Here is a 940,439-nt window from a genome sequence, read left to right as displayed (position 1 = left end):
GTCTTGACTAGTTTAAAACAACTGTAAGTTACTTCCTACTCACTATCTTCTTCAGATTCCTTCTTTCTATAATGACGATGTTTTTCCTTACTGGAAAATAAACTTCTGGCTCCACTTGTTTCTGCTTCCTGCTTTCAACTCATAACAGAACTTTACTTTTTAGTAATAAACTATTAATTCCAGTTGTGTGAAGAAATCAGTTTATGATCTTTTTAACCACTTGATGGCAGCAAACTCCCACTCTTTAAAAACCACTTTAGACCATAAATATACATTCAGGTTTAGAAAGATGTTACAGCATTAAAAAACCATCATTGTTTAAAGGTAGCAGAAATACAACTGGTTGAGATGCTGTTTAACAATCTACCTAATATATCTCATCTTTTCATTGATTAATTCAGTCCAGGCACAATCGTGGGGGATAACTTCAAAGGAATCACAAAAAAAGTCCAAAGAAGCTAAGCTCAGATCTTACCAGATGGTGCAAGTCAGGTATCTACTGAATACATTCTAAAAACTAATACAAGACAAATATATGATTAATAACCTGAAAACTATTAAACAGGAAGCAAAAGATCTCCAAATATTTTAAAACAAGAAAATAAGTGAACATTCTCAAGTTTTTAAATAGAACTGTTTTAAAGATAACTGAATTCATGGGCCTGATATCTGTCTGCATTTATCAAAACAAAGGTGCTAAATGCATCCGTCTGGGGTCTTAAGGCACACTCGCTTCTTGTGCGCCTCTAAGTAACAAAGACTAGAACTAAACTGAGCTTTCTATTAGATTCAGGCAGCCTCATTAGCCAACCTGTAATTCAAAAAGGTTGAGCAAAGAACACAATAAGTAGATCCCCAATTAATACTGCTCCCACTATTCAGATCTCAAGAAACAGCACGTTGTCCTACTAAACAACTACTATCACTCCACCAATATGCTGCCAATATTCTGAACAGCTTCCCATACTGTTCCTCTTTACAGTGTATCTCATTTGAACCCGTGGCAACAGAGAATGGATCAAGAACCAGAAGATGAAATCATGTTTTTCCTCCTCTCTTCCTTCACTTCCTCTATTAAAATAAAAAAGCAAGATTTTTTTTTCTGTTAGAAAATAACAAGCACTACAGATTCCTTTTGCCAAAAGCAAGGGCAGCATTATCTGCTATGGAATGCATTCTACAGTATAAAAGAAAATCATCACATTCCTTTCTTCAAAATAAAAGGGGTTTATTTGTTTAAATACATATCAGACATCAACTGGTAACACTGCACTGTGTTTTGGTAAATTCCAATATAATCCAGAAAGGTGCTGAGTGCACTCAGCTTTTGCATAGTCAAGTCCATTGAAGGCATGGACATAAAGAGACAGGAAAGACAGTCCAGCTTCAAATGCAATACTACTTTTAACTACCAATTCATAGGTGTTATTGTAGGCCAAAAGGCTACCCAGTAGTATCTCACTTCTACAAGTGATCAAATAGCTTCAGCTACTCTCTGTTCCCAAGTCATTAATGTATCTTTTTGCACTCCTGCCACCTTTGTCAGCTTCTTCATCACAGCTCTTTATTCTGACCATCTGTCAACAGCTTGACAATTATTTTCCCCTGTCCTTCCCTCAAAGTGTGGAAACTCTCCTTCTTCCTCTAACACTCACAAAACCAAAACAAAGCAGGCATTAATTTCTGCTTTTACAAAGAAAAAAAAAAAACATAAAACAAAAAAACCTAGTAAAGTTGCTCCTTCCTTTCAATTCCTTCCCTTTTTCTTATTTCCCCATGCATCCAAAAAAGGGAGCTCTTACACACATGATTATAAAAACCACCTGCACTTCTCTGAAAGCTTCTCTGCACCAGCTTCAATCCTCCAACATATTTTCAGAGCCTTTCAGTTTGGCTAGTCTGCCTTCTTGCATCATCCACTGACTGCTAGCAGGTTAGAGGAAGCAAATTACTATGAACATGCTTCCATTACTTTGGCTGTGGTACCTCTCAGAAAGTAGTTTGCCAAATCTGGATAACTCTTTATTCATTCATTTAAATACAAACAAGTTATCTTCCCTACATTGCAATCCAAGAAAGAAATAAATTCTTAACAATATATTCAGAGCCTTGAGGCAGAGCAATATCTGTACCAATTGTCAGTAATCACCCCCTCTTTCCTTTTTATTTTATCTACACACACTTGTTGCATATTTCACCTGTAACTCCATTGCAACAAGGATTCCTGAAAACTAATTCCACCTGAGCCCTCTAATTGCAGTAACCAAAGAATTGGTGAGCTGTGGATGCCCTGGATTTTTACTGAAGCTGAGACTGGAAAAGTATACAAGAAAGCTTGTAATCTAGAGCCTGCTGTTGACACAGTGATAAGTTTTGTCTAAGCATGCATACAAAGAGACAGACAAGCCAAAATTAAACTCTTCATACTCATTACTTTAAGAATAACTTTCTGCTGGAAATGCACCTCTACACAATGGAGCTTTGTAGCACATAGCTCACTACATACCCAACAAAACCACAATGAACTTTCATGCTTTTAAAAAGGCTTCAGATTCCTAAAATACTTGGATGCTCTAGTACCTAAACGTAATAAAAGAATTATGCATCACTGGCAGTTAAAACATAATTACACTTGAAATTACATTTCCTGATGTATATCTGTATACAGTTTTTCCTTTTATGTATTCACACACTTGCTGGTTCACAGAATTCAGTCATCCAGTTATAAATTATAGAGTTATGCAATGTTTACATTGCATAGAGTTATGCATATAGTTATGCAATGTACACAAAGTTTTCAAGATTAAGGGCAAAATTTACATGCAGCCGGCTTCCCATTCACTTCGCAAGAATGGAACACCGTCTTCATCTTTTTATTGAATTCCATCACGCACACACGTAAAAACACAGTGTGGCACTACTCTGCTGGGAAAGTCACCAAATCATGTAATTAGTTCTGTAAATAGGATTAATGTTACTATTTACATAGAAGGCCAGTCCCCATCCATGCCTCTCCAATATTCAAGTTTGTACAACTTCAAGCAAGCCATACATTGTTTGCTTAGTTTACAAAACGTATCCAAACTATCTTTCAGCAAATTAAAAGGCATTACCAAAGATCATTGGAAAAGAAAAACAACAACAAAACATGTCACACAAAGTAAAAAAAACATGTCTCAGGAGACCATTAACTTTTCATGGAAATCAAAGACAATTACAACTGATTGATGAACTCATCAAATATTAATATGGAAGCTGAAAAGTAATAAAAGGGCAGGAGACTTGTGCATATTCAATACACACTGAACACTCACGTAGCAATATCGTATAGCCCTGTCTTCCATCACTAAGTAATGCTAGAGCAAAGGACAGATGTGGTGTTCGTCTGGAATTAATAAAGTGAGCAGTGTCTAGCTCTCTTGCCATTGCTTAATACTGGAAACTGATCTCTAAGATTTGTAATGCAATGTAATGCCGTTGGGGAGAAAAATATCCATATGTACAAAGCACTTGAAAACTACCGTAAATGGATCTTTTAAGATGTTAGTATAAGCTGAATTGAATTCCATGTACTCTACAATTACGAAATGTATCCTTCAAGGCAACTTCCAGTGAAAGAGAAATACAGCTCATCCTCTTTATTATGTTTTTTATGTCATGACTTCAATGATCAAAAACACTGCAAGATATTAAAATGCTAAATGTGGAGATTTGATTTAAGTATTACAGAACAACTGAAAACAGTAAGTGTGAATTTTGGTAGCTAATCAGCTACAACTTATTTAAAAGTACATCTATGGAAATACACTGATGATGAAGGCTTTCACTGTTTGCCTCAAACAGCGCAACTAATAACACATTACATTTAAACAATTATCTAATCCATAACTATGGGTTTTCATTAATTTCATTTCAGACTGCTAACTTGTTTTCTGTAAAAAATGGCTGTAAAATTACTGAAGGCAATACTTATAGCCAACGTGATTAACCACAAAAATACAGGAGACAAGCCTGAAGAATTAACTGTAAAAGAAAGATCTGTGGTCTAAAGACATCTTATTATATTTAGAAGATTACTTAATGGTAGTAAATTATCAATAAATTGGAATAGTATCTTTAATACATTTACATTGGATATTTCATATGTGTAACTGTTGAATAAAATTAACTACCAGGAAAAATTCCAAATAGGTCATATCCCAAATTATTACAGAAAAGTTTACATTACACTTGCTTTAGTAGAAGCATTTATTTGAAGAGTTCCAGTAATTTTATACATTTTTCAGGACACTAACTCTGATACAATGAAATTCTAAAACTAAGAGAAGATGTGAAAGATATCCCTTTCCTGAGCAAATTGAGCTCAAAAAAGCAGCTTAAGTCCTCACTCCTTCCAGCTTGAGGCAAGATTTCTGAGAAAGAATTTAGGAAGCAGAATTCTTCCAAGTTACAGCTATGGTTTACTGCAGCCCAGGAAGACCCCAAGAAAAGACAGATTCTAAGTAACAGGTAAGAGTTTGAATCAGACAAAATGTAGACACCATGCTGTATGTTAGTTTATGAAAAATGGCTTTAAAGTCAGTAGCACACCCCTCTGCTTTTTAGAATAGACTAGTTTTCATCTTTAAACATGGTCACTGTTAAAAATGCACAGATAACAGGTGATAATCAGAGTACACCACTTCTCTGGATGCACTCAATTCATATTTGAACACCGGGCATATGCAGGCCAGTACACCACCAAACTAAAAGATACGTTTAGGAATCCTGAGAAATTAGGTATTTTCTGCTAGGCTCAGAGTCAGTTTTAGGCTCATTGTTGTGAGAAACAAAGCATTGGGGAAGAATCTCTTAAGATAAAAAATTAGAGAACTCCTGAAAAGAGGCAAACTATGTATACAAACAACAGAGTAGCATTTGTGAAGTTAAAGAAACACACTAAGTTGACTGGAGAATTAAGATTCAAACATAAGCAACTTATCTTTGTTGAATTTGAAGGAAAGCAAGATGGAAGAGGAAAAAAAAATCTAAGATAATTTATTTTAAGCTGCACACAGTCATGAAACTTTTTATAAATTATAAGGGAGCGCGTTAGAGAGCACAAGTTATTCACAGTTGCTTACCCAAGATTCATGGTACAAAACTGTGAGGAGGTGTATGCTGTAATCATAGTTCTGTCTTCTCAGTGGACACCTGAAAATTCATAAACAAAGACAGTCTTTTTGAAATCAAGCCACTGTAATATACTTTTGAACAAAATGTTACACTTAATATCAAAATTTCTGATTTGTAATGCAGGGAATCTTGGGACATGCGTTTGACTCTCATGCATTTCTGAATTACGCGCAATCAAGAATTTCACAAAGGCATGAGTATTAAGAATATGGAAGAATGGGCATCTGCAATTCAGTAGGAAACTATAACGATGCGAGTTATAGAACACTGGAACAGGTTGCCCAAAAGGTGGTGGAGGCCCCATCCCTGGAAACGTTCAAGGCCAGGCTGGATGAGGCTCTGAGCAACCTGATCTAGTTGGGGATGTCTCTGCTCCTTGCAGGGGGGTTGGACTAGATGACCTTTGAAGGTCCCTTCCAACTCTAACCATTCTATGATTCTAAGTGTACAAAATGCAAGAAGCTATGGATCTTCAGGAAACATTAAAAACTTCTTTGCTCTCTGTGCCAAAGTGGAATCCAATATTCATTAAATCCAAACTCCCTTAAAACTCAATTTATTTTTACCCCTAGACTTGAAGGGGGAGAATGACTGGTGAAAACAGTCATGAAATACAGTTCAGAACAGGAGATCTAGCCAACAATTTAAGAAAAGTTTAAGTCAATGTAGCTGTAAGTCAAAACAGGATCACAAGTAAAATTTGTTGGGATAAGACATAATCCTGCAAAAAGAGTATATTTCTTAAAACTAGTCATCAAAACCTTCTGCTGAGAATTTGATGACATTAATCTCTTCCTCATACTGATCAATCATAACCTCCTGTCTCTCTCTCACACTCATCTTCCTGTAGGCTCCTCCTCATCTGAATGACTACGGACTATGACAAATCAAATGAACTTGAAAAAGAACTCAAGCTTTTGACTCATATTTCTTTCATCGTGAAAGAGCCTCAGTTTAAAAGTAATCTAAACACCAGTCTGGAAAATACTGTATTGAAGAAATTGATACCAAAGTTTGGGCCTTAAAATTTAGTAAAAATAAAGTGACATATCTACAGGTATGTTAAGAGTTTCTTCTGGAACACAGCACGAAACCATTCACAGATGCTCTAGAAGGTAAGCTCCTTTCAGCTATCCTAATGTTTTAGCCACAAAATAAGCCTTGCTAGCGAAATGAAACTGTTGGTACCACAAGTGGTCCCAGTAAACTACCTAGATTTCCAAGTCTAGTCGAAAAAGATATGAACCATTTTATCAATTTTGTATTTATTTTATGTAGAATAAAACAGTATATCATACTGAAGGACAGGAAATTTAAGAAAGGAAAAAGAATTCTAATAAAAACATGCAAACAGAAAAGACTACCAACAATGCACTGAAAGTCTCTGTCAATTAAAGTGCATTGTGAATTTAGGAATACATATGTATTCTCTTAAACACTTCAGAATTCAGCACAGAAAACATGTTTCTCCAATGCAGCCTTCTGAAAACAACTGTAAATACATACAGTGATTTGTTTACATCTAAAAAAAAAAAATCAAAACACTGAGAAATGTCTGGTCACTGATAAAATTTTTCTTGCCTGAAACTCTTCAGATCACTTAAAACATGGGTTCTGTTGGGAAACACGACAACTACTTTAAAGTAACAATTGAGGCTTCTAAATACAGAGCTTCGATAACTAACAATATTTAACAAATATTATGTTTGACCTTATGTGATTTGTCCATTACAATTTTAACAGTTAATAACAGGAGTACTGGTATTTAAAAGTCATATTTTAGCCTTAAAAATATAATAATTTACCAAGACAATAATTGATATTACTGGAAGACACCCAGCCCTTTCTATACTGTGACCATTGCTACAGGTAGGTTTTTTTTTTTTCCTTCTTGTAATCATACCTGTCTGTTGTAATTGTGAGAATATCTGTATCCTTACAGTACCGCTCTCCTACAAGTTTAATGAGCTTCTTCTTTGCATGTTCATCCAAATTCAGGTTAGAAAGTTTAACCTTCAAGTACAAGAGAAAACATCTTTAATTACTTGGATAAATCCAATCTCTGCAGCCTGAAAACAGAGATAATTAGACATATCTTTTATCAAGAGTTAAAATGACAGCTATTAAGTATGCATTTGCAGAATTTTTTCTGATTGTATCATGTGTTAGAAGCACTAACATAAGGCAAGTGTAACCTGAATATTCAAATAAATGTATTTTCATCCAAACACCCCAATACTGGGGGATAATATTTCTACTCAAACTTTTTTACAGAAGGAAAAAAGAGCTGTCAGTTTAGTCTGTAGCTTTTCATATTCATGTGTACTTCATATGGAAAAATAAATCTTTTTAGATTTTTTTTCCCCAAATACAGATCAGTAAGGATAATACTAAAGATATATCAAAGACATTTATTACAAGCATTCAAGGGACAAGGAAGTACATCAATTCAAGAGACATCAAATTAGAATTCTCAAAATCATTATTGGGAGATTAACAGAAGCATGCAAAGATGCACACAGATAACAACATAGTGGACCAGATCTCACACAACTGATCAAACAACAGTGTGAATGGTTTGTCTTCTGGTCCAATACCAGAAAACCCACAAGCATAAAACATAAAACAAATAACTAGCATTTATTTAATAAAAAACTCCAAGAAGTTAGTTTGAAATTAGTTTCTATATGCAATAACAAGTATGAAAAGTAAAGCAAGCTGGTTTTAGCTGTTTACAAGTAAGAAGGCTGTGAACCTTAAGAGTCTGAAGATATATGGTGCTGGAAACATAAGTTTCCATTAAGTGAGAGTTGCTAAGGAATATTAAAAACATTAAGACATAATAATATTATCTTACTAATTTGTCCACTGTTTGTTTTTCCTCTATATTCCTTCTACTGTTGAAGGACTGAAAGAAATTAGAAGCTCCAGCAAATATCAGAAAAAAAGTACTACCTCAAAAGAAAAAACACTACTAAAAGAGAAAACTGAAGTACCACACCTCAATATGACAAGGAAAGGTTTCAGCACTGAAATTTCTAATCTTGAAAAAAAAAAAAACAAAACAAAACAAAAACAAAACCCTAACATTCATTATTCCATAGATTATATGAAAAATATCACCTTTTTAAGGAATTACCTGTTCATTTACTATGCATGCCTAGAATACTGGCAAGCAGGAGCTCACCTAGCTTTGTTCCCTAGCTCACATTTTGTCAAGTTGAATTCTATCAGAGCTGTTAGATGCATCCGGCCTTTAAGATAACAGTCAAGCTGCCAGAAAAGAGCTCTGTTCTTAGTGTAGCCTAAAATGACTATGAACAACCACTTTTGAAGGCACTATACTTCCAAGATCTCTTACACACACACCATCCCCTTGTAAGGGTCTGGCAGCTCGCACTCAAGACTACCTTACATACAGTGCCCTTCTATACAGTGCAACCACACAGCCTTGTATCAGTGGTGACATAAAAAAAAATTAAAAAAAAAAATGGAGCTATGAGAAGGTGGGCCTGCCCCGCCTTTACTGAGAAGCTGCATCTAAGCCGAGACACTCAGTCTCTGCCTGAGCCATAGCGCAGCTACATCTGGGCCTAGTCATGGCCCACACTGAACCATACATATCCTTGACTTCCTGGCTTGACCTCATCTACTACATCCTTATGGACTGGCTTGATAATCACCAGACTGTTGACTGATGCTAGTTACTGTCACCAGACCTCATCCTGCTCCACTGACTTGTCTTCCCTCTTTGACTTCAAACTTGGCTTATCATTATGAACTTGTCAGGTGGTAACTGGGCTGTCGGATGGATGAGGTTACTATTACCAGACCTGTCCTGCTCACCTTGCTCAGGTAGTAGCTGCACCCTTTTTGGAGGAGGTCACTGCCCCTGCCCGCCTTACTGCCCCTGAATCATCTTCCCTTACCAGAACAGCCTGCCTTCACTGTTGGCTGACAACGCTCACCCAAATTCATGAGAGACACCTTTCTGTAAAACATTTTCTTAGCATAGTCTAACACTCACAGAAAGTCAGAATGCTCCAAACTCTAAAAGGTTTCAGACAATTGTCTGGCAAGCATACAAGTGGTAGTGCACGTAAGCACTTTATGATCACAACTATCTAAACTTACTGGCATACTCCAGCCCAGATGTCCACCATTAGCGTGCTTTAACCAACAATGTGTAACAATTTCACTGAGTAGCAGTTTTTGCACTGTCTTAAATGGATGGCCTTATCATAGTTGTATCATGCTGTCTTTCAGCATGATACGACTGATCACCTGAAATACAGTGTTAAGAGAGCTATGATTTTATTCCACATGACTTGCTTTTCTTGTAAAAACTAAAGAGCTATCTGGCCTGTTGCCCATATTACAGGATCACAAAAGCTACATTGTTTTTACTAATCTCAAGTCACTTTAAAGTGAAAAATATTTATATGGCTGCTTGCTTCAAAATGGGATAGCAATTGGACAGCTTGTAATTGTTAGCTGGAATGCTGGAGACTATTTTATGTTGAATATTAGAAGAGTTAGAGCTCCACAAAGAACTGCAGTTGATCTTAAAAATGTCTCATTTTACATGCTGTAGTACTATGTTGTCTGGCACGATGTGAAATGTTCCACTTGGGAACAGACTAGGATAAATTTAATGACAAGAAATACTGACATTAGGCTAAAAGAGATGAAAAATTTGCATCTCCAGTATGATATCTGGTAGTTAAAAGGCATAATTTTTAAATTAATATTTTAAAAGTTTAACTTTTAAACAGTATTAAAAAAGGAAATCTTATTATAAAGATCCACTAGAGATTTTATCATAGTCTGTAACACAGTAAGTACTCTCTCATTGACACAAACTCAACGGCTGACCCAGTGCCATCTGCTTTCACCTTTAAATCCTTCTTTTCCCCCCCTCCCTAGGCAGATTTTGTTGTCAGAGGATTAATCACGGAAAGAAAAAACAACTTGATTAATCAAATCTGGGATCAGTACACCACTAACTGAAAAGCACATGGATTGTTGTTCCATTTCTTGTCTCCTATTCCAATCCTACTTTTTTAATACACGTGCATAATACACATACATATAATGCCCTACAAGTACCAAAGCCAGTTAACACTAATGGACAGATTTAGATAGGATAATACAGACGTGCTTATTTGTGTATCATTTTGAGTTATACTCTTCACTGCAGCATAGGCAACCCCTAGTCCAACATCTCAAGTCTCAACAGCCACATATAATAGAAGACATTTATATGTAGTAATGTTTTACCTGATTTGGAAAGCAAGAAATCCACACACACTACTTGCTGGTTTTAATGGGAGTAGATTCGAGGCTGTTTGAGCAGTTGAGCTCTTCCTCCTACCTGTGACACTATGCCCAGCACTATTCTGCAAACGTATTACTCATCCGAGAGACTGGGCAACCTCCAGCCCTGAAGGCTTTTCAAGACCCAACTGGATAAAGTCCTAAGTAACTTGGTCTGATATCATACCTACGTTAAAGCTGAATGTCAGACTGGAAAACTCCTGAGCTCCCTTCTAACCTCGAGTATCCCATGATCCTATGATCAGAAGGCTGCTGCTCCTACTGCATGCATGTACACTGATACCGGGAGGCCTCTCAACTCAATATTTACTACTAGTGCCACATTCATATAATCTATCTTTCAATACTTGTGCACTTCTATGGTCTATAAATTAGAAACGAGGGAGTCTAAGCAAGACACTGAGTACAAAGGCACTTATATAGCCTTTTCTACAAGTAGATTCTTATAGAAGGTACATTTTTTTATATTAGAGCTTAGTCTTCATTTATAAATACATATCTATATCATTACAACCTTAGTTCTACCATGCTGCAACACACTTAAGGACATCCACTGCTTTTTATTCAGACATTCAGTAAACCCTTTCCCACATTTCCCTACAACATATCATACTTGCACATGTTTTGAAAAGAAAGCCAAGCATTTTGGGTTTTGAAACAAAGGTTGCTTACTAAAAATACTACTTACTCTTAAAGTCACCACTCTTGCTTTGGGATTACGAATAGATGTCCCTGCAGAAACATAATCTACTGTCTCAATTTCAATAGGAAAATGCTGTTCACATTTCTCATCACTGTCCAAAGCACTTGGCCACTCAGTGCAGAAATCTGTATAATAGAGAGAAAACACTCCAAGTCATATCTGTTGTTTTTTTTTTTTCATATTTATTGCAATATATCTTTTTTAAAGTAGCATTTATAGAAACCATATTCATTTAGATAGCAGCAGGGTCTCTGGCTAGACCTGCTGCAGTATATCAATATCTTCTTTACACTGGGTTTCCCAAAACAGGACACAGTACTCCAGATGAATTCTCACAAGTACCAAACAGAACTACAGAACGGTTTGAGTTAGAAAGGTCCTTTAAAAAAAAACATCTAGCCCAACCCCCCTGCTATGGGGGATCAGGTTGCTTAAAGCCCTCTCCAGTCTGACCCTGAACACTTCCAATGATGGGGCATCCACAAATTTCCCTGGGCAACCTATTCCAGTATCTCACCACCCTCAGGGTACAAAACTTCTTCATTATACTCTATCTACATCTACCCTCTTCAGTTTAAAACCATTGCCTCTTTCACTACAAGCCTTGGTAAAAGTCTCTCTGTCTTTCTTACAAGTCCCCTTTATATACTGAAAGGCCACAATAAGGTGTCCCCGGAGCCTTTTCTTCTCCAGGCTGAACAGCCCCAACTTTCTCAGCCTTTCTGCACTGGAGAGATGTTCCAGCCCTCTGACCATTTTTGTGGCTCTCCACTGGACCTGCTCTAACAGGTCCATGTCGTTATTCCACCAGGGACCCCAAAAGTGGATACAATACTAAATAGAGAATAATTTATTGAATATGCTATCTACACTCTTGATAATACAATTCCCTCTGTAGTTAGCCTTCCTTGCCACAAGGGCACACTGCTGAAATATTCAACTTTCAATGCTCACCAGGCCCCACATGGCCTTTTCGGCAAACCTATCTGTTTGCTCCTCCCCAGCCGGTACTGCTGCAGAAGTTATTCTTTCCCAGATGCAGGACTTGGCAGTAGCATGTTTAACTTCATGAGGAAGCTTGCAGCTGATGTTTTTCCTGTCTGTTGACATTCCTCTGAATGGCATCACTTTTCCCCCCTCTAGCTGTGCTCTCACCATTACCCAGGTCCTTATGAAGCACCTTTTCACATGCTTGGAAGTTGTTTCCAGAAAGGTTTGCTTCATAATCTTCCAAGGACTGCAGTGAGGACAACTGACCTGCAGTTCCCTGCATCTTCTCTCTTGTCCTTCTTGAAGATGGTCAGGTAAAAGTTTCCTGATCCTCCTGGTTAGTCTGTACCTACTTCCACTTCCTGTGTACTTCCTTTTTGTATCTGAGGTCACTTAAAAGTTCCCTGCACATCCATGTTGTCCTTCTGCCATACTTGCTCAACTTTCTGCACACTGGAATGGCCCACTCTCTCTTTAAGGAGGCTGAACTTAAACATTCACCAGCTTTTCTGGGCCACTTTGCTCCCCAGGAATCTCTCATGAGAAGTTAAACAAAAATCACTCTCCTGAAGTCCAGGCTGTAGCTCCACTGTCTGTCCTGCTTACTTCTCTCAGGATTCTAAACACCAGAGTTTCCTGACTACTGTAAACAAGGATGCCCTTAACCTTCCTATACTTGACTGGTTCTTCCTTGTTTCTGAACAACAAATTCAACAGAGGATATCTCCTTGTCAACCCATTGATTGGCTGCATTGAGAAATTGCCTTCAATACACTACCTGCCTTCTTCACTTCTCTCAAGATCTTAAACTCCACAGTCCTATTTTTGCAAACGAGGCTGCCATAAACCTTCACATCTCCAACAACTTCCTCCTTATTTGCAAAGAGCACATGCAACACAGCACCTTCCCGCAGACAGTTTGTCAAGCATCTGCAACATACTCCAGAAATCTCCTAGACTGCTTCCATCCCATCCTGTTACTGTTCCACTAGATGCTGAGATGGCTGTGGTTCTCCATGAAAACCAAAGCTTGCACTTGTGAGGCTTTTCCCAACTGTTCATCCATTTCCTCTTCTCAATGAGAAAGTCTGTGGCAGATGCTCACCAAGACATCCTTTTCTGCTTCTCCTCTGATCTCAAATTCTTAACCAGCTTGCCATGCATCTCACAGCAAACCTCTGCATCTGTTCTTTTGGGTACAGGTCGGCTCCTCCTCCACATCATCCCTGCTTGTATCTCATACAAATTTTTGCTTTGCCTTTCTGTGACTCCTCAAACTTCTAATTCCTCCTGTTTCCTATGCTGCATGCATTTGTATACCGGAAACTCTAGACAGTCCTCTTATCTCTTGTCACACAGGCCGAGATGAGACCTTATCACTCTCTCCAACTACGTAAATGATTCTACAGCTCCACCTCTGTTCCCTCATGCCTCCGCTTCCCTTTGGGCTAACCTCCTCACTAGGCTATCCTTATTGGTTTACTGTCTGGCAGAGATGCTCTTAGTCTTCATTAGAACCTGTATCCCCCCAGCAGACCTTGCTTTCACAGAGGGTTTCATTTATTAATAGCATATATATATGTTTTTATTTATTTTTTTTTAAGTATACATCGGAATTGCTACTGATTAAAGCCTGGTTTAATCACAGAATCTTCCAAGAACTGTGTCACATTCATCACTGACCTTCCTTAAGACACTAAACTATAAATTCTGCAGTACAAGCAGGGCCTAATAGAAAGGCAAAATTGAAGTCTCAAAACCTCCTAAGACATATCTGCCTACCACCTGTATAACTCAATGCAGCAACAAGAAAGCATATAATACTAGCCAAAGCCTGATAAATAACCAGCTTCAGAGGTGGACCATGTCTGACCTCCTACTTCATCACACACAGTTACATTTTGCATTGTCTTAAAACTCCAAGAGAGATGGTTTTTAAAAACAGGAAAAAACCTGACAAATCCAAAAAACTTCTCACCTTTAAGAGCTGCACAGTGTTTCTTAATTGCAGGAGGAGTAAGATGCAAAAAATTGGGAATCTGAAACAGACATATTAAGAGTTACTAAAATACCTTTTTGTCTGTTATAATATAAACATAATATAAAACATAAATATAAAATAAAGAGGTACTACTGGAATCTGATTACACTTTTAACATTTGTTAAGGTAGTACAATAAAATATTCAGATAAGATGACTCTTCTCAAGTTTAATTCAGCAAAAGCCTTAAGTCCCATTACAAAAGTAGTTATAGGCATGATAATCCTAAAAAAAGTCTCCTGATTTGGTTCATTCATTACTTACATTTGTATTTGTTACCATTTAATTTAGAAATTAAATACAGTATTATCCTGTTTAATAACAGAAAACAGTATCCAATACAAATATTCCCATCAAAGCAGCGCAGTCTTAGTGAATAATAATTGTAAAAATCACCGCACACCAATGGAACACATCTTACCTTTACAAGTTCTAAGTTGCCTTCTTTTGGTGGGGGTACTCCTCTCTTCACTGGGTAACCCATTCGAACTGGGAGAGGCACAGAGGCAGGTTTAAACACAGCTGCTGTTGGATAAACACTAGTCCAGTCCTGATCAACAGCCATCCTCTCAGTTCTGGGAGGTGCATGCTAATAAATTGAAAATTATAAAAGTTTGATGGAAGAGACACTGTTTTGTGAGACAAAGCAGGAAGACCACATACAAGAAGTTATTTCAGAAAAACTCCCACAGCTAGAAATCTCAAGACACCTTCACATCAAAAGTTAGTGCTTGTCTGTACAGCAATTTTTAAAAGATAACCTCTCAAAGCCTTCTAAATCTTGAATTGCATTTTATTTCAAAAATGCTTAGAAATAAGACCTTACCATCTTCTTGTCTTGTGATAAATCAGCAGAAGGAGGAAGGGGTATCAAACCAGTATTTAATTACAAATTCGATTTCATTTGATGGGGGGACAAGAAAATTAGTTTTAAAACTTTGGAATTCTGAAAGTCTAAACAAGTTCATATGAATATAAACAGATATCATTAACTCTCAAAGTACTTGCTATAGAAATTTGAGTATAGGAAAGACGTATTACCATATTGCAGAAATAGCCTATATTCTCCAATAATTGACCAAGGTTCCTTTCAAATGCTCTTTAAAAAAAAAAGTCACCGTTTCTTTCCCCAAAACCTTAATTTTTAATTTAGAAGGATAAAAGACAAATGGACATATGCAGTAAGCTGGTCTGACTGCTTTGGTGTATCATTGAATCTGCTCTTAGAAGTTAAACAAAGAATAGTCACAGTCGATTGTTTTACCAGGTTTTGACTGCAGAAGGGGTCTATACAAACATACAGCTTAGAAATTTTCTCAAACACTGAGTTAACTGCAAATAGTTTCAGTACTTACTGATCTTATGAACTGTGGTGTCCCGCCTCTTCTTCTTGAAGCTGAAAAGAAAAAGAAACATTTTTCAATACAAACTATTGTATAGTTTTGTGGAAAAAAAAACGCAGCATAATCCTGCATGCTTGTTTTCTTTTACAAAGTCAATATACACTAATACTTCCTAGTCTTTATGTGGAAGAATGGCAAGATCAGATACTCATACTGCAGACTGCTCATTTATTTTTTGAAACTTAAGATTTAAAAAAGCCTGGAAGTCATTTTGTCTGGGTCTATCCTAGAAGCACATTAACAATACTTTAGTGGTTCACGCCTAAGTGCATTTTGCCAGGATTATTTATTCCAGCTTGATGCAGGAGGAAAGAAAAACTAGATGAATGAAAGTACAGGTTTGCCTTCATAACTGTGCTTCCTTTTTCCCACACAGCTGTTAAGTCACAAATCACTCTCCGCTAGCAGTATAAGACAGCTAAACCTAACAGTTCACTGTTACCAAAAGGAGAATCCCATGCCTCCATCCCTTTCTTTTGACAGTACACCTTCACATCCCCTTCTGTTCCACTCTCAAGCTCATATAACCTCTATATAAACAGCATATTGAACTGTTTTTCTTCTTGGGCTGGGGAACAAACTGATGGGTTTGTTTTCTGCCATTTTACCATGTTGATCGGGCTTACTGAGCAGTCCCAGAGCAGATGCAGCAGCAAGTGAAAGGGTTTACTTTTTTTAGCAGGTCTGAGTCACCATTTGGCTTAACTTTTTAGTCAACCGACTTCAGCTGGAGCTGTGGTGAGGGGGACTCAGAGATGCATGAAGATACCAAATACAACTAGATTTTCAATATAAATAGAGACCTTCACTTTCTTGTCTTCATTTCCTCTCACTTTTCGAACTCTAACTTAATCACTTTCACCCCCTACCGCTCAAAACAATGTGGCCTTTATAGCAGTCGGATAGATGATGGTGAACTTGACAAAATTTATTTTCAAGAGTCCTTTTTGGGCTTGAGTTTTTTTGTTTGTTCATTTGTTTTTTAATTGTTACCACATCAAAATATAGTATAGACTGAGCAAAAAAACATTGAATGGGATTTAGGAGTGGATGTTAGTTTGTCTTACAGTCCTCCCCCACATAAGCCTTGGAAAAACTTGTGAATGTTACAGTTCTTTTGTTTTCCTTATGTAAGTATTTTATGGATCCAATTCTGTTCTTCTTCTCCTTGCTATATAAAAACCTAAACTGGAGAATACATAGGGGGCTCTGCAACAGCTAATACACAGCGTTCTTTTATCTTTTGAGCTGACTTTTTTTTATGCTTTCACAGACACACTTCATCCACACCGACCTTATTATTTCTTTTACAAACATCTGCAGTTCCAGGTGAGGACAACTTTTACTCCTGCAGTGCCACAGGCCCCAACATCAGACATCACTTAAAGGCCCTTTCAGCATCCTAGCCTGCTCCTGAATCTGCAGATGACAAATGCACATCCAGCCTCCAGAAAGATGTTGGTACAACCCTGAACAACTTCCATTTGCACTCAGAACACCCTGAACAGCTCAGCTTGAGGTCAGGCCCAACACCAAACGTTTACCACGAGTATATATCCCTTAGCAAACGATGAAATTCTTATTTGGAATACCTAAAACCAGGCTGTGCACTGCAGGTCCACTGTACTACTGTAATTTTGAGCTAAAGATCCGTCTAGCAAACATCAATTTACTCACTTATTCCTTCAGATTATTCGCAGTACTTATACAATGCCAAAATCTGTACTATTTAACACAAAGACGTTTGTTTTTAACCAAAAGCTCTCCAGCAAATACTTGCAAAACAAGATGTCTTTTTCAGAGACGCCTGCAGCCAGGATGCGAGGAGGGCCACGGGCCTGAGCTCCCTGCCCGCTTACAGGGCCCCGCCAGCCCGGATCCAGGCGCAGGCCGAGCCCCAAGTTCCCTGCCCCGGGACGGCTGCACCCCTGCCCCCGCCGCCGCGTCGCTCTCACCTTCCCTCTGCTGCCCTTCCCTGCTGTTCGCCGCAGGTACGGAGGAATAAGTCGCGCCCCCGAAGAGAGGCGCCACCACGACTCTCCCGCAACGCCGGGAGAGCACGGCCCAGCCACCCACACCTGCCCGCACGACCCCACCGGCGGGCGCCATCTTAAGGGCCTGCAGCACAGAGCCCGCCTCCCAAACCACCTCTCGGCAGGACAGGGGCCGGCTCGGGCCAAGACAGTTGAAAAGGCGAATCGCAACACATCCCCGCCCCTAAGGAGGAGGGGAGCGGGGAGGACCGCGGCCGGCATGGGGAGGTGCCCGGAGGAGAAGGCACAAAAGCCCGGCGGAGATCTTGTTCCTCTTGGGCGAGAGCAGTGCGAAAGGGAGGGTGGCGCAGGTCGTGCTTAGAAAGTGGCTTGCCCCTGCCTCGTGCTTCTGCCATTTTAGCGCCTGTCACTCCTTCGCGGGCCTTGGGCCCGAGCCAGAGGGGTGAACCGGGGATTCCTGCCTGTGACTTTTTAGCTAAGTCACCTTCATAAAACTTCTGAGTCCCCACGTGCTTTTTGTATCCTGAAAACAGGGACAGACTCTATCAGTGACCCCTGTAAGCGAAGCTCCATGGAATTCTTCAGCAAAATGCAAATTGGTTCAGCTCTGCCGTATGGAAACAAAACGATCATGCTGTCATGTGTGTATCGTGTAAATCTGAACTAGGTAGTACTGCTTTTCTTAAATTTCAGCTTTTTTTCTGTTTCTCAGAATTTCTTAGGTGCAGATGTTACAGGGGTTTTTTTTTGGTTTTTTTTTTTTAGCAATAAACTTGCATCCCTGGCCACCTTCAAGAGTTCCTGGCTTTAATCTCTTTGTTTCAAATTGCAACATACCTGTAATAGATTTTACACTGTCATTATTAATATAGCATCTGACAATGACTTCTTCCACTTTAACACAATTGTTGGTCAGAATGCATTCTTAATGAATCATAGAACCATATGGGTCCCTTCCATTGGGTTGGAAGGGACCTTTAAAGGTCATCTAGTCCAACCCCCTGCAAGGAGCAGGGACATCTTCAACCAGATCAGGCTGCTCAGAGCCTTGTCAAACCTGGCTTGGGATGTTTCCAGGGATAGGGCATCTACCACCTCTCTGGGCAGCCTGTTCCAGTGTTTCACCACCTTCATTGTAAAAAATTTTTTACCTCTGTCCAGTCTGAACCTACTTCCTTCTATTTTAAAACCATTTAAAACCCCTCGTCCTATCACAACAGGCCCTGCTGAAAAGTTTGTTCTCATCTTTCTTACAAGCCCCCTTTATATATCGAAAGGTCACAATAAGGTCTCCCCAGTGCCTTCTCTTCTCCAGGCTGAACAACCCCAACTCTCTCAGCCTTTTAGGAGGTAGGAGAGATGCTCCATCCCTCTGATAATTTTTTTTGGCCCTCCTCCGGACTTGCTCCAACAGATCTTTTCTGTGCTGAGGGCTCCAGAGCTGGACACAGTGTGCCAGGTGGGGGTCTCACCAGAGTGGAGTAGAGGGGCAGAATCACCTCCCTTGATCTGCTGGCCACGTTGCTTTTGATGCAACCCAGAATACGATTGGCCTTCTGGCTTGTGAACCCACATTGTCAGCTCATGTCTAGTTTTTCATCCACCAATACCCCTGAGTTCTTCTCAGCAGGGCTGCTCCCAATCCCTTAATCCCCCTGTATTGATACTGGGGGTTTTCCCAGTCCAGGTGCGGGACCTTGCACTTGGCCTTGTTGAACTTGATCAGGTTTGCTAGAGGGCCCACCTCTCCAGCCTGTCAAGGTCACTCTGGATAGCATACCTCCCCTCCAGCATGTCAGCCATACCACACAGCTTGGTGTCATTGGCAAACTTACGTACTGAGCATGATGTCACATGGTGTGGAATAGCCTGTTGGCTAATTTGGGTAAGTTTATCCCAGCTGTTGGCTAATTAGTAAACTATCCCAGCTGTGTCCCCCAGCCATAGGGGCCACCAGCTCCAGTTCCTCTCCCAGCTCACGTGAAAATTAACTCTATTCTAGCCAGAACCAGGACAATGGGATATATAAAATTGCACTGAACATCATGTTCAGAAATCTCCCTCATAAATAATAACTGCTTTTTCAATTTTTACAAAATAATGTTATTGCATCTTCATTTTCAGAATGTTTGTTAGGCACACCCTGTTGGCTTCACAGTTATGTATCATTGTCAAGGTTGAGAGAAACACTGTGTTTATGCACGTCTAAGCTCCTATCTATATCCTCATGACAGAAACCTTATGCACATGAAGACAAAATGCAGAATGGTGTTAATGTGTGAAGTTTGATAAATCTTTGGTTTACATTAGTGCTTAATATAGTTAGCGAATTTTACAAATACTAAGCAATGCCTTGGGCAGCCTTATTGACCTTCTGAAGTCCTGCTTTATATTCTCACTAGAACATTCTTACTTAGAAGGCACTCTGAATTTTATCTTCTTTTCCACACAAGGGTAACATAAGAAGAGATCTTTTGTTGTTGAAAGCATGTAATGCTGGTAACAGAACAAGATCCAACTGCAGGTTTTATGTGTTAGCTAGGAGTTCCTGTTTCATGACTTCAGCATGGGTCACTTGCACGTGTTGGGTTGCAGTATCAAAAGTTATTAATGTATTTTAAAGTTCTCTTCAAATTTTTCATGCTCTTCCTAAAAAAGAATTCAGTTAGTTGCAAATATCGTTTAAATGTCAGCTTTCAGTAGAATGGTCATGTTAGATTTTACTCAAGAAAGTGAACACCCAGTTTTCTACTTCAGAAGGGTTTTTTAACCAGCTCTCAAGAATCTAAACCTCCTTCAGAATACTTACTGTTGAGACAGCCTCTTTTCTACAGCTACTTTTAAACAGATCAAATTATGTCTTATCACAGGTTTCTTTGTTTAGATTTCTTTGACTCAGCCAAACTAAACACAGTCATGAATTTCCAAAAGTGGACAAAACTGGACTTAAGTGCCTCAGATACGGAGTGTCTTTGGTGAACTCATCATATTCAGCTGATTCATCACCATGTGTTATCACTTGTTTGTATTAGTGTTACTGCTTCTATGATTGAATACCACCCCTTGTTAACAATCTGAGTGCACAGAGCAGTGGCATGGTAATTAGCACACAGCTGTATACTGCTGCCTGTACTAAAGCTAAGTCAACCGAGGTTGATTTGATTGCTTGGAAGACAGTAGGAAGGCATTTGGCCAGCCTCTCTGTGATTGTGCTCTTCAATCTATGCAGAATAGATTATGAATACTGAAGCCTGACTTTCTGGTCATGTTGCACATGTGCACTGCATCTTACATACTCTAGAATCACTAAAGAAATTAGAACTACTGGAGAGAGTAATAGACAGTTGTCTTAAAAAATTACAGGAGATGGAAGTAAGAAATAGGAGATTTCTTGCTAAGTATATTCTCCTTTTGGGGAATGAAGTGTATCATTTCAGAAGAATTACTGCCTCAGACTCCAGGCTAGTACAGAAAGAGAAGGTAACACGGACCTGTTACATTAAGAATTTCAGGTGTAGTTTATTTCTCTTTAATATCAACTTGATAATCAATTAGAGGTTGTATAAAAGATCCTACAGAGACAAGCTTTGTGGAAGTCTTTGACTAAAATTAACAGAATGTCTTAATTGACTTTTAAAACTCGTACACAAATGTAAAAATGTACAACTGCACTTATCCTTGAAGGATCATTGTCATCTTTCCAAACTCTTTCTTCAGATATAACACATAGCTCCTATGTAAAAAGTCTTTCCTGAAGCAATTGTTATATTTTGATCAATCTTTTCAAATATACTTGTAATAACCATCCATTTTTAATGATATTCTGTTACAACCTCAGTACCAATAACAGTATCCTTCTCCTCCAATGCATCACTAATAATTTAAACAAACCAAATAAAACAATGCTAGGACACTTAATATAATTGAAGATAGGAATCAAGTAACAGTTGAGGTTCACTGTACAAGAATTTATATTGTCTCTTATTATTTGAAGGCTCTCCATGACTGCTATCTGATACTTCTTCATCAATTAGAATAGGAACGATATTTCAGGCAGTAATTTTGCCTTCTTTTATGCAACATAAGCATATCAACAAATACTTTGGCCTATGTGGTAGCAATTTATTTTAGTTCATATGATTTATTTAGTGTTTTTATTCTTATTTATCCAGGTATTAAAAGTACTATGGGTTTCTATGAAGGTATACTATGGTTATAATTAGTTTAAGAATTCTGCTGACCTAGTAAAGAGCCCTAAACTGAAAGACACCTTAAGCACACCTTAAACTGTGCACCAAGCTGTTCTTTATTTTCAGGTATAATAACATGAGAACAGCAGGCTTCAGGATTGTGAAAAATAACTCTCATGGAATGCATTATAATTATTGCTTGATTTACAATAGTGCCTAAAATGTCAAACAGGATTAGGACCATATGATGCTGACATTCAATAAACAAAATTTTCTTAATCAGCATGTAATGCCAAGTTAGAAAATGCACTCTTCTGATAGAAACTTTTCCTTATTCTCAGTATTTCAATTTAACAATGCCCTTCTTTCCAAAAGCCTACTGAAATGTCGGGATAATTAGCAAGGTTGCATACTCTGTCACATTTGTTTCATTAAATGTGCATGATTATTGCTATGCCCAGTGAGGTCAAGAACAATGATGCCTGAAGCCGTGACATCCCAGAGTTATTTCCTATCTGCTATAGATCTCTCAAACTCTTGAATATCAGATCTTGTTTTGCTGGGCCCAACATTGTCTTTACCATATGACTGTTAACCAAACAGATCGGTACTCTGGGCAGGTGAGAGTGACGTATGCTTCCATAGCACATACAGCCCACAACGGCATTGGCACAGCATCTGTCTAATGGAAATTAGTGCACTTGAAACTTGGCTGAACTATGGTGCAAAAGACATGGAACTGAATACTTTTCACAGTTCTTTCCTACACAGGAAAACATACTCCTTCGTGCGCTGGTTTTGTTCAGCAGCGGGGACTATAGTGGCAGCTTCTGTGAGAAGCTGCTGGAAGTTTCCCCTTTGTCCTATGGAGTCGGCTGGGCCTAGGGCAGACCTGCTGCTGGCCAGGGCCAAGCTCATTGGCGACAGTGATAACACCTCTGTGATAATGTATTTAAGAAGGGGAAGAAAAAAAAAAGGAAAAAAGAAGTGAAGAAACAAGAGAGGGGGAGGCGTGAGCCTTGTGGGCCTTGCAGGCCTCACCTGCTGGCATCCCGCCGGGCAGCAGCCTGGGCCCAACTAGGCCTGGCTGAGAGAAGAGAAAAGAAGAGAGAAGATATGAAGAGAACCTGAGAGGTGTCTGACTGAGCTAGTTGTGAAGAATTTCTTGTGAGAGGAACAGCTGCGGATGCTGAGGTCAGTGAAGAAGGAGGGGAGGAGTAAAATTGAACCTGGCAAGACTCCCCTGCAGCCCGTGGTGCAGGCCATGGTGAGACCGGCTGTCCTCCTGCAGCCCATGGAGGACCCCATGCCAGCGCAGGTGAATGTGCCCAAAGGAGGCTGTGACCTGTGGACGGCCTGCTGAGGCAGCCGGTTCCTAAGGGACTGCACTCCGTGGAAAAGGACCCCACGCTGGAGCAGTTCATGAAGGCCTGCAGCCCGTGGGAGGGATCCTAAGCTGGAGCAGGGGAAGAATGTGAGGAGTTCTTCACCTGAGGAGGAAGGAGTGGCAGAAAGTGAGATGTGAGATTCTTCTTTCAAGTACAAGGACTATGAAATCTTGCCTAGAAATAATTTGCTACTCTAAGGGTAATTAATATCTAAGGTCTTTAAGGGAATTAATAACTGAGGTCTTTTGTGAAATAAGGACAGTGTTAACTTAGAAACAGATGTCTTACTGAACTGGTGAAATGCACGAGAAATTGCACAAAAGCAAAGAGTTAACAATGAATAAAAATAATTCTTTCTGTCGCTCATTTCTGCTCATCCTGAACCATATAGCAATTATAAATTTAGCAAGATAAAGAGGTAAAATATGTAATTTTAGGAGGCGTTCACTCTTCTGATATCTTCATAATGTGAAGGTTTATCTGCTGTTGATGACCAATGACCTCTAAAGTTTTTAGGTGTACTTTGGAAATGTTCCCTTAAAAGACAAGTTGTTCACAATACTACTCCAAAGGGAGAGAGATGACATTTTGTTTCTGGGTTTCATCCTGGTGTTCTTCCTGGACAGAAACATTATAAGGCGTTGTGCACTGCTATCATAGGTGCCCTAGCTGGCCTTTGAGTGGATTTATGGTTGCTAAATTTGGTTGAAAGCTAACTGGAACAGGCAGTTGCCTGTTGTGGCTTATTGTGGGGGGCAGGAGGCAGACTGTCTGATACTGCCTGAAGAGATGGGGGAGTTTCCCCTGGTCGGAATGACTCATGTCCGTCTTCTGCTTGACCTCTCTGACAAAGTGATGATTTCACACATAGCCCTGCATGACTACCAGATAGCACGTATTTAAAGAACAAGTTTTCAGAATTTCCATTTCAGATTTTAGTATTCATAAATGGTGCCATATTTTGAAATAATGAATCACACAAAATATTTAAGCATTTCACAGGGTCAGCATTTGGGAGCACTGTTCTCCTTTACTCACAGTGCTGCTACCTGTGCTGTCTTGGTACCCCATTCACATCCACATTTCTTTGCATCAGAGACGCTTCCTGTAGTGACATTCAACATCCCACAGATGCGCTCACCTTGTATAAGGACACACTACCCCATAGCTGTTTAATGATGTAAATCACTGATTTGAGAGTACATAGAAATAAAGACTGGAGCTCAGAAGTGTTAGTCCAGATGCTGGCCCAGTTTCCCAAGCAACCTAATCTGAAGAACCATTTTGAAAACAGGAATTCCCTTCTTTTACCGGGACTAACTGAAGAAAACCTCACAAGTGCACCTTGCTTGTTGGGGGGGAGGGGAGGAGCGTGACTGGGGAGCTCTTCTGCAGGTCAAGTGGGTGGCATGTTTCTGTGGGAGCTTTTGAGGCGATGAAGGTTCCGCCTTGGTTGAGTGCTGTGGTTCTGTGTCCTCTTCCGGGCGGCCGGGGGCCGGGGGCTGGCGGGGCGGGATCTCTGTGCACTCTCCAGGGTGCTGAACCCCGTGCGCGCCGCTGAGCGCGCTCCGGGCGGGAGCGCGACGTGTGCATTCAATGTGCAAGCCGTTGTGCTTTCCCCTTCTGGTCGTTCCCATAGGCTGAGGACAGCCACAGAAGCTGCAGTCGTGGGGAATACCGTTGGGTGTGTACAGTGCTCTTACTACTTCCAGACTGAAAACTGCATCCTTCAAATGAAGGCACTCTTTTTGTCAGCGGATACTTGACATTCATATTCTTCTTGCCCTTTCCTTTGCGTTGCACCTTCGCCATGTTGCTCAGTGCTTTAGCATGGAATGTTTAATAGTATTACTGTACCTGCCACTGCGACCAGCACTTCTTCCCTTTTCATTGCACAAAACAGCAGAGCTTGCCTGAATAGAGTGGATGGCTGGGGTAACAGGAAAAGATGAATGAAAAAGAATAAGCACAAGGAGAAATATCACATCATTGGTTTCAGTTTGAGATTGCTGTATGTCTGTTGTCAGTGGTTTTTATTTTAAAACAGCTAGCTATTTTTCCTGTCCTGATGATCAAAGGTTGCTGAACAGCTTTTTAACCTAACAGTCAAAACCAGAATTAGACAGAGACTTCCAAAATAAAATTTCAGTCCGTATGCATGCAATTTTGATGAAGTTTCCAAAAATGAAAAGGATGGGTTTGGTGGGGACAGACAAACTGATCAGGAGGTTGCTACTAGTTCCTTCTATAATGATTATGTGAATTAATTAATTAATCAATATTTCCACCAGGCGGATAAAATTTGTTTAATTAGAGTCAGCATAAAAATTATGTTTTAAATTACAAGATATATCTTAGTTTGTAAGATAGTTTGGCATATTCTACATGTCACAGCTGTTACTAATTTCAGGCATTCCTTGAAGAACTTGCATTTTCTGTCCAGTAACACATTTTATTTTCAGTTTGAACAGAGAGAAAAAAAAAATCTGCATAACTGAGATAATCAGTCTTAATTTCTTACAGCAATTCCATCATGTAAATGAGAGATTTACAGAATTGTTAGATACTACTTTGGGTCAAGCAGTCAGCCTTGTAGACTATCTATATCGATACTAAAATAATGAAGTAGTGATAACATGCATAAAAGGCAATTTAGCATTTCAGCTCTTCCCCCATGTAATAAAATATGATAATATATTTTACTTGACAAGCTTTTGGGAGTGAATGGAAGCCCAGTATCACAATCTGCTGTTTTTTGTGTGCCATCCTTCCAATACAAGTTGTAATAGTCTTCATTTATCTTAGCATGTCCTTGCAAAGAAGAAGAATGGTATCCAGGGTGCACATTACATGGATTGCAAAATGCTCTATAGACAACTGAACTACCTAACATATTTGCAAGAAAGGTATTATTCCATTTTCAGTCTGCAGTTCAGAAATGAAAACTGCAGGGAGTGCTGTTATGTGCATGTGGGGCTCAAGCCTATATCCCATTCCAAGATTTCTAATTACCCACAGTAAGCTTTGTTTTACAGTCCGTTATAAGACTGTTGACTCACCAGACTGGTAAACTCAAGCAGAAAGCAAGGGTTGGCATTTTGCTTCTTATAGGCATCCTGGGCACAACCAATTCAAATGACACAATATGGTGAATTTGTGCCCCAACATGATCATTGCTAAAAAAAGATTCTATAGCTAAACCAGAATGGTAAATGGCACACAGCAATATCTAACTTTTAGCCACCTGCTTCTGGAAGTGGAATTCAGAAACCCAAAGCAGATGTTTAAGAGCACTGTATGAGAAAGCTTAGGCCCCAAGAATGGAATTTGAAATGAACAGAGGAGCGTGGGAATGTTTCTCAAGTCCCATCTATTATTTACCATTCAAAATATTGTCTAGCATTTGGGTTCCATATTACTTCTTTATGTTTCTTACATGACTGATTAACTTTTTTTTTCTTCTAAAATACAACCCCCAGAGGAGGCAGTGATGGTGATATCAATGAAAAATGGATTTAGTCTTGTGTTTAGGGTAGTCTGAGAAGTGTCTCCTTGTCAAGAAGGGGTTCAAATCTGCATCTCAAAACCAGACATTTCCCTGTGCCTCCCCATCCTGGCCTCTTGGCTGTGCCTAGTGCTAAATACAGTGCTGTCAGTGTGGGATAGATATGCCCTGAGCATGTGGGCTGCATCAGGCACATGAAGATTAAACATGAGATGAGAAGTGAGCCTAGCCATAAAAGACACACTGTTGTATATATGCAGTTGCAGCGTGTTATATACATACATAATTTTACCAGTGAAAACTTCAACAGTTAGACATTCCTGAAATAATGCATTTCCATTTCACAGAAGTCATAAATTAGTCAGGTGACTAATTGCCTTTTGAGAGTTTGACCCAAAGATGTGATATACTACATTTGGGGGGGGTTGGGGAGGGGGAGAAGGAAGGAGGTGAAGGAATGAGTTAATGTCTTCCACAGTTCAGTCTAATCAAATCATAACACTAAATTGTTATCTCCTCCTTGATCGAGAAATGGGAGTTAGAAATAGGCTCTGGGTTCTATTTCTGCCCTGGTTTCACACCTGCTGCTTTTATGTTGCATTTCTGTGTCTGCAATAAAGCTAGGTATTACTTTTCCCTCAAAGGCAACAGATTTTAAACCTTAAAATATCAAAGCTAATGACTATTAACTTTTTTTTTAATGCTTTTTTTTTTCCCTAGATATCTCAGCTAGTTATTTAGAGCTTGAATAATTATATTCTGGAGAGGTCAGAGGTGAGAACAGACAGTAATTTTTTTCATTCAGGAAATTGCCATCTGGAAAAGTTAATACAGCAGAGAAGGTATTAATTGATGCAGAAAGCATTTCAAGGAAGAAGCATGAGTAACAACCTGGAGAAAGATTTCTATGGCTCCAATTAGGTATTAGTCCTCCTCAATGGCTCACCTACAGTACCATCTGGAATGCTGTATTCAATGCTGTGCATGGTGTAAACTGAGAGTCACAGGGTGTCCAAGGACAATGTTCTGGAGGGGAAGATTTTTAGATAAGTAAGACTGATCAGATTATATTTATCAGAAGAAGAAAGGAACTAAGAACTTTTTTTTTTTTCCAATGGTATGAAAATATAACTGTGAAACTAAGAAAGTGACTTTCTGGGATAATCATTCCAAGGAATGAGAGGTCTCAGCCCCATGAACAATTACAATAAAAGTTGAAGGCCATGTACAATGGCAACATTCCCCCACTGCCTGGACAAACCATGAAATGGTTACCTCTGTTTCATTCTCAGCCACATGATTATGGAAAACCAGGAAGCAACTCATGTTCAGAATGGTAGTGTTTTGGACAATGGTCTGTTTTCTATTACAAAAGGGAGAAAAAGAGAGAAATAGCAGTATTCACTTTCTCCTTCCTGATTAGAAAGTTCAACAATAAAATGAGGAGTTTGATGTTAAAATGGTTATGTTTGGGATACTTTTCCTCCAAAATTAATTAAAAAACGAGCTGTTCAGAAAGGTAACAACAATAGAGACCTCGTATTTTCCATTACTTAATGTAATGTAATGAAGTGCTGCTTTTGGTTTTGCCAAAACTTTGATGGAAAAAAACCAAGAAACTGATGCTGCCTGTTTAGACTTACTCAGTATGAAAGCCTGCTGCAGAGCCTCCAGCTAGCTATAAGCAACACCTAATTCATTTTTTTAAAAGATTCATAGTGAGGAAAAGCCACTTTTAAACCATTGCAATTAAGTGCTTGCAGATAAGAAAAGGACTGGGAAGGAGAGAAGGATGATCCTCAGCAAAATTAAGTTGTTGTTTGTGATTGGTGGTTTTGACAACAGGAAAATGCAGAAGTAACTCTTCTCTGAAATCGTCAAAACTGTTCCCCAGCTCTCTCTCTGCCTTTCCCGGGGGCAGCCATATAAGGCAGATAAAAGGGAGGAACCCTGCCTTGCTCAGGGTGGGACTTGATAAACTGGGGGCAGAGTCAGGCAGCAGCTTCTCTCCCGGCATCTAGCCAGGGAGTCTGCTGGATGGAGCTGAGGGAGCAGCAAAGAGGAGTAGAAGGGCATGCACAAGAGAAAGGAGGTACTGTTTGCCAGCTGGTTTCTTCTATGCTTTATATCTGGCTGTGAGAGATTCCCCTGTTTTGATTAAGCAGGCTAGCAAATGTGTTCCAGGTAGCTTTGTTTGCAACTGCTGTGTAGCCAGCCTTTGCTAAGAGCACTTCTCTAGGTAGCCTCAGCACCCTAATGTGAATGATATGAAGGGACTGTAGTTCTGCCAGGTGTTTCCCATGTTCTTGTTGTAGATTGACTTGGATTAAGAGCTTTGTGTTTTAACTTTAATGTTTGGTTCCTAGAACTCTTCATTTTTAAGAGAATTGATGAGAGAAAGGAAGTACTTCTGTATCTGCTGCAGGACTAATGTAGAAATGCATCAGTCCACCTTGCCACGACCAGTGTTAATAAATGAGCATGTTGTAACAAGTCTGCCACTGCATGTAAATATTTTGTGGAATAACTTAGAGGGCTTTGTTCAGAGGTACTACAATGGTATTTCATCCACTACAAATGAGAGTCTTTAAGCAACAGCAAAAAACAAGCTTCATTTTAAAAGAGGAGTTAAAGTCACCACTCATAATACTTTTAATATGGTCATATTTTTGTAATATTTTCATTTTAGTAAAGCATTTTAAATAAGGAAGCTTGTCATGAGGGGTAAGAAATGAAGCAGTACAAAAAATGACAACTGCTCTCAAGTCTCACAAAATGTTTAATATTGCTGCTAGTATCTGTGTATTAGCAGGAATTTAAGTCTGCCCCATGAAATATATAATGATCTATAAAAGCCTTATTTCCTATTCTATTTTCTCTAAGTACTTGCTTGAGAGTAGAAAAGTTAGTAGCAAACATTAAATGGCTTGAAGAAAATCAAGAATCACGTCATAAGTCTTTGATCTTTTCCCTTGTAACAATCTTAACCTCCCAGTGACAGTTATCATTAATGGCATCCTCCTTTTTGTGCTTGAGAAAAACTCTTCTTGAGTACCATGGACTGCAAAATCAGATCCCGTGAGGTGACTGAAATAATTTATTCATGTATTAGAATCTTTCTATCATTGACGCTCTAGATAAGATCTCTTGAGATGTAGGTGTTGAAGTTCAAAACCTCAATCAGGTGTGTTTCAGGCAATAGCAAGTTTTTAAATTACAGGAAGTTTTCACAGTTTCACCTCTAATCAGGGCGCTTCAGGAACTGCTCAGCTTACAATAATATCACGGGATCAATTCTCAAGACAACTCTGCCACTGTAGTAGTGGTGCACTATTTAAATAGTTTTAAGCTTCCTTCTTAACAACTGTAACTTTAAATTTTAATATTCTGCCTTCCTCCAGAAGTCTTAGCCTCAGCCTCTTTCCTTTCCCAGTCTCCTTTTACTTCTCGTGTCTAGCATGTATCATTATCTAATATGTTTTTCTGATTTAATTTCAGAGGCTGTGAGTGACAGCAAGTGACAGGCTGACAGCTCACACTTGTGTCACAGAGAAGCTCCATGATAACAGCAGAAAGTCATCTTATCAGCTACTGGAGAACACCCTGGGCAGGGAGGACATACAATACCATCTTTATGATTTTAAATATTGATCAGGGTTAGTAATACCTGTGCGTTGTTACAGAATGTCCTATGATAGCAAAGAAACTGTTGGGCACCCGATGTATAACTGCTGTGGACAGGTTCAAGGCTCCACTTCCCAGCTTAGCAGTCCAAATGGACATAGGAAATCTGCAGCATTGCTGGAAGTCAGGGGGAACATAAGCAATATGCAGTATTCTTCCGTGGCGCTGGATCCAGAAACTGTGGTGAATAATGGATCAGAGATTCCCCGCAACCCTGAGGAAGGCACAAAGGCTGCAGCCTTGACAGAAAGTGAAGTCCACAAGGCCTGTACAACAAAGTGTTTCCATAGCCGTTATTTAGCTAAAACTAGTACGCAGGGAGACGTCTACAACTTCCTGGAGAGGCCCAGTGGGTGGAAGTGTTTTATCTATCATTTTACTGTGTAAGTACCTACCTTTTCCCGTAATCTTTGGTGTAAGGAAAATTTGAAACTGTCCGCTTAAACACTCAGAAATAATAGTACTTGAGCTCCCAGGCTGAACAGCTGCTGCATGGGTAATCCCATTGAAAGCAATGGAAAAGCCAGTTTCTCAAAGGATCAGCCTCTATAACCATGAACATTTTCACAGGAAGGCTTTTTATTCTTTATTTCATATTTATATTCAAAAGTGTATACTGTATATGTGGTATTTCTGAGGGGAAGTCCTATATGCTTACAGCAATTTTTATTGCTGCCTTGGGTGCTTTATGTTGTTCTAGCTTCAGACACTACACTTTTTAGCATGAGATGTGGACGGTTTAGTTTTGATCAGATAAGTCACAGATTTCTAAGTCCATTTTGTTAATTTGTTGGACATTTAATCATAACATTGCTAATTTGAATTAATTTACAATCGTGAATACATAATGAGTACCAATATAGTAAAAAGTTTCTCATTATACCATGTATATAGTACATACAAGGAGGAAGTTAAGGCTTCCATTTACTTTTCTAAAACAAGGGTTAATATATTAATACAGCTGCTACTGTTTTCTGTCAATTTTAGCAAAACCTCAATGACTATTTAGAATGCTGCTTGACAGAATGATAATTTGTCATCTTAGCTGTAGAAAAGATCCAATTGTGCTCTTGCTGAGGCATGAGGAAGTTTTTACTGGCTATACTGAATGCAAACTGAGCCAAGAGTCCTTGCTTTTCTAATAAAATTAGCATATGTCCTGAAGAAATGCAGAGTGCTGAAATTATTCTGTTTGTCTCGGATACATTTTTGTATGGCCTGACTGCATTTTGGAAAAAACATTATCAGTTATTGCAGTTGGGAACTGCACAGAGAAAGATATGGTAATTATAACAATTAATCACAATGCTTCTATTTGGCATAAAATAGATGGTCTTATTAATATTTGCTTCCTCTCACCCCTCAAAATCATATATGGAAGTTTTAAAAGGAATTTTTGATTTCTGAAATTTGGCCAAGTAAAAGGATAAGGCCTCTTTCAAGGATTATAGTATATAATAATTCCATAGGCTTAAACAGATGTAATTTGTGCAGATTTAAATATGTGAATAGTCATTATTTAAGCCTGTGTGAGGTTAGGATTTACTAATCTTGCTGAAATGCATTTGTTTCATCATCTGTGTTGCTTTTATCTCAGACTAAAATTGGCCTTTAATATGTACTTATATTCTGCAGTGAGTGTTAAAATAAAATAAAATAAAAATCTATATACACACCATCCTCACCCTCCCATACTAGAAAATTGGAGAAAATATTGGGATTACTAACTTTTTTTCTTTTCTTTCTTTTTTTTTTTCTCTCTCTCTTTTTTTTTTTTAACAGTACAAGGATTCCTAACTTAAAGGAAAGAATATGCGAATTGACCTATTTAAAAAGCTTTTTCTTTGAGATTGCTTGAAAAGAAAGTTTTTAAACATAGATTTTTGGCTAGTATGTTGTCTTAAGTATATTTGTCCTAATAATTATCCCAGTAACTACATGGAGTGTTCATTTATATAACAAGTTTCTGTTTTGGAAAGAACATACCATACAACATTAAATATAATTAAAGTTAAATATTGTTTTAACAATGAAATGCTCATCTAAAATACAATTAATTTTATAATGACAGCAACCTGCAACTTATTTTCTTTAAAAAAAGTTTCCCATGTTATATCTGTGGTTTTGGGGTAATTTATATAGAATTGATCTGATGATGATGATGATGACTATTTTCATAACAAATACTTTCTTCCAAATCTGTGTAGCTTCAGGGAGCTGGATGTGCAGCGTCCCTTTATTGTCCTTTTTTCCTTCATATGCCACAAGAACCACATAACTCATGTACAAACTTGTTGGATAGAAACTTCCCACAGGGACTGGAGTCTATTCTGATCTGGAGCTAGTTCTGCTAGAAAGAACGTAACTTTCCAGAAAATAGGCAAGGCGAGGGAACAGAAAGTACTCCAGGAGGTGACCTTCCTCTTGCATTCTGAAATTACCCAAAAATCTCATCTCCTGTAAGACTGGTTGTATGCCTGATACTTCAAGTTTCTTTTAAGGGAGTAAACTCATGCTTCTTAAGGAACTTCATAATGTATGTTAGAAAAGGGAATTATTGTCGCCCAATTAAAAATTAAATCTGGAATTTGTGTTATTTTAGTTAAGCTATTCCAGGCTAAAATCATGGTTTCAAAAGAAAACATTTGAAGAGGTGAGTGTGTTTACTTGAGAATTCCCCCTCCCAGTCCTGAAGACCTCTCACTTAGGTAATTTTCAGCTTCACTGGAAGTACTGTGAAATACTGAACTCCTGAAATCCCCAAGAATGGGGTAGAGATCTTGCTGACAAGTTAGAAAGAGGTGAGGGCTTGAGAAACAGCTGTACGTGCAGTAGCAATACTGCCTCAAGGTATTGGATATCAATATATATTAGAGTCCAGCTGTATAACTTATGGCCCTCAGTCCAGAAAAATAAGTGCGTCCCTGGTTTGAATTTGATTTCTAAACTCAACTATGCACTTGTTTAAATCACATGCATGTATCTAGATATTAGGCTATAATCCTCATATTTTATCTTTTGAATGAGTAGTCCAGTATGTATTGGTGATGAGTTATGTATGGTAATGAAGTTACTCAGCAAATCTACACATTTAAATCATTTAATTGTAAGTGGAGTCTTATTCATGTGATGAGTTTACTTTTCTGAAACATACATATATTTAATTACAACTGGAATTGCTCATTTACAGTCTGAAGTATTGTTTCATTTGGTTAAAATGTTGCGTTCACATACATGTGAACCAAGTGGAGAGAGGTGAAGCCAGACAGTTTTCCTGATAATGAGTTTATTCACCCCTGTTTAAACACTAAACAATGATCATACATTGGATTCTGGTTTTGGTTTGTAGTTTATGTGCTCAAAGTGCTAGAATGTAATTGTGGTAAGGAATGTTACACCTCCGGGTCTTTGCAGGCCACCTTGGCCGTAGGCAAAGGGTGGAGATGGTCTGGCTTTTCTGCCACGTTTCTAGAGGCACAAAACCAGCAGTAGGAAGGTGCAACTCAAGGCTATGGAAAGAAAAGGATCACTCTGTGTGCACTCACACACGCAAGTGACTGATAATAGGGGAACAATATGGTTTCACTTGTGTTCAGGGAGAACAGGTAACTGCTTGCTGTCATACGTGAATTTGTTCTGAGTGTGAATGATAGAGGCCACCTTGTGTCAGCCTAAGGCTATGTCTACAGCATAGTGCAGCCCTGTGCTGCACAGCTGCACCAGCTCAGGTTCCAGGAAAAAAAAAGCAACTGAGTTTACACGGGTTTGCACTAAGGCTAACTGACTGCATAACTCAGCAAGGTGGCTCCCTATTACCTTTTTCCCCTGTTGTTTTTACTCACTGCAGTCCAACCTCCTTGTCCTGTCTTTTCCATTTCTCTGGAACATCCAGTGGCTTCTAGTCTTGGTGTTTTCAGCTGCTGTTGGCTGGGTAGCTGATTTTTTTACTTAAAAGCCAGAAGCTTTGAGGGAACCTGTGTGGGTAGCACTTGGACTGAGAAGTGAAGAAACAGAACAAATGGCTACACTGAGTCTGGTGAAAGAGGGACAGAAGACAACCTGGGACCAACAGACAAAATGCTCAATTGGATTGTCAAAAAAACTGAGACTGATGCCAGTCATGCTGAAACCGGAAGAAAAACAATGCAAGAGCAAGCTAAGTCAAGAACAACAAGAAGTAGACTTAAGCGGGAAAGACAAAGAAACAAGGACTAGTAGCCTTTGGAGATCAGAAGGCTGGATAGGCACAAGGAACTGTAACTGCGGGACAGCTGAAAATGGTCAAGAAGCTCAGAGAGAGCCATTGGGAGGAAGGAGGGACAGGAGATGACAGCTGGAAGCTAAGGGAAAGAGGGAGCATGGAATTCATGATGAGAGAAGGAACCTTTCACCCGTAGGCAACTGGTTTGAATCTCATCCAAGTCAATAATGAAGAAGAAGTAATGACTGTGAGGAGATACAAAAGGAGCTGTTGGTCTCAGTCCAGTTCTTAGTGAACAGATGTCAGCATCACCGCTGGAGTTAACACAGCTGGAAGGCTTGCTGGCAGCCAGTAGAGAAACCACAGGCTGGTTGAAAAGGGAGGCAAGTCTAAGGCAAGAGGGAGGCCCATGAGAGGGATTCTTAGAAATTGTGTTCTCAGGCCTGCCACTTTCTTGTCATGTAACACTGAAAGTTTAAGTGAGAGCTTGCAGCTGCTCCAGGTTACTTTTTGCAGGTTTTGCCACTTGTGAAATGAGTGTTAGACCTTGTTCTCTTTTAAAAGTTAGATCAATGTTTATATCTCATAACTTCCTGTGGGATGGGGTGAGCCGGTCTAACAGCCTATTGCTAACAGACCACCTCCAGTTCTGCTCCCCTTATCTGCCTTACCCGTTCAGTTTGCTACTGCCAGCTCTAGTTGTCCTTAGGTATCCTTGGATCACTGAGCCATTTCAATTTACTAAGCCAGCAGAAACCTAGCTGAGCAGGAAAAAGTGGATGTCTTCTGTCAGGTTAGTAATACACATCTAGCATCTCGAAGTACTGTCCGCTATTGTTCTCTTAGTATTCCTAGTGGATCATAATCACCTGTTAAATTTAACATGAAATTGTATGGTATAATTGCAAAGTAACACTGCAAATCATCTGGCAAGTACTGCAGACCACCTGGTTTGACTGCAAAACATTTCACAAATGCAGTTTGCCTAGTAACAAAGTCTGCTCTCCACGCTCCCTTATGATTTATGGGGAAACAACTCCTCCAAACGGTGACTCGACTCCGAGAGAATAATGCCTGTTGCTCTGACTCAGTCCTAGGGGATGCTGTCTGTCTCTCTGTTGACTGCATGGGAAAGATAAGGAGAATGTCCTCCCTAGAGTATAATTTCATAAGAGCTGGCATAATAGTTTACCAATATCAGGAAGGTAAGGTTCCCTCTCTTACTTTCTCTTCTGTCCTGGGCACGCATTTCTCCTGCATAATGTGTGCTGCTTCTGGCACTCACTGTAGCCCTCCTAACCTAAGTCAACTCACTGTAATGGAAGAAATCTAGCCCAGCAAGAAAGTGAGTAGCTTTTGATACCTTAAGGAGTTACAGCATGTCAGCAAATGGCCTGATGGTGCTACAACCAGTACTAACCTGTTGGCCAAGACTGGAATGGGATGAGGGAGACCTCTCCTTTTTGCCACCAGAGAACTGTGGCGTCAGCTTAGTTTCTTACAAAAACATGCCCTAAGTTTTAATTTTTTACCCCTCTCCTCCTTCTGAATGACTCCCACAGCTTCTTCATAGAGAGGCATGTATGCACACACACACACATATATGTTCCTGGCAGCTTGTTGAAAAGAACTCATCTAAGGAATTACTGTTGAGTAGTTTAAAAGTGCATGCTCCTTACAAAAATATGAACAATACGGGTAATGTTGCAAACTTAAAGCTTTGGAATGAAAGTACAGAAGATCAAGAACATGTTTGTAAAATAGGGGCTAGCCAGCTAAGGGTTTTTTCCTGTAATGTACTGAAAAGTCTGTGTCGCCATGAGTAATGGAAAAAAAAAAGAGAACTCTCAACTCTCTGAAAAGAGAGTTCAGATTATTGGGACAAATTAAAAATAGCAATTTTTCTTATTATCGTTTCTCTTCAAACTTTGCTTTCTCATTTTTTTTTTTTTCCACTTCCCTCAACTTCATGTAAGAAGTTGAGGGAAGTGTAGCTGTGTTCTGTTAATGCAATTGAAGAGGTTAAGAGCCACCATTCTGGCTGATATTCCATTTTTGTTTGGCATACAACTGCTGCTGATGTAAAGAACATTAGAAGGCAAAAATATAAGGGTCTAGTGGTTCCTTTTAATGGCTGTGGGGCACTCGCCTGCGTATCTTTTGTTTCTTTGAGTGTAGCAGCTCTCAGTTAGTGAAACTAAATATACATAGCAAATAAGTTAGCATAGTGTTCTGCTTCTGTTTTTATCTGTAAATGGAGCCTATAGCCCATTATTTATAACTGTTTATCTCAAAGGGACTGTCAAATTCTCATTTCTGCCCTTTCCATAATTATCTCTAGAATGCAAGCAGATATTTTGCTTTTTCCAATGATGTGATTGTAATATGACCAACACGAGCAGCAACTAAAGTTCAGGGTAATTATAAGCATATGACTGCTTTCGAGATTCTGGTTTTGACCTTGATGTCACAGCTTAGGTCTGGACATGATGTGCTTTCATAAGGGTAAGTTAGGGCTTTTTATTATTATTATTGTTGGGTTCAGGATGTTTCTTTCCGGCATAACAGTTACTTGTTTGGACATTGTATACATAAATTGAACTAACAAGTTTTCCAATTTATTACTACAGTAGCTACTTTTCATCTATATACTAACTACAGAGAAATACTAAGCTGGTGTATTTTCTGTGATGATAAACTTCAGGTACCAAAGGATGAGTAGTACTAAAGGAAAGAAACTCAAGAACTATTAATTTTATTAAAGTGGAATGCTTTTGTTACTGCTTAGAGTTGCCTGTTCAACTGGATGATATGGTGGAATGGCTTAAGTTGCTAATGGAAATGCACTAATATTAAATAGAATTATCTTTAGGATTTGGTGAAGTTCCAACATTGGGCTGTTCTAAAAATACATGGGGACAGTTACAAATTTTTAGCCTCTTTTCCTAAGGAAGTGAGGTTTATGCAACCACACTGTCTGAGTATGTCTGTCTGAAAGTGCCTTACCAAAAACTTTTGAGCCAGTTGGCAAGTTTCAGCTAATATTGACAGAGGATGAGACATATGAGAGATATTAAGTTTCTTCACATTTTGTTAAAATAAGCATTTTGGTAAAAGAGAGATAAATTAATAACCCCAAAGATGAAAACAATTCACTTGGAGCTCAATTTGATTGTCACCAAAGAGTCTTTTCAGGAGAGAGGTGTTACAAAAGTTCCTAAGGAAGAACTTTGATCTGAGTGTACTTCACTTTAGGCACAGAATAACCTAACCACAGGGCACAAAGCCACAGGCTACGTAAGTTTAATTTTCATTTTTGAAATTATTGATGACTTTTTCCATCATTTATGCAAGAAACTCAATCCATCTTATTCTAGAAGCTCAATTTTGTAACAGACTGTGCAATGAATATGCATTTATGTCCCCACAGGCTAATGTTGTTTCTATAGTGAAACCATTTGTCTCTACGGTGAAAACAAATACTGTAGTGTGGCATTGATACGGTGCTATTGATGGAATTTGGTTACGCTTTTGTGGAAAAACACTCTGTTCTTACAGAAACCAGCAAAATAAAAACATACTCCTTGATGTTAACATTACAATTGCTCATTAGCTCGTGGACTCCACATGGTATCAAATTCAAAAAGAAAAGTGTTTTAGATGTCTTCATGATAATCAAGCTGGCATTAACTTATTACTGGATGTATTTGCACAGCATCATTATATGCATTTATTCTTTCCCTTTTTTAATACTGAACCTAAGAAACCTTAATTAGTGTGAGTACTACAAAGAAGTTGGTGTTACTTTGTAAATGGTGGTAGTAATTTCCTGTCCCTGTGGAGATGTGTCATACATCACATGCGAAAACCTACTGATTTTTTTGTCTCACAGTCAAGGTCGATGACAGATGTATCAGAATGATGAACACTGATTATGAGGTCATGATGATCAACTGTTTCTGTCAATGTTTAAAGAACTAATTAGGTCTTTCCTAGAAGGTCTTAGTGATATAGAATCAAAATGGAAGCTTGATTCCTGTGCCCAGAGAAGGAGAGGACATCCAAATATTCTGGATATAAGACGTATGGAGATAAGAGCAAAAAAGACAAACATGGCAGCACAGATGTTAGTGGAAGATACAGGTACTCAGCTGAATTGGGGAGCTTAAACCCTAGGAATGGCAGGGCCCTGAAAAAAAGGTTTCTGTAAGATCAGTCCTTCTGGCAATTGTAATGGATGCATGAATGTGATTTGTCGGTTCTGGACTAGGGCCAGCTAAACTCAGAGAAAAGGCAAAAGCCAAACTTTAGTACTCTTTAAAAAGCAGCAAATATGTTAGGCTGTTAAATGCTTTGAAAATGTGAAGCGCTTATTACTAACAGGAGCTCTGGATTTTTAAAAAATTCTATACCTTTGGGCAATTGATTCAGAAAGTTGGTTTGAAGTGGGAAATCTTTGTGTGATGCATGCTCATGCTGTGATTTGAACAGCATTGGTATTAGCTATTGCTTCAAACTGGTTTGTGATAATTTATACATAGGCAGGCAAAACATCTCAAGAAAAATGCATAGTAGTGTGTTTGTAAATTACTTTTAAAATTTTCTAGGTGTTGTAGAAGTATTAGCTAGTTACTTCTGATTGGAGCCAGCTGGACAACTTTGTTACATGCAATTGGGCCATCAGGCATTTCTGAATGCAACCTAGAATAAGCTAAAGAAAAAATTGAAAACAGATATCTTCAGTATGCTCATGTTATAGGTGGAATTTTCCTTTGGTTGAAGGCTTCACATCCCTGAAGATATTTTATTCTAAGGCAAAACAGAAGGTCAGATATGCCTAAACTCCCTGCCATGCAGGCTGCCTGTTAGTGGAGTCCAAAGCTAGGCAAGCTTCCATTAAAACCTGTCTGGACTCCTTCTCCAGTTCTGCTGAAACCAACACATTCCCAGACTACTTTCTAATTTTAACATATTGGTATTTTCAACAGAAAAATTGTTCCTTTACCAAAATTTCTAACCAACTCTAATTTGTGTATGATCACGTATGTATAATCACAAGACCTTTTGACAAAACGTCAAGCCTCAGGATCCTGGAAACAGATCTGTGAGAGAACTGTGGGACATCAAAATTGCCTACAAAGGCACATGGACAAGCTTCTCTTTATGGCATAGTCAGAAACTCATCTGGTGCTTTCCATGTGTAAGCACCAGGAATGAGGTTTTATTCAGACTAACAGGAAATGTTTTATAGAAGCACATGGTATTCAACATAAGACAGTATAATCCCATTTAGAAGAAAGTGAAGTGCTTCATCCATTCAGGAATGGGAATATATTGCACTTTTATAGCATGAAAAAATGGAAATGCTGTCCTTAATCTTCCTGCCACAAAATAACTACTTAAAATAAAAAGCAGCCCATGCCTCTCAAGCCCCTCTAAGAACTTTCTGTTGGCTAAACTCATTTATTCTTCCTGACAACAAGCTGTCTTAAAGCTATCAGTCTCCACTGGACGACTGTGCACTCTGTCATCAAGAAAAAAGCCGAAGCTCCTGTGGGTGTAGTTGCACACAGATTTACTTGGACATATTACCCTCAATCCAATCTCTTTTTCTTGTAATTTAACTCCAGCTGAAGCAACTGGATTTCTTCTGTCCTAGTGTGTTAGTAAAACAGAACATTTTTTGCTGATGCAAAGAGTAGATAGGATAAAAAATTATCTAAGAAATTAAAAATAGGTTTTGGATATAATTTAAACTGGAGACATATAGGAGCCATTTCTAATTATCTAGCTGAAGGGCTTTCATGTAGTGAAATAAGTCACAGCAGCTCAGTTTTGAGGAAAGAGCACAGCAGGGGAAAGACATATGTGGTTGTGTTAAAAACCTCGGTGACCCATGGTCAAGACATCTACATACTATAGAACATAGGTTTCAGTACTTTTCTATAGTAATTTTTGTTGATTTTCTTTCACTATAGAGCTCATATTTTTCTAAAAATATTTTCTTCTCTCAAAACGCAACTTTGCAGAGTCAATTAAGTTTGGCAAGCCCAAAAGGCCACAAAGCTAGTATCTTGTGTTTGGTTGCCAAGGAGTCTATCTCTGTCTACCAGTTTATAAGTTTGTCCTCTCCTCACCCATCCCTTTTTTTGTTGTTCAAGAGATAACATTCCTACAAACATCTCATATATCAACACTTTGAGTACGCTTATCTGCAGTAGATAAACACAAAAAAAACCCCACATGCATAGACAGTCTTTGCTAGAAATGATATTATTTGATGCAAAACTTAAAAGGAGGGATGATTAATACTTCTCCTTTAAGAGCTTTCATTAGGCTTATCTTCCATGGAAAATGAGATTGTTACAGCACGACCTTGAAAGAGTTCACCCTTGATAAAGTACTTGACATCATTTTGCTCTCAGTGTTGTAGTTAAGCTACTAGTTCCAAGTGTTTGTAGGCTTCAGCAGAGCATACTCTTAGCCAATTATCTACTAAACAGAATTTGTCCCTGGCTACAATAACAACAGAAACATGTTTACAGTTGCACTATCTACTTTCCAAAATGAAGCAATGTTTAGGAATATCAGACACAGTGAGGAACTTATGTGTAACCTTTAACCCCAGTTGATCAACTATCCAATGCACCAGTACCGCCTGTTTAAATTTGTTAACACATGGAACAGATTTAAGGATGATAGTTTAAAAACATTGATGAAAAAGCAGTTGTATTTTGTTGTATGCTGAATGTGGCTTATGGAACTTAGAAGACATCAAGAAATACTAAAATTTAGTGTACATTGGCAAGACCTCTCTTGGGAAGTCACAGCACCTCCACCTTCTGTGGTGCAAACTGCATTAAGTAAGAATCCAAAACTAAATGAGAAATTTTCAAATAATCCTCTTTCCTCTGATAAGTAAAACTTTTTTTTTCTTTTTAAAGAGAGAGTGAGGAAAAGTCTGAAAATAAGTAATTTGGGGTAAGTTTCTGTCTTCAGAAAGGCAAAAAATTGAAGTAAAAGAAAGCCAGGTGTTTTGAGAGGAAATACTTCTCTATTTTTAGCATCTATATGGTAGAAAAGAAAAACAGTATTTGCTGAAGTAATAGCTCAAACTATGGCTGGACATAGTGGGAAATCACAGAAAGATTCAAGTACTACAAAATACCAGAAAGCTGCACCTCAGTTCTTTCAGGATAAGAAAGAGTATATCAGCTCTACCGGTTTGTAATTATTTGTGCCTCCTCCTTATCAGCTCCTTCCCCTTAGGAACTGAACAGCCGCCAACAAGTGAGATTGTTCTCTGTTGATGTAAATAACTACTTGCAAGTAAGTAAACAATCACAACCTATTTTCACTCCCTTGCAGCACAGAGAACTGCCCATTGCAGGAGAGAGTATGGATAGCAGGGAACAAGAGACAGCCAAACTGGCAGCTAGTGGGGAAAGGGAAATTGCCACATGACAAGCTTTAAGTACTTTCACGCCAAGCCAACAAAATTAAAGTCACAACCATCCACTTATCCTTCCTATAAGTATCCCAGAAATCTAATCAGAAATATTTAGGGAGACCCAAGAACCTGGTGGTCACTTGTTGACAAGTTAACAGTGGTAGACTTTGCCATTGCATTTTGAGGAGCAGCTTATTTCTCAAACCAAAGCATGAAGTGAGTAAGAAACCAGTGGTATTTAGTGGTAAGTCTTGCTAAGGGTTTGTATGTGGTACCACATATTGAACTGTTGTCCTGCTCTTTATAGAAATCTGGTGCTCACCCAAGGTTTTTTTCTCCAGTATGTTTAAAAAGGTTGTTGGTCAGAGCTGTGTTTAGCATCCTAGAGGCTGTTAGGAGCAATCCACAAGAAGGTTTCCTGATCGGCTAAGAAGCAACAGAGTTGTATCTTGTTGGATTCTACAGATCAGTTGGCAATTAATTAAGACATTTATCTTTAAGGTTAGACTTCTGAAAACTAACCTGTATTCTGGTGCCTGGCTCAACGACAGAGATAGTAACCTTAAAAAAATATGAAGGTAATATGCGCTGACTGCTGATTTGAAGATATCAGAGGGAGAAGGAAATGCTGTTCCATTGTATTTGAGAAAAAGGTGCAAAAGGATTGTTTCTACTGGAATGGATTTCCTTGGGTGGCAGGGAGGACTTGGCCTTTGTTTCTGCTACTTGTCTCCAGCACTTTTGTCCTTACACAGATAACATTTAGTCACCCAGATCAACCCCATGGCTTCTTTCCAACAGCCTGTGGTGTGCACTGAGAGTATAAACAGCTCCACTGCTATGGCAGGGGCATCACCAGCAATGGCTAAAACCCGTCTCTGGGACTGCTATGTAAACCAGGAGTCCTGAATGGACCCCCCCTCAAGGGTTTCCTTTCCTCCCTCCTCCTTCAGCAAACACATATCCGGTGAGATGGGAGAGCAGTCTCAGCTTCTTCACACTGAGGTTGTGTGCGCCCATGAATGGCTACCTGTGTTAAGTGAAAGGGAAGTTATATACTGCAAGATTGCTGCCTGGAACAGTACCGTTTTGGTTTTTGTATATGTTTTTATACCTACCTTAAAATGCTCCAGTTGCTTTCGCCATCTTCAGTCTGTCTGACTCTGCCTGATAGTACCATAAACTGTCCTTTACCTGTTTCAAGTTCAATGTCTAAACACTTCAAGTAAAGAATGGGAAGATCTACTTTCATGTTGGTTGTGAGGAGTAGTAATTAGGTACTTGCCATTCCCACTCACTTCAGCAGGATTTTCTGTTGTCACGGAGATGACAGGCTGCAGCAGCCCGCTGCACCCCAAGATTATTAGAGCATCTCAAGTCTAGCTTCTCTGTTTGGGATTACTTGGAAAAAAGGAAGAACAGCTGTGCTTGAAATGTAAAGCATCTCTCGTGGGGGAGGATTCCAGCATTTTGGAGAGCTGTGATCAAAAAGGAGCTCCTAGTATTGAGAAGGCCTTGGTTTGAGGCATCTCTTGCACTCAGAGGAACTGAGTCTTCTGGCGCTGAAAACTGCATGGTGTAAGACTGTCACAGCACTTGGAGGAAGCTGGTAGAAAATTATCACATTAAGTGCATGCCTGAGCAGTAGAACTGAGAGTCTTGGTTTGTTCACTGCTTTCAGCTGATAGATAGTACTGGAAAGACAGAGCTTTTTGCTGAGATTATACACACTAGAAAAAATATTTGTTTCTGTATTCTAGATCTTCTATGTAATAACTAATGCTGTATATGCTTGTTGAACAATTTTTTGGATGTTATTCATGCAAAGAATGAAATACAGATAATCTTGTGTAGTATTTCCCAGTGATAATTGAAATGTAATGGACAGTAAAATACAGTTTTTGTCGATGCGGAGTGGTTTGTTCCACATACAGAGGACTGTGGATCACAGCTGCAAAAATGGCGCTGTTGCTGAAGCTATTCATTTCCATACAGTTAGGCATTATTGTTGTATGGTTCTGTGGGATAGTACAGGGAGTATAGAGTGCAAGCAATGTGCTGCTCAGGTGATGGTAGGGAGGGTACAGAGCAGGATGCAGCTGCAAGCAAGTAGCAGCAGGAGATGTAGAGGGAGGTGCTAGGTGTAAAGAGAAACTTGAGAGAAGAAATGCTGTTTTGTTTAACATCTGATGAAATTTCACAACTATTGGATGGTAAATTTCCTGAGCTTCTCCCTAAGGGCATGTTTCTCCAGGACATGGCAGCATACATGCAGTAACTTTAAACTAGCTAGACCAGATACTGCTACCACAGCAGACAAGAAAGCACACCTAGCATTTTAGGCAGCTAACCTGTGCTGAGATAGTCTGCCATCAGCAGTTCCCAGGCTAGCCAGTTCAAAGCTAGCTCTGATGTCCCTGTTTCAGCTCCAGTAACATCTGTGTAGACATGCCCTGAGGTGAATGTGGGAAGTGATCGTGCACGTTGCCGGGGCACTGAGTGCACCAAAAGACTGACCAGGGCAAATAGAGTGTGTTGATGCTCTCAGAGCCCTGAGAACAATCGTCTTCCTATCAAAGTGTGTCCCTGCATCTTGCAGAGGTCTGGTTTTGGAGGAGGACTTGTAAAAAGCCCTTGTTTTATCTTCATGCATGTTGTCCACCAGTTCCCAGGAATGTTAATCTGGCCCATAGCTCTGCCAGTTGATGAGGTACTGAAGCTTTCCACAAAGTAGTCAAGTAATCAAAATCTTCTTCACATGATACTCTGGATGCCCTCATATCATGACTGCATGTGGGGAGTGGATTGCTAGTGGAAAGTGGGTGATGAGGCATTAGCAGGAAAACCTAATGTACTGGGTTGACCTTCATAGATCTCGGCAGTTTTTCCTCATCATAATGAATGAACTGTGATCTGAATAGTCCCCTGCTGCCTTATTCAATCTAAGTCTGACTCTTAATTTCTTAAGAATTGTAAGTCAGTCTTGATTTATAACGTATTTGTCTCACACTCCACAAAATATTCTCATTTTGAATGACTAATCACGTTAGAAGTCATTCAGTATTGACAAAACTGGGTTAGATCATGGGATTTGTGCTTTCTCTCACTAATACATCAGGAAGCAAAATGATCTTTAGCACTCTATCTGTTGGTCATATGTCCCCTAATTCCACTGAAGAGGAAGATGTGCTGCAGTCACTCAGTTAGGGTTTTTTGCATGTGAAGGGAAATACATTCCTGCTGTGGGCTACAGTCTATTTTAGAAATCTCTTAATCCAGTGGTAGCTAAAGAAGCAGTACTTTTGTGAAGGCTTCCATAAAATTGCTACATAATTTTGTTAACTTTTTTATTTGTAAGGCTTTCCCCTACTGTGTGTGCATGGTGGTTTCTTCTTTTTTTTTTTTTCCAGTATTTGAATGGGTTGCATATACTCCTCAGATGGTTTTTTTTAGAATACTAAATCCTTAGGTACTAGCACAGCTGGTATACTCAACAATTAGAACAGCTGTTCGGCAAGAAAAACCCTAGACTAACCTACATTATGGTAAAATCACAGCTGTGAAAAGTGATTTCTAGGTTATTGTCTCTAACAGTACAGATTCTACCAGGCAGCCTAGCAAGAGGCTCCTCGTTAATCCATGAGACATTTTGGAAATAGGAGGACACAATCAAGCCCAGATCATGCTTTCACTTTTGTAGCATTTTATTGTTATTCACTTAGGAAAACTCAGTTCCCCTTTGGTGTAATAAATAGCAGCTGCAGTCTAAAACAGCACATGAGCATTCGGTGAGCAATTTCCTATCTTACTGAAAGGCTTCAGTATAGGGCAGTGAATTTAAAAACAATTCTGCAGAAGTGCTCGTTTCAGTGCAATATGAAAGCTTCACATGAAAGCAATAACACAATATTACAGGGCAGAAAGGGGATCAGTAGGAATAGTTAGTCCTCCTCTGCCTGGTGAGGAACGGTTGGATGCTGTCAGGGCTCTGCAGGGGCTGGCAGCTCCTCGGGGCTTGGGAAGCATCGGGGGCTCCCCGAGGCCAGGAGGAGAGGACCTTGCAGCCAGAGGCCATCACATTGCTCCAGCCAAAGAGCAGGGCAAGCCAGGGGACACCCAGGGCAGCCCCAGTCCCAGGCATCAGGTCTCTCCCAGGGGACTGTGACAGGCTGAGATCAGCACCCACAGGGCCCTAACAATTGTCTGGGTTACTAGCCAGTTTAATGTCCATTAACACTTTTTTTGTCGCAATATAAATTGCCTAGCTGGAAAGTAAATATGGGCTTCCCATCAGAAAAAAGGGAAAAATCACAGAGATTGTTTTAGGACTTAGAATGCAGGACACTTGTGGTTGCATCTTTCAGCCAAGGCTCAATAAGAAGAGAACTTTGTTTTTATAAAACACAACTTTCTCTGGTGAAAAACTCCTTGCAAGAATGCTGCCACTGCAGTTTACTGCTGAGCTGTACAACTGATACCTGCCCTCCCCTCCTACAGCATGTCTCTAATTCCATACGAATTATTGTATAGTGTTCTTTTCTAAACCTATTGTCTCTGTGCTAGAGCTTTGCTGTGATTAGAGGCTACTGGAGTAGCATCTTTACTCCCACTTCATAGCATGCTGGTTGATTAGATGAACTGCATTTGAACTGAGCCTGCATTCTCTTTGGTTTGGTTTTGTTCTTGTTGCTGTTCTTGCTATTGGTAATTCTGGGGAACTTAATGCCCTTACTCACTCATTAGTCTGTGGTTGTCTTTGACTTTGTCCTCACTGCAACTTATTCTGTGCTCACCTTCGGCAAGCTGCCCTTATGCTTATGGTTCACTTGCTTTTGCCACTGCTTAGCATGAGTTTTTACCACTTAGACAAAGAAAACACTCATTTCCACATCATGATGTTAGTTGCTAAATTCTCCTTGTGCTTTCTGGCATTCAGGCTGAATATCAGGCTGTCTGAGGTTACTTAACTGTTTCTGTGCCAAGCTTGTAATTCTTCCAGGTTCCAATAAACAGGCTGTAATAATTTCTCATTTTTTGAAATCAAGGTCAAGAGTCTCAAGCCCATCTGTCCCTACTTTAGCTGTCTTGGAATAACACAGTATGGTAGTCTAGTACTGCTTAGAGCTGATACCATCCTTGCTTGCCTTGCTCTGAATGCCAGTCTCAAATGTGTCTTTGCTGATAGCTTTAAGTTTCATATGCTTTGTAGGTATCATTCTGTTGTGTCATGCAGTTGACAGAAGTGACAAACATGGCCACTAGATGTGGCACTTCAGTGCTTGAAGTTGTTAATAGTGTAGTCTACAAAGAAAAAACTTTCTGCTTAACATTACCAGGAGGGTTTTACATTATGATTTGGATTTGGGAAATGAGATGATTGAAGCTGGAATACATCCAGGTGCTCTGAAGCTAGTCCTTGCCCTCTTGCAAAAAGCAAGTCATGATCTTTTATGACCAAAAGTGATCAGCAGTGACTCCAGACTTCAAATAATACATTTGATATGAGGACATGATATGTTATCTGTAGAAAGTCCAGCCTATCCTGTGCTAGCAAAATGATGCCTTTGTTATTCACTGCGAAGGAGTGACGCATACTGGCCAGAATATAAAGTGCCATAAATTAAGTGAATTTAAGGGGTCCTTTGGATGGTTTTAGTGTGTTTTAGAAATGGAACAAGAGAGAGGGAATCCCAACAAATAAATACAAGAGGGAAGCAACAATTAGCTGGAAGTTACAAAACTTGTAGGCTGTATTAGCAGCCTTTGAACAGTTCTGAGTCCCTTAGTAAATAAGTGGCACCAGCTGTCCTCCTTTGTACAACCTTATGCACATACATCTTGGCATTGCGCATCACCTCTTTCTTGATTTATTTTTGTAAATCTCTTTTTGTAAACCTCTTTTGCTAGAGGTTTACAAATTTGATTACTTTTTCTGAGGCCTAGTAGGAGATGTGATTGAAGATGTAGTAATAGTATCTGCAGGATATGTAAGAATATCCAGTTCCTCTGGATATTCCACTTAGAGTGGAAAAGAAGAAAAGGTGTAAAGTGCATTGTCATTCTCAGTACCTTGATAGACAACACTTAGAATGTGAATTGTCCCTCACTTTTTATTTATTACTAGAGAGGGCAGTAAAAGAAGACAAAGGGATTTTGAAAATGGGTGACTGAAGTGGCAGGCAGGGATCTGGAAGAAATTAAGGGGAAGCTTTCCATACCTTTATACATATATTTTGCCTAGAAATAAGATATGTAACAATGTAGGAGTGGAGCAGCAGTCTCATAAGAAAGATGACTAGTTCCAAGAAGTGCTTCATAAATTTATACTTGAGTTGTTTGATGTGATTATCTGGTATTTCAGGGGCCAGCCAAGTTCCTGTGTTCCTGTGATTGTTGACTGGAGGATGGTCTGAGCTTCAAGAAATATGAGTTCTGTATGCTTTTAACACTGTCAAATGGACAATTCTGTTCACTTCTTTGTGCCTTTCTCCATTTACCCATCACTGTGATTACTAATTGGATAAGCTTATTTGGATAAAGAAACTGCCTGATGGAGCACAGCACCTAACAGAGTGGGGTACCCAGTGCCTGTGAGGGTTTCCGTGTAATAATGTATTCCTCTCATACTAATTGTAAGAAAAAAAGGAGAATGTTATAATTCTGGTTCCCTTACTTTTATATCTGCATTTTCTTTACATAGAAAGCACCCCTACAGTGTTAAGGAAAGGCTAAAGATCTGCATATTCCCATGCCTAGACTCTTCTAGTTTTGGACGCTAGGAATGCATTTGTGCTGTAAACTCCTCCTTATCATCTTGCTGGTTTCCATTTGACAAAGGCTGGTTTGTGTTTCAGTGTCTCTTGTTCTCAACCCTTTGCTCTGGTTTTCTTTTTTTTTTTTTGGAGTATCACTCTCCAGGAAGGGCCTAGAGGAGGAAAGTGGAACTTTTGCCCCCTCTGCTGGCTGTCTCATCTTTGGTCAGTGTCGTGCCTCATTAAAGCAATGTATCGGTTTTATTATGACTTGAACAGATCTCTCTACCCCTGTAACATATCACCATTTTCAAAGAGAGAAACATCTGGGGCTGGAAGTAAAACTGCTGAGTAGTATTGCTCGGCAACCTGTGTATGTTGAAGTGAAAGGAGTAGCAGGACTGGGTGATGGGCTGTGTAACTAGTAAATCATGAGAACGTGGCTAGGATCTGTCCTGCGCTAAAGGCACTGATAGCCCTGACTAAGATGTGTTATGTGGATATCTTTTCCCTTTCAGCCTTATTTTTTCAAAAGACATTTCAAGCCCAAGTATTTGCTATTAATGAAGAATTAGAAATCATTAAGATGCCCACCATGAATATATTTTTCTTTGTTAACACCATCAAAGTGGCAAAACAGCTTCCTGAATATGAGCGACTCAGAGAAATCAGATTTTAATTTTCAGTAAGCATGATGGACATGTTTCCCCATTGGCTCCTTCTCTCCTGTACTCCTGGGAGCACAGGTTTGGCTTGTTCTCTTACACAGGCCTGCTGAATCTTAGGCCTTTACCAGCTGGCTCTCAGCTAAGACAAGGCCAGTGCAGGGCATACTCAGGAACAGAGTTCAAGAGAAACTCATGTGGCTGGGCATCAGGAGAGGTTTACTGAAGGCATCCAGAATATTGTTGCCCTTTCAGGGGTTAGGTAGGAACCTCAAAAAGTTTGTTTCTTTAGGTGTCTTAGTCTCCCTTGAGCAGTTTTCAGAAAAAAAAAATACTGAACTGTTTCAAATTTCCCTTTGGAAATCAATGCAGTGTATTTATTTATTTATTTATAAATTCTGCCAATAGATCAAGATGTCAGAGCCTTGGGATAAAACCAACAGCCCTGATCTGTATGCTTAGGTAAGAACAGGTTTTACAATCTGAAGCCGCCTCCTTACAACTAGGTTCCTAAAATAATTCCTCTGTGTTTGGCCCAGTATTTCTACTTGGTGCTAATGACTAGCTCCTGCTACTCCTGCTTAGGAGCTAGAGCATGTGCTAGGGCTTAATACCCTTCTGAGACTGAGAAGATCCATACCTGTGTCTTCCATCTCCCAGGACAACACCCAAACGATCTGGCTAGGAGCCTGGAGTCACAGGCCAAACAGTTTCGAGCCAGGGAATTCTGAGGGATTTATTGCCAAACAACAGAAACTTCTGATCACTGATGTGGTTATTGAAAAAAAGAGACCACCACAAACAATCAAACACATTAAACTCCTGTTTATCTTCCTGCATCTCTAGTTCTCAATTTTCTGTACATTCAGCACAGGTTTCACCCAGTCCATCAAAACTATTCCATAAAGATGGCAGGCACTGTGGGAGATTGAGGTCGTATGTGTGACCATTTCTTCCTGTGACTCTACATAACAATCTTCTGCTGCTCTTTCCTATGGCTTTGTCAGAGTGCAGCAAGGTCAGGGCTATTCCATGAGAGTGCGAACCAGGAGCAGAGGCTGAGCTCACCGTAAGCAGGGACAGTGTCCTCACCCACAGGTCACCCAAGTCTTGTCCACAGCACCCAAGTAGAGTGGGCAGAGCAAAGTGCTAATAATAGGGTCCATTGGCAGCTTCAGAAAAGTTGATGAGTCAGGGCTACAGACAGAACTGGAGACAAACTACCTCCAGCTTAGGTCCAAGGCCCATCCAGGAGACAAGATCAGAGACAGAGCTGAGCCCAGGCACACTCACCACATAGTTCAGGCTGGATCTGGGGCTTAAACATAGCTCCTGGGGTCCTGGGCAAGGGGTCATGGGTGGAGGCCCCAGGTGAGGCTGGTGAAGGATATTAAGGCCTTTTGGTGCCCTCAGGGCCCTGACAGGGTTGTCCATAGGCTGCAGTCCCTTTGTGGATGTATCTGCTCCAGCATGGTTTGCCAATGGATCACAGTCCCTTGAGGGGTGTATGTAGCCCTTTTGACATGGACTACCTCCCCTCCAGGAGCATGCCTCCAGCCATGAGTGGCTGCCCACGTCTTCCTTAAATATGCTTGAGTAAGGGTGCCGTGAACTCCACTGACTGGCTGAAGTTTTAGTGTGTAATAGTAAAGTAATGGAACATGATTTTTTTTTTTTCCCAGTGTTGTTTATATCCTTTTCTGAGCCAGCTGGAACTGACTGTGTTGGGCACAGCACAGTTCATGGCCTTCTCCCAGTGCTTGAACTTTGACACTAACGCCCATTAGCTGGGCAAGTAGCGTGCTGTCCTGCTGGTGAAACAGTGCCACTGTGCAGCTATTGATTGGGATCTGATGGGCTGTAGGCTCTCAAGAAGGAGAGTAAACTCCATAACTCAAAGATGGGAGCTTTTCTGGGGGAAAAAAAAGTCCAGCATCCAGAATCTTGTCAGCATTTTGGGCCACTCAGGCATTGTATGTAGTGCTCTGTCTTCAGGTGCATGTGTGTGTCAGAGAGGAATGCAGGTCTGAATCTCAGTTTTCAACTCCAGATGCCTCAGTTCTGGCCATGTGTGGTAACCATTGGCAAGTGTATGAAAGGAGGCCAACACTATCTCAGCTCTGTTTGTGAACTCAGGCAGATCTTGCTACTTTTTTTTTCTTAGCACAGGTTGTTTTAGTGTAGATGACAATGGAGTCAGAGGACAGCTGAGAGTTTGAGCACTCTCAATCAGTAGCAGAAGTGCAGTCACCCAGGGAATTTGTATCCACCTGTGTCATAGTTTAGCCCTGATCCGGACCAGACTATGCAGTCTCTCTCTCACTCCCCCCACCCTCCGAGAGAACAGGGAGAGAGAATATAAGAAAAAAGGCTCGAGGTTTGATATAAGGACGGGGAGAAATCCTTACTGTTATGAGCAAAACAGACTTGACTTGGAGAAAACTATTAATTTATTACTAAAACCAAAGCAGGATAATGAGACAGAGAACAAGACAACCTCCCCCCATCCCTCCCTCTTCCTGGGCTTAACATTATCTCTACCACCTTCCCTCCTGAGCGGCACAGGGGGGAAGAGGGAATGGGGGTCACGGTCAGTTCATCACGTGTTGTTTCACGCCACTGCTTCATCATCAGGGGAAGAACTCCTCACATTCCTCCCCTGCTCCATCATGGGGTCACTCCCACGGGCTGCAGTCCTTCAAACTGCTCTGGTGTGGGTCTTTTCTTCCATGGGGTGCAGTCCCTCCAGAACAGCTGCCCCAGTGGGCCCTCCATGGACCACAGCCTCCTTCAGGCATCTGCCTGCCCTGACATGGGTTGTCCACGGGCTGCAGGTGGATCTCTGCTCCTCCGTGGACCTCCATGGGCTACAGGGGGACAGCCTGCTTCACCATGGGCTGCACCACAGGCTGCAGGGGAATTCTGGCCAGGAGCCGCATTACTCCTCCCGTTCCTTCTTCACTGACCTTGGCATCTACAGCCATTCCTCTCACAAGAAAAATTCTTCACAACAGGCAGGCAGACGCCTCTCAGATTCTCTTCACATCTCATCTCCTCTCCACTTCTTGCAGCCAGGCCGGGCAGAGTTGGGCCCAGACGGCCACCCGGCGGGAGGCCAGAGGGTGAGGCCTGCAAGGCCCACGAGGCCTGCGCCACCCGCTCTCTGCCCCAACTCAGCTGCTTCACATCTTTTCTACTTTTTTTTTTCCTATTTTCCCCTTCTTAAATACGTTATCGCAGAGCTGTTATCAGGGAACATTCTGCTACCAATTGGCTTGGCCCTGGCCAGCAGCGGGTCCGCCCTAGGCCCGGCCGAGTCCACTAAACAAAGGGGAGCAACTTCTAGCAGTTTCCTACAGAAGCTACCACCTTAGCCCCCCCCTCACTAACAAAACCAGAACAACCTGAAATGCTGATACATGAGTTATAATTACATTACAAACAAGCCAAACTTATTTGAATATTTCTGTACTCATCAGATTACACCATTTAAGTGCAAGAATGCACAACAGCACATATGGAATGGAGCAGTTATATTGACGTGCGGAAAACGGACTCCACAATCTGTAAGATTGTAAAGTAGGTATGTTTATTCGGTGCCGGGCAGCATGGGGGGTAGTCCTGCCAAAGCCATGCGCGCCTGACGCAGCACCTCACTTTGAATTTATGCAGCCAGGTGTTACATATACATGAAGTTCCGTAATTCACCTATACATATGCATGATCTATCCTCGCTTCGTATTAAAATTAGTCCCAAGGGGTCATTTTCATAAACTTGCGCAGTGCCTCCTGGTGGTGGTCGTTGGGGGCGGGGGGGTTGGGGGGTCGTGGGGATGAAGATGAGCTGCTCCTCTTTGTCACCGCTAGTAACCCTTTGTTTTCGCACAGACTTGGTTATACTTTGGTTCTTGTCCAACCCGCAGGGTCAGTTCTGGCTGGTTCATACAGAAGGCCCCTCAGCTCTTATCAAGAATTGTCCTTGGGAGGGATACAAAACTTCTCGCTTTAGATATTCTACACAATGGCTAGTTAGTAAAGCATGAAGCACCATCTGTCTTAGTATGCACAGCTGCAATTGATTAATGCTTATACCTACTTAGGAGTTTTCTTTTAGCCCCTTCTCTCAATATGACCAGCTATCAGATACTGTCCTGCAGCCTTCGGCTTCAAAGGAACTAGAAATACTGCACTGTCCATGGGTGCTGCTGAAAAAAACCTTGATTAAGTTGATTAAGAACTTGGATAATCCATGTTAAAGGTCAGTCTTCATAGTGCAGATCAGGATAGGTGGCCCCTTAGCCACCAGTGAGGCACCTCTGGGAAAACACATTTGGGAAAGGCCGAAACCACAGCATAGGCTGTGAGGCAAGAGGGGAAAAATAAAGTTTGAGAAACAGCCCTATGAGCACTGAGGTGGGAGGAGCAGGAGGAGGGGGAGGAGGTGCTCCAGGTGCCAGAGCAGAGGTTCCCCTGCAGCCCCTGGAGAAACTGTGCTGGAGCAGGTTTATCCTGAAGGGCCCACAATGGAGCAGGAGAACAGTGTGAGGAGGAGGAAGGAGGGGCAGAGATAAAATGTTATGACTGTCCACAACCCCCCATTCCCATCCCTGTGAGTTGCTTGGGCCGCGTGTGAGGGAGAAAGGTAGAGGAGCTGGGAATGAAGGAGCGGAATTGAGCCTAGGAAGGAAGGGGAGGGGGAGATGTTTTACTTTTCTTTGTTTCTCAGTATCCAAATCTATTTTAACTGCCAATAATTTAAGTTAATTTTCCCCTAGTTGAATTTGTTTTGCCCATGACAATAGTTAGTAAGGGATCTCCCTGTCTTTATCTAGACCCACAAGCCTTTTCATCTTATTTTCTCCCCTTGAACTGTCAAGGAGGGGGAGTGAGAGAGCAGCTGGGTGGACATCTGGCAGCCAGCCAGGGTCAACCCACCACAATTCTATAGTCTATATCTTATGTATATCTATTTGTCTATATAGAAACCTATGTATATATAAAAAAGTGTTAATATATTTTTATATGACCACTTCCTGGTCCAAAGGAAATGAGCAGCCAGTCAGAGGGTGATCTGAGATCGTGTGGGTATGATGTTTTCAAAAAAATTGCAACCATCCAGTCACAGAGAAGTATGAAAACATGTAGGATATGACATAAAGAATGTGTATCTATGTGTATATCGTAGGCAGGAGTTTACTGCTCTGGGGCAAGTGGGACACATGGGGGGCAGCAGGGGCAGCGCTTTCCCTGCCATTAGGTTGGTGGCAGCTGTCCTTGCTCATGCTGGGTCAGGGTTGTCATCATCCTGCTTTTGCCCTTTGCCAAGCTCCCTCTGGTCTGTCAGCTCTGTGTTATAACCTGGGGCCCCATCTGTGGGCACCACCACAAGTGCAGTCTGGCAAAATGGAACCATCCCTGCCTGGATGGATGCTGGCAGGGCTACAGGGAATTCATACCAAGATATGAGCAGTCTTCATCTGATGTGGGTTTGGGCCTGCCCCATACTATGTACAGGACTTGACATTTGTTCATGTTGAGTTTTATGATATTTCTGTAGGCTTGTTCCTTAGCCGGTCCAGGCACCTCTAACCAGTGGCTCTGCCCTCAGGTTTATTGACTGAACCCCTGGTTTGCTGTCATGTGTGGACTTGTTGAGGTGCATTTCATCTCCTCTTCTGGAACACTGATAAAGATGTTGACCAGGGGAAGTCCCTGGCTAGACTTTTAAGAAAGCTGTCTTGTCACTGGTATCTAGGATGAATATGAATTTTTCCCCTCCCTGATAAGCTCTTGCTCCTATATTTTTCATGTAAAAGCTACCAGAAACACACTAAGTGTAGTTAGTGTGTTTACTTCTGTTTGCTGAAGTCTCATAATTTTAGTAGTACAGCCACCAGGGCTGTTAGTCTGTCATTTGCTTTGAAGTTCTTGAACCAGTCTTGTCAGTAGTGTTTATCTTCTTCAGAAAGGTTTCTCTTTGGAAAAATATCTCATCACATGCAGGACTGTTAAGATTTTAATTGCTGGTTTGGGAGTTTAGGAGTTTAGATACAGCCTCTTGGCACAGCATCTGAGGAAACTGCAGCTGGACAAGCTGGTACACAAGAGGGAATGTTTCTGGTTGTTAGTGGAAGAAATGTCAATATTCCTGTTTTTCTCTTGTTTTCTTCATGACCTTAAGAGATAGTGAAAACTGTAGTGCAAACATATCAGAAGTCAGTATGACAAGCTTCTATGGGAGATTATAATTTATAGAGTTTTACCTGTTGATTTAACTCTGTTCAGTCTTTCTGTCATTTTTATTCCATGTATCTTAAAAGTTTGAATATGAAGTGATGATATTTGCTTTACTAGGAAGAATGAACTGATTAAACACAAAGTACTAGTGATGAAAAACGTTACGTGAATGAGAGAGCTAAAACTAGATCTAGATTTACAGTTCAACTTGATGAGTCACTAAACACTGTTTTCTTTTTACAGGTTTCTCTTGGTGCTGATTTGTTTAATATTCAGTGTACTGTCTACTATAGAGCATTATTCTGAATTTGCCACTGGAACGCTTTTCTGGATGGTAAGTGAACTTTTTTTGGGAAAGACATTAGTCAGTTTGACTAAATCTAAGCTGCTTTAGGTGGACAATGTTCTGTTCATTTAACAGTAAATAACTGTTAAAAATCCTCATACAAAGCATACTACCAGGACACTACAGGAAAGACGGGGAGAGACTGTTCAGTAGGGCCTGTTGTGACAGGAGTAGAGGTAATGGTCTCAAAATAGAGGGAGATAGATTTAGATTAGATATTAGGAAGAAATTTTTTACAATGAGGGTGGTGGAACACTGGAACAGGTTGCCCAGAGAGGTGGTGGATGCCCCATCCCTGGAAACGTTCAGTGCCAGGTTGGATGGGGCTCTGAGCAATCTGGTCTAGTTGGGGATGTCCCTGCTCCTTGCAGGGAGGTTGGACTAGACGACCCTTGAGGGTCCCTTCCAACCCTAACCATTCTATGATTTTATAATTTAACATATTACCTGCTTTCATTAAAGGAAGGTCATAGTTTAATCAGATTTATTATTTTCTAGGTCTGTAGACTATGAGGATACTTGATAGATTAACATTTTTTATATACTTACTTTTCATATGGCATGAAACTGTACCCTGTAGCTTTTATAGTGGACAACTGGTATTTATCAGTCTTGTGCAGTTTGGAACAGGATATTCTACACACAGCAGAATTCTCTTCTAAGTCTTATGGTAAAAATTAGCCAAGAACGGTGCTCTTCAGAAGTATCTGAATCTTGGGGGTAAGTGATTTCTGTCAGACTTGTTTTCTGGTATGTCAAAGAGGAAGGAAGAGCTTCTATCACACTTATAGGCATCAGTGATTCGGCTTTGAAGTTGGTGCTTGTTAACTGTTGTGGCTGTTAGCAGTCCACTAGGGTGTCAGGTTCTTCTTGAACATACATTAAGTTTTGTACGTGGTATTTTGCAAAAGCTTAAAGACTTTGTGTTGCTTATCTAATATCCTTTTCTTGCTCTTAGCATCTTACGTAGTAATGTAAACAGCAGGTGTTGTGATAGAAAAATCTACGCACTTGGAGATATACAGAGGTGACTTACTATTTTCACAGTAGCAAGGGAACAATTTCTTTATCACTGGACTGAGTGTCTAATTTACAGATGAAATGCACCTGAACTGTGGCACCAGTCCTGAGCTATTAAGTCTCTTAAAAATGTGAAATCACATCCAGCAACTATCTATAAACTATTGCAACATGCATAAAATATTTTAAAGTGTTAATTTAAAGTAGTTGGGAAATAAAAGTACAAGTAATTTTCATGAGGATTCTAAACAATGTTCCTCATCTGTTCCCTCATGCCCCTCTTCACCTGTAGAAAGTTAAGAATTAAGATGAAGTATCCTTGATAAAAATGGAGTAAATAACTTTTAAACTGTTGCTCACAATATCTGTATTTTAGCCACGCAAATCCTCTAATCTTAATGTGTGATAATCTCAGTATTCTCATTGTAATTTCTTTTTGTTAAGTCGTGACTTCTAATGGGACAGATTTTGGTTCTCCTTCTGGTTTGAACATAAAAATCAGTTACTTATTTGTTTTCCTGTGGCTTAGACTACATTAGTATATGCAGCTTTTGCATGCAATTGACTAAGCCATCATTAGAATCTCTGAGTTATTTGGGGATTTTGATTGATGTTAATCCTGTAATAAATGTTGCTTTGCCTTTAAGCCATATTCAGTGTCAAATAAAGTGCAGTATTCTGTCAATCATATGTAGTCTTCTCATGCTCACTGAAGGATGTAGAGTGATTACAGGTCAGTATAATCACCACTGGAAACCATAATACTGGCAAGGATTCAATGCTTAGCTGATTGTTTTTGTGTAGGTGGTATTTGCATGTACAGACACATATTATCATTGGACAAAAAATAACTAGAGGAAAAGGAGTGTGTGGTTCATATAGTGCCCACATAGCATTGCCAGCTATTTTTGAGTGATGTTATCATCTAACAAATGAATCATGCATAGTCAGTGGCAGTGCTGAAACAATTTCTTGCCCACCTTGTGTTACAGCCTTATCCTGGAGGATATCTCTGTTGAGTTTGTTCTCCTCCCTGCTGTTTCCTTAGCTTCTTTCCTAGAAACGGCCAGCACAGAGGTTAGCCGTTCTGCTGGCTACTGTAGATTCACTTGCCTAGAAATCATTTGTCTTAAAACCGTGAGTCTTGCTCTGAAATATTGCTCTGAAATAAATTCACTTCAATTACAACACTTCTGCCTTCCATGCCAGTCTGCTTTCTTCAAAGTGTTTGAGAACAGGGGAGACTGCCAACATGGAGAGAAACAAAATTAGACCAAAGCATCTATTGGATTAAGTTCAAAATTAAATTGGTTTATTTCTCTCCTCACTGATGGAACCTGTAATTCTTTTATAACCCTGTTAGTGCATCAGTAGCAAATAAATACTAGTATTTGATGCTTGTGGTATTTTCCCACTTGTGGAAAAACTGGTTTTCATTATATTGAGGTAGATTAACAGTTGGGAAGGATCAGCTTCAGAATTGTAGTGTTTAAAGTTGGTAAGGCCTGATAAGAAGGATAGCATTTGATACTTGTAGACACCTAAATATTTTTATATTTTCTTAGAGAGGGTGAGATGATGTGCCAAATACAATTTTGGATAATATGTGTCACAGGTGTAGATATGGCACATTAGTAACAGATGTAACTGCAGATGTGTCCCAAACCACTGAAGTCTTGTGTTTTAAAGACTTAATTTTTTAATCTTCTTAACACATCTGCGTAGTGTAAGATAATTTCTTGTCAAGTGTGAAACCTATCATCATTCAGACAAGCTATGTGAATATACCAAAAAGAGAATATCATATCAAGAAGGCCCGCCAGAGCAGTGTTTGTAGTTTGAATAGAAAAAGAGGACTGAAAAAGCAGTTGCTGGAACTTAAAGTAAAAAAAAAAACCCAGACCCTTACTCTCCCACCTCCCTCCACAAGCATATGTTCTCAAGTCTTTGAAAATTCAAGTGAATTCTGGAGGAAAAAAATATGAATTTTTGGCCCTGTGTTTGAATGTTAGGACCAGTTTGTCATCTTTGAGACTATTGAAGATGTTGCATAGCCACAGCTTCTGATACAGGCTGATACTATGCCCCCCAAAATGCTGTAAATTGCTCTATTTGATGTCCTTGCTTGACCTTAAAGGAAACTTTGCATTTATGAAGAAAAGACAACATGTAAATCTCCATCTGATCATAATTGTGGTAAAATCAGTTTACTTCTGTGGTAGTAGGACTGGTGATATTGCTTGCCTTGAACTTGGGAATGCTGTCATTTAAAGCTTTTTGTTTTCATACTACCAAATATTTTGTGTATTCACTGCCAGTCTTGGAAGGGCTTTTGTGAGCTCTGTCTGAGATAATCTAATTTAATTTTTCCATACACATATGTTGCGTAATCTTTGTTAATTCCTTGATGTTTTTTTTTCTTCTCTGACTATTTAGCAAGCCAACAAATGAGGGAAGGGACAGTGTCATTGGCACAATGAATCATGCTGATAAATAACAGGATAGATAGTGAAGAACATAATTCCTCCTATTTTTTTTTATACTTGCAGAGAGGAAACTTAGAGTTTCAAATAGTGTTTAAAATGGATCACAAGACTTCTAGGTAGAACAACAATGTACGTGTTATTTCACAACCCACAAAGCTTGAATGCACTTGTAGTTGATTTTATTCTGACTGTTACATGTAGTGTGATGTGATAAGGAATCTCTAGTTTCCTCTGCTTTCCTTGGTTCTGGATCTGTACTGTGGGAAGCTTTTTCACTTGTCTGTCCATCACTATTTAGGACCTGCTTCATGACAAAGTTCTTGTACAAAGTCTGGGAAAACAAACACAATGGAATGGGCCACAGTTGTGAATAGTGTTTGCAACACTTCAAGCAATACTACATTATCATCTGCCTTCTAAAATTGCACTGCCTGCCCCTCTCCTGGGCTCCTGCAGATGCTGGAATTTTCTAAGCAGGAAAGGCAAATCAATAATTGTGGCCACTATAGTTACAGATTGTGTAATGGGATGGAATAGCATCTCTACTTGTCATAATATGCAAATGCTGAATCTCACAGAACTCTGGAACCATGTGCCTTGGTGGTTTCTTCTTTTCATACAGTCATAGAATAATTTGGGTTGGAAAGGACTTCAGGAGGTGTCTAGTCCAACCTCCTGCTCAGAGCAGGATTAGTGATAAGATCAGACCAGGTTGCTCAAGGCATTATTCCCTTGGGTCTTGGAAACCTCCTAGCCTGGAGACTGCATAGCCTTTCAGGGCAGCCTGTTCCAATGCCTGACCATCCCTCACGGTGAAGGTTTTTCTTATATTCAGTATGAACCTCTCTTATTTCAATTTTGGTTTGTTGTCTTTCATCTTCTGCCATGCCCTGCTGTTAAGAACCTGGCTCCATCTTCTCAATAACTTCCTTGTATGTACTGAGAGTCAGTTCAGAGGCCCTTCATGCATTATTTCTCCAGACTTGTTCACAAGTCCAGTTCCCTCAGCTTCTCCTCATAGGACATGTTGGACAACCTGACCACCTTAACAGCCCTATGCTGAACTTACTCCAGTTAATCAAAGTCTTTCCTGTGGTGGACAAAACCAGGTACAGTATTCTAGATGCAGTCTAATGAGTGCTAAGTAAAGGGGGATAATCACTTCCCTTGTTCTCCTGTTGTCGGCTTTCATCACTTCCTTGCATTTGAAGGAGATTGTCTTTAAAGACCTGCTAGCTATCCTGAGCTTGTTGAACCTTCAGAGCTGTCTGCCATGGGAGCCCACCTGTCAGTTCCTTGAATAATTGGAAGTTTGCTTTCCTGAAGTGTAGGGTCTGTTCTTCCTTCAGGATCTTGAATGACATTATTTCTTGAATGATACATCCAAGTCATTGTCATTGATTATTATATTCCCAGCTAATTTTTTTCTTGTTTATCTGAACAGCAGATCCAGCTGTGTTTGATTCCCAGTTGCCCACTCAATACCTGTATCTAAAAGTTACTCTTGAAACACTCCAGAAATCTCTCAGATTGCTTGCATCTCACTGTGTTGCTCTTCAAATAGGTGCTAGTTGGATTGAAGTCCTCTATAAGAACCAGGGCATGATCTAGAAACTTTTTTCAGATATTTAAAGAACACTTTGTCTTCCTTCTAATCCTGATCACATGGTCTGTGACAAACTTCCACTATGACGTCACCATTAGTGGCCTGTTGTCAGATCAAGATTTGGTGCACTAAGTGCTTAATCCCTGACTTCTGGAAGAAGTCTGTCACGCCTTTTTTTAAGTCCCCTGTCTGATATCGCTGTGCATTTCCTCCACTATCTATCTCATGCCCTAAATTTTGGAGCAGGTACTCTTTTAAGAAATCCTCCACTTTGATCACCAGAACAAATTGGCAAAACTGAGCAGCATACTGAGCCAAAAGAGCAGTGTGAGGGATGACTATGTCCCAGTTCTGTAACTGGGACCGCTGAAAAGAGAGAACTCGTTCTATTCTATACTAAAAACAAGTTTCTGAAAAAATCCTGCCTAGGATGGTGTTTATGAACTTGGGATACAGCCTCACAAAATTATTATGCCATGCCTGAGTACCAGAACATGGGTAACCAGGGTGTATGGTATATTCTAAGAGTAACAATTTGAGAGTAGGGGAGGGAACGTGGCTTTCTTGCCTTTTTGTGGACCACATGGTACAGCCTATTCCCAACAGGCCTGTGAGCATCGGAATTTTGGAACTGGTTTAAAATTCATTTTAAAAAAATTGATTAATACATTTGTTAAAAACAGGGAAGAAACACATTTGTTAAATAGGTCTCTTTTTTTTGGCTTAATTCCCCTCTGGACACTTTTAGCACTCGTGGAGATATTTGTCAGGGTTCACTTGCCTTTTTAATAACTTCTTCCAAATACAAGTCAAGAATGGTGATTATGTAATTTCCTACAGTCAATCTTGGGTCAACACTGTTCACTTTCTGTCTTTGATAGAATTGACTCCTAATTATTACTTATGTTTATCGGTTACCTTTCCAATGGTTTTCCTAAGTGCTCCTTAAATTCCATGTGACTGAGTGCAGAATGAGTTTGTGATTCCTGCCTGATCTGCAGAGCTGTGTCCCTATGCACTTTTCTGACAGGATCCTAGCTCTTGAAGAGTCTTCATCTTGAAGAAGACAAAACGAGATAGCTGTCTTTTTGTACCATCATCTTTACCTGTTGCTTGTTATTCTTTTTTTTTTAGGTTCATATTCTTTCAAAATGCATATTCTGATAAATAAATACAGCAGGCATAGTATTATTTCTTTTTAATTTGAAACCCTACCTGCTTGAAGTAATTTCATACCTCAGTTCTTCACTGATGTATTGACAGATGATTTGTTAATAAACAATTTAAAGAAGAAAAAGTTAGTCTTTAAATACTAGAGGTGGTTTTAATCTACTTGTTCTTAAAATAAATATATATGCTTTTATAATTACCTTAGCTTTCTGTCACAGGCCAACTCTATTTCCATTGACCATATCATTTTACTTCTTTTTGCTTTCACTTGTTGATATTTTCCCTGTGAGTTTCCCTGTGACTTTTAATATTTGTGACTTGTATGTAAGTCTTCCTTTTATACTCCCTGTTCTAGGAAGGGTCTTCTAAAATCATATTTGCTGTAGTGTGTAAAGTTATGTTCTTCTTCAGCCACTTTCTTCTCTGCGAGGTCATCAAACGTACATGGACATGTCTGCTTCCTGAATATATAAAGCTTTCTTTGAAGTGTGTGTGCTTATTATACAACAAATCTGTATGTTTTCACTAGTTAGTACTGTTGGGTAGTTGTTCAAAGCAAAGAATGTCTTGAGCTATTCTCAAAATTTGCTGATATATTAGCACAGACATTTTGCATGACCATAGGCAAACCTTGAAGTTGTTTGATTCCAAGATCACAGTAGCTAAGTGACTGAGAGTTTTTAAAAAAATAAGTGCTTATCAGTAATTTTAGTTAAAGTTCCCATGAAAATTATTGTTTATATTTTAAAAGTTTATGCCAGAAAAGGAAAAAATACCTTTTTCAACAAATCCTGCATATGCTTATTTTTTCAGGCATCTTTCATTGTGTCATTTTTAGGTAACATTTTATCTTTCCACTCTGTCCCAAATTTTAATTCTCTAATATATACGTCTATAATTGTATTATTTTCTATTCCATTGAAAAATTATTTTTAAAAAGTTACCAAAGCCTCTTGTATAGGCTTTTGCCTATACAGCAGGAGACTGTAATGTTTTCTTAATGCTCTAGTAGTTTGTGTGTCAGTTTTGATTTGTAAATGGCATCTATATCTTTAAGGTTATGACATTAAAAAATAAACTATAGAATGGGCCAGGTGTAATTCCTCCTTTGAGGATTCATCTGATTAAGTATTTTCATGGTTGGAGGTCATATATTTTTCTACCAGGAGAGGTCACCATGGTAGTTTACAAAAGACAGATTTTTATTTTTATTGTAAAAGACCTTGCAAAACCAGAATTTCTTAGCTCGTGGGAGTAATTTCAGTAATTGTGCTGTTCTGAAAACAAGAAGAAAATATTATTTTTATCATACACATGATATTTTTACACTCCATGAGTAACAGAACACAATACATTATCAATTTGTATAATGACAGTGTTGTAAGTGAAGGGGAAATTTTTCACTGTTTCCATATCTTGATGGTAATTACTTTTTAAATTAAAGGCTATGAAGAATGGTCTTGACTTTGAGAAAACAGAATGTTTTTTGCTCTAAAGCATATTGATTCAACTTTGTTAATTTGATTTCTACTTGTATGCCATGATGTATTTAACATTGTGGTCATTGCAATTGGAATGAAGGAGGGATAGGAAGTATTGTTTATCTTAATGTGCTTTCAAATTCAGAGCACATAATCCAGATGTGAAATGACTACAAGTTTTCAGGCTAAGTGACAAAGACAAAACTATGTAGGAATTAATATATGGGATTGGACCAAAAACTTAGTTAGTTCAGTGTGGTATCTCTGATAGTTGTCTCTTTTAGATGAAAAAAAAGGAAGACTTTCTTATGAAACTATTATATATTAAAATAAGTAAAGCTCTCCTGAGTCTTTTCTGTTGGATTCACCAGGGGTCACTAGATTCTAGTCATGTTCTCCTGATGGCTGGTTTTCTACTGATATTTTCTCAGGCTTATGGGATAAATCTGTAAGGGGCATGTGCTATCCTAGAAGCTTTCTGCAGCAGAACCACAAATAAGGTGGATAGTCTTAGTGTTTCAGCTGGGATCACCTTCCTTCTTTCAGGAGGGCTGGATCCTGGATTCCAGTCGCCTGAGCTCAGCTCCTCTTCCTTTGGGAGACAGAATTTACGCATCCGCTTTCCTCTGACGTGTTTCTTTGCTGGAAAAAGCAACAGCCTGTCTTCCAAACACATTAACACCTGTAGTTCATAGCAGTGGAGTACTAGTGGCTACGCAATACCCTTAAAAGCTCTGTTTTCAGGTCCTCACTACTTGTCTCTGTTGTAGGCCCTCACTGCCTTCTCACATTGCTTGGTTGCTAGCGATCCTCATGTAGTGACTACATTTAACATGTAGCTTTTATTCATATTCCTGTGTTTGTTGGTGGAGAAAAGGCTGAGATGTAAGATTAGGAGCTCTCACATCAGCTGCTGTTTAAGCTTTTCAGGAGGGAGGCTCGTGCTGTGGCTGTATTCAGGAGTCAGGGCTTAAGGCAAGGATCTCGTGAAAGAATTCTAGGCTGCAGGTGGGTCATGTTGTTCTGTGTCTTTTCTGAAGTTACTGCTTAGTTTTGGCTTTATACAGTGATTTCTCCTGCCTCGTATACCATGAACATGTCCTCCTACTGTACGTATAAGCTAGGTGCTTCTCAGAGTACCCAGACTTCAGAGTACCAAGTGATAGTTGGCTTACTTAAGCCAGCTAAGGCATCTGTGTATTTAACTGCTCTGTTTCTGAACTGGACCTCAGGATGGTTTTTCTTTTTTGAAAGTAGTGAGTTGATGACACCATTTTCAAAGTGTGTGTTTTTAAAAGAGGATGTACTTTTCCTGCCTATAGTGGAGGAGCTCTCCCATTCCTTTATTTTTGTCTCTGCTTTTGTCTCATCTCCCATTTAAGCTATGTAGTCATGTCATAAAATGCTATGCCATCTTTAATCTGTTTGCAGAGTAGAAATAACGCTGCATGTTATGTAAGCTTAATTTAGTCTTCTCTATGATTTATGGTGATGTGTATATATTCTAATAGGTTTGAGGGCATTTTTTTTTTCCATCCCGTGAAAGCAATTAGTGTTAGAAAGTAAAAATGGTGGAATTTTTATCCATTTCCTGCTTTTGTGCCAATTTATAACTCTAAATCTGTGCTTTGCCACATGACATTAGCAATTAGGGCCTTCTCCAGGTCTGTTTAATAAACTGATATTTTGGTAATCTAATATATGATGTTCACAGGTACTCCCCCTAGCCTCACCAGATCATTTCTTACAGATGATAATGGATTTCTTACACATGCATGCAGAGTAGGTCCAATAATATTTAGTGGCATTTTGTGATATATGTGTAGTCTATATTGCCTGTGTAACAGTGGATGTTGATGAATTGTCCAGTCCCTTAAAGGAACTGACAGGTGAACTGCTAACTGCTTCAGTAGAAAAACACACTATTTGTTTTATACTATGGAAGAGTCAGACTGTTAGTGTAGAATACATCTGAATAAAAACAAACACAACTCAAAAGCTTGTACTCTATTATTTTATGCCTTGCAAACCTGTGAGAGAGAAAACACTCTTTCTGAGTTTCTTGTTGGTCTTTAGGAAAATAAAAAATAGATCAGGAATATTACTACAATATAAAACATTATTAAAATAGATATGGAATATTGTTTCATACATTAAATGGAAAAAATTGAGTCTACAAGTCTTTCAACACATTCCAGAAGCTTAAGTTGTCTGCTAAGTGATCTTGCTGAGTTGCCATAGTCTTTCTGGAGTCAAATGTACCTATCAAGCTTTTCAATGTGAATTATGATATAACTGTTCTTGTGGCTTACATTACCTTGTGGGTTGCTCATATGCAGTACAGAACATGTTGTGCTGGATGATTGCTATGTGCTTTTCAACTATCTAAAATATAAATCATTGTGCAGTAAGTACGGCTGAGAAGAATTAACAAAGGGCCAACTCATAATGCTCTTAATCAAATTTTACTCACTTCTTATTCTAGCTTTATAGAGTTTTTCTGTGCAAAGTGGTTTCAGAATGTGGCCCAAGAGACTAGAGAAACATTTCTTACTTGGGAGTGAGAGGAAGGTGGAGATGTACCTGCAGGATTTTTCCAATTCCTGCCTTCAAAATTTTGAGACCCTCCCAAATCAAAAGGTGGATATGATTATTTACAATTCCAAAGTGGATATTCACATTGGATAGATTCCACTGCAGGGGCAAAGCTAAACCCTTGCCTTCCTGCCAGAGCTGAACCCTTCAGGCCAGCCTTCAAGACATGTTGTTGGGGAACTGAAAGACTCCTGTGGGGTACTGGTGGATCTATAGAGAAATGAAGAACTTCAGGCACTAACTTCTTGAATTTTGATTTGATTCACTATTTGAGTGTGTTTGCTTTAATGGTACCTTTCTGAACTAAAATTCTAGAAAAAAGTCCTGCTCAAAAATTATTAAGACTGTAGTTAATTTTATTGTAGAAAAATTGTTGCCTGCCTAAATAGAATTAAAAAGTAAATCTTCCTCTCTGACTCACCCAACTCACTTGAATGGTGGTTGTCACAGGTAATGTGACTAGAGCATTATGTGCTTCCCTCCTTGGCACACAGCTTCATTTTGTACAGGAAATAGCAAATGCTGGTAGAATGAAAGATAAAGATACCCTTGTTATGAAGTCAGCAAACTCAGCATATTTATCAGACGTGCATGGAAACATTTTTTAAATAAATGTTAAACAAATCCATTTGTATCCAAACAACAGACTTTTAAACATTAGGTGCATTGGTCTTGTCTAGGAGATATAAGTCTGAATAAGCTAATGATACTACAAGACACTTTGCAGTGTTTGGCATCTTTTCTTACATGTAGGATATTTTCACATATGGTGTTTATCATCTTTATAAGAGCAAGCAAGAAGGTAGGAAATAAGTATTTTCAGTATCAGTAGGTTTTCATAGCATTTGAGTAACTATTAAGCTAAACAGGTCACTAAATTGACATTTTCAGCTCTAAGGACTGGAAAACCTTGAAGACAGGTTATCAGATTAAATTTTGGACATACGTACACGTGTGCAAACATTTGGACTATTAAACATTTATGCCTGCTTCTGAGGCTTCATTGTTTTGAGCTGCCATTCCTTGACTGAATCTTCGTGAGCACACACTATTCATTTAGCCATCCCACTTCCTCCTTTTACCCGAGCACCTAAATATTCCAGTAAAAAAAGTGAAGAGAGCCTTGTGTGTGCTCTCCACCTAAAACACAGCTGCAGCTGAGAAAATACTCGTCTTTTTCATGTGTGCACTTTAATCACTCCAGCTGAACTCCTTCCCTTCTCCTGCTTCCCCATGCAGTTATCCATAACCATACTGGAACATATTGTAAATTCCAGGCTATATATTTCATCTACACACGCTCCTGCATAAAATGTTGATTTTCTGTTTTAATGGGAGCATTTTTCTATTTGGTCATCGGTGACATTCTTGGGTAAAAGTTGATGGCTTTTTCACAAGAGTTTCTTATTTGACTGATTGAATTAGATACGGGTGGAAGTTATTTGCATAGATATTTCCCTTTAAGCTTTTTTTTTTTATTTGTAATAAAATGAATAAAATGGAGTTATACTAAGAATAGCATAAACTTGATTATGTATTTTTTATGATTTATTTTGTGGGGGAACAAAAAGACTTATGCGGTGGCTAGACTTAAGAAAAAGAAAAAAATACAAAGATAAAATGAGTTTAAGGGCTTCCACCTGACTAGGCAAGTAATATTATAGGTATGTGTTTTGGGATTGCGCTGCCTAAAGACCCTCTCCATTGGTACATCTGTCAATATAGCGTGCCTCTGGCTGCACCTCTGGAGCATGTTCAGGGCCCCAGACAAAGGCTGATGCTCTGTGTTTTTCCACACTTGTCTCATGATCCTTCCATGGGTCATGGCAAATGTCCTGACAGTTTATGGCAGCTGTTCTATTCCAAGGACAGGCAGTTTTGCTTTCCTTTTCTTTCCCCATAGGAGTTCAGAGAAGGATTGCTGAGAAAAATGGAAGACTGACACTCAACGCTGATTGCTTGATAGAGTAGCCAAGGGTATTTATAAGCTCTATTTTGATAAAGCCTGATATGGCTCTTATTTTTTTTTGAGGTAATGGTTTGTTCCTACCTGTTATTTTTGAGTTTGATTTAGTTAGAAGACTTCATCCTTGGCTTTCTGTTGATGCCAAATGGCTTTCCAGGTTTATGAAATCTGCTGAGAATCCTCCATCATGTATTTCTTCCTTCACCACTTCCAGGAGAAGGGGAAGAATACTGCTGGGAGCCTAAATGAAAAAGTTTTCTGGGGATCCTTTTGAGTATAATCTCATTTTGAAGGGAAGGGTTCTGGAAAGTTTCGGAAAGCTGGAGAAAGATCTCAAACTGACATACTGATGGATGTCAATTATCAGGAGAATATTTTGCATATTATTTGATTTTCAGATTTTTTTCACAGATTTTTTCTGGTTCATGTTTTGTCCACAGCAACTCCTCACCATCTTTTGTCGCCATTTCAGTGAGAACAAGCATTTTTTTCTGACTTTACAGAAAATTGCTAAGTTTTTTTTTTTCTTTAGCTGAAGGTAAATGTGAGGCAATAAATCTAAGGTTCTGAAAAGTGTTTATATGTATAGGAGGAAAAGGAGGCAGATTAGGGCTTTTTTAAAGGTGAATTTAGTGAGGTGAAGCTTGATCAGCCTTGACAGCCCTTCATTAGAAGTATACATAACAACAGTGTAAGTTTCATAATATAATCTTGTGTTAATTGCTGTGGTTTTGGTAATATGGACACCTGTCCAGGACAAAATGAACTGACATCAGTAATTAATTTCGGTCACCTCACAAATAAGGATGTAGATAAAACGGAGACATTCAATGTCTTCTTCGCCTCTGTCTTCAAAACCAATGATGGGCCCTGGGAACCCCAGAGCCCTGTGTTGGAAGACTGTGACTGTGGGGATGCTAAACATCCAGCTGACTCCAAACATGTTTGAGACTTGCTGCTCCAGCTGGATGCGCATAAATCTGTGGGGCCCAATGGGATTCGTCCCAGGGTACTGAAAGAGCTGGCTGATGTCATCATGGGTCCTCTCTCCATTATTTTTGAACAGTCTTGGGAGTCTGGAGAGGTCCCAGTAAAATGGAAGCTGGCAAATGTCCCAGTTTTCCACTCTACACTGCACTGGTACAGCCCCACCTCAAGCAGTTTTGGATGCCTTGATATAAGAAGGACATAATACTATTAGAGCGTGTCCAGAGAAGAGTGACCAAGATGGTGAAAGCCCTCGAGGGCAAGACTTACGAGGAGCAGCTGAGGTGATTTGGTTTGTGGAGCTTGGAGAAGAGAAGGCTGAGGGGTGACTTCATCGCAGTCTACAACTTCCTCAAGAGGGGCAGCGGAGAGGGAAGTGCTGATCTCTCTCTGGTGAGCGGTGATAGGACACAAGGTAATGGAATGAAGCTGCATCAAGGAAAGTTCAGATTTGACATTAGGAAAAGACTCTTCACTGAGAAGGTGGTTGGTCACTGGAACGGGCTGCCCAGGGAGCACCAAGCCTGACAGAGTTCAAGGAGCATGTGGATGATGCTCTTAGTCACACTGTTTAGTTTTAGGTAGTCCTGCGAGCAGCAGGGAGTTGGACTTGATCCTTACAGGTCTCTTCCAACTTGAGATATTCTGTAATTCTGTGGTTCTATTTTGTATATACAAAAGTTGACATTACACTTCCTAGTTTTATGTTTATAAATTCTGTTTCATGATCTAGAAACGTTTCATATACTTGTTAGTTTTAGGAATGATATGCTTGTAGCCTCTCTCCATTCCTTATCTTTAAAATTTTAAGTTTTGGAAAGAAACAAAAGAAGAATAATATTGTGTTTTCCCTATGATATACGGATGGAATGGAGCTTAAACTATCCTTTTATTCATGCAAATCACATTCAGGAACACATTTTATCTCCCTTTTATGTGCTGGCTGGCATATGCATATAAAATGTGAAGACATTAGGCATAATCCTTTTTATTGCATCTTTCATCTCAACAAGCTTATTTGTGTTAATCATAGAAATGAATTAGAAGTACAAACTGTAGTCTGTTTTTTAATGAAAAAACCTGATGTTTTGTCCTTTTAATTCTGATAGGAAATAGTTCTGGTTGTGTTTTTTGGTGCTGAATATGTGGTCCGATTGTGGTCTGCAGGCTGCAGGAGTAAGTATGTTGGCTTCCAGGGAAGAATACGGTTTGCCAGAAAGCCAATATCCATTATCGGTAAGATTTAAACTCTTTTTTTTTTTTCCTTAACTTTGCTATTATTATCCATTTTAAAGTAAAGATGTCAACTATTGCAAACCATATTGCAATTCTGAGCTATGTCTTTCACTCAAACATTTATCTACTTCTTTAACCTATGGAATTATTTCTTCTTTTGGACTGTTAGACCTGAACATTTAAAATATGGCTATGAGACACAGGCAGGCATCAGCTTAAGAAAGGCAAAATTGTAAAGCGAAGAAATCTTTACTAAATCTAATTGTGTAATTGGAGAAAACTGTCAAGATTTTGAGCACAAAATCCTTCCTTAGGTCTGCTCTAGAAGGCGTACAGAAAGGTGAGTATAAATTGGGAATGTGCAAAATATAACTCACGAAAAATTCCCCTGGGTAGTACTAAAGTTACCAGTTTTAGATTATTTGAGGGAGGGACTATTGTGGGTAGCATCTCTGGAGTAGGAGAGAATTTAGGGGGAGAGGTGACTAGTAGAACCTCTGGAACAGTGAAGGATTAATAAAAGGTGATGTTTGGACAAAATTGTAGTAGACCATAAAATCAGCATTTTGTTTTAAGCCTGTGATTTTATATAGACTCCAGTAAGGCTGCAAATTTTACGTTACTCAAATGTCAACTCATTGAGTTTTAAGTAGAACAAAGTCGGAGAGGTAAAAAGGGGAGAAAATGAGCTGATATTTCCTTAATTGTCTGCGACTTTACAAAACTTGGTGCAAAAACTCAGGAAACAACATACTGTGTTATCTATCTGGATGTGGGGAGTGAATAAAATGATGAGATACTGTACTCAGTTTTGAGTTATTGAGAAAGAAGTGTGTCATTATATACAAACAAATTCTTCAGCTGCTTATAGAGATGATCTGGTTTCATGATCTTCCCGTGAAGCCTATAGTTAACTTTTTTTCTCCTAATTATGTTCTTGGCTTCTCTTTCAATTAAGAAATACTGCCTAGGTAGGTATATTAGAGTACACAGGTGCAGGAGAAAATGTGGCAGTCTCATTAAACTGTGATTTCAATTTGATAGTGGTTCTGTATACTGGCATTGTGCATCTACCAAAGTAAACATAGATGTTTGTATAGCCCTTGGAGAAGATACAGTGTTTTTTGTTAAGAAGAGCTAAGAATAACTACAGCTGGTTGTGTGTTCAAAGGTATCGGTACTGTTTTTACATTTAAAATTCCCCTAAGGATACAATGCATTTGAAGTCAATTTTTTTTTTTTTTACATATCAAATGCAGAGGGAACTGTGCCTACACTAATCCAAATAGCTAAACTTGGCAAATACATGATACATGATAGACTCATACTGACTCATCCTATAATTTTGAAATCAACAAGAAAAAAATACAAACACTAGAAAAAGAAATCAAAGGATTAGAACAGAATGTGAAAAATAAGGTATTCATTTTACTTTTGCATTAATACAAAAATCTGTATTTTAAAATCAGAAAATACCATTGACATGTCTTTGATATCAGAGAGATTTCTTTTATAGGTTTTTGTCCACACTAAATTTGGATTAATTCCTAGAAAGTTCAACTTGGGCAGCAATTTTGAATTTCTTTAATTTCTCCCATCCTCTTTCCTTTTTTCCCCCTCTCTAATTGTAAATAAAAAATATTTTGGTGCTTATTACCAGGAAGAGATTTAGTAGTAGAGTGTAGTTACTAGTTTCTTTTATAAAATCCTTTAATTGCATATCATGCTGCATAAAATAGTATGTTAACATGCAGCTTCTAGAACTGGAGAAGGGAAATGTTAAGGTAGGATACACAATTTCTTGAATAGTCTTTTAAAATTTTATCTGAAATGGAAAATGATGCAACTTTACTATCTTGTAAATCAATATTTTTTACTTCTTAGGTATATTTTTTAAAGTTAGCCTAATTTTTCTGCTACTTACAGGCAGATAATAGGTGATTATATGTAAGTGAGAAAAGATAATTCTATAATTACAGAACCTGTCAGGAGACATAGATTGAATTCATTCCCAGCATACCAAAAAATCACTTTATCCCTCTATGTTTCTTCTTTCCCTAGTTCACAGAATGAGCATGTGTGGTGCTCATGTAATATGACAGCAACAGTAATAGTGATACCTTTTCCTAAATATTGATTTAACACTTCCATTAATTACATTTTCAGAAGGGTTATGTTAGGAGCTAAATGCTTCTAAAAATCCTAGCCTAATTAGAATTTCATGAAAGGCAGGTACGAAGCACAGGGAGAATCAAGAGGATGTCCTTTCCCAACCTCTTTTATCCTTTTGTTGTTGTTGTTGCAGCAGATAGAAGAACAGGTTTAGGGGGAAAAAAATAAAATATCTCCACAATGTAGAACACGCTTTCAGAAAAGTAGAAAGTACGAATGAAAAATCTGTCACTGATTGAAACTAATTTCCTAAGTGTCAATCTTTTCCTCCTTCAGTGCTGGTCATCGGGTGGATATGTATATGTCTGATAATTAAGTAAAGACATTGAGTGCATTATTTGCTTAAGGGCAAAGATCTGTATTATGATGTGATGGGAAGAAAACCCTCCCTAATTTCGGAGTATCATGTATGTTCATACACATTCATGATAAAAGAACAGCATAAAAAAATTGGAAGGTCAGGTACTCAAAAGTTAAGATTATTCCAAAATGGAAGCTCTTTCTGTATCCTTAACTTATCCCTCCTATATTTATTTCCATTTTCATAGACTTACAATTATTGTAGTTCAGTCTTTAAACTGATTGAGTGCTATCCCTTGGAGATGAATTCTGCTTTTACAGCAAAAAATCAGACTGATACTTGAAATTAATCCAGGTCAGAGAGTGAAGGATACTCTTGGTTGCAGAACTGCTGCCGTATTTGTTGCAGCAGCTACATGGTTATGAACAAGACAGGACAATGTTTACAGGAGAGGAAAAAAAAGTTGTTGAAGGCAACTGTTGTTGCCTCTGAAGTTGGATTCTATCCTGCATCTTGCCTAGGCATTGCACGGAAACTCTGTGGCAGTCATTTAAATCAGTTTTCACAAGTGTGCCTCATTTTCTGGATTGTCCAAATGAAGGCTTTGAAGTCAGGTTACAGAGGTTCTGAGCTCTCACAGCTGCAAGTGAAGTCAGCAGGCACTGGTTTTTTTTGAAGTGCTATATAACGTTAAGTGCTCTGAAGAATAAAGTACTGCCTGTTTAAAACTGGCAAGGAAAGTTTACCAAAAGTTTTCCTCATTCTGTCTATGTTTGCTACCCATTTATAATACTATCCTTTATTTCCTGGTTAGAATTTGAAAGTGAAGCACTTACTTAGATGCTCTAAAGAAGATGACCACAGAAATGCCGACAAGGAAATTAGAAAAATGTCTTCTCAGAATAATGTTAGAGTAGGATTCAATACTTAAAAGCAATAGACCTGTTCACTGAAGTAGGATAAGAGAAAATCAGGGATGCTGGCACTGTGAGCACAATCCATCATTTGCATTGTATAATGCTGGAACTGTGTAAATGTTGGAGTAGTGGAAAAAAATGGAACTCTGGAAACAATTATTTTTTCATGTGATTAAAGACTGTATCACAAAGTAAACCAACAACAGTTCCCTAAACTTTGAAAGTTTGGCTTTACAGCCTTGTTACAATTTTTAAACTATGTGTGTGTATATGCGTATGATACCTGGCTTTATGCATTTCATTACTGATCGAAGCAAACTCTTACTTTCCCTCTTAAATCCAGAGCCTTGAGTCAAAATGGGGATTCATTGCTAGGGTGTACATATGCCTTTGCCTTTGTTGTTCCTGTGGCAAGCTGCCTGATCTGTCAGGATCTTTAAAATTTCTGTTATTAAATCCATCATGGAAGAAACTGTAGTAATTGGGGTTTTTTAAAATTATTTTTATTATTACATTAACTTACTGCCCACAGAATTTCAGGTAACTTAATTTCTTTTTTTGAAGTCCTTTCCTTATTCTGTATTTGTTGTGTATTTCAGTGCAGAGAGCTAACATTTAATACATTCTTTCATATTTTTTTTAACAGATCTAATTGTGGTAGTAGCCTCAATTATTGTTCTGAGCATAGGATCTAATGGACAGGTGTTTGCCACCTCTGCAATAAGGTATGTTCTTCTAGTGACTGTAGCTCTTCAGAACCGCAGGGCTATAATTAGACATATATCTAATTTCCCAATTTCTGAATTAGATGTATATGTAATTTTCCTAATATAGGAAACGTTATGATATTGAAACACTGGACAATGGAAGTATGTTATTCTGCTTGGTCACTGGCTGGGAAACAAGAGTGCACAAACAAAGCGTATGAAGAATGGTGGGAGTGCTGAAGCCAAGAGGAAAAAACTAAAGAAACATTGTGTCGTATATAAAACATCAAACAGCTCCCTTTCTGAGACAAAAGAGTATTACGGAACATCGGTTTATTTAAGAAGTAATCCAGACAGCACTTAACTCCGTACTTTTTGAGTACGAGTAATTACATTCTTTAAAGAGTAATTACGCCTTGGTGGATTTGTTTGGCACAAGTAACTCATATCATACATGAACCAGAAATATTTGATGTTACAGTGTTTGTTCAGCTTGCATCAAGTACTGCAAGCTTGTTTTGGGAAGTAAAGTGGGTAAATAGAAGAAAAGGAATGATAAGCAGAGTAAGTGTACTTCCCACTCCTTCTAACTTAACTTGCAAGATATGCTGCGTGTTCAGTTAGAAGCCTCTGGTTTCCAGGGCAGGCTAATCACTAGGAAGTGAGAATGTACAGTAACTATCTAAACTGTTGTCCTGGTTTCAGCCTAGCTGTTTAGACAAACACTGGAGGGAACTATACGTACAAAGTATTTTTAAGGTAACTATTACCATAGAACATTTATCTTTACATGATAATATAGATTCACACAGGCAGCATGAATGTGATTTATCAGCTCATACAGGAAAAGAGGAGGGTGAATGTGAAAATTACAAAGATTTTGTTTAATTTAACTAGAAGCGTAGGAAGGACTTTAATGAAAAGGCCCGCTGTGTGTTTATATGTGAACCTGGGTTGCTTTGGGCTCAGTGCAGCCTTTCCTGGTATTAAATTATACAGTCACTGGCCTATAGCTCAGAATGCTTTCTGACAGAGAAACTTAACCCACGTCTCTGCAATGTTGTTTTTGCCCCATTGAAAAACCATCCGAGTGAGGCAAGTCTTAGTCCCATCAGGTTTCCTCAGAACTGTGATGTGAGTGGCTGTTTTTGAATTAAGAAGGGATGAATCTCATATCATAGAATGGTTAGGCTTGGAAGGGTCCTTCAAAGGTCATCTAGTCCAGCCCCCCTGCAAGGAGCAGGGACATCCCTGATTAGATCAGGTTACTCAGAGTCTCATCCAGCCTGGCCTTGAACGTTTCCAGGGATGGGGCATCAACCACCTCTCTGGGCAACCTCTTCCAGTGTTCTACAACCCTCATTGTAAAAAATTTTTTCGTAATATCCAATCTAAATCTACCTCCCTCTATTTTAAAACCATTAACCCTAATCCTGTCACAACAGGCCCTACTGAACAGTCTCTCCCCATCTTTCTTGTAGGCCCCCTTGAGGTACTGGAAGTATTCTTGCCTTTCCTTGTGTTGCTTTTAATTTATGCTGCTGTGGTCCTCTTTGGACCTCCCTTAAATCCCAGCAATCTCAGAAAGCATGTTAGGTTGTTTTCTTGTAGAATAAAGTTGCAAGCTCCAGACCTATCAGGTATGACAGGTTAACATTTTCATCCCTGCAGCCACCACTGGGGCTGAAACCTAGTAGCACTGCAGCGTTCACAGCAGAGTCCTTCAGCCTTTTGTCCTTACTGTTTTAAGTTCATCAAATTAATAAAAAGTTATTTCCAACCTATTTATTTTCTCTATTCAGAGGAAACTGGTTGTGCATGTTCATGGCTGTGTATCTGGAGTTTCTGGTTCACTTTTTTAAAAAAATCTTTATCTGTAAAACTACCAGCCTATAACATGTGTGTCAGCACTTGGCAGTAATATAGCCATAACAGAGACAACAGAGACAGGAAAATCAAGAGCTGCCATTGGGTCAAGGCATCAAGAAGTGTGTCTAATATTGTACAAGGGAGCGGTATGTAACTTTCTTCCCTCCTGACATAAGCAAGTAATGAGCTATTACATTATGTAAGTCTATTAATGCTCATGTATTGGGTAGTCTTGTAGTTCTTCTTGGACTCATGCTTTAATTAACAGGTTTTAAGTGGATATTTTAAAGTTTCCAGATAATTAAAATTATCCTTCCAATGGCATATCAAAGAAATAACAAAACATGATGTGCATATACTCGGTCACTGATATGTGATTGATAGTCAGGATTATTGTGTACTTTCCAGAAAACTGACAAGCATTTGATCATTTGACTGTCAGCTGTGAAAGTTTAGAAAACCTGCTTTCTGAATAAAGGAAAAGTTTGGTCTTTCAGGAGACAGTATGCCTTCCCAGTGACTGAGGATGGCACCATTCTGAGGTTCTTGCCTGTTGGTGTAACCCAGAAAAATGCAGCCACAATGGAACTGAAATAAGAAAACTGAATTAAAAAGCAAAAACAAAAACAGTAACAAGATTCTAAGGATAGCTAATAGCAGATAAAAAATACTTTTAGTGAAAAAATTTCAGATAGATGAATTCAACATTCATTCTTTCCTGCTTTTCACTGTTTTGTTTCAGTGATAAGATAGCAAGATGAGTGTAGGCAAAGTTCATTGTTGAAAGGGTGACTAGAATGAAATATTTCTATTTAATAAAATCCTGCTGAAGAATCATATGGGTAATTGTTTTTCTTTGGTTGAAAATATTTTGAGTTTATGATTTAGTTATTGTCTTAAAATCACATAGGACTGTATCTATTTCCAAATAGATGATTTCTATAACTTACACAAAAGGTATAAAAAACTTTACAGTTTCAGTAAAACTGTGTTTGATTCACATTCTGCTTTTGACAAATAGAGAAAAAATTTGCTTATATTTATGTTAGCAAAGCTTGAAGCACTGGTTTTACTTATAAAGGAAGCATTTGAGAGTCATAATCAGTTAAAATATGCAAGTTTCCTCTAAGTTTGAAAGCATATATTTTAGACTTAGTAAATATTTCTGAATATATTAGAATATAATGAAATGTGATCTAAACATTCTGTCTACTGAGATGCCTCAAGTCTAAGATGCAAACCTAGCCAGGGGCAATGCTATCACAGTTCTGAAATAGTGAACATAGTTAACTATGTATAGATAGAGCAGTATTGTTCTCAATCATTAGTTTTATTTAATGTCCTATTTTTCTTACAGGGGGATCCGGTTTCTCCAGATACTTCGTATGCTTCATGTAGATCGACAGGGTGGCACCTGGCGACTATTAGGATCAGTTGTTTTCATACATCGTCAGGTACTAGATTTTTAAAGATCCCCAGCGGTTTGTTTACTTTAGTATATTCTTTTCAGAGACTTCAAATCCTAGTCTAGTTTAAAAGAACAGTTACTGTTGAAAGAGAAAAAATACTTTAAAAGTCCATCATGTGCTTCTTTCTACTTTTAAAATGGGAAGACTATTTTTTACTTCACGTCAGTGACTAACAGAGTATCAGCATCAGTATTATTTTGGAAATTAACTGTTGTACTCTTTGATGTTATCCTTCAAAATAATTTATTAAATGCAGTTACTTTTCTTCCCTTTATTTTTTTCTCCCAGTATTGTAGGAAATTTTATGTCACAATGGCTGTACAGCATTGATGCACACCGAAGTCCTCTAGTAGAAAGCCTACTTTCATCTTGTACAACAGTATGACTTTTAATGCTTCAAGTCTGTGTGGTCTTCATTTATTGTAGTCGCATTGCCTGGATATCTAGCTAGGGCAGAGCTGGTATCCAAATACACTTTCTTAACATTTGCTGACCTTACTGACAGAGGTGTTTGAGAGAATTTTTTCCTCTGGGTGTTCAGAGTTTTAGTCAAGAATCTGGAAATACTATCTCCAAAATATAACACTTAAGTCCTAGATGTCACAAACATAAATAAGTTAAATGATTTAAAAGGGAAAAAATTACCCTTGGAGAAGTGAATTTATGAATAAACGCACCTGAAGTTCTGCTAAACCAAAGAAGTGATTATGATGATATATAAAACTCTACAGATCTGTAGTACTTGTCAAAGCAGATCACCCACTAACACATTAATAAAAAAAAAATCAAACACACAGTTCTGTATTGACATTGGAAAAGTGTAGCTGAAACTCTAGCATGGTACCAAATGGAAAGGAAAATGGAGCCTTTGTTCCTGTCCACTCTCTCAAAGAAATTTTTGTTTAAAAAACCCCAACAAAACAAAAACACCTCAGCTGCTTTTTCTTTACAGGCAGAGTACAAGGTCCTCATTTATTTGTTGAGTTTGGTACTCTTTCAGAAAAAATGGGACCCTAAACCCTTAAACAATGTGAGAAAATAAATTCACGTCTTTGTGACCTGTGAAAATAACAAGCACTTGGACCTCTGTGGGCCCAGAAGAGCTTAACAAAATTGTCACCAATGATTTCCATGTGTTTTGGAATTTTACATATAGCTGTATTAGCTCACTCAGGCCTGATTTGGCTAGGATGCTTTTCTATTTTCAGCAGGTTGAGCTTATACAAGCGTTTCTTGCCAAAAGCAACAAAACACGAGTTAATATCGCATGTGGTGATGGAAAGACATGGAAAAATCATGCAGCTTACTGAAAAACTGAGTTAGCCAATCCAGCTCCAGCTTGTAAGCCTCTCAATTAGTTTTATTTTTTCCTCACCTTGCTTTTTGAGGTATTTCTACTGCTTTGAGGAGGGAGTTATGCATGAGTTGTGGATTTGGAGTTTTCTTTTATTTTTCCTAAGTGTTGAATTTTATATTGTGTGGTCCTTACTGTAGTTGAAAATACAAATCTATCTAAGTTAAAAAAATTGTGTTGACTCAAGTCTCTCAATATTCAAGTTTACCTTTGTGCATATTTGTTTCTGTTTCCTTTGCATATATGTATCTGAAAGTCCTTGCTGAAGACAGTAATTTGTATTAGGCAGCACTCTTTATTCTTAAGCTTTTCTCTATTAAAAATTCATATCAATATGAAGTTTTAAGGCCTAATTTCTACAAAATGCTCTTTGCTTTGAGATCATGTATCAATTCATACTATCTGGCATTAGTTAACACCACCCCTTCTATATTTCTTGAAGCACGTATTATTTTAAAATCTTCTGCACTCCCTCTTACATGTAGTATGTATTAGATTGCTGCCATTATTCTTAATAATTAAATATACGCATGTAGTATTTTGACTTTGTATACATAACATGGAGTGATATTTAAAATAAGTCTAAGGTGATTACATTTGCATCTGGGCTTTACTTAACAAGAGTTTAGTCTTTAGATGAATAGAGCTGGAGCTGAGGGATGCCAATGGTGAAATAACCCAAGTAGTTCTGTTAATATTTCAACCTGTTTGAAAGGAATCTCATAAGACCATGCATAGCACCTCTGAAAATATCATTATACAAATATTTTTGTGCCCACTTCTCAAAAAGACAGCTCTTAACACAGAAGTAGTCCAATTATCATCCTCCCTAATTCTGTCCTCTGAGACAAAATTAAAAGAAAGCAGTGATGGCCATTCCTCAATAACATGTGAAATCTATCAGTATCTGAGATGTAAGCAACATGCCAAGTGTAACGAAAAGATTTCTATTGATGTGGAAGGAAATCACAAATCTACTAGAGATGAAACCATAGTTTTCCCTGTAAGCAGGCAACAAGAGTTAGAATTGTTGTAGATTTCTACAGATTGCTGAACTTAAATGTCTCAGGTGTTAAACATTTTCATCTTGCATTGAAAAAATACTGTGTAGGCAAACCAAAAAGTTCTGAAAAATTAGAGAAATGCAAATAGTCAACTATAAATGTAAGCATGAGGAACTTTTCAGAGCAATGAAATAATATCTACAAGTACACAATGTACCATTGTCACTAGATAAAAAGATGAGAAAAGAATGCTGACCATTGCAGAAATGTGAACTACTGAAAACCCAAGTTTTACTTCCTGTTCCAGCTGCCTTGTTTAGAAAACAGACCTGAAAAAGTTAAGACTTAGATTAAAAGACTTGCCCATAGGCAAAACTGAAAACTATAAAAATTCATTATTTAGGTAATTATTAAACGATTAGTGAAATAACATCTACTTTCCTTTGTGCCAAAATTGCTTAAAAACTTGGAGAGGCTAGATTTTAATTAGTGCTCTAATAAAGGAAGAGTATGTATAGCTTCTGCTATTGAATGTTACTAGCTACCAGGGCTACATTTTCCCAGAAAGCTCTTATAAGGAAATGAAAAGAAAGAAGAAAACCAAAAAAATCTGAAGGATGTTTAATGATAAAACCTGAACCTTCCTTCATAAATGGTTTAAGAAACACGGGTAGAGTGCTCAGAAAATTTGTGAAAACTTGACATATTTTATGAGTAAAGGCAATCCTTCTTAGACAGGTTTAAATTTTGAATTTATCTTATGGGAATATTTTAATTCCCGTATTGGTTTGGAGCCAAGGAAAAAAAAATAACTCTGTCAAGAATTTAAGGAAGATGCCAAGGCAGATGTAGTACTACAATGTTTCATAATAAAGATGGCTAAATATGTGCAAAGAAAATAAAGATATAATATCTGTTAACTATTGAAGCATTGTCAACTTTAAGTAATTAAAATAAGCTATTTTCCCTCATAAGTAGGTATTGAATTTTCCTGAGCAGTAGGTGAATATCTCATTTGATTATGAGGTAGTGCTGTTTTTACAAGCATTTTTTGCATCTGTAATACCACAGATTTTGGCTTGTTTAAATGTGCAAGCACATGTTTCCTGAAGACTGACTGTCCTGTGTCAAAGTCACATCATTTATGATATAACTTTCCTGTCCAAAAATCTGGAGACAAACTGGTACATTCACAAGCACTATATCATGCCCTAACAAAAGTCCCTTCTAATCAATTGTCCTAATCTCAAACAGTCTTTGTTTTTCAGGACTGAAGTAGAGGTCACACCTATCTAGCATGTTGTCTCTTAAGATTTAATTTTATCTTAACACAAAACTGTTAAGGTATCCATATTCAGTCTTAATCAATCTAAATATCAGATACACAAGTTCATTGCTTAGATATGGACATAATCACAAGATGTGGTTGTTATTTCTTAACTGTTCATTTAGCATACTGTTCATAAAGTGCATTTCTAAAGCTGTTTTACTATTTTTAAAATGTATTAACATTTGGTGTTTTAAGGGAACAGTTTAATGGAACGATTCCCATTCACAAGACATAAAACAGGAGAGATGTCCCACCCTACATTTAGCTGTCCAAATGATTTTGTATAAATGATGGCTTCTTGAATTCCTTAGTCTGATATGAATGGCAAACAAGTCACTCAACTACCTGTTTTACTGGAAGCAAATTTCATACCTGAAATATAGCTTAATAATTTTTCCACTGTGATGCAAAAACCACCCAGATATCGAAAATGTTTTACAATTATAGAATATATGTGATGTAAACCTTATGTACTTGTTTGCTTTCTCTTTTAATAGGAACTTATAACCACATTGTACATTGGATTCTTGGGATTAATTTTTTCATCCTATTTTGTTTATCTTGCTGAGAAGGATGCAGTTGATGAGGATGGAAAGACAGGTTTCTCCAGCTATGCTGATGCCCTTTGGTGGGGTGTGGTAAGTCTTTACCAACAAAATGCAAGTGCAAGCTTAGTGCACAAGATTTTCTGTTGAAGTTGTGATCTTTTAAAAAAAATCTGGCATGTCTTTCTTTGCAGAATGTATTTCTCTAGGGAAGCTTGATAACCTTTTAAAAAGGATACAAGAAAAAATACAATAAATACAATTAAATTATTTTGGTGTTAAACTATATTATGAAAGCGTGATAGCAAGTCCTTAGCAAAGGATAGAATGTTTACAGATACAAAAAGTCCACTTTGAAATCCACATTTCAAAAAAAGTATAAATACCCTCCAAAACCTATACCACTTCTTTTAAACTCTACTTAATTATCTGCAAAAGGTGCATAACTAAAAGTACATTCTATTTGTAGAAGCTGGGTTAATGACTCTCGTTTTTTTTAGATCTTTCCAAATCATATCAATCATCAGTCAAGGTCCATGCAAATCTTTGATGAAATAAAGAGAAAAGTAGGACTAAGCGGGAACTGGGATTATGAGAGCATTGTGGTAATTATTGTGTGCATGCCCAGAATCAGATGAAAATGGAATAGATAGCTACGAACGGAATAAGAGACTAGATTTTTTTCTACCTCCCTTCATATGTCTCTCCTCATCATGTTTCTTTCTGTGACTCATGCTTTCCCTCCTTATTAGCTGTTGCACGAACTATCTCTTCTCTTGTGGTCCCTTTTTTCCGCTAGAGAACCTCATATATTTTATGAGTTGGCTGTTTCATGCTAACAAACCCAAGGAGATTAATCACATCAGTATTACTGACAGAGAAAAATGAGAGGACTAGAACAGATGCAAAGCCACCAGCTTCCAAAGAGAAAACTATGTATTTCAGGAGTGATTTATGACACAATAAACTGAATTTGGTCTTACATGATAGACTTGAAAAATGCCAATGCAGTTATTGGGCCATAACCCAATTGTTTATCTGCATCCAAATAAACTGGTGAGTAAGTCTGGGAAGACAGACAAAAAGTTCCTAATAGATGTATGTTTCTAATCCTTAACTTGGATGCTCCATAAGCCTCTACTTCAATGACGTATACAGAAATACAGATTATATTACATGTACACTGAGTTATCACTTTTAAAGTAGTTCAGTATAAAAATCTTTTAAACATTAAATTCCTGTCATTAGGTTGTCAGGTATTCATTTCATTTGCAGAATATCACTTATGGCTGTGCAAAACAGTAGAAACTAAGAAGAATCTAGTAAAAAAGAAAAATCTACTAAATGGCCAGATGGACCTGATTACCTAATGTGCTGGGAAGAAACGAAACCATGAACTAGCCCATACAACAAATACTTGTTAAAGTCCTCAATAGACATATGATAAATTTTTCAGAACATAAAACTTCATGGTTATAGACACGAGATAACCTCTAGCTAGTGGAGGAAAGGAATAAATATTGCAGGAGCACAGATTGTACGGTATTTTAAAAGCAAAAGTAAAAGAATTAGGGTGTAATTGATGTTATGAAAGACACCCTCTATCTACTTTAAGAAAACAAACCAGTACACAAGCTCACTTATTCTGCTATTATTTGAGCAGTTCAGCTCAAATACCAGTGTTCAAATGACTGAACGCTGTGAAACACAACTACTGTTTCTGTTTTTAGTAATGATCTAGCTACTAATAGTCTGTGAAGTACATTTAATTAAAAGTGGGCCTGCTTGTGGGAACTTCAGCAGTGTTAGAGGCTGCCATAAAAGTTTGGACAAGTTTAGCTGAATCTATGAAAAATATCTCATAAATTTTTCTAGCATAGTGAAGTTCCACATAAGTTTGTAGCACCATGCGACTTAGAATGACACCAGTGAAAGAAATGGAAAACGTATAGTTTATTAATAAGTAGGTCTTAATTTAATATGTAATCATTAAAGCATGGTGGTTAATGTTTGCTCTGCACAATATCTTTGGTGTTTTGTAAAGTAATTCCTAAGCCTGTAAGCGCAAAAGGCCAAAAATGCCCAAATTCAGACCTGAATGGGAGGGAAGAAGAACCCTTTATCAAACTGAGGGGAGCAAGGTACAGTGAAAAACGAAAAAGGATTTTCAGCAATCAGTTTGGGCACTAGCTATGGTTTTTAGCATTCAGTTTTGTCCATGTATATTCATGCATGGGTTATTCATGCATGTAATAAAACTTCCATGTGAAGCCAGTGTACTTTTTCTACCTTTCCTACTTTTAAATTTTTTTAGCTCTAGTTATTCAGAGCTTCATTTATGAGTTGCACTGAATGTTTAGATACAGATTACAAAATATTTTTAAATGCTAGAAGTGACATCCTTGATTTGAGTAAAGAGTAAAAATTAAGATAAAAAATGTCAGGATGTGTTTATACAAGCATATTTCGTTAATATTTTGGACTTGAGGAATTTAAAAGGAGTTCAGTTATGAAGACCAACAGATAAGTTTAAAATGTATATTACTTTACCTTATTGAGATAGATGACTTGGAGTCTGTGTTTTAAAGTGTATGTATATGCCTTGCAAAGTGTTCAATGGGCTTTGTTGTTTTCCAAAACTTGACTTGTTTTGTGTAATAGCAAGATAAAATCAGCTTTGTCTTTCTCTAGCTGTGTGAGGCGCATGAAGAACACTGTTTAAATTGTTGTATAAGCTTTTCAGACGTCTAGGCCTCCTCAGCATTAGTGAGTCACGGTGCAGGTGCAGTTCACAGCTGGGAACAGTGACAGAGGACAAAGTGAATCTGTTTCTTTTTCTTTTCAAATCTTCTGAAACGCAGAAACACAGATGTGGAGTTACTAGGAAGTGAAATTTGATTTCAGTTTTGCCTTTCAAAACTGAACCACAGGAAAAAAAATCTTGGTAGCAAGTATTTGAAAGTCTTATGTGTCTGACAAAAACCACAGAGTGTATTATGGGTAACATTTTGCTTTGAGTAGAAAGTGCAAGCTTGCTGAACTTGATACAAATGACCTGAAAGGTTTAAATATGAAGAAAAGGGAAAATAAAGAACGAATGAGAGTTGGAATTAAATACTAACTACATTCACTCACCCCAGTTAAATGCAAGGTTGTTTCACCTAGATTTGGCAGGCAAAGATTAAACTGCAAAGATATGCCAAAGGCTTGTGGCATTTTATATGAAGCCACTTTCAGAAGTTATAGCATGTTAGAACACATGCAAAAGCATTTCCAACAGCACTACCAGTCTGCCAGCATTGCAACCCATGTCACAGCATTTTTTTTCTGTCATTTCTAGGTATTTTTTCTTGAGGAAAGAAGAAGGGCATGTAGAAGGCTTCTCTTCTGTTGGCCCTTCCATGCTGATCTCTTGCTGTTGGTAATGCTTATTGGTTTTGCTGCAAACTGGACTGTTCTGTGCCATTGAACTTGAGTTAAATAGTTGCTCTAGTAAATTGGTGTTAACTGGCAGAGGTGCTTGGGATCAATTGCTGAGAATTTCCAGTAGTAAATTTCTATGCCAGAGGTAGCAGTTTGAACCCTTTTATATTTAATATGTTTTTTTTGAGCTATGCAGTATTGACTCTTCAAACTTCAGGACATCTGCCTATCTTAAAGCATGCAAGCGGCTCTGTTGACTTCTATATTAGAGTTCTTCCTTTTTAAATGTGTCCATATGTTTTCAGAGCCTATGTTAGAGCACGTGCATACCAGCTAGAATGTGCCATAGCAAATCTGTGTTACGGAGGAGGTGTCATTTTCTAAAGCCTAATTATTAAGCATTCTCTGAGCAGGTAACTAGTAACTTTTGGATCTACAAGTAGAAAAAGATTCTGGTTGTGATTATGCAAGCCAGAGAATTACATTATTTATAATTCTTTCCACATACTTCACTGCACTAATTAGATTACCAAGAAGGCACCTTCTTAAGGTAGCCAGGGAGAAACTTTCTGAGACATATTCAGGCACCTGCAGGAATCTGCCAGCCAAATGCCTGCTGTAGAGATGGAAAATAATCTTTTCTGTGGTTACAGCTTTATGGTTATGCTGTCTTCCATAGTAACGCTAAGGCAGCTCAACATTACTGCAGTTTGTTTTTAAGTCCTAAGTGGTGGAGAACTCAAAAAAAAAAAAAAAAAGGCAACCCACAAAAAACCAAGAAGCCTTTCATAAGAAAAAAAAGAGAGGAAAAGGAAAGAAAAATCCCAGACTTCAAGGGGTCATCTGGGTGCACTGAGGAGCTGAAGTACTGTTAAAGAAACACTGCTTTAACTTCCTCCACTCCCCACTAACACATACTGCATTTCAAAGTTGAATTTTGGGGGGTCTGGTTTAATTTTGGGGGCTGGCAAACTCATCTGTTTGTAGTGCTGGTAGTACACAGCACCTGAGTCACTTCATGGGCAAGCCACGTTAAATCTGGACAAACACCCAGCAAGACAGAGCTCCTGCTGAAAGCAGTTTGCAGTTTGAAATAACAGTATTCATTAGAGGATATAGATACTACAAAGTTGCTTCATCAGGTGAGAAATTAATTATGAATAAATACAAGCATAATTTTTTTTAACTTGGAAAACTCAGTTTGATAGTAGTTGAGCATTTTTTTTCCCTGCAAATCTTCCTTCCAGCTCTCTGTAGAACTGCTCTGAGAGGAGGAGGAAGTGTATTCTTCCTATGCCTTTATTGCTGATAGTGTCTTCTGACAAGCCTATTTTGGCATAATATCTAAGTATTTTTCAGCAGCTTTTCCCATAAAAGGCAGTATTTCCCCATCCTCTTTTGTAGTCAGTGTAAATTTACATATTCTTTTAAGTCTGTTTGGCTGTATTTCTGCTACCATTCAAGGCAAAGCAAAAGGAGTGGGACTCTGTTTAGGGCTGGTGCTCCCCAATAGAAGTACATTTTTTTCTATTTAAAGCTCTCCCCAGTTATTTGTATTAGTGTCAGGATTCTTCATTTTCTTGCCAGAAGCTCTCCACTTCTCAGGGGTGCAAGTCATTTTTGTTGTACCATTTTATGTTAGTGTCAGAGCTCTGAGTATGCTAAAAAGCATTAAAGGCTCAGCCCTGGGTACTTACTTCTTGTCTGAGATGTGCTAGGGGAGAGCTGGTCTCCAGCTCAGCCATGGTCTCGTGATCTGGAGTTCAACCTATGGGCTGACTTCCATACTTCACCTCAGACATAACTCATCACCTTGATATTGCCGTATGATTTAGACTCTCTGTTGGACACAGCCACCATTTGTGAGTCTATCCAGCTATGGGACTGGGCAGAGGATGGTGAAGTCTCTCGCTGGCCAGCTGTGGGATTCCCTTGGCTTGCCTTGGGATCACCTTCCACTGGGGAGCAGCTGGCCCTTGTTAAATTACAAACCCTTCTGATGGACCAGCCTTCACCTGAACTCTGATCACCCCACAGCACCAACCCTTTATTGACCACTGAATTCTGTTACAGCCTGCTGAGGCCCATCAAGAACAGTCCAAAACCTTTATCCCACTCAGACCTTTCTTGCCTCTGTGGCTTTTCAGGGGAGGCCTGGCACCACCACAGTAATTTAGTCCCTCTACAGCAAGTCCCTACTGATCCCAGACCTGTGTAAGGATATGCCTTGCTGAGAGGGGAGGCTGTTATTATGGCCTTGAGGGTACTAGTGACCCTGACCAGCATCACCTGTGGGCTTTTACAAGCACTCAGGGGCTCTAAGCTCAGCACTCTGCTTCAGGAGAGGTGGTCTCTAGTTTATCTGCAGCAGTGTCTGGCTATGGAGTCCTTTGATCCTGATTTCAAGCCATGGGTTGATGTTTTGGTTTTGCCTCATTGCTGTGGGCCCACGTGCTGACTGCTGGACCTGATGATAACTCTGACCTGTGAGTGGACTTTCTGGCTTGATGTCAGCCTTGCCTTGTTGCTGCGAGATTGCCTTATAATCTAGACTTTTGATTGGACCTTGCTGCTCTTTCTGCATCTGTTTTGCTTGGGTGCTGTGGGACTGAGTCCTGTCTGGGGGGGCACTGCCATGCTGGTTGTGTTATCTCCCTTGACTCTGGGCTCCCCATCCCTTAGGGAGTACCTGGTCCTTGCTGCACCCCGATAAGCAATGAGCAGATACAGTAATATGATGCATCCTCTGGCTTAAACACAATTTTAAGTGGCAAAGAACTGTGTTTGTGGGGGGAAGAAAAAAAGCTGAGCATGAAGCTCAGCTGTATTTAGTTCATGGTCTCCTGGCATATTTACTTTGGGAGATAACTTGTCCTGGAGTGGTTGTATGTTTCTCCTCTTGCTATGAAGATTCAGCTGGGATGGTGTTAGTTCTGTCCCTTTTCCTTCTTGCCAGCACAGGGCGTAGCTTACCCTGCCGCAGCTAGTGTGTCTGCCTGACCGCGGTTTGGCAGATGTCTGCGCACTGGTTGTGTGCAAGTCAGCACTTTCAAGGTGTTCTTCTCAACCCTGTGGGACTACATTTTAAAAGCAAAAGCAGAAAAGCTGCAAGCCTATAGTTTCAAGCACACAGGGCCAATCATTGGAGTTTTGGGAGGGTGGAAGCAGCCAGCTACAAACTGTGAGCACAGTCATCCTGGATCCAGACTACTGTTGATCCAAAACAGTGGCCAGTTGTGAATGCCTGCTGAAGAATGGAAAAACAGGATAAATCTGCAGTGATGTTTAGTGTACTTCTGTGGTTTCCTTGTGCACAAATCCAAACACTGTTGATCCATATGTATCTTCTTGATATTTCTCTACTTTTCTTTCTTTCTTTCTTTCTTTTTTTTCCCCTGCTTTTGGAGAAAAAAAGGTACAGTATTGTAGTCAATCACATTTGTTTCTGGCCTAGGTAACAGTAACAACCATTGGTTATGGAGACAAAGTTCCCCAGACATGGATTGGAAAGACAATAGCTTCCTGTTTTTCAGTATTTGCTATATCTTTCTTTGCTCTGCCAGCGGTAAGTAGAACTTGGATCACCTTACTAAAGTGTCTGTCTGATGGGCTCACAATGTGCACACACGCATCCTCAGGTGTATGTTTGTGTGTCTGTGTGCACACGCACCCACAAATGAATGAAACTGCAGTATCTTTACTGCAGTCATTTTAGAGAGATGCAGCCTAGAAAGTAGGTAAGAATGATTTTCACTACTTGGAGAACTGAAGTTATTCTGTGTGGCAAAGAGAGAGGTTTTTTTATCAACATGTCAGTACCAGAGGTGAAACTTCCTTCATTTCTGCTATTTTCTGATTATATAGGAATAATTTGGGGTCCTGCAAGGAAAGGAACACTGCCATGAAGGAGAGGTCTAGCAAACTGCATCTGCTTTCCTATATGGTACTATAAAGCATCTTTGGGCTTTTTCGATCTCCAGATAAATAAATTGGAGGAAACTAAAGACAACAACATCAAAACAATTGGAAAATATGAAGTATTTCTTTAGTAACAGTCTTTGACTTCTTTGCTCGGTTTGCCTGGAAATTCAAACTGGATTCTGGCTGTACTTGTGAGGTTTTGGGGTTTTTTTTTGTGTCAAGGAATGAAAAACAAGTGCAAACAGTAGCTGTAGATCACTCTTGTGACACTGGCATTTGCTTCTCCCACCATTGTGTAGGATTACCTTTGGAACATGACTGCCTCTGCGAATGCCTCTGACTAATGTTACCTGTTGATCACAGCAATAAACACATTGCTGTTTATTAAAGTTACAAGATGCCAATATCAACATGTTCAATTTCAAATTTATTTGTTGTAATAAATAGAACTCTGTCACTGTAGACATTTGAAAATTCAGAACTTTTATTTTTCTAGGAAGTTCTTTTATAAAATATCTGTTTATTTCATATGCTAAGTATTTGGTTTAGGCGTGTGAAGCCATATTGGAGTCTGACTAGTAATTTTGGTTATATTTAGGGTATACTGGGGTCTGGTTTTGCCCTGAAAGTACAGCAGAAGCAACGTCAGAAGCATTTCAACAGACAAATCCCAGCTGCAGCTTCTCTAATTCAGGTGAGGCTCCTAACAGTAAAATGCTTAGGAGAGTATTGGAGAGGGAGTGTGGCCTAGCAGTTAAAGTACTGAGAATCACAGTTACTAGACTTCATTATAAATCTGTAACTGGTGTTTAACCACTTTGTCTTTTTGATCCACTTCAGTCACTAGAGGGAATTAGATAATTGTCTGCCCGTGCCATCCTCTTATGACTGAGCATAGGAGGCTTTACTAACTTGATATTCACAAGCATAGTGACACTAACTGGATGCAATGAGTCTCTTTGGTGAAACAGTAAAAACATCTTTGCTACAATCCTTAATTCCCAACTTCCTTTTTATATTCCCTTAGGTCCTGTGTATCTGCCAAACCCTGAAATGATGAATGTGTGTACATATACATGTATATACACCCCTCAGTTCAGAAAAATGTCCCAGCATAACGTTCTATGTGATAATTTAAAGAATGCAATAGCATTGGAGCAGGCTACTTAGGGAGGTGGTTGAGTCACCATCCCTGGACATATTTGAAATACATGTAGATGTGGTGCTTAGGGACATGGTTTAGTGGTGGACTAGGCAGGGCTAGGTTAATGGTTGGACTTGATGACCTTAAAGGTCTTTTCCAACCTAAACGATTTTATGATGCCCAAATACTAAAATGTGGCACACTGCAGAGGAAGAGGAACAGCAGTATTTTATGATGCTTGTGGGAATTCATTTTTATGAGGGTTGTTTGTTATTGTGGATCTGGGTTCTTTTGCTTTTTGGGGTTGTTTTTACTGTGGGCAGGGTTAGACCCCAGCTCCAAGGAGAGCGCTTACAAGGGTGTACCTGAGATCACTCTGTGCTGAATGCATGTTTCCTGGTGCAAATTATACTCACCAGTCATATACAGGGAAGAGTGTATTTTATTAGGCGTGATGTTGTGTGGTATAGCATAGTGATTACAGTCAGAACCCTTTGCAGCATGTTTCCATTGATTGAAGATTTTGCTGTCAGTTTGCAGCAAAATCTGACTTCCCTGTCCTGCTTCTTCACCGAGATTATTTGGTTTGGGTTTTATTACAGACTCTGTGGCGGTGCTACGCAGCAGAAAAATCCTGCAGTTCTACAGCAACATGGAAGATCTATGTTACATCACCCGTGCAAAATCCCAAAAAACCACCAGCGCCATCTAGCCCTAGTCTGAGAAAACAGGTAACACATAGTTGGCAGAGCTCTATTCTGTTCTTGCTTTTAATTTGATTGTGATAACTTGCCAAAATCGCAAATCCCCAAAGCATTTGGAGAGTTGAAAGGCATTTGTACTGGGACATTTGATAGTTTTCCTCATGCCACGGCATGATTAGTTTAGTTTTCCTTAAAATATTCCTGAAGGACAAATGTCTCCAAACTTTAAATTTGTTCTGGTAGTTAAATGGGTGCCAGTTCTCCATTGTTTTGTTCTCTTTGAAGTCTCCTCTAGCTTCTCAAAGGGTAGTGTAAGTCATTGATGACACTTTCCCATTTTGCATAGTAGTTCATACAGGAAGAAAGGAGAAAGCTAGTTTAAAAACTTATGTTCACATTCAACGTGTGGCTGACAGTATCTATGCTCTTCTTGCTCAAGTACTTCTCTCCATGTTACTTTTATCTGGGGCTGTATGTAGAAATTTGAGCAAATTCCTGAGCTGTGGCTGCAGTAAAATGGAATAGCGTTTGTCTACACAGTTGGGATTGCCTAAACATAGTTATATAATATGTTTCATTGGCAAGCTTGTCTAGCCTTCAGCACCCCTTCTGGAAAGGCCCAGGTCTGCAGCAGGTCTAGCTCAGATACTCAAGATTTCTAAAGTGATGTTAGAGGTCTGATTTTTAGACAGTGAAATTCCACTGATGCCGGTTGCCCAGCAGAGAACAGCAGCACAGTCTATTCAGTGTTGAGCAGAGTGTAACTTTGCCATGAGAATAACGTCTTCATAACTGAAGGAAGAAAAAACAGGAGGAAAGGGGTAAAACTGAAGTAAGGTTAAGTAGTATGTGATGCTGAACAGCAAGCAATCCATGGTAGAAGAACTGGAAAAAACAGACAGTTTTTAGTGCCATTAGTATTTTTCCTCTGTTTTCTCTAGTGAGAGGGATTTCCCTAATATATTATTAAAGCTGAACTCCCCTGTTAATGGCTAACTCTAATTCAAGAAGATAGTAATGGTTCTTTCATCTCTTACCAATGGATCATGTTCTCTTGTCAAATGAGACCAGTTCTTTATTTCTCTGCCTAGCCTCTTATTTTGAAGACTAAAATATACATTGATCATCTTGTGCTTGTTGTAGCATTTTGTTCTTCAGAGAGTTCCTAGTTTATTTTACTGTTATGACAGCCCATAATATTTGCCTTTAGAAGCATCTTGATTCATAGTAATGCATCCTCTGTCTACAATAAATGCCAGTTTCTAGCATTTTTCATGCCCTGTTTGATGAACTGCAAACATACTTTTGTTTAATTTCTGCAGAGCTGAAAAAAAGGATAAATTCCAAAAGACTGAATGCAGACCATAATAAAATAAGAACTGATTTACTTAGGCCAAGTAGCATTGTCTCATTTTTGAATCCATTGAGCCCGCAGCTGTTTGTGTTGATATGTGTGAATACTCATTCTCTCTTATGATGCTTATCTCTGCTAACTACTTAGTGGTTACATCAGAGGCCAGAATATTTTGCAGAATTGAGTGCAGTAGCCCCGGATCTCAGCTCCTTCTCAGAAGGTTACTGGAACATTAGGCAGATTCATGTTTACCTCCTACCTCTATTTTGAAGCGTGTGAGTAGTAGAACCAGGTAGGACTAGAGCCAAAGGATACGAAGCATGAAGACTGGAAATAAATTCTATATTGTGAGAATTAGTATTTGTATAGCTAGGTGGAGGCAGCAGACAGCACAGGCCACGTAGCCAACACATGAGTGGCTCTTATTTTGGTCACTTGTAGTCACAAAGGCAGACGGAGACCAGCCTTACTTGGAACCAGTTGAATCGAAACCTTAATTTTTCATTCTTATGTACAAATAGTAGGGTGTTTATTAGGTTGCCTTTTAGGCTTCTAAAATCAGGAGAACTTCAGCTTTGGAGGCAGGAGGCAGGATTTATCTTCTTCTGATGTGCCTAATTCAGCCTTTTACAAAAAGGCTGAACTTCGGCATCAAAGGCATGAAATTTTTTTTAATTGAAATGGCTGCACAGTGCATAGATTATACTTCAAAGTCTATGGTTATGTTTAATTAAAGTTTAGAAAGATGTTACAGCCAAGCTGTTGTATACTAAAGTGATTACTATTTTGGGTGCCTTGAGTTTTGGACCCAGCTTGAGAATTTTTAGTTGAGACTTAATTTTCAGAATGTGCTAGGAGTCTTCTCCTTAGAACCAAATTCTTACTAAGTTAACATTGGTGATTCAGAATCAGCCACTTTGAAAACATTAACCAAGGTTGTAACACTTTCACTGAATTTCAACTGCATTCTTAAAAAAAAAAAAAAAAACCAAAACAACCCCCCCCCCCCCCCAAAAAAAAAAAAAACCAAACCTCAAATGAATTTACTGCATAGTGAAGTTCACATGTGTACTTCTCTGGTTTCAGTGTCTTCTGATATCCTGTTTCTACTACTGCAGGCTAGAAGATACAAAAGAAAAGGGAAACCAGGCTGTGGTAATGGTTCTGCACCTGTAATAAACCCAGGAGAGAATGCCTTATCTATTCCACAGATCACTTATGATCACACTGATGAACAAGAACACAAAAAAGATGTGTCTTTCTACATTGGTGAACCAGGAGGTAATTTACTTTCACTTATGTTCAGATTAGCATTTTTTTAAGAGACAATGTTAAAGTGAAATGAACTGATGAAGGGAAAATTTCCATGAAAAATAGTTTTAGAGTAATCAGTAAAGCAAGATTCCTCAAACCAAGCAAAATTACATAACAAAACAAGGGGACACAAATTAAAGGAAATCTTTAGATTCGTGTGGTGCGAACATTAAAAGAGCTTTTTTTGTTGACTCAATGTCGTAGTTCAGCCCCGATCGGGACCAGACTATGCAGTCTCTCTCTCGCTCCCCCCACCCTCTGAGAGAACAGGGGGAGATTCGGTAAACAAAAGAAAACCAGGAAAAAAAAAACCAAACACATGGGTTGAGATTGAACAAAAAGTAAATTTAACAGTAATAACAGAAGAAAACAAAACACTGATGCAACACAAATACAGTATAATGCCTTACAACAAATCTCCACACCTAGTTCCTTCCAAGTAGCAGGAGGCTCCCTTCAGCAGCCTCCTCACTTTATATACTGAGCATGATGTCAGAGGGGATGGAATAGCCCTTTGGCTAATTTGGGTAAATTAACCCCAGCTGTTAGCTAATTAGTTAACTATCCCAGCCATAGGGGCTACCAGCTTCAGTTCTCCACCCAGCTCAGGTAAATATTAACTCTATCCTAGCCAGAACCAGGACACTCAATTAAGTTATCTCAATTAAGATGTTGGATATATTGCTAATTCTATGTTTTTTAATTATCTTAGAGATGAATGGAAAGCTTCCTCAGATCTACTCTACTTTTAAACTTTACCTCACATATAGCCTAAAGGAAGGAAAATAAAACAGGAAAAATATCTTTACTTTTTTACAGCACCCTCTTAAACATTGTGTAAAAAAAATTTAATAGGAACAGCTAAATATTTTTTCTGCCTACATTAACCAAGAGGTTTTGATAACTGGGGTTTTTTTTTTCTTGCTTTATTTAAAGTATATCGTGTGTTGTTATAAGTGGCTGTTGTATTTCAACCTGGAAGCTGGCTGAATTTCAGTGCTAAGCTAAGATACTGCTTTGTTCCATAAAATTCTCTTTTTTAATTAAGTTTGTGGTGGAAATGCGGGTATGAAATATTATTGTTTACTATAAAGCGAGGGTGGTTTTGAAAGCTAATTTTTTCACCTTTGTCTTGATTTTTGTTGTCTGATGGGGTTGGGGAAACTTGTGCTAGTTCTGGATCTGCTAAATCTTTAGCTCAAGGGGAGATTTTTTCCTTATAGTCTGAGGAGTTATGTTCCATACCTAGACGCATGCAAAGCCTTGCCAAGTTAACTGAGGTATCCAAAGATGCTGAACCTAGTTAAAGCTATGTTATCATGTGGTGCTTTGACTTAGGTTTTCATCTGGTTGATAAACCTGAACATCAACTCTGTATAAAATTGCTACTCTTGTGTGTCAGCTTCAATGTCATGTAATTTCAACTTGGAGAGAGTATGGCTGTATTCTTGACATTATGGTTTCTTTAATAAAAAGTACTTAAATTTACGCCCCTAGAGGGAATATTTAGTGTCTCCTGTATTGAACATAATCAAAGGTAGGAGTTTCAGTGGGTTGCTTTGACCTTACAGAGTTGCGAGATTGTATTGTCAATGCAACCTATGTCGTCCATACTAGAGCAGTCAGTTAGGGAATAGCAGGGATCTGAGAGCTCTGGTGTGTGGAGGCATATCTGTAAGGGATATGAGCATCTGGCTCCCACTGGGATTTAGAAAGAACTTCTAGCCTCTGCTTCATTCAACTCAAAGCCATGAACTGCTGTTGGAGGAGGAAGAGTTTCTTTCTTCCACTGATAGAGTTTTCATTACTTCTCATGCTCCTTATGTTTTATAATCTTGTATAAATCTCCTATCTGTCACTTTGAGGTCAGAATAAAGTTGCTGCTTTAACTACGTGTCTCCTAACAGAATACTGTGTTCGTTCTCAGCATGTTTATTAGAGTTGTGGAGCTTCCCTTGCTGACCATGTAACAGCAGATTTTGCTGAATGTATTTTGTTATTGTGATATCTGTTGGTGATGGACAGAAGCAGCAAGGTGTTGTGTAACTTGTAACAATACTGAAGATAGTTAAGATATTGAGGACTATGTTGTCTGTATTCATGACTCTGACAGTACACATTTATTCACTTAAGCTATGTTCCTTAAACGTTCATAGTTATTCTGAGCAAAGCTCTGTGCGTCAGAGGAAAGAAATTGAAAAGACAAGCCTGTATCTTTTTCTGCCGGAAATCTTTGTAGCAGAGGAAAATTCTTTCCTTTTTCCACTTATTCTGAAAATGTTTTCTTGTTGTACTTTTATTATACCTGGTCTAATTTATTCTTGTTCTGAGAGACAACTATGCATATTATTCCCTTACCAATTAAGTTTTATCTATTATTCATTTTCTTTCACGCTTTGCCTTAGCCAGTGTCAGGGGTAAGTCACACTTCATTTGATTATTTATTTTTTTTTTATTCATTCCTTCTGTTGCAAAGCTTCCAGGAATGTTGTTGGCTAACTCAATTGCTCAGTTGACTGAACATTCTCGACACCTCTCAAAAGTTTAAACCTGATTTCTCTCAGTGAAGTTCTTGCCAGAATTAATAGGCTTCTATTCTTGGGAAGTGGAAGCACTAGGCTTCAAGCCTGTAAATGGGGGTATTTTTTTCCTCTCTTAAAAAGCTGACAGTAGAAAAGACAGAAAATAATAATAAAAAAGGCACCTGAAAAGGGCCATGCCAGCTTCTATTTCAGTGTTGCTATAGTGGAATATTTTATTCATTGGTTGTGGGGGCTGGATGTTTTACAGATGATGGCAAACTTTGAGGTCGGATTAGATCACTTTTATAGGCCTGACCTAGGAGGAGCAGAGCTGTTGCTTTAAAACAGCTTTTCTACTCTGCTGCTCTGGTTTGATGTTAGAGGGACTGTAGGGAGACCTGAAACAAATGCCTGGCAAGTGCAGGCAACAGAATTACAGTCCCACTAAGAAAATTAATTCTTTTGGGCAGAAATAGACTGAAATTAAGTTAAAGTTTCCTTGATAAAGGAGAGTTTTACCTTAATTCAGGAACCGCATTGTGTAGGCACACTTTTTTTTTTTATGGAAATAAGGTTTTTCTTAGGATATCCTGTTCATGTATCCATGTCCACTCAGAATCCTCTTGGCTTGCTCAAAAATTGATGAGGAGACATATCTTTTAAAGCTAGGCAAAAATCCTTTCCTTTTCTATATGAAGAAACCTGAAAAAAGGGAAACCTTATAAAGGCTATGGATATGATCAACATTAAGATTTCTGAGATACTTGTGTATGTGTAATAAAAACCATGTATTGGGTAGCGCATAATGCAGAAACTAAATCTTTACATACCATAAATGATGGAGTCTTGAAACAAACACTTGATAACCTAAAAGGAAAACAGTCCCTGACTTCGTTCTGCATCACACATGGAATTTTGGATGTGACTAACATAGAGTGCTCTGTAACCCTAAGAACTTGACCATCCTTGCAGGAATGGAAAGGCCAAGTGTCTTCCGAAATAATAGTTTCCTTGCTTGAAGTCGAACCTCTACAAATAAGGAAGCTATTTAGAAAGAAATTAAAGAGGAACAGCTAAAGCAAACATGTATTTAAGAAAAACAATTCTGGAAAATAACTGTGATGCTGAAGATACTCTAGTGCAAGAATATACTCTTCTTTTAATGGATATCTATTGCTTCTACTGAGGAACTCTTTCATACCAGGGTGTATGATTTAATTTTTTCATGTCGTGACTTAAAACCCTCAGTGTCCTGCACAACATCCTTGTCTCTAAACTGGAGAGACATGGATTTGACAGACAGACCACTCGGTAGATAAGGAATTATCTGGATGGCCACACTCAGAGTTGTGGTCAACGGTTTGATGTCCAAGTGGAGACCAGTGACAAGGAGCGATCCTCAAGGGTTGGTATTGGGACCAGCCCTGTTTAACATCTCTGTCAGTGATGTGGACAGTGGGATAGAGTGCACCCTGAGTGACTTCATCGATAACACCAAGCTGTGTGGTGCAGCTGACACACTGGAGGGAAGGGATGCCATTCAGAGGGACCTTGACAGACTTGAGAGGTGGGTCCATGCTAACCTCATGAAGTTCAACCAGGCCAAGTGCAAGGTCCTGCCCATGGATCACGGTAATCCCAGGCACAAATACAGGCTGGATGGAGAATGGATTGACAGCAGCCCTGAGGACAAGGACTTGGGTGTGCTGCTGGACAAGAATATCAACATGAGCTGGCAACGTGCGCTTGCAGCCCAGAACCTCATCTTGGACTGCATCAAAAGCAGCATGGCCAGCAGGTCAAGGGAGGTGATTCTGCCCCTCTGCTCTGCTCTTGTGAGACCCCACCTGGAGTACTGTGTCCAGCTCTGGAGCCCCCAACATGAGAGGGATGTGGATCTGTTGGAGTGAGCCCAGAGCAGGGCCATGAAGACGATCAGAGGACTGGAGCACCTCTCCCATGAGGACAGGCTGAGAGAGTTGGGGCTGTTCAGCCTGGAGAAGAGGAGGCTCCGGGGAGACCTGATAGCGGTCTTCCAGTACCTAAAGGGGGCTTGTAGGAAAGACAGGGAGAAACTCTTTAGCAGGGCCTGTTGTGATAGGACAAAGGGTAATGGTTTCAAAATAGAGGGAGGTAGATTCAGACTAGACATCAGAAAAAAATTTTTTTACAGTGAGTGTGGTGGAACATTGGAACAGGTTGCCCAGGGAGGTGGTGGATGCCCCATCCCTGGAAATATTCAAGGCCAAGTTGGATGGGGCTCAGGGAAACTTGATCTAGTTGGAGATGTCCCTGCTCCTTGCAGGGGGAATAGACTCGATGACCTTTAAAGGTGCCTTCCAGCCCTAACGATTCTATGATTCTATACTCCCCTGCAGTAGGGTCTGTTATCAGGATGACAAGACATGGATGAATTCTCTGGCATCTTTAATGTTCCTGTAGGACTTAAAGAAGGCACTTAAGTATCAAGATGGTACTTACTTATGATAGCAAGACTTAGTGGCAGGTCATAAAGACTGATCCAAATAGAAGAAAAGCAAATAACATTTGAGTGTAACTGAAATATTTTACATGCACTTGAGTTTCATCTTCAAATAACAGCTATTCACTGCAATGTATGCTTCTCAAAATGAACTGAATAGCTGTTTCATAATGTTTTTTACTAGGGAGAAAAAAATTATAAAAATGTGAAAGTTTTTGGACCTTGAAGGTCAGCCTCCTGGGACAGCTCCAGCAGATGGAATATATTATTCTTTGTCAGTTATTGTAGGTTGTATACACAACTCATTATTGTAAAATTTGTCAAAGTCACAAGGCTCTCACAGTGATAAATCTCTGTTGGGGTAAACCCAAAATTTGTTATTTATCACTGTGTTCTTCTGTTTGCTTTTTGGAGTTTCTTGCATGTTGACATATTCCTACCCCCTTATCGATATTCAAAGCAAAACTACACAAGAGTGATTTTTTTTTTTTTTTTTCACCAGGAGAAGGGAGAGAAGTGTAGTTTTTGATGACCTTCCTGAATACCTTTATAAGCCCTTTTATATAAAGTGTGTAATAGTGTTAATGTTGATTTATTCTGTCTGTAATGCTAGTTTGGATGCTGACATTCCAGAACTCACCTATCTAGTAATGGGTTGGTTGTTCCTGGAAAATAGTTGCATTTCCATTGGGGAAAAAAAAGCTGCTTTACCTCAGTGGTGTACACGGATTACAATCTGCAGTACATATAAAGAAGTGGACATTTTAAATGAAGTGGATTCATGGATTCCAGTGTTGACAAGCTGAGTGAAAGGTGAGAAAAAACATATGGCTAAAATTAACAGAGTAAAGCAAACACCAAAGCTTTTGAGGGTCTGCAAAACTGTCAGTAAGTCAGAAAAGCATAAATATAAAGATATGCTCCAAATTAGCAAGAGAAAGTATCCAGATACCATGCTTCTGAAAAATGTCATGCTCTTAAGAGGGTGAGTTTAGCAGATGATGGTCATTTTGCAGTGAGAATCTATATTCAGCATAGGGCTGTTTAACTTCTGAATATGTCAGTCAGTTCAGGACTTGTAGGTACTAATGGTATTTGCATAAAGAAGTGAGTAAGAATTGTGAAAACATACTTGTATGCCTCTACCAGAAAGTTTTCAGTCTTTGCTGTTTCAGCCCTGGCTGTCCCGAGTGAGAACTTTCAGTGTATTCTGTGGTTTATCTTCCATGACCGAAATGGATGGTAGAACTAGGAGTAGGGGGTGGTGTAAGGGGAGATGGAGGCTGAAAGGAAGAGAACAGCTGCCTCTGCCAAACTCACTCTTGCTTCTGATTAAATCTGGCAGCTTTTGAGGTTTAAAAATTTATTTTTGTTCTGCATTTATTCAACTCCATGTTCTGCCTGATTTAGGAACAGAGTTTAGATTGCTGGTCACACTGGACTTGAGCAGGGACTTTGTAGCAGATGGTCCTAGAGACCATAGGAGTGTATAGTGAGAGAAGGTATTTGCAGCTCCCTCAAACTTCTTCTGATTAGTAATATCAGTAAAAATGAGTTTAGATTTTTTTAATTCAGAAAAACATTTTTCTTTTGCGATGTCAAAGACAACATATTTAGATGAAACTTTATTGAGTTGAAAATGTTCCAGCTGACTTCAGTTGCGATGTAAGACTGAATTTAGCTGATCAGTAGCAAAAGAAAATTCTCTGGATGGTGGGAAGATGTTATGATGATATTGGCTTAGGACAAGCACATGGTGAATGACAAGTTTGTGCTATAGAATTAAAAAAACAAATGAACTACAGAAGTGATGTCCACCATGGACTGATGGCAGTGGTGTTTCTGGTAAAGTTGACTATTAGAATTGGAAAAAAGACACTATCAGCACAGCAGTGGAGGGGGGGGGGTGCGGGGGGAAGAGTTGCAAAGGAACACATACCCCAGAATAGGATGATTTGTTGCCAAAAAATAATATTTAACTGTTAAAACCTTATAATTGTAGACAATTAAATTTTATTTGAGTCAACATGTTGCCTAATAAGAAAACAAGGGCAGGTTTTTAGAGTGATATTAAACTGACTTAAAATTATATAGATTATGGTAAGCTATTTCACAGTACTGATGTGGCCCTGAAAATTTTTTACTCTTTGATCCAGAATATATATCATGATAATCTTACTGTGTAAGTCTCTGGGCAAGAGAAGGAAGGAATAAAATCCAAGACCTTGTCATAGGAGTGTGAAGGGAGAATTCAACTGTTGACTGTAAAGACAGGAAATCAGTTTTTCTTTTGTTATGTTTGAGCAGCCAGCAGAATCTTCTCACTGTACAGCACCTTGTTGGGTATTCCTGACATCTGTGTCTGAAGGAATGCATTGGAAAAACCTATTATTCAGTTAGGTCTTCGGTAGCCTACACAGAAAGTGTAGAGTGGAAGTAGAGAAGGGACTGTTCTACCTTTGAGTTGTACTACTAGAGATTTGATTAAAAATATGAAAGGCACATTGGAGAATAATCATAAAATGGTAGATTTAGGAAGCCTCGGGAAGAAGAGAGAAGTGAAATAGTTATTGGACTTCAAGAATGGTAACTTAATGGATAAGATACGGTAGGAAGCAAGACTAAGTCTTATGCTCAAAGTCTTCGTTATAAGCAAGAGGAAGCAGACTTTATAAAAGTAAAACTAGAATTTGTGCTAGTATAACTGAAATCTTGAGATCTAATCACTATTAGTCCAGATCTAATTGTTACCAAAAAAGTCAAGTGTGATTTTTTTTTTTTATATTTAAGAAGTTGCAATAATAGTAAAAATACAATTAAAACTGTAACACATACTTCTTAATTCCTACTTATTTTCCTGGCATTTATGCTCCTCTGGGTCCTATGGCAAAGGCAGAAGGGGAAGTAGTACGATGAGTTATTGAAATCTGGTATCCTTCACAGGGAGGAATATGATGTTTGTGGTGATAGTTTCTCCTTCCTCTCCTGGGATCTGCTTGGGGTCACTTAAATATTTTCTCACACACTTTTACATATTTCATCGTTGGTGTGCAGCACCAGGTTTCATCTTAATTTAACATATACGTTCTGGTTTATGTATGTGAGAGAGTATTTCTTTGTTCTTTTTTAGTCTTAAAACAAGTTTTGTCCTGCTACAGGACTGCATTTTTCTTTCATTGACCGTTAGTGAATTGTTTATAGCTGTGGAGTCTCCAGTGCCAAGCCTGTGCCCCATCTCTTATCTCGCGCTTGTATTCCTATACACTGCATCCTGTATTTCCACCTCTCAAGGCCTCTAATGTTCTTCTTGATCTGTATTTCTACAGACTATGTCATTATTGAGTTGTAAATATCTCATTCTACTACAGTAACTGCTGCTACGATATGAAACCATCGTTGTACAACACAAAGATAAACAAAAGTAAAACAAGTTAAATATAGACACCTGGTCAATTAGAGAAATTGCTGTCACAGCTAAATCACTTAAAGTCAGGCCAGGAAAAGTTTGGACAGAGCAGGCCTGAGAAACCTCATTCCTTAGGTCTTGCAAACTCAGTACAAAGCTTAGGTCCTGTGACTAGCAGTGCTAATACAGGCCAACACATGAGAGTTAAGGAGACACAGGAGCTCCTTAGTGACTTTACATGAATATCCCAAACTGTCACTCTTTCAAAACGTAGGAAAGATGGGCACAAGCTCAGTAAATTGTGAGCTTTTTAAAATGACCTAAATTTGAGATTAAAACCTATGCAAAATGGAAGTTTTGCCCAATCATAGAATCATAGAACGGTTAGGGTTGGAAGGGACCTTCAAAGGTCATCTAGTCCAGCCCCCCTGCAAGGAGCAGGGACATCCCTGACTAGATCAGGTTGCTCAGAGCCTCATCCAGCCCGGCCTTGAACGTTTCCAGAGATGGGGCCTCCACCACCTTTCTGGGCAACCTGTTCCAGTGTTCTATAACTCACATCGTAAAAATTTTTTTCCTAATTTCTAATCTAAATCTACCCCCCTCTATTTTAAAACCATTACCTCTTGTCCTATCGCAACAGGCCCTACTAAACAGCCTATCCCCATCTTTCTTGTAGGCCCCCTTTAGGTACTGGAAGACCGCTATCAGGTCTCCCTGGAGCCTCCTCTTCTGCAGGCTGAACATCCCCAACTCTCTCAGCCTGTCCTCATAAGAGAGGTGCTCCAGCCCTTTTATCATCTTCGTGGCCCTCCTCTGGACCTTCTCCAACTGGTCCATGTCCTTCTTGTGCTGGGGGCTCCAGAACTGAACACAGTACTCCAGGTGGGGTCTCACCAGGGCAGAATAGAGGGGGAGAATCACCTCCCTCGACCTGCTGGCCACGCTCCTCTTGACGCAGCCCAGGATGCGGTTGGCCTTCTGGGCCACAAGGGCGCATTGCCTGCTCATGTTGAGCTTCTCATCCACCAGCACTCCCAAGTCCTTCTCCTCAGGGCTGCTGTCAATCCATTCACCGCCCAGCCTGTATTTGTGCCTGGGATTGCCGTGACCCAGGTGCAGGACCTTGCACTTGGCCTGGCTGAACTTCATGAGGTTGGCACGGGCCCACCTCTCCAGCCTGTCAAGGTCCCTCTGCATGGCATCCCTCCCTTCCAGCGTGTCAACAGCACCACACAACTTGGTGTCATCGGCGAACTTGCTGAGGGTGCACTCTATCCCACTGTCCATGTCGCCGACAAAGATGTTGAACAGGGCCGGGCCCAGCACGGACCCCTGAGGGACGCCACTCGTGACCGGTCTCCACATGGACATTGAGCCGTTGACCACCACTCTCTGAGTGCGGCCATCCAGCCAACTCCTTATCCACCGAGTGGTCCGTCCATCAAACCCATGTCTCTCTAGTTTAGAGAGAAGGATGTCGTGTGGGACAGTGTCAAAAGCTTTGCACAAGTCCAGGTAGATGATGTCAGTTGCTCGTCCCTTGTCCACCGATGCCGTCACCCCATCATAGAAGGCCACCAAATTGGTCAGGCATGATCTGCCCTTGGTGAAGCCATGTTGGCTGTCACCAAACACCTCCTTGCTCTCCATGTGCCTTAGCATGGTTTCCAGGAGAATCTGCTCCCTGACCTTGCCAGGCACAGAGGTGAGGCTGACCGGCCTGTAGTCACCTGGTTCTTCCTTATTCCCCTTTTTAAAAATTGGGGTTATGTTCCCTCTCTTCCAGTCATCGGGGACCTCACCAGACCACCACGACTTCTCAAATACGATAGCCAGTGGCTTGGCAACTTCATCCGCCAGTTCCCTCAGGACCCACGGATGGATCTCATCAGGACCCATGGACTTGTGCACCTTCAGGTTCCTTAGATGATCCCGAACCTGCTCTTTGAGTACAATGGGCAGTTCTTCATTCTCGCAGTCCCTGCTTGTACCTTCTACAGCTTGGGCGGTGGGACAGGAACTCTTGTCGGTGAAGACTGAGGCAAAAAAGTCATTGAGAACCTCAGCCTTCTCCATGTCCTGGATAACCAGGACACCAGTTCCCTTCTGGAGGGAGCCTACATTTACCCTGGACTTTCTTTTGTCCCCTACGTACCTATAAAAGCTCTTCCTGTTACATTTTATATCCCTGGCCAGATTCAGTTCTGCCAGGGCTTTGGCCTTCCTTACCTTATCCCTGGCCACTCGCGCAGCCTCTTTGTAGTCCTCCCAGGCTACCTGTCCCCACTTCCACCCTCTATAGGCTTCCTTTTTCACTTTCAGTTGGTCCAGGAGCTCCTTGCTCATCCACACCGGCCTCCTGGCCTTTTTGCCTGACTTGTTTTTCATCGGGATGCACCTCTGCTGAGCTTGGAGGAGGTGCTCCTTGAATATGGACCAACTTTCCTGGGCCCCTCTTCCCTCCAGGGCCGCCTCCCATGGCACTTGGCCCATCAGGTCCCTGAAGAGGCCGAAGTCCGCCTTCCTGAAGTCTAGGGCAGAGAGCTTGCCGTGTATTTTCCTTGCTGCCCCGTGGATCTTGAACTCCACCATGTCATGGTCGCTGCAGCCAAGGCTGTCCTTTAGTTTCACATCCCCGACCAGCCCCTCCCTGTTGGTGAGCACAAGGTCCAGCATGGCACCCCTCCTTGTCAGCCCCTCTATCGCCTGCAGGAGGAAGTTGTCATCCACGCATTCCAGGAACCTCCTGGACTGCCTGTGCCCTGCCGTGTTGTCTCTCCAACAGATGTCAGGGTGGTTGAAGTCCCCCATGAGGACCAGGGCCTGTGACCATGAGGCTGCTCCTATCTGCCTATAGAGCACTTCGTCTGCTCTATCCTCCTGGCCAGGCGGCCTGTAACAGACCCCTACCGTGACGTCCCCTGTCCCTCCCCATCCTCTAATCTTGACCCATAAGCTGTCTGTCAGCTCCTCCTCCATTCCCAGGCGGAGCTCTACGCACTCCAGCCGGTTGCTGACGTGGAGAGCAACACCCCCTCCTCGTCTCCCCTTCCTGTCCTTTCTAAAAAGCCTATACCCCTCCATGTTGACGCTCCAGTCGTATGTGTCATCCCACCACGTCTCCGTGATGCCAGTGAGGTCGCAGCCCTGCTCGTGTGCACGCATCTCCAGCTCTTCCTGTTTATTCCCCATGCTGCGTGCATTGGTATAGAGACACTTCAGCTGGGCCCCCGACAAAGCCGACTTGCTGGCTGGAGCAACAGGGGTACTATTGGATTGCAGTTTAGGTTCATTTGCACTTATCTGTGATCCTTCCTCAGCTTCTGGACCCTCGGTGCTGGCACTGGCGCCATGCTGACAGCAGTGGGCTGAACTGTGCTCCCCCTCCCCCAGCAACACTAGTTTAAAGCCCTCCGGACGAGCCTGGCAATTATTAAGGATAAAGTGTAAATACAGTAATGATGTCAGGTAATAGTTCATGTTAATTTTCAGTGAAAAGAAAAGAGCACTGAATTTGCTGAAATTGTCACTACAAATTGTGTCACTTGCTATTATTTGGCTAATGATTCTGTCGGAGCCACTAACCGGACTGATAGGATGCTGGTGAGATGCATGGGTCTATAAAAGGGTGCACAATGCATGCTTTGAAAGGGAGGGAAGGAGGAATTTCCATTTGTAGGAAAGTTTAGTTCCTAGAAGCATGCTGGAGTGGTCAAACTATTTAAAATACAAAACAAAAACTTAAACAAAAAAACCCCAGACAGTAGTAAGGAAATAGGTTACAGTGGACATGAATTGGTCAAGAGCAATCATGTCAGATTATGTAGGGTATTTTTCTGCAATGTGGCTATGTGTGTTGTAGGCAGGAGAGAGGCAGAAAACAATTTACATACTGATTTTAATCACCCTTTCTTGTCTTATCCTTATATATGCATAAACACAGGATCCGGATTATGGCCTAGAAAATTATCTTAGGCTACTGTAAGAGATGAAAACTTGTTGGAATACGATACTTAGCAAAATATTTACCACTAGTTCACTGTTTAACTGAGAAATGCTTTTAGAGACATTTCTGAGCCTGATGCTATTAAATAAGCCTGTCAGTGGGTCAGATTATGGACTAGAGGGGAATATTCATATTTGATATGCTGTTGGTATCAACTCAGAAGTGGCTGAGAGCGCTTTGGAAGGCATCCCGTGAGCCTCCAACAGAAGCAGCACTGCGCGTGCAATTGTCTCCTGTCTCATGTTCCCCCACTAATCCTGTATCTCACGAATTCGTTGCAGGGATCTGCCTCCACACTCCTGCTATCAAGTACAAAGGCAGCTGCTTGACCTGATCTCTGGTCTGTTAACCAGCTGTTTACGGTACGTGATGCCACAGTGTGGAAAAGATAACACCCTCACGGCAGAGCGCTGGGGGATGCAGAGCCTTTTCTAGTACAGCATAGCACTGCAGCAGCTGCCCTTTTTGAGGTCATATGATCCAAATTATTTTGTGGAAGTGAGGGCAACCTTTGAGCGAGGGGAGGAGGAGGGAAGCAATTAAGAATTTAAGATTTCCCTTAAATGAAGGCTTTCCTCCATAAAAGGAGGGCTTGAACTCTGGTTAAGACCGTGATTTTCTAATTCTGTTCTAATTAGTCAAGTAAGTTAATATTAAAAATTACAATGCAGATTGTGCATCTGCGAATGGGAAACTAATAGATAAATGGAGATTGCCTGGCAAAACAGTCTACGAAACTTACACGATTTGGATTTTTCTCACCACTGCTACTTTAGAATCTCATCTTTTTGTTAAATGTTTCAGTGAGGCAGCAAGTCTCACTCCAGCGCAGCCCAGAATACAGAATATGTTGTCTAACATGCCAAAGACCAAACTTCAAGCAACAGTAATTTAATTTCAAAATGCAAGGTGCATCTTCATGCAATCCAGTGGATGAGAAAAGGGAAAGGGAGGAGGGGGAAGACCTAACCAGCACTTCAGCCAGTGGTGGATACAAAGCAATTGTAGTACTGTAGACTGAGGTTTTCCATTGCAGTTCCCTAGTGACTGTATGGGAGTGAAAGCCTTTTTGAGCCACTGAAGGTGAGAAGGCAGGTGCTTAATCTTATAAATGAGATTAGCTTTTCCTTTTTTTTTTTTTTTTCCCTTTTCTTTGTCCATGTGTACTGGTTTTATAAGAAGCTAAAGATTGTCAGCTTTTGCCTCAAACTCTTTTCCACAAAAGAAGCAGAGGCATCTGGAGATTGTTAAAATGAGAATGGAAGACAATGACAAAGCTCCAGCATGTAGTAGTCGGCTGCTAGACTGCAATGGAACCCTGTTTTGGTGTTGGGGCTGTATGTAAAAGGCTCGTCTTCTGTGGAGGAGAGAGCACTGCATGAGTCAGTGTTCTTGGATTCTGTTCCTAGCTCTGTTACTGATTTGCTATGTGACCTTGGGCAGACAATTAACTCACTGTGCTTCAGTTGCGTCATCTGTTAAATGAATATGTCTTGTCTCTGTCACAGAGATATTGTGAGTCTTAATTGTTTATGAAGTGTTTTTAGACTGACTTAGCATTACAGAAGTGAAGAATGCTATTAGTCAATGCAATATTAAACATAGGCCTAGGCGTTTATTTATTGTTAGCATAAACAAGGAGGAGTGGTAATCAAGAATGTCAGCTTTTGCAAGAAGAGAAGCTTATTTTTGAAAAAAAACTTAGTGAATGCTTTGTGGGGAAAAGAAGATGTGATTTACTCCAGAATGTAAAGCTACTTTTTAGCCACAAAAATTTGTTCTTTCTGACGGGAATGACAAAACATTCTTGTGGGACATCGGGGCATAATATTAAAAATAAAATATGACTTTTTAAACTAGTTTTGCTTAAATGGCGAAGTAGTAAATATACTTTAATTACTCATTTAAATATACATTTCATCTTGAATATGTGAGTTAATATAGCTTGAAAAGCTTGTATTTTACATATTTTTACCTTTTATGTTAGCTGAGAAAGCTGAAAAGATTCCAGAATTAGAAGTAAAATAAACTCTGGTTCTTTGTGGGGAATGGTGGTGTGTGTATATATGTATGCAAGACTGACCATTACTTAAAAAATGGAGAAGAAAAAATTTTAAGTGTTCTCTTTTTTTGGTTTTGCTCCCTGTTTAGATACCCATGCATTAGCCACTTTCTAAACAAGTTTAGTTTGCTTGACATGTCTCTTTACATAGCATGGTTTGCAACCTCATAGATGATGCTTGGAATATAATCTTTATGTACAGGGATGCATAGTGTTCTGTCCAGATTTTTCCAACCACAAATCCATGGGAATCTTTGCTTTTAGTTCTGTGCTTTGGAAGTGCTTCCATGCACCACCCAGAATAAGTGCTGTGATGGAAAATCTGGCCTGTCAGCTTGCCTAAAGATACGTGCACAAGGGACTTTTACACCTTTCTGTCAGTTTATTCTATCAGGTGTTAAAACACCTCTGTATGTCTGAGTATAAATAGAAGGAGAGAGGTCTAAGAAATAAAGCTTTTTTTTTTTTTTTTTTTTTTCAGCCTCTGAGCGCGGTAACAGCTGACACATTCCAGTCAGTGATCTTTGATTTTTGCAAGTAAAGGTTCCAAAACTCTTCAGAGGGCTAGCTAGACATAGCTAGGCAATCCCCACATTTAAAATGGTCTTGTTTGCTATTACATTGTGAATCTTCACACTAGAATAATTTTGAATTTATACCTGCTGCATCTATTGCTGGCTAAGATTTTCTTTCTGCTGTTCTCATGAGTGTTGCTGTCCTGTTTGAAATGGAGTGATGGGTCATTAGGGCGATGCCAGTATTGCACTGAGCCATGATTTGGTCTAGTGACACTTTAACATTTTCCTGTTCTATTTCTACTTACACTCGTAACAAGTAGTATAGGAATTGAGAGTGGCTGTGTCTTAGGGATGTACTTGAGGCGTTCCAGAGAGAGGTTATTTTTTTTTCATTGTTGAGCGTCTTCCTGTTAATTCTGATCTGCGTAAGATCAGAAAAGAACTAGTTTCTCTGAAGATTTTCCACAGTCTCTGTTAATCATGAAAATCTAGGAAAATAGGTGCTGCACCATGTGTCTGCCAGTTAGAAGTAGTCAGAACTCTAAGAGTATTTTTCATGACCATTGCGAAAAAGAAAAACAGCTGCTTGTCATTTACTTAACCTTGCTTGGGCTGAATTTAATCAGTGGAAAACATCTGGAACTGATTTGCCTTCAGTTTGGAGTGTCCAGTAATCTGCTGTGTCGATACAACTGGTGCACCTTTAGCATTAGAATACTTGGCTAAACAATCTTTTGCAATATTATTATCTTTTGGAAAGAAAAGAGGAAGCAACAGTAATTTCCCAATAAGCAAACATTTGCAATGTTCTGTATAGGTTGCGTTCTTCATTGATTTTGTGCAGCTGTTGTATGAAATCTATTGATTTAGAGTTAATAAATTTCTAAGTGAGTAAGACTGCTTATTTGTATTGATTAAAACTGGGCCAAATTCTGACCTCTTTAGCATTGCTTGACTACAACTGATGAAACCATTTGACCTTGTTATGTTTTTGATAGGATGATGCTGAATTACGAGCAAACTTTGAGGATGCAAATAATTTCTGCTTATGATTTATGAGTGGTTTTCCTTAAAATTCTTAGTCTTTCTTGCAGAATTAGGGTATTGGACTTTTATACTGAGCTATTGATTTCTGATTTTCATCTGACTTTTCTGTTAAATAAAACTAAAAGAATCACTGAATTGGATAGTGATACTGGATAAAATGCTAACCATTGTTAAAAAGCCACTCAGTGGGAGATATATGGAAAAATAACTGATGCATTTAAGCAGTGTTTTGTGTGGACAATATATTCCTTTTTTTACAGGGCAAGCTGGCAAAACTAGAATATGTACTCTTTTTCAATATAAATCCTGTTCAGTTGCATGATAACTTTTACATTTAAATTAACCTCTTTGGAAACCATAAGTGAGCAAATGTATCTCTGGGAAAAGCTCTTCATTCTTAGTGTTCTCCTGCAGAGAAATTTGCAGTGAATATCCTAACTGACTTGGAAATAATTTCTTTGGGAATTCCTCTGGGTTAAGGCCCACAGAGGTGGCGAGGGGGAGGGTGATTAATTTCTTTGGAGATCCCTCCCTCTTTGCTTTACCTCCCCTGTTAGAGAGTTCTCTTGCTTTTCCTTCCATGCTAATGTGGGTGAGACTCCTATATGGCACCCTCCTGTCTTGTATTCTGAAAAAAATACAGATGTGATCAGTGCTACTCCATGCAGTAGAAAAGTACCCAGCTTGGAAATAAAAAGCAACACTGACGGCTTTTAAAATTATGTATTATTTTAATAATCTATTATTTCTATATTAAGCATCTTCCATCAGTGGCAGTCCACCATCAAGGAGTCCACCTCCTGGATTTCCTCTTTTTCATTCTTCCTATGATCTGTAGGATGTGGTCTCACCAACAAGAGAATTGTGTATACTTGGCATGGACTTAAACTTCTCTGTAAAAGGAGAATAATATTTTTTTTTCATCTTTGAATAAGGTGAATTATGGAGAAAGCATCTGTAATACAATTCTGATAACTAATTCCAGGAATTCTGGCTCGCACACAACTCGGTCCTGAATCTGCCTCATGGGTACGTAAATTGTGACTGTATTCTGACCCTTTGGATCCATTTGTGTTCCTTTAAGTATTATATTATGCTGAGTTCTCAGAACTTGATTCTGGTTTTCGAAAAAATCTTAAGCAGCTTAATGCCAGTATTTGTTGCTAGTGGCTTTTTAATTCTGTTTTTAATGGGGTGAATCAGACCATGGCAATGGGATACGCTAGACCTGGTTGTACTAACTCAATTAAGATCCATTTCAGGTCAGGTTGACCTGAATCTAGGATAGATTAGATTTGTGCTGAGCAAGGCATCCTGAAGCGAGTGTGTGCCGGCAGCCCTAGATACAAGTCTAGAAGTTGCTCTTGCTGTTTAAGTGAAGGGTGGCTGCTGTTTCTATAACCTTGTAAAAGACAGAGAGTGCGTGCACTAGACTTTGGTGAACTTGGTGCCCCAGCATCTTAAAGTTTACAGGGGTTAAGTTAGACAGCCTGATGAGCAGAAAGTATAAGCAAAGTACGCACAAACTTGCCTTAGCATAATACAATTTCATTGTTAAATAGGATTTTTCCTTTTCCTGCTGAAGAAATGGTATCTCTGGAAGTTCTGCGTTTTCACTGTTTCTAGTAAGGTAAAATCACATTCATAAAACGATAGGCCTATTCATATGTCATACAAATGGCATCAATTTTAGCTGATAGAGATCTGCTTGGATAAGATAGTGATGACTTTTACCAGGAATTACTTTGCCTGGTAAAGATCGTCAATTTACATTATTTGCTATTTTCTGCTTAAGTCTCCTTAAAAGGGTAAAGATGTTCTTTGCTAGATAAATAAATGCATTAATATATGCCAAACTCAGGCATGGACTCCCTGGAGTGGAAACAGCGTGTGGGGAAAAAGTACTTCTTGAAACTCTCTTACAAATCAAAAGCAAGACAATTTAGGTTGGGGTCCATAAAGTCTGCATGAGTAGCAATTTCTTCATTTGAATAAGTTTGCTGTTTACTATTTTCAAGCATTTAAGTCAGAATAAGGCTTATTAAGGAGACTTCTGATGCTTTTTTCTTCTATCTCCCTCTCCATATCTCCCCTCTCCAGCACTGAATGGACCTTAGTGTGTTCTCATTTCATAGGATACAATCACACATCTGCAGTCTTCTCTCTCCCCCACTTCGTTTAGGTGCTTCTGTGATTGGGGCATGCAGTTGTTCTCTACAGGAGATGGAATTGTCAGAGATATTTTTTTTCAGTGTTTATCTTGTTAGCTTCTCTGCCAGCCATCTGAAAAAACTATGCTGCAGGGAGATAGGATGTCTTAGCTTTGCGCATCTTCCCTTGTGTAGTGCAGATGTGTCCCATCTCAAATGCTGAAATGTATCTTTTTTCCATGAGACTGTCTCCAAAATAATCAAGATCTTAGCGGTGAAAAAATGGAGGAATTGTTGTAGAAAGGCACTCTTCGATTTCAGTGATCTCATCTAAGCAGTTGCTTTTGAAACTGAACATGGACTTCAGGGTAAATAGTTTTGCTGAATTGTCTTCCTGCTGCCAGCTTTCATTTAATTTGTTTAACTGCAAGTAACTGAGTATGTTGTGCTAACTGCCAGTCTATGTGGACTTCAGAGTGGAACAGGAGGAAGCTAAGGTTTCGGTTGTGAATCCCTCATAATATCAGATGAGAGTGGTGGTTAGATCTTAGCATAAGAGAAGCAGGTCCTTGTCAAGTAGGTGCTTCTATGTCATGCTAGCAAACATCATAATTATATTAATTTTTGCAAAGCCAGAAATGGTCAGTACTTTGAACCAAGCAGCAAGATCTTCCCTTCACTTGTGACAACCTAATTTAAGTCTGTTCTTAGATAGAAAAAGGACCATGTCCAAATCTGGACAAGAGGACACTAAAGCATTTATAGCTTGAATGCCAACTAGTAAGATATGGGTTTTGGGGAGGAGTTCCCCAATAGAAAAACATAGTCAGTGCTCTGAATGAAGAAGTAACTGCATAAGAGGACCAAATAGAAGGCAATGAGGGGGGAGGGAGATGGGGAGCAAGGTGCTAATTTCTCCCTACTCGTCTGAAAGCAGCTCTCCAAAAGCTTGTGTAGATCTTTATGATGCAAGCAGTCCAAATGGCAGTGAAAATCTTAGAATCATAGAATACTTTGGGTTGGAAGGGATCTTTGAAGGTCATCTAGACCAACCTCTGTGCAAAGAGCAGGGACATCTCCAACTAGATCGCGTTGCTAAGAGACCTGTCCAACCTGGCCTTGAATGTTTCCAGGGATGGGGCATCTACCACCTCTCTGGGCAACTGGGAGGGGAGGGAAGGTGCTTTACCACCCTCATTGTAAAAATTTTTTTCCTTATATCTAATCTGAATCTACTTCCTTCTACATAAAAACCATTACCCCTCATCCTGTCACAACAGGTCCTGCTAAGGAGTTTCTCCCCATCTTTCCTGTAGGTCTCCCTTCTCCTCTCCAGGCTGAACAACCCCAACTCTTTCAGCCTGCCCTCCTCTGGACTCGCTCCAACAAGTCCACATCCTTCTTATGTTGGGGGCTCCAGAACTGGATGCAGTGCTCCAGGTGGGGTCTCACCAGAGCAGAGTATAGAGGGGCAGAATCAACCTCAACCTGCTGGCCATGCTTCTTTTGATGCAGCCCAGGATGCAGTTGGCTTTCTGGTCTGCAAGCACACATTGCCAGCTCATGTTGAGCTTCTCATCCACCGGCCGTTCCAAGTCCTTCCCCTGAGGGCTGCTCTTGATCCATTCTCTGTCCAGCCTGTATCTGTGCTTGGGATTTCCCTGACCCATGTGCAGGACCCTGCACTTGGCCTTGTTGAACTTGATGAGATTTGTTGGGTCCACCTCTCAAGCCTGTCAGGCCACACAACACAGCTTGATGTCATTGGTGAACTTGCTGAGGGTGCGCTCAATCCCACTGTCCGTGTTGTTGAGAAAGATGTTGAACAAAGCTGGTCCCAATGCCAACCCCTGAGGAACACCACTCGTCACTGGTGGATGTTGAGCCAGCTTGGACACCTTGAGTCTTAATTTTTTTAGGATTGTAGTAAAAGTCTTCACATTATCTTCTTGAAAGAAGAGGTTTGGCTCTTAGACTATGCATTTATCATTTCCAGAGTCTGTAATACCTTCCTCTAAAGGTTTATTGGAATAAAATTCATTTTACTTATATCCTGCCTTTCTAGGGTTATGACATAGTGCTCCATTAGTGTTTCATTTTTTTTCTCCATAGCAATATTAACAGTGTTTGAAGCCACTGCATGAGTTTTCCATTCACAGGGCAAGTGGAAGTTCACATCTGTACTAAAATCAGTGGAAACAAATTTTGTTGTATTCTCAACTCCTTGTGAACAAATTTACTGAGTAAGAAAACCCATCAAGAATTCTTGGATACCACCTCAGACTTGGAAAGTCCTACAGCTGCTGCAAACCACAGGAAGCTCTCTGTGAAGCTTGCACTGTATATTTGTCCTGTCCTTATGCATCTGCTCTTCACCTCTGTTGGAGACAAGGCAGTGCATAATACAGTTCTTTGTCCTGCTCTCTTGTTATCCGATATTAGGAAAATCCAGCTGGTTTGTTTTTTTTTTTCCTGTTTTAGCAGTTATTCAAAAGTGCAGCCGTTCCAGATTGTATGTATATGTTTGCATGTGAATAACCATGGAGTTGTGCTACTTCTCCACTTACACTTAACGAAAATATATATGTAGTGAATCATCCATTGCTCAGCGAACACTTGAGAAGTCTTAAATATTATTTATGTAGCCTGTATACCTGGTGTTTGCCCAAGGCAACGGTAGAGGCAGGATTACCTGTTACATTCTAACCAAGTCTTTTTGAATGCAATAGGAACATTTTTTTGGAAACAAAGTGGCTCTACTTTTCTTCAAAACCCAACCTCTCTGTGGCAAGCAGCTAATAGCCCTGCTCAGAATAGAGACTCAAGTGTGCTCTTGGGTCTATCCACTGGACACAGGCATAGTGCTTCCTCAAAGGTCACTTTTGGCTTTTAGGCACTCTTGGCATTTCACAAGCAAAGGGTTGTGAAATCTACAGTAAGGAAAGTCAAGCTGAAGTGATTCAGGGAGAACCCTTCGAGGTAGTGACGAAAATGTCAAGCATTTGACATTCTTTCAAAAGGAAACAGTATTCTTTAGCTGTCTAAAATGTCTTACAAAACTGTTTCTGATGAAAATGTTTTCCAGGGCTGATTTCTCCCCCCGCCCCCCACCAAGACATATTCATTCTTGAGCAATTTATTTCTTACTTCAGCTAAAAATGTATTTACTAGTTTACTTAAAAAAAAACAAAAAACCAAACAAATTAACAATTATCTGTGAGTTTTTACTAGCTGAAAAAAATTACCCGAGGACTCTAACAAAGTTATTCTGGAGACACTTTTATTGCAGTCATCATATGATCCTAGTGTGATCTCTCCTAGGGGAGATCATTGCACTCCCCCAGGCAACAAGCAGGACCCGAGGAAATGGCCACAAGTTGTACCAGAGGAGGTTTAGATTGGACGTGAGGAAAAACTTTTTCTCCCAAAGAGTGGTCAGGCACTGGAATGGCCTGCCCAGGGAGGTGGTGGAGTCTCCGTCCCTGGCAGTGTTCAAGAGGCGGCTTGATGAGGAGCTACAAGATACGGTTTAGTACCTGTGGCAGCAATGGTAGTGGGAAGACGGTTGGACTAGATGATCTTATAGGTCCCATCCAACCATGTGATTCTATGATTCTGTGATAAGATAGAGGATGGAAGTTGGGAATCACTGCTTGGGTTCTTCAACTGAGTTAAGATACTGAGTGGTGTCTGAATCTTTCATGCTGCAGAAACTGAAGGGAATATTCTGCAAAAATAGTCTGTGGTTTGCCTACCAAGAAAGAGCAGAACTTCTTTAGTCAGTCAGTGGCACAAAGATAATTGTCCTAATCACATTTGCAGTTTCTGCCCTCTTGACAATGTCTCTGAAACCATTAGTGTTGCTTAGAAAACAAATTGCACTTACTTATTTTTTTTTAAGTTAAAAGAAAAATATTTCATTGGAAATCAAGAGAGTATCATGGAAGTTGTTTTTTCTCCTGCTGCTTGTGTTAGAGTTCAACATCTGTAGCTGTGTGTGTATATATATTAAGATATTAACTCTGATAAATCATGAGACCAATGGCATTAAGACTGAGAACTCAGCCATGTCACTTTCAGATATAGCAAAGATCAATTTCTGTTTCAGTCCTCAGTAATGTGACTTAAAGTAGCGTGGATGGAACCAAAGCCTTGCAAAGGGACTGATGGCATAAGAAAATACGTATCTGTTATGATTTGTATAATATCTACTTTCTCTGAAGATGCTAATCCCAATCAAATCACTCCTCAAATTCAGCGTTCATCCAGATTTCTGTTTGGGGTTGGCAGAATCTACAGCCAGTTCATAATGTACTGACCATGGTATTCGGCAATCTCAGCACTAGTAGTGATCTCTTAGTTCTCAGCTTTTCAGGGCTTCGTTGCACATCTTTTCAAGAGGAACATTCTTTGCTCTACAGAGCTCTGTTTTACAGGGAGTCAGTCAAACTGAAGTGCAAGGTGTGTTTAAGAGTGAGTTTTTTCACGCTCTTGCACACAGGTCCTTTGGTGGAAGGAAAGGTGAGATGTACAGTAGAACTGTATGTCTCATTATGCCTGTCAATGTGGTTCTTACTGTCACTGTGATTTTTTCAAGCAAAATCATGGCCTGCTGCCAGAGGAGAATCAAGGTCACTCTACGCCTCAAATGTGTTTCCACAATGTTGTCAGTAAAGAAAGACTTTGGACCTCTGACTGAAGGCATGTGTCAACTTAGAGTTGTATCTCAGTTATAAACATCTTTGTTCCCTTTTAACGTACAATTTTTGGTTGCTCTTGGGAGTGTAGAATACTAACTATGCTGCATCTTCTAAAGCTAATAATTTGAGTCTCAGAAAATTGAATTAAAGTCATGTTTTATTTGTAGCAGCAAAAGCTCAGCAACTTCTTTATAATTAAAGTAAATTTAAGAGGAACTTAAAGAAATGTTCTAAGTATTTACTGATGTGAATTCTGAATAAGCACTATGAGAAAGTGAGAATGTAGCATTAACAGTGAATATACATACTGATTAAGCTCAAAAGTACATTGTTACTGACTCCATGAATTAAATTTTAAGTAAAATGCGATCAATTGGTTTGCAGGATTTCTAGGAAGGTAACTTATTATGAGGAGATTTTGTGGTTATAAGATGTGACAGTTCAAATTTTATGATCTGAAGATCTGTCATTCAAAATTTTTACAGTATTTGGTAAACATAACAATGGCTACTTTTAATTCCTTTTTTAATAGTTGTAATTTAGACTTTTACTCAAATTACTGCCCTACCTAAAATATCTTCATTTTCAACATTTAGCAAATAAATATTCAGAGCAAATGTGTTTGAAATAGGGAAGGAACACTTTCATAAAATGTGTTTCTTTTCACCTGGAATGTACAAGACAATAAGGGCTGGAGCTTTAGGTAGAATAATTTTGATTTAGTGCAGTCAATAGCTACAGATTATCTTGCTGAACTTGCTTTGAGTTTTAGGCCAAATACGGCAATTATTTCCTCTAGTATTAATTTATAACATTTTTCCAATCAGTACAGAATAAGCAGATTTGTAACAATGCTGTATGTCTTGAGTTCATGATTAACTGTTAGTCAATAGGAAATTGTTCTACAAGGTTTCAACTGTGGGATGCAAAGAACTGCATTAGACCAGCCAATAATTGTGGCGTATTTCATTGTAATTACAATAATTGTTTTGTGTTCTTGTGAGTCAAAACATTGATAACAATTCGGAAGATGTTTCTAATTTTACTGTCATTGCAATTTGTGTGCTTTGACCATTAACAGTCTTGAAAAATAAAAACATTTTCAGACTGGTTTATTTTCTTTAATAGCCACACTAAAACTGTACTTCCTTTTTTTAAATAAACATTTTTACTATAATGGCAGTACTGAATCTCATAATGGAAAGTAACTCTATATATTTATATTACACGATACATTCCCTATGTGTAATTCTAAGAGTTTGTATGTGTTAAGAGCTCTCCCTGCAGAGCTAAAAAGCTGCCAAATTATATTTCACTGGCTATTAATTGTTTCATTTTAAGGTCAAGTTCTTCTTGTCCTTTTAAAAAAAAAAACAAAGCCAAGCGATGGACACAGATCACTTTCGAAGCTATTTTTGTCTTATTTTTCTTGACTGTTCTTACTGTACGTTTTGTTCTTCAGAATAACTGAACTAACAGTCAAGTATTGCTAGCCTTAAAAAGTCAAATGCATTAGTATTCATGATTGGAATTTAGTCATGGAGAGCTGATCTCTGAACACATTCACAAGCTGTAGATGGTATCTCCAACTTTGAAAAATATGTTCAAAATATCTGTCGGAACAAGGATTGTGTCAGATAAGCAAAATAAACAGAATGAGGCTTCAGTTAAGAGGAAAAAAGAGATACTTTTCAAAGTTGAAATGAGTCAAAATACTTTGGTGTAGAAATATTGAGAAACATTTGTTTTCTTGACATCATTTGCATACAACTTGTCTTGTTATATGCTTTCCTAAAGGTGTCTGGTTCACATTCCTCCTAGACTAGTTGTGGCAGCATTTGGGCCCAAAGTGTGCAGGGACAGTAGTTCGCTGCTGACAATACACATCAGCAGCTTCCTCCGTGCTATTTCAGCCACCGAGTGCTAATGGCAAACGTAAACTACTGTGGCAGAATTGGAGCTATTCTGCAGAAAGCTGTGACTGCAGATTTGCCTAGATACTGAAATGTTTAATGCCAGACTATGTAATACTAAGCTAGTAAACCTGCAAATAAAGAAAAATAGAAGAGGAAGGATATATAGGGATTTCTTGTTGATCATGAACTTGGGTTGGCGACATAAACGTGTTAAACTGTGTCCCAAGACAGATTTTTGCTAGGAGACGTTTGAGATGAGATGCCTGCCATCCTCACTTGAAGAAGGATAACCTTAAGGGCTGGGAAGTCTTTAGGTAAGATAGATAGGTAGGGGCTTTGTTTTGGACAAATGTTCTTTTTCCTATTGATGTTACTGTATTTTTCCTACTGTCACAATCCTCCTGCTGCTGTCATGTGGCACAACTTAATAACTGAACTGTATCTTCTGTGCAGTTTACTCTCTGGGTTTTTCTGAATGCTCCTGTTCCCCAACCAACCAGGAAAATCTGTTTTCCAGCCTCTTTAACCACATACATTTGACTGAGTTTGGAAGCCTGCTTTTTTGTGTATTTGGGAGAAATAGCTTTCATAAGAAGAAAGGCATTACTTTTTTTTTTTTTCAGAAACAGAACCGAAGAGAGAAGAAATGTTAAAGGAAAGATGTCAATGTTCACTTCTATATCCACATATAAACCTAAGAAGGGCTAGCTACCTGAAATACATGCTATAGACTCTGTATCTTCAGAGATGAGAGAATTCTGTGGATGATTCAGGTTGAGAACGAGAGACTCCTCTGGAGTTCAGTTACAGGCCTTCTGTTTCTCTGGCTTCCTTGTCTTTGGGGTCTTCTAGTCTGTTTAGCTCAGTAAGATGGAGGACAAAAGTCCATAGAGGTAAATTCTGTTGTAAAAAGTAGAGGCTCTAAGGGCCCATTATGCATATGCGTGGAAAAGGTATCTGGCTGGGAGAGTTGTATGTATACTCCTGAAATGCCATTTCCATTCTCCTTTGAAAGGTAGGAGGCCGGAGGGAAGCATCCAGGCCTGGATGGACCCAGCCTAGCCATGTAGTCAATATTCATATTATTGTCACACCTGCAGTATGACTTAATGACTATAGCAGAATGACTGCAGCTCACTCACAGCTAGCTGCATTTAGCACGATTTAAAAAAAAAAAAAAAAAGCAAATCACATCTGTCATTTTTTTGGGGGGACAAATTTTAGCTTGCTATTCTGACAAGGAACTGAAAATAGCTTCCTCTGGCTTTCTATTGTGGGTCGTTCCCGTGAGGAAAACTGAAAAACAATCCTGGGCATAATAGAACCAGAAATGTAAATGTTAAAATAGCTGGATTACTAGCACTTATTTGTCACTTAGCTCCATGTTTTTGTGGTTTTAGTTGATCATTAATGTTTTTATCACAGCACAATCAATAGCCATTTCAAAAATAATTTATTTTCTCAGATTAAATTGGCTGAGGAAAATCCTTTCTTAACTTAATGGTTTTGAAAGGGTCTGAACTGAGTGCAATGGAAATCATAGTTTGCTATCTGAGCAAGTGAGTGGCACCAACACCACATGCTTCTCTACTATGCTTTGTTAATCTCTGATTCTCTTCTGACGGGTCATATCTGTGTATGAGGAGGTACTGACAACTCTGTGCAGTTGTTCCCTGACCACTTTTCCAAATCTATCAACAAACCTGCTTGTCAGTTAACGCCAAACATTACACAAGTTCAGTGGTATGGATGTTTGCTCACTCTACAAGTTATTTCACACGAAACATTCCGCTCAATATTCTAAGCCAAGGCATTTCATTTAAAGAGAAGTTGATTTTGTGCTAAATGTACTTTTTCTTAAGTAGACCTACATTTATGGTACTACAGAAACTTTTTCGTGGTTTTTTTTTTTTTTTTTGTGACTATGTTGCATCCTTCTTGTTTGCTAGGTCTTACAAGGATGCTCAGGCAGTTGTGTAGGTAATAGCATCTTCATATGTATCTTCAAAAGTATGTTTCATTGTTTTCTCTCTGCGTGGTTTCTACATGTCTTTATGGTTTTTGCATTACGTGTTGGTGTTCATTTACATCTCCATGCTGTCCCATTAGACGTATAATGAGTGATTAGGGTTCTATGGTAAGTCAGTATGTAATTTGGCCTGCAGGCTTATCTAAACAAAAGAATGTATAACAAATACAGCCAGGATTAGTGCATTGAGTGCTGATTGTTTCAAATCAGAGGCACAGGAAACCAGATGTTGAGCTTTATCTAAAACACTTGCAGCCAAACATGTAGCTAAGTACAGCAGCAACAGTGCATGGCACTTTTTGCATATACTTAGCAATATGTTTGCAGCAAATACAAATTATTCTTCTTCCTCAATTCACTTTTAAAAATGCTCTTTTATTGCTGTTCTTCTAGCAAACTGCTATTTAATTCATTGTGGTCTGATTCTGCAGATCTTCTGGGGAAAAAATAAAATTCAGAGAGAATGTACAAGAATTGCAGTATCAGCCATGTCTCTAATGACAATAAATTTAGATGCCTAAAATTAGGTACATAAAGTGGCTTGGATTTTTTAAACTGTAGTGGGCACTTGTAGCTCTTAGAGTTGTGTAAGGAACAATCTGGCATTTGCAGATGGCTTACATTTGAGTACCTGGTAAGGATTTAAAATCCCAGGTTCAGATGCTCATTTTTTGAACATTTTTACAGAAAACTAAAATAAAAATAACTGTCTTATTTAGGCCACTACCGAGTACACTCCTAACACTTTAGTTCCACAACAGAAATGAAGAAAAGCTCTCATAATATAACTGAATATAACTTTATATATAGTAAAGAATTTATTTAGTCTATGCTAATGATATATTTTGACATATTCTTCCAACATAACTGCTCAGATGAGCTTGAATACCATTTGGCTACTGAGATGAATAATAATAGCACGTTGGAGGGGTTTTTAATGGCAGGCTGGTGGTCAGGTATCAGATACTTATAGGCACCTTGGCTTTCATAAGCCATTAATTTTCCTTTTTTGTCTGAGGAAAGTATGGATTTGGAAATGTCTCAGTCTAGTCCCAAACCAGTTTGCCTCTCTATACAGCTTTAAAAATACTGCATTCTGGGCAGTGAGGTGATATAAGGTCCTGCCACAAGAAAGAAGACAAGATATAATGCTGTAATCTCTCACGTAGTTCCTCCATGTGGATAAAGGAAGCCTAGACACCCCATGGATTTTCTGTCAAGGTGCAGCCTTACATATGAAATTAAACAAATCGTATGTTTACTTCACAGTCATTTGTTACATTGAGTAGTGAAGCCTGGTGTTATGAAAGAGTGTTTTTTAACAACTTTTGATCTGAAGGTCAGTAAACAGTCAACTGATAGTGCCAACTTTTAGCCTACTTACCTTGTATGTGGAACCAAGATATGTGCATTATAATAGGTATAATGCTGTCATCTGAGGTTAGACTGAGAGTCATTCTTCAGAGATGCCTCCTTTTCCCTTTCTCCATTGACTGTAGAGAAAGCAGAGGTTTTTGACTTAAAGGTGTCACAGAGTGGGAATGAAAAAAAATTGAGGTTTTCCTTTTTCCCTAGTGTTATGTCCCCCATAGTGCATGTTGAGCACGTACAGTCTTTTAAAATGATAATTGCTATGGAAATAGTTTAATCAAACAATGAAATGTTCTGTCATTCCAGTGTGCAGAGCAATTTTTTTTTCTCAAGTGCATATGAAATTTAGGAAATTTTACTGAATGTCTATCGTACTGGAAAATTGAGTTTAAGCACCTTTAAAAAAATCTAGTCAATTGTTCTTACTGTAAATAAGCGGATAAACTTGTTTTGTTTCCCACTGTTAAACATATAGTTAAGTTTACAGATGAAATGGGTTCTTTATTTTAATATTTCATTTGATTTTGTTAATAAATAAAAGTTTTATTGTAATATAAAGTAGGCTAGGTGTCATAATAATTTTGATGATATGCCCATTCCAAATGAATTCAGTAAAAAAAACCAAAAAACGGGAGTCTATTCCCAGTTTAACCTTGTATATTATCAAGAAACCAGTTATGGTTTCTTGTCAGCTTACTGTTCATCCTAAGCATATAAGCATATGCTAAGCATATAATAGTGATAAAAACACATCTTACAAAATACTGGCTTATTACTTTCCTCTCACAGGTGATTTCACTTAAGAGTTATTCTATATAGGATAACATTTCTAGCACTAATAAGTCCTTGTCCGAAGAAAGAAAAGAAATAATTGGAATGGGTGAAAGTGATTAAAAGACAGTGGTACTATCAAAAAAAAAACCAAGCAAAACCCCCAAACAAAAAAGCCCCCACCCTTACTTTCATCTGGTAGAGGAGACCTTGTCCTCATCAGCATTCTGTACATGTTAATCCTTTTATTGCTCTGGTTGAAGAACTGGTTTAACTTACCCTTTGTGTCCTGTCTGGCCCTTCTCCAGCTCTGCATTTTTACATGCAGCTCTACAGCTTTCCTGGCCATCTTTATCCACCTGCTCTGTGAGATCTCCCCTGTCACCAGGTACCTGGCATTGTCTTCACACAATCTGTTACTTAATGATTTGACGAATGAATATTCATGCAACAGGAACTGGTTTATGTTAAACTGTCTCAGATTTACTGTCCATTTCTTGCAATGTGCCTGTGTTCTCCTAGTTTAATTTGCCAGATACATCCTTTCATCCAAGTTCTTTACTGTTTGTAGTCCTAGGAGTAGCAACTGCAGGCACCCTTCTGTATAACAGCAGCAGCCACTGCAATTCTTTGCAGACCTTTGTAAAGTAAACTGTGTGGGAATGGTATGAATTATCTTTAAATTTGTGTTTGGGATTTTTTTTTTGGTGTATATGAAAAAAAACCCCTCTTAATAAAAACAGTAAGTTGGAATTATTTGCAATAGAAGAGACCTGCTTTTTCTTTTTTTTTTCTTTTTTTTTTTTTCACATTTTTTATCTGAGAAGAGAATAGTGTAAATATTCCTGATTATTTTGTCGTGGTATTGGTAGGCATTGCCTATTTGAGAGTGACCATGATAATGGGAACCATATGCAATCATATTTTCTACTGCCGTTGTAAATTGGGAGTTCACTTTTTACTCATACTACAAAGACAGAAGTTAGCGTAATACATATATAAGGAATCTAAGGTTACATAAAGATAAGCAGCATTACAAAAATATCTCTGGATTATGTTTGGATGTGCTTGATATGCATTTTAGAAAGTGACACTGAAGGAAAAAATAGAGATATATGAAACTTAGCTTTCCTTTTGCTGTTTCAACCAATGAGTTGATCTTTTCCATTGATTCCTAGGTCTATGGCATTCACCTGGTATTTGTTATACTGTGGTAAATAGTATTTTGTATTTTCAACTTGCTGCTTCCAACTGTTCATGTTCAGAACATAATAGGTATAGGTATTTTATAACAGCTTCTTCATCTTGTAAGTAGTAGCATTTGGAAAGGAAGGATGGCTTATCTTTCCCTGTCATATTTCTTTGCCTCCCCTCCTTGCTACTCTACAAGAACAAAAATTGGGCATTCATTTGCATAGAATCAGGCTAGAAAAGGAAGGCTTATTAAAATAAATATAGAGAGGGAAGATATAGTTGTTCTGGCTTGAGCTGCAGCTGTTACAAACTTCCATATGTAGTAACTTTGAGTTTTATTTCTGGAAAGCTTCACTGCCATGTGTTGAATGTATTTTAATGCTTCACATCTTCTCAGAATGAAAGGATTATTGTGAATGATTGTCGTGAATTAATTCATTGCTCAGAAGCTTCTGGCTTCTTGACATTAAAAAAATATTTTTGTTCCTTTTTGTGTGATTTGGTAATTTTGATTTATGACCGAACATCACTGTCTAAATGAGTTTTGGAAGTTCACTTAGGGAAAGTGACAGTTAACTTCAGAAACTGAGTTGGTTCCAGAAATAAGGTAACTGCTCACGACTCTGACAGTCACCTTAAGGACAGAAAATATTTAGAACAGAGGACATGTTACTTGCATTTGCTATTGACATTAATGTTTGGATGTGTGGACTAGAAAACATTATTAACAGGTTAATATTTTAAAGCAGTAACACACAGAATTGATGAGTGATAAAAGGGTAAAGGGATTTAGTATTAAATAGCTTTTATTATTAGGGTTACAAGGATAAAACAGGTATTCTCTTGTGATGGCTTAGTACTTCACAAAACACAAACCTGAACTGGCTCAGAATTGAGTCAAGTGGCTCTGATGGTAGTAGGGAATCTTATAATATCACCACCCAGATATGATGAGCTTCAGAGCTGTGATTTCTGCTTTAACTTGATATTTAAGAGTAGCACTTCTAGGAGAAGCTCCTCTTAATACTTGCGTATGCTAGAGACAGGTTTTTGAGATAAATCTAGTCTATAACCAAACTGGCAAACTGCTTTTTAGTATTTAGCTTGAATGCAGTGCTGCCAAAGTGGTGCTGTAGAATTAACTTGAGATTTCAACAAGGGGGCAAGCTTTGTCATATGAGTTGTTTTTTTTTTCTTTTTACCTATCACAGCATATGCAAATGACACTACTTAGTCTTTTACTTGTTTTGTTTGACACATAATTTTAGTGATTCACCCCTTGCAAACATTTATCTTTTTTTTTCTTCCTTGAATTTATATGCATCATCCTATGCATTTTCCAAATTAGACTCTACGGGTTCATAACTGTGTGTGCCAAGCTTTCAAGAGTGATCAGAATTAAAATAGATATAGAGCTTCCTTCGAAACTGGTAGGATGACTAGTACCCATGGAAAAAAAAAAATACTGTTTCGGATCACAGCAATTTAAGCTAGATGTAATTCATAGCTTTTGAACAAAATAAGTACGGGAAGAAAAACATCTTAAAGCAGAAATTGCTTGTGAATATTGATGCAGCTGAACTCAGAAAGACAGATACATGTATACTTCACATTTATAGTGGAAGAATTCAGCCCTATACTTGATGGAAACAAGTATTATCGCTAGAGCTTTTTAAAACATAATCAGCTTTCATCAGTTACAAGGCTAACCACACTTCTATGTTTTTTACAGCCTGTGAGTGAACTCCTTCATTCATTGGACATCATACGTCTTCTCAATCTGTAATGGAATTTGTAGCTTTCTTATGTTTGGAACATAAGCTGAGCTACAGTTGAGCTTTGTATCTGTCATGGTGACCCTTCTGAGCTGACTGCATTCAAACACCTGAGGCTCTTCTCTGGTCCATGGGAGAATTTTTGAATATAGTGACCAAACAGAATACTTGAAACAAAAGTGCTGTTTCTATGATAATAGCAATAAAGTTTTCAAGAAAGGTTTTAGAGAAATTAAGGTATACATATAAAATAATATTAACCGAGGAAATGGAAGTCAGAGTGTTTCTACCCACATTGAAATTATGGGTATGGTGAATTTCTGCTTATGGAGAGACAATCCTGAAGAAGACAAGCCTTTCTTGTAAGAGGTTCCTGTGTATTTGAACTATGTATGTGCACATATATATTTTCGTATGGTATATGTTCTAAGCATAAACTTCACTGATTCTAACAAGAAAGCAAGCCATGTATCATACTAGAACCATTTCTTTCATCCACTGCACAATATCTTAAGCAAGGGAAAGAGCTTGTATATATTGTTATATATTATTATTATTTTATAATTTCTTTGAATTATTTGTGCAGTGAAAAGACGTTTAGAAGGGAATACCCAAGAAATATCATGGGCCAACAGCTTCACTGAAGACATTGACCTTATATCAGAAGAGTCGCCACTACCACCTGTATCCAATGTGGCACAGTAAGTGGAACAACAACTTTTTAATTGATAATGTAAATGCTCATTAATCATAAGAGAGACTTATCATTGAATACAAGTATTACTTTTTGGCTGGCTGCACTTGAAGTGATTATAAGTTTGATCATTTAATTATATGTGAACATTTCTACACAATGCAATTTTACCTTTAAGTTTAATGAAGGTAGTTACACACTTGCAACAAGCAGCATTGCTCTGCTATGGGTGGCTTGCAGTCTTTGGTGTCTCTGTTGTTTTACTTTTTAAGGCAGCTGACGCAGCTCCTGAGATTGTTTTAAAGGTAGGTTTATACTTTGTAGAATTCTGAATCAGTTTGAGCTCTAAAGCACTCTTAGTATGAATAATGTATGAATCGATTTGAAACGTAAATTAAATAGTCATCTATAGATGCAGCCTGAAAATAGAAAGGCTACATTGTGTGTAATACCTTGATAAAGTATGCACACATGTGAGGAAATTATGTTCCAAAAATATGCAAGTAAAATTATTATAATGTATGTATCAATTTTAGCTTCTGAATATTTGTAATGAACTTCAGATGTACAGAAAACATAAGGTCAAAAGTTATAGATGTAATATGAAGTTATAGAAATACTATGTAAAACCAAAGCCAAAACCACCATTTCATGTAGTTTTATGCTTCTGAAGTGAAGCATGTCAGTTTTCACCTTTATCTCATTTTATATGTGTGTGATTCTACTTAGTAGGATGCATTCATTAAGATTCATGATTCTTGAGTAGAAATGTAGTATCTCATTTTTCAAATTGTGAAGTTCTTTGGATAAGCACAGAACATGATGTATTTAAGGATCTTGGCTTTAAATTGCCATTTCTAATGCAAACAATAAGATATTAACACTGTATTTCCATGATACGCATATGCCTTCTACATGAATATTAGATATGCTTAGTGGGATTATTTGTCTTGTCTTTTAGCAGAACTATAAGCAGGTAAGTCTTCATTTGCACTATACTTGCTTTGGTGTGTTAGCTTTCCAAAACACCGTGGCTTTTGCCTAGCAATTAGTAATATATTCCCTACATTTCCTTGGAATGTGTGATGGGGAAATAATATTTTTTTTCCTGTTAAATTTTCCACTTTTATTCTGCTTGTTTACCTGGTTAGAATAAACAGTTATTCTGTTTGTTAATGCAGATGTTGTTTCAAGCTCTGGAGTTATGTACCAGTTAGATTCTTTTTCTTCATTTTTTTTCTCCCCCTTTGGAGTGAACTAGTTGATGGAAAGTGGTTTTATCTCATTTGGGAATAGCATGCATTTAACCACTGTGACAAATCTTCATCCTAAAGTCACACAGCAAAAAGTCTGTATACAGGCAATGAACCTTCTCAGTTTGTAAAGTAAGTGAAAACATGGCTTTTACATGACAGTTGATGATAGTATGCTATCATGATGACAATTTCACATGGATCACTTCTTTGTGAAGTCAAGCTTGACTTTGTCAAGCTGCCAAAAGGCAAAGTTTTCCTTGCCTTCAACAAGCATTGGGAGTTACAAAACCAGTCTCACAGTATACCTTTACTTCAAAGCCAGTAACTGGTCATTTTTTAAACTTTGTAAGCTGTTTTGTTGATTATTAAACATGAAATGTCAGGTCTACAACCGTAATGTTTCGAGTGTTTGGGATTTTTTTTGTAATGTGAAAATAGGTTCTTCTGAAATCCCCTCTACTAGATAGATGATAGGAGGTATGTTCTCTGATGACAGTAACCTTTACTTTTGGCCATGCTGTCTTCAAGACTCCCTTCATTGTGTGCAAAGGCAGATATTGTCCCAGGAGAATAGAGTTCCTACCCTTGAGCCGTGCTACCTTGGACAAACATCTGTGGCATCAATCTGCACATGACCATTAGTCTCATGGTAACTGAAGTGGCTGCTCGGCAAAACCTATCAGGCCATTGGAAACTGGTGATACTACTATCCAAGAACGCATCTTGAGTGAAAACAGACCAGTTCAGTGGGTTGCAGTGCTGAGGTATGTTGAAAGTGGAAGGTGTCAATAAAACCAAAACCAAATAGCAAGTTTGCAAATTAAGCTTAAGGTACCTTTCTGCTTTGGATCCTTTAGGTAGTTGGGATAATGTTTGTTTCCAGTGATCTGGGCAAAAATGTGGAAAAATGCAACCTCCTGAGCTAGGGAACAAAAGGATCCTATTCAAGATAAATTCTATGGTTGTCTGAAGTTCTTGCTGAATTTCTCTGGCCCAGGGTCTCAGGGGTAAAAATCTCATGTGGTTGCTGACCTGAGTGGAGCTATGTTGTTTTATACTGGCTGCTTCTGAGATGTCCAAAGTTGAATAAGAATTATGTTAGAGGTTAATCTAATCTGATAGATGAAATAAATATGTTAATGAGTTGATGAGTAGTTCTGTTTTGATCAATAAATGCTTAGACTACTTTCTTACCTGATGTACTTACCCACCAAATTTTCAGATTCTCTGCTGAGCAATTAGATGATGACTCCATCAGTGCATAGAGAGACTGCAAAATGATGTTTTGTCTGTGCTTTGAAACCTAGAAAAAGAGAGCTATTATATTTGACTCATTACAACGTATTTGCTTGGTCCTTACAGTTAGTCGTATAAATATTGGTAACAAGCATCTGAATTAAGTTATATATTAGGGAAGGTCTAAATCTTAAGAATGCTATTTCTAGAGCTGGAAACTTCATTGTTATCACTTTGCTCTTTCTTGCTAACCTTAGCACTTTGTTTATATCACCATGTTTTTTTTTTTGTGGAAGATGTAAAATCAAACAATTTGAAAATGGATCCACCTTGATTCAACATAAAGCATAGTGCCACTCTTTTCCCCATGATGTTATGTCTTGAAGCCTTTCTTTCTTCCTAATTTCCTACTGTATGCACACAGATGTTCTGGCAGAAGGGTAGAGAACTGGTATAGAAATTAGGCTTGCTTGTAAAATAATACATGGCAAATTCCTGTATCTCTGTAACAGATTGTTTACTAATAAAAAAGGCAAGAGATTACTCCAAATAGCACTGATTAAGCAAGTGGCAGGGTCTGATTTCTGATTTATTTTATTTTATTTTATTTTTTTTTAAGGCTTGTCTCCTCCCCATGGTTGGCAGGACTGTTTTGTCTGTCTGATGCAGCCTATCACGTGTATCACAAGGTCTTTGAGGAAAGAGCTGATGCCATTGATATCTGTAAAATGAGTAAGCTGTAAGCTTACTAATTCTTGATCTGTATCCATAAGCAACAAAAATGCAAATAAAACCTCTCAAAGTTTGTATGAATTTGGTATGTGACAAAAGGAAGAAAGGAGGAGAAATACACAGTGAGAGCAGGGGCAAACTTCAGTGGATTTTTGATCCTTCTTCCTAGTCGAAACATTTAAGGCCAGAAACTCCCCACAGCTGGTTCAAACCAGAAATCATAGTTGAGATGTACTTTACATGTGTTAAGTGACATAGGCTTTGGGGATGGGTATGTGGCTTGATTGACAAGCAAGATAAACTACAAGTTGTGTAGATCTGCATGAACAGACTTTTGCAGTATCAAAACTCACTCTTGCAGAAGAAGAAGAAATGATAACAGTTAAAATGATGGACATAAGTGAGCAGCTTGCTGATGTCCTCTGTAAATGGAAACAAACATTTGTATGAACTGTATATGAACAATGAAGCATGGAGGATCTTAGGAAGGGATAAAGCTGCCTACAGGGAATGGTTACAGGGCTGGGGAAGCCATCTAAGTTACCTCTGATTAAGGGATATGCAGCTGTAAGGCTGTAGCCTGTGGCAATTGCGAGTCCATTTGGCTGGGAAGGAACCTTCCCTACTATGGAGGGAGACTTAGGAGGTTTTGGAGTTGCTGTAGGAGTTGCTGGGGCATTCTATTTCAAATGGCTGAGTCCTCTACTTGGTCCTTTGCTTGCTCCTTTTCATGTTTTGTGTATGCTGCTGTCTTTAGAGAGGAGTCCTGTCTGTTGGCCCTTGATTTCATGTTTCAAGCCAAAATAATCTGGAGGAGGCAGGGGGTATTAGCTTGTACACCCTGCCACTAACTGGAGTTGTCACATAGGATAATTCCAGTGCCTATTGATCACCCAAGGGGAAAAAGAGATTCTGTAAGGGAAGGAGCAAAGGTTCTGCCACCTTCAGCAACTTGGTATGTTTTACTAAGGAGCAGTGAGCATCTTCTGAGAGGGGGAAGAGTATCTACTTATGTGTGATTTGCTTTTTTGCTATCATTGTTCCCATGTTCAATTTTGCAAATGGTGTGTCTCTTTCTGGATTCTTCCTGGCTGCACTGGAGCCTTGCAAGAGGAAAGGAGACCACTGAGCATAACTTTAAGCCTTAATTATTTTAATCTCAGATAGTCCTATTGTTACACAGACTGTAATGACAACAGCCCTTGGCCATGAAAATATTTTCTGTCATACACACCAGAGTTAACCTTCCAGCAGGAAAGAGAGAATTTGGCCAATAGACTGTATTGAAAGATTACACCAACCTGGTCCCAGATAGCACAGTCTCAGGAAAAATATACAGAGCACCAGCTTTAGAAGCAGACATCCTGTTTTTGTTTTTCAGAGTTCTGTGGTTTAAAGCTGTGGTGTTTAAGGCTCTTTACACTGTAAGGAAAAGCAAAAGTTAGAAATTCTGTATGTCAGCATGGTTAAGCAACTGCAGTTGAGTACACACTTTGTAGCTCACTAAGGTCACGTAAAGGTAAATGTCAGTTGATCTCTTAGCAGAAAGCAGTGTAATGCTGCAGTTCAGCAGTCATCACGTCAGCTCTCTTGGGAGGAAACCTTTAGAAGGTGAGATCCACATACAATGACCATTGTCACTGGTAATTGCCGTCAGCTGAACAGCTGTAGTAATAACTCTTCAGCTGGAACAGGCTGCCAGGGAAGTGATAGCTACACCTGTTCCTCATGGGAAAGTGGGATGTTAATTACTTCTCATGGGTTGAGAGTGAGACCAACAGTTGCTCTTCTTTCTGAGGCTCTGTCCACAACAGAGTCAAATCGTGTTAAGGAACCGTGGGTTTAATACAATTTTGGCTAAAACAATTCTATGCAGAAGTATAGAAAGCATGTATGTACTTCTGCTACATTCCTATGTATTTATCTATCTGTAACATAGCTGTGAAAATGGCTCACTATTTCAGTTTGAGGTCTTAAAATGGTGTGAAAGAAGCATAGGGATCTGAAGATGGAAGCAACCGGATAACCACTCCAATTTTTTCTCTTTCAAGCTTGTAGTATGGAATACAGCTCTTAGATTGTACAAGGGAGATCTTATCTGCAAAATGATTAGCTGAAAAAACCCAGCAATAGTATGTGGTTATTGCACAATCAAAGGAAGTGGGAATATCTGCTTTAAAAAAAAAAAAAAAAAAAGGAAATGGCCGATTGCCATAAGCTATATAAGAACCTTGAGGAGAGGTAAAAAGATAGATCTGAGGTAAGGCAATGGCTGCAAAACCCCAAGGTTTTGCACTTTGTGCAATGTAGCACTTTATTCTAACAGGGAAAGCTGAGACTCCGAGAGTGAAGATGACTGAATGCCTTGTTTGGTATCAGCACTGATAAATCCTGATACAAAAGGAGCACTACAAATTAATTTTCAGTAAGAAGCAGAACTTTCCATGAGGATTGAGGCTTAATGAAGCAAAGAAGTTATTCTTGTCTGTGTTTATGCTTGCTCCAGGCTGCCTGGAAGAACAGAGCACTAGAGCTGCTCCCCACTTCAGCAGTAATGGGTCTACAGAGATTGGAGGGACACAGACTTGCTTGCTCTTCAGTGGAGTGCAAAATTCCACCATTGTTAGAAATCCATGCAACTATAGTCAAAGGAAGATGCTTCATGATTAGTCCAGGCATCTAGCTTTTCTCCTTAAAAACAAGTTTAGGAACAGTGTTGGTTTTTTGGGGGTTTGTTTTTTGGTTTGTATTTTTTTTTTTTTTCCCCTAGCGGAAGCAGTTTATCATAGGATTGTCAGTTATGAAATATGAGTGGTTTCCTCCATTGCTCACTAACACAGAAATTTTATACAAAGTGAATGGAACAAACTGTAGAACTTATGCTAGGTCTTAAAGCTTACATTAGATGTGCTCAAATAAAATGGTGGTGTATGCTGGTCACCACTTGGAAAAAGGAATGTTAAGTCAATCTTTCACCTTTATTTCAGCCTTCTAGTTGGTCCCTCCATCTGTAGATGGCAGTGAAGGTTTTTATCAGGGACTTAAGAATATTTTTGTGTTAATCTTCTTTGGCTCTGCTTGAAAATCCAGTAGTGTGCAACTCTGAACACAAAGCATATTTTCAGTCTTTCGATGGTTTTGGTCTATCTGTGCAAATGCCATTGATCTTTCTATTTTTATCATAGCTTCCTCCTATAGCTTATTGCTTTTAGTCTTAGTAAAGAAAGAGTTCACCTTATCACCAGCAAGTCTATCACATTGAATATCACTAGATCTAGTAATTAGATAATAATCTTGTGTAGGATAACTGAATCTACTGAAAAGTCATTAATAACACTTTTATTACTAATATAGGGACAGCTAGAGTCCTTAAACATCAGTTAGATCCTTTGTACTATCTGTTGTCTTTTTGTCTATGTTCATGGATTATTTAAAAATATTGTTGTTGTTTTGAAAGCATGATCGGACACTTGATGGAACATGTAAATATTGCCCATATTGTCACTGAGCTACTAGAGATATTGGAGAAACTTGTGAAGCAATACTGGTCATCAACCAGGTAGTGAAGGGAATGGAATTATGAGAGGTAACATCATCCAAGACGAGTGAGTTGGCCAAATGACAGCGGCAAGGTTGGTTGGAGTACAGAATATTCCTGAAGATATTACAGTTTGCCTATCATCACTGCATTTACATTTCATCCATATTTTTGAAACAAACATAAAATGAAGTGAGAGGGAGAGGTGAAAAACTAATAAGTAAGCAATCCACAGTAACATGAAGGGAGGGCATATGTCTATACATGTATAACTTGTTTCCAACTTTCTCATTATGCTTTTCGCTCCTGATGCTTGTTAATCCTCACTCTCAGGTACATCTAATATAGGTAGTACTGATGCAGCTAGTTCTGTCCATTGCACTCAAAAGCATGATTAATTGCTTCAAAGAGAAATTTAGATCAGGATCTGTCATTTCTGAACTGAAAAAGGTAAAGTAGTGAAAATTCAACCGGCAGTAGTTGGTTGTATGCTAATCTGGTTGTATGCTTTTTACCATTATAAGGCCTCGTGTTAAGTTACACTTTCTAGTACCACTATTTTTGTATTGTCATCTCTAATTTTGAATTCTTTAAAAAGTTTGCTTCAGGATTTATTTCAGCACCTAAGGTATTTTTATTACCATGTAATATGAAAACAAGGCTGACATTAGTATAAATTAGTGCCATTATGTAGTAACATTTTCAAAGAATTTGACGTGGCTTCTGAAGTTTTTTGGAGGTTTTTTTTTTTGGTTTTTAGTCTGAAGGGTAACTTTTCAGAATTTTTTTTTTGCTCTTTTATTTTTAAGTGAAGATGTTTGGCCAGTGGAGGGCACTGCACTATAACACAACGAGAGACAGAAACTCGTTTCGGTTTTCAAGATCTCATTTGTCATTTCAACAAACTTACTTTGAAACTTAACTTATAAGCATCTGAATTTCCCCAGTGTTAAATTGGCAAGTTGCCACACTAAGGAAAAATGCTGCATGTACTTGAATATCAGTTTAATGAGAAACTTAACCAACCCCCAAAGGCTCAACTTCGTATTGTGGTTATACTTTCTTTTCTGGAAAACAGACTGTTGTAACAGCCCACTGACGACTGTCAAAGTGTAACTAAGTGCATATATAATGTAAGCCTCTGTTCAACAAATGGTTCAGATCTGATGGAAAAGTCTGAAATAAAAGGTTGTTTTGGAAACAGAAGCTTCTACAAAAACATGACATTTCATATGGTTACATTTTTCTTAATGATTTTTTTTTATAATTCCCAAAATTTTAGAGTAGGGATAGGATTTTTCATGAAGGGAGTGAGATGACTCTGGGATGTATGGCTGCAAATATCTGTGTTGTATAAGAAATAGTTTACAAAGAATATCTGTTGTCAGATCAAAGTAAAAGACTCACATTTGTGGCTTTGTTTTACTAAGTTATTATTTATCTCAGTAGTAAGTTAGAGAATGGAAATAAGGCAACTCTTTCATTTGAATAGTTAATTTCATATTGAAAAGAGTGCAAAGAGCTCGACTGGATTCATAGTCTTTAATATTAGCATGGGATGTTTGTATGTTTGAGGATGAAACTAGTAAAGGGAGGAATTGCTTTATAAAGGCTCTGTTTGGGCTTTATAATTTGTTGAGGTTTTCAGTTACAGATTCATATTACACCTCACATAATTGTGCTCATCGAGCTCTATGACACTTGACAATATTGATAACTGCATTTATATGCAGCTGTGGTGAAAGTTTGAAAGATGTAACATTAAAGTATGTTCTTTGCTGCAGATGACAGTATAACCCTTCTCATAGAATCCTGTCAGTCTCTCATTGTTACACAAAATAGAATAAAGTGCCAAGGATGATACTTGTTCCTCTGGCGGGGGGGAAAAAAGGTGGAAAAACATGATGCTTACAGTGCACAGAGAAGTGTGACTTTGTCTTTTACTGTGGCATAGGTAGAAATGAATGAACATACATTTTCTTTTGACCTTCCTCTCATGGTTTTGCAATAGTTTCAACTTTAATGTTTTTTTTTTTTTATGTGAGACTAAATTTGATTTATATGCTTCATATGCATATACCTATTTTAGTAATAGGCACTTAATTGCATTTGTTGTGTCCATTTGTGTAAAGTATGTTGAGGGAAAGGAAAAACCCAGTGACAGGACGTCATGGTGTCTGCAGGTAAAACACATGGGTCATTCCTAATTTGGTCTAGCTCCACCAACAAGCCATGTCACAGCGCATGTTTTGTATTGGCAGCATTCAACAGAAAAAAATACTTTAGAAATTGCCTATACCAGTCATCCTTCCATTTTCCTTCTGCATTTCCTTCCCTGGGCTGCTCCTGTGACAAAATTAAGGCAGCCCACCTGTAAAATCAAAAGCCCACCCCTGCTGGTGGGGAGTGTGTAAGCAACTGGGAGGGAAAAGAATGGAAAAAAAGCTTGAAGGCATTAAGACACCATTTGTTTTCACAGGAGTTCAAGTTGTGGCAGGGGAGGGGAGAGCTAGGATAGAAACCTAACATTCTCTCTAAGGCAAGGGGTATGAATTTTACCTTAATATCTGAGTGTTATACTGCTATCCTTTCAAGCCAGAATGCTTCCTTCTAGTTGAAAGAGTGACTTTTCATCTCCATAGCCTACTTTTTCAAGAAGTGATGTTGGCTAACATGCTCCTCCTACAGACATTATTTCTGGGGCAGTATCAAGCAGAGAAAAATGCAGAAACTGGAAATGAAAGTTAAGGGAGCTCAGTGTTGTTAATTGATAGGTTGTGATGACTGAATTAGATGAAGAAGAGAGATAGGAAAGAAAATGTTATTACAGAGGTAGGGGAAGTTGTGTAGTTAGGAAAATGAAAATCTATTTTAAAACTTTCAAAGTAACCTGTAAAATAATATATTAATAATAAATTCAAATGGCATAATGTGGTTATGATGTTTCCTAGTGAAGTTTGAACAAAAAAAAAATTGGAATTTCTAATTTATTTCTACCCAGAAAGCAGGTAGACTGTCCGCTTGCCCTAAGATAAAAGAATGAAGACTTTTTTTTTCTGTATTTTTAAGTGTTAATTTTATGTTTACCAAGGAGTATTGTGGTGTTGCCTTATTTGCTAATCTCTGTACAGTCTTTTTCTACAATTACTAGTAAAGTGCTTTTCCTTGTTGATATATAAATAATTGTTCACTTCATTCAGGTGGCTTTTGTAGATTCTTGTATACTGCAATGTAGTGCACAATGGAGCAAAACTTATGCCTGCTCTCAATGCATTAAATTACATTGGAGTTCAGATGACTCGGCTAAATTATTGAAGCTACTTCTTTTATATCAGATGGAGTTAAAACTAGGGATCATTTATGACAGCTTCCAAGAACACCTCTCTTATAAGTGTTTGTATTATGTATCCTTCAAAATATCTTATTATTTTTAAAAATACATTTCAAAGAAAAATCTTACAAGGCAAAACATGTTATTTAGTATAAAAGTTGCTGTATGCGTGTTCATTTAATTATGCATTTAAAAGCAATACCAATTCCATTCCTTTGGTGAACACTATGAGACCGCTGGTCGTTCAGCTGCAGTAAAAGTAAAATCTCCTCCATATTACAATTTTTTTTTTTTTTCACTGAAATGAAATTTAATTTTTTTTTCAATGAGCAGACATCTCCATCTAATAAAAATATCTTATTGTGTAAAACAAGAGTGTTCACCGAAACAAAAATTAGTATCAATTTGAGAGATTATCTTATATCTGCTTATGGCTATTTTCTTGGGGAACCCTACCCAAACTGAAGGAATGTATTCTAGGCCTGATATTTTAGTTATTTCTAAATGTATACATTACTCTGTTTTTTATGTAGATAACATTTTCTGCAGTTTTAAAGCAGTAATGAAATGCTTGTTGCATACTTTAAGTTAAATCCTAGTTACCTCTGTTTCTGTGGCTGGGAGGAAATAGATATTGCTGCAGCCAATGTTCTGCATTGCAGTTGAAGTACATCTGTGTTTGACCATCTAAATAGGGCTGAGATATGAAAGCTGACAGATGAAAGTTTTGCTTGGTCATTTGACTGCTATCTTAACCTCAGTGTCTGGAAACTTTATTTTAATAAGTTACTTTAATGAAATTTAAGTGATAGAATTTATTTAAAACTTGGTGGTTCCTCATGGATTTCTCAGCTCTAACACTTTCACAGCTGCACATATAAAATCTTTCTTTTTATAGGCAAACCTTGATTAACTCCAAATGGGACAATGTAAGTTACTTTTCAGGTTGGATACACTGAAATAGATGCCAGACAAATTCCAGTGCCAGTTGCTTGTCTACTTTTTTTTTTTTTAGTGCACTGTAATTTGGAGAAGCAATTATACTCTCTCTTTTACTTCACATTAAACCCCGTATCTCCAGGGCTGTTTTGCCCCATCATCCAACAATGCTTTTAGATGTTATCACTCTGTTCTCCAAAAACTTTGCCCTAATTGCTTAGCTGTTTGTTTGTATTGCTAAGACAATTTATCTCTGGTCTCTGGGTCAAAATGAATGTATCAGACCATTACAGTACAGAAAGCTTAGTATGTGGGCACTGAAGCTTACAGTCATTGCACGCTATATTGAGTTCTGTTCCTCTCATTTCACATGGCTGTTCTGCTTCTAGCATGCTGTAATGGCATTTTTCATAAGTTACTGATACTTATCTCCTCTGGTTTGTGTTAGGCTGCCTACACCCAAGGACTAGCAAGAATAGATAAATCTTGATGGCCTTTTATATTTAGCCAGCTGTCTACAATATATGTGGTGCTCATTAGTATTAAAATATGTTTGGAAACAAAGCTCAAAGAGCTAATAAAGCTGTTCTTATGCTGATTTCTCTTACTGCAGCACTTGCTACTGAAGGATCCCCTCCAGTGGGTTCTTTGACTTGTCCCTGCAGTAATGCAAATCCAAAAATAGAATGTAATTGGTATTTGTTTTCTTGGACACATCTTTGCTAGAGGTTTTCACATGTTCCTGTGCTTACTTAGCTATCTTATTATTAAAAAAAAAATACTTCTCAACTGAAACGTGTGGAACTTGCAGGATTCACCAGGCATTTCAGATAAACAAACCATGTACTCTTCCTGTATTTAGTTATTTTCTTACTCTTGCTAGGCTGTGGCTGCAGTAAATTTTAGACTTCTTCATCTCAGAATTTCATTATTTGTGGAAGCTCACATGCTTTCTCATCTTGACAAATAATTAAGGGATGTTTTTAATGTAGGAACAGTTTGATTTGTATATATAATGTTTTATGTCTAACTTCGAGTAAAAGGCTTCTGTTAATCTCATGCTATCCACCTGCCAAGCTCTTATTAAAGTTTGATTTAGAAAATAAGCCTATTAATGTTAAGTTTAAACAAGCACTGGTCAAGGAGAACTTACTAGCCAAGGAACGGCTATGGTGCCTTGAGGGTTTTGACTGCAAGCCCTTCGATTGGCCCCTCTTGCACGGAAAACCAAGGTCAGGTCTAAACAAAATAAGGTACAGGTTATTAAGCTAGTTATCTCTGCTACTGTCAGTGAGGGAGAATTGCTTTGTGACATGAACTTCTGTGTCTCAGCAGCAGGAATGGTCTGAGCTTGTGCACTCTTCTCCCATTTCCCCCTTCTACCCCAGCAACACTGGAGGCACAGGAATTATGGCTGTTTGGGAGGATGGGGTATCAGTTAGGTGCGGTGTTAGGTGGTCCGTGAAGGTGTTGTCAGTTGTGGTAGAGAGGTGAACAGGAGCTCATGCCTTAAAAGAGAGAGTTGATGTGGGGAAAAAAAAAGCAGCATTCTGGATTAAAGGGACCCTCACTCTTCCCCAGACCTCCCTTGCACATCTTGCTGACCACTTCAGAACTTTCTCTGGCTCCTCTCAGCTCCCTTTGTATCCACAATCACGTCAACATCTCATCCCTCTGGCTTCTCTTCTTCTTTGTGGAGTGGGAGCAGTGTGAATGTGTATGTCTAGGGAAAGCCCTGGACAACAAAATTTGGGTTTGCTCACTCTGCTGAGAAGAAATCTTGATTGGGCTCTGACTTAAATGATCAGGCATCTGAGTTTGGTCTCTCTAGCTGGTCAACAGTCTGAGTTTATGCATCCTCAGAGGGCCCTTTTCCTAGGAAGAATGTCTTGCATCTGGGGGAAAAAAGCCTTTATCTTTCATTATCAACACATCACTTCAGCAGCATTGCAGCAGGTCCCTGCTGTGCAAATATGATCGATAAGCTAGGATGTGGTGGGGTATCCCCATTTCCTTCAAATTTACTCATTTGCTACAATGAACAGTCAGCCCTGTTTGATTAAACATCGATTTAGAAGCATAGTCATGTAGGTAGCTATTGGATTTCTGTGAAACAGAGTCTATGAGTCTGTCTTACAGGGGTCTGTTTTCTATATTATGTTACACCTTTTTAGATTTCTTTTGTTGTTTGTTTGCCTAGTTGTGAAAGCTCTTAACCAACCTGTGTACTTGAACCCCTGCATATTTACTTGGAGTCTAAATTTAATTTTATCACTCATGCACAGTATTAAAACCTGAAAATTAAGTCAGAATTATCCTCCTGCTTACTTTACAGCAAGTCTGTGTGTGTGATAAGTAAACACACTGTGGGTGGCCTAGGGTAAAATAAAATTTAAGTGCTTGTTTGCAAGGGCAGCTTTCTTCACCTTCGACAGAGAAACACCTAGCCATGGTTTAGCAGATTTTATTAGTTGGTTTATTTGAGAAACAAATATCCCAACAGATGAATGTAAAACTTTTAAAAATTATTTCGGTATTTTCATAGGCATGTTGTAAAATCTTCTGAGTCTTCTAGTGCTCAAAATGTGAGTCTTATTTTTGATGTTTGGATTAAAGACTTTGCCACAGCTTATATCTCAGATCTCTGTAACTAAATTGGAAATAATGAAACTAAAATATATGACCTTACCTTACCTGTTCAGTCTTTATCTCAGATAAATATTACACAGTAAAATTATAGCAATTGAGAAGAAGAACTTCCTCATACTATCACAAAGTTGTCCTCTTTTTGAATTGTATCACTTGAGCACCAGTGATGAATATTTCTAAAATCTCTAATTTCAGCAGAGGAATTGTGATGCTTTAATCCATGAGTTAATGACGAACTGGACCTGTGACCAAGGTTATTTAATCTTATCTTTGCCTGTTTCTTGTTCAGTAAGTGCTTATCTCTTTCACAAACAGAAGAGGCATGAGCTATAGAATTTGCTGTTCAAGACAGCACCATTCCCCTCACCACTTCTTGTCTGAGGTGACTTTTTCTTCCAGCACTGTCTAAGCAAGGTTAATATAAGTATAAAAGTTTGACGATGGTTATACTTCTCCCTGAGTAAGAGGTTTCTGCTTGTTCATTGGTTTCAGTATCCTTGTTTGAGAACGAAGAAATGGCATAGAATTGTCTGACAATTCACGTGGGTGACTTCACCTTTATTTCAGAAATATTTTTGTAGTAGTAGACACAGTCTCCTTATCTGCCGCAGTTTATTGGGGGGTAGGAAAATGAAGGTAGCAATTTAAGTTCAAGGTCTTTTGGTTTACACTGTTAGTTCTCATTTGAGTTCTTTTATGTAAACGTAGCTGACCTGTCTTGGACTAGCAATCAGCTGTGTTCTGGCAGGTGAAATCTGTAGTCATGCTGCCGAAGCCAGCAATGAAAGTCTATGGAGTCAGAAATCTGAGGAACGCCATGACATGGAATATTAGATTGACTCATTCTCAGAGTGCAGTGGAATAACTTCTCCACGCAGGCTCTGGACCCAAATTTTTAAATGGGCTGTAAACCATGGTGTTTACACATAAGTTTGTGCTGAGTCACTGTGAACTACAGTCCATGAGCTATGTGGCTGCAATGACTATGTAGGCAGGCTCTGAGAGTCATGCCTGTGTGACTTCAAAGAGGACTCACTGTGCAAATGGACTGGAACTATTGCACAGCAACCTGTGGGAAGACACCTTTTGTACAAATACAATTCACAAAGTACAAATCACAAATGGGAAACAGATTTTTGGGTCATGTAGTTTGTCCTTTGATATTATTGGAGTATATAAATTTTGTAATCCTCAGTGATATTGAGTATGAGACTTCTCTGTCAAGGAGATATTCTGATAATCAGCTTTAACCTTCTCTGTCTCTAAATCCTTCTGTTAGTTTTGAATAACAAACTAGCAAAACTTGTCTTCATTTCCTTCAAATGATTACGGACATATAAACACAGTGCTTGATCACTACTTAGCCAAGTAATACTTATCATGTTTGTTGTAATGTTCTGTCAACTTGCATTTTCTGCAGACCTCATGTTTTTTTTCCTCTTTTGCACATGCCATTTTGCATAATATCTATGGAGCAAAGCAAAGTGGAATTTCTATCTTTAACAGCAAAGGACGGTAAAAATTTTTCTGGTATTGATTATAGCTATAGGACCCTTAGCATTTTATTTTTTAACTTTAATCACATGACTTTTCCTATGTTCCTTGATGGCAATAATCTGCAGAAATGTTTGACATATAAAGCAAGGTTAAATTTTGGCTAAAGGAATTATTATTTTGCGTCAAGAAGAAAAGAAGAAAACTCTAGTGTAAGAAAGTGTTATAAAAATAGTTTTTCTACTTCTCTTGACTTTGACCTACAAACTGAAAACTTTCAAACACTGATATTTTAAGAAGCTTTGATGGGCTGGGAGTTACAAGGTTAGATGACTGTGGGTATACCCAGACTTGTACCTATATACAGTAAAATATTTTATGAAAATAAAGACAAGAAATGAACATTATCTTAAGGAAGGTTCTTGTTTATGTCTGTCTGTTCTTAGTCAGTAGCACGTATTTAAAGCACTATCTCTCTGGCATGAAAAAGCTTTTATTGTCTAGCTGCTATAGGGAGTGATGTTTTCCAAAAGCACAATTGTCAAAAGTATGCATGTAATGTTGTGCTGTAAGTATTTTTAGGGGGAGTAGTAAATGATGCTGGCAATGTGTTTTCTTTGGGGGGAAAAAAACGCTTTAATGCACTGGCAAAAATTCAAGTGAATGACGTAGAAGTTTATTGTTGATTTGCCAACAAAAATTGAACCTGAACTTCGTGAACTAGAGGAAAATACAGCCACCTGACTGAAAACTTGTGTCTGGTTGTGCTTGTGCTTTTTTCCTTTTCCTATACCAAGAACTGCCCTGTAGACATCCCATATCTTTGCTAGTTCTTTAGGTTCCATAAAGAAAAAAAATAAGCTAATTAGTGAGATTCTCAGCTAATTAGTGAGATTCTCAGGTAACTATGTAGTTACCTTAACTATGTTAAAGGAGGAATGTCAATTCTTACAATTTATCACAGTGGTTAATGTTTCTGCTCTACTCATATCCAACCTTACTATGCTCATTTAGACAAGCCCTATTGTACAATCATGTCAAATACTTTAAAAAGTACAATAATTGCTGTAGCACTTGTAAAAGAGTAGCATACTCTCTGATCTTCATTTAGAATACTACTGGACTTGATTATTCCATGGTTGGGAAGTTCAATCTCCACTTAATTTTACTCATTCACAAACGTAGAGAGTATGTACCTCAGAACTGCAAGAGGTTGCTGCAAGGTCCCAGATTCCTGCAAAATTATCTGGTGTTTTCAGATGAAAAATGACACATTAAAAAAATCACTAGGTAATACTCCTGAAAAAATGCAAACAAGCACTTTTTAACCAATCATATAGAAATGGCTATTTATCTGTGTGAAGATGAATTGTTTCCATTGCAAAGGAAGACTGATAATGTAAACTACTCTGTCCTTTGGAGCAGCAATTTAACTGTTCCTCTGGAGTTTTTTAATTAACAATAATAACTGTTGAAATAAAACACAGGCCAGTGTAGCTTCCACATAATTTTAATATTGCTACTTTATTTTTTAGAAATGAATTAAGAAACATGATGCAAGAAGACTAAAATGGGAATAGAGAAGGGGAGTAAGATGACCTGTTAAAAATCAGCTGTTCAGTAACTGGTAACAAAAATGTTTTTAAGAAAATTCTGTTGAGTCTCAGTAAACAAGAGGAGCAGGCAAGTGCAATTACAGGTGAATTACAGTACAGATAAATGAAAGGTAGGACAGTTTGGACAAAGAGTAATAAAAAGCCATGGGTGTGCTTATATTTGTTAGGGGCTTTTGGTGATTTTGGTTTTAGTTTTTGAGCTCACAGAGGTTTCTTACAGAACTCACATGAGAAGGATGAATTAAAAGCAGTTTTTCCTCTTTCCTTTTTTCATAGAATCGTAGAATAGTTTGGGTTGGAAGGGACTGTTAAAAGTCATCTAGTCCAGCCCCCCTGCAAGAAGCAGACACATCTTCAACCAGATCAGATTGCTCAGAGCCTCATCCAACCTGGCCTTGAATGTTTCCAGGGATGGGGAACCACCTCTCTGGGCAACCTGTTCCAGTGTTCCACCACCCTCATTGTAAAAAATTTCTTCCTTATGCCCAGTCTGAATCTACCTCCTCCTATTTTGAAACCATTACTCCTAGTCCTATCACAAGAGGTTCTGCTAAAGAGTTTCTCCCTGTCTTTCTTACAAGCCACCTTTAGGTACTGGAAGGCTGCTATAAGGTCTCCCTGGAGCCTTCTCTTCTCCAGGCTGAACAGTCCCAGCTCTCTCAGCCTGTCCTCATAGGAGAGGTGCTCTGGCCCTCTGATCGTCTTTGTGGTCCTCCTCTGGACTCACTCCAACAGTCCTTCTTATGTTGGGAGCTGGAGACAGTACTCCAGGTGGGGTCTCACAAGAGCAGAGTAGAGGGGCAGAATCGCCTCCCTTGATATGCTGGCCAAGCCTCTTTTGATGCAGCCCAGGATGTGGTTGACTTTCTGGGCTGCAAGCACACATTGCTGGCTCATGTTAAGCTTCTTGTTCACCAGCACTCCCACGTCCTTCTCCTCAGGGCTGCTCTCAATTCATTCTACACCCAGCCTATATTTGTGCCTGGGATTGCCCCGACCCATGTGCAGGATGTTGCACTTGGCCTGGTTGAACTCCATGAGGAGTGTCCTCCAAAAAGGTGTGTCCAGCTCTTCCCTCTGTGCTCCTGCCTCTTTGCTTCCACTTTTTCACTTTTCTCAGCACTAGATATTATACAGGTCACTTATCTGGTTAAATATCTGCAAAAGACCCAGCAGTATAGGCTGAGAATATAAAAGGAGAAAAGAAATTCTTCATTAGCTTGGGACAATTCCTTACTATGAGAATATAATTAAGACAGAATTTTCTCCATGTGAACTTGTAAGGTTTACGAAGCTACTCTTCTTAACTTTAGCTTTTAAAACTCTTGGCTCTCTTCTTTCACTTTACTTACGGGCACATTAATGGTATGGTCAGCCTTTTATTTGCCTATATCTGTAGCTGCACCAGGTCAGAATACACTGATTAATGGATTATACTGTGATGACCTGCAGAAGTACGTGAAATTCAGGCTGATATATTTTCCTGTTCCTTATTTACAAAGTTCTGTTCAAGGACAGTAACATGAAAATAAGTGGTTGGATTTGAAGTATGTACCCCAAAGCATCTTGTTGTATTTTCACTTAAATGTCAGCAGATGTTTAAGTACAGTGCATGCTTTAAGAGAAATAACTTCATATCTGCTGAACGTGTGGGAGACTAAGAAGCCACTAAATAATACATTCAGCTACAGCATCCCGCGTCAGATTTATCTGCATTCAAGAATGATTAGACCATTTTACAAATTTACCAACTAGGGTATCTCATAGAGAAAAATCCAGAATAAAAAAGTTGTATTTTAGAAAGTTAAATCAGACATTTGGCCAAAATGGAAACACTGTTCAAAAGAGAGAGTGAACAAGTAGGGATGTGCTGGGATTGACTGGACGAGGAGCCTAGGCTAAGGGACAGTATGTATGCAGGAGCAGGGCAAGGGGTTAGGAAGAAGACACATTCAACAATGCACTGAGTGACAAGGAGTAGTCTGCATATTTGTGATACTCAAAATATCCCTCTTTCCCCTCATCCCTTCTTTTTCAACAGCATTGGGAGAGAAGCTGTTTTCCAAGGCAATTTCAAGGTACTTCAGTCCTACCTCAGAAAGTATTAACTTTCTTCCTGATTTCCTGTTTACTTTGTACACAGCTTTAAGATGGAGTTTTGCTTTGCCACAGGTTTGGTTTTTTGTGGGTTTTTTTTGTTTGGGTTGTTTTTTTTGTTTTGGTTTTTTTTTTTTTTTTAATCTTAAAAGGTCTAGGCAGTTCCACAGCCCACTTGGACTTGCCACCTGGCCCTATTAATACTTTCTTTGTGCCAGCTGCCTCCCATGATGATAGAGGCTGCAATATAACAAGCATTCATTTTTGGGATGCTGGTGATTTCAGAACTGGAAGAAGCAGCTGTTACTCTTGCAGTACACAGGTATTTTTAAAGGTCAGATTGTATGAAAAACTGTTATTTTCCTTCTGTAACTCCCTACTATACCTCACCAATAGTAAATTCTCCAGTGCCACCTATGGCTCTCTCTAGAATGAGAGAGGATTTGGATTTTTTAATGACATCGTGTTGCATTGGCCATGACCAGTGCAACAGAGGAAAATCCTCTGTTTCTTCTGGCAACAGAGGAAAATCATGCATGTTTATTGATTGTATCATGCACTTCCCGTATCCATAGGTAGATGCTGTCATGGAGGCATGTCACTGAGTAGTGTCAGGCTTTGTTATTTTTGCTTCTAATTATAATCTACTTGCATGTATGTGTGTAGATACATTTTGAATTTTGAAAACTGAATACAGTGCTAGTATTGGAGAGTTGTTTCCTGTGTTATGACTGTGGTAGAACTGTCTGGTTTTGTTCCACATCCTACACTGTGAATCAGTACCTATACCTCCTCGGTAGAGCTTCTAAAAATGTCTCCAGCTACAATATGGGTACATGCTGAAAAATGACAGGAAGATAGTGTCACATTAATTTCAGGACCTTGCAGATCAGGTATGAGTGTTTTGAAAGAAAACTTTCAAGTATCAGCCTTTCTAACATACTTCAGCTTTTGGAGGTAAAATGAGTGATTCCTGGTTTCAGTAGCTGTTTAAGAACTTTGCAGAGTAAGTTTGTAGATCATTCTTACAAATGATTCATAAGGGAAAAGTCAGTAAGATCATATTTTGCCTAGTTAAATTCAGTGATGCAACAGCAAGTCCTTTCTAAACCCAAAGTAGATATATCTGAACACAAGAAATGGGAAATTGCATGGGGTTTTTTTGTGTGTTTTTAAACAAGTAGACTTTAAATGTACTTGCCGTGTAAATGCAATTGACTTAGGTATGGTGATAAAATTATGTATTTTGTCAGCATTTTGATACTGCTGTCCCTACAAGGTAACACTTTTTCTTTCCTCTGTTATTAATTTTGATTTTGAAATACAAGATGGCTTACAGCTGAACAACCACAACAGCTACAACTCAGTGAAGCTGTAGTCACTGCATCCCCACTATATTCATGTTCAATGAAACATCTGAAAAAGTTGCTGCTTCATATATTGTAACTTATAACACAGGACAGAGCAATCACGTCACTGGGAGGTGGCAGGAAGAACAAGCTATTCCTTCTCAAGAAGAAGCACACATTCACTTCAAGGTTAGTTTTGGAACATTTTGAAAAGCACATTGTGGCCTCAGAATAACTGTACTAGGAGTGGTTGTGAGAGGCTGGAGTTCATGAACTTAAACGCTTCCAGCTCAGTCAGTGTAAGAAGCCTGGAATGTGGTGATATCATGGGCAGTTTTGCCAAGTAACTTACAGAAGTAACTTTTTGCTGTTTGATTAATATTGTTTTCAGAAATCCTTTCATACTTTGTGACATCGCCTTTAGATGTATTCAGCACGGAGAGCTCTCAAGATTTCATTTGCAGAACGTGCAAATGCTGCCACACCGGTGGACATTCCTAAGGTCTGAGCTGCTTGATTTGTGGTAGTCATTGCCTATAACCTTCAGTCTGAATTTTATGAAAGAACTGGAAACAGAGGAAAAACAAATAAATATGACAACTGCCAATACTATTGTAAGTGCAGTAATGGACTTCTAATTTCCTTCTTTTTTAAAATACCACCTTTTAATGATCCCTAAAGACATACTTCTTACCTATGGATCATTTTGGTGCTAGGCAATCTGTTATCTGCTTTTTTTTTGGTAAGTGATTGTGTATGTCACAGTCACTAATCTTGTTAAATTTTTGAAAAAGAAAATTAGACTCTTATTTAAAATGTAGCACCATTTTTTTTTCCCTGATACATCTTTCTACTGCATTCCTCAAATATGTTTAAAAATCTACAGGGTGGGTTTTTTTTTTTGTATATATATTTTCAGTCACGCTGATGCTTCATTTGTCTTTTGCAGCAAACTAGCCAACAACTCTGATCTGGATCACATTGTGAGGTAACTTGAAACCAGAAGTCTGTGTACTGCCAGCAGTGCTTCAGTAGAACCGTAAAGGTCAGGGTAGCTACCTGCCCAAGTGTTCTCATCTTCCTCAGCTGAGTTTGCAGGCTCTGTAGAGGTTTATTCTGCCTGCACCACTGCCTCCACCCTAAGGAAATGCAAAGGGTTCTTGGGATGAGCAGTTAGGATGGAATAGACAAAACTAGGATAAAAGGTCAGTCGCCTGATACACTGGGGCTGAGTTTCTGGTACCATTACTCATCTTGTCTCTCTGTACATCTCAGTCACGCTCCAATGACTCATACTAGCATACATAAACCATCAGAAGATATTAATAGTTCTTTGTTCTTTTTACTTGAACCATCACATTTTCTTTGAGATGTGGTAGAAGAATACAACCTTTCCTGGTGCATGAAGTGTGTATTTCATTTTGAATGTATGTTTTTCAGGCTAAAGTCTGAGCTTGGTTTTTCAAGGACCTAACTTTTCAGGGCATTTGCATGTAGAGAAAACAGCTTGAAGTGCTCATTGTTAATCATGCCAGGTGCTGTTAGACTTCTGAAAAGCTAAGGTTTTTTTATAACTAGTGTGAGTTCTTCTGAAAATCTGTCTTGAATGCAGTTGCTGCATAAGTATATAATCCAACAATTAACATCTTATTTTTATGGTTAGAATTATATGGATGAAATTAATGAAATGCAATGCTGACCTGAACTTTTCCTCTGGACACATACTACACTTAGTGTAAAAACTTCCCCCTGTCTAGAAGTAGGTACACCCATTGCACTTCATAGAATAAACCACAGACATCAAAATGCTGCTCATGGGTCCGTGTTCACAGGTAGCTAGTCAAGTATGTCTTACACAAATGGGAGAAAGAAGCATTGGAGATGATAGAAATAAATATTCCTGCAAGATTTTCAGACTTGCTCAGACAAAATATCTACTACTGTATGAGACTGATTATTGGTTGCAATGATATTTTAAATTTAGTGACTATTTTTACTGGGTTAGAATTTTTCAAAGTAGGAAAAAACCCCTTTTAAGCACAAACACTGCAGCCTGATAGAACCTGTGTATTTCATTGTTGTCGTTCATTACAAGAAATGGCAAAGCACTTGGGGAAAAAAGCTCCCAGTTGCAAATAAATTACTCTAGTACTAGCTTGGATGTCAGGACAGGTTTTGGTTTTTTTTTGTTTGTTTGTTTTTTTTTTCCATTTGCCACAGATGTTGTTAAATTTTAGCCAACTTGGAATTTTATGGACAGCAAAAGCTTTCTTTTTCTTTTTCTAACATGGTACTAGTTAAATCAACGCTGGCAAAGATAAAGCAAAACATTGACGCACAAGCTTGGAATGAATGTATTCAGTCCTTTCTCGTGCAAAACCCAGCAGAAACCTCAACAGAGTTATTTTTAGCTTTTGTTTTCTCCCAAGATAGATAAATGGAATCAGCTGTGACAGAGACATGATTCACCAGCATGAAAAAGAGGCTGATAAAATCCAGAACAAACAAACAAAAGCAGAAAAGGGTTTCAGGGAAAAAAAGGAGAAATGGGTTTACTTTTAGTTTGAGTCCATAGGTTTTGCGGAGGGTAGGATTCCTCTTTCTCCCACCTCTGCCCTGAAAGTTGGACAACTTTTAGACTAATAAGCAATAGGCAGGAGCAAGCTCTGTTTATGCTAGTAGAAGTCTGAAATGTACCAGAACGCTTATTATTTCTTTCTCTTAGCCCTTGCAAATATAAATTAAGGCACAGTAGGTTTTCAAAGGTATCTGTCAATGATTTAATATTTTCTAATGTGGTTGCAGAAAATAGTTTCCTTCTTTGCATCAGCAATCAAAATGTTACAGTTTGGTTATCTTTCCAATAACAGAAACTTATGTTTCTTCTAAGGCAGAAAGGACATTGGTCTGGTGGCCAGTCGTTACATAATTCATTTTTTTCCTGTTTCTTAAAGATATGCAGCTCTGATACATTTTGAGTTTAGTACAGATGGTTGGTATTAAAAACAGAAATATTGCATGAGTCTTGAACCAGAAGATATTAGACAATAATATGCAGTGTTAACTTCTCTTTAAAGTACAAGTCCCTCCAGCTCCCATATTTCACCAAACACTTAACCAGCATCGCTACTGGTTTCTGTTTACTGTAGTTCAACGTGTAAACTGAAATTGATGCTTCGTTTTGAGGTTCAAGTGTGTGCATATTTTTTATTCATTCATTTTTTTTCTATGGATAGGATTTTTTTCTTGTGTTAGGGTATGATGAATTTCAAGTGAACTCAAGCACATTATGCTGTTTGCATGCAACTTTGCAGAATCTGTTGGTGTCTGAAGATTTGTAAAGCTTTCATGGCAAAATTGTGTTTAAGTTAATTCTGAATCTGCTGTCTTTGTGTGAAAGTATAGTGTTCCCAGACAAGTTTCCCATGTCAGGTTTTGCAGAAGTTGTCCATTTTGCAGTTTCGTGTTGCTGTAAGAAAAATCCCTCTTCCTTTTTCCTCTCTGTTTTTTTTTTTTTTTCTCTTTTTCCTCTGTTTTTCTTACTTGAAAGTAGCAATATGGAATTAGTGCTGGTGCCTGGTTTGATAAAGCCTAGCCCTCTGTGGACAGGAGAAAGGAAAGCCATTTTGAGTATTTCTCTGAGGGAGAGGCTGCAAAGCTTTATCAGCTGGGGGAACAGAAGAGATTTCTGCAGACAATGCAGAGGGGTACTGAGCTTATGTGCAGAGAAAGCAATTTGACTCTGTAGACCCACAATGGTAACAAATAATTCTAGGCATGACTTCCTTGCATTTTCTACAGAAAGAGTAGAGTGAACTTCCCAGCAAAAATAGTAACTGGCTACCGGTCTATTGAAAAAGCAGGGAGCCAAACAATAGGTGAAGTAAATTACGCTCTGTATTTAGTGATCATAGAAAATATAGTCATTTGAAGGCTTTAGAATAAGGAGTGTTCCTATCAAAGGAGAATCTTCCTCCCTAAAGACTACATTGTTAGAATTTGAACGCCTTTTCCCAACAGACTTTACGTAGTGACTCTAGGCCTCGTTACGTACTGTAAAGTTGTCAGTGCTATTGTGCTTCCTAAACATTAGGCACTGGTTTAATGGGTGCTTACCTGTACACATGTTTCAGGAGTCTGTGGGTGGTAAGTGCAGCATCTGCAGTTTTATGTTGGTTGATCCTTGTAATAAATGCACGACTTATTTTCCCTCAAGTAGGTTGTCACTCAAGTTAACTGTGACTTTATAAGCAAAAAAAGGAACAAAATACGGAGTTTCTTCTGGGAATCAGAATACTACAGGAGTGTTGTGTGCAGAATATCTACTTCTGATTTCTTGCTAGTGGCAAATAGTTTCCACTTTCCCTGGTGGAAACTAGGGAAGTTTCTTCTATGCATTCATTTTACCTCTTCAAATTCTCTGATAGTGAGAATTTTCTCTTTCAAGCTCTTGTGAATTTTGGAAAAAGCTATATTAGTTCAGAAGCTTGAGAATTTTCACAGTGAAGCTCTGTGTTCAGTGCGTGTAGGTAGGGAAAAGAGAGGTAACCAGGATGGTGTGTCTGTCTTAGCCAGGGTGCAAGCATAGTCTTCCTTATGTCATAAAACTGGGTCTCCTAAATGTGAGTAATCTACTGATCTTTTATCCTCTCTCAATATTGGTAGGGTTTACATACTATAAAGTAGGAAAAAATTGAATAAATTTTTTTTAGAGGCAGATTGATGAAAGAAAGTCAGAGCTCAGTTAATGCAGTAAATTTACTGACATGATTTCAAATGTATTCGCTGTTCTTGTATGTATGAGAGTCTTGATTTCTTATAAACTATTTTGTCTTTTCTTTATTTGTTACTTCATGTCTTAAATGTGATTTGAAGGGTCTTTATTCTGCTAGTTGGAGCTGTAGAGTGTTAACAACTGATACTTGACAGAGACTTGAGTTCATGCTTACTGCTGTGGCTGGAGGATATTGTCTTCTTGGGAGCATTCCTGTGAGAGAACAATTTTGTACTGAGGCCATTTCTTCCTCTTTCCTTCCATGCAAGTATCTGTTAAAGATCCCTTGTAATTTTTTTTGCTTTCTTGAGCATGAATTTGGTAGTCTGGTCTATGAAGGCTTTAAAAAATGCATTCTGCATATCACCAATAGAAGCATATTAATAGATTGTTCAGAGCATGTCTTTTTATTTATGTAGCATTTTTAGTAAGCAAGTAGTAGTATATTTAAGTACTCTGTTAAAAATAGACTGTGAAAGGTCTTCTGTATTACTCGGATGCCATTCTGTGTACAGTCAGCCTATGTAATTATCTTCATATCAACTTAATTAGGTAAAGAAAATTTCTATTGAAGACTTGTAACAAATTCTATTCTAGCCTTTGCTGAGAATCAAGAAAAGTATAGTATAGTACAATGTGTACTCTGCAGGAAGGCTATGTCAGAAGATTTTGAGATTTTCTATGATACACATGTGACTAAATCTTTGGTATGTATCATCTATCTTTCCCTCTTGTATTGGTACTTGTTTCTGACATAGTGTGATAGTCTTTCCTTACCTGAAATTCTGACACTTTAAGTTTTGATTTTATGAGTTGACTTCTAGAAAGTTTTCCTCCTCCCTCTTATTCTTCTGCCCTCTGAAAATAAATTTTTTTTCAGAATTTAATCCTCACAGGGCAAATAATTATATTTCATCACAAAATTGTCCTTTTGGTAAACTCGTACAACTTTGACAGGTGTTAAAAATATCTACATTGCTTTATTTTTTTCCTCCCCTTTGCTTGTAACAAGATTGTTGCAGTTTATTTAAAATTTATCTCTGAAATATCTTTTTACCAGTAGATGGCTGTACCCCCCCGCCCCCGGCCAAGAGCCCATTTGAAAAGAAAAAAGAAAAAAAAAAAAAAGGTTTCATCTGTAAATATTCATATTCTGACTTAAAGCTGTAAAAAAGCACACTGAAATCTGTCTTACAATCTAGTCCACTTGGCTTCCATGCTGTCCGTGAAATCCTTTTTCAATGAGATGAGCACATAAAAGTTCTTCTGTCACTGCTATTGTAATTTAAAAACATAAAGAAGTCCTACTACAGATTGTCACAGTTCTTGCAAGATAACAAATACCATATGAGTTTCCATTCTCCTCAGCTGAATAAAATGGGTTGAGTTTAAGGCAGAACTTTAAGCCATAAAGTAGATCACAAGTTGTTATATAATGGTCCTGGTAATTAAACGTTGAGATTATTCTTTTTTAAAACCGTAAATGACAATGATTTGAAAGGTCTATGATAATATTTGTTTAAAAATCTACGAAGGCAATAATACTCAAAGTGTTTTATTTCTCCAGTGATCATACCAGCTAAAATCCCTTGCTGGTAAAAATCTTTCTATTGTGTAGATCACGTCTGCTGCCACAAAAAGAGAGAGACTTTTCTGAAATAAGAAGAGAAGACAAAATAAACACAGGAAATTGCTGTTTTTTCAAGAAAGCTTTAAAAAGAAGCTGCATTATGTCACTTCAGAAGCTGTGAGTAAAATTAGCAGACTGAATATGTTTGTTTTGGTGACTTTTCACTGCCTTCAGTAATTAGAACATTTATAATATTACTTAATAAACTAACTGATTTTTTTTGGATACAATTATGTACAATTATGTACAAACTGATAAAGAGCCTCTAGCAGAAAAAAAAACGGATGGAGGAAGGGAAGAGTTTACATTTTCTGTATTTTTCTTGATTGCTGTTTTGAAGTGACAGTAGTAGAGAAGTATGCAAGAAAAACAAGACCCCACTTTTTCTTTCTTTCTTGTTTCTGTAGGCCATATAGATCAGAATATATGCCTTTGGAGTGAATAATATAATAAGCCTTCTGTACCTGATAGGTTCACCTGCACACAGTTATAAAATCTGTATATTGATTCATGCAGTAGATAACAGTACAGTAGATACAGATACAGTACAGTAGATGCTCTGTACAGACAATTGCATTTAATCTTTAGGAAATGTCTTCACTGGAAAGTTAACTTATGATTTCATCTTGGGTTTATTTTTAATGTGCCCTACTCTATGTAGGTAGCAGATGATAACTCTCTTCTCTCATCTAAATTTTGTTTCTCTACTTTCTTATCTGTTATGCTATTGTTCATACTGGTATTGCATTTAAAATTCAACAAACACTACAGGCAATATAGGACATGGTGCTGAGTATTATGTTTTTATAGACCTGAAATGCTAGCGTATAGTGCTGTCAAACTGACTTGGAGCAGTGAAAAGTTCCCATGGCCAAACACAAGCCCGTTTTACTGCCTTGTTTCCTAAAGAGGAGTCGGAGAAAAGTCATGCTGATTTTCAGTTTGAGAAATATTTCCTCTTCTGGTTAGAGGACAAAAACAGGCTGCTCAGTTCCTGGGTTGTATTGGTGACTTTGACACTGATTTGTTGCTTAACCTGAGCTTTCTGTTTACTCAAAGGTGAGGGCAGCATGAGAATAATCTGTAAGGGAAGCAACATCAACTGTCTCTTCTGCACAGTATTTTGAGATCTATTAGTGAAAAAATCAGAGAAGTTATGCAAAAAAAAATCGAATTATTATTTTAGTTCACCTTGCCTAGGTAGAATAATAATATTGTAACCAACTACAAAGAGTGTTCAGGATGGCACTAACACAAAGTTTACAAGAACTGTTCTCATCAAATGAAGAAACTATTTTTATATGGTTTTGTTTTTTTTTTTTCACCAGTAAAAGTAAATCTCAAAACACTTTTTAGAAGAGACTGCTGATGTTATTTCCGTTTTGCAGGTGGAACCTGCTGCACAAAGAAAGGGATGTGTCCTCTATAAAGGTCATCTAGTTCAACCCTCCTAAAATAGGCAGGGAGGTGTTCAACCAGATCAGGTTGCTCAGAGCCCCGCCCAACCTGGCCTTGAATGTTTCCAGGGAGGGGGCGTCTACCACCTCTCTGGGCAACCTGTTCCAGTGTTTCACCACTCTCATCATAATTTTTTTTTCCTTATATATAATCTGGATCTACCTCTTTCTATTTTAAAACTGTTACCCCTTGTCCTGTCACAACAAGCCCTACTAAAATTCTGGCCCCAATCATCTGCATATGATCTTGGTCCTCATTTGTCTTACATCGTCCAAATAACATTCTTACCAGATAGGGTCATACCAGCTTATGAAGAGCAATTATTTTCTTTTCACATGGCCCTTCAGACTCCTTAAGTAGTCCTGTGGGAAATTAAAAATTTGTTTATAAAAACAATGGACCAGATTTCCTGAAGATGCTGCAGTGAAGTAGAATACTTGCTTTCACTGTCTACAGCATTTGCTTTTATCCATTTTGTTTTCTTTGGTGAAATCTGCCAATACTCCTATAAATATAATCAGCACCAAACAAATTCTTCACAAAAAATACTGCTGTGGTGTTATGGTGTCAAGGTACCGACCCTCTGCCAAAAATTTGGCCATAGTGCACACAGTTCAGCTGCACTGTGGCCCTACCTGTTTTACGTGTTGCTTACCTAGCGTCTCCATGTCAGCAGCAGGGAGGAGGAATGCAGATGTCAGGCCAGCAAGAACCTGTCACATCTGGGAAGGTGCTGTACTGGGGACCAGCACAGAGTGTGGAAAAGAAGATGGTACTAAACTGAGTACCTTTTGCACTACAGCAATCTTTGAACAGTAGAGCATTCTTGGACCCGTTCTGGTTCTTCAGCAACAGAAAATGTGGTGACAAGTGCATTAACTGGAAAAAGGTTTACCCCATCTTCCACTTTTTGAAAGTCCTACACGCTTCTTTTCCAAAATTGCAAGAAGGTCTGTGGTACTCGGTCATATTGTAGTGCTTTTTTTTTTCAGGTGGAATTGTGAAAAATTTCATGTCCCTCAGCATAAGCTTCTCCAGAAATGTACAATCCAAATTCAGGATAAAAGTAGCATTATCCACTCAAACCATTAGTGTTGATGAATGCACAATGCTGCCAGCTTTCCAAGACCCAGTGCTGTGTACATATGGTGGAAGAACAGGCACAAATACCATCAGGAATATGTCCTGGATCTACAGTAATGCAGCAGGAGAGAAGTCTTTGTACAGCCTGTAGACTGTGTCTTAAGAAGTGATCTTTGAGATGGAACTCTGATGGATATGCACCCTGGTTGTAGTGCAACACCACAATGTCACGTTTAATCTGTGACCCAGGAAGCTTCATGCAGGTGGTTGTGCGGTGGATGGGCATTGTATTGATTTTGTGGAAGGGAGCCACGAGGACTCTTATTTATAATACATGAAATACACTTGGCCTGAACACAGGCCAGAGTGTTTCATCCGTAATTACTGCAGAGGAGCTGCTTGGTGTTGTCTATTCAGTGGTCCAAAAATCTGTCCTAGATTCTCAACTGGTGTAAATTAATACATCTCTATTAAGTTTGGGAGTGCTGCATTAATTTACACCAGCTGGTCCAGCATGTGAATGAGCGACAGCTTACATCCCTAGCACTCTGTCAGCAGTAGCAGTGGTTGCTACTGCTTTGTACCTCAGCCTTTGCAGTCAAGTTGCTTCTGCTTTTTTTTTCTCCTTGCTTTGCTCAGGGAGCAGTATTTTAGACATGTATATCCTAAGAGCAATTAATATGAGGATGATAAATATAGAAGAAAATCACTATGGTACAAGAAAATAATTGAATTTGATCAGAGAGTAGCTGAGTTTCTTTTCATTTCTAGAGAGATAGTATCTGGTGTAAAATTTGGAAAGGAAATTAACCTTCTTATGTTTTCCATTTCCTTCTAAATGTTAGAGTATAATTGCCAGTGCAACTATAATGTCTTAATTATTTGTAAGTTTTCAGAATAATGTTTGACATAAGTACAACCAATTTTGGAAACATGTTTTTACATTTTTACAGAAATGGGAAATATTCTGGAAATGTATTACATTTGGGTACCAGAATAAATTATAAAAGGCTGTAGAATTTTTTCTAAGGGTGAATAGTGAGACAGGGAGGCCAAGATCATAATGTTTATGTAGTAAGTCAACTAAAGAGAGAAAGAAACACAAAAGAAGCAGCTGTTTGAGCAAAGACCACCATGCTGAACAACAAATATCCACACTGGCTGTTCTTTGAAGTCAGACACTTAATGCCTTTTATGTCAGCAGAAATCAAAGGGAAAACTGAAGAACTGAACTAGAAAGGTTAAGTTGCACATTGGTCATGGCATAGTCCAATATACATTGCAAGTGTACAGAAAATGCAGAAAAGTTTTCAAGTGGTGTTTTTTTTTTTTTTTTTTTTTTTTTTTAATGAAACACTTTTGCTGAGTGGCCGCATAAGCAGAAATTCTTAGCATGAGCAGGCTACAACTTAATGCTTCCTTTTTCATTTCCAATTTAATATCAGAGAAACTGATCCCCAGTGCTAAAGGGTCAGGAACTATTCACAGGCTAATGTATAACTCTGTGGTAGTAAGGGAGGCACAGATTTTCTTATATCTGTTAGGTGAAAAGCAGTGGAAGACCCAAAGGTAGAGATATGCTCTCCTGAGATGAAGCCATTGTCTTTCTCCTATGCTTTAGAGTCGCCAGTACTGTTTGCATTCAAAGTACATGCTGATGCAGTTATTATTCACCCATGTTTTTTGCTTAAAATGCAAGCTTTATTTTCTTGATGAGAGTAACACAGGATGTTAGCGATGCTACCGGATGCTGTATAACAAATGACAGAACTCTAAACAGGAAAAGAAAACCAGAAAATTGGATAGTTGAGATTTTAAATTTGCTATTGCACAGCCTATCTACGTGTCTTCTAGAGAGAATTTTGAAAGCATATATATATTTCAGAGAGGGAAGGGAGAAGTACCGTAATAAGTTTCACCTGTAAATTAAACTAAGTTGATGAAATTATGAAACAAGTTAAAAATGCAGAATTTTTATCATTTACAATGGGTATAAAAAGACACAGCATTTCACATTTTTAGTGATATTTTAATACCATTACTGTCTATCCACTCAGAGAAATTATGTTTTCCTGTGCTTCATTCCTGCATAAAACAGGGCTAGAAATAAAAATTGGTTTCTTTCAGAAATTTATTTACATTATTAATTTGACTGCCTGTTTTGGTGGCAATGAAATTTTGTGCTTTAAGTATTCAGTTGTTAAAAAAAGAAACATGGCATGCAGCCAGTAAAGGTGTATAGTTAAAGCTTGCTTTAGTTTTTCTCGAGCTATCATGAACAGTCACTAATGAAGAGAAAGAGAGTATACTTGATAACTGAATAAGGTTTTTACATGCACATACTTATTGATGCACACATGTGTTTAGAATTTGATAGTGCTTAAAAACTTAACCAAGCTGTCTCTTGCTTTTGAAAAGAACCTAAACAATACATTTGTGCCAGAATTAAGGTATCAGTTTCAATATTTGTGTTGAATCAGATCCATTTGTTAAATGTCAGCTCAGCAGTTATTGACAAGAGAATAATCACAGGACACTTTCCTGGACACAAAGCGTCAGCGTGAAAGTATTAAATAACATCTGGCAGTGACCTGCACTTTGTAAACCATATTTTTAAAATCAGCTTAACATATTTTGTCTAAACAAACCAAGAAATTAACATGCAGAGGAAAGAAAAACATTCCAGCTGCAGATAAAAATAATTGCTGAAGTACTATCAGGAGACACTGAGTAATTGCAGAAGTGTGATTGAGTGGAGGAAGCAAGTATTTTGTATTTTAACTGTAAAAGAGGACATCAGAAAAGAAAACAGAAGGTCTTTAATATGGTACCATCATTAAAAAAAGGTTCGATTAAGCAAGTATATTGTACACATAGAAGTGCTATGTTTGTTAGAATGTGTATGGAAGGAACTGAGTATAATTAGACTTATAATAGGAGGTTTTGGCTCTGGTTCTGCTCTGTTTCAAAGCCTCAACTGTTCTTGAATCCTTAATAAGTTAAGGAATGAGTACAGCAGAGGAGAGAGCAGGCAGAATCTGTTGTAGCAGCTTGCCCACACCAGTTTGCCAAAATCTAAATAGCCCTTTAAAAAAAGGCTTATTTTTTGCTGATGACATCATTCCTGCCACTGTCAATGTGTGACAAGTCTTGGCTTGCCTAAGGAAGAAAAAAACCTTTCTAAAATTGACACTGCACAGATTTAAAACACATACAGGGTCTACTATTTATGTAAGATATTTATATTTTCTTACCATGCTATAAGTTTTCATTCAAGGGTAGTTTTTTTTTCTCAAGCATTTTGACTTTGTAAATCTTTGAACAATGCATTTTAAACACCCAGTTTGTTCTTTATGATTTTGTTGTGTCTCCCTTAGCTTAGACTTTGGACTGTTTTGATACCAGTGTCCACACTCGCCTTTTTTCCATTGTAGTTAATTTTGATATAACTGAAAATATCTGTATAAAGACAGGAAAGCCACAAGTGCTTCTAGAGATGATCTTAATGCGTGCTTTCCATAGTACCATACTAATCTTTTTTTTTTTTCCTTCTGATTTCTTCTAATTTGAAGCTTTACGGAGAAGATGCTTTACGAGTGCATTTATGAACACGCGTATTATTTGCCATTTTAAGCATCATCACCAGCTGTGAATTGTACAATGAATAATTAATGTTGAATGGCAACCTTGAACCTCATAAAGCTGATTAGTAAGACAATGCATCTGGGAGAACAACTTTAAGACTGTGCTTGTAAAAGAATATCAAAACAGCTTAACACAGTAGGGAAAAGCCCCCTGGAGCCCTTTTAAAACCAATTGCCTACAAACACTTCTAAAAAGAACAACTCCACAGTGGAAAAAAAGCATGTATAAAAATCCTATGAAGTTCAGAAAATAAAACAGCCTTTATACTTAATTGTAACAGAGCTATTTGCAGTTAAACACCGCATAACATTATATAGAGGGTATGGTCACCCAGAATAGAGCATATTTGTTGTCTTCTAGTTCAGATTGTTACGGCACAGTTGTTTTCTAGTTCACTGGATTCTAAACTCATTCATAAACAGGGACAGTGCATAGCTTCACTGATACTTCAAAGCAGAAAATATTTGCCCTGGTTCTCTGTTGCAGAGGCTGTTGACAAACTGCTTATAAACTTGGGCAAAACTCTGTGTTATTATTGCACACTGGCAAATCAACTTTTTTTTTTTTCAGAAGAAAAATAATTTGCAGTTTTGAGACATTTTGTTTTGTTTTCTTTTTACACATTCACTAAATGGGATTCATTGCTGGTAGTTCTAGTGCTGTGGCTGGGAGAGAGTAGCGAGTCCTTTCCTTAAAGTTCAGATTGTCTGAAAGGACTATGTAGTTATAAAACATAGGCGAAAGGAAGCACTGTCTCTTTGAAAAGCAAGAGAAATGTAGTTCAAAGTCTGAGACTACAAGATATTAAGGATCTTGCCTGAGATTATGAAGGAGCTGTGTGACAACAGGTCTGAATTTACCCAGAACTGAAGGATTTAAGTTTCTGTATTAGACCAGCTGGGATGGAATGGGCCCCTGCATTACATGACAGAGGAGTGGGTATGTGCAACAACTTGAGTTGACCAGGAGTACATTTGTCCGTGTGTGACAAAGCTGGACCGATCTCAGGCAAAACAGTTTTATCACAAGATCAGTCCTTCATCTGAGTATCTGTACTGCATGAGTGAATGGAGGGAGAATATTGGTTTTATGGTTGAATTTAATGCATAATGGTATTTATGAAAACATGGCATGGTTCAGTTCTGACTTGCAGCAGCTTTAAATCAAGCAACTCTACTCTTAATTTTGTTTTTCTAAACCATGTAATAAGTCCTAAAATATAGACTACATAATTCGTACATTAACTTTGTTTTTCTTTGCAAGCTGTTAAATCTGTTAATATTTAAAAGAATTAAGGAATATCTTTTTGTTAAATGGCTTGATTTAGTTAAAGAACTGCACCCCAGTTTTTATTTTATTATTTTTTATTTAAACATTTTAAAAGATTGTAAACAAACTTAAATGAAGAAAAAAGTCAACACCTTGAAAAAAAATTCTAATTTTTTCCAGTTAAGGTTCACAACACTTTTGGAGATTTTATTCTAACTTTGGATGATTTAAAAATAAAAATCTTGAAAATTTTCACAGTTTGGAAAAACATCTGCTGCTCAACCTTAGCCTCGAAGTAATCCAGACTGCTTTCTTGGAAAACTGAAAAAAACTCCTATGCCTTCAGTGCAATGAAAAGTATGCCCAAATTTGGCCTGGATTTGGCAAGTAGTTTGACAGTGATGAGGATGCATTCCATGGCATCATTTAAAATTTGTAATATACATTTATTCATTTTAAAAATAACTACAAAAATAATTAATCTGAAAATGATGCAAAGTTTAGATTGGGATCAATCTGATCAAAACTATTTTTATATGATAGTATATAACGGTATAGTGTTGGATCACTTTCAGGTAGACTTCCTTATTTTTACTGAATTGGTCTCATTATGGAGATAAAAGCAGGTCAGGTTTACTAAAACCATAGGAGTTCTACACTGCAGCTCTAATAAGTCTTAAAAATCTTTATACCATTTTAAAACATGCTGGGTAATTTTGCCAGTGTAAAGAAACTTCCCATGGTTCAATTTAATACATTCATTAATCATATGCAGCTATACTTTATAAAATAACAATTTGCTGAAATTACTGTGGATTATCCATAAACAGATTGAATGGTTTTTGTGTGAGCTTATTTTCTATGAATAGATGGAGATAAAATACTTGTAATCCTAATTTAAATACAAAGCACAAATAATTATGAATCTGTCATCAAATCTAAACTGAATTTTAAAAGATACTTAACTTTTGGACTGTTTTAGTTTTCTACTTCCAGGGGAAAGCCATTCAAATTTTTTTTAACTAGTCTCTGAAACACGTGAAGATTCAGCTTACCAGTATGTAAGGATGTAAATACATCCATGTATTTGAATATAAAGTAAATTAAATTACCTTAAAGCTATTTATTTTAATCATGAATAGAAGAATCCATAGAAGGATTCACAAGGAATTGTGTCCTCTTAAATAAATTATTTGAGTATCTTTGTAGTATGGAACTGGAAATGACTCTCAGATTTGTGCAAGTTGCACTTGTGCTTTTGTGCCGCACATCTCTGGACAAAATCAGAGCAGTTTTGTAGGACATAATCCTGTTGGCTTTCTGTGACACAAGAAAGGGAGTACAGGATGTTGAAGACTTGCACCTATATGTTTGGCACATGCCAAACCCCCCAAATCTTAATACATTTTTTTTTTTCTGAATATGGGATAAATAAATTGGTAATAGGTAGGATGAAATCCCTTTGTGCTGTGCTGCGCTGCACCAATTTTGATCTGAAGGCTTGAGAAAGGCTTAGAGGAGATTGGAGGCCTTCTTACCCAACATGGGTAAGTTTCATTCTGCTTGAATGTTGCTAGCTTAGCTGCACACCTCTTTTTATTGTGTTGTTTTTTGATTTGGGTTGTCGTCCGTTCCCCCCCTCCCCCCCGCCAAATACTCTACTATCAGCCAAGAATAACTTGCGACTGAATTCAGGATTGCTATTTAATGCTTTCAAAACATTACAGGAATGTATCTGATGCTTTTTCATTCTAGTTTCTTTCTTTTTTTTTCTGTTTTTTTTTCTTTAAGGCACTTATTAAAACCAAGAACTCCCTGAAAGTAGCAGCATCCTCATGCTGGAGCTGCACAAAATTTCTGAACCCAAAACAGAAATGTTGGGCTACAGAGGAGGCTGCCTGGCAACTTCAGGCCTGTTGCCAACCAGAAAGTTCATTGTGTCAATGTAGGCAAGATTAGTTCCACCTGTATTGCCAAAAATCTTATAAATCTCAGAGCACTTTGGTTTCCCTGCCCTGAGTGTTCTGCATATTTATCAGAGCTGTTCATCTCCATTTTTTTATTATTTGACTTCTTTTATGACACATGGACTTCTTATGAATGACTACATCTTCTTTGTGTGTGTGAGAATGGGTAACAGTTTTCTTCTGTCATTTAATGGGTGAAAATGTACGTATTTTTACTATTGATTTTTCTTATGTTGTAAGCACTATTTTATGAGAGAGAACAAGGATAGCTACTAGGCTAATATCTCAATTACATCTTGGTACTTAGGCCTACACGATTCCCACAGAAGGCCATAGAATGAGCTGAGAGAGGAGTGCCCTGTTTGAGCACTCGTTGGGCTACAGTGACATTAAAGGATATTAATGGCCTTACAGATCTCATTATTGATATCTATTATCATGAAGCAGCAGACACAGAGGATTCTCCACATGAACTTTATGAAACTCTGTACCTCTCCTTAGTAAGTTTTTTATGGGTGAATATGGGGAAGCTTTTACATTTAGTCTACAGCCCAGATAGATCTGTGCATGATTTCAAATTCTCCCTTGTGTGGTGCAATTTGATCATTGTGCTATGCCACCAACTGTTTGTGCAGCTGGTAAAAGATTGTCCTGCATCCCTTTCAGCATCTCGGGTATCTATTGACTGGAGTTGAAGTGTAGGAGAAATGTGTTACACTTTGCAACCTACTTTGAGGCTTCTGCGCTGCCTCATCTCATAGCAGTTCCTCTTCTTTGTGGGGCCAAGCCCTGTGTGAAGAGCTTTGTCATCCAGCCTGGCAAGGTACTGCTCAAAACTGCATTAGTTCTTCAATCCCTCAGCTTGAACTAGAAGTCATCCTGCTTATGTGTGGCTAGTGTAAACAGATAGCTGTGCTCCTGCGGAAAGTTGTAGAAAATCTGTCTGTAAAATCTTTGAGCAAGGGACTAACCTAGGTATGTCTGATGTCATGAAATTTTAGAACCTGTATTGTTTGACAGCATGATACAAGCATACCCCGTTATAATGGTGTTTTATTGTGAATTATCAGTTGAGAGCTGATCACGCTGCTTGTTTAACACAGATCATTAAGCAACTATGAGATCAGCCAGTAGTCTTACACTGCAAGAGTTTCCTATTTCAGTTATCACAGCTGCATGTCTATTCTGCAGCATTCATATTCTGAAAATTAAGCTGATAACTTAGGTCTACCGCTTACCACCTTAATGAAGCAGGAAATTCTGTGCTTTTGGACTCTTTTGTGCTCTTGGACTTTTTTGGTGTTGTACTTGTGTTTTATTTTTTACATTACTTGATTGCCATCACAACTCATATGGGTCATTTATGGTAGCTGGTTGTGTGACGTTACTATTAGTTTTTCTTTGCTGTCTTGAAAAAGTCATCAGTTTGGTTTGGGATGAGTCACATGTCTAAGTCAACAGCATCTATTTATATTTTTGCATTATTTCCAAAGAGAAAGAAATGGAAAGCAATATTTGAAAGCTATTAGATAATGACTGTATTATTTAATGTTAGAATGAATGCAGTCTTTCATACAAGATTGTTTGATTTATGAAGATATAAGATAAAATTCACTTTAATTTCACAGAAAGAGACATTTCTTAAAAAGTGTATGTATCATACACTTCAGTAGTTAAAACACAAAATCTATATAACTCTCATAGATAAAAGTTAATTTGAATAAATTAGATAAATTAGCCTTGTACAGTGATCTTCTACAAAACTGGGAAAAACTGTGGAGTATAAAAAAAGAATAGAAAAAAAATGTTTAAATTTAATGTGTACTCATTACAAGACTTGTACAAATTTAAAACTGAAATAAAAGATGGCTTGCAGGGTTTCTTTCTATCCTCAAAATATAATTTTCATTATAAATTATGTTACAACTTTAACAATATTGAAAAAACCCACATTTATATTCATTCTGTCTGCATGAAGATTTCTTGTCTTTTTTATTCTCTTACATTTTATGTGCTCAGCTTTTATCTTCAGTTAACTGTACTAGCCTTTTAAATATAATGGAATTATATAATTTAGATTTATTTTATGGCTACAAGTGTTTGCTTGTTTATAGTTTTATAGAGTAATTGCAAAGCAATTTCTCAGAAGACTTTATTGTGGAATTACAAGGAGGAGCTAGGATACAACAGTGATGATTTGCCAAGTGGATGTATTATATACTGTTGAATGCAGAGATAAAAATGCTGATCTTTGGTGAGGGGTAATGAAATGGACTTTCAGATTAATATCGTTCTGACAGGGCAAATATTCAATGTATTTCTCTGCTGAAAGTCCCAGTCTTTCCTCTCAGCAATGCAAAGTGCAGAGGTGACAGAGAAGTATCCAGGCAATGGGAGGTACTGAAACAACAGAACAGCTTTTGTACTCAAAATAAAAATAAAAGTGGGTTCTTTTCACAACCTAGCCTGATGCATATGCTGGTAAAATAAATCAAGTGCTGGCCAACTACAGATAGCTGGAATACTTTCCAGAGAGCTCCATTTACCAGGAGTTCTGTAACTATCCAGGTTATCAAAAGAGCGGTTTCCCTAAGAGACTCCGTGTGACATGGGAAGCAAATTAACGTATGGTTTTACTAACAAAGATTATCTGATACTATATATTATCATGTTATTGTTATTTTAAAAATTACTACCCACTAAGTGAAAAATGTCAGAGCAGATTGGCAAGGAATGTCGTGCGAGTATGAATGAACTTAGCATGTGCCAGCCACGGGTAGGTGGAATGTACCACTTAACAAATTATTCTATTTTTAGCACCCTAGCCTTCTTCATATGCTTTCAATCAGGAGACGAGCCTTATGTATGTGAGGCGGCCAGAACAAGCTGCCAGTTGTGGCCTTTCCATTAGCTTTCCATGGTTTTGCTTCGCAAACCAAACGCCGAAAAATCCTGCAGCAGCTGGCGGCAGAGCACTGGCGCGTTTGCTGTAGCCATGGTGTGGAATTTCTCTGTGTTGAGTATATTTAGACAGCAGCACACTTACAAATGTGTTGTAAAATTGGACGCCTGCCGGGGGAGGCTTGGGCCTCCTTGGTTTACTTACTAAGCCTATGTTTCAATGGAGAAGCAAATTTGATTTTTCTCCCCCCCTCCCTCTCTTTTTCTTTCTCTTTTCCCTCCTCCCCCACCCCTCCTTTGCTAAAGAGGCATCAGTGACTGGTGAGAAGAACTGACCAACTTGACCTCTTCTCCCACTGGTGGTCATGAGAATAATACGAGAGGAGGTCAGAGGTTAGCTTTTGAATACTCTTAGGAGCTAATTTATTACAAGGAGGGAGTTTCACATTGGCTGAATTATTTTCTTGAAGAGAAGACCACACTTGAGTTTGTTTATGCCTTGTGTTCATTGGGAGTTCTCTTTAGGAGCCTTTCTATGCACCTGTGCGGAGCACAATAACAGCTCTTTTCTGCAGGGCGGAATAGCCGACAGCCGGAGAAAAAAATGGGCTAGCCTGGAGCAGAACCTGGAGGCTATTTGATTACAGAATGTAGTCCGGAGGGTTTTTTTTCACTGAATTCCTTTCCCGCCCCCCCCCCCCCCCCCCGCTTTTGCCCTTATCCTGTTGCTGCATGTTTTTTGGCTGCTGGCAAATGGGGAAGCTGGGATGGGGGAGGAGGGAAGGAGAGCACACTTGCACAAGCATCTTGCTGAGAAATAAAGGCCTTTCCTTCAGGAAATAAGAATCTAGCTTACTTGGAAGTCAGTGATAGCAAAAGCTGCCGTTCAGTCAGTTATCGCTTCCATTTGCTGTTGGGATGCAAGAAAATCATATATTCTGCTGGCATTTCTAATTGCCTTAGCTGCCTACAACCTGTGGTACCTTATGACTTAGGAGTTTGGAAATTATTTGCCTAGATTTAAGTGTCTTGGCTACACTTAGTCTCTCCGCTGCTCAGCTACAGCCCAGCAACCTACCCTCTCAGCCATTCCTCCTGGCTTTGTATGGTGTCTAGCGATATCTCAAACATCACTTGCAGGCAGACGAGGCAACTGTGGCTGCATGTTCTATTGCGACTCCAATCATTCAAGAAATCTTGACCTATTGCAGTGATTTTTCTTTTTACAAAACAACCCCTAGCCGTTGTTTGCAGCTTAAAGAATGTCTGTTGTGTGTTAGGACATGCTTGTACATTAGTCTTTCTGCACACTGAAATCTGTAACTTTGCCTGAATGTTCTACTGATTTCAATTTGTCCAGATTGTTGGTGAAAAACCCCAAAAGCCAAATTTGTGTAAACAAAGCAACCTGCTGTTGAATGTAGTGGGATTAGGAGGCTGAGCCTGCTCAGCACTGAAACCTGGGTTTGTTGGGGAAGTTCCACATATTCCACATTTCCAAGCACCAGGACCAGCTTTAAATGTGCTCATTAGCTTTGTCTGTGCAGGCAAGGGGGCTGAAGCCACTTCGAGGGGCTTGAGAAGGGATTATGTAGTTCCTGGAGCTTTAGTCAAATTTAAGGAAAGCAGTGTTTCTGCCCACAACATTTCTCCCTCTGCAGTTTGCATATTGTCTTAAATATTAAGACGTTTGCCTGTTACTATTTTGGAGGGAGATTTACAGCCATTTAGGAGATATTGCTAGTAAACCTTTACACCTGTGAGGTTATGTTATAAAAGGCTCATCTCCACACAAACAGGCACGAGGGCAAGCAGGGGCACCCCTGGAATACAGACAGAGGAAGGAGCCCCCACCCTGAGCCCTCCCAGGGCTGTCACGGGGGAGCATCAGCCCCATGGTCCAGTATAACCCATCGAGGTGAATCAGTGGGAACATCCTCCAGGTAACCTCACAGACTGAGGGGGTCACTGCCTGGAGGTATGGGACTCATTATGGGTTGCAGGGGAAGAGCATCATGGTATTGTACCAAATTTAAAATGGGTTATTTAGTGGAGGAAGTGAAGGTGGAGAAAGGGAGAGCTCAAGCTGATTTGGGGAGGAAGAAGTGTAGAAAATAGAGGAGAAAAAGAGAGAAAAGGGACTGGTCACATGTAAACCATTGATTGTCGGTATTTGTCTAGCATGCCCTCTGCCTGTTCTGCAGTCTGTCCTGTCTTCTTATTAAACTCCACTCTTTTTTGAGGGACTCTTTATTCTGTATACAAGTGTGCACATAGAGGTCAGCAACCAGAGTCAGATCATAAGTCACAGGGGCTGTACATCTCTGGAGCCTGTGATGGCTGTGAATGGGTGTTTGCAGGTCAGTGTGTGACCACTAGCCAATATGAAGCCAGACTAGCCTGTGAGTAGGCTTGGGAAGCCAGGCAGAGGCCAGAGGGACTGTGAGCTGGTAACTGCAGGGATCAAGCCATTTATGAAGGAGACCACAGGGCTTGAGGATCAAGTGACCGTATACATACGTGCCTCTGTAAGTGAGACAACTGGAGATGAGAGGGTCCAAGGACCGATAACTGAGTAGACTGAGTGTCTAACACCAGTTGCTGGAGGAATCTACACTGTGTTTGTGCATCAGTTGGTGTGTGCAAGGGTGACCTCTGCCAGCAGCTGGAGTGGGCTATGGGCCTCAAGGGCTTGTATGTCCAGGCCAGCTACCAGGGAGATCCATATTGTGTACATACATATGCTTTCCTATAATGGACCTCCATCCTGACCAGCTAGTGAGAGGAACAAGATGAGACCACTGGTGGGGTTTGGATGAGTGCTGAGTGTTTCTGTGTTGATCTGTGTGGCTGGTGATGTGTATATGTATGTATTTGCTGTATATAGGTGTGCTCCTGCCTACTGGGAATACACCGCTACCAGCTGAACCTGCAGGCAAGGAGCTACAGCAGCCTTGCCTGTCTCAGGCTTCTGGATTCAGCGACAGAGGAGTTTGTTTAGTATCACCTGAATGGAGAGTGAATTGCACTGCTGGGTACCTGACGCTGTCGATAGTAAAAAATCTTATTTTAGGCCGAATATTATTGCAGTCTGAACTGTCATATTAAAACCACAGACCATAGTGATGAAAATGAAATGAAATCATATGTTTTCCTGTAGATCTGGAGGGAATAAAAAAAAACAAAAATACATTTTTCTATGCTCTTTGAATATGTGGAGTCAGTGATGAGTCCCGCAGACTTCAGAAGACAAACGTCATCCTGGTAAAAGGGTGAACCCAGTGGTGGTCTAGTAACAGCAGAAGTTAGAACTTCTCGTTTCCACCAGTGCATCTGACCAGCATCCTGAGCCAACTGCTTCTCATTCTAGCTACGTTGCCCTGTGAAATAGAAAGACATCTGAGAAATGATGCTGTCTGTGCTCAGTGAAAGATAGTAACTGAGCATGTGGTAACCATTGCGGTGCTCATTCCACATTGTAACACTTAGGCCTGCCCTTTGTTCTCCCTCTTTTGTCCTTCAAGTTATAAGACCTGCAGGCCAGAAACTGTTGTCTCTTCCACTTGGACTGCCTCCACATCTCTTACAGGAGTATAAATGCTAATATCTATCTGCCAGCTGAGGTTACCGTTCTGTCAGACCAGTTGAGACTTTGTAGGGCACTACTGGATTGTAAAAGGGAGAACTGGAACTGCGTTGTTGTGGGCGGCAGCCTGTTACTGATACTCAAGCCTGTATTAAAAATGTGGCTCTGCTTTATTGTATATTTTCTCTGCTGTTTCACATGCTGTTGGTTTTGCTATGTAAAGTTCTATCTTTTCTGTGATTACAGAACAATCACCACTAGTTTGTTGCGGTTCAGAAACGCACTGATAAACATAATCCATGTAAGCAAAGCTGAGCAAACCTGTTCTAAGTGCGAACTGACCTTAAGCAAACAGGTTCGACGTAGTGCCCACATCACTGCTCTTGGGGAGCTTGGTGTAGCTTAACGTTTTGACTTCAGGATAACTTCTCAGTATTGGATCGGATGAAGTTTACTACATGCCAAACTTGTTTCCATTTTCTTCACAGAGGAAAGAATTTTTATGCCAATCTAATTCAACAGCCAAAATAATAGCATGTTAATAGATTATGTAGATATATAAATTTTGCAGAGTGAAGCAGCACTTTCATTACTGCTTACACTAAGTGGAGCCTGGCTTGTTTCAAAGTGTTCATGTGTAGGAGGTAAAATGATATCTAAAGTTTCAGCCACTTCCTCAGAGAGTTGTCAAACAAGGATCCTACAGTGTTCTCCAATATTTCCTTTCTGATCAGCAAGGACATAGGCACGAATGTGCTCTCTGCCTTTGATTTCCTTAGAGATACAAAGCGCAGACTCAGTAAATCCAAAAGTTTGGAATTAAATTGGTTGCAGTTTATAGAAGTGTTTAATATATAAAAGCTCTAGTCCTATACAGAATTAAATATTTTTTTAAAAATTTAATTAACTAATCAGCAAATAATTACATACATCATCTCATAAGCATACTTAACATTTTTTTCTTGCTCATGTGTAACTGCAGTCTGCTTTATTCCCTCCTAGGAAGATTTTCTTTCTTTTTTTTTCCCTTTCAAAACACAGACACTTCAACAACTTTGCTAAATTAAGTGATAATCAATATCAAGTAAAGATCTGTGTTTTTTTTTTTCTTTTATATGTTAGTGACGTTGAGAGTCTGTATGGACTGCTCACATCACTTTTCTCTTTCTACTTCCTTTGTATTCCCCTTGAGGAAACCTTGATTTCTAGGAATGAACTTACAGTTTATGATCGTTAATAACTTTTTTAGTGCTTCAGTGTTACAATGTTTTACTGAAAGCCTGTGAAGCCTGGTAGACAGTAAGATTCTTCATGTCTATTCTACTTTAAAAAGTCACATTCTTAATTTTTATTTATAATCTCTTACCTATTTTTAGAATAAGCAATCTGCCATACTGAAAACTGTGAGCAATGAAGGTCAGGATAGATTTTATAATGGCTAAAAGCTGTGTAAAAAGAGTGAACATGGTCATTTTATAGTGGGTGATCTACCCTATATAACCAACAAAGCTTTAACTTATGTAGTTACAACTGTAATCTAGAAGCTGAAATTTTATTTCTTCACAAATAAGCGTTCCATGTCACACCACCTTATTCTCAAACTAAACGTTCACAATATTTGGCAATCTAAGGAAAAGTAACTATTGCTACATTTATTTATGTGATTTTTTAAAAAAAAAATTATTGTAAAGATTGCTTTTTGTAAATTTATCAAGAAGCAGCTTATTGAGCAGGTTTTTAGTTATTTATTTACTACTTCTATACTTTTAGAAGAGAGGGCTCTACATGAGTAAATACTGTGTATACATGCACACAATCACCAACTCTGTAAAAAAAAAAATATTTTTTGGCCACTTCTAAGGGAAAAAAAAGGTGCATTTCTGCAATAAAGAGTCAGAAAAGTGGAAAAGATTCAAATTTGTGTTGTCTTTACAGAGCTACTAGTTGCTTAGCTGATGTGTCCGTCGATCTTATGCTGAAAATATCATAGTTCTAGCAGCCTCCTTTGGTCTGACAGGGATAGCTGAAACTAAGGTTGTGAGTGGGTGAAGACTATTTGCAAGATCTCCTGCTGAGCCTGCTAAGACATACATATATTGTGGGGTAATTTCTGGAGTTTTGCCAGTTGCAAACAGGGGCCCCCCAACAAGCCCATTAAGGTAGGAATGAGGTTGGAATGCCACACTTTGCTGAGCTCTGTTTTCCACTGTCCCTGCTCTGCTGACCACCAGAGTAAAAATAAGTTAGGGGAATTTTTTTTTCACTATTATGTCTGCCATCCCTTATTACATGTTGTAATTTATAAATAGTTCATCTGATTAACTGTGATTTTTTTGTTGTTGTTGTTATTTTTAATACTTATGAGTAAGAAATAGTTTCCCATTGACCTGTCTCCTTGTCTCTGCAAGTAGCAGAGACATTTTGTTATGAAGCTGTAAATCTTTGTTGGCCTTTTGTTGATGTAGTTTAGGAGGATCAGAATTAAAAAGCAATTTTTACATACCATTTTAATATTCTTAAGAATGTTGTCATTGGAAAGCCCTGTCAGTCTAACTCATTTATGGTTCAGTAAAGTGTTGTATCTTGGTTCCCAGGCCTCAGCTACCCATTGTGAGACTGATTTTCATGTGCTACTGTATTGTGGAAAGTGTGGCTTATGACAGAAACAGAATTGTTGCCTTAAAATTGGGAAAGGCTACTGACTTGCCATAATACTTACTGACAGTAAGGGATTTTGCAGGCTGGATGTGGGTGTCCAATAAGGAGGTTTTCTAAAGAGAAATGTTCTTGGATTTATTAAAACAATAACTTTGTAAGTAGGGGCAGACTCCTTGCAATGTGTTATAAAGCAAGAGATGCAGAAGTTTGGAAAGGGATATATTTTTTTTTTTTTCTACAGGTTGTTCATGTTGGAATCATTTACCATTAAAGTATTCTACTGTATGTTGCACACAGATGTGGTTTAACACACAGATGTGGTTTAACACACAAACTGAATAGCCTGTTGCTCTTTTCTTCAAGATTTCAGAACTAGACTTTATAGTTTTTGGCAGTCTGTACCTAGAAGTTTCAAAATTGTTCTATAAGCAACATCTTGTGGTCATAAATTATCACAACCATTTTAGGTTTGTAAAAACCCTACATAAATCTCCATGTAAGCGCAACAATAAAAAGTGCAAATATGTTTAGTAATGTTTCTTGGGTCACCATTGCTCGTAGTTGTGTGTAACAGTACCCTAAAACCTAGAACTGGAAACCTATCTTATTACCTATTTGTCAACTCCCACCATAACATACAGCAGTAGTAAAATCACTAAGCTTTGCTGTTTATTGCCCTTTTGATATGTGGCAACATAAGTGGACCACAGGCACTCCAAGATAAAACAGGAGGAGGCTTTTTTTCAGTATTAATAGTGCAGATGTCAGATCTTTGCCTCCTTAGAGCCAACAAACCAAATTTGATTGTTGTGGGCTTTCTGGGAAGTTGACTTCATGCAACCTCTGGATTCCTTATTTGCTGGTAGAGAGAGCATTGCTCAACACATGGCTGCCATCACTCACAGTCATTTTGGAAGAATATTATCTAAATGACTGAACCGTTATTGGAAACATCCCTGCAAGTTCAGCCATACTATGTGCTTTATGAACTTATAGGAAAACATGGTTCTTGCTTCAAAGAGCTAATAATGAGGTTCAAAATGAGGCACGCCACATCAAAAGGGAGATATAATATAGGAGGGCAGGAAGACAGAAGGAACTGAGGTGCTTTTGTGCAGTGGGACATAGAATCATGCCGTTAGCTCCTAACTGGTTTAAGTAGCTTGGTTTAAGAGTTTTAATTGCGGTTGCTCCAGCCAGTCCCCTTTTCCACGTGTGCGCCCCAGTTCGCAACAGAACTTGATGTGAATCCAAAACCTGCTCTGCTTTCCTGAGTAGAACCATGACCCAGATACATCAGCAGCTGAACAGCTGCAGAGCACCAGGCTCTGCTGGTGAAGGAAGGCTCTGAAGCGACCACTCTGGAAGTGCAAGCAGCTGGATAAGATTTCTGTTGTGCACCTGATCTACTGGTAAAATTACATTTCATATTGTAGCTGCAAATAAGTTAATAATAATAATTTTTTTTTTTAAATCTCCTCACATGCATTTCTTCACACAATTCTCTAGCCATCTTTTAACTTTACAGAGATATTATATTCTGAGGAGTATGACAAGGTTTACCCAAAGAATTATCATTTTCCAAGTATTAGTGAAACAAGATGTAACATTGTGTTCTTCAGTTAATGATGGCTTCAGAATGTCCTTGCAATAAATGGTCTATGATCTGCATAGTAGGTAGGCCAGATGATTGACAGGATGTGCTGCAGGAAGAGTGAATCTTTAATGTATCTTGGCTTTTAAGATTGATAAGAAATAGAGAAAGCAAATTGACTCAAAGGCAAAGAGATCTTTGGATGACTGAAAAAGGTGCAGTAGGACTGTTGGTTAGTGAAATGGCTGTGTGTGATTTTTTTTTTTTTTTTTTTTTTTTCCCTTCACCATAGTCAGCAGGGCACGAGCTGAACCTGGGTCTCCTATTACATACTCAGTAAATGACATAGCAAGTATAAATTCTTGTTTTTATCAGATATTTCTTGCTGAGGCTGAGAAACTTCCCATATCACAACTGCTGGGAGATTTTTGGTTTCAGCTCATGATAGTTTCTCACAAAACCACCACAAAACATATTTTTGAAGCTCTGTTCCAGAGGTGATGGTTGTGGAGGATAGGTCAGTATATTTATACTATGGATGCATCTCAGAATAGAAAGAATTGGTGCATCACTCTAAGAAGCTCAGAGTAACGATTTCTTTTCCTCAATCTCTAGAACTGGAGTCTGCATGTCCTGGAATAAATTAGGTAGTTAGAAATTGGTGTGAAGTAAAATTCACTGAGGCATAGATCAAAATCATCCCAGCTGTCCATTTTGTTCTTCTGTTGACAGTAGGCAACCCTGTTGCTCTATGATCCCCATACCCTCATATTTCTTATTCCTTGAACTTTGGTGAAACCCTGCGTGCTCGAAGCCTCACACTGTCAGTGGCCCTTTAAGGCTAGCTAAAACCTATTTAAGGACAACTGAGCCTGTTTCTCTTGGATTTATTGTGCCCTCACTGGCGGATGATCTTTCATCCTTATCTGTGTGTCAGTGCTTCTGAAACTGCAATTGCTGCAATACTATTTAGTAAAAGCAGGCCTGGAGCAGAGCTATTCAGATAGCACAAAAAACCCCAAAGCCTCTTGTGTAAACAGTTCACCGACTGCTGAAATAGTTTGCAGGCAAAGTATATTGCAGGTACTTTTCTGCTTTTCTAACAATTTCTAATGTAGAGAATTACTCGATGTAGATAATTGTCTTGCAAAAAATAAAATAAAGTTGCCAAACTTTCCAGCTAATGCCAGGTAGTAGTTGTTCTCTCGCACAGTTTGGTTTGAAATAGGACCTAGGAGATAAAAACAGTCAGCAGCTTGACTGCACAGACAGCTTCTGTTGGTATGTTGAGGCAAAAGCTCCGGCTGTCCTATGCCTCTGTCCTGCTCAGTTCTAGGCTTTCCCGTTCTGTGTGTGAGTTTGTGGGTTAAATTCAACCATTGCCATGTAGTGGTGTCACAGACCCCCACCAGGTCACTTTACAGACGTGGCTCTGCGTGCAATGGCTAAGGAGAGGAGAAAATCTCAGGCTTCCATTCTCTTGCACCATGCACTGACTGGTAAATCAAGCAGATGCATTCCCTGCTTTCCACTGCTCCTCAAAAAAGAGAGAGAAAGAAAAATGATGTCTGGGAGGGGCTGACAGGAATCTAAAAAGTAGTTTGGAGTATGTTTAAAGCAGAAATTTAAACCAATATGCACCTCAGAGGATGTAGAGGGCGCTCAGACACCGAAATAATCTGTGCTGCATTGAACTTCTCTTTAGTGATTTGTCTTCATGTCATTCTGTAAACTGTCTTGTGTTTTATTTTTAAAATTACTAAAAAAGTAATTATATCTTCAAGTGAAGGTGTATGTCCAATCAAGTGGAAATCCTTTTTTTTTTTTTTTTTTATGTTGCATAAGCACAAGACAAGATGCAAAAGGTGTTTCTGGGGTTTGTTTGCATTTGGGGAGGGTGGAGGGTGCTTTTTGTTCTTTTTACCAGAATGAAAGCTACTCAAATGAATATGTAAGGTAATGCTCTTTCTTCAACTCTAGAAACAGCAATAATAGTTGAATGGTATTTTAAGGATGAAAGCCAACACACATTGTATACAAAATATTCCATTCTTCTTAGGTATACCATATCTGAAATTACGACAGTGTTATGCTTCGAAATGTGAATTGTTCCTCTGACAAAATATTTGAAATAGATAAACTTGTACATTTGAATGCATAAAGCCAAAACTTGGCTCTGGTATTAATACCTGACCTAAGATTTCCTGACAACTGTCTGCAGTACCTCAACATCCTGATGGAATAATCAAAACTATCTTTTTCCTTTCTTCTCTGAAATTTAAGCTTCAAAACGTGGCTTGATCAAAACAGAGGTTATCTTGGCTTTCTTACTCTTTCTCTTATGTATTTATTTAAGCCAGATTTTCAAATGCATTGAAGTGTAAGATTTGACTTTTTTCAACTTCAGTTATCTGTGCTGAGTTTCTTGTTGTTTGTCAGCTTTTTTGAAAACCTGTCTGTGAATATGCCTGCATAATTAGAGATGGTATATGGAGCAATACCTAGAGTGAAGAGGAATTCCATTCTTACTCTCATTTTAATTTTTTAAAATGTTTATAGCTTTGCAAAATGTTTTAATTTAGGCTGAAATTATCCACTTCTATTGCTATGTGAAAGAAGCATTTTCCCAAGGCTTAAGCTATTTAAAGTTACTTGTTTTTCTGGTTGAGAAAAGTACTTTGCCACTCTATGCATACATAGAAATGCACATACATAGTATACTTTATGTTGCTAGGTTGTTGTTTTGTTTTTGTTTTTTTTTTTTTTTAATTTATTTTGAATCTCTTTTGCCCCACAGGATTTTGGTGCTTTGGAAGGGTCATAATCCCAAGTCATACATCTTAAGAAAATCTGTTTTGATACGACTACATTATAGGGGTTTGATGAAAATGGTTTGTGCGTGCACACCGGCCTTTCTTATGCTTTTCCCCTCTTTGATCTTTGTCTTTGCAAAGATCACTCACCATTCCATTGATCCTGTGCATATAAGTAAGCTGAGTTGATTTTCATTTGTGTATGTTGAGCTGACAGATAATGATCTGCAAGGTGAGAGTGGGCTGCTTTTGTGCTCTGCAGTCCATATGTATAACTAGAATACTAGTTACCAACGTTTATTTCATAGTTTTTCCAGAAGCTATAATAAGGATTTCATTTAAATGAATATTCCATATTTGTGGCACATGAAAGAATGAGAAAAAGGCATTACTCTAATCCAGCTCTTATGTATCATGGTTAAACTGTACCTATCATACTTTCATCATTTCCCAAGGAGACGAGGTTTATGAGATCATCCTCTTCATGTCTCTGATTTTGTCAGTCTCCTCTTCCCCTCCCTCTTTCCCCCTCAGTCCTCACCAATAACTTTTGAATCTACTGACCAAGTTCAGTCACATTTGCTAGAGGAGAGGAAACTTGAACTATATTAAATTCCTAGAGGTGTCGTGAGTACTGGCAGTTAGGTAATGGAGAGAAACTCAAAGGAGTTGCCCTCCAAGGAGGAAAAGGCTTACAGTGTAAATGTAATCCCTGTTAGAGTGCAGATAATAAACAAGTTTTTCATAAGTTCTACTGTTTGCAGATATGTTTGGTTTTAGAGTACTAAATATTGTACTTAGCATGAGGATTAATCACTAAAGTGATATTGTATGGGAAATTTATGGGTACATTTTGGAATCAGACATTAAGTTATTTTCTTTACTTATTTGCACACTTCCTGTGTATGTGACATCCAGCCAGTAGTGGATGCATGCACACACACTTTTCATCTGGCATTCAGGCTGAGGTTTGAGAGGTCAGCTCCCGACTGTGTTTGCTTCCTTCTGTTTCTCCTTATAAACAGGCAGTAAGGTATATTCACAGGTAAAGCAGATAATTTTTACAGAGCTGTGTAGTAGGATATGTTGAAAAGGTGAAGCCATTTCACTCTGAATGCCTCTTACTCCTTGGAATATAACTGTATGGTACTGAATGCTCCTGCAACCCAAACCCATCTTCTGTGGATATAATATGTTACCTTTCCTCTTTTTGTTTCTCAGATGGGAGAAAAACTTGCCTCTTTTCCTGTGTAAGTCATTGATAGTACTGATAGTACTCCAGGTGATTCTGTGATGACAAGTATGGGCCCTGACGGAGGCTGAACTGTTTTCTTGCTTGCCAGTGTCATCGCTTCTGGGAACCAGTGAATGCATCCAGGGTGGCTCCACAGACACCACTGCAGCGTGGAGTCACTTAGGCTGCATGCAGTAGCCATTTGCCAGGAGTTGTTGAATATCCTGCAACATGGACTGCTAGACATCCAGAACTAGTAAGGATGGTGATGGTATGTAAAGCAATGCAGGAGAAATGAAATAGGAAAAAATTGGACACATTTACATAGCTTTCAAAGGCCCATATTTAGGCTTATATTCCCAGGTAGGATTAAACAATAAGTGTATGTATGTATACACACACACACACACACACACATATACACATATATACTGTGTTTTTTATTTTGGTGAACAAGCTACATAGAATACTCTAATTGTCACTGTCCAGTGTTAAAGTTTTCTCTTTTTTCATGTTGTCTGTACATCATCAAACTGTAGTAAAAAGACCTGTCTATGTGGTAATGACTCACTAGCAGCTGATCTCAGCAACTATGCACTCTGTTTTTTTATCTCAGAGTTAAAAGAAGATGTTTATGCACAGAGCTGTACTTTTTGATATTTAATATTTCAGGTCTCACTGACAGATGAGGGTCATGACTTAACTTGTCCATGAAGTAAATAAAACAGTATTGATGCTGTAAAGATAAGTAATATTCATAACAAAGACCACATTAAAGTCACATACTTGAGGAGGCAAGTGTTTGGAAACCAGGGCATGCCAGATTTATAATTGTCTTTGTGATATTAATTCAGTCACTACACACATAAGCGTAATGATCAGAGCTGGTTGATAATTCAGTAACATATTTTGTTTATGTTTCAGAATGCATTAAATATTTTAGAATTCTGTAGTGACATATTTAATGAAATGTCAAGTATCTTAGCAAAAATTTAAAAATAAGACATCTCTTTTCCTGTCAAAGTGATACCTTGGCAAGACTGAAACAATGCTTTTTGTTTCAGTAAGCTACTTTTTTTTCAAATTGGTAGCAATTAAGAATGCATTCTTTAATTGTCTGGCTACAGTTTCATTAATGTGTATGGAGTAGAGGTACAAGAAAGCTGTTTGCATGTTGAATTTCTGTAGTTTGCTCATTCAGGGTGGGATTTGGTTACCTAAATGTAAGTATCTGCTGTCATTTGAGACACTAAGGTATCCCACCTGCCTCCTGGCTGCTATTTCTGAAGGGTGCAAGTTCCTAATCAATCTTTTCTCCTGTCTGTAAGCCCTGTGCAAACATTTCAGATGCCTTTTAGTGTCTCAAATGGCACTAGTGCTTACACATAAACAGATCACACCACACTTAAGTGACTTTGCAAGATGGATAATATTTTTGAAGTGGAGTTTTATGTATAATAATGCTAATATGCAGATTTTCTCACATTAATGTTAATCCAAATAAGAACAGATCACTTGTGTATCAGATGTCAACATCGTTAGTAGTCTGGCACTGCAAAATTTTGTTTAATGAAACAAGACTTGCAGCAGGAAGAGGAAAACACAGCATGTAAATGTATGTAACTGGACTCTGTGCTCCCAGGGAGGTGTGTGGTCTCATGCATAGTGAGATAATGTAGGGCCACATCCCTGTGAACAGAACAGTGGCAGCACTGATATAAACCAAAGGCCTATCAGGCTTCTGTCTCCATCTGTGGTCAGTAGCAGATGCTTAGAGAAGATCATAATCAAAACAGGATAAGGGTACAGTGCTTTGTACCTAAAAGCCTTTGCTAGAATTCTGAATCTGTCAGAAATATTAGTCACTGAATTAATGCAGTCAGTTTTAAAATCACTATCCCATTTACTCACCCAACGCCACTATGTGCTTTGCAATCAGCTATACAGGCATCTCTGATTTACTAGTGAACCTCTCAGGAGGATAACAGAATATTATTCACATTTCTTGTTTTAGCCTTTGGTTTTGGACCTATGAAGAATTCGTAATAATTTGCCCCAAAACTTTTGGTACAATATTTCTTGATTTATCATCAGACATGGAGATAGTCTAGTTTTTCAACATGAAAAAAAAAAAGCAATAATTCTTAGTGAAGTGAGAAGTCTTTTGAAAATGCAATGAAAAGATCTAAAAGCTTTCTTTTCGGTCTCTTACTTTGACTATATCTAGTCACCATTTTATGCCCAAGCAATGGCATAAAATGCTACCTCAAAATCTCTAGGTCTCGGATATGTCAAGATACATTCCTTGGAGTGTTACTACATGAGATGTATTTATTGCAGAGTGATATCCAAACACAGATTTTCTTGAAATCTGTGAATCATAATTATTAACCTGTTGGATAAAGGATCAATTGAGTTTGCATGTTTGTACTCTTCTCAGAACTACCCTTCTGATTTGAAGGGAAGGAGTTAGAGCATCTCTGAGTTGCTTATCTGGTATTTAGGAGATGAGAGTTTTACATTAGCTCTTCATCACCTTCATCCTTCTGGGCAAGGTTTCTGTGAGGTCTGTTGTTTTGTTCCTTGATTGCTAAACTTTTTATTTTTTAAACCACTGGGCTTTGGGTGCTGACTAATCAGCAGTTTGTAGCAGACGAGTATAGCAGACCTTTGTGAGGTCTTGAAATCGTAAGTGTTATGTTGGACTGATTTCAAATCTCAAGGCCTCTTTGAAGTCATTAATGCAGCAGCACTAGCATGCAGCAGCACTGGGGTCAAGCAATGAAAAACTCTTCATTACTGCCTACAGACCTCTGTCTTCCCTGCAGGGACAAGTTGCTCCGCGCGAGCTGGTTACACGATCTTATCTCTTTGGCCTTCTGGTACAGATGTCTGTGTGTGCTGGTCTGAAGCTGAGCTGCTAAACTGGTTAGTTCAGCTAATTAATTACCTGTATTTGAACAGCAGAGAGAATATACAGGAGAGGTGAGAGCTTATCTTCTTATTAGGTATGAGATCATGTTATTATTCAATAAAATTGAATTAAATTGAATAAAATTGAATTGTTACTTTGCAACCACTCACTGAGTGAGAGAAAAAAAAAATTTGCGGAAGTCAGTACCTCTAAAGAGGGACATAGATAATCCATGAAGTTCTTAAATGAGTTTTTTATATGTACCCAGAGAGGGAAAAATACCAACACGAAAAAAGGGAACATGAACCATGTACAGGTTTCTACAAAAGAAAGTATGTAGGATGGGGATTCTGTGCTTGGTAATTCAACTACTGTTGTTATGTTGCCTTTCAGCAGATGGAGTTTTGGGTACTTCAGATGTTTTAACTTTAAAACCTTCCACTTAATATGTTCCTTTTTCCCTATCCTTGTTGACATAAGAGTAAGGAAAGGGTAGGGGAGCTCTGCATCTATTTTGAACTACTTTAGCCTTCACCATTTCTGGCAGATAAACTATCACCAGAAGCAATTCTGTTTTAGCACTTGATTAAACCTCCTGATTTTACACAGCAAAACACACTGATGGTTCTGGTAATCTTTTATGTAATTGCTTATAATTATCAGAGTTAAAAGTTACTCTTGGACTATAGTGTGTTCTGAAGTTTTAGCCTTATTTTGCACTCCCTTGACATTCTGAGCAGTAAAGGCCTCTGCATAGGTACAATTGCAGTGTACCTTCTTTCCCACTTATTCTGAATGAACTGCAGGTTAATTTAAATGCCATGTTTTCAGTTAGTAGCCTTTTTTTTGGTCCCCAAACCATATTCTAGAGAGAGTTTTTGGTTTTGTTTCCCCTCTCTCCCCCCCCCCCCCGAGATCCTGGCTCTGAATGGTTTATGTTTTTCATTCCTTTCTGAAATAAGATACTATGTACATTAAATTACAGAATAAAATGATGCTTTGAAATGCTGCTTTTTTTTTTCCTAATACAACATATCAGTATTTGCTTCTGTGTGTTCAGGATTTACATTGACATTTTCCATCATCTAAATGAGGTTCCGATGTTTTCCTTAATTCTTGCAATAAAATATAAGACCTCTGATAAAGTAGAGGCTTTCTGCAGTCTTCTCAGATGATAGCTATACATTTTCCTGTGAGAAACTGTTCTATTATTTTAAATACTAGTGTTCATCTTAAAGGATTTCTAACTCTCAGACCTATCCTCGAGGTGGGTGAAGGGCAACAAAAAGTTTACATTTGCACACAACTTAACAACTGAGAAGAGGAACGATTTTGGGGGGCAAGTATGCAAGAAAAAGAGTGCTCCTTTTCTGGTTTGTTCTCCAGGTCCAACATACAATTTATTTGGTTACTTTAGATTTCCCTGTTAAAAAATTATCGACAAAAGGTCTATATCTATCTTTTCCAATTAAATTTTAGGATGAGTTTGCTTGAGCATGCCACAGTATTTAGTAAGGAAGTAGTAAGTAATATTTATTCTTTTCTGGTGGCTGTGTCCATGGAGTTCTGACCCAATAGATTTTGTATAGATTTTGTTATCCATGGGTAGATAACCTCAATAGAAAATATTTAAAACATAATTTTTATTTAAAGCAACTAGTTTAGATTGAAATATTCAGTAGGAAAATATTTTAACTGACATTAGTTGTTGTCACCAGGCATGAATGTGTAGCTTCCCTGCAAGGAAATCCAGGTAGGCAACTGTAGAGATGGCTCTTCCTCCTGCCCTTTCCTCTCCTTTATTTTCTCCTCATTTCATATTGTTGAGAAGCAGGGTTCTTCAAAGCTGTGTTAAATTCCAGCTTGTGTAAATTATGGAAGTTTGAACACATTCAGAGTTGTGGTGAGATCATTCAGCTTTTGTTTCTGTACTGTCCAGCAGTGATTGTTCCTTTGCACACCAAGGATAGGGTTGGAAGTAGAAGACATAAGAAAAGTTGAGTTTTCTGTCTGCTTTGTTAGGACAGTATTTGATTTTTAGATGTTCCTGGGTCTGTGGTACTTCTTGGACTCCCCATATCTTCATTACTGATTCCTAGTCTTCATTTAGTTAAGCAATAAATCTTAATAACTAGCTAAAAGTTAAAATGTTTTGTCACAACCGGAGCTTGTCAGCTGCGCGTTTGTAATCTTCTGGCTAGACCACTACAGTGCATTCTACAAACAGCAGACTTTGAAGAGTGCAGCAGGAATATGTAAAAGGCATTTTCTAGTGACTACCCAAGCTATCCAGTAAATGTGATTACCTTGTTTTCTGTACTGCTTTTGTTTTATAAATCCTTCTGCATCCTTGCAGAATTCCTGCATCTGATAGGACAGCCTCAAAAAGCAACAACAATAAAAAAAAAAAAACCTGATAAAGTCAGAGCAGCTGAGCTGTACGAAGGTTGACAAGCCAAGTGGACTCCACTCAAAGTGTTTATGCTTATTTAGAGAGTAGGTAGCACCAGTGACCAGTGACCATAGATTGACATATCATTTACTTTCCTTCAGAAAGCAGTATCTTGTCCTAGTATTTAACATCAATTGTTAGCAGAACTTGGACTCAGACATGCGAGTTTGGGATTGGCCTAACTCTGCTTCTATTTATGTATATTCAGTCAAAATTTCTAAAATACCTCCCTAATACAGTATACCTATTTCTATAGCCTTAATTGAGGGCAGGGAAAGAGTTCAGTTATATAGAGTACACACACTATGGTAGTTGTGACTAAGAGAATCCCCAAAGCAAGCTTTGTAAAGGAAAGATAGTTTCTTTGCTTAGGCTAACTCATACAATTAAAACATAGGGCAAAAAGTCCCCTAGGCTTTCCAGTACGGCATCGTAAACTGTTTCCAGTATTTCTGTTGGGCAAATCAAAAGGTGAAATCTCTGTAAATCCTTGCATTGTTTACATGGAAGCAAATTGTGCATAGTGTTTTCGTCCAACAGCCTGTAATACTCAATAGGTGAGCAGTAAGGAAAATAATTTTTTTCCATTCAGCTGTCCCTTGGCTTCTTTCAAGTTTTGTTTTTATTTGACAGGAAGCAAATCAGAACCACATAATTTTTGTGCATATGACAGTGTTTCTCTGTATTGATCAGCTAATCAATACTTGTCTGAACACACTAACTTTTTTGAGGCACACAGAGCAATATTACTGGTGGTGCATTGACAGTAAGAAGAATAAAAAAAGTCTTAATTTAATATAATGTTTGGACTTTAATAAATAATCTTATAGTCCAGAAGTTTAATTGGTTAAAACCATTATGTAAAATGTTGGGGTTTTTTCAGGGTTCCCTCCAGCCCCTCCTTAAAATCTCATACAGTCTTTGCCCAGTTTTTGCAGACAACTCAAAACCAAATTCTTATCCAAAGGCTGAAAACCCTGTCAATATTGGTTGTTTAGATCTTAAAAGTTTCCGTTTTAAAGTTTTCAGCTATGCAGATGGTTCACAGAATGTCCAGAGGAGACTCTAAAAAAGTCAGATTTTTTTCCACTGCTTTTGTAACCGTGTAGGCCTTTTAAATTATGATAACATGCATTCTACAAAATTAAGTCCCAGTACAGTATTCATACTGGGCATTTGCTGTTCCTTACAGACCAGTGCCCACTAGGATACACTGTCCAATGCGTTTATAAAAGGAAAAACATTGCTAGTTGTGAAAGATAAATGATGTCTGAAGAATTAGTCAAATCACAGCATAATTTGCATTCTGAAGGTGCAAAGGTAACTTATACATTGCAAGAACGGAGAAGCAGTGGTGGTCTATTTTTGCATAAGCTCTGTAGATGACCATGGTGTGTGTATTAGAGAAGAGGAGAGGATGAAGTTTTGACTAGAGCTGTGGCTGCACTTCTCAGCTGTGCTACAGACTTCCTAATAGCAAGTCACTTAGAACTGTGCTGAATCTAAAGAGGTATCTTACTTCAAGATCACAGACCGCAGCTGCCCTGGGCTTGAATCTTTTATATGGTTAATCAAGAGAAGTAATCAAGGCCTTAGACCACTCCTTTTCATCAGCCATGTAAGTGCTTTTGTGTCTGGATAGCATGCTGTGTTGATTTTTGCTTTCCTATGTTCAAGCACACCGGAATAGTCTATAAATATTGGAATTAATATGAATAAAATATTTGAACTCATGTTATGATTTCATTGTTCAGTGTGAATAGAGTTGTTGTAGGGCTTATTTTTGTCCTTTTCAAGCATGCGTACATGGTAGGATTGGACAAGGCACTCTTTGATCTAGCTTGCATGCACATCAAACTACAGTTTTGGTCCAGAGGGCTTTTGTCTGTTTGTTTGATGGAGGGAGGTTTATTGTTTTAGATTTCTGTGTACATTTTATTGAAACACTGGAATCTTTACTTTTCTCTAATGTGGTGAACAAAAATACATTAAATCCGAACCTATGTATAAATTGACATGGGTGTGAACTATCAAGACATTGGGCTTAGACCTATATGAGGAATTATTTTGTAAACAAACTTGTGAAATAGAAAGGTACATTCCACTGAGAAAGTTAAAAAATAAAATAAAATAATGTTATTTTGCCTGAGTTTTCCTGAAACAGAATATGTGCCTGTGTGGTATTACTTTCTAAACCTAGTTTCAAGTGTAATGCCATAGAGAATGTTCGTAGACATTGTTCTGAAGTGATTTATCCTTTAAATCACGGCTGTCTTACTGACTGCCTTCATCTGATCCTAAAAGTATAAATGAACTCCAAGGCTTTGATCTGGAAGGTTCAAAACTCAAAGGAGATTTTCAAGGGCTTTGAAGTTGAGCTCTAGAAGGGACAATGCACTGTGCACTTATTCACTGGGGGAGTGCTGTCATCGTACAACCAAGCCTTTGCCAGTGTAAATTCGTCACAGTGTTTGATGTAGCATTATCACATTAGTATTCATTTTGGTTTAGAGTTGGAATACAGGAAAAAGGAGCTTCTTTTGCTGTTTGACTCTATTGGTTAATTGAGATAAACATACATTCACTTTCTTCTGACATAATTTTTCAGAACTAAAAAGAAGTGTCTCTCAGTATCACCCTTTCCACCGTTAAATAAAGTTCTGAGAAACTGTTCAGAGAGATTCTTTCTTCTATCAGCGGTTTTCACTAAATGGTAGCAGGCAAGAAAAACTAATGTAGACTTGAAAAAAATGCCTTGTGAAGGCCTCTTAGAAATTTAGAAAATGCCCTGTGCCTTTCACTTGTGATCACATAGCCACAATCCTGTGCCTGAAAAAGTTGTGATTAAGGTTACAGAGGCTGCGTGATTACATGGTGTTGCGGGGTGGCATTTGTAGAGTCCAATATTGTGGTTATTCTGTCAAAAACTTTGGTGTTTTAGTTTTTGGTCTGTGACATTTAGATTGAGCTGTATGGTACCTCATTGATAAGAATATTTGACTGAAACCACTAAGCTCCTATCTTTCGTGACGTGAACCAGATTAAAATAGAAGCTTTTGCAGATAAAAGGCTTGTAGGTTTATCTTTTCTACTACCTACCCCGAAAGAGCTGCAAACTTCTTTCTTTAATTTCATGGTCCTTTTGTTGGAAATGAGTGTCATGAGACTGGGGATAATGGCATGCTGTGACTAGCTGTTTCAATAAAGACAGGATTATGATGATGAGGCTTTTTTTCCTCCTCTCTCTTGCTCTGTCCATGTCAATTGGTGTGATAAACACACAGAAGTCAGCTGGCATGTTCATCTTGGTATTTCAGGTTGATGCTTAGCCTTATACTCACTCATTGTTCATAAATTAGCTATTCTCCAGCATTAGTAGCTGGAAAGTACTGATTTTATGAAAATCATAGATTTTGTTCTCAGTTCATCAAACAGTTCAAAAATTTGCCTAGAATACTCAATGATCACTCTTCCTTATTATGGAACTATTTCCTGGTCTTCTTTGCATGCAGTTGTGTCCTAGGCTTTTATAGTCTTCCTTTCAGAATTTCTGCTTGCTCACAGGTACGTTAGAGACATTATAGCCCAACAGGTTAAATTTAATCATTTAGTTCCAATTGCATAAAGACTTGTATCATAGCCACCATCTTCCTACCTCAGAAGTAGATCCTCGACTTGCTCCTTCTTTACTGAACTTACTTGGAGCAATGGGTTGTCAGCACTCATCAGAAAATATATTTGCTTTTGGGAGTGCTTATGGTGCATTATCCTGTCATTCCCGGAAGACATGAAGATCCAGGAGGAAGAACAATATTCCACATCTGGTATTTTATTTCCCTTTTGCAGCTTTGCTTACCTGTCACACAGACTGTATTTAAAGCTCATCGACAACTGCCTTAGCTGCAATTCCCTATCCATCTTATGGCAATAACTCAATTAGTGTACATGGATGTGATCTGTGTAAACAGATTAATGAATTAGCTATGAGTCAACAGGTGCTTAAGAATGATACTTCTTAAAAAATATGGTATCATTATTTGGAGGCCTAAGAAACACGCTGCCCCAGAGAGAGTGCTATCAATAATATTGCAGATTTAACCAGTCCCATGCCCCGTGTAGGCATGTGGATCATCAGCCTGTAAGAAAAGGTGTTTCTACATTAGCATTTCAGTTCAGTTTAGGAGTAAAATTTGAACTGCCCCCATTCACTGCACTTCAGTATGTGTTGTACAGCACTGTCCAAGCATGCAAGTTGATTTATTTTGATTAAATTAATCAAGATGATGCATCCTACCTGTGAACAAACCTTTAGTCCACAAATCTAGACTAGATCTAGCCAGAGGTAAAAACCTGACATGCATAAAATATGCATGTCAGCTCCCTAGCAGAAAATCTTGTTACAAATCTAATCCTTTTTTTTTGCTGCCCTACTTGCTAATGTAAGTATAGCCAAAATGTAGCAGGGTAGAATACTTTTCCTAACATATTCCTCACTGGAAGTGATTGAATTTTCAGTTTAAACCATTTGTGGCCAGAATTCTAGCTGAACATTTTGTAATGCTGAAGGAGAGCCTACAGAAATGTTTACCTCAGCATTTCTCAGGACATTAATGCTACTTGGAACACAAAACAGGACATTGTGCCAGATATAGAACATTGCTGTAAAAGGTTATATTCTTTAAAAAATGTTACTTGATGCATACTATTTTATTTTGGCAGTGGTTAATTAAGCTTGAGAAAGGTATGTCTGTGCTAATCCACATATTTTGTGTCCTGCATGGTTTTGGTCACTCTATTTTTACATCGTTGAAGACCGTGTATCAGTGGTGTTACATAGGTGGAAATTTTGTTTTGCTTCAGTCCACCTGATTTTTTCCAAGTTTAACAATGTCTTGGGGTTTATACTACATTCCGTCACCCCTGCAACTAGATCTTTTAGTCTAATACTAGTTTTGATATATAGCAAAAAAATAGCTGTCTGAAAGTCCTGCATCCTTGTGCTAGTTCAGTAACTAAGAAAGATTTAACAGTGTGAATAAACATACAGAATGTTTTTATCACATACAGTTACTATGTGATATTTAATGTATGATGCTTACACGTATAGATGTGTCTGTGTATTCAAGATGAAGCTTACGTGTCCTCCTACATTACACTACAAGCCTTTTTTTTTTTTTCTTTCTAAAGCAGATTTTGAGTTTCTAAACTTGGTAACTTTCCTATTTGTAACAGAGTTTACCAATAGGAAGGTTGTTTCCTGTTAGTCTAGAATGCTGAAATACATCAAAGCAGATGTCCCTCATTTGTCATTGTGTCTAAGTGCAGATTATTCTGATGCAGGATGGATGAAAAGAGGGTTTAGATCTCATTTTCTGGGGCACTGGTGGAACTTAGCCTTCCAGCTGCTATGCAGCTCTACAGTTTCTCTCTGGCTCTCCCCAAACCAAGGAAGGGCTGCAGAGAGAAGATGTAATCAGGCTGCATGTGGATGATGAGCTATGCTGTCTCTTCCCCATCCAGGCAGCTCCACACTGTGGGAGTAGTCCCACCTCATGAGATCTGACATAGGGGTGCTTAAACCGGAGCGTATGGGAGAGGACCCATCCCTTCTGTGCTGCCCTTCCTGTCAATGCTATACCCAAATCATAGCTGCATCCTGACCCCGGAGAGATGCTGTTGCCACAAAAAGTTTTTATTCTGCGTGATGCTAGAAGCCACATGTATACGATGGCTGCAGACACTTTGATGTTGTAAAGAGAGACATGGAGGAAGAAAAGCTGTAACTTTACTGAAGATTTATTAAAAAAAAAAGTTATTGTCACCTCTGTTACACTCCTGCATTTTCTCTTTATCTTTTTTTTTGTTTTGCACTGTTATTTTCCCTATATAATTTCATCTTTAAATTAATATTAGTATTTTTGTTACTCTGATGTTAATAGTCTTTATAAAAGATTTTATCATCTGTTCTCTATATGCATACTGATCCACAAGTAGGGATGATTATAATGTTAGATTTTGTTCTCTGCTGATTGTAGCAGTTGTCAGTAAAAGGAGTTATAGCTGTTTTTAAACCATAAATAGATCACTATATATCATCACTATGGTTTAAATTAGATATACTGTAATACTTTGCCAGATTATTCATTTGTCCTTCAAAAGGGAAAGAAAGACAATTAAAAAAAAATTATATTGTATCCAAGGAAACAGACTGCTGATTTTGGAATTAATATTGTGAATTGGAAGGAAATTAGACAAAGGGTTACCTGTGCTGTTGTCTAATCCATATGAAAATAGATACAAAGTGGTGTGTTGGTGAGAGTGGATTGTTGGGCAGTGTTTGGCTCAAGTATGGATCTCTGGTGTACTGTCAGTGTGTATTGGTAATCAGACTATGATCTTCATGATTATGAAAGCCTAAAATGTGTATTAGAACACGTAATGAAACTTGTTATTGTATTTCCTAAAGTTAACTGAAGTTTGTAAGGTTGTTCTATTCAGAGGCTGGCGTGTGTCTAAGCTGTATAGAAAAAGAAGGTAAGCATTTGTAGAAATCGGTGTTCGTATTAAAGTGTGTTTTTTCCTTTGGATAGCAAATGTTCTGTGCTTGCCAAAGGTTGAGTCCTAAAGGCTGGAAAGACAGTTACAACATTTAGTTTAGTGTAAAAGATAACCTTTAAAGCCACTTCTCATACTTTCTGATGTAAATTGCACAGAAATTTCTGTGTAACAGTGATTAATGTAGTTTATTTTGCAATAATTCTTAGTGATCTCAACCAAAGATTGCATTGGTACGTTTCTTCCCTCCCAAACCCACAAGGATCTTTCCTGAGTAGTGCCTGCATGTAGAGTTAGTTACACTGATGTTAAGCTATGATAGTATTGACATTCATCTTGAAACACAGAGAATTATTTCCCAACTTTCCCATCTTTTTTGTATTTCAAGGCACAAATCGTATCCATAGATTTGTACTTGGGATTTCTATCAAATGTCAATGTGTGCTAATTACCACCTCAGGATAGCATTTAATTCTCAGTATCTTCCAGAAGAAATTGCAGTCAGATTCCTTAACCCTTTAGGTTTCATATAATAGCAGAACAATCTGTGAGTAAACAGAAATGTTGGAGATTCCTATGTGGGCATGGAATTATTCTCAGTAAACTACTCCTGAATAAGCTCCCCTTGGAGGCACTCTTATTTTTAGCTTACTACTGCTATTCTTCTGTGAGTGATATCAGGAAACCTTGGCCATTTTACTATAAAATTAGAAATAAATTGAAGTGCAAAACACATTCCTCTGTGCTAAACTTAGCATTCCTAATAAGTGTATGTAACGATTTGATGTTTCACTCCTCACTCAGACAATACACTATGGTTCCTGAATGTGAAAGGCTAAGCTAGATTTTTAATTTACTAGTTTAACTTGGAGGTCGCTTTCCAGCATGAAGTGTGGAAGTGTTTCCATATGTAACTTACCAGCTTTTCAAATATCAATGGAACATTTTTCACTAACTTACATGAAAAAATCCAGAAACAAGCAAATAAAATATTACCATTATAATAATGGATTTATTTTTCTGATACATTTCAATAGTACTTGTACAACAATGTGCTGTATAAGATTGTTGAAGTTAAGCCCTGAAGCAAAAGTAAATAAACTAAAGCCAACAGAAACAAATTACTTTAGAGTATTTTACTAAAGAAGTGGTGATACGGAACCTCTTTTTCTTCTTTTTTTTTCTTTTAATATAATCTGCTCTCCATTAAACCAGAAACTCTTTTTTGCTTGAGTTTTAAAATGAATAGTATTAAAAACTAGTTTTGAGAATATGATTTAGTCTTTATCCTGATTAGGTCTCAATTCAGAAGTGGGATTTATGCATTTAAACATTACTGTGAGTTATGGTAAGAAAAGATGGTTTCCTGAGTTGAGCTTTCTCATATGGGTAAATTGTTTTCATAAATGGCCTGCTAATGTACATGGGATTTAACATGTTCTGAGTAAAGGTTGGACACTTAAGCTCTTATGTAGCAAAAACCTCTTCCGATTTTTGAATCAGCTGCTTGAGAAGAAAGTTGGGAAACATGAGGAAACTGGAATTTTTGTTTCTGAGATTATCTGTTTTCTCCCTCTTGCCCCCATCTACTTCAGAGTAATAGATTTTCTGAAGTAACAACAGATGGATTGTTAGAGAAAATGTTTCAGAAACCAACAAGTCAAGCTTGAAAATAGCTTACTGAGAGTTTACAACATGAGCAAGTTACTGATAAGCAGCTAAATAGAAATGTCCTGTAATAATTAATTCTCTTACCTTGTTTTTGATTCACCATGTGTGGTTGAAAGTTTGAACTTGCACTATTTTATTATTAGCAAATAAAGTGACTAAAATTTAGAGTAAGCAAATCAGAATTGCTGTATATCTAAGCCAAGACATTCATAAATGTTTAAACATTTTTGTTGCTTTAATTATAGGATTTTTAGCTTGAGGTGCCAATTAAGAGCCTTGTTTTCAGAAAGTTGTGGGTGTCCATGCTTCGAAAATTATAAGCTTTTCCAAAACTAGTTTGCCAAAAATTACATACAAATCCAAAATGACCATGCTATTGTGAGTGTTGTCATTAGTACACTGAAGTGCATGAAGTTTTGACAAAGAATGTGTTTCACACCATTCAACACCTCACCTGTGTTTACAAGGCAACAAAGCCAATACATGCTTTGTATTGCCAAGCTTAAAGTAGGCTCTTTTTTAAATTTAGGATTGCAGGTGGCTGGCAGGGAGATAGAGACTGGCTCGTTTTTTCTGTGCCAAACTAAGTCTGCTTTAGAATTTTTGAGTTTTCTTGGAAACTTTCAGATTTCCACTTAGACATATCATCAAAATTTGTCTGCTCTTCTGCTGGATTAGTTGAGTTTATTTCTTTTCAGCTCTACTTGGCTAAAGTAAAATCAATTGCTGCAGCTAGTTGTGTTTTTACGTAAGTGGTTATTTTCAAGTACTCGAGTATGTGCGAATACACACACACATGCAAAAGGCTTGAGTTGTTAAACACTGTTTGAGACTGTTCAGGCTATCCTGCCTGTACTTTCACTATAGTGCTGTGTCAGATCACAGCTTCAGTGCCTGTGTGTGCAAAGATCTCTCAGTCTTGATAGATTATGTTAGTGATTAAGCCCACAGGTTCCTAGAGTTAGGCACTCCATGACTTACCCCTTTCAAAAGGCAGCCGTACAGCCTAATGTTTCTTTGCTTCTTTGGGATCAGTGCAGAATCTCAAGATAATGCACAAGTTTCCTGAGAAGTTTCTGCATGGGATATTAGCCTTCTGACTTGCAGTTTACTAGTTCAGAAAATATGTGACGGAAAGCAGCATATTGCGTACTTTCTCCCACGAGTACCTGTACTTTCCGTAGATTCAAACCCAGCATTCTTCTTGACTCAATGGAAATGTCTAAATCTAGACAAAAAATAACTAATCTTACATGTTCTTCCCTTTAGTGGTTTTGTCAGCAGTCTAGAACCTTTTTCAGGTGGATTCAGGTTTTTGAGGTTTTCCAGCACTGTTGTCCCGAAGGCCATAGCTTGTCTTCTGCATTATGGAATTCTCACAGCTCACCTTGTATTCTCCCAGATAGAGTGGCTCCTCAGTCACACCTGTAACTGGTACACCAAAACCTGGTTGTTTCTTCCCCTCTCCTCTTCTGGGGTTCTTATGTGACCAAGGAATTTATTTCTGAATCCATTCTCTGTCCCCTGTCCCCACCTTTTAAAAAAGTTTTGTCTCTCATTGTCAACTACCATTGATATCTAATTTAAAATCCCTGCTGCTGCAGGCCAAAATATGGTCTACAGGCCAAAATATGGTAGACAGCTACTGAGAGAAATGATCTTGTCCCCGTCTTATCTATTAGTTCCTATTCTTTTCCTGAAGTTGACTGTAATACTCATGCAGCCATCCGATGAACCCAGATCACAGAACTGATACAACTGAAAACTAACTCAATAAAAAAATAAGCTGATCAGTTTTCTGTCTTATTGAAAAAATAGTTTAATAATGTTAACCAGTATGTATAAATGGTACCGGGGCAGATTCCATAGTTTGTCAGAAATGGACACAAAATGGATATTTTTTTAGTAAAAATAGGATTTTTTTTTTCTCCCATGATAACAGGAATTAAAGGTGCTAGAGGAATCTAAACACTAAATTCCTTTCTAGTTTGCAAAGCTAACACTTTGATGTTACAGTTATTTGGCTAATGGGGGAATTTAGCCATTTGCCTGTTAGGACCAATAAGAATAAATAAGAAACTTAAAATTTATCTTGCTTTTACATTATTTTACTCTCACATGAATGATACATGCATGGATCTTTTCATTGAAAGCAGCCCTGCTGAGAAGGACTGGGAGTACTGGTGGATGAAAAGCTGGACATGAGCCAACAATGTGTGCTCACGGCCCAGAAGGCCAACCGCATCCTGGGCTGCATCAAAAGAAGGGTGGCCAGCAGGTCGAGGGAGGTGGTTCTGTCCCTCTGGTCTGGTGAGACCCCACCTGCAGTACTGCATCCAGCTCTGTTCAGCTGAGAGAATGCTCCGGGGAGACACTATTGTGGCCTTTCAGTACTTACAGGGGGCTTAATGAGAAAGATGGAGACAAAACTTTTTAGCAGGGCCTGTTGCAATAGGACAAGGGATAATGGTTTTAAAATAGAAGGAGGCAGATGCAGACTAGATATAAGGAAGAAACTTCTTACAATGAGAGTGAAGAAACACTGGAACATGTTGCCCAGAGAGGTGGTGGGTGCCCTATCCCTGGAAACATTCAAGGCCAGGTTGGGCAGGGCTCTGAGCAACCTGATCTGGTTGAAGATGTCCCTGCTCCTTGCAGGGGGTTTGGACTTGTCACGTTCCGATTTCGGACGAGAGGAAGGCCCCCTTGCGTTCTGGCCTACCTCAGATGAGTCTGGGAGGCTAGGGGCGGCTGGACCGACCTCTCACACACCGGAGTGTGGTTTTGTTCGTTTTCTCGGGAACAGAATTAAGACTCAAAACGGAGTCAAGTGCCAGGTAGCTTTATTAACCCGATAAGAAGTTTGTAAATGGAAGAGAAAGGGGAGAAAGGAAGGAAAGAGGGAAAAGAGTTTCGGTTGTAATAGCTACCACCATGGAGCTGCGGCGTCCCGACAGTTCAGTTCGCTCGATGGGGGAACGATCCGTCCGGTGTTGGTTGTCTCGATGTCTGTTCCGTGGATGTGTATTCCGGCGAATGTGTATTCCATTGAATGAATGAAGTGAAGAGTAGTGAAGTGTAGAAGTCTCGAAGTGTAGGTATGTATCTCTTGGTGCATGCTGGGGGCTAGGGCTAGATTTCTGGGAACCAGCTCTGCATTCAGGTTTGCAAGACAACAGGAGTTGCCTTGCAAGATAACGGGAAGCCATTGCTCGGTGGTGGCCCACTGTTTCAACAATGTTGAGACAAATTTTTGACACAGTCTTTTACAGGACTAGATGACCTTTAAAGGTCCCTTCCAACCCAAACTATTCCATGATTCTGTGATTATAGCTAACAGAGCTATTGCTGTACACACTCTTGAAGAGACTGGAAAATAACATGATTTCAGTGACTCAGTCAAAATTGCATAGATTTTTTTTTTTGACTGACTTAGGCTAGTAAAATAGAGATTAAAAATATGCATATGCAACATCTCTTTTGGTGTGCAACTCTTCCTTAATTTCTTTTACTTGTTTTTCTATTCACTAGTTGTGTAACCTAGACTTCTTAACTTCACAAAAGGTTTGTACTTTTATCTTTTCATATAAGTAGTCATTTAAATAAAAACATTTAAAGTATGAACTTGTAAACATACCAATATCACCATTTTCAACCAATTCTGTGAAAGTCAAGTACTTGCTTGAACTTTTATGTTAAATATGTGCTATCTTGAAATGCTACATATTTCACTCTGATAACAGATATGTCTTTTAAATAGAAATGTTAGGGCTCGGAACTTTAATCTGTAAGAATACATTTCCATGAAAGCCCCGCTTACAGCTGTTTTTTGGTTGGATACTTACCATAGTTTATAATAGAGCAACAAATTCTCTATTCCCATCACCAAATTTACCAAAACACAGATTCATTTAATAATCTGCAAAAAAGAGAAAGTGTATCAACATAAACATGAAATGTCTTGATTTTCTATTACTATTACTTTTATTTTTATGATATTATTTAAAAAAAATTGATTTCGGGTTTCAGTTTTTCTCAGTAAAGTAGTTCATTACTTCTTTTATCTAATTTAAGTTTAGCATCTATAAATTATTTGCCAAGTAAGTATTGTTGTATTTTTTTAGTGAGAAAATGTTAGAAAAATGCTTCTGCTACAAAGATATAGTATTACTTGATAAGGCATTATATAGAGGAGCCTTAATATAAAAAGTTAAAACATTGACTGATAAGTTATTAAAAAGTTCATGCATTGTCCTCTTTGGAGTACTTTTAGTCCTTTACATTTCATGTATAGTTAATTTATCCCATTCAGCCTATATTAAAATGTCAGTTTTACACTGAATTCTGAGGTCGTGGTTATGTGTGACCTTCTTGGAAAACAACAATGGAAGTGATTCAGGATAAACAAGTGTGGAAAATGCTGTTCAGTGGATTTTCAGTGCTCTGTATTTTCAGTAGATTTTATTACTTTATGAATGCCTAGTGCTGTCCATTTAAAAGAACTTTCATTAAGTCTGTGGGACCACAGATTTGATATCATATTCCTGTTGATTCCTTGACATTTCTGATTATTTTTTTGAAGGATTGAGTTGTAAAGTGTTTTTGGAAAGTCTGAAAACTTCCTTGCACGTTATCATTCTGTTTGGATGTGAATCACTAGCCATGCCAAGCTATTCTTCTCCCACTTGGAAGCTGAATACAGAAAGTGTAAGACATAAAAATGATACATGTGTTTTGGTGAGTGCCTTCTCCCATAACATAAAGAGAGGACATTGAAGTTTGCTATCAGGCATGTTGTGTTGTAGAGGAAAAACTAATCTCCTAGAACATTTTAAAACTAGGCTACAGCAAGTGATGTGATGTGCAGGGCAGGGGAGGAGAGTGTGGGGCAAGGAGCTAAAACTAAGAACCATTAATCATGCACTGGACTTCAGAGAATTTTTTTTTTTTTTTTTTTTTTGCAAGTAAAGCTAGCTCTACAGTAAACCAGCTGTAGAAATGAGTTTAAAATCCATGAAGACCAAGACCTACAAATCTGCTTCTGTCCCGTCAGGTCAAAGGGCACTTCTCCCGCAGGCAGAGCTGCAGACGGTCCCATAAATGCAGGACTGTTGCCATGACACAGAAAGATTGTCATACAGAGCAGGATGGCAAATGAGTGAAACTTTCTTCAAGTCTACACAAGGGAGTAGGGAATAAAAGCTTCAACTGGATTAGTGTTCTCTCTGAAAGCATCTGCACTTAAGACATTTCTTCACAGTAATTTTTCAAAGCAGTATCTCAGATCTGACCTGCTAAATGATGTGACCTGAAGAATTTAACAAATTGGACTGGGATTCTGCTATTGGCCTGTGGAGACAGGCACAGAAGTTTGGTTACATGAATCCACTTTTATTTTCAAGAACAGAGAACAAATTAGTTGCAAATAGGACTAGCAGATAGATATTGGATAATATTTAGATTTATGATTTTTTTTCATTGAATTTTCATTAATAATTGTACTAAGCCACATTCCAGTGGTCCTTTCTAAATGAGTAGTGATACTCTGTAGCAATGATTGAAATGTACCTGATTTTCTTTGTATTTTGAGCAGAATATTATAGTCTTTGGTGGTGATAATAGATTATAAAGTTGATCCTCAATTTTTTTGAGTGATCACTTAAGAACTCATAAATTAAATGTTATAACGAATGTAGATATATAGACTCTCTTCCCCCCAGTCAGTACCAGGAATATTTTAGAATAGATTGAGAAAAATTAAAAATACTTAGGGAACAGATAAACTAGCTATGCTCACAACCAGAATCATCAACAGTGAAGCTGTGTGTGAACCAACACATGAAACACATTAGGGAAGAATTATGGACAGTCATATCAGTTTTGCCTGAATGCGTTATATAGAGATAGATTAAATGACCCATTAGAGGGCCAAGCCTTCCAAACATGTCTAACGAAATATGAACATGTTTTAGCAGGTTGTCGGTTGATTGAGATTTAATTCCAGTGAAACAGTTGCATGTGGAGAAAGGATCAGCCAATGTCTGAGCTAAATGCTTTTTCTGCTACTGGCACATCTGAATGAGTGCATTTTTCAGGAAAAACACTCATTTAAGGCTTGACTGCATGGTGCACCACTGTATTCCTGTGTCACTTACAGCTTGGTGTTCTCCCTATCAAGAGTATGCACTTGATTTGCCAACAGATGATATGGGAAGTGAAAAGGATATTCCTCTTCTTTGCATTTCAAAGTATTTTTGTTGTGGGCTCAAACTTATTAAGAATCTTGTTGTTTAAGAACCTAGGTATGGTCCTAATGGATCAGACCAAAGACCATACTAGCCCTGTGTGCTGTGTCCATGTATGACCAGGAACTGGTCCCTAGGAAAAGGTTCAGAAATCACAGAATCTTTAAGGTTGGAAAAGACCTCCAAGATCATCAAGTCCAACCATCAACGTAACACCACCACGCCTACTAAACCATGTCCTGAAGAGCCACGTCTACACGTTCTTTGAACACCTTCAGGGACAGTGACTCCACCACTTCTTTGTGCAGCCTGTTCCAGTGCCTGATCACTCTTTCACAGTAAAGAAGTGTTTCCTAATATCCAACCTAAACCTCCCCTGCCACAACTTGAGGCTATTTCCTCTTGTCCTATCACAAGTTACTTGGGAGAAGACACCAACACCTGCCTCCTTACAGCCTCCTTTCAGGTAGTTGTAAAGAGGAATGAGGTCTCCCTCAGCCTTCTCTTCTCTAGACTAAATAATCCCAGTTGCCTCAGCGGTTCCTCGTAAGACTTGTTCTCCAGACCCCTCACCACCTGGGGCCCAAAACTGCATACAGTACTCTAAGCCTCACCAGTGCCAAGTAAAGGGGCATGATCACTTCCCTACTCCTATTGGCCACACTGTTCCTGATGCAAGCCAGAATGCTGTTGGCCTTCTTGGCCACCTGGGCCGGCTGCCCACCAGCACCCCCAGGTCCCTTTCCACTGGCAGCTTTCCAGCCACTCTTCCCCAGGTCTATACTGTTGCATGGGATTGTTGGGACCAAAGTGCAGGACTTGGCACTTGGCCTTGTTGAACCTCATACAGTTCACCTTGGCCCGTAGATCCAGCCTGTCCAGATCCCTCTGCAGAGCCTTCCTACCCTCAAGCACATTGACACTCCTCCCCAGTCTGGTATCGTCTGCAAAGTTACTGAGGGAGCACTCAAGCCCCTCATCCAGATTGTTGAAAAAGATATTAAACAAGACTGGCCCCAAAACAGAGCCCTGGGGAACATCACTTGCGACCAACTGCCAACTGCATTTAACTCCATTCACCACAACTCTCTGGGCTCAGCCGTCCAGCCAGTTTTTAACCCATTGTAGGGTACACTTGTCCAAGAAGAAGCAAGAAGACTAAAAAGTTGTCCTTTCCACCGTACTGCTTCTGACATCAGCAATTTCTGGCTTGCTGCCAGAGTTTGTATCTGGGTAATAATGTTTGATGTTGCTAATGGAGCTATTTTCTGAAATTTGCCCTTTTTTTCCATTTCTATTTGGGCCTCCCCCAAAACATTGATGACAATGACTTCTACAATCCTGTTGAACCATTTCTTGACAATGTCATTGACTGCTCCTTAGTCCTGTCATGTATGTAACACTGAGTAATTGCTGCTGCTTTTCTTTCTCAAGACTGTCTGTTATTTTATATTCACCTATCATGTACCTCTCATAATTTTCCTTTTCAGGTAAGAAAGCACATAGTTTTCTAGTCTCTGTTTTTACTTTTTGTACACAAACAACTTCCATTACCTGTTATTATCCTTATCTTGCCTCTCAATTGCTTTTCTAGTTCTCCTGCGTTCTTTTGACATTATTTGGAATTACGTATCTGCTTATTAAAGATCTTGTGACAGGATCACAAGATCTCCTGTTTAAATACTGTCTCAAAATATTCAGAGTCTATTTCCTTTGAGACCTTTATTTCCTGTATTTTTATTTAAGAAATAAAAAGCCAGATAGATTGTTATGCTCCCATTGTGATATTTCTCATTCAATTATGTTCCTTTCTTTGTATGTTGAAAGTGTAGCTTTCTTTGTGATCCACAGTCAGGGAAGGAAGGGAAGTTTTAGTTGCAGGTAAGTGTGCACCCCTGTGTCATGTTCCCATACATTCAAAAATTCTCTGATGAAAAAAGTATAGTGCCTGTTGCCATCGTTGTGCTTTGTAGTAGACATAATTCAAGTCAGATTTCTGTGACTAAAGTGGAGAGGTGTCATGTGAATTCAGTGAGAGGGAGATACGCTGCTTTGTTTTGTATCATGTATCACCCAAAAAAACCCCAAAACCCCAAAATATATTGATGTGAGAAGATTTAAAGAGTAATACACGATCTTAGAGTGGGCAGAGTTTTAAAGTTAGCATAAGAATAGTATGTTTTTGTGGAAACTGAGTGGAAGACTGCTTTATATTTGATTTTTTTTCAATGTTTCTTTTAACTTGAAACAAAAGATCTCAGAAGATGAGATTCTTTCTAAACTCTGTGACTTTCAAAGGGTAGCTGGATAACAAGGATGTGTGTTCTCAGTATTGAGCAGTGCATCATTTGCAGTATTGTAGCCTAAATTTCACAGCAGCACTTTTTGTTTTCTAATATAAAGGTTCTGTATGATTTCTGCTAGGTCGCCTGAAGCAAGTGTTGAAATACTAGTTTCTCACCTCAGTAGAGAGAAAACAATCCTAACAGTCCTAGTTTGGGAAGACAGAATGTACTGGATCAAAAATCTTTAAAACTACCATCTGCTAAATTATTTGAATCTAAAGGAAGAAAATGCACGCAGCTTTGTTTCTTAGCTTACTGTAAACAGTGTTTAGAACTAAAAGACTGGTATTAATGTGACAAATGTATTAGATGAAAGAGGAGTATTCTCAGATAAATCAACTTGTTGTGGCAATCCCAGGCACAAATACAGGCTGGGCAGGGAATGGATTGAGAGCAGCCCTGAGGAGAAGGACTTGGGAGTGCTGGTGGACGAGAAGCTCAACATGAGCAGGCAATGCGCCCTTGCGGCCCAGAAGGCCAACCGCATCCTGAGCTGCATCAAGAGGAGCGTGGCCAGCAGGTCGAGGGAGGTGATTCTCCCCCTCTACTCTGCCCTGGTGAGACCCCACCTGGAGTACTGTGTCCAGTTCTGGAGCCCCCAACACAAGAAGGACATGGACCAGTTGGAGAAGGTCTAGAGGAGGGCCACGAAGATGATAAAAGGGCTGGAGCACCTCTCTTATGAGGACAGGCTGAGAGAGTTGGGGCTGTTCAGCCTGCAGAAGAGGAGGCTCCGGGGAGACCTGATAGCGGTCTTCCAGTACCTCAAGGGGGCCTACAAGAAAGATGGGGAGAGGCTGTTCAGTAGGGCCTGTTGTGACAGGATAAGAGATAATGGTTTTAAAATAGAGAGAGGTAGATTTAGATTGGATATTAGGAAAAATTTTTTTACAATGAGGGTTGTAGAACACTGGAACAGGTTGCCCAGAGAGGTGGTGGAGGCCCCATCCCTGGAAATGTTCAAGGCCAGGCTGGATGAGGCTCTGAGCAACCTGATCTAGTCAGGGATGTCCCTGCTTCTTGCAGGGGAGTTGGACTAGATGACCTTTGAAGGTCCCTTCCAACTCTCACCATTCTATGATTCTATAACTTACTTTCACTTTGGGAATTACCAACCAATAATTCCTTCTGTGTTTTAAGAGATTTTCCTTGTGCAACAGTTCTTGAGTACCAAATCTATTTTAAACTGCTGTCCCTGAATGCAAGCAAATGGGAAGACCTGACTCAAAAAGAAAACTGAACAAAAAGAGGAAATGGCTTTTGGTACGTTTACGGGCAGTTCAGTGTATGTCCTAGTGGGAAAGCAAAAAACCATTAAAAAATCTTTTGCTTGATCTGAGCAGGTTTGGGAATACAATGGAGGCATTTATAGGAAACCAAACCACAACATAATGGAATGTAATGTTTTAGCTGTGTTTTTGAAAGTTTAACTCCTCTTAACCACCTAGTTGTCATGTATGTATTTCTAAAACAGTAATAACCAGCAATAAGATTTAACTGCAGTTTTGCAAGTGCTTAAGTGTTAAGATTTAATTCTCATGTCACCTGATGATCTCTATTAGTTGAAAATGTTACTGCATCAGTTATACCATCTGTTGAGATTAGTTAAAGCTGAAGCCGGGGCCTCTGTCATTGTAGCAGGGCTTATGATGCTGGACTTTTTGGGGGATGGTTTGTTCTGGTTTTGGTGGAAATTCTTATCTTTCTTACCAGTCTTTTTGAGTAAATGCACCTTGAGATTATAGGGGCTTTTTTTTTTTTACTTTCCTTTTGTGTTTTTAAAGAAGCTGGGGCATGTGGCTTTTTGTCCTGCTTAACACTTCTGTTTGAGAGACAAATAGACTGGGTCAGGAGGGTGAGTGCAGAGGACTACTGAAGATTTGAAGAACTGAAAGTTTGCTCAAAATGTAATAACTTTGGGTGGTCTTTTCTGGATGACACATGGGAATAAGCATTTGAAATGTGACTCATTTTCAAATCAATAAAAGAGGAAAGAAGGTCGCTCTGCATTATAAGTATTCTCAAGTTTTTCCTTTTCAAAAGCAGCAGACAAGATTTTAATTTGCAGCAGATTCCTCTTCATAAGAGCACCAGTCCAACAGTGTTCTGAGATAAGATTAAGCAGGTTGAAATAGTTAAATTTACAAAACAGTACGGTAATAATATTTTTTCCCTATCCTTTTACAGATTCTTCTTCCTTCTCTTTCATCTACTGAATAATGAATGAAGACTCTCAGAGATTTCCACATATGTGGAATAGAATAGTTTCTATCAATTTATACACATTCCTTTTTGTATTTTGAAGAGATGAGTCTTTTTAACTACATTTGGATGCAATAAAATCAAATGTAAAATTGATCTAAGCAATTTTATTTCATTTTTACTTTTACTTAGAATATGAAGAGTACATTGGTAATGAGGTTATATAATGCAGAAGGTCAATTTCTGGTAAGCTAAGTAGATTTATATGCATAACACTGGGGAAGAGAATATATTGCAAATAGATTATCTCCCAAGGAGGACAGTGTCATTGCATGGTTGGTGAGAAAAGTGCTGCTTTTTCTTTGTGAGGAAAACTGGTGCTTTGAAAAATAGTGCTTCATTTCAAAAAATGCAAAGGAGGAATTTCATTCTGTGGATAAAAGAGTTTTGATGGAACTTTCCTTTGAAATGATTAGGGAGGAAAGCATTGGCAGTATTTAGGGCAGTAACTTCTAGCACAGAAGTCCCTTTTAGCCAGTTGTTCAAGCTTGGGTCTCTAGAGGAAACTGCTGTTCTGGGACTGATGGCCAGCTCAATCACCATAGAACAGGAAAAGTTTAATTGGCCCAAAATAAGCTTCATAACATCCAGGCACTTTGAATTAAGATATGACTGAGCAAGACAAGGTATAAATTTGTATTCCAAGGCCCTTTTTGGCCTAACTCTGATGTACAAGAATACATTTCTTTTCAGCCAGACACAGTCTGGAATAAACTTTTACAATCAAATGCTAAAAGATAAGTTTTCAAAAGGATAGATAGTCTACTCATTTTTCTATTGAAAGAGAAAAAAATACAGTACTCACTTTTTATATGATAGATTATTGATTAAAACATTCGTGAAGTAGGAGACTTGGTTGCAGTTCCTTTGTCAGATAGAAGAGATTGAAAGCCAGAACTTCTACCTACTGGGAGTGCACATTAAAAAAAAGTATTAATAAATACTTTTAATCAATCATGAGAAAACAGAATACTGAGGAGCTGGGAGGGGAGTGCTTTTTTCTTTTTGAAAATGCTCAAAATCTGTTTATGGGGAGGGTGAACTATTTAAAGGCTTTGGACACCAATGGTACATGTATTTTTTAGTCATGGGCAGTAAAGCTAACTCAGAAATATTCAGAAGTGAATCATTATACTAGACATTTCACGAATGCTAAAGCATGTCAGGTCACTCAGAGAGCACTAATCAGGGCTGTGAGCATATGACAAAACAGTAGGAGGGAAATTAGATTACATTCAGTTCATAGTGATCATACCAAAAGCAACACTTGACACTGTCTGCGATTACTCATTTGTGTCACTTCTTACAAATGTTTGTGATCTGGTATAATATAATATATATTTGTGAGTACAGCAAGAATTTTCCCAAAGGAGACCTTTCATGGTGTTATTGCAATAATTTTCTAGGGTAAGTGTGCCTTGAATACATAACTTTAAATCCAATGCAACAGTGTTGTTGGAAGCTGTTTTCCAACAGTTTGTTCTGGATTGACTCTCTTCCAGCTGGTAATCATATGGTACAGGTCACCTTCCCCCCTCCTAACCCCCACCCCCATTCTTTCTTCATTTTATTGCAAATAAGATTGCACATTCTTACAATAGTTATAGAGTTGCTATTTTCTTGGCTTCATCTGCAAGCATTTTTTTTTATTATTTAGCCTTGCCCTAGCCCCATATCCAGCTCAAATAAAGAAGAAACATTTGCCTCAACTGCAAGAGTAAATGATGATCTGCTGGAGGCAGAAAAAAGTGAGTGAATGTGTGCATGACAGATCAGAGATCATTTGTGCACTAATATGTCCTCTTGAATTGTTTATTGGGACATCTACTGTGCATAATCCTTAAAAATTATTCTGCTTTACTCATCATTAGGTGGAGAAACTCATGGTGAGGAGCACTAGCTCAGAGTCAGCCAGCAAAGCAAATTCAGGAGTTAAAATTCAGAACATCAAGAAAAGGCGCAAAGGACAAGAGTTTTCCAGATTGCCTTTTCCAAATGTGTGTGCAATGTTGTTTCTTGAGGCTTTATCTTCCAGCAGAGCAAGGCAAGGTCCAGGTACATGCAATTGGCTGAAGTCAGAGATTTAATGTATTTGTCAGATGCAATCTCCCACTCAAGAGCTTCGACAATAAGGAAAAAAACACCTCCTGACTCCAAGTCCTTCCCCTTCTCCCCCTCAGCCTTACTACATCCTCTCGGTGAGGGGAAGGAGAGGTGAATGGATTTAAGAATGCTCTTTAGATGCTCTTTCCAAATCCCTAATAAAACTTTTGACTGTTCTGCTGTAACCTCTTCCATCAACTACTACCCCAGTAGATGACTAAAAATTTTCATCCTTTAATGAGGGTATGGACCCATCTTTCCAACATTAGGATATGCAGCTGCCCAGCTTTTCTCCCATCTAGCTAAACTGGGTGACTTGCTGGTGGAGTCACAAGATTTGCTCAACTTCGTTTATCCCACTGTTGATTCACAGCTGGAGTAAAGACACCAATGTTTCCGAAGGCTAGTATCAAGAGACAATGGAAGAATGGATTATTTTGTAACAGTTCATGTTCAGTGCAGATAAAAGGTAAAGGCCACGTTGCCATTGGCAATTCAGCCTTAGTCCTCCAAGAAGAAAGAGACATTTGAAGTCTCCAAGGTGCCCTTCAGTATTCTGCTCCTCTCCCACAAATAAGTAATGAGTACATAACATTAGAAATTCCCTAGTAGGTCAGGCCATCCAGTCTAGCATTGCATCTCCTGAGAAAGGCAAGAGCAACAGCAAGAGATGCTGTTTAGACAACACACAAGTATCTTGGCCACCTTCTGTGGTCCTTTGCCTTTCTTCTGCCCCACCATTCAGAACTGCTGAATTAAAAATGTTAGGAAAGTACATCCTGTCTTTTTAGTAATGGAGGGTTTTAAACTGTCTTTTATATCTGTTTATGAACTAGTTCTCTGTTTTATGTAGTCTATTTTTGAACCTCCTGATACTTTAGACTTCCACAGCCTCATGTAGCAGCAAGTTTCAGGAGTTCACCTTCCTCTTGTAATGAAGATTTTAACATTTTCTTTTAAACTGATCTTCTACTCATTTCTATGGTTGCCCCCTGGTTTTAGCATTGCAGTAATTCAGACAGTTAACTCTATATTCTTTGTTATGAGTTGGGAGTTCTGTAAGCCTTCTTTGGAATAAATCAAATACATGACATTTCAGATAGGACACATATATATCCTCCCCTAGCCAAATATTAACAAACTGAAGCCTGTCTTTTACAGGCCCTTCCATGTAAGTCCTGACTAATTTATTATGGAACTGTATGCATGGGTCTGAAAAGCATGATAGGTAATCAAAATTCACAGAAAAATATCACTGCAGTACACTTGTAGTACATTGTGCAGTTCATAAAGTGAATATGCTCCAAGTTGATGATATGTTTATTTTTAGCATTAAATTCCCTTTGGATATTTACATCCCTGAGGATTAGTTCTTATAACTTGTGCTGTTGATTACAGAAAATTTATTTCCTTGTTACTAGAATTTGGGTATAAGATGTTCTTAAAGCTGCTGCATGCAGCAATTTATATATTCACAATAATATACCAGCAGATTGCTTCCTCTCATCACCATACTGTATTAATATCGCACCATCAGTCATGTAACACTTTTTTGAGGTCTTTATTTCATGTAACATCTATTCTCTGCTTGGCATATGTTTGTAATTTAGCATCTGTCATAATGAGCAGTCCTAAATCATAGAATCATAGAATCATAGAATGGTTAGGGTTGGAAGGGACCTTCAGAGGTCATCTAGTCCAACCCCCCTGCAAGAAGCAGGGACATCCCTGACTAGATCAGGTTGCTCAGAGCCTCATCCAGCCTGGCCTTGAACATTTCCAGGGATGGGGCCTCCACCACCTTTCTGGGCAACCTGTTCCAGTGTTCTATAACTCACATCGTAAAAAATTTTTTCCTAATTTCTAATCTAAATCTACCCCCCTCTATTTTAAAACCATTACCTCTCCTCCTATTGCAACAGGCCCTACTGAACAGCCTTTCCCCATCTTTCTTGTAGGCCCCCTTGAGGTATTGGAAGACCGCTATCAGGTCTCCCAGGAGCCTTCTCTTCTCCAGGCTGACCAGCCCCAACTCTCTCAGCCTGTCCTCATAAGAGAGGTGCTCCAGCCCTTTTATCATCTTCGTGGCCCTCCTCTAGACCTTCTCCAACTGGTCCATGTCCTTCTTGTGTTGGGGGCTCCAGAACTGGACACAGTACTCCAGGTGGGGTCTCACCAGGGCAGAGTAGAGGGGGAGAATCACCTCCCTCGACCTGCTGGCCACGCTCCTCTTGATGCAGCTCAGGATGCGGTTGGCCTTCTGGGCCGCAAGGGCGCATTGCCTGCTCATGTTAAGCTTCTCATCCACCAGCACTCCCAAGTCCTTCTCCTCAGGGCTGCTCTCAATCCATTCCCTGCCCAGCCTGTATTTGTGCCTGGGATTGCTGTGACCCAGGTGCAGGACCTTGCACTTGGCCTGGTTGAACTTCATGAGGTTGGCACGGGCCCACCTCTCCAGCCTGTCAAGGTCCCTCTGCATGGCATCCCTCCCTTCCAGCGTGTCGACGGCACCACACAACTTGGTGTTGTCGGTGAACTTGCTGAGGGTGCACTCTATCCACTGTCCATGTCGCCGACAAAGATGTTGAACAGGGCTGGGCCCAGCACGGACCCCTGAGGGACGCCACTCGTGACCAGCCTCCACATGGACATTGAGCCGTTGACCACCACTCTCTGAGTGCGGCCATCCAGCCAACTCCTTATCCACCGAGTGGTCCGTCCATCAAACCCATGTCTCTCTAGTTTAGAGAGAAGGATGTCGTGTGGGACAGTGTCAAAAGCTTTGCACAAGTCCAGGTAGATGTTGTCAGTTGCTTGTCCCTTGTCCACCGATGCCGTCACCCTGTCATAGAAGGCCAATCCTTTTGGAAAACAAAAAAAAAAGGCAAAAATCAATCCGTATATCCATGCAACTAGTCAAAGAAAAGAAAAGCATTCCTTTAAAAAACAAAAAATAATTAAAAAACCCCCAACATACTGCATCTGAGGTACATCACTGTGAAATTAAGACTACCTCATACTCAGTATGCACAAACAGAGAGTTAGCATGGTATGATGAACTTCACTGTGATTTTTCCTGAGTTTTTGTGTTAAATTCTCTAGTAGAATTACATGTTTGCAAAAGGGGATATGGAGTAAGATTTGAACAAAGAGACTGAACTCCACCTTCAAAGTTCTACTGCAATTTGGAAATTTGAAAATTGCATATGGAAATCAAAATTAATTCTCAAAGATCAAGGCTAAGGACTGCTGGTTCAGTTAAGGCTATTTTCATACCGAATTATTAATTTCAAACATCTGCTGTTTAAGTCAGAATAGTCAGAATAGGCCAGAGATTTAAGTTCATTGGTAGTGCAGAAAATGTTGAATTGAGTATTTTTGAACTGCATCTGTCTGGAATCTAATTGTGATTTCAGCCAGCTCCCAACTGTAGAAGTTTGATGTTAAATTAATATGTGGTACATTGAAGTCAGATATCAATATATAAATGTAGTCAGCATACCAACTGGATTAAAGAGGGACCTATGTCTAGAGAGAACAGTGGTTATTTTTTTCCTACTATATCTGTTTAAATTTTAAGCATTTTCTTTTTCCAAAAAGGACAAATTAAATTTTAATTTTCTGATGATTCAAAGAAGCATCTAAGCTTTTACAACTTACACACTAAGCTGATTACTTGAAAAATAGGTAATGCTGGATTTAAGCTTCCAAATAACAACTTAAGTGGTTTTAATTTTACTTTTGTATTTTAAATGTGTTCTCAAGTTTTTAAAATTTAATTTCATTCACTTTTCTAAAACAATAAACTATACAATACAACATTTCCTAATTGTGATCATGATTTGAAGTTTAAACTAAATTTTAATCCAGTGCCTTAAGTTTTGAACTCTGTGTTTTCTTTTCATTTATGACACACAAAATGCTGATTAATACTACTGATTTTAGGAGGAGATGTTGGGAATAGCTAAACTTTTTCCTCAGCTTGCTAAGCTTTTTTATTTTACTTGTATGTTTTGTCTAGCTCCCGGACAAGCATTAGCAATGCATCATCTTCAGTTTGGCTATGGTACGCTATGGTTTTCTGCCTTGCAAAAATATCATGTCTCAAAAAACAAGTGTTTCTTTGTACATATTAGTTAAAAAATGTGCTATGATTTCATTTTTATTTCACCAAAATTGAAGGTCTTTGTGGCCAGTTGTATGCAAGTGACAGCTTTGTCATTAAAATGGAATAACCCTAGGGAGGTAGCAACGGGGAAGATGTTTGAAAACTGACACTTTATGCTCAAATACTAGTTAGGAACACTCTGTCTAGGGATGATTTGTTCTATATATGGAGATACAGATTTCTATCTTGGGAAATGAAATTTTCTGATAGAATTCAGGTTTTGTCATCAAAGGTGACTGTTCTTATAGTTTTCATGCTACAGTACAGTTTTTATTGCAAGCACATTTACATGGTACTAGTGAATGATAGGTTTACCTTTCATAGCCGTACTTCTTTATTTAATTAGAAAAATGATATCTCCTGGGTAGTCAATGTTTTATGTAAGTGTGGAATGCAGAAATATATTCCCATAGTTGCGGTTACTTTACAATAGCACATTTGCCTTCTTTTAAAAAAACTGAATGACTTTTACTTTCATAAATTTTTAATTCTAAAAGGTTTTGACTGCTGAAAATGGGCAAAGGAATGCAGAGCACTTAAGCTATGTCAGTGTGTGACTACTCAAACATTTGTCATTCCTCTTAAAAGTTCTTGTTTTTATTGAGAATACTTTAGAAAAGGCTTCCAGCTGCTATGTATGTATGCATTTGTATGACAATATATATATGAAGACAGGGTGACCTCTTTAAAATCCTAGTGTTAGCAGTGGAATAATGAATTACCTATTTATTTTACCTCCTGAAAAATAAATACATCATGTTCATTCTTCTGTATGCCCTAGGCCTCTGCTGAGTAAAAGCAGTGTGATGTGAATCCTATACAATTTTCTACCAACAATTTTGTACTCTTTTGTTACATTTCCATCAGGTCTGAAATAAGCCTACCAGGTCTTTACATGGGTTCTTGGAAATTCAGGCCACTTTCATTTACTGTTGTGTATGACATCAGCAGTTTAATTGAGGCAATGCAGTGAGAAATGTGTGTCAGTGATAAAAAACCATTGTTCATCACTGTCAGTGCTAATTAGTTTTTGCAGTGGAAAAAACTTTCATTCAAAGCTGAATTGCGATTTTTCAAAAGCAACAGTGGACAAATAGCAGTAAGCGTCCAGCAAAGTGAATTAGGACCGTGTCAAAATGGCACTTCTCCCAATGGCCAATGCAAATGTGCAAAGAGCAATGGTGCGTGGCTTTTATATCAGTGAGGGCAAATAGCTGTCTGAGATTCAAACTATTTCAGAGTCATCAAGGGAGGAGCACACCTCTTCAGAAAAAGACTCGGTGGTTTGCTTTCGATGGAAGGGAAAATGCAACCTAATCTTAGCCACGCTTTCACGTGACATTGTCTCTTGTGACATAGATAAGCTCAGGAAATGTGATCCACAGGAGGGTACTGTTGTGTAGATCTGCAAAATTGCTTGGGAATTCATGCTCTGAGAGTAGGTTGCTGTAGGTAGGGCAGACTCTAAGTTAAGATTAAATTATCTTGTAAAATGGGGACAATTATTGGGGAAAAAAACAGGCTGAACATTATTAGGAACATGTTCACAACAGTACACTTAGGCTCAAATGTAAGAATGATAAAGTGCACAAGTAAAGGATGGGGAACAGGAGCAGCTTTATAGAAAAGGGTACAGATGTTATTTCAGCACACAAGCAGAGCATTAGTCAGCAACGTCACGCTATTGCAAGAAAGCAAATACCATCTTGGGATGTATAAACAGGAATGTAACTTTCAAGACACACAAAGTAATCCCAGAAAGCCTCAGTGGGAGTACTGTGTCCAGTTTTGGGCCACAAGTTTCAAGAGAAAAATGTACAGACTAAGAAAGACTGTAATGCAGAGCAATTAAAGTGATCAGCAAGATTAGACAATATGAGCCATGAGAAACCTATTGTTCTAGAGAAGGGAAGCTTGACAATGACTATGAAGTTTTTAGTATATACACAAAACTTGTACAAGGAGAAAGGAACTGATATATGCTCCATTTCCTTGACAGGCAGGATTTAAAATATGGCATATACTATAACAAGATGGATTTAGTAGAAATCTCATGAAACATTTCCTGAGCATAGGAGGTGCTCTAAACCAGGCTGTATTGAATGTCTTTGAGAGGAGACTGAGAGAGGCTGGATATCATAGATAAAGCCTTCTGCCTTAGGAAAAGGAATTGATTAGATATGTTTTTGAGTCCCTAACTAGGTCCTAACTAGGCTGGCTTGTGCAGCGATTTTTGGAATGTGAAGGGTTGTTTTTTTTTTCTGCTATTTGTCAGATAGTTTGTGTTCTCTTTAAAAATTGTCAGTTATTTAACCATGAAAGTTTTGAAATTTAATTCTATGCATTTATGCATTTTATGGAATTTTATTAAAAAATTAAGTCTATTAAACATGGCATTTGAACTGCCCTTGCCAGTTGTGTTTAAGATCTCCCTATTTTTACTGCTCTGAGAACAAAAAGAGTTAAGCAGAACATTAGGATTTGAGAGAGTTCATTTTCCTAATGAGATTATTAAATTATTTTCTGGGGGAACAGATCCAAAGGTAGCTGTAGATGGTCACGGCTTTAATGAAGACATAGTTATTACATTTAGTGAGCAAGTTGTTCACAAATGCGTTATTTCCAGTGCTAAACTAGATTGTGTTTTATTCCAGCAACTGGGAGCCCTGTAGTGAGACACTCACCCACCGACAGGAGCACATCAGTGTTACCCTAACGCAGCAGAGGCAGACACAGACCACCCAGCAATATCTGGGTTTCAGGCCACTCTTAGGCTGATTCTTCCCCTTCAGTGCTCATTTTTAAAATGCTACCAATTAAAGTGTTGGAGGAATGTCATCAGGGTGACCCATAAAAAGGTAAAGTGTCTGGTTCTGAAGCCACATGAGAGTTTCTCTAGTAGAAATGATTGAAATAAATAAATCTGAACGGGGTCGGGGGGGGGTGCAGTGCCTGTTTTGAAGGGAAAAATTTATCCATGTATTTTTTTCCACTCTCCCATTCTGGACTGTAATCCATTCCTGAACAGCTTTTCCTTTTTATATTTACTTGGCACCTAACTGTATATTCCTGAGTTTTTTTATTGTGTTTTGACACTTTTTCATTGCATCATAGGATACTTGGTAAATTTTTGACAGGTGCTCATTGTCAAAGGCTTAGCAAGTGCTAGTATCAGCTTCCCAGAAACCTGTAGCATTACATTCCAGGGAGCCAATCCAAAAAGGAAAAAAGATGTCTAAATGGAGGAATATAAATTCAATACCTACAATATATGGTATACTTTCAGGACTGCTTTTCATTCTCTTTCATTTTGTGTGCTGCATTCTCTGCAGTGGCAGTGATGGCTATATTGGTTTCGGACCATTGTAATGGAAATGCCTGAACATTTGCCACTTGCTGTTTTTCTACCACGTTCTTTCTTCTGTTGTGAGGCACTTCTTTAGTAGAAGCAATCCCATTGCTACCTATTGTCTCTTGTGTGACTTTATCCCAATGGTAGCCAATATTCACGGGACTACAAGCACATATTCTTTGTATAGCCGAGAACCATGAGATGCAGTCCATGTACATTGGAAAGGAAGAGCGTTTCATGGATGAGAAATGACATTTGCCACCTCAGGATTTCACTGCACTACTGTAGGCCTGGGCTGGCTGGCTGTGCACCCAGGAGGTCAGTCTTAGCTACAGTGGTGGCTCACCTTTGAACACGTGAAGGGTGTGGGTTACCCAGGAGCCAGCACAGCTCCAGTACAGGAGGGGTGGTTCAAATACTCAACACACTATGTGGTTCAAGTGTCAGAGTCTGGCTGCCACTGCTGTGCATCAAGTTACTCTACTGTGGGTTTAAACAAGGACGTAACAGGCTAAATCAAAGGAAAACATAGTCATTTTGTCCTGAGGAGGTATCTACTGCCTGTTTGGACAACACATAATTAGGGAGAGATACCTGATGCATTTGTATAGATGTGGTAGTTGAGATTTTGGAGGTTTCATAGCAATTAAAACCACACAAAAGGAAACCGTTTTTAAGTAACACTGAGGCAAGCTCACACTGCAGCTGAAAAGACTTTTGCAGAAGCCAACAGCAGCTTGGTTTTTCACCAATAGGTGTGTATTGATTTAAATCTCTAGCTAACTGCTAGTCTTTCAGGTTTGTTGTGTCATCAGGTTTCATTACACCACCTGATGCAATACACACTGCATGCCAAATTGTTGGCTATCTGCAGAATAGCTGAAAAACTTTCAACCAGTTTTCTGCCATGATTAATCTGTTTGTACAGGATTGTTTCTTCCTGAAATGTGCACAAAAATATCCACAAAGAAAATATGAATGCCGGAAGATTTTCTGCCTCTTGTGGCTAAGCAGGGGCAAACTAAAACAGTTCAAGGTCAAACAAAGAAGTATCTTGATGTACGTGGGAATACACATGTCATTACCTACACAGTTTCCATACCTATATATATATATATATATATATATATATATATATATATAAATATATATAATTTTTCCTTTGTTTTAGGAAGTATTTTTTTTTCCTGTCTTGGAGGCCAAAACATGTAGTCTATCCGGTCTCATTTTCTTGTGGGTCAGAATGTTTTTGTCAGCTCTTTTAGCCTTCTTTTTGCCCACTCACTTCAATAGAGAGGTGTCAGATGTTTTTTCACTGATGTCCATCCTCCTCACTCTGCTCTAAGTTAAGAACATGTGTCGTGGTAGAGAAATCATTATATACACTAGTTTTTAATGTAGAAGGCTGTTTATATACTAAGATTATTTCCATGCTATATGTTAATAATAAGTTTTAGGTTTTGTTGTTTTGGTTTGGTGTTTTTTTTTGTTTTTTGTTTTTTTTTTTTACAGGGAACAAGATTAAAAGAAAAGCTAAGACTTTTTTTAACTTCCGGTTTTAGTTAACCAATATTCTTCATGCTACTGATGCTCTGTGGGTCTTTTTTTTTTTTCATTTCAGCTTAGAAGATGGAATTAGCCTGGTCAGCTTCATATTTCTTCATTGTCTTTTGCTTGGTTAAAATAATGACTTAGCAAGGGAGTGTTGTTTCAGCTACGAGGACATGAAGTAGACTTCGGAAATAAAATCTTTCAATCTAGAATTTTGGGGGTTTTTTTTTGATTCACCATTAGAACACTTCTGTCTGTATTTCAGCTTATGATCCTCTTCTGTTTTACAGAACCAGATACAGTTTCTTTTGAGTGTTGTATATGCAATAGCTTACTTCACTTAATTGGTAACCAGCATAGTCTTGTGTGTCTTTTGTAACAATTAAGCCAGGTTTTATGTCAGTGTGATTATCTGACTTTGTGTGCAGACTCAGTAACCTTACTTTGTCCTCTTTTGGGGAGACAGATGATAAATCTCTTTTGTCTTCTGAACTTAACTTGCTTCAAACCTCCCTTTCTGACAATCAGTCGATCATTCTCCAAAGCTCCAGGTAGTGAGTTACTCCAAATAACAGTGTTCAATCACAGTTGTCTAGGATGAAAGGCAAACTGTTTTTTCTGACATAAGAAAAAACAAAGTAAGCAGTCATCTCATACCTTTACAGAAAAGGACCACATCGTCTCCCCTGCTCTGTGTCGCTGCATACCCATATGTAGGTGACTGGTGAGTCCTTTCATCAGCCATCAACTGTGATGCACATGTAGTCGTGGAGCAGAGGAGAGATAAAGAGCTGGGACTGCAGTGGCAGTGGGTGCTGTTATTGAGTCCTCAGCTCAAAGAACCTGCAGCTTTCTGCAACCCAGTGCCATGCAATGGATTTGAAGCTGAAACAAGCTGACTTGCATGTAGCTTGCAATATGAAAAAGATGTCTTTGACACCTTGGAATCTGTCCTCTGATTCTTAGGGTTGCCAGCACAAAGTATGACCACATGCCTGGCTAGGTCTGCATATTTGTGTGAAATGTCTCATGCCATGTCTGTTATTCTCCTGATTTTCTGCTTGCTTCAGTTCCTCTGTGGCATTACCTCAAGCTTGCTTGTTTGGAAAAAAAAAAGCAAACCCCTTCTAGTAGTCTGCTAATTGAATTCTAAGATGAAAGATTTTAGTGTATTTAAACTCGTGTCACTCCTCTCGTATATCATGGCTATTTGTAAGTCATACTCTATTCTGGGCAAGCTGTTCAATATATTACTATTTGTTTCCTTGCTAGTTTTCTAACTTTTAATAAAAAGGAGCGCATAGTCTGAGTTATGTTTGGAATCTCAATAGGAGATAGCAGTCACAAATGAAATAATTTTTATTTTAAACTGTACTTAAAGATATGGTAGATTGTTAGCAGTGTTTGTGGCTACTGTCAAGTATCATCATGTGTTGTGGACAGTGTTGTTACAAAACCTCCACTAAGATTTCAGTATGTGAAAACATTGTTGTTATGTTTTGTTAGTTTATAAAACAGAACCTTGTTTCCTAAAGGAAAGCCTTATTCTTTTTAATCCAATTAAATCATATTCTGCAACAAAAAGATGTTGAACGTGTATGCTAGCCAGCAAAGGACTTAGCTGATGATAAAATTCTGACCCCAGCCCCAACATTAATAAGTAAACCAACCTCTAGTCGAACAGTTAATATTAATAATTTGCAAAAGTAAAGAATAGATGTTTAAACCTCCAAAAGCAAGAGAATAGAAAGTGAAATTTGAAACCTTTGGTTCAGTCCATTGCAAAGTTCTTAAGACTGTAACACACATAGTCATACATTGCACTGGGAGAGGTATTCTTCTCTTTATATATATAACTGTACTAGTGTACATTCCTGTTACTGACAGAAAAAAAAAAAAGTTTTAAAATATTACTTTTTCTCAATCAGAACCTGAACCCAAGTTCTTAAGATTGAAAAAAATAATAATGGCCCTCCCCCAAACCCACCTTCCTTTCGTTTATTAGCACTTTTCACCATCTCCCATCTCATCCTTCCCCAAGGTGTTTGCTCTGACATTTAGTGTAGTCCAGCATTTCATAAGAGAATCTTTAATTGAGACATCTTTAAACTCTGAATGTGCATACAGATCAAGAAAGCTCATAGCTTAATATGTTTATTTTGAACCAGTCTCCAGAGTTTCTACTGCCGTGGAGTCTAAGGGTTGGTACTTTGTCTTTGAAAATAAAGTTACAAGGTAAATCCATGAAGGGCTGCAAATGTGTGATATGTAGTTACTGAATCAAACTAAATCAATTTTTATTCAGTGTAATGAAAGTTTACATTTGTTAATACTGCTATCTAAATTTCCTAGCATTGATATGAAATGAAGGCTTCGGTTACTTATGCCAAGAACTAACTACCAGTCTTGTAGCAAATGATGTTATCATCCAGCCATGGGTAATTTTTCACTTGCCACTTTGTGATTTACATTACAGTCCAGTGATTTTTCTCTCGAAAGCATTTTGTTGAGGTTATTCCTTAAGCTTTATCTCTCATTCCGGACTTTTTTTTTTATGTTGGGATTAGTTCTGTCTTAATCCTGATTTGCTTCCAGCACATTGGTCTGACAGCCTGGAAGATGTTAAAATTATCACTGAAGCCAAGTTTGTCTTAGTACGACTAAGTCTCTCTCTGCTTTCTAGGCAGCATTCTTCCATTCCAAACAGCAACACACTAGATTTGTCTATGCATTTTAGGTTTTTTCTTCATCTTCTCCAATACTTCCACATCTCACCTGATACCTCCAGTGATACCTAACTGGATATTAATTTCTTGCTTATTTCACCTCCTAAGGTCACCAAATGCTATACTAAGATGTTCTGGGAAAAGCAGGATGCTATTCTTCTTTTTCAGCTGCAGGGTTTTTTCTCCATGCACTTGATTAAAGAGCAAATATTTTTAAGCATCAATTTAACGGTGAAAAATGTGCAATAAAATCCTAAACTACAACTCACCATTCAATTACCTGAATTCCATTTGCTCAGTCAAAAAGGCGTCACCTTTGCTGTAAATGCTAGATGCAGATATATTGCAGATCTACCTCTGACCTCAACCTTCAAAAGTGCAAATGCCTTATTTAGTCTGCTAGTTTTGGCTTCTTGCTAGAGAACAGCAAGGTGTATTTGGTATGTTTAATGTGAGATGTCTCATCCACACAGAACAGCAGAAACTTTAGTTTTGTTTTAAAGTCCATAATACCATAGAAAAGCATCAAGCTGACAAAATGGAGCTATTTAGTAAAAGGTAGCTGGAAGTCTTGGACCTCTTGGGCTAAAAGTGTAGTGTCTGGAACATAATCAACAATTTGCATTTTTCCCCATATCCCAGCTCTCAGGGTGGAATGTCAGTCTTGATGACAATATGTTTAATCTGATGGCCCTGGTATATCAATTTGTGCAGGCTTATTAGCATCTCAGTTTAGACTTTCATAGAGCCAACTGATGCCTTTAGTCAAGGTTATCTTTGGCATGAAACTTTTGCTATATCTAGCAGTGACATGAATAAATGGTAAGGAAGGGAAGAAGAGAAACATTTTCAGTTTCTGGATCCTAAACTGAAAAAAAAAAAAAAAGAAAAAAATAAAAGCTTCTCTTCAGTTTTTAGAGATTTTTTTTTAGACTGCACTGGCTAAATTGGTTTACTGGCAGAAAAAGGCAGGAAAAAATAATCCTCTGCCACTTTTGATTTTGGAATAAATCCTAAGTGTCAGAGTTTTGAGGAATAGCTGTCCCTGAGGTCACTTTTACTTTAAAACATAGTCTCATCAAGCTTCAGAAATCATCGTAGTTAGAAATAATGGAGCCAAGATCATTTTCAGAAAAATCATACTTGTTAAAAATGAGGCAAGTTATATATTTTGTGATGAATCTGCAATGTCAAGCAGTCTGTATTCCTATGCCTTCGAAGTGCACTGAATTATTGTAGTAGAAAAAGGGTCCTGCCAAGCATCTTGTAAAGAAATCCCTGCTTAACATTCGAAAAAGTGTAACATAGATCTGTTAATTGGCATGCATGCACTATACATTAGAGAGGCACCTGTATGTTGAAATTCAGTACTGCCCTTACGGTTAGCTTGGAGCTAACCAGAGAGTGGTAAAAACAACACTTGCTAAAACTTAACTGGACATACCTAGAAGTTTATTTAGTGCACGCCGTTACACGTGAGTCCATCTAAAGGAAAGAGGAATTGCATGGGGGTTGTTTGGTTTTGGGTTGTTTTTTTCTGGAAAGAGGAAAAAGAGGATGGCAAAGCGTGCAGCAGATCACAGTGATTTTCCTTACATGAGTGCAAGAGCTCCTTTTCCCAGAGCTCTGCTTTTAACTAGCCACTAGAGTTTGCTGTAGCAGTGGCACAACCGCACAGATCTGTTATGAATAGAGTGCTGCGTACCATCACTGCCTTTGAATGAGAAACAGAGTTTAGGGTAAAATGTGGATCCGTCAAATGGCATCACTTCATGCCAAGTTTCAATCCAGTGTGAATGTTTATGGCCTCTGAAAATTCTGTTATAACATAAAGGCTGCCAGATTCTTAAGTTCAGCAGTGTTATTGGACTCCTAGTATAATACAAACTTTTTCTTTCTTCATATGATTTATGAGCCTGTCTCTGTATCTTTTATTTTTCTGGGATCTTGGGTAGTGAAGCAGAGTCTGAAGCATGCCAAACCTCTAAATGACGGCTATCTCACTGGTACTAGAAGAATGAAGATTTGTTGATCAGAGTACCCAGCTGACCAAAGAAAATAGCTTACAGTTGGCACTGACAAAGAAAAGTGCAGTAAAAATATCACAAGTCCAAATACGCAAACCACAGACAGTTGAAGCCAGACCTGGGACACGTAAATGGTGCAACAGTTTGGACCAGCACTTTTTCCAAGCAGATGAAATAATTTCTGTAAGGTAGAGTTGTTAATTTAATTTTCATGCTCTGTAAAAATAAGCTCATCTTGGAAAGCTAAGATTTTTTTTTTTTTTAAAGTGAAGTCATTGACAAAATGAAGTGCTATGACTAAAAAATGTATACCGAGATTCCTTAAACAGTGCCATTAGTAAGGCAGGTATGATTACCCTGCTGATACAACCAAGACATAAATATATTGAAGACACTAGGTAAGTTAGGAATTTGTAATACTAGAACTTAATGTGTGCACCAGGATACTGGAAGCAGTCTGCTGTTTGTTTTCTTAACGTATAAACTGTGAAGTGCAATTTTGCTTTAACACTTGCAGTCCTGAAAAAGAACTTTTTTTTTTTTTTTTAAGAACATACTATATATCCAAGGTACTTTTCATTTCTTGCTAATACAGAGTAATTTCACACTGTGGTCAATGGATTTTTTTTTTTTTTGTCTAACTGGTTATTTTCAACTTTTATTCTTGAAAAAAAAAAAAGCACTTTTAGATGTACAACTTCTCTGTTGTATTTTCATGCCAGCTTCAACCTAGCTTGACCTGGCACTGTTTCAGGACACACATTTTTATTCTCTGAGTTTCTTGCTGCTGGAGCTGTTCAAGACTGAGGTTGCCAATTTAGTGTCTGTTCACTAATCACTTCGAGCCAAGTTTGACCCAGATGGTAATTTTCTTTCCCCTCAGAAATATAACTAAATTTGTTGAGGAATAAGAGCTATGTCAGGTTTATGATGATGTATGATGGTGGCATCAGGGTCTTTGGAAGCTTGTAAAAAAGTATCCACCATCCATAGATCTTCTGAACACAGAGCAGTTTCAGAAACCATGTGTCATGCTTTTACATGTCACAATACAAAAAGTATGCAACCACTCCGCTTTGAGTATCAGGTGTGAGCAGAGTGGAATATAGTTGGCCCTTTAAACAAAACATGGCAGAAATGCAACTTCCATTCTTCACAAGAATAACAGTACAGAATATCTATTTTCATGACAAATACTGTAATATTTGGGCAGAAGGAACAACTTTGGAGAGTTATTTACATTTAGAACTTTAATTTAACGGAAATGCAGTGTTACTACCAAAAATTACAGGTTTGTTCTGAACCTAACTATGTGCCTCTTTTAGCTTATGGTGTATTTAAGTGACATCATAACAGCATCTTTAATTTTATTTCAGTCATTGAATATTATTTAGAAAGAAGTTGACTGCAACATGCTACTGACAAAAAAAAAAAGCTTACTTCCAGGCTTTTAGTTGTGAATTTTTCACAGATGTTCTTGGTTACCTACTTAGGTAGTGGAAGGTAGCAATTTGTAGTGCGCCTGAGTGGAATGGAGAATTATAACCATGTAACATGATCCACTGTCCCTGACCAGCTTGACGGTCTATTTCTGTTCTGCAAGGACTGCTCCAGTGAAGAATGAGCACTTTCTGGTGTTTTTCAAGCTTACACTTTCCCTGCATCTTGTCTATGTTTCCACTGTTTGTGCAGAGGTTGGTGTGGAAGTAGAGCACAGAGCAATTTCAAGTCTAAAATTTTGGAAAAGAATAAGCAGTGCAAGACAAAGTGACTGCAGGTGTGTAGGTCTAGTCTTCAAATGATCAACCCTGAGATCGATAAGCAAAAGTCTTATCCCTCTAAACCACTGATTCACAAATCAAGCTCTTAGAGTTTTCTCTTGAAATGGACTTCTACAAACTAAGTTGGTGACTGGTCTGGGACTTTTCTGGTGCCTTCTGAGAAATTTCTTTTCAAAGTGGTGTTGTCATGGCTGTTGAGAAAACCCAAGTCCCCTGTCAGTGCTGAACCTGACACCAGTGCCAGTAGCTTCCTCAACTTTCCAGGTTCTGGCTACTACTGAGACTTCATCTTGTGGCTGGTTTAGTATACTTCACTGGCTTTAAATGTTGTTTCTCTGACCATTACCTGTGTTTTTGCCCAAGATGCTGATACAGCATTAAGAGCTATTTCCTTTATGTGGACACATAAATAAGGAATGCTGCTTCTTTTCTTGGCTCAACTCCTTCCTCTCACTGAAAAGGGCAGTCAACAAATCAGAATGCTGATACTTCTCTACAGAGAAAAATATTCATAAAACAGATTGTTTTAAATAAACCTAATTTAAAACATTAACAATAATGCAACATACTGTATATGATTACTGTGCATTGAAATCACTCCTTATTTACATTGTATCTGTGCTTTCTGTTGAATATTTTACTTGTATAATGTAAATAAAATTAAACTGCATGTTTAAATGAGTATGTATTTTTAATTTAAATATGCATGATATGCAAATACTTTATTTACATTCTGGGATAAATTCCATTTGTTTTGAAACTTTTTACTGTGCTTTACTATCATGCTTACCAGACTGTTCAGCTTTTAAAGTAGAGTAGATTTATGCCCCTACAACATTAACGTGCATTTTAAGTGTTGTAGTTTTGTGAAATTCGGTAGCTAAGGAGTAGCATAAACAGATAGTTGGATACTCATACCTTAGTAAAGGTAGGAGTAAGACTGAACTCTACTCATTCCCATTCCTCTGTTTTTAACCATAAAATCCACAGTCTCCCTGAAATGGAAGAATAGTGAGAGAGAGGCTGAAAACTAGGATGTGCTGATGGATTTCCTGTGACTTTGGTTGGAAGTTGGGTGTTTATTTTTATAAATTTCATTTAAGCAATAATCGCAAAGAGAAAACAATTGAAGAGACCTGATTTATAGAACATTTAAAAAATTGCAAATGCTGTGTCCTACTTCTTTCATGAAATCAAATTACTATTTTTGAGCCTGGAAACTTTGACTGTGTTTTCTTTGTATTGCCTACAGGTCCTTAAAATTTGTTTGCATTCCTCTTTATTCAGTGTTTTCTAGGTATTTGGAGGAGTAGGCTTGCAGCAGAAGTACTGTGGAAGAAAACTAGTTGCAGAAGTTTTGAATAGTTGGGAGAGGGATAAGAGGCTGGGAAAGTGTGGGAGATCCCGGCCTGGGTAGCACTCATTTTATTCAATGTAGTGTGGGAAAGTGTGAAAAGGAAGAAGGGGAGAAAAACCAAAAATACATATTCTGCAGTGCGCTTAGTGGAAGTTTTCAAAATAAAGCCAAGCTTTTCCACTCTGAACCTCGTAAGAGGGATAAGAACAACTAATTCACTTATCAATGAGTGCTGGTAATAATCAATTTATTCCTACAATAGCTGCTGTGTTTTGATATTTAGTAGCTCTTCCAAGGTTCTTCAGTCTATTTCAAAACAATCTACCATGACTATTTTAGAGTTTAATATTTACTTTTATATTGTTATATTTTATTTATACTAAATTTACTCAGAGTTTCATTTCAGTTTTTGGATTTGTTTAGTTTTCAAATAATAATTTTGAAAGTAATTTTTGAGATCTCTCTACAATGATAATATGATTCATATGTTGTACTCCCATCAGAGTCAGAAATTATTGAAACACACAGTAAAAGAAAAATCTACCCCAAATAGCTTATAGTTGAAGAAGAAAAGGAAAGCACGTAACAATTTCATCAGAGGAAGAATTGGCAAAATTCTTTTATAGCAGGTGTTTCCTATTTGATTTCTCCCTTTATAGTGGGGTCTGCTGTGCAAACTACATCACAGGTTGTTTTTTTTTTTTTAATATTTCTCTCTTAAATTCATGCTTTAAATAACTCTCTTCTCACCAAGCTTTCTTCTCTCTATTTGAAACAATTGATGGTTGTTTTTAGTCTCATGTCTAGCTGTACCATTGTATTTATGTCAATGGAAAGGCTTTATGAAACAAACTGATAGTGCAGATTCAAAGTGATTGACATCACTTGATAGGACAAGGTGTAATGGTTTTAAACTAAAAGAGGGTAGATTTATGCTAGATATAAGGATGAATTTTTTTACAATGAAGGTGGTGAAACATTGGAACAGGTTGCCCAGAGAGGTGGTTGATGCCCCATCCTTGGAGACGTTCAAGGTCAGGCTGGACAGGGCTCTGAGCAACCTGATCCAGTTAGAGATGTCCCCGCTCCTTGCAGGGGGGTTTGACTAGATGACCTTTGAAGGTCCCTTCCAACCCAAACCATTCTATGATTTGGTGACATGAAACTAAAAGCATGTGGTTGCTGTAAGAGGGGACTAGGAGACTCATCTTATCCTCTTGACTCTGCATCCTTCCTCTTCCCTCAGTCTTATACTAAGACTGATGTGGTGATTTGAATCTGTGCTGTGATCCCATTGAAAACTACTTGTGAGTTTTTTTCCCTTTTCTTTTGTACAGCTAGTTTTCTTATTGAGCTAAAAATGCTGTCATGCATGCTTTTTAGCTGACTGCATGTCATCACGCTCCATTAAAAAAAAAAAAAAAAAGCAGGTAGGCATCAGTTACAGGCATTAAGCTGAGGATGATATTACCCAGATCCAGTCCAAATTAGTCTTTTTCTCTCCTTCTAGTTTATAGCCATCTAGAATGGAGGGAATATTGGGCAGGAGGCAGAAGTAGGAGACATATGCTAAAGTTATTTTTCTTTCAGGTCTTTCAAAATGCTGAAAGGCTTATGCTGGACAACTTCATATTTGGATTCCCATAGTCCAGCTTAGGCCTTGACTAGCTTTGAATGGTTCTCTAATTAGCTTTACTTAGGTGCCTGTTTGCTTGCCTACAATCCTTGGATACTTTTCTCCTAAACCACTACTTTTCTGTGAAATATACAAATGAAAAAGATGCAAGGTAATTAATCTCAGCCAGAAACAAATCGTTATCGTGTGCAGCAAGCACAATGGGCTGCAATACAACAGCAAGTGTACTGAATAAGAGAGACAAAGTGTAATAGATCTTTCAGGAGGAGACAGAATTCCAGAGAGGGATGGGTTGTATGGATTCATCGATCTTAAATGAACGTTCATAGTTGCTGCCCCAAGGAATTATGGTGAATATACTTTCGATATTAGGCATTCTGCTGTGTTAGTAACAGTACAAGAAGTTTGGTATTTAACTCACGGGTTATTCAAATTCCCCTGTTCTAGGACACTGGTACAGAGTTGCATGGCCAGTTTCACCCCTGACAAAATCAAAGGAAGATTTCTCTTAGAGCTCAAATTCTCAGACCTCTGTAACCTAGTGTGCAAGTCTCAAAGGCCAAGGGTAGCAAACAACACATGGCAGGTGATGGACAGGACTTCCCTTGCTAGGCTGTGGTACCTGTTTGCGTATCTCAGGATCATGTTTTCTGTCCACAGTGCAGTAACACAGCTTCTCTCCCTTTTTATAATCCCTTAGGGCAGAGTCGGCTGGTTGGTAGATCACAGCAACATGATTTCACAGAAAAGACCAGTGAAAGGTAATTAGGGGGCTGAAGAAGTCTCTCAGTAAGGGCTCAACACTTTGCAGACCAGTAGTTTTGGCTAGCGAAAAATAGTTATGCCTTCTTGTCCATTCTAGCTTACCTTCTTTGGGGAGAGCAGAAGTGTTGGACCAAATAGTAGTGCAGCTGCTACTCCCACGAGGGTGAGAAATATCTGAGTCTTTGTCACTGTATTGCAGCTTTGATTAAGCTTCCTAAGTCTGGCAAAGAGGACACTAGGGATGTCCTCAAAGTCTGGCTGAGAGAATCTGTTGATCAATTTTAATTTTAGTGACAAATTTCCGAGGAGCAGTGTGCAAGAGAGTAAACTTTTTGTTTCATCTGCATGACTCGATTTTGCCGTATTTCTAGAAGTGGAAAAAAAAAAAGACTGGAAAGAAGATTGTTCATTTTCATATAAAGCAGGATAGAGGAGAAGGAAGGAGGTGCTAACCTACGTGGAGCGCCTCTTTGCTATGAAATACCTAGAGAATGGGAAAACTAGCTCAGGCAGTGCACTGCATCAAACCAATATTGAGTGATTTTGAAGCATTCCTGACTTTCCTCTCCAATATGATACATCAGCAACATGCCCATGAATGCTGCAAACAGCTATACTATTATTGTATATGTGTATTAATCCATACTTGCACTTTCTAGTAAATTATTATTCTAGTTAATTCAATTTTCTAGTGAAAAGGCAGTGCCCATTTTATCTTGTGTTTTCTTTTATATGTAACATCTACATTGAAGCTGGACAAAAAAGAAAACTAAAATTCTTGGTCAAAACAAGACAAAAAGTCCTCTTTGAGTTTAGTCATGCAACAAGCCTGCTGCATCAAGGAATGTGGAGGAGATTCTCTGGACATAGCAGTGTAGCATGAAAAAAAGCCCACAATAAATGCAATAACCTGTTCATTAATTTCTGCTGTGCATGAAACTTTTTTCTTGCCAATTATTTTTCCATTCTCTAATTGTATTAACAAGCACGGAATGTTGAAGGGACAAGAGTGAATGTCCTGGATGCAATCTGCAGCATGCCTAACAGTTTTAATCATTGTTTTATTCTGTGAGCCCTGCCATAAAGTGCAGCACCACTTGCATAAATTGAGCAGTCACATTGTGTTCTGCCAGCAGAGGATGGGTAAGGCAATTAATATCTGTGAACGTTCATATAGCACTTCTCTCATTGCCCCTTTTACTTGTGTGAAAAGAGGAATCAGAGCAGTGTCTGTAGTGCAACATTCATTCTACATGGATCATGTAGCTATTACCCTGAATACACAATATCCTCAGTTCCTGTTTGCTTGGAATAAAGATAGCAAAAACAGCAGCCAAACTTCCCAGGGACAATTCTGCTATCGGTGCTCTGTCTAAAACAGCAGTGGCTCAGCACTTTTTTTCCCTCATCAGCGGCCTCTCTGTTTCCCATGCATGCCCTGTCTTCATTTCTAGTGTGAGACTTCATCTGCATCCACATGGCAGAATTTAAGTGGCAAAAATTCCCACTGTTGCTTCTGCTGGTTCAGCAAACTGGGTCCTTTGTCAGGTAGTTTCCGGCACTTCTGTTGCTTTTTGTTGTATGACTTTGCCCACCATGAAAGTAAACACTTCAAAGTGTTTTTACACTGGGACAGACACTTAGAGGTCACAGCTTCAAGTCAGCTTCTCTGCCTTCTTCCGTGTGCTGGGTATTTTGTACTCTCATCTATGTACCTGCATGGTTATGTTGCACAGACAGTAAGAATAATTTCATGTTTTTTACCTCCTGATTGTGTTTCTTCTTGTTATTTTCCTTTTTAAGATCCAAAACAATAGTCAAACATGCTGCATTACTTCTGCTAGCTTCTTTATGTGATATCTTGCCTCATGGAATTCAGTGGCAATCAAGTCATTGGATTCAGCAGGCAGCCTTTCTATGGGATCTGATAACTCCTTGTAACTGTCGTATATTCCAGCACAAAGTTTTCCTCTGAAAATATTATATCTGTAAGAAAAAGGTCTTATTACTATTCTTCCTTTTTAATGCACTATAAAAATATGGAAGTCTGCATACTAGGCAAGAGCTCATTGTATTAGACCTGCACAGACATGAAAAATGATCTTTTGCTGTGAACCTAAAACCCACAGATCAGTGACATGTATATCAAATATGTATTGAAAAGTTCACAAGAGGGTTGTATATACAGAATATCCTTCCACTAATACATACTATTTTTTTTGCTAATGTTATGTTTAGTGACTGATACAGCGTATTGCACAAAGAAGTTAGACTATCTCAACCCAGATACAATTAGCCATGCAAACAAGGTAGAGACCAGAGAAAGGGTTGTGACGTATAAGCAATGTGACTGGTGTGCCAGTTCTGAGAGTCTTATGTTTATACTTTGGTTAACTGAAACTTCCTGGTGATCCAGACACTGGTTCCCAGTATCTTTTTATATATGTTCAGATTAATATCTTGCAGTGCCTGAAAGTATGCTAGTGGCTGAGCAGTCCAAATAAATAGCACAAAGTTGCTGTCAGAAAATACTCATTATCTAAACCCCTGATCTTGCAGGCACCCAACCACATACATAGATTTGTTGCTGTGAAGGGCTTCACAGAATTCATTGGAACCTCTTGGCTAGGTAAAATTATACACCACTTAAATGTCTAAAAGTTCAGGACCTAAGACTGAACATGGTACGACTTAGTGGGTAGAGGGAAAAAATACTGGGAACAGCAATGATATGACTCTTATATATCAACTTGTTAATTTTACTATTAATAAAATATGGAATTGAGATACCTAGATGTCTGAACATTTCTTCCTCTTTATGGCTCAAGCTTTTTATCGTAATTTAGAAGAGGCTTTAGTCTGATAGATTTTATCTTCTAAAAGTTTTTTGATGAAACTATTAATAAACTTACTATCAAGGGATTTATTTTATTAGTGTATATATTAAAATGAAACATTTTCGATAACTTTCTTTATGAAAGCTAGTGGAAGAAATTAGGGAGGAAAGAATACATGCACCTGGATAATATATTCTGGGCCACTATTAATATAATTATATTTTAGCCTGCTTTCCTAGGGCAATAAGTCTTAGGTGAGATCACTGTCTTTTGTCTGCTAGTATTTTCTCCTTGAAACTTTGAACCCATGGTAAATTTCAATCAAAACTGACAGACAAAAAAACTATGATCTTGCATGTTTTGTGGAGATCTGCTACTGATGGAAAAGGGACCTTGAAGTTAAGGCCTCTACTAAACGAAAAGCAAAATGTGGCTATTAAATAGTCTGTCTGATGGGAGCCAGCCAGTCAAGTCAGCACAGTCATATCGTCCCCAAGAAGCATATGTCGATCCAGAGCAGCCACAACAGTACTGTCTTTTGGCTGATGGAAAACCCCTAAAGGTAAGAAATTGTTACAGTGGAAAGGAGAATGTAGGGGACAGAAGACAGGAATTGAGCCTTTATTAGAGACACTGTCCATGAAACAGGTGGTTTCCATGCAGTTGTATGTAAGCTTTAATTTAAGGGGAGTAGGTTATCTGCTTTACAAATAGATCATATACAGAGAGGGCATTTGTTTGTTCCTCTGTTCACTTTCAATGATCTCAGGCCAGATGCAGCACCTTATTGTCCCTCTCCAGTGAAATCAGATGCTCTACACGCACAAAAGGAAATGGAGAAATGCAGTGGTGATTGAATTCTAATCATTCACTCTGACCCAGCAATCTTTAGTCAAGTGAAAGTATTGTAGCGTCCTTATAGTAGTGGCAGCTGAAAGAAGGGCGTAGAATTCAGTGCTTCAGTTTGATCCTTTAAACACTAACCTAAGTATTTTGTTCCGTTCTCTGCTCACACTCTGCAAACAAAATGCAAGTAGAATAATGTAACAGAGTCTATTAAATCCTGGTGATACAAGCAGCCAAAGAACATGGTAGCTGCAGCATGAGATAGACAGGTGAATCGACTTTACTCCTAGTTCAAGTGAATGAGGGAAGAGGAAGGAAAGAAATTTAATACTACAGCAGCAAAGTAAGTCATTCAGGTTCAATAGATTACTTTTATCAGGGCCACATTCATAGGGATACCATATGGTGAGTTGCTGTAAAGAATGACCCCACCCAGCTCTGCATATGGTACCCACCATTTATAATAGATGTTGCTAAATGTTTATTAAGCATTATTAAAAAGCTAATGTTACAGCATCCCTTTAGAGACACCAAAAGCCAGGGTAAGATTACAGAGATGGCAATATCCAGCTTTCAGCTGCTTTTTTTTTTTTTTTTGGTAAGCATTTATATAGTGTTTTTTTTTTCTATAATAACGTAAAAACATTGAACTTCTGTCACTGTACATAAACAAATATTTTTTTTTGCCAACTAAAGAATTCTGGCAGCAGTACAGACACTAACAGATGACATTTTTCATTTTGAATGCCTTTATCAGGAAAATACTTTCCTTTCTTTCTTTGTTCTTTCCTTGTGAATGAAGATTGTTTGATTTCAGCACGTGCTAACTGAGATAATAACTAGCTTACAGTGATAAGAGTGGGGATGTGAATGATAGTCTGTTACTCTGAAAAAAAAATAGCATAGCTGACTGAAACTTTTGGGACAGTTGGTTTGTTTTCTTTTTTTTTTTTTTTTTTTTTTTAATGTCCAAATGTGCATTAGTACCCAGCCTGGAAAAAAACTGAGAACTGGCTATTGATAAAAAATGCTGAGTGCCACAAAGTGGTCATGGTCAGTCTGGCATCCTGATATCAGGTTTCAGTGTTTGCATTGTGATGTTGTCTTGAGTAGACAATGTGCTGACATTGCCATTTAAAACATGTCATGATGAGTCCAAAGGACTGACTCTCCAAGAGAAGGAGAATCAGCCTGAGCTCTGAGCCTCGTATGAATTTTGGACTCTGGACTTTGACTCAGCTTCATCCTGCTTTCTCATTTTCTCACCCTTTCTTCATTTCTGACTCTTCAGAGTAAGAGGAGAAACTGTGCTTGCAAGGAGGAAGCAAGTTTTTTTTAATTTCTTCTCCTGTCTTGTTCCTTATGCTCCTTATGCTCCTTATGCTCCTTCCATGCCTTTCCGGGAAAACAAATGCCCTTCTGAAACAGTGTTCTCACTTTCCCAGACCTAGTTATCACCAGGTTTCCAGAAAATGATGACATAAGTAGTGGTTTTTCAACATCTTTTAGTTTACAGATTCTAAACATTTTGCAGTGGGTGTTAAAACCTCTTTAGAAATTTCACAAATATGTACAGCATAGGTGAATTTGCTTTCCTTTATGACATTTTCTAGCCTCTAACAAGTAGTCTGCAGACTCCAGGTTTCTACAGGCAACGGTTGGAAAACCAAGGAGCCATTATAATCCTCCATGTTTCATCTTGGACAAGAACGGCTACAGATTTGAGTGTTCTGCTTAATTGACCTAAATCACTTTTCTCTTAAAACAGAGGCTTCTTAGAAATGGTTGCGCAAATCATATTATAACAGGTAATCATGAGTTCAATTCTGGCTATATTCAGGGCTTGGTATTGGGATCGTCCCTGTTTAACATCTTTGTCAGCGACATGGACACCCTCAGCAAGTTCGCCGACAACACCAATCTGTGTGGTCTGGTCGACATGCCTGAAAGGATGCCATCCAGAAGGACCTTGACAGGCTGCTCTTTGTGAACCTCATGAAGTTCAAGATGGCCAAGTGCAAGATCCTGCACATGGGTCAGAGCAATCCCAGGCACAAATACAGGCTGGGCGGAGAATGGATTGACAGCAGCCCTGAGAACAAGGACTTGGGATTCAGGTGGACAAGAAGCTTAACATGAGCTGGCAATGCGCCCTTGCGGCCCAGAAAGCCAACTGCATCCTGGGCTGCATCAGAATAAGCAGGTTGAGGGAGGTGATTCTGCCCCTCTACTCTGCCCTGGTGAGACCCCACCTGGAGTACTGTGTCCAGTTGTGGAGCCCCCAACACAAGAAGGACATGGACCAGTTGGAGAAGGTCCAGAGGAGGGCCATGAAGATTATGAGAAGGCTGGAGCACCTTTCCTATGAGGACAGGCTGAGAGAGTTGGGGCTGATCAGCCTGGAGAAGAGAAGGTGCCGGGGAGACCTTGTAGTGGACTTCCAGTACTTACAGGGGGCTTAATAAGAAATATGGGGAGAAACTCTTCAGCAGGGCCTGTTGCGATAGGATAAGGGGTAATGATATCAAAATAGAAGGAGGTGGATTCAGACTGGACATCAGGAGAAAGTTTTTTACAATGAGCGTGGTGGAACACTGGAACAGGTTGCCTAGGGAGGTGGTGGGTGCCCCATCCCTGGAAACATTTGAGGCCAGGTTGGATGGGGCTCTGAGCAACCTGATCTAGTTGGAGATGTCCCTGCTTCTTGCAGGGGGTTTGGATTAGATGGCCTTTGAAGGTCCCTTCCAACCCTAACTATTCTATGATTCTATGACTCTGTGATTCTATATTTATGTAATTCTAGGTGTTCCTTGGTATCTGAAAGCATATTTTTGTCATTGTGTTGAGGATAGAGACTGAAACCACCTTGTGTTAGAGTAGAACAGTGGAAGTAACAATCTAGCAAGGGAGATTTACTTATTTTTTACTAATTAATACAGGTGGTTTGTTTTACTTAATGAGTATGGTTTGTTATTTTAGGGAGAGTACCGTATTTCTTGTGTATGGGAAAGGCTGGCTTTTCTCATTTGATGAGCAAGCCCAGGTCCATGCATTTTCAACAGCAGAAAAGAGGAAGAATCAAGTGCTTGGACATCTCTGTTATGTGTTCCTACAGGGTATATGTGCCTATACTCAGCTGTGACTCACGTTCCTTGTTAAAATTGTTGGTTTGAAGAGGTGGCTCTTAGAAGATCCAGTTTATTCTCACCTTGAGCCTTATATATCATACATCAGCTGCCCTTTTTCTTCCAGTTACTTGTCCCGCAGCAGAAAACTTCTGCTCCCACTGAAGTTTTCCATTTCTCTGACATCATCTGCAGCTGCATCTTCCTGGTCAGTACCTGCTTCTGACATTTCCTCAACACCACACATCTGCCAGCTACTGATACTCACCCCTTCCATTTGGTCACTACAGTCAGCCTCCCCCACACCTTTTGGCCAGCTTTCTCTTGAAGAAACTTGATTCTAAGCATCTACTGCTGTTAATAACTTCAGGACTTTGGGCAGAAGGCCTATTCCCTTGGATTCTTCTCAAATGATACCTTGTTGCCACTTCTCTTTCCATCCAAGTGGCCCTCTGCTGAACTCATTCAAGTTTATCAAAGTTTTCCTTTGGGGGCCCAAAAAAATGGATGCAGTACACATTCATACCTTTGGCTTCAAATCTCTATCTAACATCACCCCATTCTCTGAGTGATGCAGTTTCCCCCCACATCTTCAGAGGGATTTAGTGTCAATTGAAGCCAAAGCAGTTCTTGTCATTAAGTTTAGCAGACTTTATACCTTGCTTTCAGTGAAGACTGTTCAGCTGGGAAGACTGGTGATGCGTCATGCCAGCCTTCTTCACAGTATTACGTAATTTAGCACATGGCTTAACAAAGGTTCTTGATTCTTGCAAGATTTGAGGAAAACCTGAAATGCCCTCTGCAAAAGACTTATCAATGCTATTTAAAACTGTTAGCATGTTTGACTTAAACCTATGTGAAACCTGTTTGAGACTTAGTAAACCTTCAAAGCTCTGAAATAATCCAACAACTATTAGACCCCGCTTCAAGTCTCATCTGCCTAGTTTGAATGTTTACATAAAGATTTCCTTAAAATCTGTGAAAGTTCTGTCTACAACACATCTGCTGACAAAGGTCGTCTTGACATGGTCTTACCTTGCTATTTTATTAAATGTTCTCTTATTTTTCTTTCGTGTGGGACTTTGAAGGACTAAAGATGAGAGAGATTTCTGGGAGGTGTTTTTTTTTTAATATATATTATCAGCTGAAGTAAAAGTAAGCTTTCAAATTTTGCTTCCCAAAACTATGTTTGGAAATCAAGCTTTAAAATTACCAGTGCATGGCTGCAGCTAAAAAATTCCCTATCACTTCTATAACAGGGCTGTCATTTTGTAGCAGCAATCTAGGAAGTAGGTTTTGACACTTCTTACATTTTTTAACCAGTGTTTTCACTTGCTCAGTTTACAGAGCAAATGCTTCTTGTAATACATACAGAAATAAAAATGCATGCTACCATTATTCACTTTTCTCATGACATCCTGAGATAGATAAGTTCTAAACTGTTCTAAGGGAATTATGATGTATATAAGTAGGAGATAACTGTCAAAGACTTGTTCTGCTATATTTTTCCAGAGTTTCTGTTGTGAAAGAGACAGAAATACTTGATGGTCTGACTTGGGATTTGAACATTTTAGCTCATGACATTAGAAGCAAAGGTGAAGGTATTAGTGAACACAGCTAGTGTTTTAGGGCAAAGGGCAACATATCAAGACATTACCTAACAAATAAAAATGGAATCTTTCACCTTATTTGTAAAAGAAAATGGTGAAGATTTACTTTTTAGAATGATTGTAACACATATATAGTGCTGTTTTATGTCTCCAGCAAACTATAACAGATGGACTGTGGGTTTATTGGGAAAAAAAAATGTGCTGAAAGATTTTTATTATGTGAGAAAGAGAGAACAAAACCCAAGGAAACATCTGGACAATTAATCTCTCAAATCTTTGTATATAACGTGCAGAAAATTACTCAAATATTTCAGAAGTCTTGCTCAGAAACAAATTAACTATTGTTAGCAAAGCACAATAATTTACTATCCTACGTGTAAAAAGATCTTTGTAATTAATAATTAATTGATGCCACTTTGTTCTTCACCCATGGAAAAATAAAGAACAGGGAGAGCAGTATGTTCCTCATGAGGTTTCTACTTTGTCATTATAAAGTGATGAATCACTTTCACCACAGCTGAACTGATCTGTCGTCTTTCAAGGAAGAATATGTCATTATGAGGAAAACGGTCCTTTACCTATTATTCAAGTCTGTATGGTGTCTGATTACTAAGATGGACTTAAACATCTGGTAATCATGCCACCTCTTTCTGACATGTGTACGCAATATGCAGTTCTCCTTTGTGGGTTTTTGTGTGTGCAGGGTTTTGGGTTTTGTTTTAAAGCTACACAATGACAGGTGAGCAAAGAAATAGGTACTTTTTTTTTTGGTCTGGGCTGGTGAAACACTATCTTTCTTGAGAGAGCAGATTACTGTTTAAACTAGTGTTTCTCAAAGTTGTTGTGCCATTAAGCTGTTCTAAAGGAAGAAGTTGAGGCCTAGCATCAACACCTGCTGGCTGCTTGTCCATGTGTTCTTTTCATGCGGTGCCTTTTCTCTGCACCAGCAGTGGTACACTGCAGAGAACAGTCATAGATTAAAAAATCATACACTCACTTTGGTGCTGTTAGTTGTGCTCTTAGTATGTTGATTTCCTCTCCCTCAGCTTTATGGATTTTAGGAAATGGGAAAGAGTTCCTTTCATTGCTTTACCTGCCTATACCCTTTGAATTTTGGTTTTGGCTTCCCTTCCTAGCAACCCCACTGTAGGTTTTCTAAAAGATATTAATTCGAACACTACTGAAAATTGTATACTTTGGCCTTGTCTCCCAGCCAAATAAGAATACGGATATTTTGCCACACAAGTTCAAAACAGTGGTCTCTCTGGGCTAGTCTCTCATTTCTGTCAGTAACCGTGTGACTTCCAAAGCAGAAACACTAAGGAAGGCAGTCTGAGCGATAATTAAACCCCAAGAACAAATCATTCTCAGTGTGGAGTCTGACTCATGACCAAAGCTGGAAAATCAATGTCCTTCCCGAAACTCAGGCTCATTCTTTATATCTGACTCATGCTACTATATGTCTAGATGTTTAGTTGCATGTATTATTTATCTTTAAACCTCTTTGAAACTCATTAAACTCCTGAATTTGCTTTTATAATTTTTTTAAGTGATGAATGAAAAAAACTGTCTACTTACAGACTGATGGAGGAATGTAGGATTTTTTTTTCTTTTTAGTCATTCTAACAGTTAGGAAAACCTCTAAATATACAGGCTTTTTAAATAGTAAGGTTCAATCTAGGCTCTTGAAAAATGTAAGTATTTCTAATATCCAGATTTTTATTGCTCAATATTTGTATTGATCTTCCCCATTCAGTATCTCTGTTGCCAAGTACTGTCAAAAGATATTGAAAATTGAGTGCCTTGGTGGCAAAGTATTTTTAGTCAGAAAATTTAAAACCTAGTTTTGGTATAACACCTGTTTCATGTCAGTTCCAGTACTACTAGACATGGCATTGCTGACTGAGGCTTTTTTAAATAAAATGATGAAAGTTATTTGTTAGCATAACATCCAGAGTCTGGTTGAAACTTAATTAAAGGATAACAGTTTTCAAAACATCTTGGAAAAAAGTTCTGTCATCATATTTAGCAATATGTTTTACTTTGTTTTTGTCTTATATGGAGACACAAAACAAAATGCAAAATTGTTGTAGAAAAATGTGCAAGGGAGCTTCCCTCTGGGAATGATTTGCTACTTTTTGACTACTTCTGTGAATGATGGTCTCAAAAGAATCAAAGAGGGTTTCTGATCTTCTCACCAGTGATTTAGAAAAAAACCAAGAAAACGCCTTAACTACTTTTATTGATTAAATGTGTGTGTGTTTATTTGTTTTTCTTTCATGACTCATATTCGAAATGGCATTAGTAAATATATTTAAACAGTGTCTTTTGACTGTTTTCTATATTTTGGTATTTAATTTTTCATATGTATCTGACAAATTAATTAATTTCAGGCTCTAGTTATTTGTACTGACATTGCCTTCAGATCTGCAAATTAACTGAGATTAGCATAAGAGTTTTCATTTGAGATAAATTTGTTCAGTAGCATTGTACTGTACTGAATGTTGTCCTCTGCAATGAACTATTTAGTATTTACTTCAGTTGCTATTCACCGAAATATTCTGAACTCCACCAGGAGTATATCTATCATCAGTCTTTCACCAATTCATGCGTCCCCAGGAATAATATTATAAATTATTTTTAATATCAATATTATAAATTAATGGCGTAGCATGAAGGAAACTACTTTTCTTTACAGATTTTTCTTTAAGCAGTGTCAGACCTCAGAGACAGAAGATATAGGGTTTTTTTTTCCTTGAATGATACTTGAATTGCTAGCTGAATCATGGTGATGCTTGCAGTATTGTGTGGAGGAGCTATGGCAAATATAATTTTGATGGCCTGGAAGCACCAAAACAAAGTACTTTGTTTTGGAAGAAGGGAAGTGATTATGTTCTTCTGGGTTTTGAAGTGTTTGGTTTTTTATTAATTATTTAGGGAGTGGTAATGGTATAATTAATTAAAAGAAGCAATAGGAAAATTGTGGACAGCTTTTTTTTAAAAATAACTTATTCAAGGAACAACCAGCCTCCTCTCAAAATGCAGCAAGAAAGGTAATAGAAATTAAAAATCCAACCTTCTTGTTTTCTAAAAGATCAGTTCAATCCAGTTATTATATGTGTATCTACTATATTTGCATGCTATAGCGATGGCCAACCATAATCAACTTGGAAAACTCCAGGAGCAAATTGCTTCACTTATATCATTCTTAATCCAAATAAAATTACATGTATTTGAATGCAAAATAGATTCCAAAAATTGAGGTAAACTCTTTTTCTGCTTATATTTGTCTAATCCACATATATTCTTATTGATGGTCAATTCAGTGAAAAAAATAAAGGTAGGAATACAGGCAAAAGCAACGAGACATGGCAAATTGAGGATCTCCAGGAACTGAGCATGGCAATTGCTTTCATCAGTACTGTCTCAAACCTCATTTTCTCCTTTAAAATGTAGAGATGTTGGAGTCTCATTTGCAGCACCAGTATTACACCTGTTTCTCCTCTACACCTGTTACTTACTCTGTTGCAATAAAAAAAAAGTAAATGTCATCATTTATACTATACACAAATTCCAACTGGCAACGTCCAGCCTTCAGGTTCATTGCATCTGACCTAACAGTAAGGAGAGAAATACTTTCTACTCACCTCAGTCAAGAGAACATAGCTCAGCAGGAGGTGCTACTAACTTGGAAGGAATGAGTGATCACGGTAGATCAACAGTGTGGTTACTGCAAAGTGATGTTCATGACAGCTCCAGCAGCTAAACCCCCTTCAAGCCAGAGCCTTTCAAACAACGTTTCTTGAGCAACTACTGCTCACACTGCTGGGACATTTGAGGGTGGTGACACATGTCACCTGCAGTTTGTCCTGCCACAGTTCCTTGGTCACTCTCCCAGGCAAGTGAAGACTTGCAGAACCTCACACCCTTCCCCATGTTGTTCAGCCATATTGCAAAGGAGTTTGGACGATTCACCCTCCTGCCTCCCATCACCCTGGCCCAAGTAGGTGCCCTCAAATATGATCTTTCCAAAGGCATTGAAAAGACTTAATTATCATGGAAGAATTTTTCTTTCACTTGAATGTTATTTGGTTTTGACTAAATATGAAAATAAAATGAAATTGTGGGTCCTTTCAAAGCTTTGTGTTTGTAATTTTTATAACAACTTGGGCTTTTACCTTTCAGTGCACAGTAAATGATGTACATGTCCCTCTTGGATGACTGTTCCTTGTCAAGGTGAAGCTGATAAAGAGAGGCGGAGGCCTTGGAAAGGTCACATGTTAAGTCACTAATAGCGCCTGTTGTCACTGAGGAACAGTGGCTTTTTTTTCCTTTTTTTTTCTCGAACAAGATGATGTCTTCCTTCTGAATTGAATTCCCCTTCTTGTAATGTATTATATTCTTGACTTGTTAGGGACATACATGAAACCTGGTGATAGATTTTCAGTACCATGAGCACTGAATCAGGCACTTCATTATTCACTGGCAGTAAACTCAGTGTCTTAGCCTGACAGTGCTTCTAAGTCAAAACTGCTTATTTCACTGCTACATGCTTTAGTTTTCAAATTCATGTTGTATAGTCTAGGTTACAGGCATCTAGATGTAACGTTATCTGACACGTCAGTATAGTTCTTTTGAAAACACGATAGACCCTTTGTTATTACACACATTTTGTGTAATAGGAGAGAGTGTCCAGTTCCCTGTATTAAGTAATGGCAGGACTAAAGCTGCTATCGCTGAACAGAAGTTTCTTTTGATGCTCAGTGAAACAATACAGTCCTGTCACAAGGACTTGACATATCTGCAGCTGGTGTCACACCTTTTGTCCAAGTCCCTGAGAATTGTGCTTGCAGACTGGGAGCAAAAACAGATGAAGAATTCTGAAGGGCATAAAAATTTCTATATATTCCACTTTAGGACTTCTAAGTCATTCTTCCAGTATGCCACCTACTAATTTTCTCAGTTTCAGTAAGCATTTTTGATGTTGTCCTTATTATGATTTCTTTTTCATAGAAGTTACTCATACGAGAAGTATTTTCTGGACCCAGTTTTAGTTCTGTTTTCAGGCAAGCTTTTGTATCATAGAAGCTCTGCAGAGACTCAAATGAGAGCAATCAAATGTCTGTACTTGATTTTTTTTTTTGCAGTGGCAGAGTGTGTCTTCCCAGGATTCTCAGCTTGTTCTCACAATTGCCATGGGTCCTGATAACAATTTTTTAAAATGTAGCTATATGCTTAGAAATGCTGTGCCCTTCTCTTCTGCATATTGCCCAGAAATGCTATATTTGAAGGGAAAACATATTCTCTCTTGAGTACCTTGAGTAATACAAAACATATTCAAGTCAGATATGATTTATTGTTTCTGTTGTGTTCTATTGTTTCTGTAATTCCTATTTGCTCTAACTTTGGTGCACTGTACTCCAGTATCCATTGTAGTCAGAACTGTACAAGTACATAAAACTGCTACCTTTATAAAAGGGCCTTTTTCCATACGCTTCGTTTTGCAGAAACCCATTGTCTTGTATGAAGTGACCAAGTTCTTTTAGTTTTAAATTCTTCCAGACATCTCTTTACTACATGGATTTAAACTTTTTATTGGTGCAGTAAATCTGAGCAGCTGCATCAAACTAATGTTATTTGTGTGTGTTTTACAAATGTTTTCACACACATGTAGATGGAAAATGCATAACTATTACCTGTCAAAACTGGCATTAAAAGGACATCAGTGGTGCAAATGTAATAATTCAGAAGTTGGCGTTTCACATTATGTCCAACTTCATGTGTATGATCCAGTCTTTAGTTGCAGAATCACTTAATATTTTTCAATAGCATGTTTGCCTCGAGTTATATTGCAATGCATATATTTACTCATCTCTGAAAGGCTTGTCTTTGATACCAGAGGATGCCATTGACAGAGGAGCTTTTATATTTGTATGTGTGTTAAAATGTCATTTCCAGTAACTACAATGTCCCAGTCAAATTTCTTTGAAGCTCATGATCAAATTCCCACTTATTTCAATGCTGCAGTTTCAGGTTCCTAACAAGTGTTGTTAACTGGACAATTTTTTAAAAATCCAGACAACTCAACCTGCAGCAGAAAACCCAACAGAGAAGTTGTCTACACGTAACATGGGCTACTGGGTATAACCTGCCTGTCTGCTGGCCAGTGTTGACCAAGTGGCATACGGGGAGATCCTCAATCTCACAGAGCAGGTGCTTGTGTGGAGGCAACCTTGAAGGAGGGATCTATTCATGACTCCAGCCAAGGCAATTCTGGTGCCTTTGCATTCACATTGACCTCAAAACTCAAAAACTGATTTATTTGCATGACACAGAAATATAATGTTTCAACTACTGTTGAAGTTCTTCCTCCATTAAATGAAAAGAAGGATAACAGGAAGAGAATAGATGGTAAAGAGCTTTCCCCACTACTGTAAGGTACTCTACCTGAATAGGAACATGTGGTTTGAATTGCCAGAGAGGAGATTTCTTCCTGTTTTACACAACTGAAGTCCAAAGTCCCTCTTGTGCTCCAGAAAGATAAAGAATGACTGGTAGTTGCAAACTGTAGTTTTCTTCTCTAGTGGCAAACAGTAACTGTTTGGTTTGTGTTGTATTTCTTCAAGCTAATGAGTACATTGAAGTCTGAGAGCTCATGGGATATGATAAGGGGGAGCTGTGGGAAGAGAGACTGGTCTCTGCTTGGAGACTGGTTGTGACGAGAAGCAAAGAGCAGACACTCACTGCAGTGACCAATCTCCCTGGTGATCAGAGGGGACTGGATAGAGTTTGCTGCCGCTCAAAGTCACCAATTTTCATTAAACTCAGGAATGGAGCAAGAATGCAGTAGATGGGGAGAATCTTTTTTTGCTTCTCTCTGGCTTCGCCATTTTGTGTTTCTGTTTCACAAGTATCCAGTTTTTGTTCCAATGGATGTTAGTATATCTTATTTATTTATTTATTTATTTATTATTTTAAAGCCTGTCAGAAATGTGATGGGGAAGTTACTATGAGGGCAGAAGTCTTGTCAGAACCATCTCAACACTGTGCTCTCTATTCTTTATGTATGGGTTGGGTTTTTTTAGCATAGCTACCCTGTACCCCCAAAAGATACAAACTACAAAGAACTTTTTCTTTCTGACACATTACAGAGTATTAATTGCTAGGCAAGACTATGCTTTAACACAAGTTACTTCAGAAGCATACATTTGTGTTGTAATGTGCCCTTGTCATGAAGCTCTGCAACCTTTAGGAATATGCAGATTTCAGATGCCATGCCATGTTTTGGGAGTATTCAGATGGGCGCTAAGTAACCAAAATACCTCAAATCAGTGATATTTTTAGAAGCCTTTTGCATAATTTTATCCTTTTCTCTGCCCATGGGCACTAACATGCTGTAAGTACTTGTTTCTAAGTGTACTGGCGTTAGTGAGGTAATGTTAGGTGTACTCCACTCAAAGGATTATCTGAAAGCCTTTGAAATAGCCTAAGCTGTTTACTTTGTGCTGTAATGCCTTGACACAGAAGACAATCTTTCATTCTCCCTTTTTAATGTGAAATTATCCTGTAAATGGCTTGTTTGCAAACTCTACTGGTACAGTGCTCTGTTTCCATTTATACGACCAGTGCTTCCTCAGACAACTAAATCTGTTTTATAATTCCAGGCACAAGGGTTTTTTGGCACAATAAATCTTAATTTTATATTAAAATTTCCAAAAATCACAACTGCTACTGCCAATTTATATCACTGGGAAACTGGGCTACTCAACCATAATATTTTCATATAAATGCGTTGGCTGAGGACGTTTCTCCCTTGGGTTAGGCAAGCTGGATATAAAGTCTAGTAAGGATATTGAAGAAAAAGAAGTTTAAAAGGATGTGTGAAGTTAATTTTAGATGAAGCCTGAACCTCACTTTAGAGGAGGTAAAAAATAACTTAAAGGATTTTATATTTAACTTCTGCCTAGAAGACTGGCATAGTACCTAAATCTTAGGTGTTTGTTGTTATGCTCTATTTGCCACCAAGCTGAAACTTTGGCTTCCAGCCTCTTCTGAAGTATTGTGTTGGAAAGAGTCAGCTGCCATGTAATGGACATCTGGTTAAAGCTCGAGGAGTTTACTGGTAAGGAGATGTTAGTTAGTGCTTTGGACAGCCTATGTGATAGGTGAGCCTGTTTTGATTTTGTTATTTTTTAATTTTTACTATGATAGATTTTTGGTACTGTGAATGAGTTGAACCTCCTTTTTCTCAACTGCAAAAGTTCCTTTAAACCTCTCTGTGGAAGTGGAGAAAGTGGAGGCCCAGGGAAAGAGAAGTATAATTTCTTTTCTTTTTTTTTACCTTAGCCTCTGTGTGCCACATTGCTCCCATCCTTCCACCTGCAACCATAGTTACCTGTGGGCAATGAAATGGTTCATTCCACTGCTACAAATGGTCCCTGGGATTTAGAGACAGTGCTGTAGGAATCAAAAATTTACATACACAGATTTTATGTAATTAATGGATGCAAGAACTAAACCTTGCAGTGACATTTTCATTTGCTTCATATTTTGAATATCACCTGATTCAGAAGGTGAGTTTCCAATGCCCCATTATGCTACAAATTAAAAGAGTTAATACTCTAGAGGTATGTAACCATATCTGTACTGTCAAATTTCTGCTTTCTGTGGGATATTACATATATTAGCAAGCTGGACTCAGTTTAGTTATCACTTTATGAGCTGGTCAAGGCCAGCTCCTCTGAACTCCAGTCAAGCAAAGGTTAATAATAGTAAACTGACACTGATTAGCTTATCGGTCATATTGCTTCATGGCCAACAGTTTTCCACTTTTCAGGCTACCCTGTAATAAAGGGCTGACCTTTGTGAGATGTCCAGAAAAATGAAAACATTTCCAGAAGGAGAATAGATTCTGTATCGATGTCTAGTGAATTTTCTTGGAGTCACAGCCTGATGTGATGGATGATTGTTTAGGACCAGTCATTGTCTGTGTCTGCCAGTTAACTTAAGGATGGAATTATGGGGGACCTTGAAAATAGAACTGAGAAATCCAAGGAAGACATGTGATATCTGGTGTAATTTACATGACCTTTAGCCTTTCCATTGATCAATATTGGTTTTTTTTTTACTTTTTTTTTTGGGGGGGGGAAGGAGGGTGGGTAGGGAGCAGGAAGGGAAGTGAGGGCAGGGGAGTGTATGGTATACACTGAAATACAGAATACACTTTGGTTACTGACAGGACCTGTTGGAGAATCATTGTCTGGTGGAAAATCCACTGTCTACAAAGTCTAGTTTTCCATGTGAAAGTCTGAAATACTGCCAAAACACAGCAGGAAACCCAAATTGCAGTCTATTGTTTCAGGTCAGTTTGGTGCACATCAGAATTTAGTTGAATGGATGGCAAACATTTAATTTTAAAACAACTTACTATACCTGCATTTTCCAACCTCTCTCTGAGGCCTGAAATTCAAGCTCCCTATGTCTCCTGATGTCTGAACTGACCAGAGGACTATTTCTGCTGTAAAATAACAGTTTCTTCTTTAACTAGTCTTCTTTGTAGTGCCTAATGGGGTTGCACACTGGAATTTATTATAAGAGATGTAGAAAGCCTGACATGAATAAGATCTGAAGTGGACCTCCTCTATGGCAATGCGAAATGCATTTTTAATGATGAGATTAATTAATCTCAAGTGTTTTGTGTCAGCTCAATAAACTGAAGTAAGATGCTTCTGTTTAAACTTATTGAAATATATGAATGTTGATAGTGAAAGAAAAACGAAACTGCCTTTGGCTTCCAGAAACTGTCCATGCAAAATTTTAAATCTTTCTGGTTTTCTTGGTATCCAAGGTCACTTTGAAAGTGTGAAATAAAAGAAATAGATAAACCTCACCTGACAGCAGTCTCCTTAAGTTATTTTAATGTAGGTTTGAAAACTTCTCAGTGCAGAAAGGAACTTTGAATAATGATAATAGATATTAAAATTCTGGTACAGCACGGTTAGCATAGCTGTGATGTAGGGAGTCAGCTGAGGTTTTTCCTCCAGCCAATGATCCACCACTTACTTTATAGCTTACTATTACACTCCTCCAGTGCAATTCCTATTCCTGTATTGTACAGGTGCTTAGTAGTAATGGTACTGCCACAAAACCTGCAATGTCTAGGTGATGCTGCCTGGGAGAACACATGTAGTGAATCCAGATGAGGAAGTAACCTGAATTAGCTCATGAAATCATATCAGATAAAATTTAATTACGTGTGGTCAAGTCAAAGCAGCAACTTTTGTGAAGAAAAACATAGCTAGATAAGATGGAAATGAAATGTTACTTTGTAAGCACTTCTGCACTGTTTATTTCCACACAGATGGTCTCATATTGATACAGAAAACTGGAGACCTTCCTGCAAAGAAGGACAAAACAGTATATCTCTCTAATCATGTTGTGGAAATTTGACACCATCTTGTTCCTCTCATCTTTCATCTCTTAGCATGATTTCCTCAGTTCACTCATTTTCTTTTAAAGTTCAATTGTTTTAGTAACATAATATTGGTGTTTGACTGCCAAAGCAAATGTAGGGTATAGATTTTCGTTAATTAGAGCTCTGGAACCCTTTATTTGATTAATTATTCTAAGGCAACAAAAGGGTTGTGTGAAAAAAAAGTTTGCATGCTCCTTTTACTGCATGTGCTTATCAGAGGAACTTGGCGGGGGGGCGGGTATTTATATATTGTGGAAAAAAAATTACATTAGCACTTGCTGCCCCAGCTGACTTCTTGGGTTTTGCTAAAATTCTCCTCTGATTATCTGTTGTCCCTCTGCAGTAAAATATAATGAAGGGCTTTGGGAACATTTCAACACATCAATTATCAGTTTTATACAAAGAGCTATCAGTGGGCAGGGTTCTTACCCATTACATTGGAAAGACTGTGGCTTTTGTTCACACGGTAATGATAGGCAATTCACGAATAGCCAACAATACGAAATCATAACATTAGCCTGGAGTTGGGCAGATATATTACCACTGCCAGAAAGAATAATTTTGATGAACTGTTAAAGTCATTATTCAGTTCCATTACTCTGTCATAACATCCATTCAGCCTGTGTCTAGGTTATGTTTGGCTTGTTGTTACAACTTCTGTAGTGGAAGTCAGCTGCAGTGTAACCTTTGTCAATAAAGGACCGACACAAACAGTTGGGTTTTGTATGTTATTAGCCGTGTTGTCATGGACTTTTTGTTTTCCTCTGTGGTGGCTGGTGAGGTCAGACGTCAGTCTCGGGGCAAACAGAAAAGCGCTATGATGGTATAGAGATTACCTCATTAAATGACTATGCGCTATATTAATAGTGGCTTTGCCAATGTTACTTTAGGTAAACCCTTGCTTTTTCTGTCATAGTCATAACACTGAAACACTTCCTGTGAGTTATGAGCTTCCATCGATGGTGCCTGTAGGAGAGGCAGACAAAGTGGACATGCCACTAAGCCTATTTCCTGGCTTCTTGCATGGTGTAGATTATAAATTGGTGTTATGATGATAGTGGAGTGGTACAGAACTGTGCAGCAGAGAGGTGGGCTTTGAAAAGACAGAAAAAGGGAAGTAGGAGCAAGTCAGTTATTTTTCTCTTCCTACCTCTTCCCACTTTTTGAAAGTGTTATGCTGAGAAGCAGTGAACTAACTTAAGAAACATGATGTTATCCCTGACCACACTCTTCCCATGGAAAACTGTGTGTCAGTGCTGCAGAAATCCCTCTTTCAGCTGTTCAGTTTGCAAAGACTTCACCCATGTGTATCCTGGGATGACCTCTCAAAGGCAGTACGTATGCCCTGGTGACCACAAGACTCCCTTATTGTAATTCTTAGTTGGGCTTGCAGCTCTGCTCCACCACTGCGCTGGAGAGAGCTGAGAGTGCACGCCTACCTCACTGGGTTGAATAGCTGTGATCAAATTACCCCTTTGCCTTCTTTATGTTGGCTCCTTGAAAAAAAGCGCATGGTTTGATTTTAAAATTGGCCTTTAAGAAAAGAGTCTTTAGCACAAAGAGATGTTCTAAGGTAGCCAAGACCTGCTTTTTTAGAGTTTTTGAGATGGCATTCATTTTAAAAGGGTTTGAGTCTTGCGGCTTTGATTGGCAGGGTAAAACCTTTGCTTTAGTGATTCTCGAGATGTAGAATTTATTCCGCTTGGACAGCTGCCTCGGCAGATCCTTTAAGAAAGCAAGCCTGAAAATACTTAAATATTTTTTTTAGAAACAGTTATTTTCATCTGGCTCTTGTATAATTTTCTGCCCATATAGTAAAAATTGTCTACATGGCTTTTAATATGTTGTTACACTTTTATAGTCTGTTAAACTGCATTGTATTTTAATTGGGTAGATCTCCTCACTGGGATTGGAAGGACTGGTAGAGAAAAGCATTCCAGACATAAAATGATTTACCTTTGTAAAACTCCTGTTGTCACATTATGACTTTTCAAAGGATCACTTGCCAAAACCTTAAATATACCCCCTGCTGTAATTCCCTTACCTTACCTGGAGATACTTAAGAGAAGAATTTTGTCTACAGCTTTAACAAAAGAACAAGAAAAAATGAGGTAGCAAAATCAAAAGTTTATCTTATAACTTATCCTTTTACCAGTCTGTTTTAAAATGATACTGTCATGATATTGTTAGTTTAATAATTCTTTATAATTACCCTTTGGTAGTTTGAGAACAATATTTATTGAACTCTGTTTTCCTTCTATTCTTTGACCTGGATTATTTGTTCTTGTGTTGGTCATATAAGTTGCAAGATGCAAGGATTTTAAAATAATTTATTTCTTTAATAGTAAGAGTCTTCATTACATAAAAATTACGAGGCATTAACACTTATTAAGAAGTGCAACAAAAGACACAATTTTAAATGTTCGTCTTCCAAGTATCTCACAGAAAAAAAAAAAAAATTGCATATTTCTACTGTAAAGTATTATCTAAACATTAAAATTCAGTATATTCTCAAGGTGAATACAGAATCATTCCTTTCTCTCCGAAGTCCATCGTTATTTGATTTTTATGAAGACCTCTTCTTGTCGTATGAAGCACCACAAGCCATATTGCTTAAGGCATGAGGCAGTCAAGTGCAGTCCCTCATTTGAAACAGGAGTATTGGTAACAGCATTACAACACAGCGGGCAGATGTGTTGTGCATTGTGTAGCTAAATCCCACATGGAGCGAGTCCACATTCACAGCACATTAATGTCTCTGTGTTTGTTCGCATACTCTGGTTGTACCTGCATTCTCCTCAAGTTTTTCAGGATAGCGTTTTGTGAGAAGAAAAGGAAAAGGAGAATTAATTTTATCACTAATTTAAAAATGAACGTGACCCCCTTATTTCTGTTTTACCCATCTGTATACTGGTGCCAAGGCCCAATAACTGAAATCAAGTCCATATGGCATTTTAAACTCTAAAGACTTTCTTCCTCACAGTCACTTCTTCCCAATAATTGACTGTGATGAAAGAAGGATGAAAAAAGGACATTTTGATAAATTACCCTCACCGAGGAGAGTCTGAAAGTTGTTTTTGCCATTTGCATTTACTTTAATTTTTGAACTAAATTTTGCTTGCGTTTTAGTTACTCATTTGATCATTAAACTCCCAACTAAGCTGGCCTTGGAAGATTTGAATTATAGCAAGGATCCAGATATAATATATATTTTTTTTTAAATCTATAAACCTTTGGCAAAGGAGTTAAGCTTTTGTTTTAGATCCAGGATATATTTTGTAAGGAAGTTAGGAACTGCACATAACAGATTGAATTTTAAAATAAAATTATCTACTTACCTTTCTGATTTGCTTTTAATCTTCTAGTTCAATGCACCAACATTTGCATCCTTTCTTCTGTTTGTAAGGATTTTTGTAAGGTATATGTGACTCAGATGGAACTAAGGAGAGGCTTGAAACATCATTCCATTCCATAATATTCTCTGTTTCCAAGATAAACCCCGCTATTTTATTATAAATATACAGTGGCACCAAGTACAATTCAGTTTAACTGCTGTAGTTTGGAGGGCATTGTTGGAGAGCAATTGGTGGTTTAAGTCAAAACACTGAAAACACTATTTGCTTTCTTTTGCAACCTGATTCCTGTGCTATTTAAAACATGACTTGACTGACTAGGTAATGTAGGGGTTGCATGATGTATCTTTCACATAATAATACTCTTCTGGTACATTCACTCTGACCTTTGCCTTTTCGCATAGACGGTAAATTTGCTTCTGATAACCTTTCTAGCTGGGCATAGCATGGTCTACTGAAAGTATGTCAAATAAGATGAGTCCTTTCTCAGTATGGAAACCAAAACGGGAAGCCTCATAGTTTGATAAATCAGTTCTTTCATATACCTAGATGGGGAAAAAAGGAGCAGCAGCTTCTGACCCATGCATCTGCAGCCCATAGATTTTTCTGGATTCTGGGGAAGTGTGAGAAGTAATTTAATGTGCATCCTTCTTTACTTTCCCATAGGAGAGAGTTACAGGATGGACAATGTTGGCACCATCCATTTATTTCAGCTGTGACTGTAAAGAGGTGTACTATAAGTACAAGTTTTAGGCTTAGTGTGGCTTTGGGTCCACCAGATCCCTCTTAAAATGTCTAACCATGGCAGCAAAGGCAGAAGTTGTAGTTAAACAAGATGCTAGTATCTAAACTAATTTAAACTGCTGTCTTGTCAGAATGTGCCGGTTCAAATGCTAACATTTCATCTAGGAGGGGGGCATCTGTCTGCCTACCAGTCTATGTGTACAAATCCTCAGCTTCTGTTACCTGGCTGTGTACAAGGCAGGACCAGCTGCCTTGGTGACTGTCAGGGACTAAATGCTCCCCCAGATGCAGAAAGGATGCCAATGACCACTCTGAGGTTGCTGCACACCCCCATGGAGATGATGTGGCTGTTGAGGATGGAAATGGTGCCCAAAAGAAGCTGCATCCTATCCCTGTCTAGTAATGGTGGCTCTTTTGGTGTGCTGGACTGGCTTCTCAAATAGCAGGGGCAGCTGAGATAGAAGGAAGAGGAAGAAGGGGAAGGAAAGGAACTGGATGGGAATAAGGGAAATGCAAGGGACTCCCAGACTGGGAGAGGTCAAACAGGGAGTCAAGAAATGCATGGTTTGGGGAGACTAGGGCCTTGAGGCACTGAGAAGGGCTAGGGGATAGAGGGAGTCTGGGCTTGGAGGATGTGAACTAGTGGAGGTTAGTGCACCTGCAGTTGGTGGACATAACGCAGTGGTGAACAAAGTTGAGTAGGAAAGATCTTGGGATTCAAACATTCTGGCATAGAGGTCAACCAAGGGGGAAACCTGAGAGGAGGGGACTTGAGTGGGAAAAAGGTTTTGTTGTTGTTTTGGGTTTGTTTGGTTGGTTTTGTTATTGTTTTGTTTTGTATTTGAGAGGGGCCTTCTGTAGCTGAAGTTAGGTTACTGTAGAAATAATAATGAATGTTGTCGTACAGACATCTGAGAGTCAGGTGTGTTTGGTAGGAAAATGAGCAATGTCATATTAGCAGCACTCCCAAACTTCCTCTCTTTTATAGAGCACCTTTTAGCTGGGAATCAGAAAGTACTGTATAAACATAAACATATATGGATAAAGGAAGCCTGGCCCATGGGAATGTTTGATTTTTCCTGAGATCACGCGTTGAAGCCTGGTGAAAGAATCAGGAAGGGTGCGAAAGTTTCCTAATTTGTAGTGCTTTGTTCTTGCAAACAGACAGTATCTCCTGCAGGCTGTGTGCGCGCTGATTGTATTTATTGATATTTGCTTGTACACATGACTGGGAATAAAATAGAATTAAATCTCTGATAAATCTCTATTTATTAACTTATTGTCTGTGAGCAGTGAAACTAATGAAACCTGATTTCCTATGGATTTGAGTTTCGTGGTTGGACTCTCTGATGTCTAGTAAAAATCCAAGTTCCAATTGAAGCTTTTCCCACTGCTGGGATATTTACAGAGCCTCTTCTGTGCCTGGATTCTCTAGTGCCTAATTAAAAAACAGCTTATATTGCAGTCTTTCCTGTTCATGGGGCACCACTAATGGGGGCTCTTTTTTATCTTCTTTGCCTCTTACTTTCATTAAGTTTATTAGACCAAAACATAATTATGATCATTACTTCTCTGTCAAATTGATTTTAAAAGTCCATCTGAGACATACTAAAATGAAAAGGCAACAAAGATGTAAAATTATGCAGAGTGTATGATCACTTTATTTTCCTTAGGACACAGGGATGCTTGTCTTTCAAGCATCATATTGTTTTCTTTCTAAGTAAAACATGAATAAGCACTGATATTTACATGATGGTGTACAAAACTGAGAGAATACTTCAATATGATAATATAGGTTGCCGTCAAAATGATAAAAAATGATTAGACTGACTGATGATAATGGATACAAGTGCCTTAGGACTTCTAAGGAGAAGAGAAATTCCGGTACCAGCAGGGTCTGAGAAGACAGGCAGAAATACTGGAAATGAGACAGTTGATATTATCCAGGAGTAAAAGCGATTGAACAGTCAATTACTTCTGGAAGTTGTTTGTTTAAACATTTAACCACTGCTAGCATTTAGCGTAAGTGCTCTAGCTATCCATGAACAAATAACAATGCTGCTGTATGTCCTTCAGCCATTAACTACAAACCCTTAGGACCAGTTCAATTTTTACTCTCTTGACAAAATAGCAGCAATAATGTGGGTTGTAAATTACACTTGGTTTTAAAGAAAAATTAAACTACAATTTAACACAGCCAATGAAAACATTTGTTTCACAAGTTTAAACTTTCCCATGGGAATGCTGGAGCAGCCCTTCTGATCTCTGTGTGTGTGTATTCAAAGGAAACATCTTTACAATACAGATGCTTGGGAAAACATACTGGAACATAGACATTGCTTCTCAGGATAATCACAGAGATACAACAAACTTGCTGGTGTTTGTTTGTAGTTAAAGGTTTTAAAAAAAAAGAACAGCAGATTTTTTTTTTTTTTGTCTGCGGTTTTAACACTTAGGGTCTCATTTTTTCTAAACATGAATAGACATAAACACATCTTTGTACAACAGAAGTAAAATAAAGAGGTGAGCCCGATGTCTGCAACGGCAGTGAATGTGGCTGCTGCTAAGTCACTGCTGGATCTGGGCCAGTTAGATCAATGTCACCTCCCGCAGGTCTTACACGAGTAGCTCCAAAGAGACAGTGGAGGAAAATTCTATCTGCTTGGTGCTTAGGTAATATGTCATGACATGACAAATCCATAAGAATTCTACTCCTACATCTGTGCTGGACATGATTTTGTGTCTTTTCATTCTAAAACCTTTCTTCTAAGATGGATGGATAGTACTTGACTAAAAACAGGTGTCTTTCCCTTCAGGGCTTGGTCACTGCTGGATCATACGTCTGCAGTGAATGAGCTACAGTGGCTCTGTTGAGTAGATTATGGTCCACTTCACGTACATCTAAGCACCAATCTGTTCTGCATATTGGGGGAACTGGCAGGGGGACAAAGCTTTCATGTGGTATTCCTAGCCAGACTTGTGGAACTAGCTGGCAGAAGTACCAATAATGATCATCTTCAGAACTTGCTGAAACTCTGGCATTGGCTCTCCTATCACATTCAAATGGCTTTATGTCCTTTTAAGAACTCATGAGAATCAGCAGATTTTTGAAGTAGGTGTTTGTCACACAGGAAAGCACACTAATCAGTTCAAGAATATCCTGTTCTGTATTGAGTTTGCTGCCAGATTCAGCCCCTGTGGCAAATGACTGAATAGTATCTGTCAAAGGTGATGAAAGGTCTCCAGTGTTTTGAGCATTTCTTTGAAATATTTTGCTGGGACTGAGTGCCTAAATTTTGATTGCCATGAAACCTAAATTAATCACCTACACAAGGTGATATGAATGTAGTCTAAAGTTTATTTTTTTTCTGATTCAATCTTGAATTATGATTGCCATATCATGGTATTTTGGCTGGTCTTCTAAGTTGTTATGGTGCTGAGATTCTTCAAGGGCCAATAGTTAGACTTGTCTTTTACAAGGGCTCTCAGGATTGTCCTGCTAAAATTCCTAATGCTTCCAGTAAACTACATTTCGTATTGTTGAATAAAGCAAGTGGACTTGGATACTGTTTTCCTTCTGCTCTGACCTCACTGTGGATTCTCAGTGAGTTCAGTGTCATGACTTTCTTTGGAAAAGGTCATGTGGAAATCACATTGCACATCTATCCTAATGGCAATCTCAGAATATAACCTAATTAAACTGCTAGCCTTCCTTCTACATATTGTGTATGTGTTTTTGATATTTGATCCATGACTATGACAGGACAAAAATTTTAGACCATCTTAAGTCCTTAAGTGGATCATAAAGTGGTTTTCTACATAAGAGTGTGATCTTTGTCTCTCAAAATGTCAAAGCAGATTTCAGCTATGGCAGAAAGCAGTAATTTAGTATAGTATTTTAGCCACAGTTAAATACTGTGCTCTTGACATACAAGTAGATCTTGATGCTGACTTTAGGAAGATATTCAGTCATGACTAGAGTAATGAAGTTGAATACACTGATTTCCGCTGCCAAATTAATCCCGGGGGGAGTCGCATAATCACATATTTGAAGAGTAATACACTTACAGTAATGCATTGCTCTTTTGAGATGATGTAATCAAAATGGATCTTCAGCATGGCTTTTGGTAGACTTTAGCAATAGACACTTAGACTTATAACTCTGAAAGTTACGATGGAAATGTGCAAAATGTCTTTTGGACTTTGGTACAGGAACAAGATGGTATATGCATGATCCCTGTTAGTGCTGCAGACCAGAAGACTACAACCTTGCCTGCTTTGTGTGTTCTTAGGGTAAGATGTGCTGTGGCCACAGTGTTCCAAAGAAGACTACTATATATAAATGGTGTCTTTATTTTTGTTACTGCTGATTGGGTGCTTGATTTATAGTTCCCTGGAAAATATGTGGTGTTCAAAACTAAATATAAATCTAAATTCCTAAGAAAATTGCATCTGCTGTAGGAGACAGCAAGATAGCTTGATTTCCCAGAAAACTTACTTGGATAGAAACAGAAAGAATACAATGTTCTTTTCTTTTTTGCTTCTAGGGTAACTAAGCATTCCTGAAGATAAACTGTGCTTTAACCATTCATCATAGCCAGTTCTTGCTTAAGTAAATTAACTATCAAAGTTTATTTTAATTTTGATATTTTTAACATTGAAAGAAATAATTGTTTATTAAAAAAATAATGAAGCAAATCTGGTATAGACTAGCTAAAGAGACTGAAATGTCTGACTCAAACAGCTGTCGTTTCCAAATGCCAGCTACTTCCACTAATCCTCTTGCCAGCACACCTACACTGCAACAGCCTAATCACGGCTTGTAATAGCAGCTATCCAAGTAAATTGATAAAAACAATACTATACCACTCTCTTCCAGTAATAGTTCAGCTGAAAAGTTCCAGCTTTTGGAGGCAAAAATATTCTGGTTAAGACAATGTGGTGTTTTTCTAGTTCCCCTCACTCAGCAGTTAAGGGGATGTTGCCTTTAGCAATATTTGCCTTTGTTCAAGGCCTCCTGACCTGAGGGTTCTGTTTTATAGTGCACTCGTGACCTCTCATTACTACGTATACAAAACAAGACATGGATGGAATTATGGAAATACATCTAAGTGAAAAAGCTATAGGATATCTTACTGAAGACTTCTATATCCTAAAAATAAGCAAATATTATTGGAAGAGAGTGAAGATCCGCTAAAGTGAAGCTGACAGTGGGTTTAGCATCTCTTACTCTGAAGAAAGGTTTAGTTTTATATTCAGACTGGCACACTGGCAGTTCCTTTTCTGAGGCATGCAAAAGCCACGTTGCTGTATCTGTCTACACAGTTGATATTCATAATAAATAGTTACATTAGTCTTCAGTTACTTACTATGGAAACTCCTATATCTTACTGTTCACACCCCTCGAGCAGCAGGGTGTGAGTAGGCCCCTAGAAGTAACACATTGTTTACACCATACTTCCTTTTTGGAAACTCGCTGCTTTCCAGCAGGGAAACTGGAGATTCTTATCATACTTCCAGGGGCAAGAAACCCTCAAATAATTTACATTCCATTCCCTAGGAAATCTGCAGTCTATGAAAACTAGATGCATTAGGAGTTGTGTGGCTGGACTGTCTTTGATAAAGAGGAGAAAATACAAGAAGGGTACTGAATTGTGACCCCCATCAGGAAAAACTGAATTTGTGTTTCAACAGGCTTAAATGATTTTTCATTAAGAGCATGGTATCGCTAAATGCATTAAAACTGCATGCAATATTTGACAAAATACTGAATTGTGAAAGACTGAGCTATTAAGCATTTAGGCTTCTTAAGTGCATAACATTTCTCTACTCCACAGCTTGGAAATGAACAGTAACATGAGCTAGCTCCTAATGGCCTAGATAAAGTCATTGAAATGTATGGCCAAAACTGTTGTATCAAGATAGCTGTTGGAAGCATTTTCTGTCCATTTCACCTGTAGCTAGAGAAAAAAAAATCTGTTTGAATTTCTATAGGAAGCTATACACAGTCTTTTGTCCTCAACATTTTAAAGCTATAATTCTGAATCATTGGTAAAGAACCCTGACATTTTCATTAGAACATGTGTTTAGAGGAGAATTTTAAAATCAAATATTGATACCATTGAGTCTGTCTTGTAATGCTGACCTGATTGTGACATTTGTCATGCTGACAAATTACACCAGGGTGGAGCTGAACCTAAAAGGTCCAGCATGCTATTAAAATACTTGTCAAGCTCTTTTTCTAAAATCTGAGACTAGTTAAGTAACTGTGATCATTTTGTTAGAATCTTAAGATCAATTACATAGAAGGAAGAGGGGAATATAATAATAATTATTTTAGAAATCTAAAAGTCTCAACGCTTTATCAAAGTACAGAAACACTTGGAAATGATCCAAGTCTCTCTGAGTGTCCCACTCTTAATTACTCATGTCCTGGGGAGATGCAAGTAACATCAAAACAAGTGACCAAACAGCTAACAAGCACCATTTTGTCTCCGTTCCATATAAACTAAAATCTGGTTTCCATTTCAGAACTACATTTGTATTTCAGAATAAAACAGGGATGGTTTTTCCAGTGGGGTTTTTTGTTCTTTTGTTGTTTTTTTTTTTTTTTTTTAAATGGAGAGCTCAATGTGTGGAACTCCTAAGATGTTCACTCCTAAGCTGCTAAATATGAATAATTTAAGGGAAGTTTGCCTGTTTCTGGGATTTTATAGGAATGTTATAATATGAATTTTAGCTAAAAAACAAATTAGATAATTATTAATGATAAGGTAATAGATATATTGTATTGTTGTTACTGAGTGTATTACCTGGGCCATTAGTAAGTAGTTCATATTACTGTTAATTTCTAAGCTGTGATGCAGAGAATGGTTGCATATTTAGGAAGCTTTGATGTGATTGAGCTGTGTGATAGTGTGTGGTTAAGCTGCATTAATGAAGATTTGTGAAAGAAAAAGTACAAGCAATAGCGAACTATTGAGTTTTTATAGACTCTTTGCATGTTTCTAAAATGATTCTCGTATACCTATATATCTATTGCTGCATCTATATGCATCCCTATTCTGTATTTGATAAATCAAAAAAAGCATAGTGTACTGTAAGAGATAATTTTCTGCTGGGTTAGGCCATTCCCCTGAAGTTATTTAAGGATTCTCCATTTGCAGCTAATGCTGTTTTTCTGATCTCATGCTGGATTAAGATTCACCTGCATGGTCTGCGTGCCTCAGTTGCCAGATCAAATGTAGGAACTGTATGTTGTTTTGTGAGCTCATTGTTCTAAGTATTACACCTTGTAATTTCTACTGTGTAACACTGAACAATGATGCCTTTTGAAAGGTCCAGATATGCTGCTAAGACATGCCATAGAAACATTTGTGATATATGTGTCATTTTGTAAGATACGAGAGCATTGAGGTATAATGGGCCCTTTTTTTCTGTGAAATAACTTCTCTATTCTTAGCACTTTGAAACTTTTACTTATTTTACACTTAACCAGATTCTAATACATTTTTTTCACTTGACATTTTAATCTGCAACTATTCCCTCTGACCTCAGTACCACCAAGGTGTTGAGTGGACTGGAGTACATGACTCATAAGGAGACACTGGGAGAACTGGGTTTGTTCAGCCTTAGGAACACAAGGCTCTGGGGAAACTTTATTGCTGCCTGCAGCCACCTGATGGATGTAGAGACTTCACCTCAGAGGCATGCAGTGACAGAACAGGAAGCAACAGATCCAAGATGGACAATGAGAAATGCTGGACAGATATAGAAAAATGCTTTTTCCTCATGAGAGTGACCAGACACCGAGACAGCTGATCATAGAGAGTGTGGAATTTCCATCCTCAGAGATACGCAACACTTGATCAAACAAAGCTCTGAGCTATCTGGTCTAAGCTGGCCCTGCTTTAAATAGGAGGCTGGATTAGATGACCTCTGTGTGTCCCTTCCAAATATTAATTATTCTGTGATTCACAGGAGGATTTCTGAAGCAGTGATCTTTTATGAAACAATGAAAATCAGCAGTTAGCTTAATATGAGGCTTTCAAACCTACTGAGGTGCTATGGAGTAGGCTGTGCACATTTTGGAAAGTGATTGTGTAACCACTGGGAACTGGTACCATGTCTGAGCAGAAGTTCTTGCAATAAAAGTCATTAATGGCTCTCCTATAGCCATCATAAGAGCCCTATAGTTTCCTTAATGTTCCAGTATCTAGAACATTATCTAGAAGCCAATTAATATATTTTTAATCATAAAAAATATCCAGTAGAATATTCTACTGATTTATCTTTATTTGGGGGCAACATGGAGATGTGTGGCATATAAAATTGCCACATGAACATAAAAACATTTGGCTTTGAAATATCAATTAACTTATGTTTCTGTCTCCTGCTGCATCATGTCCGTATAATTATAACAGTATTACTGCACCCATGTTCCTCAGTGTTAGTCATTGTATGATTAGCCATCAGTAAAGGGTGGATCTTCTAACAGCACCTGCAAATCATTTTGTACTCTTATTGCCGATTCCCAATATTGTAGCCCTTGCAATTAACTGTAAGAAGCAATTGCAAAGAAACTCCGATTTCCACTTGTAGTCCTCAGCCTGAGCGTGTCCTGTGTCTGTATAGATGTCATGTAAAAACGCTGTGGAAATACTGCCTGCTGGGTAAAAATTGAATCATTAGATCATTGAACTGTCGAGCTGTAAGAAATCTCTGCTGAGCAACTGTAAACTCAGGTCTTCCAGAGACTTATAGTTGGGTCAAATTTGGGTGATTTCTTGGGAAAAGCAAAAAGCACATTGCTGACAGAAGTGTGAAGCTTCTGTCAAGCATTAGCTTTTTGTTTTAAAGCAGAGTACTATTAGAGCTTTCAACTAACACTTTTACTGACTGGACAGGTGTATCTTTTTTTAGGTACATGGGGTTACATGGACATAAATGCTTTTTTTCTCCTGAAGTTCTCAGAAACTATTGTATAATTTTTGCAAAGTTGGCAAAGTTGCAAGGAAATAAAATAGGATATTGTAAGGCAATCTTAATCATAAATGTTCTATCTGTATGCAAATTTTTATGCCAATCATTTTGTGTTATTTGTCAAGATGAGCTGGATTATAAATAACTCCCTTTTTAATTAAAATATATTTCTGCAAGAAATAATCTGTTTGGTTATAATTGCAAGGACATTTCCTAAATTTGGGCAAGTGTTTATGTATTATAGTTAATCCAAATACATGTTTTTGAAAGGGCAGCTTAAAATAGCAAAATCCTAATACCATAACTCACAAATTAGAAGGAAATACCATAGTCAGAAGATTAGTTTGGAGATTTAAGTGAGGTCAGAGACTTGACTCACCAGCTGTACTCTCACTTTTTTTTTCTGAATTAGATGAAAAAACTGTATGGTAGCACAGAGGCAAATAAGCTCTGTAAATTCATCTGTATTTTTTATTCCATTCTCAATTTTGTGTGTGCTACTTTTTAGCATTTCTGGTTTATGATTACAGTAGTTGCTATCTTGCTATTAGTGCTATTGTGCATTTATTACAAACCTGGTTGTAACTGGTATATAACTTTTCCAGAACAGTATGCTACAAGTTAAGAGTTTCCATTCTCACTCAGCTCTGAAATACTTTTTGTTGCTTTTCTTTGCTCTTTTCTTACGTAGCCATTGATAAATTAAAGGAAAGGAAATAATTGCACCAAAATATGTATGAAGAGAGGAAGAGAGTTTCCTTATCTGACATCACTACTCTGCCATTGGCTATGGCTTATCAGGTATCATAAGCTAAGTAAAGCTAAGCCTGATCATTACTTGACTGAGAAATCATGAGGGAAATATTAATTGCTTCAGGAAGTAATGCAGAATTTTTGGTTGAAACATGCTTCTTTTGAGTTGCGCTTGTTCCATTGCTGCAGTTGAGTGTTAGAAGGGCGTACTGGAACTGGAAGTATTCAGATAAGTTTTGAAATACAGATCCAGTAAAAAGATCAGGAGGAACATTTTATATACTTATGTTAAACGTGGTAAAAATCTAGTGTTGGTTCCTGGCACTAAAAAATCCAGACGTCTTTGCAAATGTGTTAAGTGTCTTTGTAGTCCAGCTGGCACCTCTTTCATCCAAAAAAGAAGTGTCACAGTCCAAAATGCAACAGAATACACCTACAGTTTGGCACTGATTTTTCTAAATCGAAGATTGAAACAGATATTTGATTTAAGTTATTCATTCTTACCATATCTTTCACAAGAATTGTGAAAGGTCTTAAACTGACTGCATTTTAAATGCTATCAATTATGACAATTGCAAGGTTTATAAATAGATTTGTACAAACCTTGGCATAATTTCTTAGTGACAGATGAAATCAACATTTGAGTCTCAGATGAAGACTTTATATAGGCCTAGGTATTTCCTGAAACAAAAATACATTCTCCCTCATTATATAAACAGCTAGCCACAGGGAAATGAAAACTTAGGCTTATATGTTACCAAAAAAATACTCTTTCATGTTAGGAATGGTGTCTTTAGCAAGCATCCTCATTTAGCTTAATGACCTTAATATGAATGGTTTATTTCAAGTATCTAGCAGTATTGGAAAAAAAGAAGTATTTTGCCTAATTCAGCACACATGTTTCTAATGGAAGCATATATTCTTGCAGTCTCACTGCTCTGAAACTTTTGATCCATAAAACCAGGATCTTCAGTTATTTCTACTCACCTGCTTATTTAAAGATATATTTTATCCCACTCATAACTCAAATTGAAATTGTGGCCTTCACTAAAAGGGAAAGAGAGGAGCACCGCTTTTCCCTTTGGAAAGGAAAACTCCGAAGAGCAATTAGTAGGGATCTGCAAAGGAAAACTTTATACTCTGCTCCCCTGTGCTTGCTAACCAAACCAGTCCTTCCAGTTGACAATAATTAAGGTCCTTATGGACAGATGCAGGACAGACCAAAAGGACTGAATGAGTCATAGTGATCACACTTATGTCTTCCCTATTGTGGTGGTCACACAGGTGGAGTCCAGTTCCCATAGGCAGGGCAGTATTTATCCTCAACGTAAACAGCCCTAAGCTCAGCATGGCACAGAGGTCTCTGCCTCCCCAAGTTTCTCTTTATTTAGTCAAGAGTAAGAATTTGGTCCTAGGATTGCCTGAGTGTTCAGAGTTCACTTAAAGCTTAGCACTTCAGAAATTCATGTGATCATGACTCTACCAAAATCACAATGTGATCTGAGCACCTATCACTGTAAATAGTGGTCGGAAGTAGGACAGCTTCTACGTGCAATACACTGGATTGCAAAAACCATGTTGAGCCCAGCCTGTGAGCCCTGCCACGTTGCCAGGATTGTGCAGTCCTGTTCAGCAGCATTACCTTGGTGAAAAAGCTTTTGGATCAGAGCTGACTTGCGTCCTAACAGCTGAGAGGCTGGGCAGACTTAATGAGTATCTGTGGGCATCCATTTCACTGGCACATGTATTATTTGGTCTTCAGCCTTTTTTAGTATTTCGTTAAGGCAATTATATGGTCTTCAGAACTGGAGTTTCAAGAAGAAACCAGACATGCAATAAAGTAGTGAGGTCTGGAAATAGAAATAATACTTTACATCAAAAAATAATTTAATACAATTTTTTTTTTTTACATCTGTACCATTGAAGGTATTCTCTGCTCTGTACTGGGCAACTTTTTAAAAAGAATTGTCCAAACCCACAAATAAGATATCAGGTAAATAACCAGGAATTTTTTTTTACTATTTTTGTTTAACTTCCTCCCTTGACAGCTACTCATCACTTCTCTGTTCAGAGTTCATGGACAAAAATTTTCATCCATGCAGGGCCTCCATCAAGTGCAGCTCCTATGATGAGAAGCAACCATGCAGCCGTACACGGCTTGCTCATCAGCATGTCTCAGAAAACCTCCTGGTGCTCTCAGGCAAGCCTGAGGCCTACGCTTCAGATCCTGTGGCGCGATGGGTTGGGGTTTGTATGCAACAAGGGTTGTGTAGTTCCAAATTGGGATATGTGTATTCTCAGCCCTTTGCGTGAAATCTGTGAGTGCTGCTTGGATTTAAAAACTCACAGTGTGCAAGTGAATTGTACTTCAGAATGTGCAGAGTGTCAAGAACTTGAAGCCAGGAAGATTGAACTTATTTTTTCCCTTTTAGAACAGGCACTTAAATACATCTCTTTTCATGAAGGTTTGGCAGGCACAATGTGTATAATGTAGGCCTCTGATGAAATCAAAGTGAGCTGATCAAACTGCATCTTTGAAAATGCAAAGTAAAGTAACTTTTTGGAAAGGCAAGTTTTTAAATGATTTAACATGCATATATGCATATAGCAAATTAAATTAGAGAGCCCCAAGGCAAATTGTTCGTTTATAGATACCTCCTGTTTATGACAACATGGAAAACTGGCGTTCAGTCTACCTACAGAGCTTTTCTAGCACTTGTTTGTCACAGCTGGAACTCTCTTAAACCGTAACCTCGGTCCTGTGGCAGAGCAGCAGAAGCTCAGCCAGGTAGTGTACTGGCTGCTTGCATGAGTGAGAAGAGTTGCTTTTGACTTCCAAGCACGCTTTTTTTTCTGTACAAGAGGAAGACCATCTCCATCTTCTGAACAAGATGATATCCTGAAAAATTCCTGTGTACCAGAAACGAGCTATGTTTTTAGCTGAGTACTGTATTTATGACTTTGTGACAGCATGGTAACAGACTGATTGTTAAAGTATTTTGCATGGAAAAGGTGAGGTAACTTTAACAGATACTATGAAAGGGGAAAGCCTTGATTTTTGCTAGGAAGTGAGGATGATGAAGGCAGTGTTACTTCAATTTGGGAAGGAGGAGGGAGTGTGTTTGGGGTTTCTTCCTCCCTCCTCATTTTCTTGGATTCAGTACCAGACTAATAACTTCTCTGACCTCAGGTTGTCTCTCTCCAATTTAGGCTTATTACAGATAACTATCAAGGCTTTTCTCCACATATATAAACCCATAATTAACTCTGGTTGCAGCACAGACTGTTAGAGGACTTCTGCCTTATAGACCCATCAAAGAATTTGAAATCCCTTAGAAGACATTGTCCATTTAGTCCTTAACTTCTTATCAGTGGCATTTCCTGCTAGCCTAAATACATCCCCAATTAAATCACATGCCTCAGCCTTGAGTCTGTTTTACATAGGTAGTTTGTTTCTACTGCTCAGTGAGCTTTCTTTCTCCCTCCCTTTTGTTTATTCTTTTTAAAGAAGGATTTTCATACCCGAGAAAGCTTTCAGACATGCCAGACATAAATCCTGGCTGCTGTGGGGTGATGCGGATCCGAGTGCAACTGCCTTGATTCCACAGAGAAGAGGTTGGAGGGATGCAGAGCAGGGACTCTGCCTTTTCCATCCTGTCTTTTGAGCCCATTAAAAAGGACTTGACCACCAAAAAGAATAGTGGGTAAAAGGGTGACTGGGCTGCAAAGGGCAGTAGGTCTATGAAGTGCATGTTCCTGTGGAAATAAACCCTAAAGAAAGCAGAAGGACAAATGCAGTCGTTACTTCTAGGCAGCCCCAGCAATGGTGACTCCTCAATTCTTGACTAGAAAGAAAATAATCTCTCTTCCCCCTTACACACAATTAGTTTCCTGAAAGTCTGCTAATGAAGTGACAGTGTCGTTCTTTAAACAGAAATTATTTCGTTTGTTTTTCAAGATTTAGCTTTCTGTTCATCTAGTTATTGAAAACATCAGTGGAAACTTTGAGCTCTCTTGCTTTTTGTGTTTGTGCTTTCCCACTTGATCCAGCTGTGGCAACTCTGAATTGGATCAATATCATTAGTACAGTATTTTATGGGTAACAGATTCCAGTGTCACAAATCCAGGACTGTTACTCAATGGCAGGATCAGGCAGAAATAGGAGTTTGTAAATTGTAGGACGCAGCTGTCAACTGTGACTTAGAAAGCATGATTTCCCTATTTTTATGTGGGGTTTTTTTTTTGTTTGCTTTTTTTTTTATTATTTTCTTAGTGTCCAAAAGATTCAAAAGAGACTTGGGAAATGTCCTGACAGACCACGTGCTATGAATATATCTAGCCATGTTTCCTATTTACATATAGCATCACTTGGCATTCAGAATATTTTAGGTGAAACATTATACCTTTCTGATTTCTTTAGACCACTGGAATATACATCAGTCAACCCCAATGGGTGATGATAATATTTTATTTAAAATGATGTAATTTTGAAAGTATAGTTCTCCTAGTATGAGAAAAAAACACGAGCAGTCCAAAAAGGTACATTTAAGAAGGCACTGCTAATTTTGTCTCAGAGGATGCTTGAGTTGTCTGTGGCAGTGCATAGATATCCCAGCCATAGATCTCTACATGTAGGATCTTCCTGGGATGTCTGTCCTCTTTCCGCTATGAGTACAGGAAGAATTATTTGTATTTACAAGAATCCTCTTGACTGCCTACTCATGAGACCAGAACACAGGGGTATGAATGACGTGATGTCTGTTTTTCAGGTCTATGGTACCCGCTTTGATGTTCTCTTAAATTTTTCTGAAATCTTAACAGACAGAATTCAAATGAACTTTTTGTTAGGTTTTGTTAGGATAGGATTGTCCATCTGGCTCTTTTCATATGACCACTATTAAAACAGTGGGGTCAAGACACCCTGTTGTTCTTATCATTCTTCTCTTGCATTTCAGCGAATGATCTCTTTTATACCAGGATTGTTTTCAAATATCTATAATTCTCAGGAGCCTTTTTCTTTATCCTCCTTTTTCTGAATTAAGGACACTCCATATGTTTTTTCATCAAGAACAGATTCCATTCACATGACCGTATCCTCCCATGAAATGAAAGGGAAATTTCCAGCCATACAGAAGTTATTTACAACTTTTTACATATCAATTTGAAAAGAACTATTCTCATTTGATATTTTATTATGATTTTTATCATGGAACTGTAGTGAATTAAAATTCCCTGATGCTGACCCACACCATTGGGAGTATGGCTGACATATAATAGCTTGGTCTGTGATCTCTTGTTGTCTGTATGTTTTTTCCCCAATAGACTTGTACTACAGTGATAATAATGAGTTTTATTGCAATTAATGAAACATACTGCTGCGATTTATATCATTATAAAGGAATTATTTCAAATTTCAGATATACACATGGAATTTTTCTTACTGTTGTAATTTTTTTACTCATCTCTTATTCTCAGGAATTTTCTTATTATTGTAAACTTTTTAGGTTATAAATCTGAAACTAGAAGATCATTGCTTTTTTGATCCTAGACTATATAATCTGAGCTATTTAAAGTTTCCCGCAGTGATTAATTTTCTTCAGTGCCTTTCTTTGCACGTTGTGCAAATATGAATATGAACTATTAATCATAATTAAAAAATATTAAATTGCTCATGGATAGGAGGAAGAAAGGCGATTTTTTTCCCCTGGATTTCAGTTTAAGACAGCTGGCAAGTCTGCCTCTTCTCTCTTAAAACATAGTAATATTTACTGTCCTAGCATTTCATCCTCAAGGGATGTTTTGATTTCAGGGAGAACCCAATATTACCATCAGCGAAGACATACAAACCCCAGAGCAATTTATTATACTAACTGTTTTTCTTACTGAATTTCAAATTGCAACATTGTTGCTGCTTTTCACTGGGGAGAGGGAATGCTAGAGATTTAGTTACAGGTTTTTGTTTGGTTTTTGCCCCTTAGGAAAATTCTGGAATGAAAGACTCTTTGCTTTCATATAGCGAGCCTAATAGGTGTTGCTTAAAAAAATCCTCTTATGTCAGTGTGTCTAAGCCAGATTGGTAAATTTTCATAAGAACCTCCATTACTGCAATATGTTTCCTATTTGACTAATGTAATACGTGTAGATGGACAACTCAACACTTAAAGAAGGCTGACTCTTTAATGTTGAAAGCATTACCATTCACAGTTTGGAAAAAAAACAGCGTAAGCCCAACTTTCTGCAAGCTTTGGCTTTCAGGAGCAAACATATACTCTTCATAAACACTCGATTTGCGCTGCAGGGCGGCTGAGAAAGCAAGAGTCGCAGGGATCAGAGCCTCATGCGGCTTGGGCCAGTGGCATGCAATTTATAGAGTCTGCTCTGCTGGCTCACTTCTCTTTCTTTATCTCACATCTTTACAAAGATGTACAGTAGGTAGAATCTGTCAGGCATGAAGCCAGCAGGCAATGTGAAAGCGGAGACTGCTGGCGTCAGATTGATTAAGCCTGTGCACGTGTCTGCAGAAAGGAGACATCAGGTTTAATCACTCTGCCTGAATTTCTTTCTGTTCCTTTCTCTTTTAGATAAATGTCTTGTGAAATGCCTTGTGCAGATCACAGTGGGAGCACTCCGCTAAAGCAGAAATGTAATCAAGGATAAAAACTTATTATCTTACCCCTATTGATTTGTTATCAGCAGCGGTGTATGAAGTCTGTACATCTTAAAAGAAGAATTTCTAACACATTTGCTGAACTTTTCCTTATACAGCATTCATAGGGAGTAATAAATGTTACCTATGTACTTAAGAACTATTCAATAGCAAAGTTTTGGAAACATCAGTCTCAGCATTTCTCAGTTTATAACTCTGATCTTTGTTTTGTTTACTGGAGAGTATAAAGTGGGAAAGTATTTTGGTTAAAAGCTCTTCTGAGAGCAAATGGATCCTTTTTTAAATACATGTATATTTACTTTTATTGGTTTACAAATGCAGAGTGATTCCCAAGTCTGCAAAGCCTTGAGGCTACAATAGAAAACACAGTGTAATTTCATTGTGTAAACTGACAAGGAACAGCCAGACACTGAATTTGCTACACATTTTATTGTTTAAAATATTTGGCCATCTTGTTTGAATAGAAATATGAGGGGTAAAGAAGATGAAGAAAAAACCTGAAAGAATAAAAGGAATGGAAATTTTAAAAGTGAAGGAATCACAGTTGATCTGTGATTGAAATTATTACCTCCAACGTGTTTCAGAGTTGTCCTCAGTAGTTAGACTGCATATAAGTATTTTTTTTTGTAAGTGCTGGCCTGTGCTACATAAGAAAAATCGTTTCCTTTCCATGTAGTAAAAATAACATACAAACACAGTTGTTCACTATTTCTAATCCCTCAGTTGAACAGGTATCAGAATCCCCTACATTTGTTATTTGAGGTAAAGGAATGAAATATCTTCAACCAAAATAAATTTCTAAATTGGACCTTTCAGCCCTATGCTTTCTCTAAGGTGCTTTTTACTCTCTTCAGGCGTACAGTCTATGATGTCTTCTATGTACCTCTAAGGCTCTGTCCCTATGTCTGCTGAGCTTGTGCATTGTCTCTTTTTTGCTTCTAAGGTCCTGAACCAAAGTTTTTTTTGAGACTTAAAAGAATATATAACTATTCCCAAATCGTTACACTACAGTATGTTTGAGTCTTTGTTAAGCAGGGGTTGCCACAAGTTAAAGGAGACCAGAGACAAAATACAGGCTCTGGATACAGCAGTAATAATGGAGTGTTTTACCCAAAGAGGAAATGTGGGATAAAAACTGAAACAGACAGGCATGCAGGATTTTAATTTTAACTTGCAGATCCTATTAAGTCACAACTATTTGGCTGAATGCCAAAGGTTGCAAATTAAAAGGATTGAACTGAACTGAAACTCCTTTGATAACATCGAGTATTAACTATTGCAACTCTTGTTTATTGGTCTTCTAGAAGACAGTATAGATAAACTTGGTTTATTCAAAACTCTTGCTGTTGACTTACAAAGTAGGATGTTTGCCCAAGAGATGAAAACAAAGCGCTGAGCAGTCGTAGTCCTGAAAGTTCCCATGATGTATTTGCAGAAGCTTAAGGTGTTAATCCTGGTGGCCTGGCCAAACTTCTGCTTGAATGATTGCATTGTAGATTTTCCTTCACCTCTGGTGCAATTGCGTTTGGCTCTGAAATTCATTCCTAGCCTTAATGATTGTGTAATGTTGCTGAGTTTTGTAAAATACTGCATTGCTTTGCTCCTTGTTCTCCATGTATTCAAAGCTCAGATACTCTAGCTTGGACATGTAAATGTGGCATAGGAACTGTTCTTCCGTACTTTCCTATACCAGTGGAGCTAAAGCAGGACTCTCACAGGGCTTGCCTTCCATTCTTTGAGGTGATCTTCATGTGCAAAGTCTAAATTACTTATATATCCTAGCGCTGCAGATATCAGAAACTGTATTTCAGTTTTGTGTAGATGGACCCTCGAGTCACAGAGAATCTCTCCTGTGCCCAGGTAGCTCCTCGCTCCATGGGATTTGATGCTGAAGAAGTATTTTCCTCTCTTGTAGGCTGGGAATTTACAGTCCCACTTAGCTAGGCAAATCAGTGTCCTTTGCTTAAAATGTAGTCATTGAATTTACTTACATTTCTTCAACTTTGTTTCCAAGAATCTGTCATAGCAGTGAGTTACATCAGAATATAACTGGAATAACAGAGAACAAATAGTTTTACCCATATGAAAGGAGCGGTGGTATATTTTACTCATCAGCAGGAATACCTTCGGCAATTAGATGTGGTTCCTTGTTACTAGAGGTACAAGGTCAGGTACATTTATGAAATTATTTGTGAAAGTAACTTTTTTTTCTCCTCTGGCTATCTGTATGCCTAAAAAATATACTTTCTTTATGAAATGTGTTTCCATGTATTAGCAAATACAATATTTTGGACAAACATAAAACTATTTAATGCTGCAATGATTGCTGCTCGCAGTAGAACACTTCCTCTCCCTTTTTTTTGAAAGTGCTGAATTCTACTTACATTTTATTTGATTGATTTATTTGACCTGCACTGTCTACATTTGACATCTTACTGTGCTGGAATTTAAATAACCTATGCTGTCCTATGAAATTAAATCAAGACTTGCATTGGCAGGCACTCTCATTGAAGTAAGCCTTTTCCCTGATTATCTTCCATTGCTCTGCTACATGGCCCAGAAGACAGTCTGAAATAATGAGAGCTAATAATCAGTTGCAGGAGGAACCTGCCCAATTGGTTGTTCTCTCTTGGACTAATTAAGCTCTGATTTTAAAGGAAGACATTATTCTGTTGCAGCTTGGCATTTATAAGCCTCCATTTATTTTGAGGTATGATGCAACAGAAGATGCTATAGGTTAAGCAGGACTGTTTTCATTAGGTAAAACAATCTTTTTTTTTCACCCTTCTTTTTTTTTTTTTTGTGCTAACCCAGTGTATTTTTTTTCCTTTTTCTTTTATTTTTTTTTTTTACTCTTTAATGTCTTAACTACAAAGTGTAAGACTTGATTAAGCAAGACACCACACAGTTTTTATTAGGAAGCTGGGCTGCTCTAGTTAATGAAGGTATTTTACAGATATAACTGAATGTTTTAGTAGCAGCAGCCAAGTGACCATCCACCACAGTAATAATTTCAGGTTGGAATGATTAGTAAGAGGACTATATCACTGATAGCAACAGGAAAATGTTTACATTGCAATGTTAAGCTCTTTGGATATTATACACATGTGTCTATAGTTACTCAGGGATATGGACAGAGTATTTTTTTTTTTCTCTGTGTGATTGTTAGAACCATTTGCACTCCATGCCAGCTATTTTTAGTTTGTCTGTTAGGCATTGTCCAAGGAGAGGAAGTTTTGATATGTCACCACTGCCTTCTTGCAGATAGGTTTTTAGGAAGAGGGTTACTATTGATTTTAAGTGCATAATCAAAAATTAAATAAAGCATCATAATTCTGGTAAAGAAGTTTTTGTCAGCAATGTATTCAAGTAATTTCTGCCTGTTCTGGTTTTGTTAGTGAGGGGGGGCCTAAGGTGGTAGCTTCTTATTTTTTCCTTCAGAGAGTATGAATTAGGATTCAAGACAAAGATTTGTTCAATGTAATAATTATGCTTTCATAAAAATAGAGTGAAATCTTAATTTCAAAGTTCATGACAAAGATGGTCCTGGTTCAGCTGGATTCAGGGAAATTATTAGAAGAGGATGGGTGAATGGCAACTCAGAAAGTCAGCACTGACTTAGTGGCCTCATAAAATGAGTTTAAATTAGAAATGTGAAAATATTAGAAAATAATATTTTAATGCCTTTTATAAAGAAACTTAGTGAGATTTTTCACAAAAATGTTCAGTTTTTAGAGGAGCAGGAAGACTGAATTATTTGTTTTATTATTCTGTCGTTGTTTTCTACATTTATGTATGCTCCTTTATTGAAATTTATTCCTTCTTTGCTTTGATTCGAGTACATGGTAAATGTCAAGTGGCAATGGACTCTACAGAGGCCACAGATGGAATCATAGAATCATAGAATGTTTTGGATTGGAAGGGACCTTAAAGATCATATAGTTACATGGGTAGGGACACATTTCACTAGATCAGGTTACTCAAAGCCTCGTCCAGCCTGGCCTTGAACACTTACAGAGAGTGGGCATACGCAACTACTCTGGGCAACCTGTTCCAGCGTCTCACCATGCTCATGATAAATAATTTCTTCCTAATATCTAATCTAAATCTACTCTCTTTGAGTTTAAAAATATTACTCCTTCTCCTAACCCTGCACTCCCTGATAAAGAGTCCCTCCCCATCTTTTCTCTAGGCCCCCTTTGAGTACTGGAATGCGGCTGTAAAGTCTCCCTGGAGCCTTCTCCAAGCTAAACAACCCCAACTTTTAGCCTGTCCTCACAGGGGAGGTGCTTCAGCCTTGTGATCACCTTCATGGCCCTCCTCTGGAGCATGTCCATGTCTTTCTTATGCTGAAGACCCCATATGAGCCATACGTTACTTACAAGGTAAGTATCTCATAGTGTTAACAAGGCTAGGTCCTAGATACCCAGGATTTGGAGAGAAGAGCAGTGCTGTGGAAAGTGGTGGTTGAATGAGGTGGAATGCTTTCTTTTGGTCAGGCAACCCCCATTCAATAGGGTGCTAGACGAAACAACCTGCTTCAGATAATTCTTTTGGATAGCTTCTCAATGGAGTCCTTGACTTTGTAGGGTACCTAAAAAATCCATGATGCTTCTGATAGAAATGTCAAATTCAGCTGTCTCATCAGACTCCTAGTAAAATAGTTACCTTAGAGCTGCACTTCATTCAGATATCACAAAGTCATTGTGGCTGGAAGAGACCTCAGAAGATAACCTAGTCCAACCCCACTCAAAGCAGAGTCAGCTAGTGCAGGCTGGTCAGGGCCTTTTCCAGCTGAGTTGTGAATACCTCCAGGGATGGCGACTCCACAATCTCTCCAGACAACCTGTGCCAGTGTTCAGCCAGCATCACAGTAAAAAAGAGCTTTTCCTTGTGTTGAAACGGACCATCCTGTATTTCAATTTGTGCCCATTGCCTCTAATCCCTTCACTGGACACAGCTGGGAAGGATATGGTTCCATTTTCTTTATGACCTTCCATCAGGTATATACTGATAAGATCCCCTTGAGCCTTTGCTTCTCAGGGCAAATTCCTCTTAACATTTTCCCATGCTCTTTTACTAGTGTTGCACTGCAGTTGCAGTGTGGGCATTTTAGTACAAAATGCGTGTTCTGTACCTGGCTTCCACCGTCCATGGGGTTCTAAAACCATCCCAAATCAAAATGTAGGGTACAGTTACCCTTTAGATACTTCCAAAATCTCTGTTAGATGTGCATCTACCAGACACTCTAGTAGAAGTCTTCTGTTCTTGCTGGCCTTTGGTAAATTATTTCTGCCTTGCTTCCCCCAAGTACACATTACCCTGTGCTGAGCATGCTTCGTCCTTTGGTTTATGTGTTCCTTCAGTGAGTCTGCGTAGACCTCTACACTGAAGGATAATCTCTCTTTCCAACTCACATTTGTAGCAATATTTCTTCCAGCATAAATTATCTGAGTGTTCATCAAACTTTTATGAAATTGCATTTTTTAATAATACTTCTAGCTTTTTGCATGTGCTTTATATTCAAGAGCTGGTAGTAGCGTATGTCCTTCTAATCATTTGTGTTCCTTAGGCCTTCTAAGTATAACATATTTGGTCCTTCTTCCTGGTTTTGACTTCTACAATTAGCTGCATTACTTTATTAAATAAAAATCAGATATTTAAAATATATTCATTGTTTTCAGTGTTTTTTTTTTAACATGTTGTTTAAGGAAAATTAAAATATTTCTCATTTGGATAGGTTTTCAGAAAATAGTTCCTGTAAAATATAATTGTTTTTCTCTGAGAAGAGATTTTCTCTGAGCAGAGATTTTATGGGGAGAATTCCAACCTCCAAAGTTATCAACACAACACATTTTAGCAACAGGAAATCCCCACTCTTTCTGACACACACAGTTTTATCCATATCTGTATTGCCATACGTTCCCAAATCTTCTGAATGCCTTCCCTTTGGGTCATGCAGAGTGGGCAGTGATGGCATTTTCTAAGGCTTGTTTGAAACTTGTGAAATCCATGTGCTTTAGTCAGAGATTTGGTTAGCTCAGAGGTGGGGTTTTTGTTTTTTGTAATTATGCCACATTCAAGACTTGGAACAATTGCTTTAAGTTTTATCATGCTCATTAGGGGGCCCTGTGTTTCAAAGATGTTATCAGGTTGTATGACATCTGCAATTACTCCATAATATCAGCCTCTACAGCCCTGCTGAAGTATTTTGATTATTTTTTTTTCCCTCCCTCGCTCAGTCAGCTTCCTGGCTGCGCCACATTGTGCCACAAACAGCCTGTTGTTATAAACACTGCAGAAACAGCGCAGCACACAGACAGCCTATTGATAACCGAGAGGCGACCCAGAAGATAATTACTAACATTGCTTGGAGAAAAAAAAAAAAAAAGGCATTGCCAGACAAGGAAGGATACATTTTTATGAAAGCAGACAGTCTTAATTCCAAAATTAATTGTGTCTCCAGCCACTGATAATTAAAGAGGGGGAGGGAGGACTAAAGTAGTGCGTTTCCTTTTGTTCTGTGATTTACCTTATCAGAAAAATGTGCTCACATGTAGCAAGGCAGGTTTGGAGGATGGATCATCTGGCTTTGTTTTGGAGATGTAAGCAACAGTGAAGGAATGGTTTAGAACCAAGTGACTGCAAGGAGCTTTGTGTCTGCCAAGCTTTAAATGGCCTTAGGTGACAAAGAAGTATTGTCCTGCATTCATTTCGAGTAACATTAAACGTGGTCATATCTCCCGAATAGCACAGTGAAGTGCGTGAAACCAGCGCCCTGCTGCATCAGCAGTCAGGGCAAACCAGAACTTGTTCAGCCTGTCAGCACCCAACCTCCAGACTGTGAAACAGATTATGGAGACAAAGAGACCACGCTATTTAAAGTGCAAGGCAGACTGCCAAAAGGTTTCTGGTTTTGTTGAACCAAGTCAAAAGAAGGTGGGACTCGGGTGTTAGAGCTGATAGCCCCAGGGTGCGTGGCTGTGAGTTTGCTCTTTGGCACATTGGGAAAACACATCCTTTAGGATAGGAACAAGCCGGAAAGATTCTGTAGGTCAGTTTTGGAGACCAGAATTATACACTTACTGTATCCCTTGCTTCACTGTTGCATCTGTCCTTATCTTCACAGCACAAGGAGACTGGTAGATGCTGCTGTGGAACAACACTTAGTGCTACGTGGGCAATTCATATGACTCCTGAGAGTTTCTAAAGTAATACCCCCACAGAACTCTTACTATTCCTCAGTTCAGAGACACAGGATGAGTTTCTGCTGCATTTCTGACCATGTACACACATAAAATAGAGCTGGCAAAAGATTCAATCTGCACATCTATAATTGCTTTAATTAAAACCAGAAAATCATTACAAAAAAAAAATCTCGAACTTTTTGCTACATATAAAATTCACTATTGCTGTGTGTGGACAGCATTAAGAGAATGCAACATTCTCATTTCTGATAAATATAGCTCTGAAAATTATTATTGGACAGTTAACTGAGGGAAAGGGTCTGCAAGTGTTGGGAGGAAAAAATAATTAAAAAAAAAAACAACAAAAAGAGCCTGTCATTCCACATTTTCTTTTCCTGATAGCTGTTTCCTCAGCTGGACTTCGCTGTAGTTGCAAAATGTAAAATTCAGTTTTTCATTCTGTACAGGTTCTTATATCACACTCACTGCCTGATCTGCACTATGCAACATGGCTAACTTCGGTTGTTGTTTGGTAGCTTGGCAAGTTAGCCCTGGCAATATTCATATCCATAGCTCTATAAATTGAATTTAGTACAATAACACAAGTGCTTAAAGTTTGAAATGAAAAGCAGCCCAGTATCAGGAAGGTGTATTCAGTGCAGTACCACACATGTAAAAATAATCTGGAGGGGTGGAGGGGCAGTGGTCGGAACAATCACTGAGAAGTTGCATATGAATTCATTCTCTCACTCTCATGATGATTTAGTTTGATATTATGAAACTGGAGGAGACAATGGTCCCAATTCATACAGTCAAGCAGTTTAACTTGGCTGATACAGTAATTTAGTATAAACAATCCTCATGTAGATTTAGAGAGATGTGCATGTTTGTAGACATGTAAGGGAATTACCACATTAACAGTACAAGGAACCTTTACAGTGGTACAATTATGCTTATGTAAAAGCTTATATGCTTATAAGTATTTCAGTAAATATTTTAGATCCTTAGCCAGATTAGTTACATTGTGAAAAGTAGTAGGAATTAATCTCTCCTGATATTCCTCCCCAACAGAAATAAAGGCCAGAATTACACAAATGGTTTTTATGTTTTGGAAAAAAAAAAATCCAATCCGGGTTAGGAATAAATTAGAAGTAATAAAATGAAAGTGATATTTTATAACAATACCCTTTCTAGTTCCTCTTTTAAATGCCTTTGTTTTGGTATGAGTTTCTATACTGAATTATTTTAAAGGGTGGATTATATCTACCATAATGCAATAGTACAGTATTTATCCTTGAAATAGTACTTGAAATTAAACTGCCTCCTTTCCACAAAAAAAAACTCACTGTAAAGTTTCAATGACTTTAAACATGACAAAGAGAAAGCAGTAACAGGGATTACAGCATTTGAATCATGTATGTTGATTACTTCGTTTGGAAGGAGTGCAACCCTTACAATGCATGAATGCTGTCCTTTGCAAAGCCAAAAAGTATGTCTCAGATAATGAAATCTGCTTTTCTGTCGTTGCAAGTAATGTGATGCAGCCCAGTTCGTAGTGTTATCTCTGTAAAATCCGTGAAGTGGGAACTGTGTGTTTTTCAGCATGCATGGAATTCTCTCTTTTCTAGAGGCTGTAATACACAATCATATCAAAACTGCCACAGTTTTCTTCAGATCTTTTTCTTTAAATGCTAGATGACGGAAATGTCTCTTGGTTGGCTACTAAGGAATTATGATTCCTGAGGGGAAAGAAGGTCAAAGCGTTACAGTTTACTAAATGGATAAGCATTTGTTACACTTAGGAAGGGCAGTCAAGTATGCAATGTCATTACTGCAGAAACATAGTGTATTTAATTTAAACAGGGAATCAGATTTCTTCCTGGGTGGACTCTTCTACATCCAGTGCCATAGTGAAAAGGACTAACATTTTTTAAAATGACTGATGATGTTTGGTACCTAAGCTGACATCTTAAAGAAACTTGATGTTTGGAAGCTGTGGGTCATCTGTCATTAGAAATAATGTCCTACTTTAGGTTTCAAGAGATGGAAAGAACAAACATGTGTCACTGGGTATTGGGAGAAGTGCTGTTTCAGCTGTGCGTAGGTACTCACATGTTCACTTCTAAACAAACTCTACTGTGTAACCAGTGAAAAATGTATATAGTAAATACATGCCCTTCAATAGGGATCATATTAGATTGTTTATAATTTGGGTTACTGGACATTAAGGTGTCATTGTGCTAGGCATAATGGAAAACCAAAGAGTGTAAGTCTTATGAATGACACCAGAGAGTAAATATTAACTCTGTTCCACAGCAAAGGAATCGACTCATGAGTATATTATTGCAGTCCCAGAGCTGCCCACTCTTATGACGTTAATTGTCTATCAAACTTACGGCGACTCAGACTCTGAGAGACTTAAGGTGATCGAGGCATCACAGAACTGAGCCTTTTCCTGTTGAGATTTTGTTGACATTGCAGTATTTGAACAAGATAAAATAACACGGCCATTCTTGCAGAACTCTCAGCTCCACTGTAGAGCATGCGGGACATGCGTTACCATATTGTTATGGCAAATTGCACACGTGGGATTATGCTCTTTTACCATGACTGTGTAATTATTTTAATTCATTTTCCTCAGTAGTGGGATAGAGAATTTACATGTCCTTTGGATCATTGTCAGGCTTTAAATTACCTGTAACAGCAGTGGAAAGTTAATATTTTACATCTTTTGAAAGAAGACAGCAGCTATTTAGTACCCAATACCTTTCTAATATCCATGTTTAAAGTACACTCTGCTTTTGTTCTAAGCTGTGTTAAATGTAGTTTTCAAAAGCGTGTCCTGGTTTACTTCCCTAAAACTAAAGATACTTTTCTGAATCAGCATTTTAATTTCATGTCGTCTTGCAGTAGATTTTAGTTTGTAATGAATTTGCTTTGACTGTATAGACAGGTGTTTTGAGTTTGCAGACCTGAAACACTAGGTTTTTTTAGCAAATATTTTGAACAAGTACTGCAACTTGTATCTATGAGAACTTATGCTTGGGGGCTTGTGGCTCAGAGGAGTACAAATGTCACATTATCTAAGCAGAACTAATTGAAACATTTGCAGTCATTCTTCAGTTATTTCCACCCTATTTCATTCTTGTTTTGTAATTTAAAAAGAAATATTTGATACTGAGCTTCAGTGAGCTCAACACTAGTTTATGGTTTACTTACTCCAAGGTATACTGAAAAATCTCACCACGCGCTCTTTAAGAATAGCAGCACCTTTTCTTATGGATGACTGGCCAAACCCTACAAACATTACTTCCATGCTCTGTGTGAGCAAGATAATGGAATCTGCTTCTGTAACTAAGGCTTGACGTAGGGCAACTAAAGATACTACTCTTCTAAAATAGAAAATCTACTTATAAGACCTCCAAATAATTTGTTTCAAAGATATTTGTCTTAATGAATTAGATTTACAGGCTTCAGAGGAAGGGCAAGAGTGCAAAGCCATGCATTAGTTTTCATTTCAGATCCAAATCTAATCTGGCACAGTAGTTTTCATTCCCAATGGTTTTGCAGACACTAGAGAGTATGGATGTTTGTTTGCTTGGTGGTTTGTTTTAGTGGAGAGGCAGAGCTCTGCATATTGAATCCAAATTTACTAATAGACTTTCTTTCCTTTACGGATTGTTTAGTAGTAGTTCAGGGGCAGTGAAATATCTGCAAATCACAGGCTGAAAATTACTGATTTAAAAGGCTCCACAGGTTAGGTTGTGTTGCACTGTGATGCATGATTGTGAATTTTATTGTGACCTGGGCAATATTTCATATTCTACTAAGGGAATACATGGATAGAAATTGGGAATACTGGGGATAAATAGGTTAGATTATAGCTTCAGCTTTTGTTGTTTTTTTCAAATATATTTCAGGTAAAATGACTGAAAAATAGGACATCCGCTCCACAAGCCTAAAAGTAGAAGGCACAAAAATGAATTCTAAAATAGCTAATTTTAAAACCTCTAACAGTGTCTATCTTCTCATCCTAGGAAGATGGGTTTGTAAGGCTTTGGATTTCTGATGATGTGTATATCAGTAAGAGGAACAAAGTTTCATGGGCTGGCATCCCAAAGTTTCTCTTAATCAAAATAGCTGTTCAAAGCATCGTAATATAATGCAAGTTAAAGAATCAGTGTATTAAAACACAGTTCCAGGTATAATGAATGGAAAGACTGACTGAGTAGTTTTCCAGTGAAGTTGCCTAGCATACATACATCAGCTCATTTCTGATGAAGTCCTCTAGGTAAAGTTTGGAAATCACCTTACTCCTCCCCAAAGCACATTTGACAGCATTCTGACATTATGTTGTAGGTGGTGGAATATGTCTGTGTCATTGACAATTGCTGTTCCTAACAGCTGGATTGAAATACATTTCAGATGTGGCCTCTCAGTCTGCTTTTGAGCACAAACCACTGACAGCACAAGCGGGGCTAAAGTGAATAATTGTTTAGGGTTATTTTTAAACATAGTTTTGATGGATTTGGTTGTCTGCCTATTAACCACTTATACTCACTGGTCAAAATGGGTCAATATGACATTGTCAATCGACATTTTAACTATACCCTTTAATAAAATATGACATGATGGGGCTGTTTTTCAGTTTGCATTCTAAGTATAATTTTAAGTTGATGCACAGAAACAGTAGGTAAGTAAATAATTGCAGGTATTCTCACTCTTATAATTTACTAATAGATCTTTTATTGTATCTGATGATCAGCACAGCCAAAAGTTCAGCCAATATTGCCATTCCAAGACATTCCAAAACTGCAAGCCAGAAACCTCAAAAAGCACAAAACATTACATTATTTTGATTAATTTTAAATTCTTTCACATTTCATTGCAAGTTTTGAATATCAGACGTTGTGCCGGCAAGTTTTTCTGGAACTCTGGGAGCTGGACATTTCCCTTAAAGAAAGCATTAATTCTTACCTAATCCCTTGCTACCAGTGGCATAGGGTTCTGAGAAGAAAGTCATGAAGTATCACAAGACTCTCCGTTAATGAACATTCATTAGTCACTTTCAGAGGTCTAATCTCATGCCTGTAAACAAGCCATTTCAGAATGAGTGCCTGAATTTGCTTTTTATCTGCAATATTTTATATACTTCTCTCTGACATGAGTACCATGCAGATGACTTTTAAATTTGGCGTATTTACTTCCCAGGAATTCCCTGAGGCATAATTACTGTTTGAAAAAGGTTTCACATCTCAAGAAAAGATCTTCTGAGGAGAAAATATGATTCTGACCATCAGTGCTGTGGTCCAAAATAATTTGTCCCGTCTTTTGAATTAGTGGTTTTTTGCCAGATAGCATGAATATATTTTTATTACCTTATTTTTATTATTCGTTGCTGGGTAACCTATTGTTCTGGAGTCTAGCAAGAATCCAGTCAAATCCAAGTATTAAGCTGCTACTAATGACCATTTTGTTAGATTATTGACCCCCCTCTGTTTTGTCTCTGCCTGTACTAATGACTAATTTTCTAGAGATTGTTTGTTAATTAATTCTGCCACATGATGATTAAATTGTTTGTTAATTAATTCTGTCATATGAAGATCAGCATTGTCAAATATTTAATATTTGCTTTCAAATTGTGAGAAGAACTAAACTTGTAGATTTTTGTTATTGCTGCCATAAGTTCAGTGAGTTCCTGACTTGAAGGTAATTCTGCTCTTTCTGTGGAGACCATGAGAGTGTAATCACTTTCTGCAGATGTGACTTAAAACAGATCCATGCATAAAATTTATTCTGTTCTTTGGAGGATTTTTTTAATATGTTTTCCTGTTCCTTTAGGTAGAAAGGGAAATTAGGTGGCATCCATTGCACTTGGCATTTTGTTCTGGAAGGAGAATATGTATCAATAGCTGAACGATGAGAACACCTTAGTCAAGTAGATGAAATTGTGGCATAAAGATTTTAAAGACTATTGTTCTTTTCCATTAGCCATTTTCTTCCTGCTGTAAATAGACTTGTGGTTGGTCTACTAGGATGAATAAAAAGCAGATTTTCATTTTCTGCATATTGTATTTTTAATTCAGTGTTCAACAGAAAGTCATCCCATTTTAGGCACCTAGTTTTCCAATTTCTTCAGTAATAATGGGGTTGCCAGAAGGAAAATGGTCATTCTGTTGCTCAGAGCAGAGCTCTAGGGTTTTGAGAGCAAAGTGATCGTGCCACTGTGACTTATTTTCTGGGTTAAAATTACCTAGAGCTGTGCATTATGCAGCCTCTGCAGATTTCCAGAGGAATTTTTTAAACTAATTGGTGGTATAGTTTGGCCATCTGAGCTTCTGAAGAGAAAGGATTTCATTTTTTAAACTGCCTTAGATATTTTAAATTCAGAAAGAAAATGGCCATGATTAACAACTTTGTTGTGAAAAATACTGTAATACTGGTTTAATTAAGCTGCATTTCAGATTCTCAAGGAATAATCTGGGCTCTCAGCTTCTCTTTCCTGACCTGAGCATTTCCTGACCTGAGCTGCCATTTCATGCATGTGCTTTAGAATGAGCACTCTGCTGGGAAAAGTCCCACTTTCTCAGCACATTGCTTTTGTTCCAAAACCTTACCTCGGATGTGATTATAGTTTTGTTTCCACATCTGCCCATACAAGTAAACAACTGCACAAAAACCATGGAATATTACGAAAGTAAAAAGTAAGAACATTCTGTAGTTTTTTGTTTTGCTCTTTTTATTTTTTTTTTCAAAGAGAGGAGCAGGAAAGAACAAAACAGTAATGTTCGTAACAGGAAATCCCATCCTAAGTGTTAGTGAAAAACAGCTTCTTCCTGCCCCCAACCACTTTGCAAGAGAGGTTTCAGTCCCTTGCCGTGTCAACGGCAGACATCGTTGGAATAAGCACAGTCAGCACTTCAGCATAAAACCGCTGAAACAAACCATTAAGTCACAGAGCACGCTGTCCCAAAGACTTGGAGGGCTGAGGTCACTGAGGTCATGGTCCTAATAAGGGACTGTTTTAATTGGTTTCTCCTTTTTCTCCCCTGACATCCGTCCTTTCCCTCCCTCCTCCCCTCCACCAGCCTTCACACCTTTGATCCGCCAACTGCTGTGATTCTGAAACTGTATGGAGAAAACTGCAATTATACAAATATCACCATTACTGTGACACATTACAGATAGGGGGAGCACGGGGCCTCCACCAGAGTAATCCTGTAAATTGCTTAAAATAACAACAAAGAGCACTATACACTTTTCTCATCCATTGTCAGACTGAAATAAATAGGTCTTTCTTTAACATGCCTAATCCTGCTAAACAGTACAAAATCCTATTACTCAATGAATTATAAATCCTTCTTCAGCACCTCATTTGTCCTGGAGTGTTTCATTGTGAAAACCAGAAATTCAATACCTTATTTTAGTCACACAATCCCTAGCACGACTGATTTTCCCCCTCCCTTCCCCCATCCTCTCCTCCCATGTTGATTGTGCTCAATAAGGTTTATGTTACGGCCACTACAAACCCTGGTGAGGAAAGTAAAGACAGCATTAGCCTGTTTAAAAAACAGCTTACACATTTCTGTGCCTACATTCTCGCTGTGCACTTCTGGAAGGTAACACAACACAGATTTAAGATCTTGTAAAGTTAATGTTGCGATGAACATCTGTCAAGTCACATTTCTTCTTCAAGTACACCTATAATAGTAGTATATCCTTATTGTTTTCCCCTTACTTGTGTTGTGAAACGTAAGTCGCAAGAGATGCTCTCATTCTTCATTGTTGAAGCCCTACCTTCACCAAATTTCTAGGACCTTTGAAATGTATCAAATCTGCATAAAGCAGATTGAGTTACTTAGGGTGTTGTCTTTGCTGACGTGGTAGAGCAGCCTGCAGAAACCACAGCTCCCAGTGAGCAATGCCTCTCTCCAGTCCCTGCTGTTATCTGTGGATTTGTTACTATTCCTGCAGCAGAAATAAGGTAGAGCAGTTTCAGGCAGTGTTGTGCAAATCAACAGTGTCAAGCTGATGAGACCATTTGAGAATATCGTTAGAGTGCTGAAGGAGAACTGGGGCACAGAGGAAGAGTTTTCTAGCAAATAAAACCCTCATGAAAACCAGCTGAGTAAGAGCAGGGTTAAGTTTTATTTGCCTTTTTTTTTTGGTTTGCAAACTCAGGCAGTACCTGACGATACAGGAGCAAGGGAGGAGGGAACATGAAAAACCATACTTCTTTGCCTCTCATTGCAAGGATTTGATAAAACCCAGGGTCCAGCTCTCTGAAACTGTCTCAGAAAGTTGACTAAATGTGCCAGGAGCTGCTGGGTGTGTTGTGGTGAGGGACAACATACAAGACAGCAGCAGCCAGGTTTCTGGTGCTAGAAATCATCCGTTCCTCCCGGAGGTATTTTAGCTGGCTTTCCTAGAGTTCCTTCTGGGCCCTCCTGCTGTAGCTTAGATCTTTGTTACCCTGTCCTGGTTGGGCCTCTTGTAAAATGAAAATCTAAACCTGGGAATTCGAAGGATTGTGTTTCAGAATATATGCCATAAATATATCTAGTCTGAGATCTCTTTTGCTTTCTTGCCATCTCTCTTATCATCTTGCAATGTCTAAATGCTATTTAAGATGTGGTAAGTAAGTTTAATTTAACTAGGCCTTTTAAATGGAATTCATTTATAATGCATGACCACATTCATGTCATGCCTGTCCCTGCATTTAATTTTTTTAGGGCTTTATGCAATAAAGGATTCAATTTTTTTTTAATGAGTGTATTTTCCCCTACCTATAGTACATCTAGAAAACAATCTTTCTGTGTCAGTTTTGCTTTCCTTATAAAAACCAATAAAAGCTGCTCAGGGGTGTATTTTGCTCAAAAAAAAAAAACAACCCTCTTTGTCATATATGGTAGTCAAAAATGAAACATGGAGGTTAGAACTGATCAAGCTACAGTCAAAAAGTCTCAGAAATTTTGCATCTAGAAAATAGTATTTTCCTATCATGTTTTATTTTTGTGGTCTTGCCCTTTCCCACCGATGGCCAGGGTTCAAAACAGTTGCAGCACTATGAAGTTATTAAGTTTCTTCTTCTGAATGTGGCTGAGCAAACATCTTTACACAGTTGCCTGTCAAGACTGGCTGTCCGATGACCACCTCTCTTCTGATTCCTCCTTGGGACAGACTGAAGGCTTCTCAGGTGCCACTGGATCATCATGGGTCCGATCACACTAGGAAAGACAATTTGAGGTGTGGAGCAGATGGGGAAAATGAATGCCAGCTTTCCCCAAGCAACCACTGCAGAGTAGAATTTGAGGGTGGAACAAATTAGTGTTTGGTAATGACTGGCAGAGGCCATTTTTTTCAGCGATGATTTATGTGGGTCCCTGAGGTTTCAATGCAGATGACCTGTGAACTCAAAGTGAACCTAAGCCACAGCTAGAATTATTGTCTAAGTACTGTGAAGATCACCTGCAGCTATGTCTGATTAAATATTTCAGATTACAGGTCCTTTTGGTTGATCTTAAATTGTTCCTGAAATCAGTCTGGATTTATTTCTTTTGACTAAATTAAAAGCAAATAAGATTATTTCTTTAAGATTTGTATTAATTAATTTTATCAGTACTAACATGATCATTTTGACTTAAATTTTGAACAGGTTCTTATTTAGAAAGATATGTTTATTTTATTTTAGAAATTAATTTCACAGAGACATGAAACATTTTTTTTTTTTGCTCAGCCCAGCAGTACTCATGCATGTCTAAAATTACTTTACACCCGATGCATCATGTTTTGGACTCTAGAGTTACCCTAGAAATCCTTGAAATTTCTGAATAAACATTTTTGCCTCTAATGATTTGTAGCTATTATCTAAACTATGAGATGACACTTCCAGCAAGTCATCAGATAGACCAGTCAGCAAATGTATCACAGTAATCTCAACCCACAGACTTGACATAAATCTGGGAAGTACAAACACTTAATGAATTCTGAAACAACTCAAAGCAAGTTACAATTTTAATCTCTCTTCCTAAATGTAAACAGTTAAAGATTTAAAATACAAACAAACAAACAAACAGAAAACCATTATCACCAAATGAATTTTGCTGGTGATATGAGGAAACCAAAAGCATTGAGCATGTTGAGGGGGATAAATCGGGGGAAAGAGTAAGGGTGTGCAAAAACGACATTATTTCAGAAACAAGAAAAGAGGATGCTACAGCTGTAAGAAGTGAACTCAAAATAAATATTCTACATGCTGATACTGATCATAGGCAAAAAAAAAAAATCCAGTTGAAGGCAGCATTACTATTGACGTGTCTTTTTGTATAAAGTTCTACAGGCAAAACTTACAAATCTCTCTCTCAAACATTTCACAGTTTGAGTCCTCAAAATTTGCCTGTCCTTTCATGAGTAATGTTAGATATATGCACCAATCCCCTTGAACTCAGTGAGACTCAGCACACATCAGCTTTGCTGGGTTACGGCTCACGCAAGCAAGGATATAAAAAGATGGGGGAGAGCAAAAATGCTGAATACGGCAAATTGGTAGTGAATGCTACAAGGAAGCAGAGCTGAGCTGCGCAGGGCTGTATCTCCAACTACACACAAAGAAACTTACGTTTTTCTTTTGTCTATCAGGATCTTTGCTTCTGACTAATGTGCTTTCCTATATGCTTTTTCCTTCTATTTCATGCCTCATTGTGTTCCCACAAGTAGAAAAGTGTCATTTCATGTGCTTGCTACAGTGAACCAGAGCAAAGCCTTTGCTTTCGTAACGTGTTAAACTGTATTCTTAAAATTCTTCATTGATTCTATTAAGCTTTAAAAACAGCCTTTTCCCTCTCCCCACCCCCCCCCCGCCCCGTCTCCTACCTACTCTCTCACAATGAAAAAAAAAAAAAAAAAAAGAAAAGGAAGAAAAATCTCCCCCAGTCCCCCTAGGCAGTGGTTTGGAATGATTGGCAGGCTCTACTCAGAAGAGACCCCTGGATCCTAATAGCAAGGGTTGCTGTGGGTCAGGATGGAGGCTTATTTACAGAGCTATAGAGGGGCCCAGGACTGCAAAGATAGCAGGAGGTACTGCAGGGCACTGGAGTGGCCTTCACACAAAGCTGTGTGGCGGCTCAGGGAGAGAAATAGCAGGGAGCTCGGTGCAGGTCAGAAAGGAGGTCTTGGCAGAACCTTTTGGGAGCCCCAGGACTGGAATAGCAAAGGGCGTCACAGGTCAGAACTGAGGTGTTTTGGCAGAGTTACACAGAGGCCCAGGACTGCAATAACGGGAGGTGAAACAGGTCATTGGCATTGGCAGGGATGCGTGGGAGAAAGCTGTGCAGAAGAGCCTGCCTTGCTGTAGCTGAAATGCTATTACTCCTACTCTTTAACGAGTGCTCTATTTACTCCTAAGTACAGGAAATAATTCTTTCTAAAGCCTGCTCCTCTGTAGTCTTAAAACTGCATTCTACGTATGGGGGAGAGGGGATATCGCAAACTACAACAGTGATCAGATTTTGTGTTGTTAAATAACTGCTGATATAAAAAGCAAAACAAAAACGAGTTTTCAAAGGATCTTGGGAGGTTTGGGTTTACCAAAGTCCCAGGCTAAAGAGACTCCACAAAGTCTGCAGACGACAGGAGAAGAAGTGGCTGTGTAGATTCCCTCGGGGCTCGGAGCAATAGCTAATAAACAGACCGAGGTTTTGGGTATCAGGCTGTAATCTACTAACTCTTACAATAATGCATTTGCACTATTTATGAGGTTACCCATGTGTACGTAAATGAGGTCATTGTATTTTCCAGTAATGTATGTTAAAGAGAGCATAAAGTTTGCCACTTCTTCTAGGAAGATTTCTTCCAGCAATACCAGGAGTTTGTGCATATTTGTCTGAGCTGCTCATCAAAATAAAATGAGAAAGTTATTTTCAGGGAGAATGTAATGAAAAAGATATAGAGTTAAGAATTGTATGGCTAAGTCTAGAGCTGGTTAAATTCCCCTTCCCCCCCGCCTTTTCTTTCCCCCCTTCCCCTGAGAAAAAACATTTGGGAAATATTCAAGTTTTATAGTAAACTTTCCTAGATTGTATGGATTCCGTCTTTATTTGGTAGCAAAGATTTCCCTCCAGGAACATTTAATTTCATGTTAATAATAAGGAATAATAAAAAGGAAAAAAAGAACTGCAACTTCACAGTTGGTATATAAATCCACTGAAAACTAGATATTTTAGTATGTATTAGGTATTTACTTATCCATTAAGGAGTTAAGAGCATGCTTTTGTCATACTTAAAATACTGAAATCCAAGTTTCAAGAGGAATAGGCATATTAAATATTTTGTGAACAATCTGCTATAAATGTAATAGCATAAATATAAAATAGTAATGGCATAATCAGAGCACTGAGAGGATACATTTGAGATTACTGCTCTGTTGGAATAGGTAATATAAAATATTCTCTGCCTATCTGTGGGCAAATCTAAATGCAGTATTTTATTTCAAGTTACTAAATTGGTGTCCTTAGCAGAAGAAATAAATTATATCCCCAAATTTAGATTTTTAAAAAGTTACAGAGAAAAGACTAGATTAATCTGATCTTCTGTCCTGTTTCAGGGATGTATCTGAGCTTTCATTTCATAAATTTTCTGGTTTGCGTTGTGCATGGGGTGGAATTGTTTCCGTCCCTTCCTCTCCTATGCACTGCCATCAACAATAAACCCTTGCACTGTGAATGTCTGTGTGTGCATGTAAATGCATTGCTAAAGACCACAAGCAATGTGACTGAGGGCTCCAGGTCCTCTAACAATATTAAATATAACAATATACAGAGTCCCACTGAAATATTTCATTGAGGCAGCAACGGAAGAAGTGTGGTAGTCTGGTAGATATTCCTTGATGCACTCCAAATGATCCTTTCCATCTAGAAATGTGAGGGGCTGTAGGAGTAGGCTGTTTTTTTAGGCATAGCTATATGTCAGAAGCAGACCACTTGTTTTAGAAGTACTCCCATTGCAACTATCTAATACGGTGACATATTCTTTATAATTCACTTTGCTTCTTGCTCATCAAAATGGTCCCCTTTTCTTTTGTGGCTTGAACAATGTGATAAATGCTTGAAGTTCTTGCTTCTGCTTTCCTGCACACTTCAGTGCAAATTCTTTCATCTTCAAGAGAAAACCACCTAAATAAGATCTCTTCTGGCTTTTCTTGCCTTTCCTGTCCTTGCTCATTTCTCTTTACAAAAACAACTCTTTTTTTTGCATGATCTGCTTCTTTCCAGGCTGAGTACCTCCTCTCTGCTCCCATCCTCCTCCAGATCCCTTTGCTTCTCAGAATCCCTCTGGTGATAACTCACAACAATAAAAATGTCATATCACTTTTGCTCATTACTGCATCTACTCTGAAGAGGCATGAGCCGTACAGATTTATCCCGGAGAGTATTTGGTATTTGAACCCTGGGGCTCTTCCTCTTTTGCCCATGAACCATCCTATATTTGCAGTAGGAATGCTTAGGCATAGCTTGGCTGATCTTTCTTAAACAAACATGGCTTAAGACTGTGTACAGCAGGTGAGATTGGATCCAAATAACTAGTGCAGCATCTCTCACAGCGTGCAGATGTTGGTGAACTGTCGTATTGGGAACTTCTCCCACACCCAGAAGACTGAGAGCCTGGCTTGACGTGCAGGATGGCAAAACCGACCATGTGACAGAAGTAAGACTGAAAATGGGAAGTTGCTTGACCGCTTACCTTTCTTTCAAAGACAAACCTGTGTGGAGGAGACTGTAAGAGCAAAAAGAGGGTCAATCTGTGATTAAAATAAATTTTAACAATACTGAAAGAGTAATGTCAGCATAGTTCTAATGCATTCACATTTTCACTAGGATAGGCAATTAAATACAGGGATTCTATTTTTGAATATGTCTTGTTAATGAGGGATTGGTTTAAATAAGCTAAATATGCATTTATAATCACCACATTCACTACAAATGCTGTAAAATGGCAGTTTATTAACACAGCTGAAACATTAAGCGTCTCTCTGCGTTTGAACACAAAAAATGGTGTACTGGATTACAAACACATTTTCCTTCAATCATTTGTGTCTGCCTTGACAGCACAGGTTTTTTTTGCTCACCATTCAGAAGAAAATAGGGCTGAAAAAGCTGTTTTCTTTGTAATTTTTCACCAATAGTTTTAACTATAGCTAAAGCTATAGTCATCCTTTAATTCCCTGATTGCCTAGGCAAGAAATAAAATTGAATACAGTTTTAGTACTGAGTAATAATCATTCCATTGCTTTTCAGCATAATGCTCAACTGCATACTTAAATAAATTGCTTTGCTGAGTAACAAAGAGGTTATTCTTGTTCTTAAGTGCTCTGTTGAACTACAGACTATATCCCTGGGCTATAGGTAGTCCCTGCATCACAGATACCAATAGATTCTGCACTTCTGTAGAAGATCTGACATGAAAACAGTAGAGCGCAAACATACATATAACAGGAAATAGTATAGAGTGTAGATAACTCATGCAAACTAAAACAAAGACATGGCAACTGTGTGTCACTGCACGGTCAATTATAAACATTTTTTCTGTGGTTTCCACTGTCAAAAGAAACAAAATACAGACAGTGTTACTGCATGGTTGTCAAGAAGCACAACTCTGACAAACTGAGATTTTAAAATAAATAAAAATTTAAAAAGAGAAGAGTAGATATACAGTAAAATAAGGCCACATATTGGACATGGCTTTTGTAAAAAAAATATAAAATATTTTAAATATATTTTATATCCTTTTCAACATTTAACAAGCATGTTTTGTATCAGAACTAGTTATACCCATTGGAATGAATCTTCTTAGTACAGTATTAATGATCAGAGCTATTCCACAGTTAAGACATTCATATCAAAAAAGTATGTCTTAAAAAAGAGGAAAATATTTATGAATATACAGAATACTATTTATTTATTTAAGCTCAGAAGGCTTTTATTCATATGGGTAGGGAATTTATAGTTACGAGGCTTAAGCCTCTATCCATCAAACATCAGTCTAGGTTTGCAAGAAGTGCCTTTGAAGGCAATAATATTATTCATGTACATGAAACTAGGAGTGAGCATTTCTGGGCCTGAATAAGTGATTCCATACGATATATTTGTCTCTAGGAGCCATCTCTTTCCCTTTTCCCTTTGTAGGTAAATTTTTACACTATGTAAAAGTTTGGTGAAGTAGGTGAGACATGGGATAGGAAAGAAAAATCTCTGCAAACATGAATCAAAATGTGATCACTACTAAGAGGTATGCAAGTGCTTAATATTGGCAAAATATTAAGCCTCAGTGCTATATTTCAGTAGCCAGAGCTTGTCATGACTTGCATGGACCAGCTCTGCAGAGCATAAACCTAGGGGCAGTTTCACAGAAGGTTAAATGGCTCTTCTTTCTTTTGTCCAGCAATGGTGTATGTGGCGTTGATCAGATACCCACCTGTGCAGGCTGCACCAGTATCATCCTTAATTTCAACTCTGACATGTACGTTGCTGGCAAGATGTGGCAGAATGGGAACCTAGGCATCCTGAATTAGTTAATATCTCTACTACATTCACCTTTAAGGTTTATTAATAATAAAGTCCTAAGCAGGTGCTTAAATTTGACAGTTAAAAATTCTATATATTTAAAAAGTCTCAAGTCTCAGTTTTTCTCTTTGTTGACGTTCAAGAACTGACAATCCAAATTAGCCAGTTCTGTTTTTCTCTTCTCACTAAATTTCCATTTCTTTTCGCAATATAGCACAGCCAGCTGCTTATTTCCACTCCTTTGCAGAGGAATGTAATGTTTTAAAACTTTGCAGAGTTTATTTACATCTATTCACTGAATTTAAAAATTGCAAACTAAATTTCACGGTATAGATGATGACATCTTTCCAACTGTTACCATTTCTTACAGCTCACATGTTTGGCCCCAGTTGAGTAAAAAACATGATAATAAGGACTGATGATCACTATCAACAAAAAAGTCATTTGTACCTGGAAAAAAACCTCTTCTGTCTCTTCATTAATGGCAGCTATCCAAACATTACAACATATCACTCACTGCCTCTCTGATATGATATAAACCCTCAGAAAGACAGTGTCTGTTTCTTTTTCATTCCAAAGGTCAGAAATCTGGTATGTGAACAAAAAGGTAGTTAATATTGACCAATATAACTGTGAGGGCAGGTGGGCCTACTCAGAATAGTAGCAGTCTTTAATGTTTGATCTAATGATGCAAAATATGTTGTCCTAAATATCTCATTAATTCTAAGATTCCATATGGAATATTTGATTGCTGTTACTGGAGGAGAAAGAAAATTTCAGCCATCTATAAATTGTATTTTATTCTTTTACCTTTTTCTCCCCCTTTCTTCCTCAGTCCAATTATATTGGCTTAAGAGATCCTTCAGCACCCTTCCTTTTCCTGGATCTTCTCCAGAGTCATAGAAATCCTAATTATCATTATGCTTCCAAGTGTATTATTCCTTTTTTTTTTCCCACACCCTGCACAAATCGTGTATGACTGTCTTCTGCAGAATACTTCATTCTATATCAAATAGAAGCGAGTTTCAGCATCTCCCTTGGTTAGGAGCATCTTAAAATCTAATTTATGCCTTTTGAATTTTTGGTATCAGGCTCAGGTCTGGGAAAAGCAACATGTGGGCAAGCTATTCTTGTAATTAATTGTTTGCTTTCTCTGGCTACTCTGAGAATCTGTTCTTTGTCCTGCATATCTGATAATGTCATGACTAAGGTTCTTTATAGCCATGGTAGCTAATGTACCTTAATGCATTTGTATTTCAGAGTCTTCAGATGGGTTCCAAGCTGTGGCCTTATTAACAGAAACCAGAGCGGGGTGGAAGCAGCCTTCCAGATAACCACACATTCAAGGCCTCTCATTCTGACTCTTCTCCCTTGCTTTTTCCATGACCTCTCCCATTCCACTTACAACCCAGCCACAGTCTAATCATCCTTATTACAGTAACAAACATCTTGCATTCTCTAATCTATTGTTTCTAATCTGACAATTTGCCCTTGTCTAGAATGTCACTTTTATAAAAACTGACAGAGTCCAGCGCCTTCTGTTCCCAAAGCACAGGCATCCACCATACGAGTGAATGAGGAACCCTCTTACGCTCTAGGAGATTTAGGCTTCCTGTTTAAGATAGCAATAACTTCAGTAACTTCCAGGTATGAGATGCTGACTTTATATGTGGAGCAAGGGAGTGTTAAACTCAAAATGTAGTACACAAACAGCAACATTAGATGAACTCACTGTTATTTTTGCCCTTTTGAAATGCTTGGTTTTAAATCAAACAGCAGCAGGCTTATTGTAGCAGAATGAGAACTAACAAAAATTACCACACAGGCTGGCTGAAATGCTAGACATCAGAGGGCCCTAAGAGGATTTAGCCCTTCTATATCACCATCTCTCACCAGCATGTTTCACACCAACAGGACTGCTGAAGCCCTAAGAACACACTGGATCACCCAGCCTAGTCATCTGCCAGTGATGTGGATACTTTGAGAAAAGCAAGAGAAGAGGCACCCAGATACTTGCTCAGGCACTTGTGACTTAGAAGGTTCCTCAGTTCCCCTGCAAATATTCATTCCGTAGGTGCAGTGAGTAAGATGCATCCAAATACACTGTTGTGTAGTTGGTCTAGGCATGTTCAGTTGAGTCTTTTGAAACCTGGAGATGTCAGGTTTCCTGTATGTGGGCTAGTGTTTCTTGTAGTGCTTACAAGTTAAATACTGCAGGTCTGATGCGTATGAAGCTCAGTGTGCCTGGCACGTGCACCAATATTTCTTTCTAGGAGTCTGGTACAGATAACAAGCAAGAGAAACAGAAAAAGACAGCAGAAGATATCTCTGCTTGAGGAAAGAATGAAGGTACTAATGAACAGTCACGTTCACTCCTGTCAAAGCAGGACTGTCAAAAGTTCACTCCTATCAAAATGACTCTTGGCACTATAGGCAGCTGTTCAGTCTACAGATGTCACTTTAGGTAACTGGTCATCAACCATTACCGGAGATGTACCATAAGCTATGGCTGTCTAGAGCCACGGCAATGTGTGTTTCTGAGGTCAAAGAGATCAAATGACTATGACCACAATCATCTTACCACCTTCTGCACAATCTAACCCAAAGTGAGAAGATATAATATTAACCAATAATTTGCAGAATCATCCATGCTCACTGAAAAGTCCTCATTGTTAGCTTCTTCCAGTTTAAGCAGATGAGAAGGACAGCAAGAAAGGGAAAGATACATTGCAAACATGCCAAGTGGACAAGATGAGGGTGTAGGAACAGTGATTTTCCTTGAACAGTGCAATTTCACAGAGCTTATTAATAAGAAACATCAAAATAAAATTAGCTGGCTGTAAAAGGTAGTTGGGGAAGAAGAGAATCACGCAGGGCAGGCGAAAGTGGAGAGATGATGGGATGGAAGAGGAGGGGGTTTTAAGCAAATGATCTTTTGTCAGCAAAAGCAGAGAACATAAAACTAGAGAATATCATGAGATCATCAGAATGGCAGCTGGATGTCCTTATCACTCATAACAGCTTTTAAAAGGGTGGAAAAATCCTAACTGAATAACCATTCCTCTTTTTCTTTAATAAAGCATCTGACTTTCACATTCAGAGGTTTCATAACAACCTTTGGCAAATAAGTGCTAATGGGTTCAGTTTTCATGTCTGCACTTCAGAGGAAAAAAAAAGGGTCAGAAATGAGTTGCATTTTTCCTCTTCTCATTTAAAAGAAGTGATATTTTGACTTGTAAGGAGCCAAGTGCAGTTCACATGCTTAGTTTCCTCTGTGCTGCACATAAAAACAGGAAAAGCCAGTCTTTTGGCTGTGCTTCTTTTTATTGTTGGTTGTTTGACATGTTTTTCTATTACAATTCACAGCAGGGAGCGTTTATCTCCGTTATGAAAACCAGTTGGCCCATTGTTAGGAAAGAAAGCTGCACTTCCCCAATAGGAAGTCAAGTGTCTCAACAGTGTCGTAGAAAGGCATTCTGGAGTTGAAGTCAACATATGTTGGTGCTAGGAGACGATGTGCACACAGCACTAGTGCTCCTGTCTTTGATTAGAACAAGCAAATTTCCCCTTGCACACATTGGGAAGTGGTGGCATGCACAGCAGGCAATGCAAATCCAGTAGTAGTCCTACCTCCCTCCTGTTAGAGATGAGGGGAGGTTTTGGTAACAGTGCCTTTTGTGCAACTTTAGCTAGCAGAAGCTGTGAGGTTTCTTTCTTTCTTTTCCTGATGTCAGTTATTTTGAAGGAGGTGCTCAGCCACTCTGAGAAATGTCAGCTCTATTCACTTAAAAATGCAAATATTGCATCTTATGTTTTTTTTCTACTTGCTCTTTTCTTCCAAAACAGTAAGAAATATAATATTGCTTTCTGTTTTATTCATACTCTTTTTTTTTTTCACAGTCCTAACATTGATAGCTCACCTTGCCTTCCCCCCCACTTCCCCCACAAATGCAAATTCCTTAAACATTCATGTTTCATAGTGGCCAATTATTCGCATAGGCATTTCTTAGAATTTATCTTCCTCTTCAGCAAACATGGTAAATATGGTGCTAGCTCAAACGTGTAGGTGTGACAATTCAGAATTAAGTCACAGGCTAGTTTGCTTCTACCAGTCAGTCTGCTGGCCAGTGCTTGGGTGACATTACATCTTTGAGAAGACGTATTAGTTTCATTCAGTCCAGGTTGAATAAATGTGACTTCATCTGTCTAGATTAAATAATAAAATGTATTTTAAATATCATCCAAATCATTCATCAAGGATAGAAAGCTCAGTCTGTGTGATATTTCAAAACGGGTTTCAGTTAGAACTCAGTATCTACTCTTTTCAGCAAAATTCAGATCTCAAGTCAAACTTTGTGTTTGCGTAATGTTATTGTCAAAATCTGAATGAAGAACAGGGAAAGTCAGATCTTCATCTTGATGTATATTGTATGACTTGGTCATATATCCGGTAATGTTTAAAATACATAATTTAATTACTCTACTTTCTTTTTAAGTCACTATACACAGTGTATTGGATAGTTATAGTTTGTTTATTTATTGGATTAATCAAATTATTGTGTAATCCTTTATTTATTATTATTAATATTTCTCTTGGATGAGTATTTGTTATTATACATGGGTTACAAGCTAATAACAATAGCTTTAAGACTAGAAAGCAAAACAAAGATAAAATATAACTGAATTCTCACCTTTTAAACTGCTAGTACAATGCTTCATTTTGTGCACTTGCCTTTTGGGCTTAATGTGACCTTTGTTAACTGTATAAAAGTAGGAGATGAGACTCAAGAGTTCATATTCTAGCATCTACCTAGTGGGCTGTAATTTTTTAAATACGGTCCGATTTTCAATGGCTGTGAAGCAATTATTTCAGTGCAAGGTATTTAATGTGCTGTCGATTGTCTTTGAAATTTGCATTGTTGCTTGTTGCTTTTGTTCTTTTATTAAGGCCTTAAAATTCACCGTACTAGATTAAATCTGTGGGAAAAATATTTATACCAACAGATCTTACAAAGATAAAAAGCTCACTGAATATAGCCTTTCAGTTCTGGGTTGTGTAAATACAGGCAAAAGAGCAGTACAAGAAAAATAATTGGTTCTAATGAAAAATACAAAGCAAACATATTCCAAGTAGTGGGGTATTTTTGAGTTTGTTTTCTTAAGATTTTAAAATTCCATATAGCAAGGAATATAAACTTCCTTATCAAACTGTATTAAAAGCCCAAGCTATTTCGGACTTGAATTCCTCTGTGTTCTAGTTATTTTTATCTGAAATTATGTAGAACTTTGTCCACGGGTAAATTATCTAATAGTATTAAAAGGTACAGTAGCCAGTATTTCAAATAGCCATTCATACACACTCCATTGCACAAAAAAAAAAAAAAAGTGTAACTTTCAACATGATGTACAGTATTTTTTTAAATGTTATGCCTGTTAATTGTGCAGTTTCTGCACAGTTTCTTCTTTATAAAACTTACATTGAGATAGAAGTGACAAATGTTAGGCACTGAAGTACTCCTGTCAAGAACTTCTCTGAATTAAAGTAGAACAGAAAAGAACCTAGAAATCTTTGGAATATTTAGATGGTGAAAGCATATTTGGGGACAGTATCAATACAAATCAAATCGTAAATGTTAAGATTTAGCTTTGTTGATCAAGGAATATAATCAATACAAGGGTTCAGCACTTTCCAGGAGAAGAAACTTGTTCTCTGGCAATGGAGAAATTGCAAAAGCATTTTGAAAAGGAGATCAAAGTTTTTTTTGCTGCCTTGCTAGGTTTGCATCCATTAGCAGAGGTTACTTCTAAAGAGCAAATACTTGCCTTTGAAATGGAGTAGACTGTCTCAGGTATAAGGTGTCTCCAAAAATGTTCCCTATAGAGAAATACCAAAGTTATCATTCTTTACCTCTCTTTTCAAGTGATATTAGTTTGTATACTAAATCATATAATCCTAAAATGTATTTTAGGAGAAAAGTTTAAATATTTCCAGCAAGTCCACTTAATCTGTTTGCTTACAATCTTCTCCCTCCTTCTGAGACTGTTTTTTTCCTTGACATGAAAAAATAAATGAATGGTTCTCCAAGCATCAGTAGATTCTTCCTTCTTCTTAGAAGGATCCCTGGGAAGGAGCTAAAAATTCTGCTGGAGTCAACAATAAAATTCTCATTAACTTCATCAGATTAGTAGTTCATACAGATTTGAAATGAGAACTCCTTTTTAAAAGAAATTAAGGATAATGGTGAAAAGTCATTACACATATTTTACTAGAGCTTGAAAAATAAAGAAGACCCTCTTGAAGATAAGACTTAATAAAAAACATGTTATTGATGTCATTATGAGGGACAACAGGGTGAAATTTCACTGACAGACACAATCACTGATAACTGTTTTCTGCCTCTCAAATCTGTTAAACTTATTGTTTTGAAAATAATAAAAATATTTTTTTAAATCTGCTACATCTTATATAACAAAAATCAGCTTTAGCAGGCTAACCTTAGGTCCCATTAACAGACCTAGAGTTGATATTCAGCCTTTAGTTTGTATTAGTTTGTAGTATTTAGTTTGTTTTCACCTACCTACATTTTCATTGTTGGTTTTGCCTGCTGTATTAACTGTACATTAAAATTGACTGTTGTAACAGACTGCTTAACAAAAGATCCAGTAAAGCTTCTCATGACTAAATCTAATCTCTCTTATATTTGTCTAATTTGGTTACATCTTTATTTTTACTATTGTTATTTTTTGTAATGCAATAGCATCTGTAGATCTCAAGCAAGATCAGGGGCTTGCTGTGCTAGACACTGTATAAATAGAAAGTGAGAGACAGTCACTATCCCTAAAGCACTCCTAGTCTAAATAGACTCAGTAGGAAAGGAAGCAGAAGCATAGAGCACTGAAGTGATTTTGCCTCAGGTCACATGACAGTTCATTACTAGTTTTTGGGAAAGAAGCTGATCTTTCTGCTGTCCTTCCAAAATATCTTACATCTCATATGGTGATTGAAATTTTCATAAAGATTTATAGTTGTAGTGTTGCCCTTACTTGGATTTGTGTGTAGTGTGCTGGTGATTTGCTTCCCACAAAGCTGATCTCTGTTCTTGTATATTAATGTTAACAAATTGTAAAAGTGACATTAATTTTGTCATTATCCAGCTTCATCAAAAGGGAAGCCTTTCTTCTGTAAACTACTGTTTCTTATAGATAATAATGTTTTGCCACTGCTGGTACCTGTTGCACAATTTCCAGAGAGCTCCGCTGACTGAACTCTTCTTTCTGCTATCCTTGCTCTAAACTCATTGCATAGAGACGTGGGCAGTGGTCCTGTTTTGGTCAGGTAGAAGAACTAATTGTTTTAGGGTGTCCTGCACTGTGGTAGACCTGAATGTATCTAACTTGCAGTGCTAACAGAAGTCACATATGTTATCTGATTTTGAATCATCTTCAGTATCCCTTAGGATCTCCAGTAAGATTATGTTGTTCACAAGTACAATGTAATTTTTGTTAATTCTCTAAAAGAATTCTAGTTTGGAATTAAGGACAGTATTTTTTTTTTACTGGAATCATGTAGTGTGTTCCTATGATATTGCATAAACTGTAGATAATTTTGCATGTGTCTATTTAATGTTATTTTCAGCTCGTTTATGTGATATTGTAATACAACTTGCCAGAGTTCTGGGCCTCTGGTATTATTATTACCTGATAACTGGAGATTCTGTACCAAAGATTTTCAGAACTTGAGCAACCTGACCTAACTTTGACACTAGCCCAGTACTAACAAGGGATTGAACTGTACTTCCAACGTAGATGAGCGTACGATTCTGTTTTCAGTGCTAAGCCGCTTCATTCTCACACTTTTTTTATAGCTTTGGCAGAACATCATCTAATTCTGAGGGAGTTTAATGTTACCCGTTCTTTCAACACAGCATCTATAAGCAGCTTAACCCATGCTTTTACTTTGCCCTTTTTATCTGTAAGGAATGCTTGAGAGATAGCTGCAAACTCAAGGCAAGTCCTTCAGCTTCACTTGCTGACTAGACCCACAACTTTTTTCCTTTGGCAATTTAGCAAAAGCTCTGACACTGGTCATGTTTCTGAGTTCTGGTAGGCTTACCAATGTTCCTCACCTTGTCTTTGGGGACTTGAAAACATGTTCTGTAAGAGGTGCAATGCTTATTTACTGGATTTATAAGCCTGACATAGAGGGAGAAGAGTATGCTCTCTACCAATTGCGGTCTTCCCCATTTGCTCACTTATGAGATGTTGCTGGCGTGGCAGCTTCCTATGTAAGCAGGAAGTTTTCTGATGAAAAACTGGAAGAATATTTTCTTTAGAAATACTTCTGTCATTGCAATGTATTTTGTTCTCTTTTTCTCCCATTCTCGTTCTTTATTATCAAGCAAATTTGAATGACAATGAGACCTTTTTTATCTGAAGAGTTTATCTTACTCTTCCCCACCTGAAGCCCTTAATTGTGTCCACAATAGCCATTTGTGAAGTCTCACACAGAGAATCATGGCTTCAGGTGAGCAACTAGCAGTGGAAACAGATGGAATCCCAGGAAACAAAGATACCATTCTCATTGAAATCTGTCTCCAAAAAGAAGGAAAAGAAAATATATTCAATGCAAACACTCCTTCAGTGAAACCTTATGATCAGGAAGTCAAAGGCACAAAAGTCAGAAGTTTCAGCATTAGGGTTTCCACAGCAACTCTAAACTTGTCTGTCTTGTTACATTTTTCATGACACTTTTAGGTTTTGTGTCTATGTCCTATCCTGATATGCTGCTGTGGATCTGACCCTTAACGTCTGAGAAAGTTAAAAGTCTATATTCTAAATTTCTGACACAAATCTATCTCTATTTAGCACCATGGCTTAATGTTGCAAGCTATGAGCATGTATATGTAAAAATAACCCTGAATTTAAGTTTCTCTGGGAACTCTGAGTTGAGCTATCTGACTTCTGCAGGTCTAAAAAGCATCTACAATTATTTTGCATGAATAGAAAGCTTTTGTACTAAGTTTCTTCTTCAATGCTTTTGGCTCTTTATATAGTAGGAAAGTATATAATCTGTAGTTCATTGCAACTTCTTTTGTTGTTAATTTAGTTTGCGTTCAGTGTCTTGGACCAAAGTAACGCCTTTGAGGGCAGAGGAAACCTAAAGTAGCCAAGATCACTGGGAAAGCTGCAGAGACATTTATCTAAATTGCTAGCCTAACTGTCAATTTTGTACAAAGTTTACTCTTACATTGGATTTCCCATATGCACATTAGTTCAGACTTTAAAAACAAAGTTTTCAGTTTTCTTGGAGCTGACTCTGCAATGTACTGCCATGTGCAAAGAAAGGCACACCCTTGGTTGCTTCAGGTTTTCCTTCAGAGTGGAAGCAAGTTAGTAGTTGAACTATGTGGCTAGTCCATCTTTAAGTATTTCAGTCTCCCACCTTTGTTAGTTCAACCCAGGTAGTTAATTTTCCCACCACCTTTCTTCAACTGAAAGAATGGGCAGTCTACTTGGTTTAGGATTATTTTAATGTCTGTGCAGTGACCCAGATTTTAAATGAATAAAATAACTGAAGCTTCCCTACTGTGATGCCATTTTATTTTACTGCACTGTATTTTATTTACATAAAAATTGCGGTTACTTGAAATTTATTGCAAAAGGCAAGCTTAATCAGGTAAAGGAGACTGTATTGATGAATGCATTGTAACATGTGAACTTTCTCCATTCTCTGCTGAATGTAGTGCAGTAGGTAATATCTGAATATATTTTCACTCATTCTGAAAATTCAGGCAATCCTATTATAATGCATATGCATAGAGGCTTAAATTGAGTTTGTGAAGGTACCTAACAGATGGCTTTTCCTAATAATTTCCTGATCTTTCTTGGTTGATACTACCACCCTAATATTGTTTTTTAAAATTTTATCCAGAATTTTTGTTTCTGGAATGTGTTTACTGCGGTTCAATAAAAAAAAAAAAGTACCCTAACAGTAATGACACAGTGGCATCTTATCCTCAATTTAAGACTTTAGTTGTAAAACTGTTATGTGGGCCAACACCAGATGAGATGCAGACACATACCATGTAACAAAGTTTTCTACTAATTGTTTTCACTCTGCTTCTCTAGCTTATCTCCCTGTATTTTCTCCAAATATTTTTTTTGCATCTTCCCCATTGCTGGTTCCTCATCCTAGTCTACCCTCTCTATCTCAGTCTTGTCCTAGTTCACTTTATCAGATGGTTGTAGCCTCTCCTTCCTAACCCTATATCTCTTTCCTTAGGCCTCCACAGTCTCCTGACAGAGATACCTCCCCACTCTGTGTTTCCCAAGGACAAAAATATTACAAAACAAATGAATGAACAAATAAGATCCTCCAACATCTGTTGTGGGTATGTGTGTGCAGAAAATAGGTAGGCTTCATACAGCCCAAATCACAAATGGATAAACACTTATTGCTAACTACATAGTGGTCTTTTCTCTTTTCTGACTTACCAGACTCCATTGTATTGGAAAACAGGAAACTTTATATAAAGATCTGTTATTTAGAGATCTGTTTCAAAATCGGGCAATGTAAATGTGATTGCTGATGTTCTTGATTCTTTTGTTTTGAGGAACTACTGAGATGACCCTTAGATTGCTGTGTTTAGAGGTGTCACATGAACTACAAGAAAATAGTGTTATATCTGAAAAGAAGAATAAAAATATGCCTCCCCCCCCAAAAAAAATTAAGTTGTAGAATTGACATGAGCCCAATATGCCCTGAGTTGTTCTTGCTGCTGACATTTGAATGAGAGGAAGAAAAACTATTTCCATCTGCTGGGCAACATGTTAACACTGTGAGGGGAAAAGGTATTTGGGCACATCTAAAAGATTCATGGGGATTAGTAAATTGCTGGAGTAAATTCCTAAATTTGAATCTCTGCCCACAGACCATGAATTTCTCTCTGCTGTTCTCCTGGCACCCATTATCTTGAAACATCCACTTGCCGCTGGACGGCTACTTAGTATCTGCACCGCTGACACCTTTGAAGGGAGATTAGCAACCAGATGTGAGGGATTTCTGCAGAGCAGACCTGCAGAGAAGAGTAGGGAACGAGGTTTGGGGGCTGGCATTTGGAGGTGGCCAAGGCCAGCCAATGTGAACAGGGTTGGGAGGAGGAGATGCACACGTACAGTGAGGAGCGTACTCTCCTGGGAGCTGGGCTCCCGCCAAGCAGAAAAAAATGCTGCGAGTTAGGTGTGAGGTTTGTGGAAGCGGTGCCTGCAGGTGTGCTGAGCATGTGGTAAAACTAAGTGTGAGCTGGTAGCAATTCAAGCTCACCTGACCATAGGTCTTTTGGTGGTGGTTTAGAGAAGGAAGAGGGGAGTAAAACAGCTTTTCATGAAGACACACAGGCTCTCCCCCTGTGCACCGCCTAGGAAAACTGTTGATATTGTGCGTATGATTACGGGCCTGTTTGGAACCTTCCGGAGGCAAAATTACCGACATTAAAGGGACTTTTGTGCGAGCAGAAATGGTGGCGCAGAACAGGGCTCTTACTCAGCTACCCAGGAGGCTTCCACGGTGGGTGGTAAGCCATTGGGAGTCACCAGATGGCTGCCGAGCTTGTGATTAAGGTCTTGGGACACCCGAAGGAGTTCGTTCAAAAATATATCTGGGACCACACATCATTCTGAATACGGCATTAATTGTCTGTTTTGTGAGGAGTCAGATTTATTAACAATTTGTATACTTGAAGCTTTGTATGCTGGGCAACACACTCTGCTCTCATTATTGTTAATAGCAATAGGAAATATGCACGTAACCCCCCGGTGTACCGCCTAGGCAATTTGCCTCTATAAGTTTCCAGAAAACAAATCATATAAGTAAGAGAAGAAAATGCTTACATCTAGACTTTATTTCACCTTAAACCTCAGTGTTTAAAAAAATGTTAAACTACTCAGTATTAATCAAATCAAGCTGGTTAAATTTGCCTTTTAGATATCTGAAATGGAACTCTGTTTTATAGCTTGAAATATTGTTTTTAGGAAGATAAAGTTGTGAGAACCTTTGACTGATCTGTAGTAAAATATTTTACTGCAATTTCATTTGCCTGAACAAATATTTTTAGAACATTAACAGAAATGTATGGCATAAATTTCAAAGCCTATCATATAATTTCATGTATAAATATTTATATACATGGTCCCAGGGAAGTTGAAAATGTTATGTTTTTATAGAAAATATACAATACAGTGTATACTTGCAAATACAGTATATAGTATCTAAAATGGGAGAAGAGGAATTTTTTTTTCAGTTTCTCCAAGAAAATAGCTTTCATTTAAAATGCAGCTGATAAATGTTAGCAAACAGAAATTTTATTTTGTAGTGTTGATAAACCAAGAAACCCAGATATAGAACTAAGGAGATGCTGTTGATGGAGCTTAGATAATGTCACAGTGACTGCAACTGTAGGAACTCTGTGTGTCAAAGCAGATAGCCTTTGCCTTTCTTCATTGAATCTTCCATTCCACACATAGGTCCATTCAAACCTATTGCTTTTCACAGTGAACAGTCATAGGCTGCTACTCACTGGGTATTTGAGGCGAGGTTTGCAATGCAAGTTAAACACAGCTCCGAGTCCTTGATTCAAGCCTTTGCCCATCTGAGTTTAAGTCCCTCTGACCCTCAACTAGAAACTTGCCAGCAGCCCTGAGTTCAGCACAAGGAGATGAGTCCTACCTTATATTTGTATGTAATGTAAATAATACTCCAGATGAGTGAGCTTACAGACAGACAGTTCCAGTACCCTCATTTCCAAATCAGTGCAGGCTGTTTTCATTGCTAATTTGCCCTTCTTCCCTGCCAGATGCAGTGACAAGACAACACTCGGTTCTCAAACCGGCCAAGTTTCACCTGTTTCTTCGCAAGCTGTCAAGTGTTGTAGCAAGCAGAGTCATGGAACTCAAGTAATAAGTCAGGCTGAGGCTGAGCCAACATAACAGCTCACCGCTGCTGACAGGGGCAGGTCCCGCTCCCACTGCACGCTCCTTTCCTCCCTCTTCCAATCATTGTGTGATATTGTTCTGAGCCAGTTGAGATAGCTACATCAGCCCGAGAGCAGTCTGATGAAACCCGTGAACTGTTTCTGCCAGGTCAGTGCGGTGATTTGGCTTAATGAGCCTGAGGAGGGGAAAGGCAACTGCCTTCTTAAAGGAAAAAAAAAAGAAGTTTTGGTAGAGTTTTGACATAACTCTAGTACATATGTAGTAGATGACTGAGAATGAGCAAGACCATGGCTATATGCAAAAAGAGTAAGAACAAAGTATTAACAAAGCCAAACGTAGCAATGTGCTGTCCTTCCATCTTACAACTCAATTAGGTTGTACCAGGATAGCGTGTCACAAGGAGCAAGGTTTGGCTGCTTCCTAAGGGAGGGTGAGCTGGGATCCACAGGTGACTCCAGTGAGAGCAGTGCCCTCACCAACAGGGAGTAGACCATCAGGGTACAAACAGTGGACAGTACTGGGGGCTAATTATGGGTCCATTGACAGCCATAGGCAGGGAAAGAGCCAGGCCAGTCAATTAGGAGGGTTTTGCTATGTGCTAGCATCCTTTTTATTTAATTACCCAGTCTGGAAGTGCATATTTGGACACAAAAAACTTTTGTCACCAAACTTGGCAGGTGAACCCTGAGCACTAGGACAGTGGGTTCATGTCTTAACAACCGGAACCAGTCTAGATCTGAGAGCACAAACCACCTCTGCAAACCACCTCTTCCTCCCTCCCCCCATCTGCTGCTGTCACCTGCCCTGCAAAGGTGATTTTGCTCAGGAAACTTATCCAAGAGAAAATACTCTTTCTTCTTCCCCTTCAGGGTTAATTTTCTGACAAACCTGTGGCCTGAATTAAGTCAGTATGCAGCTGTGAGGTCCTGGGTGCAAGCCGGCAGTGTGATCTGCTGACCACACAGAGGGAGTAAGACTGCCTCCTCTCAGGAGGCATGGTCAAAGCTTGACCTAAGCTGGTTGTGAAACACCTGTCTGAATATTGGCTTGTATTTTTAATGTCCATTAAAAACTTGTTCAAAAGGTGCCTTGAAGTTACAAGAGAAAGGCTACTTTAATGTATTCTGTGACATTCAATGGTCTTTGGGAATGCTCCTGTGTTGTGTTATTTACCAAGCAGCTATGATGCCTTTTCTGTAAATTGGTTCCTACTGTGTGACCAGGTCAAACACTGTCATCCGTTGCGGTAAGAGTTGTTGCAATTTTGATTCTGATGCTGGTATTTCTTTAACCTTGGTTTACATTTATTGAACATTAATCTAGCCAACTGTTGGATTTTTATACAGGAGTTACCATAAATGTAAAAGCATACAACAAAGTTAGTGCTTTTGCTAGAAATTTGAAAGCAGTGGAAGGAGATAGCCGAGGACTGTCCAGGACAAACTTCTCCTAGTACTCCATAGATAGCAGGAGATACTCATATTCACATGAAATCTACAACCCTGGAGGTGGAGAGAATCTACTCCTAATTCTTCACAGGACTACTAGAGGGTAATGCTAGGTTGTTCCTAATGATTTCAAGATTTCAGATTGTGATTACTGTTGAGTTTCTTTTAAATCAGAACTGAACAGACTAATCTTAATATACCTCTTACTAACGAATTCAGGACTGTGACGTTGAGCAAAAGAAATAACCCTAAACACTTTGAGGACCATTAACTTTAATGTTTGCCTGGTGATGAAAGAATAGTCCAGGCTATGTGTCTGGACTTTAGTGTATTTTTTTCAGTAGTGTGATGACTTTCATTTGGAAACATTATAAGGTTCAAAATTAGTAAGTGCTGCTATAATGCACACTTAAACGGTGTATGGAAAACATCTCAGTTTACTTGCCACCTCAGTTTTTCAATGGCAAATGTTAGGGGACAGAGCAAAACCTGCATTTAAATGAGTTCTAGCACTTGCAGTGGAGTCCTGCTGAAATCAGTTGCTGATTTCTTTATGTATTTATGCTTCTTACATAGTCTGTTAGAGTAGTTGCTAAAGGGTTGTTGGGGTTTTTTCCCCATATAAGATATGGGGAAATTGGTTTTGCTTCACAAACCTAGGATTATCCCAAATAATGTTCGTGATGCAGTTTGATTTTGTTCCTGAAGTAAGATACCTACACCTCATTACATTAATTTTATTTTTTCAATACCATGTAGAAATCTGGCTTCTCATAGATATATCTGTTTTTTTTTCTATCCCTCACTTAAAAAATCCTGAATTTGAGCATAGTCTTCTTTGAAAGGGTTAATTTCACCTCTGCTAATATTATATGACTCTATTAGTTATTAATGCAGTCAACTCATAAACACAGTTTAGAGGGTACTGGCCTTGGAAGAACTTTCCAGGAGACCAATATATCAAATCAATTCTGAAGTCCCTTGACCTCAGGATAGAATTACAGGTTTATAATTTACTCAACACTTACATGACCCGGAGAACAAAGGATTGCCAAGTCAGTCAAAAGTAAATTACTCTTGACCTTAAATTAGTCATTTTCATGCTATTAAAACTATAGCTAAATCACTGTTGAGATTATTTTGAGCTTATAAATCAGGTTTGTATTTTTCCATGTTTATGCTTACAACCTAGAACTATACACATTCTTTAACATGTATTGAATTATTTTCTGAAAGTTACCAAACAGTTGAGCTTAATTCATGGAAGTGTATTATTAAGTGTGTTTATTTATACATATCTGTGTGAGTCTCTAAAATGTCCAGTTTTCTTGTGAAAAGCTATATGTAATATAGATCAGCAAGTTATAACTGTAACTGTATACTGTGTAGCGGTAAAAATTTTGTAGGATGATGCCAGCTGCCTATTTCTGCTGGAGAGATTCTGCAATCCTTACTCAGGTACAGGATCAGCTCTATTGATGTTTGTCGGCTGAGGCATGACAGAGCAGTATGTGTTGTTGACAACATACATTGTTGACAATATTTGTCCCACTTTGCAGTTATGCAAAAATTGTGATGATAAATAATTGAAGAACATACCCTCCACACTATTTTTAATTGCATAATTAGGGTACCATTTTGCAAACCTTAATTTTGAACCTAGCTCGATACTTGTCTACAGCCCATATAGTTCAGTGAAATAACTCATGTACAGGATTACTTAGATGTGAGTTTGCAGAATCAAACCCTCCATTAATTCTGATCAGATCTTAGCCTACGCAGGTATTTCTCATCAGTCATTTGGAAAGTTAGCTAGTTCTTCCTTCTCTAGGCACTTCCATTAAAGATTTCTTTTTTTTTTTTTGAGAGGTGTAGGAGAGGTGTGCAGGTGCATAAACACTTTGAGAGTTTAATGCTATGGCTACCGGTAACAGAAAACTGGAGTTCCACAATATGATCTGAGATATTTGAAAAACAATATGCAGAGATTCTATGGGTTTTTTTAACTTCCAGTGCATTTTCATTACCTCAGTCATGCAAAAAGAGTTTTCAACATTCTCAATAGTCTGTAATAGCTCTGTCACCAGGATGCCTGATATAGGAAAACAAGTTGATGGAAGTTGCTTTGGACAGAAATAACGTCTTCACTGCAGCTTTCTGAAAACTTCAATTTCTGAAAACTTCCATCACATCAGGCAGACGTGAATTCCTTCCTTCTCCAAGCCAGAAGGAAGCATCTCCATACTGTGTTCATAAGCTCAATGTTTGAATGTATTTTATTTTTTTTTGGACCATTTTAGGTCTTGACATAACATAGACTGGAGTTGTAATCTGGTCAGTCAGGAATATAGTCTTCAATAGAATGCTGCAGTCTTGATTTTAAAACTGTCACAGGCGATTTATCACATAATTTAGATTAATGGTTAATTTGCCTGTGCTTAGTAGAAACTGGCTTTAGTGCTACTTGTTGACTTCATGTGTCCACCAGAGCTCAGCTGAAAATTGATTTTTTTTTCCATTGCAGCTTCTGATCCAAATATTTCAAAAAATATTCTGTTCGGTTTGAATGAAAATGAACCTTTTTTTTCAATTTTTTTTTTTCACAAAATTAGAATGTGTTTCCTATTGGATTAAATTCTTTATTTGACTCAAAAAGGAACCTTCTTCTCTTGCAGACGTGCAAAAATAGCGGAGGATTAGGATTACGAAGCTTCTGAAAACAAAGTTGGCCTTCTGTTAATTAATATCATGATGGATCCACATTGTGAGAGACTTAGGTTAAATTATTTCTTCAGTTTGAAGGGATATGAGTATGTTGTTCCCCAGAAGCATGCCCTGCCACCAGATCACAGAATATTCTGAGTTTGGAGGCCAAGACCCAGCATCCCATTCTGAAAGGAAACACCTACGGAGACAGGCACTTAAACAGCCTTGTCCCATCTGCTGATGAATGCCTTAACTACAAGGCTGGAGAGTTGCTTACGTCCTTTGGTTGGTGAATATGTAGTTACTCTATGCAAGCAAGCCTAGCTGGGAGGAGAATGGCAGAGCCTCAGGTGCCAAGGCTCTCCTCCCCTTAAATGAGGAAGAAGAAGGAGAAAGAGGAAGATGCTGGAAATAAGAGACCTAAGGAAGGACATTAAACAAATTCTAGGTGGATGAGTGTTTTATGTGCTGGTTTGTTACACAAAAATCATCTTTCACAGTCGTGTGAATATTTTCCTGGCTACATTCCAGTTCCTTGCATGCTGAATTTGCAAGTAATTGTGTGCTCATCCATGTTAATTGATAATATTCATGATGCATTGTAAATATGTAATTCAATTCTAATAAATGTCCCCAGCAGAATATTGCTCATTCTGTCAGAAATGGTTTTCAGAGTGAGAATGCATAGGAGCTAATAACAGGTGTAGCATAGACATACCCTAACATACAAATATGTAAGTTAGGGTATGTCTTTGAGTATACTAAATCTTCGAGTATACTAAAAATCAGTTCTTTATTCTTAGCTCTCTTCATAGTCGACAAGTTAAGAAGCTTGAGGAGTGTACATGTCAATACTGACATGTACATGGACAGTTTTTGTAGCCAGGAATGGAGTGGACTGTATTGTGCTGTGGATCGAACTGCACCCCCAATGTGCTGGGGAGACAAGCACTGTCTCTGACTGTAACAGAGGAAGAGCTGCTTTAAAGACTCTGTGCTTGAAACTGCTCATCTCTTTGACCAAAAATTGCCACATTAAAAAAAAAGAAGAAAAACAACCATCTCTGGTATTTATGAACTGTTTGCCTGGATCTGTTCCCTTGAAGAAAAGGTATTTTGCTTCAGATAAGTGATAGTATCAGGTTGATCATCACTTGTGACACTATATAATTCAGGGAAATTATCAGCTATCACTCAGACTCAACTGGTTCACCAGGTTGTTAGACGCATGTGATTATTCTACTGAGAACAAATTTAAAGATGTTTTTGGGATAAAATGGCTTTATTTCCCCTGTAGTTCTCGCAGCATGAGGCCTGAAAATTTGAGAAAGATTGAAGTGATGATAACATGAATTTTAAGATGGGGAGGGGAGCTTAAAACTTGAGTCTGGTTGGGCTTCATGGTTGAGAAGGCTGGTAATAAGAGAGATTAACTGTTTTGTTAAATGCGAACAAAGTAGTTTGTATTAAAAAAATGTTCCTCTCTGATTCCTGGTTTGTCAGCCTCTGCTTCATGTCATGTGAAGTTAAGTATCTTTGATTCATGGAGTGTTGTGTAAACGTTTCTTGATTTCTATCTGTTCTGGTTTACACTTCTGCCCTGAGGTTTGCTTTGAGTTTCAGGTTTGGGCAAACTGAAATTGTCAAAGTAAATTCACTTTAAATTGCAGTGTTTCAAGTGGTTTTGCTTCAAATCCATGCTGAGCCTCAGATTTTGCATAATTTCTTTTTGCATAATTTCCAAGCAAAAAAGATAAATTGTCTCAGGATCCTTTGGAATGGGGTTGAAGTTTATAGGTTTCTGCACTTTTAGAAAACTCAGCCTGTAATTCATTATCAAACCAGTTCAATGTTGTACGGACTTGTTGGAGGGTGGGTGGATATTGGGAATCTGCTGTATAACAGGTATATTGGAAGTGAAGAAACATGTCCTTATTTCAGCGTCAAATGGACAGATGGTCATGACCTACTTCACATTTTTGAGCACTGAAATTTTGGACTTGAGTACATGAACATTGTTCCCAGTTTTTATTTCATTCTTACAGAGAACTTCCAAGAGGAGTTCTCAGATTGTTGTCAGAGAACAATCAGTGGAAATGTCTCCATTGAAATACAGATCCTTTTTTTAAAAAAAAAATTATTTGAACATGTTTCTGTATCTAGATTTTAAAAACAGCCTCAGCATTGCTGACATAATTAATTGCTTTTATTAAGTGTTACAATTACAGAAATTCAGTGATTAACCACCTAAATGAGTGCATAATTATTTAGAAACACTTTTGATTGTAGTACTGGCATCCTCAAGGCCCAATTAAAAAAAAACCAAACAAAATGCACAAAAAAAAAGTAGAAACCCAAAAGCTTAAGACTTTGAAGCACTAATACAAATGGCTATTATCCTGTTCATTGAATTACCTCATATGGATATCTTTTGCTTCTCTCAGATCTTCACTTGCTAATAACTTTCAGTGAACACAGAGCTGCTAATCTTTCAGGTGGAAAAAAATTCTTTAAAATTAAGTTTTTCCATGGGAAAACTTTGATGGGGAGAGGGAGTTTTATTAATTTGATTTTATAACAGAAGGAGTTAAAACAAAATTCATTTGATGCAGGCATAGTTTAGAACACTGTGATTAGTGGAAAATTGTCAAAATTAAGTCCATACCAATATTTGAACTCGATCTGCCCAGTATAATCTACTGTTTCATGGGATTCATAGCTTAGATGTGCCATTCTTTAATAATATCCTGTAAACGCGTTTACATCTTCTCTAAGGTGTGTGGTCTTCATTCTGCACCAGATGATGCAATGTAGAATATATGTCTTCAGGGTAGAGTCCCAGTTACTGGCAGGAGAAAGGGCATAAACCAGATAAAATGCAATAATTTTATAAGAGAATAAAATGTTTCCTTTTTTGAAACAAATGTGTATTAAAATGGGACAAAATCAAGCATTATCATTTCAGGCTCAAATGCTTTCTGAATCTTTTCTTTTCATAATAACTTTTAAAATATTTTTCCTGTGAGTTAGGATGGAAACAAAGACAGGAAAATTAGAATTCCCCAGAGCATGAAGACACAGATTTCCTCACATACTTTGAAAAAAGAATTTTCCTGTTCTTTAATAGTAAGTCATGAGCAATCGGTATTTGAACACTTTCCTTCTGTTCATCCACTGTGTGAGCTAAAGGTCTACCAGAAAAAAAAGATAGCATCTTTTCCTGAAGGTAAAGAAAAAAATGCACAACCTTTGAACAGAGTGTAGTTTCTCGATAAGCAAGTGAAATGTCTTGAAACAAGTAGCTAAGCAAAACTTCTTGTTTCAGTGATAGTTTTGCACAATGGATGCGTGCAACTTTTAGTAAGATATTTATTTCTGTAGTAAACTATTGATCAGCACTGCATAGTTTTAGTATTAGGCAAGTGAGGCCTGTACGATTTTTATGCATATTCTTAGATGAAATATATGGTGGAAAAATAATAAGTGTCTGTGACCACACAAAGTTACCGGTGAGGTTCTGTGAGTACTATCACTATTGTCTGCAAAATAGTTTATGGACAGTAAAATTTTTTAAAAAGGAAGATCATTATTTTTGTCCAGTTTTGAAATGCCAGTTCCTCTAATGGCAAACCAATATTCTTTCTTTGCACATGGGTTTGGAGAAACTGGTGTTGGAGCACAAAATGTGCTGTGACTTGGTGATGGGAGTTTGCAAGGCCATTGTGAGAATATATGTGTTTTTGATAAGACCTTTGAAAGGCAACTTTGAAGGTGATTAGATAGCAAGTCATTTTTAGACCTGGCTTTTGAGAATCTTTTTTGCTGGTATAAACTGGGATATTAGAGGATACAAGACATTAGGGGAGGGCAAGGTGATGTTTTCTTAAAATGGCTAGTTTCAGTGATTCACACTGTCATCAAGTACTCACAAATACAAAGATGCGTGTACCCAAGCAGTCTGTCCACCATGCTTGTATCCCAGCTGCACATATCCAGGCAGGCTGCTCAGGATTTCTTGCAATTGAGTGGAGGGCCAAGTAATGCTTTACTGAGTCTTCATTGTGCCTGCTGGGGTCTCCTTAGGATGGGAGTCAGGTGCCAATGAACCTTTCTTGCCTTTAGGAGCTGACAGTGATCAGGATCTTTTACCTTTCCATGTTCTCCCACCTCTGTGAATCTTTTGGATTTATTCTCTGTCCTCTGTCACCTTTAGACTCCAGCCCTGTTCTGTGTTTTCCCACCATCACTTCTTAGTGGCTGGAATCCTTTTTTCAGTCTAGGTGGAGGCAATTCCTTACAGTACCTCTTCCTTAGTGTTCCTGAATCGGGTACCCTCAAAAGCTGCAAGTAAGTGTGCTGTGATGTTGATGGTCTGGGTCCCACAGGCACCTGCCATCACCATAGGGCTTTTTGTGCTGTTTTTCCCTTTCTGATGCTTCCACACACAGACTTCTCTATTCATTCTCCATTCCTGCCAGTCTAAGTATTTCCGTTATGCATCTCTATAATCACTGATAGCATGACTTAAACCACAGGCAGAAAACCAATGATATAAACGTTTTAGGATTTCAGTCTCTTCTTGCAGTTCCCCAGAGAGCAGTACTCTCTCTTCACTACACCAGAGCATGGTCTCCCTGCCAGGCCAGGGGCAGTGCATCTGGCACTGCTGAACGTCCCTGGGAGACAGACAGGGCTGGAAAAGGCTAAAATTGCTGCTACTCCAGTTGGAGAGAGGAGCCTAGAAGCTGAATACTGACAAATTTAAATAAAAAATAAGGCACTTTTAAACAGTATATAAAGGTCTTTGTATCAAGGCCAGATGCCTTTCTGGAAAGTTACTTTGGTCCTACACGAGGTTTTTGGCTCAGGGCAAGGGCAGCTGTGTGAAATGCAATCCCCTGCACTGTTGAGCAGGTCACATTCATGATCTAATGGTCCTGTTTGGCTTCAGATGCTGTGAGTGTCTTGCTTTGCTGGATATCTGATGAACATGGAGCTAATTCCCAAACAGGTTCCTCAGGTGCTCAGGAGAAGAGGAGCAGAGGTTGTGAAGGTAGAGAGGGGAGAAATGCTTTGGAAAATAGCCTCTGCTTAGGGGGCAGTGACAGGGCAGTTTAGCCCAAGCCTGCAGATCAGTCTCCCTTGTTCCTTATCATCATTAAGGGAAAAAGACATTGTCACTACTCTTTTTTTTTTTTATGCTGAGTTATTCTGTAATAATGGGACCGCTAATTGCCTTAAAATCCTCGGTGAAGTAAGCCTCATGACACCTTCATGACTTAGACAGGTTTTACGCTTACTTTATAGACATATAAACTAGAGCACAGCCAGGTAAAAGGACTTGCACAAGATCACCCAGAGAGACAGAGGCCAGTTAAATCAATCAATTCAAGAACCCAGGAGTTGTATTTCCATAGCCCCTGCTGTAACTACTAAATCACAAGAGCTACTAAGGAAAGATCCTGCCAAAACCCACTGTTTTTTGTTTTTTAAAACCACAAGAAGCATTTTGCTCAATTCCACCAGTCTCTCCCCAGTACTTGGTGCAGATTAATTAATTACTTATTTTTTAAAAGAAATGTAAAGCCTTGGGCAGCCCAAAAGCCATTGAAGTTTTAATTCTCAGAACTATTCCCTGACTTGACTGTTACCCAGTTCCTATTCAGGCAAGATAGGAATTAAGATTAATGACCTCAAACAAACTGGTATTTCAGAGAATCAGTCTTTGCCAGGCATTATATTCTCATGACAGAAAATCATTGAGGCATAAATACACCGCTCAGTCATTGGTGTATATTAACAACACCACGTTGTTCCCATAAATGCTGAATACAGTGAAGAGGAAAATTAAGTCTTAAAGTTCATTAATTTGAGTTGCGGCATTTTTTAAAGTGAGCAAACCAGAGCCCATCAAATAAGGCTATACCGTTCTAGTTCCCCCCTGCACTGCTGTGAAGCCTATTCAGCTTCCAGAAAGGCATCTCCTCTGCTGGGAGGTTGTTTGGGCTTGGTGATGGCTGTCTCTGCGGTGCCTTTTACTAGCCAGGCATTCAGTTCTGTTGTCGTTTTTTAAAAGGCAAATTGATGAAGACCGAGTCTTAAGGAGAGAGAAGTGAAAAAACACCTTTATCTGCTAGGATCAGCAACTGTTGTAATATGTGGGGTAAAAACATGTCATTGTCTGTCAGCGTTTGTCCGCCTCCCAGGAAGGTGGTTGTGGCTAGCGTCTGTTTTCTAAGCAAATGAGAATTGGCGTGGGGACAAGAGCATTTCACCTATCCTGGGACCAGAAGTAGTCACGGTGCAGCGCTAAACCAGGAAGTTATTGTGGCGATTTTTAGAAGCTGTTTGCTCAGGAAAAAGAAAAAAAAAAAAAACAAAACCAAAACAAACAAACAAAAAAACCCAGAAAACCAAAATATTTCTGTGTTTGTATTTCCACACTGAAAAGACAGCCCTATGACATCATCTTGTTTGTTCGGACACTGCAGGAAGAATGGAAGAAATAAAATGGCAGAAAAGAGACCAGGCACTTTTATTTTGCTGCCAACAAAACGTAGAGGAAAGATGTAACCAAAATACCCAATGGCTACTTTAGTTCTCAGAGACAGTTCAGCAGATGAATTGTTGTTCAAGGGCAGTTGGGCTCCCAGACACAAGAGCATTCTGTAGTAAGCTTAATTACTCATTTTAATTATGCATTTTAATTAGAAAGGGACTAACACAGAGCTTTTCTCCCACTTTCTCAATAAACCCACTTTGTAATATTACAGAACAAACTGGTAACTGAAAAATCCAACTGTCTAGGGTTGAGAAAAACAACTCAAAGTTCAAGGGGTTTTCTTCCTCATTAAATCACATTCAATGAGCAGGTTTCATCTACCTCTGATTATTTTCAGGAACTTTCTACTTTTTTTTTTATTCTGTTCATGGACAACATCAAGAAAACACCCAGCACTGCTGCTTCTCCCAGTAGTGTTTCCTCTGCCAATATATTGTCTTGCCTGTTGCTCCCTATAAATGATGTCTTAGTTCTTCCCCTTCTAACAGTGTTTCTCCTCAGAGCTGTTCTTCTGTCCCTGCACTATCTGTCTTGCCTGCCCAAATCCCTAGGAGCACTGCTGTAGGAAATCTGCTTTCTTTCTCATTCACTTCAGGGAAGGCCAGGTTAGAGAGGCAAGTAGAAGCCGAGGCAATTGCATTCTGGCATGAACTCAAGAGAGGCAGCAGTGTGTACGGTGATGGATGGATGGAGATAGCAAATGCCACAACATCTTCAGCAAAATAACCAGATGCCAGAATGCAGCCCCCCACAAACATGTCACTTCTGTACTCTTTTCTGCTTTGCCTGGGATTGTACCTGCTGAGGAGGGATTTGCAGAATCTGCAGCATTCCTTTATAAATTGAGGCTGTCAGCAGAGCTTGGTGAAGCCAAATAGGCCTCCAGGCTGCTGTGTTTTGAGAGAAGCCAATCCTAATTTGTTTATAGTTTTGAGCCAAACATGGGCTTGAAAAAGGTTCAGATAAGGATATGGTTAGAACAGAGATGAGGTAGGTTTAAGGTGCGACTGTGATTAGGAATAAAGGGAAAAAGAAGGTTGTGCCAACATTTTCTGAAATGTTCTCTCAGTGCAAATGGCATCTTATAAAATTTCCATCATGTAAGTAGTGGAAATTCTCCAGAAGTGTCTGTTCTTCACAAGGCTTTGATGAAATGTTACAAGACTGGAAACCTCTTCTGTTATATTTATGTTGTACTTTTGTACTGCTCCTGGCTTGGGGTGAGCTCTGGAATCTGAATCATTGCCTGACATTTCCAGGTGTTTGCATGTCAGATTCAAGCTGCAAACTTCTCTTAACTTGAGCAGTCTAAAAGACTTGAGGCATTTTGTCTGGCTTTGCTTAGCTGAAGGTAATACTAATTTTATTTTCATTTATTGGTAGGAAGATTTTTTTTTTTTTTTTGGACGTTGTAACTTCCCTCAGTATTTAAACACATTATATATGCTTCTTTTCTTTATGGTTTTTGTGATGAGAACCATCTCTCTCCACTACCTCTCTCTATCAATAGAAGGTCCACATAGTGTGTGTGACTGCATGTGGACTAACTGCTGTGCCTGTCTGTAACAAACTCTCTAATTTTATGTCCTTTATTATTTCTATTTTCTCACCCTTCTTCTTCCCCAACAACTTATTGGTGCTTGCTGTCCATATGATGGGATAATTACACAGTTTAACTACATTTAAATACAGGTGATATTTATCTCTGCTAAATATTCCCCTTCAGTACCAGTGGGAATCTTCAGTTTAATGAAAAATCTTGCCTCTGAAAGTGAATGGCCTGTGCTGTGTGCATCTGGATAGAAAAAGTACCCTGTGATTCCAGCATTTCATGGTTTATATTGATTCTGGTAATGCTTTCAGGGCAAATAAGGCTTGCTTTATATTTTACCTAATAAAACACCAACTCATTTGAGATAATTGTACATGAGAAAAATTAAAGTTATGACTGAGAATCAAAGTTCTTTCCCAGAAACAGAGCCAGAAAGTGAATACTCTTAATCAAATGTGATGGGAAAACAAAAAGGCAGATGGAGGGCTGAGCTTCTCAAGTAACTTCTTTACATTTCAGTTGCCATCACTGACCTAGTCACTGTTTGTACTGGCTTAGAAAATAATGTCAAGTGAACAAATCCAGAATAGATTATGCTGTATTTTACTCTGGGCAGCAGTTACAACATTAAGAGTATTAAGAGTAGAGTTTGTGTGACTTTATGTGTATTTTCCTGCTAAGAAATCAAAACGTAACGAATGAATGAAGCTCAGCAGTAATCCAAGTACTGTAAGTGTGTATCCTCAAACCAGTTTTGCAAATTGGGACAGAGAGCTATAATTGACCTTGCTGAAGTGGCCTTTATTTTCCACAGTTCATGATCAAAGTAGTTACGTTACACTGAATAACTCCTCTAATTCATGACACCTGAATAAACGGCAGGAAAACCAGCCTGGAATGCACATTCTGCTATCTGCAGCCATCCTGCAGCACAGCCTGAACACTTTCCTTCCCCTCATCTCTACACTGAAGTGAACTTTAATAATTAAAAACTGCTTCTGGACTGAAAGGTGCATCACACTGATAACAGGCCTGTTTGGAGACTTAAGCTGTGCCTCAGCATGGCCTGGAATAGTTGTAACTTTACTTGAGTTTACGGTCCATTTCCATTTTTTTTTTTTTTCATTTAAAATATTCCCTGGCTGTTCCAAAGCACATGAAGCTGAAACTTATCAGACTCCACACAAAAGAAGAAGAGTAGGTCTGAACTGGCCAACATAAGCTCTTAACAAACCGACTAGTATATAAAAATAAAAGGAAAAAAAAATCCCTGTGGATAGTTTCCAGGGTTGCTTTGGATTTGATCATCTCTCTTTCCTCCTCTGGTTCAATTATTTTCAACTGAAAATGTTTGGCTTCTTTGGCTTAGGCTACCTCCTTTCTGCAGTTAAGAAAAAAAAAAAAGTCTTAAATGCATCCAAGTGTTTTAAGCTGAAAGTGGTGACTTTTCATGGTGCTGTCTGAGCCATGAGCAGAGGACCAAACCCTGGGGCTGCAGAGCCTCCTTGACACACAGCCATCCTGCCAGGCTCTGCAGCCACACAGGGCTACTCAAAACCTGCAGAGGGGAAGGTGAGCCAGCCGGTAAAGAGGGGCCCCCATTCCCCCTCATCCACTAGAGCAGTTGCTGGAGAGTTACTCAACATCGGATCAGGGCCAGGACTGCTTGTTAACATCTATGTTCCAGGCTCTCCACCTGCTCCTCTTTTTCCCTGCCCTACCACAGTGATGTGACAGCCCAGGAGTCCATAAGCCAAACTAGGTGAGACCCATTGTAATTAAGGATAGGTCTGACTGCTTTTAAAATTGAGCATCCTGCCGAGCAATCAGTTGACAGAGAGGTAAGGAACACATGCTGTTTTGCAAACGGGTCCAAGGCTTGGGTCCTGCTTAAAGTCATAGTAATAGATGACATCAGTATCATTTATGGATCCAAGTATATGTTATTTTTGTAGACATTTCATAGTATCCATTATAGTTACAGATGTTACAAGCTTCCATTATTCATTTTTTTTATGTGCTCATAACTTTTGAAAACCCTGATTAATTCTGTTCAAATGTAATTTTATTCTCCATTACAGTCTCTTGGGGGGAAGGTTTCAACAAAACCTTCTTACCTGCTGTTTAGGTTAAAAGGCAGGAATGTATGCTGTTGTCTGCCAATAAAGCTCTAACCATATTCTTTTAGGCAAGTCATACACAAAAAACAACCTACCCAATAGTAACACCCTGCCTCTGCATGGACCCCATCCTTATGAGGTCTAGAGTTTATGCTTGGTTTTATGCCTAAAGCTTTTAAACAATTTAAATATTTTTTTTTTAATGTACTAGAGACCATCTCCTTGTGTGTGTGTGTGCCACTGCCCTCTGCTGCACAGAGGGAGGAGAGCCTGGCTGCTCTCATAGGGGCAGAGGTGTGGTCATCCACCCACCCATATTCCTACTGAGAGCAAGTGCTCAGGTCATTTGGGACCTAGAGCTATGAAAGCAGTTAAATCTTCACCCCCATGGGAGTTAGGCTCCATAATACCTGTGAACATCTGTCCGTTTCTGTCTTCTGTCACTAGAAAATGCCACATGGAAAGAGTCTGCAAGTACGGTGTCCACCACAGCCCCCTTGGGTTGTTGTTTCATGAGTTGCACATCTCAAAATATCTAGGAGATACACTGCAAGCAGTGTTGTGTTTCTATTGAGTATTACTAAAGCATGACATAAAGCACCTCTGGCCTTTTGTTCTATCCTGTTGTATGCTTCTAGCATGTAACAAACTGATACCCTCAAGGCTGAAGGGGTTTTGTCCAATCCAAGTTTCTGGGCTAAAAATATAAGGATTGGCAGGATATGTATATTGGGCTAAATACAGGGATAAATGTAAACTGGCCAATAATAGGTGTGATTATACATTCTGGACATCAGTGATAGGAAACTATGAAAATCAGCTAAAATTTCCCAAAACGTTTAGGATCACAGTTAGCCACACTGCCACAACCCCCCATCAGGAGGATAGCTCTGCTTACTGTGCAGAGCAGGGAGTTTAAGTCATCTAGAGCTGCTGTCATCTAGACCTTCTGTGCTACTTATGGATTTATTGAGGCAATTAAGATAACACATCCACATATCTCCCTCTATGGATTTGCACCTTCCCACGCTGTCTTTTTTCCTTTAAAGCCAGGTTTCAGGTATTTCTGTCCCTGAGGGTCATACTAGTGACCATTAAATCCAAACAGTAAGTTATTTCTTTTTCAAAATTTCTTCCTAATGAGATTAGTGTGAATTTTGCCAGTTGGAACACGCCAATATCAAGTGCTTTTGAATTATAGTCGGGTGATGTTCTCTACTTTATTTCCCAAATAAATAACTTTTCTCTCTAAAAATGAGGCCTGTTCAACTGTGCATCAGGTTCCAAGAGTCAGCCTTGTGGTTTTGGACACTTAAACTTGATAACACATTGGAGAAAATTCTGTAGCCCTGATTTCTGCTGAAGTAGGGGAATTAGGAGGAAATTGCTACCTTGGTTTGTTTCGATCTCTAACTTCATCTATCTGAAGCTGTTTAAACAATGCACAAACCATTTCTTATGGATTACGTTAAAAAAATCCCAAACCTCTTAAGTATATATATGAATTCTCACATCATTTAGAGCTAGGGGATAATTTCATGGTTTTGTCTTTACTAGTACACAAAGGAAATAGGATAAACCCTAAACCTTAAATTGTGAATCTTCTCTGGTCATAAAATATATATCTTACTTGTACAGGCTGACGGACAAAGATTTCTCTATCAAATACGTGCCATTTACAAGCAGAATGCTGTCTCCATTCTAGTCACTGGCCACAGGAGCTCAGTTGGGGCCCTGAGTGTCAAGCTGAGAGCTTTTCTGTCACCACAATAAAGGTCCTGTAGGCTAAACTACTGGTAGGCCGTCGGTGACACTTCTGAAATCCCTTTGATGGGCTTACACAAATGCAAAGATTTGTACTTACACAAGACATTCTTGAATCTGCCCACCCTGTATTGTCTTCTGTGTGTTTGCCTGTGTGTGAGTATATATACATGGATATATGCATGAATATACATAGATATATGAAGTGTGAGAATTTATGTGGTATAAACATCTGAGTTTCACACATATTTGTGCATGTATTTACTATTAAACTGGGACTTGAAATAGAAAGAGGAAGAAAATGCTACTGAAAGCTTATTTTAGAAACCCTGTTCCTGTGGCTGTGGTATCTCACTCAATCAGAAGCACTAATTTTATCAAAGAGAAACTATAAAACTAAAAAAACTATGCTAGTTCTTAAATACAGTCCCTGTTTGTTTAGCTTTTATTTACTTCACTTTGAAATAATACACTGTAATCTTTCCACTTTTTAAAGATTTTATCTCTAAACTGTGTCATTCAAGTAGATGACCTAGAAAATACTTCCTTTTCCCCAGTCAGATATGCTGGGAAGAGGCGGCAGATTGTGTTTTCAAAAGACTTGAGAAGCTTGCTGGCAAGCTTTCCTAGGGTTATCATCACATGTCAAAGATGATGTCTGTATAGAACAGACTTGCTAACAATGCTGCTTCCTTCGAGGGAAAATTTTATTTTCTTTATTTCACTCATTTTGAATGAATGAAGAAGTCCATGGGGAAGGAGTCAGGCCTTAAATAAATTACTTGTTCTGATAATTACCATATTCCTGCTTCCTCTCTACCCCAGCAAAAATCACCAGAAATAAGAGGGTGTGGTAATTAATTGCCAGCCAAGTGGCACAATTAATGTTCTGCAAATACAGTATCCTCTAGGTGAAGTGGTATTGCTCAGTTATAATATGTCCAGTTCTGTTTGAATAACAATGGACGCTTGTACACACACATAAGTGCCAACAGGGTGTGTTGTGTTAACTTAAATTTTTTTTCAGATGTCATACTTCAATTTTTCTTTCCTTCCTAGAGAATTCAAAGTACTTTTTAAAGGACTTAATTTCTGTGCAATAGAGCTTATGGGCAAACACTCAATAAAAGCAAAATAGGGAATACAGTCATGGTTCTAAAAACATTTCACATTCTTCAAACTGATGCCAGTTGTATGCATTGACAGTAATCCTGTCTAATCCCCTCCACATGTATTATCTTTGTCCACCTGCTTTCATTGTCTCACTTACCAGGTTTTTATACTTAGAACCACAATATACAAGAGGGTAAAGTAACAAAACGAAGTACACATGCACACCCAGTGTGTTTTGCTACAATTTTGTGTTGTAGATAGAGTCAACATCTTCTATTAAGATATTTTTCCTACATTTTTTTCCCCCACTGGTGCATGTCTGTGTTTGTCTTTCTTGGCAGATTAACTGAAGCACATCGAACAGCTGTAAAAGTCATCAGAAGAATGCAGTATTTTGTAGCCAGAAGAAAATTTCAGGTGAGCAGCACCATTAAACATAAGTATAATTTGTAGGCTTGAGTATATGGCATTGAAAGTGCTTGGAGAGTTGAACTTGGCTTTGTGCATGCGGTTGTAATAAGTCAATGTACTGTTTAGGCTGTTGGCCTCATACTTACCTTATGTGGATTTTTTCATAGTGTTGGCAAAACTATTGACTATCCGTGGGTATAGTACAATGCAAAAACCTTCTGAACTTGTGGAGTCAGCATAGTTATTTTTCACTTCTCTTTTTAACTACATTTGTTTTGTTGGAATTTTGTTCGTTCATTTTACTATACTGACCAGTATATGAACTACTTACCCATCTACTAGAAGAAGCAAAGAAAAGACGCTGTCGAAGTGTCTGCTAAAATACTGCTACTGTCTATACTGATCATCTAGCAACTGGTTAGAGAATGTTCAACTAATTGTGTGCTATGCATGGCTGACAGATCAACAAAACTTCCTGATGAGCAATATACTGTGTAAAGTTACTTTCATGTTTGTGGCCCACATTTCCAAATTTGTTCCACAGAAAGAGACATCACAGAAAGGCCTTATTTTACAACATTGTGGAGCCCTCTGGAAATTTGCTGTCATTTTTAGGTCTTAAGTTAAATTTCTCAATCAGGTGACAGAGTGCTCAAAGTAAAGCTGCTGAATTGGAAAAACTGTATTATTTTGCCTATTTACTAAGATCCATTATGATAAAACTTGTTTGGAATGTGATTCTGGTATTACTCTCATCACCCATGTGCTGGTGATGCCATGGAAATGAATAATTAACTTCTAGCCTGATTTTGAAAGCCCCTGTTAGTTCCATCTGAAGGTTCATGCTTTTTCATCCAAGAGGGTCCACTGCAAGTTAATCAACTTTCATGATCCTTTTGAAGAGGTTTTAAAAAGATGAAGCAAGAAACTGAATTTCAAGCAAGTTTGATCAGAGCTGAGCACTTAATTGCAAGGGATAGAAGTCTGAGATAAGCTCACTGCACCCAGAAGACTGAATTAGGGCAGACAGAATAGCACATACATTTCTCAAGCTCATGCAGAAATATGTCTTCAAATTACCTCATCTTACAAAAGAAGCCTAGAAGTCAGGTTGTTTAACTTAGCAAACAACAGAAGTATAGGATTATGATGTAATATGATGTAAATATACCACAAAGATAAACACTATGGGAAATTTAAAAAAAAAAAAAAAAAAAGAAGAAGAAGAAAAAAATTAAGAACACCATTCCTGGAAAATAAAATCAGTATATAAATGAGTTCGGATAAAAGTTACGGTATTTCAAACCACCAGAGAGACTGGGAGTTCCGGAGCTGTCAGCCGATAGCAGTCATGGCAAACCTCCATCAGTCTATGGAGAGGACTCTGTGAGTTGATGTTACTGATAGGGAAGGAGAAGAAGGAATTATCTTCTTGTTGGTTTTTGTTTGTTTGGGTTTTTTTGTTGTTTTTTTTTTTTTTTCTGGGGGCTGTGAAATATGGCTTATAGGACTCCTCATGATAATTCGATTTTGGAGGCTCAAGGCTGCGAAATGTTCTTTTGAGTTTTGTGTTAGGAACACGCTGGATGTAGAATGCTGAGCCCAAATGACCAGGATTTGGAATTATGGACAGAATGAAAGTTGAAGAACTTCATCAAGTTCTGCATTTACCAAACCTCCCTGGAAGCCCATTACCTCCCACCTTAAGTTGTATTGTACTAGCATTTCCTAATAAAAGCATGATAAGAAATTGTTCCAAAGTTTGACAGGACATAAGATGCTGAGATCTAAAGCTTTATGGGAAAAGAGGAGAGAAAAATGGTGAAAGTTCAAGAATATTTTTACTATGCTTTAGAGAGGACTCAGGCAGACTGCGGTGTAGAGTACTTTGCAACTAGTGGATTCAGAGCTGATGATTTGGTAAAAGGGATAACAGATAGAGGACTTATTTTGAAGGAGAAAATAAATTTCTTTGGGAATGAGTAGAATTAATTATGCACATAGTAGCCCATGGGGGAGAGAGGAAGGAGGTGGGGAAAAATACCCAGCATATCTAGGCTCCGCTCCATGCATTGTGTTTAAATAGTGTCCAAAAGAAAGGACAGAGGATTTAGCCAAAATGCTCTCAAAGCACCCCTGCTAGTCAATCTAAAGAGTGATACTGGCACTGTTTCTCTAAGTGAAGACAATAGGCTGCTTTTCTGGCCAGAAATAGTGATGTGTCAGCGTCTGCAAAATGTGAAGCTGGGGAACGCAAAAAAAAAAAAAAAAAGAGGTGATAAACTGAAAGCTGAAACCTCCCACCCCCGCAAAGTGTCTCTTCTCACAAATGCACACAAACATACACGCGCACTACCAAAGCCATGAACTCTTCTGAAAGTAATAATGCAGGTAAGTGCTGACGGCTGAGCATAAGGAAGGCATTTTGTCACGAAGAGCTTTTGCTTCTTCATTCATTTCACAGGATTTGTTTCAATTCCAGTTCCATGCTTTCATTTTAAATTTCTAGGATCCTGTGGCTGCCTTCCAAGCATGACTCCAGCACATACTGTAGGTGTTCAATGCATGTGTGCAGTGGTGCATGCTAATGGCTCTGTCTGGAGCTATGGCAGAGTGGAAACAGACAAGAAGATGACTAATGAGCTGTTTTCAGTAATTTCCAATTACTAGATTTGCAGTTTACCTTTCTTTTTTTTTCTTCTTTTCTTGAGTCGGAGCCAAAAAGGAGACATCTTGCCCTGCATTTCCCATAGGGGTTGGTATGGCTCTGAAAATGCTGGTGTTTTCGGAAGGACATCATTGGTGTTTATTACACAACACACACACATTAATTTTACTCCATAAAATTTTACCATCCTGTGCTTTTTATAATTGCATAACTTTATGCAAATTCTCTACACTTGTTTCAAAATTCTGCCTTAGCAGTTTCAGCAAGAAACCAGAGCTTGACAGAAGCATCTGGATTCCCATTAGAATGGGAACAAAGCCAGGCAGATGGCAGTTGTTTAGCTTGCTTCCATTTTTTATCTGTCCTTTTTTATTTATTTGAATTGCACCTTTTTTCTGACCTACTAGTATAATTAAAGGCAAAGAAGTGCAAACAAAATCTACATGCAGCGGTCTTCAGACTTATGCAAAGCATCTGTCCTCCCAGTTGCTTAAGTAATAGTATTTCTGTCACCATCTTTAGTCTTTAGAGGCATTTGATTCTGAGTCCAAGTCTTACGAATTGGACCTATCTCTGTGGTTCAGTCCTCTGACATGATGATTAACATATGGTTTTGGAATGAGCCGAGAGATATCGCTCATGGTAGTCTTAGATAAGTTATATATCTTGGGTTTGTGTTTTTTAAATACACCATGAAGGTCTAATATTTTGCTCAGTATGAAGTAACATGAAAACATGACTAAGTGACAGTAATGGGAATCATTTGGCTCCATCTCCACAATAAATATGCACTGCTGCAATGCTTACATATTTTTTATTCATTGAAACAACTGTTGCAAAATGGCAAGCGAGTAACCTCGGGAAGATAAAAAATAGAATGAAGGCCTGTCTGAAATAAAAATCAAGTTTAAACTATGCTTACCTTTCAATCTCATGTATGACTTCTTTCACAGCAAGCTCGGAAACCATATGATGTACGTGATGTGATTGAACAGTACTCACAAGGACACCTCAATATGATGGTCCGGATAAAAGAACTTCAAAGAAGGTAGGCCCTGTCTACCTCATGAAATATTTGATTTCTCTGGTGCCAGCTGTCTTTAGGAGAGATGTGTACTTAATGAACAGTAATTGTCCAAAATTGCAAGCACAACAGGGAGCACAATATCTAGAGGATTTAACTTGGAGTCATTTTTAACCCTTTTTATGACTGAGTTTACAGTTATATTTTATTCTCCTCTCCTCCTCCAAGCAAAATTAAAAGAAATTAAGGTTCATGCTGTGAAGTTTATAGTACAAAGTGAGCTTTTCTGCCCTCTCTTTAGAAAAGGAAAACTTTTCAAACAATGATTTACCTTTCTATCCTTTCTCCACATGTGAGAGAAATCTGATTCATTTCTGCTTCTCTATCTATCTGAAACTATTCTCTTCTCACATTCTTCCTTGCACATGCTTTCTCCGAGTTTTGGGATCACAGCTGAAATATTTTGCCACAAAACTATTCTGTTCTGTTGCAGCACAAAGTGCTTTTCTCTTTACAAATTAACACTGCGGGCTGGGACATCAGACTGAACTCCTCTGGCCCATAAATGAAAAAAAAAAAAATTCCTATTGAATGGAATCTACTGTGTCAACATATATAGATATTAAATCCGCCTGCATGAGATTCAAGGAATAGTTGCAAATGTTATTAAGAAGCTATTCGGTTTGTGTGGTCTTTGTTATTAGATTACATATGACACAGGAGAACTATGTTTTACTTACAATATGAAAGTCTAAAAAATAAAATATTAGTACTCATGAAAATAACAGTAATAATATGGTTTGATTTTGGAAAAAAACTCTAAAGAACTAAACTGCTGATGATATGTGCAGAAAATCATATTAGTGTCATGTTTTTACTTGCTTTGTTTTAGATTTAAAGCTACTGTAAATTATCATGTAAATTATGCTCATCTGCTTTTCCTAGCAACAGAGTCTAAGTTGCTTATTAATTGTACTGCTGATAATTCACTGTTTGCTTTTCAGATTGGACCACTCTTTGGGAAAGCCAGGCCTTTTCCTCTCAGGTATAGCAACGGCATGTTGTGTCAAATGTTTAGCTTCATAGCTTTGTGAAAATAGCCATGGCTACAGTAATATGGATTTATAATCCCTCCAATTATGCATGAATGTATAATTCTGTTGATAAGCCCTGGAATGACTGTGGAAGGATACATACCTTGCATGGTGCTTGGTAGTGGACTAAATGGAAATTAAGAATAAATTATAAAAATGTGTATCAGTTCATGATAAGTTGAAAACATATTGCTGGAAAATTTTCCACAAAAATATTCTAAATCCTTTGTGCAGGGGTTAAAATATAAATTGGTTCCACTTAAAAAGATTTCTTTCTTTCTGAACAGCCTATGGGTTTTAGTTTTGGAAAGCTCAAAGGAAGATCAAGGATATCATTCAGGAAGAACTGGGGTAAGCTTGAAAGCTAGAGTGATAGAAGTGGTATGAAATTCAATCATAAAAATGCAAGATTAGGCACAGGGAAGCTAATTTTTTTAAGTATCCTACGTGCTAGTAGTGGTGAACAGTCTGTCATTTTTTATGGAGAAGAAAGGCCTGGTATGCTAATTAACTGTAAGCAAATGCAATTGAATGGAAGAAAACAGTGTGATATATCCACGAAAATATTAGTCTGATCCTAGGATCAGGAGAGAGGTTTTCAAGACATACATGTCTTTGCACATGACAAAGTAAGGCCTTATGTGGCATATTGTGCAAAATTTTGATCCCACATCTTTAGGAAAGACTAACTGCGACAAAAATAGGAAAGAAATTATAGGATGATTAGTGAAAAGGAGAACCGATTCCATTAAAAGGAAACAGAAGTTTGCTCTTTTCAACTTAGCAAAACAAAGGGCTGGAGAGAGTTGTCTGTTAAATCTGAAAGGGCAGTAATTACCTGTGGGAGGCAAAAGAAATATGTAAGGGAAAAGACAGTGCAAGCAGAAGAACAAATGTTTGTGAACTGACCATAAATATGCTTAAGGTGAAAATTGGAGAGAAATCCCTGGCTCTGCACAGCAGTGAGATTCTGGGAAAACTTTGTGGTAGGAAGGACTGAAAGTCACAGTCATTTTTTTTGTTGCAAGAGGATTAGTTCAAATTTCCAGAGGCCTGGTCTCATTCTCCATCCTTACAAGTTCAAAAGTGGAGTCCCATATCCCCAGGTGACTTTGAGCACTCATGGGCATAAATGTAAATGAGGGTGCCAAAGTTATTTCAGAGCCTTTAAAAAATGCCATATTATCAGTGGTTAAAATGATTTATACTGTCAGAATGAGAAGCATCTCTCAAACACATTTTTAACATCTGATTGCTGCAGAAGATTCAGTAGAACAATCCTCCTTCCCTGTAGCTGAGCTGGTTTTGAACCACAGGAAAATAATTTGTCAGCTTGAATACATGTATAAATATTTATGCTCGGGAATTCATTTCACAATGTGCAAATTAAATTTATGGAAGAACTTTGTTTACCTTCAAGAATGTATTATTTTGTTTCAAATGTAACATTACCAAATTAGAATTGTAATTTGTGCTCAAAAAAAATAGTGTTAGAGGAACTTTTTATGAAACAGCTTCTTGTTGCAGAGATGGGGAATAATTAGAAGTGTTAGCTGCAAAGAAGCTAATTCTGAAATAATGTTCTGATCAATTTGGGAAGCTGCGTATGTTCAGGAAGTTTAGTCTCACCCAATCTTGGATAAAAGGGTCATAGCAACCATTGGGAGAATCTTAGGTGGGTCTGTGGATTTGAACAAGTGTTCAAAGTGTTCAAGCGTTGAAAAGAGTCTAAAGCGCTGAGGAAGAGCCATGGGATTGTGTCTGTGATTTATTCAGTCCTGGGCAACTAATATGCAAAGCCCTCGCTAGAACATTGGACAACAAAAGCAATGTGAATGATTGGCTTATAGGCCTGAGGTTACAGAGCAACTTACTGTACCAGCCACATCTTGAAGTGGCTGGAAATACAGCCCCAGATGATTAAGAAGGAGAAAAAAAAATTGGAGTAAAAATCTGCCACATGCTTTTTATTATTAATTATATTTTTTTTTATCAGACATTTTTCCTTTGACTTAGTATGTGGAAAAAATCCACTGGCTTCCAGAGCTAAGATAAGATGGAGTAGGCTTATCTTCAGAATTCATTCAGTCTTACTGTGGAGGGAATCACAGGACTTCAGAGATATTTGGGAAAGCCATAATCTGTGCTCTGCAGAAGACTATGGCATCTGTGTCAATGCAGCTAGTCTTTTCTTGAAACATTACTGCTGAATAGCTGCTTTGAGACCGCTTAGACGCAAAAACATGGTGGCCCTCCTAAGAATGATGCCAGCCTCTGCAGCATGCCAACTCTACAAAGTCATACCTCTTGCAAAGACATGTGGCTCTGCCCTCAAATGGACTGAATAAATACTGACTGGGAAAGGTAAAGCAGTTGTTAGGGATGCAAAACCTGGGAAGCTTAGTTATGGGTTTGCAAGAACAAAACCAGAAGTTATTTGATCTAGTTGTTGTTTTATCTCAACCCTCCACAAATCCCCCCCCAAAAAGTGGTTCCAGATAAATGGTCTGCAGAACTGAAGCTAGGGTTAGTTTATGATTAGTCCCGGTATTATGCAACCCAGCAATAATCAAGTAATGAACAGTGATGAGTGGTTATAGTATTGGTCTGTTTTGGGTGGAAACAAACTCTTTCACTGTCTTCCTCCTCTGAAAATAGAGTTCTTCCTGAGTTTTCCTCAGAATGGATAGCTTTTTCTACATTGAAAAGGTATTTTTCTACATGAAAATGTATTTTCAATGGGATATATTTTTCCAATTCAAGGACATTGCTAAAACCCTCAGTTGTAAACAATATGGGGTTTTCCTCCAGACTGTTATTTTTGTACTGATGGCAAGCAAAAAAGAAATAATAATGCAGAGAAAATTAAACCACCAAGGACAAAAACATAAGAAGATTTTTTTCTTTCCAGTTCCTTTTTTTTCCCCTGTTTTATTATACTTCCATTCAAAGAATCTTAAGGTCTGATTCCAAGCCTGTTGAAATGAATGGGAGTATTTCCAGTGACCTCAGTGGGTTTTGGATCAGGCTTTTACTGAAACCCTGTTGTCAACTTTGATAATATTATATGAAGTAATTGCAGTGTGTCTGTAGTATTATTACCTTTCAAAAGTGAATGATGTCATAAAAGATCCAGAATCTGTATTCACTGGAAGCAATTATTGTTATTTTTCAAGTTAGTTTCTTAAAGATAAAAAGCACTAAAAGCTGTGTTAAAACAAGATAAGGACACAAGAACAGAATAAAAGCCATGCTGGGTCAGACCAGTCTTGACTCCAACGGAGCCAAAAGCAAGGTGCTTTGGGAAATGTATAAAAAAAGGGCATGCATAAGCCTCTAACCTTCCTGTGAGCTTTCAGCCATTTGCACATCAGAGACTTCCTGACAGGGTTTCTGTGTATTTAGTACTCCTAACCGGTTTGTCCTTAACAAGCTTGGCTAGTTTCCCCTGTAAACTTTTGACATCTGTAATATTTTGTGACAAGAATTTTTGTTATTTAAGTTTCACATATACATATTGTGAGGAATCCTCCCTTTTTGCTTGTTTCGGTCTTGGCATCTACTAGCTCTCTTTGAAACTCCTAGTACCAGGAGTGGATTTAAAAACATTAAGATGATTAATAAATTTTCCAAAGACTTGAATCCCAGTTTTATGAGCACATCCAGAAGACTGTGTCTTAGTTTAATTAAAAGCGTGTGTCAGTGTTCCAGGTAACACAATTTTGTAAGATGAAATGAAGATTCCTGTAATAGTAAACAAAGCACTTAATAATTGAAAGTGTTGATATAGAGGCAAAGCACATATTAATAAAATTTCTTGAATTTACAAAGCAGGCATTTATGTAATGATACAAATAAGAAGAGTGTAATACTTGACCTTCACTACACATGGTTGAGTTAATTGATTTTGAATGCAATTTTTGAGACTTACTATAGCTTTTCAGGGGCAAAGGTGAAGAATAATGCCAAGGTTAAACAAAAGATCCAGTGTTTGGGTTCAGAAAAGTATGCAAAAGACTGATGTTTATCTGCAGTTCATCTGAACCTCTTGGGTCTGCATAACACAGGTGGGAATCCGTAAAGAAAAAGACTTTCTTGTAAAATTTTGATAGTTCCATTGTTTGCTTTTTTCCCATTAAATGCCACCTAAGCTTTCTGATGCTATTTCCTTCCCAGCTGTTAAAAAGAAATTGGATCACAATATCTTTTAAGGCATAATAAATATGCATAGTTTAATTTTTATATTTTTAAGTCAATTAATATTTGAAATGAGAGATACCCATATTTCTGCAGGAACTGATTTATTCCACACCTCCTGGAGACAAAATCTATGGGAATGTGGTCAAAAATAAAACCATTTAGGACATTTTATGTAGCTGTCACAGGTTCACAATCTTGTCTCTAAAAGTTAGTTTCATTTCCAGGGCTGAGCTACCTCAATGCAAAGAGCCAGCAGAAATATCACATGTATCGTACTTTGAGAGCTTGGAACCTGCAGCTAATTTATTGTTCATCCAGGTCCTCTGAACATGTTGAATTCCATTCTTAATAAATAAAATATTAAAGAAGTTTGCATTTAATTTTTAATTTGATATATTAATTGTTTTATAAATAGTACAATGATTGTGTCTAAATCCTGCCATCAGCACCTTGTGGAGGAAAGGCAGATGTCTGATGTAGTTCATACCAGATTCAGTGTATATGGATTCTCACTAATAAATTGATTTTACTGTTCATCACGAGCTGCTTGAGCAAATTGTGTAATCTCAGAGGCTGGATAAATGAAGCAGATAGGCAGACGGACCTTTTGTTTAGGGCTGTTATATTTGTTGAAAGGTGACTGTGCATCTTTAACCTGTCAAGTTACTCGCTGCAGCTAGATTTTTGCAACTTTGAAAAGCTAGAAATTTCTACTTTCAGAAACTGAAGCTGTTGAACCTTCATCATAAAACAGTTAGCTTTATCAGAAAGTTTTCTGTGTTGGAGTACAACCTTCTAAACTAAAATAGTTTGGTAGTTTACTTTTAAAATTTTCCTAAGGCTGTCCAAGGGAAATCACAAGCACCTGATCTAGAACTAAGGCTTCCCTCTTTTTAATTTCATCTGCCTATCAGTTGTAAAAGGCTCTGGCTGACAAGAGAAGATACTCAAGTCAGAAGTCATGGTGCCTAAGGCAATGTTATTATTTGCTATTTGTTGGATCCTGGGTTTAAAAGGGTAATCCTGACGCATTTTCAGAAGCACACTTGCTTTATAAACATAAGAATCTAGATCTTGCCGTAAGCTCATCACAGTTTTCTCTACATAGAGCTTCTACAGAACTGAAAAAAATACAGATCCAGAAAGTTGTAGTTGCATTGAGTTAGACAAAAAAGGTAGTGGCATCTCTTGCGCTATCCTGCTTCTGTAGCCCCAGTACTGAACTTGATATAGTTTGCCAAGGTTTTGAGGTGTCTTTAGTGATCTGGAGTATCCTAGGTGTCACAGTGCTCAAATTCCTCATTTTCTACTTAAAAAAAAAAAAAATTAATGACTTTCAGATAAATTTTAAAATTTTTGAGTTCGCTTCTTCTAGCTGCATACACCATAAAAGTAAAAATCAAGGAAGGACTCTTAATGCTGTAGAAATGGAGTAGATAATTTCCAGCTTTTATCATTTTTCAGACCATCTGGCTGCAATTCTTCTGCTGTCCTAATGCTCCCATAGGTGTTTTTCCTAAGCAAAGAAAAAATCCTGTTTTCTTATAAGTTTGTTATATTCTGATGAGATGGAGAACACTGAGTGAAAAAATAAGATTATGGTGCTGTCCCTCATTTGATTTACTCTTCTCCTCTTACTCATTTCAGATGGTAATTGATGTTTTTTTAGAAAAGAAAACAAGCTTGAATATCAAGTAATATGTCATTTATATCATGTGCTTCCATTTGGGGAAGCAGTTGGGGATGGCCTTTCTTGTTTTCTCAATTGGTGTGGGGAATACCTAAAAAAAATTATTTTTATTTACAAGAAGCATCTCTTGTTCACTTGAAAAAGAGATGTGCCAACTTTTTGCAAATACTAGGAAATAAATACAGGATCTTGTTGTTTTGGAAGTAGTATATTATGTATACTCAGGAAGACAAAGACTTTCAGGGAAGAAATTTTCATATTAATAAAGGTAAGAAATGGACTAGATGACCCAAGAACTATTCAGTCTCCTGAAGTATAATGGCTGTTGCTTATATAGTAGTGTTTTATCTGATTCAAGTCTAAGTATATAAAATGATGGGTTTGGATCATACCAACCATGTGATGCAAGTTTGTTTCAAGATATTTTTTTTCTCTGAGCTAAAATTTGTCCATATGTATTTTCGTCCAGTTATACATAATTGTGCCTCTTTTCATTATGATCATGCATGTTTCCTTTGTCTGTGCTTTCACATATATGTATACACACACTTACTGGATTGCTTAGCTTGTCTATCTGTTTTATTGCAGCCAAACAGAAAATTCAATACAAAAGGAAAGTAATTTTTGATTACAAAGCAAAGAACTTAAGAACTAAGGCATTTCAGATTTAGAGTTAGCCATGCAATCTTTTCAACTATGTAAAAACAAACAGTATAATATAGGAAGCCTAAAATCATATATCTTGAAAAGACTCAAGAAAGCATAAACATGAGATAAAATCAAATGTCCTAGAGCAATGTTATCTAAACTTCTACCCACCCTTCTTACCACAATGCTCTGCACATTGTATACACACCCCATTTACTTTTAAAATGGTCTTTATTATAGGAAAACCCTTGTAAATTAGAGCTGAATGCTTATTTAAATGGAGGCTAATAAGAAATAGGAAAGACCGCAGCCTTTTTTGACTTATACAGCCTGAATGCCAGTAAAAGAGTGCACATGAGACAGCCACACGCATGTATATCATTCTTTTCACTTCATCTGATAGGAGTGCCACATGCCACAAAATAGCTTCTCACTGCTTATCTGCTTCCTATTTTCTTGTTTTCTGTTCCACAGCATGTTTGAGAATAACTAAAATAGGAAACATTATTAACTTTGGTTGTTTTGGAATGTCTTGGTGATTATATGAAGGATGTAATTAGAGCTGGTGAGGAAATAAATCTTAAAAAAACACCTTATTGGAATATTCCTTCAGATTTAGGGGCCTTTTTGGTTTTAGACCTTGAGAAAAACACTACCTACCCACTGCTGTTCAAATCATATCCCAATTTAGAAATCCTTAAAGGCATGTTTTTTTTTCTGGTATATACTTTGAAAGATGATAATTGTCTACAGATTTACTAACTAGAGAATAGACTACAGAGTCAATTATTTCATTTTAGAGACAGATGAATACATAGATAAACTTGAGCCTCAACCACTTATATTTTAAGAGGTTTCTGTGGTTGTGAACTAATGAATGATAAACAGCGCACGTGTATGAGCCAAGCTGTGTCATTTATTTTCTGTCCCCACGCAGTGTCCTTGAGCAATCTTTGAATTTTCTCTCTGTACAGTATTTAGTCCTCCAGGTTCTCTGATGAAACATTTCTTCTTTCTAATGCCTGCACAGAGCTGTCAAGGGTCCAGGACCTTTTTGATACACTAGGTGGTCCGCAGAGGAGAAGGAAAGCAAAGATACTCTTACCAGCATTGCTTTTCGATAAAGTCTTCGTCTAAGGTTGTGGCATGTACAGTATAAATTATCTTGAGATGAACTTTTGTGCAACTGTATCACTAAACATATCACATTAGCAAATGTATACACTGCTAATGGTCATGGTAAAGCAAGTACCATTCACTGAGAAATGGAAGAGCGTGAGTTCCCTGCAGAATGAGCACACATACAGGCAGTTATGGTGGACACTGATGCATTGTAAATTCACATCTCAGCCTGCCTTCCAGTAAGCCCTTCATGTTTTGCTCGTACCCTAAGCAAAATGGACTTAAAACAGCTGTAAAAACCAAGGCTCAACCACTCATAAAAGTGGAATAATTTATGGAACAAACAAGGAGTAATTACTCCAGCCCAGTATTGGAAAAAATAGTTTTGTAGAGAAAAATGTGTCCTACTTCCATTGACATAGGCTTCTAAGTTACTTTAGTATTGGGGGTTGGTCTTTGTTGTGAATATTTTCTCCGAGCTCATATATCTCATTTTGTGCTTCATTTCCTGTGAAATAACACCCCTAAACTATGGCATTCCTTTTCAATTGGCCATGTAAACACAAAGAATTAGACCCCACTTTACACAGTTTTCAATCTTGGCTCGCAATCCCACCATCTGCAGTGTGCAAGTGAAAAATTGCATAACTGGGCAGAAATAACCAGGTCTCATGAAGGCTAGGAGAGAAAATGAGGATGGAGATGCAAGGGCTTTTCCCAGTGTCCCTCATTTACAGAGAGGCACTAGACCTCTGCCACTCCAGCCCTTGAACCCCTGGATAGTGCTGCCTCCTATATCTAAAACCTCAGCTGAAAATATTCTGATTTCTTTATGTATAGAAAGTATATGTTGCTCATGTCAATGATGATAGTCAAAATGGAGGGTATGCATAGGGAGCATGCCTGTTCCATCTAACTACCTGCAGTTAATTGAGATAATTAAACAAGGAATCAAGTTACCTCAGACACTATCAATAGTCCGTCATGTCCACAAACTACCTCTACCAAGGTCCAGGTTGCCCTGTAGACTAACTTAATCTTGTCAGTTCGACAAACTAACTCCCTTCTCTCCAACGACCCTCTTTCACTTCTGTACACCATGAAGAAATTCTTTCTTGTTATATTCGTGTTATTTATACTACTCTACTATTACCAGCTTCTATTTTGCTTTAAATACTATAGATATAATTCTTAGTTTGAGTTTCTTCTCCACCTAATGAATGTCTCATTTTTATTATTCTTTATTTAGAAAAAGGGGTAGACAAAGGATACTATACTGTAGGAGCCAGACTGATCCGGCTAGAGGATAAGGTAAGTGCATGAAAGCTGTTGTTTTTTTTTTTTTTCTGAGTAATGATATCTGATCTTCAGACATACAAGATAGTATCTTGGCATGATTTACTTTAGAATTACAGGGCACAGTAATAAAGAATAATATCCTAATTTTTGTAAGGCAGTTGATGAAGTATCATGTGCATGCTATTCAAAGTTAACTATTTAACTGCCATACAGATTTGGTTCTTGATTTTAAAGGGGACTACTTTCACCCTGAAGCCAAATAACGTCTTGTAGATAAGTGCTGTGAACTGACAAGGGGTTTGTCAGACCAGAATTAGTGAGTTAAACAGAAAGGCTAGTATCAGGAGCCTTTGTAAATAGCAACAGTTGATATCTCAGTGAATAATCTTGAGGTTCTTTAATGTTTAGTGCATTTTTTCCCCTGTGCAGTTATCTTTGCATCAATTCTGCCCCTCCCCCACTATTTTCTCTCCAAGAATATGTTTATCTTTGTTATTAATTAGATTTACGTAGAAGTATGCCTAAAGGCTGAAGCTCAGTGAAGGTCTATTGCTTTAGACCTATTCTAAATATCCTCAAGAGGTTTTCCAACTGAAGTGATAACAAAAGCAGAAGTTTGCCTAAAACTAGGAATCTGTTTCTCTAATAGTTTTTTAGTCAGCTCTTTTACCTACCCCTAAAAACTGGTGTCCCTAGAACAGTGTGCCTTCTGTGGACAGTAGCAGCGCAGTAGCTTTGGTATGTGGTATGATGTAACAGCTGAGATAAAACTCCATTTGAATTTAACATATCCATTGCCTATTTGTATCCTTGTCTTACTCAAATTTGTCATGCAAATTTTCCTTTCACTTTTTTTTCTGGGGAAGTGAGGCGAGAAGGAAAGAGGAAGGAAACCTTTCATTATTCTTAAGAAGAATTGTGAATCTTGCCAAAAAGCAGAAATTGAAGTTAAACAAATACAACTCCTCCTTCAGTTGCCTAATACCTGATGATCATTGCTAGGACAACATTGGAAATATGTGATGCTGCGATGTCAAAGGACACATTTACTTTGACTTCTAGCTTTCTTGGACAGTGTTAGAGAATCAACTTCAGAGATAAAGGCAAATTATCTGAGTTAACTTTTAAAATGGATTGGTCCCTTGTGTGGACACTTTAATTCAAAGTGAAAAAGCTTTTGTTCAGATTAGATGAATTCACTTCAAAAGAGATATATTGCTCTCTAGCCCCTGTATATTCCGTAAATTCACCCTGCTAGTTCATTCAGATTTCTTGAATGTGCACATATAGAGAAACCCACAATACAGATTTGAAAATTTAGTAATAAATGCATCTGTGATAGCAGTTAGATTGCTTTGTGTGAGGAATATTGCTGGTATTGTAAATACTTCCGGAAGCAGTTGTACATGGTGTCCTGACTGCTCCATATTTATGAAGAAGAGAGATCAGAAAGTTATTAATGTGTCTGGCATTGGTCCAACTTTAGCACAGTATGTTGTGGATTCGATAACTTTTTATTTCAAAGCCTTAAGTAGCTTTTTACTGCTTGTAAGTATTGCAGAGATATCTTGGTGTAACAAGAGGAATGTTATAGGAGATGCCAGTAAATGCTGCAGTGAATGGTCTCTGTTGCAGATATCTGTTTATGCTCTGCCTTCACAGCCTTTCCCTGTTAGAAAACTGAACTCTAGCTGATTCAAAAAGATTATCAGTTTCATCAATACTGCCTTGATGTAAATGCTTAGAGATGATGAAGCAACATGGTTTCCCCTTCTCATGTTGAATGTCTATTGTAAGAGTGTGGTAACCAGTCTGTAGCAGGGATTCACAACAATGTTCTTGGAACAATAGGCATGCAAGTTAAAAAGACCTAATTGTACAGCCATCTTAACATCATTTAAGCGTAATCTAAATATAGTGGTTGCAAGCTGAAAGTGTTAGCATGGGCAAAACCTAGCTGCTATTTTGCTCAAAGAATTAAACTGTAGTGCTTCAACTGACCACATACTGTATGGGAACTGGTGATTTCTATCTCTCTACTTATTGTTCTGGAGAAAACAAATAGAAGGGAATAAAAATATGTCACAATATTTTCATAAGAATACTCTATAAAAGACATTCAATCATTGCAGCTTCATGTTTGTTCTCAGACCAAACTACAAATGTAAAATAAAACACCAGATTCTGATGGTACTCAGGGCATTTGGTTTTTTTGGTATGAATTAGCCTTCTTTTAGGTGTACAGGGCTTCCTTCTCAGATTTCTGCCAAGAAAGCAGGCACAGTACACAAAAAGGGCAAACATTTGTTGTGTTGATTTGTTTGGGGTTTTGATGGTGTGGGGTGGGGTTTTTTTTGCATATGCATCTTTTGGCATGTTAGGCTAAAATATATGTTTACATAGTGAAAACAAGGTTAAGCTTCCCAGATATCTCTGTTTTAATAGGACAATAGAAACGACCACATCCTGCTGTCAAATCGCTTCCCCTAAACTATTTTCCCATGTCTCATGGGCTCTCCTGCTTTAATAGTTCACTGTGTAGTAGCTGCCCGAATATGAAACAATATTGGAGTCAGGAAGGATAAGCTGGGTTTCAATCTCTGAGGAGAATAAAATGAAGCAAGGGCATGTTTGACATCAGGCTCCAGCTGGTGGTGAAAAATTATCTCCCTCTTGGCACTGGAAAACCTTTGGGATCAACCTCTTCCCTCTGGAAAAATTATTTTAACATTCAGTCACCCAGTACAGTCGTGGCAGCCTCCCAACAGAGTAACACATCTGATAAAATGACACATTTTTGGACAAAGGCCAGTTGGTGTAGATAAAAGTGCAGTGTGGATTTGAATGTTTCATCTGCTTAAAAATCTGTATCAATAAGCCATTGGTGCACCTCTAGCCCAGACTGATCTTTCCCGCCAGCATTGTCAAGTTCATTTGTTTCAGTTGTTTCTCCAAAAGGGAACTGGGATGTAGTTCACTCATTCAGACCTGTGCATTGTTCTACATAAAGCCACAATTACTCTTTGTATAAATTTTAAGAGAGAGAGAGAGAGGGAGGGAGAGAGAAGAGTATATTTCTGGTGGTCAGGATGAACTTCATTCCCTTTAGAGATGTGCTACTATTTGAGTTAAAATGTGAGATTTGCTATCTAGAAGGGCAGAGGCACAGATTTCTGAAGTGGTTGCTTAGAGATAGCTAAAAGCTTTGAGGCAAAAATGTTTCAAAGATTCAAAGATAATAGCCTTCCATTCATTTGGCGTGAGCAGTGTTGTCTGCACCCTCACTTTTGTGAGTGCCCAGAGTCTACGGTAAGAAGGAAGAGGTAAGAATGAGTTTGTGTAGGTTGAAGCACCATGTGAATCCAACATAAAGTGTAGTTAAAATACACTTGTATCACTTTCCTTTTAGGCATTACAAAGCTGAATGGAAAGGGATAAAATGCATGGTGGCAGTTTCCAGACAATACGTAAAACTCTTTTTGGCAACGTTAGTGCTGTGTAAGGCTTTACTGCTTTAATTAACATGGCATGTTGCATAGCGTAAGTTTACTCGTAACGCTTTTCAACCTGTTTTTCCCTGAGTAGGGTATAAAAACCTTATTTTGTTGTGGTCACTGTAATAACCCATTGTGATTCTTTTCATAAAAACACTGAGATGTTTAGAGAAAGAATGGGGCTTCTTTCCCAACATGTGATGTGTGCCATTTGGCCGACCCTTTCTTGAGTTTGATGGCAGGGTTTAATTTTAAACTGTGGTATGGAGCCATTGACAGATTCTTTTGAAATGTATTAAGAGGGAGATTGCTTCCAAGATGATGTTCTAGAGCTGGTGTTAGTTTCTTTTCAAAACTGTAGACTAATGCTTCTTTATGATGAAATGAGTATTCCTTCTTTTTCTTTTCTTTTCAAAATTAGAAACAAAAATTGTGGTGTGCTATGTCAAACTGCACGGCAACCTATAAATAAAAACAGAATAGAAAAGAATCTACAAATGAAAGGTTAGAAGGGACAGCTGTGTTGTCTTTGAAAAAGAAATCTATTAGGTATTTTTATAATTATATGGCAGTCTTCTTTATGTGGTATTTACAGTTATGATTTACGTCCGTATTACCATAACTATTTCCATACTTATAGACAACATGTGATAATGCAAGGAGCCAAAAGCAACCATTTGGTAGCATTTAAAAATGCAGAAACACTAAGAGAAAACAGGGCAGAAAAGCAGAACCCTTCTGAGCTTTATCTGTCTGAGTAATGCAGGCCAGAACAAAAGTGTTGCCCAACATAAACAAATGTAGAGGTTGGATTATGGTGGTAAACTCTCTCTTTACCAATTTAAACACTGGTTTTAAAGTTGGGAGCCAAAAGGACAGACTCAGAAAAGAGTGGTATTTCCCTACCATCTTATTCCTCCTTGATAACAATGGAGAGATGGATGTTAGTGAATCTGAGTCCTGCTGTGATTACATCGGGAGTCATTAAATAGTAAATTATTTATCATGACAGTGCCTGCAAACACCACCATAGTGAAGGCCCTGTCAGAATTTCCATTATAAACCCTTAATTTGTGGGTGGGGTGATGGGCATAACTGAACTGCATTAAAAAGTAAAACAAGGAAAAAAGCTGAAAGTTGGTGCACAATGAGTCAGTTGCAAAATGAGTGTGCTACATGTTTGAGGTTTCAAGAATATGTCTGAAATCAACCCAACAAATGCATTTGTTAACAAAGACACATTTTGGCACTAAGGTGTTTGTGGGTTGCTTGACCCTAGTTCCTTAAAGATTGAGTCATTCCATAATATAAAGCTTTTCAGAAAGCTTTTTCCAAATGGACATTATGTGGATTTTTCTTGGCTAGTAAAACAGGCTGATAGTTCCTAAAAGTAGCTATCTGAGATGCATTGCTACTCATTCCTGTAAACAGAAAATACACTTTGTCCTGGCCCTTTATGCTTTGCTAATACCCGTGAACACTGATGATTTTTGGAGTCTGTCTTCTCAAGACAGATGTGTGTGAGTCAATAATTAACACAGATAATGTGACTTGCAGTTACTAGTATATCTTGTGAAGAAGGTGTATTGCTTGTGGTACATGTTCTTGGAGCACGCCACATTAAGTTCAAGGAGACAGACAGAAGGTTCACAGGGACAGATGCTGTGAATGTGTATTTAGAATGGGATACCAGTAAACACATTTAGACTTTAATCTCATTTACTCCATAGCAGTCCAGCACAAATCCATTGATTCTGCATCATATCCATGAAGTCATTATCTTTTTAAACTATTGCCTAATTAAAAAAAAAAAAACAAAACCCAAAACAACCAACCTGATGCTTCAAGCCAAATTGTGCTTTCTTTTATGCTGGTGGAGTTACTCAGGATTTACGCAGGTGTAAAATGCAGCAAATTTCTTACATGGCTTTAAAGGAGATTCTAGCTCATATCATCACATCCTGCTCAATAGGAGTGAATTGACAGAGGTGAAGTGGAGGCAGAAATGGGGACTAAAAAAGTTCAGAATTAATCTGAGTGAAATAATATTTTTCATCTATTGTATGTCTAAGTGAATCTTTGTGTTATGCTGATAGAACTGAAGTTCTGCATGCATCCTTGTACTGAAACACCAAGACAGATTTTTAATCTGAAAACCAAGTAATACTCTAAGAGCTTAGATTTCAACTGCACAGCTTTTCTACTTTGCTAGCTGACTTCTCAATGCAGAGAGGAACTTATTTTTTACAGGATTTTTTTTTTTTGTTATCTGGGAGGATTTTATGCTTCTCAAATAAACTTTGTTTAATAAGGTTGAGTTGAGAAGACTGGTTTTGAGCTGCCTGGTTGTGATGGTAAAGTCTGAAAATTCAGACAAAAATAAGAGCTAACTGATATGCCTCTCAAGCAAAAGGAAAGAAGAGATACATCATACATTCTGAAGCATATCTGAAAGAATCCTGCCTGAATTCTTCCCTTATGGTTCTTGTTATGAAGTATCATATGTGGTACTTGGTAGCACCCTCCTATTATTAAGGTTGTACACCACTTTCCATTATGAAACTCTGTTTTCAGTTGCTTACATCTTTGCCAAACTTTTGCCATCTGGGCTGAAATTTTCCAAGGCAGATGTCTGCCTCAGGCTGAGATTTTTTGGAAAATTTGTGTGTCACTGTGGGTCATCCTTTCTATATCACAGTAACCTGACCCACTTGAAGATTTTCCCAAAAGTATACATAAAAATGTTGATAGAAAACACTTGAGCTTCTTCTAAATTTGAGCAAGAAAATTGGACAGAAATTGAATGTTATCTGCCAGTCTTGAGACCAGAGGCCTGATCCAAAATGTAGTGAACTCAGCAGGAGGCTTCACATGGATCAGGCCCTGATTTTTAACGGGTGAGGGAGCAAAGAGTTTCATATAGTGAACATTTGCCAGGATGCTATTCACCACCATAAATCAAACATTAAATAATTCCAAAGCCCAATAAATGAGCATGCAGATGGCAGTGTCTGCTCCCCAGTGATTGCACTGACTGTTGATTAGGATCCAGCTCAAATAGTTTGATCTCATTTATAGCCATCTCAAGGATTTCTGTGATTAGGCAATTGGTGCGATCTTGGTGCTTTTCTTGCTCTCTTAGCTGAAACTGTTCTGGTGGAACCAAAACCACCCAGCAAACACTGCCCATGACCCCTTGGAGTATGGTGGGGCGGGGGGAGGCAGGGGCTTGCAGCCACATGCTGCATAGCAGCCTGAAATCAGTTTGCAGCTACCTTATGTTTAATGAGAAATAAGGAGAGTCGCTTGCAGAAGATGTACTACTCTACACTAATGTTCCCTGAGGAGAGCAGACAGATTAACTGTGAATACCAAGGAAGATAGAACCAGTAAAGTGATTTAGGACTGCTAGTAAATAACAGAGTCTTTGGGGAAGGGAATCTTTCACGGGCTGTTACGATGTTGGAAATTGAATCCATATTGATGTGCCCAGGTTGTTTAACCTGCAGGGAAAGGGTCCTGGAAATAGCAGCGCTGACCACAAAGGCTGTGGTTGAGGGAGCCTGTCCATCTCTTCCTGTTCTCCACCAAAACCTTCTAAACATCGCAACTGGTTTTAACCGAAATTGAGAAAGGGGTCATGAGCTTAGAGATGTTGATTTCCTGTAAGTAGTAGAGAAAATAAGTGCCTGGGCAGAGGACAGACACTCTGTTAATCCCCCTGCTCCAAGAAGAAAAGGCTGCAGTGTAAGCATGGCTCTTCTCAGGTGCCAGAGAGTCCAGCCACAAATGTATAGGAAAGAAAGCTCTGTTAGTTCTGTTGCTTATGAAGCAATGAAGCAATTTATTTACTATTGCTGCATGAAAAAAAAATATTTTTACTTTAAGAGTATTTTGGAGATCTTGACTTTTTTTTTTTTAATAAAAAGTCAAATCCTTCCACAAAGAGTTCTGACCTCAACTTCCAAAGAAAAACAGAAATCAGATTAGCTCTAAGTATTTTGCATCTACCTATCCTAAATTTTAATATGTTATTATAAATTAACAAAAAGTTCTAAATGATCAGTTATCCTGGTTCCCACAATGCTTTCATTTAGAAATGTGAAAATGGAGTATTTCAACAATTCTTCTATCTTGTTCAAATAATTTAAAAAAAATATAAATTCATTAAGCCTGTGTTTTCATATGAGCAGCTTTTTAAAATTTTTCTATATGGAAATAAATTTAATTTGAACAATTTTTATGATCTCCAGTTGCCAATATTAAACAATTTAATTTAGAAAGCTATTTTGCAAAAATAGATTTTGTAGCTGTTCATAGTTGCTTATGGCTGTATGCTGCTGTCGTAGTTCAGCCCCGGTCGGGACCAGATTACGCAGTCTCCCTCCCGCACCCCTCACCCTCCAAGAGAATGGGGGGAGATGATATAAGGAAAAATGGCTCGAGGTTTGAGATAATGATGGGGAGAAATCCTTAAAGTTACCGTCACGGGCAAAACAGACTCGACTTGGGGAAAAATACTCATTTATTTCTAAAACTAGCAGGAGAATGAGACAGGGAACAAGATAACCTCCCTCCACCCCTCCCTCTTCCCAGGCTTAACATTATCTCTACTACCTTTCCACCCCTGAGCGGCACAGGGGGGAAGAGGCAATGGGGGTCACGGTCAGTTCATCACGCGTTGTTTCATGCCGCTGCTTCGTCATCGGGGGAAGAACATTCCTCCTCTGCTCCAGTGTGGGGTCCCTCCCACGGGCCACAGTCCTTCAGGAAACTGCTCCGGCGTGGGTCATCTCTTCCACGGGGTGCAGTCCCTCCAGAACAGCTGCCCCAGCAGGCCCTCCATGGGCCACAGCCTCCTTCAGGCCTCCACCTGCTCCAGTGTGGGGTCCTCCACAGCTCCAAGTGGATCTCTGCTCCTTCATGGACCTCCATGGGCTGCAGGGGAAATCTTGGCCAGAAGCCGCATTACTCCTCCCCTTCCTTCTTCACTGACCTTGGTGTCTGCAGCCATTCTTCACAACAGGCTGGCAGACGCCTCTCCGGATCCTTTTTACATCTTATTCACTTCTCATCTCCTCTCCACTTCTTGCAGCCAGGCCGGGCCGAGTTGGGCCCAGTCGGCTGCCCGGCGGGAGGCCAGAGGGTGAGGCCTGCAAGACCCACAAGGCTCGCGTCTCCTCCTCTCTGCCCCCACTCAGCTGCTTCATATCTTCTCCTCCTTTTTTTTTTTTTCCCTGTTTTCCCCTTCTTAAATACGTTATCGCAGAGGCGTTATCACGGGACATTCTGCTACCAGTTGGCTCGGCCCTGGCCAGCAGCGGGTCCTCCCTGGGCCCGGCCGAGTCCACTGAACAAAGGGGAGCGACTTCTAGCAGTTGCCTACAGAAGCTACCAGCTTAGGTCCCCCCGCACTAAACAAAACCAGAACAGCTGCAAGAGCTGCCCTCCCTACAGACAAGTTGATAATTTTCCTCTGGAATGTTTCTCCATCTGAAAATGACTATTTGTTTCCAATGGAACATTTTTTGAAAAGGTGCCACATTCTATGGAACTATATTTTAAATCATCTAGTGAGAGAAAGTATTTCAAGTTTTCCACTCAGAGTGACTTTCTGAAAATTAGAATTGAGGTGAAATTTTTCTTAGCATTTCAGTTGAACTGGTTTATTTCTAATTAATTGGTTTGAAACTGTTATTATTTCATTCAGATTTTGAATTAAAGACATTCCAGCATCATGAAGAATTCACAGAAAACACAGAGAAGATTTCCTATAGGAAAAAGTAATTTTCCTCTACTACTTCTTACTTCAGAATTACTGTGGTTATTTCAGCTACCACATTTTTCATATCAGTAATTTAAAGAGCAGTTTTAGTATTATTTGAGTGCTGTGTAATGTTGACCTCTAATTCGTAAATCAGAGAAAGAACACTGGAAATACGCAGATTTATATGATTCAAATGGTTCCAGACTAGCAGTTGTATTTACATTTCATACAAAAACTGTGATGCTGAGGCAGAGTAAATATCTGTTTAGCCCTGGAGCTATTCCGTTGCTGCTGATGGCCAGTATCGGATGCTAAGGGATGGACTAGAAGAATAGATTAGGTCCAAATTGTTATAACTAGTCTCTGGGTGTTTGCAATTGATTATATATAGTAAGCAGTATGAAGAATGCTGCTGTATAAGGCAAGTTAAAGGATGACACAGCTCTATATATTAAATAAACCAAAACAAAACCCCACCAGGATATACTGGAGTACTGTGGCCAACTGCCCTGCCCTGTCTCTATCTAGAGAAGAAAATTTTCACTTAACAGTATATTCATATAAACGACTTCATATAAAGGCTTATGACATAAGAGCGAGAGATATAAAATGTCAAGAAACTGAGAAACTCTTTTCTCCCTGTATTTACCACCAGGTTGTTACTTGCAACACATAGCTTTAAATTTTATGTAGCAGGAAAATAGAGAGCAGAATAGTAATACATACTCACTTGTACAACATAATTACTTTTCCTACTAGTAAATCATGTTGATAAGTTATATTCACATTTTTCTTGTTTAGGATCTTGGTTTTGGTTTCAGTGCTGTGTTCTGCAATGTTTTAGTAAAACACATGTTAGTCAATGTGTCTGTTACACACTGCAGTCCTTCGAGACCAGGACAAGGGACTGAGTTCTTCGTCTGAGGAGGTGAGGTGGTGTAGAGTACCTGAGATGTTGGCTCAATGCTTATTTTATTACAGACTTGATCCTTGAGTGCATTTCTATGTAATGCCAGAATATAATTAAATAATACTAAACCACCTAGCAGTTTATCCAGGGATTTATTCATGGTCTTGTAATTGAAGAACTGGGCTTTTTTTCATTATTAGCAAGTGTTTGAGTTTTTCGGCAGGTTAAAATCGCTTTGTGTGGAACAGTTATGACTGTGAATAGACTGAAGGAAAGGAAGCATGGTCTGTTGGCTCATGCACTGAGCTCTGGCTTCAGAAACCCAGGGTTCTTTGCCAGAGAACCTTAGTGGAAATGCAAACAAGACATAGTCTCCTCCTTTATAAAACAAAACTTTACTACTTCAGTTACTATCAGGTACACAGATACTATCGTACCAAGATGTATGAGAACCTTATCTAGAAGTATATCACTCATCATCTAGAGATATTCCTCACAGCCTCAAATACTACTTTTTTAAAGGTCCGATGCCTTTCTGTGGACTGAGTGATCCTAGACATCTCTCCTTTAATCTTTCATTGAACTTAAAAAGTAAACTATCTGCTGTCACACCAGGCCATAGATAGTGTTCTCAATTCTATGGCTGTGGTGCCGTAAAATATCTTGTGATCACAGAATAATTGAGCTTGCAGGGGACCTCCAGAGGTGGTTCAGTCACTGCAGCACCCCACCATCTCTACTGTGGGTCTAGCACACTTCTCTAGTAATATCGCATAGCATGTGGATGAAGAAATAGTCACAAAAAACCTGCTGGCAGGCTTTGCTCATGTATAAGGGGCATCATTAAGTACTGAAATGGCAGAGTTTGTTTCTGAGACCTGCAGCCCACAGTTAAAGTGCACATATGGAACATGGCAGTGTCCTGGGCTTCAGTGTTTTCAAAACCTGACAACTGAAAATTCTGTCATATTTTCTCTTCTGAAAAACAGTAACAAAAATAGGAGGCTATAACTGACATGAAAAGGGCTGTTTTTTTTTTCAAGAGGGGAAGCATACAGCAGTGGCATGTAAAGCAAACTGAACGGCCACGGAAAGTGGCCAAAACAATGTCACTTAAAATGTGGACTAGTACTGGGCCATGCTGTCTGCTGCCAAGTCAGGTTAAAGGTCTGGTCAGATCTCCATCTGGATTCAGGATCTGGCTCATACAGCTTCCCTGCCTTTGGAGGAATAGAAAGTGTGGACCATCAGCTTTGTGGTAATATCACAAGTCTCCTACTACTCTGCGGGTTTCGTAAAACTTTGATATCTGGAGACATGTAATTATGTGAGAATACTTTAAATTGCTCGTATCTAGCCCTTGCTGTGGAGGTACATGTGAAAAGCAGGAACCTGAAGCCTCAAAACTCAAAAGAGAAATAGGATGAACATCAAATATACAGTGTGTATTTAAAATGGAAGGCTTTTAAGACAGTCTGGTTGTACTGATTGTAAATAGCCCTTTCAGACTCTGATATATGTCACTACACACTGCCCAGGGGAGACAGAAAAGCCAGCTGAAAGGCCAAGTAAATGCTCGAAAATAGAGCATCCTGGCGTCTCTGCAACCGTAAGGATATTGCCAGTTGCACTGCCGTTAGGAAATTTAGCAGGAGCTCAGGTATCTTCCAAGCAGCCGGCACTGCCGTGAGGACATACCCTAGGAGGCAGCAGAAGCCCACGTTCTTTCTCAGCAACTCAAAACACATCAACCTTCTTTAAATTTCCTACTCTGCCTTGCCATGAGCTTCCTTTCAATGTTAGCATTGTTACTGGCTTTCAAAAGGTGCTCAGTGGCTGGAACCTCCTTTACATGCGTTGCACAACTTGTTGCTGTGTGTATCTGGAGAGTTTCTAAAGGCACAAGTAGCAAGTCATCTTGCCTGTGAAAGGCTAAACCTGTAACCTGTGAAAGACTGAACCTATAACAAGACTGACTGGGTGCCAGGCAAAAAGCATAAACATCTCTGTGCAGTGTTCATTTTGCCTCAGTATTTGCAATCAAACAGAATAAATAGCTGTTTTCTCTGCTCTTGTTTCAAAAACCTGTAGTACCATAGAAGGAGGGTGGTCCTTGATGGGTAGCCAGAAACTGAAGTACAGCAGTCTTTTCCCGGCACCACCACACATACCTGAATTTAGGCTGGGAAAGCCACTTAGAAACCATTTTTTAAAGGGCAGAAGGACTATATCTAAAGAATATGCTCACCATAAAGCCCAATTTGTGATTACCATATAAATGGGCTATCCATCTTCAGAAATGAATGGGTAGGTAGGCAAGACCACACTAATGCCCTGAGAATATGCAATTCTGGGCCAGCCCTTAGGTCTGACCTGTCCATTCACCCTCATCATTAAATTAGTACAGTGGGCAAATGCCCCGGGATAACAGCATGCGTGCAGTGTGGGGGAAGGCAGCGGAGAGACTGGAGAGATAGCTGGAAGAGGAGGTCTGGGCAGGAACATGAGGCTGGGGAAACAGTAGTTTGACAGAAGAGAAGGATGGAGCTGAAACATGGAGTTGTTCTTGCTGGATGTAGAAACTGCAAAAAAAAATACTAGATTTTCCTAGAGAATTTTGGAACGTAACATCCAAATTGTGCTTCAGGCCAGATTTCATTTGAGCCTGATCCTGCAGCCTTGCTTGACTCTACCTTAGTCAATATTTTTTTGGTGTAATTATTGTATATGTTAAGTGGGTGTGTAGTTGTACAGATGTGCATACAAATTTATCTGATATATGTAGCTCTGATTTACCTATTGTACTTTTGCATCTAGATCTTCTATTTTTCTGGCTATCTTTTATACTTCATGCATTTCAGCCTCCATTTTTTTTAGTCTGAAAAACACTTTCAGAGCTCTGTGAATACTTAATATTGTTATTATTATTTCTGACTAGAGCTTTTGCTAGGCACTCTCAGCTCTCCTTCAGTAGCACATCCTGAACTCACTATCCAGAGTAAAAAACACAAAACAAAACAAGTGTTTCTGATGTTGAGAGCAATATTTATTTCCAGCCCCAGCTACGTAGGGATCACTGCAAGGGGGTCAGATCCTTGACTCCCAGTGAAATGTTACTCTGAGTTGGGATTGCAAAAATAGACTTCTGATCCTGTGGTAAAACATATCGGCTTGGGGGGTGAGATACTGAATGGTGACAGGAACTGCTATAAAGCTAACACAACTTTAATATGTAGGGAATAGGGTAGCCCATATGCTGCTGTGTGATTTCCTTCTTTGGCTTGGAAGGTAAAAATAAACTGCTTGTATTCGGAAGGTAATTTTAAATCCCCAAAATATCTTTTCTACATTTACTTAATTTTCCTAGATGGCTGGGCAGGCTGACCATAGCTCAGGCCAACGGGAGTAACGGTTATGTCATTCAGCAGAAAACTCCCTTGTGTGAGCAGAATTTTGTTTCTTTTTTTTTTTTTTTTTTTTTTTTCTCTCCTCTCTCCTTCTCCTCCAAGCCTATACATTCAGAGGGAGGTCACAAAACAGAAGTAAGCTGTAGCCAGCAAAGTTCAGATTTTTAAATAAAAAAACCCTATGTATACTTACTAGAATTTCTTGTTAATGAGGTCATTTATGTCAGGGCAGGAAATGTACAAAATAGCACAGGATAGAAAAATCTAGACATTGTAAAACACGCCAACAAATTTGGCGCGCGCATTACTCCCTTAATATGCCCCCAATGTAATCTATAGATCCCACAAGTGACCACATTCTGTTTATGTATGTAAAAACTCCTATATATGTAACACTCATAAGAGTAGCAATTTTACTAGTGGGAAAAGATGATTGTGGTCTTTTTATATAGCATATAGGTTTACTTAGAATGAGTCCTTGTAGAAGAATGCAGAACCCTGAAAAACTGTTAAAATGTCATGATTATATTAATTTCATATTTAAAGGAATACTTCACTTTAAGTTATGGCTCCAAAATTACACTGCTCATTCATGATTTTTTTAATGTATAATTGGCTGCCTCCAAAAATGTCACAGTAGGAGGAAAAAAAAGTTCATTTTCCTTGGCGTGTGTGCTGTTGCTATTCCTGTGTTCATTTGGCTTGGCTCGGGTAATGAAATGCTGCAGTCTGAAATAACTTTTTATATGTTGACATGTGCATTTAACTAGAATAAGCAGGCAGAGTGGACCAAGTTGGATTCAGCAATGAACAAAATCTATCTTGTGTTGCACCCTTTAATACATCAGCCTACATTTATGATTCTTCTTCATTTCTTCATTGTCACGGCGTACATGGACCTCCTAGCTGCACACAGCCCCGGCACCAAGATGTGAAAGATGCTAGGCAGCAAGTTAAGATTAACGGGGGGAGGAGGGGAGGTTAAGAAGGACGGAAGCAAACTGAGGACACAATTTTATCTCTTGTACATAAAGTTGAGAGGGGATTACTATTTATCTGTTGAAATTTATTTAGCCAAAAAAAGAAAAGCCTGTTCTTTTCCAGAGCAAATAGAACTTTGCTCCTTTGTTGACTGTCCCTTGGTCTGTGCTATGGAGAGAGCTCTCAAGTCTCACACGTGTTGAGCTGGACTCTTGGCACCTGCAGGTAGGCAGAACTCACCAGTGGCACCTCTGAAATGTGGATGATGCTGATCTTTAAAAGCACGTGACTGTTGTCTTCCCATGGCCAGCACCCATGGGAAGCCTTCCAATCTGGGACCTTCCAATCTGGGGCTGCAGGTACACGGCACAGAATAGTTTAGGATTCATTGCACATCTCCTCCGCAGCTGGGGCTTTCCTCCAGGCCCAGCGCAGAGGGTTGTCCCACAGTCTGATTTGTGGCTACGTGACAGCATGTAGGCCTTACACAGAGAAAATCCTGAATGCTCACAGGGGTTTAGCACAAGTGCTTAAAGGCAGGGAGTCAAATAAGAAGCAGCCCAAAGAGATTTTATAGGCATTCTCATGATTCTGGATGTCTCTTTTGTTGCCTTAGCCACTGTGGTCTCATATTTTGCTTTGCTTTCTGCATTTCCACTGGTCATTATTTCTGGGGAGAAAAAATATTTTTCTGTACCCACCTTCTTAAACTCGCGTCAGACCAGCAAATAACTGCAGAAGAGCAGATAGCTGTGCATTGTGAGAAGTGTGACTGGGAAGCGCACGTTAAAGATCAGCAGTGGGTAGTTCTGTGCTTGTTTTGCAAACTAGGCAAAAGTCACCTTATTTGGTTATAAACAGGAAACCTGGGCCAAGTTTGTAGAGGTTCGTGCCCAGGGCCACTCCCTAGAGCAGCTACGGCTTGATGTACTTGTCGAGATGAAAATCACGACACACCCCGTGATGTGCACATTGTTGGGACCTGCTCCTAACCACATCTCAACACGGCTTTTTAGTTTTTGCATGTTAAAATTTTCTGCACAAAGATTTAGGGGTCAGTAAAACAAACAAACAAACAAAAAATCCAGGTCAAAAACGAAGCATAAAGGAAACTAAAAACATGTTGTTTAGGGTCTACTGCACTGGTCTAAAAGCCTATAATAAAAGTACTGAAGGGACTGGGGTTTGTGGACTTTTTGTATCATTGTGTCAGTCTTATGCCTCTGCAGCATTATCACAACAGAGTTGGAATAAAGCAAACATGGTATAAAAGGGAAAGAATAGGATTCAGTGTCTACTTTACAGGTACTTTCTTTCTCACCTTGCTTTCTTTAGATATAATCTTTTGGGAATACATTATTGAGGACTGTACACATGTCAAATTTGGTATTTTAGAAAAAAAGTTTTTAAACGTCATGCATGTGCCGTTCAAATTATTTTCTCTTTTTTTCTTTTCTCCGTATTCAACCCTCTTGCTCTCATAAAGAATTCTAAGTAGAATTTTACTGAATGTGTCTTTGAAAGTTACTATTCATCTGAAAACTAGTAATTTCAAACCTAAAGTGCATGAGATACCTACAGTGAAAGCTTAGAATGAACACATAATCCTTCACCATAATTGCTTGGCTAGTGCTGTGGAATAGGATTTGTATAAAATAATGCAGAATAGGGCAGTATAGGAAGCGAACTTCTAATTTATATGTAAATCAAATGAAGCATAAATTGAGTGACCTTGTAAGTATATTTGTAGTTTCAGTGAACTGATGTTTGGCATCTGTTCTATATGGCATCTGTTGATCTTACAAATGATGGTTTCTGTGTTTAAATCCCAAGGGAATATTTGTGTATGTGCCACAGTTACTTCTTCTAACTTTTTCTTGACTGGGAAAGCTTAGCTTTTGCTGAGCTTCTATCTGTCCAGTAGTGGAGGACAAAACACAAATGTGAGCCATCTTTTAAAACAGCTTTATAGTTTACAGCAAAATGGCTTCTATGTCATTTGGGAAAAGTGTTCAAGTGTACTATGTATCAACATTCAAATTATCTGAGTTTTACATGTTTGTTTTACTTCGAAACCCTCCCCACATGCCCCAAACGATTAATGAAGGTTATTGTTCTTAAAATAGCAGTTCTGTTTGGAATGCCTAATTGCTGGGTTTCTGTCGTTGTTCCTGCCTCGGTACATTGGTCAAAAAAAGAAATGTAAAGAGCAGCCCATGCCTCCCTATGTTCAATAGGTACCTGTGTTCCTGCTCTGGTAGTCTCGCAGCCTTCACTGTCTTGTGGCTAAGAAACTCAGCTCCCTGTTTCACCGTGCTGCATTTAGACCTCTCCATTTCAACCAGCAGAGACTCAATTGATGGGGACCGTAACATGGCTGCATTTCTTTTTGAGCTGAACTGTTTATTTATTTATTTATTACTTCTGTGTTTATTTATCGCCAGTGTCAAAGAAAAGATTGTGCTTATGGCCTTTTCATCTTCTCCCAAGTGTTGCCTGCACACTTCGCTGGCCCTGCACAGAAATATTTCCCCCCTCTAAGTGCGCTTGCTGATTGGAACTAAATTCTCACAGGCAAACTGCAATGCTACTGGTACAATGTCATAATATTTCATAGGTCATTTATAAATATTATTGCCAGGGCAAATAAATTTCTCCAGAGTACTTAGTCGACCTCTAATAAATAGTTTATTTAAGCTTGTAAGAATGGTGACATTTCACTTTTAATATCTTTGGCCTCTTAAAAATTGTTAGTGCAGAGAGGAAAAAAGGGAAAAATAAACTGGTAAAAATATGCAGCGGATCTTTTGATTTTTTTTTCCTACATTTTGACTTGCCTAAATGGGCTCTCTTGTCAAACTGCATGTCTCTGTGTGAAGCTGGTTACAGTGTATGTTTTATGTGTATTATTTAACATCTCATTTAGTATATAATTCCCTCTTTTTTTTTTCTCTTTCATAGCTGCATACAGCTGAAATAGTGTTTGAGCAGGTTGCCTCTCATGTCAATAATGGTAATTAAATCCTTTTGCCACTTTTCCCTTTTTGGGGTAAGAGCTATGGATGTGGTGGTGGTGTTTTGTTGGTTAATTTTTTTATGTTTTGGAGTTGGTTTAGATTTATCATTATTACTTATCTTGCTCTTCAGTTAAAAAGGTATTCAGTTGAATTTTTTAGTAGTGATATGGAGACAGAGGCCAGAAGGGGGAAAGGATTTTCTAGCATCTTTCTAACCATGTTAAACTTTTGTGACAAATGCTAAGGAAAAGAGGCACTGTACATATATTTCAGAAAAAAAATGCAACCCACTAACAATGACTGGCAGTGGCATATGGCTGCCAGCACTGCGTTTTGGAAAACAGAGAATGGTTTCTTAGTTGAACTGGGGAGGGAGGGTTGTTGGGGGTGTTAACTCTCAGCTTTTTTTCATACAACAACTGAATTCATGTCGAGAATAAATGCCAAAATAATTCTTTCATGTGCTTCCCATAAGATGTGTCATTTCATGAAGACTCAGGAGGAATAAGGGAGGTGATTTTATTTGAGCATGTATGGGAACATTATATTTCTATTGCAATCACCCAGTATGGAGGGAAAAAAAAAAAAGTTCCATTGAAAATCTCCAGTGATTTTTAAAAGCAATCCTTTTAAAAAAATAACAATCCCTGCAACTCTAAAGATGGTTAATACCTCTTCTGGCAGATGACTCCATACCAGTCTCTGCCAGGTGACAAGCCATGACCAGGCACTCTCTAGAAACTCTGAGAACAGGCAGGGAAAAACGTCAGGAAACTCCAGACAGATACAGGAGGGGAAGCATTTTAAACAAAGGGAGTCAGCTGGAACTTGGTCAAAGACTTGTGGTGTAAAGAGCCTGGAAAATTTTGTATGTACCTCAACCAAATCCTACATGAGACTAGAGGGAAGGGAAGCAAGCCTCCCATGTGCTTTTTAGATGACAAATGACAGGGTTTCCAAAAGCAAAGCAGGAAACGCTCTGCACTTATGTACAAGTTTATGACAACACAGGTGTACTCTCCTGCAGAATTCGCCTTGCGCGTGATTTTGTCATTTAAAGAGACTGGGAGGAAAGGATAGCCCTTCTGACTTGAATTTCTTGGTTATGATCCTTGTACTAAGATATGGACTTCCCCTACATTCATGGTCTTTACCTTGGAATACCATAAGCTTGTCTTTTTAGTTTCCTATGTATGAGGTGGGGGGTTTTGGTTTGGTTGGTTGGTTTTTTTGGGTTTTTTTTTTTTTTTGTCTCTTGGAAAATAGCACTTGATTCTCCGAGTGGTGGTTTCATTCATTTCCTTCCTGGAGGTGTTTTTTTTCTGAGGTTCCTGGTTGATTTAGGCTGTGGTGTCTGCCCATGGCCCTTCTAGAACATTAATCTTGATCCCCAATGAGCAACAAGGATGACATCGAAAGGCAGAATAGGAAGTTTCACTGGTCTGTCAGAGTAAGTGTCTGAATTGAAAGACAATAAAAAGACAATTCATTTTTCAATCAGATTTATACAGATGCCAAAGAAAAATAAGGTCTTTGAGTCCACTAGTCAGTAACATTGTGGCAATATTATCTGTCTGAATCACTTTGGGAGAACTTGCACACACATTGGTTGCAAACTTACTACATAGATGGCTTTACTTTTTGATCTTCTATCTCTGGGAAAGTGTACGGGAAAGGGGGAAATGTCTCCAAAGCATCAACATTGAAGCACCTTCAATGGTAAAGCTTTAGGATGATTTTGCTGTGCAAAGACATAGGCTAGTCTGCATGCCTGGGCTCCAAGGACAGATCTCAGGGCAACTGAGTATCCAACCTGAGATGCCTCAGTGCCGATTCCTGTCCACCCCACTAATATTTTCCTCTGAAAATTTAAAACTTTGTTCCTCATTCTTAAATGACCCCAGAGCTGCTGGGGCAGGGGGAGGGGCACGATTCGGCCAACACTTCGGCTGCACCTATGCTCTTCATTCTTCAAGAAGAAGGGAGACAGGGAGTATAAACGACTACTGCAAGCAGCAGAATTACCTTCCAACAATATCTTCCATGTTTTCTAGGAACTTTATTACAACATCACCTTAGTCCCTTTCTTCACCATGCTTGTCTAGGATGGAGAGCCATGCAGGAAGGCAGGATGCCTTCCAGCTGTTGATTTTTATCTTCTCTATGGTCTTCAGGGCATGCAGTAAGCATCATGAGGCTTTATGTGTGTTTAATACCAATGGAGTATTTTAGTTTGGACTCTTCCTTTTATGAGCTGCATAAAGGCACATTTTGTGAGATTCTAATTTCACTCATAAAACCCATTACTAGTAGCAAGTGGCACTCTGCTCAGTAAAGCTGTCAAAATTGCTGGTTTCAGCTTTGATCATAGTAACAAATCTGTTTGACTCCAGATTTTCAGAAGTGTCCCTTATACACAGGCGAAAAATCATTGCACTTTCCAAAGGCAAACTCCAAAGCTTAGGGAAAATTATGCTGTTGTGTGTGAACATTTTGACTATTACTGACCTTTGCCGAAAGAAGTAGCTTGAAATTTAACTGATTAGTTAATATGACAGCCCCTGGAAAATTACTTCTGTGTTTGCAAAGGGTGTAGGGAGATCAGGTATATTTGCAAAATGACTGTTTAGCCTTTTTGCATGCGTAGAGCTAACTCTTTAGATTTCAGTGGTGTAACTGAAAAAAAAAGTTAGATTTCAGGATAAGTAGGTGTTATATCTTGTATGTACGATAGATGTTATCAGTCTGAAGAATTACAGATATTTAGAGCTGCTGAACATGATTTCCAGAAATTTAAATGTTCTTTGAGGAAATAACCAGTACAGAGCAGTTTACATTTGTGTGAGCCCAGATGGACCTGGAGCCTGGCTCTCACCTGGGTGAGTTCAGAGCCAGGAAGCCTGGATGGTCTGTGAAAGCTCCTGTCCACAGCTGATGGAGCTGAGCTCCTGCGAGCAGCTGCTAAAGGCTTCACTGCAAATTGTCAGAAGTCTAGGTTAAACCAGTTGATTGAGCAGGAAACTTACCTTGGAAATTCTGTTTAGCCTATCCAGAAGTGGATAAGGTGGCTCTCCCTTTGAGGTACCTCTTTTTCTATTAACTGCAGAAAAAGCTCAGACAACTGGTTTAAATTAGACACCCAGCTTTCACAGAGCTGACATCAAGTGGGATGCATCCTAGCTGCCTTGTCTGTAACCAAAGCCCAAACAGTGTTTGATGCCTTATTTCTTCATGTGTCCTCGCATGATGTCATTTTCTGGCAGAGACGAGTCCTGGGAAAAATATGGCTGCATGTTTCCACCCCAGTGCAAGTCTGGTAGCAGGCATGGTGTGCAGTGTTGTGTAACACAACTCTTCACCTTCTTGGGTTTCAGGTTCCATTACTGCTGCAGCCGGTGGAGCTGTACCAGTGCTGAAAAGTACTAAGAGTTTTTCCTACTGAGGAAAAGAAATAAGACTGAGGCAGTACAGGGTCATGGGCAGGAACTGAAAAGAAAGTACACTCATCTCTCCTTAACAGTCTGCAGGAAAAACAAACAAACAAACAAACAAAATGATATATTAAGATTTGGTGAGAACTGGGTGGAGGTGAAGTTCCCAAACTCTTTTTTTTTTTTTTCTTTTTTTTTGCTAATTGTCTGTACATGTGTCCGGTGTAAGTGAAAAATACTCTGATTTACCCAGAAAAGAGTAACATTTTTCATGATAGTAAACCAACACTATAAATACCTATAATCCCAGGTTCTTAACCTCAGGGACAGCACGGCAAAACCAGTTTAGAAATCTTATGCTCAGTGCTTCATAAGAACAGTGCTTTCTTTCTCTCTCTCTGAGTTTTTAATAGTCATGCCAAGTTGAGATAACTGTCAGCACTTTCTTCTGGTAAGACACAATTTTACTAAATATATATTCTGTGTGTGTAGCTATAAATATATACAGACACAGAGTATACACTTTCTGTAGTAAGTCAAGTTCTATTTCTAGTTTATTTTCTGATTTATTCAGTGTGTATATTGCTGTAAATGTGCTTTATTTTTATTTGCATATGTCCAGTTGTGAGAAATTTTGTAGCATGATTTTACATGGTTGTTTTTGCAGTTCCTATGCCTCTGTAGCTGAAGTGTTCATTTCTGTACCTTGGATCTCTTAGCTTGGTTAGGGCACAGCAGCAAGACTGAATTTTGTGGTTTTGAGAAGCAAATTTACAGGAAGCATAATGAAATGATCTTTTAAAAAGTCGAACAAATAATACTCCATTTAGATAATTAATTCTGTGCTTTTCTAGATTGAAGAGGTTATGCAATGAATGAAATGAGAAAGTTGAAGGCAGTCTAAGGATATTATTTATTTCCCCAAATGAACATACTCACTTCTGTGGAACTCAGTGCCACATAGATCGTTGAGTGTAAGAGTTTTGCAGGATTAGATACTTTATGGGTAGCTAGAACACATTATTTAGCATTTTCTCAAAACCAGACATATGCCTCATGCCTCTTCATGCCTCAGAGCCTCAGCCTGACCGCTACTTGATGGACTTAGAAAAAAATTTCTGCTATAGCCAGGTCATCCCTTATATCTGTCCACTAACAATGCCATCACCACTCTGTGAGACATCTTTTTATCTGACCCAGATCCTAGACTCTGGTTTCCTTTTAAAAACATGCCCCACAAGACAAGCAAGGACCCTTTAAATGCCATGAGACTAAAACTCTTAAGTTCAGGAGAAACCTGCTAAGACAAGGTTTACACTCTGTAACTGAAAGCTGTCTCTGAACAACAGAACACTGAATGCAAGAACGTTGCGAAGTGTGAAGGAGCTCCCGTTGAGGTAGTATGTAGTTCAGCAGCTAAAAGAACTCCTTAAAGTAGAACCAAACCAGCATAATCAAAACAGCCCTTTGTCTTTTTTGTAACCCAGAAGACTGTATGGAAAAAAAAAAAAGCACAACAACAACAAAAAAAAAAAAACCAAAAAAAAAGCCAAAAAAAAAACTTGTTTAAAAAGATACTGCTGGCTTGGGCTTTTTGTATTAGAGGACAATGCCCTAATCAAAAAGACAACTTACCTTAGGCCATTTTAACAAAATTGTTAACCAGGTTGCAGATATATTTAGCCAATGATTTTTCATGCTTCTCTAAAGATTCAGGTGACATACTCATGTGCAGCTTATGGGGATCTGGGAGATACAATATCTGTAAATAGCCTATTCAGAAAATATGCAGCTATCCTGAGTTCACAGTGAATATCTAATATTTCTGTGTTTAAAACTGTGGTCCAGACAGTGCTGAAATCCTCTCTACCCATGGATTTCTCCTTTTCCAGAAAAAAAAAAAAGAATGAAAGTGTGGATGGACAGGTACAGAAAGCTGCCGCTCCACTCACCCACCCTGAACTCTTCTGTACATTGTCACACAGTTCAGTCTCTAGTATTCTGCAGAGTACTTCAGCCTGAGAGTTTCCCTCAGAAATTGATAGCTTACCCTCTGCAGCTGCTCTCCAACACTCAGTGACACAGTTAAAGTAAATCCCCTGTAAGCTAACTCAATGACCAGAAAAATCTTTGTTAACGCAGAGTTAAAATTGTCCAGTGGTTTCTCATGCCTTTCCAAAACACCTTGCTCAGCAAAACTTAAAACTCTGAAAAAACAGAAAATGAGGAGGCCTGGCATATACCAACTGAACCTTAACTGTGACCCCTGGAAGTCACCGTCCCCGGGAACTCATCTGCTCGCCAGGTGAGTTCACTGCAGTGGGTTTTACTAAGCCTGATGCTCCAGAACTGCGTGTGCTATCAGCAGGTGAGCCTGAATCTGCATTTGGTTTTGTTTTGCTTTGGTTTTTCACACTAAATTTCCTGTATTTTAAACATTTTGAGAGAATTTAGAAAAAAAATGCAAGGTTTTATCTATCCCTTCCCTTTCATTGCAGTCAGCTCTCTGCCTGATGCAAGAGCAATGCATGTCTTATCTTGACATTTCTAGGAGTTCAAACAGTTCCCTTTTCCCCTGTCATCTCTCTTAGGTCTTAGCACACTTAAAAAGGCAGAATACACCACTGGCAGACTCCTTGCACTTGTTGACTTTGCCAGCCACTTCATCTTCCTCCAGGTTCTCTCCCACAACTTCCTTTTGCACTTCTGCTTTCCAACCCCAGCAGTCCATCTGCAGGGCTATACTCCTCTGTATTTTTACATCACTCTGTGTTCTGTCTCCTCTCATTTCCTCCACCCCAACAGTCTTCCAGTGAGCCTTCACATACATACTTTACTTTCCTCTCACAAACGTATTACATCTCCCCAGCAAAACCCTAGCTTTCTGAGCAGGACAGTTGTAGCTATCTGCCTGAGGTTCATCACTTACATCTTTTATTGAGCTTTCTGGGACTGGCTACAGCTCACCTTCCAAGTATGGTATCTACAATTGAACCATGCAGAATCTGTTGCAAAAGGCTGGCTGGAAATCTTACCCCAACGTTGTGTTTATACACATCACAATCTGATTTAGACTGAGAATGTTCACACACTAAGTGCCTCCAATAATAGCTTTATCATTACTTTTCCAACAGCTGGAATCAATGAGGTCAGGTAAGGAACAGTTGAACCATGATTTGAACCCCAGGAACATTCAGAATAATCCAAACACAAATCAAACCTGCCCCTTTGAAGACAGGACAAGAGGGAAGTTGATTTGGAGTGAGCACTGGATTTTGGGAGCACCCTGCTCAGATTAATTTCAACCTTGTCCATGATGCCAGCAAATGGCAGTGTAAGCTAAGTAAGTCTCAAGGTTTTTTAGGCACTTAAAAATCAGCCCAATTTCAGCTTAAATTTAGGACTTTCCTGCCTTAATTATAGCAAAACCAGAGTCCTGCTATGATCAGTATTCCTGCTGCAATTTGAAGAATGCAATATTATTATTGCTATATTTTCTTCAAAATATTCAGTTGTTCATACACTAAGGTGAAGGAGGGCTTTAAAGTAACCTCAGTAAATACCTCAGCGTGAACAGAGGTGCAAAATGCTTTGCAAAATCAGGCCTTGTGTTTGAGAATAGCCAATTTCTCGTAAACCCAAAACAATTTCATGGATAAAAAAGTAGAAAGCTTTAAAAAAACTCTATTTCATCTCAATTTCTTATATGTGAAGTTATACAAGGAGCAGTCTTCTCAGGCATAGTTGTGATGTTTCTTAATGTAAGTGTACAGTATCAGCTCTTTAGTTCCAAGATGGAGCATTGCCAAATCCTTGAGTTTTAATGCTGATGTTGGTAAATAATGTATGGGTTTTGGCTAACCATACAGGTACAAATTTGTGGGTTAGACCAAAAAAGTAAGGCCAGCACACTGACAGAAATTGATTCAAAGGTAGATTCTCTAATAGTTGTGCTCTTGTTCCAGGCTGAAATGAAAGCTCAGTGCCCTTTTGATTTCAGGCAGAGATTTATGGTTAATTATAGCATTTCCCGTGATTACATGTTTGCGCTTCAGTAACTGCTAGATGAGGAGGAAAGTTGAAACAACTTTAGGGCTAGTATGTTGCTCTACCAAAAGATATACATTCAGATATCTCAGCATGGGCCCTTCCTTATTTCCTTGTAAAGGAGAATATATGACAAAAGTTACACACCACTAGTCATTCAGAAAGCTGGCAGCAGGAGACGGTGATTTCCTCCACTGCTTCTGTCCCTCACGTTTTCTTCTATAGGCAAGCCATTCAAAAAATGACAACAGTGCTATAGGGTTAACTATGAGTTCGATTTATCCAGACCATGAGTTCTGCAAAGGTAAATTTTACCATCAAGATTTGATTATGAAAGTGTACTCGGATGCCCAAAATTCTGCTGCTATATATAGTTGACAGCAGTGCTGCCTTGGCCAGGCTGAACATCTCTCTAGTGCCTAAAATCACTTGGAATTCGTGGAGGAAGAGGCTTCCCCATCCCTTAGGTCCCTGTGGTCTGTGCCAGCAGAGTCCTTGGAGAATGTCTCCCACACAGCAACGACTCTGAGCTCAATGCAAAACAACAGCCAGGGCCATTTTCTCTCAAGGCTTAACCGAGGGAGGCAATGCACATGTTTTGCAGATAACATCCCGGTTTAGAGTACTCAGGGAGAAGGTGGGAGACCCTTGGACTCTGGTCTAGAGAGAGGAAACCTGAGTCTGACTGATACCCTAATGAATGAGCTGGTGTGGAGGGATGGACTCACAAGAGAGGCAAGATGAGCAGGACTCTGACTGTCTTGCTCACTGATTATGACACCCAGGTAGGAAGATGGGAGGTCTGAGCTAAGGGCCCAGCTTTCTGTGCCATTTATTCTTTTCAAGCTAATGAAAGTGCATTTTAAAAGCATATTTCCAACAGATACATTGTGGGATTTTGTTAATCAATAAAGTACTAATTAGTAAAATGCTGGAGAGCCTCCAACCAAGCATATCTAGTATTCGTTCTAAGATTTTAGTTCAGAAATCTAAAATCCAATTCCCTTCAGTTCTTTTCTTGCCATGATACATTTAGGGTCTAGTATAAAAAAAAAAAAACAACCAAACTGTGTCTGTCCATACAAAATGTAAAGGAAATTTGAACGAAGTTCAGACAGGCAGACATATCACATAGAGCTGAGCAGTCTTGGCTAAGAAGGGTAACGGTTTGTTTCTAAATAGATTATTGAGATTTTCTGTTTTGGGTGAAAATACATACAAAATGGCTGCTTGAAGTTTGGTATTTTACAGCCAGAGCATGCAGTATTGAAACCAGTGTTATTTCCAAAGTATTTTCAGCATTCAAGGAAAGTCTGAGTGACAGACGATGACACCAGGCATCCCATAAAGGCACTGATCTTGGCTTTCATGGTAATTTTGATGTTTATTCAAAATGTATGACTGCACATTGTGCAGTAAGTATAACGTTAGTAAGTTCCTGTCCTTGTTTCATAATCTGCATTATAGTTGCCTGAGGAGCTATATTTAAAAGAAGCTTTGTTTACTTTCTTAGCTGAAGGCTCCTATAAACAGTATATTTTTCTTGTAAATTCACGTACAAGGAGAATATTAAAAAACAAACTACCGTGCGAAATGTTCAAAGGCTTTTCCCTCTGCCAGCTACTATTTTTATGACCATGGAAACATTGCTTTTGTTTCAGCAGAAAAGCTAAAGTGAACCTTAATGAAGTGAAAACTAAAGAATACATCAGATTTTAGATGCGGAGGGTAACTAAGTACAGCTATAGCTGTACTGGAGATACAGAATGAAATACAAGTGTACTTTGGAGATACTCAGTAACTACATTAGAAGATTAGGATCGCAGAATCCTTTTTTTGTGGTGGAATGCCTGCTAAGTCAAAATGAAAAGGAAAGTCTTGTCAAAATTACAGAATTTATTAAAAAAAAATGAAAGGCAAAAACTTCAAAGTGAAAGGAAAATGAGAACAACCTATGCCAAACCTTTGAAACATATCAAATGTTTTATTAAATGTGCTTACTAATATATGTTCCAAAGTAGCAAAATTTTTCAAAAGTATACCTTAACCTGCACTTAGAGAGAGTTCTCCTAGTCTCAAAGACAGCTGGAGATTGCCCAGTCTGGTGAGGATCTCTGGGGGATCACTATCTGGGACTGAAAGCAGGGGATAGCAGGATGCAGAGAAAGGAGTACTTTAAAGAGTGCACAAATAATACTCCTTTAAGCCACTGACACCAGAAGGGAGGTGTAGAAACTGAGTTCTCTACTACATCTGACCAGAAGCTAGGTTCAGGAGCTATTACAAGCATGTGATCAGTTGCCTGAGGAGAGAAACAGTTTTCCTCTCACCACCAAAACTGAAGGTGAGGAGTGTTTCAGGTCCACACCCAGGAGAGCCAACGCAGTGGCTGGGCTGGGCTTCCCCAATTGATACAGGACAGGTATTTATTTCATACATGCTCTGAGCACCTAATAAATATAGGTCATTAAATAAATTCTAGTGATTTTGCAGATGGCATCCTCTGTTGGAGCAAGGCAGGGAATTAGCCTGAACCTAGAATAGAATTTATCAAATGTAGATTGATTTATGTCTGAGCCAGACCCTCCCAACTCATCCTAAAGCAAATGTCTGACAGAGGTCAGATGAGTCTTCCTCTGGAAGTACTTGATTCTCTCCATTGACTGCTAAGGGAGTCTAGATGTCCAGCTCAAGTGTAAAGGAGATGAGACAGTCCCATTCCTGGTGTAGGAAGAGATACACTTTCTCTCTTTTATTAGCAGAGGGTGATGTCTTTCCAGTGACTGTTGAGGCCTGGAGGGGAAGAGTGCTTGGGGGATGGCAGTCTTTAACCAGATGGAAATGATTCTGAATACGGTCATAGCCTGTCCTGGACAAATTAATGCTGAGATTAATTAAAGAACATTGCAGTCTAATTAACCCTTATCCTTTCTGTCTTGGCTGCACAGGACATTAAAGTTAGTATTTTTCTGTTCCCAGATACATTTGGTACACCGAAATTTCACTAGGAGATGTAGGCACTCCTCAAGGGCTGGAATTTTACTCTTGAGATGTGGTCCTCACTTGATAGTCCTACAATTTTCTCTCTTTGCATTAGGCTCTACAACAGGCTGCAGAATAAGACCTTAGTCGTTTTATTTGCTGGTAAAAAGATTGCTGGGCACCTTTATATGGAACTGCAAAACAGGATACAAAAAGCAAAGAGAATTATTTTAAGCTGACTTTAAAAAAGAACCAAGTACTATTTTTAGTGTGTTTACTACTTGTCAAAGGGATTTTCTGTTGCCTGAAACCCAGACCACTGAGGTTTACCGCTGCTTGTATAACATTTTTTCAATAATGCTGTTCCTTTATAAATAATTGGTATGGCTTCACATGGCTTTAGAAACCCTCCTCTATCTGCAGCCTGGAAGGGAGGATTTACCCCACGGGGGGGGGTGAGCAAGGGTGCAGCTTTTGGGTCTGGCTTTGAGCTCACCAAGTCGAGTGGAGCTCCTATTGACTTATCCGTCTTGCTGGTGACAGAATACGCCCTGGACTGTTTTGGTTTCACTGAAGCCTACTTAGTTTCCTCGTAAGGATACATTTCTAAATATAGCTCCTTACATTGGATGAAGGAATGTTTACCCATGCAAAGTCAGGCAAGGTAAACACTTTTTTTTTTTTGGTCAGTTTCTTTTTAATGGAAATTAGTCTTGAGGTATATTTGGCATCATCTTGGCATGCTGGAGGTAAATACAGGGACTGTCTTCCTTTTTTGGTATCAGTTATTTCTAATTTTATTTTCACTTGGAAAGGGGTGATTTAGTGATCCTTTTGGTATAGATGTGTCAGTCAGAGCAGACATTGCAAGCTCTGTGAATTTTGTATTCACCTTTTAAGTAACACAGCCCTGAATGAATCTGTTGACAGAAGCTGAGCAATTTAAAAATACATTTGAAAGTATGCAATGAGATTAAGACAGAGGGCTATGCCAGAAAAAATACAAGCTCTTACTATGCTGTTACAGTTGCTTAAGCACGCATTGAATGCATAGTTTGCACTCTTTCTCGCTTTCTTTCTTTCAAAGAAGAATGTATTATGAAGTACATTTATTTAGGACTATGCCATTGTCTTAATTCAGCTTTGATTCTACTGGTGGATTTTTTAAATTCCTCCTGTTTATTTGTGATGAGCTCTGACTTGAGATTTAATGTAAACTTGTCATTTTGTTAACATAAATGTGATTTAAAAGCTATTCATGAGAGCGGTTTAGTGAATTTTTAAACAGGAGGATACATTTCTGAGCAGGCTGTTATTTTCTTGTAGTTTACAATCATCTTATCAGCTGGTAGTACTGTACCTTTGAAGAGCACTAAAGACTGCACTTTGCCAGTCATACTGAAAAGGTTGTGCCTTTTCACTCTTTGTGATATTTTCTACTTACTTTTGTGTAGGGAAACAATCTATTTTTGGTTCAAAGATGGAAGAGAAAAAGAAAACCTTTAGAATAAATTGTTGGCTTTTTAAAAATCAGTGTCCCTTCAGCAAGCTCTCTACACAGGACACACCAGTAAAAAGAAAACATTTGAACTTTACCCAAAGGAAGAATACAATCATCTTGGGGACACTGTGCCTCACTTACGTATGTGCTGAGATCTGGGTTTCAGCTGAGTCCTCGAGAAATGTGAACTGACAGCACTGTTTTTTCGCTCATGACAGTTTAATGACTTATCTTCTGCTGTAGAATCAGGGAGGTTCAGTAAATTTCAGCACAGAGGACTCCTGGCTCAGAATTTAGTCTTTTTTTTCAGGGCTTGAGTTTCTCCACTGTTACAGGTAGGCAGAGATTTTATTGAGTCTGGCCCTAAATTATGAGACTCAGGAAGAGCAACGCCAGTAGGAAAGGGAGGACCAAAGCACCACTTACCAAAACAACAAGTTTTGCTTGACAAAGAGCAAGGTAAAAAAAATAGCGCAAAGAAGTCGGAGCTCTCCCTCCCTGATGAGCAGCAAGTGCCTCTCTGCCGTGATGGGTTGGAGCTGCTGCCAGTAGGATTTCCCCAGCAAGACCATGAGGGCTGTGAGCAGCCCAGCAGCAGCTACTGGTGCCTCAAACAGAGAGGAAAGGCAACTCCCCGCTGCAGCTGACTCAAAACAGTTTCGCTGTTCTTCCCCAGCAGGAAACACAAAGCCTTGGGCTTCCTCTCAGAGTCCCACCTCACAGGTGTTCTGCCTCACCGCAAGGAACCTCCGTCCCAGGGATGGGTGTGCCAGGAAACACCACCGCAAATAGCCAGGGCTGTAGTGTGAGCACCTGCCTCCCCACCCTTTATTTTACCTCTAAGCATAAACCCGCTCATGAGAGATGGTGAGGTACGGCGTTACTGTGATCCCCATTTTTTAGCAACCGCAAGTGACTGGCCCACAGGCAAACAGGGGGTCAGCACTGGAGCAGTAATTTGGACCTGCACTCTTCTAGTCCGTGACACCAGTGCCCTGATCCATACCCCATCCTGTGGCCTCGTGCTGGCTTGTTTATCTTCCTTTGAATGATGCATAATAATGCCTTTAAATCAGTATCGTAAGATAAAATTAATGTCTTTTGGTAAAAGCAGGTGGATTATGACTAGAGAAAGATCTAGGAAGAGAGACTTCCTAACAAGCTGGTCTGTTAACTTCTCCGCACTCCAGTGCCCTATCTATAAAGTGAGGGTCCCTTCCTTTAACTGCCGCAGGCACGGCACAGGTGAAATTCTCAGTGCTTGTGAAGCACATGTGCTTTGCAGTGATGATAACAACCCTGTACTGCAAACTCCATGTAACTTGGTGTGATGGTTGCTTTTGCTCCTTCTTTGGGCTTTGTTCTTTTCATTATAAATGTTTCCATTCATAACTGGATTCAAATTGCTGAAGCAGTGAGCATCACTGATATTCAGCTCCTGGGCAAACAAATGGAAATGTAATAACGCAGGAAAAAATCAAGTAAGGTACAATTTTGTAGTTCAAGCTTTCCAAATAGAGTAAGAAATTAAAAATTCTTGTCTATATCTCTGGCTAATAATGTATACCTCTAGGTGAGTTAAATGGAAGCAGGATGCTACTTCAGGAACAGACTTCAGTCTTAAATAATAGAGTAACGTCTGTGATCTGATACCATATACAAAATTTGTCTGTTGCAGCAAGTTTTGATCTGCTTTTGCTGTCCGTAATACCAATATCTCCCTTATACAGAGGTCAGAAGCAGCTTAGTTTTTACTCTTGTGTGTTCCTTCATTGTACTGCTGTAGTACATCAGAGCCCCAGTTATGCAGCAAGACACTGTACTAACAGATGGCAAAATGCAAAAAGAAGTAGGGTCATCTGGTGCCATCCTTAGTAATGCTAAAGGTCCCTGTCTCACAGTCTGTTCCCATAAAGAGCTGAGGAGCTGGGCAGCACCAGAAGCAGCCGGATGAGGGACCAGGCAGTGTGTACCTGAGACTTTGTCCAGTGCTCTAGAAAGTCACGTTAATGGTAGATCCTCGAACGAAATTTGGCATTTGAGTCATGTTGCTCACACACAGTGAGTCATGGAGCTAGGAAGTCACGGATGGATGAACCTCGCCAAGTGTGGGCAGAGTTGGGGGAGCTCTGGGTGAGCTGGACTCCCTGGGAAGCACAGGCAAGTTTTGAGTTTAAATGTGCGGTAGGCTCAGTGCTCCCTGCATCCATAAGCCACAAATTCTGGGCTCATCTGTGTGACATCCCAGATGGTCAACTGCACAGACATTACTCCAGTTTGGTGGATATCCAGTCTCACAAATAAATGCTCTATGCCATCAGTCCTAACCGCAAGAGGGGAGAGGGCTGACACTGCTTGAACTCCTGCTGCTCTCTCCACTTTCCTGTTAATCCTGGGCCCAGTGAGGGAGTTCTCGGGGAACTCAGCAAGAGTTAGTGGCAAAATGCACGGCATCATCCTACAAGTGCTCGGAAAGGAAGTGTAATATTGGAAATAAAAATAGAACAATTGATTTGTGAGCTGAGCTCTACATTGACACAAAAAGGGTCATTGAAAGGGCTTTGCAAAAAGTAAAGGAGGATATTTGAGAAAGCGCCCAAGTTGCAGAAATCCTAAACAATGGAGTTTTTTACTGTAAAATACTTAAGCGAGGCTCTTGAATCATACATAGTGCCGTGACAATGCATGTCATCTGTTGACATACAGAGAAAAATTGAAACACGTTCAGACTGGAACTATTTTAGGCTGTTTGTTATAAGCCCTCTTCTTGGCTCAGGCTATGTGTTTGAATCACTGCAGGCAGCCGCCTTCCCCAGTCAAGTAGCCGTGGGTTTGGCAATGACCTGCCTCCCACAGGGAGATAAGGCAGTTTGTACCATGTCAATGACCAGAGGCAGCCACAAAACATTAGGCAGGCTCCTGGCTGTCGAGAAGTTGAAACTGCTTGAAAACAGTGGGGTCAGTCTGCTCTTAAGCACACTGATATTATCTCATTAGTGGTGGCATTTACTGCACTGCACAAGGAGCAGAAAAGGGAGTTGTTAGGAGAAAAAAAAAAAGGCAAACAAATAGTTACAGTATATGGAATCCTTAGGCAGAGGGAATGTTACTCAGATGTTGTCGTTACTCAGATGTTGTCGTTACTCAGATGTGGGGTTTTTCCTTTGTTAAAGAAAGTAGTCGTGCATGGATTGTGTACAAGCAGTAAATTATCACTTCCTTATCTTGCCTCCGAATAATATTCTCCTTTCTGCTGACAGGGAACGAAGGCATTTTACCTGAAGTTCAGTCCTGGTTTGCAAAACTTTTTTTTCTGACAAGCCAAGAAATACAGCTTGGCTTAAAAGGGTCAGGTCTGGGAATGAGAGGCCAGCCCTACAGTGCTGCTCTTCTCCCCTCTCTCCATATTCACCTCCTCCCTACTCCCGTCGGACAGTTTTGCCGTCTGCTCCTCTGCTGCCAGCTGTGATGTCACACATTTAGTTTTGGCTTTACTGTGGCATTACAGTGTAAAGATTCAAGAGGAGACTGGCTGGGAGGATAAAAATACTAGACAATTAACTCTTGAGATTAAGAAATAGCCTTTTTGTTCTTTATCTGTCCAGCACCTATCCCAATGGGTGCAGGACCGGTGTCCCCCCAGCCAGCAGCAGGGCACATGAGCAGTAACCAGGCAATCCCCAGGAGCCAGCATGAGTGACAGGAGACGTGAGAAGTGCGCAGGAAGCTGTTTTCTTCAGCAGCGCACTGATATGTCCGGCAGATATATTTCCGCCAGCCTGTAAACACGATCACAAACGTATGAATGTTTGAGATGTTTTCACGACAGGACCTCAAAATAGAGATGCTTAACACTGTCCTTGCTGAGTACTTCAGGATGGACTTTGACTTGCAGCAACCCCAAGCCCGTAGCGGCCATATGCGTGCCTGGCCCTGCGAGCTATCTGCGCATGGGGTTCTCACAGGTTTTGGGGGGCACCTGTCACATGAAGGCTTTGCCAGGTCAGAATTTTTCATTCCCACCAAAAGTGTGGATTGGGATAATTTCAACAGAAATTAATCCTTCTTTTAGTCATAGATAAGTACTCTCTGCTGTCATATTACTCTCAGTTGTGACTGGTGAATCAGGAACTCACACAAATAATCTGCTCATCAAAGGTACCGTTCTGTAATAAATAAGTTCACGTGATATCAGAGACAGAAGTAGAGGAGCCTACGAGAGAGAAGAGAGCAGCTTGTAGGAGATCAGAGACCGGGAGTGTAAAGAGGAAGATGAAGCGGAGGAAGGGGCACTAAAATTCCCTTTGTAGGCATACCTTGCAGATGTGTCACGGGGAATTTTTTTTTTTTTTTTTTTTTTTAACAAATAAGCGATGGACATGAAGATGTGGTTTTTAAAAAACAGAAGCAACTTCTCACGTTTCCAGAACACAAAATAGTTCTTAATTGTGGTTTCCAAAGATGTATGTGTTATTTGTCAGATAACTTAAAATCTGTGCATTCAGTCTGGAGGATTTTCTGTCTGAGCTGTGTTGGTGAATTGTACTTTCTCGGGCCAACTAAATTATATGCTTCAGTTTCTTGCTTGTGTACAGGTGCAGTTCTGGCTCACATAAGTTCATATATACAAGTGCTAAAATTACAGTTTCCAAAAAATGTAAGGGGAAAAAAAAAACCTGCTCTTAAATTCTTTACTGTTTTGCTGAGGTAGTTTTCAGAAAATAAACCCAGAGAGGAGTATGCAGGGAACTAAAAATAATGTGTGGAAAGTGCAAATGCATATAGATACAAAAATATTCTGAGACTTGCTCACCAGTAGGGAAATCTATAAAAAGATACTGAGTTAATGCTTTGCATTAGAGTGGGATTGGATGCAACCAAATCGTCCAGATGACTTTTTTCCAAATTGTAAATTTCATGTTTTCTAGATGGATTTTTCCTAAAATGCACAACAGTGACTTTAAAGATTCTTATGTTAAAAAAAAACAACTTTCAAATGGTAGGGCCCCTACTGTATTTGTTGTCATATATAGGCACACTGCTTTATAGCACTGTAGGGTTTAGTTTCAGAGAAACCAAAAGTGCTTCTAATTCAACAGAAACAGTACAGGCCAAGTTGTGAGCAAAGAAGTGTACCTTGAGAAAGAAAAAGGACAGGAACTACACTGAATAACACAGTTGCAGTACCAACAGAAAAGGTTTTGCAGTGTTTTTTGACTAAGGGGTGGACTTGGTCAGAACCTGGTAGGGCAAAAGTAATCTTTCAAAGTTTTGTCCTGAAAACCAGGAGATAAGGATATGGTGAGAGAAAATGATGCAAGTTACAGTCCGTAATGTATTTTTTAAAGTATTACTGACTTTGTCTCAGAGTTCCTATTAGTAAAATATTAACTGTTTATGTTTTGCTTCTGTTTCTTTCAATAGACTGTATTTGAACAGATGTGTATAGTATAGTTCAGGTCTTTTGCACAAGGTCACAAATATAAGTGTACAGAAATTTGAGTATGAACTTACCAGGAAAATAACTTCTTAAATGCTTTCAGAACCGATATCCTTATGAAGTATATTGTTATTCTGGCCTTTGCACAAATTATTTTTTCTTTCCTTATTTATTTATTTATCTAGTTATTTTCTGTGCCTGGGACATTTTTACACTAAGTATTTATACTTGGTGAAGTGAATGCAAAGAGACTTTTTAAAAAAATCACTACTCAAGAAACTCCCTGGAATCTAATCAGCTGTATATCAGATCTTGATAATTAAAGATGTCTGCAGTTTGTTTGCAAGAAGGCTGTGTGTTTGTTCTCATGTATTCCTATGCATACCTGGTGGTATGCAGAAACATTGACTTGCATGTGAAGGCATACAAAAGGGTACGAAGAATGGGGTTTTCTCCTGTTCTTGAGTAGTGATTTCTTCTTTTTATAGATTAGTTTTATTTGTTATCATATGCCATATTTATCTCACTGTTAAATTCATTCACTCTGCCCTAGGTTTTTTTTTAATCATTTATTCGTGAGTGAAAGTGCAGCCTGGCACAGCTCTCAGTATAGCTCACTACATGTGTCCATGTATTAAGCTGCCTCCAAACAGACCTGTAAAGACAGTTAAAATACATTGTTTGTAGGTGAAACTAAGAGTGAATTTGATTGATCTTTCTTCACAATACTGCAAAGGGATGCTTAGAGTGGTGAAAGAGTCTCAAGCTGTCTGGCAAATATCCTGCAATTTTAATTGTACTCAGACAGGAAAAAATATGAGGCGTTTGCTGGAGCTAAGTGAACAATCCAAAGAGGACAATGTATTTAACACATTAAGGTTAGGAGCCTGGGCTGCATCATGCCTGAAAGGCTCTACTCAGGACAGCTCCAAGAACGGAGGCAAAAGCAGTATTAAGCAACCCTCACCAGTCCTTCCCTCAGCACTTAGGTAGTCTTTGGCACAGCCTTTTTTTTCACACTGAACGTTGTTTTTGCACAAGTAACATGACGGAGGTGCAGAGACAGACATGTAACATTCAGACTACCTGGGAGTAGCCCCAAAGCCCCAGAAACTGAATCCTGCAGCCTGTAGCATTGCAATGAACTTCTCTGATTTTTTTTTCACTTGTGTAGTCTCTCTGAGTAAACAGTTATTTCTTTACATATATATATATCTCCAGACTTCTGATTTATCCTACGCTTAGCTTTTAGAACTCTTTACTGTGTGGGTTGATCCCAAATAGCCCTTTTTTAAAAGTGCCTTTTATTGGCTGAATTATCTGGCACATTTTTCAGTTGGATGAGAGTAGAAGCACTCACAGAACAGATTCTCTAACACATTTCCAAGTTGTTTTTCTGTAATTTGTGGTGCTAGTGCAACACTCCCTGGAAATGAAGGAAAAAGAAGCACAAGCATTTTTTTCTACAAATGTTCTTACGTTTATGTTATTTTGTCTTGCTGACACAAATCCAACAGTTGAAGAAGTGCAAAGGAAGAGAAAAGCCTGAAAGAGAGGCTGGAGTCAACTGGTCCTTGGGAGGAGCAAGGTGTAGCTTGTTGTTATGATACCATTGCTTGACTTCCACCATTACTAGTCCACTCCAAGAGCAGAATTAAAAACAGAAAAAGGATATGTCAATGACCAAGATAATCTCCTTGAAAATACCATGTACAATATTGGTTTTCTTTCCCATTCACTCACACTCCAAAATCAGAGAAGCCATGAAGACTGAAATTATTCAAAAGCAACTATTTGATTTTTGCTACTTTTTATTTTGACATTTCTATGTTGGAGCTCTTGAAAGGAAGAAATATGTTCTGAACATCAGGTGTCATACAGATATCTCAGAAAGAGAGACACCAAAACTTTTAAAAGTAAACTCCTGAGCATCTTTGCAAGAGCAGTTAGTTCAGAACCAAAGTTTAACGTGATATTGGAAATCAGGCTGCTTTGTACTGTGTCTCCTGACATGAAGTTAGTTCTAGATACTCACTAGTGAAATTCTATTGATAAATAATAAAGTGATACAGTTTGATCACGTTTCCCACTACATCCATAATACTCCGAGTAGTTCTTTTTTTTTTTGCATTTAGAGAACAGATTTTTTTTTTGTTTGAGGTTTATTATTCTTTTTTATTATAAATCACAAGGAATTACAGAAGATTCTGGTTGTCTGAAATTCTTATGTACAAATGAGCAATGAAAGGCAAATTAATTGCCAAATATTACAGAGGAGGTGAGGGAAGGTAATGCTCTTCTGCAACATATATTGTTTAAACTTTGTTGATAGGTGTATATACACAGAATATAAATAACAGTAAAATCTACTCTGATGTCAGGCATAAGCTGGATATAATATACAGTGTTGTGTGCCATTAATAATACTAATATTTCAGAGTTAGAAAATGTACAAAACAGAATGGCAAAAACAGCCTGTGATAGGGAGATGGGAAATGAATTGTCAAAAAAGATTAGCCAGAATTAGGCAGCATTGATAACAGGAGTTTCTCATGAGATATGCTGAAGACCATACAGAAATGAAAGAAACAAAGAGAATGAATCAGCTCAATATTTTTAATGTAGTCACTAATTTGAAGAGTCTGGAATCTAGGATAGCAAGGAGGTGACTCAGAAATGCTAAGTATTTCCGGCACATTTATTTAATGTTGTTGAAATATTGAACAAATAGCTGAAGTCAAGAGCAACAATTCAGGGGTTTAAAAGGAGCTGATTTGTTTTCTTTTTGTGAAGGATTTTTGAGATTACAACATTAGCTACATATTTGAAGTTACAATGATAAGTGCTAGGGTGATTTGTATTTATTGGGGTTATAAGGGCAGGCCTCAGTGGACCATATGGTATTTTTACAGGGCTGTTTCCATAATAAAAAAGGCACAAAATTGTATTAACTTTTCACAGATTGATAGAGAAACAAACTGTCCAAATAGATGTGTTTGTTTACAGAAGAGTTTAAAAAGGACTTGGGGTGAGGGAAAGCCCTGCATGTTTTCTAATCGAATGTGTATCTATAGGTTCGAAGTTTTAATTTAGGTTTCTATTTCCATTCTCATAAGAAGTAGCTGGAGAAAGAGATGGTGGGCATAAAAAGTACAAGAACAAAGAGCAAGAAAGAAGGGGAATAAGGAAAGAATATAAAACAACCCAGAGAGATCCTGAGGGGAAAAGAAGGAAAAAAAAAAAAGAAGAGAAAAAAAATTAACATCTAGATAGTTTCTACACGGCAGGATGGGAGCAAATTCACAGTTCCCCCACCTTGACAGATTGGGTCATGTCTTTAGTTAAAGATTCTTTTCCAGCTGTAACCACCTTTCTTTCCTTCCTGGGTACTGTAATTTGAATGGAATATTTCCAGTTTAATTCTCTGGAATGGACATAAAGGTAGACATTCACTTCTAAATATTAAACAAAATTTTGAAAAGCAGATACCGTGATAAAATCAGATTGAGTGGCTTAATGTAAGTGAACAGCAATTTAATTTTGATTTATTGGAAGAATTACATTCCTGTTATTACAACACAACATTTTGGGTCTGTAAACCACTGATTACTAGGAGGTGGGAGGGTACAGCAGGGGAAAAGATCATTTTTATCTTCTACACTTTCTGCTATTAATAATGGTAACAGACAGGATGCTGGGTTACGTGGAGCATGTCTTTGGCCCAGAATGTCCGGTTTTATGATGTTTTGTTTTATGAAGTGATGAATTCTAGAATGAAAGTTCCAGGGTGTTTATTTGTAGCAACTGTTTTTTTTTTTTTTAACATGCTTTTTCAGTTACAGTAATGATTCCAATTCAGAATACTGAACTAATAAAAAAGAGAAATCATAGAATGGTTTGGGTTGGAAGGGACCTTTAAAGGCCATCTAGTCCAACCCCCTGCAAGGAGCAGGGACATCTCCAAACAGATCAGGTTGCTCAGAGCCCCATCCAACCTGGCCTTGAATGTTTCCAGGGATGGAGCATCCACCACCTTTCTGGGCAACCTGTGCCTGTGTTCCACCGCCCTCATTATAGAATTCAGAAAGTTGTTTTTACGTGAAAAAGGGCTAAACTGAATTTAATATTGGGAGTTAACATTAAGTTCTATCTGTATTACAGAAAAGACTTGCTTAATTTTCATGACCTGGGGTTTGTTAACTAATTTGATCTAAATTCATAACTCAGACAAAGCATATTGTGGTTTCTGGTTATATCATAAAAGTTAACATGAGGGGGTGGAGGGAAGCTCTTAAAACTCATATGTATTTTACTGTTTTTTAAACACATCTTTCAATATGTGAGTATGTCCAAGCCAGGGAAGGCATAAAGTAGTAATTAACACCACCTATGGCATATTGACATCATTAGTCTTAAAATTTCAGGATCTGTATTCTAAGACATATGTCAGGAAAAGGAAACAAATGGAAATAAAAATATCTTGCAGGCATTCATCTGTGACTGCACAGCATCTTGGAAATAGATACCCATGATGTGGTGGCAAGCATTTCCCACCAAATAAGGATAACCTAAATTCAAAATGCAGACAGACCTTATCTATCTTTGTGGCAAGTCCTAGCAGGGCCTCTGTGGTCACCCAGTGCTATGGCCTCTCCATGGCCCCAGTAGCTCGCTCCCTTTCTTTCTTCAGGATGCCATCAAGCTCACCCTATGGCTGTGCTTTACCACCAGCTCATGTCCTTGGGTGAAGTTGGACTCAAACACACATATGGGTCTGCCCTAGATAAAGAATACGGATGTCAGTCTCCACAGGCACCATGAATAAGAGTAGATCAGTTTTCTGGTCCACTCATCATGAGTGTTAAGATGGGTTACCCCAAGGGAGTTCAAACAGCTTAAAACCCATTCTCTGTTGTGCCAGCTATCCTTGGCTGTGTTAACAGAGTTTGTTATCTAGAGTTTTTGGTTGCAGTTATCAAAGGCAAATGCACAGGTAAGCATTTCTGTGAAATGACTGTACTGCAGGCCATGGGCAGGACAGTAAAGCATCAGGCCAAAAGCCCTGTGACTAATCATGGCCCAGAAATATGGTGCTGAGAGACGAAAGAAGTGATAAAAATGCAGGGCCATGCTCTGAGCCTCTCCCAATTATTACCAGTAAAGTGTAATATCAAGTAGCAACCAATAAGAATGCTCTATTTGTGACTCAGAAGCTGAGATCATCATAATCATGACATAGTCATCACTGCCCACCAAAGACCGGCCTTACACAAGGCTTACACAGGCTGCTGTCTGGACCTTTTTGGTCAGATTTTGCAATACTCTTCAAAGTGCTTTGGATTAGGATTTACAATCCTGGTTTCTCAGAGGCATTTCTTGGCGCTAACTTTCCAACAAAATAAATGATCCCTCATTGATATTCCTAAATAGGCACATAAAAAGCATCCCCTTGTTGTAGACCTTCATGCATGTTCTAAAGTGCCTATGAAAACAGGACGGGTGAAATTCAGACCAGACTCTGGGGGAGGAGACTACTTACTGTAGGTCAGCTTTGTACCTTAGATGTGCAGCAAAACACCTGTCTTCACTAACCAAAGCAGTAGTCTTTATCTCCAGGTCAGTCCGACCAGATGCACATTAGGGTCTAAGCACCTAAACAACCTTGACAATCTCAGCCTAAATCTGTGTGAGCCTGAGGAGAAGCACTTTGCTTTAAGGAAAAGCAGTCATCCGATTAAGGCACTGAACTGGTACTGAGTAGAAATGAGTTCAGTTTCCAGATGAAAAGGACTTTTGGTCCACCTCTAACAAGCTGCTTATTCTCTGTGCACATCAAATCCACATTATTAATTTTGGGTATAGTACATCCTTTCTCCCATACATGGTTTCTGATTTTTAAATTGACTGTAAGCTCTTTGAGTCAGGGTCTAGCCCTTGCTAGATGCATTCATGTAATCCACTGAGATCAAGCAGAATTTCTAGGCCATAGAAATTGTCCCAAAACATCTTCATAGACAGAGAAGGAAGCTGAACTCTTATAAAACACTCACACTCTAGCACATCCATCTTCCCCTGCGGCTTCTGTGTGCTGCTTTGCCTTTGCTTTGAGCAAAGTAAAGGGTGACCTCAGGTAAGTACCCACTCACCATCCCCATCCAGTCAGCAAAGTGATTTTTAACGTCTAACCCCCTCAGTAGTTGTTCCAGTTCACATCAAGAAAGGTTTGAATTTTTCCTGTGGGCAAAGCCCACTTTATGTGAGGATCTCTGCTCTGTTCCTGGAGGGGAATCAGGGCTGCCCTCAGGCAGCTGGCATGGGGTGGGGTGATCTACTTTTTGATCATGCGATGTTTGAGAGGAGACCTCTCCAGGCTTGCTTTTCTTCCTCTCCTCTTGTGACTGAAACTGGGCAGCAGGCTGGGTGACCGCAAGGCCGAGCAAATTCTTACACCCAAGAAAAAACAGAAGGCAAACTGCAGAGAGGGAGGGGTGCCGAGGGAAGAGCAGGCTTTCTAGGCAGCAGCAACTTGTCCAAAATCTCTTCATAGATGCGAAAGAAACAGCCCTGCCCCCACTCCACCTTTTAATAATTCAATGTCTGTGTTTGTTGGCAGCTAGGAGCTTTTTTTTTTTTTAACTTTACAAGAAAAGGAAGGTAGGATTTTAGCGGAATCCTATTGCAAAATGTGTATTTCTTCTTTTTCTTTCCTTCTCCCCACCCTCCCCCTGCCAAATCCCTGAGGTCAACATTGTAATAAACAGCAGGAAAGGCCCAATTTTCTGCACCTGTGGCCTTGTTTGTCTATATATTTCTATAGGTGAATGGGCACTGGGGACACAGAAAGGAAGTGAATTCAATGGATTGGTTTAAAAAACTCAGCATGCTAATCAGCAGGCACTCAGGTGAAATAGCTTTAAAACCTTGTTAAAACAGAGCCAGAGTGAAACAGGGTGTGTGACTACAGTGCATGCAGCTTGGTGTTTTTTGAATATAAGAACACGGCATTGTTAAAAATCAGCCTCTAGTCAAGTAGCTCGTTATTCAGGACACAAACCCCTGCACCTGAAATCTCTTACACTGAGCAGAAGAATTATTTCGGTTTTAATCTCTTTTTTTTCATCCCATGAAAGTTTAGTGCTGACAAAAGGTAATAGTCTAGCAGACACAGAGAATTAGATGTTTGGGTTTTTTTTTAAAAAAAAAAAAAATAGAACTGTCTCAGGCACTGTGAGCTTCCCCACCGGCTCTGCTCCCTGGAAAGGCTGCATGGGAAGTGTCCAGCGCCTGGCCTCGGTGATGAGACAGCCAGGAAGGGTACTGTGTTAATACCAGTGGTACTGACAGTGTTGGTGATACCCACAGGGTCGGAAATGTCAATAGGACTGACCCCCTGCCCGCTACGCTGACTGCTGTCTTGCAGCACAGCATGTCTATAAAATCATAGAATCATAGAATCATAGAACAGTTTGGGTTGGAAGGGACCTTCAAAGGTCACCTAATTCAACCCCCTGGCAAGGAGCAGGGACATCTTCAACCAGATCGGGTTGCTCAGAGCCCCATCCAACCTGGCCTGGAATGTTTCCAGGGATGGGGCATCCACCACCTCTCTGGGCAACCTGTTCCAGTGTTTCACCACCCTTATTGTAAAAAATTTGTTCCTTATATCTAGTCTGAATCTGCTTCCTTCTATTTTAAAACCATTACCCCTCATCCTACCACAAGAGGCCCTGCTAAAGAGTTTCTCCCTCTCTTTCTTACAAGTACCCTTGAGGTACTGGAAGACTGCTATAAGGTCTCCCCGGAGCCTCCTCTTCTCCAGGCTGAACAGCTCCAACTCTCTCAGCCTTTCCAGGAGAGGTGCTCCAGCCCTCTGATCATCTTCACAGCCCTCCTCTGGACCTTTTCCAACTGGTCCATGTCCTTCTTATGTTGGGGGCTCCAGAGCTGGACACAGTACTCCAAGTGGGGTCTCACAAGACCAGAGTAGAAGGGCAGAATCACCTCCCTCAACCTGCTTCTTTTGATGCAGCCCAGGATGCGGTTGGCTTTCTGGGCTGCAAGCGCACATTGCCAGCTCATGTTGAGCTTCTTGTCCACCTGTACCCCCAAGTCCTTGTCCTCAGGGCTGCTGTCAATCCATTCTCTGCCCAGCCTTTATTTGTGCCTGGGAGGCACGAAGTACGCAAGCCCTGTTTGCTCACTGCCTGGCAGATGTAGGCAGAAGGAAGATGGGCATTTCCTCTTCACACTACGTCTGCCTTTACCACAAAGTTGTTGGAATTTGGGAACTTGGATTAGCCTAGCAGAGAATCTGCCCTGCTAACCCTCACTTGACCTGAGTCATCTATCTCTCTGAGGGCAGATGGAAAGGAATAAAAACATTTTTTAGTGCAATGCAGCTCCAAGTTCCCTAAATGTGTAATACACTTCTTTTTCCCAAACAAGATACTGCTTTATCTGTAAAAGCTTCATATGCCAAGAGGTGCACACACATTCTCTCACATTTGGACTGATTTATTTTTGTAGTTTTTAAAAAATGTCTAAGGGGAGTGATTTGTAAAGCCCAAATATTGCAAGAATTGATCTTCTCCTGGCATTTCTGTTCCTGGATGGTGGATGTACTGTGAAAAGACCAGATCTCAGGTCGTTCTGGCTCCCTGAAGGTTTTGAAAAAGCCAGTTTAAAAAGGTAAACAGAAATGCAAAAGCCAAACTGTTTGCCTTTATTTGGGTTTACCACTGGGTTATTTCTGGCTCTGTTGTTTATTCAAGTCCCTACTGAAAAGCTGTAGTATCCGCCCATCGGAATACATGCACACTTGCACTCTGCACTGCTGTAGAGGAGCAAATTCAGCCCCTGAAGCACTTCTGACGATAAATTTATTTGTAGTGTGAAAAATTAAGCCTGAAATAGAAAATGGCCTCACTGAATTTTTTTCCTGATGCTACTCTCCTGAGGTCAAGTGGAGCTCCAGCAAGGATGTATACTATTTCCTTGTTTTCCCAGGGGTGTGGGGGTGTGGAGAGGGAACCTTTGCTTTTGAACTACTCCTTTCAAAGGATACGAAGGCTTTGGATGAGATACCATCGGTAGAGAGAAAAGAGTTTAAAATGGAGACATGAACAGCAACTCATTAAAAAATGATCAGATCAAAGCTCAATATAAAGTATTGACAAGAGTCCCACATACATATGTAGATTAGATTGAAGGAGATGAGGACAAGTATGAGTTAGTTACATTAACAGTTTATTTGCTTCTTGACCAAAATGCCATTCAATGCTCAGATTGATGTCTCTTCAAAATTAGCCTGAATAGTTTGGCTGAACACATGCGTTCACAGTTGTATATGTGTACTTAATCTCAAATACAAATACTCAACCATGGATATGTTTGTTCAGCCCTTTGTTGACTCTGTGATCAATTTTGAAGCGTAAATACAGGCTAACAGCAATGTAAATAACTCTGAGGCAGCTGTTTATTTACTCATTATATTTGTCAAGTATTTTTATAAAAACAGAGGCATACGATTAGCTTTGAATTGCTTCACTGATACCAGAAAGAGGTACCACTCACCTGAGTTTGTGTTTAGCAGGAACTATCTTGTCTGCTCTAACTGGGTATTCAAACATTTTCCTCAGATTGAGAAGCACCTGTGTCCTGACTAAGGCTCTTTCCCAGGCTTGTCATGTAGCCTTGAACAAATTGCTTCATCTAAAGATGAGGCAATGGTCAGTTGGTCAACACCTCAGTTTGCCCTTCTGTAGACTGAAGATGTCTCTTAGTTATGAGCCAGACATTCGTACTAGCTTTAAACTTGCGAAATACATGGCTACATGCATACTAAGTTTTGGCATGTGTGATCGGACTGAGTAGGCTCGAGTCATTCAACTGTTCAGCAAAAAATAAGATAAAAAACTACCAGTCAGCTAGCAGAGATCCCTATTCATAGATCATCCTCTCTGATTAACAAGGAGGAGCCTCATAAAATAGTCCCCATAAAATGATCTTCCATTAATTTTGAAATGGACCAAAAATAAGCCTATTTGACATTTTTCTCTGTACCATCTGACTGTTTGCTCTCACTCACTGAAGCAGACATATCCTCACCCCGTGCTTATCTCAGATTTCTCTGTAGCGCAGTCAGCTCTAACGGCACAGAACACCTGTACTATCTCCAGAACTTCAGCAACAGCCAACAATAACAGTAAGCAGCTGGATGTCAGAAAAGCCCAAATCTATCATGGTATGACACACTGCATTGCCTTTTCAGCAATAAAATTACTGGCAGGCCAGCAGAAACTGCATTCAGGGATGGTTAGATCTTCTGTGGAAGACGCTTGAGATTACTTTTGAATTGCAACGTTATTGTTATTATTTATGACTTTGGCTGTTAATAAATAATTCTACTGGTAAATTCAGTTTACAGCACATGGTGTGACTGTTATGTCACTGTGTTCCTATAGCATTCTTAACAAGCCTCTCACCACTCTTTACAGGCATTAACTGTTTAAGTCTATGCAGTAGTTAAGGGAAACTGTAGGGACCACTTCACTCATTGCTGATAAGCAGCTGCCAGTGAAGTGACAGCATAGCTGTTTGGCAGTGCACGGCAACACTAATCAATATCTGAAGACAGGACATTGGTGTATTTCTTCCACCTGCTGAAAAGAGAAAGTGCTGTTCTTTAGCCTGGAGTTATCATATACATTCATTCATATGGAGGAGGGAGGGTTTGTTTTTTCTTTATCATCATGCTTTAGAAAGAGTTGTGTTTATCCTACAAAGTAAAATAAATAAATAAATAACAGAGAGAGAGGGAGATATTGAAATGTAATCTCAGCTTTTTAAGTCAGGATTTTAAAAGCCATTTCTGGTCCCTATAGCAACTAATTTAAAATTTGTAGTTCAAGGCTATTGGTCCAACACTAAATAAGTTAGTCTGGAAGAAAATCACAGAGCGAACTTGCTCCCACTAAAATAATTTTACAATTTCTTCATTCATATAAATAGAATAAGAACAGATGAAAAATTCTGATCTAGCTTCAAAGTCTCCCTAGGCTTAAAGACACCCTCGTGCCAAGGTTTCATTTCTCAAATTAATAGCATTATAATAATATAGTTTGATGGTAATCTGCTGTTTGTTTTGGGGGGTTCTAGGCGTTCGGTTTGGAGGGGTTTTTGCAATGCTATTTTCAGTTCCTGAAAAAAATAGGGAGGAAGAGGAGCTACTTGAAGTGATGAATACCATATTGAGGGTGCAGTGTTTTTAGGCCTTGGCTGAAAAGAGCCTAGTCAAGAAATTAGGGTGCTAAAAAGAATTTCTTCAGTAGGTGGCACTGTTCCCTCTGTGTCACTCCTGAGTCAATACGCTTCCATGGTGCTCTGGGGCGAAAGGGACGCAAAGCGAAGAACCCTGTCGGTTGTGATTATTGAAGACCACCCTCTACCCCTCCCAGCTGTGGCAGTTGCTGGTTCTTATACTCTGATCACCAGACAAAAACACAACCTACCTTCCCTCTCTCTTTAAATGGATGAGGTGATTTTCCATGGGTTTGGCGTGGGGGAGGGAGTCCTGAGATTCTGCCCTCAAAGTATCACCTATTTATGTGGTGCTATTTTAATAGCTGCTCTGTTCCAGCCCAGAAAGGCTGCAAAATGATAGGTCAAGTATCTCCCTAATACACAGACCGAGTAATTCTTCATCTCAGCTTGCGAAAGGCCTTGTTTAACTTAGTGCAGCGGTGATTACGATGATTTAAAAGCAAGTTCAGGAAAGGCTCATTCTTACTATGGAACAAATAATACTCTATTAGAAATATACAGTCTAGTAGTCACAGAGCTCTACAACAGTGCATAAGTACCTGCCATCCACTCCCAAAATACATCTATATGCAATTGTAGTTTGGTTACTTCTCATAGCTGTTAGGCAATATAAATTAATATATGATTGTAGTAATTATTTGCATATGGCATCACTTTACACTGTAATGTAACATTGGATTAGTTTTTTAGGATAGCTGGAGAAAGGTTTTTTTTTCTTTTTTTCTTTTTTTTTTTTTTCCTTAAATAGTCTATTTATTTTGCTTGGCTAAGCTTCTCTCTTGCTTTGGTGATAGCAAGCAAGCCCAACTGTAGGGTGAGATTTGTAGAGGATTCCTGTGTTCACTGAGCATATTTGAGAGGAGAATCCTTTATGCCCAATGTCTACGTAATATGGCTGCAGTTCCAAAGCATCTTTGTGGAATCCAGTGGTAATTGTGCCAGCCACAAATCGCACTTGGACCAGGTAGGTTGTGTTTCCTATAAAGCAATTAAAGAGGAAGGATATTGTTTAGGAAGTGGCTAGAGAGTTTCTCAGAGCCAGGGAATTCCCAGCTGCAGAGATCCAGCCTGATTTTAAACCTGGCCAGATCCCGGGCTCGAATCTGGTTCCATAGGCTTTAACTCAAATCCTTTTTGCTTTTCGTTCTCTGTCATTCATCTGGAATGCAAGTTTAATGCTAATTTTGTATGTTGTGGCAGCATCAGAAGGCAGTAGTTAGGAGTCAACAGCATCAAAGCAAATTTTCCGTAAATCCCATCTCCCTTTGCCAAGTGCTGTTAGGGCCATCTTCTGTCCTTAATATTCTGCCCATGAACATTCCTGGGTATTCACCACATAAGGCTAAGAATAGTTCAACCATTTAAGGCCCTAAGCTTACACACAGAGCCTGTATGAGTAAAGGATTGCTGGGCTGGATCACCGTTAAACCTTCTAGCAGTCTTCTAGCATGACAAACATGTCAATAATAAGGTAATAAAACAACGCTATCTGATTTCAGCTTTCTTACCTTAGCAAAATATTAGTTCTTTGTCAAACTGAGGCTCTGTTCCCATGCAAGAGGAAACACAGGTTTGTGTAATTACCTGCTTTCTGTTAGGCTCAGTGATGATACTTAACCATGAGTCAAATATTTGTGTGTTTTCTTAATCTGACTTATCCATGTTCAGACAATGCATAAGCATATAGTACAGTATGATATAAGCCAAAAATTCAAGAAAACAAGAAATGAATTAAGAAAAAAAAAAACAAATCTCCAAAGGGAATTTAGAAATCCATTTATAAGTCCAAGCCTTTGGTAAGATATCCATGCATCCTTTAAGATACTAAATTAATCTTCAGTGTTTTTCTGCCCGATGCCTGGATTCATGACAGGAAGCACTTGAAGAACTGATATCTGCCTGCACTATCATCAGGGCTGTGTCTTTTCATTTGCCACCATGTAGCTTCAGTCTCATTTCCTAGTAGATGACAGACCATTTGCAATATCCTGATGGTGATGGTGACACTGAAACTTTTTTTTTCCATTTCTCCTTTGCTGCTCCAGTATCGTGAAGCCTAACCCACGCCAAAAGCATGAGATTGAAAAATGAACATACTTAGAGGAGGCTGGATGAGGGGAAAGGGGAGAGGAATTACTTCGCTTTCTTCTGGTGTTGAAGTATGCAGAGTTCAAGTTGGAAACATTCCTCAGCACTCATAAGAGCCTTCTCTTATGTTTGTTGTGAGGAAAACAGATTATTGTACTGACACCATGGTTTAGGAGCAGAGATGTTGAAAATTGTTAATATTTGTAACATTGCAGCCTGATTATCTATATTTCCTAGATAAGTACTATTTTCATAACTAAGTATTGACATAAGTATCTAAGTATGACAGAACAGTGGTTTTCAGCCTGTGATCTGTGGCTCCATAGATGACTTACAAGGTGGCCACAGAAGCTAGTGGTGAATACTAAGTATGTAGTCAGGAGGCTTAAATTCTTTACACGGAAGTCCACACCCATACCAAAAAAAAAAAAAAAAAGGAAAAGAAAAATAATGGTTCATATATTGACAAAGTTTGAAAAACTTTGTCCAAAGACACACACGCAAATAGCAGAGAAGGGAGGCACATTCAAGCAGATTGCAGGATACTCAGTGGTGAAGAGACCATGGGTATGTCTCTTGGCAGAGTGACATACAACACAAGTGGCTTTAAATGAGCCATCCAAACACTGGATGCTTTCTAAGGAACAGCCACATGGAGATTTGCGTGGGCTCATTGGTGCTGCTAGAAAAGACGGCGCCTTGGACAGGGTTTTGCCGTGGCTAAACTGCTCCTGGTATGACTGGAAATTAACTTCAGGCTGGCCATGTAGAGTTCCCTCCAAAGGGAAGCTGGAATAAACTGCTAATCTGTACAGAGTCCAGATGAGGTAAATGTAAGGAAAGAAAGGACACACTGGCATGAAAGGACTTTTCAAGAGTTCCAGCACAGGTAAAAAGCAGAGTGGGAAGCAGGGAGTGAGGCAAAATGTAACTGTGCATTAAAATGTATCAGTGGACATCATCTGATCAGTTCCCCCCACCCCAAAGCTGTACTTTGATCTATGTCTCAAGTCTATTTATTACATCAAATGAGTCAAGAAAAGGAGACAAGATGTTTTCCTCAGCATTATGTACTAAAGCTTACTTCAGAAAAAAAAAAGCCTTAAAATAAACTTGTCAAACTATTTTAGTAACGTGTTATTAGTACATTATTCCTACTATGTCACAAAAGAATAAAAAATAAGAAAAATCAAAACCTAGCTGGTAAAATATTACTTCCTGAAAAAAATATTTTTAAAAATGTAATATCTTACTTTTTCTTTTGAAGTCAGTACATTTTTAAGTTTTTATTTGGGTGAGAACAGAGCTTTTCATATGACAAATGGTCCAGCTAAATTTTTCCAGCAGCCTGTGCTGCTCATTGTACCGTATTTCCACAGTGAAGAAGCTCCTGGTTCCTTTGCCAGTCTACAGGGGCAAGCAGGCACTCTCTATGTATCTCCCTTCAACAGACCTCAAGCTGGGTTAGCGAGGGGCACCTGCTGCAGGCAGTTCAGGTTGTATATGACAGGAGTGACTTTTCTGCCTTCTCCCCTCACTGAAAACAAAGCAAATTAGGCACCTAAGTACTTCAAGTTATGCAGGATTAATCAGGGTTGAGATGCTCTCATAGTCCTTGAACTAACACTCCCAACACATGTCCATGTGGGAGGCTCACAGTGATATGAAATAGTCCTACAGTACTCCCATGGAGCTACATTTAGTCCAGCAAGCAGCACTACGGTAGCTGACGAGCTCATTTCTTCATAGCAGCATTCCCAAGTGGATCCCGTAGAGCAGGATTTAGTCTGGGAGGAGCACAGCAAGACTGGTAGGGTCTATGCGTCAGGGAAGAGGGCAGGTTTCCCAGGCCAGAAGTTCCCAAGCCAACTGTCTTGCACTGAGCATGTAGATGCTTTGATGAGTTAAGTAAAACTCTGCGGCTGTGCATTGCTCTAGTGTTAAGCAGTCAGATAATGCCAGAAAAAAAAAAAAAAAGCCAATATAGAAACCCTTTCTCTGCAAGAAGCCGGGGATCCCAGAGTTTGATTTTGATCTGACAAAACCAGACCTGGTTTTGATACCCACATACCGCTGGTGAGGTAGTGTCCTCACAGGGACTGCAGTCCACAGAGATGACCCCCCACAAGGGTCTCAGTACAATGGGGCTGTGCCACGGGGCTCTGTCAGGAGCAGGAGTCACTTCGTGCCCGACCATCTCTGAGGTTGCTCTGAAAGGACTTAATGCTCTTAGAGGACTCTGCTGGCTCCCTACCCTGAAGGCAACTGCACCAACAGTACTGAAAGATGAAACACGAGGACTAACTGATCTGCCCCCTTTCTATGTCCCTTTTTGCATCAAAGCTCACTATTTCTGCCAAAGCTGAGTGAGTGAGTGCAGTGGGACTCAGGATTTGCAGCAGAAGTTGTGTGCTGCCACAGCCACCCTGCCTGAGAAAAAAAAAAAAAAAAGAAAAAAAGGTGTTTGAGATGAGCTCACCGGAGCATTGGTCTCTAATATTGTTTGTCCTGAGAAGAGGCTGTGGTATATCAGCTTCCTTACAGGTTAAAGGAAGAGATCCCTAAGAACAGAGTGCTTTTTTCCAGGTTTCTGACCATCCAGATTTTCATAAGTTTTTCTCCCTCTGTAGCATGATGGGAATGAGATGTAGAGAGAGATTGCACAAGGTCTGATGGACTTCTCTAAAGGAGGCTGGGAGCTCACCATAGATGGACAGCAGGCCTGAAGGCCGAGGACTTACGCTGCTCAGCTGGTCCATTACTAGGAAGGAGCTGGCCACACTCTTGGGTACGAGACCTTCCCGCATGTGGAGTCAGGCTGCGCAGCTGGGAGACCAGGCTGGGGAGAAGTACCAAGAAATGTGTAGTGACTGCTTGATGGCACCAACGTCCTGCCTGTGCTCTGGTACGAGGAGCTCTGTGGCTGTCTTCCCATTTTCATCCTCATCTCAGGTTGCACGGTGTGGAAAAGTATTTCTTCCAGTCCCACCATCTGTAAGCCTCTCGCAGTCCATTCACCTGCCTTTCACCCTATGGCATCCCCTGCGGGAGGGAGACATGGGTGAGGTGGGTTTGTGGCAGGACAGAGCAGCGTTTGCGAGAGATGACAGTTTCTGTGATAGGCGCTGCAAGGGAGGTGCCCCTGCAAGGGGGGATGTTTACAACGTGATACCTCAGCAGCTGCTTCAGTCGCGGCCGTGAGCTGTCAGTGCTTATGGTTTTATGGCACTTTCATCACCATCTGTCACTCCTTTAATGGAGTGTGCGCATCTTGCCACCTTCCCCCTGCCACCCCTGTGCCCCCCGGCCGCACACACACACAGGCACATTGAGGAGCTCAGCCATATGGCGCTGAGTGAGCCACACTGCACGTCCTCATCTTCTGGGTCCATCTTAAGGGACTGCAGGGGACAGTAGCTAGATAGGGTGGCCCAGGTAGCCCAGAGTTATGACATAAGGGTAGAAAACATACTATTATCATAGTAACATGGGAAGTGTGGTCTGTCCCCAGTTCCATCTTTATGGATGTGTCCACCATCCTAATGTGGGCTGTTGGGGAGTGGTGGATGTTTGGCCTAATCTTCTACAAGGACAAGTAGCCTAAAGGTTACTCTTTGTTTACACTTTATGCTGAATTGAAAAAGAATAAAACACATACATAAACATTTTTAAATAAAAGTATTTGTTTATGTATACATAGACACAGCCCAAGGCTTAATATCATGCCCTTGCCAAGGAACATATGTTATTTCAGCTTGACACATTTTAATTGCAAAATCCAGGATGTTCTTTTCATTTGTTCAAAACAAGAGAAAGCTCCAAGTGAGCTGTAGCAGTCGCAGTACCCATGGCTGTCTTCCATCACTAATCTGTGTCCATGCCGTGAGCACACGTGGTTTGAAATCAAAGCCTTCTCGAGCCTTGGAGAAGCACCCCCAGCAAGTAACAAGATCGGGTTTGCCGTGCCTTAACATTCGACTCGTGGAGGTTTTAATGCCCGTAAGCTTAATGCTGTGCATTATACTGTTATCTGCGTTACCTGGGGGGTTTTGAGGGAGAGTTTGTGGCTGAAAGTAAACTTCACTGTAGCTTTTTTTTTTTTTTCCTCTTATGTGTTCCTCTGATTGGTCATTTGATTATAGTGAATCCCAAAAGGCTCATGGATTAAAAACAAAGGCTGGTTTGTAAGTGAACTTGCTGTTGATGGATTAGGGCAGTGTGCCGGCTGTAACCAGATCCACAATACAAGTTCATTCATTTGGAGTGCAGCTCTCGACTCGCGTTGCACTCTCTCTGACTCGGCTCTTTACCATCCAGCCAGTGAAACTTTACACCTCTACGATTTTATCGCAGCCTCAGTTCACCAACAATGTGTGTCATGCTGTGAAAAATATAACTATAAATCAAAGTCCTACATATGGTGGAGTGGTAACCTTTCCAAAGACCCTGGTTTAGAGGCTGTCGCTAAACAGATTTGTTTGTGTGTGAGTGTGTGTGTGTGATGCATATAAGCATATGACAATCAAAGGCTACCACAACAGAGCGCTCTTATTTTCTAAGCTGACATTTCACAATATGAGCCAAAAAAAGTTCATTCTGGAGCACAGTGCAATGTTTGTGGTATTAATATCAACAGATGCCTTTTAGATTTTCCCTCTAAAACCAAATATGTTCAAGGATGATGATACATTTTTATATCATTGGTTGGGAGGCAAAGCCAAGCATGCCCACATTTCTGTGATATGGCAGAAGGGAACTTTCACCCCTGATTTTTTTTTTTTTATCTCCCTCACTCTCTTTGGCTCACGTGCCACTCTGAGCATTCCCAATCCTTGGAGAGTGCGATCTTTAAGAGCTGTCATTACACTTCTCAAGTTTGACGGAAGATAAGAAAGAGAACAACTGGTTTTAATCATGACAGATTCCAAGTCCTGGAAATCTCTCCAGAAGTTACTCCCAAGAGCTGACGTTTTCTGAAGCCCCTTCTCCTTTCGGCACATGTGTGCATACTCACACAATCCAGAGATCCTCACCTCCAGATCTTTTTGCTTGCCAAACACTGTTCCTAGTAGACAGGAAGACTAAACCACGATGTACTTTTGCAAATTATGCATGATCAACTATTTCTATTATGGAAGACAGCCAGGACTAGGAACACAATAGCCCAGCAACGTGAAGCCCCAAAGAAAAGTCGTCAAGCCAAGACTGTTCTGTGCAAATGGCAGTTCTGCCCGAGGAAGAAAGCCCCCTCCAAAGCCCATTTCTAGTCAGTGTTCCTATCAATGATTTATGCAAGTCTCATCTGCTTCTCTTGCCTAGAATTAGGTAGTGTCAAATGTCATACAGATAGCTTTTCCTGGTTTTAATTCTAGGAGCTAAAGCTATCCTTTGCATATTTCAAAGGGAAAGCCAAGGTACAGAAAGATTAGTTGGCTTAGAAAACCAGAAATCCACTGTGTCAGAATGAGTTGTGAAACCAGCTTTACACAAATTTCACTTTGCTGTGCTGCAAGAGCTTGACTCTGCCATGAGACTAAAGTACACTGTGATACTTGCTCTTCCCCCAAGGAGGTGATTTACACCAGCTATGGGTTTAGCCATGGAGAAAAAAAAAAAAAAAAAAAACCAGTGAAATTCAGGGAAGCTCTTAAGTTATGTATAACTGCTACTTCTAGCCTTTCCCCAGCCCTGCCTCAGTTTCCCCTTCTGTTACGCATCGGTTCTGTCTTGAACAAAACATGACAGACCATGCACTACCTGCACAGTTATCACATGGCCTTAGCTGTCATTAGGGCTTTTTTTTTTTCCTTTAATTTTCTGAAACTTTACAGCACTTTCTTCCTCATTCCTTCTAAGTTTCTGACAGACACAGAAATCAGATGTAAATGAGGTCTGAAGAACAGCTTATGAAATATTTTTAGTGAACAACCAGCTCCTCTGAGTTTTATTGCCTTTTTTTTTACAAGAATAGATATTTTTTATTAACTGTTGTTGATGTTTGTCAAAATTCTGTGCAAAAACTTTTTTCTGGTTTTGTTGTCTAAAGATTTGACAGTTGGGAGGTTGACTGTTGGAAAATGGATTTGATTTTGTAATTTAAAAAAAAAGGGATTTTTTTTTTCATTTTGATCATTAATTTTTCACAGAAAAAAAAAATTTCTTGCCCTGCTGCAAGCTCCACTGAAATAATTTTAAACAGATAAAGTTATGTGAGCAGAGCAGTATGAACCGGAATTTCTTGTGCTGCCTCATGGCTGGATTTGGCTGGTTTTAAAGGTTCACTTGTGTTCTCTCTGTAAGGGAAAAAAAAAAAAAAAAAAGATTACTGGAGTAAAAACATAAGGGGTGAAACATGTTCCCTTTTTTTGCCTTGATAGTACATTGGTGGAACAGTTTTATGGAGGAGAGAGAGAGAGAGGAATCTCCCTTCTCTGTGTTTTGAGCTTAGTTTTAGGTTATTCAAATTAAACAACATTTTATTACTTGGCTTAGAATTTTTTATTAGTAACTTCAAGCGTTCACAGTGGAGCCAGTTTTAACATTGCAGCAATCTGCAATATTTTTTACAATGAGGGTTGTAGAACACTGGAACAGGTTGCCCAGAGAGGTGGTGGAAGCCCCATCGCTGGAAACGTTCAAGGCCAGGCTGGATGAGGCTCTGGGCAACCTGATCTGGGTTGGACTAGATGACCTTTGAAGGTCCCTTCCAATTCTAACCATTTTATGATTCTATGATTCTATGATTTGGGCTTGTCTTCGCTAAGACATTAACTGTAAGTATGGGTCATACAGTAAGAAGAAAAACAAGGAGAGAGAAAGCGTAGTGTATGTCTGGAATATTTGAAAATGAATGAGCAAACCTTCAAGCATCAGCGCCTTTCAGTTGTCAAATTAAGCCTTTGGAAATGCAATGGGCTAGAGGAACCTATCTGAAATGAATTATTAAGCAGTCACAGCTTCTCTCAAGTTCCTGTTGAACCCACGTGTGCAGGACAGTGTGAAAACCACGTTCACACCTCGTACCTTGGTGCTATTTCCAGCAGCTGGCTTCAACAAGTGAGTGACTGCAGACCAAACCAAGAGTCACTGAAATCAGGGGTAGACTTCCTTGAGACTTTGGTGAGCGCTGGACATTGTCATTTCCAGAGACGGTGCAGATTAGACCATGGATGAATGCTACCTATATCTGTTCACTCCCTGTTCTGTGGATGAGTAGAGGTGAGGTGTCAATTTAATGTCTTTCACCAGAACCACAATCATTGATGAGAGAGAGACACACACTGTTGACAAATACTACCTGACCTGGTCAATGCCTTTTGATAGCCGTGCTCTCGTGATGATGCCTACTAGCATGCTTTACAGTACAAGACAGAGGACCAGCGCTTGCTCAGACCAATCCAAGAACTGAGAAGACAGAGATAATTTTAGGTTTAAAATATATTTATTTTCTGTAATGCAAGTCCTGTATTTGAAAAGGTTTAGATCTGTTGATAGATGTGCTGGTGTGGGTAAGTGCACAGCTGCAGGCTGCTTCAGATAAAACATTGCATGAAATTGTGCCATTTATATAACTCGTTTACAGACTTGGAGCACAAAGATAATCGTGGTTTTCTATGGAATCACACAGTCAACATATTGGGCATGCCTATGTTTATGAGATTTCTGCTGACGCGAAGAAACTAAGCAATTTTAAATCACCATACCTGGCATTGAGCTCTTTGGAATTAGGTACGAGGAATGTTTATGCAATATGCATTTCATATGCCCTTCAAAAAACTTGTGATTCCCAGGAAAACTGATTTAGATTTGTCACTGTTTTCAACCCTGCCTAGGGAATACACCACAGTTTAGCTCCTCATAGTACTTGAAGATTATCTCATTCTGTTTATCTTTCTCTTGTTTGTTAATTTTTGAGCATTAATTAGCTTCAGACATCATTTTCCTGTTCCTCACATGAGTTCTATCACAGATTTGTAATTTAAATTATTGTTATTTATTTATTGCCTAGATCCAGATAATTACTGGCTGAGTCTAACAGCCATTGTAACACATTTTAAACATGTGGCTTTGGCTAGAACAGTTTGAGAGGCCTTTTTTCCTATGTTTATAATTGTATTAGCTCTGCTCTTTGCAGAAATGAGGCTGTCAGACCTTTAAAAAAAAACCCCATCTTCTGTCAAGTGAGTGCATCTACTCTTTATTTCTTCCATTTACACCTGCATGAAGTCAGACTTCACAACATACTTGAGTTTGGAGATCCCTTCATTGTTCTTACAATTGGAGATTACCTTTCATATCTCCACCTGACAAATCTTTTGCCTTGATTTCACTGGGGCCAGGATTTCATCAGGATCCTGCTTCTTGGCGTGGTTCCTTTGAGTGTATCTGGTAGGTAGGGAACATCGAAAACCACTAGCCCAACTGGAAAATTGCTCATTCATCTTTTTAGATCCTGTTTAGACTCCAGCAAAAATAGTTGAGCTGCCCATCCAGATGAAGGAAAATAAAGAAGGGCTGAGCCAAGATTTCTCTCCAAATATGAATTTGCTTAGAAACCTAAAGAAAATCTGAAGTAATTCTACTCACTACTGCATCTAGAAATCCTGAAGTCTTATGTATTTATCCAGTCCATGGCTCCTACAACCACATGGTGGTTACCGTGTTGTGTATCATGCAGCATTACGAGCGGTCTTCAACTTCCTTCTGTATCTCAGAAGGTAATGATCTGCACCTCTGGAGTCTCCTTTTGCTTTGACTGCAAATTTCTGAAGCCCAGTGGTGTGTAGCTGAGTAATAACGGAGATTTCATACATAGTAACAGAGGAGAGAGTGGCGTGAGTTGAATGTGTTACTTCTTTTAGGCCCTGTTGTCTCTATATTTCTGTACTATACTTTCCCCTGTCCTGATTACCTAGGTATGATATTTAACAGAAACTTGGAGCCTATGCTTACCCGTACCCCCAATTCTAGAAGAGGAGTGCAACTCAGCTGATTCTGCTGATGAGCTGCCACATTTAAATATATGTAATGAGTATATATATATAAATACATCAAATTATATAGTTATATACATATATATGTGTTACTAGTACCTTCCAGAACAAACAATTAGTTACAACTCAACATTAAGTCTTTTTCAAACAGCTTGTTCTTGATATTATACATTCTAAACAAACTTTCACATTTTAAAAAATCCAGATCCTGGAAAATGAACAGTTAAGGGGTCCAGTGAGTTTCTCTATTGCTAGGCAAGCCTGTGTTACTTGCCGTCGTTTTTCTTCAAGCTGCTGCTGCTGTGCAGTGCCCTAATGTTGTTTATGAATGTACACACGTACAAGTACCTACAATGATAAAATGAATTGCCATAATACTTTTCATTCTGTTATTTAAAAAAAAAAAAAAAAAAAGAAAAACAAAACCCAATCCCAAGAAAAATATATGTGGGATTTGGCCACAGCAGAAACAATGGTTTGTATTGCCTTTAAGATGCCCTAGGACATCTCAGCCTCTTTTCCCGAAGGGCACAGGTCTTCGATGCGGCCTGTGTCATGTCTACCAGGGTAAGAGATGTTAGATACCAAGGGAGTCTAGTGTCTCTAGGCAGGCATTTTTAAGCACCTTTATCACTGTATTTGTCTGGGCAAAGAAAAGTGATTTTGCTTCTAGCAGGTGAAAATTTAACAGGTATTTTGATGGGACTCAATAATTGCCATACGCAAAGAAATCTTGCAAAATAGCCCAGTAGAGTGTAAGAGATCTATGAGATCAAGCTTTCATCATCCTATTAACAGTTCTCTAAGAGCTGTGGAATCAAAATGTTCCCAGACTGTATCTATTCCTACTCCACCCTACTCAGCACATGCATATTTTTTTGAAAGTCCCAGGCTTCCCAACCTTCCCCTGCAGAAACAGAGGTGATGACTGTGAACAGATAAGCTACCCAAACTCAAGGGGCAAAGCAGTGGGACAATCTGTTAGTTTGCAACAGGCTTATTCTTACGTACAAAGATACTTGCAAGTTTCATTTTGTTGCTACGAAATGTCACAAAGAAAATTACTACAGGTTTTCACTTTTAAGAGTATTTTAAAGTAAATAAGAAAATATTTAAAGTAAGTAGGAAATTCTATAGAATGCAGATATCAAGAAAATAATGAAAGTAGAAAAGTATCAATTATTAAATTGTGTAGCCAGTTTATCCCAGGATAGCTAAAGCAATTATGTGAAAGCAATAAATGATCTTTTCCCAGCTAACAAATCAGTCTGTAATGGGTGAGGCCAAGTTCTTATCTACACAAGAAAACAGAATTGTGCCAGCAGCTGGGTTGATGAACCAGTGCCAAATATCAGCTAACTGAAAGTATCTTGACTTGTAAAACACAATCAATGCGGACTCATTCTGGTGCTCCAAGGAGTTGTGGTTGCAGTAAGCTGATCCTGTATGAGTAAGTCTTGCTGCCATTGCAATTTATTAAAGTTCAGAAATGCTGTTGAGGAGATTTTGTCTTCTCATAGACAAGGTCCGTGCTCTGCGTTGCGCACACAAAGCAAGCCATGCTGGGGCTGCTCACAAATCCTGGTTGGCTTTACTGTTGTAAGACGGCTTTACTGTTTTAAGATGGCTCCCCAATGTGGCCTGTTATCTCACACCACGTCAGTTCTCACATTTCAATCTATCTCAGGTTAGCAAAAGCTATCGTAACCAGCAAGGGGTCTGCAGGGTGGCCCATGTAAGGAAGACCTTTGACAATTTCACTACCATTGCTATTTGGAAGAATAATAATGTCTATAATGACACTGTTTGTTTGACTGCTATCCTACTCCTGAAGGACAAAAAGTAGCCACTGAATTTGGTATTTATAACCAAGTGAGGGCAAGATTTTACAGGTATTCTCTTTAGGGATGAAATCATGTTGGCAAATCACTGTCTATGGCTGTATCCGTATTATTTGTGTAAGATAAAAAAAAAAAAAATTAGTCATTGTATTAATCCCTCTCACACCTTCCATGACCCCAAGGTCTGTTGCAATGCTCCTGTAATTGCACAATTCTAATTACATAGGTGCTGGTGATATCCATATGATTGAAAATACATTTTTTTCAGAACTAAGCACAGAATAGTCCTGCGGCGAGAGCATTAACTTAATTAAGGATTTGGAGTTGGACTCAGCTTTCAACTGTGGCACAGAACTTTTGCATGACATTGAGCAAGTCACCTATCTAGGTTCTCCTCTATAAAATGTAGATAATTAAAACGTCCTTTTACTCTCCTGGAAGTATAAATCCTTTCACTGTTGAGAACCCTTTCAAAATCTTCTGATGAAAGCCAGGTACTATTACTAGGATGCTCATGCTGATGTCTCTTGTATTTGTTTGCTAGTCTGTCTTCTAAGGTTACTGAAACCTTTCGAGACTTCTGGCTAGTTTCAAACTAATATGTTAAAAAAAAAGAAAAGAAAAAAAAATTAAAGTGCATAGACAAAGCATTCCCCCTGCACACAAGCCAAAGAACCGTTTTATTTCTCTCAAGTGTGGATTTCCCAATATTTAAAGTCAGGATTTCTGAAACAATCAGCCTCCTTGGATCATCTGTTTGTGTGCAGCTTCATTCTTGCCCTTCCCCCACCAACCTGGAGAAAACCGAACAGAAATCCTTGAGCTTAAATATTTCTTTAGCTTTTTCTAACACTTTGTGACCCCATGTGAACCCTGTCTTGACCCCAGCCCATGTGGGGTCATGACCCGCATCTGGAAAACACTGGCCTAAATCTAAGATGTTAGACAGACAGCTTCTCAGAGGTGACTTGACAGCTGTCCACTTCTGTGGGTGTGGTGCACACTTGGAGATGATGCTCTGACCTGCCAATCATCAGATGCTGCACGTTTCAGCCACATCAGGGAGCTTGCCCCATGGAGTTTAAGGAGGAACAAAGACCACACAGCAGAAAAATAAGGTTTCTGTTTAAGCTCTTGGCCTGCTATGACTCCTGGGGACCTCATGTTATTTTCTCCCTCATTTCATTTTTATCCTGAAATGGCTCAGAATCTAAGCTAAGATAATTTTTTTAACATGACAGTCATTTTGCATTGATTAGACATAACATCCCCCAATAAAAAGAGAACTAGATGTCAGAAAAAGACCCAAATGAAAAGAGAGCATAACATTTAAAAGCGGGCTGTGTGTATTTTGGATGTTCTTTGAGAAAAAGAGCTGCAAAGCTGGCAGTAGCAGTGACAGGTCGAGTCAAGACAAGCAGAATGCAACAAAGGCACTTGGCAACTAGGAAAATGAGGAGTGGATGGTGGTAGAAAAGGAGAGCACTGCACTGGAAAGTGTATAAAAGAAGCACCAAATGGAGCAGAAATATTGAAAAGCATATTAACACTGCCGTCAAAGGGGAGAAAAGTCATAAGAAGGAAAGAAATTGGGAACACGTGGCTCAAAAGAGAGGGAGGCAGGGTTTAATTTATTTTTGCTGAAGAGCAAGTGAGACAATGTTGATGCAGAGTTGACATAGCTTCTTTTCTTGGCCACTCGCTACGCTGTTGGGTCTCAAGCCTCCATACTCTAAGCTAGGAATGACCGACCTGTCAAGCATGGGTATGCCCAGTTATTTTTTTATTCTCAAGTTAGAGTTTTGGTGCGTGTAGGAACTCAGCTAGAACCTGGCAGTGGTTGGTGTCTCTCAAACAGACAACATATTGTCTGCTACCTATGAAGCCACTTCTTGTCCTGTGATAGCAAATAAATTCTCAGGACTATTGGCATCAAAACTGAAGAAATGAGAACTACTTCTCCCAAATCCATCTCTTGCTGTATCACTGCTCATTGCTCCTCAGCTGCCTTGTCCTCACTACTTGCACTTCAAAATCCTTGCTTTTGGGCCTCAGGCCTATCAAGGACAGACCTGTGCCATCAGTTCCCCTGGAGCACATTAGATTGTTAGCACTTGTTCCTTACTTGGCTTTTCAGGCACATTTCCTTGGCAGAGCGTCCGCTGTGTTATCGCTTCCTGGAAATTGGCACTTGCATGACAGTTTGTCTTAGATCCCCAGACAGATTTGGACTCCAAGTATCCCCAAGAGCTTAAACATATCTTGTTCCAGAAGTGCAGGTGTACGCCTGCTCTGGCTGACATTCCTCTTCAGGGACACCCGACTGGCCATAGCTGACGATAAGCAGAGAGGTTGTGCCCAAGATTCTGAAATATTATTGTTCTCTCTCTGTGGCATAAAAATAACAAACTATAGAGGACGCTTGCTTAATATTTTTCACTGCTCGACAGCATTATTTGGATAAAGATTGTCCACGATCTTTATTCTGCAGTGCTCTCTTGACTTCTGAACTACGGATGTGTTCTGGCTAAGCTTAACTTTGGCAGGTACCTCACGTAATCCAAGCCTCCCTGCCCTCCTCACAGAAAACCCCTGTGCTTCTCGCCTCCTGTCTTCCCTCACCCGTAGCTTCCTGCCTGGTTATTTTGTGTCTAGGAATTTTCCATTCACTAAATATTTGCCTGCAGAAGAGAATTTGGAGAAGGAGTTATCTTAAACTTTAGTCAACTTCCTCAGCAAACCTATTGTCTAGTCACAGTTCCACTGTTAACTCAATATATTCCATTGTCTCTGGTTTGGTGTGTACATGCTAGCGGTGCTGTCAGCAGAAATTGCTACAGCAAGACATGCTCTCTGCTACACTCATTTTCCTAACTTGCTTTCTTATATTAGGCCAAGTGTATGAGTGCCATAAACAGGTTTCTCCAAACAACTACTTCAATTACTGTGTGTTTTTTCACTTTGTACAAAGAACATGTTTTCTGGGATAGAGTTGGTCCCACCATCAGGCACAGAGCGTCTGTTCCGAGAGAAAAAACCTGTTTCCAGGCATGATTTAGCTTGAAAAATAGAGTGATGTATGATTGTTATTTTTCCCTTTGAAAATTATTAGCTCTAAAAAAGTCCAGAATTTCTGGGTAAAATAAATTCTTGATTCTAATATCACCTGACAGGGAAACTAATATGTATCTAGTTTAGTATAATACATAGAGAGAGAAATAAGATGCCTTTGGTTAGCAAACTTCATGGTAACAAGATAAAGGTCAAGACCTTAGCAAGAGCCATGAAAGTTCAAGAGAGTGCTCAAACGGTCTCGGCCTGTTCTATAGGATCACGATTCACCACTTGATCCCATTAACGTCACAGATTGAGTCTCCCATCTCCATTGTACATAGGACACAGATCCAAAAGTTATCCTAACAAATGCAAAGGCACTTGTGTTTCCATGGGGTTACAACTGTAGGATTCATACAGTCCTCTCCTGGTAGAAGCACTAGGAAGAAAAGGTTTCTGAAATACCTCTTTGGAAGTGTTCCTAGCCATTGCCAATTTTACCTTTATTGACACGATGGGGGGTCCATTTTAGCCATTTCTGCAGGGAACTTAAAGAACCACCAGGATGTTAATAGCTTTGATTCTAAAAATCTCTACAGTCTTGGTCTTCTGCCTATTTCCAATATTTTATTTGAAACAATATGCCATTTTCATTATTTGCCTACTCTTGTAAATCCATGCACAAAGATGTGTGTAACATAAAGAAAACAAAAAAAAAATAGAGAAAATATAATTTGAAAGAAAAATAAAGCCCAACCAGCTTTCAGGAATTACCAGGATTTGTGTATACATTAACAGGTTGAAATATTCTATCATGAAGGAAATTAAAAAATGAAATCCATATATGTTTGCATATTATGAGAGTGTCAAATAAAGGCAATTCCATAAGAAATCCAATGCCCTTTGTTAGGTGAGTGCATTTGGTAAATCATGTTTTATAGCTGAATGTGGATTAGACAAGCCATAACTAATTTGTCAGATTTTGACTGAATGCCAGTATTTTTGTAACATATATGACATTTTAATCAACTTCATGTTTGAACTGAAGGCCCGTTGAAGAAGGAATTTCCATCTGACCTGTCACTGATTTTTAACAGTGAACATAAAAGGAAGAATGAAATGGTCTAGAAGCTAATCGCTAGGTTAGACAAAGTGTGGTGAAACATAATGAGATAATCAAATTGGATGTTGAGAAGGAAATAAAAACATTTCTCATGTAACTGATTGGGTTCCCTGTGATATACTGTGACTCTCATACACAGTGGGGTAAGTAAACTGCTTAATCAACTTCCCCTTATTGCTGCAAAACACGTGATATGAATGGTCTGCTCATGATTCATTAAGTCCTCTGAAAAAGTAAGAGTCGATTCAAATGCTTCAGCTCTGCCTCGTTAGTACTCAGCGAGTGGCAATGAGCTGAGAAAGAGCAGAGCTCATTTTGCAAGCACCCTGATTTACACATCACTGATGCAAGGACACTGTCTTCGGGACATTTATTACAGATGTTGGAATCCTAAGTCTTTAATCACTGCATTGTTAATTAATACCCTATTTGTTACTGTCACTGGTTGAATACTGGATGTGCAAAATTCCACATGTGAAAGTACTTAATGTAATCAGGTAATACATTAGAGAGGTGCTGTTCAGCTGTCAGTCTGGTGGAATGTCAGGAGGTGCCAAGAAAAGCATTGCAAGTACAAAAAAAAAAAAAAAAAAAAAAAAAAGGAAGGTGGGAGGGAGAAGGGTGAGATTATGGGTAAGGTTTTCTTTAGACTTGGCCAATAATGGGCTACCTCTCCAGCTAGAAATGCTCAGGCTTGCTCCTTGAAATTGCATTGCCCTGCCTCCAGTCACTTGTGGGGTGTGATTTCTCTCTGAAGCAACCAACTCCGCAAGTGTACTATGTCACGCTGACTGCACAAAGAGTTTATATAGAATAAATAAGAAACCGGACAAAAACATGCATGAAGGAGAAATGTCTTCCAAACAGACGACAAACTGTTTCTGGGTTGAGGCAAAATTGCCAATTTCTACTGTTGTTTTTACAAAGAGAAGGATATACTGAAACGTTAAGTGTTGGTGTGCAATATTAAGGAAAGGATTCTGAGTAATTCAGGAGTAGGTAGGTTTCCTCTCAACAAAACAGTTTCATATGCACAGTTTGTCTGGGTTTGTCTGTAAGCATCCCCTGTCTTTCAAAATGATGCAAGATGACTGCTACATGTTCTTTATAGTGTGACCCCACGCATCCCGCTTCCTCTTGAAAAAGGTGTGCTGTGCCAACAGAGTGTGTGCGAGTTAGGAACCAAGACCCCTGCCAGAATCCAATGAGAGAGAGAAGGATGCCCCCTCTCAGAGTCATTTTGATCAGGAACCTAAGCTGAGTGCTCTAAATCATTCTCCGAAGAAAGCCATTTCTTTCCCTTGAGAGTATATAGGGAGAACCCAGGGAGTTAGGATGAGTGCATGAATTAGCACAAAGGAGAGGAGAAGTGAATGCTGTTTCATCCCAGCAATAAGTCTTTCATTTTGGTGGTTCTGATTTCTGGATGAATTATTCTAAAAAGCAAATAAAGGTAAAATAACATTATTTGTAATTAAAATCTAAGGTTGTATTGCAATATTCTGAATAGGACTATGGCTTCAGGTCTCTAGTAAAACAATGATGCCCCCAGTTCATCACATTACTTATCCTTGAAAGGGATGCAAATTTTTTATATTACTTCTACAATTTTTTTTTACACTGAGGGTGGTAAAACACTGGAACAGGTTGCTCAGAGAGGTGGTAGATGCTCCATCCCTGGAAACATTCAAGGCCAAGTTGGATGGGGCTTTGAGCAACCTGATCTGGTTGAAGATGTCCCTGCTCCTTGCAGAGGGGGTTGGACAAGATGACCTTTACAGGTCCCTTCCAACTCAAACTATTCTATGATTCTATGATTCTACCATATAGTAATGGTAAGCCAGTGAATCTTTTAAAGGCATCCAAGAGAATGAGAATGGGAGCCCTGGTATGAAGGAAAAGCAGAAAGAATGGGCAGAGATCTGGGGATGAGAGGAGCAAGAAATAAACCAGCTTCCTGACAGGGGGAGAAGATGGAAGCTTCTGGTAAAGGCAGATGGGAGAAATAATGACTGGATGTCTTTACTTTTCTTTTCAGTTACCATCACCATCTGTAACTGATAATTTCTCTGTTTTTGAAGGAGAGCTGGTACAGTAAGTAAGCCAGCCCACCAACATAGCCAGTAAAGGAAAAAGAAGAGAACAGGTTAGAAGAAAGGGAAATGCAAGGTTTTTTATATCTGATGGTAAACACTTTCATCCTTCCCTGCTGCTTGAATAATGCATCCTAATTTGACATGACTATACTGGTCACGAAGTTCATGCTAGGGTTATATAATCACAATCTGATCATTTTTCTTAAGTGCTGCTCAGCACAAAATCCTTTTATGTGGATAAAGGAAAGCAGCTATTCTTTTTCTTGTGATTTTTGGCTGGGGTTGATAGAAGTGTCAGCCAAGAATAAAAATACCTTTATAATCTTTACCCTTTTTCCCTACAACACTTGTGAGTTGTACTATTATTTCTTCATTGTCCTTCTATCAGCTGAAACAGAACTTGGTGGTTATGCCTCTGTTGGTTTAATAGTATATGGCTTTGGTTCAAGTTTACTGAAGCATTCTCCAGGAAAATGAGTGTGGTCTTCAGATTATGCCTGGCTGTACGTGAATGACTTTGGCTTTTTTATTTGACTTCTCTCTGCTTGGAGGTACTAAGCTGGAACTCAGCCCCACCTCATTGCTCCACCTGTGCCATGTCTTTTATGACTGACAAGGTCTAGATTTTTTCGGAAAACTAAAAATGTCTGTAGACTGTGTGCAAAATTCCTGAACTTCAGTGACAGCTTTTCTGATAAAGTTAGGAGTACTGCCTGCCATTTACCTACCTACTCTTCCTTCTCCAGCTCCCAAGCTGTCTCTGTGGAAAAGGCTGTAGGAATCCTTGGAGATGTGTGTGTTGGGGGAAGGGGTTATGGCATTGCGGGATTTTATTCCTGTAAAGTAATTTTTCTCAGTATTGTGTTAGATTTTTTTTTGGTTTTACATAATGTGGCCACCCTTGTGGCAAGGAAAGACTCCGTTACTAAGAAAGTCCTTGCCAGTCCTTTTTCTTTTTTTGCTGCAAATGCACCACTTGTCAGATACCTTGAAATGACATAAGGTAGTAGTGCAGCCACTATGCTTCAAATTGCACATGCAACCTCATCTTAAGATTTAAGTGTGCCTGACTGCATTTGATGGGACACTTTACAGGTAATTGATGTTGCAGCAAATAGCTGTGGTGGTGTCATTGTTTTCCTTGTCAATGAAATTGCACTGGAGGGAGAGCTGAGCTCTTCTGGATTATATGCAATTTAGGCTCTCACTATTCGGTAGTTTTTAGAAAGCCAACTAACACTTTTCAGATCCTAATTTAATTGACTGTAGTCAGCTTGTACAGATTATGCTTCATACAGTTTGTCTGGTGGTAGTATAGCCTGCACTTAAGCTAGATCAGGTGGGATGAAGCATTCCTGGGAAGCTCCCATGCCCACTGATCATGGAGGGAATCTGGAAAGGTGACTTCAGCTAGACACCTATTTTCCAGATGACTGAGGTTACAGGAGATGTGTACTGTTTTCAACTGTGGTTAAATATTGGTTGTGCTTTGGGTGCTTCTCATGTGAATGGCTGGCCATAGACATCTTGTCTCTCTTCTTGAACACATCCATCCAAAAAGCAGAACCAGGTTTATGTGAATTTTACACACAAGATTAGTAGCTTTCATAAGGAGTTACTGTTATCTGACTGTTGCTTTAGCAAAATAAATAGATTCATAGTAAGTGGAGCTGTTGATATAAAAATACAGGATCTGCTTTATTTTGCTTGGCTTTTACACATATGTTGTATTCAAATGCTTTCTGCACAGACAGCTGTTGATTTGCATTGTGTGCTTGCTGGTGGGATTTTGTTTTATTTTAAATTTTGTAACCAGTAGCAATGGGCCGAACAGACTCTCCTTTTCTGACAACAGGGTTACTATCTATGCATCATTTCCTTTCCTGTAAAACAGAAAAAAAAATGAGTGCACTGCATGGAAGGCCTCTGTGCTTCTGCCTAGAGTTGGACATATCTGAAAAGGGCTAGTTTGTATCTGTGTGCTAGGCAGGTGGTTTGCTCACATACTGCGAACCCAACACATGCAGGTTATACTGAACCGTGCAATGTGTAATTTTGTGCAATTCAGCTGGACAGTTACTCTTCAGCTGGACACAATTACTCCATCACTTCCAGAAAATATTGACTTTACTTAATGGATGGAGGGGGAAAAGGGTAGATCCTGGAAAACTGGGACCTGTAATAACACTAGTTTCATCTTTCAAGGGTATCTTTTGCAGATAAATTCAAGAATGTTTATGGAGCAGCCCGATGCTAGGTCAATACATTATTTAAAAAAAAAGAACAGTCATGAGGAAATGAATAATTTTCTATTTAATGCTGGCTTTGGATGATATGCAGTAAATAAAGGCACTGAGTAATTTGTATAATAGGAATTGTAAATAGATTTCCCTGCACTAAGACCCATAGAACTTTTGCACTAAATGAGGCAGGGTTCCTGTGGAAAAAAAAAAGGAGTGCGTGATCATGTAATTAAAGACTCTCTCATAATTAATACCCACAAGGAAGCTTAATTAAGGCTGTGGTCAGCATTAACTCTGGCACTTCCGAACTTCTGAATGTCTGACTTTGTGTCCTTAAGCTTTTCAGGGTTTGTTTGAGTTTTTCAGTGTAATAAATGTTTAAAACTAATGATCCATTGATCTTAGCCTGGTAGGGTAGAAAAGGTGGCTGGGATTAATACACTGTGTTGCTTTTGAAAGATTTAAGATATATGGTAATTTCAGGGAGATTTACTACATATTTAAAAATAGATATACTGTAAGATGACCAAAATTGTTTAGACTTCAGTAAGAGTTAAACCAGAGAGCAGCCTAAAGCCTCACGTAAGAGCTGGGTTAATTCTTTTACAATATTTTATTTCCTAGCATCTAAGATGCCTGACCCTTTATGATGCCTGTTTTCTTTAATGTGTGGTCTGGGACAAGACTGGAAGAGAAAGTCATGCTGTCTCTGAAGCTGAGAATGGCTACTTAGCATCCAAATATGTAATTAGGGAGCTTTACATGCCTTTTTAATAAGTTGTAGTCATTAGTAAATTGCCAGTCTCATAGCCCTCAAATGATTCAGAGTCTTTAAACTTGACTGGACTGGCCCAATTCCATGCAGAGCAGATGCTTTTTTGTCTCGTTTTCTTTTTTCCCTTTTGTTAGGGGCTTCAGCTGCAAGGAGAAAAAAAAAGCTAGTTGCAAATAAAAGGCAGGAGAGTGAAAACATAGCTCCTCTTCTATGCCAAAACCTCTCCCTCCTCTCCCTTTCTCCAGCTTGAGAGTAAGTGCTCTGATACTGCATCACCCTCCACTCCTCTAGGGAAAACTGTGATAAATCATAGATAAATACCTTTAGAATTGTATTTAGGGTTTACCTACATGGACCCTGAGGACAAATAATGCAAATTAACAAGAAGTATGAAAGTGGATTAAAATGCATTAAAGCGAAACTGCATGATCCCAGATAGATGCTGTTACTCAAAATTACAAGAATTAATTCATCAGAATTAATTTCATCAGAATTAATTGACCTCTACTATAAATTCAGACAAACAAAATAAAAACATGTTGGCTCTGAGTTAGAATGCTTATAAATCAGTAATCACTTTTAAATCCATTTCTTAATTAAAAAACCCTATTTGATTAATTACAAAGTTATTACAAATGGACTTTTAAATTAGGCTGGTCATATGGCGTTAGAATGGCATTTTAAGTTTTAAACTGGATTATTTATATAGCATAATTTATTGAACCAGAAAGTCACCAGGTAGATGTCCACAAACCTCTACAACTCTGAAAATGTCCCCAGTGTAAAACACTCTGGGTAGAATCTTTTGAGTACATTGAGTTCATTTTGCTTTTACTTTGGCTTATGGTCTGCAGTAAGGATGAAGAGTCACATAATTTTTCCTTTATTGATTTCTGAACTGTACATACTCAAAATACAACAAGCTATGCAGCTGTGTCTAAGCTTACCATTCCCCTTCAGGTACATTTTTTGTTTCTCATGGGATTCTCAGAAGCAGATGAAATATTGAACCAGTACAAACAAAATCTTGTCAAGTCTTAAGGTAGTTACAAGAAGTGATTCACTCATCCTTCTACCTTATTTTTTTCTGTATTCACATATATGTTTCCACTGAGAAAGCACTGCCAACTTTAAATTAATGGGCTTCCAAGACCTTTTGTCATCCTCTCAGGATGTTCTAGATGGGTGAACGGAAGTAATAATCTTGTTGTATCTTTTTTAAATGTACTTCTGTAGATATTTTCCCTGTCTCATCCCAAAAGTGTAGCTAAGTCAGGGACTATTGTACTGGTGAGATGAGGGAACATAATTAGCTGTTGTTCTGAAGAGAACTGTAAGAACAATCTTCAAGAAATTATGCTCTGAAACCAGAGAAGTCTATGGATTTACATACGCACAATGGAAGGAGAACTTTTCACTTCTGATATTTTCCAGGTTTTGAGACCACTATTTTGAGACGTATATTTAAAAACCTGAAGATATTCTTGAGATAATGTACAAAACAGCAAAACCTATTGGTGCAGCATCACATGACATTATGCTGGGGACCTAAAGTGTGGACACTTTAAAGCATATACTTTAACAACAACTAGCCTGTGGAAAGTAGATATTGTCTTTAAGTGACACTTTCATTCTGTCTGATAGGTCCTGTAAAGTTAATTCAATTTTTTTTTCAGGCATATATCAAATTTACATTCTGTTCAGCAGACCACAGGATGCATTTCAAGATCTAAGCTGGGCTGTGTTGCCAGTGTTATGTGCCATACTTCATCAGTTGCAGTGCGTTTTCAGGGCCTGTTACTTCTGTATTAGAAAAGGGTTTGACCTTAGTATTTGCAGCATGAAAGGAGTCTACACAGAAGCATGAGAGAATGCAGGAAGTGTTAGTAAGCTCTCTGGGTTTTGGATGTGCAGGTACTAAAGGAAGAGCAAAGTAACTTCCAACCCATTGAAAACTAGTCAGATATAATAAGACAAAGAAATGTGCACAAAATGCAAAAGCTGTGAAGAAACAGTTAAATGGGACAATAATTTGGCTAATAGTGCATATAGGCATTTTTTTTTTATGTCAAACAGATGAATTACCACTATATCCTCGTCCAGCGAGCCTGCCTATTGCATCCAAGGGATGGATATGCTCTCATAGGTTAGCTAGGGCTGCCAAAGATGTGGTTAAACTGGAAGCTGCCACACATGCAAAACTGAGAGAATATACTTTACCGATACTTGGAGCTTCTGGCCAAAACATTGCTTTCCTTTTAGATCCTACAGGATCTTCTCTTTTTCTTTAACAAAAACTTTTAAAAGGGAATTAACCTTATAACCCTGGGTCTCTTCAGATAAACTCTAGAGAGCTTGCCTGTTAGAGGGAGATGTGCATGTTCAAGTGAAAATGTATTATGATGGCTCCTTTTTCTGGGGAGAATTTTACTCAAAACCTGAGATAGGTATCCCAGTGCTGGATGTTATTTGGTCATCTTTCCTGGCCTTTCTTGAGTCACAAAATACTTGTTTAGCCATTGCAATTATCTAGAACTCATTTAAACTCTTAAGCTATGTTATTTTCTGCAATAACCCACATAGTTTTTCACTTGCTGTCTCTGTTTTGGGTCTGCCTGGAACCACTCTCCACAACCCCTAAAGCCCCATCTGTGTTGCTGTGGGGAGTCTTCAGTCCACACACTTCAAATCAGGCAACTTTTTGTGGTCCTGATGCAACTCTCTAGACCAGACAGCTGACATAAATCCCAACTGTCTAGCACAGACCCAGATGCCTGGCTTCAGCCACAGACTTTCCCAGTTGGGCAGATTACTGGTATAGATTACTCATTGTTTTTAATGTTCACCCCTATCTAAACCATTCAGGCATGCAACTTTCCAGAAGGGAAAAGAGAAAGAGAAAGAGAAAGAGAAAGAGAAAGAGAAGAATTAAAACTGTCCTTTTACATTACTGGAGTCTAAAAATTGTACAGTACTACTATTTCTTAACTGAACTTACCACTTAACTTACCAATGGTCACTTTTTTATCTTGCTATGTGCAAAGTGAATAGCATATTGTAAATTCAGAAATGACCTACAGTAAGATCCAAGTACTTTTCCTTGTTCTGCATCTAGTCCAGTTTCTACTGAGTTAAATACAGGGGTGAATTCAGGTGGCACATGGTTGATCTCTATTGAGTATGCCAGAGAAGTTTTGTGAAGTTGTCCTCAGTGTGATGGCACAGTTGCCACATGGGTAGCTGGGTCATGCTTTTTTTCTTTTTTTTTTTTGTTTTTCACTCTTAAAGTATGAACATTAATTTTTCATTTAAGCCTCCTTTGAAAACGGTATTATGGTCACTCTCACTAATTTCTAGATGCTAAGGCAGGCCTCAATAGAGAGATGCACAGGCTTCTCCTGTGGAGGTGAGGCTTCCATGAAAGGAAATAGATATGAAGCTCTGATGACTTTCTTGGCTTATTATAGTTGTGCACAGTGGGTAGCGGGGCAAGGAGGAGCAGAAATCCAGGGAACAACAAGGAGGCTGGAACAAATGTCTCGGTGTGGCAGAAGAGGAGGTATGTAAGTCAAAGAGGAGGAAAAAGCTGTGACAGTGAAGGTTTGAGAGACCAGGAGGTGTGGATAAGGTCCCTGGATGAACATGGCAGCATGGACAGAAATGACAGTTCATGGAGCATGTGATTCTCTGCAAAGTGATTGAAGTCCGATTCTAGCACAACCATAGTTTAATTAGCAGCACCCTTGAAACAAGAAAGGGAAAGTGGGAGAAGCGAGCTGATGTCAGGAAGCAACAGGAGCAGGGATCGCTGCAGCACTGCTGCAAAGCCACAGCACAGCTCAGGCAAAGACCCTGGGCGAGGACCTGAGGGTGAGTGCAGCTCCTGGGTGAAGGGGACAGGCGTTTTCTCCCAACAGGCTCATCCAAGGCCACACTGCTGTACCATGCCACACCTGCCTTCTGCATGGGTGGCCAGGCCCTTCGGTGGGATTGCATTCAGGGCCCTCACTCTTTAAAGGAAGGAACCTCAACAAAGTGCCTGCACCCTAAATCAGTTTAACAAGAAGATGCAAATTTTTTTCTCTCTATTTCAAAAGTTGATAAGGGGCAGCTCAGAAAGCCTCCTATTTAGAAAGAAAACTAATTATATTAAACCTTTCCTGCTTGAACCAGAGCAGGTAAATTGACTGCTTATACAAAGGCTCCTTGACTCATTTTTAAGCACAGTTTCCATTTTTACTAGTATGGAGACACACTTGGAACTTTTCCTAAGACTGTACATTCATGTCTACTGAGGTCACAGCTTTACTAACACTCCATTGATCTGTACCAGTTGGATTTTAGTTTCTGTTGCTCAAAACCAATTACTACTAGAAAATGCACAGGAAGAATCATTGTGAAGTGTTATAAAGAAGTCTGTTTGTGTAGGATCCATAGTCCCACTCTCTGCTATCTCCAGGGACAAGCCCCTCAGAAAACCAGGATCTCTTTCTAATTCTTTTGTTTGCTGATGACTCACAAACCTGTTGAAAAAGTCTTTACCTGTCACCAGTGCTGTAATGAAAGTGGAGATCAGCAGCCTAGGCAGCCCTGTTTCTCAATAACCGCTTCCTCTCCAGTCCCAGTGATCACTGATAAATATCAAATGGTGAGTGTAGAACATCTTGTCCCATTCACTACTGGAGCATTTATGGTGACTGTGTATTTTCAAATCCCAGGAAAATGCAGGCACCATATGACAGAACTGCCAGTCCAAACATGAGATTATTAGAGAGCCAACCTAAAAAGCATAGTTCAAGGACTTTACATAAAGCACTAGTCTATGAATCCATGACTCTTCTTAGTTGTCTCATTTTGCCAGCACTGTGCTACTATTACATATGTAATGATAGCTTCTTGTAAGCTGCTTCTGAATCGTATCCACACACACCTGCTTAGTTACTCCTGCCAGGTCCCAATACATTATTGACCAAAGCAAAATTGATCTTTTCCTGTGGACACAAGTTTTTCTCTTAGCTCTGAGCTTCTGCAACAAGGGAAAGGGGCAGAAGTAGTGTTCCAGCTAAACCCAAGTGACATTAATTGAGGTTCAGGGTACAAACTGCTATTTCCTAAAATCTGGCAGCTTTCAATTGTTGTTGTTTTGCTTTTGAAGCATACTTTCAGGCTGTCTTGACTCATCTCTATCTTTCTCTGTGTTCCAGTAAGAGCAGTGGCAAACGGGTTTAGTTCTTACAGGTCTGTGATTATCAGAAAACCAATGCATGTGTACTGGTCACAAAGTTAGTGCAATGGTGACTCTTAGTTACTGAAAAGGCAAGATAACTTTGAGACATTGATTTTCCATCTCCTGAACAGTAGGACCATGCTTTCTCCTGCAAAGACGTTAAGAAGGAAAGACTAACAATTTCAGACCTTTCAAAAAGTAGGCTTTTTGTTGCATTTCTGAGAAGCTGTGAGGTTGCCTTTGGGTTCCTCATTCTGCTCTTTAGGGGGTTTTTCCCTCACATATTACTGACCAGTGAAATCTTTTGGTGAAATCTTGAGTAGGTGCCTTGTACTCTTTGAAATTGGAAATTATGAAGATATACAGTTCATCGCTAACATGCAGAACATTGTATTCTGCCCTCTCACACATGTTATCAGTGAGACTTCTTACCCTGAAAAAAAAAGAGAAATTGCAAGACCCTCTAACCCATCCATGTCAAAATATCAAAGCCTTTCCTTCAGTCTCCTCTGCATGTCATCTTGGCAACCACAAAACTAATGGAGAGGCCTGCATAGAAATGTGTTTGGTTTTAGAACCCAGCTAAACCTGCCAAAAGATTGAGCAAAGCTACTTTTCTGTTATATATTTGTCTGGCATATATTTGTCCATCAAATTTATATCCAGACATATGAAAATAGAGTTGTTACTATACATAATAATTTATGCAATTCAAGATAAAATATGGTTTTGTTAGCTTTTTTCTCTTGAGGTGATTTCAAATACAAAGGACAACTGAGAGAGGAAAATCCAGAGATTGCAGCTATGGGCTGGATAGCAGAATTCTGCCACTTTGGCAGTTTACAGTAATTCAGTAGTGTTTATGACGATAAGAAAGCAATTTGGTGAAAGTGAGCTAAAACAGCTAATACAGAGCAAGATAAAACTGCAGTTAATTCAACCATCAGGAAACTGACCACTGAAAAATGGTCCTGATATGTCATTTTGAGTCAGTCCAGGTTGTGATTTTACTCAATCCACTCCTTGTTTAAGTTTCAGTGCTAAAAAGACCATTTGTCAGACTGTCACTCAAACAAACTTTATGCAACAGATACAAAGCAACCACAGTACATTGCTGTAGTGTAGCAAGACACAGAGGCCCTTGCCAGTAAAGTTTTTCTTATAATGTTTGTATTTCATCAACCTTTCCAAAAGATAAAGATGTGATGTTGGTGGGAAACAAAATCCAGTAGTCCAATGGTGTTTATCAACTGCTTAGAGCCAGAATTGTCTGAGAAGTCAAACTGAAAGTGAGTAAAGACAATAAACAGAATGATAGATGTACTGGCACCTATTTGCATGTTATTTCAAGTCGTTGACAGGCTGGGATATAGCCTGTGCATACGCAAATGTGCTTTTGCCCTCGTGTTTTTGCCAGGCATTCTCTCTGCAAGCAGCAGTGTAACTCTGGCAGCTACGTTCAACAAAAAAGCAGCTCATAAGAATATTATGTGCCAGAATACTGCTTACAAGCCTTATTACTTTTCGTACTATATCATCAGTGAATCAAGAATATTAATCTAAAAATCTCTAGTAGATTCAGGCATCAAACACGTGCTTCCATTTTAGATGGCAAATTGAATAGGAGACCTACAACAAATAGTCCTTTAAAAACAACACGTCTTCAAGACTAAATTGTTACTTTTTTCTACTTTACAAGTATCCACATTACCACCACCAAAACTATTAAATAAACATTAATTTCTGTGAATAAGTTTTTCCAAATATGATTCTTAACTGGCTTTTAAAAAGTGATCATTCTGGAAAAGCAAGTCGCTATACGCAAAAGTCCACTAATAACAAATCAGAATCTCCTCTCCACTAGCCAAAGACTGGAACTGGCAGAGAAATAACTCTCTGTTACTGGAACTGGATATCTGATGTTCTGAGAAGAGAGAAAAAAATGTGTTATGATATCAGGTAATTTCTCAGTAGAGAGGAGGAGGACAGCTGAAATCTGGGCTTTAAGCCTGTCAAGTTTTTGGAATTTGAGTCAAGTAACTATGTGGCTAATCCAGGTAATATTGATATTAGTGCAAAGGCAGTTGAATTTTTTGGTTACTTCATAAGCACACTCAGATTGTAAGGTTTCTGCCACTTAGTATCTCCCATTGTCCAATAGGAAAAGCTGGCTCTGATGATAGATGGAGAAGGTTGCTTTTTCATATTTTTAAGAACATATGCCTTACCTGCTCCTACAAAGCTACTCAGCAGTGTGCTTTCTATTTAAACTTCCTCTTTGATTTTCACATTCTTCTAGTTTTGCATCTGCTGACTACACTGATGGTTGGGGAGGGGTTATTGTTGGTTTTTAAAGGCACAGAATGTAACACAATTGAACAAGCCATCTCAAAGATACTGTCACATGCATACTAATTGAAACATGAAATCAGCCCAGTGGATCTCTAATAAGGAGACCAACTTACGATGATCTAAGTGAGAACTGTTGAAGGAATGTAAAACCACAAGCCAAGATTCCTTCTGAAATCCCAGCTCTGACATCAGCTGCGCAGTGGAAAGCCGTTATGTGTTACAGTGGGATTCATTTTGCTTAACTTTGGATGTCTAAAGAGCCAAGTCAAATTTGTCAACAGGGCTTCCTCCGTAGCATCATAACACAGATGGCAGGCTAGACAAAATGAACTGCTATTTGGCAGTGCTGCGAGAGCTACGGAAATGCCAGGAGCTCACTGCCGTGAGAGAGAAGCCTTACTAACATGAGGCAGGTGGCTTCAACACTTACTTCAGGTTAGAAACCTCTCTTCACATGATGTTGTCAGAGCTGAATCCTACCCCTTGACGTGTAGCCGTGCTGCTGTGGCAAGTAATGGCAGCTGGAGATGGCTTGTAAAATTGAGGGCAAGTCCACACTTAAAGCTTTTAATGATAGCTTAATATTCTTCAGCGGCATGAGATTATTTTTGACAGCACTTACCCTGGCAAAAGTCCTAATGTAAACAAAACTTTTCTGGCATAAAAAGTGAGGGTTTGTTTTTGCCTTTTTTTCTGTTTTACTCAATAAATGGCTGTAGGTTGTTTGGGTACTCCTTCCAAGTAAGTGTCTCTTCAGTGCACGAGGAGCTGGCACCTTCATTGATGTGATGGGAAACCCAGCATCATGCAAGTCCTGTGCTGGAGGAGATGTTGCTCTGGGCTGCAGGGTAGGGACGTGACCATACCCAGCACTGGGATAGGCTCTCATTTGCACAGGATTTGCTTGGCCTCGTACCCTCTTGACACAGTTCAGGCTGCGGTCTCTCCCTTGCTCCATGAAATTGCAACCAAGATCCATCTGGGCAGTGGTTTCTAAATCAGGGCAGGCTGCTATATCTGGCGTGTGAGTCACAGAGGAGAGCGGCGGTCACTCTGTTCTGCACCCTGGTGAGACATCTAGCAAGAGAGGACTGCCAACACTCATTGAACAAGTGTCGTGCTTAGTGCAGGGGCTTTGACAGGCCTGCTGCAAAAGCAATCTTCACCTGATATATCCTAAATGGTATTAAAATGTCATCACACAAAGAAACACACAAAATAATTTTAGCCTGCAGCCAGGAATTTTAAATGTGGAACTGAATAAGCTGCCCCAGCCCACCTTCTGTAGACTAGGCCTTGCTTTTGGTCTCAGTATCTCCATCTCCCTTCTGCGCATGGTGGTACTTTACTTCACAGAGGTGCTGCGATGACTAGTTTATTATTGTTTACTACATGTTTGCAAGATTAAATGCAACGTATAAGAGAGACATATTGTGACCTGACATACATGTGACATGGTTATGCAAGATGGGCCTAACTGTGTTCTTCTGTAAAGAACAAAAACCCTTTGATATTAGAAATGGCTCATTATGAATTGTGATTTTAATTTTTTTTTATAAAACAGTTCTAGAGTAATGTGGAAAATGTATCTTTGCCAGGTTCTCTGGTTCTCCTTAGTAATGTAACCTCGCCAATGTATTCTCTGGTTCTCCTTAGTCCTGACACATCAAAGCAGCAGCCACAGGGAGACATCTGTCACTAGTTAATGTCATGGTTATGGAGGTAGAACCTCCTCTTCTGTTTGGGCCAATGTGGTCAGCCCTTTGATGAATGTGTTCAGCCTTCATCCAGTTTGATCACCCAGTGCAGCCCCTTGTTCAGATCTGCGTGTGAACAAGAATGTCCTGACCTGAGATCCTTTTTAATACAGCAGGGATCCGTGATATAAACCATCAAAGGAAACCTTTGATCTTTTGACTATCTCTTAGTCATCTGCTGCACAATGCAAATAATAATGAAAACAAAGCTAAGGAGCAGAGCAGCTACATTAAAGAATCAGGCTTATTGCCGGCAACGAAGCTAATCACTGAGGTTTTATCCTATCGTCAGATTCAAAAAGAAATAGGGGGGAGGGAAGAGAAAAAAGAGGAGGAAAAAAAGCTGTGCTAAGCAGTGAAACCTCTTTACTAAATTGAAATATTCCAGGAACACTAGTTATTTTACATCAGAGGAGTTTATGGGAGACACAAACGTGCAGCCACTCTTTACGGTAGATTTTAATAAATAATCCCTATTCCAGTGTATTTAGTGTTTCTTTCTTTTTTAGTCTTATTTGCACAGAAACATGTATAAGCATCACAATTTCAGTACCACTCAGTTTCAAATTAAATTCATAGTACTGGAGTCTTCACTGCCTTTTCTTTACTTTTTTTTTCTCCTTCCCCCTCTCATAATAGGCCCTTGGGATGGAAAGCATGTTGATTTAGAAAATGAATATATCACTTCAGAAAAATAATATCTAAAAAAATGTGAATTTCTTTACTGTATTCTCATTTGATTTTGTAGCATTTTCTAAGACCCATAAAACCTCAAACGTGTGTGACAGCCTGAAGAAGTGTGTGCATCCATAAGCACGTATGTCTGCACAAACGCATGTTTTTCTGTCTGCATATGCTTTTGTGAACATACTGAAGGATTCTTTCAAGCTCCGATGCCAAACATGTCTTTTTATATACACTCTTTCTCTTATATTTCTCTTGCACGTAATTATTTGGCTTAGGTGAAATTTTGGTCTGATAAAAAGCCTTGAAGTTTTAAATAATTTGTTTAGTAAGTGAACAGAAACAGCCTAGAAATACCAGTAATTTTGCCTTTCTGTGTGTGCTGTGAGTATCTCTTGAGCTCTGTTCAAACTGTCAAACTGTCTCAGAGGCTGAAAATTTTATACAACTTTGACAGCCCATTTGCAGTGCCAAAATGTGTCACTGTTCTGCTGAGGTAAACAAGCTGGCACAGTGGCCCAAATAAATAACCTGTAGCTGTTGAGCCAAATAACCTCCATCCCCTTTGTGTTGGTCTAAGTGAAATCTTAACTCAAATACTTGAACCCACTTAAGAAGAAAGATGTTATAGGTCTTTACCAAATTAATTCAGAATACTGACTTCAGTGGACAGATATTATGATGATGTTGTTAAATTCACGATCGTAATTTTAGTTATTCTGAACCCTAGAGATTCAGGTAGAATCTACACCTTTGCTAAATACTGAAGGTAAGTGAAGTGTGAGGTATTCTGGAGACAGAAAATTTTGAAATAAAATTGAAGCTGGAAAGCTCCAAGGATAAACTCTGATATGGAACTACAAGCACATTAAGACTGATGCAAAGAAACTTTCAAACAAGATCAGAAGTAGTGTGGTGCAGACAGGGGAAAGGAAATAACCTTTTGGGGAGGAAGAATTGCTGCAGTTCATAATAAAAAGTAAAAAAAATGCTAACTTTTCTTGAATGGAAATTTAAGAACAACCTCCAAGAAGACAGGTAGCAAATGATGCAACAGATTTGACCAGAAGCAGAGCAGCATTAGACAGGCACCCTTGACAGGGTGTCAAGCCAGCAGGTAAACAAGTTGGTCAAAAGCCTGCCTGGATTTTTCAAAAGTTTATCTGGAGCCACCGTATCCCCACAAACTGTCTCCATCTTAACAAACCAAACTTCTTCCATGAAAAACCCACTTTGTAGGAAAATGTGTTGTCGGCACTGATCTAAACTGATGAATGTTGTCTATTTTCTTCAGAGAAATTCTTATTCCTACATGTGTGAGGTCAGTGAGCTTAGTTTGCTAAGCCCATGTAGCTGGAGTTTCACATCAGGCAGCAGTGCTCCTGCAAACTGACCTCCAAAAAGGACTGGTAGGCTCTGAGCAAATTTGAGCATCCTTCAGTCAAAAGGATGGGAGATGTCTGGAGAATGGGAGCTACAGCGAAGAAGGAAGATGTAGGAAAAAGAAGTTGTTAAAAATATCCAGGGCTCTATCATGCTCAGGAAGTAGTGCATTAAAGAGGAAGGCAAACAGAGTTGTTAGAAAAAGCAGCTTATAAACCTTTGATTTATAAGACCTTTCCTGACACTCTAAAGAACACAACAAGTGAGGGACACTACCTTCTATTTTCTTCTCTGTTTTACACAGGAGATTCAGCATAGCAAAAACAGGCACTGTGGACACTAAGAACTGGTATTTGCTGTAAAGTAACTCACTGTTGCTGTACTTGAGCACAGGAACAAACTAGCCCTTTTCCCTGATAATTATTCGCAGACAAGCCCAGACAAGCCCTGTGCAAGGGTGAGCAACTATCGTGAAAAAAAATAGCCTGGTAGATGCCATTTGTAAAAAGTTTCTCCTTTAAAGTATTGTTTTCTTTTTTAGAGGGTAGGAGGGAGACTGGCTAGAGCACGGAGAATAACTCTTGGACTTGCTAGATTTGTCAGTGCAACCGTGTTAGAAGGAACTGGAGCAAGTTTACTTTTACATCTGGATGAACCAGGGCAGACACTCAAAGTGTAGGTGCTTTGAATTTTTATGGTGGCCCATCTCCCAAAATTTGAGCAGTACAGAGGGGTTGACACCACCATCATTTTTCTTAACTGTAGCTGAATTGGGAGGCCTTATTGTTGTACCAGCACTGAACCCTCTGACTGTATCCAGAGGATTTTAGATGGGTTTTATTTTCATATATGCATCTCTTCCCAATTTTGTTCTCCTGACTTTTTTTAACATTGTAGGTTTTTAAGTAGTTATTGGCAAGGGAGTGGAAATTTTACTTAAATATGTCATTGGTGGTATCTGAAAGGAAAAAATAAAAGTATTTTAAAATACTTGCTTGAATTACAAAAGGATTTTCCTTTTTTTTTTTAATTAACATCCATGAGGTTTTTGGGGGTTTTTTTGTTCCTTTCTTTTTGGACTTAGACTAAGAGATTTTTTGTTGTGTTTACTCCTACTAGCTTTTGTGCCACTTTGCTTTAATTTCTCTGTATATTTTTAGCAAATCACCATCCGTACAATTAATGGAAAATCCCATTTTTACAGAGTTTTTTAAAGTTATTGTTCCAATTGTGTTACAACACAAAGATAGCCTCTGTCCCAAGGAGCTTCCAGTGTGAGACTTAAACAAAACACAGCCACTAGCTAAACAGACTCTGAATCTTTCACAAAAATAAAACATTGGTTGTCAGAAATAATATATAAGACTCTTTAATATAGAAAAATTGCAAATCTTCAACTGACCACATATCCTGCAGGAGTAATTATGTCATTTCAGAAGAAAATAAAACAGCCATGTTTTGTCAAATATAAGACATTTCACACACTATCAATCTTACAGATATAAATACCTAGGGGCATGCACAAACTCTATGATCACCGATGGCAAATTGCCAAGTGAGGACAGATTCATTAAACATTAGAAGTATCAGGCACCCATCCAAAGCCATAAATTAAAATTTTAAGCCTTGAACATTCTGCCACTGCATACAAGTTAAGTATGTTTGGAGACATTTTTATGCAGCCTAATTAGAACTGAATGGAAATCCCAGTTAATGTATGATGTAGCTCTTCCTTAGCCTAGTTTTCTTGGCTAAAATCCGTCTTAAAAGAGTCGTATTCCTTTCTGCAACTTGTTGCAGCTAAAAGAAGCTGATGGTAAATTGGGTCCAGAAGATGTTAGGAAACTGCTGCAACTGGATGGTTAAAACAACCTCAGTCTGTTTAGGTTAGCAGGAGTGACGGTAAACCTTCGTAATCTGCAGGCAGAAAGAGTGAGTTCTCAGTGAATATTCTCAATAGCAGTGACTAATCTTCTTTGAAACTAGCTCCTGTCACCAGATGAAATGGTCAGCAGGCTTTTGCAGCTACTGTTTGAGCAGCCAGTCTCTATTTACAGTTTTTAAAAGCTCCATGCATCTCGGCAACCAGATACAATTAAATTTTTCAGTTAAAACAGCATGGCAAGCCTGAGCCTCTTTTTCTAATTTGTCTGACTAGGTTACACCCACCCACAGAAGCCATCAGGAAAGACCTTCATGCACTGGACATGGCAAAGAGAATAGCTTGAAACATGAGCTGCTTAATTTGCCATCTAAGGAAAAAATGTCCGGGTCGGTCTATGAACTTAGTTACGTTAGGGAGTTAGAGATAAAAAGCAAAAAGAAAAAAGAAAAAAAATACTGGACTGCTGCGCTCTTGTAGTGGGAGAGGTGTTCATTCCCTTCAATTGAGCTCAGGTGTTACCCATGAGGTACTTGGTATTTCATCCAGCTCCAGATTTCTTACTCATCCTCAGTTACCACTTTGCTAGGTGCCATTTCATAAGGAGCTTCCACAGGGCTGCCTTCAGATGTGGTCTTTTTCTCCTTTTAATCAGTGAATTGACATAATTGACAATTATTCCATAGTGTTATCTCAAATTACTTCTTAGATTTTAAATTACAGAAATATACACATTTTTCTTTCTATTTTTTAATAGAATTAAATCCAAATGTTAGGTTCCAGCCAAAACATCTCAGTGCCTTAAACTTTAAGGCATAAAGAAAATTATCTGGTCTCCACAATTGTGAAATATTATGCAGGATATTTTCCGTAATATTCCTTTCTGTATCACTGTGTTTCTTCCCATGCAAACGATGAGTTTCACAACAAGGCTTCCTCTTGTTTATAGCTAGCTGTAACTATGCAGTTATGCAAACTGAAGCATAGGCAGTGATAGGAATAAAATTAGACCAAGCAGATCTGTCATGATTCAATTATTCTGTGTGGTGGAGAGCTGGTTCCCTGCTCCCCTGAATCACAGCTGTTCCCAGAGGGAGGTCCCTAGTCTATGCAGGAGGTGGCAGAGGAGCCAGATGTGGTGCCAGTATAAGTGGGATGCTGGACAACAGTACGACCAAGACTCACAAACTGGCAGCTTTTGCACCAGCAGTGGTGCTGCTGCTGGGACTAAACTCTGGTGCCTCCCCATTTTTTTCTCTCCTCTTCTGATAAGCCTGAACTTTAACTGAGTGAGTGCTGGGTAGTAATAATATTTTAGAAGTTACGAACGGTCTGAGCAATCCAGCAATGAGCGAAGTGCTCTTTTGGTCAAGGGAGTCACAGAGGAGAATGACAGTTATAAATTAATGAATTTGCAGCAATTATGTTTCTCATCTTGATTCCCTCTTCAGAGATAATGATGAAAGATGGTGGAGGTAGAGAACACAGGATGAATAATTGGTTGTAAAGCATATTCACAAGTAGGAAACAGCAACGAAAAATCTCCACTGACTGTTGCAAAGATCCTGGCAGGGAATGCTGATTGTGGATGATTTCTGTGAAGGACTGGATATTAGTGCCTTTCACGATAAACTAAGGTTGGGTTACTTGGCATTAGCTCTGTTTCAAGTTCAAACAAATGATAAAGGTCCCTTTAAAATAACACAAGGAATTATTTTTCTTTTCATGTTTTGTTTTGTTTTATCAAATTAATAATGCTCATGTACTCCCCATTCACCCTGTGGCTATGATTCATATGTGTGTGTATGCATAAATGAGAGATACAGACTCTCAGAATTTACCACAAAAATTAAAACAGGAAGGCAGATGGCAGACTTTTATTCCATCAGTATTTCACCTAATCAGCTACTCTTATCAGAACTGCTGCTTTGGAAATCAGTGGTTCTTGTTTTTCTTTGCAGACTAGAGACACACAAGCTGCCCTTTTGTGAATGTTCTGCTGGCTGACACATATGCAATACCTATCTATATGTAAGAAAAGTGAAAGAAAGTGAAATTACCTAAAAACATTTAGCATATATTAGCTAGATTTAACAGAAATACCTTACCTAAAGATAGGCAAGTCTGGGGCTTTAATTTTCTTCTATTTGAGTTATTGCAAAAGAAAATGTCAGTGGAGTCACTGTGTTGTAGGGGGTGAAGAACCAAATCTCTTTTGCATGAATTAATAAAGTTTCAAATTAAATTAAGCTGAGGAGAAAGAGAGAGAGAGTGGCACTTATGTATCCATTCTTAGCAGTCTGGTAGCTCACTACTAAAAGAAAAGAAAATAAAAGAAATAAAAGAAAAGAGAAGAAAAAAAAAACAAAGAAAAAAGAATGGCTGGCAGGCTGGACACTGTCACAGTGGATTTGTGCAGTTAATTTACGTATTTTGCCAGCATGTATTTTAATAAGATTTAATGAGCTGCTGAAAAGAGGAGTGCTGCTTTTTTTCGACTGATGGCAGTAAGATGAAAACAAGTGACTTTTTAGAATGACGTTAACTGGCACTTTAAAAGTTAATAGAGCTCCTATGAATCTGTGTTGGCAGCACCTGGAAGAAGCAGGTGGGAATTCCACTGAGATAAATGGCAAGCCAGGGGCAGAACAAAATAATGAAGTCTTTTTTGCAAGATCTGGATACAGCATCAGTCCTTCTGGCAAAACCTTTTTCAGTAGAAGTCTTGTCTGCAGTGAAAGGTAAAAAAAATATTTTGAAGAAAATCTGGGACTAGTAAAATGTTTATAGTACTTCAAATGCAGACAGTTCTTTAGAGTAGTATTTTTTAATTATTGTAACAGAATCTCAAATCACAAGTGTGATAGGTGAAGGAACATGTAAGCCAACCACTGGACACATCCTTATTCCACAACAATTGGAGCTCAGTGGTCCCAGGTGTTGGATGATGAGTTTTTCAGGATCCTATCAGATCTTTGCATCATAGAGATCAAGAGAAAGAAAGCATGTGCATAAGCAACATGTCCAAATTCAGCCCTAAAATACTTGCATACTTCCCTTCCTCCAATGACAGCGAGAAATGCACACAACTGTCTGCTGAGGGCTGAATTTTGGCCTCTTGCTTGCAATCCAAAACCAGCAAAAAGGTAGAAACTGCTTTGATTTCATATGTTCCTTCTGAGACTTGTTTTGCAGTGTGCTGAAACACAAAGGCTCTGCTTTTCTGGTTTGGCTGAGCTCCTTAAAGGGCAGCATCCAAAGGGAGTGATAGTACAGCGGCAGTTTTCAGTCCTGCATCGGGCCTGACGCCAGCTGCGACAGTGTGCGCCCAGATGACAAGTAGCCGATAAGCAAGTCTTTTGACCCTGTCCTGCAGGTTGTTCGCATCAACATAGCAAAGGAAATGTGGCCAGGAGATGTCTGCGAGGGGGTGGCTGGAAATCTAGGTGAAAAACTGCATTCAGAGGGAAAATTATTTGGGGAGCTCCAAAGAGGTCTTCTACCATGTAAAGTTTGGTGACAGAGGAGAACACACTACTTAAGTTTGTAAATGACAAACTGTAGGGCCTGCAAGTGTGCTGAAGAACAGGATTAGAATTTAAGTTGATCATGACAAAATATAGAAATGAGCTGAAAAAAATAGGATGCATTTCAACAACAAGTGCCAGAAACTACACTTAGCAGTAATCAACTGCAGGCATGAGGAATTGGAATGAATTAGCAAGACAGCAATTCCATAGAGAAGAGCTTGCAAGGGGTATACTGAATCCAGGCTGAACACAATGCCAGCAGTATCATGGTTTTCAACACAGGCAAGTGCCACCCTGGGATGTGTAACCAGGACTAGAGACTGACTGACATGTGAAATAATTCTTCCACTCTATTTCTTCTAGCACTGGTAAATATTTAGATCAGAGTTTGAGTGTTGCCCTGGGTACTGTACTTTGAGGTACTGGAGAAAGCAGAGGAGAGCAGAGGGTATGATCAAAGGTTTTAGAGAAATGGCCTACAAAAATCATGACTCATCTCTGGTAATTAGTCTGAAAAGGGGAAGACTGAAGGGGGAGCATGATGCCATAAGTATATAAAAGACAGCTATAAAGGAGGGAAAGGGTGCTCTCTTCTCCATTTGCATGCTAGATAAGATAAACTGGAGCAAGTAATATGCAGCTAAAGTCCTCTTTACTTGCTAATGACAGAGAAAATGAAGACCTGGATTAGATTACCTGGAGGGTTCTAGAGATCTTTAAGAATAGACTTGATAAACATGTACCAGGAAAAGAAGGGATGCAGCTGGCCTGCCTTTGGCAAGGGATGAGCTGGGTGACCTTCCAGCTCCGTGGTCCTGCCACTGGGTTACACTCTGTGATTCAGAGCCCACTGCCAACAGCTTGGAGGAGCTGTTACAGACCACAGACCCACTCCAGCGCTTGCCCAGCCCTACAAGGGCTGATAGAGATTTACTTGGCAGGAGAACGTGTGTCATCAGGCAGGTTGTGTCTTCTCAGAGCTGCGAGGTAATGGACAGGAGTCAGCATAAAATGCCAGTAATGCAACAAAGAGGCTGAAAGTAGAATTCAGATGACTGTCTGTAGGATGAGGTGCCAGATCCCGATGTTGGGCAAAGCTTTGCTCTATCTCTTCCAGTCTGCCTTATCTTCATCTTCTTTCCATTTTCTCTCTCTGCCTCTTTTATCCCTTAGGAGAAATTAAGTTTGAATGTTTTTGTGAACAAATAAAGATCAGTGGCTTGTGGTTTTCATAACGCATCGCTTTGTGGTATGTCTTTGTCTGCACATCACAAATTCCAGCAGATAAGAAAACTTAATAAATATTTCATATAAAACAAAAGTACCACAGAAAAGAGCTAATTAGCTGGATTGATATAAGTTGTTCCGTGTCCCATGAAAATATGTTAGTCATAATGCTGTTCTTGATAAACTCCATACAAATTCATTCAAATGTCAAGCTAGGAAAGGAAAATGTGAAAAGCAAAGAGAGGAGCTCAAGGTAATACTACAAGAGAAGTCAGAAGAAAGATTTTTGTTTTAAAGCTATCTCACAATGTCTAGCTTGGTTCTCCCAAAAGCTGCTGACTGCACCATAGCCAAAGTGGGCAAATAGCTTCCCAGAGTTATGAAACTGGAGTGGCGTGATTTGTTCTGCAGAGGGTGGAGTAAGAATGAGGGCAAGGCTTGAGGTGTGGTTTTTAAATGGTGCACTTAAGGTCATGGACCGACTGTCTCCAGTCAGATTATTGCCCTTATGTCTGCAGACAAGCCTCTTAATAGTATACTGTGCCTTTAGAAAATGCACAGAGGAAAACCAGTCCATCTTCAGGGTGATGTATAAGATTCAACTACCCCCTTTACCAGAGAGGACTCAGCATTTTGGTCTCAGAATATAATTCTTTATTGAGGTCACAGCAATGAGAACTTTTCTGTAATTGAAAGGTGATGAGTGGAACTGTGTTTTTAGAAGAAAGAAGAGAGGCGTGTAAAGGTTGCCTTAAGAACATCTGTGTGAGTGTGCCTGCCTATTCATATATTCCCCTTCATTTAGCAACCAGCAAAGTCAGACCATGCATTATCATTTCCACACTGGAAATCTCCTTTTAAGGCCAGGCGATCTGCCTTCCTGTAGCTCCTTTCCGCCTCCTGTGCAGTCAGGCTTCAAGGCAGAGCAGGGAGCAGCGACAAGCTACGCTTTGGAAAGCTTCTGGTAGGTTGCCTGTCTGGAGCATCCCCTGCAGATTACAAACCTGCTCCTGCCACAGCATTCTCCTGGGGAACTGAAATGCCTTAAAAAAGGAACAGAATCCCAAATTTGAAAGTAAGCAAAATAAACCACCATCTTCTCCCTTTGTTGTCTCAGGGAGAGACTGTTTCTTGGCAATCAGATCCTTTTAATGGGAGCCCCATCCATGCTCCTGTCCTTCTTTTTAAAAGTGTATCTCTGGCTCCAGCAGAGTTGGTCTCAGTTTGTCCTCTACAGTTTCACAGATCCCATAAGTGTGGTGAGCTGATTGCAACCACAAGACTTCTTCAACCTTCTTGACTACTGCATAATATCCCCCACATCTCATTTCTCTGACAAACATTGTTTTACTGTGCATTTTAAAGTAATTTGAGTAAGCTGGTGATTTCTTTAGATTGTAATGGATTAGAGTTCCTGCTTCTGTTGTAACATGATGTGCCAATAATAAATGTAGTTCCTGGATGTCATTTGCTTTAAAATATTTGTTTGCGTATGCATGTATAGAAGTTCATACACACACAAAAAAAAAATCTTTAAAACTTTTGGACTAGAGCTTCCCCTGTTTAATTCAGTAAAAAGCTCACAGTTGTTGAGGAAAAAGTTTTGAGCAGATAACGACAGCTGAAATTAAATCCTGAAACTTTATTCTGTGATGTCTACTAGAGTTTTGTCTCCCATGAGGTTAGGTTTCTCAGTCTGTTTTAGATCCAGTGTGTCTATAAAGTATTTAGTGTTAAAAACAAAGTTGGTCTTATCAGGAGGAATAAAACTGGCTGCTTCTAATGGAAAGAAAAAGCCCTTTAAAAATATTAGAATCCAGTTTTAAGGTGCTTTTCAGTGTGTGCTTTGGTGCACAGAGCCATGCCTTGCACCTGCAACGCACGGTGCCACGGTCTGTTCCCCTCCCCGTGCCCTGATGCGGCGGGTGTAGCCGCTTTGCTTTGCTGGCCAGCTTTGCCTGCCTCACTGGTGGATGCTGTCATCCCCAGGCACACCCGGTGCTGTAGTCATCTTTGCCATCTGACTCACCCAGAAGTGTCTCGCTCACTCATCAGGTTGGGGTCCCTCCTTGCAGGGACTTAGAAACCTGCTGGGGCTTGCCCGAGTGGCAGAGGACAGGGAAAAAATGGCTCTTCCACCTCAGCTGAGCTACACCAAATGGGAGGTAAAGCGTGCCAGAGGGAGAGGGTGTAGCCAGCGCAAAGATGAGACCAGCACTGTGGCTCCCAGTTATACCCCAGCACAGATACCCGAGAGAGCCTGCTCCCCACCAGCCAGGCCCGGGGCACCGCTGGGTCCTAGCCCAAAGCTGCTCTTCTCAGATGCTACCAAAATCACCTCAAATTTGGGATTCAGAGTTGCTAGGGACACAAAGTTGATGTCTGTAACAAATTTCGGAATGATTTCAGGCTGAAATATTTGAATTCATCTTACAGCTCCGGGCAGTGGACTCAATGTTTTTCAGCAAAAACACACCTCAGGCTACTTGGCAAATCCTGGCTGTAACAGCAAGTGCAGTAACTTGCAGAAGGCTATAAACTGTGTCTTGGCCATCCTACATGTTTTATTTCCATTTGTATTTCCTCTATCCTTGTATTCCTATCATTTCACTCTGTCTTTTGAGCACATGCAGAAAAAAAAAAACAAAAAAAAACCGCAAAAAAACCCCAAACCCTAAAACTAAAACACAGTGTTGCTCCAAGGCAAGCAGTGATTACATTGTGAGTGATGTGAGGGAAAGCAGATTCCAGAGAGTAGGGTTTTATTTTCAATTTAGTTTGATATTCACATTCACCAGCACACAAAGTTTCCCCAAAAACATACCTTCAGAGGAAACACTAGTCAGCATTTCCCTGAATCAGAGAAGAACTTAGCTTAATATACTTAACACTCTTTCACTCACCACTGGTTCCGGATAGCATCATGTTTGAGAGGGCACCTCATACCATTTGCTTTTCCTTTAAAGGGTGTAACTCGAATGAAAGTGAAGTCCAAAGAACACTTAATTAATAGCAATAATTGACTAATGAATATGAACGAATAATGAAAGATGCAATAAATGGATTTAATTAAAGTCACAGTTAAATACAATGCCAGCACTTGTCTGTGGAACATGACCAACCCACAAAAGTTTTGAAATCCCAACATCCAGGCCAACATTTTTCAGATGCCTTTTTTGGGGGGATCCAAGCTCAAGATGAAGTACTGCAGAGCACTTTTTTCAGAACAAAGGTGCTCTGAGTGTTCTAAGTCAGGTACCAGTATGGTATTCTGAATTTTGCATTCCAAAATGAAGGGTCATCAGTTCACCTTTGGGAACCTCAGGCATATGCTGAAGCAGGTGCCCAGCCTACTGGACTGTGAGTGGGGTGTTCGGTTTTTTTTAAACAGACATAGACATGTTGAGAGTCCACATTACGTTTGTAAGACACATCCATCCCATTTTAAGCAGCTGCAAAGTTACAAAGAATGAGTGCCTGTATATGGTAGGTTAAAAACTCTGCCTGTGGTTAATTCATGCCTCAGAGCTCAAAGCCCTAAAAGTGCTGGGTGGATCATTGTGGTTTTTCAAAATTAAGGTGTTTCATTCCCCGTAGTTTCTCCTTCTTTGTGTGTCATCATTTTCAAAGCTTTTATGGCAGGCTTAAATTTAGAGTCCTTGTGGCTTTGTTCGGGCACCACCTTTACCCTATGTGGTCACAATTTTGTACTTCCTGTCTTGAAAAGATGGTGCCAAGATGGGTGGGGAGCTTCTCTGTGAGGTAACCAAGGATGGGCAAAATAGCATCACATATCATTTACTTTCCAATTTCAAGGCAAGTAGATAGGCAAGAAGTATGCTTAGGTAGCTAACTTCATTCAGAAGGAATGGGCCAGAGTTAAATGAAGGCAGATGTATTTCATGGTCCCAGTGCTAATTTCATGTGTTGGGGGAAGTAGTCAGGGATGTATGAGTGTGTAAGTATAGCAAGATAGATAGATAGATGTGTGTATACCATACCAATTATTTCCTTAGAACTTTAATTGCACTGTCTGACATGTAATCATATTTACAGGCCACCAACATTTTCCAACTTGAGTATCTAAAGTTAACTTTCTAATTTTATATCAAAGATGCTAGATGAAGGAGGCCTGAGCTTTTGAAAAATAAGTAGGAACTGCTTTCTGGTCAGCTTGTCAGGAAAGCAAACCATTTTGACAAGCAAACAACTATGAATACTTAATTTGAGAATCCAGATTTTCAATTTTGTGCTTTTTCTGCTGAGAAGAATAATATCTGGCTTGCCTGTAGACTGATGATTTGTAAGTGCACATAATACATTTCAGTGTAGTTCTAGTCCTGAAAATCTGTTTCCTAGTAAAAGATTAGGGAGAGAACTGTTCTGTGAAGCAGCAAATCACTGTTTGAGCATAATGATTGCATAGTTTTTTTCACGGTACAGAACAGTTTCTGCTTAAACTGCAAAATACTGTTTTTTCAATGGTTATGTGCTTCCTTAAATGTTATGTTGCACAGAGTGAAGGTCTGTAAGGCATCTGTAAGAAAATGTGTTTCTTTATTTTCTTTGAGATATCATCTCTTTCTATATTTCCAATAGTGGAAATACCGGGGATCTCCAGCATGATCAGCATGTGTTTAGTCTGGAGGCCTGTCACCACCTCTGGAAGACCAGGATGAGCACTGCAAAGCCTTTTTACATATAAGAGGGAATTTAAAGTTCTCCTTTAAGTAGATTTCTTCTTAAATATCCATTTGGTTTTAGAGTTTACAAGATTTTTAAAACAAGCAAAGAAAAAATGTGTTCAAAAATGGCCTGTGTTCTAAAATGATCCCTTGCTTTAAGATCAATGGTTTTTCAATTGTCATGCAAGACGGGAGAGTGTGTTGTAGTTTAGCCTCGCTCAGGACCAAGCTATGCAGTCTCTCACTCACTCTCCCCTCCCTCCGAGAGAATGGAGGAGAGATAATATAACAAAAAGCTCAAGATTTGAGATAAGGACAGGGAGAGATCATTCAAGTTACCATTACGGGCAAAACAGACTCAACCTGGGGAAAACTACTTCAATTTATTAATGATGAAACCAAAGCAGGATAATGAGAGGGAAAAAAGAAACCAGTTTCCCCCCACACTTCCCCTTATCCGGGGCTTAACTTCATTTCAAGTTATCTCTACTTCCTTCCCCCTCCAAGCAGCACAGGGAGGAATAAGGAATGGGGTTTGTGGTCAGTTCATCCCACGTCATTTTCCACCACTTGTTCCTCCTCAGAGGAAGAGGTACTCACATTCCTCCCCTGCTCCAGCGTGGGGTCCCTCCTACGAGCTGCAGGCCTTCATGAACTGCTCCAGCGTGGGGTCCTTTTCCACGGGGTGCAGTCCCTCAGGAACCGGCCGCCCCAGCGTAGGCCCTCCACAGGCCACAGCCTCCTTTGGGCATATCTGCCTGCCCTGACATGGGGTCCTCCCAGGGCTGCAGGTGAATCTCTGCTCCTCCGTGGGCCTGCATGGGCTGCAGGGAGACAGCCGGCCTCACCACGGGATGCACCACAGGCTACAGGGGAATCGTGCCAGGAGTGACTTTACTCCTCTCCCTCTCCTTCTTCAACTGACCTTGGCATCCGCAGCCGTTCTTCTCACAAGAAATTCTTCACAATCAGGCTCAGACAGATGCCTCTCAGCTTCTCTTCACATCTCATCTCCTCTTTTCTCTCAGCTGTGCTAGGCCGAGTCGGGCCCAGACGGCCCGCCCAGACGGAGGCCAGAGAGTGAGGCCTGCAGGGCCCACAAGGCTCGCGGCTCCCCCTCTGTGCCCCCACTTCTGTTTCTTCACTCCTTTTTTTTTTTTATTTTCCCCTTCTTAAATGTTTTATCACAGAGGCATTATCACTGTTGCCAATTAACTTGGCCCTGGCTAGCGGCGGGTCTGCCCTAGACTCGTCCATGTCCACTGGGCACAGGGGAAGCATCTAGCAGCTTCTCACAGAAGCCACCACTGTAGCCCCACCTCACTACACTAAACCAGCACAGAGTGACATTTCCATTGTAAAGGAATAGATACGACACATTTGTGCAGTCCTCTGAGGGTCAAAAGCATGAAAAGCAATTTGTATTATTAGTGCTTTTCTAGGGCAAAGCTCTGTCTGCCTTAGTCAATGCAAAACTATGGAAGGAAGGGATATTTTACACATAAGATTTCGTCTACAGTACAAATGAATTAAATGAAAAACAGAGGGAAGATACACTGTATTGTCTTTCCAGATACAATTATTTTGTTGACTTGAATTAAATTCAGGAAAATGCATTATTAATAAAACCTACCATGAATATGAAGCAGATGTCCTAATCTGACACAACTGTAACCTGGAAGGAGAGGTTGCACTGAAGTGATTCAGTGGTAAATGAGGTTAAGAGGTAGAATAAAATATATAGCAGATAAGAGGCAAGCTCAGTGTTTCAGGCTTTAAGATCTGTACTCTCACCCAAATAGAAAATCCTAGTCTCATGACTGATAAGATTATTCTCCTCTCTGAATCTCTCTACTGACATGCTCTTGTGTTCTGTAGCAATTCCTTTTTTATTGGACTCTTCAGACTCAGAGGGGAAAAAAAAAAACAACTGTAATTTGGAGCTGAGAGGAAGCTGATTTGTAATAAAAACTGCTTCTGGATAAAGTTTATTTCTTTTGAGAGCTCCACAGAGCCAATATAATAAAAGTACTATAAACACCTGTTATCGAAATAGCAAATGAAGTTCAAAATATGTACAAAGAAATAAAAAATTCCAGTATCAGGCTTTTAAAAATGATCAAATATTTTGGGGTACATTTGGTTTTAGTGGTTCTGCTGAAGACTTCCTATATGCACCTGATTTCTGGCACCTGCCAGTCATCCCATCCCCACCCTCTGAAAATGACCAAACACAATGCAGACCTCTTTTAAAATCAAATATACAGAAGTCTATGTTACTTTGGAAGCTGCACCCACAATTTGTAGTGTTTTATGGGCTGCAGTATTTGTTTCTGCTCTTTGCCCATCTGCTTAGACTACAAGATCTTTGAAGAAAATGGCATGTTTTCCTTTGTGCTTTATACAATACCTTGCACAATGTTAGTTAATAAACAAGCATGCAAACAAAAGAATAAATTCCATTTAAAATATGCCGAGTATTTGAGGCTCTGAATATCTTTTTAATGGGGCAGTGGTTATGGAAGAGTCTATTTTACAGTACATGTGGGTCAGCTGCAAAATAGGAAAACAAAGGCCATATTTGCATTCATTTTATGGCTCTGGTCCATGCTCGTTTCATTAAAGCTGCTTCCCTCCCTAGCCATCTCTTGCATGAGAAAGAGACAGGGCAGCCTGGAGGATTACAGAATGACAAAATTTGAAGGGGGTTTGGGAGATGATGGAAAAAATAAACAGGCTTGAATGTCAGGTTCTGCCAAGAAAGCACCTGGAACAAATGTATTTTTCTATTATTGTATGATAAGTGGGTTTGCCCGAAGAATTGCTTGAAATTTAATAGTAGCACTTCCTGAAGAACAGGTTTGAAATTAGCTTAATCACAACCAAGTGATACTTTGCTAATTTTCAAAACTCAGATAATTATTGGACATTTCCGTGAGCATTTGAAGAGTGGGGTTTTGGAGGGGCTTGGGGTTGGGTTTTTTTTCCAGTTTAGAAAAGAACAAGAGAAAGCTTGTGAACCAGATGTTTCTTCTCAGATTACAGCAGCCTGCTTGGTCTACATGTACAAAATGGGAGTAGGCTTGTTGCAGTACCAGGTGTTATATCTAACAGACAGCATTACTGTTACTATTGTTTATACAGTAGTCCTCTAGCTGAGTCTCAGGCATGCCCTAGGCTTACACTACCATGCTTAATATCTACAGGACCGACTATGAGAGGGTTCTGAAACAAAGTTCTCTCTGTGTTAGAGAAAACCCTGCTTTAAGCTACATCAGCAGGAGGCACTTAGGCTATAGTATCACGACGTAGTCCAGCTCCTGAAAATTTTGCCTGTTTGGATCAGTTGTGTAGAAGTCTCCATTGAGTGCTACAGTAAATGGCTTAAAGTAAAGAAATTGCATGGGTCAGTGAATGTGGGGTAACTTTACTGTGACTCAACATACATATTTCAGAGCTGTCTAATGTTTAAAAGTTACAGTCTGAAAGTAGGAAGAACACAAATAAGGGAGGAAAAAATCTAACAGAGCATCTACAAGCAAGCCAGACTGGTTTTCTTTATTCTTTACACCCACATCATTGCACTGACAAAATTCCTCTGAAGAGAAAGACATTCTGCATGCTCATATACTAATCTTCATGTACAGAACTACCATTCCAAGTGTTTAAAACCCATAAATTGGGCTGCATTTCTATATGATCTCTGATTATCTCTTAAGCCACAGCCAGACTTGCAAAAGTTATCCAACAGCTAGCATCCCCTGCTTGTTGCCAGCATTTGCGAAGAGCTCAGTGTTTACTCAAGTGCTTACACTGGAGATGCACTGTCTTGAAAAATTCTGTCATGAACATGTGTGCTTAATGGTGATCTTGAACGTGCAGCTGGAGCTGCTTCAGAAAGTCTTTGTCCAGTGCTGTGACAATAGGTAGCTTTTAAATCCAGAAGCAGAGTTTTCCCAGGCCAAACATTTTTATGGACACTTGTTTTATCTTGTCAGTGCTTGTTCACATGGTACGCTATTTATGAAGCGTAAGATAACATCAACCTTATAAACATATATTTCATTTGTAGGAGTGATTTATTTTCCATGAATACATTCACATATGCAATCTGTCTAAAGAAAGCAAGTTGTATGCAACTAATCAGTATTAAAGCAACAGCTTTATTCCATAACTTGAGAAGAAAACAGTTGAGTCATTCTCAGCTTTGAGAGGTAAAAAGACATCCAAATTTTTTGTGCGATATAACTAATAACCATCTTTTTTTTTCTTCTCCTTGCTCATCCTACATCTCCAGGTTAGAATGTATTATCCAGACTTTTAATTCTTTATGTTCTCCCATTTTGAGGAGCATCAGCCATTAACTCTGGGATATCCTTAAAGGGGGAAGGATTGTCCAGACTTTACTAATGCAGACCAAACTTTATTAATACATGTTGAAACCAACCAGTTACTGGGCAGAAGAAATGGAGAAAATAGAAATAGTTGGGTTCTTGCTGCCTTTGAATGAAAGACAGGTGCTTAAATATGGAATTAGGAGCCTATCTATAGAAACCTACTTCTAGGGGAGGCAAACCTGACTAAATTTTTGCAGGTATTTATCTCCTTGAAGATGTTAGAAGTCATTGTAAATTACTGTTTTACTTATACGAATTGTTATTAAAAGTTTCCCATTAACATGTTGATGTTATTTGTTATCTGAAGTTCATATTCATCCATACAGCCTAATTTTTTTTCTGGGAAGGAAAAGGAGTTATCTCTGAATGTTTAGGAGAGAGAAACAGTTTTTACTGTAATTTTTTATGATAAGTTAGCTTAATTATGCTCCAAAGGAACATAAGAATGGCAGTTCTAGATCAGACCAAAGGTCCCACTAGGCCACTACCCTGTCTCCAACATGTATTTGTCTAATTACCTTTTGAACCTCTGCTAACTCTTGGTTTCAAGAGTGAATTGTGGCAATGAGTCCCACAGTCTAGTTGCGCGCTACCTGGAGTGCGCTTTCCGTTCTGCAAACCGATTATTTCATTTCATGCCCCTTTGCTCCTGCATAGTATGAGGCAGTGGACAAGCCTTCTCAAAAGCAGCAGATTAGTGTGGTACTGATCACAGACCTGCCAGTTTTTGCCCAACTTTTCAGCCACCATCACATCTCATAAAAGAAGGAGGTCCTGGTTCCAGCTAGGATAGAGTTAATTGTCACCTGAGCTGGGAGAGGAACTGGAGCTGGTGGCATCTGTGGCACACATCTGGGATAGTTTACTAATTAGCCAACAGCTGGGATAGTTTACCCAAATTAGCCAAAGTGCTGTTCCATACCATGTGACATCATGCTCAGTATAAAAGGGGAGATGGTGCTTAGGGGTAGTTTTTTGCAACTCAAGAGCGAGCTAGGCATCAGGCTCCACCATGAGTTCTTGTACTGTGAATTATGTGTTTAAGTATATTCTGTTATTGTTTTTGTTTTCCATCTCTGTTTTCTTTTCCTCTGTTGTTCTCTAAAACTGTTTTTATCTTTAACTCATGAGTTTTGCCTTCTTTTATTTCCTGATTCCTCTCCCCATCCCACTGAGGGAGCAGCGAGGGGGAGAGTAAGTGAGCAAGTGACTGTGTGGTATTTTAGCTGCTGAGTGGGGCTAAACCAAACAAAGGGCCCTTGTGGGCTACATTCAGGCAGGGAGTGCCTGGAGAATAGGGACTACACTCAGAGAAGTATGATTGATATTTTTCATCAGTACACTGACCTGTAACCCAATATGCCCTGCATATGCCCTAGGGAGCATGAGCACCCGGTACCCACCTGTACTGGTAATCGTGGACTTGTAATGCTTAAGTTCCTATGTGGATCTGGGCATTAACCTTTTTACACTTTTTCTTAATGCAAGAGTAAATATCCTGGGCAGAAATCCTTGCCATTCTTGATTGGACAGGATTTTACTGAGCTGTTCTCTTCTGTACTGCTACAATATTCAACCTCACTGATGCATATGATGTATTTGTGTGTGTTACTGTATGTCATATGAAGACAGGCATCATGTAAATGCTGCTTTTAAGGGCTACTGATGCTTTTATTAACCCAGACAGTCCAGTAGAACACCACATTTTCGAAAGAAAACAACATCCAGGAGTTCCCATGCAGGCTACTGTAGTAATGAAGGGACAGATTTTCATAAAGGCACGCTTACACAGCTTTGTGAAGTGCCCATCGTGGCGGAGGTTGTCTTTACTCAGCTCTTTCCATACTCCGTCTCCATCTGAAGAGAAAACTTGGGAGGTTGTTCTGGTTTTGTTAGTGAGGGGGGGCCTAAGGTGGTAGCTTCTGTAGGAAACTGCTAGAAGTTGCTCCCCTTTGTTCAGTGGACTTGGCCAGGCCTAGGGCGGACCCACTGCTGGCCAAGGCCGAGCCAATTGGTAGCAGAATGTCCCATGATAACACCTCTGCGATAACGTATTTAAGTAGGGGAAAACAGAAGAAAAAAAAGGAGAAGATGTGAAGCAGCTGAGCTGGGGGCAGAGAGGGGGAGGCGCGAACCTCATGGGCCTTGTAGGCCTCACCCTCTGGCCTCCCGCCGGGCAGCCGACTGGGCCCAACTCGGCCTGGCTGTAAGAAGTGGAGAGGAGATGAGAAGTGAATAAGATGTAAAAAGGATCCTGAGAGGCGTCTGCCAGCCTGTTGTGAGGAACGGCTGCAGACGCCAAGGTCAGTGAAGAAGGAGGGGGAGGAGTAATGCGGCTTCTGGCCAAGATTCCTCTGCAACTCGTGGTGACGACCATGGTGGAGCAGGTTGTCCCTCTGCAGCCCATGGAGGTCCACGGAGGGGCAGAGATCCACCTGCAGCCCGTGGAGGACCCCATGCCGGAGCAGGTGGAGGCCTGAAGGAGGCTGTGGCCCATGGAGGGCCCGCTGGGACAGCTGTTCTGGAGGGCCTGCACCCCGTGGAAGAGATGACCCACGCTGGAGCAGTTTCCTGAAGGACTATGGCCCGTGGGAGGGACCCCACGCTGGAGCAGAGGAGGAATGCAAGGAGTTCTTCCCCCGACGATGATACAGTGGCATAAAACAACGCATGATGAACTGACTGCGACCCCCATTCCCTTCCCCCACCCCCCGTGCCGCTCGGGAGGGGAAGGTAGTAGAGATAATGTTAAGCCCGGGAAGAGGGAGGGGTGGGGGAAGGTTATCTTGTTCCCTGTCTCATTCTCCTGCTAATTTTAGAAATAAATGAATAGTTTTCCCCAAGTCGAGTCTGTTTTGCCCGTGACGGTAACTTTAAGGATTTCTCCCCGTCCTTATCTCAAACCTTGAGCCGTTTTTCTTATATCATCTCCCCCATTCTCTCGGAGGGTGGGGGGAGCGAGAGAGAGACTGCATAGTCTGGTCCCGATCGGGGCTGAACTACGACAGAGGTACGGGGCACTTCTGGAAACCCAACTGTTTTCAGTTCCTTGGTAGAAGTTCAGCTCTTTAACAGTTTGCCCATGTTTTTAATTGCTTAGCAGGTTTGGAAAAATGGCAGTTAAGGTGCTTTTCTTTTTAGTATTTTGAACACTTGAAGTTCTTTCTGAAATAATGGGAGCTAAATATCCCTTAAAATCCATTTATATATTTGAATTCTTAAAAAGGAAATTAAATAACATGTCTTACATGTTCTGTAAAAGCTACATCCTCAAAAGTTTTTTCCTCTCTTGTGGTTCACCACATGGTTGTGTGAACACAAGAAAGGATGTGAGACCAAGTGGGACTCAGTTCACCGTGGTGTGGAAACTGCATCATTAATGAGTCTGTGTGTTTGTCCCGCTTTGAATTCCTCTCTTTTAAGCATGGGTGAATTGACCCTGCCCTCTACAGCGATACTAACACTTTCCTGTTTTGAGTGGAAATAGTTATCGTGGGATTATAGCAAACTTGCCTCACACCATGGCTCCCCATCATGCTGTATCAACCAGCATTTTCAAGTTATCCAAAGCTACTTCCAACTGGAGAGTTCCTAGTTTTCTTTTTTTTTTCCAGAAAATGTTATCATTAGTTCATAAGTGCATGACCTACTAGACTTCTATTCTAATAGTTAGTTCAGCTCTTCATGTATGACAGTTTGATCCTTTGCTGTACTGGCAATATCCCAAATTCTCATCAAAAAAGTTTGATGAATGCATTCCTGTGCATTCCTATCATTGTGCCAAGACCATTCATGAAAACAGTTGAAGAGATCAGCCTAAAAGCTAATCCTTTCACTAGAGCACAGGAATGTTTTTTCTTCCACCTCCGATGTGGTAATCCCTATTGTGCATTTGTGACAAAGACGCATCTTTCTCTTGACCCCAGCCCTGATGCAACCTCCTCACATAACTCTTGAAGTTGGCTGCAGCTTTCAGTACTTGAGGACCTGGCTGACAACTTCTGTTGTGATTGTCGCAGCATGCTATTTCCGTGGCCACACCAGAGAGAAACCTAAATTGACACAGGCCCCTCAGGACAGATCAGCAGTCAGAATGACATTGCAGGTCACATAACTTCTCTCCCGTAGATACGTGTTTGCTGGTCATTTGGTAAAGATGCAGAGTTCTCAGATGAGAAACCAAGAAACCATCTTAGCAAGGTCTTTGTCCGTCAGAGAACAACTGTTCATGGCCCTTGAGAAACCCCACAGAACAAGTGTCAGCATCTGTGCATGCCTCTCTGTGTGTGCTTGTCCAGCTCTTCTCTGCTTCTCCTCCTCCTCCTCGCTCTCTCCTTAAGTAACTTGTCTTTCAGGTGACCCTTTTATCTGTACACTAGGGATACACTGGTAATGTCAAATGAATGGTGCTGCCATCAGCTCTGACGAAAAATGTTCTCTATCAGGTAATGTGCTTTTCAGTCCTGAAAGTCCTTCCAACTCCAGGTAAAACAAGGAGGTTCAAGTATTTCCAGACTTCTTGTCTCTCAGCCCAAGACAATAATTTAACCCATTACTGTATCAAATACCCCACAGTGAAAGGCAGAAACACAGCATGCAAATTTAGAAAATACTTCCATGTTCTTTATGCTGTCCAAATCTGTGCTCCATTTCCCAGCCTGCCTTTGGCACTGCAGCTGATGCTGTTATGCTTTCTGAAAAATCTGTCAGTTTTTGTTCTGTTTATCATATACCTAATTTATTTTTAAGTACAGAAGTTTAATACTTATTTTCCCTTTTCTCCTTTCTGTTTATATGACTGAGGAGTCTTTTGCCATTTATTTTAAGGCAATTGAATTTTCTGAAAGTTGACTGGGAGGTTTTCACAATAGCCCTATGTTTCTCCATTTGTAAGATGCAGTTTTTCTTTGACAGATATTTTTCAAAGATGGATCGTTTTCTCTGTATTAGGAGGATTTCTTATTATTTTTGCTATCCTGTTTTGAGATATGGTTAGCTGTGAAATCCTTCTCCAAACACCATTCTGACACAAGTTCCAGATCACTTTGTGTCCCTTAATTCAAAGACAGTATAAGTTTCAAAAGGTTCAAATCCTAGAAATTCTCAGACCCGTTTGTGTCACTGTTTCCCTAAGTTCATTGAAGATTTTCCTTTATTATTTATATTTTTAGTTTATTTTTCCTTCTCCTAAGTTGAAGGTGGATTGGATCATGAGCGTTCAAGCTAAGGTTACTTCTCTGAACAGTTTGTCTATCATTCCCTCAAGTACTCACCAAAACCAAATCTAAGATAGCATCTCCTTTTGCCAGTTACACAAGAGTAGCAGTGAGAAAAACTCATCAGGTACCCCTGCCAGGAACCTAACGTTATTGGTAGAATGTGTTCTCCAACGTATTTCTGGAAAGTTACAGTATCTCAACATAGCACAATGCTGAGAAATGTTTCTGTCTCTGTTAGCTTTACATAGATCTTTATTCATACCAAAGTGTGACTCCAGATTGTAGCCCAATTTTTTTTTCCCATTTCCGTTTGAAATAATGGTTACAATATAGTCACAGTTTTGTTTCTGTTTATCCATGTTAGCTCTCTGTTAATGTACAGGGTTACCTATGGCTTTTGTTGTTACATGTGTTTTTGTGGAACAGCAAGTACTTCCGGCAACTGTATTTTGATGATAACCTCTATTCCAACCATAGTTAGACTAGTTCGGAGTTATTCCTGCAATAATGTTTCACGTCCTGCACTAGATGTTCTGGTTTCTTCATTTCAAGATATGTCCTGTCCGTTCTGTACAAAATTTCATTTCTACTTCCTGTTGACGGACCTGTCACTATCATCTGGCTGGCTGCTCTTCTTATCTTTATGCTCTGTCCATGTATTTTCTCCTGTTCTTCCAGCTGCTGTAATACCCTTCCTTATCACGTGTCCTGTGTGGACTAGACCAGACATGGAGACCACATCCATCTCCAGCCCTTGCTTCTTGATTTATAATATAAAGCTTTTCTTTTCTGCTGTCACAGATGGTCAATTCCTCTTTCCTGTACAGTCTCTTATGAAACTCATATTGAAAAAAAAAGGGATTTTTTTTTGTCTCTCATAATCCCAGGGGTAGTCCGTCCAGACCTGAGCCTGTCTTTGCTGGAGTCAAAAAGGGAAGTAGGTCACAGCGTACTTGAATGAGCGTAACTTTTTATTTAAAATAAACTTCTTTGAAAGGAGTTATGTTGAATTAAGATATAATCTTGTTTGTTTGTAAATGAGCTGTTTAGATAATTTTACAAATCTATGGTGGCTACTGATTCTGTATAAAGGATTATGCAGTTTGTATTTTAGAAAAGTCTTTCACTTAATTAGACTGATCTCAGTAATTTGAGGTATGGACAGCTAAACAAGCTGCCACATGCGTACCGCAGTTGCTGTACAGCTGCAAGATCACACCCGAATTTACCTTACAGTAACAAGCTTATCCATCTTAACACTTAGTGTAATATTGGACATGTTTCAATGTACATCCCAGAAGGATAACAAATAATCTTGGAATCTTGGGAGCTATAGGAATACAGCTAGATAAATATTCATGATTGTTTTAATATGGAATTATGTAACAAGTTGGCTAACTTCTATTGGTGTCTCATTGAGATCTGCCCTTAATACTTTAGTATAAGCTTTTAACAGATTTTATAATGGGTAAAATGGTAACAAGCTTGTCTGGAGACCTGAGGAAGTTTTAGTGTCAAATCTCTTTGGCCTGTCCTTCCTTGGAGATGTAAGATCTATGATTCTTACTTGAAACTGTACATCTTCTGGCAACTGTTGTTGATGGAACCTACTACATTTTAACAAAATTCCTGTATTACACATAGAAATTACAGTGGCCTCTGAGGGATTTTGGAGATCACACTTATTGCCCAGAACTCAGAACCAGCTTTGCCTAATAATTTGTAGTGATACTATGAACTAAATTTTCCAAGATTTAATTCTTCTTTAGTAACAAAAAACTCCCACAAAAAAAAACCTGCTTAGCAGCAGCCCAGGCCAAAGAAAGCTTGAACTACCAGACTGAATACTAGTCAAACAGAAATCAGTATTTCTGCAACAGCCAGATTATAAAGTGCTTCACCAGCAAGCCTCAGTTCTGGCGGAAGAAACGTCTTGGTTTATAATAGCCAAGTACATAACGGTAGCACAACTGGCTCAACTAGTCACAGCGTGTTTATTTTTATGACAGTGAATGCACAGTATTCATAATATTTTTCATGAGTAATACTACATGTCATTCACGAGGAACTTAATTGTGCTGTGTGGCCATTGCACAAGCTCCATAGATTTTGAGTTATGGGCCTGTCACAATGTTTACTAACCTCTGGTTTGACTTTATCAGTTCTGCATAGGAAGGGATAAGTGAGAAGGAAGGTGACATTTCTGAAACCATGCATCTGTTCAGTGGGTAGTTTTTACTGCTGTTTTACCTAGCCCAGAGAGCTCAATGTAGCCAGAAAGACAGCATAAGCATCTCTCTCAGGGTGGCCCAGAGCTAGCAGAGAGGTCTTTTGTCACCCCCATCCACCCATGATTTTCTAACCTAGCAAAAGGTGGAGTGGACAGAAGGGATAAGCAACCAGGGGCTGCTGCCTTTCAGCTCCAGCAACAACCAACTGGAGCCAAATGTGGCCATGCAAGGCCCATAGTAGGACTAACGCTGTGCTGCAAGGCTGCCCAATATTAGGAAGAGCCATTGGTAAAAAATAACCCAGCTGGACAGCCATGCAAACGCAGGACTGGTGCAGCTCTCTCTGCATATGCTGAGTGAATTGAGGCTTGACAGCATCAAAACTTTCAGTATGTGAAAAACTTATTTCTCTGGCTGTTTCTGATCCAAAACTTGCAAATTTGTGTGGTTTTTTTCACCACCAATCTAGCTAGGACTCTTCACTGTATGGAGGCCAGAGAGACTCTCAAGTATTTGCAGTATTTTTATAAACCAGAATAGTACAGATAAGTGGCTAGAAGTGAGATCAGTCCATCCCATGTCAGGTACCTGTTTCCTTCTCTGTTCAATTAGACGAGTACTGAATTAAAACAAACAAACAAAAAAACCACCAAAACCACAGTTCTTTCGTAATCCAGATTGTATGAGCACAAGTAGCCTAGCAAACACAGGACAGAATTACCCAAAATTCAATTTTGAACTTAGTGCTTAAAATGCTAAGAAAGCCCAAGAGGAGAAAGAGGGAAATCTTTCTTCAGTCTGTGTATATATTGTAAGAGAAGAGCTGATTTGGGGATTTTAAGTCATATGCTCAAAGTGGGATTCTGTCTAAAAATATTAGAAGAAGGAGACAATGAAACTGAAAAGCGGCGTATTCAAAGCAGATAAACACTTTCTCACAGGGTGTGTCATTAGACATGGTCAGAGGAAGCTGTTGAAGTGAGAATTTAGCACTGTTCAAAGAATGGATTAGTCTATGTATGTGGCCAATTGTAATTTCTTTAGACAGAACTAAGAAGTGAAAGGGACAGAAAACCCAGAACATGGCTGCTTTCTGCAGCATTTCTGGAGCTTTCCTCAGAAAACGTTGATGCTGACTAGTGTCAAAGACAGACAGGACCTGTATGGACCAGTCTGGCTCTGTAATGTGGACCTTACAGGGAAGATCTCTAATGCACAGTCTTGTACATATAGAGAAGGAGGGATCAAGTCCGGTTGAGCTTAGTGAAGTACAACAGTCCAGATTAGTGAAGTACAACAAAGAAAGAAAGAAATAGTATCCATACCAAATAATAAGTTTGATTTAGAAATTATTTTTGTTTCAATACCCTCTAGTGACAAAGGGGTTGTATGTAGAGGCAAAAGCGCAGAGCAGAGACAAGAGGCAGCTCCATCGACATGAGTGTCTGCCTTAGCCATGGGACGCACCAGCACTGAGCAAAGGTAGCAAGAGGCCTGGAAGCAGTCACCTGCTGCTCGACTGCTAATGCTGCAGAATTTCATAGGTTTGGCCATAGATTTAGGTCCCATCTGCTTTTCCTTCCCATTCTGCTGTCTTCCCTGCTTCCATTCCTCACATGTAGTTTAAAACTGTTTCTGGTAAAATTGCTTTCTTTGGGCCTGATCTTGCAAACCTTTGCTGGTAGACATAGTGCTCTCCTGAGTTAAAGGTTTAGTCTAGTGGGCTGCAGAGTTGGGGGTTGGATCCTGGACTTGGCTCTGCCCAGTCAGCTTCTGAGATGCTCCACGAGGGTGCAGCAGCCCACCTACACCCTGCTCATTAGCCCGACTACACCTGAAAGGCCCTCATTTTACTGGGAGGGGGCTAGAGGGGCTTTGTTTTTCCTTCTCCCCAGTTAGTTTCTCCCTCCTGCTTCCCATGTGCTTCACATTTTTTCCCCCACAGCACTATGGCTTTTCTCCAGCACCTCCATCCTACATGCCAGATGCAAGGAGCCAGAACAAAGCATCAGTGCTGGTGGGAGCCACATGTACCTCTCCTCAGCTGCAGCCCCCACCCCAGGCTGCTCTCTATCTTCCTCCTCACTGCCTGTTGCTTAGACAGAGGTTGTGCACAGCTCTGGGCCTCACCCTGTCTCGTTTTCTCCCAGAGGGATCCATCAGCTGTTCTGCAAACAAGAATACTTGGGAGGGAAGAGCTTTCTCGCTGTGGGTAAGAGTGGCCAATACCTGGCCCTGCGGTCGTTTGTGTGAGAGACAGAGAAGTAGGAACAGTGAGCTGTACAGTATCGGTAGCCACCTGACATAACTGTGATTTCACAGGCTGCTATAAAATCGAAAGAGTAGTTTAAATGGAAAAAAGAGTTAATGCAATGGAACATCCCAAGAATAGAACATGAGGTTTTTATATTTTATAGACCTAAGTAACTCTGTGTAACAGCTACAGAACTTTTAGGAAACCCTGACTTTTTCTTTCTTTTCTTTTCTTTTTTTTTTTTTTTTTTTTAATCTTGCTTGAGTATTGCAGCCAATAACTTTCAATTAACTTCTTTTACTGCTCCCATCAGTTGCTGGCACCTAAACAGAAGGATATTTAATTTTGTTGAAATGTGAGTGGCAATTTGGTAGGAATAAAAAGTCAAAGTGAAGCAAAGGCTTTTCAGCCTCTGGCACATCAGCAATGCTTTATTGACTCAAGGGTTCTCTGCATTCAGCTGTCAAAATGGTACAATGACTATTATGATATTTCTTAGACAAACAAACACTGAGGGCAATTTGCAGGGCTTTGGTACACACAGTGAGCAGGTAGGCTGACGTGCCCACTGGATATATGCAGGCTTCTTAAAGCCTTGCTGTGCACCAGAGGGTTTGTGAGTTTTTCAAATGAGAGGAATGCCTTGAAATTGTCTTCTACAGATGGTATTAAAGGACTTGATCATAAGATTACTGCAGTCAGTAGAGAGACTCCTAGTGATTTCAGCATGCTCTGAATCAACCCTGCTCCCTGTTTCAAAAGCCCATTTTAAATTATGTCATCCCTTGCAACAAAAATGTTAGTGGATTATATGGGGTGAGGTGAATTCAGCCTATGACGACCTCCAAATATACGGCTTCTCTCATACTGTGTCTTGAAACAAAAACCTCCACATGTACAGGCATGCTTCTTGGACCTGATCTATCCCTATGAAAATAATAGTTTGAAAAATCTTCATCAGCTTTCATTAAGAGAGATTCTCATGTTAAGGGAATGTACACTTGCAGCAGCCAGGAAAAGACAGAGGTGGGGGAGAAGACAGAGAATGGAGCAGAAGGCGGAGAAATAAAAGGATTCATATGAAAACTGGACAGAAAAGAAGCATTACACATAGCTCCCTTTTTTTGATATATTGTAAAATTTTAAAATAAAATACTAATGCAGTGTTCAAGTAGAAAAATACCTTACATGGCATGAAATTATTTTATTTACAAGATTATATATATATATAATTACATAAAACATTATTTTGCTATGTTTCTCCCAATTGTTACGAAAGACAAGAGAGTAACTGATATTCTGGCCAACTGAAACCGGGTGTGGGAGGGTCATGAGAAGGTGTTTTTATTAACTCTGCATCTACACTACTAACTAAAAGACTGCCCTTAAAAAACTACAGTTTCTGAAGGAGAAATATATTGCCTTTATGCTGAAAAGTCTTTAAATAATCTTATCTTTACCTGAGAGAAGTATGATTAAGTAGTGAATTATAAAGTGAATAACATTTGCTGAAAACTCTTTTTTTTCTGGAAGGCTGCAAAAGTCAATAGCATTCCTGCATACACACTTCAGAAAGAACTCGTTTTAAGTAACCTAATTTGCACTGTATCACTCTTCAGGTTTTCTTTCATGTAGTAGAAAAATTATTTAAAATAATAGGAGTGGCCAAAATAATTATTTTTATTATTCCCTTGATTTCTGTGGAATTTTACCAAGAACTGAGTTCTTCTTGGAAAACCCCAAAACTTGATTAGGAGAGATTATAACTAAGTTTATCATAATAACATAATGATACATATAGAAAACGTCTGATACTGTTACCAAAAAAAAAAAGCCCCTTCATACCTCTTTGAATGTAAACAGACTTTAAAATTGGGTATAAATGAATCATAGAATCATAGAATCATATAATGGTTAGGGTTGGAAGGGACCTTCAAAGGTCATCTAGTCCAACCTCCCTGCAAGAAGCAGGGACATCCCCGACTAGATCAGGTTGCTCAGAGCCTCATCCAGTCTGGCCTTGAATGTTTCCAGGGATGGGGCCTCCACCACCTTTCTGGGCAACCTGTTCCAGTGTTCTACAAATCGCATTGTAAAAAATTTTTTCCTAATTTCCAATCTAAATCTACTCCCCACTATTTTAAAACCATTCCTCCTTGTCCTATTGCAACAGGCCCTACTGAACAGCCTCTCCCCATCTTTCTTGTAGGCCCCCTTGAGGTACTGGAAGACCACTATCAGGTCTCCCCAGAGCCTCCTCTTCTCCAGGCTGAACAGCCCCAACTCTCTCAGCCTGTCCTCATAAGAGAGGTGCTCCAGCCCTTTTATCATCTTTGTGGCCCTCCTCTGGACCTTCTCCAACTGGTCCATGTCCTTCTTGTGTTGGGGGCTCCAGAACTGGACACAGTACTCCAGGTGAGGTCTCACCAGGGCAGAGTAGAGGGGGAGAATCACCTCCCTCGACCTGCTGACCACGCTCCTCTTGATGCAGCCCAGGATGCAGTTGGACCTTCTGGGCCACAAGGGTACATTGCCGGCTCATGTTGAGCTTCTCATCCACCAGCACTCCCAAGTCCTTCTCCTCAGGGCTGCTCTCAATCCATTCCCCGCCCAGCCTGTATTTGTGCCTGGGATTGCCATGACCCAGGTGCAGGACCTTGCACTTGGCCTGCTTGAACTTCATGAGGTTGGCACGGGCCCACCTCTCCAGCCTGTCAAGGTCCCTCTGGATGGCATCCCTCCCTTCCAGCGTGTCGACGACACCACACAACTTGGTGTCATCGGCAAACTTGCTGAGGGTGCACTCTATCCCACTGTCCATGTCGCCGACAAAGATGTTGAACAGGGCCGGGCCCAGCACGGACCCCTGAGGGACGCCACTCGTGACCGGCCTCCACATGGACATCGAGCCATTAACCACCACTCTCTGAGTGCGGCCATCCAGCCAACTCCTTATCCACTGAGTGGTCCGTCCATCAAACCCATGTCTCTCTAGTTTAGAGAGAAGGATGTCATGCGGGACAGTGTCAAAAGCTTTGCACAAGTCCAGGTAGATGATGTCTGCTGCTCGTCCCTTGTCCACCGATGCCGTCACCCCGTCATAGAAGGCCACCAAATTGGTCAAGCACGATCTGCCCTTGGTGAAGCCATGTTGGCTGTCACCAACCACCTCCTTGCCCTCCATGTCCCTTAGCATGGTTTCCAGGAGAATCTGCTCCATGACCTTGCCAGGCACAGAGGTGAGGCTGACTGGTCTGTAGTGTAAATGAGAATCAAAATTACAGTTTATAATACCTCATGTCCCACTTGAGCTTTCCGAGTAATTTTGTGAATTGCCTGGAAACATTGGCTCAGCTATACAAATAACAGGAAGAATCATCAGAATAAGAAGAATAACAGAGAGAATATTAAGCCAGACACTTCAGAAGAACTGAAGTTTTATTTTTAGCTTTTTAACTGTAAAGTTATATTTCATGAGCCACTTCCTTTGAACGGGCTTGGCACACCTTTTGCAAGTGATGGCTGCATGCATTGGGAGCAATGAATAAGGTAGGTAGTCAGGATCTATTTTAAGTAGCCATGCACTCAGAGACAAGAATATGTTGTGTTGTTTTTTATCTTTTGGCAGATTCAACCTCTTCTTTTAACCCAAAACATGGGAAGTCAGATTAAAATTGCAACACTTATTGTGCTGTATTTTATTGCTGAAAAGTGCATCTCTAAGGTAATAGAGAATCTAGGAAAAAATATGAAATAATGCCTTTGAAAGTTCTTCAGAAATATTCACTGGACACAGTATAAATAGACCTGTGATCTATGTTGCACCTTTCTAAAATCCCAATGATTTTTTTGTTGTTTTTGAAACAGCTCCCGTGTTCCCCCAGGAAACCATTAACATCACTCCTTTCTTTAGGGAAGTGTCTTCAGCATCTTCCCCTTCCATTGCTCCCAGTGCTTCATGTCACAGTGGCCACAGTCTCAGTGTGGAGGGCTGGGTGTCACAGTCTGCTTCAGAAGTACTAAAACCAGTGTTGGATGGTTCCCCTCACTCCAGACTGATGCAGACTTTTTCCTAAGCATAGCAATTCAACAATCCTTCTACTGTCTAAATGTACTGACGTGGAGGAGTCAGCGAGACACTGAAATGTAGATGTGGTACGTGGTAATACCAGGCACTCCTGCTTGCCTGGGAGAAACACTGGCTCTTCTCCAGGAGCTGGAGAATTTGCATTTAGCTTCTAGGAAAAGACCTGCTTGCAACTGTTCTCACGTTTAATCCAAAGAAGCGTTTCCATGTGTTGCAGTCAGACATAATGCACTACAGCTCCTAGCATCTCAGTGTTTTCTTCCTTTTAAACTGCTGCCACTTAAATCAGCAAGGAAACCTAACCTTAACTGTAGTCATGGTGAAAAGCTGCACTGCACACGCAGTTCCTGGTTGGTGACAGCTTACAGTGTGATGTGCAGGTCGGTTTGTGCTACCTGTGTACGTGGCCATCAAGTTTTGCAGCTGTTTGCAACAAGTGGAAATCTCAGCTGCTGCAGCGGCAGCACTACTAATTTCTCAGCCAAGCTTCCAGAGACTCCAGCGCTTTTTGGTATTTGGCTCCTTCTCCACAATTCAGCTGTAAATTAATTTTTCTAGCCAAACGACTAGCCAAGCAGGGCATTGTTCAGGTCTTGAACTTGGTCCCTGGCGCAGCTCCCTAGGCTGTGAGAAGGAGCACTGCACATTGCTCCTCTCGAGCTTCCTCCGAACTTCAGAGTGTTTCCAGATGGATGGAGGGCTGCCACAGTGCAGCGAGGAGAGAGATTGCATGTGGGAGGGGGACTCTGGAGGCCTCCCCACCACCCCAAAAGACACAGCTGGCTTTAGCCTTGACTATTTCAGCTTTTCAAGAAGGGCAGCCTTACCTGAGGCTTCATTATGAAGGTTTTATTTGATTTATGATTTGCTTGTTTCAAATCAAATAGACCTGTCCTCCAAAGCTGGGCTAGCAGCTCTCTAAAACTTTCTTATGGTCTGGTATGGAAATTGTTAACAAGCGGCTGCGATTTACTGCATGTGTTGCTGCCTTCTCTGCCTGCTGTGATAAACTCGAGGACTGTGTCATTCAAATACGAAGGCTTAGGAAAAGTTGGTGATCTGTGCTGGCTGTGTAGATGCAGTGGACAAATCCTAGTCTGTCTTCAGATATCGCCTGTTGTGCTTGGACCCATCCAGAACCCCAGGCTCCACATTTGGACCTCCTCTGGCATCCTCAGGATCCACCCTGACTGTATGAACATCAAGCTTCATAAAATATAAAAGTCTAAATTGGATAGCATTTATAGAATAGTGGGCCTTCGCACGATTCTTGCTAAATTTTTCTGAGAGCCAGCTAAATCACATGTAATTCATGAGTCCTAGCTTCTCTGTAAAGTATATTTCCTGTTCTTTATTTCTTTAATGTAATAAAATGGGATAGATCCTCAATTGCTAGAAATAATTTTGACTCCACTTACTTTAGTGGCGTTTGACTGGCTTACCCCAGCTGAAAATCTGGCTTGCTGGTCTCTGACTTGTATATGTTTTGCTGAATTTCCTCTTTCCTTTCCACTTCTACACTTTTTCCTTCTAGACACTTTTTCCAGTACTTTGCGTCCTTGTCTCTTTTATTTTTCTAAGACAACCTTCAGTATTTTCTTATTTTCCCTTCCAGTCTCTCCCTACAGCTTTCTTAATTTTTTCCTTCCCTCCCATTGCTTGTGGAGGGAGCCCAAAGTCTCTGTGGTGCGTAGAAAAATACCAAGAGAGACTTTGGTGCAAAAAGGGCTGTATGAATCACATTGTATGTGTAGGTGACATCATTACACAAGAAAACTTGGTTTTATACTTAAATCCAGAACCTTGTAAAATCTTCAGTTTATGCCAGCATTTTCTAGTGTTCTTGTTTCTTTTTTTCCCCTTTTTTTAATAATAAGAGCTTTTATCCCTTGTAGTTTTTCAGTATACAAGAGTTAGTTGATGATGGTGTCCACAAGAGTGTATTTTCCCTGAAGTTAATGCAGCCAAAGAGAAATATGTTAGATAGACAATGACAGGAGATCTGTTCCTCATATCCATGGTATTCAGAAAATGGCCAGAAGGGGAAACTTGGAAATATGGTATGAAAAATCGTTCAGGACTAGTTGACATACTGATCAGTGGGACTTGCCTCCCTAGCACACAACTCTGTTCAGACATCAATATGAACCAGCCACCCAACGTTATACTCTTCACTCCTTTGAATGCACTTACCCAGTATACCCCATATGCTGTGGTTTTACTTCTTGAAGTCCCCCTGGATTCAGATTCAACAGTACGACATGGGTAAATGGAAGGAAGCACAAGGCAAATGCAAAGGTAAGACAGACAGACTCTCTCTCACTCTCTGCAAAGGCACAGCCTTAATCTAAATCTGAAAAAAAAAATGCCTAACTATGCATCCAGTTTCACTTGCTTGAGAAATCAAATTAAAATCAGTACAATTAGTTGCACAAGTGAAGTCACACCATACTGTTTGGCAGCAACAGGCAGTGCTGCTGGGGCACCTGGCCTTTTAATATGAAAGTAGAAGAATAAAATTGGCAGGAAGATGATTGCTGAGAATTTTGGCCTGTTAAAAACCCTAATATTTCACATAATAATTCCAAGGAAGACACTGTATGTCTTCTCCCTAAAACTTTAACACAGTTGAAAGAAACAAGATGCTAAAGTCCACCACATATTGCTTTAATCTTTGTATTTGCTTGTGCTTGTGTCTTGTCCCATTCTTAGTTTCTTAAAATCTGTGGAGGTTGGACTGGCTCTTTTCCAGTGATGCTTTTGCCCTGATGGAATAAAAACAACAAAACAAAACTATTATTTCCTCCTCCACTTCGACAGTGAGTTAATTCCATGCATGATCCTTTTTAGTCAATTGTTTCCTAGTCAGGAAAGTCAAGACTCAAGAGAGCTGCCCTGGTGTCATGGCTTGTTCCGAGGGTTGGTTTTCCATAGCTTCTCATCTTGAAATGACATTATAGTCATCACTTCTCAGCGTCACATGCCCAATGTGTCTGAGTGTCCTTATAAGTCTTTACAAAAAGCAACTCTAACATTAGTTGTGCAAGGTAGCCTTTTTCCTTTTTTTTTTTTTTCCCTTTGGCCTTCCTCAGAAGCTTGAAGGGAGATGGAAAGAGAGGAATGATCTTGCGATTGCAGAGTTTTGTTTCCTATAGTCCTGCTGCTCTTCCTTCTGGTCATATCCAAGGCTCTGCTGATGACCATATCTGGACTTAAGATATTACTTTCCCCCAGATCAGGCTGGCAGAAGTTTCTGACTCCTGTTTTGCTCTCACTCTTGATTTTCTTGCTTTGTTGGTTTTGATTTGGGAACTCTCCCTTCTTTCTACATCACAGAATTGGGTTTGTCTGCTAATACCAGTTGAACTTCTCTCAACTCTCTTCTTCTTTGAGACTGCAGAGGTCTTGACCAGCAGTGACTTTTCATCTCTCCTGTTCTCCATCTGTGGCAAACTAAATTAAACTAAATCCTCTGTGTACTTAAAGTGCTGTAGTCTCACTTTCGTCTTTGGGCTTAATATACTGGTGTCCGGGTGAAACTTAATGGGCTGTGCTACATGGGAGGTCACAGTAGATGATCTAGCTGTCCCTCCTGGCCTCCAACTTTATGAAGCCTGCCTAACTGATATTATGTTGTAAATCAGGAGAAACAAATGAAATGAGAGACCATAGTCTCTCCTACACACACACCTGCTGACCGTAAAAAGAGAGGAGAGAGGGATTGAGTGATGAAGGGATACAGCAGCTTTTACATAGGGGTTGGCAGTTCAAATCCAGCTGTGGGTGACTGAAGGTTTTTACTTATTTGAGGATTTGTAGCAACCTTTGTGAAATGAGTTTAGTGGCCTCCATCCATTTCCCAGTAAGCATAAAAAACTCAACACTCTTTTAATAGCTCCCATAAACTGGCATAAGATCTCAATTTTAGAAGTTTTGTTCATATCAGTACATTGGCTGAATGGTGATTTTCCTTATGTTGTCGACTGCTTTGGGGGACAAACAAGGGTGTTTAGTATCCGGAAGTGCCAGCTTCCCAAAAGCCACAAATTCTTATGGAAGTGTACTGAGCCATACTGCCATATGGAGAACTTAATAAACACAGATACTCCAAGGCACCTTGTCATGTTAAGTTCAAGTTCTTAATTTCTTTTTTTTTGAATATGCAAAACTTTTACCATGAAAAACAGCTTCATAGACATTTTCTCCTGAAAATATTAAAAAAAAAATAATACTTGAAACAAACTCATAACAATTATTTTCCTTTTCAGACTAACTTAAAAATGTAGAAGTCCCACAGTCAATTTCCCACCAGGAAAAAAGCGGAACATAGCTGTGCTCAGGCTTCTACCCTAGAGCAGCCAGCTGGTCCATGCAACTTATTTGAGAGTCTGAAGTAACAGTGTAAAAACAGACAGTCCCACACTGTCCAGTTGACATCTCATCCCTCCCATGCCTTGTCTCTGGCTTTTTCTTGAGGCCTGAGAGCCCCTAACTTTTCACATACCCAGCAAGACATCACAGGGTCCATGGGAATGCTGGCAGGCCTTCAGCCTATTTCCAGGCATTCCTGAGAACAAATGCTGACAGAATAAACTGTTCTGGAGATGATGACCTGTTTTGACTGTTGTTTTTCCTAAGGACTCTTCAGAAGAACTGAGAACACCAAGTACATCTCTAGAAGCAAGCACATAGACATATGTGCAAATAATCGTGGTATACCTGGTAAGATGGGTGAAGGAGTTTCTGAGCGGGCCTTCACCTACAATTAAAAGAAGCTCTGAAGCCAAAGTGCTTAGCCACTCAGGTTGAACCACACTTCTAGTGAATAGGTCATTTTTAGGGATACAAATACGCTCCAATTAGATTTTCAGCGTGCAGTTGCTGCTATCCTCATTTCTTAGTTCAAGAGCTCTTACACCAACATTCTGCCTGAGCTGAAATCTCCAAAGGGGAATTTCTGAATGGTGGTGTTTTCTCAGAGCAGCTTCAAATAAATTTCAGTAAAGTAGTCATCCTCTATCCATGATAACAAATTACAACAATTTAGTATTTCAAATTTGGAAAAGTTCACTTCTTTAATTTGCTAAAGCTTGTGTAACCTCAGGTAGGAGGAATGGTCTAAACAGATTCATATGCTTCATGAAAAAAAGCAACTCCATGAAATATCTGTCCATAAGATTCTGCATTACACTCAGTTACTGTGGCTAATAGGTGTATGTTATTTTACATATTCAGAGTACAATACTGAAGTTAATTCACAAAGAAGGTGATTCCCTAAGTATTTTCTGTATCGATTCAGTAATAACCATTACATTAATTCATTGTTCTTGTGAATAACTCTTTGTGGATCTCAGAGATAACACAAAAACTGAATGCAACAATACTGCAAACTATAGCCAAGCGTGTCCTCAGCAGATATTTAATTCTTTAGGCATGCAGTCCAATTAGTGCTCTAAGTGGTTTCATCCATACATTGCTCAGCCCTCTGCCACAGGAAGACTTTGGGGGGCACTTGAGTGAAAGCAGATAGCTGGGTTCTGGTGGAACCTCTTTTTCCCCCAACCCCCAATGGCTCCCTCTTTGAACTTGCATCATTTCACAGGCGCTCACAGGCGGCACGTGCGTTGCTTGCACAATAGGTAGTTCAGCCCTGGCACGCTGCAGCTGTACATATTTGGTCCACAGGTGTTCAGTTTTATATCGGCTCGCCAGCCGGCTGCAGCCAAATCTGTCTATTGTCTCTGAGCAGGGCTGGCGGGGGTGAGGAGAGAAGTATATCGCTGGCAGTTGTTGCCCCGAGAAGGGGAGAGAGTAATTCTGCCATTAATCCTTCCCAGCCGACTCAATCCTCCAAGGAGCCCAACCCCTGACTGCGCAGCGGTGCCTGAACAAGAGAAGCTTTGCGACCCATGGTGCCTCTGCGCCCGTCTTGGGTGGTAGGTGATGACTTTATGGGCACAGGTGCCATTGTGGTGCAGAGCCTTTCCCCACAGAACACCTGCTGCAGGACCCCCACGGGCTCGGTGATATATATGCAAACATGAATCTCATTGACCAAGAGTTGAACTCTAGTAAAAATCACTTTATGGCCGCCTTTGTGACCATTGCAATGAAGCTAGATTTCTTCTGGCTTTTTTTTTTTTTTTTTTTTAATGAGGCAAATAGGTTCAAAACAGCAAAACAAACATTTTTCTCTCTTCCTGAAACCCAGCTCTCAGCTCACACAATGTGAAAAACCACACTAAGGAAAACCGTGAAGTGGATGACTGCCTGTCTTCCCTGTCAGTTTAAGAGGCTTGTATTTGAGAAGAACATATTGTGCTAATAGGCACTGAAGACATGCATTGGAAAGAGCCCATAAAGCCTGAATGTAAATTTGAGACAGGGAAAAACAATTTTAAATTTTTTTTTTTTTTACACCTGAATTTCCACTTGTATCCCTAATACTTACCAGAAGCCTCATTTAAGCTAGGGAACATATCTTAAATTGATTTTTTTTTTTTTCTTTTTTTTTTAAGGGAACAAATCATAAGGAAAAAAAAATTTGTAAACTAGTTTTTCAAAACAACTTGACTGATTTGCAAACCCTAGTCACCTATTACTTCACCCCTCTAATTAAAACCAAATGAACTTTGCCAGCCTTTCTTCCTATAAGAATTAAAGTGTTAATGGAATTAGGAGAAATGTTAAATACTATTATTAACCGTAAGAAGGCTTTGTTGTTATACATGTCTTTCCCCATCAAAACATGTTTTATGAAGACACAAAGTTCCCACAGTTTTTTGATGGGTGTTTTGCCTCCGCGCAATACTACTTATCTTTGAGTTATATTTCTTACTTGCAGCACAGACTCTGCCATGGAAAGCACACTGGTTTTGCTGCATCTGTGAATAAACAGGCAGGCACACACTTGTAAAGCCACTACGACAAGTTAATGCACAAACAACCCTCAGGCTTGCACCTCCCATTTCCAAAACGAGCAGTACTTGCTTATTTTTATTGTTCACATGCAGATGATTCCTTAGCATTCAGAGTCCTTTATTTCTACTTACTCTTTCTCTCAATTCCTTTTGGACTTTTCAAAAATTACACTTTGGAAGACAGTGTGGTCCACTCCTCTGTCAGAGTGCAGATGCTTCATTTGTTATGTTCTTTTTATGAGAGGAGAGTTTGTGAGCATTTTCAGCAAGAACTGGCTGCTTGTGAAACGTCAACAGCCTGAAAACTGAATTAATCTCCTTATTTACAGAATTAGTGAAACAGATACAGCGTCAGCAAAGATAACAAGTGTTTGTACAAATGTCTGACCCAGGAGGGTTTCTTACGGGTGACAGTTTTGCATAGACTGTTCATAAAGGCATTAATTTTATGAAAACACTCTTTTCTCAATCATCCTAGCACTCCTGTGTGTACAAGGATTACATCCTCCAAGGATCCTTTCTTAAATACTTTCTAGGAAACACCACTTAAAATTTTGTATCTTAATTTATTTTTTTTTTATGACAGCATGGGAGCTTAGTGTTTTATACAGGCAATGCCATTACCTTACTGCTTGTAAAGCACAGTGAAGAGAAAAAAAAAAATGGTGAAGGCACAGGTACTGTGGAGGGAATTGCACCTCTATAAGCCTCTCTGCTGAGATATGCCCCTGTTTTGTGCTGGAGAAGGATGCAGCTATGTGCCACCATACGGTAGCCCGCAGGCTGGGGTTCCAGCCAGAGCAGAGGAGGGAATTCGTTGCGTACTCATTCCTGCCTCCGCAGAGCCAGAGGATTGTAGGGCTGGGCAACGACAGGGTGGGAGAGGGTAAAGTATTTTTCAGCAAAAGGTGATTGGCTTGACAAAACACTAACTTACCACAAACATGATCTTTTATTGGAATCTATCACTGGCAGCAACTTTAATAGCAAAGATTTCACCCAGTGCAGGGAAGAATTTCTGCTTAAGGGAGCAAGATCTGCCCTGGCAGAGATGGCAAGGGCATCTCCACGTTACTCCCTGCCCCAGCATGAGCCTTGTGCCAGGGGAGGGAGAAACCAGTGCAGCATCTCCCCGAGGTGTGGAAGACGCACATTCAAGTTCTTGCTCTAAGAAAGACGTGATTTCATTTACAAAGATGGGAACTTCTGGCGTCTTGGTTACTATCATTGAACAAAAAAAAAAATTCTATTAAGAGGTCTCAGCAATGAATATAATTCATAAGTGAGTGTAACTGATTCAGCAAGGGAGTTTTGCATGAAGAGTATGCATTTTGTCAGCTCTGAAAAGTCCAGCTGTCCAGAGCTCAGCCATGTTAATCATCTCTTCACATCCTTCAATTTGGAATTCCCAGGAACTGCAAAGGAGGCTCAATACCAACACGAAAGTCAGGCTATTACGTTGGAGAATGAATTCGTGTAATCTGTAAAAAAACGTAGAGTATGTATAGGTAGAGTATAGTAATATATATGTGTATAATTCTTTAAAAAACACAGGGAGTTGGTAAAGTGCACACAGTTATGTCTAAGGTGTCATCTAGAGATGTGATTGCAGCATCTGAGCTAACTTTAAGCTAAATTTCCAACTGTGTCCAAGACCCAGTGCCTCTTTTTCCAGCAGACCTTTGCAGTTAGTGCTCCCTGAACTTTGTGCCGCTGCTGCTCCACTTGCAATGGCAAGTGGGGCAGCTTTCAGATAGCTTGGATGTGTCTGTACCTGTGGTCATATCTCTGATTGCAGTTCCTGCTCTGAGGAGCTCACAGCCTGTTACAAAGGTGTGGAATATCACCAAGATCCAAAACGCAAGGTCAGAAAAGAGAAAAAAAAAAATTTTGGTATTGTGTGATAGTCTTTTCCCTGTACTGCTGCTGAATGTGATCCTGGACAAATGCCTCTTCTGACAGTTTCCTCACCTTCCCCATGTGTACGGTGACAGTGAAGGTGCCTTCCCTCAGAGCAACCATGGTCTTTAATTTTTAGGGTGTAAGAATACTGTCTCAGAGCTATCTGGATGTAAGTAATTGTTCTGATGGGTTAATTATTTGTGCCACAGGGTGACCCAGGAGTACAGTATCTCAGGGACAATGAGGAGAATTTGGCTGGAATGAAGATTGCTGGTGCACTCCCAAGCAGATCCCAACCCAGGGAGGCTTAGAGAAACCTCAGTCTGATGTTTTGGCCTTTCTTTAGCTCTGGTTTGGATTCATTCCCCCCAAACATTTCTGAATTATGTAATACCTTCCGCAGCTCAATGTTTTTTCTGTGCTATAATCTTAATTAGTGCACTGGGTTGCCAGTTTGCTGTGTAGCAACTAATTGTAATGAGCTGATTAGAGACTAGTTGGAATTGCCTCCTATTGATCTGCGTGCCAGATCCAGAGTCCGGCAGCTCTCCTGGGTGACCTCTTTGCGTGGTTTTGCACCCTGAATATAGCATAACACAACAGAGCAAAGAAGTGTAAGGGAAGCTACATCATCCTACATCATCCCAGGGTTTTCACTAGCTGTAGTTATGAGGAAATTATGTCAGTGTGTGTATTAGATGCCTAGCCTATTTTGGCACCTTAAAAAAAAAAAAGTTCCAAAATATATTTAAGAATTTGGCCTTGGGTAAAGGCCAACATGAAGTCAGTTGGCAGTCAGAAGCTGTACCCAGGCCTCCTGAGTACCAGGGTGATGGCTCAGCCATGAGACTGCTCTTCTACACAAGGTCTGTTGGCACCATATGGCTCCTGCGCTTGACAGATAGTAAATCCAACCACAAACAGAGTGTTGGATAAATTAAAACTGTTCATGAATCCACTTAAATTTAGGAATCTGTCCCGGGAAAAGTAATGAGGGAGAGGGTTTAAAAATATCATGAAGAAGCAATTCAACATTTTTTAAAATGGAAATGTGTTTCTTATGGAAAGCTGAAATGTTGTGTTTCATCAATCCTGAAATGAAACTTTCTTTTACTCCAAGACAACCTTTAAAAAAATATCAAGCCGTATTTCATTAAGAACAAGGGCAGGAGGACTTTAAAGGGATAAAAAAAAAAAGTGAAATGACACATTTCAAGTAAACCCAAAAGAAAATTTTAAAATTCCTCTATTTCATTATAAAATTCTTAAAATCTCCATACCTTGCAGATTGCACTCCTCACCTGGAGTCACTCCCTCTGATATATCTATGGATTTTCCCAAGATATTTTTCTGCCCTCTCTTGCACCAATTCCCTCATGAATTCAGTCCTTTGCTCACCACCCTACCAGCTCTCCTTTGCTAACATTCAATTTGTTCTGTTATGTATTTAAAAACAGAGCAAGCTGCCAGTTTGCTGCAGCTCTGAGCTGGAGCTCTTTGAAGAGACCCACAGATACAGGCTGACTGAATCAGCTCCCCAGGGATGCTGCAAGTCAGCAGACTTAGCTGTTAAGCTGCCGGGAGGTTCAAGTGAGGTTGCCCATGGAAAAAAAAAAATTAAAAAAAGAAAAAAAGAAAGTAAAATTGGAACTGAATCTGGGTAAAGTCAGCCTGGAAACACTTCAGACAATTCCTGGAAAGTAAACAAAGAAAAAAGAAGGAAAGAGAAAAAAAGATATAGGGAGAGTCTCACTGTTGGAAGCTACACACGGGGCACTGGGCCATGGTCCTGATGGATGTGTGCAGATCCTACTGTAGACTGATTACCCGGCATAAAAGATATTGAACTTTTCAGGTGTTTCCCACTGAGAGAAAGACACTGGGGGCCGGCAGTGCTCAACTACTGGATAAAGTAAATTTTTCTGAGGGAGTGTCAGGGTGCAAAGCTGCTGTAAAGTTTTAGCTGTACCAGGGAGGCCTGCATCTTTGGGAGGAGTTCTGTCCACAGGCATTGACAATGACTGCTATCTCCTCAGCGACGACACGAAACAGCGGAGCGGCGGCTCAAGCAGCCCAGCTAACGTGGTGGTTATGCTCCCATGCAGCTTTCTCCATGAGATTTTGTGCAGAGCCTGCACACCCTGGTGAATGGAAGAGCTATTGCTACATGCAGATGCTATACATCTGCTACGTGCGCTCATGGCTCTAAAGGGTTCTTGGGCCAGGTTATTCCTCATAATGCTGCTATTATAATTTTAAGTGTCACAAAACACTGGCTTGGAAGCAAAAAGTATCCCTTAAGAACCATTCATAAAAAATCCATGTGTATCGATCATGAAAGTAATATTTCTGCTGCAAGCTGAAATTTCCCAGATAAACTAGGTCTCTAAAAATAACACTTCTTTCCACAGTATCCTATTATAAAAATTAAGACTGCAGTTCCACAGGAACTGCTCTTTAGCCTTATCTCTGCCTAGCTGCCTCCATCAGGATAAAAGCTTAGTGTTTAAAAAGAGCAATATGCAGTAGCAATCGTTATATTCTTTTTGGATCATTGCTTGTCTGTGCAGATGTCTCTGATGTCTATTCAGAGACAGAAATTAAAAAAAAAAAGCCCGAACAAAACAACAAAGCACCACATAGAATCACAGATTACTTTGAGTTGGAAGGGACCTTTAAAGGTCATCTAGTCCAACCCCCCTGCAAGGAGCAGGGACATCTTCAACTAGATCAGGTTGCTCAGAGCCTCGTCCAACCTGGCCTTGAATGTTTCCAGGGATGGGGCATCCACCACCTCTCTGGGCAACCTGTTCCAGTGTTCCACCACCCTCACTGGAAAAAAATTTTTCCTGATGTCTAGTCTGAATCTACCTTCCTCTATTTTAAACCTATTACCCCTTGTCCTATTGCAACAGGCCCTGCTGAAGAGTTTCTCCTCGTCTATCCTGTAGGCCCCCTTTAGGTACTGAAAGGCCACTATAAGGTCTCCCTGCACCTTCTCTTCTCCAGGCTGAACAGCCCCAACTCTGGCGGCCTGTCTTCAGAGGAGTGGTGTTCCCACCCTCCTCTGGAACTGCTCTAACAGGTCTATGTCTGTCTCATGCTGGGGGCTCCAGAGCTGGATGCAGTACTCTGAGTAGGGTCTCACCAGAGTAGAGTAGAAGGGGAGAATCACCTCCCTCAACCTGCTGGCCGTGCTTCTTTTGATGCAGCCCAGGATTTCTGGGTTGCAAGCGCACATTAGTGGCCCATATCCAATTTTATATACACCAATATTCTTATGTCCTTCTCTAGACAGGGCTGCTGTCAACCAATTCATCACCCAGTCTGTACTGATATTGGGGATTGTCCCAACCCAGGTGCAGGACACTTGCACTTGGCCTTCATATTCTGTCAGCAGCAGCTGGCCTTTATACTTGGCCTAATATCTGGTCCTCAGCAGTGGAGAAGATAGGACGTCCAGTATGAGTCTGCTTCCCTTGTTTCTGGTGAAAGACAGAAGTTCTCCTCTGGAGCAGCAACTGCCACGTGTCTTTCAACACCAGCCTAAAATGTTTCTACATGTTGTCAGCTTGTGAGTGGCACTGGAGAGTATTTTTCATGACATTTCATTCAGCTGTGGTATATTTGGAGCATACTGACTTCTAAGGGTGAATGCTTCAGTAAAAGAATACCCAGAATGTAGTTTGCAAAATATGGGGTGCAGCACTGTAATACAGGATCACAAAATCACAGACTGGCTGAGGCTGGCAGAGACCTCTGGAGGTCATCTGGTCCATCTACCTGCTCAAGCAGGGCCACCTTGAGACAGTTGCCCAGGACCATGTCCAGATGGCTTTTGAATATTTCCAAGAAATGAGACTCCACCACCTCTCTGGGCCAGTGCTTGGTCACCGTCATGGTAAAAAAGTGCTTCCTGATGTTAAGGTTCTGTCACTGGGCACCTCTGAAAAGAGCCTGGCTCCATCATCTTTACACCCCTCCTTCAGGTATTCATATACATTGATAAGATCCCGCTGAGCCTTCTCTTTTCCAGGCTAAACATTCCCAACTCTCTCAGCTTCAGTCCCTTAATCATTTTAGTAGCCTTTTGCTGGACTGTTTCTACCATGTTCATTTCTTTCTTGCACTGGGGAGCCCAGAGCTAGACACAGTACTGGTGTGGCCTCACAAGGGCTGAATAAAGGGAAAGGATGACCTCACTCAAGCTGCTGGCAACACTCCTCCTAATGCAACCCAGGACACTATTGGCCCTCTTAGCTTCTAAAGGCGCACTGTTGGGTCACATTCATCTTGCTGTCCATCAGGACCCACAGGTTCTTTTCCACAAAGTTACATTCCAGTTGTGCAGCCCCCAGCATCCAGAAGTACATGGAGTTTTTCCTCCCTAGGTGCAGGACTTTGCACTTCCCCTTGTTGAACTGCAGAAAGTTCCTGCCAGCCCATTTCTCCAGCCTTTCCAGGTCCCTCTGGATGGCAGCACAACCCTCTGGTGTGTCAGCCATTTCTTCCAGTTTGGTGTCATCTGCAAACTTGATGAGGGTCAGCTGAAATGGCTCCCTTTAAAGCAACTACTTTCCCACTCAGCAAAGTAAGGGTCAGGGGACAGCACAGATGCTCTGAGCTGGGTAGATTTATGCATAGCTTGTTGATTCACAAATGTAAGTGGGTTAAACTCAGAGGCTCTTCAGCTGTTTAAACATAGAGGTTGATGTGTGGATCAGATACTCCTACCACAGATAGTGACAGACTCAAAGAGAAGAGCAGAAGCTCACCTATCTATCTGAGCTTAATCTGCTAGATAGAAGTCAAAACTCTGACACAACTGACATTTTTCTTATGTCCCTCCATTGACAGGTATAATTCTATCTATGTGCAACTCTGTGCAATAGCTCACCATCCCAATCAGTGTCTTCCATACCAGGCTGATGGTTGGTCTCTACAGCGATTCAGTCACTGACTGGATCTAGTACGTTATTTGTATAGGCATGTATACATATGTTTGTATTAAATGGGGACAATGGTGGCATTACAGCTGGAGTGCCTGACACCTGGTGGGACTCCATAGTCGGGAGTCCCAGGAGACAAAGTGCTCTCTCCTTGCAGCTGCAGCACCTTCTTCCTGATGGGACACAACCTGCCATCTCCTCCGTTACACAGCCCTGTGTAGCAGCCTCATTGCCTGCCTCATGATACTGCACCTTGCACAGGATTTGAGAGTCTGACTGCTCATTTGGTTCACTTCTCCTTGGGCATTTGGAGTACCTGTAGCTGAGGCAGAGGCACAAAACCTCAGGGCAGCAGAAACCCTGCCATGTTGCACTCCTTGCCAAGCTGTCAAACTACAGCCCTTGCTGTTGTGGATATTGGCAGCCATCCCTTATGCTAGTGCTTGCCAGAGGCTTGTGAATGGTTGTCAGAAAATGAGGATGCCCCTCAAGATCAGCAGATTTATGATCTGAGAAGTCAAGTCAGATAAAACTTGTGCATTTCTCTACCACAGCTGCACCACCTCCTTTCCCTCCCGGCGGGTTTGCAACTGCAGCCCAAACACAGTATCATCCTTCTTTCCTCTCTCCTTTGGCAGACGTTTCCATTTGGTACTCTTGAGGGGCACAGTAAGTGCAAAGTAGAGAATGTCCCCATGGAAATTTATCTTGGAGCTCAGTTACTTTGGAGAAACTGCTCCCACATATCCTCTGATTAAAAAAAAAAAATAAAATAAAGAATGTGTACAGGTTTTGGAAACACGGCTTTAGGGTTTTTTTTAATGGTACTATTAACTTCCGGCTTTCGGTATCATCAACTACGGAATGAAAATGATACTAACTTTCAGTGCTATAAATTAAAACCTAGAAAAGCCTTATGTTTATTGAAAAAGTAAGGATGCCTGCCAAAAGAGCTTTCTCTCTTGAGAATACTGAAGGTCTTAAAGTACATCCGTATGTTGTCCTCACTGGGTCTAACAAGGGAAAATAATCATGGAACGTAAATACCTTTGCTTTGTCATATCATGTCAAGCTCTGAGAGATCTTTGGACCATTTACATGTTTAAGAATAGAGGCTGGCAACTTAAAGACCAGTATGTCTTCCGGCCTGGAGACAAGCTAGGTTTTTGACCGACTGCAGCATGAAGATCCTTCTTGGCTGAAGCTCTAGGAGCAAGTGCTGTAAAATAGGACATCCTGCTTTAAGACTGCTAGAAACCCTAGCAAAGCAGGGTAGAGTAAGGTAAGAGTAATCTGCACTTGAAAACCAGTTTGGCACTTTGTCTGAACACTGCTGTTCCAGAAATAAATAAATTCCAGACTGTGCAGGGAATGTTTTCTATGCTTTTCTGCCTGTGATAGGGAGAGGGAGAGTTACTTCCATCCACCAGCATTCCCTGCTGGCTAGAAAGAAAACAGCAAGTGCAATGGCCAAAGGAGTTTCCAGGAAACAGACAGCTGTAAATCCTGTTTGCAAGGCAGATATCAAGAATGACTGAATGTTAAAACAATCTCACTGCATATAAGGGAAGTTAAAAAATTATTATATTGGTGTCATGATTTATTCATCCATCCCAGATTGAAGGTGCAGTCAAGGCCCAGCAGCAGACTTGGAAGCAGAACTTGAGTGTCCAAAGCTCCCGAGTGGCTTGAGCTGGGATTTGTGCCACTTGTCAGAATCACATCTATATTTTGGCTTTGCTTCTTTCTCGTCAGTCTTCCAAATTTTCCATTACAGAATATGGATTTGAGCACAGTTCTTTCTAGAGTTTCTGATTACCCTTCTATATCAGGGTTAAAATGGGTGTGGCTCCATCAACTTCTAGTTAATGTTGTCGGTATCAGAGAATGGACTCCTGGTTTTGGACTCATGTCCTTGCTTCTAAGCAAGGAAATGTGTACAAGTCAGAATATGTACTGATTTATTGCGATAGACGTAGGCTAGAATTTAGCATTTAAAGAAGAGAAGCGCTGATACTAAACAGAAACTTTCAGTTTTAATATAAGACCTCAAGGAGCTCCAGCCCTTTCACATTCATTTCATCCCTTGAACATCTTACCTGAATAAGACTGTAAGGATATGGTCTGTCCAGCCCAGTGTGCCCATATGCTTTAACACTTGGCCTCCTGGGTGAAAAGAGGGGAGTATCCTGTCCTAATTTTGAAATTATACTGTTTAGTGTCTTCTGAAAACACACATCACCTTTAACACTTTATCCATTCACTGAGCCCTTGGCAGGATTTTTGCACCTTCATTCTGCTCTAACTGGATGTTCTGTGAAACACATTAAAGCTCAAAGCCTTCTGAAGAGTCTTTCTTCCATTTAATAAGATTTTTTTTAATAGCCAAGTGAAGGAGCATTTAAACATTTTGATAAATTATAAAATAATAGGCTAGAAAAGGGATTCTGTGTATTGTATTTGGGTTACCTTAGCAGCTGTTCAGTATTACTGAGTTTTTATATCCCTAAAGAAGTCTTGTTAGGGTTGGAGGCAAATAAGTATTTCTGAGTAATTTCCTTTTTTTTTTTTTTTTATTTTGCTCTCTATGGTGTCCTCCAGGTGCACAGGTCTGAAGTTCCCTTTTTTGGAAAAAGTAAGCAGCAAACCCAAAAATTTATGCCATTCCTTATGTATGTTTCACAGGTGGTGTCCAAATACTGTCATAGTGGTTGGGAAGCTGCAAAAGTTGAGACTGTTTTCAGTTTGTCCAATGTTGTATATTCATTTTTTCTACCTGTTGAGTAAATTTACTCTGAAGAATTTGCTCCTTTACTGCTTTAGTTCTGTCATCATTATTTCATATCCAGATCAATGTGCTAACATCAGCAGACAGAAGTTATCTTTATTTGGCAGCTATTACACATGCACACAGATATGTGCAATCTACTGTTATGCTCAAATCTATACATGTGTGTTTGTGTGTGTGTGTGCGTTATAGATGTATGGATGTGATATATAAAATTTTGAAATATGATTCAAACTGAAAAGAATAGAAGTGGATTTCATAGTTGATCAAGTTTGGTTTAGCTCATGCTTGAGGTATGTTATGCACTGCATTTTCATGAGGGCAGTCTCCTCTGTCCCTGGATTGTCCTCTCTCTAAAAATAAATATTTGGAAGGCACTTTATAGTACTAATGTTCTAGTTCAGAGTATCTCAGACAATTTACATATAGGTGTGCTTCAGAAAACTCACCAAGTTATACCTGTGTTTGAATAACAAAAGTGTTTCACCAGGTCTCTTAAGGATTTTATCTAACCATTTTACGTTCTGTAAAGGATATTGATTGTAGACAGTCTCCAGATTTTTTTTTTTTTTTTTTCCTCAGTAGAGTGCTGGTAGGATGTGAGAACTTGTTAGCTTGGCCTTGCAAAAAAGAGACTTTTTTTTCAGTGCAACATAACTGCAGACTAAAGGAGAAAAGGACTAAACAAGAGAAGGGGGATGATATTTTGGAAGTCAAATATATCTGTTGTTGAAAGAAAACTATGAGTTTGTATCTGAAGCCTGATTCTTTTTTCTTTGATAGTGCAGCCAGATGAGGAGCTCCACAATATGAAGATGTTGTCAGGCAGAGGAGATTCAGTGTCACTCTTTCAGTTGGTCCCTTTCTCACATGAAACTGGGAGGCGAGACTATTTGACAGTAGTAGAATAACAAGAGTCCTCCTTCTTCTGAGTAGCTGGACAGTCATGTGAAGAGACAATCACCAGTCATTTCACTTGAGAAATGCAGCCATGCATTATGGACCATAAATTACACAAGGTTCAGAAATCTGAAAGCATCTTCTCTTCCAGCCTTGCTTAAATTACTCCCTTCAATTATTCTTTCTTCTTAGATAGGTAGTAGTTGAATTTTCTTGGTATTTGGGCTTATGTAATAACAAAACGAAAAGCAACTAAGATGGCAGGCAAACATCTCCTTCCAGCTACAACTGTTCCAAGCCACAGAGATTACTGCCTCTGGCTACTTTTCATTGCTCCCATTACCATAAATCTTGGCCCATTCCTGTATGCAGCTATGCTACTTTGAGGAGCACTTTCCACCTAGCTGCAGATTAAGAAAGAGATATACTACAGTGGGGCAGTGATGAGGATTTAGGGGAATGCGGAATTTAATACCCTGCATCCAAAGGAAGATGGAGGGTATCTCTGAGTATAGCTGAGCCTTTTGCTTTTTTTCCTCCACTAAGTAGCTTCTAGCTGCTTTGGGCTGCTACAGAAGAAATGCACAGTGAATGCCAATGCGTACATTCATTTTCAGATGAGTATATTCATTTTCACTAGCCACTAGCAAGCATCAAAATTTCTAGCTTTCAGATGATCACCACATGTTCTGTATTTTTTTCATACTGTTATCAATGGATGAACTAAGTAAGCTGGCATAAAAGATCTAAGCTAGTGTCATGACTGAGGAGGACAGGGCAAATGGAAAGGCTGGGAGACTGAAGACCCTTGCTTCTGGAAGTGGCCTTAACCAAGGCTCTGCCACTGGTCATAAACTGGATTCTGCATGTTGTGTGCATGTGTAAGAAGAGATGGTCTGTCCCATGCAGTTTACAGCTTGGCAGTCATCCTCAGTAGTTTCTACCAATCAGCCTATTTAACACCATAGAAGAGAAGACCCATTGTGTGGTTGTCAGGGGTCTCCTCCCTCAAGAAACACTACTATTATTTTTTTTAAATGTCATTTAATGCACTCCAAAAACCAAATATTTGTTCTTTGAATGCATCCTCATGAGCCAGGAATAAACATCCCAGAGTGATTAATGGCAGTCCGTGTGGGTGTGGATTTGCTGTGGGCATGCACATGCACACCCACAGGCTCGCACACCCACACATTCGCACAAGCCTGGTAATTGTTTGCATGTTTAGTTGTAGACTTTTTTGGCATTTGGTGGTTCTGCTAATTTTTTAAACTGCAGATACATTTGGGTCAGATTAGCAGAAGCAGCCAAGGAGCCATATCACTCTCTCAGCCCTGAGACATCTGTTCTTACATTTACTTGGAGCAGAAGTGAAAGCAAGTTACAGCCTTCTGTTTCATGAACATCCAACATAAAATCATCTTACCAGTAAGCCTACAGTTAACCTAGCAGGGACAGCTCAGGTCAAGAGAAAGATGGATCACTAGAGCTGCATCTGAGAAGTTTAGAGTGCTGGGGAGTGAATCCAGGGAGCAGCAATTGCCTGTTAGTCCCGCATCTTCTTGGGCATTAAATTAGCCTGCAAACACATAACTGTGCTCTATTCACATCGCAAAATGAGTCATTTGCAAAATGACTAAAATTTCCAGTTATTTTGCAAAATGATTGTTTCACCCAGTTATTTAGTAAAATTACCATTTCTTTAATTTCTCAAAATTTTGTATTATTTTTCTACACATGTATTTCTACAGAACCATACAGCCACTTACTTCAACACTTGAGACTATTTTGTAAAATTATTTAAATTGTCAGTCATTTCATGAAATAGACACATATATCACATTATAACTGTGAAATATATTATAGGACCTTTAAGGCTATTAGGAGGATTATTACATAGTTATTATGGACATATTGACAGCATATTTCAGAGTATTCTAGTTACTGGAAAATAAACCTTTTCCCTGAATTCTGGTCCATAGGCATGAGCAGTACTTCCTTTTTAGCTCTAACAGCAGCTTCCTGATCTATTCTGCCACATATGGCATCCCATCAAAATGCTTTGCAGTGCCATAGAGCCTGGATCCCTGAAGACCCTGGAAAGGGAAGTTCAGAACTACCTGCATGGGTCAGATGATCCCTGTGCCCCCCTCATTGTTGTCATAGACGCAGACATGTTCTCCAGAGAAGGGAAGACTGTCACCCTACTCAGGATCTCCTTGACTTGGTCTCTCACAGATGATTTTGCTGCTCCTAGCAGTACTGCGCTGTCATGCCAAGCATCACAAGAAGACTCCAGCAGTAACACCTTTTCATAAATGTTCTAAATCTTGTAGATGTATTGTGGTTGTGGCTATGATAACTTCAGCTTTGTAACATTTCAGATAATACTGGGGACACTTCTGGCACCTCAGGTTGCCCATGATGCTAGTCAGTCACAAAGGCCTGAAACTTTTAGTTACTGTTTTCATAAAATGATTATACCTTTATTTATGTGTATAGACATATAAGTATACACAGGGTTTTCACAGCTACCCAGATTACAAGTCTGAGCAGAAATCTGCCCTGGCCAAGTGCTGAGCAAGTCTCCCTTACCATCAATTAACAAAATGGGCAAGAGGAGTAATTTAATATCCGAGATATTTAGTTCAGCTAGTATTATTTTAATCTAAACTACACTGCGGTGTTTGTGCTTCTTTTTAATTCTGCAGGGTGTTGGAGGGAAGGAGAAGAGGAGAAATTATTTTATACCTACTGAGCAACCATAATTATTAGCAGTTTTGCTTCATCTGTTCAGCATAAGTTTTCAGCGTGGTGTTGTGAGCTGCAGTGGATTTCCTTATGTGGGTTTTGCCTGTAAGAAAGGAAGTTTGTCTACAGCTGCACATGTGTGTCAGCCTGAAAAAGGGAAAATCCTGATCTTTAAAGAGCAATGTAAAGGCAAATGCGTATTGCAGATTGCTTTGTAATGGGAGATATATCCAAGTTACCTTTGCAAATGCAAACTTGGGTCAAAGTTGGATGCAGCCACAATGGGCAGCCTCTTCCTTTTCACCTCTCAAAGTAAGGGCCCCACAGCAACTCAGTAGTGATAGGTGGTTTGGTCTCCCCTTCTTTCTTCCCACACCACAAACACCCTCCCCCCCACCAGCCTATTCATAGGCAGATGACCTCTCTACATTGCTTCATGCATCCAGTATTAATTATTTAGACCCAGTGTGAAAATATATGTACTGGATTACAGATTGTAGAGAGCCCTACCTGAGCACCATCAGACACACATTTTTGCGAACAAGACAACCCAAAGAACAGATAGTTGGTGCTGCACTGAACACCTGAGGGTGGCAAGTTTTTTCTTGTGGTCTTGATTTGATTTCTATAGGCATGTGGACCCTTTCTATGACCTTCTGTGGGGTTTCAATCAAACCTTAGATAGGCGAAAAAATGTCATTTTTGTCAAAATGTGTGTGTTAACATGCAGGTAGTGCAAAAATTTCTGTAAAAATATATGCTTCAGGCATGCAACCTCTGCCACTTGCAGTTATTTCAGTAGGCAATCCCAGAACTTCCCACATAAATACATGCAGGACTGGGACTCTTGTGAAGCTCAGCAATAATTGCTTGCTTGTATTTGTGCTTTTAATTACTATTTTTCACAGTATTTAATGAGCTGCTTTCAAAAATTAAAAAAAATGAATTGTGCATTGAATTTTCTTTCAGTTTGGAAGTGAAGTAAGCTGCCCTTCCATTGTTCTTTCAACACTGAGTAGGCATTGAAACAGAAGTATCCCTAAACATACAAGTATATTTAAAAAAAAAAACAACCCCACACACACAAAAAAAAAAAAACCAAAAAAAAAACCCCAAAAACAAACTGAAAGGAAAGATATCTTTCTGTAGTTGTCAGCAGATACATTAAGCTTTCTGTGGCAGCAGAAGGACCTTCTATCCCCATCAACTGAAATTCCATTGTCTTTTCCTTCTTTTGACAAGATCTGTTCCCATTGAAACAATTGGAAAATTTTCATTTTACTTTCCTGAGCTCTGTATGTCAGTGTTGTCTCCCTGTGACTATGAGGACTTTTTGAAGTCCATCAAAGAGATACACTGCAGGTTGAAATGAGAAAGATGCCATATGTTATTTGGGTAGAGCAGCTTATTGTCTTACAATAGTTAAAAAGAGTTATGATGGGGTTTTCCCCTGATGTTATTTAAAGAAGAAACAGCGTTTGTTGGAGACAAGCCTTTGCCAACATATACTTTCTAAACCATAAAAAAAGTCACATGGTTTTATCTTATTCCCATTGAACATATTTTTTCAAAGCCAAGACAAGGACGTCCTGACAATGGAGTACATAGCTCAGAGTAATTGTCCTAGGGCTCTTTGTGTCTTGGTGCACTCCTAAATAAGCATTGACAGATGTTGCAAGTAGCTGTCAGGAAGACAAGAAAGGGGGGCTGGTTCAACAACTGAGAATAAATCTTCTGTATTTTAACTACATAAGAGAATCAGAGGCAAACATCATGCACAAGTTCTCTTACATATTTTCTGAATTGAATCACTGAAGGATTGCCACAGTTACATAGTTAAAGGTTTATCTTCTGACGCAATGGATAATACACATGAAGAGTCCAGCAACCAGGCTTACAAATTAAAGAGGATTATTGTATTACTGGTGATAAATCCTTGGTAACTTCAGTTTGGGGGAGCAGTTCTGTATGCATGGACCAAAGCAATGCCCTGGGGGCTGTAGAGACATCAGGCTTCTCTGAACATCCCTGGCAGGCAGAGAAAGAGATCCCTGGAGTTCAGTAACACTTGCTGACATAATTGACTTGCGCCATTGGCTCTTTCATGTTTTTTATTTCACACAGACTTGAGTTGCAATAGGCACGTCCCTTTCATAGTACAGGCATGTTCTTTTGTCAGTGCGTCTGCTTTCCTGTTTGTCTGTTCCTTCTCTGCATTAGATAAAGGATAGGTTGATGGGATATACTCTTAGTATGATAGACATGTAAGATCAAAGTGTTAAGGAGACTTATTTTCTCTTGTGAGCAGTAGCAACAAAAGCCAGTAGTTTAGGATTGTTTAGCATTTTATGGGTGGCAGTATTCTGTTGCTACAAAATTATTCAAGGTGCCCAGAACTATGATGACTGTGAAGAGCTTCAGTTGACAGAGTAATAAAATAGCAGACTGAGTTCAGAGTCAGTAAATGCAAAACAAAAAATAATAAGAGGAGAAAGAACCCAAAGAATTTCTGTAATGGGAAGCCCCTGCCTGAGCAGCTAGCACTCACAAAGGAGACCTTGAAGTCCTTTTCTGTAGTTCTCTAAAAAAGCCATCTGAGGCCAGCAGTGAAAAGGGCATTTGGGCATTACTGAGAGGGAAATTAAAAGCTAAGAGAAGATATATTGTATTATATTGCAATATAAATCCCTGGTGACCCCACACTGTGGATCTTGCATGCGGTTCTAGAAATACTATGGTAGAACTAGAAAGGAAGTACACCTGGGGAGCAGGAGTGGTCAAAAGCACAAGAGGTTTCTGTATAACTTTAAACTGAGTAGAGTAGAACTCTTCAGCCTAGAAAAGAGGCATTGGAGAGGGTCCATCAGATCAAACACAATGTATGGAAGAAGAAGGAACAATGGCCGTTCCCTCCTTCCAATTGTACGAGAAAGAAAGAACAGCAAATAAGAACAGCAGTTATCAACTTAAGCAAAGGAAATATCATGTTTGTGACTAACACATTGAACTCACCATTGCAAGATAGTTTAGATACCCATAAACTGGTTCAAAACGATAATGTAGACAAATTAACAAAAGCAAGGTATATCAAGTGTGCTGACAACATGGTTACAACATCTGGCCACAGATCGCTGGGAAAATAAAATAGGGAAAGCAGATTCTTTCATTGTCTCTTCCTGGATGCTGTTCAGATACAAAATTATTGGCCTAGGATATTCTTAAATGTAACAGAAAGTGTGCTGTTGTATATTTTTTTCTCAGATTAATCTCCTGCACAAAGATTTCTGGCAACTTTCATGGGCTTTTTTATCAGCAGTTCTAGGATTTGCTTCAGGCTTGCAGTGTGAATGCTTGTTGAGTGGGCTGTGTTAGTTTCTATACCAGACTTAGATTCTTCTTTCTTCCTACTTAAGTATATCTTGACCCTCATTAATTAACAATATTTTACTCACAGGCACTATATGATTGATAAGGTACCTCTAGGCTACTCTAGACATAACATTTTCTTCTCTTTCTTTTTATTTTAAATTTTTTTATATTGTATATCCTACACAGGATGTCAGTTCTCCTAACTTCAAATATATTCTGCAGTCTGTTCTGTCCATCTGGCATCCTCTTCTCCAAATTAGCATGGTAATAGTACATTTTCCCCTGGGATGGTAAGTGAAACATAGGCTTTCATAGATGTTTTGTTACATGGAAATATTCACAGCTCAATTTAAGATAAAGCCCAATAAGACATGGGGAGCAAGGTGGGGGAGATCCAGCCTATGTGTTTCATTAAATATAACTCATTTTCAAGATGCATATTCACTTATCTTTTGTGTTGGTCAGGACATATAACAAATATTAAATGAAATTTCCTATCATTTCCTTTCTGCATCATTGGTTTCAAAGTAGATAGTGTTCAGCAGCAACATGGCTTCAGGTTTTCCAATATAACACCTCTCATTCCTATCTCTAGGAGAATAAATTGCCTTATTTTAATTTTTTTTTAATTGTTTTGGGATGATCTACCAAATTCCCTGACCTCCTTCACTACTGGGTCTCAGTAAGAGTTTTGCTGGTACAGTTCAGGGGGTAGGAACAAGCAGGGTGCAGGCTTGAAATATCTTGCATTACTGCTGCCACCAAATCATATCTCCTGAGATTACCACTTCACTATATGCTTCTAAAGTGTTATCAAATCAAAGTTACCAAAACATACTTATAAAATTATAAGATATCAGACATAATCTGCATCCTTTTCTAACACATCTAACAAGAAAATTGATTTAGTTATATAATTCAGACTGGAAGCATCTGGTAGTGGCCTGTGCTGGAGAAGACACCACATCTAAAGATTTACTAAGAGAAGGATAGTTTGGGTGACTAGAGCCTGGGTCTGGCATTAAGGGAGCTGGACCTGTGACACAAACCCCCCATCTGAACTTGGGAAAAGCTCTAAATAACTCTTCATTTTTTATTTCCTATTGATAATAAGGGTGTTCCTGTTTCCTTTTACACTTCACAAATCTTGGCTCTGTAAAACGTTTAGGACAAGTAAGTGTTTCCACAGCAGCCAGTACAGTGTTTATGGATCACTGGTCGCTACCATAAGGAAAACACTAATACTGTGGCTTGTTATGCCACTTGTAAGACAGTATTACACATACTGACTAGAAACTAATAGGATGTGGCTGAATGCTTAGAAAAAAAAAATTCTTCTCTACTCCAAAAACTCCAATGTGAAGCCTTACATTCAGATAGAAATTTAAATACCTTGTTAGTGCAAAGTGAGGTGTCTGGGGGAAACAGGAATAGATCAACTCTCCAGGTAAGGCACCTCATGAGGAAAATGGGGCAAACCAAGCTAAGGCCAAAAGATGAGAAAGCATAGCAGGCACAGAGTGGCAAACAAACCAGCTCAGAAAAACATCGACTGACTGGATTAAGCAGTGTCCTGGGACCCAGCTGCAATGTGGTGTTTCTTTCACTCCAGGTCCCACACTAAGAAAGCATGTGGCCTATTTCTAGGCAAGCCCCCACCCAGTCCTAGTGCCAGGCAAGAACATCAACAAACAGCTGTTTCCACCACTTGCGTTTTTCACTGCTTCTAGCTCTTCTGTAACTAGTTGTGGATACACAGGCAGCATGCCTATTCAGGTCTTCACACAGGCGAATTGGCCTATGAAAATGATCCTGTTCATTCAAGCTGGGCTCTGCTTTATGCATCATTGGGTGGCTTTATTACTTGCCCTTAAGCTAGCCACAATAGTCAAAGGGATTTTACTGTATAGCTCTAACCTGTCCTGTAGCTACTCCATATGGTCCTGGTACCACATCTTTCTGGAGTAGAGGTGGCAACTGGTACCTATGTGAGGTTAAAAAAAAAAAGCAACCAAGTAGAACTAAATGGAATTTGAGTACAGTACAATATTTGACCCTACAGTAATTTGTGTTTCACCAACGCAAGCTTCCCCTTCTCTATCTCAACCTTGAGATGTATTTTTAATGCAGTCTGGTAATCTGCACTGGTATATGACTTTGAAACCATTCCAGCATTAAGGCCACATTAATATATCTTGTGAGAAATACATAGTGAATTGAAGATATTGAGGCAATTTTTAATTGAAGGGCTTGAGGCAATATGACAGTCTCCCTAAGATGTTAGGATAAAAACTTTGTTGCAGGGAGACAGGAAACCTATGGAAAAAATATTTTCAACTTCTGTACTGTTCTAACTTTTGTCTTCTGTGAGCCACCTTTAAATTGGCCCATTATGTGAATCACCTGCTTGTAGTGACACCTGAAGCAGGCATATCTACTTGTAGCAAATGCAGCTGGTTAGGTACACAGTGAGCAACTATGTCCTTGAGGAGGAGATGGATTAAGTATTTCTCAGCACAAATAAATGTTATTTTACCTTCTGTGGGAAGTTTGTTTACTTACAGTGATGCACACAAATGCATTTGCAGTTTGGGCTGTGTAGAGGCCAGAGCAACTTTTCCCTGAACAAAAGCAGAGAAGTACTTGATTATTTTTTTTTTCTGTACCAAAACTTATTTACCAAAAATGGTGGCTTTGTTGTCCCAGAACTATTGTCAACTTTGACCCAAATCTGTGGAAATAAATACTATTAGAAATAAGTACAAAAATAGAATACAGATCTAGATTTACAAAGCTGAATAAAGAAAATGTGAAGCTTATCAAATAGCTTAGCAGTTAGAGCATTCCTTTGCTGTAGGTAAGACGTTGATGGTCCCTGTAAGGCAAGGCTCATAGGCAGCACCTCCCTCCACAGACTGCAGCTGGCAAAGAGAAGAGAGTGTTTGTGACAATGATGACAACCACAATAAGACAAATGGAGATGGTTTAAGACAGATGCATCTATCTCTTAGCTCTAGAGTCTTCATTTTTGTTGCTGTTTTCACAAGTTTAGGGAAAGATGGAAGCCCTCCTCTTCCTGTTTTGCAGGATCAACTGCAGAAGAACTTCGTTATTTTTATTACATACATAATCTTTTAAAATGGTAAATGCTCCTATACCAAGGCCAGAGCTGTCTAGTTTTATTTCTCAAGGACTCTCAAAGAGTAGGAAAGCCTTCTGCCTTCCTTGTGTATGCCAGCAGGCAAATGTCTGTGAGCCCAGCACTGTGGGAAGCCTATCAGCCAATCCAGCTGCAACCAGTGGCCTCACGAACGTTTCTTTGGGAGCTTGTCTCTGGGTGCCCAACAACCACTTAGCCTTGCAGTCTCAAGCAACAAGGATAAGTAGTTGTGGCAGTGAATTAGCTACTGAAATACCAAAAACAGTTCCTGGGTGCTGAGAACATGGCCTATTTCACCCCATGGGGGACACGTCAAACAGCAAAATACCCAGGCACTGAGTTCGGGAAAAAAAAAACAAAACCTCACGATCCTCATTAAATTTAGTAAAAATAGTACTCAAATTCCTTGTTTCATGATTACACTGCATTTTAGAAAGAAACCTCTAGGGAACTGTCACAAAATGACAGTCTTGACACCACGGTAGGGTGTGCCTTGGGTTTTGTTATCTTCATTTGACGTTGCAAATTGCTACAGGCAGGGTGAGAATATGTGGGAACACAGTCCTTGCAAATTTGTGCATTAACTAAACCTATCTCTAGAGCTACTTAGGTCTTTCTATAACTAAAAATGTTTTAAGTATTTAACTGCTGTTGACTTTCAAGGTTTCAAGGTTTACCCTAAAACTCTTATACAACAAAGTCAAAATAGCAGAAGGAAAATTATTTTATTCTTCCAGTAAAGGAGCTAGAGGGTTACTTGAATTTAGAAAGAAATACATTGTAATTCTGAATATAAATTACATATTTTGAGAACACTTCCTACATTATATTAGTCCTTTCTTAAGACAGAAGGGAGAGTTTGGTTTCCTTGGGTTCCTTCTTTGGAAAGGGTTTCTGCCAAGTCAGATTTGCAAAGGCAAATCTGCAGGGCTATTGCATCTTTTTTTTTTTTGTAAATCATGCTAAGTTCATATCAGGCAAATGTACAAATCTACTACTTGGCATTGTACCCTGTACTTTGAGTAAGCCACGTGCCATGGGTGTGTTCAAGTGAAAAGTACTGTGTTGATTTTGGACACTTTATGCTTATATAGATGCATTTTGGCCTGTGTGGGCCGGAAGAGAAAGAAATGACCTGAATAGCCAAGCATGAATCTCAGTTAAAACATTTACACAGCTGAGACCAGGAATCTCTCCTGTGCATAGAAAAAACAGTTGAAGCTGTGAAATGCTTTCCAACGTATCACTGCTTGGAAGAGCAGCGTGAGGGAAGGCTGATCTGGAGATTACATTTAGAAGGGACAGAGAGATGTTTCCATTCCCATCACTGGCTGGTGCGCAGCTCTGGTTTTTCTTCCTCCCTTTTGTTGAAGTTGCCATCTATCAAAGCAGAGCAAAAATAATACTAAAATATTCTGAATAAGCCAGTAAGTTTTAAATTTCATTTAGTGATAGAATTGCTTCTGTAATTAACAACTTGTCCCTCCTTTTTTTTTGCCAGAAGAGTTTGTGTGTGTACGTATTTATAGAATCATAGCATCATAGAATGGTTAGGGTAGGAAGGGACCTTCAAAGGTCATCTAGTCCAGCCCCCTGCAAGGAGCAGGGAGATGCCTGACTAGATCAGATTGCTCAGAGCCTCATCCAGCCTGGCCTTGAATGTTTCCAGGGATGGGGCATCCACCACCTTTCTGGGCAACCTGTTCCAGTGTTCTACAACCCTCATGGTAAAGTTTTTTTTCCTAATATCTAATCTAAATCTACCTCCCTCTATTTTAGAACCATTACCCCTTGTCCTATCACAACAGGCCCTACTGAACATGCAGTATGTATGTACATACGTGTATGCACAGATACACATATACTCTGATGACAAGTATTGGGTTAGGGCACTTCAGACTTCCCCCTAGAGATTAACCCAAAGGTGGAAAAAGCCTCTCGGCAGACAGTTCCTGTGCATCACGCAGCATTCGGGGAGCCTGACGTGTTTTGAAAAAAAAGAAGGTGGCAACTTAAATACTCACATTGTGGCCAGGGCCTCAGGTACTCTCTGCAGTGCCCTTAGAGAGGCTGCAGGAGATTTTAAGAGAGCTCTTTACTCTCAGTGGATTTGGATTCTGTGGAAACAAAGGCAGTTGAAAACTTTGGGTCTTTTACTTTGTGGAAGGCCAGCACCCTTTGCATGGAAGATAAACGAAGCCCTGTCACTCATTCTCTCAGTAGCCATCCTTTGAGGGGATGTGACAGCTCATGGAAATAACCCTGCACAGAAGGGCCTAGGACAGGATGAGTAGAGTGTCTTCTCAAAACTAAACCCCCAAAGGATTGCAGGGTACTGCTTTAACAGTCACCCAAGGTGGAGGGCAGCCAGTAGAGCAGCCCTGCCTTGCTCCCAGCCATGGATCTGCACCACATCCCTTGTGCTGGCATCATTAAATCTGCTGTATCAACTTATTGATCCATCTGGTCATTTCTGCATTCCCTCTGTGTTTTGTAGGGTTGCCTTTAAGCGAGAGCGAGCCAGAGTAAGGAGTATGTGCCTGGAAGGGGTGGGGGAGAACAGGTCCACTCCTGTCACAATGTGGTTTTAAATTGATTCAAGCCCAATGTGAAACTGCACTTATGGGCAGAAAGAACCCAAGCAGAGCCTTGGCCAAGAACACTACAGTTAAAGCTCTTCTGTGCTTACAACTAGCAACAATGCATTTTTAGCACTGAAACACTCACTTTTATCTTCTGGATCTGAATTTTCTCTTTTATGCTGAAGTAAAGCCTGTGCAAAGTATTTGAAGATACAGCTATTTCTCTCTTGCAATATTCTAATCCCTGCAAACATGCTAAACACTGAGACACCACCAAGTGCCAGCTACCAAGTCACTAATGCAACTTTCTGAAATAAATTTTAACGCTGTCTGGAGATCTCCCATCCAAGTATTAATAAGGCCCAGCCTTTCTTAGCTTGTGAGCTTCCACAGTGCAGCTGTAGCAAGCCAACCAAAATGTTATCTTAAACATACTTTGAACCAGGGTAACTTACTGCCCTCCTCTCTGTGCACTGTAGTGCAGTGTGTTGCATTACTTCAGATGTCACCAATTTCTTCACCAAGTATAGAGAGGTGCTCTTCTTCAGCTCTTCTTTCACTAAAATAAATTTGCAGTGCAATGTACACACACACACAAAAAAAATGGAAAGAAATGATTGCTGCACAGGCTTCTACCTGTGAGATGGAGAGACGAGGAAAAAAGAAGATGGAGAGATGAGGAAAAAAAGAAAATGGAGAGACAAGGAAAAAAAGAAAATACCTTTCAGATAATAGTCACGTTGCTTCACAAACTACTGAAAGACTTTGAGAAAGTTGTTGAGGGGATTGGTCTGAAGAGCTAGTACAGAAAATTGTGAAAAAGATATGTTAAAAATACATTGTGTGATTCTGTAACTCAAATGTAAGTATTTTGCAAATCCTGTTGAAATGCATAAAGTTAAACATATAAACTGTTCTCAAAATATTGTACATAAGAATTTAGTTATTCCCATGTTTTCAAAATTAAAAGTCATACTGTGTTATTTTTCTAGCAAATTACATAAGATACTGGCATTATGGAGAAAGTCAGTACAATGTATCTTAAACAGCTGTCATCAAGGATTGTGTATAGCAGTGAGGAGTGGAGCATGTCTGTCATGATGCACTGGATAATTTTATTTGGTTTTTCTAACAGCTAGCATGTGTTACTGACAACACAAATTAAGTGTTCATTGATGAAAAGGAAGGCAGTAAGAAAAGTATAGATTTAGTAGAACATCATATTTTTGTTATTTTGCACATCAATCATAACAGGAAAGTCAAAGAAACTTTACAAAGGAAAACTGACCTTCAGTCTTTCCTAGAAACGTACACCAGAAAAAAACACCTAGAGATGACCTCTCTATATCAACTTATTAGTCAAGATACATTAAATTATGAGTTCTAAATGTGCATCAGGCCTTGTAGTCTATCTAATAAACCCTGTCATCTACACAATGAGCACAGATGGCTGTACCTGGCAAGAAATTTGCCATTAGTATAGTGTGACATTACTATAGTTGCCAAGAAGTGGAAAACACGCATCAGATATGGTGACGTGGTATTACTACAGAATATCATAAGGCAAACACATGAAGTATCTGGGGTACCTCTGATATTGCTCAGATTCTTCCCATCTGCAGTGATGTCATGTCTATGCTAGACTCAGAGTCGATATGGCCATTATGGTCCCCTGTTTGGCACATTTCCGCCTACCTAGGGAGCTCCTATTAAGGAAGAAATAGTCGTGGCTGGTGAATCAGGTCTGCTGCTATTGTGGCTGGTAGGATCAAAGGAACAGATGAGCTCCAGGAAGTTCACACGCTGCTTATGACACAACACAACGCAAAGGCTCTTCGACTTAATATAATGAACCACTAAAAATATACTAGTGTTGTAACAACTCCAGAAAATAGCTAGCGTACACAAATCTAAAAATATTAGTCCTATTCTCTCACCACAGGATACCAATAACGTCAGTGGGAGCCCACTTAAAGATAGTGGGAAGTCTATGGCAGTTACTCACATCCTGCATGAGTCCATGTCTCCTTGAAATCCGCAACCATTCCTTTAGGACCACTATTTGTTATTATTTACTAGGCTGTGGCATTCAACTTGTTTATGCTTTCCCATTCTCTTTTAACTCCTGCTTTTCCTTAAGAGAAATTGTCTGAGAGCTATTTAAGCTTTAGTTAAAGTAAATTTAAAAGTTTGGGACTCCATGGGAATAAAGCCCTAGAAGTTACGAACTTTCTAATTTCTCCCCAAGACCCTTTTATCTCAAGGCAGTGCTCTTATTTAACATGTGTCCAAGACTGATTTTTCACTGCATTTTCTTTGTTTGGAGATGTTTTCCTTTTTTTTCTTGAGAGGTCTCAAGAGCTTGGTCTTGAAACAGCTGACCTCTAAAGGATTTTGGGTTTGAGCTGGCATCTTTTGTCTTCTCTCTTTTAACAAGTCCTTAGTGCTAAATACAGCTGTATATAGAATATTGCCTTACTTGCTTCTGTGTATTTCTATTGCCTCTTACAGTTCCCATGTTCAGACACATAATATTTTTCTTCCTTTGCTTTCCTTTCTGCGATCACAGATGCCAAAACAGGTCTCTGTTCTCAATGCTGAAAACATGCTGATTTGTTTTCTAGGCAAGAAGTACACCAGAAGTTGGAAAAATAAATCACAAAACATATAGACCCCATTTGGCATGCCAAAAAACCTATAGCAACTGTAGAAAAACCATTATAGCAATACATAAAAGATACCATGTCATAGTACTATTGCTCCTGTTCAGACATAAATACACTGTCTTTGCTTCACTCTAAGGGAGCACTTATATAGAGAGGTTATTCTGTTGGCTTCAGCAGAGTCGCTTCTGGCTATCACCAAGACACAACAGGCCACAGTTAGGACTTAATGGAACAGCAAGAAGCCATTCAGTTCATGGTACATCATTTCATTAAGGAAAAAAGTCCCCTTATAAATCATTTGCATGGACTTAGTGTCCTACTGTCTTATGTTTCTTTGGCGCTCTGCATTTCTGGGCGATGTGCATTGCCATACAGTTGCATAACCTTAAAATTGGGGAATGTTATTCTTTTCCATTAACATTGGCTCAGGTTCTGCCCTGCAACATTTCTCATGCAACTGTTGCTGAAGTCAGTAAGGTTATGTTGCTGCATGAAATAGACGAGATTTAATTTATCACATTGTCGAGATACCAGCAATAGCCGTAAAACTATAGTGCTTTTATTACACCTCCTCAGTATGTCTGCTGACTTAATCTGAATATTATAAATATCATGCTAGTAGAATTTGCCTTGGATGATTTGCATCTTGCCAGGACTTTCTGTTTAAGATAAGGTTTAGTAGGTAATAAGCCTTCTGCTCAGTGTTTTCTGTTGGTTTGAAATGATAAACAGTGAGTAAAAAATTGTATAATGCTGAAAAAGTTCTGGATAACAAAGAATGAAGCTTTGTTTCCAGTGCTCTTCTCTCTTTATGAAAGACTAAATCAAATGGTGGCAAAAAAAAAAGCACCTGAGAACTGGTCTCCCCATGTGGATGTGACTCAGGTAGCTGACTTACATTGACATAAATGCCACAAATACCAGGTCTGCTACTCACCAACTTGCAATATGGCTGTATCCTTCATCAAAGCAGCCGTATGCTCAATTAAAACATGTAATTAAAGCTGATCACAACAGAGAAAGTATTATATGCCCTCGTAGCCCCTGAGGACAGGTAAACTCATTGAGACATGGCTAGCATTAGGAGGTAGGAGGGAAAGGATGGTGGGACAGATTAATATGTCAGTGTGGCGAGAAAAAGATACCAACCTCAGCAGACTACATCAGCTTTTGCTTATTCGCTGTGTATGCTATGTTCTTCTGCCACTACCAGATGGATAGCGCCAGGCTTGTGTACTTTGCTCCTGCTCTTCCACAGTTTATCAAACCTTTCAGCAAAATTCAGATTACATCCGTTCTCTGTCCTTCGACCACTGATGTAACACTGGATTGCCTTTTTCTTTTGTTTTGATCCTTATTTCTCTGAAGAATGATTTGATTTCCAGAAACATGCATCTTCTTGATCAAGTTTTACCATAAGCACAGCAGAAGGTGTTTAAATATAGAAGCCTGTTTATTTCAAGATATTTTTTCCACACTACATCCGGTCAATGGTTTAGATTAGAATTTAGAGAGTTGAACAAAAACAGAGCTGGGATGCTGGATCAGCTGTAAAGGGTGGGGAAGGAGTGGTCTTCCCATTATTTGAATTGTCTGCCTTCTTTATGTAAATTAATAGCAATGCTCCAAACAGTAAAAAAAGTCATGAGTGTTTAGCAGCCAGTGGATTATTTTTAAATACTTATTTTGAAAATTCTTACCTCCTTATTTTTTAAAGAATGGATGTCTTGTAGGTCTTTCCACAGTCACCCAAAGATTGAATGTGGGATTTTCAAATATACGTGCTATGATATTCCTTAGGTGATTTTTATCTCCAGCTCAAATGAACACTTACTTTCTTGAAGAAACCAGAAATACCTTTGGGCTTAAAGGGTCTCAATTGTACCTGTTCATCCTTGGGAACATAATTTGAGTTTACAGAGAAAGGAAAGAATTTACCATAAATAAGATATACCAAGATGATCTATTTCTTATCTTACTGGTGTTCTGAGCAAAATTACATAGACTTCACAACTCCAGATGAAAAGGAAAAAGTCAGTGAAAAGAATGGAAAAGTCACAAAGGATTTAGAATATGCCTTAACTCTTTCTTTAGCAGCTATCCTTAGATGCAGAATCAGATAAATGAAGGACAGGAGTGGAGGCCTTAATGCCACCAGGATGATTGTCTGTATTCCAGGATCACACATATGGATTTGAGAATGACACAGCTTTTAGTTTCACTCTGCTCTACACGGGATCTCGAGGGAGATAAATCCTTGTGTTTCAAGCTTGTTTGGACAGGAGTCTCTTTTATATTATTTTGAACCTTTATCAAGGAGGTCTAGGGTCTTCAAGCAATTTTTTTTCATCCAAAAAAAATTTTTCAACTTGAGAAACTGACAACTGAGGAAGTGCTTCTTCCGAATTTCTGGATGTACTAGTCAGGCAACTATAAACTAAGCCTCCAGATTCTGCCATCTTAGCCACCAGATTGCTGCGAGCATCCCCAGATTCATCAATAGCTAAAAAAACCCTTTCCAAAAGCGTGACTACAATACACAGGTCTGATCCCCACCCATTTCAGGAGACTGGAGAACTAGAGAAGGCCTAGCAAAGGATGAGCAAAAGTGTGTGTGGTTCCACCACACAAGCAGCATATACTGGAAGCTCTCCATCTGGAAAAGACATGATTGAGGGGAAATATGGGAAAATTCTCTAAATTCATAAATGGGAAGAGAAAGACAGCAGTTAATCATTAGTCACTAAGTTTTACAACACAAGCAACAGGGCACAAAAAAAAAATTACATTAGCAGGTTGGGGAGAAAAAATGCTCTATGATTTATTTGGCATCCTATAGTAACTTTGCAGAGCTCACCATGGGACAGTGAGGGTAGTGATATTCAAATATGTTCAAAGAGACACTGGACAAATTCACGCCGGAAAGCTATATCAGTAGGACATGACTGTCCATATTGAACATCCCGCTCAGGAAGTCCTTGAAGAACTGATTACCCAAAATCGGATGGCAAACAAGGAAATGAATAATGTTGCGCATCCTCAGTTTTATACTCTCCCACAAACATCTGCTGCTGGCAGAAGCAGAAGACGTGCTAGGTGTCCATTTGATCTTCTGTACTGCATCCCACCTCCTCCTCCTCCTCCTTTTCTGGTGGCATATTCTCCGTCTTTAAAAGAATCATCTTTAAAACTTGTAGAAGGTCTATGATGCATTATTCTTTTCTTAAAAGCAACATAAAGACTGTACAGATCTGGGTAAATTAAGATTTCAGGTCACCTCAGATTTATATGGCTTACATTGTCTACCTTTGAGTCTTGCAATGAGATTCTTGCAGCTTTAACATGATCCTCCCCTAAAGGCATATGCCCCTTTGCCCTTCCATCCTCCCTAAGACTCCCTGCAGCTCCTTCTGAGGTTTACATGGTAACTCAAACACCTGTCTCCTTCTACTCCTTCCTGGGAGGCATTCACTTCCTCGAGCCCTTGTTCTCCACAGAGAAGCTTCAGAAAGATGTCTCCAACCAGAGAGCAATAGCTCTTTCGTTCTTCCTGAGCCTGGCGTAACCCAGACACAGGCACCTATTAATGCCAAGTCTGTTGCTAGGCAGAGGCACTAGTGGCATTCACTCCTCCCTTAACCTATAGAGTGTCAGCTCAGAGCCTAGTAAGAAGTTATCATACCACTTAAAGATAAAAGCAGTTCTGAAAACCAAGCAAGAATGTATTTTTGTTCCCCATACAAAATTTAAAATATAATCATCACCACACAAACCTAAAGCTTGCCCCTACTTGTAGCAGCAATACATTGTATCTGGGCATAAGCAGTTGCTATGGGGCCTGATCCAACTCCCACATAAGTCAATAGGAGCCTTTAAATTCACTTCAAGGGGAGTGAAGCCTCAGCACTTGGTTATTTTGTGAACATTGCCATTACATGCTATAAAAATTATGCCTTAGTTTTTTATTAAAAAAAAAGCAATGTCAGTGACAGGCTGATTCTTGAACAAGGGCCCTCAGTGCTACTGTATTGAAAATAATAAGTACAATTCATTGCAAATCTGTTTGTTATTCCTAGTGTAAAAATAGATCAGTCCAGCCAATGGGATTAACCACCCCATTATTTCTTGGCTGGTTTCTTTATTGTTGTTGTTGTTTTTGAATAGTTTTCCTGTTCTGTTGTAACAGATGAATTCTGGTAAATATTTATTCTTACACTTGCCGTAAATGTATTCCTTTCCTAGTGGGACACCACGCAGCTCCAGATGTGCAGAACTGAACCTTTTCAAAAACAAAGGGGCCCCCAAGTGTAGCCACACAGCAGAGAGGGGGCAAAAGGCTTGTTGCATCTTTAAGAAGTTGCTGCGTGTGGCTTTGCTGAATGCAGCCATCTCAGATCTTAGGGATGTTTGACTTGGCCACAGCTGAAAAGAGTCAAGATAAAGAATTGCAGACAGAAAAAGGGTAAAATCTTGCCTCTCAAAAAGTCTTGATTAAGTTTCAATGCGTTTCTCCTTACACCTACTAAGATTGGATTCTCTGAGCTAAAATTGCCACAGTTCATACCCAAGCCTGTCCCTGTCCTTTGGAGGGGTGGTGGGAGTATGCCATGAGTGTCATCTGCATGGGGAGCTCTCCCAGCCCCTGGTCCCTGACATCAGGACAACCCTGAGCAGAAGGGACTCATCTACTGCTGTTCTACCCATCTCCCTCCTCTCCCCATCTATTGCTGGTCATTGGAGGGTCTGCCTTCTTTCCTGACTGGGGCCATTCCCGCTTATTTCAACTCTGCTCTCTTCAGCAGCCCCACTTCTCGCACCTGGTGGGGGGGATCACTTATCCTGTGAGCTATGTTACCCAAGCAAGTCATCCTGCACAGGATCCAGCCATGTGCTAGTGGCACCGCATGTGAACAAGTGCAGTGTCACTGGGGTACCCACAGCTTCATTTTCATCAGCTCAACTGGCTTCTCCTATCTTGACGATGTGCCTGGGCTTCTCAAAGGGAAAAGGACCAGCATCTCACCTGAGAAATGTATGCTGAGTTACATGCACCCAGCTGTGAGAGGACTCAGGCTGAAATTGTGTTTAACTCACTGAAGAAGATAAATTCTTCCTTTTGCCTTTTCGTGACAAATGAGTGGCACATTGACCATTTGCAGCCAGACCAGACTTCCAGGGCCTTTTAAGTGCCTTGAACATAACTACCAGTAGAATTTGAGTAGCAGCAGATCAGGGTTAGCATCATTTTATGGAGGTCAGGCCTGGGATGTAGCCACCTGCTCCCTTCAGACCTGGCTGAGCCGCACTGGCCTCGCTCCACCAGCCTGAACGTGAAGGTGTTGATTCCTTATGAGTGTCCTCCGCAAAACACAGGGACCCAAGGAGGCAACCCACAGAGATATGTAAAGCAGCATTTGTTCTTGACATGATTGAGCATATTAATGAGAAGGAAAAAAAAAAAAAAAGAGTTGCCTGCCTTCATTATTAATATGCATGACTTGGCTGCAGAAACCTAATTTTTTGCCTAAAAAGAGGAGCAAGGTCAGTGGCTTCTCTCAGTGGTATTTCTCCATGTTTTCTGGTGCCTTGAAAAACAGCAAAAGCCAGGTGGATTGTCCCCCTTTCCCCCGGCAAATATTATACAACTGTTCGTTTTATGAACAAAGTGTCTGACAGATGACCTTCTAAACATACCTAAATTACTGTTTCCTAGTGCACATACACATTGAAGCAGGAAACAGACTTCCAGAACAGGAAACCAAGATTTGCTTGCTTATCTCATTGTATTCTAATGTGATTTGAGGTAAACAAAAGACAACTGTGGGCTTTGTTATCTTAATTATTCTGTACAGCCAATATAGAGCAGGATCACACTGCATGATTAAACATAACTCTTATTGGCTTGCAAATTATTAACATAATTCCAGAAATTGCACATAATTCAGGAAATATTTTTCCTAACGGCCTGTCCTGGCTAAGGACAGCTTTGTTCAGACCTATGTCACATAATGGGATAAGAAGAGATACACACATAATACTCATCTGGTATTCAGGTGCTGCCTGTCAGTTCTGCACGTATTTTCTGCATATCTCTTTGCTGGGGGTTTTGGAACTGATCTGACTATATAAATAGCTGTATTTTATGATATGCAGTGAAATTAGGGTTCAGTGCAAAGCATGTGGGAGTCCTTCTACAAGTCTGGATTTGTCCTATGTACTTTCTCTAACACTTTTTAGAGAAGCTAGCAATGAAAAACTGTGATGCTCATTGAATAACTATGGGGTTTAGGAGGAGAACAGTTTGTGCCTCGTCAGGTTGGACTATTTTAAGATATTTTGTTTGCAGCTATTGAGAGTTACAGTCTTTCAAGTATTAGTTATGGGTCAACTAAAGCTTAATTTAAGCTAAAATGGAGGAAGATGGGTGATAAATGGAGAAAAACTGAAAAAAGCTGGATGAATATTTGATTTCTAAAAATGTGAGAAAATTCAAATTAACCTGAAAAGATCCATAAAGGAAAGATTGAATTCTGCCAGCTCCAGTCCCAGAAATAATCCCCTGTAAATGTACAAGTCACATGAGACAAATTTTACTTGCAGACTCTTCAGACGTGTTCCCACCCTTCCAGTATTTTTCTTTTTAAATATTATTTCCACTAAAAAGGCTAAAACACATTCGGCTTTTCTGATTACACGTACATGATGACATGATTCATTTTGATGATGTTTTTTCAATATTCATGACAGACAGTCCCACCCTCTAGGCTGTAAATCCCTTTGATTTCAGGTGAGATTTTTGCCTAATGATCAGACCCTGGGGTGTTTGGCTCATCAGTTGCAACATAATCAGCTAAGAAAATTTTGAATTCATAAAAAGCAGGAATAATGGCACAGACTGCTGGCATAGCAAATACATTTTAGGGTGCATGAGTGAGAAAAATCGGTCCCTCAAAAGAAAACAAATAGAAAAGTAATTAATGTTATGTATGCTACTGTGCATCCAGTCACAATAAAAGACTCAAGGATGGATTCAGACAATGCTGGCAAATGTCAAACCAGTCCAGCAGCTGTTTCAAGTTGCTGAGAGGAAGTTGATGAGAGAAAGTAAATTCCCAACATTCTATGGGACTGAGTCCTCAAAGATTTTGTGTCCATACAAAAGCTCTACAGATCTGGCAAAGGGCTTTGAAATCAGCCCCCTGTGCCTGGACATCTGCATCCCAACATCTGCAGCCACCTGAAGGCACAGTGATGTCAGGTAGATGCCACATAGGCTTAAGGATAGGCCAGTAGGGAGATCACTATAGCAGTGGTTCACAGATAATAGACCATTTATGATACTGAAAGTTGTAGACTGGATGATCCAAAACTGGGCCATGGAACTATGTGAAACAATTGTGTAATATTTCCAAAGTTTGATGAGAAAGAAGCACCTTGGTAGGAAAGAATTTTGTAAGATGCCATTAACTCATCCAAGTAGCTGAAGTGCCCTGCTTTGGGCAAAGAATCCCCTGACCAAATGTCTAAACTTAACTCGTGTGAACCAGAAAACCTCATCCCGTTACATGCACTGTATCTTTTAAGTTTGAGCAAGGTTTCCCAGCAAAGTAATTTTGGATAGCTTCTAAATTCAAGTCAAAGACCTAGAGGACAAGTCTTCCCAGAGAACAGTAACATGTAATCGTAATGAAGCCAGATGGCATAACATATAGCTTCCCTTCTGTTATAGAAATCTTACACAGCATCAGAGACTGGCTCTCGCTTCTGTAATAAAATGTTTTCTGTCCAAACACTGGACAAAAAGCATCCAGTTTCTGAGGCTGTTTTAAGGTGGCTTTTAGCCACCAAAGCTCCTGGTGCTTCTTTACAGCATTTTCATTTTCTGAACAGCATAAATGATGTCACTTATCGATTGCCAAAGCTATTTCATAATTTCAATAACCTCCAGGGGACTGATTAAATCTGAAATACTTTGGCCTATCTTAAAGGAAGTCTAATCGTGTTTTTAAGTCAGCCTTGGAACACATGATTCTTTATTAACCTAATAAGCCTCCATTATCCTATTCCCCAAGTTCTATTCAAGCCCTGTATTTAGTGTAAAGTACCGTGCACTGGTTAATTAGAGCATATTATCTTGGATGAAAATGCTGAATCTTATTCTGCAGAGTCAGTGCTTGGAGAATTTGTTAATACGCTGTGTGTACCCAGATTGGTTCTTATCTGAGCCTTGGCATGTGTTAGTAGTGAATTACCTACTTGCAATTGCTGCCTGCTACTTGGCAAAGGGGAATGCTGAACAGAGGGTTATTTCACTAAAGATAGAAAGTGACTCATTTTGATTACTCAGTCATGTTCTATCCTACTTACGCATGCACAATGGGAAAGTCTGATGGTACCAGAGAAAAGAGAAGCAGCATGTGTTCGAGTCACTTCTCTTATTCACCATTTAGTTGTAGCAAAACTAAAAAGCCAATAATTATAACAAGAGCGAGTAATAAGACATTTCACCTTTGTACATTTAGAAGGCGAATCTGAATTTAAAGGGAAATGCCAAGTTAAATATGACAAGAAGTAAAGGGTGTAGATAACTCAATTTCATTTTTGTTTACCACAGTTTCCAGTCAGCTTGGCTTTCTGGTCTTGGCTTTCTGTTACTGTCACAAAAAGGAGAAGTGTTTTTGTGCAAACAGCATCCTGCTTTAAATTAGTGTAATATATTTGACATTAAAAGTGTATTTATAAAGTATACTCTTCCTAATCTAGTCTAGGAAGACTGAATAGACAGTGTTTGTCAGTTAAGATTTGTAAAGCTGCTACTGACTTGGTAGTCCCAGTCCTATATTTAAGTGACTCAGGCCTATGGAAGTCTATTGAGACTCATAGACTTTCAAACTATTCCTTACAGACATATTCCATTATTTTAAAAGATTTTTTCATGAAACTGCTCACCAACTATGTCCCATTTTCATACTGAAAAAAAAAAGTATTAAAATCCAAATTTTGCAACACTGAAAAACTACATCGCTAAAAACTCAGAAGTAAACTGCTTGCCTGTACAATAATATATTATGATTAATGGTCCATTCATTAAAACATTGTTATGCATTTTCAATGCTACTTAATTTAGAGATGCTCCCTTAATCAAATGCAACCTTATTTTAAAAACTGGGAATCTATTTCCATTAAATGCTTCATTTCATCCCTGTAAGGTTTAGACTAATGGTGTAATTTGAAATGCATACATATTTGTGGTTATATATCTGACAAACTCCTGACAATGGCACATTAATGTAGCAGTAACATTTAAAATGAACGCTGAGACAACAGATATTGTGCCCTCCTATGACACAGCATACACAACAGGCATTTTAATCTGGAAAATAGAGTAATAAATCTCTATGCTCTTCATTATTTTAAAATAAAATAGTCTACTTCAGCTCTCTTGACATCAGTAGTAGTACATCAAGTAAAACAATAATAGTTTCAAAACCATAAAGTAAAAACCTTCAAATTATTTTCTAGAACTTTCTGAATGAAACACTTTCTTAAAAAACCCTGAGTTACCAGGAAAGCCTCCTCAGATAGTGACTACGCTAATGATACACACTTCTTGACCTTTCATGAATGTGCTGTGGCTATCCCAAAACCTTCTACAGTAAAGTTCATGCCTCCCACTACTGAGACCGCTTTCCTCGCTGTCGGAGTCCCAACTCCAAAGTCATTTCAGGTCTTTTGTCCCTGCCCCTTGCAAAAAACTTCTGATCTCTCTCTTCACCCTTGCCTCCTATAAGACTTCCCGCTCTGAACGGCGTTCGAGATGAGAGATGAGACCGACAGACAGCACACAGAGCAGCTTCCAAACCAGCGAGCATGAATGAGGCTTGGGGTGAGGACTGAGGGTTGAAGCCAGCTCCATCCTCCAGTTAGGGTGACAGTCAGGCTGCAGTGACAAAGGCTGAGGACCTGTGCCTATAACATATAAGCAGCGGAGCTTTTTTAAGGCTCACTTTGGCCACAGTGCATCTGAGCCCACTCACAGAAGCAGTGCAGCCCACCTAGCAAAGGGGACCATGACTCCCAACCGGAGAGACAGTGCTGAGGGGCAGGAGGCAGTAACCCTCCTGACAGCTTACCTGCCACCACCAGAGCACACAGACTGAAAAACTTTGGGCAGAAAGAAGAGCTTGAGACTCTTTCTAGTAAAATAATAACCAGAAAAGCTTGACATTTTTGTATTTCAATTGAAAATAGTAATCTTTTAGGGAAGAAAAATTCTTGACCAACAAATTTCCCACATTGTTACAGTTTTCACTAACAAAATCTCTGATCACTGTTTCAATAAGACTTTAAATTTACATGGCTTTAAATTTTGTTTTAGTATTCTTTCTTTTTCTAAAAGCTAGTTCTCAGTGTAACAGTGTAACAGTTCTCTGCAAACAATAACATTAAAACATTAAATAAAAAGGATGCATAAAGTTCTGCCCAAATGGCTACATTTGAACCTCTCAGAATGAAAATAACTTCAATAATTCTATTTTTTTTCCCACAATATGATTTCCCCATTTTTCAGACATCTCTAATTATAACGATAACTTGCAGGTGTTTCCTGTTAAGTTGGTAATAACTGTGTCCTGGGATAATAAAACTCTTGGGTTTGGCCCATTTATCATATTTAAATTATAACTTAAAGGTGCATCCTGTTTACAAGGTAATAATTATATATGGGACTAAACAAACTCCTCTGGAGCCAGTCCAATCTATTGTGTTATGTCAAACTGGAGCATGGGCTTGAAGAAACCTCAGATGGATAATGCCATAGGTAGTAAAAGCTGACTCTCCCTGCTTCACAAAAAATGAAAAAAAAAAAAAAGGAAAAAAAAAAGTTGGTGTTTTGCCTATATTAGGAAATGAACTTTGAAAAACGTAACAGCCCGCAAAATGAGTGATCAAATGATCTTAAAACCTTAGCTGATGGCCAGACGACTGAGTCAAAACACACCCATTCGAATTCTTTAGGGTGGAAGTCAGCACGAGATGTAAATGCACAGACATTTTGTCTTCCATGTCCTTCCAGAGGGTCCCGTGCCCCTCTTTGAGCATGGTCCCCTGGCTGTGAGGAAGCAATGCGATAGCACAGTTTAAAGGCCACTAAACTCAGTCCCTCATATTCTTCCTTGCTCTGTGTGGTGGCTTGGATTTTAAAATATGCCCTTTCTTCGTCAGGAGCGAAAACCTAGAAGATTTTAAAATAAAAAACCCTGAGGAAGGAGGTCAGCTATTGAACTTGCAAGTCCTCTGCTAGACAATTGCGTTGCAGTGAGATTTATTTTTTTCATGCAAAGCTCTCCACCTTGCCCCAGTCCCTTGTGCTGATGCAGGCCGAAATTTCCAGCTCCTTCCCCCGCGCCAGCTCCCTTCGGCCGGCCAGTGCTTTCCACCTCAGTTGCTTAACAGGCGGCAGAACCTTATGCAGTGGGACAACAGTCATTCCTTTGTCGAGGTCAGGACTTAGGGGGCAGGGGAAGGAATTTGGCTTGTCCCATGTACATAGGAAAGTAACAACTTCAGCGTGAAGCACAGAAAGAGATACTAGCATTTAAAAAAAAATACTAGAAAAATAAAGTCCAGAAGCGACCAGTGCGTTTGCTATCATTGTAGCTTTGCTTCAGTGTTTCACTGTTATTTCTTAAGAGCAAAATAAGCCCCAAACTTTTTTTTTTTTTTTTTTTTTTTTTTTTGCTACATACTGCACAGTATGAGTAATTCAAGAAGAGAATAAAGGCCGGCATTGTATAGCACACTTTCTCATGCACACACAAACCTCCTTCCAGCTTACTGAAGGAATCAAAGGGTGGAGGGAGTGTCTCCAGAGTTTCATGTAAATGACATCTTTTTTTCTCCAGTTTTAATGCCACCATAAACTCAGTGTGATGAAGCATTGATGAATAATGAGCCCATGACACATCGTACTTTTAGAACAGCTCATATATTTGGCATACGCCAGGCCCCATTTGTGTCATTTTTTCTTTTTTTTTCCCACTCGGGCATGGATTTGTAAACACTTTTACCATAACTAAGAAACGCAGCTTTATTTTCACTCCTCGGGGAAGCCACACCGAGCATCCACACAGCTCGCAGCAGTTGCCTTCTCTCTTTAGGATGCTGAAAGGCAGCGAGGTTAGCTCTTGCCATCCAAGCAGGCCATCGAGCGCCCGCCATTGGGAGCTGATGGTGCTGATGCATCGCTCTTACCTCACCTCACCAAGCATGTAACTGCCATCTTCCCTGAAGCAGAGTCGCGATGGTACTGAGTAGAGAAATCAAGACACTCCATGTGAAAGAAATGCAGCTTCTTATTCATCAAATGACTTGGAGAAAGTTAGGGTTTAAACTTGCATTTTATTGAGAAGAATGCCCTTTTGCAGTATAGCGTTGTCTTGGATTTCTTGATAACGACTGAACCTATAACTTCTGGATTTAAAATTGCCCAGGAAAGAAGCAGTAGATAAGTTTCAAGTCACCAAGTGAGACGAAGCTGCCAGAGTGGGGACAGGGAGCAACACTGTCATGTGGGAAATTAAAAGCCCTGGTTGTGGATCTCCTGCAGCAAAGGTGTTTCCACCCACATCTGCCAGTCCTACCCCTGCAGCAAGGTCTGTCATTTAAGGTGATTTCAGCTCTCCCTGACAAAAGGGAAGATCAGAGATTATCTCCTGGCACAGATGTACTGGAGACCTTAGTCTTAACTTCTGGTCTGGCCTCCTAAGGGTTTGTGTTCAGCTGGCGATGTAGGTTTCATCAGGGGAGGCATAGGAAAACTTAACAGTGCTAAAGGCACAGTATGGGCAAGATGTTTTCCCGGGAACACTGGACACAATCAGAAGTTTTCAAGTTTGGAAAAAAAAGCCGATCATGTATATGAAAAGGCCTGCTTTCATATTCTTCAGTGTAAGAGTACCAGCAGCATAAGGTTTTGTCTTATAAGAATCATCTGTAGTGTCTATCCCAGTGTACAAAGTTTTCTTTCACTTCTCTTTTCCCTTTATCACTTTGCCTATGTTGACACACACAATATTTTTTTCAAACCTAATTTTTCCAATAAATGCTTATGAGTTTTCCAGTATGATAAAGAACTTCTCCCTACTCTCCAGAAAGGTCCTTAATTTCTGTAACTGAGGCTTTCAAAGCAATGTAAGGGAACAGGGTATAAGGAAACTCCTTGAATCTTCATTGCTTTGAAAAAAAACCCATGTAAACGTAACAGTTTAAAATCAGGCCACTTTTTCCCTATGGTTGCAAAATATCCTATAATGCTTTCCGCAAGGCTGTTTAAGCTGGAAGAGGTGACATCAGATATCCAGCTGTCAAGAAGATCATAAGGGAACCTGGATATTGCTGACAAACCATGGGCGTTCCTTTCATTTCCAAAGTTATCCGTGGCCCACATTTAGGATCAGACACGACCCTAGCACAAACGAATGCCGTTTCTCAATTACATTACTCTTATTTCCCTGGGTGACAATCTTTCTGGGGGTGAGATAAGCCCTGACTACCCAGCGCACGTTTCACATCACTCATGCTGGATGTCAGTCAGCTGTGCTCTGGTGGGGATTTTTGGGTCACGTGCAATTCAGAAACCGGGATGAATCAACCCACTTTATCTCCTAAAAAAAAAAAGTCATTACCAGCAATTTTCTCTCTTTGTTTCGTAACAAAGCTCCAGAAGTTAAATGAGCCAGTTTCTGATGTCAGAACTACTGTCTCTTTTTTTTTTCTCTTTTTCTTCAGTCAGGTTACACTGAGGATTTGAAATAAGGAACTAAATGAGTTTCTTGAAATTGGATTTTCCCGGCAAAAGTGTAGCAGTGCTAATGGAAACCACATTGATTGAAATTAATTCCTCTGGGAATTAGTTTCTTCTGGCAGAAATAACAGTTCTTATAACTTTTATCAGTCTTTTCACCCCAATAATTTATATTTGAAAACTTATTTAAAGCTGAGATTGTGTCTAAGGCTAATTATTTGCTTCTAGAAACAGATAATGCTAAAAGCATGCTGATAATCTGCTTCTAATCTCTCTGTACCAACCTCCTTTGGCCCCATACAAATCTTCTGGTCAATGATAAGTTCGGCAGCTCTGTTTTCAGTATTGGCTCAAACTCAGCTGATCTGAATGCTCTTTTTAAAACCAAAACAGAAACAACTCCTCCTTTACAAAATACACGGTCACTATTCACTCCAGGCTGCAACTGGTTAGGTTGAAAAAGGGTTAAATCCCAGTTTTGCACGAGCGCATTGAGTGCTCCCATTTTATTTGCCTCCTTGATTTTATGTCAGACACATGCCCATGCTGAAATCACAATACAGTCAGTGTCTGGATCTCTGACAAAGGTTAGGCTTTCATCCCTGTTATTTGTGTTCCTTCTCGGAGTTTTTAAGTGATTTTTAGCAGAAAAAAAAAAAAAACCAGTAGTAGCTTGGGAGTGCTTCAGAATGACCCAGCAGTTACCATCATGCAGCCTTTTGAGGGATATTTTGGGATCCAGGTTTGGGTTGTTGCTCCACAGGGATCTATGTCTTTTCAGGCAAGTTTCCAGTGACTGGCATGGGAAATGTAATAATCTGTAATAATAATGAGCAAAATTCTACATTCACCCCAGAGACTGTGGCTCAATACTTTCAAGAGCAGCAGTAATTGAGTGGAAGAAACATTCATTTGATCACATCAGCCAAAACTGTAAGATTTCAGCTCAGCATGGTGACAGGACAGTGACACAGTTCTGTGTCACCTGCAAAGCTCTGCCAGAGGAGCTGTCACAGACCTTAAGCTTTGTCTGGATCTGAATCCAGACTAGAGCAGCTACTTCTGCACCTTTTTTCTTAAAAACTTTTTTTGCAAGGAGCTCCTTCCAGAGCTCTCTTCCACTTTTAGGGAGCATGCAGAGAGATTTCTATCTCCTCCTGTGCTCCACCCCTGCAGCACTACTTGTCCTGAACAGCTTAAATAAGGGGAACCTTGAACTTCTTTTTCACATGTGACGTGTTAGCACCAGACACTGAAGTAACACTTTTTCTGTCTCTGAGTATCCTTTTCTTTAGTCTTTAGCTATCATCCTCTGCTAGACAACTTTTTATATGTTTTTTTCTTATAAAAGTGTCTATTAAAAGTACCGTTTGCACAGCATCACACACAATCTACTTTTCCTCACATTACCAGTTTGGCAAGGAAACACACCAGATGGTTGATAAACAATCATTTTATAGGGGTGACAGAAGTAGCCTCAGAACTTACCGTTAGATCTTTTGTTTACAATGTAAACTTAAAATTTTCCCAGAAGATTAAGGAATTCACACACATAGTGAGCTTGCCGTTGTCATTTGCATAAAGATTTGAAGATGAATTAGTAACTGTCTGATCCAAAGTCCACTGAAGCCAGTAAAGGCCGTAAAGAATCAAAGACAATAAAGATACAAAAGAGTACTGACAGCCAAGATATTATTGTCCTTTTTTTTCATAAAACAGTTCAATCAACTCTTTCATTTATGCTCCACAGCAGACAAATAAACATACCATGACACATTTTTTTTTGTCTTTGCAAAAACAATTTAACAGAATAACATCGAATTATCAGTATCAATCAACCCATTGATTTCAGCTGAGTTATGTAAGGAATTAATTTTGTACTCGAAGACTTAGTAATCTGAAACTGCAAAACAGTACCCTGTTACTAAATCCCATCTGCAAAGGGAGAGACTGAGCTTACGATGGACAAAGTAAGAATTAGCAACTTTCAACTGTCCAACGTATTGTGAACTTACTTGGATTTAACGTTCTTACACTGCCCCTACACAAGCCGTAAAGCACCCTGACAGCAATTATATATGCAACCCAGACAAGGTTATCGGGCAGCCGCTAGCACACAAGAGCAAGTGGCATTTAACCAACAGGAGGTACAGTACCCCTCCATCCTCTGCTTCCCCCATGCTTGATTCCAGTTTTTCTGTCCAAAAATCTTGCTCAGCTGAAAAAAATAAATAAATTTTGACCATTTGTCTGGGATAAGATTGTAAGTCTTATAGCCAAGTCAGAGCTACTGCTACACCCCATACAGAGACATCTACAAACCCCAGCGAAGTCTAGCCGTGCATTAGCAAATCACTGCTGTAGTGCATGCACAGGGTAAAGTCACTGCATAAGTCACGCATGCTTACGTCTCTCTAGGAAATCCCAGAGAGAGATATGGGAGTACTGCCCTCAACCCTGTCCAAAACAGCTTGATTTTAGCTCTCCTCCAAAGCCTAACAAATAGATGGCCTTTGTCTGATGCCCTGGAGGGCAAATGCAGGCTAATAAAAACTTGAGTCCACACAGATAACATATAATTGTAACTGGTTTTTAGGTAATGGTCTTCCAGGCTATCTCATTATTCTCTTTGAACAGGCTTTGAATTACGCTTTTTCAATTTTAGATAAAAGTGAACCAGTGGTTTTGCAGCATTAGCAAACTAAGTTAGATTGAATAGTTAGAATTAATGGGCGCTTTGATTTCATCATTTCTCTTTAACCTTGAAACCAGCAGTCAGACAGCAAAATAATTTTTTTTCCTCCTCACGTTTTCTTTCTTTCTCAGTCGTCTTTCTTCATTCTGCTCCCTCAGCCACTTGCTTCTCGTTTGCCCCTGAATGATGAGTTAGACCAGGCTTTGACCATACTGCATGTCCTTGGCTTCTAAGTCAGGGGTGGTTTCTAGAACATCAGCCCCTGCATCACAGTATTTTCAGCATTTAAGTGTGACTATTTGTAATGAAGATGAAGTCAAAATATTTCTGTTGGTGGTGACACAACCAAACAATTGTTCTGCCTGTACTTTTTTTTTATCTTATTCTGAATCCATTTTAATGGGCATTAGTGAAACTGCTCTGTTGTGGAGTCTGAATAAATCATAACAATCTCCATTTACCTGCTGAAGGCAGGAACGCTCACTTACCAACTTGCTTTTGTTCCAGTGGCTTATATGAAGCAGAAGTAATCTCTGAGGAGCTTTCACGCATGTTCTCCCTTACCTTCAAGCAGATATGGCAACCCCAAGGAAGCCTAAATCAGCCGTTCCCAACCATGGTGGACCAATGGACCCTTGACAGTCCTGAAATGAACTTAGCTTCACATAAAACTAGTGCAAATCCTTGGTTAATATGGCTATCCAAGACAGCTGCAGATCACGTCTCACTGAGCAGTTTGAAAACCACTGACCTATAACAGCAGGATACTTAAGTTTCCACTGTAGAGGCCACAGATCTTCTTCTGGTGGAGAAGAACAGACCTACTGTCTGCACAGACCTACTGTGCAGACATAATATAGACAACTTAAATGAGCGCGCAGTCTGATGCCAACTTACTGCAAATAAAATATGTGTAATAAATGCATAGGTTATAAGAGTATAGTAGCTAGACTAGATGTGCCTTTTCATTCATTTATCACATAGTTCACACATGCTAGTCCATCTCTCAGTCCTCTCTGCTTTGGACCAAAGAGGACACATAAATGATAACAGTGGTAGAAGTTGCCACAAGAGCAACATATGGTCACAATGCTACCTTTTGCAAAGGTGCCACAATCCCTCTGCTTCTTTGCGGATCTCACACATTCTTCAGAACATGTGGGAGGAATCACAGCTCACCAGGACAACTTATATCTTCTGTCAGGTGAATTGTTACATAGGAAAGCCCTTTCTGTGACTACACTCCTTGGCCAAGAGCATTCTGTCAGACAGCTGCACACTAGTGATAGTCATGGAACTGCCTCAGCCTGGTACCCACCTTTAGGATGGTCTTCCCAGCCATCCTCATCCCAAGCATTGGAAAGCAGCTGCAGGGACTTGTGGGGCTCATGCCTAACCCGTGGCTATGTCTACAGGCTGCACAGGCACAGTCTTGAGGCTGGGCTGGTGGACCAACACATCTGTGTTACTAACGACATAGGAGGCCCACAGGGCTGCCTCTGGTGCACTCCAACCAATGGTCTTGCAGAGAAAGACTTGGCACCTGTAAGAGCACCTTTCAAGCTGTGCGTTCCTGCCAGAGGAATAGTGTCCGTCCTTTCTTGCTTGACCCATTTGCCTTCCTCTAGGCTAACTGCCTTTGCTGAAAGAGATAAAACTGGTGCTGGATAGGCAAGGCAAATCCAGGGCTCACACAGCCCCAGCCTGTCGTTCAGTAAGGACAGGTGGGATGTGTAGCCACCCCTTGTTCAGATGATAAGAAGAAGTAGTACAGATGGTAAGAGGCATGTCTAAGGGACTTCAAAGCCTAGCCAAAGGCTCAGGTGTAGAAAAGCTGAAAACAGCATGGTTTTGTTCTCACCAGCGCTGTTTTTCCTCCCCACTGTTTATGATTATTTACTAACTTCTATCACCTAGGGGAGAATCTGAGGCAATAGCCAATGACCCCTGAAAGGGCTGAAATCTTGGGGCTGTTTATCAGATTTCAGCTTGGCTTCCCTTTACTTCTCTTTTTTATTTTTTCTCCCCAATATTTATTCGAAAAAGTGTTTTGCCAGGATTTACAATCCACAAAGCCCTACGGACTTGGAGAGAAAAAAAACCCCTCAGGTGCTACTTCAGAAATTCCTCATTTCTAAACCTCAGTGGATTAAAGTTTCTGCCCTAATGATCTGTGTGAGTGCTTTTGTGTAAAACTTTGAATAACTTTATTGATTACATTCTGTATAGCACAAGTCTCTAGATCCTTATTCTTATTTTTCTTTTCTAAAAAAGCTTCTATAAAGACATACAGTACCAGAATGGATTAGTGCATTAGCCCTTGCCTTTGCAGACTTACTTGCAATCCAGACAGGATTTGGATGAAGAGAGCCTTACCCAGGCAGGATCATGCTTCTCAATGGAAAATGTGTCCTTACTGAAAAATGGAAAACATAACATTCAGCAGAATTCAGCCTATTTGATAGCCTTTTCTATGCTGAGGCACAGGGATGGCTACAGAAACAGCACCACCAGTCAGCACTGAGATGCTTCAACAGAGCTGTCTCAGAACTAGGGTACTTTTCATAAAGAGCTTTCTCAGAAGAAGAGAAAAGAAAGCACTTTGGTAAAGCTGAATGGGAGACTCCAGCTGGCATAACAGGAGTTACAAGTGAAAAATTAAGTTCATTGGCAGAACGCTTGGGTCTAACTGAAACAGCAGCACAATGCCCACAATTTTCTCTTTCCTCTGACAGTGTCTCCATAACTATTTTCTTCCTAATGTCTCCCAGCATAAAGCTCTTTCACATAAACATACCAATGAGAATGAGAATGGGAATACAAGTTTTCCTTTTAAAATAACCTACAGGACCTTCACTCTGTTTTTAGAAAGGAAACAGGATTTCTGTCTAAAACCAGACTCTCCACCCTCCCTTTCTACCCTTCCTTGTCCTTTCCACCTGTTTAGATGTTTTCACAGTGGGATAACACATTCATTCCCTCCAGACCAGGGCTCAGCTGTTAGGAATGGAAAATAAAACCAAAGTTTGCCGAGTATTTTTAGCCCAGAGAAAATAAAGCGGTTGCAAATACCATACACCCACCAGCTCCTCCAGCTTGTGGAGATCTGTGCCCAGAAAGAAAGGAAACCGCAAGCCCAGGATGAACCCTTTGATTTGATATCAATGCCAAGTATTCTGGAGTGACTCACCCAACAATCCCACCCTTCTTTTTCTGTCTGTTTAGAGGTGCCCTCCCCAAGTCACATCATCTGGTCTTTCCCATCTTTGTGGCACTGGTGCTTTCACTACCATATATGCACTTAGCTGGCCTCAGCCCATTACCCTCCTCCCTTTGTACGAGATAATCTATTGATGACTGGCTAATCAGCAGGTTGCAGATGGGTCTCCTGTTTCCCTCTGATCTCACAAATCTCGAGGGACTGGCCTTCTGAGAAGAGACAGTCCGTAAGGGGATACAACACTAAACAGATGACACATATTTTAGATCCACCTAATGGCTGCTCCTGGTTTCCAAGTTCTCCAAATGCCATTTGTTTTTGACAAATGGCCACACAAGCTGTGGAGATGATATTTTAAAAATGTCTTTGAAAGGGCTGACTTGCCTCCAATGGCATTTGCAGCATATGTGCCCCTGACAGTAGTCCTCTGTCCTGTCAAGCTGCTCCCACTGCAGGTAAAAATTAAGTATTCTGAAAAATAAATTATAAGCTGACAACAAAATGGGTTTAGAGAAAACCCATCCTGAATGAGAGAGGTGGTTTAAGAGCCAAGAAGAGGAGGATCTAGATCTCACTAGCATCTATGGTTAGATCTGAGCATCCTTGGCCTGTGAGCTTTAAGTAGAGTTTATGCTTAAGTTGTAGCAAAGCAGTTATTTCTTCACTGCTGTATTGACTGTGCAGCATCTTGTATGCAAGAGCAACACAGGATCCTGGCAAAACTCTCATAAAAAACTGCTGAAAGGAAGTTATAAATCCTGAAATATCCTTTATGCAAATTCTTCCAATTTTCTGCTTCTGTTCCAGGAAAATATGAAGATTTTGTGCAACTGTCTAGGACATCCCCCACTGCACAGCCTGTAAACAGTGGTCATATTTTTAATATGAAACAAAACTGCATAGGGCCTGTTCTCCTGCACTTATGCCAGTGGACTCAGCACAGTTCCCACTCATCCTTTTTTACCCTCCAACACAGAGAAGTGTTTCCATACCCACATACTGTCTGGGAGGGCAACAGTTGGCTCAAGAGCCAGCACCATGGTAGCAATTTAACAGTACGGATGATCGGGTGCTGCGGCCTAGCCCTGTGTTATGAGTACAGGTGCAGCCACTGAGCCTGAGGTGTGCCAAGTGTGTTGGACCCCATTGCACACACCAAAACACTAGAGCAGTGCACGCATGCTAGGTCTTGCAAGGACCATACTCATTATGAAGGCATCACAAACAGCTCAGTCATATGCTTCTGTCCAAGAAATCCTGGAAAGAAATATGGCAACTCCTTCGGGAGTCATTGAACTCTCCTCCTCCATCTCCATTTACTTAGTCATCATCAGCACGCTGTTATGGGTTGACTTAGTTGTAGGAGTATTCCCAACAGACCTCCTTAAAAAGCACTTTCTATTTAAGACTGAAAAGCAGCTGCTGATAATGCTGCCTTAAGCTGGCCATTTTGCTTCTGGCTTCTATAGGTTCCACATTTTTCCTATCCAGCCAGCACAATAAGCATTTTAGCTTCCATTGTCTGGGACTTCCAAAAACGCTCAGCGCTGACCTAACTGATCTCACTGTAACCAGCACTAAGTGTTTTTTGTTTTCCTCTTCTTCTTATTCTTGAAAAGATGGAGCATCCTCAAATAAAAGATGATCTGCAAAGTTAAGGCCAGCACACAGTTGTTCCAGTAGCTGACACACTGCTACATGAATGCTATTTACAGCAAATGTAATCCCAGTTTATCTTCTACAAAATCTTTAGCAGGTTATTTCGGGAAGTTCAAGTTATAACTGCTATGATTTGCAAGTAAGTGATTCAAGGAAACAGTTGTATTAATCCATCCAGTCTGAGCGGGTGGGAGGAGCGGAACAGAGAAGATATATTCCTCAAGCTTTCAAGTCCTTCTGCAGGGAAGTGAGTAACATATGCCTGGAATTATCTATTAGCAAGTATTCTAACCCTCCCCACGTGCGACAACATTGCTGCTAATATGTAGCATAAATCCCTTGGGAATTAGGCTTTTTTTTCTTTTAGTAAGTCTCAGATGAGGCACTCCCACCAAACTGACCAGATTTACCCAGCTTGGATCCAGGGTGTCAGTAAAGAGCCATCTGGGCAACTTTATTTCAGGACTACTAGCCTCTCCTTAGAAATTACCAGAAGAAAAAAAGAAATCACAATAAAAATGAAAACCTTAACAACATGAGCCAGATTTGTAAGTGGCAAAATCTCTGTTTATCAAAAGATATCTATTAATTTTAAGCAAGGGGAGTCTAAAACGCTGGCTTTCAGTCCTTATCCAATTCTGTGAACCCAGAGGGGCAGTATCCACTGAAGACTATGCTACAGCAAATTGAAGCACACAAGCCTAAACCAAGAAGTCCTGGTTTTCTCTTTTTAAGGTCCAGGGAACCCAGTAAGAAATCCGCAGACCACAAGTGAGTCTACCAACCATAGCAGAAAATAACTAGTGTGAAGTAACATGAGCAAAAATCTGCCTATAGGTCATGAGAGAGAAAAGCACAAGTTTCTTCAAGAGTGACTTTTTTTCCCAGATTGTCTTTCTGAGCAGTCTCACAAAATCTTTGGTACAGTTTCCTATTATTTGCAGGATAGAAGGGAAAAAAAAAACGGACTTTTTAGTCAATGTACAGATAGCCAAGCCCTCTATTCAGAGTCCACTTCCACTGAAATTGTTCTTAAACACATAGTGACTCTGACAGGACCAGACTTCAGCAGACATCAAGTGCTTCTGAAGAGGCCAGTCTTTATGCCAGGAAAACTGGAGAAGTAGTAAATTTTGTAACTTACGACAAGAGCACTCTGGATGCTGACTGAAGCTCAGATGTTAGAATTTTTGTTACACAACATGAGGAGGATAGACTTCATAGATGAGCATGAACAGTCTCCATACATCTATTCAGCAAGATGTTCGCTTAAATACGTACTTACAGCTGCTAAAAGTCTCATTTTCCAAGAGCTCTCAAAAGAAGTTTAAGGGCTACTCAGCCGTGACTTGGATGTCAAAAATGGTATTTGGAGGAATCTCTGCTGTTCTCTGACAGAGAACAGATTTTTATTGACTTACCCTAGATAGACGGTTGAATCAGATGACTGGAACTGGTTTTCTGCTTTTTTGGAAGCTGAGCATTTGCCTTGGCTTGCAGTAACAGCTTCTGGGTACCTGGTCCCACATGTAAGCAGGTAAATAATTGACAGATGGTTTTCTTTATGCAGCTAAGTAATAACTTTCAACATTATGTCAGGAGAGATTAGGAAGCAGGGGGAAAATGCATTGAAGAAAGTTTGGGCTTAAGCTGCCACACCGTTGTTACCCGGCATCCCCGCCACGCCAACGGCAGCAGGCGGATTCCACCAGTGCCTAAAGGTGCTCGTTATAGAGGGTGTTTACAGGTGTGCCATTATCAAGTATTGATATAAAATACTACTGCAGAAAATCATGTTTAATAAGCTCCAGCTGCCTTCTACATTAAAACAAAATTCCTGCAGCAAATGGTCAATTTGAAAAACAAGCAGTAGTAGGACGGAGACAAAGGAGCTGAGCATGAAAAGAGCCTTGACTGAATCAAGCTGCAGTTTGGAAAGTATATCAAATGGATATTTTCCTAGTTTTGCTTTATGCAGATGCTTGCTCCTGCCAGCACAAGTAGCTGCTGAGACCACAGCCCATCTTCTTTTGCCTTTGTATTCCTATATGTGCCCCTACACTTTGTTTCTGTGAGATCCTTGGCTCTATGGCAGGGCTGGCTTATAAAACTCAGTAGTTTGCAGAGGTGTAATAATGTGTTTTATTTCAAAACAGAGCTTAAAACAGAAATACAAACACAAACAGCAAGGCTTGGCAGCCTCTTTCCCCTCCCACTCCGAAGAGCTGGTTGTCCTGCTTCCCCTCCCAATTTTCTCTTGGCTCAGTGCCTCCCCAGTTGGCAAAAATGGGGGCAATTAACCCTTTCTTCCTAAGGCCAAGTGCTAACAAGAGCTAGCTGGCTTTCCTCAACGAAACAAAACAGCGTGGGTCACCAGACCTGCAGGGCTGTGCGCTGCCCCATCACCCGGCTGCAGCCACTCATGCCTTTCTCCTCTGCTTGCACAGCACATACCCCACCAGCCCCTTCTCCGTGCTAGCTTGTCTTCAGTAAAATAAAATGGCAAAATAAATACAGCCTACATGACCCAAATGGCTCTTAACTTCTGCCTTGTGGAAGGGAAATCTGGATTGAGAACCTATAGACTGATTTTCTCATTCATTTAAGGAAGACCCAAAGGGACTATCAGTTGCAGAAGAGGCCAGAGAGACCCACACTGGCTTTAAGTGAACTGGTTTGTGTACCAGAATTGGCACAACTCTGTACTGGATAATTCACTATTGTTTTTTTCCTGCCTAAAGGAAACAGAACTTGCCTGCTCTCTCATTTTCTTTTCAGGAGACCTGGCACATCTGGGGCTACCATAAGACCGGACTTCATTAGTTTTATGACAGGATTCCTGTAAGTGCTGCCCGTAGATAGTGAGCTTTCTCAAAATGCTTTCACAGGGTAGGATAGGATTCTTGGCCATGCACCTTCATTTCCATTATTTTCCATGGTTGCATAAAAGATTTTAGACTAGAGGTGTGTTTACTTTAGAGGGCCAGTGCTGTTCAGAAAGGGTGCTGGAGCCCCTTCCACATCTGAGACAAAGGCTTTTTGTTTTTCCCATAGACTCTGTTGCAGTAACAGACTTGCATCTTCCATCGAAGCTGACTAAAGATGTTTTATTATGGCTGTGGACCAGCAAATCACAGCAATGAAAACTGAATTAAACTTCCATTTTATCATCTATGTACACAGCATTTTAGTTGCTTATAACTCTCTCAAGCAAATTTTATTGGATCAAAAGTGTCCACTCTGTTCATTTTCAAGTATCAGAAAAAAACTGGTGGAGCTTACTTATGCTTCAAAAAGCAAACAAGCAAATGCATAATTGTGCTTTAGATGCCAATACAAACACTGCATGTTTATTATAATGGTTGGACATACTGGCAATATATTTTGAGTACACTAGTGAAATGTAAAAAGCAGATTAAGTATGCAGAAAACTGGTTGAATAGCTTTGAAGTTGTCACAATAACCGTTTTCATACACAGTAGAAATTTCCATTACGTTTCTTGGCTTAGTTCAATTTCAGGAGGCTGGATGCTGCACACTTGGAAGAACTTGCTAATTGTTTTTTTTTGTTTCATCTGAAGTACTTTTCACTTTGGGGGCAATCAGAAAGCAAAATAGAAACACAGAACAGCATGCTCTAAAGACATTTAAGGTAGTCAGGAACAGCATACCCTTGGAGGCAAGACTATCCTGAGACATGAGCAGAGCTGCCTTTTTTGTTTCCATGTTTGTCTTCACCAAGGCTTGGTAATACTTTCTAAAAATCTCTTAGGACTTCATAAACTTGTTAAGTGTGTCACCTCTCAAATCCAACCTAATGGGAATTTTAGGTATTTGCCGAGTCTGTGTAATATGTTCCATCTAATCGTCTTCCAGAAGATTTCACTAAAAATTTCCTGTGCCATTCGGTAGCTTTACATCTTCTCCCTTATTGTTCCCCTGGCAGCAGGAATGTAGCTGGGACTGTCAGCAGTGGTGACACTCTACTGTTAGGATCAAAAAGATCCTTTATAGACTGCATAGAGTCAAGGGGGCCATGGACTACATTTGTCTTTTTTTCTTCTTTTTTTTTTTTTTTTTTGCTATTTACTTTCACAGTTTGCAAATTGATAGAGCTAAGGGCTTCCAGAAACTTGTCCTAAACTGAGTCCCTCCAAGTTTTTTCTTAGTCCTGAGTCCTGCCTTATGTTTTCTTTCAGTAACTGGGCATTCCTTTCCAGCCAAGATGGTAAAAAAGAGGCAAACCTTTAAGCACCGTTCCCTTTTTATTGGGTAGGAGAGAAAGAGTGCAATCCTCAGCAAGAGCAGCATGTGACCTCCCAAATCCCTTGGTCCCCATGACAGTACAACTGATGAGGTTGGTAGAGGTAGAAGCAATACCACCAAAACTCATGGGTTCATGGACCTCATGCTCCCTTCCTGGGTTTGATAGCAGAATGGCTTAAGAACCCTCACATGCCACCTCCCCCAACAGCTTGGCCAAACGGCAGGTTAAACTGAGATAGTTCATTCCCTTCTCCTTGATCTTTCCCTTTTCCTTGATCTTCAAGGCTTCACGGGAAGCCTTTGAAGCAGTGCATATATGGGCAAGAGCTGCTGCCTTAGGTTTAGATCCTCACAAATTACATCCATCTTTTACCCAGCTCAAGATGTTCTGTTGAACAATATATGCAGATACTAAAGACTCATTAAGGTCTTTTTCTACAAGGACCAAGTTGGAGTATATCCAGATTTTCAAAGGCTGGACATCATTTAGCCAATCTGCATCCTCTAGAGCATCTCAGAGGCAGACATTTAGCCTGTTAGCCTTAATATTCCTTGAAGATTTCAGACATATGGCTCTTGACCATTTTTCAAATGTGCTTCAGATTCAATCTGCAGAAAAAAAATCCAAATTATTTCTTTCTCCAGGAAAATATGTTGCAATACTAGTTGCCCTCCCAGAGCCGTTTCTTATTTCTTTGAGGGTTTTTTTTTGTTAAAAGTAGGAGAAATAGACCATAAAGGAACAGACCTACATTTGATTTCCATTCATCTGATGGGGTATATTTCAAATGCTGCACAGCATTTTCTAACATAATTAATAGAACAAACTAATATTTATTTTTGCATTACTCTTAAGAATTTATGCAAAGTGCCAAGTGATAATTTGAGCATGGATTAGGCCATCAACATCAGAAAAGAAATTCAAAAGTAAAGGTGGGAGACTTTGAAGGACAATTATGATTTATAGTCTGTGATTTACAAACTGTGATTTATAATCTGTGATTATTCTTTTCTTGTGTACTTTTTTTTGCTTTGGTATCTTCATCTTGCACAATTTGAATTTAACATGTCATGAAGCCATTTGTTTATTTGCAAAATTTGCTGAAAATCTGTAAGTTAAGTGGAAACAGCATTATGGTACTTTTGGAGAGTTATGACATTAGATCTTAAGAGCTCGTGTTAATAGATGTTCTAAATGAACTTAAAAGAGGACTTGCAAAGATATTTCCTGATCGCTCATGTTTTAATGAGAGCTGCTCATATTAAGGGTCCTACAATATTTGTTTTATTATTTCCAGTTTCTTGTAACCACTTTCAGCTGGGATTCCATTTGAGACTTTGATCATTCTCGGAGCTTGTATGGCAGAATAAAGAGGAAATATGGCCACTAAGAAAGAAAAATCTTCAATAAAAGAAAATTCATTCTATAGGTGGAGGTATTCAGACTGATCATAGAAAGTCAGATCTTTCTGTTACGTCTGTATTTGGACAAAATGTCCCTGTCTGAAAATCTTGATGAGAGACCTGTGAGCAATAAGTTAATGCATCAAGTCTAGCTACTAAAAGACAAACAGCTTCAACGCTTTAAAGTATTTCCATTGCTAATGCCTGTGTTGGTTTCAGCAGACAGAAGGTAATTCTGTATATGCAGTAGTGGCTTCAATAATTTTGAACAGCCCCAGTGTGGTCTGGAAGAGTGATGGTAATCTTCTGATTTGCAATGGGGACTGCAGGGAATAGGACAGTCAACACAAGTCTGCACAAAAATAAGATAGCTGGTAAACACTGGGGGGAACATTACTTGGGGAATAGCTCCTCAGGTTCAACCAAACTAGACACGGGGACATTTACTGTGGGACTGTCTGCCATCCTGTTCACCAAGGCTCCCATCCCGCAAGCACACTGACCTTAGAGGACACGACATTGTTTAGAGTGCCGTGTCATGGTCTAAGGCAGGAGAAACTCCTGTTTTGTCACAGTTTTAGATCAGCATAAGCTGGCTGTGAATCCCCACCCTCACGTGCAGGGGGATTGCTGAGTCTTTACAAGACTCAGATCCCAGAGCTAGCAATCTGGCAGCTCTCACCAGGCCAAAGGCACTTCCAAATCATATGTTTGGGCACTGAATTAAATCTTTGGCTTTCATTTAGCCATAATAGCATGAGCAGAGCTCTTTCTGTGCTGAGTTTCAGTTTTGCACTGTTTCCCTGTAGCCCTGAAAACCGAACTTGCACCAGCCCACCAGTTGATTGGTGAGACTGAATTTTATCCTGTGCCTGACCTCCTGGCTCATTTTTTTATCAACTACAAGACCGCTCTTGGGATGTGGTGGGATAGGAGAGACCCCTTAAAAGATTTTATAGCCTAGAGAGAGAATCACTGCAGCAGAGCTCACCGGTGCCTTCATCTGACCTGCACTAACTGGGGTGAGGTGGGAAGGAGGGAGGCAGATGCTGAGAGACCACAGTGTGTCCCTGTGCTCACTCACAGGAGAAGCATCTCCTTGCAGGCCAGCCCCAGCCTCGTCCACCTCCTGAACACAGGAGGGAATCCAGCCCCTTCATAGCCATTACACACACGCAAAATAAAACAGCAACTTGTGACAAGAAACTTGTCTCCCTAAATGATTTTGTTTGGACATATAAACACAGTGCTGGCCAGAGTGCAACCGCTGCCAAGCCCTCGCCCTCCCCTTCCACCGTTCAGCCTCTGACAAAACCTGTGTTAGTGCTGTTGTAAGTAGGATATCTTAATGCAACACACATACACACAAGATCCCTTTAGATTCTGGTTTATATCTTCAATGAGAGCCTTGGCAGCTGTAAAAATACATTTTGGTCTGGTCACTAAGCTAAAGATTTTTTTTTCGTCTAATTTCATACACAGTTATTAAAAGAGCCAGGACTGCTGGCAGTGACATTGAGCAGTTCTGTCAGCTAATCCCTCTACATACACACACAAGTTAAAAAATGGTTAATTAAAATCCATCCTGGGTTGTACAATTAATATATTTAAACAATTTGAAAATGGACATGCCTTTCATTGTTGTCTGCTTTACAATGTGATGCTTCATCAGAATGAAATAAGTGGAATGTTAACAGGGCTAGAATGTTAATTACTTACATCTGAGCTCCCCAAGCTCAGTAACTAGCTACAAGCACGAGCATCCGGAAGTGACAAGCAGATTTTTACAAGGCATTACACTGAATTTATCCAGTATTAGTGGCTGCATATATCAGGGTGTCTACATCAGCTCTTTAGTTTTGGTTGAACACAGTGCTCTGCATTTGCTGCCTTGCACTCCTGGGTAGGTGTTGCTGGGCACTCTTGGACAGCTGGTACCTTTTGATCCTGGGAACGATTTCATCATTAGCACTGGAAGTCCCATCCCGTGATTGCCATCTCACTAATGAGTACATAAACCACTTCTTAGGGCTGGGTTAGGGAACGGGAGCAAAGGCTTCCAACTCTGTTGGTTTGCAAGTTGAGAGAACGCACAAATATAATGTGTTCTCTGGCATCTGAGCACCCATCTGGTTTGCTGTTCCCCATGCTGGTGCTGTTCTTTCCAAGAGCGATAGTATGAACCTTTGTCCAAGAGGTACAACCAGAGCAGAGGTTTGGGAGACGCAATGTGCTTTAGGTATGTGAGAACATGCTTGGAGGTAGCAATGAGGTGCTTGTGGTTGGGGAGATAAGGTTGTGCATTTAGGCCTCTAGTTTGCAGGGGGTTGTGTAGAAGGAAGGGTACACGGGCTAGCTGGAAATGTGTATATATAAAGTAGGAAGGCGAATGGACATCCTAGAAATCAAGGGGGACTGCTGCTGCCATCACCAGTGGCAGACTCTGACACACAGACTCTGTGTTTGAACTCCTGCATTTGTCTAAGTACTCCTTTCTTGATCTAGAGCACCCTGGCCGTACTAGCCCTGGTCAATGTAGCACCAGCAGCCTGACCTTGTCATTATAAAGGTATTTCTGTGGATTTAAATGGGCTTTTCCTAGGCATATCTAGAACTATAAAAGGCTTTAGGCACCCAAAATAAGACTTTAGCACCTCCCACTCAAAACTTAGACCCAGCACCAACAGCTCTTTGTACACAGAAGTGTACAAATGTACTTACGTTGGTGCTTTGAGGTGTGCCCAGCAGTGTCTCTGTCTTGACAGGATTGTGCTGCTCAGTGCCTGCCTCATAGTTAAGCCCTATCATGCCCACAGATGTGGCATTCTTCTGCATATTTCACATGAACAGCTCGATTCATTCAGTAGTCTCTGAGCAAGCCCATTGAATGATACTCTGTATGAAGTGCTGTGAGCAGTGTGGCTTTTCTTCAGAGCCCAGAGGGTGACAGCAGTGGCATGACTCCTGCTTTAACAATGACTGTATTCCCCTGGGTAGAGGGGGACCTGACTTCAGCTCCTGTGGGGGGTCAGGCATATGTTTGTCCCTCCCAAGTGTCACACTCACTGGGCTATCTTGAGAGGATAAGATCATTCCTGGCCTTTCTGCTCAGCCTGCTCCACATGACTACCAGCGGTGAAAGACACATTTAGCTGGACCCAGTGAGGGCACAATTTCCTTCCCATCTGTGAGTGCAGTCACCATTAGAGATGTGAGTTTCCATCCCTCAGGCAAAGGAGAAAAGTGACTCCTTCTCAGCGGGTGCCTTAACCACTGGGTCCTTGCACAATCGGGAGCTCCTGTGCAGCCATTTCTGATTAAAGAGGTCCTTCAGAAGAAAAGGGATTGCCACTTGATTTCAAGAGAATTCCAGGTTGTCAACTAAATAAATAAATTTTTAAAAAAGAAAAAAAAAAAGAAAATAAATATAGACTCATCTTTATCTTTTTAAATATAATTGACTTTTTTTTTAAATTAGAGGTGTGCAACATAGCCATACTAAGCTGCATAACTCAGAGTTTCCCTTTCCTGACTTCTTGTGGTTTGAACTATAAGATAGCAGAAGGATGGCAGGGGTTTTAAGGAAGTTTTTTTATTTTAACTCCATTTGTTAAAGAAAGAACATTAATATGTTAATGTTAAAGAATGAGCACTCAAAAGTCATGCATTGTTTCTGTGCAGTTAAATCTGCTATATCATAGCAGAAAACTTTTCTTCCACTTCTTGACTCCCTGATTGACATTAGTTGTCAACTTTAATTAACTATTTTCATTAACTTGTGTTGGGTAATCTGAAGAATCGGCATTGAAGTGAAAAATGTTGCTTGATAAGCCAGTGTGTGAATGCATGGGAATGTTGGAACACTGGCTGTTCTGCAGCTCACGACAGCTAGTCTACTAGACAGCTGGCGGCTGTAGATCAACATTTAGTTCTGTTTGTTGTTCTTCAAAAAAGACAAATGTCTCTTCTGCTAGTATTTATTTCTTTTAATATCCAGCCACTGGGTACCACAAAAAGAAAAAAAAAAAAGAAAGTACTATTCAGAAGAGTATCTTTGCAAACGAGATAAAACAAATGCCAAGCCAAGATGCTTTAGCGATGCCGACATCTTCAGATCAGAAAGAGAGGAGCAGGCCAGAGGCAAGAATATCTGTCTCGTCTTTCCACCGCGTGACATTCAGAGAAGTACAGAATCTGGGCGTATTTATGTCATCAGGTTTTTAGGTTTTGAGCATTTGCTGCAGGATATGCTCTCAGGGAATGAAGAAAACCGAAAAATAGCCCCACAAGATGAAGCTATGTCTAGACTCACATAAATAAGTGTGCTAGTAAATAAAAATGTCCTTATGTTTAGAAATGGACTTGTAGGAAACACAGCAGTTGCAGTCATTATTGCAAACCACGTGTAATCATTTAAAAGCAAGAGGTGGGGTTTTAATGGAATTCATTTGTTCTCAGCCGGCTTATCTGAAATCAAATTGATCCCAAGTAAACTATCTAACTTATAGATTCAGAAGAATGTTGCCAGATTGCTCATTCTGACAAGGACTTTGGTCTTACAATGATTTCTTAATATTCAGCATTTAAGGACCCTCTGGAATTTGTAAATGAACATATATTGCTCTCCAAAAATTTCAAACCCTTGCTCACCTTGGACTACATACAGAATATCTACAATTTTTTCCACTAGTGCATGTGTGCACACAGGCACCAGAAAAGTCTTCTCATTTTGTGACTGTAGGGTGAAAGTCACTTGAACTTTCTTTTAAATGAAGATTAAATTTGAAGTTATAAATATGGATAAATTTATCAGGAGTTCTGTTCCAAGTGAAGTCTGAGGAACGCCTGCTTCTCCATTCCCTGGAGCTGCATCGGACTCTCAGATGTTCGTATTTCATACCTTGCCTATGGACCTTCTCCTGCGGGTACCAAAGACCCCTTGCCACCAGCCACAGAGAGTTTAAATCTTGGTTTACCAGGTTTAATCTTGGCACTATGAGATGTCACAATACAAGAAATGCCATCAGTCATGTACTAGAACAGATTTTGTGCTCTGCTTTGTCGTCTGTCTACAGATACCTGGCTTTCTAACATAGCTCATAGTTTGGCCTGACCTGAGAACACAGGTAGCTGTGGTAGTGACCTCTTTTGCATGGGCTAGATGATGGCACATCCACTTTGATTTTTGTAATTACTTACTTTACTTGGTATTAAGGCCAAACCATCCAGCACATACCTCTAGAGCACACCAGGAAGCAAGCATACAGCAATCATTTGCATGAGAGAGTGGGACCCCTGTTAAAAATACAAAGAAGCTACATCAGAATAAAAATTAAAGACTCACCTGGCAATCCTCTGAACACCAAGATTTTGCTGCAGAGCAGCCAGGCAGGCAAGGTGTAGGATTCAGGGGATGTGGTTAAGGGGCTCCCATTTCTTGTGTGCTTTGAGGGATTGCAGGGGAGAGGGTGCAGAGGGTGGACTATATCGGTGAGTTTTGTAATGAAACCAAGACTTCAGATTAGCCTCCAGGTGGGATTTATTTTTTATAAATGCATTAAGCAATTCCCATCTATGATCACAGAAGACACTAATGACATCTGAGCTGCACGTTCTAGAGATGACACCTGGGAGTGCTGGACTCCACAGCCAGTACCCTTGCTCAAAATGGGCCTGGGACTTGTGGTAAGCAATGACAGTGACAGTGGTACTTGTTGGTGGCTTTATCAATAGATGGCTCCATTGACTTAAATCCTTAGGCTGCAGGCAAAGGTACAAAGGCAGCACGTTTAGCGTGGAGCATCTTTACTCTAGTGAGGTTCTAGGCTTTCCTACAGGAGACATACTTAATTAGGTTCTTCATCCAAATGAGCAGAAAGCACAATAAGGAAAGCACAAGAATAAAGAAGAGCAGCAGCCATACCCCGTTGACCTGTAGTGGCTGTGACAGAACCTGCAGTTCACATCAGCATCTGAAGGGTGGATTCTGTGGCAAAGAGAAAGCTACATTCTGTATTAGAGTTCAACATAAACCTGTAACTCTTCCTGCCACCTTTCTGGAGAGGCACAGCCAACTGCTCGTACCATTTGCATCCAGCCCAACACGGTATGCCAAATGCAGTCAGTGGTAAAGTCAAGTGATACAGTTGAACAACTACAAGGAGCCCATTGTCCCCTTGGCCACTTCCCCTTCAGCAACTGAGCAGGCTCTTAAATGTGTAGGAGTCATTAGCAAAGAAAACCCAGGCGGGAGGGCTTTGCAGCAGGTGGTGCCACCTGTGGTTGCCTAATCCTGTCCCAAGCAGACAGCCATCACCCAGTTGGAGAGGCAGTCAGGCACTGCGTGACGGTGAGTCAGAGCCACAAATGAAGTGAGTTGGAGCCCTGGCTCAAAGCAGAGAGTTTACACAGTGGAGTTGTGCCTCTCTAACAGTTGTATTAATGTTGGGGTAAAACAGATGCCAAGATCCCATCCTGTTAGTTCTTCTCTTTTTGGGAAATACAGTCGAGGTGTTTGCTGGCACGCTGGCTAGCTAGCAAGTAGCCAAAGTTTGTTTGTATGGATTGATATACACAGTTGTGCGTGCTTCCTACTGAGTTATCCTCAAGTGAGGACTCCATGCCAGCTTCCATACATAAACGGGGCTTGGAAGGAGCCTTCTTTCAAGAAAGTTGACACTGCGAACTATCTAGCAAACAGCGGCAACGGACACAAGTATTTGCAAGAGGAAGCACTTTTTAGAAGCATTATCTGTGTATGTATCCAGTTCAAACTAACTCTCTAACAATTTCCTGCTTTGTGACCTGACCACTGAAAAATATGCAGCAGGACCGAATTGCCAAATGGTTTGAGTAGCACTACTCTCTTTCAGTGAATCATATGATTATGAATCAATGGAAAAGGTGTTCGTATTTAGCAGCTGGTATGAACCAGTAGAAGTCTGGACTTCAGCATCTCAAATAATGAGGGTCTAAAATGGTGCTACAGATTCTCCTGGTAGTGGTAGGTGCATTTATTCATTAAGACCAAAATAAGAAAATATGTAGTTTATAAACACCTGGCAATAACTTTATCTAGACATTTGAAGAGCACAGTAAAAAAGCCCTTCTGCGAGGAATTGAACATAGGAGTCCCCATACTGGATATTAGCATTTGTCCTGCTGTTCAACAATATCCAGTGCAGGGAGGTCTGTGTACAATTTCTGAAGGCTCAACAAAAGATAACTGAGAAAAGCAAGCTGTTCTCATTACTTCACTGTGCAGGAGCCTCCACTTCCACTGAGAAAAATTTAGATAAGCTTGAAAACCACTACTCTCATCCAGGAGAAAACAGAAGACTTTAGATGGGTGAGAAAGAGCTTTTCCATCCTGCCAAGTTTTTTCAAGCTTCCACAAATTTCCCTCATTCATGTTGAGTTGAAACTGAGACCTTTTGAAATGTTGCATGTCAAAAAAGAAAGCCAGACCCCAGAATAATCAACAGGTCTGAAATTAAGGCTGTCAGCTGGGACGTGGGAGGCCCAATTCAGCTCCCCATGTTCCCACCCCACTTGGGAGTCAAGGTTCCCCAGTAGTTCTTGGCTGGCAACCTAGGGGGAGGCTTGGTTTTTCAAAGCAATGAATGCTCCCACAGAGCTGGCCTCTAGGTTCCCAGCTCCCCTGCAAACTGCCAAAAAGCTTGGGATTTCAGGGCATCTGGCTCTGCCAGTGGAGCTGCAAGGAGATGGTGGCCTTTGCACCCAATTGTCTTTAAGAAATGTGGTTATAAATGAAGCCAGCTTTTAAACCTGAATCCATCTCTGATTCCTGGAGTAGAAAAGGGCGTACTGTATCAAAAAGAAAAGATAGCAAAATGTTCTGATCACTCGGAAACAATTTCTGTCTTTAAGACATAGCAGATTTGAAAGGATTGGTTATTGAGTGCCTTTCACTTCATGGTGGAAAATATCGATGGGGACCAACTGAGTACGGAGGAATTAGTAGAGCCTAAATTTATGTGACAGTGAGAAAAGAAAAGAAAAAAGCATGCAGCTCATTTGTTTAATGGGATTTCAGTGAGCAAAGTGAACATCTAAATCAGATGTGTGAATTTTAATCTATACTAGGTCACGCACCTGCAAGAAGCATTCTCAGGGATGCAGATGTCACAGATGGGGGCATGGTATATTGTTTCCCAATGATCTGGCACATCCTCATATTCAAGGCTACCACCTATGCCTTTTAATTCCATTGTGAATGAAAGCGCAGGCATTCACCAGGGTCACGTAGGCTCAGAAGGAGGACAAAGGAAATCCTTTGATATTCAAAGTATTAAAGAATAAGTAAAATGGATTTTGCTAAATTAATGATGATTCATGAATAGAAATGATAAGAGTTAACTTCTCTGGAGGTCTGTGGTAGTAGTAAAACCAGTATCACAAAAGAATAAAAATTTAAAAGGGCCACCTTGCTCCTCCAAGGCATTACAAGGTTGAAAGGAGCCATTAACATGGACTGCAAGCACAGACCGTGCTGCCGAGCATTGTCATAATGAAACTAGCAAATACACTAATCAAGGCAAGAATTTGCTTAACAAATGATAATGCAAAGTGGGTTCTTTATTCGGGATTTTGCTCCTTGCTAATTCTCCCCCCACTGCCCTGCCTGCCCTCTGAGCACCACAAGCCAATTCAGGCTGAGTGTGAGCAGAGGTGACTCTGTTGGCTTGGGTAGGTTGTCTTCCCATTAGCCCTCATGTGAATCTGGGAGCCCAGGCCAGGCCGTTCATCAGTGTGAGCCATGGCAGTGCCACAGAATGGGAAACCTCAGGACAACTCTGGCATTGCCGCTTTCCGTTTTCTTCCCTCTGACTTGATGAAGTATCGAAGCTGAAGCCTCAGCTACTCCAGAGCCTCATGATTTTAAGACACAGGCTTTTAGACATATAGTCCACCATTCCCAGACTGTGACCATCATTCCCTGGGGTAGGCTATCTAGGCACCGCTCCCTCTCCTCAGCTGGGCAGAAGTCCTGGGGAGCTAGGCACCCATTAGTGAGTTCAAGGGAAGTGCATCCCGTTCAAGTCTTCTCCTATTCCATGTCCTGTCAGCGAGTCCAGGCTTCATTTAGTCCTAATCCATCCCAGCCGCACACATGGCTAGGAGGGCTTTTAGATTTCAACGTCTGGGTTTCAACGTTGCCGCATGACTTTCCCATTAAGGAACTGGGGAGAAAGTCCAGCTCATCTGCTAGGAGGGCTCGGCCCTTTGCTGGCCGCTCCCCGGCTGAGCAGGGCATGCCATGGCTTGCCTTCTTTGGAAACTCCAGCCATCCTCAGGCACAAGAGGGTGAAATAAGGACAGTTTGCTTTATCTTTAAATTTCCTTGTTTTCTTGGGCACCAGCCAGACCCTTTGTTTTTTGAATATAGTTGTTTGTGGTTTAATTTCCTTTGGGTTTATTTATTTAATTTTTTTTTAGTATTATTATACCAGCAAAAACTCAGCTTCTTACTGGAGTTATATAAGAAGGAGGACAAGATGGAGTGCAAAAGCTTGATGAAACTGAACGGTTTTCCTGTGAGACCTTGCAAGGTTGTGCAGTAGATCTCACACAGCAAGTGGGAAATTACTGTGTGCCACCACTACAGGACAAGTTGTCCTTAATGGCATTGGTGGTCTAACTTGTACAAGCAAGAGCCAGAGGAAACAGGCTGCCATGGAGTCTTCATTGCCCTTGTTCTGCCAGACTGTTGAGGGCCCAGAACAGGGCAGACTGCCTGAGATGCAGCCCTCGGACATGTCTAGGTGTGTTAATGCTTCCTCCTGATATTCTGTTAAGTCATTGATGGTGAGACCTTTCCTTGGAAAAGACCTTGCAAACAGACCATCAGAAATAAATCACAGGGACCTTCGAGAAGCAACTCCGGCTGTGTTTCCCTAGGCAGCAGCAAAGGAAGCCTTAGCCACCTTGTCCCACACTTGCACCGTCTTCTGCACTGTGCTGGCACCGCTGTTCATGCAACCGTGCAATGAACCAGCTCAGGAAACTGATCCTGTTGAAAAATAACCATTTTTTTTTTCTGAATCCTCTTTCACTTGCATCAGTTTCCTCTACTAGTTTCTTGTGTAGCCACACGGGCAGCTATGTGGGCCCACAGTGTGGCAAACAGAAATAAATGCCCACAGGTGCAGGAGCTGGGGCAAAGAGCTGCTGAAGTTGGTTTATGAAGTTTGCATGCTGAATGTTAGCTTCTGTCTTGGAAAGGATCTGATTTTAAATTGCACTCAGTGGCATACCTAATTAGCAAAGTCATTATCAGTTACACAAGAAAATCATCACGAAATAACCATTTGCACATGCAAATGTATCAAAAATGCATGTCAGTGGCATTACTGTACAAGTGAGTTGTGTTCCACTGAGCACAGCTCGTTTTGAAAAAGATTGTGAGATCTTTGCATGTGAGATGCAAAAGTCAACTGATTATCTCAAGGGAAACAAAACATAAGGACAAAAAAAAATTCTCTGACAAACAAACCTCAGTATAGCATTCCTTTTAGTAATTTTTTTTAGTGTTTTATGAACGGATGGCCCTGCAACACAGGCCTAGAGAAAGCAAAACTCCCATGGATCTCGAAGAGAAGTGTTACAGAAGTTCAGTTTACAAGAACCGTGCCAGAACAATATGAAAATTACTTTTCCCACCACTGAAATGCAGCCACCTCTAGCATGGGATCTGCCAGATTTTTAACAGCTCACAACTTGGGCCAGAGAAGACATTTCCATTCCACAGCTGAGATTACTGTGCAAATAAGACATTATTATACAAAGAAGGAACGCTATGCCCTCTGCATCGGCGCAGATGTGAAATAGAGAGGGCGCCCAAATCCTTCAGCTATGGGAGTGGAAGCTCCTCCAGTGACACTAGGTTGCCAACCATCACAATTATATTGCCAACAGACTTAATTCCAAGTCTCAAGGTACTTGGTGGATTGGGGTTGGGGGTGGGGGTGGGGACCATGGCACAAGCTCCTGGGGGGAAGCAGTTGCGCAAGAATCTCAGCTTTCTTTCAAAATAAGAAGGACTTTTCTTGCCTGTATGAGTGCAGAGAAAAGTCTAAAACTCTACAGCTTGAATGCTCCAAAACCAGGAGGGGTTTTTTGTTATACTGCTGAAAAGCAGGCAAAAAAAAATAAAACTAAAACCCTTCTAGGTTTCGTAACCTTAATGAAAATCTGTTAACCTTTGGGTTGCAAGCTGACTAGTGTGGTTTCAGTGACAGTAAACTGTTTATTCACTCCCAGTACAGAGTTTTCATTGTCTCCCTTGCAATGGGTGATGGCTGAGCTTTCCCACCATCTTCACACAATCCACCTCCTGTATAATGGCAAATGCCCATCACCCTGGCGTTGGGGGCTTGAAAAGGTTTGCAGGTTTGTTCTCCATGCCAAACCAAGGCGTTGCCACTGTGCACCCCCCTTCCCATAGCCCCGCTTCTTCTAGGAATGAAGCCAAGTCACATTTAGAGGTGTTAAGATTTGAATCCTAGGGGGAAACTTGAGAGCGGAGAAGGGGGCCAGCCTTTGTGGATGGACAGCATCTAGACAAAAAAAAAATTGCCAGGTATTACTGAGAAAGAAAAAGCCTCAGTTTGACAAGTCTCTCTGTCCTCTGGATTGTCTATGCCTCTTGTTAAATAAAGCTGTATTTCTGCACACAGGGCAGCAAGTTACCTTTGCCTTTGTTTCTGATTAGTATCAAACGGTTCCTGTGTTGGAGATGGGCCCGTATCTCTGAGCTCTGAGGGTCCCACCCTTCTCCAGGAGACATGTTCCCATTGCCACTCTCCTGCTGACACAGACTGTCTGTCCAAACCCGTGCCTACACCTTACCAGGCTGGCGGGGCTGCCAGGCAGTGACCCAGCATCCCCCCTGCTCCCCTGGGCCCATCTCTGCTCTCTGTCTTTGCCATTCCCTCCCTGAAGGTGGGAGCAGAGAATTTCCAGTTCCAGTGAAATAACACCAAGTCCCCCTGCTAAGATTTCACCGGTAAATAAGGCCCATCCTCCTTTTCTCCTTTCTTTGCTTGTCTGCTTCCCCTCTCCTCTTCCTCATCTTTCCTCCTCAACTCTCAGATTCTGCTGCTCTTTTTACTGGAAAGCAGTGAGGGGATAAAATGCCTGTGAGTTACAGCAGGCAATGTATCACAAATCATCTATCCTGAGAGATAAAAGCTCCACCGGACTCATGCAACCAGCAGTCATTTTCTCAATCCACCCATGCATACAGATGTGGTGATGTGCATTTTTTGATAACTGCCTGCAAATAGGCGGATGCCCTTCAGGAGCCCAGCCCTGAGTGTCGTTGTCCTAATCAGGTGGTACAGAAGACTGATGAATCTGCATGTTCCTCACAGGAGCAATTTAAATCGCCTGTGAACCCACGAGAGACTGAGAGTGCTTTTTGGTGGAAAAACACATGCTTTCGAAGTCTCCCAGCCCTCATACCTAGAAAATCCCCTGGCCACTGGGAATGTTTCTCAGAGCACTGCAAAGTCATCATCCCCTTGCAGGAAATATGCTTTTTTTTTCTTGCTGGGGGAGGGGAAAGGGGAAGTGTGTGCTGTGGTCAGGATTAACCCTGCCCGCTCTGCCCCAGGCTCCACTGCGTGGTGGGGTTGGCAGGTCCCCTGCGCTGTGTGTGCACAATGCATCCCAGAGCTGCTTGCGTTGCCTTCCCCTCCCGCTCCCCACACCCCTCTCTCCTCGCTGCAGTGCGGCAGCAGGACGGATAATGCGTGTCTCAGAAATGCTCTGTTTTCAGGGAACAGGACAGTGTTTTCCCAAGCGATGCTGCGTCCACTCCTCTCCATCCCAGCCAGCGCACACAGGCGTGGCAGGGCACGGATGCTCGCCTACTGCTAGTGATTTGCTTTTAACCAAACCTGCTGAGTTTAACAGAGGCGCTGCTCTGAGATGGGTGCAATGACCACACTGCTTCCCTGCCTCACAGTTTGGAAGAGGAAAGGCGTATTCAGAAAAGCACAGATACTGCAGACCAAGATGGACAGGGGCTGCTTGCAGTTATCCAATTTCTGTTCTTATGGTCTCCAAGTGCAAATATAAAGCAGAGGATTGTTCTGGGGCAATACAAGGCAATATGGCACATATGACTTCACAGTCTGGTGAGCATAGGCGAATTCACCTCCACGGTCAATGGTATCTTTTCCTGTAGTTGGGCTCGCTGATGGGGTAAATAGCTGGAGCTGAGCCTCTTCTCCCAATGTTTGCTTCCCTACACCTCCCAGGTTTCTTTGTTTTAAACCAAAGGTTCAGATTAGTCAAAGTTAATATTTGCCCAGCACTTCCACTATGTGAAGTGCCCACATAAAGCACATAAGTATGATAATTAAAAGGCGGCATGCTCTTGCCTTGTTTAAACACCATATAACTTCTAACTTGGAAGATGGGAGAAGAAAGGTGACAGCTGGGGATTTCTTGATTTCCTAGGGATTTCTCCAGACTCCCTGACATTTTTAACCTCTTTTTCACAAGCTATATATTTATTTCATCACTTTACATTCTATCTACCTTTTTTCCTTCTCTACTATCCCTTAAATGTACCAGTAAACACTGGGTCAATTGCAAAGCTATGGGGAAAGGTGGAAACTAGATGACTGACTGGTTAATTGTCTCCACGGGGTTTAGCTGTACCCTGTGGAAAGCCGTTGCTTCTGCTTAGAAAGCTGGTGAGCAGAGACTCGATTTCAGGTTTTTCAGAGACGTTCAATTTCCTTTGGGAGGAAATAACCAGTAGGAAACCAAGGAGAGATGAGTCCTTGCTTGAATTTAATTATCGAGGAAACCATATTCCATCACTGGCATTCGGGAGGCTGTTTGTTTTTTTCTCATCTCCGCAATACTCACTAAGCCGCGCTTTGTGGGCAGCCTCCCCGTGTTGGATTTGTTTTCTTTTGGCAGTCCCGATCTTGCTGGCTGACTAGGGAGCCTGGGCCCCTTTATTTGTACTAAAATGGCAGAGGGGGGAAAGGGAGGGGAAGGAATTTGCATCAATGGTAAATCACGATAAACCCTCTCTGATACTGCTTGCTATTCTTGGTTTACGCACATTGTCCCGCAAAACCTTGTAAGAGGAGGGGAGGAACCGAACCCCAAGAAGCCGTTGGGCTCTAGAAAGCCCTGAGCAGATTGGGCTTTGCGAAGCTGCCATCCCTGAGCCCTGCCTGCTCCCACAGGTAGCTGCTAGCGATTTTAGCTGAATTTAGGAGATCGGCAGGCAGCTTGGAGGAGCTGGCAGAGCTGCAAGTGCTAAACACCCACCCAGCATTTTTGTTACAGGGCTCGACCATTTCAGTCCTAATACCGAACCCGTTCACCGGAGCTCAGTGCCCAGCAGAATCAGGCCTATCTTTAAAAAAGCCATGTGTTTTGCCAGCGTTTCGTGGTCAGCATATACAGAGAAAAACAGGGAAATCCTGCAGCATGGTAAAATGCAAAGAGAGGCTATTACCATAACATGTAGTAACGAGTTTTTGGGGGGGTTTTGATTTTTGTTTTGAACACAGAATAGACTGAGCAAGCTGTTTACCAATGAAACAAAGCCGGACCGGGATATTTTCAGGCCACTAAACTTGGATTTCAGAGAGCAAACTCGGATTGACATACTGGATGAGCTACAGACGATTGGCATGGAGAAGTGAGCAAAATATGCATCTGTCCTGGTGCCAACTTAGGCTAGGCTGCCGTTTTGTTTGGTGTCTAGAGAGCTGGTTTTCGTAATTAAACCAGCCTTCAAACCCTTTTTAAATAAAGCTGAAGAAAAGAGGAACTGAAAGGGATTCCTCTCGAGCGTATGCACACTGCTCTAGCAACTCTTGCGCCATTTTCTGTGTAGTCTCTGAAAATGTTTCCTTTTTTTTCTTTATTTTTTTTTTTAATACTTCCCTAGTAATACACACGTACACACACACAAAACCGGACGTGCACTGACGTGCAACGCCACAGCAGGTCGGGGATAGAGAGGAGCCGTCTCGCTGGGCTGAGCCGGGGAGAGGCATCCATCCGCTCTTTCCAGGGGAGTGTCATCCTCAAAATCGCCAGAGCCCCCCTGAATTGTTTAACAGCAGCCACGGCAGCAGGTTGCTGTACCCGCATGCGAAACCACCGCCAGCGCTGCAGCTGAACCGGCTGAATGGAGTACGAAATGCTCTGTTCTGTCCTAGGAAAGGGCTGAGGGGGTGGGGGTGGCTCGTCTGGGATTTTTTTTTTACTTCATTTTGGGGTTTTTTTTCCCCCTTGGCATCAGAGCTTGCAGTGACTTTGATTATATTCGCCTGATGGAGTATGAATTGAATCCTAAACATTATTCATGTTACGGAGAACGCAGGTCAGGGGTGGGGAGGATTAAGCTGCATTGAAAATTTTGTTGGGCAAATAAAAATGTCATTTTAAATCGTGAAGAAAAGTGTAAAAACTGTAGCCAGTTGCATTGTTACACCAGGCAAAGGAGAAAACAATATATATAGGTGCCGTAAGTTTTAAAAGCACAAGCAGGAAGGCAGGGCAAGTAACTTGAGCCTGCACCCATCGAGGTGGGTGGGAGGTTGGGCAGACCCTCAGCATTCATCTCAAGGTGTGCGCAGACCCCTCTCCTCCCTTGTAAGATGTGGCAAATGGCCAAGAGTTTAAAAAGTGCACAAATCTAGTGTAATTGCATGCTTTGTCATGCCATGTAGTTCGTTTAAGTCACAGATGCTTGGGATTCAGGCTTTTATTTGCCTTTGTTGCTGACCTGATTTAAAAAATTACAATTATGAATGGGACAGCAGAGTGGAGACGGATCCCTTATTTTTATCATTTTTTCTATTAATTTTCTTCCTTTTAAAATCTTGAAACTAATTTTTTAATTCCTTAGAAAAGTCTTTGGTTAAAATCATAGAATCATAAAATAGTTTGGGCTGGAAGGGACTTTTAAATACACTTTCAGAAAAAGACTTCTTAAAAATCAAAGGCTGGAAATTCAGGGTGTTAACTGCACTTTCGTTTTTAAAATGAAGTTAGAAAATTCTGAATTCTCTTTTACATCACTAAAAACAAATCAGTAAGCAGTATAATTCAATTTAAACAATTTACAGAAAAATTTTTCAACCCTTTTATTATTTTAGTACTGCACATCTAGAGCTGGGTAATTTACCATTTCAAAAGACTAGCATACATGAAAAAAATTGTGCAGCAAAATAAGATCTCATTAAGTCCCTTGCAAAGAGATTATTTGCATAGGAAACGGTTTTGTGAAAATCACTGGCTGAATTTCTCCATGGTGTTGATTTCCCAGGAATTCAGTCACGAGGAATGCAGGTTGACTCACTGAGGATGAAATACAGTTAAAATCAATTTTTAGGGTCAGCATGCACAGCAATCTGCAAAACTACGTGCTCTGCTGTGGAAACTGGGATTTGCTTCATGACATTTAGAAAACTCTCTGCCGTGCCTAACAGCAGTGACCACCGTGAACTGGCTTTCGCACCAAGCAGTCTAATGTCCTAGCAAATCATCCACCTTTATCTTACTCTAGTAAGGGCAGACATTTGAAAAAAAGCTTGCCCCCTTCCTTTCACAAATGTTGCACCGCTGCTTTCTCAGTACGCTGTAATTTTCCTGCTGGCATGTTTCCACCTCGGGATTTTTTTTTTTTTTTTCATTCCCTACTCACACAGATCTCCTGCCAAACGCTGGCTCCTATCTCAACAGCCTGGGCTTCCCTACTGCTGCAGCAAAATGGCAGCACACTTTGTGACAGACAACAGAAACATTTGCATTTATGAGGACAACGAGGCAGTTACGGCAGAGGAGCTTTGCAAAAATAATAACTCATCGAATTTTTGGCAACGCTTCAAGTAAGCGTTGCCCATTGTCAGAGTTGAGCTTTTTCTTGAAGTGAGATGGGCTGCAGCTTTGCTAAGGACATCATTTCTATGGGAGCACCACCTTTAAGTGACAGGTTTCGAATGTCGGGACCACCCGTATTTTGTCTGGGGCATAGTTAGGGCAGGTTGTGCTGAGTGGTGGCTCAGAAGCTCAGCATGCACAAAGCAGTCATGGGGACAGGTCCCTCTCGGTGGCCGGGCTGGCTACACTGGGAGCAGCCTTCCTGTGGGCTTGCCCCATGCAGCTGCCCTGGCACTTGCTCACACCCCACCACAGCAGCGCAGAAGTCCAAACAGCCTTCTAGTGTCAGCACTTCCAGCTCAGGAGGGACAAGGAAGAAGGTCTGCGGAGAAGAGACAGGGCACCCTGCAGCGGCAAGGAGTTTGTGGCCCAGGTGTTATGGTCACTCCAGCAGCTCTGCAAAGTCACAGGCCAGCAGCAGCCGCCATATGGTGTTTTATTAACATCTGTGTGTCACCAAGACAGCATTTGTTTTGTGCTGCTGGGGACTGAGGGGCTCCCCTGATGACTCGCGGGAGGGTCAGAGGGAAGTAGGGCAGGCAGGGAGTGTGAGAGGTAATGGGAAGGACCTGCAGCCTTTCTGGCTGGGGGATTATCAGCATTCGAGTGACCAGTTCAGTCATCTCAAAGAAGCAGACACACTGCTAGCCTGTGTGAAGGGCAAATATGGACCATAAACTGTCTTGGCTTGTGCATGGAGGGGGAAGGGGCCTTAGAGCATCATCTGAGCTAAATCTTAAGCTGACATCCGGGAAGATTTGCCAAAATACCTGCACTGGTCCTCCCAGAGACAGGGTGTTTTTTGCAGGCAGGAGCGCTCTTCGGCAGAGAGCCCTCTCCAGCCCTCCTGCACAGCCTTGGCCGTGGCTGGTGGTTTCCCAGCCACAGCTTGACCTCATGACTGTCTAGGAGATCTGAAGCATTTGCAGCTGACCTTCCAAATGAAGGTTTAATTTAGAGCCAGAAGGCTCCTTCCTGCTTTTGGCTTGTTTTCTTTGAATCCCTGCTCAGCTCAAAACCCCAGCTCTCAGCCCGGCGCACGTGATGGCTAGGAGCAAGCCCGCGGGACGTTTGCATTTGTCCCTCGCTACTGGTGACAGCAGAGCAGAGCTGCTCCCCTGCAGCTGTCCCTCTAACGCGCGGATCAAACTCTGTATCACCTCAGCCACTGCTGCTCAATCAGCCCTTTGTTGTTGGCCTGGGGACAGCAGAGCAAGCGGGGCAAGAGATGGGAACAGAGAGGAGAGAGAGAGAAAAGCCACATATCCAGCCACCAGTGCAAGAGGAAAGCTGGCTTCCTTAGGTTCACACTTCCCAGAACTACTGCTGCCTTAAGCTCTGGTTAGCTCCACTGATACAGGTATAAACACAGTTTTGCTATTATTTTTCTCATGAACTTGGCAGAAGCTAAATCACTACTGCATTTTTTTGTGAATCATTAATTTCTGCTCAGAGCATTTACTAGGATAGCTAGAAATTGAGACTCATCCAGTGGCACTGTTAATGTGGAAGCTTCAGTCATACAGATATATAGAGCAGGGCTTTTTTTCTGCGTTTGTATATGGCACAAGAAGACATGTCCCGTGACTTCAGCCCCTCTGCTGTACGGTATTACAAATGAGAGATTATAAGACTGACTTCTGGATCCCTTCACATCTAAGCCACAAGCTATCTCTGCCTCTGAATCTCTCACTCCTTCAGAGGAGGATATTTCCCTACCTAAAAAAAAAAAAAGTGTGAAAATAAACCATTGTGGTGTGTTCATGGTGAGCACATTAGAAATTAATGGACTTACGTACTTTCAAGAATTAGACATTAGTTTTTTTTCACAGGAAATATATTTATGCTCACTTTTTGTGTGCATGGTGGGATGTGCAAATAGAAGCTTCTGTGTGCACAATAGCTGCCTGCACAGAGCACACCACTAAACATTTTGCTCACAGAAAGAACAGTTTATGCATAAAATAGCCCAGAGATAACACATTTCACATAGTAAGGACCATTTATGTTCCCTCAGCAGTGCTTTGGCTGGCATACTTGAAAATACCAGGCGTCTCAGAATCAATAACACCTCTTGGCACTAAAAAGTCCCCAACCCAACCAAAACTCTTTTCTTTGATGATCAGTTGGACAACTATAAACTTGTGGGAAATCTTTTGATGTCTTGCCAGGAACAGATAGTTTTTCTTTACTGGCTGATCTCTTTGATATTGTATTGGGATCTCAAGAACTTTTTTCTCTGGAGGGCTTTGAGAAAAATAGGTCTTGCTCTTGGACTCTCACAATATGTCCTGCAGGGATTAAAATAAAACTTGTTTATAATCTATTGCTTCCTGCATTGAAGGAGCTTGCAGAGTCTGCCAGAAAACACTGTACTTTGTTGCTATTGCCACTGTGTTTTTTCCACATAGCAATTCCACCTAAGGCCAGGCAGCAGAATCAATAGCCATGGTTAATGGCAAATTATTAAGAGAGTTATCTCAGAATTAACTCGTTCCTGTATACAGGGCTGGTTCGCATTAGTGACATTTAAGACGTGCTGGTTGTTGACCAAAAGAGGATTTTGCTGCTCTGATTTTCATGAAGTTCTCACTTTTCCTGTATGCACAACACTCAGTTTTAGAAATCTGAAGTAAATCAGCTGACGGTAGCAGACAGCAAACTTGTTTGCAGGCTCAATGGTCCATTATCTGAAAGGATAACAAGAGTAGTCCAAACCCATTAGATGAATCAGCAATATGAAATCAACTTTGCTAGAACCAGCAACAAAGAAGCGATTCACAACAGATCAGTGTGGACTGTGGATGTGCCCAGAGGCTTTGAACTTAAATAAATAACAGCAGCTGTAAAATAATTTTTTAATCATTAAAAATCCCCCATTTTTCCCAACACACCAGCATGTCCACCTTCATTTTTCCCTTTTCTGTGAATGAGTAGTCCTGGAATCAATTTTGGGTGATGTGAACCGTGAACCATAACCCTTAAAATCCTTAAATGACTGCTCACATCTGTATGACTTCCCTTCACTTGAAAGGGCTAGAAATTGCAAATGAATTAATTTGCAGGATGAGCTTGATGCAGAAAAATGTTGTTTACTTCATTATGTTTTGAACAGTCCATGGTTACCCCCTGCTTTGAAAAAAAAAGGCAGAAGCCATATGATACAAAAAAATTTCAATACCTTTTAGCAACTGCTGAAATTAACCTGATGAACCCAGTTCTTGCCACAGGCAAGGTAAACAGATTGACCCTGTGACTTACACATAGCTTTGCTTTGCATGTAAGTGGAGGATCACTGGCGTCAGGAGTTTCGACAAGAAAACTGAAGCTCTGTTTCCTCGCACAACAGTTCTCTTCAAAAGTGAAGGACAAAACAATATGGCATAAGTAATCAGTACAGTGAGGGCATTTCCATTTTAATCTACAAATCTGCCCAAGCCACTTTGACTTTGTTTTTAAAGCAGAATTTTTCCGGACATGGCATTATTGAGTTTAAGCCTCTGAAGTCTGAAGGGGTGCTTAAGTTTAACTGCATGATTGTGCCAGCTGTGGTTGCACCCAACTGTACAGGGCTGCAGTAGGTGATGGGCTTTCCTGTGAGGGCACATCCCACAGCCTTGAGCATTGTACTAAGGTATTTTCCAAGTTATTGTGTGATAATTGCCTTTTTTCCTTGATCTGTCTGGAGAAGAGTAACAAAACAGAAAGTTCTGGTTTGACATGTCCTGGATACCCAGTTGTTCAAGCTGTTTACCTTCATACATCTCCCTGGACACAAGCACTGGGTATGTGATGATTCAGCTGGAGGCTACTTCAGCCCTGTCACCTTCAGAAGAGACTGGTGGGCCTTGCCTAGCAGCTCACACAGGCTGAGACATGGCAGAGCAAAGACACTTGACATAGGTTTTACCAGCTGTGGACATCCCAGTGCTGACTCGTTCTGGACCAGAACAGCAAGCACAAAACAGTAGGACTGTACGAGCCTGCAGCCTTGGGTTGATCAGCTGTGGCTCCAGAAGTATGGGAAGCATGCCTTAGCCCTTCAGCCCCAGGACACCCCAGTAGAAGAAGACATCAGTTCAGGAGGGCTGCCATTGCCCATGAGAATTTGGCTATCCCAGAGTGTCCGTGGTTGGTGGCTAAGTTGCCTGTGTTGGCAAGCAGGCTGCTCTTCTGTAATCATGATGACCTGTGAGGTAGCTATTTTTATGGTTTATTGGCAGGGTGTGTTGCTGAATTAACAGCAGGAATAGAAAGAATGACGTCCCTGAAGTGTACTGGGGCAGCTGACAGCACTAGTATGTCCAGCATTTGTCTTCCACCAGCTCACAAAGTATGTGTGAAACAGAAAGGACAATACTGGTTCATTATTGCATGCCTAACCCTAGCCCCAGCAGAGATCCACAAACATTCATACTGCAAGGTTCTCTGGCAAATAGCAGGATTTCAGGCATTTATTCACTCATGCAAGAGGAGATTTCTCTCTCCTCTAAGCAGTAACTGTCTGCATCTGTTGCTGGTCTATAACTGTCCTGATTCCTGAAGCCACACCTTGAACTAGAACTCAGGTTTAACTGCACCCTAAAGAGAGGTGTGAATTGTACCCATGTAAATGAATAAATGTAGACCACATAAATTGCAACATGGCTATAGATGGTACATTGAGCCAGCTGAAAAGACCTCCTCCCTGCTGCCTTTTCTGGGATCCGTCCTGCCTTTTGTGTATGGAGGTTATTGCTGTGTGCTACAGATAGCATCCATGGCGGCAAGGGAGGGAGATGTTCCAGCACCAATGAGCTGAATGTTATGCTGGTTTGCTGGCAAATGCAATATCTGCAGCAGGGACCCATTCAAGGTGACAGGGGAAGTCAAGGGTGATTTTTTCTTTCCTCTACTTTCTTTGAGCAGCATAATTCACCTGTGACTAGTCATGAGGTTTTGTGTAAAGCTTTGGTATCATCTTCCCATTTTTTCCTTCCTCCCAAGCATCCAGCTCTCAGTAAGCAGACTCTTACTGAGATCCAATACCAGTATGTCCAGCCCAGGTCTCACCATGTGGAGAAGAAACTGGGTGGAAAACACCCACGGCATTACCCTGGGTGTCAACAGGACCTTTCCTCAGGGTTGTAATAGTGAGAAAGCAGAAGGGAATTTCTCTCCATGCTCACTCCCATGCCTGTGGGCATGGGCGGGCACAGGGTCTGGCTAGAGCTGTTTATGGACCCCACTTGCGTGCCCAGCTCCCATCCATAGCTTGGTGAACAATGTGCGCCAGACTTTTGCATGTCTTAAACCGCAACATTGTATAGCTGTTTTTCCATACATAATCACTCTCATTTTTCTCCTGCTTGTGTTTTTGCTGTGCTCTTTGCATTGGTTTTCCATTATTAATGTCCTTTAGTTACACTGGTAATAGCTAGGTTCCTTCACAGCAGATGTATTTTTCTCCTCTCCCCAGAGGGTTTGTGGGCACGACAAGGCAGGGAGCAGAGGAGTACAGCCTTCATAAATCAGGAGGCTGAATGAGCTTTTCCCAAGGTAAAGGCGATGCCTCAGTTGCTGTTTCATGTAAAATAGAAATTTCAGACTGTGATATGTAGGGATTTGTTTCACATGCTGGAGGTACCTTCAGGAATGAATCTTCCCATTGTATATAAAGCCCATCTAACTGCTGAGAAATTAGGGCTTTTTTTTTAAAAAAAAAAATGCATTTCATCATATAATGTTTACATTTGCTTTACGTTCTTATAGACTTACTGACTATTTGGCAGCTGAGACTTTTTAATAGTTCTGGTTTTCTTCTTTTTTTGAAAGCTAAAGGGAACCTGTCAGATTTGGGAAGGCTAGAAATTGACCTATTGTTTCTGTTCGCCAAGTCCGTATAATTCCTTGCACAGGATATTTTCATAAACAAATGCCACAGTGAGGTTGTTTTAAAAGGTAAAAAAAGTGGCAGGAGCCCAACACTCGGTGATAACAAACACATGCAGCTCAGCAGAGGGGCGAGCAGCCCCTCGGTGAGAAACCTCCGGGCACCTATACGGCGATGAGTAACCCCCACCATGGCCATACTTTGGCAGTCAGAAGCCATGAGTCAGCCCCCTCCCCCTTCCAAATTATAAGGAGGAGGTTGGCTTAAGAGTCCTTATGCTTTAAAAATAATAATACATGTGAGGTTTTCTTTTTTGCCTGCCTTTCTGATGTTTGGACCCTTGACTATACATTCTGCTCATGTTTTCCCATTTCTCTCACCAGCCCTGTGGTCCAGTGCAAAGTTACATCATTTTTTAGCTGCAAGCTGAGACTCTCATCTAATCACTTCACTCCAGGAGCTGGGGCTTAACAAACAATAAATATCACAAGCCTGGCAAGGAGCTCGGAGAGCTCGCACTGGTGATTGCTGCAATAACAAACTTGGATGTTTACGCAGTGTAGAAAATAGACACAGTGAGAAAACAGGCTTCAGTTTCAAGATATAAATCTTCCCCATTGTAAGAAATAGCTTCAGAGAGCTGTTTGTTTTAATTAATAGTTGCAGAATGGTGAATAATTGGGATAAAATAACTGGCCCAAACCTTCACCTAAATCCTAGAAGAAAAAAAAAGAAAACCAAAAACCCAAACATTACAAACTTCTTTCAAGATATGAAATTTCCAGCTAGCTTGTGACTAAACATTTTCAAGTAGGAACTTACAGCTAGACTCCAGAACCCAGTTTTAAAGAAGTAAGTGTCCTGGTTTTAAATCTGGCTGTTCATCTAAGTTCCTATATATAGATTCAGGAAATCTAACTTGAGGCTTCGTTTCTCAAAAATATACCTCGATCTCTTCCATAAATATATTTTTATACTCATATATAGTGAGAGATATATGCATCTCTCAGACTCCTGGCTTCAGGTCTTGACTTGGCACTTGACTATGTGAGGAGGTTTATGAAAAATAAATCTTTGCATTCCTTTAGCACCTTTCACCTGAGTATCTCAAAGTAGTTTACATCAAGGAAGAATTATGCCATATAGGGAAATATTTTTAGCCCTGCTCAACCCTAGAGGAAACTGCAGCATAGAGCAGTCTGGTGACTTGTCCCAGGTTGTTGTGGTGCATGCAAGCGCTTTTCTGACCTGACACAAGCTAGAGAGCGCCATCTCTCTCCTCCGTCCCCTCTCACTGGTCTCCCCACTACCTACCTCCCATTCCCACCCTCACTGTCGAAATCCAGCAGGGCCACTCTGGGGGCTGCCGATCACACTGCCACCCGCCAGCACCTCCATTTCTGCACTCATTTCTTGCATCGCATCTCCCTCCTCATTTTGGAGAGTGTGGCCCTGACCTCAAAGGGTTTACGGGGTAAATAGACACAATTTTATGTGTGGGTGAGAGAGATGCTAAGAAAAAGCAGTCGTCTTGCCAACACACCCTAATCACTTTGCTTATGTGTTTTATGTCTTTCCCGCATTCTTTATCTATTTTGTTTATTTAGATTATAAACTCTTCAGGCCAGGGATCCTGCCTCCTTCTTCTGCCTTTACAACACCTACTACAGCATGGCCCCAAAGCCAGTTGGAGCCCCGCGCTGCTACCACAGTACAAACAATAATAAATAAAACCAGGACTGTGAAGAGATTATAATTAGAGCTGTGCAAAACTCAGCAGTTTTGGTTTGCATCGGTTCCTCCCTGCTGAGTCTACATTGTGTTTTGGATTTGTATGCAAAAAACCCAAAGCAAACTCCCAAAGTGCCAAGTGTGGCCGGGTCTGGGCTCAAAATTGTGCACAAACCAGGGTGTTTTTAACGGTTCCTCCCTGAAATTATAAATCTGCCAAGGCTCAATCCAGGTTTACTGAAAGGTTCTTGAACCTCTGCAGATTTTGGGGGCCAGCCAAGTTTTCGGTTTCATTACAAAAGTCTCTCTCAGCTCTGCTTAACATACTAATTGCCATACCACGCTGCCCTGTGGCTAACAAGAGGATTTAATCTTCCCCGGTTGCCCATGCAGATCCACTTATGAGTGCCATGGCCCGCTCTAAAATCATATTTCAGATTGATGCATTTGCCAGGGATGCCCAACTGCTTCGGGTAAACAGAACCATGTCCAAAATCCTGTACTGAGGCATTTGTTGTGCCCCAGGGTATAGCAGCACAGTCGCCTTCAGCTGCGTAATCCCTTGCCTTGCTGGCCCAAGTTCCCCAGGGAGGCCGTTGGGAGGGAAACGATGAGCAGGGGGGAGGCACGGTGTTTTGGCTGGCAGCAGGAATGTACAAGCCTTCACCGTACACCCTTGCGCCCATGGTTCCTGCTCCCCTCCGCCTCGCTTGTAAGGGCTGGAGATAGAGATGAAGGGCACCAGCCCCAAAATGGTGCTGATGGTTATGTGGTAAAACAGACCAAGAGTTGGTAGCTGGGGCAACACCATGAACCAGGGCCAAAACCAGAGAGGCAGGGAGAATAACAGCCTCCCCAGACTGGAGGGATGTACACAGGGCTGTACCTGGGGCTAGCAAGGTGTAGGAGGGCTTTTAAATAGCTGGCTGCCAATAAATGCACCATACGAAAGTATTTGGAATCAAGCCACTTCCACTCCCTGCCTGTGCTAACGATCAGGGACATCTTCCCCCATCACTAGGAGAGGAGGGGAGTACCAAAATGAACCTGCCCATTACAGGGCTCACCGCAGTGCCAGCTATGGCCTGGTGCCCCTATCAGAGCATCCAACAACTCAGGGGAGTGGAGACCTCCTGGCTTGCAGGTCTACCAGGCTTCTCCCTAGCCTGTGCTAGCGAGGCTGGCTCCTGGGGCTCCCGCACTGCCCATCTGTGCAAGACCACGTGCGCTTTTGGCATAAGCTAAGTTAAAAGTGTTTGAACTAGAGCTAGCAGGAGCCTTTACACTGAAACTCTTCTTCCCTGGCAAAATTTGCAGGATATACTGTATTCCAGAAAATGATATTGATTTTGATGAGCTTTTAGGAATAATAAGTAAAAATAAGTGAAGATTTGAATTGAGGTATTTCAGCCTGTTTAAAAATAAAAAGTTGTAGGGACATGTATTTCACAGTGATTTTGTCTTCTGCAAATTATTAGCAAATAATAAAGGGAAAAATTTAGATTTCATAGCAAAGAAATTATTTACTTGTACCCAAGTTTGGTATGGTCTGGGAGTATGATGGATTCTATTTTTAATCTTTTTGCAGGATAGAAAATCCACTTCCTTATTAACAGTAATTAAAACCTTAGCTGAAATTCCTAGAAAAAAGCAATTGTATATCTTACCATGGACATTTCAGCTGACTATACCAGAGGTAAGGGAAAGCAGGGCAAGGAACCTCAGCTTTTTTGGTGGGGTGCACAGTGCCTCAGCTGGAGCACAGCATATGACCCCTTAGGGTTCACTTAGGGCTTTTGCTTCTTCCCTCTGTAACCTGCCAGCAGTAAAAGCATCATACAAGCACAGAGGAGGAGGCATCCATGGCCCTGGGATCCAGGCTGGAGGCAGCTCTCCTACATGGGTAGTCTTTGCTGCGCTGCACAGCTCTCCTGGGCTTGCTTCTGAGTGCAGCCAAGGCTGGACCGTGGAACGGTGCAGAACAGGGAGGGCAGGAGGGTGCAGCTGAGGCGGGCAGGGCCATGCCTTGCAGCAGCAGCAGGGCTTAAGCACGCTCTTTCATCCCAGTTTCGAGGCTGGGCATAGAGTGAAGGAAGCCAAGCAGAGTGGTCAGGCAGCCAAAATGTCATGGATTCATGGTGATGGTCATTTTTGTTTGGTGCAGAAAGACAAGCACCCAGTCACAGCCAGGATTTTTAATATGCATTAGAACATGAAAGTGAAAGCTTTCTAAAGTATTAATTAGCAAAATGATAGAGATCTTATTTTCCTTCTCACTGATAACTAGTTCCATATGGAGTTAAACAAGCTTGCTCTGAAGGGATGAGAAACAACACTGCAGAACAACAAGTAACTCAGGCATTTTTAAATATGGCTTAGACATATTATAGATTATATTGAGTAAGTAGATCAAAGTCATAGTTCATGGTGAGTAAAAGTAATAAAAGAGCAAGCAGATGTGAAGCTAAGCAATTATATCTGTGGGGTTCTTGGTAGTCCCAACAGGTACCTATTTTATTAATGAATTTTAGCTTTTTGACCTGAAAGAGATTTGTTTTCCCTCACAGCAGAAAGTTGCGTAAAGACCTCCATGGCTTCCCAGTTCTACCTCTAGAATGTCAAAAAAGCTGGTAACCCAAAATCTTAATTAAACTGCAACACCAGTTTAAATAATTTTACTAAATGCTGGGACAGTGAAATCTCACCAGGCCATTCTCATATTCCTACACCTCAGCGTTCATGTTAACACATGTCCCTTTTTATTGCTGTGCTTTTTCTCTGCAATGATACATGAAAAAGAAGAGACATGCAAGAGAAAAATGATTGTTTCTCCAAGCAAGATCTATAATTCATCTCCCCAGCAGTATTCCCTGCAGTATAAGGCTAAAGAGCTGTAAGACCGATAGTAGGTATAACCAACTTTTTTTTTTCCCCTTAATTAACAGTGCAGTGCCTTGCAACAGAAAACTGAAGCAGGTTTCTGCTGACTTAGCATATGCCTCATGAGGAAGAAATCTATCTGGCAATTATGGCTTTGCGTCTCCCGCCCTCTCTTCTGTTGTTTGTATAAGACACCGGTACTTCTGCCACAGGCTTCTTCATACAGCTGTCCTGTCAATGCCAGCTTTCATAGGTAATCCATCTAGCTCAGCAGAGTTCAAATAAGACACCTCCCTTTCTTTACTTTAATTAATGCTTTATTTGAGTCTCCCCTGGGGATGCAGCCATGCTGATTTTTCAAAATTCTCTGTTATTTTTCAAGCACAAAAGAAATGAAAAATGTCCACCATTGAGATTCCAGATTTGGAAAATCTGCTTTACTCAGTCTCCTCTTCTCAGTCAGTGTTTTAAATGCCCATGGACATCTCTTTAGCTACAGAATGTATTATGCAATTAATTCTCTAGCTTGGGAAGGAGAAGAAAGACAAATCCAGTCAAATTCCTTCTCCCTACAGTCTCTTCTGATGTTCTGCACCCACAGTTACTGTAGCTATAGCCTGTTTATGCACAGATTTATGCTGTCACACCCCGCATATTGCTTAGACCGTTCCAAGTGCTGAGCAATCTCAGCTCAAGTCATGAACCGTTTCTTGCTGTGTAGTTGCTTTTCCTGCACAGTTTATGCCTGTGGCTTTTGCTGATCTGGGACTGAATGCTGTGGCTTGGTATGACTGAACAGACAGACAGACACCCTCAACGTCAGGTCACGGCGGCTGCAAAACTGGACCAGATAGTCCAGTCACTCGCCGTCACTTTTTCAAGAATTCATTAAAAATATGTGTGTGGCAGTGCTGTTAATCAGGGCCGGTATACACAAGCAAGCGAGTAAAATCCATCAAATGACAGATAAGCCAGACGGGCTAAAACCAAAGGGTTCAGCAAAGCATGTTTGAATCAGTAAGAATCAAGAACTGCTACACCCTCAGTCAGCACTGTCTGATAATATTTTACTTGCTTTGGGTTTCTGTGTTTTAATGAGCAAACAATGGTGTTTTGTAATCCTCATTATTTAAATACATAACCCCACGTTGCGCTTCTGTAGCTTCTTCCTCAAATTGCGTTGCATGCATTAAGCAAGGCTTGCGGCATCCTTCAAAGGGTGTGAGAGTTTCAGTGAACTTCTTACATAAAGGTGACCCTAGAGACTTGCCCCATGCAGAGTAGAAAAGAAATAAGGGCAAAAGTTTTCATTCACCTTTTTCAACAGTGCATAGTCCAAAGGTACAGTTTTGACTTTCCAAGACCCTTATGAGTTAGCTTCTATCAAGTTTACTTCATCGCTTTCACTGAAATAGGGCACATCAAAAGGAGTATTCAGGCACAGGTTCCCCTGGAACAACGAAAGGCGTGTTGTAGGCTTGATTTCCTGACATCAGCACAAATCTGTGCACAGACCAGCCCTTAGTTTTGCTACAGGGTTTGGCTAAAATAATATGATGATTCTTTTGCAGGGCTGAAAATAGAAGCCCAGATGGTGGCCTCCCAGTGACACCCTCTGATCCCTAGACATTCATCCTGTTGCTTCCTGATTAATTTTTTCTTCTGGCATGACCACTGTGCCACACTTCCAGCCTTGCTCTGCCTCATCCATTTCAATCCTCAAGGAGTCAAAAGTAGGAAGAAGGAAAAGTAGGAAGCACCACCATCTTCTCTCCTTCTGTCCTCTTCCAACAGGGACTGATCTGCTTTTTTCCATTACAACTTCCTTCCTTCCTACAGCCAACATTTCAGTCCACATTTTAGATTTCTTCTAATTCTTCTAATTTCTAATGTCTTCTGTTTTGTACTAAGATTCAAACCTACCCAATTTCATGTGATTTCATGTCAGAAAGATAAGAAATGGCAGATTATTTGATCCATGTGGTTAACAAATATTGATAAGGCTCATCCAGAAAGTGTTATGTCCTCAATGCAAGAAGGCGGTGCTGGGGAGCAGGCTGGATCTTGGGTTTGTGAAGTCCTGGTCCAGTCCTACAAGAGCTGCCTGGAACTTTTCTAGTACCTACATGTCTTGCTATCTAGATCACCATCACTATGATGCCTGTGCTCCTCCCAATAACACTCCCTCTCTCTTTGCCTTTCTTGCCAACCTATAAGAAAAGATGGACTGATAATATGAAGTAAAGCTTTGTGTGTGTTTGAGTGTCGACGGAGGGCAGTTGTGTATCAAAACTTGCAAAAAGGCATAAAGTATTACCTTGTCATACAAAGTCCATCAGCTGTGCTAAATAGATGTTAGTTTAGCTAGATGTCAGGTCAGTAGACCTGGATTAAGGGAGTTCACCCACTGATTTCAATATCAGTAAATAATCCTTGCAACTAATCTGAGAAGAAACAAAAGTGTCTCTCCCATTACAGGAACTGGTTAAGCCTATCTAGCCATGAGGCTGATGAGGAGGAGATTTAACAGAGCTCAAAAAAGCAAAAGTAAAGGCAAAACTGAGTGTAGAAAACTTGATACCATCTCTTCGGAAGTTTAGATGAGGTGCAAATACTGAGTTCATCACACCCATATAAAATGCTGAGCTTATCACATCCATCTAGTGAAAGGCTAAGGTCACTTCGTTCTCAGGGCTCCTTTGGCACCATTTAAATTCTCAGAGCTCTGCTTTCTTTTTCTTGTTTCTCTCTGTCCAGTATTCTTTAGAGATTTAAAAATTAAATTAATCAACATCTTGGACCATAAGTTCCAAGGTTGCTTTATTGTGAAATTAAGGTGTGACTCACAGTGGCTGCATATCCACCTTTGAGGCTGGACTAGCTTTGTTATTTTTTGTGTGCTGTTTCTTTCCACGCTGGTTTTGCAGCAGGACTTGTAGCCACACAATATAATGAGCTGAGAAATGGCAGTGCGTCATCCAGGGTGTGGCTGAAGAGCGATGTCGCAAAGAGAGATGGCAAGATTACAGGGAGGATCTGAGTGGGAGCTGGAGGAGGGTGAAGAATGAAACCTCCTGCAACAACTGAAATATGAATTTATGTAGGTAAATCAAGAGAAAGAGAGTTCTGCAAAGTCTGATTCACCTACTGGGGGGAAATCAGGGGGAAAAAACCCAAACATTTGAAAGCAGGAGCTGGAAACAGACACACAGGTGTGTGTGCATACAGCTAACATGAGAGGAACTCCCTCAGCAGTCACAGCACAGCCAGTAGCCAAGGGCTGCTGCGTAATGGCGGCTGTGGAAAGTTACTGCTGCGTCCACTCAAAGAGTGGCACCGCTTGAATTTCTTCAGCTAGAAACAAGTTCTTCTGGGAGCAGTAGAAATTATGCTGCCTGGTTTCCTGTGGCTCTGTATTTTGTGGTTGATTATCTGAGGCTAATAAGGGGCAAGAGCTGAATAAAGCTTTTCCTGTGGTCAGGGCATCCTGTGTGGATTCTCTGGGGTCTAATAATACAGTTCACCTTCCTCTTCTGCCCTTCATTCAATGAGGCACTAATTTGGATGTCTGTCTTCTGCACAAGTGCCAGGCTTTCAGAAATCTGTCCAAACTTTTTATCTGTAAGGGCTCTGTCTCTCTGGCAAATGTGTCTGAAGCTGGCCAGCTTACTCCAAAGCTGCAACATATACAGAGATACATCATCAGCTAAACCTCACTTACTTAGGAAGCTGGGATTCTTTTTTTTACAAAAAAAAATCACACCTTCCCCAAAGCAGTAACACTGCTAACATAATCTGTCCGCTGATCAGGCCTGCTTTAGAAATCCAGGGCTGAACTCTTAAGAGTTGCTCTAGCGATTCAGCGAACAGCATCTTACACCAGAAACAGCGACCACAGATACAGGTCTTGCTGCAGAAGTTCAACTGTGGCATAGGAAATATAAAAATATAATGCTCACCAAAAAGGTACCGACAGGAAATACCCCAGGAACAAAGTGTGGAGGGATAGACCTTCATGTTTTCATTTAAACAGGAAAGGTAGATGGAAACCAAAACAAACGGAGCTATACTTAAAATAAAGATTACTATATTCTAGGCCACCAAAGGTTATAACACCTGACCTAAGAATGGGTGGGGATGTTTGGGATAAAGGAAGGGAGGCCTGGAAAATTGTGGACTTATCTAGATAAGTTTCATGGAATGAAAATAAACAACCGATATCTGCTAAGGGGTACACGGAATAAGTCAAATGAGACAGTATGGTGATTTATATATTTTTTTTTATGTTCATGGAGAATTGTATCTGCCAGAACAACAGGCTGTCATGGAAGTATGCTTTATGTAGCCTCTACTCATGTACCTGTTTACCAACCTGTGAGGTTAGTGGCAAAAGCTCCCACTGACTGGAGCTGGTCTTTCTGTGCTATTTGCACCCTCAGCAGAATGAAGCAGGGAACTGCACAGCTCAATGTGGGGCAGGGAGTGCTGGCAGTTGGCTACAAGACTTTGACATACCACAGTGAGATGTTTCCCTGTGTACAAGCCACCTGGCAACCTTGCTTTGGGATATAGCATCATTTTAGGAATCAAGCCAATTCCAAATCTGTTATAACTCATCCCAAAAAAGGTCAGTTAATAGAAGCCTGCTCATCAAAGCCCTCTTGTTGTTGTTGTTGCTTTCAGAGAAGAGGCAAGCCGCTAGTTCTCTGCTAAAATGAATGCCAAAGTCATTTCTTGAAGGATACCGTGATAGATGCCAATTATCATTCCTCACAGACTTAAAAAACGCTGGTGTAGATGTATTTCTGTACGTATGGGTGTATGAGTACTTTAGGAGACTCCAAAAGCTTATCCTAAAGGTATAGTCTTGCAAACTGTTGACCATTCTGGCTCCAGTCCAGCAAAGCACTTAAGTATTTGGTGAACTCAGCAAGACTCTTCACATGCTTCAAGCTAACACATCCATAAGCACTCTGTTGGACCAGACTCGCAGAGGCTGCACTACAGCCACACCTTGCACAAGAGAAATCTTCAAGTTAGTCATGGTCTTTATGGCTGGCATGGCCATTTGCTTCTTCACAGACAGCTACAGACACCAACAGGCCACATCAACATTCACATTGTCTGGCCGTGATAAAAAGAAAAAGAAAAAAAATTGCTTCAGTGGCTTCAGCATTTCACCTCAGTAACATTTCTTTGAGAGGGGACAAGCAAGGTGAGAGGGAGGCAGCTTTGCATGCAGTTGCTGTAGAGAAATGATTTCCCTTCCCTGAATCAACAGTCTCTAGGCAGCAATAAATCCACTCAGGGACATGCTAAAATATAAAGTGATTCCTAAAATAAGCAATTCAGACTTCAAACCGTATGATAGGCAATTAGTATGTTTGAATAATTGGGTGTAACTGTAGGCAGAGAGAAGCTGCAAGACCAGATGTTCATATAAAGCTAAACATAGGCTTTACAGGATCTAATCAAATCAGTCCACCATCTGGTACGAGAAGAAAAATCGTGTGACAGACCTAGCCAACATAAGAAAATGGCATGAATTTCTGGATAAAGAGCTTAATCTAAATCAATATGTTACACAAGTCAGAAACTGAAGCATCCATAAAATGGATTGCACTAGTTCAACTAAATCATATCTGATTTTACTAAAGTAATACCGTTTTCCCCTATGAACTAGACCTCAGGTGACCCAGCACATCTAACAAGCTGGCAATATTCAGAAATAAGTACATGCAGGTAGAATAGCTCATAGCAGACAAAAGTTCACATACACTCTTCTCTCCATACAAAATATATCCTACCCATCAGGCGACTCTTCCAAGCAGTTGGTGCTAGAGCCCTCAGATCTAGTGTTTCTAAGTCAGAGCTGCAGCGAGTGAATCCTGCTTCATTTTAGCCACCTTGGGAGCCAGGAGCTGTAGCAAAGGCTGGAAATAGAGGAAATGGTAGGGTCTGGTAGGGGCATGTCTAGGTGGTGGTAAACCTGTGAGCCCACAGTTGGACTGCTGCTAGAGAAGTGGTGTTCAGTGGGCTAAGCTGGGGGCTGTGATGGTTTGGAAACCCTGGGCTGGGATGTTGTGTTCACATGCACTGGGGCACTTGGCCACAGCAGCTCTGGCCCTAGATGTGGTTCACTTTGCAGTGGCAGCTGGAAAATATCACATTATATGTTGCAGACACTCTGGGAATGCAAGGTATCATGTGACCTCTTATGGCCCACTGTGCTTTGGTGGCTCTTGATCGTCCATGCTTAGGTTTGCAGCTTGCTAGGATGAGGGCTGCATGCTGGGGAGAAGCAGCTTGGATGTCTTGTGGGGCTTCTAGAACCAAAGCGTCCATTGTACAGCAGCTGTGATAATAGGGGATGGGGCTCAACAATGCAGTGGCTCTTCCAATCCTCCACCCCTGCCATGACACCTTGGACTGTCTGGTGGACACAACTTCACAGTTTTCCCCACCTGAGTGAGGTGAACAGGAAGCCAGAGTCAATCCAGCTTAACCAAAAGCAGAACTTGCTGTTGCTCCATGACATTTTGATTGGTAACACAAATTGGGCTGTCTTCTCTCCCCCTTTCATTTCGTGCTGCATCCCCGGTACCAGACACGTTGCAGACAACTGCACGAAGGCTGTACAGCTCAGCCATTTCGATGGTTTGTGTAGGGCTGCTACAGGCAGGGAGAGAGCAGAGCCTTAAGGAGCTAACAGCAGTTTTACTTGATTTATAGGGTTTAGCTTTTGATACAAAGCTCCACCTACTTAGCAACTTATGAGCGTGTTTGTGGGTTTACAGATTTACTTCAGTGCTCCAGCAGACCATCTTCCCCTTCTGCTACTCCTCTGGAAATAGTTCAAGTCAGTGTGTTGTGCACATAATTGATACTGGCCTTCCGAGCCTCCAGAAATCATATTAAAAAAAAATAGGCACAACCTGGGGGGAGGGATTTTTCTGGCTTAGAGTGAGAGGATTCCTGGGAGAGCATGTGGCTACCCCAACTGAATTTTCCACACATGCATTTTATTTGTGGTGTGTGTGTGCAAAACATGTCAGGAAAAAGCTCTCGGGGGAGTTAGGAATCTGTCCAGCATGTGGTGAATCCCCAGCACGATCCAGCCCTCTTTCTCCATGCTGCTGCCATTCCTGGGGTCCCCTTCTCCACAAGGCATTTCTGCAGCAGGAGCCCACCGAGATAAAATGGGTTGTTTAGATAAAGGGTCAAGACACTGGCTTTCACAAACAGAGGCTCAAAAGCACCCTCAAATAGCACATAGGTATTGAAAACCATCTTGGTGCTCAAGGTGAAGGGCAGGGACATGCTGCCTCCCATGGGCTGACCGACCCAGTTCTCCATCAGGGCTTGCTGTGACTCACTGGAGCTGGTTGGGAGATGTTTTCTTTGTCTACCAGTCCTGCATGTCACCATGGAGTCCAGCCCCTTTTCATGGGGAGATGTTAAAATGAATACACATTTCAACACTCCTTCAGCTCACCTCATAGCCCCAATAACAACAGGGCAATATTTTCAACTGCTTTTGCAAGTCTCCTTTCCACAGGGCAGTTGAAAGGATATAAAAGCATTTTAACAATTTTATAGATCGTCTCTGGAGCGCTTTTGTGATGAGGGAGAACAGAAGTTTTGTTGCCATTTGCCGGTGGACAGCTGCCAAACTCACCTGTCTCCACTGAGCCTTCGAGGGGCATATCACATCTCTCTGGAAACTCTGTGGCCAGCCCCCGGATGGCTTCTCACTTTACTCAGCCGAAAAAACATGTTGCACAATTTAACCCTTTGCCCACGCGCTTGCCTGAGTGTGTCACTCAAAACCAGCAAATCGTTCCATTTGGGCTTAAGGAAAGTAATATTTCTGGAGAAACCTAAAACCAGGACTTTCTTGTGAAAAACCTTCACCCATGTGAAAAGTCTTCTAACCCTGCAAGTCATCCTACTGACTTCAGTCAAGTCTTGAAGTGTCCCCAGCTCTCCTTTTGTCACTCCTTAATCACAGCTAACCAGCCTCCAAATTTGACCCCTTCCTAATAGGCTCCGATTTGACAAGGTACTTAAGAATTTGTCTTTCTGACTAAGGTTTTACCAGCCTAGTTGCATGCTCAAAGTAAGGCATATTTTAGGGCATCTGAAGCAAGTGGTTGCTTGATCTTCTGTATAAAATACAAAGCTGAGGATTAGAAGAGATCTGCCACTGACTACATCTTCTTACGGGTCACTTCATTTTGCAGGGTCCTGCTTCTAATCTCAAAAGTGACCATTAAAACCCTCCCATGTATTTGATTGACACAGGAGAACTGAGCAGCTTTGTTTGTTAATGTTCAGGAAATATTTGCAGATCCTTGTGTGGAAGGTGTGACAGAAGTGTAGCGTAATCTACTCCCTTATGTATGAATTTCTCTTTTTTCCTCCCTACAAATGAATATGTACAATCTCCACCCTCCTCCTCTCCTGGAAGGAAAAGTGCATTAAATTATTCCCCATCACGTTCTTTCACTGCGTTGGCAAAATACAGAGAAATACAGCAAGTTTAAGTGATATGGAATATGTAGGCATAGCTTATCTATCTAAGATGAAGTGTGCAGATCAAAATCAACAAAGCCTCACAAAAGAAAGCCCCAAAAGATCTTTCATCTGCCTGAACCCATTTCCCTGCCTACACCTTTTTACTCTACTGTAATGTATTAGTTCTGCTTTAGTTTCTGCTCTGCACAACATTTCTGCTTAAGAAAGATTCTGTTGAGTCATTACCAACATCAGCCAAACAGGCTTTTCAAGAATGGAGGAGAAAATAAAGGCTGTGGTTTTTAAATTAATTCCATGCTGCTTAACCCTTAAACCACTAGTGACTTCCAGACTTCCAACCAAGTTAATGCCAAGCAGAATACGTAGCTGTTGTGCCCAAGATGAGAGCTCTGTCAGTGCTTCTGTTGGTGATGACACCAGAGGGAGAGACGTGCCACAGCAGCATCAACCGCTCTCTCCTAGCAGCTGATGACATAGACAAAAAGGCAGAGGTGCCACTGGTGATGTGGGGTCCCGCTGGCCGGGAGGAGGCCGCACCTCTGCAAGACACAGCCTCTCCTGGGGTCCCTTCCCCTCAGCCAACTGTGGTCAATATCTACTGAAGTCACTGTTTGTCTGTGACTTATCCCAAGCCAAGCTTGGCATCTGGGTGTGCTGCAGTGAGCAGCCCCCATCCTCCCATACCCCATTCCCCTGCCCACCCCGGTCACTGCTATAGCAATGCCGGTCATGCACCTGAAGGCACTCAGGCAGAAATTGTAGTGAGGGGCTGTGCTGCCTAACCCATGCCCTAAATACTCACTCCTTGCTGCTTGAAAATACTGTTTCAGATACCCTACACCCACGCCAAAGCAGAGACAGGGAGAGGGGCTTTTCTACTGGGAGATAGTAGTCATGAAAGTAGAAATGAAAGAGAGACAAACACATCTCTCCCTCCATGAGGCAGGAGAGATACGCCACTCCTCCTTCCCCCAGCAGGTTGTAATAGGAGGGAAGAGCGGTTGCCAAAATGATATAACTTGAATAGGTTCCTGGTACCTTAAGGTTTGAGGGGCCCCCAGGGGAGCCGACTCTTGGAGTGAAAAAAGGTAGAGGAAGGGAAAGCGGATAAGTTGATTTTTTTTTTTTTTGCCTTGGTTTTTAAAGCAATCTCAATCTGCTAAACTTTCAGTCCATGCTGCCAATGCCTATTTCCAAAGTTATCTTTGCAAAGAACAAGGCTGGAATCCTTCTCTCTCCCTCTCTTATTCTCTCTGTCTCCCTTTTTTATGAAAGCTCAGTTTAGATCTGATATCGCTTTAAAAGGTTTGCTATCAAAGTTTATTGGACCCACTGGGACAGATCACAGTTTTCAGAGGCTCAGAGTTTCACAGCAGATAACTGTAAAGTGAACCATCCAATGTTCTTCAAAATGCTCATTTTTCTTGGGCTCATCTGTTACACAAAGCTGTACTGTATTCAAGCATCGTTAGAAGCTATCCCGGTTGCTTACATGGTGCTGGCCAGTTTTTCTTTTAGAGCAAACTAGAGCAGTCAAGAGTCCCCAGCCCATCCCATGGGCTGATGCTAAGGTGAGCGGGATGCCATTTGCAGTGAAGGCAAGCCCTACAAGCACAATGGGATAATGCCTGCTTGGAGCTCCTAGATAAAGGCCAAAGTTTCAAAAAGCAGCAGGAAATATGAGAGCAGCATCCCTTTAAAAATTCAGATTTGCCTTTCCCTGCTTAAAAATAATAACTGAAAAAGAGTCCTCTGCCTAGGGACTATGCATGAGAAATTTCAGCTGGAAAGCAAAGAAATGAGAGGAGGGATTAGCATGTCAAGCTTCCTATAGAGTGGTTGTTCTTTTTTTTTTTTTTAATGTAGTCATTGGTATTATTATGTGGTTTTTAGTAGGCTATCCTCCTAACAATGCATGGGAATAAACACCGTATCTGGTAGGATCTCTGACTGTAACATGTATCACACAGGCATCTATTTACAGTGTGAAGGGAGGGGAGCCATTTCATTTCCCAAGACAGTAATGGAAAGCATGATGTCCTACCACTAAGGGTGGTGAAGCACTGGGAGAGGTAGTGGGAAAAAACACTCACGATAAACCGAAGAGTGAAAGAGAGTTTCAGGGCAGATATTTGCAGGATGCATCATCACCGAGAGAAGCTGGCAACCCTGGGAAAAGGCTGGGAGACAAAATGGCTGACTCAAGCGGTCAAGTCCTCGGGCCACCAACGTCCTGTCCTTCTGCTCTCACTTCACATGGCTTCACACCTTTCACTGTCACTTCATAGTGTCATTTGATCTTTCTAGAGTAACAGGTTAGACAAAACTTGGAGGACTTGGTGGCTCTCAGATGCCAACGGTCCCTGCCAGGCTTTATCCTCCCAGAGCTTTTGGCCAGTGAATGCCTCCCACCAGAAGCATGTGCAACCATTTGACAGCTCGCCTGCTTTCTGATTCCTTAACAGGTCACGCAGATGGACCAGAAGCTAGATGACATCCTGAACACGCTCCAGGCTCAGTTCGGGGATCAGCCACAGGCACAGATGTCAGGGCCAGCCACCCGACCTGTCAGACAGCTACAGACAACCTCGGATTCCCCTCCACTGAACCGGAAAATTTGAAAGCCAGAGGACAGCCACATGCCACCCTCTCATTCTTTTACATCCAGTTATTTTTAAATCTTGGTGTCTTGAGATTCGGCTGTGTCGTGGGTGAAATGAAATCTTCTGCTGTAGTAGATTAAATTAAAAAATGAGAAGAAGCAGCAAGAAGCCAGTTGTGACCCTAGAAGAGCACATAAGCTTTGCATGTGTCTTATTAGCCATCCTTAGCCAACCTCTGTCAACCTACAGCGCTCCCGTGCAGCTAGCCCCATGTAGGCCGACTACGCACGCACAGGGCACGCTGTTAAGGTAAGGATCCGAGCGAGGGTTAGGATGACCCATTCGTGGGTGCGGAAGGGGAAAAGGGACTGGTTTTTTTGGCATTTAATCCCTAAGTTTAATGCTCACGGCATATCCAACAGGGGGAAAAGAGCCAACATTTGAACGTGAAACAAATGGAAATCAGTGAACAGGAAAATGAAACAGCATGTTTTGACTTCTGCCAAGCAGTGAGGATCACAAGAAGGGCAGACTTATATGCTAGTGCGAATGACAAAGTAAAGACAACAGGCTACTGATTAAAAATATGGAAGTGTACACAGGCTGGTTGACATATGAAAGACTGAAGCAAAGGCTTCAGCTAATTAAAGCAAAGGGTTGCAAATGAGATGAGATGCATGTTGGAACAGACAGGCAACAGAGATAGTATCTGCGTAGGCTTACTGCACAAGAACACTGTAATAGCTATCAGCTACGCTGATGACTGTTATGCAAAATGTTCTCAAGCTTTTACCTTCATTCAGCAGCGGCTGTTGACTCCAGTTGCCTTAATTTTAACATAAGAAACCTGTATGGTAATTGGCTGTGAAATATCTGTAGAGCTGGGTTCAAGTCCCTGAGTAAGAGGGTGCTGCAGGAGGGCTGCAGCTGTGATTGAGAATGGCAGGGCCTCTTAAAGAAAACAAAAATGCACGTACTGTTGATGAAAGTTAATCACTGTTTAAATAAACTGCTGTATATCATTTTAAATGTTCGAATTTTTTTTTTGCCTTGTAATCTTGTTGTAAATCAAGGGCACATGCTGGCTGATAGACTGTCACTGTGAAATGGATCTTACCTGGCACTACAGAAAAGGGACAACACAACACTGTTGCTAAATATGTAAATAATAAACCAAGCTAAAAAGGGTGCAGTGTTATTTACTCAAGTCTTTTTAATATATTTGCATAACCAGCCATTTGAATGAGCAGAAGTCTGCAGAGCAAAGACTTGATTCCTGGGAAATTCTAAATATATTCTATTCCCACTCATATCCAGCCTGCACTGCATTTAAAAGCAACCTGAAAGACTGGTCCCTTAATAAGCATTTATTTGGACCAATGACTGGTCCATTTCAACGTAATCAAATTAGCTTCTAACTATTACCTGTCCCTTTAAAACTCTTTCCCAGGTTTGTGTGTCTGGGAATTCAAGCTTGGAAAGAGCACAATGAGACTGATTCCAATCTTTAGATTGCAGGCGCGTCTTAGACAGAATATTAATGATGTGTGAGAGGCAATTAAAAAAAAAAGCAATGTGGTTTTAATTAAATCAACTGACAAGCTGCCGTTCCATCTTGTCTGATTACTACAGAGTTACTGAACATGACCAAATACAGCATGTAATATAGGAAAACGGTAAATAATCATTGTCAGAGCATTGGGTTGCTCCTGGCTTTCAGTCAGGGTCATGTATTTCTGCAGTGGTCCTTCGTAGAACTTCATTGACTGGCCACTCCGAGCTAAGTGGGCAACTGGACAGCAAAGGTAAGGTACCATTTCATCAGGCACAGGTGAAAAATTATCCCTGCAGATCCCTTTGGCACAGAGGTTCAGAAGATGAGCAGTGCGTTTTTCAGCAGAAGGGCTTGGGGACATCTATGGCCAAGACAAGGTGAAACTTCCTTCTGGTACACTGCAGATATTTGTGTGAGGGGAATGCGTGGTCACTTTATTGTGGGCCGAGGAATGCAACAGTGTTTTACTTACTAATGAGTCTCAGTAGAAGTGTTAAAGCACTATTATGTACAGGATACCTACTACTCTGAAGTGCCTGGAAAACACACTAAATGCCCTTCCCCAGAAAATTCAGTTAAATAAAACACGAGTGGTCTCAGAGGAGAGAAAATTTAGTTACACAAAACATGAGAGGGTGAGAGGAAAGGATAAAGAAGCCTAGAGTGGTCCCTTCAGAAAAGATAATGTGTGTGTGCACGTGTCTTTTTTTTTTCTTAAACACAAGTCAAAATTTCCCCAGCAAGTCTTCAGTGAGGCCAGAGTCTGAGCCTTTGGGGGTTTGAAAATCTAGCTGTGCTGGTCAGGCATCCGCTTTACTGCTGGCCACTGTGAAAACTGCACTGTGGCATAACGTGTTCAGACAACAGCATCAACACGTGACCGTGACCATCACTATTGCCATGATGGAGTGATAAGGGTGTGGTCTGAACAAATTGCAGTGAGGAAAGAAGGCTGGTGAGAGACACCCATTTTCACACCGTATGATGAGATTAATGGTAAAAAAAAATAAAAGCAACATAGCTTGGCCTTACAAATCTCCACACCCACATCTAAGACAGGAGTTGCCATCTAGCAAAACCTTTCTGATTGCCCAGGAGTTTAAAAGTATTCAGGAGTAGCACTGATGTGACCATCTATAATACTGCTTGACCCTTCTTCTGAGCAGAGATGCTTTTGTACAGTGAACAGACTGCATAGTAATACATTTGCATGACATGAGTATTTTGAGTGCCCCTCTACCAAGATGTGCTATCAGCAAACATTTGGCAGCAAGCTCTGATTTCCCAAGGCAAGAACCGACTTCTGCTCAATGTGGTTTTGTCAGGCCTTACCATCCACTAAGCAGGCAGTAACAGCATCTGATTTACGTCATTGTGCGTGCAGCAACAATGAAACAGAAAGAGCAGGAACTAAGCATAGGGATGAGCTTCAGGAAACTCCAAAACTCTGAGGAGTCCTGTTGCAATCACAAGTCCTGTGAACTCATGAGATGATCTAGTCCATCTAGTATCAGAAGACCATCAGGTGCACCATGACAGGTTCTGTTAACTTTCCTAACTGCAGTATGGATTTGTTGGATGAAACACCACCAAAAGCGTCTTCTGGAAGAGTTCTTCTAAGGGAAACTTGTCATAATTCTTGCATATGATTGGAAAAAAAATAAATTTTTCATAAAGATTATATGGTCCCACAGTTTACTTCCTTGATCCAACTGCCTGACTTTCCGGATCTTACTCTTACAGGCTGGAGTCCTCCAGGGAATAAATGTGCAGCATAGTTGCAAAGGAAAGTTTGACTCCTATGTGTGCCATTATTTAAGTAGTTATGTGAAATCTTGTTTGGAAGATTATTAGTAGAGGTCTTATCTAAAACTCTAACTTCTCTAAGGTTCATTAAAAGGAAGAGAGCAAAGGTGGATTTACATGAAGAATTCTACCTGTGCATTATCTTTCTGAAAATTGTATCATACAACCATAGAATGGTTTGAGTTGGAAGGGACATTTAAACATTATCTAGTCCAACATCCCTGCCGTAGGCACAGACATCTTTCACGAGATGTCACAAAGCCTTGTCCAACCTGACCTTGAACACTTCCAATGATGGAGCATCTACAACTTCCTTATATACAATCTGAAACTGCCTTCTTTCAGTTTAAAACCATTGTCCCTTGTCCTGTCACTACAGGCCCTGGTAAAAAATCTGTCCCCATCTTTCTTATAAGCCCCCTTTATACACTGAAAGGCCACAGTAAGGTTTCCCCAGAGCCTTCCTATCTCTGGGCTGAACAACCCCAACTCTCTCAGACTTTCTTCATAAAAGAGGGGCTCCAGTCCTCTGGCCATTTTTGTGGCCCTCCTCTGGATGTGTTCTAGTCCATGTCTTTCTTGTCTTCCTTGTACGGGGGGCTGCAGAGCTGGATGCAGTACTCAGGTGGGGTCTCATGAGAGCATTGTAGAGAGGGAGAGTCACCTCCCTCGACCTGTTGGCCACACTTCTTTTGATGCTACCTAGGATATGATTGGCTTTCTGGGCTGCAAACGCACATTGCCGTCTCATGTCCAATTTTACATCCACCAGTATGCCCAAGTCCTTCTCCACAGGACTGCTCTCAATCAGTTAATCAGCCAGTCTGTACTGATGTTGAGGAATGCCCTAACCCAGGTGCAAGACCTTGCTCTTGGCCTCATTGAACTTCACGAGGTTCAGATGGGCCCACCTCTAGAGCTTGTCAAGGTCCCTCTGGATGGCATCCCTTCCCTCCAGCGTGTCGACTGCACCACACAGCTTGGTGTCATCAGTGAACTTCCTAAGGGTGTACTCAATCCCACTATCTATGTCATTAATGAAGACATTAAACAGTATTGGTCTCAGTACCGACCCTTGAGAAATGTCTCTCGTCACTGGTTTCTATTTTGGCATTGAGTTAGCTGAAACTCTTTGGATGCAACTACCCAGTCAATTCCTTATCCATGTAATATTCCATCCATATCTCTCCAATATAGATGTAAGAAGATTATGAAGGAGCCTATCAAAGACCTTACAGAAGTCCAGGTAGATGACATCAGTTGCTCTTCCCCAACTGATGCCGTCACTCCATTGTAGAAGACCACTAGATTAGTCAGGCACAACTTGCCCTCGGTTAAGCCGTGTTGACTGTCTTGAATCACCCTCATCTTCTATATGCTTCAATGTAACTTCCAGGAGAATCTGTTCCATGATCTTAGTGGGCACTAAGGTGAGCCTGACTGGTCAGCAGTTCCCAGGGTCCTCCTTATTACTTATTACCCTTTGTAAAAATGGATGTGATATCGCGTGTTCCCTCTCAGCGAGGTAGAATTACAGAAAGTATTCCCAGGGAAGACTGTGTGTTTTCATCTCCATTTCTACTAACACTAGTGCACTGCTGTTTATCCTATTAATTTCTCCATGATGGGAGTCCAGCACACACATCAAACACCCAGCTGCTGACCAAAGACTACATTCAGCAAGCTAATTCCTACAGCAACTCTTCTCGCATCAGTAAAACAGTAATAGTACCATGAATTAACATGGTCCAAAGAAGTTATCTGCACTGTGCAGCCAGGTCTGCAAGGGTCCCACATTGACTTTTAATTCAGAACAGAGACATAGGCCAGGCGGCCAAGGTCTCTCAAGGCCACAGTATCAGCAGGGGTGGCTGTTAGGAATGCATCAAATGCATCAAAAGACGAGTACAGGAGATCAAGTAAAGATTAGCTATTTATTTTCAGAAAGATCACATTTTTCTACCTGATCACTGTGGAGATACATGGTGTCCTCCCTTACTAGAGATATCGACACCAACCAAAACAAGATTTTCCACATTCCTTTTAATAATGCATGGCATCTTGAAGCCTGCTGTCTGTCTATGATGATGCAAGATGCTCAGAAGTCATTACAACAAAGCCTGAGGGGATTATTTTCTCATTTCCATAATTACACAGTCAGTAATATTATCATGAACCAATCTTATCTCAAAATGTATACCCAGATCTTTAATGATGATATTTCTGAAGTGATGTGTGAGATTAAAGTACTGCGTATGATAAGGCTGCAGCAGTGAGGGAGATAAAAAGTTCAGCTTTCATCAGCTGGGAGCTTTCATTCCTGAGAAAAGGTAACTGTGCCCCCAAAACAGCCGATATGGGTCATGGATCAGAAATCTACTGCCTCATCTGGAACGCTCTATCTCTGGAGAGTAAAAAGTGAGAAAAGACACTCCTGTCCCATCTGTCCTTTTCAGAAGCGGGTCCAATTAGTGGCTCTGAAGGTTTTCCATCCACCTGCCTTGCCCTGGCATCACCAGAGGAGCCTGCTCTGGAAGTCCCTGTCACCTCTGTAGGGCCATGACTAAGCTCCCAGCTCACTAGCTATGGAGAATGAACAGGATTCTTTCAGTGCCTCTGTTCTCAGTACCTCAAGTGGTTTTCTCTTCTCGATGATGTTTCAAACTTAAGCCCTGAAGGATCTGCACTCATAAATATATTTAGGATGTGCTGTGTCTCATGGAGCCCTAAATGGCAGGGCTCAATCACCCCAACTCTTATGAATAGTCTGAACAACATACCTAAAAAGAAAAGTATGGATTAGGGACTGAAATGCCATAGGGTGATGAATCCCAATCATCAAAATTGCATTATTTCGTATTCTGAAGGAGTACATGCTAAAATCATTTTAATGGCCCAGGAAAAGCATGGTGAAGTGCCAGGTGGAGATCTTTCTCAGGCATCATTTCTAGCTCAAGCACAGCCCAGCCAGAAAAACTAAACAAGATGGTACCATTCTACCTCCATGGTAGGAAAAGGTTTGAGTTCCTGTCAGCCTGCCTGAAGAGCAACCTCTTTTCTTAGTTAAAGAAACCTCTTTCCTTAGTCCAGGAACAGTCACAGGAAATATTAAACACTGAAAGAGAGAAAGAAGTCTAACTCACTTTTTGACTCTCCAGTTAATGGTCATTATCCTTTTTCCCACTGCACGCCACATGGTTTTCCAACCTCCAGAGAACCCCGAGCTCTGAATTACATTCATGTTATTGGTGCTGGGGATGTGCATAGGCTTTCTCCCGCTCTCTCCTTGTTATACAGTAAACAGTGTCTGTCAGACATGAAAGAGTAAAATAGCGAAGAGTGTCTTCCGACAATGAGCTGTTTTGCCAAAATACTTACTACGTTGTGTTTAGCCCTTATTATGGTTTTCAGTGGCTCCCAAATGACTCTGTAAAAGTACAGTGTCCCTGCTTAGATTCCCGGCTGAGCACCCATTCCTCTCAGGGTTTGGATTTGGTTCATGTGGGTTTGTGAACAGAATTTTAACTCATCTTTGCGATGTTATTTGATCTCCCCCTGTGGGGGCAGTGGGTGGAGCTGCATGGAAGGGACTGACTCTACCGGAGTGCTAAAGGGAAGGGGATTTCTGAACTCTGTGATTAATGTAACTGCTGTAGCTCATCTGTCCAATCAGACTGGCAAAGCTTGTTCCTTGTTTAACCAAAGAATCATAATTTTCAAGAACAGTGCCTGCGAAGCATTTGCCCGAGACCTACCTCAGCCACAGAGGGGAAAGAAAATTCACATTTCAAAAATACCTGCCAAGCACTTCTCATAAATAGCTAAAAGGCAGCTTTTCTTCTTTACTGCCATGTACCTTGGGTTGTCATGTCTGTTGTTAGGAGACCTAAACATAGCCAAATACCCAAGCAGCGTTTTGTACCTACTTTACCTATGGACCAAGCTACAGAGAAGCAAAGTCCCTTGTGTCTCAAATGAAGCAGCCTCTGACTGACTCATAGGTTAGAGACAACCCTCACAGAAAGGTCTAAGAGGCTATTTTCTTTGCCAAAAGGCAAAAGAAATGCTAAATTCAATGCAGGTATGAATCTAAGAGTCAATGGACTTAAAGCACAGATTAATTTGGCTTGATCTCTCTTACCACATGTCTGAATAAACAATTGGTAGTTTAAAAGAAGACCTAGTTTCACTGACCTCACTGAAGCTCTGAATTAGAGTCAAAATTTTCCAGTGGCATGCAAAACCCATATATTACAATGGCAGATAGTAGTTTTTATTCCATGGAAAATGCATGTATTTGGAAACAAATAGAGGCAGACATGATGGAGGTACCCAATGACTGTGATCAATGTTGTGAATGGCACTGGTGTGAGGGGATTCCCAGATACCTGGGCTTCCCTTTGAGTTTAATACATGAATGAACCCAAACCAAAAAAAAATTTAAATTGCACCAGAACCTGCACATTCTGTCTGACTTGGGATGAAAGTCTGAGAAGGTTGCCGCATGTTCAGTGCTGAATGAAAAAGGTAAATTATTGAAAATATGTCAGTAATGATCATGCAGAAAAAACTCCCAAATTATCTGAGCCTTACCCATGTACCCATTTCATAAAGATAACCTCATTTTCACTGACAACGTTTTTCAAGAAACTGAAAACTAAGGTGACAGTGGAACTGATGAATAAGCATAAAACCAGCTTATTCCTTCAAGCATAAATAGCCGAAGGAGTGGTTTGTGGCAAGAAATCACCTATGACAATCATGCTCTTTCATGTCCTGGGATGGAGCTGCTCTGTGTACTCCCTCCCTCCACCCAGCCCGCTCTCCGATTTGGGTGAAGTCATGTGTCTGGTCTTCTACAGGCAGTCCTTATCTACATGACTGGTTTGGAGAAGCACTGCGGCCCTAGAGCCACAGATCACTGGAGATGAAATAGCAGGCTGAGGTTGCATAGCTTCTTCTGGCTTCTCCTGAACTAATCTGGAGCAGGGAGTGAGAGGGTATGAGGGCTGGCTGCTCTGTGTGAGGAGGGGAGATGCTCAGGGTGATAACAAGGCCAGCAGAGGCCACGGTCTCACCAGCGAGGACCAGGTCCCACAGGGCTCAAGCAAGACCAGCAGAGCAGGTTCAACCAAGAGTCCCAGTCACCTGCCAAGTCCATGGTGGTAAAGAAGGAAGGAGGTCAAGGTGAGAAGTCAAGGCATGGGGTCAGGCTCCAGGTCAAGGGGGTACATGGCACGGGCACGGCTGCAATGCAGCTGCAGTGTAGCTCAGGTGGGCACCAACGGGGAGAGCCTCTCAGTTTAAAAGCAGCTCCCAAGCAAAAGGGGGGACATGGGGGCATCCTGCAGGCAGCGAGATGGCTTTGAGTACAGCTGGCCAAACCCCAGGAAGAGGGGAAATGTGCTCTGTATCCTTCCCACCTCTGTGTCATGGCACTGCACCAGGTGCTGAAAGCAAGGGGAGTGGGGACAAGGGCACCAGGGCAGGGTATCCCCTACTTCCCCTCACCCAAACAGCAACTCCCCTCCTCCAAGAGGTTGTGCCTGGCTCTCGGGGACTCAGCCGTGCTGCTGAAGCAGGGTTAGAGGTTCCTCTGCTGGAAAGAGGAGCTTAAAACGAAAGGATTATAAAAATAGCTGGAAACTTGGGGAAAAAAAAATACAAAAGAGCAGAGGGAACTGAATGAATAAAAAGCCACCCCACCCCCAGGTGTCAGCAAGGTAAACAGTGGAAAGGTTGGATGCAGAGCACTCAAACGGCTTTGCTTTCATAAAGTGCTTTTTTTTTTTTTTTTCCCAGACTTTTGGTTCTGTTTTTCTTCTTTATCTCTCCCCAGCAGCCGCTGACAGATGACCTTTAAAGCCCCAGAGAGCCGCATCAGCAGGTGATTTACTAACAGCTGTGCCAGTCAACAAAACCCAGCAGGGCAGAGGTCGCCGCCGGCCGGGGCTGCCCAGCAAATTCAAGGATGGGATTTAATTAAAGAAAGATGCATTACACTTTTTATTGATTTGTGTGCGTGCGCGCACAAGCCTTTTCTTTTTTTCTTCTTTTTTTTTTTTAATTTTTGTTTGTTCCCGCTCCCTGCACCTGGACATTTCATCCTGGGATGTGTCAGCCCGGCCAGCCGCGCTCTGCCCCCCACCTGCCCCGGCTTGCCCCTCGAGGACGCCGCTCGCTGAAATCCCATCTCACACTTGCAGAGGGGCCTGGGAACAGGTGGGGAGGAGGCAAGAGGAGGGGAACCCAGCAGCTGACGGCACACGGCATCCCTGCTTGTCCCTCAATATTCATGGGGTGCTGGATGGGTCTCTTGGGGGATGCTGAGGTATTTTCCCTTCTCTCCCTATGGTAAACCTTTTTCCTTCTTCTATCTTCCAGATTTAAAAAAAAAAAAAAAATGCATTAAAAGGACAAGTTACTGTCTTTTGATTTCATATAGGATCAAGGGCTTGTCCACTAAAGAGCGGCGGTTCAGTGGCTCTGCATGCACAAGCCAGTGTAATTAATTATTTTCACTCATGCGTCTGATCCCCTTCTTTTTTGCTAACTCAGACTTTTATTATTACTATTATTCTGCTGTTATTTTTATCAGATTTTTTAAAAAATATAATACTCACATGCAAACAAACTTCCACTTAAGCTAGAACTAGAAATGAGTGAGTCTTTAAAGACCTCGTGCTTCAAATGTGGAAATTCAAGTAAGAGCAAGCTCAGGACTGGTGGACTTAATTCACAACACTTTTGTTAAGAGCTGAATCCCACTGCGAAAGAGCACCTGCAAATCACAGGGAAACTTTTATGAAGGCTCAGGACCGGGAATGAGACCACCCTTCCCAAAGAGCGCAGCGCAGGGGATGCTGACCTGTGCTGGGACACAAGTAGCACAAGAGGGATGGCCACACACTAAGTGCTTCTGAAAATCATGCCCTGCAGTGACCTTGCATACATTAGACAATCCTGTTTGGAGTCTCTCAAGATCTCATCCAAACTTAGGAGAGAGCATGCATTCTTAATTTGATTATATTTAGGTATGCGTTGTATCCATTACGTTGACTGATTTCATTAGCTTGAAATGGCTGGCTAATAAACTTGCAGGACACCACAAGAGCTCCAGTCCAAGAAGTCTTTTGTATGAGGACAAGAAATATGCAACCTTCAAGAAATACTACAGGAATTTTTAAGACAGTATCTGATAAAAATATTTTTCTATTTGACTTTCCCAGCTTGTGAGTTTAAAAAGTGCAGTGACCATCTTGCTTCACTTTTACACAGCATTGTCCTTTGCTCCTCACAAAGTAACTCCTGCATCAAACCGAACACTTCTGCCTGGCTAAGGCCTTGGCTTTGAGAAAAGTTTCAGGTTTGCTGTCAAATCTTTCAATGATGGAGAATCTGCTGTTCTAGTGGTGAAATTAATCTTTCTCAAAATAAATAAGATTTTGGGCCCACATTTGTCCAGGGGGCACTTTTCAGTCACAGACTCTTACACAGAGAGGTCAAATAAATTAAGAAAAAGTCACCTTGCTGCTTTTCAAAAGTCACTGCCCATACAAACGTTTCTACTAAATCACTTTGCAGTCTTCCATTGAGTAAAACACTTGAAGGTTCTGATGACTCTCAATGTAAGACAGATTTCCTAGGCTTCAAATCACTTGGTGAGCTTTTTTCTGAACCCTTTCCAATTTTCTAAGTTCTTTTCTCTGCCTTGTTGGTCTCTTTCCAAGATGTGGTGGTTATCATTGGCCTGAAAATTCCTGCGACAGGTTAGGTTTCTGTGGACCTAAACGGTCCAGGCACAGGTGCCAAGTTTCACTTAAAAGCATTCTCTTGAGCTAACCAGCCTGGACTTAGGTATCTAAGTCTTGGTGAGTTTCAGGTGGCTTCCACAAAAGGCAAGAGGGGCAGCCACATGCACCAAAGACAAAGGAAGTTTCAGAGCAATCAAGGTTCTGTGGGTTCCCATTTTCCTCTCATTCCGTTTTGTACCTATTTGTTTTTATAGCCATACATTGAAGACAGCCATTGTCCATAGGTTGGAATTCTGCAGCCCTAACTTGAGGCAAACTCTCTCCAAAAATGGATGTTTTTGGCATAGAAGACTGGCCTGGAATGTCTAGATCTAAACTAATTACACATCCGTCACAGACTTCCCGTCATCCCGCCAAAACCGGGATGCCTGTGTTTGGCTGAACCTTTCAACACAACCAAGGCATCTGTACATCCAGTTCCCTTTAAAATGCATGGGAAATAAATATCCAACATCACTATGTGGCTTTGAAAATCCCCCTGCAATCTCTAACCCTCACTCCCCATCTGTAAAACAGGAATAACAGCAATTCCTACCCCATATCTCCTTTATCAGTCTTGTCTATGCAGACCACAAGTTCTATGAGACATGAGCTGGCTGCTACTAAATATAGGTACAATGTCTAGCACAGTTTTTATTAGAGCCCCTAGGCACTACAGCTCCATAAATATCCATGTTGACTTTTTCCAGATTAAGAACACATCAATGGGAGCTTTGCTTGAGTAAGAACTGCAGGATCTGGCACTAGTGCTTTTAAACCCTAACAGGAATGAGAGAGTCTGAAGCCTCTTCCAGCCTCATTCACTGGTATCAATGCATTTAATACCCAGTCAGCTGTTGTGACACAAAGGGTATGTTTCTCTTGGTGCTGTTTCTTGGAACTGAAGAGCCCTCCTGAAGTTTTCATTTTCTTTACTGAAAAGCCCTGCTATGGTAAATCATCAACTCACCAAATTTATAGAAGGCACAGCACTTGGTATGTCACGTCTCTGAGCCCAGCCTAATGATTCACTTACTTATGCTTTTGTTCCTTTGCTTTGTAGTTCTCTTGATTTCAGCAACTGTCTATCATTTTCATGTGGCTTGCTGGCTAGAATGCCCCCTACTATTCCAATAATCATTGCCCTGCTAGAGTGTTTATTACTGACTGAGTGGCTGCACAGACTGGTAAAATGACCTGAGCTGTATGAATTTTCCCCCAAGTCTCTGGGGCCTCACAATTCTTGAAAGAATGCAAAGGAAAAAAAAAAAAAAAAAAAGGAGCTTAGTTATGGGGAAAGGTCAAAGTCAAGTTTTTCTGCAATGGCAGATTTCTTCGCTGGCTGCGGTGTCTCTGTTATTGAGCACTCACCACATCACCTTCAATATTCAAAGAGCAGCAGTGAGCTTGCCATGCGATCAGAACTGAGCCAGGTAACATTTGACAGCCTATTGTGCATCGAGAGACTCTTGCTTAAATTGTATGTGCTCATCCTCTACAAAACATGCATCCTGGATAGGGTGCCAACATGCTAGTGACTGCCTGGTTGTTTGGGTTGTATTTGAATTGAGGTTTGTGGTAGGTGCACTGTAAAAAAACGCAAACAAACCACACATACACATACAAAAACCAGTGACCAATATAAGATAATACACAGATGTGTAAATAACTGTGGGAAGACTTCCAAAACACAGCCTCTGTCTAACTTTTATCAGTGGTTTGTTTTCCCTCTGGCTAAGATTCTCAAAAGTGGGTGCCTAAAGTTAGTCTCTCCTGGGTAGAAGCTTCAAAAGCATCTTAATAACACAGGACTCTAAGTGCCTTGTAGAACACTTCTTAAAGGCTCTGGAAAATCTCAGCCCTCCACCCACATCTTTAGTGATATGATTTTTAAATGCTCGGAGCTCACAGTAGCTGCTACTGCAGCCAAGGGCGAGGATTCTTCCGAGGAGCCCGAGGAAGTGGAGCATCCATCACACTTTGTCTCGTGGCCTGCCACTTTCCAAAAAAAAATCACACCTAATATGGATTTCCATGAAAAAAAAAGGTTACACATTAGTCTAACCTTAAGCCTTAATTTTTAAAGTCCTTGAGTCAGTTTCTGTGCCATGGAGGTCACACCCTGGCATTTATATTTACAAAACAGACCACAAGTCCTTTTGGGGAAGATTTCACAGCACTGTTATTCCCATATCCACAGCCCATCATTGCTGTCAGATGTGTTAGCTCTAGGCAATAGGGGGTATAAAGGGCACCAAATAAACGAGCACAAATTCTTCTGTCATGCAAATTTTATTAGAGCTTTATGAGGGGACTGTAAAAGATTTCTGTGTTTAGCTGCTTCTTATGGAAAGAGGATTTTTTCCATAGTACTAAAACAAAAACAAAAACAAACTCCACCCTGGGAAGAAGGGCAGAAGGACTCCTCTCACAGCTAATTCAGAGTAAGCTGTTCCACACTTCTTATTCTACAAGAGCTCCCCAAGGAAAACATAGAGCAAAAGGCATTTTTTTCCTTCTAGGAGAATTTCACTTACTGAACAAGCTAGCCCGTGGAGCAGAAATCAATGAGCAAAGGAACATCGAGGCCTGGATATATTACATGTAACTCTAGGTATGTGGTGTGTCTAGCACAGGAGCCTATATCTCTAGGTTCTGATTGCACCTAGGGGAGAATATCGGCTCACAAAGGCAATGCGTCCCTTCCTGGAATAGGTACTTCAGAAACAGGAGGAAGCGACCTTTGCCATTGTCTAGCTGTCTCTCCCATGAGGACAGAGGGAGACAGCTGAAGTAAACTCAGGTCAAGGACTGGAAGGGACCAAAACAGCTGCAGGCAGAAACCCTGGCAGATGCCAAAGGAGAAGTATCTTCAGAAGCGTGCTCCAACCACACTCCCAAATCACTGCTGGTGATGGGAATGGAAATTTTGCTGCTAAGGAAACCAAAGAGAAGCAGTAAAAAACTCAAAGGCAAAAATTAAATCAATGCAAAACCTCTTCATTTCAGCTAGACCTAAGCAAGCGTTTTACTCCCTGAATTTTGCGATTCTCTTGTTTCCATATGGGTCACCTACAGGTCATGGCTTCCTAATCTTATGTATCGATCTCACGTCTGAGCCGTTTTCAGGATGGATCATATGTCTCTGCACTGCTTGTCAGCCATTTGTTATAATATCAAAATTCATGCAATACCAGTCAGCTTCACTGTACACGAGGTCACATAGTATATCATTTTTGGTTCCCAAATGAGGTTTCCTGATGAAAAAAAAATAATCTTTATTCACAAGGTGACATTTCTCCATGCAAACTGTCTCTATTGTTAACTTAACATTTTCCGTTGCTATTAATATTATTGCCAGTAAGCTATTCACTGGGGAGCATGTACAATGAAGAAGAGGCACTTGAAGCTCAGAAGGAATCAATATTAATGAAAAGTAAACATACAAGTCAGGGAGGAATCACAAACCCAGCTTGAAGCTAATTTGGTTTTTTATTCCAGCAAATATGCATGGTCGCTTTTGCATTGTATTCACAAAGTTCTTGTTTGGAAGTGTTGTTAGGAACTTTTGAACTCGCCTTCAGTTTCTAAGCCACTGTAGCGTCAGCCAAACATCTCTTGTTCACCAGGGCCCCAGTGTAGTCCTAATTCAAGAAAATGGCCCATTTTCCTTTGCTGTCAATAGGGGAGCTCCTAACATCCAGTTTCCTAAGGATCCTAGAAAAGACACCAGACACGTTACCTGCAGCCTCCACACAGAGTCATGAGCCCTTTTCAGAGCTATCGTTCTGCTTGGATGTAGAGCATATCTTCCACGTCTTGATGTGCTTCGTGCTAAATATGGAACAGCGATCAACATCTGTGGAGAGTTCATATTTGGCATGTTTACACGAGCATTTATTCCTCCTTTGTCTTCAAGCAACAACTACTACATAATGTATTTGGTATGATTAATTGTGGGAATGTTGCTCATCCCAGCGTAGCATGACATCTCCAATTACATGACATCTTTCTCTCATTTGTAAGGGAAGAAATGATTTTTGTATCTTGACATGTTTATCATTGCAAGGTTGAGCTAGTTATCTTATACAGGCCTGCTCCCTAGTTCTCAGGGTTGACAGATTATGGTGTCACATTAAAATCACATATGCCTTGTTATTGCAGCTGCATCTTGAAAGGAAAGCAAATAGAGGAATCTCCACCACACTAGAGCTGTAAGATGATGTTTTGTTCAGTGAGCAAGGTTGCAAGGTTGTTTTAGGCTATTATAATTTATACAGTTATTTGGTATTTGATCTTCCCAACATTTTTTTAAATCTTAACAGTGGAAAATTTAACACACATTTTCATAGTCCTGCATGAGGGTCCACTGATCAGAAAGTTTCCTTATAGGTGGGATTTGGCTAACCTAATTTAAGCCATCTATTTAAAAGTCTGCTATAAATTAAGCACTGAGGCTTAGTCATCAGTGACAGACAGATGCTTCTTGAGAGATGACTTATCCCACCTGGTTTCAACTGGAAGTTTAGAGTAGGGAGTCTAGCACCCTTGCACAGGGATGCAAAGCAAAGCAAAAAGAGGAGCTGTTGTTCCCTCACAAGGCTATTATTACAACCCCATCAGGACTGCTCTACTCAGTAATGGTCATTCCAGGTGAGGGGTACATTACAGAGGACACATGAAGGAGCAGGTAAACAATCAGATATGAGGAAAGTCTAAGGATTCAATATTTTTGTCCAATTTGTAGTGAAAAAAATGCATCTTTGTAGCTCTGCTTCAAAACTTGCAACATTTTTGTCTTCAGGATTTTTCAAACACATTAATGCAAAGATGCATTCAAACATACCCTCAAAAGACCTGTGAGATCCAGGCTAAAATTCTCGTCCTGGTGGACTCCACAGAACTTTATACGAAGTTCAACACACCATGCAGCATGAGAAAATATTTTGAACCACATCTCTAGACTTCACGGTTTTGGGCGGCCAACTTAACTACTGAAGCACATGTGGTGGGGTTTAGCTGGGGCGCACCTAGGACCTAGAAGCCCAGCTGTGCAGTCATGAAAAGAGGGAAAAAACCTCAGTCGTCAGATGAACAAAGCATCCCTTTCACTTCCTTGCAGTAAGACCCCAGCCAGTATAGCTATTTGAAGCAAAGTGCTGCTTGCCTGCCCTGGAGTTTCCAAACTAAGCAGGAGTATTCAAAGGTCCACACGCAGATTAGTTCATGCACTAATTAAAATCTGCCCAGCAGCTAGGATGGGAATCCAAAACTGTATTTGCTTCTGGAGTATAAAACTTAGCATTTCAGAGAAAATTTAGGAATCTGAGATTTGGGAAGACACAGAAGAGGGTTTCTGGTGTCCTGATAAAGTTTCTGCTTGTTGTAGATGTTTTATTGTCTCTGAGTAGAAGGAGAAGCAATCCATTGCTCATTCAGATCTACCATACTTTGAAAAACAATTCATTTCAGGAGATGCTTACAGACTAAGACACAAACACATGAAGGTTTCTTCTAGATGCACTTGAGCAGAAAAACAGCTCCGCATAGAAATCTAGGAGGCTAGCATTCTCATTTGCAAGCACATGGGCATTTTCCCTCGCCCTACTCATTCCACAGTTGCTTTTATTGGTAAAGCCAGAGCTGCAGAGGGCAAGATGAAGTGACTATTCTGTTCAGTAATAGCTGAACTCCTCAGCCTAGAAATTTATATTCAGTACAGACAGGGCAACAGGCTGAATGATATTTCTTTCCACCTCTGCAAAACATAATCTTCTGGTAACACTACCTTGTGTTTTTCATTATAGATATTGGTAGGATAATTACTTGGTTATTGTTTGGTTATTAATACTTAATGCTTAGCTCTTGCAAACAGTTTGAGCTCTAGCACTGCTGCTTTATTTCTGCTACTATGGGAATGAGAGGGAAGAATTGGTAGTCCTTCCATTCAGAAAGTGGACCTGCATAAATTCTCTCCCAGTATATAATTCTTCGGTGAACTACCCACAGGGTAGTTGAAGACCAAGTCTCTAATTTTTCATTAACCTGCACTTGCCACTGGTAAGTATGCAGTTTCTTAAGTTGATGATATGTGTATAGACACAAAAATGCAAGACACACACACACATAGGACTAATACTCAAGGTAGCAGCAATACAGATAAGTTGTCTTTTCCATAGCTTAAAATTAAGGGTTGTCATTAATGGACCTGAGCAACTTCCTAAAAGGACTAATTAGTGCTTCAGCTGGTTCTCTCCTTATCATATTTTTGTTTACCCATGCCTATAGGATCTCCAGCTGTGTTAAGCGGTTTTCCAATTAATAACGCATTTGAACTTAACACTCCACTTTTTCTGACTCAGCCATTTTTCCTCCTTCTTTATTTAGCTGACTTACAGCACGTAATTTCCACATATTTCTCAGCAGCTGGAACCCGCTGAATGTTGCCACTGTCCCTGGGCAAGGGCTGCCTGGTACCCACCATGTCCTCTGTGGGAGCCATTGTGGACCTCTCTCCACAGATGGAGAGGGACCGCCTTTGTAAACGCCCACCGCCACATGTGTGGTTTCTCTTGAAGTTTCATTGCCAGTCCCTTCCAGTCCTCCTCTTTCATGAAGGGTGGTTTTCTTTTTTTCTTTTGCAGTAATGACTCAGCTGTTTATTTTCCTCTTCCTGCTTCTTCTTTCAGTCTGTGAGCAAGCCTCTTCCACCCGCTGTGCAGTAAGAGAAAGGTGAGGGACTCTTCATTTTCTCTCATGCAACTAGGAGGGGGCAGGGAATGACTGAGAGCATTAGAAGGAAAGAAGGGACAGAAAACAGGCTGTACCCCCAGGCTTCTTCATTCCAGTTCTCAGAAGAGTCCCTTAGGAGAGTTCATCTCACTGGCCTTGCTGGATTGCCTTCGCGTTTTGTGCGCCCTGTGCTTCGCCTGTTCTCAGTTGGTGGTGGAAGAAGAAAACAAAAATATCGTGAGAGAGGCTAGACTCATGGCTGAAACCAGAAAGTATGCATCCCAAATTAGAGGCTCAAACTACTCAGATACACTCCTGAAGCTTCTCCCAACCCTGCTTTCAAACCAGTCCTTCCCCAGTCATTTAGAAGAAGTCACTGGGGATCTTTCACCAAATGGTTCTTATGTTCGGAGGAGAGGAAGGTTATCCCCAACCTGAAATAAGGAGTGTCATAAAATAAAATAATGCATGGGAACATGAACCACAAAAAAAGGCAAAAATGCAATGAGCACAGTGGCTGCAGCACACCTGTTTCAACTTCCACTGGAATAAAACAGCAAAGAGAGGAGTTTTGCAAATCCCTGCACAAAAGCTGCTCTGTCCAATTCCATCACCTGGATCAAAATAACATGTGAGGGAGCCTTGTGAGCAAGAACCAGGCGGATGGGCAGGTCTCAGCTGGGAGCCCACTGCCAGCCCCAAGAAAGCACAGTTAAGAGATACCCTGTTTTCTTCCTTTCGCGGTAGCTCTTGGCATGCCTAAGAAAAGAAGATGCTTTAATGCAGCAGCAACAGTAGCACTAAAAAGGACACTTGTGTGTTAAATCATCAGGAAAAAAACAATTATTATCCTTTTCTTCTTTGTGTTCTTTTTGTTTTCCTGCCAAATACCAGAGAGAACAAAATAGCAGGTTTTTTGCTGTGCAAGGCAAACTTGTAAAGTCAGAGGGAAAACAAATCCTGAGCAAATAACTCAAAGCAAATAGCTGGAGGAAGTGAGGGTGGGGACGTAGGCAGCAGGAAGACCAACTGATACATTTTCAGCATTTGCTGTATTAAGCCTTGAAGTAGGACGATAAATGAAGAATGGACATCTCCATAATCAAGAAATGCCCTGCTTTCTTTGAACAATGAAATGCTTAAAGTTACAACCCAAGCCTAAAACTGCCACTAACAATCAACAATGCAGCTCCAGACACTTGATTGCCTCTCACAAAAACATCCATAGAATTTGATCTGACAGGGGAGGAAAGCTTCTGCTTAGAGCTAGCTCTAGCTAACAACACATAGTGATGGTTCATCTCAAAACACTGGCTTTACACATATGTCTACAATTTAAGATTTTATAAGCTTCCAAGACAGAGAAGCATGTGGATCCACATTACCAGAAGAGTCTACAGGTTTCCGGAGGACTACGGTTCTGCCTAAAGCTATCTCCAGAGCCTGGGGATGCTCCTGAAGACCCTTCTCCAGTGGGTGGTCAAACTAATATGAAGGAATATTACTAGACCACTCTGGACTGGCAAGAAGGTCTCAGCACCCTAGAGACAGGACCCAGTTAGATTCAGTGTGACCATGGACACCTCAATGGACTTGCAGTCCAGTGGCCAAGTCCAGTGGTGTGCTGGGAGTATGGTAAGAAAAATGTCATGTTACAATATTCACCAAGGGCCAGACTAGGACAAACATGTCTGGTTTGGGTTAAAAGCTCCTCCCTGGGCTGACGTCCCCAGGATTACCTGATGCCACTGGTTTCTGAATAGTAAAGATGAGGGCTTCTCTGCAGGGCTGAGGCCATGCTAAAAGTGACAGAGGGTAAGTGTGGGCAGTCAGCCCTTTGGCATCAGTGCTTCACCCAGACATCAGGAAAAGATTTTTTACGATGAGAGTGGTGGAACACTGGAACAGGTTGCCCAGAGAGGTGGTGGATGTCCCATCCCTGGAAACGTTCAAGGCCAGGTTGGATAAGGCTCTGAGCAACCTGATCTGGTTGAAGATGTGCCTGCTTCTTGCAGGGGAGTTGGACTAGATGACCTTTAAGGGTCCCTTCCAACCCAAACCATTCTGTGATTCTATTCTGTTCCCTCTGAGCTGAGATGCTGACTGCTCCGGGCAGTTCTCCGGTCCTCAGAACCATGCTGGGAGCAGAGGCGTGCTTTGTTTTCCATCCCTGCACGCATTCCTCTGCAAGAACAACTCCTTGAGGCCGAGCCAAGCCAGCATCTCTTGTTCTTGGACTCTCCCACCATATTGGACTCTTTATCAGGGTATTGCTTTCTCTCCTTAGTTACCCTTAATTTGAAAAATGAGCTCAAATCCCCACCTATTGGCACACAAAGGAACCTTCCTCTTTCTCCTTAACCCTGCTGTGACCACAGCAGCTGCCTCAATGCAGAAGTACCAATGTGCACATTCCACGTAAGTCAGTTTTCCCCCTCCTTCCTTAAAAAAAGAAAGGTGTCTTCCCATGCAGCAAGCTGAAAATCCTGCCTGTTTGAAATACAAAACAGCAGCAAACTAAAAAAGTCCTGGAGAGGCCACTTCTTGCTGTAACAGGATTAAGGGCTATATCTCAGGCAGTGCTTTTGGAATCAGCTGTTTCTTATCTGGGGCTTCTTTGTAGAAGCTACGATTTCTTTGTACCAGACTCTGTTACTGGGCTACCTAACAAATGCTATTTTTTGGATGACTCTATAAACGCCATATATAAAACCTGAGTTTCTAGGAGGAAAGCTACTTTGTGACTGAATAGCCAAAATGCAGGTGCTTTAACTGGTGAAATAAATGCAAGCCTCCTTCCTCAGTCTTTGCTAAGGATGCTGTCTCAGAGAGCAGACTACACTTTCTCCCAGCTGCTCCATACCACACACCAAAGATTACCTTTTTATACTACAATTAAGTCTCTGAACTATTTTGAAATCCCACACAAAGACAGTCCACTACAACAGGCATTATGCCCACATGCTTCCACATGCCTCCTGTTTACTACCAGGCACACCAGTATAACCCATGCTTTCTAAATTTGCTCTCCAATGGTCTTCCAAACACATCTCCTGTTTCCCATCATCAGAAAATGACAGCTCTTATAGAAAATAAGCAAGTGAGCTAAAAAAGTGGCATAAAGATGGCTTCTTGGTGCACTCCTCTCTTGCTCTCCCAGAACAGCCGTTTCTCCTCCACCTAATAAAACACCCAGACAGCTAATTATCTCCCTCTCATCCCCACAGTCAGCACGTTTTGCCCTACTGAGAGGCTGCTGGTTTTCAGGAGGAGCAGTGGAGCGGAGGACAACAGGAGACATCCTGTAGAGCATAGAGCAGGAGAAGAGATAAGGATAAGAAAACGCCAAGATTTCCGGTCCCCCTTTTCTCTTCCTGCACGCCAAGCTTAACTTAATTTTATGAACTGAGCTAGGTGTCTTTTCGTAGGCAAAAGTTCCCTGTGCAATGATTTCTATTCCACTCACTCCCAGCCCTTTTCCTCCACAAGTAAGGGCCGATAACCATCTCTTGCAATTCAATAGGCTTCATATCGTCTCCAGGAAATAATTGAACTCTTTGTGGCTTTCAGAGCAACATTTTGGTATTTTCCCTGGCATCAAAATACTGCTGGATTCTGTTTAAGTGGAAGAGATGGCCAGTCCGCATTAGCTGGGGAAAGAGAGAAAGCCAAGAAGAAGACAAGTCAGCTGCCTGTGAATAAACAGGGTGAGCAGGGCAAAACCAAGTGTTCCCAATGGGAAGAACAAGTTATTTCACTGTGTGCTATCTGGTCTTCCTCTTTGCCTCACCCTAAAAACCAGAAGAACTGGGAGTCTGAGTCAAACTCCGTTATTTCAATGGGGCCAGTCCCTTACTTCACCCCATACCAAAATAACCTGACATGTTTCTGTTCTGGCATGGGTTTTCCTCTCTGCCCTATGTGCTACAGAGCATCATCACCATCGTATTCCTGCAAAATAAGTCATTCCAGCTGATAGAGGAATCCCAGATGACATGAACTTTGTAAGGAAAAGCTAGAGGGAGGAACTGGCCAGGCTTACCAAAGGCCATGTCCAAAGTAGAATTAGCTATTTATATATCATTGCGCACTTGTTTGCGGCGATCCAGTGACAGTTTGTTGGGTATAGGAGATCCCTGGATACTGTCAGCCTGGGGTTGGAGTCCCACTCTGTAAAACTTTTCGAGCAGACACAGCCTCCTTACTTTAGGTGAAATACCTTCATCTGAACTGTAGTAGCTAATTACCTACTGCCCATAGTAGCTAACGGGTTAGCCCCCGCAATGGCTGTGTACCATTACAACCTTTGCAAAACCTCCAAAGCATTTTCTATGGTGATAGTCAAACACATTCCTGCAGGGCTTTCACACACCACATCCTTCTGCCTGCCCACCATTGATTTCGTGCCCTGTCTCTTCGCTTTAGTGCCCACAGACTTCTGCTGGAAGCATTAATGAGAGCACTGTGCAAACAAATGTGGAAAATAATCTCTAATGCTGCAGGCTCAGAGGCCAGCGGAAACCAGAAGATGTTTTCTGGCAAAACAGCAGCAATAAGAGCTGTTCTCTGAGTAAATAATGCCTCAGAGCATACAAGCTTAGCACTAGCAAAGCGACCTTGGGCTGAAGGGTCTAACTGGAGTCTCTTATCCCCTTCCAGTGAAGCACTGACCCAGAAGCCCCTACCATTAAGCCATACGCCCAGGTGGGCATGGTGGCCAAAGTTCACCCAACAGGCAAAATTTCAGCAGTCCTCACCTTTCCCGTTGCCTTTATAAATATATAATATTTATATACTGGCTATAAAGTAATTCAATGCTATCATCCTCATTCTACACAGGAGGAAACAGCACCTCAGTAAGGTTATGGCTAAGAGAGTCCTCACTGGGCACTCAGGAAAACAGAAGTACAACAAAGCTAAGAGCTTAACACAACTCTCAACATGAACAAAATCATGTAAGCACCTGGCTTCCACACCACCTCCTTGGATTACAGCTTCCAGGGGGACAGACCATAGGGATGCCCTCCCAACAGTAACCGCTCACACCCAGCTGCCTCTGCCCCACCAGGAAGGACCAACAGTGGCCACCAGTCTCCTGCCCCATGGGACCAGCTCCTGCCCACTCCCAGTGCGCGCCATAGCCCCCAGCAGTCGAAAGCCTGCCTGCACAGGGGCATCTCACCCCGTAGGCTTCTCCCTTTGCCCCAGACACTCAGCTCTGCACAGCAGACGATCAAGAGCTTGTTGTGAACCTCAACAGCCACCACACCTTGCGCAGAAATGTTGTGACAGTTGTCTAGGGGGTTGTTACCACTGTATATCACACACACTGGGGCTGGTGAGGCAAAGTAAGCCAAGGCCAGCAGCCCATTTGTTGCCTGCCCTGATAGACATCCTATTGATAGCTCCATCTCGCACTGGCAAAGCCCTTTGTACCACTCTGGGACAGCTGCTCCGATGCCAAGAATTCCTCACAGGCCGCCAGCCCTCGTGGTGCTACCAGGCAAGCTCCAGTTTCAGCAAAGAATTTGATGGTTGTCTGGCAAGTGTATAAATCATAAAAGTAGCTTTGTTCTGCAACACTTCAAACCTTTTGAGCTCTCTTGTATGGCTGCAGTTTGCTGGCACTTGCTGTTCAATTTATATAAGCTAAGCTGTGCAAACTCATACCTTTCCAGCCTGTAGGCAGCCTGTTACACCACACAGAGATGCTGCCCCGCTACACCGAGCTGCATTTTGCTGACAGCAAGGCTGTTTTGGAAAAACTGCAGCCCCTTCTTTTTGTTTTTTTCAAGATTTCATTTCACAGGAAACTCAGCAGCGTCCAGGCTTTGGAGACCAATTTACTTAAATGAAATCAGGAAGCTGCATCCAGGCGAGCCCTATGCCTGGGAAAGGAGACCCAGAGAGCAAAGCTCTCAGTTTTCCCCAAAACAACTGCAGTCCAGTCGGCAACAGAGTGAGTCACCTTACTCTGTAAGATGGGGAGGCTGCAAGGCAGCCAGGGACTGGAGTTGAAGGAATTTTCCAACCCACAGGTTAAAAAATGGACTTGAACAAAAAGGGCTTCAAACACTTGGTGCTGGATTCCGGCAAATCTGTAGGCAATATGCTACTGTCCAAAGAGTCCCTGCAAAAGTGCACTGCATGGGTGCAGAAAAAGACCCCACTAGGCCTGTCCGCATTTATTACCCAGATAGCCCCCACGCGGAGAAGGCACGGGCAGGAGAGAAGGCAGCCGAGCCACCCACGGCAGAGAATCAGCAGCTGCTGCCTGCAAAGGCGGCGAGCAAAATTCCCTTTGTAGACATGACCGCGGGGGCGACGGCAGCATTTGAGTCTCTGGGTGCCTCCAGCGAAGAGGGAACGGGGCCAGAGGCTGCCATGCTGAGCAGTTGTCCCACCCCACTCCCTATCCCACAGCCGGCCAGGTGGGAAAGCGGCATTACGTGGGCAGGGAATGGGTGTATCCCAAGAGGGGTGGGCCAGGCTTTTATCTGGTGTGAATCTGCCTAGCGCCTTTGATGTTGGTGGGTCTGACTGGTAGGTTGGAGCAGAAGCCCTGTGAAGCCAGTGGAACCTGCTCAGAGGCTCTGCTCATTTGAAAAATCAGGTTTTTTATGGAGCTGCTGAGCAAAGACAACATCACCACAATGCGACGTGGGGCTGTGCAGGTACACAAGCTGGAGGCGGCTAATAAATAAGCAAGGAAGAACTGGAAGGAGAAAGAAAAGCTTTGGTTTTCAGCAAAATCTACAAATTCCTTCCCAATGCAAAGCACTGGGTTCTGTGAATGGTCAGAAATCTGTACTTAAATGCAGCATTTACGTCTTTTAATCAAGCTAGACCAGGTGTTTCTAAATTCTTCTTAAAAAAAACCAGCTAAATATGTGGGGTGTCAGGATGGGAGCTGCATAAAAAAAAAACAGTTAACATCAGTCCAGCCTCAACACATGTTGCCCTTCTCACCTCCTCCGTAGCTGCATCGCTGGACCCTCCCATCCCCGTAGGCTGGCAGAGCTGCTTGCTGGGCTGAGTTGGCCTTTTCTGCCACTCTCCGGTGCCCAGCAGTGCAGGCTGTGGCACAGACCTGCTGTAGCTTCTCACCACTATGCCAAGTAACATGGTGAGACTGGGGAATCGATCAGTATAGCAGCAGGGGTCAGTGCCAGGGCTCCAATGGACACATCAAGACCCCTGAGCACCCACACGCTTGGCACTTTGACAGCTGGAAAGGACCTTGCAGGCAGCAGGACACATGTTGAGGATGGGCACGGGTACTAATTATCTTTACAGAGTGATGTTTAAAGGCCCTGTAGACCACCAGAGTCCTGGGGAATGATGATTTTATGAAGTCCTACCCTACATCCTGAGGGCCAAGGGAACCTGCGAGTTGGAGTGAAATTAAAAAGGAGTATCATTTGGGATCCCAGATGGAAAAAAACTGGGTGGGGAAGAGATGAATTTCAAAGTTCAAGCTATGTATATATATTTATAGATGTGTCTCTACCTATGTATGTATATACATACACCTCTCTTTTAATCACTGAGATACACAAACACGCAGCACACACACACACGCACATGCCCATGTGTCCACCCATTACCCCTTTGGTAAATGCAGCCCAGTGACACGTTACAGCTTGCTGCCCCTGATCCCCCTGGAAGGTCAAGACTCAGCCTCTTGGGGAAATCGACTGTCCAAACCAATTAAAAGACCACAAGCATGGGGATGAATTGAAAGCAGAGACTGCAGAATGCTGAGGAGTTGTTTTTACAGCTAGCTTCTACTTCTGTTGATCCCCAAGCCTGTGGGCTTGGTGCAACTCTGGGAAACCACAGTCCCAGAGTGCTGTCGCCCCTCTCGCGTTCACCATGTGATGGCCAGCGGCGGCACCACAGCCATGCGTGCCTCCCTGCTTATGTCACCTGTGACATGGGTGGCATAAGCTGTAGCCTATTTTGTTCTTCAGCAGGGGATATCAATTTAGAGGTTTTCACTGGCCAGATCATTTCACCTCCCTCTCTCCATCCTGAGTCTCCTATACCAGACGGACCATGAAACACATTACTGTATGCATAGATGCACTGGTACTGAACGTTTCCCAAATGCAAATATCAGCATGAACAGGCTGTTTCATACTTACCAAGGAGAACACAGCAAATAGACTCTTGATTTTCCTCTCATTTATCCAAGATGTGAACATGCACTAGCATCACCAAAGCCAGTCTAGTTACATCCCAGAGTAAATGAGATCCAAAGGGGCTCAGGATCTGAAAAGGGGCAGTTGAGAGAACAGAAAAGCTCTAAAGGTAAGGAAAGGTCTAATGGGGGGGACAGGGGAGAGGAGGAAAAATAACAAAGTACCTACCTGCAGGCCATAAGAAATGTTTCCCACAGGAAATTAAAACTCATAAGTCATCGAATACATGGTACTATGCGTGCCCACCTAAGCCCATGCCAGGAAGAAGACTGGGGGAAAGGGAGGGAGGAGCAGCTGTAGCAGCAACAGTACTCAATAACCAATGGTTTGGACTCAAGTTTCAAAGCTTCAGGACTTTAGCTGATGTGGAAAGGGATGGGAAAACAGCGTTATAGCAAGGCTTGGGCAGCTGGAGCTCGTGCCAGCACTGTGGACCCATGCAAACCTTCTGGACAGGTGGCGTCCCGGTTCAGTGCCCCCTCATGCACCTGGGCACCCTGGGCCACATCTTGCACACAGAGCAATGGGGAACGCAACCACCCCACGAATCCCAGGGCAGAGGAGGGGAAGAAAGGGCGGCTGGTTTGCAGATGCTCCTGACGGTGGTTAAGGGCCCTTCTGCAAAGAGAGAGGGGAGGCAGTGGCGGTCGCATCAGCAGAACGAGAGTTTCACGGGTAAACAGCAAAAAAGGAGAATGGCCAAAACTGAGCAGAAGACTCGCTGTGCATGAGTGAGAGGCTGGTAGGAGGGTGGGGAGGGGTTGGGGAGGGCTGTGAGGATGGACACATTGCACTGCAGGAGAGGGCATTTTCTGCAGTCAGTCAATGGGCTACGGCAGGGGAAACACGCTCACATACCTCACAAGCTATAAAGCCCAAAGCAGGTTTCCCCAGGGGAAGCCCCTGCTTCTTCCTGCAATCTTTCCCACTAGGGTTGTTAGCTGGTTTCTCCAGGTTTGGGGGTTTTTTTTAACCTCTCCTTTCTGAGAGCCTCCCTTTTCTAACCAACGCCGCGTTACCATCAGCTCACAGGACGAGGTCTTCAGTGCTGACCTCTGCCCAAGGCTAACAAAAGGCAGAAATACCTCTGCCCAGCTGCTGCTGCTTCTCTGCGTCAGTGGGGAAAACCCTGCCTTGCAGCCCTGTTAGGACATACGGTCACTCTCCGGGATGGGTACATCAGACCTGCACCTCTTCCATCCATCTTTTTGGAGGCAGCCTTGGGCCGAGCAGAGGGGGTGGATATCCTCCCTGGGTGGCCCAGCCCAGACATGCCTGATTGCCCTGTCTGGGGACCATCTTTTCTCCCTTCCCTTTGAGATCTCACAGTCTGCAGAGGATATTTCTAGGCTTTCTCATTGATGGCCATCTTTTCATCTCAAATGCAATGCCTGCCACTGAAGCTCTCACAGAGGAGGCCACACTGCTGTGGAGAAGAAAAGGAGAGATAGCAACACAACTATTGTAAAGAAGGAGGAAAAATTCCTCCAATTGCTTCTGGGTTTTAGATTTTTCTGACTTTCTGGTCATTTAATTCCTTTCCTTTTCACTTTCTAATTTCTCCATGTTTTTTCCCTCCGCAATTCTTTTCTTTTTTCCCCTCGCAGACCTCCTCATCCTCACAGCACACCTGCTCCCTTGGACCTCATCCAGAGGAAAGCGAATTACATGCAATTTTGCTTTGTTTCTGTCAGTGTTTGTACCTGGAGGCACATGGCACCTCTGCAGATTAGGAGTGAAATCTCTGCCCTAATTACAGCAACTGCTAAAACTCAAAAGGGGACAGCGAGAGCAGCATTTCTGCTGCTCCTGAAACAGCCACCTTCATCAGACTTCTTGCAGAGAGTCCTTTTCTTTTTTTCCTCTAAATTTAAAACAGGGAAGTTGGTGCCCTGGAGTCCTTCGAGGCTGGTGTTTATTCCTCTGTCAGAGCAGGCTGGAGTCAGATGGTGGCAGGCAAAAGTGCGTGGTCTGATTCTGGTCTGACACAACTGCTGTCTTCTGCACAGGAAGGACATCCCTAAAGACGCTCTGCATGTGTCAGCACAACCCTGGTTTAGGCAGCAGAGCAAAGGTGGGCTCCCAGGCCCAGCCAGAACCCAGACTGTGCTTTAGCTATTACTGACCATAGCTTTCACAGAGGAGAAGCATGAGTCTATGGAAAACAACCTGTGGAAGAATCAAGCTTGCAAAGCTTAACATCAGGTGGAAACCTCTGATTGCTGTCCAGCTCGACTGCCCTGGCCCCAGGACCTTCCAAGCAAAAGACTCTCCAGTCTAGAAACCTCAAACCATTCCAGCTCTCTGCATGATTATCTGTTTGGAGGGGGGGGTGCCTGGAGGCACTGCTTGGGAAATATAGTCAGTTTTCTTGAAAAAAAAAAGATTCCTTGCATTTAACAGCTACAGGAGAACTCTAGCCAGCAGAAGATTTTTAAATCATTTTTTTTCTGAATATATTCGTGATCAATTTTTTCTGGCTCAACTGCAAGGGGGGATATGTCTTGTTCACAGTGACAAGGAGCATCTACATGCAGCGCTTGCATTGAGTGCAAGTATCTGACACAGCACTGGCCTTCAGCTCCTCTATCAGCATGATTCACTCATGCACACCAGAGAACTAAGAAAAAAAAATTTTAAAAGGTTGTTTTGTTTGTGCTTTGGAAAATGCTTGAATAAAAAAAAAAGAATAATAATTTTTTTTTAAATGAAGAAAAAAAGAGACCACAACACGTCACCACATCCCACGGACTCCTAGACAACATTCTGCAGGACCTCAAGAAGAAATAAGGTCTTTGTTCTTAAGCTGGTGAGCTGGACTCAGCGAGGCGGGCCAGATTCACCAGGCAGGCCAGCACAATCCAGTAAATTGCAAAACTTAGCAGCAAGACTGCTGACTGATGGGATTCACAGCACTGAGTTATGGACTTGACCGCCTCCACACTGCTCACAGGGATGGAGAAAGAGAGGAGGAAATGAGAGGAGAAGACAGCTAATACCAACAGCACTCTAGTATCTTGGGCATTTATCTAGGAGTGAGACAACTGGCATCCAGTTCCCAGCCTGAAGACTAGCTAAGGCTGATACATAAGTGCTGTGATCTCTGAGGCTCAGAAAACCCAGACTTGAGTGCTCCAAAGCCCAGGTGTCACCACACTCACTTGGCAGAGATGGGCAGAGATGGGCCAAAGTCCCCTGAGGCAGAAGAAGGACACTATACTGGATTTCTGACAGCCTCCATGAGCATGCACCCAGTGAGGCTATGGGGTAAGAGTCAGGAGGACGCTTCATGTTGGTAAAAACGAGGTCCAAGATGTCCTGAAAGCAAGGTCACAGCAAGCAAGACAGCGGAAAGCTGATTTAGTAGAAATGGGTAGGAATACTCACAGCCCTCTGCTGTGAGTATTGCACATATCTAGCCATAGGTCTGGGATGCTACCAACACAAACCTACTGCGGTTCTCCAAACAAAACAGAAGAGTGAACTTAACATGCACGAGCATTTGGGTCCTTCTGCATTCACTACATCCTCCTAGCAAACACCCAGCAAAACAGATAGAACAGTAAAACCAATGGTAGTGTATCATCACATGCATTTATTTTTAAACATAGGAAAAGATGTGCATCTCCTCTTAAAGTAATATTTTAAAAATAAAGCATCCTCTGACTTCATCATCACAACTATATATTTTAGGCAGGAGTTGCCACAGTGGGAAAGATGCAAGCTCCAGCCTGTTCAATATCCAGAGGCTTCATTATGTGCACATTATGAGAATTTGTCTAGTCTTGGCTCTGATGTGTTACCTTCACAGCTTTCTGCATGGAGAATACCTTAAATTTTCTGGTTTTCCCAGGGTGGAGGTAATTTTCTGTGTTCTGTGGGACTTACCTTCAGCACGGCTCAGAGTCTTGAGGTTTTTTACCTCACTATATCTCAGCTTAGCTTTAGCCAGAACCCATCTGAGTAACAAGCTCATATTTTATTATGTATTTTTTGTTGCTAACTAATTAGGAGTGCAGCTGTAAATAAGAGATAAAGGGCTTGCTCTCTGCCAGATTAGCAGTAAGCCAAATAGCACTTTGTCAACAGCCTGAAGCTTGTGTCTAAAAGGCTAAAAAGAAGATGCAATAAACCTCTGCCCTCTTCTTCAATAGGAAAGCGAGGCCTAAAGGGCTGGCAGATCTCTCTGTTCAGTTCAGATGTTTTGACCTGAGCAGCCGTCTCTTCTTGGGAAAACAGAAACTGGCCCCTGGGAGTCAAGATGTCCAGGGCTGTCAGTGGCACGGGCAGGAGCAGGCTGCGCTGGTAATCTGCGATGAGTTCAGAAAGCTGGAGCTGGAGCTGGAGAAGAGACTTCTGCATCCAGGCTAGAGCAGACCAGGGGAACAGAGGGACTATTCTCCAAGAGAAGAAAACGTGATCCATCTTTCTGGTGAAAACACAGTGGTGACCGGGAGCAGTGCTTGCAGGTAGCAACTTTGAACGGGCAACCTCAGAGCCAGCTATAATTTTTAATAACCAGTTTTATTGTATGAGGCCAACAATCATAAATAAATAAGTAAATAACTAACAGCTGCTCTGGAGTTGTACATGAGTTTTTGTGCTAAGGATGGAAGATGGCAACGGGATCTGTCAGGACCAGCTCAAGTTCATGCAGTGAACTTCACAAGTAGGGAGGCAATCATTAGGGAAGAAGTAATCTTTGGTCAAGCAAGAAAGCCTACTCCTGTCAAAGTCAATGACCACTTCTTTTCACTTCAGCCTCTTTTCCCTTTATCCCTTCACCCATAAACCCAGTGAAAGGCCAAGCATTGAACAAGGCCCTGTTCAAACCACGCTTGAATGGGATGGGAGTTTGCACTGCACCCTGTGCAGGTGCAAGACTAAAATCTTGGTGTGAACAAGAGCTGCAGGATCAAGCTCTCAGTCCCCAGTTGGCACACCCCATTTCTGGGTTTCAGAAACGCAGAAGCCTTAAGTCTTGCAGGAGTATCTTGATGAACGGGTGGTTTCTAACAACCAGAGCAAAATGTACAGGGACCAGATTTTGAAATAATTTGGAAACACTACTGAGGAGAAGGTGGAGATATTTACTTTTTTTTTTTTTCCCCAAGAGTTATTTATTCGTTAACAACACAAGTAGTCAGGACTAGGGACATGTTTTAAAGACTATTCCTTCCCCTCAGTGAGACCACGACACGCTCCACCAGCCGCATCAGAGCACGGCACTCTTCTCAAAAGGGGCACTATGTCAGAAAATTCCAAACAAGTTCCAAACCAGTAATTGTTCTTGCAAATAGGCACCTGTGGCAAAATGAGACATGTATAGCACCTGCATTAAATTAGAGTGGAATAAAACAGGAGACAACTGTGAAGGGCTTTGAATGGCTCAGCAGAGAGTGCTTACAGCCTCTTTGGCAGGTGCTGTCTCCAGAGGGTGAGTGGGAGGGCTCTTAGTCCCAGAACACTAAAAGCAGGCAAAATATCAGGAAAGACAACACTGCTTTGCACCTTCAAACCTCTTACCAGGCCCTGATAAATGCTAGACTGAGGCCATGCCTTTATCTTGATTTGCCAAAATCGAGTTGTTACTACAAATGGCTTTTGCTCATTCTCGCTTCGTAAGGCATTGTGCACCAGGATAAAGTAGGCCACGAGCCACAAGAAGCAGAGGACAGCCAGCATAAATCCAGTCCTGCCTTGTGGCTCAGCCAGACCACGTCTCACACCTGGGGCAACAAGTGGGCCACCAGCCGTGGTGAAGCTCAAGAAGGCTTTGCAAAAGAAGCTCTGGCGGCCCTGAAATAGGACTACAGCTTCTCTCAGTCCCACAGAGACCTTCCTGCCCCAACTCTTAGCACAAGCAGCCACCAGAAGCAACTTCTACTGCAATTGGTACAAATTATCACACACAAGAAGCAAAAGTCCTCTGACTTTGGAAATCTTACACATATGTCTCCATGCTCATGGCTTGAGTATCCTAACAGGATACCATGAAGTTTCTACTACTACTACTACTCAGGCTATATTTGCACCAAAAGTACTCATTCAGAAGTGACTCATCCTCTGGAAACCTACAGAAAAATACTGGCTTGTACCGAAAAGGGGAAGGAACTCCAGAAATCGAGACTTCCATGGAAATGAACCTTTCTTCTGCTCTTTAAACACTCCTGCCCATGATGAGGTGCCTGCCACTCTACAAAGACCACCCAGCCTGGCATGGCTGGATCCAACAGAAAATGTTAGCTCTGTAGCGTGGCCAGCCACTCCTCCCAAACACCCATTCTGGATGGATCCACTCTCCAACCTGGCTAATTTTTATGTATATATGGATTTTTTAAAACAGTTTTTTCATCTGTTCAGGAGAAGGGGAAAGCAAGAATGGAGCTCTTCTTCCTCCTTGCCTTTGCCCTATAGCAGAACCACAGAGTAGAGTCAGCACTCTCATTACAATATCTCATTATCAGGCAACTGGAAGCTTACAGGGCAAATAGCCAGCTGTTGACAGGTCAGATGTGAGCCTCCAGTGAACTGTATTATCCCCACCTTTAGGACAGAATTGGCATTTGAATCTGACTCCTCCAAACCATAGCTGTGCTTGGGGGAAGGGCAGCTTTCGTGGCAGCACAGGGGCAAGGGAGGACATTGCAAGCCTGCACTGATTGCAGAGGACAGCCTTACAGACTAGTTCATTTACAGGTTTCGTGGCTAAACATACAGTGACATGTCTTTGTGATGCCTTTCCACGCTCTGGAAATGTGTTGCCCTCCTCAGTGCACTTCGCAAGGGAGCATCCATGCCTGGAAATCCCTATTGTGGTGTTAGGATTTCATCTGCAGCAACAGCAGCTGTGTGAATTTTATAGCAAAGGCTTTCAGTCTTTAATAGTTTCCACTGAGAGACAAAAAAAAAAAAAAAAGAGGCAAAAGAAAACAACAATGCTGTGAAGTGGTTTGCTGCATTCATGTTCTGCAGACCATATGCACACACAACTGGCAGGCAGCATGGCAGGCGGGACTTTACTTGTGACGTGAGTTGTGGTCAACAGAGGAAGCTAAAAAAGGAACTCGGGGTTTCTATTCATCGAATGGGGGGTATTAGCTTACAGGAATCTAGGATGTATTGCTGCAGATTTACATACAGCACAGGAGATGTGTGCCTCAGAGATATGCAGCAGATCACCAAGAACAAGCAGTCCTAGAACTGAAAGCAGCTTCCAAGAAATGTTGAAGGTCCAAGCTGCTATTGCTCAGCATTTTTTAGGCAAACACAGAAGAACTGCACTTGCTTGCTTGCCCCTCCAGCATGTTATGTTTCAGGTATCAGACACGGTTCTCCCAAGAGGGAACAAAGATAAAATCAACCAGTTGTGAGCTGACAGCACACAGCAACACACGACAGGGATCCTGCACCCCAGCTCCCTGGCTGAGGGATTTCCTGACCCCCCCCCCAACTCATCTGACCGTTGAAGGTCTCAAAAGCTGAAAGAAGGAAAATAGACCAAACCTGGCAGCTCATCCCCTGGTTTAAGGAGTGCCTTTGACCTCCCCTTCCAGCAGAATTAGACTTTTCTTTGGCTACTAAGAATACAGCCCTTGGGGTTTTCCTGTTTGTAAACATTTAATCATAAGAACTTCCTCTTATCCTTCTCATTGGGGTTAATAGTTATCTCACTAATAGCTGGGAGAAAGTAGCACGATTTCTCTGGAGGATCACTGTGTTTGGAGATTGATTTATCTGTTTGGAACAGCCACAGTTCTTTACAGCCACAATTCTCCTCTTTGGAAATCCCCTTGAATTTTCCTGAATTTGTTGGCGAAAAAAAACCCAGTAATGGTGTTTCCAAGAACTCAGACCATTTTCTGTAGCATCCTCATGCCCTCTCAGTAACACATCACTTCCTCCTCCAAAAGAAAAAGTCAGTCACTCATTCTCACAGCAATTCTGCAGTCCAGTCCAAAAGCTATTTGCTTTCTTAGTGATGGCAGTGAGCTTGGAGGAGTTTTTCTTCCTTTTTTTTTAATTTATTAAGAGATCATTTAATGCTATTGCTCACCTTTAGAAGGAATTCAGCTCCAAGAATGAATGCTATCAGGCAAAGCTTATCCTGAAGCTGATCAAAATGATGTCAAATTTGGGATCGACGTCACTCATTTACCATTTGTACTGTGGTATGAGTCACGTCCATATGAGTTAGGTTACAGATCTCCGCACATCTCAGGCTGGCCACGGGGAAAACACAACATGAAAATTATTTTTCTCCTCTCTGATGAGCTTGTAAACTTCATCTCTATGGGACCTTAAAATGACTCTGAAGGGCCAAAGATGGTCAACAAGGCAAAATTCTCACAGGAGTTAGGTTTGAGACTGCTTAAGGGTTAGGGATGAGACAAAAAAAACAGAGAAACACAGCAAGCTGCTGTCACGACTTCAGGCTCAGTTTGGCCAGGGGATCAGCTCATCTTGCATCACATCCACTAGAACCTCAGGATCTAGTGATCCCGATCTGGAAGACAGCCAGTCCCAATGAAGATGTCTTTATTCCTCTGTCCCTATCATTTCAGGCTCTACAGATCCAAGGTTCCAGTTTTGCTTTTTTTCTCTAGCTATATGTGAAACAAAAGCCCAGGAAACCAAAGTTGTTTCAGGAGAACTTGCCAACAGCTTCCCTATGGACCCTACAAAATTAGAGTAGACCACTACCTCTTTCTATGAGTGCCTGTTAAGGGAAATGGTTGGCTCGTGCAATTGTCATGTATGAAGAATTAAAACCTCATTCCCTGCAGATGGAGAGGGCAGAACATTACTGATGATGCTGCACATGCAGAATAATGGACCTAGCTAACACTGACTCCTTTACTGTGTAGGTTTTCCCTTGCTGCAAATGGTTATCTCAAGGCATGTGTCACAAGAGTACAGGTGTTTTCTACCAATGTCCTGGTCAAACTCCAATAATTACATTCCCTCTACCTAAATTCCCTCTGCAGGTTCAGTCAACCACAACTGTTAGGTCTCCTTTGCCAAAGTGGTCTCCTGTGCAGTGTAAAGCAGCTGACATACTTCACACCAGAAGCAGCTGCATCTAAGTGCAAGGAAACCAACTTGCGTTACAGGAGGGAGAGAGTCCATAAAGCATTATCAGATCCTTCAAAGTGAGAGGTGATTTTGAAATGCAAGACTTTGAGATTTGCACCCCTTCCACCATGCTCCATCCACACTCAATGAGGATTGAACCCAGCCAGGTTGTGCTGCCAGCTGGGTCAGTTCCAGGAAGCATGACGGATAGGGCCACGATGGAGATCTAGCAAGGGCTGAGCCCTCCACTGATGGGGACAGAGAGTTTTAGGTCTGAGCCAGCGTGGAGGGGAGAAGGAGTCATGCACAGAGCCCAGCCTGGGAGCCTGGGTACCAGGAGAGATGGCAGCAGCTGTAGGGAGCCGAGCTTGCCGAAGGTGATTTTTTTAACAGCCAGCTCAGGAAATCACTATGATTTTAACAGCCAATTCTACAGAATGAGCCTGAAGTGCCTTTTGCACAGCCCTAGCCCTAATAGCATCCGAGCTGTCCCTGAAGCCTCCCCTGACCCTGCTCTGCATGTAAAATGAATTCCAAGGAGCATTATAATCTGGACAAAGCGGAACAGAATTAGATTTAGGAGAGAGCAACTAAGGTGACTGCTGAGGGCCGAAACTGGAGAGGAGCCCCACTAATCCACATTAAACAGCAGCAAAAGTCAGCCCCTTCGAGGGAGGTAGGTGAGAAATGACCAAGCCCTGCCTTTGCTCTGTGCTCCCAGACTTTAATGCTGGCTGTGCAGCAAGAGAAGCGGGGCTGAGTCAACATAAGCGGGACAGGCGAGGAAAAAAGACTCCACACAGGACAACAGTGAGGTGACTTAAACATTTACAGGCTCACTGAAAGCAGGGGGTGAGGAGAAGCCAAGTTTTGTGCAAGAAAGCACTAAATTTCCTGTTCAAATCTGTACATCGTGTTTCCCCGAAATAAAGCTGCTGATTTCAAAGGCATCCAGACTGGTGTTCAGGACAGCGTCTGGGCGATTACAATCTGGTGCTGTGGGGCTGGTTTCTAGGTTTGCAGGCACTGCAGACAGTGTCTGCCTAACTTTAGTGTGAACAACTGTGGTTGAACCAAACCAGTTTTCAAGACCTCATTCTCTCATAGCACACCCATGTGCTCCCAGGCACATCCCACCAGTCCTTTCTGGAGAAAAAAAAAAAGCCATTTGGAGCAAAAAAAGCCACCAGATTGGGGAGAGGAGCATAGTGACCACCTAGCTGACTAAGGTCAGTGATGTGCTCCACCAAATGGCACCTCTCCAGAGACAGGGAAGAAGCCCCGTCGCAGAACAAGCTGTGGGATCACAGTGAGAGGGAAGAGCATTGAGAGTTGTGGGCACAAGCAAAGACATCCTGGTTTCAGTTCTAACCACAAGAACTGGGTGAACCTGAACCTGACCGAAGTTACATTAAGATATTTGCATCACAATGAAAACACGGTGCTGCTGCAACGAGGGTGGATACTGTTCTGCCTCCCTGGCCCCACCCCCTTCCCCGGTTTTCTGGAAAAAAAAAAAATTCTATAGCGCAAGGTTTTTGCTCAACCTACCGCTTCCTCATTTGTCTGTGGCTACTTCTCCATCCAGGGCCATAGATGCTCAGCCCAAGCCCACAGGTCCAGGATCCTAGCCCTGAGAAGAAAGGAAGGACTCCAGCACCCTACTTCCACCCTCACTGCAAGCACGTAGGGAGGCGAAACTAAGGGGGAAGCTACTTCTTTCCCCAATTAGCTGGCAATGTAAACCAGTGAGGCCCAGCTGGCGAGGGAGAGTGTGAACTGACCACAGGGAAAGGACATCATCCCTTGTGCACCCAAGCTGTCTGCGAGCCAGAGGCACGGCTGCAACGGGATCACTGACTAATTCCAAATGGCTTCCTGGGAAGTTCGGCACCTTGTTCAGAGCAGCTTGTAAATGTACCAGCCACCCCCCTCCTTCCTCTCTCCCTCCAGACAATCTTCTGGTCCTGCTAATTTGTTACTTCCTATGTAAAAGTCTTTTCTTCCTGCATTCTCCCCTTTCTCCAGAAAAGGCTTCTGGGTTAGGTTTCCCAAACCTGGTCTCCTGGGTTCCTCTGGCATGAAGTTTCTTCTGTGTCCTTCAAGACTTGTCACCAGGACCTTCTGGGGTAAAAAAAAAACAGTAACTACATTATGTTTCTTTTCCACATATAATACTTAACCCCCTTGCCCCCACCAAATAGGGAAAGGAAATACTCAGAAATATGCTCAGCTAGCTGTGTTTTCAGCAGTACATGAAACAAAACACAAACCTTATCTCAGCAAATGTACATTCATTGTGAAACTTCAGTTTCAAGAGAAAGATTTCCTTGCTAAGAGGGAAATGAAGTGGAAGTTGAAATACAGTGTCATGCTGGTTGTGCTGCTTGCAGGTGTCTACGGTCCTCACACAGCATGTCTCAGGAGCTTGTGCCAGTGACGGCTGGAAGGATGCTAAAAGTGTGTGCTACAGGGTGGCTGCTTCCACGGCTGGACTTTGAGCTGATGTAAACCAGCAGCATGGCTCATTTTGGTTAGGTGGCTGATTGACACCACTGCACAGGTGGTCTTCACTGCTGTGTGCTACCCTAGTGCAGCAGGAAAAGAGATGCCAAGCCCCTCAATGACATTGTTGTGGCAGTCACTGTCTAGCACTGCTACCTCATTTTCCCAGGATAATGGCAAATGTCTTTCCCTCCAGGTGGGTCACTGGACTTCAAGGTGAAACGCACCTGCTGCCCCCACTGAGCCTGCTGTGCAGGGAGCATCTTCTGAGGAAAGCCAGGTAGCACGGGCAGAACAGAAGAAAAGTGAGATAAAACAGCAGCTGGTTATCTTTGCTTTCCTGCTTCCACGTGTGGCAGTGGCGGAGTTACTAAATCAGTTAACACCAAATCATGTATCAGAGATGTGTATGATGTATCATGTATCTGATCTGATATTCCCCTTTCTGTCATACCCCACTGCAGGCAGAGGCTCCTTGCTTGTAAGAAAGAAAGAAGAATAGGCCATAGGTAAAACACCAGCCTAGGACAGGTGAGATTGGCCCTCAAATCCTTGTCTGGAAATGCACTTAGAATCACAGTATCATAGAATCATAGAATCCTTAAGGTTGGAAAAGACCTCCAAGATCAAGTCCAACCATCAACCTAACACCACCATGCCTACTAAACCATGTCCTAAAGTGCCATGTCTATATGTTCTTTGAATACCTCCAGGGATGGTGACTCCACCACTTCCTTGGGCAGCCTGTTCCAGTGCCTGACCACTCTTTCAGTAGAGAAATTTTTCCTAATATCCAAGCTAAACCTCTCCTGCCACAACTTGAGGCCATTTCCTCTCATCCTATCACAAGTTACTTGGGAGAAGAGACCAACGCCCGCCTCCCTACAACCTCCTTTCAGGTAGTTGTAGAGAACAATGAGGTCTCTCCTCAGCCTCCTCTTCTCTAGACTAAACAATCCCAGTTCCCTCAGCTGCTCCTCATAAGACTTGTTCTCCAGACCCTTCACCAGCTTCGTTGCCCTTCTCTGGATGCACACCAGCAACTCAACATCCTTCTTGTACTGAGGGGCCCAAAACTGCATACAGTATTCGAGGTGTGTCCTCACCAGTGCCGAGTACAGGGTCACAATCACTTCTCTACTCCTGCTGGCCACACTGTTCCTGATACAAGAAAACTTCTCGCACAGCCTCAAAAGTAACCTGTAGGCAACAGTTCTTTGGCCCTCAGAGCAGGTCCCACACAGCTGTGGCAGGTGCCTGCCTTCCCCATTGCCATACAGGGCCATGAAGCATCACCGAATGGAGGTCACACACAGAATGTGATACATGGGGACACCTTAAATGTCTGCATAGCTCTTGACGTGAGTTTCATAGCCCTACGCATACTTGGAGACCCATGACATTAGGCTGTACGTGCCAAGTGCAGGTGCGTACCTCCTGCCCCAGCCTTCCTGCCCAGTCTTTTACAGTCACACTTCAGCAGCGGCACTGGACCAGGACAAGTAAAAAGGCCACGTCATCCTAGGGAGGGTTGATGGTACCAACCTGGGCAGCCGTGGGGAGGCCACACTGCAGAGAATGCTCTGACCACGGTGAGGGAAGGGGACAATCCTCCTCTCTGGACCAGGCAGTATTGCAGGCAACTGTCTCCCAGCTGCCCAGGGTGAATGGTTATGTTTTGTGGCACTCCTGCATTACAAATGAAGAGCTCGAAGGACTATCATCAGGATGAGCACATGAAGCAAAGCAATGCCTGTTGCAAAATCACAGCAAGTGAATGCCTCAGGCCCCAACAGATGTGATCAACCTGTCTCTACTAATGTGCCTGTCTCTCACCACCATGGGCTAACACCATTAGCAGTAGTAACATCCAGTTACTGCTATGATCAACATTCCTACATATCCTCTGTGTCAGTGCCTGTTCAACGCTACCCCGTGTAATGCTGCCACAGCCCACTGAGAGCTGGCAGAGAAGGGAGGGAGTCCGTCAGCACCGGTGTCCATATGGGGAAGCAAGCGGGCATAAATTGGGAAATGAGAGCTGCTCTTCCTGTGTTGTTGTGTTTCTGCTTGTGCAAAGAGGAGGAAATGTTTGTAAAGCCTGTTTCTCAGAATGTCTTGCCCTTGACTGCAGGAGGTCCTGCCAAACCTCCTGTGGGGACCTTCTGCCTGCACACATGCACCTGTGGCACCTTTGCTGAGTACAGCTCTGCTCACCTGGAAAAAGGACACAGGCAGTTTTTAACTCTGTCCCAACTCTAATAGTGGATCACAGTGGTTTTGCTCTCTTGACTTTTGCACAGCCATCCTTGTGGCATAGCCACCAGTTTCACAGGCTTTGCTGACCAACATTCCCACAGTGTCTGGTCCTTCCACTCTTCTTTCAAGGAAACTATAACACAGGGTTGATTTCTTACAGGACCTGGCACAGGCTGTTGGACATATGATCTCAGTAAAGGTTTTGAAAAAATAACTTCCAGTGAGTAACAGCCACATGACTTTGCCTAGTCTCCCATCCCCACCCCGGTGTTGTCCTCCAGCCTTGTGTGCCACAGTGTCAGAGCAAGTCGACTCCCAGGCCACAAGAAATGTCTAAAGCAACCATAGTGGTGGTGACAGCAGCTATTTCCTAGCTCAGGAAGCACAAACTTATGGGCTTTTTTCATGGTAAACAGCTGCTTCCTCACTTGTGCTGAAGAAAGTCCTTCTAAAGCTTTTCTTTTTAACTTCTGTAGCAAAACAAAATGAAAAACAGAGACAAATGTGTGAGGTTGCCTTTGATTTTCTGCAGTGGCAGCAATCAGCCAGGGGAAAAAAAAGATGGAAGAAAAAAAAAATTGAGAAAAAACAGTCTTGGACTATACTGTTTGCTCGGGCAGAGAAGAATGCTGGAGGTCCTATATGCCAGGATGACATCAGGGGAGTGATGCAACTGATCTGCGGCCAGGAATCCTGCGTAGTGGGGAGCTATGCAGAATGTATATAGAGAAGAGTGTATATTTTTGTACATAAAATTTGCTGTTTGGAATACGTACACCCAAGCTGACGAGCGCAGATGGTGAGATGCATACTTTGCCTGTGCGTCTTAGCTAGGTGGAGCGGAACTCTGCCTAGCAGAGGTCACCCAACACTTCCATGAGAAGAATGTGTTTCAGTTTGCGTCGAACTTTGCCAAATTTCAGCTATTTGGGCTGGACATTTTCCACATATGCAGTCTGCCCCAGGCTAAGTGTTTTTTGGGAAACCTTCAGCAAAATGGTTCAGTCGCTTCTCAGCACAAGGCTAGGGGAAAAAAACACATTTTGCTCACATTTCAAGACTATACCTACGCAAAGACCTCCTTGGCGGATCCTGTAATGGCTCTGCACACTGGGAAAGGAATATGGTATTTCTGCAGTCAAAACTAGGCCTCCTGCTGCACCTGAGTGATTTTGTCCAAAACAGCCACGTTATAAGCTTCCCAGAAACCTCAGTCTGTGCAGGCTCAGGGGAGACTTTCTAGGGTTTGAAAACTCCAGCTGTGTGCTTCATCCATAAGCCTGGAGCATGACGGAAAGGAGGGAGAAGTCTCATTTGAATCAGGAGATTGGAGCAAACTAAGGACAAGCTCCAGGCTCTCTAAAACCTGCTAGCTCACAAAAGGTCAGTTGCTGCCAGCCAACCATTGCTGGGGAAGAGAAGTCTCCAAGCCCACTAACCTCCTTCCTACCCACATGCTTAGCCTCTGCTTTTGTCAAGCATAGTACAGCATATTGATGATCAGAGGGCTGGAGCACCTCTCCTGTGATGACAGGCTGAGAGAGTTAGGGCTGTTCAGCTTAGAGAAGAGAAGGCTCCAGGGAGACCTTATAGTGGCCTTCCACTACCTAAAAGGGGCCTACAGGAAAGACAGGGAGAAACTCTTCAGTAGGGCCTGCTACGATAGGACAAGGGGTAATGGTTTTAAAATAGAGGGAGGTAGATTCAGTTTAGACATTAGGAAAAAACTTTTTACAATGAGAGTGGTGGAACACTGGAACAAGTTGCCCAGAGAGGTGGTGGATGCCCCATCCCTGGAAACATTCAAGGCCAGGTTTGATGAGGCTCTGGGAAACCTGATCTAGTTGAAGATGTCCCTGCTTCTTGCCAGGGGGGTTGGACTAGATGACCTTTAAAGGTCCCTTCCAACCCTAACTATTCTATGATTCTGTGATTCTATCTCTTCCACTAATGGTGGTCAACCATTGCTACAAGAACACAAAAGGAATGAGAGTATTCCTTAAGGCAAAAAGAGTTACATGTCCCTCTGGAACCAGAAATGGTTCCTTGAGTCTCACCTCTGCTGACAGCAAAACCTACCGGGGAGTAGGTTTCCTTCAAGGAATCGCTCCAGAAAGAAGCTAGCCTGGAGAAATCTGCCCCTGAAGCCTCTCTGGCTGCCTTAGGAAATAAGTGCTGGGAAACTTGCTGACAAACCAGCCTGGGACTCAGGAAGGTCCTTCACATAATACAAACCAAGAAACAGTTTGCTTTGAGGAGCTTGGTTTCTCTTTTGCTTTTTCTAATTTAAGTACATTAACTTTATATCCAAGAAATCCTAAGCAGAAAGTGAAGGCAGCAAAGCCAAGCCTGCAAGAGTTAAGAAACCCAGAATGAAAATGAGCTTGTGTTTGATTCTCTTTCCTATGCACTTTTTAAAAAGTGTTTTCATGTGATACGATCTGGTATCAACATCATGAAATATCGCTTATGCTACTCTGGATATTTATTGCAAGCAAACAGAAATTAAGCCAAGCTGCACTGATAAGCCCCTATTCAAGTAAGTATGCCTACTAATTCAATGGGACTATCCTTACAAGTGACCACTGAGTTTCACAATTCAGCCCAAAATACCTATACTTTAGTAAGTAGACAGATAGGAAGAATAATTAGTGCAAAGAGATGAGCCAGGCACAAACTCCCATTACCTTGACAAAGAAATACCTAATTTATTTAAAAACATCGTGGTAAGAGCAGGAAATATCCCATCAGCTGATATAAATCACTCACTATCTCATCCTCTGGCCCTAATCCCATTCAAAATTAGAAGAATGCTCTAATCAGAATCTGCAAGAAGAACAGAAGAGGTAAAGGATAATGAGATGGTTTTATGAGAAGCACGTTGGCACAGAAACATGTTACAAATCTGAGATGAAGTTAAAAAAAAAAAGTCTGGAATATTTTCTGGTAGTAGATCCATTCATTTTTCTAAAGAATTAACAAAATTGTCATAAGGCAAGAAGCAGAACTGGATGCCAATGATCCTATGCACTTGCTCGACACTGCGCACGAAAGAATTGATGTGAGCGTCTCAAACACCAGTCTTCTACTGATTATTTGAAAACTGCTTCTTTGCTTAATCCTCCTTCTGACAGGTTTCCCCGTCCAACATGACTGCAACAATGTAAATCAAGCTCTCTGCTTTAAAAAAACATTAATTGGTAAAGAAAGGAGGAAAACATGTGCTATTGATTATGTAATTTATGTGTAACGATATCCCGGTGGGCTGACGTGTTTGGTGGTGACCTTAGCCTTTGAAATGGTGGATTATATAGTATAAATCTGCCTCTAGTAGTGGGCATTTTACAGAGAAAAATCTTTCTATTAATATGCCACAGCTTATGACTGCTGAATGTATTTATAGTCCAACCTTGAAAGAGAAAAAAATGGGAGGATTTCTGCAATTTTCTACCTAAAACAACAAGCCAAAATATCTCAGTGGCATTTCTGCAGATGTTCCAGGCAGAGGAAATTTGGCCATTTTATCTTCACTCAAATTAAAGTAAGTGAGCTTCTGGATTCCTTTCTGGAGGAAAGGAGCTATGAAAGGAGCGTAAGGTGGAGAAGGCTGTGCATTTTATGTATCCAAGAGAGACGCTGTTCTTCTCCGACAGAAAAATACTTCAGTTTTTCCTTTCCAGTTAACCATTTCTCTGGCCATGGCACTGCTGTTATCTACTCTTCCCTGCCTTTTGGGAATATCTGGGTAACCGCTGCCAGAGTGCTGCATTAATAATATCAGAATAACAAATCTCCTCCAAACAGGTCCAATCCTCTGCAAAATTTCAGGCCAGTTTCCTGCAGAAATGAGCCTTATGCAACCATACGGTGTGTGGGTGGGTCTGTGTATCTCCAGTTATCTGCCCTTCGCCCTCCCAGGAGCTTTTCAACTGCTTAGGAAATTTCCATTGAATGTGACAGAAGGGCATTTGTATCCAAGTTAGTATGAACCCTAGCACTTCGTGCAAGCGGGTGGCAAAGGAGAGAAAAGAAACTTTAATAATGCCCCCAATGATGGACTCGCTAAAATAGCAAAAAAATACTTTGCCCCTAATAAGACATCAGAGACTCTACACAACAGATGGCAAACAGGCTTATTTCCACCTATGGCAGAACAACTTCCTCAGTGGGACATTTTTATTTTTATTTTTATTTTCAGTGTAACCTGCAAGAAATGTTTTGATGGACATAGGGCCAGTTCAAGAAAAAAAAAATCATAGAAACGGTGTGTGCTCCTTCTGCAATGCCTGCACGGTTATCTAAGAAGCAACAATCTTTTTACTCCTCATTCCATCCTTGCCTCAACTAATTTTGTTCCTTAATTATGACTCCTGGCAACCTTCAGTACAAATGAGGATTTTCCTCCTTTAGGTAACGCATGTTCTTGGCTCTGAGGAGGAGGCTTGTCTGTCAAAACATTAGCTGCCTCTTTTATATGTTAAGTATTAATTCTATTTATCTTCGAATTATTTTCAAATACTGGAGGCATTCTTCTCTGTATTGGAATGCAACAAGTGCTTAATTTCAGGTTTTCATCTTATTCTTGCTCAGATATGAGGCCAAAAACGAGTAATTAAATTCTCATTTAAACCCCATTTCCTTAAATACACCTATTCTCTTACCACACACAGTCTCTTTACTAGCCCTATGCTCTTTCACAGGAGGCAGGAGCCTGCAGCCCATGGGGACAGGTAGAGCCCACAACTTCATTTCAGATGGCCTGTAACCACATTATTGTTATTCCACCATTTACTAGGTAACACTAAGGCATGTGTTAATGTGCGGCAGACCAAAGGTGCTCAAAAGACTTATTTGTCCCTCAGCAAGGAAAGAATTTCTCCTCCCTGATGTAAAGGAAGGAGCTAATGGCTTACCATCACCTAACGCAGAGTTCCTTCTCCCCTGCTAGGTATGCCCAGTGACAATCTTGACCCACACTCATGTCTGGAGCCATCGCAGGTCTATGCTTCCAGCAGAAGGAAAATGAAGGGTTAAATCTGGAGTGGTCCAAGCAAAACCGAGAGACAAAGGTGGGTTTTGTGCTCTGTGCATGCAGGGTCAAAATCAGTACTAGTATCCTGGCAGTGTAGGGCCACACTGACCTGCGTGCCAGCCCTCCTCCAGTGCCTCCGACAGCTATTGGCATTGCTCTTCTCTTCTACTGAGAGCTTCTCTGTGTAAGCCAAAGAAAGAGAGCAACATCTCTTGCCAACAAAGGCATCACTTCTTTATAAACCAAACAAAACCATCACCTGGTTTTGTTCTGCCAAAGGCAGAGGTAGCGGCGGGTAACATCATCATGACCAGCCTGCTCTAAACCCCCACTGAAACGGCAGAAGATGTGACTTCAATGCTTTGAGCTACCCAGGACCTCAAATCCTAAAAGTGCCTTTAAGGCACTGTGACATGCAGGCAAAACTTAGGCCAGAGGCACAAAAATAGAACCCTGTATCCACAGCAACACAAGCACACGAGGAGTCATGAACTCTAGCGCGCCACTTTTTCGAGGCTCCAGCAAAGCTCTCCCCAGAACCAAGGATGGATGCCTGAAGAGCAAAACACACTTCAGAAATACTTTCCTACACTCTTTGGAGGGGAAGGCCTCCACACTTCCCGCCTTGTGCTGCCTTCCCATTTTCCCAAAGGGCAGCCCACCCTGCCGTGTGTCTGAGCAAGGAGGACAGCACCACGTTGATGAATCTGTGTTTTCCATTGCAAGGAGGAGCATGACTCACAGTCCCCGTGATGACCCAGTGACTTGTGGTATCCAAAGCAAACACAGCTAGCAAGGCTTTTCAACAAACAATCAACAATCTCCTGCTAGCTGCAACAGTCCACCCCATGAAATGCAGCAGTATAAGGTTTTTTCTCACTTTGTCCCCTGCCTTTGCCTTCTCCCATTCATTCCTAAAGAGGACGGTCATGAGCAAAACCTGTCATGCATAACCTCACTTTTCCACCCAAGCTAAGCCTGGAGAAGTCTGCAGAGGCCTGAACAATATCCTTCTTGGTTTTCACCACATGTCCTGTTGGATAACGCTGCTAGGAATATTCAGAAGGGCCTGAACATCCTTCCTGGTTTTCATCACATCTCCCAAAGCCTGTTGGATAATGCTGCTAGGAATGTTTAGAAGGAAAGTAAATCCTCACTTCTTTCAGGAAACTGCTTTGACTTTAGTAAGCCCATCTCCCCTTTAGAGGTGGGCAGGAAAACAGCTTTGCACAGGGACCATGGTGAGAGATACAGCAGCTGCCTGCTGTGCCAAAGAGGAGACTTAGAGCCTCTGGGCCACCTTCACAGCTACCAGTTCCATCCCATAGCCTGACAGCCTTCACTATTGCTTGTCCTGAATGACTCGGGAGGCTGGGAGGAGGAGAGCAAGAAAGCAGGCAGTGATAGTCCTCTGGGCTGCAACACCAGGGACGGGAGCCAGCTGAGTTCAGCATCCTCAGGCATCATCAGAGGAGGGCACTAACACACAACCTTGGTCATTGACATGAGAGGACTTCAGGCCTTTCCCTCATCCCCACCAGCTCACCCATATGCCCAGTTGTCCACTGCACGTACAGATTGCAGACAGCTGGCATCAGCAAAGAATCTGGGTATGACTTTGCACAAATTTGCAATGAGTTTTTATTCTTTGCTGACATGATCTTCAAGGGTAGCAACTGGCTTTGCAGTATCTGCCGGTAAGGAGCGGGTATGAAACCGCTTCATTCTGGCCATCAAATAGCAATCATATGTTAATGACTTTCAGTTTATTCCCTGCGGTACCTGGTTCAGATTTGTGAAAGCAGGAAAACTTGCTAATATGTTTTCAGATTAAATGGACCTTTTCTTCTCTTAATGTACGTGCCTAAAAATAACAAGAGTTGCACAGTCATGTCAAGAGATTAAATTACCCCGAAGTCTGCAGAGGGATTACAGCTGCCTGAAAACAATACGTGTATACTTTATTCAGCAATGGTGTGCTTAGTCAAGACAGATTTGAGTGGTCATGAAGACTGCTTTGTTTCTCTAAAACACCGTAGTGTGAACCGCCTGACATCCACAAACAAGTCTGTTTTAGCAATTGCCCTGTACAAAGCAAACTCAAAAATCAGTAGAACCACCAGGCAGGTTCCAGGTTTCGCTTTCCAAAGGGCTGTCATACACAGTAAAGTGTACACAATAGAACCATATACATTCATACTCAAACCTGCCTGAACGTTTATATTACAAAGCCATGGTTTCACTAATTTATGATCCTATCAAAGTAAATAGCAGAGCAATACTTCCCCTGTCCAAGTGGTCAAATTCTCATAAGGCACTTTCAGATAAAGGTGACAGATGACAGAGTTTTAAGGACAGACAGTTGGGATTTAGGCACCTAACATGCCAAGTCAGGCTCTGGCTCCCAGTCTCTGGTAGATTTACCTGCAGTGGTGGTGCCACCTCCCTCCCAGACAGGGGCAGCCACTCAGGTGCAGGGGGGGGACGCATGCTAAGACCCTCAGGAGTGATGGGGAATAGCCCTGAATACTAGCACAAACCACCAGCAAGAGTGGTTTTGGATTCAGAGGTCAACGGCAGGTAGGATGAAAAGTGTAGAGAAAATAAGGACAAATCGCAGAGAATGAAAAGACATATTGGATGATGAAAAAAAAAAAAAAGACCAGGAACAAAAGGTGGCAGAAGGGTAATAAAAAGATATTTGAGCATTTGCAGGAATGACTCAGCCCTGCCCAATAAGCTCTCTCTAACACAGACAAAATCTATGCAACACATCACGTCACCCTGCGCTGGAGGTAGATCAGCCCAGATTTGAAACTCTGCCTTTACCTGAGGTCCAGTTCAGCTCAGAGGGGCAGCAAAAAGACTGAGGGGTTGGTGCCAGGCAGGGCAGCAAGGTCAACCCTTCCCAAGGACTTCAGGCCAGGAGGAGGTTAACACAGAGCAGCTCTGTTATGCCTCTGCTTCATCCCCACTTGTTGCCTATTTTCAGTGAGAGGTGGCTGGTGGAGCAGCTGAATCTCCGTCTTGCAAGCCTTCTGCCAGCAGAATCCCCTCTGTGAAGGGAATTTGCTGCTGCCCGTCTGCAGCCAAAATCTCACCCTATCCGTTGATACTCATTTGCCCAGAAAAGTTCACTTCAAAGACAACAGCTGCTCTTCAAAGACGCAACAAATTGCAGTGAAGTGGAGAATCAGTGGCCTCCCCAGCCTTGGCCAGAGCTCCTGCAAGTCTTCAGAGAGGCCCTGGCCCAGACTGCAAAGATAAGCAACCCAAATTTGAGGGAAGGGGGGCGGGGCAGGTTGTTTGTAAACTTTTTAAAGAAGGAAAACCTTTAAATTTTCTTTGGAAAAGCCCATTTGTCATTTCTAATCCATTTCAGTGTAGATTAAAGATGGAGTATTATCTACCTCCACTGAGATTCCACAGAAAATACCGATGGCCATCTGGCAATTCTGAGCATCCCGGTAAAATTACAGGCATCCAGCCACTGATGGGGTACTAATGAAAAAGTGAAAACTGCTTTTTTTGCCCATCATCTGACCCAAGAAATGTTGTAATTCTTTGTGGCTGGTGTAAAAAAGCAGAAAAGGATGTTGAAATTCTTCAGCATAATCCAAGTGTCCTTAGTTGCTTTTGGTCTTTTGAGATTGCCACTCTGAGTTACCATCATGTATTTCTGAAAGGCCATAAGTGACAATAAATTATCTATCCAGAGACAAAGAGACACTCTGACAGCCTGGAAAAACTCCACCATCCCATGCCTTGTCTTACATGACTGAAAAAGGGTTTGTCATATATGAGAAAACTTTACATTTATCAGGCTTCAGAAACAACACAAACCAAACAAAAATCCCACCTATTTATATTTTGTATGGTTTTTGTAGCTTCTCTGGTCTGGTTTTGTTCACTGTCAAAAAAAAAAAAAATTTGCATTTAATCAAAGATTTCAAATTCATATGGTCCCACCATCTCTCTCCCTGCACTCTCCTACCCTTTCTTACAGTGTACCTAAAGCAGCGACTGCATTCCTGTATGGTTACTTAGGACCCCTGTTCTGCAAATAAATGCCGTAATGAAGAGCCTCATTGCTACAGAGGTTCACAGACACGGTTCAAAGTACTGTGATCAGGTTCTCAGTGGGCCAAGGGGAACAGAGACCATTTTTGGCTTACAGAGCTTTCCCGGAGAGCATCACAGCATCCTCAGCACTGAGATAGCACCAGGGAAGGTCTAATGGCCAAAGGATTTCTAGAACATCACAATTTTTCATCTCATCAGAAAAAAAATACTAATTTGTGTATCAGTTTTATCCTCCGTAATTTCTCCACAGTTAGAAAATGTTGTTTCATCTTTTTTTTTTCTTTGAAAGAAGGCACAGAGTCTACAGAAACAGGAATTCAGTGCTCTGAACTGTTTAGCAGATGAAGAGACAAACTAAAAGGCAAGCACAAAGCACCCTTTCTCAAAGTGGCAACACTCATTTGGGGCTTCATGCAAAGCCCATGCAGGACGTCCAGGGACTGAGGAAAAAAAAAACCCACTCAGAATTATCTGGCTGTTCAGTTAAAAGCAGGTGGTTGTGGTAGTAGTACACAGTTTGTACTCTGAAGTAGAGCAGTTCTGTCTTTCACGTGCCTGTTTCCTGACTCAGCACAGCTGCCACGAGCACATCTTGTCCTTCTTAATTCTGAAGTGATGAGGTGCTTGCTTATAAAGCACCACAACAACACAGCTTCACCTCGAAAAGCATTTCCCCAAGTGGCAGTTCTCTGCTGCATGTTTATTACTCCTCAGTGCTGTCTCTACCAGACATGTTTCATTTACTAGAAAAATGTTTCTCTTTTCTAGCCCAGATAGGTTTATAATGCCACCCACCTGACCACAGCATCTGAGCAGCTTCCAGAATTGCATTCAGCAACACGTCTAACATCTGTCACATGTGGTTTGCTTGCTCGCTCTCATCCTCTTGCTCAGGGAAGGTCTGTGTGTTTAGTGGCTTGTTTCACTTTGGTGTTTTATTTTTAAGGTGTTTCTGGATGTTTGCTAGAGAAATCAGCAGCAGGAAACATACCTTAAACAGGGAACAGAAGGAAGTAACTATGTGATTCTCCTTGGAAGAATTTCTGCCATTTGTTCTTGGACCTTATGAAACCCTCTGCCTCCTAGACAGACAAGCTTACAAGTTCCCCTGAATCTGAATTTTTTTATGATGAGGGTGGTGGAACACTGGAACAGGTTGCCCAAAGAGGTGGTAGATGCCCCATCGTTGGAAACATTCAAGGCCAGGTTGGATGAGGCTCTGAGCAACCTGATCTAGTTGAAGATGTCCCTGCTCCTTGCAGTGGGGTTGGACTTAAAGGTCCTTTCCAACCCAAATTATTATATGATTCTCTCTGAAAAATCTATTATATTATTCTCTCTTCAATATGAGCCTCAGACTGGAATTTGGGTTTTTTATGGATACGAGATGTTCAAGCCACCGAGCACCTGGAACATAAAGACAAAAGCCATGAGCTTGATGCAACTCTCCTATTCCAAACCATTCAGATCAGAAACATGGGGCAGGTTTCTGTCAGAAGTAGCAGTGATTCCTTAAATCCCATTAAACCACCCATGCAACCTGGTCAGCCAGCAAAGCCCTCTGCAACACCCTTGCTAGCCACTGGGTATGAATGAGGGACATGCAAAGTGCTCCACCATTGCCCAAGAAAAGAACCCAGAGACCCTCTTTCTTATTTGTGCTGAACAGATTAGCTAAGTAAAATACCATCAGTATTGTTGCTTTCAGACCAGAGCCACACTTTAGGGTGAGATTGACAGGTAGGACATGATGTGGTGGCACTGAGAGCTATTTCAGATGAACGAGGCAGTACAAACGCAGATTAGACAGGGCAGTAAATGCCATCAGGAGGGAGCAGTGTGCAGCGAGCTCTAGAAAGCAGGGGCATGCTTTAAAGTTAGTTTTTAAAAGAGCATAGTAGAGGGCTTAATTTGCTGCTGCGAGGTTAGCTGAGCTTGGAGCCTTTCACCTCCTGGGACCTGAACTGATCAGGTCTGTCGAGCTTTTCTTTCCGTTGGGACCTCAAAGATCTGGCAAGAGAGATGAAGGATGAAAGGAAAGAAAGAAAAAAAAAAACCCAAAACATTTAGCATCCGGGACACTCAGCTAAGAACAAGGAGCCCCACGTTCCAGCTCCTGCACAGAAGACTTCTGGACAATACACAGTGAATCTTTCACTCTTTTTTTGGAGGATGGAGCAGCTCACAAGGACAGCAAGACCCAGGCAAGCCAAGACTCTAGTACCTAGAACACTCTCCAGAGAGAAAATAAACTTTGGTCCTGCCAGGGAGAAGAAGTAGTGGATGCCTCCAAAATAGTGAGTTCTCTTACCACTCATTGACTGGTGAAAAGGGAACAGATGGGGAGGGAGAAAGGAAAGGGCATAAAAGGTGTTGCAGAGCAACTTCTTCTTCCAGCGTCTTTTGAAAGAAAGTGCATTTTCTAGGGAGATCTGTCAGGAAAGGTACAGTGACAGTACCTACTACATCAAGCTGTCCAAAGACATGCAGGGGAGAGGGCTGTCCACCAGGTGACAACTAGAGCTTGTACCTTCTCACAGGTCCATCAGCTCAGGGGTCTCTAAAAGGCTGCGTGGCGGTAGTGCCCTCTCCCCTTTGTCATGATCCTACACCATGCACAGATCACAGACCAGGGCAGATTGACAGCAATCTGTGGGGTACACAAGCAAGGCATGGACCTGGCCATGGGATGGGAGCAATCACAGGAGCTTCTCGCCGCAGGTTAGGATTTCACAGGGATAGCAATGAAGAACACAGGGCCTGCAGCTCCACAAACCATTGCTGCACCTTTCTCTGTCTTTGCATCCAGTGCACCAGGTTACTGTCCTACAAAAAAAGTGAAGAAATATGACTCAGCAGATCTCTCTATTACACCTCCGTGATGGAGATCCCCTGGCAGACAGTCTTATCAGCACTAACCTCTTTTTCCCTAGCTAAACTGCTTTCAGGTCATTTGTGGAGCAGATCTCGATGGCTGGAGATATGAGATGAAAGCTGGAAGGCTCTGGTACCTGGGCTGCGGTACCAGAGATTGCCCAGTACCTTCTAGCAAGCCTCATCACTGTAGGATGGACAGCAGTTGTCCCATACAAGGCTTTAGTTTTTGCTTTGCCACAAAGCACAAGGAAGACACTACCAGCTCGCAAGCTGCGATTTCATGGTAGTGCTGCCAGCTTGCTCGTTCCCACCCACTGTGCTGGACGGGTTATTGGTGCAGCCACATGACGAACTAGACGAGAAATGGATCCAGCTGGAAAAAAGAAAACAACAACAAAGAAGGGAAGGTGGGAAATCTCTGCCAGATTCATTCCCTGATTGCAGTTCCTCATGTAATTCACCAGCAATGCCAGGGGCAGGAATGAGTGGGCTGGATGAGGAAGGAAGGGGATGCTTACGCCAGCGTTTGAGCAGTACAGGCTCAGCTGTGAGACAATTGCCTCTGCTGCTTTCAGCCAGACTGACAGCTCAGGACGTAACACTCCACGAACAAAACAACCATGGCTCACCCAGCTCCACCTGTTTGCGAACATCAAGCCCTCTTTTGTAATACTTGCACTCAGATAAAGATAGCTTTGCTAGGAAAAAAAAAAATTAATAATTCTATACATTAACTTCTCCCCTACCCAGGAAGATAAGTATCCACTGACCATCGACCCCAGGTAGGAGTCAACAACTATCCAACCGCCTGACAGCAGAGGCAAGATGCGAAGCAGCACCAACCCAAGAGAGGTTTTCTGAAGCCATCCTCACTGCAGTACTACACCAGCAGCTAGGAGGAAGAACAGAAAGAGAATAAAAGGCAACTGAAATCAGTGGAGTGGACAAAAACACCCTGCTGCCTTCTCCTCCAGTACTGATAAGCCTCTAATTCTCTGCCATGCTTCAGCGCCCAAAGTTCATTCCCTCCTAAAGGACGTAAGCTAGTCTACTTACTACACTGAGCACTGTCACAAACTTGTTTGCTAGCAGTTGCAACTGGGTGAGTCCCTCCATGCTGGATTTTTTAAAAAGAAGGGAAAAGGTGGAAGGTTGCTTCTCTGTTTTCCATGGTGTATGTCTGTGACCCAGGAGGAAATTTCCAAAGCAAGTGAAGTGAAGGCGAGAGAGAAATCCCACCGGCAGCAGACCTGGGCTGCGGCTCTTCCAGCTGAGCCAGTAGAGGTCTCTCTTCCACTAATCCACTAAAAAAAAAAATAAATAAGTATCTATCTGTACTGGTCTGCACACCCGTGTGCCTTCCCTTCTGCTCACCGATCCCCAGCCAGAATGACATAAATACAGCAGGAAGCCAGCAGCTCAGATGGGAAGAATTTATCACTTTGCTCCAGAGAAAAAGAAAAAAAAAGTTTGTGGTCTTCCAGGTTACCAAGCTCACAGTGTCGACTCCGGGCTTCGCCTCTGGCAGGAAAAATTTATGGCATGGTCAGTCCCAGACCTCCAGCTTCTCTCCCCAGGGAAAGTGAGGACCACAGCTGTGACTGTGCTGTACTGGAGCACAGCCGCCTGCTTGCAGAGCTCTTCCAGCCTGCCCAGGTAGCAGGGGGACAGGGAGCCCTTTCTGCAGGCGTAGGTCCCTGGTTTCAATCTGGGTAGAGCCAGTCATGACAGAAAGGCTTTATCAGGCAACGGTTGTTTTTCTGGCCTCCATGTAAAGGGCTGCTTGGGTTTTGTGGGAGTAGCGTCTGGAGCACACAAAATGGGGCATCTGCCCATGACTGGAATCCTTGCTTGAAGTCTCAGATGTGAGGCCAAGGATAAAATTGGAATGAAACTAATGTTCCTGCCTGCTGGCTCCTCCAAACAGCTTCAGGCGCAGTAGGACGGCCAGGTATAAAAGCCTGAACTGGCACAGCCCGTCTTTGTGGATGGGGAACGCGAAACCGCAAGGTGTGTTGCTCCGCGCTTCCACCCAGAGCCAGCTGACAGGTGCCAAGCTGCCGAGAGGCAACAGGGGCACCCACCTCCCTGCCACCGCACCCCACCACCACCGCACCCCACCACCAGCACCCGCTCAGGTCAGCTTGGCCTTGCTGGGCCGTGAACCGGCATCTTCCGCTGGAGAGGCAGCAGGACCGGTGTCACCAGCTGTGGCAGCCCACCACGTCCTGCGCTAGCTGCAGCTGCAATGCAGCTCCCTTCTCCAAAACCCAAAGCCACCAAACTCCCACCAGGCCCCTGGAGGTGGCCCTACAGCACCTCCTCAGCAAACCAACTGCTTGCGGAGAATCTGCAGATTAGCAAGGTTTATTGAGGCGGGGAGAGTGCGCGCCGGGGAACAGGGGAGTCCAGAGGGGTCACCCCAAACCCTGCTCCCCAGTGACGGCAGAGTGCAGGAGCAACAGGGAGTGGGCAGAGCTGTGTCCCCTCCCCAGTGGAAACAGGGGCCAAAAATAAAGGGCAAACCAGCTGTATCTGTTTAACTGGAGTATATCTCAATTGGAGACATGCGTACATGTGAACACGTGTCGGCTCCCTGCGAAAGAAGGCAAATTCAGCTAGATCACATCTTGCCCACAGATTAGGCCTAGAGAAGCAGAAAGTGTCCTGCAAAATTTGCATTTCGCCCCGATACCTTCCACCCGTCTGTTCCTTCGAACCTACTACGCTTCCACATCACTCCTGCTACGCAGGTTGCTGCAGGCTCTAAACCCTGGGAGGCCGGGACACTGTTCGCCTGCTGCAGTGGCAGCTTGGGGCTGGAAGTTGACCCTGAACCCAGTCACCAAGGTCCCCATCTACCACAGGACACCTGGGTGCAGGTCAGCTCCCCCCACTTTGTTTTCACCTCAGCAATATTTTTTGTCCTGCATCCCTAGATCGAGACTTTTCCCTCTTGCTTTCGCCTCCCCGGGGGATGCCCAGGCATCCTCACCCCATCTGAGCCACTGCACCCAGGGAGGCAGGAGGTGAGGAGAGAGGAGCGAGGAGGAAAAAGCTCCACGGCGGGCGGGGCTCCTTCACCTGTTGGTCACTAGTGCTTGTTCTGCATCCCCAGCGACCTCCTTTTGGGGGGATTTTTGTTGCTGCTATCAGGTTTGGTTTGTTTTCTTCAGGCAGAAGCAGACGAAGAGCGGATAGTCTGATGCTGGTTTGGTTTTAGGCGGTTGCACTTTTTATATTATCACTATAAATTATTTTATATTATCATTATTAATTGTGTATTATAGGAAAAGATACATTTGCTTGCCTTTTAAGTAAAGTGAATTAGGATTTTTTTTTAATGAAAAAGAAGAAAAAAAAAAAAAAGAGAAGAAAAACACATTCCCCTGTATTTTTTGCCTAATTTTGAGTCTTGCAATGATTGATGTGGGCAAGGTAGAAAGCAGGCAGGGAGAGGAAAGGCGCACAAGCTCCCTGGACGGAGGAGGTGGCCGAGACTGGGCGAAACATAGCAAACCAGAAGCACGGATACTGCCCGCCCAGTGTGAAAAATGCCTTTTTTCAGCTCAGTCAGTAAATGAAACATGGGAGGTGGGAGATCAATATTTTAAAAGAACAGAAAGTCTTCAAGGTTTTTCCAGTAAAATCAAAGCAGAAAAGATCCCATCTGGGGACAGTGCGAAAGAATTCATACAATATAATTGAATTATTTCACTGCAGATCACACATTTTGTTAGAGCCGTTACACTGTGAACATTTTCTTTTGATGGGTGCTTAAAAAAAAAAAAAAGCAACAAGCAAGAGAATAGCAGCTACTTTTTAAATGCAAAAAAAAAAACCAAACTTGAAAATATTAAATACCATAAGAAGACATTGAAACAAAACATGTTGACATTTCTGAAGTGGAATGTTTTCTTTTGCAAAGGAAATTCAGTGTTTCTTCAGGTTTTTTCAGCTGAAGCTACTCAGAGGTACAGATGGGTATGGCTGTCGGAAAACTTCATTTTCCAGTTAATTTCGCTGTCCGAGAACGAAGATAGTTCTACATCTGAGGCGCAGTGGGTGTTAACACCGACTCTAAGGACAAACTGCTGCTGCTTTCTCGTCCAGCCAAACGCCTCGAGTGAAAAACGGGCAGGTCCACGTCCCAAATATTCCTGCTAAGGAATGGAGCAGGGGGAAATAAACGTGCGGCTTTAAAATCAGAAAAAAAAGCAAATCGCGGTGGGGGGAGGGGGGGCACAAAGGGGACACCCGCGGGTTTGCCCCCACGCCCAGCGGGGCCCTGCAGCCGCCCCCGGTGCCGGGGGTGACACGAGCGGGCCAAGCCCACGCAGCACAGGACGTGTTCCCCCCCCACCTGCCCCCTGCCCTGCTCCCAGCCTGGCACACGAGGACGCCGGGGCCGCGGACCCCGTTACCGCCTGTCCCGCGTGTCACCGCCTGCGACACCCCTCGGGGTCGCGCCCCAGCCCAGATCTACGGGGTGGGGGGAGGGCGGGGGGGGATCCGCTCCCCTGCTCCCCCCGCCTGCTCCGCGCCCCGGGTGCGCAACGGGGCGCGTGCCTGCGGGCGGACATCTGCGTGTACGTGCGACCGGCCGTGGGTGGGGGGATGGGAGGAGGGGGGAAGGGACGCCCCGCGCGCGTTCCCGCGGCGGCCCGCGCCTGCGCGCTCCCGCGGGCCGGCCGCACCTATTGCATCAGTCGGGGCGGGCCCCGCCGTGTCGTGTCGTGTCGTGTCGTGCCGTGCCGTGCCGGGGCGGGGCCGGGCCGGGCCAAACCCACCCGCGCCGTTCGCCGCGCACAAAGTGGGGCCGCCCCACCCGCTGCCCCCCCCCCCCCCCCCCCGCCAGGCCCGTGGAGCCGCGGGAGGCGGCGAGGCAAGGTTGCCTCCAGCCGCCCGAGGAGGAAACGCTGCGACGAGGAAGAAGAGGAAGAGGAGGAGGAGGAGGAAGGGAGGGGGGAATAAAATTTAAACCATTCGTCCCGCCGCGCAGGCGAGAGGCCCGGCCCGGCGCCACCTTAAATCTCCCCGTGCGGCCGCTTCCTCCCGCAAAGGCTCGCTGGACCGCGCCGCGACAACGCGCACCCACCCCCGGAGGGGTACCGCACCCTCACCTCCCCCCCACCCCCTGCTGCCCCCACTGCCCCAGGGAATGGGGTACGGCGCGGGTTTGGGCGTGCTTCCCCCCCGGAGGGGCGGGGCGGCCCTCGGCTGCAAGGCGAGGTGAAAAGCCTCGTTGGGCGCCACGAAAAAATAATAAAAAAAAATTCAAATTCAAAATTATAATAGCGTGGTTGATTTCGCAGACGCAGTCTCTCGACGGGGAGGGGGGAGAGCGCAGAGGGCAAACCCCAACCCTGGACGCCGGAGCAGCACACTGGGCCTCGGCCACCGCCCCCCTCCAAACTCCGCTCTCCCCCCACGTTCCTCCCCACGAAGAGAGTTGCGGGGGGGGGAATTTTGCCTGGCGGCAGGGACGGGGCGGGTGGGGGAGGCGCTGCTGTTTATTTTCCATCGGGATCACTTTGTTCGTGTTGGGGAGAAAAAAAAAGAAAAACTTTTTTTTTTTTTTTTAATTTCGCCAGGGTTTTCCACGTTTACCGGCCAGTATTATACACACCTCCCGCGCTCCCCCTCCTCCGCCCGCCCCGGCTTCACAGGGCGGACTGGAGTCAAAATGGGGGGGTGGGGGGCGGGATAGCTGGGTGGGCGGAGGGCCGACCGTTGGGCGAGCCTTTGCAGCCGGAGGAGGATCAGCCCGTCCTGCATAGGGGCTGTGCCCGTTCCCGCTCCTCGGCCCCCTGTGCCAAATACCCGAGCTGGGGGTAGGGGGGCGAGATTGAGGCGGGGAGGGCCGTGGAGTGGAGAAGGTGGAGGGTGTTTGTCTCCTTTCCCCGTCCTTCTCCAGCGCACGGCCCGGCACAGCCGCCTGTTTTCGGGGAGGTTTCAGAGGGGAGGGCGAACCCAGGCGCGCCCGGGATAAACAACCGGATCGCGTTGCATCGCGGGGGGGGACAGGACGTGGGCGAGACTCGCACAGGGTTGCGTGTGTGTCCCACCCCACGCGCACCCACTCTGTCTCCGTTTTATTTACGAAATAATTTATTTTTCGTAAGCCCCAGGGATGAAAACGCCTCCTTTCCGCATCTCCTCGGGCGGGCCGGGGGGGCGGAGGGCAGCAGCTCGCGGTAGGGTGCCCGCACCTTTCGGAGACGGCGGCGGGGCTGGGCAGCCCCCCTGCCCTCCCCTCGGGCTCTCCGCCTCAGAGGAGTACACGGATCCCCTTCTCGTTATGTCAGGGATCCATGTGTGCGTGTCCCCCCGCCCCGGTGCCATCCCCTCTCTCCGGCCGTGACGTACCCCCGCGCGTCCTCGCCTGCCTGCTGCCCCACGGGCCAAGGCGTGGGGGGGTGTGGAGGGGGATAACACGACCGCGGTGCGGTCCCCCTCCGGGGGCGGAGGGGAGGGGGAGGAGGCTGCTGCGAGCGCCGGTGGCTGCACCAGCGCCTGGTGGGACAGGGGAGCGCGAGGCGCCATCTTTGTCAGCCACCGCCGCGGCCGTGGGAGCGGGCACAGCGGGGCTCCGCGCAGAGCCCTCGGGGGGAGGTTTGGTACTGGCCCCTTCCCCTCGCGGTTCTAGGGCGTGGCGAGCTAGGGTAAAGCTCGGAGGTCTGGTAGCTCTCTAGTCGCGAACTGGCAGCCGTCCGGCCCATGAAGGTGCTAATTTGGGCTGGGTTTTAAACCAGTAGCAAGCATGACAAATACCTCGAGCTGTACGAACTTTTCTCCCCCTCCCCCCCTCAAAAAAAAACCCCAAAACAAAACCCAAAACCTGGGGCAGAAGAAATCCCACTCTTTTTGCATTACGACGGCACATCATTCCCAATTACCACGGTGGAGAAAGGGTAGCGTTGCAGCGACAGCGAGGAGAAGCCAGCCGCGTTCCATACGCGTTCACCTGCGCACTGGACGCACCGGACGAGGCACCCGAAGGAAACTCGGTGCGTTTCTTGAAGAAGCCTTGTTTCCTCCTGTGCCAGGCTGAAGGAGGTTGCAACACACACTAAGGAAGAACATATTTCTTATAGATGGCAGTTTTCTTTATTGATTGCTTGATGTGAAACAATATCAATCGATTTTTTTCCCACACATTACAAAAAAAAAAATTAAATTGGCTCAGTCTGCAATCCTTTAAGCACAGCCATATTAATTATCAGAAAAAGGAAAAAAAAAAACCCCAACAAAAAAAAACAACAAACAAAAAACCCCCCTAAAAATTCTACCAAATAGAGCATTTACAAATGCACAAAAACATGCCACTTTGGCTTTATGGGGAAAAATATTGTCTTCTAGATTAAAAAAAAAATCTTTTAACATAAATAAGTTAGTATAATTTCTCAGTGTCTTTACAGAGTTATGTACACAGGTACACTTCAAACTTTTTTATTTTTACATACTGGTAACACAGGCAATGTAGAAATACTGTTTAAAGATGTAGTATCCCTTTTCCCTCACACACTTTGGGAAGTGGGTCATAACAGAAAACAATATTCGTGATTCAAACCAAAAACTTTCCAGATTGAATTAAAAAAAAAAAAAAAAGAAAAAAAGAAATCAGGCAACATAACAACAGCGTGATTTTACACGACTTTTACAGGCATTCAAATTTGCTATATGGATTTGAGGTCGAGGCGAGGGGGGGAAACTTTCGCTACTACATAACGGAATCATCACAGCTCCCACCTCTTCAACTTAATGGAGCAGGAAGAAATTTCACAAGCGGCCTGTAATAATCTGCTCCGAGAATGGTTACCACCATGGTACATTAAAAAAAAAAAAAAAAAAAAAGAAGGAAAAAAAAACCACAACGGAGCAAAATACGGCAGACCCACTTAAAGGGACAATACATCTTTAAGTAATAAAACAACTACACTGCTTCTCTTCATACATTTCTTGGCTTGCTAGATTGTGAAAGCAAGTTCCAATCGGCCACCCTCTTCACTCCCTCCCCCCTCCCAACAAGATTTATGTGCTACATAAGGTAAAAACTATATACACAGGTAGTACAATGAAGCAAATAAGGAAACACCTAATTGCACAATGCTACATCCAATGCTTTTAGAGGCAGGTCTTTTAAGAGTGCCTAAAATTTTAGTGTTATTGTTTGCTGCTTTTTTTTTTGTCGTTTCTGTTTTGTTGTCGTTGGTTTTTTTCAGTGCTTGTACAGGACCTCCATCCCACGGAGATCGGCGATATGTATCCTCTCTTCCACTACAACTTTACATCTTCCTCGCTCCATTCCCCCCCCCCCCCCGCCCCCGCCGTCTCCTCCTCCCGCCGCACCCGACGAACGAGGACGCGCACATGCTCCGCTCTGCAACGGGGGGGGGGAACAAGAGAAGAAAAAAAAAAAAAACGGCGATTAGAAAACGTCGAAAAGAAAGGCGATCCGCGGCGTAACCGGTTCAAACCGACACCGCACCCCCGGGGCGGGCGGGCCCTGCCCGGGCGGGGCCGGGGCCGCCCCCCCCGGCACCCCCTCCCAACCCGTTTTCCCCCTCGGCGGGATCCCTCGGATCCCCTCCCCACCTCCTCGGCCCAGGGCTCGGCCCGCTCCCCGCCCTCCCCCTCCAAAAAAAGAAAAAAAAAAAAAAAAAAAAAAAGAGGGAAAAAAAAAAAAAGCGAGCGGTATTTGCGCGGCCGCGTACGCCGCCGCGCTCCTCCAGCGCTCACCCCCACGGGACCAACTGCTTGTAAACTTCTGCTTTACAGCTCAATCTCTCTCTGCACAATGGCAGATCGCTGTTTGTAAACCTGGCTCCTAACCTCGGCTCCGAAACCGCCGGCGCAATTTACCAACTCCCTCCGCCCCGGCCCTCGCCTTAAAACAAAACAACAACAAGGGGGGTGGGGGGGGGAGCACAAACCAGCTCCCATTAACCCACTCTCTTCCCTTTGCCAGCATCTAAAACCAAAACAACACAACCAGGGAAAGAGAAAAAAAAAAAAAAAGGAAAAGAAAAAAAAAAAAGGGAAGAAAAAAAAAAAAACAACCTTGCCTAGCTCGAATTTTAAAGAAACCGCTCGGATTCTCCCCTTAGACCCAACTTCTTGTCTCATTTCTCCCGGGGCGGGAGGTGGCCGCGACGTGCGACAGTAACGCTGACACTGCAGGTGAAAAAGCATGCCAGGGAAGGGGCGGGAGGGGGCACACACGACACAGGACGCCCCCCGAAATCCCTCGTCATGTGACATCACGCACCGGCCCCCTTTGCGACTCCGTCCCTCCACCCGCACGGTCCTGGGGAAAGGGGCTCCCCCTCTGCCCCCTGGTACCGGTACCGGCGGGAGGGAGGGGAGGCGGGGTCGGTCCCACCACCGCCGGGGCCCCCGCCCCGGCCCGGGCGATGCTGCGGAGCCCGGCGCTGCGCTCCCCTCCTTGTTTTGTTCTTCCCAAGCCCTGCCCGCCCCACCACCCCCCCTCCTCCACCGCACACCCATGCCTGAGCGCTCGGGGAAACTCCCCCTTCCTCGGGGAACAGACCCGGGGAGGGGGGGAGTAAGCCCCCCCGCCCCCCTCACAGAAGGGGGATACCCACTCGCACACTCTTTTTTTTTTTTCTTTTCCCCTTATTTGCATCCTAATGCCGGACCCTGACGGGAACCCACCTAAACGCTTTACGTTTGATGTCTTCTCGGGCTCGATTTCTTGGGTGTTTGCTCCACTGAACTGGCACTGGGGGAGTCTTCTGAAACCTCTTCTTCTGTTGTGTTGGCTCTTTTATTTTGAGGAGAGGAATCTAGGAGGGGAAAATTTAAAACAAAGCGGGGGGGGAAGGGGAAGAGTGATATTAAAATATTTTCCTTCCAGGTGTTTACTCGACATCCGAGGGCGGGGGGGAAGCGGGGGGGGGGGGGCATTCCCGGACCCCCATGTCAGCAATCGGCTACGTGAAAACCAGCAGGGGTGGGGGAAGATGGGCTTTTCCCTAGGCAAAAGATCCAAATTTCCTGTTTTTGGCTAAAAATCCCTCTCCCTCTTGTGAGCGCCCCGATTCTCGTCCCCCTCCCCGGGCAGGAGGCCAGGTCCTCGCAGAGGGGCGGCGAAGGGGATGATCGGCATCTCGGGGCTTTTCCTCGCAAATCATCTACTGGCTCTCATTTAAAGCGGGGACCACCCCCCTACCCCACCCCGGGACGGCAAACAGCACCCGGGCTGTTTTAGGTACACCGAGCCGGTGCCCAGCGGGGCACAGCCCACGGTAGATCAGGTCACGCGTGGCACGGGCTTGAGGGGGCCGAGAGCCCCCGGCCGGTGACAGCAGCCGCCGTCGCAGGGGTTACGTTACCGTCGGTGGCGGGTCTTTTCCTCTGCCCGGCGCACTGCTCTGCAAAGTCCGTCTGATTTTCCGAAAGATCAGTCTTTTGACCTACACAGTGAGTGTCCTCTGAGATTCCCTGAGAACCGACAAAAACCACGGTTTGGCAATTCCCGTTTACATCCAAGGTCTGGCGGCCGGCGGACTTGCAGACAGCTTTCAGTAGCCGGGGGGGCCTGAAGTAGAAGTCGGGCGAGCTCCCTTTCTCCACGGCTTGCCACTCGTACCTGCCTTCCAGCGGCTTGTGATTCTGGAAATCGAAGTTCCACTTCCTCTGGCATGCCTCCTCCATCTCCCGACGGTGCTTCTTCAAGTCCCTGTTTAACTCTTCGTGATTCACCGGCCCGAAGAGGTTCCTGCAAGCTGACGGCTTCGGGTACTCCGACTGCCTGGCCTCCATGCGCTCCAGGGTAGGGCTCCCATTAGAAATACGGACGTTTGACATCTCCCCCCTCCACCTTCTTTCTTCTGGCGGCGCTTGTTTTGCTCGCTCCTCTCCCCCCCACCCCTCCCCGGCGGCCGCCGCCTCCTCCTCCTCCTCTCCGCCTTTTATTTCTGGGCGCTCGACGGCTTCGCTCCGCGCCTCCTCTCCGCGCTGCCCCGTTCACCAGCCCCGCCTCGGCCCTGCTCGCCCTCGGCCCGCGGAGAAGGGGCGAGCAGCCGCCCTTGCATAAGCGCCGGCCCGGGGATGAGCCCCGACAGCCGCCGCCGCCGCCGCCGGATCCGGATCCGCGAAGCCGCGGGCGGGTGGAGGAGCGGTGCGCGGGGGTAGCGGCGCTGCCCTCCGCGGCCCCGGCCCCGCGCTGCCCCGCCGGTGATGGTGGAGATGGAGGCGGTGGTGGTGATGATGATGGTAGTGATGATGCCCCACCGCTCGCACCGCCGCCGACCGCGTAGTAAAAGCCAGACGGAAAAAAACAAGGCGAGACGAGCCCTTTTCTCGATGCCCAATATGGCGAATGAAGGGAGGCTGACGAAGAAGAAAATGATTGACAGGACGAGTCTATTTAAACAGCCCGGCCGAGCCATTGGTTACGGCGGCGGGCACCGCCCCGTCGGCCCGGCCCTGCCTCGCCGCCGCCGCCGGCTCTAAAGGTGGCTCCGGTCGGGACGGGACGAGCCGGGCTGCCGCCGCTACGGGCTCGGGGGTTGGGGGGGAACGGGGAGCGGCGAGAAGGGTGGGGAGGCACCGCACTTCCCTACCTTCCCCCGCAAAGCCCGGGCCCGGCGGCATTTGTGTGTGTGTGTGTGTGCGCGCGCGCCCCTCGCCCCCTCCCCAAATAAAACCCATCCCTATCCCGTTGCTTGCTCGAGTAATGGTGGTGGCTGGTTACGTTTTGACTCGCTCCCGCCGCTCGGATTTCCTCCGGCAACACAGCCCCCCGAGCTCCAGGGCTGGGGGCTAGCGGAAGGGTGGGGGCTGCAAACCTCCTATCCGCGCCCCCCCACACACCCCCCCGCGAGACGCGCCGGGGAGACTGGCACCCTGACCCCACGGCACCCCGACCCCACCGGCTGTAGACCCCGTCTGGAAGGCGGGGGGAGGGCCAGATCACCTCTTGCTGCCTTCTCAGCAGACGAAGGACTAAGTGAAAAAAAAAAAAGTCTGTTAAAAAAAAAAAAAAAAAGCCTTCGCAGGGATTTCAGATCTCAGCAAGCAGGGGAAAGAAAACAAAAGCATTTTGGTTTTGTCCTGTTCGTGTGCTGGGAAGATTAGATGAGCCAAGAGTCACAGCCAGGGATTTTCTAAGCAGCTTCCTCGGATAGCCACAGCAGGTACGGTGGAGATAAGAGCAGCACAGCGTCCTCCCCTCTGCCCTCCTTGTCGCCAGCCCCTGCTACAGCCATGATTTCGATGACACCACCTTCCCTCACCAGGCAAGGCAGCCCCCTCCACTCTTGTCAGGACACCGAGGGTGCTCTCAGATGCTGAAGGTTTGGACTTTTTCAGGGCCTGAATCTTTGGAAGGCTGGAGGCTCTTCACACCAGTCCAGTGCAAGCAGACGAGCCCTCTCCAAATTTTGCTTCTGGGGGGGTTGCACACATACCCTAAACTCTGCATTCACCAGAGAGGGGACAAAAACATTACTCAGTGCTCAAGCCTGGGTCACAGCACTCTGCCTGCCTCCATCAGCCCCGAGGTAGCAGCCCCTGGCCTCTGCTTACACCACTTGCCCAAGTAATCACAGTAGCGCCAGATCCGACTTAAAAAAAAATTATGTGAGCAGGCGAAAAAGAGAAGAATACACATGAGACTGGTTTTAAAAACACAAGGTTGAAACAAAATATTAGGCATGTTGTTTTTATTTGTTTGTCAGGATTTTTAGCGCTCTGAACTTGTTTTCCAACTCCTCTCAGCAACTGCAAGCTCTAGCAATTCACTTTAAGAAAATTAAAGCTGACATTCTCATGTCTGCAGGAACCGAGGCATTTTTTTTTTTTTTTGAAGTTGCAAGTCTGTGATGAAACCGCATCAGCTGGCAAAGCTGGGCCTATTCACCTGCTTTATTTGCAGGATTTCATCTTCGTGTCTCCAGGTCTTCTTGTCTTTGACGACCATTGCCACCAGCAAGGAAGTGCCGTTTCAAACTTCCCTTCGCTTTCTCTGTCAGGTGTAGGACACTTGGCTTATTTTGTTGATCTACACCAGAGAGCTGTAGGCTAAGAAAGCCTACAAAATATGTCCTGGGGTTCGCCCAGGGCTTACCCTGCTGATGGGGTCCTGCCTGCTGAATGTACCACCGGTGACTCCTCAGATGAGAAGTTCCCAGTTCTTGCTCCCTTGGGAGTCACCGCTTGTCTACAAAAGAAAGGCAAACCCATTGTTGGTAGGATTGCACCAGAGTAGAAACACATACCAGAGGGGGAAAAAAAAAATAAAATGAGGTCCAAATATTGGAAAAAATCAGTGTGCCCCACAGGTGAACACGACTGCGGTGAAGAGCACTGATTTATCGGCAGCCTTTGGAAAAGAAGAAAGAAGTTACTGGCAGGACAAGCTGGAGTCGGGGGGAGCATCCACATCCCTAGAGGATCTGCATCCCTGGAGCATCCGCATCCCTGGAGCATCCGTGGCCGCGGGGACCGAGCCAGAGCCCCGAGCTCTCGGGCCTCGGGCCGCGCTCGGGGCTCTGACTCGGTCCCCGCGGCCCTTTTGGCTTCCCCCCGCCCTAATTCCCTGCGGTCTCGGCAATCCACCTTAAATCGCTGCGGCTGCAAAGGAGAAAAAGGCTGTGTCTGCAGCGACCTTGCCATGATCTAAAGTGTTTTGTTTACAGTCAGGCACCCCCGATGGCCGCAGCAAATCGTGAGAGAGGCAGCCGCCCGCCCGTAGTAGCAGCGAAGCGTGAAAAAAAAAAAATACACACACACACACACACAAAAAAAAAATACTGGCGAGCTCTGGAGTAAAGGATCTGGAAAGATCAGAGCGCCATCGTCTTGCAAAAACGGAGCACAGCAGCGGGGCTGGGGAGGGGAGGGGGGTGCGCGGGTTTGCACGGGGTTGGGGGTGAGGAGGGGGCGGGGAGAGAGGTCGACCCCAACGCCTTCGGCCTCCAACAGCTGTTTTTTCTTCCCTCTGTTGCCGTTTAAGCTGAAGATGCATCCAAAGATGGGAAAAGAGGATTAAGAGAAAGGAAGGAAAACAAACGAGAAAGAAAAAAAAAAAGGACACCACCCAAACCCCAACCAAAACTTGGAGGAGCGAAGGCGGGAGGAGTGTTTATAGGGAGCTCTGTGCGAGGAATGTCCTGGCTCCTCCAACGGCCTCTGAACACCCTGTCCCCTCTCTTCCCAGCCCCTCGCTCCTCTCTCTCGTTTGGGCTTTCCCACTGACGGAGCTGCCGGCTGTTTTTCTTTTCCTCCAGAACCGCTTAGGCGAGTTTCCCGTCCCCGTTTTGGCCACCCTCCGTCCTCAGCACTTGATAAGGTCGTCAAGCGAACCAGCAAAGCACATCGGAACCATACGCATAAAGGGGCTGGGACACTTGGGATTTTCAATATTCCCTTGCAAATAGCAGGGAAATAGGGAATAATACCTGAGCTGCCCCCCAGGATGCATCTTCCAGAGTTGAGGATGAAGGAGGCAGGGACACAGCGTGATCCATGTGAAAGCTGGAGGCTTGAGGAAGTTTCCTTCTTGCCCACCTCAGCTGCTGCTAAGCTGACGCTGTTTCCCCACACCTCCGGCTTCTCAGGCAAAACACTAATTTTCTCAAGAGATGTGGGGTGAGGCCGCCGTGAGATTTGAGGCACAGGCCCCGACAGAATTCACCTTGAGTGTGCTGGGGATATTCATAACGTGCTTAACAGGACCCCTTCCCTTCCGGGCAGGATTAGCTGAAACGGGGAGCTTCAGCAGCAGAGGCCATCAGGGAGGAGAGAGAGAGGGCTGTGCCATTTTTGCTGCCGAAGGCCCTGGGATATCATCCAGCAGTGCTCGGAAGGCGGGGGGAGGGGGGCAGCATCCCTGCCCCAGAGCCGCTGCTGCTGCCCGCCCGACCTGCAAACCCCTCGCTACCCGCCCCGCCCCCTCCCCCCCCCCGAAGAGAGGGCACAGCCAAAAGGAGTTTAAGACCTTTTGCTCATTTGATTTAAACTCTAGAGGGAGCCTAAGGACAGAGATCAGGCCAGCGCCATTGCCCAGCCTCCCTCCTGACAGCATCCCCCCTCAATCCTGGCCTGCCCCACACCCCCCAGACAGGGTCCCTGCTCTCATCCCTGCTGCCCCGCATTTTTTTTGGGCTCTGCTTTCTATTTCCCTCACTGCAGGTGGAGAGCGGCTGTGCCCAGGGGTGCTGGCCCCGTCACACACTACAGGAACTTTGGATGGGATCAGGGTGTGAAGATGGGTTCATGGGATTTTTGAGCCCTTGAGAGGGTGCTGGCTGGGGGTACAGCTTAGTCCTAAATGGGATTTGCTTGAAAGAGCAGGTAATCTGTCAGAACTGCATTGTCTGTGCTAGTGCAAGGGGTTGGACCATCTCACCGTGCTGTAGGGCAGGTTATACGAACAGTTATGCCTGCAGAAGATACAGGTTAAATTATTAGCACTCAAAGTTACTTCTTCTTCTCTCTCCAGAGCTCTCCGCTTTTCACCCTTCTTCCTTTGACTTGCCAAAGAAACAGTCCTTCTAAACAACCCTGATTTTATCTTAGGGAAGAATCTCCTAGTATGGCTCAGACTACTTTTTTTTTATTGGTTTTTTTTTCATTTTGCCTGAAGTGCAAAATGAGAGAGTTTAAACTGCTCTTGAAGCAGGTGAAGCTGGGAGTGTCCTACAGCTAGCAGCAATGCACCCTTCTGCGTAATCAACTCTTCCATTTTCACACCAGGGACACGGAAGAGGATGTTCATATGCAGTCCCTAAAAATAAACACACACACACATGCACTTATGTTGAGCTATCCCAGCAAACAGCACTATTGTGGCGATGAGGCTTAAATCAGCAAAATGATTACTTGTTGTAAACTGGCCTGATTTCCCCAATCAAAACACACTGTATGAAGAAAAGCATTTTCAAGCCAGTGTAACTCCATCTGTGTAAGACGTCCAATTTAATACATCACATATCCCTTCCCTTCCTTTCCCGTCCCTTCCATTTCCTTCCCTTTTCCCTTCCCTTTTTCCTTCCCTTTTTCCTTCCCTTTTCCCTTCCCTTCCCCCAGCCTCCCCTCTTCCTTCTCTTCCCTCCTCTTCTTTCCCTTTCCCTTTCTCTTTCCCCCTTTCCCTTTCCCCTTTCCCTTTCTTCCTTTCCCTTTCCCTTTCTTCCTTTCCCTTTCTTCCTTTCCCTTTCCCTTTCTCTTTCCCCCTTTCCCTTTCCCTTTCCCTTTCCCCTTTCCCTTTCCCCTTTCCTTCTCCCTTCTGTTCCCCCAATCACAATGCAAAACACATAAAATATTCTCCAGTACAAATAAACTGGGCAAAGCCCTCCAGTTTACTGTCTGGTTGGCCTTTACAGCGAAAGGCAAAGTCCCTGCCTGGGTGGCAGCTGAAGACCAGCTGAAGACCTCAGGCTGAAGACCAGCCCCACTCAGGTGAAATCCCTCAGGGAGCTCCAGCTCCAGGAGCGCACCTCTGCACTGACACCCCCCCCCCACCTCTATAAAGCATCCAGCAACACTCGACCCCCTCCCCAGGGTACGGTGAGGATCAACTGCTTCGTGTTTGTAAAGCCCACTTGAGTATAGACAGTGTGACGCAAGAGCTAAGTAGTAATAACGATGATGAACTATTATTGTCACTACGAGATGAAAGAGTTTTCTGGCCACTTGCTCAGCAACCTATGCCTTTAAGAAAGTTTCTCAACAGATGAATTATATTCGTTGGAAATGAGTTGTTCTGTTTTTCTACAAAGCCTGAAGTGAACCTTTCTGGGAAGGGGATGATATTTTGTAGCAATGTTTTTTCAAGTACAATTCTTTAGGTTCCCAAGTGATGACACATTGTACAGCAACGCTCTTGGCACAAGACGTTCATCTGTAAGAAGGGACACTGGCCCCGTTTCTTAAAGCCATTCATTAAATAAAAACACCCTATGTCATATGTTACGATCCTCTGAAATGTTTGAAGTTTTTGGTGCATGAAATCATACGGTGCCTGGATTTTTTTTTTTTTAATTTATTTTTTCCAGAATGCAGCACTAACCTCTAACTCAATTACTGAACATTGTTGGAAGAGCTTGTTATTTTTCGTTAGCATTCTGTTTTGTTTTCATTTGGTAGGATCCCAACTTTATGCAATGGGCTTTTTCAGAAATACAGAACTATGTAAATGTGATGCTTACAACTGACCACAAAGAGGCCGCTCACCAAAAAAAATAACCCACCCGACACAAAAACATCTGTGTCTGTAACAATTTTAGGCATTCTGGGTGCCATTTACATGAGAACCTAGCCCAGTTGTTTTTTTCATTTTTTTTTCTTTCTTTTTTTTTTTTCCTATGGGCTATATTAATTGCCTTAGGATCAAGAGGTCTACAAACATCTTCCTTATATAAACAGAGGAACGGGTCTGGCTACTTTCTAAAGCCTTCAAGGGAGATGACCCATCTCACACAGCAAAATGATGGCATTAAGTAACTGATTACTATCAGGGCTTGAGATCCCAGTTCTGGTTCTGGCTTCCCTGGGTCATGTTATGCGCATTGCTGCAACTCCTGGCACCTACATTTCTCCCCTCACGCTTTTCCTAATCTCTTTAGACTTTAAGCTGTTGGAAACACTATGTTTGTACAGTACTGGGTACAGTGGGACTTCAATCTCAGTCAAGGTCTCTAGGTGCCAGGGTAATAATAAATATAACAGTACTCGTTACATTTCAAGCTTACCACACCTTGTTCCTGTTAATCAACCCAGCAAGGGAACTGTACAGCTCCAGGATGCAAAAGCCAGGGCATTAACCTACACTAAAGTGATAATTACACCAAAAAATTGGAAGCGTATTCTGTAAGTGTCTGGCAACAAGAAAATCATTATGAGGTAGGTGACAGGCACTTCAAGACAAAAGAAACCTTGTCATCCCAGTGACCCTACACTGCAACCAAGCACAGTCTTTTGGGGGATACCACCTAGGGGAAAAAAATCCCAAGAGCAGTCTCTAAGTTGATCTTCTCACAAGCAACCTACATACTAGGTTCAAAAGGAACCTCCCTTTTTCTCAGCACTCTAAGAATTTGCAGCCCAATTGCCTGTAGCCAAATATAAAACTCCTTGCTCCCCTCAAGAAGTGCTCTACCACCATCCATCCACACCACTGGTAGTCCTGCCAGGGCAACTGCCTGCCAAGTCCAGTTACCAAGGGGCTGCCATCTGTGCTCCTAACCCTGTTCATGGCTGATCTAAATCAGCCATGCCTAAAATAGTAGAGTAAGCTGGCAAGTCAAAAGGCAAAAATAATTTAACTGAAGCCAGTCTGTTGTGAAATGCACTGGGGCCATGATTTCAGTTGCTTATGAGAAAGATGGAAAAAGAAAGCCCTTGTGTTTACCAGCACATGTTCTAAGTTTCCCTCGTAAAGAGTTAAACATTTCTCGGAGCAGAGGCCTAATCTGCTGCGTTTTTTGACTCTAATAAGCTGCCTGGTTCCTCCCTTTGTTCTGGCTTCCAGCAGCTAAACTGGGACATCTATTCAAGGACAAGTACCTGAAAGCATCACTTTAAAGGATTTGTCACCTGGCTATCTCTAGTTTGAAAGGCTTTTGGAGAACAACTTCCACTCCAAACCTTGTCAAAGTTAGCATTGCAAATATTGTATTTTATATTTAATAGCTTACTTGAATGACAACCGACAAAACAGAGCTGATACTATGAGAGGCCCAGGCAATTCCCCTTTTCTGCTGTTGCCCCTCACCCCAAGTCTGCAACAGACAGGTGGGAAACCACAGAAGCAGCAAAAGCTATGGTCTGACTCAGTAACTGCTCTTCGGACCTCTAGAACGAGGTCCTAAAAGAAGTTCTTCTATTCCTGGTGGTCTCCAGTACTCGCAAGCCATGCGCAACCTCTCAGAACTCCTTTGCCCTTCCAAAGCAACCAAAAACTAATCCAAGCCCTTATCTGGACTTGTGGGTGCCTGAACAGTTTTGAGCCTACAGCACTCCATTGTTTCAAGAGAGCCTTAAGAACCTGAGAGCAGCCAAAGCTTCTCAGGACAGTGGGGAGGCCTTTCTAATAGGCTCCTTGCAAGTCTTCAGAGCAAACTATTAGACCTTGCTAGACCTTTTCTTTGTGTTGCCTCACTCTGCTGTGGTTAGCTTGCTCAGCCCCAGAGTTAGAAACAAAAAACCCCAACTCTCAGCACTCGACAATCAAAAGAGGCTAGTCAGCCACCCACCAGGCCAAATTAAGCCTGCTGGGAACTCAGGGCCAACTCCTCAAAGGCATTCAGGTGCCTACATACCTTTGAAAACCTGTCTCTAATGCTCTAGAAGATGGTTGGCAATAAGCCTTCTCAGGGTGCCTAGTGGGAAGGTGGAGGTTGGGCTCTAATGAGTACACGGCTCTGAGGGTGCGAGGTCGCTTCAGGGTTTTAATAATGCTGAGGTTTCCAAAAGAGAAAGTGTTGGGGTTCTTTTTAATGTCTTCTGCTTTTTGAGACTTCCTCCTTATCCACAGGTACCAGGGATTCCTTCAGCTGGAAAGGAAAATTCAAAACTCTCTAGCAGTAGCACAGCTTCAAGACCATGAGCTTTAAGACAAAAAAAAAAAAAAAGAATCGACACAGCAAAACAGTGAAAAGTGCTCACTCTGCAAACCGAGGTCCATTTTGGCTACACAAGAGAGGGCTGCCTTCGGCTCTGAACATATGATCTGGAGAAGCATTTGGGAAGACTTTACAAAGCCAACTAGCTTTGGTTCAAAGCTGCTGAAGCCCTCTTTTTGAGAGTGATCTTAGCACTAGGGCACCTCAACTTCATTACAATCCTGCAGGCTTCCAAGGTCACATTCTCAATAATAATGGCAGCAAGATCATGTAGCTACATAATTTTTCTGCCTGTGAAAACTGTTTTGATTTAGTTGAATTGGTTTTAGGTTGGTACTACCCCTACTGTGGATGCTCCTAACAATATTTTACGATAGCCATTTATTTCTTCTTACAAATGGTTTATTTTTGCAAGGGTGATTTAGTGGAATCTTTCAGTGAGAACAGCAGTATCTCGTACAGCTTTCTTGTCTCCCTGTAAATTATGGGTAGGAAAAGCTGACGATAATGCTAATAAGCTGTTTTTCTTTTGTATATTCAGGCATTGGTCATCTGTAGCTTGGGCCCTGGGGGCTACTTATTTCTGAACAATTTTACAGAGTTTGTCTTTAATTAATAAGTAATTTGATTCTTTTCCTTTTCAGCTTCTAACAAGCAATAACAGCCTATACTTCAGAAAGTCAAGTACGATGCTTTCTTTTCCCCAGTAAGTACTTAGCTCTAGGCCTGGAAAAGGGCCAGAGCACACAGGGACACTGTTCCACAGTAACATTTTGTACCTTATTAAAAAAAAAATAACAACAACAACAACAACAGCCAAGTCTCTCATGAAATAAAATGTCTTTCTTTTCCTCCTTCCCTCAACGCACAAATATTCGTTTATTCATTATACTTCCTGCATAAATGCCTGCACTCATACACATTCACACTGGATTCTGCTCGTGAACAAATGATGTGTTAAGATGTCTTGTATTATTTTTATGGATGTAGTTTGGCTTACGTCAAGCTACTATGAAAGATCCCCCATCTCAAGGTCTCCAGGGCAAGGGGTTCCTAGGTGATTGACGGTTTGGATTATTTCAGTTTGGGGGTGCTTCTCTTAACAAATTCTGCAGAAACCCATTATTTTCAGGTGTCTCATATTGGGCACCTTAAAGCTGAGAGACTGCTAAGTCACTCTGGAAAATATTGGCCTGGAAGACTTCACCCATCTGTGCAAATACACCACAATCCAATTAAACCAGCAAACTTCGCAATTATTTGCAGATTTCCACAGTCTGGCAGCAGCAAGCAGATACAGCCTATATTGCATAAGCGAGTTGTCACAAGCCGGCATGCCCCACAGTCTGACAGAGCTCCCCAAAAACCTGGAGGAGAAGCAGATGGCACGGTGTAGTCTGAAGATGGGCACGCACCACTCCTCAGCTTCATGGGGGCTGCAAAGGGTCCAAAAGCCCAGCAAACCCTCCTGACCCCGGCCCCAGCAGGGCATGGTTAAACATTACAATTTGCTGCACGATCCCCTTCACAACTTCACTACAATGTCACAAAGCCAATTTAAGAGGTTTCCACCCTTTGCCACCCTTGACCACTCGTTCCCACCTCAACTTTAAGCAAGGTCTTTAAAACAAAACTGAAAAGTAAGAAAAAAAAAATATTATAGGGGAGGAATAATTCAGATTATTTTGCTGCTCTGCTGTAAACAGTTGCACTTTCACAACAGAAGAAGTGGGAAACGGAGGCCAAAAAATGGTCTTTCCAAAGGAAGGAAAGAAGATACTAAACTCAGGAGCAGCCCCAGGACTATTTCCCCAACATGTCTCAGCATTCAGCCACGCTAATCCCTGTCTCAGCGAAGGGGAACGAGGGTTTGGAGAAGAGGGAAGGCAAGCAGGATGATTTCTGTGTAAGGGCCCAGTTCCTGCTGCTGGAGAGATGGAGGTACTCAAAAGCTCGAAAGTACTTAAAGTACTCAAAGATACTTTAAATTCAAAGCAGCAGGACATTTATCCCTAACAGCTGATTTGAAACAAATAAAATTAGTTCAAGCTTCAGGCTAACTTCTTATAAACTCAGACTAAGCTATTCTGAAAAAAAAAAAAAAAAACAAACCAAAAAAACAGGCTTAGGAGCTTCTTCAATGCTGTATTTTCTCCACCATCAGCATTCCCAGCTGCATGTTTTCACCCCAATTTCACCTTCCCCCTTGATGGAGTGGATGCTGCTGTTCGGCAAGCCGCAGTTTGAGCTAGGTCACTGAAGTGCCCCAGGTTAAATTAGCAATGAAGGAGGGATAGAGAGGGATTTTTTAATATCCAGTGTAGCTCCCAGGTCTGGTTCACAGTGCAGCCCCACCAACAACTGCGTTAGCAGGACCCACATGTTAATAGGTGGCGGAACAGGGGAAGGCACCAACCCTTTTGGCCACTGTAGCATCCACACGTGGCCCCAGGTGCCCAGAAGCAGAGGGATTGCCCAGTCCCCAACCAGCCACCAGCCTTGGTGGCTCCCTGCCCCACAGACCATGTTGCGGACAGTGGTCAAGCCGGTGTTTCCATGCAAGAAGGAGGTGTTTTCATGAGCTGCGAAGTTGCTGGATCCCACACAGTGTGGGTGGATGTGTAAGGAGGAGGTCTGCTGAAGCCAGCACTCTGAGCAAGAATCCCACTAGGCAAGTAATAGTAAAGGCTGAGATGCAAAGCCTGAGACCCACCGCTCTCAGGGCCTGTGGTAGTCACCACCTGTGGTTGCCACAAGCTCTCCTGGTAACCACGAAACTGCAACAAGCGCTAAGCTCTGCACAAGCCACAAAACTTGCTGGAGGAGGAGATGAAGGAAGTGAAACCCTGCTACCTTGTGGTAGCCAGCCTGTTCGGGATGCCCAGCTCGGTCAGATGAGTCTCTGCCATTTCAGCAGCCGGCTCTGGGCTGCAGGGGAGACAGATGCTTATTTCCTCGCAAGACCCCCTCGCAAGCCTTGAAGGTGCCCAAACTCTTCCTTTCCAGAAACAAGGAGGAATCAATCCTTTCAAATCACAGCTATATCCTCTCCCACAGCATGGAGCTCATACAGCACCTCCATTTCAGATCCCACCTGCACCTCACCCAACACGCTCTCCTGGGCCACCCAGCCTAGGGCTTCCTCATTGTCTTTCGGAGTTGTTTCATGTTCAGGGCCTGAAATTCAGGTACTTTTAAAACTGATATAAATGTTATTAATTCTGTCTTTTTCCTTGTTCTCATATTTAATTATGTCAGGCAAAATGAAAATACTTCACTAGAGGAGAACTAACAGACTGTAAGATAAGCAGTTCAGTAGTCTTGTCTGAAGCTCCATTTAAAAATGGATTCAAGGTGGATGATGTTCTAGCCACGTGGTATAGGCACCTCCATAGAAACAAGGGAGAAAATGGGCAAGAAACTGAATGAAAAAGCAGAAAAGTTAAAAGAAATAGTCCCTAGAGCATCCTTCTCTACTTGGTTTACACAGCTAAGACTTTTAATCTGAAGGATGAGGTTTGTCTGTATTACTGCTGATACACCCCCCTTTCTTCTCTATGCCTGTAGAGTATCTTCTTGCCAGCTCCTGCATCACTTTCTGGGAATAAGCTGAACTCTTCTGGCAAGCAAAAGACCTCATAGTTTGTCAGCTAACAGTCCATGGAGGTGCAATTAGCATTGGCTCATAATTTCTGAGGCAGTTTCCAGTGGTCTGTGAAAATCACAATGGTCACAGAGGATGGGATTCAAGTCACCTAATTTTTAACTGGCTAATATGGGATTGCCAGTCTAAACTACTCACTTCTCCAGAAAATGGAGCACCTTCAGAGGGCAAGTCATCCCTCTTCCCTTGGACACCAACTCAGGATAAGTGAATCACCCTCTCGATATGCCTGTGTCTGTTCACTGTCTACAGAGAGCACCTATACGTCTCGTTCAGACTGGATGCAAACTCCTAGTCCATCAAAGTTAAGCAAGCTGAGTCCTACCCATAGTGCTGGCATCTCCCTATGGTTTCCATTTGCAGCAGTACCGTAACAGATGCTGAGAATACATTAAATGCTTTCCTAATGTCACATTCCCATGTCTGCAATCATGGTAATTGCCTCAGTGAAGTTTTGCAATTGCAAACGAGCAGGAAGCCATCTGCAAAGGAATCTGTCTATTAAGATGTGGCTCCCACTCCAAAAGTGCTTGAAAAGCCCCAGCACATTTCTTGGGCTAAAGATAAAAAAAATAAAGGTCAGACTCCTGCAGCAATATGGAAAGTATCCAGAACGTACTCCAGTGATCCAAGGAATAGACTGACTTTTGCTTCAGGACTCTGCTAATTAAATACTGCTAACTACATCTGAATAGAATTAAGTCTAATTTAAGGCCCTTTCTGAGCTCCAGGGCAATGTAGGCTTGTCCTAAAAAAAAAGAAATTACCGACTGCTGACAACAGGTGTCAGCAACAGAAGCGGCTGAACCAGGGCTGAATGTGAATTAGCTGCAAGTGTAGACAAGGACAAACGAAGTTCAGCGCTGCTTCCGCAGCCATACTGAAGACCTTGCTGGAAAGATGGAGGAACATGGGGAGCAAAAGAGATACGAGCCAGAACAGTTCCGAGTACAGGTACCCTTGCGAGTGTGTGCAGATAACCAGTGCAGCTCTAATTTTTGTGGTGTAGATAAGGTTTCTTTCAGCACCACACAAGCCAAAAGTACCTTAGGTTCCCATAGGAGTTCTTGGGTGGCAGCCAAGGGGAATATTTTACAAAGAGTACTCGCTTTCTTCCACTTACTTCTTCCTCCTGCCCTGCAGTCCGCAGGGATTTCCCAAACGAGGAACCAGGTGTTTTGCTTCTCTTTTCCATTTTTCCAACCTCATTTCCCCCACGCTTCTCCTTCCCTGTGTCCTCAGGTGCGTGCGCCCCGCACACTGCACTGTGCATCCATACCAAATCCAGCAGGAAAGGTCCTACAAAGGTCTTCCATACACAAGAGGAGCAGAATGTGATCGGCCCCGCCAGCCCTTTCACTGGCAGCTATTTTGCTACCATTTCCTGCTGGCTCCTACGCTGTCTCTCTCATCGTGTTTCTTTTGCAACATCCCATGTCTCTTCTTCTCCCCCTTGCTCTTTTGCTTTTAAATATACATTTAAGATGTTTTGTTTCCATGCCCTTTCTCGGTAATTTATCCCATATGTGTGCATGACTCTTCACATGGAATGCTTTTACCCAAGTCCTTCTCTGCAGCCAGTTTTTAATGTTTTGGTTTTATTTTTAATATATTTTTGCTGTCATGCTCCTTTTCTCCACTGTTTTCAAAACCAGACCTGTTTAACCCTTCCGACAGCCCTTCCCTACTTCCACAAGTGCAAATACCAGTTTGATGCAGCCCCTCATCTTTGGTTCCTTGTCAGTATACTGTCTTTCCCTCCCCACCAAGAGAGCAAGAAAAACGGGTTTGCAGTTGGTATTTATTAACAGAACAAAAACAGCAGGTTTAAATTCCTCTGGGCTTGTTTTTGTTTTGGTAAAAAGAAAGGGTAAGGGCAGGACTGACAGCTGAGGACACACACCCAGGCTCTGCGCTGAGCAGGGCACCTGCTCTTCCACAGGCGCGGGGAGGGAGAAGGGAGCAAATCCAGACTTGGTGGAAGGGAGGGCAGTTTCATCCATTTCAAAAGAGTCGCACCCATTTACACCCACTCCAAATTAACATCCCTATTTTAATTTACTTTCGTACCTCCTATTAGAGTAATTTATCCTCTGAGTTCCATTACGAAATAAAAGTTTTGCCAGGGGTTAAGGGTGTTGGACCAAGCTCACAGACTTTCTCCATTTATAAGTATTCAGCACTTTCACATAGGTTAGATTTCCTGTAAAGGAAAGAAAGTAAATTCTGCTCCTGATTTGTGACAAAGCTGTAGAATGGGCTATGATCCATACCTTAGCCCAGAAAAAAAAGGCTTCCGTTTCCTATCAAGAAAAACAATTCTGCATATGCTCAGCTTTCTACTGACAGCAAGTAGAATTATAATTCTATCTAATATAATACTAATATAATATTATGTTTAAAGGATACATGCGCTTAAGACTGACTGCAGAAAGCTTGAAGGAGTAAAAGAGAAATGGTGGCGATGGGTAGAAATTGGGACCATCATTGGTGTCAGCGTGGAACTTATGCAGCCATCTTCTTGAACATCCCACATCAGGAAGACTTAACTTGCTTATTAGATCTTTTCCATCTTCCCTTTTAGGAGCCAGGGGTATCTAGCTAAAGAGTGGTTATAAAGATTCATTAAGGGAACAAGGCTGTTGCTACAAGGCCACTAAATTGCCATGCTTTCCAATGGGATTTGCGAGGGCAGATGAAAAGCCCTCACTTGGAAAGAATGAGTCTAAACTTCTTTGGGTCTGAACTCATTCAAATTGACAAAATGCGTTGACTCTAATAGCAGAAAATTTTTCTAAGGGAAGATTATTAATCTCAACTTGAGAGAACACTTTATGTTTGGGGGGTTTTTTTGGGTTTTTTTTTGTTTTTTTTTTTTTTAATACAGTACCTCAGATAAATCAGAGTATTTATCTGAGGGAATTCCACTGGAAACATGCAAGTTTAGGTACTGAGATCATACCACCAAGCCCTGTTGTATACTAAAAGGAGCCAGTTAAGCAAACACTTAAATATGCAAAGGAATAATTGCCCATTTGTTTCAAAACCCACTGCCAACTCTGTCATTCACCTTCTGCCATAATTCCACTTAGGTTAAACACTTGCATGCACCCTTGTGACACAGAGTGGTGAAGACTGCAGAGACCATCTACACCAATTTCACAGGGCACTCTGGTTTCTAAAGGATGGTGGAGTTTTCTACAATGAATGTTCTTATTCCTAGCAAATGTTTATACACTGGCATGCTGATGATTACTGTAGTGAGGCTAGGAGCGCACCAGTCAGTCAAAAGGTCCATCTAGCTCAATTTCCTGTCTCTGACACTGGCTAAAAGCAAATGCCTAGTGAATAATGTATGAACAGAACAAGCGTATAACATTATTTCCCAAGAGTATTCTCCCAAACTCCAATGGTTTGAGATTCAGGGATTTCCTGGTGGTTTTGTGTTTAATAACCCAGGATGGATTTCCCTTCTGCAAACTTGTTCAATCACCACTTGAGCCTATGTAAACTCTTAACACTCCACATCTGCTGACAAGGAGTCCCGGGGCTTCACTACGCCTGATGGGAAGAACCTCTCACCCTTGGTTAATCTGAACTGTCACCTTGACAGCTTCTTCGCTTTGTACTGGATGAGGCAGTGAATAATCACCCCCTGCTCCAAGACATACATGAATTTATAGGCTTCCGTCATAGACATCCTCAATCAATCTTCTCCCAGGCTGAAGAATTAGGGAAGCATAAAAAAGCTGGCTTAATTAATTGTTGCTTATAAGTAAGCCATCCCATGCCTTGGTTCACCTTTGTTATCCTTCACTGAACATCTTCCAGTTCTGCATGTCTTTTCCGAGGTGGGAAGAGCAGAACTGCTCACAGACATGGGCACACCACAGATTTGTACCAGGGCAGAGTGAAGATTTCTGACTTGCTCCCTAAAATGAGATGAGGTCCTTGACCCCCGCTGATCCCCGAGGTGGTTCCCAGAATTACAGCCCATGATTACATGCTTCCGCGACAGCAGCGTGTGCTTAGCCTGTTGCTTGCTGTGTGAGGCAAGACCGCTTTTTCCCATATGTATCACTCTGTGTTTATCCACAGTGACACTAATAAGGTACCCATGCTGCCTCCTCGCCGCTCTTCTCAGCACACTGCTCCTGTGCAACTCGCTCGTACTTTGGCCACAGAGTGTGTGATAGAGTTGCAACTTGAAGGGCTGGATTTCACCTAGGTATCGAGCCCGAGGCAAGGAGGCAATATGCCCAGTCCTGGGGCGGGGGGTAACAGCAGCAATACCTGGCAAGTAAGTGCAGGCAGACACCTGCTTACCTGACCCCTTTTTTATATATCCCTGCTCCTCACAGCCAAACCAAAGTGAACCACTTCTTACCACAGCCTGTACTCGTGAAAGCCATTGATAGCTCATGGACTCTTCCCTCCTCTCCAACGCGTGCTCTAAGAAACAAACAGCAGAGCTTAGAAACCTGACATTTCAATCTTTGTCCCACTACCCTGCCTACTTGGGTCATCAGTTTGGGTCACGGCAGTATACCTTATGTTCATTTAAATATTTTACATTTACGGGTCTTGTGCTAATTCTGAAGTATAATCTCCCCCACATCAACCCATTTAGATAGACAGGCTTCTATAGAGCAACCAGAACTATAACCAGACATATGGCAAACCTAACATGTTTAAAAGACTTCCATGGTTAGGCACACCAAAAAAAAAAAAAAAAGAAACTAAGATAGGACCTGAAGTATTTGGGATTTGTTTTTAATTTGTGTCATAGGCACACACTTTATTTATGCGTAGAGTGATTACTCAGTTAATTTTACAGTGCACATAAACATTAACTACTTGGTACAAGACCCATTTTTATATGAATGTAAAACAAGATTAATGAAAGAAAACCCAGATATTGTAAGATATTTAATCTGTACCATTTCAAAGTGAATCTGATAAAAGCCAAACAGAACACAAATCTGTATTAAATTAAAGCACCCCTACCACTCCCTCCACCCCTACTCATGAAGTCGTTAAAGTGTAAACTTCAAAAATGTAAGCTTGGAAAATCAGTTTATTGCTAAACTGCAGGATAAAAAAATAAAAAGCAGTTGCAATGAGGAAACTCTCATTGACTTCACTGGACCAAGTATCAGTCTTGTTTCTTAAAGCCTCGTAGGTTAATGCCAAGGAATTTAGGACAGGAATATAAATCACTTCATGCCTACATGTCATGGGCTGTGTCATCTAAAGTCCTCTCTATAGCAACCTATAACACATACAAAAAAATTAGGAGAAAAATAAGCTAACTTAGTTTTTGTCTGTTTGTATTACTAGAATCTATAGTTCACCATGCACTTATTTCAGTCTGAAGATGGGGGACTAACAGTAAGGGATAAAATTTGGCTGCTCATACAGATTCTTAGATTGCCTTTCTTATACAAGTTCAGGTGTGCTTTACTATGAGAAATTTCATACGGGATGAGAAACCAGTTAGAAAAGAGGTAGCAGAATGTGACTTGCAATAACTTAGGTTCCTCAAGTTCTGTGAAGAGCCAGAAGTCATGAGCAGTGGTCTTGTGGTTGATTGCTAGTCCAATGCTGACAATATCTCTTGAAAGCATTTGTGCAACAGAGTGCTAAATGTGTTCGAGTGACCAAAAACTAATCTAAGAAACCAAGAAACACTCTGCATCCCAGAAATTTAACCATGCACATCAGCGAATGACTGTGAAGTTGGGTCAGAAGCCCTTATGAAGAAGTAAAGCCCCCCAGAAGCTCACTGATCGCTAAGGGTGGCGGCTGAAGACCCTGCCCAGAGGACAGCATGAAGCAGAGCAGTGTCCAACACATGGCACGTACTGCACATGAGGAAAACATGGAAGCTAACTGCTGCTGCAATGATAGAAACAGACCCAGGGAAGAAATGAGGCACTGAGAGGAGTGTTCAGTGAGAACAAATGGCCCAACACTGTCAGAAAAAAGACACTGCTGGTGTATCTGTCCTCCCATAGCACTCTGCCAGTGGGGCTGATCAGGTCATGGGATCCGTTGAGGACATGAACTGGTGGTAGCTGTCCTTACCAGCTTTCCACAGGGACATCTTTCCAAAGGGATATCTCCTGTCTTCCAACTGTGGGCCTTCCCAGCATTGTATCTGTCTCACTCAGCAAGGTCTGACCTATAATTTTCAAGTATACCTGTGTTTATTACTATTCACCTTGCTCACGAGAAACCTGTAGAGCCCCCAAATAGGAAAGACAACTGAGATCTTTCCACTGTATTTAATTCTTTCTTGGGCTAAGGAGGAGTACTTGTGATCTCTTCCAACCTCAGTGATTCTATGATTCTACAAACTCATAACCATTCTTTGAAGACCCCTTTGCAAGACCCCTTGATGTGGGGTGACCCTTAGAAGAACAAATGAGGCATAGGGCCATAGCACACAGCACTTTTGAGAATTTTGGAGATTAAAGTCATCAAGAACAGCAGCCTCTAAACAACTCTCCCTGCCCCCTCAGCTTTTACAAAAAAAAAATGCTTTTTTCTTTATTTCTTTTTAAATTAATGAGTGTACATGAAGAGTATTTCAAAATAATGCAAAATAGTCCCTTCCTGAAAAATCCATGCTAATTTCTGGAATTCACAGATTCCAGAAATTGAATTTGAACATTAATTGCAGAATTTACCCAAGAGGTTTAGCAATAGAGTGTTTTAAAAGTTATTATTATTCCAAATGTAAGGCTAAAAATGTACCTTGGCTAGATTATCCTGCAGATTTCAAAATATTTCAGACCACATCAGCAAGAAAGCAGAAGAGATCAGAACCAAGTTCCCAGGGAGGGCACACAAACAATGACTCAAAAAGGAAGTTTGTGAAATGTGGGGAAATACTCAGTAATTACTTTTTATTTTTGTTTTGCTTTATTCAAAACAATTAAACAAGGGAACACGAAAAATACAGCAAACAGCAATAATGAACTTAGCCTGGACTAAGTTTGTTATTTATGAACACCTACCACCTCCGCAAAATAAAACAGACAGATTTCACTCCAAAAAACTTCTCTGGTGAAATGCAGGAAGATGGACCTTGAAAAGTATGACCAAAAGGGAGAGGAAAATATATTTTCTTTAAGCACTAGCCTGACTTAAATTAAAATCAGGGAAAGCTCTCCATTAACTTCAAAGGGAGCTGGATGTAGGACAGTAGATGAGAATGCGCTGCAAGCTGAAGTCCTCCTTCAGCCTTTCTGATAAACTTCTCCAGCCCAAGGCCATGCCCAGTCCAGGGACCATAATTCTGGGTCAAAACACGGCACTTTATATAAGGGATGTGCCTGTGGCATTAAGAGAGGAGAAGAGGAGCAAAGGCCTGCAGGAGTTGTCCCAGGCACTAGGTGTCACTCTGAACTGTGGGGGAATGGGAACGAAAAGGCAAGGAGGAAAACGAAGACCACGAAGATGACATTTCCCATCACAAAGGTGGGGCGGGGGCAAGCGGTGACCCTCCGCATCAGGAACCTTATGACTGAGTGGGCAGATCCGATCAGAAAATCGGAGATACAGTTTAAGTGACAAGTCAAACCAGATTAAAAAGTTATTTTAGGAAACAGAAGAAGAAGACAGAGGTCACAGGAACAGACACGGTCTGTATTTCTGAAGCACCATGTGGGAATCGGCCCGGTCAGCTTTTCCCTTCAGTGGGGCTGAGTGAAAGACCCTTTGGGAACCTTCCTTATTAATAAATACACTTTTTTTTTTTTTTTCCCCGTATTCCCTATTCCCCTGTGAATTTCCTTCCTTTGCCAGCTATTGAGCCATTCGTGACCCAACAGCAAGGCAATCCCTGAAACTCCTGGAATCCTAACCTGGCAAAGCACTTGCACACAAGGGGGAAATTATTCCCTCAACCTAAAGAGCAGTTGTCTCTTCAGTCAGCTCTAGGCCTGCAGCATTATAGTCAAGCTGTTTTGTCTGGAAGGCAGAAATAGGGGAACCTCAAAAACTGCTCAGAAAACTCTCCAATCTGTTGTACGTATGGGGGACAAGGACAAGGAGGAACAAGTTCACATGAGTCTCTTGCTGTTTACTAAAAATACTGCCAACATGATGCTTCTGATAATTTTGTTTGCAGTACTGGTCCAGAAGGAGGAAGTGCAGATGGGTGAGGAGATATAAAAAGCATTTGTTTTTCTTCTCCTTGTGACATGTTGTGTAACTGCAACCCTGGAAAGAGCTGCCAGTGAGGAGCATCATTATGGTCTGCTCCACCTTTCCCAGGTGGGTTGCCAGGGAGAATGCAATTCAACTTGCCTCGCCACCCCACTGCCATCTTCTCTGAGGGGCTTGACTCTAGGATGAAGTCATAATTTATTTTCCCTGCCCATCTAGTCCATGAATTGTCAACCTAGCTAGTCCGTTATCCACTGGAGACCAGGGTAAGCTAAAAAACATTCACTCAGTAGTCTCCTAACAGCTGTCAGATATCAAAACTATTTTGCTCACTTTCATCTTTTGCTGAATTTAAACTAAGATCGGGATAAAAGTAGCTCAAGTAATCTGATTTAATTTTGCTCAAGCATAAAACTTGAAACTTAAAAAAAGTCGAAAGTCTTCATCCTTTTGAGATATTCAAAATCCAGCTGGATGTGGCCCTGAACAACCTGCTCTACTTGGCCCTGCTCCAGATGATCTCCAGAGCAGTCTTCCACCCTCATCAGTCCTCAGATTCTGTGTTTCTATGGCAGTGCATGGACTCTCCCAGGACCATGGTCCCTCTAACAGCCTTTCAAGGTTTGTGGGTCCCCAAATTTTCTTTCTTCTATATGGATCAATTGGATTCTATGGGTTTGGCCAATGGTTCTTCATGCTACAACGCACTAAGCCATTTTGTTATTTTTCACAGGGCATCTGACAGGGGAATATGCCTGCTCTTCTACACGTCCAGTGGAAAACTGAAGGAAGATAGTGCAGGACTATAAGGATTTTACTAATTAGGCTTCATCCTCCATATACGTAGGATACATGCAAATGAGAGTAACAACTCAGCCTCTCCAAACCTGCCAGCCAGGGCCGAAGGTACTGTCACACTTGGTGGGGGAGCTCATATGTGCAAACCTTGGGCCTAGGGACAACATCTAGATTTGAACCAGAGATAGCTCTGCAGTATATTCCTAAAGGTGAAAAGTTGTACTGTCCTTTACAAAATCTTTGAGCCTAACCCTTCTACCTGGGCTGTTTCCCCTCTTCTCAAAGCAAACAAACAAACAAAAAAACCTCCAACCAACCAAAAATAAACAGAACACCAAAGAAACTGAAGCTTAAGAAAGGCAATTCCTGTGTTTAAGGGACAGCAACGAGAGTCAGGAAAACTGAATCCACTCCTGCTTTCTTTGGAAAGTCACTGCCCCGCTATTATCTTCACTACATGAGGGGCCTAATAACTAATATAAATATTTTGAAGGTTAAAGTAAGTGATGTCTGGTAGGTAATTTGGAATTCACACAAGAAAGATGCCGTAGGAGAGCTAAGCACTATGATGCACTCAGGGGCTGTGTGGCGACTGAGTTTTAGGCTTTTCATGGCATGCTGTGCCACCCCTGCACCTCTGCCGTGTTTATCCTGACAACACTCCTGTGAGGGAAGGCAGCCCTGTTTACCCATTAACTCGTGGGCAACAGAAACTCAGATGTCTAAGTGACTTGTCCAAGGTCACCCACCCAGTGACTCTCCAGATCTAATGCTCTTGCAACTAAGCCTTCCTTCCTCTCACCTGCACAATAGATTTGTCTCCCCTCTGTCCGCTGCAGCTGCATTAGGGCAAGTTTCAAACACAGGCAAGCAGAGAGGCCTCTCTCATATAACCATACAAGCAATGGGACCTCAATGACACCAGTGGAAATTCCCATTGTAGATACGGACTCTTTGTATCAACCAGTTTGTGCAGGACTGTTTGCTGGCTCTGTTATCTCCCTGCATCTCGCTCAGGTTTTACGCTTCTGTTCTACGCCAAGTAGGTGGTAACGGGGGCAAAGTACAGCACTATGTGCAGGCTGAGGCACTCACCAGCGTAGAGCCAATCTTCCTGAACAGAGATAACCTGCCTGAGAACTGGTGCCTTGCTGAAAAGTTCTTCTGGATTCACATTTATTATTTGCTACTCCTAAAGGATCTCCAGTGGACTGACAGGATCACAAAATAGGAGGTACAAGGCAAGTGCCATAGCAAAGGTCTTTGGCAACAGGAGAGATCTTGTTTCTGCCTGGAGCAGCTACTAGCCACAGGCAGCCCAGGGGGAAGACATTTTGCTGGAGCTGTGATCTCACACCAGAAAATCAACCCCTATTTCCTAATCCATCAGTACTAGGCAGGTTCAACACAGTGGCTGCCTTAAGAAGACCCTTTGCTCGTGATCCCCCTAAGCCATACTGTTGCACATTGGCAGCCCAGCTGTGTGCAGCTCCATGCCAGCCATCCAAGAGCAGCACGTTGCAGGCAGGTCTCAGGGGCTGCAAGTGCTGGGGCTACCTGCAGACAGCTCAGACGTTGGGCCGCATCTTCCTCTTGTGTTCCTAAAACACCCCATAACAAGCATGTAAAATGGTTGACTGTAATCCGTCAGCTGAAAATGAGATATAGTTAAGTGTATTATCAGCTACAGCAGAGGCATTCTGCTCAATCCTGAATTATTTAACTGGTGAAACAAGTAACACATCTTTCAACATGGAATGAATATTGCATTACCTGGTAAAGCTCAGCAATGGAAAGCGGTCCACAGCACTCATCTTCCTCAGGACAGGAAGATTCAGAAAGAACTGTGACCCCTGAGGACAGGAGTACTGTTAGGATTTCTGGAGGAAACATCAACGGGATCTTGGGGAGGCTCTGAAAAGGGTGGTCAGTCTTTCCCCCTCCCTTAGTTAATCCTCTGCTTGTCACTTCATCTGCTCCCCATGAGGCCAGGATCTGTTCTTGGGAGACTTCATTTTGTGGTGGAAGCTGCATGAGCAGGACTCTCCAATCACCTCTCGGACAAACTGGTACTTTGCCAGCCACACAACACCCCCTACCTCAGCCCCCAGCACTTTACAGCTCTGCCCCATTTTGGCACCTCGTCACGGGGAGAGAAGAATATTGCCAGGCAGGGGGACAGCAAGGGGAGCGTGGCCTGCCTGCAGGCTTAGCCTCCTGGCACTGACACAGAGAAGACCTGTAGAGAGCTGGGACCTGCAGAGAAGGGGCAGGGCTGGAGGAAAAGGCGCAGAATTGCTGGGCAGCACGCTGCCCCACCGTGCACCTTGCGGAGCACAGCCCTGTTCCTTATCAGGGATACTGCAGCGGTAGCAGCAGCTGCTCATATTGCTGTCACTTTTGCTTCAAGGTACTCCCACTGCCTAAAGGTCCTCCACCGCCGTGCTTGGAGTGGTGGGTGCGGCTCAGGAGTGGCACAGCAGTGCAGACTTGGTTGGAGCTCCTCAGCCATCGGACCCATGTGATGTCGCAACGGGGCGTTGCCACCGGGTCACTGTTTGAAGAGGCTGCTCTGGTTCTGGTGTTTAGGTCTGTTGTATTCATGCCTGATAAACCACACTTTGTTGTGCAGGAGTGTACGTACTCATATACTACCAAAACAAGGGCAGGGAGTCCTGCATCAACCGAGTCAAATAATTTATTTTCCACTGCCAACACAACTCAGTCAGGGGGTCCCCATCCTCCCGACTCTTCAGATAGCACGTGTTGTGGGGTCTTCTCCAGGAAGCCTGAAAGCAGGGGCAAGACTGCAGCCTACCTACCAGCCGCACCTCAACAGAAGAGCAGAGCAGACATCCAAGGAGAATCCCAAGGCACACAGACTGCCCACAAAGGACTCTGATTTACTGAAAGCACATGGTGCGTGACAGATGGCTGCTTATCTGAAAGAACTGATCTTCAGCTGATACTGAATTGCAACCATGTTTTAGTAAGCTCGCTGAGTAAACGGACTTTTCTTTGTCTGATTTCAAACCACCTGTAGCTGCTCTGAATTTCCATTGTAAACTCTGCCTGACACAATAATGCCATTATTCACAGAGGCATTGAATATTGAATCTGGCCAGGTGGGGCTTATACCATTAGCTTTTGTGTTTGCTTGGATATTACACATGGTCATGCAAACTTTAAATCCGATGGAGACACAAATGCAACTGAAGTAAAAAATCCTAATATGGTTACGTGCTCCATGGGAGCAGGCCACAGGTTATTGATTGCTGGGGTGAAAAATGCAGGACACTTTCCAAGGAAATTGTGTTTGGCAGCGTGCAGGGAATTTCTGTTGTCAGAAAGCTAAGTCTTCCACTGAGGGGATCCCCAGCATTCAGTCTGTGCTGATCAGCCACTGATGAATAATAAAAGATTCAACATAAATCGGTAACTCCCAGTTATTCCTGTATATATGTGCATGTATAGGTATACATGTATGTGTGTCTGCACTGATGTACATGCAAATATATATATATATATATATGTGTGGGTGTATGCATTCTTGTAAAGAATGCTTAGATAACACATTTGATAAATATAAATAGCACGATCACCTAGAACCAATAAATAGAAGGACAAGTACTTCGAAAAGACATAGAGAAACTCATACAGGAAAACTGTATATAACCTATGCTATAGATGAAAGCTACGGTAGAATCTTTATACCAAAAAAGACAAGGTATAGGCCAAAATGCTTACAGAATGCAGGCACTGGGATCTTAAACCACCGAATCCCCTCTTTCCCCTACCCTGTGATCTACCAGCCGAACTCCTCAGCGATCTACGTTTCTGGCTCTGGCCAGGACACGGAGATCCCAGGCCCTGACAGGTGGTTGAGCAACCCCAGGCACCCACTTGAAGTCCAGCCAAGCTCCAGAGCCTGGGCTGGGAGGCTGATCGGCTGCCTCTGCTCAGCAAGGATGCAACGCCCATACGCCAGCTCAGGATCTCCACTCGCTGTGGCAACTGCCACCACTGCCTTTTCTAACGAGGAGGACAGTAGACCCTAATGCGAGTGGTAGGAGTACCTCCCAGATACGATGCCTATGTTGCCTTTATGGCAGGGTTAAAACTATTGCACCTTCAGAAATGCTCTAATCACCAGCCTCTGTAGGCTTTTCTGGATAGCATCTTCTCTTTGAAACAGCTGTGTCAACACAAAACATTCATTTAATCATCAAAGAGCTGAGAACTGAAATAGTGCTCTGGGGTAGTGACGGGTGAATCCCATGCTCTTTGTCCCAGTCCCAAGATTATCGCCTATTTTTATCCACTGAAAATGTATTGGAAAGTACATAATGGGTAGACTAGAAGTAATACACAGAAGCAGAGACCAGATCAAGGGCTTTCCCTTCCCAGCAACTACCCTAAGGACGAGGCTACAGAAACCAGCTCTACCTGCTCTTTTTGCGTCTGCAGGAATCTGGCATCCTCTGGTGCACAGCAGCAGAGCTCTAACAACAGATGTCCTCCTGAAACGTAATATTTCTCCAGACTTAGGACAAATCTGAACCAGTTTGGTGTCCAGCATGTTAATCACTGAACTATCAGAGAAGGCTCCTTTTGGTGCTGGGTTTGAAAACAAGGTGTACTGTATTTTGTAAGATATCCATGCCACCCTGCTTCATTTTTGGATCTGCTGGAGCTCAGGCAGGAGTCAGCCATTAAGCAGCTGAGATTAAGGCAAGCGCATAGGGAGCTTTTGGACATTTGCGCCGAGAGATCTGCGTGGACGTGCTGTGAGCAGCAGACCCAGAGGAGCTCTGACACACTGAACTTACTGAATAGGCGCTGCACAAATGACAAGCACATGTGCAGCAAACAACTGCTCCAGCCAAGCTCAGAGGCATCTGGAGATCTTAGTCCAAAGTCCTCAGCTTTCACCTGGGTAAGTGTGAAAAAAAGAAAAAAAAAAGCTGGAAAAAAAGAGGGCATCTCTAGGGAAAACAGGACAGGCAATAGCTGTATTTGCAGGGCAAATAAAGATGCTTGCATCCAGGACAAGATGGTTGCAGGGTGAAGGAGTTTAGATCAGAATCTAAGATTTAAGAAACTGGATTGTATTCATGAAGAACCTCCTAAATCATTCGGGGCTCTGGCACATATTTCCTTTTCTAGTTTTGTAATCTCCTCCATGCAAATTTTTTCAGCTGGAGGAAGGAATCGATTCAGTTCATTTAAAGCCCTCAGTAAGGCTTTTATAATAACTTCATAACAATTTTACAATAATTTTATAATAATTTTAAAATACATGAAAATTGAATTTGTTTTCTTAGCTAGACCAGCCAAATCATTAATTCTTTTGTAACAAGACTTCATTACAAGACTAACATGGCTTTTTAAGTGGATGTCCTAGGTTGCATCAGACTTACTGCTAAGGACCTGGTTAACTGGGAACACGTCTCATGTGATTACAGGCCAGCAGCAGAATCTGCTTTGATAATTTACCATATGTACCACACTCCGTATAAACATATTGCATGTGAAGGCCACATCCTGGTCCTATGGTGCTCTAACTCCAGCATTGCGGTACACACTGAACAGAAGCAGAGAATTAACCTTCCAGACATGAAGAGTACCTCGCTGAAGTCACACGAAGAGGCCCTATCTGTAAACTACCTGAAACTAAGGCTCTTCTTCAACAGCGAGTCAGCCCACTCCAGAGCAGGTGCCAAGGTGGTAGTGGCAGATCCTGAAGAGCAGCAGAAAGACCTGGTGCAGGCCAGATGCAGAAAACGGGGAAGCTGTGCTGGGCTGCATCTCCCAGGTCACAGTTTCGGCAGTTGCGCATCTACTCGGAGCCACAGCCTCTCCGAGGGTTCACACAGAGTCTTGGCTGCCCTCACCCCCCACGTCCTAGCTTCTACTCACTCTTTCTATGAGAAGGAAAGATGCAGTTAGGTATCTTTGTAAGGTGGCTCACTCCACTTTGAAAACTCTCAAGCATTACCACTCATGAAGTGACGCACTAATGGAAGAAGAGTTCAAGGAGGCAAGAAAAGCTCAAGGGAAGCACTGAATGATTTGCCATACACATGGCCTAGAGGTCTGTCTGCCTCAGGAAGGTCTCAAGACTTTCTGTGTGTCAAGTGGGTGAACAAAATCATCAGTATTTCTGTGATCCTTAGCTTCCCAAGGCCACCGGTGCACTCATGGAAATGGCTAGCTTCAGTCTGCTCCTAATGCAAGACTCCTCAATACGAGACAGAGAAGGGATGGGTCAGCAAGGCAGGATTTTTTTTCAGCAACAGAAAAGTTTGTAGCTTGACAGGCTTGTAGTAAACGTAAATTAACAAGCAGGTCATGGTTCATACCCTGAAACTTTGTAGCAGCAGCTACTAAAGAGTAATGGTGGGATTTCCCCTGTATGCTGAACTGTAGCTATAATTAGACCATTTAGATATTATCTTCCTAACAGAGAAAATTGCTCAGCTCCACAATGCCCACTACTGCTGATTCTGGAAGTTCCCCCATATATTTATTTACACAAAATCAAAGGCCTGAACTCTGTTTTCTTTGCTGAAACAAAATTCCCCCTCGCTTCATGGGATCCCTACCCCAAGTAGTTCAGGATTAGCCTTCTAGATACTGAGAATAAGAAAATACTTTGTTTTTTACAATGTTCTCCTCTTTCCTTCCTCCTCTACTTCCATCCCTCTCTTTTGAATGATGAGCTGTAAATAACCCAATATACATTACAAATTGTGAGTGTAAAGAGGATGGGTAATTGTTTTGAAAATATGAAATACCATGTAACTACTCCTTTCACGAGTACCTAGAAATCCCTTCAACTCACAAACAAGCTGAACTTACACATAACATGGAAGACCCAGATCTTCCTCCCAGCTCCTTTAGGCAAACAGAGGACAGCTGAGGTCCAAAGACTCATTTCCCAGCTGGGTTCCCCACCCCACTCCCAGCTTCCCTGGGCACTAGCATCTTTTTCAGGAACATCCTTTCATCACCTTACCATCTCACTCTCCCTGAAGTGGGGTTAGTCTGTTTCCCATAGGACAGTACTGAAAAATCTCATGCATAACAGCCTGAACTCACTTCTAAGGAAAATTTGGTGTGCATGGCATTTAGGCATCATCCTGTTAGCTACACTCTCAACCTGTTATTCCACCTGCCAGCAGAGAAAAAAAAACAGATGTCCATTTTTAGCTAATTTTCATACTAATGAGAAATATTAGACCCAAGAGGTTTCAATATTCTTGCCTTATAAAGGAAAAACGTCTAAATTGTTTCAAGTGGCTGTTAATGAACACCTTGCATACCCACTGATGTCATCCCAGTAACATGAAAGGAGACTTTACCCCACCTCCCTGGACAGAAAGGCAAGCTGAAGTCATGGGGACTGCTTCAGGCCATTCTCACCTACTTTGCAGCTCTGTTCCACTGCAGGCAGCTGGGTCTGCATCTTCTCGGCAAGCTCACTCCTTTCAGAGTTAGGAAAATAGAAGAAAGAAATACCTCCTCTGAGAGCTGACGACAGGAGAATTTGAGTCCTTGTGCCTTGCTGTTGTCAAAAAAAATGAGTGTTTGTAGAGACATGCTCTTAACAAGGTCAATCTTGAGCCCGTTGCAGGATGAGAAACCTGAAATAAGTATTTTTTCTCACATCACTGTTACCACTGTTGAGGGTGTAATTTTCTGCCTTGCATCCTGTGCTAACAGACTCTCAATCTCTTTTCCAGCTGCTGGTTAGACCCCCAGGAGCCTGGCAAGGGGAAATACTCGGCGCTGACCAAAACAGAAGAATCCACAGAGGTCAATGCAGAGAAATGTAAAGAAGGATGGCACCACAGGAGAGTGGCTGCTGGTTTCTAACATCCAAACATTCATATATTCCAGGAGGCAGCTGTTGTCACACACCTCACGTTATCGGCTCGCTTTCACTGTGCAGTCTGGAAGCGAAGCGAGCAGTGAAGACAGAAGGAGGAGTGCAAGGTGCTGCAACCAGACACTTTTATACCTTTCCCATGGCATGGCATTGCTGATTCTGCAGAACTGGGACTCACATTAGCCTAAGCAGCATGTGTGGGCCCCCTCCAAGCTCTGCAAAAGTCTTCACACAGAGGCACGAAGCCACTTTTCACTAACCTTTACCCCAAGGAGAGGGGAGCAGGACAGAGCCAACCCGTAGTGACAGGGCTCCTGGGAATCCAGGAAGGGAAGGCCATGGGCAGCCCCAGAAAACTGTAAAGAGGATTACGATATTTCTACAACAATTAACGTGTGAATCGGTTAGGAGAGAGTTGAGATTTAAGGTCTGTCTAACAGAGTTTCAGCAGAGGTTTAAGAGAAAGGGTATGCCCAGCTGGGCAGAGAGGGAGGCTGTGGGCTGCTGCTTTGAGGAAAGAGTGTTATTTTGAGGGTTTTTTTTTCTGTTCTAAGAGGCAAAAACCAGAGAGAATAGGGCTTCCTCTTGACTCTCCCTTGGCCTGGTGAGAACAGCTCATGGCTGTAAACATCACTCTGGCTGAGCTTCTTGTTCTCCATGACCTCTTGGTGAAGGCTACAGACTACCATGTGGCAAACCGTAGGTGTTTCTCCTCACTTGACATCTTCTTCCCTCTCATAAATACCTCTCAAGGAGTCTAACTGTGTGCCTGCAGAAATAAGCATGACTTGCACCTTATCTGTGGATCTCAGGAGTAATTTCAGGCCACTTTTCTGACATTATTTAGTCACTCGAAGACACCAGCTAGATGTACAGCAATGCTGCCACCTACATATTTGAATGCTTGAATAACTGCAGCCCTTAGGCTGTGTACACACATTCTCTTGTAGCTGCAGCCACACTTGTTAAAGAGATTACGACATCCTGTCCACAGCTGCCCTTTAGTCCCCTGCCAAAGCTGCCAGCCCCCTAAAGTCTGCCTGATTATCTCTCATCGTGAGCAGTTCCAAACACATTCCAGCCTACAGGAGAGGGACAAGGAAAGACTTGCTGCTTAGACCATTTCAGTTAACCTGGTTTGTGTCAAATAAACCCAAAACTTTGTTCAGGACTCTGACCAAACTTGAATTTCTTTGGTGTTTGGAAAAATGTTACCACCTTTACAGTTACCTCAGCACTTGGTGTAAAATAGTAGGCCTCTGATCTAAACTCTGCTAAACAAAGCTGGTTTTAAACCCAGAGAGGTTAGAGCCATTTCCACTGGTAAACTGGAAACTTCCTTTATAAACCCTAGAATGCTATAGGAAAGTTTGTATCATGGTGTTTCCAGGCTGACGGCAATTACCATGTTTTCTTAACATTTTTAGCCCTTAGATGAGCGAACCAATTCTTCACACTTTTACAGCAGTATAAATCAGTATTTACTACAGTTGAAGGACATAAGGTTAGCTTCAGCACCCAGAATCCCAGACATTACATTCACCCGTTGGCACACATTCCCCAACAGCCAGGGGCATGGCTTGTGCGTTTAGGCAGTGTAGCACAACGAGGCCTTTCCGTGCCGTTATACCACGTATGAACTGCAGACGACGATGGCACTACATATTATCTATAGTATATACTACGTACTATAGATAATACCGGAAAAGAGCCCTACCAGAAGGTAGGATTCCCTGCTACCAACGCATCACTGCTTGTATCGCACAGCTGGAGGCACCAGTCATCCCCTGCCAGGTGATCTTACAGTATTTCCTCGCAGCTCTTGAAGATACCTGAGAAGTCTGATTTAGTGAAACACAGGAAAATCAAGTCAACTTGACTCTCCACAGCTTTGCACTGTAGGACTCTTCTACCTTCATATGAAGCAGATGTAAAATAGCTGTTCCTTGTTATTAACTCTGGTTTGAATGCGATTGCCCTGACCAACTTCATTCCCTACGGTAGATGTCTAGGCTCCAACACTTGCCAACACTTGCATATATTTGTGGTTAATTTATAAGCGCATGATTGGTTCCACTGAAATTCATAAGACACTTGGGTAAAATTAAGAGTTCAAAATCAGGCCATTCAGGATGATCTGCCAGTATCATGCCGGAATATCACAGCAGCCCAGCCTTGATGCAATACCATCATTTCACACTCAGTATCGGAGGGTACAGGTATTTGCAGGTGAATATACAAATGCATATGCACACCACTAAACGACTTGGTCATCATGGCTTCAATTTTAATGTATTTTTAGGATATTCAGATAATACTGTTCGGGATTTCTTCCCCCCCCCGACCCCCACCCACCATGTTGCCTTTAGCATGTTCAGATTTTAAGAATCTGCAATTCTTTTCTCCATGATGTTTTGGCTTGTTACGCTTTTTAATGCAAAGCCAGGCACTCAAAGCAAATTGATGCAGGCTTGGATGTTCACTCCATTTTACCTCAGCTTTACATAAGTATCAGTCCACCACTTTCAGGTTACTTTTCTCTCTGACTTGCAAAACAGACTTGAGGGTAGAATCAGGTCTGTGTACCTTAGGACAGATTCATTTCGCCACAGTCTACTAACAAAGACCACAAATAAATATTTTCAAATAATCTCTCAGTGATTTAGGTGCTTGTGTTCTACTTTCAGAAGTGATTTGGGTCCACATTTTAAAGGGATTTAGTTATGTAAGGATGCAACCAGGAGCAAAAGCTCTGCTTGAGCTCTTGAGACTTGATATTTGGGACAGCTGGTCCAAAACATCCATTAATCAGCTCCACAGCCACAGCTGCCTTTGGTCCCGGTTCAGGAGAAACTGGGAGCAAAGGAACCAGGCTGCTGGTTCAAGGTCCTGACTGGGATACAACTGAACCTTTCTAAAGCTCCAAGACTGGCAAAAATACTACTTTATCCTTCCTAGCGCTGGGAACTCCAGGTCAACCAAAGAGTAGGAAAGCCCACGTAACAAGGGGCTGGAGCTCACTGGCTGTTCCCCTCCTGGGAAAACACTCTTCATCTGAATGCTACCTGGTTCCTTACCCCACAAAACTCTGCCAAGGAGGCAAAATAAAGTGTCCCTGTGTCCACCTACCCAAGAGGCAGGAACAGCAGACAGGACATGAATTGTGATGAACAAGTCATGGGGGCAGTCCCAATGGGAACAGCGAGGGAGACATCACGCAAGTGAGGGCTGAAGGGGGCTAGCAGAGGTGTGTGGTGGCTGAAAATGGGGACTGCAAGAGGGCTGCATGGTCACATGGAGTTCCCTGGGTGTTTGGGACTGGGAGAGCATGGGAAGGAGGGCAACACAGGTCTCCACTTGGGGGTACAGACCAATGTGTGTGAAGCGCCCAGGACTGGGATGGCTGAGCAAAAGAGCAGCAAGGAGAGAAGAGAGCATGCAAAGCCCAGGAAAGGGGGGACAGGGAGCTACAGGGTGTCACAGGGGAAGCTCAGAGGTGATAGTAAGGTATGAATAAGGAGGAAGATCTAGGATAAGAAAAGCAGCACAGCTGAATCGTAGGACTGACGGTACTTGAGGCAGGTCAACTGTGCTGGCATGGAAAGGCAAGGAGCTGAGGGGCAGGAGCCAGGCTTATGGGAAGAACCAAGAGACTGTGGTGCATAGTCCAGCCATGACAACTCTGTCTACACTGCAGCACAGGTGCTATTTCGCAGTCCTGGTCATTCAGGTGTCCAGGCAGGATGGACCTGCTGGAGGAGGCGGCAGCAGCCTCTCAGCCCAAGCATCTTTTGCCTGGATAGCAGGGTGCAAGAAGCACTGACAGGTGTTCCCAGGTCATGCCCTGAAATAAAGGCAGGCCGCAGCCTGGGGTTTACCTTGTTTAATGAAATACAATGGCATAGACAATTAAATTCCTTCCTCCACATGAAGTGGCAGAAAAGAATGAAGCAACCAGAAAATATCCAAACAGAGCTGCAGCTGTGCTTTCCTGTTTCTGTCTAAAGTGGGTATATTCCTCTGCGCAGGTGACAGTAATGCAAACTTGACCAGGGAAGCCAAGTGCTGTACCTGTCAGGGACTCATTTACTGCTCACCAGAGAGAGGGTTCTAGAAAGGTCTGTGCCAGTGTGTAACTGCCCTTTCCCAGCACAGTGTGAGATATGCCTCATCAAATCTCTTAATTAAAACAAAATTAGAAAGAAACCGGCTGTACACATCAGACTGCAGTCAGGATTGAGGAGAGGCATGTTTTGGTTAATACCCAAGGAGATGTTCTTCCCATTCACATAGTGAAGACATGCAGGCAACTCCTGTTAGTTAACAAGTTTTAAATACACCAATAGCCTTTGCATGCCACCTATCCTGGGAAAAGGATAATAGAAAATAAGGCTCTGGACTGCCAGACAGAAAAAGCAGGCAGCAGGATGTAACAGGACATAGGCACCTCTTGTACCTCATCAGCATCTGCTACGAAACACACTAATGAAGTATTGACTGACAGACACGAAAACCCAACTGGAATTGGGAAAGAGCCTTGTGATTTGCACCAAGCAGCTTTAATGCTCTCCTGTCTAAAGGAAGCCCAGCCCATATCGTGAGAGAATGCACTGAGGCTGAGCCAAGAGCAAAAGCATCCCTCTCGCTCCTCCCTTCTCCTGCTCAGATATCAGACTTGGCAGTGCAAGGAACAGGACTCCAGTCAAGCTCCAGCGAAAAACTCTCTCTGTATAAAACACTGAATGGTCTGGAGATGAGGAGAGAAGCTTGTCTACCTTGGTGGCTGGCAAGTCCTATTCTCCCTCAAATCGCTTTCCTTACTCCACCTTTCATAAATACTTTTTTTTTAAGGGAATAAGGGGGGAAACACCTTTTTTTTTAAAAAAAAAAAAAAAAAAGCCTTCTTATTTCCCTCTATTTCCAAATAAAACCAAAGACAGGCAAACATGAGCTGGCACATCAAACTTTGTAAGAGATCTTCTTGCTCCCAAACATGCCTCCGGCTAAGCCTGCTGTGAAATCACAAAGTGGACTTCCCCTACACACATGCACACATGCACAACCCTATTTAGAAAAATCCTCTGCGCCAGGAGCTCCCGCGAGCAGCAGCAGAAGCAGTGACATGAGGACAACCACCGTCTTCCCCTTTCTAATATTTCTGGTGTGTTTCTCCCACCCTTCCCCCGTTCCTTCAAAAAAAACTGTGGTGTTGTTGAAAACCGGTGGCTTTGCTGCTCCCCTCCAGCTCTCCAGACACGGCTGTGCCTGCTGAGCCACCGCTATCAATCCTCCCTTTCCAGCTGCAAGCCTTGTGACTCAGATTCTCCAGAAAAAAAAAAAACCCTTGGCTCAGCATCATAAGCAGAAGGGATTAAAACTCATGAAAAATGAGCTCGTACCAGCCCTTTTTATAAGTCTCTAACGAAGGGTCATATGAGCTGGTCAGACACCCTGCCCTCCCCTCCTCCCCCCTCTCCCTTCTCTGATCCTCCTGTTATTTTTGGCTGCAAACTGCTGGGCGTCTCAGCCGGGGCACTTGGATCGGGAGCGGATATCCCATTCAAAAGCCCAATTCCCAGTGTGGCCTTTTCCTGCTGGAAGCAGTTGTAAAATTTCTTTCCTTTTTTTTTTATTTTCTTTTCTTGGTACAGTTTGCCTGACCTACATATTCCAGCGTGCTGTGACTTACGCTCTATCACTGACCTACATTTTCAAACCGAAAAATAAAAACTCCGGGAAGACATACTAGTAGATGTCTATGGGAAGCAGGAACCCAGCCCTGTGGGGAGGTCTCCAAGCCGTTGCTCAAAAGTAAGGCTGATTAAGCAGCTTCTTTTTATTCCTCCCCTTATCCCTTCACCCCAGCTGTTTCTACTTAAGAAACAAAACAAAACGCGGATCTCCTGCTAATTCAATTTCAGATTGGGAGAGATTTTGAACAAATCACTCAGCCTGCTCTAAACTGTTCCCCTTTACCCATAGCCCATCCAAAAAAGCATCACCGCCTGCTGGGCTAATACCTCCAGCCCCATCAGTGGTCAGGAGGGCAGCAGGCAGAGGTGGTGAAGACCCAGCCAAATGCTGCGTAGGGGGTACCGGAGTGATCCTCCTGGGCTGGAGTGGACACAGGGGTAGAAAGAAGGGGGCTGGAGGAGGACAACTGGAGGAGCACAGCCCTGCCCTGGGCCCTGCGTTGCCCCTTGGGGTCACCTCCCTTGCTTTCCCAGCTTTAACTTCCCTCCTGGCGCTGACGGGCCACAGATGCATGCATCTCCATCTCTCAGTGCCAGCCTCATTCCCCCACCTGCCCTTTGTACACTTCTCCTTGACAAATCAGGTTTAATATAGCTAAGAGCAAACATGTTTTCCTTCCTCCAAAACCCTCCTGTCTTTACTCATCTCTTTTCTTCCTCTCTTCATTGCAGCTGACTACCTCAACCCCTTCTCTGTCATGCAAACTCATCATCCAGGAGCCCACAGATTCCTCCTGCCTGCTTTTCCTCCATTTATCAAATGTTTTTTTTTTCCATAGCACATACAAAATTCAGCCTTGTCCCTGTTGTTGCAGCAGCAGAAGAGCTATGCCCAAACCACCATCTTCTGTGCCAGTATGGGGAGCATGCTGATCTGGCACATGCACATTGCTCCCCCCAGCATCACAACATGGCTATCAAATTTGGTCCCTTTTCTTTAAATCAGAGAGGATATAATCCACAGTGGCTTCCTCCATGGGCTCCCCACCAACCACTGCAGCAACTTCAGACCTTCTGTCCCTCCCTGCAAAGCTTGCTATTTAGGCAGCAAAGCTTAAAAGACAAACTCAGATTACTAAAGAATAGGGCTTAGATAGAACTAAATCATTAAATGATAAGCATAGGTCAGCCCTTAGCACAGAAAAGTTACCAGCCACTATGAAAAAATCTGATATACCAAATGAGATGGTCTAATTTCTAGAAGAAATTAGATTTTCTCAAAATCAAGAATGAAAAGGAAAGCAGCCTGTGCATCTGTCCACTGCACTCTCCTCTCTTTTTCCACTGAGCATGAGGAAATCCTGCCGTGTCACATAAAAAGTCAATTCCTGCAACCTCAAAGCTCCTCAGTGCATTTTGAAGTCATGAACACAACTGCCGTCACGCATATGCAATGTTGAAACCCCCGTTAACTTCTGTTATCCATCAGGTAACTCCAGAGCAGCACGCAGTACGCTCTTGCTTCAGCTGTGGCAGCTTCATGCAGATCAAAGCCGTCAGTACCCCATATGATGATGGGTGGTTGGATGCGGGTGCACACAAGTGTTTTCCCTTTGGTGGGATTTTCAGCGGCAATTGGCACTGGCCAAAAGCTGCTCTGTTCCATGTCCAGGAAAACAGTCTCTGGACTTCAGTGGAAAAGAGTTATGCCAATATGCTTTTCTTTTTTTAAAATCTCCACAGCAGTAAAATATTACATCCATGTATAATGTGTCTCTAGTGAACAATATGCACTTATCTTTGCAGACCTATTAAATTACTGACCATTGCTATTATTGTACTTGCTGCCAGCCATTAAAGTATAGTCACTAGAATTTAAATGCTGGTACAGCTTCATTACATAACAAATGAAATATTTAAAGCCTACAAAACCAGGGAGCTGGGGGCATAGACCCCACTGAATTAGGATGAGTGCCTAATTCTCAAAAACCTTGTTGGCAACTGCAGCTGCCACACCAATTTCAGGCAATGGGGTCTGGTCCTAGGCCACTTTCCACCACAGAATTCTAACAATAATTAAAGTATAGTTGAATATCCACTTAAATATTCTAATGTTGGTTATTATTTAATTCTGTGCTAGTGAATTTAGACAGTCAGAAGGTCAGCAGATGTAACAGTGTGCAGCTCAATGGAAAGATTATTTCTGCTAGCTGAATGTCTTTACCTTGGGCGCTGTATCTCATTCTCCTTTTTTTTAAAGCTATTTCTAAGCAGCTATGTGCTACGGTAGTATCATTTAACATGATAATAAATACAATTCTAGCCTGAAAATAGCTGTTAATAAAAAGTTAGCTTTCTTTTCAGACTTTGGAATTGTCTTCCTTCTTTTCCCAAGGCATCAGATTATACATGTTTTACCATGGAGTCATGTAAAGGCTTTAGCTTATCATGATGTGTCCCTAATAGATGGTATAGTAATTGGTGCTTAGAGCCAGAATATGTAGGGGCTTCCCATCACTTGGTAGACTCTGGCCATAAGTCCCCACTGTGTTGCTCCAGCTAGGCTGGATGGTCACTGCGGTGTGAGCCTACGGGCTTCAGGAGAAGTGGAAGTGGGTCTGAAGAGGGTCTCTTGAGTGAACCCAGTAGCAGGGAAGCAACCTCTAGACTTTCCACAGGAAAAGAGACCTCATCCTCCAGAGCCCTAAGCTCCCTCAAATACCCCTGGCTCCAGTGGGAGCCACCACCGCATGGCATCCTGTCGGACACAGCTTACTGCTTGGGCCCCAAAGCTGTTCAGCATGTTAGCACTTTGCCTGTGTTTCAACACATCACAGTCTCCTCAGTACTCCAATCGACATGTTTGTAGGAATGCTTTGCAAGACATGATCGGGTAGTCAGGTGGTTGGGGCACCAAACCTCTCGGAGCTGAATGCCACAGGGTGCATGGCAGGTGCCTGTCCTCAGGGACCTACTTCAGCAAAAACAGCAGAGACTCCCTCCTCCTTCCCATTCCCCCAAAATCTAAAGGGGCAGAGGGAAGGCCTTGCCAAGTAACAAGCTCTGAGGCTTTTGTACCAATTCCCAGTGCTCACTCATTGGGAGCAGGGGGAGGAACAGAGCTGCTTTATTATTTTTTTGCAACACAGAAGGGAGAGAAAAGCCACCTGCTGGTGCATTGCTGGTATGCTGTAGAAGTCAGCTGCCTTTCTAGGGAAGCCACATGGGCTACACAGAAACCACACATTCCTTCAAGAACAAGTCCTAAACTAGCAGCAAATTTATTGTAGGCTTACAGCCAAAGTAATGTGATGTTCAGAAAACCCCATTTATTTCTCGGAGGTTAACTGCTTTTTATCTTGACTAATTCAGTGCTTACAATGAAGGTTCATCCCCGCCTCTGGAGATGCAGGTAATTCCATTCATACATGTATTTGTATCCCAGCTTCTAATGCACACAACAGGGACTCTACCCCAGGATGTGCGGAGATACCCTGAGTGCACACAGGGCACAGGTAGGGACCCCAGGCACCACATGCCTTTAAATTTTTTTTTTTAATACCTTATTGAATTGGGTATGGCATTACCTCTCCTTCCACCCCTGATCTGTCTGGTCTCAGAGTATAGGCAGAAAGGAGATCATTTTCTGGCAGGTGTTGAGGGATGGATTTCATAGCCTAACGCAAGGGACTTGGTTCGGAAATACTGAGTGAGTGTGTCCAAACATACTGTGATTGCTAAGCAGTCACCTGAAAGGAGGAGAAAGGAATTCTCCTACAGTAAAAAAGCTGTGCCGTGGGGATGGCTGTTGTGCCCTCCTGGGCATATTTCTAAGGAGAAACAGGTACGGGCTAGGACTCCTCTTTGTGTTCTGTCCTTACATTACACTAACCAGCCAGGTGTCCTGCTGAGACACACTCCTCTGCCATTCATTTCCTGCACCTACATAAATCCCTGCATGATCAGAAGTGAAATGGGGAATTTCCTGGTGAGTAGTTCACGGTGCCATTGCTTACTAGAGCAAGGAGGTAAGTACTGCCTGCTGGCTTTCTTTCCCCTTAAAATATGACCCATTTTAAGAGAAAATGAGCACCCTCATCCCTGCAAGACAGTCCCCACTCAATCACATGCGCATTGAGAGGGTACAGTGGGGCTAACATGGTGCAGTGGTGAGGCTGAAGGGAAACACAGCGGTATCACCACCCTCTTATCATAAACAGCATGTGACACCCAAAGGGGGGATAAAGGCAAGGCCTGAGCCACTTTACAAAATCTTTCACAATAAAAACCTGAAATGAGGAAAGCCATGGTTATACCAAGCCTATGTGAGGTGCAAGAATCCAGGGAGGGGGCAAAGAAAACCCAAAAGGACATAGACACCCCAGCAGTGGCCTGCAGGGATTTCATGAGCTGACACAGGCCAAGCAAGCCGTCCCAGGGGCACAGTGCATCATGGAAACAGCCATATGGCTTCCATACCCCAAACACAGCCAAGGTAGTGGAAGGGGAGCACAGGCATGAAAACAGACAGGACTTGGCTCCCCTACTCCACTGCTACCCCTTGAACTGGCTGAGTAAGCAGCACCAGGTCTCAGTACCCTCCTCTCCCCTGACCCACTCCTCCCCAGCTTCCATCCTGGTGCCACGACAGGGTGTCACCACCTGCTCACACTTTGGTGGCTGAAGGGCCCGAGAGGGCATAAAATACAAGAAAGGGAGGATGCAGAGAAAGGAGAAATCTGGCAATGTGGAGGGAAACCTGGAAATCTGTGGCAGTGCTAACCAGCAGCATAACTGACCTGTCCCAAGGTAACCAAAACCCAATGGCAAATTTTGCCACTCAGAGATTAACTCCCTCCTTCTGCTACTTATTTTGAAACCTCAGCAGCTTTGAGTATGGTGTTTGTGAAGCCAAGAACAAGCCAGGGGAGATCCCAACCAGACAGAAGGGTTGTAAGAGGCGCTGAAGAGTAACACGTAAGGAATGGCAAGGAAACAGAGACACAGAGTACCTTTGGTCAAAAAGTAGGATCACAACAGCAAGGAAAACAAAATCCCCCTTTGTTCTGGCTACAGAGCTGAACCTCTGTGTTGTGACATCCAAGTGAGAGTCAACTAAGGAGGCTGTGAATCTGCTCTCTTTGCTTGATCCCAGACCTGTGCCCCCACAAACTGTGGTGTCGATTCCCCAGCACTTCTCTGCAATTCCCTGTGGGAAACCAAGCCACCTCCAAGGGCCATGCCAGCCAACTGCTAGGACTCAGACGTAAGCTGATCACCTTGTGGGATGGCCACAGCACTAATAATAGCAATAACCAAAATAGCCTAATATCACAGCAAGTGCAAACAGGACCTTATATGGTTAAGGCTCTCCAGCTGCTTCGAGCTCTAAGGCTGGGACTACCAAAATGGGCCTAAGTGAGTTGGACACCCATACTAAGCCAGGGACTATCAAGGGCCTGATTTGCCCAGCCCAACCTCCCCTTATGTACTACACTTAGTATTTCTAATGATCAGCCACCTGTGAAGGTCCGGAATCAGCCCACTGGAGAGACAAACAGGGATCTGGGCTGAGTTTATGACCTACTCTGGGGCTGAGTGTCTCTATCCTTGCATATCTACTTGTCCAGCAAAATGGTCACTGATGGCCTGGGAGGAAAACTGGTGGCCTTTTTGGCTAACAATGCTATGTCAAGCCCCAGCTCTTAAGACAGCACTAGAGGATCATAGGAGTAAATACAGAATAGCATGGAGATTAATCTTCCACAGTTTCATGCAAAAGACCACGTAAGGATCCCTTTGAGAGAGATAAGAAGAATTCAGTTTAGATACCCTGGAGTTTTCAAAGAACCTCAAGGGAACCTCCAGGTTTTTACCCTATTCTTATGATTGATAGGACAAGGGGTAATGGTTTTAAAATAGAGGGAGGTAGATTCAGACTTGACATAAGGAAAAATTTTTTTACAGTGAGGGTGTTGGAACACCAGAACGGGTTGCCCAGAGAGGTGGTAGATGCCTCATCCCTGGAAACATTCAAGGCCAGGTTGGATGGGCTCTGAGCTACCTGATCTGGTTGAAGATGTCCCTGCTTCTTATAGGGGGGTTGGACTAGGTGACCTTTAAAGGTCTCTTCCAACCCAAACTATTCTATGATTTTGCTACAAATAGCAGGCCCTGTTCAGTTTCAGGTGCCCTGCACAAAAAAAAAAAAAAAAAACAACAGAGAGACCTTCTTTGAAGTTACAGGGTTAGAAATGAGGAATATAAATCTGTTTCTTGATCCTTTAACAGTAAGTGACCCAAATTTCCAGAAGTGCTGAGCAGTCGTGGCTCGCATGGTAGAGCCAAGACAGAGTGCTACACAGTCTGCCAGCAAAATGAAGTCAGCCACAAGCCTGGAGGCCCAAATGATCCTTCTTTTTTTTTTATAATACAAATCGTGGTTTCCTGACCTGGTTGTTCAGGACTGCAAAAAATTCAAGTGTGGATCCAAAGTTTGTATCTTAAAAAAATCCAGGCTGGAAAATTCACCATGAGAATGTGAATAGAGAGAGTTGAGGGGTTTCCCTCCCCCTCAGATGACTAATAAAAAGCTTTCAGGACACCGAGGAAAAGAACTAAGAAAACAACTATGACATGTGACACAGCAGTCACATTGCACAAAACTGACGCATAGCAGTAACCCAGCAATCCTCCTTTATAGGTTGGGAGGGAGCAGGTGGCAAATGAGCCAATGTTTTGATATTGTAAAGGCTCCTGAGTGGAGCAACAGTCATCAGGCCCCAAGAATGTCAGCAGGCTCAAGCCTCCCTCCAGCACAGCGCGGAGTGGGTGAGGTCTCTTGCCTGCAGGCCATTGAAGCACACAGCCTGTTTAAGATCCCTAAGATAAGTAAACCTGACATTGCTTTGTTTTGACTGGAAAGAAGCCTCCAGCAGTAGAAGCAGAAGCAGTGAAAAAATGTATTTTCTTCTTCCACCTCCTTCCCCATCCTGTAATCTGTACGAATTTTGGGAGCTACATATAAATTTTCAGTACTTTAGGATGCTGTAAAATAACACATCCGGACTAGCAAAAAAAAACCTGAACTAATGAGAAATGAGGGAAAGGCTCATTTCAAATCAAATAAGGGAGAAATCATAATACAATTTCTGTGAGGATCAAAGGAACATTTATGTCACACTTATGATAAGAAAAAAAATGTGCACTTAAAAGCCCTTTGGGAAGCCCTTGTTAGTCAGCCTTGGCTGGTTTGATTAATGTTTTTCCAGATATGCCCCTTAACAGGACTGAATGCTGTTTTCTAAGTCAACACAGAAGTAAAACGTGCATTTCCAGAAACATTACTGACCACACAGAGAAACAAGCATAAACATTCACTTGCACTTGCTAGTGCTTGACTATCTGTACTACAGACCTCTCAAGAGTCTTCCTCAATACTTGGGACCTCTCAAGTACTTGAGTCTGCTATGTCCAGCTATGGGAAAGGAGGGAGGAGAGGACCAGCTGGTGTAACACGTCATGCTACAGAGAGGCCACAAAACTGAGGTGCAGAAGGGGAGTTTGCAAAAAGGAGAAAGCCCCAGGACCCTCAGAATCACAGACTAGTTGAGGTTGGAAGGGACCTCTGGAAGGCATTTGGTCCAACCCCCCTGCTCAAGCAGGGCCACCTACAGTCAGTTGCCCAGGACCATATCCAGACAGCTTCTGAGTATTTCCAAAGAGGGAGACTCCACAACTGCTCTGGGAAACCTGTGCCAAAGCTCAGTCACCCTCACAATAAAGAGTGTTTCCTTATGTTCAGATGGACCCCATCAGTGTGTAGTTGTTAGAGCGTAGGTTAGAGTGTATTCCAGTTGATAGAGTGTATTCCAGTTGATAGAGTGTAGGCCAGTTGTTAGAGCAAAGTCTCAGACTCTACCACAAGCTAGGCAGAGAGCCCCCATTCTTACTGTTTCCATGCTTTTATACCCATAGTTCCTCTAACCACCACCAGGTGTTCCTTATCATCTTCCCACCATCAGGTGCCCTCAATATTGCTTCTCTTAGAAAGTCCTTTATTTTTCAATCCCAGGGCTTCTGATATTCATTGGCCCCAACAGGACCCTTCTGTATTGCAGGTTGTGCCCACTGTCTCTGACCCTGGATGGAGCCAGGCTCCTCTTTGCACCTTCCCTTCAGGTGTTTATATACATTAACAAGCCACTCCCCCTCCAAGTCTTCTCTTCTTCAGGCTAAACAGTCCCAGCTCCCAGCCTTTCCTCACTGGAGAGATGCTCCGGTCCCTTCATCATTTTAGTGGCCCTTTGCTGGACTCTCTCCCGCATGTCCATGTCTCGCACTGGGGAGCCCAGAACTAGACAGAGTGCTCCAGGTATGGCCTCACCAGGTCTGAACAAAGCAAAAAGATCACCTCCCTCAACCTGCTGGTAACACTCTCCCTAATGCAGCCCAGGACATCATTAGCCTTCTTAGCTGCCAAGGCACGTTGTTGGCTCATGTTCAATTCCGTTGTCCACCAGGACCCCAAGGTCCTTTCCTGCAAAGCTGTTTTCCAGCTGTGCAGTCCCCAGCATGTACTGGGGGGCATGTGGTTGTTCCTCCCCAGGTGCAGGATTTTGCACTTCCCCTTGTTGAACTTCACAAGGTTCCTGCCAGCCCGTTACTCCAGCCTGTCCAGGTCCCTCTGGATGGCAGCACACCCCTCTGGTGTGTCAGCCATTCCTCCCAGTCTGGTGTCTGCAAACTCACTGAGGTACACTGTGCCACATTATCCTGATCATTAACTATGTTGAACAGTATTGGGCCCACTACTGACCTGCTAGTTACTGGCCTCCAACTAGACTTCTTGTGACTGATCACCACCCTGTGGGCCTGGCCACATAGCCAGTTTTGAATCCACCTCACTGTCTGCTCATCCAGCCCACACTTCAACAGCTTATCTATGAGGATCTTACGGCAGGCAGTGTCAAAAGGCTTCCTGAAGTCAAGGTAGACAAAATCCACTGCAAAGACAGGAACACTCCTGCAGGTAGCAACAAACACCTCAGCTGTGGTGCAGGACCGCAGCCACTGTCCAGCACATCCCTTCACAAGACACACTGTTGATCACTGGTCCCAGCAATCCAGGTTTATGGGTTCACATACACACGCTGCGTGTATGGGGTCACAGCAGGTGCTATACGGTGTTGTGCAACAGGAAAGAACCTGCAGTGCTGAACTATCTGAGATGCACTGTGAGCTGTGGAGAAGTGTGAGATGAGAACCAGCTACTTAAGCCAAGGCACAGTGTCTTTGCACAAGGACAACACACATTGTTAAAAACAACATTAAGCACAACAGTAAACACTATGGCTGACAAAGTTAAGAGGTGAGTGACAGTGTAAAGTGGGAAGTAGGGTTGGGCAAAACCATACTGGCTCATCAGCAAGACTGATGCCCAGGACACCTCTGTCACCTGAGCTAAAAAGATGTCCCTGTACTACAGCCAGATGGGACACACTGCCCTAAGGTTTCACAGAGACTGGGAGCAGGGGAGAACTGGAAACTCTTGTTCCCTTCCAGGTTTGAGGGAGCTGCGCTCCTTGGACAGATATTTCTTGCAAACCATTACAGATAAGCACCTTCCTGTGCTGTCCTTTTTTCTCTCTTCCATACTTCTGGTTCCCTCTTCCAGGCCTTTTTTTCCCAGTTACCTAAGGCACTCCTCTCATCTCTCTGTTTCCCAGCAAGACAACCAGACCTCCTTTCTCTACTCCCACTCTCCCTCTGTGCTCCTGCTTTCACTGGTCCTCTTCCAGTCTGCCTTCTTCCCCAGCCTGGACACCAGTCAGCCTTCCACTGACTCAGCTTCATTTTTAACAGCTTGCTCATATTCACCACCACGGCCCCTTTGTGCTGCTTAATCGGTGCTCCAACAGCGCGGTACTGATGTGCAAAAGCCAGATCCCACATGAGAAGCTGTGGGTGTCCCCTTCTGTGTCTCTCAATATCTGTTTCTTGGTAGGGATTGCCACCATGCACCATGGAAGAAACCCCGGAGCACACTCTGTACAGTGATGGAGCAGCAGCCATGGGATGAATACGGAGAGCTATAAGCCCACGACAAAATGCGGCTTTAGAGATGGTGTGTGCCACCATCCCGATCCAAACGGTCAGTGCTGGAGCAGCTTCACTGTGAGATACGGTGGCAGAGATGCAGTGCTCACACAGCCGAGGCAGTGTATCACGCAACACTAAAAATATCAAACCCACAACAATTTTGCATTCAGACATTCCCCCATTCTTCCCACAAATTAGTCAAGTGTATCAGGAGACAAGAGCTGTCAAAAGCCCCGCTCCATTTTCTGGTCTTTTTTTTCTGCATCCCCTACCTCTATAACAACAACAACAGTCTGACTTCCCTTCCTCTGCATGAGAAACAGTGCATTATTCACCCAGGGAAGGATAAATTAAGACCATCACAGAAATACTCTGTCTGCCCGTAAGGCTAAGCTTTCTGCCAGAACTCAGTGCCACTGGCAAAGCATAACAAATCCCAATAAATATAATAATTAATTAACAATCTTTCACACTCTGAACCTTTGAATTTGCGTAGCTTTCTGACTCTGGGAAGCCAGGACTTTAGCAATGCCCACACCATCTGTCTTTTGTCTGCAGAGGAATTCATCCCTGTTTTCAGATGCCAGCAGGGAAACTGGGTTTGTTTAGCATTCTCACCTAGTTACAGCCAGTACGCCATGTGCTGCTACTGGAAATAAACGTGTGCCTCTTGCCTACGCTGAAGAGAAGATGCTGCGTGCCAATTTTTTTTTTTTTTAATATTCCGTTGAAAAATACGATTACTTCAAATCTGGGGAATGTTTTATGGAGACTTCCTTACTTGGTAAATAATGCTACATCTGCCGTGTTTATTTGTTGAAAGAAACAGCAACAATGGTTTAAATGCTTAATCCAGAGGGAAGTTTCCAGCATCACACCTAAGTCTAATCTCACTCTGTATCATGTTTTTTTCCTCTGTGTTGCCTAACATGCTGGAAGTGCTCTCATATTACAGACTTTCCTGATGGATAGGTCAGACAGGAGTGCAGGAACTGCGGGACAGTGGAAAGGATTTGGGATGGGATACCAGAGAACTGAGTCAGCCCGTTCCTGGCCTGAGTGTGCCACTTCAAGTAAACCTCTTCTCTTGGCTGCCTCTCAGCTTCCTCATATAAGCAAAATGTGGATAACAGTCTTCCCCGCTCTCAGCCAGGTGCACGGAGCTGTAGGGATGAAAAATGGTGTCTCCTGGACAGTGACCCACTACTGTGGGAACACCGCAGTCTTCTGCAGCAAGAAACTCACAAAAACTTGGGGGAAAGATGGAACCAGAAGCAGGAGGAGACCCAGCTCGGTCCCTGGGGGCAGGTAGCGGGCTGGAAGAGGACAAGAGAGCAAGTGCAGGAAGGAGAATAGACAGTACAGAGAGGGAGGAAAGCAGGAGAAGTGGCAGAGGACATGCCATGCTAACAAGCATCTGAGACACTGTGGCTGTTCCTATAAACAAGGGCTAACGGGGAGGAATTAGCTGAGGAGCAAAAACCACAGAGGGCAGAAAAAAAAAGGGAAGAGACCGCGGTCATTCGTGCAGGGATCAGTTTGGGACTGGTTTTGTTTGTGAATTTTCTTTGCCCTGTTTGGTTTTTTTTTAATTATCCTGTCCTCATGATTTCCCCTGGCAAACTAGTCAACAATATAACAGCTGACAGAACATCTTTCCTGAAACTGTGACTAAACTTTCCTTTTGTATATCCTATATCCTAGGCTCTGGCTCCTCTTACTCACGATGTGCCATGTGAAACACTCTCCCCTTCGCCTCTGCCTGAGTACATTTGAAATGCTAGCAGGCTAATCTAACCTCCCCTTGCTCCCTTCTCCCACCCATCATCTTTTAACCAAATGATGCTGATGTCATTTTCCATCCACCTCTCCTGCTCAGTCTGACAGGGAGCTGAGGGACAATGCTGAAAGAAGCATTGGTATGGTATTTCCATTGCAAATCTGTGCTAATAAACTGATACCTCCACCTCTGCCATCACTTTTTCTAGCCTGAACAGTTAGCTGAATGTTGTGCCTTTTTTTTCTGTTACAGTGAAAAATTGACTTATGCTTCTCTCTTTTACTACAGAGCACGTATACCGAGCCTGTAACCTCCAGATATGCTGTAGGAATGAAAAGGCAGCAGACGGTGCCTTCGCTCACAGTTTCTAACCTCCTTCTACCTAGCACCAACACAAAAAACTCCCCTCCTAGCCTTTTCTGGGGGTTAGTCTAAGAGTCAAACTCCTGTGCCTGTTTTTAATCTTCCTTGACACTTCTGCAGCAATGCACATGCCCCCAAGACTTAACTTGTCCCAGCTGAGCCGTTTCAGAGCACATAATGTGAAAATGGGATAAAAAAATCTGCTGTCTCCCCTGATGGTACGGGCTCACTTCGGCTCCTGATGAAAGCATAAGCTCTATGAAGAGATATCCAGCCAACTGGCTAACTGCTTTGGCTGGGGACTAACCAGAACTAGAAGTAAACATTTGGGCTGGAGACTAGAAAATCTACCCTGTGAAGGATGTTACAGGCCATTGTCTTGGCTATCGCCCCTGTGTTCAGGAGAAATGAGGTAAGTAACTGAAACAAGGAAAATGAAGTAAAAATAAAGGAGTCCCAAGAAAGGTCCTAATCTGATTAATGTTGTTTGGCTCCTGATTCTCTTCTTCTCTTTCAACGTGTCAGTCAATGGGTTGAAGGATGGGAAACTGATCCTGAGAAGTCTTTTTGCAAATGAAGCCATTAGGGTGGATTTTTGGTGAGCATGGTCTGTGCGGCATAAGCGTTCGTTTGTGTTTCCCCAAGGAGGAGAAGGAGAGAAAAGAGGGAGGGCTCATGCCCTGGTCAGCCTTCGCCAAGCTCCTCTCCTCCCTCCACTCTTGCATGCTCTGCCACCCTTGAGGGGAGAAAGAAAGCTGAGAGAGACAGCTCGTTTCCAAACACTTGTTTCATTGAAACAGCTTTATTTTTGGTAATGCTACACTGAGGCTGCAAGCAGCTCGAGTGGTGGATGGTGCTAAAACTCTGTCCTGGGCACGTTACCAGCTGGAAGAATATCACAGGACGCCAGCCCACCAGGGAGACAGCAACGTCAGCATTGCAACACTGGGGCAGACCAATGCTTCATCCAGCCCAGCATCCTGTCTCAGACAGTGACCAGTGCCAGATGCTCCAGAGGAAGGCATAAAACACCCACCCTGCACCTAATCACACAGCGTGACACAAGGAGAAAAGCTCCACTCTTTCACCTGCTGACCATCAGGCACCACGCTGAGGCACCCAGACTTCAAGCCCTTGTGATCTCCCTCTAGCCACCATAGCTGCAGAAGCAGTTTGGTGACTGAAAGCAGGCCTGCTTGGTCCTGAGCATGACTGAAATTGCTGGAAAAGAATAAAAACTGAAGGTGAGATTTTTCAAAACTGAGCAGAGCTAGCCCAAAGCCTCTCCCAGTCACATCGATACTGGCCCCAACGCAAGCCTTAATGCATCTCTGAGTATCAGGTCTTTCGTCAAAGACTTGACAGACCTGTGGCAACTTTAAGAGTGGGGAGGTTATAGAAGCCTTTGTTCTGAGCAAAAATGAGTGCCTTCACCAGGAGAAAAAAAATTATAAATAATAAAACAGAACAAATCTCTGCACTGTGAGCTCTCTCCCAGACTGTCAGGCCTCAGGTGATGCCAGGTGACCACCCAAGCTGACCCCTGTGGTGCCCAGCTGGAGGCACCTCGCAGATCACCACATTGGAAAGGTTGGTCTGTCGTGTTGGATCTCTTCTGTCTCTCGTAGTCCCTAGCTTGTATGAAACAGCAGGTTACTTCTTCACCATGTACTTCTGCCCCTCCAGTCCCCTTTATGCTGACCCATCCCATCCATGCCAGTTTTGGGGAATTTAGTTTCATTTCCAAATTGCTCAAAGGCCTCCTCCAAGTCATGGTGAACGACAGAGCGCTGTACAATCTCTGAACTATGGCCTTTCTTGGGTTTAGGCTGCCTCCTATGTTGATATGGCACATTTTGCTCCATCACACATAGTAAACAGCCCTTTTAGCAGAAACTCAATATGTGAGAGAAACCACGTCTACTCTGCTAAAACATGACCAGCTATTAGCTGTAGAGATCATGACAGAGGTGTGAACAGAGCTACAACCACTGACCAACAACTTTGAATCCAGACCCCATGCTGGGGAAGACATCCCATTTTTACTTAATATTTTCCACAGTGTAACAAACATTGATCCTTGCCTTTTTGGTACTCTGTCTAGTAAGTAGGAAAACACGTAATTACTGGATAATAACTGCAAGAAGAAAATTTCCCAGAGTTTTAGGTCAGAGGAGAGATTGGAAGAGGACAGGTTCACCATTCCATGTCAAGCTCATTTCTTCCTCAGGAAGCTGCACCACACTTAAAAACTCAAGTTGTTCTCTGTAGTTTTCAGACAACCGTGAAAAGACCTCTGGTGCCAGGGCGCTCTGTACAAACCCTGCCGCAAGACAAGGTCCATCACCTCCAGTTTGCACCGCGCCATGCTAACATGGACACACAGCTCATGTCTGACTTAGAGCCTACACAAGGCTCTCTCACGTAGGCCTACTGTGGAATCCTAGGTGAGTGAATGACTTTCCAGAGGCAACCTGCAGCCCAGCACACCTTCCTCATGATGAATCAACTTCTTCCCAAAGGGCACTGGCAGCATGTACAGCAAGCACCCTTATCGCCAAGGGTTTAAAATCTCAGTCGAAGAATTAGTGGTGGCCTAAATTGCCCTATGCAGCATCTTTATTATTATTTAACTCAAAAAATTATTTAACTATTGAGGTTGCAAAAAAAAAATATTCTGATTAACGTTCAGACAGGCTTTTTTTTTTGTGCTATTACAGGTAACTCTTTGCTGAAGCACGCCTTGGTCTTGCAAATCCATGATCACAGCTGAACAGCCTCATTTTCCCTTGAATGAAGTCTGGAGTACGTGCAGCCCACCTTTACTGCCAACAAAACAGAGGTGGGGAGACACAGGCAACATCTACAACGCTAAGTGAAACAGGGTCAGGGATCATTCTCTGATTGTGAAGGTAAGCGGCGCATGCTGCTTAGATCCCCACAGTGTAGTGTAGCCTTTGGTTCCAGGTACCCATTGAGCACTGTACGGTACTCTTAAGATTTGATTTATTTAATTTTCAGTTCAAAGTGGCAACTGCTGCACATTCTGGAGTATAGCATGAGAGCATGTACAAGTGCTTGAGGGTGCAAAGCCCATTGAGGTAGGGCTAAAGAACTGTGTTGCTTGGAGGGAACCAAATTTCATGCACTCCTATCCACACTGCTGATCAGAAATGGCCCTTGGCACTCCACACTGCTGATCAGAAATGGCCCTTGGCACATGGTCCCCCAAACCATGGCAGGGCACCACCTCAGAGCATGCAATCTGGCCCACACTAAAGGCAAGCCAAGGAGCAAGCTAACACTTACAGACTAGAGGTGACCAGGATCGAGTAATACACTAGAAATTCATACCCCAATTTGTGAGAGTAAGCAGTAGAAGATCTAGGATAACCACGATCACTTGTGTCCCCAGTAGGGAGACCTCAGCCACCTTGTGCTCCTCAGATCCCACAGGCCTCCCGGATAAACATCAGAGACACTGAGATGCTCTAACTTACATCCTATTTTTCATGGCTTCACGCCCATATACACAGGATGAATCAGAAAAAGGAGGCATGGGGAGCAAATAACAGCCATAACATGCTGCATTTGTCACGTTCTAATCAGCTGCCATTTTTGCCTGCTTTCCAAAGTGAATGAGATTTACCCTCATCCACCCTCCTGTCAAACCTCCCCTCGTAGCTTCGGAATCTGTTGGTGTGCTTGGTAGAAAGGAAGAAATATCAAAGAAAATGATGTTTTCACAAGTTTTGTGAAAACTGGCAGCTGAATAAAGGAAATGCACTCGAATTAAAGTGCCAGTGCAGAAAGCAAACAGAGCTCAGTCATGTACTCTAATCTGGCGGCATCCAGCTAGTCATGTAAGGCATTTGAGCCTCACCACAGAGCATGTGTGCCTCTGCTCACTAGGCAACAGAGTGGGCAAAGGACTCAAATCCTTAAGAAGCAAGTTCATGGCTTCTGACAGTTACGGAGCGTTGGTTGCACCGGTGTCCATCTGACAGAAAATGACTGAAACCCTTTGGTCTTCTCACATCCTTAAGGGTCCTACTAGCTTTGAGAGAATGGAAAAAAAAGGAAAAAAAATACTGCCAAATTTAGAAGCACAGAATGGTTTGGGTTGAAAGGGACCTTTGAAGATCATCTAGTGCAATTGCCCTTCTGTGGGCAGGGACATCTTTCACTAGATCAGATTGCTCAAAGCCCCAGCCAACCTGGCCTTGAACACTACCAGGGATGGGGCATCCACCACTTCTCTGGGGAAATTTGGTTGTCAGATTTGAAACAGACAGAAGCTGCAGACTGCCACTCACTGCAAGACATGCATGTGACAAAGCCTGCCTGGCAAAATTTCCTTCCTACCAGCTGATGCTATTGGTCTCAAAGTGACCTTTGCGGCTTAGTAAGAAACACACTGACTCTTTGGATCTCCATAATGATTAGACTTGCAGACACCCCAAAAGCTTTCTTTACTAAACCGATTTTTATACATTTATTTTCTCTATATCTGCTGCATCTGTGAGACTCTCCAGAACTCACTGGGAATATCACACAGTAGTTTCCACTCTAAATAATGGGTTAAATTCTAGATTACAAATTGAAAATACAGGTAAAAATAAGAGCATTTTTAAGAAAGGAACAAAAAAAAAAATGCAAACTGCAGCTGAAATCATTCCCCTGTTCCCATTTTATCCTGGTCTCCTGAGGAAACAAGGCCTAAGTGATCAGGCCGTTGGTCTGCCAGTTCACCCCAAATTGCTTTTAAGCACACAGCTCAGTATCCACCAGCTTTGAGGAGCAACGGGTCATATTGGCACCCACACCTCCTTGGGTACCATACTTATCCCTGATGCATATGCTCTTTGTTCTGACAATGGCTAAGACATTGCGCAGGTAATAACTAGATTTAGATCAGCCATAGCACCTGCTGCCCAAAAATGAAAGGAGAAGACAAGCAAAGACTCAGGAGCACTGTGTTTCCATCTCCTGCTTACACCTTTGACATCGCTGCATGGGAGTGAATGAAGGCAGATGACATTACAACGTATAGCTCAAGAGCTCCTCTCCAGAAGTAGGCTACTAATTTATGGAGTTTTGTTTCGTAGTCTTGCTGCTTGTCACTTGAGAAAAAACTGACCAAAAGGCATGCACGACTGAATTTGGTGGCCAAAGACTGAGTGCCAAAATTTCCTTCATGGGTGGCACAGGGCAGCTCCAAGCATCTGCTTCAAACGCTCGTAGTCATAGGGAAGCCCTGTGCTAATGGCCAAAACCAAACAGCAAATTCTCCCACATCTTTGCCTTCGTTTGCCTGATCCTCAGCTGTCCTGCCAGGGAACACTGGGGAGAGCAGGGCAGGTTCACAACAGGCAGCACTCTCTGCCTGCCCTTGCCATTCATTGGTGTATGAACTCTCCTCTCTGGCTCACGCAACCTGCAAGACCATATGGGAGGGCACCAGGGAGCACCATGTGCAGCACCAGCACAGGAGAGAAGGAGATGTCAATTTGGGTTGGCATCTTTCACCTAGGTTCTGCTTTGCCACGTCTGGCTAGTGCCCGGCAAACCTGCCCTGGAGGGTCAGCAGCTCTGGCATGATAGTGCATTGTCCCCAAATTCTTACAGACAGACCATCCCAGTCCTTCTCCAGCTCCTCTCCACCAATGTGGAGGGATGGGCACAAACATCACCACTCCCCTGAGCTGCCTGTGCTACCCTGGCAGATTGGGGGGAGGCGTACTGAGCCGACAGAGCAACCAGCCAGCTGATACCACACAGAGAAAGGAAACCCATCCTTTCTCTGTTTCTCCTGCTCTCCCAGCCCACCTCATCCTCCATCATGCAGTACTGAATCCAGCTAGAGCACAGAGTTGTCTCAGCTATGCAGCTCCAGGCACCACAAACTGCAGTTTGGGGTCCTGACCATCTCACAGGCAGTCACTCTCTCCCAAGCTGAAGCCACTGATACTACCACTTCTGTTCACAAAGAGCATCCCCAATAACCATTCCCTTTTTCCTCCCTGCAGAGGTTCCTGGCATTTACAACCTCTTCACACAACCAACCATTCCAACCTTCCTCCACACAGTATCAGCTTTCCCTGCTCTAGCATCTATGTTACATCTACCTAAGTATTTTTGATACTTATAGCAGTAACCGGCCTCTTTGTTTTATACATATGCTTCCTTTTTCAATATTTGTTCTTGCTCCCCCTGCTCGGGGATATGCCAACAGGCAAAAGGCCATGTAACTGCTCCACCTCTAAGTCAGGGAATACTTGCAAAGAAATACACTTAGGTATATTTTCTATATGCGAACTAAATTGCACAGATATCTTTCTCACTCTCCAGAAAGTAAAAGTAGCTTTGTTTCAGCAGGTAAGGAACATTGCAGATATGAAAACTAATGGAAAACCTGTTTTCTGGTGTGGAGGGGGAGGAAAAAGTCTGGAGCTTTCCTATGCCCTCAAAACCTTACAGGGTCTAGTTTCTGTGACTGAATTTTAAATGCAGTGTACGAGGATAAATGGAGTGTGAAAGATTGTCTAGCCCTTAATTTTTCCTGTGTTTATGTCTGGGTTTTATGTTATAGTCAATACTCCTAAGCCTATTTGAAAATTAATCTCCAGTGAACAGGTGAATAGATACTCGAGAAGTGATTCTTCTGCCTCCATTCATCTTTTCACTTATACAGTTAATTGAAAATAGGAACTTACTCAGTACCATTTTTCAAGGCACACACTATTAGAGAGCACTGGCGTCGTGCAGCAATTTGTCTTTTGGTTCACTGGCACTTCATAAAGGCTACAAGTTAGGGAAAATGCAAGCCCTTAGCTTTGCACAGAGACCAGAACTGATAGAATAATAACGTAGCTGTCACTCTTCACATTTATCACACTTGCTTTAAGTTAACAACCCGCTCCCACCAAACCCACCATCATCCCTCATTTTAATTCAGTTTTTGGTTTGAGCTGTCACACAATGCCCAGGAATATAAACATTGTGGGGTTTATTATTATTTAATTCTTATTGGTTTTTATTATTAATTCTTATTATTATTTAATTCTTATGGCAATTCTTATTGCAAAACTCTACATAACCACAACTGAGAAAAAAATATCTTTGTGAAGATCTGCTGCATCAGTGCTCCTGCCTTTCTTAACCTACTTTTCCCATCTAGAACTATAAAGCCAGCACTGCATCTCAAAGTGCCAATCCCAACAGATCAAAGGATATGGAGGATGCAACCAGTAGCTGACTGGAAGACAGACACACACATATGGCCTTCTTTCTGCTGCAAGCCTTTGTGTCATCCCCCTGTCTTCTTCTGCTATCAATGAATTGTAAGGCTGTGTATCAAGTTGAGAGACATCAAAGTATGAGTGACCTCAGAAATTCAGAATGGATGGCAAACTTAACTCAGAGAAGAATCCTTTGGGGAGTAATCTGCTGTAAAAAAAAGCTGCAAACCAAAAGCGGAACCTCGAGGATGAGGTGATGCTTAAACATGAATTGCCTTTATAATCTTATGAAATCTCAGATCATTATTGGAAATGGCTAAAAAGACGACTCATAGCGTTTGGCACAAATATATCCATTTGCCTAAGATAAGGCAAGGTTACATGCAGCTATGCCAGAAACTGTATTATTGATTCGAGCTTCCAAAAAAAAAAAAAAAAATCCAGTAAGAAAAAATGGAATTCTGTTTCCAAAGAGTTCAATTTTCTGTGAAATAAATTCAGCCCTAACATAAATGGCACTGCTGCTTCCACAGGAAATTACTCTACCTAGACTACAATAAAAACAAATGCTGCCAGCAAAACACAGTTTCATAGTTTGTGATTTGGCAAAGGCACAATCTCAAGAAAAAATTGCCTAAAACATGAGGAGGCTTTCTTAAAAGATGAAGGCAACCAAAAAACCACTTTGCAACATGTCACTACATAGATAGAGGTGGGTTTTCTTAGTATCTGAAACTGACATTAAACCTTAAAAAAGAAATGAAATGCTGGACTAGTGCAGGAGCACCGGCAGCAAAAATGGAGCAAAAAGGGTCTCTCCATTCCACGGGTGGGAGGGCTGAGAGTGGGATTTCAGCCGCCCCACTGGCTCCCGACACTTGATCTCCCACTGCACCATCCCAGTGGAGTCGTTCCTCGTGCTGGGGTACAACGGTTTGCCATCGGTGGGTTTGGGTGTGCGGCAAGGGCACGCGGAGCAGCAGGTAGGGGCACATAAGGATGCTGTGAGGGGCTTGAGGGAGGTTTATATAGAGGATGGGAAAACCTATGGGCTGCTCCGATGGCAAAGGCCCAACATCCTCCCCAAGCCACGAGGTTAAGCACACCAGCTTCTGCAGCTGAAGGCAGACAAGGAGACGTCGTGGCCAGTGCTGCCAGCGGGCTGCATCCCACCCTTGGCGGGGAGGTGCGAAGGAACATCACCAGCCTCTGCTCTGCCCCCCTCCTTACTGCTGGGTTTGGCTGCAAGAGCTCTCCCGCCCCGGGGACGGTCACGACTCACAGGGAGATGCAAAATGCTGTCTCCAGTTTTCCCCACAAGAGTTTAAAGAAGGGGGGAAATACACTGCAAAGTTTTGGCATTGCCTCTGCAGGGGTAATGCTCAGGGGTGGAAAACGAAAGTACGGTGGAAAACTTATAGGCTGGGGGTGGAGGAAGATGGGAAAAAGGACACACTGCCTGAATTTAACAACAGGCATGTTCTCCTAGAATTAGTGCTTTTATCCCTTGTCTCAGCCCAAATCTTCATCTTTCTGGCCATTAATGATGTTTTTCTGCCTGGTTTGTAAATAAACTAAAGAAAATCGTAGCCTTGTTCCACTGCTCTCTCTTTGTGCTCTTGAACATCCGTATGGAAACCCAGAGGATTAAAATCAAGCAGGCTTTTCAAATTCAGAAAGGGAAACTCCAACGATGGAGTTCCCCCAGTGCTAACAAAACCCCTGCCTGCAACAACAACCTGAAAAAGGGGGTAAATAACACAGATCCCCCTTCCCACGAAGGGATCATCCAGCCCGCCTCACAAGTCTTCTGAGAGCAACCGGGAAATCAAAACATGAAAACTCTTTGCTTCCGTAGAAATGCTAAGGATTACCAAAACTCGGGAAAATAACAGCGCTACGTGACTAAATCTGGCCACCACTCAGCGCAGACACCTCCTTTGGGACGCCTGTCCCCCCACACACCCCCGCCCGCCCGTCTCTCCTCCCCCTGGGCCTGACCCCGCCGCTCCCGCAGTGCTGAGCCCCGCCCGTGGCCGAGCGCCCTCCTCCCTCTCAACCGGACAGGCGGCCGCTCCGCACGGCAGACAACCCGCCCCCCCCCTCCCCATCCAGCCCCGGTACCCCAGCGCGACTCTCCCGGGAAGGGCTCCGAACCCCGCTCTCCCCGCCCACTTCCCCCCAAAAAGACACCGCTCCGCTTGACCGTGTCCCCCCCCCCCCCACCCCGCCCTCCGGGACCGCGGGGCGATGCCGCCATCACGTTGCGGCGCCACGTGCGCCGCCGCCCGGACGGGCCCCCGCCCCGGCCCGGCCCCGCCCCGCCCGCACGTGAGGCGGGGGCGGGGCCGCGCCGTGAACCCGGTGGCGCTGCGCAGCCCCGGTCCCGATACCGGTCCGGATCCCGGCTGCTTCCCCTCGACACTCCCCCCTCCCTACTCCCTCCCCCGCCGCCGGGGAGGTGGCACTCGGGACGCCCCGCATGTAAGTGAGCTCCGGCCGGGAGCCCCGCCGCCAGCCCCCGGGGGTGGGGTGGGGGGGTGGTGCCGGTACAGCTCGGTGTTGAGTGCGCATCCCCTGTTACACGCTCCCGCCTGACGTCCCCACTGCTGGGGGCGGCTCCCTCGCACCAGCCTTCCTCCCCCACCCCGGCCCCAATCCAGCCCCCCCCCCGCCGTGCGCGGGGCGAGCTCGCCCGGGACCGATCCTGGCACCGCGATGCCCGTTGCTCGAAGGTTACCACAGACAAATCCGGTTCCTGCACACGCTCCCCCAGACATTTCGCCTCCGCACAACGGGGCGGGGGTTGCGGGGGGACAGTTGGTGGCACCCAGGGGTAGCGAGCAGCCGGTGGGGCAGAGGAGAGGTGCGGGGATGTGCAGGCGGGGAGGAGGTCTGTGGCTCCCTTTGCACCCCCGAAGGGACGGGGAGACCTCTTTTTCCACTGTAGTTTTAAAAAAGAATGAGTTAAAGGTAGCCCAGCACCTGCCACAGGCAAGCAGTGTGTCCGAAAATAAGAAAATTCAGAAATGTCACAGCACGTTCCTCTGATGCACCGAAAGCTCGATGCAAGGAGTGAGCACCCAGCTGCCTAGGAAGCCTGTGTTTCTTTTCAGCTCATTCAAGCTAGCACGGCACTGGAGAGAAAACAGTGAGAAACAGAGAGAAAACAGAAGGAAAAAAAAAAAAAAAAAAGGCCACTGCTCTTGCAGTGCTCCAGCCTTCAGCGTTGGTCCTGTGTCTTGGCTCAGTATGGGTGTGTGTACGGAGGGGTGTGAGCTTAACAGAGTGGGGCTCACAGCTTGTTCTTGGATGATGCCGAATAGTGGGTTAAGAGAGAAAGGACCCTACCAATAATGTTTTTGCATTTCAGAATCGTTTCGGTCTCATTTTACGGGTGTTTTGATACACCCATGCAACTCGGGCTAAGCTGTGGGAATAGTGATGGTGCAGCTTTGGAGCCAAGACCTGGAAAGAGTCCTGAAAAAAAGAGAGGAGCCGCATCCTGGTTCTCCTGCGGTAAACTTGCGCTGACTTCTGTAGGGCCAGGGTTTCACCCTGGGTGTAACCGTGAATAATGGAAATGCCAGCAGGCAGTACGTACAGGTGATGTAAGTTTAGAAGAGTTAGAAGCATTTGTGATTCATGACATAACTAAGCGCATTAGGAGGAAACTTTCCGTAGGGAAAGGTTGTTCTGTAAGTATCCTCTCTGCAGGCTTTTTATCTTTCTTTGAAACACCTGGAATTAGACAGCCTTAAAGACAAGGCACTGGATTCGCAGGCTGCACTGGAATCTCCATAATCATTAACAGAGCAAGGCAGAGTCTTTTCTGCTTCATTCCTGTGTGATATTAAAATGTGCTGTTAGGAAAGGCCGTAGTTGTTTGATAAATGCCTTCTTTCTTTCTAACCCTGCTTCACTGATATCAAACTGTCAGTTCCTAATACGTATGAGGGAAGTTTCTAAGAAAGAGGAATATTCCTGAAGAGCACCGTGTGTCCCTTCCTAAGGCCTTTTGCCTTTTTTTAAGACCCAACTGCCTTTGAATGAACTCAGTTTAAGCTGCCAAGGCCTTGGAACCCGATGAAGAAGCAGCGGAGGTGCGATTATTATTGCTGTAGTGACAGCTGGCACTGCCGAGTATCCCAAAGACCAAGGGCAAGGCTGCACACAATCTCGGGAAGAGTTTTGTGTGAAGTTCTGGATGCCACCTAGAGGATTATCCTTGTCGTCGTGTTCTCGGCTGCTTTTCCTCAGGAAAAGTGCTTTCCTACCTTTCCCAGGCCCAGCGAGGAGCATCTGTGGGCACTTACCAGCTTCGCTGCCGTTGGCAGCTGAGTGCTGGACACTCACACCATACCAGTGCGGTACCGCTGATGGGACCTGGCTGGGGCCCAGGAGGCACTGTAGTCCCATCAGACCTAATGATCAGCCCCAGATGGTGTCCCAGACTGAGCAGGGCTACTCTCTTTCCCATCCTGCAGCTCCATGGGAGACATCAGCCTCCAGACAACCACACTGAACATTTGGAAATCAATCCATGCAGCAGGAGGGCAACCCAGACCTGACACTCTGTGGTTTAATTTCCTGTGGCTGTGGGCCATGCATTTGCAGGACGCTGGTTCAGAGTCGCTAAGGGCAGGGAGTAAGATTTATGAATGGATGCAGGAGCCAGTCCACCTCCTTGGACCTGCTCAGGTGTGTTATCAGCTGCAGAACTGACACTCAGCTTCCACCGAGGAGGAGGTAGCCGCATCCCTCAGTGTCTGAGTTTTCTGCATCAGACCGTGCAGAACCATCTCAGTGCCATCTCAATGCTAAAACAACCCCGTTGCTGACAAGTTCTTGATAGCAGAGCCACCAAGTGACGTTCTCAGAGTAGGCACTTGGGATGTGATTGCGAGGGGATGCTCAAAGTTCAGGTGGATTAGATATAACCCTGCAAAGATAATGGGGTTGAGGGGAAGATGATTATATGAGTCACATCAGGGTGTGCATCTGCTGCAGCTGAAGCACCATTTGGGATGTTGGAGACCCAAGCCCAAAGCTTGAGGTTCTGCAGGAGCTCTGAGAGATAAGGGTGCACAAAAGAGATGAGGGCTTTTCAACCTTCCCCAACCTTCTATGGACACATCCTATAGGTGGGAATTCTCACTCTGGACTGGAGACCAGGATAAATTTCCTTCAAAATAAGCCAAGATTTCCTGTAGCAGGATCAAAAGTGTCTAGGTTTGTTGCCACACTGCCATTAAAGACTGTGCAATGTCCACTAAACTGAGCATGCAAAGGGTGACTGATGGTCTCTTTCTGTCCTTGGCAGGGAGGCACTGTTGTATACGCTCACCGGAGAGTGGCACCAGGGAGAAAAGATGGAGTTTAGGCCAGGGAAGACGACCCATGCCCGAAGGAACCTCTTTGGCCCTGTAGACCACGAGCAGCTGCGGCAGGATTTCCAGCACATGCTGCACAATGGCATTGAGGGGGCCCAGCAGAAATGGAACTTCGATTTCCTCCAGGACACACCAGCGGAGGGGCTCCTGCAGTGGGAAGAGCTGGAGGGCCACGAGGTGCCTGCCTTCTACCACAGCTGCGTGGTGGGAGATGCTCGGAGACCACTGCAGCACTTGAACTGGCCCCTGGGCAGGGAGGACAGGAGTCACCACTTTGCCCAGGTGGCACTGACTGAGAAACCCCAAACTTCCAAGAAAACAGGGGGCAAGAGGATGTCAAAAGGGAAGAAAAGAAGACAGACATCTTTGACAGGTGTGTGAGACCCTGGTGAGGCTCAGATGATCAAGGCTGGTCCCAGCAACTGCTTAGAAATTCTCTGGTGGGCCTGTAAACCAGTCTTCCTTTAAAAAAGTGCAAACCTTCAGAGAAGCATCTACAAGAGGAGGAAGGCACACTCTAAATAGATGGGCAAGGGGCTTGTGTTTTTCAAAGGTGCTGTGCCACAAGCCCCCTCCTGGCTCTAGGGGTCTGTTGTTTAGGACTTGTCACAGAGTAATGAGATAACGACTGCTTCTTGCGGGAGGATGGTTGGGATAGTTAGGAGGGTTAGACATTTAAAAAGGCAGTCTAAGAAAAGTAGTGAGGTGATTTCTCAAGCAAGAACGCAACAGGAAAACAGGGTTGCCCATCAGATGAGAGGTTTTGGGATTTTTTTTGCTTGCTTATAGGTTTGGCTGTGTGCACCCTTTCCCAAGTGCAATAAGAAACACAGTTCAGCCAGCTAAGCCTTAGGAGGAAGACCAGAAAGTAGAGAAAGCAGCCAGGTCTCCTGCTAACTTCAGCTTGGATATTATACTTGGTGAAGGCATCCAGGAATTTTAAGGGCAGATTGATCTTAAACTTGGCCAGGCAGCAGGAGGGGGTAGGTTTTCAAATGCCTCTTACCAGGACTTGCTGCCAGATGTACAAAGGGGTGGATTTCAGCACCCATAAAAGAGCTTCATGTTTTTGAAAGTCATCAGCAGCCTGTACGTTAAGCTCTTCTGAACATCTGGCCCCTCATTTTCTCTTCTCAACGGGATTTGAGTTTGTTTGAAAAATCTAATCCCGTATATTAGATTTCCCTTGTCTGTATTGGGGTTTTGGTTTATCTAAGACTGAGGTTTTCAAGACATAGAGCAAGGATTTTCTTTCGGGAATTTGATGTGAGACACTAGCTTGAAATTGCCTAGAAGATAATTGAAGCTAAAGTTTCAGGAAACGCTTTCTGAACAGTGATGTTGATCTCAGTTAAGTCAGACAATAGACTAATTTGCTATTTGAAGGTATGAAACTTAATTGCTAGCGAGAGGTTCAGGAAGAGGTTGGAGATTAATGAACAGTGGAACATTGCACACTGGAGTACAGAACAATGATATTTAATGAGTGCTCTTTTCTTCTCCAAAGCACTTTACGACCATTAACTAATTAACAGTATAATTTACAGGTAGGAGTACAGAAGTGTAATTCAGAGCACAATGTTGTGATGGTTTGAGGGAACTGCTGTTCAATTGTAAATCTCTCACTAAGTGTGTGGGAGTAAATTATGCAGATATTTCCAGGGGATATTTTTCTTCCGTTTTGTTTTCCCCAGGCAAGAAACATTTCATCAGGGGATGTGGAAACCAAAATACCACACTGCACAGTTTAACACTTTCCCATATGTGTTTTTGTAAGAGAAAACACTTCAGTCTAACAGCAGTACCTTTCTCCCCAAGGGATCCAGGTGTATGAGGTGGGCCAGGAAAATTGTTTGCAGTCTTCTCTTTTGGTGAGGCTTGGAGATCAGTCCCTCTCTCAACAGGCACACGTGCACATATCCTTCTTACTGCCAGCTGAAGGATGCGTTAGAAGCTTCCCCTTAGCTGCAGGAACCTTGTCCCTCTGGTTATGACTGAAGTAATTCAGGCAAAACTGAGCCAGAGAAGGTGATACCTGCTGATACGGTCTGAGTGCATGCTGCCACCCCTTGGCTCATCTTCTGCCATCCAGTAATGCAGGGTTAGTTTAGGATTAGGATCTGAGGCTGGATTTGAATGTGTTTATCTGTGTTCTGCATTGGTCAACAAGAGCACTGTAATGCTTTATGTTAAGATCCAACAATGTGTGCTTAATTTGAACTTTCAAAGACAGCTGTGGCCTGTAGACTTAACTCCATCTCCATTCTCTCTTTTTCATTGCGAACCCAGTGTGGTGGTGCTCCATTTTCTGGGAGAGCTGAAAATTCAAAAGCAGCTCAGATACAGGCTGTAAGACTTTCTCACTTCTTCCTTTTTTTTTTCTCCCCCCTCCCCCACTAATCAGGGTTGGCAAACCATGCTAGCTAGCTCTTTACTCTGCTTCTTCTTTTCCAAACTTTTTGGCTTGCTTCAGTCTGATACACTTAGACCTTGGCTCTCCTGGGAGATATTCATACATCTTTGCCTCCTTTGCAAAAGGTCAAAGAGGGAAAATTGGTAACAGCCCTGTGTTTTCACTAGCTGGTCTTCTAAAGCAGATCATTCATGCAAGATGGCTGGGAGAAAATGGGGAGGAAAGGAAAGGATATACCTATTCAGGTAGGTATATTTAAACAGCAGAAATCTTTTTCTCCTAACCTGTGGCCAGGCTTTCCCACTGACAGGCTGCAGGCAGCATCCTCCTCAGTACCTTAGTGATGCCAGTGCAACTGCTCTTCGGGGTCCCTTAGGCAAACCATCCGATTTTTATGGACTCTCTTTAGAATCTTAGGTGGAGGCTACACCATCTGAATGTGGCTCTGGGGAGTCTGCATCCCTCTGGCTTTTAAGTGCCTCCATCAGTTTTGAAGCTAGGCTCCATTATGTGGGCGTCTGAGCAGTTGGGCTCTTGCTAAAATTCTTCACAGGCAGAAATAGGAGTACTGACGACTGAAGTATTTTCTGAATTTAATCTCCTAAGCATAATTCCTAATGCATTTCTTCTCCCAAAATAAAATGAAGGATAGCTATGTAGAAGTCTTCTAAAAGGAAGAAAAAAGTAGTAAGGATTACATTTGGCAATGCAAGGTTTTTTTTTCTTACTGCTATTCCTTTCTTCTGCTCCACTGAGAGACTGCAGCGGGTTATAGTAATAGCGGGATTTGCTTTTCTTGTGAGTTGTCAGTGCGTGCTCCTGGCCAGCAGAATATGGCCTCCTTGGAATCACGTCCTGCTCCAGAAGTTTAACTTAGGGCTAGTTCAGGTACCGCTGCGCTCCATTGCACCGTGCCATGGAGACGTATCCTTAAGCAAGTTGGCTGCAGGAATCCCCTTGCACAAACTTGGCTGTGAAAACCTACAGGATTCCAGTCATCCTGCCAGTAATGTTCTGTGTTGAAATTAATGCAAGAATTCATGCTGCTAGGACTTGATAGGTGTTGCCAATTTGACTGTGTAGAAAGCTCAGGTTTAAATATCGTGGAGCCCTCATCCTCAAATGAAATTGGAGCAAATTCATTACTATAAATACGAAGTAAATACCAGTTCACCAGGTAAATCCCGTGAACTCTAAATATAAATAAGCCCCTAGCTTCCGTTTCAGCAAATTGTGCCTTATTGATCTGAAAAAAGTATGATTTTTTTTTTTTTTGTATGAGGCTGGGAGGCAGGGAAGGAACTCATAGGGAAACTCCTGTGTTGTATTCACTGTTCTGTAGTTCAGGTTGATTTACGTTTGCACCTGAAACAAAGATTCAAGCACATGTACATATTCAAACGTGATGGGTGTTCTCTCCATGAGCCACAGTGCTTGCTCTCTGAGCAAAGAATTAGTTATAATTCAGTGACAATGCAAGATTTTATGCAGTCTCCCTTGATTCTGCAGTTTGACCTAACAAACAGAAATAAAGTGCCCCATATATGTAGTTCTTCTGATGTTGTTTTGCAGACTATTTTGGGGGTTTTTCAAGGAGGAAAAAAAAAAATATTTCTGTCTGGAAAGCACTGCAGCCACAGATCTAAAAGTTGGAGTGAAATGTCACATTGCTCAGCTTGCGTAAGAGGGTCCAAAGTCTTTTGATCTCAACTGGATAAAAGCCAGCACATTTCCTTTGTTTTGCTTGGTATTACATAGCTTTATGTGGAACACGCTGAAGGTATTAGCTTTGTTCATTCATGAGCCGAAGAGAAGTCTAAATGACTTCTTCAATATGAAAACCAGATCTGAGACATTTCTTGACAAGCAGCTGTTATCAGTGTCATAGCCCTAATTCTGTTTATTATTGTTCTCCAGATTATTATTCAGCAAAGAAGCGAATCAAAATGGATATGCAAGCTGCTGTAAAGAAGTCAACTTCTTGAAAGGAAAGAGAGGATTCCTCTGCAGCAGAGAGGTTGGAAACATCTGCCAGGCTTCCTCAGCCTTCAAAAAACTGAGTGTGCAGGCTGTGGGCACTTAGGGGCATCCCGCAGAGATGTATTCCTGACAGCGGCAGTGAAAACAGAAAATGCTTTCATTGGGGTGGGGTCAGGCCAAGTCAACTGGAATTACTTTGATGAGAAACTACTGGCCTTAAAAACCACTGGCAAGCAAGTTTGGACACTACAGAAATTGGCTAAGGCTGGCAGTTTAACATGTATTAAAAATCACTGTACATGAGAAAATGGTTAACAGTTAACTGTATAAATGCAATAATGTGCTTGGACAAGTCACTGTGAAGTTAGGGTCTTTGATATTGTCATGTCTTTACATACCATCTTTTTTGGTTTTAGCAGGGACAATTTTCACCATCTCAGCTTCACAGATCTGACACGCTAAAAAAAATTCCCAGCTCTTTCTGCGATTTTTTTTTCCAGGTACAGAATCTGTACCTGGAAAATTGTTGTGACAATTCAGGGCATAAGTAACAGCGCTTTGTGCCAAACATATATATTGCTGGGATGTAAGTGGAGAAAGCTGGATTTATTTGGGAATGTTTCCATTTATATCAGCAGTCGTTTTAGCTCTGTATGTCTGCCCATGCCCTCCCCTCCTCCCCGCTACCCTCCTGCAAGAGTTAGGTAGTTAAACTTACGTGTTATGGGTGAGAAATTTTTAGATGTATTTTTATATCTTTCAAGTAATTCCTGGCTGGGAAAGGCAGGTCCAAATCCAGCCTTTATTTTGGGTTGTGCTGTTCCATCTAGGGCTGTCAGTTTGCACGGTAAAAAGGAAGATAGGTAAAGATTTGCTGTGCTTTTGTCCACAGTGTTTTAAAGTGCCTGCTGCTTGTTAGAGCATAGTAAGAATGAGGGAGATGGTTTAGTTGCCACTTAATGCTTTTTATTCATACTACTAATCTTTCTGTAGGAAGAGAAAGAATGTTAGTAACACTGAAATGTTACACGTGCAACAGTCTTGGTGTTGTATGGACTGGCATTTATTAACATACACTTTTCCATCACCTACTTTTTATTTCCCTTTCTTATTCCCCTGACTAGTTGGGATAATTGAGGTTTTACAGCACATAATAATCAGTGGGTAAACCAGAAAAAGAAACCTATAAAATATAGGCTCTAAATTATACTGCTGCATATGGCCTTAAGATGCATGTAGTGTTTAATGAACTCGTTTGGAAACAGCTCTGTCAATGTCAGGTTTTTAGAACGACATGAGATGATGAACTGCTGCTTTTTGTCTCAGATCTAAACAAACTAAAGTTTCTCCTGGGTAGTAAAATTAACGTGCTCGTGTGTGTGTGTGTGTCAGGTGTATGCACGAGAAATCATACACCCTACATTACATGCAACGTCAGGAGGGTTCAGTGTGTTTCTTTTTTTCCCATGAAGAGCTACAAGTGTTTTTACATAAATAATGGTTGGGTTTCCCCCAAATGGCACAAGGCAGTGATTTTACCCTGTTTCTGTATGCTGAGATACAGATGCTCAGCAAATTGCGGGGTCAGAGCATGTTTCCAGCTACACACAGAGTTCTGAAATGTGATTTCCTCTCTTGAATTTTTGATGTAGTTAGGAGCAAACCTTGCTTCAGGTGATGTCAAAGGGAGTGTTAGCCCACATGAAGCAGGGTGAGAGCCAGCCTGGCGACTGCTACTCACAGAGCCTTCAGTGTGTTTGTGGGCCAGGCCAGTCTGTTGCAAGCTTTTCAGCCTGTTGAGATGTAGCATAAAGTCGTGGGACGAGGCTTTTTGTATGTTGGGTTTAATTTTTAACCTTTGCTTGTAATTAGAACACTGTAATCTATTTTCCTTTTTTAAAGTATGGTGACTCTCTCTAATTAAGAAAAATTGCACAACTGTTGCTGCACGTATTTGTGATTTTAAAGCAGATGAATGACACTGTGTACCTTTCTGGTTTGTAGCAAGGTTACTTTCTGACCAGGATGGCATGAGCTGTGTGTAAAAGCCCTGAAGTCTGCCATGCACGAGGTTGTCATGTAGTAGCTGAGTCTTTTTCTTTCAAGAGGGAAAGGGATGCTTCTCTTTGTTAGGAAAAACAATGACTGTCAATATACTGCTGTCCCAAAGACACAAGAAAGGACTTTTTTTTTAATATATATATTAATTCCAAAACAGCTTTGTGCTTAAGCATACATTTAAAAGGAAATATCTGCCTTAAATGCTTTGTAATCAGGACACTATGTCATAGGAGTTCGTAAAACAAATGTTTAAATTGTCAATAACAGGTTTTGAATACCAATGCAGATATTGGTCTTGGACTGGAATTCTAATATGTTCAGACTGAAAGATGGAGACTGTGGTTGAACATTCAGCCTGTCCGTATTTATAGCTTCTTAATTAGCTGTGATTGTGACTTGGAGTTCCATGCTAGGGTAGAAGAGAGTTTTCTGCTGATTAGATAAGGTGATGTCTTTCTGCTTGCTGATTTTACATTTTTTAATGTTTTTTGAATGACAAAATATTGGAGATGAAGATAACGCGGTAACACAGAAGAAGGCGGAGGAGAGGAAAATACTGTTTTCTTACCAGTTTTTGCAATGGGAAATTCATATACTTGTACCAGACAGCCTAATCCTCCCCTGGTGTACATTGTATTACAACTACAACTTCATTTACACCGGAGAAGTGAGGCTGAGATGTTTTGCACTAGTCCTTTTACTCTACAGAATAAGTGGAGAAGCAGCTAACGGTGTAGAGCCATTGCCTCCTTTCTACGTACACAGATTTTAAAAGATAAAGAAAAATTGCTTCTGCTATCTTTTTGTGTGTGTGTGTGTGACAGCCAAAAATAACAACAAACCTCTGATTAGTGTCTGAGCTTCATCATCACCAGGGTAGATAAAGCATGTCTGTGATTCATTACTGTGCTGGTGAGGAAAGAGTGAAACATGGAATATTTCATTAATTTGTTAAACTTGTAAATTGCACTTTATTGTTTAACATAGTATGCACAAGGGAATATGTCAGTATGTAGCAAAACTGTAATAATATTTTTTTAAATAGTAGATGACTCTAAAACATTCGCATTCTTTAAACGAGGCAGCAGACCTGATTGAAAAACCACTACGCTGAAGCTTTGGTCTGTTTCGTCCCCTGGGCGTAAACAGTGTGTGGAACGTACCAAATTTAATCCTGTAACCAAGCTGTTCAGGGCTTATTTGCTGACCTGCGAGTTTGATGGGCTGCAGGGGTCTATGGCTTACCATCAAACCTCAAAGCGGCACTTTCTCATAATGGGAAGCAAGGGGATGTGTTCAGACTCTGGGCATTAAAGACAGGGTAGCAGCACTGGTTTAAGGTCTTGTGCAGCGGTGTAAGGAGTACACGACAGAAAGGAGACTGCATCAGGAGCCCACAGCGTAGTGTCACCTCCGTGTGCTGATAAGTAGGTACGACGACGTCTACCTGAGCCCTTCTCCTTCCCCTCTTTGGAATATAGGCTGCCTGCGTGACTCAGGGCCATATATTACTCAACAGCCACAACCTAGCTTCTGCTGATACCATCGTGTGACCAGCATATATATTAGGGAAGTCAGTAGTTTAGATTTTTTTCCATCTGAGATAAATGTGTCCCATATGTGCAACAAAACCTGAGCTGAAAATGGGACAGAGCAAGTCCCGGAACACTTGGTTTATGTTTTGTACAAACATGGAAATAATATCTCAGGTATGGATTATTTCGTTAAATGCCTTTCAGCAGCAACTGGAGAAGATTGTGTCACTTGGGCAAAAACGCCGGGTAAAGAGATTCTCCACATGCTTCCAGTTATTTTCAGGGTGATGCAAGTACAGCTTTCTCCTACTTAAAGCAACTCATCTGCAGGCTATTCTGAAGCACCCTTCTGTAGCATGTTACTGGTCTCCTGGAGAAGCTATCAAACTTGCTACAGTTAGATGCTTTATTATTTTACCATTATCTTTTGGATCCTTGTTAATAGGCTTTGGAGGTGGGCCTTAATGTCACAGAAATGTTTGGCTGGAAGGGAACCTGGGAAGCCCTGCACTAGAGCAGTCTCGGGATTTGCTTATTCTACAGCTTGCGAACTGCTGTGAGAAATTATTTGCTCTGTTCACGTGGCAAAACTCAGGGGTAGCCAAGGTCAACAGCATTCCTCCTGAGATTCAGAGGGTCTATGTTATACAAGGTGCTTTCTTTCAGGTATTCATTTTGCTTTGCTTGTTTTGTTGCGGTGCTGTAGATGCGGTTGAATTCCGCAAAAGCAAGCTGGTGTGCTGAACCGTTTGGTTGTCAGATGTGGATATTTGCAATGTCGTCAATAAATGCTGGTGCATAAATATGTTTTAATAGTAAAAGAAGTTGAATTTTCTTCTTTTTAGGCAGATTCTTGTTTTCTTTCTGCGCTGCTCTGACCGGACCTCCCTACACTGATCCCCTTGTGCTCTTCCACTTTCTACAGTTCATCACTTCCACGCACAAAATATTGGCTCAGGCTGTGGAGCAGTATAAGCTGAGCTGACCTACAGCCCAGAAAATGTGTTTCTGCAGTGGATATTTAATAATTTCCCACTGAGGTGTCACAAACTATATAGAAGGAAACTTTTTTTTTTTTCTCCTTTCTTCATTTTCTGAGATTTTTGCTTAGGAAATGCTGCCCCTCTTACTTCCAGCAATCTGTTCCCTTGGCAAGAAATACGACTATCAGGTGTTTAAAATTAAAGTTGTTAAAATCAAATTTGCAAAGGCAGGAGGGTTTGCCCCAGTGTCCTGGACATAATCCAAGTTTGGTAATTATGTCTCGCCTAACTAAATCCTTCTTGCAGTTTCATGGCATTCTTCCTGTCCCGCTGAAATCTGCTACGGAGAGCTGCTGTGACATGACATGTTAAACATCTGCAGTGTTTTTACCCAGAAGTGGCCGTGCTTCAGTAGGAAACTAAGTGATTTATAGTATATGGCAGGCATACACACAGATTTTTTTATTACAATGACTTCTACTGAACTGGAGGAGTTACTTAGGAGGAGCATCTCAGAAAAAAAAATGAGCTCAGGAACTAAATATGGATTTAAAGGTCTGATTCTTTAGGTCCCTCTTTCAGATGATCTTTTCCAAACCCATCCCTTTCTCTTATAAGGAGGTGCTGAGAAGTGGCGTGTTCATGTGATCAGCTGTGTTTATAGGATAATAACCTTCACTCTGCCCATTTATCCCCTCCATAAAGGCAAGGAGCATTCCAAAGCGCTGAGCAGCTTCAGCGGTTAGGGGGTAAAACCAACACGTACTCACCTGCTAAATAAATATTTTCCCCAGCTTGGTACGAACATGACGTTTCTTCCCGTGCAGTTATGTGGGCATGAGGCCAAAGATGGTAGTTCATCCTGCTGCAATGCCGATGCGCCAAGGTAAACCGGTGACTGGAAAGGAGTGTCCTGGGCAAGTGTTTTGCAGCGCTGGCTGGGGACCTCTAGTGGTCCCTGAAACTTCAGGAGAGGATCCATGTACCAATTAAAAGCATTTTCAAAAATAAGAAAACATGCACACCCTTGTGCCATAGCAGCAGGGAGGCAAAATGGAGAAAACAATATGAAGGTGCAATGAGTAGCCTGATGTTTTGCTGCTGTAAATGAAACCATTGTGGCCACGGTCTTGTGAGTGGCCACTGTTGTGAGACCCCAGCTGCAGTACTGCATCCAGCTCTTGAGCCCTCAACACAAGAAGGGCATGGACCTATTGGAGCGAGTCCAGAGGAGGGCCACAGAGATGATCAGACGACTGGAGCACTTCTCCTGTGAGGACAGACTGAGAGAGTTGGGGCTGTTCAGCCTGGAGAAGAGAAGATTCTGGGGAGACCTTATAGCGACCTTCCAGTACCTAAAGGGGGCCTACAAGAAAGATGGGGAGAAACTCTTCAGCAGGACCTGTTGCGATGGGATGAGGGGTAATGGTTTTAAAATAGGGGGAGGTAGATTCAGACTTGATATAAGGAAGACATTTTTTACATAGAGGGTGGTGGAACACTGGAACAGGTTGCCCAGAGAGGTGGTGGATGCCCCATCCCTGGAAACGTTCAAGGCCAGGCTGGATGAGGCTCTGAGCAACCTGATCTAGTTGGGGATGTCCCTGCTCCTTGCAGGGCGGTTGGACTAGATGGCCTTTAAAGGTCCCTTCCAACTCAAACTATTCTATGATTCTATGGTAATGTAATTGGTCTGCTGAGTCATTTTCCTAAAAAGTTAGGTGGTCCTTGCCATGAAGAAAGTGGAGAAATGCTCTCATGATCCCATTGTAAAAGGGCAACTCAAAGGATCCAGGCGATGCATAGCGCTTGCTTTTGGCTTTAAAGAGTCAAGCAATTTTATACTTTAAAATAACAACATTACAGGGAGCAGAAAAACTTCATTATGAATATTTTAAAATACCTGTCTCAGATAGGTCCTTCGAGCTGGAGCCATGCCGCTAAGTATGTGATGAATGAAATCTCTTTAAAGCTCTGTGATAGGAAAACTCCCATTATAATTGTTTCAGATCATCTCCATCCTGCATTTGGTTACACAGGGTAATAGAGACCATCTGTCTCCCTTCTTTTGAATACATGGATGTATATCTGTGTGCAGAGCTGTTTTCACCGACACAGTGCATAGACCCTCCCAAATACATGTTAAGAGAATGCATGTACCCAGGAATGACCAACCTTTCTGACCTTGTAAGCCACATTTCAAATTCTTCATATGACCAAGAACCATGAAACGCACGTTTCGGTGTGTTGAGGAAAGTGGGGAAGGTCAGGAATTAATGGGAAACGCCAGTGACTCCCCTTTGCTCCCACCAGTCTGTTGGGGCACCTGGCTAGGTGCTGGAGCAGCATCTGGTGCTGTCTTCCGTAAGGGGAAATGAGGGACACTATCTGAATTTCTGTCCTTTTGTAGGGTTTTATATAACCTTTTATACAACCCACCTGTATGCAGCGGTTGTGGCCCTGCAGATGTGTGCACACACTAGCAGTATTGGAACCCTGAGAAACAGAGAGTGTTGGGCTAAGAGAGGAAGGACAGAGATAGAGATGAGAGATGGAGAGGCTCACGTCAGGCACTTGAGCCATGTACAAAGAGCATCAAGGTGTCACCAGCCTTTGGAGAGTAAAAGTTTATTTCTGTTCAAGAAAAATTCGTGCAGTTCAGTGCATTTCCCCGTGGTTTGGGAGTAAAAAGCTGCAGTGAAATTTCCCTTTTCTTAAAACACAGGTTGTTTAAAAGCCTGCATCAATTATCAGCTGGCTTGTCTGGCTGCGGGACAGTGAATGCAGTGCTGCTCGGATAGGGGCATCTCCCTGGGGAGCAGTGTACCTCCCCCTGCCTCCATGGCAGGCACCACCACTGCACGTTTCTTCACCAAAATAATTACAAGGGGGTTATTGAGACCTGTAAATCAAGTGCACTGGAGATAAATAAGCTTTATAGCGCAGCTACAATAAGCTCCCCCTTCTACGAGTGCACCTTTTGCTGAGCTATTGCAATAGGAGGCTTTAAAGGCAGCCAAGCAGCACAGCACATTTCTGCACTCAGATTAAAAGCATTGTTTAAATTCTTGTGGCTAGACAATTTGTCTTGTCCTTTAAAAAAAGAAAGGAGCCATACTAAACAGCGAAGCAGAATGAAGAGGCTGAGACGTGGGATTGAGAGGCTGCAGGGAATTTTTAGCTTGCCTGCTGGAAATCAAGATCAGCCTTTTTGCCTTTCCACAATGTTTCTGCCTTTGTTATTTGTGGTTACAATGAAGTCGTATTCTAAGAGTTTCTCAGATGTTAGAATTAGATAATGTCTCTGGAAAATAGTGCCACGGTCTGGATAAACACAGCCATGAATAAAATATTTTATATTACAACACCTTTCATCCAGCAAGACTCCAGGGGAAAATTTATATAAAAGCATATATTTATTATTTAATAAAGAATGAAATGTTTACACAGATGTTATTATTTATTATGTATATGTATCGGTATATCTATCTATAAATATATAGAGATACATGTGTATTTGCATCTTATATGCAAGGACTTTTTGCCCAATACAAAGCAGTCCTGTTCCAGGGATGAACTGGAGCAGGAGATGGGTAACACATAGCACTCACATTGCCTTTTATACACCAAGGAAGCCCACAAAGCTCTTCCTGAGGGAGGGGCCTTGCAAAGGCTGTGCCAAGATCCCCCAGGACTGCCAAGGACCAGGAGGGTGTCCATCAGAGACCACGATTTGGGAAACACCAGAGGTAACGTGGGATTTTCTGGTGGTCAGTGGCATTTGTTTGCATCCTATCCCAAACACAGCAGGCCAGGCTCAGCAGAGGTGACCCAGAGAATATCTGTGATGTTTTAGGGCCATGCTGTGATTTCCCTATCTTATTGCACACTATCTGTTAGGGAAAGGACTGACGAAAAAACATGGACTGAAGGAGAAACAAAATGGGGATGTTCACATACAAATTGTCCAACCTGGAGACTTATAGGGTTGTTCTCCAGCCACAAAAAGCCTGGTGATGTCAACCTCAAGAACACATCTCCCATGGCTGTTGTACCCCAGGCAGTGGAGCAGGGGATGGGTAGAATAGAATAGACCATATGTGTTCACGGGCAAAAGAATAACTGGATAAAAGAAGAAAGAATCCACTTGTCCATAGCCACAGGAACATCAGTCTCACCAGTGAAGAGGAGGCTTTGCCATGAATCCCTGAACTTTACATATTCACCAAGCCGTGCACTCGGCATGGTGTAGAAAAATAAGAATATAACATGATTTTCTTGATAACAAATTGTTTACTGTCTCCATGTCAGCCTGTAACTATTTTGCTATAATTTGACATAGGAAGAAACCATAATTTGGATTGCTGAGGTAATAACCTCCTTTCATCTTCAGCCTGTTTTATGAAGAAGATCCACTCTAATGACTCAATAATATACATGTAAACTTTGGCATCTTACAGGTCAGAATAAGCAAATACATCCAGGCAGCCACAGAACTCATTTAATAACATCAGTTGTATAAAATGCAAATCTTACTCGTGCCATTTTTCAGTCCCCACCGCAGTATTCCAGCAGCGTGACCAGTGCTCTGCAGGGCTGTAGGATCCAGCAGCAACTTCGGAATTCCAGGTGCCACAGTTTTCTTCAGCCCACTTCCAGCTTTTTTTTTTTTTTTTTTTTAATTTCTCCTCTTAGGGAACAGTGATCACCAGATAGTTTCATGAAGGTGAGTGTCTGATCGGTGTCTGAAAGAGAGGAAATGACAAAGCACCCAAGTTGTTGTTCTCCAGAGCAAACCTTTGCAGTGAGTATGCTGGTTAGTTTTTTTCTCAAAAAACCCTCAAACTCAGGGTTTCAGGCTAAGTGCAAATGAGCAGACTGCTCTGCCTTGCATATTTGTATATGAATCCAGCCCAGTGGGGAAAAAAAAAAAAGAGAGAGACTATTGAAGGCATTGAATAAAAATAAAAACCAGTGCGTGGAAAGGGGCTTAATACATTCACAACGTTATTTAGCTGTAACAAAGAGCAGCAACCCCAGATGACCTTCTGGCTCCTGTCTCCACCCAAGTTCCTGGCCTCTGTTCAACGTCCTGGCAGAAGTTGCAGACATCCGCCACACAATGCCAAGTAGCTGTTTTGTCTGCAGATATGTAACAGAGATTAGCCGAGTGGTGGTGGGGAGCTGCTACACATAAACCAGCACCTCCAAACAGGGAGCTGGCATCCAAAAGAGCTTTTTTTTTTTTTCCCCGCCAGTGCCAAGCACCTCCTCAAGACTTTGGTGGTGGCTGGGTGAGAGGGAAAAATTTGCACTGCTTCAGCTCAAGGGGGGCTTACGCATTGCCTTCCTCAACCCCTTCCCACATCAGGGCCCAGGCGACTCTTTCGTGTCAATGATTAACTCGATGGGACGGGGCTCTGCGGCCCGCGCAAGGGACGGGTTGAGCGTGGGGCCCATTACATCATACCTTTCTGGTGTGCTCAGCCATGGATCACTGATTTGCCTGCGATTGCAAGCTGGCAGAGCTGACACTTGAATGGAAAAGAGAATGTAACCCCGCGCACATGGCTTGTTAACACCTCCCGTGTGTGATCGCTTTCAAAGAGATGCCTGAACTGTGCCCGTAATGGAAACGGCTTTTGTTTTCCCGTAGTAAGCTTTAAAAGAAAAATTTCGTTTTGACTTTAAATACTTTTTTTCCTCTCCCTTTTTCCACCGGAGACAGGAAACGGTTCTTTCATGCGTTCAGAAATACAAATTATGATTGGCAGAACATTAGAGTGCAGAAAAAGAGCTTTTGAAAGAGATCCTGGAGGAGCGATCAAGGCAGATTAAAGGTTAGGCCCTGCACCTAGCCAGCCAATCTCCTGGAGTCACACACCCCCAGCTCTCAGGAGTTTGTTTGTATTTTTGTCACAGAACTGACTAGAACTGCAATTTCAGTAAAATGCAAAGTGGAAAGGGAAAAATGCTGGGCTCTCCTTCTTTCTTCTTCTCCTTCTCCTTCTTCTCCTTCTCCTCCTTCTCCTTCTCCTTCCTTATGTAAAGGTATAAAGAAAGCATTAACTATTAAACACTTTTCTTCAGCATATGTTCATTATTACCATTTTATCCTTTTACAAAGAACACCGTGACTGGGGAATGACTGCAAAGGAAGCTGCTCTAAACCAACATATTAATTGATACTGTATTTTATGGAATATGTAATATGTTATTAAATTCTCATTGTGCTAATATGTAGTGTGAATTCAATAGTGTGCTGTCATGAGAAATCAAGCAAGAGAGCATGAGGTCTCAGTTAGGCACACAGATTCAGTAAACACTTTGGGTTTGTTAGGAGAGGCGGCCCAGGCTGCCTGCCATGAGGTTTTGCTTCCTGGCCTAGCCAAGTTACAAAACTTCTCACTCAGGACTGTCACCAAGGAGCAGAAGAGCCAGAAGACAGTAGCACTTTGAAGAACATATTTTATCCCCTTTCAAAAAGGGACTCCACTACTGATGACTGCATCTGATCATGGCATGAGAAGGGGCACTCTCTGGAGCACACCAAAAATGCTTGACAGAAACGATGCTGTAATCATTTATGCTTTGTTCCTATGACTAAATAAATGCTATCTTACAGAAGAGGACAAAAAATAAATAAAATACATTCTGCGTTCTGGTTTGTAATTGGAAGAGTGACGGGTGCTAAACTCACTTGGCTCTTCAGCCTAAAAGTGTAAGTAACAGAGCATCATAGTTTAAGGTCTAATTTAAGAATGGGGAAACCAAGGAAAGCCAAGATGATATATGAGGAGGTCATTCCGAGAGAGCAGTAAGTGAGTAGAGCTGCTCTCCCTGCCCTGGGCTCCTTTTCCTCCACCTCTGGAACAGGTTGGGATTGATCTGGCAGCACAGCTTTGTGTGGGAGGATGCTCTGTGCCTATGTTCCCTCTGGGAATAATTAACCAAGGTCAACATTACTGGATCCTTGGATAGGAAACTGTCAAGGAAAACACGAGCGCTATAGAAAGTGGTGCTGGTAACTCAGTATGTAGGAAACCATCTCTGAGTCAGAGATTAACCGAACACTTTACGCAGCAGCTCACTTCACTTTGGCTGTTGGAGGGCAACTTCCAGCCTACCCTAAATAGGTCAGCAAAGACAGAAAATGGACATCCTAACAAGCACATGCCCTTGCACCTCTCACAGAAACAGGCTTTTGAGACTCTGAGCCATCGGTGAACGGGATTCCTGCCTGCTAAGCCCTCCCCTGCTGAACTGCTGTTTGAAATAGTAGCCACCACACATGTTGCATTGTACAGCAGCAGAGCAAGCACGGCCACTGTACCTCTGTCCAAGAGATAGCAACATTTTAGTTTTTGGAGAAGTGATCTGTATCTGATTCAGGATACTGCTTCTGAATCCTTTGAGAAGGAGGACATCGATAAATTATTTCTATTCTACCATTGTAATTCCCCTCTTCCTCAATTTTTTCTCCAGTTCCCTGTACAATTGAAAACCCTTCTTCCTTTCCTCTTCTGAACAGTGATCGCGTGATTTTTTTTTCAGCTAATAATAAAAATAACAAATGCACACTGGAGACTTGAAGAGAGCTGTGCTTGAGAGCACTGATAGGTTGTGAAGATGAGAGGGTGAGAGAAGAGACCTTTGGCTGTGATGAGACCCAGATGTCCCATTCTGGATGTGTCCAGCAAAGTTACTATGTCAATTCTTTGTTTAAATTGGGTCCCACTACACAAGCCTATTTATTAGCATAACAAAGTTGCAATGGCCAAGAAAAGGAAAAAAATGACTTGCCTAATGGAAATGAATTGTGCAGCATAACCTGGTGGTACATAGGACTCTATCATGGTTTTTAATGTCTCTCCCCACGCTGGAAGAAAGAGTCTTGACACAGGCGCCAGTAGGTCTGTAGAGCCATTGGTAGACAGCCAGGGCATACCATTTAATGGAAGGACATCATTAAATATGCCTTTATTTTTATTACTTTGTAATATTATTATGCAGCCGAAATAAATCACAAGTTGTTTTTAGTGGGATTCGGTCACAAGCCACAAAAGCAGTGAGCTGGGGGCCTTGCTTCTCGATCTCCCTGTAAGCAACTTTCTGTACTCTCTGCAAAGAGCAAAACTTCTGCATGAGGGTCAGCTCCTGACCTTTTGCTCTTTCCGTATGTATTAAATGCATTAATAAGTACAACTTCTTGTGCTCCCAGGACCAAGTTCTAGGCTCCTGTAGCCCAAGTCTGCAGGCAAACATGAGCTGCAGAGCCCCCAGACCAAACTGCATGGCTCACTACTGATTCTACATCACCACCTCACTGGCCCAGAGCTAATATGTGCCAAAGGAGGAATGGGTGAGGTCTGGTGGAGGCCAAAGGTGTTTCAGCTGTCTTGCCTGGTTGCTGCCTGGCTCCCAGATTCCCTCCAAGATCCTGAAGGTGCAAAGATGCTGCATGCTCATCTAAGCAGTAAGCTGCAGTGCAGCATCAGTGAACCAGAGAGGAGATTTGGTTCAGCCTCCCACAACCAGATGGGCAAAACATGAAGTCTTCGGGCACGCAGCATGAAAGTTAAAAAGGAGATGTAAAAATCTGTACTTAGACCTTCACTAAACTTGTCCTAAGAACCCACTCTTCTCTTCTGTACATCAGCAAGGATGCAGCACATTGGTTTTAAACAGGATGGACACCCAAAGCTTTTCTACACAGTCACTCATTTTCTTATCTCTCATGCAAGTAAGAGCTTTGTGATGCAAAACTGTAGAAAAACTAAATATACCAGTTATTACCCATCATGTGATGATTTTTGCTTAGCACATTCTAAGCTTATTCTGCTCCCAGTCCCTCTGAAAGTGCTGCTAGATGTGCAAGCTCTCCCTTGAACACTTTTTTTTTTTTCATTTACACATGCTGAGATTATTTCAGAGGGAGGAAGGATGGCAGACAGTGATTTAGAGAATACTGCTGAAATACCAATATTATTTGTGTAAAACACCCATTAGTTCCTTCTTGTTGCCTTTAAGATGCCTTTTTATTTCTTTTTGTCAGGTAAATGTTAACAGGAGGTTTGTCATTAATCACCTTTGGGTTTTTGTAATAGTTTCTCTTATTCACATGAACAGTGCGTGTTGCTTTTTTCTCTATTTAGATACAAATTATTCAGAGCTTGAGTTTTAGCTAAGCTGAAGCCAAACCGAAATAGATAATCTCTGCCTCAAAAAAGAAGCTCAAAACGCTTCAGTTTAAGTCCAGTTAAGATACAAGTATCACCTACTTGGATACTGAAATGTGTGCAGATCGGAGAGACAAGTTATTGTGCTTCAGGGTCAAGAAGAAACATTAACAGTATGATGTTGAATTTGAGGACATCATTCCATTCATCCATTGCATAAGTTGAAAAAAATCCTTTCAAAAAAGGCGTACTCTCTTCTGCAGTAAATTTGTGTTGCAGTCAAGCCTATACTTACTATGGCAAGGAGCAGAAGGTGTGCTCAAAAGTAGGCCTTTTCATCTGATGTGCAAATGTCAGAAAGGAGACAAATGACCACTCTTCCAAAATTTCAGCCCATACTTTGACACTCCTGCACAAATCACTTCTGTTTGTGGCCAGAAACAAACTGGAAGAGCTCTGCTGTTTTTTAACCAGTGACTGGTTAATAACTCAATTCCCATGGAAGTGACATCCCCAGTGACTCCCATGTGTTTCTCTGTCAGCAGCACACAGCTCAGGTTCACTGTGTAGGTAGGAGAAGCAGCAACAGCAGCAGAATAGACAAGATCTGCTCAGGAGATTTTCTTTCTAGTTGAAAAGGGGTCATGGAAGAAACGACTCCGAGTAACACATGAAAGGGAGACAGTAAATCTAGGCCCGGCTGCTCTCTGGTTCTGCTACAAATCTCCCAAATCATCTTATCTCAGGGTGCTTCAGAGTATCTCTCTAAGATGGCAACGCCTTCGTACAGCAGGAGGAAGGCGTGATGCAACCACTCCAACAGCTCACAAACATCAACACCGCGAGAGAGCCTCTGAAGGTCCATACACTGAAAGATTCCGCATCGCCTGCCAGCACTGGGTTCATAAGTAGGCCCTGGCATCCTTCTGGGGAGGTGGAAAGTTCCTTCTGTATCCCTGATTATCCTTCAGCTCCTGTTCCTGGACTGGAGGAATGCCTCCTTAACACGTCTTCTTTATATCCCTCTGCTATGCACACACACAGACATGCACACGCACACATAAACTTATTTGCATTTGGGATGTGGATTACAGAGGGATGCTGTTCCTAAACCTAGAGGGACCTGTGCTCCCAGGCCTGTTTCTTCAGAGCACTAATTCCTCCCTCTCTCTTTTGCTATGTTTGCCAGTGGAAAAAATTAGCAAACCGTATTTACAAATATTTTTGCCTCTTGGCCCTCTGCCTAATGCTCTGCTATTAAGGCTGTCGTTGTTCCACTAAACAATTGCCAAATGTTTTTGCATGCATGCATTGGCTTGCTTTTGAGTTCAGATATTCTTATTCCACCAACTGCCACTCTTTGCTTAATTCAAGGTGAATGGTCTGGACTTCAACTTGTCAGAAAATTTCTCCATTATTACCCCTCTAAAATATACTATCCCAGCAACAATGGTAAAATTCCTCCACTAAGATGTTTTCCTGCAAACAGTTTTTCTGTCCCAGCCTCTCCTTTTGTGATAGAAAATGCTTTGCTCACATTGGAGCAGCATGCCCCAAAGCTTTATGCTTACATCAGATAAGGTCAAAGAGGCTGTAGCCATTGAGACCTCAGAAGAATTCGGGTACCCAATTCCAAAAACTGTGTCCTGGAGAAACGTTTTCTCAGCTGGAGCCTGATCCCGGAGACAAGTAATCTCCATTTCTGCATGCCCAAAGACGTCTGAGCAGCTTAGTATCTAAGCCGAGTTACGATCAAGAAACAAAATATTTCTCCTCCTCTTTTCCCTGAGGCTCTTGACCTACTAACCATTCTCAGAGCATATTTTCAGGATTCTCCTCCCTCCAGAAGGCCGTGGTGGCCAACACTTTCTTTTAAAGTACAGAATGAAGTAGCGGGCCACATTTACTTTCCTGCCCTCTTCCTTTTTCTTTACACCCTTATTGGTTAGTGGGCACCCACTTTCTGTTCTCTCCATCTGCAGGGACTCAGTCTCCTGGGATGCCCTCAAGGACCATCTGCCATCCAGCTAGGGACCAGATGTCCTTGTTCCTCACCACTCCTGCTGAACCTGGGCCAGCATTGCTCAAACGGCTATATTACATGTGGCCCATTTGAAGGATCACTGCTGTAATGAGTTATTCATTTCTGCCTTTTCTAGTTAATGGAGAAGTCTCTCAGGTCTGGTCTGTGCCTGTACAGGCCATTTTGATTAGGGATTGACACATTACTGTCTAGTGAGCAAATAGCAAGGGTAGTGGTAATGCTACATGCTTCCACACATGCCATCAACATACACAGCCCATGGATAGCCTCACCTTTGTGTTGTACATCGGTTTTGTACACAGCCAAAATATGGACTACACACACAAATTATAGCAAACCTATCCAAAAAAAAAGGAAACTTCTCAGATGCTCATTCACTCTTTTAATTTCTGTGCAAGCATATTCATGCTTCTGTGTATGGCGTTTAGTCCCAAATGGTAAGTTTACTAGCGTTTCATTAGCAGCTGAAAGAGCCAGTGATAAATGGATGTTGAAGAGCAGTCAAAGAAAGCAAGTTGCATATCTGTAATTGCAAATGGTAGCATGGGAAATGTGATTCTGAAACAACAAAAGAAAGATTTATGTCTCTAATGAAAACAGCTCCAATGTCAGATACAGCATAAGTTCCCAGACAAGATAAAAACACAAGAATTATCTCCAGAAATTACTCAGTGAAAAATTCTGAATAACAAATGCAGTTGAGAAAGTTGCTTGGACAGTTTGCAAATAGGAAAAAAAGACATAACAGATTTATTAATCATTATGATTTATGCATCTAGCTTTACTAGCAATACAAGACAATAAATTAAAGCACAGCCAAGATTTCTTCCACACAATTTGGTCAGTGAACCATCATCCTGGCCTGAGGCACTGCCAGTTTTAGGCCAGTCCTGCCAAGCTCAACGGTCTTTCTAGGATCATGAAGTGCCAACACACAAGATCCAGATGGTCTTCAGGAAAAGCATTTCTTATCTCTGCAGTTGAAAACTGATGTTACAGGAGAAGTGACCGCAGACCCATAAAAGCCTGTCTGTATAGCTTAACCTAGCTAATCTATGGTTAACCCTAGGACTGAAGGTGAGCCATGCAGCCTTTAGTTCAGGCAACCACGAAGAGCACAATACCTTGAAGGACTGCTGTGTTGCTAATTATTTCATCCCAACCATACCCTAAAGGCCAATGCCCGTCCCTTCCTGAAATCACACCTCTTCCTTTGCTGTGCAAACGTGTTGTACATCATCACCACCTTCTTGGCCAACTATACTGATTGTTAAATCTACATCTGCCCTCAGGAGGGAGGGGAAAAGTTAAAACATACAACTCCTTTTATTTAGCTGTTTAGTCACAATAAACACTGATCATGCTTGTCTAGAAAAAGCCTTGCCTTTTGGGGTTGGACAAAGATGTATTTTCTCCTGGATTCCCCCAGTCTCGCTTGCAAGACACTAGTGTGAATACTCATCTTGACCAGAAAGACAACAAAGCTTGTTGTCCAGATATAAATACATCCAGTGGGAAGATTGCAACACGAGGAACCAAGCCAAATTCTTCCCATGCTGGGCACTTCCTAAGTGCCCACTCGACGAACACCTGTGCTGGTACAGGCTGTGAAGAGAAAGTCTGGAGACAGAGCCACAAGGACTATTGACTATCTTCGTCTTGATCATCCTGTCCATCTGCTCAAACTCTGCTGCAGGACTGTGTCTCTTACCAATCAGTGACAACTTAAGAGGCAAGTTTGTGAGTCAGTGACGGTACGTTGGAACTGGGCAGATGCTGCTTGAGAGTTACAGGAGCACAGAACCACCCAGAGCCTCTTTTTATTGTATTTCCAGATCATGCCACGAACATCTGGGATTACGATGATGGAGAACATTTTCAGAATACATGCAAAATCTGCTTGGGTCTTCTGTATCTCCATGAAAGAAACAGTAATTCTTAGCAGGGATTAGAGTCAAACCTTATTCTGTAGCTAACTCCCGAGTTGCCCCACTGTGAACAACTGCCCTTAACTAATGAAAAGGAAGAAGGCAGATACCCACTTTGCCAGCTCCATCACTAAGTCCTTTCTATCGGTGCTGCCAGACCCTGGACACATCTCAGGCTCCATCTCTGTCACACCGAAGGAGTGGAATTTAACCTTCCTGGTGACCTAATTGTAGCATCATCACAAATGACGTCTTATAACTTAGTGCTGTAGCCACTAAAGCCAACTAGCCAGCTTATCCTTTGCATTTCATTTCTTAATAAAGCAATGCTGACTTAATTGTCCTCATTGGAAACGGAGGCAACTTAATGCCTTAAGAACTGAGTACTCTGTAACATCTCTCCAGCTCCATTCAAGCACTTCCTAACTCACTGGAGTAAATCTCAACCCTCCATTATCCTCCACACACATATCATATAGACAGAATCTGGCTGGGGACAATTGCTACTAAAGATTTTTTTTTCTTCTGCCAGCCCAGATCATGCAGTAGCCGTATATATGAACCTCCATCATCAGCTATTAGCTGTCTGTGAAATGAGGTGGCCACATGATGCACTCCGGCTAGCTACAGCTCAGTGATACAGCACAGCATCAAAGGAGAATTGTGGAGTGCCTGGAATACTTTAGCATATAAAACACTTCCCACCAAATGCAGCTCAAAAAAGGTAAAGCAAAATGAAAAGCATACAAACGGCCACGAGCGAAGCATTAAATCAGCCCGTTCTGGACTCCTTTTCCAACGTTATTGCAATGCAGCTTCTGAAACAAAAAGATTGTATTGAATTAGTGCAAGTGGAAAATTGGTTCTTTGAGAAAAAAAAAAAAAGCAGGGGGAGGGGAGAGCTGTGTGGGAAAGATTCTTTTTCTTTTTTTTTTCCTTAATTGGAGAATTGAAAAAATAAATTGGAGATTGGCAAAATTTCGTCAAAACATTTCAGTAGCCAAAGCCTAAACTCTGGCTTTAGTTCACTCTACAAATGACAATAGACTCTGAAAAATGTTGATGATATGAGAAAGACGTTTGTTTTTTTTTTCATTTTCCACAAAAATCCTCATCTTTACTACAACTCTCATTTCAGTCTGTACAGGTCACAAGCACCATGAGCAGATATGCTCTCCCCCTCAGATGACTCCCCTCCACTAAAACCTTCCTGGGGAAGGGAAAAGGAGACAGGAATGAGAGGGACAGAGGGACAGTAAAGGAGTCCCAGTGAGGAGCAAGACAGAAGGGGATGCTGGACAAAGAAAGAGGATGAAAGGACCAAGCAAAATGTTGGAAGGAACGCAGGACAGGTGAAAGAAAGAACAAGGTTATTTATTCTCCTCCCTCCATTACAATAAGCTTAATTTTCTTTTCTTCATCTGGTAAGAAACCCAGCATTTTTATGGTTTAAGTGGTAAAGACAAAGGCTGGGAAGGGAAATAAAGTGAGTTGTGCAAGCTCACAGCCCGTTTCACCTCCTGAATGCAAGTCCACACCTTTGTCCACACTGCTCTAATTTTAACTGTCATTCACTGATCTCCTGCTCTCCATTAGCTCCCTAAGCAGCCCATAGATAACAAGATGGCAGTGAAAACTTTAAGTGAAATTGATTTAACATTGCAGCATTTGAGAAAATTATAAGATACCAGAAAATATCACTTTAAAATGCTACAAAATCCATTGCTCTGGGGACATCTGGCATGCAAGACAGAGGACAGCGTCAGTTCTGAGAACTGATCGCCTAACATTTTCATGACATGGATGCAGAAAGCCGGCAACCCACACTGTTCTTTGGCATGCCAAGAGAGATCTAGTATTTTGAAAATGCCTACCCACATAGAGAGAAGAGCTGTTTGGAAACAGAGGGTTCAGGAGCTGGGAAATATTTGCAGAAAAAAAATAGTTTTCTGGAGCACATTTCTTTCCAAATGCAATGGGTAAACAACAAGCCTGTATTAAAGAAATTGAAGAAGAAAATTTTCAGAGGCACAGAATGGATTCATGCATTGTTTTGTTTGCAAAATATTACTTTTTCCCTTGAAAACAAATGTCAAATTGGAGTGGAGACACTTAGCCTGTGTACAGTATTGACTATTTCTTCCTTAATAGGCCTCTGCAATCTATTCTTCAAGGTGTCCTTATCACATCAGTCCGTGCCAGGTAGCTGAAGGGCTATGGATGAAAACAAACGCAAGAGCTGTTCCTAGCCCATCCCCTTCTCTGTAAAGCTCCCCTAGTCCTGCCTGGGCATATGGGCAGCAATCGACATTGCTGCCACAGAAACTCCTCGTAGAGCTGCTAGCAGAGCTTGTTGGCTGTCACAGACCTGGCTTGGATGCTACTGGCCAAGTGGCTGCAACAGGGCAGAGCTTGGAGTGCTCTAAGCACTGAGTATGTACGGATTTTTTTTTTTTTTTTTTTGGAGGGGGAGGTTACAAAACTCCATCACTGCTTGGCTGCCCAGCTGATCTGGGTGCGTCCCCACAAGCTCTGGTGGCTTGTGGGGCACGTGGGTGAGACATTTCCTTTGTCTTTGCCTTGGCCCAGTGAGCACATGACAAGTGTCCCTGGTACACTGGGTTCCTCCTGGAAAGGGTACACTTGCTTCTCTTGAAAGCTTGGCAAGAAGCAGTGATGAACAGTGGTCATTTGTGCCAAGCTGAGCTAAGCTGAGTAACATGCCAGTGGTGCCGGTGCCCAAACCTGTGGCTAGGGAAAGAAATGAGGCAGCGGGGTCTGCTGAGGACACCATCACCCCGACAGCCAGGATGATCCTTTATGCCAGGGATCACCCCACTCGGGAACCAAATGGTGAGATCTTTTCACCTTTGAACAGTCCTTCAGTAGTCGGAAATATTAATATTTCAGTATACAACTCCTGGACTGCAGAGTTAGTTCAGATCTGAACTATGGCAAGCAGATGCCCTTTTGGAGCTGTAGGGCCAGGGCACTGTGTCCAGCTCAGGTAGAACTCTTCTAAGCACACTTACTTCCAATTGAGTGGCTCCAGAATACAAATCATAAAAACTAAAATCGATCATTTAGCTGTAAAAAGAATCATAAGAAATGCTTTTTAATGCTTTAGAAAAAGTTATTTAACTACATTTCCCTTATTTTTCTGTTTCCCATGAATATTGCAGAAGAACATACATTTCCCAAAAGTATTTCAGTAGGTTTTTCCAGAAAGTTAATTTACCACTGACGACTGCGAGTACTCTTGGTGGAAATCCCAGGGTTGCACTCATGTAATCATGGAACAGAAATGACATTTTGACTATCTAAATGCTTGTAGGCAAGCTACAAATAAATGATTATTCACAGAAATTATGGGCAGTATTATTTCAAACAACACACACATTCAAGAACATCCAGGCAGGCTCACAGATAGTTTGCAAACACAAAAAAGGCCAAACACTTCTACTCAGTTACTTGCTGTAGATTATTCACGCAGCTCTAATAACAGTCCCCTGTCTCTATGAGCCTGCATCAGATGCAGTCCAAAACTGCAATGGTGGTGAAAGCTCCCACTCTATCATTATGAAAACCCATAGCTGAAGCTTTTTTTTTCCCATTCATTTCTACAAAACAAAAGGAAAGAATAGGATTTTCTTCACAGGCATTGGTTTGGAGTTGCTTCATTTCAGTGGTATGCAGATATTTTCGCTGTGGTTTTGTAGGGTGACCAGAAACACCTGTTAACTTTAAAAGAAAAGCATAAAACCCCTGCAAAACCAATTTTTTTTTATCCTCTAACTATCTGGTTTTCACATTGCAAACACAGCTTGCAACTAACATTGTTTGGAAGCCATAAAAAAAACAGTAATTGCTGTTGATCAGCCACTGGTTGCACAGTGTATGATGAATGGCCTACCAACGGCTACACTTACCACAGCCACCAGGCTCTTGGCCAAACACCCTCAACAGCTCACAGCTTCCCACCAACCACTCCTCAGAGGTGGTGTCCACCTCCCAGCTGTTCCCCCTTCCCTTGTTGGGGTCATGAAATACTCCCACACCATACTCAGGCTACAGCCGACTGGAATGCACACCACAAACATCCTTCAAGCAAAAGCATCAGACTCTCTCTCCCTAGGTAGGGAGCTGAAAAAGAGCCCAGCCAGCTCTGCGGGGCTGCCCAATAGGGCTACTTTTGCTACAGGCAGCTGAGGATATTGATTCCCCTCGTTTAGGTCCATCCTCTTCACCCTTGGTTGTCAGCGCACCTTAAGAAACTCATTTAGGCTGATGGTACTCTCTGCTCTTCACCTTGAAATGTTCCTGTCTTTCTCCTAGAAAAGTTGGCCCCATCTCCACACTTTCCCAGAGAACCAGAGAGTGGTTTGACCTCCTTCACCTCAGGGGTTTTCAACAGCAACTTGTCTACGTGACTGTTGTTTATGGGTTAGTTTGGGAGCTACACTTGTCTGTTTTGGAGCTGCGTGACCATACTACCATAGCCCTGGTCCCAAACTCAAAATCATTTGGTGTGCTCTTCACACTGAAGCAGTAGGATTATATGTCTTCTGCACCAGCTCTGGTTAAAGCCTGGCCCACTCAGAGATGCTGAGCACCGTCTGTCGCAGGCATTGCCTGTAGGGGACTTCTTTGTTTAAAGGATTTGCTAGTGTGCCTTAATTAAATGCTGCATAGCTCTGTGGTTGTTTCTACAAGAAGTAAACTATGATGCATCTGCACCACACTCTTAAACAGATGCCTCTGTGCTGCCAACCAGGATGCCAACAGTGCTTTGGGGTCTGCCCATCAGTGCAAGCACATGAGGGGATATGTCAGTCATGGGAGGTCGAGTCAAGGGTAGACATTTTTCCATGTCAGTCATACAGAACTGTAATTTATTTTTGGACTCACATGGGTGAAATTCAAAGGCATCCCTGTGCTGCACATCAGCTGGGCTGGTACAAGAGCGGGAGAAGTGGAGGTGCGTGAAGGGCTGATGGGGATGTGCCCTGCCTCAGCTAGCTGCTGGGAGGCACTTTGGAAAAATGTCATTCACTCTTATTTATTTAAACAACCCCTCTGTATTTCTTCTGTTTCTCATACAGCCTAACTCAGTATGCCAAATTTACATGTTACATAGGGAAAACTCATGATGATTCTCCTTATCCAGGAAGGAACACCGTGAAGTCATCTCTGTCTGGGGAATGAGCCACCTGCCAGCCCAGGTAAGTGTCCATGCAGGTTTTAGCCCCCAGACTCAGCCAGTTCAAGTTCAGATCACTGCAGCATTCAGGTGAGGAGATCTGGTATGCCTGCAGTGAAAATCAGATTGGATTACTCTAGAAGGAACCAGGCAGGAGTTTCAAGATCCCTGTTTCCTCCTACCTGCATTTTGGAGTACTTGCTGTCCTCCAAGCCTGAGGAATTGCCCAGTATGGTAATGCCTATAGCTTGCTCTGATCAGTGATGAAACATCTGCAAGGAGAGCGGTCCATCAAAGCAGCCACACTTGCATGGATGCTATTGCTTAAGGATGGAAACTCTGCCCTATTCAATTAGGTCATAGCTGTACACGAGACAGAGGTTCATAAGCTGTTCCTTGGGTTTATTACTCTGTGTTTCTGCAAGTGGGGATTGTGACAGAAACTGGAAGTGCCCCATGTACTCCAGCAGACTGGGCAGCACCATTAGAGAGCACAATTGCTTGTTCTCCAACAGGTCTTTACAAATGACGGAGCAGGATGTGTTAAAAACATGTTAACTTGCTGAGATTCATCTCAAGTCCCTGTTAGGGCTAGTCTTTTACCAGCTGGCACGTTTTGAAGAGAACCAAATTACATGCCAAATTGTGTTTAAAATCATAGGCAGGCCAATGTGTTTTCTGATAGGGCTTATTTTCTTTGCTCTTACTTGCTGGAACAGGCAAACCAGTTTTAGCCCAAGTTGCAAGGTTACTGCATCAAAACTCATTTTGGGACCCTGTAGGGTCCTCATTCACTGCAAAGAGAAAAAGAGATAAGAAGTGAGGAAAACATGAGCTCACAGGAACATCTGTGATGTCTGATGCCTTGGGCTGAGGCTTCATGTCCTGCCCACTGCTGACACAGCTTTTTAATAACTGCTTATCTCAGTTAAGTCATGGACACATAAATGAAAAAAAAAAACAAACAAACCTCAAACCCTACCTGAAAATATTTCAGACCTTGAAGTTCTGGGATGAAGAAGCAGGAAAGGTTTTTCACAATGTATGTCACACAAAAAAAAAACAAACGAGTTCTTTGCCGTTTTTGTTTTAAAGCCATCTTTGCTCAACAGTTAAACTCCTGAAAAATGTGCAGCCACAAAGGCATCATTGCTATCGTCTTCTCCTCTGCCTCTTGGCCTGGCACATGAACAGCTTTTGTTGAACCAGGGCTGAGCACATGGGCTGCTCAAACACAAACTCTTTTGAAAATAGGAAGTTTCCAAAATAAAATCCTAATTGTTGTTGAAAAAAGAAAAACCCTGTTAACTTGAGGAGCAAACATTTTCACACAATGACTGTCACAAAAATGAAAGCCTGTCAGACAAAAGTTAAGAAATATTAGGTTTTGACCAAAAATATTTTATGAGGAAAGCAGGCATTTTCTAAAAATATTCATTTAGCCAAAAGCTTGAGTTTTCAATCAAAAAATTAACAGTGAAACAGCCAGGCATAGAAAACTCACGTTACACTCCAAATATTCTCCATGTGTGTCAAGAGAGCTGGAGATACAGTAAAATTACCTGTAAGATCATTAATAACAAGTTAATATTTAACACAGGGATGCCATTCCAGAGCTGCCATGTAAGAAAAACACCTCCCTCCCCAGCCAGCATGCACCAGCTTTCTGGCGGCGAAGCCAATGGCAGAGAGCAGGATATTTGGACAATTTCAAGGTACTATAACTACACTGAATAGCAAACAAGTTTGGACAGCACAAACCGACTCTATACAGAGCTTTCCTCCATTCCTTCTTTTTTGCCAGAAGGATGACAGCTACCCCAAGGATGTGGCGGGAGAGCTGAGTTTTGGAGCACAGTGTCACAGGGCAGGCTCCAACTGCTTCATAAACTGCATGCGTGACATAAGATATCAGACATGCACACACACAGGGTAACAGTGTGACGTTGCCAAGCCATTCCCAGGCTGAGCAGCAAGCCCAGGGTCCTAGATGAGGGAGGAAAAGGAAAGCAATCTTTGCTTTCTGAACTGCAGTAAGTCTGCTCCCTTCCTCAGCTCCAGGACTGAACTCAAGGCTCCCTCTGCCGAGCCTGCCACACAACTGATGTCTGCTGGATCCAGCATACAGGGGTGGTTTCCAAAATCTTCCCATCTACTTCACTTTCATCTCACCCTCTAGGCAGGTGGCAGGCCATGGAGGAGCCAGAAGAGGACCTCTCGCCCTGCACCATCATTGGGGAAGAAAGAGCTGGAGGCGCAGAACAGGACAGCACCAACTCGAGGGGAAAATTTTCCTCAGAGAAATGTGTATGTGTGGATGTATCTACTATACCATGAACACTTACACATCTCCAAACTTTTACTAAAGATGATTGGCGTAGTTTCACTGAAGGATGCTACCTCAGTCAGCATCAGTGTCTGGGCTGAGAAACTGCCAATAACTACCCAAACACTCCTCTAGTTAACTGCAGAGGTGCTATTACCAAGAGGGGGATAAAATGATCCCTCAGTTTGAAAGCAGATTTTGGAGGCCTCTCTATCAGATGCAGAACACAACAAGTGTTGATCCAGCTGGAAGATGAAAAATGGTATGAATTGGCAATAATATTTTGGACCATCGTTGTGATTTTTTCCATGTTATCCCAGGAAAATATTGAATAAAAAGTAAGAATCATCTGTGGTATATGCAGAGACCTTTTTTTCTCACATTACTCCTCACTTGGCTACACATCCTCTTTATAACTGTACTCTTCTTGTCTCAGAGACTTATATTTCCACATATCCTCTACTTCCATCTCTCTCATATCATGACTTTTCAAAATACAGTCCTTTTTCCTCACTAAAAAAAATATTTGCCTTCCACCTCCCAAAATACAATCTTATCTTCCCACACTCCATGAAAAAGCTTGCAGTTACACCATCCCTGTTTCCTCCTTTAACCATGCCCAAGTCTTCTGCTTTCCATTTCTACCAAGTAATCTAACTAATCTCTGTAAGAAAAATTTCATGCCTAGAGTTGCCAGGAAATCCACTCGAGGTATTAAGACCCACATTAGATCCTTTCTCTCCTTAAGTCAAGCATTTGGTGCCCACAAGTTAAGTGGATTAATCACATGCCTTCTATAGGGTACAGTACACCACAGTAAAGCTCCAAAGTGCTGCTGCCTGTAAGAGCACTGCTGAAGGATCTCAAAGTTTCTGTGACCCATAGTCATCCATCATGCTCAGAAATGTCAACATACAATTCCAGAAGATGCTGCAATTTTTTATTATTTTATGAAGGCTATTTGAGCAGATGACAGATTCCTGGTATTTTTTTGACAGGTTTCCTGACACCTCTGTTCCTCAACTCCAGACTTTCAGAGCTCGGTGCTGTAGCAGCAGCCTGTCTGTAAGCCAGATAGGTTTCCCCTAAAAATCCATCAATACAGCTCCATAACCAGAGAGACAGATGGGGAGCAGCCTCTTTGCCCCTTCCCCGCCCCACAGCCAGGCTGAGCAAGTCCCCTCTGTCTCTAGCCCTCCCTCACTCTGTTTCCAAAACATACGCTCTCTTGTTTAAAAAGTCAGCTCTGGAAATTTAATAGTAAATAGTAATGTTCTGCCTATATATTTTGCCACCACAGTAACAAGATATCAGAAAATATCACAGTGTCTGAGATATTTACACTGCCAGCAGGGCTGCACAGTATCCCTATCTGTATCTTTAAAAAGAGGGAGCTGAGGCACAGAAGAATTACAGGCTATAGTTAGACCACCTACCGTGGCATCTGAAAGAGACTTATATTTCTGCGATGCCTAATTCGAAAGACTGAAGGAGTGTTTAGACCTCCTGTTCCCAAGGGTGCCAGACATTGGCTCCCTGAAAGTCATTAAAAAGAAGGAGAGTTGTATTCACTTCTGTTCTCTGGGTAACTAGCTTGAATGTTGTGTCACAACACAACACCTCACTCACCATGTAAAAAAAGTTGTCTCCTGTCTGAAGAGCAGGAGCTGAGCATTGCTCCTTTTAGCCCAGACCCCAGAGCTCATCTCCTGGGCTGCCACAGCTGTGCATGAATCCCCATAGGTAACATGTTGAGTGCCGGCAGGGCTAGATACAAAATCCCATCTACCCCTAACTCGATCTGTCACTGCCATTGGTATTTCACTAACTTACCACCTCAGAAACTGGGTTTTGCACAACTGAATCACGTCAATCACCCTTCTCCACGCAGCCACCTCCAGCGCAGAGCAGAGCAGCTATGCAGGGCAGTTTGATTATACCTGCACTCATTCAATTACTTAGGCTAGATCTTGAAAGATAGTCACCATGGGCTTCACAGCTTGTTTATAAAAAGCGGCTTTGTTCCCTAACTATACTTATCAGCTGTCTTTACAAGCAGGCATAGCTGTCATTTTTGCGGGTCAATTCAAAGAGGGTAAGAACACAGACCCTGGACAAATGTCTCCATCCCAGGGCATAGTATCTCTGTTCCTACTGCATTTTAATTGTTTGAGTCAGATGTGAAACAAGTTAACTTGTGCCATAGCCCTGGGATAGCAGTGGGTGACTATTACCAGCTTCATTTTACAGATGGGCAAACCAAGGCCCGTGAGATGAAGACATGTGCCCAAGACAATACTCTATCAGCAAAGTCAGGATGGGGTGAATTTGTCTAAAACACCTGAGACACTTGTCTAGAGTGCTAAAAAACTTAAGTGCTAAAAAAGTCAGGAGTTCAATATGTTTTAACAAGTCACAAAATACCCTCTTGCAGCTTTCCACGGTGCACAGCCAACATTGGTGAGGTTACACTGACTCACTGAGGAGAAATTCCCCAAACACCCCTTGTCTCTGTCACATTACTGTCCTTGCACTCCATCTTCCACTCATTTGTTTGCCACTTACTTCCTCTGGATTTCACCGGGATTTTCTCCACGCAGGACACCCAAGAGACAGGCTGGTGGCCCTTGGGAGCATTGGCTGGAGCTCGCTGACACCTTCTGACAGAAGCGTGGAGTGCACAGGGGCTGGGGAACGAGGGAAGGAGACCAGACCAGGCTGCTCAGGGAGGCTGTGTAGCCCCCATCCTTGGAGATACGGAAAACATGACTGGGCACGGCCCTGGGCAGCCTGCTCGAGGTGACCCTGCTTGAGCAGGTGGGTGGACCAGATGACCTCCGGAAGTCCCTTCCAACCTCAGCCGTCTGTGACTGTGCAAAGAAAGAAGGGAAGAAAGGAGCGAGGGAAGCAAAGAGAGCAAGGAAATGGCTTCTGGCTGCCAAGGGACCAAGCAGAGCCAAACGCTATCAATGAGACACTTCCCACCTCTGAACTGATGAGCATCACGTATGTTCAGACTCACAGGGTTTGAATTAAAACAGCCACGAAATACTGACATGCTGAGGTACACCCAGGCCTTGTTCTTCCATAACCACAGAGCTGCCACATGTGCTCTCCTCCTCCTGAAGTCCCTCGTAGGCCTTTCTGTCCCCTCCACACCACTGTCCCACCACCAGTTATTTACCCTGTGACAGCCATGCCCTGCTCTCTGGCACAGTAGGCCAAAGACACTGTCCACAAGACACTGGCTGTCAGTGCATATGCGTGCCTAATTCAGTAGCTCCGTAAGACAGGAAAAGTGCTGTCATACTTTATACACAATGGCTGATACACAAGATTGTTTAAGTAGCATCTGGTGTTACAAAGAGCATGTCTTTACATTAGCACCCAGGAGCCCTTCTCCCCTTGACTTCCAATGTTTTGGTAGCCCAACTGTTTGGTGTCTTGGGAGTAATCTATGTCAATCATAAGCACCAGAGACAAACCATTTTTAGTTGAACCCTTCCAGTAAGATTATCCATCATTCCCATCTACAGAGACTTGTACCTAAAAGACCACATGCATCTACACTGATTTCAGGTGCATTGCTTTACAGAAAAATATACCATCCAGTGTAAGCAGAAAGGTAGGATTTAACCTTAAATGAGCAGAACACTCAGGTATAAGCACTACAACCCAGAGGCAACTCTCACGAAAGGTAACTCCTTTCATCCCAAGAGACAGCTGTGTACCAATCTGTGCCGTACCCAGGCATGCTTTTCCTAGCAAGCCAGCACCCTGCACGCGTGAGGACAGCCTTCCGGCTCCTACAGTGTTAACTCGGGTTTCACAATATCTGGCTTTTTTCCTTATCGCCTCACTACCGATACCCTGTGCCTGCTTTAGCTTTAAAAGATAGGAAGAGAGCTTTTAGCACTCTCAGGGTTGCAGCAGAAGCCTGAGCCAGGCATTTAGACCGTGCTGGGAGAAAGGGGGAAAAAAAAAAAAAAGGATAAATGGAGACTTATGTTTTAATCCTTTCTAGGCCAAATTCACAGCTTAGGAGAGGACTAAACACTTTAAAAGAGTAAAGTCTGCAGTGTTAAATTGACAGTCTTCTGCAGCAAAAAAAAAAAACAATCACCAAATCCACCTCATTTAATGAAAGATCCTACTAAGGATACTTCCTTCCTTTCCTCTTCCCTGAAGCGCTCACATGAGAAATGACACAGAGGAGAAAGTAAAGGAAAAAAAAGTTAGACAGTATCAACAACAGAGGAGACATCCGTCTCAATTTTCATTTCCTGAGAATTTTTAAACACCCACAACTTCACTGCTACAAAGCACCAGCTAGCACAAATCAGCACGGCACCACTGATTTCAGTGAAACTTTGGTACATTTGCAAACTAAGACTGAGAACGCTGGTATCAGCAGATGTTTTTCTGAATGATGCTGGTTTGGAAGAAGAGAAATAGCATCGTCATAACGAAACACATGCTGAATTTCACCACAATATGTAGGCCCTGGAGGAAGAGGGCCTGGCTTGCTGAGGTGAGGCAAGTAATTCATTTCATGGCCCCAGCACAAGGTTGCCAGCAGCGGGCTAGGGTGTTACAGATTTGTCCACTGCTTTTAAAGCCAGTACGTACAGACAGCGGCCATGTGGCTAACGTGCCATTTTTATTTCAAAGGTGGTAACCCTAAACCAACATTAACTATAACCATAACTACATATAAAGCATTTTAATCTGCTACAAGGATAGCCCCTCAGCACCAACATACTTACATGCCCAGTCATTTCTCAGCATAAGTAATACCTTGCTTGGGCTTCATTACTCCTCCTATGAACTTCACATCTGATAATCATTAAAATCCAGTTTAAAAATAGAAAAGCTGCTCCTGCAACAACAGTTTTGCCCTCTCTAGCGATTCCTCATGACTCTTGGCTCCCCTTCCCAACTATGAAGCTGGGGAGGCGAAGAGGCAAGAGATGTCGAATTTTACCCTCAGATGTTGATGTTAGCAGGCATTGTGTATGAGGAGAGAAGTGAGCCTGGTGTCTTTCTGTTCAGAGTATTCAAAGTGACTGTTGAAACAGGCGTGCCTCTTGATTCACCTGCTGCTCAGCTTCAATAAGCCCAGTTGTGAGTTTTTTTGTCTTGTTTATGGAAGCTCAAATAGGGCTGAGCTATACTGAAACAGGCAGGCATATGATGGTGCAAATATGAAGAGCAGATTCTGAGCCTCTTTTTATAAAAGCAAATCCATAAACCCCTCTAAAAATAGAGAAATGTGGTGTAAGAAGCCAGCCCCAGAGATGCTGCTAGAAAAGAGGAGAAAAGGTTGGTCAGAGCTGTTGGATTTCACTCTGTCTTGATTGAACTTTTCCTGAAATTCTTCAGCTGCTGCACTTTTCCTATAATCACAAGGCCAATTTCTGCTCTCCAATACAACAGAGTCGGTCCAAAGTTACTCTGCTTATTTCAGGGTGGGTACTCCAGACTTAAACTTAGTACAGAATTTAACCCTGTTTCATCACCACCTCCCCAGCTTGCCAGCTGTCACCCAGCATAGCACATTTGTTTAATCTACAACTGCTGTTGTCTTGACATTCCTCCACTAAAAAATCCTCTGCAACTGAGATCTCATTACAGCGCTGCAGGCATCTCTGGCCCTTGGTGCCCAGCAGACACACGTCATCAGCAATGGCCTGGAGATTTTTAGCAGAAGGGATGGGTGTATTTGTGTGAAACAAGGAAGATAATTTAGACAGCAAGGTCTCTTGAAGAACCACCACCTTCTACATCCAGTCACTGAGAAGTCCTAAATAGGCACTGTGGACAAAAAAAAATGGGATTCAGGGAAGCCTGGTTGAGGTCGATACTGTCATTGCCCAGAAGATGTGCTGACATCAATGGCTATTCAGGCTCCTGCCTCTGCATTGATAGTCTTGAGTGCACCACCCACTCAAGGGAAGAAGGCAAGTTCCTCCAACAGTGACAAAAACCTCAGTTAAGATGTTATCATTCTTTGATTTACTAGCTGGGGCTTCAAATTCAGACATCTAATTTAGGTATCAGAATGGGAAGAGGTGTGAATTACCCCAGCGTGAAAATCCCACTGCCTGGTGTCTCTCCTTTCTCTCTCCAGAGCATTGAGAAACCAGCCAGAGAGGCTGGGACAACCATCTGCAGCTTCCTCCTGACATGGAGAGCCCCGGGCCACAGGAGGGCAGCATTGATTTTCTTTACGAAGCGCCGTACATGGGATTCATTCTTCATGAAGGGAGCATTTCTAAAGAGTAACTATGTAAAACTATTGTGGGTTGTTGTCTTGGTGAAGGCGTGAAAAATTACAAGGTAGCGTCACAAAGAAAATATAAGTGCAGCCTTGGCAGATTTCTGGTGCACAGAGGCAGCATCTCTCTCCTCGTTTACAAACAACCCCAGTCAAATTCAGCATGGTGCAGCCTTCTCAGCCAGAAGGCTGGGACAAGGAACAGGTCCCTTTCAACACCAGTGTCCCAAAAGGACACTGACTATAGACAGTAAACAACAATAACCACCCACAGCCGCTGTCTTCTATGTCTTTCTGGAATACATCTCTCTCCCATGCAGTTTTATGCCTATGAGAATGTTGTCTACCATGACTGTGAGAGACAGGGGAGAGGTGGAAGTCCCTCTGATGTGCATCCTTCTCCGTCCTCCCCCAATGCAAGCTAAGAGCTGCCAGGGCACTGCTAGAGCTGCTTCTAAGAGCCGCACACTTCTGTGAGCTCTCCCAGCTCCTAGCAGCCTTCAGAAAGTGGCTCAAGGAGTAAAATCTGAACCCACCCTGGGAAGGATTAATGAACTGGGTGCTGAGCTGATGCTCCAGAGAGGAATTCACATCCAGACACAAGCGCCTCCCCATCAAATGCACCTCAAGTGCTCTGTGAGCAGAAGAGGTCATCCTGGTTATCACCACCTTCCAAAGCCTTGCTGCCCCCCAGCTTGGCGTAGTCAGAGCCAGAGTCCCTGTGGTCCTTGCCAGCTTCCTGCGCTCGTGGGGTCCCCCTTCTCCCTTTGACACCAGGATTTTGCATGCAGCCACTGCTTCACCCAGGGAAGACAAAGGGCCTGAGTCCAGCAGCGCTGCTGTCGATACTTCAAAGGGGTGACATTTAGGGTCTTCTCTGTGAGATAGGAATTGAGCTAAGGGCTGGAGTGCTTCACAAATAACCTCAGAGTTTATTGCATGGTGCAGGGAAAGAAATTACCATATCTGTTCAAGTAAGAAAATCTGGTGTCCCTAGTGAGTGACAGATGATGGCTTTTTTTATAATAGACATACATAATAACCTCACGCTCATTTTTAAGAGCAAATTCAGAGGTGAGGGGAAACAACAGCCAGTATGTGGCAAAATCTGGTGTCACAAATGGGACTTGTCCATAATTTGTTATATTTTTGTTTTAAATCAATTCCCCTCCTTTTTTTTTTTTTTTACAATGGTAAAGCTAAGCCAGAAAATAAGTTGTCTTTCTGTCATTTTGCTCCAGCCATTTATTCTCTCAGAAATATATTTCACAACTGAAGTAATATTCAATCCACCAGCTGAGTGTCCAGCGAACGTCAAAAGTGAGTTGAGTTTCCAAACATAGTGCACAGCTTTCTGATAAAGAGTTACTTGTTTTGTTGTTAGTCAAAATTTATTACTACAGCATTTATAAGCAGTTCATAAAAGACTGATGGATAAACGTGACACGCGTATCAGCAGAATTTATCATGGGTGCTGTGAGAACATCAGTCAAGGGTGTCTTCTGAGTTGTTGTAAGCAACCCTTTGACCTTTTAGGCTCTGTAAGAATTGAGTCATCAGTTATTAACCCTGTAATAAGTTATTTATATAAGTAACTTGAAGATAAAGCCTGACCTTGCCTCCTTTGTGTAATTCAAGCAGACAATTCCAGAGTAGGAAATGGTCTTCCTACTAAAACTAGTGGGAGTCTTTTTATTGATTTTAATGAGACTGCCATCAGGCTGAAAGCAAGCATGCCTGTAGAACTTCTTGGTTGTATTTTCCTTGCTAGAGCTATTTGATTACATCTTTTGGAGGGAACAGATGGACCTGATTTTTCCAGCCATTGTTGTCAGCCAGGCTTGACCAGAGGAGTGTGAACAAGGATAATTAGAGCATACAAAACTCCTACGCCATATGCTAGATTTGCTCAACGAACTCCATCACAGCGCAGGCAAGTGTCTAAATGTCTAAAAAGGAAGCATGTGAAAGAAGTAGGTAAGATGAGAAGGTCATTGGGACCTCATGTGGGTTCAAGCTGTGTAGGGAAGCCCCTGGCCATCCTTCACCAAAGCAGAGACAAGCCACTGACCATAATAAGTCAAGGATTTTACAAAAAATATCTGAAAATAGCCAATGCATTAAATGTGAACATGTGAAAATGCTTAGGGGAGTGTTTTATGATGAATCTTTCCAGTTTAGATTTTCTTACTGGGAAAACTCATGAGGTTCATGTTAGTAATTACTCAAAATGTCCTATTTCTTTATTTGCCTAGGGCAAGTGAGAGGCATACTTTCTATGTTGACCAGGTTGATAAGGGCTCAATTCACAGCTCTACCAACATCTAGTATTTCACTTTCTTTTGCTTCTATTTCCCCAAGCGTAAGATAGAGCTCATCAGAATTTGGCCCAGATGTCAGAAATATAGTTAATTTATTACCTTACATTTATTAATTTATTGAATTAATTTAATATATTACTGTCTCCAGTATGTCAAGCCTATGTTGGAAGCAAAACTACTATCTCATTTTCACGAGACACTTCAGCACTGAAGGGACTAATTACCTTCATTGCCTGTCCATGAGGCTTGGTCTCCTGAATGCCTAGTTTGTTTTTGACTCACTGGGTAAAAGCTCATAAAAAATCTTAGCTGGGTGAAAGATGCTGAGGACTAAGGGCTACTGTTTAGCAGGATGTGGCAGGATACTTTTGTGGCTACAGTGGGTCTGTGTGTTGTAAGAGACAGCTCTGGAGTAAGATTCTTTGTTTAAATATCTGTCCTTCTTGGACACTCACCTTGGGCACCCACCCATGGCACTGAATCGGGCAGACCTCTGTGGTGCTGTGCCAATCTGTAGCACGCATTCAGGGTTAGACATGACTCTGATCTCACTAACAGGAGTGCGCAGCCAGGGCAAGTACCACAGCATAGAATCATAGAATTACAGAACAGATTGGGTTGGAAGGGACCTTTAAAGGTCGTCTAGTCCAACCACCCTGCAAGGAGCAGGGACATCTCCAACTAGATAGGGTTACTCAGAGCCTTATGCAGCCTGACCTTGAATATTCCCAGGGGTGGGGCAAAGACCACCAACAGCTAAAGACCACCTCCTCCTTACCCACCCCATAGCCTTGTAAAACTGGGCTTGCTTTTAGGAGGAGCATTACATTTTACAGTGTTGCTATATAGCCAGTTCACATTTCTGCAGCCCAGCCGAGTGACGCTGCTATAAAGCTGGGTTAATTCTGTGGGAAACCAATCCTCCCTATTGACAAGCATGTTAAACTTATTATGAGGATACTTCTTCTAAGAAGAGCCTTGGAAGCCGGCAGTGGCCCACTCTTCTTACCCGAATGTAGGCAGATCAAAGCAATTCATAGGTTTCGGGTTTGGTGGGGGTTGTTTTGTTTTGTTTGATTTGGTTTGGCTTAAGGCAAGCTCACATCACCAGTTCTGGCCCCCACAAGGCCCCCAGACTAAGCACTGATTCTTTGACTCACTGTGTCTACCATAGATCATTTCAGTCATCTTTTTCACTAATTCAAAGAAAAAAAAAATTATTGCTCTGCAACAGAAAAGTGAAACCTCTTGTTTTGCTCTGCTGAGTAGAAGGTAGATACCCAAACAGTCAAAAAAAGATCTCCCATTCAGTCTCAGGGAAAAAAAAAAAAAAGTACAAATTCAGGAGTGTGTATCAGATTAAAATAATAAATTGTGACTCTGTTTTCCCTCACACTGGATTATCCATGCTTCCTGTGCTTGCCATACCATCTTTTACAGCGCACCCCCTTGTTTAAGGATTCCCTGACTAGCATTGCCAGAAATACTTTCTGTCCTAATCCTGCTGACCTGACTTTGACATCACCGCGTGATTGGAAACTGTCACTGAGAAAGAGGCACAGGATCAGTGTCTCCAGGGAAATTAGTTCCTTTTTAAAGCAGGCACAGTTCTTACCACTGCTTCTGAATGAATGCTTCAGCATCAGTCCTCCCCACGTTTCAAATATATCCATTAATTTAAGAACATAGGAGATGTGGTGACCACAGACACAGAAATCTGACTCATCCCAGGTGCACTCTGGGTATGTAGATCACACGAAATATCAGCTATTAGAATGTGTAATACAGTGTATTAACTTCAAGGGCCAGTGAATGCTGGCTTGCGTGCTATGCTTGGGGAGGAGGCAAAGAAAATGAGTTCATATTAAGTCTTGATTAAACAGAAACCTAGACATTCCCCTACTTTTCTGAACACAAATAAGAGTGAGTCATATTTTCTCCAGGCAACTTTCTATTTTCCACACCAAGCAGAGATAAGATGTCCGCAGAGCTTGTTATCCCAGAATTTCACTTTATCTTCATTGGTCTCTGCTCAGGGGCCTTGGAGGGGTCTGAGAACAGGTAAGCCAGGCTTTGGCTTTAGCACAGCAGCGGACATTTCTCACTACTCTCTGAACCACTGTTGAGATTTAAGCAGGTGAAAACAACAAAGAAAACAACAAAAAAAAAAACCCAAAACAAAACAAAAAAAACCCAGCCCTTGGTGGGGCCCTTTAGGGGCACAATTCACACCAGACCTAAAAGCCCTGATGGATCCTGTCTGAGATATACCAAGTCACCCATTCATCCCTCAAACAAAATCCAACTGAAATGTAGAGTTGATAGAGAACATAGAGTCATTCACGCATTGGACTGAATTCTCAAATCCCTGAGACAAGCTCAGCCCTAGGACAGCCAGTGGAGACATGTTTAAGTGATACCAGGTTGGACTTGGCCATGTGGCTTCACTGGAGTCACCCTGAATTTATTCCAGTGCACTTGAGTAGAATTTGACCCAGAGAGGTTAAATTATGTATCCCAAATTGCACATCTGCGGCATCAACCGAGGCAGGAATTTAAGACTGACTTCTTCTTGTGCAACCCTAGTGCTGCCTTCAGCCCTGTGGACTAGTGACCCCTATGTACTGCGCTGCAGAGCTTGGTCCCACTGAATGAAATGGAAAGATGGATCAGAGTTTGGGTCCATGCATAAATCACAACTGCTTTCCCACTGCCTGACCCTACAAACACAGACTCCGTATGCACCAGTGGAGTGGAGGCATAACGGTCCCAATAAACAGAAGGCACAATGTGCCATATGTTTTGATTCACATCAGCTGCCTCAGCTTTCTCCCTCCTGGCCCAAGCAAATTTTCTAGCACTGAGTGCAGAGAGTGCCTTTCTGTCCCCAATCAGGTGTCATCTGGGGGACCTGATATCTCTGTCCTGCTTTGTCACTGCATTCATTGACAGGAATAAAAGATTTTTAATACCAGGATTGTGAATACTAGGATTCTGACAAGTGTCAAAAAAATATCTGAGATTTACTTCCAGCTTTGGTCATACAAATGCACAATTCAAAACAGATCAATGCTGAGCAAAAATTTCTTTGCCCTGTGAAAGCCGTTCCGAAACAATCAACAGCAACCGTGTCTCTGGCAACCATTGACATTAGATTTGGGATGACCTGGGTCACTCAGAACAAACTTGAGAAAACACTTAGGTCTTGTCAGAGAAACAAGTCTCCAAATAATACAAACAACCAACATTTCAGGCCCCCTGGAAATGCTGAATGAGATGCACATCCTCACCCCTCTTCCTGTTTATCAATACTGAAATGGTGTACCTGGATTTTATAAAGGCTTGATTAATTCAGCAGCCTCTAGAGTAGATAATGCAAGCTAAGCTCATGAGAAACTAATATCACTACATATTTCAAGCCTTGATCCTTATGTCTGTGTGGCAAGAAAGAGAAAGTGAATTCCCAAAACAGCTGTCAGGCTTTTATACCTTCTTCCAAAACATCGTGCATTTACCACTGCTAAAGGCTGCATCTCTGAACTAGAGGAACTATCGTGAGAGTCAGTTCAGCAGTTTCCATGTCCCTGTGCAACACACCATCAACACAGGTGTCAGGTAACCTTCCTTCACCCTCCTTCACTGTCAGTGAAACCAAGTTTGAAAGGAGGTCAAAAATAAGATTATATTTCCCTGACACTGAAAATCACAAGGAGGAAAACAGTAAAAAAAAAAAGAAACTTGCTGGGAAAAATCAGCAAAGTTTGAAACACAGAGCATGAAATATCTGAAACGAAGCTGGTGTAAGGTCAAGCCGCAGTTACCATTGCCATTCTCTAACTGGGCAGGGATATATTGTAGCTGTATTTGGAAAGCCACACTCCCACCCCAGACTTTATAAAATTATTGACTTGGTTAAAAACTTACCTTTCACTGAATCCCAGTACAATACCTCCTCCAAGAACTCTCCCAGCTTCTAAATGTCCTAAAGTCAGACAATTTTCTGGGAGTGATGTGGCTTATTGATTTAGGACAGTTTAGATCTGTTTAGCACTTTTCTGAACACTTGTTCAACCTCCCCTCAAATTTGCATGAAATTCTGCACCCAAAACATCCTTTAGCATGGAGCCCCATAGAGCTACACCCACACTTTGAGGAAATAGCCCGTTCTGCAAGTTCTGAATCAGGTTCCTTCACCTGATGCCCCCTTCCAATTTCTTCTATTGGAAGATGAGCAAACATTCCCTATTCACACTCTCCGTGTCATTCACTCTATCAAATCTGCCCACACCTTACCCATTTCCATCCAGGCAAACCAGTCCTAGTGAACCATTCTTTGTATAGAAGCTTTGAACCATTCTTTGTGTAGAAGCTATTGTATATTTCTGATTTGATTCTTGGGCTACCTGCTCCACTGCATGTAATGTAGCTTAAAAACATAACATATAGGAAATGAAACTATACTGTGGTAATTACTCTGAAAGAAACTCTGTTTATTTCAGTGTTCTGCCTTGAAAGTAGCTTTCAATCAGCAACTGCACTTCTCCATTGTCCTAAATATATCTAATAAAAAGTTATAAAAATAGACTTGGGTTTCTCCACTGAAAAAGGAGGCGGGGGGGGGAAGGAAAATATTCAGCCTTTGAGTCAGCCTGTATTGATTTAGCTTCCCTGTTCACCTAAGGAGAAATTGTGAAATAGCAGAAATCCATGCACCAAACAATTTCCTTGGTTAGCTCACAGGCAGAAAGTTTGTCAGGACTAAAATTATACATTCCTTCCTTAAACTTACAGTGTACTATAATTTGTGGAGTCATTGTATGTCTGTGGGACAAATTCTTGTGGGAGTGTGCTCACTTAGATTTCGGGAGTGTTGTTATTGCTCTGCCTTGCTTAATAAAGTGTATGTGGGAGAAAGCATAAGGCAATGCTGTCAGTACCATTCCTCATCAGATTAAAAAAAAAAAAAAAAAAAAAAAGGTGTCTGATGCTAAATGGGGGGAATAGACAGTCTGATTTCCCTTTTTTCCTTAACGAGTTTCAATATCTACATGGCAATTAAAAAAAAAAAAAAAGAACACAAATTCTCAGAGGAAACTAATTGAATATTCTCCCCATCTCCTTCTTCTTATTCATTCCCTCCCTTTCTTTCGATCGGCAGGGTCCCATGGCGACCATCGTGGAAGAAAAGCATCCTCGCTAGCAGCCGCGCCTCGCCATGGCAACCGGGACGTCAGCGCCGGCAGCCAAACCCCGCAGCAGGCCGAGGGGCGGCACTGCTCCCGGCGCTGCCCCCCTCTTCCCCCCGCCCCCAGCTCCCTGGGGCCTTCTGGCGGGCCGGGGAGTGGCGGGGGGGGGGTGGGGGGGAGTCCGGTCGCGGCGGGGGCGGGGGACAGCCCGGTGCCCGCCCCGTCAGGTCTCCGGGGCGCGGGCGGACGTCGCGCCGCTGTCCGTGGTGCTGAGGGGCCCAGCCCCGACGGGGCGAGGGGCCGGGGCCGGGGGGGGTGTGGGAATCCCACAAGGGGCGGGGAGGAGAGGGGGAGAAGGGGGAGAGGGGGGCTTGGGGCGACTGGGCCATGGGGAGGGGCAGCCACATGATCCGCGTCCCACATGACACAGAAAGAAACTGGTGGCAGCAGCCAGCCCTGCGAAACGTCATTTTTCCCTCCGTCAAAGAAGAGGGGTAGAATACCCCATCCCTCCCCATCAACCAAATTTACAAATATCCGGGCAGAAGGCACCTACAGATGTGAACGCACTCCGTGGTTTCCAGCATGACTGGCGCCTTCCCAGGGGTGCCTTCACTTGGGATTACAAACAGAGACAGGACGAGACAGGCGCCTCTGGGATTATGCTCTGGAGCAGGTACGTGGATGGATTGATAGCTGCTGTGCTGAAAAAGGGACAGATATCTTTGCAGAGGCAAGCAACATGATCTTTTTCCAGCACATCGTCTTCTGTGTATTTGCTTATGTGCATTTAAAATCCTTGGGTTTTAGCAAGGAGGACTCATTCCTCAGGAGCCAATGCTTCGCGGGGCTTGAATTTTAAGCTGATTCTTCTGAAAGCAGAGAGGTGTGTAGAATTACTGCAGAGTAACTCATCTATATTTTCTGGACAAATCTGCATTCTGTCTATCTATATTCATTATTTTTAAATTATGCCACTTATTTATCTTAAAACAATTCCCTGAGATGGATCAGTTCGATGAAAGCAGAAAATTACTGTCACAGAGATGAAGCAGACCAATCTGCCCATCTGTTTTTTTTTTTCTCTCTAGAAACATTAAAACAGCCTCTTCCTTCCTCATGTTATTGCACTAAAACAGCTGCTTTTGTATTTTTCAGTCATTAATTTGAAATAATCCTTTCTGAAAGTGTTGTCTCCCTTTTTGTGTGTGGGTGCCAGGCTGCAGCTACTTAGGGAAACATCACAGACACCAGTAATCTTTGCTTATCTGTAGCCAGCAGAAGCAAGAAGGCTATTCTGTTTTTGCTAATTCAGGCACATAATCTCTAAGAACGCATAGCAATATTTTTCATTTATCCAGCTGGTTTCCAGCCTGTCAAACAGTATGTTGGCTCCACAGAGTCATGGAGAAGTAAAACTGCCTTCTGCTTTCAAAAGGCCATTTGTGTGTATGAGGCAGGATTCATGGCCAATTCTTTCTGGCAAAGATTTGCAAATGCGGTCCTTGAAGATTTGTTGTTAAAACCACTGTTAATCACTTAAACAAGTGGCTTGGTTTGCCAACCCAGAGGCATCCTTAAAAGCTAATCTTTATTTGAATGTCTAAAAATGGATTTCTGGCAGCTTGATTTATGAATTTCTTTTAAACCTCCTGGTCTCAGATGAGTCAGTACCTGCGACACGTTTGGGGAGCTCTGCTCCTGAGCTTACACTAAGAGCTTCCAGACTCTTGCTCCCCCACAGTTTTCCTGTGAAGCCTCTATTTGCAAAGCTGTGCAGTGCAATTCCCCCATCTGGGTCACACCGTACAATCTCCATCTGCATTTTCTGTGGCAGCCCCACTAGGCACCCTCCCACAGATGTTTAACAATTTAGAGAGCAATTTCAATTGGACAATGCAGAATAATCCCCAACACCCTCAAGTAGATTCTGCTTCCCCTCCCCACCACAAACACAGTTCTCCCAGCACCAAAGCATGACGTAGGGTTTGTGTGTTTGGGATTTCTCCATTCCAGTAGTTTCCATCATTCCCTAGACTTTCCCTCTTGCAGGCAGCCAACACAGTTCTTGCAACTGGCACCCTGCCCAAGAAGACATCTCTAGTTCAGGAGTTATCAGCAGGCCAGCATCTAGTCTCATCTTGGTTTTGTCCTCCCTGTGCCTAGCTCAGCTGAGACATCCTTTCCAACAATCATCTCTGCATCAGGCATTTACAACCTAAATATGGGCTTTGCATGGCCTTCAGCCCTCCCAGCTTCTCCAGCAAAGTTAGTATAGGAAGACTATGAAATGCTCTCACTAATGGCCATGTCCTCTGATGGAGGTCCATGGGAACATTCTCATACTGCTCATGCAGGTCTCCTCCTCTTGCTCCTATCAGATAAGCCCTCCTGGAAGCATCTTCTGATTTCTGGCAACCCTGTCCCTGGCATGATTATTAGCCACCAGTGCCACCCCACTCTGTCACTATGTCTGGCACCTGTGTTGTGTGAGCACTAGATCCACATTATTAAGAAGGGTCAAGGGCCATATGAGAGGCACTCTCACATCCCAGTACAAATGTTCATACCAGTGCACAAATCTTGTTACCATATTAACTTCTTGAGTGCTGAGAAAGCAGCTTTCACAAGATTTAATATCAATAATTCATTTCCACATCACCTTTTCATACAGAAGCAACAACTCCCCTCTCACTAAAGTTCTCCTCCAAGGAGAAGTAGCGCTCACTGCTAGTGAGAGGGTAAGCTAAGCTGCTGGAGTTCTCACTGAAGCTGCTGGCACTTTTTCCCTGTGGGGGAGAGTACACTTCGCAGGGATGGAAGAATGGATGAGAATTTCAAAGAGATGGGCAGAGAAATCAGCCAAGTGTGAGATCATCACAGCTTTTCTATCAACACCCACCATGGCAAACCAGCCCTGGTAAGCACTGCGTTCCTCAAGTCAAGCAGAAGAGTCTGCTGTGTTGTGGTCACAGCCTGGTATTGCCAAAAAATAATGTAAGTATGTGGGAGAGGGCATCTATTTTTTTGCCTCTGGATCAGGAAAGGGTCCAGCCTAGCCATGTCCAAAGACAGACTCAATCCCCATCAAGGAAGGCAAGCAGCCTGCAAAGGTGTATTTCAAACTTCTCCACACTCCTCTTGGACAACTCCAGTAGGTGGTATCTATTTTGACAACAGAGCTGGAAATGAGGTCAGTCCCTCTTCTCCTTGCTCCCACTTTTTCATACCCCCCTCAGTCACACTGGGCACTGATCTGCATTCTGACATCATTTTTAGAACAGTTTGCCTACCAGTCACAGCAGTATGAAGACAGAATAAAGCTCTGAAACACCTGAAACCCTGTGGGTCTTTCCTTTGAGGAAGAAGAGTTACATCTGTAACAGGAGACTCATAATCACTGTGTACCTGTTTGTAAACAGTGTGTTGTATTTGTTATGCTGATGAGATAGCAGCCAGAGCACCATAGGAGCTCTGTGTCACTCCTATGATTAGCCAGACCAGGCTGTGGGCAAAAGCAGAGGAGACAGATGAGAGAAACAGTCATTCCAAAGATCATGGCAAACCCAACAATTCATTTGACACAGCCCGGATCCATGGAAGGAAGGTTGTATCCTCCCTGGGCCTTACGGATGACCCTACCCCACAGCCACAATTTCTCATTGTAGGTGACCCTGCCTATCTCTTCAGAAAGGTCATCCTCTCTACAGATCTGAGGGTTGCAAACTCCACGTGTGCTTCATCACAGCCCTGGCTGAAGAGAATTACACCTGTTCCCTCACTCTGCATATGTCGATGAGGTAAGAGTGTCTATCTGGGAAGTGGTAAGCACAAGTCTGGCTCACATTTTACCACTGTACCTGAACCAGAGCATGATGCTGGGTATAAGCGCAGTCACCACAGTTACTGTAAGGGCTCCTTCCCACCGCCAACAGAGAATAAACACACTCTTAGGGCTTAGGGTACATGAATAAACTACTTGGCAATTCACCTCAGGTTAACAGATCAGCAGTAACTTCCTGCATGTCAGTCTTAACCCACAGTAAATACATGAGAAAAATTAATTGATTTCAGATGCAGGAAAATGCCATTGGTCCCAGAACCTTTAACACCACAATCAGCTTCAAGAGATGGCACCATCTCTTAAAGACACTCAGTCAATATGCAGCAACTTGTGATTTATGTATGGTTTTGAACTCTGAATGTTCATCCAAATCATGCCCTGTGGATTTGCCCCAGGCCAGGCCTCAGACCCAGTGCTACAGGTCTGCAGTCAGAGTAGTTACTCCAGATGTAAGCTGATAGACCCAGAAGCAACAGATGGATCCTGTTCTTGGTCTAGTTCATTACTGCATGGCTCACCACCTACTAAGCTCAGTTAAAAGGGTAAAGCTGCAAAAGAATTCTTCCTCAGGCAACCAGTCCAAGAAATAGAAATTGGCCCCAATCCCAGCAAGTGTTGCAGTATTATGTCCTTGTTCTCAGCTTTAATAACTTGCTAAAAGATATTAAGGATATTCTTTCAGGTAAGAATATGAAGAGTCAACAAAGGTTGATGGCAAAGAGATTGTCTAATTGCTCTTTCCTTAAGCATACAGCAGGAAAATTTTGTTTAGATTCATGCTTATGCAGTGGCTGAGTATAACATATATTCTTTAGACGTGCTGGAAATTAGGAATGTTTCCTTCCTTTATTCTATTCCATCCATATTCCCTGTTCCCATGACCTCACCCTGCAATACAGGCTAGACTCTCAGATGCTGATATAAGGTGCAACAACATATATCAACTTACAGCATCAGTTCAGTTCAGAAGCTGTTACAGCCCAGAGTTATAGCAGGTTTGTGATTCCCTCGGGCTAAATTAAGGTGAACCGACACCAAACGATCGATTTAGGATTTTATTTAACATTTGGAGGAACGACTTAACTTTGGAAACCTGGAAGGCATAAAGGGGGTTGGTAGCCAGGGCTCTTATCGGGATATTTCTAAGAAGGAAAAGGAAAATAGAAAAGAGACAGAGGAAAAGAGGGAAAGAGATATCACCACTCTTGGATCCAGCGACGACGATGACGGGCGGGCGCGCTGATCCTCCGGTGAGGTAGCGGGCTCGTGGTTTCTGGTGGCGGGGACCACAGTGGCGGGCGGCTGTGATGGTCTTCTGGTGGGGGGGCTGGCCACGTGGCTCCCTCAGGTAGCGTCTGTTATAGTCAAATCCCCGCCTCCAGTTCTGCCCCTTGAAGTGTCTGGTTCCAGAAAGTTCTGAGGCCTCTGCACAGGTGGCAAAGCAGGTACTAATGTGAGGAGTGGTCGGAAGCCCTGTCCTCAGATGACCGCTGTGTGACTCCTGGCCGTATTTGGCAAGTCGGCTGCACATGCCCCATGCAGCCTCCACCTCCCGTATGTAATGTTTGAGACATAACTCTTCCAGTCCCTGACAGAAGTTTTTACTGTAAGTTGAGCTGTGACCACACCGGCACTGAAAGTTTCCTCTATGAAACAGCGTATCCACACTTCTAGTCAGGTTATCTTTAGCTACCTGTGCTGCAGAACAGGAATCTCCACCAGCTGGGTAGAGCCAGGGAGCAGCCAGCAGCATACGAGGTATGGATCTCAAAAGTTTTATTGCATTCAAAACATTTTATTCATCTGATAAAAGAAGGACAGATGTTTTCTGTTCCCGTGCACTGGAATGCAGAGAGTGAGGAAGCACACACTTCAGGCTTTGCTGAGAAGAGCTGCCCAGAGAATAGAAAAGCTTTCGTAAGAGGAAAAGAGCGAATAGCTGAGCATTTTTATGAGCACTAGACCAAAGAAAAGAACTGGCAGGGAATCTGTGTGCTTCAAAAGCATGTGTATCTGCATTCCTTCACTGGAAGTAGAAGTACTAAATGACCTCAACATGCACACTGTCATCTCCACATAGCAAGAAACAGATAGAGGTTAAAAGACTGTTCTCTTCTATAGAAGGATTATTACATTGAGACAATGCATGCACAGAGTAGTTAATTTGAATTAAGGCAAGGATGAATGTCACCTTCTAGCATCTTACACTCAGACAAAAGCACTCCTATTCTGATTCAATTTACTCCCACTTCTAATGTTAATTAAACTCAGATGAAGCATTCTTCTTCCAGTCTGGCAGCTATTCCCAATATATTCTTCAGAGAGAGAAGTTAAGGGAGTAAATGACCAGCTTAATGCTTTTGAAATAAGTTGTTGAGCCAAAGCTTACCTAGTGTTTTGCAGTTATGATGCACAGAGGTGAAATATGTTGAATAAAAAAGCCCCTCTGCTAGTGCTAGGTTAAGTAATGTACAATGATCTGTTTCTTTAGCTACCTTTTTAGTCTGGAAAAACAGTGATTGGGAAACAAGATGTTTATTCCTTTCATTAAACATTTTTTAAAAAAACATTTATTGCATTCCTTTGCAACTCATATTAGGTTTTACTCTTCCAAATTGCAGTTGACATTATATTTCTAGACAGGACAGTGAGCATGCAAACACATAATAACTATGCTATATGGGTTTTATGCAACAGCAAAGTAGATATGGCAGAGATTTTATGAAGTTCTTGTGGCTCAAATACTTAATCTCTAAGTAACAGATCTGTCTTGGAGAGTTAGTAAGAATATATCTCCTTTGCTAGCAACCCAAAGGGATAACCCTGGAAATTGAGTGTTTGGGCCTTCAAACTGCAAATTAAGCTCCATAAAATAGGAATTATGGTACCAGGAAATCCCCCTTTGATGATTATGAGTCATTTCACATGCCCTTTCTTTTCCTAAGCAAATGCACAAAATTTAGGATTTTAAACAGAAATACATTAAGTCCTTATACCAGTTTTAAAAGGATTCCTGCTCTAAAATGTTCAAAAGAAAAAGTGAGATTTTTGGCACTGCCGCATCCATGCAGATTCACAGTTACTAGAAAGCAGTCTTTCACTCAGATCAGTGTTATATAGGTTTAAAGGGAAAATCAAACAAAAGCACTTTTGTTAAATAAAAATGTAATTAGTCCTCACATATTTGCTATATGTAATTTTTACTTTTTGTGATTCTAATACCTAAGTATTGACCTGCGAGGCAGAGGGAGACTAAAGAGCTCACCTCTATTTTCTTACGGATCTGCTATTTGCAAGTTGAACAATTCACTAACACTTTGTCCAAGTGGGTGATTTAGATGCTTAAAGAACCACCGTCAAAGATATTAGCAAAAGTGGTTTAAATATGATATTGTAAAAATGTGACTTAACAAAGTTCAATGGCAAGGTTCACTCTATTAATTATTGCATGGAAAAGCGTACAAAGGAAAATTGAGTTACACTCAAGTTAGAATGATTCACACAGAGTAGGGAGGGCCCTCCCATTCAGTGAGAAGTTCAGAATGGACCCTCTTCCTTTCTAAACTCCTTCTCAGAGATGAGTCTGGGTGTGGCTGGATCCAAACCTAGTCTCAGACTTGATCAATGGTTTATGCCTTGGGATTATGTGTGCAGTCTGTGTAACGTTGCACTAGCATCAATTCAGCATGCAGTCAGTCACCAAGGCAAAATCAAAGTTATCCTACTGAAGGGTTATGTGCAATATTAAGTTGCTTACCAAAGATCTGCCATTGGTGAGAGGTCTCTCTGCCTTGACAAGCAACCCTGAAGGGCATCCCAGCTTCAGGGGAGATCGCTGCCGTGCAGCCACACTGCCTAGCAGGGGGAGCTCAAAGAAGGCCCTCTTAGGCTGTTATATGTATGGAATAAATGTGGTTGGCTCATAGTCAAATTAAATGTAACGGGGAAAGGTATGCATGAGACTTTTTGTACCCACATTTTTCTTTGTTCCTTAATAAACGACTTTTGGAAAAGCCACCAGCTATTCATATGTCAATCACATGATTAGTGTTCCAAACTCATATGCATTGATGCTTGCTGTGCCACTCTGCTCCTTTGTGGGTTTTCAGAAAACAGATTAAAACTAGAGGAGTTCTTGGCCCAGATAAGGCTCAGGCCTGTACCTCCTCTATGCCTGCACCAAACTACCGCCAGTCTGGTCAGGGGGTTGAACGCACCTGTCACACACTTAAACCATATTTCAGCAAATGATGCAGCAAATGGAGACATGGGAATTGGAGATACATAATGCAGCAACATATAGAATCTCTAGTTGTTTGCATCCTAGACCCATACAGAGTGGTGCGTATGCTGAGCTTTTCACGTTCATGTTGCCATTAGGAGCATTACTCATAATACAGAAGTTTAAGTCTCCACTATAAAAAACAGACTTGCTCACAGAAGAAAAAGATATGCTGGGCCACAGATACTAAAGTTCTTAGTGCTAAATCAAGGCATGATTCTGATCTCAGTGCCACCTAGGAAAAATAGGGTTGAACAGAGATCCTTTAATATAAAAGAAAATTAGCTTCTAGTCCATTAGGAGGAAAAATTATCTATGACTAGGAATGCAGGAGTCTCAGAGTACATTGGTTAATCAGATACCATTTACTTTTTAAGAAAATGAAACAAGTAATTGCTGTTCAACCAGACAACTATGCTCAGAGTAGTTAAAGTCCCTATCATTGCACTTAGATTTTCACCTGGAATTTGTGGGCAGTGTGCTGAACGACTTTGGATTTTTCCAAGGAGGAAAGAATCACACAACATAGTATTACTTGCACCTGTGTTTGTTGCTTCTTCTGTTTTACTCAGTGAGGAAACCACCATCACCAGAGACACGTCACCAAATACTCTAGCTCTCAAGACAAGCATATGGTCTTTGGTGAAGGGTGGCACACCGGAAGGCTTCTCCCATTCAGATGTTTCTTCCTCTGTTAGCAAAGCTCCAACACAAGACCGTTGGATACAACTCTTGCCGTTTTCCTTCCTCTGTAGGCACCCGCCGGTTAGCCCTCCATGCACGCCTCTGAGGGTGTTACACACTGTTCCCTGATGGGGAACAGCTACTAAATTCCTGTCTTCTCAAAGGCATGTTTGCAGATAACCTGAGTTATCCAGTAAACAGCAGTTGGGCTGACTTTTAAGAAAAATGTAGCAGAAAAAAAGTACTATTTGAGTGCTACAATCCTGTAACCATTTTTTGGGTTTACCCACCTGCATAACTAAATGTCTCAGGCCTGAACAGACACAGACAGCAGATTTGGCTCACCAGGAGAAATATCATGAGAACAGTGTTAGCGAGTCTGCATATTTTAAAAACTTAGGAAGGTCATTTCATTCTTGTACCTGACTTCCACTAGTCTTCAATATTGGTCAAGAAATTTCATCTTGTAATTCTTCTACAAAGCTTAATTTGTGCAGCTCGCTATTTTTAAACAGCACATACTTCTGCATGGCTAGAAAATAAATTAAGGAAAAAAATTCGCCCATAATGTTATTTTCTATCTGATTAGCAGGGTCTATGTGCATTATTCTATTAAAGATAATTCTAATATGTAATTTAGCATGTTGTACCATCAATGTATCCTGCCACTCTGCCAGAAACAGCAGCCCAAATACAGCTGATGATGGCAGGATATCTCCAGGGGAGCAGATCCACCCTATGGAGGGTGGCGAAAGGCAAGCAGGAGCTGTTTGAGAAACCAGGAATCATCTGCCAGGCAAAGTTACCAAGAAAACAATGAGGGAGGGCAACTAAGGACGAGGAGAAAGTGAGGGCCAGGTTGGACAGCACTGCACAGCCCTCCAGCAGAAGACAGGACAAGCGGCAGGGTATCATCTGTAGACTCAAATGTGCCCCTTGCAGGCGGCTGGCAACTTGACCACCACGACGCTCACTTCTGGGTCTCACTACTGATGCCTCTGAGTGTTATTTTGACAGGAAGGTGCCATGCAAAATTCCTTGTTTAACATGGCCCATTGAAACAAACCCAGTTGTTACTAACGTCAAACTGCTTCAGCTACAGGTCCAACTTAACCTAAGTCATGTTTTCAGCTCCCAGACACCACCTGCATGCAAAAGCTGCTAAATAAGGCCAGCCACTTCTGGAGCAGCGTTGATGATTCATGCATTGACCCACTTTCCTATGATGCAGTCAGTGACCGGGCACAGTGCGAGGCATGTGGGAAAGAAACAGCCGGATCCTCCGGCAGCCTGACTGCAGCTATGCAGACTGGCTGGGTTCATGCAGCTATGCTGTGCTGCTCTCAAACAAACTCTGTATTTTCAAGCACACAAAATTTACGCCTGGGCTGAGCAGCTGATTATACATCAAGCCTGTTCATGTGAAACACAATCTTATATTAAGTTTAGCAAATGAATATAGGGTCTAAAATACTAGAGGAAAAAACATTTTCTCTAACCACATCAAACAATTAATACATCTTTTCCTTTTCCAAATCTAACTAATTTTTTTTTTTGTATCGCATTCCTGAAGATGACAGGCAAAACACCACAAGGAGAAAGATACCAAATTCATCCAGTGGCTTTGCACTTTCAGGCTCCACTCTGAGTAGGCAGACAAGGAGAAAATAGTGATAGATGCAGAGCAAAAAGCATTAGCAAAGCACTGAAAAAAGAACCCCAGAAAGCCAAGCAGGGAATCTGGATCACTTAGAAAGCTAATGAGGATGGTGGTGACTTTTTGAAGTTGTCCATTTGCTTTCTGGGGTGAAATTTTTGATCTTCTGGTTATCAGTTGAATCCTGATTTTTCTTGCACAGCATCAAGACTGGAGTTAAGCATTCACACAATATATCCACAGAAAAAGACTTTCTATTTCTGATGAGTAAGAGGCTTTGCCAGTCAACACCATCATGAAAGGGCACTTTTTAGAGCATCAGGCCCCAGCAAGGTGATTGTATACACATAGCCGCTAATATTAACTATTATCCATTTTATCCCTGTGATAGGCTAGGACCAATCCAGCAAATCTGGTTAAACCCAAGATTGGAAACTCTGTCTAGCAATATATCCGTTCTTGTCTCACTCCTCTGTAAAACAGGAGGTCAGAGCTATTACATACTGCAGTGTGTACTATATCTACCAAAAAGGAACAGCTACAGTTTGATCCAAAAAGCTGTATTTCATTACCAGCTAAGAGACAGAGAAGTTATGCTAGCATCCATACAGGTGAAAAACACCGTGTAAAAAGCAACAGATTATTGCTTTTGATCACATATACAATGTCCTGATCCTGACGAGAATTTCCTCAATGTGGAAGGGCTGGAAAGAATTCATGGTGAGGAGTGCCCACACAGCTTGGTGCCGGTCCTTCCACTGTGCTGATCTTTCATCTGCCTTCAAATCCAGATGTTGCAAAACTTCCAAAATTGCATCCAGAAACAACAAGACTCAGGGATATCAGAGATATTAACACCAATGTTACTATTGATTGGAAGGGAGCAGGGTTTGGCTGCTAGTTTTCTTATAATAAAATCATAAAATCATAGACTACTTTGAGTTGGAAGGGACCTTTAAAGATGCTATTAGCATAGAAAATATCACTTTTCATTCCAATGATCGATCAAAATCATCCCACCTTTGCCTACTTATTTGATGGATTTATGTCAGCTCAAGGGAGCAGCGACACTGTTGGTTTGCCTTTTAACACTTCCACAGCCACGGGCAAGTATAATTCATACATGGAATCAGTGAGACATATTCCACTCAGTCAGATGGAGGTAATCAGCACTGGTGAAACTGCACCTAAAACTCTACCTGTGAAAGGGACATTTCCCTTTCAGAGAATAGAAATGTCTGTCCTAAACTAGTCAGGTCATTAATTAAAATCTACAGGAAACTTATTGGCCTCTGCTCTACCCGATAGTCTCACCGTCTATTTCTAAACCATAACTCTGAAATCAATGTATACTACTTTAAATGACCTTTCATTGGTCATGGTACATTTTCACACCTACTTTTTCCATCAAACCTTTTCTCTTCTCTCTTTATGCAGCCTGAGCAAAAGACGCGGCCATGTTTGTCCACAGTGTGCAGAACAGCAGTGTTCCTTTCATCCTCCCTACCTTCTTGCTCCTACTGCAGAACAAGAGCTCCTCCGAAACCGCCATCCCGCCTGCTTCCTACAAGATGTCGGAACCATCCACAGGACCCAGCTCGGGTGGGAACCACACTAGCTTGCACTTTGAACTGAGCCTGGTGGAAATTGCAGCAGCCAGCACGGTTTTGGGAGCACTGTGGCTGGTCTCCATCTTTGGAAACTCCCTCGTTTGCTTAGTGATCCACAGGAGCAGGAGGACACAATCCACCACCAACTACTTTGTTGTCTCCATGGCTTGTGCAGACCTTCTCATCAGCGTCACAAGCGCACCCTTCGTGCTGCTCCAGTTCACCTACGGCAGGTGGACGCTGGGAAATGGGCTGTGCAAGCTGGGAAGGTACATACAGTACCTCACCCCCGGAGTCCAGATACACGTGCTCCTCTCCATCTGCGTGGATCGATTCTACACTATCGTCTATCCCCTGAGCTTCAAAGTGTCAAGGGAGAAAGCCAAGAAAATGATTCTGGCCTCTTGGCTGTTTGACACCACATTTACATCACCGGTGTTCTTTTTCTACGGCTCCAACAGCAATGACCACTGCAATTTTTTCCTCCCCAGTTCTTGGGAAGGAGTCACCTACACTGTCAGCCACCTCTTGGTGGTATTTTTGATCCCAGCCATTCTCATTATGCTCTTCTACCAGAAGATCATCAAGTACATTTGGAGAATAGGCACCAATGGCATGACTATCAGGAGGACAACAAATATCGTCCCGAGAACAAAGGTGAAAACCATCAAGATGTTCTTGATGCTAAACTTGGTGTTCCTTCTGTCCTGGCTCCCTTTTTGTGTGGTACAGCTGTGGCACCCACAGGAAACAGATGTCAGAAAGAGCTCCTTGGTTTTCCTGGCCATCACCTGCATCTCTTTCAGTTCCTCAGCCTCTAAGCCAACCCTATACTCCGTGTATAATGCAAACTTCAGGAGAGGGATGAAAGAAACTTTTTGCATGTCCGCCATGAAATGCTACAGAAGTAATGCATATACCATCACCACCAGTTCCAGGATAGCCAAAAAAAATTATGTTGGCATCGCAGATATCCCAGCTCCAGCAAAAACTGTCACCAAAGATGCCATCTATGATGCTTTTAACAGAGAAGCCAAGGAAAAAAAGCTTGCCTGGCCTATTCCGTCCAATCCCCCAAATACATTTGTCTAGTTGGCTTCATCACATTCAAAAATGATGGTGTATGCCCATAAGAAGGAGCTTCCTCTTGTTTTTGAACAAATGTATATTTATAGATTTTTAAAACAACTTTTAGGGAATAAAAAAAAAGAATTTTTATTTTATTAAATGCCTTGGTTATGATGTGTCCAGTCTATTGCCTTTCAGTTAAATTCTGCTTTTTGGAACTGCTCTCTCTGAGTCAGCAGCAGAGTTTTTTTCCAGAACAGGAAGCCCTTACACTATCCGTATGCAGGGGAAAAGGGAAAGGAAAAACACTGCTTTTTATAATCCTTCCCTGTATGTTGGCCACCATGTAGAAATGCATAAGTCCACCCAAAGCCAGCTATACTTCCTTTGCTTGTGTCCCCATGAATACCATTGCCTTGGGGTTGTCCGTCTTGTTCAGACCCCACGGGTGAAATGTCCACACGAGGGCAATGCTGGCATCACTCTGAGCCCACTGGCGTCAGTGGTAAAATTCCCACTGCCCCGCTAGGGCCAGCTTCAGGCACGTGCTGAGAGCTTTTGCATCTTTGGCACTGTGCCTCTCCTGCCCTTGGTGCTGCTCTCCCCGCCTCCTCTCAAGCTGCTTCTGCACCCAGCTGGGTGCACCCACCCAGAAGCTAGAGCACGGCCACGGAGAAGACCTGCTCATCACAACGGGCCACGGCTGTACCAGGCAGCAGGGCCTCCTCACATCTTAACTTCAGTGTGTCCCCTGGCCTGGGTCCCTTCTTCTGAGCTACCACTGAGGCACCTGCAGCAAATAGTGAGTTCTCCCAAACAGGACCAGGAGAACGAGCTCTGCAGTCACACGCTCGCCTGATGGCATCCTCCACGGGTTCATGTGCTAAGAGGCCCCTCATAGGCATCCCAGAGGAGACAAGCTGCCAGGGAGCTGTGGCTGCAGGTGGAGCCAGCTCCTGCTGCTCTTTCTTTACCAGCACAGTGAGAAAACAACCCAATGGGACCAGCTGGGCCTTTGGTCCAGGTGGGAAGTGGAACAGCAATGACTGTACCTGTTGGGCAACAGCAGGGAGAGGCAGGGCCTCTCTGCACCCCTCTGCGTCCCGTGATGGTGATGTGCTCATCAAAACCCAGATGCCTTTTGCGCATGTACACCTTGGGTCCACCAGCTTCACATATTTATTTGGAGGAGAATTTGCCTTGCTCCTTTGGGGATGTAGGTCTCCTCCTCTCAGGAGGATGAGGTAACACCACTGTTAGTTTGCAGAAGCTCTGTTTCAGGGCTTGCTCTGAAATGCAGGGCTGTGTCTTGCCTCCGTGAAGGTAAAAAAAAAAAATCCTTCTAAAAAGCAGAGGGATTACTGATTGTGTTGGCATTAGCCATCGTCCTCCATACCACAGAGGCTTTATCCACTTGGCTTGTTTGATTGCAGCACATATTTCACATTCATGGATAACCTGTGCAATAGCGTCCATGGTTAAATCCACCCCTCGATCACGAGCCCATTTGTATGATGCACAGAGGGCACCCTTCCTTTGAACATCCAGCCCAGCACTGGCAGTCGGGGTGCTAAGAGGAGCTGTGCTTCAGTACCAATCACTTCTGAAGCAGCTCAAACTCCTTCGTATGCTGACAGGATTTCTTTTCCAGCTGGAGTGTAGAAAGCCTCAGATCCTTTATATCCCCAGCTCCAAAACCCAAGGGGTCGACCATGGGTTTCCCCTGCTGCTTTCTGCCAGAGACTCCAGGTAGGGCCATTCTCCCCAGCTGCGCTGTAGAGCACATTTCTTACCTCTTGCCCTGTCCGGACTGGCCCGAGAGCCACCGCGTGAACAATTTCTTGTTTAATTTGTTCAAAAGCTTGCTGTTGTTCAGGGCCCCATTTAAAATCATTCTTCTTTCAGATGACTTTATACAGAGGGCTTACAATCAAACTATAATTTGGAATATGCATCCTCCAGAAACCCACAACGCCCAGGAAAGCTTGCGTTTCCTTTTTGTCACTCGGCACAGCCATAGCTGTTATTTTGTTGACTATATCTATTGGAATCCGACAATGCCCATCTTGCCATTTCATCCCCAAAAACTGTATCTCTCTTGCAGGTCCTTTCACCTTACTTCGTTCTATGGCAAACCCAGCTTTCAGGAGGATTTTAATTATTTTCTCCCCTTTTTGAAAAGCTTCTGCTGCTGTGTTGCCCCATACAATGATGCCATCAATGTACTGCAGGTGCTCTGGAGCGCCACCCTTTCCCAGTGCAGTCTGGATCAGTCCATGGCAAATGGTGGGGCTGCGTTTCCAGCTCTGGGGCAGTCGATTCCAAGTGTACTGGACCCCCCTCCAAGTGAAAGAAAACTGTGGCTTGCATTCTGCTGCCAATGGGATTGAGCAAAACGCGTTGGCAATATCAATGGTGGCATACCACTTGGCTGCCTGGGATTCCAGTTCATACTGAAGTTCTAACATGTCTGGCACGGCAGCACTCAGTGCTGGTGTTACCTCATTCAGGCCACGACAGTCCGCTGTTAACCTCCACTCTCCACTTGATTTTCTCACTGGCCATACAGGACTGTTAAAAGGAGAGCGGGGCTTGCTGATCACTCCCTGGCTCTCCAGCCGACGAATCAGCTTATGGATGGGGATCAGGGAGTCTCGGTTGCTGTGATACTGCCGCCGGTGCACAGTTGTGGTAGCAATTGGCACCTGTTGTTCTTCAACCTTCAGCAACCCCACAACGGAAGGATCCTCTGACAGACCAGGCAAGGTGGACAACTGTACAATTTCCTCCATCTCCAAAGCACCTACACCAAAAGCCCACCGACACCCTTTTGGGTCCTTGAAATACCCCCTTCTGAGGTAATCTATACCAAGAATGCATGGAGCATCTGGGCCAGTCACTGTGGGGTGCTTTTGCCACTCATTCCCTGTCAGGCTCACTTCAGCCTCCAATACAGACAGCTGTTGGGATCCTCCTGGCACTCCAGAAATACAAATGGCTTCTGCCCCTTTCTCTTTTGACGGCATCAAGGTACATTGGCACAGGTATCCACTAGAGCTTTATACTCCTGTGGGTCTGACGTGCCAGGCCATCGGATCCACACAGTCCAATAAACTCTGTTGTCCCTCTCCTCCGCCTGGCTGGAGGCAGGGCCTCTCTAATCCTAGCCACAGCATTCATTGTTCATTTCTTTTAAATATGCACGAGAGGTCCCTTCAAGAGGGTCAGAACTAAAGCTATTCCTTCTACTCTGCCTATTGGAGACTGGTGCAGCAATTTTCCAGGGAGAACTTCTATTTGCAATGGTTTTTCCACACAACTCACGTACCCGTGCCTCTAGGCTAGAGGTAGGCTTCCCATCCCACTCCCTCATGTCCTCTCCTTGGTCACGCAAGGTAAACCACAGGGTACCCCGCCGCGTATACCGTCTCTCTTGAGCAGGGAAACGTTTACTCCTAATAGCTGAAATATTGGCCCATACCGGTGGGGAAGCCGACATATCTGCTTTGAATTGCTGGAACTCCTGGGACAGTTTCTCCACAGCCGAGACACAGGACCGCAGGGAGGAAGACCGGCTTTCCTCGTACTGCCGGAGTCAGCCAGCCAGTTCATCCACTCTTTCCTCCTCTCCATCTTTCCAGGTCATATCTGCCAAGGAGTTGGCACATGATGACGGTGCACTTTGAACAAACTTCCGCCACATTTGTCGTGTGCACCTGACTTCATCTGGATCCTTAGGTAACTGATCATTGTCCAGGTCATCATAAATAATCTCCAGCACAGCTAATTCCCTCGGGTACTGGATACCCCTCTCCATGGCAGCCCACTTGCCTGGGTGACACATTACATCCTCCTTGAAAGGATACCTCTCCTTCACACCTGACAGGAGTCGCCTCCAGAGGCTGAGGGCTTGTGTCCCTTTTCCAACTGCTTTGTCAATGCTCGCTTCTCTAGAAATGGATTGCCTAGCTTCTCTGCCCTCTAATTCCAAGCTATTGGCCCCATTATCCCAGCACCGCAGCAGCCAGCTGATAATGTGCTCCCCGGGATGACGGCTAAAATCTTTTCGCATGTCTCGCAGCTCGCTCAGGGATAGAGATCGGGTGCTTACTGTCTCATTTAGGAGTTCTTCCTCGACATGCAGCAAATAAATCTTCCTCTTCTTCCTCCTGCTCCCTCCTAGAAGGGGCTTCTTCATCCCTCACTAAACGAGCTGACTTTCGCTTCCAAGTCTTCTTGTACACAGGGGCAACTGATACCAGCACGGGTTCACCCTCTGATTCAGCTGCAATGCCTGTGGCTGGAGTTTGAGTACCTACACTGCAGGTCAGTTTGCTCTCCCTCATACCATGCCACGTATTACTATCTTGCCTTAGGGTAAATCTCGGGAGGAGATTCCCAGAAAGTGGTTTTGCAGCCCTAGACAAGACTTGGCACACATTCAAGATACATAACAACACCACCAGAGTGGCTTGAATATCCCCCAGATCTTCAAAGTTCTCAAAAAGGGGTTTAACTACCCTGGGAGTGAAAGAATTTGGGAAGTTATCCGCATAGGAATACCAATTTCTCTCTAAGGCCATTGATGTCACCATGTCATAGATTGATATTGCGTAGGATAACAGAAGGATAACTCTCATCATTTTCCCTGAGGTGATAAACACCGCTACTGGGAACACATAGTACATACAGGAGCGTAGACAATACAACAACATAACCAACCACTGCAACATCATGACCGCTAACAACCAATACAGTAAGTGTGTATAAACAAATTCGTTTCAAGAAAAAAAAAAAAAACAAAAAACCAAAGTCAGATTGCTTGTTATCGCAACCCTTCGTGCATCACACTGGGTGACAAACTAACTGGCAGTTCAGCCCCGATTGGGACCAGGCTACGCAGTCTCTCTCACTCCCCCCACCACCCTCCAGTGGGACAGAAGGGAGAATTGGTAAACAACAAAAATAAACTAGCAAAAACACCGGAAGAAGACCGGTGTGGATGAACCGGGAACTATTGTTGAGGCTCCGGAGGAAAAAGAGAGTCTATGTCCTCTGGAAGAAGGGACAGGCTACTTGGGGAGATTACAAAGAAGTTTCTAAGGTATGCAGGGAGGAAGTTAGGAAGGCGAAAGCTCAGCATGAACTCAGATTGGCCACTGCAGTAAAAGAGAACAAGAAATCCTTTTACAAATATATCAGTGGTAAGAGAAGAAATAAGGAGCATTTACACCCTTTACTTGATGCAGCGGGGAATGTGATCACTGAGGATAAGGAGAAGGCTGAGGTCCTCAACGCCTTCTTTACTTCTGCCTTTAATAGGCAGATCAGTTATCCTCAGGGCACTTTATGCCCTAATCTGGAAGTCTGGGATGCCAGGCCGAGTACACCCCCTGTGGTACAGGTGGAGACAGTTAGAGAGCTCCTTCTCCATCTGGACTGCCACAAGTCCATGGGACCGGACGGGCTCCATCCTAGGGTGCTAAGGGAGTTGGCGGGGGTGATTGCCGAGCCGCTCTCGGCCATCTACCAGCGGTCCTGGTTATCTGGGGAGGTCCCGGAGGACTGGAGGCTTGCCGATGTGACTCCCATCTACAAGAAGGGCCGTAAGGAGGATCCGGGGAACTACAGGCCTGTCAGCCTGACCTCAGTACCTGGGAAAGTTATGGAGCAAATCATCTTGGGTGAGATCACTCGGCATATGAGTGGCATCCAGGGGATCAGGCCCAGCCAGCACGGGTTCACGAAAGGCAGGTCGTGCTTGACCAACCTCATTTCCTTTTACGACTGGGTGACCAGACTGGTGGATGAAGGAAAGGCTGTTGATGTGGTCTACCTGGACTTCAGCAAGGCCTTTGACACGGTCTCTCACAGTATTCTCCTAGGGAAACTGGCTGCCTGTGGACTGGGTAGGTATACCCTTCTTTGGATAAAGAATTGGCTAGGGGGCCGTGCCCAGCGGGTGGTGGTTAATGGAGTCAAGTCCAGCTGGCAGCCTGTTACAAGTGGTGTCCCCCAGGGGTCGGTACTTGGGCCCATCTTGTTCAATATCTTTATTGATGACCTAGACGAGGGGATTGAGTGTACCCTCAGTAAGTTTGCAGATGACACCAAGTTGGGTGGCGGTGTTGATCTGCCTGAGGGTAGGGAGGCCCTTCAGAGGGATCTGGATAGGCTGGATCACTGGGCTGAGCTGAATGGCATGAGGTTCAACAAGGCCAAGTGTCGGGTCCTGCACTTTGGCCACAATAACCCCATGCAGCGCTATAGGCTCGGAGCTGAGTGGCTGGAGGACTGTGAAGAGGAAAGGGACCTGGGGGTGTTGGTTGATGCTCAGCTGAACGTGAGCCGACAGTGTGCCCAGGTGGCCAAGAGGGCCAACGGCATCCTGGCCTGCATTAGAAATAGTGTGGCCAGCAGGAGCAGGGAGGTAATCATCCCCCTGTATTCGGCGCTGGTGAGGCCGCACCTTGAGTATTGTGTTCAGTTTTGGGCCCCTCACTACAAGAAAGACATTGAAGACCTGGAACGTGTCCAGAGAAGGGCAACAAAGCTGGTGAGGGGTCTGGAGCACAAGTCTTATGAGGAGCGGCTGAGAGAGTTGGGATTGTTTAGTCTGAAGAAGAGGAGGCTCAGGGGAGACCTCATTGCACTCTATAGCTTCCTGAAGGCAGGTTGTGATGAACAGGGGTTTGGCCTCTTCTTCCAGGCAACAAGCAGGACCCGAGGAAATGGCCACAAGTTGTACCAGAGGAGGTTTAGATTGGACGTGAGGAAAAACTTTTTCTCTCAAAGAGTGGTAAGGCACTGGAACGGCCTGCCCAGGGAGGTGGTGGAGTCTCCGTCCCTGGCAGTGTTCAAGAGGCGGCTTGATGAGAAGCTACAGGATATGGTTTAGTAGCTGTGGCAGCAATGGTAGTGGGAAGACGGTTGGACTAGATGATCTTATAGGTCCCATCCAACCATGTGATTCTATGATGATTCTATGAGGGCTGGGGAGCATTCACGGTGAGAAGCGCCCACTCAGCTCGGTGCCGGTCCTTCCACCGTGCTCATCTTTTGCCTGCCTTCAAATCCAGACCTCGATTACCTTCCACAGTTACATCCAGAAACAACAAGATTCAGGGATGTTAGGGATATCAACACCAGTGTTACTATTGATTGGATGGGAGCAGGCCTTGACTGCTGGTCTCCTTATCAATGCAGACGGTATTAGCCTGGAAAATACCACTTTGCGTTCCACTGCTCAGTATAAGAAACCCCTCCTTTGTCTACTTTCTTGACCAATTTAGGTCCGTTCAAGGGAGCAGGGACACTGTCGATCTGGGGTTTGGACACTTCCACGGGCACCGGGAAGGTCATTTCTGGGATGAGAGGGGCATATTCCGCTCACGCAGTCTGCAGGTCACCAGCATTGCTGAAACTGCACCCCGATCTCTAGCTGTTAAGGGGACATTTATCTTGGTGTTGAGTTTCTGTAGCGGAGGGGACTACAGCGGTGGCTTCTGCGAGAAGCTGCTTGATGCTTCGCCTTTATTCAGTGGGCCTGGCCTGCTCCAGGGTGGGCTCACTGCTGCCTGCGGCTGAGCCAATTGGCAATAATGTATTTAAGAAAGGGAAGGGGATGTCTCCTGGAAGATCTCTACCGGAAGATCAGTGAAGAAGGAGAGGGAGAGGTGAAGTTGCTCCTGGCACGATTCCCCTGTAGCCCGTGGTGCAGGCCATGGTGAGGCCGGCTGTCCCCCTGCAGCCCATGGAGGCCCACGGAGGAGCACGGATCCACCTGCAGCCCGGGGAGGACCCCACGCCAGGGCAGGCGGATGCCCGACGGAGGCTGTGGCCCGTGGAGGGCCCGCGCTGGGGCGGCCGGTTCCTGAGGGACTGCACCCCGTGGAAAAGGACCCCACGCTGGAGCAATTCATGAAGGCATGCAGCCTGTGAGAGGGACCCTAAGCTGCAGCAGGGCAAGAATGAGAGGAGTTCTTTTCCTAAGGAGGAAGGAGAGGCCAAAACCAGCGTGGGCTGGACTGGCTGCAACCCACATTCCCTGCCCCCCACCTTGTGCTGCTCAGGGCAGAGGCGGTAGAGATACTCGGGAGTGAACTTAAGCGCCGGAAGAGGAGAGGAGTAGGGGGAAGTTATTCTTCAGATCTAGTTCTGTCTCTCATTGTCTTACTTGGGGTTTAGTGTTGAATTAGTTTCCCCAAGTCTCTCACGTCTGGCCCCTACATGGTTGAATGACCCCTCCCTGTGCTTATCTTGACCCTCTGGAACCTTTTCTTATATTCTCTCTCCACCAGTCCCTCGGGGGGGTGGGGAAGGTGAGTGAATGACTGGTTAGAGCTTGGGCCCCAGAGAGTCTAAACTACGACAGTCTTTCAGAGGACAGAAATGCCTGTCCTAAAGTAGCCAGGCTATTATTAAAAAACTGCAGGAAACTTATTGGCTTCTGTTCTACCCAATAGTCTCACTGTCTATTTCTGAACCGTTCCTCTGAAATCAATGTATACTACTTTAAATGACCTTTCATTGGTCATGGTAGATTTTTCACACCTACTTTTTCCATCAAACCTTTTCTCTTCTCTCTTTATGCAGCCTGAGCAAAAGACGCGGCCATGTTTGCCCACAGCGTGCAGAACAGCAGTGTTCCTTTCGTCCTCCCTACCTTCTTGCTCCTGCTGCAGAACAAGAGCTCCTCCGAAACCGCCATCCCGCCTGCTTCCTACAAGATGTCGGAGTCAGCCACAGGACCCAGCTCGGGTGGGAACCACACTGGTTTCCACTGTGGACTGAGCCCGGGGGAAATTGCAGCAGCCAGCACGGTTTTGGGAGCACTGTGGCTGGTCTCCATCTTTGGAAACTCCCTCGTTTGCTTAGTGGTCCACAGGAGCAGGAACACCAAATCCACCATCAACCTCTTTGTTGTCTCCATGGCTTGTGCAGACCTTCTCATCAGCATCACAAGCGCACCCTTCATGCTGCTCCAGTTCACCTACGGCAGGTGGACGCTGGGAAATGGGCTGTGCAAGCTGGGAAGGTACATACAGTACCTCACCCCCGGAGTCCAGATACACGTGTTCCTCTCCATCTGCGTGGATCGATTCTATATTATCGCCTACCCGCTGAGGTTCAGTGTTTAGAAAGCAAGCCAAGAAAATTATTCTGGCCTCTTGGCTGTTTGACACCGTATTTGCATCACCGGTGTTCTTTTTCTACGGCTCCAACAGCGACGACCGCTGCAACTTTTTTCTCCCCAGTTCTTGGGAAGGAGTCGTCTACACTATCAGCCAGCTCTTGGTGGAGTTTGTGATCCCGGCCATCCTCATTATCTTCTTCTACCAGAAGATCATCAAGTACATTTGGAGAATAGGCACCAATGGCACGACTGTTAGGAGGACAATGAATATCATCCGGAGAACAAAGGTCAAAACCGTCAAGATGTTCTTCGTTCTAAGCCTGGAGTTTCTCCTGTCCTGGCTCCCTTTTTGCCTGGTACAGCTGTGGCACCCGCAGGAAACAGATGTCAGAAAGAGCTCCTTGGTTTTCCTGGCCATCACCTGCATCTCTTTCAGTGCCTCAGCCTCTAAGCCCACCCTCTACTTCATGTATAAAGCAAGCTTCAGGAGAGGGGTGAAAGAATTTTTTTGCATGTTGGCCATGAAATACTATCCAAGCAACGCACACACCATCACCTCCAGTTCCAGGAGAGAAAAAAAAACTTCTGTTTGGATCGCAGATATCCCAGCTCCGGGCAAAACTGTCACCAGTGCCACCATCTGTGAAGCTTTTAACAGAGAAGCCAAGGAAAAAAATCTTGCCTGGCCTATTCCATCCAATCCCCCAAATACCTTTCTTTAGCTTCCTTTCAAACATTACTGTGTACCTCCAGAAGAAGGAGTTTTCTCTTGCTCTTCAACAAATGTATATTTGTAGATATTTAAGAAAAGTTTTACATAAGAAAAAAAAGACATTGTGTTTTATTAAATGCCTTGACTTTCATGTGTCCAGTCTGTTGCCTTTCAGTTAAATTCTGCTTTTTGGAACTGCTCTCTCTGAGTCAGCAGCAGAGTTTTTTTCCAGAACAGGAAGCCCTTACACTATCAGTATGCAGGGGAAAAGGGAAAGGCAAAACACTGCTTTTTATAATCCTTCCCTGTATGTTGGCCACCATGTAGAAATGCATAAGTCCACCCAAAGCCAGCTATACTTCCTTTGCTTGTGTCCCCATGAATACCATTGCCTTGGGGTTGTCCGTCTTGTTCAGACCCCACGGGTGAAATGTCCACACGAGGGCAATGCTGGCATCACTCTGAGCCCACTGGCGTCAGTGGTAAAATTCCCACTGCCCCGCTAGGGCCAGCTTCAGGCACGTGCTGAGAGCTTTTGCATCTTTGGCACTGTGCCTCTCCTGCCCTTGGTGCTGCTCTCCCCGCCTCCTCTCAAGCTGCTTCTGCACCCAGCTGGGTGCACCCACCCAGAAGCCAGAGCACGGCCACGGAGAAGACCTGCTCATCACAATGGGCCACGGCTGTACCAGGCAGCAGGGCCTCCTCACATCTTAACTTCAGTGTGTCCCCTGGCCTGGGTCCCTTCTTCTGAGCTACCACTGAGGCACCTGCAGCAAATAGTGAGTTCTCCCAAACAGGACCAGGAGAACAAGCTCTGCAGTCACACGCTCGCCTGATGGCATCCTCCATGGGTTCATGTGCTAAGAGGCCCCTCATAGGCATCCCAGAGGAGACAAGCTGCCAGGGAGCTGTGGCTGCAGGTGGAGCCAGCTCCTGCTGCTCTTTCTTTGCCAGCACAGTGAGAAAACAACCCAATGGGACCAGCTGGGCCTTTGGTCCAGGTGGGAAGTGGAACAGCAATGACTGTGCCTGTTAGGCAACAGCAAGGAGAGGCAGGGCCTCTCTGCACCCCTCTGCAGAGGGGTGATGGTTGATGTGCTCATCAAAACCCAGATGCCTTTTGCGCATGTACACCTTGGGTCCATCAGCTTCACATATTTATTTGGAGGAGAATTTGCCTTACTCCTTTGGGGATGTAGGTCTCCTCCTCTCAGGAGGATGAGGTGACACCACTGTTAGTTTGCAGAAGCTCTATTTCAGGGCTTGCTCTGAAATGCAGGACTGTGTCTAGCGTCTGTGAAGGTAAAAGAAAACTTTCTAAAAAGCAGATGGATTACTGATTGTGTTAGCATTAGCGGTGGTTGGGAGTCAGCAATGAGAGTCCCCGTTGCATGACTGCTCTGTGCTGCTTTAGAGAGGTAAACGCTGAGGGCCCCCAAGTTCCACTACTCTCCATCTTATAGCGAGCTGTTTGGCAGCTAACAGAGCCATCATCGCCTTTAAGCCCAGTTCCAACCTCTTCTCTTGCCTCATGCTCTATGATTTCTTGCCATTCACTACCCGGCCTCAGAGCCATCAAGGCTACGTTGTCAGTGCCAGACAAGCAACGCCTGTACAGGGAAGAGATGAAGAGAAGGAGGAAGGGCTGCAAGGGTCTGGCACGCTGTTGTAGTTCAGCCGCGATCAGGACCAGACTACACAGTCTCTCTCTCACTCCACCCTCCCCACCCTCCAGTGGGACAAAAGGGAGAATTGGTTAAAATAAAATAAATAATTGGAAAAATACGTGGGTTGAGATTGAACAAAAAGTAAATTTAACAGCAAAAACAGAAGAAAACAAAACACTGATGCAACACAAATACAGTATAATGGCTTACAACAAATCTCCACACCTAGTTCCTTCCAAGTAGCAGGAGGCTCCCCTCAGCACCCTCCTCACTTCTATACTGAGCATGATGTCAGAGGGGATGGAATAGCCCTTTGGCTAATTTGGGTAAATTAACCCCAGCTGGTAGCTAATTAGTTAATTGTCCCAGCTGGGTGCCCCAGCCATAGGGGCTACCAGCTCCAGTTCTCCACCCAGCTCAGGTGAATATTAACTCTATCCTAGCCAGAACCAGGACACAAGCAAAGAAGGGGATCTACTTGAAAGGAAAAGGAGGAAGGGGGGACTGTAAACTGAGCCATTGACGTCTGAAAACAACAGGGCTTGCACTCATCTGGTCACCCCCAAAGCCCTGCAAACCCGCACGTCATGTCAACAGAGGGCTCCTGAGCTCAGACATTTGGCACATGCCAAGGCCAAGACAAGGTGACCGCCTCCCTTCCCAGACCTGGGCAAGGGCTTCTCTGTGACACAGCTCCGGGCAGAAGTTCCGTGTTCTGTCTTGGTGTCAGTTGCCTGTGGCAACTCTTCAGTTGCCTCTTGGGTCACCCACAGACCTGCAGGACCTTCAGGTCGCTCGAGGACAGGTTGCGCTAGACAGCCAGGCTCAACACGGTGAGCTGTGAAGAATCAGACGTGCTGCTTGGGAGGTGCTTGACCAAGGTAAGCACATCGACCCTCTCCCAGGGTTTTCTCCTGAGCACTACAGGTCCTACACAGCTGGCTGCAGTCACATCTAGTGACGGTTCAACCAACACAACCCGAGGCTCCACTGCTGAAAATCCCCCCACATCTCAGCTGCATGAGGACATTGCCACCCTCCCGCAGAATTTTCCTGCTCAGTCAACACTCTGCCCTTGATAACAAAGTCTTCTGCAGGGTCTGGGGGGAGGTTGTCAGGCCTCCTTGTTCCCAAGCTGACTGTGGGAAACGGCACCCTTGATGAGACAGTAACTAAGGTGGCAAGGACATGCGGGGACAGCGCTGATGTTCAGGATAGACTCTTGAAGGTGTGCAACGGCCGGCTCTTGATGAAAATTTCCTTGCTGTGGCAGGGCTGGGGAGCATTCACGGTGAGAAGCGCCCACTCAGCTCTGTGCCGGTCCTTCCACCGTGCTCATCTTTTGCCTGCCTTCAAATCCAGACCTCGATTACCTTCCACAGTTACATCCAGAAACAACAAGATTCAGGGATGTTAGGGATATCAACACCAGTGTTACTATTGATTGGATGGGAGCAGGCCTTGACTGCTGGTCTCCTTATCAATGCAGACGGTATTAGCCTGGAAAATACCACTTTGCGTTCCACTGCTCAGTATAAGAAACCCCTCCTTTGTCTACTTTCTTGACCAATTTAGGTCCGTTCAAGGGAGCAGGGACACTGTCGGTCTGGGGTTTGGACACTTCCACGGGCACCGGGAAGGTCATTTCTGGGATGAGAGGGGCATATTCCGCTCACGCAGTCTGCAGGTCACCAGCATTGCTGAAACTGCACCCCGATCTCTAGCTGTTAAGGGGACATTTATCTTGGTGTTGGGTTTCTGTAGCGGAGGGGACTACAGCGGTGGCTTCTGCGAGAAGCTGCTTGATGCTTCGCCTTTATCCAGTGGGCCTGGCCTGCTCCAGGGTGGGCTCACTGCTGCCTGCGGCTGAGCCAATTGGCAATAATGTATTTAAGAAAGGGAAGGGGATGTCTCCTGGAAGATCTCTACCGGAAGATCAGTGAAGAAGGAGAGGGAGAGGTGAAGTTGCTCCTGGCAAGATTCCCCTGCAGCCCGTGGTGCAGGCCATGGTGAGGCCGGCTGTCCCCCTGCAGCCCATGGAGGCCCACGGAGGAGCAGGGATCCACCTGCAGCCCGGGGAGGACCCCACGCCAGGGCAGGCGGATGCCCGACGGAGGCTGTGGCCCGTGGAGGGCCCGCGCTGGGGCGGCCGGTTCCTGAGGGACTGCACCCCGTGGAAAAGGACCCCACGCTGGAGCAGTTCATGAAGGCATGCAGCCCGTGGGAGGGACCCTAAGCTGCAGCAGGGCAAGAATGAGAGGAGTTCTTTTCCTAAGAGGAAGGAGAGGCCAAAACCAGCGTGGGCTGGACTGGCTGCAACCCACATTCCCTGTCCCCCACCCTGTGCTGCTCAGGGCAGAGGCGGTAGAGATACTCGGGAGTGAACTTAAGCCCCGGAAGAGGGGAGGAGTAGGGGGAAGTTTAAATTTTCACAGAACTGAAGTCCAGCCATATTTAGTTTCAGAAACTCTCAAACACAAGGTGTTTCCAAAACGAAATGTGTTTCCTAAGATCCCTGGCAGTCACCAACTGGATCGAACACAATTATCGTTAATAGTAACAGCTATGCATTACTGAATACTAGTCTAAAATGGATTAGTGGCGGGCTTCTGTATAACCAGTATGCTATGGTTGTGCCAACTGCAGTCTGCAATGGCCAGGATTCCACTGACCACAGCCCCAGAGCAGCTCAGACAGTAAAAGTCCAGTTCTTCAGATCTACTTCTGTCTCTCATTGCCTTACTTGGGGTTTAGTGTTGAATTAGTTTCCCCAAGTCTCTCACGTCTGGCCCCTACATGGTTGAATGACCCCTCCCTGTGCTTATCTTGACCCTCTGGAACCTTTTCTTATATTCTCTCTCCACCAGTCCCTCGGGGGGGTGGGGAAGGTGAGTGAATGACTGGTTAGAGCTTGGGCCCCAGAGAGTCTAAACTACGACAGTCTTTCAGAGGACAGAAATGCCTGTCCTAATGTAGCCAGGCTATTATTAAAAAGCTGCAGGAAACTTATTGGCTTCTGTTCTACCCAATAGTCTCACTGTCTATTTCTGAACCGTTCCTCTGAAATCAATGTATACTACTTTAAATGACCTTTCATTGGTCATGGTAGATTTTTCACACCTACTTTTTCCATCAAACCTTTTCTCTTCTCTCTTTATGCAGCCTGAGCAAAAGACGCGGCCATGTTTGCCCACAGCGTGCAGAACAGCAGTGTTCCTTTCGTCCTCCCTACCTTCTTGCTCCTGCTGCAGAACAAGAGCTCCTCCGAAACCGCCATCCCGCCTGCTTCCTACAAGATGTCGGAGTCAGCCACAGGACCCAGCTCGGGTGGGAACCACACTGGTTTCCACTGTGGACTGAGCCCGGGGGAAATTGCAGCAGCCAGCACGGTTTTGGGAGCACTGTGGCTGGTCTCCATCTTTGGAAACTCCCTCGTTTGCTTAGTGGTCCACAGGAGCAGGAACACCAAATCCACCATCAACCTCTTTGTTGTCTCCATGGCTTGTGCAGACCTTCTCATCAGCGTCACAAGCGCACCCTTCATGCTGCTCCAGTTCACCTACGGCAGGTGGACGCTGGGAAATGGGCTGTGCAAGCTGGGAAGGTACATACAGTACCTCACCCCCGGAGTCCAGATACACGTGTTCCTCTCCATCTGCGTGGATCGATTCTACATTATCGCCTACCCGCTGAGGTTCAAAGTGTTTAGAAAGCAAGCCAAGAAAATTATTCTGGCCTCTTGGCTGTTTGACACCGTATTTGCATCACCGGTGTTCTTTTTCTACGGCTCCAACAGCGACGACCACTGCAACTTTTTTCTCCCCAGTTCTTGGGAAGGAGTCGTCTACACTATCAGCCAGCTCTTGGTGGAGTTTGTGATCCCGACCATCCTCATTATCTTCTTCTACCAGAAGATCATCAAGTACATTTGGAGAATAGGCACCAATGGCACAACTGTCAGGAGGACAATGAATATCATCCGGAGAACAAAGGTCAAAACCGTCAAGATGTTCTTCGTGCTAAGCCTGGAGTTTCTCCTGTCCTGGCTCCCTTTTTGCCTGGTACAGCTGTGGCACCCACAGGAAACAGATGTCAGAAAGAGCTCCTTGGTTTTCCTGGCCATCACCTGCATCTCTTTCAGTGCCTCAGCCTCTAAGCCCACCCTCTACTTCATGTATAAAGCAAGCTTCAGGAGAGGGGTGAAAGAATTTTTTTGCATGTTGGCCATGAAATACTATCCAAGCAACGCACACACCATCACCTCCAGTTCCAGGAGAGAAAAAAAAACTTCTGTTGGGATCGCAGATATCCCAGCTCCGGGCAAAACTGTCACCAGTGCTACCATCTGTGAAGCTTTTAACAGAGAAGCCAAGGAAAAAAATCTTGCCTGGCCTATTCCATCCAATCCCCCAAATACCTTTCTTTAGCTTCCTTTCAAACATTACTGTGTACCTCCAGAAGAAGGAGTTTTCTCTTGCTCTTCAACAAATGTATATTTGTAGATATTTAAGACAAGTTTTACATAAGAAAAAAAAGACATTGTGTTTTATTAAATGCCTTGATTTTGATGTGTCCAGTCTGTTGCCTTTCAGTTAAATTCTGCTTTTTGGAACTGCTCTCTCTGAGTCAGCAGCAGAGTTTTTTTCCAGAACAGGAAGCCCTTACACTATCAGTATGCAGGGGAAAAGGGAAAGGCAAAACACTGCTTTTTATAATCCTTCCCTGTATGTTGGCCACCATGTAGAAATGCATAAGTCCACCCAAAGCCAGCTATACTTCCTTTGCTTGTGTCCCCATGAATACCATTGCCTTGGGGTTGTCCGTCTTGTTCAGACCCCACGGGTGAAATGTCCACACGAGGGCAATGCTGGCATCACTCTGAGCCCACTGGCGTCAGTGGTAAAATTCCCACTGCCCCGCTAGGGCCAGCTTCAGGCACGTGCTGAGAGCTTTTGCATCTTTGGCACTGTGCCTCTCCTGCCCTTGGTGCTGCTCTCCCCGCCTCCTCTCAAGCTGCTTCTGCACCCAGCTGGGTGCACCCACCCAGAAGCCAGAGCACGGCCATGGAGAAGACCTGCTCATCACAATGGGCCACGGCTGTACCAGGCAGCAGGGCCTCCTCACATCTTAACTTCAGTGTGTCCCCTGGCCTGGGTCCCTTCTTCTGAGCTACCACTGAGGCACCTGCAGCAAATAGTGAGTTCTCCCAAACAGGACCAGGAGAACGAGCTCTGCAGTCACACGCTCGCCTGATGGCATCCTCCACGGGTTCATGTGCTAAGAGGCCCCTCATAGGCATCCCAGAGGAGACAAGCTGCCAGGGAGCTGTGGCTGCAGGTGGAGCCAGCTCCTGCTGCTCTTTCTTTACCAGCACAGTGAGAAAACAACCCAATGGGACCAGCTGGGCCTTTGGTCCAGGTGGGAAGTGGAACAGCAATGACTGTGCCTGTTAGGCAACAGCAAGGAGAGGCAGGGCCTCTCTGCACCCCTCTGCAGAGGGGTGATGGTTGATGTGCTCATCAAAACCCAGATGCCTTTTGCGCATGTACACCTTGGGTCCATCAGCTTCACATATTTATTTGGAGGAGAATTTGCCTTACTCCTTTGGGGATGTAGGTCTCCTCCTCTCAGGAGGATGAGGTAACACCACTGTTAGTTTGCAGAAGCTCTATTTCAGGGCTTGCTCTGAAATGCAGGACTGTGTCTAGCGTCTGTGAAGGTAAAAGAAAACTTTCTAAAAAGCAGATGGATTACTGATTGTGTTAGCATTAGCGGTGGTTGGGAGTCAGCAATGAGAGTCCCCGTTGCATGACTGCTCTGTGCTGCTTTAGAGAGGTAAACGCTGAGGGCCCCCAGGTTCCACTACTCTCCATCTTATAGCGAGCTGTTTGGCAACTAACAGAGCCATCATCGCCTTTAAGCCCAGTTCCAACCTCTTCTCTTGACTCATGCTCTATGATTTCTTGCCATTCACTACCCGGCCTCAGAGCCATCAAGGCTACGTTGTCAGTGCCAGACAAGCAACGCCTGTACAGGGAAGAGATGAAGAGAAGGAGGAAGGGCTGCAAGGGTCTGGCACGCTGTTGTAGTTCAGCCGCGATCAGGACCAGACTACACAGTCTCTCTCTCACTCCACCCTCCCCACCCTCCAGTGGGACAAAAGGGAGAATTGGTTAAAATAAAATAAATAATTGGAAAAATACGTGGGTTGAGATTGAACAAAAAGTAAATTTAACAGCAAAAACAGAAGAAAACAAAACACTGATGCAACACAAATACAGTATAATGGCTTACAACAAATCTCCACACCTAGTTCCTTCCAAGTAGCAGGAGGCTCCCCTCAGCACCCTCCTCACTTCTATACTGAGCATGATGTCAGAGGGGATGGAATAGCCCTTTGGCTAATTTGGGTAAATTAACCCCAGCTGGTAGCTAATTAGTTAATTGTCCCAGCTGGGTGCCCCAGCCATAGGGGCTACCAGCTCCAGTTCTCCACCCAGCTCAGGTGAATATTAACTCTATCCTAGCCAGAACCAGGACACAAGCAAAGAAGGGGATCTACTTGAAAGGAAAAGGAGGAAGGGGGGACTGTAAACTGAGCCATTGACGTCTGAAAACAACAGGGCTTGCACTCATCTGGTCACCCCCAAAGCCCTGCAAACCCGCACGTCATGTCAACAGAGGGCTCCTGAGCTCAGAAATTTGGCACATGCCAAGGCCAAGACAAGGTGACCGCCTCCCTTCCCAGACCTGGGCAAGGGCTTCTCTGTGACACAGCTCCGGGCAGAAGTTCCGTGTTCTGTCTTGGTGTCAGTTGCCTGTGGCAACTCTTCAGTTGCCTCTTGGGTCACCCACAGACCTGCAGGACCTTCAGGTCGCTCGAGGACAGGTTGCGCTAGACAGCCAGGCTCAACACGGTGAGCTGTGAAGAATCAGACGTGCTGCTTGGGAGGTGCTTGACCAAGGTAAGCACATCGACCCTCTCCCAGGGTTTTCTCCTGAGCACTACAGGTCCTACACAGCTGGCTGCAGTCACATCTAGTGACGGTTCAACCAACACAACCCGAGGCTCCACTGCTGAAAATCCCCCCACATCTCAGCTGCATGAGGACATTGCCACCCTCCCGCAGAATTTTCCTGCTCAGTCAACACTCTGCCCTTGATAACAAAGTCTTCTGCAGGGTCTGGGGGGAGGTTGTCAGGCCTCCTTGTTCCCAAGCTGACTGTGGGAAACGGCACCCTTGATGAGACAGTAACTAAGGTGGCAAGGACATGCGGGGACAGCGCTGATGTTCAGGATAGACTCTTGAAGGTGTGCAACAGCCGGCTCTTGATGAAAATTTCCTTGCTGTGGCAGGGCTGGGGAGCATTCACGGTGAGGAGCGCCTACTCAGCTCGGTGCCAGTCCTTCCACCGTGCTCATCTTTTGCCTGCCTTCAAATCCAGACCTCGATTACCTTCCACAGTTACATCCAGAAACAACAAGATTCAGGGATGTTAGGGATATCAACACCAGTGTTACTATTGATTGGATGGGAGCAGGCCTTGACTGCTGGTCTCCTTATCAATGCAGACGGTATTAGCCTGGAAAATACCACTTTGCGTTCCACTGCTCAGTATAAGAAACCCCTCCTTTGTCTACTTTCTTGACCAATTTAGGTCCGTTCAAGGGAGCAGGGACACTGTCGGTCTGGGGTTTGGACACTTCCACGGGCACCGGGAAGGTCATTTCTGGGATGAGAGGGGCATATTCCGCTCACGCAGTCTGCAGGTCACCAGCATTGCTGAAACTGCACCCCGATCTCTAGCTGTTAAGGGGACATTTATCTTGGTGTTGAGTTTCTGTAGCGGAGGGGACTACAGCGGTGGCTTCTGCGAGAAGCTGCTTGATGCTTCGCCTTTATTCAGTGGGCCTGGCCTGCTCCAGGGTGGGCTCACTGCTGCCTGCGGCTGAGCCAATTGGCAATAATGTATTTAAGAAAGGGAAGGGGATGTCTCCTGGAAGATCTCTACCGGAAGATCAGTGAAGAAGGAGAGGGAGAGGTGAAGTTGCTCCTGGCAAGATTCCCCTGCAGCCCGTGGTGCAGGCCATGGTGAGGCCGGCTGTCCCCCTGCAGCCCATGGAGGCCCACGGAGGAGCAGGGATCCACCTGCAGCCCGGGGAGGACCCCACGCCAGGGCAGGCGGATGCCCGACGGAGGCTGTGGCCCGTGGAGGGCCCGCGCTGGGGCGGCCGGTTCCTGAGGGACTGCACCCCGTGGAAAAGGACCCCACGCTGGAGCAGTTCATGAAGGCGTGCAGCCCGTGGGAGGGACCCTAAGCTGCAGCAGGGCAAGAATGAGAGGAGTTCTTTTCCTAAGAGGAAGGAGAGGCCAAAACCAGCGTGGGCTGGACTGGCTGCAACCCACATTCCCTGTCCCCCACCCTGTGCTGCTCAGGGCAGAGGCGGTAGAGATACTCGGGAGTGAACTTAAGCCCCGGAAGAGGGGAGGAGTAGGGGGAAGTTTAAATTTTCACAGAACTGAAGTCCAGCCATATTTAGTTTCAGAAACTCTCAAACACAAGGTGTTTCCAAAACGAAATGTGTTTCCTAAGATCCCTGGCAGTCACCAACTGGATCGAACACAATTATCGTTAATAGTAACAGCTATGCATTACTGAATACTAGTCTAAAATGGATTAGTGGCGGGCTTCTGTATAACCAGTATGCTATGGTTGTGCCAACTGCAGTCTGCAATGGCCAGGATTCCACTGACCACAGCCCCAGAGCAGCTCAGACAGTAAAAGTCCAGTTCTTCAGATCTACTTCTGTCTCTCATTGCCTTACTTGGGGTTTAGTGTTGAATTAGTTTCCCCAAGTCTCTCACGTCTGGCCCCTACATGGTTGAATGACCCCTCCCTGTGCTTATCTTGACCCTCTGGAACCTTTTCTTATATTCTCTCTCCACCAGTCCCTCGGGGGGGTGGGGAAGGTGAGTGAATGACTGGTTAGAGCTTGGGCCCCAGAGAGTCTAAACTACGACAGTCTTTCAGAGGACAGAAATGCCTGTCCTAATGTAGCCAGGCCGTTAATAAAAAGCTGCAGGAAACTTATTGGCTTCTGTTCTACCCAATAGTCTCACTGTCTATTTCTGAACCGTTCCTCTGAAATCAATGTATACTACTTTAAATGACCTTTCATTGGTCATGGTAGATTTTTCACACCTACTTTTTCCATCAAACCTTTTCTCTTCTCTCTTTATGCAGCCTGAGCAAAAGACGCGGCCATGTTTGCCCACAGCGTGCAGAACAGCAGTGTTCCTTTCGTCCTCCCTACCTTCTTGCTCCTGCTGCAGAACAAGAGCTCCTCCGAAACCGCCATCCCGCCTGCTTCCTACAAGATGTCGGAGTCAGCCACAGGACCCAGCTCGGGTGGGAACCACACTGGTTTCCACTGTGGACTGAGCCCGGGGGAAATTGCAGCAGCCAGCACGGTTTTGGGAGCACTGTGGCTGGTCTCCATCTTTGGAAACTCCCTCGTTTGCTTAGTGGTCCACAGGAGCAGGAACACCAAATCCACCATCAACCTCTTTGTTGTCTCCATGGCTTGTGCAGACCTTCTCATCAGCGTCACAAGCGCACCCTTCATGCTGCTCCAGTTCACCTACGGCAGGTGGACGCTGGGAAATGGGCTGTGCAAGCTGGGAAGGTACATACAGTACCTCACCCCCGGAGTCCAGATACACGTGTTCCTCTCCATCTGCGTGGATCGATTCTATATTATCGCCTACCCGCTGAGGTTCAAAGTGTTTAGAAAGCAAGCCAAGAAAATTATTCTGGCCTCTTGGCTGTTTGACACCGTATTTGCATCACCGGTGTTCTTTTTCTACGGCTCCAACAGCGACGACCACTGCAACTTTTTTCTCCCCAGTTCTTGGGAAGGAGTCGTCTACACTATCAGCCAGCTCTTGGTGGAGTTTGTGATCCCGACCATCCTCATTATCTTCTTCTACCAGAAGATCATCAAGTACATTTGGAGAATAGGCACCAATGGCACAACTGTCAGGAGGACAATGAATATCATCCGGAGAACAAAGGTCAAAACCGTCAAGATGTTCTTCGTGCTAAGCCTGGAGTTTCTCCTGTCCTGGCTCCCTTTTTGCCTGGTACAGCTGTGGCACCCACAGGAAACAGATGTCAGAAAGAGCTCCTTGGTTTTCCTGGCCATCACCTGCATCTCTTTCAGTGCCTCAGCCTCTAAGCCCACCCTCTACTTCATGTATAAAGCAAGCTTCAGGAGAGGGGTGAAAGAATTTTTTTGCATGTTGGCCATGAAATACTATCCAAGCAACGCACACACCATCACCTCCAGTTCCAGGAGAGAAAAAAAAACTTCTGTTGGGATCGCAGATATCCCAGCTCCGGGCAAAACTGTCACCAGTGCTACCATCTGTGAAGCTTTTAACAGAGAAGCCAAGGAAAAAAATCTTGCCTGGCCTATTCCATCCAATCCCCCAAATACCTTTCTTTAGCTTCCTTTCAAACATTACTGTGTACCTCCAGAAGAAGGAGTTTTCTCTTGCTCTTCAACAAATGTATATTTGTAGATATTTAAGACAAGTTTTACATAAGAAAAAAAAGACATTGTGTTTTATTAAATGCCTTGATTTTCATGTGTCCAGTCTGTTGCCTTTCAGTTAAATTCTGCTTTTTGGAACTGCTCTCTCTGAGTCAGCAGCAGAGTTTTTTTCCAGAACAGGAAGCCCTTACACTATCAGTATGCAGGGGAAAAGGGAAAGGCAAAACACTGCTTTTTATAATCCTTCCCTGTATGTTGGCCACCATGTAGAAATGCATAAGTCCACCCAAAGCCAGCTATACTTCCTTTGCTTGTGTCCCCATGAATACCATTGCCTTGGGGTTGTCCGTCTTGTTCAGACCCCACGGGTGAAATGTCCACACGAGGGCAATGCTGGCATCACTCTGAGCCCACTGGCGTCAGTGGTAAAATTCCCACTGCCCCGCTAGGGCCAGCTTCAGGCACGTGCTGAGAGCTTTTGCATCTTTGGCACTGTGCCTCTCCTGCCCTTGGTGCTGCTCTCCCCGCCTCCTCTCAAGCTGCTTCTGCACCCAGCTGGGTGCACCCACCCAGAAGCCAAAGCACGGCCATGGAGAAGACCTGCTCATCACAATGGGCCACGGCTGTACCAGGCAGCAGGGCCTCCTCACATCTTAACTTCAGTGTGTCCCCTGGCCTGGGTCCCTTCTTCTGAGCTACCACTGAGGCACCTGCAGCAAATAGTGAGTTCTCCCAAACAGGACCAGGAGAACAAGCTCTGCAGTCACACGCTCGCCTGATGGCATCCTCCATGGGTTCATGTGCTAAGAGGCCCCTCATAGGCATCCCAGAGGAGACAAGCTGCCAGGGAGCTGTGGCTGCAGGTGGAGCCAGCTCCTGCTGCTCTTTCTTTACCAGCACAGTGAGAAAACAACCCAATGGGACCAGCTGGGCCTTTGGTCCAGGTGGGAAGTGGAACAGCAATGACTGTGCCTGTTAGGCAACAGCAAGGAGAGGCAGGGCCTCTCTGCACCCCTCTGCAGAGGGGTGATGGTTGATGTGCTCATCAAAACCCAGATGCCTTTTGCGCATGTACACCTTGGGTCCACCAGCTTCACATATTTATTTGGAGGAGAATTTGCCTTACTCCTTTGGGGATGTAGGTCTCCTCCTCTCAGGAGGATGAGGTGACACCACTGTTAGTTTGCAGAAGCTCTATTTCAGGGCTTGCTCTGAAATGCAGGACTGTGTCTAGCGTCTGTGAAGGTAAAAGAAAACTTTCTAAAAAGCAGATGGATTACTGATTGTGTTAGCATTAGCGGTGGTTGGGAGTCAGCAATGAGAGTCCCCGTTGCATGACTGCTCTGTGCTGCTTTAGAGAGGTAAACGCTGAGGGCCCCCAGGTTCCACTACTCTCCATCTTATAGCGAGCTGTTTGGCAACTAACAGAGCCATCATCGCCTTTAAGCCCAGTTCCAACCTCTTCTCTTGACTCATGCTCTATGATTTCTTGCCATTCACTACCCGGCCTCAGAGCCATCAAGGCTACGTTGTCAGTGCCAGACAAGCAACGCCTGTACAGGGAAGAGATGAAGAGAAGGAGGAAGGGCTGCAAGGGTCTGGCACGCTGTTGTAGTTCAGCCGCGATCAGGACCAGACTACACAGTCTCTCTCTCACTCCACCCTCCCCACCCTCCAGTGGGACAAAAGGGAGAATTGGTTAAAATAAAATAAATAATTGGAAAAATACGTGGGTTGAGATTGAACAAAAAGTAAATTTAACAGCAAAAACAGAAGAAAACAAAACACTGATGCAACACAAATACAGTATAATGGCTTACAACAAATCTCCACACCTAGTTCCTTCCAAGTAGCAGGAGGCTCCCCTCAGCACCCTCCTCACTTCTATACTGAGCATGATGTCAGAGGGGATGGAATAGCCCTTTGGCTAATTTGGGTAAATTAACCCCAGCTGGTAGCTAATTAGTTAATTGTCCCAGCTGGGTGCCCCAGCCATAGGGGCTACCAGCTCCAGTTCTCCACCCAGCTCAGGTGAATATTAACTCTATCCTAGCCAGAACCAGGACACAAGCAAAGAAGGGGATCTACTTGAAAGGAAAAGGAGGAAGGGGGGACTGTAAACTGAGCCATTGACGTCTGAAAACAACAGGGCTTGCACTCATCTGGTCACCCCCAAAGCCCTGCAAACCCGCACGTCATGTCAACAGAGGGCTCCTGAGCTCAGAAATTTGGCACATGCCAAGGCCAAGACAAGGTGACCGCCTCCCTTCCCAGACCTGGGCAAGGGCTTCTCTGTGACACAGCTCCGGGCAGAAGTTCCGTGTTCTGTCTTGGTGTCAGTTGCCTGTGGCAACTCTTCAGTTGCCTCTTGGGTCACCCACAGACCTGCAGGACCTTCAGGTCGCTCGAGGACAGGTTGCGCTAGACAGCCAGGCTCAACACGGTGAGCTGTGAAGAATCAGACGTGCTGCTTGGGAGGTGCTTGACCAAGGTAAGCACATCGACCCTCTCCCAGGGTTTTCTCCTGAGCACTACAGGTCCTACACAGCTGGCTGCAGTCACATCTAGTGACGGTTCAACCAACACAACCCGAGGCTCCACTGCTGAAAATCCCCCCACATCTCAGCTGCATGAGGACATTGCCACCCTCCCGCAGAATTTTCCTGCTCAGTCAACACTCTGCCCTTGATAACAAAGTCTTCTGCAGGGTCTGGGGGGAGGTTGTCAGGCCTCCTTGTTCCCAAGCTGACTGTGGGAAACGGCACCCTTGATGAGACAGTAACTAAGGTGGCAAGGACATGCGGGGACAGCACTGATGTTCAGGATAGACTCTTGAAGGTGTGCAACGGCCGGCTCTTGATGAAAATTTCCTTGCTGTGGCAGGGCTGGGGAGCATTCACGGTGAGAAGCGCCCACTCAGCTCTGTGCCGGTCCTTCCACCGTGCTCATCTTTTGCCTGCCTTCAAATCCAGACCTCGATTACCTTCCACAGTTACATCCAGAAACAACAAGATTCAGGGATGTTAGGGATATCAACACCAGTGTTACTATTGATTGGATGGGAGCAGGCCTTGACTGCTGGTCTCCTTATCAATGCAGACGGTATTAGCCTGGAAAATACCACTTTGCGTTCCACTGCTCAGTATAAGAAACCCCTCCTTTGTCTACTTTCTTGACCAATTTAGGTCCGTTCAAGGGAGCAGGGACACTGTCGGTCTGGGGTTTGGACACTTCCACGGGCACCGGGAAGGTCATTTCTGGGATGAGAGGGGCATATTCCGCTCACGCAGTCTGCAGGTCACCAGCATTGCTGAAACTGCACCCCGATCTCTAGCTGTTAAGGGGACATTTATCTTGGTGTTGGGTTTCTGTAGCGGAGGGGACTACAGCGGTGGCTTCTGCGAGAAGCTGCTTGATGCTTCGCCTTTATCCAGTGGGCCTGGCCTGCTCCAGGGTGGGCTCACTGCTGCCTGCGGCTGAGCCAATTGGCAATAATGTATTTAAGAAAGGGAAGGGGATGTCTCCTGGAAGATCTCTACCGGAAGATCAGTGAAGAAGGAGAGGGAGAGGTGAAGTTGCTCCTGGCAAGATTCCCCTGCAGCCCGTGGTGCAGGCCATGGTGAGGCCGGCTGTCCCCCTGCAGCCCATGGAGGCCCACGGAGGAGCAGGGATCCACCTGCAGCCCGGGGAGGACCCCACGCCAGGGCAGGCGGATGCCCGACGGAGGCTGTGGCCCGTGGAGGGCCCGGGCTGGGGCGGCCGGTCCCTGAGGGACTGCACCCCATGGAACAGGACCCCACGCTGGAGCAGTTCATGAAGGCATGCAGCCCGTGGGAGGGACCCTAAGCTGCAGCAGGGCAAGAATGAGAGGAGTTCTTTTCCTAAGAGGAAGGAGAGGCCAAAACCAGCGTGGGCTGGACTGGCTGCAACCCACATTCCCTGTCCCCCACCCTGTGCTGCTCAGGGCAGAGGCGGTAGAGATACTCGGGAGTGAACTTAAGCCCCGGAAGAGGGGAGGAGTAGGGGGAAGTTTAAATTTTCACAGAACTGAAGTCCAGCCATATTTAGTTTCAGAAACTCTCAAACACAAGGTGTTTCCAAAACGAAATGTGTTTCCTAAGATCCCTGGCAGTCACCAACTGGATCGAACACAATTATCGTTAATAGTAACAGCTATGCATTACTGAATACTAGTCTAAAATGGATTAGTGGCGGGCTTCTGTATAACCAGTATGCTATGGTTGTGCCAACTGCAGTCTGCAATGGCCAGGATTCCACTGACCACAGCCCCAGAGCAGCTCAGACAGTAAAAGTCCAGTTCTTCAGATCTACTTCTGTCTCTCATTGCCTTACTTGGGGTTTAGTGTTGAATTAGTTTCCCCAAGTCTCTCACGTCTGGCCCCTACATGGTTGAATGACCCCTCCCTGTGCTTATCTTGACCCTCTGGAACCTTTTCTTATATTCTCTCTCCACCAGTCCCTCGGGGGGGTGGGGAAGGTGAGTGAATGACTGGTTAGAGCTTGGGCCCCAGAGAGTCTAAACTACGACAGTCTTTCAGAGGACAGAAATGCCTGTCCTAATGTAGCCAGGCCGTTAATAAAAAGCTGCAGGAAACTTATTGGCTTCTGTTCTACCCAATAGTCTCACTGTCTATTTCTGAACCGTTCCTCTGAAATCAATGTATACTACTTTAAATGACCTTTCATTGGTCATGGTAGATTTTTCACACCTACTTTTTCCATCAAACCTTTTCTCTTCTCTCTTTATGCAGCCTGAGCAAAAGACGCGGCGATGTTTGCCCACAGCGTGCAGAACAGCAGTGTTCCTTTCGTCCTCCCTACCTTCTTGCTCCTGCTGCAGAACAAGAGCTCCTCCGAAACCGCCATCCCGCCTGCTTCCTACAAGATGTCGGAGTCAGCCACAGGACCCAGCTCGGGTGGGAACCACACTGGTTTCCACTGTGGACTGAGCCCGGGGGAAATTGCAGCAGCCAGCACGGTTTTGGGAGCACTGTGGCTGGTCTCCATCTTTGGAAACTCCCTCGTTTGCTTAGTGGTCCACAGGAGCAGGAACACCAAATCCACCATCAACCTCTTTGTTGTCTCCATGGCTTGTGCAGACCTTCTCATCAGCGTCACAAGCGCACCCTTCATGCTGCTCCAGTTCACCTACGGCAGGTGGACGCTGGGAAATGGGCTGTGCAAGCTGGGAAGGTACATACAGTACCTCACCCCCGGAGTCCAGATACACGTGTTCCTCTCCATCTGCGTGGATCGATTCTATATTATCGCCTACCCGCTGAGGTTCAAAGTGTTTAGAAAGCAAGCCAAGAAAATTATTCTGGCCTCTTGGCTGTTTGACACCGTATTTGCATCACCGGTGTTCTTTTTCTACGGCTCCAACAGCGACGACCACTGCAACTTTTTTCTCCCCAGTTCTTGGGAAGGAGTCGTCTACACTATCAGCCAGCTCTTGGTGGAGTTTGTGATCCCGACCATCCTCATTATCTTCTTCTACCAGAAGATCATCAAGTACATTTGGAGAATAGGCACCAATGGCACAACTGTCAGGAGGACAATGAATATCATCCGGAGAACAAAGGTCAAAACCGTCAAGATGTTCTTCGTGCTAAGCCTGGAGTTTCTCCTGTCCTGGCTCCCTTTTTGCCTGGTACAGCTGTGGCACCCACAGGAAACAGATGTCAGAAAGAGCTCCTTGGTTTTCCTGGCCATCACCTGCATCTCTTTCAGTGCCTCAGCCTCTAAGCCCACCCTCTACTTCATGTATAAAGCAAGCTTCAGGAGAGGGGTGAAAGAATTTTTTTGCATGTTGGCCATGAAATACTATCCAAGCAACGCACACACCATCACCTCCAGTTCCAGGAGAGAAAAAAAAACTTCTGTTGGGATCGCAGATATCCCAGCTCCGGGCAAAACTGTCACCAGTGCTACCATCTGTGAAGCTTTTAACAGAGAAGCCAAGGAAAAAAATCTTGCCTGGCCTATTCCATCCAATCCCCCAAATACCTTTCTTTAGCTTCCTTTCAAACATTACTGTGTACCTCCAGAAGAAGGAGTTTTCTCTTGCTCTTCAACAAATGTATATTTGTAGATATTTAAGACAAGTTTTACATAAGAAAAAAAAGACATTGTGTTTTATTAAATGCCTTGATTTTCATGTGTCCAGTCTATTGCCTTTCAGTTAAATTCTGCTTTTTGGAACTGCTCTCTCTGAGTCAGCAGCAGAGTTTTTTTCCAGAACAGGAAGCCCTTACACTATCAGTATGCAGGGGAAAAGGGAAAGGAAAAACACTGCTTTTTATAATCCTTCCCTGTATGTTGGCCACCATGTAGAAATGCATAAGTCCACCCAAAGCCAGCTATACTTCCTTTGCTTGTGTCCCCATGAATACCATTGCCTTGGGGTTGTCCGTCTTGTTCAGACCCCACGGGTGAAATGTCCACACGAGGGCAATGCTGGCATCACTCTGAGCCCACTGGCGTCAGTGGTAAAATTCCCACTGCCCCGCTAGGGCCAGCTTCAGGCACGTGCTGAGAGCTTTTGCATCTTTGGCACTGTGCCTCTCCTGCCCTTGGTGCTGCTCTCCCCGCCTCCTCTCAAGCTGCTTCTGCACCCAGCTGGGTGCACCCACCCAGAAGCCAGAGCACAGCCATGGAGAAGACCTGCTCATCACAATGGGCCACGGCTGTACCAGGCAGCAGGGCCTCCTCACATCTTAACTTCAGTGTGTCCCCTGGCCTGGGTCCCTTCTTCTGAGCTACCACTGAGGCACCTGCAGCAAATAGTGAGTTCTCCCAAACAGGACCAGGAGAACAAGCTCTGCAGTCACACGCTCGCCTGATGGCATCCTCCATGGGTTCATGTGCTAAGAGGCCCCTCATAGGCATCCCAGAGGAGACAAGCTGCCAGGGAGCTGTGGCTGCAGGTGGAGCCAGCTCCTGCTGCTCTTTCTTTACCAGCACAGTGAGAAAACAACCCAATGGGACCAGCTGGGCCTTTGGTCCAGGTGGGAAGTGGAACAGCAATGACTGTGCCTGTTAGGCAACAGCAAGGAGAGGCAGGGCCTCTCTGCACCCCTCTGCAGAGGGGTGATGGTTGATGTGCTCATCAAAACCCAGATGCCTTTTGCGCATGTACACCTTGGGTCCATCAGCTTCACATATTTATTTGGAGGAGAATTTGCCTTACTCCTTTGGGGATGTAGGTCTCCTCCTCTCAGGAGGATGAGGTAACACCACTGTTAGTTTGCAGAAGCTCTATTTCAGGGCTTGCTCTGAAATGCAGGGCTGTGTCTAGCGTCTGTGAAGGTAAAAGAAAACTTTCTAAAAAGCAGATGGATTACTGATTGTGTTAGCATTAGCGGTGGTTGGGAGTCAGCAATGAGAGTCCCCGTTGCATGACTGCTCTGTGCTGCTTTAGAGAGGTAAACGCTGAGGGCCCCCAGGTTCCACTACTCTCCATCTTATAGCGAGCTGTTTGGCAGCTAACAGAGCCATCATCGCCTTTAAGCCCAGTTCCAACCTCTTCTCTTGCCTCATGCTCTATGATTTCTTGCCATTCACTACCCGGCCTCAGAGCCATCAAGGCTACGTTGTCAGTGCCAGACAAGCAACGCCTGTACAGGGAAGAGATGAAGAGAAGGAGGAAGGGCTGCAAGGGTCTGGCACGCTGTTGTAGTTCAGCCGCGATCAGGACCAGACTACACAGTCTCTCTCTCACTCCACCCTCCCCACCCTCCAGTGGGACAAAAGGGAGAATTGGTTAAAATAAAATAAATAATTGGAAAAATACGTGGGTTGAGATTGAACAAAAAGTAAATTTAACAGCAAAAACAGAAGAAAACAAAACACTGATGCAACACAAATACAGTATAATGGCTTACAACAAATCTCCACACCTAGTTCCTTCCAAGTAGCAGGAGGCTCCCCTCAGCACCCTCCTCACTTCTATACTGAGCATGATGTCAGAGGGGATGGAATAGCCCTTTGGCTAATTTGGGTAAATTAACCCCAGCTGGTAGCTAATTAGTTAATTGTCCCAGCTGGGTGCCCCAGCCATAGGGGCTACCAGCTCCAGTTCTCCACCCAGCTCAGGTGAATATTAACTCTATCCTAGCCAGAACCAGGACACAAGCAAAGAAGGGGATCTACTTGAAAGGAAAAGGAGGAAGGGGGGACTGTAAACTGAGCCATTGACGTCTGAAAACAACAGGGCTTGCACTCATCTGGTCACCCCCAAAGCCCTGCAAACCCGCACGTCATGTCAACAGAGGGCTCCTGAGCTCAGAAATTTGGCACATGCCAAGGCCAAGACAAGGTGACCGCCTCCCTTCCCAGACCTGGGCAAGGGCTTCTCTGTGACACAGCTCCGGGCAGAAGTTCCGTGTTCTGTCTTGGTGTCAGTTGCCTGTGGCAACTCTTCAGTTGCCTCTTGGGTCACCCACAGACCTGCAGGACCTTCAGGTCGCTCGAGGACAGGTTGCGCTAGACAGCCAGGCTCAACACGGTGAGCTGTGAAGAATCAGACGTGCTGCTTGGGAGGTGCTTGACCAAGGTAAGCACATCGACCCTCTCCCAGGGTTTTCTCCTGAGCACTACAGGTCCTACACAGCTGGCTGCAGTCACATCTAGTGACGGTTCAACCAACACAACCCGAGGCTCCACTGCTGAAAATCCCCCCACATCTCAGCTGCATGAGGACATTGCCACCCTCCCGCAGAATTTTCCTGCTCAGTCAACACTCTGCCCTTGATAACAAAGTCTTCTGCAGGGTCTGGGGGGAGGTTGTCAGGCCTCCTTGTTCCCAAGCTGACTGTGGGAAACGGCACCCTTGATGAGACAGTAACTAAGGTGGCAAGGACATGCGGGGACAGCGCTGATGTTCAGGATAGACTCTTGAAGGTGTGCAACGGCCGGCTCTTGATGAAAATTTCCTTGCTGTGGCAGGGCTGGGGAGCATTCACGGTGAGAAGCGCCCACTCAGCTCTGTGCCGGTCCTTCCACCGTGCTCATCTTTTGCCTGCCTTCAAATCCAGACCTCGATTACCTTCCACAGTTACATCCAGAAACAACAAGATTCAGGGATGTTAGGGATATCAACACCAGTGTTACTATTGATTGGATGGGAGCAGGCCTTGACTGCTGGTCTCCTTATCAATGCAGACGGTATTAGCCTGGAAAATACCACTTTGCGTTCCACTGCTCAGTATAAGAAACCCCTCCTTTGTCTACTTTCTTGACCAATTTAGGTCCGTTCAAGGGAGCAGGGACACTGTCGGTCTGGGGTTTGGACACTTCCACGGGCACCGGGAAGGTCATTTCTGGGATGAGAGGGGCATATTCCGCTCACGCAGTCTGCAGGTCACCAGCATTGCTGAAACTGCACCCCGATCTCTAGCTGTTAAGGGGACATTTATCTTGGTGTTGGGTTTCTGTAGCGGAGGGGACTACAGCGGTGGCTTCTGCGAGAAGCTGCTTGATGCTTCGCCTTTATCCAGTGGGCCTGGCCTGCTCCAGGGTGGGCTCACTGCTGCCTGCGGCTGAGCCAATTGGCAATAATGTATTTAAGAAAGGGAAGGGGATGTCTCCTGGAAGATCTCTACCGGAAGATCAGTGAAGAAGGAGAGGGAGAGGTGAAGTTGCTCCTGGCAAGATTCCCCTGCTGCCCGTGGTGCAGGCCATGGTGAGGCTGGCTGTCCCCCTGCAGCCCATGGAGGCCCACGGAGGAGCAGGGATCCACCTGCAGCCCGGGGAGGACCCCACGCCAGGGCAGGCGGATGCCCGACGGAGGCTGTGGCCCGTGGAGGGCCCGCGCTGGGGCGGCCGGTTCCTGAGGGACTGCACCCCGTGGAAAAGGACCCCACGCTGGAGCAGTTCATGAAGGCATGCAGCCCGTGGGAGGGACCCTAAGCTGCAGCAGGGCAAGAATGAGAGGAGTTCTTTTCCTAAGAGGAAGGAGAGGCCAAAACCAGCGTGGGCTGGACTGGCTGCAACCCACATTCCCTGTCCCCCACCCTGTGCTGCTCAGGGCAGAGGCGGTAGAGATACTCGGGAGTGAACTTAAGCCCCGGAAGAGGGGAGGAGTAGGGGGAAGTTTAAATTTTCACAGAACTGAAGTCCAGCCATATTTAGTTTCAGAAACTCTCAAACACAAGGTGTTTCCAAAACGAAATGTGTTTCCTAAGATCCCTGGCAGTCACCAACTGGATCGAACACAATTATCGTTAATAGTAACAGCTATGCATTACTGAATACTAGTCTAAAATGGATTAGTGGCGGGCTTCTGTATAACCAGTATGCTATGGTTGTGCCAACTGCAGTCTGCAATGGCCAGGATTCCACTGACCACAGCCCCAGAGCAGCTCAGACAGTAAAAGTCCAGTTCTTCAGATCTACTTCTGTCTCTCATTGCCTTACTTGGGGTTTAGTGTTGAATTAGTTTCCCCAAGTCTCTCACGTCTGGCCCCTACATGGTTGAATGACCCCTCCCTGTGCTTATCTTGACCCTCTGGAACCTTTTCTTATATTCTCTCTCCACCAGTCCCTCGGGGGGGTGGGGAAGGTGAGTGAATGACTGGTTAGAGCTTGGGCCCCAGAGAGTCTAAACTACGACAGTCTTTCAGAGGACAGAAATGCCTGTCCTAATGTAGCCAGGCCGTTAATAAAAAGCTGCAGGAAACTTATTGGCTTCTGTTCTACCCAATAGTCTCACTGTCTATTTCTGAACCGTTCCTCTGAAATCAATGTATACTACTTTAAATGACCTTTCATTGGTCATGGTAGATTTTTCACACCTACTTTTTCCATCAAACCTTTTCTCTTCTCTCTTTATGCAGCCTGAGCAAAAGACGCGGCCATGTTTGCCCACAGCGTGCAGAACAGCAGTGTTCCTTTCGTCCTCCCTACCTTCTTGCTCCTGCTGCAGAACAAGAGCTCCTCCGAAACCGCCATCCCGCCTGCTTCCTACAAGATGTCGGAGTCAGCCACAGGACCCAGCTCGGGTGGGAACCACACTGGTTTCCACTGTGGACTGAGCCCGGGGGAAATTGCAGCAGCCAGCACGGTTTTGGGAGCACTGTGGCTGGTCTCCATCTTTGGAAACTCCCTCGTTTGCTTAGTGGTCCACAGGAGCAGGAACACCAAATCCACCATCAACCTCTTTGTTGTCTCCATGGCTTGTGCAGACCTTCTCATCAGCGTCACAAGCGCACCCTTCATGCTGCTCCAGTTCACCTACGGCAGGTGGACGCTGGGAAATGGGCTGTGCAAGCTGGGAAGGTACATACAGTACCTCACCCCCGGAGTCCAGATACACGTGTTCCTCTCCATCTGCGTGGATCGATTCTATATTATCGCCTACCCGCTGAGGTTCAAAGTGTTTAGAAAGCAAGCCAAGAAAATTATTCTGGCCTCTTGGCTGTTTGACACCGTATTTGCATCACCGGTGTTCTTTTTCTACGGCTCCAACAGCGACGACCACTGCAACTTTTTTCTCCCCAGTTCTTGGGAAGGAGTCGTCTACACTATCAGCCAGCTCTTGGTGGAGTTTGTGATCCCGACCATCCTCATTATCTTCTTCTACCAGAAGATCATCAAGTACATTTGGAGAATAGGCACCAATGGCACAACTGTCAGGAGGACAATGAATATCATCCGGAGAACAAAGGTCAAAACCGTCAAGATGTTCTTCGTGCTAAGCCTGGAGTTTCTCCTGTCCTGGCTCCCTTTTTGCCTGGTACAGCTGTGGCACCCGCAGGAAACAGATGTCAGAAAGAGCTCCTTGGTTTTCCTGGCCATCACCTGCATCTCTTTCAGTGCCTCAGCCTCTAAGCCCACCCTCTACTTCATGTATAAAGCAAGCTTCAGGAGAGGGGTGAAAGAATTTTTTTGCATGTTGGCCATGAAATACTATCCAAGCAACGCACACACCATCACCTCCAGTTCCAGGAGAGAAAAAAAAACTTCTGTTGGCATCGCAGATATCCCAGCTCCGGGCAAAACTGTCACCAGTGCTACCATCTGTGAAGCTTTTAACAGAGAAGCCAAGGAAAAAAATCTTGCCTGGCCTATTCCATCCAATCCCCCAAATACCTTTCTTTAGCTTCCTTTCAAACATTACTGTGTACCTCCAGAAGAAGGAGTTTTCTCTTGCTCTTCAACAAATGTATATTTGTAGATATTTAAGACAAGTTTTACATAAGAAAAAAAAGACATTGTGTTTTATTAAATGCCTTGATTTTCATGTGTCCAGTCTATTGCCTTTCAGTTAAATTCTGCTTTTTGGAACTGCTCTCTCTGAGTCAGCAGCAGAGTTTTTTTCCAGAACAGGAAGCCCTTACACTATCAGTATGCAGGGGAAAAGGGAAAGGAAAAACACTGCTTTTTATAATCCTTCCCTGTATGTTGGCCACCATGTAGAAATGCATAAGTCCACCCAAAGCCAGCTATACTTCCTTTGCTTGTGTCCCCATGAATACCATTGCCTTGGGGTTGTCCGTCTTGTTCAGACCCCACGGGTGAAATGTCCACACGAGGGCAATGCTGGCATCACTCTGAGCCCACTGGCGTCAGTGGTAAAATTCCCACTGCCCCGCTAGGGCCAGCTTCAGGCACGTGCTGAGAGCTTTTGCATCTTTGGCACTGTGCCTCTCCTGCCCTTGGTGCTGCTCTCCCCGCCTCTTCTCAAGCTGCTTCTGCACCCAGCTGGATGCACCCACCGAGAAGCCAGAGCACGGCCATGGAGAAGACCTGCTCATCACAATGGGCCACGGCTGTACCAGGCAGCAGGGCCTCCTCACATCTTAACTTCAGTGTGTCCCCTGGCCTGGGTCCCTTCTTCTGAGCTACCACTGAGGCACCTGCAGCAAATAGTGAGTTCTCCCAAACAGGACCAGGAGAACAAGCTCTGCAGTCACACGCTCGCCTGATGGCATCCTCCACGGGTTCATGTGCTAAGAGGCCCCTCATAGGCATCCCAGAGGAGACAAGCTGCCAGGGAGCTGTGGCTGCAGGTGGAGCCAGCTCCTGCTGCTCTTTCTTTACCAGCACAGTGAGAAAACAACCCAATGGGACCAGCTGGGCCTTTGGTCCAGGTGGGAAGTGGAACAGCAATGACTGTGCCTGTTAGGCAACAGCAAGGAGAGGCAGGGCCTCTCTGCACCCCTCTGCAGAGGGGTGATGGTTGATGTGCTCATCAAAACCCAGATGCCTTTTGCGCATGTACACCTTGGGTCCATCAGCTTCACATATTTATTTGGAGGAGAATTTGCCTTACTCCTTTGGGGATGTAGGTCTCCTCCTCTCAGGAGGATGAGGTAACACCACTGTTAGTTTGCAGAAGCTCTATTTCAGGGCTTGCTCTGAAATGCAGGACTGTGTCTAGCGTCTGTGAAGGTAAAAGAAAACTTTCTAAAAAGCAGATGGATTACTGATTGTGTTAGCATTAGCGGTGGTTGGGAGTCAGCAATGAGAGTCCCCGTTGCATGACTGCTCTGTGCTGCTTTAGAGAGGTAAACGCTGAGGGCCCCCAGGTTCCACTACTCTCCATCTTATAGCGAGCTGTTTGGCAGCTAACAGAGCCATCATCGCCTTTAAGCCCAGTTCCAACCTCTTCTCTTGACTCATGCTCTATGATTTCTTGCCATTCACTACCCGGCCTCAGAGCCATCAAGGCTACGTTGTCAGTGCCAGACAAGCAACGCCTGTACAGGGAAGAGATGAAGAGAAGGAGGAAGGGCTGCAAGGGTCTGGCACGCTGTTGTAGTTCAGCCGCGATCAGGACCAGACTACACAGTCTCTCTCTCACTCCACCCTCCCCACCCTCCAGTGGGACAAAAGGGAGAATTGGTTAAAATAAAATAAATAATTGGAAAAATACGTGGGTTGAGATTGAACAAAAAGTAAATTTAACAGCAAAAACAGAAGAAAACAAAACACTGATGCAACACAAATACAGTATAATGGCTTACAACAAATCTCCACACCTAGTTCCTTCCAAGTAGCAGGAGGCTCCCCTCAGCACCCTCCTCACTTCTATACTGAGCATGATGTCAGAGGGGATGGAATAGCCCTTTGGCTAATTTGGGTAAATTAACCCCAGCTGGTAGCTAATTAGTTAATTGTCCCAGCTGGGTGCCCCAGCCATAGGGGCTACCAGCTCCAGTTCTCCACCCAGCTCAGGTGAATATTAACTCTATCCTAGCCAGAACCAGGACACAAGCAAAGAAGGGGATCTACTTGAAAGGAAAAGGAGGAAGGGGGGACTGTAAACTGAGCCATTGACGTCTGAAAACAACAGGGCTTGCACTCATCTGGTCACCCCCAAAGCCCTGCAAACCCGCACGTCATGTCAACAGAGGGCTCCTGAGCTCAGAAATTTGGCACATGCCAAGGCCAAGACAAGGTGACCGCCTCCCTTCCCAGACCTGGGCAAGGGCTTCTCTGTGACACAGCTCCGGGCAGAAGTTCCGTGTTCTGTCTTGGTGTCAGTTGCCTGTGGCAACTCTTCAGTTGCCTCTTGGGTCACCCACAGACCTGCAGGACCTTCAGGTCGCTCGAGGACAGGTTGCGCTAGACAGCCAGGCTCAACACGGTGAGCTGTGAAGAATCAGACGTGCTGCTTGGGAGGTGCTTGACCAAGGTAAGCACATCGACCCTCTCCCAGGGTTTTCTCCTGAGCACTACAGGTCCTACACAGCTGGCTGCAGTCACATCTAGTGACGGTTCAACCAACACAACCCGAGGCTCCACTGCTGAAAATCCCCCCACATCTCAGCTGCATGAGGACATTGCCACCCTCCCGCAGAATTTTCCTGCTCAGTCAACACTCTGCCCTTGATAACAAAGTCTTCTGCAGGGTCTGGGGGGAGGTTGTCAGGCCTCCTTGTTCCCAAGCTGACTGTGGGAAACGGCACCCTTGATGAGACAGTAACTAAGGTGGCAAGGACATGCGGGGACAGCGCTGATGTTCAGGATAGACTCTTGAAGGTGTGCAACGGCCGGCTCTTGATGAAAATTTCCTTGCTGTGGCAGGGCTGGGGAGCATTCACGGTGAGAAGCGCCCACTCAGCTCTGTGCCGGTCCTTCCACCGTGCTCATCTTTTGCCTGCCTTCAAATCCAGACCTCGATTACCTTCCACAGTTACATCCAGAAACAACAAGATTCAGGGATGTTAGGGATATCAACACCAGTGTTACTATTGATTGGACGGGAGCAGGCCTTGACTGCTGGTCTCCTTATCAATGCAGACGGTATTAGCCTGGAAAATACCACTTTGCGTTCCACTGCTCAGTATAAGAAACCCCTCCTTTGTCTACTTTCTTGACCAATTTAGGTCCGTTCAAGGGAGCAGGGACACTGTCGGTCTGGGGTTTGGACACTTCCACGGGCACCGGGAAGGTCATTTCTGGGATGAGAGGGGCATATTCCGCTCACGCAGTCTGCAGGTCACCAGCATTGCTGAAACTGCACCCCGATCTCTAGCTGTTAAGGGGACATTTATCTTGGTGTTGAGTTTCTGTAGCGGAGGGGACTACAGCGGTGGCTTCTGCGAGAAGCTGCTTGATGCTTCGCCTTTATCCAGTGGGCCTGGCCTGCTCCAGGGTGGGCTCACTGCTGCCTGCGGCTGAGCCAATTGGCAATAATGTATTTAAGAAAGGGAAGGGGATGTCTCCTGGAAGATCTCTACCGGAAGATCAGTGAAGAAGGAGAGGGAGAGGTGAAGTTGCTCCTGGCAAGATTCCCCTGCAGCCCGTGGTGCAGGCCATGGTGAGGCCGGCTGTCCCCCTGCAGCCCATGGAGGCCCACGGAGGAGCAGGGATCCACCTGCAGCCCGGGGAGGACCCCACGCCGGGGCAGGCGGATGCCCGACGGAGGCTGTGGCCCGTGGAGGGCCCGCGCTGGGGCGGCCGGTTCCTGAGGGACTGCACCCCGTGGAAAAGGACCCCACGCTGGAGCAGTTCATGAAGGCTGCAGCCCGTGGGAGGGACCCTAAGCTGCAGCAGGGCAAGAATGAGAGGAGTTCTTTTCCTGAGGAGGAAGGAGAGGCCAAAACCAGCGTGGGCTGGACTGGCTGCAACCCACATTCCCTGTCCCCCACCCTGTACTGCTCAGGGCAGAGGCGGTAGAGATACTCGGGAGTGAACTTAAGCCCCGGAAGAGGGGAGGAGTAGGGGGAAGTTTAAATTTTCACAGAACTGAAGTCCAGCCATATTTAGTTTCAGAAACTCTCAAACACAAGGTGTTTCCAAAACGAAATGTGTTTCCTAAGATCCCTGGCAGTCACCAACTGGATCGAACACAATTATCGTTAATAGTAACAGCTATGCATTACTGAATACTAGTCTAAAATGGATTAGTGGCGGGCTTCTGTATAACCAGTATGCTATGGTTGTGCCAACTGCAGTCTGCAATGGCCAGGATTCCACTGACCACAGCCCCAGAGCAGCTCAGACAGTAAAAGTCCAGTTCTTCAGATCTACTTCTGTCTCTCATTGCCTTACTTGGGGTTTAGTGTTGAATTAGTTTCCCCAAGTCTCTCACGTCTGGCCCCTACATGGTTGAATGACCCCTCCCTGTGCTTATCTTGACCCTCTGGAACCTTTTCTTATATTCTCTCTCCACCAGTCCCTCGGGGGGGGGGGGGGTGGGGAAGGTGAGTGAATGACTGGTTAGAGCTTGGGCCCCAGAGAGTCTAAACTACGACAGTCTTTCAGAGGACAGAAATGCCTGTCCTAATGTAGCCAGGCTATTATTAAAAAGCTGCAGGAAACTTATTGGCTTCTGTTCTACCCAATAGTCTCACTGTCTATTTCTGAACCATTCCTCTGAAATCAATGTATACTACTTTAAATGACCTTTCATTGGTCATGGTAGATTTTTCACACCTACTTTTTCCATCAAACCTTTTCTCTTCTCTCTTTATGCAGCCTGAGCAAAAGACGCGGCCATGTTTGCCCACAGCGTGCAGAACAGCAGTGTTCCTTTCGTCCTCCCTACCTTCTTGCTCCTGCTGCAGAACAAGAGCTCCTCCGAAACCGCCATCCCGCCTGCTTCCTACAAGATGTCGGAGTCAGCCACAGGACCCAGCTCGGGTGGGAACCACACTGGTTTCCACTGTGGACTGAGCCCGGGGGAAATTGCAGCAGCCAGCACGGTTTTGGGAGCACTGTGGCTGGTCTCCATCTTTGGAAACTCCCTCGTTTGCTTAGTGGTCCACAGGAGCAGGAACACCAAATCCACCATCAACCTCTTTGTTGTCTCCATGGCTTGTGCAGACCTTCTCATCAGCGTCACAAGCGCACCCTTCATGCTGCTCCAGTTCACCTACGGCAGGTGGACACTGGGAAATGGGCTGTGCAAGCTGGGAAGGTACATACAGTACCTCACCCCCGGAGTCCAGATACACGTGTTCCTCTCCATCTGCGTGGATCGATTCTATATTATCGCCTACCCGCTGAGGTTCAAAGTGTTTAGAAAGCAAGCCAAGAAAATTATTCTGGCCTCTTGGCTGTTTGACACCGTATTTGCATCACCGGTGTTCTTTTTCTACGGCTCCAACAGCGACGACCACTGCAACTTTTTTCTCCCCAGTTCTTGGGAAGGAGTCGTCTACACTATCAGCCAGCTCTTGGTGGAGTTTGTGATCCCGACCATCCTCATTATCTTCTTCTACCAGAAGATCATCAAGTACATTTGGAGAATAGGCACCAATGGCACAACTGTCAGGAGGACAATGAATATCATCCGGAGAACAAAGGTCAAAACCGTCAAGATGTTCTTCGTGCTAAGCCTGGAGTTTCTCCTGTCCTGGCTCCCTTTTTGCCTGGTACAGCTGTGGCACCCACAGGAAACAGATGTCAGAAAGAGCTCCTTGGTTTTCCTGGCCATCACCTGCATCTCTTTCAGTGCCTCAGCCTCTAAGCCCACCCTCTACTTCATGTATAAAGCAAGCTTCAGGAGAGGGGTGAAAGAATTTTTTTGCATGTTGGCCATGAAATACTATCCAAGCAACGCACACACCATCACCTCCAGTTCCAGGAGAGAAAAAAAAACTTCTGTTGGCATCGCAGATATCCCAGCTCCGGGCAAAACTGTCACCAGTGCTACCATCTGTGAAGCTTTTAACAGAGAAGCCAAGGAAAAAAATCTTGCCTGGCCTATTCCATCCAATCCCCCAAATACCTTTCTTTAGCTTCCTTTCAAACATTACTGTGTACCTCCAGAAGAAGGAGTTTTCTCTTGCTCTTCAACAAATGTATATTTGTAGATATTTAAGACAAGTTTTACATAAGAAAAAAAAGACATTGTGTTTTATTAAATGCCTTGATTTTCATGTGTCCAGTCTATTGCCTTTCAGTTAAATTCTGCTTTTTGGAACTGCTCTCTCTGAGTCAGCAGCAGAGTTTTTTCCAGAACAGGAAGCCCTTACACTATCAGTATGCAGGGGAAAAGGGAAAGGAAAAACACTGCTTTTTATAATCCTTCCCTGTATGTTGGCCACCATGTAGAAATGCATAAGTCCACCCAAAGCCAGCTATACTTCCTTTGCTTGTGTCCCCATGAATACCATTGCCTTGGGGTTGTCCGTCTTGTTCAGACCCCACGGGTGAAATGTCCACACGAGGGCAATGCTGGCATCACTCTGAGCCCACTGGCGTCAGTGGTAAAATTCCCACTGCCCCGCTAGGGCCAGCTTCAGGCACGTGCTGAGAGCTTTTGCATCTTTGGCACTGCGCCTCTCCAGACATCTCCTGCCCTTGGTGCTGCTCTCCCTGCCTCCTCTCAAGCTGCTTCTGCACCCAGCTGGGTGCACCCACCCAGAAGCTAGAGCACGGCCACGGAGAAGACCTGCTCATCACAACGGGCCACGCCTGTACCAGGCAGCAGGGCCTCCTCACATCTTAACTTCAGTGTGTCCCCTGGCCTGGGTCCCTTCTTCTGAGCTACCACTGAGGCACCTGCAGCAAATAGTGAGTTCTCCCAAACAGGACCAGGAGAACAAGCTCTGCAGTCACACGCTCGCCTGATGGCATCCTCCACGGGTTCATGTGCTAAGAGGCCCCTCATAGGCATCCCAGAGGAGACAAGCTGCCAGGGAGCTGTGGCTGCAGGTGGAGCCAGCTCCTGCTGCTCTTTCTTTACCAGCACAGTGAGAAAACAACCCAATGGGACCAGCTGGGCCTTTGGTCCAGGTGGGAAGTGGAACAGCAATGACTGTACCTGTTGGGCAACAGCAAGGAGAGGCAGGGCCTCTCTGCACCCCTCTGCAGAGGGGTGATGGTTGATGTGCTCATCAAAACCCAGATGCCTTTTGCGCATGTACACCTTGGGTCCACCAGCTTCACATATTTATTTGGAGGAGAATTTGCCTTGCTCCTTTGGGGATGTAGGTCTCCTCCTCTCAGGAGGATGCGGTGACACCACTGTTAGTTTGCAGAAGCTCTATTTCAGGGCTTGCTCTGAAATGCAGGACTGTGTCTAGCGTCTGTGAAGGTAAAAGAAAACTTTCTAAAAAGCAGATGGATTACTGATTGTGTTAGCATTAGCGGTGGTTGGGAGTCAGCAATGAGAGTCCCCGTTGCATGACTGCTCTGTGCTGCTTTAGAGAAGTAAACGCTGAGGGCCCCCAGGTTCCACTACTCTCCATCTTATAGCGAGCTGTTTGGCAGCTAACAGAGCCATCATCGCCTTTAAGCCCAGTTCCAACCTCTTCTCTTGACTCATGCTCTATGATTTCTTGCCATTCACTACCCAGCCTCAGAGCCATCAAGGCTACGTTGTCAGTGCCAGACAAGCAACGCCTGTACAGGGAAGAGATGAAGAGAAGGAGGAAGGGCTGCAAGGGTCTGGCACGCTGTTGTAGTTCAGCCGCGATCAGGACCAGACTACACAGTCTCTCTCTCACTCCACCCTCCCCACCCTCCAGTGGGACAAAAGGGAGAATTGGTTAAAATAAAATAAATAATTGGAAAAATACGTGGGTTGAGATTGAACAAAAAGTAAATTTAACAGCAAAAACAGAAGAAAACAAAACACTGATGCAACACAAATACAGTATAACGGCTTACAACAAATCTCCACACCTAGTTCCTTCCAAGTAGCAGGAGGCTCCCCTCAGCACCCTCCTCACTTCTATACTGAGCATGATGTCAGAGGGGATGGAATAGCCCTTTGGCTAATTTGGGTAAATTAACCCCAGCTGGTAGCTAATTAGTTAATTGTCCCAGCTGGGTGCCCCAGCCATAGGGGCTACCAGCTCCAGTTCTCCACCCAGCTCAGGTGAATATTAACTCTATCCTAGCCAGAACCAGGACACAAGCAAAGAAGGGGATCTACTTGAAAGGAAAAGGAGGAAGGGGGGACTGTAAACTGAGCCATTGACGTCTGAAAACAACAGGGCTTGCACTCATCTGGTCACCCCCAAAGCCCTGCAAACCCGCACGTCATGTCAACAGAGGGCTCCTGAGCTCAGAAATTTGGCACATGCCAAGGCCAAGACAAGGTGACCGCCTCCCTTCCCAGACCTGGGCAAGGGCTTCTCTGTGACACAGCTCCGGGCAGAAGTTCCGTGTTCTGTCTTGGTGTCAGTTGCCTGTGGCAACTCTTCAGTTGCCTCTTGGGTCACCCACAGACCTGCAGGACCTTCAGGTCGCTCGAGGACAGGTTGCGCTAGACAGCCAGGCTCAACACGGTGAGCTGTGAAGAATCAGACGTGCTGCTTGGGAGGTGCTTGACCAAGGTAAGCACATCGACCCTCTCCCAGGGTTTTCTCCTGAGCACTACAGGTCCTACACAGCTGGCTGCAGTCACATCTAGTGACGGTTCAACCAACACAACCCGAGGCTCCACTGCTGAAAATCCCCCCACATCTCAGCTGCATGAGGACATTGCCACCCTCCCGCAGAATTTTCCTGCTCAATCAACACTCTGCCCTTGATAACAAAGTCTTCTGCAGGGTCTGGGGGGAGGTTGTCGGGCCTCCTTGTTCCCAAGCTGACTGAGGGAAACGGCACCCTTGATGGGACAGGTAACTAAGGTGGCAAGGACATGCGGGGACAGCGCTGATGTTCAGGATAGACTCTTGAAGGTGTGCAACGGCCGGCTCTTGATGAAAATTTCCTTGCTGTGGCAGGGCTGGGGAGCATTCACGGTGAGAAGCGCCCACTCAGCTCTGTGCCGGTCCTTCCACCGTGCTCATCTTTTGCCTGCCTTCAAATCCAGACCTCGATTACCTTCCACAGTTACATCCAGAAACAACAAGATTCAGGGATGTTAGGGATATCAACACCAGTGTTACTATTGATTGGATGGGAGCAGGCCTTGACTGCTGGTCTCCTTATCAATGCAGACGGTATTAGCCTGGAAAATACCACTTTGCGTTCCACTGCTCAGTATAAGAAACCCCTCCTTTGTCTACTTTCTTGACCAATTTAGGTCCGTTCAAGGGAGCAGGGACACTGTCGGTCTGGGGTTTGGACACTTCCACGGGCACCGGGAAGGTCATTTCTGGGATGAGAGGGGCATATTCCGCTCACGCAGTCTGCAGGTCACCAGCATTGCTGAAACTGCACCCCGATCTCTAGCTGTTAAGGGGACATTTATCTTGGTGTTGAGTTTCTGTAGCGGAGGGGACTACAGCGGTGGCTTCTGCGAGAAGCTGCTTGATGCTTCGCCTTTATCCAGTGGGCCTGGCCTGCTCCAGGGTGGGCTCACTGCTGCCTGCGGCTGAGCCAATTGGCAATAATGTATTTAAGAAAGGGAAGGGGATGTCTCCTGGAAGATCTCTACCGGAAGATCAGTGAAGAAGGAGAGGGAGAGGTGAAGTTGCTCCTGGCAAGATTCCCCTGCAGCCCGTGGTGCAGGCCATGGTGAGGCCGGCTGTCCCCCTGCAGCCCATGGAGGCCCACGGAGGAGCAGGGATCCACCTGCAGCCCGGGGAGGACCCCACGCCAGGGCAGGCGGATGCCCGACGGAGGCTGTGGCCCGTGGAGGGCCCGCGCTGGGGCGGCCGGTTCCTGAGGGACTGCACCCCGTGGAAAAGGACCCCACGCTGGAGCAGTTCATGAAGGCATGCAGCCCGTGGGAGGGACCCTAAGCTGCAGCAGGGCAAGAATGAGAGGAGTTCTTTTCCTAAGAGGAAGGAGAGGCCAAAACCAGCGTGGGCTGGACTGGCTGCAACCCACATTCCCTGTCCCCCACCCTGTGCTGCTCAGGGCAGAGGCGGTAGAGATACTCAGGAGTGAACTTAAGCCCCGGAAGAGGGGAGGAGTAGGGGGAAGTTTAAATTTTCACAGAACTGAAGTCCAGCCATATTTAGTTTCAGAAACTCTCAAACACAAGGTGTTTCCAAAACGAAATGTGTTTCCTAAGATCCCTGGCAGTCACCAACTGGATCGAACACAATTATCGTTAATAGTAACAGCTATGCATTACTGAATACTAGTCTAAAATGGATTAGTGGCGGGCTTCTGTATAACCAGTATGCTATGGTTGTGCCAACTGCAGTCTGCAATGGCCAGGATTCCACTGACCACAGCCCCAGAGCAGCTCAGACAGTAAAAGTCCAGTTCTTCAGATCTGCTTCTGTCTCTCATTGCCTTACTTGGGGTTTAGTGTTGAATTAGTTTCCCCAAGTCTCTCACGTCTGGCCCCTACATGGTTGAATGACCCCTCCCTGTGCTTATCTTGACCCTCTGGAACCTTTTCTTATATTCTCTCTCCACCAGTCCCTCGGGGGGGTGGGGAAGGTGAGTGAATGACTGGTTAGAGCTTGGGCCCCAGAGAGTCTAAACTACGACAGTCTTTCAGAGGACAGAAATGCCTGTCCTAATGTAGCCAGGCCATTAATAAAAAGCTGCAGGAAACTTATTGGCTTCTGTTCTACCCAATAGTCTCACTGTCTATTTCTGAACCGTTCCTCTGAAATCAATGTATACTACTTTAAATGACCTTTCATTGGTCATGGTAGATTTTTCACACCTACTTTTTCCATCAAACCTTTTCTCTTCTCTCTTTATGCAGCCTGAGCAAAAGACGCGGCCATGTTTGCCCACAGCGTGCAGAACAGCAGTGTTCCTTTCGTCCTCCCTACCTTCTTGCTCCTGCTGCAGAACAAGAGCTCCTCCGAAACCGCCATCCCGCCTGCTTCCTACAAGATGTCGGAGTCAGCCACAGGACCCAGCTCGGGTGGGAACCACACTGGTTTCCACTGTGGACTGAGCCCGGGGGAAATTGCAGCAGCCAGCACGGTTTTGGGAGCACTGTGGCTGGTCTCCATCTTTGGAAACTCCCTCGTTTGCTTAGTGGTCCACAGGAGCAGGAACACCAAATCCACCATCAACCTCTTTGTTGTCTCCATGGCTTGTGCAGACCTTCTCATCAGCGTCACAAGCGCACCCTTCATGCTGCTCCAGTTCACCTACGGCAGGTGGACGCTGGGAAATGGGCTGTGCAAGCTGGGAAGGTACATACAGTACCTCACCCCCGGAGTCCAGATACACGTGTTCCTCTCCATCTGCGTGGATCGATTCTATATTATCGCCTACCCGCTGAGGTTCAAAGTGTTTAGAAAGCAAGCCAAGAAAATTATTCTGGCCTCTTGGCTGTTTGACACCGTATTTGCATCACCGGTGTTCTTTTTCTACGGCTCCAACAGCGACGACCACTGCAACTTTTTTCTCCCCAGTTCTTGGGAAGGAGTCGTCTACACTATCAGCCAGCTCTTGGTGGAGTTTGTGATCCCGACCATCCTCATTATCTTCTTCTACCAGAAGATCATCAAGTACATTTGGAGAATAGGCACCAATGGCACAACTGTCAGGAGGACAATGAATATCATCCGGAGAACAAAGGTCAAAACCGTCAAGATGTTCTTCGTGCTAAGCCTGGAGTTTCTCCTGTCCTGGCTCCCTTTTTGCCTGGTACAGCTGCGGCACCCACAGGAAACAGATGTCAGAAAGAGCTCCTTGGTTTTCCTGGCCATCACCTGCATCTCTTTCAGTGCCTCAGCCTCTAAGCCCACCCTCTACTTCATGTATAAAGCAAGCTTCAGGAGAGGGGTGAAAGAATTTTTTTGCATGTTGGCCATGAAATACTATCCAAGCAACGCACACACCATCACCTCCAGTTCCAGGAGAGAAAAAAAAACTTCTGTTGGGATCGCAGATATCCCAGCTCCGGGCAAAACTGTCACCAGTGCTACCATCTGTGAAGCTTTTAACAGAGAAGCCAAGGAAAAAAATCTTGCCTGGCCTATTCCATCCAATCCCCCAAATACCTTTCTTTAGCTTCCTTTCAAACATTACTGTGTACCTCCAGAAGAAGGAGTTTTCTCTTGCTCTTCAACAAATGTATATTTGTAGATATTTAAGACAAGTTTTACATAAGAAAAAAAAGACATTGTGTTTTATTAAATGCCTTGATTTTCATGTGTCCAGTCTGTTGCCTTTCAGTTAAATTCTGCTTTTTGGAACTGCTCTCTCTGAGTCAGCAGCAGAGTTTTTTTCCAGAACAGGAAGCCCTTACACTATCAGTATGCAGGGGAAAAGGGAAAGGAAAAACGCTGCTTTTTATAATCCTTCCCTGTATGTTGGCCACCATGTAGAAATGCATAAGTCCACCCAAAGCCAGCTATACTTCCTTTGCTTGTGTCCCCATGAATACCATTGCCTTGGGGTTGTCCGTCTTGTTCAGACCCCACGGGTGAAATGTCCACACGAGGGCAATGCTGGCATCACTCTGAGCCCACTGGCGTCAGTGGTAAAATTCCCACTGCCCCGCTAGGGCCAGCTTCAGGCACGTGCTGAGAGCTTTTGCATCTTTGGCACTGCGCCTCTCCAGACGTCTCCTGCCCTTGGTGCTGCTCTCCCCGCCTCCTCTCAAGCTGCTTCTGCACCCAGCTGGGTGCACCCACCCAGAAGCCAGAGCACGGCCACGGAGAAGACCTGCTCATCACAACGGGCCACGGCTGTACCAGGCAGCAGGGCCTCCTCACATCTTAACTTCAGTGTGTCCCCTGGCCTGGGTCCCTTCTTCTGAGCTACCACTGAGGCACCTGCAGCAAATAGTGAGTTCTCCCAAACAGGACCAGGAGAACGAGCTCTGCAGTCACACGCTCGCCTGATGGCATCCTCCACGGGTTCATGTGCTAAGAGGCCCCTCATAGGCATCCCAGAGGAGACAAGCTGCCAGGGAGCTGTGGCTGCAGGTGGAGCCAGCTCCTGCTGCTCTTTCTTTGCCAGCACAGTGAGAAAACAACCCAATGGGACCAGCTGGGCCTTTGGTCCAGGTGGGAAGTGGAACAGCAATGACTGTACCTGTTGGGCAACAGCAGGGAGAGGCAGGGCCTCTCTGCACCCCTCTGTGTCCCGTGATGGTGATGTGATCATCAAAACCCAGATGCCTTTTGCGCATGTACACCTTGGATCCACCAGCTTCACATATTTATTTGGAGGAGAATTTGCCTTGCTCCTTTGGGGATGTAGGTCTCCTCCTCTCAGGAGGATGAGGTGACACCACTGTTAGTTTGCAGAAGCTCTATTTCAGGGCTTGCTCTGAAATGCAGGGCTGTGTCTAGCCTCCGTGAAGGTAAAAAAAAAATCCTTCTAAAAAGCAGAGGGATTACTGATTGTGTTGGCATTAGCCATCGTCCTCCATACCACAGAGGCTTTATCCACTTGGCTTGTTTGATTGCAGCACATATTTCACATTCATGGATAACCTGTGCAATAGTGTCCATGGTTAAATCCACCCCTCGATCACGAGCCCATTTGTATGATGCAAAGAGGGCACCCTTCCTTTGAACATCCAGCCCAGCACTGGCAGTCGGGGTGCTAAGAGGAGCTGTGCTTCAGTACCAATCACTTCTGAAGCAGCTCAAACTCCTTCGTATGCTGACAGGATTTCTTTTCCAGCTGGAGTATAGAAGGCCTCAGATCCTTTATATCCCCAGCTCCAAAACCCAAGGGGTCGACCACGGGTTTCCCCTGCTGCTTTCTGCCAGAGACTCCAGGTAGGGCCATTCTCCCCAGCTGCGCTGTAGAGCACATTTCTTACCTCTTGCCCTGTCCGGACTGGCCCGAGAGCCACCGCGTGAACAATTTCTTGTTTAATTTGTTCAAAAGCTTGCTGTTGTTCAGGGCCCCATTTAAAATCATTCTTCTTTCAGGTGACTTTATACAGAGGGCTTACAATCAAACTATAATTTGGAATATGCATCCTCCAGAAACCCACAACGCCCAGGAAAGCTTGCGTTTCCTTTTTGTCACTCGGCACAGCCATAGCTGTTATTTTGTTGACTATATCTATTGGAATCCGACAACGCCCATCTTGCCATTTTATCCCCAAAAACTGTATCTCTCTTGCAGGTCCTTTCACCTTACTTCGTTCTATGGCAAACCCAGCTTTCAGGAGGATTTTAATTATTTTCTCCCCTTTTTGAAAAGCTTCTGCTGCTGTGTTGCCCCATACGATGATGCCATCAATGTACTGCAGGTGCTCTGGAGCGCCACCCTTTCCCAGTGCAGTCTGGATCAGTCCATGGCAAATGGTGGGGCTGCGTTTCCAGCTCTGGGGCAGTCGATTCCAAGTGTACTGGACGCCCCTCCAAGTGAAAGAAAACTGTGGCTTGCATTCTGCTGCCAATGGGATTGAGCAAAACGCGTTGGCAATATCAATGGTGGCATACCACTTGGCTGCCTGGGATTCCAGTTCATACTGAAGTTCTAACATGTCTGGCACGGCAGCACTCAGTGCTGGTGTTACCTCATTCAGGCCACGACAGTCCGCTGTTAACCTCCACTCTCCACTTGATTTTCTCACTGGCCATACAGGACTGTTAAAAGGAGAGCGGGGCTTGCTGATCACTCCCTGGCTCTCCAGCCGACGAATCAGCTTATGGATGGGGATCAGGGAGTCTCGGTTGCTGCGATACTGCCGCCGGTGCACAGTTGTGGTAGCAATTGGCACCTGTTGTTCTTCAACCTTCAGCAACCCCACAACGGAAGGATCCTCTGACAGACCAGGCAAGGTGGACAACTGTACAATTTCCTCCATCTCCAAAGCACCTACACCAAAAGCCCACCGATACCCTTTTGGGTCCTTGAAATACCCCCTTCTGAGGTAATCTATACCAAGAATGCATGGAGCATCTGGGCCAGTCACTGTGGGGTGCTTTTGCCACTCATTCCCTGTCAGGCTCACTTCAGCCTCCAATACAGACAGCTGTTGGGATCCTCCTGGCACTCCAGAAATACAAATGGCTTCTGCCCCTTTCTCTTTTGACGGCATCAAGGTACATTGGCACAGGTATCCACTAGAGCTTTATACTCCTGTGGGTCTGACGTGCCAGGCCATCGGATCCACACAGTCCAATAAACTCTGTTGTCCCTCTCCTCCGCCTGGCTGGAGGCAGGGCCTCTCTAATCCTGGCCACAGCATTCATTGTTCATTTCTTTTAAATATGCACGAGAGGTCCCTTCAAGAGGGTCAGAACTAAAGCTATTCCTTCTACTCTGCCTATTGGAGACTGGTGCAGCAGTTTTCCAGGGAGAACTTCTATTTGCAATGGTTTTTCCACACAACTCACGTACCCGTGCCTCTAGGCTAGAGGTAGGCTTCCCATCCCACTCCCTCATGTCCTCTCCTTGGTCACGCAAGGTAAACCACAGGGTACCCCGCCGCGTATACCGTCTCTCTTGAGCAGGGAAACGTTTACTCCTAATAGCTGAAATATTGGCCCGTACCGGTGGGGAAGCCGACATATCTGCTTTGAATTGCTGGAACTCCTGGGACAGTTTCTCCACAGCCGAGACACAGGACCGCAGGGAGGAAGACTGGCTTTCCTCGTACTGCCGGAGTCAGCCAGCCAGTTCATCCACTCTTTCTTCCTCTCCATCTTTCCAGGTCATATCTGCCAAGGAGTTGGCACATGATGACGGTGCACTTTGAACAAACTTCCGCCACATTTGTCGTGTGCACCTGACTTCATCTGGATCCTTAGGTAACTGATCATTGTCCAGGTCATCATAAATAATCTCCAGCACAGCTAATTCCCTCGGGTACTGGATACCCCTCTCCATGGCAGCCCACTTGCCTGGGTGACACATTATATCCTCCTTGAAAGGATACCTCTCCTTCACACCTGACAGGAGTCGCCTCCAGAGGCTGAGGGCTTGTGTCCCTTTTCCAACTGCTTTGTCAATGCTCGCTTCTCTAGAAATGGATTGCCTAGCTTCTCTGCCCTCTAATTCCAAGCTATTGGCCCCATTATCCCAGCACCGCAGCAGCCAGCTGATAATGTGCTCCCCGGGATGACGGCTAAAATCTTTTCGCATGTCTCGCAGCTCGCTCAGGGATAGAGATCGGGTGCTTACTGTCTCATTTAGGAGTTCTTCCTCGGCATGCAGCAAATAAATCTTCCTCTTCTTCCTCCTGCTCCCTCCTAGAAGGGGCTTCTTCATCCCTCACTAAACGAGCTGACTTCTGCTTCCAAGTCTTCTTGTACACAGGGGCAACTGATACCAGCACGGGTTCACCCTCTGATTCAGCTGCAATGCCTGTGGCTGGAGTTTGAGTACCTACACTGCAGGTCAGTTTGCTCTCCCTCATACCATGCCACGTATTACTATCTTGCCTTAGGGTAAATCTCGGGAGGAGATTCCCAGAAAGTGGTTTTGCAGCCCTAGACAAGACTTGGCACACATTCAAGATACATAACAACAACACCAGAGTGGCTTGAATATCCCCCAGATCTTCAAAGTTCTCAAAAAGGGGTTTAACTACCCTGGGAGTGAAAGAATTTGGGAAGTTATCTGCATAGGAATACCAATTTCTCTCTAAGGCCATTGATGTCACCATGTCATAGATTGATATTGCGTAGGATAACAGAAGGATAACTCTCATCATTTTCCCTGACGTGATAAACACCGCTACTGGGAACACATAGTACATACAGGAGCGTAGACAATACAACAACATAACCAACCACTGCAACATCATGACCGCTAACAACCAATACAATAAGTGTGTATAAACAAATTCGTTTCAAGAAAATAAAAACAAAAAACCAAAGTCAGATTGCTTGTTATCGCAACCCTTCGTGCATCACACTGGGTGACAAAATAACTGGCAGTTCAGCCCCGATTGGGACCAGGCTACGCAGTCTCTCTCACTCCCCCCACCACCCTCCAGTGGGACAGAAGGGACAATTGGTAAACAACAAAAATAAACTCGCAAAAACATGTGGGTTGAGATTGAACAAAAAGTAAATTTAACAGCAAAAACAGAAGAAAACAAAACACTGATGCAACACAAATACAGTATAATGGCTTACAACAAATCTCCACACCTAGTTCCTTCCAAGTAGCAGGAGGCTCCCCTCAGCACCCTCCTCACTTCTATACTGAGCATGATGTCAGAGGGGATGGAATAGCCCTTTGGCTAATTTGGGTAAATTAACCCCAGCTGGTAGCTAATTAGTTAATTGTCCCAGCTGGGTGCCCCAGCCATAGGGGCTACCAGCTCCAGTTCTCCACCCAGCTCAGGTGAATATTAACTCTATCCTAGCCAGAACCAGGACACAAGCAAAGAAGGGGATCTACTTGAAAGGAAAAGGAGGAAGGGGGGACTGTAAACTGAGCCATTGACGTCTGAAAACAACAGGGCTTGCACTCATCTGGTCACCCCCAAAGCCCTGCAAACCCGCACGTCATGTCAACAGAGGGCTCCTGAGCTCAGAAATTTGGCACATGCCAAGGCCAAGACAAGGTGACCGCCTCCCTTCCCAGACAAGGGCAAGGGCTTCTCTGTGACACAGCTCTGGGCAGAGGTTCCGTGTTCTGTCTTGGTGTCAGTTGCCTGTGGCAACTCTTCAGTTGCCTCTTGGGTCACCCACAGACCTGCAGGACCTTCAGGTCGCTCGAGGACAGGTTGCGCTAGACAGCCAGGCTCAACACGGTGAGCTGTGAAGAATCAGACGTGCTGCTTGGGAGGTGCTTGACCAAGGTAAGCACATCGACCCTCTCCCAGGGTTTTCTCCTGAGCACTACAGGTCCTACACAGCTGGCTGCAGTCACATCTAGTGACGGTTCAACCAACACAACCCGAGGCTCCACTGCTGAAAATCCCCCCACATCTCAGCTGCATGAGGACATTGCCACCCTCCCGCAGAATTTTCCTGCTCAATCAACACTCTGCCCTTGATAACAAAGTCTTCTGCAGGGTCTGGGGGGAGGTTGTCGGGCCTCCTTGTTCCCAAGCTGACTGAGGGAAACGGCACCCTTGATGGGACAGGTAACTAAGGTGGCAAGGACATGCGGGGACAGCGCTGATGTTCAGGATAGACTCTTGAAGGTGTGCAACAGCCGGCTCTTGATGAAAATTTCCTTGCTGTGGCAGGGCTGGGGAGCATTCACGGTGAGGAGCGCCCACTCAGCTCGGTGCCAGTCCTTCCACCGTGCTCATCTTTTGCCTGCCTTCAAATCCAGACCTCGATTACCTTCCACAGTTACATCCAGAAACAACAAGATTCAGGAATGTTAGGGATATTAACACCAGTGTTACTATTGATTGGATGGGAGCAGGCCTTGACTGCTGGTCTCCTTATCAATGCAGACGGTATTAGCCTGGAAAATACCACTTTGCGTTCCACTGCTCAGTATAAGAAACCCCTCCTTTGTCTACTTTCTTGACCAATTTAGGTCCGTTCAAGGGAGCAGGGACACTGTCGGTCTGGGGTTTGGACACTTCCACGGGCACCGGGAAGGTCATTTCTGGGATGAGAGGGGCATATTCCGCTCACGCAGTCTGCAGGTCACCAGCATTGCTGAAACTGCACCCCGATCTCTAGCTGTTAAGGGGACATTTATCTTGGTGTTGGGTTTCTGTAGCGGAGGGGACTACAGCGGTGGCTTCTGCGAGAAGCTGCTTGATGCTTCGCCTTTATCCAGTGGGCCTGGCCTGCTCCAGGGTGGGCTCACTGCTGCCTGCGGCTGAGCCAATTGGCAATAATGTATTTAAGAAAGGGAAGGGGATGTCTCCTGGAAGATCTCTACCGGAAGATCAGTGAAGAAGGAGAGGGAGAGGTGAAGTTGCTCCTGGCAAGATTCCCCTGCAGCCCGTGGTGCAGGCCATGGTGAGGCCGGCTGTCCCCCTGCAGCCCATGGAGGCCCACGGAGGAGCAGGGATCCACCTGCAGCCCGGGGAGGACCCGGGCTGGGGCGGCCGGTCCCTGAGGGACTGCACCCCATGGAACAGGACCCCACGCTGGAGCAGTTCATGAAGGCATGCAGCCCGTGGGAGGGACCCTAAGCTGCAGCAGGGCAAGAATGAGAGGAGTTCTTTTCCTGAGGAGGAAGGAGAGGCCAAAACCAGCGTGGGCTGGACTGGCTGCAACCCACATTCCCTGCCCCCCACCCTGTGATGCTCAGGGCAGAGGCGGTAGAGATACTCGGGAGTGAACTTAAGCCCCGGAAGAGGGGAGGAGTAGGGGGAAGTTATTCTTCAGATCTAGTTCTGTCTCTCATTGTCTTACTTGGGGTTTAGTGTTGAATTAGTTTCCCCAAGTCTCTCACGTCTGGCCCCTACATGGTTGAATGACCCCTCCCTGTGCTTATCTTGACCCTCTGGAACCTTTTCTTATATTCTCTCTCCACCAGTCCCTTGGGGGTGGGGGTTGGGAAGGTGAGTGAATGACTGGTTAGAGCTTGGGCCCCAGAGAGTCTAAACTACGACAGTCTTTCAGAGGACAGAAATGCCTGTCCTAATGTAGCCAGGCCGTTAATAAAAAGCTGCAGGAAACTTATTGGCTTCTGTTCTACCCAATAGTCTCACTGTCTATTTCTGAACCGTTCCTCTGAAATCAATGTATACTACTTTAAATGACCTTTCATTGGTCATGGTAGATTTTTCACACCTACTTTTTCCATCAAACCTTTTCTCTTCTCTCTTTATGCAGCCTGAGCAAAAGACGCGGCCATGTTTGCCCACAGCGTGCAGAACAGCAGTGTTCCTTTCGTCCTCCCTACCTTCTTGCTCCTGCTGCAGAACAAGAGCTCCTCCGAAACCGCCATCCCGCCTGCTTCCTACAAGATGTCGGAGTCAGCCACAGGACCCAGCTCGGGTGGGAACCACACTGGTTTCCACTGTGGACTGAGCCCGGGGGAAATTGCAGCAGCCAGCACGGTTTTGGGAGCACTGTGGCTGGTCTCCATCTTTGGAAACTCCCTCGTTTGCTTAGTGGTCCACAGGAGCAGGAACACCAAATCCACCATCAACCTCTTTGTTGTCTCCATGGCTTGTGCAGACCTTCTCATCAGCGTCACAAGCGCACCCTTCATGCTGCTCCAGTTCACCTACGGCAGGTGGACGCTGGGAAATGGGCTGTGCAAGCTGGGAAGGTACATACAGTACCTCACCCCCGGAGTCCAGATACACGTGTTCCTCTCCATCTGCGTGGATCGATTCTACATTATCGCCTACCCGCTGAGGTTCAAAGTGTTTAGAAAGCAAGCCAAGAAAATTATTCTGGCCTCTTGGCTGTTTGACACCGTATTTGCATCACCGGTGTTCTTTTTCTACGGCTCCAACAGCGACGACCACTGCAACTTTTTTCTCCCCAGTTCTTGGGAAGGAGTCGTCTACACTATCAGCCAGCTCTTGGTGGAGTTTGTGATCCCGACCATCCTCATTATCTTCTTCTACCAGAAGATCATCAAGTACATTTGGAGAATAGGCACCAATGGCACAACTGTCAGGAGGACAATGAATATCATCCGGAGAACAAAGGTCAAAACCGTCAAGATGTTCTTCGTGCTAAGCCTGGAGTTTCTCCTGTCCTGGCTCCCTTTTTGCCTGGTACAGCTGTGGCACCCACAGGAAACAGATGTCAGAAAGAGCTCCTTGGTTTTCCTGGCCATCACCTGCATCTCTTTCAGTGCCTCAGCCTCTAAGCCCACCCTCTACTTCATGTATAAAGCAAGCTTCAGGAGAGGGGTGAAAGAATTTTTTTGCATGTTGGCCATGAAATACTATCCAAGCAACGCACACACCATCACCTCCAGTTCCAGGAGAGAAAAAAAAACTTCTGTTGGGATCGCAGATATCCCAGCTCCGGGCAAAACTGTCACCAGTGCTACCATCTGTGAAGCTTTTAACAGAGAAGCCAAGGAAAAAAATCTTGCCTGGCCTATTCCATCCAATCCCCCAAATACCTTTCTTTAGCTTCCTTTCAAACATTACTGTGTACCTCCAGAAGAAGGAGTTTTCTCTTGCTCTTCAACAAATGTATATTTGTAGATATTTAAGACAAGTTTTACATAAGAAAAAAAAGACATTGTGTTTTATTAAATGCCTTGATTTTCATGTGTCCAGTCTGTTGCCTTTCAGTTAAATTCTGCTTTTTGGAACTGCTCTCTCTGAGTCAGCAGCAGAGTTTTTTTCCAGAACAGGAAGCCCTTACACTATCAGTATGCAGGGGAAAAGGGAAAGGAAAAACACTGCTTTTTATAATCCTTCCCTGTATGTTGGCCACCATGTAGAAATGCATAAGTCCACCCAAAGCCAGCTATACTTCCTTTGCTTGTGTCCCCATGAATACCATTGCCTTGGGGTTGTCCGTCTTGTTCAGACCCCACGGGTGAAATGTCCACACGAGGGCAATGCTGGCATCACTCTGAGCCCACTGGCGTCAGTGGTAAAATTCCCACTGCCCCGCTAGGGCCAGCTTCAGGCACGTGCTGAGAGCTTTTGCATCTTTGGCACTGTGCCTCTCCAGACGTCTCCTGCCCTTGGTGCTGCTCTCCCCGCCTCCTCTCAAGCTGCTTCTGCACCCAGCTGGGTGCACCCACCCAGAAGCCAGAGCACGGCCACGGAGAAGACCTGCTCATCACAACGGGCCACGGCTGTACCAGGCAGCAGGGCCTCCTCACATCTTAACTTCAGTGTGTCCCCTGGCCTGGGTCCCTTCTTCTGAGCTACCACTGAGGCACCTGCAGCAAATAGTGAGTTCTCCCAAACAGGACCAGGAGAACGAGCTCTGCAGTCACACGCTCGCCTGATGGCATCCTCCACGGGTTCATGTGCTAAGAGGCCCCTCATAGGCATCCCAGAGGAGACAAGCTGCCAGGGAGCTGTGGCTGCAGGTGGAGCCAGCTCCTGCTGCTCTTTCTTTGCCAGCACAGTGAGAAAACAACCCAATGGGACCAGCTGGGCCTTTGGTCCAGGTGGGAAGTGGAACAGCAATGACTGTACCTGTTGGGCAACAGCAGGGAGAGGCAGGGCCTCTCTGCACCCCTCTGTGTCCCGTGATGGTGATGTGATCATCAAAACCCAGATGCCTTTTGCGCATGTACACCTTGGATCCACCAGCTTCACATATTTATTTGGAGGAGAATTTGCCTTGCTCCTTTGGGGATGTAGGTCTCCTCCTCTCAGGAGGATGAGGTGACACCACTGTTAGTTTGCAGAAGCTCTATTTCAGGGCTTGCTCTGAAATGCAGGGCTGTGTCTAGCCTCCGTGAAGGTAAAAAAAAAATCCTTCTAAAAAGCAGAGGGATTACTGATTGTGTTGGCATTAGCCATCGTCCTCCATACCACAGAGGCTTTATCCACTTGGCTTGTTTGATTGCAGCACATATTTCACATTCATGGATAACCTGTGCAATAGTGTCCATGGTTAAATCCACCCCTCGATCACGAGCCCATTTGTATGATGCACAGAGGGCACCCTTCCTTTGAACATCCAGCCCAGCACTGGCAGTCGGGGTGCTAAGAGGAGCTGTGCTTCAGTACCAATCACTTCTGAAGCAGCTCAAACTCCTTCGTATGCTGACAGGATTTCTTTTCCAGCTGGAGTATAGAAGGCCTCAGATCCTTTATATCCCCAGCTCCAAAACCCAAGGGGTCGACCACGGGTTTCCCCTGCTGCTTTCTGCCAGAGACTCCAGGTAGGGCCATTCTCCCCAGCTGCGCTGTAGAGCACATTTCTTACCTCTTGCCCTGTCCGGACTGGCCCGAGAGCCACCGCGTGAACAATTTCTTGTTTAATTTGTTCAAAAGCTTGCTGTTGTTCAGGGCCCCATTTAAAATCATTCTTCTTTCAGGTGACTTTATACAGAGGGCTTACAATCAAACTATAATTTGGAATATGCATCCTCCAGAAACCCACAACGCCCAGGAAAGCTTGCGTTTCCTTTTTGTCACTCGGCACAGCCATAGCTGTTATTTTGTTGACTATATCTATTGGAATCCGACAACGCCTATCTTGCCATTTTATCCCCAAAAACTGTATCTCTCTTGCAGGTCCTTTCACCTTACTTCGTTCTATGGCAAACCCAGCTTTCAGGAGGATTTTAATTATTTTCTCCCCTTTTTGAAAAGCTTCTGCTGCTGTGTTGCCCCATACGATGATGCCATCAATGTATTGCAGGTGCTCTGGAGCGCCACCCTTTCCCAGTGCAGTCTGGATCAGTCCATGGCAAATGGTGGGGCTGCGTTTCCAGCTCTGGGGCAGTCGATTCCAAGTGTACTGGACGCCCCTCCAAGTGAAAGAAAACTGTGGCTTGCATTCTGCTGCCAATGGGATTGAGCAAAACGCGTTGGCAATATCAATGGTGGCATACCACTTGGCTGCCTGGGATTCCAGTTCATACTGAAGTTCTAACATGTCTGGCACGGCAGCACTCAGTGCTGGTGTTACCTCATTCAGGCCACGACAGTCCGCTGTTAACCTCCACTCTCCACTTGATTTTCTCACTGGCCATATAGGACTGTTAAAAGGAGAGCGGGGCTTGCTGATCACTCCCTGGCTCTCCAGCCGACGAATCAGCTTATGGATGGGGATCAGGGAGTCTCGGTTGCTGCGATACTGCCGCCGGTGCACAGTTGTGGTAGCAATTGGCACCTGTTGTTCTTCAACCTTCAGCAACCCCACAACGGAAGGATCCTCTGACAGACCAGGCAAGGTGGACAACTGTACAATTTCCTCCATCTCCAAAGCACCTACACCAAAAGCCCACCGATACCCTTTTGGGTCCTTGAAATACCCCCTTCTGAGGTAATCTATACCAAGAATGCATGGAGCATCTGGGCCAGTCACTGTGGGGTGCTTTTGCCACTCATTCCCTGTCAGGCTCACTTCAGCCTCCAATACAGACAGCTGTTGGGATCCTCCTGGCACTCCAGAAATACAAATGGCTTCTGCCCCTTTCTCTTTTGACGGCATCAAGGTACATTGGCACAGGTATCCACTAGAGCTTTATACTCCTGTGGGTCTGACGTGCCAGGCCATCGGATCCACACAGTCCAATAAACTCTGTTGTCCCTCTCCTCCGCCTGGCTGGAGGCAGGGCCTCTCTAATCCTGGCCACAGCATTCATTGTTCATTTCTTTTAAATATGCACGAGAGGTCCCTTCAAGAGGGTCAGAACTAAAGCTATTCCTTCTACTCTGCCTATTGGAGACTGGTGCAGCAGTTTTCCAGGGAGAACTTCTATTTGCAATGGTTTTTCCACACAACTCACGTACCCGTGCCTCTAGGCTAGAGGTAGGCTTCCCATCCCACTCCCTCATGTCCTCTCCTTGGTCACGCAAGGTAAACCACAGGGTACCCCGCCGCGTATACCGTCTCTCTTGAGCAGGGAAACGTTTACTCCTAATAGCTGAAATATTGGCCCGTACCGGTGGGGAAGCCGACATATCTGCTTTGAATTGCTGGAACTCCTGGGACAGTTTCTCCACAGCCGAGACACAGGACCGCAGGGAGGAAGACTGGCTTTCCTCGTACTGCCGGAGTCAGCCAGCCAGTTCATCCACTCTTTCTTCCTCTCCATCTTTCCAGGTCATATCTGCCAAGGAGTTGGCACATGATGACGGTGCACTTTGAACAAACTTCCGCCACATTTGTCGTGTGCACCTGACTTCATCTGGATCCTTAGGTAACTGATCATTGTCCAGGTCATCATAAATAATCTCCAGCACAGCTAATTCCCTCGGGTACTGGATACCCCTCTCCATGGCAGCCCACTTGCCTGGGTGACACATTATATCCTCCTTGAAAGGATACCTCTCCTTCACACCTGACAGGAGTCGCCTCCAGAGGCTGAGGGCTTGTGTCCCTTTTCCAACTGCTTTGTCAATGCTCGCTTCTCTAGAAATGGATTGCCTAGCTTCTCTGCCCTCTAATTCCAAGCTATTGGCCCCATTATCCCAGCACCGCAGCAGCCAGCTGATAATGTGCTCCCCGGGATGACGGCTAAAATCTTTTCGCATGTCTCGCAGCTCGCTCAGGGATAGAGATCGGGTGCTTACTGTCTCATTTAGGAGTTCTTCCTCGGCATGCAGCAAATAAATCTTCCTCTTCTTCCTCCTGCTCCCTCCTAGAAGGGGCTTCTTCATCCCTCACTAAACGAGCTGACTTCTGCTTCCAAGTCTTCTTGTACACAGGGGCAACTGATACCAGCACGGGTTCACCCTCTGATTCAGCTGCAATGCCTGTGGCTGGAGTTTGAGTACCTACACTGCAGGTCAGTTTGCTCTCCCTCATACCATGCCACGTATTACTATCTTGCCTTAGGGTAAATCTCGGGAGGAGATTCCCAGAAAGTGGTTTTGCAGCCCTAGACAAGACTTGGCACACATTCAAGATACATAACAACACCACCAGAGTGGCTTGAATATCCCCCAGATCTTCAAAGTTCTCAAAAAGGGGTTTAACTACCCTGGGAGTGAAAGAATTTGGGAAGTTATCCGCATAGGAATACCAATTTCTCTCTAAGGCCATTGATGTCACCATGTCATAGATTGATATTGCGTAGGATAACAGAAGGATAACTCTCATCATTTTCCCTGAGGTGATAAACACCGCTACTGGGAACACATAGTACATACAGGAGCGTAGACAATACAACAACATAACCAACCACTGCAACATCATGACCGCTAACAACCAATACAATAAGTGTGTATAAACAAATTCGTTTCAAGAAAATAAAAACAAAAAAACAAAGTCAGATTGCTTGTTATCGCAACCCTTCGTGCATCACACTGGGTGACAAACTAACTGGCAGTTCAGCCCCGATTGGGACCAGGCTACGCAGTCTCTCTCACTCCCCCCACCACCCTCCAGTGGGACAGAAGGGACAATTGGTAAACAACAAAAATAAACTAGCAAAAACATGTAGGTTGAGATTGAACAAAAAGTAAATTTAACAGCAAAAACAGAAGAAAACAAAACACTGATGGAATACAAATACAGTATAATGGCTTACAACAAATCTCCACACCTAGTTCCTTCCAAGTAGCAGGAGGCTCCCCTCAGCACCCTCCTCACTTCTATACTGAGCATGATGTCAGAGGGGATGGAATAGCCCTTTGGCTAATTTGGGTAAATTAACCCCAGCTGGTAGCTAATTAGTTAATTGTCCCAGCTGGGTGCCCCAGCCATAGGGGCTACCAGCTCCAGTTCTCCACCCAGCTCAGGTGAATATTAACTCTATCCTAGCCAGAACCAGGACACAAGCAAAGAAGGGGATCTACTTGAAAGGAAAAGGAGGAAGGGGGGACTGTAAACTGAGCCATTGACGTCTGAAAACAACAGGGCTTGCACTCATCTGGTCACCCCCAAAGCCCTGCAAACCCGCACGTCATGTCAACAGAGGGCTCTTGAGCTCAGAAATTTGGCACATGCCAAGGCCAAGACAAGGTGACCGCCTCCCTTCCCAGACAAGGGCAAGGGCTTCTCTGTGACACAGCTCTGGGCAGAGGTTCCGTGTTCTGTCTTGGTGTCAGTTGCCTGTGGCAACTCTTCAGTTGCCTCTTGGGTCACCCACAGACCTGCAGGACCTTCAGGTCGCTCGAGGACAGGTTGCGCTAGACAGCCAGGCTCAACACGGTGAGCTGTGAAGAATCAGACGTGCTGCCTGGGAGGTGCTTGACCAAGGTAAGCACATCGACCCTCTCCCAGGGTTTTCTCCTGAGCACTACAGGTCCTACACAGCTGGCTGCAGTCACATCTAGTGACGGTTCAACCAACACAACCCGAGGCTCCACTGCTGAAAATCCCCCCACATCTCAGCTGCATGAGGACATTGCCACCCTCCCGCAGAATTTTCCTGCTCAATCAACACTCTGCCCTTGATAACAAAGTCTTCTGCAGGGTCTGGGGGGAGGTTGTCGGGCCTCCTTGTTCCCAAGCTGACTGAGGGAAACGGCACCCTTGATGGGACAGGTAACTAAGGTGGCAAGGACATGTGGGGACAGCGCTGATGTTCAGGATAGACTCTTGAAGGTGTGCAACGGCCGGCTCTTGTTGAAAATTTCCTTGCTGTGGCAGGGCTGGGGAGCATTCACGGTGAGGAGCGCCCACTCAGCTCGGTGCCAGTCCTTCCACCGTGCTCATCTTTTGCCTGCCTTCAAATCCAGACCTCGATTACCTTCCACAGTTACATCCAGAAACAACAAGATTCAGGGATGTTAGGGATATCAACACCAGTGTTACTATTGATTGGATGGGAGCAGGCCTTGACTGCTGGTCTCCTTATCAATGCAGACGGTATTAGCCTGGAAAATACCACTTTGCGTTCCACTGCTCAGTATAAGAAACCCCTCCTTTGTCTACTTTCTTGACCAATTTAGGTCCGTTCAAGGGAGCAGGGACACTGTCGGTCTGGGGTTTGGACACTTCCACGGGCACCGGGAAGGTCATTTCTGGGATGAGAGGGGCATATTCCGCTCACGCAGTCTGCAGGTCACCAGCATTGCTGAAACTGCACCCCGATCTCTAGCTGTTAAGGGGACATTTATCTTGGTGTTGAGTTTCTGTAGCGGAGGGGACTACAGCGGTGGCTTCTGCGAGAAGCTGCTTGATGCTTCGCCTTTATCCAGTGGGCCTGGCCTGCTCCAGGGTGGGCTCACTGCTGCCTGCGGCTGAGCCAATTGGCAATAATGTATTTAAGAAAGGGAAGGGGATGTCTCCTGGAAGATCTCTACCGGAAGATCAGTGAAGAAGGAGAGGGAGAGGTGAAGTTGCTCCTGGCAAGATTCCCCTGCTGCCCGTGGTGCAGGCCATGGTGAGGCCGGCTGTCCCCCTGCAGCCCATGGAGGCCCACGGAGGAGCAGGGATCCACCTGCAGCCCGGGGAGGGCCCCACGCCGGGGCAGGCGGATGCCCGACGGAGGCTGTGGCCCGTGGAGGGCCCGCGCTGGGGCGGCCGGTTCCTGAGGGACTGCACCCCGTGGAAAAGGACCCCACGCTGGAGCAGTTCATGAAGGCGTGCAGCCCGTGGGAGGGACCCTAAGCTGCAGCAGGGCAAGAATGAGAGGAGTTCTTTTCCTAAGGAGGAAGGAGAGGCCAAAACCAGCGTGGGCTGGACTGGCTGCAACCCACATTCCCTGTCCCCCACCCTGTGCTGCTCAGGGCAGAGGCGGTAGAGATACTCGGGAGTGAACTTAAGCCCCGGAAGAGGGGAGGAGTAGGGGGAAGTTTAAATTTTCACAGAACTGAAGTCCAGCCATATTTAGTTTCAGAAACTCTCAAACACAAGGTGTTTCCAAAACGAAATGTGTTTCCTAAGATCCCTGGCAGTCACCAACTGGATCGAACACAATTATCGTTAATAGTAACAGCTATGCATTACTGAATACTAGTCTAAAATGGATTAGTGGCGGGCTTCTGTATAACCAGTATGCTATGGTTGTGCCAACTGCAGTCTGCAATGGCCAGGATTCCACTGACCACAGCCCCAGAGCAGCTCAGACAGTAAAAGTCCAGTTCTTCAGATCTACTTCTGTCTCTCATTGCCTTACTTGGGGTTTAGTGTTGAATTAGTTTCCCCAAGTCTCTCACGTCTGGCCCCTACATGGTTGAATGACCCCTCCCTGTGCTTATCTTGACCCTCTGGAACCTTTTCTTATATTCTCTCTCCACCAGTCCCTCGGGGGGGTGGGGAAGGTGAGTGAATGACTGGTTAGAGCTTGGGCCCCAGAGAGTCTAAACTACGACAGTCTTTCAGAGGACAGAAATGCCTGTCCTAATGTAGCCAGGCTATTATTAAAAAGCTGCAGGAAACTTATTGGCTTCTGTTCTACCCAATAGTCTCACTGTCTATTTCTGAACTGTTCCTCTGAAATCAATGTATACTACTTTAAATGACCTTTCATTGGTCATGGTAGATTTTTCACACCTACTTTTTCCATCAAACCTTTTCTCTTCTCTCTTTATGCAGCCTGAGCAAAAGACGCGGCCATGTTTGCCCACAGCGTGCAGAACAGCAGTGTTCCTTTCGTCCTCCCTACCTTCTTGCTCCTGCTGCAGAACAAGAGCTCCTCCGAAACTGCCATCCCGCCTGCTTCCTACAAGATGTCGGAGTCAGCCACAGGACCCAGCTCGGGTGGGAACCACACTGGTTTCCACTGTGGACTGAGCCCGGGGGAAATTGCAGCAGCCAGCACGGTTTTGGGAGCACTGTGGCTGGTCTCCATCTTTGGAAACTCCCTCGTTTGCTTAGTGGTCCACAGGAGCAGGAACACCAAATCCACCATCAACCTCTTTGTTGTCTCCATGGCTTGTGCAGACCTTCTCATCAGCGTCACAAGCGCACCCTTCATGCTGCTCCAGTTCACCTACGGCAGGTGGACGCTGGGAAATGGGCTGTGCAAGCTGGGAAGGTACATACAGTACCTCACCCCCGGAGTCCAGATACACGTGTTCCTCTCCATCTGCGTGGATCGATTCTACATTATCGCCTACCCGCTGAGGTTCAAAGTGTTTAGAAAGCAAGCCAAGAAAATTATTCTGGCCTCTTGGCTGTTTGACACCGTATTTGCATCACCGGTGTTCTTTTTCTATGGCTCCAACAGCGACGACCACTGCAACTTTTTTCTCCCCAGTTCTTGGGAAGGAGTCGTCTACACTATCAGCCAGCTCTTGGTGGAGTTTGTGATCCCGACCATCCTCATTATCTTCTTCTACCAGAAGATCATCAAGTACATTTGGAGAATAGGCACCAATGGCACAACTGTCAGGAGGACAATGAATATCATCCGGAGAACAAAGGTCAAAACCGTCAAGATGTTCTTCGTGCTAAGCCTGGAGTTTCTCCTGTCCTGGCTCCCTTTTTGCCTGGTACAGCTGTGGCACCCACAGGAAACAGATGTCAGAAAGAGCTCCTTGGTTTTCCTGGCCATCACCTGCATCTCTTTCAGTGCCTCAGCCTCTAAGCCCACCCTCTACTTCATGTATAAAGCAAGCTTCAGGAGAGGGGTGAAAGAATTTTTTTGCATGTTGGCCATGAAATACTATCCAAGCAACGCACACACCATCACCTCCAGTTCCAGGAGAGAAAAAAAAACTTCTGTTGGGATCGCAGATATCCCAGCTCCGGGCAAAACTGTCACCAGTGCTACCATCTGTGAAGCTTTTAACAGAGAAGCCAAGGAAAAAAATCTTGCCTGGCCTATTCCATCCAATCCCCCAAATACCTTTCTTTAGCTTCCTTTCAAACATTACTGTGTACCTCCAGAAGAAGGAGTTTTCTCTTGCTCTTCAACAAATGTATATTTGTAGATATTTAAGACAAGTTTTACATAAGAAAAAAAAGACATTGTGTTTTATTAAATGCCTTGATTTTCATGTGTCCAGTCTGTTGCCTTTCAGTTAAATTCTGCTTTTTGGAACTGCTCTCTCTGAGTCAGCAGCAGAGTTTTTTTCCAGAACAGGAAGCCCTTACACTATCAGTATGCAGGGGAAAAGGGAAAGGAAAAACACTGCTTTTTATAATCCTTCCCTGTATGTTGGCCACCATGTAGAAATGCATAAGTCCACCCAAAGCCAGCTATACTTCCTTTGCTTGTGTCCCCATGAATACCATTGCCTTGGGGTTGTCCGTCTTGTTCAGACCCCACGGGTGAAATGTCCACACGAGGGCAATGCTGGCATCACTCTGAGCCCACTGGCGTCAGTGGTAAAATTCCCACTGCCCCGCTAGGGCCAGCTTCAGGCACGTGCTGAGAGCTTTTGCATCTTTGGCACTGCGCCTCTCCAGACGTCTCCTGCCCTTGGTGCTGCTCTCCCCGCCTCCTCTCAAGCTGCTTCTGCACCCAGCTGGGTGCACCCACCCAGAAGCCAGAGCACGGCCACGGAGAAGACCTGCTCATCACAACGGGCCACGGCTGTACCAGGCAGCAGGGCCTCCTCACATCTTAACTTCAGTGTGTCCCCTGGCCTGGGTCCCTTCTTCTGAGCTACCACTGAGGCACCTGCAGCAAATAGTGAGTTCTCCCAAACAGGACCAGGAGAACGAGCTCTGCAGTCACACGCTCGCCTGATGGCATCCTCCACGGGTTCATGTGCTAAGAGGCCCCTCATAGGCATCCCAGAGGAGACAAGCTGCCAGGGAGCTGTGGCTGCAGGTGGAGCCAGCTCCTGCTGCTCTTTCTTTGCCAGCACAGTGAGAAAACAACCCAATGGGACCAGCTGGGCCTTTGGTCCAGGTGGGAAGTGGAACAGCAATGACTGTGCCTGTTAGGCAACAGCAAGGAGAGGCAGGGCCTCTCTGCACCCCTCTGCAGAGGGGTGATGGTTGATGTGCTCATCAAAACCCAGATGCCTTTTGCGCATGTACACCTTGGGTCCACCAGCTTCACATATTTATTTGGAGGAGAATTTGCCTTGCTCCTTTGGGGATGTAGGTCTCCTCCTCTCAGGAGGATGCGGTGACACCACAGTTAGTTTGCAGAAGCTCTATTTCAGGGCTTGCTCTGAAATGCAGGACTGTGTCTAGCGTCTGTGAAGGTAAAAGAAAACTTTCTAAAAAGCAGATGGATTACTGATTGTGTTAGCATTAGCGGTGGTTGGGAGTCAGCAATGAGAGTCCCCGTTGCATGACTGCTCTGTGCTGCTTTAGAGAAGTAAACGCTGAGGGCCCCCAGGTTCCACTACTCTCCATCTTATAGCGAGCTGTTTGGCAGCTAACAGAGCCATCATCGCCTTTAAGCCCAGTTCCAACCTCTTCTCTTGACTCATGCTCTATGATTTCTTGCCATTCACTACCCGGCCTCAGAGCCATCAAGGCTACGTTGTCAGTGCCAGACAAGCAACGCCTGTACAGGGAAGAGATGAAGAGAAGGAGGAAGGGCTGCAAGGGTCTGGCACGCTGTTGTAGTTCAGCCGCGATCAGGACCAGACTACACAGTCTCTCTCTCACTCCACCCTCCCCACCCTCCAGTGGGACAAAAGGGAGAATTGGTTAAAATAAAATAAATAATTGGAAAAATACGTGGGTTGAGATTGAACAAAAAGTAAATTTAACAGCAAAAACAGAAGAAAACAAAACACTGATGCAACACAAATACAGTATAATGGCTTACAACAAATCTCCACACCTAGTTCCTTCCAAGTAGCAGGAGGCTCCCCTCAGCACCCTCCTCACTTCTATACTGAGCATGATGTCAGAGGGGATGGAATAGCCCTTTGGCTAATTTGGGTAAATTAACCCCAGCTGGTAGCTAATTAGTTAATTGTCCCAGCTGGGTGCCCCAGCCATAGGGGCTACCAGCTCCAGTTCTCCACCCAGCTCAGGTGAATATTAACTCTATCCTAGCCAGAACCAGGACACAAGCAAAGAAGGGGATCTACTTGAAAGGAAAAGGAGGAAGGGGGGACTGTAAACTGAGCCATTGACGTCTGAAAACAACAGGGCTTGCACTCATCTGGTCACCCCCAAAGCCCTGCAAACCCGCACGTCATGTCAACAGAGGGCTCCTGAGCTCAGAAATTTGGCACATGCCAAGGCCAAGACAAGGTGACCGCCTCCCTTCCCAGACCTGGGCAAGGGCTTCTCTGTGACACAGCTCCGGGCAGAAGTTCCGTGTTCTGTCTTGGTGTCAGTTGCCTGTGGCAACTCTTCAGTTGCCTCTTGGGTCACCCACAGACCTGCAGGACCTTCAGGTCGCTCGAGGACAGGTTGCGCTAGACAGCCAGGCTCAACACGGTGAGCTGTGAAGAATCAGACGTGCTGCTTGGGAGGTGCTTGACCAAGGTAAGCACATCGACCCTCTCCCAGGGTTTTCTCCTGAGCACTACAGGTCCTACACAGCTGGCTGCAGTCACATCTAGTGACGGTTCAACCAACACAACCCGAGGCTCCACTGCTGAAAATCCCCCCACATCTCAGCTGCATGAGGACATTGCCACCCTCCCGCAGAATTTTCCTGCTCAGTCAACACTCTGCCCTTGATAACAAAGTCTTCTGCAGGGTCTGGGGGGAGGTTGTCGGGCCTCCTTGTTCCCAAGCTGACTGTGGGAAACGGCACCCTTGATGAGACAGTAACTAAGGTGGCAAGGACATGCGGGGACAGCGCTGATGTTCAGGATAGACTCTTGAAGGTGTGCAACGGCCGGCTCTTGATGAAAATTTCCTTGCTGTGGCAGGGCTGGGGAGCATTCACGGTGAGAAGCGCCCACTCAGCTCTGTGCCGGTCCTTCCACCGTGCTCATCTTTTGCCTGCCTTCAAATCCAGACCTCGATTACCTTCCACAGTTACATCCAGAAACAACAAGATTCAGGAATGTTAGGGATATCAACACCAGTGTTACTATTGATTGGATGGGAGCAGGCCTTGACTGCTGGTCTCCTTATCAATGCAGACGGTATTAGCCTGGAAAATACCACTTTGCGTTCCACTGCTCAGTATAAGAAACCCCTCCTTTGTCTACTTTCTTGACCAATTTAGGTCCGTTCAAGGGAGCAGGGACACTGTCGGTCTGGGGTTTGGACACTTCCACGGGCACCGGGAAGGTCATTTCTGGGATGAGAGGGGCATATTCCGCTCACGCAGTCTGCAGGTCACCAGCATTGCTGAAACTGCACCCCGATCTCTAGCTGTTAAGGGGACATTTATCTTGGTGTTGGGTTTCTGTAGCGGAGGGGACTACAGCGGTGGCTTCTGCGAGAAGCTGCTTGATGCTTCGCCTTTATCCAGTGGGCCTGGCCTGCTCCAGGGTGGGCTCACTGCTGCCTGCGGCTGAGCCAATTGGCAATAATGTATTTAAGAAAGGGAAGGGGATGTCTCCTGGAAGATCTCTACCGGAAGATCAGTGAAGAAGGAGAGGGAGAGGTGAAGTTGCTCCTGGCAAGATTCCCCTGCAGCCCGTGGTGCAGGCCATGGTGAGGCCGGCTGTCCCCCTGCAGCCCATGGAGGCCCACGGAGGAGCAGGGATCCACCTGCAGCCCGGGGAGGACCCCACGCCGGGGCAGGCGGATGCCCGACGGAGGCTGTGGCCCGTGGAGGGCCCGCGCTGGGGCGGCCGGTTCCTGAGGGACTGCACCCCGTGGAAAAGGACCCCACGCTGGAGCAGTTCATGAAGGCATGCAGCCCGTGGGAGGGACCCTAAGCTGCAGCAGGGCAAGAATGAGAGGAGTTCTTTTCCTAAGAGGAAGGAGAGGCCAAAACCAGCGTGGGCTGGACTGGCTGCAACCCACATTCCCTGTCCCCCACCCTGTGCTGCTCAGGGCAGAGGCGGTAGAGATACTCGGGAGTGAACTTAAGCCCCGGAAGAGGGGAGGAGTAGGGGGAAGTTTAAATTTTCACAGAACTGAAGTCCAGCCATATTTAGTTTCAGAAACTCTCAAACACAAGGTGTTTCCAAAACGAAATGTGTTTCCTAAGATCCCTGGCAGTCACCAACTGGATCGAACACAATTATCGTTAATAGTAACAGCTATGCATTACTGAATACTAGTCTAAAATGGATTAGTGGCGGGCTTCTGTATAACCAGTATGCTATGGTTGTGCCAACTGCAGTCTGCAATGGCCAGGATTCCACTGACCACAGCCCCAGAGCAGCTCAGACAGTAAAAGTCCAGTTCTTCAGATCTACTTCTGTCTCTCATTGCCTTACTTGGGGTTTAGTGTTGAATTAGTTTCCCCAAGTCTCTCACGTCTGGCCCCTACATGGTTGAATGACCCCTCCCTGTGCTTATCTTGACCCTCTGGAACCTTTTCTTATATTCTCTCTCCACCAGTCCCTCGGGGGGGTGGGGAAGGTGAGTGAATGACTGGTTAGAGCTTGGGCCCCAGAGAGTCTAAACTACGACAGTCTTTCAGAGGACAGAAATGCCTGTCCTAATGTAGCCAGGCCGTTAATAAAAAGCTGCAGGAAACTTATTGGCTTCTGTTCTACCCAATAGTCTCACTGTCTATTTCTGAACCGTTCCTCTGAAATCAATGTATACTACTTTAAATGACCTTTCATTGGTCATGGTAGATTTTTCACACCTACTTTTTCCATCAAACCTTTTCTCTTCTCTCTTTATGCAGCCTGAGCAAAAGACGCGGCCATGTTTGCCCACAGCGTGCAGAACAGCAGTGTTCCTTTCGTCCTCCCTACCTTCTTGCTCCTGCTGCAGAACAAGAGCTCCTCCGAAACCGCCATCCCGCCTGCTTCCTACAAGATGTCGGAGTCAGCCACAGGACCCAGCTCGGGTGGGAACCACACTGGTTTCCACTGTGGACTGAGCCCGGGGGAAATTGCAGCAGCCAGCACGGTTTTGGGAGCACTGTGGCTGGTCTCCATCTTTGGAAACTCCCTCGTTTGCTTAGTGGTCCACAGGAGCAGGAACACCAAATCCACCATCAACCTCTTTGTTGTCTCCATGGCTTGTGCAGACCTTCTCATCAGCGTCACAAGCGCACCCTTCATGCTGCTCCAGTTCACCTACGGCAGGTGGACGCTGGGAAATGGGCTGTGCAAGCTGGGAAGGTACATACAGTACCTCACCCCCGGAGTCCAGATACACGTGTTCCTCTCCATCTGCGTGGATCGATTCTATATTATCGCCTACCCGCTGAGGTTCAAAGTGTTTAGAAAGCAAGCCAAGAAAATTATTCTGGCCTCTTGGCTGTTTGACACCGTATTTGCATCACCGGTGTTCTTTTTCTACGGCTCCAACAGCGACGACCACTGCAACTTTTTTCTCCCCAGTTCTTGGGAAGGAGTCGTCTACACTATCAGCCAGCTCTTGGTGGAGTTTGTGATCCCGACCATCCTCATTATCTTCTTCTACCAGAAGATCATCAAGTACATTTGGAGAATAGGCACCAATGGCACAACTGTCAGGAGGACAATGAATATCATCCGGAGAACAAAGGTCAAAACCGTCAAGATGTTCTTCGTGCTAAGCCTGGAGTTTCTCCTGTCCTGGCTCCCTTTTTGCCTGGTACAGCTGTGGCACCCACAGGAAACAGATGTCAGAAAGAGCTCCTTGGTTTTCCTGGCCATCACCTGCATCTCTTTCAGTGCCTCAGCCTCTAAGCCCACCCTCTACTTCATGTATAAAGCAAGCTTCAGGAGAGGGGTGAAAGAATTTTTTTGCATGTTGGCCATGAAATACTATCCAAGCAACGCACACACCATCACCTCCAGTTCCAGGAGAGAAAAAAAAACTTCTGTTGGGATCGCAGATATCCCAGCTCCGGGCAAAACTGTCACCAGTGCTACCATCTGTGAAGCTTTTAACAGAGAAGCCAAGGAAAAAAATCTTGCCTGGCCTATTCCATCCAATCCCCCAAATACCTTTCTTTAGCTTCCTTTCAAACATTACTGTGTACCTCCAGAAGAAGGAGTTTTCTCTTGCTCTTCAACAAATGTATATTTGTAGATATTTAAGACAAGTTTTACATAAGAAAAAAAAGACATTGTGTTTTATTAAATGCCTTGATTTTCATGTGTCCAGTCTATTGCCTTTCAGTTAAATTCTGCTTTTTGGAACTGCTCTCTCTGAGTCAGCAGCAGAGTTTTTTTCCAGAACAGGAAGCCCTTACACTATCAGTATGCAGGGGAAAAGGGAAAGGAAAAACACTGCTTTTTATAATCCTTCCCTGTATGTTGGCCACCATGTAGAAATGCATAAGTCCACCCAAAGCCAGCTATACTTCCTTTGCTTGTGTCCCCATGAATACCATTGCCTTGGGGTTGTCCGTCTTGTTCAGACCCCACGGGTGAAATGTCCACACGAGGGCAATGCTGGCATCACTCTGAGCCCACTGGCGTCAGTGGTAAAATTCCCACTGCCCCGCTAGGGCCAGCTTCAGGCACGTGCTGAGAGCTTTTGCATCTTTGGCACTGTGCCTCTCCTGCCCTTGGTGCTGCTCTCCCCGCCTCCTCTCAAGCTGCTTCTGCACCCAGCTGGGTGCACCCACCCAGAAGCCAGAGCACAGCCATGGAGAAGACCTGCTCATCACAATGGGCCACGGCTGTACCAGGCAGCAGGGCCTCCTCACATCTTAACTTCAGTGTGTCCCCTGGCCTGGGTCCCTTCTTCTGAGCTACCACTGAGGCACCTGCAGCAAATAGTGAGTTCTCCCAAACAGGACCAGGAGAACAAGCTCTGCAGTCACACGCTCGCCTGATGGCATCCTCCATGGGTTCATGTGCTAAGAGGCCCCTCATAGGCATCCCAGAGGAGACAAGCTGCCAGGGAGCTGTGGCTGCAGGTGGAGCCAGCTCCTGCTGCTCTTTCTTTACCAGCACAGTGAGAAAACAACCCAATGGGACCAGCTGGGCCTTTGGTCCAGGTGGGAAGTGGAACAGCAATGACTGTGCCTGTTAGGCAACAGCAAGGAGAGGCAGGGCCTCTCTGCACCCCTCTGCAGAGGGGTGATGGTTGATGTGCTCATCAAAACCCAGATGCCTTTTGCGCATGTACACCTTGGGTCCATCAGCTTCACATATTTATTTGGAGGAGAATTTGCCTTACTCCTTTGGGGATGTAGGTCTCCTCCTCTCAGGAGGATGAGGTAACACCACTGTTAGTTTGCAGAAGCTCTATTTCAGGGCTTGCTCTGAAATGCAGGGCTGTGTCTAGCGTCTGTGAAGGTAAAAGAAAACTTTCTAAAAAGCAGATGGATTACTGATTGTGTTAGCATTAGCGGTGGTTGGGAGTCAGCAATGAGAGTCCCCGTTGCATGACTGCTCTGTGCTGCTTTAGAGAGGTAAACGCTGAGGGCCCCCAGGTTCCACTACTCTCCATCTTATAGCGAGCTGTTTGGCAGCTAACAGAGCCATCATCGCCTTTAAGCCCAGTTCCAACCTCTTCTCTTGCCTCATGCTCTATGATTTCTTGCCATTCACTACCCGGCCTCAGAGCCATCAAGGCTACGTTGTCAGTGCCAGACAAGCAACGCCTGTACAGGGAAGAGATGAAGAGAAGGAGGAAGGGCTGCAAGGGTCTGGCACGCTGTTGTAGTTCAGCCGCGATCAGGACCAGACTACACAGTCTCTCTCTCACTCCACCCTCCCCACCCTCCAGTGGGACAAAAGGGAGAATTGGTTAAAATAAAATAAATAATTGGAAAAATACGTGGGTTGAGATTGAACAAAAAGTAAATTTAACAGCAAAAACAGAAGAAAACAAAACACTGATGCAACACAAATACAGTATAATGGCTTACAACAAATCTCCACACCTAGTTCCTTCCAAGTAGCAGGAGGCTCCCCTCAGCACCCTCCTCACTTCTATACTGAGCATGATGTCAGAGGGGATGGAATAGCCCTTTGGCTAATTTGGGTAAATTAACCCCAGCTGGTAGCTAATTAGTTAATTGTCCCAGCTGGGTGCCCCAGCCATAGGGGCTACCAGCTCCAGTTCTCCACCCAGCTCAGGTGAATATTAACTCTATCCTAGCCAGAACCAGGACACAAGCAAAGAAGGGGATCTACTTGAAAGGAAAAGGAGGAAGGGGGGACTGTAAACTGAGCCATTGACGTCTGAAAACAACAGGGCTTGCACTCATCTGGTCACCCCCAAAGCCCTGCAAACCCGCACGTCATGTCAACAGAGGGCTCCTGAGCTCAGAAATTTGGCACATGCCAAGGCCAAGACAAGGTGACCGCCTCCCTTCCCAGACCTGGGCAAGGGCTTCTCTGTGACACAGCTCCGGGCAGAAGTTCCGTGTTCTGTCTTGGTGTCAGTTGCCTGTGGCAACTCTTCAGTTGCCTCTTGGGTCACCCACAGACCTGCAGGACCTTCAGGTCGCTCGAGGACAGGTTGCGCTAGACAGCCAGGCTCAACACGGTGAGCTGTGAAGAATCAGACGTGCTGCTTGGGAGGTGCTTGACCAAGGTAAGCACATCGACCCTCTCCCAGGGTTTTCTCCTGAGCACTACAGGTCCTACACAGCTGGCTGCAGTCACATCTAGTGACGGTTCAACCAACACAACCCGAGGCTCCACTGCTGAAAATCCCCCCACATCTCAGCTGCATGAGGACATTGCCACCCTCCCGCAGAATTTTCCTGCTCAGTCAACACTCTGCCCTTGATAACAAAGTCTTCTGCAGGGTCTGGGGGGAGGTTGTCAGGCCTCCTTGTTCCCAAGCTGACTGTGGGAAACGGCACCCTTGATGAGACAGTAACTAAGGTGGCAAGGACATGCGGGGACAGCGCTGATGTTCAGGATAGACTCTTGAAGGTGTGCAACGGCCGGCTCTTGATGAAAATTTCCTTGCTGTGGCAGGGCTGGGGAGCATTCACGGTGAGAAGCGCCCACTCAGCTCTGTGCCGGTCCTTCCACCGTGCTCATCTTTTGCCTGCCTTCAAATCCAGACCTCGATTACCTTCCACAGTTACATCCAGAAACAACAAGATTCAGGAATGTTAGGGATATCAACACCAGTGTTACTATTGATTGGATGGGAGCAGGCCTTGACTGCTGGTCTCCTTATCAATGCAGACGGTATTAGCCTGGAAAATACCACTTTGCGTTCCACTGCTCAGTATAAGAAACCCCTCCTTTGTCTACTTTCTTGACCAATTTAGGTCCGTTCAAGGGAGCAGGGACACTGTCGGTCTGGGGTTTGGACACTTCCACGGGCACCGGGAAGGTCATTTCTGGGATGAGAGGGGCATATTCCGCTCACGCAGTCTGCAGGTCACCAGCATTGCTGAAACTGCACCCCGATCTCTAGCTGTTAAGGGGACATTTATCTTGGTGTTGGGTTTCTGTAGCGGAGGGGACTACAGCGGTGGCTTCTGCGAGAAGCTGCTTGATGCTTCGCCTTTATCCAGTGGGCCTGGCCTGCTCCAGGGTGGGCTCACTGCTGCCTGCGGCTGAGCCAATTGGCAATAATGTATTTAAGAAAGGGAAGGGGATGTCTCCTGGAAGATCTCTACCGGAAGATCAGTGAAGAAGGAGAGGGAGAGGTGAAGTTGCTCCTGGCAAGATTCCCCTGCAGCCCGTGGTGCAGGCCATGGTGAGGCCGGCTGTCCCCCTGCAGCCCATGGAGGCCCACGGAGGAGCAGGGATCCACCTGCAGCCCGGGGAGGACCCCACGCCGGGGCAGGCGGATGCCCGACGGAGGCTGTGGCCCGTGGAGGGCCCGCGCTGGGGCGGCCGGTTCCTGAGGGACTGCACCCCGTGGAAAAGGACCCCACGCTGGAGCAGTTCATGAAGGCATGCAGCCCGTGGGAGGGACCCTAAGCTGCAGCAGGGCAAGAATGAGAGGAGTTCTTTTCCTAAGAGGAAGGAGAGGCCAAAACCAGCGTGGGCTGGACTGGCTGCAACCCACATTCCCTGTCCCCCACCCTGTGCTGCTCAGGGCAGAGGCGGTAGAGATACTCGGGAGTGAACTTAAGCCCCGGAAGAGGGGAGGAGTAGGGGGAAGTTTAAATTTTCACAGAACTGAAGTCCAGCCATATTTAGTTTCAGAAACTCTCAAACACAAGGTGTTTCCAAAACGAAATGTGTTTCCTAAGATCCCTGGCAGTCACCAACTGGATCGAACACAATTATCGTTAATAGTAACAGCTATGCATTACTGAATACTAGTCTAAAATGGATTAGTGGCGGGCTTCTGTATAACCAGTATGCTATGGTTGTGCCAACTGCAGTCTGCAATGGCCAGGATTCCACTGACCACAGCCCCAGAGCAGCTCAGACAGTAAAAGTCCAGTTCTTCAGATCTACTTCTGTCTCTCATTGCCTTACTTGGGGTTTAGTGTTGAATTAGTTTCCCCAAGTCTCTCACGTCTGGCCCCTACATGGTTGAATGACCCCTCCCTGTGCTTATCTTGACCCTCTGGAACCTTTTCTTATATTCTCTCTCCACCAGTCCCTCGGGGGGGTGGGGAAGGTGAGTGAATGACTGGTTAGAGCTTGGGCCCCAGAGAGTCTAAACTACGACAGTCTTTCAGAGGACAGAAATGCCTGTCCTAATGTAGCCAGGCCGTTAATAAAAAGCTGCAGGAAACTTATTGGCTTCTGTTCTACCCAATAGTCTCACTGTCTATTTCTGAACCGTTCCTCTGAAATCAATGTATACTACTTTAAATGACCTTTCATTGGTCATGGTAGATTTTTCACACCTACTTTTTCCATCAAACCTTTTCTCTTCTCTCTTTATGCAGCCTGAGCAAAAGACGCGGCCATGTTTGCCCACAGCGTGCAGAACAGCAGTGTTCCTTTCGTCCTCCCTACCTTCTTGCTCCTGCTGCAGAACAAGAGCTCCTCCGAAACCGCCATCCCGCCTGCTTCCTACAAGATGTCGGAGTCAGCCACAGGACCCAGCTCGGGTGGGAACCACACTGGTTTCCACTGTGGACTGAGCCCGGGGGAAATTGCAGCAGCCAGCACGGTTTTGGGAGCACTGTGGCTGGTCTCCATCTTTGGAAACTCCCTCGTTTGCTTAGTGGTCCACAGGAGCAGGAACACCAAATCCACCATCAACCTCTTTGTTGTCTCCATGGCTTGTGCAGACCTTCTCATCAGCGTCACAAGCGCACCCTTCATGCTGCTCCAGTTCACCTACGGCAGGTGGACGCTGGGAAATGGGCTGTGCAAGCTGGGAAGGTACATACAGTACCTCACCCCCGGAGTCCAGATACACGTGTTCCTCTCCATCTGCGTGGATCGATTCTATATTATCGCCTACCCGCTGAGGTTCAAAGTGTTTAGAAAGCAAGCCAAGAAAATTATTCTGGCCTCTTGGCTGTTTGACACCGTATTTGCATCACCGGTGTTCTTTTTCTACGGCTCCAACAGCGACGACCACTGCAACTTTTTTCTCCCCAGTTCTTGGGAAGGAGTCGTCTACACTATCAGCCAGCTCTTGGTGGAGTTTGTGATCCCGACCATCCTCATTATCTTCTTCTACCAGAAGATCATCAAGTACATTTGGAGAATAGGCACCAATGGCACAACTGTCAGGAGGACAATGAATATCATCCGGAGAACAAAGGTCAAAACCGTCAAGATGTTCTTCGTGCTAAGCCTGGAGTTTCTCCTGTCCTGGCTCCCTTTTTGCCTGGTACAGCTGTGGCACCCACAGGAAACAGATGTCAGAAAGAGCTCCTTGGTTTTCCTGGCCATCACCTGCATCTCTTTCAGTGCCTCAGCCTCTAAGCCCACCCTCTACTTCATGTATAAAGCAAGCTTCAGGAGAGGGGTGAAAGAATTTTTTTGCATGTTGGCCATGAAATACTATCCAAGCAACGCACACACCATCACCTCCAGTTCCAGGAGAGAAAAAAAAACTTCTGTTGGGATCGCAGATATCCCAGCTCCGGGCAAAACTGTCACCAGTGCTACCATCTGTGAAGCTTTTAACAGAGAAGCCAAGGAAAAAAATCTTGCCTGGCCTATTCCATCCAATCCCCCAAATACCTTTCTTTAGCTTCCTTTCAAACATTACTGTGTACCTCCAGAAGAAGGAGTTTTCTCTTGCTCTTCAACAAATGTATATTTGTAGATATTTAAGACAAGTTTTACATAAGAAAAAAAAGACATTGTGTTTTATTAAATGCCTTGATTTTCATGTGTCCAGTCTGTTGCCTTTCAGTTAAATTCTGCTTTTTGGAACTGCTCTCTCTGAGTCAGCAGCAGAGTTTTTTTCCAGAACAGGAAGCCCTTACACTATCAGTATGCAGGGGAAAAGGGAAAGGAAAAACACTGCTTTTTATAATCCTTCCCTGTATGTTGGCCACCATGTAGAAATGCATAAGTCCACCCAAAGCCAGCTATACTTCCTTTGCTTGTGTCCCCATGAATACCATTGCCTTGGGGTTGTCCGTCTTGTTCAGACCCCACGGGTGAAATGTCCACACGAGGGCAATGCTGGCATCACTCTGAGCCCACTGGCGTCAGTGGTAAAATTCCCACTGCCCCGCTAGGGCCAGCTTCAGGCACGTGCTGAGAGCTTTTGCATCTTTGGCACTGTGCCTCTCCTGCCCTTGGTGCTGCTCTCCCCGCCTCCTCTCAAGCTGCTTCTGCACCCAGCTGGGTGCACCCACCCAGAAGCCAGAGCACGGCCATGGAGAAGACCTGCTCATCACAATGGGCCACGGCTGTACCAGGCAGCAGGGCCTCCTCACATCTTAACTTCAGTGTGTCCCCTGGCCTGGGTCCCTTCTTCTGAGCTACCACTGAGGCACCTGCAGCAAATAGTGAGTTCTCCCAAACAGGACCAGGAGAACAAGCTCTGCAGTCACACGCTCGCCTGATGGCATCCTCCACGGGTTCATGTGCTAAGAGGCCCCTCATAGGCATCCCAGAGGAGACAAGCTGCCAGGGAGCTGTGGCTGCAGGTGGAGCCAGCTCCTGCTGCTCTTTCTTTACCAGCACAGTGAGAAAACAACCCAATGGGACCAGCTGGGCCTTTGGTCCAGGTGGGAAGTGGAACAGCAATGACTGTGCCTGTTAGGCAACAGCAAGGAGAGGCAGGGCCTCTCTGCACCCCTCTGCAGAGGGGTGATGGTTGATGTGCTCATCAAAACCCAGATGCCTTTTGCGCATGTACACCTTGGGTCCACCAGCTTCACATATTTATTTGGAGGAGAATTTGCCTTGCTCCTTTGGGGATGTAGGTCTCCTCCTCTCAGGAGGATGCGGTGACACCACTGTTAGTTTGCAGAAGCTCTATTTCAGGGCTTGCTCTGAAATGCAGGACTGTGTCTAGCGTCTGTGAAGGTAAAAGAAAACTTTCTAAAAAGCAGATGGATTACTGATTGTGTTAGCATTAGCGGTGGTTGGGAGTCAGCAATGAGAGTCCCCGTTGCATGACTGCTCTGTGCTGCTTTAGAGAAGTAAACGCTGAGGGCCCCCAGGTTCCACTACTCTCCATCTTATAGCGAGCTGTTTGGCAGCTAACAGAGCCATCATCGCCTTTAAGCCCAGTTCCAACCTCTTCTCTTGACTCATGCTCTATGATTTCTTGCCATTCACTACCCGGCCTCAGAGCCATCAAGGCTACGTTGTCAGTGCCAGACAAGCAACGCCTGTACAGGGAAGAGATGAAGAGAAGGAGGAAGGGCTGCAAGGGTCTGGCACGCTGTTGTAGTTCAGCCGCGATCAGGACCAGACTACACAGTCTCTCTCTCACTCCACCCTCCCCACCCTCCAGTGGGACAAAAGGGAGAATTGGTTAAAATAAAATAAATAATTGGAAAAATACGTGGGTTGAGATTGAACAAAAAGTAAATTTAACAGCAAAAACAGAAGAAAACAAAACACTGATGCAACACAAATACAGTATAATGGCTTACAACAAATCTCCACACCTAGTTCCTTCCAAGTAGCAGGAGGCTCCCCTCAGCACCCTCCTCACTTCTATACTGAGCATGATGTCAGAGGGGATGGAATAGCCCTTTGGCTAATTTGGGTAAATTAACCCCAGCTGGTAGCTAATTAGTTAATTGTCCCAGCTGGGTGCCCCAGCCATAGGGGCTACCAGCTCCAGTTCTCCACCCAGCTCAGGTGAATATTAACTCTATCCTAGCCAGAACCAGGACACAAGCAAAGAAGGGGATCTACTTGAAAGGAAAAGGAGGAAGGGGGGACTGTAAACTGAGCCATTGACGTCTGAAAACAACAGGGCTTGCACTCATCTGGTCACCCCCAAAGCCCTGCAAACCCGCACGTCATGTCAACAGAGGGCTCCTGAGCTCAGAAATTTGGCACATGCCAAGGCCAAGACAAGGTGACCGCCTCCCTTCCCAGACCTGGGCAAGGGCTTCTCTGTGACACAGCTCCGGGCAGAAGTTCCGTGTTCTGTCTTGGTGTCAGTTGCCTGTGGCAACTCTTCAGTTGCCTCTTGGGTCACCCACAGACCTGCAGGACCTTCAGGTCGCTCGAGGACAGGTTGCGCTAGACAGCCAGGCTCAACACGGTGAGCTGTGAAGAATCAGACGTGCTGCTTGGGAGGTGCTTGACCAAGGTAAGCACATCGACCCTCTCCCAGGGTTTTCTCCTGAGCACTACAGGTCCTACACAGCTGGCTGCAGTCACATCTAGTGACGGTTCAACCAACACAACCCGAGGCTCCACTGCTGAAAATCCCCCCACATCTCAGCTGCATGAGGACATTGCCACCCTCCCGCAGAATTTTCCTGCTCAATCAACACTCTGCCCTTGATAACAAAGTCTTCTGCAGGGTCTGGGGGGAGGTTGTCAGGCCTCCTTGTTCCCAAGCTGACTGAGGGAAACGGCACCCTTGATGGGACAGGTAACTAAGGTGGCAAGGACATGCGGGGACAGCGCTGATGTTCAGGATAGACTCTTGAAGGTGTGCAACGGCCGGCTCTTGATGAAAATTTCCTTGCTGTGGCAGGGCTGGGGAGCATTCACGGTGAGAAGCGCCCACTCAGCTCTGTGCCGGTCCTTCCACCGTGCTCATCTTTTGCCTGCCTTCAAATCCAGACCTCGATTACCTTCCACAGTTACATCCAGAAACAACAAGATTCAGGGATGTTAGGGATATCAACACCAGTGTTACTATTGATTGGATGGGAGCAGGCCTTGACTGCTGGTCTCCTTATCAATGCAGACGGTATTAGCCTGGAAAATACCACTTTGCGTTCCACTGCTCAGTATAAGAAACCCCTCCTTTGTCTACTTTCTTGACCAATTTAGGTCCGTTCAAGGGAGCAGGGACACTGTCGGTCTGGGGTTTGGACACTTCCACGGGCACCGGGAAGGTCATTTCTGGGATGAGAGGGGCATATTCCGCTCACGCAGTCTGCAGGTCACCAGCATTGCTGAAACTGCACCCCGATCTCTAGCTGTTAAGGGGACATTTATCTTGGTGTTGGGTTTCTGTAGCGGAGGGGACTACAGCGGTGGCTTCTGCGAGAAGCTGCTTGATGCTTCGCCTTTATCCAGTGGGCCTGGCCTGCTCCAGGGTGGGCTCACTGCTGCCTGCGGCTGAGCCAATTGGCAATAATGTATTTAAGAAAGGGAAGGGGATGTCTCCTGGAAGATCTCTACCGGAAGATCAGTGAAGAAGGAGAGGGAGAGGTGAAGTTGCTCCTGGCAAGATTCCCCTGCAGCCCGTGGTGCAGGCCATGGTGAGGCCGGCTGTCCCCCTGCAGCCCATGGAGGCCCACGGAGGAGCAGGGATCCACCTGCAGCCCGGGGAGGACCCCACGCCGGGGCAGGCGGATGCCCGACGGAGGCTGTGGCCCGTGGAGGGCCCGCGCTGGGGCGGCCGGTTCCTGAGGGACTGCACCCCGTGGAAAAGGACCCCACGCTGGAGCAGTTCATGAAGGCATGCAGCCCGTGGGAGGGACCCTAAGCTGCAGCAGGGCAAGAATGAGAGGAGTTCTTTTCCTAAGAGGAAGGAGAGGCCAAAACCAGCGTGGGCTGGACTGGCTGCAACCCACATTCCCTGTCCCCCACCCTGTGCTGCTCAGGGCAGAGGCGGTAGAGATACTCGGGAGTGAACTTAAGCCCCGGAAGAGGGGAGGAGTAGGGGGAAGTTTAAATTTTCACAGAACTGAAGTCCAGCCATATTTAGTTTCAGAAACTCTCAAACACAAGGTGTTTCCAAAACGAAATGTGTTTCCTAAGATCCCTGGCAGTCACCAACTGGATCGAACACAATTATCGTTAATAGTAACAGCTATGCATTACTGAATACTAGTCTAAAATGGATTAGTGGCGGGCTTCTGTATAACCAGTATGCTATGGTTGTGCCAACTGCAGTCTGCAATGGCCAGGATTCCACTGACCACAGCCCCAGAGCAGCTCAGACAGTAAAAGTCCAGTTCTTCAGATCTACTTCTGTCTCTCATTGCCTTACTTGGGGTTTAGTGTTGAATTAGTTTCCCCAAGTCTCTCACGTCTGGCCCCTACATGGTTGAATGACCCCTCCCTGTGCTTATCTTGACCCTCTGGAACCTTTTCTTATATTCTCTCTCCACCAGTCCCTCGGGGGGGTGGGGAAGGTGAGTGAATGACTGGTTAGAGCTTGGGCCCCAGAGAGTCTAAACTACGACAGTCTTTCAGAGGACAGAAATGCCTGTCCTAATGTAGCCAGGCCGTTAATAAAAAGCTGCAGGAAACTTATTGGCTTCTGTTCTACCCAATAGTCTCACTGTCTATTTCTGAACCGTTCCTCTGAAATCAATGTATACTACTTTAAATGACCTTTCATTGGTCATGGTAGATTTTTCACACCTACTTTTTCCATCAAACCTTTTCTCTTCTCTCTTTATGCAGCCTGAGCAAAAGACGCGGCCATGTTTGCCCACAGCGTGCAGAACAGCAGTGTTCCTTTCGTCCTCCCTACCTTCTTGCTCCTGCTGCAGAACAAGAGCTCCTCCGAAACCGCCATCCCGCCTGCTTCCTACAAGATGTCGGAGTCAGCCACAGGACCCAGCTCGGGTGGGAACCACACTGGTTTCCACTGTGGACTGAGCCCGGGGGAAATTGCAGCAGCCAGCACGGTTTTGGGAGCACTGTGGCTGGTCTCCATCTTTGGAAACTCCCTCGTTTGCTTAGTGGTCCACAGGAGCAGGAACACCAAATCCACCATCAACCTCTTTGTTGTCTCCATGGCTTGTGCAGACCTTCTCATCAGCGTCACAAGCGCACCCTTCATGCTGCTCCAGTTCACCTACGGCAGGTGGACGCTGGGAAATGGGCTGTGCAAGCTGGGAAGGTACATACAGTACCTCACCCCCGGAGTCCAGATACACGTGTTCCTCTCCATCTGCGTGGATCGATTCTATATTATCGCCTACCCGCTGAGGTTCAAAGTGTTTAGAAAGCAAGCCAAGAAAATTATTCTGGCCTCTTGGCTGTTTGACACCGTATTTGCATCACCGGTGTTCTTTTTCTACGGCTCCAACAGCGACGACCACTGCAACTTTTTTCTCCCCAGTTCTTGGGAAGGAGTCGTCTACACTATCAGCCAGCTCTTGGTGGAGTTTGTGATCCCGACCATCCTCATTATCTTCTTCTACCAGAAGATCATCAAGTACATTTGGAGAATAGGCACCAATGGCACAACTGTCAGGAGGACAATGAATATCATCCGGAGAACAAAGGTCAAAACCGTCAAGATGTTCTTCGTGCTAAGCCTGGAGTTTCTCCTGTCCTGGCTCCCTTTTTGCCTGGTACAGCTGTGGCACCCGCAGGAAACAGATGTCAGAAAGAGCTCCTTGGTTTTCCTGGCCATCACCTGCATCTCTTTCAGTGCCTCAGCCTCTAAGCCCACCCTCTACTTCATGTATAAAGCAAGCTTCAGGAGAGGGGTGAAAGAATTTTTTTGCATGTTGGCCATGAAATACTATCCAAGCAACGCACACACCATCACCTCCAGTTCCAGGAGAGAAAAAAAAACTTCTGTTGGCATCGCAGATATCCCAGCTCCGGGCAAAACTGTCACCAGTGCTACCATCTGTGAAGCTTTTAACAGAGAAGCCAAGGAAAAAAATCTTGCCTGGCCTATTCCATCCAATCCCCCAAATACCTTTCTTTAGCTTCCTTTCAAACATTACTGTGTACCTCCAGAAGAAGGAGTTTTCTCTTGCTCTTCAACAAATGTATATTTGTAGATATTTAAGACAAGTTTTACATAAGAAAAAAAAGACATTGTGTTTTATTAAATGCCTTGATTTTCATGTGTCCAGTCTGTTGCCTTTCAGTTAAATTCTGCTTTTTGGAACTGCTCTCTCTGAGTCAGCAGCAGAGTTTTTTTCCAGAACAGGAAGCCCTTACACTATCAGTATGCAGGGGAAAAGGGAAAGGAAAAACACTGCTTTTTATAATCCTTCCCTGTATGTTGGCCACCATGTAGAAATGCATAAGTCCACCCAAAGCCAGCTATACTTCCTTTGCTTGTGTCCCCATGAATACCATTGCCTTGGGGTTGTCCGTCTTGTTCAGACCCCACGGGTGAAATGTCCACACGAGGGCAATGCTGGCATCACTCTGAGCCCACTGGCGTCAGTGGTAAAATTCCCACTGCCCCGCTAGGGCCAGCTTCAGGCACGTGCTGAGAGCTTTTGCATCTTTGGCACTGTGCCTCTCCTGCCCTTGGTGCTGCTCTCCCCGCCTCCTCTCAAGCTGCTTCTGCACCCAGCTGGGTGCACCCACCCAGAAGCCAGAGCACGGCCATGGAGAAGACCTGCTCATCACAATGGGCCACGGCTGTACCAGGCAGCAGGGCCTCCTCACATCTTAACTTCAGTGTGTCCCCTGGCCTGGGTCCCTTCTTCTGAGCTACCACTGAGGCACCTGCAGCAAATAGTGAGTTCTCCCAAACAGGACCAGGAGAACAAGCTCTGCAGTCACACGCTCGCCTGATGGCATCCTCCACGGGTTCATGTGCTAAGAGGCCCCTCATAGGCATCCCAGAGGAGACAAGCTGCCAGGGAGCTGTGGCTGCAGGTGGAGCCAGCTCCTGCTGCTCTTTCTTTGCCAGCACAGTGAGAAAACAACCCAATGGGACCAGCTGGGCCTTTGGTCCAGGTGGGAAGTGGAACAGCAATGACTGTGCCTGTTAGGCAACAGCAAGGAGAGGCAGGGCCTCTCTGCACCCCTCTGCAGAGGGGTGATGGTTGATGTGCTCATCAAAACCCAGATGCCTTTTGCGCATGTACACCTTGGGTCCACCAGCTTCACATATTTATTTGGAGGAGAATTTGCCTTGCTCCTTTGGGGATGTAGGTCTCCTCCTCTCAGGAGGATGCGGTGACACCACTGTTAGTTTGCAGAAGCTCTATTTCAGGGCTTGCTCTGAAATGCAGGACTGTGTCTAGCGTCTGTGAAGGTAAAAGAAAACTTTCTAAAAAGCAGATGGATTACTGATTGTGTTAGCATTAGCGGTGGTTGGGAGTCAGCAATGAGAGTCCCCGTTGCATGACTGCTCTGTGCTGCTTTAGAGAAGTAAACGCTGAGGGCCCCCAGGTTCCACTACTCTCCATCTTATAGCGAGCTGTTTGGCAGCTAACAGAGCCATCATCGCCTTTAAGCCCAGTTCCAACCTCTTCTCTTGACTCATGCTCTATGATTTCTTGCCATTCACTACCCGGCCTCAGAGCCATCAAGGCTACGTTGTCAGTGCCAGACAAGCAACGCCTGTACAGGGAAGAGATGAAGAGAAGGAGGAAGGGCTGCAAGGGTCTGGCACGCTGTTGTAGTTCAGCCGCGATCAGGACCAGACTACACAGTCTCTCTCTCACTCCACCCTCCCCACCCTCCAGTGGGACAAAAGGGAGAATTGGTTAAAATAAAATAAATAATTGGAAAAATACGTGGGTTGAGATTGAACAAAAAGTAAATTTAACAGCAAAAACAGAAGAAAACAAAACACTGATGCAACACAAATACAGTATAATGGCTTACAACAAATCTCCACACCTAGTTCCTTCCAAGTAGCAGGAGGCTCCCCTCAGCACCCTCCTCACTTCTATACTGAGCATGATGTCAGAGGGGATGGAATAGCCCTTTGGCTAATTTGGGTAAATTAACCCCAGCTGGTAGCTAATTAGTTAATTGTCCCAGCTGGGTGCCCCAGCCATAGGGGCTACCAGCTCCAGTTCTCCACCCAGCTCAGGTGAATATTAACTCTATCCTAGCCAGAACCAGGACACAAGCAAAGAAGGGGATCTACTTGAAAGGAAAAGGAGGAAGGGGGGACTGTAAACTGAGCCATTGACGTCTGAAAACAACAGGGCTTGCACTCATCTGGTCACCCCCAAAGCCCTGCAAACCCGCACGTCATGTCAACAGAGGGCTCCTGAGCTCAGAAATTTGGCACATGCCAAGGCCAAGACAAGGTGACCGCCTCCCTTCCCAGACCTGGGCAAGGGCTTCTCTGTGACACAGCTCCGGGCAGAAGTTCCGTGTTCTGTCTTGGTGTCAGTTGCCTGTGGCAACTCTTCAGTTGCCTCTTGGGTCACCCACAGACCTGCAGGACCTTCAGGTCGCTCGAGGACAGGTTGCGCTAGACAGCCAGGCTCAACACGGTGAGCTGTGAAGAATCAGACGTGCTGCTTGGGAGGTGCTTGACCAAGGTAAGCACATCGACCCTCTCCCAGGGTTTTCTCCTGAGCACTACAGGTCCTACACAGCTGGCTGCAGTCACATCTAGTGACGGTTCAACCAACACAACCCGAGGCTCCACTGCTGAAAATCCCCCCACATCTCAGCTGCATGAGGACATTGCCACCCTCCCGCAGAATTTTCCTGCTCAATCAACACTCTGCCCTTGATAACAAAGTCTTCTGCAGGGTCTGGGGGGAGGTTGTCAGGCCTCCTTGTTCCCAAGCTGACTGAGGGAAACGGCACCCTTGATGGGACAGGTAACTAAGGTGGCAAGGACATGCGGGGACAGCGCTGATGTTCAGGATAGACTCTTGAAGGTGTGCAACGGCCGGCTCTTGATGAAAATTTCCTTGCTGTGGCAGGGCTGGGGAGCATTCACGGTGAGAAGCGCCCACTCAGCTCTGTGCCGGTCCTTCCACCGTGCTCATCTTTTGCCTGCCTTCAAATCCAGACCTCGATTACCTTCCACAGTTACATCCAGAAACAACAAGATTCAGGGATGTTAGGGATATCAACACCAGTGTTACTATTGATTGGATGGGAGCAGGCCTTGACTGCTGGTCTCCTTATCAATGCAGACGGTATTAGCCTGGAAAATACCACTTTGCGTTCCACTGCTCAGTATAAGAAACCCCTCCTTTGTCTACTTTCTTGACCAATTTAGGTCCGTTCAAGGGAGCAGGGACACTGTCGGTCTGGGGTTTGGACACTTCCACGGGCACCGGGAAGGTCATTTCTGGGATGAGAGGGGCATATTCCGCTCACGCAGTCTGCAGGTCACCAGCATTGCTGAAACTGCACCCCGATCTCTAGCTGTTAAGGGGACATTTATCTTGGTGTTGGGTTTCTGTAGCGGAGGGGACTACAGCGGTGGCTTCTGCGAGAAGCTGCTTGATGCTTCGCCTTTATCCAGTGGGCCTGGCCTGCTCCAGGGTGGGCTCACTGCTGCCTGCGGCTGAGCCAATTGGCAATAATGTATTTAAGAAAGGGAAGGGGATGTCTCCTGGAAGATCTCTACCGGAAGATCAGTGAAGAAGGAGAGGGAGAGGTGAAGTTGCTCCTGGCAAGATTCCCCTGCAGCCCGTGGTGCAGGCCATGGTGAGGCCGGCTGTCCCCCTGCAGCCCATGGAGGCCCACGGAGGAGCAGGGATCCACCTGCAGCCCGGGGAGGACCCCACGCCGGGGCAGGCGGATGCCCGACGGAGGCTGTGGCCCGTGGAGGGCCCGCGCTGGGGCGGCCGGTTCCTGAGGGACTGCACCCCGTGGAAAAGGACCCCACGCTGGAGCAGTTCATGAAGGCATGCAGCCCGTGGGAGGGACCCTAAGCTGCAGCAGGGCAAGAATGAGAGGAGTTCTTTTCCTAAGAGGAAGGAGAGGCCAAAACCAGCGTGGGCTGGACTGGCTGCAACCCACATTCCCTGTCCCCCACCCTGTGCTGCTCAGGGCAGAGGCGGTAGAGATACTCGGGAGTGAACTTAAGCCCCGGAAGAGGGGAGGAGTAGGGGGAAGTTTAAATTTTCACAGAACTGAAGTCCAGCCATATTTAGTTTCAGAAACTCTCAAACACAAGGTGTTTCCAAAACGAAATGTGTTTCCTAAGATCCCTGGCAGTCACCAACTGGATCGAACACAATTATCGTTAATAGTAACAGCTATGCATTACTGAATACTAGTCTAAAATGGATTAGTGGCGGGCTTCTGTATAACCAGTATGCTATGGTTGTGCCAACTGCAGTCTGCAATGGCCAGGATTCCACTGACCACAGCCCCAGAGCAGCTCAGACAGTAAAAGTCCAGTTCTTCAGATCTACTTCTGTCTCTCATTGCCTTACTTGGGGTTTAGTGTTGAATTAGTTTCCCCAAGTCTCTCACGTCTGGCCCCTACATGGTTGAATGACCCCTCCCTGTGCTTATCTTGACCCTCTGGAACCTTTTCTTATATTCTCTCTCCACCAGTCCCTCGGGGGTGGGGGTTGGGAAGGTGAGTGAATGACTGGTTAGAGCTTGGGCCCCAGAGAGTCTAAACTACGACAGTCTTTCAGAGGACAGAAATGCCTGTCCTAATGTAGCCAGGCCATTAATAAAAAGCTGCAGGAAACTTATTGGCTTCTGTTCTACCCAATAGTCTCACTGTCTATTTCTGAACCGTTCCTCTGAAATCAATGTATACTTCTTTAAATGACCTTTCATTGGTCATGGTAGATTTTTCACACCTACTTTTTCCATCAAACCTTTTCTCTTCTCTCTTTATGCAGCCTGAGCAAAAGACGCGGCCATGTTTGCCCACAGCGTGCAGAACAGCAGTGTTCCTTTCGTCCTCCCTACCTTCTTGCTCCTGCTGCAGAACAAGAGCTCCTCCGAAACCGCCATCCCGCCTGCTTCCTACAAGATGTCGGAGTCAGCCACAGGACCCAGCTCGGGTGGGAACCACACTGGTTTCCACTGTGGACTGAGCCCGGGGGAAATTGCAGCAGCCAGCACGGTTTTGGGAGCACTGTGGCTGGTCTCCGTCTTTGGAAACTCCCTCGTTTGCTTAGTGGTCCACAGGAGCAGGAACACCAAATCCACCATCAACCTCTTTGTTGTCTCCATGGCTTGTGCAGACCTTCTCATCAGCGTCACAAGCGCACCCTTCATGCTGCTCCAGTTCACCTACGGCAGGTGGACGCTGGGAAATGGGCTGTGCAAGCTGGGAAGGTACATACAGTACCTCACCCCCGGAGTCCAGATACACGTGTTCCTCTCCATCTGCGTGGATCGATTCTATATTATCGCCTACCCGCTGAGGTTCAAAGTGTTTAGAAAGCAAGCCAAGAAAATTATTCTGGCCTCTTGGCTGTTTGACACCGTATTTGCATCACCGGTGTTCTTTTTCTACGGCTCCAACAGCGACGACCACTGCAACTTTTTTCTCCCCAGTTCTTGGGAAGGAGTCGTCTACACTATCAGCCAGCTCTTGGTGGAGTTTGTGATCCCGACCATCCTCATTATCTTCTTCTACCAGAAGATCATCAAGTACATTTGGAGAATAGGCACCAATGGCACAACTGTCAGGAGGACAATGAATATCATCCGGAGAACAAAGGTCAAAACCGTCAAGATGTTCTTCGTGCTAAGCCTGGAGTTTCTCCTGTCCTGGCTCCCTTTTTGCCTGGTACAGCTGTGGCACCCACAGGAAACAGATGTCAGAAAGAGCTCCTTGGTTTTCCTGGCCATCACCTGCATCTCTTTCAGTGCCTCAGCCTCTAAGCCCACCCTCTACTTCATGTATAAAGCAAGCTTCAGGAGAGGGGTGAAAGAATTTTTTTGCATGTTGGCCATGAAATACTATCCAAGCAACGCACACACCATCACCTCCAGTTCCAGGAGAGAAAAAAAAACTTCTGTTGGGATCGCAGATATCCCAGCTCCGGGCAAAACTGTCACCAGTGCCACCATCTGTGGAGCTTTTAACAGAGAAGCCAAGGAAAAAAATCTTGCCTGGCCTATTCCATCCAATCCCCCAAATACCTTTCTTTAGCTTCCTTTCAAACATTACTGTGTACCTCCAGAAGAAGGAGTTTTCTCTTGCTCTTCAACAAATGTATATTTGTAGATATTTAAGACAAGTTTTACATAAGAAAAAAAAGACATTGTGTTTTATTAAATGCCTTGATTTTCATGTGTCCAGTCTGTTGCCTTTCAGTTAAATTCTGCTTTTTGGAACTGCTCTCTCTGAGTCAGCAGCAGAGTTTTTTTCCAGAACAGGAAGCCCTTACACTATCAGTATGCAGGGGAAAAGGGAAAGGCAAAACACTGCTTTTTATAATCCTTCCCTGTATGTTGGCCACCATGTAGAAATGCATAAGTCCACCCAAAGCCAGCTATACTTCCTTTGCTTGTGTCCCCATGAATACCATTGCCTTGGGGTTGTCCGTCTTGTTCAGACCCCACGGGTGAAATGTCCACACGAGGGCAATGCTGGCATCACTCTGAGCCCACTGGCGTCAGTGGTAAAATTCCCACTGCCCCGCTAGGGCCAGCTTCAGGCACGTGCTGAGAGCTTTTGCATCTTTGGCACTGTGCCTCTCCAGACGTCTCCTGCCCTTGGTGCTGCTCTCCCCGCCTCCTCTCAAGCTGCTTCTGCACCCAGCTGGGTGCACCCACCCAGAAGCCAGAGCACGGCCACGGAGAAGACCTGCTCATCACAATGGGCCACGGCTGTACCAGGCAGCAGGGCCTCCTCACATCTTAACTTCAGTGTGTCCCCTGGCCTGGGTCCCTTCTTCTGAGCTACCACTGAGGCACCTGCAGCAAATAGTGAGTTCTCCCAAACAGGACCAGGAGAACGAGCTCTGCAGTCACACGCTCGCCTGATGGCATCCTCCACGGGTTCATGTGCTAAGAGGCCCCTCATAGGCATCCCAGAGGAGACAAGCTGCCAGGGAGCTGTGGCTGCAGGTGGAGCCAGCTCCTGCTGCTCTTTCTTTGCCAGCACAGTGAGAAAACAACCCAATGGGACCAGCTGGGCCTTTGGTCCAGGTGGGAAGTGGAACAGCAATGACTGTACCTGTTGGGCAACAGCAGGGAGAGGCAGGGCCTCTCTGCACCCCTCTGTGTCCCGTGATGGTGATGTGATCATCAAAACCCAGATGCCTTTTGCGCATGTACACCTTGGATCCACCAGCTTCACATATTTATTTGGAGGAGAATTTGCCTTGCTCCTTTGGGGATGTAGGTCTCCTCCTCTCAGGAGGATGAGGTGACACCACTGTTAGTTTGCAGAAGCTCTATTTCAGGGCTTGCTCTGAAATGCAGGGCTGTGTCTAGCCTCCGTGAAGGTAAAAAAAAAATCCTTCTAAAAAGCAGAGGGATTACTGATTGTGTTGGCATTAGCCATCGTCCTCCATACCACAGAGGCTTTATCCACTTGGCTTGTTTGATTGCAGCACATATTTCACATTCATGGATAACCTGTGCAATAGTGTCCATGGTTAAATCCACCCCTCGATCACGAGCCCATTTGTATGATGCACAGAGGGCACCCTTCCTTTGAACATCCAGCCCAGCACTGGCAGTCGGGGTGCTAAGAGGAGCTGTGCTTCAGTACCAATCACTTCTGAAGCAGCTCAAACTCCTTCGTATGCTGACAGGATTTCTTTTCCAGCTGGAGTATAGAAGGCCTCAGATCCTTTATATCCCCAGCTCCAAAACCCAAGGGGTCGACCACGGGTTTCCCCTGCTGCTTTCTGCCAGAGACTCCAGGTAGGGCCATTCTCCCCAGCTGCGCTGTAGAGCACATTTCTTACCTCTTGCCCTGTCCGGACTGGCCCGAGAGCCACCGCGTGAACAATTTCTTGTTTAATTTGTTCAAAAGCTTGCTGTTGTTCAGGGCCCCATTTAAAATCATTCTTCTTTCAGGTGACTTTATACAGAGGGCTTACAATCAAACTATAATTTGGAATATGCATCCTCCAGAAACCCACAACGCCCAGGAAAGCTTGCGTTTCCTTTTTGTCACTCGGCACAGCCATAGCTGTTATTTTGTTGACTATATCTATTGGAATCCGACAACGCCCATCTTGCCATTTTATCCCCAAAAACTGTATCTCTCTTGCAGGTCCTTTCACCTTACTTCGTTCTATGGCAAACCCAGCTTTCAGGAGGATTTTAATTATTTTCTCCCCTTTTTGAAAAGCTTCTGCTGCTGTGTTGCCCCATACGATGATGCCATCAATGTACTGCAGGTGCTCTGGAGCGCCACCCTTTCCCAGTGCAGTCTGGATCAGTCCATGGCAAATGGTGGGGCTGCGTTTCCAGCTCTGGGGCAGTCGATTCCAAGTGTACTGGACCCCCCTCCAAGTGAAAGAAAACTGTGGCTTGCATTCTGCTGCCAATGGGATTGAGCAAAACGCGTTGGCAATATCAATGGTGGCATACCACTTGGCTGCCTGGGATTCCAGTTCATACTGAAGTTCTAACATGTCTGGCACGGCAGCACTCAGTGCTGGTGTTACCTCATTCAGGCCACGACAGTCCGCTGTTAACCTCCACTCTCCACTTGATTTTCTCACTGGCCATATAGGACTGTTAAAAGGAGAGCGGGGCTTGCTGATCACTCCCTGGCTCTCCAGCCGACGAATCAGCTTATGGATGGGGATCAGGGAGTCTCGGTTGCTGCGATACTGCCGCCGGTGCACAGTTGTGGTAGCAATTGGCACCTGTTGTTCTTCAACCTTCAGCAACCCCACAACGGAAGGATCCTCTGACAGACCAGGCAAGGTGGACAACTGTACAATTTCCTCCATCTCCAAAGCACCTACACCAAAAGCCCACCGATACCCTTTTGGGTCCTTGAAATACCCCCTTCTGAGGTAATCTATACCAAGAATGCATGGAGCATCTGGGCCAGTCACTGTGGGGTGCTTTTGCCACTCATTCCCTGTCAGGCTCACTTCAGCCTCCAATACAGACAGCTGTTGGGATCCTCCTGGCACTCCAGAAATACAAATGGCTTCTGCCCCTTTCTCTTTTGACGGCATCAAGGTACATTGGCACAGGTATCCACTAGAGCTTTATACTCCTGTGGGTCTGACGTGCCAGGCCATCGGATCCACACAGTCCAATAAACTCTGTTGTCCCTCTCCTCCGCCTGGCTGGAGGCAGGGCCTCTCTAATCCTGGCCACAGCATTCATTGTTCATTTCTTTTAAATATGCACGAGAGGTCCCTTCAAGAGGGTCAGAACTAAAGCTATTCCTTCTACTCTGCCTATTGGAGACTGGTGCAGCAGTTTTCCAGGGAGAACTTCTATTTGCAATGGTTTTTCCACACAACTCACGTACCCGTGCCTCTAGGCTAGAGGTAGGCTTCCCATCCCACTCCCTCATGTCCTCTCCTTGGTCACGCAAGGTAAACCACAGGGTACCCCGCCGCGTATACCGTCTCTCTTGAGCAGGGAAACGTTTACTCCTAATAGCTGAAATATTGGCCCGTACCGGTGGGGAAGCCGACATATCTGCTTTGAATTGCTGGAACTCCTGGGACAGTTTCTCCACAGCCGAGACACAGGACCGCAGGGAGGAAGACTGGCTTTCCTCGTACTGCCGGAGTCAGCCAGCCAGTTCATCCACTCTTTCTTCCTCTCCATCTTTCCAGGTCATATCTGCCAAGGAGTTGGCACATGATGACGGTGCACTTTGAACAAACTTCCGCCACATTTGTCGTGTGCACCTGACTTCATCTGGATCCTTAGGTAACTGATCATTGTCCAGGTCATCATAAATAATCTCCAGCACAGCTAATTCCCTCGGGTACTGGATACCCCTCTCCATGGCAGCCCACTTGCCTGGGTGACACATTATATCCTCCTTGAAAGGATACCTCTCCTTCACACCTGACAGGAGTCGCCTCCAGAGGCTGAGGGCTTGTGTCCCTTTTCCAACTGCTTTGTCAATGCTCGCTTCTCTAGAAATGGATTGCCTAGCTTCTCTGCCCTCTAATTCCAAGCTATTGGCCCCATTATCCCAGCACCGCAGCAGCCAGCTGATAATGTGCTCCCCGGGATGACGGCTAAAATCTTTTCGCATGTCTCGCAGCTCGCTCAGGGATAGAGATCGGGTGCTTACTGTCTCATTTAGGAGTTCTTCCTCGGCATGCAGCAAATAAATCTTCCTCTTCTTCCTCCTGCTCCCTCCTAGAAGGGGCTTCTTCATCCCTCACTAAACGAGCTGACTTCTGCTTCCAAGTCTTCTTGTACACAGGGGCAACTGATACCAGCACGGGTTCACCCTCTGATTCAGCTGCAATGCCTGTGGCTGGAGTTTGAGTACCTACACTGCAGGTCAGTTTGCTCTCCCTCATACCATGCCACGTATTACTATCTTGCCTTAGGGTAAATCTCGGGAGGAGATTCCCAGAAAGTGGTTTTGCAGCCCTAGACAAGACTTGGCACACATTCAAGATACATAACAACAACACCAGAGTGGCTTGAATATCCCCCAGATCTTCAAAGTTCTCAAAAAGGGGTTTAACTACCCTGGGAGTGAAAGAATTTGGGAAGTTATCTGCATAGGAATACCAATTTCTCTCTAAGGCCATTGATGTCACCATGTCATAGATTGATATTGCGTAGGATAACAGAAGGATAACTCTCATCATTTTCCCTGAGGTGATAAACACCGCTACTGGGAACACATAGTACATACAGGAGCGTAGACAATACAACAACATAACCAACCACTGCAACATCATGACCGCTAACAACCAATACAATAAGTGTGTATAAACAAATTCGTTTCAAGAAAATAAAAACAAAAAAACAAAGTCAGATTGCTTGTTATCGCAACCCTTCGTGCATCACACTGGGTGACAAAATAACTGGCAGTTCAGCCCCGATTGGGACCAGGCTACGCAGTCTCTCTCACTCCCCCCACCACCCTCCAGTGGGACAGAAGGGACAATTGGTAAACAACAAAAATAAACTAGCAAAAACATGTGGGTTGAGATTGAACAAAAAGTAAATTTAACAGCAAAAACAGAAGAAAACAAAACACTGATGCAACACACATACAGTATAATGGCTTACAACAAATCTCCACACCTAGTTCCTTCCAAGTAGCAGGAGGCTCCCCTCAGCACCCTCCTCACTTCTATACTGAGCATGATGTCAGATGGGATGGAATAGCCCTTTGGCTAATTTGGGTAAATTAACCCCAGCTGGTAGCTAATTAGTTAATTGTCCCAGCTGGGTGCCCCAGCCATAGGGGCTACCAGCTCCAGTTCTCCACCCAGCTCAGGTGAATATTAACTCTATCCTAGCCAGAACCAGGACACAAGCAAAGAAGGGGATCTACTTGAAAGGAAAAGGAGGAAGGGGGACTGTAAACTGAGCCATTGACGTCTGAAAACAACAGGGCTTGCACTCATCTGGTCACCCCCAAAGCCCTGCAAACCCGCACGTCATGTCAACAGAGGGCTCCTGAGCTCAGAAATTTGGCACATGCCAAGGCCAAGACAAGGTGACCGCCTCCCTTCCCAGACAAGGGCAAGGGCTTCTCTGTGACACAGCTCTGGGCAGAGGTTCCGTGTTCTGTCTTGGTGTCAGTTGCCTGTGGCAACTCTTCAGTTGCCTCTTGGGTCACCCACAGACCTGCAGGACCTTCAGGTCGCTCGAGGACAGGTTGCGCTAGACAGCCAGGCTCAACACGGTGAGCTGTGAAGAATCAGACGTGCTGCTTGGGAGGTGCTTGACCAAGGTAAGCACATCGACCCTCTCCCAGGGTTTTCTCCTGAGCACTACAGGTCCTACACAGCTGGCTGCAGTCACATCTAGTGACGGTTCAACCAACACAACCCGAGGCTCCACTGCTGAAAATCCCCCCACATCTCAGCTGCATGAGGACATTGCCACCCTCCCGCAGAATTTTCCTGCTCAATCAACACTCTGCCCTTGATAACAAAGTCTTCTGCAGGGTCTGGGGGGAGGTTGTCGGGCCTCCTTGTTCCCAAGCTGACTGAGGGAAACGGCACCCTTGATGGGACAGGTAACTAAGGTGGCAAGGACATGCGGGGACAGCGCTGATGTTCAGGATAGACTCTTGAAGGTGTGCAACAGCCGGCTCTTGATGAAAATTTCCTTGCTGTGGCAGGGCTGGGGAGCATTCACGGTGAGGAGCGCCCACTCAGCTCGGTGCCAGTCCTTCCACCGTGCTCATGTTTTGCCTGCCTTCAAATCCAGACCTCGATTACCTTCCACAGTTACATCCAGAAACAACAAGATTCAGGGATGTTAGGGATATTAACACCAGTGTTACTATTGATTGGATGGGAGCAGGCCTTGACTGCTGGTCTCCTTATCAATGCAGACGGTATTAGCCTGGAAAATACCACTTTGCGTTCCACTGCTCAGTATAAGAAACCCCTCCTTTGTCTACTTTCTTGACCAATTTAGGTCCGTTCAAGGGAGCAGGGACACTGTCGGTCTGGGGTTTGGACACTTCCACGGGCACCGGGAAGGTCATTTCTGGGATGAGAGGGGCATATTCCGCTCACGCAGTCTGCAGGTCACCAGCATTGCTGAAACTGCACCCCGATCTCTAGCTGTTAAGGGGACATTTATCTTGGTGTTGGGTTTCTGTAGCGGAGGGGACTACAGTGGTGGCTTCTGCGAGAAGCTGCTTGATGCTTCGCCTTTATTCAGTGGGCCTGGCCTGCTCCAGGGTGGGCTCACTGCTGCCTGCGGCTGAGCCAATTGGCAATAATGTATTTAAGAAAGGGAAGGGGATGTCTCCTGGAAGATCTCTACCGGAAGATCAGTGAAGAAGGAGAGGGAGAGGTGAAGTTGCTCCTGGCAAGATTCCCCTGCAGCCCGTGGTGCAGGCCATGGTGAGGCCGGCTGTCCCCCTGCAGCCCATGGAGGCCCACGGAGGAGCAGGGATCCACCTGCAGCCCGGGGAGGACCCCACGCCAGGGCAGGCGGATGCCCGACGGAGGCTGTGGCCCATGGAGGGCCCGGGCTGGGGCGGCTGGTCCCTGAGGGACTGCACCCCATGGAACAGGACCCCACGCTGGAGCAGTTCATGAAGGCATGCAGCCCGTGGGAGGGACCCTAAGCTGCAGCAGGGCAAGAATGAGAGGAGTTCTTTTCCTGAGGAGGAAGGAGAGGCCAAAACCAGCGTGGGCTGGACTGGCTGCAACCCACATTCCCTGCCCCCACCCTGTGCTGCTCAGGGCAGAGGCGGTAGAGATACTCGGGAGTGAACTTAAGCCCCGGAAGAGGGGAGGAGTAGGGGGAAGTTATTCTTCAGATCTAGTTCTGTCTCTCATTGTCTTACTTGGGGTTTAGTGTTGAATTAGTTTCCCCAAGTCTCTCACGTCTGGCCCCTACATGGTTGAATGACCCCTCCCTGTGCTTATCTTGACCCTCTGGAACCTTTTCTTATATTCTCTCTCCACCAGTCCCTCGGGGGGGTTGGGAAGGTGAGTGAATGACTGGTTAGAGCTTGGGCCCCAGAGAGTCTAAACTACGACAGTCTTTCAGAGGACAGAAATGCCTGTCCTAATGTAGCCAGGCCGTTAATAAAAAGCTGCAGGAAACTTATTGGCTTCTGTTCTACCCAATAGTCTCAATGTCTATTTCTGAACCGTTCCTCTGAAATCAATGTATACTTCTTTAAATGACCTTTCATTGGTCATGGTAGATTTTTCACACCTACTTTTTCCATCAAACCTTTTCTCTTCTCTCTTTATGCAGCCTGAGCAAAAGACGCGGCCATGTTTGCCCACAGCGTGCAGAACAGCAGTGTTCCTTTCGTCCTCCCTACCTTCTTGCTCCTGCTGCAGAACAAGAGCTCCTCCGAAACCGCCATCCCGCCTGCTTCCTACAAGATGTCGGAGTCAGCCACAGGACCCAGCTCGGGTGGGAACCACACTGGTTTCCACTGTGGACTGAGCCCGGGGGAAATTGCAGCAGCCAGCACGGTTTTGGGAGCACTGTGGCTGGTCTCCATCTTTGGAAACTCCCTCGTTTGCTTAGTGGTCCACAGGAGCAGGAACACCAAATCCACCATCAACCTCTTTGTTGTCTCCATGGCTTGTGCAGACCTTCTCATCAGCGTCACAAGCGCACCCTTCATGCTGCTCCAGTTCACCTACGGCAGGTGGACGCTGGGAAATGGGCTGTGCAAGCTGGGAAGGTACATACAGTACCTCACCCCCGGAGTCCAGATACACGTGTTCCTCTCCATCTGCGTGGATCGATTCTATATTATCGCCTACCCGCTGAGGTTCAAAGTGTTTAGAAAGCAAGCCAAGAAAATTATTCTGGCCTCTTGGCTGTTTGACACCGTATTTGCATCACCGGTGTTCTTTTTCTACGGCTCCAACAGCGACGACCACTGCAACTTTTTTCTCCCCAGTTCTTGGGAAGGAGTCGTCTACACTATCAGCCAGCTCTTGGTGGAGTTTGTGATCCCGACCATCCTCATTATCTTCTTCTACCAGAAGATCATCAAGTACATTTGGAGAATAGGCACCAATGGCACAACTGTCAGGAGGACAATGAATATCATCCGGAGAACAAAGGTCAAAACCGTCAAGATGTTCTTCGTGCTAAGCCTGGAGTTTCTCCTGTCCTGGCTCCCTTTTTGCCTGGTACAGCTGTGGCACCCGCAGGAAACAGATGTCAGAAAGAGCTCCTTGGTTTTCCTGGCCATCACCTGCATCTCTTTCAGTGCCTCAGCCTCTAAGCCCACCCTCTACTTCATGTATAAAGCAAGCTTCAGGAGAGGGGTGAAAGAATTTTTTTGCATGTTGGCCATGAAATACTATCCAAGCAACGCACACACCATCACCTCCAGTTCCAGGAGAGAAAAAAAAACTTCTGTTGGGATCGCAGATATCCCAGCTCCGGGCAAAACTGTCACCAGTGCTACCATCTGTGAAGCTTTTAACAGAGAAGCCAAGGAAAAAAATCTTGCCTGGCCTATTCCATCCAATCCCCCAAATACCTTTCTTTAGCTTCCTTTCAAACATTACTGTGTACCTCCAGAAGAAGGAGTTTTCTCTTGCTCTTCAACAAATGTATATTTGTAGATATTTAAGACAAGTTTTACATAAGAAAAAAAAGACATTGTGTTTTATTAAATGCCTTGATTTTCATGTGTCCAGTCTGTTGCCTTTCAGTTAAATTCTGCTTTTTGGAACTGCTCTCTCTGAGTCAGCAGCAGAGTTTTTTTCCAGAACAGGAAGCCCTTACACTATCAGTATGCAGGGGAAAAGGGAAAGGAAAAACACTGCTTTTTATAATCCTTCCCTGTATGTTGGCCACCATGTAGAAATGCATAAGTCCACCCAAAGCCAGCTATACTTCCTTTGCTTGTGTCCCCATGAATACCATTGCCTTGGGGTTGTCCGTCTTGTTCAGACCCCACGGGTGAAATGTCCACACGAGGGCAATGCTGGCATCACTCTGAGCCCACTGGCGTCAGTGGTAAAATTCCCACTGCCCCGCTAGGGCCAGCTTCAGGCACGTGCTGAGAGCTTTTGCATCTTTGGCACTGCGCCTCTCCAGACGTCTCCTGCCCTTGGTGCTGCTCTCCCTGCCTCCTCTCAAGCTGCTTCTGCACCCAGCTGGGTGCACCCACCCAGAAGCCAGAGCACGGCCACGGAGAAGACCTGCTCATCACAACGGGCCACGGCTGTACCAGGCAGCAGGGCCTCCTCACATCTTAACTTCAGTGTGTCCCCTGGCCTGGGTCCCTTCTTCTGAGCTACCACTGAGGCACCTGCAGCAAATAGTGAGTTCTCCCAAACAGGACCAGGAGAACGAGCTCTGCAGTCACACGCTCGCCTGATGGCATCCTCCACGGGTTCATGTGCTAAGAGGCCCCTCATAGGCATCCCAGAGGAGACAAGCTGCCAGGGAGCTGTGGCTGCAGGTGGAGCCAGCTCCTGCTGCTCTTTCTTTGCCAGCACAGTGAGAAAACAACCCAATGGGACCAGCTGGGCCTTTGGTCCAGGTGGGAAGTGGAACAGCAATGACTGTGCCTGTTAGGCAACAGCAAGGAGAGGCAGGGCCTCTCTGCACCCCTCTGTGTCCCGTGATGGTGATGTGATCATCAAAACCCAGATGCCTTTTGCGCATGTACACCTTGGATCCACCAGCTTCACATATTTATTTGGAGGAGAATTTGCCTTGCTCCTTTGGGGATGTAGGTCTCCTCCTCTCAGGAGGATGAGGTGACACCACTGTTAGTTTGCAGAAGCTCTATTTCAGGGCTTGCTCTGAAATGCAGGGCTGTGTCTAGCCTCCGTGAAGGTAAAAAAAAAATCCTTCTAAAAAGCAGAGGGATTACTGATTGTGTTGGCATTAGCCATCGTCCTCCATACCACAGAGGCTTTATCCACTTGGCTTGTTTGATTGCAGCACATATTTCACATTCATGGATAACCTGTGCAATAGTGTCCATGGTTAAATCCACCCCTCGATCACGAGCCCATTTGTATGATGCACAGAGGGCACCCTTCCTTTGAACATCCAGCCCAGCACTGGCAGTCGGGGTGCTAAGAGGAGCTGTGCTTCAGTACCAATCACTTCTGAAGCAGCTCAAACTCCTTCGTATGCTGACAGGATTTCTTTTCCAGCTGGAGTATAGAAGGCCTCAGATCCTTTATATCCCCAGCTCCAAAACCCAAGGGGTCGACCACGGGTTTCCCCTGCTGCTTTCTGCCAGAGACTCCAGGTAGGGCCATTCTCCCCAGCTGCGCTGTAGAGCACATTTCTTACCTCTTGCCCTGTCCGGACTGGCCCGAGAGCCACCGCGTGAACAATTTCTTGTTTAATTTGTTCAAAAGCTTGCTGTTGTTCAGGGCCCCATTTAAAATCATTCTTCTTTCAGGTGACTTTATACAGAGGGCTTACAATCAAACTATAATTTGGAATATGCATCCTCCAGAAACCCACAACGCCCAGGAAAGCTTGCGTTTCCTTTTTGTCACTCGGCACAGCCATAGCTGTTATTTTGTTGACTATATCTATTGGAATCCGACAACGCCCATCTTGCCATTTTATCCCCAAAAACTGTATCTCTCTTGCAGGTCCTTTCACCTTACTTCGTTCTATGGCAAACTCAGCTTTCAGGAGGATTTTAATTATTTTCTCCCCTTTTTGAAAAGCTTCTGCTGCTGTGTTGCCCCATACGATGATGCCATCAATGTACTGCAGGTGCTCTGGAGCGCCACCCTTTCCCAGTGCAGTCTGGATCAGTCCATGGCAAATGGTGGGGCTGCGTTTCCAGCTCTGGGGCAGTCGATTCCAAGTGTACTGGACCCCCCTCCAAGTGAAAGAAAACTGTGGCTTGCATTCTGCTGCCAATGGGATTGAGCAAAACGCGTTGGCAATATCAATGGTGGCATACCACTTGGCTGCCTGGGATTCCAGTTCATACTGAAGTTCTAACATGTCTGGCACGGCAGCACTCAGTGCTGGTGTTACCTCATTCAGGCCACGACAGTCCGCTGTTAACCTCCACTCTCCACTTGATTTTCTCACTGGCCATATAGGACTGTTAAAAGGAGAGCGGGGCTTGCTGATCACTCCCTGGCTCTCCAGCCGACGAATCAGCTTATGGATGGGGATCAGGGAGTCTCGGTTGCTGCGATACTGCCGCCGGTGCACAGTTGTGGTAGCAATTGGCACCTGTTGTTCTTCAACCTTCAGCAACCCCACAACGGAAGGATCCTCTGACAGACCAGGCAAGGTGGACAACTGTACAATTTCCTCCATCTCCAAAGCACCTACACCAAAAGCCCACCGATACCCTTTTGGGTCCTTGAAATACCCCCTTCTGAGGTAATCTATACCAAGAATGCATGGAGCATCTGGGCCAGTCACTGTGGGGTGCTTTTGCCACTCATTCCCTGTCAGGCTCACTTCAGCCTCCAATACAGACAGCTGTTGGGATCCTCCTGGCACTCCAGAAATACAAATGGCTTCTGCCCCTTTCTCTTTTGACGGCATCAAGGTACATTGGCACAGGTATCCACTAGAGCTTTATACTCCTGTGGGTCTGACGTGCCAGGCCATCGGATCCACACAGTCCAATAAACTCTGTTGTCCCTCTCCTCCGCCTGGCTGGAGGCAGGGCCTCTCTAATCCTGGCCACAGCATTCATTGTTCATTTCTTTTAAATATGCACGAGAGGTCCCTTCAAGAGGGTCAGAACTAAAGCTATTCCTTCTACTCTGCCTATTGGAGACTGGTGCAGCAGTTTTCCAGGGAGAACTTCTATTTGCAATGGTTTTTCCACACAACTCACGTACCCGTGCCTCTAGGCTAGAGGTAGGCTTCCCATCCCACTCCCTCATGTCCTCTCCTTGGTCACGCAAGGTAAACCACAGGGTACCCCGCCGCGTATACCGTCTCTCTTGAGCAGGGAAACGTTTACTCCTAATAGCTGAAATATTGGCCCGTACCGGTGGGGAAGCCGACATATCTGCTTTGAATTGCTGGAACTCCTGGGACAGTTTCTCCACAGCCGAGACACAGGACCGCAGGGAGGAAGACTGGCTTTCCTCGTACTGCCGGAGTCAGCCAGCCAGTTCATCCACTCTTTCTTCCTCTCCATCTTTCCAGGTCATATCTGCCAAGGAGTTGGCACATGATGACGGTGCACTTTGAACAAACTTCCGCCACATTTGTCGTGTGCACCTGACTTCATCTGGATCCTTAGGTAACTGATCATTGTCCAGGTCATCATAAATAATCTCCAGCACAGCTAATTCCCTCGGGTACTGGATACCCCTCTCCATGGCAGCCCACTTGCCTGGGTGACACATTATATCCTCCTTGAAAGGATACCTCTCCTTCACACCTGACAGGAGTCGCCTCCAGAGGCTGAGGGCTTGTGTCCCTTTTCCAACTGCTTTGTCAATGCTCGCTTCTCTAGAAATGGATTGCCTAGCTTCTCTGCCCTCTAATTCCAAGCTATTGGCCCCATTATCCCAGCACTGCAGCAGCCAGCTGATAATGTGCTCCCCGGGATGACGGCTAAAATCTTTTCGCATGTCTCGCAGCTCGCTCAGGGATAGAGATCGGGTGCTTACTGTCTCATTTAGGAGTTCTTCCTCGGCATGCAGCAAATAAATCTTCCTCTTCTTCCTCCTGCTCCCTCCTAGAAGGGGCTTCTTCATCCCTCACTAAACGAGCTGACTTCTGCTTCCAAGTCTTCTTGTACACAGGGGCAACTGATACCAGCACGGGTTCACCCTCTGATTCAGCTGCAATGCCTGTGGCTGGAGTTTGAGTACCTACACTGCAGGTCAGTTTGCTCTCCCTCATACCATGCCACGTATTACTATCTTGCCTTAGGGTAAATCTCGGGAGGAGATTCCCAGAAAGTGGTTTTGCAGCCCTAGACAAGACTTGGCACACATTCAAGATACATAACAACAACACCAGAGTGGCTTGAATATCCCCCAGATCTTCAAAGTTCTCAAAAAGGGGTTTAACTACCCTGGGAGTGAAAGAATTTGGGAAGTTATCTGCATAGGAATACCAATTTCTCTCTAAGGCCATTGATGTCACCATGTCATAGATTGATATTGCGTAGGATAACAGAAGGATAACTCTCATCATTTTCCCTGAGGTGATAAACACCGCTACTGGGAACACATAGTACATACAGGAGCGTAGACAATACAACAACATAACCAACCACTGCAACATCATGACCGCTAACAACCAATACAATAAGTGTGTATAAACAAATTCGTTTCAAGAAAATAAAAACAAAAAAACAAAGTCAGATTGCTTGTTATCGCAACCCTCCGTGCATCACACTGGGTGACAAAATAACTGGCAGTTCAGCCCCGATTGGGACCAGGCTACGCAGTCTCTCTCACTCCCCCCACCACCCTCCAGTGGGACAGAAGGGACAATTGGTAAACAACAAAAATAAACTAGCAAAAACATGTGGGTTGAGATTGAACAAAAAGTAAATTTAACAGCAAAAACAGAAGAAAACAAAACACTGATGGAATACAAATACAGTATAATGGCTTACAACAAATCTCCACACCTAGTTCCTTCCAAGTAGCAGGAGGCTCCCCTCAGCACCCTCCTCACTTCTATACTGAGCATGATGTCAGAGGGGATGGAATAGCCCTTTGGCTAATTTGGGTAAATTAACCCCAGCTGGTAGCTAATTAGTTAATTGTCCCAGCTGGGTGCCCCAGCCATAGGGGCTACCAGCTCCAGTTCTCCACCCAGCTCAGGTGAATATTAACTCTATCCTAGCCAGAACCAGGACACAAGCAAAGAAGGGGATCTACTTGAAAGGAAAAGGAGGAAGGGGGACTGTAAACTGAGCCATTGACGTCTGAAAACAACAGGGCTTGCACTCATCTGGTCACCCCCAAAGTCCTGCAAACCCGCACGTCATGTCAACAGAGGGCTCCTGAGCTCAGAAATTTGGCACATGCCAAGGCCAAGACAAGGTGACCGCCTCCCTTCCCAGACAAGGGCAAGGGCTTCTCTGTGACACAGCTCTGGGCAGAGGTTCCGTGTTCTGTCTTGGTGTCAGTTGCCTGTGGCAACTCTTCAGTTGCCTCTTGGGTCACCCACAGACCTGCAGGACCTTCAGGTCGCTCGAGGACAGGTTGCGCTAGACAGCCAGGCTCAACACGGTGAGCTGTGAAGAATCAGACGTGCTGCTTGGGAGGTGCTTGACCAAGGTAAGCACATCGACCCTCTCCCAGGGTTTTCTCCTGAGCACTACAGGTCCTACACAGCTGGCTGCAGTCACATCTAGTGACGGTTCAACCAACACAACCCGAGGCTCCACTGCTGAAAATCCCCCCACATCTCAGCTGCATGAGGACATTGCCACCCTCCCGCAGAATTTTCCTGCTCAATCAACACTCTGCCCTTGATAACAAAGTCTTCTGCAGGGTCTGGGGGGAGGTTGTCGGGCCTCCTTGTTCCCAAGCTGACTGAGGGAAACGGCACCCTTGATGGGACAGGTAACTAAGGTGGCAAGGACATGCGGGGACAGCGCTGATGTTCAGGATAGACTCTTGAAGGTGTGCAACAGCCGGCTCTTGATGAAAATTTCCTTGCTGTGGCAGGGCTGGGGAGCATTCACGGTGAGGAGCGCCCACTCAGCTCGGTGCCAGTCCTTCCACCGTGCTCATCTTTTGCCTGCCTTCAAATCCAGACCTCGATTACCTTCCACAGTTACATCCAGAAACAACAAGATTCAGGGATGTTAGGGATATTAACACCAGTGTTACTATTGATTGGATGGGAGCAGGCCTTGACTGCTGGTCTCCTTATCAATGCAGACGGTATTAGCCTGGAAAATACCACTTTGCGTTCCACTGCTCAGTATAAGAAACCCCTCCTTTGTCTACTTTCTTGACCAATTTAGGTCCGTTCAAGGGAGCAGGGACACTGTCGGTCTGGGGTTTGGACACTTCCACGGGCACCGGGAAGGTCATTTCTGGGATGAGAGGGGCATATTCCGCTCACGCAGTCTGCAGGTCACCAGCATTGCTGAAACTGCACCCCGATCTCTAGCTGTTAAGGGGACATTTATCTTGGTGTTGGGTTTCTGTAGCGGAGGGGACTACAGTGGTGGCTTCTGCGAGAAGCTGCTTGATGCTTCGCCTTTATCCAGTGGGCCTGGCCTGCTCCAGGGTGGGCTCACTGCTGCCTGCGGCTGAGCCAATTGGCAATAATGTATTTAAGAAAGGGAAGGGGATGTCTCCTGGAAGATCTCTACCGGAAGATCAGTGAAGAAGGAGAGGGAGAGGTGAAGTTGCTCCTGGCAAGATTCCCCTGCAGCCCGTGGTGCAGGCCATGGTGAGGCTGGCTGTCCCCCTGCAGCCCATGGAGGCCCACGGAGGAGCAGGGATCCACCTGCAGCCCGGGGAGGACCCCACGCCGGGGCAGGCGGATGCCCGACGGAGGCTGTGGCCCGTGGAGGGCCCGCGCTGGGGCGGCCGGTTCCTGAGGGACTGCACCCCGTGGAAAAGGACCCCACGCTGGAGCAGTTCATGAAGGCATGCAGCCCGTGGGAGGGACCCTAAGCTGCAGCAGGGCAAGAATGAGAGGAGTTCTTTTCCTGAGGAGGAAGGAGAGGCCAAAACCAGCGTGGGCTGGACTGGCTGCAACCCACATTCCCTGTCCCCCACCCTGTGCTGCTCAGGGCAGAGGCGGTAGAGATACTCGGGAGTGAACTTAAGCCCCGGAAGAGGGGAGGAGTAGGGGGAAGTTTAAATTTTCACAGAACTGAAGTCCAGCCATATTTAGTTTCAGAAACTCTCAAACACAAGGTGTTTCCAAAACGAAATGTGTTTCCTAAGATCCCTGGCAGTCACCAACTGGATCGAACACAATTATCGTTAATAGTAACAGCTATGCATTACTGAATACTAGTCTAAAATGGATTAGTGGCGGGCTTCTGTATAACCAGTATGCTATGGTTGTGCCAACTGCAGTCTGCAATGGCCAGGATTCCACTGACCACAGCCCCAGAGCAGCTCAGACAGTAAAAGTCCAGTTCTTCAGATCTACTTCTGTCTCTCATTGCCTTACTTGGGGTTTAGTGTTGAATTAGTTTCCCCAAGTCTCTCACGTCTGGCCCCTACATGGTTGAATGACCCCTCCCTGTGCTTATCTTGACCCTCTGGAACCTTTTCTTATATTCTCTCTCCACCAGTCCCTCGGGGGGGTGGGGAAGGTGAGTGAATGACTGGTTAGAGCTTGGGCCCCAGGGAGTCTAAACTACAACAGTCTTTCAGAGGACAGAAATGCCTGTCCTAATGTAGCCAGGCCGTTAATAAAAAGCTGCAGGAAACTTATTGGCCTCTGCTGTTCCCAATAGTCTCACCGTCTATTTCTAAACCGTAACTCTGAAATCAATGTATACTACTTTAAATGACCTTTCATTGGTCATGGTAGATTTTTCACACCTACTTTTTCCATCAAACCTTTTCTCTTCTCTCTTTATGCAGCCTGAGCAAAAGACGCGGCCATGTTTGCCCACAGCGTGCAGAACAGCAGTGTTCCTTTCGTCCTCCCTACCTTCTTGCTCCTGCTGCAGAACAAGAGCTCCTCCGAAACCGCCATCCCGCCTGCTTCCTACAAGATGTCGGAGTCAGCCACAGGACCCAGCTCGGGTGGGAACCACACTGGTTTCCACTGTGGACTGAGCCCGGGGGAAATTGCAGCAGCCAGCACGGTTTTGGGAGCACTGTGGCTGGTCTCCATCTTTGGAAACTCCCTCGTTTGCTTAGTGGTCCACAGGAGCAGGAACACCAAATCCACCATCAACCTCTTTGTTGTCTCCATGGCTTGTGCAGACCTTCTCATCAGCGTCACAAGCGCACCCTTCATGCTGCTCCAGTTCACCTACGGCAGGTGGACACTGGGAAATGGGCTGTGCAAGCTGGGAAGGTACATACAGTACCTCACCCCCGGAGTCCAGATACACGTGTTCCTCTCCATCTGCGTGGATCGATTCTACATTATCGCCTACCCGCTGAGGTTCAAAGTGTTTAGAAAGCAAGCCAAGAAAATTATTCTGGCCTCTTGGCTGTTTGACACCGTATTTGCATCACCGGTGTTCTTTTTCTACGGCTCCAACAGCGACGACCACTGCAACTTTTTTCTCCCCAGTTCTTGGGAAGGAGTCGTCTACACTATCAGCCAGCTCTTGGTGGAGTTTGTGATCCCGGCCATCCTCATTATCTTCTTCTACCAGAAGATCATCAAGTACATTTGGAGAATAGGCACCAATGGCACAACTGTCAGGAGGACAATGAATATCATCCGGAGAACAAAGGTCAAAACCGTCAAGATGTTCTTGATGCTAAGCCTGGAGTTTCTCCTGTCCTGGCTCCCTTTTTGCCTGGTACAGCTGTGGCACCCGCAGGAAACAGATGTCAGAAAGAGCTCCTTGGTTTTCCTGGCCATCACCTGCATCTCTTTCAGTGCCTCAGCCTCTAAGCCCACCCTCTACTTCATGTATAAAGCAAGCTTCAGGAGAGGGGTGAAAGAATTTTTTTGCATGTTGGCCATGAAATACTCTCCAAGCAACGCACACACCATCACCTCCAGTTCCAGGAGAGAAAAAAAAACTTCTGTTGGGATCGCAGATATCCCAGCTCCGGGCAAAACTGTCACCAGTGCCACCATCTGTGGAGCTTTTAACAGAGAAGCCAAGGAAAAAAATCTTGCCTGGCCTATTCTGTCCAATCCCCCAAATACCTTTCTTTAGCTTCCTTTCAAACATTATTGTGTACCTCCAGAAGAAGGAGCTTTCTCTTGCTCTTCAACAAATGTATATTTGTAGATATTTAAGACAAGTTTTACATAAGAAAAAAAGACATTGTGTTTTATTAAATGCCTTGATTTTGATGTGTCCAGTCTATTGCCTTTCAGTTAAATTCTGCTTTTTGGAACTGCTCTCCCTGAGTCAGCAGCAGAGTTTTTTTCCAGAACAGGAAGCCCTTACACTATCAGTATGCAGGGGAAAAGGGAAAGGCAAAACACTGCTTTTTATAATCCTTCCCTGTATGTTGGCCACCATGTAGAAATGCATAAGTCCACCCAAAGCCAGCTATACTTCCTTTGCTTGTGTCCCCATGAATACCATTGCCTTGGGGTTGTCCGTCTTGTTCAGACCCCACGGGTGAAATGTCCACACGAGGGCAATGCTGGCATCACTCTGAGCCCACTGGCGTCAGTGGTAAAATTCCCACTGCCCCGCTAGGGCCAGCTTCAGGCACGTGCTGAGAGCTTTTGCATCTTTGGCACTGTGCCTCTCCTGCCTTGGTGCTGCTCTCCCTGCCTCCTCTCAAGCTGCTTCTGCACCCAGCTGGGTGCACCCACCCAGAAGCCAGAGCACGGCCACGGAGAAGACCTGCTCATCACAATGGGCCACGGCTGTACCAGGCAGCAGGGCCTCCTCACATCTTAACTTCAGTGTGTCCCCTGGCCTGGGTCCCTTCTTCTGAGCTACCACTGAGGCACCTGCAGCAAATAGTGAGTTCTCCCAAACAGGACCAGGAGAACGAGCTCTGCAGTCACACGCTCGCCTGATGGCATCCTCCACGGGTTCATGTGCTAAGAGGCCCCTCATAGGCATCCCAGAGGAGACAAGCTGCCAGGGAGCTGTGGCTGCAGGTGGAGCCAGCTCCTGCTGCTCTTTCTTTGCCAGCACAGTGAGAAAACAACCCAATGGGACCAGCTGGGCCTTTGGTCCAGGTGGGAAGTGGAACAGCAATGACTGTGCCTGTTAGGCAACAGCAAGGAGAGGCAGGGCCTCTCTGCACACCTCTGCATCCCGTGATGGTGATGTGATCATCAAAACCCAGATGCCTTTTGCGCATGTACACCTTGGGTCCACCCGCTTCACATATTTATTTGGAGGAGAATTTGCCTTGCTCCTTTGGGGATGTAGGTCTCCTCCTCTCAGGAGGATGAGGTGACACCACTGTTAGTTTGCAGAAGCTCTGTTTCAGGGCTTGCTCTGAAATGCAGGGCTGTGTCTAGCCTCCGTGAAGGTAAAAAAAAATCCTTCTAAAAAGCAGAGGGATTACTGATTGTGTTAGTATTAGCGGTCATTTGGAAGTCAGCAATGACAGCAATAGTATCTGGACTGACATTTTGTGTGGAATATTGGTTTATTTTTTTTATTCCCCTAATATTGCCCAGAAATAGCTTGACCTCAGAAACGCTGATAAATATTTATCCATTATTTGAGGTCATCACTAGCGTCCGCTTGTGAATTGCTCTCACTCTGCCGGATCAATGTACTCCCATGGGCTGCAATGATTGGAGGTTCAGTCCAGGTACTGCACCCCTTTCCCAGGAAAGTTTACATTTTATCTTCTTACATCTTCAACAGGAGATTCCCACAGAGTTCAGACCTGGTGTTTGTCCATCTCAGTATCCTATCGCAGTGCCATCAGTGGGTGTTTAAGGACAGAGCGTAGAAAGCAAGGAAGCTACATAGAGCTCTCCTGAACACCTCCTTCCAGCCTCTGGCAGTTGCCGCTAAGAATTAACACCTTTCTTAGTGTAGCTGTCCAAAAGTGGTGCCATTCAGTGAATCTGAAGCGCATCCAGAACCAGAAGTCACAAAGTCCCAAGGACAGGACAAGCAGCTCTACCCTGTGGCTATCTCTGGCCCCATCAGAGAAGATTTCAGGAGAGTTTTGCCTGAGGATTAGGGATTTTATTTTCATTTGAGGATCTCAAGCACTTTCTTTCTATTCTCTATTTTCTTTTCAGTGAGCTCTGATAAAGTCAGTAGATGGTGAGTAGTTGATCCCCACCCACTCACCCTGTGTCAGTCTTTAGTTTGTAAACCTCTATCATGTATTTTCTGTTATTTCTTTTCCATACTGAAGAGTCTCATCCTACTCAGTCATTTCTTGCCCAGAACCAGCTCCATACCAGGCTCTCCTTGGAGCACCCTAATGTAACAGCCACGGCATAGCCAAGCATAGTCAAGTCCAGACTATCGACAGGCATTTCACACTCAAGTCATCCTAAAAGCATTGTGGACACTTTGATACCAGACATTAAACTAGGCAATAGAACACAGTGTGCAAGTGTCGGCTATTCCTCCACATACTCCAATTTAAAATTCTCAAGCTCCCCACTGTATGTTTTAAAGAGATATCCTCAGTCACAACCTCCTCAGAGAAGGATTATGTTTTTCTTCTGCTTTCAGAGCAACTGTGGCACAGCTGGGTTCCTGTTCGTGCCTGGAGCCTGGAAGTGCTGCACTAACGAAAGTCAATAGAACAAGAGCAGCAAGTACTACAGGGTGTATTAAACACGCTTGAGTATCTCCCTTTCCCGTCAGCAGGCAGCAGATGCACACATGTGGTGGAGCCCCAAGCTGATATCCTCTGAAGAGACTCTCATGCTGGCAACATGGGTGGGAACACTCTTTTGTTGAGAAATATTCCTGCATGTATGGCAGAAAACTTCCTTCCCCCTCCCCTACCACATGCTTGTAAGAACCCTTACTGACTGCAGGAACACTTGAAGCATGTATTTCACAAACTCAGAAATCCCCATTAAATAAGGACCTGATATTCCTCATTAAAGCCATTAGCAAAAATTCCCATGACTTGCGAGGAGAGAGGACCTTGAAAATGAGACAAGATCAAGACTTTCTGTGTGATTCATGCTCCAAGCAGGTTGTTTCTCCCTGAAACACCACCGTATGCTTAGTTTTTGTTTGCCACTTAATTACCTCTGACACGGTAAAATCAGATGTAGGGTAAGCAGGCCAGGTCAAGTTTGCAAAGCTATTTTTAATGTGGGGTTGTGAGGCTGAAACCCAACAGTTGTTCTTTTGGTTACTAATTTTATTAAAGAAATGGGAGTGAACAGAATGATCCCTGAGGTCACAGAGTATCTGGTTATGGTCACAGTTACACACCTCTTGTAAGGTCTGAGTCCAGAGGGACCAGGACACTTGTTCCTTCCAGGCTACATGAATACGAGTGCATGAGGCAGTCCTGTTACCTTGGCATCACGGACAGGACAAGCTGTAACAGTCACTGTCCTGTCAAGGTATATCTAGAGAGGCTGTAGGCAGTGAGTCCTTGTACAGTCAGAGCCCAAAGATGTTCCAGTGGATGTTGCCTGTGCAAAGCCATCTTCCAGCCCTCAGATGAGGAGCAGGTCTCAGACCATCACGGATCACGAAGGAAAATACTGCTGCAGCCACCACATGCAGGGGCTGCTACCTTAGGCTTGCTCCATTGCTGAAAAGGAAGGAAGGGAGAGAGGCAGTCCACCCCTAAGGCGCTAGCACCACGTGTCACACCCGGAGTCTACCAGAGATCATTTCACATACGAAACACAAAGAACACACTAGCGGGTGTGAAACCACAGACTTGTGTGCAGCTTTCCCTCTTGTGAACTCCACCGTGTTTCCCCAGCTCCCAGAAGCTGTAAAACTACACAAGTTGGCCAGGAAAAGTCCAGGACTTCCATGACACAACAGGTAGACACAATGTCCCCAGGTTGAAACAGCTGGCAATTCTACCCTGAAATCATGGGCTTAACTGGCCCCGCGACCATGAGTGAAAACTGGAGGCTGGCTTTCTTAAACCACCTTTCCATATCAGTAAAAGCTCAGTCACAGTTGTATCAGAGTAAGCATGACTCTGCTTGTATAGCTTCTTTTAGCCAAAACTATACTAGTAAAAACACATTCTCATGAACATAAGCTGTGTTTGAACCTGGAGGAATCTGCCCATGCAGCTGTCCCTTTATGTGGCTAAACTGATAAAGCTTCCTGATTTCTACTTCCATAGGATGCGGCTTTCAGCATGGTTAAAAATTTTCCAGAACAATCAAACAAAACCCACTGCTTAAATTGCTAGCTAGCTGACAGATCCCTTGGTCTGCAAGGCCAGCCTTCACCATGCTGCACAAGCAAAAGGAGCAGTGACATGCCTGTACATCAGGTGCCAGTGCTCACTCCTAGCTCCTTCCTTTTCCTTTTTCCCAAGTCCTGCAAATCCTCTCTAGCCCTTATCCCATTGGCTGTGACCAGGCTCATATCTTGATGAACACTGTGCTTCTGGGAGAGGTGCCTGAGGAAAGGCTGCTCCCATGCTTCCCCAGCTGCCCCAGCAGATCCAGCCCTTCAGATGACCCCCAGCCACTGGCAGTTTGGTGTTGCTGCTGTAAGAGCTGAAGAAGACACCATGGTACAACAATGCTGAAGATGGAAAATATTTGGCAGCTTGACAGTTGAAATGGCAGCTACTCCATGCTTAGAGTTGACTTCGAAAACCTGTAATGAAATGAATGGAGACTTACAAGTGCTGACCTGGCACCAGAGCAAGGAGGAATCTTTTCCACTCCTTCCATCATTTTAGGAGAAGTAATGGACGGGTTTGATAGCACCAACTGCCAGGTACCTCCAGGTCTAACAAGGCCCCAGAGGTGCCAGGGATTCAGGAGGACAATCATGTATTATCCAATCAAGAAACAGAAAACGCTGCAGTATTTGCCTGATCAATATAAACAAATCTCTCCACACTCCCTCAAAACTCCTCACTGCCAACAGATTATTTCAGTGATATGTCTAACATAACAATAAAATAAATGAGGGGTGAGGGAATTTTAGGCCTAAACCAGGCAACAGGACTCAGATCAAGGCATGTTGAAGAAACATAATTTATTGTGGGAATAGCCAGCAATTGCCCCTGGAGTTTCATGCCGCTCTCAAGGTAGACACCTCTGAACCCCAGAAAGGTTGGTTAGGCATCCGGGATTCCAACTGCTGCTCCTGCGTGGGTAAGCATATGTGCCCATGAGCACATGTGCAGCGACAAGAAAACCATTGTGCAGACGTGGGTTGAAGCTGGTGCGAGTTATTAGCGCAGGTTTGGCAATGAGCAAACAAAACCTCCCCGTTCACAAACCCTATCTGCAAAGGAGAAGTTCTGGGAGAGACGACTCCTAGACTTCTAGCCCATCTGCCCCTTAGTCTCAAATGTTTTCTGTGTAAGAACATGACACAGTGCCAACCATTAAACATTTTTTTTCCATTAAGCAGACACTTGTTAAGTGGAAATTCCACCACTGCTGTTTACTTTTGGTATTAAGTGGCTTGCACTTGGGAATTGCTATTACAAATTGTCAAATTATAACCCCGCCTTTTTATTTCAGCAGAAAGTTGGATTTTTGGTTAAACATATTTTTAAAATTTCCAGTTGAGTGGTGGGAGGTAGTGAGAAGCACAGACACACTGCTTGAATCTATTTTCCAGCCAGCCTCCCAGAGGTGATAGCGAGGTGGCTATCACCCATAATTGGACTTAAGAGTTTCCATATGCACAGTTAAGAATCCCCTAGGTTTTTCCAGTCTCCTCAACTCAAGCAGTTTGACTTCAGAATTAATTGACATTGATTTAAGAATTGGTTTTCCAAGGTGTTGAATGCATGCCATCGATTTTAGCTGAAATTCTGAGTGCTCAGCCTTTCTCAATATCAGATCTTTCCTGTTTAAAAGAACAAAAAGCAGATTTGAAGTTTATTAAAGCCAGATCCATATGTTCAAAGGAAAGGTTATTAGCTCCCTAAGTGATTCTGTAAGTTAATATGTCTTTATTAGTTGGCTCTTTTCAACCTAGCAAGTGTTGTGGAATAGGCCATTATAAATTACATAAGCTTTATTTGAACTGGCTTCTAGTAAAACATAACACACCTACTGGAAGATTGTTACATAAATGTCACCTTCTGGTGAGCAGTCTGAACTAAAACACAGATTTATTCTACACTACTGCTAACACACACAAAGTCTTCTTTCAGTTTGAAACCGGTCCCTGGATAAAATTCAGAACTGGCACAGACAGCAGTAATTCCTTTGTGTTCAGCATCTCAGTCATTTTAGATCAGCCCTAGACTTGGTCCTACATTTGCAGGGGAATAGAGAAGAAAAAAAAAAAAAAGATTACATCACAAAATAATTTGTCCTCATCTCATGCCTGACCAGACACTAGCTTTTTCACTGCATGTACAAGTAAGAGCAAGAGATGCTTTTGTTTCCACGGTTTGGGGAGGAGCAACTGATCAAGGACTTTCATTTTTTTTGAGGCCATGTAGAATTAGACAGCAGAGGCCACATAAGGATGGGTGTAATTACCCATCTTATTTCCAAAGGCACTACAGCACTTCTCTTCAGCCCTGGAGATTTATGGTCTCCACTGCCATACATACTCTGCAGAGTCCCTCTCCGTATTGATCCAAATACAGAAAGCAAAATGATTATGTGATATCCAGAGTTAGTAAGATTTTAGATTATTTACCAGTTAGCTGTAAATGCCCCAGGAGTAGCCCTAATTTTCTATTAACTCAAAGCACTCCCAGGAACTAATCTGCTGCCAGGCTTTCTGCAGACTCTGAAACAGCTCTTGCCACATTATTGACTTCATCTTTCATATTAATGCAGGGCATCTTTCTAAGAATGAAGTCTTGAGGATGTATATTTTTTCCTTAAGACAATGGACTCTGGGGATGTGGCCCATGGCCCTCATACCAGGAACTGTGCTGCCAGCACCAGCCTACAGCAGAAAGCATCGAGTTCTCAGAGCTAAACCATGCAGGGCTGCCACTCGCATATCTTAACACTATTACTAGCCAGCTTCTGACTGCCAAACAATGTTCTGGTTTTACTTAGTGAGGGGGTGCTATGGTGGCAGCTTCTGTAAGAAGCTGCTAGAAGTTGCTGCCCTTTGTTCAGTGGACTCTGCCGGGCCTAGGGCCAAGGCCGAGCCAACTGGTAGCAGAATGCTCCCTGATAACAGCTCTGTGATAACATGTTTAAGAAGGGGAAAAACAGAAAAGGAAAAAAAAAAAAAAAAAAAAAAAGAGATGATGTGAAGAAGCTGAGCGGAGGCAGAGAGGAGGAGGCGTGAGTCGTGTGGGCCTTGCAGGCCCTCTGGCCTCCTGCCGGGCGGCCGACTGGGCCTGATTCGTCCCGGCCTGACTGCAAGAAGTGGAGAGGAGATGAGATGTGAATGAGATGTGAAAAGATCCTGAGAGGTGTCTGCCAGCCTGTTGTGAAGAATTTTCTTGTGAGAGGAATGGCTGCAGATGCCAAGGTCAGTGAAGAAGGAGGGGGAGGAGTAATGCCACTCCTGACCAGAATTCCCCTGCAGCCTGTGGTTATGACCATGGTGGAGCAGGTTGTCCCCCTGCAGCCCATGGAGGTCCACGGAGGGGCAGAGATTCACCTGCAGCCCGTGGAGGACCCCACACCGGGGCAGGTGGATGCCTGAAGGAGGCTGTGGCCCATGGAGAGCCTGCACTGTGGCAGCCGTTCTGGAGAGACTGCACCCCGTGGAAGAAATTACCCATGCTGCAGCAGTTCCACGAAGGACTGTGGCCCGTGGGAGGGACCCCACTATGAAGCAGGGCAGGAACGTGAGGAGTTCTTCCCCCAACAACGAAGCAGCAGCGTGAAACAACGTGTGATGAACTGACCGCAACCCCCGTTCCCTCTTCCCCCTGCGCCGCTCAGCGGGGGAAGGTAGTAGAGATAATGTTAAGCCTGGGAAGAGGGAGGGATGGGGGGAGGTTATCTTGCTCTCTGTCTCATTATCCTGCTTTGATTTTAGTAATAAATGAACAGTTTTCCCCAAGTCAAGTCTGTTTTGCCCGTAATGGTAACTTTAAGGCTTTCACCCTGTCCTTATCTCAAACTTTGAGCCTTTTTCCTTATATTATCTCTCCCTGTTCTCTCAGAGGGCAGGGAGAGTGAGAGAGAGACTGCATAGTCTGGTCTCAATTGGGGCTGAACTACGACAAATGTTTTCGATGGCCAAGTTACCTAGTTGTGTCTTCTAAGACCACTTCCCGCTTGTTGATCATGTTACCTGTCATGAGAAACTCCTATCAAGGTAACAAAGCATTAGGAGTTTTGTCTTCAAGGGAAATAATTCTCTTTCCTCCATTAAAAAAAAAATCTATTCATACTAGTAAACACTTTTTAAATATATTTGAGTATTATATTGTAGGGAACAGCGCTCGGAAGATCTCGCGCTGTGACGGACAGATAGGCTGACCCCTCCCCTAGGAGTGCGCCGCCGACAAAGGCGGAGCCAGCCAATATATAAGCGTGTGACGCAGCCTAATAAATCGCCATTTGCATTTCCACCATATTGGTGTCAGGGTGCTTATTGGCCCCAGGGTGGGTGTCCCTGGACTCCACATAGCTCCTTGTGGATGCAAATAGGCCGTAAGGGGGAGGTCCGCCGCCGCCTACAGGCACCACCGATCCCGATCACGAAGACAGAAGCCAACATTATATTCCAGGTATTCAATGTCATCGTGGAAGTTCTACTTGAGAAAGGACACAAGAGGAACATCTTTTATCGAAAATGACCCTTTCAGCAGTCTACCAAAACCCTCCACGGATTTAGTGCAGTTATGAGAGTGTAAAGGATGTACTTACTGCAGTGGCTTTTGTAGTACAAGCAGAGTGTGCACAAGGATGTACAATGCCACCAACGTTGCACAGTTCCATACACAGAAGGAAATCCAGTGCAACCTCATCATCAGCACACAGAAAGCTTCCAGGGAGATGGTACCTCTCTTTAGTCTTCCCAGTTAACCCAACTTAGCTCGGTGAAGGGAGATACAATGGGCTGTACAGAGAAAAACTCCCCACAGAGCCCAACTATCTGCCTGCCACACTGATCTAGGAATAAAACTGTTCCTCACCCTTTATAGAGCACTCACTGTAACTCATTTCTTACATTCAATATTTTTGTCTGATTTCCTCATGATTGCAAGACCAGTAGCATTCTTATCTTAGTTCCCAGGATTACTTTCTTCTAAATCTCCCTAAAAACACACTTTATTTCTCTAAGGCTTTTAAATTTAACCAGGGACAAGACAGCAGCACACTATATATGAAGATACAAACAAGGAAAACACACACACACACACACACACACACAATCATTTTAACAAAAACATAACAATCCTTTGTCTTGAAAGAAATTCAGAGAATAACTTAGATTAGGACATCCTATTGACAAATCTCTCACAGGAGGCACCTGTAAAACACCTGCACAGTGCCAAACCTTCTGCTGTACACTTGCAGCAGGAGAGTTAATGTAAAGAGGCTACAGTCCTCATTTAATTTATATACAGTCTTCAGCTGGTAAAAATCTGTCCTTTTAAGCTGATAGCACGAGAAACTTTTCCAAACATTATAGGAGCAGAGGCTGTTTACGAAATGAGTAGCAATACTCCTGTTTCGAAGCCAAAGACATAAAAATTGAATTTTAGGGTTTCAAGCTCACCTGTCTAGATTTTTACCATTCAAGTATTCAGTTTGATTGGATTTTATTTCAGCTTTACAGAGCAATCTCCAGACTCTTCAACCACTCCAGTTACATAGAAGTCTTCTCTCTTAGATGGACTTTGGTCAAAATTGACTCAAAATTTAGAACTGGAACCAAGAATCTCTCAGACTTTGGGGTACACACAAGCTCATTTTGGTACTTGTTTATCACCAGTCTGGTTTGCTGGGGAACCAGGGCTTATGCAATTGTATTTGCAGTCAGTCTTCATCAGCAATTTGAGTCGCTTCAACTCAATTTGAAAGAGAATTCATAAAGCTAATGCAATTTGGACAGATAACAAATCTAGGGCTGATCGGACTAACCTATCCACTTGCAAGGCAAAGCAAAAGAGACCTCCATCACCCTTTTTGTTTTCTGACAGCAGTGCACCAGCTGGCCAGCCAACAAGTGTCCTTGCTCACCAGTCAATTTGCAAGCATCCCGCAGGCTGGCTGTCTCCTACCCATCAGTGGGGCTCAGGGAGTCAAAAGAGGGGCAGCTGAGTTACCGAATGAAGGAAAAGGAAGAGTAAGGCAGAGATCACAAACTCAAAAGAAATCAGACTGTAGAAACTTTACCAATGGAACAACTTGCTTTACAGCAACACCGTCAAAATCCCTTCCCATGAGATTTTACCATGCAAACATTTCTGTAATTTTGGTGTATGAAAACAGCACAAGCATAACAGAATATATTAGCATTATTAAAGCTAAGATAAAAGAAAAAAAAATCAAGTGTTTTATATACTCATTTTTCATCCAAATGTCGGAGCAAAATTAAAGGATGCTAGTGATGCTAGCTAACAGCTTCTGTATCATTTAAGTGTATGGTTACAGGTGATCAGGTTGGAGCAGTTTAAGAGGTTTCTGCCTTTCAGATGAGAAACAAAAACTGACTCTAAGTAGACTCAGTCCAATCAAAGCCAAAGGAAAATGAGTTTGTGAAAACAGTTCTTCAGTGACCCTGCCAATACCAGAAATACTCTCTGACACATGTAATAATATTTTGATCTTCAAAGGAGGGAGCTAAAGCCTACAAGAAAACTTTGAATGGAAAAGAAAAGATGGTGCACAGGTAGGAAAAGAGCTTGAAACACTAGATTTATTGTTTAATGAAAAGCAACTCAAGTTTCTTTTCCCTTTGGAGGGCAGAAGATGAGTTTGCAGGGGCCCAGGCTTCCAAATGCATAGACCCTACTTGTAGCCTGATCACTGCAGGCTGAGTTTTCCTTGCCCCTTGCTATAACAAATTTGTGACCACAAAAGCTCCCAGTGTTCCTTGGAAGGTTAGTGGTCAGCTCCCCACAACAGAAAAGAAACAAGTGCATCAACATTGATCCTCTTTTACTCTTACCATCTCTACATAGAGCTTCAAATCAAGCATAATAGAAAAACAGCAATCCTGCTTAGAAGCATTCGGGACAATGTCTGCACTTCTCCTCATCCTTTGTAATTAACTTGAAATTGCCACTTTATAAAATTCTCACTGGTGTCTGAAAACAGTTATCTAGTAACAAAGACAGGGAAAATTAGGTTTTACAGTAGAGAATAATTTTAATCCATGTTAATGGGAGATATTTAAGGTGAAAGCTGGTGATAGTATTTCTGACAGACGAAGGCAAATCTGCATTAGCAACAGGCACATTTGTTTTGTTTATAGGACTTATTTCATGCAAAGAGCATGATTCAGAAAAAAATGCAGGGTGAATGCAAGCAATCACAAGAGGCCATTCATCATTCTGCCTACGTTTTTTTTTGTTAATGCATCCACAGAACTGCAACTGTGCTCATTCCACAAGAGAGAAGTCCACGCCAGAGGGATTAAAACAGACAACCTTTATCATCGTTCGCCAGCTGTCAGTCAGCCTTTTTTATCTGCCAGTATGTGTAGACAATATCAGCTCCATTAACAATGGCACTCCTTTAGTGGCACTGGATTGAAATGATGACAACATTAAGCGGCTACTGCAAAAAGACACAAGATTACATAAACCCAGAAAGCTGAAGTAGTTAATTGGTTGTTTCTCAAACACTTGAGGCAATCCACTTTGATTCCATTGGTATACTAGTAATTAAAAAGCTAATTGCTATTTTATTTCAGAAGGCAAGAAACCCTAAGAATAAAGTCATGAGAAATGCAGCCCGCTGAAGTGAGACTGGTAATGCTTTCTGTTCTCATCAATAGGGCCCTGCAGTACAAGTGAGCTATCCCCTTGTGAGGTTGGCACACATCCTTGTCACAAGAGTAATTAGCTGATCAGAAATCTAGGTGGTATCTCCTTCCCCTTCATCTGAGATCCCAGACAGAATTCTAGGCTTAAAAGGAAAACTAACACTATTACTCTATTTACTTTGTTGAAACCTCTTCTGGCTGATGTTCATGACATAAAGGCCTTTGGGCCAAAATTTTCGCTCACTAATGTATTTCCTGGCCAGCTCCATAGAGTGTTTCGGGTACATAAACCCAAGCTGAACTTACCCTTTCGTTTGAGAACACCATCACTGGTGAAAGCGCTTGTCAACCTGAAATTCTACAGAAATACAAGTAACAGAGTAATCTAAATCTCAACGGTTCAAGTCAAAGAAGACTTACAACTTTGTGAGTAGCAGAACCACTTCAATACATGCCCAACATCTACAATTGAATGCCATCATCATTGCTGTCTGCTGACAGTGTTGCCTTCCTCCTGATCATCCAGCTAAACAGAAGATCACTTGAACAAGCCAAAAACAGCTCTGGGGTGAGCCAGTATCAGGACTGCTTCCGCTAGGCTACGCAGAGAAACATGAAGTGGGTCCTGAGCTACAAAGGGTGATGATATTATTAAGAGTTTGCAATGCAGAAGAGGTATTTACTCTGATGTTACTGAGAGCTTAAAATGCAGAAGGGATATTCAGTGCGAGTTGGTGGGTGTGGTATAGCAGAGAGAAACAGAAAAATAACTCATGTTTTTACATAGTCCACTGGAAAAGGAACCCTTGACAACTTTTGAAAATAGCTGCCAGGCCACTTGGGGAATAAAGGAGATTCACAGAAGACACTTTTTCTGTAGGGAAAAACAAATGTGTACCAAAAAGTAGGAGATTTCAAAGGAGAGAGGAAAGAAAAAGCCCAGAAATTCAAAACAGAAAACACTGACCTAGCAACACGGCAGGATCTATGCTCAATAGGGAGTAGGAAAGAATTGTTCTTACATCAGCAGGCATTCGGAGCATGCCACATAAGGAGATGGTGAAGTTGGAGGACACTGCTGGTATGCTTTTTCACAAGAATACGCAGCATTGCTGTCGCCAGCACTGTCTAACTTGATCAAAATTTATTTTGAAAGCTGCCATAAGAAAAAAAGGTATGGAAGAAGTCACCATTCATAGCAAGCTATTTCTATTCACATTGAACACTCTGTCTCATGAAAAGACACAGTTTTATAATCCACTTGTAGTCTTTTACTCACAAATTTCTTTCATCATCAAAACACTTATCAGCTGCAGCATAATTAAGATTGTCACCATTACCCACCCTAATATATTAAGACCATACACAAGAAGTGTTTGAAGCAGCAGTTCATGTTAGTAGTGTTGATTTAAGCCAGCTGAGAGTTACAGGCATACACACAAAAAAGCAAGTCTGATCTTGCACTAGTTATGGAAGCAAAATTTCTACCTCTCAAGTGTTTTCTCTGGGGGGAAAAAAAAGAAACCAGAAGTCAGTTGTTTGAGTTTTTTTGGTTTTTTTGTGTTTGTTTTTTTTTTTTTAAATGAAGTGTTGCTGAAAATCATTAGCTAAACAATGACAGCATTTTCTAGTTACAATTTAAAGTGGGTAAGATAAAGAAAATACAAATAATGGTATAAATAATAATCAAGCAACAGCCTTTGCAGAAACTGCTTAAGGCAATGGCTATAACTGACATTACAAATTCTACTTCTATATCTACAGATACAAAACTATACATTCCATAAATACAGCATCAGTTGAATGAATTAGTCCACTGCTTCACTATTCAGTATGGGATACCTCAGATTTTGCTGTGGATTAGAAGCTTCTGTTTTCTAATAGAAATCCACAACAGTCATACAAGAAATTCAGTTATTGACATAACTTACAGAGAAATTAATTCTCAGTGGCACTAACAGCAGGAAGCTCCCAAGCTGGTGTTTTGCCTTCCTTACCCACAATAGGGATTTCTACATCAGCCAATCCTCTGTCACTCACACTGTAACTCCTAAGCATAATCAGAAGGACTAGGGTTCTTATTTCAGCCTTTCCTCAGATTTCTCTATGTTTTTAGACTAGTGTCAGACATTTGGTCCTTATATTAAGAGTAATTTTATAGCTAATTATAGATATTACAATTTCTTGGAACACAGTAAATGGAACTGTGATGCCAGATCTTCTCCATCTCTTCATGGGATGCCAGGAAGAACTAGATTCATTATTGATGTAGATTAATCTTCACCCTAAAATGTAAAAGGGAAATAAAAAGAAAAGACAAGTCAGCCACAGGCACTCTCCCAAGCCTAGTCATGGTTTCAGCTGTCAAGAAAGAAAAAAAAAAAACTTTTTGAAATGTATCTAATACATTTAAAAAAAACCCCACACAACACAACCAAACACCTCCAATATAACAGTCTTTTGAAAAGCACTTAATAGAATGCAGGTTCTTTGGCAAATACTTATTATTATTAGATTATGAAAGCAAACCATGATTTTTTTTTAACTGAAAACATTTTGTGATTATACATGTTAAGTGACAAGTCTATTAAAGGTATCCATGTCATTTTTCAGGATTCTATGCCCCAAGCATATATTGGGGATTAAAAAGACAGTATCTAGTATATCTTATCAAGTTTACACTACCTGGTACATCCTTGGGTAAAATTCTCCAAAAAGTTTAGTGCAACTGCATCAGCATCAATTGAGTTCAATCTCACTACACCTTACTGTAACAGAGTCCTAGCACTGTTATAAACACCAATACTACAGACAGCATTTTTGGAAGACAGTGGATAGTTTCCAAGAGATACCCACCTTTAGCTGGGCAAATGGTTCTAGCTGACCATTAGATTTCCACGGCAAGTGGGAAAATGAAGCATTTCCAGGCTTATTTCCTTTCTTCAATGTTTGTGAGAGAGAACCAGCTGCACACACTCACTGCAGGAGAAATGGGTGGAAGGCTGTACCCATCTTACACAAACAGAGGATAAGACCAAGCCGTCCTCCATTACTCCAGGGTACTACATGAGACTCCTACTCAGAGGACCTGGTTGTATCACTCTCTAGGAGCCACCTCAACACGAAGGAAGACTGTAACCATGAGAGTATCAAATGAGCATGAACCACAAACATTTCTGTTAGTTTTAGTTTTCAAGCAGAACTGCTGAAATTCAAAGTCCAAAATAAAGGACTCGGAGATTCACCTAAGCCCAGAACATTTATAACATAGCACAATCTGCCATGTGATCGAAGCCACAGAACTTTATCTAATTAAATACTGTTACTGGGAATCTTACATTTTGTAATGAACTTCAGCATCTAGAGCAGGATGGAAGACTGCAGTCAGCCTCTAACTCTGTGTCACGCTTATTTTGGCTTCCAGAACAAACATGGAAACAGTTTGAGATGATGGAGGCTCTACCATGCCTCCTGTCCCATCAGCATGAAGCACAAAAAACCTGTTAGAACATGAATGCTGCTATTTGTGCCACAGAGCTGGGCCCAGGCTTGCCAAACACAATCCTGTAATGCCAACTGCTGGCTAAGCCAGGAAGCAGGAGCCACTGTGATGAGGAACAGATGAAAACTGTTGCTCATCACAATGAAAAAATTCCAACACCTCATTTCCTCCGTAAAACTAAACTTAACTCCTGAGATGAGAAGTTTCTTGTTTGGTAGAGAGGAAAAAAAAAAAAAAAGAAGAGTGGAGGGAAGAGAGCCAGTAGGGTATTTCTGGTGAGATCAGAGCTGCGTCTGGCACATAACCTAGTGCAAAGTGGAGCTGTTCTGGTCACGCATACCATAACTCCTCTGCATGTCTTCTACGTCCCTCATTCAGAAAGACACTTAAGTATACACACAACCTTTGAAATATATGTTTAATTACAATACATAGTTTACATTTGAAACAAGACCGTGTAAGTCTAATTCTAACTAAAAATAATATATTATACTTCTGGCATGATCATGTTACAAAATCCAACTGCAAGGTTCACAGAGTATAATTCTGGACATCTGGCCTACGTTGGTTTTTTTTTTTTCCTCCAGAGAATCCAGAAAAAGGGCAGGCAAGCATTCAACACAGACAAAAATCCTAAAACTTACAGGTTGGCTTTGTTACTATCTTTCAGGACAAAGTACAATTTAGTGCTTAAAATGTGGGGGATGGGGGGTGCGGTGGGGGGGTTTGTAACAACACACGACCCTCATATCCTCCCTATCTCTGCCTCAGTGTTACTTAACATTTCATAATAGTTTTCCATGTCTATGCAACATTTCTAGCAATTGCTAACTCAGTACATGTGTGGAGGGTCTAGAGAATAAACTTAAAACCATGCCTTAAGGATTGAGTGCTCAGAACGGAATTCTGAAAACAACTCAGCTGTACACTGAAGTATGGCACTTTATTATTTTCAGCTCTTTCAACTAATCCTGAGTTGAGATAATGCTAAACAGACCCAATGAGCTCAATAAAAAGAAGGCAACATTCAGTCTAGTGAAGTAATCCATTATGATATTTATTCTATGAAACAAAGAAGAAAACAAAATTTAAAAACGTTCCGTGCATTTCATAAAATACAGAGAAAGACATTGTCACAAACAAAACAGATAGCAAGCAAGCAAAACCCCCACTGAAAATCCTGAGAGCTCCACTCTCCATATTGGATCATACAAACACAAAAAGCACATCCAGGAGAAAGAGTAGCCTAAGGAAAGTAGCAGGTTCTCTGTCAGTATCTGGGATGAGTATATCGGCCCAAAAGACTTTGTCCATCACTCTCTTATCATAAATTCAAACTGATGCAACTTGGTTTTCCTCGTTAGGTTTAGCTGGGAAATCAGGCTAGCACAGCAGAATTCATATTAAGTTGCAGGCTAGAAAGATACTAGGGCCCAAAGCGTAGGTGGATACAGAAAGACAGCAGGGCACGATGGGTGGAAGGAGACGGCAGTTGTTCCACTGCTGGAAGCAAGGTAGAAAAACATGCTTCGACTATCTTACAGGAGCATGAGGGGTGGGAAATACATCCTGCAAAAGAAGTATGGGCAGAAGCAGGGAATATATCTAGTGCCTCTCTTTAAAAGAGTCCAGTAACATAAGGCATGCTGCATTATAAAAGGATGCTGAAAGCAACACCTTTATTTAGGTTACAAATTACATTACTGTAAACCTTCTTACTGAAAGCTTTTGATCCAGTTCCTTCTCCTAAACCTACGGTACTCCATTTGGCTTTAGCAAAGCTGTTACAAGATCCTCCTCTTGCTTTTATTTTACAGAACCTCTCAAGACTCCCACAATGGTTACCAACCACATAACTAGTGACCACAAAGCCAGTCTAATTCTGGGGCTCTGATACAAAAGCAGCCCTCATCTCTTAGTGGGAGTGTCCAAAAGCTGCCATAGCTATATTTGGAGAGGGCAGTGTAGAGAAAGGAAGAACAAGGCTCCGCTTGCACAGACACCTATTACCCCAAAACTCCACTCCATGCAGGCTTAGGAACACCACAATCAAAGAGTTTCACGTGGGGAGGTGCAAAGAGAAGACAGCAGGCTGGGATCCTTCTCCTTGCACCTGGGAATGCATCCACTTCTCTGATAACAGCATTCTTCTGCTAGCTACCAAGCTTTCTCTGCTGCAGTGCAGAAGGTTCTGCATTGGCCTCCTGTGAATGATGCACCATGGAGGAAGATTGTTACAGTTACAAATGTGGTTTTCATGTGGTTTCTTAAAAACATAATGCTAGGAATTCATATTTTTAAAGAAATTACAGTAAAGTAAATGCTACCCCTGTAGCATGAAATAGTTCAGAATTAGAAGATGTGAGGTATAGAATTGCCCGTGCTAGACCTTAACTCTGTTCCTTTGCATGTAAGTATCAGGAATATGGCTTTATGTCACGTGATCTTTTCACCTTTCAATCCCCAGAAGAACCTTATTTCACTCCCTGGCCAAGCACAAATGAGGCAGAAAGAAGACTCCATAGGAAATCCTAAGCCTCATTTGGGATTTCTCACTTTTGAGTGCTTGCAGCTAGAATAATGTTTTCTTGATGGAGTTTTTAAAATTGAATTCTATTTTATGTGCTCCATTTACCTTGCACTAGGAAAACAGAAAATGCTGTAAAAGATCAAGGTCTCAGGTCTTCACAAGTGTCCCCAGGCCTTGGTGAAACACAAAGATTGAGTCGTCTTTTAAAATAACTGCCCAGCTTCCTAGCCAGCATAATTTCTGTGTTGGCCATGTAAACATTACACAGAGTCTTTGTACCACCCACTAAGCATTTTGCTTCAATCAACTATTTGTGCCCAAAAGCACATCCTTATGTTTTTTTTCCTACACCACAGCCATCCTCCTACACCACAAAAGATGTAACAAAACGGGAATTAATCATAGGCTGGATACTCACAGGGATTGCTGCTGTTTGCTTCTGTCTTCCCAGCCTTGGCAAGTTTGGTTGAGTTCTGCTGTGCTTTGCCTTGCTCCTCTCCAGTTAGCAGGGCTTTTATTTCAGAGGGGATTTTCCCTTGGTCCATCGCCATGCACCACTGCTTGTACTGAAATATGCAAACACATTAGGCATTAGCAAACTGCCAGGATCACATCAGCAGACAAAACAGAGCCGTAATCTTTACCTTCCGGTATATTCATTTAAGGTTTGAATTTACTGGGCTGAAGCCGCTTACAAAACTGCAGAGCACTAATGAGCTAAGCACGTGTCCATGGCAGCATACCTGGCCTCAGTAAATCCTGTTTCAGTCAATAAACTGCTACTCAGTGGCAGTACTAGACACAATACTGTAATTATTAAACAACATGGAACACTTTGTGCATTTTCTCGCTGCTAGCATGCCAGAATACCGTTCCAGTTCATGGCTTATTAAAAACAAATATTTCACATGACTCTGGGGCTGATCGACTATTAAGAGCTCCTTTCTAATTGTGCAAGGCACGGTTACAGTACATGTGCCTTATTCCTAGTTCCCTCGTCTTATATTCTTCATTGGCAAACCTCGAAGCACACCGAAAAACCTGTGGTCAGCTGGCTGGCTTTCCACCCAAGCCTAAACCTATTGACTTGTGGTGATCAGCCCTCCCCATTCCAACAAACCCAGCACAAGGTCAAGGCAATATGCTCGGCTCCAGTGAAACTTCAGTGGCACCTCAAGACCACTGAGGAGCCGAGGCTGTTATTTCCAGATGAAACGTTCTCTTTGGCTAATGCAGCTTGTTTGGCCAAGACACCCATCTTATACATGCTGTAAACACAGGACAGCTGTGCAACTATCTAGGCAGAGAGGATGTTGCAAGAATCAACCTCCCTCACAGAGACAAAGGTCTGTGGGAAACAATTACACACTTTGGATACATGTCCCCCTTGACATCTTAACACATCTCTTTCCATCCTCTACCTCTTTCTACCTCTGTCAGAGGTTTTCCAAAACAAACATTTCAAAGACAACAGACTCATAAGCAATGACACTTTCTTTGCTTGCTTTCCAGTTCAAAACCAGTAGATAACTTGCAATGTGAGGTTCACATTCAACATGCAAAGTAGGCAAACAGCTGAATGCATCTGTTACTGATGTTTTGATACCTCATGGCTAACCAAATCCCACTCTCAGTCACAGGGATTTCCAGAACAAATGTCCACAAGAGCAGGCCCCAAATAATATCAAGGGTTAGGTTAAATGATAGTTTCTTACCATTTCAAGCTCTTCTCTGAGAGCACAGATGGCTCGCTCTCTGCTTGAAACCAGCTCTTCCAGGTACTGGTACCTCAGCTTCTTCCTGGCTCTGCACTCTCTTGCGCTCTGACGACTTCTTTCAAGTTTTGCCTTCAAGTCTATTTTGGCTGGTTTACGACCTCGCTTGCCTGGTTTCTTTACCTTGCCTCCAACCACCTGGAAAGGAAGGATACATTAACGATCCTGTTCTGCAAAGGGAATGCTGGAATCATGTCATTGTGCCTACTAGGTGTCTCAAGCAGAAAATCTTGTATATATTTTCACTCATTCTGGAGCAACAGAGCAAAGAATGAAGTTGATGTTGTTTTCAGTGACAGCATCAAAAACAAAAGGGAGGAATATGACTTCATATTGAAGTTAGTGCTTAAGCAGTCCTAATAGTCTGATTTGGATGAGCTCCACAGAATGGCTGAGGTTGGCAGGGACCTCTGGAAGTGATCTGGTCTAACCTCCCCTGCTCAAACAGGGCCACCTACAGCTGGTTGCCCAGGACCATGTCCAGACAGCTTTTGAGTATCTCTAAGAATAAAGACCCCACCACCTCTCCGGGCAACCTGTGCCAGTGCTCAGCCACCCTCACCATAAAATGCATTTCCTGATGTTTAGGTAGAACCTCCTGTGTTCCAGTTTGTGTCCACTGCCTCTGGTCCTGGCACTGGGTACCACTGAAGAGGGCCTGTCTCCCTCCCAGGTATTTATACACACTGGTGAGATCCCCAGAGCCTTCTCTTCCACCGGCTAGGCAGTGCCAGCCCTCTCAGCCCTTCCTCATAGGAGAGATGCTCCAGTCCCTTCATCATCTTCGCAGCCCTTTGCTGAGCTCTCTCCAGTAGCTCCATTTCTCTCTTGTAGTGGAGAGCCCAGGAACAGACGCACTACTCCAGAAATCTAAGTGGATATCTGGGACATCTAGGAGACAGATGATCAGGCAATAACATAGTGAAACTGTTTTAATATTATCAACAATTCCTATCCTAATACTTGCCAGCTCTAGAAAGACTATATTATGGACTTTAACACTTCAATTTGGAAGAAAATATTGATTTATAAGAAAATAATCTAAAACTTAAGTTTTGCTGCAATGAAGTGATCACAGTTTCAGCCCAACCTAAAGATGAAACTTGTCAGAATTATACACCTGCCATCTGAGCTTCCTCAGTCCTGATTTATTGCTAAATAATCTTCTGAGGAATTTTACTAAACGAGGAATTCAGTTTCACTGAGGCCTACCTCTGCAGCCTCCATTCCAGTTGCATCCAACCACTCTGGCCGTGTTTACTTTTTAAATGATACTACACAGCCTGGAAAATCGCCTCTTCACACCTCCTCATGCAACCTGTCCCCACGTTAAACTCTTCCAGTGCCTAATTGATATCTCCCTTGCAGAACTGTAACCTCCCAGTTTCTTGTCTTATGGGCTGCAGGTTTTGCGGTCATTTTCCCCTCCCCTTGGCGGCTCCTTTTATCACAGGTCAGAAAGCTTCTCTTGCCACAAATAAAAATGAAGGGAATAGTTTCCTCAATGTTTACTCTCCCACCCAAATATTTCACTCTTAACATGAGAGCATGGCACATGAAAGTCTTAAATATGGTTTGAAATTCAGCACAGTGGCCATCGGGTAGTATCGCCCTGTAAGCACTGCGTCAGCCACACACTCCCCCCCTCCCCTCCAAAGTGAGGATTTCTCTTTATTTGCATTCTGACTGCACTGTTTGAATGGAGGGGGTGTGGAGAAACACACCTAACACACACCTACGTACAAGAATTTCACTGCTGGCTTAGTGCTTCACCATGCTGTATCTAGGTGGCACTTCTTCTAATAGGCAGTGTTCAAAATATCAGAGTTCATATAAAAAAAAAAAAGGCACTTTTTACTGTGTGATGCTACAAAATAAGTCAGCTTTGACATTCAAAGAAGTCACTTGTTCTACAAACTTAGCAGGCTGCAATAAAAACAATAACACAGTGAACTGATGTGCTAGAATGAATTCAACAAAAAGGATTATACAATTGAGTCTATTCTTTCTTTGGAAAGTGAGTCAACAATCACATGCCAACATAATCCTACCCTCTCTATATTGCCTCTCCTAATTTATTCAGGAGTAGCTGGCTACCATAAGCACATGGAGGAACAGAAAGTACTTAATGGACATCTAGTGATAACAAAACAAACATAATGCATTCAGAAAAGCAAAGGAAAAAAATAACCATCTCTTTTACATTTCAACTGCTGAATACAGTTTGCATAATTCATTCACTCCACCAAGGTGCCCACCTTAAAATCTTCTAGTTCGGATACTATATTCACCAAAAGAGTATAAAACTAACCAGCCATGGCCAAAGGGGAAAGATGCTCCGAAGAAAGGAAAGCGACTGTTCCCCTTCCAGTGTGACAGGCACGGCTCTGTCCTCTCATGGAACCACACTCATACTTACACCTGCTGTGATTTACACTCCTAGCTCAGTAGGAGTTAGAAATATGCACAGTCTTCCCAGGAGGGGCTGTAGGCACTCACAATTTGCTATCCATTATTACTTGCACTTGAAAGATTTCTGGATATTACATTATGCACTACAGCCAACGTACTCCAGTTCTCAAAGACGTTTAGCGCCTGAGGCTCTTCTGTGCCAACGCAAAGTAGTTTGAAGTAAATCTTTGAATTCAAGAGCTAGATAAGGTCTTGTAGAAACATACACTCTAGCTCTCTTAAAAATCTCTTGCCATTCTGAGTTCTGACGCTCCAGAAGAGTGAGCTAGCACTCAAGGTCAGAGTCCCAGCGCACCACATACAGCCACATGAACAAAAAAAAATAACTCTAGTCTTAGTCCTGCGCAGGAGCACGTCACAGCCGTGTCCTTTTATCAAAACATCAGGCACGTGAACAGTTGCTACCATGCTGTTTCGCACAAGCAGCAAGTTAAAGCTGCTTACAAAGAGCACCCAGCCTTTCCACCCCCAGCAGTGGGGCAGGCACTGGCACTGGGAAGCACTCGCAAGCACCACAGCTTCACTGCAATTAAATCCATCCACCACCACAATCTCACAACATTTCTTTTTAAGGAGCTGTTATTTTACAGCATCTTGTGTATGTTTATATGCAGTCAGTGTGCTTTTTAAGGTAGAGGTCACATCAACACAGAAAATATACAAAGGGCAAGGGAGAGTGGCCTGTTACGCCAATAGGGTATCAAGGGAGCTCGTACAAACTCTGAGTTTAAAAGCCTGTTTTTATGGAGAGATCTAGAGATGTGGACATAAAACACTTAAAGGCACTTTGTAGTCTGCAAGGAAATTAGACACTGGTGTAAACTGGTTTGCACATTGCAATGGCATCCTCCATCCATCATTATCAATTAACTGCTCTCCTTTTAGTTACTCTAGAGAGCTTTCTGCAAAGAGGCGTACTAATTGCTCTCTGTTCCCCAAGGTCTTTCACCACTGCAGCAGCACTGCACACAAGTTCCCTTACGGAACAAAACAGGCTTGTACCTCTTGGGTCATTGCTTGTCAATGCTCTAACCGCCAGGCCTATGGAAATAATCAAAAGCTTCCTTCCATTTTAACTCTGCCTATAAGCAGCAAGACCCTAATAATCTGTCTTCACACCACCCCGAAAGACTCGTACTGTCTTTGCAGCTCCTGAACTGGAGTTCACCATACAATTAGGCATCACCCTGCACAGCTAGTTTGGTAAGCAATTTAGTAAAATCCTGCATCCCTAACAGTTTTTCCTTACCAGTATTTAGAAGCTCCTGCCGTAGCCTTAAGCAACCAAGCTGGCGGGGGGGGGGGAGTCTGATAAATCCCTTGCCACCATCCCACATTACCCTATCTCCCTGGCTCCTAGTCATGTTTCCATACTCAGTTGCTATGCTAATGTGACAGAAAGACAAAGCAGAAGTGCTAGTTGACATTGAACATGGCAGCAGACCAAGAAAAAAAACCAAGCAAGCAAACATTTTTTATTCCCTGTGTATTCCTACAGAGTTTACAAAGGGATAGGTTCTATTAGAATTCATCAGCAGGTATTTGTTTGTTTTTTTTTTTTCCACGAAATCATAAGCAATCAAGACCCAGAACAATATTAATCATAAAAATGGTCATAGAAATATTAAGAATGATAAGCATTTGTCATAAATCCGACCAAGCTCCTATTTCAGATCACTCAGAATTCAGAAAATAGAAAAATGTAATTCCTTCCATTTTTAAGACAGTACTTAGATCATAACATCATTCTCACCTGGCATCAGTGTTCAGGTATGAAATTATTTGACCTGGAATTGGAAATAGTTTCCATTACTTGCCCTGATTCAGAAAAAGCCCTCAAATTTCTGGATTTTTTTTTTATTTCAACCCACCTCCCAAAAAAAAAAGGATTCAACAGATCTCTACAGAAGCACTGCCAGATTGCACGATGAAGAAAGGTCCTCTTTTGGAAGGACCTATGTAGATAGTATGGCTACATAGCATTCACACCCCCAAGGAACTGAGCCACTCCGATAGAAAATTGTGATAAAGCTGGCCTCACTGTGACACCTGCAGGTTTTGGACGATTTGGCAGATTAAAACAACGCTATCCGAACCACTGTTCAGCACTGCTAATCAACAGTGCTGATCACATTGACCAGTTCCTCCGGCAACTCTCAGTTCATTCCGAGATAAACAAACAGCTCTTAAGTGCCAGTACTTGAGATCCAGCTCAGGAATCATCCTAAAGATATAGGGCTGCAGAATCTTAACTTAGTGTGGAGCTGACAATTATCTACAGAATTTATATAAAACTACAAAAGTGATTAGCAAGAAATAAAAACAAACCTAAGCACTGCATTCATTATAGTAGACAGGGGAGGAACCTATTCACACTTGCAAACATTTTCTCAAATCAGTAATCAAATGAAGTTAGCCACAAGTCTAATAAAGATTAAGGTATCTGACCTGCTAAGTCACAGCATATCATTCACAGTAGCAATATAAAACCCAGCTGGAAAGTATGCTGGTTATTCCTCCAGTGCATGACATTTTATATGCTTAACACAGACTATTTAGTTAATTTTCACCAGCAGACAAAATGCATCCAATAATGATCCAAAAATGTAAGATACAACTTAGTGAGCAAACACTTCATAAGTCTTAAGCAGATACATCAATAGAAATCAATCCTACAACTCTAATCACACAAAGTGATTAAAATACTGAGAATGTAATCTTTAGCACAGATGTGTGAAGAAGACTATCTTTGCCGAAATGTCTATTTTTTAAAAGCATAAGCTAGGAAGAAATATCAAGTTTTCATAAACTGTTACAGAGGCATCCACAATGGTTAAGTGTTACGGTGTTACGGTTCAGGGTAGGAATCACTATTTAGACTCTGCAGCGATCATGCAGATGCCACCTTACCTCTCAACAGTTGAGAGTCCTTCTCTTCCCTCCAGGAAGGACTTACAGCCTCACATGCGGAAGTATGTCCACCAACACACTACGTGCGTTCTCGCAGTTTATGCTAACAGAACCCAAGCACTTCTTTAAATCTCTATTAAGAGCTTGAAAGAGGCAACAGGGATGGTCAACTAGCACTATGCTATGTATATCCTCCTAGCCCACTGCAAACGTGAAATAAAACGGTTCTAGCTGTTCTACAGGGTTTAAGCTCATCCATTTTCCTTACCCATTGCAAATGTGAGAAAGCAGACACATCATCTGAGAAGCACTGACCAGCAACTTGTTAGGCAATTTCAAATTGACAAATGTTTTATCTCAAATTGTAAGTAAAGCTATTTAGGTTTTATATTTCCAAGCACGCAGCAACGAGAACACTTTACGTCCAGATATGATCCTAGATGGAAGAATTCTTCAGCACTTTGCAAATCTATTCACTGTGAAAAAGCACTGAAGGATGAAAACATGGTAACCCACCTCCTTAACAGCTGAGGTCATTATGAAAACAGATCCTGTGCTTCACTCTCAGTCGCTCCTGAGCGCTCTGACATTCCTCAGGGTCAATTCCGGGATCCTGTGAGATCGCCCCTCTCTTTGTGATCCCAGTCACCCAGAACAGTGAGGGTCACAGGCAGAGACATGGTAGAGGACACCTCATGAATGAAGATCCATCAAGCACGAGATTTCACATCTGACTGGCTCCCACACTCCCTCCAAAGGACATCTGCATCCCTGCCTTTTATGACTTTGAACAAAACTCCCCTTGCCTCAGGATGACAGACGGCAGGGTATTCGATGATTGAAAGCTAGGCAGTGGGGAAAGCAGTGCAACTCCTCATGCCCTGCCCTGACACCAAGTGCTCCCCCAAAATGAAAAGGCTGTATGAACATCAGAGCGAGACATTGACAGATGCTCGATCCATAAATATAAATGCCCTGTATGAACAGTTTATCTGAGGGCTTGCTTTTTCAAACTCATTTTGAAAACACTCTGACCTTATCTATTTAAACGTTTTTCTTTCACTTCACACATTGCAAGTTTGTGGAAATTTAGAAGTAGTCAGACCTCAAGACCAACGTCCTTGCCCAAGGCCCTGGGACCAGCCCGACGGAGAGCAAACAGTCTGAGCTGGAGACCTGGCTTTCAACTGCCACAGCCTCTTTTACAGGTATAAAGGACTCTGCTTCTTCATTTCAAGGATGCAGCAATTTATTTACAAGCAAAAGAAAGCCAACAGCCAAGAACCAGTCTGTTCAAAGTTGAGAAACTAACTTGGAATTAAAACATGTCCAAGAGATTGAGATCTACTCTTTTAAAAATCTGAAGAGTGGACTGTTTTATTGTCATCAGAACTGGATAACAAAAGCTTTTCCTAAGCCTGTTTTTTTTACTTTCCTTCGTATATCCCACACATAGAAGACATTTTTAAAAAGCTGTTGGATGCATTTCACTAAATTTTCATTCCCATTCAAAAAAGTAATCAATTACTACATTCCACTGCTAAGATTAAGAATGATGCACACACACTTTTTTTAAATCCCCCTTTAAATGTAAAAATACCATTTTAAATGTAATATTTGTTTCCAAAGTGCACTTTTTCTTAAAACTCAATCTACTCATTCACGTTTTGGCTCAGTAAAGCATTATTCTTGAATAAAAATACATTTCATCTCAACTTTTTGAAAACTAAACTTTTTCCTTACAGTACAATAATATTTGTAACAGAAGAGGGCAACCCCAAACTTTGTGGTTGGTCTGTTTTTTGTTTGTTTGCTTTTAATTTCACTGGAATAACAAAAAAAGTTATCTAATTTTAAGATTTCTTTTAAAATTTCTCATTTATACCCATAAACTGAGAAGTTACTCACTCACATGAAGTATTGCCATAGTGTACCCTATAAAAATTTCTATAATTAATAGAAAATATTGCAGTTACCTATGTAGAACTGTATTTTAACAGTTACCAACAAGAGTTATTTATCAACTAACATAAATGTGAAAAAAACCTCTTACCCTAATCCTGCTTCCCAATGTATATAATAAATATATAATAAGTTATACATAGTCTTGTAAACTAACCAAGTAATTTCACCTATGAAGGCTGGCACCACAGTGACAGAATTTCTCATTTTTCCTGTGTCTAAATACTTCAGAGATACGTAAGTGTTACTTTAACAGAGATCAGTTGCCAAGAACAGCTGCATCACTCTTTCCCTCGCACAACTAATAGCTCAAACCACAGCAAGAAGTGAAACCAGTATCTGAACAAGCCGTAGTTGCAGAGCACCTCTATAGGAGAGACAAGAGATGGTCATATTTTGGGTTTGGTTGGGGGGTTTTGTGTGTATAATTTAAGAACATCCTTTAAAAAATGAAACATGAAAGTTTTCTAGATCTCACCTTCAGATATTCTACCTCTCCCTTTACTTTTTACTATTTCCTTCTCATTTTGAGGAATACATTAAGACCAATCATTTTTCGATTGCTCTCTTAAACTGGGCACAGCTAAATTATAGTGCACTAAGAATAGGGAAAAACATTAGAGCCTGCTAGGTTAATTCTGAATTCTTTACATCACACAGATGAAGGAAAACACTGACCTTGGGTGGATGCAGCTATAGAACGGTTACTTCACTACTAATGTAATTCAGTTATCTCCATTTTTACAGGGAAATTCCTTTCACAGTCACACTCGTCCAATTCACAGATAAGACTCTTCAATCACACAGGCCAATCCTCTCAATAAGGAGGAAAACGTGACTCAGTGGAACTTTTAGAAGATTTCAAGGACAAGTTGGCTCAAGCTGTCAGACCGCACTGGCTATAAAAACTAAGTATAAATAGTGCTTGCCTCACCCTGACAAAGCAACACGTAACAGGAAGAGCCTTCCCAAGAGAAATGGGATCTCTCGAATGGAGCCGCCAAACACTTAGGGCAACCTGTAGCCTCATGAACTTGTTCTGATAGGAACCTTGGCCCTTCAGAGAAACTACGGTGACGCCTTTCAGAGCAGCACGCACTTACTGACAAGTATCAGCTATCTTCAGTAGAAGATACAAGGATCCGATGTCACCCAAGGTCATTACCTAATGAAAAACCTGCTGAGGCAACAAAGATTTTCAAAGTTTTCCTTACATACAGCCACACTCAGTAATTCTGGGCAGGACCCTTTTCAATGCCACTCTCTGCACAAGTATCTCAGCAGTTAAGTATTAAAAACATCACGCTAGGAATCTGTACTTGAGACTGAATATAGGAAGAGTAAATATCCCACTCTGGACTTTTTCTTTTTCCCCGTCGCTCAACATCAATTTTTCTAAGGAAAAAAAGAGCAGAGACCTGTCTTAGTGACTTGATGAACAGTTTTAGTTTATTTTGTAAATGCATCCAAAACTTTCAGAAAAAGCAGATTATCAGGACTTCACAAAACACAACAATAGATCAAAAAATACTTTTAAACAAAAAATCTGGAAGTTATCTGTTATAAATAAGTTAATCCTGATACAGGAGAAATTAAGTGTTTTTAACACTAGAAAAAATAAAAAATCAGCTAATACTCATGAGCTATATATGCCTCCAGAATTAAATCTTTTGGATCTTCTAGACTACTGCCCTGATTACATAAACTTCCATGCAGTTCTCACAGTTGTGAGCACTTTGTTGACCTCAGTGAGGCAGATTCCCCCCACTCCTACTTGCAGTATTCAGACAAGGCCTCAATAAAACTAAACAGTGTATATGTTAATTTGGCACATCATCATGAACCTTACATATACTTATGATTCATTCTGTGAATCCTTTGTACTGCCAAATTATTGATCACATCTAAGTTTCTTAGACTTATTCCCTATGAAGTTACATGAAGTATTTTTTTCCCCTTTGAATTAAAGCAGATCAGCACAGGCAGTGTGATTGTTTTAGTAAAATTCAAGTGGGAAGGAAATTCGGTGGCTTGTGAACAGACAAGGTACCACAGGCCTGTGACTACCACATGACCAGTTTTAACACTCAAGCCCAGCTCAGAATGTATTACGAGTCAGAAGACATCTCCCTCACAGCCTACCTCAAGTTTGGTTTCATGTGGTGCACGCCTGGGGACTTAAGTGATCCCCAGCACAAAATCCAGGATAACGCCGTAACCACCACTCTAGTGAGCGGAAATACCCAAACTCAACTGGGAGTTTCAGTTGTGAAATGCTGAACTGAGTGGACACAGCAGGTATTTTCTCAGTCCTTACTTGGGCCCTGTAGGTCCTGCTTTAGGGGCACCCTGGTGCAAGCAGGCGGAGGAGGCATTCCTTGTGCATCTTCTGATGTTTCGCTCAGCTGAAAGAGAAGACCTATACCTTCAGGGATGCCAGCGTGCTGTTCTTATAAGAAGATGCATGAAGAATGGAAGCACCAGCACTCATAGCAAGGTTGCAACTCAAGCTCCGACCTGAGCACCTTACCATTTTTCCATGTTTACCTAAGAAATTCAGGGTGCTACAGAAACATGACCCACCACACCAGATCAGACCACTGGTCTGTAGCCAGCCTCAAACCCATGCCCGGAGCTTTGAGAAAAGCCAGAAGCAGCACCCAAGCGCTGTGCTCCATTGCGGGCAGCAAGTGAGGAGAGCGAATGGGACAACCCCTCCTTCCTACCGGCTGCGACCAGAGGCCTTCAAGAGCAGATTTCAGAGAAGTTTCCTTCAAAAGCCTTCAGCAGGAGCACTCACCTCACTCGCAGTTCCCTGTACTAACCGTCACGAGGCTTTGCGGGGGTGTACATCACGCACTTGCGCACCGCCTGGAGCTGGAACCGGTCGGGTTCAGGCGCAAGAGGGGCAACTCGGGCTCCCTGCACCAACCCACCGGTGTTGCCCTCGGCTCCAAACCGGCCCCCGCCCCCGGGAGCGGGCCTGGCAGCCCCTTACCTTGCTGTCATCCATGTGTGCCGCCAGCCCCGGCCCCGCACCGCCGCAGCCCCTGTACGGGGAGCACACCCGAGCCGGCCTCCCTGACTGTTTACAGCCGCCGGCCCGGCCCTCCGTTGGGCGGGCGGAGAGGAGCGGCGGCGGAGCGATGCACGCTGGGAAGAGTAGTCTTACTTGGCCCCGCGGGCCTTGGCAGCTGCCGAGATGGGGGGCGGAAGGAACTACAACTCCCAGCAGACCCCGCTGGGGAAGGGGTGGGGAGCGGCACGGCGATTAGTCCCCGCCCCGCTGGGCGGGAGAACTACATTTCCCAGAAGGCTCCTAGTGCCTGCCCTCCAGCAGCTGCAGGAGGTCGGCGGGCCGGCCCAATTTATCGGGTGCCGCTGCTAGTTTTTCCCTGTCTCACGCCCTCCGTGAGGGCGATCGCCGGCTCTGAGTCTCGCACGCTCGAGCTGTGATTCCTGATTTTAACCCCAGTCTTCCCTGCCGCTGGTATGGGCGCCGCCTTCTCCTCCATGCCCAAGTCAGCTGGCGTGCAGCAGCCTCCAGTGACCGTGATGGAGCCCTTGAGGTTCCAGCTGAGCAGCTGTGTAATGGCTTGAGCATTGAAAAACAAAAATAATAAAATTAAGTTTTCTGCTACTGTTTGCCTTGCTTTGCCCTTTGAGTTCCTGAGGACTGAACTTGGTCTTCCTGCTCACTTGGACTCTGTGTGGTGTACTGGGCCTGAGATCCAGAGCCACCCCAACCCTAAACAACCAGCCCCTGTAAGCCTTTGAGAATACCAGGTTTCCTTTTCTTTTCATGTCGACACACACTAGAAAAGGTTAATGTTGAAAGCTTTTGATGCAAAGCCAAGCTGTGCCCCCCACCCTCCACCAGGTCCCTTGAAATGAGGCCCCTGCTTGCTCAGAAGATGCAGGTACCCCAGTAAACAGCTCTGCAAACGTGGTCCGTGTTTGAAGCTTGCAGTGAAACCTGAAGCTAGGCATGTTTCATGTTGCTGCATGTTTCTTTTTATTCATGCAACCCTATTCACAAGAGTTTCCCATGACTTAATCTCTCTTACATGCAATTGTTCGGGCTAAAGGCTTTGTCATGGGATTTTCCCCCTGAATCACAGACCTTCCTCATGGGGGGATATGCTTTCTAGATGGCAGAGACAAAGCACTTTTGGAAGCTTTTTTTTCTATACATCTATATCCTTTTCAGTTGTCCAAGACAAGGCAGTTTGCATACTGCTTCCTATTCGCCTGTCCGAAAACAATGAATCCGTTCTTGCAACTCTGTGCCTGAAATAATAGTAATAAAAGAGCAGGGATGATCAGTAGGTTAACCAAGAGGCATCAGCTAATAAAGTGGAAGGACTAGCCCAACATGAGCTTCCCTATGTTGTCTCCTGTGATCCCCTCCCCCATCTTTGCCTTCAAATTGTTGAAGGACGCGGTGAGGCGTCTCATACCACCTTTGGCGCTATCCTGGGGCCATAAAGCTGGCTTTAAAAGCCAGTTGGGGGTTTCCCTGGTGAAGGGAAATATTGAGTGGCAAAGAGCCAACACAGCTCACTTAGGCAACCCTCTGTTGCAACATGAGTGGAGGAAGGAGATTAGACAGAGCCCTGATGCTGATTCAGAATGGCCAGAATCCTTTTAACCAGCAAATTAAAGTTACAGCTGCATCTTTTCCTTCCACTAGATTACCCCACACTACCCATTCTGCCTTACATCACTTAAGAAGCAGAACTCTCAGTTTCTGACCAGGATAACCACAAGTTTCCTGCATAAATACTTAAGAGTTTCTGTATGTAAGCACGGAACAACTGAACATATGCATTTCAGTCTGCTTTTCCACTATGGCTGTGCTGTCCTGGATGAATATGAATATGCAAATTAAGCGAGAGTCTGTCAGAAAGAACAGTTGTGAATGCAATTGAATATTTTATATATGCACATATATAGCACACAAGCTTATGATGTTTTAAACTGATTTTAACATCTAGGAGAAAATACCTTACAAAGCAAAGTGTGAACTCTTGGAGTTTACTGCCACAGGACACTGTAAGGCCAAGTTCAGCAGATTCATAAAAGGATTAGACAGATTTATGTTTCATAAAGAGGTACTAAAAGGATGTATTCTCCACCATCCCTAACCTAACAGTTTGGGATATTGGGGATGTACGAGAGGAGCAGAGCACAGAAAAAAGGACAAGTTCATGTATTCTGCCTAAAAAGTGTCTCCTGCTGCCACTCCCAGAGATGGAATACCGAACTAAATGGACCGACAGTCTGAACCAGCAGGGCTTTTCTTTTTTTTCATGTTGCCTAACAGGTCACCGTTTTGACCCCCAAAGACTCACAAATGAATAAAGATTTTTAAGTAAAACTTCCTTGGTTAAACTAAAGGTAGATATGATCTGTGTACTAGACCAACTCACCCTCACTAACTGCAGGTTACTGTTTTCCTAGTAAGTGCTTATTCCTAAGCAATTCTTTGGGGCATCCTGATGGTTTTATTGCTAAACCATAGTGATGCACACCAAGGAAACACTACCTTGTGTAAAACCCAATGTCACAAATTGTCTTACACAATAACTATTGGCAGTTCTCTGCTCAAATGAATTATATTTATTAAAAGAAGGGTTGTGCTTCTGAGATCCAGAGAGACTTTGAGGTATATAAATAAACTAGGTTCGGTGATCAGGCAATAGTTTAAAAATCATTGCTTATGTCAGTGTGACAAAAAAAGAGCTATAACTCACGGAGCGATTTTGCACCATGTGCTCGTACTTGCAGTGATGTCAACACATCCCAAAGAGGTGTTTGTTCTCTCTTTCCAGAACTGTAAATGCTTTAATTTGGGCAAATGGAAATCTGTTCCTCTGAAAGCCTGCCTGAAATAAGAATAAATCTTGCAACCTGTTGGTATTAAGATGCAGCATTTTGCTGAAAGTGCTCCACTCTCCATTTATGGAGTCTTCACAGATTCAGAGCCTTTGAGATCAGTTCATTCATGGATTGGAAAACAAAGACACAGTTAAGATATTTTCTTGTTTGTTTTCCAGACGTACCAAGGTGCCAATTGCTTTAATATAGATGCTAACTCATTTGCCATGTGAGGCAAGATTGTGCAAGAACAGCTCATCTTTCAATCTGTTGGGCTTTTTGTAGAACCAATAAAGAAATTGCATTGTCCTATACCCTTTAATCTGATACCCAAGAAACATTTCTGGAAATACAAGAAGAAACTCCCTATCTTTCAGTTTTTAGTCTCTGTTGATACTGAGACAGAGGGTGAGAAAACACCCTCAATTTGTCATTTATATCCATCAGTTAAATTATTTGTCACTAGGGAGTGACAAAAACATTTACATAATATTCTATATTTTTGTTTACTTATATAACTATGATAAAAGTATGCCAGATTTTATTTTTTTTTATATTAGAGAAATAAGCTATATATGCTAAGGCTCTGAAAGACCTGGTAAACACAAAACAGCAGATGCTAACAAGTACAGTGATTGATCACCTCATTGGTATGATTAAAAGAAAAGTCTGTTTAAAATAGAAGCTCTTTGAAAGCTGAATTTTAAAATCTAATCAGTATTTGAACAAAGCACAGCACATTGGGAGCCTGATCTGTGACTACTTGCTATGCACTGTATAATTAAATATTGTTGATAAGGGGTTTGCTCTCATATTTGCTAAATGTTCTACTTCGTGTCAAGATGAGCACCTTCGGTAATTACAAATGCTTGAAGTCACATCTACAAGGGGAGTTCTTCCTGTTTAGCTATTGCAGATTAACTTCTCAAGTAAAACGGGCTCAAAATAAGTTAATTTGGAATAATCAGATTTTGTCCTGTGTGTACACACATACAGAAATGTTACAGCTTTATCTTGCAAAACTAACTTTCCCACGTAAGCAAAACCTTGAAACAGTGCTCATGAAGCTTTTATATTGCTGAAAGGATAGGCTACTTCTAAGTTTTATTGCATGAAAATGTTAATGCAGCAGCTGGAAATGAGCTACTTCTATTTTCTAACTAGCTAGTTAGAAAGGAGGAAAAAAAAAAAAAGTCAGAGGCTCCTATACTTCACATATGTGATTGAGAGTTCCAAGTAAGATAGAGTGGAAAACTAGGAATGGTTCACTAGGAGTGGTTCAAAAAGGCATTTGAATAACATGGATTTTATGCAGAATTTAAACTGAATATAAAAAACTGAGAACCAAAGAGCAAGAAAACAAATCACTGATTAAGAAGATGACGAAGAGTGGGTTAAAGTTCAGTGCGGTGCGCAAGTGAATAAAATTTAATCTTGTTCTGAAACAACAAACAGAGCAGCACAATATGCCACGTTCAGGAATGTGAGAGCCATGTTGTATCTGGCACTTGAACAACAGAGAATTATTGCTGCTGATATGGTAATTGCAGAGGTACAGAAAAAAGTGGGTGGATCATGTGAAATTCATGGAATACTTGAGGTGAACTTACAGCAGGATTAGGCTTTTTCTTTTAATTGTGTACATTGATCTCTTTGCACAACTGGTTTAGTAAAAAAGCATATTGTTCATTCTCAAGAGGTTTAAAAATCCACTTCAGCTCAGTGTCATTTTTTGTTCTTAAGATATTTTGCAATGTGCTTCTCCCCTTTGGCCTACGCAAACAAATATCCCTGCATATGCATACCTATTAAAGCCAGCCAAAATCTGCTGCCTGTAGCTGGCCATCCTGGTAAGAGTATTTGTGGTTGCTTTCCACAACACTTAAAATCATTTTGAACAGTTTTGTCCAGAGCCGGATTCTATGGCATGGGCTGTGCTCATACTCAAAATATTTACTAATCTAAGTCTGATACTGTTGTCTTGTTCAAGGGCAAAACCAAGGTTTCTGCATAGCTTGAGCACAAAATGAAGGACTTGTATGGCAAGCTGGATCTGCGTTGTAACTGGGCCAGAGGACTTCCATGATGACCTTGACTACTTTCAGAAATGTAATTGTGTTTCACGTGAAGGGTCAGGCCATCTAAGATAGTGCTTGCCCCTCCTCTGCACTGCTCACTCCATCTTAAGTCAGCATCATATCAGCTGACTTCTGTTCTGCAACTCTGTTTAAGCATATTGGATTTCCTAGTGTTGTTGTAACTGCTGATGAGCCCCGTGTTTGCGTTTGATGGGATTTGTGTTTAATGAGACTGCTCACGTGAACAAAAGTTGCTTACAGGATCAAAGGCTGCACCACGAAAAGTGTTCTAGTAACTGGATGTAAATCAAGAACACATTGCTGGATAACAAACTATTTCAAGGCAACAGGCAAAATATACAGCTGGTTACTGCGAGCTGGCAGGCTGCGTGCCTTGCTCATCCATCTAGAAGCAATAAAAATGTCCTGTTTCAGAAAGCTCTAGAACAAAGCCCCAAGACCCTTAACCTGTCATCAGCTCCCTTCTTTCCAGCTCTCAAAATCTTCCTGACGTGTCCCAGAGCTCTCACTCCACCAATATTTCCTGACAAAACCACCAAGTTTTCTCTTCCCTTGTCTACACTGCCTCTGCTGCCCTTCCCCTCGGCCAATGATCTGCTCCACGTCTCTTGAATGAGCCTTTGCTTGAATTGGCTGAGCTGACTGACCTTCACTGACAAACTTGTCCGTGATAGCACCTGGCAGCAGTTACAGATGGACATTATCACGCTGAGCCAGTGTGGGTCAGATGAAAGGGGCAGAACAATACCAGGTAATACGTTTTTAACATGGCTGGAGCTACCATGGTTTGATTCATCAGAGAAGGTTGTTTTTAGAGCAAATTACTTTTAAGCATCTATTTACAAAGAACAGGCTGATCAAATTTTGCATTATGCTTTCAGTGAGGTTGCACAGGGATGCACGCTGTGCAAAATTTTGCCTATCCAGTGGACCATGTGTGGCCCAGTAAAAAAGTGAGGATAACTGTTGATCTTCTCTTTCTAGTTTCACATGACCTGATGCTCTGTCACCTTCCTTGGGAAGTACTGTTGACACCATGTGCTGGTTTTGGCTGGGATAGAGTTAATTTTCCTAACATGTAAATGCTCCCATGCTTCTCTCTTGGCAACTGGAACAGCTTGGTATTTGGAATAATTTAGGTAACAGCTAAAATGGGGGACTTCAAAGCTCTGTTAAGCTCTTCAATCTTAGGCATAGACCCTGATCACATCCAGTATCTGGGTGAGACCTAGGTAAGAGCCAGCTCTTTTCTCTCCTTTCCAGTTTCTGTACAAAGGGAACCTGGATGCCTGCTCCTGACGGAAGCTGTGTCATATTCAGGTGCTCTGCTTTGTGATGGAGGATTTGCCCAAGTGTGACACCAGCCTACTGTAGACATGGGCACACCCCCAGAGATACAGCACAGTACAGCCATTTTGGAGGATCGAGTGCACTTTTAGCCTTTTGCTGCTCTGACTCTGCTCACTTCAGTCTTGACTTCACTGGAAGAAATGGCACTTACATGCGCAACTCAGACTGCTAGTTCTCAAACTATCATACGAAAAATATAACAATCAAGAAAATTGACTGGAAATGCACATAAATATCTACTAATTTTCTCCTTCTTATTCACATATAAATATATATATAATAATTGTAAGCTCCAGACTATCTCTGACTTGAAAGCATAATTGATTTGTGGCAAGTGTGTGACGATTTGGAGGATTAAATGCAATTAGAAAATCAAAATTAGAAAATATTGCCTAGTTTGCAAAAAGCATTAAATTACAAGATCTGAGGGGGTTTCCCCCGTCTCTAAAAGGACCATATTTTAAATCAAAAAACACACCATGAACTTTTTTTTTTTGTTTGGAATGTTATAATACTGTTAAACACATTTCAGACAAGATTGATCCAAGAGAAGAAGAAAATGGGCTCCGTGAAGCACTAGTACACACTGAAATCAAGCTGCCTGTTTTTTAATCAGGTGGTCTTTTTTTAACTTCTACCTCAGGATTCCCCTTAAGAATTTGGGCCTGGGGACTATACTGTAGCCCCAGAGTACACTACAGTTTCAACAAACTGTATAAAATAGCTTACTTCATTTATGTCGTCGTTGTCTCGTGTTACAAACCATCAGACTGCGCGGTGTGATTCTGCATGCAGCAGAAGATCTCTGTGGCACTGTGCCCCTTTCCTCCATGTTCTCCAGCAGTTTTGCTGTCAGACCAAGGAGCAGCATACATTAAAGCTTTATTAATTCCTGAATGGCTTCCTCTCTATAGCACTCCACAAGGGACCATTAGTGGTTTCTCTCCACTGGGCCATATCTCTAGAAAAGAGATAAATGATGTTGTAAGGTAATTTGAGGGCAGCAAAAGGATCTTTCATCCTCACCAGGATCCCTTGAGGTCCACAGCTGTCTGTTTCCAAATAGGACATTGATGAGTTTTTTTTCCATGCATCAGTTTGAAGTCCAGGCTGCGATACAGGAGGAAGCCTGACATACATAGGTAGTGTTGATGCCCATGTTAGGTGTTAGTCTGCTTGGTTTCAGAGGCCTCTCCAGAGGCTGATTTAAAGCATTTACATCAGTCTGCTGCTCAACATCACTGAAACCTGGAGCTAAGTAGCTAATTATAGATCCTGTGAATAGACCCATCAGTGGTCATTTCACAGGACCAAGTGATGTCATGCTACAGAATAGCTTTGCCATCAGTTTGACAGGTATTTTACAAAAACAAATGCAGGTGGGCGATTTGCATGTGTGTTTGTTATAGATTTTTTGTTGTTGTTGTTTTTTATCATCTCCAGTTCTTCACGCAAATGAGCTATTTATTAACCAACTGCTACAATGTCAGGTATAAACATTAACCAAGGAAGCGATGAATCGAACACAGTTCGACAGCTGTTTGCTAAATGTTCATTTCAATCGCGTATGTGTAGTCCTTAGCTGTCTGGTAACTTGTCTTATAGAAAGAAGTGTCAGCCTCAGAGCACTGTAAACTTGCTTCATTCCCTTCCCTCCACCTCCGTCTTTCTTAACTTCCCTTAAATGTCTAGCTATGTCAGCGAGAAAAGGCCCTAATGCTGAGTCCATGTTGAAACTGCTGTGGAAAATTTCCCCTGACAGTGTCAGAAATGTTATTGAGAGTCCCTCAGATGGCTACAGCATTTTTAAATGGAACACAACTCACCCTTTTCCCCCTTTAATGTGTTCAGCAGACAGGTGGCAACCCAACTGGTGGCAAATTCCTAAGTATTTATATCCTTTAACTCTCAAATGATATGAACAAGTAATAGGAAATGTCATGCACTGAGTATATGAGTAATGTTCTCATTAATCAATCTTCCAAAATAAACTGGATTGTTATGTCTGTTTTCACTATACTGTAGCTATTTGCAGATAGATGTACTGAAAGAGCAAGCCTGGTTCTTAACAGCTCTGCTGGGGCAGAATATCTTATAATTTCACTCCTCTTCCACATATGCTTTGGCCAGGCCCAAGAGAGATTCACAAATGCAGAACACTGCCAAGCTGCAATTGTTTACTTTCTGGTGTCAGCATTTGACTCGCACTTGGACATAATTTTCAACTGAGTATAGAAGCTATGAGGCAGCACAGATAAGCTCCGGAAGAATGAGATTTTTAGCAGCTCTAAACTAGCAATGAGACCCAGCATGTTTTGGAGACAATTAGGATTTTGAAAATGAAGTCCAAACAAAACAAACAATTTTTTAGTTCCTAGTTTCAAGAAAGAATGGTTGACTCAATACTTAAGGTGGTGACTGGTGTCCTGCATGTCAGTTCTAATACGAAACTGGAATTCGTGAGTTACACTCGAGGTCTCATCTGTCTCAGTTCCTGATTTTCTTGAATCAGTTTTGTCTGTCTCATGGACAACTATGGAGAGGGAGGTGTGTGATTGAGAATAAAGCCTGTGATTTTTTAAAATCTGTATTTGCATATGCATTTGTTACTAGGGATTTTGTTCTTCTTGTTGTTGAAGGATTTCATACCTCCATTCCTTCAATTACATATATACAACCTTGACTAATTTTATTCCAGGGTCTTTTTTTCAGATCACTACCAATGTGAAAGGGCCTCTAAGTGGATGTAAATGTAATTTTCTACCATTAAAAAGTCCAATTGCTAAGTACAACAACAACTTTTATTGGTCCAATAAAATCTAGACGCCATGCCACAGAGGCATGCCACAGAGAGACATACAGACAGAATCTGAATATGTTTTTAACATCCACTGAGATTAATCTAGACCACTTAAAATACATTATTATGTATGTAATCATATGATTATTGTACAGTCTCTTTTCAACATAAAAATAAGCTTGTTTGTAAACTTTAACTGTTTACATGTTACTTTAGCAACTTTTACAATATGAATTAATATTTAATAACCTGGCTTTATAATCTTTGGTTTAGCAATAATGACATCAACCCTACAATGTATATTTTTTTGAAGTGCTGACTTATACTGTCCAGCCAAACTTCCTCCTGAAATAGCTTTGCTCATATAAATTTATATATAGAAATGTATACACTGGAATTTCATAATAATTACAAGACTACCTTAATGTTAAACAGATAAATTTTCAGCTAGGTGTACTGATGCACAAGGAGATTTCTCAGTGTAAAATAAGGATACAAGACACAGGAACCATGACTGCCCCATCTATACCATACAGTAACTTAGGTTGGAAGGGACCTCTGGAGGCCAGCTGGTCTAACTCCCTGTACACGCAGAGCCAACTTCACATAAAATCCAACTCCAACGTTAGATCAGGTTGCTTGGGACCCTGTCCATTCTAGCATCGACCATCTGTAAGGACAGTGAAGCCACAGCCTCTCTAGGCACCTGTTCCAGTGTTTGACCACCCTCATTGTAAACAGCTCTTTTCTAATATCGTCAAACGGCAAACGTCAACCTAATGACCGTCAAAAAGAATAACTCGCTCTACTTCTGCTGGATTGGTAAGCTGAATTGACTCATGCTGCATTATAGCAATGCCAGATCCACAGCAAGGAAAGTGGCAGGAGCTCGCAGTTAGAAGCAGAGGGTAGGAAACTGTGAGCTAGAGCATCTCCTTTTGGCATCAGCAACCTGTTAGATGGCCTCAACCAAGTCATCTGCCTGCATCTTCTCAGGCTCTGTACACCCCTGTGAGAAGGGACCACCACTGGCACACGTTGGTTCACTCTTCCCCTACCAGCTGCTGTGCGTCCTTGTTCCCATGTTGCCATCTCCTCTGCAGTGGTTCAAGCCTTTGTTCATTCACATGCTGTAAACTAAATGGGGGACCAAGCTCTTCTTTCAGTGCCATCCAGCTTACAGCATTTGTGCAACTGCATCCTGATCTCCTGCCGGCGCTATACGGTAAGAAGGTATTTAAAATGAATCATCAGTTATAATAACCATTTTTCTTAAACTGCAGCTGACATCATTTAATTGTAAGTCCTCATACAAAATAACAGATGAATAAACATACAATTTCTGCAACTTAGTAATTAGACAGGCCCTTCTAACAGGGACTTCTTTTTCCTTTTGTGTTCTGGAACTCAAACTGCATCTGCCATTTTCCCATAAATGTCTCCACTGTCTGGCTTACAAAAGAATCTAGCCTCATATGTTCCTGTCCAGAAAGTTCTTCCGAGCTTACACAATTGCCAAGAAATAATGTCTTGGAAAGTCATGTCCTCTACTTGAAATTCCCCCTCTTAAAAAATCTTCTTCCTCATTTGATTTCATAATATCCCATTTAGATTTTAAATGGTCATGAAAATGCACATTCTTCAGCATAAGTTTATCTGGAACTCATCATCTTTTGATTAGTAGCTTGAAACAATTTTTTAATGACAGGAGAGTCAACAAGCCAAATTTATATCTGAGGTAAGTGGGTGTAACTTCACATAAGTCATGAGAAGTCTGAGGCAGACCTTCACATAGAAAATAAAATATTGAATTTGCAGCCGTGTCTTTTCCCCTCACTGATCTCCCCTACTTTTTGCAGGCTGAACATAAACCAAGGGTTTAAACAGTTTTAATATGTTAATGATTCTTCCCCCAGCTACAAGGAGAACAAGTGCTAAACTGCTTTGAAGCAGAAGTGTTCTTGCAGGATTTTCAAACCTCCTGTAGAACTAAGAGTTGTACCCGTACACACAGAAGCCAGCTTGTTCCCCAGCATCGGAAGGGTAGTCAAGAAAGCAATATAAAAATAAACAAGCAGACCTTCACCTCACCTTAGAGTTGTGAACTCAGATTGCTACTAAAATAGGCATATTCTAACCTTGCACCCTAAAAAAGATAAAATGACAGGCTCTGAAATTTTCACATGCTTCTTTTCCACGTAACCTGATATTTTCACCTGTCCTTCTCAACAAACTCTGCTGTCTGTTGTTGACAATTGGGCTAGTACCAGGCTGACAATTTTCTGACCAGTGCATTCAACAAAACAAAACACTCTTCAGACTTAACAGTCTGTCTTTCTATGAATGTTTTTACTGTGAGGGCAAAATATTGATGTTCTGGGTGTTATCTACTTAAAAGTTTATATGAATGAAAGCTTATAAATGCAGGTCATTGTGGTGCTCGTGCCCTTCTTTCCCACAGCAACAATAAATAGTATTTAACTCAGTTTTCTTTTCCCTTTTAGAACTCAAGTTTTTTTAATTTCCATTATGGGTTTGTCTGTATTTTCTTTTTTTGCTATGAGGCTCTTTTTATCTATTAAGTACATTTTAATGATCCCATGGAAGATAAACCCATCTCTTTCACTATCCATTTGAATAACAATATAGTTTCACTTGCCTATTACTGCAACACCCAAATTGCACCTTAGAAATAGAAATAAAATAAACAACAACCTGTCAGATCCATAAGGCTTAGGACATCCAAAGGTGTCAGGAGCTGTTAAAGGTAGAAAAAAACCAACAGAACGGATTAGGAGAAATGGTGAAGACTCTAAAACTGTCAGCAAATTTCCTCTCCTGTGTACCTGTCTTGAAAATAAAAATATTTTTAAACAAATAAAAATAAAAATAAACTGGTTTTTAATACTACAGTTTATTAATTCACTTTCTACATTTGGACTTCTAAACAAGTTTCCTGATTGTGAGCTTACTTTAGCATGCTGTCAAGACAGCAACTTTGTACTTAACGGTTTATATTGACCCAGATTCCATTTCACATATCACAACTTTAAAACATTTTATAAATGCTCTCCTTTTTCATCATATCCTTGGTACTCTTAAAAAAATATTTCATTATAAGAAAAAAAAAGTCTAAAATATATTTAAGGTTAGCAATTACTGTACTCTCACATCATTTAAAGTATTCAAGTGGTTAAAAAGAAAGATATGAATAGTCAAAGACCTCATACATTTTATGTTGCACTCATAATAAACACAAATACATTTTAGTTCTGATTCATCACTGGCCATAAACAATACATGAACGTACAAAGCTACTCTCCAGATAGTATAAATTGGCATAGCAACTTAAGTGTTATTTGAGCAATGATGATTTACACCATCTGTGCTTACAGCCCATTACAAGCCGATTTCAATGCAAGTACACCAGCCTGCAGACAAGCGACTAGCTGTGAGTAAGAGCCAAAGAAAAGAAGGTGAGGGGGTTGTTTATTGTGACAATTATCTTACTTTCTGAAATATGTCTGTGATTTTTTTTTAATGTGTCACTTTTTTTTGTTGGTTGTTGTTTAAATATTTTCTCTCTAGAAAAGTGAGAAATGTTACTAGTTAAGTTTCTCAGTTGCTGTAGATTCGTCTGAACTTGCTGTTTCTTGAGAACATTATTTCATTATTCTGTTTCCTGATGGCAACATGTTATTATGCTCCTTTTCTGTAAATAATATTTATTATGATCTCCAATTTCAAATGCTTTCTCAAAACTTAATCTTGCTGTTTCATGCAGAAGTGGCTTAACCATCAAAATAGCAGCTTTTTGTAGATCAAAAGCTCATAAGCTTTATAAAGCCCATCCACAGAATCAGAAATTATTATTACTACTTCCTTGGTCTGTTTTCATTGTCTTCTGTTGTCTATCTCACTTATAGCCTTTTGTGTGTGTGTGTGTGTCTCTAATTGCAAACTAAGCCAACAAACTTCTGTGCAAGAGCTTAATTTTACAAAAATGTGCCTGCTCAGGTGGGTAAAAGAAAAAGTCACTCTTTCTTTTGAGAGATGGAAGAGAGGAGATGCAGGAGGATGAGTTAGTGGTTAGATTTGGGATTTAAGAAAACTTGGTTCAGTTCTCTGATCTGCAACCAGCTTGCTATACTACCTTGAATGAGTTACTTTATCTCAGCAACTCATTCTTATATCCATAAAACATGGTATCACGATACTCCTCTGTCCCACAAGACTTAGAAAATTAAAGGGCACTCAGAAACTATAAAGATAGGGATCATGTAAATCCCTATTGAGTAATGGATATAGGAAGTATTATGAAATAAGAAGATACATGGAAGCAGATAGCTGATGCTCTCCTTCCTTTTTCTCTGTACTTTGTGCTGCTCTGTTTCCTGTAATTTTCCCTTTCTCGTCCACTGCTCCAGATCATCCACTGTTGTCCTACAGAGAACAAGAATATTGCTCCATCTTGTCTTACATTTGTCCTAGCTCAAAAACATGTACCTGCATTGAACCTAGACCTCTCCACTTGCATACTAACTCCAGCTTGTTTGGCATGCTATGAATCTGGCAGTCCTGCAGAAGCTACAGTGTAGGAGAGGTATGAAAACTACCTGCAGCGACAGAATAGTGAGGCTGTTCTTATTTAGGCATTTTCCAGAGGGATACAGCTTCCCAAGGTCTGATGCACATATGGAAAGGAAGAATGGGGAGATACTGGTTGTTCTCAAGTCACTGTTTTCCCCTGAGCATTGCTACTCTGCACCCTACTTCTCTGATGCCTGCATTTCTCACACTACTCAAATTCCTCCTCTAGACTGAGCTCTGTGATCTCCCGCTGATCTCCATCTGCAAACTTTTCTCTCTTTTCCGCGCTTTCCCCACCCGCAGTCCTACATCTTCTACTGCTACTGGTTTCCAAATTCATGTGTTCCCACTGCCATGAAGCTCTCCCACAAACCTGTGCTGCTCCAACTGCCGTACCCTGCTCTCTATGCCAGCAAAACTACTGGTATCTAAAAATGCTATGAATGTTTCAGTGTGGATATCTCAGCAACTCTTCTATTTTTAAATACCCTGAAGAGCTGTCGATAGCAGTTATGTCTGGTACAGCAATCTGCTCTGAAAGCAGATTAGGCCAAACTACACAGTGCCCCTGAAGCGGTCCACAAAAAGGTCATCACCCACTTGCCATCTGTTGACTTGGGTTTCCCCTAATCCACTTCAGCCAAAACAAACCAGTTCAGCCAACATTTACTATTTAAACTGCTTAAGCTACTCTGGTTGACTTTGGCCAAAACAAGTTTGGGAGGAATTGAGTGAGCAGCTTGCAGGTCGGTAGGAGAGGTGGTAACCTTTGGCAGAAGACAGCTGTGACAGCAACTGGGAGCTGTCTGGGAATGGTAACCTCTTCAGCAATCCCACCTCAGCCTGTGAAGGAAGTGAGCACCCACAAGGGGATTTTAAAGCATGGTAAATTCTGTGCTTTAAGTTCGAGTCTCACTTATTTCGCAAGAGGTTCCTCTGGCAAACCACTCCTCTCCACTGCGCAGAAAACATGATGACGTTACTCAGGCTGTCATTCATCTTGCTCCTGTTTAATCACTGCTAACTGATTAACCAAGTGAAGTGCCACAAAATCCATTAGCTGGAAAAGGAACAAAAAGCAATGCTAGCTTTTATGAATAAATAGAGAAACCTTTGTAAACAAGGTGTGTAACCTCCAGCTCTTGAAAGTACTCACCTATTCCCACTCCCCTGGCCCTCCCAGCAAGAGGGGCAGTGAGGGGTGACACACTTACAGCCACTCCTGCCAGAAGCAGAACATGAACTGGTAGGACATGGGGGAGTGTCAAAGTTCAAGTGCTGTTGCATAGCCTGCTGGAGAGCCACCGTGAGCTCTCATGAGCTTGATAAGGAGGAACAAGAAAGGGACGCTAACATTAACTCATCTTTCAGTACCACTTTGCCCAAAAGGGGCAGTGAGCAGTGATGCAAAAAAAAAAATAATCCCTTGCCAGAAACGTAGCAAAATACATTTCATAGAATTGATGGACCTTTGAAAACCTGGGAAAGGAAGGTCAGCAGCCAGGGACACCAGCAAAGCCAGGCATTTCCTCTGCCAGATGGTTCAGGTGTTTACCAAACTAAGACCTAACTCTCTCCCTGGTTTGCGCCAGCAGTTGAGATAATTTCCAGGAGCCTGCTGTGCAAGTGGTAGGGAGGAACGAAAGGCTTTCAAGGAAAAAAAAAAAAAGTTAAGCTGTAGTTAGACTCTGACATGCAAAAGAATTACTGCTCCTTCACGAGTGACCACCCACCAGCTGAGGCATGTCAGCTGCCAACATGTGCACGCTTTCCCTGTTGCGAACAGGAGGTAAAGGACGTGGCCGCTAATCTCAACGAAGTGAGGTCAGATGCTGCTGTGCTCGAGTCCTCCGGACTCCTTCCGCTTGTGTCTTCAGGTTAGCAACAAGCTTGTACAGTTTCACCCTGCAATGCCCTCCCAGATCAGACTCTCAGGCTCAGCTGAAAATAAAAAGTTACTCTTTGTAACAACTTCAACCTGTTAATTGTGATATCACTGTGGTTCAGTTGTACTTTTTATGACGTAAGGAAAATAATATCCTGCCTTTATATTGAAAAAGCTTTAATTTCCTAGACTTTTCTGAATATCTCTTTTTCAGCTAAAAAGAAAAATATTCAAAAAAGATCACAAGTATTTTTTATTCTTACAGTTTTACAAGTGAGGATACTTTTTCAGTCTCCCAATTAAAAAACCAAAAGAACAGTTACGTAAGGTGTTACCGAGTTGAGACGTTGGAAGAGAGAATTGAAATGTCTTTCCTCCTCACCACGTGCCCCTCTCTGCTGCTCCCCACTTCTCTTTGTGAGGATAACCATGCTGGAACTATTTGTTCCTGCACTTCTCTGGTCTGAATAAGCTGGGGCACTGGCTGTCGCCTCAAGTTTCTCTGGCATGCTCTCTGATCCCCTTCGTCAAAATGGGTCAGTTCTAGCTCCTTAACTGTGCAGACTAAATACTATGGGCACTTTGGGGGTTTGCAACAGGAATTTCAGGGCCGCTGGTTAATTGAGACAAAAAGGCAAAACTGTTCTTAGGCTACTACAAGACAGACACGTGCAAAATAGTGAGCATATGAACATAAATTGCTTTACCACAGTTTCTTCACTGCTTTTGATCTTTCTTTTGTCACTGTCTTATGAAGACTGGCCTTCTCTCAGGACTTCTTTCTCCCCCTCACGCTCTGCACTCCCTTGCAGAGAACGTGACTGTTCAGTGTGAGCGCCAACAGGGCTTCCTCGTGAGAGACAGCTCGCAACTCCTTAACACTGGGCCCTTTGTCAAGGTGTTTCTTGGTCAGTTTTGCCAGGACAGAGCCCACCACCATAAAATTTGTTCAGACTTGCCTGTTTCCCAAAACACCAAGCACACAGTTTTACTGTGGGTGATAGCTTTGTGCCTTTCCCAAGGCATTTTGTTTGAAGAGACAGCCACCAAGAGCACAAGGATCCGTGTGGTTAATCCTCTTTCTCATCCTGTCTTCAAAGGGTTTGTGGCACCAGGATTCGAAAGCCAGCAGAGGAGACTGATGAGGGTTTGAATTCTGCCACTTAAGATGTCCTGCGTACCCAGCAGTGGTGGCAGGCTCTCCTTAGTGGCGATGCCTCTGAGGGGGAAAGAGGGCTGCAGAGTATTCTGTTGTACCTGGAAGAGGGAGGCATAAGACAGACAGAACCCACCAGACCCCTGAAGGATGTACCTCGCCAGTTAAGATTGGTACTAGCCAGAACGGATGTGTGTTAGATAAAATAATTTCTGTGTATGTGTTTAGGCTTAACTTTAATTTTCCTCAAGTTACTGGTTTTAGATGTGGTTTTTATTTTTTTTTTTTAATTTAACAAGGTTATTTAAAGGGTGAGGGCCCTCAACCTGCCATGAAGGCAACAGGGCGCTCTGCCCGCATGAAGCTGTGCTACCGCAGGACGATGTGACGCCTTGACGCTTTAACGATTCTGCGTCATACCTCACAGCGTTACCTTTTAAAAGGTAAGACCAGTGTTTATGGAGTCACCTGGAGCACTCGCAGTGGTACCGAGGGGCCTTTACATGGTGGCAACGGGCACAAAGCGGCCCGACCGTGGGCCGGGGGAGCGGCGAGGGGAGGCCACAGAAGGTCCGGGCCCGCCGCGGCGTCGCGCAGCGCCACATGGCCGGCGAGGCCCACGGCCACGGGCCCGCCTCGGGCCCCGGTGTGGGAGCCAGCGCAGTCCCCGACGCCGGGGACGGAGGGGGACGCTGAAGCGGGACGGCCCCTGCGGAGAAGGGACGGGGAGAGGTGAGCGCCGTGACCGAGGGCAGGGCGGGCGGGGCCTGCGTCCTCGGCCGGGCGAGGGGCGGGGAAGGGCCGCGGCGGCGGCGGCTCGGTTGAATTGCTCGGCGGCTCCGGCTCCTCCCAGGGGTCGGCGCGGCGGCTGCAGCGGGAGGCCCGGGGGCAGCGGGCGCGTGTGTTGTACCCCCCCCCCCCCCCCCCCCCGGTGACAGCACGGTACGGCCTGACCCCCCCCCCACCTCCCGCTGCCTCCCTGACCCCGCACGGATCCGCTCTCCCCGCTCCTCCTCTTTCTCCTTCTCCCCCCCCCCCCCCGCCTTCACCCCCCGGCTGAGTTCATTCACTGGGATTGGTTTCAAATGACGCCATCGCTTTATTTTTACACCGATGACCTCATCCCAGCAGCTTGAAGTTTACTGACCAGCGAAACTCTTTTTCTCTCGCTCGCTGCTTTCCTTGTGCCCGCTCGGCCCGCTTGTTTGTAATCGTTTGCGTCCTTCTGGGAACCGAAGGATTTAAAACAAAACAAAACAAAACAAAACAAACTCGCACAACAACCCCCCCTCCCCAACTTTCTCCCCACTCCCGAGCTTTTCAGTGTGTCCCCCCTTTCCCCCCATCACTGTCCCCTTTTAATTTTCTCAAGCCATCTTGGGAGGGAGGGGGGAAGAAGAAGGAGAGGGGATAGAAAAAGCTCCAAATGTTTCCTTTTTCTTCTCCTCTCCCCTTCCACCTTCACGCTTCCTCCTCTTAAGAAAAAGAGCCGGATAGAGCTTTTCTTTTTTTTTTTTAATTTTAATTAATTTTTTGTTTGTTTTGTTTGTTTTTTTTTTAATTGAAGAAGAAGGAAAAAAGAGGAGCTTTCCCAGCGGCTGGAAGGAGACAAAGTTGTTTCGGGCGGCAGCGGCGAGGCCGGTGGCAGCAACTTTTATCCCTGCCGAGGGGACAGACAGACAGACGGGGGGGTGAAACAGTAAGTGCCGGGAGGAGCGCAGGGACCCCCTCGCCCGGGGCCGCCCCGTGGAAACCAGCCCGGGAGGGGGGCGAGGGGCGCGGGGGGGGCCGGGCCGGGTGGAGGAGGAGGAGGAGGAGGAGGAGGAGGGAGGTGCGGGAGAGGCGGGCGGCGGGAGCCTTTCCTCCCTCCTCCCGCATGCCCTTCCCCGCCGCCCCCTCACCTCCGGCGGAGCGCGCCCGCAGCAGACAGGTCGCTGCCCCGGCCCGGGCAGGCTCCGGTCGCCTCCGCAGGTGGTAAGGAACGGGGAGGAGGGGGGGGGGGCTACAGTACCGGCACCGGCGGGCGGCCCCGCGCTCCCCCTACCCGCTGCGGAGCGGCCGGCACCCTCCTCCTCCTCCTCTTCCTCTTCCCTTCCTCACCTCCCGTTATCCACCTGCCTCTCCTCTCCTCCTGGGGGGGGTGGGGAAGGGGAGTCGGCTGGCCGCTGGTGAGGGGTGAGCAGGAGCCGCTGAGCTCTTCAGCGCGCCCGCAGACCCACCGGCTGCCGGGGGTGTGCGGGGAGGCTGCGGCGTGCGCCTCTGCCGTTCTGAACTTAGGAAAGAGTGCTGGCTGCGGGTGGGTTTTCCACCGCGGAAACCGGTCGGGGATGCTTTAAAGCCCCCAAGGGCTCCCAGAGACAGTGTTGGAAGTTCTGCCTTCCACTTGGAAAACCTTTAAATTGATGCAGTTGACAAAATGGAGGGCTGCCGTGGAGTCCAGGAGTTGAAGCAAATTGCAAATTGTTAACCTTCGCGCTTGTAAACGAATAACTCCGTGACAGATACCCGCTGCTGACTTTTATTTTTTCCTCCCCCCCTCCCCCCCCGCCCCGTAGAAGTGGCGGGGATGAGGAGTTGAGCGCGCATCAGTGGGTGCCGAACAAGGTGTATGGGATGTCCCTGGTGCAAAGCCTGACCAATGGTAGGGTTTTGCAGCGGCCAAAAAAACCATCTGGTTAGATATCAGATGGGAAGCTGTTTTCTTTGAAAAGGAAAGCCAGCAGAATTTGCCTTCTTTTACAGTCGTTTCAGCTGGTTGAAATAGAAGATCGATCTTTTGGTTTTCCTTCAAGTGAAGGGTGTAGTCATAGCAAGCTGTATTGTCTGACCTATGACTAACTTTTTTTTTTTTGTTCAAACATTCAGTGTATACCCAGCAGAATAAATAGCTCTGTGCTGGTTTTAAAAGCTAAAAGCAGATTGAACTGTTTCTCCTTGTAAGGATGTGTGTTGGGGTTCTTAAAAGCAAAAACCCCAAGCAAAACCCCAAAATGATTTTGTAATCCGTGCTTTAAGACTTATCCTATTCCTGGAAGCGTGTGGTTTGGTAGATGCAGAGTTTACAAAGTCACAACTGACCAAACAGGAGTTGGTTTAGGCTCTTATGTTTTGAGGGGAGGTGGAAAAATAGTAAGTCTTAATTTCTTTTTATGGTGTTCATCCCACTGCCCATTGGAGATTGAAGCATTCATCACAGTTGTTTATGTTGGCTGTCTGGGGGTTTCTATTTGAATGTGGAGCAAGTATGCAGCAGGGGGGGTGTACACGTATTTTTAGCTTTAATTTTTAATGACAAAAGAGACAAAGATTAGTGATATTCAAAATTAAATCCTGCATTTACTGAGAATGCTTATTAATATTTTTAGGAAGGAATTTATAAAAAAATACCTGAGGTGTAATAAATTCTGGTTATGATGCTTGTTTAATGCAATAGTGCTTCAGTATGTCTTAACACACAATTTCAAAGTCTCTTTTTAATTGAACAAGTAAGTAAAAGCAGCAAAGAAGGTGCCAGTTCCTGTCCTAATTAGAGGTGGTAGCTGCAAAATGCTGTATAGTTAATACGTGTGCAAGGGTCCAGAAAGCCCAGCCAAGCATTTAAAAACGCAACATGTTATATAAAGGTGCAGAATACTGCTCCAGTAGCTCTGGTTCTGTTAGCTACCTAAGCAGATATAATGGAACAAAATCACACCAGGAGAACTTCTGTAGGAGAAAGTGAGTTCAATTTATCTTTGTTTCTATAAAATGCATGCTCTTCTTTCAGCAAAGGTAGCTAGCCAGGCAAGGATGTTTGCTTTTAGCTGGAATAGCTTCAACTGTCCATAGGAACGGTATCAGCAGAAGCTGTGCAGGAATGTGTTAAATGGATTTCACTGGGAGCTCTGTCTCTCAAGCCAGCGCCGCTGGCTCTTCTGGGGTCCGCGCCAGCCCTCAGCCCACGGGAGGAGTTGCGGTTGTATTTGCCATGTGCCTGTGCACCTTCCTTGGCAAAATGACTTCTGTCCTGTGCCTCTGTACTCGCAGCCAGCAGCTGGAGATAGGGTGAGTGAAGTCCTCCAGAGATCCTAGAGATGGGCTGGTGGAACAGGTCAGCTGCTCTTCTGCATTTAATATAAGTGGTTCATGTAGGCCTTAAGAAGCCCTCAGAGGGCAAATTCAGGCTCTATTCTAGGCCTCTAAGAAATGCTGAGTAGGCAAATTAGCCATTGATTTCTGTTACTTGCATTGGTCTTCAAGTGAGCTCTGCTCTAGTGCATTGTGCAGTAAGAGCTGTGTGCAGGGCAAGGGCCTTGCTCAGTCACCTGTCTCTTTGTTTGACACCTTAACCCCCAGACCTGTTCAGGAATATTCACTGTTTTCAAAATACAGATATTCCAAGAAATACAGTAAGCACAGCTGAAGCATTTTTTACCTTAAGAAAAAGGAGGCAGGGCAATAGCGTTCACTTTACAGTATGTCTGTTATGTCTGTTGAATTTTCTAGGACTTTTTTTTTTCCTAATCTTTTATTTTCTTTTTATTCTTTTATGTAAGAGCAGTCAGGAAAGCATCATGGATATTCTTCAAGTGCTGACAGTCCTTAATAGCCAGATGGTGTAGAGTAGTTACTGTCAAAGGATAAGGTGTGGAAGGATTGGCATATCCTTTTGTTTTTCACTTTCGTTTCACCCCAGGAAGAAACCTGGCTTTCGCCTGCGAATCCTGTGAATCTGTCTCTACAGATTTGTTGTTACACTGATCAAATGACTAAACATTTGTTGCAGTCTTGTAGCATTTTGGCCGTAGTTGTGTAATGGTATGTCCACGATTATTTAAGAATTATCAAGAAGCTGGTTTTATGGATAATAGGGAAGTAGCCATGTCCCTGATGTGTTGAATGGTGTGTTCACTTTCCCTACAGTTCCTTAAGGATTGCTTCCAGATTTAGCGTAGTGACATGGAGGGTTTCTGTAGAATATTTTAAATATCAGTAATTACATATCGTATCAGTGTCAGTAATATTTGTCTGATTTATTTGGTGTCTCCCTTCATAAACAAAGGGTAATGTCTCATTCTTTAGGGCTGTCAACTGCATACATGGCCTCTACTTTCAGCATGAATCAAAAGCCATAGGTGATGGTTGGCCTGGTGATGTGTATCAGGATGTCAGCCTGGACTAAAGTCAGCATTTAACTGAAGACCAGGAGTCATTCACGTGAAGACGAAGCCAACACTGTAACTTCAGGCTACTTCCTAATTGTTACTTGGGGGACCCTATCCTCAGAGTTTTCTTTATTACTAGTATCACTGCCCTGATGCCAAAGCTAATTGAGATGAAACTGCTCTGGAGGAAGGCTAGAGGCTGAGATGCCCTGTGCTGCTGCAGTGTTGCTGCCGTCTGAGGATGGCCATGGGAGCAGGGAAGGTTGTATTGCCACTTCTCTCCTTCGTTGGACCTGATCTTTGGGTTGGTATTAGCTTGGCAGCTCCAAATAATAAATCTCCATTATAGGTCCTCTGTAGCCTCTCATAACACCTGAAGGAAGCAAAAAAAAGACACATTAATGGTAAAATTTGGCATCTTAAGCTTCTGGGTTTGCATAGTTTTAATCTGAGCTGTTCTTGATTTGCTTATGGATAGGGCCTGTTGGCAGCTATCATGATCTCTAGTGATTTACTGTTCCTCAGCAATCAAAGAAAATCTGCATCTAAATTGTGTGTATGGAGGATGAGAGGGAAGATGGGTGTGAGTTCAAGGCCTTGTGTTTCCTTTTGCTGCGCTATGTGGCCTGCTGCTGAGCCAAGACTGACCTACTCGGAGTTGGCTCTGGGAAGGCTGGCAGCTTTCCATGTTGTGTCCCTACGAAATGCGCCAGCAGCTGAAAAAAAAACCCCAAATTAATAATTGGGCAGGCAGGAAAGAGGGGAAAGAGTGTTGCCTCAGTGACGGGAAGTTTCCTGTGGGGCTGCGGGGATGCAGAATGATCTCTTCTGCCGTGGACCTTTCCAAGCTCTCATGCTGCTGCTTTTTTGGGCTTGCACTCTCCGAAGCTTTAAAGTTTGTGCCGCGTGAATATACGAAAGGAACTGCTGAAACAAGGTCCTTCTTTGTGAGAAAGTCTGTTATCTCTGCTCTTTCTTGGTCACAGTATGAGCTGTACGTCACCAGTAACTTACACCGCTTCTCTTTAGAGTGTTCTTGAAACTAATTATGCCCTATGTAGTACAAGTTTTCATCCTGTTTCTCAGACTCAAGGATCAGTTCCTTGCACGGACCTCCTCAGGTAAATTTGCGCTCTCTTTTGGTTTCGAGCTTAAGTTATAAACTTCTGTCAGTTTCTCAGCAAATAAAGATACACAAGTGGAAGCATGCAGAAACTTTCATTAGTTGAGAATAAATGCAACTTTTTTTCTTCTCTAAGATCTTTTACATGCTATCCAGAGTGATAGTCTGCTAAAACAGGATAAAAATTTTTCTTTGTAAAATCATAACTCTGTTCCATTAAATTAATTTGGCAGACAACTATGACACATGATTTCTAATATTGAGACTAAAACAATGTTACCCATTTTAATTGTGCTTCACTTGATTTTGCTTTACTATCATAATCTATGAATTGAGCCTGTTTGTTGGCTAAACGATAGATCAGTGGCTTGTACAAATACTCTCTTTTTAGACATCCTTTCCTGCTTGTCTAATTTTTTTTTATATATTACAGAAAGCATTGTGGGAAGCAAAAAGATGGGTCTGTGTAATGTAGCAACACTGGAATGAGAACTTTACAAAGAGCATGAAATGACGAAGACAACAGAGACTAATTATATGAAAATTCCTCTTACGCACACGTTCATGAGTTTGAATAACTAGTATGTATTCAGCCTGCTGGATTAGAAGACTTTGGCTCTGCATGTGTAGCATAGATGTTGCTTTCAAAATAGGAGAGCAACTCTGCCTCCCCTCACAATATTCTGAATAAAATGCTTCTTCATTTCTAGGTGTAAGAATCATGCACTCCAGACTTTTAAAAACTCAAATGCCATGTCAGGACTTGAATTTCTGCCTGGCAAGATGGTGCTTGCAGGGGAGGGACTTTTTTGATAGTGTATATTTCACTAAGTTTGTATGGTCCCTTAAGTGTGTAAGCCATCCGTTTTCTGAAAGTTATCTTCCAAATATGTCCAAAGAGTCTGAATTACACTTTGGAGAGCTTCTCTCAACATGCCATCCCACTACTAAACAAGCCTTAATTTCAAAGGTGGGTCATAAGCACCAAGAACATATTTGCCCAAAGGATGGGCATGAGATTACTTTCCAGTCATTGTGTTATTGCTGTCTGGAATAAGTATAGCACCTATCATCTCTACAGTTCCCATAAGTATCTTGTTATAGGTAGGAACCTGCTTAGGTGTTGTGATTTCACACCTTCTTTCTTTAAAGATTACGCTTGGCACTCAGTGTTTTCTCTTAGTTTTCAGCTCTGCTATCCCAGACAGCTTCATGGGGATCTATTTGAATTCCAGAAATTTGAGGAGAGTAGGAGGGGGAATGAACCTTACGTTGCATGTCTCTTCACTAACCCCAACATACTTAGAAGTGCCTTTCTAAATTAAGAGCGTTTAGGTAGAGGCCTCTTACTGGCGAAATTTGGGGAGCATACAGAATATACTTAATCTTGGTTGCAGCAAAGATTAATAGAGCTTTGCCAGGTTTTGAGCAAGCATGAGGAATGTTCCAGGAAAAAAAGTACAGCACTGATTTTAGCGCATTGGATTGACATCTTTTTAGGTCCAAAAGAGTCTGAAGGTACATGCTAGATTGAGTCCAGATTAGCAGAGGACAAATGATGTCACCAGTTCAGTAGGGTTACCTCTGGGTGTCCTAAGTCCCTGAGTGCAAGACAGATGTGCTCCAAATTGAGGACAGGCTGTGAAAACCTCTCTTCTCATAGTCTATTTGGAGTTCTGCATTGATGGCAAGTCTCTTCTCACAGCAACAGGACCCAGTACCTTCTTCCCCTTTCTCCCAGGCTACTCCCGTGTCATTTCAATTTCCTAAAAGCTCTCAAGCTTTACACAGCGAGTGCTCTGAGGTCTTACTGAAGAGAGGTAATACACAGTAACTGGTGTGTAAATTCATCGTCCTGTGTCTTGGGAAGACACAGCAGCTGAAGGCAAACAGGTGCCATCCTTGTAAAAGCTGGTAAACTCTGTGATCTTCTACCTAGTAGGAGACTTATTTAGGGCATAGTTAGACAAATTTTTTGATAAAGCTGCTTGTACTTGTACTTTCCTCTGCTACCTCGTTTGTTTCTGTCTCCCTTTTCAGTTTTGTTTTGTTTTTTTCTCATCTGGATATGTATGATGGTATGTTTTTCCTGGTCAGTGAAGTGAGCCCTCCTGTCCAGCTGCTGGAAATCCCTAACTTTTTGTGCTTGACATTCTGTGAGCATGCTGTCAGCTTCTCAGTCCTCTGTTCTGCTTGTTAGATGATCCATCTTTGGATACCATCCAGTTGACAAAGCCTGTTTCCTCCATGAGGCTCACTTTACCTGTCTGCTGTGATTTCCAGGTGGACCTGTTTGAAGATGCCCTAAAAATCTTATTATCCAGCCCAGACATTGTTAGATGAGTAGCACATTTGTTGCCTGTTTCCTCTCAAAATATTGCTGAAAGAAAGTTAACTGGATGAAAAAGAATAGTAATGCAAGTGCAGGTCTCCGAGATACTACTCAGGACGGCAAAAGAAAGTGTGGAAATACTAACGAAGAGAGGCTTTCACTGCACGTTTTCCCAAGCTATTCTTTCCATGAAGAGACCCACATCTTTCTAGCCCCTCAGATTTACAGGACTCAAATCTTTTTCTCCGACTGAGGCTTGTATGACTTGCCAGCTCTCCTGCAGGTGTGACCTGTTCTGGAACGAGGAAACGCGTGGTGTCTTTTTTCCCCCTGCTGCCTCATGTATGGTTAAACCTATAGAAAACTGTGGAGGAAGCTCAGGCATGCTGTTCCTCTGACAGCCTTCTGCAAATATAAGCTATTAATGACCATTGCCTTTCATGGGCAAAAACAGTACTGGCAATCCTTTGTGCACTTTATTTAATGGCGTAACGAGCAAGCACATTAGCTATTTTTATTCAAACGCCCAGACGTAAGCCAGTATGGCAAAGTGGCTATGAAATGTCTGCATAGCTAAGTGAAAATACAGCTGCTGTTTAACACTAAATCTTTTTCTTTTAGTTGCAGGATTTTGAGAGGGTACAACCAATGATCATCTAATCTTTCTAACTGAGCTGCGGTGAGGCTTTTCAAGATTTTGTATTAAAATAGGCAGAATGTTCTTCTCAGTCGCTGACTTTGTCTACTATTTCAGTCAACAATAAGGAGGTAATGCAATAGGGAAGGTGGGTGGGTGGAGAAGGGGGGACTAATTCAGCTTAAAGGTTCAGGTCTTGTCCTTTCAGGAAGCTTCGGGACTGTCTGTTCCTATGTGCTGCTTAGTGGCAGGCACACAAAAAAAGCAGAGTACAGTGACACTGTTAGCAAATGCTAGCTCAGAGAGATGCAGTGTTTGTTTTACAAATTTTTAAAGGCTGCCAAGTCCTTCAATAGTAGTTTTTCCTCTTTTTTTTCTTTTCTTTTTTTTTTTTTTTTTCTCCTTCCCCCTTTTCCTTGAAGAGGCTGTCTACTTCGGCAGAAAAATGGCTTTTATGACTTGATGAGTAATTAAAAAATCAACATCATCTTGATTTTTTTTTTTTTAAGTCTTTGAATATTTCAAAGCCAAGAATTTATGTTATGGATTAACTTAGGAGGGCTGTTGAGCATTTCATTTTTTGTATGTGTACATGCTCAGTAAATCATTATACCTCAATATGGACATGTGTGGTCTCCAGTTCAGTTTTGGTTTAAAAAAAAAAAACAAAACCAAAACTTCTAAGCATATGATAGATGTTAGAGATTGCAAGGGCAAATAAAGAAATTACTTAATATTATGCTTTTCCTGCCCTGGAAGCTGTCTGATACTGGAGCAGATACCTGGTAGTAGCACATTTTTTTATATCTTTGCTTAACTAAATTATAAAGTACACTTCTGCTTTTACTCAAAATGCGATTAAATTGCTCTGCAGTGGAAAAGTACTCAGGCTTACCACTTTCTGAAGCTGAAGGTTCAAACAGTATGTCCAATTTCAGAAGTTGTGTGGTACTAGGGTCAACTTTTGTCATTGTGAAAATACTAGAAAAGGGAGACGTACATAAGGAACAGAATGTGAGCAAGTGAAAGAAGGAATAACGGAAAAGGTGTTGATCAGATGTTGAAAAAATATACTATATTTCCCCTAAATAAAGGGGAAAAAAAAATAAAGTAGAGTCAACAGCTATGAAAAATATTTTTTAAAAGAAAGAAAGAAGTTCTGCGTTAGTTGCACATGAAAATGACCCTTTTAAATCACAGAAAACATAGTTCTAATGTGACAACAAGATAGGATCATTCCACTTTGGCTAGTAATACTAAGCTTGTAGGTAACAAAAGAGTTATTTTCTGTGTGTATGAGGAAAAGCCATTTGACAGGCTATCTAAATGGAGTCTAATAACAAGTTCTAGGAAGTCCAGGGAAAGGTGTAGCTTCCAGTGAGTTCATAGTCGTATATACTATTTGTGTATCTAGAAAATATGTTCTAAAGATTGCTAAACACTAGTGAGTTCTGCTCTCTTTCTGAGTCTGTATTTTGGTTTGTAATTCATGTAGCTGAAGATACATATTAGAAACTAGAAATGCTAGATTAGAATATGTGGCGGCTTTTGGGAATATAATACTGTGTGGGTTTGTGTATTTGGTCTTTATCACTAGGCATTTGTAAATATTTAAGAAAGAATCGATTTCAAAACATTGCTATAGACCATATCTTCATGTTGGAAGTTTGTAAGAGTCAGAGACTTGGGCTTCAAATAGCGTGCTTCCGAGTCCACGTGAAGACATGTCTTTCAATGCAACTGAGAGGGTGGGAGGGAGTGTGGAAAATGATCCGTCTAAACATTTCTGCTGTGAGTTGCTATTTTTCTTCATGCTATTAATAATTTGTTGTTGGCTTTTTTTTTTTAACTGGATATGTGTGTAGCTACTCTAGATGGAAGAGAAGCTTTTATCTTTTACCAAAAAAAACCCCAAAGTTGGCAAATTTTGTGTTTGCTTCTAGAATGTGTCCAGTTCTAGAGGCTGATGTCCTCTAACAAAGTTGCAGGTACAAATGTACCAGCTTGCCCTAGGCCCTGCTGTTTGTCTTCTAAGATTTTTGGCTTGTTATGTGCTGCCATTGGTGTGAGTCCTTTGTAAGCACAACTAATCAGTGCCATGAGGAGCTTTAACCTAATACAGAAAGGAGGAGAACAGTAGTCTAAAGGCTACTGACAACCTGTCTTTTTCCAACTGTGCTTGTAGAAAAGGTTACTGAGTCCAGCTGCTTGACACAGCCCCACTGCCTCCAGCAGCTGCCCAGAGCCTGCTGCTTAGAGTCGTTTTTATGCCTGCTCGTACTTCGCTTGAGGACAAGTCGGAGAATGAACTCATGAGTAGCATGTTCTGCTGTTTGAGCTCACCTGTTTGTGTTTCACTTGAAGCAGACCAGAAATCTATCATACCGTTTGCTCCGTAGGCTCTAGGTGGTCATTCACTCCGTGCTAGACGTTAAATTACCTCCTTTTTGACACATAGACAAGCTTAGAAGTAAAATGCTCTGTAAACCCTCCTTTCCTTTCTTCTGTGTCCTGCCCAACTTGCTCTTACCCTTGTTGACCAAAAGAAATAGGTTCAGTGGCAGTAAAAGTGGAATGGAAGAGCAGTAGCATGGATCCACTGAAGCTGGTGGAGCACTCTCAAGTTAGTGCAATGTAGTTTGCGTTTCTATGGCAGGTAACACCAAACGCTCACGGTTATGGTGATTCTCTTCTCTTCCCAGCCACAGTCATTGCAAATGCACACTTTGGATGGCTCTCAGGATCCCACAGTGAGCAAGAGCAGGGAACCAGAAATGACTGAAGACTGTTTGGATGTGGTTTATTTATGTGTTTGTTTATTCTGCTTGCTCGTACAGTTAGTTTGTGACTGATTTAGCTCTTCGACTTAGCTCACTGAGTTAACATGTGAGCTGGCATGCGGGACATGGTTGCTCTCTGGTAGTCCTGACTTTGTTTTAAGCGGCCTCAGAGTGTCTCCCCTCAGTCTGCCCTTTCAGCTGGCTGCATATGAGGCTCTTGAAGCAGCAGTTCTTGGATGAGCCAAGGGTATGATGGGCTCTGCCTCCTGTTGATGTATCTCCCTGTTGCGGGAGTAGGAACTGGCTTAGTGGTTTACTAGCTGGGCGTGCTCCAGCAAAAGAGTTTCCTCTTGTTCAGGAGACCTGTCTTTTGCCCTTGTTTGGGGGCTTCATGTGCACTTGGCCCACAAGCCAAGTTTTGAGGGTGTCCACGGGCGTTACCTGTGTCCTGCAGTGCAGATGAGCCTGTTGTAGCCCATGGCAATCTGGAGGGAATTGTTGAAACTCACAGGAGTTCCTTTACAAGCTTGTCTTTCTGCAGCAAGAAGTGTATTAATTGCATGGATTTGCCCACTGGAAACTAAGACTGGAGCTGTGGATTCAAGTTAAAAACCTGGTAGCTGTTTGTTTGTCGCTGTGCATTCCAGTTGGCAGAGCATCGAGAGCTTTGTGCTCTGTTGGCAACTCTTGCTTGTCTGCCACCTGACAAGTTTAGAAATTGAATTCTGTCAGGATGCTTTTCCTTTAAAGCAGTGGCAAGACATATATATGTGTCTGTGGTTTTATATACATACACCCACATACAAACTATGTCTCTATATATAAATGTATATGTAAACGTACACTCTGTCCAGAGCAGCTTGTATCTTATAAAGCTTTTGTTCAAAGTGATTTCTCAATGTTTTATATGACAAGAAAAGCAATTAATTAGCTAGTGAAGCAAAACAGCCTTGCAGATAAGCTTTCTTAGGCAATGTCTAGGTATAGAATCACAGAATAGTTTGGGTTGGAAGGGACCTTTAAAAGTCATCTAGTCTAACCCCCCTGCAAGGAGTATAATGAATTGAGAAGATCTGGATACACGGTCTTAATGGAACACTTAGTATGTAGTTTTCCTGGTTATAGCTATCTGAAGTAGGCAGATAAATTTTGCACATTCATTAGCTTGTGATGTATTTATTTGAATACTTGTGATTTCTGATCGTTACTTGGTCTTTCAGAGGAAATCAAAGTGAAAGCCTAATCCCTTTTTACTGCAAACTTGAAGACATTTCCTTGATACCATACTTACTTGATAAAATGATAAGTCTCTTTCAGGCTTTGAGAATGGATGGCTAGTAGTGCCTATTAATTTTTTACCCAGTCTGATTTTTTTTTCTTTTTTTTTTTTTTGCTTTTTACCTTTTATTAATTTAATGGTACCAGTGTCTTCAGAGTTCTCATATGGAACTCTCATTTTCCTCACTTGTTAATTGCTTGTGTCATCTCTGCCCATTGCTCTGGGAGTGGTGATGATTGAACCTAGAACTTATTTTGATACTCTCATTCCTTTTCAAGGGGGGCAGTTCTGACTTCTTAATCATAACATTTTATATTTTGTATACTTTCAATCTCAGAATCATTTGGGGTTTTTTGAGTGTTCTTTACATTTACTTTGAGTAATAGTATGCTGATCCAGGATCATCTTCTTGGAGTTCTACCTAGAGTAACAAGGTTCTGCTGGTGCAATTGGAGCTCTGCAGAGCTCCTGTGGCTGTATGGCTTCTTGGGTTGCTGGAATGCAATGGCATCCACACTGGAAGAGATGGTGTTGTAGAAGATCATGTATAGGGCAAAAAGGAATCCAGAGTATCCTACTGAGGAAACTGCTGTTCCTACAGCATGTTGGTGCTAGTCGTCTTAACTGATGGCATTTTGTCAACTATGGGCTTTTGTCATCCAGGGAAGAGACCTTTTTTTCCCTGACCGCGCGGACTGAGTTTTGCTGTCTTGCATCAAATTCGCATGTGGGTTTGTACAAACAAGTCAGCTGAAGTAGCCTGTCTGTTGACACAGCTCTGCCATTCAAAGCCCTTAGCCAGGAGCAAAGCTAAGTATTAACCTAAAAAGTGATTAAGTTCCAGTAACTTCATCCAATATTGTTTCTATCAACAATATTGGTATCTATCTTTACTGCTCCTCTGAGGGTTTTTTTTTTCCCATCTCCTCAGTGGTGGGAAGTGGGAGTGTGCATATAGTTGAAAATATTATATTTTCCTTATAATTTAGATCCTTTGAAACTTTTTGTTACAAAGTGGATTACAAAGTGGACTTTCTAGTAAGTCTGCATAAAGTTCCTTTAAACAATTGAGTTGACATGCTCAAAGACACGTGGGCAAATTTAACAGTGGGTTTGGGTCAGATTAAGAAAGGTGGTTCTGTGTCTTCTCCCATTTCTTGCCTTTATGCCTATCATCAGCTCTGCCAAGAAATTATGTGTGGCTGCTTTTAAACCAGTTTTTCTAGCGCTGAAGTTATTTTTTTTTCTTTTTCTTTTTTCTGTCATCTATAGCATATTTTACAAACACTTTGTACCTATGATAGAATAGCTCGCTTTAATGAGTGTTACATATTTCTGTTATCTGCTCGGCCTTTACATTCTTTAATTCCCTCATAAATCCTGAGGACATGGTGGCTAACTATTAGTTAATTTTTTTTTTTTTCTTCTGTTGACATGTCGGTCCTGGCAGTAGATCATCTTAGTCTATCTCAAACTTATCTTTTGCCAGCATCCTGTGTGGGAGAGACTCTTGCAAAGAAACTCTTTCAGGTACTATTATCTAGTTGCTAGTATCAAATTTAATTGCACCCTTTCATTTTTGTGCACTAGCTCTTATGATTTTTCTTATTATTTTGATACATTTTTCTGATCTGATCTCTTTGCTCTCCTAAAGCTTTTTTTTTCCCCACCCCCTAATCTGCTGTCACTTATTCTGCTTTCTGTTTCTTTACCCAGCCTTGGATTCACATTTTTCTGGGATATACTCATTTGGCCTGTGTAACCTTACGAAAATGTTACCATTTAAACATAATGACTCTTTTCTTCCCTGGCTTCCTGTTCCCTTTCCTTGTGAAGTGGTATGTATACCTTCCGCAACTTTCAGGCTCAGCTGGGAGCTAAACACGCAGCTTTTAATTTCCTCTCTCTCCATGAATTTAGGATCTTTTGGACCGGTGGTGTTTTAATCACCATTTCTGAAACGTGACGGCATGGTACTGCTTTTGGTAGGATTCCTTCTGTGAGTGTGGTGAACTCAGCTGTATTATGGCCACCGTCATTTAGTGGTGAGCTAATGCAAACAGTAAACTGTCTTTCTGACGTCGTATGAAGATGACTCTGGTGAGGAGCAGGAGAAAAGCATATTTTCTTACTTCCAGGTGAAGAACAAACACAGAACTAAAAATGTCCCTTGGCATGTCCTGCAGTGGTTCAAAGGCTAAATTGAGATGTTGATTCTCGTTCATCAAATTAAATTCCTCTTGTTTTTGGCGTGGTATTCTCTTTACTTCCTTCTCTAAACAGAATTGGCTTGACTCTTTCCACAGTGGCTATGTGATGCCTTGTTTAGTTTGTGGAATTGCAAGAGCTCTGATATTTTCCTGAAATAAAGACACCAGATTCATAGTGATTTCTTCCTCCGTCCTGTTGTTTCTCCCCTCCTCCTGACAGCCACATGCAGACTCTTGGGGGTTGGTTTGTTTCTGTTTTCCCCTAGGAAAAGACTCTTCCTCATCAGTCTTCGTGGCAACTTATGGTTCCTCATATACAGAGTACTTCAGTTGAGTTCAAATGCAATGCCGGTGCCATTTTACCAACTAAAGGAGTAAGGAAGGCTGGACCGATAGTATATAGTGCTCTCTCTGCTTCTGTGTCAGCTGTCTTCCTTTTGTTTGGGGAGCATGATTCCCTAAATTCCTTCCTGATAGGTTTCCATTTTGAAACACACTGTGTCTGGAATGACATGCCATCTCTGCAAGCATAAAATTGTTATGAAATATGAAGCACAGAGAACTTGTTATCAAAATACTTGTTTCTTCTTTTTTTTTTTTTTTGTTACGGTCACTGTTATGAAATGGAATGATTAAGAAGGGTTACTCCACAAGTAGAGAAAAGGCATTGGAGATTGCATCTTTTTTCCTGCAAAAAACAGTGCTGTCTTGAGACCAAATTACTCAAAAACAAGTTGTAATGAAAATATACTAAAATCCTCAGCTTTAGCTTGGTTGTATCAAATACTTGGTAGAACTCCAAAGTGGTAAATAACTTGGTTATTTTCCTTATGGAGTACTAATCTTGTTTGCTTTGGCATCTAACACCGAAGTCACAGCTTATTTTTACTTAATATACACTTTTTTTTAGAGTATCCCTTTCGTGCAGTAATACAGATACTTATTATACAACCCAGGAGGCCAGTCACAGACCACGGGCTCCGCTGTGTTTGGTGGTCCCGGGGGCGGAGGGGAATGGTGTTCACCTAGGCAATTCTGGTTGACTTAATAGACATAGTACTGATGCCAGAGTCCTTGTGGATATTGTGGCAAAGTAGTGGTTTTGAGGCAGTGTTTGGAAGGGGTGCGAGACAGGCGAGGGTCTCGTGTTATCTCATATGGCTTATGAAGAAAGTAAAGATTCATCTGGTCAAAGGAACAGGTCTGGAAAATTGCATTTGTGGCAGTGTTCTGCATAGGTGAGAGCAGCATAGTCAAGGCCAAAGGAAACGCTACTGTTCTACTAGCAAAAAGAGATCATGTGCCTAGGTGAGTGTTTTTCATCCATCTATGTTCTTTAAATTGTCGTAATACCAAGCAGAAAAATGGGCAGGATACGACTTTGATGTAGAAGTCTAGGGACAAATCCGTCATGAGATGAAGTGAGTTGATGGGAAAAGAGAGTGCAAAAAGGGGAGCCTCTCAGCTGTAGCAGACTTTTTAGTTCCTTCAGGAGGGTACTAGAAATTATTTAAACATGCAATGACTTGATTTGTCAATGAAGCCATTAGTTAGTGACACGATTTTCTAGATTGGCCATCAGTTAATCGTGTTTTCTTTCTGTCACAGTTTTTATTGCAACATGTGGTGGTTAAAATCCAGAAGAAAGCATAGTAACATCTTAAGTTGCCTGTCTTTTCATTTACTTCAGTTACTTCTTTTAACAGCAAGAACTTATTTTTCTTGAGGACTGCCAACAGTTGGCATGCACAAGATGACATCTTCAAAGTAAGTCTTAAACAAGCAAACTCATCTTTCTTCTGTAACTTCTGGTGTTAATTCCTGTCTTCCTACTTTTTCTCTTGAGACTGTGTTACAAGCAGTGGTCGTTTCCTTAATGTATAATTAGGTTTGCTGTGGAGGTTTTAACAGATCTAAATTTTGAGACGGCAGTCTAAGACAAGATGAAGTGTCAAAGTCAGGAGTTTACACGTGGTGGTTTCTGACAGTCCGCAAAACATAGTTCATGTAAACTTGCTTCTGCTCCAGCAGGACACATTCCTTGGACCACAGTTGTTGCTGTGTTCTCTGTGAACTTAGTAAAGTAATGCACATGTGTGTGTGAAACTGAGATTAGCTTTCAGAGCTTTCAGGGTGTTTTTTTTCAGAAAACTCAAAGCTACAACAAATTGGCAAGTTTTCTGATTGAATTTTCAGATCTGACTCTGTCTTTAAAAGGCCCATCAGGTGCTGATGTGTAATGCTGTGTTTTCACTGAACTGTTCATATAGGATGCCACAAATTCATTCATCTCTTAGTGTGACTGTCAACTTTGGACACTTCAGCTACATTTATAGTTTTGTAACAGATAAAGTAACCCTCCTCTGGATTCAGAAATTAAAATAAAAATGCAGTTGATCATGATAATAACATAAATAAGGTAACAAAATTGCCAAACCTTCCAGGAGGCTTAATCTCTTGTTCTTTATCACTGAGTTGACACCTGTGAAGCATAAAAGGTGTCTCAGAGTTGCTCTTCTCCTTCATAATTATTCAACTTCAAGGTTTTCTTAATTGTTGTGAGACAATTGGAAGATGCCTGTCTCAGAAAATCTGATGGCAGTGTTACCTCCAGGCTCTTTGCACATTGGCTGCTCTCTTTGTGAAGTTCTGAATGCTTCTGCTGTGGTGGATGCAACACACCATTCCTGCTTGGGGCATCAGTAGTTTAGAGATGGATTTTGCAAGTTTGTCTGCATCTGAAACTATTGCTAATCTAATTGCTGGGTTCAGACATGGAACTTGCTCTTTTGAAAAGCTTTCTTGTGGGTAAACCTGAATGATTTAAATGTCTGAAAAGAGCAAGGGTTGGGTGGAGTACTATGGGAATTGCCTTTAGCCTTGCTTGGATGGATAGACAGTCTGTGACAGGCCCCAGGAGGATTTGACTGTGCCTTAAAAATACTAAAAGAAAGTACTCATATCTAGATTCTTAGTTAGTCTAGTCCTCTATGATCATTTATCCCTAAAAAGAAATGTGAATTCTAAGTCAGTAAACCGTTTACTTGATGTCAGTTGTTCACCAGAAGAATTTTGGATATGACTGTGGTTTTGTCAAAATAGAAATGTGCTAAAAGACACTTACCTAGACTATTCAGCATCCTGTCTGGGAGCCACTGCTTTAAGTCCTGGGAATTATATACAGTAGTAGGTACAAAATGCAGTGAAGGAGTGAGCCATTCTATTGCACTTCTCTGTCTTTGTTTAGGGGTGACAGCATGAGTGTTTTTTCAGATGTTCTTCTTGGAGCTGGTGAGCTTTGTCTTGTTCACTCTTTTAGGAAGAAACACCTCAAATGCTTTTAATGCAAAACAGGATCTTGCTTTTCTGTGGTTACAAGCTCAGGTGATGGTAGTAAATGTGTTGCCCATGGGTAGGCAGAAAGAGAAGCTGATGTTCCTGGGTAGATCTGTACCACTTAAACTGCTCCACTCCAGGTAGCAATTTCCCTTGGGAGTCCTTTTTGCATTTGTGAGAGACTAAAGTACAGCAAGAGAAATTTTGTCCCCTGCTGTTCTTGTTCCAGTCTACCTGAAGCAGAGAAACCATGGCTCCAAAGTTGTCGTTAAGCTTCCTAAGAATTTTTTTATTAATTGTAATTGTCTGTACAGTATAGTTTGACAAGATTAGCAAAGCATGGAGAGCACTTCCTACTGTTAGACTTAAAGTTTTTCTTTTAATGACAAAGTTCTTTGGATTTGCCACGGTCTGTCTGCTGCAAACTTCTGAAGTGTGAATAGCCATGACCTATCAAGCAGCACAGGCACTGGTAAGAGGATCTTTGGGCCAAGGACCTGTAGCCAAGCTCTTACCTTTTTGCGTAAGATTTTATTTTTAACGGGAATGCAAAGCAGGTGGAATTGTGGTTAAATAATTATTCCTTGATGGAGCGGGTACTGCCCCGAGGAAGGTGCTTATGTAAGGCAAGTCCCTATCATGCTGTGTAAGAACAAGGATGCTGTGCTGAGACTGCATGAGCAATCATCACGCTGGTACTTTCTCATACTTGACTCTACAGACTTGTACTGGAAGAAGTTATTAACTTGAGTTTTACCTTAAACACACCCAAAAAAACTATGACCGTCTAGGATGAGGGGCAGTGGTGCACTTCGAACGGTGCCGTGGGGCTTTGGATCTTCAGACCGATATGGCAGGCACCGTCCGTTTTTACCAGTGGAGCAGGAATTCTCTGGACAATTCTCCCTTTCCCATACAAGCAGTGTGTGCTTTGTCTTTTTAAAACCAAAGGTGTATCAACTCCTGGGGACAGCTGTAGGTTTTGTGGATTAATATCTGCTGACCACGTTCATCTTTTAGAGGCACTAGCATATTTTTCCTCTCCTTCAGTTATTCCAGCGTACTTCTCACTCAGCTCTGTGTACAGACCACCCTTGCTGTCTGCAGCAACTTCTGTGTGCAGGTGGTAAGATTATTTTCCATTCCTTATGTTGTCTGTGCATCTGAGCAGAAGTAATAATGCAGGCTTGAGGGATCATCTGCTTTCTCTGGTGTTTGGTATTGTAATGGTGCACAGTAGCAATTGCAGAACAAATAATTCTGGATGTGGCAGTGAGGGGGACGGTGCAGCTTGGGATGCTCAGCCTGGTCCATCTGCTGTACCCTGTGGAGTGCCATGGAGAAAGTATTTAGCATGGGTAGGGAAAGCTGTGTAGCCGTGCTGTGAGGCAAGCCTGCACAAATAATTGGTAAATCACAAATCAGTAGCTCCCAGACAGGATGCTAAATAGTCTAGGTGAGTGTCTTTTAGCACACTTCTATTTTGACAAAGCCGTAGTCATATCCAAAATTCTTTGGTGAACAACTACACTCCTTTCTGTCAAGGTGAGTTTGAGCACCAAGTTGGTGATTTGGTTCACAGCTAGCTTGGGGGTCTTTGATTTAAACATCTCTTCTGCACACTGTCAGTCCCTGCACTGAAGCATGCTCAATGCCCATGGAATATCAGGAGAATTTAGCTGCCAAACACATTAAAAAAAATCCCTGCAGCTTCTGGCTTTTTGACTAAAATTCGGGCACATGGCCACAGGCATACTAAAAGGCATACCTTTGCCAGGTGGTCTCCCTGCCAAACTAAAGCTGGTTCTCAAAAAGATCTTACATTATTATGCTTTCAGTAGAGTGCCAGAAAACTGAACCTTGGCAAAATGATGCTTTAAGCTGATGGCGAGAACAAGATTAGGAAGACTATTTTAGTCCGGGGTAGGCATTGTAGCTACAGGTAGGCTAGATACATTTTCTTCTAGATCTAAGTCATAGGGTTTTTCATCTTGCCTGTTCCAAAGCAGTCTAAGCTAAATTAAAATTTAGGTGTTCTAAGAAGTTATTTGGATCTGTGCTTTACTTTGCCCAGCTCCCAGATTATAGATTATTTGATTTTGAAAGCACGTGCCCTAGGCATTTACTACTCTAGCTTGAGCCTGGTGATGTGGCTGCAGAGAAAGAAGCCTGAAGAGGGTGGGAGGAGCGCTTCTCCTTCCCCTCTTTCCTGATGACCTCCGCTTCTGTGGTTGCCTTAAACTCTTCTCCTGCACCTTTTGACCTGTGCTATAATCCTATCAGGGCAGTTGCAGTCAGGGAAGAAGTCTTTTCTGGAAATAATTTCTTGCCTGAGTATGCACATCTGAAATGCTTTTGGCATTCGTTGGTAGAAATTGTCTTAGAGAGAGGTGTGTTTTTGCTGTGACTCCTCGTACTCCGTTCTTCAAACCACCGTGATCTGTCCTTTCACGCCACTCAGAGTTTCTGTGGAGAAGCTAACTGCATACTCCACTGTCAGTGGCAAAGTAGCTAGCGAACATTTCTTTGCCATCCAAATAAAATTTCAGAACAAACAAAAAACCCCAGGTGACAAACACATCAACTGCCACTACATCTATCACTGCCATGACTTCATAAAGGCATCTCATCTCACTTGTTGTAATAGCATTGTTTCATGGATGTATAATACCAGTTTGAACATGCTGACATCATATTTAAAAAAAAATAAAAATCTGTACCAGTGGGGAAACATGGCATGATGAAAAAGAAAGCGTGAGAATTTGGGCTAGTATTATATCTCTCATAGAGTAGCCCCAAGATAAATGCTTTAGCAGCATTTAAATGGTCACCCTTTATCCCTTTTTTTGCTTCTCCTCCAGCTGAGTATTTCTGAGGGGGAGTTTCTGTGATGGCTGCCGCAGTGGGAAACACCAAGATTGACTGGAGTTAAGATGCACACAATGTTAAGTATAGATATTTAGTGATGGGTATAAACATGAGTTAAATGATAAAAACTAGGCTTGCTAGTAACAAGCTTGCAGGTGGCCATTCTCAAACTACTGTTTTGATTTTGGTTTTTTTACCTACCGTTCTATTTTTAAATCGCTTTCCTTTCATCCTCTCTGAGACTTTTTTTGTGTGTGTCCTCAAGTTAAGAGAGCAGCCACACAAAAAGCTGATAGAGCCTCCCTGAGAGGATGAGGGGGAAAAGCAGTGGGGAGAGAGGCAGGGTGGCACTTCAGAGTGGGTCTCCCAGTGACAGATGAGACATGGAAGGGACTAATAACTGCTGTTAAAATCTCTCCTTTATCTTTTTCAGTTTAATTTTGCCATTCAAGTAAAACAAGCAGCCGTGGTGGTTCAAACGGCTGCTTCACTTGGGTCTGGTTAAAGACACTTGCAAAAGCTTACTACTGTGTCCAAGGCTCATTTGAAGTTTTGTAGCTGGACAAACTTACAATATCCATATGCTTCACAAGCTGTCTTCTTTGATAACATGCATAAAAAAAAAACACAGCAGGTTTTGTGTCAGAAATAATAAAGAAAATGTCTTTCTTGAACATCAAAAGTTATGCAGACAGGTTACCTTCTGTATGTGAGTGTGCTTTGGTTTTTTTGGGGTGGCTGGATAAGAAGCATTTCTATATGAAGTCCTAATTCAGTAGGATGCTTTGCTTCTGCAAGAGTTCGCTGAATTTGAGTAGAATACAAGGACATCTAGGATTTCTTTAGATCAGGTAAGGATGGAGAAATATCATGGAATGGTTTGTGTTGGAAGGGACCTTTAGTGATCACCTAGTCTGCCCCCCTGCCATAAGCCGGGACACCTTCCACTAGACAAGGTTGCTCAAAGCCCTGTCCAACCTGACCTTGGACACTTCCAGGGATGGGGCATCCACCACCTCTCTGGGCAGCCTGCTCCAGTATTTCACCACTCTCATAAAAAAAAAAAAAAGGAACAATCTTCCTTATGTCTGGTCTGAACCTACTTTCTTTCAGTTTAAAACCATTGCCCCTTATCCTGTCACCACACGCCTTAGTAAAATGTCTTTATCTATCTTTCTTATAAGCTCCCTTTAAATATTGAAAGGTGGGTTGAATTACTTCAAAGCACCTGTTTAACACATTTTTTAGCTGGCAGTTCTGTTCTAGGTGTTATCTAAAGAAGGTAAGGCCTAAAATGGTAACCTGAATATGGCCACATGTTCTTAAACTTTTAGTCAGTAAAATTTAAAAGGGGGGAAAAAAAAAAAAGAGGAAAAAAAATCCCCAAACCACAGTATTTGATGGGAAGCCAGTGTAACTCCCTTGAAACTGGAGTGGCATGCCTGAGTCAGTGAAGTATGAGCTAAGAATCTGGCAGAAGCCTTTTGCACAAAGGAAGGCTGAGAGAGTCTCTCAGGAAGCCTGTACGCTGCTAAATGTGGCGTGTTTGAACATGAGACTGACATCATTGTGAGTTCATAGTAGTGAAAGAACACAGTATCAGCCACAAATTAGACTGACCTAATTTTTAAGTCGCTTCTAAAAACTTAATAGCACAGTGTGTTGCTTGTGCAAGCTGTTTATTTCTATCCCAGCCTCTGACTACTCAATTTAAACTACAAGTTAACCCTTTAAAATGTCAAAGGAGTTCAGGAAGGTGTGTGTGTGTGTGTGTTTGAGGGGTGCTGCGGACTTCCTTCCTTGGCTCTTTTTCCACTCTGACCTCAGTCTTCTCATAAAGGAAGTGATTAAGGACCACCCATCATATACCTTTATCCTTCAGGATCAGTTTCCTGGAGGTAAAAACCTCAGGATTGCGTACCAAAACCTAACTCGTTCTTATGGGCTGCTCACATGCAGACTGGAAGTCTGTCTGAAAATGATCAGAACTCTTGCCAGCAGTATCAACAGGAATTTATGCATAATCAGTAAGTTATTAGAAAACTTATCTGTGTTATTTATTGATGTTTCCATGATCATTGACAATTAATTGGTTCTTCTTCCACTGCTGAATACTTAAGAAACAGAAGGATCCTGCAGTTCACAGATGATCTGCTTCTTTCCGAGTGTTTATTAGTTGGCTCGACGTGCAGTGAAGTTGATCCATTCTGTTGATACGTTATTTCAGTTACTGCAGAAATATATTGAACTCTACTAGCTTGGGATTACTTTGACAAAAATCATTGCCTTTCTGGAAGCTTTTTAAAGGACTATGTAAAACAGAGCACCTCTACAAATTCTGGAGAAATATACAGTCTTCTTTTGTAGATTTATACGAAGCTCTGCATGCATGTAAGCACACTTCAAACAGAATAATACAAATGTATGTAATCTAAGAGAATATGTTTTGTTTCTCTTTGCTATTCAAAATCTTATTAGAAGCCCAGCGAGGTTGCTACAAAACATTTCTTGTTGATCCTGGTCTTTGATTAAGGTGCATATCAGATAATAACAACATAATTTACTCCCTCCATTTGGTATTGCATGCTTTTGCTCTTCAAAATTTAAAAAATCCTGGTCCCTTTTAATTCTTGCAAACCAGATGTAATGGCAGTCACATTTTTGTCAGTTTTTCTTAAGGGGGATTAATATATTTTGTGGTTATGCCGCTCTTCTTCCTCTACTTAAATGGTAATGTTTATAGTGATGTAAGAGGCACAGCTGGGGAATATAAGTCACCCTCTGCTTTTGCCTTCTGTTATAGAGAGATATATGGTTTCTCTTTTCAGCCGTGTAGTTACCATGCTAGAAATGTGGCTTTGGCAGCGCTGCAGGTCTTGTATAACATGATTCAAATTCAAAGAAACACTTGATATCCTTTGGGAAAGACATACCAGGGCACGTTACCTGGAACGTAGCTCAGTGAGATACCGTGACTTCTGCTTTTCTTCCTGAACTGAGGCCCTACTGGTACCGTCTTGTCAATTAAATGAAAATGTGAAAGCAATTGTAATAAGCAGGCCATCAGAACTACCTTTGTGGGTACAAATGAGGTATGAAAATTTGTTCTGTTCCCAGTGTGTGAGCTGTCAGGAGTCTTATGCTATGGTGAGGCATTTGGGTCCCAATCATCTGGGTCTTGGAGTTTGTTAATTTATTTTCTGGGCCTCATCTGCACTTCAGCAGTCACTCCATGTCATAGCTTGAACACCTTCCTAGTCTGCACAGCCCAGAAAGGGAGACAGGATTACTGTGACTGGTTAAACACCAAGGGCACCCAACAACTTTAATTACTCCACCACCTTAATTGGGAGCCCTTGCTGTTCACCATATACCCCCACGTTTCCTTCTCTACCCTCACCTCAAGATAATCAGGCTGCACAGTGTTTCTGGACTCACTGTTTTCCACCATCTGCTCTGTTTCCTTGACGTATAAATGTAATTTCAGGAGAAACTCAATTAAACTTAACTGCTTTACTGAGCAGGACTGAGCTCACATAGGTGTAATGTAGATGTTTTTTTGGGCCCAGCATCCGTTCTGAAGATGCTTCTGTGTGCTTTCATTGCTATGTAGCATACACTGCTCACAATATTAATTTTATTTTGAAGCATGTAGAGGGTTTTTAAAATGAGTTTGACAACAGACTTAATTAACACTTATTAGGGTGGTTTTTTTTAATTTCTAGATGTTTCTCTGTACAGCTGACAGGACACGCATGCAGCTCAATGAGCACTGTATTTTCAGACACAAGCAGGAAGAAACAAAGTATTAATGTTGACAGTTTTTAAAAAAAATAAAAGAAATTCCTTCCAAACTTTCTCATGCCCTGATATGAAAGGGGTTGAATGTGCATGTTGCCTTCCGGGAGAACTGGTGTCATTTCCTCAAATGGGTGAAAGACCAGAACATTTTAACCCACGGCGTACCATGGAAGCAGTTTACACGTCTCTGTTCTTAAAGGAGATTGACTCACTGTGATCTTTAGTCATTCACTTTAATTTAGGAGAAGAGTCATTAAAAAGTCTGTTGCAAGAAATTCACCCCTGCCTTGCCCAGAAGCTATTCTGATTTATTTCGATAATAAAATTACCATCATTATCCTCTGTCTTTAATCCGTCCAGGTTCTTGTATGAAGGCTTCAGATCCATCTTCTATTTTCATCATACAGTGGTCACAAAGAAGATCAGAGTAGTTGTGTGGTTTTTTGGTGTTTTTGGGTGGTTTTTTGTTTGGTTTTTGGTTTTTTGGTTTTTTTTGGTTTGTTTTTTTTTAGGTTTTGGCTCCTTATTTGTAGGCCCGTATTATTTTAATGTCTTCCCCTTAAAGCTTCTCACTAGGCAAAAGGCCTTAAGCTTAAAGGCTAACTGTTACTTGAAGACTCTGGGGTCCCATCTTTCGTGGGAAGCTTTTTAAAGAAGAGGCATGGACTATTACAGTTGCTGTGCCTGATGTTTATTTAGCACTACTCTTCAGAGCACTCCTCCTCCTCCTTTTAGTCTATTTCTCAACAGAAGGATGACCGTGTAAAATATTGTTCTGCAGAGCTGTGGAACACGGTCAGTCGATTTGAGATGTGCGGATTGCATAGGTGGAAACCTTGGTGTCACGAAAGGGGCTGCTGAAAAGCAGTCTTGTTCTACCAAGAGCAAGGAGATACTGAATTCCAACAGCTTGAGGATTTATGAAGTAGTTCAGTCCTTTGAGGTTTTCCCTTTTTGTACTTCGTGTCTTTGAATGAAATGCTAAAATACAGTTGTTGATAGAGACTGGCAGACGCAGACTTTGCAGTTGCCACAAGTAAATGATAGATTTTCTGTGTACGGGACTCAAACAAATAGCACTCATGATGTGTTTTGTAAAGATAAGTCTCTGGTTTTAATTCAGTTTGTGAATTCCTACGTTATGTGCTGTGGCTTTGGGTTGGACCTCTTCAGACTTGGATTACATAGATAAATTAATTTTATAACTTATAGTAAACATTGTAAATTTTACACCAGATACTTCATACAAGATTAGATTTTTAGGAGAGGGTAGGATTAAACTTCTAGGAAAGGAGAGGTAGGCACTGAGGTCCTTAGAAGGATGCTGTCACACTTGACTGTTCAGTCTCTCTCTGGTTTCTAGCTTGCTTGATGCACCACAACTCTGCAGCTGTGGGAGGAACTCTCCGTGTGACCTGACTGGTTGGGTTTGTTTAACTGCAGGTTAGGGAAGGCCTTAAGCAAGAGAGGAGGAAAAAAGGCTTCCATTTCTAACTCTGGAAAATAGAAAAAGATATTTAAATAAGGCCTGGAGGACTTCATATTTGCCAGAAGTAAGTAAAAAGGCAATTTTATATCCTTTTGTAATTCCCTCTAATTGAAAGGATGTATATTTCTTTTCCTAAAGTCAGCATAAAAATCCTGGCCTCTTAATGATGAAAGACTTTTCTGAAAAACTTTCTGCTAAGCACACAGAGCTGAAGTTTCCACTTTAAACTTGGGTGGCTCATTCATATTTCACTTAATGGTAATATGGTATCCTCTCTCTCCCTCCCCCTTCTTACCACCAAGGCTAAAAAGGAGGAGGGGAGATATAAAATGTTTCCGAAAATTACAGGAAATGTCTGTTCCTTTAACAGCATTGCCAGGGAATTTCCAAATGCACTTAATGCTTATGGCTGAACTTGCAGCAGCTTGGTCTTCAATCATGAGTGGATCCTGTTCTAAAAATGTGACTCCTCCTTCTGGTAAACTATGTTGAAATTAAGTATATGCTTTGTTTCTCATCTGCTCTTCTGCAGAATTTATTGCACCTGATGGTGAAAAGAGAGCTCTTGGGGGCCACTTTAAACTCCTGATTGACTTCTATTTGTTAAAGTGGGAAAAATAGTAGATAGTTTCCTGAGGTGGTAGCTAGTTTATTTGTAAGGACTTGGAGAGGCACGGATGGCAGGTACTAGTAAATGTGAAGACTGCCTGGCAGTTTTCAGAGAGACTTCAGAAACTGCACGTGAAGCACTAAGGAACAAAAAGGGAAATGCTTTTTGTCCCAGTACTTTGTTTTCTTGGATTTTAACAACGTGGTCTCTGATCATAGAGTCTTGTATCTAGGCAGAGCCAAGTTGGTGTTAGGCGCTAGATTAGTTTTAATTTCCAGGGATGAGATTAGAAAAGGGGGTAGAGACAAATACAATGAGTAGGATGAGCTTTCTCTTTGTTCTCCATTGCCTTCTGCTGGGTTTCTGCTGCTGGACTGGAGGGAAGGAGCAAGGGAGATCTGCAGAGCCTCTTCAGGGGCTTGAAAGGTATCTGCCAGCCAGAGCAGGCAGGGGGAGAAACAGATCTGGCACAGTCTTCAACAGATCTTCTCATCCACACCTCTGCCCTGCTGCTTTTGTGTACGTACACTGATGTGCTTATGATGGACAAGTGAGAAGATCTCCAGCCTGGGACCTCCCAGGGATAAACATGCAGGTCCCGGTCAAGGTGTCCATCCCAGTGAGCAGAGCGTGGTCTGGGTAGCAAACTCTGTAGTTATCTGACTGAAGGTCTCTAGCCCCATGTTCTATTCTTGGCGTTTGCGAGGTTCAGAGCAGTTGACCAAAGACAGAGAGGTGTACCTCCTTTTCTTGCAAGATGACCTGCATTTTGAATCTGTGTGCACTGACTGTCGTAATGTGCTCAGCCCTTGGCTGTGGCGACTCTTCATGGTTGTCATATCATTTACTACGTGGTTTGGAGCCGCTCCTGGATTTCGTAATAAGGCACTGCTTGGCAATAATTTATAATCATGGTTTATGTTACAGTGATTAAGCGGAGCTGTCATCTCTTGATAGCAATGATTTGAATCTTGTTTTTAGCTGCCTGGGAAACGGTTTGGAATTGACACTAATGTGTTTATTTTTACTTCCTCATGTAAAGGTTATAATTTAATTTGTTCATGTAGGAACAGCAGGTGCTTTGTATAGAGGTTGTATGGGTATGACGATACGTAATGATTGGTGACGCCAGTGTTACCAGTTTCCCATGTTGGCTTTTTTAGCATGTGGGGAGGTGGGATTAGTTACCTGAGATGCTCTGTTTCGTTTGTCTTTGTCCATGCAAAATATAGCTGTAATCAAACTCACTTACGGCAATCTCCTATATTCATAGACACTGAACAAGAGTTTGTGAATTTGCTTGAATTCCCGCAAATGCATCACCATGAATCTTAGTTACAGATTAGTTTTCTAGCAGGGAGATACGTCAAAATTGTTTAGAAGGCCACTGTTGGTTGGGGTTTTTTTTTTTTTTGGTTGTTGTTTTTTTAAGTATCTCCAACCTTTTTGCTTTCTAAAGACAGTGGAGAGATTTGCTGTGGTTTGCTTTTTTTTTTAATTTCTCTTAGAAAATCAGTATAACATGACTTTCTATTTTAGACCCCTTCCATGTAAACGAATGCTAGCATTAATGAATCTCTTCTCACCTAGGTTTTCGGGTGTTTGGGGAAGTTTTACAGCAAATGACTGCCCTGAAAGTATGAAATCCATTTTCTATTGGTTTTCTGTCTTGTAATAAGGATTTATTTTTTTTTATTTTCCTATGTTTAGGTATTTCCCTCAGCTGGCCTTTTTATGTGGACCACCCTCCGTCCTGTTCAGCCCATTCAGATTTTGACTTAAATGTAGGTGAGTAATTGCTTTTGACATGAAACAATAATGAATTAATATAAAAGTGCTCAGAATTTTCAGTTGATTTGACTTGGAAGTCATACAGGGAGAATGATCTTTTAAAAATCCATTGACCCTTTTCCTCATTGCCTAGTGTCCCAGACAATAGGAAACAAAAAATGTTATGTATTATAGTATTTGTTTGGAGTGGATTAGGTAAGCTTTCATTCTGGGTGTCACACAACTACGTGCTGTGAACCTGCAATGAAAAAGTATTTTTAAATGGAAAGAGCTTCTTGCTTGTGTGGGTGAAGAAGGGAGTCCCCTGATAAAGTCTCTGAGCTGTTGAATAGAGTGATGTAACATATTAACAGCATGTTCTAACACTTCCCATGATCTCACATTCTATCAGTCAGATTTCCCTGCTATAATATTTAATAAATGTTTATTGTTCCACAGTGAAGGTCAAAGAGGTTGGCTTCTTGGTAAATGTAGGTCATGATAATCTGGCTTTTTGCTTAGGGTTGATGATGGTGCATGGATGATATTTGCAAGAACACTGCACATATTTGAGGGCTATGTTGAGTAGGTCAGCAAAAATGTGGTGTTTTGGTATAGGTGTGTTTTGGTTTTGTTTCAGTAGTAGAACACACATTATTTCAAATACCACAGTATCTTACTGTTACCTAAATGGATGGTCCATTCATCTTGCTTAGCCCAGCTATCTTAAGAGTGCTGGTGGTCAAAATGTCACTGAGCAGTAGGTGTAGAAAGAGAGCAAGCTTAAAAATCAAAACTGGAGGTGGTTTATGCAGCTTATTTATGGGAATTTTATTTCCTTACTGACTCTATCTCTCCATGTCTTGGATTGGTGAGCACAATGAAATGAGGTGACTTTTCTTTAGAACTAGTAATCAAAACTGAGTAATTAGTCGAGTAGGATGAGGGACAACAGAGTACTGAGCAGAAAATTCTCCTTCATCTGTTTTTTCCAATGGATTATATTTGCCTTCCTCATGAGCAAGTGTGTAATCTAAAATGCATGTATCTGCTGTTTCTACAAGGAAGAGAAAATTAACACTATTCCATTTTGACTGCATGTATAGATCTAAAGTACAGATGCACTCAGAGTAGGAGAGGAGGGAGTAGCCATTCTAATCTTACAGATTAGCAAAGGAAAGCAGGGTGAAATTCTTAAAGCTGCTTCTCTTTTATGATTATGGTACATAAGTGACATTTAAAAAAAAAATGTATTTCTATTTAAGTGACTTCCTTGCTGCTCTGCACTCTTGTGCCAAAGTAGAGTGTGCTCGGGAGGGTGAGGGAAAGTCTTGTGTTCTTCCATCCCCCAACTAATGTGAGGAAGTGATGTGGTTATGAGATGATGACACTTGCTTGAGTTATTTGAAAAGCCAAAAGACACCCTCATTCCCATCAGTTGAGGAATACAAGCCCTTGTTAACAGACCTCTTCTTTTAAATCACTAGCATTTGTAATCTCACTCCTGTGTGGTCTGCACAATGGCAGGTAAGACATAGACTTCTTGTAGCCTCATTTACACTTTTTTCCCAGAGTCTACGCTTTATTACACAGTTGTTGATCTCTGGAATTTATTGGCTTGCTTGCTGAATTCAGAAGTAGTATAGCCATTCCTCACTTTCACTTAGAAATCTTACTTCCTTTGTGCCCCACAGACACCATTTGTTCCTCACTGATGATGAGTAGCAACTTGAGCAAGGATCGGCCCTCTCTATCCTTGATTGTCACTCAGTCTGTCGTAGCATAGGTTACAAGCATCTGCCCAAAACAACTTTTATTTCCATCTTTCTGAGGCTAGTGAGGGAATGCTGTGAATGTTATAGATGTTGAGGAGAAAAAACATCTCGCAGGAGTGGGAATTTGCCCTGTGATCCCTAGACCAGGAGCTCTTCTCTGATACAGGAATTTGCGTAGGCTTGTTTGTTGAGTATCACGTGTGGCTGTGGTGGTAGGGACTGGTGCTGATGGTATTGGCACCGGCTGTTGAACCACTGGCAGCTCCCAGCACAGTAACACTGAAGCCAAATACTCCTCTGAAAACAGCTGATGTGCCAGCAGTGGCATGCATCCTGCAGTTTAGGAACTTCTACCTCTGTGTTTTGATTCAGCATTTGGGTTTCTTTTTTTTGTGCTGGTGTCCGCCCTGAGAAACATGAAAGGGGACTTGACTGTAGGGGAAGGTAGTGTTTTTCCTCCTATGTGTGTATGTTTGCCTCTAGAAAGTGGAAAAATACATGGTTTTAAAAATAAACTCTTTCAGGTGTCTCAGGCTGAGTATGCAAAAGCTGCCCTTCAGGACCTTCTAATGTTCAGATGCTGTAAAGTTATTTTGTTGGCGTTTTGCCATGCAGCAGTGACGTATGTGGGAGCACTGCTGTGGGCACCTAACAAAGCAGGCATTAGTGACGTCGGGAACAAAACTGCTGAGCGTTCATGACACGGAGGTTTAACTTCAAGGTTATCGTACGTGAGCTAGAAGTCTGTCAGAGATCATAGCAAGGCTTCTGGAAGCTCTTTGCTAGTTCCTTAACTGAGGTAGAATTAGAGTGCTGTTCTAAAAGTTTTTAAAATATATTCTTACTACATCTGCCTCTTAAAAAATAGTTGCTATCATAGGAGCCAAAGCCTGAGATAACTCAACCAAGCATCCTGATATGATGTAAAGAAATTGCTTAGAGTCGAAGTGGTAGAAGTAGAAATTAGGAGGGCATACAAAATGAAAGTTATTTTAATTGAAGAATCAAATTCACAACTTAAGTACCAAGTTTCCAGTTATGTGGTTGCCTGCTTCACTCCCTCTGACCTATTTGGAATGGCAACCTGAGGCACAGAAAATCCCGTAGTTCTGTGGCAACTTTACAAGTACATATCAGAGATCCACTGCTGTTTGTATGGAAAATAGTAGGGTTCTTGTTGTTTTGGTTGTTTAAATAATATGGAGAAACTCTAAAGATACTGGGCAATTGTGGAACACATCTTTTTAGTTCCACAGCAAGTTGAAAGTTTTATGAAGAGGTAACAAGCAGTGCCACGTGTTGCAGTCCACCTACAAGGAGGAAGAAGCCATGCAATATTACCAGTGTGTGTGTGAGTGACTTCATGCAGTATTCTCATCAGCTTGATTACGGATCACTTTTCCGTAATCCTGATTTCAGTATAGAACATCCTGTGACTAAGATGGTTTCCCAGCCTGAAGATCAGCAACATAATGGCCTATTTAGGGCGAAGTGTTACATTGCATCATTTTTATGAGACACTATGGAGTCAATACATACCATTGTGATCTAAGTCACAAGTAGTGCAGCAGAAAGAGAACAGTCAAGAAGTTGAATTTCAGCTATTTCTGAAGTATGATTAGAAATGAAACAGATATTTCAACACCTCATAGTAGCTGAATGATAAGAGCAGTCACCAGGAAGGGGAGGAGTGCTCTGGTGTTTACCTAAAGCAGGAGGCTGCCAGTTTCCCTTGTTTAGACAGGTCCCGAGGAAGAGTCCCAAAGTCTGATAGTACCAGAAAGAGAGAGAATTAAAACAAAACAAAAACCTGTAATTGATAAAAATGTTGTTCCTCCCTTGCCCAATGGAGCTGTTCCTGTCAAAATAGGATATCAATCACAATAACTTGAGGTGGCATTACTGTTAAGTTTGTTACTTTCAAGCCATAGGCAGAATGCTTTCAGAAACTTAACGCATAGCTATACATTGAGGAAACAGTGTTATTTAAAAGGATTTCTGGCTGCTAGCTCACTTGCTTTATGTTATTTACATGCTTTTTATGCAGTCGCCATATATGACTGGTTTGAGTTCTTTTTAAGGGTCTTCTGAAAAAAACTTCTGTCATATGACAGTGAAGGCTGAGACAACGAGGAGCAAGCATGTAGAAGTAAGAAATATACCCAAACTGAAAGTTGCAAATTCAAAATTACCTATTTTTAACAGCCTCCATTTTAGAGTTCTGTAGTTTGTCTGGTGCTTTGTTTTCCTGTCATTACTTGGACTTTAAAGTCAGCAATTTACCCATCAAAACAAACTGTCTAGTTCACGAACAAACTGTCTAGCTCACAAAAGAGCTAGAGCCAATTCCCACTTGGCCAGTGCAAAAGTTTTCATTGAGTTCTGTGGGTTTGGTATCTGGCAGCCTTTGATACAAGTGAAAAATAATCAAAATTTGTGACAGGACGTGCTAGGAGAAATAAAAAAAAAAAGTGCAGAATACTTTTTCTGTCTCTAAAAAAAAAAAAATGGACACAACTATCAAGTTTCGCTTTTTTCTCCCCTACATAATGGTGTAGTCTTTTGATACCTTCCAGCCTGTCTACAGAGAGCCTGAGGCCAGTATATAATGACTGCTCTTTGAGGGGGAGCACACCTGCCAACTAGGTTGCAAAGATAGGGTTTTGTTGTTTTGGTTTTTTTTTTAATAGGTTTAATTAAGGCTTGGTATAGTAATTTTTCCAATAATTTTTGTAGTTTAGAGCAGTATGCATTTCACTGCTATACGCTTCCATTTATCTGGACAAGCTTAAAAGCACTGGCTGTATGGTAGTAGAGTCAGGGCAAATAGAAAATCACATTTTGTCAACCTAATGGCTGTTCGTGTGAAACCTGGTGTTTTTCTTGTATTGAGTTTCTTTCAATTTCCTTTTTTTTGGGGTTGTTAGAGTGAAGTTTGTATTTTTTTCAGAATTTATTTTAGTTAAGATTTTGTATATTTAGGTTTGTATAATATGTCAAATGAGTAAAACATCTGCTGACCTGAAATTTCCCAATTCTAAGCACAACTGACCTGTTGCTGTAACAGGACTTCTAATAAACTATCTATAAATTGGTTTGGATTCATTACTTCTCTTGCAATTAAGATATACAACAAACATTTCAAACTGAAGCATGTAAAATTATTCTGTAAGTAAAATGCAAGTTTTCCAGGTGAACCTGTTAAACTGATGATGTAAAATTGTTATTTTTTAAAAAATACGTAAAATCTTAATCCCCATATGTTCCTGTATGTGCTTTAAGAATCCAGGAAAATGTATCCTCATAACTTGCTTCTGTTTACAAATGTTCCACTGCCTCAAGAGTGTCAGTCAATTGGAGTTTTATTTTCTTCACCTGGCCACTTCAGTTTTGTGACAGTTGTGTCACTTTGCTTTGTCGCAGCCAGCCAAAGGCAGAGGCAGAAGGGCTGCTTGGGTCACAGGCTGGGTGGCACGGGCCAGAACTGACATGAGGCTCGCTTGAAGGCACACTTTGCCTTGTGCCAGAGGGCTTGCATAGGTTTGCTGACCTAAAATCGCTTCCCCAAACAGGAAAAGGGAATGCAATAGTGTGAGACGCACAAACTGGAGAAATGTGGTTTCTTGCTGAGCCAGCTCTACCCTGCACCGATTTGAGCCCAGATTGCTCTTTTTCAAACAGTTTGCCACACTAACGAGGTGAGGAACTCTGTCAGGCCTGTCCTTTCACGTCCAGGCTCTAACTTGTTGTCTGCTCCACCACCTTGGTTGAAGAGGTCAGCACCCTCAGCTGTCTCCTGTTGCTGGAGTTGATTACCAAGGCAGCTGAATGTTACCAAGGCTCATGTTTCCTCCAGAGCTGTTGTTCGCAGCCTTACATAGATGGCTGTCTCTGTAAATATCCACAATGGCACCAAGAGACCAAGTTTTGAATGTGGGAGGAAAGCAAGTTGACTTGTGTTTTCTGTTGGATCTATAGCTGCAGCACTATATGCACTAAACTGCAGCTAAATCTCTTATGAACAAAGCCCTGTGGTGGCTCCTTTCTGAGGAGCATTCCTAGAGGAACTTGTTCCATCAACGTCTATTTTGGGAGACTCTGAAAAGCCTGAGGACGACTGTGAGGCAGTAATACAAATAGATGGTGAAACATTGCCGGTGGTTTATTTACTGCTCTGCTGCTGCCGATGTTTAGGCTGATGTGGTTCAGATACTGTCAGGATCTAATTTTACAAACGTATAGTTTCCTTCAGATACTGTTTAACATGTGTGAAAAGTGTAATGCACCTCACGTCACTGTCACATCTGCTCCAGAAGGGCCAGAGACAGTGCACACCTCTCGGTAGTGTATTCATGAAGCCTCTACTCCATGTCTGGTGATTAATTCAGACAAAATGCATGTGTCCTGATGTAGCATCTTGTTCTTCTGGTTTTTCTTCAACCATGTTCTTGGAGGAGAGAGGTGGATGTAAATTTTGTCCTTTCTTTTGTACAGTTTTGGTTCCCTGACTTGCAGTGCTGGTTTGTGAAATACTTTCCAAGGCATTAAACTTTAAAAGTGTATCTTAACTCATTTTACAACTTCTTACTAAGTGGTGAAGTGCTGAAACGCATCTAAGTGGTTTTGCTATTGAAAGGAATACCATGATTTAGGGCAGTATCTCTTAATTATATTCTAAAAAAAGTCTTGTGAAGAGGCAGAGCTAGTGGCAACAAAAGTCTGCAATTAAGACAGGGTGCATTGCCTGAAATACAAGATAATTGTTGAGGCAAGATCTTTGGAATAGATTCAGAGAATAGAGTTGCAAATATTCTCTCTAGGTGTTTGGCATATAGAGGAGAGAGGAGTAATTCTCAGGAGTGTATTTATTATGTGGTACAGACCACTGTGCAGTTCTCCTCAAAGTTGAGTGTTTTGTTCCGCAAACTTTGATGGCCTAATCTGGATTGTGATTTTTTTTTTACTTGTTTTTTTTTTTTCCTTAAATCTTCCTCTTCTTACAGGCTCTTAGTCCAGTGGAAAGCTGATGAGTGGGAGCAAAGGTAAAGAATGATGTAATGCAGCTGCAGCCAGAAAGCATCTTTTGTTTGAATTGTGAAATGGCTACTCCATAGTCATCTCCCGATGAATCAGATGTGAGGGGCTGCTTTGTGGAATGAACCCTTTGTAACGGCACATCAACTGGAAGCAGGAGACATTCAGTTGAAGAGCTCTTTCTGAAAATGGGTTTAACTTTTCTTTTGCCAGTCACTACCAGCATGACCTCATACACTTCTAGTACAATGGTGTGGCTAAGCCTTTGAGTACACAGCCATTACATCATCGCAGCAAATTAGAGAGGGAGGTGGTGAAAGAGGCCTTATTGTTGTCATGGCCGATGAGATGATCAGGACTCAACTCATTGTTGCCGAGAAGTTGGTGGCTTTGCTGGAGAGTGGTACAGAAAAATTGCTGCTGATTGATAGCCGCCCCTTTGTGGAATACAATACGTCCCATATCTTGGATGCCATCAACATCAACTGCTCCAAGCTTATGAAGCGGAGGCTGCAGCAGGACAAAGTTTTGATTACAGAGCTCATTCAGCATTCAGCAAAACACAAGGTAGGGGTCATTTTCCCAGTTATTCCTTGTTTAAAAGAGTGCCCGGAAAGCAACTTGTAATAATTTTCCCTTAGGTATTTTGTTTTTAAAAAAACCCAAAAATTTGTTTTAAATAAACAAAATTGGGGGACTGTAACTGTTGGTTACTACTGAGTTTATCTTTGGTTTCTTCGTAGCCTGCTCTCCCCTAAGTGACAGAGTAATGGGGAGGGGTTTAGAAATTACTCAGAAGGAATGCTCTCAGGGTTCTTGTATGTCTTGCAAAGCACAGTCCCTTAAATGTTTGTAATTAAGGCAGGAAACGTTCTCAACTTTGAAGGATTCTTTGGGATCTGCGTTGGCGGGGATTGCTTAGCAAGTGGTCGTACAGTTTGCAGAAAAACTGTAGCTCTGTCAATCCTGGCTCCTACTTGCCATTTAAAATACTTCTCGTGTGAGTAGTTTGATGGGTTGTTGTTTGTTTTGGTTTTTTTTTTCTTAAATAGTGTTACTAGTAAAAAGAAAATAGCTAAGCTGTTTAAACTTAATGTGTATCTATGTATGTGTTGTTTCGGTTTTTAACCATTGGTACTTGTTTCAAATGTTTTGCTTACAGAAGTAATCTGCTACATTCTTGCTTTGAAATGTTAAAAACTGAAGCCTGTTGTTATTATTGTTACTACTATCTAAAGCATATTTTATACATAAGGTTGTATAGACGGCTAAAATATGTGTAGCTGTAGGCAGTTTAAGGTCTCTTTACTGTTTATACACAAAAAACCCAGAGGCACAATCTGAGGTAGGACCTTCTTTCAAAAAGTTTAGTTTTTGAACAAACTAACCAACCTAGCTGAAGGTAAAGCATTGTACAAGTGACGTAAAATTACCTAATGGTAGAAATTTGCAGAGTGTGCTTCAACTTGGAGCAAATAATCAATTTATAAACTCAAAGGAATCAAATCTGATCAGGCATATTAAGTATAAAATAAAAACTGGTTTGTATACAGCTACTTAAGAAATCTATATATCTGAACTGATGCATAGTAAATATATAAGAACCCAGATGCAGGTGATAATGTGATGTTTTTAATCATCTTCCTCCTTCCTATCTTATTCTGAATTACTTGTGTTGCAGATTGAAATTGATTGCAAGCAGGAAGTGGTGGTGTATGACCAAAGCTCTAAAGATGTGACCTCTCTCTCATCTGACTCCTTTCTTACTGTGCTCCTGGGCAAACTGGAGAAGAATTTCAGCTCTGTGTATCTGCTTTCAGGTATGACGAACAAAGGAAAAAAACAAAGCACTTGAATAAGGAAAATGTTATTGTTACAGCAGACATGTACACAGTTTTGCAACAATGCTGATACAAGTTATAGCATAGCATTTTCTGTAGTTCTGTATGCATATAGTGCCACTCATAATACATAAAATGCTTAGAAATTACATTTACAGGGGATCTATTACACCATTAGTGCTGTGTAAATGGAAATTGATCAATGCAGGTTTTTTAGATGTGTCTGTCTGCTATTTTAGAGTCAAAAATAGTAAAAGAAAATGTGCTTCCCTGGTCTTTAAGTATTGTACATGCTAGGAGGAAAATATCTTCCTTGCCCAAATTGGTAATTACTACAATAAGAACAAGAGAGAGGATCTCCCAGAGTTGCGGAGATTGTTCTGTGTGACTTCTTAAACTTAAGCTCCTTAAGTGGTAGTACTCTATTTAGGTCTTCTCCCTCACCTCCACCTTCCCTCCCCTCCCTTTTTCTTTCTTTCTTTCTTTTGTTTTTAAATCCCAGGTCAAAGCATGTATAGAAATCCAAGTCCTTATAATACAGGATTTGTTGGTGTTAACGTGTGCTTGTATTGTTATTTCTGTCATGGAACAGTAGACCCAGTATTCACAAGAAGGAATAAGGAGGGGCATGAAGTAGATCCCAGGCTGAAAGAAGAGGGGATGACAAATACATTTAGGAAATTCATTGCAGTGACCCAATCAGTGACCTCATGAACTGTATACATAGTCTGTGAGAAATGTTAAAACTACAGTCAGAGATTGAATAATAATGAGGAAAAGGGAAGGAACTCCAGAGAAATGCTTCCTTTCAGCAAGAAGGTTTCACTGAGGTTTGCAGGGACTTCAGATGAAAGGGAAAGGGAGGTGGTTGTGTTACTGAGAGAACTTTTCCCAAACTATTTCCAAAGTGAGTACAGAGAAAATGAATAATTTCTGTACTTGGAGAGGTGCATTTGGTGCTCATGTGAGATGTACTAACAGAAAACGAAGTAGGACTTTGCTTTGGCTATGTTTGGTGCTTCTGTTTTATTTGTTTTTTTGGTAAGAATTACTCCTGTGGGTTGTAGACTACAATATTAGATTAAGTAACTCGTCGTCTGTATGAGCCACCAAGTAAATGTGTGGTGTCTAGGCACAGTAAATGCTTAATGTAAGAGTGCTGAAATATGTGGTTAATACTCTCTTAAATTTAAAACTGTCATTTAAAAAATAGGCCAGTCTAGAAGCAGTTCATGCCTCTTAAGAAATCCTTTTATTGTCTGAATACTCAACTACTCATCTGTCTTGAGATTTTTTTAATAACCAGAAGCATATTACAGCTCCATGCAGCAATACAGACTATTCACAACTAAATTTCCATGGTGGAAAGAGACACAGCTATCTAATAACTATGAATGTGCCCTCATGGCAGGGACGAGTTGGGGGAGATCCTTAATAAGGTCAAGCAAATGAGAGTATCACAAAATTTCCCTTCGTTCTGCTGTCCCTCTATAGATTAGTTGTGCGAGACGTGGCTTTTATCTTCTTTTTCCTCTGCTGGACCCTGTGAAGGAGATGGTCAGAGTGCCTCCATCCTCAGGCCTGCCTATGGCTCCTGTAGGAAGGGACATTACCAGGATGGGAGTGTTCCTCAGCTCCTCGGTGCATAGTCCAGGCAAACAACAATTGCATATATCTTAATGATACTACGAGAAATTGCTTCGTTTTGTTTTGTTTCTTTTTTTTTATTATTATTATTATTTCTAGCCTGTGATGGTTGTCTGTTCAAGCTGAAAATGCAGCTTCAACCACATGCAAGATAGTAGTGCACGTTAGCTAGCTGGGGTGAACTTAGCCACGTGCAGCTGGTAAGGACTAGTTTGGGTCCTAGAGGGAGAGAAAGGGAATCTAATGTATTAAAATCTTCCTTATAGAAAGCAGGATTTTTATTTTAGCATGTCAAATGCATTTCTCTTAGCAAAGATCAGATTTGAAAATTGAATCTTATTTTTGGTTAAATAGCTAGTGATGGAGTTATCTATGAGTTAGAAACAACTGCTGGCTTTATAAAAACCAGTGGTAGACGAGTGTAAGAACAAAAGGGAAATGTAAGGATCCATTACAGGTAAGTGCTTTTTCCAGGAAATATGCCTGACTAAGATGAATCAGTAGTAAAGCAATTAACATCAACTCTATTCCTTCAGCTCTCTAGTATTTCCTTCTCTTATTATGAGTTTGCTCTGATTTTAATCCTTAAGTAAGAAAATACTTTCACAGTCCTGTTGTTTTCTCACATCTGTTAAAAAGCTAGCTACCTAACAAACACAGACACACACCAGAAACCTTTTGGGATGTGGGGTGAAGGAGAAGGTGCTAGATTCGGCCTTATAGAAAGTTTCTTGGAGGCTGTTGATACATGGCTCTAGGAAACTAGATAAAATGTGTTGTCTCAGCAAGCTGATGACGAACTCTCATAAATGTTTATGGCGCATAAGGAGAGTAGGGGTCAGTGCACTGTGTAAAAGAACCACCTTTGGACTTGAGTTTTCCCTATGCCACTCAGTCTGATTTATTTAAAATAGTGACCTTAAATAAACATTTTGGGGTAGGAAAATAGTTTTTTTTGTTGGGTTAGAATAAGGAGCAATTAACAAATATCTGAAATTCCTGCATCTGTTCTTCCTGCCTCCTCCTATTACGGAGCACTCAGTGAGGTGTTTTTTTTTTCTTTGGGTTGTGCATAAAGGTGTGCTCTACCCTGGAGGTTGTTTTTCATTGAAGCAACTAATGTAAAGACCTCAAAGGAACCCTTACCAATTAGCTTAAGCTCTTGATCTAACCTCATAAAAATATTTATAATCTGGTGGGGAATGTTCTCAGGAATTTAAATATTTGTTTTCGTTCTTCATTTTTAACAGTGCACAAAATACCGAAATGCAAATACGGAAGGCTTAACCCCACTCCCATCATTGCATCTACTCCGCAGAGTTAAATAAGATTTAAACACAGCAATGTGACTTGATTCCTTTTCTCTTGCCATATTTTGAGAACTGGATTTACTTTTATGGAGTCCTTTTCCTAGTTACAGTATTTTTATGATGCTTCTGTTTGCTCTGTAGAAACAGTTAAGAGAAACTGCTGGTTCTTGCTTGATGAATTTGCATTATTAAGGCAGTAAATGCCAAGAGCCTTGCTTAAATTCTGTTCTACTATGCCAATGGAAATCATTCATGTTTTAGTTGCTCTTCCCTACTTCTCTTAATCTGGCTTACTTCTACTCGTGCAAGCACAAATGTCTTTGTGATGGTTACTTTTCAAATGTTGTTTGTGATAAAGATAAAGCACGGCTTTTGGTTTGGTTTGTTTTTTTTTTTTTTGGAGGAGGCTGTTGTTTTTTGGTTTTTTTTTTTGTACAGAAGACACACTAAGCAGAAACATTTCTAAAAACAAAAACCAGAAATGCCAACCTTTCTGTATTTCCAATTTGAAATTAAAAATTGTAATAGCCTAACACAGAAACACTGTAGAAACACTGTACTGGCTCTGAACTGAAATCAAAAGCAAGAATTCTTGCACTTGGGTGGATGTGGAACAATGGTAAATGTCCAAGAACGACTAGCTAAATTTCAGAGTACTGTAATGCAGGATCGTAGAGACAGTTTCACCCAACTCTCTAAGAATTTTTTAGTGCTGCAAGAGTGTATTTTGCCAGCAAACCATGAATGATGTATTTTTTTTTGTCAGTCACTGAATTGCCACTTAAGACTTGATGTACTGTGGTATTCAGTGCCACTGAGAACAACCAATATGGAAAGCTTACAGAATGCACCAGGTTATAAAGTGTATGGGCAGAAGGGGAGTTAAACATACTGGAAGCCTTTTGTGAGCTTCTAGAATTGGCTGTGCAGTTTTATCCCCAAGGGCCTGTACACTGAGGTGTAGATCAGTATGTGACTGTATTCCTTTGGAGCCATGCCTCTCATTGAATAGCATCCACCCCATCTGTAGACGTAAGCAGGGTTCTGTATGGAAAGTTGTATGCTTTTCTGTTGCTTCGTGGTTGGAGATGAAGCTGCCATTCTTCAGTGGATGAAGTAAAGACTACTGGGAAAGAATGACTGATCTCACGCTCAAGTCAGATGAGAGCTGGCTTGAAAAGGGGTCCATAAACTTCTGTCGGCTACTTTCTACACGTTATCTGTATAATTCAGAGAATCACTAGTAGAGAATTACAGATTTTCTGGGTGCCCAGTGTGAAGCCCCCATCTGACTGACAGAACCACTGACCACTGAACCAGGGGAGCTGTATAGCTCCCTTTCAAAACTGTGATTGGACTATGGGTGCAGTCATCATGTTAAAAAGTGGTGTTGACAGGTAATTGAGACTCAGGAGGTGAAGTGCTTGATCATCTCTGGTACCCTTTTGCCTATGGAAAATGTCAGGAGTAATGTGATTGAACGGATTTTACTTTCACAAGAGCTCTCTGATAAGCATCTAGAAAGCAGAAAGCTACCATGGTAACCAGAAAGACATGAATTAATAATAATTAAGAATTAAGAATTTTCTATTCAGTGACAAATGCAGGTAACACGTGCAGTGGGCAGTGAATGAAGTCATAAGCTGAGTGAGTATGTAAAGAAACTGCAAACAGAATAAGTTTAATGAGATGGGGCGAAGGTCCTGGAAACGAAAGAGTGAGTGATTAGCCAAGGACTATTGCAAAAGGTATGTTTTTGCTGAAACTTCCCAAATTATTGTTTCCCCTGACTTGTCCCTCATTCAAACTGTGTGTACAAAATGGAAGACTTGCATGGAGGATGCAAGGAGAAGGAAACAAGGCAGGAACTCTTCTACAGTCCTGTTTATGCTGGTGTTTTTCTTAAAAGTATTTGAAATTGGAAGTGAATTTAAAGGAATCCTAGTATAAAAATGCCAGTATCTCTAGGGTATATTTACCATGGTGTTATCTCTACTTGCCTAAGGCAAAGCTGGATGGAAAAAGAGCCCAGTGCTCTCTCCCTACTTTGTCACCAGAAAAAAAACCTGTGCCTTGTGGCAGGAAAAGTGAGAGATCTTAAGAATATTCTGTTATAGGTAGACCTGGTCATTTCTATCTCCTGAAGTGACCAGAGCTGCGAGACTGAGCTTTCTTCCCCACTTCTGCAGTCCTATACGACAAGTAGGAAGGTACCCAGTGTGGTTGGAAAGACGGGAAATTGTTCAGCTTGGAGAAGAGAAGGCTCTGGGGAGACCTTAGAGTAGCCTTCCAGTACCTGAAGGGGCCTACAAGAGGGAGGGACTTTTTACAGAGGCATGTAGTGATAGAACAAGGGGTAATGGTTTTAAATTGGAAGAGGGTAGATTTAGATTAGATATAAGGAAGAAATTCTTTACTGTGAGAGTGGTGAGGCAGTGGAACAGGTTGACCAGAGAAATTGTGCATGCCCCATCCCTGGAAACATTCAAGGCCAGGCTGGATGGAGCTTTGAGTGACCCAGGCTTGTGGAAGGTGTCTCTGCCCAGGGCATGGAGGTTGGAACTAGCTGATCTTTAAGGTGTTTCCAACCCAAACCATTATGTGATTCTGTGGCATGAGGTAGCTGTGGGTTGTGCTGTCTGATAAATTCCTGTTTAACATCCGGACAGCTTTTAACATTTGGTTTTGGAGCTTAATAAATTTTGGTTGTGGCTAACTACAGTTCTGAGTGTTCCTTCTAAGCAAGTCTTTGCAGAGCGCCTCAAGGAGAAGAGCACACCTTCAAATGGCGGTCATTGATGAAAATAATCAAGTTATCTGCAAGTTGAAATAATTATAGCAAGAATGACCTCTTAAGTATCCTGTCAGTGTTTAGAGAAGAAAGGATGGTTGCACAATGATGACAGCTTTCCTGATACTGTGACTGGTTGATGCCATTAGAAGCAAGCTTCTTAATGGAAGAGGTGAATGCCTTGCAGAGGGAATGCAGCAATCCCTAAGTGGTCCTGTAGCCCATGGGTTCCAGCCAGTATCAGTGGGGAGGAGACGAGGGCGAGAAAGGAGCTTAGCTCTGAATCACCCTCCTCAAATGAATTTTTAACGAGAGTGTAGAAAGACTAGTACCCTTGGCTGCAGCCGGTCCTCTGTGAATATCCTCCCACCCCTTGTACTTAAAATGCAGTTTAGACTGTTTGTTTAGTGCCATGATTGTTTTAAGCACTTGAAGAATGAGAGTAGGGTTTATTACTTTCATATGTGTATCTACTTGCTGTCTTTCGAGAGGGAGCAAAGTTTGACTAGCATGGGGCTCTCATAACATTTCTCAAACCCAAGAATAACTTCTTAAGTTTGCTTTTGTTTTGGATACCTCTGGATCCTTGTGAAACTTAATTGACTGAAATTACGACGAGGCTATCTTTTTTTTTTTTTTTTTCTTTTCTTTAAAGACAGAAAGGGCAAGCATGAGTGTCCAATGTGCTCTCTTTACTTGCAGTTGGTCTGACTTTTCTATAAGCTACTTGGGTGGGAGAGGGGGGGCTTGACCCCATACTCGCCCCTCCCAAGTGTTGTTTGCTTAACCTGCCTATTAACCTTGTCTTACCAAAGGCAGGAACCCTCCAGGGCAAAGAACTTCCCTTGCTACTGTGCTTGTGAAACACCTGGCATAACGGGGCCACTTTCTGAACGCTGCCATAATAAAAACCACCCCTAGATTTCCCAAACCGTGAAACCTTGAATCCGGTGGAAGGAATCCCCACAGCTGACGAGAGGGGACAGGAAGAGGAGGGCAGGCGCGGGGATGGCAATGCTCCGAACAGGGCTCTCTCCAGCCTGGGATTGTGTAATGGAAAACGGCACGCATCCCCGCCGAGCGGAGCTGGAATGCGTGAATTGTAATGGCCTGTGGAGGTCTGCAGCTCGTTTAAACAGAGTGGAAAGAAACATTGTAGATTCATAAAACTTGTGAGTCAGAAAGTTTACAACTTTCCTTCCTTACAGCAAGGGAAAAACCTATACTGCAGCTTTTAGATAAACATTTTAATGTTTGATGGGAATGTGACTGCGAAAGCGCTGCTAAGTCACGGCGTTAAGAGCCTCTGCTCTGACTGGAGGCAAAGTAAATGTTCAAGTTAGGAGTTTGTATATTTTGTCTTTGCTGTAGTGGTGTTTAAATTTGATTGGGGTTTTTTTAGCATCGTTTTCAGCAATGCTACGTTATGTGCCTGGCACTAATCAGTATTTACAGTAACAAATTCTAAACTGCTATTAGGAGAAGGGGGGGGGGGGAAAGCTAAACATGAATGTACTCCACTGCATACCTTTGGTGAATACATAAGTTTGGTAAGGCTTACTTAAAATTACAAAGTCTAAATATTATGTTGTAGAGGCAGTTGCAAATTTTGCTGCTTTTTTATTCTTCTTTTCCTTTAAAAAGGGATACCAGTATAATATTTATTATTATATAGCTATATAAAATTTATTAATAATTGGTGTCATTAATGAAGATGTAAATTCTGGACTTAACAAAGGTGGTGGAATCTTCTGCCAAATCCACAAGCTTCAAAGTCTCCCTCTTGCAATCCTTTTCTAGTACATGCATGTGGTCTCTGTTTTTTGACTCATCACTTGGATCTTAGAGCTTTTCCACTCCCTGCTTTAAAATAATTGTGTTTGACACTGAGTTAACACTGATGAACTGGCAGACAGTTGGGTCTTGTGGGAAAAGGAGGGAAGTTGCTTCTAATCTGTTTTCAAGAATTCGTTGAAGAAAGCTAATTTCTCCCTTTGGCCTTTTCTGAACAGTCAGAATCTGAAGCCGGGGGGTGGAGATAAAGAAGAAGCATCCGATTTAAACGGCACTTAAATGCCAAAGTTTGCTGTCTACCAGTGTGCATCGTCCTTGGGCTTTTCCAGCAGACTCCATGATCTGTGAAAACCAGGCACGTTCACTGTCTCTTATTTCTCCATCAAGAGCACAAGATGGTATCTTTCTGTGCATCCCATGTGAAGCACACAGAGCTGCAGGGCCAGCTGGATCTATAGGGATCCAGGCTGAAGTTTTAGGGAAGCCAAGCTCATAGAAGTTGCCATGTTGTCTGTCTCTCCATTGTCACCCACAAAAGATGTTTAAGCTTGTTGGTCAGCTTCAATAAGGTTTGACAAAAGGAGTAATTAAATGAAAACAACAGAAGTTCTTGTAAGCCCTACGGAAATGAGCACTGGTACAGTGCAGAGCCTCAAATTAGTGTCTCCCTCTGAAAAGCAGTTTCAGTAGTGCAGCTCAGTTTCAACTGAGCTGGTTGTAGGTTTGCTGGTGTGACCAAGCAGCAGTGCCACGTGGGCCCCAACAATGCGAGAGGAGTCCTTGAGAGCTCAGGCTGCAATAGGCGCCCGAGGATCCACTATGAGATGGGCACTGGGGGCAGGTGGGATTCTTTAGTTCTGCAGCCCCTCAAATTACTTGGTTGAAAAACATGTTTGCTTAGTGTGAAGGTGGAAGGCTGCTCTTCTCGTCTTTGGAATCAGTCTCCATTAGTTGGAGGAGGTGGCCAGGACCCTCGTCTTGGTTACCAACCTCTTCTCTAGCTGAATCTCTTCTCCCTTCTGCCTCAGGTTTGCTGCCAGGCTCTGGGTATGAAAGGCAATGGCATGGGATTCACTTTTGAGCTTATCTCTGAAGTGTAGTCAGGTTTCTGTTCCTTTCTGCACTTTGTCAGTACGCACTTGCCTGATTAGCAAAAGCAGCTATCTCTAGATGATTAAGGATACAACTTCTGGTGCAGATCTCTGCAAACACTTGAGGATGTGAAGGAATTACAGAATTGGCTGTTTCAATAGTAATTTCAAAAGCAACTTTAATAAGATATTAAGATTGCCTTGTAATTTATTTTTTCTGTGTGTTGGAGACATAGGATGAATGTATGAGGGAAGATCTGCGTTACATGCAATATGAAAGAAAGAAAGATGGGGAGAGGCTGTTTAGTAGGGCCTGATGTGATAGGACAAAGAGTAATGGTTTTAAAATAGAGGGGGGTAGATTTAGATTGGAAATTAGGAAAAAATTTTTTACAATGCGAGTTGTAGAACACTGGAACAGGTTGCCCAGAGAGGTGGTGGAAGCCCCATCCCTGGAAACGTTCAAGGCCAGGCTGGATGAGGCTCTGAGCAACCTGATCTAGTCAGGGATGTCCCTGCTCCTTGCAGGGGGGTTGGACTAGATGACCTTTGAACCCTTCCAACCCTAACCATTCTATGATTCTATGATTCTATGAATGCAAAGCAAAGACTTATTAAATACATCTGGATGGGGGCGATGTCACTGAAGCAGTCCTGTTTGACTACCGTAACAGTTGGTGATGACAACCACCCAACAGCCTGGTTACAGTGGTATGTCGTGTAAACATCAGTGAGCTGCTCAAGGTGAACTTTGAAAACTGGCAGGAGGAAAAAATGGCATCCTCCTCTCTTTCCAGCATCCTGCAGAAAAGGAGAAGTATTTGGGGGAGGTGGAGGGCAAGAGAGCAAAGGAGGTACTGGGCTGGTGGATGGGGGAGGCGTGTGAGGTAGCAGATGTCGATCTGCTCAATAGCAGATGAGATTTCGCTAGACCAGCCATGACATCCTAAAGCCAAGGCTGAGTAACCTGTGTTTGTGTGCAGAAGGGAGGTGCGTTGGTGTGAATGAGGAACAACGCTTGCATTTTGAAAAATGAATTTTTAGTAGATTGGTGTTTCTGCTTAACTTTTCTGCTCTTCCCCATGCCAAATCAGTCTCACAAATACGTGTCCTATAAGCAAAGAAATATAGTTTTAAATTCAGAATTAATATGTTTCCTGTGAAATTGTCTTGTCTGATTTTGATTGGTTACATCTCTGAGTGGTTTGACACATTTTAAGGAAATACGCAGACAGGGAGGAGGAAGAGAAACCAGCATAGCATGGAATGGGCATAGGAAACATCTACCTTTCCCTCCCTCCCCTGCCAGTTTTGTATCCTCTTATGGTGTGATTTAACTGGAATGGCTTTATTGAGCATTCAGTAAAACCAGTAAAATGTTACATGCGCTTCACAACTCTGTGTTAAGTCTTCAAATCAAGAGCTTAGGGCTTAAATAGCCTTTCACCTGCAGTCCTCTGTAGCGGTTCACAGAGCTCCTGTCCCTGCAACTACAGCATGGCAACTGGCAGCTCAGCAGAGTGCTCCTGGTCTGTTGCTGTGTAAAGTAACAGAGATGAGCTGATGTAAATGTTTGTGGTTCTCAGTAGTTATTTCTCTGTATTAATTTAGGGTTTGTCTCCAATGGTAGTTAAACTAAATAATCATAAGGACCTGGATGGATTCCGTTCCCTTAATGAAAATAGTCCTTCCCAAATCACTGTTTCTCTGGCTATCACTTGTTGCCACCTGATCCCATCTTGTCTCCCTCTCCTCTTCCTGCTGCTGGCTAAGTTAGTTGGGAGTTTTATTCGTAAGAGGATTTATGCAATGAATCTATAAGAAAGAATAACTTTTGCTGTGGAAGTTTGCTGAAGCGTTTTCATCCCTTCTGGGTTTGGCCCTGTTTCGTTTCCTGAGTTGGCAGAGAAGGGAGCCAAAACTTCTGATATCAAGATTCCTTTAACGATCATACCTTTGTGATCACACACAATCATAGTTAGGAAACGGTAGTATCTTGATCAAAGGAAAGTCTCTAGTCACCACTTTGCAGAACCATAGCAACAGGGTAATTGAGTAGGTTACCGGATCTTGCCAAATTTCTGCTAATGGATGTGGAGGCTTGTAGGCAAGAAATGCGGGCTTTGCTGTAAAGACCCAGGAGGTGTTGGGTTGTCTACCACACACACAAGGGCTTAGGCTGCAAAGCCACTGACAGCTTTTGGCGCCTCAGCATGGTTTCGTAGACACTGTTGTGTGAGTTGCAGCCACAGGAAGGGAACAGAACAAGCCAGCACTGGAATGCGGTACGGGACTGCTGTTCGTTAAACGTGCTGCAGCCAGGGAATGCTTCTCACTGGGTTAAAACTGAAATAACTTCACCCTTCTGTTCATTTTAACAAACTACCTAAGCAAGAGCTGAGTTACCTTGGGGCAGCTGCAGAACTTTGCAATCTTCTGATGGATCATCTAAAATTAGAGCAGAATTTAATTAATTGATTTCTGTCTCAGAAACATAAAGGACAGTCAGCTCAACATCACTGATGGTGAGCAGTTTACCACTGCTACTTTGATATCTTTTGTTTTCGTGTTGGAAAATATATTAGATGATATTCTGAAATAACTTCTGTCTCATATTGCTTTCATTTGCTCCCATAATGGTGGGAGTCATCATGCCCCAAATTTTTTTTCCCTCAAACTTGGGTAGGGCCTATTACGCGAGTAAGACAGACTTAGATTACTGTTCGCTACTTCCTACCAGCCCGAGGCTACAATGACTTACATATGTGCAGTCATGCCAGAAGCAACTGCTTATTTAAAACTGACGAAGGAGATGTATTGTGCTGCTTATCCTGCTTGACCATCAAGGTCTTCAGATGTAATGGAACTATTGCATGAGTAGTGACAGAAGAGTCTTCCATTTAAATCATTGGTATCAGAAAAAGCAGAGTGAAAAACTTCAAAAGCCTCCTGGGGGGAGAGGATCTTTTTAAACACAAGCAAAATTTTATAGCTATATGTATAATACCTAAAAGTTACTCAGTTTCCTCCTACTTCTGTCCATAACATTCAAATAGACAAGAAGTGGTTTCATCCTGTTAAATGTCAAGAGAGCTGTTTCACCTTAGCTTCACCATCAAGAATACATAAAACCTGTATGATTTGTAAGCTATTTAGGAGAGACTATTTTGGAGTTGTTTGTCAGTCATCTATTTTCAGGGCCCAGTTACACTTACCAAAGACTTCAGTGAAACTTTACTAACGCAGCAGCTCTGTTAGTGACCTGTAGATTTTTTTTTTTTCCCCACAGTTTCAACATGCTCTTCTGATTGATTTATTATTTGCAGAGGCTGGAGTAGTGGTGGGAGAAAGGGTGTTGTTTAGAAATTAGCTCCAGAAGACAAGTGTTTTCTCTTACTAAACCAAACTGCATGGTGCTGCCAATAGCCCAATTCCAGCTGAGGTAGGTAAAGAGATGTAAAGATGAAATTTCCCTTGATGCAAAGGTCATTCTCAAATTACAGAACTTGGAACTAAACAGTCCCGTCTTTCTTTTAAGGCTCAGTTTTCTAATCTGCATTCCCACCTGTACACTAAATTAATTTTCTAAATGTTCAAAGTTTGTTTTTTGAGGACGGTCTGCTTCATTTACAGCAGAAGTGTACAGGTAGTCTGGGTGCTTAAAGCACTTTTCTTATAAGAGGTTCCTCATGTAGACTGTGCATAGACTTCAGCTTTAGGGACTCAGGGGAGCCATAATCTGTGCTAGAAGACAGATAAAGATGAAATAGATATTTTTCCTACACATCTTTAGGTACTGTTATTTTTTTAATATATCTGTCTATATATTTAAAAAATACACATATTTTGTAAGTCAATGCAAGCAAATAGAGATGAGTGCCGTTCCTTAGAACAGAAGTTAGGCTCATAATGATATGACAACTCAGTGATTGCACACATGGATGCTGTTGTTCCAGACCCGTGACACTATGCTTGTTGCACTAGAAGAAATTATTTTAGCAGGATGCATAAAAGAGTGTGTTTTGTTGGGAATGCAGTTTTTGTTTGTGTTTTTTCTTAAGCAATTTTTCAACATATGGTGATGTAGAATGTGTTTTTTCTATTGTGAGTACCGTAAGTCAAAGCCAGATCTGTTGAAAAGCTTTTTGAAATGGTTATAGAGGATGGCAGGGAAGATAGATTAATATTTGAAACAAGTCACCGATTTCATGCTTTTCCAAGTTAGTTCACTACTGATACTAATACCAGATTAAAATATACTCAAAGGAAAGCAGAGCTCACTTGGGAGCATGTATAAAGACAGGTAAGATAATGTCAGACTTATCTGATTTGAGAGTTTTGTGGTTGTAATTCATGTTGTAAAGATACTGAAGCAACATCTTACTAAGAAAGTGTGAGTAGAAAGAATAAACATGATTTTGAAGGGATGAATGTCCCAGAAGAAGTGTTGAAGCATCTCATCTTGAATCACTTCAGGCTTGCCTTGACAGAGCCATAGAATAAAAATAAAATTAAAAATTACACTTACGATGACAGAGTGTGGGTTCCATCTCCCAAAATCTGTTTTTTTGGCATATTAGCTTCTTGCTTAATTTCTTTTTGCAGTGTTCATACAGAAGTGAGACCAGCCTGTAGGTAGCTGGGAAAATTCCTTTTTTGTTGTTGTTGAACTTTGCCCATGTAGTCTTTTGCAAAGAAAGCACAGATGTAAAATCTTTTCTGTGCTTATGCTGCTGCTTTGTAAGGAAGAAAAGTCCTTTCTCTATATCCAGCTGTGTCAGAGAGAGGCTCCAAAAGGCAGCTAACAAGCTTCCCAAGAAATAAAGAATAAGCAAATAAAACCAAAAAACAATATTTGATTTCCCCTTCTTCCCCCAAACTCTCAAGGAACTGCTGGGCACCATATCTTACATTACATTTAATCTGAGAGGCATATAATGCCTATAAATTCAAGGATTGCTTGAGGACAAAGCATTATACAGAAGAAAGAATAGCAAGTGTGTGAGAAAATTGTTTTGCAAACTCCTTCTGTCATTCAATTGATAAGTTAAACAAGCAGCATCTGTGCTTCTGAACTGGGCTGTTGTAAAGCAAGAAGGAGGAAACTCAGCCTAATAGGAACAGAAAATGTCAGAGTCAAACCTTTACTGTGTCCGTAGCCTAAGTCCTTCAGTTCAGGGGTATGGCTCTGTGCTGGGCAGTGCCTCAGCCTTAGCGTAGCATCCCCCCTGCCCATCCCATACAGTCCAGCCTCACCCTCATATTCTCATGATGAGCATTGTGTTGTCTAAAATAACTTCTCTAACAAAATAGACAAGTGTTTGGGTGTTTTTGTTTTGTTTTTTTTTTTTTTGTTAAGTCAGGAGGCTGAAAAGGAATCGCTGTTTGTAAAACTTCTGTTCTGAAAACTGCTTGTTGGCTTTTTTTGTTTAATAGATAAAATGGGCTGTTACACACATGGCTCTTACCTTGGGTTTTTCTAAATTTACTAAAGATAAAGATTTTAAAATCGAAAGAACAGACATAATTCAGGCAATGGTAATGCAAGCCTTGACAAAACAGGACGTTATCTTATTCCTGAATAATTTTAATTCACATCTTCAAACTGTAATAATAGTGAACATAGCATTTGGCAGATGTAGCACATTAATACTTCACTTCCTTAATGATAAAAAGGTGCCTTGTTCTGAACAGGTTATAATGACTCTTCCTTCACTTAAATTCCACTTGTCTCTATGCTTTCACGTGAGGAAATAGCTGGGGCCTTTCACCATGGTTTGCACCTTTCACCCTTACCGGTTGCCTGTTAAATGGTGAAAACAGTCAAGAAAAGCCTGTAACACACTGACCTAAGCAGCTGCCTCCGGTTCTTCTTCAGATTGGTTTCTGGAGATGAAGTATGAGACTGAGCTGAGCTTGGGGTTTAGCTAGGCTTAGAAAAAGCTAGCTAGCTTTTGTCAGAACATGTCTAGTCAAAGTGTGAGTTCTTTGCTGGAAGTTTCTTCAGTTTTGCTTTCTAACTGTAGGTGAGGCCAGTTGGACCACAGTTGGTAGCACAGCTTTATAATCCAGCCCTTGTGATGGAAGGGAAGCCTGGAACTAGCTAAGCAAGAAAAAGAAATGGAGCTTGACCTGCATTGTATGTATCTGTGTCTAGAGCAGTCTCAGTCTTGCTTTTTATTCCCTTCATGTGCAACATATTCCCAGCTGTGCCGTGCTGGTGGTGAAACAGCATAGGAGCATTTTTGATGGCCACTGGGATTCTAGGTGGATTTAAATGTGTTATCAGTCATTCCACTCTAGTTTTCCTGAGTGGTTTAATGCAGTGGTGGGAAATGGTAATGAAAATGTTTTGGAGCCACAGTATGGGTAGGGCCTAGTAAGTGGTGCAGATGAAGAACCAGCTAGCAGTAGAGGGAGTAGAAACTTGTGGTGATCTGCTAGAGGAGTCCACAGCTGGGTGAAGCCTTCCTCTGTAGTCTCCCCTCTGCCTCGCCTCCCCTGCCTGAGATGGAGAAGCCTTGGCTTGGTGTGGTTTCAAAAGATAAAACCTCTTCCACTGTGCTGGATGAAATATATTAATTATGGAGCAGCATAGAAAATAATAATGTAGGATTTTAAAAGCAAATGTTAATAACCACACATTGATGCTTTTACCAAATTGAGTAAACATGACTTTTTCTTAATGAAGTCTAATTATAGACCTAGTACAGGAGGAGGAGATGTTTAGAAAACAGCTTGCTGGGGCAGAGAGGAAAAGGTGTGTGGGCTTTTGGTGTGGTGGGTGTTGTGGCTGTTTTTTTAAAGTCCAATTTCCACATATCATTAAGAATGGGAAGAAGCTTCATGAACTTCTGAGGAATAGATAGAGAGAAATAAACATTCCAGGCAGAGTAGGACTACAAAGCCAGACTTTGTCATCTGATGGGTAGTTCTGCACAAGTCATTGTAGCTCTGAAAGAGGCAGTTCCTCTGTTAAGTCTTTCCTGCTGACCCTTAATGCCTCCTCATGTCCTCCAACAAATGCTGCCTTCCGAGAACTGGTATGGGCACCGATGCCTACAACACTGCAAGGAAATTAAATACATACTGTTCCTCTCACAGGTGGATTTGCTGAGTTCTCCAGCTCTTTCCCTGGTCTCTGTGAAGGAAAATCCACGCTCGTCCCTACTTGCATTTCTCAACCCTGCCTACCTGTCTCCAACATTGGCCCAACCAGAATCCTGCCTCATCTCTATCTTGGGTGTCAGCGGGACGTCCTCAACAAGGTGAACATTCTGGGTGTCATGTTGTTTACTTGGATGAGTATAATATAATGTCCATGTGTCTTCATCCGTGCTTCTGTCATACTGCATCATTACAGCTATAAAACATCTAAGTAGATACAGGTAATAGCTGTCTGTGCATAAGCCATGGAAAGCTTTGTGAGAACTAATGATACACAGACCATATAATTAATCCACGTGTCATGTAATGTGAAATTTGGTTTCCTGTCTCCTTCATCTCAGAGAAGATGATATGGTACCTTCCTCAGTAACCAACAGCAAACTATCAAATCTGCCATTAGAGCAGGTGAGGTAGTTTCCTGTGTATAGCTATGACTGGTTTGTTTTGACAAGTTTTGGGTGTTAATATATTAATGGTTACAGTAGGACAAAGGATGATTGTCTGGTTTTTAGTATTTCCTTCAAGTGCTGGAAAAAAATAGCACTTAAATACCAAGAATTCTATAGCGAGGGACTACAGCAAACAATCTTTGTACACCTAATAAAATGTTCAGACTTGTGCTGTCAGTGGAGTCATTTAAAATGAGCTTCTATGGTAGCACTGCACTAAGAAACTTCTACTGTTTGTAAATACATGTGCATTCAGTAATTTTTTTTTTCCCCACAGAATAGCCCAGAACATTTTGGTATACTTAAAATAGTCAGCAAAGTCATCAAATATAGCACTTCTAGGGTGCTGGGCTATCAGATGTCTAAAAGAGTTTGTCTCAAATTGCCTTTGTATATCTGCAGATGTTTGTCTCTGTGAGGAGACAAACTCATATTGCTTACAGTCTACATCCTGGCTCTTTTCACAGGGGAATCTTTATTACTTCTGCTGCATGTGCTCTCTTGCCTCCCATAATATCTGACAGTCCTATTTTTCAGTTGAATCTCCAACAGCCTTCATGAGCTGGCATTAAATACATGGATGGGTGAGAGGGGAGGAGTGCTTCACCCTAACATACTGCCTTAATTATGTGCAAGGCTTTTGTGTATGTTTTTTATCCATGTATAAAGCTTAAGACAGGAACTATCCTAATAATGTCCTGTAATTGGATCAAATTTATATACTTGGACCATTATCATAATTTTCACTGGTTTCTTCTGCTTTCACTCCATCCCAGTCTGGCCTGGCTATTTTGGGATTTTTCACAATTGTTTTAAGGGGATCTTTAACACACAGGCAATCATGTAGAAGGTCATTGTGCTTTAACAGAGCACACAGAACAATCTTTTATATGGAGGACAGTCAGCAGTCACTGTATTTGCTTTGTCCTTTAAGATCTTCCGTGTCTTTACTGCCAGGTAGCAAGTCAGCAATTCAAACTTGATTCACTTATGATGGATGTCAGAGCAGCTTATTACTTTTCCTACCACAAACGTAATTTGTGGTCCCTAGACAAAAGACAGGAGGAACAAAGTAATTTAAAAAAAAAAAATTCCTTGCTTTAAATGGTAGAGTATTAGAAAGATGCTTTTATGCTGTTTGTTTCAATGTGTGACTGGCAAGTGTTCCTAGGTTAGGGTGAGGGGGCAACTTGTTCTCCTCCAGGGCTAGGGATGTGCTAATTTGTTTGGGATGAGACTGGAGCTCCCGTGCTGTGGCTCTTAAGTGGTGAATCCCCAGTGAATCATCCAGAGGGATGAAAGAGGCTGTTCCCTTTCCTTGCCGTAAGTTGGTGCCTATGAATAGGTGTCGGGCACAGGCACAGTGTGTGTACCTCACCAGGAAAGGAATCCAAGTGGTAGCAGTGGTCAGGAATTTCGTTATAGGGCTGGAGGAGGCTAAAACTACAGCTACTACTGGTGAGCCCCGAGTGTGGCAGAGCCAGAGTTTAGAGCTGGTAATCTAGTAATCTACAGTCTTGATATAATTTTGGTATGTGTCCATCAGAAAGTGCTGCGGCTGCAGATAATGTAGGACCCCCAGGTGTCTGTCAGAATTTGTACTTCTTCACAAAATTCTGGGGAGTTACAATCAAGGATCACTGTGTTTTCTATTTTTCATGGAGAACCACAAAAACCACAGCATACAATCTACAGAAAGTTCAGAAAGTTCTTATTGCCTGGTGACATCCTTGACAGTCAATCTTTTGGAAGTTCTTCCATAGGTGACTGAAGTACCTCTTAGGTCTCTCACCTGTTTAGGGAAAGAGACACAGCGTATGATTTCAGATTTGCTTGTTTCTTGTACCTTTGTCCTCTTACTTTAAAGAAATAGCAGGCAATGCTTTATTCTGAGCATGTCACTTGTTTGCTGTACTGAAGTAGACATTAGTGTCTTGGTAGCTTATCTCACCTCTTCAGTTTCAGTGATTCTCTGTGGAAGGTCTGAAATGGCTTCCCTCTTTAATATCGGTACCTTTGTGAACCTGAAGAAGCTGTGGGAACAGGCTGAGAGAGTTGGGGCTGTTCAGCCTGGAGAAGAGAAGGCGCTGTGGAGACCTTATTGCGACCTTTCAGTACCTAAACGGGGCTTTATAAGAAAGATAGAGACTGACTTTTTATTAGCGCCTGTTACGATAGGATGAGGGGTAATGGCTTTAAACTAGAAGGGGGTAGATTTAGATTAGACATAAGGAAGAAATTTTTTACAATGAAGGCTGTGAAACACTGGCACAGGTTGCCCAGAGAGGTGGCTGATGCCCCATCCCTGGAAACATTCAAGGCCAGGTTGGATGAGGCTCTGAGCAACCTGATCTGGTTGAAGATGTCCCTGCTTCGTGTAGAGGGGTTGGACTAGATGGCCTTTGAAGGTCCCTTCCAACCCAAACCATTCCATGATTCTATGAAAAGAGCGAAATTCTGTCTCTGTTAGGACAGTCCAGGAGCTGGTAAGTGGTTATGTTTGCATGCTTTGATTTAATGACCTTGTTGTGTGGTTAGTTACTGGCAACAAGAAATCAACCTTCTCTAAGATTAGAATAGTGTGGAGGGTTTTTTTATTCAAGTTCAGAATTTTAAAAATAATTTTCTGAAAAATTACAAGACTGTAAGATGTAGTCATATGCCTTCACCTTATTTTTGCCTTCAAATGCTATCTGTGAGTTCCCCTTATTCCTCCTACTGGCCAGACATATTGATTTTTCTAAAATTTAAATGTCTCAAAAATATCTATAAAAACTCTTAATCTGCACAACAGTTCAACCTGACAATTTAAAAACATGAATTTTCAGCATGTTTTATCAAGATGAGCTAATCTTTTCAGGATCTTTATAAACTTATCTGAGTGCACAGGCAGGGAAATACTTGTCTTGTAGGAAATCTATAAGATGACCTTTTAAGAATACTAACACTACTTGCTATTAACACTCTGCTGCTAACACTTTGTTTATGAAAGATATGGAAACACAAATGCTTGGTTTATGTCCTTTAGCAAAATTAATGATCACTTTGGAAAAGTCTCGGAGATTATTTGTATTTTTGCTTTACAGGTTTATTTCTAAATGCTTAATTCTGGAAACATTCATAATATTTTTTGCAGGGTTGAAATACTAAAAAGTTCTTCAGAAAAGTTATAACAGAAAAGTTCATTTCACTTTTTGTGTCTCGGTGTGATATATTGGTGGCATTGCAAGGGAGTACTTTCTTTGTTGCTGTCTGTGAAAGAAAGACAATCTGATTCTAACCTAAATTCTCACAGTGACAGTGTCCTCTCTGGAAGTCAGTATATCTGTGTTGTGGTTATGGGCCTGAGTGAGCCTGCTACTTACATCTCGTGTTTTGTCCCAGCATTTAAACTGTAAAACCTTCTGCTTTGCTACTTACATAACTATTCTCTTTCTTTTCTTCCAGACCTGGATTTTATTTCCTGGAACAAAATAACATTTTAGGGTGCCATTAATTTTCAGATTAAACAAGTCAAAAAATGTAAATAATCTGACAAAAGAGCATTTACCTTCTTTTCACAAAGCTGTTAGTATTAGGATTTCTGGATCTTCCTCCCACCGTAATTCACTTCTTCCTCTTGGGTGCCTTACAATGAAGGCACTGTTATGGTTATTATAGTGGAGCGTGTTGCACAGGGAATGATTGATACTTTAGAACAGAAGGAAGCATAACTTCTTTCTTTAGCCTTAGTCTCAAGGACAAGCACTAACACATTTTTGGGTGGTTTTTTGGCTCGGAGATTTCAGCCTTGGCGTCTGCAGCCTTCTCGTTTCCATTTCAATAATCAATTCCACATCAAAAACCTTGCATAACTGTGGAATCGTGATGGTTGGACTCTGTGACCCACCAGCCCTTATGCTTTTAAAAAAAATAGTAAAATTTTCTGTTCTTCTAAATTCATCATCATTCTCCCAGCACCCCTTAGCTGTATTCTGAACAAAGAGGCATGATGGAAGTCCATTTATAGAATCATAGAATCATAAAATGGCTAGAGTTGGAAGGGACCTTCAAGGGTCATCTAGTCCAACCCCCCTGCAAGGAGCAGGGACATCCCCGACTAGATCAGGTTGCTCAGAGCCTCATTCAGCCTGGCCTTGAACGTTTCCAGGGATGGGGCTTCTACCACCTCTCTGGGCAACCTGTTCCAGTGTTCTACAACTCGCATTGTAAAAAATTTTTTCCTAATATCCAATCTAAATCTACCTCCCTCTATTTTAAAACCATTACCCCTCCTCCTATTGCAACAGGCCCTACTGAACAGCCTTTCCCCATCTTTCCTGTAGGCCCCCTTGAGGTACTGGAAGGCTGCTATAAGGTCTCCCCGGAGCCTCCTCTTCTCCAGGCTGAACAGCCCCAACTCTCTCAGCCTGTCCTCACAGGAAAGGCGCTCCAGCCCTCTTATCATCTTTGTGGCCCTCCTCTGGACCTTCTCCAACTGGTCCATGTCCTTCTTGTGTTGGGGGCTCCAGAACTGGACCTTCGTCGCCTCCCTCCTTTATATATTAGATTGTGCACGACCCTGCATGCATTTTTGTACCTGCTGTTCCTGTTGTTCCTCGCTCACCTTCAACCTGTGACAAGAGTAGATGAGAGCTGGTTTAGGGACATTATTTCAACGTAGTGATCTAGAGCAGATACTTTTTTTATGGAAGTTGATGTTGAAGAGCTTGGAATCCTACGTGGGAAAAGCTGAGTAGCCCAGGACAGCGAGGCAAGGGTCACCCTTGCACGTATGAGATAGTCCTCTGTGCCAAGAACCCCATTCCCAATACCTTCCGTCTCTGGATAATTCCAAATATATTATCTACTTACATTGCTCCTGCTTTTAAACTTTTAAACTTTTAGGGCTTTAGGGCTTTTTTTTTTTTAACTTTTAGGGTATGAGAGCTAAATACAGTAAAAGAAGGTGTGATGGAGTAGGCTGTGAAAGGCATGCGGGGCTGAAGGGAGCTTGCTCGTTGAGTTGGGAAGACATGAAAGAAGGGAGGGGGGAAATCAGTGACATTGGAATTTGTTGTCATTGATGAGAAGCTGAGCTCTACTGGGAGCATGACCTAGGAAACCAGCAGGGTAAGAAGCGGTAAGGCTGGGAACTTATTTTTGACACATCCAGCCTTCCCCCCTGTTTTTTTTTCTTTTTTTTCTTTTTTTCTTTTTTTTTTTTGACTTGCTGCAGACTAGATTTTGATTTTTCACATTGCGAGTAACTGGTCATCTCCTGTTCCTCCTGGATAGGTATGTTTACAATATAATGTATGTTCATTAGTTTAGGGTGCTCACACCTTCAGGCACCTCTGAATGTGCTGATGTGAGGGACTTTGAATGAATGTTTGGAGGAGCTGCTCATTTTGCTCCAGACAGCAAAATTCAGACCAAAAGTAAATTCCCTGTTTAAAATGTAACCAGTAACAGTTGTAAACAATTCCCTCTGTAAATAACTGAAGTGGATTTCCTTCTCCCCTGCAGTCCTTTGTTCTCACTGAACATTTAATGTATGCATGCATATACGTGTGTGGGAGTGTTCATCCCTTCTGTGTACACAGGGTAGCATACGTGTGGTGTACCTGTATACTGAATCTCAGACATTATTTAAACTGCTCTGATTTGAACAAGACAGAGTTCTGGCTCTTCAGCTGAGCAGCCATATCCTTGTTTCTCTTCACCAAAACATCTTTCCACTTGCAGAAAAAATCCATATGGGGAAGAAGCAACCGTTTGACTTCATGACTGTAGTTTCATACTGTTAGTCCTCCAATTTAAATCTGCAGTGTAAGAATTCTTTCTTGCTACTGCTACCATGGATTGACATAACTTTTCTTTTTTTATGTAATTGCTATAAAAGCAACAGGATTAAAATCAGATTTTTTTTGGCTTTTTTTCTGTTTCAGTTTAGCTTCAGACATTAGTTTCCATAGACATCCAGCCAAAAGTTCCCCAGTGTTTGTACTCAGTGAAACTACTGTCCAAGCATAGAATTACATGTCACTTGCTGCCAAATCATATCTGAACCAGAAAAATTGTTTCATCAGTATTAGTCCAACCTGCTTAATTGCACGTCTGTGTTAAGATGCTTACTTGCAGGAGACTGGATGCTTTTCGTAGAGCCATCTCTAGTTTTCTAGTACTTGTTTCACGTGTGTGGCACTAAGGTACCTACTGCATCAGATACTGCTTTGCCCAACTCTAAATATAAAGAGTGTGGCAAGGTGCAGAAAAGAGGTGGGTTTTGTTGTTGTTTTTTTTTCTTATTTGCAGTCATGAAAATTGACTTATTTAAAAAGCCCAGTTCACTCTTATACTTTGAATCTCTTTGCTTGCTGCTGTGATAATCTCTGAGGTGCAAGAGGACTAAAGACTGAAAGCTGAAATACAAGCAACTAAATCGTAACCCACAAAGCAGAACTCCTATAAAACTACAGTTAGCACTGTGTGAAAATGGTTTAATTCAAGGTCTTCAGCTCTTTCTCTCAAGCTTTTGAGTGAGTTTTGCACGTTGCCCTAGAAACAAGGAAGTCCCAGATACTTCAGGAAGGCATTGGTTTCATTGCGTCCTTCTGACCAATATCTGTGATGGGGCAACCTCAGTTTTAGATACGTGATCCGGAAAACATGTATTTGGGTCAGCAAACTACATGTGGGAAGCGCTTGCTTATGTTGTCTGCCTGCATGGTGAGAATTTAAACCAAAATAGCAAAAAATGTATTCTCTTGGAAGTGTTGCTTCATGGTAGCAGAAGGTATTCTACCCTTATTTCTGTTCTTTAAGTTTGTTTTTATGGGCTTTGCAGTCCATATGTTATTTGGACACAGTGGATGTCTCATTATAAGTTGCTGGAATAATTAGAAGCTGAGGAAGTGCCTTCCCCCCAAAAAAAAAAAAAAACCAAACTTCTCCTCTAATACAGCTAGAGCAATTCCAACATGAAATCCAGTTTGAGTTTTAGCTTTATCATGTGCTTTGGGTTCACAGTTTCTTTGTAATGTGCCAAAGGTACCGTTTGACTCCTCTAGACTTAACCTTCCTCTCTTTCCCAGGAGCTGATGCAGCAGAATGACATTGGCTACGTACTAAACGCCAGCAACACTTGTCCAAAGCCTGATTTTATTCCAGAATCTCATTTCCTTAGAGTGCCTGTGAACGACAGCTTTTGTGAGAAAATTTTGCCTTGGTTGGATAAATCAGTCGATTTTATAGGTGAGAATAAAATTTAAATTCTCTCTCCAGAACAGTTTCCGGATTCCTTTGTGTGTCTGCCTTGCCGTTTTGGCTGGAGAAGCCCTGAATGCTTTCTGGGTGGTGTGAAAATACCCTAAGGATCACCATCACTTTAGAAGCACAGAAGCAAAATAACGTAGGCAGATTCTGCCACTGCATGTTCCAGCACTTATGGAACAAAGACACTTTTTAAGAGCACCACTCTGCTTTCTGGCAACCTAGTAGGTGCCCGATACATGCCTGCAGAGAGGGAATTAGAAAATTGGACGTACAGACCCTGCCTTTAGCTTTGAGAAGTGATCTAGCCAAATTTGAACTGGCCAAATTGTTCCATCATGAATGCTTGCTTTTTACTCACATATAAAATTAGAAACAATCACCTTTCCCAGACATCTAAATAGGGTTGTTTATGTGCACGTTAAAATGCGGTATGCTGTAGCTGCAGTATGCTTCCTGTGTGTCGTCACATGCTTTTTCTATACTCAATGCTATACAGTGCTAGAGCAAATAAGTGATTTTTTGTTTAAAGCTTCCATGAGATTTACAATTAGCAGTTAATTTGGAAGTTTTGAACAATTTGAAATAAAACATTGCTTTCTTTGCAAACTTTTCATCGTTGGTACACTTCCCCATTTCTTTGCTACGCAGAAAAAGCAAAAGCATCAAATGGCCACGTGTTAGTGCACTGTTTAGCTGGAATATCTCGCTCTGCCACAATCGCTATTGCATATATCATGAAGAGAATGGATATGTCCTTAGACGAAGCTTACAGGTAAGGAGAAAATTTCCCTTCATATTAATTATTGGTTTTAAGGTGAAGAATAAAAGGCTATATGACCAAGGATAGAAGCAGACGTGTTATTTTATCCAGTAGTTCACTGGCCTCTGCACACTCCTGTTTTAAATGTAGGCTTCCTCCATAAACAAATGAGTGGTTGTGTGTAGACATCACACACGTAATATGAATTCCCCGCCTGCAAAATACTGGTCCGACTTGGTTGTTGGTCCAAGCAGGCAAACACCTGGAATTTAAACTGCTTATTTAATGTGTGTGTATGTACATAGCATGCATATAGCAGCATCTTGTAAGTCAGAGAGGGAATGGAATGGACGGGGTTAAAGAAAGAGAACTGAGGATATTTATAATCATGCTTATGACGAATGCTAGACCGGAGCTGTTGACTTCAGTTTGGTATTTGGTAATGCTCTCAAAGAACTGCCTGCAGGTGAAATGTCTAGGAATAAGAAAGCTGCTTTGTTGCCATTAAACTCAACCGGAAAGTATTTTGAAGTGTTGGCTCTTTGTGGCATCAGGGGATTTTTGTGGAACCACCCTCCCACACCTTCTCTTTTTTTAACCTTTCAAATCCCATGTTTCTGTATTTGGATGGTGAACACTTTAACAGATTCCAGGTGGCTTGGTTGCAGTTTACCATGACTTCTTTATTTCTTTTAACAACCCACTTTGTTGTGTTGTACAAAAAAAAATATTTTCCTTTTTGATGGGCTCTGTATGCTAGTTGGCAGAGCTGATGCATCGCTATAACATACATGGTGCAGAAGCAATCTGAAAATCGTGCTGGAGCAGGTGGAGAGGAATACCTTCCAGATCACTAGTGTGTTTGCCACTACTTTCTCTAAACGACCAAGGAGGACAGAAAGATGAGCATTTGATATTCCGTTGTGGAGCGTGATCTCCACGGGGCATTTTCTTTTAAGCTGATGTACATAATTATGTATGCAGTGAAAAAAAAATGCATGTAGGAGGTGCCTGAACTACAACCACGTCCCATTGTCTTTAGAAATTTTCCATGGTTTCTTACTAGAGCCTGCTGACAATTTGGTGTTGTGCAGTAATTTCAACATGGGTGGTGAAACAGGTTTGGCTAAGAGGCCTAGGTGAAAGCTCACAGTTATTCAGGTAGAGATAATATGGATGGATATTGTGCAAGGTATGAGCTTGATTCACTAAAAAACCCTGTCTGGTCTCAGGCTGTAGTGGTCTGGAGGTTAGAGCTGTAGAGTAGTAAACACTTCTAAAATGCATATGCTTCAGGGAACTTCTGAAGTGCTGTTTCTAAATTCCTCCATGAAATCTCTGCATTAAATTCTAGTTTGTTTCTTAACCAGAAGTGTTAACTGCAGGATTAATCATCCTAGGCCTTTTTTTCTTTGCACTGTTAATGCTGAACAACTACTGTGAAATTCAGATTGTATTTTGCTATATTTCCCTTGATATGGCTTAGTGACAACAGTCTGCACCACATTGCACTCATTGGTTTGGGATCTCTTGTTGACAAAGCTTGAAAGAAAAATACTTTTCTCTGAGTTAATGAAAGTCATTAGATAAAATGTTTGATGCTATTACAAAAAAAAATGGTGACATTGTTACTTGATGTGAAAGAGCTAAGGAAATAAACGTTTTTAGTCTTTTGTATAATGGATAATATAAGGGGAACAAACATCAAAATTAAATGTTATGCATGTATGCAATTGGAAAAAAATGTGCATTTTGAAATGGAAAAGTTTGCAAAGCTTTAAAGCTTGTTGAGGGGATTCGGCAGCCTTCCTTTGAACCCTTTTCTTTTTCTAAAAAGCTAGTTTAAATTTAGGACTGCCGAGTATTTTAGGTTGAGATGAGAAAGTGGAAAGGGGAGGCTATCAGAACACAGCCCAGAAATTACAGTGTTGACCAGAAGGATCTTGCTTTAAATAACAAGTGCAAGTAGCCTTGACTGGAAAACAATGAATGAAGACTGTGTGAATTCTTGTGAGGGACTCGCTTACACTGGAATAAAAGCCCCCAAATTCAATGCTAGATCAACCTAAAGAATCTCCTCTGAGGAGACTTACTAGTTCTCCATTTGTCAGTGTTGGCACTTCATAGTGGAAGTTTCCACTAGCACTTCGTACAATCTGATCTTCCAGGTCATCACTGTTCCTACCATTGTTTGTTGTTTGCTAACTTTAAAAAAAAAAAAAAAACACCAAAAAAAAACAAATGCAAGGGTTTTTGTATTTTTTGTGTGCTTGCTTGTTATTGTGCTACCGGATACCAGCACACCTTAAACTTTTTTTTTCCATGCTGTTTTTAATGACTGCATACTCGCCTTCTGTATATATCCCCAGAGATTTTTTTTTTTTTTTTTTGCTTTTCATAATATTTAATTTTCCCAGTGATACCTTATATGTGTGTTTGTACTAGATTTAGCTCTTGAAGGCTTCTTCCCTTGTTAATTGCCTTGTCATCTGGTACCTTTATAGTTCCAGGAATGCTTTTAAACAAAAAAAAAAAAAAAAAAAAAAAAAAGAAAAAAAAAGAGGAGGAAGGATTTGGGCAGCTGTCTGTTCCACAGCCTGTAAAAAGCAGAGAGTACTTATTTAGCTACATTGCAAATCAGGCAGGTAGGAAGTATTGCTTTTGTATTTCACTTTGAAGTATTTGACATGAATTGTAACACTTCAGTCTTTCATATATTTAGAGTCCTAGTTCAGGAAAACATTTTAAGTATACATTGCACCTTGTCCATATTCAACTGAGTACATAAATGCATGCTCAGATTGGCACGTGTATGTGCATCAGGCTGCTTCCTACAGCGCTCGAAAAGAGGTGAACTCTTCCAGTGATTTGGAAATACTGTTGCCCTTTACTGCTGAGCACCTGCAGAGCTGGAGAAAGAGAGATTTTGTTTTAACGCTGCATTTGTTGCTTTCTATTTTTCTTTTTGATGATGGTATCAGTGGTCAGTACCAGTGTATGATAGAAATCACTGGTGTTTGCCGTTTAAGGTCAGCATGTATCAGAGTAATCTGCTGGACACACTGCAATAACAGCAGCATGAAAGAGAGAGGTGAAAGGAACACAAGTCTTCTTCCCTTTGAACAGTGAGGAAGGTGGTCTGCTTTCTCAGCCTGAGGGAAGCTAAGGTCTCTTGGCTGGAGCTCTGATGCTGTTCATGCAGAACCTGAGGAGCTCTTAACTCTGGTCAGAAACCAAGGTAGCAGAGATCCACTGTAAAGCAAAATAAGGGAAATTATTTCCTCAAACCTTCTTGTGGATATCATACAGAGGTAAAAAGAATGCTTTCATTTCCCGTTTTTTTAGTCATCTTTAGCCTACTGAGAGAATTGAGAGCATCCAGCATTTTCTTGCTTAAAAGGTGGCTTTTTTTCCCTCTGTCCATAAGTAAGTTACCTGTGCTTGACTGAACCTCAGTCCAGGCCCCCTGACAAGCTAAGATTAGGCTGTTAACCCCAGAGTGAGTGTTGTGCATGCTATTGCAAGTATGAGGAAGCAGGTCCTTAATATAATTCTTGTTTTCGCTTTCCAGATTTGTGAAAGAAAAAAGGCCAACCATTTCTCCCAACTTCAACTTTCTGGGCCAGCTTTTGGACTTTGAGAAAAAGATCAAGAACCAGAGTGGTCAGCCTGGACATATCAGTAAGCTGAAACTTCTGCATTTGGAAAAAAGTAGCGAGCACGGGCTGGTCCCAGACGTTGGGCAGAGCAGCCTCTCCACTAACCAGCTCTGCATTACCACTACCTCCGAGATCGTGGAACAGAAGCCGACGGACTGTGGCAGTGCACCACGTGGGCACTTGTCCCCTCTGGAAGACGGCCCGCTGGTACAGGGCATAAACGGACTGCACGTCTCCCTGGATAAGGTGGAGGACAGCAACCGGCTGAAGCGCTCCTTTTCTCTGGACATCAAATCCGTATCCTACTCGGCAAGTAGCAGCTGTGTGACTGCGTCGGTTCAGGGCTTTGCCTCCTCTGAAGACACCCTGGAGTACTACAAACACGCCACTGGTTTAGAGGGAAGCAGCAAGTTGTGTCAGTTCTCACCTGTCCAGGAGGTCTCGGAGCAGACCCCAGAAACCAGCCCTGACAAAGAGGAAGCAAACCCTCCCAAGAAACCCCAGAACACCTGGCAGCTGGATAGCCAGAACAAACGGCAACATCTAGGGAGGACCAGCGGCAGCGCCACCACTCAGCGGTCACTCCTGTACCCCCTCCACCGGAGTGGGAGCATGGAAGACAACTATCGAACGAACTTCTTGTTTGGGCTCTCCACCAGCCAGCAGCATTTAGCAAAGTCTGCTGCTGGGCTTGGCCTCAAAGGCTGGCACTCGGACATCTTGGCTCCTCAGACATCGGCTACATCCCTTACCAACAGCTGGTATTTTGCAACCGAGTCCTCGCATTTCTACTCTGCCTCCGCCATCTATGGGAACAGCGCTGCTTACTCTGCCTACAGCTGTAGTCAGCTGCCCACGGGCTGTGACCAAGCCTGTGCTGTGCGCAGGAGGCCAAAGCAGGGCGATCGAGGTGACTCCAGGCGGAGCTGGCATGAGGAAAGCTCTTTTGAAAAGCAGTTTAAGCGCAGAAGCTGCCAGATGGAGTTTGGGGAGAGCATCATCTCAGACAACAGATCCAGAGAAGAACTGGGGAAAGTAGGCAGTCAGTCGAGCTTTTCAGGCAGCATGGAAATCATTGAAGTGTCTTGAGGGGCAGCAGGCTTGCGTGACTGTAGCGGAGTTGCTTCCCGCTCCAGGCCGCTCCCCAGCATTTGAGAGGTCCCTGTAAATCTGAAAAGAACAAACTTTGTGCAAAAAGCTGGGGAGGGGGAGGGAAGAAATGCGAGGCTTCAGTGTGAACACAGTAACTAGATTAATACGGCAAAGAAACAAGGGAGGATCTGCCTGAGGAGACCAAGTGTACACTGGGTTTTTCTCCTCCCCTTTCCTGGAGAAGGGCAGAACATTTCAAAGATCTTTCCCTGACAGAGGAAGCAAGTACGTGTCATGGATTGCACATCCTTTCAGTGGTTTTTAAAAAGGAAGCTCTCTTGGTATCAAACCCTTTCTCTGGTTCCACTGAATCACGCTCCTACCCATCAAAGCTAGTTTTGCTCTCCCCTCCTCACACCCCACGTCTTCACCAGTGCACCTTAGCCCTGACACTGAGCCAACCTGTGGAGGGAGACCTTTTTCCCGTAGGAAAGGAGACCGGGAGCGATTCCAAAGGACGTAGGGGCTGGTTACAGCAAGGCTGGTCTGAACGCACAGTTCAGAGAAATGTAAATACTGGTGTAACTATTGTTCTAATGGATAGGCTTTAGGTGATCTGCTAGAGAGCTGCTTCAGAGAAAAAAAAAAAACCCAGTACCTCAAAAATATAAAAAAATAAACTAGGGCTTTATGGCTGCCAGATGCTGGTAGTCAGGTCATAAGCAATGTGAACTACTAGCCACATTTGATTTTTTTTTTTTTTTTTTAAAGCTGTCTACGCACAAGTGTTTCAGTTGGCTCAGCAGCAATTCTTAAAAAAAGACAAATGAACCATACTTATGACTGTGTCCCCCAGTGTTTTGAAACATAAAATAAGCAGTATTTCTATTTTTGATATGAAGCTGGCTTCTGGGAGAGGGGTAGCTGCTTTGGCTTCTACACTATAATGAGGTGTTAGTACTTCGGGTTACGTGCAAGTGGCCGGTACAATACTGCAACATCCTTTTCTTGCCGCTTGACCATTTGATAGATGGCTCTTGAAGATGGTTTCTGTTTTTTAAAGCTAAAAATGAGTTTGGGATGGGCTTTTGTCCTTAATTGAGCAGTACTATGCTCTTCATATATGGTTCCAGTCAGGTGTGAGGTGGGGGCAATTCAGGGGGTTGGGTGTTTGTTGTTTTTTTGGTGGTGGTTTTTTTTTTTTTTTTTTTTTTTTTTTTTTTCATCCCAACATCCTCACCCAAACCCGGGTGATTTGGAAATGAAAGCTTCTTGTTAGTTTTGCTGACTTCATCTGAGGAAGAGAGGGCTGACTGGCTGTCCAACAAAAACAGAAGGGGCTCTCCAACATGCCAATTCATAGTGGGGTGTGAAAGAAAGGGAGTTTGAGAAAACTTAAATGGAAAGCCTCCTGCACTTGCAGCTCCAGAGGAACTTGATCCTGGCCATTGTCCTCTGTCCTGGCATAGGGCCTTGATTTCCCGGTGTGCCAATGCGTAATTTGGCTGCAGATGCATCTTAGCAGTGCTGCTGCTGGCTGGTACCGCGTCCTCGCCCTCAGTACCCCAGGGACACGCCAGCTCAAGGAGGTGTCACTCCCCTGCTGCCAGCAGGGTGTTTATGGGAGATGAGGCACAGACCTTCTTCTGGTGTTTTTGACAGCAACCCAGCTGCTTCCCCTCCAGCTCACCATTCATGCAGTACCTTGGCCGCCACGGCTCAAATTGTTTTGTGTGCACGCGTTGCTGCAAGAGGTTTGCGGACAGCAAGGGGTGATACCAGAAGCATAGCGTAAAGCTTCATCCTTCCTGCGCTGATGGGAGCGGTACGTGTGTTATCTCCGTCTTCCCCAGCATCCCTCAGAACATGTGTATCGGAAGGAACCATATAGTTTTGTCCCATTTCAGTGTAGGCAGCTGAAAATTGTAAATCACATGTAACAAATACTTAACCCTGGCCAACAGCTTTAAAAAAAAAAAAAAAGTGTCAGCAGCAAATTGAAGCTCTATTCAAGTCAGCAGCTTGGGTTATGTTTTTGGTGTTGTGGTTTTAGGCTGTTTGTTTGTTTGTTTGTTTTTTACTGTAAGTTTAGCTAGTTTGTGACTCAAATCTCAGGTTTTACTCTATTGAAAAGTGGATAAAATTTTATCATTTTGTTTTGTGGCTAGGATGTGACCTTAATTTCCTACAGCGGACTATTCTAAAATAGCACTGAAAGCTACAGCATTGATTAACTTGATCCTAAAAAGTGCAGAAGGCACACAGAGAGAGGCAGCGCCAGGAGTAACTGACCCCAGAGGCTGTACTGGTGCCACGTGTATGAGATGCTGGAAGAAGTGGTAGTCCGGGCAAGGAAGAGGTTGACACCACACGGGAAAGCATGTCAGGTCTTGGCTATTCATTAAACGTACTGCCACTTGTCTCTGTTTACATATCAAGTGAAAGCGATTACGTAACGACTATTTTCAGCACACGTACACACTCTGGGTGTGTATACACATATGTAAACGACTGAGCAGTGCTCCTCTCAGCCAGATTTCAGTAAAAGCCTTGATTTAAATCAGTTAATGGGGGTTAACACACGTCAATCCCTAGAGGCAGAAACGGACTCTTCCTGTCCTTCACATGTGTTTTCTCCTCTCTATACCTACAAATACGTACATTTGGGTTTCGTTTGGTTCATCGCCTTCTGAGGAACTGAAATCTGGTCTTCTGGCTCCTCATGATTTCCAATACGCTACAGTCATTGAGTGAATCAAAGCTGGTAGGCTCAGTATTTTTAGGGTACAGGTTACTGCAGGAGGAAGCCTTAACCCCGTGTCCTGCACAGGGTGGTGCCCTGTCTCTTACCCGACCCAGTGTCCTGTACCTGACCAATGCTGGAAATGGTTTGGGAAAGTTTGGAAAGCAGAGTGGAGGATGCGAGGGGGGAAATGTGTACATGTTCAATATGAATATAATGTTGTTTGGTGTATGGCAGGCTGTTTAAATGGTTCAGAGGGATGTGAGTTTCTCATCTTGTTGTGTCATAAGCATTACCTGTATGTTATGATGAAATAAAATCAGAAATGGTACCTGTTTATATAGAACAGCTGAGGAAGGAGCCTGTGTGCCTCTGGCTGTGGAGTGCGTTACCTGCCTGCAGTATGAGCTGCTCCCTAGCACCCGGACTAGCAGGGGGCTCGCCCTTACTGTACCCATCCTTCTCTGCAGCTGTGT

General features: G+C 42.3%; 22 protein-coding genes across 31 annotated transcripts in view; 19 read left to right on the top strand and 3 right to left on the bottom strand.

Moving 5' to 3' along the window:
• MRPS35 (mitochondrial ribosomal protein S35) overlaps positions 1–17,890 on the bottom strand; it is a 24,525-nt gene extending 6,635 nt beyond the window's left edge. The window contains exons 1-7 of the mRNA XM_086758218.1: positions 17,604–17,890; positions 15,601–15,641; positions 14,667–14,834; positions 14,184–14,244; positions 11,201–11,340; positions 7,079–7,188; positions 5,124–5,193 (exon numbers count right to left, since the gene is read on the bottom strand). Coding sequence (XP_086614344.1) covers positions 5,124–5,193; positions 7,079–7,188; positions 11,201–11,340; positions 14,184–14,244; positions 14,667–14,834; positions 15,601–15,641; positions 17,604–17,757 — 744 coding nt within the window. The 5' untranslated portion in view covers positions 17,758–17,890. The remainder of the gene's footprint in view (positions 1–5,123; positions 5,194–7,078; positions 7,189–11,200; positions 11,341–14,183; positions 14,245–14,666; positions 14,835–15,600; positions 15,642–17,603) is intronic.
• A 10,870-nt stretch (positions 17,891–28,760) lies between these two features.
• On the top strand, positions 28,761–546,729 carry LOC104486043 (potassium voltage-gated channel subfamily KQT member 1). 3 transcript variants are annotated; one of them, XM_086758236.1, is made up of 18 exons: positions 28,761–28,817; positions 30,224–30,792; positions 55,958–56,048; positions 70,481–70,607; positions 74,644–74,722; positions 77,931–78,027; positions 82,228–82,368; positions 89,153–89,263; positions 90,218–90,313; positions 91,366–91,494; positions 93,940–94,102; positions 126,674–126,788; positions 316,272–316,347; positions 319,963–320,057; positions 321,038–321,078; positions 330,037–330,098; positions 546,320–546,367; positions 546,602–546,729. In XM_086758236.1, the coding sequence occupies exons 2-17, from the start codon at positions 30,410–30,412 to the stop codon at positions 546,341–546,343; spliced, it is 1,830 nt and encodes a 609-aa protein (XP_086614362.1). In that variant the 5' UTR covers positions 28,761–28,817; positions 30,224–30,409; the 3' UTR covers positions 546,344–546,367; positions 546,602–546,729. The 3 variants fall into 3 exon arrangements, with proteins under 3 accessions (XP_086614362.1, XP_086614352.1, XP_086614358.1); XM_086758226.1 differs by lacking the exons at positions 546,320–546,367; positions 546,602–546,729 and adding an exon at positions 536,982–538,148; XM_086758232.1 differs by lacking the exons at positions 546,320–546,367; positions 546,602–546,729 and adding an exon at positions 456,856–456,897.
• A 49,208-nt stretch (positions 546,730–595,937) lies between these two features.
• Positions 595,938–600,474, bottom strand: CDKN1B (cyclin dependent kinase inhibitor 1B). 2 transcript variants are annotated; one of them, XM_086758207.1, is made up of 3 exons: positions 599,399–600,474; positions 598,719–598,849; positions 595,938–596,112 (listed from the first exon to the last, which is right to left on the bottom strand). In XM_086758207.1, the coding sequence occupies exons 1-2, from the start codon at positions 599,871–599,873 to the stop codon at positions 598,728–598,730; spliced, it is 597 nt and encodes a 198-aa protein (XP_086614333.1). In that variant the 5' UTR covers positions 599,874–600,474; the 3' UTR covers positions 595,938–596,112; positions 598,719–598,727. The 2 variants fall into 2 exon arrangements, with proteins under 2 accessions (XP_086614333.1, XP_086614325.1); XM_086758199.1 differs by lacking the exon at positions 595,938–596,112 and adding an exon at positions 596,128–597,423 and having other exon boundaries at positions 599,399–600,473.
• A 56,235-nt stretch (positions 600,475–656,709) lies between these two features.
• Positions 656,710–664,487, top strand: LOC104477348 (cyclin-dependent kinase inhibitor 1). Of its 2 annotated transcripts, XM_086758259.1 has the most exons (4): positions 656,746–656,822; positions 657,712–657,857; positions 659,662–660,104; positions 664,062–664,487. In XM_086758259.1, exons 3-4 carry the CDS (start codon positions 659,711–659,713, stop codon positions 664,127–664,129), a joined length of 462 nt encoding a protein of 153 aa, XP_086614385.1. In that variant the 5' UTR covers positions 656,746–656,822; positions 657,712–657,857; positions 659,662–659,710; the 3' UTR covers positions 664,130–664,487. The 2 variants fall into 2 exon arrangements, with proteins under 2 accessions (XP_086614392.1, XP_086614385.1); XM_086758266.1 differs by lacking the exon at positions 657,712–657,857 and having other exon boundaries at positions 656,710–656,822.
• A 39,214-nt stretch (positions 664,488–703,701) lies between these two features.
• LOC147602172 (putative G protein-coupled receptor 19) lies at positions 703,702–716,461 on the top strand. 2 transcript variants are annotated; one of them, XM_086759940.1, is made up of 3 exons: positions 703,730–703,840; positions 706,833–706,964; positions 715,069–716,461. In XM_086759940.1, the coding sequence occupies exon 3, from the start codon at positions 715,089–715,091 to the stop codon at positions 716,331–716,333; it is 1,245 nt and encodes a 414-aa protein (XP_086616066.1). In that variant the 5' UTR covers positions 703,730–703,840; positions 706,833–706,964; positions 715,069–715,088; the 3' UTR covers positions 716,334–716,461. The 2 variants fall into 2 exon arrangements, with proteins under 2 accessions (XP_086616139.1, XP_086616066.1); XM_086760013.1 differs by lacking the exon at positions 706,833–706,964 and having other exon boundaries at positions 703,702–703,840.
• Positions 703,744–726,167, top strand: LOC147602171 (putative G protein-coupled receptor 19). The gene is given in 3 exon segments (XM_086760139.1): positions 703,744–703,840; positions 724,905–725,445; positions 725,447–726,167. Coding segments are annotated over 2 exon segments (1,242 nt in total). The 5' UTR covers positions 703,744–703,840; positions 724,905–724,924.
• A 4,839-nt stretch (positions 726,168–731,006) lies between these two features.
• Positions 731,007–732,251, top strand: LOC147602170 (putative G protein-coupled receptor 19). The gene has a single exon (XM_086759697.1). The coding sequence runs from the start codon at positions 731,007–731,009 to the stop codon at positions 732,249–732,251; it is 1,245 nt and encodes a 414-aa protein (XP_086615823.1).
• A 4,839-nt stretch (positions 732,252–737,090) lies between these two features.
• LOC147602169 (putative G protein-coupled receptor 19) lies at positions 737,091–738,335 on the top strand. The gene has a single exon (XM_086759569.1). It carries the CDS (start codon positions 737,091–737,093, stop codon positions 738,333–738,335), a length of 1,245 nt encoding a protein of 414 aa, XP_086615695.1.
• Positions 738,336–743,174: 4,839 nt separating this feature from the next.
• Positions 743,175–744,419, top strand: LOC147602168 (putative G protein-coupled receptor 19). Its single transcript, XM_086759433.1, has one exon. The coding sequence runs from the start codon at positions 743,175–743,177 to the stop codon at positions 744,417–744,419; it is 1,245 nt and encodes a 414-aa protein (XP_086615559.1).
• Positions 744,420–749,258: 4,839 nt separating this feature from the next.
• On the top strand, positions 749,259–750,503 carry LOC147602167 (putative G protein-coupled receptor 19). The gene has a single exon (XM_086759306.1). The coding sequence runs from the start codon at positions 749,259–749,261 to the stop codon at positions 750,501–750,503; it is 1,245 nt and encodes a 414-aa protein (XP_086615432.1).
• A 4,846-nt stretch (positions 750,504–755,349) lies between these two features.
• LOC147602166 (putative G protein-coupled receptor 19) lies at positions 755,350–756,594 on the top strand. The gene has a single exon (XM_086759087.1). The coding sequence runs from the start codon at positions 755,350–755,352 to the stop codon at positions 756,592–756,594; it is 1,245 nt and encodes a 414-aa protein (XP_086615213.1).
• Positions 756,595–761,443: 4,849 nt separating this feature from the next.
• On the top strand, positions 761,444–762,688 carry LOC147602165 (putative G protein-coupled receptor 19). The gene has a single exon (XM_086758983.1). The coding sequence runs from the start codon at positions 761,444–761,446 to the stop codon at positions 762,686–762,688; it is 1,245 nt and encodes a 414-aa protein (XP_086615109.1).
• Positions 762,689–770,375: 7,687 nt separating this feature from the next.
• Positions 770,376–771,620, top strand: LOC147602164 (putative G protein-coupled receptor 19). The gene has a single exon (XM_086758747.1). It carries the CDS (start codon positions 770,376–770,378, stop codon positions 771,618–771,620), a length of 1,245 nt encoding a protein of 414 aa, XP_086614873.1.
• An 8,019-nt stretch (positions 771,621–779,639) lies between these two features.
• On the top strand, positions 779,640–780,884 carry LOC147602163 (putative G protein-coupled receptor 19). The gene has a single exon (XM_086758614.1). The coding sequence runs from the start codon at positions 779,640–779,642 to the stop codon at positions 780,882–780,884; it is 1,245 nt and encodes a 414-aa protein (XP_086614740.1).
• A 4,849-nt stretch (positions 780,885–785,733) lies between these two features.
• On the top strand, positions 785,734–786,978 carry LOC147602162 (putative G protein-coupled receptor 19). Its single transcript, XM_086758499.1, has one exon. It carries the CDS (start codon positions 785,734–785,736, stop codon positions 786,976–786,978), a length of 1,245 nt encoding a protein of 414 aa, XP_086614625.1.
• A 4,839-nt stretch (positions 786,979–791,817) lies between these two features.
• LOC147602161 (putative G protein-coupled receptor 19) lies at positions 791,818–793,062 on the top strand. The gene has a single exon (XM_086758387.1). It carries the CDS (start codon positions 791,818–791,820, stop codon positions 793,060–793,062), a length of 1,245 nt encoding a protein of 414 aa, XP_086614513.1.
• A 4,840-nt stretch (positions 793,063–797,902) lies between these two features.
• Positions 797,903–799,147, top strand: LOC147602160 (putative G protein-coupled receptor 19). The gene has a single exon (XM_086758273.1). The coding sequence runs from the start codon at positions 797,903–797,905 to the stop codon at positions 799,145–799,147; it is 1,245 nt and encodes a 414-aa protein (XP_086614399.1).
• A 4,844-nt stretch (positions 799,148–803,991) lies between these two features.
• LOC147602159 (putative G protein-coupled receptor 19) lies at positions 803,992–805,236 on the top strand. Its single transcript, XM_086758166.1, has one exon. The coding sequence runs from the start codon at positions 803,992–803,994 to the stop codon at positions 805,234–805,236; it is 1,245 nt and encodes a 414-aa protein (XP_086614292.1).
• Positions 805,237–812,968: 7,732 nt separating this feature from the next.
• LOC147602158 (putative G protein-coupled receptor 19) lies at positions 812,969–814,213 on the top strand. The gene has a single exon (XM_086757932.1). It carries the CDS (start codon positions 812,969–812,971, stop codon positions 814,211–814,213), a length of 1,245 nt encoding a protein of 414 aa, XP_086614058.1.
• An 8,018-nt stretch (positions 814,214–822,231) lies between these two features.
• LOC104474816 (putative G protein-coupled receptor 19) lies at positions 822,232–823,476 on the top strand. Its single transcript, XM_010118094.2, has one exon. The coding sequence runs from the start codon at positions 822,232–822,234 to the stop codon at positions 823,474–823,476; it is 1,245 nt and encodes a 414-aa protein (XP_010116396.2).
• A 13,352-nt stretch (positions 823,477–836,828) lies between these two features.
• On the bottom strand, positions 836,829–853,568 carry CREBL2 (cAMP responsive element binding protein like 2). 3 transcript variants are annotated; one of them, XR_015260019.1, is made up of 5 exons: positions 853,413–853,568; positions 843,011–843,208; positions 841,714–841,861; positions 838,120–838,242; positions 836,829–837,548 (listed from the first exon to the last, which is right to left on the bottom strand). XR_015260019.1 is itself a non-coding variant. In XM_086758179.1 (4 exons), exons 1-4 carry the CDS (start codon positions 853,425–853,427, stop codon positions 837,544–837,546), a joined length of 366 nt encoding a protein of 121 aa, XP_086614305.1. In that variant the 5' UTR covers positions 853,428–853,568; the 3' UTR covers positions 836,832–837,543. The 3 variants fall into 3 exon arrangements, 2 of the variants coding, with proteins under 2 accessions (XP_086614305.1, XP_086614314.1); XM_086758179.1 differs by lacking the exon at positions 838,120–838,242 and having other exon boundaries at positions 836,832–837,548; XM_086758188.1 differs by lacking the exons at positions 836,829–837,548; positions 838,120–838,242 and adding an exon at positions 839,802–840,969 and having other exon boundaries at positions 853,413–853,567.
• A 17,816-nt stretch (positions 853,569–871,384) lies between these two features.
• Positions 871,385–938,056, top strand: DUSP16 (dual specificity phosphatase 16). 3 transcript variants are annotated; one of them, XM_086758160.1, is made up of 8 exons: positions 871,385–871,873; positions 899,494–899,567; positions 906,332–906,929; positions 908,044–908,182; positions 923,941–924,104; positions 931,529–931,688; positions 932,358–932,481; positions 936,041–938,056. In XM_086758160.1, the coding sequence occupies exons 3-8, from the start codon at positions 906,699–906,701 to the stop codon at positions 937,215–937,217; spliced, it is 1,995 nt and encodes a 664-aa protein (XP_086614286.1). In that variant the 5' UTR covers positions 871,385–871,873; positions 899,494–899,567; positions 906,332–906,698; the 3' UTR covers positions 937,218–938,056. The 3 variants fall into 3 exon arrangements, with proteins under 3 accessions (XP_086614286.1, XP_086614271.1, XP_086614279.1); XM_086758145.1 differs by having other exon boundaries at positions 899,494–899,571; XM_086758153.1 differs by lacking the exon at positions 871,385–871,873 and adding an exon at positions 872,074–872,148 and having other exon boundaries at positions 899,494–899,571.
• Positions 938,057–940,439: the final 2,383 nt, after the last annotated feature.

This window comes from Chlamydotis macqueenii, chromosome 1, assembly GCF_036417535.1.
Source record: "Chlamydotis macqueenii isolate bChlMac1 chromosome 1, bChlMac1.mat, whole genome shotgun sequence".
Classification (NCBI taxonomy): Eukaryota; Metazoa; Chordata; class Aves; order Otidiformes; family Otididae; genus Chlamydotis; species Chlamydotis macqueenii.
This window is presented reverse-complemented; position numbering and strand designations above follow the sequence as displayed.

Bases quoted from the DNA above. Each gene is read 5' to 3' on its own strand.
- LOC147602160 (XM_086758273.1), top strand. From the start codon at position 797,903: ATGTTTGCCCACAGCGTGCAGAACAGCAGTGTTCCTTTCGTCCTCCCT.
- LOC104477348 (XM_086758266.1), top strand. The intron at 660,105-664,061 runs GTGTGTGAGACC...ATTGTTCTCCAG, and splicing joins AAGACAGACATCTTTGACAG to ATTATTATTCAGCAAAGAAG.
- LOC147602164 (XM_086758747.1), top strand. From the start codon at position 770,376: ATGTTTGCCCACAGCGTGCAGAACAGCAGTGTTCCTTTCGTCCTCCCT.
- LOC147602163 (XM_086758614.1), top strand. From the start codon at position 779,640: ATGTTTGCCCACAGCGTGCAGAACAGCAGTGTTCCTTTCGTCCTCCCT.
- LOC147602165 (XM_086758983.1), top strand. From the start codon at position 761,444: ATGTTTGCCCACAGCGTGCAGAACAGCAGTGTTCCTTTCGTCCTCCCT.
- LOC147602170 (XM_086759697.1), top strand. From the start codon at position 731,007: ATGTTTGCCCACAGCGTGCAGAACAGCAGTGTTCCTTTCGTCCTCCCT.
- LOC147602166 (XM_086759087.1), top strand. From the start codon at position 755,350: ATGTTTGCCCACAGCGTGCAGAACAGCAGTGTTCCTTTCGTCCTCCCT.
- LOC147602158 (XM_086757932.1), top strand. From the start codon at position 812,969: ATGTTTGCCCACAGCGTGCAGAACAGCAGTGTTCCTTTCGTCCTCCCT.
- LOC147602162 (XM_086758499.1), top strand. From the start codon at position 785,734: ATGTTTGCCCACAGCGTGCAGAACAGCAGTGTTCCTTTCGTCCTCCCT.
- LOC147602167 (XM_086759306.1), top strand. From the start codon at position 749,259: ATGTTTGCCCACAGCGTGCAGAACAGCAGTGTTCCTTTCGTCCTCCCT.
- LOC147602159 (XM_086758166.1), top strand. From the start codon at position 803,992: ATGTTTGCCCACAGCGTGCAGAACAGCAGTGTTCCTTTCGTCCTCCCT.
- LOC147602169 (XM_086759569.1), top strand. From the start codon at position 737,091: ATGTTTGCCCACAGCGTGCAGAACAGCAGTGTTCCTTTCGTCCTCCCT.
- LOC147602161 (XM_086758387.1), top strand. From the start codon at position 791,818: ATGTTTGCCCACAGCGTGCAGAACAGCAGTGTTCCTTTCGTCCTCCCT.
- LOC147602168 (XM_086759433.1), top strand. From the start codon at position 743,175: ATGTTTGCCCACAGCGTGCAGAACAGCAGTGTTCCTTTCGTCCTCCCT.
- LOC147602172 (XM_086760013.1), top strand. From the start codon at position 715,089: ATGTTTGTCCACAGTGTGCAGAACAGCAGTGTTCCTTTCATCCTCCCT.
- CDKN1B (XM_086758207.1), bottom strand. From the start codon at position 599,873: ATGTCAAACGTCCGTATTTCTAATGGGAGCCCTACCCTGGAGCGCATG. The intron at 598,850-599,398 runs GTAACGTAACCC...TTCCCCTCCTAG, and splicing joins GAAAAGACCCGCCACCGACG to ATTCCTCTCCTCAAAATAAA.
- CREBL2 (XM_086758179.1), bottom strand. The intron at 841,862-843,010 runs GTAAGAAACTAT...TGCATATTTCAG, and splicing joins TCAGAGAAGAGCTTGAAATG to TACAAGCAGTGGTGCATGGC.
- LOC104474816 (XM_010118094.2), top strand. From the start codon at position 822,232: ATGTTTGCCCACAGCGTGCAGAACAGCAGTGTTCCTTTCGTCCTCCCT.
- DUSP16 (XM_086758160.1), top strand. From the start codon at position 906,699: ATGGCCGATGAGATGATCAGGACTCAACTCATTGTTGCCGAGAAGTTG. The intron at 931,689-932,357 runs GTGAGAATAAAA...TTTGCTACGCAG, and splicing joins TAAATCAGTCGATTTTATAG to AAAAAGCAAAAGCATCAAAT. The intron at 932,482-936,040 runs GTAAGGAGAAAA...TTCGCTTTCCAG, and splicing joins TCCTTAGACGAAGCTTACAG to ATTTGTGAAAGAAAAAAGGC.
- LOC104486043 (XM_086758226.1), top strand. From the start codon at position 30,410: ATGTCCTATGATAGCAAAGAAACTGTTGGGCACCCGATGTATAACTGC. The intron at 89,264-90,217 runs GTAAGTAGAACT...GGTTATATTTAG, and splicing joins CTTTCTTTGCTCTGCCAGCG to GGTATACTGGGGTCTGGTTT. The intron at 321,079-330,036 runs GTATAGCAACGG...TTCTTTATTTAG, and splicing joins GCCAGGCCTTTTCCTCTCAG to AAAAAGGGGTAGACAAAGGA.